Source organism: Ambystoma mexicanum, chromosome 7p (assembly GCF_040938575.1).
Source record: "Ambystoma mexicanum isolate Mex_15411 chromosome 7p, UKY_AmexF1_1, whole genome shotgun sequence".
NCBI classification, from domain to species: Eukaryota; Metazoa; Chordata; class Amphibia; order Caudata; family Ambystomatidae; genus Ambystoma; species Ambystoma mexicanum.
The window spans coordinates 895,863,223-897,016,655 of NC_090939.1; the positions used below are offsets into that span (position 1 = coordinate 895,863,223).

A 1,153,433-nucleotide genomic window follows, 5' to 3' on the forward strand; every position below is an offset into this window, starting at 1 on the left:
CAGTGCAGGGGCCCAACCCTTGGTACAGCAGCCCAGAGGGACGCTGAGTGGGGTCTTCCCGGGAGACAATTCGACTGATTTTCCAGGAGTGGGCTGGTGGCTCACCAGCGGTGCTTGGTTTTGTTTTGGGTCACTGGACGCGGTGTAGGGGGCTTACCGTCCACCTTCGTGTTCTTATGCCATGCCTCTTTTGTTAGTGGTCCACCTTGGAGTTATTGCCTTGTACTTAGTTCCATCATCGGTTGTCTTCCAGGGTCAGATGTCTCCAGTATGCTTCCAGGAATCTGGTGTCTGGGTGGGCAACACGGGTAGTGCGTGGTGTGGTGCGCGTAAATATAAGGGCCCACCTGTTGTTCTTGATTTCTTTAGGTCTGTGTGCACTTGGGAGGGGGGTCGCTGGGTGTCTTTGCCATTTGAAACTTCTCTGTCTGACTGCCGGGAGCCAGGAAGAAGGGTGGATGGTATTGTTCGCTGGTACAGAGGAGGGCACATGGCCTGGGGTGCAGGGGCCCAGCCCTCAGCCTCTTCGATTGGAGTAGTGTGTTCTAAGGATTCCCCACGCACCTTCTGGTCAGGATTGTCATGGATGCGTTATTCGCTCAGTCCAGGGGTTCAACTTGGCAGGAACTTGCTATCATGGGGATCAGGTCTCCGTTTTGGGGAGTGTCAGTTGGCCCGCGATGCCACCCTTCAGGGCCTTTATTTCAATCTCTGGCAAGGGGATTATGCTTGGTACCCGTTTTCCGTGACGGGGTGTCACCGGTGGTCGGAAGCGTCCAGATTGCTTCTGGGGTGGTGAGTCGGCTGCCCAAAGAATATTTGTTGTGGGCACCTATGTTGTAACAATTGTGCTTGTGTTGCCGTGTTTTGCCACCCGATATGATGTAGGATAAGGCTTTAGAGTCGGTATTAAATGCTTCAAAGTTATCTTCGCTCCCGGTCTGTAGGAGACCAGTGTCTCTCTGGAAGGAGGATAGATGTCCGGCTGCCTCCCTCTCCGCCACTGTGGGGGACAGCGTGTCTAGGCCAGCAGGGGGCTATTACTGCCCGGCAGGCCGCAGAGTGGAGGCCCGGAGCTCTGCGTGCAGGAAAGTCACTCTGTGCCAGTGGTCTGTGAGATTGAAGCGAGGGCCTCACAGGTACAACTTTACCGCCGTGGCTGGAGAGCTCTTCAGGGCTGTACGTGTTAGTTATCATGCTCGGCTTCAATCCCTGGCCTTTACAAGGGCGTGCTTGTGATATTCCTCAACGTGGACCGCCTCACGCTAGGTCATCGATCAATCAATCATTCACACAATGATTAGGCTGACACGGAGCTGGGGTGCAACACGTCTTTACTGCATCACAGTCAGACTCGAACTGCCCTGGAGGCGGTAACCCCGCCCCTTAACCCACGTGGGTCGCAGCCCACCAAAGAACAGAAATAGACAGAGGACTCAGCCTCTGATAGCAGGTAAGAGTGGCGACACCACACCCTCCCGTCACTAAACTTTATGTCCCGCCTTCAGTTCATTTCTTCAATGAGGCGATGGGGTTTCTTTCTCGTTCTGGTTAGTCGACACTCTGCTTGGACCTTCGGATCTGGCCAGGTCTCTGGTGCTATGTCGCCTTCAGAGTCTTCTCTTTCTCCTTCATAGGGAGCATCCCATGGCGTGAACTCGTCACTCTGGTTTTTGTCGCCCATGACTGAGACTAGCGGCATCCGTCTGAAGTGAGACGAGTTTCTCGTTATAGACCTGCGGTCTCCCTCCGCAGTGATGAGTGACCCCTTCCTTTTGACGATGATGAGTGGTTCCTCGCTGAACGGTGCTATGCTTTTCCGATGCTGAGGTTGGCGGACCACCACCAGGTCTCCTGGTGCTAAGTCGTTCACTTTGGCTCGTCGGGTGGCGTCCGCGTTCCGTTTCATGCTCTCTTTCATGTGCATGTCTTTCTTTCTCATTTCTGTGTCCTTGTCATATTTATCTTCTTCAACTGCCACATGTGGTAATCGTGTCCTGATCGTTCGCCCAAACATCACTTCCGATGGTGTCTTCCCAGTGGTGCTGTGTGGCGTGTTTCTGTAGTCCCGCATGAGTTGGTATAACAGTTCCTCAACTGGCTCACCAGTGATGCGTGCAATTTGTGTTGTGCGCTTAATGTTGCTCATAAATCTTTCTACTGTGCCATTTGCTTGGGGCCACAGGGGTGTCACTTTTCGGTGTCGAAAACCCATGTATTCTGCAAATCTTTGGAAGTCTTGCCCCGTGAATGGAGGTCCATTGTCTGACTTTACTACCTTGGGTACTCCGTAGGTAGCAAACATCCGATCTAGGGCGGGTATGGTCTGATGTGCTGATGTGGATGGGACTATCTGTAATCGGGGTATCTTGAATATTCGTCCACTACCACCAGAATGTACTCTCCCCCTTCCATGGGCCCAAAATGGTCGACAGCTATTTCCTCCCATGTTCCTTCAGGTCATGTTCAGGGGTTCAGGAGATGTGTGTGGCTTTACAAGCGCACAGGTGGGGCAGTCTTGCAGTAGTTCTTCCACGGAGGTGTCTAGTTGCGGAAACCATAATTTCTGCCTTAGCATTCTTTTGGTAGATACGATCCCTCGGTGTCCTTCATGGGCAAGTTCTAGTACCTTCTGCCGCAGGCTGCGTGGAATTACAAGTTTGGTGCCCTTTAGCAGCAGCCCTTCGTCTGATTTTGCGAGTTCCTCCTTCACGGCTAGAAGGCATGTGATGTCATGCTTCACGTCCTCATTCATGGTCTCTCGAATCTGTTTGGCATGTTTCCATCACCCTGTTTCTAGGCATCGTAGAATTACTTGTATCCCTTGGTCAGAGTTGGACTCACAAGTTATGTGATCCAGGTCAAGTCCTTGTGGCGTGTTGCTGTGGATGACATATCTTATGTACTGGTCGGCTATGGAGTGCTCTGGACCGCATGCGTCCTTTGGGTGTCTCGAGAGAAAATCTGCCGGGTTCTGCTCTTTCCCTGGCCTGTGTGTGATGGTAAATTGATAGTCTTGGAATCGAAGCGCCCATCGAGCTATCCTGGGAGGCATTTTTGCCTGAGGGTTGCCATATATGAAGATGAGGGCCTGGTGGTCCGTTACAACTACAAAAGGCTTACCATACAGGAACAAATGGAAATGTTCGCAGGCCCAGACCACAGCCAGACTTTCCTTTTCTGCCTGAGAGTAGGCTTGCTCAGTTCTGGAGAGGCTTCTACTGGCATAGGATATTATATGCTTTCCGCTTTCCTCTCTGTCGTCCAGTTGGGTTAGAATGGCGCATAGGCCAACCGGACTGGCGTCAACGATGAGTTCTGTGGTCTTCTTGGGCTCGAAGTATGCCATATTCCGGGCGTCGGAGATGCGGTCCTTGATGGTTTGAAACGCTTCTTGGCATTGAGGTGACCAGACAAATTCTGTGTTGAGCTTGGGGAGAGCTCGGAGAGGTTCGCTGATGGAGGCGAAATCTCTTATATATCTGGTGCAGTAACTTGCAAGTCCCAAGAAGGACCTGAGGTCTGAGGTGGTGGTGGGCGGGTTGGCTTCTCGGAGCGCACTAACTGTCTCTGGGTCTGGTGTCATGCCCTTCTCCGAAAATATGTGCCCAAAGAAACGGAGTGTTTTCTTGCGGAATTCACATTTCTCCTTGTTTAATGTGAGCCGTGCGTCTTCCAAAGCCATGCACACTCTCATTAGCGTGTCATTGTGTTGCTCCTGATTTTGGCCGAAGACTAAGATGTCGTCACTGTAGTTCAAACAGTTTGGCACGTGCTTGATGACATTGTGAATCTCTGCTTGAAAAATTTCGGCTGCGGACGACACTCCAAAGCTTAGTCGCTTGTAGCGGAAAAGTCCCAGGTGGGTAGCGAACGTTGTTATATAGCGAGACCTTTTGCAGAGCTCCAGCTGGTGATATCCTTTGTTTAGGTCCAGTTTTGAGAACACGGTCGCCCCATTCAAAAGTTGCACCATGTCTGTTATTCGAGGGGCTTGGTGGCGTTCTCTTAGAATGGCCTCATTCGGTCTCCTCATGTCCACGCATATTCTGATGTCTTGGGAGTCTCTCTTTGTTACAGGCACGATGGGAGAGACCCATGGAGTGAGGCCCTCCGCTGGCTCAATGATGTCTGCCTCCAGCAATTTGGTCAGTTCGTCTTCAACTTGTTTTTGAATGTTGATGGGGATTCCCCGGTAATGTTGGGCTACGGGTGGGACACTGGTGTCGATATGGAGCTCGATCTGTCTGTCCTTTAGTTTGCCAAGACCCTTAAATAGTGATGGAAAGACTTGGTCTATGTTTGCGGTGGGGTCTAGGTATTTGTGTACCATGAGGCGATATAATATGTGGATGAGTCCCATCTCTATGGCTGCTTGATAGCTTAATATGCATCCGCTCTCAGTAGTCGCTTCCAGGACGTGCATGGGGATGTCTTTCTTGTGCTCTTTATATCGACACGAAGCTATGAAGAATCCTTTGCATGCCAAGGGGGTCTTTGAGCCGTATGGATAAATAAGTGTTCGAGCTGGTTGCAGGCGAGGGGCGTTTGGTATGCTTTCATAGACTTTCTCACTGATTACATTCACGGTCGCCCCTGTGTCAATTAGAAATTCAGCCGCCGTCTGGTTCACCTGTATTCGGAGTATCGGGCTATGTTCTTTTGCCGTACTGTTTCCTAGTGCGTATAAATATCCCTTTTTCCGTGGCGTTTCAGGTTGTCTTTCGAGTCGATGGGCCCTCTCATCTGATGATGCGCTCGACACACTGTCAGATTGTGACTGCTCAATGAGGCACCGTACATATCTTCGGGGTTTTCTCCTGGTTTTTGATGGTAGGGCCTTGCTCTCCCTCCAGTCTCTTCTGTCTTGCCTTCTTTCTGGTTGTTCGTCATGGTGTTTGTTCATGTTCAGGGGTTCAGGGGATGTGTGTGGCTTTACAAGCGCACAGGTGGGGAAGTCTTGCAGTAGTTACGGAGGTGTCTAGTTGCGGAAACCATAATTTCTGCCTTAGCATTCTTTTGGTAGATACAATCCCTCGGTGTTATTCATGGGCAAGTTCTAGTACCTTCTGCCGCATGCTGCGTGGAATTACAAGTTTGGTGCCCTTTAGCAGCAGCCCTTCGTCTGATTTTGCGAGTTCCTCCTTCACGGCTAGAAGGCATGTGATGTCATGCTTCACGTCCTCATTCATGGTCTCTCGAATCAGTTTGGCATGTTTCCATCGCCCTGTTTCTAGGCATCGTAGAATTACTTGTATCCCTTGGTCAGAGTTGGACTCACGAGTTATGTGATCCAGGTCAAGTCCTTGTGGGGTGTTGCTGTGGATGACATATCTTATGTACTGGTCGGCTATGGAATGCTCTGGACCGCATGTGTCCTTTGGGTGTCTCGAGAGAAAATCTGCCGGGTTCTGCTCTTTCCCTGGCCTGTGTGTGATGGTAAATTGATAGTCTTGGAATCGAAGCGCCCATCGAGCTATCCTGGGAGGCATTTTTGCCTGAGGGTTGCCATATATGAAGATGAGGGCCTGGTGGTCCGTTACAACTACAAAAGGCTTACCATACAGGAACAAATGGAAATGTTCGCAGGCCCAGACCACAGCCAGACTTTCCTTTTCTGCCTGAGAGTAGGCTTGCTCAGTTCTGGAGAGGCTTCTACTGGCATAGGATATTATATGCTTTCCGCTTTCCTCTCTGTCGTCCAGTTGGGTTAGAATGGCGCCTAGGCCAACCGGACTGGCGTCAACGATGAGTTCTGTGGTCTTCTTGGGGTCGAAGTATGCCATATTCCGGGCGTCGGAGATGCGGTCCTTGATGGTTTGAAACGCTTCTTGGCATTGAGGTGACCAGACGAATTCTGTGTTGAGCTTGGTGAGAGCTCGGAGAGGTTCGCTGATGGAGGCGAAATCTCTTATATATCTGGTGCAGTAACTTGCAAGTCCCAAGAATGACCTGAGGTCTGAGGTGGTGGTGGGCGGGTTGGCTTCTCGGAGCGCACTAACTTTCTCTGGGGCTGGTGTCATGCCCTTCTCCGAAAATATGTGCCCAAAGAAACGGAGTGTTTTCTTGCGAAATTCACATTTCTCCTTGTTTAATGTGAGCCGTGCGTCTTCCAAAGCCATGCACACTCTCATTAGCGTATCATCGTGTTGCTCCTGATTTTGGCCGAAGACTAAGATGTCGTCACTGTAGTTCAAACAGTTTGGCACGTGCTTGATGACATTGTGAATCTCTGCTTGAAATATTTCGGCTGCAGAAGACACTCCAAAGCTTAGTCGCTTGTAGCGGAAAAGTCCCAGGTGGGTAGCGAACGTTGTTATATAGCGAGACCTTTTGCAGGGCTCCAGCTGGTGATATCCTTTGTTTAGGTCCAGTTTTGAGAACACGGTCGCCCCATTCAAAAGTTGCACCATGTCTGTTATTCGAGGGGCTTGGTGGCGTTCTCTTAGAATGGCCTCATTCGGTCTCCTCATGTCCACGCATATTCTGATGTCTTGGGAGTCTCTCTTTGTTACCGGCACGATGGGAGAGACCCATGGACCACCCTGACCCAACGATGACCACATTAATGCCGCCATTCGACCCATTCGCCACGGGAGCAGCCATCAGGTGGGAAATTTGGCTGCAGCAGTTTGAAATGCACCTTGAGGCCAGAGACATCACAATAGCAAAGAAAAAACGCACTTTTCTTCTACTCAACGTCGGAGCTGCTACCCTGCGCCTCTTCAACGCTGCACCAAACCGCGGAGACAACAACAACTACGACGCAGCCAAGACAGTACTCACAAACATGTTTAAACCTGACCTTAACCCAGACTACGAACGCTTCCATTTCTGCATGGCTAGGCAACGAGAGAAAGAGACTGTAGATAAATTTCATGCTCGCCTTTGCGAAATGGCAGTAGGCTGCGAGTACCCGGACGAAGAATTCGCAATCCGCCTCCAAATAATAAACGGCATATCCTCAGAAAAGCTGAGAAGAGCGATACCCTCAGAAAAGAACATACGCCTGTCCCGCATCCTAGAAATGGGCGCCTTTGAGAGCAGACGGAGGACCAGGTAGCGGTGATTGAAGCAGTGATCCAAAGACTCCCGCTAGACAACCCTAGGCCGACAGAAGATGTCGCGGCCATATCAAAGCACCAGAACACACGCATGAAATACGGCCAGAAAACACACGTGCAGCAAGAACGAAACAAAGCCTGCAAATGGTGTGGCGGCCCATGGCACAAGGGTGACTCCTGCCCCGCATGGGGATCCACGTGCAGGAAATGCAACCGCCTCAATCATTATGCGGCAATCTGCCTGAACCCACCAAACCGAAGTGACAGAGAAACAGCGTCAAGACCGACACCAGAACGCCGGAAAAAGTTTGCACAGAGAGAACCTCCGCACCAACGAGATCGGAGGGGAAAAGCCAGAGCCGTCGACGACTTCCAAAGATCCCCAGACACAAGCGACAGCAATGACAGTGTGTCTCCCGAGAGGAAAGAGAGACGGAAAAAAAGGGAGAAAACGGACACACCGAGTACACCTTATATCGGCCGTCGAACCACACAGATCACGACAAAGGAAGAGGCCATCGTGTACTGTCATCTCCAACGGAGAGCCACTGAAAGTAGTCATTGACACTGGCGCAACAGTGAACGTAATGCCTATGACCGCATTCAGCAAACTTCGCCCAAAACCTATGCTTCAAAAGAAGAAAGTCCGACTACACGCCTATGGGTCCAAGAAATCCCTACCTGTGCAAGGGTCATTCAAGTCAGACTTCACCCACAAGAACGCCAACTGCCGGGCACGCATCTACGTGGTAGATGCTGGCTGTGAAACCCTGCTCAGCTGCAGGACAGCAGAAAAACTAGAGCTGATCCACTTTGCATTCAACCTCCAACACAACGAACTCGACGAACTACTACTACAACACAGAAAACTGTTTGAGGGCATAGGGTGCCTAAAGGGCCGAACCATCAAACTCCACATAGACCCTTCCATAGAACCAAAAGCTGTACGACACCGACGGATACCCTTCCACCTGAGAGAAGCCGTGGAGAAAGAACTGACCAGGCTCGAGGAAGCAGGGATAATCGAAAAGACATCAGGACCAACCCCGTGGGTATCGCCGATGGTAGTAGCCCAGAAACCCAAACAGCCCAACGCGGTAAGAATCTGTATAGACATGAAGGCTTCCCAATGCAGCGATTGGTAGAGAACGCCACATAACTCCAACTATTGACGAGCTCATAGTAGACCTCACCGGAGCGACAGTCTTCAGCAAACTTGACCTAAGATCGGGCTACCACCAGCTCAGACTAGCTAGAAGCTCAAGATACATCACCACGTTCTCCTCCCACCTTGGGCTAATGAGATATAAACGACTCAACTTCGGAATATCATCAGCGGCTGAGGTGTTCCAACATGAAATCTGCAAAGTTATCACCGGCCTAGATGGTACTACGAACATCAGCGACGACATTCTTGTGTACGCAGCAAACGAGAGAGAGCACCACAAACGCCTGGCAGCAGTCCTGGCCAGACTGGAAGCAGCAGGCTTAACGCTGAATGCAGAGAAATGTGAGTTTGCAAAAGAAGAACTCTGTTTCTTCGGATATATATTCAGTGCCAAAGGCGTGTCCCCAGACCCTTCCAAAGTAAACGACATTAAGTGCACAAAAGCACCCCAATCCGCCACAGAGGGGAGAAGTTTCATGGGGATGGCGACATATTGTGCGCGGTTTATTCCCGACCTCGCCAACATCGCGAGCCCACTCCGAGAACTGACCAAGAAAGACCAAAAGTGGGAATGGACATCGACCCACCAACAAGCCTTCCAGCAGATTAAGGACACCCTGTCAACGTCTACAACCATGGCGTTTTTCAACGTAGAAAGGCACACAGAACTCCTAGTAGATGCCAGCCCAGTGGGGCTAGGAGCAGTACTAACCCAAACAGACAATGAAGGAAATGTGCTCCCCATTGCATTCGCCAGCCGGGCGCTCACCGAACCAGAACAAAACTATGCCCACATAGAAAAGGAAGCCCTCACCATTCTTTGGGGGTGCCGCCACTTCAAGGTATACCTGCTTGGCAAGAAAGCAAAGGTTTTGACAGATTACAAGCCATTGATCCCGATATTCAGAGGGTCTGCTCCCCATCCACCAGCACGCATAGAGAAATGGATGCTGCAGCTGCAGCCCTACAACATAGAGGTTGACTATTGTCCGGGAGCAGACAACCCGGCAGACTACTTGTCCCGTCACCCGAGACCTGCCTCCGTGGAAGAACAACATCATTCAAAAGAAACCGATGAACACGTGTGCCATGTGGTTGCCTGCGCCCGACCACAGGCTCTCACCATGCAAGAGATAGCCTGCGAAACAGAGACAGACACCATCCTGCAGCTCACCACTGCTGCCATCCAGTCAGGCAACTGGAAGTCCTACCTCACGTCCATTGCCCAACGCACCGCTGCGGCTCAAACCAAACTCCGAGCACTGTTTGGCATACGACACGAACTCTCCGTCGCCCCCAAAGGAGTACTCCTCAAAGGCCACCGCATAATATTACCCGAATCCTTGGAGAAGAGAGCCCTCCAGCTAGCACACAGCGGACACCAGGGCATCGTCAAGACCACGGCATACCTCAAATCCAGAATGTGGATGCCCAACATACAGCAAAGAGTAGTGCAGCTAGTGGAGTCCTGCGCTGCGTGCCAAGCCTCCAGGAGACCGGCGAACCCAGAGCCCATCAGTAGCGCTCTGAGAAGCAACACGCGATGGGATGCAGTTAGCATGGACCACTGCACAATTGCTGGTGAAGGATACCTCCTCGTAGTGATCGACGAATTTAGCAGATATCCGGAAGTAGAACACGTAACATCCACGAATGCAGAGACCACGATCCTCACGCTGGAAAAGATCTTCGCGACACACGGGATTCCGAGGAAAGTGAGGAGTGACAACGGTCCATCATTCACTAGCAAAGAACTGCGTGACTTCTTCAGAGACATAAACGTCAAACACCAGCGTATCACCCCCAGATGGCCCCAAGCCAATGGCGATGCTGAAAGATTCATGGGGTCGCTCAACAAAGTGCTTCGCATCGCCAAAGAAAAAGGACATCCCTGGCTGGCAGCCGTATATCGATTCCTAAGAACGCACAGGCAAACCCCGCACTCATCTACTGGCATCAGCCCTGCGGCCCTCATGCTCGGAGTACCCATTCAGGCAGAGCTCCCCATACACCCTCAGTGGGTTGCTCCCGAACCTGACATCCCAGCCATAGATGCTACGCGGTGGAGGCGGAACGAACAAGAAAGCATTGCCAGGTGAGCCTGCCACAGAGAGCTAACGCCAGGGGACACCGTGATCGTTAGAAACCGGGCAACGCCCAAGAAAATGTCCCTCAACTTTGAACTCCAACCGTGGACCGTCAGCGCGACAAACCACAGCATGGTCACCGCCACCAGAGGGAGCGAGACCGTGACAAGAAACGTGTCACACTTCAGGAGAGTACCAGCTGAACTATGGGAAGAGCAATCAGGGTCCCCAAGGAGCGAAGGGACAGCCACAAGCACACCTCAGGACCCGACGTCATCCAAAGCCCGAGCTACCACACCAACTGTCGACGCACCGCACCAGCAAGAAGACCCGACCACAGCCACAACACCAAGAACAGGAACATCCGAAAGGAGCAGCACCCGATACCTTTTGAGAGAGAGACCAAGACCGTCATCCCGTCTCCAGGGGTATGTGGTAGATGGAATATATCAGAAGAAATCCCACAAAGATAGACTCTGAGGCGTTTTGAATAAGTATCACTCAGTTAAGTTTGTTTGCGTTTAACAGTTATATAAACACCTCCAATTTGGGGAGGAATGTGGTGTCACGTGCCTGTTAGTTCCGGTTCACGTGACTCAGAAAGGAAATAAAGGAATCACCGGAACTGGCGTCAGTCAGCCAGTCCGGGTTTATGCAGTGAACGCAGTGGTCCTGGTTTTCTTTAGCTCGCGCGGCGCGCTAACCCTGGCTTGCCGAGGCCTACAGCTGGAGGTCGGAACAGCCTCCGCCTTGGCTCACAGGCATCACAATATGTATAGTCCCTTCCATCTCCTTATGTCCGCCTGTGTTTTCTGCTCTAGACCCTGCGGATCCTACTTTCAAGCCTCTTACCAGCGGATACCAAGAGTTTCTTCCCCCGAAACGTACAACCGCAGAATCACTCTCTCACAGCTGTTCAGAGTACGGGCCCCGCCTCCCTGCTTAGTAATTTCGGTAGGAGACTCTCCTTCAGCTATCACGTTCATTTTCCGTAGTTCTCTCTACTAACCCTCTCTTCCCTTGCCAGCTGACATCAGGGGCCACGTGTTCCTTCCCACGCCAGCCATAGAACGCTGTCCACAATGTTTCAGCAGGCCTTGCTTCTTCCCTGCTATGAAAGGTAATTTGCCTACCATACGTTAAGAACTGCTCTCCACTCCTTTTCCCGAATTAACCCGTTCCCTTTGTATTACATAGTAACATCACATCCACCCACGGCTACACATCAGGAAAGGGACCTCCCACACTGTCCTGCCAGCTGTTCCTGCTACCGGATCAGAGTTTTCTTCCCATAGAGGGTTTCCCTGGAAGCCCTGCTCTTCCTGACAGGTTTCACTGGGGAGGTGGAGGGTGACCAGGTGGATTCTCCCTTGAGCTGGACTGCTGTGCCTGCTCCAGATCGGTGTGTACATTTGTGCATGTTGGTATATTGTAGAATTGCAGCATTGACTTTTGACAGATGGCAACACCTGTCTACCAGCATGGAACAGGTGCAGCAGTTGGTAGCTGCGGTGCAGTCATTGAGTGCTGAAGTGCAGCATTTAAAACAGGGGAATGCTGCATTGCGGCAGCAAATGGTTCGTTCACTGTAGTGTTCGGAAATACCCCCGGGACCTTTACCAGGTGGCCTGTTTCATGGAAACCCCCACAAAATAAAGGAGTTATTGGAAGCCTGCACAGTGCAGTTTGCTTTCAAGGCTGTCTTCTTCCCCACGGAAAGAGACAAGGTGGGTCACTTAATCTCACACTTAACGAGATCAGCTCTGGCTTGGGATATACCCCATTGGTCACAACCAATAATCCCATACTGGACTCATATCCAGCCTTCTGTAACAGTCTTAGAAGTATGTTTAGTAGACAAGAAATTACTGTGTCCTCTCAGGAGCACCTCCTCGATTTCAGACAAGGCAGACAGGACCTACAGCAACCGGGAGGCGGGAGCCGGCCCATTGCATCAAAGGCCCGAAACGAGGTACCTCACCTTCATTCTTCCTTCTTCTGCTGCCCTGAGGATGAAGTGCTGCTACCTACGCTCCTACAGCCCTGATCTGGCCACCTAACATCTCTTGGAACCCACGTGGATGGGGTAAGCCCTATGACAAATTGCTGCTGAAATGCACGTGGTGAATTTCAAAAATGGGTTTTCATGTTTAAAGTGCACTGTATTTTCAGCATTGCTGAGATGATCCACACGGAACAGCATTCTGTTATTATGCACATCCTTTGTGCTGTGGGATTCCCCCTTTGCTCTGAATTTCTGCTTACTGCATATACTTTCTTGCCCTCCAAGATGGCGGCACCATGTTACTTCTAAGTGTGTCGGCCAGCTGCCTAGCTCATTACATCGAAGGCCCGAATCAAAGGCCCCTGTCTGCTTTAAGTACGCTTCTCACCCTCCCCCCCCCTTGGTCACCTGTGATGCTGTGTGTACCCCACCCCCCCTTGGTTGCCTGTGATGCTGTGTGTACCCCCACCCCCCTTGGTCACCTGTGATGCTGTGTGTACCCCCAGCCACCCCCCCCGATCGCCTGGGATGCTGTGTACCCCCCCCTTTTGGTTGCCTGTGATGCTGTGTGTACCCCCCCCTTTGCCCATGGTTTGACTTTCGCATCTGTGTGCAGTTGCCACCCTGCAACATGGGTTAGGCATCATGTATTTGCCCATTGATTGACTTTCGCATTGTGTGCCGCTGCCGCCGTGCAACATGGGGTAGGCACCATGTATTTGCCCATTGATTGACTTTCGCATCTGTGTGTCGCTGCCGCCCTGCAACATGGGGTAGGCACCATGTATTTGCCCATTGATTGACTTTTGCATTTGCATGCCACTGCCGCTCTGCAACATAGGGTAGGCACCATGTATTTGCCCATTGTTTTGACTTTGCTTCTGTCTGTTGTTACCGTCCTGCAACATAGGGTCAGGCCCAATGGATGTGATCGCCATGTACTTCTCTTTGGCACTTGACGCATGATGTATTAATTACCTCTTGCACGTTCCACGATGTAATTCACAACTCACGCTTCCTTTTCTGTAACCTGAAGCACTTACTGCAACCGTATTCTTAAGTTAAAAGTGCCTAGATATCTCTGAGTTTTGTGCACTATGTAAATGTCAAATAAAATAAAAATAAAAATACTAACATACATTACACGCTTCAAACAACTTGCAGCTGATACCCGCGTGGCATGATTATGCCCTCATCACGATATTCCGCAGAGGCCTATCAGAGTGTAACGCTCACCTGATTCTCGCAGAGGTGCCGGTCTTGACTGGGCGACTACCGTATCTTCAAAGGTGATGTGTAGCACCCGGTTGGCTCTTTGGGTTGGACCTCTGTGCACTGTATGCCTGACGTGTAGAGTAAGATGTCTGCAGATAGAAAATATGGGGTTAATGAACTGGGGTTATTGGGGTGTCCCTATCTCTTTCCTCTTCTCCTCTCCTGTAGACCCCCAAAGGTTAACGCTCTCACCTTAGGTAAGTGAATGCCGAGCTCTCCATCTGCCTCGGGGCAGGGTGCTGTAACCAGTTTCTTCACTGGATAGGTAGCGCAGGCCTCTTGACTTCAGAGGACTGCTGTCCGTCGTTTACTGCACGAACGGTAAGTTTCGAGTCATTCAAATGTCTTTAAAGTCTTTAGTAATGATGTCTCTTGTTTTGCAGGGTTCCGGCGATGGCGGATGACGGGCTGAAGTGAGTTAAAGATGGAGCCCGTGTGATGAATAGAAGCGCCTGGAAGCACGTAAGTAAGCGCTTGTTGCCTGCTTCACTATGCGCTCTAACTGTCTTTTTATTTTGCAGGTACGAGTTCGGAGCGGCTGGAGGGTGCCGGAATACCCACTGGATTTGATGTGGAAAGGAGTAATGGCACGTGAGTATTAAAGTTCCCCAATGTCTTTAAACGCACCTTGTTTTGTCTTTCAGATGCGGGATGCAGCGCCGAAGGCCTCCGGAGCGTGCGAAGAGTTGGTAAACTTTTGTCTTTCAGATGCCGGAATGCAGTGTGAAGACCTCCGGAGCGCACTAAGAGTAGGTAAGCCTTTGCCTTTCAGATGCCGGAATGCTAACCTGTTCTTTCTTGTCTTTATAGGTGTTGCTGAAGACTGGATTCAGGATGGTAAGCCTTTGCCTTTCAGATGCCGGAATGCTAACCTGTTCTTTCTTGTCTTTATAGGTGTTGCTGAAGACTGGATTCAGGATGGTAAGCCTTTTTCCTTAGGCCCAGGACCGGATGCAGAAGACACGATGAGCGTTCTGCTGCAGAGGTTGCAGAATAACGCAAAGCAAGATTCATCCACCGGGTGTGGTTTAAATAGCCTCCTGTAGTGCTTAGGTGTCTCCTTCCACAGCCACGCCTAAGTAAGAAAAGAGTTCCTGGTAAGAAAAGAGTTCCTGCCTTCCAGAAGAGTTCCAGTGTTCTGAATCTAGGGAGTGGCTCCAGCCCCACCCAACAGGAAAAGTAGTTCCAAACAGAAGAGGATCAGAGGCTCAACTGGCAGGCAAGTAAGCAGCATGGTCTGCTGAAGGTAAGTCCACCCAAGCATTATGAGCCCGGCGCTTCCAGCGCTGGGACTGGGCATATTTATGAGCCTGGTGCCACTGGCGCCAGGACTGGGTCCAAAAGGTCCCAATTGGGACTGGTTGGCACTCGGAACCTGGGTTATGGATCTGCTTCCAAGGGAGTTGGGAAAACCCTGACCTTTTGGAAGCAGAGATCATGACACAGAGGAGCTAAAGGATGAAGTCTCCCGTATCCCTAGACCCCCTATTCTGGCAGAGTTAATATCCATCACGATGCAGTTAGACTACTGCATACAGGAGAGACATAAGGAGAAGAGACGAGGTAGACCCCCCAGGAATCTCCCTGAGTTTGCATCTTCTTCAGGAAAGCCTCTCTCTCCTGAAGAACCGATGCAATTAGGAACAGCGCGGGGCCCCTTGACTGCTGAAGAAAGAAATAGGCACTTATCTATTGGCCTGTGCATGTACTCTGGGGATAATACTCACTTGGTTAGGGAATGTCCCGTGGCACCCCCAAGAAAACATGGAAACGCCAACGCCCGGCCGTAGGGGGAACCACGGTATGGGAAGGCTCCAAAGGTTCCCCAATGGTGTTTCATTCCTCCCAATGCGCGGGAGTCCCGGACTCTCACATGCTGGTATTGCTCATCACTCTCTCTTGGGGTTCTTTACAGACCAAACAAAAAGAACATCAGTATTCCCCGTTCAGTTAAGGCAATCTCCATTACAGTGGAGAGTGTGGACGGGAGTTCTCTGGTATCTGGTCCCATCCGAGAACAAACTAGCCCTCTCCAAATGGAAATCTCATCACACAAGGAAGAAATCGTCTTAGACATCCTAAAGGCTGCGCACTATCCAGTCATTCTCGGTCTACCATGGCTACGGGTTCATAACCCGTATGTGAACTGGTCTGCAGGCACTTTTTTTTCTGGGGTCTATTTGTGTCTACAACATTGTCTATCCCATGGTCTAGTGGGCATTCTTCCATCGGCCGATTCTTGTACAACCCCTCCTAGTGCTACCATGCTAAATCACGTGCAAGGTCTACCAGAACCCTACCAACCTTTTCATAAGGTTTTTTCCTCATCGGAATATGCAGAGCTACCACCTCATAGAAGGGACGACTGTGCTTTCGACCTAGGCCCTGACAGTCCCTTGCCGTTTGGAAGAATGTACATTCTATCAGCTCGAAAGAAAGAAGTGGGTCAAAGAATACCTCCAAGCCAATCTGAAGAACGGTCTCATTACAGAATCCTGCTCTCCAGCAGTTACCTCATTATTTTCCATTCCGGAGACGAATACCTCAGAACTTTGCCCCTGTATAGACTTCAGAGGGTTAAATAAAATAACAATCCCTGACTGATACCCCATGCTGCTTATCCCGGACATTCTGGAGTCAGTTAAAGGGGGGCTGTTTTGTATACCAAATTGGACCTGAGAGGAGCTTACCACTTGATTCGCATAAAGCATGGAGATGAATGGAAGACAGCCTTCTATACACCTTTCGGCACTTTCAATATCAAGTCATGCCATTTGGTATATCTAATGCCCTGGCCGTCTTCCAGCGCTTCATGGGTCATCTTTTTGCTGACATCCACCTGCGTTATGTCATAGTCTACCTAGATGACATACTTGTATTCTCATCTTCAGCTATGGATCATACATCACATGTCCAAGAGGTATTACAAAGGCTGCAACACAATCATCTCTTCTGCAAGCTAGAGAAATGTGAATTTAACAAGCACAAGGTCACTTACTTGGGTTATATCTTGTCAGCAGCCGGCATCGCCATGGACCCTGAGAAAGTGTCAGCCATGGGTGCATGGCCTTCCCCTTCAACAGTCAAAGACATACAGTGTTTTCATGGCTTTGTGAACATTTACAGAGACTTTATTCCAGGTTTTTCTAGCATAACTCATCCCATCACCAATCTTTTGAAAAAAGGGGTCCCTTTTCTCTGGTCAAATGAGGCTCAAAAGGCATTCGAAGGTCTTCAGGTTCTCTTTACCACTGCTCCCATTTTGATCACTCCTGATCAGAACAAGAAATTCATAGTCGAGTCAGATGCATCTTATCAAGCCTTGGGGGCAGTTTTGTTACAAGTCGACAACCAACAATGGGAACGGCCAGTGGCATATCTCTCCAAGACATTAACGCCAGTGCAGTTAAATTATTCAGTGTTAGAAAAAGAGCTCCTTGCCATCAAGCGTGCTTTCGAAGAATGGCGCCATCTCCTTCTTGGTGCTCGGTTCCCAGTGGAGGTTCGTACAGATCACCACAACCTACGAGCCCTCCAATACGCACAGACCCAAAACAGTCGCCAAGCTCGATGGGGACACTTCTTCTCTCCTTACCGTCTCGTATTCACGTTAATTTCTGGCAAAGTAAATCTCTGGGCCGATGCCCTTTCCAGGAAAGACCCAGTGCAAGTCCTGCCATTCCCTTCAGAGCCTATCTTCCCTTAAACCATTTTCATACGTATCGTTACAGACTTTGTTAACAAAATAAAGGAGCAATCCCGGAATCTAGAATTTGTGGACCCAGAGATAATTTAGAGATATGGGCTCACTAAGGAGAACGGGTGTTTCTTTCCCGACCAGGCAGTTTTCATTCCTACCTCGGCTCTCCAGGAGGAAGGTCTCTGTCTTTGCCATGACTCCCCCACAGCAGGACATTGGGGAGTTATCAACACCACTGATCTCATTCAGAGACATTTTTGGTGGCCTTCCCTACATAAAGATGTACATGATTATGTCGTGTCCTGTGTCATATGTCAGCAGACCAAGGTACCTCGTACCCCTCCTGTAGGAGAACTTGTGCGAATGTCCATCCCAGATAGACCCAGGCAGACTTTTTCCGCAGATTTTATTGTGGATTTACCCGCCTCACAGGGATGTATTGCGGTGATGGTAACTATAGATTTGTTTACCAAATTGGCTCACTTCATCCTTCTGTCTGGAATCCCATCAGCGGCTTTAATGGCCCGCATTTTCATCAAGCACATTTGTTTTTACTGGAAGCAAGTGTGTTCCATTCTAGGCATCAAAAGAGCTCTAAACTCCGGTTTTCACCCACAGACTAATGGGCAGACAGAACACCTAAACCAGACCCTAGAAGGCTATCTCGAATGTTACCACATTATGCAGACCGTCATAGGACCCCGGCTCCGAATATCAAGACTGGGGACAAGGTCTGGTTGGCATCTTGCTTTCTCCCTAGACATTTGATCACGTCCAAACAGTCACCTCAATACTTTGGTCCGTTTCCCATCCTTAGCCAGAGTGGTCCTGCAGCCTTCCGTTTGCAACTCCCTCCATCATGGGTCAGAATCCATCCGGTCTTTCATGTGTCACAACTCAAGCCAGTGTTACTCATCACCACACTCGCTGGGGCGTTGGGAGATGTACCTCAAGATGGCCGGAGGGAAGGACGAAGGGCATCAGTCGCTTGGGACTCTAACCGTGAGCCAGGGTTTTCCCAGAACCTGGGCCTCCTCAACTTGAGGGAACTCTTTTCTATGATACGCCCCTCTGCTGGATGGTATGGACGGACAGAGGAGTAAATCAAAGAGCAGGGAACACGCGCACCGCCAAACCAATGCTGTAAGGAAGAAACAAACAACAGGTTAATATTGGCGGACAATGAAAAGGTATCGTTAGTCTCTGGATCCTCCCTGGTAATACCCTGGTTATTGGTTGATAGAGCTTGGATAGAATATGGATCTAAGGAAAAAAATAGGAACCAGTATGACCCCCTTTATAATAGGAGAGCTGTAACAGGGTAAGGAGAGTAAGCAAGCTTACCACGGCAGGGATAGAGTTGGTTCTTGAACGACTAAGTAGTCCGGTAACACCGACAGGGAGAAAACAACAAACACTGCATCGGACAGAATAAATATGGCGTCTCCGGGTGTGCGTCCTTGTGTTGCGATTCCTTTAGTGGCCGCTTTTCGTAAGTACGCTACTCCTTAGATTCGAGCTCCCACTTTCAGAGTCTAATATCTAAGCCTTAGTTTTTCTCTCTTTCTCTCCACTCAGTTCCTGTTCATGTACTATGGCTTACTGTGACTTGCCCACTACATAGTTCGCTGTACGGCTTCCTGAGATACCTCCCGCCTTTTGGTATGGTTTCTCGTTTTGTGTTCCCTTTCATCATACGCTCTCCTATGGAAACACTCACCTGTCTTTTCTGCTCTAGACCCCGCAGATCCTACTTTCAAGCCTCTTACGAATGGACGCCAAGAGTTTCTTCCCTGAAACTTACAACCGCAAAATCACTCTCTTGCGACTGTTCAGAGTACGTGCCCCGCCTCCCTGCTTAGTAGTTTCAGTAGGAGACGCTCCTTCAGCTAGCACATTCATTTTCCGCAGTTCTCTCTACTAACCCTCTCTTTCCTTCGCCAGCTGACATCAGGAGCCACAAGTTCCTTCCCAAGCAGGCCATCGAAAGCCTTCCACAACGTTTACTTTACTTTACTTTAATTGATTTATATAGCGCAGCAATGGACCCAGAGGCATGAAGGTGCTAAACAAACATAAAGACAAACGGGCAGAGGCAATAGCCTTGAGGCTGGGGGGAGAGATCAGGGTGCCGAGATAAAGGTTATGCAAACAGCCAACGTTTCAGCAGTCCTTGCTTCTTCCCTGCTATGAAGGGTAATTTGCCTACTATAAGTTAAGAACGGCTCTCCACTCCTTTTCCCGAATTAACCCGTTCCCTTTGCATTACAGAGTAACATCACACCCACCCACAGCTACACATCAGGAAAGGGACCTCCCACGCTGTCCTCCTAGCTGTTCCTGCTACCGGATCAGGGTTTTCTTCACATAGATGGTTTCCATGGAAGCCCTGCTCTTCCTGACAGGTTTCACTGGGGAGGAGGAGGGTGACCAGGTGGATTCTGCCTTCGGCTGGACTGCTGTGCCTGCTCCAGGTTGGTGTTTACCTTTATGCATGTTGGTATATTGTAGTATTGCGGCCTTTTCTCACACTTGTTCCTGTAACATCCTGCCGCCTTCCGAACTGGTTATTCCCCCCCAACGTGTAACTATCCCTGGATCCGTTGTCCAGGTTCTTGACATGGCCTCCCTCCGTGAACCGTGGATAGAGTCGCCCCCCCCCCCACCCTCATGAATCCCCTCATCATATCCCAGTCAGGCTATTTTCTAGTCCTCATGTTCTTTGTAGTGAGCGTTTCCCTGCTTCAGTGCTCGCTTTCATGTCTTCTTGGATTTCTTCATGGTCCACCCTTGAGGCCTGGCTTGTGCCTCGACTGACTTCTCATCCAAATGACTGTTTGCACTGTCCCCTTTTGTCCCCCCCTGCACCATCCCTAGAACTCTCAGACCATCCTCCCCCTGGGATACCGATTTTTTCCTCGTCGTCCATGCAATATTGCAGCCTCGCCGGGTTGACCCACCGATATCTCATTTTCCACCTGTTCAGTTCCTCCGTGAGCTGTTTGAATGACCGCCTCCTTGCCAGTGTAGCTTGCGATAGGTCATCAAACAGCTGGACTTCACATCCCGCACAGAGACCTTCCCCTTCTTCCTGGCCACCCCCACTAGTTGCGCTTTGTCCTTGTAATTATGCCTTTTCACTAATATGTCCCAATGTCTCGCTCCGGGGTCCATCCAACTGCTTCCCACTCTGTGCACTGTTTCTATTCCTATGCATCGGGCCTGCTCACCCTCCACTAGATTTGCAAAGAGCTCTCGAATGCAGACTTACAAAGTCTGATCCCTCTATTCCTTCGCCCAGATCTTTCATTCAAACGTTGTCTCTCTGTGATCTGTTTTCTAAATCCTCACATTTATCATTGAGTGCCCTTATTCTCTCCTCCGTCTCTTGCGTCTGCTGTGACCATTCATGTCCCTTTGTGTCAATCTCCATCAAGCATTCCTCCATTTCCATCACCCGCTTGCCTAAGGAGTCAATGTCTTTCTGGTTGCTTGTGATGGCCTGCCACAGTTCTTCCCTAATGCTCGCTCCTTCTGCCTTGACCGTTTCGGTGAGCACGCCTTTGAATTGGGCCAGTGCTGCCAGAAGCTCCTCCTTGGTGAGTGCCATTCCCCCGTCACTATGGTTTGTCGTATTCCCAAAGGGGAGCTTAGTTTGGATATGCCCCTTGTGATGCCCTTCTCGCTCTCTTGTGTTAGTGTTCTTCTTCTTTGGTCCCATCGACATCCCTCTATTCCATTCCTGGAATCACCCCTCTCTGCTGATGCCCCGGTGCTTTGATCCTCTTATTTGCCCTTCTTCAGCTTGCTCGCCTTCCCTTTTCTGCTCCATCCTGCCCAGCCCTTTACGACTTCCCACTGTCCGTTCTCTTCCGCTGGGCCCCCTGTGTGCCTGCTCTGTGGTTGCACTCCTGGTGCTCGGGGCTCTCCTTTGTTCCACTGTTGTTAGCTCCAGTTGTTATAGTGGCCTGGGTCCTTTTGCTGCCCCTGCAACTCTTCACCAGGGTCTATGTGGGTCCTTCACCTCCTCTGCTCGTGATTTTGTTGCCCCCCAGGCAACTTTATTCCTCCTGGGTTCCCCTGGGCTGGGCCGGGTCGGTGGGCAGGCAGTGCTCACTTCTAGCCTCCCCTGGGCCGTCTGGGATGCACATTATTGCCGGTCTCAGGGGTGTGTTATGCTTCCTTTAAATGTCGAGTAGCTTTCTGGCTTGTCACTAGCTTCTATGGTTTCCAATGGTATATGTATGGAGGCACCTTCCCCCACTATGTAAGCTGTTTCCAAAATGTCCTCTTCTCTCTTCATGCACTCTATGTCGGTGGGCCCTTGCTCCCTCTTACAGTCTTTCACCCTTTCCGGCCCGGGCTCCTCCTCATCTGGTATTCCACTGCTCTTCCCGGGTATCTCCAGTCCTCCTCTCTCTCCAAGCAACCTCTGACCCGGTGCATCACGTCTCTCTGCACCACTCCTTGCCTCCTTGCTGTCTGGGTCATGGTGCCATAGGTGGCCGAGTCCTCCCCAGCCCGGGTTCCTTCTGCCTCACTTTGTCACGTCGTTCCTCCTTTGCCCGCAGCTCCCTGGGTTGTCTCCAGCTCCTCTGCGCTCCTCAGCTCCACCTCTCCCGGGTACCTCTCGCAAGGGTCCCGGCGAGCTTCTTCACAGCTCTGCCTCCTCTGTCCCTCGTTGGTCCGCTCCTCAATAGCTGCTAGCCTCTCCCAGTGCTGCAGTTCTCCTACCTCGCTCTGGTCACCGCGGGGCACCTCACCGCCCCTTGGTTCACGGCTTCACTGGGATCTCACGTGGATCGGCCTTGGAGATTCCAGTGGGATTGCTTCCTTTCCAGCTGGGATCCTTCAACGCTGGGTCCCTTCTTGCTTGGGTCACCTCACTCTCCGGACCTAGTGAGAGCCACCTGCCATTTTTGCCGCAGGTTCTCCCGCCTCTACACTTACTCGTCTGTCCCGCACTGCTATTTTCTCTTTCGGAGGTCGGGATGCTTCTTCTTCATTCTGTGCTGTCTCCTCTATATCTGCTCACACTTTTCTTTCGTTTACACGCGTGCCTGATGTCAGGATCTCCCTCGTTTCCTCGGGCTGGGACAGAGCTCTACTGTTCCACGTCCACTCAGCCCGCCATCTTGGCCACGCCCCTCACTCCCATACCTTTTGATTGTGGGGGGTGCAATATATCATGGCCTGAACGCACCTTTGGTAATTCGAATCCCCTGTCTTCCTGGGGTTCACTCACACTAACATAAGTGGTCATCCTGTTTTAGATTTACGCTGGCCCCAACCGATGTATGGGCACCATCTAGCCCCTCCCTGGACACCCCATACCTTTTGATTGTGAGGGTGCAAGATATCATGGCCTGGACACACCTACAGTAATTTGCATCCCCTGTTTCCCTGGGGTTAACTCACAATGACACATGTGGACATCCTGTTTTATGTTTAATCTGATCCCAACCAATGTAGAGGCACTACCTACCTCCTACAAGGACACGCCATACATTTTGATTGTGGAGTGTGCAAGATATCATGGCCTGATTGCACCTACGGTAATTTGGGTCCCCTATTTCTTTTGGGCTCATTCACACAAACACAAGTGGCCATCCTGTTTTATATTTACTCCAGTCCCAACCAATGTATCGTCACCATCTATCTCCTTCCTGGACACCCCTATACCTTTTCATTGTTGGGGGTGCAAAATATCATACCCTGAACGCACCTATGGTAATTTGCATCCCCTGCCTCCCTGGGGTTAATTCTTACTGAAACAAGTGGTCATCCTGTTTAATATTTACTCTGGTCCGGACAAATGTATATGCACCATCTAGCCCCTCCCCAAACATCCCTGTACCTTTTTAAAGCAGGCATGCAAGCTATCATGGCCTGAACACATCCATGACAATTTCAATCCCCAGTCTCCCTGGGTGTAATCCGCAGCAACAGAAATGGTCATACAGTTTTATGTTTACTCTGGTCCCAACCAATATAGAAGCACTATCTAGCCCCTCCCTGGACACCCCCATACCTTTTGATTGTGAGGGTGCAAGATATAATGGCCTGAATACACATATGGTAATTTGCATCCCTGTTTTTCTGAGGGTAATTCACACAAACACAAGTGGTCATCCTGTTTTAGATTTACTCTGGTTCCCCTTCAACAATGTATATGCATCCTCTAGCTCCTTCCTAGATGCCCCGAAACATTTTGATCAGTGAGGTGCACAGAAGGTGGAACCAAGTGCTGAATAATCTGTGGATGACTTGCATGCACTCTGTGTGGGAGTGGTAACCAGTGACTGCAGAGGGAGCTATGATTGTGAGTGTATGTGAGATGAGAGTGGCAGTTCTGTGGTGTGCAGGAGGTAGAAGAGGGTTAAAGTGGAAATGAGAGGTGAGTGGTAGAGAGAGGGAGTAGTGAGTGGTAGGGCAAAGGATAGGTAGGAGTCGTAGAGGGGCATATAAAGGGGTGGAGACTGTTATAGGTGAATGAGAGGAGTGTGAGAGATAAAAGCGAGGAGTGTGAGAAAATCGAAAGGAGAGAGGTGGAAGGAGATAGGGAAAAGGGAGAGAGGAGAAGAGAATGGAAATTGTGGTAGTAAAAGAAGGTGGGAGAGTAGAGGGGTAAGACTTGAGAGAGGTAGAAGACAAAAGTAGAGCGTAAGGAGGCATAAGATCATGGAACGGAGTGAAAGAGTGAGAGGGAGAGAGTACAGCTACCCAGTTATATTTCTATGCAAAATACATTTCAATGGATTGCTTTCTCCTGCCAATTCCTCATCAGATAGATATCCATTCCAGTGTCAGCTTCTTGCAAACCTTTCGACATGGGGCGTTTGTGCACCTCGACTGTGTCGTCGATCCCACTTGACTTTATGTAGCGGTCGTCGATTCCAGATGTGACGTTGGTCGCTCTACATATACAGTTGGGGTCCTTCCGAGTTGGGCGTTAAGGCGTTACTGGCACCGGTAAGGATGCCGGTAACCCCCTACCGCCCTATTCCGAGGTCCCTTAGCGGGTCCCACCAGGAACGGGAACGGCTGGTCTGACCAGCCGTTCTTAGCGGGACCCGCTAAGGGACCTTGGAGCTAATAACGAGCCTGCAATTTGCGGGCCCGTTATTAGCGCCTTCCCCATTCCCATTGAGCCCTATTGGGGCTCGAATGGGAATGGGGAATGGTATTTGGAATGGGGACTTACCGTCCGCATAGGTCGGAATGTCCCGGTAAGTCCCCATTCCGCCTACCCATACCCGGGTTTGGAGGCAGCCATGGTGCTAATAGCACCATGGCTGCCTCCAAACTCGGAATGACCCCCAGTGTCTTTATGCCCCTGTCCCGCAGTTCCTCTGTTTCTTTTTTCCACACGCTCAGCACGCTGCTCATCGGTACAACTCGCTTTCTATCAGAGAAATATTCTTTTCAACCTACGAATGTTCATCTTATTCAACCCGGTTTCAACATTATATCCGCTCCCAAGGTGTCAGGCTTCAAGCGGTGCAAGGACTGTAGTTCCGAGATGTCCATTCCTGAACCACACAGTGGCCCTCATTACGACCCTGGCGGAATTCGCAGTGCTAAATGCACCGCGGAGCACGGCGGAAAGCCGCCGATAGCGCCATGGGGGTTGGCGGATTTACCACCCCATGCCGACCTTGGCGGAGCGGTAAATCCCCAATCCCCATTTTGCCCTTCCCCATTCCCATTCTTGCCCCATAGGGTATAATGGGAGTGGGGAAGGCGTTAATTACGCCACCGTAAAGTACGGTGGCGTAATTAACAACGAGGTCCCTTAGCGCCATGGATTTCTCCGCCCGGTAAAACCAGGCGGAGAAAGGCTCCATGGCGCTACGGGAACTCGTAGTAGGGCGGACGGGTCCGCCGCGAATAACGCTGGCGGAAACCCACTCCGCCAGGGTCGTAATGAGGGCCAGTGTCTGCGTGTGGTGCCTCAGCATGGGTCATGTCAATGAGGACTGCGGTTCTTGCATGAAGATAAACCCGAAATCACTGTGGAAGAGGGCTGCGAAACGTGCGTTAGGTTGACCCCCGTCAAAATCTCTGGCCTGGTCGTCGGGACTCAAGACGGAGGGGCCCACTCTGCCAAAGGATGTTAGGCACCATAAAGAGACCAAAAAGCAATCACATTTGCGCAGCCATTCCTCATCCTCCTCTTCCCATAAAAAGAAATGGTGTCATCGACGAATGTACGATTCTGGTTCCTCTGACGTACGCGTTAAGTCGGCTTCAGGGCCTAAATCTAGGACCGAGTGGGAGGTTTTTAAAGAGCAAATGCTCAACATGTTTAATCCCTTAAGTGCCACCGACAAGCCGGCTCATCAGTGGAAACCGCTCCAGGTTGCCACTGACGAGCTGGCTCGTCGGTTTTGGCACGGTTTTGGGTAATAAATTCTGGGCCGATTTTCGCAAAACATACCTCTGCGGATTCCCACGGGTGTCCTCTTTTCGGAAATGCATGGGGTTCCCTGTTTTCCTTGGTGGCTTGGACACCCGAGGCCCATATCTGTGTGGTGTGCCGGTCGGCAGAGAGTCTGAAATTCCGGTGTGAAAACAGACTTGGGGTTACTTGTGTTTTAGGCTTTCCCCTTGGCACCCAGGTAGGTGCACCCACACATGTGAGGTTCCGTTTTCATCGGGACACCTGTGGGAACGCGTGACAGTAGGCCATGTGTTGTTGGGGGCGTGTTTCGATGGGTGAGCCGAGCAAAATGTGCGGATAATGCATTTTTTTCCCCACATTTCGGACTTTGCAGGGGTGTCTGGGTAATAAATTCTGGGGCGATTTGCGCAAATCATACCTCTGCGGATTCCCACGGGTGTCCTTTTTTCGTAAATGCATGGGGATCCCTGTTTTCCTTGGTGGCTTGGACACCCGAGGCCCATATCTGTATGGTGTGCCAGTCGGCAGAGAGTCTGAAATTCCGGTCTGAAAACAGACTTGGGGTTACTTGTGTTTTAGGCTTTCCCCTTGGCGCTCTGGTAGGTGCACCCACACATGTGAGGTACCGTTTTCATCGGGACACCTGTGGGAACGTGGGACGGTAGGCCATGTGTTGTTGGGGGCGTGGTTCGATGGGTGAGCCGAGCGAAATGTGCGGAAAATGCGTTTTCTTCCCCACATTTCGGACTTTGCAGGGGTGTCTGGGTAATACATTCTGGGGCGATTTGCGCAAATCATACCTCTGTGGATTCCCACGGGTGTCCTCTTTTCGGAAATGCATGGGGTTCCCTGTTTTCCTTGGTGGCTTGGACACCCGAGGCCCATATCTGTATGGTGTGCCGGTCGGCAGAGAGTCTGAAATTCCGGTCTGAAAACAGACTTGGGGTTACTTGTGTTTTAGGCTTTCCCCTTGGCGCTCTGGTAGGTGCACCCACACATGTGAGGTACCATTTTCATCGGAACACCTGTGGGAACGCGGGACAGTAGGCCATGTGTTGTTGGGGGCGTGGTTCGATGGGTGAGCCGAGCGAAATGTGCGGAAAATGCGTTTTCTTCCCCACATTTCGGACTTTGCGGGGGTGTCTGGGTAATACATTATTGGGGCGATTTGCGCAAATCATACCTCTGCGGATTCCCACAGATGTCCTCTTTTCAGAAAATGCATGGAGTTCCCTGTTTTCCTTGGTGGCTTGGAGACCCGAGGCCCATATCTGTATGGTGTGCCGGTCGGCAGAGAGTCTGAAATTCCGGTGTGAAAACAGACTTAGGGTTACTTGTGTTTTAGGATTTCCCCTTGGCGCCCAGGTAGGTGCACCCACACATGTGAGGTACCGTTTTCATTGGGACACATGTGGGAACGCATGACAGTAGGCCATGTGTTGTTGGGGGCGTGTTTCGATGGGTGAGCCGAGCAAAATGTGCGGATAATGCATTTTTTTCCCCACATTTTGGACTTTGCAGGGGTGTCTGGGTAATAAATTCTGGGGTGATTTGCGCAAATCATACCTCTGCGGATTCCCACGGGTGTCCTTTTTTCGTAAATGCATGGGGATCCCTGTTTTCCTTGGTGGCCTGGACACCCGAGGCCCATATCTGTATGGTGTGCCAGTCGGCAGAGGGTCTGAAATTCCGGTCTGAAAACTGACTTGGGGTTACTTGTGTTTTAGGCTTTCCCCTTGGCGCCCAGGTAGGTGCACCCACACATATAAGGTACCGTTTTAATCGGGACACCTGTGGGAACGCGGGACGGTAGGCCATGTGTTGTTGGGGGCATGTTTCGATGGGTGAGCCGAGCGAAATGTGCGGAAAATGCGTTTTTTTCCCCACATTTTGGACTTGGCGGGGGTGTCTGGGTAATACATTATTGGGGCGATTTGCGCAAATCATACCTTTGCGGATTCCCACAGGTGTCCTCTTTTCAGAAATGCATGGGGTTCCCTGTTTTCCTTGGTGGCTTGGACACCCGAGGCCCATATCTGTATGGTGTGCCGGTCGGCAGAGAGTCTGAAATCCCGGTCTGAAAACAGACTTGTGGTTACTTGTGTTTTAGGTTTTCCCTTTGGCGCCCAGGTAGGTGCACCCACACATGTGAGGTACCGTTTTCATCGGGACACCTGTGGGAACGCGGGACGGTAGGCCATGTGTTGTTGGGGGCGTGTTTCGAAGGGTGAGCCAAGCGAAATGTACGGAAAATGCGTTTTTTTTCCCCACATTTCGGACTTTGCAGGGGTGTCTGGATAATAAATTCTGGGGCAATTTGTGCAAATCATACCTCTGCGGATTCCCACAGGTGTCCTCTTTTCGGAAATGCATGGGGTTCCCTGTTTTCCTTGGTGGCTTGGACACCCGAGGCCCATATCTGTATGGTGGGGCGGTCGGCAGAGAGTCTGAAATTCCGGTCTGAAAACAGACTTGGGGTTACTTGTGTTTTAGGATTTCCCCTTGGCGCCCAGGTAGGTGCACCCACACATATAAGGTACCGTTTTAATCGGGACACCTGTGGGAACGCGGGACGGTAGGCCATGTGTTGTTGGGGGCATGTTTCGATGGGTGAGCCGAGCGAAATGTGCGGAAAATGCGTTTTTTTCCCCACATTTTGGACTTGGCGGGGGTGTCTGGGTAATACATTCTGGGGCGATTTGCGCAAATCATACCTCTGTGGATTCCCACGGGTGTCCTCTTTTCGGAAATGCATGGGGTTCCGTGTTTTCCTTGGTGGCTCGGACACCCGAGGCCCATATCTGTATGGTGTGCCAGTCGGCAGAGAGTCTGAAATTCCGGTCTGAAAACAGACTTGGGGTTACTTGCGTTTTAGGCTTTCCCCTTAGTGCCCAGGTAGGTGCACCCACACATGTGAAGTACTGTTTGTTTCGGGACACCTGTGGGAATGCGGGACGGTAGGCCATGTGTTGTTGGGGGCGTGTTTCGATGGGTGAGCTGAGCGAAATGTGCAGAAAATGCATTTTTTTCCCCATATTTCGGACTTTGCGGGGGTGTCTGGGTAATACATTCTGGGGCGATTTGCGCAAATTATACCTCTGCGGATTCTCACGGGTGTCCTCTTTTTGGAAATGCATGGGGTTCCCTGTTTTCCTTGGTGGCTCGGACACCCGAGGCCCATATCTGTATGGTGTGCCGGTCAGCAGAGAGTCTGAAATTCCGGTCTGAAAACAGACTTGGGGTTACTTGTGTTTTAGGCTTTCCCCTTAGTGCCCAGGTGGGTGCACCCACACATGTGAGGTACTGTTTGTTTCGGGACACCTGTGGGAATGCGGGACGGTAGGCCATGTGTTTGGGGGCGTGTTTCGATGGGTGAGCCGAGCGAAATGTGCAGAAAATGCATTTTTTTCCCCATATTTCGGACTTTACGGGGGTGTCTGGGTAATAAATTCTGGGGCGATTTGCACAAATCATACCTCTGCGGATTCCCACGGGGTGTTCTCTTTTCAGAAATGCATGGGGTTCCCTGTTTTCCTTGGTGGCTTGGACACCCGAGGCCCATATCTGTTTGGTATGCCGGTCGGCAGAGAGTCTGAAATTCCGGTCTGAAAACAGACTTGGGATTACTTGTGTTTTAGGCTTTCCCCTTTGCGCCCAGGTAGGTGCACCCACACATGTGAGGTACCGTTTACATCGGGACACCTGTGGGAACGCGGGAAGGTATAACATTTGTTGTGTTTCGTTTTCATAACGTTTTGACCCATTTGCTAGTGCCCTTTGTCACACAACCCTTTCATTTCCCAAATGTGACCTACATTTATTCGCTGCTTTAGCCACCATACACTTTTGTAACCTGCACAAATCACCTACCCTTGAAAAGGTCTGCCTGTGCTCTTTCAAAAAATGTATGCTTGCCATTCCTCACCACATTGGTTTTCCCGATTTACACATGCTAAGTGCGTCTGTTCAGGCCGTGAGCGTAAAACTCCTGTGTACCATGGCTCAATGTTTGGCTTGTGCTATTGCTTGTTTTGTAAAACACTACAAGAAATGTGTGCTCTCTTAACTGCAAGAGTCGGGGAAATGTAGCCGAGCATTGCTTTTCTCAAAATTCATAGAAGCCATTGCCGTACCAAGCCAACCATGTCCAACACATACCTTTTTTTTCAGTGATTTTCCCGCTTTTCCCCCAATCTATGGCAGTTTTGCCTGACCTATGCAAATCACCCCTTCCTAAACTTGGAATTTTGTCTACTTTTCAGAAATATATGCCTTTCTGTCCTCCAATTCGGCTTTTCTACCCTTTTCTTTCATTCCGTCCATGCATGTCCAATTGGCAAAAAAGGCCAAAATCGCCTACCTCTCACAAAACGGTTGATAACCACATCAAAATAATTTGTTTTCGTTTCCACTCAACCTGTTCTTGAAAGCCAGGAAATTGGGGAACTCAGCACAGCAAACCATTTGTTCCTAGCTCTTACAAGGAAAAAATCACAGGCTTCTTTGTACATCATTTTATTGGCATTTTTTGAAAAAATCCAAAATCTTTGCCCTTTTTGCTTATTTTCTCTCACCTCCCTACAGCAACCTAGGCTACATGTGGGGAAAGAAGGAGCCAAATTTGGCGGAGATATCTCATGTAACAAAAAAGTTACAAGCCACTGAATGGCCACATACCGAAATCACCATAAAAGGCCCTGGCACTGGGGAGAAATACCCATGGCACTTAAAGGGTTAAGAAAGCAGCTTCAGGTACGGATGACTCCTCGAAGGAGCATGCTCCATCGGCTCCAGTGGTGCCCGGCCCCAATGAAACTGTGTCGGCACCTGAGCCCTTAGCGCCGACTGCTGGAAAGGCGTTGACGCGCAGCTATCAGTCCCATCTGGTGCCATCGGGTGTGGATACGTCGGCGTCGATGTCCGACTGATCCAACATGCCTCAGTGCCAATCTGTTTTTTTTGGCACTATGGCTTCGATTTTCAGTGATGATGATGTCCACGAGCCGTTTGACGTTGATCTCGCATATTCAGGAAATGTAGATGCGGGAAGGCTTTTTGAGGATGGTGGACGATGTTCAAGAGGTTGCCGGCAGTTCTTGCTGACGGGCCTGGACGTTGCTTTGAGTTCTCTCCCCATGCTTCACTGGTTGGGGGACAGATAGGCAAGCATTGGCCCCAATGGTGGGAGATTACCTCTGATGCCTGGTTCCTTCAGTTCGTCCAATGGGGGTACTGTATGCTTTTTCTAAAAAGCGCTCCGGACAGACCACCTCCTCAGCAACCGAAAAGGTGCTCCAGGAAGAACTGCATACCCTGCTTTCAACCTCTTAACTGCCAAGGACGAGCTAGCTCGTCCTTGACATTACGTTTGCAGTGCCAAGGACGAGATAGATTGTCCTTTTTGGCACTCCGTTTTGTGCAAAGCAGGGATCGCACAAAACTGAAATCCAACCCTCCTCACGGTCCGGGGGTTGGATTTATGTCGGTTTCACGTCAGCACATGTAATGAATGCTGATGTGAAACTGAAAGTAATTTTCACTGCTGAAACCATTTCGGCTGCCGCAGTGAAAATAAAAGGTGAGTTTCCACCTTTCGCTCCCTCGATCTGCAGCACTATTGTGGCGTTCAGATTGAGGGAGGTGTTGTTGGAAAGGGGAGACTCTCCCCTTTCCAACGACACCTTTGTTTGAAGCATTGCTGGGCGCGGATCGGGTGCAGAGCGCTCGATCCGTGCCCAGCAATGCCACTAGACAACCAGAGATCTGTTTGTGACTTGGGGGGTGAGGGTGGGTGAGGGTGCTGCTTACTATGTAAGCGGCCTTCCCCCTCCCCCTCTCGGCCACCAAAGCATGGAGCTGCAGGTATGGGCCCCCATTGCGGCAGATGGGTGCCCCTAGGGAAGGGACCCAAACAAAACAAAAAATAATAAATAAATGTTTCATTTTGGGGGGGTATGGTGCCACCGGGAGTTTTTAGGTCATGAAAGGGGGGTGGCCCTCTCCACCCACCCCAAGTGGATGGGGGCACTCATGTGGCCCTCCCTGGGGATAGATTGCTGCCCCTAGGAAGGGCATCTGCCCCCAGGGAGGGCTACATGAGATAACCCCCCATCCATTTGGTGGGAGAGGGCAACCCGAATACTTGGGACAGGCCCCCTAAAGGTTTTTTTGTGTCATGAAAGGGGGGTGCCCCCCCACCCTAAGTGGATGGGTGCCCATCTGCCCATAGGGAAGGGGCCCAAAATAAAAAAGAACTAAAAAAAGTTTAGTTTTGGGGGTTGGGGGACCACTAGACCACCAGGATTTTTGCTACAATGAAAGGGGGGAGGCCCTCTCCCCCCACCCTAAGTGGATGGGGGGCACCTCATGTAGCCCTCCCTGGGGGCAGATTTCTGCCCCTATGTGCCCCTAAGGAGGACTACATGAGATGCCCTCCATCCATTTGGGGTGGGGGGAGAAGGTCACCAGAAATCTTGGTGCAGGCCCCCCCACCCATGGGGCCACATGTATTGGCCCCCCTGGTGGCAGATGGGTGCTCATCTGTCCCCAGGGAAGAGGACTAAACAAATAACAAAAATAAAAATAAAACAAAAGGAGATTTGTGTGGAGATGGGGGGCCAATACACAGCCAGAATTCTTGCTACAATGAAAGGGGAGTGCCCCCCCCCCCACTCCAAACGGATAGGGGGGCTCTCATGTTGCCCTCCCTGGGGACAGATTGCTACTGCAATCTTGCAATCTGCCCCTAGGAAGGATCAAATGTGTTTTTACTGGGGGGTGAGGGTCAGTAGACCACCAGGCACCAGGGATGGCTTGAAAGGGGGGCCCTGATCAGAGAGTAGCAGTTATGATTATTTTTGCTGAGGTGACCATAGGTAACCAATGTTTTTTGTTTCATTTACAGCTTTTTCTACGCGAGCAGCTGCAATGTTATGTGAGTACTGCTTGTTATTATTCCACGGTTAGGGCCCATTGTCAGTGGGGTGGGTGGGACTTGGGCTGGATTGTTGATGGTGTGGGCAGGAGTGGGCCATCTGGGGAGATGTTTTGGTGGGCTGGGACAGAACTGCAGGGCCAGACCTCAAATTGCCCCCACATGCCAGCATAACATTGGTGTTTCCCTGGGAGCGGCTGTCTCACATGTGGGTTGACCGTCTGCAAGCCCTTGCTGCACCTCTGGCTGTGCTGTGTTACAGATGTCACCTCCGGGGAGGAGTGGGGGTCCTGCCGGGGCTTCCCGGAACTGCCGCTGGACTTGGGGACAGTCTACCCACATGGGAGACAAGGCACTCAAGGCCGGAGGCATCACCTCCGACCATCCTGGAGTTCTGGCTGGCCTGCGTTACAGCTTTATCCTCTGAGAAAGGACAGGGACCTTTCCGGGGCTCCCTGGAACTGTTGTTGCACTTGGGGATGGTCAACCCACATGGGAGACAGCCGCCCAATTCCAGGGACATAACCCCCTGACTATCCTGGAGATCTGGCGGGCCTGCGGTATAGCTTCTCCCTCTGGGAAAAGATGGGGAATCTGCCGGGGCTCACTGGAACTACCGCTGTGATTGGAGATGGTAGACCCACATAGGAGACAGATGCCCCAAGGCTGGGGACATCACCTCCAACTGTCCTGGAGTTCTGGCTGGGCTGCGTTACAGCTTTTCCCTTCGGGGAGGTATTGGCCCACTGCCGGGACTCACTGGTGGGGAAAAGCTGTAAAACAGGCCAAAAAGAACTACAGGACAGTTGGAGGTGATGTCCCCGGCCGTGAGCATCCATTTCCCATGTGGTTGTACCGTCCCCAAAACACAGCGGCAGTGCCTGGGAGCACCTGCAGGTTCCACTTCCCTGCCCAGGGGGAAATTCTGTATTGCAGCACTCCAGGATGGGCAGGTGTGATGTCCCTGGCCTTGGTGGGCTGTCTCCCATATGGGGCGACCATCCCCAAGTGCAGCAGCTCTCCCAGGGAGCCGCGGCAGGGTCCACATCGCTTCCCCCAGGGTAATTCTGTAAGACAGTTGAGCAAGAGCTCCAGGATTTGTCTGGGTGATATCCCTGGCCTTATGTGGCTGTCTCCCATGTGGGTTGACCGTCCCCAAATCCAGTGGCAGTTCCGGCAGGGTCCCCATTCTTCCCCTGAGGGAAAGGCTGTAACGCAGCCCAGCCAGAGCTCCAGGCTGGGCTTGGGCATGGTCAACTCACATGGGTGACGGGTGCCCAAGGCCTGGGACATCACCCCGACCATCCTTGAGCTCTGGCTGGGTTGCGTTACATCTTCTTCCTCTGGGAGAGGACGGGTAGCCCGCCGAGGTGTCCTGAAACCGCAACTGGACTTGTGAACAGTCAACCTAAATGAGGGACAACCACCCAAGGTCAGGGACATCTCCCCCGCCCATCCTGGAGTTCTGGCTGGGCTGCGTTACAGCTTCTCCCTCCGGGAAAGAACAGGGAATGTCCCAAGCCTCCCGGGAACCAACGATGGGCTTGTGGACGTTCTGGGAGACTTTGTTTCCCTTAGTCCTTTTCTTGTGTTGCAACTTTTGTGCAACATGTAACAAGTGTGCAATGTATCTTACCATACAGCACACTTGGTTCTATAATAATTTCCAAAGGCCCTAGATACTCTCGCTGGACTTTTCATGAACTGTGCAGACATGTCATGGACAGGACTGGTGGCAGCTATTGTTTCGTATAATGTTTAACCCTTTCCTGCATGTTAACTGTGTTAACCGCGTTTGGCACAAATAGGTGGCATGGCTCCAAACTGGCCATGCCACAAGGTTCTTTGTCCTGTCCTTTGGTCATCTTGCCCCTTCACCTTCCCCAGGTCGAGTCGACCCGGGCCAGTCCTTATTTGGTCATGCACTTTCCCGTGAATCCCAATGCTTTCGCAGACTTTGCATGCCTTGTGGGTGTGTCTCCAGGTGTCATGACCTACAGTACGTGCCCCTTTTGGACTTCCTGGTCCTTGTCTCAACAGGGCTTACACTCCCTGGTACTCCCAACATGGCCATCCAGCCTGGAGCACCTTCCTCGCTCTACACGTTGGACGTAGCGTGTTCTACTAATAGACCACGCCCCCCGCGGCTCTGCGCGTCTCAATGCTATTGCGAAATAGCGACCAAACGTGTGCTCCGTAGCTCGCTGTATTGTTTCCCTAATTCTGTCCCTACTAACTCCATTCCTAGTCCCTCTCCCTTCTTTCTTACTTCCTTGACTCGTGTGCTGTGTAGTGCACTTTCTTAATTTCCCGGATTCCTGGATCATTGCATCCCGGAACTTTGATCGCACGCTGGAGTCGGAAGAGACTCGTGCAGCCTTATTCAAGACCCGATCCGTCCGCAAGAAGGCATCAACCAAGAAATCCAGCAAAGATCGGACTCAGGTGAGAAGAGGGGAACTCCTTGACAGTTTGAGACGACACGCGACCGAACTCGATATGGACATGGAAGCGGCCGTTCAGGACCTGATGCGTGGCATGCAAGAACTATCAACCGAGGTACAGAATCTCAAGGCGGAAAATGCCACTATCAAACAATTGGTTCTATCCCGTGATTCTGCCACAAAAGAAAGTGTGTTGCTGGGCGGCATAGTTGACAAATACGATGGGTCAGCAAAAACCCATCGTGGATTCCTGGATTCATGTTTGGTCCCCTTTACTTCTAAGCCCTACTACTTTTCGACTCCCAAGGCTAAAGTGGGTTTCATAATTTCTCACCTTTCAGGAAATGCATTAACCTGGGCTACGCCCCTAGTTAATTCCAGCGATGCTCTCCTAGATGACTATGATGGGTTCATACAGGCCCTTAAAACCATGTTTGATCGCCCAGAGCAGGTCTATAGTGCCCAGGAACGCCTGTTAGACTTTCAGCAGGGATCCCAGGATATGCTCAACTTTGTAACCCGATTCAAGCAATTAGCCAAGGAAGCTGATTGGTCCCCTGAGGCGAGTTTTACCCTTTTCAGGAGAGGTCTGAATGAGGAGATTAAGGATGAGTTGGCTAGAGTGGCTCACCCAAACTCATTCCAGGCACTAATGGACCTTGCCATGCAAATAGACTTTCGAATCCAGGAAAGGAAGGCAGAGAAGAAGAAATCCAGAGGAAATCCTCCGAAAGTGTCCTTTGAGAGTACCACCAAGACGGACACAAACCCAAGCTCAGTCACTGAACCAGAACCCATGCAGATAGAAGCCTTCCGTGGACCTATATCCCCGCAAGAAAGGATGAGAAGGATTCATACGGGGTTGTGCATGTATTGTGCCTCAGATAAACACTTGGTTACGGAGTGTCCTCTAGCCCCTCCTTGGTGTTCGGGAAACACCAGCTCCCGATCCTAGATGGAGCAGAGCTTCGGGAGAGAGATGTTTGCTCCACATCAATTCCATCCTTGAACTCTCCTGGACAAAACCATTTGGTGATACTGCAGGCCTTCCTATCGCCCTCCAAGAATAAGACCTATTCCATTTTGGCCTTGGTAGACTGCGCAGCTATGGGAATTTTCATTGATCAAGATTGGGTTGTTAGTCATCATATTACATACGAGACACGAAGTACCATGCAGCCGGTGGAAGCAATCGACGGAAGACCCCTCACTTCAGGGCCCATATGTTACACATCGCCGCAAGTGGTCTTTGTGGGCACGGACCCGCTTGTGCGGCACTCTACTTACGAACAGTTCCAAGATGGATGCCTGTGATTCTCCCCATTCTGCTTGTAGCGGTCCAGTTGTTACACGTTAATTTGACTTACGGCCAACTGCTCACGTGATCCTTTATCCAGAATCGAAGCGGACAGTGCTTCGCGTCGCTTCTGCCTTTGGCGCTCCGTGAGTTTGCTTCTGAGACCTCCTTCTAACTTCTGCTAGTTAATTCCTCTTGTGCTTACTGTTCCTTCTAACCCTGTTTTGCATTCCTATCCAGATTCACACTGCAGCATTCTCCCGCCTCTTTCTCAGTCTGCCATCGCTGGCAGACCTATTTGATTCCCGTTCCTGCCAGACTTCCATTAGAGTAAGTTCAGATCCGTGAGGGCTCCCCCTTCCTTTCGATTAGGATTCTTGCTTGCTGCTTTCCTTCCAGAGTCTCCCGAAGCTTCACTACTCCTCCGATCTCCAGCTCTGAACATTATTCCTCCAACTTCGTTCCTTCGTTGGTGAGAGGATTACTTTCTGTTTCCCATTCTCTTCTTTCCTCTTGATCTCTCCTCTAACCTTCTTCTATTTTCTTCCTCTCCCGTGTACCTAGAAGAAGTCTCCCGAGTGACATCCTGGTTCTGCCTTCAGAGACGCTTACTCTTCAAACTTCTTCCCGATCCGCACGAGTGGAACTCGTCCAGGGTTTTCTTCCCTTAGAGGGTTTCCCTGGGAGTCCTGTCCTCTCCCCTGGGTCATTTTACCATGGGTGGAGAGGCCAGGGCTCTCGCAGGGGAGCCTTCCCAGCTGTATTGGTCCTCCCATTTGGAGCCATCGATCTGTCAAGGTGAGCTGGTTGTAGACATTTGCTGTATAATCTGTGCTACAGCAGCTTTAATTATCTGTATGTTACAGAGGGGTAAGCGACGCCCAAGATATTGACAGCCGATGTCCCAAATGGAACAACAAATGCAGCAGCTAATGGCGGCTATACAGGCCATGTCCTTAGAGATGCAATCCCTAAAACAGGACAATGCGCAACTACGGCATCAAGTAGCTAGAGCCTTTTCTGACACTCCCCCGTCGTCGTTACATTCTGTTATGTACGATGGTGATCCATACAAATTAAAAGAATTTCTCGACAGCTGCACTATCCAATTCACTTTCAAACCTCGCTTTTTCCCTACCGATAAAGATAAGGTGGGCTATGTTATTTCACATCTTTCCGGGCCTGCTTTAACATGGGCTACCCCGTTAGTTACCTCCAACAACGTAATCCTTGACTCCTACTCCGCCTTCACCAACAGCCTCAAAACCATGTTCGGTAGGAAGGAAATTTCGGTTGCCACGCAAGAACGGCTCCTCGATCTAAAACAAGGAAGCAAAGAATTACTTTGGTACATTACTCAATTCAAACAACTATCCTCCGAACTGGGCTGGCCAGATGAAGGCCTTCTCACGCTTTTTCGGAGAGGCCTAACGGATGAACTCAAGGATGAGGTCTCTAAGGTCCCTCGCCCTGCTAATTTAGCAGATATGATCACTTTAACCATGCAAATTGATTACCGTATGCATGAACGGACATACGAGAGAAAAAAGAGCAAAGGAACACGACCTCAGTTAGAGTTTACCCCTACAACCCAAAAAAATCTGACTCAGACCGAAGAACCCATGCAAATCAGGACCGTTCGAGGAACGATTTCGGCTACTGAAAGGGAGAGGAGAAGGACTTTAAAGCTGTGCATGTACTGCGGATCATCCTCTCATGTTTTGAAAGATTGCCACTTGGTTCCTCCACGCCGCTCTCCGAACCCGAAGTCGGGAAACTTCAAAGCCTTACCGTTAGGGGAAGACCGGTAAGCGTACAGAAGTATTCTTCCCCATGACAGACAAGTATGTCTCTTGATAATTCTCCAACACACCAGTCCATGGTGGTAGTCTCTTAGTCTGTTATATTATCAGAAAACATCATACCAGGAATCCCTGCTTTGATTGACTGCGGAGCGGCTGGAAATTTTGTGGATGTGGAGTGGACAAAGAAACACAGAATCGCTCAGGTGCCAAAAACTATTGTCACTCCCATTCAGGGAGTGGATGGTAGTCCTCTAAGTTCTGGTCCCATTAAAGAACAGACCATTCCGCTCACTTGCATGCTGGCAAGTCATAAGGAAACCCTAGTCTTTGATGTCATCAGGACGGCCCATTACCCTATCATTCTAGGGCTCCCCTGGTTGAGACTCCACAACCCGTTCATAAATTGGTCAGCTGGAACCATTTTTCTAGGATCGGAGTATTGTGTCCATCATTGTCTTTCTCAAGAGTCAGTGGGGATCCGCATACCTTCCGAAGAGACACTCAAATCCGCTGTATCCTCCATAAGCCAACTCGAGATTCCTGACTGTCACATGCTATATCGATCAGTATTTAAAAAACCCTGAATTTCCTATTCTCCCTCCTCATAGAAGGGATGATTGTCACATTGATTTACTTCCTGATCAACCCATCCCTTTTGGTCGTATGTACGTTCTTTCTCAACGTGAAAAGTTAGTACTGAAAGAATATCTACAAACCCATTTACGGAATGGTCTAATTACTGAATCTGTGTCACCAGCGGGAGCATCGTTATTCTTTATTCCCAAGAAAGACTCGGATGAACTCCGTCCATGTATTGATTATAGAGGACTCAACAAAATAACCACAGCCGACGAGTATCCCATGCCACTCATTACGGACATCATGGAAGCAGTTCGAGGGGCTTCTTGGTATACAAAGTTGGATCTTCGTGGTGCGTACCATCTCATGCGTATCGCGCCCGGAGATGAATGGAAGACCGCCTTTCGTACTCCTTTTGGTCATTTTGAATACCATGTCATGCCATTTGGCTTGGTAAATGCTCCAGCTATCTTCCAGAGGTTCATGGACCATCTATTTGCTGAAATACTGTTCCGGTTTGTTATCATCTATCTTGATGATATCCTTGTTTATTCCAACAACCAGGAAGATCACATTCATAATGTGAATACTGTACTAGAACGCTTGAAATCAAACCGTCTTTACTGTAAAGCCTCCAAGTGTGAATTTCACCAGAAACAAGTAACCTATCTAGGGTTTGTGTTATCCTCCCAGGGAATTTCCATGGATCCAAAAAAGGTTTCAGCTGTAGTGGACTGGCCTGTACCTGTTGGGATAAAAGACATCCAGAGGTTTTTAGGATTCGCTAATTTCTATCGGAAATGTATTACTTGCTTCTCAGAAATCATACTTCCCTTGACTCGACTTCTCAAAAAAGGTGTCTCATTTTCCTGGAATGAATTGGCTCAGGAGGCATTTGACAGGTTGAAGAAAATGCTTACTTCCGAAACCGTTTTGATCAGCCCTGACCAATCCAAACAATTCATTGTGGAAACGGATGCCTCTCAGAATGCTTTGGGAGCCGTTCTATTACAGCTATCAGAACAGGGGGATGAAAGACCTGTAGCATACTTATCAAAGACTTTCAATTCTGCCGAGTTAAACTATTCTGTTCTCGAGAAGGAATTGATGGCTATCAAACGCGCCTTCAAGGAATGGAGACATTTAGTTTTGGGATCTCCTTTTCCAGTTAGGGTGCGCACGGATCACCAAAACCTCAAAGTCCTTCAGAACGCTTATACCACAAATAGTAGGCAGGCCCGTTGGGCTTATTTCTTTTTGCCCTTTCGGATTGAGTTTATTTACTGGCCTGGCAAACACAATTTGAGAGCGGATGCCTTATCCCGTAAGGATTCTCCAACTTCCTCTTTCTGCTCTGAAAAGATGTTCTCCAATTCTCAATTTGTTGCCGTTTTGACCGATTTCCTTCAAGAAGTACGGACGGCCACCAACCTTAACAGAGCGTTTTGTGAAGGACTTGCAACTACCCATCATTTAACCAAGGAAACCGAATATTATTTTCATGACACTCAAGTACTGATTCCCATCTCTTCCTTACAACTGGAGGTGTTAAAGATCTGCCATGACTCACAAGCTGCAGGACATCGGGGCATCCTCTCCACCTTAGAACTCATCCAACGACATTTCTGGTGGCCATCCATAAGATCTGACGTCCAGGACTAGGTTGCAGCCTGCAAAATATGTGCTCATGCCAAGATTCCTCGATCACCGCCGTTGGGATTATTAGCAAGAATGCCCATTCCAGACCGGCCTTGGCAAATCATTTGAACCAATTTTGTATCGGATCTACCACTATCTGAAAACAAGACTATGATCATGGTAACTATTGATTACTTCACCAAGTTGGCGTACTTTACTCCTTTACGAAAACTACTCAGTGCACCTTTCATGGCGAAAGTCTTCCTCTGTGACATCTTTTCTCGCCATGGTTTGCCAGATACCATAGTATCGGATAGAGGACCCCAGTACACCTCTCTCTTTTGGCAACATGTTTGTTGCATTCTGGGCATCAAACGTGCCCTCTCTTCCGGATACCATCCTCAAACTAACGGTCAAACCGAGCGGTTAAATCAAACCCTCGAAGGATACTTACGATGCTTTATTTCAGCAGCACAGGATAACTGGGTAGAACTGCTTCCGTTTGCAGAATTTGCATACAATAATGTCAAGCATTCGGCACTCCAGACCAGCACTTTTTTTTGTTTCTATGGATATCATCCATCCTTTGCTCCGAATGTGTCACCTTCTGATTCTGGCTGCCCGGGTGTTGATTCACTAATTGCTGACATCCACGAAGGACAGAAACTGGCTAAGCAGTCTTTACAGAAGGCTCAGGATCGAGCAAAAAGGAATGCTGATCTGCACCGTTGTGACATTATGGAACTTACCGTCGGTGATTCGGTTTGGTTGGCTTCCGAATTCCTTCCTCGTCATTTGGTTCCATCTAAACTGTCTCCCAGGTACTTTGGACCATTTCAAGTTCTATCAAAGATAGGTTCGGCTGCTGTCAGACTTTCCTTACCGGCTTCCTGGTCTCGGATCCACCCGGTTTTCCACCTGTCTCAGATCAAACCGGTGGTGCGGGATCGCTTTCACCGAAATGGGGGTTCTCTACCACCTCCGGTGCTCACGGACAGTGGTCCCGAGTTTGAAGTGGCGGCTATCTGTGACTCACGCTTCCGACGTGGTCGGTTGCAGTTTCTGATCGACTGGAAGGGTTTTTCGCCTGCGGAGAGAACTTGGGAGCCGGCTTCTGGGGTTCACGCACCTCGCCTGGTGCAGCGTTTCTTTTTGCTTCATCCGGGTAAACCCGGGGCGCCCTACCGGAGAAGGGGGCATACTGTTACACATCGCCGTGAGTGGTCTTTGTGGGCACGGACCCGCTTGTGCGGCACTCTACTTACGAACAGTTCCAAGATGGATGCCCGTGATTCTCCCTATTCTGCTTGTAGTGGTCCAGTTGTTACACGTTCATTTGACGTACGGCCAACTGCTCACGTGATCCTTGATCCAGAATCGAAGCGGACAGTGCTTCGCGTCGCTTCTGCCTTTGGCGCTCCGTGAGTTCGCTTCTGAGACCTCCTTCTCACTTCTGCTAGTTAATTCCTCTTGTGCTTACTGTTCCTTCTAACCCTGTTTTGCATCCCCTATCCAGATTCACACTTCAGCATTCTCCCGCCTCTTTCTCAGTCTGCCATCGCTGGCAGACCTATTTGATTCCCGTTCCTGCCAGACTTCCATTAGAGTAAGTTCAGATCCGTGAGGGCTCCCCCTTCCTTTCGATTAGGATTCTTACTTTGTTAAGTCAGGGTATATTCCTTGACAAAGTAACCAGAATCCTGACTTCAAGATGTTGAACTCGTCGTGTAGTGGACGAGTTCTTTTTGTCAATGTACCCAACAGAGAGGTAGAAAAAACTCTCTGAACGGTCAATTGACCTAAAGATGAGGGGAGGTCACAGGAACCGGTCAACCTGCAAAGGAACCGTACATTAGTGACAGAAGGCAACCTGAATAGCAATGAACAGATAACCCATTAGTACCTGAAAACTGACTGTAGTTGACTGAATGGCAATTCCAGAATAGTAAGATTGGCGTCAGAATTCTAAGAGAACGAAAATAACCAGTAATTCACCGGAACCAAAACAAGGACAAAAACTTGAATTAGAAATATAGGAACAGTCTTACCAGTTGAGAGTTTCCAAGGAAGTACAATATCCAGAAGATGAAATGAAGAGCAGGAGCGATCTGCAAAAGCAGGAGCGTTGATCCACCTACCGAGCGCCGGCACGAGGACGCCTAAACCAAGAATCCGGTAAGCAAACAATGTCCACCTGAAAACCGACGGCACGCGGATGCCTAGTACACTAGAGAGTCTCCAGTTCCAAAGGGACAATGAGGAAGTCTGTATCCACAGGTCTGTAGAAAGTTCCAGTAGCAGCAGAGTGGAGGACGTAAATAGCAGTGCAAGCCGAATGGGGAAGACAAGAGAAAATCCGTGAATAGTTCCAGGAATCGAAACCCAAGCGGGCAAAATCAAGCAGACATCCGTGATCCGTAACAATTCCAATGAGGGGTTCCGAAAGTCGAGGCAATCCAACAAGAGGCACAAAACGAGGGAAAACCAGCAGGAGTCCAGTAGACGATCCGGGTCAAACACTAATCCAACAGAAGCAAAGCAAGGTCCGTAGCGGCAAGAGAAATAACAATTTCAGAAGCAACGAGTAGCGGGGAGGCGGGGCATAAGAACGAAAACCAAAAAGTCACGTGAGTGTCTAACAACGTGCAAAGACACGTGACCTCAAGTACGCAGAGTGACTGCGTTTCCATGGTAAAGCCCAGCGCTGCTTAAATGACACAGAACGAACTGGCTGAGCAAACTTCCGTGTCCTGAACCAGCGTCTCCGTGACAAAAGCGGAGGAAAATCAGGCGAAGAAGGTAAGCGAGCAGGAAGGGAAAGACTGCCAGTATGCTTCCCTGAATTACGAATCCTGACAGCATCCTTCCCCAATGAAGCATTACCCCCACGAGAGGCCAAGAATCGTGACATGAGATCAGGTGCATGGATATTGGAAGCCGGTTCCCAGGTCCTGTCTTCCGGACCATAACCTTTCCAGTCCACTAGAAACAACTGCTTACCCCTGACCGTTTTAACATCCAGAATGGCCTGTACCTCATATTCTTCAGTACCCTGGACCATAACAGGTGGTGGACGAGGAGGGGAACCAATCGGTGAGAGGCAAGTTTTGAGTAATGAGACATGAAAAACGATGTATTTTCCAGGATGACGGGAGATCCAATTTCACTGCAACCGGATTAACCAGAGAAAGCACTGGAAAGGGACCCACAAAACGAGGCAAAAGACATCTGCGACCTGGTATACAGAGATTCTTGGTGGACAACCACACTTTGTTCCCTGGCGTGTACTGAGGGGCTGGTTCCCTATGACGGTCAGCATATTGTTTGGCATGATCCTTTGCTGATTTTAATTGGCGAAGTACAGCTTCATGAACGGCTGTAACATCTCGTAGACAACCCTGTACTGCCGGATTAGCAATGTCTATGGCCAAGTCCAGCGGAAGGTTTCGGGGGTGTTGGCCATACATAGCAAAAAATGGCGTGGTGCCGGTGGAAGTATGAATTGAGTTGTTATATGTGAACTCAGCATGGATCAGCACCGAAAACCATGATTCCTGGAACTGCAATGTCAGACAGCGCAAATATTGCTCGAGGGTGGCATTGAGTCTTTCGGTCTGACTGTCAGTTTGTGGGTGGTAAGCACTAGAAAAGCGGTCGTCGATGCCCAATGAACTAGTAAGATGCCTCCAGAACCTGGAGGTGAATTGAGACCCCATGTCGGATATAATAATATCCGGGAGACCAAAATCGCGAAAAACATGATGCAAAAATAGATCCGCAAGAACAGGAGCAGTAGGCAAACCTTGACAGGGACCAAAACGAGCAAGTTTGGTGAAATAGTCCACAATAACCCAAACCGTATCAAAACCTTGCACAGTTGGGAGCTCAACAATAAAATCCCTGGATATCATCGACCATGGACGGTCAGGGACGGGTAAGGGTTGCATAAATCCCATAGGTTTAGTGGTAGATCCCTTGCACTGGGCACAGACAGAACAAGAGGAGACATAAACAGAAACGTCTCGCTGTAAAGACGGCCACCAACACCAGCGACGTAACAATTCTTGTGTCTTGCGTCTCCCTGGATGGGCCGCCAGCAAGGAATCATGGCACCATTGCATTGCCGTTCGCCACGTAGCCAGATCAGGTAAATATAAACGACCTTGAACATATGGCAAAGAGTTGACGATGCCCATATTAAATTCTTTTAACTCACTTGGTTCTGAGACCACTCAGTCCCGGATGGACGAGACTAGGGAGGGTTGTAAGGTACAGGCGCAAACTACCTGGTGACCCTGAAGAATAGTACCCCCCCAAGAACGCGGTGCGTTTCCATGCAATCTTGACAAAGCATCAGCCTTGGAGTTCAAGGGTCCAGGACGATATGTGAGAGTAAAGTTATACATGGAGAAGAACTCATGCCACCTAGAATGACGGGCCGTAGTACATTGTAAGGATTGTAAGGCCAGAAGATTCCTGTGATCAGTGTACACTTGCACAGGCAAGACTGCCCCCAGTAAGTGATGTCTCCAAACAATGAAGGCATCCCTTACGGCCAAGAGCTCCAATTCCGAAACAGTATAGTTCTGTTCATAAGGGGTGAGCTTGCATGAATGATAAGCCACCGGGTGGAGCAAACCAGTGTCTTTACACATTTGTGACAAAACTGCGCTGACCGCGACTTCAGACGCGTCTGCTTCCACAAAAAATGGTTGGGTCGAATCCGGATGCTGAAGCGCCGGTGCAGTAGTAAAGGCTTGTTTCAAAGGGTCAAATGCTTGTTGTGCCTCAGTATTCCAAACAAACGGCCATTTACTACTGGTCAATGCTGTGAGTGGAGCTACTGTTTCAGAGAATGAACGAATGAAGCGGCGATAGAAATTAGCAAAGCCAAGGAAAGACTGTAATGCTTTGATAGTAGAAGGAGTCGCCCAGTCCAACACTGCTTGAACCTTGACATTGCTCATCTTTATGCCCGTGTTTTTTATATCATAACCAAGGAACTCTACCTCCGTAACATGAAACAAACACTTTTCCAATTTAGCATATAAGCGGTTTTCCCGAAGACGTTGCAAAACTGCAGATACGTGTTTTACATGTTCTTCATAGGACGAGGAGTATACCAATATGTCGTCAAGATAGACAACGACGTGACGGTCCAACATGTCACTGAACACATCATTGATAAACCTTTGGAAAGTTGCCGGAGCGTTGCAAAGACCAAAGGGCATAACCAAATATTTGAATAACCCATATTTGGTTTTGAACGCTGTCTTCCACTCATCTCCTTTCCTCATTCTGACCAAATTGTAGGCTCTGCGTAAATCAAGTTTAGTGAACAACTCTGAAGAACCCAACTGGTCTAAGAGAACAGAAATCAACGGAATGGGGTATTGGTTTCTGATGGTAACAGCATTCAATTTGCGATAGTCTATGCACGGTCTCAGATCTCCCTCTTTCTTCGGCACAAAAAAGAGAGGAGATGCGGCAGGGGAACGAGAAGGACGGATAAAACCATTGGCTAGGGCTTTATCCAAATACTCCTTCAAAACGACATTTTCCTTTTGAGAAAGGGAATATATGCGTCCTGAAGGTATTTTAGCGCCTTCCAGTAGGTCTATGGGGCAATCGTAAGGACGATGAGGCGGAAGGGTATCTGCCCCTATCTTATCGAAAACATCCTTGAACTCCTCATATACCTTTGGCAAGGCTGAAGAAACGCCACCAACCACAGCGGCCGTATCCAACAAGGAGATGCACGGGCCACAAGACTTCGTAGGTACCGACAGACAGTGTTTCTTACAATGGTCCGAAGAGAACGTAATACAACCAGACTGCCAATTGACCAACGGGTTGTGGCGCACTAACCATGGTAACCCCAAGATGACCTTATATTGAGGTGCGGAAATGACATCAAAACTTAGTGATTCCGTATGGCCAGATTCTAATGTCATAGTGAGCTCAATGGTACGCTCCGTGACTAGACCTGACAATAGGGAGGTGCCGTCAACAGCGTTGACCACCTCTGGAAATTCCTTTGGTTCAACAGGGATCTTCAATTCCTGTAAATACTGTCCGTCTATGTAATTTCCCGTAGCACCTGAATCCAAGACAGCATGGACAGTCCATGGATTAACAGATTGAAAGACTAAAGTAGCTGGAACAAAAAAAAGGACGGAGTGTCTGGAGTCCTGACCTAGTTTACTCGGCAATGGGGCTCCATATATTGCCGGGCCCTGGAGTTTCCCTGTTTCTTGGGTTTTTTAGGGCATTGTCTCAAAAAATGTTCGGCTGAACCGCAATAAAAGCACAAATTACTTTTCTTGCGATGTTCTCTCTCCTCCGTGGTTAAGGGACCCCGTACTGCTCCTATCTGCATAGGTTCCTGGCACAGGGGCATTTATGGAAGCGGGAGCAGGAACAGGGCCTCGCTTTTCACCCTTCCGTTCTGCCCGACGGGCATCTATCTGGAGGACTAGATCCAACAGTTCCGGAAATGTGGAGGGTACTACCGGGACTGTGGCCAATATATCTTTCAGGGATTCAGAGAGACCCTTGTAAGAAAGGGCTGCCTTTTTCTCATCAGGCCAACCGGCTTCTGCTACCAACTGGTTAAACCTAGCCAGATAATTCAATAACGTAGTGTCACCTTGTTGCAAAGAAAGAAGTTCCAGATCGGTGGCCTGGGTTTTATACCTGGTATCAAAAACCCGTGACAGGGCTTTAATTAATGCGTCACAATCATAGAGTAGATGACTACCCTGATCCAACAGGGGATTCACCCAAACTGCCGCTGTGCCACCTAGATAAGACAGTACGAACGCTGCCTTGGTAGTGGAATCAGGAAATGAAGTAGGGCGGCACAAAAATGCAACCGACACTGATTAATAAAGGTCCGAAATGTTTTTGGATCTCCATGTAACCGCTCCGGCGGAGCCAGAGGGAATTGCGCAGCAAGAACCACGGGAGCGCTCTCTGGTCTAATAGGAGCAGACCCCGAACTGGCACCAGAACCAGAGGAGAAACCAGACTTGCCAGCCCCAGCAGATTGAATACCTAGTCGCAATTCATGGATGTTGCGTTGCATGTCCTCATGGGCTGCTGTCATGTCAGCCCGTAAATCAGCCACTAGTTGTGCCAATGCGGTTAACGGGTCACCTGTGACGTCCATAATGCGGCTTCTGAATATGTTAAGTCAGGGTATATTCCTTGACAAAGTAACCAGAATCCTGACTTCAAGATTTTGAACTCGTCGTGTAGTGGACGAGTTCTTTTTGTCAATGTACCCAACAGAGAGGTAGAAAAAACTCTCTGAACGGTCAATTGACCTAAAGATGAGGGGACGTCACAGGAACCGGTCAACCTGCAAAGGAACCGTACATTAGTGACAGAAGACAACCTGAATAGCAATGAACAGATAACCCAAACCTGAAAACTGACTGTAGTTGACTGAATGGCAATTCCAGAATAGTAAGATTGGCGTCAGAATTCTAAGAGAACGAAAATAACCAGTAATTCACCGGAACCAAAACAAGGATAAAAACTTGAATTAGAAATATAGGAACAGTCTTACCAGTTGAGAGTTTCCAAGGAAGTACAATATCCAGAAGATGAAATGAAGAGCAGGAGCGATCCGCAAAAGCAGGAGCGTTGATCCACCTACCCACCGCCGGCACGAGGACGCCTAAACCAAGAATCCGGTAAGCAAACAATGTCCACCTGAAAACCGACGGCACGCGGACGCCTAGTACACTAGAGAGTCTCCAGTTCCAAAGGGACAATGAGGAAGTCTGTATCCACAGGTCTGTAGAAAGTTCCAGTAGCAGCAGAGTGGAGGACGTAAATAGCAGCGCAAGCCGAATGGGGAAGACAAGAGAAAATCTCTGAATAGTTCCAAGAATCGAAAACCAAGCGAGCAAAATCAAGCAGACATCCGTGATCCATAACAATTCCAATGAGGAGTTCCGAAAGTCGAGGCAATCCAACAAGAGGCACAAAATGAGGGAAAACCAGCAGGAGTCCAGTAGACAATCCGGGTCAAACACTAATCCAACAGAAGCAAAGCAAGGTCCGTAGCGGCAAGAGAAATAACAATTTCAGAAGCAGCGAGTAGCGGGGAGGCGGGGCATAAGAACAAAAACCAAAAAGTCTAACAACGTGCAAAGACACGTGACCTCAAGTACGCAGAGTGACTGCGTTTCCATGGTAAAGCCCAGCGCTGCTTAAATGACACAGAATGAACTGGCTGAGCAAACTTCCGTGTCCTGAACCAGCGTCTCTGTGACAAAAGCGGAGGAAAATCAGGCGAGGAAGGTAAGCGAGCAGGAAGGGAAAGACTGCCAGTATGCTTCCCTGAATTACGAATCCTAACAGCATCCTTCCCCAATGAAGCATTACCCCCACGAGAGGCCAAGAATCGTGACATGAGATCAGGTGCATGGATATTGGAAGCCGGTTCCCAGGTCCTGTCTTCCGGACCATAACCTTTCCAGTCCACTAGAAACAACTGCTTACCCCTGACCGTTTTAACATCCAGAATGGCCTGTACCTCATATTCTTCAGTACCCTGGACCATAACAGGTGGTGGACGAGGAGGGGAACCAATCGGTGAGAGGCAAGTTTTGAGTAATGAGACATGAAAAACTGGATGTATTTTCCAGGATGACGGGAGATCCAATTTCACCGCAACCGGATTAACCAGAGAAAGCACTGGAAAGGGACCCACAAAACGAGGCAAAAGACATCTGCGACCTGGTATACAGAGATTCTTGGTGGACAACCACACTTTGTTCCCTGGCGTGTACTGAGGGGCTGGTTCCCTATGACGGTCAGCATATTGTTTGGCATGATCCTTTGCTAATTTTAATTGGCGAAGTACAGCTTCATGAACGGCTGTAACATCTCGTAGACAACCCTGTACTGCCGGATTAGCAATGTCTATGGCCAAGTCCAGCGGAAGGTTTCGGGGGTGTTGGCCATACATAGCAAAAAATGGCGTGGTGCCGGTGGAAGTATGAATTGAGTTGTTATATGTGAACTCAGCATGGATCAGCACCGAAAACCATGATTCCTGGAACTGCAATGTCAGACAGCGCAAATATTGCTCGAGGGTGGCATTGAGTCTTTCGGTCTGACTGTCAGTTTGTGGGTGGTAAGCACTAGAAAAGCGGTCGTCGATGCCCAATGAACTAGTAAGATGCCTCCAGAACCTGGAGGTGAATTGAGACCCCATGTCGGATATAATAATATCCGGGAGACCAAAATCGCGAAAAACATGATGCAAAAATAGATCCGCAAGAACAGGAGCAGTAGGCAAACCTTGACAGGGACCAAAACGAGCAAGTTTGGTGAAATAGTCCACAATAACCCAAACCGTATCAAAACCTTGCACAGTTGGGAGCTCAACAATAAAATCCCTGGATATCATCGACCATGGACGGTCAGGGACGGGTAAGGGTTGCATAAATCCCATAGGTTTAGTGGTAGATCCCTTGCACTGGGCACAGACCGAACAAGAGGAGACATAAACAGAAACGTCTCGCTGTAAAGACAGCCACCAACACCAGCGACGTAACAATTCTTGTGTCTTGCGTCTCCCTGGATGGGCCGCCAGCAAGGAATCATGGCACCATTGCATTGCCGTTCGCCACGTAGCCAGATCAGGTAAATATAAACGACCTTTAACATATGGCAAAGAGTTGACGATGCCCATATTAAATTCTTTTAACTCACTTGGTTCTGAGACCACTCAGTCCCGGATGGACGAGACTAGGGAGGGTTGTAAGGTACAGGCGCAAACTACCTGGTGACCCTGAAGAATAGTACCCCCTAAGAACGCGGTGCGTTTCCATGCAATCTTGACAAAGCATCAGCCTTGGAGTTCAAGGGTCCAGGACGATATGTGAGAGTAAAGTTATACATGGAGAAGAACTCATGCCACCTAGAATGACGGGCCGTAGTACATTGTAAGGATTGTAAGGCCAGAAGATTCCTGTGATCAGTGTACACTTGCACAGGCAAGACTGCCCCCAGTAAGTGATGTCTCCAAACAATGAAGGCATCCCTTACGGCCAAGAGCTCCAATTCCGAAACAGTATAGTTCTGTTCATAAGGGGTGAGCTTGCATGAATGATAAGCCACCGGGTGGAGCAAACCAGTGTCTTTACACATTTGTGACAAAACTGCGCTGACCGCGACTTCAGACGCGTCTGCTTCCACAAAAAATGGTTGGGTCGAATCCGGATGCTGAAGCGCCGGTGCAGTAGTAAAGGCTTGTTTCAAAGGGTCAAATGCTTGTTGTGCCTCAGTATTCCAAACAAACGGCCGTTTACTACTGGTCAATGCTGTGAGTGGAGCTACTGTTTCAGAGAATGAACGAATGAAGCAGCGATAGAAATTAGCAAAGCCAAGGAAAGACTGTAATGCTTTGATAGTAGAAGGAGTCGCCCAGTCCAACACTGCTTGAACCTTGACATTGCTCATCTTTATGCCCGTGTTTGTTATATCATAACCAAGGAACTCTACCTCCGTAACATGAAACAAACACTTTTCCAATTTAGCATATAAGCGGTTTTCCCAAAGACGTTGCAAAACTGCAGATACGTGTTTTACATGTTCTTCATAGGACGAGGAGTATACCAATATGTCGTCAAGATAGACAACGACGTGACGGTCCAACATGTCACTGAACACATCATTGATAAACCTTTGGAAAGTTGCCGGAGCGTTGCAAAGACCAAAGGGCATAACCAAATATTTGAATAACCCATATTTGGTTTTGAACGCTGTCTTCCACTCATCTCCTTTCCTCATTCTGACCAAATTGTAGGCTCTGCGTAAATCAAGTTTAGTGAACAACTCTGAAGAACCCAACTGGTCTAAGAGAACAGAAATCAACGGAATGGGGTATTGGTTTCTGATGGTAACAGCATTCAATTTGCGATAGTCTATGCACGGTCTCAGATCTCCCTCTTTCTTCGGCACAAAAAAGAGAGGAGATGCGGCAGGGGAACGAGAAGGACGGATAAAACCATTGGCTAGGGCTTTATCCAAATACTCCTTCAAAACGACATTTTCCTTTTGAGAAAGGGAATATATGCGTCCTGAAGGTATTTTAGCGCCTTCCAGTAGGTCTATGGGGCAATCGTAAGGACGATGAGGCGGAAGGGTATCGGCCCCTATCTTATCGAAAACATCCTTGAACTCCTCATATACCTTTGGCAAGGCTGAAGAAACGCCACCAACCACAGCGGCCGTATCCAACAAGGAGATGCACGGGCCACAAGACTTCGTAGGTACCGACAGACAGTGTTTCTTACAATGGTCCGAAGAGAACGTAATACAACCAGACTGCCAATTGACCAACGGGTTGTGGCGCACTAACCATGGTAACCCCAAGATGACCTTATATTGAGGTGCGGAAATGACATCAAAACTTAGTGATTCCGTATGGCCAGATTCTAATGTCATAGTGAGCTCAATGGTACGCTCCGTGACTAGACCTGACAATAGGGAGGTGCCGTCAACAGCGTGGACCACCTCTGGAAATTCCTTTGGTTCAACAGGGATCTTCAATTCCTGTAAATACTGTCCGTCTATGTAATTTCCCGTAGCACCTGAATCCAAGACAGCATGGACAGTCCATGGATTAACAGATTGAAAGACTAAAGTAGCTGGAACAAAAAAAAGGACGGAGTGTCTGGAGTCCTGACCTAGTTTGCTCGGCAATGGGGCTCCATATATTGCCGGGCCCTGGAGTTTCCCTGTTTCTTGGGTTTTTTAGGGCATTGTCTCAAAAAATGTTCGGCTGAACCGCAATAAAAGCACAAATTACTTTTCTTGCGATGTTCTCTCTCCTCCGTGGTTAAGGGACCCCGTACTGCTCCTATCTGCATAGGTTCCTGGCACAGGGGCATTTATGGAAGCGGGAGCAGGAACAGGGCCTCGCTTTTCACCCTTCCGTTCTGCCCGACGGGCATCTATCTGGAGGACTAGATCCAACAGTTCCGGAAATGTGGAGGGTACTACCGGGACTGTGGCCAATATATCTTTCAGGGATTCAGAGAGACCCTTGTAAGAAAGGGCTGCCTTTTTCTCATCAGGCCAACCGGCTTCTGCTACCAACTGGTTAAACCTAGCCAGATAATTCAATAACGTAGTGTCACCTTGTTGCAAAGAAAGAAGTTCCAGATCGGTGGCCTGGGTTTTATACCTGGTATCAAAAACCCGTGACAGGGCTTTAATTAATGCGTCACAATCATAGAGTAGATGACTACCCTGATCCAACAGGGGATTCACCCAAACTGCTGCTGTGCCACCTAGATAAGACAGTACGAACGCTGCCTTGGTAGTGGAATCAGGAAATGAAGTAGGGCGGCACAAAAATGCAACCGACACTGATTAATAAAGGTCCGAAATGTTTTTGGATCTCCATGTAACCGCTCCGGCGGAGCCAGAGGGAATTGCGCAGCAAGAACCACGGGAGCGCTCTCTGGTCTAATAGGAGCAGACCCCGAACTGGCACCAGAACCAGAGGAGAAACCAGACTTGCCAGCCCCAGCAGATTGAATACCTAGTCGCAATTCATGGATGTTGCGTTGCATGTCCTCATGGGCTGCTGTCATGTCAGCCCGTAAATCAGCCACTAGTTGTGCCAATGCGGTTAACGGGTCACCTGTGACGTCCATAATGCGGCTTCTGAATATGTTAAGTCAGGGTATATTCCTTGACAAAGTAACCAGAATCCTGACTTCAAGATTTTGAACTCGTCGTGTAGTGGACGAGTTTCTTTTGTCAATGTACCCAACAGAGAGGTAGAAAAAACTCTCTGAACGGTCAATTGACCTAAAGATGAGGGGACGTCACAGGAACCGGTCAACCTGCAAAGGAACCGTACATTAGTGACAGAAGACAACCTGAATAGCAATGAACAGATAACCCAAACCTGAAAACTGACTGTAGTTGACTGAATGGCAATTCCAGAATAGTAAGATTGGCGTCAGAATTCTAAGAGAACGAAAATAACCAGTAATTCACCGGAACCAAAACAAGGATAAAAACTTGAATTAGAAATATAGGAACAGTCTTACCAGTTGAGAGTTTCCAAGGAAGTACAATATCCAGAAGATGAAATGAAGAGCAGGAGCGATCCGCAAAAGCAGGAGCGTTGATCCACCTACCCACCGCCGGCACGAGGACGCCTAAACCAAGAATCCGGTAAGCAAACAATGTCCACCTGAAAACCGACGGCACGCGGACGCCTAGTACACTAGAGAGTCTCCAGTTCCAAAGGGACAATGAGGAAGTCTGTATCCACAGGTCTGTAGAAAGTTCCAGTAGCAGCAGAGTGGAGGACGTAAATAGCAGCGCAAGCCGAATGGGGAAGACAAGAGAAAATCTCTGAATAGTTCCAAGAATCGAAAACCAAGCGAGCAAAATCAAGCAGACATCCGTGATCCATAACAATTCCAATGAGGGGTTCCGAATGTCGAGGCAATCCAACAAGAGGCACAAAATGAGGGAAAACCAGCAGGAGTCCAGTAGACAATCCGGGTCAAACACTAATCCAACAGAAGCAAAGCAAGGTCCGTAGCGGCAAGAGAAATAACAATTTCAGAAGCAGCGAGTAGCGGGGAGGCGGGGCATAAGAACAAAAACCAAAAAGTCTAACAACGTGCAAAGACACGTGACCTCAAGTACGCAGAGTGACTGCGTTTCCATGGTAAAGCCCAGCGCTGCTTAAATGACACAGAATGAACTGGCTGAGCAAACTTCTGTGTCCTGAACCAGCGTCTCCGTGACAAAAGCGGAGGAAAATCAGGCGAGGAAGGTAAGCGAGCAGGAAGGGAAAGACTGCCAGTATGCTTCCCTGAATTACGAATCCTGACATACTTGCTGCTTTCCTTCCAGAGTCTCCCGCAGCTTCACTACTCCTCCGATCTCCAGCACTGAACATTATTCCTCCAACTTCGTTCCTTCGTTGGTGAGAGGATTACTTTCTGTTTCCCATTCTCTTCTTTCCCCTTGATCTCTCCTCTAACCTTCTTCTATTTTCTTCCTCTCCCATGTACCTAGAAGAAGCCTCCCGAGTGACATCCTGGTTCTGCCTTCGGAGACGCTTACTCTTCAAACTTCTTCCCAATCCGCACGAGTGGAACTCGTCCAGGGTTTTCTTCCCTTAGAGGGTTTCCCTGGGAGTCCTGCCCTCTCCCCTGGGTCATTTTACCCTGGGTGGAGAAGCCAGGGCTCTCGCAGGTGAGCCTTCCCAGCTACATTGGTCCTCCCATTTGGAGCCATCGATCTGTCAAGGTGAGCTGGTTGTAGACATTTGCTGTATAATCTGTGCTACAGCAGCTTTAATTATCTGTATGCTACAGAGGGGTAATACCATAAGCCTGCAGACTAAAGAGATCCAGCTTTCAATAAACCATCACCAAGAGCGGATTAGATTCGACATCATTAAGTCAGCTCATTACCCCATGGTATTGGGTATGCCCTGGTTACAGAAGCACAATCCGTACATCAATTGGACAGCAGGTGTCATGCCACGGAGAAAGTGGCGTATTTGGGATCGATGGAAGAATGGTCGCCGCTAGTGGTTCCGACACGTTTATTCCTTCTACGTGCCTTAACGGTCTAGTTGTTGTTGCGCGTCTCCCCCCCGGAAGTATTTAGTCTTGTACTTCCGTCTTTCCGACGCGTTGCAACGTTAGGCTTTCTCTTGTTGTTGACGCTCCCTGTGTTTTTTCCCTTGCGGTTGTTACCGCCCTTCTTCCAGTGCCTTCTTGCTTCTCCCCTTCTCTGCCTCCTTGCCACTTCACTGGCGCTTCTCTCCTCTGCTTCGTTCCTGCCTTCTCTGGCTTCATATTGCCATCCTATTTGTTTCACTTTCATTCTACTCGCCCTTCTACTTACCGTGAACACTGTTTGCCCCCATTCTACTGCTGTTCGGACCACTTGCGGCTTATCTCCCTCGAACCATCTTTTCTTGTGTTGAAGTCTCGGACAACGTCTCGCAGTGGCACGATCTACAACAACTTCAGATCTGGTGCAGGGTTTTTTTTTATGCCTTAGGCTTTTTCCCCTAAACTGACGTGCACGGGGATCCGTCCACAGCCCACTATTTAGTGGCACTGTGGCGTCCTTCCGTGCCCATCCCTATCTACTAAAATAAAAGGAGAAGCCATCTTTAAGAAACAAGAAGAAGAGGGATTCCAAATCAAAGATTCAAGGTGAGGAGGAAGGGGAAGGAGGGGAGACTGAGCTTTCCTCCGAGGAAGAGGAAATTACTGAGCAAAGTGATAGTTTGCAACGCCAACAGACCATCATGGCCACGCCACAACAGCTCCAGGAACTGGTAGCAGCTGTCCAAAATTTGAACCTCGAGGTTCAAAACTTTAAAAGCGCCAATACAACATTACAACAGAAGATGACTGAGAGGGAACAAGCCTCTAATGATCTTTCTCCACTCCCATTGGTATCAGGAAAATTCGATGGAACACCCAAAAGGGTGAAAGAATTCCTAGATGCCTGCAATCTTCATTTCGCTTTTCGAACCCATACATTTTCCTCCGACCATGCTAAAATAGGGTTCATGATAACTCACATAACTGGAAATGCCCTGAGCTGGGCCACTCCATTAGTCAACCAAAGTGATCCGGTTTTGCAAGATTACAATGCCTTCAATGCACTTCTACAACAAACCTTTTTGAGAACCGAGACCACATACATAGCCTCCGAAGACCTCTTGGACATCAAACAAGGGAACTCAGATCTGTTGTCCTATATCACGTCCTTTAAGCAAGTAGCATCTGAGGCAGGGTGGCAAGAGCAGGCACAATACACCATATTTCTCAGAGGCTTAAAGGAGGAACTTAAGGATGAATTTGCTCGCATAGCCCAGCCCCCAACGTTTGCAGACCTACTTACTGCGGTACTACGAATTGATTTCCGACTGAATGAACGTCGCTCTGAAAGAAGAAAGAACAGAAACATCCCGTCTTTCCCTGAAGCACCTTCTTCCACCTCCTCCTCGACTTCACGACAAACAAGAGAGGAACCCATGCAAATTGGCACGACTCGGGCACCTCTTACACCAGAAGAAAGGAAGAGAAGAAGAGATGGCTCCTTGTGCATGTACTGTGGTACCTCTACGCATCTGCTCAGGGACTGCCCTGAGGTTCCCCCTAGACGATCGGGAAACGATCTCCCTCTTGGTAAGTGTAAGGACGAACTTCCGAGGGGCGCATTCTAGTCCTTACGCCACTCTTTCAGTGACGTCTATCCTCACTTCGGAAGACTCCCGCCTCATGGTTATCGACGTTTCTCTGAGAATTGGTGAATCCGACATCCAGACCCAAGCTTTATTGGATTGCAGGGCTGCTGGTAATTTCATGGACACACAGTGGGCTGAAAAGATTCGGCTACCTCGTGTAGCCAAGTCTGAAGATCAAAAGGTCGAAGGAGTTGATGGCGAACCTCTCAGTTCCGGATTAATCACTCATACCACTGAAGAACTCATCATGAAATTCCACCAACATTCTGAGAAGATTGTTTTCGACATCATCCGCGCAGCCCATTTTCCTTTAATTCTAGGCATTCTGTGGTTGCGTAGACACAATCCAACTATCAACTGGGCAAAAAACCTTCTAAGCTTTCAATCTCCATATTGCAAAGAGACTTGTCTTCCTGGCCCTAATTTTGAAATCATCAAGACAGTGGGCCTCATTACGAGGTATGCCGGTAAGGGAAAAATGATGCCGGTATGTAAATACCGGCATCATTTAACGTTCCGTAGCATTCTGACCCACAAACCCGGTATTAACGGCACCGTTATTTACTGTGCCGTAAATAGCGGCATAGGCGCGTACACGCGCCTCTTCGGGCAGGAAATACCGGCATGCCGGTAATAGGTGCCAATTACAACCCACGCAAACATGCAAATACCGGCATCGCGAACCCGGTAATAACGGGCTGCATGATGCCGGCAAAACAGGCATCGCGGACCACCCGCAAACAGCAACCAAGATACAAGGCAGCTGCCACAGGTGCACACAATCCCCACAGGTGGAGTCAAAGGAGGCTGTGCCAGTATGAACTGAGCACACCCACACACCACAACCCCCCCCACAGGTGTAGGCAATGTAGAGTGGCCCAGTACAAAAGGAGCACACCTACACACCACACCCCTTCCTACACCAAAATGCTACCACCAGCATTTGCAATCATGGCGCAGGAGGACATGCCTATACTGCTACAACTACAGCAACAACAGCAACAGCAACAACAACAACAACTACAGCAGCAAGAACAGGCAGCACAGAGGAGATGCAGGAGGAGAAGGAGGGTGAGACAGGGCCAGCAATTACCACCAGCGCAGCCACCAGCACCTCATAGGCAGCCACCAATCCCTCGCACCAGACCCAGCCCATTCAACCTAACCCCTGAGCACATCCACACCCTGTACCGGTTGGACCTTGACACCATCACCACCATAGTGGACATGATACAGAACGACATTGCCAGCCACATACAAATACGCACTGCCATCCCCCCACTACTAAAGGTGGTGTCTGTGCTACACTTCCTGGCCACAGGCACCTACCAACACACAGTGGGCCAGCTGCATGGCATTTCACAACCACTATTCTCACGCATGCTGAACCAAGTGCTGGATGCCCTCCTGAAGCACGCAAGCACCCACATATCCCTACCACGGACTGCCCAGGAGATAGCCGAAACCAAAGTAGGCTTCCATGCACTGGCAGGCATGCCCAATTGTGTTGGTGCCATCGACTGCACCCATGTGGAATTGGTAGTCCCCCATGCCATAGAGGCGGTGTACCGCAATCGCAAGCAATACCACTCCATCATTGTGCAAATGGTATGTGACTCCAGCAAGATCATCACCCATTGCTGCGCCCGATTTCCTGGATCCACACATGATGCCATGGTACTGCGCAACTCCACGCTACCCCGTCACATGAGCAACATGCCGGACCACGTGCCTGACTGCTCGGTGAGTTGCACAACAGGCCCATGGCCATGCTGTGGGGTACTCATGTGTGCGGATGCAGAAGGGGGGGCTACTGCACCCGGGTGGGAAAGGGGGGGGATACTTCACCAGGGTGGGAAAGGGGGGGTTAATAGTACACCTGGGTGGCAATAGCCAGTGAGTGGAGAATGAATGCAGAGCTAAACACTCCTCACCTGACCCAGCCAAACGGTACATGACACTTCACTGGGCCACATCTCACAAATAATGCATATCGATGAGAACAAGTAAGAGGCACAACCAGGCCACCCTGGTGATGGCAAGCAATGCATGAATGAACAGGATGGCAAGTGTGACAATGTGGGCAGTGTGACCATGCATAGTAAATAATGAACAGCATGAATTGGAGTCAAAACATTGTTGCACTACCACAGCATATCTGCCTCAGGATGCATGATTACACCCTGCATCATCTATTGAACGCCATCCAGACTACCACACCTCATGACAGTATAGATTGCACCTAGATAACATTTTTTCATGCTTACAGGGACATGTGCATGGCCACACCAAATAGCTGCCACCATGACTGTGCTCCCTGAATGTGGCAGTTCAGAGTGACACACACCTTTTTGAATCTGCTTGCAGGTGATGGAGGATATCCCTTGAGGCCGTGGCTACTCACCCCTGTGCGTAACCCGCAGAACATCCATGAGGAGGAGTACAATCGTGTGCACACCCGTACCCGTGTTGTGATTGAGCAGACCTTTGGCCTGTTGAAGGGGCGGTTCCGCTGCCTCAGCCGGTCTGGTGGGGCACTCCTATATAGGCCTGAGAAGGTGGCAAAGATCACCATGGCCTGTGTCATGCTGCACAACATGTGCGTCAGGAGAAATGTACCACTGCCACCTGACATTGACATGCATGGGCTGCCTGAGGAGGATGAGGATGGAGACGGAGGTGAAGTAGCCCCCCTGCCAGTACGTGATGCACGGGATGGCTATGCTGTACGCCAAGCACTAATTCACTAATACTTCTGAAATACAGGGAGTATGAAAGACTCGTGTCAGTCAGACACTGGGCCAATGTGGAAATGCACACAGGGAATGTTGGGAGTTGGTCACTGAACACCGTACCACATTAAATGGATGCACACAAAAATAACAATGTCCAGCCATGGATTTTTCTTATCACAACGTGTGTATTATTTACAACAGCAAAAATGTGCCCACTCCCCCCTCCCACACTCCCCCAACAAACTCCCAGTCCCCCAACAAACTCCCAGTCCCCCCCAACAAACTCCCTGACTCCCCCAACAAACACCAACACCCCCAATAGACTCCACAAGATGCACCCCTTCACCCCCAACCTTGTGTCCCACTGCCATTGTCCCCCCACACTACTTCCGGGACTTCTTCCTGTCTAGAGGCGGCATTTCAGTGTGCCTTGCACTCTTACGTGTGTGGCGCACTGGGCTGGTGGGGACAGATGAAGCTGGTGTGGAGGTAGTAGGTGATTCGCTGGCAGGTTCCACACCTCCTGCAAGCCGTGGCCGCTGCATATGAAGCAGCATTGAGGTCAGCACCTGTGTTACCGTCCCCAGGCAGTCCCTCATTAGCCGAGCCGATGCATTGACAGCGGCTGTGTTTGCTTCGATGGCCGCTGTGGTCCTTGCAATTGCTGTGGCAATACCCCGCCTGGTTTCCTCCCGATCTGCTATGTACTGGCGGAGTAGGTCTAACATGGCCTCCTGTTGGGCCTTCACCATCGACAATCGTGTCTCCAGGGTTCTGGAGGGGGCTGGAGTGGTGTGTTGTGCAGTCATGTGGATGACATTTTCGGGACTGGAGACCTCAGAGGTGGGTAGGTCACAGTCACGGAGGCAGGGATCAACTTCACTGCAGGTGGGTGACTGCAGGTGTTGGGGCAAAGGGGTGGGCACGGGGCGCGTGGTGGCCGGGCATGTCACCTCAGTGTCTCCCTCAGGCTCCACACTGGCATCAAGTTCTTCCCCAGTGGAGGCGGGTGCTTTCAGGGACTCCCCTTGGAGCGGTGTGGGTGTGGCCTGCTTGTCTTCAGCGGAGGTGGTGGTGGTGGTTGCCCTCTTCTTACGGTGTGAGGTGGATGCCCTCGCAGTTGTCTCCTGGGTTGCTTCTTCCTCATCAGTGCCTGGGGGGGTAGAAGAGATGCAGGGCATCAGTGATGGTGTGACATGGCAGTGGCGGTGCTGTTCATTATTCATTTGATCATGCTTTCATATCTTACAGGTGTGTCACGCAGGGTATTCAGAGGGGGCATGTAAGCATTCACTGCATGGCAGGTGGCATGCCATTGATTTTGGGTTTGTGTGAAGTATCACATGGGCAAGCTCCAGGTGTGTTGGCTGTGTGTTGGTTAAGGGATGCGCACTCAGCATGCATTTCAGCGTGGCAGCGTTTGGCCCACCATCTGTATTTGGCTATGGTCATGTGGGTGTTGGGAAATGCATTGCCTTGCCTAGACTCTCTACCACTTCACTTGTGCTACTTCATGGTCTCCCCTACAGGGATCTGCAGAGTCACTCACCTCCTTCCGCGGTTGATGCCGCACCCGTCTCCATCTCGCATAATCCCTCGATGGACTCAGGACTGATGAATCTGCTGGCCGTCTCCTCCCAGGGCATCAATTTGGCAGGGGGGTGGGCATCCCCGCCTGTGGCCATGGCCTCCCTCCGATTGGTGGCCATGATATTACGTACCCTCAACCGGAGGTCATCCCACCGCTTCCTGCAGTCCCTCACACTGCGCGGGGTGGGACCTACGGCTGATACCTTGCGGGCTACCTCCTGCCAGATTTGCCACTTTTGTTGCTGCACCTCCCGCTTCTTGTCGTGGGATTGTATTGTCTCTGCATGTGCAGCTAGAGTGTCCACTAATATGGTGAGCTCTGTGTCTGAGTAACGCTGTTTACGCAGCCGGGGGGTGGTCTTCCTGGTAGTCTTTGACATCCTCTATGGATTTCCACTGTGCTCTCCGAGTATCGGCTGGTGGTTATGGAGGATTGCAATGGATTGTGTTTTTAAAGATGGCCGCCAGCCCATTTCCCGTTCCTGCGCGATGACGTAATTTCCGGGTCAGTTTTTTGCGAACACGGTATTACCATGCCGGTATTACCATGCCGGTATTTAGGGGTTGGTATGAGGCGGTACCGCTATGGGCGGGTCCCGCGATGCCGGTATAGGGGAGTTGGAGGCCCTTTAGCGGCATGGCGGTATTGCCACTACCGGCATGGGGGGACGCGCATGCTCGCGCACTCGTGATCACCCGCTATTAGCGGGTTCATACCAGCACGGACCCGCTCATTCCGGCATGCCGGTAATGAACCCGGTTTTACCGGGCAACTCGTAATGAGGCCCAGTATGTAGTTCGGAGAATAGTGCCATACACTGCTTGCCCGCTTATCTTAAAGACTACTCGGAAGTAGTCACTGAAAGGATTCTGCTTGAAATACCTCCTCACTGCGCCGAAGATTGCTGCATTGAACTCATACCTGACGCATTATTCCCTTTTGGACGTATGTACCCTTTGTCTTTAGAGGAAAAGAGATTCCTAAGGGAGTACCTGGATAAGAATCTCGCCAATCATCTCATTCAACCATCTAAATCGCCAGCAGGTGCGTCCTTGTTCTTCATTCCTAAGAGGGGAACCCAAGAACTACGTCCCTGCATAGACTACAGGGGTCTGAACAAAGTCACGATTAAAGGGTATCAGGTAATATTATCCCCATATATATGGTCGCCGTAAATAATATCGCTGGGAAAAGGTTGCGGCGATATTATATGGGTGACCATATATATGGGGACAGGGGCAAAAAAAAAATTAAAAGGGTTGCAGGGCTGTCCCCCACATGTTCCATGCAATAACGTCGCCACAAAAAACGGCCATTTTTCGGCAATATTTTTGCATGGCGATATTTTTGTGGCGACATTATTACATGGAACCGATTAAAGACCGTTATCCTATGCCATAGATCTCAGATATCATCCAAGCTGTTCAGGGAGCCACAATCTTTACCAAGTTGGATTTAAGGAACGCATATCACTTACTCCGGATAGCTAAAGGAGATGAATGCAAGACGGCTTTTCGCACACCCCTTGGTCTATATGAGTATCAAGTGATGCCCTTCGGGTTAGTTAATGCTCCCTCAATTTTTCAAAGATTCATGGACCGTCTTTTTTCTGACCTTCTCTGTCAAACCACAATCATATACTTGGATGACATTTTGGTGTTCTCACAAAACCCCGAAGAACATGAGGAACATGTTAGAGAGGTGTTCCGCAGATTGCAAGCCAACCATCTTTCTGTGAAACTCAGCAAATGTGTGTTCTCTACTTCCTCTATCCCATACTTGGGTTTCATTCTGTCAGAAGTAGGCGTATCCATGGATCCTCAAAAGGTTTCCTCCATCCTGGAATGGCCATCACCCAAGAATGTCAAGGAGGTTCAGAAGTTTATCGGATTGGCCAATTTCTATAGGAAATTCATCCCCAACTTCTCCCAACAGGTTTTGCCCATCACCTCTCTCCTAAAGAAATCTTCATTACCCTTTAGATGGTCCAAGGATGTTGAAGATAGTTTTTGTAGACTGAAACAGTCCTTTTGTTCAGCCCCCATACTTCGTCAACCAGATCAGAGCCTCCCGTTCATCCTAGAGACTGACGCCTCCTCAGCAGCAGTAGGAGCAGTTTTACTGCAATGCTGTGGTGATAAGGAACATCCTGTTTCTTATTTTTCCAAGACACTCACTAGTAGCCAAAATAATTATTCTGTTATCGAGCGGGAACTCTTGGCCATGAAGCTAGCCTGCCTAGAGTGGCGCCATTTACTTCAAGCGGGTGTTCATCCGTTCACCATTCGCACAGATCACAAGAACCTTCAGGTTCTGAGACAGTTTGAATGTTACAACACTCGTCAGGCCAGGTGGGCTCATTATTTTGCATAGTTTGATTTTGATATCTCTTACATACCAGGCTCCCAGAATCTTTTGGCCGACGCCCTTTCCAGATGCAGCGATTATATGGCAGACATCTAATCCACCAAAGAGCTCATGTTTCCTCGAACCAAAAGAATCTGTATTCTCTCCACCTTTCTTCAACAAGTTAGAGATGCCTCAGGAGGAGCCTTCGAAATCGAAAGACATCCAAAAGACCTTAAGTACGATGTTAAGAGTGGTCTCTACACCGTCAATGGTAAACTGTATCTACCCACGCCATCTTTGAGGAAGGTGGCGTTCTTTTGGTGTCATGACACTAGGATCGCTGGACACAGGGGATTTAAGAGTACGTTGGATCTCCTCCAAAGACATTTCTATTGGCCAACCATATTAAAAGATACTGCTCAATACATTCAATCGTGTTCTATTTGCCTTCGTAGCAAGACTCCTACCCAAAGACCGTTGGGTCTTCTTGAGCCCAGTCCTGTACCCTCCGGTCCTTGGAGGACGTTGTCTACAGATTTCATAGTAGACTTGCCGAAGTCCCAAGGTTGTGCATGCATCATGGTGACTGTAGACTCCTTGACTAAACTGGCACACTTTTCTCCATTACCAGGAGTTCCTACTGCCACAGAGATGGCAGAGGTGTTTGTCAAAGATGTTTTCCGGCTCCATGGTATTCCCACTAAAATAGTATCTGACAGAGGCTCTCAGTATACTTCTCATTTCTGGAAAGCCTTCTGCGAGAAATTAGGAATAGAAAGAGCTCTGTCCTCCGGGTTTCACCCTCAATCTGATGGTCAAACCGAACGTTTAAACGGAACTCTGGAAAAGTACCTTCGCTGCTTCATCAACTCACAGCAAGATAACTTGGTGTCCCTTCTACCAACTGCTGAATATTACTACAATAATACCACTCATTCGGCTTTAGGCATGAGTCCTTTTTTTTGTACCTATGGATACCATCCCCACTCAGTTTTGCCAATTTCTGGATTGACATCCAGCATTCCTGCAGTAGAGTCTTCCCTGGCTCTTATTCATGAAGCTCACAATAAAGCCAAGTTAAGCCTGCAGGAGACGGCCCTTCGAAATAAGAATCAGGCTGACAAAAACCGAAGGCCGGTACCCAGTTGAGAAGTCGGTTCTAAGGTCATGCTCTCCACAAAATTCTTACCCAGATGGGTGAGACCCTCTAAACTATCTCCACGTTACCTTGGTCCTTACGAAATCTTACACAAGATCAATCCAGTGGCCTTTCACCTCAAACTCCCTGAGAGCTTACGACGGGTTCATCTGGTATTTCATTCCTCCCAACTGAAACCTTTCCAGGCCGATGAATGGGCTTGCATCCCTAAGAAGGTTTCTATACCCACTGGCTCCTCGGAGAATGAATATGAAGTCGCCCAAATCTGTGATTCAAGATACCATCGGGGCAGGCTGGAATACCTTGTTCACTGGAAGGGTTACCCTTGGTCTGAAAATTCCTGGGAGCCCAGATCTCACATCCACGCACCTTTGTTGGTCCATAACTTTCATCGGGCTCACCCTGGGAAACCTGGGGGGGTGCTGCTTCGGAGGGGGCATTCTGTCATGCCACGGAGCAAGTGGCGTATTTGGGATCGATGGAAGAATGGTCGCCGCTAGTGGTTCCGACACGTTTATTCGTTCTACGTGCCTTAACGGTCTAGTTGTTGTTGCGCGTCTCCCCCGGAAGTATTTAGCCTTGTACTTCTGTCTTTCCGACGCGTTGCAACGTTAGGCTTTCTCTTGTTGTTGACGCTCCCTGTGTTTTTTTCCCTTGCGGTTGTTACCGCCCTTCTTCCAGTGCCTTCTTGCTTCTCCACTTCTCTGTCTCCTTGCTGCTTCGCTGGCGCTTCTCTCCTCTGCTTCGCTCCTGCCTTCTCTGGCTTCATAATGCCATCCTATTTGTTTCACTTTCATTCTACTCGCCCTTCTACTTACCCTGAACACTGTTTGCCCCCATTCTACTGCTGTTCGGACCACTTCCGGCTTATCTCCCTCGAACCATCTTTTCTTGTGTTGAAGTCTCGGACAATGTCTCGCAGTGGCACGATCGACAACAACTTCAGATCTGGTGCAGGGTTTTTTTATGCCTCAGGATTTTTCCCCTAAACTGACGTGCACGGGGATCCGTCCACAGCCCACTATTTAGTGGCATTGTGGCGTCCTTCCGTGCCCGTCCCTATCTACTAAAAAAAAAGGAGAAGCCATCTTTAAGAAACAAGAAGAAGAGGGATTGCAAATCAAAGATTCAAGGTGAGGAGGAAGGGGAAGGAGGGGAGACGGAGCTTTCCTCCGAGGAAGAGGAAATTACTGAGCAAAGTGATAGCAGGATCACTATTCCTAAGCTCAGAGTTTTGTATGTCTCACTGTCTATTCCTGGATCCCTCCTTGACACCCCCTAAAGAACCACCAAGAGACCAGCAAACACCACTCATGGTTTCCAATATCATACCAGTCCCTGAGGCCTATCAGGGATATGCCGATGTATTTTCAACTGCCATAGTCCAGGCCTTACTCCCTCACAGACCTGAAGACTGCGCCATAGATATAGATCCCTCAGCAGTGATTCCCTTCAGCAAAATGTTCATCCTTTCCGTACCTGAGAAAAAGGCCCTCCGAGAATACCTGGATACCAACCTTGAAAATGGCACCATAAGACCTTCTAAATCTCCAGCGGGTGCTTCGTTGTTCTTTGTTCCCAAGAAGGACACCAAGGAACTCAGACCTTGCCTCAACTATCGTGGCTTAAATCAATGCACCCTCAAAGACCGGTACAAATTGCCCTTGATCTCGGATATCCTGGAAGCTGTGAGAGGCACCGTAATATTCACAAAGTTGGATCTCCGGGGTGCCTACCATTTGATCCGTGTCCGGGAAGGAGACGAATGGAAAACAGCCTTTAGAACACCCTTTGGTCACTATGACTATCTAGTCATGCCCTTTGGACTAGCTAATGCCCCCGCAGTTTTTCAACGTTTCATGGATAGGGTGTTCTCTGACATGTTATTCCTCTTCGTCATTGTCTATCTGGACGACATATTGATCTTTTCCAAGGACCTTCTAAAGCATGAAGAACATGTAAAGGCAATATTACAACGACTCAGTGAACACAAATTTTTAGCCAAACCCGAAAAATTCTTGTTTCACGTTACTTCTGTTCACTACCTAGGATTCATTCTTAGCCCAGAAGGAACTGGTATGGACCCTTCAAAGGTAAAGGCCATACTGGCATGGCCCGCTCCCACGTCCGTGAAACAAGTTCAATCCTTCCTGGGGCCAATTTCTACCGGAAGTTCATATCCACCTTTTCCGAGATCGTTCAGCCGATCGTTGCTCTCTTGAAGAAAGACACCCCCTTTATCTGGTCTACACCACAAGATAAGGCATTCCAACGTTTAAAGGCAGAGTTCACGCATGCCCCCATCTTAGCCCAACCCGACATAAATCGACAATTCCTAGTGGAAACGGATGCCTCTAACTATGCCATAGGAGCGGTGTAGAAGCAGGAACTTGAGGATAAACTGGAACACCCCATTGCTTACCTTTCACGAACCCTGACTCCCAGTGAGACACACTACTCCGCCCTGGAAAAGGAACTTTTAGCCATCCGCCAAGCCTTCACTGAATGGCGACATCTACTTCTGGGTGCTAGACATCCAGTTCAGGTCCGCACGGACCATCGGAATCTTCAAATTCTACAGTCATTGGAGTGTAGGAACAGTCGTCAGGCGCGTTGGGCATACTTCTTTGCCCAGTACCAGTTCCATATCACTCATGTTCCCGGATCACAAAACCTGAGTGCTGACGCCTTATCTCGACGTCATGACTATGTAACTACTGAAGATAGGGCCTACCCTAAGATGTTTCCCCACATGATCTTTGTAGCTCAAGCAGTCAATCTCCTGGAAGAAATTCGAGTGCAAACCCAATCCTCTGATCTGTGGAAGGATATTTCAAGGAAGAGTCAATGGAATCCAAGAGTCAAGGAAGGATATTTATTCAAGAACAATGCACTGGTCATTCCCACACAGAAATTACAACAAAGAATAATAAACCTCTGTCATGATACCCTTCACTCCGGTCATCGTGGTATAACCAACACCCTCCGCCTCATACAAAGACAGTTTTGGTGGCCTGGAATGAAGACGACGTACAGCAGTACATCCAAGCCTGTGCTATGTGTAGTCAAAATAAACATGATAACAAGAGACCGCGGGTCTTCTACTGCAACCTACACTGCCAACAAGGCCATGGGAATTCATTGCTACAGACTTCATTGTGGAATTACCACCTTCCCGAGGATACACGACCATCATGGTTACCCTTGACTTGTTCACTCATATGGCTCATTTTACACCCCTGTGTAAGCTACCATCCTCATCCGAACTTGCTGGAATCTTTCTGGAACACATATTCGGTCTACATGGACTTCCTTCCAAGATCATATCTGATCGAGGACCTCAATACGTCTCACAATTCTGGAAACATCTCTGTCGCGCCCTCTCATCAGGTTATCATCCCCAAACCAACGGAGCCACAGAACGTGCTAATCAGACCCTGGATTAGTATCTTCGATGTTTGGCCACCAAGGTTCAGGATGACTGGTCGCTCATGATACCCGTGGCTGAATTCGCCTATAACAATTCCGATCATTCAGCACTTAAGACCAGTCCCTTTTATTGTAGCCAAGGTTTCCAACCATCGATTCTACCCTCTGTTCTCCCTCATCCCACACCGGTACCTACTGTCGACTCCTGGATCGAAACCCTCATCAGTGTACACCAGGAGGCCAAAGAAAACTTAGAGAAGGCCAGAACACAGACTAAGAGGTATGCAGATTCCAAAAGAAGACCAGGGCCTTCTTATGCAATTGGTGATCAAGTCTGGTTGTCCTCGAAATGAATACCCCGACATCTACGGCCAAACAAATTGGCCCCTCGGTACTATGGTCCATTTCCCATCAAGGAAATTATAAATCCAGTCTCATACCGGATCAAACTACCAGACTCCTGGAAGAAAATTCACCCAGTTTTTCACACATCCTTATTAAAACCCTACATCCAATCCTCCCGGAAATCCTGTAGACCCCCTCCTCTGCTGGTCGACAACCAACTGGAATATGAAGTGCCCCGAATATGCGACTCCAGGTATAAACGGGGTATGCTTCAATACCTGGTTGAATGGAAGGGATATCCTCCTAGTGAAAGAACCTGGGAACCACTTTCTAATCTCAAGACCCCTCGACTGCTTAGAAAATTTCACCTCATACACCCGGGCAAACCTGGAGGAACGGGTCTTCGGAGGAGGCATGCTGTCATGACCTACAGAACGCACCCCTTTTGGACTTCCTGGTCCTTGTCTCAACAGGGCTTACACTCCATGGTACTCCCACCATGGCTGTCCAGCCTGAAGCACCTTCCTTGCCCTACACGTTGGACGTAGCGTGTTCTACTAATAGACCACGCCCCCCGCGGCTCCGCGCGTCTCAATGCTATTGCGAAATAGCGACCAGACGTGTGCTCCGTAGCTCGCGGTATTGTTTCCCTGATTCTGTCCCTACTAACTCCATTCCTAGTCCCTCTCCCTTCTTTCTTACTTCCTGGACTCGTGTGCTGTGTAGTGCACTTTCTTAATCATTGCATCCCGGAACTTTGACCGCACGCTGGAGTCGGAAGAGACTCGTGCAGCCTTATTCAAGACCCGATCCGTCCGCAAGAATGCATCGACAAAGAAATCCAGCAAAAACCGGACTCAGGTGAGAAGGGGGGAACTCCTTGACACCCGGATGTGGGCTGGGATGTCTGGTCCCAATACACATCCCGGGTGCCACAGAGTGTGGAGTGTCCTGAATGCCTGAGACCACCGTGGTCTGTGATTGGTCCACGTATGGAGTGTGTGTTTGTGAGCAGATCGCCCATTGGGTCCTCTCTGTTTTGGCGCGAAGGGAACTTTGGATGAGAGGAGGCTGGAAACACCACTACCAGATCAAGATCCTGAGTTCTCACTGAACAAAGGATAGGATCCAAGTATCCTGCAACTATGAAGCTGAGTCGAGGAACCACTGGTGACCCGCTGGAAGGTTTGGCAACCTGAGCCCGTTGTCATCCCGTGGGACATCTCTGCATCTGGTCGTCCTAGAAGGTCTGCGAAGACACTTTGACCCATTGGAATAGTGGGACCAACTATTCTCGGCCCCTTCACCAAAACCTGCAAGTAAGCTTTCTCTGAAGTGTCCCTGGGCCAACCAGTGGGCTGACCAGCTTATGCAGGACCTTTGCTCTGTCTCCGCCGTCGTTTTGAGGAGGCCCTCGAAACTTGGTATACTACTAGCTCTGTGTCCATTGCACCCTCACACCGAATTTCGTACACTTGGCATTCCCAGGTCTGAACTGAGATGAGTGCGCCCGGACCGGAGTAAACGCGGTTCCCGTGTTGCCCTGCTGCGGCAACGTCCTTTGCAAGTCCGCTGCATTTGTGACCCTCTTGCCCCTGAAGCCTGCTGCAGTGAAACTGGGGCGATTCATCCACCTGGAATGGAGAAATCGCCACTGTCCCGTTTGGGGATCATCACTGGATCCCAGGAACTAAAAGGTACAGAGACGTCCTTTTTTCCGCACTCGAACCTGCAAGCGAATTGGACTGACCTGCCGAAGTTTGGGTCTCCTTGCATCAGGTACCGGTGAGTAATCAAGACCCCAACCGGTGGCCCCTAGTGCAAGAGCCCATTTTTACGCACGAGTGGCCCCTGGGGGGACCTCTCCTGTCCACTGCTATTGTGAAATAGGAACTCCATCCCGAACTCTCGAACTGCCTCTGCCTTCAAGTGTAGGTCCTTCTTGAATAGTGGGAACTTATTCTTCATCTCCTTATCCACCTTCCCGAGCTGCCAGAGACTCCTGAAGAGACCCTGTTTTGCCCATTGGAACAACCGCTGCGTTTGCATTACAAGTACTATTGAGCACAAGGCTCCCCTCTTCTTAGGGATTGGACTGCCTCTTAGTTAGGTGAATAACCGATGTTGAACTGGGCCTAAAGATTAACTACACTGCCTGTTTCCTTCCCATCTAGGTTGTCCACATATTTCGTGCAGTCTCCCCTTTAGACCCCCCTGGTTTTGTATATATATTGTATTGAGTGTGATGTATTGATTTAATTAGTGTTACTATGTTTCTTTGCTATGGTCTATATTACAAAGGCCTTGTAATAAATGTGTCTATATTTTTTAATATAACACCTGTCTGGAGTAATTTGTAAGTGTCCTTGCTCTGTGTGCTAATTGAGGTCCTTCAGTCACCCTCACCCCTCTTGAGACTTAGACTTGACCGCCTGCCATAGCTACCCTGATTGGTCTGGCTTGTTCAGAGGTTACCCTGTTCCAAGAAACTAGGTTGGCCTTCTGAACCTCTGCCCCTCCTGGACAGAGTTCAGAAATCTGTAACGCTCACCTGGTATCCAAGGGGACGTCACTCAGCCTGTTCTGACCTCTTACGACCTCAAACCCTTCCCTGGAGGCTATTCGACTGGAGACTGGACCTTTTTTCTTGGATAGTGTGCTCTCCATCCTGCCTTCAGCACAGGGGCGCGTTGATTGATGCGGGCTCGTTGCTGCCTAGTTACTTCACTGGCAAGAGTCCGACAGGTAAGTGTAATGAGTCTTTTGAACAGTTCTCTAACTTCGTTCCTTTCCTTCCTTAGATGATGGCCGGCGTCCTGGGATGGCGGTGTGCTGCTGAGATGAGTAGCACTGAAGGTGAGTGAGAGTGCGATGCGTGATGCACCCCTTTCGTATTTGCATTGAAACAAGTTATTTTTCTGTGTCTTTTAGGTGCCGCAACGTTTTCAGTGTGGATGCCGGTTATGAAGAACAAATGCGGTGGGTAAGCGTGGTATGCAGCGCCTCTAGAGGTTTCCACGCTAACCTGGAGTGTCTTTTCCCTCTTGCAGATGGATGAGAAGTTCCGGAGACAGAGTTCCCCCAGAGCGGCTGGGATTCAGGTAAGCGTTTGAAGCTCGTACAGTATTTAAAAATAAGCGAAGATTTGCAAAATGCTTACTAATGCCTTTTTTCTATTCTTTTCCCTTTTCCTTAGGAAGCATCATGCTGGGATGGGAATGACACCGCCGAAGATGCCCGCAGAACAGAAGGAGTGATGACTGATGGGCAGAAGCGCCGCAAGGTAAGGCTGTTCCTAACTGTGTTCTTGTTCTTGCAGGAGCTGAGCGCAGAAGAAAGATGCAGGCCTACTGGAGATCGATCCGAACACGGTGAGTGTCACGCTGCAGGTGCAGAAAACGCAAAGCATGTTTCTCAGCCTGGGTGTGGCTTAAATAGTCTCTGGGTATCCCAGGTGCCTCTGGGCTGAACCACACCCAAAAGAATAGAACGCACATGCAGTTCTGGGATCCGAAATATGTGGGGGCATCCATATTGTCCCCATCAATGCACTACAAGTCCAATCCCCAATGTTATCCTATGGGAGTGAGTGAGTCTGGTGCCACAAGCGCCCAGTCTGACTCCAAGTGGGTCTTTGGAGGGATTGAGAGGCCCTTGAGGGCCATGTAGGTGATCGTGGCCTGGCTCCAGCCTGACATCTTGGAGGGTTGGGGACATGAGGGGCAGAAATCATGACGGCATCCTTCTTAAAAGTGCACCTGCACACGTGAGGTACCGTTTTCGTCGGGACACCTGTGGCAACGCGGGAATGTATGACATTTGTGTCATGAACCGTCGCCTATGTCTTTTCTGGACTTTGTGGTCCCTTACCCATAGGGGATTGAATGCAGTAATCCTTCCAACATGGCCGCTTGACACGAAACGCTGCTTGCCAGTCTTTGCGTTCAACGCACTCCGTTCTACTAAACAGACACGCCCCCACGGCTCTGCGCATCTCAATGCTACCGCTTGCTGTAGTTGGACGTGTGTTGCCGGAGTTCGCTCGGGGCTTTCTACTGAATCCTGTTTCCCGGTTCCTTGAATCCCCCTTCCTTCCTTCTTTTGCTCAAACTTACCTTATAACTCGCCCGGGTCACGGCGTTCCGTGTCTACGAGCTCGGACATTGTTCTTTCCTGGTCTCCGTCCTGGACATCTGAACGTATCCTGGAGTTGGATTGTTATCCTCACGCTGGAATCCGAAGACCAGCACACAGGTTTATACAAATCCCGGACCGTGCGAAAGAAGTCACCAAAGAAGGTCTCAAGCAAACAACAAAAACAGGTGAGAAGGGGAGAGACTTGTGACAGATTGAGACGCCAACAAAACGATACAGACACAGAGATTGAAGCCGCGGTTCAAGACCTCATGCGAGGCATGCAGGAACTGACCACAGAAGTCCAGAACCTTAAAGCTGAGAATGCTGCATTAAAGCAGTTAGTCTTGTCACGTGACTCCGCAACTAAGGAAAGCGAGTTATTGGGAGGAGTAGTGGACAAATTTGATGGTTCTTCAAAGACCCTCTGTGCCTTCCTTGATTCATGTTTGGTACACTTCACCTTCAAGCCCTACTACTTTTCCACTCCTAGAGCAAAGGTGGGGTTCATGATCTCACACCTCACTGGTAACGCCTTGACCTGGGCAACCCCCCTAGTCAATTTGGGAGACGCACTCCTGGATAATTATGATGGGTTCGTGGAAGCCCTAAAGGCCATGTTTGATCGCCCAGAGCAGGTTTACAGCGCTCAAGAACGTTTGCTTGAATTTCAACAAGGATCCCAGGATATGCTTACCTATGTGACCCGCTTTAAACAACTTGTGAAGGAAGCTGATTGGTCTCAAGAAGCCAGCTTCACCCTCTTCCGAAGAGGCCTGAATGAAGAAATAAAGGACGAGTTAGCCAGGGTAGCTCGCCCAAACTCCTTCCAGGCTCTCATGGACCTTTCCTTGCAAATAGACTTTCAAATCCAGGAAAGAAGGGCAGAGAAAAAGAAGTCTAAGTCAAACCTTCCAAAAGGCTGTCACAGACCACCCATCTAGACCAGAGCCCACAGCTTCTCCAACCTCGGATCCAGAACCCATGCAGCTGGGGGCCTTCCGTGGACCCATTACCCCGCAAGAAAGAATGCGCCGGATTCACACTGGTCTGTGCATGTATTGCGCCTCCGATAAACATCTTGTGAGAGAGAGCCCTATTGCTCCTAAGGTTGTTAGCAAACCAAAGTCTGGATGGTGGTTCAGAGACACCTACCACTCCAGCAACTGTAGATAACAGCAATGATATTGATATGAATGTTAGTATTGATAACTTTGAGTCAGAAGCAGAAGAGGAGGTGGAAGATGTTAGAGTTGTCGCCCCTGGGCCTCTACCTGCCCTGCCAGCTGTACCTACTGGACCTTTACCAGGTCCAACACTTAATCCTCAATATATGGAACTAGAAAAAATGAAGCTTGAATTAGAATTCAAAAGAATTAATGCTCAAACAGAACAACGGCACCAAGAACTAAGGCTCGGAGAAATGGAGTTTAACCATGAGCTAGAAATGAAAAAATTGTCTGTGGAAAGTGCTTCTCTCTCCGAATCCTCTAGGAGTTCCAGTCCCAAAAGACCCTGGATGCCTAAGGAGTTGGTGGGTATGTATGAGCCTAAGTTGGATGTGTTGGATTGGTTGAGTTTGTTTGAGTATAATCATGGGCTCCAGAACATTATAGGAAATGAGTTACTTTCCTGGTTGTTCTCTAGGCTCCCCCCTGTTGCAACTGATGTGGTAATGGAGTTGGGGGAGGAGGATAGGAAGGATTATGAAAGTGTGAAGCTAGCTCTAATAGCTAGATTTGGGAAGACCCCTTCCCAGTACCTTAAGAGTTTTAGGACCCTCAAAAAGAATGATGGTAACCCTTGGGCTACCTGGGTGAGTGAATGTTTGAAAAACTTAGAGGGATGGATTAAGGGTTACAAGGCGAACACTTATGAGGGAATGAGAAATCTTGTAATGTTGGAGTCAATTTATGATGCCTGCTCTCCTGAGCTCAGACAGCACTTGGCTGATTCAAAGGAATTATATCCTAGAAGACTAACTAAGCCTGCTGACTTGTGGGTTGCCAACAGGGCTACTCACAAGGATTCAGGGGTCACTCAGAAAAAGGATGATGGAAAGCAGCCACCAAAAGGGAACCAAGAGATTTCTAATACCTCCCAACCCAAAGAGGGCCCCAAACAACAAAATAACCAGGGTAAGTCCCAGGGTAAACCACAACAGGCTAGTGTACCTTCTGGTCACAAACCAGAAGGAGGTCAGACCAAGCCACCCTTTCAGAGAGCATTTGGAACATGCTATCTCTGTGGGGCAACTGACCACATCAAAGGAGATCCCAGATGTAAGGGTAAACCTGCAGGGATCAGCACAGTCTCCTTAGCCTTCACTCCTGAGGAGGAAGTCCAAATGGCTAGTGCTCACTTTGAAGTCTTTGCTGAAGAACCTTTAGGTCTTCAAGCAAGTGTAACAGTAGAGTCCGTGGGTCTGGTTAGTGATCAGAATAGGAGTGTGTACAACTCCATACCAGAAAACTCTAAAGTTTATTTTGTGGACAGTGTTCTTGTCAATGGCCAGGATACTCCTGCCAGGCGAGACTCTGTGGCCAGCAGAACAGTAGTGGATGAAAGCTTTATCAGGCCTGAGGATGTTGCTAAGGCACCCAAAGGTCCCACTAAGATGTCTGGAGGCCCTGGCCAAATGGTTCCAATTCTACCAGCCCTCATTCAGTGTAATGACATGACAGTGTTGATTCCTGTCAGTGTTCAGACTGAGGTGCCTGGGAGAGTCCTGTTGGGGAATGATCTAAGAACTTTAGGAGTAGTATCCAGTACCCCCAGGCCTCCCAGTATGGAGACCCAGAACCAAACCAAATTGGCTAGAGGGGCCACCTTAAGGAACCACTCTAATCCTGTGGGAACCTCTACTGAGAACCCCACTACAAGCCCTGGTGTTGGTAAGTTGACCTCTGACCCAGGCAAATTTCAGGCTAAAATGTTAGGGAAATGGGAGCCCCAACCAAGCTCCAACATTGTTCCCCCAGTTTTAGAGTCCGTGACTCCCCCTGCTTCTGAAGAAGAGGTGGATAGACCTACTGGAACCCTAACTAGGCCCAAGAGAACTGGTAATTCTCAGTGCTGGTGGAAAAACGAAAAGAAAAGTCTAAGGCCAAAAACCTTCAGACTGTTGGTCCTTCCACAGAAGACTCCAACCCAATTCCTAGTCTTAAGGGGGAAACTCCTAAAGTAGGTAAAGGTAGATCTAAGAGGAAGGAGAAGCATGTACCTTGCTTATCTCCGTCCCCTCCAACCAAGAGGCCTAAAACCCGACCTTCTCCCAACAGAGAGGTGGTGAGGGCCTCTGGAGGCCCCTCTAGATCTAAGGGAATCCCTTGTAAGGACCCCTTGAAAAAGCCTAACACAGGTTCAGAAGTTGTACCAACTTCTGAGGGACTGGTCAACCAGATCTCCTATAACTTTAAAAAGACTGATGTTCCTCAAAGGGTTTGTAGGTCATATAGCTTACAAAGGAAAACCTTTGACTCTACCACTGAACATAAGTTAGGGTGTCACCACCAAAATGCTGATGGTCTCTCTAGGATGTATGTCATCGACTAGAGGTATGAGATTCATCCAGGAGTGGATTAAATCCTCCTGTCCCTTAGTCTGGGGGGGGGGGGGGCACGAGTGTTAGGGAGAATTCTCTGTAAAGGCTAATTTCCCAAACATAGTGAGTCCCTGTCATGCCTGCGCCATGGGCGCACACATTGGCAACCATCATGGACTATTTGTTATTCATTTATCTTCAGAATACTCTTGGAACAAGCCCTATTCACACGTTGGTACCTAATTCCCATTTGCGTGACTTTGGTGCCTTCTTATATAACTCAACTAACTACATGTACCACAATGCACCTTGCTACAGCTATCAATTCCTGGCCATTCCCATTCGTCAGCATTGGAACCACAATCCCCAGAAGCCCTAGGGATCAGTGCTGCTTCCACCATCTCAGGACCAGAGAGGGAGGAGGCAGATTGTATTCAGGTGTGCTGCTCCAGGTGCTGCCAATTAGCCTGCCTCAGTACAGGGCAGGGCGGTATTTAAGCAGCTGCCTGCAGGAGCTCAGTCTTTTGCATCAAGAGTCCTCCCAGCCCCTTTTTGCCTTTTGACTCGAATTTGTATGCTGTTCCTGCTGCTGCTTTTTCCTGCTTTTGTTCCAGTGCTCTTTCTGGGCTCCCTGCCTTGCAACCTGCTACACCCTGCTGCATACAGCCCTAGCCTTTTGGGCTCCCTGCCTCACAGTCCTGCTCCTCTGGGCTTCCTGCCTTGCAGCCTGCTACACCCTGCTGCCTACAGCCCTAGCCTTTTGGGCTCCCTGCCTCACAGCCCTGCTCCTCTCGGCTTCCTGCCTTGCAGCCTGCTACACCCTGCTGCCTACAGCCCTAGCCTTTTGGGCTCTCTGCCCCACAGCCCTGCTCCTCTGGGCTTCCTGCCCTGCAGCCTGTTACACTCCGCTGCCTACAGCCATAGCCTTCCGTGCTCCCTGCCTCGCTGCTCTGCTCCTCTGAGCTCGCTCCTTGCTGCTCTGCTCCGCTTGGCTCCCTGCCTTGCAGCCTGCTACTCTCTTCTGCTTTCAGCCCTGACCCTCTGGTCTCTCTGCCTCTACGCCCTGTTCCTTTGGGTTCGCTCCCTGCTGCCCTACTCCTCTGGGCTCTCTGTCTGCAGCCTACTACAGATCTCAGTCCTGCTTCTCTGGACTCTCTGCCTAGCAGCCTACTACAGTCCTCTGCAATCCACTACAGTTTTTCTGTACCTTGTACCATTTGGTACTGCAGCCCTGCTTCCTTGTTTGCAGCCCCCCTCTTTCCTGGCTGCTGCTCCCTTGCTCTCTTCCTTGTTTGCAACCCCTTGTTCTTGATCCCTGTCCTTCTATTCCTTGACTCCTCTGTCCTCCCCTTTAGTTTACCCATTTCTATTGTACTGTTTATTCCTTCATTCCCTTCTGCTAGATTTCTCTTAGACTTCCTTATCCCTGGTTATTGATTTCTCTTAGACTTCCTTGGCCCTGGTTATTTCTGTTCATGTCTCTCTTGTGTCTTATGTTGATCCTTTGTACAGAGCTTGACTGTTGGTTTCCGGCAGGCAACCTCTGCCCCTTCCCTTGTAGTGTTTTCTGTTTCAGAGACACCCACAGCTGTTGTTCCCAGCCACGAGCAGACAGAGTGGGCCTCTGTAATAGTAATCCGTGCAGAAGGCTGGAGTTTCCAAAAGTCCGTGGAACACTCTTTTTCCATATCTGCATACACCCCAAGAGGGAATCCAGTTTGTTTGTATCTTTGTATTTCCTGCCCCTTTCTGTTCACAACTACAGTTGCCTACTTTTCTTTCTTGATGAGTTTCCTGCGGTGTGTGTACTTATCTGTCACCTTACATCAGCACAGCCACCCAAACCCTACCTGGGGGCCCTGTGCCACTCTTGACAGAGTGCCATCCTTGACAGTCCCCCAGCAGCTTTGCTGGATTTTTGGGGTTTATTTTTTTCTCCTGCTAAGAGTGAGACTCTTTTCCTCCCACTCTTAGACATGATTTGAGGTGTTACTTTGACTTTGTATGTGTTTTATGGGCTATGGGGTCCTTTACCCCATAGGGCTTCATGTGTTTTTGGTATATGGGTTACACAGCACTCTCCGTGCCGTAGCCCAGGGGTGTCGTAGCGACCCCCAAACATAGACTCCATACCCTGGGAATGACTACTGTCTCCCAGGGCATGTAAAGTCACCATTGGCTATACTAGTCTCAAAGTGTGAACAGAACCAGTACAAACCATCCTATTGTGGACGTACTGGTCGGGGCAATTCGATTGCCCCGGGGTCTGTTGTTCGAGGGGGCACTGTCCAGTCCCCCCCGACCGAGTTTTGGCTGGTGGCAGTGGATACTACTTTTTATATTCGACCGCAAATATATTCCTATGGGATTTTCCCATTGTTCGAGGCTACCACTTTTTAAAATAGCCTCGAACATACCGCCGGTTTATTAAATTAATATAAATTCACTGGTTGGTATTTTTTGCCGAAACTTGGTTCCAAAATGGCGTTTGTGTTCGCTTCTGTGACTCCAACCCAAGTCAAGCCCTTTGTTCCACTTTTTGGCGGGCTTCTCCACAGAAGCCTCCAAAAGTGGTGCCACTCTGTCTGGGTACCACAGGGGGTGTGGGAGGGGATTTAGGCACCCTGGACTGAGTTGCCTCGGCAACTCAAGTCACACTCTTGTGTGATTGGCCCAAGTGGTGAGCCGCCCGGCTCACCAGTTAGCATGTTTGAGTGACAGCTAGCCTGAATGAATGGGGGTTTTCTGCATACAAGCAGGGCTTTGGGGACTGGAACTTCAGAAGACGCCACAGGACCTAAAGAATCCGAGGAGGGAGAAGCCGAGCCGACCTGCAACAGCGACACCACCGGTGGAGCCCTGCTGAACCGTCTCACCACTTTTCCCGACGACAGAGGAGATCTCCAGTCCGGAGAGTCTTCTTCCTTTGACTGGTGGGGATAACCAGTTTGCCCGTCTTTTCGCCTTCCTGGACATCTCGTGGCCGCCTTGCCCGTGCTAAGCACCCGGCAACCGAAATACCACGGTTTACCACTACAGCGAAGAAAAGGGTGGTACCTTGTAACCGGGAAACTCCGCGGCTGGTTTCTTCCCTGGCAGTGCAACGACCTCCAGCTTTCCTCCACGTCGAGACCGCCTCTTCCTCTGGACGAAACACCGACTTGCACCCGCTGCCAGGAACAACTGCCCCCACTGGAGCGTTCTTCCCACTTTCAGGTTCTGTGTCCCGCCTGGCTTCGCTTGCGACAGATCGTTCGGGGTGACAGTAAATCCTCGACTTTCTAACCTGGGTTAGCCTGGGACCTGTTAACTAACTTTTCCTGACTTGATCTCAATCTTTTGTGAACTTTCTACAAAGACTCTTTGGGCATAACCCCACTGTGTGATCCTGGACACATTTTGCTTGCTCTCTCTAAGAGTGGGCCTGGCATTTGAACTTCCTTGCTCTCCAGTAGACTTTGCCTAACCTGCCTCACTGTGGTTCTTTGAAAAGTATTGAAATTTGTGTGCTTCATAACTCTGCCTTTTTCCCTCCCTTTTTAATAACTTATTAGAGTGCCATCTTATGCTAAGTGCTCACCTCTGTCTGAAAATAAGTGGTTTTCTCATTAAGACTTGTCTAATAAGTAATTAGGGTTGTATATATATATAATAGTGACTAAGTGTTGAATTTACTTACCTCTTTGTGCTAGTGTAATTTACAAGTGTGTCTTTAAATAAATAATTATATACTTTTACACCAAAGCTCTGGTCAGTGTTTGCTTGTGCTACTGTATCTCTGTACCTATTGTGTATACTCTATATACTGCCTAACTCTTCTTGAGAGAAGTCTGACTGCTCAGCCACAGCTACCAGGTAAATCTGGGTGGTACAGACTGCTACCAATTGGGTTTACTGCCAACCACCTGTAGTCCTAAATCTTTTGCAGTGGTCCCTAAGGGAACTGCACAGGTTTCTGCCTAACATACAGGCATTCCTATCGCCTTGCAAGAAAGAATCTTACCCCATCCTGGCGTTAGTGGATTGCGGAGCCATGGGCATATTCATAGATCATGATTGGGTCACTACTCACAACATTCCACATGAAATTTGAGAGACAATGCAACCTGTAGAAGCTATTGATGAGAGACCCCTGTCTTCGGGACCCATAACCCTTCAAACTAAACAGATCCTGCTTTCTATAAACCACCATCAAGAGAGGATTACATTTGACATTATAAGATCAGCCCACTATCCAATGGTTCTAGGCATGCCCTGGTTACAGAAGCATAACCCCTACATCAATCGGGCAGCAGGCTCCTTGTTCCTTGGTTCTGAACATTGTATGTCCCACTGTTTGTCCCTAGATACCTTACCAAGGTCCTCTGAAGACTCTCAAGAAACTCAGCAAATTCCAGTCACTGGGCCTCATTACGACCCAGGCGGTAATCTGCCGTCATTACCGCCATGGCGTAATGAGCGTTTACGCCGTGGGCCGATGGCGTAAAGAGCGCCACATTACGACCCATCGCGCATGAGCATTACGCCATGGCGGTAATGCAATTAACGCCATGGCGGAAAAGGCCCCTACCGGCATCGTAAGTCGAGCAAGGTGCACTTCCGCCACCGTAAGTAGCGGCCACCGTAATTAGCGGCCACCGTAATTAGCGGTGGCCGCAATTAGCGGTCACCGTAAAAAGCAGAACCGGAAATAGCGTCATCGCGGCGGAACGGGAAACAGCACGTCGGCCATCTTTAAAAACACAATCCATTGCCATCCTACCGAACAACACCAGATCCAACCCAGACACCTGTCCCAACCAATCACCCACCCATCCAACTACCCAAAAATGCCTAAAGTTGTTAAGAAGGCATGTGACCGCCTGCGCCAGGAAAGATTTAGCCGGGAGGAACTCTGCATGCTTGCGGAGACCCTGCAAGACAACGCAGCTGCCGTTTTCTCCCCGGAAATGACCAGGACAGCGATAGCGAAAAAGAAGGCCATCTGGGCCCTGGTGGCCGAGCGCGTCAGCGCGGTGGGGACCGTACCCCGCACCCCACAGCAGTGCAGGAAGCGCTGGGATGACCTTCGCATACGGGTCAGAGCCGTCATCTCTGCGAACCGCAACCTTGCCCTGGGTACCGGTGGAGGTTCGGAATCCCCACTAAAACTCCAACCGTGGGAGGAGATTTGTGCAACCACGATTGGCATGGAAGGCATTGAAGGCGTCGGAGGGATGGAAAGGGGAGCTCCGACATCAGGCGATGAAGGTAGGTGCCTCAAACAATACATGCCATAGTCACTGCAGTCCATTCATGTGTAGCACAAGGTTGCCCTAGAGTGTAAATGCAACACATTAGCTCCACACTGCCCATAGCCACATGCGAGCACCACCTTGTATACACTGCTGGCACCCACATACCTGCATCCACATTCCGCACAAAAAGGAGACAACCTGCATGGCCCTGCCTGAAATCTGCCTCATCTACTGACCAGAATCATGTCAATCATTGTCATTCCAAAGTCCACAGACCCATCAATAACGCCCTCCCCCCTTTGCTCCACCACAGGCACAGATTCACACCCCGAGGACCAGGACACCCCTGCGACGAAGAGAGCCAAGAAGGCCAATAATACCATCCCCGCACCCTCAACCTCAGCTGCAGTGAGGCAGACCCCACAACAAGCAGAATCCACTGCAAGCAAACCGGACGGCCCACCGGCAAGCACCCCTGTAGGCAGCAGGCCAGCAGCAGCAGCTCCACCTGTACCAACATTGCCTGCCACAGAAGGCACCGGGTCTGCGGCCAGCAGCAACATGGGTGAAACAGCTGCAATTGCTACATGTTCAGACTCTGACATTGAGGAGCACGAAGTCAGAAGCCCCACTGACCTACTACATTCCCCCTGTTTGTCAAACGCCAGCCCCCATGAGGATCACACACAGGGGCACACAGAGGTAGAGGAGTGGCCTTTTACCCCATGCCCAGTCCTCAGTCCACAGGAGGGGAGCAGCCCCTCCATCACACCACCAGCACTGGGCATGGCCCAGCAGGGGCAGCAGTCCCTCGAGGACATCATAGAACGGCAGCAACAACTGTCCACGATGCTGACTGAGCATGCCGCGGAATGTGTGGGGGCTAGGGCAACCATTGAACAGGCCACGGAGACCCTAAGGGCCGAAGTAGCGCAGAGCACTGCCACCCGGAGGGATGCCATGCAGGCCATGTCCAGGGACATCTGTGGTGAACTTGCCGGCTTGCGTCCTGCGCTCACTGAGCTCACCCACACCCTACAGGACGTGCATGCACGGTGGCAGGCAGAGACATCCTCCGCTGCCAGTTCTGCACAGAGCAGCTCCGTCCGACGTTCCGGACGTAACCTGCGCTCCACAGCCAGGGGTGCCCCGGGGGCCGGGAGAGGGGGCTTGTAACAGCCTGTGGCCACTGTCACAGGCATCTGTTGACACCTACAAGGGGTGTGTTGGGGTGTGCAGGGGGGAGGTGGGAGGGGGTGTGTTGGGGTGTGCAGGGGGGAGGTGGGAGGGGGTGTGTTGGGGTGTGCAGGGGGGAGGGGGGAGGGGGTGTGTTGGGGTGTGCAGGGGGGAGGGGGGAGGGGGGAGGGGGGAGTGGTTGTGTCACGACGTTTTATGATTGAAATACACTTTTTGCTTTCCCAAAATGAAATGTGTGGACATTTTCATTGCATATGTGTGCTTTATTGGTGTACAGTCCACAGTGTGCATGTCCCAGAGACACACAGTGCCACAAGTGCAGTCTCCATGTGATACACACCAGCCGTGTGTGCTAGAAGCAGTGGTCGATGATACTTTGGCGCATTGCACGCCCCTCCTGTGCATCGCCTCCTCCATGGGGTGCCGCCCCATCTGCACCCTCCTCATCCTCATCGTCAGGTGGTTGCAGTTCTGCGTCAGGGGGCAGGGGCACATTCCGTCTGACGCACATATTGTGTAGCATGACACATGCCATGACGATCTTTGCCACCTTCTCATGGCGGTACAGGAGTGCCCCACCAGACCTGCTGAGGCTTCGGAACCGTGCCTTCAATAGGCCGAATGTCTGCTCTATGACCACACGAGTACGTGTATGTGCACGGTTGAAGTCCTCCTCGTGCTGGTTCTGCGGGTTCCGGACTGGTGTAAGGAGCCACCTCTTCAGGGGATAGCCTGCATCACCTGTATGTAGGCGAGAATGTATGTGTCAGTCATGTCGTCTGATCAAGAACATGATGTGCCACCATGGCTTGCATCCAACTGTTACTTTGGCTCACTTCTACATGCACTAATTGATTCACGCAATGCAACCAGTATATGCTCATGGCTCCCATGGCCTGTTTTGCATGCCATCACCCAATGTATGCAGAGGGGTTTAGTGCATTGTAAGTGCCCATCCACTGTGTCCGTTCATGCCGTTTGGTTAGTTGGCCTGGCACATGTCCTGTGATGGCAATGCGCACATCATTGCAACATTGCTGTGGGCCTCATCATGACCCCAGTGAGCAATGCTGATGTAGACAGGGACATTGTGGGGGCCCTGCTGTCTGTGTAATGGTGTGTTGATGTTTCTGTCCGTCATGTGCCTCCTTCGTGGGCAGTTATGGGGGACAGGCCTATCGGTTGATGGTGTTTGGTGACGTGCATGTAGGTGCTTTTCATTGTTCACAATGTGGTCTGATTTGGTAGAATGCACTTGCAGATGGCTGTGTCATGGTTGGGACACAACCTCATTCACATGGTAGGGCTGCATGCATTGGCTATTGGCTTTACTGGTGTTGGGTGGAGTATGGGTTGCTTCAGGGTATCCTCTGTCTCCGTTCTCTCTGCTACTCACAGCCAGGTGGAGTATGCATCATTCCCCCCCCCCTTCAGCCAGGTGGAGTATGCATCATTCACCCCCCCTTTCAGCCAGGTGGAGTATGCATCATTCCCCCCCCCTTTCAGCCAGGTGGAGTATGCATCATTCCCCCCCTTTCAGCCAGGTGGAGTATGCATCATTCCCCCCCCCTTTCAGCCAGGTGGAGTATGCATCATTCCCCCCGCTCAGCCAGGTGGAGTATGCATCGGTACGTCATTCACCTGCCCACTTCCATGACATTGGACTCACCGAGTAGCCAGGATCTTGGGCCTGCATGTCGCTCCATGTAGCGTGGTATTGTGGAGTTCCTCAGGACCATAGAATCATGGGTTGATCCGGGGAATCGGGCACAACAATGTGTGATGATCTTGTTGGAGTCACAGACCATTTGCACGTTGATTGAGTGGAACTGTTTCCGGTTGCGGTACGGTACCTCCATGGCACGTGGAACCACCAATTCCACATTGGTGCAGTCGATGGCACCAATGCAACCGGGTATGCCGGCTAGTGCATGGAAACCCACTTTGGTGTTTGCAATCTCCTGGGCAGTCCGTGGTAATGAGATGTGGTCGTCTGTGTGCTTGAGGAGGGCATCGAGCACTTGGATGAGTGTTCGTGAGAATAATGGTTGTGAAATGCCATGCAAGTGCCCCACTGTGTGCTGGTAGGTGCCTGTGGCCAGGAAGTGTAGTACAGACACTACCTTCAGTAGGGGTGGGATGGCGGTTGGAGTTTCTATCATGCTGACGATGTCATTGTGTGTCATGTCTACGATGGCGGTGATGGTGTCCCGGTCCAAACGGTACAGGGTGTGGATCTGCTCAGCAGTGAGGTTGAATGGATTGGCTCTGATGCGTGGGATTGGGGGCTGCCTGCGTGGTGGCACTGGCTGTGCTGGTGGGGCTTGCTGGGCCTGCCTTGCCCTCCTTCTCCTCCTGCGTCTCCTCTGTGCTGCCTGTTGTTGTTGTTGCTGTTGTAGCACTTGCATTGCTATCAGGTCCTCCAGCCCCAACATTGCTAGTCGTATTGGTATCATTGTGGAGTGTGACTGGGTGTGGGAAGGGGTGGGGTGTGCTCTTTTTGTACTTCCTGAGTCTGTATTTCCTTCACCTGTGCTGTTTCTGTGCACCTGTGGCAGCTGCATTCACTTTACATGGCCCTTTACGGTTGGTTCGCGATGGCGTAATTAGCACCATGGCAGTAAGGCACTTAACGGGCTGGGTGATGGCGTTAGGTGCATGTCCGCTTGGGTCGGCATTCGCGTACCTTTCCGCCATGGCGCTAAGTACGGTGTGGGAGGTCGCGTGCGCGCGCCCTTGGCGCAGTTAGCGGCAGCGTTAACTACGATGCCGCTAATGGCATCGTAGTTAACGGTCACGGGTCATGATCGGACCTGGCGGAAAACGATGGCGGTAACCATTTACCGCCATCGTTTTTCACTTAGCGCCAGGGTCGTAATGAGGCCCTGTCTCTAACATCATCCGGATTCCCAGGGCCTATCAGGCTTACTCAGATGTGTTCTCAACAGCTATTGTTCAAGCTCTACAACCCCACAGACCTGAAGATTGTGCCATTGACACTGAGCCTTCAGCAGTGATTCCCTTCGGAAGAATGTTAACTCTATCCGAACCTGAAAAAAGGGCCCTCTGGGAATACCTGGACACCAACTTGGAAAATTGAACTATTCGACCTTCCAAGTCCCCAGCGGGACCTTCCCTCTTCTTCGTTCATAAGAAGGATTCCAAGGAGCTTAGGCCATGTTTGGATTACTGTGGCCTTAACCAGTGCACTCTCAAGGATCGTTATCCATTGCCTCTCATCTCAGACATACTGGAACCAGTCAGAGGTGCAGTCGTCTTCACAAAATTAGATCTCAGGGGTGCCTACCATCATATTTGTATAAAGGAAGGTGACAAATGGAAAACAGCCTTTAGAACACTCTTTGGCCACTTTGAATACTTGGTTATGCCCTTTGGACTTGCTAATGCCCCAGCAATCTTCCAACGTTTTATGGATCGAGTGTTTTCTGATATGCTATTCCTATTCGTCATTGTATATCTGGACGACATACTGATCTACTCCAAGGACCACCTGAAACATGAAGAGCACGTAAAGACAGCCTTACAACGTCTACGAGAACATAAGCTTCTGGCTAAACACGAGAAGTGTGTTTTCCATGTTTCAACTGTTCACTACCTCGGATACGTTCTTAGCCCAAAAGGAATTGGAATGGACTCCTCAAAGGTTGATTCCATTCTATCCTGGCCTGTTCCAACCACTGTAAAACAAATTCAATCCTTCCTAGGGCTTGCTAACTTCTACCTGAAATTTATACCAGCATTTTCTGAGATTGTGCACCCTATCATTACATTGTTAAAGAAGGATACCCCCTTTGGTGGACCTCAGCCCAAGATTCGGCGTTCCAGCGGTTGAAGTCGGAGTTCACATAAGCTCCCATCCTAGCTCATTGATCGACCTTTTCTTGTCGAGACTGTTGCCTCCAATTACGCCATTGGGGCAGTCCTGAAACAGGAACTTGGTGACAAGTTAGAACACCCATCGCCTATCTCTCTCGCACCTTGACTCCCAGTGAAACTCATTATTCCGTCCTGGTAAAGGAATTGCTAGCCATCCGTCAAGCCTTCACTGATTGGTGTCACCTTCTTTTTGGAGCCAAACACCCGGTACAAGTCTGCACAGACCTTCAGAATCTCCAAGTCCTGCAATCCCTAGAATGTAGAAACAGTCGTCAAGCCCGTTGGGCCTTCTCTTTTGCCCAATACCAATTTCAGATCCATCATGTACCTGGAACACATAACATTATAGCCGATGCCTTATCCAGACGTCCTGATTATGAATCCCTTGAAGATCGGACCTTTCCTAAAATGTTTCCCCACACAATATTTGTTGCTCAAGCAATTACCCTCCTGCAGGATATTCGAATTCAAACCCAGTCCTCTGAAACTTGGAAGGAGTTTAAGAGAAACAATCGATGGAATCTCAAAACAAAGGACGGATACCTGTTCAAGGACACTTGCTTGGTCATTCCCACTCCTGGACTGAGACAAAAAATCACAAGCCTATGTCATGATACTTTCCATTCAGGACACTGTGGCATCACCAACACACTCTATCTAATAAAAAAAACAGTTTTGGTGGCCAAAGATGAAGGATGATATTAAGATCCATATCCAGACATGTGCAGTCTGCAATCAGAACAAACATGATAACAAAAGACCAGCAGGTCTCCTGCTCCAACCAGCAATACCAACAAGACCCTGGGAAATCATTGCCACAGATTTTATCGTGGAACTACCTTCTTCCAGGGGCTACACAACTATAATGGTTACCATTGATTTGTTCACTCATATGGCTCATTTTACACCTTTATACAAACTGCCATCTTCATCTGAACTTGCTGGAATTTTCCTGGAACACATATTCCGGCTTCATGGGCTACCTTCCAAGATCATTTCTGACCGAGGACCCCAGTACATATCCCAGTTCTGGAAACAGTTATGTTGTATACTGAGAATCCAGCGTGCCTTGTCTTCGGGTTATCACCCACAGACCAATGGAGCCACTGAACGAGTAAACCAAACCCTAGAACAGTATCTTTGTCCAGGATGATTGGTCACTTTTAATACCTGTGGCCGAATTCGCTTACAACAATTCGGATCATTCAGCCATCAAAACCAGCCCTTTCTTCTGTAGTCAAGGATTTCATCCTTCAGTCCTACCGTCCATTCTTCCACACCCTACCCCAGTCCCTGCGGTTGATTCCTGGATTGAAACACTAATTAATGTGCACAAGGAAGCAAAGGAACACCTAGAAAAGGCCCGAAGAGACGTTAAACATTATGCTGACTCCAAGAGAAGACCTGGGCCTTCCTATGAAGTAGGCGATAAAGTTTGGTTATCCTCGAAACTCCTTCCCCGTCTTCTATGACCAAATAAATTGGCTCCCAGGTATTACGGGCCTTTTTCAATAAAAGAAATTGTCAATCCAGTGGCCTTTCGACTCCGGCTACCAGAATCATGGAAAAGGATCCATCCAGTCTTCCACACCTCTCTGTTAAAACCATATGTTCAGCGCTCTCGAACTGTTCCAAGATCTACCCCAGTGATTGTCAATGACCAACTCGAATATGAAGTCTCCAGAATCTGTGACTCTAGGTACCGACGTGATCAATTACAATATTTGGTTGAGTGGAAAGGCTATCCTCCCAGTGAGCGCACCTGGGAGCCCGTGTCAAACATGAATGCCCCCAGGCTGATTCGAAGATACCATTTTATCCATCCAGGCAAACCCAGAGGAGCTGGGCTTCAGAGGAGGCATACTGTCATGAACCGTTGCCTACGTCCTTTCTGGACTTCGTGGTCCCTGACCCATAGGGGATTGAATGCAGTAATCCTTCCAACATGGCCGCTTGACAAGGAATGCTGCTTGCCAGTCTTTGCGTTCTACGCACTCCGTTCTACTAAACAGACACGCCCCCGTGGCTCTGCGTGTCTCAACGCTACCGCTTGCTGTAGTTGGACGTGTGTTGCCGGAGTTCGCTCGGGGCTTTCTACTCAATCCTGTTTACCGGTTCCTTGAATCCCCCTTCCTTCCTTCTTTTCCTCAAACTTACCTTATAACTTCCTGGATTTTTGCCCGCGCTCGGGTCACGGTGTTCCGTGTGATCTCACCTCGGACATTGTTCCTTCCTGGTCTCCGTCCTGGACATCTGAACGTATCCTGGAGTTGGATTGTTATCCTCACGCTGGAATCCGAAGACTAGCACACAGGTTTATACAAATCCCGGACCGTGCGAAAGAAGTCACCAAAGAAGGTATCAAGAAAACAACAAAAACAGGTGAGAAGGGGAGAAACTTGTGACAATTTGTTGTGTTTGCATAGTTTTCATAACATTTCGACACATTTGCTGCTTCACTTTGTCACACAACCCTTTCATTTCCCAAATGTGACCTACATTTAGTCGCTGCTTTAGGCTCCATACACTTTTGTAACCTGCACAAGTCACCTACCTTTTGAAAGTTCTGCCTGTGCTCTTTCAAAAAATGTATGCTTGCCCTTCCTCACCACATTTGTTTTCCTTATTTACACATGACATGTGCATCTGTTTAGGCCGGAAGCATAAAAATCCTATGTGCCATGGCTTAGTTTTTGGCTTGTGGTATTGCTTGTTTTGTGAAATATTAAAAGAAATGTGTGATTTCCTAACTGGAAGAGTCGGGGGAATGTAGGAGAGCATTGCTTTTCTCAAAATTCACAGAAGCCATTGCCTTACCGGGCCAACCATGTCCACCACATACCCTGTTTTCTGTCAGTTTCCCAATTTTTCCCCAACCTATGTAATTTTTCCCTACATAGTTGTTGTCTGACCTGCGCAAATCACCCCTTCCTAAACTTGGAATTTTATCTACTTTTCAGAAATGTATGCCTTTCTGTCTTCCCATTCAGCCTTCCTACCCTTCTCTTCCATTCCGTCCACGCATATCCTATTGGACAAAAAAGACCAAAATCGCCTACCTATCACAAAACGGCTGGTTAGCATATCAAAATATGTTTTTTTGGTTTCCACTCAACCTGTTCTTGAAAGCCTGGAAAATGGAAAATTCAGCACAGCAAACCGTTTGTTCCTAGCTCTTACAAGGAAAAAATCACAGCCTTCTTTGTACATCATTTTATTGCCATTTTCTGAAAAAAACAAAATGTTCTCCCTTTTTGGTTATTTTCTCTCACCCCCCTACAGCAAACTAGGATTCCTTGGTGGCGTTACGACCGCCTACATGTGGGAAAAAAGGGTCCAAATTTGGCCGAGATATCTGATGTAACATAAAAGTTACAAGGGATTGAATGGCGACGACATACCGAAATCACCAAAAAAGGCCTTGGCACTGGGATGGGGGCCCATCGCAGTTAACAGGTTAAAAGGTGCCTTGGAAGAAGTACCTCCCGAGCAGAGAGGATTGGGCTGGTATTCCCGATATTTGCTGGTAACCAAGAAAGGCGGAGGACTTCATCCCATCTTGGACCTCACGGCTTTGAAAAAGTTCCTGAGGAACGACAACTTCATGGTGGTGACGTTGAGAGAAATTCTCCATTCTCTCAGATTTCAGGATTGGCTGGTGTTATTAGATCACCACGATGCATATTGCCACATGCCGATCCACCAAAAGCACAGGACATTCCTGAGATTCCTCATAAGGGACAAGCACTACAAGTTCAAGGTGCTCCCTTTTGGGTTGATCCGGCATTCATGTGTTCCAATACCTAGACGATAGGTTTATCCGAGGAAGATCGGCAGAGACGATTTTGTCCCATCTTGAGGGCACTTGCTCATGCACAAGCTTGCACAAGCTGGGTTTCTCCCTGAACTTACAGAAGTCCCACAAAAAATCTCTAGTTCATCGGAGCAGTCCTGGACACTGGGTTGGGAAGGGTTATTCCCCCGAGGAGAGGGTCACCAGTGTCAGACGGACGGGTCGACTGTTCCAGCGGTGAATAGAAGGAAAGGACCAACCAGGGGTTTATTTGAGGTCAAACATTTATTTGCACATATAAAAAAGAAAACAAATTCAATTTCATCAAATCAACAAGCTAATTTTTAAGCCATAAGCCGGACGCCTCTAATACATACAAAAGCTGTGCAAACTCACACAAACAACAGATGACCCATTCCATACATACCACATACTTCATTCAAACCAACCCAAACATTTATTTTTCAAACAAACCAAAGGAACAGAAAGATAATGCAGCAATAGATATTGTCTGAAACAAATTACAAAGGGAATAAGCAAAAAGGCACATAAATAAAGTGATTCAACAATATTGACGTGTTTAACAATACCTAAACAATTTTCACAGGTCCATAAGTCCACAAGGGTGCAATTTATAAAACATGATAGTATCTCATAGATTCATGGACCCGTTCCAGAGCCACACCAATTTGCCAGCGGTTTCCTTCCTCCGGCTCTTAGGCCTCCTGCATTTTTCTAGTGCCAGAGGCCAGACTGCCTATGCAGTCTCTGCAGTGGCTATTACAGGGACAATGGTCCCAGTACTTCAGCACCTTAAAGGACATTCTAAAGATGTCCAGGTCGGCGGCTAACCATCTCTCTTGGTAGTCCAGCAGCGAGAACATTTTAGTGGGGGAACTCTTCTGGCCTTAATAGCCCCAGACCAGGGTGGTCACAGATGCATCTCTGAATGGTTGGGGTGCTCACTGCGGGGAGTTGCAGGTGAGTGACCTTTGGTCCACAATGCAAGCCCACTGCCACATAAATAGGCACAAGCTGCAAGCAATCAGATTTGCCCTGAAAGCTTTCGCGCCTTCTCTCAAAGGGAAGCACGTCCTCATCATGATGGAAAATACAGTGGCCACTCATATAACGAGGACAAGCAGGGAGCTGTGCGCTGTGAGAAACGTGAAGGCACTCTCACAATTACTCCCTAGGGATCTTCTGTTCAGATGGCCAGGGAAGGGCCATCGCTTTTAGATCCCGAGCCTGGAGGTGGACGAGCGGGGGAGAATCACCTGAGCTGAGGATCTTTGGGGATTGGGGAGACAGTGCCAGAGGGCCGAGACATGGTATCCCCCCTTTCCTGACATTGACTTACCCTACCCTCCCTCAGCGTTTGTAGGATATTGCTGTCCATATCCGAATTGTCCCCTGTAATGACACAAAGTACTGAGAAGAAGGTGCCTCAGAGAGTAATACAAACTACCTATAGGAAATACCACTATAGTACTGGGACGAAGAAGAGGAATACTGATGACTACATGGCTTTTCAGGCATGTCCCAGTAATTGGTCTAGTTGGAATCAGGCAAACCAGGTAAGTGAATCAGACTTGAAACCCTTTAATGGGGCTCAGGAGTATAAAAGGTGGAGCACCAGACAACTTAGAGAGCAGCAGGAAGGCCAGTCCAACCCACAAGAAGCCAAAGGAGAACGGAACGCTGATACGCTGAAGGACTGCATGGCAAAAACAGAGTGGAAATGCATGGCGATGGAGCCATGTCTCCAAGGAGCTGGTGAAGGCGAGAAGGGAACCGTGAAGAGTGTCGGTCCTTTCGCTGTGGCCAAACAGTGCTTGTTCCCCTGAATGGAAGTACCAGTCCAGAGGTACCTGAGGGGCAGGGGGTTTGACCCTGACCTCAAATACATGAACTCATCTCAACGAGGAAGCAAAAGAAAAGAGCGCCGCAACCATTGAATTTCAGAGAATGCGAGAAACCCGGTGCATGTTTTAAAGTTCCTGAGTCACATTGTATTGGAGTGGTCGCATGTGACCGGCACTCTCTCGAATTCCTCTGATCAAAGCAGAAGAACGAACCGAAATAAAAGCAATGTTAGAAGTGGATTTTGCAGAAACAATGTATCGAAGCGGTCACGTCTGAAGGAACTATACATGTTCAAAAGTCTCTGATCAATCAAGGTTACTAACAAAGTAATATGAACTGTTAATGCTATGAAAACAAGAATGAAAGCTGTGAACGAACAAACGAGGGGAGCCAGTAATGTGAGAAAAAGGCTGAACGAGCAAAAGTAAGCTGAACAAGTGGAAGTGAAGGCTGCAAATGAAAGCCAATAAAGTGGAATTTGGAAAAGAAAGCCAAGGAAGTGCCAAGAAAGAGAAATCATTAATCTATGAACTTGTGAGCTTCTGAGTTGGTCGTGAACCGCCAAACAAATCTAAGCCAAGGTGACAGAAAGCTGGGGCAAGGGTAACTGGTTGCGTGACCTGTGATGGGTGGGCCGTGCGGCCTGTCAACTGCGCCTAGACCAGGAAGCCCCAACAAGTCCAGGTCAATTCTGAACATAACCCTGAAACAAGATAAAGCTGGACATTGTGGTTCCATGTCTTTACAACGGCACCCTAAATAACGACATATTTTAAAACGAGACCTGAATAATGAAAAAAGTTGAATTTTTTTATTTGGGGGGATCCCTCCCCAAGGCCACTGTTTCTACTGCCTTTTTACACTTCCTCAACTACCCCCATCACTTTTAATACCTTACCACACCCCATATATACATTTACTTTAAAATGTGACTTTTTTTTATTTATGTGTCGTTTAAAAAGTGTTTCTTTATTTTTATTCGTTATAAACACTGGATACTAACATTGTGAGGTTGTTTTGTGAACCAGTGCGTGAAGCTTGGGGAAGGGAACCCTGAGCTCCTTTGTAACATTGTTTTGTGAACCAACGCTTGATGCTTGGGGAAAGGAACCCTGAACTCCTTTGCAACATTGTTTTGTAAACCAGTACTATTGTCATGCCTGCCATGCCTCCCGGCCCCTCAGCCCCTCTCATACCCGGTCCATCAAACACATTGAGGCACCTGCGCCATTCAATGTCCTACAGATCAGCTGCTAGCCTTTTCTATGTGCGGTGGAGAGTGTTTGGAAAGTCGCTATGGCAACGCGGCTTGCTCACCAGATGCCGTTTGGCAACCCGGCGCTCCGGATCCATACATGGTCATGTGATGCAGAACGCGGCGTTGCCTGGTCAGCGCCGTCTCCCAAATTCCCATAAGGTACGGTGCTTCCTGCACCCGTGTGCTTCTAAGTAGGTGTTTTGAATTGAAGTTCCTTGTTTTTTGCCTTGTGTTCATCTGGCCTGAGATATTGGGCCTCATTACAACCCAGGCGTTAAGGGGTTAACGGAACCGTAAAAGGGGTCGGTGCCGTTAAACCCTTAACGCCTGATTACGAGGTCCCTTTGCGGGTTGCACTTTAACGCCTGCTTTTAGCAGGCGTTAAAAAAACCAACCCGCAAAGGGACCTAGGAGCTCATTACAGCACCGTAATTTACGGTGCCGTAATTAGCGCCTTCCCCATTCCCATTGAGCCCTATGGGCAAAAAATGGGAATGGGGAAGGGCCATGGCGGCATGGGGAATTACCGCCGCGCCAACCTCGGAATGGGGTGGTAATTCCCCATTCCGCCATGGCGGAGTCGGTAAGTTACCGGCATGGACCATGGTGCTATTAGCATGGTCCAACGCCTGGGTCGTAATGAGGCCCATTGACTGTTGCCGAACTTGCCTGTCCCTGGATATCCCGCTGTCTCGTCCACTGTTCTTGTTGTGATCGGACTCCTTACGATCACGGCCTGTTTCCGGATTCCTTTGCCTCCTGTTTTATCATTGTTCCTTAACCGCACAGATTTTGACCTCGGCCTCTTTGTGGACATTGCTTTGCATCATCCAGTGAGAATCAGAATACTCGCGTCTCCGCCTCAGCGGTAAGCCATCCTCATCTGTTCTACCGTTACTTACCTCCTCATGATCCTGGCTCATCTCTCCTTTGTTTTTGTCATGTGCACTTGACTTTTGGGGCACCTTGCTGCAACTTTAGTGTGCACCAACACAACACTAGTGCGGCCCTCGTGCCGATCGGGTTAGCTCCTTTACTAACCTTCCCTTCCTTGGTTCTCGCCTCCATTGTCTCCACTCCGGACTCTTCATTGGACTGCCAAACAGACCCTCTGTAAGGATACTTACACCTGTGTTGTCTGTAGCTTGGTGGGGAAGGAAGGAAGGGAGTGGGTGGGGAGCATGGGGGAGGTGGAAAGGAGATTTGACTCCTTCCTCTCTCTGTCTTGCCTTCTACGGGAGAGCAGAAGGAGGTCCTCAATACCATCCTAGCAAACCCTGAGACAACGGTACCCATGTTAGTGGAGGCTCTCTACGGGGGTCCATCTATCCTATCTTGTTTAGATACTGATACACACCTCTTTCCTTGCTTACAGCCTCCTGGTGTCTCCTGTGGTTTTCTAACTTCGCCCTTTCAAATGAATTGTTCCTTTGGCTTGTCATATTTGTAGCAGTCAGACGGGTATATCATTGGGAAGGTCTCCATTCGTCAGAGGAGATTGGGGCGTACTGAGTGTTAATTCTCAGACTGACTTCAAGAGCTCCCTAGAATTCTGGTAAGATCACTGCAGTGTTTAGCATGCAAATAACAGAAATGTGGAAGCAGCAATCTGGTCTTTCGGATACTGCTTGTAGAATGGAGTGATTCACCTAGCGTCTCCTCTCCGCGCTTGGAAAACAAGCACCGAGTGAAAATGCCAGGGAAACCCTCATGGGGGAGAAAACCCTTGGATGCTAGTGTGTGTAGAGGGTTCCGTCGAAACTGCCTCTGTAGCTAGAGAGCGTAGACTGGATACTGCAGGAAGTGATGTACTCTGCTCTGTTTGAGAGTCCTACACCATAGGAAGGCTGCAAGACAAAGTGACAATGTTAGCAAAGAGAGGTAGCACTGCCGTATGTATCTGCGGGAAGTGGCAGTATTACCTTAGCAAGGAGCCTTAGTGGATCGATTTTATGCGAAAGGAGGAGGGGTCTCGGGCGCCAAAAAGTGGAGCCAACCTTCAGGGAAACAGCAGAATGAATGAGAACAGAGAGAAGTGATAGTAGGGATGGAATCTGGGTTAGAGGAAACCACCTACCGGAGCCGGGAGCCAGCGAGGAAAGTTGAGAGGCAGAGGATGTTTCCGCACAGAAACCGCAGGGGAAGCTGGGCAGTGTGGTCCAAGGCTCTGAGACGCTTTACACTAACTATAAGGGAATACAGCAATGTTATGCAGAGAGAGAGAGAACCCAGGATGAAAAGGTTACGCCTATAAAAGTTACCCACGCAGTCGGACTGAGATCCGAGAGGAATCATGATTGAAAGGACTCCCGAAGAAATGACTGTGAGGTCTACGGGTGAGAGGAGGGTCCCTGAATGGGGAATGAGGAGACAAAGTGGGTTACAGAACACAGGGAAAGGATATAGTAAGATGCTAATAATTAAAGCAACGATAAACGAACTTACGAAATGCGGCCGCTGAAAACAGTAGCAATGCATTGTTGTGCTGGATCCAAGACCAGCAATACTGGATCCGGGTCAAGGGGAGGAGCCCCGCCTTCCACCCCTTCCGGATGCACTATACCGTCAACCTGCGGAACAGACACCATCTCGGGGGAAGATACCTGAATCCCTGAGTGGTGACTCCAACAGCGCCACAAAGACCAGCCCAAAGTCCTCTCATGACAATGAGCCCAGGTGACTTATACTACCAGAGCTATCGTGTACCACACACATCCTTGGTGAGTGCTTGTATTGATTTATTGTTCTGTATTCTGACACCGTATTACCGCACAGCATCCTTGGTGAGTGCTTATGTTGATTCAGTGCTCCTCATTGTGACAACTATAAGCTTAGGGAAGAGAACCCTGAGCTCCTTTTGAATTTTGTATACTGAAACCAAGTGTTCTTGAAACTTGGGTAAGAGAAACCTAAGTCCTGACAGAACATTTGAAACCAATAATTGTTGGAACTGTATCCTGAACTTGGGGAACACAGACCCGTAAAACACTTTTTTCGGGCATCCCGCTGATCACCTCTGCAATTCCACAGACCTGCCTTTCTGCAGTCTCGCAGAGCTCACATTCAGCTTTGTATGCTCACCGGCGGCCCTTTTCCTCGCAGGGTTCTCCTCCACTCTGCAAGCCGTGGCTGCTCGGGCTCCAGCCGGATGGGCCGCAGTGCAACAAAGATCACTTGCTTCCACTCTCATCATTGGGTGGCGAGAATAATGTCCTTCTTTGCAGTTTAGCTTAAGTAGTGGGGACAGCCCCAGCGTAACGTCGGTCCAAATGCAACTAATCTGCACCTCACTGAGGAGGCCCAACAAGGCCGAAACATGTCAGGGATTGTTTGTGTTTCTGTGCAGAGGGGACACCGCCTAGCAGTTCGGACTGGGTGGCTAGCATTGGTGGCAGTACCTGACTGATTTGCATATGGCTGGACCCCGTTTGCAATGGCGCAGATGGGCTAAAATACAGTGGTGTGGAAGGTTGCCCAGAGCAATACCAGTGGTGCAGATTCATTGAAAGCCTTCCACCCATCACTTTTTTGGTTACAAGAAGGAAGAGGGAAGAGTACCTGATCTTCCTTGTGCAAGTACTTGGGCAGACAACAAACCAAGTCAGCCCCTCAAAGCATGAGACTATAAAGAGAACTGGGAGAGCAATACCTATAAGCATAGTACTTGGCAGGCGAGTGAACACGTCTTTGTGTGGTGGCATATGGTAGTGGAGGAAACCAGATCTGCCAGCCAGGGTCGGGGACCCACAACAACCTGGAAGTGCATCCAGGCTGTTCTTCTTCGCTGTTCTGACTTGAGAGTCGTGTAGACCGAAGATACCTCCGTCCTCAAGTGACGCACAGGGAAACCAAAAGTACTCCCTGTGCTACCTTTGGGGCCGCAGGTGGGAGATGTCGCTGCCTGGATCCACGGAGCCTGGAGAACCACAAATCCGCTATAGGAAAAATGATATTAAGTACCAGGCAATAACAGTAATGCAATGCAGAGTGTAACAAGTTGAAAGGGTCTTACCTATCCAATGGGTCAGAAAGCGGTAAACCTAGTGGTGGTTCGAGACTCAAGTGCGAGGCAGCCCCAAGTCCTGCAGGGATCAGCGCTGCATGTGGTTGCAGGCTAACCCACCTGAGCGAAGGGTTTGGTTGCGTAGCGTAACTGCCAGAGAACAGGAACGTAGCCAAAGTATTTTCAAGTGTTCAAGGGAAATCCAAGTGCAGTGTGAAGGATGGTCCAAGAGTCGGCAACAAGGTAACAGTTCCAAGGTGACAAAGCAAAAGGGAAATCCAAAGAAGTCCAGGTGAGTAATCCGAGGTCGAGGTATTCCCAGGAAGCTAAACAAGACGTAACGCCAAACAGGGTCCAGAAGACAGCTGAGAAGCGAGGACTGTTTCAGGTATCAAGCGTTTTGTATTGGGCGCTTCCTGATCACGTGACGCGTACTGCTGTCACGTGACGGAAGCCGCGCACCACATGATCTGGTAGAATCAGCTGGGCGATGCGGAAGCGTTCTGCCGATCCTCCTAGCGTGCGATCTCCATGGCAACTGCCAGTGCAAAAAGGGATGTAGGCGGGCCTGCATATTGCACCTGGCACGTAGTAATCGGTCCTGCGGGGCAACCAAAGCACGTGAGTCTCGTACCCTGGAAATGTTGTGCGAGTGGGAGGAAGGTGTAGCGGAAATGCTAGCGGTGTTCTGGGGTGTGTGTGGATGAGTGACAGAGTGCCTAACATTCGCACAGTACCTGGTGGGATGAAACTAGGACTGCCAACCAGGGTCAGGGACCCACTGCAGCTTGGGAGTGTATCCAAGCTCCTCTTCTTTGTCACAGTTCCAGATGGAGGGAAACCTGAATTGTTGAATGGTTTAACTACAGCTACCACAATTCCTAGAGACTGCAACAGCAATTTTATTGGATTCACCTGAACAGAAAGGCAACTTAGACACTCCTCAGAGGAGTGCAAACCTAACATGGCGGACTAAGCAGTGTGATGTGTTGTGTTTTATGGAGCTTACACTGCGCTTGTGGGTTGCTATGGGTTGATGTGGGTTGCTGTAGACTTTCCTGAACGTTTGTTGAGGACTAAAAGGAAGATGGTGTATTAGAAATTCATGCAGACTTTTAGGTGCTAGCGCAAAAGATTCATATGCGAGGAAAGACAAGTGGGGGCATGTGTGCTGAAATAACACGTGTCTTGAGTTTAAAGCCAACTAGTGCTAAATTCAGTGCTGGTCTAAACTAATGTGTTTTCATTTCATTTGGGAAATTACCCATGTGTTTGTTCCATCCTGCTTAATGCCAAATGTACTTCATGTATTCTTGTTTACCTTGTGTATGTATTAAGTGGAGTTTGTGATTAGGTTCGAGTAAGAGACAGGTACCTCAGTGTATTGTTGTTTCATGTTAGTGTGTGCAGACACGTGTTCAGGCAGTGTAGGTCTTACCTGTGCTTCCCCATTCCTAACCAATCTAGGTGTTTTCTTACCTTTTTTCCAGTGTTCCTAATTTTCCCCTCCCTATCCATAATCTCTCCCTAATCCCTCTTCCCCCTCATTGGCTGCCAGATGGTGACCTGTGTTGTATAATCGGGTGCATGTGCCAACCACAGTGGGAGGGGTCGATTCATTCGGCTTCGGGGGAGAGTGTCGAACTCTCTTCCCTTACAAGTAGTGATTGTGACAAAATAAGCCGCCCCCATATTGGCATACTCCCAACCACCCAAGCCAAATGGAAGCTACTCCTCTGCCTTTAGCTGAGGTGCTAAAGGCTCTTCAGGATATTCAGGTGGAATTAGCACATGCCAGACAAGAATCCACCATGTTGAAGGCACAGGTGCATGGTCTAGTAGCTCAGGGTACACCCTTAGAAGGAGCAAGTGCCACTACGGCTATGGGAGCATCCACCAGCAGGAACCCCACAGTAATCATTCAACCTCCAAGTAGTGTACCTTTGGCTGCCCCCGAACGGTTTTCGGGGGATCACAGAAAGTATATGATGTTTATTACTCAATGTAGGTTATATTTTTTGTGTAAACCAACAGCGTTTGAGACTATTCAGGCAAGAACAGGCAAGAACAGCCTTTGTGATATCTTACCTGACGGGAGGCGCTGCGGCCTGGGCTATGCCACTGGTTCAAAAAGATGACCCATTGTTATATAACTGGCATGGTTTCCTTGCTGAATTTGGCAGATTGTTTTGACAGGCGGGAAGTGTCATTAGCACAAGATAAAAAGTTGTTGGGATTACGGCAGGGCTCACGCGATCTGGTGACATATGTGACACAGTTCAATTGGTTGGTGATTGAGACTGATTGGCCAGTGGCAAAGCAAACAGTGTTATTTTACCACGGGTTACGAGAAGAATTGAAGGATGCAATTGCACAGGTAGAGACCCAACCAGATAATTGTATTGCCATGATAGATCTAGCATTGTGGTTAGATCATCGCATGAATGAGAGGAAGGGAGATAAGAAAAGACCAGAAGCTGTACCTTTTGTGAGGTTAGATAGGAGTCGGAGTAGAAGAACTAGTGAGGTAGAACCATGCAGATTGGAAGTGTGAGAGTGCCATTGTCAGCTTCAGAAAAGGAACAACGTAAGGCTAACAACTTGTGTCTGTATTGCGGACAAGCAGGTCATTTTATCCGTACCTGCCCTAATACTCCTCAGAAGAGTGTTGGGGGAGAGCGAAGCAAGAAAGAAGCAGCAAAAGAGATGGGCCGGCCTTAGTGGGAACACAGGTGACAGGCCCGAAAGAATTAAGGTTCCCCAGGTGGGTGGCAAATACAATAGGAAGTAAAACTTCTCATTTGTATATTTTGGTGACTTTATTTTTTCCTATGACTAAGCAGGAGGTACTGGCTATGGTGGACTCGGGGGCCACGGGTAATTTTGTTGATATTACACTGGCAGAACAGTTGGGACTGCCCCTGCAGGATAAACAGCGGGTGGGAGGCGTGCAGTCAGTAGATGGGTCTCCGCTAGTGTCAGGTCCAATACGTAAACAGACTAAACCCTTGTACATGGTATGCGAATCAGGCCATAGGGAAGAGATTACTTTTGATTTGATAGCAAACACCCAGTTTGGTCTAATTTTAGGAATGCCCTGGTTGGTGCAACATAATCCCAGAATTGATTGGGAAAAACAGGCAGTATGTTTTGAGGAGCAGAGGTGCCAGTCACACATGATGCCGGAATTGGGGGCTGCGGCTTTTTTGGCAGACAAGGGGGAGGTAGCCCAGGTGGTGGGAGCAGTGGGATCAGGGATTCCCTCTCAGTACATGGATTTTGCTAAAGTATTTGATAAGGATGGGGCGGAAAGGTTACCTCCACACCGACCCTATGATTGTGTAATTGAATTGGAGGCTGGGGCTAAATTGCCCTGTAGTAGAATTTATGCGCTTACGGAAACTGAGAACCAATACTTGAGAGAATGGGCCTCATTACGACCCAGGCGGTAAGTATTGCACATTAACGGCATGGCGTAATGAACATTTACGCCGTGGTCCGATGGCGTAAAGAGCGGCACATTCCGACCCATCGCGCACGAGCATTACGCCATGCTGGTAATGTAAATTACGCCATGGTGTAAATGACCCTAAAATGGCCCCTACCGGCATAGTATGCCGCGCAAGGTGCACTACCGCCACCCATCATAGCGGCGACCATAGTGAGCGGTCACCGTAATTAGCAGTCACCGCAGTTAGCGGTGACCGTAAATAAGTGGAACCGGAAGTAGCGTCATCGCGGCGGAACGGGAAAGAGCATGGCGGCCATCTTTAAAAACACAATCCATTGCCATCCTCCCCAACCATTCCACTTCCGACCCTGTGACCTGTCAAAACCCATAACCCACCCAATTACCAATCTGAAAATGCCCAAAGTTGTTAAGAAAGCATGCGATCGGCAGCGCCAGGACCGCTTCTCCCGGGAGGAACTAACCATGCTTGCTGAGACCCTCCAGGACAATGATTTTAGAAGTGTTCCCAATTGCATTTGAAGTTGCACCCAATAGCCTCTCTGAGGAAAGTTGATTTTAGAAGTGTCCCAAACTGCACTTAGAAGTTGCGCCCAATAGCCTCTCTGAGGAAAGTTGATTTTAGAAGTGTTCCCAATTGCATTTGAAGTTGCACCCAATAGCCTCTCTGAGAAAGTTGATTTTAGAAGTGTTCCCAATTGCATTTGAAGTTGCGCCCAATAGCCTCCCTGAGAAAAGTTGATTTTAGAAGTGTCCCCAACTGCACTTAGAAGTTGCGCCCAATAGCCTCCCTGAGAAAAGTTGATTTTAGAAGTATTCCCAACTGAATTTGAAGTTGCACCCAATAGCCTCTCTGAGAAAGTTGATTTTAGAAGTGTCCCCAATTGCATTTGAAGTTGCACCCAATAGCCTCTCTGTGAAAGTTGATTTTAGAAGTGTTCCCAATTGCATTTGAAGTTACACCCAATAGCCTCTCTGAGAAAGTTGATTTTAGAAGTGTCCCCGATTGCATTTGAAGTTGCACCCAATAGCCTCTCTGAGGAAAGTTGATTTTAGAAGTGTTCCCAATTGCATTTGAAGTTGCACCCAATAGCCTCTCTGAGGAAAGTTGATTTTAGAAGTGTCCCCAACTGCACTTAGAAGTTGCGCCCAATAGCCTCTCTGAGGAAAGTTGATTTTAGAAGTGTTCCCAATTGCATTTGAAGTTGCACCCAATAGCCTCTCTGAGAAAGTGGATTTTAGAAGTGTCCCCAATTGCATTTGAAGTTGCACCCAATAGCCTCTCTGAGGAAAGTTGATTTTAGAAGTGTTCCCAATTGCATTTGAAGTTGCACCCAATAGCCTCTCTGAGGAAAGTTGATTTTAGAAGTATTCCCAACTGAATTTGAAGTTGCACCCAATAGCCTCTCTGAGAAAGTTGATTTTAGAAGTGTCCCCAATTGCATTTGAAGTTGCACCCAATAGCCTCTCTGAGAAAGTTGATTTTAGAAGTGTTCCCAATTGCATTTGAAGTTACACCCAATAGCCTCTCTGAGAAAGTTGATTTTAGAAGTGTCCCCAATTGCATTTGAAGTTGCACCCAATAGCCTCTCTGAGAAAGTTGATTTTAGAAGTGTCCCCAATTGCATTTGAAGTTGCACCCAATAGCCTCTCTGAGAAAGTTGATTTTAGAAGTGTTCCCAATTGCATTTGAAGTTACACCCAATAGCCTCTCTGAGAAAGTTGATTTTAGAAGTGTCCCCAATTGCATTTGAAGTTGCGCCCAATAGCCTCTCTGAGGAAAGTTGATTTTAGAAGTGTCCCAACTGCACTTAGAAGTTGCGCCCAATAGCCTCTGTGAGAAAAGTTGATTTTAGAAGTGTCCCCAACTGCACTTAGAAGTTGCGCCCAATAGCCTCCCTGAGAAAAGTTGATTTTAGAAGTATTCCCAACTGAATTTGAAGTTGCACCCAATAGCCTCTCTGAGAAAGTCGATTTTAGAAGTGTTCCCAATTGTATTTGAAGTTGCACCCAATAGCCTCTCTGAGGAAAGTCGATTTTAGAAGTGTTCCCAATTGCATTTGAAGTTGCACCCAATAGCCTCTCTGAGAAAGTTGATTTTAGAAGTGTCCCCAATTGCATTTGAAGTTGCACCCAATAGCCTCTCTGAGAAAGTTGATTTTAGAAGTGTTCCCAATTGCATTTGAAGTTGCACCCAATAGCCTCTCTGAGAAAGTTGATTTTAGAAGTGTCCCCAATTGCATTTGAAGTTGCGCCCAATAGCCTCTCTGAGAAAAGCTGTTTCTAGAAGTATTCCCAATTGCACCTAGAAGTGTTCCCAGCTACATTTAGAAGTTGCGCCCAATAGCCTCCCTGAGAAAAGTTGATTTTAGAAGTATTCCCAACTGAATTTGAAGTTGCACCCAATAGCCTCTCTGAGAAAGTCGATTTTAGAAGTGTTCCCAATTGCATTTGAAGTTGCACCCAATAGCCTCTCTGAGGAAAGTCGATTTTAGAAGTGTTCCCAATTGCATTTGAAGTTGCACCCAATAGCCTCTCTGAGAAAGTTGATTTTAGAAGTGTCCCCAATTGCATTTGAAGTTGCACCCAATAGCCTCTCTGAGAAAGTTGATTTTAGAAGTGTTCCCAATTGCATTTGAAGTTGCACCCAATAGCCTCTCTGAGAAAGTTGATTTTAGAAGTGTCCCCATTTGCATTCGAAGTTGCTCCCAATAGCCTCTCTGAGAAAGTTGATCTTAGAAGTGTTCCAAACTACATTTTGAAGTTGCGCCCAATAACATCTCTGAGAAAGTTGATTTTAGAAGTGTTCCCAATTGCATTTAGAAGTTGCGCCCAATAGCCTCTTTGAGGTAAGTTGATTTTAGAAGTGTCCCCAACCGCACTTAGAAGTTGCGCCCAATAGCCTCCCTGAGAAAAGCTGACTCTAGAAGTGTTCCCAACTGAATTTGAAGTTGCACCCAATAGCCTCTCTGAGAAAGTTGATTTTAGAAGTGTTCCCAATTGCATTTGAAGTTGCACCCAATAGCCTCTCTGAGGAAAGTTGATTTTAGATGTGTTCCCAATTGCTTTTGAAGTTGCACCCAATAGCCTCTCTGATGAAAGTTGATTTTAGAAGTGTCCCCAACTGCACTTAGAAGTTGCGCCCAACAGCCTCCCTGAGAAAAGTTGACTTTAGAAGTGTTCCAAATTGCATTTGAAGTTGCACCCAATAGCCTCTCTGAGGAAAGTTGATTTTAGAAGTGTCCCCAACTGCACTTAGAAGTTGCGCCAAATAGCCTCCCTGAGAAAGTTGATTTTCGAAGTATCCCCAACTGAATTTGAAGTTGCACCCAATAGCCTCCCTGAGAAAGTCGATTTTAGAAGTGTTCCCAATTGCATTTGAAGTTGCACCCAATAGCCTCTCTGAGTAAGTTGATTTTAGAAGTGTCCCCAATTGCATTTGAAGTTGCACCCAATAGCCTCTCTGAGAAAGTTGATTTTAGAAGTGTTCCCAATTGCATTTGAAGTTACACCCAATAGCCTCTCTGAGAAAAGTTGATTATAGAAGTGTCCCCAACTGGACTTAGAATTTTCGCCCAATAGCCTCTCTAGAAGTGTTCCCAATTGCAAGTCGACCAATTAAAATGCTACCAATAGCCTGTCTGGAAAGTTGAATTTAGTGACACGCCCAAATAACCCGTCCAAAGCTCCGCTAAAATGTCCCATATATCTCTCGGTGAACTTAGAAAGCGTTTCTAATAGCAGTGACAAATAATCTATCACCCCCTCCAAGTAAATTGAATCTAGTGACTGACCGAACACCTTCTCCTGTATACAGGAGAACTCAGAAACGTACCTAATAAACTAATAATCATCTGCCGACTATTATACCTAGAGAGCACCAAATAGTCTAATATCATCAAACCCAGAAGTGCGCCTAACGGCGTGACACCCCAGATCCTAGAACTACAATCAGAAACCCTCCTAAATCAACCGAACGCCAGCACCAATCATGAGCGCACCCACTCCACCTGAGCCTACCAGAAACGAACGCAGGGGACCACCCCCACTCTCCGATCTACCTTCCCCCCCGACCCCTCCCTCCCATATCACCCCACCCCCCTCCACACAAGCAGCCACTCCCCTCTCCAAACACCAAGCCAGAGGAGCACGATGGCGAAGCACTCACCCTAAAACCACTCATCCCCTGAACTCCACCCCCGACCCGCCAGCATTGCCCACACCCGCTCCCCTCTCCATCAGACCTAGCACACCCCACCCGGAAATCACCCACCCACCGCCCTGCCCTCATACCCCTGCCACCTTCCCCCCCCGACCGCACTCTTTCCCCTCCCTAAAAACTGCGCGCCGAGCCCTAGCATGAACCGAAGCTGCCTCCCTCTCCCACTCTGAACCCCCTACCCTCTCCCACACACCAGTCGCAGCAAAGAAACTAAAGAGGAAACGCGCCTGGTCCCCCTCAATCTCTCAGCACTCCTCCCCTCCCCTGTCCCGACCGACCCCCTCTCTCCCGCATTCTCCGCCTTCCCCCGTGGCCTCCCCCTTCCTGAAACCCCTCTCCCTCGACTTCTCATCAACTGCAACTGAAACTCCCCCCCGCCCACACCACTCCCTCAAATCACCCAACCCAAATCCAATCATCCTATCACACCAAGCCACCCAGCCCCGCCAGGAACCTGCCAAATTTTCAGCCCGCCCACTATTCCCTTCTAGCATCACCGACCTTAACCCCCCTCCTCAGCTCTCTCCGCCACCGCCACACCCCGGTCCAGCACCTACACCTAACTTTCCTGCCGATATGAACTGTATCCTATTTAACGCCCGTTCCGTAGCAAAAAACAGACATTGCATCTATGACCTCCTCACCTCTGTCAAACCAGACCTAGTTTTCATCACCGAAACCTGGTTCTCCAATGACTTCAACCCAATCGCTAGTGAAGCCTTTCCCCCTGACTACTCCCTCATCCCACTGAACCGTCCATCCAGAGGAAGTGGGGTAGCATTCGTCTTCAAATCTCTTTTCCACGCCTCGATCATCGACAACCAACCCTCCATCCCTTCCTGCGAATCTCTCCTCGTTAAACTTTCCCTCTCCCCATCGCTCTCTCACAGTTTCTTAATAATCTACAGGCCCCCTGGTTACGATAGACAATTCGCAAACAACCTTTGCGACTCAATCGCCACCATGCAACTAAACCATTCCAACCTCACCCTCCTTGGTGACTTCAACATATGGCTCGACATCCCCACCAACCCTATGACACACTCCCTGGTTAATGGTTTAGATGCAATTAATCTCCAACCCCACATAAACGGCCCGACTCATTACAAAGGACACACTCTCGATGCCATCTTTAGCTCCAACACCCTGATTCATTTAAAGCCCCCCACCCCAATCATCTGGTCAGATCACTTCATTCTCTCGTTCGCCATCCACTCACCTGACCCCCTTCCCGTACTTGCATCCGAACCTCCGATTTTACGCAAATGCTGGAAAAAATTAACGATCACCCCGGACCTAGCCGAGGCACTCCTCCAATCTCCACCACCCACCTGCCCTCCCGACAACAAATTAACCCCTGAGGCCTTTAACTCATGGCTCAACGCACCTCTTTTACGACTCACCCCCCCATGCAAACCATCAACCCGCTGCGCCCCTTTCCCCAGATGGTTCACTCCTGAGTTGAAGACCACTAAACGACTTTACAAATACCTAGAACGCAAATGGCAGAAAGAGAAAACCCACGAAAACAGGACCACCTTGGCCCGTCACCTCTATCAATATAAGTCCGAACTCCGGAAAGCAAAAAAAGCCCACTACAACACCCGAATCCTAAACTGCAAAAACCCAAGCAAAGAACTCCACAAAATCATCTCAGAATTCACCAATCCTGCTTGCAATACAACCAGCCCGACCGCCACACAATCACTGTGCGACTCACTCTCCCTGCACTTTCACAACACGGCTATCGAAAGAACAAAAACTCTAAACACTAAGATGGCTCAACTTCAGCCACCGAGCAATCCTCCGCCCATACCGCCCAGCCCTGCAACCGTAACCTCCACGCAACCAACGTTTGAATCCTTTAGTCCAATATTGCCAGAACAGTTTCTCAAACTGCTATCTGCCCGCAAACCTTCTGGTTCACCACTGGACCCCTGCCCAGCCACAACCCTTAAAGAAATTTTTGCCTCAACCTGCGCAGGAGAATACGCAAGATCTATCATAAATTCCTCCCTCTCCTCCGGTATCTTTCCCGACGCATTCAAAACGGTGCACGTCAAACCTCTAATTAAAAAACCATTGCTCGACCCACTCGAGCCCAAAAACTACCGCCCAATCTCAAACACTAGGTTCCTTGCCAAACTCATTGACCGAACCGCCTACTCCCAACTAAACTCCTTTGTCGAAACCAACAACCTCCTAGACCCAGCCCAATCAGGCTCCAGATCACGCCATGGGACTGAAACCACCCTAACCTCGATCTGGGATGACCTTAAAATGACAGCAGACTCAGCCGGATGCGCCGCACTAATCCTCCTTGACCTATCGGCCGCCTTTGACACGATCAATCACTCAATCCTCCTAGACCGACTCCACTCCATAGGAATCCGCGGAACCGCCCTTAAATGGATAGCTTCATTCCTCAAAGACCGGCACCAAATAACGACACTCTCCAGCTTTACCTCACAACCCCGACCTGTCCGCACGGGAGTCCCTCAGGGAGCATGTCTCCCCTGTTCAATCTTTACCTGATCACCCTCCCACCAATAATTCGTTCACAAAACATCCTGTGTTACAACTACGCCGACGACACTCAACTAATTCTAAAAATCCCGAACTCGAAACCCGAATCCCGACCCGACCTGGCATCCTGCCTCCTTAACATAGAACTCTGGATGACCCAAAGCCACCTCCTGTTAAACCCCTCCAAAACAGAAATCATGATTTGCGGCAAGCTCGATCTTCTTCCGCACCCACTACCCTGGCCACCCGCCATGGGCAACTCACCGACACCCTCCAACACAGTGAAAAATCTTGGATGCACCTTAGACTCCGACCTAACACTCTCGCGCCAAGTCAACAATGTCTCAAAATCCTGCCACTACCACCTCAAAAATCTTAGGCGCATCCTTCCATATCTCTCATTTCCCAACAGAGTCTCCGCGGTCCAATCAATTGTCATATCAAGACTGGACTACGGAAACTCCCTATACCTCGGAATTCATGCCTACCAACTAAACAAACTCCAAAGAGCACAAAACGCGGCAGCCAAAATGCTACTCACGCTCGGTCCAAGAGACCACGTATCCCCAGCCCTTAAGACACTGCACTGGCTTCCAGTAGCCCGTAGGGTAGCTTTCAAAACCTTATGCCTCTCCCATCGAGCACTACATAAAACCGGACCGCAATATCTTCAAGACAAGCTAATACCTTATCATCCCACTCGCACCCTAAGATCAAGCTCAGCCGGCCTCCTAGTAATCCCTAAGACAAACTCAACCAGGTTAGGCGGATCATCATTCTCAACGCTAGCCCCAACCCTATGGAACTCGCTCCCACCCCACATCCGCCTAACTGAAGACTTAACGGCCTTCCGCAAACTACTGAAAACCTGGCTCTTCCCCTAAAACTAACCAGCAATTTGACCGGAAGCAAGAAATGTACAACTAAAAAAAAAAAAAAAAAAAAAAAAAAATGAATAAATAAATAAATAAAATCGAATGTAAACCATAAAACAAACAATACCAAACGAATAATGTAGATCAAAACAGTGAAGTGGATAATATGAATAAATAATTAGAAAACTAGGAGATCTGGATGGACGCTTGACCAGACGAAAGTGTTAGAGTGAATGAGAATCTAGAAGTGACGAGCGAAGAGGGCGGATGAACGTCAAGAACGGACGAACATGGAGAACGGACGAGCGTGGAAATCGGATGAGTATGGAGAGCAGATGAGTGTGGAGCGTGGAGAGCGAATGAGCGTGGAAAGCTGATGAGTGTGGAGAGCGGATGAGTGTGGAGAGCGGATGAGTGTGGAGAGCGGATGAGTGTGGAGAACAAATGAGTGTGGAGAGCGGATGAATATTGAAGAGCGGAGGAGCATGAAGAGTGGAGGAGCGTGGAGAACGACTGAATGTCGAAAAGCACAGAGCGAATGTGGAAAACGACTGAGCGGAGAGCGCAGAAGCGTAAGATGCAGTTGAGCCGCGAGAGAGGATGAGTGTGAGAGCGAATGAGTATGAGAGCGGATGAGTGTAGAAAGCGGATGAGTGAGGAGAACGGATGAGTGTAGAATGCGGATGAGTGAGGAGAGCGGAAGAGTGTGGAGAGCGGATGAGTGTAAGGAGCGCAGTAGCGTGGAGAGCGACTGAATGTAGAAAGCACAGAGCGAGTGTGGAGAACGACTGAGTGAATGAGAGCAGAAGCGTAGGATGCAGTTGAGCCTGGAGAGCAGATGGCGGTGGAGAGCGGATGAGTGTGGGAGTGGATGAGTGTAGAGAGCAGATGAGTGTGGAGAGAGGATGAATATGGAAAGCACAGAGCGAGGGTGGAGAACGACTGAGTGAAGAGCGCAGAAGCGTAGGATGCAGTGAGCCTGGAGAGCAGACGACGGTGGAGAGCGGATGAGTGCGAGAGCGGATGAATGTAGAGAACGGATGAGTGTGGAGAGCGGATGAGTGTAGAGAGCGGATGAGTGTGGAGAGCGGATGAGTGTGGAGAGCGGATGAGTGTGGAAAGCGGATGAGTGCGGAGAGCGGATGAATGTTCCGAATCAAACGAATACGTGGAGCAGACGTACGAGCGGCGCAGATGAGCTGATAGAGCGGACGAATGTGCGAAAAGATGAATGTGTGATGTCGGGTGAGTGTGTGAAATGGATGTTGTGTGTGGAACGGATGAGCGTTTTGGTGCGGACGAATAGTGTGGAGCGGACGAGTGTGCTGAACGGACGAATGTGTGGAGTGGAAGAGTGTGTGGAGCGGACGATGGTGTGAAGTGGATAATTTATCAGGCCAACGAGTAGTATGTTTTGCCGATATGTGGGTGGTCCGGGTAATCGAGTATCAAGACTGTACGAGTGTCTAGACGGGACAAGTGATGTACACGGGATGACTGTGTAAACGGGAGGAATGTATAGACAGGACGAGTGTGTAGACGGGACGAATGTGCGGACCGGACGAATGTGCGGAGCGGACGACGTTTAACCAGACGAAAGTGTAAGAGTGAACGAGCATGTTGAAAAGACGAGCGAGGAGGGCGGATGAACGCCGAGAACGGATGAGCATGGAGAGTAGATGAGCGTGGAAATCGGATGAGTATGGAGAACGGATGGGTGGGAAACGTAGAAAGCAGATAAGCGTGGAGAGCGGATGAGTGTGGAGAGCGGATGAGTGTGGAGAGCGGATGAGTGTGGAGAGCGGATGAGGGTGGAGTGCGGATGAGGGTGGAGTGCGGATGAGTGTGGAGTGCGGATGAGTGTGGAGAGCGGAGGAGCATGGAGAACAGAGGAGCGTGGAGAGCGACTGAATGTGGAAAGCACAGAGCAAGTGTGGAGAGCGGATGAGTGTGGAGAGCGGATGAGTGTTGGGGAGCGGATGAGTGTTGGGGAGCGGATGAGTGTGGGGAGCGGATGAGTGCGGGAGCGGAGAAATGTGGAGGACCGATGAGTGCGGGGAGCAGATGAGTGTGGGGTGCGGATGAATGTAGAGGGCGGATGAGTGTATAGAAAGCGTTTGAGTATACAAAGCGGATGCGTGCGTAGGCAGACAGGAGTTCATGCGCTGGGTAAACTGGAATGCATGCACAAGAAAGACAGGAGTGCACACTTATGGAACACATGAGAGCATGCGTGAGGCACACTGGAGAAGAATAGGTCAAGCAAGCATGAATGTGTAGTACAATCCCGAACGCCTGAAATGAACAAAATGAATAGAACGGACCTGCCCGCTCGGAACTGCGTGACATACATAATATGTTTTGGAATGCAGTGAACATTTGAAAGAGTACTTATCATAACACACTTCACGCCTACTCTCTCCCTTACATCACCACTCAACTAGAACACAGAGATACTATGACACCATTCGGTATAACTGTTCTCATATCTACATCTCCCGCTCACTCCACAACACTCTAAGTAAACACTGCTAGTTTCACACCCCCCAGCCAGGCGTTCTCCTCAGGCCTAACGCAGCCACATTCGTCCTGGATAAAGCCAGCCAGAGCGAACACATACTCCTGATCTCTCAACCACCACACCTACCGCTATGAAGCAGCTACCACCTGAATTCCGCATCAGCTGCACACATACCTGGTGCACACACACACTTTTGACTCTCTCTTCTCTCTCTACTGACCCGAACTTTCGGTTCCCGAGGGCGTTCAACCTACCAGCGCCTTCAGACCATACCAATGGTATATAAGGCGCTATATAAATGCAAAATAACATAACATAACATAACAATGCTGCGGTGGTCTTCTCTACGCAAATGTCCAGGCCGGCAATAGCCAAAAAGAAGGCCATATGGTCCCTGGTGGCACAGCGTGTCAGTGCGGTGGGGAGCATACCCCGCAACGCACAGCAGTGCAGAAAGCGGTGGGACGACCTGAGGCTGCGCGTCAGGAGCATCCTCTCGGCGAATAGGAACCTGGGCACGGCAACCGGGGGTGGATGTGATTCCCCCATCAAATTGCAAGCATGGGAGGAAATATGTGCATCCACCATTGGAATGGAGAGCATACAAGGAGTCGGAGGGATGGAGAGAGGAGTCCCGACATCAGGAGATGCAGGTAGGTGGCTCCAATCAAGCCTTGCAAAAATCACCAAAGTCCAATCATGTGAAGTACTATGTTGCCCCATAGTGCAAATGCAACACATCAGCAGGAGACTGCCCACAGACACATCCGTAATCCACCCTGTACACCTGCAGCATGCACACCCTAACTGCCGGCCCCCACATACCACCATGCTACTTCCACACAAAAGGCAGACAACCTGTATGCCCCTGCCTCAAATGTGCTGCATGTACCTACTGATAAGATGTCATTCGTCACAATGTCCGCAGACCCATCAATAACACTCTCCCTCCTTTGCTCCACCACAGGCTCTGATTCAGACCTCCAGGATGAGGACACCACTGCCTCCACAGCCACCAGGAGGGCCAGGACAACTGTGCCTAGGCCGCAAGCCTCCACCTCTGCCGTCCCGAGGATAACACCCCAGCAGCCACAAACCCTGCCAGGGGAAGAGGACAGGGCACTGACAGCCACCACAACTGTCACCACAGAACCAGCAGCAGCAGCGCACATGACACACATCGTGCCCACCGAAGGGACAGGCTCTGCTGCAAGCAGCACCCTTGGTGAAATTGCTGCCATAGCAGCATCCACCAACAGTGAGGCACGGAGCATCGAGGAGATTGATGATGGAAGCCCCACTGCCCACCCACATTCCCCCTACACATCCCTAAGCCCCCTGCAGGCGGATGCCACACAGGGGCAGATGGAGGCCGAGGATTGGCCAGCCACCCCATCCCCGCTGCCGGAGGTGAGCAGCCCAATGGGCATGCCAATGCCATTGGCCATGAGCCAGAGGAACCAGCAGACCCTGGATGATATTGTCACCCGGCAGCAGCAGCTATCCACCCTCCTCAATGAACACGTTGCAGAGTGTGTGGGGGCAAGGGATGCCATGGAGAAATGCGCAGACAGAGTCACGGCTGCCATTGAGTCCTCCACGAAGGACATCTGCACAGAACTCGCCGCTGTGCGGCACGTCCTCTCAGAACTGGTGCAGACCATTCGGGACAGCCGTCAAATGTGCAGCCAGGACCCTCCTCGTCAACCAGCTCGGCACAGAGCAGCCCCATCCACAGATCAGGGAGGAACCTGCGCAGCACGGGCAGGGGTGCCCGGGGGCCAGGGGAGGGGACTGTCATTAGTGCCCGGACAGTGGAGAAGAACTACATCACACACTGCTGCACAGACTGAACCACACCTTCGTAGGGATTCCAGGGGGGAGGGGGGAGTGGGTGTGTTGGGGTGTTCAGGGGGGAGGGGGGAGGAGGGAGTGGGTGTGTTGGGGTGTTCAGGGGAGAGGGGGAGGGGGGAGTGGGTGTGTTGGGGTGTTCAGGGGGGAGGGGGGAGGGAGGAGTTGGTGTGTCATACCTTTTCACTATTATAATACACTTTATCGTTTAGCACAAATCCAATGTGTGGACATTGCTCATTGCGTATGTGTGCTTTATTGTTGTACAGTCCACAGTGTGCATGTCCCAGACACACACAGTGCCCCAAGTGCCGTCTCCATGTTACACACACCCGCCATGTGTGCTAGAAGCATTGGTCAATGAGATTCTGACGCATTTCACGCCCCTCCTGTGCATCGCTGCCTCCTTGAGGTGCTGCCACATCCCCACCCTCCTCATCCTCATCGTCAGGTGGTTGCAGTTCTGCGTCAGGGGGCAGGGGCACATTTCGTCTGACGCACATATTGTGTAGCATGACACATGCCATGACGATCTTCGCAATCTTCTCATGGCGGTACTGGAGTGCCCCGCCAGACCTGCTGATGCAGCGGAAACGTGCCTTTAGTAGGCCGAAAGCCTGCTCAATCACCACACGGGTACGTGCATGGGCACGGTTGAAGTCCTCCTCATGCTGGTTCTGTGGGTTCCAGACTGGTGTAAGAAGCCACCTCTTCAGGGGATAGCCTGCATCACCTGTATGTGGGCAACAATGTATGTGTCAGGGATGGAATTGATTTCTGAACATGACGTGACACCATGCCTTGCATTCAACTGTAACTTTGCACCACTTTTAGTTGCGCTAATGGATTCACACTATGCAACCGGTATATGTTCATGGCTCTCATGTACTGTTTTGCATGCCAAAACACAATGTATGCAGGGGGGGGCAAGTGCCTTGTGAGTGTCCATCCACTGTGTACGTTCAGGCCGTATCTTTAGGTGACCTGGCACGTGTCCTGTGAGGTTAACGCTCACATGATCGCAACATTGCTGTCTGCCTCATTATGACCCCAGTGAACAATACTGATGTCAATAGGGACAGTTTGTGGGCCTTGCTGTCTGTGTTGTGGTGCATTGATGTTCCAGTCCATCATGTGCATCCTTTGGGCACAGTTATGGGGGACAGGCCTTTCAGTAGATGGTGTTTGGTGACGTGCATGTAGGTGCATTTCGTTGGAGTCAATGTGGTCACATTTTGTACAATGCACTTGCAGATGGTTGTGTCATGGTTGGGACACACCTTCATTCACATATTAGGGCTGCTTAGGTCAGGCATCACGTATACAGGTGTCAGATGACGTAAGTGCTGCCTCAGGGTATGATCTGGCTACCGCTAGTCGCAGCCAGGTGAAGTATGCATCATTCCCCCCCCCCCTTTCTGCCAGGTGAAGTATGCATCATCCCCCCCCCCTTTCTGCCAGGTGAAGTATGCATCATTCCCCCCCCCCTTTCTGCCAGGTGAAGTATGCATCATCCCCCCCCCTTTCTGCCAGGTGAAGTATGCATCATTCCCCCCCACCCCTTTCTGTCAGGTGAAGTATGCATCATTCCCCCCCTTTCTGCCAGGTGAAGTATGCTTCGTTCCCTCCCCCCCCTTTTCTGCCAGGTGAAGTATGCATTGGTACTTCGATCACCTACCCACTTCACATTTCCATTCTCATGACATGAGACTCACCGAGTAGCCAGGATCTTGGCCCTGCATGTCGCTCCATGTAGCGTGGTATTGTGGAGTTACGCAGGACCATTGAATCATGGGTTGATCCGGGGAATCGGGCACAACAATGTGTGAAGATCCTGTTGGAGTCACAGACAATTTGCACGTTGATTGAGTGAAATAGTTTACGGTTGCGGTACGGTACCTCCATGGCATGTGGGACCGACAATTCCACATGGGTGCAGTCGATGGCACCAATGCAACCAGGTATGCCAGCTAGTGCATGGAAACCCACTTTGGTGTTAGCAATCTCCAGGGGGAAGACCGTGGCAATGAGATGTGGTCATCTGTGTGCTTGAGGAGGGCATCCAGCACTTGGATCAGTGTACGTGAGAATAATGGTTGGGATATGCCATGCAAGTGCCCCACTGTGTGCTGGTAGGTGCCTGTGGCCAGGAAGTGGAGCACTGACACTACCTTCAGTAGGGGGGGGATGGCGGTGGGTGTTTCAATCATGCTGACGATGTCGTTGTGTATCATGTCCACAATGGTGGTGATGGTGTCCCGGTCCAGTCGGTACAGGGTGTGGATCTGCTCAGCGGTGAGGGTGAATGGACTGGCTCTGATGCGTGGGATTAGGGGCTGCCTGCGTGGTGCCACTGGCTGTGCTGGTGGGGCTTGCTGGCCCTGCCTTGCCCTCCTTCTCCTCCTGCGTCTCCTCTGTGCAGCCTCTTGTTGTTGTTGTTGTTGTATTTGAAGTTGTAGCACTTGCATTGCTATCAGGTCCTCCAGCCCCAACATTGCTAGTCCTAGTGGTATCATTGTGGAGTGTGACTGGGTGTGGGAAGGGGTTGGGTGTGCCCTTGTTGTACTTCCTGAGTCTGTATTGCCTCCACCTGTGCTGATTCTGTGCACCTGTGGCAGCTGGATTTACTTTACATGGCCCTTTACGGTTGGTTCACGATGGCGTAATTAGCACCATGGCGGTAAGGTACTTACGGGCTGGGTGATGCCGTTAGGTGCATGTCCGCTTGGGTCGGCATTCGCATACCTTTGCGCCATGCCGGTAATTACGGTGTGGGATCTCGCGTGCGCGCGTCCTTGGTGCAGTTAGCGGCAGCGTTAACTACGATGCCGCTAATGGCATCGTAGTTAACGGTCACGGCTCATGATCGGACCTAGCGGAAAACGATGGCGGTAATCATTTACCGCCATCGTTTTTTCACTTAGCGCCTGGGTCATAATGAGGCTCATTATCTGGATGACATGTTGGAAAAAGGGTTCATTAGACATTCCACCACCCGTCTCCTCGCCATTATTTTTTGTTCCTAAAAAGGAGGGAACATTACAAACATGCATTGATTACCGCGCATTAAACAAGGTTACAGTAAAAAACAGATTTCCATTGCTCTTGATTTCAGTATTGTTAGATCAAGTAAGGTCAGCCAAGATTTATACAAAGTTGGACCTGAGAGGGGCATATCATCTAATAACAGTGAAAGAAGGGGATGAGTGGAAGACTGCATTCCGGACTAAGTTTGGTCTTTTTGAGTATCTTGTCATGCCTTCGGACTGTGTAATGCTCCAGTGGCATTCATGCAGGAGGTATTGAGGGAGTTCATTGATTTTTTTGTTATTGTCTATATAGACGACATTCTGATTTATTCTTCGTCTCAGGAACAACATGTGAAACACGTGAGGGCAGTGTGACAACGCTTGCAGGATTACCCGTTGCGTGTGAAGTTGGAGAAGTGTGCTTTTCATACGACTGAAGTTGAATTTCTAGGATTTATTTTAACACCAGCAGGGATTGTAATGGATCAAAAGAAGGTGCAGGCAGTGACTGAGTGGCCTTCCCTCAGTGCATAAAGGATATACAATCCTTTCTAGGATTTGCCAATTTCTATCTGCGGTTTATCAGCAATTTCTCTAAGATAGTGACTCTGATTACACAGTTACTTCAAAAAGCAGTTCGATGTACATGGAATCAGGAAGCAGAGAGAGCTTTTCAGGAGTTAAAGGTAGCATTTACAACGGCACCTGTGTTAAAGCATCCGGACATGGATAAAGCATTGCAGGTAGAAACTGACGTGAGTAATGTAGCCTTACGGGCCATATTGACGCAGAAAGATGAGGAAGGAATATGGCATCCGGTAGCTTTTTACTCGAGGAAGTTATCTAGCTGTAAGCAAAATTATTCTATCACTGATAAAGAGTTGTTGGCTATTCGATCTGCTTTTCTTGAGTGGAGACATTACTTATTGGGGGCAAGGCATAAGGTGGTGGTGGTAGCCGATCACAAAAATCTGCAATATTTGAAGACTGCACAAACCCTTAGTCGCAGACAACTCCGCTGGTCTCAGTACTTTAATGAATTTGACTTTGTCATAATCTTTAGGCCTGGGACTCAGAATGGGAAGGCAGATGCATTGACAAGACAACTGAACCTAGACAATGTAGTAGGCGAAGTAAAGGCAATCATTCCTCCCAAAAAGGTCATTGGTGCTATTACTAAAGATTTCGTAGACAAAGTGAAAAGGGGACTGAGACCACGGCAACTACAGAAATGGAGAAACAGTCATCCCGCAAGAACAGTGCGGGAAGGGTTGCCTTATCACAATGGACGATTATATTTGCCTACTATAGAGTTTACAAAATAAGGCTTTGTATTTGTGCCATAACTCTCCATTAGCGGGACATTCAGGTAAGAGAAAAACATAGGCAATGTTGGAGAAGTATTTTTGGTGGCCTGAGTTAAGAAAAGATGTAGTGGCATATTTGTCAAAATGTAAGAATTGTGTACGTAACAAGGCAGATCATGTTAAAAAGCAGGGTTTGTTGCAACCTTTACCTACTCCAGAGAAGTCCTGGACTCATATCTCCATGGACTTCATCACGGATCTTCCTCCTGTCAATCAGTATGATACCATTTGGGTGGTGGTGGATTATCTGTCTAAGCAAGCCCATTTCATTCCATGTATTGGAATACCAGGGGCCGGAAAGTTAGCAGAATTATTTCTACAACTTATTGTGAGATTGATTGGTCTCCCAAAGAGTATTGTATCGGATAGCGGACCGCAGTTTACTTCAAGATTTTGGTGTGCTTTCTGTCGGATGTTGGGAATCAACGGTGCCCTATCAACAAGCTATCACCCGCAAACAGATGGTCAAACTGAGAGAGTGAATTAAACACTTGAGCAATATTTGAGATGCTATTTGGGAGATGGGATGGAATCTTGGGTGCAGGCATTATAGGTAGCAGAATGTACATATGATAACACAGAACATGCCTCTTTGGGAATGCCACCCAATGAATGTTTATCTGGCCATGAGCAGAACATGATACCTGAGCATTTACCGGAGATGGAACAAATTCCGGTGTTGCAGGAGCGCAAACAGCTGCTTCTTGAGATCAGGCAGAGAGCACGAGCAAATCTGGAGCAAGCCAGGAGAGCATATAAGAAACAAACTGACAAGCAATGTCAGGAGATTCCCAAGTATAAAGTAGGAGAAAGGGTTTGGTTGTCGACAAAGAATTTAGCGTTGGTGGGTTCTCAGAAATTCATGCCTCGATTCATTGGGCCCTATGAAATAATCAAATGTGTGTCTCCTACGGCAATTAAATTATGTTTACCAAAGACATTACCAATACACCCGGTGTTCCATGTGTCTTTGCTTATGCCCGCAGCTCCAGGAATGACTACGCGATGACCTCCTGCTATTGTCAAAGAAGGTCAGGTGGAATATGAAGTAAGACGCATTATGGATGCCAAGAGTGTCATGAACTTCAGAACACGCCCCTTTTGGACCTCCTGGTCCTTGTCTCAACGGGGCTTGCATTCTCTAATACTCCCAACATGGTCGCCCAGCGCTAAGACCTTTTCTCGCTCCATGCGCTGGACGTAATGTACTCTATTTATAGACCACGCCTTCCACGGCTCCGCGCTTCTCAATGATATTGCAAGTAGCCATCAGACGTGTTATCCGTAGCTCGCGGTATTCTTTCTCTGTCCTTGTGCACCTACCCGCTCCTTGCCCCTTCCTTTCTTCCTGTTTCCTGGACTCGTGTGCTAGTTGCACTCATCCTAAATCTTTGGATTCCTGGATTCCGCGTTCCCGGAACTGAACGCGCCCTGCAGTCGGAAGAGACTCAAGCAGCCTTAGTTAAAACCAGGACTGTCTGTAAGAAGGCAGCGACCAAGGACTCCATCAAAGAACGGACCCAGGTGAGAAGGGGGGAACTCCTTGACAAAGAGAAGACATCAACGGTTATGGTATTTGATACAATGGGCGGGTTATGGTCCTGAGGATTGTTCATGGGAACCTGCAACCGCTTTGCATGCTCCCAGGTTGGTGAAACAGTTTCATTTGCAACACCTGGAGAATCCTGGTCCTGAGAAGGGCCCTGGGAGAGGAGGTTCTGTCAGGAATCAGGGCTGGGGCAGATGTGGAGTGCTTCAGTTTGCTCGGTAAAGTGAATGGCGAGCTACAAGTGTTGGAAACTACAATTCCCAGCAGCCTTGAGTAGAAATGTAGTTTTGGATTACACGTGCGTTGCCAGTTGACCGTGATTGGGGACAGCTTATCAGTCGGCAACGGCGCAGTGCAGGTGCGGCATATTGTGTGTGCCTAGGTGAAGTGGAGCGGGAAGACTATGGAGTTCTCTACACGCCGCTCGCAACAGTTTTCATGGCAGACTGCAAGAAGGAGAACCATGGTCTTGGGAGTGGCGATGGTTCCTGGGCATTCCTTCTGCATTGCCTTCTTCGTCCAGGTAGTCCTGTGGGTTTCCCAGACTTAAGATAAGTACAGGGGGGATTGCAAACCTAACATGGCGGACTAAGCAGTGTGATGTGTTGTGTTTTATGCAGGTTACACTGTGCTTGTGGGTTGCTATGGACTTCCCTGAACATTTCTTGATGACTAAAAGGGAGATGGTGTATTAGAAATTCATGCAAACTTTTAGGTGCTAGCGCAAAAGATTCATATGCGAGGAAAGACACGTATTCCTCGATCATGAGGCCATGTGCGCTGAAATAACACGTGTTTTGAGTTTAAAGCCAACCCGTGCTAAATTCAGTGCTGGTCTAAACTAATGTGTGTTTTCATATCTATTGCTTATGTCTGCCCAAGGGGCCATGCCTTTTTGTCATTTCATTTGGGAAATGACCCATGTGTTTGTTCCATCCTGCTTACTGCCAAATGTACTTCATGTATTCATGTTTACCTTGTGTATGTATTAAGTGGAGTTTGTGATTAGGTTCGAGTAGGAGACAGGTATCTCAGTGTATTGTTGTTTCTTGTTAGTGCGTGCAGACACGCTGGTATGGAGTTGTATGAGGTTGTATGAATATGTTCAGGCAGTGTAGGTCTTACCCTGTACTTCCCCATTCCTAACCAATCTAGGTGTTTCCTTACCCTTTTTCCGGTGTTCCTAATTTTCCCCACCCTATCCACAATTTCTCCTTAATCCCTGTTCCCCCCATTGGATGCCACGTGGTGACCTGTGTTGTATAATCAGGTGCCTGTGCCAACCACGGTGGGAGGGGTCAATTCGTTTGGCTTCTGTGGTTCGGGGGAGGGTGTCGAACTCTCTTCCCTTACAAGTAGTGATTGTTACATTGTCGGTACTACGCACAGATAACATCTGCAATTATACACAACTCAGCTGTACTTATCGACCAGTGCAGTTGAGTATAATTGCTGATGTTATCTATGCATGAGTTAACATACATGCCCATTAACAAATGTGACACCAGCCACACAGTACGTATTGCAGCTTGTTTGGCAAATTGCTTATGGAAGAAATGAGGCAAGTTTGTTCTGTTAATACTGTTCTAAAATAAACATTGTTTACAATGTGGGGAGATTTTTCCGACTACATCACACGTGCCCGACCCCTCCCAAGCACTGTGGGAGCAATGGTGAAGATTAGAAAGAAGGCATTCTGATGTTTCAAAGACTGGGATTTTTCAGCGGTAAAACTGAAATCGATGTATACCATTCAACTGGAATATAGCAGAACATCATGAGGTAAGTGGGAACCACCACCCAATCCTATCCTTCGAAAAACAGTTTCCAAATGGACAAATTTGCTTCCCTTGAACCATAAGCAGGCCTTTTAGCATTATATGTCTTGTGACTTTCCATTTTCACATGCCACCCTCTCAGCTAGCCATAGATACCATTCTGTAGTCTGTACTGTTCATCAGATTTTCCCCACCTCATTGATCCCCCACAAACATGGGCTTCTTTTCAAAAGTAATTTAAACAAGATAGCTGTGTGCCTTCTTTACTAAAGATGAACCCAGAGTTGGAGTGCCCTGAACACCCAACCCTACAAAAGACTCATGCTAACTCGCCTGCCTTGTCGTTCTGGAGAATGGTCACTGCAATGAACTCCTTCGCAGGCTATGGGAATACAAATCCCGGAAGGTGCACTGTGGAGGTTGAAGTCCGATGTTTTTAGTTTCACAATTACCCTGGACTGGTTGGCTTTGTTCATGTAAGGTGTTGTCGATGGTCTGTAAAGAGAAAGTGAGAGACTGATCGGAGAAAGGGCAACATAGGCTCAGAACAGTATTAAAATGGTTTTCAGACAAGAAGGAGAGAGTTAACTGCTTGTAACATTGAAGCTGCACCAGAATACTCATTACAATGTGTAAAAGTACCAGCAACTACCGCCATGTGCCAGTCATCAGTTGTATAACACTGCAATACATTAATTTCTATAATGTTTTTGTTCTGGGGCTTTAAATGTGCACTTTGCGTAGCTCACATTGCAAAATTAATTTGCTGCAGCCCTTCAGGCACCCGATTTATAAGCACTCTGCGTGTCCTTCGTTGAAGTCCTGTTAAAAACAGCATCGGCAATGGCAAAGCCACTGAGGTCCTGTTTAAACACAAACATTGACAAAGCCAACATTTTTGGCTTGTGCATACGTTTTAAGTTTTTGCCAGGCACTGCTATTAGATGCCCAGGTACTCGCACCATGTTTCTGCTTCTACCACAACAGGTAGTTAATTCTGCTACAGCCGTGCCTGGCAAGTGCCTTTCCCATGCTTGCACAAAAGTCCAAACTGTTGGCATTGCCATTGCTTGTTCCTCACAGCAGCGGGCGTGCACCAGTTTTGTATGCATGTGCATCACACACTGTAGTCAGGAATTCAGTGGTAATGCCTCTTTTTTCCTCGTGATGCATATACGTTTCTTGTATTTGCACATGTGTGTTGCTAGATCATGATGGGTTTCTTGGCACTATACCAAAATATCTCTAAACGTCAGAGAGGAACGTGTTGTCAGTATTTACACCTCTTTTTACAAGGGACTTTTCAATTAAGCAAAATGACTGTTAGCTGCATTATGCAGGAAGATGCAGAAGCGTCACGCTCATGCCCTCAACATTCTGGTGGAAGGATGCATTAAATGTACTTTGTCAGCAAGATGCATTGCACTCCTCCCTTGCAGACTAAGAACACCATTTTGTAAACTATGCTGGATAAAAAACACAGTATACCCACAGAGAGGCAGATCACTGAGGAAGTAAAAGAACAATAGTACAATGTACCGCTCAAAGTAAGTGCAAACTATGTGGAATTAAAAGAGCATTGCAAAAAGAAAGAAAACTGGAGGGTTCTCACCCTATGACCTGGAGTACAAGGGCATTGAGAGAAGGGGCCGAATATCATGCACCCTGAAAGATCCTTTACAACAGTTCAAGCGAACAGTGTCAAAATAAACTGCCTGTATAGATTCCCTGACCTGGATCTATTAAGCGTTGCACGCATGGGCCTTAAAACCCTCACTTGGCAGCAGCGCCTGCAGCCTGGCCTGGGCCTTTCTTTACCCACGGTCCGTGGCCCAAGGGACTTGGGCCACGGACCGTAAAGGAAGGCCCAGGCGTGCACAGTTTAGGAAGGTCGCAGGTCAGAAGACATCATTGTTGGCTTTGTCGTTGCTACACTATGCCGGTGTTGCATCCGCCCTGCGTCCCGCTACGCAGTGATGCAGGGCGCCCTAATAAAAGCCCCGCCCCCGAGCACGGGAGGCAGTTCCGGGCCAACCTACGCACTGTGTGCTGCGTGGTTTCTTCGCTCCTGCTGGAGCTGCGACATAGCGGCCACGCGGCCTACCATCCTCTCTGATCCAGTCTCCCCGCGCGCAGAGCCGCGGAGGCTGGATCTAACAATGGCGACGAGGTGATTTACTTGAGACACACGCGCTTGGCGCTCGACAGGCTCCGGATGGCTCACGGCTATTGTGAATCAATTTTTGGACACCCGGTGGGGGGGACATGCACGTGAACCCCCACCCACAAAAAAATATATATTTTTTTCCTCCTTCACCAGGGGAGAACATCCCCCACCTGCATCAACCTGACCCAACCTACAAGGGTGGCCTACCAAGACGTGGAGGCGCCAGGACTCTCCATCTGCCTCCCAGGAGTCAGAAGCTCCAGAAATTGTCGGAGGAGGCCCAAAGCTGATCCACATTGACTTGGTCAGTGCGAGTGCACGTGGTGAGTGCCGGATATCGCAACTGCTGCCCACTTGAACAATCGAAGGGATCGCCCAGGGACCTGCACCGAGGTGAGGCAAGCATACCACAGCATGGCGACCGGAACACCCACCCCCAGACCCGGCACACCGTCAAGATTGGCGGCAAACCTGTCGATGTCATCACCACAGGCTCGCCCGCAAGGGAGTTCCTCGGGATTGATTCAGCCTTTTGACCCCTTCACAGACCCGTCATCAGTTGGCCTCAGGTGGCAACTATGGATCCAGAAATTCGAAATGGCGATGGAATGCAAGGACATAACGACTGCCAGGAAGATGAGGTCGCACCTGCTGCTACACGTGGGGGATGAGGTACTACGCATATTTAACTCTCTAACCGTTGACGATGGCCTGGACGCATACCAAAGTGCAAAAGATGCCCTGACGGCGCACTTCCTCCCCCAATTAAACCCGGACTATGAGACCTTCATATTCTGCACCACCATTCAGGCAGAAGAAGAAACGCTGGACGCCTACCACACACGGCTGAGGAAGTTAGCCATGTCCTGTGAATTCACAAACGTCAAAAAGGAAATCCGGAGGCAACTCATCAATGGCATCCAATCAGAGAAACTGAGACGTATGGTACTTGGTGGGAGAGGTATCTCCCTCACACGGATTCTCGAATTGGGTCGACAAAGAGAACTGGCACATAGCAGGGCTGCCAACATGGGGGCAACGCTACAAAAACTGCAGCCCGCCCTCACCACAGCCATGGTGCCCCATGTCACCAACAGACAACTCACGAGGGACGAGGCTGGTGGCAGCTACGCTCAAAACAGGTGGTAACCACGTGTCCCGGGTCCCACAGAGTGTGGATGGTGTGGTGGACCGCGACATGGTCGGCGAAACTGCCCCGCGCAAGGAACAACATGCGGGGCATGTGGTAGGAAGGACCACTATGCGAAGGTATGCCGGTCAGTGGGCACCACGGCACAGCCCCCGCAGAACCCTCAAGAAAAGAGCAGGACCAAGAAGAAGAAGCAGGCCAGCGCTACTCGAGTCGAAACGGCCAACTCTTCGACCGAGGAAGAGGGGGATGATGTCTCAGGCACGCAACATGAAGCCAGTAAGGAACAATGGAGAAAAGGGAGGAAGGTCTACCTAGTGTCTGCGTTGGATCAGGGGCAGACAACACAGAGAAAGAACCTCCGAAGGCGAAAATGCTTGGTCACCATTCAAAATCAGCAAGTATGGATGACCATCGACACAGGATCCTCTGTTAACGTCATGCCCACAAGCATGTTCCAGACGTTACAACCACAACCGGATCTGAAGCATACAGACACACTGCTGTTTGCGTACGGCAGCAGGAAGCCTCTACCGGTCGTCGGCCGGTTCCGCACCTCTCTCGTCCACGGCGAAAACAGACTATGGTCGAGAATCTACGTCGTGAAGGCGGGGATCGAATGCCTTTTGAGTGGGGACGCGGCTGAAGATCTGGGGTTGGTCAAGTTCATCTGCCAAGTCGATGAAGTGCAAGAAGTCGAGAACATTTTGAAGCACTACCCCAAACTGCAAAAGGGGGTAGGGTGTCTGAAAGGGAAGACCATCAGACTCCACATTGATGAATCGGTACAGCCGTGGGCAGTGAGACACAGGAGGACACCGTTCCACATGCGAGAACAGGTGGAGAAAGAACTCAAAGCGCTGGAAGAAGCCGGAATAATAGAGGAGGTGACTGGGCCTACACCATGGGTCGCCCCAATGGTAGTAACAAGAAAGCCCAAACAGCCCGGCAAAGTCCGGATTTGCATAGACATGCGTCACCCGAACACAGCCATCAAGCGGGAGCGCCACATCACACCCACACTCGATGAAATCGAGGCCGACCTTACGGGGTCGCGAGTGTTCTCCACAGTTGATCTGAAGGCAGGATACCACCAGCTAAAGCTTCACAGAGACTCTCGCTACATTACCACATTCTCAACACATCTGGGGCTGCAGAGGTACAAACGCCTGAGTTTTGGGATATCTTCAGCGGCTGAAGTCTTCCAACAAACCATTCAAGAGGTCATCCGGGACATACCTGGTGTCCTCAATGTGAGCGACGACATCCTGATTCATGCACATGACAGGGAAGAACATCTCAAGAGGCTCCAAACGCTACTGGGCAGGCTAGAAGACGCTGGACTGACCATACATAAGGAAAAGTGCGAATTTCTCAAATCTGAAATCACATTTTTTGGGTACAAATTCAGCAGCACAGGCATTTCCCCCGACCCCCAGAAGGTTGCAGACATTCAAGCGGCAAGCCCGCCGATGACACCCACTGAAGTGCGCAGTTTCCTGGGCATGGCCACCTACTGCGGTAGGTTCATCCGAAATCTGGCCACTCTCTCGGAGCCCCTACGCGAACTGACCAAACTGAACACCAAATGGGAATGGGGGCAGGAGTGCCAGGAGGCTTTCGAAAACATTAAGGAGTCCCTATCCGCCAACACGAAAATGGCGTACTATGACACCGAGCTCCCGACGGAACTGTTCGTGGATGCGAGCCCCGTAGAGCTAGGGGCCATCCTCATGCAGGTCATCAAAGAGGGGGAGAAGAGGCTCATCGCATACGCATCAAGAGCTCTCACGATAACAGAACAGTGGTACTCTCATATCGAGAAGGAGGCCATTGCCGTGCTATGGGGGTGTCGTCCTTTTCACCTATACCTCTATGGACGGAGATTCACGGCGATCACAGATCACAAACCCCTAGTACCCATCTTCATGGGTACGTCGTCACACCCACCGGCAAGGATCACTAAATGGTTGCTGCACCTCCAGCAGTACAATTTTGGACTGGCCTACCAGCCGGGAAGTGGAAACCCGGCGGACTTCCTCTCAAGGCACCCTCGAGCGGCAACCTCACAAGAAGTCCAAGTGGCCGCAGAGACTGAGGAGCACATATGCCAGGTAGTGCGAGCCATGAGGCCAAAGGCTGTCAGCATCGAGGACATTGAGTCTGAGACCCACAAAGACCCATGCTGCGACCTAGTGAAGGACGCCATCATCTCAGGCGACTGGAAGACCTGCATGACAAACACCCACAACAGGACAGTGGAAGCGAAGGTTTTTTTCTCCGGGATGTTCACCGTAAGACAAGACCTGTCGATCACAGAGAGCGGACTGCTGCTCAGGGGAAATCGGATTGTCATCCCACCGAGCATACAAGATAGAATAGTGGCACTGGCCCACGAAGGACATCAAGGGATCGCAAGGACAAAAGCTCGGATCAGGCACCGGGTGTGGTTCCCACAGATTGACGAGAACATTGAAAATCTGATAAGTACATGCCTACCCTGCCAGATAACCGGGGCCCCGCCTGAACCCGAACCCATTCAGTCAGCGGAACGTGGTCGTGGCCGGTGGGATGCCATCAGCATCGACTTCTGCACACTACGGGAAGGCCGCCTCTACCTACTGGTGGCCATTGACGACCACTCCCGATATCCTGAGGTCGAAATAGTGGAATCCACAGCAGCGGAGGTGGTCATCCCTGCCATGGAGAAAATGTTTGCAACACATGGTTTGCCCACCATCATCAAGAGCGACAATGGTCCCCCTTTCACAGGGGAGGAATTCAAACAGTATTTGCACAAACTGAACATCAAGTACCATCACATTATGCTGAGGTGGCCCCAGGCGAACGGCGATGTAGAACGTTTCATGAGGACCCTGAACAAAGTACTAAGAGTGTCAAAGGCGAACGCCAGCCCGTGGAAGATTGACCTATACCGGTTTCTGTGGAACTACCGGGTCACCCCTCACAGCACGACGGGCGTCCCTCCAGCTGACCTCATGTTCGGCACAGTAAGAAAATCCTCGATTCCACATCACCCCAGCAGGACCCCGGATGAAGTCAATGAGGAGCGCACGGAGATAAGGAGAACGAGTGCCAACGCACACATGAGTGTCAAGTGGAGGGCGAGACCGTCCGACCACCAGGTGGGCGACCAAGTGGTCATGCTGCGAAATCCGACAAAGTCAAAACTGGACACCAGATACGACAAGCTCCCATGGACTGTCAGTGGCAGGCAAGGGACCATGGTGACGGTAACAAGAGGATGCCGCCGGGTGACAAGAAATGCGTCGTGGTTCAAGGCGGTGCCACGCAATCTGTGGACCGATGGAGAAGGCCACCAGGAAGATGAAGCATCTCAGTCCAACGAAGAAGATCCCGCGCCCCTCCAGGACGAGGCAGCAGCGGGTGACAGGACGTGGGAGCAGTGGAGCGAGCCGGACATGGGTGAGGCGGACAGAGAAGGTGAGCCACCCAATGTGACAGTGGGGATCAGCCCCAGAGGAGGGCGCTATAGTTTGAGAACTGCCACGAGACGGCCCGCCAGGCTCAAAGACTATGTATGGTAGTCGGCCCCCTGTGGACTGTGAGCAAAGAGGGTCCTTGTATATGAACAGTTTAAGATTGGTTTGATCTGAAGTCTATAGCATATTTGTTTTTAGCGTTAACCTTGTTTGAAATAAAGGAGGAATGTTGCATTCGCCCTGCGTCCTGCTACGCGGTGACGCAGGGCGCCCTAATAAAAGCCCCGTCCCCGAGCACGGGAGGCAGTTCCGGACCAACCTACGCACTGTGTGCTGCGTGGTTTCTTCGCTCCTGCTGGAGCTGCGACATAGCGGCCACGCGGCCTACCATCCTCACTGATCCAGTCTCCCCGCGTGCAGAGCCGCGGAGGCTGGATCTAACAGCTGGCTTTTTTGGAATAGTGTATGCACACTGCACACGCAATCTCGTTTTTAGACGCACACGTTTTTTTATCAGATTAAGCAGAGGGAGATAAGTGATCCGCGGCAAATCTTGTAATCTCAGATTACATGATTTGCCGATGATCACACCATGTCATTACGTGGTGGGGCTCGAATTTGAGCCCATTCCGCAATGTAAGCAGTACAAGGAAATGGAATCATGTTTTCTTGGCATGATTAAAACACACCTATTGCTAGAACAGAAAATAATTATATCAATCGTGTGCGTGTATATTGTTTATAAAAAGATGCATTTTGTCTAATTAATTGTATTTTCCCCACCCATAGTGTCTGCTCAGTTCCAGGCCCTCTCGATAGTTCATGGTCGGTCATTTTCTGTCTCGTGTTGCGGCACTTGTCCCTAGCCATTATGCCACTTGTTCATCCCTCTTCATCGTTCATTGTTGTAAGTTAATACCTCTTGCAGTTTATTACACTATACCAAACAGGACAAGAACAACATAACATTATAGGTTGTTTCTGCAAAGTGTTGGGGGCTGGCGAGCTTTGTATTTCCATGAATAAGTGAAAGGCTTACTTCAGGAGTGAACAGGGCACTTTTTTTCAGTCTCTGAAGAATACACAGATTGTGTGGCCATCACAAAACCAAGGAGGAGAGAGGTTACGTTCCGCTGCAGCTATCAACCTGTGCTTGCCAAAATGACCAAAGAGATTGCAGTGGGAAGCACACCACTGAGGGTTTGCACACCTTTAGGCGGCCTATCCACAGAACCACAGTGTTATGCCCCTTTAAGAGACTGCGTAAGCAGTCATCTGTGACGCCAATAAAGGCGGGTCCCCGGTGAGCATCAGACTGGTGTCCATGTCTCTAAGGCACCTGCGTGGGCCTGACCTGGACCAGGCCCCCACTACATAAAATTTTCGACGAGGGGGGAAACCTCCCCACCGTCTGCAGCACACATCAGCTGTTCCTGCCCGCGGCAGGATTTGTTTATGTTCAGTAAACCCGGCGAAGTTTTCATCTTCCCCCACGGGCCCCCTGTTTCTCCCTCAAGGCCGTAGCACGCGACATACATATCCATGCAGGGGGGGGGACGGCTCGCCCAAAAAAAAATATATGTATATTTTTTTTTCCTCTACTTTACTGAGAATATCCTCACATCAGTTCCTGGAAGGACCCCTTCCTCACCACTGGACACTGCGCACCGCCAGTATCAGTGAATGGGCAAGCCAGCCCCACAATTTTTTCAGCACCACGCGCTGCCACCAATACAGTACCACGCACTGACAACAACTTTGTGGGTTGTGCCTCCTCAGCGGAGTGCCTGTGCGCCCAGCCTCCACCCAGGTGGCCGATGGTTGGGTAGGGTTGCAGCTCAGGAGATGAGTGCTTGTGTGCCCTGACCCCACGGATACCATCGCCATCTGTGCCTATTCTCTACGTACAACCAACACAGCTCGTGGACATCGCAGGTGAAGGAGAAGAGCTGCACGCTGCCAGGCTGCCACGCGCATCGGCGCAACTTGCCCCATTGCAGGAGTTTGACATCTCGGGCACCATGTCTTTGTTGGGACCCCGATGGATTGCATGGGTGAAGAGGATGGATATCTTCTTCAAGGCCACCGGAGAGGATGACAACGAGACCATGACGGTCATCATGCTGTACTCAGCCGGTCCGGCGGTACACAGTGTTTTTGAGTCCCTGCAACCGGTGGACGACTTGTTTGCAGCGGCCAAAGCAGCCCTGCTGGAGTACTTTGCGCCCATGGCAGATGTGGACTACTAGAGGACCCTAATGAGGACTGCTGTGCAGAAAGAAGGTGAATCTCTTGACGCTTTTCACAGCAGGCTGCGTCGCATGTCATTGGCGTGTGCCTGGCTGGACGTGGAACACGAGATATGACAACAAGTCATACAGGGCTGTATCGAGTTCAATCTGTGATGCCAGATACTGCGTGAGCCTGGGCTCACCCTTGCGCGCATCCTGGAGCTTGGACGTTCCCATGAGCTTGCAGATGTCCGCATCAACAAGATGTGCTCAGCAAGGAAGGCGATCAAGCTGGAGGACGCGTGCGCAGTGGGACAAAGGCAGTTCCAAAAGAGAAACAGGCGCCAGCAGTGGAGCAGGAAAGAAGAAAAAGGGGGGTACAGTCCCCAATGCCTGAACTGCAGGTATGACCTGCCCCACCCCAAAGAATGTCCGGCAAAAGGACATGTGTACGGTCGCTGTGGCATAGCGAACCATTTTGCTCGTTTCTGCAGAGCACCGGCACCATCAACGCATTCGAGAGGCCCAGTATCCTCGAGACCGATGCCACTGAGGGCACAGCGCAAGGTTGCCCAGGTCGAACAGCTCACGGCGGAGGAGGACATACCTGAGGGGCCGGATGAAGACGAAGAGGATGTTTTCTTTATCTCGAGCATGTCAGTCCTACAAAGGTCCAAAAGGCGACAGCCAAGGAGTGTCATTTGCATCTGTGATTCCCCGATACCCGTGTTGATAGACACCGGCGCTTCGGTGAGCGTCATGGTGGAGGACCATTACCGGCAACCAGAGAGCACCACCCCTAAGAAAGACGATCGTCTGCATCTTTACCTTTGGCAGAAAGCAACTGCTACCTCTGGAGGGCGGGTCACTCATGAGGATACATCGATCAAGGTCCGCTTCTTTGTAACCAAAGTCAGCGAGGTGACTCTACTTGGGTGCGCCACCACCAAACTTTGCGTTTGGTGTACACCTGGAGGACGTTCAGACGCTGCTCACCAGATATGCAAAGGTGTTCTCCGGAATTGGGAAGCTCGTAGGAGATCCGGTGCGGCTGCACATTGACGACATGGTACAACCGGTCGCGTTGAAGCATCGCAGGGTGCCATTTCACCTGAGAGAACGCGTGGAACAAGAGCTTGACAACCTGATCCGACTAGACATCATAGAGAAGGTGGAAGGTCCGACTCTGTGGGTCTCTCCTATAGTAATCACAAGAAAACCCAAGCAGCCAGACACCATACGCATCCGTGTGGATATGCGCCTCCCGAACAGAGTAATCCGGTGGGAGCGACACATTACACCCACCCTGAATGACATCTTGGTGGATCTACAGGGTGCGCAGTTCTTTTCCAAGTTGGACCTCTGCGCTGGATACCACCAGCTTGAACTGGATCCAGAGTCGCGCTATATCATGACTTTCAGCACACACAAAGGTCTATACAGGTACAAACGCTTGATCTTCGGGGTCTCCTCGGGTGCAAAGGTTTTCCAAAATTCCATCAGAGGGGTGCTGGCGGGACTACAAGGAGCAATTAATATCAGCGACGACATCATGGTATACGCGAGGTCTGAGCAGGAGCATCTGGAGAGACTAGAAGGCATAATGCAGTGCATCCAACATCTTGGACTCGCGCTTCACAGAGACAAGTGTGCTCTGATGCAGAGAAAAATCGAGTTCTTTGGATTTGTGTTCCAAGAGGGTGGCATATCCTCTGACCCGGAAAAGGTGAGAGGCATCAAGGAAGCCAGTGCCCCGATAAATGTGTCGGAGGTGCGCAGCTTTCTGGGCATGGTAACGTATTGTGGCCGGTTTATACGAAACCTGGCAACCCTTGCCGAACCGCTCTGAAGAATAACGAAAAAGGAGTGCCCATGGAGAGGGACAGCGCTTGAACAGAGCGTGTTTGACGAGATCAAGGGGGCCCTGACAGCAGAAGACACAATGGCATTCTTCAATCTGGAAAAGGATTCAGAGATAATAGTCGACTCCAACCCGTTCGGGTTTGGGGGCCGTCCTTATGCAGCATTCTCAGATTGAACGGGAGGCCTTGGCGGTACTCTGGGGGTGCAGACATTACCATCTTTACATCTATGGCAAACCAGTGAAAGTCATCACGGACCACAAACCCCTGATCCCGATCATGACCGGATCCTCCGCCAAGCCGCCAGCGAGAATCGAGAAGTGGCTTCTTGCCCTCCAGGAATACGATGTGGAACTTGCATTCTGCCCCAGGGCCACCAATGCTGCAAACTATCTGTCACGCCACCCCAGCCCAAAGACAGATAGCACGGAAGAATACATAAACAACATTGCCGAGGCGATGGCCCCAACCCTCATGCTACTTGACGACATTCGAAGGGCATGAGCCGATGACGAGTGTTTCAGACATCTCCAGACAGCAGGAACGAGAGGGGAATTGCGAAAAGTCCTTGAGAAGTTTGAATCACGGACCGCAGAAGCGAGAACAATGCTTGAGCGGTTGTGGAGAGTGAGAGGGGAACTCACATTCATGGACGGTGGTTTGGTACTAAGAGGCACAAAACTGGTCGTCCCCGCCAGCCTGGTGGACAAGGCGTTAGAGCTGGTACACAGAGGTCACCAGGGTGTTGCCAAGACCAAGGCCTGGCTCCGCATGAAAGTGTGGTTCCCGGGGCTAGAAGAGCGGGTGGAGGAGTTTGTCCGCAACTGTGTGTGGTGTCAGGTATCGCTGCCACACAGACGAGAACCCCGGATTGAGTGCATCGACAGAAGCTCTGTACCATTGGGCACAGTACACATGGACTTCGGGTCGACCTGTCGAGACAGCCATTTTTTGGCTCTTGTTGATCAGTGGTCAAGGTACCAGGAGGTCGAGTTTGTGGACTCCACAGCTCTAGAAGACATAATCCCAGCACTGGAGAGGATCTTTGCCACGCATGGACTCCCAGTGGAAATATACTCCGACAACGGACCTCCCTTTCAGGGGAGACGGTTTGCAGAATACTTGGGCAACCACGGGATTGCTCACTGCAAAATCACGCCACTGTGGCCGAGAGCAAATGGGGACGTCGAAAAAGTCATGAGGACATTGAACAAAGCTTTCCGGATAGCCCATGGGCAGGGGGAGTGCGAGAAGCGTGCCCTATATAAGTTTGTGGTGGAATATCGTACAACTCCTCATTGCTCTACGGGGGTGGCCCCCGCTGAAGCATTATTAAAACGGTGCCCGCACAGTTTTCTCCGAGACCACCTAGCACGCTCACCAGGGGTCATTGATGATGATGCCGTAGTGGAAGGAAGGAGAAGGGCAAATGAAAGGGTGAACGACTGCAGGAATCTGCAAAGCGACAGTTTTGAGATAGGCGATTGGATGCTGGTGAGAACAAGAAATGCGCGGGGGAAACTGTCCCTGCCTCACGAGCCCACTCCCCTCAAGGTGGTGGACACTAATGGATCAATTATAACCGCGTTGGACGGAAATACGACAGTGACTAGGAACTCGTGTTTCTTCGGAAGCTGGGGCAGTCCTCAGAGTCAAGCCCCGAGCGAGGATGGGACACCGGCTCCACGCAGGGGTGGCGAAGTATGGATTGTGCAAGAGAAGAGTCGAGCCAGGAGGGCCAGACGTCTAGCGACGGGGGCGACAACCCTACTGACCAAGGAGGAGGTCTGACCTCGGCGGACGATGACCCAGGGGGTGAAAGGAGGTATCCTGCAAGAGAACGTCGCAGACGGCCTACCTATCTTCAGGACTTTAAAGTGGACTGTCCCTGAAGACAGGGGGCACCTGTTGGTGCAAGGCTTCAAGTGGTATCATTGAACCGTGATGGTTACGTTTTAAAGTTGATAGGTTCAATCTGATAAAGTAAAAGTGTCTATGTTCCGGGACATGTGACTATATTCTTTTTAAAAACATTTTTTACATTTTTTATTTTATAGTAACATTAGTTTAATACAAAAAAAGATAACTTTACGTTACAATCCACCAAATACTCCTCACACATCCCTGCAAATTCAGGGCTCTTGATTATCTAACATCAGGGCATCCATAAAGTTTATTATGGCACAAGTCAGGCGAGTGTTGATACCTGCAATCAAGTAGCTCCACCATGCTTCCATATGTGCAGACTGCGGTGCAAATTGCTTCAAATGTAATGAGCGCTCTGCAGAAAGCGTCTCGCACTCAATAATTAGATGTTTATCGGACTCGGAAGCTCGATTACAAAACCGACACTGCGAGTCATGAATGAGGGGATAATGCTTCAGCAGTTGTATCTCCTTCGTTTTATATAAATTCAGACGTAGTCGCAGGAACATGTTCCGGTGATAGCGTGATGGAAATTTTGCCAAATACTTTGGGATTTCATCGAGTTTATTCATGGCTGTGCCCAAGTCTAACGATGTTGCAAGCTTCTTTCGATTTTCATCGTTTATAATCCAGTTACGTAGGCACAGTTTTTTTTTGGCCTCTTGTGGTCTTGACAAGACTGCATCTAGGGAGACATCGGCATCGGCCATTATACTCAAAATGTTTGCACTCCACTCATTCAGTAGATCGGCCAAAGGATGGTTGTATTGAGTCGAGTTTTGCGATAAGCAGACATTGGGCCTCATTCCGAGTATGGCGGTAAGGGATACCGGTCACCGTTAACGAGACCGGTGCCGGTAATCCCTTACCGCCACATTCCGAGTTCCCTTTGCGCCCTCGTCCTTAACGCCTGCTTTTAGCAGGCGTTAAGGACGAGGGCGCAAAGGGGCTTTTTAGCCAATAACGGTGACCGTAAACTACGGTCGCCGTTATTTGCAATTTCCCCATTCCCATTGAGTCCTATAGGGGCTCATTTGGGAATGGGGAAGAGCCCTGGGGAATGGGAAATTACCGCCCTGGTCAACTCGAAATAGGGCAGTAATTTCCCATTCCACCAGGGCGGTGCCGGTACGGGTCCAGTGCCGACCAAGGCGCTACTACCGCCATTGGTTAGCGCCGGACTCGGAATGAGGCCCATTGATTTCCACTGGAGGGTACCATAAAGTGAATCATTACACAGATCATAACGTATTGCAGTGACTGAGGTGTTTTAAGGTAATCTTAAGACTTTACACCAGAATTTTCCATCTAGCTTGGCCTATAGCTCCTAGGGAATATACCAGCTTGTCTCGCTTCCAAATGTTATTGCAGGTACCACTTTTTGGAGATAAAAGGATCAAATTGGCTTTAAAGTAAATTTGCCATAAACTGCATGAAGTTTCACTCCCTGTGTGGCAAACATGTGCATCCGGACATCAGATCTTGCGTCCACTCCCACTCACGCATTGATGTGTTGAACAATACACCTAAGTACCGTATGCTTCTTGTCACTTCAAGGAGTTCGTTATTTATTTTCCATGCAAACTTATTGGTTCACCTGCTGCATGTTGGACCAACCACAATGATTTTAGACTTCTTGATGTTTATTTGCAGGTCGTTTTGCAAACAATATCCTTGAAGGGCGTTAAGCAGTCTCTGTAGCCCAATTGGAGTGATGTCTAAAAGCACTATGTCGTCTGCATAGATTGCCCATCTTATATGGTGTCCATTTACCGATGGAGGGAAGACCGTTTGCCCATTTAAAGTAATCGGCAAATCTGAAACGACTAGTTTAAATAATTAGGCAGCAAGAGGGCAGCCTTGCTTCACACCTCTATTCGTTTGGATTTCATCAGACAGATCGCCTTGCTCATTTAACCGCACACAAATCGACGTATTTGAGTGTAGTGCAATCAGTGGAGTCAGCAGCTCAACAGGACAGCCCCAAGCATTCAATTTTGCCCATAGTAGATTTCGATTTATGCTGTCAAACGCCTGACTCAAATCTATAAAGGCGATGAACAACTGTCCTTTCCGCTTTAATGCGTCTAACTTCATCATGTTCAGGAGGAGCAAGTTTAGCTCAACACCAACACCCTTCGTGAACGCTGTTTGACGTATGTCTACCGCTGTGACTTTTTCGGACCAAAGCGCCAGATGTCTCTGGAGAAAAGATGTGAAAACTTTACCAATTGTGTCAAGAAGGGCATTCGGGCGATAGTTGGCAGCATCATCCCGATTACCCTTCTTGAATATGGGCACCACAATCGCCTGCAGCCAAGAATCCTGGAGAACCCTTTCGGAAGCAATTCTTTCGAAAAGGGCACCCATAATGTTTGCCCATCTCACACTGTTAGCTTTTAGCATTACGTTTGAAATTCCATCCGAGCCCGCTGCCCTTGACGATTTTAGCTTAGTGATTGCCCATTCGATATCCTCTTCGGAATCAGCCACGTTCCACCTTACTGCTGTTGCAGGTAATTTTGGTAAATCCGTACAGCCTTGGTCATCAAATACTTTTGAAAAATGCTCGATCCGTTTTGCTCCATTCACTCCGTTCGACATTGAGTATGTGTGCTTCACGAAGCCAGTGTTTATGATCTCCCAGATATGTCTGCTGTCCTTTTGAATAATTAATTGCAGCATCTTTTCTGCTTGCTCTTGATCCCTAATTATATTAAAGGACTTTAGCCAATTCCGATATTTAACTTGCTGAATTTTCATCTGCGCAGGATAATCATCAAATTTGTTTTTTTCAGTGATCTTAAATCCTTCTGAAGGTCTTTCTTTGCTGCACTTATCACTGAACTAAAGGGATGTTTCAATGCAATAGTGTCACCATGGTGTTTTTTTTGCCCACTTTATATTGCTGCAACAACGAAGGATAATTTATTTTTTGCAGTTGCAGTATTGGCACTTTTAAAGCTCGCTGACATCTGAGTTAGCTGGAAAGTGCTTATACGTAACCGAGTCGTTTGTCGTGAGATTGACAATTTGACTGCTGTGTGGTGTGTTTGATGTATTCCACCAAGTCAGAGCCAGCGCATCATGATCACTCTTTTCAGTCTTTATGACAGCGAGGTGTATGATTTTATCTAGTAGGTTCCCTGAAACCCAGATGTAGCCGAGTGTCTTCTTGCTCTCACCTTGCTGCCATGTGTACCCCGGAGGTATATCTCCTCGTGTGCATCCTTTCAGTTGCAGTATTGGCACTTTTACTTTAGAACAATTTATTTGAGATATCTCGTTTATCCAACGATCTCCACGGTCTGTTGATTGTTCTCCTGGCTGTATGTCATTTGATTTATTGTGCATCCTTGGGTTGTTAAGCCATGCATAATTGAAATCTCCACATATTATAATTGTGGGGTCGATGAAAGACACCAAACAGTCATCAATTGCGGCCATTACAGCAGCAATAAAAGTGATTTCTGAGATCATTGCCGGGTTCCAATATAAATTGATCAAGGTTACTTGGTCTTGTGGACTTGTAGGATGACAACTTTGCAGCGTAGTCACTTGCACAAACATGTTAGGGTTTTTCGATGACAGTGGCCCTCATTCTGAGTTTGGAGGTAAGTACCGTCCCTTACCGGCATGGCGCAAATAGCGTGTCCGAGCTGGCAGTAGCCCGCTAAAAGCGCACTATTACGAGTTCACGGGCACAAGCTTTGCACCATGCCGGTAAGGGACCTAGCGCCATGCCGCAAAAGGGCCTGAAAAACCCCCTACCGGCACAAATCGCACCGTAGACAACACTACCGCCATAGACCAACGCGGCATTAGCGGTGACTGTAAATAGCGGTCACCGCTATTTACGGTCACCATTAAATTGCGGAACTGGAAATAGCGTCATCGCACAGGAACGGGAAGGAGCACGGTGGCCATGTTTAAAAACACAATCCATTTCCATCCTCACCACACAGGACCCCTGGCACACTGGTGACCGACCGGAAAGTACCTACAACCATCCAGGAATGCCCAAAGCACCAAAGAAGGGAGCTGCCCGCCTCCGAAAGGAGCGTTTCAGCCCAGATGAGCTGCAAATGCTTGTAGATACCCTACACGAGCATGCTGGGACTGTTTTTAGCAGCAACATGCAGAGGGAGGCGGTGCAGAAAAAAAAAGAAATCTGGGCACTAGTATGACAGAAGGTGAGCGCAGTGGGCAACACCCCCGCACCGTAAAGGATTGCCGCAAAAGGTGGAATGACCTTCGGCTGAGGGTGCGGAGCAGCCTATCTGCGAACTGAAACCAGGCCTTGGAGACTGGAGGAGGCCCAAGTTCGCCAATAAAACTCATGCCGTGGGAGGAGACATGTGAGGCCATGATAGGGGCCGAATCCATTGAAGGGGTCGGAGAAATGGAGTGTGGCGCGACGTCATCCGATGATGGAGGTGAGTGTCCAAAGTAAATACTGCTAAGGCAAATGTGATGAAAGTCACTGCTAACGTCTGGCCAAAGAGTCACGCCATGGTCGGCCACACCCCCCCCCCTGTAAATCATGCCGAAGCAGGTGAGACCCAAGCCAGTGCCAGTTGCAAGGCCGTAACGTACGTGACACATACCACACAAAGTTGCCAATTCCACGAGGCACACAGGGTAGTTGATGTAAACAGTGTGCATGTTAGACAGCACAGTACCTGGCCAACATGAGTGACACCGACATATGCATGCATTTACCACCCAAGTATGGAATGACGTGCCGTCCCTACACAAATGCCGATTACCCACAATTGTCTGAATGTGCTATCGTAGCCATGTATGAATGCTGGCAATCCATACATCACTCATGCCGTCCCTCTCTTCAACCCCCACAGGCAGTGAGCATGACAGTGAGGAGCAGGAGAGCAACAGTCCCAGCACATACAGGGGCCAAGGCAGCGGCCGCCATCTCCCAGCGACAAAGACAACACTGGGACATACACCAGCAGCACCAGCAAGGCCCGTGGAGGGTGCACCACCCCCACCCCTCCCTGCACTGCCTGCAGACACCTGCCCAACGCCACGGTCCGAGGAGTCCAGTGTGGCTGGGGAGGTGGCAGCCACGGCCCCCCTCGAAGTTGAGGAAAGCCCCAATGACATCTGGGGAACAACTGAGGACGACACTGTGGAAGTCGTGCACACCCCTGAAGATTACTCAAACCCCCAGGTATCCTTCAGTGACTCTGGTGAGAACGACACACTGGAGCAGTCTGGCCAAGGACAGACACAGGGACATGTCAGTCCTGTGTACAGTCCTGTTGAGGAAGCGCCGGCAGGACATGTCAGCCCGATCCCCAGCAGGGCCACTGCTTCATCCGCCGATGCACAGCGGGCTGACCAGCTCTCTGCCCTGATAACAGAATTCGTGCAGGACAATCGCCAGGCCAGGGAGGAGTGGCGTGCTGACTTGAGGGCACTGGGCCAGTCCATAACGGAAAACACTAACCGCCTCTGCGAGGTGCTCAGCCGCATAGCCGATGCTTTGGAGGCTGCTCTTCCTGGCCAACAGCCTCAGCATGAGGACACACCATCAACGAGCAACTCCACCCAGATCAGCCCGCTCCGTTGGTCGTTCCGTGCGCAGCGCAGATGGGACATGCCTCCCCCTGGCTCCGGGAGCGCAGAGTGATTATACTGGCAGCCACATGTGGGCTACGTGGACCCTATGGGACCAGTGTGGGGTTGTTGTGGGTTGAGGGGGTGAGGGTGTGTGGGGGAGTTGTGGGGGGAGCTGGAGAGGGGTGAGGGTGTGTGGGGGAGTTGTGGGGGGAGGAGGGGGAGGCTGTGTGGGGGAGTTGTGGGGCGAGGGGGGTGAGGGTGTTGGAGTGTTTGTTTTTCACATTGATATTTTCACTTTTAATACACCGGTTGTGTTACAAAAAAATAACCAGAGTGGACATTCATCATTGCGCATGTGTCCTTTAATCTTGCACAGTGCATAGTGTACATGTATCCCCACACCCAGCGCCCTACGTCCTAACATTATGTCACCCTCTGCTGACTTGTGTGTCAGAAATATTGTGCAATCAATGACTGCCGCATGGCATGTCCCTCCTGTGCATCGGCACCGTGATGATGTCCTGCCACATCTTCCTCCTCCCCTTCATCATCATCAGGTGGTAGCAGTTCCATGACAGGGGGCAGGGGCACGTTCCGACGGATGCGCATATTGTGCCACATGCCATGGTGATCTTGGCCACCTTCTCATGGGTGTAGAGGAGTGCCCCACCCGACCGGCTGAGGCAGGGAAATCATGCCTTCAACAGGCGAAAGGTCTGCTCTATCACCACACGTGTACGGGTATGGGAACGATTGTAGTCCTCCTTGTGCCTGTTCTGTGGGTTTCGGACAGGGGTAATGAGCCACGCTTCAAGGGATAGCCACCATCACCTGCATGAGAGTGGAATGAAGGTACATTTTTGCACATTCATGTAGGACAACTGTACTAGTCTCACATGGAAGCAGGTAATTCGTGCTCACACGCACATGTCCCTGGATGCATTGACCCCATTTCTAGCCCCGCTATGTGACCTGTGCAACGGACTAATGCTGTGGGTTGCATCTTCAAGATGGGTCATGGTGTGCACTGACATCTTGTTGCATGTGCATTGTATATGCATACAGCAGTGTTGGTGTGAAATCAGTGATGAGTGTTCTGTGGAATTTGGTAGTAGGGAGCGTTGGCTGTAGTCAGTTCTATATTGGGCATTCTGCACTAATCAATTCCATGGTGACATGCAGCACACCTATGGGTGTGCCGAACCAGTGACACACTGTAGTATCCCTGGTCGACTCAGTTCAATGCACAGCCAGTGATGACTGTCCTGTGTGGTGATATGCTGGAGACAGCAACATAGTGCATATGCAGTGCATAGTGCAGGATGTCCTTATGGTGTGTGAGGGCCGCTGATGAGTGGTGCATGTGTTGTGGGATGTGGGCTGGTTACCTGTTAGTCATGTAGTGATAGGTGTCGGCCTTACTTCATCACTATGGGATTTGGTTGTCATGTACCATTTCAGTTGCTTTGGGGCACAGTGTTCGGTGATGTGCACATCGTGCACTGACGTCAACATTCCCACCCAGGTGGAGTATGCACCCCCCCATTCCCACCCAGGTGGACTATGCATCCCCCCCATTCCCACACAGGTGGAGTATGCATCCCCCCCATTCCCACCAAGGTGGAGTATGCAGCCACCCCCCCCCCCCATTCCCTCTCAGGTGGATTATGCATCCCCCCCATTCCCAACCAGGTGGAGTATGCACCCCCCCATTCCCACCCAGGTGGAGTATGCAGCCACCCCCCCATTCCGACCCAGGTGGAGTATGCAGCCACCCACCTCACAACCCCGATGCACTGCCATGGCCCAGTCAGGCTGACCACTAAAGTGATGGGTGGAAGGTTTCGAAAAAGGGGACCAGGCATGTGCAAATCAGTCAGCAGCTGCCGCCACCGAAGGTAGCAGCCCAGCCCGAACTGCTAGGCCAGTTCACCTCACTGAGGAGGTCTAACAAGGCCGAAACATGTGTGGGGTTGCTTGGTTTTCTGTGCAGAGGGGACCTGGCCTAGCAAATTGGGCTGGGCTGCTACCTTCGGTGGCGGCAGCTGCTGACTGATTTGCACATGGCTGGTCCCCTTTTGCAATGCCGCAGACGGGCTAAAAAACGGTGGTGTGGAAGGTTGCCCAGAGCAATTGCCAGTGGTTTAGATTCATTCGAAACCTTCCACCCATCACTTTTGTGGTCATGGCCCAGTCAGGCAATTTGCCAAGCAGCCAGGCATGTCGTCCAGCATGTCGCTCCATGTAGCGTGGTAGTGTGGAGTTCCGCAGTACCAAATAGTCATGAGGTGATCCTGGATATCGGGCACAGCAATGTGTGATGATCTTGCTGGCATTGTATACCATCTGCACATTGATGGAGTGGTATTGCTTGCGGTTGCGATACACCACCTCCATGGCATGCGGGACCACCAACTCCACGTGGGTGCAGTCGAGGGCACCTACACAATTTGGCATGCCTGCCAGTGCGTGGAAGGCAACTTTTGTATCGAATATCTCCTGCGGAGTCCGTGGTAGGGATATGTAGTCCCTTGTGTGCTTGATGAGGGCATCCAGCACTTGGTTCAGTATCCGGGAAAATAAGGGTTGTGATATGCCGTGCATGTGCCCCACTGTGTGCTGGTAGGTGCCTGTGGCAAGGAAGTGGAGCACAGACACTACCTTCAGTAGAGGGGGGATGGCGGTGCATATTTCTATGAGGCTCACTATGTCGTTGTGTATCAGGTCCACTATGGTGGTGATGGTGTCACGGTCAAGCCGGTACAGGGTGTGGATCTGCTCAGGTGTTAGGTTGAAGGGGGTGGCTCTGATGCGAGGGATTGGGGGTTGCCGGCGTGGTAACGGTGGCTGCACTGGTGGGGCAAGCTGGGCCTGTCTCACCCTCCTTCTCCTCCTGCGTCTTCTCTGTTGTGGCGGCTGTTGTTGTTGTTGTTGAGGCATTGCAAGCAGGGCCTCCAGCTCCAGTAATGCTAATACTATTGGTATCATCTTGGTGTGGGAGGGGGTTTGGTGTGTGGGTATGCTCCTTTTGTACTGGCCCTGACTCCATTGCATCCAACTGTGCTGATTGTGTGCACCAGTGGCGCTTGGAAACACTGCTCAGGGTTCTTAATGCCTGGTCGGCGATGCCGGTATTAGCACCAATGCGGTAAGCAGTTTTTCTGCCTTCAGCAGGCCGTTATTTGCATGTCCGCATCACTTGTGATCGTATCCTGTTTACGGCATCCCACTAATGCTGGCATGGTGTGTCCCGTGCGCGCGCCCTGACCGCTATTTACGGCATCGTACTTTCGGTGCCGTAAATAGCGGTCTGTTTGGTCAGAATTGCCCATACCGGTAAGCGATGCCGGTAATCCTTTACCGGCATTGTTTTTCTCTTACCTCCAACCTCGGAATGAGGGCCAGTATCTTCCAGTCACAGCTGTTTTTGATCAAAGTGACTGACCCAGAAAACGGACGGCCAAACAGGTTCTTCCCTGCAGGATTCAGAAGAACCGTATAGCCATCACATACTGGTGGTTCACGGAGCCATGTTTCTTGCATGCGTAAAATTGAATTTTGATCTGAGAATTGCCATTGATCCTGAAAAAAATGGGCAAATCCCCTGGTGTTACATGACATTAGCTGGTGACGGAACATGTTGTCAGCTTCATTATGCTAGTGGGTATTCTGATTTCTGACTTTTGAGCCGGGCGAACGCTTACCATTCAAGTTAGCCCATAACTCTTCTTTGTTCATTGGATGTTAGATCCACTGTCACCATCGTACTGTTTTCTCGCTCTTTATCTTGATCCTCAGCCAAGAGCACCTCGAAGCCAAAAAACAACAGCTCCTCAGAAGCTTCTTTTAATGCCATCATTAACGACCAAGATTTGATGTGTAACCTTACCCAGTCCAAATGTGCTTCGGACATATATTCGACCACCGCTATGTCTTCTGATCTTATTGTTCGGAGCGTTGGAATACAAAGCAGTAGCTTTAATATATTCTGACGATTCAAGTTTACTTCTTTTTGTTCACTCAAGATATTTTTGATTTGTACCCTCCATGCTCCATTTTCTTTTCTTGAATTTGATTTTTTGCTCCAATCATTTATGCGTCTCTCGTATTTTTCTACTTGCGCTCTTGTTTGTTTCTGGTTTCATTTCTCACTCAGAACATTTGATTGAACAGGTAAATGCTGGGTCGGTGCTTTTGTTTTCGCTTCCACAAAGGGAATGGAGGAATTAGTCACTTTTTGCTTTTTTGCAGGAGCTCCGGTTTGCGGGACTGCTTCAATTTGTACGTTGGACTTTGGCAAGCGCACGGTGTCATTAGTTGGGACAGAGGAAGGAATTTCACCCACGGGGGCTGGGGAACTATCCACCTCGTCATCAATCGAATAAGTTGAAAATACACATAGCTCTATGGATGCCTCAGAGTTTAGCTCTTCTTCAGATTCAGAGACCTCTCTTGCTCTTTTAGTGCACTTTTGTGAGCTGTTTTGTCCTGATTCAGATGAATTTTTTTGTGTTTTCAAGGGAGCTTTCTCTGCACGTACAAATATAGTTGGTCGAGGAGGAGTTGTAAGATTTCTTATACATTTTTTGGCCTCGTTTGTGCAGGCTCTTTTCGCCGCCTGTCTTGGCTTTGTTCGATTTTGCTGAAGCTTTGAACCGCCATTTTTGAGATGAGGTGTCTGCTCTCTCACTAGAGTGGCATTGGAAGCTTTTTTAAAAAAAAATCCCAAAGGACAATTTCTTAGTGAGGGTTCCAGACTCAACATCGACGGAACTCAGAACCAAAGGCCTCGCTCCAAGTAGGCCAAGAGTTGGCTCTGTCGTGACTGGTAAAACGGTGCCATTACTTAGTGAGTCGTTCACTGGAGGTTGGGGCATAGTTCCTTTGGAGCAACCAGTTGGATCGGAATTGCCTGCTTTAATATTGATTGAACCTTTACTTGAGGATATTTCCTTTGGCTTTGGCAGCTTTGTCGATTGAATGTCGGGACATCTAGGCACCGCCTCACTTCCACTTTCACATCCGTTACTGACAGAATGGTAAGAGCCTCAGTAGACCCAGGAGTTTTATTTTGTGTTTTTGATCTTACAATATTTTTGGAGTTAGCGAGAACACCTGGCCCATCATCCCAGCCACGCGTTGTTGTCGGGATGTTATGACGCATCCATTTTGTGCATTCTATTACTGCATCAGACAAGGTGGCTTTGTCACCATTCATCAGTTGCACAAGATCGCTTAATTGACCTTGCCATTTGGAAGATGTTTCAGCTTCATAATCAAGTCTTTGAGCGACGGTTTGCGAAAAGGTTTCCAGGGACAAGATCTTGCTGTTGACATTTGCTAACAGGGACATTTGGTCACGGACAGCATCATTCAATGATTCGTAAAGTTTCATAAAGGGCAGAAGATCAATCGAAGTGGCGCCAAGGACGTTGTTATGAATTTGAATACCTGCCGCCGTTGACAATGAGCTTTTGGAAGAATTCTCATGTTCTACTCCTGCCGACGCCACCCTTCTCTGGAAACCAGTCAAGGTATTCTCATTTGAGAGCCTAGACGAGCATGAGTCGCCATTCAATGTTTTTTACGGGCTGGCCATGCCTCCAGTTGGTGTAGGAGACAATGAGATGTTGTTCTGAGGCCAGTTGTGCTTTACCGGTGCATTTACTTTAGGCCTCATCTTTTCGTAGGTCATGCATCCGGCTCCAATATGCTTGTTTTGGGTGAAACTATCATTTAGGTGTTCATACATTATTAAAAAAATTGGCTTTTAGCCTTTCTGTCAGCCATGCCTCCCGTGCTGAAATTCCTGTAGAAATTGCCTCAGAATTAGGAAGGCATCTTGGAATTTCAATCATTTTCCCCATCAAACTCAAAGGCTGTTTCCTGTTCCGGCTGGTTCCAGTTTCAGCCTCAACTCTGTCCTTGATAATGTTCGGTGTAGTGTACTGTACTGTGGCGCTTCCCTTTTTTCTTGGAGTTAAGTACTAGCTCTGGTGAAACCCCAAGAACACATGTCTTGGAGAGCGATGACGCGCCGCTTCCAACCTTCCTGCACACAGACGATGGTAGATGCACAACCACCGAATGGATCCCCACTGCTGGAGAGGCACTCAGCGCGCACGACTCACTCGAAACCTTTGCGGCCAATGGTGACTGGGCTGGCACATCGTTGTGTGTTGTAACGCTTGGTAAGTTAATTGCCATCAAATCGGAGTCAGTGATTTTGAAAGGAGATAGTTGCACGACATCACTTGCGTCAATGTACACTGACGGGGAAGGGAGTAGAGGGGCATCCGCCTCACTACGCTCAATGTGTTGGCAGTGGGGAAAATTAGAAACGGGAGTTTCGGTCTGTATTCCTGTGCCTTTGACAGCACTATGCGATACGACAAGTGAGACTTCCAATAGCCTTAATGTAAGGGCAACAAGAGAGGGCACTACACCTTTGTCAGTGCTCCTCTTCACATCCATAACCATGGTTCTTACACCTGTTTGGCTTACCTCCTCTGAGATTCCATGCGGCAGCTTTCGACGTGATAGCAGGGATTTGTGCCGAGTCTGTGGGCCCGCCAGCGCCGTGCTCACAGCCACCATTACACCAGACGAGTCAACAGCTCAACGACTCGACGACTTGGTGTAACTCGCGGCTTGCTACGGCTTAGAAGTTTTTCAGTGGCCCTGCTGGAGAAACTCAGCAGCAACGGCGTTCGGTGGACTGAGGTAGACTAAACTCGTTACCGAACTCTGCGCCGCGCTTCAACGCAGGTTTTATGGTCTGGGCCAAAATTAAAGGAACAGCAGTCTCAATTGAGTTCACAGTAGCAGTAGCAGCAGCTCCTCTGAGAGTGAAAGCGACCAGAGTTCTGAGGTAGACTGAACTCGTCACCGAACTCCGCCGTGACTTTATTCTGTTTATGGTTGGTTTGAAAAAAAATATGAAAAGGGAGGAGTGTTATGTCCCCTTTAAGAGACTGCAGAAGCAGTCATCTGTGACGCCAATAAAGGTGAGCATCAGACTGGTGTCCGTGTCTCTTTGGCAGCTCCGTGGGCCTGACCTGGACCAGGCCCCCCCTACATAACACACAGCAGTCTGTATAAAAAAAAGATGTGGTTCTGTGGAAAGTCCACATAAGGGTGTGCAGCCCCCCAGTGGGGTGATTCCCCATTGCAATCTCTTTTATAAATTCATACGCTCATTAAGCCACATGATTTGCGCAGATGGTTTTACACCCCCAAAATCCCTCTATTCCAATGTGATATCCAGCAGGACTTCAAAATGTGAAAAAACAAAAACACCACAGTTACCACTATTGGCAACAATGATAATGTTTGGTGGTCTTAGCCCTGTCAATATCGCCAAACTCGTAATGAAGCCCATAGTGTTCCAGAGTGTGTGGTAGATTGTGGCATGTCATCACAGAGAATCTACTAGAATGATGTGCTCCACGTGAGAGTGAAAAGGACCCGCAGAACCAGTTGTGTTTTCACAATACACTCATTTCAATGATGTGTAAATGTAGGATGCCCAGCACTCCCTCCCCACCACGGACAATGGCAGCTTACAAGTTGCTCCCTGATCCCCCCCAATTCCCTTTGCATCAATCAAGTGGACGTGTGCTCTGAAGCCTTGACAAGCGAGCTCGCTCGCTTCAAGAGTTTGCTCCGAGAGGTTAAAAGAGTATAGCAAAGCAAATTGAATTTCTTGTTCTTCGGAAGGGGGATTTTTCATTTTAAATGTGCCTCACTGTCACTGAGAGTCACAATAATATTAAGAACCCACGTTCATTTTAGCCACCTTCGCCAAGCTGAAAAATGGGTTGCAAAGTTTCATGGTCACCTCTTCAGGCAGGTCCGCTGCTGCCTATGAGGCTGTGCCAGTCCTGAAAGAAAGGGTGCCCTATTCCTTTGCATCAACCCGACCTCTGTGGCACAGCTCCTCATGACGACGCTGCCCTGGTATTCTGGGAGATGCAAACCGTCCTTGCGAATAGGCACAGCCCTTGGGCCACGTTCTCTACACTGCAGGTTGTTTTTGGTCACTTGCACTGGAAAGAACAGCTTAACAGCTCCCTTTTCAAGCAAACTGCTTGTCTTCCCCTTTCTTACTGTGACTGCCAAATTCCTCACACTGGCAGTGCCATATAAAAACTGCGAAAATTCTCACCATAAGAAAAAGCCTTCAAACTATCCACACAGACTCTTGCCAGGCAATCCATGATGTCCAGCTATAAATGCCATATCGTGTCCTGTGATGTCTTCCCAAAAATGCCCTCTCTTGTCCTTCTCTTACGTGGTACACTTACTCCAGCCACTGAACATTCGCTTAAGCAAAATGGAGTACAGCAGTTTCTTCCAGCTCACACCTTGGCAATAAACGAAATGGCGGCCACTCTGCGCGATCCATGATTTGCCTGTTCCCACTTCCCAGGCCCTCAAAACAAACAACTGTACTATTCCTTTTTTCTCATGTCAACGGATGGGACCCACCATTGAACGAGGCTGGTACCATTCATTGCCTATACTCATGAATGCAAGCTGCATGTTGTTAGTCTCCCTGCACATGGACACTGGCGTTACCAGCTCTTTCAGGCCTGAACACCAAGGTTCCAGACCTTATAGATGGCTGGCCATTGTTCCAATAACGATTCATATTTTGCCAGGTTGGTTTAACTTTGCACCTGTATACTTTTAAAGTCGACTTTAAAAGTATACAGGTGTAAAGTTAAACCAACCTGGCAAAATATGAATCGTTATTGGAATAATGACCAGCCTGTAGAGACACCCTCTACCTCGGACGCACATGGTCCAAGGACTCCTTGGCCCACGTGCGTCCCAGGTAGTGGGAGGGAGTGCAAGGACCAAGGTAGCGGGGGCCGTCTGGGCCTTTCTTTACCCACGGTCCGTGGCCCAAGGGCCTTGGCCACAGACCGTAAAGGAAGGCCCAGGCATGCACCGCTTATAGTACGTGGCATTTTTCTGAAGCCTGTTCACCAGAGCTGCGCCAGTATGTTGCTGACCAAAACATTTTATATTTCTTTAAGCTGGCCAGGCTGGCTGACAAGTGGGGCTCCCACCAGGTGTCCCCTAAGCACCACAGTGGGAAGGACAAGGACAAAGAAAAGGGGACCTCTCAGAAGGCTGAGGAGTCCCAGAAGCAATCACAGTCGAGTAAACCAAAGCCTTCTTCTCCTAAGACCCAAATATCTAGTGGGGATATGTCCTATGTGGGTGGGACTAAGAGTAGTGGTCCACCTGCTACAAAGCAGGCTCCCAATGGTTCCAGTACCGTACCCCGGTTTATAGTGACATTTTGGAACGTCATATTTTCGAAATGCCAATTTTTCGACACCAAAATGCCTAAAAAATAATTTGAATGCTTTTTTAAAATTTTATTTTTTAAATAGGGGGGTTCCCTCTGCAACCCACCGTAATTCTTTTTATAGACACTTTATTTTTTATTAATGAAACAAAAATTAAACATAAAATAAAAAAAATCGAAAAAAAAATGTTCAACATTTCTTTTCTGACAAAATGCCATTTCGAAAATATATTTTCGACAATTTAACTGGATACCCTGTACCCTGCATTCCTGGCACCTGTTGGGACTATGGGGCTCTGGACCACAAGAAGGGTGACCCTAAGTGTAAAGGTAAGGCACTTGGAGTCCAGGCTGCCAGCCTGATCTACCCTTACCCCATGCCTTTGGTGGAGGCCACTGTCCTCCCCTCCTCTACAGGGATCACATTCGGTGCTCCTGTAGAGATTTCCCTAGTGTCCCCTGGGGCCTGGGACCAGTACGCAGAAGTACTGGCGACAATCCCACAGAACACCCGTAGGTTTTTGGGAAGTGTCCTCTTGAATGGCCAGCCTTCTACTTGTTTGAGAGACACTGGGGCACGCATGGCAGTGGTGGACGGGACCCTGCTCATGCCAGAGGACTATGTAGGTGCTCCTCTGAGAACTACCAGGTTAGCTGGTGGGCCTCCCAAATTATCTCCTGTAGCCTTAGTCACACTCATGATTGGAGACAACACGGCAAAACTTACTGTCCTGGTTCAGGACAATGTACCTGATAACATTTTGTTAGGCAACGATCTAGTAGAGTTGGGGTGGATCTCTGATGGTCTCCCCATGACTGCTGCTGCAGTCACTAGGTCACAGGTGACACCGGGTCTGACTGAGAGTCAGGTACCCAAGCCAAAGGCGAGGCCTAAGGCAAGAAGGAGGAACAAGAACGCCACCTTTGTGAAGGGGGCTCCTTCTCCTCCTGCTGCTCCTGCAGCACCCATTGGGATTCATGCTCCGGACGGGCTGCATCCAGTGGTAAACCCAAACTCAACTCCTGAGGGAGAAGAGGCAGAAGACCCTCCTGTGGGAGAGCTGCTCAACCCGGAGGACCACCCCGAACTTCAATGCCTGTTGGCTGGAGGGGGACCCTCCCGGGCAGACTTCTGTAGGAAACAGAGAGAGTGCCACTCTCTTGAGGGTCTGAGGAAATGCACAGGGGGTAGTGCCTAGGACATTCTGGATATATTGGGAGGGTGAGCTCCGTGTTAGTGAGCCCACTATCTGTTGGTGGTACCCCAGGTTTACAGGCCCTTCCTACTGCAGTTGGCGCATGAGGTGCCCCTGGCTGATCATCTTGGGACCAAGAAGACAAAGCAAAGGCCCACTGCTCATTTCTACTGGCCCCGGATGGGAGTAGAAGTGGAGTCCCACTGCAGGACCTGCTGTTATCTGGTATAGGACAAAACTATATCACTAACCTGGGCAGACTGAGGTTCCCAATGAAGACAGCCAGCAAGAGCTTGGAAGATCTCCCGTGAGAATCCTGCCCCCCTCTCTCCCCGTGAGCGAACATCAGGGAGGAGGAGGGCACAACCCCCAGGGAAACCCTCCTGGGGAAAAAAACCCTGGGTAGCAGCGAAGCTTCGGACTGGTCGGTAGAATGTGGATGCAGTTCCTTAGAAGAGTTGGTATGCAAGGAGGAGAGTTGGTATGCAAGGAGGATGAGCGTTCTTTCTACGAAGGCGAGACAGAACAGGTAAGTGCAAGGAATAGAGGGTTTAAGAAGTACAGAGTAAGCAGACTATCGGGAGGGTAATTTACAATTATTCCTGAATGGAGTCCACTAGATTGCTTGGCTACTCTCTGAAACTCGAGGGAGACAGAGAAGAGTTTCCTGCACAGCTTGATCAGTAGTGGTGCTAAATATAAAAGAAAGAATATCCAAGAAATAACTGCTTGCTGGGAAAGCTAATGAATGGAGGATAGAGAGAGATAAAGGCAACACTCACTGTCGGGGACGGAACTTCTCTCATAGAAACAACTGAAGTAGCGGTAGTCTCAGAACCAAGATTTGGCCAAAGTGTAAGTCTGTGAAAGGAGTAATGAAATAGTAAAGGTAGTTAGAACAAAAAGGGAAATAGTAGTCCAAGAGTCTGAAAGGTTTACTTACCTAGGAGCGGACTTACGGAGCGCCAATAAAGGCAGTAGCAAGGCATTTGCTTGAAGCTCTTCCTTCCTTATCATGTATCACGTGAACTGTTGCGGACGTTGCAGGCGAACGTGAAACAAATAGACTGCTGCTTCTAGTAGGAAATGCCATAGCGTCTGTGGTCCTAACAGTAACGTTTCCCACCGTACTTCCTAATCTTTTCCTCTGCCACCATGACCAATGTTGGTACTGTGTAACACCTGCCCGACATGTCAGTTGACTGGCAAGACTGGAGGCAGTGTCATTGCTCCACTGCAGCCATTGCCATTCGTTGGCACACCATTTGAGAGGGTGGGATCAACATTGTCGGCCCCCTTGACCCTCCCACTTCAGGTGGACATCGGTTCATCCTGGTCTTGGTAGATCATGCCACCAGGTACCCTGAGGCTATACCCCTTCAGACTATTACCACCAAGGTGGTTCCCAGGGCTATCCTGGGAATTTTCACCCGTGTTGAATTCCCTAACACAGAGGATCCAACTTCATGTCGAGTTACATGAAAACCATGTGGAAAGAGTGTGGGGTAACCTACAAGTTCTCCACCTCTTACCATCCCCAGACCAATGGTCTGGTCGAGAGAGTTAATAAAACTCTCAAGGGCATGCTAGGTGCTTTGGAAGAGCCTCTAAGGAGGAAATACGATCTCCTGCTGCATGCCTGCTGTTCGCTTACAGAGAGGTACCTCAAGAGGGTGTTGGTTTCAGCCCCTTTGAGTTACTCTTTGGCCATCTAGTGAGGGGGCCCCTTGCCTTGATCAGAGAAGGTTTGGAAGCCACCCCTCCAGGTCCTGCCAAGCAAGTGGGGGACTATGTGTTAGGCTCAGGCGGAGGATGACACAGATGATGGGTCAGGTGACAGCAAATCTCAAGGCCAGCCAGGAATTGAACAAATACTGGCATGACCTTAAAGCCTTGCAAGTGGATTGGACTCAAGGACAGGAGAACCATGTAATGGAGCCTACCAAGCCTCGAGCTTTGGCAGATAAGTGGACTGGACCCTTCAGGATAATCTCCAAGATGGGCGAAGTCAATTATCTGGTTAACATGGGAGTCCCTGGGGTAGCCCCACGTCAAAAGGCTCAAGCCTTTCTGTAGGCGAGCATAAGTCTCATGCCTCTTGCTGGCTTCAGAGCAAGAAGAGGGTGAGAGTGAGCCCCTTCCTGATTTGCTGCATAGCACCCCTCAGGATGGCTCAGTGGAGGGAGTGCATCTCTCGCCAGATCTGACTCCAGAGCAGCAGAGGGCCTGCAGGGCTTTGCTCCAGTAGTATGTGCCTCTGTTCTGGCTGACACCAGGCCTCACCCCATGGTGCAGGCCTGAAATTGACACTGGTGACAGTGTACCTGTCAAAAGCAGATACTAGAGGATCTCAGATACGGTTAAGAACCACATCCAGGCTGAGGTCGCCAAGATGTTGGATCTGGCTGTTATTGAACCCTCAACCAGTCTCTGGTCCAGTCCAGTGGTCCTTGTCCCCAAGACAAGTTCCCAGGCCGGTACCAAGGATTGGAGGTTCTGTGTGGACTACAGAGGGGTCAATGCCATCACCAAAACTGACGCGCACCCATTGCCCAGGGCTGATGAGCTTGTGGACACCATAGGTGCTGCCAAATTTGTGAGCACCTTTTGACCTTAACTCAGGCTATTGGCAAATAGCTCTGATGGACCTTGCCAAGGACAAGACTGCATTCTCAACCCCTGAGGGGCTCTACCAGTTTAGAGGGTTCCATGTAATAATGTTGCCACAAAAATCTCACCATGCAAAAATATTGTTTTTTGTGGCGACATTTTTTAAAAAAAAAAATGTTTTGCCCCTGTCCCCATATATATGGTCACGCAAATAATTTCGCCACAACCTTTTCCCGGCGATATTATTTACGGCGAACATATATATGGGGATAATATTACCTGATACCGTTTAGAATCTTGCCTTTTGGCTTGAAAAATGCACCTGCCACTTTCCAACGTTTAGTCAATCATGTACTCAGTGGGCTGGAGGACATTGTGTGGCCTACTTAGACGACATCGCCGTCTACAGTTCCATTTGGGAGGAGCATTTGACTCACTTGGATAAAGTGTTGCAGACCTTGAAAAGGGCTAACCTCACTATCAAGGCCACCAAGTGCCAGATAGCTCAGGGGAAAGCCATGTATCTTGGTCATGAGGTAGGAGGGGGGCAAATCCAACCTCTCCCCAATAAAGTACAGGATGTACATGACTGGGAGATTCCCACTACTCAAACCCAGGTAAGAGCCTTTTTGGGCCTCCCTGGGTATTATCGCAACTTTATGGTGGACTATGGAATCATAGCTGCCCATCTGACAGCTCTGATTTCGCCTAACAACCAAGGGAGGTTAATTGGACAGAAGACTGTCGGAGGGCCTTTGTTGGCTTGAAGGAAAAGTCTGTGTAGGGCACCTGTGTTGTGTGCGCCAGATTACAACAAGCCCTTTATCGTCCAGACGGATGCCTGAGACACCGGAATTGGAGCTGTTTTGTCATAGTTAGATGACAAAGGGAGGGAACATCAGATCATATTCATTAGTAGACAACTCAAGGATAGAGAATTTAGGTGGGCTACTGTTGAAAAGGAATGTTTCAGTATAGTTTGGAGCTTTAGGCGTTTTAGGCCCTACCTTACAGGGTCTACCTTCAAGGTCCAAACAGACCATAAGCCCTTAAAGCGGCTTATGCAGATGAAGGGTGAAATCCCGAAACTGCTCAGGTGGTCAATTAGCCTGCAAGGGCTAGACTTCACCATAGAGAATAGACCAGGGAAGAGTCACAATGATGCAGATGACCTTTCCAGAAGGTATATTGACCCTCTGGATGAGAGCGTCAATCTCATGGGAGATTAGAGGCCCTAACCTCAGTCTGGGGGGGGGGGGGGGTGACTGTGATGCTGGAAATGCATTGGAGGAACAGGGCCTCCTTGTCCTTGTCCTGTAGTCCTTTTTCATATATGTTCTGTATTGTTTTCTGCCCAGAAGTCCATGTGGGACTCCTGGCAGTGCAGCTCTTCCTCTTTTTGGTTTGGTGTACAGACCCTTGGGATACCCTTATGGCACCCATGAGTGGGGGTACAACCCTGTGTCCCTAGTGTATGTTTTTGGGCACCTGTGTGTGGCTAACAGAGCAGGGTATGGGCTGCTGGAAGCTCCATGCTGAATTTGACAGGTGCTCTGAGTATACTCCATTTTGGGATACCCAGGCCCTGCCATTGGAATCAGTTGATTCCTGATAGGAGTCAAGATGGCCCCTGTGGCCTCTTGCTTTCTATTGCCCGTTACCTTGTTTTTCCCAAAGTCCTGGGAACCCTGACTCTGTTCCCTCCCCCGACTGGTTGTTGGGTGGAAGTTCCATATATGGTATTGTGGAGACGTTCAGGCCAGACTGGCTGGAGCCTTCCCAGTGACTGTATGTTGTGGGTACACCCTGTGGGGGGGACCTGGGTGAATGGAGTGGATGACTAATATGCACTTCTTGTTATGGGTGTCTAGTTTCTGGTATGTGACACAAAGACTGAGGCAGTCCTGCCCGAAACTGGTATGAATGCAGTGTGGAGTGCTGAATGGCTGGGTACTTGTCCCAATACACATTCCTTGTTGTGAGTGTCTGAGAGGGAGGGGAAAGGCCTGAATGCCCCGTTAGCCTGATTGGCTGCCTGCCTTCTGAATGCCCTTCTGAGTTATTGGTTGCCTGAGTGTGACCCAGCGGAATGAATGAGAGTCCAAACAGTATATCTGGGGGCCTCTCACTGCTAGAAATTGTTCAGAAGCTGAAGTCGAAACTGATGCTTAACCTTGTAGCCCACTGAAAGAAGAACTTCTGCTGCTGTCCTTCGCTAATCTGAAAGCTGTTGTGCCTTAAAGGAACTGATCCAAGAGAGGACCTGGCTAGGAGACCTCTTCCCGAGCTACGAAGGACCATCGTGCACCAGCTGATCTTTGCCAAAGCTCCGTGGACATCAGACCCTCGAAAGGCTCCCGACCGGAGACGGGGACCGCCGCGGAATCACAAAGTGAAGTGCCCGGACATTGAAGTCCATCACCATCGACGACGGCCGTCGCCGACCGGAGCCGCAGTGCTCCTTTGCCTGAGACATTTGATCCAACGACTTCCTTGCTCATCCTCGTCGACCGCTTTCATCCTGCCGGAGAAAGTCAAGGCCGCCGACGACCAAGGAGAATCCGCCGGGGGGTTTACTAACACCCGAAGACCGCAGAGATGCCGACGACTCAACGCCCTTGCTGTGCCAGAGTTCTTCATTGACTCCTTGTGGCAACAAACACTCGTCGTCGAGGTGCACCGCACGCCTCCGCTTGCAGGACGTTTTCCACCTATCATCAACGAGCACCACAAGAACCGAAGCTGTTGCTGCAATGACAGTGTTCACCCTTTTTCCTTGTGGGATCTCAATGATCCGTGGCTCCTGCCTTAAAGGGAGTCGCACAAGAGGGATCCGTCGACGACCCAATGTCGAACTGTGCTATTCCAGGTACATTGGGGGTGGTAGAACCTTTCTAGGTGGAATTAAGACTCCTATGAACAATATATGGACTGGGCTTGTATGATATCTTTATTTTCAGGTTGCCCAGTTGGGGGGATCCTCACACAGAACTGTCTCTATTGGTAGGGGCCAGTATTCTGCCTATTGGTTTAACCAATCTGCTTTCCTCTTATGTCTATTGTTAGTTCACATTATTAACTGATTTTTATGACATTTGAACTGAGTACAGTTAATGAATTTGAAAGGAATCCAATTATAATTGTCTGACTACTTAAATTGTATATATTTGCCATTTTAGATTAACCTGAGCACAAAGTGTGTTATTGTGATTGTGTATATAACCTTGAACCTTATTTATATAAAGACTGTGTTATCACTAACATAGTGTGTAGACATTCCTTTGTGGGTCCTTGGGGACTACACTGTACTTAAGAACCAGGCCGCATCATCTCCTGAAAGCTAGGCCTTGATTGCTCACCCACGTTTACCAAATGGAGAATCTTGGCTGGGGTCCTCTGTGCCTCTCCTCTGCCATATAGATTGCAGGAGTACAGGCACCCCCTCCAGTCTTTACAGAAACCTTCTGGTTTCTCACAGCTGCTTCCTGCACCATCAAGTGCTGAACCTGCAAGTAGCCTGTGGTGGGGAGACCAGGGCACAGATTTGGAGATTAGAGACTCAGGGCCTCATTACGACCCAGGCGTTAAGGGTTAACGCCGTCGTTAACCCTTAACGCCTGATTCCGATTTTAACGGCTGCTTTTAGCAGCCGTTAAAATCCATGGCGCTAACCCGCCATGATGCTAATTACGCCACCGTAATTTACGGTGGCGTAATTAGCGCCTTCCCCACTCCCATTATGCCCTATGGGGCAAAAATGGGAATGGGGAAGGGAAAATGGGAAATGGGGATTTACCGCCCCACTCACCTTGGAATGGGGCGGTAAATCCGCCATCCACCATGGTGGTAAAGTTGGCGTAATTACCGCCTGGGTCGTAATGACCCCCTCAGTGTTTTATTCCCTGAAGACTTCCCTGCAGGGTTCACTCGCTGGGTATTATAAAGCTTTTGGCGCAGATCAGTGAGTCCAGAGATAACGTTGGCCGCTGTGCAAGTGGAGCCTTGTCGTTGGTTCCGTGGAAAGAACAAGTCTGCAGACTACATGCAAAACACCATTCTAATCTGCCATGTTGCGAGCTTCCTGGGGATGGGCTTTATGCACACACCTCAGCAACCCCAAGAAAGGGCCCAGACCACCTCGAGAAAGTAATGTGCTCTTAACTGAACTGAAATAGGGAAGAGTTAGTCTGTAGTTGTCTATCACTCTATCCCCCTACCATCCATCCCACTGTTCCCCATTATTGTCCAACCTATCCTTTCCCACCCTCACTATTGTTCTCCTCTCCCAACCCAGGGTTTACCATAATTGTCCAGCTACTCCACTCCCATCCTGCTCCATGACTTCCTTACTACATTCTCACTACAAAATACTCCATATACACTAGTACATAAAACTACGGCTTCCTTTTTTCAGGACGACACATAATGTTCTGTAAACTTTTTCAAAGTGTATCGGACCCCAAATGTCCCAAGCAGCACCCCAACATGTTTTGTTCTCGCCGCAAATCACACATACACACAGCTGTGGTTAACTCCACAGTGAAAGAAGATAATCAGACAATTCCAGAGAGAGAGCTGTTGGAGGGCGGGTCTATCAGCGTGGCCACGCTCTATTTTCATGTGCATGCTGTATGTATGGCTCTAAGCATCTCTGGGTGGGCAGGGCTACTAACTGGGCATGGTCCCGAAGATTGCTGAATAATTTATTGGGGTATGGATGCTGAGGGACTTGGATCAAGCATTGGCAAATCCAACAGTTTTAGCTTTTGTGTTGGCATGGGCAAGGCACTGCCACAACCATACTAGTACTACCTAGCCATAAGATTGCAGCAGCTGGAAACTGGTGTGATTACCTGGTCATATGATCGTCAGCGAGCACCACAAGAACCGAAGCTGCTGCCGCAACAACAGTGTTCACCCTTTTTCCTCAGACAGTCGGGCTGGTGAGCGTGGGCCAAGAGCGGTCAGGAGCGTAACCACCTCTGCTTTTCCTACTTCTAGCTAACCATCCCTGAGTGTCTTCTGGGCCACTGGCAAGAGATGAGCGTGTGCCAGGCTATCCACTCTTCAGCCTGTTGCTGCACACCTGTTGGCGTCACCCATGCATTCAACAGCAACCATCACCTGTTCCTTTAGGACACTCCTGCTTGCAATCAGGGCAGGGCCCCGGTGCATAGGCTGCAATGGAGTCTGTGCCCAGCAGCCCCCCTACAAGATGCACGCCTGTCGCTACCGTACGTCTGAACTGGCGTGGGGCACCCAGAAAGCACTGATGTGTTGGGAAGGAAAGTGCCAGGTTCCTGCAGTCTTCACCGCAGCACCACTCACGCACTCCTATTGGAGCCGCTGCTCTCAAGACGCCGAGACGGCAAACCTGTCGGCGTTTCAGGACACCCACCAACTACAGCCAATGTTAACGATCAAAGGAAGTGGACCCCCTGTTTGGGTAGGAGACCATGTTGGTCTTCAACTTGGAGGTCTTGTCTATTTTCTCAACTGCGAATGTGGTTTTGTGGGGGGCTGAGCATAATGATGCAGTCACTCCATCCCAGTCATGTCAGAGATTTTTGACTATCGAAAGGCCCTTTGAAGAGAGACGCCTACATGTTCTACTGTCATGGCACTGGTATGGTGTCCTCCATCAAGGAGCCTTCCTGGCTTGTGCTGCTCGGCTGCCGTACCCCCCATGAATTGGCTAATGGTGAGTTCAGCAGGACCCCAGTAAGCCCTCAGCAAGAAGCCCTCCGCCCGCTCCAGAGACCCAAGAGCCTATCCGGCAAGTCACGCAGGACGCAGTCATTGCCATCAATGCAATACTGAAAGGTGTCACTCGTTACAGAGCTGATAAAAGTGCACCTCCTGGGAAAACTCCACCACTATGATAATAAAAGCTGTCTTTTACATAAGTACTGAAACTGGTGTGCATCACACAACACAGAGCACCATCGCTAATAATAAAAGTAGACTCCCTACAATACTGATGCAGGCATCCATCAACTTGGTCTGGACACTGCTACTGCAGTGCTGAGAGTCCGCCATTATTGCACGCCTGAAGCACTAGGAGGCAATTACTACCCTTCCTGTGAGAAGCAATTTACGCACGTTGCTTTTGCCCTAAAATCCTCTTCCCCCAGCAGCATATCACAGTCGTTCTAGAGTTTGTTTACAGGAAAAAGGCTTGCCACTTGTATGGTTGCTGTACCATTTTGCTTTTGCCCTCAGTGAATTTAATTTCCCTGTGGACTTTTCTTCTTGTCGCTGAGCCAGCTCCCGCTCACTTTTCTATCCTATATCCGCAAGCGTCACAGAATGGTCTCAAATGATTGTAGGACAAGAAGCATGTTTCAAACACCTTTATTTTTGTTATTTATTATTTATTTATTTATTGGCCCTCATTACGACCCTGGCGGAAAGTGACTGACCGGACCGCCACAGCGTAAATAGCGTTTCCGCCATTGCACGATGGAGCAAAGTGCGGCCCATTCCGACCCATCGGGCACGAGCTCCACGGCATGGCGGAAGTGCAAAGTCCGCGATGGCGGAAATGACCCCAAAACGGCCCACACCGCCGCCGTACGGCGCCCTAGGTGCAATACCGCCACCCATTTTAGCGGACACCGCAGTGAGCGCCAACCGGAAAGTACGGTGACCGGAAATATACGGAAACGGAAGTAAAAACATGGGCCCGGAACGGGAAACAACACGCCGTACACCTATAAAACCACAAAATCCACACAACCACTAAAAACACTACCCTGAGACACATCCCAACCCGTCATCCACCCTAGCGAAACCAAGAAAAATGGGAAAAGTAGCGAAGAAAGCGTGCGACCGCAAGCGGCAGGTCCACTTCTCCCGTGAGGAACTCACCGTGCTTACAGAGACCCTCCAGGAGAATGCCGCCGCCGTCTTCTCCACGCAAATGACCAGGACGGCACTTGCGAACAAGAAGGCCATATCGGCCCTGGTGGCACAGCGGGTAAGTGCGGTGGGGACCGCACCCCGCAACCCACAGCAATGCAGAAAGCGATGGGACGACCTGCAGATACGCGTCCGTAGCATACTTTCTGCCAACCGCAACATTGCCACAGCCACCGGGGGAGGATCGGAATCACCCATCAAGTTGACCCCCTGGGAAGAAATCTGTGCCTCCACCATTGGAATGGAGAGCATAGAGGGAGTCGGAGGGATGGAGAAAGGAGTGCAGACATCCGAAGAATCAGGTAGGTGTCCCAAATAAAACAATGCCAAAACCACAATGTCCAATCATGTGAAGTACCACGTGCCCACATAGTGCAACAGTAACACATGTCCAGGAGAACGTCCACACACATTGGCCTGATAGCGCACTTTAAAACTCACAATAAATACATAAATAATTAAAAAACCCAAAAACACCCACTACACGTGCAGCAGGCACACCCTAACTGCAGGCTGCCAAACAACTGCACCCTCACTCCACACACAAATGAAAGCACCTCCAAGGCCCCGACCCAAATCACCCTCAGGTACCACCCCAATGCATGTGATACATTGCCATTCCAATTCCCACAGACCCATTAATAACGCTCGCCCTCCTTTACTCCACCACAGGGTCCGATCCAAACGACGAGCTCCAGGACACCCCTACCAGCACACCTGCAAAGAGGGCCAAGACCAACGGCCAAAGACCCTCCACCTCAGCTGCACGCATCAAGACACGGCAGCAGCACAAATCAGGTGGCAGCACAGAGGAGGGAACATCAACAGGCACCCCAGCAGCCAGCATGCCCACAACAGCAGCACCACAGGTCCCCCCAATGGATGCCACAGAAGGCACTGCCTCTGGTGGCAGCAGCACCATAGGTGACACCCCATTAATGGCAGCATGCTCCGACACAGAAGACGGGGATGTCGAAGTCAGATCCATCCATGACCTGTCCCAATCCCCCTGTCTGTCCCATCCCGTACACCATGAGGATACCACGCAGGGGCACCCACAAGACGACGACTGGCCATCCCCCACAAGCCCTGTGGCAGGGCAACATGAGGCGAACAGCCACTCTGTGACACCACCGCAAATGGCCATGGCCCAGCAGAGGCAACAGTCCCTCGACCAGTTAATCGTGCAACAGCAGCAACTGGCCACGCTCCTCAAGGACCATGCCGATGAATGTGGGGGCACTAAGGCAGACATAGAAACATCAACTGAGACACTTAGGGCAGAAATGGAGAGACGTACAGAGACACTAAGGGCACAAATGGAGAGTAGCACCGAGTGCCTGAGAGTCCAAATGGAGAGTAGCACCGAGAGCCTGAGAGTCCAAATGGAGAGAAGCACCGAGAGCCTGAGGGGGGAACTGCATGCGACGTCCAAAGACGTATGTGCCGAACTTGCCGCAGTGCGCCGTGTGCTCACTGAGCTCTCACAAACCCTTAGGGACATGCATGGACGTGAGCAGGCAGAGACATCATCCGTTGCAAGTTCCGTCCAGGGCAGCCCCCAACGTAGATCTGGGAGGAACCTGCGCTCCACAGGCAGGGGTGCCCCTGATACCCGCAGAGAGGGCTTGCAATAGCGACTGCCCACTGACAATGAGCATCTTTGGACACTGGTGTTCGGGGGGGAGGTAGGAGGGTGGAGGGGGTGTGTTGGGCTCACTTGGGTGGCGGGTCGATAGGGTGTTCAACATGATATCACATATGCCATAAACAATGCACGATCAACCAATGAGATGTGTGGACAATGATCTTTGTGTACTAGGCCATCATAGGCGTACAGTCCATATTGTGCATGTACCAGACACACACAGTGCCACGAGTCCCGTGTCCATGTATCAGCCACCAGGCGTGAGTGCTAGAAGCATGCATCAATGAGATGCTGACGAATGTCACGGCCCTCCTGTGCCTCGCGGACTCCTTGAGGTGCTGCCACATCCCCACCCTCATCATGACCATCTTCAGGTGCTTGCAGTTCTGCGTCAGGGGGCATGGGCACATTTCTACGTACGCACATGTTGTGTAGCATTACACATGCCATCACCATCTTTGCAACCTTCTCATGGCGGTACAGGAGTGCCCCGCCAGACCTGCTGAGGCACCGGAAACGAGTCTTCAGTAGGCCGAATGCCTGTTCAATGACTACACGGGTACGTGAGTGGGCATGGTTGTAGTCCTCCTCATGCTGGTCCCGTGGGTTCTGGACTGGTGTGAGGAGCCATCTCTTCAGTGGATATCCAGCATCACCTGTATGTGGACGATAAACGAATTATGTGGAATGCCATTGCTACGTACGCACCCCCCCCCCTTCCTGCCAGGTCATTGCCGCATCACATACCCCACATCATCATGCATGAAATGAGACTCACCGAGTAGCCAGGATCTGTACCCTGCGTGTCGCTCCATGTAGCGTGGTATTGTTGAGTTCCTCAAGACCATAGAATCATGGGTTGATCCAGGGAATCGGGCACAACAATGTGTAATGATCCTGTTGGAGTCACACACCATTTGTACATTCAGAGAATGAAATTGTTTTCGGTTGCGGTACTGGGCCTCCATGGCATGTGGGACGACCAATTCCACATGGGTGCAGTCGATGGCACCAAGGCAACCCGGTATGCCGCCAAGTGCATGGAATCCCACTTTTGTGTTGGTAATTTCCTGCTCCGAGCGTGGTAGAGAGATGAAGTCGTCTGCGTGCTGCAGGAGGGCATCGAGCACTTGCAATAGTGTCCGTGAGAACAGTGGCTGAGAAATGCCATGCAACTGTCCGACTGTGTGCTGGTAGGTGCCTGTGGCCAGGAAGTGGAGTACAGACACTACCTTCAGTAGGGGTGGGATGGCGGTTGGGCTATCTATCATGCTGACAAGGTCAGCCTGTGTCATGTCCACAATGGCGGCTATGGTGTCCCGGTCCAAACGGTAGAGGGTGTGGATCTGCTCATCAGTGAGGTTGAACGGATGTGCTCGGAGGCGTGGGATTGCGGGCTGCCTGCGTGGTGGTAGTGGCTGTGCTGGCGGCCCTTGCTGGCCCTGCCTTGCCCTCCTCCTCCTCCTGCGTCTCCTCCGTGCGGCCGGTTGTAGTTGGTGTTCGTCTTCTTCTTGGAGTTGGAGTACTTGCAGTGCTATCAGGTCCCCCAGGGCCAACATCGCGAGTCCTGCCGGTAGCATTTCGGAGTGGGTGTGGTTGTGGGAGGAGACTGGGTGTGCAATTTATGTGTTTTCAGGCTGTATGGCCTCCACCTGTGGTGATTCATTCCACCTGTGCAAGCTGCTCTCCCCTTTGGCCGAGCACGTCCCGCACACAACGCTGCAATTCGAGGAATGGCATCTTGCTATTGCAATCATGTATTTGTACCCGATGGCCGTGTAACATTGGTTGATATGTTCATTCGGCTATGGTCCCATTGTTTCACATACAATCTTTGCAGTCGCGAACAGACTTGTGAAGGGTCAGTGGAACGTAGTACTCGAGTAACGGTGGACCCTCATGCATCACTGTACCGAGTTGCAACGACGGGCGGGGCGTCCCATTTGTGAGTGAAGGCAGTTGCCATTTTCACACACAGCCGCACTAGATGGTTTAATTTGTGATTTCAAGCGGCCACAGATGCCTTTTCGACGTGATGTTGCAAATGAGGAATTCGAAGGGCGGCGCTTTCGGTTATCAGCTAGCGGCGAGGAGATGCCCACAGGTCTGACTGCAAATATAACGTTCTATTGTTCAATGTCCTTGGGACAGGGGCCATGGCGAGGATGCATGATTGATTTGAATAGTTTGGGATGCGCAATAGCGAAGTGGACGATGAGGCCGGACGTTCCCAAATACATGTTACTTCACAACACTGGAATTACGGGCTGGGGCACAGTGGATTTTGCAGGCTGCATAACGCACAGACTCAATGGAATTCTCACATGTTATGTGAGTATGGAAACAGGCGTTTTCATTACGGGATGAGGGAATGATGAATGGATGCATGGGCAGATGATTTGATACAGTGTTTGCCATGTACAGGGCTTCTTGGAATCTGTCCGCCTCCCCTGCGCTATGTGATGCAGGGCTGCCATAGTGGGACCATCGTCTATCTGGCCTTGTTGAGCCCTCCCTGTCTCGACGCGCCCTCAGACACTTGTGTCCATGCACGTTACCAATCCCATCTGATGGATTCTGTTTTCACAGACGCATGCACAGGTACACTCGTTTGTGATGGTGTTTACACCTCGATATAGATAGTTATGAGTCGCAAGTGGTTTTGGGGTGGTGATGATCCTTTGGAGTGGGCTAGCATGCATATGGCTGTGGATTTAGTGTGATCATTGAAGTGAGTTGTTCGAATGTAGTTCTGATGGCCATTCTGTTCTTTTTCTTTTCTTTTGGTTGACAGGTATCTCCTCCCCTTTTGCCACTGCCATCTGTATGCCACTCCTGCAGATGGCTTTTACTCCCGACACCTGCTGCTTCGTGTTAATCAGTGGAGCAGCATTACGATCTTATGGGACGATCGCCAATGGGCCACATGCCCTTACGCAGTACTAGTGGCTCGGAGCAACATTTCGGCCTTTCAGCTGGACTAGTGCCTCCCCATTGGGACGGCCCTGCGGTTCTGTGCGCTTCCATGTGTCCTTTTCGTACGAGAATGTGGCTCTGTGTACCATGAAGGAACAGGGCGTCACACAAGAAGTAGCTGGTCATTTCTTGCGGATGCAGCCCACAATGGTGAAATGTGTTTTGGAGTTCATGGCCTAATGGCTGTATGGGCTTGGTGAATTTGTTGTGCATTAAATTTCTATTCTGATGTGGGCCGTGTAGCGTTCTTCTTTGCAAGTGATGTGGCATATTCCTATTTGGGGAGCGATGTATTGTGAGGAGATCTGCATTGGGTTCCAGCTTCGGAGTATAGTTGCGTGGTACTGTGCTGGGCGCGTTTGCCTACGAAGCCCAGTGAGGTCAGGGATGAGGGCTGCCAATATGACTGTTTGAATGATGTCATGCTCAGGGGCGGGGGATTAGGTTTTGTGTAACAGATGCCGGTCAGCCAGGTGGACTGGTGGAATGATGTGATTTTCGGAATATTGCTGGTCACAGGTGCCTGTGTTTGCGTGCGTTTCTTGGTGGGGGACTGTGGTCATGTCCATTGGAATGGCTTCTGTATTCGTGCCATCTGTGCCCTGCGGCTCCCATTGGCCCCTCTTGAGATTCTTTTGTTCGTTGGCATGCATGGGTGACTTGTACATTTCACTGGTTGCATTGTGACTTCATTGCACCTACGGGGAGTTGTACTATGTGGCCAGGGAGCGGTGTACAGGCACTCAGTGGGGCCGTTTACGGTTGATTCGCGATGCCGTACTTCTCACCATGGCGGAATGGTACTTTCCGCCGTGCTTGATGGCGTTAGGTACATGTCCGCTAGGGTCGGAATTCGCGTACCCTTGCGCCATGGTGGTATTTACGGTTTGGCATGGCGCGCGCGCGCGTACTTGGTGCAGTTAGCGTTGGCGTTCACTACGGTGTCGCTAATGGCATCGTACTTTGCGGTGACGGGTCATAGTCGCACCGAGCGCTATTCGATGGCGGTATTGCATTTTCGCCATCGTTTTCCGATTTCCGCCAGGGTCGTAATGAGGGCCATTGTGTGTTACAGTACAAATATGCACTTTTCACACAAACAAAATAAAAACAGTTTTTACAAAATTCCTTAAAAACGCAATTTAACAAATCCATGTCAATCCCTAAGATCCACATAATAAAAATCATCATCAAGCTATAAACTACAGTCCATATTACAACCCATAACATTATTAGAAAAACACATATACCATAGAAACATTAAAATTACACAAAGCATGCCTTCAAAAACTCTAAAAGCCTAATTGATAAGGAAATGTCATTTGTGTTTAAAATTCTAATCCACAGATCTTGTTTCGTTGATCTAAAATTCGTAGGTGTAATGTGGCCCCTCAACATACACAAAGTAGGACATTGTACACCTAGGTGTTTTAAGGTCTCTATCTCCTTATGGCAGTGCTGACAAAGTCTCTGATCCCTCTGCACCTTGGTGTGAGGAATCACCCACGTGGACCTGGTGGTGAGACCGGGATTCAGTTGAGCGCGTAGTGTAGCCGTAGAAATCTTCCTGACAATGCAACTCCCAATAGTACCAAATCACTGTTTTGGAAGGGGAATTGCCCGGAAGATTATGGTGAGTCGGAACACAGCTGTCTAGACAGAGAACACAGTGTCAGGAGTCTTGTTCACGACACAAACAAGAGAAAAACAATAATTGAGCAAACCAAAGTACTCACGTAAAGGGATACTTCTGGGGAATGATAGCAAGTCAAACTGAGGGCCAGAGATATCCAGGAAACCAGTCTTGGTGCTTGTCAGTGAAGTGTTCCAGCAGTGGAAGTGGAAAAACCAGAAGAGATAGGAAGTCCGTCCAAGGAGCGTGGTTCCAAAATAAGGACAATCCAACCTACACCTGTACCCGCCGGCACGCGGACACCTGTAGAGGAATGGAACTCTGTGATAAGGTTCCAAAGTAAATGTGTTCCTTGTGACAAGTTCCCAAAGTGAGTTTTCCGTGTAACAAGTTCTGTGAGGCGAGTTCCCAAAAGTGGAAAGAGTTCCTTAGTGGATGAAGAAGAGAGTTCGTGCTTGCAAAAGGACCGTGGACAAAACAGATGAATGGTCGAGTGTATCAGGACGTGCAAAAAGGGAGTTCTGAGGCGACAAGGCAAACTAGCGTAAAACAAGAGGAATGGTCGTTCGTTCCAAGGTCAAGGATAACCAGGCATCAAAGGACAAGGCCAAGGGTGTCCAATATCAATCCGTAAGACAAAACAAGGTCGTGGTTCAAGGCAAGAGGTAACAACAAGATGAGCTCCAAAAGACAAAATTCAGAAGCAGCGTTCTATGGTCAGGGCGGAGCTTTATAGAGTCACGTGACCATGAGGGGAACGTTGCACACGCCGTAGACGTGCACGTACGTGCTCAGGCGACCAGCGTTTCCAAGGCAACCCCCAGCATTGTCGAAGGGTTTGGAAACGTAATAAGAAACGCTTCGGCTCCAAAGATCTCAGGGATTCGGAACTTGCATGTTTAGTATAATCTTTGGCGGTACGGGGAGCTGGTTTCCTGACAGTATCCTCCCCCAAAGATGCACTCCCCCCCGAGAGGCCAGAAACCGAGCCAAAAGAACTGGAGCATGCAAATTAGATTCAGGTTCCCAGGTACGATCCTCGGGACCATAACCCTTCCAGTCAAAAAGGAAATACCGAACACCTCGGGAAATCTTGGAAGCAAGAATAGCCTTCACCTCATACTCTTCCTCACCTTGTACCCTGACCGGAGGTGGATGAACGGGGAGCCTAGTCCCCTCAGAACAGGGTTTCAAAAGAGACACATGAAAAACCGGATGGATTTTCCATTTGTCCGGTAGTTCCAGTCTAACTGCAGCCTGGTTGTTGACATCCTTGATCCGATAAGGACCTACGTATCTAGGTTTCAAACAACTTCTGATGGGAATACGGAGGTGCTTGGTGGAAAGCCAAACCAACATACCCGGATGATAATCGGGCGCGGAAGACCTATGTCGGTCGGCGTGGTCCTTAGAACGTTCTTGGGCTTCTTTCAGACGAGAATGTACCTGTTGATGCAGAATAGTAATGTCCCTGAGACTGTCCTGGACTGCGGGATTGGAGATAGGAAGTCCGTCCAAGGAGCGTGGTTCCAAAATAAGGACAATCCAACCTACACCTGTACCCGCCGGCACGCGGACGCCTGTAGAGGAATGGAAGTCGAGTAAATCACTGAAAACATCATTGATAAAATATTGAAACGTAGCTGGGGCATTACATAAGCCAAACGGCATAACCAAGTATTCATACAGGCCATACTTTGTTTTAAAAGCCGTCTTCCATTCGTCACCCTTCCGCATTCTGACCAGGTTGTAAGCGCCCCGTAAGTCCAACTTAGTGAAGATGGTAGAAGAGCCCAATTGGTCTAAAAGAACTGAGATAAGCTGAATTGGGTACTGGTTACAAACGGTGATAGCGTTCAATGCGCGGTAGTCGATGCAGGGGCGCAAATCGCCTTCTTTTTTCGGGACAAAGAAGAGAGGCGATGCAGCCGGAGAACGTGATGGTCTGATAAAGCCAGAAGCCAAGGATCTGTCCAGATACTCCTTCAGCACTGTGTCCTCCTTCTGGGTTAGGGAATAGACGCGACCAGAGGGTACCGTGGCATTAGGGACCAAATCAATGGGACAGTCATACTGTCGATGTGGTGGTAGGATCTCAGCGCCTTTCTTATCAAAGACGTCTTTGTAACCTCTGTACTCCCGAGGCAATACCGTAGTCATGACTGTTCCAATGACCAAAGCGGAATCCAATAGATGAGTACTGGGTCCCGAAGATGAGGATACTAATGTCCCACAAGATGTAGCACAGAATTCTGAATGAAAGGATACCGACCCTTTAACCCAATCCACTAACGGATTATGTTTCTTTAACCAAGGCAACCCAAGGATAAGTTTGAATTGGGGTGCTGTAATGACATCAAAGGCTATTGTTTCGGTATGACCAGAGGACGTAGTCATAAGGAGATCTACTGTTTGTTCGGTAACCAACCCTGATAACAGAGTCGTGCCGTCAACGGCGTTGACCAGTTCGGGGGAAGACTTGGAAATCAGAGGAATACCATAGTCCTGAACAAACTGACTATCAACATAATTCCCAGTAGCCCCTGAATCCAATACTGCATCAACAGAACAAGAAACCATTGAAGGAGCGAAAATGTCAACCGTAATGGGAAACAAAACCATGGTATGAGAGCCCGCAGTGGTGGGACTCGACAAAGGGGCTCTCTCTATGGCCGAGCTTTGGAGTTTCCCTGTTTTCGTGGTTTCTTGGGGCACTGTCTCAAGAAATGTTCCGAGGAACCACAGTAATAACATAAATTATTCTTCTTGCGGGTTTCTCTTTCCTCAGATGACAGAGGAGCCCTGAGGGTACCTATCTGCATAGGCTCAGGTGTAGCATGGCTTTGATCACTAGATACTTGTGTTGGATAGGGAACCAGACTATTTTCCCCTTTACGTTCTGCCCTTCGTGCATCGACTTGTAGAACCAGGTCCACCAACTCAGAAAAAGAGGCAGGAACCACGGGGACAGTGGACAGAACATCCTTGAGTGAGTCTGAAAGACCCTTATAAAACAGAGCCCCTTTCTTCGCCTCAGGCCAATCCGTCTCTGCTACCAGTTGGTTGAATTTCGCCAAGTAGGACAACAATGGCATATCCTTCTGTTGTAAGGAAAGTAGCTCCAGATCAGAGACTTGGGACTTGTACCGAGTATCAAAAACACGAGACATAGCAGAGATGAGGGCATCGCAATCGTACAAAAGATGGCTACCCTGTTCCAATAAAGGATTAGCCCAGACCGCTGCTGTTCCCCCAAGGTAGGATAACACAAAAGCCGCCTTGGTAGTGGCATCAGGGAAAGACGTAGGACGACATAAGAAATGTAGTCTACATTGGTTAATGAAAGTACGGAACGTCTTAGGATCCCCCATGAACCGTTCCGGAGGGGCCAAAGGAAACTGTGCCGTAATGTAAACGGGCGCGTTCTCTTGTTGAGGAGCCCCTGCCCCAAGGGCAGAACCAGAAGAAGGGGCACTTGCACCACCACCTGCCTGTAAATTAATTTGCAGGGCGTCGATCCGACGCTGGGTGGCATCATGAGCCGCAGTCATATCTGCACGTAAACCGGCGACCAACTGAACCAAAGCTGCCAACGGATCGTCGGCAGCTTCCATCATGGATAATTATACGGCTTCTGAATATGTGAGGAATCACCCACGTGGACCTGGTGGCGAGACCGGGATTCAGTTGAGCGCGTAGTGTAGCCGTAGAAATCTTCCTGACAATGCAACTCCCAATAGTACCAAAGAACTGTTTTGGAAGGGGAATTGCCCGGAAGATTATAGTGAGTCGGAACACAGCTGTCTAGACAGAGAACACAGTGTCAGGAGTCTTGTTCACGACACAAACAAGAGAAAAACAATAATTGAGCAAACCAAAGTACTCACGTAAAGGGATACTTCTGGGGAATGATAGCAAGTCAAACTGAGGGCCAGAGATATCCAGGAAACCAGTCTTGGTGCTTGTCCGTGAAGTGTTCCAGCAGTGGAAGTGGAAAAACCAGAAGAGATAGGAAGTCCGTTCAAGGAGCGTGGTTCCAAAATAAGGACAATCCAACCTACACCTGTACCCGCCGGCACGCGGACGCCTGTAGAGGAATGGAAGTCTGTGATAAGGTTCCAAAGTAAATGTGTTCCTTGTGACAAGTTCCCAAAGTGAGTTTTCCGTGTAACAAGTTCCGTGAGGCGAGTTCCCAAAAGTGGAAAGAGTTCCTTAGTGGATGAAGAAGAGAGTTCGTGCTTGCAAAAGGACCGTGGACAAAACAGATGAATGGTCGAGTGTATCAGGACGTGCAAAAAGGGAGTTCCGAGGCGACAAGGCAAACTAGCGTAAGACAAGAGGAATGGTCGTTCGTTCCAAGGTCAAGGATAACCAGGCATCAAAGGAAAAGGCCAAGGGTGTCCAATATCAATTTGTAAGACAAAACAAGGTCGTGGTTCAAGGCAAGAGGTAACAACAAGATGAGCTCCAAAAGTCAAAATTCAGAAGCAGCGTTCTATGGTCAGGGCGGAGCTTTATAGAGTCACGTGACCATGAGGGGAACGTTGCACACGCCGTAGACGTGCACGTACGTGCTCAGGCGACCAGCGTTTCCAAGGCAACCCCCAGCATTGTCGAAGGGTTTGGAAACGTAAGAAGAAACGCTTCGGCTCCAAAGATCTCGGGGATTCGGAACTTGCATGTTTAGTATAATCTTTGGCGGAACGGGGAGCTGGTTTCCTGACAGTATCCTCCCCCAAAGATGTACTCCCTCCCCGAGAGGCCAGAAACCGAGCCAAAAGAACTGGAGCATGCAAATTAGATTCAGGTTCCCAGGTACGATCCTCGGGACCATAACCCTTCCAGTCAATAAGGAAATACCGAACACCTCGGGAAATCTTGGAAACAAGAATAGCCTTCACCTCATACTCTTCCTCACCTTGTACCCTGACCGGAGGTGGATGAACGGGGAGCCTAGTCCCCTCAGAACAGGGTTTCAAAAGAGACACATGAAAAACCGGATGGATTTTCCATTTGTCCGGTAGTTCCAGTCTAACTGCAGCCTGGTTGAGGACATCCTTGATCCGATAAGGACCTACGTATCTAGGTTTCAAACAACTGCTGATGGGAATAAGGAGGTGCTTGGTGGAAAGCCAAACCAACATACCCGGATGATAATCGGGCGCGGAAGACCTATGTCGGTCGGCGTGGTCCTTAGAACGTTCTTGGGCTTCTTTCAGACGAGAATGTACCTGTTGATGCAGAATAGTAATGTCCCTGAGACTGTCCTGGACTGCGGGATTGGAGATAGGAAGTCCGTCCAAGGAGCGTGGTTCCAAAATAAGGACAATCCAACCTACACTTGTACCTGCCGGCACGCGGACGCCTGTAGAGGAATGGAAGTCGAGTAAATCACTGAAAACATCATTGATAAAATATTGAAACGTAGCTGGGGCATTACATAAGCCAAACGGCATAACCAAGTATTCATACAGGCCATACTTTGTTTTAAAAGCCGTCTTCCATTCGTCACCCTTCCGCATTTTGACCAGGTTGTAAGCGCCCCGTAAGTCCAACTTAGTGAAGATGGTAGAAGAGCCCAATTGGTCTAAAAGAACTGAGATAAGCTGAATTGGGTACTGGTTACGAACGGTGATAGCGTTCAATGCGCGGTAGTCGATGCAGGGGCGCAAATCGTCTTCTTTTTTCGGGACAAAGAAGAGAGGCGATGCAGCCGGAGAACGTGATGGTCTGATAAAGCCAGAAGCCAAGGATCTGTCCAGATACTCCTTCAGCACTGCGTCCTCCTTCTGGGTTAGGGAATAGACGCGACCAGAGGGTACCGTGGCATTAGGGACCAAATCAATTGGACAGTCATACTGTCGATGTGGTGGTAGGATCTCAGCGCCTTTCTTATCAAAGACGTCTTTGTAACCTCTGTACTCCCGAGGCAATACCGTAGTCATGACTGTTCCAATGACCAAAGCGGAATCCAATAGATGAGTACTGGGTCCCTAAGATGAGGATCCTAATGTCCCACAAGATGTAGCACAGAATTCTGAATGAAAGGATACCGACCCTTTAACCCAATCCACTAACGGATTATGTTTCTTTAACCAAGGCAACCGAAGGATAAGTTTGAATTGGGGTGCTGTAATGACATCAAAGACTATTGTTTCGGTATGACCAGAGGACGTAGTCATAAGGAGATCTACTGTTTGTTCGGTAACCCACCCTGATAACAGAGTCATGCCGTCAACGGCGTTGACCAGTTCGGGGGAGGACTTGGAAATCAGAGGAATACCATAGTCCTGAACAAACTATCAACATAATTCCCAGTAGCCCCTGAATCCAATACTGCATCAACAGAACAAGAAACCATTGAAAGAGCGAAAATGTCAACAGTAATGGGAAACAAAACCATGGTATGAGAGCCCGCAGTGGTGGGACTCGACAAAGGGGCTCTCTCTATTGCCGAGCTTTGGAGTTTCCCTGTTTTCGTGGTTTCTTGGGGCACTGTCTCAAGAAATGTTCTGAGGAACCACAGTAATAACATAAGTTATTCTTCCTGCGGGTTTCTCTTTCCTCAGATGACAGAGGAGCCCTGAGGGTACCTATCTGCATAGGCTCAGGTGTAGCATGGCTTTGATCACTAGATACTGGTGTTGGATAGGGAACCAGACTCTTTTCCCCTTTACGTTCTGCCCTTCGTGCATCGACTTGTAGAACCAGGTCCACCAACTCAGAAAAAGCGGCAGGAACCACGGGGACAGTGGACAGAACATCCTTGAGTGAGTCTGAAAGACCCTTATAAAACAGAGCCCCTTTCTTCGCCTCAGGCCAATCCGTCTCTGCTACCAGTTGGTTGAATTTCGCCAAGTAGGACAACAATGGCATATCCTTGTGTTGTAAGGAAAGTAGCTCCAGATCAGAGGCTTGGGACTTGTACCGAGTATCAAAAACACGAGACATAGCAGAGATGAGGGCATCGCAATCGTACAAAAGATGGCTACCCTGTTCTAATAAAGGATTAGCCCAGACCGCTGCTGTTCCCCCAAGGTAGGATAACACAAAAGCCGCCTTGGTAGTGGCATCAGGGAAAGACGTAGGACGACATAAGAAATGTAGACTACATTGATTAATGAAAGTACGGAACGTCTTAGGATCCCCCATGAACCGTTCCGGAGGGGCCAAAGGAAACTGTGCCGTAATGTAAACGGGCGCGTTCTCTTGTTGAGGAGCGCCTGCCCCAGGGGCAGAACCAGAAGAAGGGGCACTTGCACCACCACCTGCCTGTAAATTAATTTGCAGGGCGTCGATCCGACGCTGGGTCGCATCATGAGCCGCAGTCATCTGCACGTAAACCGGCGACCAACTGAACCAAAGCTGCCAACGGATCGTCGGCAGCTTCCATCATGGTTAATTATACGGCTTCTGAATATGTGAGGAATCACCCATGTGGACCTGGTGGCGAGACCGGGATTCAGTTGAGCGCGTAGTGTAGCCGTAGAAATCTTCCTGACAATGCAACTCCCAATAGTACCAAAGAACTGTTTTGGAAGGGGAATTGCCCGGAAGATTATGGTGAGTCGGAACACAGCTGTCTAGACAGAGAACACAGTGTCAGGAGTCTTGTTCACGACACAAACAAGAGAAAAACAATAATTGAGCAAACCAAAGTACTCACGTAAAGGGATACTTCTGGGGAATGATAGCAAGTCAAACTGAGGGCCAGAGATATCCAGGAAACCAGTCTTGGTGCTTGTCAGTGAAGTGTTCCAGCAGTGGAAGTGGAAAAACCAGAAGAGATAAGAAGTCCGTTCAAGGAGCGTGGTTCCAAAATAAGGACAATCCAACCTACACCTGTACCCGCCGGCACGCGGACGCCTGTAGAGGAATGGAAGTCTGTGATAAGGTTCCAAAGTAAATGTGTTCCTTGTGACAAGTTCCCAAAGTGAGTGTTCCGTGTACCAAGTTCCGTGAGGCGAGTTCCCAAAAGTGGAAAGAGTTCCTTAGTGGATGAAGAAGAGAGTTCGTGCTTGCAAAAGGACCGTGGACAAAACAGATGAATGGTCGAGTGTATCAGGACGTGCAAAAAGGGAGTTCCGAGGCGACAAGGCAAACTAGCGTAAGACAAGAGGAATGGTCGTTCGTTCCAAGGTCAAGGATAACCAGGCATCAAAGGAAAAGGCCAAGGGTGTCCAATATCAATTTGTAAGACAAAACAAGGTCGTGGTTCAAGGCAAGAGGTAACAACAAGATGAGCTCCAAAAGTCAAAATTCAGAAGCAGCGTTCTATGGTCAGGGCGGAGCTTTATAGAGTCACGTGACCATGAGGGGAACGTTGCACACGCCGTAGACGTGCACGTACGTGCTCAGGCGACCAGCATTTCCAAGGCAACCCCCAGCATTGTCGAAGGGTTTGGAAACGTAAGAAGAAACGCTTCGGCTCCAAAGATCTCGGGGATTCGGAACTTGCATGTTTAGTATAATCTTTGGCGGTACGGGGAGCTGGTTTCCTGACAGTATCCTCCCCCAAAGATGTACTCCCTCCCCGAGAGGCCAGAAACCGAGCCAAAAGAACTGGAGCATGCAAATTAGATTCAGGTTCCCAGGTACGATCCTCGGGACCATAACCCTTCCAGTCAATAAGGAAATACCGAACACCTCGGGAAATCTTGGAAACAAGAATAGCCTTCACCTCATACTCTTCCTTACCTTGTACCCTGACCGGAGGTGGATGAACGGGGAGCCTAGTCCCCTCAGAACAGGGTTTCAAAAGAGACACATGAAAAACCGGATGGATTTTCCATTTGTCCGGTAGTTCCAGTCTAACTGCAGCCTGGTTGAGGACATCCTTGATCCGATAAGGACCTACGTATCTAGGTTTCAAACAACTGCTGATGGGAATACGGAGGTGCTTGGTGGAAAGCCAAACCAACATACCCGGATGATAATCGGGCGCGGAAGACCTATGTCGGTCGGCGTGGTCCTTAGAACGTTCTTGGGCTTCTTTCAGACGAGAATGTACCTGTTGATGCAGAATAGTAATGTCCCTGAGACTGTCCTGGACTGCGGGATTGGAGATAGGAAGTCCGTCCAAGGAGCGTGGTTCCAAAATAAGGACAATCCAACCTACACCTGTACCTGCCGGCACGCGGACGCCTGTAGAGGAATGGAAGTCGAGTAAATCACTGAAAACATCATTGATAAAATATTGAAACGTAGCTGGGGCATTACATAAGCCAAACGGCATAACCAAGTATTCATACAGGCCATACTTTGTTTTAAAAGCCGTCTTCCATTCGTCACCCTTCCGCATTCTGACCAGGTTGTAAGCGCCCCGTAAGTCCAACTTAGTGAAGATGGTAGAAGAGCCCAATTGGTCTAAAAGAACTGAGATAAGCTGAATTGGGTACTGGTTACGAACGGTGATAGCGTTCAATGCGCGGTAGTCGATGCAGGGGCGCAAATCGTCTTCTTTTTTCGGGACAAAGAAGAGAGGCGATGCAGCCGGAGAACGTGATGGTCTGATAAAGCCAGAAGCCAAGGATCTGTCCAGATACTCCTTCAGCACTGCGTCCTCCTTCTGGGTTAGGGAATAGACGCGACCAGAGGGTACCGTGGCATTAGGGACCAAATCAATGGGACAGTCATACTGTCGATGTGGTGGTAGGATCTCAGCGCCTTTCTTATCAAAGACGTCTTTGTAACCTCTGTACTCCCGAGGCAATACCGTAGTCATGACTGTTCCAATGACCAAAGCGGAATCCAATAGATGAGTACTGGGTCCCGAAGATGAGGATCCTAATGTCCCACAAGATGTAGCACAGAATTCTGAATGAAAGGATACCGACCCTTTAACCCAATCCACTAACGGATTATGTTTCTTTAACCAAGGCAACCGAAGGATAAGTTTGAATTGGGGTGCTGTAATGACATCAAAGACTATTGTTTCGGTATGACCAGAGGACGTAGTCATAAGGAGATCTACTGTTTGTTCGGTAACCCACCCTGATAACAGAGTCATGCCGTCAACGGCGTTGACCAGTTCGGGGGAGGACTTGGAAATCAGAGGAATACCATAGTCCTGAACAAACTATCAACATAATTCCCAGTAGCCCCTGAATCCAATACTGCATCAACAGAACAAGAAACCATTGAAAGAGCGAAAATGTCAACAGTAATGGGAAACAAAACCATGGTATGAGAGCCCGCAGTGGTGGGACTCGACAAAGGGGCTCTCTCTATTGCCGAGCTTTGGAGTTTCCCTGTTTTCGTGGTTTCTTGGGGCACTGTCTCAAGAAATGTTCTGAGGAACCACAGTAATAACATAAGTTATTCTTCCTGCGGGTTTCTCTTTCCTCAGATGACAGAGGAGCCCTGAGGGTACCTATCTGCATAGGCTCAGGTGTAGCATGGCTTTGATCACTAGATACTGGTGTTGGATAGGGAACCAGACTCTTTTCCCCTTTACGTTCTGCCCTTCGTGCATCGACTTGTAGAACCAGGTCCACCAACTCAGAAAAAGCGGCAGGAACCACGGGGACAGTGGACAGAACATCCTTGAGTGAGTCTGAAAGACCCTTATAAAACAGAGCCCCTTTCTTCGCCTCAGGCCAATACGTCTCTGCTACCAGTTGGTTGAATTTCGCCAAGTAGGACAACAATGGCATATCCTTGTGTTGTAAGGAAAGTAGCTCCAGATCAGAGGCTTGGGACTTGTACCGAGTATCAAAAACACGAGACATAGCAGAGATGAGGGCATCGCAATCGTACAAAAGATGGCTACCCTGTTCCAATAAAGGATTAGCCCAGACCGCTGCTGTTCCCCCAAGGTAGGATAACACAAAAGCCGCCTTGGTAGTGGCATCAGGGAAAGACGTAGGACGACATAAGAAATGTAGTCTACATTGGTTAATGAAAGTACGGAACGTCTTAGGATCCCCCATGAACCGTTCCGGAGGGGCCAAAGGAAACTGTGCCGTAATGTAAACGGGCGCGTTCTCTTGTTGAGGAGCGCCTGCCCCAGGGGCAGAACCAGAAGAAGGGGCACTTGCACCACCACCTGCCTGTAAATTAATTTGCAGGGCGTCGATCCGACGCTGGGTCGCATCATGAGCCGCAGTCATCTGCACGTAAACCGGCGACCAACTGAACCAAAGCTGCCAACGGATCGTCGGCAGCTTCCATCATGGTTAATTATACGGCTTCTGAATATGTGAGGAATCACCCATGTGGACCTGGTGGCGAGACCGGGATTCAGTTGAGCGCATAGTGTAGCCGTAGAAATCTTCCTGACAATGCAACTCCCAATAGTACCAAAGAACTGTTTTGGAAGGGGAATTGCCCGGAAGATTATGGTGAGTCGGAACACAGCTGTCTAGACAGAGAACACAGTGTCAGGAGTCTTGTTCACGACACAAACAAGAGAAAAACAATAATTGAGCAATCCAAAGTACTCACGTAAAGGGATACTTCTGGGGAATGATAGCAAGTCAAACTGAGGGCCAGAGATATCCAGGAAACCAGTCTTGGTGCTTGTCAGTGAAGTGTTCCAGCAGTGGAAGTGGAAAAACCAGAAGAGATAAGAAGTCCGTTCAAGGAGCGTGGTTCCAAAATAAGGACAATCCAACCTACACCTGTACCCGCCGGCACGCGGACGCCTGTAGAGGAATGGAAGTCTGTGATAAGGTTCCAAAGTAAATGTGTTCCTTGTGACAAGTTCCCAAAGTGAGTGTTCCGTGTAACAAGTTCCGTGAGGCGAGTTCCCAAAAGTGGAAAGAGTTCCTTAGTGGATGAAGAAGAGAGTTCGTGCTTGCAAAAGGACCGTGGACAAAACAGATGAATGGTCGAGTGTATCAGGACGTGCAAAAAGGGAGTTCCGAGGCGACAAGGCAAACTAGCGTAAGACAAGAGGAATGGTCGTTCGTTCCAAGGTCAAGGATAACCAGGCATCAAAGGACAAGGCCAAGGGTGTCCAATATCAATCCGTAAGACAAAACAAGGTCGTGGTTCAAGGCAAGAGGTAACAACAAGATGAGCTCCAAAAGTCAAAATTCAGAAGCAGCGTTCAATGGTCAGGGCGGAGCTTTATAGAGTCACGTGACCATGAGGGGAACGTTGCACACGCCGTAGACGTGCACGTACGTGCTCAGGCGACCAGCGTTTCCAAGGCAACCCCCAGCATTGTCGAAGGGTTTGGAAACGTAAGAAGAAACGCTTCGGTTCCAAAGATCTCGGGGATTCGGAACTTGCATGTTTAGTATAATCTTTGGCGGTACGGGGAGCTGGTTTCCTGACAGTATCCTCCCCCAAAGATGTACTCCCTCCCCGAGAGGCCAGAAACCGAGCCAAAAGAACTGGAGCATGCAAATTAGATTCAGGTTCCCAGGTACGATCCTCGGGACCATAACCCTTCCAGTCAATAAGGAAATACCGAACACCTCGGGAAATCTTGGAAACAAGAATAGCCTTCACCTCATACTCTTCCTCACCTTGTACCCTGACCAGAGGTGGATGAATGGGGAGCCTAGTCCCCTCAGAACAGGGTTTCAAAAGAGACACATGAAAAACCGGATGGATTTTCCATTTGTCCGGTAGTTCCAGTCTAACTGCAGCCTGGTTGATGACATCCTTGATCCGATAAGGACCTACGTATCTAGGTTTCAAACAACTGCTGATGGGAATACGGAGGTGCTTTGTGGAAAGCCAAACCAACATACCCGGATGATAATCGGGCGCGGAAGACCTATGTCGGTCGGCGTGGTCCTTAGAACGTTCTTGGGCTTCTTTCAGACGAGAATGTACCTGTTGATGCAGAATAGTAATGTCCCTGAGACTGTCCTGGACTGCGGGATTGGAGATAGGAAGTCCGTCCAAGGAGCGTAGTTCCAAAATAAGGACAATCCAACCTACACCTGTACCTGCCGGCACGCGGACGCCTGTAGAGGAATTGAAGTCGAGTAAATCACTGAAAACATCATTGATAAAATATTGAAACGTAGCTGGGGCATTACATAAGCCAAACGGCATAACCAAGTATTCATACAGGCCATACTTTGTTTTAAAAGCCGTCTTCCATTCGTCACCCTTCCGCATTCTGACCAGGTTGTAAGCGCCCCGTAAGTCCAACTTAGTGAAGATGGTAGAAGAGCCCAATTGGTCTAAAAGAAGTGAGATAAGCTGAATTGGGTACTGGTTACGAACGGTGATAGCGTTCAATGCGCGGTAGTCGATGCAGGGGCGCAAATCGTCTTCTTTTTTCGGGACAAAGAAGAGAGGCGATGCAGCCGGAGAACGTGATGGTCTGATAAAGCCAGAAGCCAAGGATCTGTCCAGATACTCCTTCAGCACTGCGTCCTCCTTCTGGGTTAGGGAATAGACGCGACCAGAGGGTACCGTGGCATTAGGGACCAAATCAATGGGACAGTCATACTGTCGATGTGGTGGTAGGATCTCAGCGCCTTTCTTATCAAAGACGTCTTTGTAACCTCTGTACTCCCGAGGCAATACCGTAGTCATGACTGTTCCAATGACCAAAGCGGGATCCAATAGATGAGTACTGGGTCCCGAAGATGAGGATCCTAATGTCCCACAAGATGTAGCACAGAATTCTGAATGAAAGGATACCGACCCTTTAACCCAATCCACTAACGGATTATGTTTCTTTAACCAAGGCAACCCAAGGATAAGTTTGAATTGGGGTGCTGTAATAACATCAAAGACTATTGTTTCGGTATGACCAGAGGACGTAGTCATAAGGAGATCTACTGTTTGTTCGGTAACCCACCCTGATAACAGAGTCATGCCGTCAACGGCGTTGACCAGTTCGGGGGAGGACTTGGAAATCAGAGGAATACCATAGTCCTGAACAAACTATCAACATAATTCCCAGTAGCCCCTGAATCCAATACTGCATCAACAGAACAAGAAACCATTGAAAGAGCGAAAATGTCAACAGTAATGGGAAACAAAACCATGGTATGAGAGCCCGCAGTGGTGGGACTCGACAAAGGGGCTCTCTCTATTGCCGAGCTTTGGAGTTTCCCTGTTTTCGTGGTTTCTTGGGGCACTGTCTCAAGAAATGTTCTGAGGAACCACAGTAATAACATAAGTTATTCTTCCTGCGGGTTTCTCTTTCCTCAGATGACAGAGGAGCCCTGAGGGTACCTATCTGCATAGGCTCAGGTGTAGCATGGCTTTGATCACTAGATACTGGTGTTGGATAGGGAACCAGACTCTTTTCCCCTTTACGTTCTGCCCTTCGTGCATCGACTTGTAGAACCAGGTCCACCAACTCAGAAAAAGCGGCAGGAACCACGGGGACAGTGGACAGAACATCCTTGAGTGAGTCTGAAAGACCCTTATAAAACAGAGCCCCTTTCTTCGCCTCAGGCCAATCCGTCTCTGCTACCAGTTGGTTGAATTTCGCCAAGTAGGACAACAATGGCATATCCTTGTGTTGTAAGGAAAGTAGCTCCAGAACAGAGGCTTGGGACTTGTACCGAGTATCAAAAACACGAGACATAGCAGAGATGAGGGCATCGCAATCGTACAAAAGATGGCTACCCTGTTCCAATAAAGGATTAGCCCAGACCGCTGCTGTTCCCCCAAGGTAGGATAACACAAAAGCCGCCTTGGTAGTGGCATCAGGGAAAGACGTAGGACGACATAAGAAATGTAGTCTACATTGGTTAATGAAAGTACGGAACGTCTTAGGATCCCCCATGAACCGTTCCGGAGGGGCCAAAGGAAACTGTGCCGTAATGTAAACGGGCGCGTTCTCTTGTTGAGGAGCGCCTGCCCCAGGGGCAGAACCAGAAGAAGGGGCACTTGCACCACCACCTGCCTGTAAATTAATTTGCAGGGCGTCGATCCGACGCTGGGTCGCATCATGAGCCGCAGTCATCTGCACGTAAACCGGCGACCAACTGAACCAAAGCTGCCAACGGATCGTCGGCAGCTTCCATCATGGTTAATTATACGGCTTCTGAATATGTGAGGAATCACCCATGTGGACCTGGTGGCGAGACCGGGATTCAGTTGAGCGCATAGTGTAGCCGTAGAAATCTTCCTGACAATGCAACTCCCAATAGTACCAAAGAACTGTTTTGGAAGGGGAATTGCCCGGAAGATTATGGTGAGTCGGAACACAGCTGTCTAGACAGAGAACACAGTGTCAGGAGTCTTGTTCACGACACAAACAAGAGAAAAACAATAATTGAGCAAACCAAAGTACTCACGTAAAGGGATACTTCTGGGGAATGATAGCAAGTCAAACTGAGGGCCAGAGATATCCAGGAAACCAGTCTTGGTGCTTGTCAGTGAAGTGTTCCAGCAGTGGAAGTGGAAAAACCAGAAGAGATAAGAAGTCCGTTCAAGGAGCGTGGTTCCAAAATAAGGACAATCCAACCTACACCTGTACCCGCCGGCACGCGGACGCCTGTAGAGGAATGGAAGTCTGTGATAAGGTTCCAAAGTAAATGTGTTCCTTGTGACAAGTTCCCAAAGTGAGTGTTCCGTGTAACAAGTTCCGTGAGGCGAGTTCCCAAAAGTGGAAAGAGTTCCTTAGTGGATGAAGAAGAGAGTTCGTGCTTGCAAAAGGACCGTGGACAAAACAGATGAATGGTCGAGTGTATCAGGACGTGCAAAAAGGGAGTTCCGAGGCGACAAGGCAAACTAGCGTAAGACAAGAGGAATGGTCGTTCGTTCCAAGGTCAAGGATAACCAGGCATCAAAGGACAAGGCCAAGGATGTCCAATATCAATCCGTAAGACAAAACAAGGTCGTGGTTCAAGGCAAGAGGTAACAACAAGATGAGCTCCAAAAGTCAAAATTCAGAAGCAGCGTTCAATGGTCAGGGCGGAGCTTTATAGAGTCACGTGACCATGAGGGGAACGTTGCACACGCCGTAGACGTGCACGTACGTGCTCAGGCGACCAGCGTTTCCAAGGCAACCCCCAGCATTGTCGAAGGGTTTGGAAACGTAAGAAGAAACGCTTCGGTTCCAAAGATCTCGGGGATTCGGAACTTGCATGTTTAGTATAATCTTTGGCGGTACGGGGAGCTGGTTTCCTGACAGTATCCTCCCCCAAAGATGTACTCCCTCCCCGAGAGGCCAGAAACCGAGCCAAAAGAACTGGAGCATGCAAATTAGATTCAGGTTCCCAGGTACGATCCTCGGGACCATAACCCTTCCAGTCAATAAGGAAATACCGAACACCTCGGGAAATCTTGGAAACAAGAATAGCCTTCACCTCATACTCTTCCTCACCTTGTACCCTGACCAGAGGTGGATGAATGGGGAGCCTAGTCCCCTCAGAACAGGGTTTCAAAAGAGACACATGAAAAACCGGATGGATTTTCCATTTGTCCGGTAGTTCCAGTCTAACTGCAGCCTGGTTGATGACATCCTTGATCCGATAAGGACCTACGTATCTAGGTTTCAAACAACTGCTGATGGGAATACGGAGGTGCTTTGTGGAAAGCCAAACCAACATACCCGGATGATAATCGGGCGCGGAAGACCTATGTCGGTCGGCGTGGTCCTTAGAACGTTCTTGGGCTTCTTTCAGACGAGAATGTACCTGTTGATGCAGAATAGTAATGTCCCTGAGACTGTCCTGGACTGCGGGATTGGAGATAGGAAGTCCGTCCAAGGAGCGTAGTTCCAAAATAAGGACAATCCAACCTACACCTGTACCTGCCGGCACGCGGACGCCTGTAGAGGAATTGAAGTCGAGTAAATCACTGAAAACATCATTGATAAAATATTGAAACGTAGCTGGGGCATTACATAAGCCAAACGGCATAACCAAGTATTCATACAGGCCATACTTTGTTTTAAAAGCCGTCTTCCATTCGTCACCCTTCCGCATTCTGACCAGGTTGTAAGCGCCCCGTAAGTCCAACTTAGTGAAGATGGTAGAAGAGCCCAATTGGTCTAAAAGAAGTGAGATAAGCTGAATTGGGTACTGGTTACGAACGGTGATAGCGTTCAATGCGCGGTAGTCGATGCAGGGGCGCAAATCGTCTTCTTTTTTCGGGACAAAGAAGAGAGGCGATGCAGCCGGAGAACGTGATGGTCTGATAAAGCCAGAAGCCAAGGATCTGTCCAGATACTCCTTCAGCACTGCGTCCTCCTTCTGGGTTAGGGAATAGAAGCGACCAGAGGGTACCGTGGCATTAGGGACCAAATCAATGGGACAGTCATACTGTCGATGTGGTGGTAGGATCTCAGCGCCTTTCTTATCAAAGACGTCTTTGTAACCTCTGTACTCCCGAGGCAATACCGTAGTCATGACTGTTCCAATGACCAAAGCGGGATCCAATAGATGAGTACTGGGTCCCGAAGATGAGGATCCTAATGTCCCACAAGATGTAGCACAGAATTCTGAATGAAAGGATACCGACCCTTTAACCCAATCCACTAACGGATTATGTTTCTTTAACCAAGGCAACCCAAGGATAAGTTTGAATTGGGGTGCTGTAATAACATCAAAGACTATTGTTTCGGTATGACCAGAGGACGTAGTCATAAGGAGATCTACTGTTTGTTCGGTAACCAACCCTGATAACAGAGTCGTGCCGTCAACGGCGTTGACCAGTTCGGGGGAAGACTTGGAAATCAGAGGAATACCATAGTCCTGAACAAACTATCAACATAATTCCCAGTAGCCCCTGAATCCAATACTGCATCAACAGAACAAGAAACCATTGAAGGAGCGAAAATGTCAACAGTAATGGGAAACAAAACCATGGTATGAGAGCCCGCAGTGGTGGGACTCGACAAAGGGGCTCTCTCTATTGCTGAGCTTTGGAGTTTCCCTGTTTTCGTGGTTTCTTGGGGCACTGTCTCAAGAAATGTTCTGAGGAACCACAGTAATAACATAAGTTATTCTTCCTGCGGGTTTCTCTTTCCTCAGATGACAGAGGAGCCCTGAGGGTACCTATCTGCATAGGCTCAGGTGTAGCATGGCTTTGATCACTAGATACTGGTGTTGGATAGGGAACCAGACTCTTTTCCCCTTTACGTTCTGCCCTTCGTGCATCGACTTGTAGAACTAGGTCCACCAATTCAGAAAAAGCGGCAGGAACCACGGGGACAGTAGACAGAACATTCTTGAGTGAGTCTGAAAGACCCTTATAAAACAGAGCCCCTTTCTTCGCCTCAGGCCAATCCGTCTCTGCTACCAGTTGGTTGAATTTCGCCAAGTAGGACAACAATGGTATATCCTTCTGTTGTAAGGAAAGTAGCTCCAGATCAGAGGCTTGGGACTTGTACCGAGTATCAAAAACACGAGACATAGCAGAGATGAGGGCATCGCAATCGTACAAAAGATGGCTACCCTGTTCCAATAAAGGATTAGCCCAGACCGCTGCTGTTCCCCCAAGGTAGGATAACACAAAAGCCGCCTTGGTAGTGGCATCAGGGAAAGACGTAGGACGACATAAGAAATGTAGTCTACATTGGTTAATGAAAGTACGGAACGTCTTAGCATCCCCCATGAACCGTTCCGGAGGGGCCAAAGGAAACTGTGCCGTCATGTAAACGGGCGCGTTCTCTTGTTGAGGAGCGCCTGCCCCAAGGGCAGAACCAGAAGAAGGGGCATTTGCACCACCACCTGCCTGTAGATTAACTTGCAGGGCGTCGATCCGACGCTGGGTGGCATCATGAGCCGCAGTCATATCTGCGCATAAACCGGCGACCAACTGAACCAAAGCTGCCAACGGATCGTCGGCAGCTTCCATCATGGATAATTATACGGCTTCTGAATATGTGAGGAATCACCCACGTGGACCTGGTGGCGAGACCGGGATTCAGTTGAGCGCGTAGTGTAGCCGTAGAAATCTTCCTGACAATGCAACTCCCAATAGTACCAAAGAACTGTTTTGGAAGGGGAATTGCCCGGAAGATTATGGTGAGTCGGAACACAGCTGCCTAGACAGAGAACACAGTGTCAGTAGTCTTGTTCACGACACAAACAAGAGAAAAACAATAATTGAGCAAACCAAATTACTCACGTAAAGGGATACTTCTGGGGAATGATAGCAAGTCAAACTGAGGGCCAGAGATATCCAGGAAACCAGTCTTGGTGCTTGTCCGTGAAGTGTTCCAGCAGTGGAAGTGGAAAAAGCAGAAGAGATAGGAAGTCCGTCTAAGGAGCGTGGTTCCAAAATAAGGACAATCCAACCTACACCTGTACCCGCCGGCACGCGGACGCCTGTAGAGGAATGGAAGTCTGTGATAAGGTTCCAAAGTAAATGTGTTCCTTGTGACAAGTTCCCAAAGTGAGCGTTCCGTGTAACAAGTTCCGTGAGGCGAGTTCCCAAAAGTGGAAAGAGTTCCTTAGTGGATGAAGAAGAGAGTTCGTGCTTGCAAAAGGACCGTGGACAAAACAGATGAATGGTCGAGTGTATCAGGACGTGCAAAAAGGGTGTTCCGAGGCGACAAGGCAAACTAGCGTAAAACAAGAGGAATGGTCGTTCGTTCCGAGGTCAAGGATAACCAGGCATCACAGGACAAGGCCAAGGGTGTCCAATATCAATCCGTAAGACAAAACAAGGTTGTGGTTCAAGGCAAGAGGTAAAAACAATATGAGCTCCAAAAGTCAAAATTCAGAAGCAGCGTTCTATGGTCAGGGCGGAGCTTTATAGAGTCACGTGACCATGAGGGGAACGTTGCACACGCCGTAGATGTGCACGTACGTGCTCAGGCGACCAGCGTTTCCAAGGCAACCCCCAGCGTTGTCCAAGGGTTTGGAAACGTAAGAAGAAACGCTTCGGCTCCAAAGATCTCGGGGATTCGGAACTTGCATGTTTAGTATAATCTTTGGCGGTACGTGGAGCTGGTTTCCTGACACTTGGATCGTCTGCTCAGGGCCTCTTGGGTTGGGAGTAAATTTAACTTGAGTCTCAAGATTTGGGACCTGAAAAACCTAGAAGGGTGCTTTTTCAAGTATGGAGCAACATTGTTATAGTTCTTATTTGTCCAGACAAAGTGGTCTCCAAAGCATTGGTATTGCATTAAGTTCTCTCTAAGAGAGATCCACACATGTCTGAAAAATGTTTGTTTTACCAAGTAAGACGTTGCTATAAGGTCTTCCATTGAGGCCCCTATGATTGACAATAATTTCAAACAATCCGCCCCCCAATCCATTAGGACCTTACATGAATCTTTCTGCCATAATACACTTAATCTCTCATATATTGAGGCAGCTGGGGGGGCAATATACTCAACAAAATTGCAACCTCCCGCAATAGATCATGGTCTGAATAGGAAACTGCCCCAATTCGTACAATATCCCCACCAAGGGTACTGATAACGGCAGACGTAGGACCCCTCTCCAGAGTATCGCCTCCAGTTTTGACCAATCTATTGGAACACCCCTGGTCTGTGCTCCAAAGATACATTTTGGTACAATTTGCTGTTTCAACAATTTTAGGGCTGGGAGGAATGAAGATCTACCAAATTTGAAATCAAATTGACAGAGCTGCGTTATTGCCCCCCTAAACTTGGCCTTGAGATTGTTCAGTAAGTCGGGCGGTCCCCCATTGTCATAATCAAGGGACCCTAAATATTTAACCTTTTTTACCACTTCAAGTCTGCAGCTCTTCAGTTTCCAAGAGAAAGATCTAACTTTTTTTACCTCTATTCAACACCAATATTTTAGATTTTACTGTATTTACAGACAAATCTATATTTCACAAGAAATCCTCCACAGCATGCAAGGTTCTATGCACACCAATCAGCGTCAAGTCGCAGATGACTATATCATCTGCATACATTAGATGCTGAATTTTAAACTCATCCAACCTATTTGTCCTTACACGACTCAAACTAGCTAATATTTCCTTGATATAGAAACAAAATAGGAAAGGGGCCAGGACACAACCTTGGTGTAGACCCCTATTTGTCTCTATTCAAGACATTTAGGATCCGTGGGCATCTAATCTCACTTTAATCCTCGTGCCCACGTGCAAAGCCTCCAAAATCCCTACCAAAGGAAGCGGACAGGCATTTTCATGTAAACTTTTCCATAGCAATGACCTGTTTAGATGATCAAAATCCTTGCTAAAGTCCAAGAACGCAAAAAATACAGGATTACCTTGCACCATGCCAGTCATGAAAGTAATTCCGGGACAAAACTGTTTAAGGGGGGGTTCCCATCCCCTGCCTGAACCCAGTCTGAAATGGGTCCAGGCAGTCAGAATCACGTGCCCAAATTTGGAGTTCTTCAGCATCATTTTGGCAAAACTTTTGTTTGAAACATTCAACAATGAAATGGGTCTATAAAAGGTGAGGATCTATTGCCGCCTTTAAAAATTAGGATTATTGTGGCCGCAGACCAAGTTTTGGGGAACTCCTTTTTAAACAAAATATTTGCAAACAATTCTAACAGTAATTTGGATCCAAACAATACATTTGATTCAAGGGTCACATTTGAAAGCCTTGTATTCTTGGTTACTGTTTTGTCTGATAGACTCTCTGATCTTCCCATTTCATGGCATAGCCCCTAAATTAGTTTTAAGGATTTGGAAAAGCATTTTATAGAACCGTCAAACTATTGTGTTACATCTCAAAACTCAAGAACAACAAAATAAAATGAATCACATTCCTAAATATCAACAAGTGTAACATGTCCATATCTAGAATGTGTGTATTACGCAAACACTTTCCTTGCCTCGCCCCTACCCCTGTGACCAATCCCCTTTTGATTTGAACTCTGTGTCACTGCTCTTTAATCTTACTGCGGATGATTCAGTGAGTGCACTGCCTATAGTCACGCGCATTTTAGATTGATCTTTAGGTTTGTGGACCCACCCTGAAGTACCATATACACGTGCCCGACTCTGATTGCAATGGCGGTTCCCTTGGTTATGCTCAGTGAACAGATTTTGGAAGGTACAGAGGTATTAACTTAGACTTGTAATCCACTCCTTCATTCTTTCTTTCAGAGTTTTGCTAGCTTCCAATAATACCCTATCAGCAATATTTTACTATTGTAAGAATTCCCTATATGGGTTTAAAATGCTCTGGGTAGCTTACTTCCGATGTTAGTGTGCAACATTTTTGCCGTGCTTTCAGTTCTCCTTTTTCAAATGTGAGACGCTTCGGAATTTTGTCCCTAAGTTTACAGAATGCAATGTTTTGCTCTTGTTTCACAATTTTCCTTGTGCGTGGTGTTTTGGGAATGTGTGTCTGAGTTCCTATAAATCAGCGGTTCACGTCATACTTTTTCAATTCTCTTTCTTCAAATGTGCAACACTTTAGAATTCTGTACCAGAGGTCCAGAATTCAACATTTCACACTTGCTTCTATTCTCTTTCTTTGAACGTGAGACTCTTTGGGATTTCCTACCACATTTCCCATTCCCTGAATGCAACATTTGTTTGTGGGTTATCCCCTGAACTCTCAGGGTTTTTGCTGTTTCTGTTTTTCCCCTTCAAGCTCTGGCAAAGGCTTTCCCGTCTGCTTATCCTCTGATTCCAAGGATCCACAGCAAGTTTTCATCAGATTCTTGGCCTTTGGGCGTCTCTCCTGAAGGCCTGGTAGGAGAGTTCTCGTATGCTTCTTTCAGCGTTTGGTTACGTAGCAGACTTCTTAGTTTACCTTTTGGACTTGTGTTGCATCTGTCCTTGCTCCCATTTCTCCAGCTTAATGGCAGGTCTGCAGAGTCTTGGTCTGCATGGCTTCCTCTGTGACCAGTCAACGCTGACGTCAAACCTCAAATTTGGCAGCATCTCCCAGGTTCCACTCCCGGATATTCTCTAGTATGGGTAGCCAACCACCTCCTCTCTGATCAATCTCATACCCAGTGTCGTGTGGGGGTCTGCAGCTTCCTCGCGTCCAGCCTCACATTGTTGATTGGCAGGCATTCTCCAACTACATGGTTTAAATGCACTAATTTGGGGGGGGGGCTGTTGCGCGGCTGTTCGAGATGGCCACCGCCTGAGATACTACGACGACGGCTCACTGATCCTCTCTAATATCCTGTTCCCAGCCGAATCGTTTGTTCCCGGGGAGCAGCTGAATATCCCTAGGAAGACCCTGAGCATAAAGTGGTGAGGTGGCGACTGTTAGGGTCTAAGGGCTAAATCCAGTAGTGGTGGCTTGACACGTCATGATGCAATTGAGTCTTTCTGACAATATACCCCTCGAAAGTACAAAAGGACAGATTGAGGTGAGTATTGCCTGAAAATATTTGTAGACCCTGGTACTCAGACAGCTGGCTGCAAGAAAAATTAACCAAGTATTAGCATTTGGCTTAAGGCACTGTAATCTCAAAACAAGGTGAAGGACCGATACTCACAAGCAAGAAAATCAGAATGGGACTGAATAGTTCCAAGCTAGATTGGTAAGTATCCTGAAACAAGAAAGGTAACTGTTACCAGGAGGACAGAAGAGTAAGAAAAAAGAAAGAACCAAACTGTATGTGCTTACCAATTGAGTGGTCTGGGTAGAAACAGCAGATGTAGTTTGGGGAATGAAGTGGTAGTCCTGGAAACACAATGTCCCGTTTCCTATTCCCACCGGCACGAGGACGCCTAAGGAGTCTTTTGATCCTTGCGCCGATGCGCGAAAGTTCTTTCTGTTCCTTAAAATCTTTGGGCGGTAAGAGAGTGAAGACGTAGCACTGATTGTAGATGGAACAATCCAAAAGACTTAGGTCTTGGCAAACAGGTAAGACGTGAGAAAGAAGACAAGGCAGTCCGTGAAAGTTCCGAAGTCTGCAATAATCGGGTAAGACGTGAGCAATGAGGCGAATGCAGTCCGTGGCCGTTCCGGGTCTAGCAATGAGCAGGTAAGACTTGTGGGATTAGGGAAATGCAGTCCGTGGCCATTCCGGGTCTAGCAATGAGCAGGTAAGACTTGTGGGATGAGGCGAATGCAGTCCGTGGCCGTTCCGGGTCTAGCAATGAGCAGGTAAGACTTGTGGGATGAGGCGAATGCAGTCCGTGGCCATTCCGGGTCTAGCAATGAGCAGGTAAGACTTGAGGGATGAGGCGAATGAGGTCCGTGGCCGTTCCGGGTCTGGCAATGAGCGGGTAAGACTTGAAGGATGAGGCAAAAGCAGTCCGTGGCCGTTCTGGGTCTGGCAATGAGCAGGTAAGATGAAGGCAATGACAAGAACAAGGCAGGAAAGTCACAAAGAAGACCAGGGATTCAAGGAGCCAGAAGACAAGGTATGCGTAGCTTAGGAAGTTTTACAAATTCAGACGCACCGCCGTGCGCGGGGGCGGGGCTTAAATATCGGTCAGCTGACCGCACACATAACGCAGCGTCATAGGCCTGAAAACCTATGTGAATGCAAGGGGTGCCAGCGTCTCCAAGGCAACCCATAGCGTTTCCTGAAAGGGAGCGGGTCAAAGACAAACCATGATTCTGAGGAGCTAAAGAGAGTCCCTGTTTGGAGTGAAAACTGTTCACTCTACTGTGTATTCTGGAATGTTTGTTCCTATGCGGGACCAATTTCTGATCAGACGAAGAGAAATCTAATGGAACCCTGACAGCGACCCATGAGGTTCTCCCGGTGAGGCGTCGCAAGGTGTGTGGCGTGGCATGGAGCTTCCTGTGAGAGGCTGCGTGTGTGGAGGAGGGGCCAACCACAATGTATGCGCCTGGAGCAACGAGAAGCCAGTTGAGGAATGTAGAAGTACCCCGCAGCCGGGGAAGACAATGAACGCCCCTGACACCGGTGTTTGAAAGCAGTGCGGAGACGAAGATTGTTGAGCATCGGAAGACTTGCGTACCGTATCTTGCGGAGGGGCGGAGTTACCAGCCCTGGAAAATCGCAGCTGAAGACCAGGAAGGGAAGCGGTGAAGGAAGCTGGCCCCAGACCAAAAACCGACTGGAGAGGTGAGCCCCCCAACCACCTCGCCGGTGGGTAAGGGAAGGGCACCTGCAACAAAGCGCCGGAGCGGCCCCATTGCTCTGCAATATATATTGAATACTTTGCACTGCAGCGGCGGTGGACAGCTGCCCTGCAAGGCTTGCCCAATCTAGGAGGGAGGAGGATCTCGTAGTTGCATTCATCAGACGCAAGCCCGGGAAACACGGTTTACAACCCGGCCGCCCCACATGATCCAGAGCCGATCTCACACCAGCACGAATTGTTCATACGAAACACACTGAGCAATAGGCCTGGGCCGGAAGACTCCTGCGGGTAAATGTGGCGGTGCCATAACTGGGAAAATGTCAGCAAACGGTTTGTAAAGCTCTCTAAGTTGTGGATAGAAACAGCCCGGTGCTGTGGGAAAAGACTGCTAGTGAATTGAGCAGAAAGGGGTGATACCACCAGCCCGTCCCCCGCAGGCTGGAAGAAGCAGTGCTCCACCACACGAGCAGCAACTACACGGTGGGTGAGGGTCCAGGAGGCCACCAGACAGAGTCAACCTCATATTCCCGGACTGCACCACCTCATCCTGGAGCGCCGGGCTGAAAAGGTGACACCCAACGGCATAAAGTGGGACCAGGGCAGCTTTGGTCACTGAGCCTTGGTGCGCGGGGGAATGGACAGACCTCCCTCTGGCGAAACGCTCAGCCCACAGTAAATATAAGGCCTGGAAACATAGAAGAGCGGGACTATTCAGGCAGAGACCCGCAGCCCTTAATGCGTTCAGAGATCTCCTCCACGCCATCGCATTACCAGCGGAGTGCCAAATGATGGCTCCAACTACACACTGATCACGTTGGAAAGAGCTGATTAGCCCACCTGGACTGCCGAAATCCTGCAGTCAGCAACCACAGAGACTCGGCACAACCTCAGACATGCCGCAACACAAGTAGCACCCATTGGAACATCAACAGAGGCGGCGGGGCACCCATAGCACGACCGCACGCCAAGAAGAATAAGAGGGAGTGGCTGCGGGCCGCACAAACCAAATAGTCTCAGAGCTGGAAAGAGATCACGAAAGTGACCACATGTAGGGGTTGGATTACAAGACCCAAAAACTGACCGGCAAATCAAAACCATCGCTGGAAGCGCCTGATTCCGTCGCTGTAGTCCGTAGGGGTAAACCCGGACAACTCAAGCACCTTGTTTTCAATTACCTGGATGGTATATGTCCCTTTCACCTGCAGGGGCAGCCAGGATATTAGGGTCACACCCTCACCCAGAAGCAGCAGGAGCAAACGAAAGGAGCCCAGGTACATATGATTGTCCCAGAGGGAATCTCGACCCGTAAGAGCCAGGTGAAGGCATAGAGGCTTGGAGAGGAGAATATCCCTTGTCGATTCCCAGACACAGACAAGTGCAGAGATATCCCTGATAAAATGCACCATCTTGAATCAGGATTGGGCATCATCTGCCGCAAGGTCTCAGACAAAATTCTAGAATGGTAAACCCTAAAAAACAAGCGAAAACTGAACAATTTGCCCGTGCCAACCAGGCGCAGCTGGCCGACTCTTCTCAACAAAACCAAGCAGCACCACAGGTGGATGTAGCGGCCTTGAACCAAACTCTGCTGGCGCTGAAAGGTAGCACTGACAATCTGGGGGCACAAAATCAACGCCCTGCCATGTAAGGTAGACATCTCCGTAATACAGATTGACAAACTTTGCGGGCGAATGTCCGAAGCTGAACAGAGAATTGGGAGGGAGAAGATAAAGTAGCCACTTTGCAACGTGAGGTGGCTGACCTGCAACAAGTGGTCAATAATGTCATAGCCAAGAACGAAGACCTCGAGGGACGCTGCAGACCAAACAACATCCGAATCCTGGGGATTTCAGAAACGACGAGGATAGCAAATATGGAAAAATGTGTAGAACAGCTACTAGTTGACGTCCTGGAAACCCCCCGAACCTCCCTTATCCAGTATGTACATGGTAGAAAGCGCACACAGATCCTTGGCGGCGAGACCCTCCGCCCCCAGGAGCCCTCGAGCGCCCCATTATAGCCAGAATCTTCTGCTACAGAGATAGAGACACCATAATACAAGTCGCGAGGGAAAAGAAACAATTGAAATGGGGGCTAATCACAATCAGGCTTTTCCCAGACTTTAGCCCCATGGAACAAGAACAACGTAACTAGACCACCCAACCCTTTTTATGCACTTGGGATTAACAAGTTTCCCTGGTCAACTAAATGATCAGACCCCTTCATTGTTTCCAAACTTTTTCATTGTACTTCTGAAAACAATTGTATAGGCATGTCTACTGAGAGACACCACACAGAACAACAACGGTATATTTTGATAATGTAGAATAAATGACAACAATTATATCTCCAAGATACATGACTTAGAGTTAAATGCACAAAATCTACATGTACATCCTACTGTCAAGGTTCATCAAGAGAGGGGTCATAACGAGTGAACAAGTGTGAACAAACAAATACCATAAGTACAGTTGACATAAAAGAAAAATAGTGAGTGTTTTTCACTATGACTCAGCGAGTCGAGGTCTACACCACAGTGTTTCAGCCCTTCAGGGGTTTGAATATTAGCCTTTCTTAGGGGGGCTTCGTCAGGACGGGTAGACTGTGACGTCTGGGTGTTCTGGGTGTGCGTGTCTGCTCAGAGCTGGAGCTCGGGAGGCTGTATATGCTGACAACTTGATTCAATCTGATGTTGTTGCTTCACTAGCTGGACACAGTGGCTCCCTGGGGTACTGGTGAAGGGCAGGGACCACCAAACAATGGCCGTCGCCACATGGAGTGTACAGGCCACCCTCAGTGCCCCATTTCCCGCTCATACAGCGGAACTGGTGAATTATGTTATCGTTGGGGTGTTATGGGGGAGGGGAGGGTTGGGAGCCGGTCGTTTGTTGTTTCTGGCGTGGGTGGAGAGGGGCGGGATGGGGCTCTGGAGTATCAGGGTAGTTTACAAGGGCCAGATGAAAAGGGCCCTAAAAGGTTTCACACATTGATACAGACACATAAGATTCAATATAAGGCCGCTCAGGTGGACGGCAGTGTAAAGCTGAAAATAACCCAATATAAATTCAGAAGCCACCCCACCTTAGGTGGGCGAAAGGATAAACTGTTATCAATAATGTCCTGCAATGTAAGAGGTCTCACCAACCAGAAAAAGATCTGACTAATCACAAACTATAACAAAAACCACAATATCAATATCCTATGCATACAAGAGACGCACCTGGCTTATGGGGCACCCATCCCCCATCTGCCGGGGTGGGGCATACATAGATATGGTTCCTCATATACTACACACTTGAGAGGGGTCGCAATTTACATAAACAACTCCCTGGAGTTCAGACTGCATGAGCAGATATGTGACGAGAAAGGGAGATGCATAATTCTAGCCAGAGAAACTCGGGGGCTGAAGCTGCTGCTCATTCTTTCTTTATCAAGCATTTGGTTTCAAATTTGAACCTTTTAGCTTTTTACAAACAATTATCGTGGTCCTCACAACAATAGTCAACCTACAAGGTTTTTACACATTTAACATGAAATCAGCATCCTGAAGGAAGGGAGGAAAAATAATAAAAGAAAGAAAGGAAAAGCAGATGGTCAGGTCCTCCTAACTGGGCCACGTGTAGGAGCTAAACAACTCTACCCAGTTAGGGCCTTTTGGATGTTACAAATCAACTTATAGTTCCACCCAAATAATAAGCGTTTAAACTATTTTACATGTTCAACATATAATCAGTTTTCCTAAAAGACAAGCTAAGCAACACATCCAGATTCAAGCAAATGTAAAATTGATGTGACAAGTTCCAGCAAAGCAAATGTCATGGATAGACGTGTCCCTTACATAAGAAGAAGCCAAATGTGACCTTTGGTTAAAGTTCGATTATCAACAAAGAATTTGCCCAACTGATTGGATCCACTATGAGAAACAGCCAAGCAGGACATAACAAGATGGAACATTGACTCTTTTTTGTAGTTACACAGTCTACAGTGATCATCTCTAACTTCCTTGGTTTTCCTTACTTCAAGCACCTCCTGGGTTGGCAGTAAGTTAAAGCGCAGTCTTAGCATCTAACTGCGCAGATAGTCTGAAGGGAATTTACTAGGTAAGACAAAGTAGATCCATGCCTACTCAACGCCATACAATGTTTACCATAAAGTTTGTAGCTGGAAATTGAATCTAGTGTCTCGATCCAGTCCTGATCGTAAATGATTTGTTTAGCAAGGTCAGGATTCTCGTCAAGAGTTTTTTCTGATACATTAATGGACTCCAGATATTCTTTATATTTGTCGCTCCATTCCACCAATATGCGATCGTTTCTAGTCTGGAGTGCTTGTTGCAACATTCAGAACCCTCCTATTGCTGGCGGCATTAGACATTTACGATAGAACGACAGAGTCTTCCAGACAGTTACTGCCAGGAAAGAGGTAAGGCCCAACTCCTTCTGAATAACCATCACTGGAGTACAGTTAGGAAGATCGAGGACATATCTCCAGAATTTTCCTTCCAGATACTGCCACACTTTCCAGCTCAAAGCTAATGATGCCTCTGCCCGTACTGTCAATGATGGCACTCTATTAAGAGTGGCACTGGACACCCAGGAAGGAATTGGGTGGTTATGCCGAAGTAAATTGGACAGAAAAGTTCACACACAGCTGAAAGAAAGGAGAGCGAAGAGTAGGCAAGTGTAATAAGGAAAAAGGTACAGGATATGTTCCCTCTAGGGGTGTACGCAGATATAGGAAAAGAGTATTCCACGAACCTTAGGAAAACTCTAACCTTCTGCACAGTTTGCTATAACAGAGGCCCACACTGTTTGCTCATGGCTTGGAACAACAGCTATGGGTATCTGTAACGTAGAAACTAGACAAGGGAAAGGGCAGAGGTTGCCTGGCGGAAACCAACAGACAAGCTCTGTACAAAGGGTTTACAAACAGTACAAGAGAAGACACTAACAGATAAATCCAGGGAAAAGGAAGTTGAATAGCAAACTAGCAGAAGGAAAATGAAGGGAAGCCGTATAGCAACATTGGATAGGAAGAAAGTACTGAGGGTTGAAAACAAGGAAGAAAGCAAGGGAGTAGCAGTCAGGAAACAGAGGAACTGTGATAACTGAGAGTAAATAATGAATGTAAACTGATGTGGATAGCAGGGAATGGTATGGTACAAGGTAGAAACTCATAAAAAAAGCGGGGAAAACAATGGGCAAGCCCAAAAGGAGCAGGGCTGTAAGGAAGAAAGCCCCAAAGGATAGGGTTTAGGGAAGCGGAGTGAAACAGACTGCACGGCAAAGAGCCCAGAAGGACCGCGCAACAAGGAGTGAGCCCAAATGGAGCAGGGCTGTAAGGAAGGAAGCCCAGAGGGAATGGCGGAAGGTAGCAGCGGAGCGTGATGGGCTGCTTGGCTGGAGCTTGGAAGGCAATGGCGGAAGGTAGCAGCGGAGCGTGATCGGATCGGCTGCTTGGCTGGAAGGCTGGAAGGCAAGGACGGAAGGTAGCAGCGGAGCGTGATCGGCTGCAATGCTGAATCCTGGAAGGCAATGGCGGAAGGTAGCAGCGGACCGTGATCGGCTGCAAGGCTGAATCCTGGGAGGCAATGGCGGAAGGTAGCAGCGGACCGTGATCAGCTGCAAGGCTGAATCCTGGAAGGCAATGGCGGAAGGTAGCAGCGGACCGTGATCGGCTGCTAGGCTGAATCCTGGAAGGCAATGGCGGAAGGTAGCAGCGGAGTGTGATCGGCTGCTATGCAGAGGAATCGCATACAAGGATACAAAGCTCGAAGCAAAAAGGAGCAGGAAGGACTCTCAATGCAAGAGACTGAGCCCCTGCAGGCAGCAGCTTTTATACTGCCCAGCCCAGCACAGAGGCAGGCTAATTGGTCGCACCTGGCTAAGCACACCTGCAGACAATCGGCCACCTCCCTCTCTGTTCCTGAGCTGGTGGAAGCAGAGCAAATCCCTAAGGCTTCTGGGGATTGTAGTTCCGAAGATGACAAATAGGAAGGGCCAGGAATAGATGGTTGTAGTCAAGTGCATTGTGGTAAGTGTAGTTTCGCAAATGGGAAATAAAGTCCAAGAAGTGAATATCAGTTTTCCACAGATAAATGAATACCAATTTGTCCATTTTGATCGCCAATGTAGGCGCCCATGGCGCAGGCATGACAGTATGCCCCCCTCCAGGCCCCTCTCCAGGCTCCCTGAAGACCGACCTACAAGAGGAATGTCCGTCATACCGTGAAAGAGTTTCATACCAAAAAGGCACATCATGAAGCACCAAAAACTGTTTAAGGCTGAAAGGTGAGAGTCTTGAAGGGAGGAGACATTACCAATGTTCTGAACCTTTGAGGTAGAATCCAGAAAAGATAAAGGGGGTCATTCCGAGCATGGAGGTAAGGTAAAAACCATGCCGGTAATGATTTACCGGCATGGTTTTCCACTCCATGCTTTTCTGACCCCTCAGACCGTTAATTACGGCACCGTAAACTACAATGCCTTAATTATCGGTCTTGGGTCGCGCGCGCGCCCCACCATGCCGAAATTAACGGCATGGCATAAACCAGAGCTGATCACAAGTAAGGTGCACACGTAAATTACGGCCTCCTCAAGGCCGTAAAGTACCTTACCGCCATGGAGTACATACAGGCATCTCAGAGAAGGAGTAAAGAACCCTGAGCAGTGGGTCCCAGAGCCACAGGTGCACACATGCAACACAGATGGAGGCCAGGAGTCTGCCACAGCAGAAAAGGAACACACCCACACACCACCCCCCTCCCACACCAAGATGACACCAATAGAACAAGCAAGGCCACAACCACACAAACCCCTGCAACAACACCACGCCCCCCCACTGAGGAGACACAGGGGTAGAAGGAGGGGGAGACAGGCCCTGCATGCAGCACCACTGCAGCCTCCGTTACCACCCCAGCAGCCCCCATGCACACGCAGCATGTCCGGCCACTCAAGGATAAGTCCTACCAGATAGACACCCCTGACCACCTAGACTGTGACACCGTCACCACCATATTGCGCCACAGACACAAGAAAAGCGAGCACAATACAAATGTACAGTGACAACCTGGCACAAGTGACGGTGTTGCCTGTGCCCCACACCCATGCCACAGGCACCTACCAGCACACAGTGGCATGTCACAACCGTACATTAGACGGCCACATATACAAGTGCTGTTACACCTCCCCAAGCACACAAGGGCCTACCAATCCCCAACATGGACCACCCATGAGATACACAACAGTAAAGCTGGACCTAATGCAAATGGAGGCATGCCAAATGACAATGGTGCCCCTGACAGCACCCACAGGTCGTATGTGGACCAGCATGGCATGCAGGTGGCGGACAGCAACTGCAAACAATGCCACTCCCCCTACGTGCAGATGGAATCCAACGCTACCAAGAACCGCACACATGGGTGGGCCCGACACCAAACAACTACACATGACTCAAAGGGCCAGCAGTTCACCGCGCTACCGCACCACATGGTCCAACATGCAGGATGACCTGCCTGGCTGGCGGTTGAGTCGTCTGACTGTGTCATGCAAGTGCACTGGTGCCATGGGGTGGGTGCCTGCAAGAACCAACTGGGTTGAAATGATGAAGCCACCGTACGGTGTTCACCCCGACAACAAACCTGCCACAGAACCAGTGCAACGGCACATACAAACAGATTCCCACTTTGCTAGAATAAGGCACTCACAACACACTACATCTCCACCAACTGACAAGGGCTAATCACACTACACCAGCACCACTCATTGGCGGACACCACAACCGTAAGCACATATTGGAAGACACACTGCACATGCACAATGTGGCATCCCCCAGCTTGGCACCACATTGGAGACCCATCCCTGGGAGTGGAATTAACGGAGGGCAGCAGGGGTACGACATCACGTCACCGGGATGGCACACCCATAGGAGTGTTGGGAATCACCATAGAATGGATCAGAGCAGGATGATGACCATGATCCACAGACTACAGCCATCACACCCAAATACGATTCTACACAGTACACAGCACCACATTGATCCGACATCCGGACAGCAGCATGCAACAAAGGAACATGTACCCCAAGATGTCCACACCATCGTTCACGGACCATCATGTAGACGCAACCCCCCACTGCATTCCATTGCATCAGACACATATTTGTGTCCATGAACGTGCGCAATACATCTATGGACATTTTCAGATGGCCATCATTGAAACCCTGCCATGACAGCCAAGTACTGTTCTCCACCATGACAGTCCACACACTCACCTCATTTGGCTACACATGCAGCTGTTGTTGGCTGTCCCTTGACAACAAGCCACATGACCCCTGTCATTAACCCCCTGAACAGGCCCATGGGGCAACCAGACAATGGCCATACCCGTGCATGTGTGTAGATGAAGCAGTCACCTGGCTTGCGTGAAGCACATATGTGCCGGCGAAGCAGGACTGGTGGTTGGCCCATCCACTGATATCTGGTGTCGAATGAGCCCATGTCATATGTGCAGATGGACCAAAAGTGCATCCCTACATGAGCGGCTATCACCCCTGACATGGTACTGCTACAACCACAGGACGATGCGGTGAAGGCGGAGGGTGAAGTGGCAGCAAAGGTTCATTGAGGCAGTGCACTTGAGGGACATGTAATGCTCTGTACTTACAGTGGACAAGATCTCCAGGACACAAGTCAGTAGAGGGTGTCATGACATAGGTACACAGGGCACTGGACTCGTGTATACTTGTACACCATGCATTGGCAGTAGTCAATGAACAAATGTGCAATGATGAATGTCCACAACGGTTGAAGTTTGTGACACCAATTGTGTATTGTGAGAAAAACAAAATAGTGCATACATCAGCAGCAGCCCCTCCCCCCTCCCCCCCAACTCCAGAACCAACCATCACCCCCCTCCCCCCTCCCCCCAACACCAGAACAAACCATCACCCCCCTCCCCCCTCCCCTCTCCCCCAACTCCAGAACAAACCATCACCCCCCTCCCCCCTCCCCCCAACTCCAGAGCAGTCGTCCCATGTAGGATGTGAAGCCCACATGTGGCAGGAATGTCTAATGTTTCTTGCTCCCCTTGTCTGGGGGAGGCATATCCCGCTGACGCATGGAACGCCGAGTGCGTCTCTCCGGGCTGCCTTGCGTGGCCTCACTGGTTGTGGCCATGTCCTCCTGCTGTGGCACGGAATTTGAATGGCCTGCCTCAAGGGCGTTCGCTATGCGGCCCAGGACATGACATAGCCGGGGCGTGCTGTCTGTCAAAGAGTCACTCAATTTGGTGGTGCAGTCGGTGAGGGACTGCCGCATTTGACTGAGTTCTTCATGCAATTCTGCCCTGGCCTGGCGGTTGTCCTCAATGTAGTTTTGTATGAGGTCCGTCAACTGATGCACTCGCTGCCCGCCAAAAGATGGGAAACCATCGGAAGATCCACTTGGTCCAGCATGCTCTGCAGGGGCGGTATGGGTGGACTGGGGAGATCGGCGTCATACCCCTGCGGGTCGAGTTCCGGACTGTGCACAGGTGAAGGGGCATCCCCAGAGTCACTGCATGAGGCCAGTGTTACGATGCATGGCTCCGGGCTGTGCACTGTGTCTTGGCCGTCCTCCAACAAGGCGCCCCAAATGGGTGACGGTCTGTGCTCACACTCATCAGGCGCGGTAGCAGCAGCCTCCCCTGAGACGCTCGACTGTGCCGAGCTAGGGGTTGGCATAGTTGCTGCCGCCGATGCTGTGTGAGATGGTGGCCCGGCAGCTTCCAGTGGCCTTTCTGTAGGCAGGGGGGTGGTTGTTTTTGGTGCTGGCTTTGGCCTGACCCTGCCACTACCCGTGGAGGTGCTTGGCCGGCTTGATTGGGGCTCTGTGCTGTCATGGTCAGTGCCTGTGGGGGTAGAAGAGAGGGACAACATTAGTGAATGTGCAATGTCCTATTTGCATACATGGCTGCATGGACATTTCGGTCATTTTAGGTTTGTTCTGTTTTGGGGGTAGCTATGGCAGTGATACATGTGCATGGTAATGACATATACGCATGTTTGGGAGTGACTCATTGTGCCCTGGTTATGTACATTTTGGCTAGTACAATGCCTAACACGCTGGACAGTGTGCATGATGGGCTGTGTAAGTCAATGCACTATGGTTGAGGTGCGTTATGTACTCGCACTTGGACCATCGTTAGGCGGCACTTGCCTCAGCATTTGTTGGATGGGGGGATGCGTTGGATGGGGGGAGGGCAACACGAGAGGGTGCCTTCGATGGCCCCTGGGTCAGTTTTCATCATGCAATGTACATTGCCAGTGTACACTGTGGACACTCACCTCCTTCTGCGGAAGTCGTTCCCCCGCACTCCATGGTCCCCACGCCCTCAATGGATTCAGTGCCAATGAGAGCCGCACAGGTCTCCTCCCACGGCTCAAGTTGGACTGCGGTACTTGGTCCACCTCCCGTCTGCAGGGCTTGGCTGCGGTTGCTGGAAAGGAGGCCCCGCACCGCACCCGCAGGTCATCCCACCGCTTGCGGCAGTCCCTGGGAGTGTGGGGGGTGTTGCCTACAGCGCTCACCCTCTGTGCAAGTTCCGCCCAGATGTTCTTCTTGCGGAGGGTGGACTGCCTCCGCATGTCGCTGCTGAAGACAACATCGGCATGCTCTGCCAGGAAGTCGACCATGGCCTGGAAATCCTCGGGGCAGAATCTCTGCTTGCGAATGCGATCCGCCGCCCTTTTGGGTGCTTTGGGCATGTTGTGAGGTGCCTGGTCCTGTTCCCGACTTTAGTTCCCTCACGAGGGTGCTCGCGGCTGAGGATGGCAATGGATTGTGTTTTTAAAGATGGCCGCCGCTCTCCTTCCCGTTCCTGTGCGATTGTCACGCCCCTACGTTCCATGAACACATCTCGCAATACAGCTCCCTCTATCTCCACCAAAATACATGCCAGGACACACTCTCCCCTGCAGGCCTGCCGGCAAGGAATGGGACAAGGTCAGCGACGCCGGTTCTTGCCATCTCAGCGTTGGTTTCCATTCCAGCGTTGGCAGTTGCCATGGAGACGCGCCACGGGCATTCTACAACGTCTCCGTTGCCGGCACCTGAGAGCTCCTCCTTCAGCACGTTCGATCACGTGACGGATGATGAGAGTCACGTGATTACTAGTCAGCGTTCAAAAGAGACGCGCTGACTGCCCTTCAGCGCTTCACAGCTGATCCTGTTGGGCGCATTACGGACTACGGATTCAGATTACTACCACGGACCTCGGATTGATCTTGGACTCTGATTTTGGCTTCTTCCTTCACGGTACCTTTGTTTGGAACTATTTTCTACTGGATTCAACCACATTTCCGTCCCTGGATTGCTATTTGGATTGCCCTTTTGTTATGAACTATGTTCCTGGATTACGCACTTTTCAACTGATTGACTTACGTTTTCTGGCTTCTACGTAAAGTGGTGATTTCATTCATACTAAGTGCCTTACCAACCTGTCATCTGGTCGTCACCCTTGCCGGCTGCCTCCAACAAACATCTTTACACCATTATTAAGTCCCGACCAACTCCTAAGGGTAAGCCCTATTCTAGACTTCTTACATATTCATATACAAGTCTGGGGTTCTGTGTTTATGACCTAACTTCGTGTTTGCCTTACAGTGGTCATAGGGGGCATCTTCCGGCATCTTCCGGCATTCCTGGTTGCGGTTGACGAAAATCACCACCTGTGGCCTCAAGGACCGCTCGGGCAGTAATCTCTTGTTTGCTCGAGTGGTACTTGGGGACGGAGGTTTCATCGGCTACACGACCATCAAGTCTTGACAGCGATGTCGTAATTTCCGGTTCCTTTTTTTTATTGCGGTGTTAGGCGATCCTCTGCACACCAGGCCACGACACGTCAGAACACTGCCCACATTCCCCCAACACCTCCTCCCAAGCTTCGAGGCTCAAGTGATTCGGTGAACCCACAGAACCGAAAACTCCGTACCAGTGTACGGGCTCGATTGCAACCTTTTCTGCATTGGCAACTGCCTTGGAGAACGTATAGCAGAAAGGGCGGCCTCACGTCCTCACGCCAGTCACGTGATACACTACGGCGTTCCCCATGTGATCTTGGTGGACGTCACATGATCCAGAGAAGTCACGTGACCCAGGGGCGATCAGTATAAAGTACTGAGAGACAGAACGCTCATTGCTTCTCAGCTGGCTTCGGACACTGTTTGGCGTTACAACTTGCTCCTTGTTTACCTTGACCACGGAAATCTATCACGGACTCCCTCGGACACCCCTTGGTACTTTTGCTTGGAACTCTTTACCTGTTGCCGGATATTTGGACTGCACCTCGACTTGTCTTTGGATCATCCCTTGGTACCTTGCTGATCTTCTACGCCTTTTCCCTACTGGGGATTCAAGTCCAGCCCTGACTCCCACAGGTGGCTACTCTTCATCCACGCTGAACCTGCGGTTCTACCATTCCAGGGACCGCCGCATCTAATGAGCCTCGAACCTCCCTACTAGGTCACCTGGGTCTCCATTACACCAGATAGGTAAGACACTTTAGTTACTTGTTTTCCTTATTGTATTGTGCTTGCCTGGTGCTTAACCTCATTCCCTCTTGACAGCAGCATCGGTGTTCCTAGAGGCTCCGTGGATCCGAGAAGACATCTCTCACCTGTGGCCTCAAAGGTCGTACAGCGGGTTTCTATTTAGTTCCCCTGTGCGTCACTTGGGGACGGAGGTCTCATCGGTCTACACGACACTCAAGTCAGAACAGACTGAGAAGCCGTATAGTCGTGTCAGACGATGCAGGGATCCACGGATGAACCCATAGCTGCTTTGGTTCAGGCAATTACAATATTAAGGGCAGATATGGCCGCCGCAAACGCTGTGATCCATCAAAGGTTAGATTCCATACAAAGTGTTCAACATTCCCTTCCTGCAGACCCTGAGTTTGGCGATGCCAGCTCCTCCACTACGCCCTCTCCCGTTATTGCTCCTGTAGTCCCAACTCCGATGATACTTCCAACCCCTTCCCCCCTGGCTGCTCCTGAACGCTATCAAGGGGATCCCAAGAAGTTCAGAACCTTTATTAATCAGTGCAAGTTACATTTCCTATGCAGACCTTTGGCTTTTTCCACCACCACTGCTAAAGCTGCCTTCGCCCTTTCCCATTTGGCCGGAACAGCAGCCGCTTGGGCTAATCCCCTGTTAGAGAACAACAGCCCAGTTCTCTACGACTTTGATTTGCTGGTCCTAGAAATGGCCCGAGTATTCGATACCCGACACAAAGTACAGTCTAGGGATTTGGAGTTGTTGGAATTGACTCAGGGTAAAAGGTCTCTGATAGATTACATCACCCGATTCAATCAGCTAGTTGCGGAAACATCATGGCCAGAAAACAAGAGGGCGGTGGTTTTCTATAGGGGGTTGAGTAACACCATGAAAGATGCACTAGCAGTGATCCCTTCTATGCCTACTCAGTACCAGGAATTGGTTGATCTGGTCTTGCAGGTAGATGCACGACGATCGGAGCGTAGAGCTGAATTGGGGGCCACTTCCTCTCCCACTCTTGTTGGCACTCCTGCTTCCAGTACCGAAGAACCTATGCAAGTGGGAGGGTTACGTAGTCCTATTACAACATCTGAGAGAGAACGTAGAAGGGTGGATAATGCATGCTTTTATTGTGGTACCACTGGACATTTCGTGAAAGAGTGTCCTCGACGGCCCAGGAAGAGTCAGGTTTTTCGGACGGCTCGACCTTAGAACCGGAGAACAGGTCGAGTGTTCCGTCATCTTCTCCGGGTACCTCCCTTGCCTTTACTCGTGTTCAACCCATTTCTGTAAAGGCTACCCTATGTCCCTCTACAGGCCTTCTTCATGCAGTCAATATCATTATTGATTCAGGTGCCACTGGTAATTACATAGATATTGATTTGGCCCATTCCCTCAACCTACCTTTAGTGGTGAAAACACGACCAGAACATGTCCAAGCCGTGGACGGCTCTGCACTGGTTTCTGGTCCTGTCAAACAGCAAACCGCACCCCTCTTGTTAACCATACAAGAAGTACACACCGAAACCCTGAGTTTTGATTTGATCACCACACCCCAATTCGGCATCATCCTAGGGATTCCATGGTTACATGAACATAATCCGTTGATCAATTGGCAGTCAGGTACTGTAGTCTTTGAGTCTGATATCTGTCAGAATTATTGTCTTCCGGTCCATCAAGCCCCTGACACACCTTCCCGGGCTTTGGGGGCCTTAGCCCAACTCGCACTGACTGTCGACGATCCGGAGCTTGTGCATACACATACTGTTGGGGGGTTGGTATCTGGGATTCCGCCAGAATACAGAGAATTCGAGTCAGTGTTCGACCGGGGCTCGTCTGAAGTACTCCCTCCACACAGACCATATGACTGCCCAATCGAACTGCTTCCCGATTCCAATATTCCTTCGGGCAGGATCTATTCTTTGTCCCCTTCGGAGGAACTGGCATTGAAAGACTATGTACAGAACGCCCTGCGACTAGGACACATCCGCCCCTCCACTTCACCCGCGGCAAGTCCTATCTTCTTTGTACCTAAGAAGGAGGGGGATTTACGCCCTTGTGTAGATTATCGGCGTCTTAACGCTATCACTAAAAAGGATAGGTATCCCATCCCGTTAATCACTCCACTTCTAGACCATTTAACACACGCTTCCGTTTTCACTAAGCTCGACCTACGCGGCGCATACAACTTAGTACGCGTCCGCGAGGGAGACGAGTGGAAGACCGCTTTCTGCACTCGGTATGGCTTGTACGAATATCTGGTCATGCCCTTTGGCCTATGTAACGCCCCGGCCACTTTCCAACGATTCATGAACGACATATTCAGGGATATATTGGATGTATATATGGTTGTGTACTTGGACGATATCCTAATCTTTTCTCGTGACCTTGATGAACACGTGATTCATGTCCGAGAAATATTGACCCGTTTGAGAGAACATTCCTTGTTTGCCAAACCTGAGAAATGTCAGTTCCATAAGACAACTGTCGAGTTTTTGGGTTTTCACATCACCCCTGGGGCGTTATCCATGAATGAATCTAAGGTCAAAGCAGTATTAGATTGGCCAGTACCTCGTACACTCAAATCCTTGCAGGCTTTTTTAGGGTTCGCCAACTTTTACAGACGTTTCATTTCTTCCTTTTCCACAATTGTAGCCCCGCTTACAGCCCTGACTAGTCCTCAGGTATCTTATCAATGGCAGAGAGAACAGCAGGAGGCTTTTGAGGCTTTGAAAACCGCCTTTACTACCGCACCGGTACTCCAACATCCTAATCCTGATCTTCCGTTCATAGTTGAGGCGGATGCCTCTTCCTTTGCCCTCGGTGCGGTATTATCACAAACATGTCCAAATACAGGCAAATTACATCCAGTTGCATATCATTCCCGTAAGTTTTCCAGTACTGAGTCTCATTATACCGTCACGGAGAAAGAACTCTTGGCTGTCATGGATGCTTTCCGTGTCTGGCGTCATCATCTTCTGGGGGCTAGACATCCCGTCACGGTATACTCCGATCATCGGAACCTACAGGATCTGGCTTCTTTGAAATGCATCAATAGCAGACAGGTCCGATGGCATCTTTTCTTTTCCGCCTTTGATTTCCATATCATGCACCGTCCTGGCACTTCACATGGGAAGGCGGATGCCTTGTCACGTTCTCCGGGTGGGGTCCAGTTGCCTACATTCCCCGACACTGTTCTCGGTAAAAGCCATGTGATTTGTCTCTGTACACCCTCATTGTCACTATTAGATTCGGTCCGGTCCTGGACTAGCAATCATTCTGACCAGTTGCGAGAATGGGATCCTGTATATTCTGATGGTCTACCTTTCGTACATGAACGCCTGTTTCTTCCTACACCTGATACACGTAACCTAGCCCTTGAGTGGTCTCATGACGCTCCCTTTAATGCCCATCCCGGACAAGAGCGCACTTTAGATCTTCTCAAGCGTTGGTGTTGGTGGCCTTCTATGAAGCGCGATGTAGAGTGTTATGTCAGATCTTGTGCGGTATGTGCTCAGGCTAAACATCAAAGGGGTCGACCGGTTGGATTGTTGCTTCCACTCCCGGTACCTCCCAGGCCCTGGCATACGTTAACAATGGATTTCGTTACCGATCTCCCCAAGTCCAAAGGCTTTGACACCGTCTGGGTAGTGGTGGACACGTTCACTAAAATGGCCCGTTTTGTTCCTTGTAGGGGTATCCCTTCGGCCCCTGTCTTGGCGGACTTGTTTTTTGAACATGTGTTTATGTTATTCGGCCTCCCTTCGGTCATTGTTTCCGATCGAGGTTCACAGTTCACCTCTCGGTTTTGGAGGTCCTTGACGAAACTGTTGGGCATCGATACGAGGTATTCTTCGGCCTATCATCCGGAGACCGATGGCCAGACCGAAAGGACGAATCAATCGATGGAACAATACCTTCGTTGCCTCATATTGCAACATCAGTCCTCTTGGTTGGCCGTTTTGCGGCTTGCGGAGTTCGCGTATAACAACGCGGCTCATTCAGCTACTGGTTATTCTCCTTTTTACGCCCTCTATGGTCAACATCCCAAGGTTTTGCCGGTCCCTGATGCCTCTGGTTCTTTGAATCCTGCGGCCACGACATGTCTTAGGGATCTTTCGGCTATTCATGCAAGTACAGTGGTTCATCTCACTGAAGCAAAGGCCTCCATGAAGGCCCGTGCGGATGGCAAGCGTCGTGCTGCTCCCCCTCTGGTGGTGGGTTCTAGGGTCTGGTTATCTTCCCGGCATCTTCGACTGGTGGGTTGCCGGAAGTTGCTGCCTCGCTTTGTCGGTCCGTATGTGATCTCACAGGTTGTTAATCCGGTGGCTTTCCGTTTAGTACTCCCCAGCTCTTGGCGTATCCATCCTGTGTTTCATGTCTCCCTCCTCAAACCCTGTCCCGACTCAGTCCGTCTTCGTACCCCTGTTGCTCCGGTGTCCTTGACCTCTCCTGATGTTTTTGAGGTGTCGGCCATTTTGGGTTCTAGGTGGTTTAGGGGTAGACTCCAGTATCTGGTGGATTGGATGGGTTACGGCCCGGAGGAGCGTTCGTGGGTTTCCGCGTCTGATTTGAACGCCCCGCGGTTGGTTGCCCGCTTCCATAGGGATCATCCGTCCTGCCCACGGGGTCGTGGGCCGTTGGGGGGGGGCTATGTTAGGCGATCCTCTGCACACCAGGCCACGACACGTCAGAACACTGCCCACATTCCCCCAACACCTCCTCCCAAGCTTCGAGGCTCAAGTGATTCGGTGAACCCACAGAACCGAAAACTCCGTACCAGTGTACGGGCTCGATTGCAACCTTTTCTGCATTGGCAACTGCCTTGGAGAACGTATAGCAGAAAGGGCGGCCTCACGTCCTCACGCCAGTCACGTGATACACTACGGCGTTCCCCATGTGATCTTGGTGGACGTCACATGATCCAGAGAAGTCACGTGACCCAGGGGCGATCAGTATAAAGTACTGAGAGACAGAACGCTCATTGCTTCTCAGCTGGCTTCGGACACTGTTTGGCGTTACAACTTGCTCCTTGTTTACCTTGACCACGGAAATCTATCACGGACTCCCTCGGACACCCCTTGGTACTTTTGCTTGGAACTCTTTACCTGTTGCCGGATATTTGGACTGCACCTCGACTTGTCTTTGGATCATCCCTTGGTACCTTGCTGATCTTCTACGCCTTTTCCCTACTGGGGATTCAAGTCCAGCCCTGACTCCCACAGGTGGCTACTCTTCATCCACGCTGAACCTGCGGTTCTACCATTCCAGGGACCGCCGCATCTAATGAGCCTCGAACCTCCCTACTAGGTCACCTGGGTCTCCATTACACCAGATAGGTAAGACACTTTAGTTACTTGTTTTCCTTATTGTATTGTGCTTGCCTGGTGCTTAACCTCATTCCCTCTTGACAGCAGCATCGGTGTTCCTAGAGGCTCCGTGGATCCGAGAAGACATCTCTCACCTGTGGCCTCAAAGGTCGTACAGCGGGTTTCTATTTAGTTCCCCTGTGCGTCACTTGGGGACGGAGGTCTCATCGGTCTACACGACACTCAAGTCAGAACATGCGGGGACCGTAATTTACGGTCTCCGTAAATTACGTTCACCGTTATGCACTGACGCTACAGCTTACAGGGCGGTGTTGTTGTTTACGTGTTGCAGCATGCCGGTAGGGGATTTTCGGGGCGTTTTGCGGCAGGCCGCTTGGTACTTTTCCGGCATGGCGCAAAGCACGTGTCCGCAAGCTCGGAATGGGCCAAAATTTGCGGTCTTGCACCAGCCCGGTGTCGTACTTTACGCCATGCCGGAAAGTACCGATACTTACCAGCATGGCTCGGAATGAGGCCCAAAGTCTTTGGAGCACAAAACCCAACAGTGCGTTCAAGAACAGAGGAACTGTGAAGATCTACTACAGGCTCCATGGCAAATATTGCTTTGAAAGTAGTGGTCTTCCTTAGGGCTGGCAGCGGTACAGTACTGAGAGGTGGAACCAGAGATGCAGCTGAATTGGTTGCTCTAGGAAGGTTTTCCAAGGCGTCAAAAGCCGCAATGGCAAAGTCAAGATTTGCTGCAGAGGACTTTAGGGGGCGCTGTTGAGCAGCCAACAAAATGGCTGCTTAGCTTGGAAGCTCCGTGCCTGGCCGCTGATTATCCGACTACATCGGCGGTTCCTTTCAGAATCCGGCATCTTCGTCTGGCCCCCTGTGCTGCTGACTGCCTGGGCTACCTGCACGTCTGATCCTGTAGCGAATCGGACCTCCCAAGACCCCAATCCGACCACTACGCTGTGGCTCCCTGGGGGCCGACTCCGAGCCCGCGCGGCGCCGCGGTGACCGCTGGGTGCCGCCCTCTGGAGCTTCCGCCTACTGCCTCGGAGTGGACGCCTTCGGTCTCGGCGCCTGCCCCGGGGGCTGGTCCGCTCCGCGCTCGCGATCTCCCCGGCGGGGCCCGGGCTGCCGAGGTCCCCCGCCCCCCGTGTGAGGCGTGCTCCGGCCCTACGCCGATTTGTGGGGACGAGCCGGTCCGCCGCGGTGACCCGCACTTCCTCCCGTGCTCTCTGGAACTGATCCCGCTCCTACTGCTCTTGCCGCCTGCAGAGGCCCGCGCTCCGGCCCCGCCGAGCCGCGTGGGTGCGCGGCGGCGCCCCCGACCTGGATCCTCTGTCCACCGCTGGAACTCTGGGGCTCCCTGTTGACTCTCACCGCCCCGAACTAGCGGCCTACAGGTGAGGAGCTCTGTGCCTTCCCCCCCTCCTCCCGGACTGCCTATTAACAACCCCGGTGCTCTATTGGGGCTGATCACGTCGTAGTGGGCCCCCTGCCCCCCTGGGGTTTGCGCTACTGGGCCTCCGTGATTGGGACTCCCCTATACCTCGACCAACTGGATGGTTTAACTACATACTCACAGTGACTCACACCTGCTGCAGGCCCTCCACTCCACAGTGCCCGCTTACTACCCGCCACCATCTCCCCTCACGGTGCGATCACACCGCACCCAGACTCTTGCAATGTCGAGCCGCTCCAAGGGAACCGCCAAAGGGGGTGCCATGGATAGGTTCGCTAAGGCGATCCCTCGAACTGAAGCGGCCCACATGTCGCCCCCAAATGAGGAACTTGAAAATGAAACCGTTCCCGGGGCTGCGGCGCCAGATCTCACTACACTAATGGAATCCATGGCAAAAAACTTCGCTTCATTCCACGAAAAGCTTGATGACATTAATGCAAACGTTGCATCACTTAAAACTCGGGTGGATCAGGCGGGATCCAGAATCACGGAGGCCGAGAATAGAATCTCCACTAATGAAGATGCTATACACACGCTCCAAGACACCGTGGCCTCCTTGTCGCGGGACATGAAGAGTGTTAGGGAGAAATGTGACGACTTGGAATCCCGATCCCGCAGAAACAACCTGCGCATCGTCGGGGTTCCCGAGAACGCACTCAAGGGCCGGATGGAGGACGCTGTGGAGAAACTGCTTAAAGACCTGCTTGATAATCCGGCCCTCTCACCATACTTCACGGTGGAGCGCGCCCATCGGGCCCTATCACCACGACCTAAACCGGGCGACAGCCCTAGGCCTGTAATCGCTAAAATACTTAACTACCGCGACAGAGACCTCATCCTCCGCCTGTCACGGGAGAAGGGTGACCTACGTCTAGAGGCCCACACCATTAGAATCTTCCCGGACTTCTCGGTGGCGGTGCAACGGGAGAGACGTCAATTTCTCGGCGTTAAGAAACTGCTCAGGGAGCGCAACGTCCCATATGCCATCCTGTTCCCCGCACGGCTCAAGATCACCCATAATGGTAAATTGTACTTCTTCACCGTCCCAGATGAGGCGGTGAAATTCATCGAGATGCAAATACCGCTCCACAACCCGATAGACGACCACGCTGGCGGCATTTGAACATTTGGCCCAACGGAACTTATTGGATCTACTGATTCCTGATTTGTGATATGATATTGGTAACTTGGTTCTGCTTACTATGATGTTGGGGCTTACCGCTGCATGCACCTGTGTCGTGATCTGGCTCATGAAGGGTAGGTGCCTATAATCCACCTGTTGCAGTAACATGCCCCGATCTATACATGCTGGCCCTAGTACGCTTCAATTCACGGCTGCGGAGTGTCACCTCATCCCACTGGTGCTAACCCATGGCTCGTGCCCTTTAGGGGCTTTGCTTACATGAGACCCAGCAGTATTACCGGGCAATGCTGACACCCCCTCTTAGCCTCACCTCTGCACTCACCAGGATACATAGCTCTAATATGCACACTTCATTTGTCATGTCGGAGATACACTACATGGGACCAATGCATTATTAATCCGGCCTGCCCCTTGGTAACTACTGTCACGTGTTGCCTTAATCGCATTTGCTCCGATCCCTCTGCAGCAGCCCTTATTCCCCACCTGAGATGATGGGACATCCGCCAAGTGACTGTTGTATAAGTCTGTACTGCAACCGTTTTGCCACGACACATATGCTGGTCCCTGTTTCCCATTTAGACAGGCAAGGCCATGCATACACTGAGTGACCGCCAATACTGCTCGTTTTGTAACGGAACCCCCTGGTTCCAAGCGCGCTAATGCACGGCAACGGCGCACCCCACTGCGATTGCACTGTTTTTGGATACACCTTTGTTGTGGGTTAGCCCCTGTTGGGCTTTTGGACAGTCTGAGCCAAGTTGGGGACGGCTCAGCTGTGCACAGTTCGGGGAGGGGAATGTTCACACTACTAATCTTGGGTTAGTGGTGAGGGTGGCGGGCGGGAAGGGGGTATTATTCCAAAATGGCACACGAGGTTCTGCGGCGCGCACACTGAAGGGCAGCGAGCGCACTCTCAGCCCTGACTTCTTGGGCGCACACCATCACTGGACATGGGATGTTCATTGAGTTATGCATTGTGCGATTGAATATTCACCAGTGAAATGCCTGCGGTTATGATGTCCTGGAACATCCGGGGTTTAAGCAACCACACCAAGGCCCGTAAAATCCTGGCCTATGCTAATAGGCACAACTGTAGGGTACTATTCCTACAGGAGACACATTCCAAGGGCCACATCCCAAGGACCATAGCCCCATCATGGGGCCCCGCCAGATTCTTCACCTCGTATTCCTCCCAATCTAGGGGCGTACTCACTATGATCCATAAATCCATCAAATTCATATTGCATAAAAGCTACATAGATCCGGAGGGACGTTATGTTATATTGCATTGCACTCTGATAAATAAGGAATATCTCCTGGTCAACACATACTGCCCCAACATAGACTCTCCCAAATTCTTTGACGCTGTAGCCTCCATTCTGCTGGGCTTTGTGGGTGTACCAATCATATGGGGAGGTGATCTGAACCTTATCCTGGACACTGTCTTGGACAGGACGGGAACTGCTACCAGAGCTTTGTCCAGTGCCGCGCGGCAGCTGCGTAGCCATATGCAGACACTGTACATCTGCGACGTCTGGAGGACAATGCACCCCCAGCGACGGGAGTACACTTATTACTTGTCCGTACATGACAGCTCCTCCAGGATAGACCTGTTCCTAGTGTCAAGGGAAGTTATGGGCACAGTGGAGGGCTCCTGGATCCTACCCCGCACACTATCAGACCATGCCCCAATTACAATCTCGGTGGAACTGGGGATGCCCATCCCGACGTTCAGCACCTGGCGCTTTAAATCCGAAGCCCTCAGAGATATCGTCTTCAAGGCTGAAATATTGACGGACATCGAATCCTTCTTTGAGTGCAACTCTCTCCAAGATACATCGGCAGCGGTGAGGTGGGATGCCTTCAAGGTGTATATTAGGGGAATGTCTATCTCTAGGGAGGCTGGAGTACTGAAAGCGATAAGAGCTGCCCTCGGGCGCTCTGAAGCCAAATTGAAACAACTAGAGCTCCGATGCCCCACGGCCGCTGACCCCGGTACACTCGCCCAAATTAGCGATGAGCTTCAGATATATAACACACTTGCTACCAACGAAACTCATTACTTCAGCCGCCCACAGGCCGCCAGGAGGTACGGGGAGGGGGACAGACCCGGGAGGACACTAGCAACACTGGTTAGAAGGGAATCTGGTCGTACACAGATTACCTCCATCAAAGATCAACATGGCAACCCACAATGGGCGGACCAACGTATCTTAGACATATTTACCGAATTCTACAGATCCCTCTACTCCCAACCTGCCGAACATACCGAACAACACATGCGCGAGCTCCTTGACCAGATCCCCACCACTGAGATATCCCCTCACACCCGGGACCAACTGGACTCTCCGATTACACTGGACGAGATAGTGACGGCCATCTCAAATCTACCCAAAGGAAAAGCACCGGGCCCCGACGGGCTTACCACTGAATTTTTCCAGGAGCACGTCGCTATCTTGGCCCCTAGGCTGCTCGAGGTCTGGGACGAGGCATTGCGGGTCTCCATCCTTCCCCCTTCCATGCGCGAAGCTGTCATCACGGTGCTGCTCAAACCTGGCAAACCGGACGACGAATGTGGATCTTACAGACCTCTTTCCCTTATGAACCTAGACACAAAGATCTTTGCTAAGATCATAGCAAACCGCTTTCTACCCATTATGACCGACTTGGTTCATGAGGACCAGGCAGGCTTCGTCCCCGGTAGATCCACTTCACACAATATCAGAAGGTTGTTCAACGTCATGTCTCTTATGGACCAGGACGTCCAGGCTGTAGCTGTTACTCTGGACGCACAAAAGGCCTTTGATATGGTCTCCTGGAACTATATGTGGCTGGTGCTTGAAACGATGGGCGTTGGCCCGAACATGATTGGGTTTATCAAACTACTATACACTTCCCCTGTTGCAAGAGTAAGAGCTAACTCACTGACATCTGACCTTTTCACATTATTCAGGGGTACCAGACAGGGTTGTCCCTTCTCCCCGATTCTTTTTGCACTGGCGATAGAGCCAATGGCGGACTATGTCCGCTCACACCATGCCCGCAAAGGGATACGACTGGTTGGCGACCCCGAAATCATTTCCCTATACGCCGATGATGTCCTACTGTACATCAGGGAACCCACGGCCCACCTTGACCCTATACTAAGGGATATCACGCGCATCGGCACCCACTCCGGGTTCACAATTAACTACTCGAAGTCTGAAATCTTCCCTCTTACCAAATCGACCACACAACCCACCACCGAATATCCCCTTCGTTGGTCCCCGGATGGTGTCAGATATCTGGGTGTGCAAATATCCCTAACCAGACCCACTTTGCTCGCCGATAATTACTCAGCTGTGGCACAGTTAGCTGAAACCAAACTTTCACTGTGGCGTGCCCTCCCATTGTCCATGACAGGCCGTCTCTCCCTTATTAAAATGATCCTGCTGCCTAAACTCCTCTATACCTTTAACAACATACCCGTATGGCCCGGGGTTGAATACTTCTCCAAACTACACGCATTATGTGCACAGTTCCTGTGGCACTCCGGTGCTGTACGCAAGAAGTGGACTGACATGGTGCTTCCATACAAACAAGGGGGAATCTCTGCCCCGGACCTGATGCTGTACTGGACTGCGGCCCAGGCCCAACACGCCACTCATTGGTACCCCGGTTCTCCTGCTCGCCCACATGTTAAGCTGGAGCGATTGGCGGCTGCCGGCACTAACATAATGTCTCTCATACTGCATCAGCATTATGTATCTGACTCCCCTATCGACCCGGTCGGTGCGACCCTGCGTGCCTGGGCACGTCTGTTGTGTCTGTCACCCGACTCCTTTCCTTACTACAAATGACTCCCGGTGTGGGCGTTCCCGGGCCTAGAGCCTACGCATGACACGGCTCTTGCCCGTCACTGGGGCGCACTGGGATACCAGGCATTATCGGACTTCTATCCGGAGGGCCGGTTCATTAGTCCCCACACATGGAAACCGGGGCACACCAGATCTGCCCTGGAGACCCTCCAATACTACAGGCTCCGAGCAGCGTTTCGCACTAAATGGCCCTCATTTCCAGATGAACCCCCTGATAACCCGGCGATCGCATATATTACCAACTCGGGCGGCGCCCGCGGAGTCGTCTCCTCATTATACAAGATCCTGCAGGACACTGCCCCGCTCCCATCGCTCAGGGCACGCGACGATTGGGCAGCTGATTTGGGCCTAGAAATATCGGACAGAGTCTGGGAGAAAATGTGCCTACACACCCAAAGGGTCTCTCTCAACTTCCGCCACAGGGCCATGCAATACAAACTCCTGAATAGGCTTTACTACACCCCGCACAAAACCTCAAAGTTCACCCACACCACTATGCACCCCTGCCCTCGCTGTGGAGCAGAGGGCGCTGACCATCTACATATGTTTTGGTCCTGTAATAAACTGTCTGAATTTTGGGAGGGCATTCTGAACACACTCACCGAGATCATCGAAACTGAGGTCGAACCTGATCCCTTAGCAGTCCTTTTCGGGGCCTGGAAAACGGAGGGCACTAGACGTCTGGCTAAATTTTTAAACATAAGCTGTATGATAGCCAAGAAATGCATACTCCAGAGCTGGAAAAGTTCTTCCCCTCCGGCCTTTAAGAAATGGCTGAATTTGCTCACCTGGTCGCGAAACTGTGAGGAGGAATACCTGGCCATGCTACCCGTCCACTCCCGCCCCAAGAATACCTGGGTTGAATTTAACACCTATCTTAATAACCAAAGTGAAAGTACACCCACGACTGACTCGCCCCCAGCCCCATAAGGGACATACCCCGCTCTATGAGGCCTTATATCCTTTCCTCGGGTCCCACCCTGATGCTATTACTATGACTGTTGTACTGTGATTTGTGCGTTGCTCAAGTATAATATGTTTTACACATGTATTGCCTTAATGTGTGTGCCTTGTGAACCTCTGCCTGCAAAAAGAAAAAGTTTAAAAAAAAAAAGATTTGCTGCAGAGACTTCAGGAGTCACAGCGGCGGGTTCTCTATGAGTTGCAGGAAGTTCAGAAGCCACAGCAGCAGGGAGATCATGAATGGCAGTAGGTAGCTCTGGTGCTGTAGCAACTGGGAGAGTAGGTGCCATAGGAGAACCAGCGGGCAGGGACGCACCTGAGACTGATAGAATAGAGTCTGCTAGTTTAAGTGCTGTAGAGGCACCAGCAGGAACAACCAGAGCTGTAGTCTTAAAAGAAAAGTTGTTATCTGACTTAGTAACCGGTTCTGTCCTTGCAAGCAGAAAGGAAGGGGGTGCTTCTACTGCAGAAAGAGTGATGTGAGATGCTGCAACAGTAGCAGATTTAGAAGGAGGAGCATCAGAGATTGGGTTAGCAGATACAGTAACAGGCAGTATGATAGATGTGGGGTCAGGATAGAATAGGTGTTCTGAAGGCTGATCTTCAAAGTCTGGTGTGCTCAGATTTCTAAGGGGCTCTGGGGTTTTGACTGATGGAAAAGATGTATTCCGGACAGGTTCTGGGTATTGTTCAGAATTAGAATCGTGGTCTGTGTACAACAACCTGAGTTACTGTGGCTGGAAGGTGAAAGAGCTGTGTCAGACTTTAGAAGGGATGCATATGCTAAATTTAGGTCTTCCATCTGCTTGGTATAAGTCTGTATCATTTTCTGCGTGGCAATTTCAGGCCTTATCATATCAATCTCTAGAGACAGAATATCGGGTGTAGGACATAGTGTCAGAAGGTCTGGAATATTGTGTCCCTTCATTAAATTTTTACTATGTAAATAACAAAATTCATCATAGAGATCTTCGGTCTGTCTTCTAAGGCGTAGGAGTTGTTCTTGAAGCAGGTATTTTCCATTAGCCTGATCTAAAGCTTCAGAATCTGATGTAGCAGAAAATTCGGTTGTAGCAATAGGAAGACTGACCTTATGGTTATTATGGTTAGTAGATACTGGGGAAGTATTAAGACAACCGATGGTCAGTATTGGTCTTGTGTACCCAGAACCAGGTGGACTAACCTCAGTATACTTAATGCTGTGTCCTGTCAAATGAACATATCACTCTAGCAACAGCGTACTCTGGTTTAGAGTCTCTCACAATGAGTGCTATATCCCTGGCTGAAGCAGAGTTAGAAGAAATGTCAGAAGACGCAGGAGTGTCTTTCACTGTTTGGGCTAACAAGATCTGTAAGAATTCATTATCTTCTTGTAGCTCTTCAACAGATAAGGACTGCGTATCATAGTTGCCAATGTCATAATAATTATACATAGAAGAAGGGTCAGCTAGCCAGTGAGTGTAGTACCGTGCTTGTAAATCTTTGTTAACTAAGACGAGACTGTCTTTTAGACTAATATTCTTGTTTGCTGACCTTAGGGAACCTATAGATTTTTGTAAGGGTTTCTTAACCCTAAAAGAAAGCATCTTTGGTTTGTGTGTGCCTTTTCTGCCAATGGAACAAGACATTTTTTGCTCTTGCATTCTGTCAATGATGGGACTCTAGTAAGAGTGGCACTGGACACCCAGGAAGGAATTGGGTGGTTATGCCAAAGTAAAGTGGACAGAAAGTTCACCCACAGCTGAAAGAAAGGAGAGCGAAGAGTAGGCAAGTGTAATAAGGAAAAAGGTACAGGATATATTCCCTCTAGGGGTGTACGCAGATATAGGAAAAGAGTATTCCACGAACCTTAGGAAAACTCTAACCTTCTGCACAGTTTGCTATAACAGAGGCCCACACTGTTTGCTCATGGCTTGGAACAACAGCTATGGGTATCTGTAACGTAGAAACTAGACAAGGGAAAGGGCAGAGGTTACCTGACGGAAACCAACAGACAAGCTCTGTACAAAGGGTTTACAAACAGTACAAGAGAAGACACTAACAGATAAATCCAGGGAAAAGGAAGTTGAATAGCAAACTAGCAGAAGGAAGAAAGTACTGAGGGTTGAAAACAAGGAGGAAAGCAAGGGAGAAGCAGTCAGGAAACAGAGGAACTGTGATAACTGAGAGTAAATAATGAATGTAAACTGATGTGGATAGCAGGGAATGGTAGGGTACAAGGTAGAAACTCAGAAAAGCAGGGAAAACAATGGGCAAGCCCAAAAGGAGCAGGGCTGTAAGGAAGGAAGCCCCAAAGGATAGGGCTTAGGGCAGCGGAGTGAAACAGACTGCACGGCAAAGAGCCCAGAAGGACCGCGCAACAAGGAGTGAGCCCAAATGGGGCAGGGCTGTAAGGAAGGAAGCCCAGAGGGAATGGCGGAAGGTAGCAGCGGAGCGTGATCGGCTGCTTGGCTGGAGCTTGGAAGGCAATGGCGGAAGGTAGCAGCGGAGCGTGATCGGATCGGCTGCTTGGCTGGAAGGCAAGGACGGAAGACAGCAGCGGAGCGTGATCGGCATGGCGGAAGGTAGCAGCGGACCGTGATCGGCTGCAAGGCTGAATCCTGGAAGGTAATGGCGGAAGGTAGCAGTGGACCGTGATCGGCTCAAAGGCTGAATCCTGGAAGGCAATGGCGGAAGGTAGCAGCGGACCGTGATCAGCTGCAAGGCTGAATCCTGGAAGGCAATGGCGGAAGGTAGCAGCGGACCGTGATTGGCTGCAAGGCTGAATCCTGGAAGGCAATGGCAGAAGGTAGCAGCGGACCGTGATCGGCTGCTAGGCTGAATCCTGGAAGGCAATGGCGGAAGGTAGCAGCGGAGTGTGATCAGCTGCTATGCAGAGGAATCGCATACAAGGATACGAAGCTCGAAGCAAAAAGGAGCAGGAAGGACTCTCAGTGCAAGAGACTGAGCCCCTGCAGGCAGCAGCTTTTATACTGCCCAGCCCAGCACAGAGGCAGGCTAATTGGTCGCACCTGGCTAAGCACACCTGCAGACAATCAGCCACCTCCCTCTCTGTTCCTGAGCTGGTGGAAGCAGAGCAAATCCCTAAGGCTTCTGGGGATTGTAGTTCTGAAGATGACGAATAGGAAGGGCCAGGAATAGATGGTTGTAGTCAAGTGCATTGTGGTAAGTGTAGTTTCGCAAATGGGAAATAAAGTCCAAGAAGTGAATATCAGTTTTCCACAGATAAATGAATACCAATTTGTCCATTTTGATAGCCAATGTAGGCGCCCATGGCGCAGGCATGACACGTACGTTAAGATTGGAATAACCGGGGAGGCCACCAGGGGGCGCACAGGCAATGGCTGCCTGAGTGCGTAGCTCCCGCCGTGACCGGGCTTCTGTAAGGGATTGAGCCCCCCCCAAGCTCTCCCGGCGGGCCCACCCCAACGATTTCGCCGGGCGCCCCCCCCTGGGCACCCCCCGGGCGAAAGAGCGGCATCCGAGGTCCCCGGGAATCGGAAGATCGGGACCCGGGATTCCCCGCACTGGGAGAAGAGCGCGGCCCGGAAGGCCACGGAGCCGGAGGAGAGGCGGGCCCCTCCCGCATCCTGGCGGGCCCATAGCCCGGCCCGCCCCCCTCCCCTCGACTAGCTTTTTTCCCCGACCTGGTACGGGGACCGGGTCTGAGGCGGCCCAAAGACATCACCATGGTCCGGGAGACGCGCTCCCTCCTCACCACGCGCTTCACCCCGGCCTGGCGGAATACGCCCAGGGATTTCCCCCGAACAGAGGGCGCGGGACCCGCCCGGAGTCCGGAGGCCCGAGGCGGGCTCTGGGGACCTGTGCCTCCCCCCAGGCCCATGAGGACTGAGCGAGGCTGATGGAGCGAGTCGGGGTGTGAGGCCACCCCTCCCCCCCTGGATCTTCAAACGTGGGCTGCCACAGCCTAACGAAAGGCGAAGACAGCAGAACCAGAGGAGGTCCAGGGACCGCTCCCCGCGGGCGTGCGGGCCGAGGTGAGAGGCCCTCCCCTCGCCTGTAGCCGGCGGGTGCAGACCCCTGGAACACACCGGAGGTACGAGCCGCCCCCCCCACCCCCACAACACATTAGCACCACCAGACAGGGGGGTTACCTGGGTGTGAGGCCCCCGCCTGTCAAAGGTGGGGCGTGTGCCCGCCCGGGGGTGGCTCCCCCCCCCCCTAGGAGGGGGGAAGAAAAAAAAAAAAGGAAAAAAAAGCTACAGACAAACGGCTAGGCCACCACTGGTCGGGCGCTGGATCTAGATCCCCCCCTCTGCAGACTCAAAGAAGCCCACGAAACTAGCCCTACAGGCTTCCGGGTTCTCGGCGTCCCTCCAAGGGGTACCCAGTAAAGGCCCCGATCCCCCACGGGGAGTTCAGACGGGGTGTGAGGCCCCCGCCAGGTGACGGTGGGGCGTGTGCCTGCCCCCCCGCAACATTCTACAGCTCCGGCTGGAGCCGGCCCGGGACGGGTCTGCCCCGGTGGACGGTCCCTTGGTCTCGGGGGCCCCCCCGCTGGCGTCCCCAGGAGAACGGTCTCACCCCCCGCCAGGGACATTGAGGCCCAGACAGTGGACCAAGGGAAGGCACCTGATGAGCTGGCGGGAGTCCCTGCAGGAATATCGCTTCCAGGAGGGCAAAAAAGGCGACAAAGGTACAAGTCTGAAAAGAACCATGGCCCAGTTGGAAGACGCAGCCCCATCCTCCTCAGCCATGGAAAGGGGCTTCGCCTCAATTTTACAAGAAATCAGGGACATGCGTTCTGATATTGCACAGAAGTTTGAAAAAATGGACCAAAGGGTGGATAATATTGAAGACAGATTGCTTCAGGTCGAGATCCAGCAAACAACCTCGGCACCCCAAGAGATTCAACTTAACATGAGGCTAGAAGCCCTGGAAAAGAGGGACGAGGAGAGAGCCCGCCAGATGGACGATTTCGAAAATAGGGAGAGGAGGAACAACCTCAGGATTTTCGGGGTGCCCGAAATGGAGGGGGAAACGGAGAGGGACGTCACCAGAACGGTGCCGGACATCATTACTCTCCTGTTTGCGGAGGAGATGACTACAGAGCCTATATTCGACAGAGTGCACAGGGCGGGGGGCAGAGCGGGGGGCCCCCGTTCGATCCTGGCCCGGTTCCACTACTACTCGGAAAAGACTAAAGTGCTGGAGGAGGCCAGGAAGGCCCGAGAAATCACCTATAATAATGCCCAGGTCTCCATATACCAGGACCTCTCCGCATACACGTTGGCTAAGCGGAGAATGTGCCGCCCCCTCACGCAGCTGCTAAAGGAAAAAGGGATACGCTATAGATGGGGCTATCCCTTCTCCCTGACATTCGAATACATGGGCCAAAGATCGACCCTGATCACAGAAGAAGACATCCGCGGTGCGATCCAGGAATACGTGGTGGACACGAACCCCCAGAGGGGCCCTTCGGGCCCAGCGGAGGACAGACCCGGTGACCCCGGCCCGTCGAGGGACAGGAGAAAGAGAACCGCGACGCGGAAATTTAGGAAAATGAACACCCCGTCTCCAGCAAAGGAAGGCGGTCGGAACGATTCCGAGGACTGAGAACGGACTCGAACCGGTATGATCTAAAAGGCATTTGGAGGAGTCGGAGGTTTAATCTTTAACTGCATCCCCACGAACAGCAAGTAAATGGGTCTCACAAAAGGAATGCAGCCGTGGGAGGGTTTGGGGGGCTCAAGAGGATCAGCTTCAAGGGCGATTAGCCTGGCCACAGGGGGCAGGCTGGTGGTTCGGCCAAAAGCCAGTGTTGGCGGGACTATTTGGCTGGACGCCGGGGAGGGGGGAGGGGGGGTACACGAAAGTTGAGGGGGTTCAGTTTGGATTTGGGGTAGGGGGGCAGTTGGGGTTTTGTTACATGCCCGCCCGGGGGGGAAGGGTGGGGGGAAGAGGGGAGTTCAAAGCACAATTCAAGGAGCAACCGGGAATGAGCATTACAAAGTCGTTGACCGTGAGGGAAGATTACTTAGATCATGGCTGAGAGTCTGCCTGCCCTGGGTGTGGGTTCCCTCAATGTTCGGGGCTTAAATTCCCCCACGAAAAGATCCCTTGTTAGTAGGGAGTTCCGAAGAGCCAAGCTCGACATCCTCTTCTTGCAAGAGACCCACTGGCCTCTGGGGAAGGAACCCAAATTGCGGGGTGGTGGGATTGGGGAGGTCTTCAGCGCTTCCCACAAGGGAAAGAAACGAGGGGTGGCTATACTATTAGCCAGAGGCGTCAACTTCGAAAAAGAAACCATACTGAAAGACCGCTATCTGCTAGTCCGGGGAGCCCTGCAGGGGGCCCCACTCACCCTGGCGGCCATTTACGGTCCAAACGAAGGCCAAGCACAGTTCTGGGAGGAGATGAGGGATAAATTAAAACTTTTTGTTCACGGTACGGTGGTGGTGGGTGGGGATTATAATATGGTCCTGGACCCAATCCGGGACAGGAAACGAACAGGCCCCCAGATCCCCAGGGCAGCGGATGAAATCATGGCCCGAACCTTCCAGAGGGTTAATTCAGAACTAGGCCTGGTGGATACGGTCCCAACCCCTAGATCCGAGACCCCCTCCTTTACGTACTACTCAGCAATCCACACATCGTTTTCCAGAATAGACTACATCTTGGTGGACGAGTCCTTGTTCCCATTTATATCTGGCTACAGGGTTGAGCCGGTCCCCTGGTCTGACCACGACCTAGTCAGAGTTACTATAGCGAGGGAAGGGCTGAGTGACCGCGGGGGGAGATGGAAGTGTAATGACTTTCTACTAAAAGATGAGGTACTAGCGCAGGAGGTACTTGAGGCCATCACTGAATTTTTTGAGTTTAATGACAATGGGGAGGTAGGTCTACACACCCTTTGGGATGCCTTCAAGGCCACCTTGCATGGAGTCCTGATCAAAATAGGGGCCCGGGAAAAAAGGGTAAGGGCCGTCCAGGAAAGGTCTCTGAGGGAGAAAATTGCCCAATTCCAACCAGGGGGTTCCCCTGCGGAGCCCTTAGACCGTGACAGGATAGCCGCCATGGATGATTACAGGCTCCAGTTAAAGGAACTCCTCCTCCAAAAAACCGAGAGAAGTCTCCAGCTGGTCAGACAGAGGTACTATGAGAAGGGGGACAGGGCGGACAGGATCCTAGCCTGGAAGCTGCGAGAGGTCCAGAGAAGCAAAATGGTGAGAGCAGTTAAAAATGAGGAGGGGAAATTAGGTCACGATGCATCCCACATAGGAGAGGCATTCCGCAGATATTACGAAAAACTATACTCGTCTGAATAGAACGGGGATGAGGAGGAAATCGAGGGGTTTCTGGATTCTATACAGATTCCAGCCCTTTCCAGGGAGATGGCGGAGGGGTTGGAGGGTCCGGTGACCGAGGATGAGGTGGAGCGAGTGATTAGCGGCATGAAGGGGGGTACCTCCTCGGGTGAGGATGGCTACTCAGTCTTCTTCTATAAAAGGTTCCATTCTACCCTGACTCCGTACCTGGTAAAGGTGTTCAACGCAGTGTTGGAGGGGGGGTCTCTCCCGGACTCCATGATGGAGGCGATCATAGTGGTGCTCCCCAAGGATGGTAGTGACCCCTCGGAGTGTGCCTCCTACCGCCCAATATCTTTGTTGAATACTGACGTGAAGATCCTGGCTAAGGTGATTGGGAGGCGGATAGAGGGGGTCCTGCCGAAACTAGTCCACGGAGACCAAGTGGGTTTCATAGGAGGTCGTCAGGGCTCAGACAACATCCGAAAAACTATAGATTTGTTCCACCATGCCCAGAGGTCTGATCTTGACGCGAGCGTCCTATCCTTGGACTCGGAAAAGGCGTTCGACAGGGTCGAATGGAGATTCATGGCACTCACCCTCCAGAGAATGGGCTTTGGGCCACAGATCCGGGACTGGGTGGCTGCACTATACAGGGCCCCGAAGGCTAGGGTTCAGGTGAACGGCAGGCTATCGGACCCGTTCTCCCTCACGCGGGGAACCAGGCAGGGATGTCCGCTTTCCCCCCTAATCTACGTTCTTGCAATGGAACCCCTGGCCATCGCAGTCAGAGCTCATAGAGATATCAAGGGGATTAAGAGAGGTGAGGTGGAATTTAAGTTATCCTTGTTTGCGGATGATATCCTGGCTTACCTGGTGGAACCGCGGCTCTCGCTTCCCCCCCTCTTGTCTCTGATGGCCACATTTGGGCGCTTCTCAGGGCTCAAAATTAACGCATCCAAATCGGTCCTACTCCCCATGAGAACACTAGACCCGGGCTTAGACTCCCTGGACAGGTTGGAGGGGATAACAGTGGGGAAAATCTCTATCCGATACCTAGGTGTCCTCCTCCCCAGGGACCTCTCCAACCTTGCCCCTATGAATTACGACCCTGTGATGGTGGGGATTACGGCGGACCTGAGGAGATGGGGCTCCATGATTCTGTCCTGGTATGGCCCCGACCAAACCTTCAGGGTCCTCCAAAACGCGGTCCGTGAGTTTATATGGCAGGGTAGGACACCTAGAACCGCAAAAACTGTCCTGACTTTACCTAGGGAGGAGGGAGGGTTTGGGCTGCCAGATTTCCAGCTTTACTATCGTGCCGCCCAGTTGCGTGTCCTCCTGGAGCATATGAAAGAGGGGCTGGGCACATACTGGTCCTATCTGGAGGACATGGATACCCATCCACTAAAGGTTCGGGACCTTCTATGGGCCCCACGAAAGTTTATTCCGAATAGATTAAAGTCCCACCCAACATTGGGCGTTCTCTGGGCGATCTGGCGGGAGGGCCCCCAGACAGCACACTTAACGTCATGGCCGTCCCCGATGTCCTCTCTATGGGGCCAACCCCTCAAGCTGGGCAGTAGGGGGTTCCGCTGTGCACAGTCCTGGTCCGACTCGGGGATGGAATGGGCAGGGCAGATGTTTAGGGAAGGAGAATTCCTACCATACGAGGAATTGAGGGATGCTCTTGGTCAGGGATCACTATCCATTTTTGAATATCTCCGCTTGAAGGGCATCCTATGTGACCAGGCCTGGGGCCATGATTTGAAGAGACAACTGACCCCCTTTGAAAAGTTTCTTGATACAGGGTCCTCCAGGAAGGGGGCGGTTTCAGGGATGTATAAAATTTTGAACACTGTTAATCTGGGGGAGAGGAGGCGGTTCCGCTCTTTTTGGAACGAGTTGGCAGGGGAAGAGATCTCGGAGGACGCCTGGTCCAGGATATTTAAAATAGCCTTCCACGGGAACTTATTTACCGCGGATATGGAACACAACTTTAAAATCCTCCAGGGATGGCACAGAGACCCTGCAAAGTTGTCAAAAATGTTCCCATGTGTACCCCCAGCATGCCCAAGGGGTTGCGACCAGGTTGGTTCGAGGGCACACATGTGGTGGCACTGCCCGAAGGTACAGGCATATTGGGAGGAGGTAAGGGGCTGGATTGCTGAAATCTCTGAGGAATTGCTCCCCCAGAACCCTCTGACTATGCTGCTGGGCCTCCCCCCAGAGGACACGGACACATTGAGGTACCCTAGAATGTGGGAAACAATGCTACGAGCGGGAAGGGTTGCCCTCGCCCAAAAGTGGAAGAGCCCAGAAACTCCCTCCAAGGTGGAATGGTTACAGAAGGTTAAAAATATGTTCTTGATGGACAAACTGACGGCAATGGTAAACAATGTCTCGGCCTCCTTCCAAGCGAACTGGTACAGGGTGCAACAGACCTGGGGATGGGATGTCCACTGATCCGTAGCGTGGAATTGGGAATGGGTTGGGCGCCCATGGCCCGGGAATCGGCAGACGGAGTACAGCCATACTAGAAGTCAATGCTCATGCTCGCTCCCAAGCTCCAGACTAATAGATCTTGCATCACAAAGCCCCGAGAAGGGGGATTTTTTGTTGGGGGGGGATTGTATTGGGGTGGTGGGGGGGGGGCGGAGGCCTCTGGGCCTGTCACTTGATTTCATGTGAATATGCTTGGTGCCCTAAAGTTTGTTTAAGAAAATGTCAATAAAACCAAAGTTTAAAAAAAAAAAAAAGATTGGAATAACCTTCATACGGTAAAACGTAATCACCGGGATCAATGAGAATTTGCAGTGCCGTAATCTTATAAATTTAACCTGTGCTGAAAGGATCTTTGTTTTTCTTTTTAGGTCAGCTTCCCAGGGGGCGTCATTTGAGCTATTATTTATGGATATGACCAAGTAGGTAATTTGTGTTGTCTGCAGTATTTTGTCGCCATTTATGTACCAGCCGTATGTTTTTGTACCTTTCCCTCGAGTTTTGCCAAAAATTAAGATTGCTGATTTTGAGGTGTTAATTTGGAGGTCGTTGGCCAGCAGAAAAGAGGCCATTGTCTCTAGCTGACGCTGGAGACCTATTGGTGTCTCATCCATGATTATCACGTCGTCAGCATATAAGAGTCTGTTAACCGGGATTCCAGATATGGATGGTGGAAAGCATCTGATCCCATTAAAGGCGTCTCCCATGTCTGATGTGTACAAATTAAAAATTGCCGGTGCAAGGCGGCAGCCTTGTTTGAGACCTACTGAAGTCTTAATCGGGGTTGTCATATCACCCTGTTTGTTGAGTTTTATTTGAATTGTTGTTTCCGAGTGAAGCGCCTCAATAGCTTCTTGCAGGTCAGTGGGGCAGCCCCAAGCTCTGAGCTTTGACCATAAGGTCTTCTGATTCACCTTATCAAAGGTCATAGAGAGGTAAACTGAGGCCAAGTAAAGCCTCTTACAGTTCTTTACTGTCGTTCTCATCTTCAGAAAGTTAATCAAGAACAGATTTAGTGCAGTCCCCGTGCCCTTCTCAAAATCCACCTGCAAGTAGTCACAGTGGTTTGTCACCCTTCTCCAAACGGTTAGATGTCTCAATATCAGGGCTGCAAATATTTTGCTGATAACATTGAGAAGGGCGATGGGCCTGTAGTTAGATGGAGTTGCCCTATCACCCTTCTTGAAGATCGGAACCACGATTCAGGTTATCCAAGATGCAGGAATTTTTCTCTTAGTTTTCACTGTAGTCAGCAGGCTGTTGATGAAATTGGCCCATTTTTCAGGATGTCTCTTGAGAATTATATTGGTCAGGCCATCGGGGCCGGCCGCTCTCGAGTTGCTCGACTTTTTAATTAAGTCCAGTATATCCTCTCTGCTGGTTTCGAATGACCATTTCTGTAAATTCAAATCTCCACCATATACTAGGTCAGCCGCACTAGTTGAAAAAAGAGCTGTGAAATGTGTCACCCAGTCTCCCACCGGAATTGAATTGGATAATAGACTGTTGAGGGGGGTCCATGTTGTTAAAGAGTTGCCATATTTCCCTGAAATGTTTTGTGGCTCTGCATCCTGTTGATATAATAAGTACTTGTGTTGTTTCAGCCAATTTGTGTAATTTAATGATTTTTGTAATTTAACGTGACTTTCTTGACAGCATCCAGAGTTTGAGGAGAGGGATGTTTTCGATGAGCACTCTTGAGACGATTCAAGGCTTTCTTTCTCACAAATAGAGCCATGTCAAACTTGTGTTTATTTATGAAAGTTTTTTTTACCGCCAGTCGCTCTTCCTTCTTCGTAGATGGACAGGTGTTTTGGGTAATCTATATCCACATGTTCACCTTGTTCACCTATAGCAACTATTAAGGCTGAAACATTTGTGCTGGTTATTCTAAGTCTGTGTCACGCTGCGGCTGTGGAAGATGTGGCAAAGATGGAAGCTCCACTGAGGCTGCCTCAAGACACTAGCATAACCTTCTGGTCTTCACTCGGGCAGACTGTTTATAGCATGGCCACGCCCCTTGCTGGTTGCGTTGCAGCTCGCTTCAGTCAGTCCTCCGTTGACTTTCTACGTTGTCGCAGTGCTTTTCCGTTCTATACTTCCTCCTTGGGCAGGTTCCTCTGTACGCTGCCCCATCGCCTTGCCTTTCTCTGGGTTTCCCCAGTTGTTTTCTCCCTTGCCTTGCTAATTTCTCCTTTCTATTTTTTTTTCTTTGTGTTCGTTACGCCCACTGCAGCTCCTATCTTCCGTTCGTACTCGAGCTGGCACGTTCTTACCGAGACTCCCCCTTTCTGTTATTCCCTACCCTTTCTCGCTGCGTTCCGTATCCCTCTCACCAGCTGTGTGGAACCAGCGCTTTCTGCCTTCCTTCTGTGGGTTATGTTGTGGGCGAGCCCGTGCCTCGGGCCGCCCCGTGCAAGCACACACGCACTTGTGCAAGAAGACACAGGACACGCGTGTGTGTCGTCCGGAGTCCCGGCGGCAACTGCCGCACGGATGTTCTTTATTATGAACGTGCATGCGCGACCCAGAGCGAGGCTCGCGCATGCGTCGTTCGTGGTTGCGACGTCACATCCCTTTTTTTCTTTAATCAAAACAACATAAACATTGCCAATGCAAAACAGTGCAAACTGTGAATACAGAACATTTGACCCAATGTGGGTTGCAGAACGGCTGTAACCTCCGCTCAGTCTCCAGAGTCCGGTACATAGTCCTTGAGGCGAGCCGGCAGTCTGCGGTATCGTCGCGCGGGATACTGCGAGGTACTAGATGGAACTACGCTGGGATCCTCTGCTAGCGGAACGGTGTCCCTCACTGCGTCCTCCACTGGATTCTCTTGGACGGTTTCGGAGGAGGTGCCTTCGCCGGGATCACTCGCGTCAGTTGAAGTGTCCACCTTCTTAAAGAAGGACCTATTGCGAGTGACAGTCCCTCGTGCACATGCCGCAGTGACCATTGTTCCATTCACGTGCGTGACTGTCCACAGGTGAGGTTCATAGGGAAGGGACAGTTTGCCTTCTGGCCGGCGGTTCCGTACTAGCACGGAATCGCCTACGGCCAATTCCTTGTCTTCTAGGCCCCTTCGTTCACTCTCCCTCTGGTTGCGTGCTGCTCGCTCTTCCCTCACTTTTTCATTGTCAATGACCCCCGGCCTTCTATTTCAGGTATCATTCCTCGGGGGCAGCGCCCGAAGAGCGCTTCCGCGGGGGCGACGCCAGTTGACTGATGAGCCGTGGTCCTATACTCTCTCAGGAACTCCACCAGCTTCTTCTGTAGGTCCTCCCCTCCACTTTCAGATATCCTCAGCACCTTGTTCGAAGTGCGCATGAGCCTCTCGGCTTCCCCATTTGCACGAGGCCACAGAGGCGACACCCTCCTGTGCTGGATGCCCCTCTCTGTTAGGTACTGAGCGAATTGGCTACCCGACACAGTAGCTGTGCCTTCCACTACCTCCACCTCAGGATATCTTGACCATTGGTCTACCACCGCCAAAAAATACATGCCTCGCCCCGTCGACCCAAAATCCACATGGACCGTTCCCCAGGACTTTTCGCTCTGTTCCATCGAGCTAATAGGCGGGGCTCTCTCCCCCGGACTAGCTGCTTGGCATGGTAGACACCTTCTCACAAAGAGTTCAACCATTCCCTCTAGGCTGGGGAACCAGACTTTGGGTCGGAGTCTCGCCTTGGTCTTGGCGACCCCTTGATGCCCTATGTGGGCTAGTTTCATTACACGAGTTCTCAGTACTTGTGGGATCACAATTTGCCTCCCTCTCAGCAGTAGTCCGTCGTCTGAAATGGACAGTTCGTCCCTCACCCTCCAAAGTGCCTGAAGATCTCTTTGGGCATCTGCCTGCCGCCTAGAGTTGTTCTGCAGCACCTCTCTCCAATCACCGCTTCTCACCGCCATTCTGATGATGTGAAACACCTCATCCTTGGATGATTCTGTCGCTATGGTGAGCCTGGACAGTGCCACCGGCAACGCACCCTCCACCACGTGACACAGCAGCCCTTGACAGTCAGATGCCTCCTTGGTCTGTTCTGTCTTCTCATGGTTTGGGTGGCGAGACAGATAGTCTGTCGGATTATTGGTCCCCGGTCTGTACACGAGCTTGACCCCATATTCCATGAGAGCCAACATCCATCGTTCTATTCTGGGCGGTGGCTTTGATGACACTCCCGCCAGGATGGGCAGCAGGGGCTTGTGATCAGTCACGACCACAACAGGCTTGCCCAAGATGTATAGATGAAAATGACGACAGCCCCAAAGAATCGCCAAGGCCTCTCTTTCTATTTGCGAATATCGCCTTTCCGTGTCCGTGAGCGCTTTGCTCACGTAAGCGATGGGTCGCATATCCCCTCTGTTGTCCGCTTGCATCAGGACCGCCCCTACCCCCACCGGGCTGGCGTCAACAACAATCTCGGACTCTGCGGTGGGATCAAAGTACGCCATGGTATCCCCATCTGACAGGGCATTTTTGATGACCTGAAAGGCCTCCTGCTCCTTCCTGTCCCACACCCACACGGTGTCATTCTTGGTTAGCGCCCTGAGGGGTTCCGACAAGGAAGCCAGGCCCCTAATAAAACGCCCACAGTAGTTGACCATCCCCAAGAAGCTCCTTACCTCCGTGGGGGAGTGGGGTGCTGCGGCCTCACGAATGTCCTTGACCTTTGCAGGATCGGGCGACACACCGCTGGCATGAAAGATGAAACCGAAGAAGCAAATCTTGTCCTTGAAAAACTCACACTTTTCACGGTGCAGGGTAAGACCCAACTCCTCCAGTCTCTTCAGGGTGAGTTCCAATCTTCTCATGTGTTCTGCTTCAGATTCGGCAAAGACCAAGATGTCGTCGCTCATATTTAATACACCTTTGAGTCCCGCTAGCGCCCCCCTGATTGTGTTTTGGAAAACTTCTGCAGCAGATGAAATGCCGAAGCTCAGGTGCTTAAACTGATAGAGGCCATCATGCGTCGTAAATGTTGTGATATAACGTGAATCTGGGTGGAGCTCAAGCTGGTGATAGCCCGACCTCAGATCCAACTTCGAGAGCACTCTCGCCCCTTGCAGCTCTCCTATAATGTCATCAAGAGTGGGTGTTATATGTCTCTCCCTTTTGATAGCCGCATTCGGGAGGCGCATATCGACACAAATGCGCACCGCTCCCAGCTGTTTTGGTTTGGGAGCTACCACTATGGGTGAGACCCAGGGCGTCGGACCTTAAACCCTTTCAATGATGTCCATTTGGATCAGTGAACGGAGTTCTTCCTCTACCTGATCCCGGAGATGAAACAGGATCCGTCGATGTTTGAGAGCTGTAGGCCTGATGGTACCGTCAATGTGCAGACGTACAGGAGGAGCTTTCAACTTTCCCACTCCTTTAAAAATGCCAGAGAATCTGGCCAACAACTGTTCGATATCAACTTGATAAACTTCAAATGCAAAATGTACAAGGTCCAATGCCTCTGACGCCGCACAACTGAGCAGAGAGTGGGGGCTAACGTCAGTGACGAAAAAGCGGGCTTTTATGGTCCTGTTGCCCTTTGACACAGGCTCCACGAACACGCCCTGAATGGGGAGTGGTGTATCACCGCCAAAAGTGAAAATCTTCACCCTAGAAGTGTCCAACGGAGGTGGCCCCGGGATTGACTGATAGTGATCGGAGGCAAGCACGTACACCGATGCTCCCGTGTCAATCAGCACTTGTGTCAGCACCCTTTGAATGTCCACGACACACTTGGGCTACCTCTTTTTCTTTGTCCCTGTCGCGATCTTGGAACTAAAGAACACCTCATCCTCCTCCTCTTCTTTTTCAGCGATGTTTAGGTCTTGCACATCCTGTTCCAATGTCGCAATGCTCATTTGCCTCCTTGAACCGGCGCCCATCAACCTGGCCGGTCCCCTTTGTATAGCTATTGGTGCGGGAGCGCGACACATTCGGGCATAGTGTTCTGGACCGTTGCATCTGCCACAGGATCTCGATTTGGCGGGACAGTCCTCAGAGTGCGGTAAATCATACCCGCAGTATTGACATATGGATGCGGCCCCTTGCGTTGGACCCATCTCCTGGCATTTTTGGCTCCACCTCGCCTTTGACGACGACTGCTTCCCAATTGCAAATGCCTCTTCTGACCTGCCGGGACGCACCGCTGCGTCCATTTTGACACCCCTTGATTCAGCCAGTTCATATGTTCTCCCACTGCCCAGGATCTGTACAAGATTCCAGCCCGGCTCCCTCAACACCTGTCTGCGAAGCTTGCCTGAGCTGCAACCCTGGATCACTTGATTTCTGATCATGGCCTCATCGTTGTCCCATCTACAGGTCGTGGCCATTTGTCGCAGGCGCGCGCAGAATTGATCAAGTGACTCCTCTTCCCGCTGTTTTTCACCACAGAAAAGGAACCTCTCATAGTCTACATTGGACAATGGAATGAAATGATTCTTTAAGGCAGTTTTGACTGCGTCATAGGTTGTCACTTGCAGGTTGAGAGATTCATAAATGCGCAGGACGTCCATACCAGCAGAGTATAGCAGTCGCCTTTTTTGCGTCGTCGTCGGTTTCTCCTGTCGCAGTAAAGTACATGTCCAATTTTTTTATCCACAACAACCATTTTGGGCCCAACTTTGAGGGGGGGCCCGATATGTCAAATTCTTGCATGGGTAACAAAGACTCCTGTTGTCTCTGCACCACCACCTGCGCTGCCTCTGCTTCTCCTTCACTTCCCGCCATATTCGCAGGTCGCACAGGCACCTCCTACCGGGGTCAGAGGCCACAAACCTGACTTGGACAGACAAATAGACGTACCTCGACCCACTGCGCCGTGAGGAGTAACGTAGCCGTAGGACCTTCCGGTTGTTTGGTGTTCCTCTATGCTTCTGTGTCTATCTTGTCACCAGTCATGCCGTGGTCACTGATTAAAGTGCAGTCTTCTTGCTGAAGACTGCCAGGGTTCCAAAAATTTGTGTGGCGGTGTTTCTTTAAAATGTGGGCAGCGCACGAGCACCTTTCCAGGCCGCTACTGCCACACACTTTTCCTGGAAACACATCAGTTTTGCTCGTGTTGGATTCCGGGAACGCAACGGTATAACGTTGCAACGGTTGACACATAGCGCTGTGTCAACCAAACGCTCCGTTCGCGTCCCGCCTCGTCGCCAGATGTTGTGGGCGAGCCCGTGCCTCGGGCCGCCCCGTGCAAGCACACACGCACACGCACTCATGCAAGAAGACACAGGACACGCGTGTGTGTCGTCCGGAATCCCGGCGGCAACTGTCGCACGGATGTTCTTTATTATGAACGCGCATGCGGGACCCAGAGCGAGGCTCGCGCATGCGTCGTTCGTGGTTGCGACGTCACAGGTTACATTCCCCACTGACACCGGCTTCTGCAGTTTTCTCCTTTCATCTTGCAGAGCTCGTTCTCTCTCTCTCTCGCTCTCTCTCGCTCTCTTTCTCTCTTTCTCTCTCTCTCTCCCTCTCTCTCACTATCTCTCGCACTACCTTTCTTACCTTCCTCTTACCTTTTCCAGCTGCCATCCGAGCCAGTGCACTCAAGCTCCCTTGCCCCTCTCTACGAAGCTGGAACTGTCATCCATTCCCATCTGGCTTATTCAGCTTTCCGTGTCTCTGTTAAAAGGACAGCCTGCTCTGTTAACACAGCCTGCCTTGGACTTTGGATTCAAACTCATCTGCAAGGACTTCTTCAGTCTTAAGGATCACAGTGGTCCCTACCTTTGTCATCGCAGTCAAATCCAGCCTTACCAGCCTCCTCTCCAGGTCATCAAGCTCACCTTCCAGCAACACAGGGTTTTTTCTGCTTAATAGGCTTTTTCCCTGTTTTAGGGTGCAGGCTCCTCTGGGTTCATCTGACCGCTGTCTCTACCGTGGTCAAGGTGGCCTTTTGGAGCTCGCCCCTACCTCCACGAGCGGAAGAAAGTAAAGAAGGCCAAGAAGAAAGAAGAAAACGAGGAAACTACTAAGAAAGACAGAAGAAGAAGGCAGAAGGCATCAATACAGGACAGCTCTACAGAAGAACCAGGTGAGGAGAGTCAAGGGGAGGGACCCACAGAATCTGACAGTCTGTTTCTCCCAGGCTGGATTTTCATTGCGTCTGTCTCGGTTGAAGTGACTTTATTGCCTTCGTGTGAGATCTGCATCTTCAAGAAGTTGTGATCACTCACGGTGGTATGAATTACCACCATCTCCTTTAGCCGATTGTACACATTTTCCGAGGTGAAAATATAATCCAATATCTGAGTGTCCTCACCCCGCTTCCAGGTTGCAGTAGCAGGTGTATCGCCCTTAACTCTTCCATTGGTTATCAAGATGTTTCTTGAGGAGAGTTATTTTCTCCAACTCAACCCTCAGAGTTCAGGTTCCTGCGCATTTGGATCCGGGCTCTGTATAAGATTCATTGAGCTGTTGAAAGAGTGGATATTTAAGTTGCCGCACAAGATAATATACAAATCCGGTTTAGTATCCCTTGCATTATCCACTTCATCCATGACCTGCTGTACAAAGTCAGTGGAATACGCTGCCTTGGGGTTCTAGTATAGGTTACAGATCAACAACTCGCCTGTAGAATTGCTTTTGGAGGCCTTTCGTCCAAGAAGTGTGATTTGGATGAGGGGCAAGATATTGCATGTCCATATGGCTTTCAGACTGCTCAGATTATTTACTAATATGAGCAGTCCAGCTATTGGTCTTCCAGTAAGCCCTTTTTTTGCGGGGTTTAAGAATGTAGCGTAACCCTCTAAAAGAGGTGTGTCTCTTAGCCAGGACTCTTGGAGACACACCACATCGAAATCTTCAACATCGAAATCTTCAAATTTCACGGAGCCTACACCTAATAGGTGCTTATAGCCACTCGTGTTCCAACAACCTAGGGAGAAATCTCGATGTGTCAATTTTGTCCCAGACTTTAGGCATTATGATTAAGGTGCCCAGACCCCCGCCAACCAGTGCCAATCTTCAACATGTGAACTACGTCGGGGCTTGCTCTTATTTGGAGTTCCGTTGAAGTTGTCCACGACTATTTTGATCTTCTCTGCTTGTGTCCATCTTTTGTCAGAATGTCGGAACTTGGGGGCGGTGTTCAACAAGATGGTCTAGAGCCACACTAGTTGGTCTGGAGGTAGAGACGTTACTGCCTTTCGTAGATCTTCTGTTCAAGCCTATAGACTCGCTTACTTCCTTCGGCTCTGAGTGTTTGACCTCTCTCAGTGTGAATCCCCTGGTGTTAAATAAAGGAACTTCCTTTTCGAGAAAATGCTTAATTCCGGCCGAGGAGAAGTACATGACCACTTTATCTTTTCTGGACTCCTCAGGAAAGTCAATCAGATAAAGATCCCCAGACTGGGTGTTTGCGAGTGATCTAATGCTATGAGAGAGTCTCAGAACTTTCTCTCTGTTAAGGCTCAAGGCGTCCTTTTATGTGTAGTGTTCTTTCTAGTGACATGCGTATCTATCGTATCATCTCCTCTATTTTCCTATGCTCTTTGTGTAGTGGAGGGTTTGTTCCAATTGTTGGAGCTCGAGACCCTGGCTTTATCTCTTCATCACACCAAGTTCCTGGCCCACCAAAGTGCCTGCTTCTTTGTTCCAGTGTTCTATAATGGTCTCTTGGGGGCTGAGGAGGCTGGGGTGAAGTACGTCGCCTTTCCAACTGAAAGTGCTGACCCAAGGGCACCCTATAGGGCCGAATGGGAATGGGGAGTGTTAGGACAGTTTTTCTGAAGTCCAACTAAGGGCTTAGTAAAACCATTCAACTGAGGCAGTACAAGTCCCCACTCTTAGTATAAGGCTGTACCACCTGAGTATAGGGTAGAGTAGTCAGAGCAGCTAGGCTTATTTTAGGAGGGAGAGAGGGCAGTAGACAAAGTACAAGTGAAATTGTAATACAAATGATCCAAAGAAACACTGAAACACTATGTATTGTAAAAATAAAGGATTTATTTAAATACAGGTAGGCCCAGATAAATCTAGGGGTTAAGTAAGTAATAACACATTATATGAAATTACAATATAAAACACAACACTATACTTGAAATCACGCAGACCCAAGTATAAACCTTATTTGGAACACCTAACAGTAGTTCTAGGGAAGTCAAAACCTTGTTATACACATTTAGTATAGGTCAAGCCTATTCTTCGGGAGTAAAAGACCAATGGTTACTTTTAGATTACATTCAGTAATACAAGGGCAGTAGGCCCTTCCAGTTGTACAGTGACTCTTGGAACTAATTACATAAACAGTCAACTGGACAATATACTTTTGGTGAATAGTGAAACACTTATCCTACATGCAGTAAAAACCTATAACTACTTTTGTCATAACACACAGTTATACCAGGTGAGTAAAACCTAAGGAGGTAATATACCATTACAGATGCTTTTGAAATCAGGGAACCCCAGGTTGAGTTAAGCAATAACTCTGGTAACTTATTTTGGATGGCACACAGCTAACACAAGGTAAGTAAAACCCACATACTTTAACTTCACAATGAAGGGGAAAGTAAAACCCAATGTAACACTTTACTGAATAGTTATTCTAGATAGGCAACAACCTAATGTAGACTTATTAAGGACAGGCTAGCAGCAAGTCAGGGGAAGCAAGACCCAGTTGAAGGACACTCATACAATTACCCGACAGGAATAATCTGGTGAAACCAACACACTACTTTTGTAAAGAGGCACAACATAATCACAGGAGAGTAAAATACATTTACATCTACTTTCTATTAGACTGGCAAAACAGTGGATAAGGAAGAAAAGATGTTAAACATACATTTAAGATTAGTGCATCACACATTCAAGATCAGTAAGAACTTTTGTAACTGTTCACTCTTAGAATTACAGTTACCAACCAACTCTTTACAAGTAAAACACTTGATTTCTTTTCTAGGCAGAAGTCCCACTCCCTTCAAAGTCTTTCCCTTATTCTTGGTGCATGAGTGTTCTCAGTGGCAGAAGGGGGGGGGGGTCACTAGGACTAGTGACCAACAGGCAGTGTTAGAATACATTCTTTAGTAGCAAAAGTCAGAGTTCCTTAGGAAAACTGGGCAAACAGGTGAGTACTTTACTTCTAGAGCTAGAAGAGGGCCCAGGGGATTCACAGAAGACACCCTAACTGGATGAGGGACCTCCCAATCGCAGAAAACACCCCAGGACTACACAGAAATCCCAAAAGGCTTAACGTTAGTATTTACCCAAGCCAACACAGTACCTCAGTAATAAAGAAGAGATTGCAGCAGGAGAACTTCAGGGTCTGCAGCCAAATACCCAGTCAGTGGATTCCTTCTGCTGGAGACTGAACACAAGACCTCAGAAGGGACTTTGCAGCAGGGATCGATGAAGAAGGCTGTAGGCAAGATTTCCCTCACGGCTGAATGCGTTTCTGCGGATTTGGCGCCTTTTCAAGGAGCACAGAAGAAGACAGAAAATCGTGGTTGAATTCTCATTGTTTTAAAGGTCCAGCACTCTTGGGAGGGGACTAAAGGTCCAGCACTCTTGGGAGGGGACTTTTTGGACTTGATTCGTGTCTCTGGAGATACACCAAGATGCCCACGAAGTTTCAGGGAGATTCAGAATTTGGAAGACCGTGCACCGCACAGTGGCTGGAGGTCCCAGGGTATTGGGGTATTGCAAGAACGCAAGGTCGCAGTAACCCGTGCGATGGTTCAAAATGCAGCCCTTCTTGAGTCTAGTGGGTCTCACCAGGCTCTGGCTTCGGGTCCTCGTTTTCGGAGTCCCTAGGGTAATTGGAAGGAAGGGCTGCAGCAGGCTCGGGTTACACAGCAGGCTCTCCGGTTGCTGGAAATTGTCTGTGCCGCTTTTCCTTCGTCATCCTCTTCGGTTTTCTGTTCCAGTGGTCGACATGACTTCAGCTTCCAGGTTTCCAGTATTTATCAGGAACTACAGCACAACATCTGCATTCTCTCCCCGCATTTTACAAGAAAGGGGCATCTGGTTGTGCAATCAGGACAGCCAGCCCCCCACTGGGATTTGTCCCAGTTTAAGCAAGGTGTAAGACAAAGGAGGGGGAAGTTTTGGACTCCTCCCCCATTTCCTGTGCTTACGGACTGACTGGAGCCTGGGCGGGGTGTCCAGGGGACTCACACCGAAGACAAAACTCACACAAAGGAATTTCCCACCCTGGATGTCAGGGGAAGGAACAAGAAATGACAAGAAACACTAAATTGGTAGAAAAAGAAAACAGGGGCCATATTGGTAAAATGAGCACCCTTAGGTGCCTTTACTGCAGCTGTGATCACAGCCCGCAGTAAAGGTGCACCAAACTAGTAAAATGTATCACTGCCACCATTAAAGGTAAGCTTGTCACTGTAACAGAATTGTTACAGTTGTGAAAGGGGATACATTGTATCTCCCCAGCACTCCACATAAGGTGGGGTGTGTTGGTTTCACAGAATAAAATGTAAAAGGGATCCAAAGATCCTTTCTACCCTTGGGAACTGTAGTTCACTCAAGGTTAGCACAAGAAAGTTAAATGGCGAGCCCCTAGGGCAACCCAGCAACAACAGGCACTTATTGCCAATAAGTTGTTAAAACATGATAACTTTAATAAGACACTATGGAGAGTCTTAAAAATGACACCCATAAAAAGAGTTAAAGTTTAGATGAGTGTGGAAAAAGGTTCCCGCTCACTGAGGTATTAATGAAAAATATCCCACTAGAAAAGCAAAAAGGCCCAGTTGCGGGGGCATTGACGGACTGGAGGAGACATTTCCCCACTCCCCCACCCAGTCTGGGTCATGCCATAGATCCTGGGGGGCCCAGCCACATCGGAGGTAGAGACAGTTGAATAGGAGTGTACAACAGTGCAGTGCTACCCTGTGAAGGTGCTGCTGAGGGACGTTAGTCACCACACCCTCCAACATACTCTCATCCAGGCTAAGGAACGGATTGCGCTAATCCCCTGCTTGGAGGAGCAGCTTATCTCCCCTGAGTTACCTGCGGGGTCTGGAGGGAGAGCAAGAGGCAGGCCCCTGTTTTTTGGCAACACTCTGGACTTACAACTCTGTCGCGAGCGGCCCCAATGACTGTAAAGAGGAGGGGGGGGGGGGTAAAAGTCATGTCTTCAAGACCCAAGGGAAAAGGGGGAAAAGTGGTGCAAGTTTCGGAGGACAACCAGGGCACCCTACACGCTATGTGGCAGACGCAAAATCTAAAATATGCCCCAGGGACCTCTGGGGGAAAGGCAGGAGAGGACAGCGCCCAAGGGGCAGCAGAGAACTTGGCGATAATGCCCAGACAGGAATTCCTGGGTGAATTGCATGCCTTACAAGCTAACCTGGCGTAGACTTTCCGGGAGCAGTTCCAGCTGATGCGCACAGATCTAAATGAAGCTATAGGGGAGATTAAACAAGAAATGCGGCAATTAGGGGAAAGAACGGATACCATGGAGAGGGGCCTCCAAGAAATAGAGAAGGATGCCTCGGCGAACAGCAAAGCAATAGAGAGTTGGATACAGCTACCAGGAATCTTGAAATCCAGGTGGAAGACTTGGAAAATAGATCCCGCAGGCTCAATACTAGGGTGAAAATGCTGCTGGAATTGGTGCTTGATAGAGACTTGAAAGCGGCACTGCAAGACATCTTCGCTAATATTCTGGAAGAGAGTAACCCCGACGCGATAGAGCTCGATCGAGTTCACAGGACTGGGTGATTGGCCAAAGGCCAGACAGCAAGGCCTAGAGATGTGTTGGCAGCATTCGCTAGATACGCCCAGAAAGAAGCGATCCTCAAAGCAGCGTGGAAAAGTGAGCCCATTATGTATCAGGGACAACAGATTGAGCTATTTCAAGATCTGGCGAGCAGTACACTCCTGAAGAGGAGACAAATGGGCCCGCTGCTGAAGGTCCTGAATGAGAAAGCTATACGATACAGGTGGACCTTCCCATTTGGCCTACTCTTTGAGTGGAAGGGTGAACAGAGGCGTATCACAGCACTCCAGGAAGGAGCTGATTTGCTCCACAAAGATTTGGAGGATGACCCAGCAAGCTCAAGGCCAAGAAGCACGGGCGGCCGCCCCAGATCGAGGCCTTGGGAGTGGACGACAGTAGGAGATAAAAGGTGGAAAGGACTGAAAGGCAGCAACCCACAGGGAGCAGGAAAACGCGGCGAAGAGAGGGAGCAACCTTAAGCGGAGCCCTATGCAGCACGGACAGATCTAGGGGTGGTGGGCCTCTAAAAGGAGGATGAAAGCGATGGGCTCACAGGTGGAGCAGCCATCTTGGGAACTGAAAGGGCGTTATGCCTGAGTTCAGAGTGAAGAGAGTGCGGGAAGGCGTAGTCCTTCAGGGAGGGGAATGGTAGGGTGGTGGGAAAAGGGGGAGTTGGTGGGAGGTGGCAACAAGCACCAACTGGAGGGACGGGCAAAAGGACGTTACCATGTAGCGGCGACCATATGCGGAGAGGGGTCCACTCAAGTGGCTAATTCATAACGTAAGGGGGCTCAACACCCCTCTCAAAAGGAAGAAGTTGGACCATTTTACGCAGAAGGAGGGTCCGGACATGATGGGGCTTCAGGAAACTCACTTGGAATCCAGGGACCAGGGCAGATTAAAACTGCGTGGCTTTGACCAGATTCTCCATGCCTCAGGTCCTTGTAAAGCAAGGGGAGTACCCCTGGCCATTCGAAATACTGTGGATTTCATGATCGGTGATGTGATTAGGGATAAAGAAGGGAGGTATATAGTGGTAAGGGGGAAGTACCAAGAGGCCCTGTATACAGTTGCAGTTGTGTACGCCCCTAACACGGGTCAGGAGCAATTCTTATACCGGGTCCTGAAGCTGCTAGAAGACCAAGCATAGGGGCAGATCGTCCTTATGGGCGACCTCAATATAGCCTGGGACAGGGAAAGGGACAGGGATGGTAAGCGGGCGTGCAGGGGGGCGGTAATGTCTGCTGAGTTGAAGGATAAGATTGGTAGGATGGGGCTGTGCGATGTTTGGAGGGAATTCAAGGGAGATGAGGAAGGCCACACTTTTATATCATGGGTCCACGGTTCGCAGTCCAGAATTGATTATATATGGGTCTTGGCAGGTTTAGTGGGCGGTATCCGGGAGGTGCATACTGGGCCGATAGGAATAGCGGACCACAAAACGGTTTCCATGGTGCTACCCCTCGGCCGGAGGGGGAAGGGAGTTTGGGGTTGGAAATTCTCAGAGACCATTCTGAGGGACCCAGAGGTACGGGGGGGGCATTGAGGAGAAAATCAGGCTCTTTTTCGTTACTAATAAGAAGGAGGACACGGGAGAGGGTATAAGGTGGGATGCTTTCAAGGCCACTCTTAGGGGGGAATTGATTGCAGCGGCTGCACACCGAGTGAAACAATTGAAAATATTGGAATCCCACTTAGAAACCGAAGTCGAAGCAGCAAGACAGGTGGTGGGTGGTACCCCCTCCCGGGCAGCAATGCGGGAATATAGGAAGGCACACTAAAAAGGCAGAAGGAGCGTTCCTGGCGGTGAGACAAAAATACTATATGAATACTATATGAAGGCCAACAAACCTGACGCTCTCTTGGCACGCCTATTAAGGGGTAAAAGGGCGAGAAATGCAATCACGCCGCTGAAAGTAGAATCAGGCACTCGGGTCACAAGGCAAGAAGAGCTGCAGGAGGCGTTCGCAGAGTATTATGACTCCCTTTACGCCACTCAGCACCCCCAGAGCGCAATGCAGGAGAAATTCCTTCAAAAGGTGCACCTGGGGGAAATTAGTAGAGACACGAGGGAAGTCCTCAACCAAGAAATATCAGAGGAGGAGGTGCGAGGGGTGATTAGGGCCCTCCCGGATCACAAAGCTCCAGGCCCAGACGGTTACACAGCGGCATTCTATAAATTGTTTATCATGCAGCTGGCCCCGCAAATTACATCACTATTTAACTCAATCAGGCAAACAGGCAGAGTTCCCCCATCCATGGCGGAGGCTAAGGTCACCCTTATACTCAAACCCAATAAAAATCCAGAGGAAAGATCTTCTTATCGCCCTATAGCCTTGATGAATATCGACGCGAAGATATTCACAAAAACTTTGGCGAACAGACTCGAGTCCATCATTCCGGGACTGATCCACCCCGACCAGGCCATTAGAGGTAGGCAAACGGCAGACAATATCAGACGAGTGGCCCACGTAGTCGGAAAAGTACAGAAAGCGAACACTCCCGCGGACTTGGTGGCGCTGGACGCGGAAAAGGCTTTTGACCGCATGGAGTGGTCCTTCTTGTTTAGAGTAATGTTAAAAATGGGCTTTGGGGTGTCTTCATGAGGATGGTTCGAGCTAATTACCAGGACCCCACCATCAGAATAATGGTTAATGGAAGGGCCTCGAGGCGAGTAAGTCTGCGGAGAGGAACTAAGCAAGGCTGCCCATTCTCCCCGATACTCTACGCGCTTTATCTAGAACCGCTGCTCCAAGCAATAAGAGAGGCGGGGGAGATACAGTGCATCCCCTTTGGAGGGGAGCAGCAGAAGGTCGCTGCTTTCGCAGACGACATGCTGCTGATGTTGACCGCAACAAGGGAGTCAATGCAAGCAAGTGTGACTCTGTTGGAGGCGTTTGGGGAAGTATCGGGCCTGAAGATTAATACTAATAAGTCGGAAGTGCTGAATTTAACGTTGAGGGTGGAGGAACGGGACAGGCTGCAAGAGGGCACTCGTTTCTTGTGGAGTCCGGGAGGGATAAGATACTTGGGGGTGAGAATTACGGCAACATTGACAGGGTGGTACGCGGCCAACTTCCCCCCACTTCTCAAGGTGATTAAACAGGACTTCCAAAGGTGGATAGGGCTCAGGGTGTCGTGGGTCGGGTGGATAGCCGCGGGTAAGATGGTCATATTACCACGGCTGCTTTACCTATTCCAGGCGATCCCGCAGCCGATCCCGTCAAGCTTCTTTAATGAGTTGGCAACATTGACCAAGGGGTTCACCTGTGAAGGGAAAAGGGCTAGGGTCGGTGGGAGGCTTCTGATGGCCACTAAGGGAGAGTGAGGGCAGGCACTGCCGAACCTTTGGCGATACTATGAGGCTGCACAGCTTTGAATCATCAGGGAATGGCTGAAGGGCAAGGAGATCATGCAAGATACATTGTGGGTGAGGATGGATAGGGCGGTGGCACACCGCAACCTGGCGGAAATATTATGGCTGCCCAAGTCGAGTAGGTGTCATGACCCACAGAACACGCCCCTTTTGGACCTCATGGTCCTTGTCACAACGGGGCTTGTACTCCTTGATACTTCCAACATGGCCGTCTAACGTGCAACATCTTCCTTGTCCTTACGTCAGATGCAGCGTGTTTACAAATATGCCGCGCCCCTGCGGGCCCGCGCGTCTCAATGCTACTGCAAGCAGCGACTAGATGTGTGCTCTGTAGTTCGCTACCCTGTTGTCCTTGTTCCTATTCCATTCCCATTACCCTCTTCCTTCCTCCTTGTTTCCCGGACTCGTTTGCTTGTGCTTACCTTCTTCGTTCCTGGATCCCGGAGTGTCTGATTCCTGGAGCTTTGAACGCACGCTGGAGCCAGAAGAGGCTCGCGCGGGCTTATACAAGACCAGGTCCGTGCGTAAGAAGACACCGCCCAAGAAATCCTGCAAGGATCACTCCCAGGTGAGAAAGGGGGAATTCTGTGACAGTTTGAGACGACAAACGACCGAAGCCGACATGGAAGCGGCAGTTCAGGATCTCATGCGTGGCCTGCAAGAACTATCGCCGAGGTACAAAATTTAAAGGCGGAAAACGCCGCTCTCAAACAATTAGTTCTATCCCGTGATTCTGCCACAAAGGAAAGCGTATTGCTGGGCGGCATTATTGACAAATACGATGGGTCGGCAAAAACCCTTTGTGGATTCCTTGATTCTTGTTTGGTTCACTTTACTTTTAAGCCCTACTACTTTTCAACCCCTAGGGCTAAGGTTGGCTTCATAATTTCACACCCTTCCGGAAATGCTCTAACCTGGGCTACGCCCTTAGTCAATTCCGGTGATGCCCTCCTGGATGACTATGATGGTTTCATACAAGCCCTTAAAAACATGTTTGACCGCCCTGAGCAGGTCTATATTGCCCAGGAGCGCCTGCTAGACTTTCAACAAGGATCCCAGGATATGCTTACTTATGTAACCCGATTCAAGCAATTAACCAAGGAAGCTGACTGGTCTCCTAAAGCAAGTTTTACACTTTTCAGAAGGGGACTGAATGAGGAAATCAAAGATGTGTTGGCCAGAGTGGCTCGCCCAAGCTCGTTCCAGGCTCTTTTGGACCTTGCCATGCAAATAGATTTTCATATCCAGGAAAGAAAGGCAGAAAAAAGGAAATCCAAAGTAATCCCCCAGAAGGCATCCTTCGAGACCACCTCCAAGACTGACACAAATCCAGGGTCAACTGCTGAACCAGAACCTATGCAGATAGGAGCCTTCCGTGGACCCATATCCCCAAAAGAAAGGATGAGAAGGATTCATACGGGGTTATGCATGTACTGTGCCTCGGATAAACACCTGGTTAGAGAATGCCCTCTAGCCCCTCCTCAGCGTTCGGGAAACGCCAGCTCCCGATCCTAGATGGAGCAAGGCTTCGGGAGAGAGATATTTGCTCCACGTCTATTCCATCCTTGAACTCTCCTGGACAAAACAGCCTAGTGATTGTACAGGCCCTTCTATCGCCATCCAAGAATAACGTACTCCATTTTGGCCTTGGTTGACTGCGGAGCTATGGGAGTATTCATTGATCAAGATTGGGTTACGTGTCACCACATTCCATACGAGACACGAAGTACCATGCAACCAGTGGAAGCGGTCGATGGAAGACCCCTCACTTCAGGGCTTATAAGCCTGCAGACTAAAGAGATCCAACTTTCAATAAACCATCACCAAGAGCTGATCAGGTTTGACATCATTAAGTCTGCTCATTATCCCATGGTCCTGGGTATGCCCTGGTTACAGAAGCATAATCCTTATATCAACTGGCCAGCAGGATCCTTATTTCTTGGATCTGAGTTTTGTATGTCTCACTGTCTATTCCTGGAATCATCCGTGACACCTTCCAAAGAACCATCAATAGATCAGCAAGTTCCACTCATGGTTTCCAATATCGTATCGGTTCCAAAGGCCTATCAGAATTATGCTGATGTGTTCTCAACTGCCATAGTCCAGGCTCTACCCCCTCACAGACCTGAAGACTGCACTATAGACACAGAACCTTAAGCAGTGATTCCCTTTGGGAGGATGTTCATCCTATCCGAACCTGAAAAGAGAGCCCTTCGAGAATACTTGGATACCAATCTTGAAAATGGCACCATAAAACCATCGAAATCCCCAGCTGGAGCCTCACTGTTTTTTGTTCCCAAGAAGGACACCAAGGAACTTAGACCTTGCCTCGATTATCGTGGATTAAATCAATGCACCCTCAAGGACCGCTACCCTTTACCCTTGATCTTGGATATCCTGGAAGCGGTGAGAGGAGCTGTAATCTTCACGAAATTGGATCTCAGGGGTGCCTATCATCTGATCCGTATCAGGGAAGGAGACAAATGGAAAACAGCCTTTCGAACACCCTTTGGACACTTCGAATAACTGGTAATGCCCTTTGGACTTGCTAATGCCCCTGCCGTCTTTCAACGTTTCATGGATAGGGTGTTCTCCGATATGCTGTTCATCTTTGTCATCGTCTACCTAGACGATATCCTGATCTATTCCAAGGACCTTCTAAGGCATGAAGAACATGTTAAGGCTGTTTTACAACGACTACGTGAACATAGACTTTTAGCCAATCCCGAGAAATGCCTGTTTAATGTGACCTCAGTTCATTACCTAGGATTTGTCCTTAGTCCAGAAGGAATTGGTATGGATCAGTCAAAGGTAAAAGCCATATTATCCTGGCCGGCTCCCACTTCTGTGAAACAAGTTCAATCCTTCCTGGGGCTAGCCAATTTCTACCGGAAGTTCATACCCACCTTTTCAGAGATTGTTCAGCCGATCATTGCACTCTTGAAGAAAGACACTCCCTTTCTCTGGTCTACACCTCAAGACAAGGCATTCCAACGTTTAAAGACAGAGCTTACTCAAGCCCACATACTAGCCCAACCCGACATAAATCGACCGTTCATAGTGGAGACGATGCCTCTAACTACGCCATAGGAGCAGTGCTGAAGCAAAAGTTCGAGGACAAGATGGAACACCCCATTGCTTATCTTTCAAGAACTCTGACTCCCAGTGAGACACATTACTCTGTCCTGGAAAAATAACTGTTAGCCATCCGTCAAGCCTTCACCGAATGGCGACACCTACTCCTGGGAGCGAGACATCCAGTCCAGGTCCGTACGGACCATCGGAATCTTCAAGTTCTACAATCCTTGGAGTGTAGGAACAGTCGTCAGGCTCGTTGGGCCTTCTTCTTTGCCCAGTACCAGTTCCACATCCATCATGTCCCCGGATCACAGAACATAATTGCTAATGCCTTATCCCGACGTCCTGACTACGAAACAATTGAAGACCGGACATATCCCAAGATGTTTCCCCACACGATTTTTGTAGCTCAAGCAGTCAGTCTCCTCAAAGAAATTCGGATACAAACCCAATGATCTGAGCTCTGGAAGGATGTTTCAAGGAAGAATCAATGGAATCTAAGAATCAAGGATGGATACTTGTTCAAGGATAAAGCTCTAGTCATCCCCACACAGAAATTACAACAAAGGATAATCAAACTCTGCCACGATACCCTTCATTCTGGACATCGTGGCATCAACAACACCCTTCGTCTTATACAAAGACAATTTTGGTGGCCTAGAATGAAGACAGACGTACAACTGTACATCCAAGCCTGTTCTATTTGTAGTCAGAACAAACCCAATAACAAGAGACCAGCAGGTCTCCTACTACAACCTACTCTACCAACAAGACCATGGGAATTCATCGCTACAGACTTCATTGTGGAATTGCCGCCTTCCAGGGGATACACGTCTATCATGTTTACCATTGACTTGTTCACTCACATGGCTCACTTTACGCCCCTGCATAAACTACCGTCCTCATCAGAGCTAGCTGGAATCTTCCTGGAACACATTTCCGGCCTACATGGACTTCCTTCCAAGATCATATCAGACCGAGGACCTCAAAACGTCTCACAATTCTGGAAACTTCTCTGTCGCATTCTGGGAATCCAACGCGCTCTCTCATCAGTTTATCATCCACAAACCAATGGAGCTACGGAACGTGTAAACCAGACCCTGGAACAATACCTTCGCTGTTTCACCACTAAGGCTCAGGACGACTGGTCACTCCTAATACCCGTGGCTGAGTTCGCGTACAACATTTCCGATCATTCGGCAATCAACACCAGCCCCTTTTATTGCAGTCAAGGATTCCATCCATCAGTGTTAGTCTCTGTTCTTCCACATCCCACACCTGTTCCTACCATTGACTCCTGGATGGAAACACTCATCAATGTACACAAGGAAGCCAAGGAACACTTATAGAAGGCCAGAATACGAACTAAACAAAATGCTGATTCTAAAAGAAGACCAGGGCCTTCATATGCAGTTGGTGATCAAGTCTGGTTGTCCTCGAAGCTACTACCCCAACACTTATGGCCAAACAAACTGGGCCCCCGGTACTATGGTCCATTTCCCATCAAGGAAATCATAAATCCTGTCTCATACCGACTCAAGTTACCCGACTCCTGGAAGAAGATTCACCCAGTTTTTATTAAAACCCTACATCCGATCTTCCCGGAAATCTTGCAGCCCCCCTCCGGTGGTGGTGAACGACCAAGTGGAATATAAAGTGTCCCGAATATGCGATTCCAGCTATAAACGGGGTCAGCTTCAATACCTGGTTGAATGGAAAAGATATCCTCCAAGTGAAAGAACCTGAGCACCAGCTTCTAACCTGAATACCCCTCGATTGCTCAGAAGATATCTCATACCCCCGGCCAAACCCGGTGGAACGAGTCTTCGGAGGGGGCATGCTGTCATGACCCACAGAACACACCCCTTTTGGACCTCATGGTCCTTGTCACAACGGGGCTTGTACTCCTTGATACTTCCAACATGGTCGTCTAACGTGCAACATCTTCCTTGTCCTTATGTCAGACACAGCGTGTTTACAAATAGGCAGCGCCCGCGCGGGCCCGCGCGTCTCAATGCTACTGCAAGCAGCGACTAGACGTGTGCTCCATAGTTCGCTACCCTCTTGACCTTGTTCCTGGACCTCCTAATTCCATTCCCATTACCCTCTTCCTTCCTCCTTGTTTCCCGGACTCGTTTGCTTGTGCTAACCTTCTTTGTTCCTGGATCCCGGAGTGTCTGATTCCTGGAGCTTTGAATGCACGCTGGAGCCAGAAGAGGCTCGCGCGGGCTTATACAAGACCAGGTCTGTGCGTAAGAAGACACCGCCCAAGAAATCCTGCAAGGATCGCTCCCAGGTGAGAAAGGGGGAATTCCGTGACAGTAGGCCCCGGCATCTTTATGAGAGCGCTATTACTAAATTCATGGCTAACACCTGGGATAGGCTGGCGGGCCCGGGGGGAATAACCACATTTCCGTCCCCCTTCACTCCCATTTTTGGTAATGGGGATTTTACTCCGGGTTTGGAGAAAGGGGCTTTTGCGGAATGGCAGGAGGGGGGCTGCAGGAAACTGGCGGATATGTTCCGGGGAGGGGAAGTGTTGTCGTTTCAAGACTGCAAGAGGGAATTCGCAATTCACGAGGGAGAGAGACTGCGGTATGCGCAGATACGTCATTGGGTGCTGCAGCCAGGGGTTAAAAAGGCGGCCACCCAAGACCCAATGCAATTTGAGAGATTCCTCCTCACCAATGACGGGTCGAAGGGCCTAATCTCCAATATATATAAGATTCTGAATAGTGCTAACGCTGACATCCAATGAGCTTATATGCGGGAATGGCAACAGGTAATGGGACGGGAGATTGATAGAGCGGATTGGGAGAGGCTATGGAGGAGAATACCAAAATTGGCCAAGGCATCCCAGCTGCAACAAACCTGGTATAAGATATTGTATGGGTGGCACTATACCCCTGCCTGGCTCCATAGGATGTACCCAGCAACTGCGGGGAAGTGTTGGAGGGGCTGTGGCCTAGTTGGTACAGCGGATCATATATGGTAGACATGCCCAAAGATTAAACCTTTTTGGAGGGAGATACAGATAGCACAGGATCAGGGCTTTGGTCCGGGAGATGAAAGAACGTCAGCGCAAATCCTCTTGGGCATTCGGAACACGGATGGGGAGGGTGACCCCAGAGGGAGGGAGAAAGCAAAAGCGATACTGACGTTGGCAGCTATGATGGTAATAGCACAGAGATGGAAACGCACTGAGGTCCTTATGTGTTAGGACTGGCTCCGGGAAATGTGGGAAATAGTAGCTCTGGAGTGGGCGATTTATGCCATGAACAACAAAGTGCAGAGCTTTGCCGCGGACTGGGGTGAAATGTTGGAGTTTCTTAAAGATGACTTTAGGGTGATGTGGTGCCCGCAGCGCCTTAGACTGTTGGACCTACATTGAATATGGAGTGTCTACTTAGCAGGTTGGCGATTTGGGAGAGGGAGGCTTGTTGTCTGTGGAGGGAGGGGGGTTGGCGAGGGGGTGAAGGGAGAGGGAATGGTTCTTGTTTTTTCTGTTTAGCATGTTGCAAAACTCAATAAATAAAGTAAAAAAAAAAAAGAAAAGCAAAAAAGTTCTGGGGGTTGAACCAGGAAAGGAAGATTTACCAGTTCTGTGGAAATCTTACCTAACAGGGAGGTCGGATGCACCGGCACCGTTTAAAACGGTGCCGGTGCATCCGACATGCTGTGCTCGTGGGTGCCTTTCTGCAGCCAGGACATTCAGACGTATTTCACTGCAAACGTAGAGTCCGGTCCTGACCCAGGTGTCATCTGGGAGGCCTTTAAAGTGTACGTGAGAGGCTGTTGCATGTCCAAAGAGGGAGGGGTACTGAAAGCTCTAAGTCTAAGGGGATTAATGCACAAATTGAAGGGATCTATTAAGAGCCTGGAGAACCAACAAGGCACCCAGGATAGGTTCAAAGGGGACCCGATAGCAGCCGTAAAATACGGAGAGGGTGACCGGTCAAGTAGGACACTTGCATGGGCCATTAAACAAGAAAGACAATTAATTCCCATTATAGCAGTAGAAGGCCCCACAGGGCAACTCGTCAGGGACCTGGCGGGGATCAAAGTGGTGTTTCGAAGTTACTATGGCCAACAGTACTCTTCCCACACTACAGCCGGGCATGATACGGTAATGGAATACCTAGATGAAGTAGAGCTAGGGTGGTTGGACCCAGAGCTAGGGGGGGGAACTAAATAGACCAATAACGGAAGACGAGGTCCGTAAGGTGATCCTGTCCCTTCCAAATGGCAAAGCACCGGGAAATGATGGCATAACTGCCAAATTCTACAAGGCATACGTTGATATCCTACTCCCTTGCCTAAGGGACATGTATGAAAATGCACTTGCGAACGGATATCTCCCAGAATCCATGAGAACAGCACTAATCACTGTATTACTTAAGCCTGAGAAAGACTCCCAGAAATGTACATCATATCGGCCGCTATCATTGATCAATATTGATAACAAAATCCTTGCGAAAATATTGGCAGAGAGATTACTCCCACATATGGCGGCACTGGTCCCTCCTGACCAGGCCGGCTTCATCCCTGGCTGATACACACAACATAACCTGCGGAGAGTGTTCAAACATATGCACAACGTAGATCTGGAGATCCCCATAGCGATAGCGAGATTAGACGCCGAAAAGGCCTTTGACTCTGTTGAGTGGCCTTTCCTCTTCAAAGTGTTGCAGCGCTCTGGCCTGGGTTTGAAATTCATACAGTGGATCAGACTGGTGTACACAGCTCCGAGAGCAGCGGTATACACAAATGGGATAGCATGGGAATACATCCACCCGTCGAGGGGAACACGGCAGGGCTGCTCATTCTCACCGATATTGTTTGTATTGGTGATGGAACCACTTGCTTGCCACATCAGGGAACTGCACGCACACTGTGGAGTGCGTTTACAGAAACACCTAACATCATATCGCTATATGCGGACAATGTCCTGTTGTATGTGAAGCACCCAAGACTGAACCTCCCACAATTAATCCTGGAAATTAGTATGATTAGGGAAGTCTCAGGGCTCAGAATCAATTGGAGTAAATCTGAAATACTACCATTAACCCCAACCGTGACCCAGGCAGATGTCAGACGGGAATTCTAATGGTGCCCCCTGGGAAGGCAGTATTTGGGAGTGATGGTGGCTACGGATGTGGGGAGTCTCTTTACCAGCAACTACACAAAGACATTAGATATGCTAGAACATAAAGTAGAATCATGGATACACCTCCCTATGTCCCAGGCAGCACGCATCTCACTTGCCAAAATGGTCATACTTCCCAAATTCCTCTATATCTTTAATAATGTGCCCATCTGGCCTCCCCAAAATTTCTGGACTCAAACAAAAAGCCTAATGATAAGGTTAGCATGGGCGGGTAAACACGCAAGGATATCCTATAATACTCTCACAATGCCATATGAACAGGGCGGCTTGGAATATCCAGATATACACTTATACTTCCTAACAGCTCAGTTGCAATATGAATCAGGATGGGACCCCTACACTCCGGACCACCTGCACTCCACCCTAGCCAGGGAGACAATGTCCCCGGATGACATTGTGGTGATGCTGTGGGGTACACAGTTGCAGGCACCATGGAAGGAGGTCCAGCCTACAATCGTGTCATGCAGAGCCTGGGAACGTATAGCACAACTGACTGGTGCAGTGGCAACCTACTCCCCAGGCCTCCCACTGTACAATATACACAGAAAACCACTCACACACGAGAGAGCTTTTCAGGTCCACTTCCAAAGATTGGGGAAACGGACACTTGGGGATCTGGTACAAGACGGGAACTTTATACCCTGGGAAACACTACGAACAAGAGGAGAATGTACAGCAGTGACACTGTTCATGTACTACAGGATTAGGCAAACACTCTGAACTAAGTGGCCCGAATTTCCCTGTGCGCCAGACATCCACCCTGTTCTGCAGTATGCGATTAAACCATTGTCATCCCAGAAACTGGTGTCCTCCATATACAAGCTGGCTGGGATTAAGAGGATAACCCTAGAACAGAGGTACAGGGCCATTTGGGAGGGCATTGGTAACGTATATGCATGGAAACACGCAACCTGTCCGGTTAACACACTATACATTTCTTCATAAACTACATAGAATATATCCTGATAGATCTTCCTCATGTAAGAGATGCAAAGCAGAAACTGCTGAATTTTACCATGTAGCCTGAACTTGCACACGAATACGACTGTTCTGGGGGACAGTTGAGGAAGCTATGTTAGAGATGCTAGTAACTAAATGGGAATATACACCTGCACTATGGCTCCTAGTGTGGATTCACTCCGACACCAGTCCTTCGTGTTCCGGCTTCCCGGTCGCTCTGATGCGGCCGGGAACGCCCCCTTTATTTATACCCAGCGCGGCGGCGTGACACGTCACGCCGCCGCGTAAGCCCGTCATCGGGCAGCGCCACACTCCTCCTTTTCCGGGAGGAACAACAAAACAGATTAACAGTAACTTTATTAACCAGAAAACCACACATCTATCATAAACACTACTGCACACCCAAAAACCCCTTTAATGTCATCCACCCAGATCTTCTCACCCCAGTTCACTAACCAAGCGTCCCACAACATATTCGGTGAGGTAGGCAGGTTTCCCTCGCCCAGCCCTCTGGGGGTACCTCCGGCCTACCTCCGGCACGTGACGTCCTTCCGCCGCGTCTCCCCGGACTGGGGATTCGGGTCCTTCGCCCCAGAGACCTCCGTCAGCAGGCATGTCTGGTGGATCAGGTTCGGGTGGGGTTTCAGTTCTTGGATCACCCAGCTTCTTAAAGAAACTCACATTTCGGGTGACAGCAGATCGTCCATCCGAGGCCGTCACCATGGATCCTTTCACTGCCACCACATCCAATGGCTCCGGTTCATAGGGGAGCGAGAGCTTCCCGTTGGGGTGTCGGTTGCGGATAAGGACCTCATCTCCCGGTTCAAGTCTTTGAGGTCGGAGACCCCTGCGCAGGTTTTCTTGTTCCGTTCGGACTCGCCTTTCAGCCTCCACCCGCTGACTATCGATGACCCCTGGTTCTTTCTCCCCAACTTCCGGCAGCAGTCCCCTGGGGCACCTCTTGAATAACACTTCTGCCGGCGCCACTCCCGTGGCGGCATGTGGGGTGGTGCGGTACACCCGCAGAAACTGATAGAGGGCGCGTTGTAAGGATTGCCCCTGCCCCTGAGCAATTCAGAAGGTTTTGTTCAGAGTCCGCATCAGTCTCTCAGCGTCCCCGTTTGCTCGGGGCCACAGTGGGGAGATCTTCCTGTGCTGTATTCCGCAGCTCTCCATCAACTCGGAGAACCGCTCACTTTGGAAGGGCGATCCGTTGTCAGAGCATAGAGTGTGGGGGAAGCCATGGGCCGCATATATTTTCTCCATCGCCACCACCACATGCTCAAAGGCCACAGATTCGATGAACTCAACCTCCGGGTATCTCGAGTGTTCATCGACTATTACCAGGACGTGAGTGCCCACTGATGTTGAGCCAAAGTCGGCGTGGACGATCTCCCAGGGCCTCGTGCCTCGGGGCATTGCCTCAATTGCAGGTTCTCGTTGCAGAGGAGAGGCCGCCTGACACCATACGCATGCCGCCACGAAGTCGTCCACCCTTTTCTCCAACTCCGGAAACCAGACTTTCGAGCGGAGCCGCGCCTTGGTCTTGGCGGCGCCCTGATGTCCATGGTGGGCGAGACTGATCACATCGCTCACCTTTGACCGTGGAATAACGATCCGGTCACCCCGGAGTAGCAGCCCTGAGTCGGAGAACGACAACTCCTCCTTCACCTTCCACAACTGCTCCAGAGCTGTTTTGGCTTCCGGCGTGCGCCCGGACACAGCTCCGAGGATGGACTTCCAAGACCCATTATGCATTGTGTCCTTCAAGATTCGAAAACACTCGTCCTCAGCCGCAGCAGCCTCCAACTCCTCTAGGGACATCGCATTTGGCGTTGCCGCCTCCACTACCATTCGTACATAACTGTCCGCTTCTTCTCCGCAGGTGTCATGTCCATCTCCCCCACCTACTCCCGGATGACGAGACAGGTAGTCTGCGGCATTGTTGGCCCCTGGCCTATACACCAGGGTGACGGAATACTCGAGGAGGGCGAGCATCCACCTCTCAATTCTGGCCGGTGGTTTTGACGAGGAGCCCACCAGAATCGGAAGCAGTGGTTTGTGGTCAGTTACCACCGTCACTGGACGTCCCAAGACATAGAGCCGGAAATGTTTGCAGCCCCACAGCACTGCCAAGGCCTCCCGCTCGATCTGGGAGTACCTCGGTTCCGTTTCGGTGAGCGCTTTGCTCGCATATGCCACAGGTCGAACAGTCCCGTTGTGATCTACTTGAGTCAGCACTGCTCCCAACCCGAAAGGACTTGCATCGACCACAATCTCCGATTCCAAGGCGGGGTCGAAAAACGCCATGGTGTCCCCCGTTGTGAGGGCACCCTTAATGTCCTCAAAGGCGGCCTGTTCGAGAGGGCCCCAGTGCCAAGGTGACTCCTTCTTGGTCAGCGCCCGGAGTGGTTCAGATCTCGAGGCTAAGTTCGGGATGAACCGCCCACAATAAGTTACCATCCCCAGGAAGCTCCTCACGTCCGTCACAGACTCGGGGGCTTTCGCCGCTTTGATGTCCTGAACCTTTTTCGGGTCTGGCGACACCCCCCCTTCCTTGAATATGAAGCCAAAGAATTCAATAGAGGGGCGCATGAACTCACACTTCTCCCTGTGAAGGGTGAGGCCCAACGATTGCAGTCGTTTCAGAGTATTATCGAGCCTCTTCATGTGATCCACTTCGGTTTTGGCAAACACCAGAATATCATCGCTGATATTAAGGACGCCCTCCAGATCTGCTAGGGCGCCCCTGATGATGTTTTGGAACACTTCAGCGGCAGACGATACTCCAAAGCTCAACCGCTTGTATCGATATAGTCCCCGATGGGTGGTAAACGTTGTTATGTACCGGGATGAAGGACGACCTGCTGATACCCGGTTCGGAGGTCCAGTTTCGAGAACACTCGAGCCCCCTGAACATCAGCAATGATATCATCCATCGTTGGTGTAAGATGGCGCTCCCTTTTGATCGCCTTGTTGGGGAGCCTCATGTGCACGCAAATGCGTACCGAGTCGGGTTGCTTGGGCTTTCTGGCCACCACGATCGGAGACACCCAGGGGGTTGGGCCCTCAACCTTTTCGATGATATCCAGGCTCACCAAGTTGTCCAGCTCCTTATCGACCTGCTCCCTTAAATGGAATGGTACTCGGCGGTGTTTCAATGCGATGGGCTGCACTGACTCATCGATGTGTAATCGAACTGGTTCCCCAGTCATCTTTCCGATCCCACTGAAGAGTGCAGCATATTTGTCGAGGAGATCATTAATGTCCTCCAGGTGGACGGAGTATGCAAAGGTGACGATACCTAAGGCCTCCGCAGCTGTGCAACTGAGCAGGGTATTGCTGCTCACCGGGGTCACATAGAATCGAGCCTTGATTTGTGAGCCATCATGCTCCACATCTGCCACGGAGGCACCGTCTAGCGGTAGCGGTTCCTGACCCCCAAAAGCAAATATGTGGGCCTTCGGTGCGACCAGACCTGGGAGGGGTTTGAGAGAGTCATAATGCCCTCTGGCCATCACATTGACAGAGGCGCCTGTGTCAACGAGCACTGGGACTGGGGAGTGGTTGATCTCGACCACACATCTCGGCTGTCTCCTGCTTTTTCCTTTGAGTATTCCCACGCTTGAGACGAAAAAAATGTTCTCCTCGGCCACGCGGTCCCGTAAGCCCCCACCACATGAAGGATTCACTCCGATACCAGTCCTTCGTGTTCGGGCTTCCCGGTCGCTCTGATGCGGCTGGGAACGCCCCCTTTATTTATACCCAGCGCGGCGGCGTGACACGTCACGCCGCCGCGTAAGCCCGTCATCGGGCAGCGCCACACTTAGCACTGGTTGAGGGGGACTCCCGAGGGGAGAGGAAACTGCTAGGAAGGGCCTTCGTAACGGCAAGACGCCTTGTAGCTACCACTTGCGGGAAACACACAGCACCAGTGTTTGCTAGGTGGGCAGAACACATGCACACATGTGAACAGAAGGAAACCTGCTAGGCACAAACATTACCAGGTAGCAGTGAACCAATTGATTACTGGCCACCTTTCTGATGGTTCTACTTAGATCGGGAGCATAACACATTGTTTGGGGAGGAGGGCCCACCATAAATAAGACCTGGAATGAATAGAAGAGGAACTCTCACGAAAATAGAGATGGACGGGGTTGCATGATATAAGCTGGCCAGAAATGAGCACCCACCGGAGTCATGAATTTACCGGCACCCGGCAATGGGGATCTACTGGGGCATTCCAGCCCTGGCTGACCCGGTAATTCCCCTTTGCTGGGTGCCAATAATAATTACTCCTCATTCCCATTTGAGTCCCATTAGACTCAATGGGAATGGGGAGGTCGGATGCACCGGCACCATTCATGAATGGTGCCGGTGCATTCGTTGAGGTCTGCGAGTGGGTGCCGTTCCGCCCGCCAGGTCAGACCTGTTGGGCAGAAAGGCTACCATTCGCAGAACTCATAGTTTGCCGGACCGGTAACAATGGCAAGCTTACCAGTACCGTTGTTACCGGACCGACAAACTAGTTGATGTCAATGTATGCATCTGTTATGAAAAGGAAAATGACAATTACATTTTTTTTTAAATGCACTAATTTGGACTAATTTCGTTCAAGATCTTCTTGGGGGATACTCGCAATCCCTTCATAGAAGGGTTGGGGTCACGCGCTGTACTCGCTCCTTCGGCGAAATATGGGGCCACTTTGAAAATAATTTCCAGGCCCACTTTTGGTTCCCAGTCCAGCACTCTGTGAAACGTCTATTTGAACTTATGTGAAAGAGGCAAACAAAGGCAAGAAAGTAACCGCGATTGAGAAAGAAAAAGAGTTTAATGATAAGTGAAAAGCTTATGAACTGTTGAATCTGACAAGAAAGGAAAGGGGAAAGAAAACTACCAGGACCTAGAGGAAATTGTTACTAAATAGAGAAGTCGAAGTGGTCACGCAGAGGGCATTTTAAAACCTGTGCAATTTCTAAAGTCTTTGAAAGTTGAAAGTAAAGGAGGGGTCCGAGCCCGACAGAGGGAGACCCGTGAAAGAAGTAAAGGAAGGGTCGGAGCCTGACTGAGGGAGACCTGTGTGTGTTGAAAATAAAGGAAGGGTCCGAGCCCGACCGAGGGAGACCTGTGTGTGGAAGCAAAGGAGAATAAAGGAGAGTTTTCCAAGCACGACCAAAAGAGACCCATGAGAGGTTAAGTGAATGAACTGTGATGTTAAAAAAAAGGAGGGGTCTGAGCCCGACCGAGGGAGACCGATGTGTGAGAAGTAAAAGTTAAGTGAACGAACTGTGATCTTAAAGTAGGAAGTTGAACTGTGAGAAAAGCAAAGCCCAATTGAACTTTGTTGAACTGTACCAAGCCAGACTGCATCGCCGTGTGAAACTGTGCAAACCACATATCCACTTTTTGAGAGACTCACGAGACCCTGTGCTTTCAAATGTGGGGAAGGGAGTTGCCACACCAGCTATTCTGACATTTATTTTGAGACACTGATTTTGGTTAATACTTTCCCATTACGCATTTGTATTCTAAGAAGGAGGGCAAAGTTAGGTTTCTTTAGTATAGGCCACTTTATTTTGACTAAGACTGACTAGGACTGATTTATCTTTTGTTTAATGGTCGAGACTACTCCCATTCTAGAGATAGGGCAAGATAGTCAGTTTCCAAACCCCTTTGTGTCAGTGTCTGCTTTTGATACTATGGGCCTCATTACACGGTAGGCGGTGAGCCATGGCGCTATTAGCGCCATGGCTCATGCCGGTAAAATACCGGCACCGCCTTGGTGGAAAGGGGATTTACCGCCCCATTCCAAGGTTGATGGGGCGGTAAATCCCCCTTCCACCATTGCCCTTCCCCATTCCCATTTTTTGCCCCATAGAGCTCTATGGGAATGGGGAAGGCGCTAATTACGGCACCGCAATTTTGCGGTGCCGTAATTAGCTCCGAGGTCCCTTTGTGGGTTGGATTTTAACGCCTGCAAAAAGCAGGCGTTAAATCCCCCAACCCGCAAAGGGACCTCGTAGTAAGGTGGTAAGGATTTACCGGTACCGGTATTTTACCGGTACCGGTAAATCCTTACCGCCATCCGTGTAATGAGGCCCTATCCCTTCCTTACAGTGGGAATGGTCCCAGAGATTAGCATGGCCATGGGTAGTCAATGGTTGGGAGATAACCATACAACACCCACAAGCTGTGTGCCCTTCCTCTCATGTCATCTTCATCCCAGCTATACCCAAATGCAATAGTTCTGACTTTAAAAAAAGAAAGGTATTAAGACACATACTTTATTACAAACCTTTGTCTTTACATCATGATCGAAACCCTAACAGTCCATCAATCTGTATGTGCATTTCCAACAAGTACAAAAGGTTCAAATAGTAAAAACAGAGGGAAGAGCATGTTTATGATCCCAAATGTTTTTTTAAATCCATCCTTCACGCTTGAGAATTAAATACTTCACCTAAAAACTTTGTCAAAGCAATTGTCATAGATAAGTTCCCATCTGCTAAAAATAGTGTCCACCACTCCTCGGCTGTAAGAGTCTGCCTAGCTTCAATGAACCTTCCAATAGGTCTAGTTCTTAGCGATGTGAGGCCAGGAGAAAACATTGTCACGTGCTTCAAAGTTTCTAATTCCTCTTCCTTAGAGCAAAATGTACAACCTGGCTCTATGCCTATCAATTTGTATACCATTAAAATGTTCTTTATAGGATAGGCATTCATTCGAAACCTCATGAATCTATCTACCACTAGCGAACATGGGGACCTGATTAAATAGTTTAGCAAGGAATTGTATGATTTCAATTCCATTCCTAGATTGGCATACAGACGATATTTGTTTTTAGTTTCGATCATCTGGATCCAATCCTGCTGCCATAACGTCTTCTTTACATAGCATGGATTCACCATGAGCGCCTCCTGGTTAGTGCCTAGTTGCTCTAGGACAGTTAAACATTGTGAATTCCAAATGTCAATTAAATTGGATTTCCCTTGCATCATTTCTAAAAATACAATTTAATAACGAAGGGCAGAGGTAGACATGGTGCACTTCTGAAACAGATCAAGGGATTCCCATATAGTTCTTGCATTCTATGATGTTAGACCTAATTTACATTGTATTGTAGACATTGGAACACGTCTAGATAATCTCAAAATTCTTCTCCAGAAGGTGCCCTGCAATAATGCCCATATTTTACACAGAGTAAACAAGAACGCCTCTGCACCATATGTCAATGATGAAATGACTTTCATTTTGTAAAAAGACAACACGGCAGAATTGAAAATGTCCTGTATTTCATGTGAATTAAGCAGGCTTGAGCTGTCAAATTCTTATTTGTTTATGCTAGAACTCACACATGAGCCTAGATAGGATATAGGGTTAACCTCAGTGAGCTTGTGTTTCCCCAAGTGCCATGTTTTTGTCTACCCCCATTTTTGGTCATTTATTCTTGCAAGCCAGACAGCCTACGTTGGAGCCCTATAGAGGTCTGCCGGACGTTCCCAGGCCACTAATTTAGACCAAAGGAGTTCTCGATCAATGCTATCAAAAATGCCATTTTCCGGACAACAAAGGCCAGATATATTTTTGGACCGTTTTTCAAAGCTTTCCATTTTAAGATATTCAAAAGGAACAAATTCAAGTCAGTCCCAACGCCCCTCGTAAATCCTGTTTGCCTCGGGTCACATCTTTTTGTACCTTTAACCCATTTCTGCAGGAAGGATAGAACTAGTGCCGCAAACAATTTACCCAAAACACCCAGAAGGGCAATAGAGCGATAGTTGGCAGGATCAGCCCTATTGCCCCTCTTAAATATCAGCACTATTATCGCTAGTCTCCAGGATTCCAGTATGGCTCCTAGTTGTACTATCTGGTCAAAAGGTTTACCAGTAAAAGGGATCCAGGCTTCCGGGGCCTTCTTGATCATGTCATTAGTAAGACCGTCTGGGACCGGGGCCCCGCCGGATTAGCTTTCTTGATCAGAGATTCTAAATCAGAAGAATCAAATTGAAAGGTCCATGGAGTCTGTGTCAGAAGTCTAGGCGGAGAGTACAGGGCAGAGGCTATCTCTCACTGTATGCAAGTAGATTTAGGGAGATTCCGGAGACAATGCTATAATATAACAGATTAAAGGTACATACCAAGCTGTTAGTTGAAACAGGTATTCACAGGAATTGCAGGAGCAGGCTGTAAACAAAGAGACAGAGAAAAGGCAAAGACAAGCAAGTACACTGGGCAACTTGGATTGATCAGAAATAAGGGTGTACTGGAATATGATAAGGGGTCTCCAGGGATTAAGGAAAGCCCTTGGGATAGGTACCAGCAGATTACTCTTAACAGCAGTTATACAGCAACATCATGACTTAGGCGTGCCGAGGAAACAGTTGTACTCAGTGCAAGGGTAAAATGAAAGACCATATACTGAGGCAGGTACGACTTCCACGGACTAGGTGAAGGCAACAGAAGTCTTCCCTTATCTGATCTGAAGAGAGACCAACCCAGGGTCACACTGTAAAACGTATTCAAGTGGAGACACCACAGTGGACCAAGATGTATATAAGTAGAAAGCAGCGTTGAAAGAAATAACCAGGTACAGGACAGGATATCAGAAGCTAGAACAGGCAGGTTGCAAGGCAAGGAGCCCAGAGGAACAGGGCAGAAGGCAGAGGAGTGTGGCAAGGCTGCCAGGCAGGAAAGCCCAGAGGAGAAGGGCAGAAGGCAGCAGAGCCCAGAGGAGCAGGGCAGAAGGCAGCGGAGTGCGACAGAACCGTCAGGCTGGAGCCCAGAGGAGCAGGGCGGAAGGCAGCGTAATGTGCGGCAGAGGCACCAGGTGGGAGCCCAGAGGAGCAGGGCGGAAGGCAGCGGAGTGTGGCAGAGCTGTCAGGTGGGAGCCCAGAGGAGCAGGGCGGAAGGCAGCGGAGTGCGGCAGAGCCGTCAGGTGGGAGCCCAGAGGAGCAGGGCGGAAGGCAGCAGAGTGTGGCAGAGCCGCCAGGTGGGAGCCCAGAGGAGCAGGGTAGAAGGCAGCGGAGTGCGGCAGAGCCGTCAGGTGGTAGCCCAGAGGAGCAGGGCAGAAGGCAGCGGAGTGTGGCAGAGCCGTCAGGTGGGAGTCCAGAGGAGCAGGGCAGAAGGCAGCGGAGTGCGGCAGAGTCACCAGGTGGGAGCCAAGAGGAGCAGGGCAGAAGGCTGCAGCAGACTGGAGAGGGAGCTGCAAGCATCAACAGCAACAGGAATCAAAAAGCCAAAAGAGGATTTCCAAAAAGGTCAAAAACTGGTAGCAGGAGCACCAGCACGAACTCCCAGTGGAAGCAGTTGACTGACCACTGCTTCTGTTCAAAGTGAGCTTATAAAGGCACTACCAGCCAGCAGGCCAGCAGGGTGGAGCTGACTGCAGACTCTGGCAGCTGTGTTCAATTAAGCCCAGCCCTGGCTTCAGTAGCCTGCAGCAGTAGCAGCAGTGGTTTCTAATCAAGTGCTCTCCAGCTCTCTGCAGCCTAGCCGGCAGTAGCTTGGAACAGGTGAATGCAATCAGGCCCTCTGCAAATCTTAGTAGCTTGCTGCAAACAAATGTATTTAGTATGCCTCCTCCAGCCCTCTGCCTTTTGGACAGCATACATGTCCCAGAATGCATCTGCCGGTTTAATCCAAAAGCCGGAATGGAACATTCAATTAGATTAGTCCAAAACTGCAGCAGTAAAACAAGGAAATAAAGGAAGAGACGCATGTAACAGTGCTGGGTGGCAGGCGAGCAGGATCGTGACAGTCTGCATCCCACCCTGGATGTCGGAGGGGGTTCAAAGGGAGTACCTGGTGAGGCCCGGTGGGGGCCCGGCAGCGGTGGGCGGTGTGTGCTGGGCGTTGTCAGGGAGGATGGAATTGGGGGTACTGTGGAGAGTCTTCAAGGTGGTGCCCATGGGGGTAGTGGAGGGATCTGTGGTTGTGAAGCGGGGTTCCCACTCGCTGAGATTGTGTCGACGCAGGTCGGGGGGATTTGTTGTTGCTGTGAGGGTCTTACCAAACATACTTGGATGTTGGTTTACTATGTGATTTATTTGTTGAGCGTCACTGCATAACTGACAGGGTCTACTATCCTTGTATTAATGAGGGTGGTCGGAGGGTGACATGTAGTTTTGCTCCCCATGGGTGGGTACTGTACGATACTGGATATATTTGGTGGGGTCTGACTTGCCTGGAAGCACTGTTGGGTTTCTGGACAGGGTCTGTGTGCTTTGTGGCATGGTGTTGTGTTTTTGTAGTGGGTTTCTCTGTGATAGTACATATTTGCCCGGGATTTACATTGGTCTACTTGTGTTTAAATGGACCCTTTATTTTTCTACAATACATAGTGTATCAGTGTTTCTTTGGACCATATGTGTAATACAATTTCTTTGTGCTGGTGCTGTGGCCCTCTCTCCCTCTTGGGATGGACCTGGCTGCTCTGTCTGCGCTGCCATGAACTCGGGTGGTGCAGCCTTGTACAGGGGGTGGAGTTTTGTGCTCTCTCGGTTGAATGTTTTAGCTGGGTCCTTGGTTGGACTTAGGAAAAACTGTCCTAACATAGAACCTGTCTGTCATGCATTGACACTCAGTTAAGGAATCACTTAGTAAACTAACCCTGTTATCAGGATACCTTTCTGAATAGTGGAACACAGATTCAAGTAACAGTATGAACCTATAACTACATTTAGGATAACACTCAGTTATAACAGGTGAGTAAGGCCGGCTGGTGTAATATACAATTACAGTTGCTTTTCAGATCAGTGGAACACAGACTAAGGTAAGCAATAACTTTCTACACTAATTTAGGATTACACCAGGTGGACCAAGGTCAGCTACACCTACAGCACACTTTTTAAGAATGGCACACAACTATTCAAGGTAAAAAGAAACCTAAGGCAGACTTATTCTAAACAGATTATACAGCAGGTTAGGGGAAGCAAGACCCAGTTGGTAAACCTATGCATTTATGTCCTAAAAGAAATAGTAAAGTGAAGCCAACAGCATTACTTTTGGAAAGAGGTACAATCAATTCACAGGTGAGTAAAATAACCTTATACCTTTCAGACTGGCAAACATATTCAAGGTAAGTAAGAACTATTGTAACTGCTCACTCTCAGAGTGACAGTTACCAAACAACTCTTTAACAGGTAAGCACACCTTTAAACATTTGTTATCTTTTCTATGCAACAGGCCCAAACGTTAGAAGTCTTTCCCTATTCTTGGAGCATGAGTGTTCTCAGTGGCAGAAAGGGGGTCATTAGGGCTCTAGTGTCCAGCAGGCAAGTAGGATAGGCATAGAACTAGCAGAAGTCGGAGTAGCTCAAGAAGACTGTTCAAACAAGTAAGTATTTCACTTCAGAGTAGTTAAAGGGTCCTGGGAAATCTGAGAAGACACCCTAGGAGGATTCCAGCAGTGGGCTTGGGTGAACTGGATGAGAGGCCTCCCAATCACAAGAAACACCCCAAAGCTATACAGGAATCACAAAAGCGTAAGGTAAGTAAATATCCCAGCAAACACAGTACCTCAGCACAGAAGAAGAGTTTGCAGCGTGGGACACTTCAGATAGTGGCCTTTTTCCCACTAGCCGGGAAACTCGAATCTAGGTGTATTTGCACTGACTGCTGTACTGTGAAGTGTAGGCCCTTTTCCCCACTATCCAGGTAGCTCGAATCTAGGTGTCTAGGTAACTCGAATCTAGGTGTATTTGCGCTGACTGCTGTACTGTGAAGTGTAGGCCTTTTTCCCGCTGTACAGGAAACTCAAATCTGGGTGTGTTCCACTGAGTGCTGTACTGTGAAGTGTAGGCCATTTTCCCACTATCCAGGAAACTCGAATGTAGGTGTATTTGCACTGACTGCTGTACTGTGAAGTGTATGCCTTTTTCCCCAATATCCAGGAAAATCGAATCTGGGTGTGTTCCACTGCTGTACTGTGAAGAGTAGGCCTTTTTTCCACTATCCAGGGATCTCAACTCTGGGTGTGTTCCACTGACTGCTGAACTGTGAATTGTAGGTTTTTTCCTCCACTATTCAAGGAGCTCAAATCTGGGTGTGTTTGCACCGACTGCTGTACTGTGAAGGGTAGGCCTTTTTCCCACTATCCAGGAAACTTGAATCTAGGTCTATTTACAGTGACTATCACATCTCAATACATAGGCCCTTTCCCATTATCCAATATACCATGTGGATAGATCCCCAAAGCCCCCCAGCAAACTATCCACACTCCTATAATCTTATCAAGCTTGGGACCCCTACTACCACCCAAGTCAATTCTACTGCAGAACACCCCTGTCAATCCCCCACCAGCAGCATCCTGCCGCCAATATGACCATCTGTGGATTAACACCCGCTTATCAAGTCACAAGACCACCAAGATTACACCGTTATACCTATAATCACAATGCACAAAGTCAAGAACCACCACAATCCAAACCCTGCAAGGTCCTACAGGCAGATTACTGCCCCTGTGACCCACACTCAAACCGTCAAACTAACCTACTACTTAGGACCACAACATGCCACGCCACAGAACTGGTCGTCACCAAAGAAAAATGGAACAAGGAACAAACCAAATGGGACCACACCATCTTCCAGGAGACACTGCCACAAACTCAGAACACACCCCAGCAAACACTGTGGGCAACAGAACGGACATCATGAGAAGAGAAAAGTCTCTACATCTAGCACCTCACCTCGCAACTAACCAGGCACCAGAACATCCCAACACCAGCGACCTGGCTAGGCATGCTGAAAATACACAGGAGCCATGCAGAAAAAGAAGAGACACACCAAGAAGAGAAATGAACAAAACTCTGACACCCTCACCCCACATATCACAAAAACACGAGGACACCTCCACCAACCACAACAAAATATAGAAATGGAAGCAGAAGAAATCAGCAACCCAATAATTAATCTAACAGACCAATTCAACAAAGAAACAGTTCACACTGAACACCCACCACATCCGGAGAGCAACATGGAAGCATACTGACATAGCAACCACAACACAAAGCCAATATCAAAAACTAAAATAAACTGCAATGATCCACTGTAACCTAATCAACGCAAAATCGATGTCCAAACACACCACAGAGATATACAACCTTCTGTGCGACGGAGGTATCAACATCCTATTCATCACAGAAAAATCACACTACACAGCTGCCTCCCCAACATTGTCAAGTGCTCACAGATAAACAGGAAAGACAAAAGAGGTGGAGAACTTGCAATAGGATTCAGAGAGCATCTGAAAATAAAAACAGACAAACCACTAAACATCGTAAACTGTGAATCCCTAATCCCTCTCCTTGGCTTCTTGTTTTCACATCCGTGATCTCTTGAGCTATAGCACACAAAGAATAAAATGTCTTATGAAGATATAGAACATATTACAGAAAATAGAGCAACAACTCTAGGCTTTTCAGCCGAAGAGGCAGATCCTAGTCTCGGTCTAATTAAAGATACAACGCGCACTATAACCATCAACGACCCACAGAGCAAAATAAAACCACTGTAATACGCCATACGTAAAATAATCAACCGAAAACTGCATGTGGTAACACTCAGCAGGTATTATAAGGCACAGAGGATACCCAGAGGATTAAGGATACCCGTTTGCCCTACGCTTTGTAAAGAGAGTAATGACTTTGTAGATAAATGGGAGCAAATATTGAACAAATGCTTGTTAGACTTGATACTACTGACCATTGAAGATCTCTCAGGGAACATAGAGCAATTAGAAAAGGAGATAGAAACCTTGTCCAAAGACATTAAAGATATTACTAACGCAGAATCGTTTGCAGAGATACTTACAGATATTAATACTAAACTAGAAAGCTACCAACAGGACTTGGAAGCCCGCAAGGTAAGAAAATTCAGGCGCGATACGTACGATTATCTTAATAACGAAGTGGATAGTTGGGCGGATAAATATCAACACCAGGGCCCACAGCCAAACAAAACAGCCACTGACAATAGCAATTCAGAATCAGATACCACCGAATAAGGAGCCAACCAAAGAGTGGAAAGCAAGACAGCCAGTACATCGGGAACTAACACTAGACCATCCAACCTCCTAACACTCCAGCAACAGGTTTTTTAGAGCAAAAGAGGAAGAGGACAAGGAGAGGGAAAAAGAAAAAATCAAGGGATGCTGACCAGACTACAGATGAATCGGAAATAGTAGTAAATCTCTCAAAAAGAGTGCTGTCTAAGCATGAAATCAAAACAATGGAGAAAGGTCTAAAATGTGTACCAACTTACAGTACCAATAAGTTCAACACTCAGGTAGAACTGAACAAGCTTGTACGCAAACAGAAATAGATTTTTTTTTCGCCAAACTACCACCAGCTACAGGAAATACAGAAGAATCCACGGAATATGTAAAATTTAAACCGAAAAGCACATTTTGTGCACCAATCAACATATCATCTATTGATATATTTCAAAAAATTGTTTTGAGTAATCTGAAGAAAATACAATTCCATCCACCAAAGAGACATAACCTCAGAAGAGAACTTTCACAGATTAAAAACTTATTTTCAGATGACACTATCACAATTCGACCAGCGGATAAAGGTGGAGCTATAGTGATTCAAGACACTGAACAGTATCACCAAGAATGCCTACGTCAACTTTCTGATCACACCACATATGCTCAACTAACACAAGATCCAACCATCGAAATAATGAAAGAGTTAGAAACAATTTTGGATATGGCTCTAGATGGAGAATGGATTACCTCTAAAACCAAATCCTATCTACTCACATCGCACCCTAAGATGCCTCATCTATACACATTACCCAAGATACATAAAAGATTAAAAACCAAGGGGGGTCTGGGAATCTCTCTACCAGCACGAACACAGCCCAATGACCTGTTCTTGGGTGAATAACCCCTGGGAGAGACTCGACCAAATCTTTAGCTCACTGTCCCTTTCACAGAGAAGAAATTCCCCTGCATATCAGCCTTTGTCCTGCCCAGGGGCAGTCCAGCGCCGAAATGCTAGGCAATTCTCCTCTGAACAAGAGTACCATCAGTAACCCCATACACGTGTTTCAGCCTTGTTGGGCATCATCAGTGAGGTGAAACTGGTGCCTCTCTAAGAACAGTGAGCAAGGGGTCCACGTCTGGATCGCCCTGTTAACTTAGGGTGAAACCCAAAGTTCATTTATGCAAACAAAGGGGGGTCTGGGAATCTCTCTACCAGCACGAACACAGCCCAATGACCTGTTCTTGGGTGAATAACCCCTGGGAGAGACTCGACCAAGTCTTTAGCTCACTGTCCCTTTCACAGAGAAGAAATTTCCCTGCATATCAGCCTTTGTCCTGCCCAGGGGCAGTCCAGCGCCGAAATGCTAGGCAATTCTCCTCTGAACAAGAGTACCATCAGTAACCCCATACACGTGTTTCAGCCTTGTTGGGCATCATCAGTGAGGTGAAACTGGTGCCTCTCTAAGAACAGTGAGCAAGGGGTCCACGTCTGGATCGCCCTGTTAACTTAGGGTGAAACCCAAAGTTAATTAATGCAAAACAAAGGGGGGTCTGGGAATCTCTCTACGAGCACGAACACAGCCCAATGACCTGTTCTTGGGTGAATAACCCTTGGGAGAGACTCGACCAAGTCTTTAGCTCACTGTCCCTTGTACAGAGAAGACATTTCCCTGCATATCAGCCTTTGTCCTGCCCAGGGACAGTCCAGCCCCGAAATGCTAGGCAATTCTCCTCTGAACAAGAGTACCATCAGTAACCCCATACACGTGTTTCATCCTTGTTGGGCATCATCAGTGAGGTGAAACTGGTGCCTCTCTAAGAACAGTGAGCAAGGGGTCCACGTCTGTATCGCCCTGTTAACTTAGGGTGAAACCCAAAGTTAATTAATTCAAAACAAAGGGGGGTCTGGGAATCTCTCTACCAGCACAAACACAGCCCAATGACCTGTTCTTGGGTGAATAACCCCTGGGAGAGACTCGACCAAATCTTTAGCTCACTGTCCCTTTCACAGAGAAGAAATTTTCCTGCATATCAGCCTTTGTCCTGCCCAGGGGCAGTCCAGCGCCGAAATGCTAGGCAATTCTCCTCTGAACAAGAGTACCATCAGTAACCCCATACACGTGTTTCAGCCTTGTTGGGCATCATCAGTGAGGTGAAACTGGTGCCTCTCTAAGAACAGTGAGCAAGGGGTCCACGTCTGGATCGCCCTGTTAACTTAGGGTGAAACCCAAAGTTAATTAATGCAAAACAAAGGGGGGTCTGGGAATCTCTCTACCAGCACAAACACAGCCCAATGACCTGTTCTTGGGTGAATAACCCCTGGGAGAGACTCGACCAAGTCTTTAGCTCACTGTCCCTTTCACAGAGAAGAAATTTCCCTGCATATCAGCCTTTGTCCTGCCCAGGGGCAGTCCAGCGCCGAAATGCTAGGCAATTCTCCTCTGAACAAGAGTACCATCAGTAACCCCATACACGTGTTTCAGCCTTGTTGGGCATCATCAGTGAGGTGAAACTGGTGCCTCTCTAAGAACAGTGAGCAAGGGGTCCACGTCTGGATCGCCCTGTTAACTTAGGGTGAAACCCAAAGTTAATTAATGCAAAACAAAGGGGGGTCTGGGAATCTCTCTACCAGCACGAACACAGCCCAATGACCTGTTCTTGGGTGAATAACCCTTGGGAGAGACTCGACCAAGTCTTTAGCTCACTGTCCCTTTCACAGAGAAGAAATTTCCCTGCATATCAGCCTTTGTCCTGCCCAGGGGCAGTCCAGCGCCGAAATGCTAGGCAATTCTCTTCTGAACAAGAGTACCATCAGTAACCCCATACACGTGTTTCAGCCTTGTTGGGCATCATCAGTGAGGTGAAACTGGTGCCTCTCTAAGAACAGTGAGCAAGAGGTCCACGTCTGGATCGCCCTGTTAACTTAGGGTGAAACCCAAAGTTAATTAATGCAAAACAAAGGGGGGTCTGGGAATCTCTCTACCCGCACGAACACAGCCCAATGACCTGTTCTTGGGTGAATAACCCTTGGGAGAGACTCGACCAAGTCTTTAGCTCACTGTCCCTTTCACAGAGAAGACATTTCCCTGCATATCAGCCTTTGTCCTGCCCACGGGCAGTCCAGCGCCGAAATGCTAGGCAATTCTCCTCTGAACAAGAGTACCATCAGTAACCCCATACACGTGTTTCAGCCTTGTTGGGCATCATCAGTGAGGTGAAACTGGTGCCTCTCTAAGAACAGTGAGCAAGGGGTCCACGTCTAGATCGCCCTGTTAACTTAGGGTGAAACCCAAAGTTAATTTATGCAAACAAAGGGGGGTCTGGGAAACTCTCTACCAGCACGAACACAGCCCAATGACTTGTTCTTGGGTGAATAACCCCTGGGAGAGACTCTACCAAGTCTTTAGCTCACTGTCCCTTTCACAGAGAAGACATTTCCCCACATATCAGCCTTTGTCCTGCCCAGGGGCAGTCCAGCGCCGAAATGCTAGGCAATTCTCCTCTGAACAAGAGTACCATCAGTAACCCCATACACGTGTTTCAGCCTTGTTGGGCATCATCAGTGAGGTGAAACTGGTGCCTCTCTAAGAACAGTGAGCAAGGGGTCCACGTCTGGATCGCCCTGTTAACTTAGGGTGAAACCCAAAGTTAATTAATGCAAAACAAAGGGGGGTCTGGGAATCTCTCTACCAGCACGAACACAGCCCAATGACCTGTTCTTGGGTGAATAACCCTTGGGAGAGACTCGACCAAGTCTTTAGCTCACTGTCCCTTTCACAGAGAAGAAATTTCCCTGCATATCAGCCTTTGTCCTGCCCAGGGGCAGTCCAGCGCCGAAATGCTAGGCAATTCTCTTCTGAACAAGAGTACCATCAGTAACCCCATACACGTGTTTCAGCCTTGTTGGGCATCATCAGTGAGGTGAAACTGGTGCCTCTCTAAGAACAGTGAGCAAGAGGTCCACGTCTGGATCGCCCTGTTAACTTAGGGTGAAACCCAAAGTTAATTAATGCAAAACAAAGGGGGGTCTGGGAATCTCTCTACCCGCACGAACACAGCCCAATGACCTGTTCTTGGGTGAATAACCCTTGGGAGAGACTCGACCAAGTCTTTAGCTCACTGTCCCTTTCACAGAGAAGACATTTCCCTGCATATCAGCCTTTGTCCTGCCCACGAGCAGTCCAGCGCCGAAATGCTAGGCAATTCTCCTCTGAACAAGAGTACCATCAGTAACCCCATACACGTGTTTCAGCCTTGTTGGGCATCATCAGTGAGGTGAAACTGGTGCCTCTCTAAGAACAGTGAGCAAGGGGTCCACGTCTGGATCGCCCTGTTAACTTAGGGTGAAACCCAAAGTTAATTTATGCAAACAAAGGGGGGTCTGGGAAACTCTCTACCAGCACGAACACAGCCCAATGACCTGTTCTTGGGTGAATAACCCCTGGGAGAGACTCTACCAAGTCTTTAGCTCACTGTCCCTTTCACAGAGAAGACATTTCCCCACATATCAGCCTTTGTCCTGCCCAGGGGCAGTCCAGCGCCGAAATGCTAGGCAATTCTCCTCTGAACAAGAGTACCATCAGTAACCCCATACACGTGTTTCAGCCTTGTTGGGCATCATCAGTGAGGTGAAACTGGTGCCTCTCTAAGAACAGTGAGCAAGGGGTCCACGTCTGGATCGCCCTGTTGACTTAGGGTGAAACCCAAAGTTAATTAATGCAAAACAAAGGGGGGTCTGGGAATCTCTCTACCAGCACGAACACAGCCCAATGACCTGTTCTTGGGTGAATAACCCCTGGGAGAGACTCGACCAAGTCTTTAGCTCACTGTCCCTTTCACAGAGAAGAAATTTCCCTGCATATCAGCCTTTGTCCTGCCCAGGGGCAGTCCAGCGCCGAAATGCTAGGCAATTCTCCTCTGAACAAGAGTACCATCAGTAACCCCATACACGTGTTTCAGCCTTGTTGGCATCATCAGTGAGGTGAAACTGGTGCCTCTCTAAGAACAGTGAGCAAGGGGTCCACGTCTGGATCGCCCTGTTAACTTAGGGTGAAACCCAAAGTTAATTAATGCAAAACAAAGGGGGGTCTGGGAATCTCTCTACCAGCACGAACACAGCCCAATGACCTGTTCTTGGGTGAATAACCCCTGGGAGAGACTCGACCAAGTCTTTAGCTCACTGTCCTTTTCACCCTAAGTTAACAGGGCAATCCAGACGTGGACCCCTTGCTCACTGTTGAACAAGAGTACCATCAGTAACCCCATACACGTGTTTCAGCCTTGTTGGGCATCATCAGTGAGGTGAAACTGTTGCCTCTCTAAGAACAGTGAGCAAGGGGTCCACGTCTGGATTGCCCTGTTAACTTAGGGTGAAAAGGACAGTGAGCTAAAGACTTGGTAGAGTCTCTCCCAGGGGTTATTCACCCAAGAACAGGTCATTGGGCTGTGTTCGTGCTGGTAGAGAGATTCCCAGACCCCCCTTTGTTTGCATAAATTAACTTTGGGTTTCACCCTAAGTTAACAGGGCGATCCAGACGTGGACCCCTTGCTCACTGTTCTTAGAGAGGCACCAGTTTCACCTCACTGATGATGCCCAACAAGGCTGAAACACGTGTATGGGGTTACTGATGGTACTCTTGTTCAGAGGAGAATTGCCTAGCATTTCGGCGCTGGACTGCTCCTGGGCAGGACAAAGGCTGATATGTGGGGAAATGTCTTCTCTGTGAAAGGGACAGTGAGCTAAAGACTTGGTAGAGTCTCTCCCAGGGGTTATTCACCCAAGAACAGGTCATTGGGCTGTGTTCGTGCTGGTAGAGAGATTCCCAGACCCCCCTTTGTTTGCATAAATTAACTTTGGGTTTCACCCTAAGTTAACAGGGCGATCCAGACGTGGACCCCTTGCTCACTGTTCTTAGAGAGGCACCAGTTTCACCTCACTGATGATGCCCAACAAGGCTGAAACACGTGTATGGGGTTACTGATGGTACTCTTGTTCAGAGGAGAATTGCCTAGCATTTCGGCGCTGGACTGCTCCTGGGCAGGACAAAGGCTGATATGTGGGGAAATTTCTTCTCTGTGAAAGGGACAGTGAGCTAAAGACTTGGTAGAGTCTCTCCCAGGGGTTATTCACCCAAGAACAGGTCATTGGGCTGTGTTCGTGCTGGTAGAGAGATTCCCAGACCCCCCTTTGTTTGCATAAATGAACTTTGGGTTTCACCCTAAGTTAACAGGGCGATCCAGACGTGGACCCCTTGCTCACTGTTCTTAGAGAGGCACCAGTTTCACCTCACTGATGATGCCCAACAAGGCTGAAACACGTGTATGGGGTTACTGATGGTACTCTTGTTCAGAGGAAAATTGCCTAGCATTTCGGCGCTGGACTGCTCCTGGGCAGGACAAAGGCTGATATGTGGGGAAATTTCTTCTCTGTGAAAGGGACAGTGAGCTAAAGACTTGGTAGAGTCTCTCCCAGGGGTTATTCACCCAAGAACAGGTCATTGGGCTGTGTTCGTGCTGGTAGAGAGATTCCCAGACCCCCCTTTGTTTGCATAAATTAACTTTGGGTTTCACCCTAAATTAACAGGGCGATCCAGACGTGGACCCCTTGCTCACTGTTCTTAGAGAGGCACCAGTTTCACCTCACTGATGATGCCCAACAAGGCTGAAACACGTGTATGGGGTTACTGATGATACTCTTGTTCAGAGGAGAATTGCCTAGCATTTCGGCGCTGGACTGCTCCTGGGCAGGACAAAGGCTGATATGCGGGGAAATTTCTTCTCTGTGAAGGGGACAGTGAGCTAAAGACTTGGTAGAGTCTCTCCCAGGGGTTATTCACCCAAGAACAGGTCATTGGGCTGTGTTTGTGCTGGTAGAGAGATTCCCAGACCCCCCTTTGTTTGCATAAATTAACTTTGGGTTTCACCCTAAGTTAACAGGGCGATCCAGACGTGGACCCCTTGCTCACTGTTCTTAGAGAGGCACCAGTTTCACCTCACTGATGATGCCCAACAAGGCTGAAACACGTGTATGGGGTTACTGATGGTACTCTTGTTCAGAGGAGAATTGCCTAGCATTTCGGCGCTGGACTGCTCCTGGGCAGGACAAAGGCTGATATGTGGGGAAATTTCTTCTCTGTGAAAGGGACAGTGAGCTAAAGACTTGGTAGAGTCTCTCCCAGGGGTTATTCACCCAAGAACAGGTCATTGGGCTGTGTTTGTGCTGGTAGAGAGATTCCCAGACCCCCCTTTGTTTGCATAAATTAACTTTGGGTTTCACCCTAAGTTAACAGGGCGATCCAGACCTGGTCCCCTTGCTCACTGTTCTTAGAGAGGCACCAGTTTCACCTCACTGATGATGCCCAACAAGGCTGAAACACGTGTATGGGGTTACTGATGGTACTCTTGTTCAGAGGAGAATTGCCTAGCATTTCGGCGCTGGACTGCTCCTGGGCAGGACAAAGGCTGATATGTGGGGAAATGTCTTCTCTGTGAAAGGGACAGTGAGCTAAAGACTTGGTAGAGTCTCTCCCAGGGGTTATTCACCCAAGAACAGGTCATTGGGCTGTGTTCGTGCTGGTAGAGAGATTCCCAGACCCCCTTTTGTTTGCATAAATTAACTTTGGGTTTCACCCTAAGTTAACAGGGCGATCCAGACGTGGACCCCTTGCTCACTGTTCTTAGAGAGGCACCAGTTTCACCTCACTGATGATGCCCAACAAGGCTGAAACACGTGTATGGGGTTACTGATGGTACTCTTGTTCAGAAGAGAATTGCCTAGCATTTCGGCGCTGGACTGCTCCTGGGCAGGACAAAGGCTGATATGTGGGGAAATTTCTTCTCTGTGAAAGGGACAGTGAGCTAAAGACTTGGTAGAGTCTCTCCCAGGGGTTATTCACCCAAGAACAGGTCATTGGGCTGTGTTCGTGCTGGTAGAGAGATTCCCAGACCCCCCTTTGTTTGCATAAATGAACTTTGGGTTTCACCCTAAGTTAACAGGGCGATCCAGACGTGGACCCCTTGCTCACTGTTCTCAGAGAGGCACCAGTTTCACCTCACTGATGATGCCCAACAAGGCTGAAACACGTGTATGGGGTTACTGATGGTACTCTTGTTCAGAGGAGAATTGCCTAGCATTTCGGTGCTGAACTGCCCCTGGGCAGGACAAAGGCTGATATGTGGGGAAATTTCTTCTCTGTGAAAGGGACAGTGAGCTAAAGACTTGGTAGAGTCTCTCCCAGGGGTTATTCACCCAAGAACAGGTCATTGGGCTGTGTTCGTGGTGGTAGAGAGATTCCCAGACCCCCCTTTGTTTGCATAAATTAACTTTGGGTTTCACCCTAAGTTAACAGGGCGATCCAGACGTGGACCCCTTGCTCACTGTTCTTAGAGAGGCACCAGTTTCACCTCACTGATGATGCCCAACAAGGCTGAAACACGTGTATGGGGTTACTGATGGTACTCTTGTTCAGAGGAGAATTGCCTAGCATTTCGGTGCTGGACTGTCCCTGGGCTGGACAAAGGGTGATATGTGGGGAAATTTCTTCTCTGTGAAAAGGACAGTGAGCTAAAGACTTGGTAGAGTCTCTCCCAGGGGTTATTCACCCAAGAACAGGTCATTGGGCTGTGTTCGTGCTGGTAGAGAGATTCCCAGACCCCCCTTTGTTTGCATAAATGAACTTTGGGTTTCACCCTAAGTTAACAGGGCGATCCAGACGTGGACCCCTTGCTCACTGTTCTTAGAGAGGCACCAGTTTCACCTCACTGATGATGCCCAACATGGCTGAAACACGTGTATGGGGTTACTGATGGTACTCTTGTTCAGAGGAGAATTGCCTAGCATTTCGGCGCTGGACTGCTCCTGGGCAGGACAAAGGCTGATATGTGGGGAAATTTCTTCTCTGTGAAAGGGACAGTGAGCTAAAGACTTGGTAGAGTCTCTCCCAGGGGTTATTCACCCAAGAACAGGTCATTGGGCTGTGTTCGTGCTGGTAGAGAGATTCCCAGACCCCCCTTTGTTTGCATAAATTAACTTTGGGTTTCACCCTAAGTTAACAGGGCGATCCAGACGTGGACCCCTTGCTCACTGTTCTTAGAGAGGCACCAGTTTCACCTCACTGATGATGCCCAACAAGGCTGAAACACGTGTATGGGGTTACTGATGGTACTCTTGTTCAGAGGAGAATTGCCTAGCATTTCGGCGCTGGACTGCTCCTGGGCAGGACAAAGGCTGATATGCGGGGAAATTTCTTCTCTGTGAAAGGGACAGTGAGCTAAAGACTTGGTAGAGTCTCTCCCAGGGGTTATTCACCCAAGAACAGGTCATTGGGCTGTGTTCGTGCTGGTAGAGAGATTCCCAGACCCCCCTTTGTTTGCATAAATGAACTTTGGGTTTCACCCTAAGTTAACAGGGCAATCCAGACGTGGACCCCTTGCTCACTGTTCTTAGAGAGGCACCAGTTTCACCTCACTGATGATGCCCAACAAGGCTGAAACACGTGTATGGGGTTACTGATGATACTCTTGTTCAGAGGAGAATTGCCTAGCATTTCGGCGCTGGACTGCTCCTGGGCAGGACAAAGGCTGATATGTGGAGAAATTTCTTCTCTGTGAAAGGGACAGTGAGCTAAAGACTTGGTAGAGTCTCTCCCAGGGGTTATTCACCCAAGAACAGGTCATTGGGCTGTGTTCGTGCTGGTAGAGAGTTTCCCAGACCCCCCTTTGTTTGCATAAATTAACTTTGGGTTTCACCCTAAGTTAACAGGGCGATCCAGACGTGGACCCCTTGCTCACTGTTCTTAGAGAGGCACCAGTTTCACCTCACTGATGATGCCCAACAAGGCTGAAACACGTGTATGGGATAACTGATGGTACTCTTGTTCAGAGGAGAATTGCCTAGCATTTCGGCGCTGGACTGCTCCTGGGCAGGACAAAGGCTGATATGTGGGGAAATTTCTTCTCTGTGAAAGGGACAGTGAGCTAAAGACTTGGTAGAGTCTCTCCCAGGGGTTATTCACCCAAGAACAGGTCATTGGGCTGTGTTCGTGCTGGTAGAGAGATTCCCAGACCCCCCTTTGTTTGCATAAATTAACTTTGGGTTTCACCCTAGGTTAACAGGGCGATCCAGAAGTGGACCCCTTGCTCACTGTTCTTAGAGAGGCACCAGTTTCACCTCACTGATGATGCCCAACAAGGCTGAAACATGTGTATGGGGTTACTGATGGTACTCTTGTTCAGAGGAGAATTGCCTAGCATTTCGGCGCTGGACTGCTCCTGGGCAGGACAAAGGCTGATATGTGGGGAAATTTCTTCTCTGTGAAAGGGACAGTGAGCTAAAGACTTGGTAGAGTCTCTCCCAGGGGTTATTCACCCAAGAACAGATCATTGGGCTGTGTTCGTGCTGGTAGAGAGATTCCCAGACCCCCCTTTGTTTGCATAAATGAACTTTGGGTTTCACCCTAAGTTAACAGGGCGATCCAGACGTGGACCCCTTGCTCACTGTTCTTATAGAGGCACCAGTTTCACCTCACTGATGATGCCCAACAAGGCTGAAACACGTGTATGGGGTTACTGATGGTACTCTTGTTCAGAGGAGAATTGCCTAGCATTTCGGCGCTGGACTGCTCCTGGGCAGGACAAAGGCTGATATGTGGGGAAATTTCTTCTCTGTGAAAGGGACAGTGAGCTAAAGACTTGGTAGAGTCTCTCCCAGGGGTTATTCACCCAAGAACAGGTCATTGGGCTGTGTTCGTACTGGTAGAGAAATTCCCAGACCCCCCTTTGTTTGCATAAATGAACTTTGGGTTTCACCCTAAGTTAACAGGGCGATCCAGACGTGGACCCCTTGCTCACTGTTCTTAGAGAGGCACCAGTTTCACCTCACTGATGATGCCCAACAAGGCTGAAACACGTGTATGGGGTTACTGATGGTACTCTTGTTCAGAGGAAAATTGCCTAGCATTTCGGCGCTGGACTGCTCCTGGGCAGGACAAATGCTGATATGTGGGGAAATTTCTTCTCTGTGAAAGGGACAGTGAGCTAAAGACTTGGTAGAGTCTCTCCCAGGGGTTATTCACCCAAGAACAGGTCATTGGGCTGTGTTCGTGCTGGTAGAGAGATTCCCAGACCCCCCTTTGTTTGCATAAATTAACTTTGGGTTTCACCCTAAATTAACAGGGCGATCCAGACGTGGACCCCTTGCTCACTGTTCTTAGAGAGGCACCAGTTTCACCTCACTGATGATGCCCAACAAGGCTGAAACACGTGTATGGGGTTACTGATGATACTCTTGTTCAGAGGAGAATTGCCTAGCATTTTGGCGCTGGACTGCTCCTGGGCAGGACAAAGGCTGATATGCGGGGAAATTTCTTCTCTGTGAAAGGGACAGTGAGCTAAAGACTTGGTAGAGTCTCTCCCAGGGGTTATTCACCCAAGAACAGGTCATTGGGCTGTGTTTGTGCTGGTAGAGAGATTCCCAGACCCCCCTTTGTTTGCATAAATTAACTTTGGGTTTCACCCTAAGTTAACAGGGCGATCCAGACGTGGACCCCTTGCTCACTGTTCTTAGAGAGGCACCAGTTTCACCTCACTGATGATGCCCACCAAGGCTGAAACACGTGTATGGGGTTACTGATGGTACTTTTGTTCAGAGGAGAATTGCCTAGCATTTCGGCGCTGGACTTCTCCTGGGCAGGACAAAGGCTGATATGTGGGGAAATTTCTTCTCTGTGAAAGGGACAGTGAGCTAAAGATTTGGTAGAGTCTCTCCCAGGGGTTATTCACCCAAGAACAGGTCATTGGGCTGTGTTTGTGCTGGTAGAGAGATTCCCAGACCCCCCTTTGTTTGCATAAATTAACTTTGGGTTTCACCCTAAGTTAACAGGGCGATCCAGACCTGGACCCCTTGCTCACTGTTCTTAGAGAGGCACCAGTTTCACCTCACTGATGATGCCCAACAAGGCTGAAACACGTGTATGGGGTTACTGATGGTACTCTTGTTCAGAGGAGAATTGCCTAGCATTTCGGCGCTGGACTGCTCCTGGGCAGGACAAAGGCTGATATGTGGGGAAATGTCTTCTCTGTGAAAGGGACAGTGAGCTAAAGACTTGGTAGAGTCTCTCCCAGGGGTTATTCACCCAAGAACAGGTCATTGGGCTGTGTTCGTGCTGGTAGAGAGATTCCCAGACCCCCTTTTGTTTGCATAAATTAACTTTGGGTTTCACCCTAAGTTAACAGGGCGATCCAGACGTGGACCCCTTGCTCACTGTTCTTAGAGAGGCACCAGTTTCACCTCACTGATGATGCCCAACAAGGCTGAAACACGTGTATGGGGTTACTGATGGTACTCTTGTTCAGAAGAGAATTGCCTAGCATTTCGGCGCTGGACTGCTCCTGGGCAGGACAAAGGCTGATATGTGGGGAAATTTCTTCTCTGTGAAAGGGACAGTGAGCTAAAGACTTGGTAGAGTCTCTCCCAGGGGTTATTCACCCAAGAACAGGTCATTGGGCTGTGTTCGTGCTGGTAGAGAGATTCCCAGACCCCCCTTTGTTTGCATAAATGAACTTTGGGTTTCACCCTAAGTTAACAGGGCGATCCAGACGTGGACCCCTTGCTCACTGTTCTCAGAGAGGCACCAGTTTCACCTCACTGATGATGCCCAACAAGGCTGAAACACGTGTATGGGGTTACTGATGGTACTCTTGTTCAGAGGAGAATTGCCTAGCATTTCGGTGCTGAACTGCCCCTGGGCAGGACAAAGGCTGATATGTGGGGAAATTTCTTCTCTGTGAAAGGGACAGTGAGCTAAAGACTTGGTAGAGTCTCTCCCAGGGGTTATTCACCCAAGAACAGGTCATTGGGCTGTGTTCGTGCTGGTAGAGAGATTCCCAGACCCCCCTTTGTTTGCATAAATGAACTTTGGGTTTCACCCTAAGTTAACAGGGCGATCCAGACGTGGACCCCTTGCTCACTGTTCTTAGAGAGGCACCAGTTTCACCTCACTGATGATGCCCAACAAGGCTGAAACACGTGTATGGGGTTATTGATGGTACTCTTGTTCAGAGGAGAATTGCCTAGCATTTCGGCGCTGGACTGCTCCTGGGCAGGACAAAGGCTGATATGTGGGGACATTTCTTCTCTGTGAAAGGGACAGTGAGCTAAAGACTTGGTAGAGTCTCTCCCAGGGGTTATTCACCCAAGAACAGGTCATTGGGCTGTGTTCGTGCTGGTAGAGAGATTCCCAGACCCCCCTTTGTTTGCATAAATTAACTTTGGGTTTCACCCTAAGTTAACAGGGCGATCCAGACGTGGACCCCTTGCTCACTGTTCTTAGAGAGGCACCAGTTTCACCTCACTGATGATGCCCAACAAGGCTGAAACACGTGTATGGGGTTACTGATGGTACTCTTGTTCAGAGGAGAATTGCCTAGCATTTCGGCGCTGGACTGCTCCTGGGCAGGACAAAGGCTGATATGTGGGGAAATTTCTTCTCTGTGAAAGGGACAGTGAGCTAAAGACTTGGTAGAGTCTCTCCCAGGGGTTATTCACCCAAGAACAGGTCATTGGGCTGTGTTCGTGCTGGTAGAGAGATTCCCAGACCCCCCTTTGTTTGCATAAATGAACTTTGGGTTTCACCCTAAGTTAACAGGGCAATCCAGACGTGGACCCCTTGCTCACTGTTCTTAGAGAGGCACCAGTTTCACCTCACTGATGATGCCCAACAAGGCTGAAACACGTGTATGGGGTTACTGATGATACTCTTGTTCAGAGGAGAATTGCCTAGCATTTCGGCGCTGGACTGCTCCTGGGCAGGACAAAGGCTGATATGTGGAGAAATTTCTTCTCTGTGAAAGGGACAGTGAGCTAAAGACTTGGTAGAGTCTCTCCCAGGGGTTATTCACCCAAGAACAGGTCATTGGGCTGTGTTCGTGCTGGTAGAGAGTTTCCCAGACCCCCCTTTGTTTGCATAAATTAACTTTGGGTTTCACCCTAAGTTAACAGGGCGATCCAGACGTGGACCCCTTGCTCACTGTTCTTAGAGAGGCACCAGTTTCACCTCACTGATGATGCCCAACAAGGCTGAAACACGTGTATGGGATAACTGATGGTACTCTTGTTCAGAGGAGAATTGCCTAGCATTTCGGCGCTGGACTGCTCCTGGGCAGGACAAAGGCTGATATGTGGGGAAATTTCTTCTCTGTGAAAGGGACAGTGAGCTAAAGACTTGGTAGAGTCTCTCCCAGGGGTTATTCACCCAAGAACAGGTCATTGGGCTGTGTTCGTGCTGGTAGAGAGATTCCCAGACCCCCCTTTGTTTGCATAAATTAACTTTGGGTTTCACCCTAGGTTAACAGGGCGATCCAGAAGTGGACCCCTTGCTCACTGTTCTTAGAGAGGCACCAGTTTCACCTCACTGATGATGCCCAACAAGGCTGAAACACGTGTATGGGGTTACTGATGGTACTCTTGTTCAGAGGAGAATTGCCTAGCATTTCGGCGCTGGACTGCTCCTGGGCAGGACAAAGGCTGATATGTGGGGAAATTTCTTGTCTGTGAAAGGGACAGTGAGCTAAAGACTTGGTAGAGTCTCTCCCAGGGGTTATTCACCCAAGAACAGATCATTGGGCTGTGTTCGTGCTGGTAGAGAGATTCCCAGACCCCCCTTTGTTTGCATAAATGAACTTTGGGTTTCACCCTAAGTTAACAGGGCGATCCAGACGTGGACCCCTTGCTCACTGTTCTTATAGAGGCACCAGTTTCACCTCACTGATGATGCCCAACAAGGCTGAAACACGTGTATGGGGTTACTGATGGTACTCTTGTTCAGAGGAGAATTGCCTAGCATTTTGGCGCTGGACTGCTCCTGGGCAGGACAAAGGCTGATATGTGGGGAAATTTCTTCTCCATGAAAGGGACAGTGAGCTAAAGACTTGGTAGAGTCTCTCCCAGGGGTTATTCACCCAAGAACAGGTCATTAGGCTGTGTTCGTGCTGGTAGAGAGATTTCCAGACCCCCCCTTTGTTTGCATACATAAAAGATTAGACAACCCTCCTAGCAGACCAATCGTAGCCGCAACTGAAAGTATTACACAGCCTCTGGGCACCTATATAGACTACTTCCTCCTGCCCATAATCCAAAAGACCACTACATATTTCAAAGATACTACACACTTTCTCCAAATTTTAGATCAAATTGTACTATCAGAGAGCGACATTCTATTCACCATCGATGTTATCAGTCTATACACCAGTATCCCTCACAATCTGGGACAGGAAGCAGTTGAAAAATTATTGCTACAAGCAGGACCGAAAGGAGAAAGCAAAGAATTCCTAATGATATTACTAAGCTTTATCTCAATGCATTCATGCTTCTAGTACAATCAGAAGTACTATCTGCAAATATCTCGAAAGGCCATGGGTGCCACTATGGCGCCTGCATATGCAAATAGTTTCATGTACTGTTTTGAGACTACACACATTATGGAAAATCAGCGATGGAATCAACATTTGAAAAAATGGGTGCGTTATATAGACAACATTTTTGGCATATGGACAGGAACTAAAAATGAGCTAGAAGAGTTCTTGGACTATCTTAACAATATAGATGCACGGATACAATTCACAATGGAAATTGGAAATCCGAATATTCATTATCTAGATGTACAGACGGTTATCAAGGGATCAAAAATAACTACAACCTTATGCACCAAACAAACTGACCGGAACAATATTCTCCACCGGATGAGTTTTCACCCTCCCAACATCTTACAAAATCTGCCCTATGGGGAAATGTTAAGGATCAAGTGGATCATTAGCAACCCTGAACATTGTGAAGCGCTGTCAGGAAGGTCCGTAATCTCCTCTTCCTCCTGAGATGCCCCTGACTCCCTTTCCTCCCCTTCCTCCTCACCTCGAAGTCTCTGGCGTTGAGTCAGCTTCGGGTTGTCCTTTGTTCGAGTCTTCACCCCTTTTTTTTTAAGATAGGGACGACCGAGGTAGGACGCCACAGTGACACCCTTTGGGTGATCTGTGGCAACCCTCCTCTGTCGCTGGTCAATGGGGAAAAAGCCAGTGGCACAAAAAACCCCGGAAGAGTTGAATCTTCAAGCGCAGTGAGGTAGCTATCAACACACTTCGGAGGCAGCAGCAGAGGGAGACGAACTGGTTGACACAGTATGGAAATTAGAACAAGCTCCAACGAGATTCGGGTATGAGATCAGGTAAGTAGAATATAGTTCCAGTACAGATAGTCAGAAGAGGGCTAGGCAAGGCAATCCACAAGACAGGCAGTGGTCGGTACACAGGGATTTCAAACAGGATGCAGTTCCGATACAGGATAAACAGATGAGGGCTAGGCGAGGCAATCCACAAGGCAGGCAGCGGTCAGTACACAGAGATATCATGCAGGATAGGAACAGATGAGGGCTATCAGAAGAGGACAAAGCGAGGCAAGCACAAGACTGGAAGGAAGGAAGACGGAAAGATCAACAGAGTAAGTAGAGAGAAATACACAAGACGGGAGGGAGGAAGGATGAGAGACGGGAACGGAACAGGCAAGGGAGGAGGAGAAAAGATTGCGGGGGAACCCCGACTAAAGGTACGGAGACAAGGGAAGAAAAAGGGGCGAAAAAAGAATAGAAGGGCAACGGGCGGAAAAAAGGAAAAACTACACGAAAAACAGCAGCGCCAGCAAACAGGACGAAACACTGTATGTTGCAACGCACCCGACCCCGGAAGTGAAAGGAATAAATCTCGGTGTCGGGAACGTCGCAAAGACAGCTAGACCTACACAGCGCGTTTCCCAAAACGTGATGGAACCAGCAATGGCGGACGCAGCCTCCACTTCTTCCAAAGCTGCCAGGTTCCCTGAGGCGTGACAAGCGCAATTGCAGAAACTACAGGAGAAATTATAATTAAGAGGTTATCTAGAGACAGATTTATCACCAGCTCGAACCAAAACCAGCTCACAAGAGCGTAACCAACTTTTGCTGAAAAGACCAGAACATAAGAGTCCGGATTTAGTTTTTGTGACTAAATATTCGATTCAGAGCAGACAGATCAAAGAAATTATTCTCAATCGATGGAACATTCTTACCAGTGATAACAGAATTAAAAATTTGTTTCCAAATCCACTGATTTTTGCGTATCAGAAGAGTAGTAATCTCCGCAATATGTTGGTAAACACACGGGATAAAATGATATGCAAAACACCCGATAAACATCCGGGAACCTATCCATGTATGAGTTGCGGTAACTGCAATAATGTCATGAAAGGCAATACGGTATCACATCCTAGAACTGGAGAGAAAATAAAACTCAAGTACCATGCAACATGTCTATCCAAAAACGTGATATATGCAAATAAGTGCCCATGTGGGAAATACTATGTAGGCGAAACGTCACGAAAAGTACGTGTACGCATTAATGAACATAAATCATGTATCAGAAATAATAATCAGACATCAGCTGTGGCAAGACATTTTAAAGATAACGGACATTCAATTACACAGCTATGATTTTTGGTACTAGGAGTGGTACGGACCAAAGGCTACAACAGAGACATCAAGAAATTGAGGGCACAACAAGAAGCCTTCTGGATAGAGAGATTGGACTCTCTGATACCAGGTGGAATCAATGAAGAGTTCGACTTGAGTTGTTTTTTATAGAACTGAAAGAATAAGTGATCGATACGTTTGATTATGATGCTTGATAAGTGATTCAAATGCTCGTTTATGATCTCTGCCTTGAGCATTTTCCTGTTATTTTCTTTCATTGTGAGTTTGTGTACATTTTAGGATACATTTCTACCAATTACCACATGAGTAATAATTAAGAGTTTCAACTTTCTCTTTTTATAAGTCTGTCTACAATTTGTTTTTGAAGCTTTAACATCTGATTGAGCCCTGTAAGATGTCTGATAGGTTAGAGTATTTTTCACTCACCATATCCTTTTACAGAATATCCCACGAGTCATTACTGGATTGAAATTCAGAACCATCTAAGACAATATCAACTTTACGTTTTCACAAGCAGCTGAGTAGGTCCTGTGTAAACTCACCATTAATGCATAATTAACAGCAGAGTCACAACACGGCGCTGAGATAGAAGACAATTAACAACACGTCACCAACGTGGATATAGCATCACCCTTTTTTGTTCCATTAACCCCACGTCCTTATTGTAGAAATACATGGTAATCTCGAACGGTATTATTGATCCGTAAAATGCAATAGCAGAACAGTATTGTAGGAACACAGACCATCTCTAAACCACATCAACATTGGTTCCTATGGCAACCAGCCAAACATTATGAACACTGCGTTCGTACGTGCGCTCACGTGGCGTTCGTTTCTGCAGTTTCACCATTCGAGAGAGGTAAGCCCCCGCACGATAGTTTTACAGTCCTTTGGCTTTCATGATTAAGGAATCTAATGTAGACTTACATATTCTTCCAGCATATCGATTGTGCTGTTACACATAGAAATGACGATTTTTCACACGCGAGATCCAAGACCGCGTATTTACTGGTAAGAAGCACTATACATGCTTATTTTGCTGTTACTCTAACAAGTGAACATCTTTAGATCTGACTTTAATTTTGACACTATATTCGCCGTTTTTTTCAGAAATTTCCTTGACACAATTAATAGCAGGTTAGTGACAGCAGCATTGCGAGAGTGATACATGGTTTTTATAAAATCTGACTAATGTGCTAATGGATCTTTTCCTGTTCTCTGTTTCCCATTTACTTTTTATATCGCGAATTAATTTCATCATGATAACACGTATGTATAAATGGCACAATCTTCGAATTGTTAAATATTTTCGGTTTGCTTAAAGTCGGAACATCAACGTAAAATGAAATAATGGAGATGTTGCAATTGCTTGATTTGACTCAATGGGCCTCATTACGACCCTGGCGGAAATCGAAAAACGATGGCGGAAATGCAATACCGCCATCGAATAGCGCTCGGTGCGACTATGACCCGTCACCGCAAAGTACGAAGCCATTAGCGACACCGTAGTGAACGCCAACGCTAACTGCACCAAGTACGCGCGCGCGCGCCATGCCAAACCGTAAATACCACCATGGCGCAAGGGTACGCGAATTCCGACCCTAGCGGACATGTACCTAACGCCATCAAGCACGGCGGAAAGTACCATTCCGCCATGGTGAGAAGTACGGCATCGCGAATCAACCGTAAACGGCCCCACTGAGTGCCTGTACACCGCTCCCTGCCCACAAAGTAAAACTCCCCGTAGGTGCAATGAAGTCACAATGCAACCAGTGAAATGTACAAGTCACCCATGCATGCCAACGAACAAAAGAATCACAAGAGGGGCCAATGGGAGCTGCAGGGCACAGATGGCACGAATACAGAAGCCATTCCAATGGACATGACCACAGTCCCCCCCCAAGAAACGCACGCAAACACAGGCACCTGTGACCAGCAATATTCCGAAAATCACATCATTCCACCAGTCCACCTGGCTGACCGGCATCTGTTACACAAAACCCAATCCCCCGCCCCTGAGCATGACAACATTCAAACAGTCATATTGGCAGCCCCCATCCCTGACCTCACTGGGCTTCGTAGGCAAACGCGCCCAGCACAGTACCACGCAACTAAACTCCGAAGCTGGAACCCAATGCAGATCTCCTCACAATACATCGCTCCCCAAATAGGAATATGCCACATCACTCGCAAAGAAGAACGCTACACGGCCCATATCAGAATAGAAATTTAATGCACAACAAAATCACCAAGCCCATACAGCCATTAGGCCATGAACTCCAAAACACATTTCACCATTGTGGGCTGCATCCGCAAGAAATGACCAGCTACTACTTGTGTGACGCCCTGTTCCATCATGGTACACAGAGCCACATTCACGTACGAAAAGGCAACATGGAAGCGCACAGAACCGCAGGGCCGTCCCAATGGGGAGGCACTAGTCCAGCTGAAAGGCCGAAATGTTGCTCCAAGCCACTAGTACTGCGCAAGGGCATGTGGCCCATTGGCGATCGTCCCATAAGATCGTAATGCTGCTCCACTGATTAACACGAAGCAGCAGGTGTCGGGAGTAAAAGCCATCTGCAGGAGTGGCATACAGATGGCAGTGGCAAAAGGGGAGGAGATACCTGTCAACCAAAAGAAAAGAAAAATAACAGAATGGCCATCAGAACTACATTCGAACAACTCACTTCAATGATCACACTAAATCCACAGCCATATGCATGCTAGCCCACTCCAAAGGATCATCACCACCCCAAAACCACTTGCGACTCATAACCATCTATATCGAGGTGTAAACACCATCACAAACGAGTGTACCTGTGCATGCGTCTGTGAAAACAGAATCCATCAGATGGGAATGTTAACGTGCATGGACACAAGTGTCTGAAGGCGCGTCGAGACAGGGAGGGCTCAACAAGGCCAGATAGACGATGGTCCCACTATGGCAGCCCTGCATCACATAGCGCAGGGGAGGCGGACAGATTCCAAGAAGCCCTGTACATGGCAAACTCTGTATCAAATCATCTGCCCATGCATCCATTCATCATTCCCTCATCCCGGTATAAAAACGCCTGAATATTTACTCACAAAACATTAGAAATATCCATTGAGTCTGTGCGTTATGCAGCCTGCAAAATCCACAGTGCCCCAGCCCGTAATTCCAGTGTTGTGAAGTAACATGTATTTGGGAACGTCCGGCCTCATCGCCCACGTCGCTATTGCGCATCCCAAACTATTCATATCAATCATTGCATCCTCGCCATGGCCCCTGTCTCAAGGACATTGAACAATAGAACGTTATATTTGCAGTCAGACCTGTGGGCATTTCCTCGCCGCTAGCTGAAAACCGAAAGCGCCACCCTTCGAATTCCTCATTTGCAACATCACGTCAAAAAGGCATCTGTGGCCGTTTGAAATCACAAATTAATCCATCTAGTGCGGCTGTGTGTGAAAATGGCAACTGCCTTCACCCACAAATGGGACGCCCCGCCCGTCGGTGCAACTCGGTACAGTGATGCATGAGGGCCCACCGTTACTCGAGTACTACGTTCCACTGACCCTTCACAAGTCTGTTCGCGACTGCAAAGATTGTATGTGAAACAATGGGACCATAGCCGAATGTACATATCAACAAATGTTACACGGCCATCGGGTACAAATACATGATTGCAATAGCAAGATGCCATTACTCGAATTGCAGCGTTGTGTGCGGGACGTGCTCGGCCAAAGGGGAGAGCAGCTTGCACAGGTGGAATGAATCACCACAGGTGGAGGCCATACAGCCTGAAAACACATAAATTGCACACCCAGTCTCCTCCCACAACCACACCCACTCCGAAATGCTACCGGCAGGACTCGCGATGTTGGCCCTGGGGGACCTGATAGCACTGCAAGTACTCCAACTCCAAGAAGAAGACGAACACCAACTACAACCGGCCGCACGGAGGGGACGCAGGAGGAGGAGGAGGCCAAGGCAGGGCCAGCAAGGGCCGCCAGCACAGCCACTACCACCACGCAGGCAGCCCGCAATCCCACGCCTCCGAGCACATCCGTTCAACCTCACTGATGAGCAGATCCACACCCTCTACCGTTTGGACCGGGACACCATAGCCGCCATTGTGGACATGACACAGGCTGACCTTGTCAGCATGATAGATAGCCCAACCGCCATCCCACCCCTACTGAAGGTGGTGTCTGTACTCCACTTCCTGGCCACAGGCACCTACCAGCACACAGTCGGACAGTTGCATGGCATTTCTCAGCCACTGTTCTCACGGACACTATTGCAAGTGCTCGATGCCCTCCTGCAGCACGCAGACGACTACATCTCTCTACCACGCTCGGAGCAGGAAATTACCAACACAAAAGTGGGATTCCATGCACTTGCCGGCATACCGGGTTGCATTGGTGCCATCGACTGCACCCATGTGGAATTGGTCGTCCCACATGCCATGGAGGCCCAGTACCGCAACCGAAAACAATTTCATTCCCTGAATGTACAAATGGTGTGTGACTCCAACAGGATCATTACACATTGTTGTGCCCGATTCCCTGGATCAACCCATGATTCTATGGTCTTGAGGAACTCTACAATACCACGCTACATGGAGCGACACGCAGGGAACAGATCCTGGCTACTCGGTGAGTCTCATTTCATGCATGATAATGTGGGGTATGTGATTCGGCAATGACCTGGCAGGAAGGGGGGGGGTGTGCGTACGTAGCAATGGCATTCCACATCATACGTTTATCGTCCACATACAGGTGATGCTGGATATCCACTGAAGAGATGGCTCCTCACACCAGTCCGGAACCCACGGGACCAGCATGAGGAGGACTACAACCATGCCCACTCACGTACCCGTGTAGTCATTGAACAGGCATTCGGCCTACTGAAGACTCGTTTCCGCTGCCTCAGCAGGTCTGGCGGGGCACTCCTGTACCGCCATGAGAAGGTTGCAAAGATGGTCATGGCATGTGTCATGCTCCACAACATGTGCGTACGTAGAAATGTGCCCATGCCCCCTGACGCAGAACTGCAAGCACCTGAAGATGGTCATGATGAGGGTGGGGATGTGGAAGCACCTCAAGGAGTCTGCGAGGCACCGGAGGGCCGTGACATTCGTCAGCATCTCATTGATGCATGCTTCTAGCACTCACGCCTGGTGGCTGATACATGGACACGGTACTCGTGGCACTGTGTGTGTCTGGTACATGCACAATATGGACTGTACGCCTATGATGGCCTAGTACACAAAGATCATTGTCCACACATCTCATTGGTTGATCGTGCACTGTTTATGGCATATGTGATATCATGTTGAACACCCTATCGACCCGCCACCCAAGTGAGCCCAAAACACCCCCTCCACCCTCCTACCTCCCCCCCGAACACCAGTGTCCAAAGATGCTCATTGTCAGTGGGCAGTCGCTATTGCAAGCCCCCTCTGCGGGTATCAGGGGCACCCCTGCCTGTGGAGCGCAGGTTCCTCCCAGATCTACGTTGGGGGCTGCCCTGGACGGAACTTGCAACGGATGATGTCTCTGCCTGCTCACGTCCATGCATGTCCCTAAGGGTTTGTGAGAGCTCAGTGAGCACACGGCGCACTGCGGCAAGTTCGGCACATACGTCTTTGGACGTCGCATGCAGTTCCCCCCTCAGGCTCTCGGTGCTTCTCTCCATTTGGACTCTCAGGCTCTCGGTGCTACTCTCCATTTGGACTCTCAGGCTCTCGGTGCTACTCTCCATTTGGACTCTCAGGCTCTCGGTGCTACTCTCCATTTGTGCCCTTAGTGTCTCTGTACTTCTCTCCATTTCTGCCCTAAGTGTCTCAGTTGATGTTTCTATGTCTGCCTTAGTGCCCCCACATTCATCGGCATGGTCCTTGAGGAGCGTGGCCAGTTGCTGCTGTTGCACGATTAACTGGTCGAGGGACTGTTGCCTCTGCTGGGCCATGGCCATTTGCGGTGGTGTCACAGAGGGGCTGGTGACCTCATGTTGCCTTGCCACAGGGCTTGTGGGGGATGGCCAGTCGTCGTCTTGTGGGTGCCCCTGCGTGGTATCCTCATGTTGTACGGGATGGGACAGACAGGGGGATTGGGACAGGTCATGGATGGGTCTGACTTCGACATCCCCGTCTTCTGTGTCGGAGCATGCTGCCATCAATGGGGTGTCACCTATGGTGCTGCTGCCACCAGAGGCAGTGCCTTCTGTGGCATCCGTTGGGGGGACCTGTGGTGGTGGTGTTGTGGGCATGCTGGCTGCTGGGGTGCCTGTTGATGTTCCCTCCTCTGTGCTGCCACCTGATTTGTGCTGCTGCCGTGTCTTGATGCGTGCAGCTGAGGTGGAGGGTCTTTGGCCGTTGGTCTTGGCCCTCTTTGCAGGTGTGCTGGTAGGGGTGTCCTGATGCTCGTCGTTTGGATCGGACCCTGTGGTGGAGTAAAGGAGGGCGAGGGTTATTAATGGGTCTGTGGGAATTGGAATGGCATTGTATCACATGCATTGGGGTGGTACCTGAGGGTGATTTGGGTCGGGGCCTTGGAGGTGCTTTCATTTGTGTGTGGAGTGAGGGTGCAGTTGTTTGGCAGCCTGCAGTTAGGGTGTGCCTGCTGCACGTGTAGTGGGTGTTTTAGGGTTTTTTAATTATTTATGTATTTATTGTGAGTTTTAAAGTGCGCTATCAGGCCAATGTGTGTGGACGTTCTCCTGGACATGTGTTTCTGTTGCACTATGTGGACACATGGTACTTCACATGATTGGACATTGTGGATTTAGCATTGTTTTATTTGGCCCACCTACCAGATTCTTCGGATGTCTGCACTCCTTTCTCCATCCCTCCGACTCCCTCTATGCTCTCCATTCCAATGGTGGAGGCACAGATTTCTTCCCAGGGGGTCAACTTGATGGGTGATTCCGATCCTCCCCCGGTGGCTGTGGCAATGTTGCGGTTGGCAGAAAGTATGCTACGGACGCGTATCCGCAGGTCGTCCCATCGCTTTCTGCATTGCTGTGGGTTGCGGGGTGCGGTCCCCACCGCACTTACCCGCTGTGCCACCAGAGCCCATATGGCCTTCTTGTTCGCAAGTGCCGTCCTGGTCATTTGCGTGGAGAAGACGACGGCAGCATTCTCCTGGAGGGTCTCTGTTAGCACGGTGAGTTCCTCACGGGAGAAGTGGACCTGCCGCTTGCGGTCGCACGCTTTCTTCGCTACTTTTCCCATTTTTCTTGGTTTCGCTAGGGTGGATGACGGGTTGGGGTGTGTTTCAGGGTAGTGTTTTTAGTGGTTGTGTGGATTTTGTGGTTTTATAGGTGTACGGCGGGATGTTTCCCGTTCCGGGCCCATGTTTTTACTTCCGTTTCCGTATATTTACGGTCACCGTACTTTCCGGTTGGCGCTCACTGCGGTGTCCGCTGTGATGGGTGGCGGTATTGCACCTAGGGCGCCGTACGGCGGCGGTGTGGGCCGTTTTGGGGTCATTTCCGCCATCGCGGACTTTGCACTTCCGCCATGCCGTGGTGCTCGTGCCCGATGGGTCGGAATGGGCCGCACTTTGCTCCATCGTGCAATGGCGGAAACCCTATTTACGCTGTGGCGGTCCGGTCAGTCACTTTCCGCCAGGGTCGTAATGAGGGCCAATGTATAATATGGTTGATAATGTGAATGCTCAATACTTGGCACATATGACTGAATCTGACACTTGCAATGTGGTGGACACTCTGATATCTCCTGGGTATATTGAAAAACTTTTGTGTTTTGACATAGTCCACATAATTGAAATGGAAATGCTTTCAATTATTGGGTTATCCAACTATTCTTTAAGGCGACCAAAATTAAGTTGATATATGAGTATAATATTAGCTTCTGGCCCCGACGAAGGATGTGAGAATCTGAAATACATAGGCCATCATTTTGATGCATCTGCAGTTAGTGAACCTTAACTATAAAATACCAGTGTAAAGAATAAATACTTCTTTTTGAACCCGACTACTGGCATTACATTGTACTTTAATATAACAAAGAGAATAACACCACATAGAAGTGGTATCTGGGAGTGCAGCCCACACCGCTTGCTTCATGGCCCAGGTCTCGTTTTTGTTGTAATTAGTACTGCTATTTCACGGAGGCACCTTACCAGTGGGTTTGCACCCCACGCAGAATCATTAAGAAATTATTCAAGTCAACCAAAGATTGAAAATTAGGTTGTGCGCGCTCACGTCTCCTTGCCAATCCCTAATCCTTCACCTGACAATGGACCCCAAGACAAATCTCAAATTTGTTCTGGTTTACAGACCACCAACATACGACACAGCATTCTTGGACAGCTTCAAGAAGCCAGCATCAACCGGGCAATCAAACATGAACACCTGATAATCCTCTGGGATTAACATCTGGATTTAAGAAGAAAATGCAAACTCGCAAAATTCGCTAGTCAAGCAACTCAAGACAATGAGATTACATCAACTGGTTAAAGGAGCAACACACGCAACGGGACACACACTCGACACAATCTTCTCTAACAGAAACCACGGCAACCGCCAATACAGATACTTTGGAGCGACCAACTCATCATTCCATTTGTGATCATGCTACCTACCAAAGCAGCCAAACAACCCAATAAGCTTCCGACTGTCATTAAAAGAAACCATAAAAGATACTAACTTAGTAGAACAACTTGAACTCACAAAACCATCAACCACAAACCTGGACTAAATCGACCTCGATAGACAAACAGAAAAACTTCATAAATGGATCATCGAAAAAAGACAATGGGCCTCATTATGAGTCTGGCGGTAACCGAGGCAGTAAAACCACCTGGTTACTGCCGGACTCGTATTACCATTCCGCCTCCGTGATTCCTGGGGCATTACAACCCCGGTGTCCCGGGAATTCCGGAGGCGAAATGGTGTGAATCCCTATTCCCATTGAGTCCTATGGGACTCAATGGGAATGGGGATCATGGAAACACCACACCATCTTGTGATGATGCCGGTGTTTCCTCGTCTGCCTGCAGGCGGGCGGTGGTAAACCCGCCAGGTCAGACCTGGCGGGAACGCCACCTCCCGCCTGCAGGACTCGGGATCGGGCGGTCCGGAATTAACAGTGGCGGCGGGTTTACCGCCACTGTTATTTCTGGACCGCCCGACCTGTAATGAGGCCCAATATCTCCAAGGAAACACCCTTCACCCCATCACATAGGAGAACAATGGCAAAATGGTTTACTCCCTTCCTCGTTGCCATGAAAAGAAAAAATAAGAAGCTAGAACTAGAATGTAGGAAAAAATATGACTGGGCAGAAAAATCACAATTTCAACAACAAATCCGCTCATACAAAAAGGAAATTCAAAAGGCCAAAAAGAAATACTACGACAACCGAATCACCAAAGCCACAAACACCCAAAAAGAACTGTTCAACATCATAAACAAAATGAGGAACCCAATTGGATGCAACAACACCCCAGTACCGTCAGTGAACCTATGCAAACTATGCAACGACCACGCAGACCACTTCAAAAACTATCAGTCTCTTGGTTGTAATGAGAAGGTACTCACAATGGTCTTCTTCAATTCTTGTTGAAGTAATACCTCGGTTGATGATGGTATTTGAATGCTTCCCACAAAGTATCCAGAGGCCAGTAACTGGGCTCTGTGCACCCCGGGGACAGCACCCTCAGGAAGCCCTTGTGGGGCAGAAAACCCAGCAGGCAACGGAGTGGCTGAGTTGCAAGCAGCTGCAAAGACGAATGTAAGGAAGACTGTCTGTGGCAGCTTCTGGTAGTGCAGAGTACTGTGATGCTGATTGTTCTGTGAAGTGTCACGGAAAGCTGCCTGGATGAGAATTGACAGCTGCAGCTGGAGTCGAGAGAGGAGCTGCTGATGCAATGAGTGGCCAATGAAGGCTGAGTAGTCTTGAACAGAATGCTGTGGCTGGAACGGAAAGGAGCTGCAGATGCAGCTAGTGTTCACAGAAGGCAGCTGCGGAGTAAGTTGCGAAGGGCTGTGGAAGCAACAAGCAGAAGCCCGCATAAACGAAGGTAAAGGAACGGAATAGGGTCCAAGAGGAGAGAAAGTACAAATCGAAAGGAAAAATCTTAATAACCAAATAATTAGAAAAGCAAGAAGGGGAAAATTAGAGCCAAAGGTTGGAAAGGAGAGATAGACAGAGTGGAGCAAGAAGGAGATAAGGGCCGCTAAGGAAGTAGCAGGAAAAGTTCACAAGGCCGAGGCAAAAGCTTAGGCAGTGAAAGCACAACCCACCCCCACCAAACGAGGATCCCCAGAACAAACTACAAAGCCAAAATATCAGTACTTCCGTCAAGCTGGTAAAAAATAGCAAAACAGTAGGCTCCCCCATTGTACTCCTGGCCTACAGACATATACAAATCAATCCTCACACAGGGTACACCCTTGGAATGTTACAGAAACCTCTTCAACCAATCACCCACAGCAGGGAAAGTGCTGTGATCTTTCAAATCAGTGTACATCAAACCCCTGCTCAAGAACACGGCAGGCAATGTGGAAGACCTCTCCAACTACAGACTTATCTCAAACATCCCGTACCTAGCAAAACTACTTGAAACCTATGTCTATGGACTAACACAGGAACATATAGAAAAACACAACTGCTGAACCAGGCACAAGTCGGGTTTAGACCTAAGAGAGGAACTGAGACGGCACTCCTCTCAATCTGGCATGATCTAAAGACAAATACAGACTCTGACACAAGTTCAGCTCTGATACTTCTGGACTTCTCTGCAGCGTTCGACACAGTCAGCCATGGCATCCTCATCAAGAGACTAGAAGAAAAAGGAATCCCCAACCTGGCCCTACTGTGGATTAAATCATTCCTAACAGACAGAATGGAAACTGTTTGGATCAAACCTTTCAAATCTTCTCCAAGAAACACCAACTGTGGAGTACCACAAGGATCATCCCTATCCCCACGGCTCTTCAATATCTACCTGACTCCACTAATCAAGCTCATTAAAAAACACAGATTTACATGCTACAACTATGAAGACGACACACAAATCATCTACAAACTAGAAGACACACAAGAATAAAACACAACAATGGAAGGCTGTCTACAAGAACTCTATGAATGGATGAACACAAACAGCCTAAAACTCAACCCAGGTAAAACAGAAATAATGGTTGTACCCAAAAACCTAGAAAGCAACCACTACATCCCATGGTCCACAGAACTAGGAACTGTACTGATGCCGTCAACAACAGTAAAAAATCTTGTAGTCCTAATGGGCAACGAATTAACACTAGAAACACAAGTAAACGCAATAATCAAGAAATGTTTCTTCCGCCTGCACACAGTAAATAGGATCTTACCTTTCCTCTCATTTACCCATAGAACACGTTCCATCATCTCCCTCATCATATCCAGAATAGACTATGCCAACAGCCTATACCTAGAAATGCCGGGACACCTACTAAAAAAACTGCAACGCATCCAAAATGCAGCGCCCAGACTCCTGCTCAAACTACCATGAAGGGAACACATCACCCCAGCGCTAAAAATACTACACTGGCTACCCATCAAACAACGTATAAAGTTTAAAACAATGTGCATAACGCACAGAGCTATCCACGGGCAAGGAACAGAATTCCTATAAAAGAAAATAACCATCTACCGACCAGCAAGTCCACTCAGATCAAGCAACAACATTTGCCTAGAACCGAAGCCATACAAAAAAAGAGAACTTGGGGGGTCGTCTTTCACCCACCCTGCAGAAAAAACTTGGAACTGCCTCCAAAAGACATACGCAATACAAAGGATTGCCTAGGATTCAGAAAACTACTTAAAACTTGGCTCTTCACCTCAGAATCAGAAGGGAATGACTAGGAAAAACAAAGACTCCACTGGAAACGGAGCACAACCTAAATAGCATACATAGAAGTAATAAGCCAGGGAGAGAGCCCAAAAAGAACCACTCCCTCAATATCCCATTCTAGTCACTTCCCCATAATTGAAACCCCAGCTGCAGGGGGGGAGCATTAACCAATAACAGGTACTCCCTAGGAGGCCTAGTGCATTTAGTCCTCAGAAGGTGGAGATCACGCACAAGAAACCCAGGGATACAACCAAACCCCCAATCCCTTAGCCATCTCCAACCCGGTGGCGGGGGAGGCCTGCACAACCTCATGCCCACAAACCACTAGACAATTACAGAGGAAAGCCACCACCATGCGCAATACATGGCGAACAAACCCCTGCAAATCACCCAACACACAGCACGGACAGAGACGATGAGCACAGAAGTCCAAAGCAACAAGGTAAGAATAACCCTGACTAATCCAACCCTAAAAACCTCAAGCTCTGCATAAACTTTTGAAACGCAAAACAAACACAACCACCTCTCTGCATAGCAATCCGCATGCACTTCACCACACTGCAATGACAAAAAAACCTCACATAGCCCTGCACCACAGCACACAGCAATCTACTGCGCCGTTAATTGCACCCAAGCTCAGCGAACGATGCAAACCAAACTGAAGCTGTCAACAGGACATCACAACCCTCGCCCCACTTTTTCCAGATATACCCTACTAATCCATCCCCCCCACTCTTACCTTTCTGATCGTCCACACCGCGCCAGGGTACCAACTTCGGTGGTGATAATGCACGGTACAAATGATCTTTAATGTTAACATTAACATAAAATGAAACCCAATCTTCCTCCGTCTACCTGAGTAGAGATCTGGTTATTAATCAGCTGCCACGTTTGTCGCCAGTATTTGTCCCTGATGGCCTTTAACATCGTCTCGGAGCCAGACTGTAACATTTGAGCCTTGTCAAGTGACAGCCAGTTCTTATACTTTTGCTTCCTCTTTCTAAGCCGTTCAGTTCTTTCATTACTCTTGGAAAGTTTGATTATCCGAAGGTCCTTCCGTAACTGCTTTTTTTCTAGGACTATCAGCTTGTCATAACAGTGTTTGGGCAAAAAATACAATCTAGTTCCTCTCTTGTCACTTATCCAAAAAGCCCGGGGGAGTGGAATATAATTTATCTCCCTTGGGCTACTTTGTAATTGCCTAGTTCATTTTGTCAGGAGTTCATCGACCTCTGCAATTTCATAGAGAGATGTCCATATTTGGCCACCAGGTTATATTTTTTTGTTTAAAACCCATAGCCCAGGTCATTTGCAGTAACACATGATCACTTTGGCCCCTGGATGGCACCTCAAAGGTTTTTACGGTATTTACCACATTCCTTGAAACAAAGAAACAATCCAAAACTCTTGAGTGATTCCCATTGGACCAAGTGGGTTTACTTGGAATGTAACCAGCCGTTTGGCCATTAGGCATGTAAAAATCCCTAGTGTTCATTGCATTCCACCATGTTTCCAATATCTCGTGTTCAAGTTCAAGTCCCCACAGATAATCATGAATAAGTTATTAAATCTGATAGTAAAAATAGTATCAATAATGTCTGTCAAAGAGTCCACCAATACATCTGAAGCAACGGCCTTAGGGTTCCAGTACACATTGAAAATCAGGTACCAGCTTTTCCTTTTCGAAGACTCATGGATGATTTTACAAAGCTTAAGCGCAACCTAATAACTAAAAGGATAGGAAGGGAATGGGGAAGGTGGTCAAATATTGAATGGACACAAATGGAGAGGAGAATGGTAACTCGACTCTCCTTCTGGACATGCTCCTCTGAGTACCTGTGCATTCTGACTAAGTACAAACAGCTCCTGTGGCTCAAGTCTTTCTCCAACAAGTACACAGTCCCCCACCACTACAGCAGCTGGTCCACTCCAGCAGTCGTTGGTAAAAGTGAATTGTCTTTGTTTAATGTCCTCAATCTTTGACCTCAGCAATTTCATTCCTCAGCATACCCTTGCTTTAATTTCCCTGTAGGATCCCATGGGTCCAGGCTTTGGCATTTCATTGTCCTGTAGATGGTAGTGTGTGTCTATGGGGAGGCATAACTAAACAGAACCCAAAGGCATACAAAGCAATGCCAAGACTGGCGTTCTTAAACCCTTGATGGGAGTACATACCTTACTTAGGGGCAGTTCACCTTATTGACACCATAAATAGTCTGTCGTTAGCACAGCAGCGTTTGGTTAAACTATCCGAAGGGCAGTTCAAGAGACCAATTTGTTTCTACACCAACCCCTCAGTGGTAATTTCTGTTGTTATATTAAGTCTGTCCACTCACTGACCATTTGTGTCTAAAGCTCACAAGGGGCTATGCTAACCCTGATGCAGAAACACTCCACCTCTTCAAGGACTTTGCTCATGAATCAATGGGCCATACAAATGTTGCATTATGGGCACCAACAGTTGTATAAAAGTGACTTCCCTCTACCAAACCTAAATGAGGTGCCTCCCCTGAAATTTAGAAATAAAACAATGCCTTGTGCAAGAATATAGGTATGGGACCTCTCTCCAGAACAACTTCTACCTGAGCCTTCTACTCACTTTTGCACTGAAACAAGCCCTGCCAGAACAAACCTGCAAAATAATGTACTCTGATATGTCACTGCAGCTGTCAGTCAGCCTCCCAGGGTATGTGATGACAGCAGGTAAAGCTCTGCAATCACAGTTGACCTAAGTATTCCCTGAAAAATCCACCCACCCCACTGGGCTTCATGTGTTCTACCTACCGGGTTCCAAAATCCAAACCCTAACCACATTTTCTAGGACTGGAGTTGAAATAGTACATGATATCCTTCTAGAATATTCAAGGGGAAAAGGACACACATATCTATCTATCTATCTATCTATCTATCTATCTATCTATCTATCTATCTATCTATCTATCTATCTATCTAGCTATGGATATTTTGTAAAGCGCTGCTCGCCCAAAGGGCTCTCCAGAGGTTCTAATTTAGTGTTCTTACTTCATGTTAAAGCCATTTTAAAATGTGGCTGCAATATGCCCCCAGGGTGCCAAGTCCCCCAGGGGCACTAGTGAGAGAAAACTTGGTACTGTGCCTCTGCCATCTGCAGGGATGAATGCTGTATCACCTGTTTCTCAGCTGACCAAAGAGACTGAGCACTGCTTACCACTAAGAAGCCCCAAAATATACAGATAACCACAAAAATTACTTTTTATTTTCCTTTAATCCCTGATTCAAATTTACGCCCCTGCCTCTCTTGCCTCTACTTGGGTTTTCTGCCTCAGAGATAGCTATGAATATCTGGGGTCAGACCGTCATCCAGCTTTGAAAATGTAAGTATAATTGCTGGAGTGCTGTGCTGTTAGGTACGTTCCTAGCTCATCACGCACCCCACACATTGGGCCATACTCTTGTGGACCCCTTGAGGGTTTGAAAGTCGGGATAGGAAAGAAGAAACACCATACCTGGTACAAGCCCCACTGTTGTGGAAGGTCCAGAGATGCATGTGATAATCATGTCCCTGCAGCTTTTTTCCTGCAGAGCAGTATGCAGGGGTTGACAGGCTGCTCTCATCCGAGGTAGTCGCGGTAACACTGCACACTGCTTGACGATCAGCCAGCTTCCTTTTTTCAGGAAGACACATCATTTTGTTTAAACTTTTTCAAAGTGATATCGAACCCCAAATGTCCCCATATGTCCCAAGCAGCACCCCAACATGTATTTTCCTCGCCCTAATTTCCTTTGAAATGCTAGGACTGGTATTGTTCTTTCCATTATAAGTATGGGCCTACAAGCACCAGCCATGCAAAGTGAAAATCCAGGACTGGCTCATGGCATCAGGCATGACATGGGCCCCCCACTTGGCATCAATGCCTTTGTGAGTTGCTCCTCTTTTCTGTCGCCCCTCTGGTCCTTGACTCCCTTGTGACTCACTCTCCTCTGGTCAGTCACCTTCTGATCTTGGGCACTCTGGTTGATCGCTCTCCTCTGGTCCTTGGTTCATATGGTCCATCACCCCTCTGGTCAATGGCTCCCTAATGAGTTGATCCGCTAGTCCATCACTCCTTACATTTTGATGTAATCATAAAATACCTGGATGGTTAACAAGGATAATTTTTGGCGAAATAGAAAAAGAATAGCCATGCAGAATGTTTACAAAGCGTCCACTTGTACTCCCCAAGTGAACTAGCAAGGTGCTATAGCAGTACTGGCGAAAGGACTCAGTCATCTGGTTCACCCTAGAGTTGGTCTGTCAATGTACTGGGAAAGAAGGAAAATTAAAACTACAAGCAAAATAACAACAAATGAACAAAAGAACACACAAGAAGACAGAATCATACCCAACCAGTAGAATAAGAATTGTCAAATGCAATAGTCCTGTTTTTATAATACGCTGTATGTACACTTGTATGCATGCACAACCTAGTATGACATATATTGTTTTTTTGTACCATGTACTGTCATCTTACACCGGCACACTGTCAAATATCCAGCCATAACCATTACACAAAGAGGTACAGCTATTATATGGCTCTTGTATGGTTAGATGTTTCCATCAAATGTCTGAGTGCAGCCCATGGTTACATAAGTAAGCACAGGTTCTACTGCCATATGCCCTGTTACAGCGTCACAATCTCAGGCTTTGCCATCATGTGTCTGGTACTGGTTCACATGCTAATGAAAACTTTATATCCCTAGGTGCTGTTATAATGTAGCTACATCCTGTGTATGTAAAGCTGTGCCCCCCTGTCCCCTCAGCCTAAAAGGGAACTGTCTTAGTTCAGGTTATTATAAGCCAAAACTATTGCATTAAGGTACAGATAGGAAGAAATGGCATATGATGGACACACAGTTTGTAGGTGTTGTTTGGTTAATAGCCCACCCATTGACCGCCCATTGCCATGCTAATCCCTATGGCCATTCCCAGCCAGTTCCTGCCCAAACCCCCTTTTCATGGGAGCTCTTTGAGCTCTATTTAATCAAGCCGTAATATCAAACATTGCACTCAAAGTGCGTGCCAATGTTTTTTTCAAAGCATTCTTCTGAGAGTTAAGAACTTAATTTGAGCTGTAAACGCTACTGGTGTAGTACAAATGTCTTAACCAGGTGTGCCTTCAGCCAATCGTTATATATAAGCACTGTGCATGTCCTTCAGTGAAGTTCTGTTTAAAAAAAAGCATTGGCAAAGCCAGCAGTTTTTGGCTTGTGTATATGTATTTAAGCATTTTCCAGGCTAATAGATGCCCAGAATGAGAAAAGTATAACCGTGTCTAGTAGTACATTTTTTGCAATTTCCTCAGTTCCCTTTTCTTTTCTTCCTTTAAAGCAAAATAGTCCCACCTGGTGATTTGGAGCCTGGCATTGTCAAGACATGATGAAGTAAAAACTGTATACATCACTTTCAAAACAATCACGCACAAGGTGTTGTTGCATCTAAAAAAAAAACTCCACTGGGTCCAGAAAATGCTGCAGTTGACCCAGTGTGCAGTGTGCAATAGAATATGCGTGCAATATTTTTTTTAATTCATATTCTATTTATGTAGCACTTATCTAGCACTTACTATATATTTAGCAGCAGGGGTCGGCGCTGCAGTGGTGAAGTGAAGAAGCACAACAGTAACCCACGGGGATGTTAACTCCTAGAACAGGATTGAAATAGGAGTTAACTTCCCTGTGGCTGAATTGTTGTGCTTCTTCACTTCACCTTTTGTGCTGATCCTGCTGCTAAGTTTAATTAGAAATTATATACTTAGCAGCATGGGCCAGCTCTGCAGCAGTGAGATAACTTCCCTGTGGCTTATTGTTGGCTTCTTTACTTGACATCACCGGCACTGCGGCGCCGACCCCTGCAGCTAAGTTAGTTAACTCCTATTTCAATAATGTTCTAAATTAGAATGTGATTGCAATAGGAGTTAAGTTCCCTGTGGCTTGTTGTTTCTTCGCTTCACTGCTGCAGCGCCGTCAGTGACACCTGCTGCTAATGAAACTTAGCAGCAGTGGTTGTGGCGCCGCCCAAGAGGGGAAAATGAATAAAAGAGGTGATTTAACATTGGAAAAGGGAATGGTAAAGTATGGTGCAAGGAAGGCATGGTATCGAACAGTAAGACAGACACACGTGATCACAGTTCAAGGGTGTTTATTGAACTTCAATTGGGTTTGCAAATCACCTATCTAACCCTAAATCTAAAGATGGGAGGAAGCTACCACCGTCAAATAATAATGACGCAGTCCAAGTGGTGTCTTGACAAAATAAAAGGGCCTATACTAATACACCTATTGTCAATCCTTATTTCTAAATACAAATAGTGTGGGAAACAATGTTATGCAAAAGAAAAGTGTTCAAGAAATTATATGTCAGGATACTGAAACCATTGGATTCCCTTCCCCACGTTTTCAGCATGGGACAAGGCGACACTCTCGAGCTTAGAACAGTCTCTGGCTACTCTGGCATGAGGGTGCAGTTCAAAACTTCAAAATCTTGGCCTTCGGTGCTGTTAGGCAGAATCACATGCAGTACCCTTGGGGGAACACTACGTGCAATTAATACTACAAGTGTCAGTACAATTTCACCTTTGGTACAAGCCTGTACTACACAGTTATGTGGTAGCAGTGGCTGAGCAGCCAGACTTATCTCAAGAGTTGAGTGAGCAGTAGAACAAGTTATACAAAGGCCAACCAATACAGTGATTCAAATACACACATATTCAAGGTTTCTTAGTAAAAGAATATACATTTATTTACTCTGTGAGTTAGAAAACAGTACACTAGCACAAGCAGCTCAATATCACACTCTAATACACCACAAAAATCCAACCGGTAAGTAAATGAACAAGTTTATCTCCAAAATGAAGTGGGAGCAAAATGGCACTTCAGATACTTAATAAAGGGGGAAAATGACAAGGTTATAACAATAGACAGCCCAAATACATTCATAGGCAGGGCAAAGGGTTTCAGTTAAATACAACCAGCAATTATTCTCAATAGGCCTGGGCCAAAGTCAATGGTTCCCAGTCCTTTATATAGGATAGCACAGTTCTGGTAAGTAATGGTTAAGTCTTTGCCACAGATTTTTAAAGGATTTGGCTAGCCGAAAAGCTTGACGAATGTTTAGGGAAGGACAAGCCTTCATAGTTGAGGAAAGTTTCACGCACTTTCTCGATGGCCGAAAATATTTCCGTACCGCGTTTGCACAGTACCTTGTCAATGAAGAAAGCTGTAGCTGAGGCAGTTGTTCCTGGCAGTTCCTGCAGATCTCACTGTTCCTGTGCTTGAGTCGTGGGGACAAGAAGGAGGACATCGGGAGGTTCCTGCACTACCCAGGGAAGAGGCCAAAAGCTGTAGCAAGACGTCGGTTTATGGTGTGAGTGCCTTAAAGTCCCCCTGGTTTCCTTCCCTCTGGCTATCCAGTTTTCAACAGCACTCTGATGAAAATTCGACCAGAATAGGATGGTGTCCAGGTGGCTTGAGAGTTGGTTGGTCCCACCAAACTCAAGGGAAGAAGTTAACCTTAAAGGGCTTCTCTGTCGTCAGAGTTTCAGGCAATTCGGACCTGCAGCAGAGCTTCACTGGTCGTCCAGGAGTTGCAGCACTCCTCTTCCTTCCTCTCCTCTTCGGTTCTTTCGTTCCAGTGGTCGACTCTGCTTTCCAAGTCCCAGAGACCTGCTTTTAAACAGTTTTCCCCCATTCCTTCCAGCCTGGCTGTCACTCTACAGCAGGGTGGCTGTCCTTGCCGGACGGCCAGCTGGCCAATCACGTCAGAGTGCATTCAGGTCTCCTAGGAGACTAAGCACAGGGAGTTTCGGGCACCTCCCTCACAACATGTGCACCCCAGACACTCTGGCACCAGAGGAGGGCATCAGTTCATAAACCCACCAAAGGGCACGAACAAAGGGACCAAACCTGGTTTGGCACGCAGAAACAAACATAAGAAGGACTTTTCCTAAAAGAAATGGCAAAAAAAGTTGACCGGAGTCTGTTTTTACAGATAAGTCTTGGGCGCCATATTGGAAAACATGGCTACCCTTAATTTTGAGCTACTGTTGTTAGCGGTCGCGAAAAATCACGGTAGTTGATCTAAACCACTATCACCAGCCATTTAAAATAGGAAAAGGTAACATTTTACTGTTACATGAGTGTTTTGACTCAGGGGAAGCTAGGCAACCCCTCCAGCACTCTATAGGAAGATAGTGTGTGCTGGGTCAGTACATTTAAAGTGACTAATAAAGTCAATTTAACTTTACATGCCCTGTGAGACAGTAGTCAGTCCCAGCGAAGGTCTTTTAAACCTTATGGAGTCTGAAAGACACCCCTGTGCCACTGCACTGAAGGTGCTGTGTGACACACAGAAAAAGATGATGCCATGGAGTTTGTTTAAAACACTATAACCAAAGAACACAAAAGTAAAATACATCTCAAAATACATGGAAGAGTGGGAAAAAAGGCTCACACTCTTCCCAGGTAGAAAAAATCAAATCCTAGAAATCCAGCAAAGTTGCTGGGGGTCTCAAAAGGTAAGGGAAATAAGCACATTTTGAGAATCTTCCCTAACAGTTGCCAAAGTCTCTTTGCCATTCAAAGTCTCTTTTCCAGGGGGCCTGTTGCAATACGACAAACAACAAAGTTCCTTCCTCCTTAGGGTTTCACACGTACACATTCTAGGGTGATTTTCTGTTCATCCCAGATCCCCCTGCTGGGCTCAGACCCACTTCAACACAAAACCTTCTCGAGTGATTTTCGTTTCACCCCAGATCCCACTTCGTCGGGCTATGACCCACTTCAACACAAAACCTTCTCGGGTGATTTTCGCTTCACCCCGGATATCCCTCCGTCAGGCTCAGACCCACTTCAACAGAAAGCTTTCAATTGATCTCCCTCTGCCGGGCTCGGACCAACTTTATCAACTTTGCCACAAATGTTCTTAACTGTATCAACATCGAAGACCCGTTGCCTGACCATTTCGATTCACAATTCTCTACAACTCTTTCACTTTTCATTTGGATACCTTACAGAGACCTTCGATTGAGCACCCACGTGGTGCCAGACCACTCTGTCAAAGGTATCGTATCTTCATTTCAAAGTTCAATCACTCATCAGCAGTTCAACTTTACTTGCGTATTTTATCACACATATTTCAAACAATATTCATTCCAGTGCTTGCCATCCAATGTTGCCGTTTGCAACCTTGGCTTCAACACAGACCGGTCTTGTATCTGTCTCCCCAACACACCGGCTGTGTTGACTTCACTGATGCTGCTTTGTTCTTGGAGTAAAGAACAGTACCACAGCGGGTAATTCTCCACGCTTTGATTCTTGACACGGGAGGGCCACGGGTACCTCCGGCACACAATGCAGGATTCTTCGGCCTGTTTTCCTGGTCTTACGCTTTCCAATCTCGAGGGCTCATGAAAGCAATGGTTCCTTGTTGAAAAAAGGTCAAAGGAACTTCCCTTCTTGCAGTACCCTTCTGTTTCGCCGTCTTTCTCCTCCTAAACTGCCATCTTGGAACTGCTGTTTCCTTGTGTGCTTTTCCTGGAAATGGACCAAAATGTCACCCTCAGAATTGCGACGGCCGAAATGCCTGACTTTTTTTTTTAAACACCCCCTTTACACCACATATATATGTGGGGGGTATGGGATATTATAGTAATATGGGGGGTCGGCGGGGGGTCTCCCCCCGCATATCTATGTGGTGTAAAGGGGGTTTAATAAAAAAATCTGCATTTTCGGCCGTCGCAATTATGTGTGGTCGCAATGATCACATAGATCCCTTTGCCTCGCTCAGAGTGTGCTCTCGTGCTCTACCTTTTGTCCGTGTGAGGAAGCTTAATGGAAGTCAGGTGTATGTGATGGTCAGTAATGGCCTGACCTTGCCTGACCATCGTATTGGGACACGTCAGGTATTCGGATTGGGTATTAGTCCGTTTTCTCTCATAGCGGACTGTCCGTGAGAATGTGTTTGTGTTGTAAAGGGGGAGGGGGTGTGGTTGGACTTCCTAAATATCTAACTTGGTAGGATGGGGTAAAGGTGTTATAAAGAGGGGTATACCAAGTCTCACCATCCAGTGTCCCAATCCCACGTCCCAAATAGCCCTCACCCAGATGACCCTTCTGCACTGGTCCATCCCCAGGAACTGGATCCAAAAGTGATGGCCTTGTCCTGGCCACCTGGATGACAGATTTCCGGGGACTAGTGGGTGAGACACCTTCTGGCCTCTCACAATGGGGAGTCGATAAGGGGAGTGGAACCCCACATTTACATATAAAATGGTCAGCAAATGGGCTAATTTTCTCATTTTAGGGCATTTGTGAAGACCTCAAAATCACGAAAGTCTCAAGCAATGCTGTGGACAGTCATCATCTCTGGGTGATGTCACAAGAGCCATTTGAATTAGACGATTGTAGTTTAGACTTTAGCATAGGAACATTTTAGAATAAACATCAGCATTAGCTATTTGCCAGTGACGACACCAATGCCTCGGGAGGATAGCTCAGGGGCAACACGCTCGCCTTGGAAGCAAGACGATGCGGAGCAACACAGGTTCTATCCACGGGTCCGCGCTTAGAAACCTCTGGGTATTAAGCACATTATAAATAACCTATTAAAATAAACTAAAAAAATAAAAACATTTAGCACGTTTGTACACCTGAACTTCGGTGACATACTGTGGTGGACTGTAAAGGACTACAGAAGTTGGTAAAACTAGAGGACTGTCTCCGAGGTTGGGTCTGAGACCCCAAATCAGCCCAGCCCACTGCCATGCATTTGAGTGCTTTTGGCCTTGGGCAGGAAGTGATGGGATGTATGTAGTCTCCAAGAGTATTCCAAGGGGTTCTATGTTATTTTGTCGCTGGACTTTTCATCGCCGTTTTTTTATCGAAAAAAAACTCATCGTTTTTTTTTTGTTTTTATTTGGGGGAGTTACCCACACAGACCCCCCTTTTTTTATTATTCCCTTTCACCCACAAATATTTATTTAATTTTTAAACCCCCCCCAAAAAAAAAACATGATTTTTTTTTCGATAAAAAAACGGCGATGAAAAGTCCCGCGACGAAAAATTCTGCGGCAAAAGAACGGTATACCATTCCAAGGCTAAGCAGGGTCCTGTCCGTGGAATGGGGAAAGGTGCAAAATGCTAAGTCGTGCTCCTGTAGAATCTGATTGTTGCGGTTTTTGTCCGCTTGAACCGAACAAGCACAAAAATATGCGCTTAATATGGGTAATAAGCGGGAAAAAGCTGCAACAAGCAACCTGCAAACATTCTAAGTGACTTTGGCCAAAAAGAAGCACAAAGTTACTTATAATAAGCAGACCTGTAGTGAAAGAAGATAATCAGCCAATCCCAGTGACAGAGCTGTTGGAGGTCGGGGTCTATCTGCCTGGCCACGCTGTACTTTCATTTTCATGCTGTATTTATGGCTCTAAGCATCTGTGGTTTGGCGGGGCTAGCCTGTTGCCCTATAGGCCAGTCCGAGCCTGGTCCCTGCCTGCAGCAGAAAGTGGTTTACCATTTAACATTGTCCGAAAGGTGAATTGTAGAACCGCTAGATTCTAGTCATGGTGCAATGTGCTCCTCGGCCAGCTGTATGTAGTTTGGGAGGCAAGGTGGGGTAGAGCAGGCGAGCCCAGGGCTTTCGATGCCATGCGTTGCAAGGCACACTTGTTCGCACAGCACGATTTCTTTTTCCCATATGAACTTCCGTCTGGCTGCTTGCAAGCTACTATCATTTTCACACTATCATCTAGGACTGCGCATAAAAGGGAGTTTTCTTTGGATCCCAAACACTTTTTGGGAAAGAAGTTCGCCGAGGGCAAAGTTTAACCCTTAGGCGAGACGCCTGTAAATGAAATCCTGTTAAAAAGGCACACAGGACTGAAATGATATAATATATGTAGCACTGTGCTTAAACTTGCTGCACGTGGCTAGTAAAGAGCACAGGATATGTGTGTGCTCTGTTACACGCGTAGAATGCATTTTAAAATGATGGAAACCCGATTCCCATGGGGGTAAGGACCACAATAAGCTATGCAGTCCCCATATTTAAGGCCTTCGAAATGGCGGGGTTGTACAGGGGCGCACCCCCATGAAACCTACATTTCGGGGGGCTAAGTTGTGAGTGGAGGGGCCACTTCAGAAAATAGGCGAGGCAAGCTTGGAGGCTCTGCCCCCACTGATCTACCCCCTCACTCAACTCCATGGTCTGGTGTGGGGACCAACTATCAAATAGTATATTTTAAAGCGCAATATGCAGAGAGGCGATGGAAGTCTTTCTTGAAAGTATCAGCTTTAAAGTTTTACTGCGTTTGTTCAAGTACATTTTTCTGAACAAACACAGTAAAACTTTAACATCGGCAGTTTCGGGGAAAGGCTTCCCTCACCTCTCTGCCTAATACAATGCATGTGCTCACATCCAGGGGTGCGCCTACGCTAACATTTAGGTGGGGGCTAACCCTTCAAATGTTGGGAGCGGCGCTAACTTCAGAGACGGTGGAGGAGTGACAAACATACTTGTGTGGGGGCATCTAACTTCATTTCTCATTGTAATGAGACTATTCTAGTGCCGCTTCAATGTTACAATCAGTTAACTCCCTCCTTTAAGTTGGAAAAAACTCACTTCTTGCAGATCCTGAAGGTCCTAGAAAGTGTGAAAATGGCAGATGGTGTGCAATGAAAGACTCAATATCATAGCATAACAGGACATAGCAGATTGTGGGGCAGTGCTCTGGACAGCACTATCAACTTCAGTGGCTGGGAGCAACAGGGTGAAAATATAATGTTGGTTCTACCACAGTTAATCCGCTGTACTAGAATCTTGGATGCACTGACTGGATGGTGAGACTATGGGCCTCATTACGAGATGGCCGGAATGGGATTAACGGCGCCGGTAATGGTGTTGGCGCCGTTAATCCCATTCCGCCCTATTACGAGGTTCCCTCGCGGGACCCGCTCTGGACGTCTGGTTTTACCAGTGAAAACCACAATAGCCAGGAACAGCAAAAAGGATATAGTATAACAAGTCAAATTCAACACAAGACTACATTCTAATCTTCAAAACAAATTATAGTAAAACCGGGGCTAATCCAGCAAAGCCCGCACCCCATGGCAATCCATATCTGATATTGCACCCAAATCCACTTGCTCCCCTTGGTTTTGCCAGACGTCCATAGCGGGTCCCGCGAAGGGACCAGAGAGTTAACAACGGCCCGTTATTAACGGGCCCGTTGTTAGCCTCCCTCCCCATTCCCATTGAGCCCTATGGGGGCTCGCATGGGAATAGGGAAGGACCGGGTCCGGGTTCCCTGAAGGAGGAAATACCGGGCCCTCTAAAGTCAGAATTGCCCGGCATTTCCCCATTCAGGGAACCCGGACCCGGACACGAATTTGGAGGCAGCCATGCCCTTATTAGGGGCATGGCTACCTCCAAAGTCGTAATGAGGCCCTATGTCTGCCTGTCAAATCAAGTTATACGAGACTGGCGGAGAGCCAGTGCAGCAATAATGCAATTCTATGTGAGAGTATTGGAGCCACTAGCAGAGGTGCACCAGGGTATACCAATTGGTCTCTACACTTGTTAAAACTGTCCTATTGTAAGGGTGTAAACGTAATCACTTATAAGCACTCCAATTTTTGCAGTTGAAGTCAGCGTGAAATTACATTATTTGCCCGGGTTCACACACTTACGCTAAACAGCGAAGCAGGGATTTTAACCCACTCTGCAATTTGGGCCCAGCCACCTTCTTCCACGCTTTACGTGGAACAAATATGTACGTTTTGGGTGTCAAGACCTACAATAATGCTGTCCTATAGCGTTTACTTGCAAAATCCACAAATTGCATAGGAAAGCATCATGACAACATGTAAATCTTTATAAAAGCATGCTGGGCCAAAATAATACCTTTATTTTGCACATCCTGAATGGAAAGCTATAAGAAGCAACTGGCAAGATATCTATTTACCCACTTTATTTTCTGCGCTTTAAGGCACAATAAAATAAGTTGTGTCATAAACTCACTTAGGTTTGGAGATTCGGTACAAACCTACAGCGAGTTGTTATGTATGGTTTTAAGAACATTAAACTAAGGACATCAAAGCAAACTTTACTTTTTAGCATATCAAGCTATTAGACGTTATGGGTATGAACACATTTTCAAAGGGTGCTTTATTGTGTTGATTGCTTTAACTATGTTAACTTGCTTTAACTATCACAGATTAATAAGGTGACTGGTGGTCTTTCAGTTGGAAATTCGCCATCATGACAAAAGAAACGCAGCCTGTGTGTCTGGGGGCGGCTGATGACTCAGGGAAACAGGCAGTGCTTGATGAGCCGACCAGATAGATTTACCTCGGAAGAAACCTAATACCGCAGACCCATGTTCCTGACCCTTTGAACTGTTTGGGAGGTGGGGGGGAGGGTTAGTGCGGTCAGCTCAGTGATTGAACGCTCCTGGTGTTGTATAATTCTGCATCACACACAGAAGAGAAGAATAGACAGGGGCGGAGCTACAAAGTTCATCACTGGCCAATCCCAGGAATAGAGCTCTTGGAGGGGGGGCTATGCCGCTGTATTTTCATATGTACGCTCTTTCTATTGCTGTAGCCATCTGTGGGAGGGCGGGGTATCCAAGAGGGTGTGTTTCCGAATATTTGGTTAAACTATCCGAAGGGCAGTTCAAGAGACCAATTTGTTTCTACACCAACCCCTCAGTGGTAATTTCTGTTGTTATATTAAGTCTGTCCACTCACTGACCATTTGTGTCTAAAGCTCACAAGGGGCTATGCTAACCCTGATGCAGAAACACTCCACCTCTTCAAGGACTTTGCTCATGAATCAATGGGCCATACAAATGTTGCATTATGGGCACAACAGTTGTATAAAAGGGACTTCCCTCTACCAAACCTAAATGAGGTGCCTCCCCTGAAATTTAGAAATAAAACAATGCCTTGTGCAAGAATATAGTTATGGGACCTCTCTCCAGAACAACTTCTACCTGAGCCTTCTACTCACTTTTGCACTGAAACAAGCCCTGCCAGAACAAACCTGCAAAATAATGTACTCTGATATGTCACTGCAGCTGTCAGTCAGCCTCCCAGAGTATGTGATGACAGCAGGTAAAGCTCTGCAATCACAGTTGACCTAAGTATTCCCTGAAAAATCCCCCCACCCCACTAGGCTTCATGTGTTCTACCTACAGGGTTCCAAAATCCAAACGCTAACCACATTTTCTAGAACTGGAGTTGAAATAGTACATGATATCCTTCTAGAATATTCAAGGGGAAAGGACACACATATCTATCTATCTATCTATCTATCTATCTATCTATCTATCTATCTATCTATCTATCTATCTATCTATCTATCTATCTATCTATCTAGCTATGGATATTTTGTATAGCGCTGCTCGCCCAAAGGGCTCTCCAGAGGTTCTAATTTAGTGTTCTTACTTCATGTTAAAGACATTTTAAAATGTGGCTGCAATATGCCCCCAGGGTGCCAAGTCCCCCAGGGGCACTAGTGAGAGAACACTTGGTACTGTGCCTCTGCCATCTGCAGGGATGAATGTTGTATCACCTGTTTCTCAGCTGACCAAAGAGACTGAGCACTGCTTACCACTAAGAAGCCCCAAGAGGAAACACTTGAAAGAAAAACATATATTGGTATGTCCTAACCTCCTGACTCATCAGATTAAATAATGAAGGTATTCCTAGACAGATAACCACAAAATTGTTTATTTTCCTTTAATCCCTGATTCAAATTTACGCCCCTGCCTCTCTTGCCTCTACTTGGGTTTTCTACCTCAGAGATAGCTATGAATATCTGGGGTCAGACCGTCATCCAGCTTTGAAAATGTAAGTATAAGAGCTGGAGTGCTGTGCTGTTAGGGACGTTCCTAGCTCATCACGCACCCCACACGTTGAGCCATGCTCTTGTGGACCCCTTGAGGGTTTGAAAGTCGGGATAGGAGAAAAGAAACACCATACCTGGTACAAGCCCCACTGTTGTGGAAGGTCCAGAGATGCACTTGATAATCATGTCCCTGCAGCTTTTTTCCTGCAGAGCAGTATGCAGGGGTTGACAGGCTGCTCTCATCTGAGGTAGTCGCGGTAACACTGCACACTGCTTGACGATCAGCCAGCTTCCTTTTTTCAGGAAGACACATCATTTTGTTTATTTTGTTTAAACTTTTTCAAAGTGATATCGAACCCCAAATGTCCCCATATGTCCCAAGCAGCACCCCAACATGTATTTTCCTCGCCCTAATTTCCTTTGAAATGCTAGGACTGGTATTGTTCTTTCCATTATAAGTATGGGCCTACAAGCACCAGCCATGCAAAGTGAAAATCCAGGACTGGCTCATGGCATCAGGCATGACATGGGCCCCCCCACTTGGCATCAATGCCTTTGTGAGTTGCTCCTCTTTTCTGTCGCTCCTCTGGTCCTTGACTCCCTTGTGAGTCACTCTCCTCTGGTCAGTCACCTTCTGGTCTTGGGCACCCTGGTTGATCGCTCTCCTCTGGTCCTTGGTTCATATGGTGCATCACATCACCCCTCTGGTCAATGGCTCCCTAATGAGTTGATCCGTTAGTCCATCACTCCTTACATTTTGATGTAATCATAAAATACCTGGATGGTTAACAAGGATAATTTTTGGCGAAATAGAGAAAGAATAGCCATGCAGAATGTTTACAAAGCGTCCACTTGTACTCCCCAAGTGAACTAGTCTGTCAATGTACTGGGAAAGAAGGAAAATTAAAACTACAAGCAAAATAACAACAAATGAACAAAAGCACACACAAGAAGACAGAATCATACCCAACCAGTAGAATAAGAATTGTCAAATGCAATAGTCCTGTTTTTATAATACACTGTATGTACACTTGTATGCATGCACAACCTAGTATGACATATATTGTTTTTTGTACAATGTACTGGCATCTTACACCAGCACACTGTCAAATATCCAGCCATAACCATTACACAAAGTGGTACAGCTATTATATGGCTCTTGTATGGTCTGATGTTTCCATCAAATGTCTGAGTGCAGCCCATGGTTACATAAGTAAGCACAGGTTCTACTGCCATAGGCCCTATTACAGTTCACAAGCTCAGGCTTTGCCATCATGTGTCTGGTACTGGTTCACATGCTAATGAAAACTTTATATCCCTAGATGCTGTTATAATGTAGCTACATCCAATGTATGCCTATGTAAAGCTGTGCCCCCCTGTCCCCTCAGCCTAAAAGGGAACTGTCTTAGTTCAGGTTATTATAAACCAAAACTATTGCATTAAAGTACAGATAGGAAGAAATGGCATATGATGGACACACAGTTTGTAGGTGTTGTTTGGTTAATAGCCCACCCATTGACCGCCCATTGCCATGCTAATCCCTATGGCCATTCTCAGCCAGTTCCTGCCAAAACCCCCTTTTCGTGGGAGCTCTTTGAGCTCTATTTAATCAAGCCGTAATATCAAACATTGCACTCAAAGTGCGTGCCAATGTTTTTTTCAAAGCATTCTTCTGAGAGTTAAGAACTTAATTTGAGCTGTAAACGCTACTGGTGTAGTACAAATGTCTTAACCAGGTCTGCCTTAAGCCAATCGATATATATAAGCACTGTGCATGTCCTTCAGTGAAGTTCTGTTTTTAAAAAAGCATTGGTAAAACCAGCAGTTTTTGGCTTGTGTATATGTATTTAAGCATTTTCCAGGCTAATAGATGTCCAGAATCAGAAAAGTCTAACCGTGTCCAGTAGTACATTTTCTGCAATTTCCTCAGTTCCCTTTTCTTTTCTTCCTTTATAAAGCAAAATAGTCCCACCTGGTGATTTGGAGCCTGGCATTGTCAAGACATGATGAAATAGAAACTGTATACATTATTTTCAAAACAATCACGCACAAGGTGTTGTTGCATCTAAAAAAAAACTCCACTGGGTCCAGAAAATGCAGCAGTTGACCCAGTGTGCAGTGTGCAATAGAATATGCGTGCAATATTTTTTTTAATTCATATTCTATTCATGTAGCACTTATCTAGCACTTTAATATATATTTAGCAGCATGGGTAGGCGCTGCAGTGGTGAAGTGAAGAAGCACAACAGTAACCCACGGGGATGTTAACTCCTAGAACAGGATTGAAATAGGAGTTAACTTCCCTGTGGCTGAATTGTTGTGCTTCACTTCACCTTTGGTGCTGATCCTGCTGCTCAGTTTAATTAGAAATTATATACTTAGCAGCATGGGCCAGCGCTGCAGCAGCGAGATAACTTCCCTGTGGCTTATTGTTGGCTTCTTTACTTGACTTCACCGGCACTACGGCGCCGACCCCTGCAGCTAAGTTAGTTAACTCCTATTTCAATCATGTTCTAAACTAGAACATGATTGAAATAGGAGTTAACTTCCCTGTGGCTTGTTGTTGTTTCTTCGCTTCACTGCTGCAGCGCCGTCAGTGACACCTGCTGCTAATGAAACTAAGCAGCAGTGGTTGTGGCGCCGCCCAAGAGGGGAAAATGAATAAAAGAGGTGATTTAACATTGGAAAAGGGAATGGTAAAGTATGGTGCAAGGAAGGCATGGTATCGAACAGTAAGACAGACACAAGTGATCACAGTTCAAGGGTGTTTATTGAACTTCAATTGGGTTTGAAAACCACCTATCTAACCCTAAATCTAAAGATGGGAGGAAGCTACCACCGTCAAATAATAATGACGCAGTCCAAGTGGTGTCTTGACAAAATAAAAGGGCCTATACTAATACACCTATTGTCAATCCTTATTTCTAAATACAAATAGTGTGGGAAACAATGTTATGCAAAAGAAAAGTGTTCAAGAAATTATATGTCAGGATACTGAAACAATTGGATTCCCTTCCCCACATTTTCAGCATGGGACAAGGCGACACTCTCGAGCTTAGAACAGTCTCTGGCTACTCTGGCACGAGGGTGCAGTTCAGAACTTCAAAATCTTGGCATTCAGTGCTGTTAGGCAGAATCACATGCAGTACCCTTGGGGGAACACTACATGCAATTAAGACTACAAGTGTCAGTACAATTTCACCTTTGGTACAAGCCTGTACTACACAGTTATGTGGTAGCAGTGGCTGAGCAGCCAGACTTATCTCAAGAGTTGAGTGAGCAGTAGAACAAGTTACACAAAGGCCAACCAATACAGTGATTCAAATACACACAGATTCAAGGTTTCTTAGTAAAAGAATATACATTTATTTACTCTGTGAGTTAGAAAACAGTACACTAGCACAAGCAGCTCAATATCACACACTAATACACCACAAAAATCCAACCGGTAAGTAAATGAACAAGTTTAGCTCCAAAATGAAGTGGGAGCAAAATGGCACTTCAGATACTTAATAAAGGGGGAAAAAGACAAGGTTATAACAATAGACAGCCCAAATACATTCATAGGCAGGGCAAAGGGTTTCAGTTAAATACAACCAGCAATTATTCTCAATAGGCCTGGGCCAAAGTCAATGGTTTGCAGTCCTTTCTATAGGATAGCACAGTTCTGGTAAGTAACGGTTAAGTCTTTGCCACAGATTTTTAAAGGATTTGGCTAGCCGAAAACTTTGACAAATGTTTAGGGAAGGACAAGCCTTCGTAGTTGAGGAAAGTTTCACGCACTTTCTCGATGGCCGAAAATATTTCCGTACCGCGTTTGCACAGTACCTTGTCAATGAAGAAAGCTGTAGCTGAGGCAGTTGATCCTGGCAGTTCCTGCAGATCTCACTGTTCCTGCGCTTGAGTCATGGGGACAAGAAGGAGGACATCGGGAGGTTCCTGCACTGCCCAGGGAAGAGGCCAAAAGCTGTAGCAAGATGTCAGTTTATGGTGTGAGTGCCTTAAAGTCCCACTGGTTTCCTTCCCTCTGGCTATCCAGTTTTCAACAGCACTCTGATGAAAATTCGACCAGAATAGGACGGTGTCCAGGTGGCTTGTGAGTTGGTTGGTCCCACCAAACTCAAGGGAAGAAGTTAACCTTAAAGGGCTTCTCTGTCGTTGGAGTTTCAGGCAATTCGGACCTGCAGCAGAGCTTCACTGGTCGTCCAGGAGTTGCAGCAGTCCTCTTCCTTCCTCTCCTCTTCGGTTCTTTCGTTACAGTGGTCGACTCTGCTTTCCAAGTCCCAGAGACCTGCTTTTAAACAGTTTTCCCCCATTCATTCCAGCCTGGCTGTCACTCCACAGCAGGGTGGCTGTCCTTGCCGGACGGCCAGCTGGCCAATCATGTCAGAGTGCATTCAGGTCTCCTAGGAGACTAAGCACAGGGAGTTTCGGGCACCTCCCTCACAACATGTTCACCCCAGACACTCTGGCACCAGAGGAGTTCATAAACCCACCAAAGGGCACGAACAAAGGGACCAAACCTGGTTTGGCACGCAGAAACAAACATAAGAAGGACTTTTCCTAAAAGAAATGGCAAAAAAAGTTGACCGGAGTCTGTTTTTACAGATAAGTCTTGGGCGCCATATTGGAAAAAATGGCTACCCTTCATTTTGAGCTACTGTTGTTAGCGGTCGCGAAAAATCATGGTAGTTGATCTAAACCACTATCACCAGCCATTTAAAATAGGAAAAGGTAGCATTTTACTGTTACGTGAGTGTTTTGACTCAGGGGAAGCTAGGCAACCCCTCCATCACTCTATAGGAAGATAGTGTGTGCTGGGTCAGTACATTTAAAGTGACTAGTAAAGTCAATTTAACTTTACATGCCCTGTGAGACAGTAGTCAGTCCCAGCGAAGGTCTTTTAAACCTTATAGAGTCTGAAAGACACCCCTGTGCCACTGCACTGAAGGTGCTGTGTGACACACAGAAAAAGATGATGCCATGGAGCTTGTTTAAAACACTATAACCAAAGAACACAAAAGTAAAATACATCTCAAAGTACATGGAAGAGTGGGAAGAAAGGCTCACACTCTTCCCAGGTAGAAAAAATCAAATCCTAGAAATGCAGTAAAGTTGCTGGGGGTCTCAAAAGGTAAGTGAAATAAGCACATTTTGAGAATCTTCCCTAACAGTTGCCAAAGTCTCTTTGCCATTCAAAGTCTCTTTTCCAGAGGGCCTGATGCAATACGACAAACAACAAAGTTCCTTCCTCCTTAGGGTTTCACACGTACACATTCTAGGGTGATTTTCTGTTCACCCCAGATCCCCCTGCTGGGCTCAGACCCACTTCAACACAAAACCTTCTCGAGTGATTTTCGTTTCACCCTGGATCCCACTCCGTCGAGCTATGACCCACTTCAACACAAAACCTTCTCAGGTGATTTTCGCTTCACCCGGATATCCCTCCGTCAGGCTCAGACCCACTTCAACAGAAAGCTTTCAATTGATCTCCCTCTGCTGGGCTCGGACCAACTTTATCAACTTTGCCACAAATGTTCTTAACTGGATCAACATCGAAGACCCATTGCCTGACCATTTCGATTCACAATTCTCTACAACTCTTTCACTTTTCAGTTGGATACCTTGCAGAGACCTTCGATTGAGCACCCATGTGGTGCCAGACCACTCTGTCAAAGGTATTGTATCTTCATTTCAAAGTTCAATCACTCATTAACAGTTCAACTTTACTTGCGTCTTTTATCACACATATTTCAAACAATATTCGTTCCAGTGCTTGCCATCCAATGTTGCCGTTTGAAACCTTGGCTTCAACACAGACCGGTCTTGTATCGGTCTCCCCAACACACCGCCTGTGTTAACTTCAATGATGCTGCTTTGTTCTTGGAGTAAAGAACAGTACCACAGCGGGTAATTCTCCACGCTTTGATTCTTGACACGGGAGGGCCACGGGTACTTCCGGCACACAATGCAGGATTCTTCGGCCTGTTTTCCTGGTCTTACGCTTCCCAATCTCGAGGGCTCATGAAAGCAATGGTTCCTTGTTGAAAAAAGGTCAAAGGAACTTCCCTTCTTGCAGTACCCTTCTGTTTCACCGTCTTTCTCCTCCTAAACTGCCATCTTGGAACTGCTGTTTCCTTGTGTGCTTTTCCTGGAAATGGACCAAAATGTCACCCTCAGAATTGCAACGGCCGAAATGGCTGACTTTTTTTTGTAAACACCCCCTTTACACCACATATATATGTGGGGGGTATGGGATATTATGGTAATATGGGGGGTCGGGGGGTCTGCGGGGGGTCTCCCCCCCAAATATCTATGTGGTGTAAAGGGGGTTTAATTAAAAAATCTGCATTTTCGGCCGTCGCAATTATGTGTGGTCGCAATGATCACATAGATCCCTTTGCCTCGCTCAGAGTGTGCTCTCGTGCTCCACCTTTTGTCCGTGTGAGGAAGCTTAATGGAAGTCAGGTGTATGTGATGGTCAGTAATGGCCTGACCTTGCCTGACCATCGTATTGGGACACGTCAGGTATTCGGATCGGGTGTTAGTCCGTTTTTTCTCATAGCAGGCTGTCCGTGAGAATGTGTTTGTGTTGTAAAGGGGGAGGGGGTGTGGTTGGACTTCCTAAATATCTAACTTGATAGGATGGGGTAAAGGTGTTATAAAGAAGGGTATACCAAGTCTCACCATCCAGTGTCCCGATCCCACTCTCCAAAAGAGCCCTCACCCAGATGATCCTCCTGCACTGGTCCATCCCCAGGAACTGGATCCAAAAGTGATGGCCTTGTCCTGGCCACCTGGATGACAGATTTCCGGGGACTAGTGGGTGAAACACCTTCTGGCCTCTCACAATGGGGAGTCGATAAGGGGAGTGGAACCCCACATTTACATATAAAATGGTCAGCAAATGGGCTAATTTTCTCATTTTAGGGCATTTGTGAAGACCTCAAAATCACGAATGTCTCAAGCAATGCTGTGGACAGTCATCATCTCTGGGTGATGTCACAAGAGCCATTTGAATTAGACGATTGTAGTTTAGACTTTAGCATAGGAACATTTTAGAATAAACATCAGCATTAGCTATTTGCCAGTGACGACACCAATGCCTCGGGAGGATAGCTCAGGGGCAACGCGCTCGCCTTGGAAGCGAGACGATGCGGAGCTACACAGGTTCGATCCACGGGTCCGCGCTTAGAAACCTCTGGGTATTAAGCACATTATAAATAACCTATTAAAATAAACTAAAAAAATAAAAACATTTAGCACGTTTGTACACCTGAACTTCGGTGACATACTGTGGTGGACTGTAAAGGACTACAGAAGTTGGTAAAACTAGAGGACTGTCTCCGAGGTGGGGTCTGAGAGCCCTAATGCAGCCCAGCCCTCTGCCATGCATTTGAGTGCTTTTGGCCTTGGGCAGGAAGTGATGGGATGCATGTAGTCTCCAAGGGTATTCCAAGGGGTTCTACGTTATTTTGCCGCGGGATTTTTCGTCGCGGGACTTTTCATCGCCGTTTTTTATCGAAAAAACTCATCATCATTTTTTTTGGTTTTTGGGGGGGGGTTACCCACACAAACCCCCCCTTTTTTGTTTTAATTATTCCCTTTCACCCACAAATATTTATTTAATTTTTAACCCCCCCCCAAAAAAAAAACATGATTTTTTTTCGATAAAAAAACGGCGATGAAAAGTCCCGCAACGAAAAATCCTGCGGCAAAAGAACGGTATACCATTCCAAGGCTAAGTAGCGTCCTGTCCGTGGAATGGGGAAAGGTGCAAAATGCTAAGTCGGGCTCCTGTAGAATCTGATTGTTGTGGTTTTTGTCCGCTTGAACTGAACAAGCACAAAAATATGCGCTTAATATGGGTAATAAGCGGGAAAAAGCTGCAACAAGCAACCTGCAAAAATTCTAAGTGACTTTTGCCAAAAAGAAGCCCAAAGTTACTTATAATAAGCAGACCTGTAGTGAAAGAAGATAATCAGCCAATCCCAGTGACAGAGCTGTTGGAGGTCGGGGTCTATCTGCCTAGCCACGCTGTATTTTCATTTTCATGCTGTATTTATGGCTCTAAGCATCTGTGGGTTGGCGGGGCTAGCCTGTTGCCCTATAGGCCAGTCCGAGCCTGGTCCCTGCCTGCAGCAGAAAGTGGTTTACCATTTAACATTGTCCGAAAGGTGAATTGTAGAACCGCTGGATTCTAGTCATGGTGGAATGTGCTCCTCGGCCAGCTGTAGTTTGGGAGGCAAAGTGGGGTAGGGCAGGCGAGCCCAGGGCTTTGGATGCCATGTGTTGCAAGGCACACTTGTTCGCACAGCACGATTTCTTTTTCCCATATGAACTTCTGTCTGGTTGCTTGCAAGCTACTATCATTTTCACACTATCATCTAGGGCTGCGCATAAAAGGGAGTTTTCTTTGGATCCCAAACACTTTTTGGGAAAGAAGTTCGCCGAGGGCAAAGTTTAACCCTTAGGCGAGACGCCTGTAAATGAAATCCTGTTAAAAAGGCACACAGGACTGTAATTATATAATATATGTAGCACTGTGCTTAAACTTGCTGCACGTGGCTAGTAAAGAGCACAGGATATGCGTGTGCTCTGTTACACGCGTAGAATGCATTTTAAAATGATGGAAACCCGATTCCCATGGGGGTAAGGACCACAATAAGCTATGCAGTCCCCATATTTAAGGCTTTCGAAATGGCGGGGTTGTACAGGGGCGCACCCCCATGAAACCTACATTTCGGGGGACTAAGTGGTGAGGGGAGGGGCCACTTCAGAAAATAGGCAAGGCAAGCTTGGAGGCTCCGCCCCCACTGATCTACCCCCTCACTCAACCCCATGGTCTGGTGTGGGGACCAACTATCAAATAGTATATTTTAAAGCACAATATGCAGAGAGGCGATGGAAGTCTTTCTTGAAAGTATCAGTTTTAAAGTTTTACTGCGTTTGTTCAAGTACATTTTTCTGAACAAACACAGTAAAACTTTGACATCGGAGGTTTCGGGGAAAGGCTTCCCTCACCTCTCTGCCTTACAAAATGCAAGTGCTCACATCCAGGGGTGCACCTAGGCTAACATTTAGGTGGGGGCTAACCCTTCAAATGTTGGGAGCGGCTCTAACTTCAGAGACGGTGGAGGAGTGACAAACATACTTGTGTGGGGGCATCTAACTTCATTTCTCATTGTAATGAGACTATTCTAGTGCCGCTTCAATGTTACAATCAGTTAACTCTCTCCTTTAAGATGCAAAACACCCACTTCTTGCAGATCCTGAAGGTCCTAGAAAGTGTGAAAATGGCAGATGGTGTGCAATGAAAGACTCAATATCATAGCATAACAGGACATAGCAGATTGTGGGGCAGTGCTCTGGACAGCCCAAGCAACTTCAGTGGCTGGGAGCAACAGGGTGAAAATATAATGTTGGTTCTACCACAGTTAATCCGCTGTACTAGAATCTTGGATGCACTGACTGGATGGTGAGACTATGGGCCTCATTACGAGATGGCCGGAATGAGATTAACGGTGCCGGTAATGTTGTTGGCGCCGTTAATCCCATTCTGCCCTATTACGAGGTTCCCTCGCGGGACCCGCTCTGGACGTCTGGTTTTACCAGTGAAAACCACAATAGCTAGGAACAGCAAAAAGGATATAGTATAACAAGTAAAATTCAACACAGGACTACATTCTAATCTCCAAAACAAATTATAGTAAAACCGGGGGCTAATCCAGCAAAGCCCGCACCCCCATGGCAATTCATATTTTATATTGCACCCAAATCCACTTGCTCCCTCTGGTTTGGCCAGACGTCCATAGCGGGTCACGCGAGGGGACCAGGGAGCTAACAATGGGCCCGTTATAAACGGGCCTGTTGTTAGCTCCCTCCCCATTCCCATTGAGCCCTATGGGGGCTCGCATGGGAATAGGGAAGGACCGGGTCCGGGTTCCCTGAAGGAGGAAATACCGGGCCCTCTAAAGTCAGAATTGCCCGGTATTTCCCCATTCAGGGAACCCGGACCCAGACACGATTTTGGAGGCAGCCATGCCCTTTGGCTACCTCCAAAGTCGTAATGAGGCCCTATGTCTGCCTGTCAAATCAAGTTATACGAGACTGGCGGAGAGCCAGTGCAGCAATAATGCAATTCTATGTGAGAGTATTGGAGCCACTAGCAGAGGAGCACCAGGGTATACCAATTGGTCTCTACACTTGTTAAAACTATCCTATTGTAAGGGTGTAAACGTAATCACTTATAAGCACTCCAATTTTTGCAGTTGAAGTCAGCGTGAGATTACATTATTTGCCCGGGTTCACACACTTACGCTAAACAGCGAAGCAGGGATTTTAACCCACTCTGCAATTTGGGCCCAGCCACCTTCTTCCTCGCTTTACGTGGAACAAATATGTACGTTTTGGGTGTCAAGACCTACAATAATGCTGTCCTATAGCGTTTACTTGCAAAATCCACAAATTGCATAGGAAAGCATCATGACAACATGTAAATCTTTATAAAAGCATGCTGGGCCAAAATAATACCTTTATTTTGCACATCCTGAATGGAAAGCTATAAGAAGCAACTGGCAAGATATCTATTTACCCACTTTATTTTCTGCGCTTTAAGGCACAATAAAATAAGTTGTGTCATTAACTCACTTAGGTTTGGAGATTTGGTACAAACCTACAGCGAGTTGTTATGTATGGTTTTAAGAACATTAAACTAAGGACATCAAAGCAAACGTTACTTTTTAGCATATCAAGCTATTAGACGTTATGGGTATGAACACATTTTCAAAGGGTGCTTTATTGTGTTGCTTGCTTTAACTATGTTAACTTGTTTTAACTATCACAAATTAATAAGGTGAATGGTGGTCTTTCAGTTGGAAATTCACCATCATGACAAAAGAAACACAGCCTGTGTGTGGGGGGGGGGGGGGCGGGGGCTGATGTGACTCTGGGAAACAGGTAGTGCTTGATGAGCCTACCAGATAGATTTACCTCAGAAGAAACCTAATACCCCGACCCATGTTCCTGACCCTTTGAACTGTTTGGGGGTGGGGGGGGGGGTTAGTGCGGTCAGCTCAGTGATTTAACACTCCTGGTGTATAATTCTGCATCACACACAGAAGAGAAGAATAGACAGGGGCGGAGCTACAAAGTTCATCACTGGCCAATCCCAGGAATAGAGCTATTGGAGGGGGGGCTATGCCGCTGTATTTTCGTATGTACGCTCTTTGTATTGCTGTAGCCATCTGTGGGAGGGCGGGGTATCCAAGTGGGAGTGGTCCCGAATATTGCCTAACACTGCTTCTCTCATGCTGCTATACTATGGGGATGCAGCATATCTTACAACACCGGCAGTACGCTCGGGCTCACGATAAGTGACAAGATGACGTTGGACACTTAGTGCATAGTAAGTAGCACAACTTGCCCAAAGTCACGTTAAGATAAGTAGGCGGGGCGTTGCTACGGCCCGTTTCTCGGATGAGAACTAGACACTACCGGAGGTTGGGAACTATTTGTCTTTAACGTTACGCGTAATCACGTGATGAGAATACAGAGGGCACGTTTTTAGGTCCTTTTCTCAGATTGGGAACCAGACAGACTCCACTGTTCCGGCAAGGGGTAGCGGTGGAACTTCACAAGGGCTGTCTGTCACCTGTTGGCACGTGGACGTATTGTGGGGGTAATGCAACTTTGTTGAATGCTGCAGAACCGTCATGTGCCTAAAGGAGGGAGCAAGTGGATTTGGGTGCGATATCAGATATGAATTGCCTTAGGGGTGCGGGCTTTGCTGGATTAGCCCCGGTTTTTACTATAGTTTGTTTTGGAGATTAGAATGTAGTCTTTTGTTGAATGTTACTTGTTATACTATATCCTTTTTGCTGATCCTAGCTATTGTGGTTTTCACTCATTAGTTCTGGCTAGTAGTGCTACTGTTTGGCTTCTTTCTGTTCGCTGAAAGGATTGCATTTGAGTACAGGGAGAAGGGACATGCGATGTGAGGTGGGATATCGTATTTTTTTCTCGTCCATGACGCACAGTAACGCCAAATGTTGTGCTTTCGTTTTATTCTATGCTATGTTATCCTATCCTCTATTCTACGCATGTAAAATATTTGCCATCTGGCACGGGCATAGTAGCCCTAACTTATATATTTTAATGAATATTAAAGCAGTGTAAGAAGCAGTTCTGCATGGTCACTCAACTTTGGAGCCTGTTGCCTTTTTCTCTGGCTGCTGTTGCTCTGAACTATTGAAAAACCCCCGTGTTGCGCACAGGGAGCAGTGTGTGAAGCAGTACTCTGGGAGCCTCGTAGGAGTCTGTTGCCTGTTTATACTGCTGCTGCTACTCTGAACTATTGAAAAACCAATGTGCTGCGTGCAGTGAGAAGCAGTTCAGCGGGTCACAGGCCAAGGTTGGCGAACCATTTTGGAAGGTGCGGCTGAAGCTGCAGTTGTGTGGCCTGTAATTCAGATTTTCCATCAGGGCTTTCAGTGGGCCCACTGATCTGCCCTGGAATGCCCGGCCACTACACGAAAAGGCTTTTTTTCTAAATCCCGAATCTCTCGCTCGTGTGCGAAAGCTTCAGAAAATGTCATAATGGTGGCACCGCGCCTGTGAGGCATCCCTTCAAGCAAGAGATGCTCGTGGTCGGCGCCACCATTATGGAGAAAACGTGAGGCCGCTGGAAGCAGAGGCCTTGTTTTCTAAATCCTGAAGCTCCTGCGCATTCGCGGGAGTTTGTCTTCAGGAAATGCCCTCAGCTTCCAGCCGCCTCGCCCTTTCAGCCTTAATGGTGACGCTGCCCCTCCCCAGCTGGCGAGGGCCAGCGCCACCATTAAGGCTGAATAGGCGAAGCGTCGTACACTGCCAGGTAAGCCTTTAGAAAATGAAGGTAGAGATCAGCACCCTTTCCCCGAGGGAGAGAGGGTGCTGATCTCTACAAAAGGCTGCCTGGCAGGGGTGCCAGTAGCCCATTGAGCCAGGGCTCATCGAGGGGGCTTGGCATAACAGGTTAGCAGGCAACCCCCACCGTTAGGCCACGGCCCTTTGATGAGCCCTGGCTCATTTTGTAGTGCCACTTAAGGCACTGTTTTCCATACATACGTTACAGAAAGTCATAATTCTATTAAAGACAAGGGGGCGAAGGATTATGCGTTCTCACAACTTTACTGTTCGAGCAGCATCGTTAAAACACATTAACCATAACTCATAAAGCGAAAAACTATCAGTCCCGCCAGTTTAGTCTTTTTGTAGTTCTGTTATTGTGACACTAATGACCAATCGCCATATTCTATAGTCCATCCCTATAAATCCAGTACACCATGTTGTTTCCTCCTCTTTCTTTGTCTGATCTCTTGTAAACTGTAGCATCCCAACTGGTTGACGCTGTAAACTGGTCCCTTACTATGACCTCATGATCCTGTTGATTTATTATCTGCTATAGAACCTCAAACACAAACTGTATTTCAGACTACTGTCCCAAGGGTGGGTAATCGACATGAGTATAAAAACCATTCCATATTCATTTTTGACAACATAACAATTTTTATATTGTCATCACCGAAGACATCACATTAACATCTATGACATCGATTCTGGGTGTGATAATCCTTCCCTTCTGTGTCTTTAATAGAATTATGACTTTCTGTAACGTATGTATGGAAAATCTGAATTCTATGTCAAGACACAGAGGCTCGTATTATGCTTGTTCAAAGCTTACTTGCCTCCAACGTTGCCACTTTTTCCACTGGCTTAAAATAAAATGTTTTAAACGTTGATTCTTTTGACCAGTCTGCTGCCTTCATGATGTCTTCTAGTCTGGCCCCTGCCGGAAAAGCCTTAGATGCCATTGCTCCTTTCACTGAGTGAGCCTCATAGGAATCTGTATCTACTCTCGCTTGTGCCATAACCCATCTAATCCATCTAGCTAGCCTGGCTGACTCTACTGCCCCAAAAGGTTTCCTTATGCAATGCATCTAACTGGACATAATTTGGGTTGATCTGGGGATGCTTGATTAAAATATTGATCCCAACCAAGTTTTGGTCCTTTTCACGATATCGAATGCTATTCCCTGAGGGGTTAGTGTCTTCCTATTGATCTCTAATGCTCTGACGTCTGATATCCTTTTACACGACAACATAAGAGCATAGCTAACTTGGCTTCCTTGTTAGTTCGTCATTGTCTGGCCATGATATAAACATTCTCAGGACTTACGTACCATACCTGATCATATTTATGACTTGGTGGTTTAATTATTCTAACTCCTTTCAAAAGTTTGCAAATTGTAGGGTGTTCTTCCACTGTTATCCCTTCTATTCTCGGGTGTCCCACAGAGATAGCTGAGCGGGCTGTGTTGATCGACCTATATGCTTTGCCCTGGGCTGCTAGCTGTGCCAGATAATTAGCTACCTGAAGTGAACTACATCTGTTCTAGTGGGATGTACATCCCTTTCCACACACCAATTATGCAAGCCTGACCAGGCTGTTCTGTATGCCTTCTTGGTCCCAGGTGCCCAGGATTCATCAATAATATGTTCAGCCTCTCCTGTTAATCCTGGCCCAGCCCAGGAGACCCTGAAATTGCCCACGCGATGTAATTGAGGCTGCCTGTCCTCACCACAGGGTGACTCCTTCCACCCCCCTGTGGGGGACCTCACTATGAAGTTTGACCTCGGTATTGCTATTGGATTGTCACAAGTCATCTCTTGAAGATCCAGGAACCATGCTTGACCTCTCCAATCTGGTGTAATTGGTACCATGGATACTTGCTGTCTCTTCACCTGCGCTAGAGTCCTCCCGATCATCGCAAAAGGAGGAAAAGCATATTCTTTGCACAGACCCCACTGTTGCAGGAATGAATCTATCGCTTCCGCCTCCGGGTCTGGTCTCCATTGAAAAAACAAGCATTTTGCCTGTTCAACCTCGATGCAAAGAGGTTTGTCCTGCATGGACCCCATCTCCCAATCAGTTTCTGTAATACTCTCTCGTCTAGCTTCCAATTGCTGGAGTCTCTGGAGTTCCAGTCTATCATCTCGTTCTGCCGGCCTGGTAAATATTCTTCCGTCACTGATATCCCTCTCTGCAGGCAAAGGTGCCAAAATTCTTTCACTAGCACTGCTAACCTTCTTTACTTCGTGCCTCCTAGTCACAGACTGCCAACACATTGTCCATCTTGAGGAGCACACCGCATCGTGCTCTCTCTTGTGTCCAATATTTCACTGCAAAGAATCCTGCCAGAAGCTCTAGGCAACTTATGTGAAGATTTAATTCTTCTTCTGACCATCTGCCCCCTGTCGACAGATTGACACATCTGGCTCCCCATCCCCACCTGCTGGCATCGGATTCTATCACTAGGTCCGGGGATGAACCAAATATTGCCCTTCCATCTCAGGCATCCATGTGTTGTAACCACCATTCCATTTCCTCCTTCGCTTCTATAGAAAGGGGTGTCCTTTGTTCGTAGGATGCGCCCCTCCTGAGGTGTTGGATTCTTAGTCTCTGAAGGGCCCTGTAATGAAGAGGGCCCGGGAATATCACCTGAACTGACAAAGCCAGGCATCCCACTAGTCTTGCTAGTTCTCTAAGAGATATCGTCTCTGCTGTTAATCTGGTCCTTATCTCTTTCTTGATATCGTTCACTTTTGTTCAGAGGGAGATTTAACGTTCCCTGCACAGTATCTAATATGAAGCCCAGAAACTCCATGGTCTGATCTGCCTGTTGGCTCGATTTCTCCCAGTTTATTAAAAAGCCTAGTTGTTGCAGCAGGTCTAGAGTAACTTTTAATTTTGTTTTTTTATTATTGTGATATTAGTCAACATTTTAACTTGTTACACAAAGTTCAATTTACACAAAGTTCAATTTTCAGAATAAAACAATCAGTTAAACTATAAAATCAAAACAGAACAGAGGAGGGAAAAGAACACCACATGAAATATTAACCAAATATCAAACAAAATACAACAGTCCTTTCTTTGACCAAACTAAACGTTTTCTTATCAGGCTAACAATTCAAATCTATTTAGTATATAAACAGTATAAATGCAAACCAATTTAATATCAGAAAAACATTCATCTAATTAACCATACCAATTAATTCCAATTCTTTTAAAACAAACATCACTTCTGAAGTAAGAAAAGATTCATGTCCCAGTGTCAATCTTTGCCAAAACATTTTCGTATTAAGCATTCTAGAGTCATGGACAAATCTTCAAAATCTTTTCAGTCTAAGATTCCAAGTCCCTGGACACTCTGATAGCAGATGGACGACTGTTTGCTTCACTCCATCTGCACATCTATCACATAGATCTGAAGGGCAAGACACAGGGTCCCTAATATGCTGGATTTCCAAAGAGAGTGCCAAGTTCAGTCTGAATCTTAAGAAATCCATTCTAGTGACTGGACTTGCTGTCATGGATTTATCTGTTTGAGTCCATGAGGCAGATATTTTAGCAGCTCTCATCTTTTCTGTAGTTCTAATCCAGTCCATTCGTTAAACCAAATATTTGACCTTCAGAGAATTTTGGATTAGGATCTCAGCTGATGTATCAGCAACCTCTAAAATGTCATTACATTTTAGTCTCAAAGAGGTCAAGAAGAGATTATTCAGTTTCATTTGTTGTCCAATTTACTCAAATAAAGTTGCTTTCGGAGGTAACAGGACTAGCCTGTACAAACTGAGCCATTTCCATTCCATAACTGAAAGCAAAGGAACCAGACCCAATTTGTACCGAACACATGAGATTGGAACAAAATCTGGCAGAACTAATATCTTTCCAAATGTTACTTTCCAGCTTTTCCCAGCTAACACTGAAAGCCTGTAAATTACATTCCAATCCATATGTAATAGATGGGACCACCTTTCCCAGATGGTTGTAATGAGAATCTACAATATTAAGTAAATTCTCTTCATTTGAAGTAACAACTTTCTCAGCTTAGTCTCAATGATTTGAAAGGAGATGGGACATAGTGGGATAGGCCGAGATCTCAGAACCTAAGTCACTTCTTTGTCTATTGGGATTGTCAAATTATTTAAATGCCATTCGTATGATTTGGTGATTCAATTTTCTACTTATTAGGGTTAATTATCAGATCATTCAGCAAGGCATAGTCAGCTAAAGTAGTTAATAATTTGCTGGACACCAACTTATGGTTTACAACCACAATATTGTTGGCATATGCCAGGCAGTTTATTTTATTTCCAATTTTTGGTGCCACTTTTGGAGTAACTTCTATTTGTTCCTTGATCAGCGTTTTGTCCTGGCACATTATGCAAATGTCATCCAGGTAAATGATCAATCTAACCCCTCTTTGTCTGAGTAAAGTCACCACCGGTTTCATCACCTTCATGAAACGCCACGGGGCAGATGCTAGCCCAAAGGGTAAGCAAGTGAACTCCCAAATTTGTCCCTCCCATCGAAACCTCTGAAAACTTTGTTCTGCTGCCACAGGTATGGTCAGGTAAGCATCTTGGAGATCTATCCTTGCTAACCAATCCCCTTATTGTACTATGTCTCTTAGGAGGTGTATACACTCCATCTTGAAATGTCTGTATACTATGAATGTGTTTAGTTCTCTTAGATTTATTATCGGTCTTGTCTTGTGCCAACCTCTCACTATAAACATGTTGCTTATAATGCTGTCTCTCATATGTTACCTGTCTTCTAGCATCTTTCTGTGCTAGTTCTCCTATTTCTGTGTTCAGTAACTCTTTGCTGTGCTGAGCACTAGAGTCTTTGGTCATTTATCTTGCTGCTTAGCCAATCTATGTGAAAACCCTGTATGGTGTCTAAGCATCTGTAGAAATCAATCTCCATTTCTCTACACACTTTGCTACTCCCCCCAACCCCCTACTGTGGGAGTTTGCGTTTGAGTTCTCTGTGCTTGCGCATTCGTTCTCACCTCCGTTTGGCTGATGCTGGTTATCAGTGTGTCTCCACCCTCGCACTCTTCCTCTCGAAAGGAAGAACGGGTTTGGCTCCTTTCGTCTTGCTTCCAGTGGTATCTGTCAGCTTGGAACCTGTTGTTCGCGAGGCGGCTGGCAGAGCGGCCCCTGCCTCTTCCAGCCCTGCCAAAAACATGTCTGCCAAATACTCCATAATTTTTGTAAGGGGTTCAATTACATCTAACATTTTATCTTGGCATGAGCACCAGGATCTGTCCAGTCCTTTTTTTAAATATCCTTTACATACCTCCCGATGAATGTGACCATGTGGTCATCAATATCTGGGGTCTCCGCAATGCCTTCCGGCAGGTGTGGCCTTGGGCACTCTGCCCTAAATTTATTTCTGGCTTGTTTTGCCAGCGGTGTTCCCAGTCTTTTCTTTTTATATGCTGCTATTTTGCTCTGCGGTTCCCATTCTGAGGAATGGGAGTGTATCAGGGCGTCTGGGTCAAATTCATCCGCCGCCCTCCTCCTTGTTCTCTGTTTTTTCTTTTTCTTGGAACTTTTTATTTTCCTCCCCTTCTGAGGATATGATTTCGACTTCCTCTTTTGATGGTTGGCTCCCCCAATAATCCTTGTCATACCCCTCTGAACTACCAGAGGTGTCATCTCGCCATTTGCGCTCTTTATCTTTTCGGCATACCGCCTTTTCTCTTGCCCCTTCCTTTCAGTGGCAAGCCTGGGGAGGTTTTGGCCTTTTTGGCATTGCAGGCTTTCTTTCTTCCCCATTCCTAGACCACCTGTCCCTCTCATCTCTTACATTCCTTTGGAGAATGTTATCCAGTCCTCCATGATTGCCAGCTGTTGAGAGCTGTGCCCCATACTGTGACCCAGGGTCTGGTGTAATATTTCTCCCATGCCGGGTTGTAATCTTTTCTGGCTCACTTGACCTCTAACCTCTTCACAGGAGCTGGATATGTTGTGCTTGTTTGGGGACAGCAATGCCACTGTAAAATAATAATCATAGTTATCTATATATTTTTTAGGGCAGTGTCTGTTTTATTTGGCAGTCTGGAGGCTCTGAACACCTTTAAAAGCTTGACTTTGGCTGATATGCTTAATTTGGCCACTAGGTGGCGTTGTCCCATCAATCTGCATTGCTCACGGCTTCATGCAGTGTTATGGAAACCTCTCACGCGTCGTGTTCCCTGGAGCTGATTAGCTGATCTCCTTCACACTATCGATCATTGTGAAATTGTCAGATTTATCCTTATAACGTTAACCCAATCTGTGCTACGCTCTCCGACTCTCTTTGGGCTTTTTGATGTCACTGAAGTGTAGACGAGGGGCACCAGAACTTCATAAAGTCACCCTTGTGCACCTTGCACTTCCGTGACTGCAGTGCTCCCTTTGACAATGAGCCTTGTGGTCGCCAGAACTCTGTCCCGTTGCGAACCTCCGAAATCACTTGTTTCTGTTTTTGAACTCAGCAGATATGTTCTGCCATAACCTATCTACGCTGCGCGCTGTTCACCTAACACTCAGTAACGCTGTCTTTACAATAATCACAATATCACATATCAAAGATAAGTGTACTTAACTGGCTGCCCGAGCAGCATAGAAAGAGGAGGAAAAAAGATGGTGGACTGGATTTATAGGGATGGGCTATAGAATATGGTGAAATGTCACATGCCTTTAAAGAGACAAGGAAACACAATAGACTGACTACCCCTCTCTCTAAGGTCTTTCGACAACACAGATGCAGGTGCTAAAGTACTGTTGCGTAAATCTACAGTAGGTACTTTTTGAGAGAGAAATTTATTTAACACAGACCGTTAAATTATGAAGATATAAATCATTTTAGTAATTGGTTAAAAACCACATTTTTTAAAAAAATTGTACATTTGTAGGCTTTTCATGCATCACTCATACCTTTCGTAACTATTCATTCGTACTGTGACATCAGGGTTTGACAATTTAAATTTTCTTTTGGCATATTAGTTGTTGATAATATACATGACATCAGAAAAAACAATTTGTTTTTCTATAGGTCGACATATGTTTCGGCCCCTTATTCTAGTACCACCGTTGTCTACGGTAGTCTTAGAAATCATTAATGGGCCATCTTCAGGACAATGATGATTTTTTTGAAGCTTCAAGTCTTCACCCCTTTTTTTTCATACGAAAAGCCAAATCTGTGGTCGAAATATATTATTCTGGACCACGGAGCTAGAGTTTTAGGGTATCTTCTATTTTACCCCTTGTCAGGAGCCACTAAGCTTCTTGATATAGATGAACCTTCAGTATTCTCTGCTTCTGTACCGCTTGGTAGGCTGTAAACGCGTAAGAACTGTTTACATGGGCAGCATCATGCCTGGACTTATGTGTTAGTTTCTCCTACGGAGCTGTAAAAAACATGCCTTTAAAGTCCAATAACAGAAGAACTACAAAAAAACTGTAAACTGATGGGACTGATCGTTTTTCGTTACGAGTCCGGCGGCAAGCAGCCGGTTTTTCCGGCTCGGTTACCGCCGGATTCGTATTACCATTCCGCCTCTGTGACTCCCGGAATTACCAGGGCATTACGACCCTGGTGTCCCAGGAATTCCGGAGGCGGAATTCGGTAAATCTCCATTCCCATCGAGTCCCATAGGACTCAATGGGAAAGTGGAAACACCAGCACCATCTTATGATGGTGCTGGTGTTTCCACGTCCGCCTGCAGGCGGGCGGTGTTAAACCCGCCAGGTCAGACCTGGCGGGAACGCCACCTCCCGCCTGCAGGACTTGGGATCGGGCGGTCTGGAATTAACAGTGGCGGCAGGTTTCCCGCCACTGTTATTTTCCGGACCACCCGACCTGTAATGAGGCCCATAGTGTGTTAATGATGCTGCTCGATCAGTAAATTTGGGAGTAAGCCTAATACGAGCCTCCGTGTCTTGACATGGCATTGAAGTGAATTGAGGGAGGACTCCACCGCTGCTTCCAACACAGTTGGTGACATTGGTAGTTGGAGTCAAAGCAGCAGCAGCAGCGAGCAAGCACGATAAATGTTGACTTTATAGATAACTATTTGTGGTTGATTGCATAGCGTGTACGCTAAAACGGAGGTGGACTTCAGTTTATGTACAATTGAGAAGGGGCAAAAGTGGTATGGATGTCGCTTCTGCCCCGGTCCGGAATTACGCTTATTTAACAGATCAAGAATTTCTATTGGCACTCAGTTTACGGCTTGCCCTCTCACCAGGGGAAGGTAGGGTGGAGCCTAATGGGAGCCAGTGTGTGGTCGCTCTTCCCCTTGGGGGCCTTGTGGAGGCAAGTACTTTTTTGAAGCAGAAGCAGTTGAAAGCCACTCAGCTGGGAAAAATAACTGCTTTCTTACCTGCTGTAAGCCCACCTTTGCGGAATGAATTGGTTACCAATAAAGACCCAGTAGGGTCATCAGGCGGACGCTATCAGAGCCCTGTGCTTTCAGAGGGACTCCCTCCAACAGTCGTGGTGGAGGCGCAGTCCATTTGCCCGGAAACATATTTATCTTCATCCATGACCAATCAAAGTATTGTCTCCAGCCTGTTAGACACGCCGCTCGATCTATCTACGATGGTATTGAAGGATTCAGATTCTTCTGTTACATCATATACCTCAATGCCGGCCCAGGTCCCTCCAAGGAGACTTTCGGCTGTGTTAAGACACATAAACCATAGATTGGGGGCTGGCCAGGATGACATTCTAACAGAAATTAATCAAATACTCAGTATCTTGGTCTCCTTGTATGAAGGAATTAAGGCAGAGACAAAAACCCACTCTGTATGGCTGGTATCCCTTCTATTCAAATTGGAGAATATTAAGTATACAGTATTGTGAAGGAATTCTTGTTTGATCAGCGGCAGTGCACAGCAAAGTCAACGGAATCGGTTTCTACCGCTGCAGAGGACAGCTCATGTTTTCCCTCGCATGTTGTTAACAGTAATAGTAGTCGAAGTACCCAAGTACTTTCTCCCGCTGTTATGACTTCGGCAGTGTGCACTGTCACAACAATGTTCGATGGTAGTCACAATGAACCTGAGATTTAGCATAGTTATGGAGTGATGGGAGTCACCCCGAAATTACCTAGTTTGGTTGGGGGCGAGGGGGGCCATCCATGTGAACACTTCAGATTGTGTGTCAATCTTAGACAATTCTATTTACTCTGACAGTTTGGTGGGGGTAGATGTACTACCAGTTGTCAGCTCCAATGGGTACTCTAAGACAATAGTGAATACTTTCAAGAAAAAAACATGGCAAACCGGTCAAACAATCTAAAAATAAACCGTTGCTAAACTTCAATAAGCAAGCCTCCAGGAAGTTTATTAGTTCATTATTCAAGCAACCCTGTGTGAAAGCTTCCTGGAGAAAGTAGCGGTTAGGGCGCCAACTGTGGTAGATGATATTAGAAAGGTTGAGTCCAATGATGGGAGGTGGGAGGGTGCGGGGGGAGCGAATGGGCTGGAGTAAGTGCAACCTCCTTGCCTGTATTAGATAATGGCTGTGTGTCTCAGGTTGTCCAGCCTGAGGCCTTGGTCTGTGGTGGGAGTTGATATCACTATGCTGCACAATCGAATCAGAAATCGGTAGAAGTGAAGGGATGCATTGATACAGAGCATAGGACCGTGAGCAGTAATTTTCAACTAGGTCCCTGTTTGGTTAATGAAGGTGCCATACATCCCCTGATAGCAGGTACAAGCAAAGGTAAATGGATAAATGGTCTTCCTAATAATCCCAGCCCTCCTTTAATAATACTTGGTGTATGGGAGAGGGTGGTCTCCCGAAGTCAAAACATCAGGTTATGGTGTCTTAAAAGGGTCAAAAGGCATGGATTTGCATAATGGTTCCAGGGATAGTAGACGCTCGTGTGGTCCTGATGTGGATTGGAACTTGGGTAAAATGAGTGAGGTCCCGCCTTTTAAAGAACACAAAGGTGACCAAGTGTATACACTTTTATTAGAGTGTGGTGCCAAAAAACATATTGTCCTAAATCGTTCGAATATCTTGCTGCTCTGGGGTGAAATTCCTAATTTTTAGGCAATTGCTTTGTGAGATCTGAGTTTATAGACTTATACAGAACCAATCGAGTTATAATCCATATCAAATCGAAAATTATCCTGGACTCTATTATGAAAGAACTTCAGTCAGTAATAACATTTGGCTTCGGCGTAAGTGCTTCTGCTGAGAGGGACCCAAATGTAATACTAATGAATACTGGAAATTCGCATTTCCATTGCCTAACAAGATTGTGGTTTATGTGGAGCCAGGGAGAATTCCTGCCCGGGATTTCCAAGTATTAAAGAGTGGGTTGAATCCCATGGGACAATTAAAAGATTGCCCATGGATGACAGGAGCATTGTGTGAAGCTAAGCATTGATTGGCTAGTCCAAATCCCCCCCCCCCTCCACCCTCAGAGAATTCTGAACGGTCCCCAACACTACGCTCATGGAATCCTCATGGCCATAAACCCCTAACTCATCTTAAAGTGGGCACGATAATAAAAGCTTGGGTGATCAGGGTCGCCCATTTGATGGTCTTTTAACTTTGGTAAATTCATTCAAGTAAATGTCAGTAATTAAATGTATAAAATGCATGCTGGGGCGTATTGGTAACCCATGTCAGGTTGGTAGTTGAGTACGTCCGGTAGTTGAGTACGTCCTGGACTTCCTGACTTTCAGTGTATATAGGCAGCCCGGCAGTGATAATTTGGAATCTTTTGTAGAGCAAATCCTGCCTTGTGAAAATGAGTGGAACGAGACATTTTTGGGAGCCCAAATCATCCTCTCGGGTGATCTTAATGCTACCTGTATATTGCTGGACTGTGTTCCTGTACGGATAATGGATGTCCTTAGGATGCCGGGAAAGCAATATCGTGGCTATATTTGGTGGTTTAGGACTTTCCATATTGAATGGTTCCCTTTAAAGGAGACATTCCGATTAATTATACTTGGTCTAATGTTCCTCCTTTAACACAATAGATTACATTTACGTGGTTAAAAGCCTCTTTGACAAATGTAAATCGCTTGGGTCAATCAAACAGAATTTAGTTATCATTGTATCATGTCAGCAAAAGGGGATGGGGGTGCCCCATATTATTTATGGGTGAATGTGGCAGGGAATAGTGTATCCTGAAATCCTAGCATGGTTTACTGAGTAAATGAAATCCTTTCCACTTACCTAACCTTAACTTCCCATGATTGGCAAGATATATAACACCTTATCTATGGAGAGCTATGATTGCTTCATTGAAGATTCCAGTTCAGTAATTGTTAAGGCACAAGCTGGCAATTTGGTAAATACGCATTTATATGTCTTGGATGCTGAAGCGGCCCTGAAGGAAAAAGCTGGAGAGTACAGATTAAATTGTTAACTCTTGGTGGGCCTTTTTTCCCAGGAACTGCGCTTAAAAGTGAAGCGTGGTTATAAAAATTGGTTACAGGGTAATCTGACGCATCAAACACAACGTGATGCAGGATGCATTTTAGTTTTGCGAAATAAAAACTTGCATGCATTCTGGAGATTGATGAATGACATGGAGAGTCTGCAGATGAATCCTGTAGCTGGGGAAGATTGGGTGTCACATTTTAGAGTTGTGTTTGTAACTCCAGAATTATTGGGAGGGACCCTCTGAGGGTGTGTGCCCACAGGAGAATGGTTGGAAATTGTTAGTTGATAACAAACGTGGAAGAAATTATCAAGAAGATCAGTGCTTCTCGTGCAGCAGGATCAAATAAACAACCTCATTTTCTGTTTTGACTTGATTGCCTACGAGGTAGGCGTGATCATGAGCCTCTTATCTCCGCCTTGTTTGAGGCTGTGAAAATAGACCCTTGATCATCAGTCATTTCATGTCTACATTCACCCTAGGCTGTGTCTCAGCCCTAAAAGCCAGGCCTGCCTAAGTTTGTGTGCTTACCAACATTAAACACATACAGCCAGGAATTGTAAAGTTCGTGGACTTCAAGAGATACCACTCTGACGTATTATACACTTGACACAGGAGTTATCATGTTAATGCATTTACTATGAACCCCCCCATCTCTTGAGTGTTCTTATGTTCATTAAACAAGCAGAAGCAAATATAATACAATATCACACCTATGAACAAGATTGCCATGTGGGCAAAGCGCATGTTTGAATAGATGAATAATAGAACACAAGTGATGGGTTTAGTTTAGCAGCAAGTGTAACCTTTGTCTCATGAAGCTATGCTACACTATACTACACGCCATCAGTCTAAATGCACTCAGCAAGCCCCCACCCTTCACTCACGTTTAGAGCAGAATGTGCTTTAAATGAAACAGTGCCTTCTGGGGTTTACGAGTTCTGCTTAGCTGGGCCCGGCTGTCTCTTTGCTGCTGCTGCTGCTGCTCTGCTAGGGACTCCTCTGCTCTGCATTCCTTTCCAGCCCCTCAGGCCTCGATGCACATGCAAGTCTGCTGCTGTTGGTGACCTTCCCCTTTTGCTTGGGCTTTATATGTAGGAAGGAACATGATTTCCCTGCCCGTCTGTGTGAGTCATATCCGCTATCTGGAAGAGTAAAGCCTAGAGCTGAGCATGTTACTGTGTTCGCTGAGTAGGTCTCCTATGTACAACTCCCATTAGGTGGGTTTTCGCACCTCTGTGAGAGCTTTGTACCCGTTCAAGTGAATGCCTCCACTGTACCCTATGGCCCATGGCTATCTGTTGTGAAGAGACATTTCTCTCACTTGTTACTTAACCTTGCGGACATGCACGATGCTTCTGTTTGTGTCTGCCAATTTCTTGTTCTTGAATCCTTATCAGATATAACACTTAATGGTGTGAAGTCAATGCTTGCACCTACTGGTGTGCAGTTAAAATAGGCAGCTATCTGTCGTTTGTGGTTTGCTCATCTGCCAGAACAGGAAAGCACCACTTTCTGGATCTTGGTGAGACCAAGAAATATGTATCCAGCAAGTGTGCACACTAGCCTTCTGTGTATACGTGTGCTGTATGTTTGACAACCATTGTCCGGCTCACTGGCTACAGCCGCATGAGATATGAAAAGCTGTATTAAATTAGCTTGTGTTCATGTCAGGATAAAGGGAACCTGCAGCTTGGGCAGTGGTACTGTCGCCCATATTTGAACATGTGGCAGACTCCATCAGTTACCTAAGTCCTGCACAACAGCAATTTACAGAAGAGGTCCCCGGCCGGAGCCTAAAATATATCGACCCATTGCCATACTTGATGCCGAAAGCAAGGTCTTTGCCGTCTGTCTGTGGGAGCATCTGGAAGTTTGGCAGCCGGATTCGCGTAGCATCAAGACGTGGCAGACAGGTTCCGTAAGGCCTTGGATTCATTCTAAAATGTGTATTAAGTCTGGCTTGGTACAAACACTGATTCCATTTTCTCGGCCGCATTTGATGGGATCAATTGCAGTCTATTGTGGAAGAAGCTGAAAACATTAGGTATTCCACAGGGGCTCCTTCGCTTAATAATTATGCTGCATGTAGAGCCCAATGTCCAGGTGAGGTTGAATCAGAACAGGGCCTTGTCTCGCAAAATCCCTAAATTTAGAGGGTCGGGCAGGGTTACATTCTTGCACCCTGCCCCTTTAATCTCTGTTAGATATTGAGGACGTTTTGGAACCAGTGGCATTTTGCCACCCCTAAAATACATAATTGACGCCACTATGGATGGCATACACAAACGATTTTCTTAATTTTCGACTGTACCCAGATTAGTTTGCAGCATCTACCAAATACCTTTACGCAAAATACTCCCTTATGGTAAATTCTTCTAAGACCAAAGTAATGCACTGCCCAAAGAAGGGGAAAAGGAAAGTTCCAATGGCCCATCCGCCATGATTGATTTTAAAGAGGCTGTATAGCTTTGTCTATCTCGGGTTTCCCATAACTGCTAAACCCCTGAAATTAAAGGGGAAGTGCGCTCAAAAATCTTATTGATTGTTCGGGTATGTGTTTTCAAGCATAGTGTGATTGGTCGTGAACAAAAAAAATGTCCTATGCTTCTTACTTACCTTAGTGTTCCCTCACTTTTACACATGCAAAGACAACAGGTCGGGCGTGGCCATGTTGTGCTAATTTTATCCGTTGATCCTTCGCCCTAAGTTCTGGTGCCCTCGCAACACAAAATCAGATCACCCGCCCCTGAAGCCGACATCACTATTACAAATGATATGCGCCACCTATTTTCATGACGTTAGTGGGCAGTGTAGCCAAACGCGCCCAGTCATCACCCACGCCGTAACGTCAGTTAATGCAGATCCTCTCACAGCACGTCCCAAATCGGATTTTCCAACAAACTTTTAAAGAAAACATAATCCGCAATTTAGCATTTATTTTTATTTAACAAAGAACGCTCCAAAAACCACATTATCAAGATCCGCTGATTGCGATCAACGACCAATTTTCGTGTGTCCTTTGGTTGGATAAGCAAAACTTTATAAAGACGCACATGGTGTTCCGTTTGGGCGAAGATGCGGATTCCACGCACCTTCGATCGCAAGTCTTTTGCATCTGCTTCTTGCTACACCGTAAACGATGAAAGGTTGCTCCTTGTCGCTGGTACCGCCTAAGGGCATATCTATCATCCCACAAGACGGTGATCAAAATATATCCGTTAAGGCGTATCTGCCATTGTTGGCTAAAGAAGCCATCTCTCGGTAGCTGAAAGCTGTGGCATTCGCAGAACGGTAGAATATATTTTAGTAGCCCTTCTTTATTCAAATGTATTCATTATCCTGTAATTCTTCTGTGGATGAACCCTAATAACGAACTCAAACCACACATAATGAACACCCACATACAAATATGGGAGACTAGTTGAGACTGATGAGCATGAAAGGATAGTGCTGTGAAGTAGGTATAGCTCCCAATGGGAAGGAGAAACTGACAGAGAAATGGAACAACAGACAGATGGCATTTTAACGGAACTGGGAATATTATCTATAGAAAAGTGAACCAAGTTCACTGGGAAAATGTTCTGCTCCCTTAACATCCAATAATGCAACGTTGATAGCACACCCTGATATTCCATGGGATGAAGTGGCTTAGATATCGCTAGCCTGCATACTGGTTGTGGTTGCGTGTCGTTGATGAATAATCGTCACAATATGCACCAACTAACAACCCATAGAAATGTCAGTAAGCAATACCGTCCAAACAATCGAACCTTTACTCGCTCCTCGTTAAACTATACACCAATAACCATTATTAGTAGACTTATAACCAAAACGCGAGTTACGCACTTGGTTTTTTAAATATGGCGTGGTTGAATTTAATCAACGGAACAGAATTTAATCAACGGAACAACATATTGGGTCCCCTATTTTTGTCAAATGGCATATTCAAACGTTGCTGAATAGTTACACATGCATCCAGCACAAATGCCGTTTTTAATTGCAAAAAAATATTATGGAGAGTTGAACTTACATCATATTTGGTAGTTCCATTCTTTTGGCGTAAGGCAGAGCGTCCGCTCAGAACTACTATTTGCATACATTGAAACTAAATGTTCCAATGTACACTTTCTAAGTAATGTTATTAATTTTGCGGATATTCAATGCCTTCTGTCCTTCTAGCCTAGCGATTTGTTCCCTTTTGTTCAAGGTCACATAACAATTGAACCTTCTTTCACAAAAACGAAACCCACCACGCATAGAAGCTTTTATGCGTGGTGGGTTTCGTTTTTGTGAAAGAATGCCACAATAAAAATACATACCTTCTTCTATTCCCAGAAGCATCATCCCACTAAGTGACCTTCACTCCATGGAGCGATGAGCTGAGCTGACCCACATGGTATTTGAAAATACGCCTGGAAAAACAAACAACTTGTTGACTGACATCCACCAATGCTGCGCGATCATGAATACTGTCTTACCCATCACTTGTGCAGCTAATGTACCTATATGTGATGTCATTCATGATGCTGCAACCTTTCGATGGGCAAATTAATTCATTCAGGAGTCTCAACATTCTCGAAGACCAGAAACCTCAGATTCATTATTTTTAATTACCGAAAAAGTTAACCTATTGAAATCCTGCAAGCTATCTCTTGGCTTCTTTCCCTAGAGGCTTGTATTCATTATGTTGTGAGCTTAACAGGGGGCATACTTCAATTGCACGCCGTCTTCTATAATTTATGCATGTCTGTCCGTTCAGACTATCTATCCCACCTGAGGCAGCCCTGTCTACGTTCAAGCGAGACAGGTTACATTGCTTGCCCATACCAAGTTTGCTTTCATTCATGATCCGACTAGGCCTTGTGTTGATCGGTCGTGCGAGTGCATAGGGTAAGTGAGGATGAGCGTTAGACATTTTTTCTCATCGTTACATAACTATGGAATGTGGACCTGAGAGGTCTGTAGCCTTCGGCTCAATGTTTCAGTTGTGTGCGAAACCGCACCATCTTGACGGTCAAGCTAAAAGCGTTTCTTCCTGGGAAGGCCCTAGCAAGTCAGGAAGGGGCCTGAAGCAATGAAGAATTGGTTACCACTATTCGAGTAGGATGTGCCAGAGTATGGGAAACAATGTCTTCAACCTAATTAGCCTCACAGGTGGGAGCAGGAAGAGAGCCCAGCCAGAGAGTGACAGAAAAGGAGCGAGCAGGTGTGGCGATGAGTAGTATATCGTTCTTACTGGCATTAAGGCAGAGATCATTGTCTGCACACCACTCCTGGATAGCAGACAGTGATGAGAGATGAGAGAAGGAGAAGAGGTGGCGGAAGAAAGCCTGGAAATGATTTGAGTGTCATCTGCATGGCACTGAAAGTTGGATCAGAAAACGGCAATGCGGTGGACAAGAAGTGCCAGATATTGGTTGAACAGCCAGGGAAAGATGTTAGACCCCTGTGGAACACCACAGGTAGAGATATAGATGGAGGAGAGGAAGGACCCAAGTTGGACATGGGAGGTTCGGTCAGAGAGGAAAGAGGTCAGCCAAGCCAGGGCCCGAACTGTGACACCCAGGTTATCACAGAGATGGTTGAGCAGGATGGCATGGCTGACTGTGTCAAAATCAGAATAGAGATCAAGTAAGATAGCCAAGGAGGATACACCAGGGGGTGACGAGGAAGCCGTGGAGGGGAGAGAGGGGACATCAAGAGAAGAAAGGAAATTGATGAGGCACGGGAAGCGTCTGTCAAAGAGGAGAAGGTTGGCTTGAGTGCCTTGCACCAAGACGGTACCATTCAAGTAGACATTAATGATGACCTCCGAGTAGTGGAAGGAGGCCAAGAGGGCCTCCCACCGGGTGCTCATGCAAAACAAAACCCACAGTTAAACTGTACGATTGGTACGAAATTATGTCTGCAAAACCTAGGGCTGGCTTGATCTGCACAGGCTAACAGCTTGTCAGGGGAAGCAAAACCCAGTTACACAATCATTCCTACTGTAATAATAAAATCAAAACAACAACATTACTTTTGTGGGGGAGGCACGACCAATTCTTAGGCGAGCAAAATAACCTTTTATATATACTTTTGAGATTAGCATAACATTTCAAAGGTAACTAAAATGTCACCAAATGAGATCACAGGAAACCTTCTACCCTTCACAAACTGTAGTTCTGTCAAGGTTAGCCATGGAACATCAAAAGTTGTGCACCTACGGCAACCTAGGAACAACTGGCACTTACTACCCAAAAGTTTTGAAAAGACAATTTGAAAGCTATTTTGAGGTATGTAGAGCTATGGAGAACCCAAAAAATCACACACCTCAAAAGAGTAAAGTACTCTGTGAGTGTGTAAAAAAGGTGCCCACTCAATGAGGTGTTTCAAAAAATAATACGCCGCCAAAGCAAAATGTTCTGGAACTTATGGGGTTGACACAGGTCAGGCGATTGATCATTGCTATGAAAATCTTACCCACCCTAGGCCATCAAAGCCAGTGCCATACACGTCATGTGAAAGCGTTGTTTGAGTCTAGCGGAGGGTATGACCGACTCGAAGCCTCAGTGTACCTTGCACTGATGGCAAATATCCATTTGCCTATCGGTACTTCAGCAACCCAAATGGGTAGTTCAGCAATGATGTGCTAGGGCAATTCTATTCTGAAATAAACCACCAGTAGCAACCACAGACATGTGCCTTATCGATCGATGACCAGTATTATAAATGAAGGGAAGGTAAAACCTATACATTAATGATTCATACACACGCTTAAATCTGCATAATGAAAAACTTTGTATTACTTTTTATAGCATTGAAATTGAGTGTAATAGCATTCGATTGTTGACGTACATTGGTGAACATATCAAACATTTTATTGTGAGCAGATTATGAAGACAGCTGCAAATCATTTAAATTGTGAAGTCAACTTTTCAACAAGTTCCTCTTTTGGTCGACGGGGCTCGTTTCCAATGTTTTGAGACATTGTATGTGTCCTAGGAGCAAAATCAGGATCGATTCTATGAGTATGTGTGGCCAACACATTCAATGTCAAATCTTTCACAAATTCGAATTCCATTTCATCGTATATTTGCTTGGACATCCATTGTTTGCTTCGTTTCGTAAAGGCCATTAGGTAACAAAGCATCCCGAAGGTTCCTGCAGTTTTCACTTGTTACCAACATTCTCGTTGTGCGCCAGTACAGCTAGTCTTGTTTGGACCTTCGTACCATCTAGCCGAAATGCAAGCTTTTGGGCCTGTACTTTAGACACATTAAGGAACATCTCCAAATCACCGGCATGACAGAATTCTGTGAGTCCCTTCAGGTCTCTTGAAAGCATTGTATCGTACACGATCTTCTCAAGAGCTTTGTGTGGAGGTGAACATGGCACCAACCGCTTCTTCTTGCGTCCCTGCTCGTTAGATAAAGGTCCATGTCTACATTCGTGAAAATGTTGGTTTTCTGTCCAAGAGTGTATGTTGGAACAATGGTGCATCAATGAAAGCCATTTTTGAAATAGCTTTCTACAGACCGATCCCAAGTTTTTGAGCTCCACCAAAGATGGCTGCTGATAGACTGACACTACTTTTTTACCATTTCATTACGAGCAGCTATAACATTTTTTTATTGACTGATTTGGCAACGTGCCACACATCAAATTGATGACGAATGTGTGGAAACTGTTCTTGCATGGTCTTGGCTATTGAAACATGCCTGTCAGTGGCTACCGGGTCTATTTGCATTCCTCTCGATTGAAGGTGTTCGACTGATTTGATGAAGCCATGTTTCTCCATGGCCACAGAGGATGTACATTGCACAGGTGTCCCAATTTCCAAACTCACAATTTATTTACTTTCCATGTCTTGAAAGTGGGATGTGCAGTACTTTCCTGAAAATCCTGAGCTGTCACACTGTCCATTGCCAACTAGCCAGAAACATTTGCCAGAAAATGTGCTTTCGATTGACATCTGTTCAGTTTTTCAGGCTTGACGAATAGCAGGGAATAAGAATTCCCTTTTGATATTTGTAGTACTGGGTTTTAGCAAGAATTCCCAATTCTGTACATTTACAGAAACTGAAAATCTTACTGTAAATTGACCTGCTGAAAAGTAAAGCTGCTGCACATAGATTTCCAGATGCCACTTTGCCCAGCTTCGGTTGAGCGGACTATGAAAACGTATTATGGAGGTGGACACAGCTGGTTTTTATTTTCAGGTTAGTGCCTTTGTAATCCACAAGCCACAATTACCATTGGTTCCCTGCATATGTTCCCCCTCTATGTATGGACACATTTCAGCATCTGTACAATCTCTAGCAGGCAGCTGTCGAATACAATGTATTTTTGCTCCTTTATTAGTCAATTGTCCGCCATGAATGTGGTGGTGGACAAATCGCCCAAACTAGGCAAACTGAAGTCGAGATCTTTGGCAAGTTCCTCGGTCAATTGTGTTGAGGCTTCAGTTTCTGTTAGTTCAGGTTGTGATATTTGCACACGAATTGGAGACGCATGGAACATTGAATGTTTCTTGGGTGGAACATTTTTAGTGGGTGTAGATTGTGTCAAGGGTTCTATGAGGAATTGCAATGCATCTTCGTTGTTTTCAGTTTCATTTTATCGAACATGGTAGCAATGGTCCATGGACACTTTGCACGGATCGCTGGTCACATTCCATTAATTTTCCATCCATTGGGCATAAGCATCACAAGTCTGCTTATTGACTGGACCATGCTGCGCCCCAAATAGTAGTTGCTCCATTGTGAAATCTGTTTGGCAAGCAACATCTTTGGTTTCATTTGTTGTTTGTGTTTTTATACTTCTCTTCCTTCTGGGCCTCTAAGAGATGTGTTGAAAAACATGCTCAGTGTATAGCACACGTCCAGCAGATACCACTTTAAAACCAAAAACATTATATGAATAAAACACCAGTCTAAAAACTTCTACAAAACAAACTTGTTTGTTTGTTACCCTTGATTATTTTAATGTTTTAAATCGAGCGCATTTCATTTCCAAGCAAACAAACAGAACAAACTTGATTGAATAGAAAATCTTATAACATACAAATGTGGTGTATTATTTGTATTCAATATTAGGTTATGTTCACCTCTGCTCCATGTGCCTCCTTCTAATTCCACACCTTGTGTACATTCCTTGAATATAATATTCATGATAAATAAAAGGTCCATCATACTGAAAATTAAATGCCATTGCACAGAGCTCTTACACAGATAACCTCGTAAATAGTGTATGTTATTTTGTCATAATATACATTTCAGGTTTCACCTGATAACCTTCCGAGAAGACACACACCATCTTCAATCATGAAGAAATATTGTAATGTTGCCCTAAAACTATTTTTATAATGTATTCTGCATTCGGGAGGAAGTGTAACGTTAGATCCGATATCAGAAAAGTTTGAAACAGTGCATGGCTACATGCATTTCCTTACAGTTACTTTGGCATACCTCAAACTCTGGACCTGTTGCAAAGGAGGAAGAGATTGTATTTGAAGTTCCAGCATCCCCCTGTAACACAGGTTTTAGTACGGGCAATGAGATGTAGACAACGGTACATATAGAGAGACACCCATACATGCCATATGGTGTAAATAACCGATAGCAAACATAAACCTATTTAATTTCATTTCAAATTACAAGCATAACACATTCTGGTAAGGGACACGTACAATAAAATTACTTGATGGGCGAGTTAACTTGATGTTGAAATTGATGCTGAATCTTGCTCCTTGATTTTCATTGCATTGTCAAAAAGGTGTACAAGGGGAAAATTAAAGTTGTATTAGATATGTGGGCAGATCCAACGCTCGAGAATATCACTTTTTGCATGTCGGTAGGGCTCACCATTGGGATACTGGACATGTCTGTGGTTTCTTCACTTGTGCGGGTCTGTGCTTCCATAGGTGTCAAGCAACCGATTCAAGAAAACATTATGTGACTTTTAAACAGGACCTATGGCATTGTTTCTGAATGCTCAAAATTCAGCTGATTTATTAGAGGCTACAGAAAGCAGGGACAGACGAAGTATAGTGACATGTTGTATAGTAATACAATCTGGTAATTAGGCAAGTTTAGTAAATGTACATCGAAAGATCTTAGCCTTTTGTGAGGTTACCTTTTCAATACCCTACCATAAATAGATTGAGAGATCATTGAAAATACTTATTTTTGCAGACCATCGTGCGACATAACAACAAACACAGCTAATTCATCATCCATGACTCGCCTGGGGCAGCATGTGTATACATTTAGTAGGTATTGCACCTGGAAGCAATTTACGAAGAATTCTGGGTGACCTTTTTTGTGTACTTCAATTGTTCATGCATATCATCGGTAAAGTGCAGGCTGCAGAGGTAGAATCGATTGGCCCTCACGTCCTTGAAGACATTTTGTGCTCCACTTTCAGTCTCGTCCCCCGCAAAACCACAACATTTAACCCACAACATTTAACCCATCTCCTTACCAAATCGATATCCTTCGGGAATGTATGCAGGACTATGCCAGGACTTTTGGCATGGCCCTTGGAAGGGCAAACAAAAACTATACAAGCAGGCATTCTTGAAAAGTCTGAAAGATCTGTATAAAAACAAAACATAATAAAAACACTGTTTGCATTTGATTGATGGAATTACATCAGAGCTTTCAAGAAAATATTTGTTTTAGTCAAAGGAAAACAAGTGTAACCTAGTCAAATGAACACAGTGATAACTTTCTTGCAGAATTGATTTGTGTTCCCCAAATCGTAACGTTTGACTCGTCCGTTGAATGAAAAGGAAACCTGCTTACAAACATGGACCACGAAAGATTTGGTTCCATTACAAAGGACATTGATGCAATGTACTATTTATCGAGATAAACATACTTGAAACATTAGACAATGGTGAAGTCATTGAGATCAATGAAAACTAAAATACTGGGAAGATTAGGTGTAAGTAGATATAAAATTTGAGATCATCAATCCATGAATATAGAGAAGTAAATGGGTGACCTACCCTTACCTGGACTAACAAACAAGCCGATTCAGCAAGCGGGTGAGCAAGTAGCTGGGGAACAGGTAGCACACTAAAGCAATACCTTGCAGAGCTCCGAGATGTTCTCCTGTAAAATGTCAAGGTGTCTATAAAGGATTAGACAAGTGGGTGTGTATGAGAATGTGTGACACGTTTGTTGCGTGGTCTTGAAGAGGGGAGCCTGGTGACACTGGGTCTGGGGAGGCCATGAGAACAATGGTGACCATGCAGAAGAACCCTTTTGAAGTGTACATGCTGACCCTCCAGCGCCCCGATCACTCCAGGACCCCCACAACAGCCCTAATCCAGTGTGGCAATATATTTTCTGAAAAAAACAAACATTTACCTATCTTATGAAGACCCAAGCAGGCCAGATGGCAGATCAAACCTTTGGGGTGGGTGCCTGGGTGCAGAGTTTGCGGTATAAATGAAAACAAAGGGGAAAAGGTTACAATGCCAATATATTAGCTCATGCGACCTGATTACCCATATTCATGCAAGATTTTATGTGTGCCATTATTTCTGCATTATCAGATCCTGTTGTTTAGTTAGAAAGATGTGTGCTCCCTTGCCCTGACCTTCACACCGCAGAGATGAGCCCAGCTGACCCACGTGTGGCAAGAGCAACGGAGAGACGGCGGCCAATTATCTTGTTTCCCTAATAGTATCAACTGTTCTGTAGGCCCCTCAACAATCCAATGCTAGAATGTGCACCCTAGTCATGATGTCATCAGTGATGCCGTTACATCGATACTGGAGGGGGGATGGATGGGTTTGAGATGAGCGCAAAAGGCCCGAGAGACACACTTATGTGGATTCCAGGGGTGGGGTATTGAAGAGGGGAGCTTGGAAACACCGAGTCTGGGGAGGCCATGAGCACAATGGTGACCGTGCAGAAGAACCCTTTTTAAGTATACATTGTGTTTGGCACCTTGGCCGTTCCCATCCTCCCAGTACCAGAGCAGGGTATAATGGAGTGGGAATGGATTTATGCGGACGAGGTGACCGTGAAAGGGCACCAACCATTCTTTTATGTCCCTCATAAACGAGTGAGCATGTCCTTGATGCACTGAAAAAATGAAACCACTATTTGTATATGATCATTTGGATTTAATTTAGTTTGGTGATGTTGATGTCTCAACAACAAAAAAAACGACAAATTGTATACTTGAGGTTGCAGCACAGTGTGTGAAAATCCCCTGTCCGCAGTCATTCAGGAATTTTGGAGCAGAGGGCTCCAACGACACAGGCGGGTATCACTCGGCGAACGCGGAATCCAAGCCTCCCGTAAAGCCACCATGTAAATGAACAGTAGGCCACCAGCCTGTACCACCTGTGGAAGAGAAACCTACATACTTTAATTAAATGAACTTGATAAGTGTACAACCCTTACTTGAAAATGCACCATGTATTCTATGGCATAGTTGCTCGTACAAAAATTACTTGATGAATAAATGGCATTTATTTGTCAGTGATCAATCAATGTAGGAGAAAAACATTCAATGTTAGTCGTCTCAGTGGTCAAAATGACATCACATGTAGTGTACACTTACTCGTTACTTGGATTGAGAGGGCGAACTGTTGCGCGAAGTTCATGCATAAGCACCATCGTAATCCTCAACACAGAACTTGTGAGGCAGGCTGCCTTGAAGTCGTGCAGCTTGGTAACGCATACGGTGGTGGTGTTCTTCTGATATGTAGGTCGAGCATCCAGAGTTCTCTTTGCAGCAGCAGTTCTCCACCTTGGTTGCCGTTACCTTGCAGCGTTTGCAGGTACACCATTTGGAAACGTCTTCCATGCAACTAGGCTCAGGCTCATGCTCCGGTGATTCATCTTCCCAACTATCGTTCGATTACCCATCGTTTCCGCATCTTTCTCTTTCAGTTACTTCCTCCTCGGAATACTCAGGCTTGTACTGGTAGGGCTGTATTGTTGCCATTATACCACACATTTTTAAATAAAACAGAAGTAACGATTGAAGTCAATAGTAATGCTAGTGTGTATTTGTTCGCAGGGGCCTCGTGCAACGAAGATAGCTGAACAGAGCACAAACTAGTCACAGGCGAGCCAAAAAAAACTATTGAAAGAGCAACTCTGTTGTCTGATGAGAAGGGGTCTGTTTATACTTATTGAGGAAAGAGGTGTCCGGCCATTGCCATGGAGACGCATCAATAGCTTGCGCGCAGAGAACCTTGACACGAGACATGCATTGGCGTTGTGGAAAGGGCCGAGGGTGTCTAGTGATGTCAGCTTCAGGGGAGGGTGATCTAGTGCCGCGAGGGCACTTGAACTTAGGGCGATTGATCACCTGGTAAGATTAGAACAAGAGGACTGCACCTGACCCGTTGTTTTCGTATGTGTAAAAGTGTGGAAAACTAAGGTAATATGCATAGGATTTTTCTTTTTTTTAATGATCGATCACACTATGCTTGAAAACACATGCTCGATCAATCGAGACGATGACATTTTTGAGCGCACTTTCCCTTTAAGGACTAGCTGATAACATGTGTAATCACCCTCTCGAATCAGTTGAGTACGGCTCGATGCAAGGTACAGTAATTTCTCAATTGTTCCCATCCTGAGGTTTTATGAGGGGAAAATAGTCTCAAGAAATCTTACACAGCATTGAGGTGTTGGCATTTGGGATTGTGGAATTTTCACCCTATTTAGAAGGATTGATTTGGAGAAGAGCCCTCAGTGCGCCGAGCTCTATACCACTGCAACCTATTTGATATGAGCTTCCTATTTATTCTTTAACCTCCAGGGCTCACAGGACATATTTATCTTTGTATTCTATTTTAAAACCAAAGAAGGAATCCTTGTTTTACGAATTTAAACCTTATTTAGATGGGAATGGCGATAGATTTGTATTTGACTTTTCCGTGTTTTGTTGCAACTTTTTCCAAAAATGTGGTTTGTCTGAGACTGATCTGATGGTAAATCTGGAGAAAGTTAACCGTTATATAAATTGGACTGACTGGATTGCCTCTCTGGAAGATATGTACAGGTATGAGTCTCTGAAACATTTAAGTCTGGAGCATAAGCGAGTGAGCGATTTAGCACCATATCTTGCTATATATCCAGACTGGAAGATCAGATGTTCCTTCCTAAAATTCTGATGGAACTTGGTTCTGACTACGAAGTACTGGACGGGTATGGTTTCAGCCTGAGCATATCAATTGCAGGGGTTGTAAGAGCAATTGCGTAATACTTTAACTCGTCTAATAACATCATGTAGAGCAGTGCAAGGGAAACGTACAATATACTTCAAAAAGCTTGACAATCTGTAAGTATTGGGGAGCGGGTGTCAGGAATCAGGGGTGGAAGTTATGGAACCGCTGGCGGCACTAGCTAGCGGTTACCTCGCTCTAGTCCTCATCCAATATGGCGGAGGACTCTATGTACTGACTCCGCCTCCCTGTGCGGTGCGTTGTATCTGTGTTTGCTTCTCGCACTCTAACGCTCCGTTGCTCTCTAGTATTTTCCCTTCCATTGGGCTTCCTTAGCCGCCTTAGTTTTCCAACTATATCCAAATCTTGTACAACCTTAGTTTCTCGCTGCATTTCCTTCTTTCGTATTCTTAGGGGGCGTGTACTCCGCTGTTTCACCGCTTCGGTGACTTGCTGTCTTGCTTACCTGGATACTGGGCTCCTCCTACTTCTCTGCTCGACTTCTCACCGTTCCTTCCTTGCTGCCTGCAGCTTTCTCTGTGCGCGGCACTCTTTGCACTGTTTACTACTTACATTTGCCGTCCGGTACTCAAACTTTGCGGCACTCCCTTTCTGTATCTGGTTTATTTATTACTCGGCGGTATCTGCCATCTATTCCTTCCACTGGGTATTGCATTTCGGGTTTCCTTCTTAGGCCTTTTGTTCTCCTTTCCTTTCCTCTTTTTCGTCTATTATCCTGCTATTTACTTACGATTTCCTTGGTGCTATCGAAGGATTCTACCTGCAAGTCTTATTCCGAGCTCTGTCTGGGAAGCTGGTCGCGGACATCTGGTTACTTCCAGTCAGCCTTCGCTATCCACCTTTCTTCCAACGGCCTGGGTTATCAAGGACTACCTCACCTCCTACCATCAAGACCTACAGGGTTTTTTCTGCTTTGGCTTTTTCCCTGAAAGTGAGGCTGGCCCCACTGGAGGCACCCAAGACAGGTTCCCACTACGGTCACGGTGGCCTCTGGAGGGGATAGACCTTATCTCCGCGAAAAGAAGGTCCGGATTTATAAGGACGAGTCATCTAGCAACAAGAAGAAGAAGCTTCCAAAGAAGAAGAATCCTCTCAAGGATCTATCCTCTGAAGAATCCGGTGAGGAGATAGGGGAGGTGGGACCGACGTATGACAGCGGGAAGCTACCTGGGATTGCTGCTTGGCTGGGTGCACGACTTCAACTCTTTTGGCTGTTACGGAATACTTGAACTTGCTGCATTTGGAGTTACCTGATATTGGAATGGTGACCTAGGGAATGCTCCTTACACATGTACTATGCCCCTTTTAAACACTTTGTAGCGATGTACTTGAAATTGGATTAACCTTTGATCTTTTTAAACATTTTTTATTAATTGTTTTTACTGAGCAAAGGTCTTATGAAATATGAATACCTTTTTCTCTTTGCTTTTGTTTTTAATATAAGGTTTGGTATTATATTAAATGTTGAATTGTATGCAATGTGTCTTGTTGTGCTGTATTTTCTACTTTGTTTTTTTATTTATTTATCATGTATGCAATTGTGAAATATGTTAAAGGTTACTCTATAGCCGTATAACAAATCATTTTTTTTTAAAATTAATAATTATCTCAAAAATGGTGGAATTATAAACGGGTCCCCTTTCAACAAACTCCATGCCAAAAGCATAGTGTAAACCTGTGCCCTGCTGCATCAGTATCCGTTCTGCATGCCTGCTCTCCATTGGCACAGAGCAGATTCAGAGGTCATAAGCGCCCTTGTGACAGCAAAGTCACTTAATGATAGGGGCTGCATTTGAAATATGCACCCCGCTTCTCTAAAACCTAATTATAAACAATCGGTGTGGGTATGGTGGATATTAGTTCCCTAAATAATAAAAAAAAACATCAAATGGCTATCATACTTATGTCAGCCCAGTCATGAACAGACTATGGGTATTCTCGCCATACTTGCTGGCTTGCTACACGCGGCAGGGCAGAAGCCTGTGGGAGTGTTCTCTCTTTTCATCCTTTATGTGGTCCGGTAACGTTTCTCTCCAGCAAGACAGCCCCTTTACAGAAGCTGTCCTGGGAAACCGAAATCAAAGTTCTCACCCTACGCAAAAGGACTAGCTTAACACCCAAGGTGCTGCATACCAAAGGACCTTTGATGTTGAGGGTCTGAGAAAGGGATGGGGGGGGTTTAGTGTAGACAGGAAATTTTACAAAGCTCGGCCCTTATTACACCATCTTGTTTCTCTCTCTAACATTACCAGCACTTTGGGTATGATGCAAGCAAGCAAATCCCACTTGTCAAAAGAACAGGAATTGGACCCCTTTTAAAGCAGGCTTGCTTTTGTCCAATCGTCTACAGACTATTGCCTATAAATAAGGGGATCTCCCACTCTTCCTTTGATTCACCTTTGGACCATACATGATATAAGGATTAATTCAGGTGGACCTCGTTTATGAGAGTTCAACCTTTCTAAAGCTTCAGCCATTGAGGTGAAGGAATGCTCCAAGGAGGTGATTGTGCTCCCTATCTTGTCCTAGAGCACATTGGGGATGACTCTTACTGAGGACCAAGACCTTCCCCTCTTCTGCAAATGTCCCTAGGCAGGAAGAAAAGAGACTGAAGGGACTCATTGAAAGATCTACGGACACAGTGTGTGTGTGTAATATATATATGTATATATCATATTTTTCTTGTACACCTTCTTCTTCTTAATTATCGGAAGCGTGGGCGGACCCACGCAGGTGCTTCCCCATCCTATATGATGTGCACTTGTACACATTCTAATACTGCATCTTTCCACTGATGTTCTGTGTTCTACATTTCATGCCCTATGTTCCACACACTCCCACAGAGGTAGAGATATGTGGAACATAATGTATATATGGAACAATGTAATCCAAGATACTACACACCTCCCTTCTTTAAACAAACAATATTTAACTATGTTGAACACACTTATTTGTTGTACACATGACAAGAAATACAATGTGATGAAACATTACTAAAATTAAAATAAGAATTGGTCTTAACCACACTTTGCTGAACTTCCTATATAAACTCAGTTAACGTAATCCTTCAAATATGAGGGCCTCTTACAAACACGTTTGGTGCATATACTTTGTTCATTGCAATTATCTGCTTTGCCTCTCCCTCTCCGACATGACACGCTCTTTTTGCTCTCTTGCAACCTTCTTATTGCCTTTATCCACATTGGCAGTTCTGAAATTGTCCTTTGGACATCTACACACTCTATTCACATTGCACACTCTTCCATTGGACACTTTTACAGTCCCATGAAACCTCTCTACAACCTGTGTGGCAGCTGACCATCTTGAATAATCACTCGTAGCAGTTAGAGGGAGCTTTATCCTTACCCAATCACCTACTTTTACATCACATTCTTTAACCGCCTTTCTTATGTCAATACATTTTTGTTGGTTAGCTGTCTATGCATAATCCTCTTCTCAATCTCCTTAAAATCAATCTCTTTTCTGCACGCTCTACCCAACCACGACGAACACACTTTCGTGTTGTGTTTTCTGCCTCTAAGCATCTCAAAAGTAGAAATGCCAGTAGTGGCATGTGGGGTGAATCTGTGTGCTACAATAGTATCTTCGACAGTTTTTTTTCCAGTCACCTTTACTCTCCATAGCACCCCTAATACTGTTCTTAATCACTTTATTGAATCTTTCAGCAATTCCATTAGTTTGGGGATGATAAATGGAACTGGATTTGTGTTCCACTCCATTGTCATTCAGAAAATTCCTCATTTCCTGTGATACAAGTTGTACACCATCATCAGTGATGATAGTGGTGGGATAACCTTCCAGAGATAACTTTGGAACAAATGTTCTGTACCCATTTGACTGCCACAATTTGTGGGATATATTTACTCAATCAGCAGTACTCCCTCCACCCTCCCCACATTACCAAGCTGCACTTCAGCAGAACCAGCAAAATGGCTCTGCTGGCTCCTGTGAGCACCACTGCCTCACACCAAAACTGCATTTTGCAGCGACAAAAGGACGTATGTACTGTTTTGCCAAGCGCCATGGGGCAAGATGGAACAGGTAGCACCCTGTGAAAGGCTACTAGGGTGTGTTCTTGTTTGTCTTAAAGGAATGGAGTGAAAAAGCAGCGCTGTTTTGCTGCAAGCCAAATTCCCATTGAAAAAGGGAATACTTCACCTTTAAAATGATGCTGCTCTGATGCTATTTTTCCCCTGTTCTTCATCACACTACCTTTATCAAAAAGACCCTGTCATGCCCAGCCATATTCACACTGTGCTCCTTCAGAAAAGAGCCTTATTCCTGAATGGCAAAATGGGCTTTTACAAACCGGAGAAAAAATAATGCCTGCTTTAAAGTACAATGTTGAATGAAAGCTTGTATGTGCCTATTAATGTAAAGGAGTTTGTTGCTGGGGAAACCTATGGGCTGTTTTATTGATTCAGGACAAAATAAAACTGTTAAACTGCATTGGCTGGATTTTGCAAGCTCCCAAAACAGGTTATTCCGGGTGGTCAGAGCTAAAGCTCACCCCCCCCCCTCCAAAAGGGAGGAACCACCATAAAGTTCCAGGACACCTGGTTGATAATTACTAGGTTGGAAAACTTTGACTGACCAAGACAAATAAACTTCAAATACTCATCAGACTTTGGTCTGGGCTGAACCATTTTACAATGGAACTTCTAGGACACGGATGTGCGAAGTGAAAAATCACACCTACTTGTGACTTCGGCAGGAAGTTTAAAAGGAAATCTCTGTGACAACTCTGGTTTGAGGGGGTAGCCTTGCCCATATATGGGGAACAATACTGACATTTGCCTCCAAGGATTATTTATTAATAAACATGTTAGACTTTTATCTCTGCAGCAGGACTTTGCAAAAATGTGAAAAGTTAACCATTTAAATGTGATTTTATAGGCTTTAATTTAAGATGTCATTGACTTCACTGACACATGGGGAATAGAAATGGCAGAGAATTGGGTATTCCACGGAAAGTGTATAGGATGCCACTGTCAAATTTAACACTGATAAGCCTAATAATATATACACGTGTAAAGTTAGATCATTTTAAGTAATATAATTCTCACTGAAAAGCGCAAAAAACTGGTAGAAGGGCGAAACAAGGTCCCACAACCGTGAGGATTGGACTGCTATGCTCTACATACAATATGTAATCTGCCCATGTGATTTGTTAGTGCCACAAATGTAGGAATGTGTAAATTAGATTATGACTGATTTTTGGCAAACGGGACTGTGGGATGGCTTTTTACCTCATAAAATGCAACCTCATAAACCGGGACTCCTCCCCGAGGAGGCAACAAACATTGATTGTCCTATCCGCTTCTTGGAGGTAGGCCTAGCTCAGTTATGCCCATCAAGAATTCTGTGATGTCACCATGCTCTATAAATAAGAGTGGTTGACAGAGCTCCAGACACACAGACTCCTGAATTTCCTGCACCAGAGTTCCTGATCTGCTCCATTCATCTTGCTGATTCCAGATTTCACTATAAGACCAAAGCATTGCTGACCCTTCTCCAGCAAGGCCAAAGCATTATTGTGTGTGCACCCTGTCCTTTCTAAGTGCTAGCACCATCTCTCTTTTCATTTCTGTTGGGTGTAAATCCTAAGACCTTAGTTATATTTTGATTAATGAAACTAATTTCCAGTTAAGGTTGAGCACTGGGGTGATAAGGTTGACCTCGCGAATCAACCTCGGAGCTTACTGTGTTCCTCTTTAACAATAGAGTCTAGATAATTTAGTTTAAGTAACACTTGCCTTTCTTTCAAAACTGAAGTTTTCATTTCAACTGTTCTATTTTTCCTAAAACTGAATCTCATCCAAATATTCAGCTACCACCATTCTTTCACTTTGATATTGTCCCTGTGATATGCATCTGTCCCCCAGACCAAACTGCGATTTTCAGTATTTCACCTGTTTTTATAAAAAAATGGTTGGGTTATTTTAAACGGGAATTGAGAAAATTGCAACTTTCCAAAGTGTCATTCGGCTGCAGCATGTTCTACCTTACCACTCATTTTCGAATTGTAGGCTTCTTGTTGATCTATTGCATTGTGATTGCTAGTGTTTCTGCATTCCTGTTGTAGGGAGAAATCATATTTGCCTCACACATTTAACCGCACATTCATTTTTTTATTTGTCCATTTCCGAGTATCATTTCATGCCTTTGCAAAGTGTTTAAAATCTGTTTTTGCCTCTCATTCTGTGAGGGAAGGATTTTGATTCTGTTTTCTGTCCCTTATTCCTGACTACCTGCTGCTTCTTTCTATCCACTCAGAATCTGATTAATTGGGGGTTGAGGGAACGTTGCAGGGTGACACCTTACCTTGGGTGCTATTTATCCTAATTCAAAAAGTGCTCCTATTCACTTATGCTTTGTATATGTTCTAGGAGAAGGTTAACCAAGTACATTGCTTCCATTTTCATTGTAATTCTCACCCCATTGGTGATTGCTGCCCCATATTAAAATTGTATGATTTCCTTTGAATTTTAAAAATAAATAAAATGTTGCATTTTCACCAACCGGCCTGGTTCATGGTCCATTGTGACCCCGGTATTTGAAAAAGGGGGTGTGAGACGAGTTGTTTACCATCTCAAATTGAAACTGCATAAAATAAAAAAGGCATCTCAATTGAGCGCTACATACTAGGCTTGAGACCAAGGTGTGTGTCGCCTGATTGAAATACTTAACTCCATCTAGACAATGAATACCATACAATACCTTAACATGCGATTACTTCTTACTGGTCCCACAATGTCTAAACCTACTCTTTCCCACGGTATGGCCGGTATAGACCTAACTGATAGGTTCCTGTCTTGCAATGTACGTTTTGGCAGAATCATCACAGCTACAACATTCTCTAATTAATCTTTCTATTTCCAAGTGCATGCCAGGCCACCAATGATCCTGCCTGACAAGTTGTTTAGTTTTTGTCATTTCCTGATGTCCCTCATGTGCTATTTCCAATATTTTGCACCTTACTCCGGTAGGTGGATACAATTTGTCACCTCTCAAAACCAGATGGTTATTCAAATACAGTTCATCATACACATGTCTGACAGCCTCAGGTAAGTCACCTTTCCTGATTTCATTACTTTTCAACCCAACTTCAGTACACTTCCTTATTTTACTGAGTCCTTCCTCAACACCATGGCCTTTGCCCACTCGTCCTCTCAACTTCCTGATTTATATTCAATATTTCCTCATCACTGTTATCATCTTCATCATTATCTACAAAGTTTGTCAATCTCGATAGTCAGCACATTTATTCTTGACACCAGGAACAAACTCTATATCCCAATTATATTCTTGCAAATTTGACACCCATTTTCGGATTCTTGTCGATGCCTTATCCAAACTTTTCGTAGTCAAAATTTCTCTGAGAGGCTTGTGAACCGATCTCACAACAAACTTCGTTCCCCAAAGAAATGGACAACCTTTTTCAACAGACCATTTCACTGTTAATAACTCTCAATGGTTGAATAGTTGCACTCTGCTGCCTTTAAAACTCTCGAAGCAAATACAATTGGGTATTCAATTCCACCTTCCATTTGAGAGAATACAGCACCCAAACCATGATTACTTGCATCAGTGGTGAGACTGCTCTTCTTATTGAAATTAAAAGACTTCAAAGTTGGTGCACAGTTGAGATCTTTCTTTATCATTAAATGTCACATTCTTCTTTGCAAACTTCCTTATATGAAAACTTTTACTTGCCAGATCCGGAATAAACTTTGCATAATATTCTGCCAGACCCACAAATGAGAATCCTATCTTTAGTATCTGGACTGGAAAAATGTAGAATGGGGTTTACCAATTCTTCCTTGGGTTTTATGCCTTTGTCAGAAATGGAATGTTCTAAATATTGTATAATATTGATATTTTATTTCTATCGTCCTCGTACACAAGTGTTTCATAGCGCGACAAGGCACGGGAGGGGAACAGGGGAGAAAATAACGACGATCTTACTAGGCCCAGTGACATTGAGAATGCGCAAGTGCATGGGAGAGGGAAAGAGGAAAAGTGCATGGAAGGGGGGAGAAGTGGAGAGTGTGGAGCAAAGGAGAAACGGATACATAGTAATACATAAATAATAAAGGCAACAAACAGTGGTAGTACAGCCAGCAATTGGCAAGTGCTGGGTTTCAGACAGCAGACAGGGTAGGTCTGATAAGTGCAGGAAGAAAAAAAAGAGTGGGGACTGGATGGGTACAGATGCAGACCCAAGTGCAAGGCGTGGCCCGGAGGCAGTGCGGGAGGGTGGCTGGGTGAACAGGTACCTGGGCCCAGAGAACAGAGGGCGGCCAGGTGCACGGTGTCCAGAGAGAACAGATCAGCGGGGGAGAGAAGGCGGAAGCAAAGAGGAAGGTCTTGAGGTGCTTCCGAAACCGAAGATGATTCTCCTCATGTTTTAGAGTGACAGGGAGGCTTTTCCAGAGGGAGGCCCCAGCCGAAGACAGAGATCTACCCCCAGCTTGTTTCTTTGAAAAACGACTGACCCTGAGGGAGTTGGAGGAGCGAAGAGCTTGAGAGGGGAGGTATTTGTGCAGGGATAGCTGAAGGTATTTTGGACCTAGGCCCCAGAAAGCCTTGTGGCAATGCAGATGGTTTTGAATTTAATTCTTGCATCCACTGGGAGCCAATGGAGGGATTTCAGAGCTGTAGATACGATCCCAGGGCTTGAAGCCAAGGACAAGTCTTGTAGTCCTGTTCTGGATTAGTTGTAAAGGGCAAAGAGTAGAGGCAGGTAGATTTAGAAAGAGGCTGTTAAAATAGTCCAGCCTAGAGAGAACCAGAGCTTGGAAGACCATGAGTTTCTGGGGGAAGGAGAGGAAAGGCAGAGTACCTCCCTGTGGAGCTGCAGTAGGAAGTTTGACTTTTTAGAGACATCAGAGATGTGGGCGGAGAAGGAAAGTGTGGAGTCAAAGAATACCCCGAGGTTCTTAGCCTCGCAGGTGGGGGTAGGAGGACGGCAAAGGGAGGCTGGCCAGAGAGTGAGGGGAAAGGATGGTGAAGGTGTGCCAATGAGGAGGATCGCTGTCTTGCTGGCAATCGGACAAAGATCATTGGCAGCACACCAATCTTGAATGGCAGTTAGGCAATCAGAGATGAGCGAGGGAGAGCAGAGGTGGCTGAGGGCAGCCTGAAAATGAGTTGTCATCAGCGTAGCACTGGTTATTTGAGCAGAAAATGGCAATGCAGTGGGCGAGAGTTGCCAGGTATTGGTTGAAAAGCCAGGGCAAGAGGTTAGACCCCTGGGGAACACCACAGGTAGAGAGGAAGATAGATGATAGGAAGTACCCAAGTTGGACCTGAGAGAGTTGATCAGAGAGGAAAGAGGTCAGCCAGGCCAGAGCCTGATCAGTGATACCCAGGTTATCACGGAGACAGTTGAGCAGGATGGTATGGTTGACCGTGTCGAATGCAGCAGAGAGATCGAGGAGGATGAGGCCAGAGGGAATGTTGGGAGAGCAGATGTTCAGGAGATCAGTTTCCGTGCTTCTGGCAGCTCTAAAGCCAGACTGGTGGTCATGGAGACAGCCAACAGAATTGGAATGAAGGTTAAGCTGAGAGATGGTCAACTTTTCCAGGAGTTTGCCTAGAAAGGGATTCATGGAAATTGGGCGATCGTTAGCTGGACAAGAAGGATCAGCTGTGGGTTTCTCGAGAAGAGGATCCATACGGGAGTGCTTCAGAGGGGAGGAGAAGGATCCTGAGGCAAAGGTCAATGTGGTCCTTGATGGTTTTAAAGGAACAAGGATGACCCTGTGTTGACGCGGCTTTCATAGATCGGACTTGTCTAGCGACCTCATCAGGGGAGAAAAGGGGAAAGGACGAGAAGGAGGGTGGGGGGGTGGCTGAAGGAGAGTCAGCAAGCCCAGACGGAGAGGGGAGAGGAATTTACATTTCTCCTTACTAAGGGTGAGACCAGCTTCTGGAAAAACATCTAAGACTTTCCATATTCTACTATCATGTTCCTTTTGTTCTTTCCCATAAACTAGAACATCATCTTGAAAGCAAAGTGCACCTTGCATATGATGGAATAGATGATACTCACACGCTGAAATACAGATGCTGCAGATATTAAACCAAAAGGCATCCTTCTACATTTGAATAAACCCTCAGTAGTAATAAAGGCTGTAACATTCTTGGATCTGGGATGTAACATAATCTGATGATATGCTGATGAGATATAAAGTACTCATTATTTTGGCATCTCTTACAGTTCCTAGCATTTGCGTTATATTGGGCAGGGGAAGTCTGCCCAGAATTACACACTTGTTAACTGACCTACGGTCATACATACACAACTTAAGTTTTCCATTTGATTTGTGTACTATAACCAATAGTGACGCCCATTCAGCTGATTCTACCCTTTCAATTACTCCTTGTGCTTCCATTTTTTCATGTTCTTCTTTCACAGCACTCTTGATTGCTAAAGGAACTGGCCTGAGCTTTTGTACTACAGGAACTGCATCACTTTTCATACGAAGTTCATGCCTAAAATTCTTTAAACATCCCAGTTCATTGCAAAATACTGGGTGATGTTCAAAATGTTCAGATTGCCTTTCCTGATCCACTGCATATGCCATCTCTTCGGCACTGGGATCCAGTTTTATCTTTAATCTCATTTGATGAGACCAGCTTAATAACGAATGCATTCCTTTCTTGGATACATATACTTTCCCTTTTGCTGTTCTGTCTTTGAACTTCATAGTTGACCCAAACCACCCTTCTAACTCAATACATTTACCACCATAAGCAACAGGTCTCACATCAATCTCCTTCAAAGCAGTACACAATTTAAAGTGTTTTTCGAACATTACTTTGGGCAATAGTGTGTACTTGGCACCAGAGTCAATGGCCATTTTAAGTGTTAAACCACCAATCTGTATGTTTGCCATAGGTTTTTCACGATCAGCATCTTGATCTTCCACTAGCTTGACTTCTGAGTCCTCAATCAAAAAGGTGCATTCCGCAACTTCCTCACATAGTTCCTTGATGCAGTCTCTATTTTCAATGTTTGTTTACAACAATTTGGCAAATTGCCTTTTCTATTACATCTACTGGAAATTACTTTCATAACAGGACACTTTACACTGCCGGCCAGATGATGCATGCTGTAACATCTTCTGTTGTCATTGGTATCTCTTCTCTCCATGAACTTGGCACCCATTTAAAAAAAAAAATAATTAAAAAAAAAAAGAAATTCAATACAGAATCTTATTTCATAAATTGTCTCCTTTTTGTTATGTTCTTTTGCTGTATTGCTAAAACCTCTGGCAATTTTGATAGATCTGACTTATTTTCTGTTTCTGCTCTTTTCTCAAGTTCTTTCACACATTTATAGGTATGTTCTACATCTTTAGCAACTCTAAGAACTTCTTCCAGATATGGATTTCCTTTGGACCATAACGCCTCTCTAACTTTGCTATCATTGCAACATAGATTGAACACGCAAGCGTTCATCATAATTGTTACCAAACTCACATTATGTTGCTAATCCACGCAAGGCTGTTCTAAATTGTTCAACTGTCTCCCCAACTTCTTGTTTGCATTTACCAAAATGGTATTTTTCCAGGACAATACTTAGGATGTTAGATCTACATTATGAAAAATCTAACACATTTCTCATATTCTGTAAGTCCTGATGCCTCTTGATCAGATAGGGGTGGAAGACTCTCAAATTGTTCTTGCCCATAGTTTCCCAAACTGTGTATGTGTATGAGTAAACGCTTTCCTTTCATTTGAGAAATGTATACCCTGGGCTGCAAGAACATAATGATCAAAAAAATGTTTCCATCTCTTCCATGGCAACCTCGGCTCTCCATTTGTATCCAAAAAATTATCTGGTGGTGGTATGCTCTGCATTCCTGATGGTTGAATTGTATTTTGTATTGGATAAATGGAGTGTTTGTTCCACTTGTTCAGAAATGCTGGAAGTTTGCAATCTTGAACTGTAGGGTTTGCTGTGGTATACACTGGTGAGGGTAAAAAATGGTAATATGATCAGGTAGGTTGTATTTTCAGGTACTTGTGCCTGAAGGAGCCAGCCAATAAAGACCCCCAGATCACAGGATGTATTTACCAGTGTATGCTGAATTAGCTCACTCCTCTGTGCATCTCCCTATTTCTGCTTTTCTCTGAACTCCTGGTGACTGTCCCTCGCATTCTTCCAAGCCAGACAAATGCCTCTTCCCACTATCCACACTGCTTTCTTCATTACACTGTCCTATCTGATCATTTCCCCACATGCCATAGAAATGGAAGAGCGATTCCACATAGAACCACTGCTTTCATTTCTATCTGCAGTCTGTTAATAAAGGAAAAACCGACTAGCACCCTGAACGTGTGCCTTGTGGTAATGACAATAAGCACCATATTCGGTGGAAGCCTGCACCCTCATCGAGGTCATAGCGTCACTCTGGGTTGGTGGGACATTATTTCTTGACTAAAAAAGTGAATAGCTGATTTGTTTCACGTGTGTGTGGCAAAAATCAAATTGGCACTATGGAGATATGGGGACTCATAAGCCTGATTGTTTTTTTTTTTCTTTCGCTCTTATCACAATACAAACAACGTGTGTGTTTTCAGCAATGATTTTGGCATGAAATTGCTGATTAACCATGGCCAAATCGTTCAGGGTTGTTCAGTTCTAGCTGGATCAGGTGAACTTTCATGGACAAGATGGAGGAAAGCCTTTTTGCTTTTTCCAATGTAAAGTGTCTTGTAACTTTAAACTGTACCGTGTGTGTAGTGAGAAAACCTATTTGAAGGAACACAAACACATTTTTATTCAGTGACACTGCATTGTTACAGGGTAATTATGGTTTCTCAACATAAAACAAGAAAATGCCACACATTCACTACATATTCCAAAGCAACTATGACCCAGCACCCCCATTGTAAAAACAACTGTAACTCCGACACTGCACTCACTCCCCATGAAGTCCACCATTGTGCCGAATGCCTGGGAAATTGGATTTTCAATTGCGTTTTTGCTTTGCGTTTCCGCCCCCTATCGAATCCAATTTCAAGGGATCCTAGCTCATTTTGGGTACGCCTATTTCCCTTTTGTTTTTTAGGCACCAGTGTTTGTATCCGTTATCATCCTCATTTGCAACCTAGGCATTTGGAAAACCTCTTCCCGTAAAATTTGAGGGTAAAATCGCACCTACCATTGAATCCTTCAGTTGTAGGAATTCGTGCTCTTGCTGGAGGTGGGACTCTGGGAAAGAAGTGTCCATCTACTTCCCTCCCAACGTCCCTCCTTGTTTCCTGCTGCTACTTGGGTCAAGAAGCAGAGAGGTGAGTTTAATAGTGTGTTGAGTGAATGTGTATGTTTGAACGTGGTGTGCGCAAAGGGGATGGCGGGGTGAAGCGTCTGGCAGGTGTGCAGGGTTGCCAGATTGTTCTCTTTCTTGCTTAGTGGGCTTTCCAAAATCCTGTTTAGGGGTGGGGGAAATAAGCGTGTGCGAGGTGCTCAACTTTGGGCCACATTTGGATATTTTTTCTTCACAACACCACATTTTCTGTACAAACACAAAACCTGGGATGTGGGAAATGCTTACTTTCAGGTGAGTCGAGTACATAGACTGCAGACGAGGTTGGAGGATTGAGAAATGTGGGGGATTGGCAGGTTGTTCAATGATCACGGGCCCGCTGTCACAGATGGCCTCAAGAAAAACAACTCCCAGATATAGATCATTGTTTAAAATAAATTAAAAATAATGTAAATCGGTAAAGTTACTAATGACCATCTCTCTAACCTAGGGATGGCAGTCCTATGCTAACCCAGGCGTCCCTCGACCTTGGGCTGCGCCTAGTGACTGGTATTCCCTCATCTAAAGGCTATCTGTCTTTTCATGATGGCCTAAAGCAAACGCCTTTGGGATCAAACTAGGTGACAATTAGTCTGTGTTTGTGTCGCTCTCTCTCTCCTGCTGCTTGATTTCTCTCTCTCCTGCTGCTTTCTCTCTCTCCTGCTGCTTTCTTTCTCTCTCCTGCTGCTTTTTCTCTCTCCTCCTGCTGCTTTTTCTCTCTCCTCCTCCTGCTTTTTCTCTCCTCCTCCTGCTTTTCCTCTCTCCTCCTCCTGCTTTTTCTCTCCTCCTCCTGCTTTTCCTCTCTCCTCCTCCTGCTTTTTCTCTCCGATATCTCCCAGTCCCTCCTGACTACTACTCTTCCTTCTCCAGACCACTGCTACTGACCCTTCTCCACACCATTGCTACACTTCCTCACACCACCACTACTACTGCTAGTCTTTTCCTCAGTCAACCCCCTTTCACTCACTCACACATTAGACACACACACCATAGTGTCGTATACTTCCACCACCCCCCAATACTTCACCTTTTCTTTAAAGCACTGTCCTTCTGATCCTTTGGTCCACTTCCACCTCTCTGACTCCACCCAAACAACCAACACTTTCCTGTGCTGTCTTTTTATCTTCTGTATCCTGCCCGTTTGGTTCGACCCTTCTGGCACCCTGTGTGAGGCTTCAGCAATGCGAGGCGGACAACTTTTGGATGATTGTTCAAGATATGGCATTTTATTAAATTTGAAAAGTTATCAAATTCCTCACTATCTGTACTCTGACGAGGATTTCCCTGCCTAACAACACTAAGGAAAAATAATATAACACAGGATGTTTGGCCCTCGCACTTAAATATCAAATACCAAATACACAAAGAAAATATATGGTAATTCAAATAACATCAACAATGATATTCACAGTCTCCTTTGATAACCTCTTAGTAACTTGGGTGAATGCCTTTCCCAAGAATTCAAGGTAAATTCAGCTTCAATGTTCAAGAAAAAGAAACTCTGAAATGCATGTCTCAATTCTGCTATTGATGTTTCAATGTCAATGTAAAGTTTTGTTAACCAAAGTTCCAACAACAAAGCTTTTCTTCTTGGTGAAATAAGGACTTTCCACTTCGTCACAATAGCATCAATGTTTTGCCACCACTTCCAGTTCTCCAAGAAGACTTGCCACAGTTCAAAAGAAATACAACTTCTGTAGATGTTAGCGAAACACAGGTTTTGGTTAACGGTTGATATGGTTCTCTTTATAAGATTGTGAGTCACAGTAGGTATCTTTGTCAGGATGACTTCACAGCACTTCTACTTCCACTACTACAACTTCAGCTTCTACAAATGTTTACCATGAGGGCATACTCCATGGCCTCAAAATAGTCCACCTTCATTTGTGCTACTGAAGTCCTGCATCTACTGACAACCAAATACACCACCACATTTTTAGTACTTTGTGACACAGCTACAGCTTCAATACTTTGTAACTTGAAACAGTTTGACAAGATTCACTTTCATATACTTTAACCTCTTCAAATAGGCAAGGCACTCTTCCTTTAAACAGAGGGGCAGCCTCTTTGTCTTTCTTGTCTGTCTGGAACAACGCACCACTACAACTTCAGTGTATTGTACGTTTAAACAGTTTTCAAGTAGAACAAGATTCACATTTGTGCACTTCAACGTCTTCAAGTAGACCAGGCACTCTTCCTCTGAACCTTCCTTCTCAGATGGGCAGCTTCTTTGTCTTTCTTGTCTATTTTCAACCAACAAAGTTTCCTTTGGAACTCTCTTCTCTCTTCGTCTACAGTCTTTGGCAATATAGGTTGTATCCACTTCAAAGAATATTTATAATGAGATAGTTTCACTTCACCAACCTTGCCTTTATCCCGTTGCCTACTGTTAGCCATAATAATTACCCAGAAGCCTTGTTGCCACTCTATTGGCTTCAGGTAATGCGTGCACACTGGTATCTTAGGCAGTGCTGAAGTTCTGTTTGGCTCACCGTTCTGTTCAAACTGTTCTCGGGTTTTGGGAAAGGCTAGTCTCAGTTTCAATTGGGGAATACCTGATTCACTCTTGGCTTGGGCACTGCTTGCTCTCTTCAAATAACAAAAATTTAATACGACTTATTTTTGTAAGCAATTGTCTGCATAATGATTCAGAGGTCGTAATTCGGCACACGCGACCACTTCTTCAGGGATTTTACTAGTTTAAAGTTTAACAATTGTTTTTCGTACCGTTTGCTCTTCACGCGAGTGAAAGAGAAATTACCTGATCACACACGAGTGCTCCATATAAAGTGTCCCATTGTTAAGACTAACAACTTTGCCTCACTTCTATTTTTACGCAAGTGATTATTAAGCTGGATACTTTTGTCAGCAGTGCTTGCGCAAGGATCGGAACACCAGGTTTAACTCACCGGATTCAATAAGTCCTTTCTCCACGTGTTGCACAACTTCTACGACTTCTGGCTTCCCTTGGGGCCCAAACCCTTCCTCGCTGAAGGTGTCTCCAGTGCGGCCATTGAGTTAAGGAGCCCTTCTCGTTTGTGAGATCCACGGCTTCACGATAGCTGCTCACCACGGTCTCCGACATGCTTCTTGCTGTGCACTCTCTGTAATTGGGCTTTAATGTAAGCTATATATTCGCATCCTCCTTCTTGCCAGATCTTAAAGGTGTTGATCCGGTATGCTGGTGAGAAGTCGCTGTTGTGGTGAATTGGCGTGGTGGGGCCTGGAAATGAAGTTAACTCTAACCTTTGCACAATTGTATCCCACACTTTAAAAACGGTGGTTCTAGATGGCAATTAGTGTAGGCCTAGGGGGCAATCTCGACGTGTCACTCGCAGCATACATCGCAGAGGCCGCCCTGCAACCCACTCCTGTACATGCTTCTACTGCTTAGTGGACTGCTGATCCGCCCAGTCATGGAGAACTCTTAGCTGAGTTGCTTGAATGTATTTGCAGAGGTTGGAGAGTGCCAGCCCGCCCTCTTGTCTTGGGCTGTACAGCGTAGCAACCGCTATCCTTGCGGTTGGGGTTCTTTCAAACAAATGTGCTAATGTTCTTTTGGAGGCCTTCTACCACCCTTCTTGGGGATATATCATATTTTATTTGTATCGCTCTCATACACATGTGTTTCAGAGCACAAAATCGGGATCCCTATTAGTAATGTCTGAAATGGGTATAGGAGTTTTGGCAGGACCATCATCTTGATGATGCTACTCTGCCCATCGAGAGCTCCTGCACACTCAATTTGTAAAGGTTCTTTCTAATCTCTGTTAGAGTGCGTGGGTAGTTTGCTTCATATAAACCACTTGCTCCTGCCGTAAGATTTATCCCCAGATACCGAATGACTTGCACTTAAACGGGGATATCTTGGTTATACCATGTAGCTCTGCATCGACTAGGGAGATGTTCAGCGCTTTACATTGGTCTATAATTACCTTGAAACCTGATACGGCCCTGTACCTATTCAGGAGCTTGAGTATCTGCGAGAGAGAGTCTTTTGGTTTCGACAACGTTTAAGAGTATTACATCTGCATATAATACTATTTTGTGCCCTGCCCCGCCGTACCTGATCCCATGGATACCCTCGTCCCTCCTGATCAATTCTGCTAATGGCTCCACCGACGGGGCGAAGAGTAGTGAGGACAGCGGGCATATTTGCCGCATTCCTCTGCATACTTGGGAGAGGGGTCTGTTGACCGAGACCATACCCACTGCAGACTTAAATAGGGTTAATATTCCCTTTATGAATTGGTCACCCAGCCTGAATTTGCATAGCACCTCATGGAGATAACCCCACTCCATCCAACCATGCCCTCCCTCTGTATCATATTAAACGGCACATGAAGTGGACCCAGCAGTTCCCTAGCGTTGGCTTTATAGAAATCTGGTGCCAACTCATCGAGCCCCAGGGCCTTTTGCGTTTTGAAGGAGTTGATGGCCTTGAGGATCCCATTTAACCCTTTTCTCTCTCTTCGCTGCTGTCTGTTTCGGCAGCTTGCAGTTATTCAAGAACAAGTGATATTATGATAATCCGGAGACTCGGATGGATATATGTTTTATAAAAGTCATTGTATATTTTCTGCTTCTCTTGCTCCATGTCATCTAACCTACCCTACTTCGAGAGCAGCTGCCCAGCCTTGCCTTAACAAAGCGCACTTTAAGCTTCGAGGCTAACAGTTTGCTCACCTTGTTTCCGTGCTCATAATAAAGCTGCTTTATCTTTAGGAGAGTGAATTCTGCTTGATTTCCCTCGATCGGATTGATCCGTCTTCTGAGTGTCTGCAAATCTGTATAGACCTTTTCGGGAGCCTGTTTCCCTGTGCTTCCCTTTTGCTTCCCTTTTGCTTCCTTCAGTTGTGCCAATTTGGATTGTAGTTCTAATGCCCGTGCCTTCCGGAGGCCCCCCCCTTTTGCGATCATCACACCCCCAGTGTACGACTTGCAGGCCTCCCAGCGCAGTCTCCCGAAAAAAGTGCCAGATCTCCTCTCAAATCTCTTGCTTGCATACTGGGTCCTTGAGAATGGAAGTGTTAAGCATTCAATAGGTGGTCTTAAATTCTTTTGGCAGCGGCTCCCAGTCTTTCACATCCGGTGCATGGTCTGAGTAAGTAAACACACCAATCTCTGACCTCACCCCTATAGTGCTATGTTGTCCGATCATGATGTAGTCTAAACTGGAATAAACCTTTTGCACATGCGACTAGAATGTAAAGTCGCGTCCTGTGGGATTCCACTGTCGCCAGCCGTGAACTAGCCCCGCCTCTTCCAGTCCTTCAGAAGTGCTTTAGATGGTTGTGCTGTACCCATGTAAGTGCCTCCTGAAATATCCAAATTGGGTCAAAGGTCAGATTTAGCAAAACATGCCAGTTCCTTTAGTACCGCACCACACAATTCATTTTGGTTGAGGCAATGGTGAGGAGGGCTCCTTCAATCCACCCTCTTATAAAGAGGCACCTTCCCTGTTTGTCCGTTTTTGATTTTTTCTAACTGAAATTGGACTGTTCTTTGCACTAGTATACAAGCCCCTTTTGGTTTTTTTTTTCTTGGCACAAGTGAAAAATTGGTGCAGGAATTCTTTTGCGTGAAGTCTACCCGTATCTTTGCGGATTAGATATGTTTCTTGCACGCATGTTACGTCTATTTTTAGACTAATAACCTCCCCGAGTAATCTGCATCTTTTATGAGGGGTATTCGGGCTCCTCACATTATGTCAAGAGTTTGAATACCAATGCCATATTTTTGGCATCGCTGGGCACTGCTGTGAACCAACCTCCCCCCGTTTAGCCTCATCCCACCCAACGACACAAGCCGTGGCTATGGACCGCCGCCCACACCCTTGCTCTCCCCATCCCCGTCCCGCACACCCAGAACCCAACAGGGGCAAATTCTTGAGGTGATCCGCTCTTTGCCCTCCTCCGGACTCTCTGGTAGTGAATGGAACAAGCACCCCAGATCAACACCATCCAGGGAATAACTGCATTAATTGATACCGACCACCTCTTGCCTGGTTCTTAGCTAATTTCCGACAATTGTAAGCGCCCATCTCCAATGTTAAGCGGTCTGCAAGGGAGTCTGTGTTAGGAAAGATTTCATAATTGTAGGGAATTTTCCTTCCATGTGGCAACCCCTAAACTTTTTGCTATTGTTTTTAACCTTGTTCTTGACTTTGCCAGAGAAGTACAGCCTTCTGCCGCACTTCTCTGGGCTTTCGCTCCTTTCTTACGGGGAAACTGACATGCCCTTAAGACAGTCAGTACCGGGGAACGTGGTTTCCCGTAGTTTCTTTTATCGTGTCGCAGCTTTAGTGCAACACGACACAAGAGGGCACTGTAAGCTAAGTTACAGCTCTCTTGGGTCTCTAGCCTTCTACAGGCCCTAGATACTCTTTTAGGATGGTATTTGATCGGTGCAAGTCATTCAGGGACTGGAATGGTGGCAGCGATCGTTTTGTTTATTTTGAGCTCCTTTTGGCGTTCTGAGCACGTTTTTGCACTGAACCCAAAATGGTGGCCTGGCTCCCAAAAAGGCCAGGCCGCGAGGCTCCTTTGTCCGTCTTGCTCCCGTCACCTTCCCCAGGTCCGGCGACCCAGGGCCTTCCTTATTTGGGCATGTACTTTCCCGCGAAACGTGGTTGCTTTCGCGGGCTTCTACATGTCGTTTGTGTGCCTCCAGGGTGTGGGCTGGGATGTCTGGTCCCAATACACATCCTGGGTGCCAGAGAGTCTAGGGTGGTGTGAATGCCTGGGACCACCGTGGTCCGTGATTGGTCCACGTATGGTATGTGTTTTGATGAGCAGATCTCCCATTGGCTCCCCTCCGTTTTGGCGCGAAGGGAACCGTGGATAAGAGGGGGCTGGAAACACCACTACCATGTCGATCTCCTGAGTTCTCACGAACGAAGGAATATAGGAGCCAAGTATCCTGCAACTACGAGGCTGGACCGAGGAATCGCTGGTGACCCGCTGAAGGAATCCTCCTTTGCACTGCTGTCGTCCTGTGAAACCCTTTCCTCCTTGGATCGAACCAGAAGGCCTGTACTGGTGCTTCGACCTTTGGAATAGCAGGAACAGCTATTCCCGGCATCTTCAACCATCTCCTGCCAAGTAAGCCTTCGGAAGCGTCCCTGGGCCATCCAGTTGACTGACCAGCTTACAAAGGAGTTTGGCTCTGCAACCGCCGCCAGGTTGTGTTGTATTGCGAGTCCTTGTCCCTCTCCCACGCTTCGTACGCTTGGCGTTCCCAGGTCTGAAGGGAGGAGGGTTCATTTGGCTCGAATACACACGGCCGCTCCGTTGTCCTGTGCGGCAACAAAACTGTGCCGGTTTCGTCGATTGGGACGTCTTTTTGCTCTACACGACTACAAAGCGTTCCCTGCTCTTCTGAACCTGCCAGCTGCTGAAACTATCGTGGAGGAGCCTGGGTCTGCTTGCTTCGGGGACCGGTGAGTAGTATATCTAGGATCTGGTCGCCCTCCTGCAGTATCCCATTGCTTTTCCCTGCTGTGTAAAAACAGCACCCTTTTGCCGCGCTCGCGCTCTGCTTCTGCCCGCTGTGGAGGCTGCGCTTGAGTTGCGGAACCTGTTCTTCTTCTGCTGGGCACTAACGTGAACCGCCTGACTTCCTCCGAAGAGCTTCCCCTTGTGCCCGTCGGCACCGGCGTGGCAGGTACTTTGAGCACAAGGCTCCACTCTTCGCAGGGCTCGGACTTCCATCTAGTTAGGTGCCTATGAAGGCGAACTGAGTCGAAAGCATTATCGCACTGCCTGTTTTCCTTTCCTTTCAGGTGGACTACATATTTCGTGCTTTAAACGCTTGCGACTGTGTATTTGTATATATATTGTGTTGATATGGTATGTGTTGGTTTAATATTGTGATATTGTGATTTTCTCGCTACGGTCATTATTTTAAAGGCCTTAAAATAAATGTGTATCTATTTTTGATATAACAACTGTTTGGAGTAGTTTGTTAGCGCTCTTGCTTTGTGTGCTCATTGCGGGCTTCAGTCACCCTCACCCCTCTTGAGACCTAGTCTTGACCGCCGCGATCGCTACCTTGATTGGTCTGGCTTGTCCAGAGGTTACCCTGTTCCAAGTAATTAGGTTGGCCTTCTGAACTTCTGCGCCACCAGGACAGAGTTCAGAAATCCGTCTTAACAGTCTGCGCCGCAGACCAGTAGACCAATGAATGTTACTTATGCTGTTGCGTCCGCTCTCCAACTGCAGCCCCAGGACCTGGGCTGCCTCTTCGGGTGTCGTGCATCTTGTTTCCCGAGAGTTCCATGTGAAAACAAACTCAAAGGCGAAGGTCCATCTATAGCGGACCATATCCTTCTGCAGTTTTAAAATAAGGGCTGCTATGTTCTGAAATAAAATGCAGGCGTGCCTTGGAAATTCAAGGTTCCTATCTTCCTCGTGGCGTGGAAGATCTCCTCTTTCATGGTGTATGAATGAAATTTCATGATTACCTCGGCTGGGCTCTGTGGTTTCCTCTTTTTGGGCTCACCTGATGGATGCGATCTAGGGTTATTCCTTCAGCTGCCACCTCAGGAACCACCGCCCTGAACACCTGCTGTACCCACTCACGAAGGTCCGCCCCTTCCACTCCTTCTGGGGCACATTGTATACGCAGGTTATCCCTCAGGTGTCTATTCTCCAGGTCCTCTATAGTAGTCACTACAAGAGCCATGTCTTTTTTGGTGCTAGCTAACTTCTCTTATAGATGCAGTACATCCTGCAGGGACTGCAGCAAAGTGTCAGTGTCACCTACTCTGGCGTTGATTTGTTTCGTATCGGCTATTTATTTTTGGTGTTTGATCTCTTATCAGCTTTCTGTATTGCGCAAGTTCTTCTTTGAGCTCTGTTTCAGACTTTGCAGACAGTCAATGAGATCCTCTCTAGAGAGCCCCATTGGGGATGATTGTGCTCCCTTCTCCATTGCTTGCCGTGGTCTCTGTCTCTAACCCCAATTTCCTTGCTTGCTTTTCTCCTGAGGGTTTCTCCGGTGCCAACCACAGCTTGCTCAAGGTTAGGTTCTGCATGCCCCTGCGCATCGCCCTGCGTTGTGGCATCAGCTGCTTCCATGCTGCCTTTGGGGACACCCCTATGATGCCCCTGTCATGGGTGTGCCCTGGTCCCATCCCCCACTCCTCCTTTTTGGTTGTGTTGTGTTTGCCTCTTGCCTCTCACAGCAGCAGTTTTTCCTCTGGCCCTGCACTTGGGCCGCTCTGTTCTGCGCCGAGGCTGCGTACCTCACCTTTGCATATTATCTTCAGGCGCCGCCTCTAGGGATTCTACGTGTCCGCCAAGTCATCTGTAACTGCTCCAGCACACCTGCCACCCCTTTGCTGTATGTGGCACTTGTGCACCCCTCTTTCCGCTTTGGTTTACACTCAACCCTTATCCTAGCTTGTTTTGTTCCTCTCTGTCCAGAGGTCCCTTTCTAGATGAATTGAGGGACTGGGGATGTGCAGGGCTGTGAATTCTAGCAGGGCACTCCGCTTCTTCTGCTCACCGTATGTGTATGTGGATCTCTCATCTCTCCAGCAGTGCCCTTTGTAGTATCTTCTTGGCAGGCCCCTCCACTGCCCCTTCTGCTTCTCTCTTACCCGCAGGCGTGCGCCCTCAGAGTGTCTATTTCTGCGTCTTCACAGCCTGCTGATCCATGTTCACCCACTTCCAGTGGGCACTTGCACTCTAGACCTGCATTCTCCTCCGTGGCTCCCAGCGCCTGCTGTTCTGGGCTCAGGTACTCTTCTCACCTTCCGGGCCTGTCTTCCGGTTGGTGCTACCGCTTCTCCTCTTGCACTGTTTCCAGTGCTGGCATTATGAGCCTCTGTGCTTGCGAACAGAGCCTTGCACTTTCCTGGCTTCACTCACCGGGACATCCAGCAAAGCCCTGACATCTGCGGTGAAGGTCTCCCTTGCAGTAATTCTCCCACTCCAGCAACTCAACGCCGGTATCGGCATACGTGACTGTGCTACTGTGCCCATCAGTCTGGAGTGTATCTCTCGGCACCGGCAGCTATGCTGCACCAAACGGCCACTTTTTTTCACTGCGGTGCTGGAGCCCTCAGGCTTCTTCTTGACCTTACACTGCCCGCTCCTTCAGGACTTGGGTTTCTGTATTCCCCACGCTACAGATCGCCAGACTTGCCCCACTGGTGCTCGGGAGCATACTGCGCCCAATCCTCACTTTGCGTTGGGTTTTGTGGCTGTGATCTGCACCATGGTGGCTGCCGTTCCCCGCTAATGTCGGACCGGCTTATTTAGGCAGCCATTTTCGGTCACCACTAGCCACGCCCGCATAATGCCATTTTTAACCAAACATCATGTCACTTCTACGCATATTTAAGAATGTATACAATCAAGCCACAAGTGTCCACTGTAGATGGCCTGTAGCCATTCCCTGTTGGCACTTTGTCTGGGTTTCCCAAATGTCACCAATATGGACCACTGGCCATACTTCATGCCTATGGCGAGCAGTCTCCTGGTCTGGGGCCCACAAAACCACCCATAGTTGGCACTGGACATGGCCTGCTTCCATGACCTGTTGTCACTTTGCCCACGGCAACAACTTTTATTGGGCAATGGGTATAACCTTTGGCCTGTCATAGGCACTCCAAAATCACCTGCTCTGGGTCTTTTCCAATCTCTGCCCACATGGTAATTTTCCACTTGGCCCTGGAGTTTGTCATTTGGCCTTGCCCCTATGCTGCCTGCTGTGGGAACTGGCATGTGCCTGCTGTGAAACCATCCAGAGTGGCCTGTCAGGAAATGGGGAGTGGGCATACAACATTGGGAGTTTTGTGGCAGGAGTCATGACCCACGGGCTAATAAGCCTTGACGGTAAGCCAGGAGCAAGAGCAGACAGCGTGAGGTCACGGAGCGTGGTGGGAAGCAAGGATCCTCTTTCTCTCGCCAGCGGTTTCCCTTCGGCAGGGAGCCTGCTCTCAAACGGCGTAGCCATACAACGTGAGCTAAAATGCCTGGGAGGTTGCCGATCTACCCCCCCAGGCCACAGATAAGTGCACTAATGGGAAGGGGTTGGAACGTTGAATATCGGAAATACCCAAGAGGGTCTTCCCGTTGTAAGGAACTCATGGTGGCAACAGTAAAGACAGACACAAGTTATGTTAATTGAACTTTTAAAGCGCGTGGTCACCGAAGGTATCTTGGCGCTGAGGAGGTGAGGCGAATAACAGATTAGAAAACCACATAAAATTAAAATAGCAGGGTCTTCAGAGATTTTCTAAAGGCTAGATGGTTGGATATAGCCTTGATCGTAGGAGGAAGATTGTTCCACATTTGGTCCGCCGCAACCGAAAAGGCGCGGCCTCCAATGCGTATGCAGTGGTATGAAGAGACTACCAGCAGTTCCGCTGAGGAGGAGCGCAGCGTGTGAGCTGGGTGATGGCGAGCAAACTTAGACTGAAGATTTTCTGCTCCCAGTCCGTGGATGCTCTATGAACAATGCACAATGACTTGACCTCAATTCTACGACTGACCGGGAGCCAGTGCAAAGCACGAAGCACCGGGGAAATATGAGCTCCATAAGGAGATCCTGTGGCTCACGAGCAGCCAGATTTTGAAGTTGCTGCAGCCGCTGGATTAGGCCCTTAGTTTGAGCGAGATACAGTGAGTTGCAGTAATCCAAACGGCTAAGCACCATGGCTGCAACAACTGGAGGATGAAGAGTGGCAGGAAGAACCGGTGCAACCTTTTTCAGCATCTTAAGATGGAAGTGGCCTGTCTTGCACACAGCAGAGATCTGGTCGTTCATTGAAAGGGAGGCATAGAGAATAACACCAAAATTCCTAACCTTTGTTACCGGGACCGGTAGAGAGCCCAGAGAAGAGGGCAGAAAGAAGACGCCCAAAGTGAAGGATCAGGGGGGCACCAACACCTCTGTCTTGTCACCACAATTTCAGCCAGTTCCGGCTCATCCACTCGCCTACAGCAGCCAGGCACTGGTGGAAGCATGACGACACCTCAGTAGGAGCTAAATCCAAACGAATTAGGAACTGGGTGTTGTCAGCATAAGAATAGCATCTGACGCTGAGGGAGCGGGCGAGACAGATAAGAGGCCAGATGTATATATTGGAAAGAATGGGTGACAAGGCAGAACCTTGTGGCACACCACAAGTGAGGTTAAAAGAGCGAGACAAAAAGGGAGGAAGAGCGAGCACCTGAGTGTGATCAGACAGGAAAGAAGAGAACCACTAGAGGACCTGGCCTGTAATCCCAAACTGGGAAAGGCTGGTATGCAGGATGGGATGATCGACCGTATCAAATGCTGTTGAAAGGTCCAACAAAATCAGAGCCCCAACCCCACCAGCATCCACCACAAGTGATCACAGTTCAAGGATGTTTATTAAACTGTATAAATGGGTGAGAAAAACACCTAATCTAAACCTAAATCTAAGATGGGAGCAAACATCGACCAACAAATAATAATACGGCAGTCCTAATGGCGTCTTGTCAAATAAAAAGGGCCTATACTAACTATTGCCAAACCTTACTTCTAAGTTACAAAACCGTGTGGGACCATGTTCACAAGAAAAGAAAGTGTTCACAAAATAATAAGTCTGGATAATATGGCCGTGGTCTCCCTTCCCCACCTTTTCTTACATGTTACAAACGGCAGGACTCTCAAGCACAGCACACTCCTGGGCATCTCCAGTACGTGGTTACAGTTCCTTTCCACAATATCGGGACCTTCTGGACTAAAGTCTCTTTGATGCAAAGTCTCTTGCTTCAGAGGGCCTGCTATGTTAAACGCAAAACAAAAGTTACTTTTCTTCCTCTATACGTCGGGTGATTACTCTTCACCCGTGGATCTCCCTTAGCTGGGCTCCGATCAGTTTGTCAACGTTAGTCCGCCTCAGCCGGGCTCAGACCAACCAATAACACTTGTCTGTTTTAATCACAGCGACTTCCGAAGGGTAATCATGTCTCGCTGGGTCACGGTTTTCCCAAAATCACACGTTCGTACGACATTCCCCTCCGCTCGCTTTCAAACGCCTATATCACAACTCTTAAAACGTTAACTTCAAGGAATTTGGTTGCACCCTTGTATGACCACCTTGACACATTTCTTCGGCCTTCTGGTATTTGCAGTTTGTATCTTCAAGGTTTTACCGTTGCCCCTGCAACCTTGATCTTAACACAGTCCAGCTCTTATCAGGTTCTTCCGACTCACCGGCTGTGCTGAACTCACTGGCGTTATTTCTGCCGCTGGAGTCAAGGACAGTACCGTGATGGGAACCTCGTCTCCCCGCCCTGGCTATCAGTGTGGGGGGGGCGTTCCATGTACCGCTGACATCTGTTAAACCATCCGCCAGCTGCGATTCCCGGTCTTACGTTTCTTTGTTTGGAGGCTTTGCGAGTCTGAGTTGAAAAGGGCAAGGACAATTCACTCCTTGATGTCCTTTTAGGTCGTGCCGTCTGTCTCCTCCGTTTGAACTGCCGTCCTGGATTCACTGCTTCCTCGTACATTCCGCCTTGCTCAGAGTGTGCTCTTGTGCTCCGCCTTTTATCCCTATGGGGAAGGGAAAAGGTCGTTGGGTGTGTGAATTTAGTGGCAATTGCCTGACCCTTGAGTTGGGACATTCAGGTATATGGCTCTGGTGTTAGTCCGTTGTCTTTCAGAGTAATCGGTCTGTAAGAAAGTGTCTGTGTTAAGAAGGTTGGGTGGGATGGTTTGAGTCTTCAAATATCCTACGGACTAGGATGGGGAAAAGGTGTAAAGAAGGGGATATCGTGTCTCGCTCGTCGGTGTTCCACTTCCACTCCCCGAGGAACCGCATCCAGGTGATCCTCCTGCACTGGTCCACTCCCAGGAAGTGGATCCAGTAGCGATGGCCGTGTCCTGGCCACCTGGATGACAGATCCCTCGGGGACTAGTCAGGGAGACGCCTTCAGATTTATCACACCGCTTATGGAGCATGATAGCGGAGAAGGAACAGTTCTCTTGTTCTACGCTACGTTTTGGTTGCGTACTGTTTGTGAACACTGGCTGGGTTTATATGTTTTCTATGTTGACTCCAGTGACGGGAGGAAACTGAATTCCTGGAATCCCCCAGGGGTCATACAAGCTAAGGAAGTCTTTGCATTAACGAGAGACGCTACGAGTCCATAAGCCATAAGCGTTTGTTGGGTATTGCATTTTACGCTGCAAACTTCATGTTACACGTTACCAGCCTGTCAGTATCGACATGTTTAGTTTGTGCATGCCATGTTTGTTGCTTGCATTGCATAAAGGTGTCATGATTTAGGCAGTCTACTAGGAGAAGGGGCACATTGCAAACTAAGGAGGAGTGTGTCCTGCAGGTTTATGTGACTGGGTATGCATGCTTAAGTTAGAAGGGTCTACAGAGAGGAGGTTTGAGAGTCCATTGCCAGTTGCGAGGTACTGCAAGGGTGTGACCTGGCCAATGTATGTAGTCACTTTGCTCAGTTCAGCCTTGCTTAAACCCACGGACTGTGGTCACTTTTCCTGGGCTATGACAAAGTGATTCTCTCTCTCTCTCTCTCTCTCTCTCTCTCTCTCTCTCTCTCTCTCTCTCTCTCTCTCTCTCTCTCTCTCTCTCTCTCTCCCCTCCTCTCCCACCCTCCTTCCTCTCGTTGAACCCTCCTCTCTGTACCTCTTTTTCTCTCTGGGGCCCCCCTCTTTTTCTCTCTGGGACCCCCCTCTTTTTCTCTCTGGGACCCCCCTCTTTTTCTCTCTGGGACCCCCCTCTTTTTCTCTCGGGGCCCCCCCTCTTTCTCTGGCCCTCTCCCCTGTTCTCTCGTCCCTCTCTCTTTGTGTACAAGAGCACTTTTTGACAAGCTTATAATTGGCTAAACTGCACAAAATCAAGTCCCACATATATGCCTTTGAACTGGTGTTAAGGAACGTTCTCTGTGCAGTTTCATTTGCATAGTTCTAGGAGGGGGTCCCAAAACGTGTAGCCGTTGTAAATTCATTGAAGCAAAACCTTGCTTTGACATCTCAAACACCAAGAGTTGTGTGCATCAAACCTGCTATTAAATCTCTCATTGGTTTGACTCTCCCATCTTTCTATTGGTCTGGTAAAAATCTATCCAGTCGTGGCTATACTTATTTATTTTTAATTCACTGTTAAGTGGGCAAAATACTTTTCAGGGCGCTCTCAGCTCATGGATACACTTGGCCCTTAAATGCTCTCTGGGCCAGGGGCTGCTTGGCCCATTTTATTAGGGGGCTACCAGATTGGCTAGTCCTCTAAACACAACCCTTCTGATTAGTGTGGGACCTGGGAAACTGTTCAAATAGCCACTGCTACTGTTTGTGCATTTTTGTTTTTTTTTTCATGGTCTTGCATGCAAAATGTGTTAAAAGGGGTTTTTTGCAGCTCACAGAACTATCCTGACTGTAGGAAAGATCGAGTAGCTGGGGTCGCAAAGAGGTTCAGTCTGCTGACAAAAAAAGGCATTTGTGACTGGTACTGGACCACAGGCTTGCAAAAGCACAGCTATTCTTCTGAAATTTAACTTTATTCGATTTTTGGTAAGGCATTACAAACTCACAAACTATCACCAATAGCCAACATGGCACAGTACCCCCCCTTATCCCCATGAAGCAAACTCGGAACACCCCCACTAGATTCATACCATGCGCACCCACCTCCTCTGGGTGGCCCGGACTTCTGGCTCCTGAACTGGTTTTGCGTTTATTTTACTGTGAGGCCCGGCTACCGGGTAATGTCTGAAACTGTGGTCAGAGACCGTAACATTCAGGGAAAACGTAAGGCCCCATAGAAAGCTAAATCACGATCCCCAGCACTGTTCACTGCCCGTATTTCTCAAAAAAGGGCAGCCACAACCCCTCAATATTGGATCTTGACTCATCTAGGAGGTGGGAAAGGAACTGTGTTGTAGATGGCTTGAACCTTTGTCACCTAATCCTTTTTCATGGGCTAGCGCAAGCTTTTCCACAACTGGGCCAAGCAGCATCTGACGGCCACCAGCAAGACCCGCACCATGTGTCCTTCCCCTGCATCTTCCTCTTCTAACCAGACCCCAAAGAGGGGCACCCACGGAGAGAGCTCCCTGTGGATACCACCCACACCCTTAATCTAGGACAGATCTTCCCTCCAATAAACTTGTACATTAGGGAATCGCTACCCCATATGACTATTGTCACCTCTCTCACGTTGTTGGAAGTGTCACCGTAAGTCATACCCCTTGTACATCTTGGCCACAACGGCCTGCGGGCAGTGCCACCTGTGAAGCAATTTTAGGGCCTTGTGCCTGTACTGTATAGATGCTGTCGAGCACCTGGCTTTCCTACACATCTGTGCCCATAAGGTGTCATCAATGTCTGTCACCCCCCTCCGAACCCCCAGATCTTGTCCCGAGCTGATATCCTGGCAGTAAATGGGTCCCTGGGCTCTGCCAACAGTATTGCCCTATATATCAGTGCAATAAGTCCCAGAGAACCTGCCATCGCAATCAAGAGCTGCTCAAAGTCTGTCAGACCCTTCTATAAGTTAACGCCCCATTGACTGTCCGTCAGAACCCCTTTCAACTGAAGATGGGGAAATGCAGGCAGCTTTCCAAAACCCAGACTTTCTTCCAGCTACAAAGGCCCTGTTCTGCCACATTTCACAGCAATTTTTCTAATTATTTTGGGGCCCTATTGTCTCCCTCTTTGACCACCCTGCACTGCAACCCACCTAAACCTGCTTGGGGGCTGGAAAGAACTGCAGAGGGCTGTACTGAGCTCCCTTTCAAAGATTCTGCAGTGTGGGGTTCAGCCGTGGCCCTAGCAGAGTTGCCACTGGACAAATACTTAAGTCATACTCACTGTGAACAGTGGTGATCTTGGGAGTGAGTGTGGCCTCGGGTGCCTGGGCATGGCCTTTGTCAAGCTGGTCTCTGGGCAGGATCTTGGGACATGCCCAGTGTGAAGGTCAGGAGGATTGGTAATGCCTTGGCTCGGCCGATTGCCATGCTTCAACAATGTGGCAACTGGACTTTGAGAACATTGGGTGTCTAGGAAGTGCTGGCTTTCTAGGAGGAGTCCTGGTTATCACCAAAGGGCTTCCAGCAGGCAACCTGTACCTTGTGCATGGTTTTGGGGCATACACTGTGTGGCTGCTGTGCTGAAGTGCCCTACCTGGCTATTGGGGATAAGTGATGAGAATATAGAGGCCTGATGAGGGAGAAAGAGAAGGAAAACGGAGACCAAAGAAGGATGAGCCCTTCAGGAGAGGTGGTGATTCAGGAGGAGTGGTAGGTGAGGTGCCCAAAGGTGGTGGTAAAACATGAGGGGTAAAGGACAACCAGAGTTTTGCGGAGCTGTGCGTAGAGTAGTCAGAAGTGGTAGTTGGGAACCAGCAAGAGAGCTCCTCCTTTAAGCTAGCAGAATCTTCCTCCAACCTAAAAATGCAAACCGAGCCTGACAAACCTTATGGTTTAGGCTTGTTGACAACTTCTACGCCCCATCCCGTGGACCCCCCCTGCCTCTTCTCGGGCGTCGCCCTCAGATTGGACAACAACATTGTGCGACACCTGGATCCTACAGTGAAGGTAGCAGGAGCCAACAGCAAATGGACAAGAAGTGCAGGGAGCACTGACCCCTCCCCCCTGCCCCCCACCCCTCACCCCTCACCGCTCCCCTTGGAATGTGAACAACTGACTCCCCTCTGCAAGACTTCACGGCAGCGGAGCCTGAACTTTTGAGAAACTAGATTGAATAACGAATGTATCATTTGTTTTTTGTGTAAATTAAAGTGAAGACTTTGCTTTGCCTTATTTTTGTTGTACTTCACTGAGTTGTTACCTTTTTTTGGTTCCATTACTGCCACGAGAAATAAGGAAAAGCTCGCCAAACTGTTTTATTCCCAACTGTCATCTGTAACCCACCCAGTGACCGTCCAGGTGTGTCTCAGCAGGAAAAGTAAGAACGGCAGAGGGAATACAACAGAAAGATTAATTTCATTTCTGGTTTAATGTATACAGTGAACTGGGCATTCTTATTTAAAGACCAGTTAACAACCTATCCTGCCAACTTTGTAGTGAGCCTGCTCTGCTTCATGATGCTGCATTTGGGTTCTGGGAGGGCTTGTAGCATGGCCAACATTTTAATTTGCAAGCTGTCAGTAGGGCATACAAATACACTTACCACTTAAGTTTTCCACATGTTTAACAGACACAATTGCTTATTCACTTTGTAAATTCTCACTTGCCGATGTGTACTGGCAAGTGCACATTTTGAGACCTGACTCCAAGTTTTGGCCTCTTCCATGAACCTTAGCCATATTTAGCAAGCAAATGATCTGTCTACACCCATTACACACGCCAAATCTGGTGACGCCCAATGAACAGTTTCATGTTGAAGAATAACATTGAAACGTGTTGTGTGCTAGTTTTCATACACAAACAAAAAACATGCTTTTATAGATGCCTATCTCAAAATTGACTTCTTAATTTTCCGAGATTTTTCGCACACACCAATCCCTTAACTTGATTTAGTGCATGCCACAAATATTTAGAAAAATGATCTGCTAAACGAGAAGCAAGAGATTCACATTTAACAAAAAAAGTTTGGTCAGCCAGTCGATATGCATCAATGGAACAAAACGCCAATGTGCAAATTCAACCGATGAAAACGCAACACACAAAGAAGCATGAGGTACCCATGCCTAATAGTGATTTGTGTGTATTCCGTATATTTGTGGAAGCACAAAAAGCAGTCTTCAATGGAAAAACAAGAGATTGGCCAGAGAAACCAGGTGAACCCAGACACCTGTGGGTGGGGGTGGAAGTGACAGAACAGGACAAGATGCCCTATAAAAAGAACTGACCTTCAGAGGGGAGTGTGGGTTGTCTAGTGAGGTCAAGAAGTTAGGAGGCAGGCCAAGAGACGAGGTAGTGGAAGGACGATGGAGCAGAGCGTGGAGGACACTAAGAGCATGTTAAACATGCGGTATTGGTTGGTGAGAGAAAGTTACTTGGGTGTGCATGTATGGTGAGTGACTTGGGATATGTGGTAGAGTAGGTATTTAATTGAGCGTGAGTGAGATGAGTTTCTGGGAGAGTGAAAGGAGGGTTAATGGCAGAAGGAGATGAGTGGGGAGTGAAAGGTGGTGGGGATTGTAGTAGATGGGGAATGGAATGTGGAGTGGAGGCGTAACGGGCACAGAGGGGTGAGTAGTAAGATATCATCAGAGAAAGAGTGGGAAAGGAGGATCTAGGAGGAGAGTAGGCAGATGTGTGAACATCGGAGGGACAGAAGAGGAAAGTAAAGTGGGAGGAAGAGTGCAAGAGTAGGTGGAAGAGAGTTGAAGAAAAGATCATCAGGGACAGGAATACGAGAGCATGTAAAAGGTAACGCAAGTGAGAACTGCGCAGCTGCGGGCCATCAGTTCCAATTGTAAATCCAGACTTTAGTGCGAGATCAGGAAAGGCTTTACCTAGAAGAATCTGAGGGCATTAGAGAGATTAGTCTACAGCCTTAAGATCCTCACGGTAGCCAGCATCCTAGACAGAAGGAAGGGTTCACCAGTCTCTAGTTACCAACATCAAAGATGGGGAAACCTGGGCTAAGGAGGTGGGAAGCCCAGGGGAGACCAGAAAGCGACATCCGTTTGTTGCCTGCTATTCCCACACTCCAAGACGCCTCAGCTGAATACTGTGTATAGAAAACCTTGAACCATCTTTTGTATCATTGGTGTTCTTAAGACCATCTGTGTTGCTACCAAGATGGCAAATGACTTATCGCCCTCAAACCCCAACTCAGTCCAAGGTGTGCTTAGGATCAAGAACTGATCCCTTCCCCAACCACTTACAAGCCAGAGGTTAAACCCTCCCTGAAAGATTTTCTCGGTGTGTGGGAGGGAGTACCCCCAGCCTGACTGGCTCGTGTTTGGAGAAGGTGGAACGGGTTGGAAAGGAGGGAGAAGAAACCGAGACAGGTAGAGGTAGAGAGAAATGAACTGACCACAGAGGAGGAGGAGGAGGAAGAGGAGGAGGAGGAGGAGGAGGAGGAGGTAGTGGTTACAGCTGAGGTGTAGAATGAGTTGTACATGGTGACGGTTAGCTAACCAGGTGGTAAGGAGGTCATTACAGCAGGAGGTGGTATTAATGATCAGGCGGAGGTGCTTACAGTAGGAGGTGGTGGTGTTGGAAATAAGGTAGATGTTGTTTACATCAAGAGTGGTTGTGACCGTGACTAAGGGGGTGTCACCTTGAAAGATTCTGTGGACAGTGACAAAGGAGCAGTGGTTCCATGAAGAAGTGGTGATGAAAATGCTGAGGAAGAGTGCTTCCAGTGCCGCCATAAAAGTTGAACGAAGGTGATGGAAGGTGAAGGAGATTGAGCTAAAGGACAGAGTTTGAGAAGTTGTGGAGAGAGGCAGGGGATTGGGATGCCAAATGGGAGGACAAGATAGGAGGAGGCTGGCGGTCCCCCCACTAGAGTAGAGAGGCAGGGACTGCTCGGAACAAGGTGTAAGACTAAGCACCAGGGAAGAACCAGAGGTGACAGAGGATGAGCCCCATGGGCTAGTGACCAGCTACACCTCAAGTGTGCAAGGTTTGTCGAAGGCGGGACCGGACCGTGGTTGAAGAATGCTTGGGGCTCAGGTAGAACAGGATCAGACATAGAAGCAGGGAAGAAACAAAACTGTCCTGAAGGGATGCCTCTTCAAATCTGTCTAGACGTCTCTGCAGAGCGTCCACTTGTTGATGCAGCGCTATGAAGATTTCATGATAGATTTCATCTTGGGGTCTGGCTCCCAGGAGATCCTGCATCTAGCAATTCCCTGGACAGGTACAGAAATTCTAAAGCCTGATCACAAACTGACTTGCCAACAAGTGTGGAGGGAACCCACTGTGATATAAAGGACTTGGCTTGGCAAGGACGTTGGACTTGGACCGAAGGTTGGGAAGGCTTTAGAACCCTTTAGGATATTGTGGGACCTCCAAGGACAGGAGAGAGCTTCACTGAGGGTAGTGGAGACACACTTACTTTGACTCCGAGGTCTTTTTTTAGTTTCATTCTGCTCACTTTGGTAGTGAAACTAAAAGTAAATCCAAGGTCTTGGCATGTTTCATGGTCCCAGGCCTGCTACGTGACACAGAGCACAAGTTAACGTAGAGACCAAGTAAGCTCTGTCGGGTTACAGTAGAGAAAGGGATGATCTGTAAATGTGAAGTTTGCATGAATTCCATGCATCCGTTCTTTTTTTTTTTTACCTAATGTTGACCAGATTCCTACCCATGTGATCTTATTTTCAGAGACTTCTTGAATCAAATCCGTAACTATGTTCAGCGTGAGCATGTAATCATTGCTGGTCGTACCATTAATATTAACGGAATACTTGTTTTCTTATCTTTGCAGTATGAAATACAGTCCCCATCGTGAATCCGAGTTAACTTCATCATGGCACATATCACCATAAATCAATATTTGCAACAGGTATTTTTTATATACTGCCAAGTGTTTTCTGGCCATGCTTTTGTTACCCCATTATGCATTTCTGCACATAAACATTTATAGGCTAACTGAACAAGAACCTTTTTTGTCAACATTGACTTTTTCAAAAATGTTTTTCTTGTAATTGATAACTCTGAATCTGTTAGTTCGTGTCAGATCAATCCCAACAATATAACACATGTTTTTAACTGTATATACAACAAAATAATTTTTCTACTTCTATCCCATTTGTGGAGTATTTTTAAGGTTTCACCTCCCTCGACACTACCTTTCGTGATACTGTCTTGCTTCATGTAACAGATGGTTGACATTTTTCTCCAACTGCATTCAATGTTTTTATTGTTTTCTATGTTTCTTTTGAGTCAGAAGAATCTTTTTTGAAAATGCATCCCTTAAGTTTAAATCACATACTTTCTTGAAATCCAGATTTAATTCAAAACGTATTATTTTTTGTAAAACTTTTTATTCACTTTTTAAAAAAAACTCTTTATTGGCATTTGTAACAGCAAACCAAACAAAAAACAATCCCACCATTCCCTACCACCCTCTTCCCCACCGAACACCCATTACCCTCAATTTCTTTGACCAATTCCCCTACAACCTTTGTAGCACCTCTTCCCTTTCGCCAACCTCTCCCCATTTCCCTGTAATAGAAGACCCTGCTCTCGGCTAACTTCCATTGAGGTTTACTCCAAGACCCCTCCCTGCCACCTCTCCTGCTGTCCCACCTCCTCCCCCTCCCATGGTGGTTTCAGGTCTTTAGATATAGATAAGTCATTCAGCAGCTGACCCCAGTCCGCGGTTATCCCTTCTTCCTCTGTGTGAATTCTGTTAGCCTGTAATATCTCCAGTTCGGCTATCCCCCATCTGCGGGCGTCCCCCTGCCATAGCGTTATTGACGGCCCTTGTGGATGTTTACAAGCAATCGCCACCCGGCGTTTAACTAAGATCAATTGGAATCTCGCCATTTTGTTCCGTGACTTGTATCTTTTCCCCTCCGGGAAGATTCCCCATAGACATACTCTTGGGTTACATTCCAAACTTGTCCTTAACAAATCATTCACTGACCACCCTATTCTAGTAACTTGCTATGATCCCACATTCCTAGACCATGTGCCACTAGCCCGTTGGGCTCCTCCCGCACCTTGGACACTCATTGCTCAAGGTCTCCTTCACGTGTTATGAGTGCGATACAAATGAAATATCAATATCATCCGTAACCTAGTTGGGGGTCTTATATACCCTATGCAGAAGGTTAAACTGGACCAGTTGGAATCTAGCATTCCTTCTCAGATATCTGCATTCCAACATCTGCCTCCCATTTTCGCTTCACCTTCAATTCCCCCCCGGGGTTCCACCTCCTGTAGATCCTTGTGAATACGCGAAATCCTCACCCGCCCTTCCCCCCGCTTGTTCCAGTAGTACCTGCAGTAGCAGGGTTCCCTCCCATAACTCTGCTAACCTCCTAACTACTGTCCCTTATGTCAAGAACAATCCCTACGGGAGCTCATACTTCGCACACCATTCTGAAAATGTCAGAGTCCCTCCTTCAAACAGGTCCCCCACCACACAGAAACCCTTCACTCTGAGTCTCTGTACCCCCACCCTTCCAATGGCCTTCCTTAACTTCAAGTCCGCACTCCAGGGTAGACTGCCACCGTATAGCCCCACAGGCCTCTTTTTTTTTTTTAGCATACTTTCTCCATACGTCTCTAACTGCCTCAAATACAATTTTCGTCCCCTTGTTGCCCACTGGATTCCATAATAGTTCTACCCCTTGTTGGTGAGATGGTAAACTTCCCACCAGCCCTTTCAGGACTTCCCCATTTGCCTGCCCCCATTCAAGTACCATTGGGCCACTATGAAATGCCTCTCCTAGTCCGGCAAGCCCAGCCCGACTTCTGATCTCGGCCTCTGTAGCGTCGCTAGTGACCACCTACTCCTTCGTGTTTTCCACAGTAACTCCCCAATTTTACCATCAAGCATTTAAAAAAAAAAAGCATAATAATCTTTTTGGCCACACATGGTATATTAGTAAAAAAAATTAGAGCAATCTCTGGAGTATCACCATTTTATATATTGCCTCCTTTGCCGAACTGTACAGAATCTCCTATTTTGGATAGTGCCCTCCCGGTATTATGTACAAAGGTTTCTTCAATGCCGTGAAATATGCGTATTCCCAAATACTTAAAGGACAGTCTCCCATTGTATCCCCCAGTCCGTTAGGTCCTCCCTCTTACTACCACGCAACCCTCACAGAGGAAACGGTAGGGTCCTTTCCTTGTTTATTGGGAAACCCGATAGATGCCGGAAATTCCTCAACACCTCCAGCAGCATTGAGAGATTATCCTGGGGATTATTCACATACAATAATAGTCAGCATACAGTGACACTGCATGTCTCATCCCTCCCACTAAAATCCCTGCTTCCCCATCTCTTGTCTCAAGAACCCTGCTAGCGGCTACAGGGCTAGTGCAAATGGGATTGGGGAGACCGCACATCCCTGCCTTGTCCCTATGCCCAATTCCCCCCCCCTCTCGACACCCAGTTGTTCATTCTCACCACCGCTGCTGGCCTATTATAAATTAGACCCAACCACTTACAAATGTTCTTGCCGAACCCAAACCTCTCCAATTCCCAGAATCTGCCCTTCGATATTCAACAGAGAGATGGTGCAATACGACATACAATCATCCAGGGGATCCTTCCCTTCCTTCAGTAGGACCGTTATGATGGCCTCCCTAATTGAGTCAGGGAGGCTACCACATTGAAAAAAGCTTCATCATACACCTTCTTGGGCCATGGGGGTAGGAGGTCTATGCATTCAGAGTAAAATTCTATGGGGACCCTATTGCTATTGGGTGCCGTAACCTTCTTCATTGAACACACTGCCCATCGGATATCTCACCTCTCTATTGGGCCCTCCAATTCTTCCCTCCGATCCACCCCTAACCTTGGTAATTGAACCGTGCAGAGCAAATCATCCGCGCCTTCCTCCATATATGCCCCTTCACCTGTGTACAACTCCCTGTAAAATTCCAGGAACGTCTTATTGATCTGGTCTTGGTACCTACTGTTTCCCCTATTCTAGTCTCAATTTGGGTTATAATACGACGTGGGCGCTCCCTGTCGATTAACCAGACCAATAGTTTTGCTGCCTTAACTCCTTCCCCATGCAATGTTGCATCTCGCTTGCTACTGTCAAAGTTGGCAAGGTCCGCCAGGGTCTTATTATATGACGACAGGGCCTGGACCAGTCTGTCCCGCACCTGCCCTCCCCTTGCTGCTTACCTGTCCAATTCCACTACCTGTTCTTTTGCCTTCTGCAGCCCTACCTGCAACCTCTTCCTCATCTCTACTGTCGTAGAGATGCAGACCCCTCTTATAATTGCCTCAAAGGCCTCCCAGACTACCCCCACTGTTGTCACTGATCTTGCGTTTAGCTTAAAATATCTTTCAATCCCACCTCGGAGCTCGTTCTTGAAAGCTACATCCTTCAGTGCTGTCCTCTGCATATGCCACAACCGTCGTGGGGGGGGGTCCCCTACCTCTCATCAGCTTCGCCACTAGGGGGGAATGGTCCGAGAGAGGGCGTCCTAAATATACCAACCCTTCAAATAGGTGACAACTTTCTCTCCCCGTCAAATAATCTAATCGCATGTGCCCCTGAGTAGTACAAGAACCCCACGTTCCCCATGCATCTCTCTCCACAGCTCCAATAGATCCAACTCCTCTGTTACCTTTTGAAGTGCCGCCGCCATGTGTTTATTTTTTGTATTTTTTTTTTTACAGGTTTCTGCCCCACCCGTCCCATCCAGATGCGCATCAAGTTGACAATTGAAATATCCTCCCCATACTATTAAGCCGTCCCTCTGTGCTCCTATCATTTGTAGCACTGAAGGGAAATATTCCTTGTATCAATATTCGGTGCGTACGAGTTTGCTACACACATTGTTTGTTCCTCCCATTTCCCCAAGAGCGCTACCGTCCTTCCCACCTCGTCCATCAATAGCATTTCCACCTGTATCGATACCCCTGCCGTCACCCAGATCAGCACTCCCCTTGCCTGTGTTGAGAAAGACGTGCCAATCACTTGCCTTCCCCATCTTTTCCTAGTGCCGCCAGGTCAGTTCTGGTCAAGTGCGTCTCTTGTTTCAGGGCTACCTGTATTCCCTGTCTTTTCAGAACCCCCCCACTCTTTGTTTTTATTCTGTTCGTACCCAGCCCCCAGACATTCCAAACTTCAAACCTCTCAGCCCCATTGTAGGTGCTGGTTATAATTTATGACCCATTCCCTTTCTACCAGGTCCCCCTTCCCTTCCCGTTACTTCCTTCTTCTGATATTCCCCCCTACCTCTGAGGCTGCCGATCCCCTCTCCAGGTCTTCCTCTCGGTCCTATTTTCGTCTTGACCCATTTCTCTCCCTTATTCCCTACCCTCTCTCCTTGTTTTGAGCTGTACCCAACTCTACCACACTGCCCAACTTGACCGTGTACCCAACTCCGCTCCTCCCAATCTCCACCTGTTACCCCCCCCACAACCCCCTTCCTTTTCCCGAATTCCACTTCCTCACCCCCCCTCCCACCAACTCCATATCCCCACACCAAACTTCCCATCCCTCCAGGGTCCTGTCCCCCCATTTCCAAAACGTTTGACCCCTTGGCCGGTTTACCCCACCTCTCCCTCTCTTCTCGTGGGATAGCAGCCAGTAGTGCCAACCGGGGACTCTTCACCCCACCCCTCTGACCTGTCAACTCTGTATTTACCACTCCCATTTCCCCGGTGCTACTGCTGCACTCTCCTCCAGGACTTATATCACCAAATATGTGGCCTGAAACACCTCTCGGTCCTTCTTCAATCTCCTGCTTGTGACTGTGTCATCCCGCCCCTTTTCCATTCTGTAATCCCCCCCCCCCCTATGCGATGTAGTGTCTTAGCCAGGCCCACACCTCCCGCTGGGAAGTGAAAAACCCAAAAAAATGATTCCCCCCCCACCCTCCCTCCACCGCTATGACCTTCAATTTGGCTGGGAAGAACAATATATATTACATATTTAATTCTCTAGTCGTCGCCTTATTGCATCATATGTTCTCCTTTGGAGCTACACCTCCAGCGTGAAGTCCGGGAATATGCGTAGTTTCATGTTACCCACTTAGTAAAACCCCACCTTGTGGGCTTCCTGCAGTATGGCATCCCTGTCTCTGAAGTTCATAACCTTCGCTACTATTACTCTGTGCGGACATCTCGGTGGAGGGGCTCTACCAGGCACCCTATGGGCTCTCTCGACTGTGAAAAATGTGGTCAATCCGTTTATCCCCAGTACCTTCAGGATGATATTTTCCACCAAAAGTTCCACACTTGGTCCTTCTTCTCTTTCTGGTATCCAGACCAATCGAATATTGCAGCGTCTGGATCGCCCCTCTTCATCCTCCGCTCTAGTTTCCAGGGTCCTGGTCGCACTCACCAGACCCGCCAGTTGGTTTTTGATGTGCTGGAGGTCCTCTTCCATGGAGCTTACTCTCTGCTGTACTTCTGTGACCCGTTCACATACCTTGTGGAGGTCTGCACGTGCCAATTACACATCCACACTCCTCTCCTTGGTGCTCCCTTACAGGGAGGATCTTGTGGCCTGGATTGCTTCCACCAGTGCGTCCAGGCTCACCCACCTGCACCTCCCACAGCCGCTTCATCCGTTCCTCGGTCCAGTCACTCCTGTTTCTGTACCTTGCTCCTTGCGTCCGTGCACTTCTCAATTTATTTGCTGTCCTTTCACCATTCTGGCTTTTTTTTAAGCGGGCCTTCTTTGACTTTGTGTTATTGCCCCCCTCCGTTTCGCCTCTAGAGTGCACGGCCAGCACTCAGTGGAGCGTAGTCCTATTTCTTTAGCCTATAGTCTTATCGATCTGTATTGCTGTTGGCCTCACCCCCACTGACCATATATAACTTAAGTGGCCCTCCGGTCTGATGCCGCCACCACCGTAGCCTCTATTGCCAGAAAGTAATGTGCATTCACTGTCCTTCCATTACTGCCTTGCCCCCAGTCTCTGGCACTGCCCCATTTGTAGTGCCCCTGCCCCCCGCTCAGTCAGGCACCGGGGGTTGTTGGTGAGCCAGCGTCTGTCCCAGGGCCTTCCAGGTTTTTGCCAGCTCCCCCAACGCTCATCTCTTAACTTTGGGACTACCTGCACGAATGTCCTTCGTGCCGTCAGTCCTTTATGTCTGGTCCTCGTCCCGGACCAAAGAGTTCACTGTCCGTTCCTTGTCCCAGCCCTATCTCTTTGTGATTACCAATTCAGGCACTTGTCTTCCGGATCGACGTTTGCACTATGCTCCCTTTTGGGCTAATTGGCCTGTTGCAGAGGCCCGGCCTGCGTCCCCACTGCCGAGTTTGAGCCCGTTCCTCCTTGCTTCTTCTGCCCCTCCGGGTCTCCTTTCCCTCGAGGGTTTTAGGTTTCCCCTCCACTTGCCTCTGCGTCTCTTTGTGCCGTTCCTCCCCATGGAGTCCGGGATGCCTGCCTCGCAGCCTCTTTCCCAATGTGCGCCGCCTCGATCATTATGATTACCGGGTTCCTGCCTGTCCGGAAGCCACCGCTTCCACCGGCCCAGAGCGCTGACCGCTCCACCGGATCAATGCTCCCTTCGGGCCGACTGCCCTGCGCTCCCCCAGGCGTCCACCGGTCCGGATGCATCGACCCCCCCCCCCTCTGCCGGCACTGGTCACTGACAGCTCTAGCGGACCAGCGTTCACTCTGGGCTGACTGCCCTATGTTACTCCGCCCGTATTACTCCAATAGATGGCTCTGATGGTGGCGATCTTGGATTGTTGGCATTCTTCGCTGCTGTCGAGCGTTCGTCCGATCCCTCCTGTAATCAGGGCTGTGTCTCCTCCCTCCTATTGCTGCTGGCAGTGCTAGCTACTCCGCTGTGATTTCAACCTTTCAGGGTTATATTTTTTTAATTCTGGAGTCAGATTTCACCAGGATTTCAACAGGTGGCTGGAGAATAGTACATCTGATGTATGAATCACAGACGATTGTTCATGGATATTTTGCGTGCCGATCTTCCTCCATTGTTCTTCTGAGAGTTCACTCCCCAGTGCCATTTCCCATTTAACCTTGTTATTATAAATGTGGGTTACTTTTTGTGATCTGATAAGTTTATATATGGATGACACCAACTTCTTGGTGGTTGGAGGAGTTATGACATATTGGATTATTAATGAGCATGAAGGTGCGTGCAGAAAGTTTGGCCATTTGGTCTTAAGTACCTTGTTCAGTCAAATAGTAACTGCTGTTCATTCCCCTCTATCCTTCAGGTCTTCCCATGTGATAAAGCTCCCATCCCGAAGATCGCCCAGTGTGTGGATCCCCCCCAATCTCTCAAAATGTTGCCGAGATTTTCTCGTGGTTAAGAGGTATGCTGCTGGCCTGGTATAGAGCAAGCTTTGGGGAGAACCAGCCCTCTTGTCCCGTTACACGCCACAGTTAACAAAATTCATACAGCCAATGGGAGAGTCAGTCCCATTAAAAACCATCAGGCAAACAACGTGGACTCATTAATCTTTACCCTACCGGTAACTCCCAGTGGGGTGGATAGGTCCGCCAAGGTTACCCAGGCGTCCCCCCTAGCCTCTGAAAATAATGAGGAATGGTTAATCTCCACCATTTTGGCACCCTCTCCTCGGGTGGAGAGGGTTGCTACATCCATCCTCGTTTCTGCCCCCCTCTGCCTCTTTGGAGGACCCTGAGCTAAACCCCACTCCCGAGCCCTGGGGTCTTTGGAAAGATACCCTTATAAAGGAACTGAATAGCTGTGATATTTCTGAGTATTTCGATGCATGGTTAGTGTCTAGACATTTTTGCAGAGAAATATCACGCTTTCTTCTTTGATAAAAGTGTGCAAGCAGCCAATGTTCTACCAGTGAGTCTGCTGCCCATTAGCAAATAGAACCGTTCCTCACAGACAGATTTGCCTTTAAAGGAAGCTGAAAATCATGGATATTCAATTGGGGCCCTGCGCGTTGGCACTAGTCCCGAGCCGCGGTTTCTTTGGAAAGTGTACCACTATCTTCCCCCTCTTCAGCTAATAAGTTAATACTGAATCACAGCGTTGCTCCGCCGGAGCCCGGTACTGCTCCTGTGAAAGGACGTTTGGCTGGTTGGCATGAGCCTATGAATCCTAGAATGGCAGACTTAAGGTCTGTGCGCCTAAGAAAATCCAACATGTCAACACCTGAGGATAAAGCCATCAAAGCCCTGGTCATGGATAAACAAAACCTTATCATTACTAATGTTTCAAAACACTCTAAAAGTGAACCCAGAAACGCACTTTGAAACAAAGTACTTGCCTGGCTTCGTGCAAGAACGGAGCCCGGGGTAGTGCGTTCCTCCTATATGAAATTCCTGCGTAGGATAGAACTGGTCAATTGGTGTGCCGAAGGGAACAGAGACTGTATTTTGGTCAGGTGTGTTGCCTGCACCCTGCCTATGTACCCGAGACAGTAAATATCTGCCCATGGGCTCCACAAACCTTGTTCTGATAGTTTGATAGTAGCAATCTGACGAGTTTATATCATGAATTCTCTTTGTATGCCCACTTAAATGGTCTGTTTTGTTGTTTTCCATTTTTCGCATTGTTTGTATGTTTTGTTTTTTGTAGCGCTTTGAGGCCTGTGGAAATAAGGCGCTCTATAACAATTCTTAATAAATAAATACATACTAAATAAACTGGTCCCAGGCTCTGCAGGTGATCGTCACAGGTTGTATTTTGGTTTTTTCCTCCCTAACCATGGAGCCCCAGAGCAGGCCTTTCACATTATTTGGGTGTGAAGTTGCCTTTTCAAGCAGGATATGTGGGAGTTCGGCCGTAGGGAACCACCACCAGTCTGAGTAGTGAATCTGTGCGCTAAGAAATAAGCTTACATATCTGGGATTTCTAGGGCCCCCTCTTCATATGGTAGGGTCAGTGTATCGTAGCAAACCCTGGCTTGCCCTCCTGCCCAAACCTGCTGCCCGTACAACATGTTCTCAGGACAAGGGGGGGGGGGGACCCTACACCCATGCCCATTAACTCTGAATTTAGCAGCTTGGCTCCTGAGGTCATAGAGTTTGTACACCTACAGCTCCCTCAGAGGTGCATGGACATACTGAGGGAAGCTAGAAAACCTAACACCCGTTATTGCTATGCCAGCAAATGGAAATGTTTTATTATCTGGTGTAATACCAAGGGCGTCAATCCCATCGATTGCTCACCCACACATATTGTGCTGTACCTAACCCATTTGTTGGACACAGGGTTGGTCTTTAATTCCCTGAAGGTTCATCTGGCTGCTCTTTCAGCCTACACCACATCACAACAAAAGGTGTCGTGGTGGAAGATACCGGTGATTAAGGCCTTCATGGAAGGGGTTAAGAGGATTCATCCTCCCATTTCTCACCCAGCTCCTCGATGGGATCTAAATGTGGTTTTAACCAGGCTCATGGGATCTCCCTTTGAGCCAATGCATAAAGCAAGTCTAAAAGACCTGACTTATAAGATGGCCTTCCTAGTGGCTATCGCTCCTATCAGAAGTGTTAGCGAACAGAAGGGGTAGCGAACTACAGTCCCTTTCTGTGCTAGACCCCTTTGTTACAGTCCACAGGGATAAGGTAGATTTGCGCCTAAATTTATCTCGAAGTTCCATGTGAACCAATCAATTGAACTACCTACCTTTTTCCAGAACCCCACTAGTATGGCCGAAAGAAGCCTACACACACTAGATATGTGCAGGGCAGTCATGTTCTACCTGGAAAGAACGAAACCACTGAGGAAAACAAACCAGTTTTTCGTGTCAGTGGCAGCTGGTAGAGAGGGAGATCCTGTCTCTAAATCAGCTAGCTCAAGGTGGATTGTCAAATGCATCACACTATGTTACACTCTTGCTAAGAGAGAACTGCCCTTCAAGCCTAGAGCACATTCTTCTCGGGGCACTGGGGCATCCATAGCATTCATTGCAAATGTTCCCCTAGAGAAGTCCTTTTGAAAAGCGGAAACCTGCAATTCTGAACACACCTTTACAAAACATTATTGCCTAGACACTCATTCAAGGTCTGATTCTCAGGTGGGACAAGCAGAACTAAGACATCTTTTCTCTACTGTTCCTTCTCACAACCCACCTCCAACTCCGGGTACTGCTCGCTAGTCTATGCACAGCATGGGATTCTAAGCAGATTAACAAATTACATTACATTTCATTTGTTATGCGCGCTATTGACCCTTAGGCATAAAGGCGCAGACAACAGAGAAGACATACAGCACAGATGAGGACAGGCTTCGAGATGGAAGATCATCAGACTCCTCGACAAAATTGTTCCACTAACCCCTGACGTATGAGGCCTCACCAATGGAGGCATCCTTATATTCAGTAGGTCAGACGAATAGGAAAGTCTTCAATTCCTTTTTGAAAGATACGAGAGAGGAGTGACTACTGAAGCGTAAAGGAAGATTGTTCCACAGCGAGGGGGCCTTCACCTTTTCCGCCTTCGTAGTTTTACATCTTGGCTGTATGATTTGATTAGAGAGATCAGATCTAAGAGATATAACATTACTCTTTGAGATTATGTATTGTTGTAGATACTCCGGCATTACTTGAGACTGGCATTTGAAGACTAACCAAGACTCTAAAATTAATCCTGGCTTCAATCGGTAGCCAGTGAAATGAGCGTCTGGCCCCAGTTACATGACTATGCTTTGGAAGTCTAAGAACAACTCTGACCGCCCAATTCTGGGCTACCTGCAATCTGTGCAGCTCTCTTTTGTTGCAGCCTCCTGCTGGGCATTAACCATAGTCCAATTTTGCTCCTATAATTGCCCTGGCTATGGTCTCAGCGCTTTCCTGCGAAATCATGGGCGTCGGATGAGCCAAAAGTCTGATATAATAGACTATCCCTGCTACCACTGATGAGACATGAGCTTTCATGCTTAATGTCGAGTCCAGAATTACACCCAAAATGTTTGTTTTAGATAAGGGAGTAATAATGTCCTCCCCCAATTTGAAGGTGCTACAGTCTTGACTTAGCTTGTTGATCGCCTTAGGACTGCCGACTATCATCAGCTCAGTCTTACTGCGATTGAGAGCCAAGAAGTTATTCAACATCCATTTTTCAATGAGGGCAAAAACTCTGTTCACCTCCGCCTCATCCTTTTTGTGATGTCCCGATAACTTAATAACACATTGGGTCTCGTCTGCATAATTAGAGAACACGACCCCCTCCTCCTGTAAAATAAAGAAGAAAGGGGCCATGAACAGATTGTACAGACACGGGGACAAGCTTGCCCCTTGTGGAACCCCATAGAGAACCGAAAGTGGGCTAGCTTCAGCGGTGGCCGAGCAGACTCTGCTTGTTCTGTTCTCCAAAAAAGAGGCGATCCACAAGGCTGCTGATTCTGAGAGATTAGCCACCTCCTGTAGCCTTGGAATTAAGATAGAGTGCTCGACTAAATCAAAAGCCGCTGATTGATCTAATGAGATTATCAGTGATAGTCCACTTCTATCCATTTCCCCCATTAGTTTAGTTTTCAGTTCCAAGAGAGAAGTTTCCGTCCCATATTTCTTCCTAAAACCTGACTGATTAGGATGGAGGATATGATGCAGGTCTAAATGCTCTGCAAGTTGACTATAGGCAATTCTATCCAGAATCTTAAGTAAGAAGTATCAGAAGACATGCATTACTTACCTTAATAGGATTTCTGATGATTGTATCTGCTTAGATTCACATGCGCCCTCCCTACCTCCCCGCTCCGGGTGGAAAGAACATAGACGTCTTACTACTTTCTCTCTTTATGTACTCCCTCACTATTGCCTTGGGATCCCTCATGGCAGAAAAAATACAATCAGAGGGACCTCGGTGCGTGAGGGATTTTGGGCACACTACACGTCACAATGTGGATAGTGTTACAGACACGCCTATGCCGACGTCCCCTTTTGGTCCCCTTTTGGTCCCTGAAGGACAAGATGCAATACTCCGCGGTTACCACTGGATGTCGGACCATATGCACAGCAGGTGAATCTAAGCAGATACAATCATCAGAATTGCTATTACGGTAAGTAATGCATGGCATAATCCTAAAGGGGGATTGTGGAGAGATGGGAATGAATTTGACTCCTCTGTGAGCATGATCTACCCGCAGAGCGCAGGCCAAGGGTTCAGTCGCCAATGCAAAAAGAATGTGGGACAAAGGGCAACCTTGGCGGGTACCCCGGGGTCGGTAGAATATAATCGCATAGCATACGGTTGATATATATCTTTTCCCTAGGTGCCATGTACAGCAGCTGTACCCATTGGAGGAAAGAGACTCCAATACCCAATCGTCGCAGAACCTCAGGCAAGAATGGCCATTCCACCAAGTCGCAGGCCTTCAGGGCATCCAGGGCAGCCACAGCAGTTGGGATCTCCGGGTTCACATTATGCCTAAGTTTGAATAAGCGACGCAGGTTATTCTGGGTGGAGTGACCAAGGATGAAACTGGCCTGGTCAGGGAGCCTGTCAGCCAATATCTTTGCCAGGATCTTATTGCCTGTATTGACTAGATATAGTGGTCTATATGAGGAACATTTGCAAGGGTCTTTGGAGGGTTTTAACAATACGGTTACAAGGGCAGTCCTTGTGGATTAGGGAAGCACACCCGACGATCTAGCCGCCTCATACATATCACGTAGATAAGGAATCAAGAGATCGGCGTATGCTTTATACAGTTCTGCTGTGATCCCATCTAAACCTGGTGCCTTTCGATTAGAGGGAGAGAGGATCCCTCTGTGAATTTAATTGATATTTTATTTCTATCGCGCTCATACACAAGTGTTTCAGAGCACGACAAGGCAAGGGAGGGGAACAAGGGAGAACGAAACAACAATCTTACTAGGCCCAGTGACATTGAGAACGCGGGAGAGTCGGGAGGGGAAAAAGTGCAAGGAAGGGGGGAGAAGTGGAAAGTGCGGAGCAAAAGGAGAACAAAATAAATAATAATTAATAAATAATAAAAGCAACAAAAGTGGTAGTGCAGCCAGCAAGTGGCAAGTGCTGAGTTTAAGGCAGCAGACAGGGTAAGTAAGATAAGTGCAGGAAGGAAACTCCTTGTCAGAGGGGTGTCATTTAAGGCCATCCCTAAAGCTGGGTCCAACCAACCAAGAGCTATTCTATCGAGATATTGCCCTATGTTGTCGTGTCCAGTCGATGTCTGTGTCTGAGAGGTACATAATCTCTTAGTAGTCGCGGAACACAGTATTGATTCTTACACAATCTTTAGTAGGGGTCCCCTCCTTGTCTTCAATTTAGTGTCCAGCTGGCGTTCATGTTTAATCGCCCAGGCCAGTGTCTGACTCCGGCGGTTTCCCCCTCCGCGTATGAGGCAGCTGCGATGGGGTCCCCCATATACCGTTCTTCTCTGGTGGTCAGGAGAGCCATTTCCTTCCGGGAAAGCCCGTACCTTCCAGGAATCCAGGAGGCCCTGTTGCAACTCTAGGTTTTTAATCTCCTGCTCAAGGATAAACATGGGTCTGCATATGGATTTCAAGACACCACCTTCCTTTACCATGCAGGATCCCCTAATATACACCTTGAAGGTTTCTCATACAACCCTGGAGTCCGGTACTGAACCCACGTCCACTTCGAAAAAAACATTGAATGGCCTACCCTATTTCTTCGTGGGAAACTGCATCTTCTAGAGTGCGATCCTTGAAGCGCCAGAGCAGGTGCCTAGAGGGTGGATCGTGCCTAAGAACCTGACTAATACTGGTGAGTGATTGGATAGAGTTTGGGGGCGTATCTGAGCGTTTGTGATATCTCAAGCTAAATCAGATGACACCTTGACATCATATATCCTCGTGATATTCAGCTATGGCAGTCCATTTCTGGGCTGTTCTCGGAAGGGAGAGTAGGGTTGTAGAGGCTCTGTCCAAATCTAGGGAAATGGCAACATTAAAGTCTCCTGCCCACATAATAATTTAGCATTTATATAGCGCTACAAACCCTCAGGTATCTGAGCGCGGCTTATTGCCCACAGTGTGTGGTGCTCATTTATCGACCTCGGAAGGATGAAAGGCTGAGGTTGGCCCTGCCGGGATTCGAACCTGCATCAGCAGGCTCTGCACATATGTCAAAGCGAGCGCTCTACTCGCTGTGCTATCGGACGGCTTGACCTCGTAGTCTGGGAATGTACGCAAATGGGCGGCGCAGCGCTGAAAAAAGTCTAGATTGTCATTATTTGGAGCATATATATTCAGAAGAACCCGCTATCCTGCAATCTCCCCTGCAAGCAGTAGGCAACGTCCCTCCTCGTCCCCAATTTGGCTGTGGAGCTTAAATTCTAGCGAATGATGGATGTAAGTAGCTACTCCCCGGGAATGTGTCGAGAAGGAGGAGTAATATCTGTGGACCTCCCACCCTGCCAAGTTGGGGAGCCTACTGTCCGTGCTAGGTGTGTTTCTTGTAGGCATAACATATTTACCCAGTGAATTTTAGCATAGTTCATGATCAAACACACTTTCTTGCAGTTAGTGAAACCTTGTATGTTCCAGGTTGACAATGTCATGTACATGTTGGACCCTTGTGCATTGTCAGGGGTGCCCATGCTGCAGATTGTCATGGGCTTCCAGCTGGTGTTTGTACAATACCCATGGACCTCGTTGGGTATTGTTAAAAGGGACATGTACCTTTGTCTAATATGGGAGCTCAAAGTGTTGTATGTACTGCCAGTCAACACATCGCATCCCCCTTAACCTGAAAAAAAAAGAAATTCAACTTGCAAACATAAACCCCATTCAAAGCCACCCTCCTCCCACGCCAGAAACAGACTTACTGGCTCCTTGATCCCCACCCTGCTCATCCCCCAAAAGTAACCCAAAACAATGAGTTCTATGCCTCCGGGCACAGGGACCTAGCGGCGGCTGGAATGGCTCCATGTGACAGAAGACCTGTTAATGTATCTGTTGCTTTATTACCGCTTGTTGGCAGGTTTCGTGTAACATAGTTCTGTTGCTTAAGAACCTATTTACACCAATAGAGTGCCCTAGTGAGAAGGGCATTTCAGGATATTCCCAGCGGGAGAAGACTCTAAGGTGACCTTCGGGGTGAGCCCCTCTGGTCTGGAATGTCCTTTACAAAGCGTTCTGCGCCCTCTGGGGATGTAAAAAAGGTTACTGGGAGGCCACCAGGGGGCGCATAGGTGATGGCAGCCTAGGTGCCGAGCTCCCGCCGAGTCTGGGCCTTTCTCCAGCATGGGGTCTGGCATGGATTCACATGCTCATGAATATTCCCCGTCGTCAGGCTGGGAATCCTCGGTAAAGAAAAAACCAGTATCAGTTTCGTTTCTGATCTGTCTTTCGTAGTAGTAACCAATCACTGGTCTCTGCGTCATACTGACCACAGCCAATGACTGCCCTCTACCTAAGCCCCGCCTCTGGCAGCCATCTTCAGATTTTTACCGCACGTTCATGTGTTGGGATCCTCGTGCTATTGCTCTCGAGCGTTAGTGCTATTTTTTTCACGTTTTTTCTCAAAAACTTCGTTTTTTCGGTCAAAAGAGCCTCAAGCTCCACCGACTCTCCATCCGATCAACGGGGACCCGTGTCGGATTGTTCTACGCCCCTCAAGGGTGAAGATTCGTCGAGCTACGCTTTTGGAGGACTCCAGAAGTTTCTCAGGCCCATCTCGGTCATGGCCCAGGAGAAGGGAAGCTCGACGCCCGGAAAGCTGTTCATGGTCTGCCCTGGATGCCAGCTGCAGAATGTCTTTAAGGAAGACGAACACTCCTTTTGTCTTTACTGCCTACATGAAGACAAGACGCACGTGGAGAAGGACTGTGCGTTTTGCGGCAACATGTCGGAGCGGACCATGAAGGACCGCCATCAACGTCTCGCCAACTGGCTGGAAGGGAAGAGCCCGTCCGGCGAGAAGAAGAAATCCGAGCGGTCTTCTAAGACCTTTGAGGACGCCCCGGCGACGGGGGTCCAACATAAGGCCAAGCACCGCGAGTCCGCTGGCACCGGGAGCGCCGAACGGTCGGGCTCTACGGGCACCAGGCAGGGCGCACCCTCCCCGGCACCATCAACCACGAGCCAACGCTCTGGGTCGGGTAAGAGGAAGGCCGAGCACCCGGTGAAGCTCCTGGAGAGACCCCGGTCAAGCTCGAAGGCGGAGGGGGAGCGAGGCAGTGTCCCCCCTTCAAGGAGAAGGCGGTGAGCGCACCAAGGGTGGTGAAAGCCTTAATCCATCCGGCCAAGGCCTCTATCGAGACAGTCGCGGCGGCCCTGGCTCAGCCTGTGGAGGGACCTCGGGGCTCAGTCTCCCTGCCACCGCGGAGGGAGTCCTCTTTTATGCCCATCGACAGGACCCCCGTGAAACCTCCGACGGAGAAGAAAAAGGGGGGGCAGGAGGTCGCCGTGGATTCGGCCTCAACCTCTGAGGAAGAACTGATCGAGGTCTTAAGCCACGGCGTTGGCGTGGAAGAAGACCAGCCCGTCGGGAGGGATCCCGACACAGGAGACGACGACATCGTCGAGGGTACCGACGGGGCCCCTGACCGCCCGTCGGATTCCCCTCTGCCAGTGCCGCAAGACAACTCGGCGGCCATTTTGTTGGCTATACAGTCCTTATGCTCAGAGATAAGGACGAGACTGCCGTTACCAGTGGAGGAACCACTCCCGTCGGGGGACCCGGAAACAGGCCCTTCGGGCAGCCCCCCTCCTAAGAAAAGAAGGATTCACCCTCCACCTCCTTTTCAGCCGTCGCGCCCCGTTCAGCCCTCCTCCCCGTCCACGACTCGAGGGGATGATACGGGGACTGACACGGCCGCAAAGGGTACGGACGATGAGGTGTACGACGAGGACCTGCCGTCGTCTCCTCTCACCCGGGCTTCCCCGCCCGACGAGATTAGATCTTTTCACTCCATGATCGCCAGGGCATCCGAGCTCTTCCAGCTCTGCCCGGAGGAGAAAAAGGAAGGTTTCCTTTATCAGCGGCGCGAGGCCAAGAGGAAGACGGTCCTCGCGGTACCTCTACTGGACGATATTTGGGATGAGGGCCTCGTCCTCCTCAAGAACCCATCCACGACGCCGGCTAGAAGAGACCGGTACGAGAAGAAGTACCGGGTCCCGGACGCGGCCCCCTTGTGCCTCCGGGCACAGCCTACCCCGGACTCCGTCGTCTCCGCGGCGGCCAGGAAGAAAGCGGGGGGGGGAGTCGCGGCCTCCACGTCGACTTCCCCGCCGGACGGCGAGGGAAAGAAATTGGACACGATGGGGCGCAGGGTCATCTCGTCTGCAGCGACGACGATTAAGGCGGCTAACGCCTTGGCTATCGTAGCCCGGTACGACGGGGAGCTGTGGTACAAGCTGGCTCCCCTGCTGGACTTCCTACCGGACGACAAGAGGGCGGATGCCCTGGAGATCTTGCAGGAAGGTGAGGTGGCGTCGGACCACGCCATCACTATTGCGACGGACATCGCCGACACTGGATTTCGCCAGTTGGGCAACGGCGTGTGCCTTAGGTGGCGTGGATGGCTCAAGGCTACTGACTTCCGTCAAGACGTACAGACCAGAGTCCTGGACATGCCGTTCGATGGGAACAACCTGTTTGGGAAAACAGTGGACGATTCCCTTCAAGCCATTAAAGCGGACACGGAGACAGCCCGGGCTCTCGGGGTTCTCCAGCAACGGCGGCCGCCCTTTCGGAGCGGCGGAGGCAAGGGCGCCTCCAAAGGTTCCGGCGGCGGATTTTCCACCTACCGTCAAGCGGCCCGTTCGTCGTCTCAAGAAGCTTACAGGGGATGAGGCAAGTCAGGCGGACCCCGCCGTCGTCGCCAAGGAGGTCAAGGCGGCAAAGCCTCGTCTAAGCAGGATTGAACCGGCCGTGGGGTCAGGCCCCCACCGAAGCACCCCGGTGGGAGGCCGGCTGGCGAGCTTCGTCAGCGTGTGGGAGTCCATCTCCGCCAACCGTTGGGTGCTGGACGCCCTAGCCCAGGGCCACGCGCTCGAGTTTCAAAGAAGGTGCCCGCGCGTCCCCCCTGTGGCCAGGAAAGAGCTTCACGTCCCTCAGCTTCTCCGGGAGGTAAGGGCGATGCTAAGGAAGGGCGCCATCGAACTCGTCCCAAGGAGGCTTCGGGGCTCCGGAGTTTACTCAAGATACTTCCTCGTGAAGAAGAAGACGGGAGGATGGCGCCCCATCCTAGACCTACGACGGCTGAACAAGTTCATCAAGGCTCAGAGGTTCCGGATGGTCACCCTCCAGCACGTCCTGGGTCAGCTGGAGGAGGGCGACTTCCTGTCGTCGTTGGATTTGGAGGATGCCTACTTCCATATTCCCATCCTAAAGGGGCACCGAAAATTCCTCAGGTTCGTGGTCCAAGGGCGTCACTACCAGTTCAGAGCCCTTCCCTTCGGTCTACGGTCGGCACCCAGGGTATTCACCAAGTGCCTTGCACCAGTGGCGGCGCAGCTGCGCCGAGAGGGGATCCACGTCTACCCCTACCTGGACGACTGGCTCATCCGAGCCAAGACGAGGGAGCTCGCCGTGGAGCACACGGCAAGGACCGTCCAACTTCTCACGGACCTGGGATTCTCCGTGAACTACGCCAAGTCCCACCTGGTACCCGCGCAAAACGCACTGTTTCTGGGAGCAGAGCTCGACACAGTGTCCCTTCTGGCCTCCCCGTCGGAGGAAAGGACCAGGTCCATCCTGGGCAAGGTACAGCGGATGTTGGTTTCCGACGCGGCCAAGGTGAGGTCCATCAAGTCCCTCCTCGGAATGATGTCTTCTTGCATCTACCTCATTCCCATGTGCAGGCTCCGGATGCGCACGTTGCAGGAGTTCCTGGACGCGCGCTGGATCCAAACGACAGGCGGCTTCGAGGAGAGGATCACACTCGACGAGAGTTTCCGCCGAGCGATCCGGTGGTGGGGCACCCGTGCGCATCTGACGGCGGGCATGGACTTCCAGACCCCAGACCACCAGGAGACAGTGACCACGGATGCCTCCCTGGAAGGGTGGGGAGCGCACACCGAAAATCTGCACGCGAGAGGCCTTTGGCTCCCGACGGAGAAGTCCCTCCATATCAACGTCCTGGAGCTCCGTGCAGTGTTCTGGGCCCTCAGGTCCTTCCTTCCGTCCCTCAAGGGCAAGGTGGTGAGGATCTTCACCGACAACACCACCACCATGTTTTACATCAGGAAACAGGGCGGAACCAGGTCCCCAGCACTGTCCAAGGAGGCGCAGGACCTGTGGCATTGGGCCGTCGCCCAAAGGATGTTTCTGGTGCCGTTTCATCTGGCAGGGATAAAAAACACCATCGCCGACTCACTCAGCAGGGAGCGCGCTCGTGCCACGAGTGGGAACTACGGCAGGATCTAGTGGATCGCCTCTTCCCACGGTGGGGCACACCCCAGATCGACCTGTTCGCGACGGCGACGAACTCCAAGTGCCGGAGGTTCGCCAGCAGGTTTCCCCAGCCGAGGAGCATGGGCGATGCTTTCTCGTTCCCCTGGGCGGGCCTGTTCCTATACGCGTTCCCTCCACTGCCACTACTGATCCGGCTCATCAACCAGCTCAAGAGGTCACGGTGCAGGATGATCCTCGTCGCACCTGCGTGGCCGAGGCAGATATGGTTCCCGGACCTTCTGGACTTGTCAGCGTCCCCGTCAATCAAGCTGCCAGTGGACGCGGATCTGCTCTCCAGGGAAGGAGGCGCCATCCTCCACCACGACCCGAAGTCGCTGAACTTGCAGGCCTGGCTCCTGCAGCGCTAGAGTTTGGAGGATACGACATACCGGCCGACTGCAGAGAGGTTCTTGCAAAGGCCAGGGCGTCCTCGACTCTTAAATGCTACGGACACAAATGGAAGAGGTTCTCTGTCTGGTGCCACGCACAGAAGATTAACCCTCTAAGGATTACGGCTCCCCAAGTACTGCCGTACCTGTTGACGCTGGCCAAAGCTGGACTGGCACACGCGTCCATCAAGATTCATCTTGCTGCGATCTCCCGATACACTAGAACCACGGGGCGGACGTCCTTGTGGTCTCATCGTCTGGTGAAAGAGTTCATGAAGGGACTGTTCAGATCGTTCCCGCCGGTGAAGGCTCCGGCCCCGGCGTGGGAGCTCAACGTGGTGCTGACCAAGCTCATGGGACCTCCGTTCGAGCCTCTGCACTCGACCCCGTTGAAGTTCCTGTCGTGGAAAACAGCGTTTCTTGTGGCCATCACCTCCGCACGACGGGTGGGAGAGATCCAGGCCCTTTCCTGCAAGGCCCCGTACTTGACTTTTCACGACACGAGGGTGGTGCTCAGGACGCACCCCTCCTTCATGCCCAAGGTGCCGTCGGACTTCCATCTCAACGGACCCTTGGTGTTGCCTGTGTTTTTCCCGTCGCCTTCGTCGCCGGCTGAGAGGACTTTGCACTCGCTGGATGTGGCTAGAGCGCTGAAGTTCTACGTGGATCGCACAAAGTGTTTTCGGAAGACGTCACAACTCTTTGTGAACTTTGGACCTGTCAATCAGGGGAAGGCTCTCTCGAAGGCTTCCATTTCCAGATGGCTCTCCGGCTGTATCATGTACTGTCACCGGTTGGCAAACCGACCGCTGCCTGGCCGTCCGAGAGCACATTCCACCAGAGCGATCGCAGCTACCACGGCGTTCCTATCTGGTGTGCCCCTGCTGGACATTTGCAGGGCTGCTACGTGGAGGTCGACGCACACCTTCACGAAATTCTACTGCGTCGATCGGGATTCCAGGGAGGAGTCCAGGGTCGGCCAAGCAGTGCTGCGCAACCTGTTCGCCTGAGGTGAGCCTGGTGAGGAGGTAAGATTGCTTAATGTTGAGTTTGATGTGATGCTTAATGTTGAGCCTTTGCCACCTCCCGTGGTTGTGCATGTGGGTACTGCTATGTATTCTTTATTCATGAGCATGTGAATCCATGCCAGACCCCATGCTGGAGAAGGAACAAGTTACTTACCTGTAACTGTTGTTCTCCAGCATGGGTCTGGCATGGATTCACATGCGAACCCTCCCGCCTACCCCTCTGCGGCTCTTCACTTGGTCATACTGCCACTTCACGTGCTTCCAAATCTGAAGATGGCTGCCAGAGGCGGGCTTATGTAGAGGGCAGTCATTGGCTGTGGTCAGTATGACGCAGAGACCAGTGATTGGTTACTAATACGAAAGACAGATCAGAAACGAAACTGATACTGGTTTTTTCTTTACCGAGGATTCCCAGCCTGATGACGGGGAATATTCATGAGCATGTGAATCCTTGCCAGACCCATGCTGGAGAACAACAGTTACAGGTAAGTAACTTGTTCCTTCAAGGGGATTGAGCTCCCCCAGACCCCCAGGCGGACCCGCAGGGCAGCCTTACAGCGGTGACCCCCCCGAGACACCCCTGCTCGAAAGAGCGAAGCTCGAGGCCCCTGGGAGACAGGAGAACGGGCCACGACAGGGCAGTGACCGAGAGGGAGAGCCCAAGGAACAGGAACGGCCTGCCGGAGAACCTGCCCTCGCATCGGGCCGCGGAGCCCCTGGAAAAGGAGAGGCGCACCGAGGCAGGAGGACCAGCGGGTGGATACAGCTCGCAGCAGCCCACAGGAGGTGGACGGGGCCGCAACGAGAGGGAGGCCCACCGGCCGGGCCCACCCCCAACAGATTCCGGTGGAAAGCAAGTGGAAGCGGCCCGCCGAGGTGAGGCACTCTTCCGCCGGTATCTGTCCTCCCCGGCAGTCACCCACCGGATTGGGGCCCCCGAACGAGGATCTGGGCCCGCGTCACTCCCTCCTTGCCCACGGGGACGGAACACTCTCCTAGCGGGAGGCGTGGGCGGGCAGCCCCCAAATCCGGCATCCGGGTCCTGGGAAACCCCGCTGGAGAACCTGTCCTCTCGTCGAGCTGCGGAGCCCGGGAAAAGGAGTAGCCCGCAGCAGGCCACAGGAGGCAGTCGCAGCCGCAGTGAGAAGGAGGCACACCCCCAACGGACTTCGGCGGATGGCGAGTGGAAGCGGCCCGCAGAGGTGAGGCACTCTGGACCCGCGCCACCTCCCCCTCGCCTCTGGGGTCGGAGCACCCTCCCCTGGTGGGAGGCACGGGCAGGCAGCCCCCAGATCCGGTATCCGGGGCCTGGGGACGGTGGCATCGGGACCTGACAGCCCCCGGGGCCACACACAGGAAATACTTTGGGGACACGTCCCCCGCGGTGGAACACGCAGCACCCGCGACCACTACTATACGGAGAAGACCAAGGTCTTGGATGAAGCGGGGGTAATAACTTACAACAATGCTCGGGTCTCCATTTTCCAGGACTTCTCCGCCTACACGCTGGGAAAGCACAGAATGTGCCGCCCCTTAACGCAGCTACTCAAAGAGAAGGGGGTGCGCTACAGGTGGGGGTATCCTTTCTCCCTGTCTTTCGAATATATGGGCCAACGGACAATGCTGACTACTGAGGAGGATATAAGAGGGGCCATACAGGATTACGCGGCGGACTCCAACCCCCGAAGAGCCCCAATCGGCCCAGAAGCAATAGACCGGTGCGGCCCAGACCAGTCGGGCGCCAGGAGACGGAGAACCGCTTTGCGGAAATACAAAAAACGGAATACTCCACCGCCCGCACAGGAAAGAAACCATAGGGACTCGGAGGGCTGACGGCGTGGGAATCCCGATTAGCTGCGGTGCAAGATTGGAAGTTTGTGATATCTCAGCAAAAACAGTCCCACTCTGAACAGCAAGTATAGTGTGAGCAACTGACGGGACAAAGCCTGGTGGGGAAAGGGGGGGCTCAAGGAGACGAGCATTCAACCGCATGCCTGGCCAAGGGGGACAGGCTGGTGGTCCGGCCAAAAGCCAGCAATGGCGGAACTAACTGGCTGGACGCCGGGTAGTGGGGAGGGGGGGTATTCTCAAGTTGGCAGGGGTTGTTTTTTCAGGTTACGGGGTGGGGGGGAAGTTGGGGGTCAGTTTTAGGGCCCTTTTGGAGGGCGGGAGGGGATTTCCAATTCATCAAGATGCGAGACTAAAGGAGCAAGACAGGGGATTTGATAGGATGTGGGTGACCGGACGGGAGAGTTGCACAGACCATGGCTGAGGGTTTGCCGGCCCTAGGGGTGGGTACCTTGAATGTGCGAGATCTGAACACCCCCACAAAAAGATCTCTAGTTTGTAGAGAGTTCCGAAGGGCTAAACTAGACCTGCTCTTCCTACAGGAGACACACTGGGCTCGAGGGAAGGAACCCAAGATGAGGGGAGGAGGAATAGGCGAGATGCTCTGTGCATCGCACAGATCTAAGAAGAGGGGAGTGGCCATCTTGTTAGCGAGGGGCGTAGGCTTTGAACAGGAGGCATCTCTGAGGGACCCCGAGGGTCGCTATCTACTGGTAAGAGGTTCACTACAAGGCGCCCCCTTAACTCTGGCAGTCGTATATGGCCCAAATGAGGGCCAGGCCCAGTTCTGGGAGGAAGTAAGAGACCGGCTTAAACTCTTTGTGCGCGGCAAGGTAGTGGTGGCGGGAGACTTTAACATGGTCCTAGACCCGTCCTCAGATAGAAAGCGCATGGGTCCTCCAACCATTAGGCCTGCGGATGAGGCAATGGCGTGCAACTTCCAGAGTGTTAACGCAGAGCTGGGTCTGGTGGACACTATCCCGTCCCCTAGGTCTGACGTCCCCTCATACACGTATTACTCGGCCATACACACCTCATTCTCCAGAATTGATTATATCCTGGTGGACGAGACTCTTCGCCCATACATCTTGGGCTATAGAGTTGACACGATCCCATGGACGGACCATGATATGGCCCGGATCACTATTGCAGAGTGTTGGCACACCGAGCGCAGAGGACGCTGGAAATGTAATGACGCCCTACTGAAAGACGAGGTCCTCGCACAGGAAGTGCTAGACGCCATAACGCAGTTCTTTGAGCTGAACGATAATGGGGAGGTTAGCATACTTGCATTGTGGGACGCCTTCAAGGCGACTCTACGAGGAGTTCTTATCAAAATGGGATCCCAGAAGAAAAGGGAAAGGGAGGCTCGGGAAAAGATTCTACGGGACAAGATAGCCCAACTCCAGTCATGTAGCTCCCCGGAAAGGCCCCTTGAGCGTGACCAGGTCACCGCCCTGGAGGACTACAGACTCCAACTGAAGGACCTCCTCCTGCACAAAACGGAGAGGAGCCTCCAGATGGTGAAACAAAAATACTACGATAAGGGGGATAAGGCAGACCGCATTCTAGCCTGGAAGCTGAGGGAGGTCCAACGTAACAGAATGGTGAAGGCGGTGAAAGACGTCCAGGGGACATTAGGGTATGACTCTCCCCACATAGGGGAGGCCTTCCGTCACTACTATGAAAATCTGTACACTTCAGAATATGATGGAGACTCTCCAATAGAAGACTTCCTGGTGTCCATTCAAGTCCCTGCCTTAACGAGAGAGATGTCTGAGGGGTTGGAGGGTCCGGTTAACGAGGAGGAGATAGACAAGGTAATCAGCGGGATGAAAGTGGGAACCTCCCCGGGGGAAGATGGTTTCACGGTGTACTTTTACAAGAGGTTCCGCTCCGCCCTGGCTCCACACCTGGCGAGGGTTTTCAATTCTGTGCTAGAGGGGGGCATTCTTCCCGACTCCATGATGCGGGCCATCATAGCAGTACTGCCCAAGGAAGGAAAGGACCCTGAGGTGTGCTCCTCGTACCGGCCGATTTCGTTACTTATCACGGACGTGAAGATCTTGGCTAAAGTGGTGGGAAAGCGGATGGAGGGGATAATGCCGAGGCTGGTCCACGGGGATCAGGTAGGCTTTATAAGGGGGAGGCAGGGGTCGACAATATCCGCAAAACGATAGACCTTTTCCACTATGCACAGGAATCAGAGTTGGACGCATGTGTCCTCTCCCTAGATTCCGAAAAAGTATTTGATAGGGTGGAGTGGAGATACATGGAACTCCTCCTCCGAAAAATGGGTTTCGGGCCTCACATTAGGAGCTGGGTATCTGCACTCTACAGAGCCCCCACGGCAAGGGTTCAAGTGAACGGGACGTTGTCCGGGTCCTTCCCTCTCTCGCGGGGAACCAGGCAGGGTTGCCCCCTCTCCCCTTTGATATACGTTCTCACGATGGAACCATTGGCCATAGCGATCAGAGCACATCCAGGCATCAGGGGAATTAGAGGTGAAATGGAATTCAAATTATCCCTATTTGCAGATGACATTCTGGCCTATATGGTGAGTCCCGCCTCCTCGCCCCCCCCCCCCCCCCCTCTTGTCCCTGATGGCCACCTTCGGCCGCTTCTCTGGGCTAAAAATCAACGCTACGAAATCAGTCCTGCTCCCAATGAAAGAACGAGACCCTGAGTTAGACCAGCTGGATAGGCTGAAGGGGTTGCAGTGGGTAAGGCTTCCATACGATACCTGGGCGTCCTTCTTACCAGGGACCTGTCTAAACTAGCCCCCACCAACTATGACCCCATAATGGCAGGGATCACATTGGACCTGCGGAGATGGGGCAAGATGATCCTATCATGGTATGGCCGGATGACAGCGGTCAAGATGAATGTCTTACCAAGGCTTCTATACCTGTTGACAGCACTCCCCACCATCGTCCCAGAGCAGACCTTTAGGGATGTACAGAACGCAGTCCGAGAATTTATTTGGCAGGGGAAAATACCGAGGACGGGGAGGTCAACTCTGACACTGCCGAGGGAGGAGGGGGGGTTCGGGCTTCCTGACTTCCGCCTTTACTTCCGAGCAGCCCAGTTGAGGGTCCTCTTAGAACATATGAAAGAAGGGATGAGGACGTACTGGTCATACCTAGAGGACATGGACACCCACCCCTTGAAGGTTAGGGATCTCCTATGGGCCCCGCGCAAAACTATCCCGAGAAAGTTAAGAGCCCATCCGTCCCTGGGAGTCCTCTGGGAAATTTGGAAGGAGGGCCCACAGACAGTCCATCTCACTTCATGGCCTTCCCCGATGTCCTCCCTTTGGAGTCTCCCCCTCAACCTGGGCAATAGAGGGTTCCGGAACTCACACACCTGGTCAGATCTGGGGATGGAATTGGCAGGGCAGATGTTCAGGGAGGGAGAATTCCTAGCTTACGATGACCTGAGAGATGCACTTGGTCATGGGTCCCTTTCCATCTTTGAGTACCTTCGTCTCAAGGGCATACTGTGTGACCAAGCGTGGGGCCAGAATTTTAGGAGGGAGTTGACCCCCTTTGAAAGGTTCCTGGACACGGCGACCTCGAGAAAGGGCGCGGTGTCAAGCATGTGCAAAATTTTGAACACCATCAACCTCCCCGGGAGACGAAGTTTCCACTTATACTGGGAGGAATTGGCCGGGAGAGTCCTTTCGGAGGACGCCTAGTCCAGGATTTTTAAGATCGCCTTCCACGGAAATGTATTCACTGCAGACATGGAGCATCATTTCAAGATACTGCAGGGGTGGCATAGGTACCCAGTGAAACTATCTTAAATGTTCTCGGGCGTATCACCAATGTGCCCTAGGGGATGTGGCCAGAGGGGATCCAGGAAACATATGTGGTGGCTCTGTCCAAAGGTTCAGGACGTTTGGGGAAGGGTTCGAGCTTGGATTGCAGAGGTTTCAGACGAGCCTCTCCCCAAGGACCCGTTGTCGATGCTGTTGGGTCTCCCCCCGGAGGACTTGGAAATACATAGATATTCAAGGATGACGGAAACAATGTTGAGGGCGGGGAGGGTGGCCCTGGCACAGAGGTGGAAGGCCCCGGAAACCCCCTCCAAGGAGGAATGGCAGCAGAAGGTAAAGAACATGTTCTTGATGGACAAACTCACAGCAATGGTGAAGAACGATTCGGGCACATTCCTGGCCAACTGGTACGGAGTACAACAGTCCTGGGGATGGGACGTCTACTGACACAAAACACCCCCCCATGCCCGGGGAAGGGGGTTAGGAGCCAAGTGGGGTCTGGACTGAGTACCCACGATCCGGGGAACGGCAACTATAACTTAGCCTGTAAAATATTGGTCACTCATCACATCTTCTCCTAAGCACAAGATAGGAAAAGAGCACTAACTGTCTCGCAAGACTGAAGTTCTAGTAAAATAGTGGGGGGGGGCAGTGTTGGGGAGGGGGGGTAGAGGGAGGGGGTGGGACTAAGGGTTGAACGGGCCAGTCAAATGCATTATATGTACCACTGTGTTTGCCCAGTTTGTTATAATAAGAAAATTCTAATAAAACCAAAGTTTTAAAAAAAAAAAGGTTACTGCCGTCATGCACTACCCTGAACTTGGCTGAGAATAGCATGGAGTAGTGAACTTCCTTTCTTCCCCAGATATTTTTCACTGCTTGAAATGTTTTTCTTTGGTCTTGTACTTGCAGGCTAAAATCAGGAAAAAGGCGTGGTCCCCGATCCCCATCGCAGCTCTTTCTTTTTCCCTGCTGGTGCGGAGTAGGATATCTTTGTCTGAGTGACTAAAAATTCTACCAATAATAGCTCTCTCCCGTGCCCCGCAGGGGATGTCTAGATGCTAGGGACCTGTGTGCTCGCTCTACCATAAACATGCTTGTGACTGGCGGATTTTCAAGGACCTCCATGAGTAGTTTTTCAACAAATGCCTCCATATCGTCTACGGGGGTGGACTCCAACACCAGTAATGCGTATATTGTTCCTCCTGGATCTTCCCTCGAGGTCGTCGCTCTTGGCCACCACTTTCTTGATGGTCTGAATAATCTCCACTTTATCCTCCCCATCGCCAATCCTCTGCTCTGCTTCAGTCATCCGGCTACAGAGTTTATCGATCTGGACTGCGGAGAGATCTACTTTGCAGGTCAGAGCATCAATTTTAGCCCCAAGATTATCAACACACATGATTTTTGAGCGGTGAGGGGCAGGGGGCAGGATGTGGACACGTGTTGCTTCTAGGAGGAGTCTGGTGTGGCGAGTGTACGCACTTTCCCCTGCACACTCACTGGTATTCCTGGTGGATCTTCCCGCTCAAACCAACAAAATATGTCCCCACAGGTTATAAACTGGTGATATGGTATATGTATTACCTATACCCACCTCTTTCTCTCTGACCAAACAAAAAATTGGAGTTTTTGCACAAAAATCTGTCACAAAAGGATCACTGCTGACTGAGTATGCTATTCCTTAATTTCAGGTGGTGTCCTAATATTCTCTATTTGTACACACTGCCATCATACATATGTGTAATAGTGCAACTGATGTTGTCAACAATCATTTACTTTGATTTTGTCACTTAACTAGATATGAAATCTCACCATACACATCAAGGATGTTTTTCATTATTTAATAAAGAACATAAGACAATCTTTTACACATGAGCCTCTGTGTCATTTCGCAAACTATTAGACACTTTTTTTTTCTTCTTTTTTTGTATCAGGCTCGAAACATATGACAGTCAGATCAACGATATCTCAATAAATCATACACCATACAAAACGATAATAATCAAAAGAACATGCATCAATAGCAAAAAAAGCTATACATTTTGAAAAAACAAACAAGAAAAAATTAAACATAAAAAAGAAGAAACTTTCCTTTCAGTAAAGACACTGAGTGTCACAAAAAATACATTCTTCTTCTGTGTAAAAGAAGTATTCTAAGGTTACTTAGTTTCCATCCTATTTCAATTGTGGAAATCCTCAACTCTATATGTCAAGAGTGCCAAGGAGGGAAAAATGTCCAATTATTGTTCCTTGTAGGGTTTGAGAACAAGTGACTGGTGTCAATTTCTTTAATGTATTTACACTTGCCAATCACTTCTTACAATACTGCTCGGGTCTCACTTCTTACAATACTGCTCGGGTCTACGTATAAGGTCTGGCCTAGCAGATGCAGTCACAGATGCCACCTCTGGGGGCCGAAAAAGGTCAACCAGGTGTGGTCAAATACGTTTCGGCGTGAAGACTTTGACAGAAAACGCCTTCCTCAGGACCAAAGGTCAGATGTGTAAGACATTAACCCCTAGGAAAAGAGACACAAATAATAAAGGGGGATATTAAAGTTAAAAGAGCCACGTAGCGATGGCTGAACAATGTCTAAAAACATTCCAATTCCTAACCCAGGGTTGTAGCAAATAAATAATTCAAGAGTGACCTATTCTAAGCAGATACTCAATACAGCCCCTGGAACAGAAAGGGAGAGCAAGAGTACACACCCGATCTCAGTGTAAAGTGATTCAGCATGCACTGAAGGATCGTGCTCCGAAAGAATAAAAAGATATGTCACTCCTAACCAAAAATAAAGAAATTGAAGTAAATGAAAGAGTGAATGATTTAATAGGAAAGCCACATTATGGTTTCAGTAGGAGGGAAGAAAAAACTGACCCATGTGCACACTAATTCGCCTTGATGGAATGGGGCATTAAAAGCAAGGGGCCCTCAATGATGCAAGAAAAGCAGGTCTCAAAAAAGTGTGCCCAAAAACTAAGAACAAAACTTTACCTCAAATAGTGTTTTAGGTAAGTCGCTGAAACACAAGTCCAGCAAGCCCGGATATAAATGCAAAAATATCGACTCACTGAAAGGCACCAAGGTGCACTTCATCAGATGTAGTCTGTATCTGTTCCAACGTGCCTGAGGAAAGACAAGAAACCAAGCCACAATATGTATATTTATTATCCTCTAGTCTCAAAGAGGATATAACATGTTAGTATCAAAAGGTAAAGCATATGAATAAAAGCAATACCTTGCTGTAATGGCCATAAGGGGCCCTGTGTTTTCATGTTAACTCTAGTCTCTGTGGCTGCTGGCTGTTCGCTATTTGTGAATCCGTCTAGGAACGAAGGAGAAGAAAAAACGAGTGGCATGTCAAAAGTGCACTATTATTGTGTGCTGGCCGCAGTTGTGAAAAAAAGGATTTAAATTGTTAAGGGGCAGCAGACATAAACTCACCAGCTAGTTGCAATACGGCAGAGTTGCTTCCTCCACTGTAATTAGGCACACGAGTCTTCAAGTAATAGAGCACATGTCATCGCTCTGGAAATCCAAATAAAACAGCCCGTTTGATAACGTGCTGCACAGAGGTCACCCCGTTACCGTGGTACAGAGTAAACAGGGCAGCCTGTGTGTGCTCCAAGATATTGGAAATGGTTTGTGTTGGAGCATCGAGTTGCGTGACGTACAGCAGGCAGTCCACGCTTCCATAGTGTTTAAAAACTGAAACAACAGTCCATGTAGGGGAAGTGCGCCATTATTTTGGTAGCGGCCAAGTTGGACAGTGTATCCTGCCCAAGAGGGTTTCTCTGTATTGAAAAGGGCCAATATTCCAAATAACGGATGTAATCAGAGTCTAAGACTTAATGGCAATAAGTTCTTGGTAGTGTGTGCCATGATGTTTGGCAAACTAATAACCCTCAAATAGCTGCAGGCTGTTCAGAAATAGCCATATGTCCCATAAGGTTAACTATACCTCATGTGTGTCAGCTATGGGGAAGTAAGTGAAGTACAAAGGATGACTGATGTGTCAGCCAGCTAGGGAGGAAAAATGGCTGCCGGGATCTGCAAAAAGGGCACTAGACCAGGTGGTGGATAAGGTGAAGATGACTGATAGCCTCTAATGGTCAGAGTGTAATAGGTGCCATGTGAGCAAATATAGATCTAAAAAGTCTAGTGTGCTTCAACAGTACGGCTAAATCGGCTGTCTAATCAATGAAGGTGGGAAGGCGCTGTATTGCCCCCGTTAAAAAGAGTTAGATTTTAAAGCCCTATTTAAGAAACAAAAAATATTGTAGGGATTTTTTGCAGAGCCCTATGTAAGTATGTTAAAATGACATTGTTTTCAAGGATCACTGACAGCATAACACAAGGCTAGATTAAAGCGTGCCCGAAATCATTGTGGGAATTCATAGGAGGGAGATTCTTCATTGAGTCCTCTCGATTTATCAAGGGTTTGCAGACGATGGATCCATCTGGATTCTTTGTTATTCAAAGCTCTCTTCGGGTTGGAGCTGTTTTTCACAACATCTAGCACCCACCATTGAATGTCATCAGGAGTATGTGCAAAAGCAACAAAATGAGACACCATTGGTGCTTGGTGGTTCTTGCACCTAATCCTGGATCGATGTTCATTGATCCTTATGTGCACTGATCTTGTCGTTTGGCCCACATACCTCAGTCCACATGGACATTGGATGCAGTATATTACATTCGATGTTTTGCAATTGGATAAGAAACTTATGTCCCATGTTCTCTCCTGAATTTTAAAATTGGACATTTTCCTTGTGAATTTACAGGCCCGACAATTTCCACAAGGGTAGTGTCCCAACAATGGTCTGAGAGTTCTAAGGCTTGTGTTAGGCTTGCCGTGGCTCGTTGAATGCACCAGTTTGTCTCTCAGATTTCTCGATCTTTTGAAGGCAAACAACGGTTTGCCTTTATCTTGTAAGCAGTTATTCACCATTGGCCAATACTTCAAAAGTGTCTTCTTGATCGCAAAAGATTGTGTGCTGTAAGTTGTGACACATGTTATGCGGTTCTGGTTTTGTTCCCTCAGGCTGGGCTCTAGCAAATTTTCCCGGGGGGTAAATCTCGCTCTTTTGAGGGAGTGAGACACCAATTTCTTCGGGTAGCCTCGTTCTTTGAGGTCACTGGCAAGTTTGTTGGCATGTGTGTAATAATCAGCAGTCTCTGTGCAGTTTCTGCGAAGTCTGAGAAATTGACTAAACGGCAAATTCTCTTTAAGAGATCTTGGATGAAAGCTCTTAAAGTGTAAAAAGGTGTTTCTATCGGTAGTTTTTTTGTGCAGGGAGCAAGTCAGATGTCCTACTTTTACATTAGTGCATAAATCCAGGAAATTGATTGTCGATTTAGAATGCAACATCGTAAATTTGATGGTATTATGCTGGCAATTCAAATAGGCAAAAAATTCCTGTAGGGATTCAATGTTGCCCCTCCATAGGAAAATCACATCATCAATATACCTATACCATTTTCTAATATAAGGTCTATAGATGTTGTTTTCTGAGAGGACATATCTCATCTCAAAAGCAGCCATGAACAAAATCGCAAGGCTGGGAGCAAATGCTGCTCCCATTGCCGTGCCTCTTGTTTGTAGGAAGAACTGACCTGAGTAAATAAAGAAATTTATTTGTAGAGCAATAGTCATCAATTCGACTATAAAAGCCGCTGGGACCCTATGTTGGGTCGCCTGATGGGTGAGGAAAAGATGGACTATCTCTATTGCCTCCTCTTGAGGGATGTTAGTATAGAGCGATGTAATATCCATCGTGACTAGAAAATCCTGATCTTCATCAAATGGTTCTCCCTCAAAGATTTTTATGGTTGCTGTGGTGTCTTTCAGATATGTGTCTGTTTGTTGGCTGATCGGTTGCAAAAATAGATCTATAAACTTGCACAGAGGTTCCAAGATTGAACCACAGCCCGACACAATCGGTCTACCCGGAGGATGTATTTGGTCCTTATGGATCTTAGGAAGGCTATAAAAAGGAGTCCTTTTTTCCGAGTAATTTAGATATTCAAATTCTTCCTTTGTTATCCATGATCGATCTGCTGCATATTGTGTGACATCCCTGATCTCTTTTTCTATGTCTGATGAAGGATCCTTCCTCAGGTGGCAATAGCTTTGTGTCTTCTAGCAAGTCTAAGGCCATACGATTGTATCGTGCCCAAGAGAAGAGGACAATACCTCCCCCCTTATCAGCGGGTTTAATGATCAGGTTGGGGTTTGATGTTAATTCTTCCAGTGCTTTCTTCTCTTTATTTGAGAGATTATTTCTAACCTGATGGTTTATATTCTGGAGTCTTCTCAGATCATTCAAAACACATTTTTCAAATAAGACAATTTCATCCGCCACCTGGTTATCTGATGGAGTAAAGACCGAGGGAACCCTTAGTCCAGTGTCTGTCGCAATCTCATGGTCCCCGTGTTCACAAAAAAAGTTACTAAGTCTAACTTTTCTGAAAAATTGTTTCATCTCAATTTCCGTAGAATACCAATCCGTCCTATTAGTAGGGACGAACGAAAGCCCTTTGTGAGGAGCTGAATTTGCTGGTCAGACAATGCTATATCTGATAGATTGAAAACTGGAATGGTTTGAACTTCCCTATTTCTTGCCTGGGGAATAATGGGGGATTCTATTGGTTGTAGCCTCTCCTGCGTGGTCGTTGCCACCTTCTTCCTCCCCACGTGTCCCATGGCTGGCTGTAGAAATCCCCTTGATAGCCTCGAAACTGGCCTCTCCCTAAAAAAGGTCTTTGTCCCCTGGATCTAAAGGTTTGTTGGGGTCCCAGTTGGTGTTGGTCATCCCCTGCAGAGTCACTGCTAGTGTCCGAGAATGTCACCCACCTTCTAGGTCCCCTCCTGTTTCGTCCGGTCTGTTGGGATCTTTCTTGGTTTTTTGTTGCAAATATTCTGCACTCAGGTATGGGTATATTCTCTCTAATCTAAACTCTTGGATATCTTTATTGAGTTTTTTGGTTTTTTTTGATAATGTAGATGTTTTAAATTCTTCAAAAAGTTTTTCAATTTCTCTTAATTTCTTCTCCGCATTGACAATTAGAGGATTAGATTTGAATTTAAGTTCATCCGTCTCAATTTCCTTTTGTACTGTTATTGCTAGTCTCTGTGCTGTTGAGATCGTCAGGGCCATCAGATCTCTGCTGCATTTAGTGGCAATTTTGCTAAAGCCCGTTTTGTATTCCTCGTCTTCCAGGAATAAACCTGGCTCATTGTGTATAACCAGACCAGCTGGTATGATGCTTGCTCTTAAATACTCCCTCAGAAAGTGGCCATGCAATTCTGTTCTAAATCCCTTCTTCTTTAATTTTAACAATTCTTCAGTATTACTTTGTGTTAATATGGGGGCTGTGTTTTCCCCTTGGTCAAAGAATGAAGGGCGTCCAATTATATTCAATATTTGTTCCTCGCTGAAACTCAATGTGGCATTCTCTGCCATATCCTAACCAAAGGATATTGCAGCAGAAAAACAAAGTGAAGAGCAAAAAAAGCTGTAGATTTAGAAGATAGTACAGAGAAAAAAACAATAAGAATGTGAAAAATAAAAAGTATGAGAAAAGAATAAATAGTAAGAACCGTCTACTAAAAGTCTAATAGAAAGGTAGACTGTTTCTAAGGAACACTACACGTTGTAGGGCTAGGGAACCCTGAATGTGATTCGGTACCCTAGTCCTATTTACGACCCTAAAGTCAGCCTGGGCTGACAAAAAGTATATATACTGAAGGGTAAATCCCCTACTCTGTGGGGGACTGGGGAAAACTTCCCGCTCAACCAGGCTTCCCAGCTGGAGGGCCTCTCCCGCCCGGCGAGCGGGCCACAGGATTGGAGAGTGAGATGCGTCGGGTGCGGAGAGGCCGGGAACCCTCGTATGAGGCAGAGGGTGAGGATGCAGGCTGTTCGAGCCGTCAGGACGCCGGAGCCAGCCGGTTCACAGAGAGTCTCAGTGCGGCAAGGCGTAGCAGGCTCCTCCTCCCTCCAGAGCTGTCGGGTGGCGGGGACGTCTGGGATGCTCTAGAGTGGAATATGGCCCACTTACTGACCCTCTGACCTCTTCTGGAAGTAAGTGCTTGATGCAGCTTCGGACCCTCTCGATGCAAGGTTGAATGATGTCTTGGATTGGGGCTGGCCCTTCCTCCCCTCCCCCGCTGGTCCTGTCTTGTAGGTGGGAGCCTGCCATGTCCAACTAAACTGGACTGGGATCTCCGCTCTTGCTCTGTAGCGAGAGCCTTTACCTTCGTAGTCGGACCCGGTTGGATAAGGTGGCCCTCCCGGTCTTGTAGGCTCTTGAGGGCTGCAGCGTCGAAGCGGTCATTCGTGCTGAGTGAAACTGGTATGCTGGTGAGCATTGTGGAGATTTTAATTCTGTTCATGGAGCTGTTGGACTTTGGCCAGCAGGATTTGGCGTTCTGTTCTCAGTCCCAGTTCCATGCCCATGAATAAGTAGAGATGATGGTTTTTGAGTGACTTTCATACAAAGCAGCAACAATGAAATGGTTGTGAGGGTGGCCATACTTAAGAAGGGCAAACTGCGTCTAACCAAACTCAACCCCTGATCAATCTACTTTTTTCCTGCTAAGGATAGTAGCCAGTAACAAAACAATATTTGGTATACTACCTACAGACCCGGTGCTTGTGCAGTGAGGTGGATCAAAACTAAATCTGAGGATTGCTGAGACATAGATCGTATTGCCTCCTTTAAAGTTGGGCATTTCACCTCTTGTATTACCAATCCACAAATGAAAGCTTGATCTGGAAACCAGCGTTGGTTGCCAGTCTATACATGAAATACGCTACGGTTGATATTTTGGGCAAAAATAGGCCAATTAGAACTACTCCAATGCCAGCAACAGTCAAATCTTCCTTGGGTGCTTTGAATGGACAAATCTCAAATATCAAGACAACGTGGAACCTGGCATACTTTTGATTTCAGCATTTCACAACAACCACTTCCTTCATCTCTGCCTGTACAACAGGAATATGCTCCTGCTACAAAGTCTGATTTACAATCATTGTTTTTGGACATTAAATAAGAGTTTTCATCCGTCTGAGAGATATCGGAGAAAGTACAATCCTTGGAGCATTGGCTGGAAGAGGTTCTACTGGACAAACAAGTAATTGATTTGACAAGCAGGCTCATGTTCCCTGAATGTAAAGATGAAGCTGAAAATAGATCGAGATGAAAATAAATGTACGAATTGGTGGATTTCCCCTAGCAGTGACCTGTAAACATCTCCAGTTCTATGTTGGTATCCTTGTTGCAAGAATTATTCAGGAGCCTGGCCATACAACAAGTCATTTGGAAAGAACACATTCATTCTTTTCGGCATTACAACGGAGGAAAAGCCTTACTCCTGAAATGTTAACTCTTAGTGCATTTCTTCAAGATGCAAGTGTGTACATTGACGGTTGTGGACTGCCATTTCCTGAGACCAGCAGTCCGCATATGTGAACTTGTGGGGCTTACCAGCCCTTTTGAATGTTTCTGCAATGTATAACCCTCCCTTGGGGAAAGTAAAGGCAGTGGGTGGCCCGTTGTTCCAGTTGAGGCATGGGGCCAATGGTAGGGACGATAAAAGGGAGAACCGGATGCAGGGAAGTGTGTTTGTTTTTCCGGTGACATCAAATGAGGAGCAGGAGGTCATGAGACGAGATGGAGGAAGGACTGGGTGAAGGCACGGGGGAAGGGGAATTATTAAGAGGGTGCAAGTTGAGGTATTGGTTGGTGGAAGAGATTGGTACTTGGGTTTTAGTGAAGAGTGGTGACACTGGGATAAGGTCGTGGTAGAGTTTAGAAAGGGGAGCAGTAGTAGTGGGGGAGTAGCAGCGGTATGGACGAGACAGAGTACCTGGGAGTAAGATCGGAGGATGGAGGTAGACCGAGAGAGTAACAGAGGAGAGACTTTTGGGAGCGGACGGAGAAACCGGCGGAGTAGAAGGGAGAAGAGTAGGAGGCAAGAGAAAGTGAGACTTCTCGGGACAGGAACAGAAGGGCGTTAATGGTTTAAATGGAGCAGGATCCGAGTGTCTGAAAGGCACAAACCCCATAATTTGCATCACATTGGGAATATCGACCAGGGACCACTAGTTTGTTCTCGGGGGGGGGGAGCGAGAAAGGTTGGGGGCAGGAGGACCAAGACAGATGAGGTGTTTGTCTTTAGACCATCACACTTAGCCAGACAGCTTGGTAGATAGTAGGGTGCCAAGTGCTTAAAACTAAAGAGTAATACTGTATAAATATACAAATGTACATTATTAGGCGTCACTGGAGTTAGTGGTGTGGTCAGGTAGGGAGGATGGGAGAGAGGGAAGGGTAAGCACCCACTTATGCAAGTAGGTGCATTTTAATCCAAGCGTTGAAGACATCCATTGTGGGGCTGCCTTTGATTGTGATGAACATTGGATTCCAAGGGAGCAGGGTGAGTAGAGAGTAAGAGTGGAAGTGAGAGGAAGCACTGGGGCGGCATGGGACAGTGAGGTTGAGTACAGACATGGAGCAGAGGGAGCAAGAAAGATTAAATCGGACTGGTCCTGAGGGGCCCGTTGATTGATATCTTGTAGACTAAGGGAAGGAACTTGAAAAGGGGGTGGTTATGCTTGGAGAAGGTATAAGTGGGGTAGGATCTGGGTAGGTTGTAAAGAGTGCTGATAGCAAAGTTGAGCACCTTTTCTAGAGGGAAGAGGGAGTACAGCAGTAGGCCAAGGAGTAGACTCAACCAATAGTCCAGTTTGCTGAGCACGTGAGTGAAGATTAGTTTTTGTAGGGGTTATTAAACAATTGACTTTCCCAATGGTGATAAAGTTAATTAGAGCAGCAGAGGCAGTGTAAAGAGCAGAGGTCCAATGACTGATCCATGTGTAATGGCAGCAAGGCTAGGGGTAGGTTCACAAATATGCAAGGTTCCAGGAGATTTTAAAGGAAAGTCGGAGGCCATCCAGGTGAGAGCAGATTTATGAAATCCAAAGTCCAGGAGAGCGGGGAGGAGAAGAGTGGTTGACAGCCTTGAAAGCAGCAGAGAGGTCCAAAAGGATGAGTAATGGAGAGTGTGGAGTGGTAAATAAGAAAGTTGGAGACTTGCATGGGTGCCATCTCAGTGGAGTGCTCACTACAAAAGTAAGATTGAAGTTGATCGCCAAAGCCATTATCCTCCAGAAACTTGATAATCCAGTTAAAGACCAATCTCTCAATGAACTTTGAATAATGGGGAAGGAGGAAAACTGGTCAGTCGTTTGCTTTGACATTTGTGTCAGCAGATGTTACTTCAATAGGGGTAGGCCAGAGGCAGACCTGAAGGAGAAGGAGGCACAGAAGAGTCCAGCGGGGAGCGAGAGAGAGGTTGAAGCATTGGAGAGATAAGGACAAAGTATTTGAGTAAGGTGAAAACCAATCATTAGGAGCGTAAAATAGGTTGGTGATGAGTGTCCCGAACTTTAGAGGAAAACCTTGTGAGCAGTCTTTAGGAAAAAGGGAGGGAGCAATAGATATTTGCTTGGGAGGAGTGAACAAAGCTTGGAGGGTAGTTTCAAGTTTGCATAGGTGATTGGGCACAGGAAATTATGTTTGTTTAGTAGGAGGATTTAGCAGTCCAGTGCACAGGTGAGGGGAGGAAGGGATTTGTTTGTAGCCTAGGAGTAAGGTGGTTGTCTGTGATTTGCGCCAGTGTCGTAGGTCACAGTGCATATTGTAGGGTCTGAATATCCAAGCCAATCCGGGGCTGAGGACTGGGACTGGAAGGGGTATGTGTACAAGCAGGATAGTGTTTGGCAAAAGGGGGAGGGGGGTTCATAACTTGATACGGTAAGTCAGAAAAAGCACAGTTCACTGGAAGAGGCATGAATAGGGAAGGGAGACCAGAGGGAGGTAATTGCCTCACCAAGGTATGGGCAAGAGTCCTAACTACATTTTCTTTTAGTCATTGAAGAACCGAGCAGAGGAGTTGAGGGTGGAGGAACCAAGATGTTAAAGTGAATAATGGATTGATCTTGTGGGAGAGGGGGTCAATAGGTCATTGGAGAAGAGTGAGGTCAGTGGACAAGAGAGAAAGACAGTTTAGAGTCCCACCTGAGAAGGTAGGCTGGTTGTAGAGGAAGTGGTCAGATATGAGGGAGGTACGTTCCATGTGGGTGTCTGCGGAAGGAGTTGAGGACCAGTGGGTTGTCGATGGAGAGCCAGAACAGTGAAGAGTGGGAGGAAGTAGTTGAATAGTGGCATATTTGAAAGGGGTGATGTCAAAGGTGGGGCAGAGGAGCAGTGATGAGGCCTTCTTGATAAGGAGCTGCCACCTTTCCGAACAGTTGTGGGAGACGGGAGTAGGTAGTGAAAGGTGCAGAAGTAAGACTTTGACACAGAAGGATCATAGTGTTTGCTATAAACTTATATTCAAAGATGAAAAAGAAAACCCTATCTTGCTGTAACTCTGAGGGGTTTCCCTTCCTAGACTGAAATAACTAGTGTCAGAATGTCCTTTTACACAGGGGTTTTAGCCACTCCTTAACTGTTGGGAGGGCGCTGGGGAAGAATGCCTCCCTTCCTCTAGCCTTCTTCAGGTTTACAATGCAGTTGCTTGGGTCCCAGAGCCTGGTGGCCAGCTTTGGCTTCCTCTCGCTGTATACTGCAGTGTCAAAGAACTGCCTGGGTTCTCTCCACAAGCTGTAGTGGGTCCTTGACCCTGGTGAGCAGACCTGGTTCCTTCTCACCAAGTACTGCAACGAAGAAGAGTAGCCTGGATGCTTCCCAGGCTGCAGTTGGACATTCAGGCTTAGTACATTAACCTGCCAAGCACTATATGAACTGTCCATCAAGTTCCAGGTCTCTTTAATTGGGTGCGAGTCCCAAACTCGCAATTCTGATCCTAGTTTTCCTTTTCGTGGGCTTGATTCACTCTCCTGCCAAGCCTTCGTACCATTCCATGTACCATTCCATGTACTACTTCGCTTTTCTCTCAGTAGATTAGGGTCCCATACCCTTCTTTCACAGCTTCTAACTCATGCCACCACCTCCTTGAGCTTTCAACGCCTTCCCTGTTACCTGCTTACCTTATGGTTTGGTTTGCACGGTTGTCACTCCCTTGAGGCAGCTAGCTTGCTCGCGGGGCTCCTGCACCTTCCTGGACCTTCCCCCTGCTCTGCGGTCCACTTTCCTTCCGGGAAAGCACGCTCTCACACTCTTGCGCTTACCGGGTCTCTGGGATTGTGGGGGTGGGGCAGAGTCTTACTTTGCCTGTGGGCCTTGCGGTGCTCACATCCTGGACCGGCCTCAGACTCTCTCTCCCTGTTCTGGCATCCCGGTCAGGCCTGCACATTGAGTTCTTCCTGACCACAGTTCCTCCATGAAGGGCTTGACAACATGTCAAGTCCCTCTTCCGTTTGTATCTGGTTTCTTCCGATCAAATGTCAATCACTAGACTGGTAAAAGGGGTTCCAATGGTTATTCGGTATTGCTCTGCACCTTTGCCGCGTCTCAGTAGTGCTGGTGTGGTAACTCACTAGGAATCTTCCTCGTCTCAGTACTATCTGCTTGGACTGCCTCACAAAAGTACATGGGGAGGGAGGGGATATGAGGGTAGGACTGAAGAGGATTGGGGTGGAGGAAAAGTGAGGTAACTGCAGGAAGGGGTTCTAGGGTCATGTGTATGTTGGGAATATTGCGTTCTCCATATGTGATAGTCACTGGTCCCAAAGGGGGTTTTCCCCTTCCACGAGATCCACCCACTAAGTACCACCACCAGGTTGACTATCGGGTAGCAGCCTCACCACCTTTGCCTCATGGGAAAAGGCTCCCCCTACGGAAGCAGTGACGACATCTTGGGATACATCACAGTATCAATTATCTTTATGGAGAGCTGCTTGGTGAGTTTTGAGGGCAGTTCCCAGGTTTCTCTGGTAGCAAGAAGTGAAAGTTGAGGGTGATGAGTTGATTTGGCGATTGGTGTAGGAATACTTGGGGCAGAGGGATTGTTCATTCCAGGGACCAAGTGAATGAATGAACAGGTGGTGGAGAGGAGCAGGTGTTGTGCATTAGGTGAGGAGGATAGAGGAGGTTGGCGTTCTTGGGATAACGGCACTGTTGTGTAAGACCAGGTGCGGGATGATGTGGGGGAGTGAGGCCGAAGTTGGACTGAGTTGTGGTGGAAGGGTATGAGAGAAGGTAAGAAGAACAGGGTACAAGGAGCAGTGAAGTGAAGGTGAATGATAAAGGGTAGAAGACCAAGTCTAGAGAAGGAAGTGTGCATCCCAAGAGGGAGGATAGGTGTATGAGTGGTAAGGGAAGTCGGAAAGATTGGTTGAGAAGAAACCAATGTAAAATGAGTTTGGCTACAATAGGGCTATAGGTAACGAAAAGTTAACCGGCCCAAAAAAGTATGGTTCATTGGTTTGTTGAGGAAACACCAGCTCCGCTGTGAATGGATAGATAATGGGTGGAAGGATCCCAATGTGTGGAAGCAGGAATTTGGCAAAGGGAAAGCACATCAAAATCCTGGCTTAACCAGGTCTCTGGCCTGATGCATTTTTAGCCCTTACAGGCACGAAGAAGGAGTTGCCCATTGCTGCTTTTGGCCCTTAGCTACAGACGACCGATATGGATGTCTGGGGGAGACCCAGTGAAAATGGAGACTGTGTACCATATGACCCTCCAGGAGCCAATTGCAGTGATACCTATGGCGTCCAGACTTTCAGCCAGGATACAGGCATGGTCCTGGTAGTTGTAGGCAAAGGGAGTTTCATTTTGCAGACAGGACTTCAGATGGTTTAAAGGGATCCCCTGGGAAATAATGATGTTGCAAAAATAGAAATAAAAATGACTTTGAATTGACCAACCAGTAATGTAACCTACTGGGAGCCAATGTGTTCCAGATGGCTTCTAGACTTCATCCAAGGTCCTGCCTGTTGCAGGAAAATGCAGCTTTGTTTTGCATCAATGAGTGAGGATACCTCTACAGAGGAGTTGGACAGGAATGTCCTTTATACCCACTCGTTTTTGTGTGCACTGACTATTTCATCCTTTGCCCAGAAAATTCAGATGAATAAAGCCATATTGGGTTATCGGACCCCAATTTTAGACAACATATGTTCTTTTGGTGAAGAGCTACGTTTATTGGTAAGTGATTTGTGAAAAAACTGTTTGTGAATTACAGTCCTTCCAATCCGTTTCTTTGTATACAATTAACCATCATGAATCTAAAGCTCTGAATGTGATGTAATATGGTCAACGTATTAAGAAAACATTCCATTGTCGCGGGAGGAGAAATATATTGGCTACTGAGGAGTCCATATTATTCCAACAATTAACAACTTTACCAGCACAACATACCCCCTTTATTGTCGGCCTTGAAGAAATGGGTTCAACTTGAAATATGTTTTATGGGCAGGATAACTAGCCTAAAAATGTACTTCATGCCTTGTCTGCTATACCCATTTCAGGCACTCCCAATAAAACGCCCTGATTTAATTCTATGTCGTGTTCCAAAGAAAACTGTTAGTTTCATATGGAAGGGTAAGCCCATGTGACTGTCAAAGAGCTTGCAGTGCCCAAAAAATGTGAGTGGACCTTTCTGCCGCTGATGGACATCTTTATACCTTTTTTGTCTCCGTTTTGATCTGTTCTTAAATGGCATACTACATTGCCTGAAAAAGTTATGGTGGCACTCGAATGGCACTCGAATGTGAAGTCTGCTGCAACATCACTTGTGACCTGTTGACCTTTTGACCTGTTGTCTTTTGTAAAGAATCATAGGGACAATATTTCCAATGTCCCCCTCCATCCCCCACTGCTGCTACGCTTTACTACTGCCAAAAATGCAATGTTTTATCGCAACTTGAATCTCACCTCTGATACCAGCCAGGGGTAATGCCCTTTTGTCACTGGGGCTCCCTGAGCATTCAATTAAAGAACTGGCAACTGGGAAGATTGCACATATTCAGATAGCTATTCCAAGAGGGTTAGATTTTATGGCTTTCCAAAAGTCCTTTGGACTAAGAGAACCTATCTCACTCGAAACTGCGACATTGGATAACACACAGAGAGATTTAGATGTGGGTGTTTTCAGCAACTCGCTCCATTCGGAAAAACGTTATCAAGAGAAAGTGGTAGAGAGGGCAACAGTATTTTTGAAATGGTAATTGACACGCTCAGATATACATAAAATTAACCTGACAAAATCTCAGAATTGTTGTCATTACTGTGGGCAAGTTGGATCAATGCTAAATATTTGGTGGTCTTGCCCATTCATATGTCCTTTTTGAAAAGGGATATTGATATGGTTACTTAAAGTCAGACATGCACAGCTACCTTGCAGTCCAGTGATTATACTTTTAGTAGCACTAGATTGCGACAATATCTTTCATTTGGTATCTCCTAAATGCAAGTTAATGAACAAGATCTTATTGCATCCAGTATAATGTTGGCCCAATGGTGGATGAGGCCTGATGAAGCCTGATACCTCGTTCAATGACAATTGTATGGCGAAAATTGTGGATGCCAACTGGGTATGGATACATGATCTGTGGCGTCAAGAATCAAATTGATAAGTATGCTGATATTTGGTCTCCTCTGATTTTTATTCTTGCAAATAATGACCACGTCCACATACCCTATACTCTTCCAATTTCTCTTTACACCAGCAAGGATGATAAATGACCCTACAAGATTATTTTCCATTTGGCCTATCTTTTCTTTGTATTGAGACAAACCCATTGCTATGCGAAGAGGTTCGGTATAAATTAAGTACCTTGTAGTCGTGCATACTGTGGTTTAACCAGGTGATGGAAAATGTTTTAGCTTTTGTTTATTATTTTATTATAGTTGTTTAGTTGCTTTTTGTTTCCTTAAGATCATTGAGCTTTCATTAAAGAATTAATAAATTCACTTAGTCACTTAGTTTAGCATGCATATCTATGTTTAGCATGCTTATCTAGGTTTATGGAACACTCTCAGAACATTTTAATCTGAGTTTAGTACTATGTAATGTTAGTTGCATAAGGAGTGCTGACAGAGCTTTATGTATTTTTATCTACTTCAATAAAAATATATCGAAGAAAATGTAAACAAAAAGATTGTAAGTAAATAAATGTTCCAGAAGCTGCACTGCTTCGATTGCCATTCTCTCCTATGCTTTCCTCATTTAAACTTCTTCTGAACCCTCCCAGTCGAAATAATGGAGTCCTTTGTTTTTCACCCCGCCAATTTTTCTCTTTTGTTAGAATTTAGGGGAACTAGTAAATAATGTGTTTTTTGTATATAAAATATTTTTTTAATGTAATTCTTTTTATTTTTGGGTGTTATAGTAAAACGAAAAACCTTTCACAAATTTCATTCATCACATTATTACAGCAATGATGAAAAAAATAAGACTATAAACATACAAAGATAGAATATAAAAACCTCCTCTTGCACATATACAAAAACCATCAAAAGATAATTGTCATCGAAATTCCCCTGTATTGATTGATATCTAAAATACTCAGATTTTTAGTTCACAGGACTATAAAAAACATTCGCACCCAGCACGCGCGGCGCAACGGGAATACTGCGTGGTCATTTGCGAGCCATACCACACGGTATTCCCTTTTACGCCGTCCGTGCCGGCTACTCTGTTACCGGCGAGGGGCGTGGCAGCCCCTCAGCCAATGAGGAGGCTCAAAACTGGGCAATCCTGGCTCCGAGCCTCCCCATGGCTGGAGGCTTCCTTCGTCCCCCGCCGGGGACTCGGGTAAGAATTCTTTTTTTTTTCCTCCCACCCCACCGGACTTACCTTCTATCCTGCGGTCTCCGGCGGGGGATGATGGAAACCTCCAGCCGTGTGGAGACTCGGAGCAGGGCCATCCCCGCTCCAAGCCTCCACACGGCTGGAGGCTTCCATCGTCCCCCGCCGGAGACTGCAGTACTTTTATTTATTTTTCCCATCCCCTCCCTTCCGCCCTCCCAAACCCACTTACCTTCTTTTGTCTTCTGGTCTTGGGAGCGAACGCGCTGGGAACACTTGTGTTCCCAGCGCGTCCTCTCCCGATGGCCGCCATGGAAAGGGAAAACGGACTACGTTTTCCCTTTCCTGGCGGCCATTTTTTTCCCATTTTTTTGTTTGTTTTTTTTCTGTTTTGAAACAAGCGAAACAGATAAAAAAATGCCATTAGCACCCCAGTCTAACGGGCCGGGGTGCTAATGGCAATAAGCCCCTCGGCGGCGGGCCAATACCGCCCACGGTAATGCCCCCGGGGCTTTGTTAAGGCTCTCGCTACGCTCAGGCCTGTAACTACGGCCCCGGGGGCATTACCTGGGGCGGTATTGGCCCGCCGCCTCGGGTCTTATTGCCACAGTAAGTAACAATCCTCATTGAAAAGTAGATTTAAAAACTTCAATTGCTAGAGCCGCCGATGGCTCGCACAGTAAACGGTGTCAGACTTTCCCAAGCAGCTTCCCCTGGCAGTGCCAAGAATTTCCCCATCAACTCGCAGCAAACTACAGAGAGATGCATGCATTCATCAAAAAAGTGATAGAGATTCAAATCCCGTGTTATAAAATCGGCATAGTCTTTCCCACCTCAACTTGCTTTCTAGCTTCTAATGCATCTTTTTTTTCCCTCCAAAATTGAACTTTATTGGCATTTCAAATTGTAGATTGCTAAAAGTACGAAGCCCCTCCTTGGAACCCACCCCAACCCCACCACCCCCCATGAAGTAGTTCCTACTCTACTCCAGTAGGTTCACACCGGGGGCTGTATCCGGACAGGACCGTTTCAAGACCCTAGGGCTGGCTTTGACGACCTCCTTGTGAGTCGCCTTTTCTGAGTGGCGTTCATGCCATAATCAGCAGCCTTTGAACTCTCCCATGACCAGTCCATATTACCCACCCCCCGATTGTGCTCCCCTCCCCCCATTGTCACAGGCCATACATCTCAAAAAAGGGTACCCATTGTCCTTCAATATTAGCCCGGGACTCGTCCAAAAGATGTGTGAGGAATTCCATATCATAAATGGCACACAAACCTTTGTCCCCCATTCCTTTTCAACAGGTACACGCGGACTCTTCCACAACTGTGCTAGGCAACACCTAACTGCCACCAACATAACCCGCAGCATCTGCCCACTCTTCACCTCATCCTCTATCCAAACCCCAAAAAGTAGGAACCATGGTGAGAGCTCCCTGTGAATCCCATCAAGACCCTTAATCCTTGATAAAACTTCTCTCTAATAGGCTTGTATTTTGTGGCACCCCGCCATGTGACTGTAGTCCCCCCTTCGCCCAATTACATTTCCTACAATGCCGGTCACATCCCTTATACATTTAAGCTATCACTGCTGGCAGGTAGTGCCACATATGTAACAGTTTCAGGGCCTGGCGGTGTCTATATTGTAAATAAATGGTCGAACAAGAGACTCTCCTACACATTAGTGCCCATAATGTGTCATCGATATCCTTCCCCAGGTCTTATCCCCATTTAATTCTGGCTTGGCGTGGGTCCGTGGGCTCCGCTAACAGTATTTCCCTATACAGCCGAGCAATTGGTCCCCTCGGGCCTTATCCCCTTGTAAGCAATAACTGCTCAAAATCCTCATACCACAGCTGGAATGCCAGCGGTTCCTCCACACCATCCCGCAGCGGGGGGGCCCAGATGCAACTCAAGGATGACAGCCATGTAGACAGCCACCTGTCCCCACCCCCTTCCTTCCAGAGGGACCACAGGATCTCTAGAACAGGTTGATACAGCACTTTTGGCGGAATGTGGGATCTTGGCACCCATAACCATTCCCCAAGAGAGATAGGAGTCAAGTTTGCGTTATCAATCGGCACCCACTGTTTGTCAGAGAGCGGGTCTAGATGATCCACCAACACACGTAGCTGGGACACCCTGGAGTAGGTGGAGAGGTCTGGAAAAACCTACTCCCCCATCTCATTCAGGAGGATCAGTGTCCTTTAGGCGATCCTATGCTTTGCCCCCTGCCCAAAGGAATTTTAGCAGTGCCGTCTTAACTTCATCAAAAAGGACCTTCCAATCGTCACTAAAAGCATCTGGAGTAAGAATAGGAATTTGGGCAACACCACCATTTTGATACAGTTTAGGCGCTTCATACATGTTAGCTTCAACCTCGCCCACCTCTCTGTATCCTTCTGCACTGCCAACTACAACACGACGTAGTTCTTGGGGAAAGAGATCTCCGTAATGGTGCGACACCTGTAGCCCCCGGTATAAAGAGACGCAACATACCTGGGGAGTCTGTCGCGAACGCCCCCCCACCCGTCTTGTTCCTCAACATAAACTCAGAACTCCCAGGTGCACCATCAGTATTCAGTGACATGTATGTGCAATCTGTGATGAGGCCTATTGCAATCGAGACACTGGTTTTCAGGACACTGCTCACTGGAGATGACCGAACCTAGCAAGTGCTCTCTTATTCCCTCCTGGTTGGGAATGGCAGAAGGAAGGAACGACTTCCTTTGCCCCTGAGACCCTGGATTAGGCCTCCCAGCAACCACCAAATCAAGGAGGCAATCCATGGCTCTCTGCATCTTACGAACCGCCTCAGTGCCAGCTTGGGCACCTTCAATGCTATCCAAGGTGCTCCAAAGGAACTTCCGGCGGCCTCTTTGCCCCCCTCTGCATCTAAGAGTTTCACTCCATGCTGAAGCTTCGCCGTCCCAACATTTGAGATCTGCTGAGTCTTCTAGCATTCCCAACTCACCACCACCTGCCAGGTTACCAGCTTCAGCTTCTTTGAGCTCCAAGCCATTGTTGCTGAAGTACACTGACAGTGTATAGCCAGCTGAGCCTGCTCACCGCCGAAGGCCAGTCTCTGCTCATCCGCGCCAGGGATTGCAGAGTCTTTTCAGAGCCCCTGACATCTCCTGCTGTTCTCAGCATCTTCGACCTGCAAGATGTTGCCGTACAAGCACTGCATCATTGGATGCTGTCACTGCTGCTCCCTGACCTGTCCCTGACTCTGCTCTGAAAGCACCCAGGCATCTGGTTCAATGCCGAAACACAAAGACAGGAACATAAGTAATTTGAGGCACTATCCCTACAGTGACTCTCGTCCCTCGTGACTTAAGTCCCCTTTCTCTACCTTTTGTGAGACATATTCATAAACTAATATTTTGCAGCTGACAATTTTGCTTGCATTCCACGGTCTACAAACCAAGAGTGCCCCTTGTCCGATTCCTCTGTGTGTTTTCCCTTATAGGGGTTGGCCAGTAGTGGTTTGTATTAGTTGTGCACATTGTTGTTGGCTTAAATAAAGATTCTATATAAACGTGGTTGGACATTTTTATTTTGGTAACACTGTAATGTAGTTTGGATTGCTTCTGTACCAGTTCACATCCCTCCTGAAGAGTGTAGCCAGCTCTTGGCCAACTTTACCACAAGCAACAAAGAAGCTCTACCTGTCTGGCTGTGCCAGTTTATCCTTTATTATTGGGATCACTGATCTTTTAGTGGTAGTGTAGGGCTCAGTATGCACTAAAGTCATTAGCCTTTCCTGTACTACTGCAGAGCAATGGCCCTTTCATCACAATATTAAAATAAATTAACTCCTCCACTGATTTACTATTTTAGCAGGTGGACAACTAGTCAAGCAGAACAGACCATACATCTCCACACATAAATAGGAGAGGGCAATTGATAAACAAGAAAAGTAAATGAGACCTCATCTCAACGGTGCCTGCTATTTGGCACCTTGTTAAACAGCTGCAAAGTTCATCCTTGCTTAGTTATTAGTATTTATAGCATCATACCTTTTTGATGATGAGGAGCACAGTGGGGCCCAGAGTCGGTGACCCCTTTCTTTTTTGCAGACTTCACCATCCCTTAAGTATGCCTCTGCATATAGTACTATAGGCATTGTTCTAAAACTATAATTTATAAATAAATCTCATACCTTATCCCAATCACAAGTGGACCCGTTCTATAGGTAAACATTTCAGAGATGTGTCATTTATATTTATTGAAAGCACTGAATGTTGAAAAAAAACTAGAATGTAATGTGTTGAATCGAGGGATTCAGCCGCTTTCCCAAAGGAGGGAGCCCCTTCCTATGAGGCTGAGGTGGGGATCCCACTATGCAACATTCCCCCTTACGGGTGCCAGTAAGCTGGACCTCACAGGAGAGACTACCCTCTTGAGAATGGGGACTCCCTTAGAGCTGAGGAACAAGGGCAGCGGGGGACACCTCCTTAAACCCCTGCTCCCTTTTTTTCAGTATAATGGGATTCAGTATTATGGTTGCAGCCGAATGCGTAGGGAATGCACATTTAGCATTTTTTTGGGTATTTTCGTCCGATACCCTTGAGAAGCTGGGGAAGCCGCTAAATACGGTGTCATAAAAAGAGGAGGGACAGGAGAACAAGGAAGTGAGACCCAGGAGATTCAAACTGGCTGGATCGAGGAAGCTGGAAACCTGGGAGGACAGGGTTTCACACGTCGAGGAAAATCTGCCGAGAGGTTCCTGCGGTGCATGGCACACCAGACAGGAGGAAGCCCGTCGGGTGGCATGGAAGGGAAACTGGTGAATAATCCCTCCATCACTGATAACATCATCAGACACAGAAGTGTGTAGGAAGAAAGCTGGAGAGCGACTTTGACAGAACAGAAAGAGGAAAACAAGAACGCTGACCTGTTACACAGCAGGTAACTGGGACAACGAGAGGACTGGGGAAGAGGGCATATATACAAAAGGGGATGGAGATTTCACAAGCCATAAGCGAACCAAATATAACGATTGGGGTTGGCCCCCTTGTCCTAGTGAGATGGACAAAAACTAAAAGGGAGAGAATTACTGAAGGGTTAATCATACCCATCCCATTGAGGGCTACGAACATATAATGAATGAGATGTATGCAAGTACTCATCATATTTGTCACAGTGAATGGTGAAACAATCAGAGTTGGGTATTCTTGGGGACATCAAAGTGAATGGGAAAATCGCAAGAGAAACAAGAGTCAAATGGAGACTTTACCTGTATATTCCAGCGGGGAGAAAATCAAACACAGGAAGGAGGGTTGGTGGAACAATCTGTGTGTGAATAATCAAGGAAATAGGACTGTGAATTGGAACAGATACTCAGTTTCAGGACATTACAAGAGAAAGCAAAGAAAGGAGTTTGAAGAATCTAAAGAGAGAGGACACAAGGGTCTCGACAAAGCACTTGAAAGAACTTTGAAGTTTGTTGCGAGAAATAGCAAAAGACTTTTTGGGAATCTGCTATTAAGGAGAACCTTCCTGAGGAGCAATCCAGGAGAAGGGAGTGCTTCTCAGGGCACTTCTGTTTGTCTGAATCTAGGCTAACTCACCCTACCACTAATACCACAGAGGACAGACTTCATTTGGACTTTCATCCTAACGACGAGCACCCTAGTTTAGTTGTTGGGTAGAGAAACCATCAGGATGGGTAAAGTTATGCATTTTCTCTATTTTGAAATAGAAGCTTTGAAAATGGCACTTATTGGTCTTTCTTCTCCTGACCTACCACAGTAGACATTTAAATAATGTGCTGCTTTGTCAGTACAAATATGCTGTATAAAAAAAAAAAAACTACTTTTTTTGCTCATTTTGCCACCTCTGTAGCTTGATTAGGAAAAAGGTTTCTTTTACTGTTTTTCTTACGAGGCCGGTGGACAAGGCTGAATCCGTTAATAAAGAAATGCATGCATCCTCTTATTTTTATTTTTTTTTCCTCCAGGTCCTTGAAGCAATTGAAAGCAAAGATGGATTATTTTGTGCAGAATTGGTCTCCTTTAAGCATCCACATGTCGCCAATCCCAGACTACAGGTGAAACTTTCTCTTTTGTCAATCCCTAAGAATCGATACTTTTCAAGCGAGAACTGTGTTTTTTGCATTTGAAATGCATATGGGTTTCATAAAATAGTTTATGGTCTGTTGTAATATACGTCGTCATGAGTGCATTATTCTTATACTATTGAAAATGGTTTGAAGCAATTTTTTGAATGTTAAGGATATCCGATTTATATAGTTTTAACTGTTAATTAAAATGTGCATGTAAAATCCAGTTCTATTGTTGATTTTACCGCAACTAAATGCTGATCCCCTTTTATTTGCTACATTTAATTAAGAAAGTCTCAAAGTTTCCAGACTAAAATTAAAGAAAGCAATGCTATTAGATCAGGGTTTCAATTTAATTCATTTTCCATGAACTGCCACTTAGCTTCTGTGCTGGCTTATTCTCATCATTGGATTGTCCCAATGTCCTAGCGAAACAGAAAACGTCCTAGAACCTGCAGATGTAGAGTGCCATTTCTAATGAGGGTTAAGCATTGAAGCCACAATGCTCTTATCGTCGCTTTTTGCATGTAATTCCAATTTACAAAATTGTGTCACCATTACTACAATGAGGAAGCCGAGCTAGCTGGCCGTAACGGCTGCATGCTTTTGCTTTGGTGTATGAGTGTTTTGTCTTTTTTTTTTTTTTTTCACTAATTATTTTCTGTAGTCCATTTTGGTCCTTTTGGCACTTACCCTTTGCAGTGTTTTGTGTTTTATTAATCTACGGTCACCGGCATGTGATTTATACTCCGGAGAGGTAGTCTTCAATTTCCTTGCTCTGAGGCACTTTTCAATGGGAAAAAGAGTTTGTCACATCATCGAAGCGCCAAATCCATATGCTTGGGATACAAGGGAATACATAGCACTGCACGCTCCATCTGAGATAGTCCTATGGGAAAATGAAATCCAAAACGTCATTGGGTCCTAAAATAGTTAAGAGCCAGTCTACGTTAAACAATAAGGGTTAGCCCAGCCAAGGCTCACAACGGTGTTGACCCTCACAGAGCGTTGCACCCAGGAAGGAGAGGAGTGTATAAACAAAGCACCTCAGTCTGTCAGTGTGTGTTTTTGTGAAAAAGCTGGAGTGTGGACTATGGTGGTGTGGTGAGTGGAGAGAAGGTGGAAAGGAGATTTCAGAGGAGTGTTAACAGGGAACGGAGAAGAGACCGTGTGAGATTGGAGGCTAGAGGGTGAACATCAAGACAGAAAGAAGGAAGTGGAGAACGATTGGAGGCCTGAGGGTGAAGGATTGCATATTGGACGTGCGATAAATAGGGGGAAAAGAGACTTGGTAGAGGGTGAGGGAACAAGACCAGCTAGTCCACATGGGAATGTCATGGCAGCCCAGCTGTTTCCTAGGCAGGACATAGAAGCAGGAGAAGGTGCACATCTGTGATGTATCAACGGGAGTAAGGGAGCTTCTTCGCACTTCAGGGAGGTTGAGTGGCACAAGGTTAAGGACCCTAGCAGTGGGGTCCAGTCCAGAACCTCTGAGAAGAACCCAAAGACTGGTAGAGAATTTGAGAACTTGGATGTCTCTTCTGTGCACTGTTATGAGCGATCCTGTCTCATGGTAGTGGGCGACTCTGGTCAGGTTGCCTAGCCATGGACGTTTGTGGTATTGCAGAGGGCCACCAGAAAGCCTGCAGACTAATGGGGTTCACCCCCCAGAGGGAAGAAGAAAAGGCCACGTTTGTTTTTGTAGTTCCTGTTCACACTTTTGTTGAAGAGTATGATCCATTTGGTGACTATAAATCAACCTTGAGTACTGATGGTACGGCCTCCCCTGGGCCTATTTCTAAAGGTTATAGTACCTTTTTTGCCTCCTTTTTAGGAACCATATAGCCCTAGTACTCCCCTCTTAAGGTAGCCCTCTACATTTTGTTTTATTAACCCATTACTGTTTTGTTCCCATTTATTTGCTGTGTGTTTGATTCAGAATGTATTTGACTGTTTCTAACCTCTGTGCAATATTAATTAACTTGTACATAATTTTACATCATATTGGGCCTCATTACAAGCATGGCGGTCTGGGAACTACGGTACCGGTAAGCATGCCGGTACTGTAGTTCCCGGACCGCCATACTAGGAGCTCTGCTCGAGGGTGCTGTCTCACCCGCCAGGTTTTTCCTGGCGTGGGTAATGGCACCCGCGATTTGAGCACATCGGATGCACCGGCACAACTCTGAATGTGCCGGTGCATCCGACGTCCCCATCCCCATTCAGCCCGATGCGGCAAAATGGGGATCGGGAGGCCCTTGAATCCTGCACCCGCGAACGGGCAATTACCGAGTCCGCCGATCTCTGCATGACCCAGTTCTTGTCCATTCGCGGGTGCCGGGAAAAATGCAACTCCGGCGGCAGCCGTGCCGTTTTTAACGGCAGAGCTACCGCCAGCGTTGTAATGAGGCCCATTGTGTGGTACTTTTTATAGTGCATGTGCCTGGGCCGAATTGTGCACTTTCCTAAGAGGAAAGCCTGATGGTGCAGCTACTTTCAATTGTGGGAGATGGTAATAACTTGATGGAAGACCGGCTATTTCACTAATGAGTCTTCCTGCTCTCCTCACCAGGGCAATGTGCAACAACTAACTTTACACATTCTAAAAAAGGTAGCAGGCTCTCCTCTCCAGAAAGAACATAGCATGATAACCTGTTCTGAGATGATTTTGCAACACACGCTTTTTCTTACCTTTTTTTAAAAATACTTTACACATTCATTAAGCATATAAGAATAGTAGTGCAGCGGAACCAAGTTCCCCATTTTCTTTTTTTCGAAGTGGACATTCTGTCAATTTTGCAATATTGAACAGTAGTATAATAGCCTTTCAGTAACCTGAAAAATGGTGCTCTTGCAATCTAAGGCTAGTAAGGACTCCCCTGAGGACTCTGCCACTCCTTGAACAAAGAATGTACAGAGCCCCAAGGGAAACACTCTTTTTGGGAAACCCCTGTTTTTCGGTCTCGTGGATTAGGTGTCGTAGTTAGCCGCAGGGTCAGCTGGATGACTCCTCGTCCGGCTCAATGTGAAACGGAGGAGATCGAGAGCGACAAGTCTCCACTATCAGTGGAAGGAAAACCACTTGTCCCTCCGGGCGGACGCGTACCTGCGTGTCAGGATCTAGGACTTCAGCTCAGAGGGAGAAGGCATTCCGGTGACTTGAAAGGGAGTGTCTGGGTTCTACCACAAGAGCGGAAGGAAACGAGAAGGAGTTAGGGTTGGAACAGGTAAGTGGAAACATAGGGACAGACAAAAAGAAGGCAAACTTACGAGCGTTAACTCTGCAGTAGCAACGTGCCATCTCCCCGGTCTTCCTTTCATATAAATGCTGCAGTTCCGTAGCGCTGATGCTGGCGCGATCACGTGACTTGACTTCCCTGAAGCAGGAACTAGAACAGCAGTTGGCGGAAGCTATGTTGGAGGGACCAGAAACGCGAGAACAATACCGTCTCCAATGGTTCAGGAAAGTGGGATGCCTGAACCGAGACATGACCCATTCCACGTATACAGTTTGCTCAAGACAGACTGAATTTGTAACTTGATTTTTGTATTTTTCATGTGCACAACTGTGCACTCTTGTTTTTATAGCGTGGTAGCGTTTGGCCATTACCATCCTGGCATCTCCTTTGTTTAAGCCCTGTCTCTGCAAGCCACTGCCTCTCCATTTTCCCCCTAGTTCTGCCTCCCCCCCCCCCCCCAGTGAGGCCGAAACATGTCTGGCGATGCTTGTGGACTCGTGCAGAAGGGATGTTACCTAGCAGTTCGGTCTGGACTCCTCCTTTGGCGGTGCGACTAAGCCTGATTTGAATATGCTCTTTCCCCTTTCTGTAATGGCTTGGCAGGTGAAGAACGATCGTCTGGACGGTTACCCAGATCAATTGCCAGAGGTTTTCTAAACCTTCCAGCCATCACCTCCTTGTTTTTGCTAGGTAAAAAGTGGCCATATGTGGTCTTGCCTCTTCGTGGCTCTGTTCAGTTCTTGGGAAAGGCATTGTCACGGCCACTGGGCAAGGACCACTAGTTCAATCATCTAAAGGGTCCAGGCGGACCCAGTGCTGGCGCCTTTGGCGCCAGGCTCATGAGAAAGTGTGCTCTGCACACTTTATTTCTGGTGCACGTGTTATTTCCTCCCCTGCAGGTTCCCCACGTGCATCCAGGTTGGGCGTGGCCTAGGGAAACATTGGGCTGCACGTGCAGCATACTCTGGGAGTGACATGGTGGGGCTACAAGGCGGAGCCAAGGGGGCGTGGCTGGGACCAGGCTATTTAAGCATGCCCCGCCCGCATGCAAGCGCTTCGCGTTAGTCTGCTTAGAGCTGCGTAACGCTCACCGCCGCCTGAAGCGTTCTTACCCAATTCCAGCAATACGATCGCTTGAAGCAGAGCTTACCTGACTCCAGCAACATCATCTCCAGCGCGCATATTACCTGATTCCAGCAATACCATCGCTTGAAGCGCAGCTTGCCTGACTCCAGCAACATCATCTCCAGCGCGCATCTTATCTGATTCCAGCAGTCATCGCAGTCGAGACGCATCCTCACCTGTTCCAGGCGTCTGCGCTATGCGGGAGCTCCTCTCGCCCAGCAGCCTTGCGGATCCATCCATCCATCCAGTAACCGCTGGCAGGTCTTCTGATAGCTGCCTCTCGTCAGACATCACCAGGCCATCCCTGCAGGAGAAATCAACAAACAAGGTTAGAAACAACATAAAGACTTTACGCTAAGGTCGCGCGCAACTTATCCCTCGCGCTTGACCTTAGAACCCAATTTACCTTCTACTGGGGACCTCGTAAACTCCTTTGGACTTGCTCCCGACACCGCGACTCCGCTGGGCCCTACATTTCCTACTGGGGAGAAGGAAAGACATTACAAGGGTTACGGACAATAATCACGGGAAAAAAGACCAAAGACATTGCAAAAGGATACAGACGATAATCATTGTTAAGAAACACTTACCTTTGAAGTGGATCAGCCACAGCCGGTCTGGGCTGCCACACACACATGGACCAGTGAAGAAAACTAGGCGCCCCTGCAGTTTAGAAGCAGGACGGAGAGCTCATCCTCATAAATAAGCAGGTGAGACTATGTGGGTAGATGCATGCTCCCCTCATTCTGGGAAGAAGGGTTCGAGGGAAATCACAGTCCAACCACTGCATTCTCACTGCCTCTCGTATTCTCTCAGGGGCGGTGTCAGTAACCAGCGCAGTCCACACTACAGGACCTGGGGAAGAAGCCTGATCCAGGGGAGGCAAATCCAGGGAGGGCTGCAACCGTGCCCCAACACCCCCACAGAGACCAGGTGAGCATAACCGGCATCTGTGAAGACTGGTGGTACAGACCTAGTAACAGTTGTGGTGCACCTGATGATGGACCTTCCTTCCGATGGCACCACACTTGTGGGAAAGCAAACACAAAATGCAGGGGGACTCAAGTGAAAGGTCTGGAGGAATGCCACTGGCTCTCTCCCCAGTTGCAAGAGATGGAACACGAGGTGAGTACAAGTCCCACCCATGTAGCTGATCAATAAATATTGAGGCAAAACAAAGCATACTTGGCTTGAATCCAAAGGATACCCAAGAGGGAGGCTGGGCAGAGAGGACGACAAAAAGGAAGTACGACAGGGATAGGGTTTCAGGAGATACTTCACAAGGGAGTTCCAATGGAGAAAGTCACTAAATGTTCCAGTTCCGAAGTCCAGAGTCTGTTATTAATCCAGACAAACGGCATCAGGCAAGTTCAAAAGCAAATCCAGGAGGAGAAACCGATTTAATAGTCAAATTCACAGTACTAAAAAGGGTCCTTGTTCCAAAAGGCAACCAAATCCGAAAAGGGTTGAAGCGAAGACCAACTGAAAAATGAGGTAGGCCTGTCATTAGCAGGACAAAAACAGAATCCAGGGAAATGTTTCTCACTAGGACGCTCCGATTCTTGCTGGCCGCCTAAATAGGAAAGAGCGTGGGCCGCATCCGGCAACCTTCATGACTTCGTGTTAAGAAAGGAAGAAGGCATTGACTATGGCAAGGGGAAAAGTGCACAGAATTGCACAGTGAACAAGTTTGGATCTAACAACGTGCATATAATACCCAAGACTTGTGTATATATAAAACCCAGGAGTGCAAATAAAGTAATTACCAATATATGAAAAGGGATGTGGGGTAAACACTTAGGACCTCCTTATGACTGAAAGGAAAGTCAGCAAACTCTTTACCCACTATGCTCTTACAGATACTGACAGCGCTAAACCCACGTAGCGGGCAAGCAAGGACAGATTCTGTGAACTGACACTCTGTAAAATACTGAATAAGGAACTTTCAAACAGTACTCACGAGGACCGGAAAGACCACTTGAATGTCAGTAATTTCACGAACCCTGTAGATCAAACAGGGACCCAGAAGGCTGTAAAAGCAAAGGGTTAAAGATAACAAAATACATAAAACCCTAGTCAAGGGCAAGTATGAATTGTGATAATAAATTGTGAGGAAAACAAAAAGGGGATACACACTGGAACTAGATACAACAACACCCACATCTAATAATCAATGGAAAATAAATGCAGAAGTGCAATGGAAAACATGGAATGGAATCTCAAAGTAGGATCAGGAGCAGGGAAAATGATATCACAAAAGGAAACCTTTCCCACCCATCCAAGGAGAAAAGGCAGTAACTAATACTACAAAAGTAAGGTTAATGCATCAAGCTTTTCAGTAACCAGGACAGCATAAAGAGACAGAACGCACCGGCAAACTGGGCTGCATCAAAGAGTAAAGCACAGAGAAAGGCTGTCTGCAGACAGAGGAAGATAGAAAGGGAAATTCAGAAAGCATAAATCAATTAAGCACATTAATCCGAAATCCAGGACAGAGGAACAAGATACAGGAACTAAGAACTGGGCACAAAAGCTAGGAACTGGAACTAGGTACTTGGCACAGAAACTAGGAACAAGGAACAGAGACTAGTCACAACAGGAACACTGCTACAATGACCAGCGCCGGACTGAAGCAAACTAAGGCTTTTAAAGCTGCTTAACGAGCACACCCCTCAGGCGTGCCGCCTGCTGCACCTGCAGCCACAGGTGTTGCCTATCCTCCACCCAGCCTTGTCCAGCAAGAGAGGAGATGAAGCAGTGAGCCAGGCATTCTGGGAAGCAGGAGGTGAAGCAGTGAGCCAAGGCATTCTGGGAAGCATAGTCATTTGATTTAAGTAGCATGCTGGCTGCCAAAAACCTGGAATGGATCCGGAAGGAAAGAAACTTGGAAAATAAGGTTTTAACGCTCCCAATTCATCAGAACACTGTAGCATAAGGTTCGAAGGAAATGTCCAGTAGGGAATAAACCCCAAAACATGCCCCCAAGTGGCAGGGACGGGAACGAAGGGAGCGAGAACGGGAGCGAAGGGAGCGAGCCGTGACACTTCGCCATCGACTATGTAGTATGTACCATCGCCGTGCTCGGTAGGGGCCGCCGAGAAACAGAGTCCCCGTCGGCATCTGGCAGAGTCCCTCAACCACTGTGGCAACTGCCAGCAGGAGAAATGGTGTGGCCAACTGAGCCGCGGTGAAAGCCTGACCGCATCAGAGTTCCTGGAACTGTTGGGGGACTGGTTTATGCCATAGTTATTGAAAAGACTTACTGAGTTTATCTCTGAAGTCGTTTTTCAGTCAGCTGTGTTCATTCGTAGCCGCAAGATCTTCTGTCAGTTCTTTCACAGCCGCAGCATCTTCAAGCAGCATTCATCGTTCGCAGTCGTAGTACCTTCATTCAGAAGTTTCCTCCGCAGCCACTGCATCTTCCGAAGTTATTTTTTCCTCCGCTTTCCGAAAACCTGCAGAAAAAGAAGATATTTAATTAACGAACAAACAAATAGAAAATAAGAAAGAAGTTTAAATAAGTTTACGTACCTGAAGTTTCTTCAAGTTTTCACTGCTCAGTTATTGCTGCGCTCTTCCACAAAAGGCTGCAGTTACTCCGCATAGACGAGCTTATGCTAGTTGAACGTTTCTCCAACTCAAGTAACGTTACAGTCATCCTGCAGCCATTAGACTCTCCGAATTCTGAGAACCTGCAAGAAAAAGGGAAAATATTAGAAAGAGTATTTTCTCCAACATAGGGACTATTTCAAATCTAAAACACTATAGTATTTTCTCCAGATAATTAACCAAGACAAATTCTGGAAAAGCAAAGACATTATAAAGGAAAGTCTCCATTGAACACCTCAGCCTTCCAAGTTAAAGTTTCTTCATTCCAATGCGCCCCCGTAGAATAACAGGATGGAGAGCTCCACAAAACATAAACACAGGTGAGAAGGGAGGGATTACCAAAAGCACACAGTTATACAGTACCTTCTCAGAAATCGGGTATTATAGCCGTTCTATTGTATTTGTTGTTTATACAGAAAAGGAATCCTAAAATTTCCCAAGTAACAGGTCTACAGGCTGAGACTGCATTACGCTCCCGAGGAGTCCAGGTACGCATTACAGGAAGCCTGAAGTCCAACTACTGTTATCCATAACCATGAGATTGCAAGCTGACTGAGACATGCTTAGCCCGACCCAATTCTGACACCACTAATCTACCTTTACGCCCATGACCCCTGAACATGCATCACAGCAACTCATGGTGAGAGCAGTTGTCAAGTCCTTATTCACACCTGGAGTTTGTTTTCCCACATTTCAGGAGTTCAAGGGGCTTGGTTGTATACCTCTTTTGTTCAGCCCCCCACTTCCAGATTGTTGTGATGCTCATGAGCCAAAACAACATGGTGTCGGTTCGCGACCATTTTGGACACTCACTTTTAATCTGACTAATAATGCATAGGCCTTTTGGCAGGCTTTGCAAGCTCAGCAGAAGACGCAGACAACTTGGTAGCGAAGACAGAGCAAGGTCACACAAATATTATCGAAGGATTTCACTGCAGGGAATAGTTATGGAATTGTCCACTGAGGGATGAACTGGGAGAGAGTCGGAGCGCATTAAAGGTGCAGTGATGAGGAGCCCTGGGAATGAATGCGAGGAGAAAAGAGCTGGGATGTTCCACTTCTGACTGGCCTTTTCCACTCTTTGCATCTTTCACTTATGATCTGCTCTTCGGCTGAGGGCAGCCATAACAGAGGGAGGCGGGGGAAAAGACCCCATAAGAATAAAGAGGCTGGTAACCAGGAGAGCAGTGTCATGATGCCTACCCCCGGGCATCAGGACCAAGGCCCTCAGCTCCGGGAGCAGGCATCCAGACATTTGTTTAAACCTCAGCAGCCCCGGCTAGGGGCTGTCTGGGTTCAGTCCTGGCGCCACAGGCGCCAGGCTCATAGACTTTACTTACCTGATGCAGACCATGCTGCAAAAGAGTCCAAGCCTACATGAGGCCTGGATGGGACTATTTTGTTACAGGGACTATTTTTTACTCTGGCGTGGCTCTAGGGAACTTCTTACCTGGAACTACTTTGGAGGCTATTTAAACCACACCCGAACAGCAGCACATGCTTCGCGTTATTCTGCATCCAGCAGCGTGACGCTCACCGTGCCTGCAGCCAGCATCCAGTCTTCTGCCACACCCGCCCCAAATCCGGAGCTCCTAGAATAAAGAAGAAGAAAAGGACAAGGTTAGAAAACGAACTTATTTCAAATTCCTCACCTAATTCCGGAACCATTTCATCTCCGGACCTGGATAGTACATCAGTCCTGCACGCGTCGCTTCGCCAGCTCCAGCACGGCGCCATACTCACCAGTTCTCGCAGCATCTTTCGATCCGGCACTGTCTCCATCATTTCTTCGCCGTAATCCGGCACCTAGGGGACACAAGAAAAAACAAGCTGAGCCAAGGGAATCAACAAATACAACCTCTTACCACCATAGACTTACCACCGGCGGTATTATTCCACAACTCTCCACATTTTCATATGCCGCATCTGTAAAGAGGGAGAAAAACAACACGTTAACGCATGCAATAGTTACTGGACAGCGTTGGGTAACACAGACTCTTACCTGAACGCCAGCAGCAGCTACAAGACCTTCTCATGAACTCAGTTGCAACTTAAAGAAGGAAGGGGACAAGAGTGAACATCGGGCACATTGAACTCTTGAACTTGATACTTACCAATCCCGCCAGGGACTTCAGAGTCAATACTTACCAGAACTCTCCCAACGCCTTCAAACCAGTGAAGTAACTGGTATCTACGCGCCCCTGCAAGACCCGCAGAATGGAGAGCTCATCTTTTACGAACATAAGATGAGGTTACTAAGGGGACATCGGAGGTTATTAGTGGGGGAGAGCGAGAACAGTTGGGAGGACATCACTAAAACCCACAGGTGGTTAATCCCTGTCTCCACTTGCAGGAAAATACTTATTCGGGTCCAGCAGACAAGACTAGGCGTGCCAGTCCAGACAATCATCTCTGCACTACGCATCACGTTTTGGAGACCGCAGCTGTCCGGGTCCGATCGACACCCCTGTGGGGTCCAGGTGAGCGTAACTAGCAGCCAGAACTTGGATCCCTGGGTGAACTAGTCTCGCTGGAAGGGAGGGCGCTCCACTCCAGACCCCGTTATTCCGCGTGATCTCTTGGCCTACCTGCTGTGGTACTAAGCAGTGTTTTGGCCAAGGTGAAGTTGTCTTCAGTGACGTACATTCCTATCTATATACCAATATAATGAACAATATGTTGACTTGTTTATATTCTTATTCATGAGTATCTAAGCATACAGAAGTATAGAGATATCTAAACTTGTGTCTGGTATAATAAACAGCCCATAACCAGCCTTTTTATAATTATCTTCATTGGTTGTTATGAGTCTTATTTTTTGCCTATCTGAGTCCAACTGTTTTCTGTGCTGTAATGGCCGGGAAGTGGTAAGTCTGAGGTGTTCCCCCAACAAGGGCCAGGTAAGAGCACAACAATCGTATACACTCCAATACCTTGTAAAGTCCTCCTCAGGGTACAGAAATCTCATATGGGACCTGTGATGAATCTAGCGAAAACATCACTAAAACACTGTTATGGGCCTCCTGTCAGGTGGCCAGGGGAAGGCGGCTACTACCTGATACTGACGCTGGGGACGGTATTATGAGGGAGGATGACCTTGGAGGGGACTCATATTAGGAAGTGGTACCCCCTTCAACTCATGATTCCTCTATTCTTCCTGAAACATTGATGTTGTATTTTAAAGTAGAGCCAAACAATGTAACTGCTATCCGCATGCAATCTCCAAGTTCTGATTATATTTATCTCACAAAGCAATCAAACCTAAATGAATGTAAAATAACCAAAACCAAACTTCTAGATCCATAATGCCTGTGGTACTGGGACGAGGAAGAGGGACCAAGAGTTAGTGAAGATCAAAGGTGCTATTGAAACCAATGTGCGGTCTAATTGTTGTAAAGCAAGTCCCCTGCATGCCACCATTCATCAGTTTATACAGTTTGTCTACTGGACACTCCTAGCTCTCAATATGGTTCTCTAATTGGTTTCTCTTCTTTCTCTCTTGCTCTTCTGGTTCAATTATCATTTTCATCTCATAGGATCTTTCAGCACCTTTCACTCACTCTCACAACAGTCTTTCCTTTCTTGTATTTTAGGGTTCCTCTTGTTGAATACAACACTCTTTCTCGCGTCCTTTTATTACTTATAAACTGGGACGAGTAGGAAAGTTCCAGTAATGTTTATCACTTTCTCAATAGTTTCCCCATTTCCTCTTGACTGAGACGAGTAGGAAGGTTGCAAACTCATTGTTGGTATTTTGATAACTTGTTCTTGACTCTTCCTGAGGACTGACGCGAGTATGCATGTCCCTATTCTCACTTGGTAAATGTACATCTTCCTTTGGACTGAGATGAGTATGCGTGTCCCAGTAATGAGTATTACTCGATCGTTCCCCTCACGGGTCTCCCGTTCCCCCCCCCCCCCTCACCTGTGGCTTGCAGGGGTAATGTCACCGGGGTGCTGTGAGTAATGGGGATTCTTTCTCTTCGTGTCTGGATGGCTTCTCTCGCTGGCAGCAGACCAGCTTATTGCTCGGCTGCACTTTCCTTTGCTTCATTCTTCGTTGTCTTTGCTTCTGTGTTCTCAGCGCTGTTTATGGACCAAGTGTCTACCGCATCTCTGCTGCGATCACGCCACCAACCTCTTCATGATCAGGATGTCTCGGGGGACGCCCTCCTTTAGCGTTCCTGTTCTCTCCCCTTTCCCAATGCAGTGCCTTGGTAATTTGCTTCGGTTCTCTGTGTTCCTGCCCACTCTGCCTCCACTTCGGTTTATGGTGTAATTTCCCCTTTCCAAAGCATCGCTTTGGTTTTCTCTCCTGGTTCTCTTCATCAGCTAGGTAGCACCAGTTGGTTTGAACTTTGCGTTCCATTTCTCTCGCTGTCGGGGCTCTGCCTTCCAGTTTTATGACTTGCTCCAGGGGTTTCCCTAAGCATTTGCACAAGTCCTTCTTCTTTTTCAATTCATTTGTTATTGCTCGAATTATCTTTTTTGTCCCAGTTTCTCTTATAGATCTTAAAGGTATACTTAGTTGACAATAACAAACTTAGGATTGGTCTTCATGTCTTACTTCACAAGATCTTGTAAATGAGGTTATGATGATCTTACGTTTAGGGTGTTACTCACTGGAACGGTTGTCCCTGTCCCCAAAGGGGGAAGTCTCTCTCCCAGTGAGGTCCCGCTTGCCTCTACCCCTAGGCAGGGTGTTCCATAGCGGGCTCACCTCCCTAGCTTCACAAGGAAAGGCTCCCCCTTGGGGAGAAGTGACAGAATTCCATGATTCGTCACACTTTGTTACTTACCCGTGACTTGATTGAACTCTTGCTCAGGGGCTATGGATGGACTTTTAAAGTCACATAAGGACATCTAAGGCCTGTGTTCTCGTTAATACCTACATTTCTTTCCCCCGTTTTACAATTGCAACAGTATGTGTAATCATCATACATCTTGCAACTATCTCAGCCCCACTTAATTCTGGTAAAAGTTCTCACTGTTGAGGCCATACTAATGGGATAAAGGCGCTATATAAATTACTACTACCGAACGGCTTTGCTAGGGAACCCCTTCTTGTAATTCAAGTGGTAAATCTGGCAACTTTGGAACCTGCAATCGCATGTCGTCAAAGAACTAAAAGGCTCCCTCCACTCATTCATAAAATGGCATTGGCTAGTGAGGGGTGCTAGTGGGGAAGCAACTTTGGAGAAATCATACAGGATCACAGTTGGGAATCCCCACAACCCCTTTCTGGCTTCCCCCTAGACGCCTTTGAGGCTAGGCGTGCCTACTCCCTGTCCTAGGGACTGACAAGATGTGCCCAGTTACCACATGCCTAATCTGTACAGTGACTAATAGCACCAATCACTTGTGCAACCAGACACACTGTCGTGCAGTAACAAAGCAGTGCAATCCTATTGCAAGCCGAAACTAACCCCTAGGGAACGATGAGCTTGCGAGAAGACCCTGCTGAGTGCTAACGTGACTTGAATTATTTGCAGAGGTGGCTCGCTTGTTAACAGCAGTGCTGAAGGTAAGGTCCGACCTGGACTGTTTGGCAAAAGGGAGTTCTCCAGAGAGGTGTTTGGAGAAGTGGGGGAGGGGTTCCTTGAGGGCCTACTGTCAAACTAAAGTTCTGAAACAGAGATGGTGCAGACACCCCTCTGAAACTTTACACATGATGCGCTCAAGCCGAGAGGAAGCCAACTGAAGGGGGCAGTCCTGAATGCCTGAAACCCTATGAAACATCCAGACATGATGTGATGAAGTGAGGGAGGGAGTGAAAGTGCCAACTGAGGCCTTTTGGGCAGGCTTTGGGTAGGAATTACCCTCTCTCCTCCCTCACCCCTAAAGCAAAAGGAAAATGTAAACCCGAAAGCGCAATTTCAAGCTAACGTTTTAGGCAAAGATACATTGGGAACAAAATGCATACATCCTAACGTAACCAACTTGCTCAGCACATCTCATAAGTTTAAATATGGCATATGTGGTAAGTCGGAATCGGGAGACTGACAACTCCTTGTGCTTTTCAAGGTAACGGTTTCATTTTGTGTCAAAAAACGTATACTCTCCCTATGCTTTGGGTCCCTATGCTAAGAGTGCACACCAGGATGTTGTACAACATAGTCTGCCTGAAGTCTAGAAACCAAAGCAAACTTGATCCCTACAACTAAAAAAAAGACAACATCTAACATGTTCACAAAAGCTATCTAAAGCCCCTTCTGCCCAATTGACAAGCTCTTGGCTTGTTTCTGACCCCCACTGCACTCTGGATTAGACAGGATGGTTCGTCCTCAGCAAAGTTCCCCTTATCACCTGTGAATATTTCTTCGGTTTTGCAGATCAGTAAGAAAGTGTAGGGTTTCCCACCCAATTTACAAAAGAATAGGGAATGTCTTTAGGCCTCCTGAATCTCTACATAGTTTCTGTCAATGTCTATTCTGGCTCAGTTTGGAACCCTTTTGGTTCTGACCACTCCATGGGGTCTCGGAATTCACATCCCCCTTCTGGGGTTGATTGGATGGTGGCCCACTAGGAGTCTGACGGATTCTCACTGCATCTCTGGTTTCACATAGTCTCTTGCAGTATTTGCTTTCACCGCTCTCTGGCTCTTCTGTTTCTCTGTCCCTGTCAGGCTATTTGGTTTCTCAGCCTCACTTGGGCTCTTTAGTCTTAGTCCCTCGTGAGATTCCAGCCCCTCTTGGGCTATTCAGATTTTTTGCTCCAGCTGGACTTTTCTTGCATTATATCGGGGCCTGTCCGCCCACTGCCCGGGATGTACCATTTACCTGGTTTGCTGCAGCAGCGTCCTGTGGGGATAGTAGTCTCTTCTGCGTAGGTGGCAGCGCGGTTCTTGCTTCTCCTCTGTCTTTCGCAGCGCTGTGTGGGCATTTGTGTTCTCTACCGGTTCAGCCAGGGACTTTGGCTTCAGTTCCAGAAGGTGCTGGTGGACCACCTTCTGTGTGGCCACAGTTCTTTTCTTGGCAGCGGGCCAGAGCTTTTCCAGCCCGGTCTTTTTCCAGGCAGCAGCACTCCATGGATCTCGACCATCTGAGTACCACGCTGTCTGTGTGGGACTCCTTCCTGGCCCGCCTCGAAAGAGGATGGTCCCTTCTTTACATGGTTTTCTGCTCCGTGTTATATTTACAGGCTTTTTTGATTCTCCTTGTTAGGAGGGGAAACTCCTCATTGCTGTGCAGCTTCATGCAGAATTGGAGCTAGTATGGGTCAACCACACCAGCTACTTCAGTAGGGATATTCACAGTTGTATTGAGCAATCTCCACACAACACATAAAGCAGTATCTGCCTTGAATAAGGGAGGATAACCAATTTCCCGCTTAAGGTGTGGTAGGGGGAAGGATCACGCCCATTGGGATCCTGCTTGCCCTGTCCCCTAGAGGGTGTTGGACTTGGCAGGCTCACCTCCGTTGTCCCAAAGGGGATGGCTCCCTCTTGGGAAGAGGGGATGAATTCTAAGGATACCATGCCAAATCAAAGAAAGCATAGCATTTTCTTCTTTTTTAAAAAAAAAAAAAACAGTTAATTCAACAATAACGAACAAAGGGAATGAGCACATATATCAATTCATCAAGAGAAATTCAATCCAATTCCCTTCTCTTAACTCCCTTCCCTCTCAACAACACACAACACAGTATCAATTCATCAATTCAATTTCAGCTAGAACACGAATAAAATTAATTTATCAACAATTCATTGGGGAGCAATGCAAGTGTAAACATGAAGTAAGGGAGAGGAAAAACAGGAAAAGTATAAAATAAAATAAATAAATTAAAAAAGGTTAAAATTGGAGCCTGTGCAAACCTTAGCAATGTGCAATGTCCTTCTGTGCAAAATAAGCAATTTCAAGCCTGTCAGGAGTTCATAAAATGTCTCAGCAAGTTTGGTCGAAAAAACATCTGCTCTCTATCCGACACATAGTCCAGGAAAGGGTTCCAGATCCGCCTGAACTTCAAGAGCTTCCCTTCTAGCATGGCAGTGAGCTTTTCGAGACCCATCAATTCCCACACCTTCACCCACCAGTACGCCACATGTGGCCCTTCCACCGATTTCCAAAATCGAGCTCTTGTGATTCGCGCAGCCATGAGTAGTTGAGCAGTTAGAGCTGCTCTAGAACCCGTAATCGGGAAAGACCCATCTTCAGGCACATCACCTGAGATTAGTATACGCGGGTCCATAGGGAGAAGCGTGCCAGTAACATCCCTGATCTTGGAACGGATCTCCAACCAATAGGCCTGGATAACCAAGCAATGCCACCACATGTGCCCCAGATCACCCTTTTTTCCACACCCATGCCAGCACGTATCCAGATAATCTAAATTCATTGCATGCAACCTAGTCGAGGGGGGTGGGGGGAGGTGAGGGAGGGGGGGGGAGTACCAGCGAAAGCAAATCTTAACCGCGTTCTCTTTTACCAGTGTACACCTAGAGGTCTTGTGGGCTCTGAGCCATATTCGCTGCCAAGATTCCTCTGGGATTTCAACTCCGAGCTCCTTTTCCCACGCCATCATATAGGGGAGCTTCTCGCCCTCTGAGGCATTTTCCAAAAGGTTATAACAGGCTGTCAACCTATGAGAGCTCTGTCCCTCAAGAATTCTAAGTTCTATACCAAAAGGCACCCTATTGGCCGCTTGGCGTGTTTCCCCGTTAGTCAACAAGTGTCGTAGCTGTATATATCTAAACCGTTCTGCCTCTGACAGCCCAAACTTCTCCTTACATTCTTGAAATGTCAGGGGTTCCTGATCCACATATAAATCTCTAAGCCTTACCGGTCCATTCGATTCCCATCCTTGGAATGAGCTAGGGTTTAGTCCTGGCGTAAACGCCGGGTTTTGAGCCACCGGAGACAGCGGACCCAGCCCCAGCGAGATCCCTCTTTGCGCCCTTGCCTTGTCCCAACTTTGCAACGTAGCCAATGTCGTGGGCAACAGTCCCCCTGATAGCTTTGCGCCTCTTTGGGCAGGAAAGGGAGGTACTCCAACGGGATGGGAGAAGCTTCCTGCTCTATTTCTTGCCATCTAGGAGTTTCGGTAGGGCTTCCCCAGGCTAACATAGGAGCCACCTGGGACGCTCTATAGTATCGCTGAACTGAAGGCAAACCTATACCTCCTTGTACCGCCTTTCTCATCAAGAGTTTGTAAGGGATCCTAGGCTTCTTATTTCCCCACACAAAGCATCCTATCTCCTTCTGCATTCCGATAAGATCCCTCTCGGGAATCTTTATTGGCAAGGAATAGAAGGCATACAGCAACTTCGGAACAAGAGACATCTTCACCGCGCTCACCCTGCCCAGCCAGGATATTTCCTGTGAATCCCAACGACGAAGCCACTCTTTGGCTTCTCTCAATAAAGTTGGTATGTTTGCTTTAAATAGGCCTGCATAGGTCGGGGTCAGTTTAATCCCCAAATAGTGTATGTTCGTGGAGGACCAGGGAATGGGGAAGGGCGCCTGTATCTCTGCCTGGCCCTCTGGGCACTCAGTTAACGCCATACCCACCGATTTATTCGCATTCACCCCAAAGCCAGAAATCTTTTCAAAGCGGGACAATAAGTTAATCAAAGGCGGGATGGACTTAGGCGCTTCCCGTTGGAAGCACAGCAAGTTATCCGCATATAACGTTATCTTATGGCATTGCCCTGCAAACTCAAAGCCCATAATATCTCTACTTAATCTGACCTGCTGTGCCAAGGGTTCTAGTGCTAATGCAAAGACCAAAGAGGCGAGGGGGCAACCCTGCCTAGTGCGCGTTCACTTTAACTTTAGTAGAGGGGAACTGGTAATTTGAGAGAACCAACCTCATAAATCTGGGGCCGAACCCAAACCTGTCCAGCACCAGCTGTAAGTAACTCCATGACATACTATCAAAAGCTCAATGAGCATCTAATGACAACAGGGACAGTTTACCCGGCAGTCTAGGGGCCAAAGCTATTAGATCTATCGTCCGCCGTATATTATCATGTGTCGAACGGTTACGGATAAACCCTCCACTAACTTCGGAAGGACCTCCCCCAGGTGACCCGCTATCGCCCTACTTAAAATTTTCGCGTCTGTGTTTAGCAAAGTAATCGGTCGATAGGATGCACATTCCAGTGGAGTCCTTCCAGGTTTCAAAACCAGCGTTGTAATAGACTCCGCCATAGTCGCCGAGACCGACCCCGTTTCCCAGATGTCATTAAAGAGTTTTTCTAAATAGGGGGAGAGCTCAGCCCTGAAGGCCTTATAGAATTTATTGGTGAACCCGTCAGGCCCTGGGGCCTTACCCAAAGGAAGGGATCGTATCACCATTTCTATCTCCTCCCTCGTAATTGGCCCCTCTAGGAGTTCACGAGTTCCCTGAGACAGCTGTGACAAGCGCGCATCTCTTATAAACCCATCTGCCATGTCCCTGTCCGTTGGATATGGGGCGGAGTGAGCCCTAAAATACTCTTCCACTACCCGAAGCTTATCTCTCTCTGAGGTGATCCTCCTCCCTTCCCCATCCACCAAAGCCTCAATCCTATTGCGCTTCGCCCGCATTTTCAGCTTTGCTGCCAATAGCCGATTGGCTTTGTTAACTTTAGAATAATAATATTGTTTGGCTCTCATCATGCTATACACTGCACGACTCATATGATGGGCTTCGAGGGCCCTCTGGGCTATCCTAACCTCGCGCTTCAGTCTCTGAGTGGGCCTACATCGATGCGCCTCCTCCCTCTTCCGGAGCTCCATCTCCAACTGGGACTGTTTTTGTTTCCTTGCCCTCCTATTTTCTGCCGAGTAAGCAATTATCTGACCCCCGAAGCACAGCTTTCGCTGCATCCCATACCTTAGTATATGGCAATTCCTCTGTCTCATTCTCATTAAAATAATGATTAATAGCCTCAGAGATACATGAGCAGAACTGGGGATCCTCCAGGAGGAATTCATTCAGCTTCCAGGTTCTTGTTGGGTTTGGAGAGTCCCTAAAGGGAGACAACATGAGTAGTACCGGGGCATGATCCGATAAGGCTTTGGGCAATATATCTACATCAATTGTTTGTGCTATAAGCTTGTCAGATACTAAGAACATATCCAACCTGGAGAATCCCCTGTGCACCGTGGAATAAAATGTATATTCTCGCTCTTCTGGATGGCAAAATCTTCATACCTCTATCAGGGAGTGCTCTCGCAGGAGCGTAGTCCACGCCAAGTAATTCTTTTTATCTGCACTCGTTGGAGGGAGAGACTTGTCCATCAGAGGGTTAACTACGGTATTAAAATCGCCGCCGATTATTATTTCACCTTCCTCATGTTCGAACTGGAGTTTGGAGACAGACTCGAAAAATATGTCCTGCTGTGTATTAGGTGCATATAAAGAGACCAGTGTCCCCATCCTCCCCTGTAGTCTAGCTACAACCAAGACATATCTGCCCCCCATGTCCTTCAACACCTTGCGACCCACAAACGATATTCCTCTGCGTACCAGAATGGCCACCCCACCTCTCTTACTCCCTGAAGAAGCGCAGAATTTCGTGGGATATAATTTATTTTCTGATGTTTGTTAATCTGCTTAGAATCACATGCTGTGCATAGGTCCGACATCCAGTGGTCACTGCGGAGTATTGCATTTTGTTTTTCGTAGTCGAAAAGGGGACGTCGACAAGGCGTGTCTGTAACACTATCCCTATAGTGACGTGCGTTGTACCCACAATCCCTCACGCGTCGAGGTCCCTCAGATTGTTTTATTCAGCCTGAATTCATCAGCCGGGAGCAAGTGAGTCTCCTGAAGAAAACAGGATCGAAGAGTCTAAGGTGGCCATGCGGTGCATCAATGCCCTTCGTTTAATCAGAGAGTTCAACCCCTGCACATTCAGGGAGAGGCAACAACAATTCGGGTTAGTCATAGTTTTCTCATTGTCTCCTCCAAGCCAACGCCCCTCCTCATCACCCATTCAAAAAAGCTAGAAGTAGGTGCCTCTTCGCCATCCCCCTCCCCAGTCTCGACTCTCCCGTGGGCCCAGGTGAATTAAACATATACTGAAGCTGGTTCCTCCCGATCACCATCCCCAACATTTGTATTTCATCATAGTATTTTTCAAACATACTTCAGAGGTCACAGGACGCCTCCAACCCAACAGGCCAGTTCGGACCTAGCAACCACCCTTAAAGACCAGGCTCCTTAAAGGACATAATGCAGTAAAAGAAGGAAAACCGAAAAAGAAAAAAATAACAGGAGTGAATAAAGTACATATCACAAAGTGCTTGCCAAACTCATAATGCAACTAATTTGAACAGTAACCCTTCCAGGGCAACAATAGTGGGCGTAATCCGTGTGACGGGCACCCAACTTCGGTTTTCTCGAATTCATCCCCCAGTACCCCCCCTTATGGTAATCCCACGTCTAATAACCATATAGAAAAGTCTCGCCAGGCCTTATTGCCCCTCTACATGCTCTGCTGCCCCGGCGCAGGATCCCAGCCAAACCGCCCTCCAATCCGTTTACGTGTGCGACTATTCCAATTAATCAGTTCATGAGCAACTCATAGCTACATTTCATCAGCTGAGCAATAACCAGAACAGGGCGCATGTAAATCAGGTTTATCTCAGTTCATCATAATGATTGCCCCACAGGAGACGCCCAACGTCTGCCTCCATTCGCTTCTCATCAGTCACCTTGCTGACATCTGTCGCATATTCAGGCAAATACTTACCGCTGAGAAGAGGACCGGTCTGTCAACCTCCGGCCACCTATACTGCTATAGTCCTGCCAAGCTTTGTGCTTAGGCATGTTGGTTCATCATATTAACTTTCGTCACCCACTCCAGGGGGGGTGGTGCACCTCTGTACCGCATCCTCTGGGCCCTTAGGTGTTCTGGCTAAAGCCTAACCTGTGGGCCTTTGCCCCTTGTCCTTCGGCGTGGAGCTAACATCCGACTCACTCTCCACTCCAACACTTGCGCCGCTTGACTCCCCCACAACGCCTCGCAGCCACTTCTCTGCTTCTCCCTCGGAGCCGATGATGCAGCAGCGGTTCTGATATTCAAACAGTAGTCTGCACAAGTATCCCCATCTGTAGCAGATCTTTTTCGCTTGCAGCCAGGAGGTGACTTTCTGGAGGCGCCTGCGATTTGCCAAGGTATATGGTGAAAGGTCCTGGAACAAAGATATGGCAGATCTGAAAAATTCCACCTTTTCTACTCTTCTAGCTGCCGCCATGATTTCCTCTCTCTGCTGGAAAAAATGGACCCTAGTCAGGACATCCGGGAGAAGATTGCGCTTTTGCTGAATGGAGGAATACACCCGATGAGTCCTGTCCAGGATCAGCTCGTCTGAGTCCCCCATTTTCAATAAGGTTTTGAACAGGTCACACACATATTCGGCAAGATCCTGGTCCTGAAGCTGTCTTGGCACTCCCCGAATCCTAATATTATTTCTCCTTGAGCGGTTTTCCAAGTCCACCTGTTTTGCCGCCATCTCCGCCAGTCTATCTTCCACATTCTGCATTCTCTGGGCGAGGTCCTCGTTCTCACGCTCACATGCCATGTTCTCCAGTTCATCAACCCTGGTCTCAAGGCCAGTCCAGTTGGAGCTTATGTCCGCGATAGACCGTGCCAATGAGGCTTTTGGAGACTGGATCTCTGTTATTGCAGCAGTGATGTCCTGCTTAAGAGTCTTCAGCATTCCCTCCAGTTCGTGCCTGAATATGGCCAGATCAAGATTCAGGTCAGACCCCTGTGAGGCATGGATCTCCGCCACAACCGCCTCCATCTTCTGCGGGGTCGGTGCCGATGTCGTCAGGAAAGTTGTGATTTTGCTCCCTTTGTTCTTATTCCCGATTTTGGGCATCGCCGGGGGGAGGCTGCGCAACTCCGTAGCGTGCCCTCAGGAGTACACCCAAGAGCTATATCTGCAGGCCACAGTACGCGGGAGACCGGTGCCCCTATAATACAGCATTCAGGAGTATTAGAGACTCATCCTTAGCCTCTATTTATACCGGAGTCCTCTGCTTCTCTTCAGCTAGCTTGACATTGTTGCTCCGTCAATTGCCAGCTCCCAGACTAGGTGTAGGCGTACCACTCCACATCCGCTGTGCTGTCACTTCACCGCGCTGCCCCTCAGTATCATAGATGCTCCACAGCTCCGTGAAGTCCGCCCCGAGCCACACGGGACCCTTCCCCGAGCTTTTCCCCCAAGCTAGTAGATCGCAGATGGCGGGGGGTGGGGCACGCTCCAAATCCGCAGCGCTTCACCTACTCACCAGGCTTCCTCGGGCAGCCCGTCCCAGCGTCCCTCCACTTGCCCACGGTCAATGCACCAGCCTTCCTCGGGCTCGCCGTCTCAATCTTCGTTCCTCCTCTCGCGGCTCCTTCGTATCTCCTCTCCGCCACCTAGGAGTCCTGTCCGCTCCAGCGCCACATGTCCCAAGCCCGCGGACCGCTAAAGAAGCTCAGTGCCTCGGTCTCCGCCTCTCCCTCGACGCGCCGGGCAGCTCGCCTCCACTCCCCGCGGCACTCTTCGCTCCTCTGCCACCGCCTCAAAAAGCGTTGCCGGACCGCATGGCACAGCTCCGCAACTGGCACCTCCCGGCGTCTGCACACCACGACCCGCAGCTGCGCTCCTCTTCCGCAGTCCTGTCACAACTTCCAGCCACTGGCGCTCACTCTGACCGCGCAGCCGGGTCCATGTCCAGCAGCTCCCGCGCGTCCGCCATCTTGCGGGCCTTCAGCTTTGCTTCTCGTAGCTCAAAGCTTCATGAAAACAGCTTGCAGGTAATTACCAGCGCCACGTTTGCTCTCGGCCGCACTCCCAAACACACTCGCGGCTTCCATAAAGCAGATAAGTGGGATTAAGAACATCTAGCAGCCTTTAAGTTAGGGCCCGTAGCATTTTCAAAGCAACGTTGGGTATAGGGTATCGTAAAACAGCCACATAACCAGAACCTGGAATAGCAGACAAAAAAATAATGCAACACAACCTAACGGCACTGAAAATGTAGTATGTCCCAAATAAGACTACAGTGCATGGTATACACATGCACACAGGAGGATTGCATGTCCTTTGCCCTTCCCTCTTCTCTCTCCTCTTTCTTACCCAGCCTCAATTTTGTTCACAAGCCTGATATTGATGATTGTGCTACCACTGATCTTGTAAAGGGACGTTCCTGACATACTAAACTGCACTGCACATACAATGATTAACATCTAACAACCCCTCCTGCCTTCCTGAGAACACACGAATAGGGTGTTATTTTTTGTTTCTTTTCCCTGCGCTCTGGTTTCACTGCCCCCTGCCCCACTTAACACAGTGTACTATTTAGACCTTGAAGGTTGCAGTGTGTTGGGGAGTTTAACATCCAGTACATGCCTTTCTGAGCAAAACTGAAAATCGGGTACAGACAGACACAGGTAACTGGGTATCTGCAGGAGGGGCTATGTAGGTTGTGATGTTTTTCAAATGTCTAATTTCAGATCTGCCTGAGGAAGTGGAGACTTTCCATGAAAGCTCACAAATAAGCAAAATAAATGACTGTTAGCTTAATTAAGGTATCAACTCGTTTTCTTCTGGATCGACTTTCTATTCAACTCTTGGCCAACACGGTACAAGCAAACTGAACTATATGCATATAAAATGCAATTCTTTGATATGGACATTCTTCAAAATTGGGTCAACAAAGGAGAGCTTCTTAAGTTTGACTCTAAGCCAGCAGGATTGCAAGAAAACCTTTAAAAACACAGATGGATTTGCCCAAAGCTGACTCCCACACATAGGCACAAACCCAGACAGGAATATATGAAAACTTGTTAAAACACACCTAATTTGCACCATCGCTTAGCCATCGGACTAGGTAGGTTTCCAGCAGCAAGGAGAAATGCACTTTAGTTATTTCACATTATTTATAAATAGCTTTATACTTTAATGGGTTTTCAGCGAGTTAGGGCAGCACACGTTTTACTGTGTGTTTGAAGAATTATCTCGGAAAAGGCATGAATTCTTATCCCTCAAAGGTCAAAAGTTAAATGTTTAATTCTAAAGAAAATATATCCTAGTCTAGCGAGTATGATAACGTTCAGACCAAATCTGGAAGATATTTATTTTAAAGGTCATGAGGAAGGCTCGCTGATGTATATGATGTGAAACTATTCTGATATTTTGGGTGAAAATATTTAAATAAGCAATAAGCCCCGAGCTGGGGGGCATTATAATAATAATAAAAATAATTTTGTTTTTGGTTAAGCGCAGTAATTTAAAGCGCTTTACATAGGACATATTTGCATACATTACTATTATTACCCAATCGAAATTGGTACTCATTCATCGACCTCGGAAGGATGAAAGGCTGAGTTGGCATTGCCGGGATTCGGACCTGCAGATCACAGCAACATGTGTTTAACCCACTGAGCCATCTTATCGGTTTACCGCTTCAGGTAATGTCCCTGGGCCCATAGTTACAGGCCCAAGTGAGGGCCTTAACGCAGGCTACGGGGCATAACATGAAGCTGTAATGCCCCACCCAGCGAGGGGCTTATTGCTATTAGTACTCTGGCTCGTTGGACCAGGGTACTAAACGGTTTTAATTTTTTTAAGATGCGCAACTTAAACACATGGCCACAATGGATAGGGTGAGAAGGGACTAAGTAGTCCCTTCTCACTGTCCATGGCGTCGAGTCGTGCAGCGGGACGCGCCAGAAACACTAGTGTTCCTGGCACAGGAGAATGAAAAAGGTTAGTGGGATGGAGTGGGAGGGAGTGCAAGCTTTGGAAAAGGGGGAGAGGAGCGATGGTGCAAGGGGGAGCACTTACCTGGTAACTCGGCAAGGAAGATGGCAGGCTTCCGCACTGAGGAGGCTCGGAGCGTCGGGATTACCGTATGGTAATGCTCCTGCTCCGAGCCTCCTGTTTGGCTGGGAGGTCTAAGAAACTCCTCCGCTGGGTACTAATATATAATAGGGACCTTGGTCTATGGTAAATTGTCAACAAAACCTATTTTGTATGATTGTGTTTTTAAAGAATGCATATACAGTAACTCAGTTAAAATGTTTTATCATGCAGCTTTCTAATCCAGAGCACAAATGTCAGCAACTTCTAGAAGTTCCTTATGATGAAATATTTGCTGCACATTTAAGGTAAGGATTCAGATGCTGATTGTGTTTAGAACACTTGTGATTTTCTTGAACTATAGCTCTTTTTGACATATAAATGTTATTTTATATAGACCTTCTTTTGATATTAAAGATGACATTCATTTATACTGCCATAAAATATTCACTGTATATACATTTCTATAATTCTAATTTTAAATTGCTCTAATCTCCTCCTTGATCACAGTGCCACTTTTAGGAATTTTGAGGTTGAACTTACAACCAAAACTGATTGTACATGTAGTGGGGGGGGGGGGGCGGGGGGGGATTGCTCATGTACAGCTCCCTTCACCATTACTGTATATTTCCTGTGCACCTTACACACGCACAAACATCTTACTGCTGCCTTGTATTTTGATCTTGTTCTGCATAAATAATGTCTTCATTTGAAAATGTTGCTCCTGATCCAGACTTGGAAATTTGCTTGATGCAGGTGACCATGATAACTGTGTGGGGGGCGGGGGTAGGGGGCAATCGGATGGTTTAACCTCCCCACTGTGAAATGGCTACTCGGAGAAGACCCTAGATCCTCTTGGTATCAAACGAAGGTGAAGAAGCAAACATGGTACCCAAAGATGCTGAAATAAGACCTCCAAGAGGATGGGTGGCTGGCGGTTTCTGATTGTGTTGAGTGTCGGTTGAGAAGCAACACAGATACTCTCAGTAGGTCTAGTTAAGCCGTTTGGTTCGGCTGTTAGATGGTAGGCAGATAGCGAGGCTCTGTCAACTCCCAGGGTCCCACATGGCTCATTCTAGCCCGTAGAGTTCTATTGGGACCCCCATCTGTGATTATTTTCAATAGGGAGTCCCTGAAGTTTTATTATTTTCTGTAAGAACCCCAAAGCCACATTAGGAGTTGAAGGATCTGAGGGAAATTGTATGAAGTGAGCGAATTTTGTGAAGTTTACAGTTACCATTATTACAGTGAAACTGTCTAGAGGGGGGAAGTCCACAAACAAGTCAGGAGAAATTAAGTCAAGATCTGATTGGCAACCCTGGTTGCTCTAGTTTACCCCGGGTTTACTGATAAGGCACCTTTGCTTGGGCACATGCAGCACAGGAAGTGACATTAACCTCTGTGGCGATCCCCTAGATGGCGTCACTTCTCCCCACAAGGGAGCTCCTTTCCATGAGGTTAGGGAGGTGAGGCTGCTAACCGATAGTCCCCCTAGGGGGGGTAACATGTGCAAGGATCCTGGAGAGGAACCCCTCTCCTGGGGACAAGGACAGGAATCTGAGACATTGCCACTTTAAGCCAGAGTGTAAACACCCAAGACTTCCTTACCGATGATAGTTTGAGACTGTTACCGTAGTATGTCACATAGTCTCTCTTTAACAAGTACTGGGACAAAGAAGAATCCAAGAATTCTACGGTCAAGGATGAGGAATATCCGACAAGCTGTGGTCAATCGAGTTGACCTTACGCTGGGGCAGGCCCAGCTATTTAAACAAAACAGCAAGGAAGGACAGAGAAGCGAGAAAGATCTCGATCTCCGAAGATGGAGGAAGGCATGGCGGAGACGATTGTAGTAGAAAGTCTTATCGGCCAATAGGGTGTCTGCTCTGAGAGTTGAAGTAGCAGAGAGAAAACGGGAGTAGAGAACCAAACTAATCGCAGAAGACAAAACTGTAAAACAGAGGTCTGTGGACCAATTGAGAGAAGGGTCAATCGGTCAAATGCCAAACCAGTCTGGGAAACTGAAATCGGACAGTGCGAGGCTGCAAAGAGGCAGTTTGAGAGAAGGAGAAGGAGAAAGAGAAACTGAGAGGCGTGAGGAAAGCGCATCTCATACCGGCCGGGGGCCAATGCAGAGAAAGTGTGGAACTTGTGAGGTGGGTGCGTGACCTTTTAATGGGTGGACCGTGCGGTCTCGCAACTATGCAGTGACTGCCAAGCAGACCATGCCGTGAAGCAGCGTAGGCAAACGAGCAGAAGGTGAATCAAACCGTGTTGGTGGCGCGACCTATGACTGGTGGAACGTGTGGTCCGAAACTTGCGCCCAGTCCTCCAGTAACAAGTGTCCATGAGAGCAAGCAGGCCCAACTCAAGAGCAAGGAGAATTCTTTCTAACCAAAATAGGGGAATTTTTTGCATACGGAAACCTTAAATGTATATCCAGGAGTAGCTTTGATTAGTAGAAGAGGCATTCTCCTCCTAGTCCAGAGAAATTCTTTGTGTTTTGTTTAAGGAAAAATTCAGGGTATAATGCAAACTGTGCTTCAACTAGAAGGGAGGCACTTGCCTAGTCTATTGGTGTGGATCGAACTGTGCTTTGACTAGGAAAAGGGAGGCATTATCCTAATCTAGAGACACTTTGAATACCTGAAATATACCCCCCCCAATCCCTCCCCAAAGTAGACACCCGGCAATGTAAGGACTCCTACTCGAGAAGGAAGTCATTTTTCTGGTGCACGAGAAGAGCCTCTTTGTTTTCTTTTAGTTTATGTTCTAGTGGTAGGGGAAGAAAAGTAGTCGACCAGGACACAGTATTCTTAGTTTCTACTGACTGATTCCTGACAGACCCAGGTTATTTTTTGTAGAGGTAGGGAAACCGCATCTAGGAGTAGGGAAAGATGAGATGTTGACACGACTAATATATATATATATATATATATATATATATATATATATATATATATATATATATATATATATATATATATATATATATATATATATATATATATATATATATATATATATATATATATATATATATATTATAGTCAAAAATGTAATCCACCCAGTCAGACTCCTCATTCTTTTTTTTAATTTTATTTTTAATTTCTTTTTTTTTTACACCACATTTCTATGACCTTAGATGTCTAGGACCAACAAAAATTATGTCTGATCACATGCACACCCTTGTGTCCAGCCATTAAGCTATTGTTGCAGAACTGCAGACCTCTTGTTATGGGAATACACCATTTGCCATGACAGAAAAGGAGAGTTTAATTTGGTTGTGCTATTGGGAGTTTTGGTAGGCTGTAGTGGGACTTTGTTACACTTGTTCAAGGAAGCAGGACACATCACCCACAAACTGACATCTGGATAATAGTCTCTTTTTTTTTTTGTTTGTATAAAGTATATCTGTATGCTTCCTCAAGAGGGCCAGTAATATACGTCTTTTTGAAGATTGTATTCTTGAGAAAAGGTATGGCCAAACGGCATGTGGACTGCTATTACTATTGGTATTCTTGTAAAGCGCATTATGCACAAAGACCTCCGTGCGCGCAATGAACAAGGACAGGTGGAAACTAACATAAGCAGGGATAAGCCAGGAGTTGGGGAAGCAGAGGGAAAAGAAAGCATTTAGTCCCTTGAATTAAAAAGATGTGTTTTTATTGCCTTTTTGAAATTGGCAAGGTATGGTTTGTTACTTAGGCTAGTTATGTATTTTGTTCCTCGATTCCATCTGCCAGAGGAACAGTTCCTTTGGTCAGTCCTCATCTCTTGTAGAAAATGGGATCTGCGTAGGTAATGTCTTTAGTCCGTGCAGGCCTGCTTTGTGGTAAGGCGCTTCTTTTCAGAACTGAGTAGTTGGCCTCGCTCCTGGTCATTTTTCAGGCCATAAAGGCAATTGGATGATGATCTGTCAGCAGCTGTTACGAGGTTGTACTGATAGTTCGATCCAAGGCATTGGTTTTGCCACAGAGTTTATGCCGCTGTAAAATAGGAGCTTACATTTTTTATATATATTTGTACTATGCAACCAATGGCCATGAGCCATATGGGCGCTATAAGATGTTAAAGGAGCAGACTAACCGATAACTTCGACATACGTATAACGGAGGCCACCATAAGCCAACCTTTCCAGAGACTGGTAGTTATCTAAACAAAAATGTCTTCAGTTTCTTAACACATTCAGTGATTTAGTTTCTCTAGTCAGGGAGGGTGGAATTTCACGCTCTTGGTGCTGCTGCAAAGAAGATACTTCGCTGACTGGAGTCAGCTTGGATCTGGGTACCACCAACAGGTTGGTATTGTTTGATCTGAGAGTTTTCAGCAGAGGTTTCCGTCATATGGTTTCAGCAAGGTAATCTGGGCTTGATCCAGCAAGACATTTAAAGGTTTTTTTTTTTTTTTCCAACAATTTTATTAATTTCAAACAAACAATACAAACCAAAAAGGCAGTGCATATATCAACAGTTCCATTGTACATTGCTTACTTCTAAACACTGCTTCCCTTATCCCACCCCCGTTCCAAGCCTATTACTTTTCACCTTCCGTTCTTGCATCTTGTGGTAGGGTCTCCCCTTCCATGGGTTCTGCCGGGTCTCGTATTGACCCAAACAACTCTATCAATAATTTCCAGGCCATCAGGGTCTCTGTCTCCTCCTCCCCCCCTGCGCTATTCGCCTCTTGCCATACCGTGGTTTTTGCATCCGCCCATTTCTGCAAGTCTTCCCACCACACCTCCACTCGTGGTCTGTGGCATGTCTTCCACCCCATAGCAATTCTCCTCTCTGCAAGCACATATGCCAGATCCCTCAGTTTACTCACATGCTTGAGTTTCTGCGATCTCGGGAACCCCCCCAACAAACAGGCCCACACTGTAGCCACTACAATCTTGACCCCCTTTTCCGCTAGTTTTTGCGCTACTTCGCTCCAGAAGCGTTCAATCCCTAAGTCTCACCCTAAGTTACTAGGGGAATCCAGACGTGGACCCCTTGCTCACTATTCTTAGAGAGGCACAGCTCCTCCCTACTGATGAGGTCCAACCAGACCGAAACACGTGTCTGGGGATGCTGTTGGTACTCTTGTTCAGAGGAGAATTGCCTAGCATTTCGGTGCTGGACTGCCCATGGCAGGACAAAGACTGATCTGTTTGGGATATTTCTTCTCTGTGAAAGATAGTGAGCTAAAGACTCTGGGTAAGTCCCTCGTAACCAGGACTAATGTCTGGCAGAGGGACTCCCAGGACCCCCCTTGTCAATTTACAACCCATAGCCTCCACGGCCGCCAGCAGCCATGGCCACTTGACCGAGTCGAAGGCCTTTATTGCCATTTCACCTTCGTTTTCGCTCCCAAACTCAATAACTTGCTGGAGTCGTCTATGATTATTGGATATATTCCTATTTGGGGCACGACCCGTCTGATCGGGGTGTATTAGTTTACCCATAACCCTCTTCAGTCTATTTGCCAAAACCGCCGTCAATATCTTGCTGTCCTGATTAAACATCGACAAGGGTCTATAGGACCCGCAGCTATGCCCAGGCTTGTTAGGTTTGGGAAGCGGTATTATAATCGCTTCTCTGAGTGACTCTGGCAATCTTCCCAACTCAAACGCTTCATTTAGCATTTCTAACAGTGGGGGGAAGCACCTCTTCTTTATATACTTTATAAAATTCACTTGGGAGTGCATCCGCCCCAGGGGTCTTACTAGTGGGCAACTGTCTCACCACCTCCCCTAGCTCCTCCAAGGTAATCGGTGCGTCTAGCTCCTCTCTCTCCTCCGCACTTATCTGTGGCAGTCCTATATCCTCCAATGTTTCCATTATCGTTGCGTGGCTACACTTACCATCGTTGCCATATAATAGCCTATAAAAGTCTGCGAACTCCTCGTTGACTCCCTCTTGAGGGTCCGCTACACTGCCGTTATCCCTCGTTATTGTTCTAATCATAGATCTGGGGGTTTCGCTCTTATATAACCACGCCAAGAGCCTTCTTGGTTTATCCCCTCTCGCATGCTGACTCTCTACATATTTTTTATAGTTGAGGTTACACAATCTATCCCATCTATCAATTGGTTTGTCTTTAAACGTACCCATGGCCATAGTTACCCCACCCTGCATGAATCTCACGGTTTGTTTGTTAACATGAGTGTCGGAACTAAAGATGGAAGTAAATCTAACCCCCAGATATAAACTGAAGAGCAGGGGGGCCAGGACATTGCCTTGGCGCAACCCAGGCTCCACTGGAAAAGAGGCCGTGCATCTCCCATTGGCGTCACTCATCACACGGGCCTGGGTTGCACAGTGCAGTCTAACCAGAAGGTTGACCAGAGCCTGTGGGCAGTTCATGGATCTGAGCACGTGCCAAAGCTTGGCACGATTAACCTTGTCAAACGCCTGCTCAGATCCATGAAGGCTAGATAGATCGGCTCTTCCTGGACATACACAGTGGCCACCACCAAATGGAGATTATGGGACTGCTCGGAAGGACCTAGACCTGGTCTGAACCCAAGTGTATCAGTGAGAGGATGTTATAGGAATTAAGTTCTATCGCAAAGGGACCCACAAACCGGCCAGCTACACCCAGTAGCCTTCTGGTCGCACAAGGTTTCACCACCAGAACTCAATTATGCCATCACGGACAAAGAACTCCTGGCCATGTTCCAGAACTGAACCATGCGGTCTATCATTTAGGGTGTGGTCTGGCCTGAAGGCAACTGGGATACCTGCAGGCTATTTAAGCCGCGCCCAAGCTGGAGAAACCGCTTCGCGTTGCTCTGCTCTCGCAGCGTGATGTTCATCACGACCTGTCGGATCTTCTTCAGCATTCCGGGCTGACACCTGCAACAAAAAGAAGAAGAAAATCATTAATACTCTTACCTGTTAGCGCGCCAGCTCCTGTCATCCGCTCCAGTGTCAAGAACATCCAGCTTCTCGGCAAACGCTCGCTCTCTTCCTTGGAAGCCGCAAACTCGGGGGAAAAATAGAAAAGCAGCATTAGTAAGTGTTTATTCTTCACATTTAAACAACCATCGGCAGTCTTGCGCTTACCTGAGTTGAACTTGCTTCTGGTTCCAGGCCATTTCGGTCTTCCGTCTCCCTCCAAGAGAAAAGGGCAAGACTGGTTAACACGCATAATTACTCGGAGGCAATTCGAACAACATCTACTCACTGCTACGCATCCTCTCAGCAGCTATCATCCGGAATATCACGGCGGCCTGCAAGAGAGGGACAACACAGGTCAGCACACGGCAAGAAAAGTACATAGCGCTGCACTCCGCACTTTCACTTACCAGAACAGCCCCAGCCAGTACAGCATCTTCAGAACTCCTTCTGCACCTAAAGAGAAGGAAAGACATTAACAGGGGCAATTGCAATTAAGGACAAGCTGTCAAAACAGCAGACTTACCTGAGAAACTGAGTCGCAGCAGGACTGGACTCACAGGGCCCGCACCAGTGAAGCAACTCGATTACGGCTCGCCTATTCACAACGCACCTCTGCGCAGGACGGAGAGTGCACCATATCGAAAACCAAGGTGAGGAAAACACTAAGGGGGTCGTGGGTCCACAAGAGAGGTGGCCTCAAGGGAAAAGAGACTATAAGCTAAAATCAGTACTCCTGTATTCCAGACTAGGTCCTTGGCAGAACAAGAACCTGAGGGAGTGGGTCCAGGTCGGAAGCAGTCCAGCCAGATTGGGTGGCGTCCCTGTGGATACCAGGTGAGCGTTACAGGTGCCTACAAGTAGGATTCAGAAAGAAAAAGGTCAGCCAAGACATTATCTGGGCCTAGTGCCCTATCAAGAAGCTGGTATTTGATGGCTATTAGGATTTCACCCACAGTGAACACAATCTTATCTTCATTTGCAACCCCCACATACTCTGAGTTAGCCTCTGTGTGGTGATACCCAGACATTTCTCCACCTGTGCCTGCACTATACAATGATGAGAACGGGGCCCGCCACGCCTGATCAGAGACCGAAACATCCAGGGCTATGGGCTTGTATTTATAAAACGGCCCATTGTTCACAATTTCCGCAAACGTTTAGGGTCGTTAATAGACACTCCAACCCAGGCGTTCCATGCATCTACTTCGATTTCCCTTTTTCTTTTGGCAATTGCCTTCTTATACAGTAACCTAGCACCAATAATTACCCTTTTAGAGGATGTGGGATTTGTTAGTACAGCAAGTAACCTGGACTTTGCTTTCGTGCTTTCCAAATCAAACTGACCCGGCCTGGCTGGCCCCTTCCCTCTGCCCGCCACAATGGAGAAAATGTCAGTTAAATTGGACATTAGGGACATTAATATTCAAAATAATGCTATGGTCGCCCATCCCCGCAAACGGAGTACCTAGTTCACAATGATTGCCTTGGACTGCTTTCCTCAACATGGCCTGCTTCTCACTGTGCTGCCATATAAGCCTCTGCCCTGGAGGCATCCAAGGGCACCTCAGGAAGGTATGGCTGCAGAGACCGAACACACCTCATCAAGATTTTGAGTTCAAGCCTGATTTCGGATATTTTCCTTACAACAAGCACCCACGACTTCGAATCCCACAAATGCGCCGCAGAATTTAGCCGGGACACAAAAGTAATCAATTGTGGACCGGCGCAGTACCAAAGAAAAGGTGGGCTTACCAGGGATTTTGTCAGAAAGCGAGCATTGAACAGTCCACAACCATGAATCAAAAAGATTGTGCCATAACCTGTGCCATAACCTGAGCCCTTCCGCGCACGTTCTTGCATCCATCATGACAGGTGAGTGTAGGATGTTTCTGAGGATGCTTTAACAGGGATCCAAAGTACTGTGAGGGGTCAGAAATAAGAGGCGGACACAAAGTTATGTTTTCAACATTAGAAATGTTATTAAAGTAAAACGGTTTGGATAAAGGCCTCTCTGTCCCTATCCTAAAGAGTTTCCCTACCTATGAAACCAACTAAAGATCAGTCTGTTGTATCGTCAAAAGTAGCAAAACTGTCCTTGTGTCCAGAACATATCTGACCCTCACACTAAAAATGAACAACAAAATGTGCAAAGTAAATGTCTGTTATAAATTCAGGAAAAATTTTCCAAAAACCAAACGGTGTAAATTCAACAAAAACAATCCTTGTATCCAGGAGATGGTTCCCTTCCCCTAAAATATAGAAAGTGTTCAGTTCAGACAGTAGTTTTCTGATACTTTCAAGTAGAGGAAGAGTGACTTAGCAGATGTTGAAAAAGCAGATAATTACTCCGCCATATAGGATATTTTCAATGATTTGTACATTTGAAGTCCCCAACTCCCTGACCCCCCCTTTTTTTTAATCTTTTCCTCTTTCCTTCTCTTGCCTGCAAGTCCAATATCTAGCAGCATCCTAAACATCTCTGTGGTTAAAATCACGTCATTACCTGGATTTATTCTTTCCCACATGTGTCCATAAATACACACTTCATAAATAAGCGACTCAAATATATAGTTCTGATTTCTGTCAATCCTATACACGGTACCATGATGTGCTGCAACATCTGTGCACCTACTACTTGACAAAATCTGCATTTCTCCTCAGTTAAAACAGTGTTAGTTGATCTAGCTGATAAAACTTATCCAGTCAGCAGAAGACGAAATATTCAAAATTGTTCACGATAAAAAAGATGGATATTGCTCAAAGTACTTTGCCACCATTCCTAATGGTTTGTCTACCCGAGAAAAGGTAGATAATTCCTAATCATATCAACAGTATCTATTCAATCCTTTGCAATTACTGCACATTTTCAGTAGTACCCCTTGTGAAGTTCTACGTGGGTAAGGTAATTCCATCCCTGTTATATGATCTGGATATCAATCCCCTATTGGGTTCAATAGATTGGGTGGAGTTGGAGGGCAACATTTTGAAAAAGGCACTAAATCTTCCCAAAAGTCTTCCTATTGCATGCTTAAGTTACCAGTTGGGCTTGCAAGCTCACTTGGACTGGAGGATAATTTCTTCGTATAGGCAGATCTTGCTCCTGCAGAAGAACTTGTATGAAGATATAGAACTATTGAATGGGTTTTTCGTGAATTTACAGAATTAAGCTTCGAGTATCGTGCATCAGTGTCATCTAATCAAAATTGACCTGATTGAAAAACCTATGAGCGTCAAAGAATCCTTGTAAAGACAAGATTGGATTCCAATGGTCTGTGTAATGCGTAGGTCTAAATTGGCAGCATCACTTTCACTCTTCGATAAAGCGAGGGGTTATTTATCAACTTATTTCCATATGCTTGGTGGCGTTCTGAATTTTTAAGAATCCGTCTGAATTTGCTGCACACTAGAGAGATCCAGTCTATTCAGCTAAAGCAGTCCTGTGAGGATGATTTATGCCCCTTATGTATGGAATCTGAGCCACATACCCTTAAACATCTCATGATTGTTTGCACTGTTACTTAGGAACTGAGAGTTAAGTCGTTGTCTTGTTATCTGGAAAATGCAAGGTGGTTAACTTCTGATTCATTTGGGGGAAAGAATGGTATCCGGCTATGAAGTTCGCGTAGCAATAAATGTTTTAAACATGTTGAAAGCGTTGGCTTTAGCGCTTTGTAATGTATAATTGGTGTTTTCTTCTGTTTTTAATGTTTAGATATTTATTGGATGTTAATTTTGTTTCTCTTCATATTAATTTTATTTGTATGTGAAAAGTCTGTCTAACTGTAACTCAATAATAATTTGAAAAAAAGTATCCATGCAATCTTTTTCTTGAAGACTACATTTTACTTTTAAAGGATTTACCTTTTAAATCAAGTGATTTCCCACATTCAAAGGGAATCGACTTAACAAGTTGTTCCATCTTTAACATAAATTTGCTGCTCTTCATGCCCAATACAATATGCAGTCTTCATACAGTGATATATGATATGATAGGTTATTTATAACGCACTTAATACCCAGAGGTTTCTAAGCGCAGACCCGGGGATTGAACCTGTTGTGCTCCGTGTCGTCTAGTTTCCAAGGTGATCACGTTACCCCAGGGTAGCTTTGGTTGGGAAAATGATTTTTCTATATTCTGAAGTGACACGCCAGTTAACCCAAGAGCGCATGGAGTGTAGACCAACTTCAAAGCACAATGATGCTATAGGGACTGAAGTTGACATATTGAATATCTTTCTTGAAATTCTGCCTTCAATCCTGTCCCATGGCATCTCCTAATAGGCAGTTTTTACTTCTGACCCATATAGTAATTTTGTAATTACTTTCCCCAATGTAAAATCGTATTAATGGTTTTATGCTAAACCTAGAATAGATCTTCATTTGATATGCTAACTGATGCGCTCTATTTTCTTTAATCTTAGTCAGATAGCACATATTAGGCTGCGCCGTTAAGCTGAAACCTAAATGGTTAAGTTTTTATTGATTCAATTGTAACAATTGTCTATTTTCCATTTCTATTTCTCGATTTTCTTTGGAGACCTTACAAAGTGGATAACACTTCAGTTGGTTAATTATCAATTCATTACATTGTGCATATGCAGCCAAAACAGTTAATAGCCTCTAGAGGCTAATGTGGGTACACTCTAACAGCACAATATCATCTGCTTATTCCATCCAGCTGATATGCCCTCCGCCCAATTTAGGGCTCTCGAATGATGCTTCATCTAATGTCTTGTGCAGATCAGCTAAATAAAAATGAAGAAGGCATGGCACCAATATACATTCTTGTCAGAGAGGACCTTCAGCGTCCAATATGATTTTAGTTTGATTATCTCAATGTATATATTCTAAAATGGCCAACAAGGAAGGGGGAATTTCCCATTGCCTTCATTATTGCTACAAGATCTGCCGGTTAATAGCATCGAAAGCCCTGGAGAAGTTAATCAATACTGCATACAAAGACGCCTCTCCTTTGGACCAGACACTGTCTCTCAATGTAGTCATCACTAGATCACCTAGTGTCGTCGCCATTTTTTTACGAAATCATATCTGGTTTTTAGAGAGGATCTTCTTGTCGGTAATCCATCCTCCAACTTTTCCAAGACCAAAGCAGCGAATATCTTACTATCTGCATCTAGAAGGGCGATCAGCCGGTAATTCATAGGATCCATCCGATCACCCTTTTTGAATATGGGAACAACAGAGAATTTCCATGTCTCAGGCAGTTTTTCGACTTGTCATATCATCTTCAAATAACGTAAACGGCAGTTCTGCCCACACATCTGCATTCATTTTTAGAATATCATTAGTGAACACATTTGGTCCTCAAGCTCTAGAGCTAGAAGCAAAAGCTATCATGCATGCAACATCGGCCATTTGGAAAGTCATATTCCATGATTTTCCCTCACATGTACCCACCCTTTTTATATATGAGCTGTTCATACTATTCCAATGTGTGTGCCAACTACTTTAACTTACTACACAACTTTGTAGCTCCTTTTGTGCATTAGTTAATTCCCCAATTAAACTCCAAAAGCTGTGTATCCCCTTCAAAGTGCTTAACATTTTTTATCCATCTTTTTTAAATGAGTGGGTTTGAGGCCAGTTTGTGTACTTTCTTTCGACTGCTTTTTTACTCCGTTTAGGAATCAATATCTGACATAATCTTAACTGCCTTAGCTGCTGCCTGTACAATTTATATTTTTCAACCTGACTGCTTTGTCGAACCTATGTTCATGTGTCCGTATTAGAGTTCTACGGCATACTGGTTTCTCTGTGTCCATAAAAACGATGAACACCTAACAAGTGTATCCTTCATGCAGTACTTCCTTTACATTAGTAGAAACGTAGTTTTGTAACTTTCTCATCAGTGACGCGCCCTTTCCGAAAACACATATGTTTTTATCCAAGGTTAATGATCAGGTTACTGCCATAATGTCCCAACTTTGTTGTGATTTCAATGGGCAACGTTTCTATCACCATATTATGATTACGTAGTGCAGTTTTCTTCACCCCTAAGTTGGTTCATATTTCGAATAAAGGTCTAGACATGATCATATAATTGATAACAGAAGATCTGGAGCCACTTTTTCTTGTGACATGAGATTCCAAATCACCACCATGTTTCCGTAAGTGACCAGCAGATCCCATACAAGAAACGGGACATTCCATTTGTCCTTATTTAAGGAAAAGAAATGTTGAACCAATTGTGTGTTAATGTCTCCAGCCAAGATGTTTGCATTGTTACCTATGATGGCTGGGATTTTCTCCAGAAGAATATCTAAGACGATAAACGCTGGGTTCCAATATAAATTAATGATAAGCACACTGGTACTAATCCCCTGGAGGATAATAACCATTTGTACCGCCAGTATGCCTGGAACATTATTACAAATTACGATTATGTTGCTAATTTGGGAAATTCTTGTTGCAATTCAGTGGCCACTAGCCTGAGATTTAGTGGCCACTTTCTGCACAGTGGTGAAACCATCAATACTATTTTTTTTTCCCCAGAGCCAGGTTTCCTGAAATAGGATCACATCATTTGTTTCAAAATTCGATTTTCCTGCTCATGACACAAACTATTGTAACCTCTAGAGTTCTAAATTATTATTTTAAGTTCCCTTTTTGGTAGAGGACTTTTGCTGGAACGCTTTTCTTAGCTGTTTCTCGTTATAAAATACCAAGCAGCCAAGCCCATCCTTACTGTTCTTCAGAATCCTTCATTGGCTATTGAACTAATTTGTGGAAGTTTCAGTCTCTGCATACCTGTATCAGGTTTCTGCCTATTGCTCAATCCCTTTGATGATACAATATTTACAGGTTTTCGGAAAGGAGCATTGCTAAGGATATCAGTTTTAACATTTAATTCTCCAATGATTAGTGTATGAGCCCTTACCTCATCACAAATATTTTTAGAACATTGAACTGAGGCACCTAAAATAAAATTTAGTGCAGAGACGGTTTGAGAGGATAATTTGTTTTGGTTGTCAGCTTCTTTTAGTGTGTGATGCATGACGTTGCTCTCAGTTCCCTCAGGTCCCTTCCATCAATTGAGATGGCGTATATGGCGCGCCTTTGAAATTGATAATGACTCGCACAGATCCAGCAAATTTGCCTCATCTGATCTGGTAATTAACAAATGGAGACCAGTGGAGGCCTCGACTATTGCCTCCCCACATACGTGATTTTTAAACAGCCTACATTTCCCACACAGGCAATGGTCTGTTAAATTGTCTACTCCCTCTTGAAGTTTTACTTTTGTGGGGGCAGGACACCTAACCTCCGTACTTCACCCTGCACACGGAAAAATCTATTATTTTCTGTGCCATAATAGGGTTTTATGCAGATATTAGTAAGTTTTCCTATCTTCAGTTTAGCAGCCACATTGTTTCCTGCGACTACTTCATCAATCAAGCCCTTCTCAAGCATACGTTTCAGTGCCATATTTAAGTCGGCACAAATAATTTGTACCAGCTCCTTCTGTTTGAAATTCAGTAGGTTTAGGAAGAGCGTGTTTTAGATTGTTTGGGAACTTTATTACCAACTTGTGTGACACAATTTTCTCCCATAGCTCTTGTCCACCCCGACCAGTTTGCTCATTGACTAATCCGATATAAAAGCCACCCGTAGACTCCTGTCGGGTTGGATTGTAACTATATTCTAGATGCATAGCTCTTGACATGTGAATTGCAACCAACAAAATAGACTGGTTTTAAAAGTACACAGGAATTGCTAATCGGCTCACAGCCATCTGTAGTTGACACCTGTTTTAGCAGTAAAATCAATTTGGAAATTAGCATTTAGCTATTGCTCAAGTCCACAAAAATACCCACTTCTAAAGGTCCATACAGTACAGGTCACTTGGTAAGCAGTTCTGGCAGTCGGCTCGTAGGCTCTTAGCCCTGCAATTGCCAAGCGTCCAATGACCTGTGCTAATTTATAGCTTTATTAATTATTTTCACTTGTCAATGTTTTATTAACAAAAAACTGCGAAGGGGGTGTTGCTAGCCAGCGTGCGATGTGCATGTAGTGCGGAGCTCCTGCTCCACCAGCCCAAATCCTGTCAAAATCTTGCATTATAACCCCACGAAGTAAGTCCAAATCAATGTGACTGCAGTGGAAGATTCAGGAGCCGCGATCAGCGCTCCAGAGGGAACGATACGAGGTGTGCAAGCCCTAAGAATCTGTGGCGAAGTGGAGACCGGGCGTGACTCGGATGCACTCCCAAGATGGCAGCCGGAACAGGACACGGAGAGGGCCAGCGGCCGCCTGGTCAGAGAGACCGAGCGTCCACACCCAGGTGCCTGGAGTGTGTCATTGTCGCCCCCTGATGAGGACAGAGAAGGTAGCAAAAGATTTGTGGGACTGCAGGAGGGCCGCGTGAGTAAAGTGATCTTTCTCGCGGGCGGTGCAAAGGGGCAGACGCCGTCTCCCAGCCAAGGATGACTAAACAGTAGACCGGGAAGGGGCTGCGGAATCATCTTGCTGCACTACACAGCGAGGAAAGGGAGAACAGGAGGCAGGGTCCAACCACCCAATAAACTGACCCAACAAAACGTTGTTCTGGGCACAAGTGACGTGAGGATTCCAGGGGCAGGCACACCTTGTGCGGGGGACTCTGAGATGGCTACGTATGGCCGGGGAGCCTGAGAAGCCACCCACAACAACACAGCTCTCGTGATACAAGGCGACGTAGCTGAATAGCTGAGCAGATGAGAGGCGCAACGCAGAGATGTAATTTGGACCTTGACACCCCCCTCCCTGCTGAATAGATTGTCACCAGCGGGTCTGAAGCAAGAATGTGGATCGCTAGGAATAAGACACTGACCTAACCACCTAGGGGGGGTGTGCCCGGGAACGATTAGGAGAAACACTACCCTGCAGGTTGACCTGAGAGCCCACGTTGAACAGTTCCACAGCACAAGAGATGCCCTTAAGGTGCAACAAGACACGCCAGGCGCCGATGAACAGGGCCGCGGATGGGGCAACAAGTTGACTCGCAGTTAAAGTAGGGGAAGGAAAGGAGGGACCGAAGTGAGTCTGGAGTGCGCCCCTGGAATCCTGCCCCGGATTACTGCAACTGGCTCCCCCATCAGACTTTGATTTGAGCGTGGTGATATGGTGGAAAATAAGGCGCAGAAAGCGGCCGAGATGGCGAAACCCACACAGGAGGGACACCAAGGACCACTGACCCGTGGCAGAGTCGCAAGGGGCCAACGCTGACGTTATTGGGAAGGCGGACTGCAATCATTACAAGCCAGAAAGAAGGGTCTCCACATTGCCATGCGCACCAAACACCACACGGAAGTGCTTGGAGCCATGTCAGAGGGGAGCCACCAAACTGAAACTGGAGAAACGTGGCGGGAGAACCACTACTGTGCACGCGAGGATCTGGGTGCCACAACTGTTAAGTGCAGCCCTGACCAGATCCATGGTCACCAAGGTTAAGGGACATCAACGGATGGAGAAGTACACACAAGTGAAGGATCAATTGCAAAAACAGGAGGGGCCGGACCGAACCACAGAGGACAATGCAACAGGAGGGGGGTGGCAGAGTGACCCTGGACATGTTAATGGAGGCGATTCCAGCTACCAGAGAATCCCTGGAGGTAGGCATTATGGAAGTGTGGGTAGACGTCTCCCTAGTGAGAGCTGAACTCCGTAATGTGTGCAGGAGGGTCCCAAAAGTGGAACAAAGGGTCAGTGCAGTGGAAGATGGCGTCCAACACCTTAAAAACCGGGGGCGACTAGAACCCTGGTCCAAGAGCGGAGGACGCAGAGGGTCGCTCTAGACGCTGCGACATCCGCCTGATCGGAGCACCAGAAAGAGAAGACCCCAGCGCAGAGCTATTCATAGAAAACCTGATCCTGAAAGTGCTGGGGATCAAAGGACTGTCTAAATTCTTCACAGTGCAGAGGGCACACAGGGTGCCGAGTAGATTCCCACCACCAGGCGCCCCACCGAGAGTAATGGTGGCCAAGATTATGAACTTCCAGGATCGGGACGCCATACTACAAGAAGCCCGCAAGATAGGACTCTACGAAATTGGGAATACAAAACTTCGCGTCTTTCCGGCTTTATGTTGGAAGAACAATGACAGAGGAGAATATACAACGCAGTGAGGCACCAACTCCGAGAACTCAACATGAAATACATGATGTTTTTCCCGGCTAAGTTGAAAGTGCTATCGGGGGGAAAAGCCATGGTTCTTTACGTCCCCAAAAGAAGTGTGGGATTGGCTAGACATTTTGCCACAGAGCTGGGATTTCCAAAATAGAGGGGGGTCGGGGGGGAACACAATCCGGCGCTGGGGATTGAGCAAGGCGAGGGATGTGGTATTGTGTGAGGTGAGTCACTGGGGAATAGTCACCTGGGAATAAATTGGAGGAATGGAGGCAACGTGTAACTCCCCCCGCTTAGACGGCGCCATTGGCTACTGCCCACGAGGTGCGGGGAAAAGGTGGGACATGTTCGTCAAGGGGTCTGCATGTTGGGAGTGGTGGGTTGGAACCCGAAGGGGAGACACCCAAGAAACACATTTGGGGAGTTTGAGGGAGGGGTGAGGGGGGCAGTGGTGTGGGGGAGGCAGTTGGGGGTTGATGATACAGAGTTGGGGATGGGTATTATCTGGAGCATTATTGAGGGACAGGGCAGAAGCAAAAGTCCTGGGGAAAGATCAGACACTGGAAGGCACAATACTGAAAATGGGATTATGAGAGGAGAAAGATATCACAACGTAAAGCTGGAGCGAAGGAGAAAGGGTCTTAGGGGCTAAGTGGAGAATTGAAGGGAAAACGCTGCGGGGAAGGGGGATGGGATACAATTCCTGGTTGCTAAAATGGGAGAGTTGGGAGGTTTGAAAATCGATTAATGGAATGTTTGAGGGCTAGGATCAGGACAAATGAAACGGAGGGTTTGGGAATTTCTGAAACAGCATGGAATACAAGTGGCCCTTATACAGGAGACACACATGGGTAAGGGGGACCTGGTGAACTTGGGGAAATTGTGGGGGGAGAGGTGTTCGGTACATCCTATTCGACCCAAGCCAGGGGAGTATTGATCTGGGTGGCAAGAGGGGTGCCACTACGGGTGGAAAAGGTAATGAGGGATGAGGACGGTGATGGTGGTGGAAATATGGGAAGGATGTTCAACGTGTCTGGTAAACTCATATGCACCGAATGTTGACGATAAGGAATACTTCCCATCGGTCCTACACATGGTTTGGGTGCACAGAGGGGAAATGATCTTATGGGTGGGCTTTAACTGTCACCTAGATGCGCACCTGGATGGGCCTAGCAGAAAACATATGACGGCATTTCTCCACAAGGTGGTAGAGCACCTCCATTTGGTTGAAATATGGAGGGAGAAACATGGTGAAGAGAAAGGGTTTTCATATTATTCAGGAGTTCATGGATCGTATTCGCGCATAGACAATCTCCTGACGGGGAGGGAATACCATCAGCAATTTGAGGGGCCAGAATATTTAGGACGTGCCCTGTCTGATCATTCACCCCTGGTGGTCATGTTGTTGGGGAGAGGTACGAGGCCCCTGCATCGGTTGTGGCGTATGCAGAGACAGACGCCTTAGAACATGGGGCGTTGAGATAAGCGAGGGGATTGAAACTTATTTTGAGTTGAATGAGGGGTCGGTGACATCAATGGAGGTGCTCTGAGAGGCCTTCAAGGTAAACCTAAGGGGGGTGTGCCTCTCCACAACGGTGGGGGATCAGAAAAAGACTGCAGGAAACATTACGTCGGGTGGAGGGGCAGGTGGCGGAATTGAACAGGGAGACGGAGGGGTATCCAGGTAGGGGTCAGATGGGCACTGAACCTTGAGCTTTGCCACAAGACCCTGGCAGACCTGGCATACTTGGATAATGGTAAATGGGATGTTCGACTACACTGGGAGGGAGACCAAGCAGGGAAGGTACTGGCTTGGTTGATAAGCAGGGAAAGCCCAAAACAGGGGATAACCAAGATCAGAACTAAATAGAGTGAGACAGTGTGCACCCAGGAACAGATTAATGGAGTCTTTGCGGAATTCTATGCGTGGTTATATACAAGTGAAAAGGGGTATGTGGATATAGATGTGGAAGATCTGATGGACATGATCCGGCTACCAAAGCTAGGGGGGGGATATGAAGGAAGAACTGGAGGCCCTGATAGAGGAGGGAGACATCAGATGGGCAGTGCGCACCATGAGGAAGGGCACGCCCCCCTGGTAGTGATGGATTCCCCATAGAATTGTACTCGTTTATAGACCTCTTAGGCCCAAAACTCAAAAAGGTATACAATGAGGCATTCGAGAAAGGGAGCCTCCCGCAATCCATGAGGGAAGCTATAATAACCGTGATCTTGAAGGAGGGGAGGGGGAGGACCCACTGGACTGTATGTCATACCGACCCATATCCTTATTGAATGTTGATGGGGAAAATCTTGGGGATAATTTTGCCAGCCAGGATGGCGAAAGTGGCTCCAAGATTGGTCCACTCAGATCAATGTGGGTTTATCGGGGGCATAAACGCAACCAGTAATATTGCTCGCCTCACCATGTCATGGACCACGTAAAATCCCAGAAACCGGTCATGGCGGTTGCCTACTTTGACGCCATGAAAGCGTTTGATTCGCCGGAGTGGAAATGGCTATTCTGAGTGTTGAAAGAATTTGGGTTTGGGGAACATATCTGTAAGTGGCTGGGCCTGCTATACAACAAACTGATGGCGATGGTAAGGACTAATGACTGGGTATCTGGGAAATGGGAACTAAGCAGGGGTACGTGACAGGGGTGTGCAGCGTCTCTAATACTATTTGCCCTTGCCCTGGAGCCCCTAGCAGAGTTTCTACAGCAAGAAATGGTGTAGATGGGGGATAGAAGCCTGGGAGTGTGAAGCATATATTGTCAATATATGCGGATGATCTGCTTTTATATGTAACCAGTCCACTGGAGAATTTACCAACGCTACTATAAGTATTAAAGAATTTTCTACGCATGTCCGGTTTTCGCATCAACAAGGAAAAATCTGTGTTATTCCCTTTTGGGAGGGCTATGGGAATGTCACATACAAGACCTGCCGGAGGTGGGGATAAAATGGGGGATGGAGTTGTTTAAATATCTGGGTATACAGATATTTCACGAGATGGATGAAACCTTTGTACACAACACAAAGAGGGCATTAATGGAGTATAGGGGGACTCAGTACAATTTTGGAAGGACCTACCACTTTCCCTGATGGGTAGTGTGGTGCTATGCAAAATTGTGATCCTACCGAACTTACTCCATTTCTTCACCAAGATACCATATGTGGCGAAAAAGATCTTTAAAATGCTGGACAGTAAAGTGGGGGAACTATTATGGAATATGGGGAGGAGGAGGGTGCCCTTGACAATGCTACGTAGATCTAGAACAGAAGGTGTGTTAGACCTACTTGACTATGAGAAATACTTGATGATAGCGCAGCTACAGTCTGTGCTGGTATGGGGACAACCAGGGTGGGGAGCCTGCCACCGATTCCAAAGGGGGTTGAATTGTTGTGCAACCCAATGGGGACTAAGAGGACTTCAATCGTTTTTGAGGCAGTTAGGGAAACATGGAAGAAGTATATTCGGCAGAAAGGGCATGGAGGGCTTTATGCTGGGTATTTGCCCTGGGAGGTGGACCGGAAATTGCGACAAGCAATGTATGATATGGCATTTATAACGCGCATATACACAAATGTTTCAAGGCGTGACACGGCAAGGGAGGGGGAACAAGGGAAGACAGAGACAGCGATCCTCCCAGGCCAGGTGACATTCAGATTGCGCAAGTGCACCGGATGGGCGAGGGGAAAATGCAGTACATGGGGGTGGGTGGGGAGGATAAATAAAACAATAAGAGTAGTACGCCAGTTGGTTGCAAGGGTAAGTGCAGGCATCAAGTGTCAAGTGCTAGTGGGGGACTGTAGGGATACAGAAAACAGTCCCCAAGTGCATGGGTTGCCAAGGAGGCAGTGCAGGTGTGCAACTGGCGAGGGAGGGGACCTGGGCCTGAGGTTCGAGGGTGGACAGGTAATCAGTGCAGTTTCAGCTAGGAGGTCAGCAGGGGAGACGAGGAGAGAAAGCAGAAGCAATGAGGAAGGTTTTGAGGCGCTTCCGGAGATGGTTAGCCTCAAGTTTTAGAGAGGCTGTTCCAAAGGGAGGCCTCAGCCGAAGAAAGAGATCTACCACCAACTTGTTGCTTGGAGAAGCAACTGACCCTGAGGGAGTTGGAATCGTATGAGCGAAGAGCTCGAAAAGAAAGATATTTAGGAAGATAGAGTTGAAGGTATTGAGGCCCCAGGCCCCAGAAGGCCTTGTGGACAATGCAGATGGTTATCTTCGCAGCCACTGAGAGCCAGTGCAGAGATTTCAGTCCTGGAGAGATACAATCCTTAGGCTTGAGGCCAAGGACAAGTCTTGCATGTTTCAAGGAGAGAAAATACCTTCTTTTGCAGAATGGTGCACAAAATGTGACATTTCAAGGGGCTTGTTTTTGGCATACGTAGCAGTAGTCCGTAGATTGGCGAAATGGGACGAAATTCCTGAGGAACCGGAAACTAGTCCATTGTTGCGGGTACTATTGGAACAAGCGGGAGGCACAGCGAGGATCTCGCACATATATAAAGCCCTACAGGAAGAGAAACCCAAGGGGGTATTAAAGGTGAAGGAGAAATGGGAGGTGGATATGGGGTACCAGATACCGGAAAATAAGTGGGAAGGAATATGGGAACTAGTTCGAACGGTATCGCAAAATGCCCGATTTCAGATGGTCCAGTTTAATATTATGCACAGAACATATGTGACCCTTACCAGATTACGGGCGATGAATGACAGGCTGCCAGATGAATGCCCTAGATGTGGTAGGGGCCCAGTGGGATTTTGGTACATGATATGGGACTGTGGGGTATTAGCAATATATTGGAACAAGGTGATTGAAGAGGTGAACGTGTTGTTGGGGACAAAATTGGAGTGCAACACGAAAATATGCATTTGGGCGACCCTCCCGGGGTGGGGGAAGAGACACAAAATACAGAACAAGAGGATACGGTTCCTATTATACGCAGAGTTGCTATTGCGTAGAAACGCCCACAGGGACCAGCACTAACAATGTGGCAGGCAGATGCCCGCAGATGGGGGTGGGGAGCTTGCCGAACTTACAGGGAATAGCAGCGTATGTAGAGGGGAAGTAAGAAGTATACTGGGGTCAATTGCTGAATGATCTATCAAAATCTAATGATCTGAAACCGCCATGACACATCCGCTTAGGGAAGAGTGTGGAACGGAGGGCAGGGGAGGGGTAGGGGTGGGTGTGACAATGCTGAAATTGTTCCCCGAGGGGTAAGAGGACAAGAAGTGCTGATCATTGTAAGATAGCGGTGAGGTGGGAGGAGGCCTTGTTGGATTAAACTAAGAACACGAACAAGGGGGGAGGGAAATGTTGAACTCATTTATTTTTTCAGTTATGAAAAATGCAAATAAAAAGTGTTTAAAAGAAACAAACTGCAAGCTGTCACAAGTGAATCACGCTATTTGTTTTGGCTCTACGCTCACTTAACACTCGCCATTTATACTTTCCAATATGGTCCGGATTTATGAAGACCCCAATCAGCTAGCAGCCAGATGGAAAATTAATACATAAACCGTTCCTTTGAGAAACCGACAGTTGGCTCAAAGGCCTTTGCCCAAAGTCACAGACAGTCTAATTACAGAGCAGTTCCATGGACTATAAAGAAAGCTGAATCAAAGTCAAAAGTCAAATCATCAGCTCACCTTTTTCACACAAGGTCTGTAGATAAGGATATGAGGTAGCACACTGGTCGCTTCACATGCTTGCCGTCTGCAATGTTCAGTAATCTAGCCTCTGCACACAGTAGACCTCCTACCGAACGTCAAACACTTAAGTTCGACACTTCGGTCCGTGGTTATGTAGGAAAGCCCTTCTCCTTAAAGGGCCAGCAGCCATGATCTTTTCACAGCAGTAGAAATCAAAAGACTGAATTCTCATCGAAGTCTTGTATCCACCTACAGGAATCCAAACGCCGGTTTCACTTTCACCTAACACTAAGCTTCGACATTAGGTTTTGTTATGAATATTATGTTATTTATTTCTTCAGATTTATATGGTCGATTGCTTCACACTGAAAACATAATAAAGAAATTTGCACAAGAAAAATAAATGCCTTTCATATAACACTTCCTTAAGATGATGACAAACTTCTTTTCCAAACAATGTTGATTTTCCAAAGGGTGGAAAACGTATTTCTTGGCAATTTAAGAAAAGATGCTTTAACGCTTTCTTAGGGATGATGAAATCGTCATTTCCAAACAATTACTCCCCAAGAACAGTAGAGATGTCTCTTCTACACAACACCTTCCCAAGAATGACAAAAAGTATCTTTTCAAAACAGTGGTGGTTTTTACAAGAATGGAGTAAAATGTCTCTTCAATTCAATGTTTTATTTAAAGAAGGTCTCGTGGTATACTCTCCTGCCAGGAATCCTTGTTCTGTTTAACAACTCTGTATGGATTAGCTGGTAAATTCCTCTGCCAGGAACCACTATCCCCCCCCCCCTCCTCCCACCCCCTCTGCCACCCTTCTGGGATTTGGAGATCCCATGCTATACTGTCCTGCCAGGTATCTCCCCAAACAAGGCCCTCTGGGTTCTGAGGATGCCCCGGTGTACCCTCTTGCCAGGTAGCTCCCCTTCCCCAAAGGCTTAAGTGGTCTTCCTTCTACGGCTATACTGTATTGGCTCCAGGCTTCACTTGTTCCAACTTCCCCCATATTGGCATCCTGTCATGATCCATGCCTCTGACCCCCTCAGGTATAACAGCCCCCTGGCAGCAGTGGGGCTAAAGCCCTTCACACTGGCCCCAAGGGCCTTAAAACTCCATCAGAAACGTACATTGAGTCAGTCATGGCGCCTTTGGCGCCAGGCTCATTATCAGGAATAAGGCAATACCAGTTTTGGACCTTAATCCAACATGGAGGCCTATTACACAGCTCAGTTCTTTAGACCAAGCCATGCTGTCTAGTGTTTTGGTTGTGGCTGGGCCTGGAACTACTTGGCCTGGAACTACTTTACCTGGGCTATTTAAACCACACCCAAACAGCAGAACACGCTTCGCGTTATTCTGCACTCCTGCAGCGTAACGCTCATCGTGTTTAGCTCCTGCTCATCTGCTTCTCCGGCAGCCTGATCCTGAAGCCCCCAAGATCTGGATTCTATTAAGAATAAAGACAACATTAGCGAGCAAGAACACTTACCTGTGAAGTAACCAGTCTTGAATACATCCTGCGCTTCGCTTACCTCGCCCATCTCCGGAGTTTGCCGCAACCTGCTAAGGTAAAGAAACAAGGACAGCATTAATAACAATTCTTACCTGGGCATGCAGCGAGTCCTGGCAGCACCCTGCGCTTCTCTTACCTTGCCCATCTTCGGGTTTCACCGCAACCTACAAGGGAGAAGGAATAAGGTCAGCATTAACAAAGCACTTACCTAGTCAAGCAGCGCTTCGATTGCTTATCACTCCGGAACATCACCGCAACCTGTACAAAAAAGGGAAGAGAACACAAGTTAGCAATTAACACCAATAAACAGCGCATGCTCCGCGCATCAATAACTCGCTGTGGTCTTCGCCACCGGCGCGGCAACTCCGAGATTGCAACTATCGCTGTGAAAACAAAAAGAGACATTGTTAGGGAACAGGGTAGTGGAGCAAGACGCCGAGAAGACAGAGAAAACAGAGGGAAAGAAAGAGACAGAATAGACATAACTCACCTGGAAGACAGCAAGAAGAGTCAGAGTCACAGCCGGTCTGGACCCGACATAAAGGCACACGGACCAGTGAAGCAACTAGGTCCACGGAACACCCGCACCAACCACGTGCCCCTGCACAGAGACGCAGGACGGCGAGTTCAACGCACAAAAACCTAAAGTGAGCAATAACCCCAAGGGAGGGGTTTGGACCAGAAGGAGGTGGGAGTCCACCCATCACAGTACCAGTATCTTAACCCTCCATTCTCCCGTTATAGGCGCTGCCCCACGTCTGGCACATAACCAAGCAGAGAGGGGTCCGGGATATCGCTTGGACCTCCATCCAGTATCGTGTGGCGCCCCTGTGGTTACCAGGTGAGCATAACACATCCCTTATATGGAGACTTGTTAAAGTGTTGATTTCTATCTTCAATGTTAGCCTTCATTGGCTTGGGCAATACTTGTTTCAGTCTCCCTTATATTGACTTATCATATGTGAAGATGTGTACCGTTCTTGCCTTTCAATTACTTTGTAACAGTTCATGTGCTCATGATGGCATTTACTCCAGCTATCCCTATATTGAAGTCTCGGATATGGAGACTCGTAAATTCAATCTTTGAATATCACTCGTTTGATGTTTAAAGTGATTTCCCCATTGTTCATTTGTCGGTCGGCACGCCCCTCGGATCCCAAAACTCTTGGGCGGACCCACTGGTATTCTCTTGCGTGTCCGACCCGTGGTGTATGTTAAGATGGATTTCTGAACTCTGACCTGGTGGGCAGAGGTTCAGAAGGCCAACCTAGTTTCTTGGAGCAGGTGAACCTTCTGGACAAGTCGGACCAATCGAGGTAGGATTGGCAGCGGTCAAGACTAGGTCTCAGGACCGGTGAGGGTGAACGAAAGCCCACAGTGAGCAAACGCAGTAAACTACACCACAAATTACTCTGTCATGTGTATATATTAAAAATACATACACATGTATCAACCCCTTAACTGTCAAGGCCCACCCCCCACCCCCCAAATACTCCCCCTGCCCCCAGTGCCAAGGCCTTTTTTGGTGATTTCGGTATGTCGCCATTCAATCCCTTGTAACTTTTTTATTACATGAGATATCTTGGATACATTTGACACCTTTTCTTCCCACATATCGGCGGTCATAACGACACCAAGGGATCCTAGTTTGCTGTATGGGGGTGAGAGAAAGTAACCAAAAAGGGAGAACATTTTGGGTTTATTCAGAAAATGCCAATAAAATGATGTACAAAGAAGCCTGTGGTTTTTTGCTTGTAAGAGCTAGGGACAAATGGTTTGCTGTGCTGAATTTCGCCATTTTACAGGCTTTCAAGAACAGGTTGAGTGGAAACCAATAAAATATATTTTTATGATTACCATTCGTTTTGTGAGAAATAGGCGATTTTGCCCTTTTTTTCCAGTAGAACATGCGTGGACGTAATGGAAGAGTAGGGTAGGAAAGCTGAATGGGAAGATAGAAAGGCATACATTTCTGAAAAGTAGACAAAATTCCAGGTTTAGGAAGGGGTGATTTGCACAGGTCAGGCAACAACTATATGGGGAAAATGTCTATAATTTGGGAAAAACTGGACAAAATTAGAGGGAAAAAAGGTATGTGGTGGACATGGTTGGCCGGGTAAGGCAATGGCTTCTGTGAATTTTGAGAAAAGCATTCCCCCCCCCCCGACTCTTCCAGTTAGGAAATCACACATTTTTCCTAATGTTTCACAAAACAAGCAATTCCCCATGCGAAAAACTGAGCCATGGTACACAGGTTTTTTATGCTTACAGCCTAAACAGACGTACTTAGCATGTGTAAGTAAGGAAAACAAATGTGGTGAAGAATGGCACGCATATGTTTTTTTGAAGGAGCACAGGCAGACCTTTTGAAGGGTAGGTGACTTGTGCAGGTTACAGAAGTGTATAGTGCCTAAAGCAGCAACTAAATGTAGGTCACATTTGGAAAATGAAAGGGTTGTGTGACAAAGTGCAGCAGCAAATGTATGAAAATTTTATGAAAACCAAGCGAACACAACAAATGTCCTACCTTTCCGCATTCCCACAGGTGTCCCAACAAAAACACTACCTCACATGTGTGCGTGCATCTACCTGGGCACAAAGGGGAAAGGCGAAACCACTGGTAACCCCAAGTGTTTCGGCAGAGCAGATTTTGTGGTTATTTGCTCTTTTGGACAACCTACACATTTGGGCCTGAGGTGTTGCATCCACTAAGGAAAACAGGAACCCCATGCATTTCCAAAAAGAAGACACCCATGGGAATCCAGAGGTCTTACTTGGCGAATCGCCCCAGAATTTATTATCCACAAAGCCTCGGCAAAGTCCTAAATTTAGGACGAAAAAAACTCAATTTTCAGATATTTCCCACCTGGAAACTACCAAAACACGCTGGCAACAACACATGTCGTACCTTCCCACATTTCCACAAGTGTTCGGATGAAAACAGTACCTCGTGTGGGTGTACCTACCTGGGCGGAAAAGAAAGTGTTGACCGTTCACAAGTCCAACAACAGTCCCAGGGAGCCCCGGGAGGGTCCCCGTCCTTTCCCCGATGGAAATTCTGTAATGCTGCCTAGCCAGAGCACCAGGATTGTCGGGGGTGATTTCTCAGGCCTTGGGTGGTTGTCCCTTATGTGGGTTGACCGTCCACAAGTCCAGCTGCGGTTTCAGGGAGCCTCGGCGGGCTCCCGTCCTTTTCCCCGAGGGAGAAGGTGTAACACAACCAGCCAAGGATGGTCTGAACGGCTCCATATTGCCGCAGATCGAGGGAGAGAAAGGTGGACACCTTCTCATTTCACCCCGGCAGCCGAAAATGGCTGCCGCTGTGAAATTTACTTTGTTTCATCACAGCACACATTACACGTGCTGACGTGAAACTGAAGGAAATGTAACCACCGGGCCGTGTGGAGGAACCTCCTCCTCACATAGCACGGGGGATCGCACAAAATGAAGTGCAAAAAAGGGTGAACTATCTCATCCTTGGCACTGCAATGGTAATGCTAAGGACGAGATAGCTTGTCTTTGGGACTTAATAGGTTACAGGCCTTTTAAATCAAACGCAAAGTAAATCTTCAGCAGTATTAACAAAACCAGCACAACACTATGAAACATATATACAGTAACCAGTGTCCTAAAGGGATATTACACAGTAGAGATCCACAACCTGCAAAGAAAGGGGTCACACAGTGCGAATATCTTTTAGGTAGTCCTTCACAATTCAAACCCTAACTAAATCGATAGTCCAGTCCCTAAAATGAGTGGAGCCTTAAACTCAAAAGTACATTCAGTGCTGGTGCATTCGGTTGTGCGGTTAAGTTCAAAACTGTGTCTCTTCAAGGGGCTGTAGTGACTCAGAAAGGTGGGTGAGGTAGTGAGGAATTAGTTCCCACTATTCAAGGAAGTTCTCCCTAAGGGGGCAGAGCAGGTTTCAAGAATTGGGAATATGTCGGTAGCACAGGTCACCTCCATAAAGAAGTGGCCCTCAGGGGACATTTGTGCGTAAAAGTCTATGGATGCGCCAGGGGTCACCGGTAAGGGATGCAAGTACTTACCGATCCTCGGCGTACTCTGGACCAAACTGCGCCATTCCAGTCCATATTGTTCTTGGGTTCGAATCATGCAGTTGCGAAGCTCTGCGGGATTCATGGGCTGCGTTCCGGAATTGATTCTGTGGTGGGACAGGGGCGATTTCTCTGCTCCTGGTGAAGGGATCAGGCCAGTTCCAATGCAGCAAGTCTGAGGGCACAGGGGGCTCAATAGCAGGGCACTCACGAAGATGTCGCCACAGCTGGGTGTCACGGTGAGTGCTTATGCTCGGGTTCAGGTGTACTCTCCCAATTCCAGACCTAGGAATGCTAGATGTACGAAACTCAGTGGGAGAGTGCCTTATACCCAGAGCTTACAGTCTCAAATTCTCAAGTTGAAACTCGAGACGGCGGCAGTTCCAGGGCAAAGGACCCGTACGAGCTGGTCAGTTCACTCGGCGGTGCAGGAAGACTTCTGAAAAGGCTCACTTACAGGTCAAGCAGGATGTTGCGAGAAGCGTTGGTCCCACTATTCCAATGGGTCGAAGCACCCTTGCAGGCTTTCTAGTTTCAATCAGAAACAGGGGGTCCGATGACACAACAGTGGGGTCAGGGTGGCAAAACTTCCAGCGGGTCACCAGCAGTTCCATGGATCTGCTTCTTCGTTTCAGGATACTTGGCTCCTTTACTAAGTTCGATGTGTACTCAGAAGATTGACTTGGAATAGGTGTAAGGTGCCCTGTTTTATCCAAAATCGAAACCAATAGGAGATCTGCTCACATTCAGCTATACCAGACGTGGACCAATCGCAGAGCACGGTGGTCCCAGTCATCCCAGCACACCAGACATCCTGGCACCCAGCATGTGTATTGGAACTAGACCACTCCAGCCCACATCCTGGAGGCACACACACAAGGCATGCAGAAGCCCGCAAAAGCTTCGGTTTGCTCGTGGGTCTGCATGACCAAATAAGGATGTTTGCGGGTCGGCTCGACCTGGGGAAGGCAAAGGGACAAGATGGCCAAAGGACAGAACCAAGGATCTCGTGGCATGTCCATTTTAGGCACTGGCCACTATCCTGGGCCAAACGCGGTTTGGACCATAGAAAAGAGTCATAAATACGTAAAAAGTAACAGCTGCCTCCAGCTCTGTCCAGGGCACACTTGTACCTCCACCAAAAATCATTTGAGGGTGTCTAGGGCTTTAAAATGAAATTGGGACCACAGTGCACTGTATTGTAAGGTACTGTGTACAATGATAACATGTTACTAAAAATAGCAACAAAGTGAAAGACTAAGGGAAACAAATTCACCTAGGGCATGTCAGTTGTCCCATAACAAAATGAGCAAATGCACAGCGGAGTATGGCAGAAGGCTGGGCTCCACTGGTAAATCAGGCTAGGATGGTCAGACGACAGCAGAAAGTTGGGGGGTGGAGGGAGGGTTCTCAACTGGAGGGAAAATTACTCCTAAATGGAAATCTTTCCTAACCGTGTAGAGCTGCAGCGATGTCTGTACCTCAGGGGAGCTCTACCCGCTTAGCAGACCTTATGGTGCTCCTGTCAGCTTCTCCATCATGTTCAAGAAGAAAACGGGTACATAGGTTTAGCAGAAGGTGTTGGAAGTCCGGGGAAGCTTGAAAGGGAATCTAAGAAGAGGGTCTGGGACACAGTTACTCACTTGGCAGGAGAGTAAACCAAGGGGGAGCAACGCTGCTGTGCAAGTCTGGGTCCCGCACCCAAGAGAGGGTCTGGAATGTGAAATGTAATCAAAGAAAGTTATCCTCTTGACAGGAGATTGAACCAAGGGGCAGTAATGCCACTGTGCGAGTCTGGTACCCGCACCCATATCAGAAACCAAGGTTTAAAGACCAGAGGGTCTGGGACCCTGTGAAAGAATTGTTTTGAGGATCATCTGGTTTGGCAAGAGAAGACTCCAAACCACCTTTTTGAGTCTGGGACTGGCACCCTCATAGAAGAATAAGTCTAAGGGAGAGGAGTACCACCCCAGTCTTGGAACGTTGTGGTTTTTAATATTTCTTTTCAACGCTTTACTTCCAGTGAATCTGGTAACTTTTATGTTCATTAAGAACACCAAGAATACTGTTTCCTTTAGTAAAGAATATCCTTGCACAGTTATCTTAGATTGCGAGTGTTGGGGACAGAAGTAGGTTTTTGACACGATAGTGACTGACTTCTTACTTTCGGACTTCATTATATTTTCTTTAGTTTACTTTGAGGCAGGGAAATCCCTCATAGCATTTAGGGATAGAGAGGCTTTTTTCCAACTTTTTTTTGTTAATTAAAGTCTTTGCCCAAAAATATGCCACCACTGTGTCCGACTCGTACTTCTGCACCCTTAGTGTATATGCTGTTCTGCATTGGCAGAGAAAACTTATCCAGAGCAGACATGACTGAATGAGTGGTTCAGCAGTTACTACAAAAAGCGGTGTGCAAACTGCTGAAAAATGGCTGTGCCATTAGTGAGGCTGAAAGGCATCATTTGATACTTGTAATGGCTGAATTGCCATCTTCCATTCATCCATCCCGAGTCTTAACAAGAATCAAGTGTTATCTCTTTTGTAAGTTCAGTTTAGTAAATACTGTAGCATTATGAGCGGCCTCCAAGATGCAAGAGACAAGGGGGTTGTGACTGGATTTAGGCACAGGTAGTCAAAGAAGGGTTTTAGTTCGGTGTGTCCCTCTTTTGGGCACAAAAAAACAATGAAGCGCCGAAAGGGGATCTGGACTCAGTGATTTGCCTGTTCTTAAGTGGTCTTGGTCTTGGTCTATGCTTGTTTTCTGGTTCTGAAAGAATCTACGTGCGGCCGAACGGAACAAACGCGTTTAAGACCAGATCTACGGAGCAGTCAGAACTGTGTTGTTGGGGTAACATTGTCGATGGCATCCATGTCAGAATATTCTGAATATTTCTCAGGAATAGTGAAATCCACTGATGCATAGGGGCTGTTGGCTTGTTGCATATGCTGGGAATGAAGAAGAACCCACAAAATCAACCAGCGGGCAATGTTGAACATGTTCTCTGATCCCAGAAACAATGTACAATCTGCCCAATATGTGTATGGGTTATGTCTATGCAGCCAGGGGGATGTCCAGGGATCACAGGGAAATGGGCTGATTTGATTGAGTCAAAAGAAATTGACTTGACTTGTTTGGTTGCTCTTAGTGATATGGACGCACTGTGCTGAGTAGTGATCTCAGGGACTAGAGGCTGTTAGTATACACCTTCCATTGGCTGGTCCATCGTTTTTCCTTGTTTGGGTAGATCATGTTTGTGATGTTGGTTGTCTCTGAATATTCCAGTAGTGCTGGAATACACTAGGGCATTGTGGAAATTAAATGAATTTCCTGCTATGTCGGATATATTTTGATCACTGAGACGGTTTCCCAGGGAACTTGCTGTCCTTCAACTCAGTCTTAACAGAACCCCTGGGACTGTCTACTTCTCTCATTCTTTTGTCCCTTATGTGGGTGGAAGCAGTTAAAGCCCAACTTCCGTTCAGCATCAGCCAGACATTCCCTTACCAGATGTCTCCTTAAAGACGCATTCTTAGTTGTTAGTTCCTTTCTTAAGGCAGAGGGGGGCCAGACCCATTTACCTGTCATCTTGGAATGGACCGATCTTTTGTTTTTTCATGGTGCCTCTCTTGTAGCCTGAAGTACACCTGCAGAGCCATAATGATAGGTCTGAGAAGGATGCTGTTGTCAGGAAACCGTTGTCATGTCTGTGTAGAGAGCCTGTACAGACTCACCCATCCGCCACCCAAGCCAGTTTAGAGGAGTGATTAGTAGTGGGGTTCTGCCTAGAAAAGTATGTGGGGAATTAACTGCCAGTTGAATTCCCACCAAGAAGCTTGAAAGAAAGGAACACAAAATTAATCACTGCATGAAGACCACACTACTACTGTCTTTGTAGTTCCAGAATCGTTCCTGTGATGTAAAGTGCTCCCGTACAATCGAAAGGAAAAGAAAACATAATACGGGGAATGGAGAAGGAAGAACTGTAGTACTTGGGTCCAGTGTTCCCTCTAATTATTTTTCCCTAAGTGCGGAAAAGATTAGCCTTCGTGCGCACATTATTTTCCATGTGCGCAACTGAATATCGATGTAGACCACTTTGTGAGAATGCATAGTTGTGAGATACCATCTCCGAAGGGTTTGGAAGGAAATGTCCCCTTCCCAACTACCGCAATTCTTTACAAATCAGTGTAAAAGAAGCATCTTGCAACTCTTTTTCCAGACATATAGGTTAAAACATACCAAATGTACTCCTGTGCCTAGAGAAAAACGTGTATGCACAAAAAGGTTTTGCATGGTCCGGATAAACAATAGGTTTAGTTGTGGCTATTCATTTGTCAACACTGCTCAGAGACAATTCAGAAAGTGTTTAAAGCCATTGGGAAAAAACTTTATTACAAAAAACAAGTATCGCTAATCACTGATGTGGTTGTCAAAAAAATCAGACATTATGACATTTTTGCAAAAATAATAATTGCAACTGGAAGAAATGCGTCAGAAAACATGCCAATAGGAGTTCATGTGACCCTTTAATGGCGTAATTCAAGGGCCAGGAGAAAATGCCTCTCATAATTTATGTAAGGATGATAATTGCATCAGAATAACTGCCCCACAGAATATGATGATCAGAATTCATGGGCCTCTGCTTACTATCCACACGTGTTGTTCTGTGAGTTGTAACAACATATACTCAAAACCAGTCTTATAGCTAGGAGGCATATACTATTTTACTCCCTAAAAACAGGGCTATGTGCTCAAAAAAACGGGAAACCACAAACATATAGGAATCTACCCCCTGCTTCTAACCACAAAGTTCCCCTGATCTCTTTTCGAATCAGTGACTAGCAGAGCAGTGTCGTTGGTAGAAACTCTAATATCACTGCCCGATCTCAAGAGGAATTTCAGGGGGAAATGACATTTGAATAAGCATGAAATATCCCTCCTGGCAAAGCCAATTACTTTCTTACTCCATGAAAAATCTTTTGATTTCAAGTATGGAGTAAAATCGTATCAGAGCCCTGATTGTAACACTGACATCGAAAGTGCAATTACAGGGCACATAATACAGCCTATAGTTTTGCACACCTTTGATCACCACAGCCTAGACAAAAAATAAACAAGAGCGTTACTGAGGTTTCTTCTGGCACCCTGTTGTAGAAAATCACGTATATGTGCCCTTTAAGTCAATAGCAGCAATGCTCACAGTTACAACATATAGAGCACCTTCTTGTTTAACTACGCACCCCGCTTTTGAAATTCACTTATCGGTTGAACAAGATGCACGGGGATGCTAGGAGCAATAAATGCAAACCCATTAATATATTGAAAAGTCGTCAGCAGCTGAGCATTGAAAGAAATAGAAGGTGCAGTTTCCTAGGCTATTACTATTGTTTCCTATACTTTAGCAAACACAAATTTCCTTCACTGTACTGCCAAAACTTCTGATTTGTTGTTTGAAAGTTTCCAATTAGTTGTTCACCCCAAATGGGTATTCTCCTGTTCTCTTCCACCCGTTCCCCTCCCGGGCTTCTGTGCTAGTCTCCAATATTAGTTGACAGGGTTCTGTAAAAAGTGAGGGATTGTAGAAGTAAAACTCTAACTCAGATATTTGCATACCCACAATACTTTGCAAACAAATCCAATTTAAAGCCTCATGATGATGATATGTGCAGTTTAGGAAAATGTCATAAATCTGCACGTGCACAATTACTATGAAGTGCATAAAAGATTGTTTGCAACATACCTCACCTTTCAATTGTTGAGTAGGTTTCGACAAGTGCTCAGTGAAACCATTTTTGTATATCAGCGAGTTAACATAACTTGTTAAGGTCTATCCCCCATGGAACTCTGAACATTTTGAAAGGTTGAAGATTGTGTGAAAAGCATTCTTGTTAACTGAATATTGTTTCCCTAATTTTATATATGATTAAGGCCAGGCAGAGTCCATACCAATTATCCCTTTCAGGCCAAGTAAATGATGTTTCAATGTTGCTCTCCACTCATATAGTAATGTTAGCAATGCTAAACTAGGAGACGCTGGGCATGACATTTGCCTACTCAAAATACTTAGAGGGCAAATTAATATTTGAGTTTTATAATGTGCCCACATGCAATGGGGCACTTCAACGTGCTTGTGTGACATATGTACAAAGAATAGGAAGCATGGGATGAGGTTAAATATCCTAGTAGCCTGCTTACTTACAACCAGTACTAGATATTTGAGCTGATACTCGGGTTATATAATGTGGGTAATGCTTTTGCTAAGTCACAATGAGTAACAGAAATGCTTGTGCTTGAACGTCATTCATATTATAACATAAACCAGCACTTGTATCTAAGTCTGGTAACCTTTTACTGAGCTATGGTAGGCAGAGTCATGGTTGTCTGGTAATATCTGCATGCGGAATGGGGCGGAGTCCAAGTCACACGGTATAAGTGTGGCAGAGTCAAGAATAGGATCCTTGTTGGGGAGGAATGATAATTTAGTTAATGTGTGCAGGCATATCTAAGTTATATCTTCTGTTCATGGAGCCACTTTTTCATATTCAGTTTTAACCTTGTGCGGGTGTATTCTATTTTTAGAGATTTTAGGTTTTTAAGGTCAAGCTTGCATAATAGGGCTATGTAAATCAGTTAGGCCAGAATATCAAGAATAGTTAGTATAATTTAGCTTCATTTTGAGAGAAAGCAAATATTAGGTACCTGCTGTGGCTTGTGCATTATTAAATAATAATAAAAATTTGGCATTAATATAGCGCTACGAACCCTCAGGTATCTGAGCGCTGCTTATTATTACCCACGGTGTGTGGTGCTCATTTATCGACCTCGGAAGGATGAAAGGCTGAGTTTGACCCCGCCGGGATTCGAACCTGTGTTAGCAGACTCTGCACGATGTCAAAGCGAGTGCTCTACTCGCTGTGCCACTCTTATTTGATTATTTGAATAGGTGGGAATTGTCTGTGTGCGCTGCTAAAATTCTTCTGAGCGGCACCCAAAAGGAAGCTGGGCAAGCGCACATGCGCACAGCTTAGAGGGAACATTGCTTGGGTCCATGGGCCAGAACACTGCCCCAAACGGCTTCCAGGATGCAATCTTCTGGAAATATTCCCTGAAATAGACCAGTCGCTACAGGAAAGTCAGAGTTTGGTGTGTCCGTAGAATCTAGGTACACTTAATGTGGACTGTAAGGCCGGAGGAAAGGATCTATCTCACAGCAGAGTCAAAATAAGTCTGATTCACCAAATCCAATAAGGCAGCCAAGTAGCAATCCTAGCGACATACAATGGGTCAGGCAGGGTTCCATTCAGAACAGTTATCGGGGCTGAGGCAACTTACTCCAACGGACAGTTTGGGTACACAACGGGAAATTGAGTGGGTAGTCCGAATACATGCATGGTGCAGACCAAGGCTATGGCCAAGTAGCAAAACAAGGGGCCATTACATATAAAATCCACTAAGAACAGATAATTGCATGAATACATAGTATCCTGGGCATGGGGATTTCTCCAGTGTTGCACAATCTCATGCAGATTTCTGGTGTCTTTTTTGTTGTTCGCCTGATGCTTGCTGCGTGCAAAAGTGTTTGTCAAACGTGCAGCAAAGCAGTGTATATATCTGTTTTGACGGGGCGAGCCCTACAGATAAGGGGTGTATCAGCCATTTTTACTCCCTAGAAATAGGCAAATACTGCCCACAAAAAAAGATGCGGAGTAAAAATATTACCAACAAAAATTGGAAATGGACACATATGTGCTTGTTCCCCCGCTTTCACCCAAAACAGCTACATGGAAAGGTGTGGACCAGTAGTGCACTTGGAGCCACGGGAAGAAACTACTATAATTACAGAAGAGGAAAATGTATCTCTTAATGTTCATGAATAAGTTGGTGCAAAGATGCATTTCTCCCACAAAACATTTAACGGGTAAAAATATTTTTACTTGCTTATCAAATATTTCCATTGCGAACAAGACTTAGGGCCTCATTACACGGACAGCGGTGGACCAAGGTACTATTAGCACCTTGGTCCATGCCGGTAAAATACCGGCACCGCCTTGGTGGAAAGGGGAATTACCGCCCTATTCCAAGGTTGGTGGGGCGGTAATTCCCCCTTTCCCCCATTGCCCTTCCCCATTCCCATTTTTGCCCCATAGGGCATAATGGGAATGGGGAAGGTGCTAATTACGGCACCGCAAATTGCGGTACCGTAATTAGCTCCCTGGTCCCTTTGCGGGTTGGTTTTTAACACCTGCAAAAAGCAGGCGTTCAATTCTCCAACCCGCAAAGGGACCTCGTAGTAAGGTGGTAAGGTTTTACCGGTAAAATACCAGTACCGGTAAACCCTTACCGCCGTCCGTGTAATGAGGCCCTTAGATTTTTACTCCCTAAAAAATAATTTTACGTCGAACTTTATAAAATAGGGAGTAAAATGCATGCACAATCTTATCTGGAGCACTGGTCAGGCCCCCTTGGGCCTATATTCCAGCCCTGAATCCGCTAGGGAAGCTGTCTCCTGCACTGTGTGTGCACTGCTCCTCAGGACCGCCGGGCGCTGTTGGACTGTACTATAACAGCTGGTCTGAGTACCATTTAAACAGACAATCCCCTATGTAAAAGTGAACTCTGTTGGTCTTCCGTCAGCTGGTTTAATTTGGTTCCGGTAATTTGGAACATCTGGGTGATGGAGTTCAAGGAGGGATTCCTGGACAGTATACATGAAATCTGGGTAATTGAACATACCCTTGACAAGGTTTGCATAGTTGTCAAAGGGGAACTGTGGCAGTCGCCAAGAGTGGCCTAATCTAGCTCGTTTATATTCCCTGATCATGAAATGGATTCTGATGCCAACTTGTACCTTGTTTGTGACAAATTGATGCGACTTAAACATAAACTGAATGGTACATACGTTCAGAGATTGACACCAGCCTCCAGTTTCTGTTGAATTTGCCAGAAATCAGGCCTAGCGATCCTCTGTCACAGGGGTGAGTTCTCCTGTTGTAAAATATGCACGTCTCTAGTTTGTGTTTGCATGGCTTCAAGTAGTACCTTGATCAGCACCATCAATTGTTCGTGAGTATTAAACATTGGGGTTGTGACCTGTCAAGTGCAGCTCTTTCTGTTGAGAACAACCAAGAACTCCTCCCCCCCCCTCCCCATTTATAAGCCATTGTGGCTCCCCTTTGGGGAGAGGGGCCTAATTCCCTGGATTGGTCACAGTATGCATGATGAGACTTCTGACTGGCATTGGGTTCCCTACATTCCTGTGCAAACAGCTTGTCGGTCATTTTCAGTCTAAAATATCGTCTTTTGCAAACCTCATTCTACTCTTTAATGCCTTTCTGGAATTTTGGGGATAATGTAGTACTGCCAGTATGGTTGACCACAATCATGGGACACACCTCTCTCCTAGAAGCCAGCAACAAAGGAAGGGCATGTATTTTGAAGGAGGGCCAAGACATGACCACAAGGTTCCACCTTTGGAAGCATTTCTCTGCACCAAATCACCAATTGTATGTAATTCCGTGTGTGGGTTACTTTCTGATGCCTGTTTACTGTCTTGGAGTTTGTAAATGTCCCAATGAGCTCTGTGATTCACAAATCATTGTCCTATCACTGGGCTGTGACATTTGCTAGTTCTCCCTTGTTCCTCCGTCTACCTGTCTTGCTTAACCTATTTTTCTTATAAAACAGTGTGGTGCATCTCTGTCTAGTGTAACCACTTCATTATTTAGCTTTCCATGCATTGAGGGTTTAGGAAATCCGGCCACCATGTTGGAATCAAGCAAATCTATCATCGATACTGGGCTGCTCTGCAGGGTGGATTCCCATGTTAAAAACGCAAGAAAAAATTGCCCTATATAACTGTGATTCCCATGTTGACGGTGAATGTTGTCCCCTGTCGGTGCTGAACGTGCAGTGATTAAATAGCTTGCTTACTGAATCCTGCTCACGAGCTAGCTCTTGCTTTTGTCTCCTCTTCCATGATGTCTTCCAGACTTGATGTCCTTTGAGCCTCCAACATGGGGCACCCTACATGTTCCGAACTGAATGAACCCCTAGTTGCCAAATGGGCAGTTGCTTCCCTGAATGTGTGGTTTTGGAGCCATCTCCCGGTGGGGCTTGGGAAGACTGGATGGTTTCTCTGGGATACTCCTGATGTCCCTCTCCATGGGTTGAATCATGTAGCTTGTTTCCCCTGGCTTGTGTGTCCCAGTTCTTCTCCATTACCTCCTGGAAGTGACTGTGCCATACAATGCAACATGCAACACTTATGGCATGCAATGATCGAAGTACAAATTAGTATTTTGTGTGTTCTCTTCCATATCAACCAAAAAGTTTTTTAAAAAAAATATTAAGTAACTGTCAGTGCAGATTTAGGATGTAGGGAGCTGTGTGCTCCCCTATAGATTCCAGCATACACACCACTCTTGCTCCTTTGAACTGCACCTGGAATCTGCATTGCAATTGAGTATTTGTAAGGGTTTCTGCAACTACCCAAGAAGACTGTCCAGAACTGCGGTATTGAACCACTACAGGCAAAGCTCCTTGATTGGAAACCGGGCATATACATGCTACACCAGGGACGTGAATTTCATGTTTTATACTGACCATCCTCCAGTAGGAACTTGCTTCCGTGAAAGATGATGCTCAGCATTTGTGCCCTGTGTCTTAACCAGCGATGTATCTGAGGTAAGCAGGAAGGTCCCCGGTAACCCTCTGCTCTCCTCCCAATGCAAAAACATTTAAAATCTGTTGTTATGCTTAATCGGTTGTTTGGTTTCAGCCCACCCACCCAACTCAAAAAGAAATACTTGATCTTCAGAAGTTCCAGGAAGATCTAACTACCTGGCTCTGTCTCTAGTCACCCATCTCCTAAACCACTGAGCCAGAGATGTTTTCTGGCACAGGGCCTTCAGTCATAGGGTAAAAAGGGCTGGTTTTCCTGGGCCAATCAACTTCGGCTACAACAAGCAAAAGGTTATCGATGAATATGTGGTGTAAAATGCTCCTGTGTGTTGTGGATGAACAACTAGTATCCATAGTTACCTTGCACCATCACTTACACTCAACCTTTCTCTCTTCCTTCGTGTCCTTGCTATCTTCCTTCATCCTACTCTCTCCCGTGACCCCCACACCTTTGAGCTCTCGCTGTGCCCCTGCACCTTTGAGCTCTCGCTCTGCCCCCTGCACCTTTGAGCTCTCGCTCTGCCCCCCGCACCTCTGAGCTCTCGCTCTGCCCCTGCACCTTTGAGCACTCTTCCTGTTCCCTACTACTGAGCTCTTGCACTGTGCCCCCACCAAACTATCTCCCCACATGCACTGTTGCATGCATCCTTTCTTGCAACCCTAATCACATTCCACATTCACCTTCATACCCCGCCTTGCTCGCATATCCTCCAGCTCACCCTCGCTGCCACCTTTTCGCTAGCATCCTCCTACGCTCACACTGTCATACGCGGCTCTCATCTTCTCGCTCACCTGCATCCTGCCTCACACCTTTGTGCCTTCTCCTACTACATGTCTATGAATGTAAACCGCAATGAACAAGGACCAAACTGATTGGCTTTGCCGAAGCAGGTTTCCTCTTCAGAAGTCTTTTAACTTCCTTTTGGACACTCACATTGGAGTGCTTTTGTCTATTCTGTTTTTCAATTGGATATTTTAGAACAATTTTCATTGTCCACCACTCCTTTCACCCGCTGCTAATACGCCAGCCTTCAAAGGATGCGTTGGTTGTGGCAGACATGCACCTTGCTTTTTGTTCTTATCACAAACTTTAATCCAATGAATACCTTCATCTGCTGTTGTGGGTTGTCGCTGACGTTAATGGAGTCAGTCAGCTGCTTTTGGGAAACACATGCTCAGAAGATGTGCGTCCTCCCCAGCAGGATTGACCACCTCCTAACCAAAGATGACATGCTCCTAGAGTCCGAGAGACCATGCATCCAACATTCAGCACAAGTGGTGCCTAAGGTTTCCAGAGACGTTACAATTTGTGAATCTTTTACAATAGCTTAAGCTTGCTCACAGAACTTAAGCACCACATGTTCTCACTGTGGTTGCAAAGCTCACTCTATTTCAGAAGCCTCTTTCGTGCCATTTTAAAAGGCACCACGAAGGATCGAAAAATGCGAGAAGCTTAAATGCTTTTTCTGAGCAATGTCCGAAAAAAAAATTCTCATCCAGTACCAAGTATTGCCCTCATGCCGTCTGGCTCTACTGATTTGGTTGCCTCTCCTTCTGTACTCAGAGTTGAAATAACCCTCTTGTCTGACACACAGGAGATGGAGTTTGATGCCTCACTGTACTTTGATGTGTGAACTGCAGTTTTTTTGTATGTCTGAGGGATGCTGCCACATCACCTCTGCATGCTTTCAATCTGATTTGAGATGTCCATTTCTGTAGGATAGGGTGTTCTTTGGCCAAAATCTTTCTGCCCCATTGCGTCAGTGACGCTCATTTTAGATCGAATTTTGGGTTCCGAGGCCAGTTCAGGTGATGGTGCACAATGCCACAATTGCAAAATGTCAGTCCTTCATTACATGTATCGGAGCTCCTGCATCGCCTCCTGTACGAGCTACAGACCAACTCAGATTTCCATAGCTTCATTCAATCCAGGAACATGGGGAGAGGTTGCCTACTACTTTATTTCAAGACCTGCTTTCAGATGAATTTCTGGTTGCTTGTGGCCCAGAGGTAATGGCAGTTTAAATCAATTCATTACTAAGGTTCTGGAACCAGTGCCATCCCCAATTAACCTGCTATTGGAATCCATTGCAGTTGTCAACCAACACAATTAAGCAATCAAGATGTTCCTGTTACAAAATAAAATTTTCAATCCTGGACACAGCAATGTATCCTGGTCAAGGTGAGGCAAATTTGCTACTTTCCACCAGGCTCTAAGCATAGTCCTAAGGAAAGCGTGCCTGACCCTCACACTAAAAATTAACAATCAAAGGTTTAAGGCAAGTGTTTCTGTATTTGATTTAGCAAAATGTGTATAAAAATGTAATATGAAAAACAATGCTTAGTATAGCAAAAGTGTCTTTTCCAAATAATAATTCAAGTGTAGCAGAAATTGCTTTTTCACATAACACTTTAACATAACACTTTCTTAAGGATGGGGAAAAAAACAGACTTTTTGAAGAATAACAAAAGTGCCTCTTTTACACAACAACCTTTTAAGCATGGCAAAAGTCTCTTTTCAATTCATGATTCCTCAAGAGTAGTAGAAATGTCTTTCACACAACACTTTCTTGAGGACGGTCTCCTGGTATACTCTTCTGCCTGGGATCCTTCTGGGCTTTGCAGAACCCCTGGTATGCTCTTGTCAGGTATCTTTTCTCCCAAACGTTCACTGCCTGATGTGCTTCTTTCACCAGGACTTCTTACAATGTTCTTTTTAAATGGGTCACCTGGTATACTCCTCTGCTCTGCCAGGAAGCCCCTTCTGGGTTCTGGGTTTTGTAGATCAAAAAATAGTTCATAGGCCCCCCTCTGCAATAACGAACACGGCCCATTGACTTGTTCTTTGGGAAGATACCCACTCAAGAGTCCGCAGCCACGCTTTAGCTCACCGTACCTTTCACACATGTGAAATAACCATTTGCATATCAGTCTTTGTCCCGCCCATATGGACAGTCCAGCACTGAAATGCTATGGCACTTCCCTTCTGAACAAGAGTACCAACAACAACCCCATACACGTGTTTCAGCCTTGTTGGGCCTCATCAGTGAGGTGGAGCTGTGTCTCCCTGAGCACAGTGAGCAAGGGGTCCACGTCTGGATGACCCTAGTATACTTCACTGCCAGGTGTCCCTCCCAAAAGGATCACTGCAACATGTGCCTCTTTCACCAGGACTCCCTACAATGTTCTCTTTCAGTATAACACAGTTGTACTCTTTCACTGTTTTTACTTCATGGACTTTAGATACTACTTAACTCAACTTCCCCCATATTGACATCTCGTATATCGAGACTTGTTAAAGTTCTATAAACTTTTTAGCTGGTATTCATTTGCTTATGGCAATGCTTGTTCCAATTTCCCCCAAATTGACATCTCTTATATGTAGACTTGTACCAAGTTTGCCTTTCAACTTCTTCTTTAATGTTCATCTGCTGGTGATAATATTTACTCCAAATTTCCCCATTTTGACTTCTATTGTATGATGATTTGTGTAAATTCAGTTTTTCTGATTTACTTGGTCGGTTTTTGTTACACCCCCGGGTCCCCAACACCTATGGGCAGACTCACTGGTGTGTCATGGCGTTTCTGAATCGTGGCACGTTGCTGCATCAAAGTTGTAACTCTGGGAAGGCTTCCCCTGCTTTGCAGACACTCATTTGTTTTCCCTACCGGCTCCGTATTAATCTGCCGGTTTAACTGTGGCTGCTTAACAAGACCGCCTCCCCAGCTGCCTCGCTGCTGCTCTCTCAGCTGTCCTTCCAGGGCACCCCCTGCGCTTCTCCCTTTCTCAAGCCTCTTTGGCAAAGTATGCTCACAAGCGGTTGCATGCAAGCGTCTCTCTCATAGCACAGTTAGTCTGTGCTTCTGCCTTCAGTTCTGCTTCCCGCTTTGCCTACTCTGCATCTCTCTTCTTCTTTGCTCCATTGAAGGTGTTAACCAGATTTAAATGTCCCGCTCAGCACATTTCTATTGTGGCAACCAGTGTGCACATTTAGGTTGGTGTTTCCTTCAATCCACATGAACTCCTTTTTCCTCTTTCTCGTCTTAATATTTGAGGCTTTATGGGAGAAGGAGTCCATAGAAATTTTAGATCTGTTAATGTTATATTTTTTTAAATCAAAGATATCAAAGAAAAGAGATGTTAAGTGAGTATTATGTGTACATAAGGTATGAATACTATTCTGCTGGGGTTGTTTTCCAGGAAGGGTTTTTTGTATCTTACAATAAGAGTGATTAGTAAAATGACAACAAGCCATCATGAATTTAGGAATTATAGGGTCTTCTTTATTTGGAAGGGAAGAATAGTGTCGCTCCTACCACATCTCCCCAACAGCCATCTCCTCCCATGTGATCCTCCCTTGAAATACCATCCCCAGGATCAGGTATCAGCTGCTGTCCTCTGGCCACATGGGAGGACATCAGTGATGACTCCACAGGATTCATGACATAACCCTCACACTTATAACAAAACTAAAAAGGATTTGTCTCTTCAGGATCCAGAAGAATGACTCCCATCTTCTGGACGGCATGGTTTGCAAAGTAGGGGGATTCTATCCCTTCTCCAAGCCTTTCTCAGACTTGGAGGGGGCGGGGGAGGGAATGGCTCCGTTCCCTGGGCCTTTCTCAGGCTTCCCTTGATAGTTCACTGTGTTTGGGGGAATGTCTCCCTTCCCCACGTCTTCCTTAGGCTTCTCATGGCAGTTGACTGGACAGCTCTGGTATACTCTCCTGCCGGGGACTGTCTTTCACATGTGTGGTTCCCAGACCCCTTCTTGTGCGTCCTCTTGATTGTTCACTAGGCAGCCCTACCTTCCATATTCAGCCTATCTCAAATGTGGGTCGCAGACCCCTTCCGCTTTGCATATGCAGGTCGCAGACCCCCCCTGAATTGACTTATCTGTGGGTTATAGACCCCTTTATTCAGGCTTCTTAAATATGGGTCCCAAACCCCTTCCTATTGTCTTCTCAAATGCGGGTCACAGCCCCCTTTGCAATAGTTTCTCAAGTGTCCCAGAGGTCCCCGGGCAGCCCTTGTACCTTCTCTCGGGGCTCCCTGTCCTTCAACTACTTCTCGGGTCTCTGCTAGTCTTCCTGCAGCTCTTTTCAGCTGCTTTCTGTTCTGGCTCTTCACTCTCTGGTGGAGCCACGCAGTGCATACCTGCTCGCTGGCATCATACAGTGCTCGTCTGTACCCGGGCCTTCTGTCTTGTTCGTTTTTGGGATGTCGCACTTCGGCAAAGTAGGTAGGCACTCCAGAACTCTCCCCATTTCGTCCTTGTAGTCCAGCTTGACTCTCGGCTCTTCCTGGTGCGGGCAAGGACCTCCGCTTGTGGTGCCTCAGGGGAGAGACTGACCACAACATTGGTGCCTCTTCCCTCTTTAAGCTACTTGAGACTGACTTGACTACTAGACTGTTCCCTCTGGTTTTCTGAGAGATTGGTTAGGACTCTGTATCTTCTTCGTCACAGTACTTTGAGGGGATGACTCAGTGGAGTTAGTCCTGATCTTCCTCGTCACAGTACTAATGCCACAGCTATGACAGAGATACAAAGTGGAACCTATAGGATCAGGGGAAGGCAAAGAAGAGGAGCAAAGAAAGGTGGGTGAATGTGTGGTGTACCGCGTTGGCTCCAGATGTCCTTCCTGTTTCCCAGTGGTGGAATCCCTCCACACAAGATCCACCTGCTAAGTACCACCCCCAGGGGGGACTATTGGGTAGCGGCTTCACCTCCCTGACCCCATGGAAATGGTCTCCCTTACCCTCTCGGAGCAGGGATGACATCATGAGATTCATCACAATATGTTGCTGCTTTTGTTGTAGAAAATGAAGTGTTTCTTATGCTTTTTATCATTTTTATGTTTCATCCCCTCTCCTAATGGGACCCCCAGAAATTTTTCCTGGACTTCTGGACCTTCTTCCTTCAGTCCTGAATGAGCAGAGCCTTTTTCCACTCATTCATTCTTGTAGGCTCTGTCTTTTGGAACTCTGTTCTTTGTATTCTACCTGAACTATGGAGTTGTGTCTGCCCCAAAGCTCTTAAAGGCATCTGTGTTTTTACTACAGCAGCACACAACTCCTTATGGGCAGTGTTGCTAGGCCACTTGGGGTCCTCCTTTAAGATTCTTTTTCTATATGCTTGAGTAACTACAGTTCGAATGGATTGTGTCCTCCCACGTATTCCTTATCTTTGATAAATCCACTTCCAGCTTGCTGGCCTCGGAAACAAATTTCACAGTGGAGGGCGCTGCGCATCGACGTCCCTCGAGTCGGTGTCCCTCGAAGGCCTCCTTATCGGCGCTGACGTCACTGTAGGTATAAATAGTCTTGCGCAGCATCCGTTGTTCCGTTTAGTTTTTCCGTGCTTCGTGAGCCTCGGAGACACAAAGCTCGGTTCTACGCTGTTCTTTGAAAAATCTTCGAAATTACTCAAATCTAAAATATCTACGATGGCATCTTCATCCGAACGATCGACGCCACTATCTGGCTTCAAAAAATGTTGAGATTGTGGAAAGATGTCACGAACGGATCCTCACAGGATCTGTTTGTGGTGCCTGGGATCAGAGCACCAATGTTCGGAGTGTCAGAACTGCATGTTTGACTGCAAAAGCCTTGAAGGAGCGTAAGGGGAAGTTAGAAAGAGATAAGGCTGCTAAATCTTCTACATTGTCCTCGGCTGAGTCGAGACATTCGTCTCCTCGCGGTCAAAAGAAACCTTCCCGATCGAGATCTCGAAGCAGTTCCCATCACTCTTTGAGATCGAGATACTCTAAGAAGAGGCGTCATAGACCTCCCTCTTCATCTTCCTCAAATTCCCTGGAAAGGGTCACCCCCCCCCCCCACTAAACACAGCTCTCCAACTAAGTGGGAAGAATTTCATAAAAAGATGCTTAGGGTCTTCGAGAAAGCGGCCTTGACCCCCTCGGAGATGCCTAGAGGTGATACCCTGGGTGAAAGACCTGAAAAACAAAAACGTTGCGAGTCGTTCAACCCGGCAACCAAAAATCCTCGAGAGCTTCATGAACCCTCGAGTAAAGGTAAAACATCATCGGGTAAGGCTGCATCATCGATGACATCGTCGAAGGGAACTTTGACGCAGAAATCTGCGTCATCGACGCCATCGTCGACCCCGATGAAGGATACATCCTCGAGGCCTCAAACCTCAACTACGCCACGGACACCAGAAGTGTCGAAGGTTCCGACCAAGGCATTGAGTGGTGTCGACAACTTTGACAACAGTGAGCAGGATTCCGGTCCTCTCGAGTACATTGAGTCCCTTTTCAACGCCTTTTACAGGTTTGTCAAGACCTACAACATCTACGTCGACAACCACAACGTTTTCACAAGCAGTAACCACCAATTTGGCTCCTTCTCTGGAAATGGGTTTTACACCTTATCCAAGATCTGATTATTTCAGAGCTTTATCCTCTATATATGAGGAAGGGGAGGACTCTGACAATGAGACCTTTTTGGGTTACAACGAACAACAGTACCCATTCCATACAAACTAATTTCATAAGAAAATAGATTGAAAGATCTACAGGAGTCTTTACAAGATGCCAGTCGCATAGATACCTCTCCAGAGGCAAAATTTGCTAGACCGGAACCTGGAGAACATGCAGAAATACCTTATAGAGCCCTTATGGCTAGAATTATGCAATTTATGGGGTGGACTACACCTGCACCCTCTTTCCAGCAAGATGATCTTACTGATATCTTGGATAAAGGGTCCCAAGAGGACCCTATCGTCCCTTTCCTTGCTGCATTGCAGAGGAAAATATCTGCAAATTGGGAGACACCTGCAGTTATCCCTGCAGTAAATAAAAAACTCTCTGCTAAATACAGAGTGTCCGCTTCAGACTCGGAATATCTAAGCTAGCACCCAACTCCAGAGAGTTTAGTATTGCAGGCAGCAACGTCGTCAAGTAGTAAGTCGGCATACCCCACTATACCACAAGACAGAGATGACAAAAGATTTGATGCCATGTGAAAAAGTCTTTTCAGCATGCAGTGTGGCGCGTAAGTCTATCAAGGCCACTTGCACGCTAGCGAGATTCAGCCACACCCTTTTGGAGTGTGCTTCTTCAGCGGCTGACTGTCTCCCGGAAGGGGAGGAACGAGAAGCATTCTTGAACATCATCAAGGATGGGAAGGATGTGATGTGAGTCCCTCCAAACAGGCATCGACTCTGCTAACAGCATCAGCAGAGCCATGGCGGCGAGTACCACAATCCGCAGATTTGCGTGGTTGCGGAAGTCTGGTTTCGAGGGGATTGGGTCCTCTGACGTATCCCATATCTGACAGTAATCACCACAGCTGTGCTGCTTTGGAAAATTTTTGCCGTCTGTGTCCTGCATCGATAACGTCGATGCGCCATCCTCGAGGACCTCCTCCAACGGCCGACGTCACCCGATGTGATAAGTAGGACGCACGACGCCCATAGCCTCAGTTCCGTTTTTTCCGCGAACGTGTTCGCTTCGTGAATCTCGGTACGCCTCGACTCTTTGGAGTTTCTGTTGTTCATCTTGGTTCTTCGAACCCGTTTGTGTATGATTTAATCGTGAAGATGTCTACCTCGTCTTCCACACCACATCCGGGCTTTAAGAAGTGCAGGGACTGTAGGTCCAAGATGTCGCTCACAGACTCGCACAATGCCTGCCTCTGGTGCCTCGGGGAGGCCCATGACACGGATGACTGTGTCGACTGCCAGTCGCTCACGTCGAAAGCCTTGCAGGAGCGCAAGAAGTTATCGGTAGGTAAGGTGTCCAAGCCCCGGAAGTCGAGGTCTGCAGGGTTTTCGAGGGGCGACTCTCTGCGTTGTCGTCGGAAGTCCAGTGGGTCTCGGTCCCGGAGTCAGTCTTGCCACTCTTCTGCCTCTTATAGGCACTCCCGGAAGTGCCGTCATTGGTTGCCTTCCCCGTCCTCATCCGAGGACTCCGCCCGTTGGCGGGTCGCTTACCCCACCAAACATGCGACACCAGAGGAAATGGGCTTCCTTCGGGAAGAAAATGTTGGCGATTCTCGAATCGCAGGGCACTGGTCCGTCCGCGCCTCCAAGTGGGGTCGGTCGTGATCGGCCGAGAGACGCCGCTCGCACGCTTTCGGGCTCGTGTGGTCGTCGCGATTCGCGGAAAGGTCCCGCTCGGACAAGGGGAATCATTCTCGGCATGCCCGGTCCAGCTCCCGGTCCTCGACGCGCTCGAGACTGCGTGAACCTGTGAACTCTTCGAGGAAGACGTAGACGCCTGTGGCGCCGAGGTCGTCGACGGACTCTCTCGAGGCTCCGCCTCCGAGGAAGTAGTCGACGCCGTCGGCACCCAGGATGTCGGGGGACATGCTCGGGGCTCCGCCTTCGAGGCCTGTGTCGATGCCGTTGATGCTGTCGACGCTGCGTTTGTCGTCAACGCTGATTCACCCGACGCCCTCAACGCCTTTCGGGGCTGTGTCGACGGGGGTACCCCATTGCTCGGGGGAACCACTTAGGAAGGCTCTGGCCAAGGTCAAGCATGGCTTTGGTTCCAGTTCTGTGCCTTCTTACCGCCATCTGGAATTCATTTCAGAGGTGGATGAGGGCTCTGATGATGGCATGGTGCCTGACACAGTGCCTGACGAGATTCTCTCTGGCCATAGCCAGTTTGAGGACTTGAGGCAGTCCCTACATGATGCTAGTGGGCTGGACACCTCTCCGGAGGTGGAGTTTTGTAGGCCTGAGCCTGGCACTCATGCCGATTCTTCGTACCTGCGACTTATGTCACGGGTCACCGAGTACTTAGGTTGGTCTGCTCCCCCAGGGGAGTTTGTTCAGGATGACCTTATGAATATCCTCGACATTGGTCCACCAAACTGACCCGGTACTGCCATTCCATATGGCTCTGCAAAGAAGGGTGGCAGCGGCTTGGACTGCTCCGGAGAGTCTCCCGGCAGTGAGCAAGTCTTTGCCGTGAAAATACCGCCCAGCCAGTAGTGACCCCTGCTACTTGTCCAAGCACCCTCCTCCGGAGAGTTTGGTGGTGCAGGCGACTACGGCCCCGGCAAAGCAGGCGTCGTACCCTACCATCCCTCCTGATGGGGATGACAAGCGTTTTGACGGCTGGGCGAAGAAAGTGTTTTCTGCAGGGGGTATGGCGCTTCAGGCGTCCAACTCCATTTGTGCCTTGTCTCGTTTCACGCACACTCTTTGGAACTGTGTTTCCTTGGCGGCTGAACATCATCCCGAAGGGGATGAACGGGATGGTTTCCTTGCCATGGTTCAGGATGGCAAGGATGCCATGTGTGAGGCCGTTCAGTCGGGTTTGGACATGGCAGATTGCGTCAGCCGGTCCATGGCGGCGAGCACCGTGATACGCAGGTTTGCGTGGTTGCGGAAGTCAGGGTTTACTCCTGATGTGCAGGCCCGGTTCCTCAACATGCCCTTTGATGGGGAACATCTTTTTGTCAGCAAGGCTGACGAGAGCCTTGAGAGGTTGCAGACCTCCAAAGCTGCAGCAAAGTCGTTGGGCGCTGCAGTTCGACAACCTCCGCCTTTTCGTCCCAGGGGACAGCAATGAAGGGGAGATTCCTTTCGTTATTACTCATCCTTTGCTAAAGCGAGAGGAGCTGCCAGTCAAAGGAGCCACTGTAGGAGTGCCAGAGGTGGAAAACAAGGTACTCGAGGTGCCAAGGCTGCTCGGGCTGTTGCCTCTTTGCCCTCAGGCAACGCTGCAGCCGCTTTAGCTCAGTCATGAGGCCATGTGCCATGGTCCGCCGGTTGGGGGAAGGCTGGCGCAGCATCTTGCAGAGTGGTGCGCCATTACTTCAGATGTGTGGGTTCTGGAGATCATAACCCACGGCTACTGTCTTCCTTTACGTCAGAGGCCTCAAGATAATCCACCGGGGAATCTCTCTTTGAAGAGTCTGGATCCGCTCCTTGTGCAGGAAATTCAATCCCTGCTGGAGAAAGGCACCATAGAACTGGTGCCTGTAGCGGAGAGGAACAAGGGATGGTATTCCCCTTATTTTTTGATTTCCAAGAAAGACTGGGGATTGAGACCCATCATGGACGTGTGCGGTTTGAACAAACTCCTCAGGAAGGACAAGTTCAAGATGGTTACTCTCTCTCAAGTCCTCCAGGCCCTTCAACTTCAGGACTGGTTGGTGTCTCTCGACCTCAAGGACGCTTATTTTCATGTGCCGATCCATCCGAAGCACAAGAAGTACCTGAGGTTTGCGGTTGGCGACTCGCACTTTCAGTTTCGGGTCCTGCCGTTCGGATTGACCTCCGCCCCGAGGGTCTTCACCAAGCTCATGGTAGTGGTGGCGGCGCACCTCAGGAAAGGGGGGATTCACGTCTACCCCTACCTGGACGATTGGTTGATCAGGGCGTGCTTTCCCGAGCAAGTCTTGGATCATCGTTCAGTCACCTGCCACTCCCTCCACAAGCTGGGCTTCTCCCTCAACTTAAAGAAGTCCCATTTGACACCAACTTAGAGGCTCTAGTACATCGGACCAGTGCTCGACACGTCCCTGAGGCAGTGTTTTTCTCCCCAGGTGAGGGCTCATCACATTCAGCAGATGGTGCACAAGCTTCAACTTTCCCAGACTCTCCCAGCGTTAGAAATCTTGAGACTGCTCGGCCTCATGGCATCCTGCATTCTTCTGGTGCCAGAGGCCAGGTTGCGGATGAGATCTTTGCAATGGGCACTCAAGCTCCAGTGGTCTCAGTCCTCTGGCAGGATGTTGGACCCGGTTCAGGTGCCGTCTTCGGTCGCCCAGGACCTTCTGTGGGGGGCCGACGTAGGCAATCTGATGAGGGGGGCTCCATTTTGGCTGCCCTGGCCGGAGGTGATGATCGTGACGGACGAATCCCTCACGGCATGGGGAGCTCATGCCAACGAGTTGACAGTCCGCGGTCGTTGGGCTCTGTCTGAGTCCAGACTCCATATCAATCTGTTGGAGCTGAGAGCCGTCAGGCTAGCCCTGAAGGCTTTTCTGCCGACTGTGCGAGGAAAGAATGTCCTGATCCTGACGGACAACACGGTGGCCATGCACTACCTCAACAAAAAGGGGGGGGGGCAGGGCACTTCCTCTGTGCAGGGAGGCGATGCAGCTCTGGTTCTGGGCAATCCAGCAGGAAGTTTCGATCGCAGCAGTTCATCTGGCAGGAGACGAAAACGAGACGGCGGATGCTCTGAGCAGGCAGAGCGCGATCTCTCACAAGTGGGAGTTGGCTCAGGAGATTCTCCTGGAGATCTTCGCCCTTTGGAGGACCCCTCAAGTGGATCTCTTCACCTCCAGTGTCAACCGGAAGTGCGAGAGGTTCTGCTCGCGGGAATTACCTCCAAACGGAGCCTAAAGGAGACGCGTTCGTGGTGGAGTGGTCATTCCCACTGCTGTACGCGTTTCCTCCAGTCCCCGTCATCCCGCAAGTACTGCGGAGGTTATGGAGCTTCGGTTCCCGGATGATCCTCATTGCTCTGGTGTGGGCCCGGAGAACGTGGTACCCGGACCTTCTCGACTTGTCCATCTGTCCTCCACGCCGTCTTCCCTACCGAGACGATCTGCTCTCACGGGAGGGTGGGGGGTCAGGTTCTCCATCCAGAGGTCGGGTCCCTCAGCCTTCATGCTTGGTTTCTGAAAGGTTGAGGTATAAGGATTGGTACCTCCCTGAAGACGTGATGGAGGTGTTGCTTTCGGCCAGAAGGCCCGCAACAAAGTCCCTGTACCGTTGCCGTTGGAGTAAGTTCTGCGACTGGTGCAGGGTTAAGAATGTGGATCCTTTTGCATGTGAAATTTCCATGATTCTGTCTTTTTTGCTTTCTTTGGCCCACAGGGGTACCATTAAAGGTTACCTGGCGGCGCTGTCTATATTTAAGCGCTCGTCTGAAGCGCTTAAATATATTTACACACTGAAGAGTGTTCCTATTTTAAAATTCCTTTTAATTTCTCAGTTTCTAAAAGGGCTCACTAATGTGTTCCCTCCGTCACCTTTCCAGGTGCCCGGTTGGGATTTGAACCTTGTTCTCAAGTTTCTGATGGGTGCTCTGTTTTTGCCTTTGCATTCATGCCCTTTGAGACTGTTAACTCTGAAAACTGTATTTTTGTTTGCGGTCACTTCCGCTCGCAGAGTGAGTGAGTTACAGGCACTTTCAGTTAAACCACCCTTCTCTGTGTTTCATAAGGACAGGGTTGTCCTTGGAGTTCGTCCTTCTTTTCTTCCGAAGGTGGTGTCGGAATTTCATTTAGGCCAGAAGGGTTATTCTTCCGGAATTTTATCCTCCTCCACAGCCTGGTAAGGAAGAGGAGAGGCTCCATAGGCTTGATCCTAGGAGAGCGTTAAGCTTTTATATTTCACGCATGTCCCGGGTCAGAGTGGACGATCAGCTCTTTATTGGTTACGCTGGAAAGCTTTTGGGACAGGCTGTGACGAAACGGACTTTATCTCGCTGGATTATTTTGACTATCTGAGTGTTACCGCTTGGTGGGTAAGGACTCCCCGGTCGGCTTACGGGCCCATTCTACCAGGGGGTATGGCTGCAGCTACTGCCCTGCAGAGGTGTGTTCCTATTCGCAACATCTGTGATGCAGCCCTCTGGGCTTCGGTACATACTTTTGTACATCACTATTCCCTCGATTCCATTCGGGGGCAGGATCTGGTCTTTGGCAAGGCGGTCCTTTACTCCGCAATTTGATTGGGCATGCTAAATTTCTGTTTTCTAAATTCTTTTCCCACCTCCTTGCTTTGGGAGTCTGTCATAGATATGGAATACGTCGGAGAACCCTATCCCCTCGAAGAACAAGTTACTCTCTTACCTGGTAACGTTCTTTCGATGGGATGGTCCGACGACTTATTCCATATCGCTCCCTCCCTACCTTCCCCGCTACAGAATTTCTTATGTGATTGCAGCTTACGTTTCCGCAAGGCTTTGTGTGTCAGACTGGCAGAAGACTGGTGGCACACGTTCTGGCAAAAAACTACAACTGAGGCTACGGGCGTCGTGCGTCCTACTTATCACATCGGGTGACGTCGGCCGTCAGAGGAGGTCCTCGAGGACGGCGCATCGACGCAGACGCTGAAAATTTTCCGAAGCAGCACAGCTGTGGTGATTACTGTCATAGATATGGAATACGTCGCCGGACCATCCCATCGAAAGAACGTTACCAGGTAAGAGAGTAACTTGTTCTTTGCTCCTGATGTGCAAGCCAGACTTCTGAATATGCCCTTTGACGGCACTTCTCTATTTGGCAAAAAGGCTGATGAGAGCCTGGAGAAATTACAGACATCTAAAGCAGCAACGAAATCACTTTGGGCTGCGATCCGGCAAACTCCAAATCGTCCCACAGGTACATCCTGGAGGGGTAAGTCCTTTCGTTTTTACTCTGCATTCGGAAAAGGCAGAGGACAGCCAGCTCAAAGGGGCCAGAGACGATTCACCCGTGGTGGACGGGTCAAAGGTACCAAACCTGCATCAGCAGGTGCTACTTTACCCTCCGCATCTGCGTCAGCCGCTTCTAAACCCCTCTGAGGTGTCCCCTCACAAGACACTAGTAGGAGGCAGGTTAACTGAACATCTGACAGAATGGCAGGCTATTACGTCAGATGCTTGGGCATTGGAGACAGTTGCTCAAGGTTACTGCCTGCCTTTCCTACAAACTCTTCAGAGCCATCCACCAGGGAACAACTCTTTGAAGTTTCCAGACCCGCTCCTTATGCAGGAGATTTCAGACCTGCTAGAGAAAGGTGCCATAGAACCGGTATCTGTAGCGGAGAGGAACAAGGGTTGGTATTCCCCCTATTTCTTTATTTTTTTTTATTTTTTCTTTATTGGTTTTACAAAAACAAGAGAGAGGCAAACAGTATTCAAAGGAAATTATACATCTTCCCGAGGTACATGTCAAATAATCAAAGCAAAGTATAAGAAGCTATTGGAATCACTCAGTTTCGTGGCAGTTCAGTTTGCCTGGGTAACTCTCTTACACTGTTCGCCTCAACCCCCTCCCCCACTTGGAGTAGTGTACATCATTGGTATAATCTTTTAACATAAGCACTGGGAGCGCATAATTGTCACATTGGAACGTCTGCAGGTACTCTGTCGACTGAGAGTGGGTCTCTGACCCCTTGTAGTGTTCTTTTGAGGTTGGCGTCACTGGGTCAACCTTCTGAGGGTTCCCCCAACTGGGAGTCCGTAATAGGTGTGATATATTTATTTTTAAAGTCCATCCACAGGGTTTTACATTTTGCTGATTTATTGTGTAGGGAGGCCGTGATCGTTTCCATCACATAAATGTTCGTGGCCAATTTAATCTATTTGTTCTTTCCTGGGGCTAGAGGAGATTTCCATTTGATCGCTATCAGGGCTCTCGCCGCTAGCAATAGCTGGGGGACCAGACCTGTCATCCGGATCCAATCCTCTTCGTCCCTTTCGAGGCCAAACAGTATAAGGCATGGGTCGAGCTCCCTTTGGATTCCATTTACCTCCTTAATCCATCCCAGGACCTCGGTCCAAAACACTTTGATCTGTGGGCAGCTCCACCACATGTGCCAGTAGTCGGCAGTTTCTCCACAATGTCTCCAGCACCTCGGGCTCATTGACTGGGACATTTTAGAGAGTTTGAGTGGATCATAGTGCCACCTATGTAGAAGCTTTATAGCATGAAGCTTATATTGGTTGGAAATGGAGGATTTGGGTGCAGCTCTACACATTAGGTCCCATTGGTCGGGGAGTATCTCTTTGCCAAGGTCTTTTTCCCATCTGGCTCTAAGGGAGTCTGTGGATCCGCCTCCCGCAGCTATGAGCGTCTGATACATTACGGAAATAAGACCTTTCATTTCCGTTCTGGAGTCTAGTAGTTTCTCAAAGGCGGTAAGGTCCCTTTTCAATTTTTTTCTCCACTCAGGTTTCGTTAACACCCCTTTCAATTGGATAAAGTGGAATGTTGATAAGTTGCCTATCCCTAGTGCTGTGGTCCGATCCGGTAACGTGATGAACGGGTCTTTTCTTTGGAGTTGCCCCACCCTCTCCAGGCCCGCCTCATACCATGACTGGAACCGTTCTAGATTCGGGACGTGGTAGTTTATGCCAGGAGACCACAAGTGACTGAGCGGGGATGGCCAGGTTGTGACTTCACGCATCTCTTTCCCAGTGCGCCATATGTTCCATATGGTAGTGAGTATAGGATGGTGTTTAATTTTCCTTTGGACCCATTGGTATGGCGACCATAGCCATTCTGCTACTGTGGCGGGGGACATGTAATGATTGTCCATCTGTATCCATTGTAGGTGTTTGTGGTCTCTAAGGTGTGGGATTAAGACGCGCAACTGGGCGGCTTTATAATAAGTCCATAGATCGGGAAGGCCTACTCCACCCTTATCTTTAGGGAGTATGAGTGTGTCGTATGCGATCCTCTGTCTCTTTCCCTGCCAAATGAATCGCATCATGATCTTACGGGCATCTATGAAGAATTTTCTGGGCATCACAATTGGTAGCATCTGGAAAGTATAGAGGAAGCGGGGGAGGCACACCATTTTAACAGCACTGATACGCCCCAGCCAGGAAATCGTCAATCTGCTCCACTTCTCGAGATCTGTCTCAAATCGTCGGAGAAGAAGGGGGAAGTTAGCCTCATAAAGGTCACTTAGGGTTCTGGTGATCAGAATTCCCAGGTATTGCTATTTCGTATGCTCCACATTGAGCCCAAGTGTGAGATACTTGGCATCATTCTCGTCGGCGGTACCTTGGAGGGGGAAGAGTATGGACTTTGATTTGTTTACTTTAAAGCCGGAGTATTGGCCGTATTCTTATATTAGGATTAGGGCATGATGGATAGAGGTAGTAGGTTTAGTTACGTGTAGAAGGATATCATCTGCATACAATGCTGCCTTATATTCTGTCACTCCCAACCGTATACCTTCTATTTGGGGGTCTTCTCTAATTTTTTGGGCCAAAGGTTCGAGGGAGAGTGCAAACAGGATCGCGGAGAGGGGGCATCCCTGTCTAGTCCCTCGCTGTAGTGCAAACCACCTGGAATACTCCCCATTCATAAATATCGACGCTTTGGGGGAGGTGTATATTGCACGTATCCCATCGCGGAATTTGGGGCCTATCCCTACTTTCTGGAGGACTGCTCCCAGGAAATCCCACTCCACCCTATCAAAGGCTTTTCCTGCGTCTATGGATAGGAGAACCGGGTCGTCTGGTAAACTGTGTGCTGCGTGGATGAGGTGTAAGGTTTTACGCATGGTGTCGGCACCTTGCCTTCTAAGAATAAACCCAACCTGGTCGGAGTGTATCAGTTTAGGCATTAAAGTCTCCAGTCTCGTGCCCAATACTCGAGCATAGATCTTGGCGTCGAGATTGAGGAGGGAGATGGGGCGGTATGACCCACATAACTTGGGGTCTCTGCCCTCCTTAGGAATAACTATTATAAGGGCTTTCCTGAAAGAGTCCGGAGCAACTCCAGAATCAACTATCTCATTAAAGAGTTCCGTGAGGAAGGGTGACAGTTGGTCGCTAAAGGTCTTGTAGAAGACGGCCGTGAAACCGTCTTCACCCGGGGATTTCCCTAGTTTCAGCCGCTTGATTGCATCACGTGTCTCATGTTCGGTTATTGGAGTATCCAGGAGCTCGGCCTCTACGTGTGTTACTGTAGGCATGGTGATCGAGGACAGATAGGAAGATATGTCAGATTGGGCAGAGATCAGATCAGAGGTATATAGATTTTCGCAAAAGCTGGCAAAGCACTCGGGTATTGAGCAGAGGGGGTGCACCGTGGGATTAGTGGTCTCCGTTATCTCTCACCTTGCGTTCCTCCCTCCGTTCCTGTAGCCTGGCAGCTAATGGTGCGTCAGCCTTGTCCCCCTTCTCGTAGTATGTCTGCCTAAGGAATTGCAGTTTTCTCACCACCTGGCCATGTTCCAATAGTCGCAATTCTTCTCTTTTACGGTGAGCTATATCTAATGTGGTGGGGTCCCCCTCTGCGTTGTCTCTTACTTCCGCCTCCAATTGGTGTATTTCATTACGCAGTTTGTTTTCTACGATCTTACGTTCCCTTTTTTTAGAGGAGCCCTCACGTATCAATATCCCTCTTCAAGTGGCCTTCCCAGCTTCCCAAATCACTTGCTTGGAGACCTTTGCATTATTGTTCACCTTGAAATATTCTTCGATCTCAGTCTCCATTTCGTTTTTAAACACCACATCAGTCCAGAGGGACTCGTTGCAGCGCCAGGATCCCCCAGCGACAGGTAGGTTAGCCCTGTTGACATCCGCCAGGACCATGTCATGATCTGACCATGTTATCGGAACAATTCCGGAGTGGTTTGTGGACTCTGTGCGGTCAGGAGAAAGGAATATATAATCTATACGTGTGAATGTGCCATGGGGGTTCGAATAATAGGTGAAGCCACTTTCGTCAGGATGCAGAGTCCTCCACACGTCTCGTAGATCATATAGTTCCATCATGACGGCGAATTCAGTGCGATCCCCTCTATGCTGGGTCCTCGTGTCCGGTTTACCTGGTCTCCAGTCTACAGAGGGGTCTACCCACTGGTTAAAGTCGCCTCCTAGGATGAGGTGGCCTGCGGTTTCTAGTACTATTTTGGGGATCGTTTTCCTAAGGAATGCGGCCTGTCTACTGTTGGGTGAGTATATTGTAGCAATCGTGACTTGAACTCTTGCAATTTTCCCCACTATTAGAAGGGCTCGACCACTCGCGTCCGACCAAGTCTTTTCCAACTCAAACCCAATTCCCTTCTTGATGAGGATTCTGACCCCTGCCTTCCTGAGCGGGCCAGAGCCCCAGAATTCCATGCCTCCCCGCCTCCCCAGAACTCTCCCTTCCTACCCCCTTGCAAATTTCGTCTCCTGGATGAGGAGAATGTCTACATCAGATCTGCGGAATTCTCTGTGCACCAATGACCTCTTAGTAGGCGAGTTCAGTCCTTTCACATTGATTCTCCCAATTCTGAGGGGACCCTTGCCCTTAGGCTTCTCAAGTGACGCCATCAGTGATCTGTATTCGACTATCGATCATCTATTGCGGCCAGAGATACATGCAAGTTCCCGACTATCGATCATCTCTTGCGGCCAGAGATACATGCAAGTTCCCAGTGCCATCTTGACCGTGATGCTTTGAAATGAGCCCAGTGATGTGTGTACACTTTCCAAGTGAGTATTACCTCTGCCCCCTTTCCTCCTGTTCCGCCATAGCTGGTAGCGCTCGTGTGAGCTCGGGAATTGGAGGTGCTGCATGGGTAGCTGTTGACGGCGTCTGGAACGGACTGGATGACATTGTACAGTCCGTCGGCAGACCATCAGTGGGGACCGTTGCCTCACGGTCCCGATCAGATATACCATCACAACTTAAGGGTGAGCCCCCATCTCGATCTCCCCCCCTCCCCCCTAAACATTATACAATTTCAACAATAATAATAACAGACATGTGAAAGTTTAACGTTACCTGTGTTCCCCGGGTCCTCTCGCAAGAGTTTACATCGCCTCACAATCCAAAGGGGTGTCCGGCCAGCGGTGGCACCCACACGACGGATCTTGCCAGTTCGCAACCTCTGCGGAGGCTGGTGTCTCATGTTTCAGCCGTGGATGCATTCAGGCCGGGTCGTACACACTTCTTCTTACTTATTCATTGTCAGGCATATTGTTGGGTCGTCTGTATTTCCTCGATCCCTTTACTCTTTTGCGCCTAGGGCCCTGGAGCTCCCACTGTGACCCTGGCTGCTCATTGTCGCCTCCGTCGTTGCCCTTCGGGCCCGCGCCAAGGAAATCAGCAATGCAGTCTTTGATTTCATCTTCAGAGCGTAGGACTATTTTCCTGCTCCCATGCTCAAAGGTGAGTGAGAAGGGATAACCCCATCTGTACCTTGTGCCCCGGTCCTTGAGCCATTTCATCAGGGGGCTGCAGAGGCGTCTGAGTGCCAACGTTAGCGAAGACAGGTCCAGAAAGATCGTGATTTGGGCGCCCCCCATTGTGAGTGGGCCTCCAGACCTGACCTTCTCAAGAATCCTGGTTTTATCTTGGTATCACTGAAATTTGGCCAGGACGGAACGCGGGCCACCAGGCGGTCCGCCAGCTCTGTGTATACATTCGGTCTCAGGCTCATCAATTTCTTCATCAGCGGTGAGTATTTTAATGATGTCGTGGATGGTGTCTTTGAGGTCCTTTTCCGTTTCACCTTCGCGCTCTGGAATACCAAAAAAGCAGATATTGTTCCTCCTCTCCCTGTTTTCTAAATCGTCCATCTTGAGCCGCGTCTCAACCTCTCTTTTTTCAATGTTACGAATCCGTATATCCATCTGAGTTTCAAGGGTGTCAATCGAAGCCTGATTGTTCTCCACACATTTCAGTCGTTCTTCAAATTTGTCCAAATTTGTCCAATCTCTGAGTAATTTTATCGATTTTACCGCCTAGATTGGCCCCCATGTTTTTTATCTCATTTAATAGAGTGGTAATATCGCCTTTTAGTGGCGGCGGCACTCGCCTCCGATGTGTCCATGGACATAGTCGCTGTAGGTCTGCTGAGCGAGGGGGACGGGTCGTAGGCAAATCTGGCCAGTTTGTGGAGGGGGTCCATACAGTGCAACCCGGATCAGAGGAGGCACACGCCCCTAAGTAGGGGGCCCTACCCTCTTTGAGGACGTGCAGGACTGTAGGATCAAGGCTGTCACCTAACTTTGGTATCTCGTGTAACTCGACGTACAGCCATCAGGATTTGCGGTGCGCATTCCGTGGGGACGTGCAGGGAGTTCTTCAGATAGTACTGTCAGAGTTGAGCTCTGTGTGAGGGAGGGTCGACTGTGGTAGGGTCTAGAACCTTGTTGCCAGAGGTATCGCCGTCCGTCAAGTGCACCAGGAGCCTCAAAGCGCAGCCCACAAGGACCGAGCACGTGTCGCCATCATAACATTAAGGGGTGTGTAGTGGGCGTTGGTGTGAAACTTCCTTGAGTTCCCCGATGAGTAGAGATTGATTTGTGTGCAGGGTTGAGGGGGCAGGGCTCCAGCAACCTATGCTTATAATGCAACGTCACTGCACCTTCCGGTCACATTGGTATCGTCAAGGGATCTCCTGTTGCCCCTGCACTGTAGCTGCCCATGGCAGAGTACGTAATGTAGTGCTGGGATCGACTGGGCCACAGGACCCCGTTTGTCCACGTGAACGGAATGGAATATGTCCAACAGGTTGTTTGTATAATGTTGCTCCTATGAGGGGGTGTTGATTTCCAGGTCTTCAATCACACGTTTCAATACACCCCCCCAGCGTTGTGTTCTCTGGTTCCTTGCGTGCAGGTAACATTACCTCTCACAGGGCGTTATTTCAGTGCAGTTGCAGCATGCCTGATTGTGTAGGGCTTCAAAGTGATTCCAGAGTCACGGTGTGTGCCGTGTCTTTGATTCAAGAGTCTCAACATCAAAGTTTTCCCTTGCAGGTCACGTCCCCACTTCTTCGTACTGGCCAGACTATGGAGCGTTTGGTGATGGATGTTGTAATCTTCCTGAGGGGGTCGGGTGCTTCGCTGTGGAACCCACACCACCTTTGCCGGAATCGGGGCGTGTGAACTTTTGTAGGGACCGTCTGGGCTGAAGCCACGTAGTGCGGAGCACGGCCGTGTCTGACACTCGCAGGTGGGAGGGCCCGGGTCAGTTCAGTGGGCGCCGGGGCTCTAGTTGCGAGCAACGGCGCTCCGGGGCACCGCGTTCTCAGCAGACTGTGCTGGCTACGCCTGGCCCGAAACTCAGCTTACCTCTCTGGGGAAGCCCTTCGTTCTGGTCTGGTGTTCTGCAGGTTGGGGATGGGGGTCCGTGCCGGGGAGTCAGCAGGGGCTCTTCAGTACAACGGGTTGCGGGGCGGGAAGGATGCACCAGCGGGTACGACGAGAGTCGAGCGTTCTACTCCATGCTGGCCCGCCTTCCGGCGCGGCCGCGTCGGATCGTTTTACTTTCGTTTTCAGGCCTCGGACGAGGCAAAACTTCTAATGGAGCTTTCTTGGGCTTCCCAGCCCCGATTTCGTTTGGGTTTTCTCCAGTGTCGTGGGGGAGTGTTCCGACGTACAATCCACGGGTCTGTCTCCGTGGGGGGGGTCGCAACTTGGGGGCTCAAGTCACTTCGCGGACCATTGGAGACGGAGCTCACACGGGATAGGCAGTCATCCGTGCGCTCCCTGGTGGCCTTCCCCCTATTTCTAATACCGAAGAAGGAGGGAGGATTGAGACCCATGTTGGACTTGCGAGAATTGAACAAATTCTTCAGGAAGGACAAGTTCAAGATGGTAACCCTTTCTCAGATCCTTCAGGCCCTCCGGCTTCAGGGCTGGTTGGTATCTCTAGACCTTCAGGATGCTTACTTCAGTGTGCCAATCCATCTCAAGCACAGGAAGTACCTGAGGTTTGTATTTGGCAACTCTCATTATCAATTTCGAGTTCTGCCATTTGGGCTAATCTCCGCCCCGAGGGTCTTTACCAAGCTAATGGCGGTTGTGGCTGCAAGTTTAAGGAGGGAAGGGATTTGCGTCTACCCCTACCTAGACGACTGGTTGATCAAAGCAGTGTCTCCGGAACAAGTTCAGATTCATCTAGATTATGTTTACCATTTCCTCCACAAGCTGGGCTTCGCCCTCAACTTAAAGAAGTCACTGATTATACCATCACAAAGACTCCAGCTCATTGGAGCAGTCCTGGACACATCCCTGGGAAAAGCCTCGCCACCAGAGGTGAGGGCTCAACATATTCTACAGATGGTCACCCGGTTTCAAAATGCCCAACGTCTACCAGCCTTCGACTTTGCTCGGTCTCATGGCATCCTGCATTTTCCTAGTACCAGAGGCCCGCCTGAGGATGAGATCTCTCCAGTGGGCGTTAAGGACCCAGTGGTCACAATTCTCAGGAAAGATGTCAGATCTCCTACTAATCCCAGACAGAGTAGATCAAGACCTTCAGTGGTGGGCCTGTCGGGAGAACATCTTGAAAGGAGAACAGTTTTGCAACCACGGCCGGAGATAACAGTAGTCACGGATGCATCACTCACGTTTTCGGGAGCCCATACCAATGACTTGACCATAAGCGGTCGTTGGTATCCATCGGAGTCCAGACTACCCATCAACCTGTTAGAGCTGAGAGTGATTAGACTAGCGCTGAAGGCTTTCCTGCCATCAGTACAGGGAAAGAATGTCCTGATAATGACGGACAACACAGTGGCCTTGCACTACCTCAACAAAAGCGGGGGCGTAGGGTCACTGCCACTGTGCAGAGAGGCAATGCAGCTCTGGTTTTGGGCAATTCAAGAAGGAATCTCTCTATTGGCAGTTCACCTAGCCGGAGAGAAGAATTTAATGGCGGACGCTCTGAGCAGGCAGAACCCAGTCTTCCACGAGTGGGAACTAGCTCAGGAAGTCCTTCACGAGATCTTCGCCCCTTTGGGGAACCCCTCAAGTGGATCTGTTCGCCACCAGTATCAACCGGAAGTGCGATCAGTATTGCTCAAGGGAATTTCCCCCGAGAGGAGCTCTAGGGTTCGCGTTTGTAGTGGATTGGGAGTTTCCACTTCTGTACACATTTCCTCCAGTCACCGTCATTCCTCAAATGATCAGGAGGTTGAGAAGATTCCTGAAACCCATGATCCTAATTGCCCCGGATTGGGCCAGGAGAAGGTGGTACCTGGATCTTCTAGACATGTCCATCTGTCCTCCGATTCATCTTCCGCAAAGAGAGGATCTTCTCTCGCAGAAGGGAGGTCGGGGTCTCCATCTGGATACCAGGACCCTCAACCGTTACACCTGGTTTCTGAAAGGGTGAGATACAAGGATTGGGATCTCCCGGATGACTAATGGAGGTGTTGCTTTCAGCCAGAAGGCCAGCAACAAAATCTTTATACCGCTGCCTTTGGAACAAATTTTGCAGCTGGTGTAGAAAAAATAATATTGAACCCTTTTCATGTAGTACACCTATGGTGTTATCTTTTTTTGCTATATTTGGCAAATTCAGGTCTTCAAGTTGGCACAATCAAGGGCTACCTCGCTGCGCTGTCAAACTTCAAGTGCACTGTGGAGGAGCCTTCATACTTCAAATTGCTCATAGTGATTCAATTTCTGAAAGGGTTAACTAATGTTTTCCCCCCAACTCCTTTTCAAGTTCCAATGTGGGACCTAAACCTAGTCTTGAAATTTCTAATGGGTTCTCTATTCGAACCCCTTCATTCCTGTTCATTATAGTTTCTTACTCTTAAAACAGTCTTTCTGGTGGCTTTAACTTCGGCCAGAAGAGTGAGCGAATTATAAGCTTTATCTTGCAAACCTTCACATACAATCTTTCATAAAGATAAGGTTGTGCTCCAAGTGAAGCCGAATTTTCTCCCAAAGGTGGTCTCAGAATTCACATCACACAAAATATAACCTTACCCTAGTTTTATCCTCCTCCCCATCCAGGGAAAGAAGAAGAAAGATTGCACAGGCCGGATCCAATGCGTGCCTTGAGTTTTTACATTAGCAGACTTGCGAGGATTAGGCAAGCAGACCAATTGTTTGTGGGGTATGCAGGGCACAAATTAGGTTTACCTATTACAAAATAAACCATCTCAAGATGGATTATATTAATCCTTATAGGGTGCTATAAATTGGCAGGAAAAGAGCCCCCTCAACATCTCAGGGCTCATTCAACAAGGGGTATCGCAGCCTCTTCAGCTCTCCAAAGAGGAGTTCCAATTAAGGACTTATGTGCGGCTGCCACATGGTTGTCTGCTCACACTTTCACTAAATTCTAGTCTTGATTCCTCCTCTAGCCAGGAGATGTAATTTGGAAAGGCTGTGTTGCACTCTGCATCTTTAAAGGGAAACATTTCACTTTACTCCTGCCTCCTCTATATACTATTGCTATGGGTGTCTATCAATGATAAGGAATACGTGGGTGGACGCAATCCATTCGAAGAACAAGTTACTTACCAACTGTAACGTTCTTTCGACTGGATGTTCCTCCCATGTATTCCTTATCGCCCCTCCCATCCTTCCCTGCAGTAAAACGTCCTTGTAGTTGCAGCCTACGCTCCTTCAAGGTTATTAACCATTTCAAAGCAAAACAGCACCTCAAAACGGAACTGAGCAACAGATGCTGCGCAAGACTATTTATACCTACGGTGATGTTGGCGCTGATACGGAGGCCTACGAGGGACACCGACTCGAGGGACGTCGACGCGCAGCGCCCTCTACTGTGAAAATTTAATCCGAGGCCAGCAAGCTCCCAAAACTCAAGTCATAGAGATTGGCACACACTGCCTTCAGTGGAGTGCCAAAGGGATACCTAGTATCCCCCCTTCTCTCTACTTGTGACTTTTTAGTCACGTAGACAATCACCTAGTTAGGTGGCAGTGGATGTGTTCTACCAAATATTGTGTACATTTGATACTGCATAGCCAGGGTAGTACTCAATGGGCATCCAAGTACAAACAAAAACATCAAAGGCACACACCACCCACCTCTTAAATGTGCACTACTGAACGTATGCTCCCTACCTGCACATGCCCATGAGATAAATGATCTACTATCCACACTTAATCTGGACTTACTTTGCATCACCGAATCCTGGCTCAATGATGCCTCCTGCCCAGCCATCGCACTAGCCCTACCCACAGGCTACACCATCCTTAGGCAAGATAGATGTGATAAGATTGGAGGGGGAGTCGCCCTTATCCACAAAGACTCACTATCCATCAGATTAGCAGACCATAGTACATGGGGTGGTAATGCTGATATCCTATCAGCCAAGCTTACGCTCTCCCCCAATAATCTAATCAACATCCACATCCTATACTGGCCTCTCGGACTCCCAGCTGACTTCCAAGAGCACCTCTCCCATCGACTCAGCAACAACATTAAAAAGTCCACCAAAATCCTTCTATTAGGAGACTTAAATTTAGGATACAATGATCGTAAGGAGAAATCCGCCGCAACTCTTGCTAAAGAACTCGCAGACTTAGGTTTCTCCCAAAGAGTCCTCACCCCTACTCACTCCAAAGGCCTCACCCTTGACTGGGTCATGGATCACAACTGTGCATCCAACATTACCTCAAACACCGTCCTTCCTTGGACGGACCACACATGCATCGAATTCCTCATCCCCCACCAACCCTAAACCTAAGACTCTCACCCACGCACCACCTGCCACAATAAGAAGTTCTAAAAAACTCAACGCAGACAACTTGCGTCCCCACCTTTAAAAGCCCCTGCCTAGCACCACCTTTCTCTCAGGACCCAAATATACTATCGGCTATCTTCAATGATACTCTCACCAATGCCATAAACTCTATAGCCCCACTTGAAAGCAAGAAGGAAAAAAATAATTTCATTGCAACTCTTGGTTCTCGGAAGAACTCCAAACCCTACGAGCTCAAAAGCGCCAGTCGCTTAAAAACTGGCAAACGGATCTGAGTCCTCTAAATAAGAGCCTCTTCAAACAAATAGCCCTCCAATGTAAAAAAGCCATTTTAGCAGCAAATTCCAACTCCTTCAATAATAGGATCTCAAAGGCCAACTCCCAAGCTAAAGAACTATTCGCAATCTTTAATGAATTAGTCACTCCTGCGGCTACCGCTGACGAGATAACTAAAGACAAAGCTTGGTGTGCCAGCATTCAGTCCGCCATGCTCAACAAAATAAAACTCCTCCAGAACAAAATCCAAAACCACTGCAAAGCCCTCCCAAGCCAAAAAACCAACAGCCCTACACAAGACAAGTGTAGTAATCTCAATCACGCTCAGTTCTCCTTCAGAAACGTCACTGAACCTGAGGTCCTTAATCCCATCAAAAACCTCAAACCATCCCTCTGCAAAGCAGACATTTGCCCTCCCAAAATCATCAAGGAATGCGCCAATGACCTAGCACCCCTGATTACTGCCTTCATTAACGCATCTTTCCAAACAGGAACTGTCCCAAACAATCTCAAGGAAGCCTGGGTGCGGCCACTTCTTAAAAAAAAAAAAAAAAAAAAAAAAAAAAAGCCACACTTGACCCAGCGCAACCCAACAACTACAGACCGATAACGACCGTCCAGTTGCTCCTAAAAATCCTGGACAAAGCAACTCGCATCCAGATCCAATCATACATAGAAGATAACTCCATACTAGGCAAAAGACAATCTGGCTTCCGTGTCGGGCATGGAACAGAATCCGCCTTATTAGACCTAAAAAATCAAATCTCACAGATCATGGACAAAGGCAAACCTGCCTTACTCCTCCTCCTCGATCTATCAGCTGCTTTTGACCTGGTAGATCACCAAACACTCACCACCCACCTCACCCATGCAGCCCATTTCTCTAATCAAGCAGCATCCTGGATCACTTCCTTCCTTGAAGGAAGAGCCATGAAGGTCTAATCCGACACAGTTAACGGAGATCCTATCACTATAAACTGCGGTGTCCCCCAAGGATCTTGTACAGCCCCCACCCTCTATAACCTCTTCACAAAACCCCTCTTCGACCTACTTGACTCCATGGGTGTTGCATATACAAACTATGCAGACGACACTCAAGTACTTTTACCCCTATCTGGAGTCTATCGCCAAGACGCCACGGCCCTTCACAACATCTATGCCACTATCCAAGCTTGGATGGCAATCAATGGCCTCTGTCTTAAGGGGGAGAAGACTGAAATTCTCATTCTGGGCCAGACAAACACATTATCGAAACTAAGCCCCCAATACAACAACTTCAACATGGACAACTCAACCACCCCCATATTATCCTCTGTCAAGACTCTAGGTGTTCACATTGATGCAAATCTATCGATGAACAAACAAGTCAGCGCCATAGCCTCTGCATCAGCGTTCAGCACCAAACTCATCAATGCCATTAAACCCTACTTATTCACCCCCAACCGCTTGGCCATAGCTAGAGCAACTATAGGAGCCAAACTCGATTATTGCAACGCCCTTCTAGCTGGCACCTCCCCAAAAACATTCACAGACTGCAAACCACACAAAACCATGCCCTCAGAGCCGCCATGAGCATCCCTAGAAGAGACCATATATCCCACGCCAGACGTGAAGCATGGTGGCTCCAGGACAAAGACCATATTACTCTGAAAATCCTCACCATCACTCACAGATGCATCAACAAAACCGTTCCAGCATACCTATCTGAAGCAATATCAAGGACCACTTCCACTCGCCCTTCCAGACCTCAGTACACCAACCAGCTACACATACCACGCATAAAGAGAGCCACAGCGGGAGGTCTAGGCTTCTCCTATATTGCACCGAAACTCTGGAACTCACTCCCTGCCACCCTTGGAGCTGAAACTTCCATCTCTGTCTTCCGCAACAACCTCAAGGCCACTCTCCTCAACTAGCAAGTGGAGGACTGCCTCCTCCACTTCTGCCATGTATATTGTGATATAACACAAATGTAATATAACTATATTGTAACCTGTATTTCTGAGGCTTGTGGAATCTGCTTAGATCACATGCTGTGCATAGGCCGACATCTAGTGGAAGCTGCGGAGTATTACAGTTTGTTTTTCGAAACTCGAAAATGGGTGTCGACACAGGGCGTGCCAGTAATACTATCCCTAGTGTACCGTCCACTGTACCCATGATCCCTCACGCGTCTAGGTCCCTCAGATTGTTTTTTTCCGCCATACTGGTCGGAAGCATTTCGCGGAGTTCCCTGGCCTTAGCCATACTTTTGCTAAATATTGTTATTTACCCATTTCTCCACCCCAACGTCGAGTCACCGAACTACCACACTCGACGCCGGCCCAGAGAAGAATTCGACCGTCGACAGCTGCACGACGGATTTGGGCCTCGGAAGGCCTCTGGCCTCGGCCTGGACCTTGGAAGGCCTCTGGCCTCAGCCCTGCAAGTAGGGAGAGTGGGGGGTGGACATACTCTACACCCTTTTGGAATATAGGTACATTCTTATATATTCCTACACTTTCCAGTCAGCTGCCACAAGGTGCCTATGGAGGGTACCCCTGTCCAATTCTGCCCCAAGTGCAACCGCAAGAACCCTTGGGTTTACAGACACGCCACGTGCAATCTCTGCTTGCCGAGAGACCACCCTGAGGCGAACTGCAGAGCGTATAGTAGGTTTAAACCACAAACACTTAAGGACCGTTAGATCAAGCGTTGGGCCCACCACGCCAGGCGTGGGCAATATGGCGTCGAAACACAGCCGAGCGCAAGTCCCCGACCTCGGAAGGTCGTCCGGCAGGGCGGCTATGGGGAAGACCCCCGGCGACATAAACACTTCCCACAGCACTTCCACAAAACACATGAAGTCCAACCGGGACTCGACACGCACGTCGAGTTCTCGGAAAGAGGCACATAGAGAATGGTCCGAATCGGCGTCCTCTGGGCGTTCTAGATCGCCGCATGACTCCAGGCAATCATCCACTGTTGCCAAGAGTGCCTCGCTCCCCAAGGTAACGGAGGTTCGATCGTCGGAGGACGAAGCCGACTTCCATCCCCAGACCGCACTCCAGGAGTCGGCGCCCGCAGACCGCGTTACGGCGGCTCCCGAGCCCCTACCTCCACATTCTAAGGATAGGGACAGTACCCCCGAACCTCGACGCCAGGCTTCGAAAGGCTCCGGAGGGGCGAAAAAGCAGGGAAAACACTCTTCCACTCACGGGGAGGGGGAAAAACAACAAAGGAAGCAGCCTCAGCCTCCTTCCACTCCTCATAAACAGACAGGTCCAAGTCTTCTGCTATCACAAAGACCCCTGCTCAGACCAGCAAGTCTAGTCGGGATAAGTCAGAGAAACTTCCAGAAAGAGTCATTCCCAGTTCTAGAGAATGGTCTAGTGATGACATAGACAGTCATGTCAAGGATGTCATCATTGGCACTTTTTTTACGCAAAAAACCCTGAACACTTTCTCCCTTATACTCCCGACGGGTCAGCACCCTCAGGCTCTAAGGATCCAATACCTCCAAGTAAAAAGTCCCGGTTTGAAACACCAACACGGTCTTTGGACCCCTTCTATGTACAGCCCTACTCTCAGTATCAAGGAGAGACATCCTTTTGTGAGGATCCAGATTTGGGCATGTTGGAAGAGCAAAATGGTACGGGCTACTATGGGGATGATGAGGACCAAGAAGAGGAAGACCCTGAAACCTACAGAGTAGATTCCCCGGTAGAGAAGGAACCCCCGGTTACCGACTCCCCTGTCGTCAACCAACCCCTCCTGAATTAAGTTCTGTCTCGAGCAGCAGAACATTTCCACATTGACACCGAGGGTGCTCAAGAGGAGAGGGACTTCGCCGAGGAGTTAGTGGGAGAAAGGAGGCATGTTGCTCAGGCCATCCCTATCCTTAAGTCTATTTAGAGAAGAATAAACCCTTCACTTGTAAATCCTAACCTCACCAGGGCAGTGAACCCCAGGATTGAGAAACTTTTCAGGGCAGCCCGATCAGACCCACTGTATATAAGGGGACATCTGAAGCCGGACTCCGTGGTTGTTACACCCGTAAGAGGGCTGGAACACCCTTGTCATCGTCCGAAGCTCCTCCCGACGAGGAGAGCAAGAAACTATGGTTTGGGCTGGAAAGTAGCCTCCACTTCCGCCTTCCAGGCAAGGATTGCCAACTCCACCACCCTGTTGGCCACCTACAACTGCCATCAGTGGGTAGAAGTCGCGGCACTCAGACTCCGCCCCAGAACCCTTAAAGAGCCAGTTGGCACGAGTTTCGGCAGAGGGAAGAGCCGTGTCCAATTGAATTTTAAAAGCAACCTTTGATGCCGCGGATAACGCCGGCAGATTGATAGCAGAAGGTTATCAAGAGACACGCTTGGTTACGGCAGTCTGGATTCAAAGCTGAAACCCAAGCATCATTGTTAGATAAACCGGTAGAGCCGGATCTGTTGTTTGGTAAGGCGGTCGAGGACGCACTGAAAAATGCCAAGGACGAGTATGAGACACTCAAATCCCTAGGCCAACTAACCAATAAACCCCCTAATCAGAGAGGGAATGGCAATTTTTGTCGCCCACGTGGCCAAAATTCCCAGAGAGGATCTAACTATTCCCAGGTGCAGGATACACCGTGGAACAGTAATAACCAACAGTCTACCCAGGGTTACGGCAGGGGTAATAAAAGAGGATGTGGTAAAGGTAGAGGCAGCCCCAGTAGAGGAGGCGGCACGCCTCCACCAAAACAGTGATGCTCCGTTCAGGGTCCCTTCTCACGCAACCCCAGTAGGGGGACGCATTTCCAACTTCACCCAAGCTTGGGAAGGGATCACATCAGACAGATGGGTGCTGTCCACAGTATCCGCTGGGTACTGCATAGAACTGTTAGTGTCCCCGGAACCATCCTCCACGACAAAAAATACATTCTTTGGACCACCAGAAGATCCTCCTCGAGGAGATCGTCAATCTGCTAGCAAAGGACGCGATAGAACTCGTACCGGGACACCAGGTAAACAACGGTATTTATTCAACTTACTTCCTTGTGTCAAAAAAAGATTTAACAATGTGCCCAGTATTGGACTTGCGTCCTGCTAACAAGTATGTCAAGCCCCAAAAGTTTCGCATGACAACTCTCCAGGAGGTATTCCCCCTCCTAAAAAAGGGGGATTACATGGCAACATTGGACATGAACGATGCCTATTTTCATATTTCCATGTTCCCAGCGCACAGAAAGGTACTGCCCTTCGGGATAGCTTCGGCTCCAAAGGACAACCGACCTCCTCTTCGAATTGGGCTTCTCAATAAACGAGAAAGTCAAGTCTGGTGCCAAGCACCTCCAAACAGTTCCTAAGAGCTATCCTAGACACTCAAGAGGGGTTGACCTTTCCTTCCCGAGGAAAGAATTTGGAATATACTGCTGCAAATTCCGCAATATCAGTCCGGTCGCCAGATAACGGTACGCAAAGCAATGTGTTTGCTAGGCATGATGACATTGTGCATTTACCTGCTTCCCCATGCGCGCCTTTGCATGCGTCCCATGCAGGAATGGTTGGCGAAACAGTGGTCCCAGGCAAGTGGTCAGTGGGACGATCTAGTGGTCATTTCGCCAACACTTGTACAAAGCCTTCTCTGGTGGACAAGAGAAAATCTGTCCAAGGGGAAACCCTTTTACGATCCCGAGATACAGGCGGTAGTCACAACCGATGCATGCCTGACAGGGTGGGGAGCTCACCATCTCCACCACACAGCTCAGGGTCTCTGGTCTCACTCAGTGGCCAATAATCACATCAACCTGCTAGTGCTTCTGGCAGTATTCAGAGTGCTTCAAGCGTTCAAGCCCTACCTGCTAAATCTGTCAGTGCAAATCCGGACGGACAGCACTACAGCCATGTTTTACCTGAACAAGCAAAGAGGGACTCGTTCGCCAAATCTGTCCAAGCTTGCCCAGAAAATTTGGATATGGGCACTCAGACGGAACATCTTCCTGTCATCGCAACATGTTCCAGGGGATCTCAATTCTCTAGTGGATGCCCTGAGCAGAGACCCCCCTCCCAGAGGAACACGAATGGTGTCTACACAGAGAAGTCGTAGAAGATCTTCTCTCAGTGGGGTTTCCCCACTATAGACCTATTCGCCACAAGCGAAAACAGACAATACCCAGGATTTGCATCCAGGTTCCCCCAACCAGACTCCCAGGGGAACGCCCTGTGGATGAACTGGTCAGGAATGTTTGCGTACATTTTTCCACCACCTCCTCTCGTCAGGAAGGTGGTCAACAAGATGAACAGAGAATCGATGACGCTCGTCCTGGTTGCTCCAATGTGGGCGAGACAAACGTGGTTCCCACACTTACGCACATTAGCTGTGTGTGAACCCATCAAACTTCCGGGCTGGTACAACCTACTGTCCTAGCACCAAGGTCAAACAGTGCATCCTCAACCCAACTCAATGAACCTGGCAGCATGGCTCCTGAGGTCATAGAGTTCGGACATCTCAATTTACCACAGAGGTGTATGGACATCCTAAAAGAATCTAGGAAGCCAAACACGAGGCACTGCTACTTTTACAAATGGAAGAGATTCGTTATTTGGTGCCAGAATAAACAAATCAACCCAGTTGATTGCCCTCCTTCCGCTATTGTTACATACATGCTCCACCTGCTGGATGCAGGACTTTTTTTAACTCACTGAAGGTACGCCTGGCAGCTCTGTCGGCATACACCACTTCCCATAACAAGGTGTTGTGGTGGAAAGTACCAGTAGTTAAAGCCTTCATGGAAGGAGTAAAGAGACTTCACCCTCCTATTTCAAACCCACCACCAGGATGGGACCTTACCGTGGTGCTATCTAAACTCATGGGCCCCCCTTTCGAGCCCATGCATAAAAGCAGTCTCAAACACCTGACTTATAAAACAGCCTTCTTAGTAGCAATTACATCTATAAGAAGGGTCAGTGAAATTCAGGCTCTGTCAGTGCAGGATCCTTTCTTTATTGTTCATAAGGATAAACTGGTTTTACGCACACACCCTAGGTTCTCACCTAAGTTTATTTCCAAATTCCACGTGAACCAGTCCATCGAGCTTCTGGCTTTCTTCCAAGATCCACAAAGCTCGGCTGAGATGAAACTACACACCCTAGATGTGCGTAGGGCGGTCCTCTACTATGTAAACAAGACCAGACCGCTAAGGAAAACAGACCAGCTGTTTGTCTCCGTAGCTACAGGCAGAGAGGGGGATCGCGTCTCTAAGGGTGCCATCTCTAAGTGGATTATTAACTGTATCCAGCTGTGTTACTCCCTTTCTGAAAAAACTCTGCCTTTCACGCCGAGAGCCCACTCTACAAGAGGCATTGGCGCCACTCTGGCTTTCATTGCAAATGTACCCCTTGACACCATTTGCAAAGCAGCTACTTGGAGCTCTATTCACACTTTTACTCAGCACTACTGCATTGACACCCATTCCAAGACAGATACACAAGTGGGACAAGCGGTTCTAAGACATTTATTTGCTCATGACCCTGCTCACATCCCACCTCCTTCAGGTACTGCTCGCTAATCTATGCACAGCATGTGATCTGAGCAGATTCCACACGCCTCAGAAGGGATACATTACTCACCGTAATCGTATTTCTGATGCTTGTATCTGCTTAGATTCACATGCGACCCACCCTTCCTCTCCTCTGAGAGAAGGCACATGTATGCTTGTAGTCTTATCTTTCTATCCATCTGCTTGGATAATCTGTACTCACGCTACTCCTCATGCTACCTCATGTCAGAAAAAATACAATCTGAGGGTCTGTAACGCTCACCTGATTCTCGCAGAGGCGCCGGTCTTGACTGGGCGACTACCGTATCTTCAAAGGTGATGTGTAGCACCCGGTTGGCTCTTTGGGCTGGACCTCTGTGCACTGTATGCCTGACGTGTAGAGTAAGATGTCTGCAGATAGAAAATATGGGGTTAATGAACTGGGGTTATTGGGGTGTCCCTATCTCTTTCCTCTTCTCCTCTCCTGTAGACCCCCAAAGGTTAACGCTCTCACCTTAGGTAAGTGAATGCCGAGCTCTCCATCTGCCTCGGGGCAGGGTGCTGTAACCAGTTTCTTCACTGGATAGGTAGCGCAGGCCTCTTGACTTCAGAGGACTGCTGTCCGTCGTTTACTGCACGAACGGTAAGTTTCGAGTCATTCAAATGTCTTTACAGTCTTTAGTAATGATGTCTCTTGTTTTGCAGGGTTCCGGCGATGGCGGATGACGGGCTGAAGTGAGTTGAAGATGGAGCCCGTGTGATGAATAGAAGCGCCTGGAAGCATGTAAGTAAGCGCTTGTTGCCTGCTTCACTATGCGCTCTAACTGTCTTTTTATTTTGCAGGTACGAGTTCGGAGCGGCTGCAGGGTGCCGGAATACCCACTGGATTAGATGTGGAAAGGAGTAATGGCACGTGAGTATTAAAGTTCCCCAATGTCTTTAAACGCACCTTGTTTTGTCTTTCAGATGCGGGATGCAGCGCCGAAGGCCTACGGAGCGTACGAAGAGTTGGTAAGCCTTTGCCTTTCAGATGCCGGAATGCTAACCTGTTCTTTCTTGTCTTTATAGGTGTTGCTGAAGACTGGATTCAGAATGGTAAGCCTTTGCCTTTCAGTTGCCGGAATGCTAACCTGTTCTTTCTTGTCTTTATAGGTGTTGCTGAAGACTGGATTCAGGATGGTAAGCCTTTTTCCTTAGGCCCAGGACCGGATGCAGAAGACACGATGAGCGTTCTGCTGCAGAGGTTGCAGAATAACGCAAAGCAAGATTCATCCACCGGGTGTGGTTTAAATAGCCTCCTGTAGTGCTTAGGTGTCTCCTTCCACAGCCACGCCTAAGTAAGAAAAGAGTTCCTGGTAAGAAAAGAGTTCCTGCCTTCCAGAAGAGTTCCAGTGTTCTGAATCTAGGGAGTGGCTCCAGCCCCACCCAACAGGAAAAGTAGTTCCAAACAGAAGAGGATCAGAGGCTCAACTGGCAGGCAAGTAAGCAGCATGGTCTGCTGAAGGTAAGTCCACCCAAGCATTATGAGCCCGGCGCTTCCAGCGCTGGGACTGGGCATATTTATGAGCCTGGTGCCACTGGCGCCAGGACTGGGTCCAAAAGGTCCCAATTGGGACTGGTTGGCACTCGGAACCTGGGTTATGGATCTGCTTCCAAGGGAGTTGGGAAAACCCTGACCTTTTGGAAGCAGAGATCATGACAGGGTCCTAGACGTGTGAGGGATCATGGGTACAGTGGACGTCACACTAGGGATAGTATTACTGGCACGCCCTGTGTGGACGCCCATTTTCGAGTTTCGAAAAACAAACTGTAATACTCTGCAGCTTCCACTAGATGTCAGCCTATGCGCAGCATGTGAATCTAAGCAGATACAAGCATCAGAAATACGATTACGGTGAGTAATGTATCCCATATACTGCTAATGACTATCTAACTATATTGCAACCTGTATATATATTGCTAATGACCATGTAACTAAGATTTGTACTGTAACAAGTACCACAATGTCCTTGGGCTGTTGTGCGATATATATATACGAATAAAACAAACAAAACAAGTACCAACTTGTGGCCTCCCCAATCTTTTTTTGCCATTACTAGCGTGGTTGTCCTTTGTTAGCCCTTCTACCATTGTGTGTGTGTGTGTGTGTGTGTGTGTGTGTGTTTTTCAGTTGTGATTTTTTTCCGACCACAATTAGAGTGGTAAATACCCCCAAATCCCCCTGTTTTTTTACCCTTATAACGCCACCCCACCAGACACTTTTAACCACTTTACCCAACAGCGTTTATTCATTTAATGTTTACAGTGTTTTTCGGTATTGTGGTCCACTCTGAAATTTACCACTCTGTAATGTTTTAGATATATTGACTAGATACCGTTTTGCCTTTGGTGGGAACCCTTGGGTATCCCAGCCTAGGCTCCAGAGTGTCCTGGCAGGCAGGAAGTGGGGAGGAGTCTTCCATCCCCCTGTCCTTTGTAGAACCAGCTGCCACATGGGGTTGGGCTGTCCTGATTGGACAGCGGAAAGCCCCTTTCTGTAAAATGCTGAGAGAGATTGCAGAGGACTGTGAGCTGGAACTGTATAAAAGGTTAGGCTTCTGGAGTGAAAAGCAAGTCGAGCACTGGAAGCTGAAGTAACCGAAGAAGATGACCAGCGACGCCTGCAGACCCTTTGCAACACCATGAAGCGATCATTGCTGTCCTGACCGTGTTTTCTATGTGCAGTGGAGCTCTGAAGAGGACGACTCCTTCCCTTTGGCTGGTGGGAACAACCAGTCCCAAGACTAACTTTGAATTGAGCCATGTCCCGAGGTCCTAGGAGTTTACAGAGCTGCGCACCCCCAATACCAAGAGACCAGCTGTCCATTTTGAGTGCATCGTTGTGGGAAGGCAGATTCCATCCAAATTTTTGCTGAACCTGTAAGGACATTCCAGAGGTCCGATCCAACTCACCCATACCCCTTCACTAGAGTGTGGGACTGCAGGAAGCGAAGAAGATTGACCGGGCAATCCGTGTCCTTTGCTGGTGCTGTAGAAAAGGCATGAAAACTGCAGAGTGAACCAAGAAGTTGCTCCCTCGAGATTGCTGCGGAGAGATCCAGTCCTTGTCCTGCCTTCAGTCATCAGACTAAGGAATCCAGAGAAGCCTCCAGCACAAACATTTTCTTCTTACATAAGGTACTGTGTGGAAAACTGTATTGCTTACCTGATTCCAAGAAGTCACTCTGAGCTTTGGAATGCACCTCTAGAACCTTGAACCAAGCTAATGTCACACTATTTTCCTCCCTAAAAGTGACTTTACTATGCATTTGCAGAGTAAATGTATCACCATATGAGCTGTTAGAAACCGCAGGTGAGAGTGTTAACCGATAATACGATAATTGTCTTTTCCCTTTGTAATGTTGCTACAAATGTAACCGCGAACAAACACAAAAGTGAAGTGTCCTTTGAAGTGTATTCTGAAGTATTCAGAAGTGTTCTAGTGTAAACGTCTAAAGTATTTGAAGTGATTCTGGTGTGTGTATATAATAAATATATAATTTTATATAAAATGTTAAGTGTTTCTTTCGTGTGCATAACTAACTAAAGTTCAGTGTACTTACCTACAGCTCACATCTTCCTCTTAAGATAAGCCTGACTGCTCCGGCACTCTACCATGGTCCTGAGTTAGCTCAGACTGATACTAAGAGTTGGAGATCTACAAACCACTGGGATAGCTTACTAAAGTCTTACTACCAGTAGGACTTGAAGAAAACTCCCCTAACAACAGTTTTCAAATGTTATTGGGCGAAAGGGTGGCTTTGCTTGAGGAGTATTCAAAAGGGAATTCCTTCAAATGGACATGTGGCTCTGTACTATTCGCAAACAATGTTGTGGAGGGATTAGCATGAAATATTTCTGAATGTCATTAAAATGTAAAATGGCAATATAGTTGATAATTTGATGATCGAGTATTTTAGTTCCTTCATTCCCATTCAATTGTAATGTTTTTGATTGAGTCTGAAGCTCTCTTGATAGCAGCATGCCACTGATACGGTTTGTTTAGATTCAGGCAACTTAAGTTACAACCTATTTTAGACATGCTGTTTTAATATTGATATTTCTATTTCACAGGTGTACCTTTGCCGTTGCAAACCATGATTTTATTGACGCGTACAAATTCCAGACAGTTGTAGTTCAATATCCTTTTCTTTGGTGTTTCATTTGGTATCCGTATTATACTGTCTTTTATGCAATGTTTGGTGCTGAGTATCCAATGTTTGTGTATGAATGTGCTTAGATATGTGCTTTTCTGGAGTCGATATGCAAACACCAGACTGCGGACAACACTGTTTTGAAAAAGAGGTGCACCATATCGTAATTTGTTTCACATCAACATCATACATTTAGACATTTCAATCAAGTTTCTATTTGGTAATTATAAAATGTTTTTATTCATCAAGAGCAGCCATTTCTCTTAAATCTGGCTTCCAAACATCCATGGGGTCAAATCCTTGTGTGTAGGTACACAGGAGGTTGTAATGGGGTATTTTGTGAGATCTGGTCAATAAATTGCTGGCTATTAGCAGTTCACTTGTGTAGAAAATGGAGTTAGTGGGTAACACCCACCAACTTCCATTAATTGTCATGTCCATTAAAGGTTTGGCAAGCCATCGCTTATTGAGTTTTTACTTTTTTACTATACACTTGCATTAAATGCGCATTATGAACAATGGGAGTGGGGAGACTGAGGAGGGAGATTAGTTTACGATCTAAGCTTAACCCAAAGGCCCTTTATGGATCTTGAATAAAGGGAGGTGGTTAGAAGAAAGGACTAGTAGGTAGATGGGTGGATTGTATGCCTAATACAATGGTACAGCCAGAGATTTCCATTGTATACACTGTGACAGTCCTCTGCCTGACCCTTGATGTTGATGGTGGGGTAGCCAAAGGGACTGGTTGTTGCCGCCTACTACGTGAAGTTGGACCCGGGGATCATTTCTGCATTAGATGACTTGGACAATGATTGTTTCAACAGCAGTCTTCTAGCGCTCTTCTGCAGCCTCTCATCCTTCAGTTCCTTTGCTCCAGTGCTCAACTAAGAATGTGCTATGTTTTTTCCACAAACATCTTGTGATGAGTGTGACGAGAGCTATCATGAGTTGGCTATCGGGGTCTACATCAAGTTAGACTTAAACTCTGTCATTGGATTAGTGTAGCAGAGCATTCAGGTTTCACACTTAAGATGGGCAGGTACCAAAATATCATTAGGCCCTTACACAATAAAATAAATTACGCAAAATATACTGTTAAAGTATGTATACCTTCATTTAGTACTACATTAAGGTAAAAAACGCTGTTCCATAAATACTTTATTATAATACAACAAAGGAAGCACAGAAGAAAAATACAGTAAAGCTAAACGGCATTGATTCGACTTGTCTGCAGGAAACACAACATAGGAATGTATGTATGTTTATATATGTATATGCATATATATCTATGGCTTGTGGATCTGCTTAGATCACATGCTCTGCATAGTCCGATATCTAGTGGTAATCTCAAAGTATTGCAAGATTTGTTTTCGAAAGTCAAACGGACGTCGACAGGGCGTGTTAGCAATACTATCCCCTAGTGTGATGTGTACTGTACCCATCGTCCTTCACGCGTAAAGGTCCCTCAGATTGTTTCTTTCCGCCATTGTGGTCGGTCTCAAGTTGCGGGGTTCCTTCCAGGCTGATGCCTTTTGATTAAACGTTTAGTCATAGAAGTCTCTTTATTGTCTGCTTTTGTCGCAGCGTTACCCAACTGTTCAATGGCCTTCGACGGACAACTGCTTCGACTTGACTGAATTGACAACCAGACGCTGCCTTCACGAACTTCTTCGGGCTTCTGCCCTTAAAGTAGGGAGAGATGGTGACTTCTTTTAGAAAATGCATATTCTGCCACCCCTTTTCCCTTTTCCTCATCTATCTGCCCTTTCCATTTATAATGGACAAAACACCTTTTAAATTTTGTCCCAACTGCATAGAAAATTCCTGTGGATAGACACGCACTGAGTGTGCAATTACTGTCTCTCTATGGAATCGTCCTGAAAAGCTTTGCAAGTCCTGCAATCTTTTCCACGCGAAAACTCCCAAAGATCATTGCACCAAGCGCTAGGCCGTCGACGCAATGCGGCCCAAAGCCTCCATCGACGTGATCGAGGGAAGTATCAATGTCCTTAGTGACTGACCCCTCACTCCAATAAGCCGGCTGGCGGCTCTGTGACGGAGACGACACCCAGCGGCCATATCGCACAAACGATCAACAACGTTAAGCACATAGCCCATGGCCGACATTCGATGAAATCCTCGAGCGTAGGCCCAAGCGGTGTCTGTGAAAAAAGCCTCTAGATCTTCCCTATCCTCTGGGCCATCGCTTATTCTTTTGCCTCACGACGGGCCCCTAAAACTGGTACCAAAGGTCGGTTCGGAAACCGCACACAAAAAGGTCCTTTTCATGTGCCAAAAAACAGGCGGTGAAAGGCGCATCAGCATCCCCTAAACATAGCTGCAAGAACTAATTAAAAAGCACGTCCCTGCTACCCTTTTATTAAAATAATACATTTTTAAAAAAGTCACTGAAAGTCAAAATCCTTGACTCCTTTGTCCTCCAAAAGCATACAGGTTATGGATTCTTCCTCCCATGTAGGCAAACTCTCAGGGGCTATGCAACAGGACCAGACACACTTTCAAGCCACCCCTACCATGTCGGTCTTCCCACCTTCATGTGACTATACCCCCGAACAATTGAACAGAATTTTAAAAAGGATGTCCTGCTTTTTTGACTTAATAGACCAGCATCCAGAAGAACTAACCTCCCTTAGGGATGCCTCTCTGCCAGGGGCTTCAAGACATAAACCCCCTGCCAACAAAGCTCGTCTTGAGCCACAGCCTAGGACTTCTGCCCTAGGTCCCCCGGCCTCCACCTACCAAGACCCCTTAAAGGACATGTATGATGTGGATCTCTCAGGGTCACAAGACCCAGGCTGTCAAGGGGACCTATACAGTCAGGACCAATACTACGACAACGATGATGACCTCTACATCATCCAGTTGCCCATCAACGCCAGCTAGTAGCAGATTCTCCTGTAGACTATCAACTACAATACAATGAACTGCTGCTGAAGGCTGTCCAACACTTGGGTATTGACTCCCAAGAGGCACAAGTAGACAAGGACTTTGTGGAGGACATCCTTGGCGACTGGAAGTCTGCCACTCAGTTTATCCTACTGTTACAGTCTATACAAAGACTTATACAGCCCTCCCTACTTGCGCCTAACCTCACAAGGGTGGTTAACCCAAGAATCGAGAAATTATTCAGGCCAGCTCTGACAGACCCTCTGTATATTAGGGGTCAGCTAAACCCTGACTCACTGGTCGTCCCCATTACCAGTAAGAGGGCTGGCACTCCTCTGGCGTTGGCTGAAGCCCTGCCAGACAAAGAAAGCAAGAAAATCTACACTTTCGGAAGGAAAGTTGCCTCTCAGCGGCATATCAAGCTAGAATCACAAACACTACACTCGTGGCTAGTTATGGCTGCCACAAGTAGGATGTCTTGGAACACCAGGTTGAAGCATTTCCAGAACCCCTAAAATTTCAAGTGTTAAGCCCTATCTCCGAGGGCATGCAGGTATCAAACTGCAGCCTCAAGAGTAATCTCGATGCAGCAGACCATGCAGGCCACATTATCTCAGAAGGCACGCTCATCAAGCGCCACGCCTGGCTCAGACAGTCTGGTTTTAAGCTAAACACTCAGGCCACCCTCCTTAACATGCTGATTGAGCCTAATGTAGTTTTCTGTAAGGCTGTCGAAGACTCCCTCAAGAACGCAAACGAGGAATACGACACTTAAAAAAACAAACTTTAAAATCCCTTGGCCAGTTAAGAAACAAGTCCTACATACAGCAGAACTCAAGAAGGTTTCTGGGTCAGGGTAACACTCAGAAGCGGACAGTCTTCATCACAAGCACAATCTTCCTCTTCTAGCTTTCAAAGAGGAAATAAAAGATCTAGAGGAAGAGGCAGAACTGCACCTGAGAGAGACTCCACTCCTCCCAAATGACGCACCACTGCAGGTCCCCTCCCATGCCACTCCAGTTGAAGGTCGAATTTCACACTTTACCCATGCATGGGAGGGTAGAACGTCAGACAAGTGGGTGTTGTCCACCGTGGCAGGTGGCTATTGCATCAAACTGTTACAAAAGCCACACAAACGCTTGCCAAGATGCAGAAAGAGGACACCAGAAGAGCGACGCATACTTTTAGAAGTAGTAAAGACACTGCTGAAAAAGGACGCCATAGTGATAGTCCCAGCAAATCAGGTAAACAAGGGTATTTATTCAACGTACTTTCTTGTGCCAAAGAAAGACCTCTCCATGCGCCCAGTACTAGATCTGCGCCCTGCGAACATGTCAAACCCCAAAAGTTTCGCATGACCACAATTCAAGAGGTAATCCCCCCCCCCCCCTCTCTGAAAATGGGGGGGGGGAGTACATGGCAACATTGGATATGAAAGAGGCATATTTTCATATTTCAATGCTCCCTGCACACAGGAAATATCTGCAGTTCATGATAGCGGGAGTTCGCTACTAGTTCAAGGTACTCCCCTTCGGCATCGCCAAGAGTATTCACAAAGGTGCTTGCAATAGTAGCAGAACACCTGTTCAGAGAGTCAATCCCTGTACACCCTTATCTGGACGACTGGCTAATAATCGCCTCAAATTTGCAAACAAAATACACAAAAGACAATAGACCTTCTTTTAAATATGGGATTCCATCAACGAAAAGAAATCAACTTTAGTCCCCAGCCAAATAAAACTATTTCTGGGAGCAATTCTAAAAACAAAAGTGGAGCTGGCTTTCCCGTCATACGAGAGAGTACAAAACATGCTGTTGCAAGTACCTCACTACAAGGCCGGTCGCCAGATAACTGTTTGCAAAGGAATGCGCTTGCTTGGGATGATTGCCTCAAGCAGTCACTTGGTTCCACACACGCGCCTGCGCCCAATGCAGGAATAGTTAGCAAAACAGTGGTCTCAGGCAATCGGTCAGTGGGACAATCTAGTGTTTTTTTTCGCTAACCCTGGCACAGGCTCTTCGCTGATGGTCCAGGGACAACCTGCTAAAAGGAGAAAACCCTTCCGCGTTCCACCAGCACAAGCGATTCTAACTAAAGATGCCTCACTCGCTGGATGGGGGGAGGGGAGGCTCACTGCCATCATTTCACAGCCCACAGCAAGTGGACACGTGCAACAGCCCAAAGACATATCAACTTCCTGGAACTTCTGGCAGTCCACAAGGCGCTTCAAGCTTTTCAGCAACATCTTACAGGTCAAACAGTGCAAGTCCTTACAAAAAATATGGAAGTGGGAACTTGAGCGGAACATGTTCCTAACCTCTCAACGTGTTCCAGGGGAACTCAATTCTCTGGCAGACACTCTAAAGAGATACCCTCTACCAGAAGAACACAATTGGAAACTCGACAAGGACATCCTAGACAGATTATTTTCACAATTGGGCCATCCCCCATTAGACTTGTTCACCACAAGCCTAAACGAGCAAAGCCCATACTTCGCATCCAAGTTTCCTCAACTAGGGTGCAAGGGGGGGAACGCCCTGTGAATGAACTTGTCAGGGAAAGTCGCTTAAACTTTTCCACCCGACACCACTCCTGAACAAAATAGTGCACAAGATGCATCAGGAACAAGTGACTCTAAACCTGGTTGCTCCTGTGTAGGCTCAAACTGGCGACCCAATCAAGCTCCCATGCCCACACAACATGCTAACACAACACAAGGGAGCACAAGGGACCACCCTCTCCCTCAATCTATGAACGTGGCAGCTTGGCTCCTGAAGTCATAGAATTTGCCCACTTAAATCTTCCAGAAAGGTGTATGGATATTCTAAAGGAGGCACGGAAACCCAACACCAGACACTGCTGTTTCAATAAGTGGAAGATATTTGTAATATGGTGCAGGTCACAAACCCTAAACCCAACAGGGTGTTCCCCAGCCAACATTCTACATTAAATGCTTTACCTACTAGACTCTAGCCTAGTATTTGACTCCATCAAAGTACACCTGGTGGCCCGATCAGCTTACACCACTTCACAAAAAAAAGGTGTTGGGGTGGAAAGTTCCTGTCGTTAAAGGATTCATGGAAGGGGTAAAGAGGCTATACCCTCCCATCCTAACCCTCCACCGGATTGGGATCTCAATGTCGTTCTCTCCAAGCTCATGGGTCCACTGTTTGAGACTATGCACAAGGGTAGCCTAAAAAATCTGACTTACAAAACTGCAGTCCTAGTAGCCATCACCTCTATAAGATGAGACAGTGAGCTACATCCTTTGTCCGTACAAGACCCTTTCTTCATAATGCACAAAGACAAAGTTGTCCTCAGAACACATCCTAGGTTTTCACCGAAGTTAATTTCAAAGTTCCATGTTAATCAATACATAGAACTTCCTGCCTTCTTTCAAAATCCATCAAACTCAGCTGAAAGAAGCCTCCATACACTTGATGTACGGTGTGCGGTCTTGTACTATGTCAACAAAACTAAACACATGAGGAAAACAGACCAGCTTGTTTCCATAGCACCTGGGAGAGACGGCGATCACATATCAAAAAAAGGCCATCTCCAAATGGATAGTCAAGTGCATACAGCTCTGCTATTCCCTATCCAAAAGAATTTTGCCTTTCACTCCCAGGGCTCACTCTACCAGAGGCACCAGAGCTACCTTAGCCTTCATTGCAAACGTCCCTCTGAATGCCATTTGCAAAGCTGCTACATAGAGTTCCATTCATACTTTTAGACAGCATTATTGCATTGATATCCACTCTAAAGCAGATTCACAGGTGCGGAAAGCGTTTCTAAAACATCTATTTGCTGCGGTACCCTCTCGCATCCACCTCCTTCTCCAGATACTGCTTGCTAATCTATGCAGAGCATGTGATCTTAGCAGATTCACCAGCCTCAGAAGGGATACATTACTCGCCATATTTCTGATGCTTGGAGTCGAAGGCGCAGAGATGTTTTCTGGTTTATCACTGTTTCTGATTTATGACATCTGTACTTGCCCTACACTTTGTACAACCTCATGTTAGAAACAATCTGAGGGACCTCGATGTGTGAACGACCATGTGTACAGTTCACGTCACACTAGGGATAGTATTACTAACACACCCCCCCTGTCAATTTCCATTTTCAACTTTCGAAAACAAATCTTGTAATACTCTGCGACTACTACTAGATGTCGGAAAATGCATAGCATGTGAATCTAAGCAGATACAAGTATCAGAAATACGATTACGGTAAGTAATGTATCCTACATAATTCTGAGGCTTGTGGATCTGCTTAAAATCGCATGCTTTGAATAGGCTGCCATTTAGTGGCACGTGCAGAATATTGCATGACTTGTTTTCAAAATTCGAAAAGGTATGTCGACTGGTGTGTTTGTAATACTATCCCTTTTGTGACATCTGTTGTACCCATGGTCCTTCACGCGTTGATGGCCCTTAGATACATTTTTTCTAACATAGTGGTCGGTCGCATGTTGCGGAGTTCATGGCTCTTATTGTTGAAATGAATGTAACTTCTCATCAACATCTGTAAGGGGCACCTGGCTATTCCCTGATCTCTCCAGGTGGAAACGTACATGTATAAATAATAAAACTGATCAGGGCTGTCCGGATATACAGTGACCCAATATTTTATTTTAGTTATTTCTTTTGAATGCTGAATCAATCAGTTTAATCAACAGTGTTGTATGGGGAGCACTGGTGATCGAATTGTTGACAGGTCTGTGTTTCGGCCTTGTACCAAGAGTGAGATGTAATTTTATCGGCCTTCATCAGGAATGGGAATTGTGAGACCTACTGAAACATGAGGTTTCCTGTGATCATGCGGGCAGAAATCAAGCACGTATGGTGCAGATTTGCAGTTCTGTTTTGAAATAATCTTGGTGTGAGGACCCAATGTTGTCAGTGGTTGTGGAGTTCACTGTAGTTGGCCTCAGTTCTATAGGTGCCAGCTTTGCACGCTGGGGCATGAGTGGTTATCCCTCTGTGTGTGACCCTCTGCACTACTGACAAGGGTTGCATACCGAGAGATAGCCACTCACTCCGGAAGGCAGGCGGCGGCACTGCTATGGAGACTACCCCAGATGACAGTGGCACACACAATCGTACACAACATGGGGATACTCGCTCACGTGACAAATACACAACCCCCATCCTCTCAACAACGAAGTCCTCAATCAGGCCACGTGGTACATAAACGCACCACCAGTATATCTACCTCAACAGAGTCCTCTGTGCCCACCCCCGTGTGTGATGCGACAGTCCTCCAAGACAAGCGTAGAGCGAGAGGGCTACCATGCATGAAAAGCCCTTCGGCCATGTTTAGAAATCGCACACGGTTGAATTTACGTCGAAATGAACGTCTGTGTCCTCCAATGTTCACGCTCCTGAATATACTCTGAAACCTCCTACACAAAAGACGGGTTTAAACCCCCTGTCAACACGCCCTCACGTACATACAAAAACATTGGCGCAAGTGCATACATTGTTGAAACACAATCTCTACACTGATGCCTTAGTTCCTTTGTCACAAGCTTTGCTTTCTGTACCAACACATAATTCTAAAGCTGTTACATTTCCTCCTAAAGATAGACCTTGAACAGGCTCTTGGACAAAAGAGAGATTGAGCAAACTATGGAAAAAGTCTCTTCTTTTGTGTCATTTATGGAAATATTTCCAGTGGGACATTTCCACTGCGTCAACTTCATAATAACTCTGTTGACGCTATCAAAGGCATGAGCCAAATCTACAAAGGCAAGGTACATCTTCATTTTCTTTTTGATGGCCTCCATTTTGAGCAGATTAAGCAGGAAGAGGTTTAGCCCACATCTGACACACCTTACCCCGTTTGACGGGCGTCTGCAGCTTGTTTGTTTTACCCACTTTGTTAAATGGTTTAACAGTTGGGTGGCGAATATCTTCCCTACCACATCCAGGAGTGCTATTCCCCTATAATTTTTTATGTCTGCTCTTGTCCCCTTATTAAATATTTCATAATTCGGGATCCTACGCTCTTTAAGAATGCTCTAGAACAGGCCATCACAAAAATCTGCCCACTCTTCAGGGTTTTGCTTGAGTGTTTGGTTTGTTAAACCGTCTGGGCCCGGGGCCCGAGACGCACTACTTTGCTTGATGTTTTCTAATATTTCATCTCAAGTGATATTGGTATCTCAGGCCTGTTGGTGGTCAGAATGGTGGTTATCTTGCCCTTGTTGGTTAAACAACGATGTATAATCGTCAATCCATTGCTCTTCAGTGACATTGTTACATTAGCTCAATTGTTGTGGCGCCTCCATGTTGTTAATTATAGTCCAGAACTCTCTTGAGGTTGTTCTGTGCCATAATTCTCAGCATTCTTTCCGCGTCTCGCTGTTCCATGATGATTTTATGTAAGTTTAACCAGTTCTTCGCTTTTATTCTCGCTTTATATCTTTACTACGATCTATTTCTGTGCTTTGCATGATGGCTCTAATGTTTTTATTAGCTCTCGCTTTTTGATGACTATGTCCCGATCATAAGCATGTTGCCTTTTGAAGGTCGGCTTTTTTCCCTCCATTGCTTCTTTCTCTCTATAGTTGTAGCAGAGGATAGTATTGCATGTTGTCCTCTCCTTCAGTGTTTTCTTTATCCTTTGGAAATTTTATCATGTTTGCAACTTTATTTCTATCAAGTCTCAATCTGTTTCTTTCCGGTTTTATTTTCACAGTGTGTTTCCATGTGGTGGTGGTGTCCTTTTTTTCTCCTATCCACCTGTTGGTTACTTTAAGGTTGAACATTTTTTCTGGCAGTTTTTCTGATGCATAGAAATTGTCCAACACTGATTTTTTTTTTAGGACCTATTTTCCATGTTGCTTGGGGTGGCATGTCGCGTCTGATGTTTCCGTTTAGTAATGACATCGCTGGGGGGGGCCTCCATCTCCTCTGTCCAAACCATTTCTTACAGCGTTCAAATGCTTCCATTTTAGATCGTTCCTCTGTTTATCTGGATTGGATGTGGCACATTCCATATTTAAGTCTCCGCATAATATAATATTATGATTAGACTTGTTAGTCATGATAGTGTCAATCAGATCACAGATCTTATCAAGGAATACCCACTTGTCTGTCGCTTTGTGTTGCCAGTATACGTTGATGATATACATTTCTGTTTCCTTTCGGCTATTTGATGTTGAGATTAAATGATAGTCAATTGTATATACGGCGAGGGATTGAAACAGTTCAGTATTCTGAAGCCACTATTTGTGCTGACTAAAGCTATTAGACCGAACATCGGTCACTCCTTTCGTTGTTTGATACCTGGGTTCAAAAGAGATTCGAAACCTTCTACACATGGCAGTATTTGGAGACAGATTTCCTGCAAGCATATGATGTCCAATGCCTTTAAGTGCGGTGTGATGTTACGAAGCAGATAGTCATAACCACGTGTGTTCCACAAGCCCATCTGTATTATAATTTCATCTTTGTTAGCTGGGCATTAGCTATCCCACTTTGTATTTAGGGCTCCAGCAAACCAGCTCCACGTGTCACTCTCACTTGAGGTGTCTGCGCTAACCACAACATTTCTTGTTTCTGATTGAGTTATGTTATCGCAAGCAAATGTGATTTCTATTTGTTTTTTAGGCTCTTTCTTCTTCGCCGGGTCTTTGGTTTTCCAGCTCCTCTGCATCTTCCCTGGCGTTTTTTTTAAAAAAAATTTTTGGGGCCGTTTTTGCTTGTTATAAAATAAATACACGTTCAAAGAGCTTTCATCCAAGTGTTTGGGCTGTGAGGTGGTTTTCATTATCTGGTTCTCATGACTAATTTCTTTTATGTCGAATACTAAGGAGTTGAAGTCGGACATGCGGGCTAGAATAATTTCCCAGATTGTTTTGGAATAAATGTGCAATAATACTCGGTCCAACGTATTCCTTAACACATTCGACTGTTTTGATATTGTTAGATGATATCAATCTTAGTTGGGGAATATGGTGAATTAACTCCAGAACATTGTATCTGTTTAAAATTAGCCAATCCGTAGAAGGAAACATTCTTTCAAGCAGCAGGCAGTAATTGAAGTCCGTCTTTTGACTTTTGTTGGCATTCTTCTAGGAGACTTTTGAGTTTGTTTGCCTATCCACCCACCATCTTCTTCGGAATCCATCTTTGGGGGCCCCTTTTCTCTTATCTCTCTGTGGGGAGTTATTACGAGAGGCCTCCAGAACATTTGTGGTAGCAACTCTCTAGTGAAAGCATTTAGTCTCTTGTCTGAGTCATTCGTGGTTGGGGTCTCCTTACTATTTTTGGTCCGGGTGATAAGTATTGTACATGTTCTTCTTGCACTTTTGGCGGGTCTCTCAATGCGTTCCGCAATTAGTGCGGTCACCTGTTCTTCATCGGACTCAGATCCTAAGATTATGCACTATCCGGTTCTTTGCCCTCCTCATCTGTCTATCTCATATATAGATAGGATTGCCAGTTCTTCCATTTTCTCTTCTTTGATGTATACCTGTGACACTGTTTTCTGTTCTTTCGTTTGCCTCATTGAAGAGTAATTTACCATCTTCCTGAGGCAACTTTTTTGGTCTTTGCAGTTTGAATTGTGACATGACATTTAAGGACTTAATATTCCTTAAAAATGTACAGGAATTTTATCAAATCTTTGCCTCTGGGCATATTTTTTGTTTTCCTTTTCTATTTTGCCGGTGTGCAATTGTGACACTTAGATTTTTCGTATGGTATTCTTTTTGTTTTATCAAAGATGGAATAACTCTCCTTGTCCTGCATGGAATTTTGCCTCTCGACTTTGTTCAGCATTTGTGGATCTTTTCTAAGACCTTCCGCATTTGCTGCAGTAGATGGAATGGCTATCAATGTAGTTTAGCCAGACTCTGTATCCTCGGGCGTTGTACTAGAGCCTTCAACTATATCTGCTGTGTGCAGACTGGCTGTTGTTGAGTCAGCATTTCATTCAGTCCTTATTTTCTTTGGGTCTAAGTTTGCAATAGTTTCTCTTGTATCAACCTGTGCTTTCAGGACCACACGCAAAGTGGAGTCTTCACTGCTCTGAGTTACGAATTCACTTGCCCACTTTTGCCTCCTATGTCTTTGAGAGCCGTGGCAGCAATCCTGTTGTTCACTATGGTGGTTAATATTTTAGCTTCATCTCTGGTGCTGGCATCCTTTTCCTCTCTTCTTTCACCTCTCTTCTCTAAGCACCTGGCATCCTGACCTTCTTGGATAAGGTGTTGCCTCTTTAGAATCGTTAATGCTTCCCTTGCTACTTCTGTGAGGAGTCTTTTATCGCCTGCATGATTTTTTAGTTGTTCCTTGAGCAGATTATTTAACTTTGATTTTTTTTATCATAAGCCGATTGCAATTTCATCTCATGCAGCTCTATTTCCAGATTGATCATCTTCGAGTTCATAAGCGCCTTTAAAGTATTTTGATCTTTGTACTTGTCATTAAGCTGTTCGAACAATTTTGTAAAGGGGGCCACTGCGTTGGTCATTGCTTTGTGCATTTATATAGCGCTACGAACCCTCCGGTATCTGAGCGCTGCTTATTTCCCACGATTTGTGGTGCTCATTTATCGACCTCGGAAGGATGAAAGGCTGAGTTTGGCCCTGAAGGGATTCGAACCTGCGTCAGCAGGCTCTGCACAGATGTCAAAGCGAGCGCTCTACTCGCTGTGCTATCGGACCGGCTGATGCAATGTTCGGCCTCAGCTCATTTATCACCTGCTCCACCATCACAAATGTGTCCTGTGAATTCCTGGTAGGCGCCATTGTATTTTGTCTTGTTGGAGGTATAATTCTTCTAACTTTTGGAAATTGTCTTTCAGCAAATGCGGAATCTGAAGATGACTCCTCTGATGTGGAGGTACCCTTATTTACTTGTATTTGTGTCCGAATTTTACTTTGTTGTATATTGGGCTGGCTCTTGACTCTGTCTTGCCATGTCTGGAGTATTTTTTTTTTTTTTTTGCGAACAGTGTACTAGCCCTATAGGACTTGAGTCCATTCATCTACATTTATGGGGAAGCCGCTGGTCATTTTGCTCAAATATACGTGTTGGCTAACAGTGCCGCGTGTACAGCAATCAAGGTTATCTTGTAGAGCATTGTCATTGCGTGGCAGCATTTCTGATTTTCTTAGCCTTTCTGTGGTTGTGTAATTCAGAGCAAAGCTTAGCTTGCATTTATTGCAGTAAGGTCTTTAATTAGCTGCTCAGCAACTGCTATTGAGTTGCGTCTATCTCGGGTGGTCTCTGCATCACATTCCTTGATCTCTGCTCCTTGCTCACTGTCAAACGCCAACTTGGGCGCTTTTATCGGGTGAAAGACGTCATCATGAGTTACGTCCAGCGGGTCCTGCCGGCCCCTTTGGATCTTTATCAAGACTGTTAATTCCAGCTTCCTTTCCACTCAATGGATGACATTGTACGCTAAAGACCGGAGTGTCTTTAGCGATCCTATCCATATTTTTTGCCACCAGTTTCTCCAATTCGAGATTGTGCTCAAGGCAGGGACCTTATTCTGTGGCTCTCCCTCTTTCTGAGCTTTTTCGGACTGGAGCTGTGCTATCCGCAGTTTGACACTCTTTATTGCCAGAAAGATGTTCGTCTTCTGTCTCCTTGTTTGGCACTAAGTTCTTCATTAGTTCCATTATGCGCCATGTAATGACGGAACTCTGCCCTTTCGATTGACAAGGTTGGGGCATCTATTATGGAGGAGTTCGGCCATTTGCGGTCGCGAGCCCCGGTCTGTTCCCCTCCGAGGGGCACTAGAGGTAGTCCAATCGGGATCCAAGGTAGTTGTTTCGTGAAGGATCATCTTTGTTTTATTGACGTCATTCAATCCTCCCACACACATTTTCATTCTGTGAAGTTTTTTAACTTTCGCTTCCTTTCGATGATTTTATCAGTGATGTTGGGCGCGGGGTTGAGCTCTAGGGGCGGGCAACTCAGATTGTGCTATCATTTGCGATATGTCATATTTTTTACAGCATTTCTCACTCATTCCCCCCCGTTTATACATGCTGTTTTAGCACTTACTTGTTGGTAAACCGGATTTCCTTCTTCAGCCGCTGATGCAGAATAGCAGCGGCATAGTTGAGCCCTTGTTTGGGGAGGCATTAAATTGTACTTCACCAGCCGGTTTGAAGTCTGTGTCTGTGGCTGTGACTGGGGAAAAGCATCCATCGCTGTTTTTATGGAAAATGTTCCTCCTTCGTGCACCAAACCCACCACGCACACCTGGAACACTCGTACACACTCATTTTACTTTCCCTGGGCTTACCGGTTGCCTTTGCTTTGCCTTTGATTCGCCTTCGTCTGCTTTGCTGTATTGGCTTGGTGTGCGCAGCCTTGCTGCTATTCCTGTTTCCTCAGTGCGTGCTTCCTGCAGCGTTTCCCTTCCTCGCAGTGAACTGTTGGCACTGCCTTCTTTTCTCTCTGAAGTTGGGTCAGTCTTTCTGCTGTCTGCGGCAACGTGTCTTCCTTCCACTTGGATTCTAGTTGGGTTCCAGACCGGCAAGTAGACCCGCATCTGCAGCCTTCTCCGTTTCTTAGCAAGACTGTGTTCAGTTAGTATTTAAACTTCCCAGCTCGGCTATTTCTCCTCTAACAACTAGACCGTTGCATATGATACTATGTGCCAGTAATCATCCATACTCTGCTGTTCTTCCTCGTGTCAGTGTCCAAGGTCCCACCTTTTTAATGACATTGAGGAGTAACTGTTTGTCATGATCTCTGCTTCCAAAAGGTCAGGGTTTTCCCAACTCCCTTGGAAGCAGATCCATAACCCAGGTTCCGAGTGCCAACCAGTCCCAATTGGGACCTTTTGGACCCAGTCCTGGCGCCAGTGGCACCAGGCTCATAAATATGCCCAGTCCCAGCGCTGGAAGCGCCGGGCTCATAATGCTTGGGTGGACTTACCTGCAGCAGACCATGCTGCTTACTTGCCTGCCAGTTGAGCCTCTGATCCTCTTCTGTTTGGAACTACTTTTCCTGTTGGGTGGGGCAGGAGCCACTCCCTAGATTCAGAACATGGAACTCTTCTGGAAAGCAGGAACTCTTTTCTTACCTAGGCGTGGCTGTGGAAGGAGAAACCTAAGCACTACAGGAGGCTATTTAAACCACACCCGATGGATGAATCTTGCTTTGCGTTATTCTGCATCCTCTGCAGCAGAACGCTCATCGTGTCTTCTGCATCTGATCCTGGGCCTAAGGAAAAAGGCTTACCATCCTGAATCCAGTCTTCAGCAACACCTATAAAGACAAGAAAGAACAGGTTAGCATTACGGTCTTCAGTGACAGCTCTTCACTTACCTGGTCCATCGGCTGTCACCAACGCCTCGCGCTGCATTCCGGCATCTGAAAGACAAAGGCTTACCTACTCTTCGTGCGCTCCGGAGGTCTTCACACTGCATTCCGGCATCTGAAAGACAAAAGCTTACCAACACTTCGCACGCTCCGGAGGCCTTCGGCGCTGCATCCCGCATCTGAAAGACAAAACAAGGTGCGTTTAAAGACATTGGGGAACTTTAATACTCACGTGCCATTACTCCTTTCCACATCTAACCCAGTGGGTATTCCGGCACCCTGCAGCCGCTCCGAACTTGTACCTGCAAAATAAAAAGACAGTTAGAGCGCATCGTGAAGCAGGCAACAAGTGCTTACTTACGTGCTTCCAGGCGCTTCTATTCATCACACGGGCTCCATCTTCAACTCACTTCAGCCCGTCATCCGCCATCGCCGGAACCCTGCAAAACATGAGACATCATTACTAAAGACTTTAAAGACATTAGAATTATTCGAAACTTACCGTTCGTGCAGTAAACGACGGACAGCAGTCCTCTGAAGTCAAGAGGCCTGCTCCCCTTATCCAGTGAAGAAACTGGTTACAGCACCCTGCCCCGAGGCAGATGGAGAGCACAGCGTTCACTTACCTAAGGTGAGAGCGTTAACCTTTGGGGTTCTACAGGAGAAGAGAAAGGGAAGAAGAGAGAGACATTCAATAACCCAGTTCCTTAATCCCATATTTTCTATCTGCAGACATCTTACCCTTCGAGTCAGACATACAGTGCACAGAGGTCCAGCCCAAAGAGCCAGTCGTGTGTTACACATCACCTTTGAAGATACGGTATACGCCCAGTCAAGACCGGCGCCTCTACGGGAATCAGGTGAGCGTTACACTGTTGAACATGATTAGTCATTTTTATTACTCCTGATCTCTTCCTCGTGTCAGTTGCTCATATGTGGTCCCTATTAGGATCTTGGGGAAAAAAGTGGATCTACTAAAATATTGTGGATGGATATGACAATATGGCATTAAAGTCTGGGGAATCGAGGGGACATCCCTGAAAGGATACGGGGTGGGGTATGTGGTTTCCTCCAACTATGTCCCATCATTTCACTGAGGTGTACTTCCTCCCAAGTGGCTCTCCCTCATATATAACTGCCCCCCAGAGTCAGGATCAGGTAGTCTCTGCTGTCCCCTGGCCACATAGGCGGAAGCAACCTCAGGGAAAGTAGTGAGAACATCACTAGATTCTTTATTGTGTGTGTGTGTGTGTATATATATATATATATTTCTGAGGCTTGTGGAATCTGCTTAGATCACATGCTGTGCATAGGCCGACATCTAGTGGAAGCTGCGGAGTATTAGTTTGTTTTTCGAAACTCGAAAATGGGCGTCGACACAGGCGTGCCAGTAATACTATCCCTAGTGTGACGTCCACTGTACCCAAGATCCCTCACGCGTCTGGGATCCTCAGATTGTTTTTTTCCGCCATACTGGTCGGAAGCATCTTGCGGAGTCCCCTGGCCTTAGCCATACTTTTGCTAATTATAGAAGTTTAAAATTATTTATTGACATCCTTCCCCACCCCAACGTCGACCCTCGACGACGGCTGGAGAAGACATCGACCGTCGGCTGCTGCACGACGGATCTGGGCCTCGGAAGGCCGCTGGCCTCGGCCCGGGCCTAGTAGGCCGCTGGCCTCGGCCCTGCAAGTAGGGAGAGTGGGGGGTGGTACATAGTCTTCACTCTTGGTATATAGGTACACCTTATATATTTCCTACACTTACCAGCCCGCTGCCTCAAGGTGCGTATGGAGGGTACCCCTTTCCAATTCTGCCCCAAGTGCAACCGCAAATACCCTTGGGTCGACAGGCACGCCACGTGCAATCTCTGCTTGCCGAGGGACCACCCCGAAGCGTACTGCAGAGCGTGTAGTAGGTTTAAGCCTAAGACACTTAAGGACCGTTCGACAAAGCGTTGGGCCCACCACGCCAGGCAGGCGGCCATGGCAGCGGAGGGCGCCTTCAGCGATGGCAGCGACGCCGTACTTTCGGACGGCGAGGGCATTACGGCGTCGAAAGACTGCCGAGCGCAGGTCCCCGACCTCGGAAGGTTGTCCGGCAGGGCGGCTATGGGGAAGACCCCCGGCGACGCAAGCGCTACACACCCTACACACACTAAGCACACTAAGTCCAACCGAACCTCGACAACGTCGACTTCTCGGAAAGAGGCACAGATAGAACGGTCCGACTCGGTGTCCTCTGGGCGCTCTCGATCGAGATCGCCTCATGACGCAAGGCAATCATCCACTCTTGCCAAGAGTGCCTCGCTCCCTAGATTAACGGAAGTTCGATCGTCGGAAGACGAAGACGACTTCCACCCCCAGGCCGCGCTCCAGGAGACCGGGGCCGCAGTTAACACCAGCGAGGCCCCACGCTCGAAACAAGATACCTCTCCAGACCCTCGACGCCAGGCATCGAAAGTCTCTGGGGCCTCCAAGGGGCAGGGAAAACATTTTTCCACGCACGGGGAGGGGGGGAAACAGCGGAAAGCACAGCCTTCCACTCCTGTAAGACCATCCTTCCACCCTAAGCAGACAGACAAACTTAAATCTACTGGGACATCAACATCCAGCAAGGGTACCCTTGATAAGTCCTCTAAGTTGCCTACTAAAGTCATACCCTGTTCCAAAGAATGGTCCAGTGAAGACATAGACAGGGTCATGTCAAGGATGTCTTCCTTAGCTGATTTTTATGACAAAAACCCAGAACATTTCCTTTCGTATGACCCTCAAGGGGCCACACCCTCAGGCTCCTCTGATCCTATCCCCCTAAGTAAAAAGGCCCGGTTCGAAAGACCTGAACCCTTCGAGGTGCAGCCTTACTCTACTCCATACTCTACTCCACACCCCAGATACCAAGGACAGCCTTTCCCTGAAGGGGACCAGGAGTTTACAATTATGGAGGAACAAACCGGGACTGAATACTATGCGGATGATGAGGACCTGGAGGAGGTAGAAGATGAACAGGAAATTTACAGAGTAGATTCCCCGGTAGAGAGCAAAGCCCCAGTTACCGACTCGCCAGTTGATAACCAGCCCCTCCTTAATGAAGTTCTCGCTCGCGCAGCAGAACATTTTCACATCGACACCCACGGTGTACAGGAGGAAAGGGACTTCGCAGAAGAGTTGGTGGGAGAGAGGAGGCCGGTCGCTCAGACCATCCCTATCCTTAAATCCATCCAACGTAGAATAGATCCATCCCTGGTGAATCCTAACCTCACCAGAGCCGTCAACCCCAGAGTCGAAAAACTTTTTCGGGCAGCCCAGTCTGACCCTCTTTATATAAGAGGACATCTTAAACTAGACTCCCTAGTGGTTACCAACACTCGGAAGAGGGCTGGGACACCCTTATCGTCGTCAGAAGCTCCTCCCGACAAGGAGAGCAAAAGACTGTACGGGTTTGGCAGGAAGGTAGCCTCAACGTCCGCCTACCAAGCAAGGATTGCAAACTCCACCACCCTGTTGGCAAGTTACAACTGCCCTCAATGGGACGAGGTCGCGGCGCTCATAGCCTCTGCTCCTGAACCATTAAAGGGCCAGTTGGCTCGGATCTCGGCAGAAGGGAGAGCCGTGTCTGGTTGCATATTAAAAGCAACTTTCGACGCCGCGGACAACGCAGGAAGATTGATAGCAGAAGGTACTGTTATCAAAAGACATGCGTGGTTACGGCAGTCGGGGTTCAAAACAGAAACCCAGGCTTCATTAATAGACAAGCCAGTGGAACCCGATCTATTGTTTGGGAAAGCGGTCGAAGACGCACTTAAAAATGCCAAGGACGAGTACGAGACTCTCAAATCCCTTGGCCAGCTTACCAACAAACCCCCTAACCAGAGGGGGAACAGTAATTTTCGTCGCCCACGCGGCCAAAATTCACAAAGAGGCAACTATGCCCAAGGACAGGGTACACAATGGAACAACAACCAGCAGTCTACCCAAAGTTACGGCAGGGGTAACAAGAGAGGTCGTGGAAGAGGCAGAGGCAGCCCCAACAAGGGAGGTGGCACGCCTCCACCAAAGCAGTGACGCTCAGTTCAGGGTCCCTTCTCACGCAACCCCAGTAGGGGGACGCATTTCCAACTTCACCCAGGCTTGGGAAGGGATCACCTCAGACAGATGGGTGCTGTCAACAGTGTCCACAGGATATTGTATAGAATTACTGCAGCGTCCCCGGAACCACCCTCCACGACAAAGAATACACTCCTTAGAACATCAGAAGATCCTTCTCGAGGAGATCGCCATTCTGCTAGAAAAGGACGCGATAGAACTCGTCCCAGGACACCAGGTAAACAAGGGTGTCTATTCAACTTACTTCCTTGTGCCAAAGAAAGATTTGACAAAGCGCCCAGTATTGGACTTACGGCCTGCCAACAAGTATGTCAAGCCCCAAAAATTCCGTATGACCACGCTACAAGAGGTAATCCCCCTCCTAAAAAAGGGGGATTACATGGCAACCTTGGATATGAAAGATGCTTATTTTCATATTTCCATGCTCCCAGCGCACAGAAAATACTTGCGCTTCAAAGTGGACAGTCGCCACTACCAATTCAAGGTACTGCCCTTCGGGATAGCTTCAGCACCAAGGGTATTCACCAAGGTACTGGCGGTGGCAGCTGCACACCTACGCAGGGAGGCAATCCCAGTGTACCCTTATCTGGACGACTGGCTCATAACGGGGGAAACCCCAGGAATTTGCAGGTCAAACATTCAGAGGACTATCGACCTCCTCCACGAATTAGGCTTCTCTATCAACGAGAAGAAGTCAAGTCTGGTGCCAAGCACCTCAAAACAGTTCCTAGGAGCAATCCTAGATACTCAAAAAGGGTTGACCTTCCCTTCGGAAGAGAGAATTCGGAATATACTACTGCAAATTCCACATTATCAGTCAGGTAAACAAATAACGGTACGCAAAGCAATGCGGTTACTGGGCATGATGGCGTCATGCATTTACCTGGTCCCCCACGCGCGTCTGCGCATGCGTCCCATGCAGGAATGGTTGGCGAAACAGTGGTCTCAGGCAAGTGGTCAGTGGGACGATCTAGTGGTCGTTTCGCCAACACTCGTACAGAGCTTACACTGGTGGACAAGAGAGAATCTCGCAAGGGGAAAACCCTTTTACGATCCCGAAGTACAGGCAGTGGTGACTACAGATGCATGCCTGACTGGGTGGGGAGCTCACCATCTCCACCACACAGCTCAGGGTCTCTGGTCTCACTCAGTAGCCAAGAACCACATCAACCTGCTAGAGCTTCTGGCAGTATTCCGAGCGCTTCGGGCGTTCGAGCCCCATCTGCTAAACTTGTCGGTGCAGATCCGGACGGACAGCACGACAGCCATGTTCTATCTGAACAAACAAGGAGGGACTCGTTCGCCAAATCTGTCCAAGCTTGCCCAGAAAATCTGGATATGGGCACTCAGACGGAACATCTTCCTGTCATCACAACATGTTCCAGGGGAGCTCAATTCCCTAGCGGATGCCCTAAGCAGAGACTCCCTCCCAGAAGAACACGAATGGGTCCTTCACAGAGATATCGTAGAAGATCTCTTCTCTCAGTGGGGTTTCCCCACTATAGACCTATTCGCCACAAGCGAAAACAAACAATGCCCAGGATTTGCATCCAGGTTCCCCCAGCCAGACTCCCAAGGGAACGCCCTGTGGATGAACTGGTCAGGGATGTTTGCGTACGCTTTTCCACCAACTCCTCTCATCATGAAGGTGGTGTACAAGATGAACAAGGAATCGATGACGCTCATCCTAGTTGCTCCCATGTGGGCGAGACAACCATGGTTTCCACACCTACGCAGGATGGCGGTGTGCGAGCCCATCAAACTCCCAGCCTGGTACAACCTACTGTCCCAGCAACAAGGTCAAACAGTGCACCAGGAACCCAACTCAATGAACCTGGCAGCATGGCTCCTGAGGTCATAGAGTTTGGCCATCTCAATTTACCACAGAGGTGTATGGACATCCTAAAAGAATCCAGGAAACCAAACACAAGGCACTGTTACTTTGACAAGTGGAAGAGATTCGTTATTTGGTGCCAGAATAAACAAATCAACCCAGTTGATTGCACTCCTTCCAACGTTGTAACATACATGCTCCACCTGCTGGACGCAGGTTTGGTTTTTAACTCTCTGAAAGTACACCTGGCAGCCCTCTCGGCTTACACCACATCCCATAACAAAGTATCGTGGTGGAAAGTACCAGTAGTTAAAGCCTTCATGGAAGGAGTAAAGAGACTTCACCCTCCTATTTCGAACCCACCGCCAGGCTGGGACCTCAATGTGGTGCTAGCTAAGCTCATGGGGCCCCCCTTTCGAACCCATGCATAAAAGTAGTCTCAAACACCTGACTTATAAAACGGCCTTCTTAGTAGCCATTACCTCTATAAGAAGGGTCAGTGAAATTCAGGCTCTGTCAGTGCAGGATCCTTTCTTTACTATCCACAAAGACAAACTGGTTTTACGCACACACCCTAGGTTCTCACCTAAATTTATATCTAAATTCCATGTAAACCAGTCCATCGAGCTTCCGGCTTTCTTCCAGAACCCGCAAAGCTCAGCTGAGGTGAAACTACACACCCTTGATGTGCGTAGGGCGGTCCTCTACTATGTAAATAAAACCAGACCGCTAAGGAAAACAGATCAACTGTTTGTCTCCGTAGCTACAGGCAGAGAGGGGGATCGCGTCTCTAAAGGCGCGATCTAGAAGTGGATTATCAACTGTATACAGCTGTGTTACTGTCTTTCTGAAAAAACTCTGCCTTTTACGCCAAGGGCCCATTCTACTAGAGGCATTGGGGCCACTCTGGCTTTCATTGCAAATGTTCCCCTCGACACCATTTGCAAAGCAGCTACTTGGAGCTCTATTCACACTTTTACTCAGCATTACTGCATTGACACTCATTCCAAGACAGATACACAAGTGGGACAAGCGGTTCTAAGACACCTGTTTGCTCATGACCCTTCTCACATCCCACCTCCTTCTTCGGGTACTGCTCCCTAATCTATGCACAGCATGTGATCTAAGCAGATTCCACAAGCCTCAGAAGGGATACATTACTCACCGTAATCGTATTTCTAATGCTTGTATCTGCTTAGATTTACATGCGACCCACCCTTCCTCCCCTCCGAGAGAAGGTGCATGATTGCTTGTAGTCTTACCTTTCTGTCTATCTGCTTGGATTATCTGTACTCACGCTACTCCTCATGCTTCCTCATGCCAGAAAAAATACAATCTGAGGATCCCAGACGCGTGAGGGATCTTGGGTACAGTGGACGTCACACTAGGGATAGTATTACTGGCACGCCTGTGTCGACGCCCATTTTCGAGTTTCGAAAAACAAACTGTAATACTCCGCAGCTTCCACTAGATGTCGGCCTATGCACAGCATGTGAATTTAAGCAGATACAAGCATCAGAAATACGATTACGGTGAGTAATGTATCCTATATATATATATATATATATATATATATATCTGAGGCTTGTGGAATCTGCTTAGATCACATGCTGTGCATGGGCCGACATCTAGTGGAAGCTGCGGAGTATTAGTTTGTTTTTCGAAACTCAAAAATGGGCGTCGACACAGGGCGTGCCAGTAATACTATCCCTAGTGTGACGTCCACTGTACCCAAGATCCCTCGCGCGTCTAGGATCCTCAGATTGTTTTTTTCCGCCATACTGGTCGGAAGCATTTTGCGGAGTCCCCTGGCCTTAGCCATACTTTTTGCTAAAATATTAAATTATTTACATCCTTCCCCGTCCCAACGTCGAACTTCAACACTCGACGCCGGCTGGAGATGAAATCGACCGTCTGCTGCTGCACGACGGATTTGGGCCTCGGAAGGCCTCTGGCCTCGGCCCGGGCCTTGGAAGGCCTCTGGCCTCGGCCCTGCAAGTAGGGAGAGTGGGGGGTTGGACATACTCTACACTCTTGGTATATAGGTACACCTTATACATTTCCTACACTTAACAGCCCGCTGCCTCAAGGTGCGTATGGAGGGTACCCCTTTTCAATTCTGCCCCAAGTGCAATCGCAAATACCCTTGGGTCGACAGGCACGCCACGTGCAATCTCTGCTTGCCGAGGGACCACCCCGAAGCGAACTGCAGAGCGTGTAGTAGGTTTAAACCTAAGACACTTAAGGACCGTTCGACGAAGCGTTGGGCCCACCACGCCAGGCAGGCGGCCATGGCAGCGGAGGGCGCCTTCAGCGATGGCAGCAACGCCGTACTTTTGGACGGCGAGGGCATTACGGCGTCGAAAGACAGCTGAGCGCAGGTCCCCGACCTCGGAAGGTCGTCCGGCAGGGCGGCTATGGGGGAAGACCCCCGGCGACACAAGCGCTTCACACACTAAACACACGAAGTCCAACCAAGACTCGACGACGTCGAGTTCTTTGAAAGAGGCACAAACACAATGGTCCGATTCGGTGTCCTCTGGGCGTTCTCGATCGAGATCGCCGCATGACTCCAGGCAATCATCCACTGTTGCCAAGAGTGCCTCGCTCCCTAGGCTAACAGAAGTTCGATCATCGGAGGACGAAGACGACTTCCACCCACAGGCCGCGCTCCAGGAGTCGGAGCCCGCAGACAAGATCAGCGCGGCCCCACGCTCGAAGGACAGGGACTCTACCCCCGATCCTCGACGCCAGGCGTCGAAAACCTCCGGAGCCACAAAAGGACAGGGAAAACACTTTTCCACTCATGGGGAGGGGGTAAAACACGCCATTCCCCCTAAACAGACAGACAAGACCAGCTCTGCTGATGTGTCTAAAACCAGCAAATCTACTCAAGATAAATCTCCGAGACTTGCTGAGAGAGTCATTCCCAGTTCCAAAAAGTGGTTGAGTGAAGACATAGATAGGGTCATGTCTTCTTTGGCTAACTTTTACAATAAAAATCCAGACCATTTCCTTTCGTATGATCCACAAGGGGCGACGCCCTCAGGCTCTAACGATCCTATCCCCCCCGAGTAAGAAGCCCCGGTTTGAGACACCGATGAGGTCTACAGACCCCTTCGAGGTACTACCATACTCAAGACCATACTCACTGTATCAAGGAGAGGCTTCCTTTGGTGAGGACCAAGAATTTGGCATGGTAGAAGAGCAAACCGGGACGGGCTACTATGGGGATGATGAGGATCAAGAAGAGGAAGAGGAAGACCCTGAAACCTACAGAGTAGATTCCCCGGTAGAAAACGAAGCCCCGGTTACCGACTCCCCTGTCGATAACCAACCCCTCCTAAACGAGGTTCTCGCACGTGCAGCAGAACATTTACATATTGACACCCACGGTGTCCAGGAGGAGAGGGACTTCGCCGAGGAGTTAGTGGGAGAAAGGAGGCCTGTTGCCCAGACCATCCCTATCCTTAAGTCCATTCAGCGAAGAATAGACCCGTCCCTGGTGAACCCGAACCTCACCAGAGCAGTCAATCCCAGGGTTGAAAAACCTTTCAGGGCAGCCCAGTCTGACCCTCTCTATATAAGAGGACATCTGAAGCCAGACTCCCTAGTTGTCACTAACACTCGTAAGAGGGCTGGAACACCCTTGTCATCGTCTGAAGCTCCTCCAGACAAGGAGAGCAAAAAACTATATGGTTTTGGCAGGAAAGTAGCCTCAACGTCCGCCTATCGGGCAAGGATGCAAACTCCACCACCCTGTTGGCCAGCTACAACTGCCATCAGTGGGAAAAAGTCGCGGCACTCATAGCCTCTGCTCCTGAACCATTAAAGGGCCAGTTGGCTCGGATCTCGGCAGAAGGGAGAGCCGTGTCTGGTTGCATATTAAAAGCAACTTTCGACGCCGCGGACAACGCAGGCAGATTGATAGCAGAAGGCACTGTTATCAAGAGACATGCGTGGTTACGGCAGTCTGGTTTTAAGGCAGAAACCCAGGCATCATTGTTGGACAAACCGGTGGAAGCCGATCTGTTGTTTGGTAAGGCGGTCGAGGACGCACTGAAGAATTCCAAGGACGAATACGAGACACTCAATTCCCTTGGCCAGTTAACCAATAAACCCCCTAACCAGAGAGGGAATAGTAATTTTCGTCGCCCACGTGGCCAAAATTCCCAGAGAGGATCTAACTATTCCCAGGGGCAGGGTACACAGTGGAACAACAGCCAACAGTCTACCCAGGGTTACGGCAGGGGTAATAGGAGAGGTCGTGGTAAAGGCAGAGGCAGCCCCAGCAAAGGAGGCGGCACGCCTCCACCAAAGCAGTGACGCTCAGTTCAGGGTCCCTTCTCACGCAACCCCAGTAGGGGGAAGCATTTCCAACTTCACCCAGGCTTGGGAAGGGATCACATCAGACAGATGGGTGCTGTCAACAGTATCCACAGGGTACTGTATAGAACTATTGCAGCGTCCCCGGAACCATCCTCCACGACAGAGAGTACACTCTTTAGAACATCAGAAGTTTCTCCTCGAGGAGATGGCCATTCTGCTAGAAAAGGACATGATAGAACTCGTCCCGGGACACCAGGTAAACAAGGGTATTTATTCAACTTACTTCCTTGTGCCTAAGAAAGATTTGTCAATGCGCCTAGTATTGGACTTACGGCCTGCCAACAAGTATGTCAAGCCCCAAAAGTTTCGTATGACTACGCTACAAGAGGTAATCCCCCCTCCTAAAAAAGGGGGATTACATGGCAACCTTGGATATGAAAGATGCCTATTTTCATATTTCCATGTTCCCAGCGCACAGAAGGTACTTGCGCTTCAAGGTGGACAGTCGGCACTACCAATTCAAGGTACTGCCCTTCGGGATAGCTTTGGCACCAAGGGTATTCACCAAGGTGCTGGCGGTGGCGGCTGCACACCTACGCAGGGAGGCAATCTCGGTGTACCCTTATCTGGACGACTGGCTCATAATGGGGGAAACGCCAGTAATTTGCAGGACAAACATTCAAAGGACTATCAACCTCCTCCACAAATTAGGCTTCTCAATCAATGAGAAAAAGTCAAGCCTGACCTCCAAACAGTTTCTAGGAGCAATCCTAGATACTCAAGAGGGGTTGACATTTCCTTCAGAGGAAAAGAATTCGGAATATACTACTGCAAATTCCGCAATATCAGTCCGGTCACCAAATAACGGTACGCAAAGCAATGCGTTTACTGGGCATGATGGCGTCATGTATTTACCTGGTCCCCCACGTGCGCCTGCGCATGCGTCCCATGCAGGAATGGTTGGCGAAACAGTGGTCTCAGGCAAGTGGTCAGTGGGACGATCTATTGGTCGTTTCGCCAACACAAGTACAAAGCCTTCACTGGTGGACAAGAGAGAATCTTGCACAGGGAAAACCCTTTTACGATCCCAAAGTACAGGCAGTAGTCACTGCCGATGCATGTCTGACGGGGTGGGGAGCTCACCATCTCCACCACACAGCTCAGGGTCTCTGGTCTCCCTCAGTGGCCAAGAACCACATCAACCTGCTAGAGCTTCTGGCAGTATTCAGAGCGCTTCAAGCATTCGAGCCCCACCTACTAAACCTGTCAGTGCAGATCTGGATGGACAGCACAACAGCCATGTTCTACCTGAACAAGCAAGGAGGGACTCGTTCGCCAAATCTGTCCAAGCTTGCCCAGAAAATCTGAATATGGGCACTCAGACGGAACATCTTCCTGTCATCACAACATGTTCCAGGGGAGCTCAATTCCCTAGCGGATGCTCTGAGCAGAGACTCCCTCCCAGAGGAACACGAATGGGTTCTACACAGAGAGGTCGTAGAAAATATCTTCTCTCAGTGGGGTTCCCCCACTATAGACCTATTCGCCACAAGCGAAAACAAACAATGCCCAGGATTTGCATCCAGGTTCCCCCAACCAGACTCCCAAGGGAACGCCCTGTGGATGAACTGGTCAGGGATGTTTGCGTACGCTTTTCCACCAACTCCTCATCAGGAAGGTGGTGAACAAGATGAACAGAGGGTCAATGACGCTCGTCCTAGTTGCTCCCATGTGGGCAAGACAACCGTGGTTCCCACACCTACGCAGGATGGCGGTATGCGAGCCCATCAAACTTCCAGCCTGGTACAACCTACTGTCCCAGCACCAAGGCCAAACAGTGCATCAGCAACCCAACTCAATGAACCTGGCAGCATGGCTCCTGAGGTCATAGAGTTTGGACATCTCAATTTACCACAGAGGTGTATGGACATCCTAAAGGAATCTAGGAAACCAAACACAAGGCACTGTTACTTTGACAAGTGGAAGAGATTCGTTATCTGGTGCCAGAGTAGACAAATCAACCCAGTTGATTGCACTCCTTCCACTATTGTTACATACATGCTCCACCTGCTAGACGCAGGATTGGTTTTTAACTCAATGAAAGTACACCTGGCAGCCCTGTCAGCATACACCACTTCCCATAACAAGGTCTTGTGGTGGAAAGTACCAGTAGTTAAAGCCTTCATGGAAGGAGTAAAGAGACTTCACCCTCCTATTTCAAACCCACCACCCATGGGAGGGGTCCCATGCATAAAAGCAGTCTCAAACACCTGATTTATAAAACGGCCTTCTTAGTAGCTATTACTTCTATAAGAAGGGTCAGTGAAATTCAGGCTCCGTCAGTGCAGGATCCCTTCTTTACTGTCCATAAAGACAAACTGGTTTTACGCACACACCCTAGGTTCTCACCTAAGTTTATATCTAAATTCCATGTAAACCAGTCCATCGAGCTTCCGGCTTTCTTCCAGAACCCGCAAAGCTCAGCAGAGGTGAAACTACACACCCTAGATGTGCGTAGGGCGGTCCTCTACTATGTAAATAAGACCAGACCGCTAAGAAAAACAGATCAACTGTTTGTCTCCGTAGCTACAGGCAGAGAGGGGGATCGCGTCTCTAAAGGTGCCATCTCGAAGTGGATTATTAACTGTACATAGGACGACATCTAGTGGAAGCTGCAGAGTATTACAGTTGTTGTTTTCAAAACTCGAAAAGGGACGTTGAATAGGGCGTGCCAGTAATACTATCCCTATCCCTAGTGTGATGTCCCCTGTACCCATGATCCCTCACGCGTGTAGGTCGCTCAGATTGTTTTTTTCCGCCATACTAGTCGGACGCATGTGTGCGGAGTTCCTTTCGGCGTACAGTCTTATCTATATTTCATTTACTGTTAGATCTCTTCCTATCCTTTATTCACTGAACGTCGAAAAACAACGCCAGTGATGATCGAAGAGACTTCCGTTGAAGACTGCTGCTACAGACCCCAGGCCTTGGAAGGCCACCTCTGCCCAGTCAGTAGCCCCGCTGCCATACCTTGACCTTATGGAGAGTACTCTGTTTAAATTCTGCCCCAAATGTAACAAGAAGTTTCCCTGGGTAGATAAACATACTGTTTGTAATTTGTGTCTCCCTCGGGACCACTTTGAGGCATCTTGTCGGGCCTGCTGACTATTTAAGCCTAAAACCCTAAAGGACCGCTCCACTAAGCGCTGGGCCCACTACGCCAGGCAAATCGAGGCCATGGCGGTAGAGGGAACATTCAGCGATGGCAGCAACGCCGCCTAATCGGACGGCGAGGGCAACAGGGCAGCTTCAGCTACCCAGGCGCAGACCCCCGACCCCATAGGACTGGCTGGCGGCCACGTTGTGGGGACCACATCCGACGGCAAAAGCGCAACACGTACATCCACCACCAAGCACATTAGCCCCAGCCGAGACTCGACACGCATGTCGAGCGATCAGCAACGGTCGGCACCTAGAGAGCGGTCCACCGAATCCTTGTCCTCTGGGCATTCTCGATCGCAGTCGCCTCATGACCAGGCCCACCTCTCCGAGGACGGAAAAGGTGTCGTCCCTCAAACCACCACTGAGACCTGGTCATCTGACGACGATACCATGTCTCGACCCACTACCGAAACTAGACGCTGCGCGTCTAACCCTACACCCGAAAACTGACGCTCCTTGTCAGATCACGCCTCTGAAAGTCGACGTGATGCGTCAGACCAAGCGGAAGGCCCCAAGAAGTCTAGTAAGACCACCTCTAACCATGGGGGAGGGGGTAAACACCTGAAAAAGTCATCCAAAGATACCCACACTTCTAAAGAGAAGCAAAGGGAGGACAAGGCTGCTAAGAAACCAAAAGAACCTCAGTCAGCCCCCAAGACCAAGGTTATACCTCCCACAGATGAGGACATGGCCCTTAACTCTGTCTGTGACTGTACCAAGCTCCAAGGACTGGAGCTCTAAGGACATAGACAGACAGAATAATGAAGAGGATGACATTTTTGGCAGATTTTTATGAAAAGGATCCAAACTAGTTTCCGAGTTATAAAACCACCCCTCCCACCTTGGCTCCTTCTGGTTCTAGGGCCACTCCTTTGTCTTCTCACCCCCCCTCCGAAGAGGGCACGCCCTGATGCTCCCTTTCAGGTCTTAATAATAGACTCCTTTGTAGTAGAGCCTTATGACCCAAGTTCTTAGCATGAAGAACCTGACCCTCAATTCGAGGAGGTACAGGCTGCAGACCCTGATTAGGACGGGGATGATGAGGACCAGGAAGCTGAAGATGAGGCAGAAGCTTACACTTAAGATTCCCCAATTCCTAAAGACCCTCCTGTTAATAATTCTCCAGTCGATAACCAACCTCTCCTTAATGAGGTGTTGGCTAAGGCTGCTGAGCACTTCCAGATAGATGCACAGGAAGTGCAACAGGACAGTTATTTCGCAGAGCAGATCCTGGGAGACCAAAGGGCAGTGACTCAATCCACTCCTTTACTAAAATCAGTCCAGCGCAGAATTCTGCCTTCCTTGCAGACCGTGAACCTCACACGTGCAGTAAATCCATTTGTTGAAAAATTATTTTGCGCTGCTCCCTCTGACCCTTTATATATCAAGGGCCAACTAAAGCCAGATTCCCTGGTTGTTACCACCACTAGAAAGAGAGCGGGAACCCCACTTGCTTCCTCAGAGGCTCCTCCAGATAAGGAAAGCAAAAGAATCTATGGTCTAGGGAGGAAAGGCGCTTCATCTGTGGCTTATCAGGCTAGGATAGCCAATAGTGCCACCCTCTTAGCAAGTTATAATTGCCATAAGTGGGAGGAAGTATCTTTATTGCTTTCCTCCGCACCTGAGCCTTTAACGTCCCAATTAGCGCAAGTAGCAGCTGAGGGGAGGACAGTGTCGGACTGTCTCCTGAAGACCAACTTCGACGCGGCTGATAATGCTGGTAGAATAATCGCTGAAGTTACGATCATTAAGAGGCATGCATTGTTAAGACAGTCAGGATTCAAGCCAGAAACTCAGGCTACCCTGATAGACATGCCGGTCGAAAGTATTGTTCGGCAAAGCTGTCGAAGATGCACTAAAAATGGCGAAGGATGAGTACGACACCTTTAAAATCCCTTGGTCAACTCACTAACAAACCCTTGGGACAGAGGGGAAACAGTAATTGTCACCACTTTCGGGGCCAAAACCAGGGCTCATCGTGGGGAAATTACCAGTCACAATCTTCCCAGGGCAACCCAAGAGGGCAGCGCAGGGGACGTAGGCGGGGAAGAGGCTGTCCCGCTAGAGGTGGTACACCACCTACCAAACAGTGAATTTCCGGTTCAGGTCTCCTCCCATGCTTCCCCAGTAGGGCGGCGCATTACTAACTTCTCCCACGCATGGGAGGGGATCACCTCGGACAGATGGTTGCTGTCCGGAGGCTACTGCATAGAGTTACTACAGCGCCCCCATGACCATCCTCCAGGACAGAGTACACTCGCAGCAACATCAGTAACTCCTCCTCGAGGAGATCGCAACTCTGCTAGCAAAGGATGCCATAGAGGTCATCCCGGCAAATCGGGTAAACAAGGGTATCTATTCAACCTACTTCCTTGTGCCAAAGAAAGATCTCACAGTACGCCCAGTATTAGATTTGCGCCCTGCAAACAAGTATGTCAAGCCATAAAGGTTCTGCATGACTACGCTACAAGAAGTAATCCCCTACTAAAAAAGGGGGATTACATGGCAACACTGGATATGAAAGATTGCTATTTTCATATTTCAAAGTTCCCAGCGCACAGAAGATTATTGCGTTTGAAGATAATGAACCAGCACTACCAATTCAGGGTGCTGCCCTTCGGAATAGCCTCCGCTCTAAGGGTATTCACCAAGGTACTGGCGGTGGTTGCAGCGCACCTGCGCAGGGAGGCAATCCCAGTGTACCCTTACCTGAATGACTGGCTCATTACAGGGGAGTCCCCCCTAATTTGCAGACAAAACATCCAAAGAACCATCATCCTCCTCTTTCAATTGGGCGTCTCCATCAACGAGAAAGTCAAGCATCGTGCCAAGCACCTCCAACCACTTCCTCAGAGCTGTCCTAAATACTCAAGAGGGGTTGGCCTTTCCGTCAGAGGAAAGAATTAGAAATTTGTTGCTGCAAATTCGTCAATATCAAGCCGGTCGCCTAATAAGGGTGCACAAAGCAGTGTGCTTGCTAGGCATGATGGCGACTTACATTTACCTGGTTCCCCACGCGCGCCTGCGCATGCGACCCATGCAGGAGTGGTTGGCGAAATAGTGGCCTCAGGCAAGTGGTCAGTGGGATGATCTGGTGGTCGTTTTGCCAACACTAGTACAGAATCTTCGCTGGTTGACGAGAGAGAATCTAACGAAAGGAAAACCCTTCTACGACCCAGAGGGTTCAGGCTGTCGTCACAACCGATGCCTCCTTAACAGGGTGTGGAGCTCACTACCTTCACCACACAGCTCAGGGTCTCTGATCTCGCAAGGTTGCTCAGAACCACATCAATCTGCTGGAACTTCTAGCAGTATTCAAACACCTCCTATCAAACCAGTCAGTGCAGGTCCTTACAGACAGCACAACTGCAATGTTTTACATAAACAAACAGGGGAGCACTTGTTCACAAAATCTGTCCAGGCTTGCCCAACAAATTTGGAAATGGCCACTCAAACAGAAGATGTACCTATCAGCCCAACATGTTCCAGGGGAACTCAACTCTCTAGCAAACTCTCTGAGCAGAGATCCCCTTCCAGAGGAACACGAACGGAGACTACACGAAGGCGTTGTCGAACACCTCTTCTCTCGGTGGGGTTTCCCCACAATAGACCTATTCGCCACAAGCAAAAACAGTCAATGCACAGAATTTGCATCCAGGTTCCCCCAGCCAGGCTCCAAGGGGAATGCCCTATGGATGAACTGGTCAGGGAAATTTGCTTACCCCCCCCCCAGACTCCTCTCTTGAACAAGGTGGTCAACAAGATCCACAAGGAACAAGTGACGCTCCTCCTAGTTGCTCCTATGTGGGCAAGACAACCTTGGTATCCATGCGCAAACTGGCGATATGCGATCCCATCAAGCTCTCGTGCCTGACCAATCTACTCACTCAGCACGGGGGGATTAACAGTGAACCCTCAACCTCACTCAATGAACTTGGCAGCATGGCTCCTGAAGTCCTAGAGTTCGGACATCTTAACCTACCACAGACGTGTATGGATATCCTAAAGGAAGCATGAAACCCTAATACTAGACCCTGTTATTTTGACAAGTGGAGGTGATTTGTAATTTGGTGCTAGTCCAAACAAATTAACCCCATATAATGTACCTCATCCCACATTCTAAATGATATGCTCCACTTGCTAGACTCAGGGTTAGCATTCAACTCTTTTAAGATCGACCTGGCGGCCTTGTCGGCCTACACCACCTCCCAAAATAAAGTATCATGGTGGAAGGTGCTGGTCATCAAGGCATTCATGGAGGGGGTAAAGAGACTTCACCCTCCGTTTTCAAACCCGCTGCCAGGATGGGATATCCATGTAGTACCCGCAAAGCTCATGGGGGGCCCCCGTTCAAGCCTATGAATAAGTCAAGTCTTAAACACCTGACTTACAAGACTGCCTTCTTTGTGGCTATTACTTCCATAAGAACGGTTGGTGAATTGCGAGCATTGTCCGTGCAGGACCCTTTCTTTGTCATACACAAAGACAAACTGGTTTTACGTACACATCCTAGGTTCTCTCCCAAGTTAATTTCCAAATTCCAAGTGGACCTATCCATTGAGCTACTGGCTTTCTTCCAGAACCAAACTAGCTCAGCGGAGGTAAAACTCCACACACTAGATGTAAGGAAGGCGTTCCTTTACTACGTAAACAAGACCAGGCCGCTTAGGAAAACAGACCAACTGTTTGTCTCCATAGCACCAGGCAGAGAAGGAGACTGCATTTCCAAAAATGCCATTTCCAGATGGATAGTCAGATGCATACAACTGTGCTATTCATTATCAAAAAAGACACTGCCTTTCACGCCAAGAGCTCACTCCACAAGGAGCACAGGAGCTACTCTGGCTTTTATCGAAAATGTCCCCTTAGACAGCATTTGCAAAGCAGCTACTTGGAGCGCAGTACACACTTTCACTCAGCACTACTGCATTGACACTCATTCCAAAGCAGATACACAGGTGGGACAAGTAGTTTTAAACCATCTATTTGCCGCTGAACCTTCTTGCGACCCACCACCTTCTCCATACGCTGCTCGCTAATCTATGCATAGCATATGATCTAAGCAGATTCCACAAGCCTCAGAACGGATACATTACTCACTGTAATCGTATTTCTAATGCTTGTATCTGCTTAGATTCACATGCGCCCACCCTTCCTCCCCTAAGAGAAGGTGAATAGATGTTATGAGCTTCTCTGATATTTATCTGCTTGGATACACCTGTATTCAAGCTACACTTCATGCACCTCATGCCAGAAACAAAACAATCTGAGGGACCTCGATGCGTGGACCATGGGTACAGTGGACGTCACACTAGGGATAGCATTACTGGCACGCCCGGTCGACATCACTTTTCGAGTTTCAAAAACAACCACTGTAATACTCTGCAGCTTGTACTAGATGTCCGCCTATGCATAGCATGTGAATCTAATCAGATACAAGCATCAGAAATACGATTACGGTGAGTAATGTATCATCTATATTTTACCAGTACTTGTTTACTGTTACATAGTCTTTTGTAGCAAAAAAGATGGTCCAGCAATGATTTACTGAGCACAAAAATGTATTGCAGCGCAGTGCGTGTTCCTGTCAAAGAATTCTCATTCTCATTGTCAACATCAAACTTTACCTAGTCAAATTAGACATTACCCCTTTTAGTGCTAATGGCATTACCATCCAAGTCCTTAGCATTTCTGAATGAAATGCTTATATTATAACGTTTTAAGTCCTTCCCACATTCATTAATGATCTCGTCCAGCATTTCTAAGGGACTTCGTTGTTTTTAATCCCTCTATCTTTGCTCGTCAGCACCTGTCGTTTTACTTTGTTGATACAATGCCTGACTTATTGAGCTTTTGTGTATTATTGTGATCTTTTGAAAATGGAGTCGCAAAGATGGCGAAGTCTACGCTTACTTGATATTTCTCTTGACAACTCACATCTTTTCTGAGAGCATTTCAAGCACACAAAGAAGAAAATTGGTATGGAATATTTTTTATATTTGTAAATGCAATGTATTTCATTCGATATTTGTACCAATTTATTTAACAATATTGTAATTTGTGTATAACCTATTGTATAAAACTTTTTGAATTCTTCTTTCACCTTGGCCTGTGTTTTAGTGAGAGCTTGCAAGTCTGCCATTTTTCATGAAATATTTAAAATATTACAATTCAAAGCCACATAAAAGGAAAGCATGGAGCTTGAAGAAAGGGTGCCAACAAGGTAACAAGTTTGAAACTCTTATCGAACCCTGTTAAGATGAATTTTCAGAACTTTCCCCCTGGGCAGGTTCTGTCAGGCCAACCTGCTCTATGACCACGGTTATTGACACTTAGTCTATCCAAAATCAATTTTAGTGATATTACCTGAGCAGTTAGGCAGACTTCGGGAGCTATGGGGCTGGTGTTAAAGTACAAATAACCAGATATAGAAATAGTCAATAATTGCGAGTCCAAACAGAAGTATGAAAATATATTAATTTGTTAGGCCAAAAAACATTAAGCAGGTAAAACTCAAGGAAAGCATATATATCACACAACAATTATGTTCACAGTTGGTTAGCCCAAGGTGATATTTCGTACACTTGACATTAACACATTAAAAGTAGTTCACTTAAGTTAACCAATGAAACAGTAGCAAGTAAAGTGAAAAAGACAACGCATTAAAACATAAACCATACGTCCATGCTCAGAAGTGTAAGGCAGGCACCTAATTTCAGCAGTACTTCTCTATCAAGTAAGTAGGCCCAGTGCCTTAACATAGTCAAATTGACACGTTTGCTAGGAAGTCTCAAAAGTTTGGTAAAGCCAGCACGTTGGTAAAATAATGTATTTTTAAAGCACTTCTGGATTTAGAAGGTAAGTAAACATCACACCACAGAAGGGGAAACTATGGGGGGGAAGCATCCTTGGCTGGACCTCCACTGATCACAGGCAGGCAAGCGTTTTAGGGATTGTGTTTTGCACCCATACAATACCTATGGCAGAAAGTGGGCACAGAAATAGGTAAGTACACTTGCACATCTTACTCTGATTTTCTGATGTGCTACCGTTGTGGTACTCGGTCACTGAGAGCATTTACTTCTGCCATGGTCCTGTCACTGGAGGATAGGGGTCGGAGGGGGGGGGTCGCGGGTGCAGTGTCTGATGATGGTGTCAGGATTAGTTTCCGGCTGTGCAGCTGCTTCGATCTCCGGTTATGGGACAGGTCTGACAGACTCACAGCTGGACTGGCCAGACCACTCGGGACACCAGCCACATTAGGTCCCATGATGCAAAGAGACCTCCAGAACACAACAGAAGCAGGTCCACCAGTGAAAAAACTCCAGTTGGGAGTCAGCAGGTGGGAATAATGGCAGCAGTTAAGATTTGACTCCAGGAGAGACGCCACAAGTCGGCAACCAGCAGAGTGCCTAGCTTCAGCTTGGGAAGGCGACTAGTGCAGTAGAGGCATTGGCAGAAGAAGGGCAGCTCACAAGCTGGATTTGGGACACTTCACACATCATTTGATGGCAGACCTCTTGTACAGGCGTTGGGACAAGTTGGTTCCACTGTCTGAGGGCCAAAGCACCAACAAGGGGGCTTCTGTGATCACAGCAGGGATTCACCGGGATATGGCCGTGACAATGCTGATTGTCCTTAGCAAAAGTCTCTCGGTTTTCAGCGTGGCCTCTTCTTCTTCGGGTCTTGGTTCCAGTGTACAATCTTGAGGATCAGCTGCATGGTGCCCCTCTTCAAGTCTAGCTGGACGTTTCCCCACATACCAATGATAGGAACCTGCACTGTTTGACGACCGACTAGAACCCCACGTCTGCCCAACAACAGACATGCTCTGCCATTGATGTTGATTGGGACAAGACGATTCCAACCCATCATTACTGCCATATCAGATACATAAATCTCTGTGTCTGATAATCCAAGCTGGATCACACAAGTGTATACCTTTTTATATGGCTTTTCTGGACCTGCAAGTGCAGAAATAAGGTCAAAAAACAAGATGGCTTAAGCACTGGGCATATCCTGTATGGCATGGCCATTTTGAATATATGGTACTCGAAATGGCATTATGCTATAAAAAATAAAGGTGCCTGGGAGTGCACTGAGAAAATAAGTAAAATGTGAATCACTGCCTCCAGCCTTCCCTAGGCACACCCGAAAGGCCAAAAAGATGTTACAGGAATCAAAGCAAAAAGGGGTACCCCTGCAGCACTTTGTGTGCTACATTAAAAACACAGAAATCACGAAATAGGACGCAGTTACCTTACATTGGTAATCTTAGGGGCTTGTATCCTCAAATTAAATGAATTGGGCAAGGTATGTCATGCAAACAGGTTTTACTTGCCTCCAAAGTCGGACTGCAGCTCAAGACTTGACGAAAGAGCTTAGGGTTCCATTGATGTTAATGGAGGGAAAGTTGCTAAAGGGTAAATCTTTAACACCACTGATTTATATGCGAATTTGAGCTCTCCACTGGGATCTACGTGATTATTTCGTAGCCAAAAATGTTGAATGCTAAAATTACGAATTTGAAAATGTACGGCACAGAATAATAACGTACATCACTGCCACCCTATATCCCCCCACTCTTCACTCCCCCTACCCCTTAATCTTACCTGCGGCTGCACACTTACCTGCTGTCCCTCTCTGCGGTGCTTTCCCTGCGACGTGAGTACTTCCCCTTTGAGGGGCGGAACTTCCGCCGCAGAGTGCATTTTCCTCTTGTTTTTAAACTTTATTTGTTGCCTGCTTTCCTTTTTATGGAAGTGGGGGACAACCCCACACCCTCCAAATTCCATTAATGTCAAACAAGGGGAGTAGGGGGACACCCCTGCAACACCTGTTCCCCTTATTCGACATTTTCGGAAAGCCGTATTTTTTTTCAATGCCCGTATTCGCCCTTTTTGTGCATTCAGGTTTTTTTTCTCTGTATTTTGGGGGTAATACCCTCCACTGTCTCATGCTTCAGGTTTGTTGGGACTTTCTAGATCCTCATGTAAAAAAGGCTATGCCCAAGGTAAACAATATTCTAGCTCCTTTAATGCTATAGTTAATATATTATAGATCCTTCATTCCATTACTGGAAGTATGCCCCTGCTGGGGAAATGTATAATATTCATGTTAGAGGTGCAAATTTGGGATCTGGGAGTAGAGCAAGCTTTTTGAGAGTGAAGCGAGTTCCAAAATGACGACAGGCAGAATTCCCACAGACAATAAGAAATTTAAATGATCCCCATATTTATAGTTGACTAAAAAGTTACACATTTGATTTCTTTCTGATTAGGTTGAGTTTAACTTTAAACTGGTAGTCAGATTAGGAAAGCTAGTTTCCCAGTCAAGCAGCAGTTTAGCTTGCTTGTGATGGTTCCCACAGGTGTCGCAGATAGCCTTAGTAACTCGGAAACCAGGAAAATTCAAGTGTTTTCTTTTTTAATGTTTGATTTTTTTTAAAAATCCTCTTAAGGTGATCATGTGGAGATGATAATGTGGAGATTGAACAATCAGCTGATCATTATGTTGTACAATTTAGTAATAGGCCGATTTTGCAACGTGACGCACCAGCCTGGTTAAAGGAGCTAGAGGGTCTCGCTAAGGGCCGTTCCTCTCTGTTCTTACATATATACTGATTATTTCTCCCTAGTGTCTAAGGTCTTAATTCTATGAGGGCGAGGGTCGAAAGGCAAACGCCTTATTGATGGAAGTTCCCTCAGGGACTTCCTAGACTGGCCGAACACTATCAATAATGCTAGTTCTAAAGGAATAATGGTTTGTGCCTTTCAGACACTGCCCGATTCGGTCTTCTTGCTTTCACGCCCACGCACTCTTCCTTTTTACTCTCTTTCTCCCACTACTATTCTTCTTCCAACTCCACTCACCACCCTCTTTCTATGACCTACATCTTTCTTCTCTGCCCCTCCGATGTCTCCCATTCCTTCAAAGCCTTGCCCTCACTTTTTGATGTTACACTACTCTACCCCCTGGCCCCACTGCTACTCCCACCTCCATACTACTACTCGTCCCAATACTACTACTGTCCACCTCTACATACTACTAATTTCTCTTCACCTCTCCCTACCCCCCGCTTCACACCTTGCTCTACAAACCCTTTCTCACCGCCTACTCATGAATATGGTACAAAATAAAGGTCTTGGAGCCGGTCTACCAAGAAGAAACACTGACAAATAACCTGTTTTTTGGGAAGGTACCCACTTGGGAAGGTCTACAACCATGTTTTGGCTCACTGTACCTTTCATAGAGGAGAAATATCCATTTACATATCAGTCTGGTCCCACCCACTTGGACAGTCCAGTGCCAGAGAGCAAGGGGGGGTCCACGTTTGGATTACCCTGGGTAACTGAAGGTGAAGTTTCAAGTTCCTAAAAACTAGACCTTCATGAGTGGAAGAAATTACATAGAGCAGGGTCTTTGACCCATGTTCGTTCTCAGTACAGGTGCTCCCACAGTCTTGTTTAACAGGAATATGGTGCTCTGCTCGCCATTTAAGAGATATAGTGCCCATGTCACATTCCTGCTGCACTCGCGTAACAATTCTTGCCCCCTCACTTCTCTCATACACCCTTTTCTACTATGCTTACCCTCTCCAAATGCACACTTCCTCTCACCCCATGTACTATCCTTACTACCCTACTCCTATCTCCCACTCTCGAATATGCTCCCCTTCACAAACACTTTCTTTCACTGCTTCACTCTCACATACTGGTACCACTTTCCCTCACAAATACCTTAGCTTGCATGTTGACTGAGTGATCTGCCTCAACACCCCACTACACCGTTCTTCCTCTGCCTGGTCTGCCTTGTGTGCTCTCATCTGAAGAACCCACTCTGCCTTTCCTTCTGTCACCTGTTTATACTGCGGTCTTGCTGGTTCTGTCTCCCTCTTCCGTTGGCTGCAGTGCTCACCGGACTCTGTAAACAAATCTGTGCCTGTCTTTTTACCAGGTGCTGGATTACACAGGTGAGAGGCTTTAAAAAGCACCTCTAAATCCACCCCCGTGCCCCACCTCTCCTGCTTTCCAGCATGGATTTGGTAACCATATCTAATGTTTGAACGTTTATTTTTCTGCTGCCACTGTGAGTTATTTGCTTTTCTGAAGAGCTAGATGATGTCTGGTTGGAGTGTCTATTCACAGTCCATATTAATTTGTGTTTCAAAGGGATTGGTTCCTCCGACGTATTCCACATCTATAACGGGTAATCACCACAGCTGTGCTGCTTCTGAACATTTTTGGCGTCTGCGTCCTGTGGCGATGACGTCGATACGGTGCCCTCGAGCCGATGTCACCGGATGTTAGAAGTAGGACGCACGACGCCCGTAGCCTCAGTTCCGTTTTTTCCGTGAACGTGTTCGCTTCGGAGATCTCGGGTGCCTCGGTTCTTCTGAGTATTTCTATCGGTTCTTTGAACCCGTTTGTTTGTTTGTGAAGATTTCCTGATGTCTTCGTCTTCTACTCTGTGGCCGGGTTTCAAGAAGTGTCAGGACTGCGGTTCCAAGATGTTACTGACGGACCCGCGTTACGCCTGCCTCTGGTGCCTCGGTGAGGACCACGCCACGGATGATTGTGACGAGTGCCAGTCGTTAACATCGAAGGCCTTGAGGGAGCGGAAGAAGCTTTCTGTTGGTAGGGTGTCCAAGCCCCGAAAGTCGAAATCCATTGGGCTTTCGACCGACGATTCGAGGGGCGACTCTCCGCATCGTTGGTGTAAGTCCAGGGGGGGAGGTCTCGGTCCCGGAGTGGGTCCCGCCATCCCCCTGCCTCTTCGAGGCACTCGCGGAAGCGCCATCACCGGTCGCCTTTCCCCATCCATCTCCGAGGACTCCGCCCATTGGCGGGTTGCTTGTCCCAACAAGCATTCCTCTCCTGCGGAATGGGATTTATTTCGTAAGGAGATGATGGTGATTTTTCAGTCGCAGGGCTCCGTTCCGTCCGCGCCGCCGAAAGACGCCGACAGGGAACTGTTAGAGCCACCATTCGCACGCCTTCAGCCTCGAGCAGTCGGCACGATCACCGGGAACCTTGGAGGTCCTGGTCGGACAAGGTGGATAGCTCTAGCCATGCCCGCTCCAGGTCCCAGTCCTCAATGCCATCGAGACCGTCAGAGCCTGTGAGGTCTTCGAAGAAGACGTCAACGACTTCGGCGCCGAGACCGTCGAAGGACTCTCTCAAGGCTCTGCCTCCGAGGAAGCCATTGGCACCGAGGCTGTAGAAGGACACTCTCGAGGCCTGTGTCGAAGCCAACCGCGCCACGCTCGACACTGATTCCGTCAACGCCTTTCGGGGAGGCTTTATCGGAGGTTCCCCCGGAGACCGGTGGAAACCCTGAGGAAGGCTCTGGCCAAGTCAAAAAATGTGGTTGTGCCCTCATCCAGGGATTTGTTCCAGCCTCTTGATTATATTTCTGAGGTGGATGAAGGGTGTGAGGAAGGTTTGGTTCCTGATGAGGTTCCTGACGACCTCTTATCTGCTCATAGCCAGTTGGAAGACCTGTGTCAGGTGGTCTGGACACCTACGGAGTTTGAGTTCGGTAGGCCTGAGCCTGGCACGCACACTGAGTCTTCTTACCGGCGGCTCATGTCGAGGGTGATGGAGTACTTGGGGTGGTCTGCGCCACCAGTGGATTTTCTGCAGGATGACCTGACGGATATCTTGGACCAAGGTCCACCAACTGACCCGGTTCTGCCATTCCATATGGCCTTGCAAAGAAGGGTGGCAGCGGCTTGGACTGCTCCGGAGAGTCTCCCGGCAGTGAGCAAGTCTTTGCCAAAGAAATAACATCCAACCGGTAGCGACCTGCTACTTAACCACGCACCCCACTCCAGAGAGTTTGGTGATGCATGCGGCTGCGGCCCCAGCAAAGCAGGCGTCGTACCCTACCATCCATCCTGATAGGGACGACAAGCGTTTTGATGGCTGGGCGAAGAAAGTGTTTTCTTCAGGGGATATGGCTTTACAGGCAGCCAACTCCATGTGTGCTTTAGCACGTTTCACTCGCACTCTGTGGAATTGTCTCTTTGATGACTGAACATATTCCTGAATGGGAGGTACGGGATGGCTTTCTTGCTCTTGTTCAGGATGGCAAGGATGCCATGTGTGAATCCATTCAGTTGGACATGGCAGATTGTGTCAGCCGGTCCATGGCGGCGAGCACCGTAATGCGCAGATTTGCGTGGTTGCCTAAGTCGGGGTTTGCTCCTGATGTGCAAGCCCGGCTTCTCAACATGCCCTTTGATGGCGAACATATTTTTGGCAGCAAGGCTGACGAGAGCCTTGAGAGGTTGCAGACCTCCAAAGCTGCAGCAAAGTCGTTGAGCCCTGCAGTTCGCCAACCTCCGCCTTTTCGTCCTAGGGGACAGCAATGGAGGGGAGGTTCCTTTCGATACTACTCTTCCTTCGGTAGATCGAGAGGAGCTGCAAGTCAAAGGGGCCACCATAGGAGTGCCAGAGGTGGAAAACAAGGTACTCGAGCTGCCAAGGCTGCCTGGGCAGTTGCCTCTTTACCCTCAGGCAATGCCGCAACCGCTTCAGCTCAGTCATGAAGCCATGTCCCATGGTTCGCCTGTTGGGGGAAGGCTGGCGCAGCATCTTGCCATTACTTCAGATGTGTGGGTTCTGGAGATCATAGCCCACGGCTAGTGTCTTCCTTTCCGGCAGAGGCCTCACAAAAATCCACCAGGAAATCTCTCTTTGAAGAGTCCGGATCCGCTCCTTGCGCAGGAAATCAAATCCCTGCTGGAGAAAGGCGCCATTGAACTAGTGCCTGTAGCAGAGATGAACAAGGGATGTATTCCCCTTATTTTTTGATCCCGAAGAAAGACTGGTGGGGATTGAGACCCATCATGGACTTGCGCGGTTTGAACAAGCTCCTCCGGAAGGACAAGTTCAAGATGGTTACTCTCTCTCAAGTCCTCCAGGCCCTTCAACTTCAGGACTGGTTGGTGTGTTGGTGTCTCTCGACCTCAAAGACGCTTATTTTCATGTGCCGATTCATCCAAGCACAAGAAGTATCTGAGGTTCGCGGTTGGCGACTTGCATTTTCAGTTTCGGGTCCTGACGTTCGGATTGACCTCGGCCCGAGGGTCTTCACCAAGCTCATGGTGGTGCTGGCAGCATATCTCAGGAAAGGGGGGATTCACGTCTACCCCTACCTGGACAATTGGTTGATCAGGGCACGCTCTCCCGAGCAAGTCCTGGATCATCTGTCAGTCACCTGCCACTCCCTTCACAAGCTGGGCTTCTCCCTCAACTTCAAGAAGTCCCACTTGACACCTACCCAGCGGCTTCAGTACATCGGAGCAGTGCTCTACACATCTCTGGGGCAGTGTTCACCTTCCCAGGTGAGGGCTCATCACATTCTGCAGATGGTGTGCACATTTCAACATGCCCAGAATGACACTGGCATTCGAGTTCTTGAGGTTGCTCGGCCTCATGGCATCCTGCATTCTTCAGGTGCCAGAGGCCAGGTTGCGGATGAGATCTCTGCAATGGGCTCTCAAGATCCAGTGGTCACAGTCCTCCGGCAGGATGTCGGACCCTGTTCAGGTGCTGCCCTTGGTCGCCCAGGATCTTCTGTGGTGGGCCGTCGAAGGCAATCTCTTTAAAGGGGCTCCATTTTGGCTACGCTGGCCGGAGCTGACGATTGTGTCGGGCGCGTCCCTCACGGGATGGGGAGCTCATGCCAACGAGTTGAGTCAGCGGTCGTTGGTCTCAGTCGGTGTCCAGACTCCATATCAATCTGTTGGAGCTGAGGGTCATCGGGCTAGCCGTGAAGGCTTTTCTGCCTTCTTTGCGAGGGAAGAATGTCCTGAATCCTGACGGACAACACAGTGGCCATGCACTACCTCAACAAAAGTGGGGGGCAGGGTCTCTCCCTTTGTGCAGAGAGGCGATGCAGCTCTGGTTTTGGGCCATCCAGCAGGAAATTTCGATCTCAGCCGTTCATCTGGCCGGAGACGAAAACGAGGCGGCGGACGCTCTGAGCAGGCAGAGTATGGTCTCTCACGAGTGGGAGCTGGCTCAGGAGATTCTGGTGCAGGGTTAAGAATGTGGATCCTTTTTTCATGTGCCATTCCTGTGGTTCTGTCTTTTCTCCAGCATGGGGTCTGGCATGGATTCACATGCTCATGGATATTCCCCGTCGTCAGGCCGGGAATCCTCGGTATAGAAAAAATCAGTATCAGTTTTGTTTCTGATCTGTCTTTCTTAGTAGTAACCAATCACTGGTCTCTCAGTCATACTGCCCCCAGCCAATGACTGCCCTCTCCCTAAGCCCCGCCTCTGGCAGCCCTCCTCAGATTTTTACCGCACGTTCAAGTGTTGGGAGTCCTCGTGCTGTAGCTCTCGAGCTTTTGCTGCATTTTCGCGCTTTTTTCAGGAGATTTTTCTCATTTTTCGGTTAAATAGAGCCTCAAGCTCCACCGTTTCTACGTCCGATCAACAGGGATCCGTTTCGGAGTTTTCTACGCCCCTCAAGGGTGAAGATTTCGTCGAGTTACGCTTTTGGAGGATTCCAGAAGTTCCGAGGCCTACCCCGGACATGGCCCACGAGAAAGGAAGCTCGACGCCCGGGAAGCTGTTCAGGACCTGCCCTGGATGCCAGCTTCAGAATGTTTTCAAGGAGGACGAGCATTCGTTATGCCTCTGTCTCCATGAGGACAAGACGCACACGGAGAAGGACTGTGCGTTTTGTGGGAACATGTCGGAGCGGACCATGAAGGATCGCCACCTCCGTCTCGCCAACTGGCTGGAAGGGTAGAGCCTGTTGGGCGAGAAGAAGAAAAAGAAGTCAGAGCGGTCTTCTAAGTCCTGTGAGGGTGCCCTGGCGACAGGGGCCCAACAAAAGGCTAAGCACCGCGAGTCCGGGAGCACCGAACGTTCGGGCTCCTTGGCTGCCAGGCAGGGCGCATCCTCCCCGGCGCCATCAACCGCGAGCCAATGCTCTGGCTCGGGTAAGAGGAAGTCCGAGAACCCGGCGAAGCTTCTGGAGAGGCCCTGGTCGATCTCCAAGATTCTGGCAGAGGGGGAGCGAGGCTCAGACCCCCCCCCCCAAGGTGAAGGCCCCAGACATACAGAAGGTGACAATGGTCTTAATTCACCCTGCTAAGACCTCGATTGAGGATGTCGCCGCGGCCCTGGCTCAGCCTGTGGAGGCTACATCTGTGGAGGCGACCTCAGGACCCAGCGTCTCCCTGCCACCGCGGAGGGAGTCGTCTTTCAGGCCCATTGAGAAGTCCCCCACGAAGTCCTTGTTGGAAAAGGTGGGGGAGGGGCTGGTGGCCATCGTGGATACGGACACGACCTCTGAAGAAGAGCTCATCGAAGTCGTGGAAGACGCCCAGCCCATCGGGAGGGATCCCGACGAGGGCGACGACGAGAGCGACGGTGTCGCCGACGAGACTCCTCAAGAGCCCTCGCGCCCGTCGTTTCCGGCACCGCAGGACACTTCGGTGGCCATTTTGTCAGCGATTCAGTCCTTATGCTCGGAGATGAGGACAAGGTTGCCCCTCCCCCCGACGGAGGTACCTGAGCCAGACCCGACGAGGGAACCGGAGCCAGGACCTTCGGAAAGTCCACCGCATAAGAGGAGGAGGACGCATCCTACGCCACCTCTCCCACCTCTGCGGCCTGCTCTGCCTTCCCCCCGGTCTACTACCCACGGAGATAATACAGGCACGGACACGGATATGACAGTTACAGATGACGACAGAGGCGACGACGGGACGTGTCCCCCGTCGCCCCCTGCTCGGGTGTCCCCGCCCGACGAGATTGGATCCTTTCATGCGATGATTTCCAGGGCATCCGAGCTCTTCCAGCTCTGCCCAGAAGAGAAGAAGGAAGGGTTCCTTTAGCAATGGCGTGAGGCTAAAAGGAAGACGGTCCTCGCCGTACCGCTTCTTGATGACATCTGGGATGAGGGGCTCGCCCTCCTGAAGAACCCTGCCACGGCGCCGGCAAAGAGGGACCGGTACGAGAAGTAGTACCGGGTCCCCCACGCTGCCCCCTTGTGCCTTTGGGTGCAACCTACCCCGGATTTGGTCGTCTCGGCGGCGGCAAAAAAGAAATCTGGGGGGGGCATCGGCCTTGACATCAACTTCCCTGCCGGACGGCGAGGGCAGGAAGCTGGACACGATGGGACGATGGATCATCTCATCCGCAGCGACGACTATCAAGGCGGCCAACGCCTTGGCTATCGTAGCCTGCTATGACAGGGAGTTGTGGTTCAAAATCGCCCCTCTGTTGGACTTCCTTCCGGACGCCAAAAGGGCTGAGGCCCTTGAAATCCTACAGGAGGGTGAGGTTGCTTCGGACCACGCCATCACGGTGGCAACGGACATCGCCAACACCGGTTTCCGTCAGTTGGGCAACAGTATTTGCTTGAGACGACGAGGATGGCTCAAGGCCACGGATTTCCGCCAGGACGTACAAACCAAGGTTTTAGACATGCCCTTCGACGGGAACAACCTGTTTGGGAAGGAGGTTGATGAGTCCCTTCAGGCCATCAAGACAGACACAGAGACTGCCCGGGCACTGGGAGTGCTCCAGCAACAACGGCCGTCCTTTCGGAGCTCCGGAGGCAGACAAGGTGCCTCCAAGGGATCCGGCAGTGCTCCTCCACGTACCGCCAAGCGGAAAGATCTTCGTCCCAGGAAGCCTACAGGGGACGCGGCAAGTCGTCGTCGACAGGGAGGTCAAGGAGGCAAGGCGGCCTCCAAACAAGATTGAACCGACTGTGGGGTCGGGCCCCCGCCGAAGCACCCCAGTGGGAGGCTGGCTGGCGAGGTTCATCAGCGTGTGGGAGTCCATCTCCACCGACCGTTGGGTGCTGGACGCCCTGGCCCAGGGGCACGCCCTCGAGTTTCAGAAGAAGTGCCCTCGCGTTCCACCCGTGGCCAGGATGGAAAATCTCGTCCCTCAACTACTGTTGGAAGTAAGGGCGATGCTCAAGAAGGGTGCCATCAAGCTCGTCCCAAAGAGGCTTCGGGGCTCCGTAGTTTGCTCAAGGTACTTCCTCGTAAAAAAGAAGACAGGAGGATGGCGCCCCATCCTGGACCTGCGACGACTGAACAAGTACATCAAGGCACGGAAGTTCCGTATGGTCACCCTCCAGCACGTGCTGGGACAGCTGGAGGAGGGCGATTTCCTGTCGTCGTTGGACTTGGAGGATGCGTACTTCCACATCCCCATTCTAAAAAGACACCGAAAGTTCCTCAGGTTCGTGGTCCAAGGGCGGCACTACCAGTTCAAGGCCCTCCCGTTCGGATTGAAGTCGGCACCCAGGGTGTTCACCAAGTGCCTCGTACCGGTGGTGGCGCGGCTGCGCCTACAGGGGATCCACGTCTACCCCTACCTGGACGACTGGCTCATCCGGGCAAGGACAAGGGAGCTAGCCGTGGAGCACACTGCGAAGACCGTCCAGCTGCTCACGGACCTGGGATTCTCCATCAACTTTCCAAAATCCCACCTCGTTCCGTCGCAAGTCGCCCTGTTTCTGGGAGCCAAGCTCGACACAGTGGCGCGGCTGGCCTCGCCTTCGAAGGAAAGGACCAGGACCATTCTGGGCAAGGTGCAGCGTCTGCTGGCCACGGACATGGCCAGGGTAAGATCTATCAAATCCCTCCTCGGGATGATGTCCTCCTGCATTTATCTGGTGCGCCTTTGCAGACTTCGGATGCGCCCTTACAAGAGTTCCTCGATGCCCGCTGGGTCCAGTCGACGGGCAGCTTCGAGGACAGGATCCCTCTCAACGAGACGTTCCGTCAGGCGATCCGGTGGTGGGATACCTGCTCCCATCTGTCGGCGGGCACGGACTTTCAGACCCCAGCTCACCACGTGACGGTGACGACGGACGCCTCCCTGGAAGGTTTGGGAGCGCACTCCGGAGATCTTCACGCGAGAGGCCTTTGGCTCCCGGAGGAGAAGTCACTCCATATCAACATCTTGGAGCTCTGCGCAGTGTTCTGGGCCCTCAGGTTCTTTCTTCCGTCCCTCAAGGGCAAGGTGGTGAGGATCTTCACTGACAACACCACCACGATATTCTACATCCGGAAGCAGGGCGGATCCAGGTCCCCGGCCCTATCCAAGGAAGCCCAAGATCTGTGGCATTGGGCCGTCGCCCAAGGGATGTTTCTGGTGCCTCTTCATCTGGCAGGAATAAAAAACACGATCGCCGACTCACTCAGCAGGGAGCTGCGCTCGTGCCACAAGTGGGAACTATGCCAGGATCAAGTGGATCGACTCTTCGACGATGGGGCGAACCCCAAATCGATCTCTTCGCGACGGCGACTAATTCCAAGTGCTGGAGGTTCGCCAGCAGGTTCCCCCAGCTGAGGAGCATGGGCGATGCTTTCTCGCTCCCCTGGGACGGCCTATTTCTATATGCGTTCCCTCCGCTGCCGTTGCTGCTCCGGCTAATCAACCAGCTCAAGAGGTCCCGGTGCAGGATGATCCTCATCGCACTGGCGTGGCCGAGACAGATCTGGTTCCCGGACCTTCTGGACTTGTCAACGGCCATACCAGTGAAGCTGCCGACCGACGCAGACCTTCTCTCCAGAGAAGGAGGCGCCATTCTTCACCACAACCAGGAGTCGCTGAACTTGCAGGCCTGGCTCCTGCAGCACTTGAGTTTGGAGGGTACGACATCCCAGCCGACTGCAGAGAGGTTCTTGCAAAGGCCAGGGCGTCCTCAACTCTCAAGTGCTACGGACATGAATGGAAGAGGTTCTCTGTCTGGTGCCGTGCACAGAAGATTAACCCTCTGCGGATTACGGCCCCTCAAGTACTGCCGTACCTACTGTCGCTGGCCAAAGCTGGACTGGCTCACGCCTCCATCAAAATACATCTGGCTGCAATCTCCCGATATACCAGGACTACGGGACGGGCGTCCTTGTGGTCTCATCGCCTGGTGAAAGAATTCATGAAGGGACCATTCCGATCATTCCCGCCGGTGAAGGCTCCTGCCCCGGCGTGGGAGCTTAATGTGGTGTTGACCAGGCTCATGGGGGGCCCCATTCGAGCCTATGCATTCGGCACCTTTGAAGTTCCTGTCATGGAAGACAGCTTTCCTTGTGGCCATCACCTCCGCACGACGAGTGGGAGAGATCCAGGCCCTATCTTGCAAGCCTCCATACTTGACTTTTCATGACACGAGGATGGTGCTGAGGACACACCCCTCCTTTTATGCCCAAGGTGCCGTCGGACTTCCACCTCAACGAGCCCTTGGTGTTGCCAGTTTTCTTCCCGTCACCGGCCGAGAGGACCTTGCACTCGCTGGATGTAGCTAGAGCGCTGAAGTTCTACGTGGACCGCACAAAAAGTTTTCGGAAGACGTCGCAGCTGTTTGTGAACTTTGGGACTGTGTATCAAGGGAAGGCTCTCTCGAAGGCTTCCGTTTCCAGATGGCTCTCCGGCTGCATAATGCACTGTCACCGGTTGGCAAACCGACCGCTGCCCGGCCGTCCGAGAGCCCATTCGACCAGAGCGATTGCTGCTACCACGGCGTTCCTGTCTGGGGTGCCCCTGCTGGACATCTGCAGGGTTGCAACGTGGAGGTCGACCACACCTTTACAAGATATTCTACTGCATCGATCGGGACTCCAGGGAGGAGTCCAGGGTCGGCCAAGCAGTGCTGCGCAACCTGTCCGCCTGAGGTGAGCCTGGTGAGGAGGTAAGATGCTTAATGTTGAGTTGATGTGATGCTTAATGTTGAGCCTTTGCCACCTCCCGTGGTTGTGCATGTGTGTACTGCTATGTATTCTTTATTCATGAGCATGTGAATCCATGCCAGACCCCATGCTGGAGAAGGAACAAGTTACTTACCTGTAACTGTTGTTCTCCAGCATGGGTCTGGCATGGATTCACATGCGAACCCTCCCGCCTACCCCTCTGCGGCTCTTCACTTGGTCATACTGCCACTTCACGTGCTTCCAAATCTGAAGATGGCTGCCAGAGGCGGTGCTTAGGTAGAGGGCAGTCATTGGCTGTGGTCAGTATGACGCAGAGACCAGTGATTGGTTATTACTACGAAAGACAGATCAGAAACGAAACTGATACTGGTTTTTTCTTTACCGAGGATTCCCAGCCTGACGACGGGGAATATTCATGAGCATGTGAATCCATGCCAGACCCATGCTGGAGAACAACAGTTACAGGTAAGTAACTTGTTCCTTCCATAAACAAACGTTATTTGCTTCAGAGCCAATTTCAGCCCCTTTTTTCCCCAATGCTTTTTTATAGTTCCTTCTTATACTTCAATAAGTGTCTTATTTGCCTATGTTTGGTGCTTTCTTTGTTCTGATCTTTCCCCCGTTGGGGTTGGCTTGGTTTACTCGCCTGCCAAGCACTACCCATTTACTCCCTCTGAATGAACAAGTAGGAGGATGAGGCAGTTTGGAAAACCCCTCTCTTTTAATTCCCCCTTCCTCGAATGTCCATGACATCCGCTAAATATGTGTGTAGCCCCAGCCACTCGGTTTGCCAAAAATCCCCTTTGCTCCCATAACCAATGTCTCCCGATAAATACCTTTCACAGGGTTTTCTTAGATGCTGTGTGCTGTACTCTATTTTGGGAGCTGTAATGTAGGGCGGCACTTTCCAGCTTCAGTAACGCGATCTGTCAGTCCTGCTTGATGCACGTTTTCTGTGTATTTCCACCAACGTTCTGCCCTGCAGTTACATTGTTTGCGCTTCCTTGCTCTGGCTTGACTTGGCCTGATTCGGCTAGTCGCCTGTTGCACCGCTGGGCGACAGCCTTTTCACCTCGACATCTCTGTTCCCCACTTTCCTTCTCTGTTGATCTTGAGCACTTTAGCTCAGCACAGGATTTCTCACTACGTTCGCCTTGCTCAATGATTTTTCCCTTTTCCACAACTGCTTCTGCTCTCTCTTTTCAGTCACTGCCATTCTCTGCATACCTCTCAACTCATACGCTTTTGGCAGCTGTCACCCGCCTATAAAGCATCTCTCTCATCTGCCAAGCTCTCTACCCTTCCATGTATATGAATGGTCTTTCACCCGCCAAAGGCAAAATTGGGTGTTTTCACCCACCGTGGGGTACAAAACGTTGAGGGCTATGTCTGTCGGCTTTCAACAAAGCTTTTAGTCCATTATTTCTTTTTATGGGATATTGGTTCCTGACCATTATGTTTTGGCTAGATCGTTCTTTGTGGCTCTTTGTACTCATTCTATACTCTGTCTCTGGCCTCCTGTTCTCAGTATCATGTTCAAAAGAAACTATTTTCGTTTCACAGAGATATATGAAATTGTGAGATTGTTGGGCCATGGGGTTAGTGAAGGTTATGGATTCTTCTTGGTAGTTTGCCACCTTAGATCTTTGTGAAGTATTTGTCAGTCGGAAAGGGGACGATATCTACGGACTCGTCACATACACACACACACTGTCCCATTATCCTCCACCATGTATATGCTCTTTTGCTAGAGATGTTCAGCTATAGATAGTACTTTGTTTCAATTCCTTGTCCTAGAAATGTTATCGCCCATCTACTGGAGAGAAAAGTATTTGGGTTGGGGGGTGCCCTTCTCCCACAACCACCAACAGTCTAATAGATTGGGAACTCTGTGACAAAATTACTACTGCTCTGCATGAGTACACGGTTGAGTAGTAGCTAAACCACACACTCGGCCACTAGTACTAAAGCAGCAGTGGTCCCAATCGTAAAGGTGCAGAAGGCATAGCTAAAATGGTATACCTCCTTCACCTCTTTTGGTAGTGCTGCCAGAGGGCAGGGTATATCTTCATGATGGGTGTGAGCTGATAACAGTAGCTATCAAATCAACGCAAGTGAAATTTTTGGAAAATAAAAGAATTCCCAATCAAGTATCTAACCGAGTATAGAGTTTTAATCAAACAATAACATGCTATCATCTAACTAAAAAAATACTAGCCGAAAAGCTGAACATTCATACTGTTGTAAAATGTCACTGGGAGATGAGCAGGGGTGCTCAGGCACTTGTTTGACGCAGAAACAATATTCAAGAATATCTGTGAAGACAAATGTATTCAAAGGGGGTTTAGTCACTACGGTACTAAAAGTGCACCGGGGAAGGGATGATTGATCGCAAGTAGGCCTGCTGTAAGGGATTCAATCTAGGTGGTTGTAACAAGTGCCGTTGGTCTTATGACATCACACCCAGAGAACATGGCCCACTGGAAATTGAGGGGATAGGAAAAGGAAGAGAGCCCTAACGGAAACCAAAATAGTAGGACCATTCTCTCAAACCATACCTGCTACCTGGTTTCTCTAGCTGCACCCCTGTCCCATGCCTGCTAATTTCAAAGGGACTCCACTGGTCAGTACCATGGTGTGAGGGATGCTTTGTCAGTACCCACCTTTGAAGCACAGTACCCAAGAGACCTCCTGGGGAAGTCTCTGTGCACCGGGGGAAGGTGTTACCCTTTGTGACACATAATCAAAGTGCCAGCATTCTGGCTATTGTTCCACATAGCTGTAGTGGAGACAGTCAGACCAGATACTATTTCTCATCATTCTTGGCATAACTCACCTTGCTTGCAGAGTGGACACTGTTCAATATTATATTGCTGTGGCTTTATAATTGTGTTATTATAGCAGTCACAGTGATACAGCCACCAGACTGTCTAGATTACGCTATTATTTGAATTGAGCTCCGAGGTGCAGACTGGTAAAATGCTGCCTCTACTTGCAGGAACCTGGTGGCCCAGCAGCTGTCAGAGATTTACAAGTGACCTTTGAGCCTGTTCTGTGCCACTGCAGAGCTGTTGATGTAGAGGTCAGGAGAGACTGAGTGCAGCAAGCCACATTTGCTCTCTATAATTTTGGCATGGAGCATGGACACAATCACCCACATCATTTCAACATTAAAAATAAAAAAAACAAAGGATTTCACACCCTGGCAGATGGCATAGTGTCGTACAGATGCACCGATCATAGGACATCTCTGCAGTCATTTGATAAACACAGTACATGCTCCTATTTTGAGCAGAATGCAGTGGTAGCTTAATTAATGTATGAAATGATATTGCATTTATAACGCGCCTGTACACAAGTGTTTCTAGTGCCATTAGTTTCTCTGTTGCTAGAAGCTGCCATGCATTCTGCCACCATATGTGAATATGTGTGGATCACTCTTCTGCCACTGAGCCCTTATCAGAAGTTTGCCTGCCATTGACTAAGTAGAGACAATCTTCCCAGTGGGTGAATGTAATGAAGGGGGCAAAAATGTATATTGCTTGTTGCTAGCTGCAGGTGCACTATTATTAACATTGAGATCATTCGACAGACCCACTCGTAAAAGGTTTCAGTTTTGGACATTCCCACTATACATGCAGGAGAGTAATGGTGCCCCTATGTTCTTTACAACATATTCCCGATGCCTGAGGTTTTGTGTACCATCTATGTAATGACTCCTTCAATTGGTCACAGGTCTAGGAGTTTTTGAACAGGACAATTTGCAATCACACAACTGGTTACGAAGGACTTTGCCAACATCAGCATGCAATTTGTCCATATAGCCCCACAAGGATCGCTCCAAGGAGGACCAGATAATCTTATCACTGTTAAAGATTAGATACTTAGGAGAGATGTTGGTGGCCATCAGCTTTTCAAAAGGTAGAAGTTTCCTGGTTTGGACACTGTCTTATTGGGGGCATGTAGGACCTGATGGCGGAGCAGGTGATAAGTCTGTCATGCTCCCAGAACTTGGTTATCTTTGCAATCTCCAAAAACTTTACTAGTCCCTCCTACTACCCCCAAACATGAGATACACCACCCCCTGTGTTCTCTCCAACATGGAAAGTAATTTTTAGAAACAGACTGAGAGTAGTCAGAGTTTCCGTGTATGGGGGTGAAGGAGGAGTTAAAGGAGGATAACCCCAGGAGAAGCAGTAGATTGTACAAACCTCAAGCACACGCCAAGTCTCAGGGTGGAGCCACAGGGAGGGTGGACACAATATCTTGGGAAGTGTGACAAATCTAGCGAGCTCCTCGCTACTTTCTCAGGGGAAACTCCCCTCATGTGTGCCAGGAAAGGCAGAAGCTACCTGACTCTAACCCTGGGGGTGGCTATCTGTGGGAGGACCACATGGGGGGAGGACCTCCCTCTGGGAGGGGGAAGTGAGTATGCTGGGTCAGAACAGGTCTTTATCTGCACTCCTTGGAAATACCCATTTCATTCCCCACCCCTCATTCTTGTGTGGGATATTGTGGTGTGGATAAAGAATATCCACTATTTAATGACCGCTGACCATATATACATCCTCCCCCTTAATAACACTGAGACAAGGAAGAGGGATTGAGTGATGAAATCATTATGAGCGGCAAGCCAACGCCGCATTCTAGTCATTGGAAGATGTTAACAGGTGCTGCGACATTCAAATATGGATCACCTGAACAAGATGAGCGAATCTGCCCCCCCCCGAAGCTGGTTGGGACATGTGAGCAAAGCGAGCTGCAGACCGGAGCAAAGAAGCTGGCCAGGATGATGTCCAAGTATGTTAGACAGAGGACTGTTTGCACGCTGCCATCCTGTGCAGCAGGAGCTGCTGAGCGAAGGAGAAGGCCAGACAGGAACCGAGAAGCTGACGAGACTTGCTTCCATGCAGCAGACAGACAGTGGAGGAAACAGTGAGACGCGAGGGACGCCGAAACTACCAAAGAAGACGGTTAAGCCTATTGAAGGAGATTGGGATACCGGGGCACTCCAGGGCAGATGATGCACGCCGTTAGTAAAGAGCAAAAATCCACACAATGGAGGTGGCACATTTAACACAGTTGGAAAAGGGTCGGTGGCCCGACATATGAAAGATATAATTACCTGGATACTGAAGGAAATGCTAAGGAAGTTTGTGAACCTTGGATTTGCACTTCAATATTGAGAGGGCTCAAAAAGCCCTGGCAGGTGAGTAAACCAGGCACTCAGCGAATCTGGGACTCGCATGCAAGTGACAAGACAAAAAGCCCTGGTGGGAGGGTAAACGGGCATACAGCAAGTCTGGCGCCCACACCCAAATAACGAATTAAAACCCTAGCAGGAGAGTAAACCATGGATAGGAGAAACGGTGCAGAGACCCCAGGAAGTGCTGAGAAAGCGGAGGAAGAAACCCCCTCTTTTTGAATTGTGGACCAAAAGGGAAGAACCATAACCCTTTCTGAAAATGGCATCAGGGGTCCAGAGAAAGAACTGTAAAGTGTTGTGTGAACGGAAAAAACTCAAGGGTAGAGCCATCCCCTTTGGGATTGTGGAATATATGAGAAGTGACACTTTGAATAACCAGAAAGACTCAATGGGAATGGAATGCCCTTCTCTACTGAAACTGTATTCATTTTTCTTTTTTGCACCCTAGAGACTTTATATTTGGAACTTTGGAAGGAATCTGCAGGTGTTCAGCCAATAGACATTCCCCATTTCACGTTATATTGAGTTTAGTGTGTGATGGTCATCTTAGGATTTTGGGCACAGGACCGATAACTCTTTTTGCTTTAGACATCCTTACACAGACGTTTCTTGGTTGTGTTCAGGCAGGGAATCCCCTCTTGGAGTAGGGGATAGGTAGGATTTCCCCAACCCTCCTTTTTCTTTTGATAATAAGTGTTTGATAAACACAGAAAATGCTGCTGTGTCTGAATCGTACCCTTGATCCCTCGCAGACCCTTCAACAAACCAATAACCCATTGTATCTTTGGCAGGCGAGTGAACCAAATCAATACAATGCAACTGTGCGAGTCTGGAACCCGCACCACAAACCGCGAGTGTCTGGGGACTCTAATAATTGATGATTGTCTGAGTCCCAGAAATAAATAAGCGGCAATTACATATTTGAAGCAATGGTCAAGACCCCTAAGACTGAAGACCGAGGAATCCTATGCTGGTAGTCTAGCTCGCCGCTCCGGTGGAAGAACAATTCCTCTTAAGTCATTCATAGACTAAAAAGAAGCTAGGCGAAAGGAGTACATCCACAAGTTTGGAACTTTACCTTTTTGAATATTATTTGTGTAACACTTTTTACGGCCAGCAAGACTGGAAACTTTTCTGTTTGAAAACAAAGAACACATTTTCCTTTGAGAGGAGACCAACCCTGTGCACTTGAATTAGTTTGTCGTGATTTTGGGACACGACTGTGACAGACTTTTATAGTTTCCGACAACCTGAGCATATCATTTGTTTCCTTTGAGGTATGGCAATCCCTCTTAGCCTTAAGGATTTAGAGGCATTTTCCAACCCACTTATTAATAAAAATCTATAACTAAGATCATGCCACCATTGGGCCCAAGTCTTACTTTTCCAACCTTGCAGTTCTCATTGATTATTCCAGCAGACGCACAGATTTTACTTCTGCCGTTTTTATCATTATAAGGCCACACATTAGACTCTCCAATGTACTCTACTACTTCAACGCCTTGTATTCAGGAGCCAACAAGGCGATCACTGACAAACTCCAAAGACTGAAAAATAATGCCTTAAGAGCAGCATTGAAGAGCCCACCTAGAGAGCACATATCTAAATACCGGACAGAGACCCATTGGCTAAAAATAAAGGATAGAATTTTCCTTAAAACTATCTTTCACGTCCAAATGCCTAAACAATCTAGCACCTCCTTATCTCGCGGAAAAAATTACTAGAAGATCTACAACCCGACCAACGAGATCCACTAACACATTTATGCCAGAAATCCTAAGATTTAAACTGACCACGGCTGGTGGAAACAGCTTCCCTGTCAAAGCTGTGCAATCATGGAACACTCTCCCAATTGACCTCAGACGCCCACTACCGTATGGTAGGTTCAGGAGTAACACTCTCAAATGGCTTTGCACTAACAACCAGTAGCAACCGTCATCCCACCCTACGTCCACCCTATCCTCCTGACACGACCCTGACTTCCACTGCACTTAACATTGCCACAGTAACCTACATACTGAACCTCTTATCCATAGCTGTGGGCACCCTCCTAACACAAGCAATGTTAAGCCTGATCCACACTATGCCTATGTTCAGATATTCTAACTAACTATGTTCTTTTCTCCCATTGGCAATTGTTGTACTGTACTTGGTCAGTATTCTACTCTGTACCAACTTGCACTGTAACTAAGTTTCGAGACTTCTTGTACTGCTGCGCCCAGCTGCCCAAGGGCTTGGTGCTCATTATCAAATAAATAAACTCTGTGATGAATCCGATGGTGTCATCACTTATTTCCCGGCGACGACCTCTCACCATGTGGCCAGGGGATGGCAGTCGCTACCTGATCCTGACCCTGGGGGTGGCTATTTGAGGGAGGATCAGATGAGGAGGGAGACCATCTCTGGGAGAGTATCATGGTTCCATCGGGTGAGACATGGCATCCCCATTTTTTCTCTTGAAAATAACCCTCCCATATCTAATACTCTCATGGCCTATTGTTATATGCCCACTCCTTCTCCCATGAAGAATAGGGAAATCACTCTCTCCAGTTCCACCTACCATTCATGCAAGAATCATTCACCATTCAAGACCACCGAAAATGTCTAAGTCTTCCGAACCAAATCCAAAACCTGGACTTCATGTACCAGAATGACCAAAGTACTGGGATGATGATGATGATGATTACAAAGAGGAATAATCGAGCAATGCAGAATAAGGAAAGCCCCAAGCACATGATCATTCTAGTGTTAAATCAAACACACCTGTGCCCAGGAAGTTTAAAAGGCAAGTGAAGCAGAACATCAATGGCTGCTGCTTGCGGGATAGAAAAGCGTCTCTCTGTGAGGGTGAGGAATACCGAAAGGCGAGTACTGATGGAGGGGAGCCAGGCGGCTCACCAGCTAAAAAGGCTGCAGAGTGAGCAACACACGCTGCAGGAACGCCAGGAGCCGGTGAGGGCTCTTCAGCGTTCACAGGTGATCAAGAGCAGTGCTTTCCATACTGGTGCCCGTAGCAAAGCAGACACTGAAAGTGGAAGCCGCCAGACCAGAAGAAACCAGGCTGAGCTGGTCACAAGAGAGAAGCAGATGAAAGCGCTATTCCGGTTGACCGCGGGAGCATACAGCAATGCCAACAAATGCCAGTGAGTCTTCCCAGAGGCCATTGAGACCACGTGGCACGTCGGCGGGTATGCTGGATGAGAGAGAGAGAGAACACGAGAGAGAGAGAACACGAGAGAGAGAACACGAGAGAGAGAGAGAGAGAGCGAGAGAGAGAACACGAGAGAGATGGAGAGAGAGAGAGAGAGAGAGAGAGAGAGAGAGAGAGAGAACACAAGAGGGAGAGAACACGAGAGGGAGAGAGAGAGAACACGAGAGAGAGAGAACACGAGAGAGAGAGAACACGAGAGAGAGAGAGAACACGAGAGAGAGAGAGAACACGAGAGAGAGAGAGAACACGAGAGAGAGAGAGAGAGAGAACACGAGAGAGAGAGAGAGAGAGAGCGAGAGAACAGAAGAGAGAGAGAGAGAGAGAGAGAACACGAGAGAGAGAGAGAGAACACGAGAGATAGAGAGAGAACACGAGAGATAGAGAGAGAACACAGAGAGAGAACACGAGAGAGAGAGAGAGAACACGAGAGAGAGAGAGAGAACACGAGAGAGAGAGAGAGCGAGAGAACAGAAGAGAGAGAGAGAGAGAGAGAGAACACGAGAGAGAGAGAGAGAACACGAGAGATAGAGAGAGAACACAGAGAGAGAACACAAGAGAGAGAACACAAGGGAGAGGGAGAGAGAACACGAGAGGGAGAGAGAACACGAGAGAAAGAGAACACGAGAGCGAGCGAGAGAGTGAGAGAGAACACGAGAACACGAGAGAGAGAACACGAGAGAGATAGAGAGAGAGAACACGAGAGAGAGAGAGAATACGAGAGGGAGAGAGAGAGAAAACAGGAGAGGGAGAGAGAGAACACGAGAGAGAACACAAGAGCGAGCGAGAGAGAGCGAACACGAGAGAGAGAACACGGGAGAGATAGAGAGAGAGAGAGAGAGGGAACACAAGAGAGAGAGAGAAGACCAGAGAGCGAGAACACAGAGAGAGAGAGAGAACACAGAGAGAGAGAATACGAGAGAGAACACGAGAGAGAGAGAGAATACGAGAGAGAGAGAGAATACGAGAGAGAGAACACGAGAGAGAGAGAGAGAACACGAGAGAGAGAGAACACGAGAGAGAGAGAGAACACGAAAGAGAGAGAACACAAGAGAGAACACAAGAGACAGAACACAAGAGAGAGAAAGAGAGAGAGAACACGAGAGCGAGAGAGAACACGAGAGAGAGAGAACACAAGAGAGAACACGAGAGAGAGAGAACACAAGAGAGAACACGAGAGAGAGAACACAAGAGAGAACACGAGAGAGAGAGAGAACACGAGAGAGAGAGAACGAGAGAGAGAGAGAGAGAACACGAGAGAGAGAGAGAGAGAACACGAGAGAGAACACGAGAGAGAACACGAGAGAGAACACGAGAGAGAGAGAGAGAGAGAACGAACGAGAGAGAGAACACGAGAGAGAACACGAGAGAGAGAGAGAGAGGGAGAGAGAACACGAGAGGGAGAGAGAACACGAGAGGGAGAGAGAACACGAGAGGGAGAGAGAACACAAGAGGGAGAGAGAGAGAACGCAAGAGGGAGAGAGAGAGAGAACACGAGACGGAGAGAGAGAGAGAACACGAGAGGGAGAGAGAGAGAACACGAGAGGGAGAGAGAGAGAACACGAGAGGGAGAGAGAGAGAACACGAGAGGGAGAGAGAGAGAACACGAAAGGGAGAGAGAACACGAGAGAGAGAACACGAGAGAGAGAGAGAGAGAGAACACGAGAACACGAGAGAGAGCGAGAGAACACGAGAGAGAGCGAGAACACGAGAGAGAGCGAGAGAACACGAGAGAGAGCGAGAGAACACGAGAGAGAGAGCGAGAGAACACGAGAGAGAGAGCGAGAGAACACGAGAGAGAGAGCGAGAGAGAGAGCGAGAGAACACGAGAGAGAGAGCGAGAGAACACGAGAGAGAGAGAGAGAGAGAACACGAAAGAGGGAGAGAGAGTGAACACGAGAGGGAGAGAGAACACGAGAGGGAGAGAGAACACGAGAGGGAGAGTACACGAGAGGGAGAGTACACGAGAGGGAGAGTACACGAGAGGGAGAGAGAGAGAGAGAACACGAGAGGGAGAGAGAGAGAACACGAGAGGGAGAGAGAACACGAGAGAGAGAGAACACAAGAGCGAGAGAGAGAGAATACGAGAACACAAGAGAGAGAACACGAGAGGGAGAGAGAGAACACACGAGAGGGGGAGAGAGAGAGAGAACACGAGAGAGATAGAGAGAGAGAACACGAGAGGGAGAGAGAACACGAGAGGGAGGGAGAGAGAGAGAGAACATGAGAGGGAGAGAGAGAGAGAACACGAGAGGGAGAGAGAGAGAACACAAGAGCGAGAGAGAGAGAGAACACGAGAGGGAGAGAGAGAGAACACGAGAGGGAGAGAGAGAACACGAGAGAGAGAACACGAGAGGGGGAGAGAGAGAGAGAGAGAGAACACGAGAGAGATGGAGAGAGAGAACACGAGAGAGAGAGAGAGAACACGAGAGAGAGAGAGAGAGAGAGAGAGAGAGAACATGAGAGGGAGAGAGAGAACACGAGAGGGAGAGAGGGAACACGAGAGGGAGAGAGAGAGAACACGAGAGAGAGAACATGAGGGAGAACACAGAGAGAGACAGAGAACACGAGAGAGAACACACGAGAGGGAGAACACAGAGAGAGAGAGAGAACACGAGAGAGAGAGAACACGAGAGAGAACACGAGAGAGAACACGAGAGAGAGAGAGAGAGAACGAACATGAGAGAAAGAGAACACGAGAGAGAGAGAACACGAGAGGGAGAGGGAGAACACGAGAGAGAGAACACGAGAGGGAGGGAGAGAGAGAGAACACAAGAACACGAGAGGGAGAGGGAGAGAGAACACGAGAGAGAGAGAACACGAGAGAGAGAGAACACGAGAGAGAGAACACAAGAGAGAGAACACAAGAGAGAGAGAGAGAACACGAGAGAGAGAGCGAGAACACGAGAGCGAGAACACAAAGAGAGAGAGAGAACACGAGAGAGAACAGGAGAGAGAGAAAGAGAGAGAACACACGAGAGAGAAAGAGAGAACGCAAGAGAGAACACGAGAGGGAGAGAGAGAGAGAACACGAGAGAGAGAGAGAGAACACGAGAGAGAGAGAGAGAACACGAGAGAGAGAGAGAGAGAGAGAGAGAACACAAGAGGGTGAGAGAGAGAACATGAGAGGGGGTGAGAGGGAACACGAGAGAGAGAACACGAGAGAGAGAGAGAACACGAGGGGGTGAGAGAGAGAGAGAGAGAGAGAGAACACGAGAGGGGGAGAGAGAGAGAGAGAGAGAGAGAGAGAGAGAGAGAGAACACGAGAGGGGGAGAGAGAGAGAGAGAACACGAGAGCGGGAGAGAGGGAACACGAGAGAGAGAGAGAGAACACGAGAGATAGAGAACACGAGAGGGTGAGAGAGAGAACACGAGAGGGTGAGAGAGAGAACACGAGAGGGTGAGAGAGAGAACACGAGAGAGCGAGAGAGAACATGAGATAGAACACGAGAGAGAGAACACGGGAGAGAGAGAGAGAACACGAGAGGGGGTGAGAGGGAACACGAGAGAGAGAACACGAGATAGAGAACACGAGAGAGAGAGAACACGAGAGGGTGAGAGAGAGAGAGAGAGAACACGAGAGGGGGAGAGAGAGAGAGAACACGAGAGCGGGAGAGAGAACACGAGAGAGAGGGAACACGAGAGAGAGAGAGAACACGAGAGAGAACACGAGAGTGTGAGAGATAGAGAACACGAGAGAGAGAGAGAGAACACGAGAGGGTGAGAGAGAGAGAGAACACGAGAGGGTGAGAGAGAGAACACGAGAGGGAGAGGGAGAGAGAGAACACGAGAGGGAGAGGTAGAGAGGGAGGGAGAGAGAGAACATGAGAGGGAGAGAGAGAGAAAACACGAGAGAGGGAACACGAGAGAGAGAGAGAGAGAGAGAGAGAGAGAGAGAGGGAACACGAGAGAGAGAACACGAGAGAGAGAGAGAGAGAGAACACGAGAGAACACTGAAAATAAACCCCTCACAAGCAGATAGATGCAAATTGTGTGAAGGAAGGAAAACCCAGGACCGGATTATATATCGGGAAGACATAGTTACAAAAATAGTGTATGTGCAACTATGTAAAAGGGCAGGAAGCCCATGTGAATAGAGGAAGCCCTGGCAGGAGAGAGTATACCAGGCAACCAGAACTGTGTTTACAGTAAAGAACTGTGTTTGACAAAAGTCCTGTGAAGGAACATCAGGACTAGGAAAGGATTGTATGAAACAGATGTTCAATATAGCTACAATTGCAAAGCCAATACAGTTTTTACGTCAACATTGTTGTGGGCCAAGAAAAGCACAAAGAACTGTTGAGCATGAATCTTCGGAGAGCCAAGAGGAATCCAGGGGAAGGCAACCATCCTCTGGACCAAGGACCTATATTCTTGCAGAACCTTTATGTAGAATGCATGTTATTCTTTTTGGGAAAACTTTCCCAAGTCTTCCAAGGTTAAAGACATTTGCTGTTTCACCTTAGAGTTTAGTTTTAGTGTGAGGGTTAGAATAGAACTTTGGACGCGGGACAGTTTATTTATTTATTTATTATTTTTTACATTCTGACGCAGACAAATCCTTAGTTTAGGTTCAGGTCGGGAAATTCCTCTTAGAGCAGGGCCAGAGCGGCATTTTCCCAACACCTTTATTTTCAATAAAAGTCTTTAACCAAAAACATGGTTAACTTGTGTCAGAATTGTATTCCTGACTCCTCCCAACTTTCTGTTCCAGAAACAGAATATATGGAACAATGCAAACAGTTTGACTCCTCTAGCAGCCATACTTCTTGAATCAACCCAATATCTGCTTGTCTAAAGTGGTGATTTTTATCCAACCAAAGCAAATTTCTTGCTAATTCTGCAAGATGCCATCAGGAGAGGCACAATTGCGTATTGGGAATACAGAGATGATGCTCTTGGATCCTGCAATCCTCATTGTAAAGTGTTAACCAACCATGATTAGTCGACTTCTGTCAGGATCATTTTCTGTATCATCTGAAGATGTGTTCCTAAGCAGTGTTCAAGTTCCTTGCTTAGCTGTTGCTAGTATAGTACTGGCGTCCATGTGTTTTGTTGGTAGTGTGAGTGATGTAGGTGTTTGGGCCAGAGCAATACGCACTACTATGTCAGGCGAGTGTACAGCTGGTGATATCCCCATCATAACATCTGCTCTATTTTGGCTATATCAAAACTCGGTTCTGTCAAATCAGATTTGTATGATGGCAAAATCTTTATAAAGGGTGGGAGTTAGAAATGTTGCAGTCATAGCAGCGTTTACAATTTTTCTTGGTATCTACTCCATAAACAATATATAATCAATGTCCTTGAATATGATCACTTAATGGTGTAATGAAATGGGTGTCATGGACTTCTTGCAGATGCATAGGTTGCATTACTGACACTTAGTTGCACAAAGGCAGAAATAGTAATGATCTGGGATCAAACTTGGCTTAAAGGCTCTTTCCATGGAAGAATCTGGCTCGGCTGAAACCAAGTTGGCATTGAAGTTGCTGTCAATGATTATCTTTAAAAATCAGAACTGGAAGTGACTCCGAAGGGATGCTTAGTGGAGCATTTTTCGAACAAATGAACGTCTTTTCTTGAGGAAAACTGTATTCTTTCCTTACATTTAATTACTCCGGTTATAAATGACCCGGCTTCCACTCTTTCACTAGTTATGATTTAGTTTGAATAACACCTGCACTGCTGATAGTGATGAAGCATATATATCCCTATTTTGATGAGGTTTTTCTCAAGTGTTGAATCTAAGTTTTCTCGCACCAGACTTCAACTTCGGTCTTCATTGTCTGTGGGTCCTTGATTGGATTTTATTTTGAAATCTAAGATGAACCCGAGCAAAGCAAGATTTACAAAATTTCTTTTGAGATTTGTTTTCTGTGTTAGTAATTGTGCCGATGTCTCCTGTACACCTCATTGGAGAACAAGAAAGGGATGGATGCACGGTCTCGAAGTACTATAGTCATTATCACAATCACTGACAGTTACAGTGATGTTAGATTCATAGTTTAATCTTGTTTTTCTAACTCCTGTTCATTCCATACCTGTTATACATTGTCTCGATGGAGTGATTTAGCATCTAGTTTGCTAAAATGCAAGTGATTTTGAACAGTATGGGTGTATGTTTTCCCCAAATACTATTTAGTTCAGTTTGTAGGACAAATGTGTCCCTAATAAGAGCTTGCTCTCGGTAGCAGAATATTAACTTTTTTCTGAAACCAATTTTTGAGCAGGCCCAGGTTTCTTTTCCCTCAGTTTTATTTTCATAAATTAATTTTTGATTGTCATTTCAACTCGACATAAAAAACATCACTAATGCACTTCTCCATAAACCTGTTTGCTCGAAAGGCCACCCCCACCCTAACCCTTGCATCAATACTGAATGATCAAACCCCAAACCAAAAACTTCACACTGTACTCCTTACAATCTATACATTTTACTACAATATAGAGATCAATGTAGTTTTCAGGACCTTTGACTTGGCAACAGCAATCCCTCTGCGGAGGGGGGTCAGAGTCACCTCCTGCAAACGACCAATCCCCTATTCTGTCTGGGGGCCATTACATTCCCCACACCATATTTTGCTTGTGAAGGGAGACAACTTAGTCTCCCTGGACTGTCTCACATCCTGCAACACTCCGGTCATATTTTCTAATTCAAATATCTGCCATGCCTTATTAACCCACTCTACCTCTGTGGGCAACATGCTCCTTTTCAGTGGCTCGTCAGACAGGCTCTGGCAGCCACAAGTAAAAAGTGGGGCATGTGCGGCAAACTTCAAACTCCCCTCTTCCTTATTTAGGGCAAATAAAATCAATAACGGATCCAATTCCCTCTGTATTTACCAACCCATCCCAACACCTCTTTCCAATACTGTTTCACATTCACACACGACCGCCACATATGTCCATAATTAACCCTTTCCCCACAATCTCTCTAGCACAGGGGGCTTGTTCCGGGGAACATCTTAGAAAGCGGAAGCGGGTCATACTGCCACCAATAACTTTGATGCCATGACATTTATATTTGCAAGCAATAGACCTCTGATGTTGCCTTACAAAGAGCCACTTCCAGTCTCCATGCTTCAAAGGTTGAAGGGGAAAGTCTGTGAGCTTATATTTTGTTCTAGGTTGTGTATATTCCTTTGTAGTTTCTGTCAATGTTTCCAGGATAAGCGAGGGTTTTCAATCAAAAGATGTGATCTCTTCTATTGCTGTGGTTCTAACTTTAACTTTTTCTTCAGGCGAATCCAAAATTGTGTTTTCAATTGTATTGAATCCTTACTTTATCGTCCCCTTTTTATTGGCCATTTTTTCTGCCAATGTAATGTTGCTTTGCATGCCTGGGAAGTCTGGACAGTGCAGAAGCTTAATATCTTGCATTTCGTCAGCACAAAACTCTCCAGTCCCTCGTTTCTGGGAGAATATTATTATTTAAGCTAACTGCGAAAATGGAGACTAACTGCACCATTCGGGGGAACACCCAAGAAAAGAAATAAATGCAATGGTCCAAGTCTCGGAGCTTCCACTCAAGTAATCCTGTTCTACTTCCCAACGCTAGTAGTATTGATGCACTAACATGCTGATGTGCTTGAAATGTTACTGGCTACTTCTGCAACACCACAACAAGGCTTGGCTCCATCTTTGCAGTCCTTCTTCCAAGAGGCTTTTTGGGGCAGAATTTGATCTATGGCTCCCCTAAACTTTTTTCTGTCTTCAATGCTTTTTCAGTTTCCTTTTTGGGACTATTGAGATTTTTCCATAAGTCTCCCTGTTGCTGTAGCCTTTTTTCTGATGTGGTGCCCTTAGTAACCCATATGACACAGTTCCAGCCTATTTTTGACCCACAGTAAATTGCTTGCGTTAAAGTGTGTTGTGGAGTAGGCTGATTGCATCATAATTTAGTTTTGGCAAACCAGGGGTCTAGCCACTTTTACCTCATTAGTAGACCAATGCAGCTATATTGTAGGCATTGGTGTACTGATATATTTTATATCTGATATGTTCGGGAAAAAAAAGAATTGTGAAATGACCTAATTGTTTTGACGGAAAAAACGAAAATTACTTTTCACTTTTTTTCACTTTTTTTATTTTTATAATGTGGAGGGAGTCCCACCCTCGCCCCCTTCCTACCCTAACTTATACCCTTACCTCACCCCCACATATTATTTACCATACATATATAAAAATACCTACTATTTTCAGTCAAATATATTGGGTCATTTCTCATTCTTTTTTTGTATTGGGTTATTTGTATGTGTTCAATATTTTAAGCACTGCTCTCGGCCATTTTGTTTTGTGGCTTTTCTTTGTATGTTTGGCCCACCAGACACCGCCATTCTGGGAGTGGTTCATGGTTATTTGTGCAGTGTTGCGGTGAACAGGCAGTTGAAAGAAAATTGATAGGCTTGTTACGCAACCTGTTGATTTTTTTTTTAAAACTCTTTTATTGAATTTCACAAGATAACAAGCAAACACTCCCTCCCCCCCTCTCCCACCCTCGCACCTCCCCATCGGCAATGAGCTTAACCCCTTCTACCATCGTCCACACGGGCTAAAATTCTACAGTCACTGCAAGTTCATCAGTCTCAATCGCTGTGGGCACCACATCGCCTTAAAATCATTTTTAAGAACGTTCAATAATTCCCCCCAATCTGCCGCGAAGCGCTGTATCTTATTGTCCATGGCGTAAGTCACCCATTCCAAGGCCACAATCTCCCACATCTTTCGGAGCCAGTCTTGAATCATAGGGACCTCTGGGCCCTTCCATCTCCGGGCTATTAACAGCATAGCGGCTAGAGTCATTATAACTTTAGCTTTTTTCCTTCCTCTAGGTTCACCTGCCCCCGGATCATCCCGGACGCCCAAGAGGATTTGCGCTGGGGTTCTCTCGTCTCCCAGCCCGAAGGCCAGCTCCTGTGCCTCCTTTACTTCCCCCCAAAACAGTTCAATTTTTGGGAATTTCCACCAGATGTGCTCTGCGGAGCCCGCCATCTCACAGCCCCTCCAGCATTTCCCCGACACAGTTGGGTAAATCCTATGAAGCCGGGCAGGGGTATAATGCCACCCGAACATAATCTTATACCATGCCTCTTGTAGGTGGGGTGCCTTGACCAGTTTAGGAATTCTCCTCCACAACCTTTCCCAGTCTGTCCTACTGACCTCACATCCCAGGACCCGCTCCCAATCCCGCATGTAGGCCCATTGGACCCCCGCCTTAGAGCCATCCAGAGTCTTATAGATGTTGGAGATGAGGCCCTTCGCTCCTTCATTAGTGAGCAGAAATTTTTCGAAGGGCGTTGGGTCCCTTGTGGCTGCCGTCTTGACCCCTGGATGTAGTACCCAATGGCTTATCTGGGCATACCTCAGCCTCTCCCCTTCTTGTACTGCGAAATAGGCAACCTGTTGATTTTAATTGTCTTAGGATGGCAGACGAGTCAATACAACAAGGTTGTGGTGTATTCTCCAGGCCCCAGGAATCCTCCAATAAAAAGATCAGGATTATAAAGATCTGAGTGACTCTTTGGGTAAGTAAGACTGACAAAGGGAAAATTACCTTGTTGCCCTACATCAGTACTCTGCAGAATGAGCTTAAGGATGTATTGGGAAACGGCCTTCTGGCAAGATATAGGCTAAGCTGGAGATACTATCTGGAAGGTTGTTGTATGTGGAGCAGTAGATGGGGAAAAGTGGCTAGTGACTCTGGAGCAAAAGCGACATTGCACTTACAACTCGGCATACGTGCCATTCAAAGCATAACATGTTAGCATGCCAAAATATCGATTTTTACAAAACATGAGTAGATGGGCTCCCTTGGAATACTGGGGAGGATCCTGGAAGAGAATCTTTACTGTGACAAATTCACATATGAGGGCCGGAGGGAGGGGGCATGAGAACCTCTGGAGCTTTGGATCGCCACCCACTCCATGAAGCGCTTTGAAGCACTTCACTTGTGTAAGCGCTCTATAATTGAACAATAAATAAATAATTAACTAAATGATGTCAACACAGGCGGTTGATTGTGGTTCATCCAAAGCCTCCCAGCATAGAGCATAATGGCTGGGAAGGTGTGATGTTTAGTTGGCAAAGGAGAAACCAGGGAAACCTAGGGTCCCCTGCTATTGAGCCCTTTTCAGAGGCTCTGCAAGCTACATGACCGTGTTCATGGAAGTAGGGGAGCAGAGTTCGACAAGACCCCCAAGCCTGTTACGCAGAAGGCTCTGCAAGTCAGACCCTCATGGAGAGGAGGGGTGGGGGGGTTTGAGGACCAATAAGCCAGTAGACTATACTAAGAGAAACGTTGAACAGCTACATACCTGTGTCGCACCATCTGGGAATTAGCTGGCCACAGGAAGGATGCCGCCCGACTCAAAGATTGCAGATTTGCCTTTGGTGCACTTAGTTGTGGGGCTGCTTGCAGCACAAGTAGAATCACCTGTGGACATTTATAGACTGTGCCAGTCCTGGTGAATCCAAAAGCCATTCTTACTACAGCTGTTGTGTGTCTCCTGCCCACAAGCCCATTTATACAAATGCCTAGAGAGAAGTTATAAGATGGTTTGAGAACATAGTATGAGGCAGGTGGAGGAAGCGATGATGGAGAGGAGAGGTCAGATCGGGCAAGGCACAGAGAGCAGAGGTTGATGAGAGGTAGGAGATGAGAAACATTGAAATGAATGGAGGAGGAGGTAAATATCTAAGGAGGGATGAAGAGGAAGAGGGAGTGAATGACCTAAAAAGGGGAGGAGATTAAAAATACAAGATGGGACCAGGAGGGAGAATCGGGCTGTGGAGCACATAAGGTGTAAGGTAAAGATATTTCTGATGTTTGTTAATCTGCTTAGAATCACATGCTGTGCATAGGTCCGACATCCAGTGGTCACTGCGGAGTATTGCATTTTGTTTTTCGTAGTCGAAAAGGGGACGTCGACAAGGCGTGTCTGTAACACTATCCCTATAGTGACGTGCGTTGTACCCACAATCCCTCACGCGTCGAGGTCCCTCAGATTGTTTTTTTCCGCCCAGTTTCTGGTCGCCTTTCGCGGAGCTCCTAGAGAGACATTGCTATACTTACCACGGACCTCGGTCCTTTTGTCATAACTTAATATACTGGTAACGATCCCTCCCCCTCGACGTTAGCTGTGAAGCTGTTTCTCCGCCGAACTATTTTCGACGGAGAGGAAGAGCGGAGGAGATCCTTCGGCGCTGCCGAACACGTGGCCTGGCCTCGACGGCCAACTTACAGTAGGGAGAGTGGGGGTTAGAACTTTGTCTCTTCTCTTTGAGAATGTCTTTCTTTCTCCCTTTTCTTTCCCTTGGGGTTGTTATCGCCAGCTATTATTGCCTCAGCTATGGAGAGGACACCATTTAAGTTTTGCCCACGCTGCAGGGGCAAATATACTTGGAAAGATAAGCACAAGCTCTGTAATCGTTGCTTACCCCTCGATCACATAGAGAACAGCTGCGCAGCCTGCAAGCTCTTAAAACCCAGGACTCTTAAAGAACGTAGGGTTAAGAGGTGGGCGGACTACGCGATGTCGAAGTCAGTTTCCTCACCCGCTGCCGCTGTTACTGAAAGTGACGAGGAGTGCGATAACTCGACGTCCGTTACGGAAGTCATGAACCCCCAGAAGGAGCGCTCCCGCTCCTCGTCGTCCGTCCCCGGCCCCGACGGGCTCGGCTCACGCCCTGCTTATGGGGATGAACACCCCGGCGACAAGGACGCACACAAACCCCATAAGGCTAAACACATTACCCACGGCTCTTCTTCGTCGAGAACGAAGGATCCATCAGCGCCGAAGGGGACGCAGGGCACTCCGGCGTCTACCGCAGACCGTAAAGGTCACAAGCCCCACCCGCAAACGCAGCCGCGACCAGCGATTGGGCTTCCATCTAACACGGGCGCTACCCCAAAAACATCCGACGCAACGCTCCATAGAGCGACCGTCGAGGTACAACGCGCAACGCACACAACGTCGACACCAAAGCCCTCGACGGACAAAATCGTGGCCGAGAGCCTAGCGAGAATTGTCGCCGAAGACGAACGTACGCGGACGACGAAACAAACGTCGAATACCGCGTCGAAAAAACACAAAAGTAGCCAGGAACTGCCCCTTTCTCCAAAGGACGCTTCCGAACTACCTGAAGGCTTTTCAGAAGGAGACGGGAACCTCTCGTCGACGTTGTGGGAGCGTTCGAAACGATTCGAAGGCGAAAACACTAATTTCCCCCCTCTAGACTATTCAGGGGTACCCCATGAGACCCTTGAAAGACTCCATTCTTGCATGGAGAAAATGGAAAGGTTTCTAGGAAAGCAAGACCCACCCACTCACAAAAGACAAAGCGAATGGCCACAGAATGACCCTAGAGTCAAGATTCCTAGGCTGGTTAACCTCACTGAGGAGGAGCAATACCTCCAAGAAGATGAGGAGTGTTTGGGTGGAGAAGAAGAGGTAGAACTTGAGGAAGAGGGGTTCGAAGAAGATCCTTACACCACTCCTACAGGGTTTGAAGAGGATACAGCTACCTCGCAGCCCTGGCATTCACCGTCAGTGCAGCCTTGGCAATCCCCATCAGTACATTCAGACCCTGATGCCTTTCTCCCTTCTCCTCTCAAGGATTCACATGGGAACTCCTCTCCCATAGATGACCAACCTTCCCTCAATGCACTATTGCGCAAGGCAGCAGCGCATTTTGAGATTGATACAGGGGAAACTCTTCCAGACATTGACTTTGTAGAAAAAGTCATCAAAGAAAAAGCCCCTGTTAGCCAATCTATTCCACTCCTGGCTTCTATTAAAAGAAGAATTTCTCCTTCCCCTTACTAACCCAGCTTTAGTAAGAGGGGTCAACCCTAGAATAGAAAAGCTCTTCAGCCCTTCATCCTCTGACCCTTTATACATCAGAGGACACTCTATTCCGGACTCCCTTGTGGTTACCAACACAAGAAAAAGAGCAGGGGTGCCACTATCCACTAGTGAAGCACCTCCAGACAAAGAAGGAAAAAAAAACTCTACGCACTGGGGAAGAGAATCACGACCTCCGCCGCCTTCTCTACTAGAATTGCTAATAACAACTCACTTTTAGCTAGCTATGCAGATGCACAGTGGAACAAGCTGCGCAGCGAAGCAGAGGAAGCACCTGAACCTCTGCGTTCTCGCCTGCTAGCTATAATATCAGAGGGCACACTGGTAAACCAGGGCATCGTTAAGAACTCCCTAGATGCCGCTGAGACGGCTGGCCGCTCCCTAGTGCAGGGAATACTTCTCAAGCGCCACGTTTGGCTACGCAATTCAGGTTTTAAGCCCGAAACCCAAGCCTCCCTCATAAATAAACCCATTGAACAGACGCATCTGTTTGGGAAAGCAGTAGATGAGGCCCTAGAACATGCTAAAAAAGAGTTTGATACCATCAAGACTCTTGATCAAATTTCTAGGCCCCCTAACAGGCGAGGCTATGGTAATAAACGCTCCTTTCGTGGCCAAAGACAGCAGCAGAACCAACAACAACAATATTACTCTGGCTCCAACTGGCCCACCAACCAGGGTAACACCCAGTTCAGTCAAAGAGGCCAACGCCGTGGCAAAGGAAGAGGTCGTGGCTCCAGCCCCAGAGGTTCCACGCCCAATACCAGCAAATGACCCGAAAATTCGGGTCCCCTCCCATGCATCATCGGTCGGGGGCCGGCTAACATCGTTCCTTTCAGTATGGGAGGGAATCACGTCAGACCGTTGGGTATTATCCACCATAGCCCACGGATACTGCATCGAGTTCAACGGTTCCCCGAAGTACAAACCCCCACGGAACCGGCGCATGACACCGCAACACCTCTCCATTCTTCTTCAAGAGGTGGAAGAACTACTGAAGAAAGAAGCTATAGAGCCCGTCCCCCTATCACAGGTAACAGAAGGTATTTATTCAGTGTACTTCCTTGTACCCAAAAAGGACTTAACCATGCGCCCTGTATTAGATCTGCGCCCAGCGAACATATTTGTCAAACCCCAAAAGTTTCGTATGGTGACCTTACAGGAGGTAATCCCACTGTTATCACAAGGGGATTACATGACAACACTGGACATGAAAGATGCATACTTTCATATTTTAATGTTGACATCGCACAGAAAATACCTCAGGTTCAAAATAGAGGACAAACACTACCAGTTCAGAGTACTACCCTTCGGGATAGCATCTGCACCAAGGGTATTCACGAAAGTACTGGCAGTGGCAGCGGCCCACCTGCGCAGATTATCCATCCCGGTATACCCTTACCTCGACGACTGGCTCATAACAGGGGATTCTTACGAAACATGCTTCTCCAATACCCAAAAGACCGTAGACCTTTTGTCCCGACTGGGCTTCTCCATCAACGAAAAGAAGTCCAGCTTAGACCCCAGCCAAACCAAACAATTCCTAGGGGCTCTAATTCGAACAAGGGACGGCCTCGTATTCCCCTCCAACGAGAGGGTCCAAAACATGCTGTTTCAAATTCCCCATTATGTAGCAGGCCAAGAGGTAACGGTACGCAAAGCAATGCGCTTGCTAGGGATGATGGCGTCATGTATTTATTTGGTACCTCACGCGCGCCTGCGCATGCGCCCAATGCAAGAGTGGCTCTACAGCCAGTGGTGTCAGCCAGTGGGACGATCTAGTGGTGGTCTCGCAGGCCTTGGTTCTCTCGCTACGGTGGTGGACAAAAGAAAACCTGTTATTAGGGAAAACTTTTGCCACACCCGCAGTGGAAGCCACTCTAACCACAGACGCATCCCTTACAGGATGGGGGGCTCACCTATCCCATCAGACGGCACACGGAGTGTGGACTCCGAGTTTAGCATCCAAGCATATAAACCTGCTGGAACTACTAGCGGTGTTCAAAGCACTGAAAGCCTTTCAGGAACACTTACAAGGAAAGACAGTGATGGTCCTCACAGACAGCACCACAGCCATGAACTACCTCAACAAGCAAGGGGGCACTCACTCTCCAGGACTGTCCAAGCTGTCCCAGAATATATGGAAGTGGGCTCTCAAACACAACATGTTCCTACTAGCACAACATGTACCAGGGGAACTCAATCTGCTAGCAGACAAACTCAGCAGAGACTTCCCCCTGCCCGAAGAGTACGAATGGCAATTGCACGAAGACATCGTCTTAGACATCTTCACGCAATGGGGATTCCCGGAAATAGACCTGTTCGCAACCCTGGAGAACTCACAATGCCAAAGTTACGCCTCCAGGTACCCCCAGAACCAGTCCAAGGGGAACGGTCTGTCGATTCAATGGTCAGGGAAATTTGTTTACGCCTTTCCCCCGACTCCCCTTCTCAACAAAGTGGTGCACAAGATGCACCAGGAGCAGGTTACCATGATACTAGTGGCCCCAATGTGGGCACGGCAACCTTGGTTCGCTCACTTGATGGAGATGTCCCTATCTCCCCCAGTGAAACTTCCCTGCCCGTACAACATGCTGTCACAAGACAAGGGCAGGACACTGCATCCATGCCCTCAGACCATGAACTTAGCAGCCTGGCTCCTGAGATCATAGAATTTGGACATTTACAACTCCCACAGAGATGTATGGACATCCTCAGGGAAGCCAGAAAACCTAATACTCGACACTGCTATTCTAGCAAATGGAAAAGATTCGTTATCTGGTGTAGAGGTACTAGCATCAACCCAGTTGACTGCTCTCCTACTGACATTATTCTATACTTGACCCATTTACTGGATTCAGGTTTAGCGTTCAATTCCATTAAAGTCCACCTAGCGGCACTTTCTCCATACACCACTTCCCAACTTAAAGTGTCGTGGTGGAAGATACCAGTTATCAAAGCCTTCATGGAGGGGGTAAAGAGGATACACCCTCCGATAGCTAACCCAGCTCCCGGATGGGACTTAAATGTGGTACTTTCCAGACTCATGGGCCCTCCCTTCGAACCCATGCACAAGGCAACTCTTAAAGATATCACCCTTAAGACTGCTTTCCTAATAGCTATCACCTCCATTAGGAGAGTAAGTGAACTACAGGCTCTTTCTGTACTAGACCCCTTCGTAACAGTTCACAAAAATAAAGTGGTTCTACGCACACACCCAAGGTTTGCACCTAAATTCATCTCGAAATTTCATGTAAACCAAACTATAGAACTACCAACGTTCTTTCAAAACCCTTCCAGCTCGGGAGAAAAAAGTCTGCATACACTAGATGTACGCAGAGCTGTCATGTTCTACATGGAAAGAACCAGACCACTGAGAAAGACTAATCAGTTCTTTATCTCGGTGGCAGCAGGAAGAGAAGGAGATGCGGTCTCAAAATCCACTATATCTAGATGGATTGTTCAATGCATCACTCTCTGTTACACTCTTGCTAAGAGAGAACTACCCTTCAAGCCAAGAGCACATTCCACTCGAGGCACTGGGGCTTCCATAGCATTCATTGCAAATGTTCCCCTTGAGTCCATCTGCAAAGCGGCTACCTGGAGTTCTGTGCACACCTTTACAAAACACTACTGTCTAGATGCACACTCTAGATCTGACTCCCAGGTGGGACAGGCAGTATTAAGACATCTTTTCTCTACTGTTCCTTCTCATAACCCACCGCCAACTCCGGGTACTGCTCGCTAGTCTATGCACAGCATGTGATTCTAAGCAGATTAACAAACATCAGAAGACAATGCATTACTTACCGTAAAAGCATTTCTGATGGTTGTATCTGCTTAGATTCACATGCGCCCACCCTTCCTCCCCGCTCGGATGGAAGGAACATAGACTTCCTTTATATCTCTCTTTTCTGTACTCACTCACGTCTATAAGGCTCCCTCAGGGCAGAAAAATACAAACAGAGGGACCTCGACGCGTGAGGGATTGTGGGTACAACGCACGTCACTATCGGGATAGTGTTACAGACACGCCTTGTCGACGTCCCCTTTTCGACTACGAAAAACAAAATGCAATACTCCGCAGTGACCACTGGATGTCGGACCTATGCACAGCATGTGAATCTAAGCAGATACAACCATCAGAAATGCTTTTACGGTAAGTAATGCATTGTCATGCCGAGGGGAAGGCAGAGGTGTAAAAGAAAAGTATAGCGGAAGTAAGAGGTAAACACCGAGGGGATGGGGGTGGAAGAGGAACAGCCATACAGAAAGCAGAAAGAGAATCAAGGTCGGGAGAGAAGACAGAAAAAGGAACATGTGGTTATGAGACGGTCAAGAAGAGGTCAAGAGACAACTGCTGGAGGGAGATTAAAGGTCAGCAATAAGAAGGAAGCAGAGTAAACACTAGATGGAAGGGACACCACTTGATCCTCTAAGACGTGGTGCAGGGAGGCGATACTAAGTTTGTAGAGTGGCCAGATCGAGCCTCACGCCAAACCTGAGAGACCGAACTAGGGGAGGAGACGACTCCTGTGACTCTAAGTTGAAAGTGTATTTTTCCAAGACGCAAGAGGAGGCGAAAGGCAAATATACTCTAGGTTTCAAAAATTGTTGTGGCGTGTGTCCCTCTTACCACAAGGAGTAAGAGCGCCTATCAAATGAAAGGGGGGAGCAAAAAGTCCCCATAAAATGAGACAACAGACCCCACAAAAATGTAATTCCGCCCCACTGGCGACGAATGTCCAGCAAAGAGGGCACACATAGACGACTCACCAGCAAGAAATGTCAGTCACAATAAAAACAGGAGTTCTGCAGAAACCTGCAAGTGTCACCGTTCAGCCCTGGGGAGCAGGATGGTACAGCGAGACAGAAATTAAACTGTGCCACGATGGGGGTGACCCAAAATGTCCCACAATGGACCTGAGACAGAGCAGCAGCAAGCCATATGGATTTCCAAGCTACGAATGCCAGAAGGGATCTCCAAGCCTACACACTTGGGGCGGAAGGATGTTCTTGGGGTCCAGTAACTGCAGGCGAGTAATAGTCCAGCCAGCTAGGAGGATGGCAAGAAGCAAAGGAAGCACCCTGTATGGGATTCCACCAGCAAGTAGCAGCAGGATTCATTGCACAAAGGCAGCAACAATGTGAAACCAGGATCTTCAGCAGCAGACCATTTTCCAGCAGTCTTTAGGTAAGAATCTAGAACAGATATGACAGTTACTCAGAGGTTTGATTGATAGTTTATTTGTATAAGGCCCATATACAATGTGTTTCAAAGCGCTTCAAGGCAAGGGAGGGAGCAAGGGAAAAATACAATGACATTCTTACAAGGCGTTGAGACATAGGAATGTGAAATTAACTATCATACTAGGCCTGGCGACATTTCAGATAATGCAAGAGCTATGACAAAGATAAGGAGGGGAGTAGGAGATGAGACCAGACAAGCGACTATCGTACTAGGCCTGATGACATTTCAGGTAGTGCATTAGGGGGAGGAAGAAACAAAGAGGGAGGGGGAGGAAAAAAAAAAGCCACTATTGTACTAGATCAGATGACACTTCGGATAGAGTAAGTACAAAGAATATAGTAGGGGAGGGGAGGTGGAGGGGGTGAGAGAGAAAAATTAGGGCGAGGGAGAGAAAACTGAGAAGTGGTGGGTGTGGTGAAAGAGGAGAAGAGGCAAGCAGGGGTTTTGGGGGAGCAAGGTACAACAGGCAGGCAAATAGACAGGCAAACCGACATCACAAGCATACAGGGGGAAGGGGGAGGGGAGCCTGTGCAAATGGCACAGCAAGTTTGCATAACACAGCCAGATTAGAAACTAAGCTAAATGTATAAACACAGCTAGATTTGAACCGAGCTGAATGCATAAAACACGGCCAGATTTGAAATAGCGACCCGAATCAGATGCTAGCAGTGGGTGCAAAAACGCAGTGCAATCAGGAATGCAAACATGGGAGACAAGCAGAGAAGGAAACTGAATGTGAAAAGAGGTTAGAAGTGTGTCCAGAAGGAGGGAGCTATCCCATAGTTATGGAGGTTTGAATGTTATGGAAGCCCAGGTTGCTTAGAAAAGTGAGATAACAGCATTGTAGCAACATTGTGGAAGTTCAATGCATGGGTGACAAGAAAATACATTAAGCAGCGTCCCGGTAGCAGACAGGGGCCTTCGTTGTGGGCCTTAGGTGAGGGGGCTGGATATAGCCTGCTGGTCCCCCAGAGGCCAGATTGTTCAGTAGCCAGGCCAATCCAGTGCAGGCAAGGGTAGAGGAGAGCTCCAGGAGCAAGACACATTCACACAGCAAAAAAGGCGGCCATCTTGTAAATCTGCAACCATCATCAGGCTGGGCCAAAGTGCACAGCCTAACTGATTGCCTAGGTACAGGCCGCCCCAGGTGTATGAAGGGCAACAGTGAGGCTTGCAGAGAGGAAGCACGGATTCTCACAAGCGCGGATGGAGAAATAAACGCTTTTTTTTTCTTTTTTTTAAATCGTATCGATTTCATTGTGTAAATTGACCACCTCGCTTGGCAATTCTAAGGTGAAAATGGGGAAAGCCTCCGGCATCCAGGGAAGGGGAGCAGGGAGTCACGTCCTCGTGGCTCCAGGAAGGAAGAGAAAGAAGAGCCAGAAAGCCTAAGCCAGCCCACCAGTAACACTCCAGGGAGGTACACACAGGTTATGGTGGGCAGACAGTCGGGCTGGCCCTAGAAACATAATACAGGAACCCCCACATTGGATGCATATTGAGAAGTCTTGAGGTCTTTAATGCAGTCTATTTACACCAGTTTAAGCCACAACCAAGTGTTCCTCTGGATGAGCCTACGTCTACAAAAATGGCAATTTTGGCTTGCTTTGTGGTACATACATAGGGATGACCAAAAAAAAATGGCCGGGAGGAGGGCATAATAAAATGTATTACTACCCCAAAGACTGTCCTATGGGTGCATTGAGTGATTCATGCCATAAAAAAAAGACTACAACCCTGGTGTAGGCAAAACTAAATCAAAGCTGCTGCCAGCCTTCTCCACAACACACTTTCTGGGTGATAGAAACACCCTGGGACAATAATTGGGTGCTTTAGTACCCCTGCCCTAGTAGCCACATGGACAGCAAAGCAGAAAAGGGTTGCAGCAACATTAGGACTTCAGTAGAAGTCACTACACTCACAAAAAATTCAAAAATAATGTAAGCCAACAAAATGTTTAGGAAAGTATTAACCCCAAAGTGAATTTCTGAATGCATACATTGAGTGAAAATAACATTACATGTAAACACCTTCTTGCATAGTAACAATAGATACATTGTGTCAATTCCTTCAGACCATTCCCTCAAGCTAAAGAGTTATGCATGAAAAATAATGATGACCCCAAATCCTATGCCATTCAAATAGAAGAAAATAATAGCAGACAGTGATTCCTAGTTCCCTATATGGCCGATGCTAGTCATACAAATGAAATTAACGTAGTAAACCCCCCCCTAATCCTCTCGCCCCCCCAACCCGCCACACACCGAGTAGGTGTTCAGGAAGTGCCCTTATTACAGACTTAATAACATGCTTCCATGGGTTATTCAACTGAGGAAATTTAAATATTTGTATTTTTGAATCCACAGGGCTTTGCCAATTCTGTATGCTGTCACGCTGGACCTTCGAATATTTGCAAATAGCGTAAGTAAATGAGCAAATGTTATATTATGAAAACAAATCAGTAACTGGATATAGTTCAGATTATAGCATGCCAAATCTTTCCATCTAAATTGCAGTTCTCTACTAAACTTTTGAAAAATGTTTTGGCGTTTAATCAGTGTGATTGTACATAGAATCAAATATATCTATTCTCCAGCATGGGGTCTGGCATGGATTCACATGCTCATGAATATTCCCCGTCGTCAGGCTGGGAATCCTCGGTAAAGAAAAAACCAGTATCAGTTTCGTTTCTGATCTGTCTTTCGTAGTAACAACCAATCACTGGTCTCTGCGTCATACTGACCACAGCCAATGACTGCCCTCTACCTAAGCACCGCCTCTGGCAGCCATCTTCAGATTTGTACCGCACGTTCATGTGTTGGGATCCTTGTGCTATTGCTCTCGAGCGTTAGTGCTATTTTTTCACGTTTTTTCTCAAAAACTTCGTTTTTTCGGTCAGAAGAGCCTCAAGCTCCACCGATTCTCCATCCGATCAACGGGGACCCGTGTCGGATTCGCCTGCGCCCCTCAAGGGTGAAGATTTCGTCGAGCTACGCTTTTGGAGGACTCCAGAAGTTTCTCAGGCCCGGTCATGGCCCAGGAGAAGGGGAGCTCGACGCCCGGAAAGCTGTTCAGGGTCTGCCCTGGATGTCAGCTGCAGAACGTCTTCAAGGAGGACGAACACTCTTTTTGTCTTTACTGCCTACATGAGGACAAGACGCACGTGGAGAAGGACTGTGCGTGTTGCGGCAACATGTCGGAGCGGACCATGAAGGACCGCCATCAACGTCTCGCCAACTGGCTGGAAGGGAAGAGCCCGTCCGGCGAGAAGAAGAGGAAGAAAGCCGAGCGGTCTTCTAAGACCTTTGAGGACGCCCCGGCGACGGGGGTCCAACATAAGGCCAAGCACCGCGAGTCCGCTGGCACCGGGAGCGCTGAACGGTCGGGCTCTACGGGCGCCAGGCAGGGCGCACCCTCCCCGGCACCATCAACCACGAGCCAACGCTCTGGGTCGGGTAAGAGGAAGGCTGAGCACCCGGCGAAGCTCCTGGAGAGGCCCCGGTCGAGCTCGAAGGCGGAGGGGGATCGAGGCAGTGTCCCCCCCCCCCTCAAGGATAAGGCGGTGAGCGCACCTAGGGTGGTGAAGGCCTTAATCCATCCGGCCAAGCCCTCTATCGAAACTGTCGCGGCGGCCCTGGCTCAGCCTGTGGAGGCTACACCAGTGGTGGCGACCTCGGGGCTCAGAGTCTCCCTGCCACCTCGGAGGGAGTCCTCTTTTGTGCCCATCGATAGGACCCCCGTGAAATCCCCCGTGGGGAAGAAAAAGGGGGGGCAGGGCGTCGTCGTAGATTCGGCCTCAACCTCGGAGGAGGAGCTGGTCGAAGTCTTAAACCACGGCCTCGGCGTGGAAGAAGACCGGCCCGTCGGGATGGATCCTGACGCAGGTGACGACGACATCGTCGAGGGTACCGACGGGGCCCCTGATCGCCCGTCGGATTCCCCTCTGCCAGCGCCGCGAGACAACTTGGCGGCCATTTTGTTGGCTATACAGTCCTTATGCTCAGAGATAAGGACGAGACTACCGTTGCCGACGGAACCTCTCCCGTCGGGGGACCCAGAACCGGGACCTTCTGGTGTTCCCCCTACCAAGAAAAGAAGGATCCACCCTCCGCCTCCTTTTCAGCCGTCGCGCCCCTTCCAGCCCTCCTCCCCGTCCACCCGAGGGGATGATACGGGGACTGACACGGCAGCGACGGGTACGGACGACGAGGTATACGACGAGGATGTACCGTCGTCGCCTCCCACCAGGGCTTCTCCGCCCGACGAGATTGGATCGTTCCACTCCATGATCACCAGGGCATCCGAGCTTTTCCAACTCTGCCCTGAGGAGAAGAAGGAAGGTTTCCTTTATCAGCGGCGCGAGGCCAAGAGGAAGACGGTCCTCTCAGTGCCTCTATTGGACGACATTTGGGATGAGGGCCTCACCCTCCTCAAGAACCCTTCCACGACGCCAGCTAGAAGAGACCGGTACGAGAAGAAGTACCGGGTCCCGGACACGGCCCCCCTGTGCCTCCGGGCGCAGCCTACCCCGGATTCCGTCGTCTCCGCGGCGGCCAGAAAAAAAGCGGGGGGGGGGGTGCGGCCTCCACATCGACTTCCCCACCGGACGGCGAGGGAAAGAAATTGGACGCTATGGGACGCAGAGTCATCTCGTCTGCGGCGACGACGATTAAAGCGGCCAACGCCTTGGCTATCGTGGCCCGCTACGACAGGGAGCTCTGGTACAAACTGGCTCCCCTACTGGACTTCTTGCCGGACGACAAGAGGGCAGAGGCCCTGGAGATCCTGCAGGAAGGTGAGGTGGCTTCGGACCACGCCATTACCGTTGCGACGGACATCGCCGACACTGGGTTCCGCCAGTTGGGCAACGGCGTTTGCCTTAGGCGGCGTGGATGGCTCAAGGCTACGGACTTCCGTCAAGACGTTCAGACCAGAGTCCTGGACATGCCCTTCGATGGGAACAACCTGTTTGGGAAAACAGTGGACGATTCCCTTCAGGCCATTAAAGCGGACACCGAGACGGCCCGGGCCCTTGGAGTTCTGCAACAACGACGGACGCCCTTTCGGAGCAGCGGAGGCAAGGGCGCCTCCAAAAGTTCCGGCGGCGGTTTCTCCACCTACTGTCAAGCGGCCCGCTCGTCGGCTCAGGAGGCCTACAGAGGACGAGGCAAGTCTGGCGGACCCCGCCGTCGTCGCCAAGGAGGTCAAGGTGGCAAAGCCTCGTCGAAGCAGGATTGAACCGACCGTGGGGTCGGGCCCCCACCGAAGCACCCCGGTGGGAGGCCGGCTGGCGAGCTTCGTCAGCGTGTGGGAGTCCATCTCCACCGACCGTTGGGTGCTGGACGCCTTGGCCCGGGGCCACGCGCTCGAGTTTCAAAGAAGGTGTCCGCGCGTCCCCCCCGTGGCCAGGAAAGAACTTCACGTCCCTCAACTTCTCCTGGAGGTAAAGGCGATGCTCAGGAAGGGCGCCATCGAACTCGTCCCAAAGAGGCTTCGGGGCTCCGGAGTTTACTCGAGATACTTCCTCGTGAAGAAGAAGACGGGGGGATGGCGCCCCATCCTGGACCTGCGACGTCTGAACAAGTTCATCAAGGCGCAAAAGTTCCGGATGGTCACCCTCCAGCACGTCCTGGGTCAGCTGGAGGAAGGAGACTTCCTGTCGTCGTTGGATTTGGAGGATGCCTACTTCCATATTCCCATCCTAAAGGGGCACCGAAAATTCCTCAGGTTTGTGGTCTAAGGGCGTCACTACCAGTTCAAAGCCCTCCCCTTCGGACTACGGTCGGCACCCAGGGTATTCACCAAGTGCCTTGCACCGGTGGCGGCGCAGCTGCGCCGCGAGGGGATCCATGTCTACCCCTACCTGGACGACTGGCTCATCCGAGCCAAGACGAGGGAGCTCGCCGTGGAGCACACGGCAAGGACCGTCCAACTTCTCACGGACCTGGGATTCTCCGTGAACTACGCCAAGTCCCACCTGGTACCCGCGCAAAACGCACTGTTTCTGGGAGCAAAGCTCGACACAGTGTCCCTTCTGGCCTCCCCGTCGGAGGAAAGGACCAGGTCCATCCTGGGCAAGGTACAGCGGATGTTGGTTTCCGACGCGGCCAAGGTGAGGTCCATCAAGTCCCTCCTCGGAATGATGTCGTCTTGCATCTACCTCATTCCCATGTGCAGGCTCCGGATGCGCCCGTTGCAGGAGTTCCTGGACGCGTGCTGGATCCAAACGACGGGCGGCTTCGAGGAGAGGATCACACTCGACGAGAGTTTCCGCCGAGCGGTCCGGTGGTGGGGCACCCGTGCGCATCTGACGGCGGGCATGGACTTCCAGACCCCAGACCACCAGGAGACAGTGACCACGGATGCCTCCCTGGAAGGGTGGGGAGCGCACACCGAAAATCTGCACGCGAGAGGCCTTTGGCTCCCGACGGAGAAGTCCCTCCATATCAACGTCCTGGAGCTCCGTGCAGTGTTCTGGGCCCTCAGGTCCTTCCTTCCGTCCCTCAAGGGCAAGGTTGTGAGGATCTTCACCGACAACACCACCACCACCATGTTTTACATCAGGAAACAGGGCGGAACCAGGTCCCCAGCACTGTCCTAGGAGGCGCAGGACCTGTGGCATTGGGCCGTCGCCCAAAGGATGTTTCTGGTGCCGTTTCATCTGGCAGGGATAAAAAACACCATCGCCGACTCACTCAGCAGGGAGCTGCGCTCGTGCCACGAGTGGGAACTACGGCAGGATCTAGTGGATCGCCTCTTCCGACGGTGGGGCACACCCCAGATCGACCTGTTCGCGACGGCGACGAACTCCAAGTGCTGGAGGTTCGCCAGCAGGTTTCCCCAGGCGAGGAGCATGGGCGATGCTTTCTCGTTCCCCTGGGAGGGCCTGTTCCTCTACGCGTTCCCTCCTTTGCCACTGCTAATCCGGCTCGTCAACCAGCTCAAGAGGTCACGGTGCAGGATGATCCTCGTCGCACCTACGTGGCCGAGGCAGATATGGTTCCCGGACCTTCTGGACTTGTCAGTGTCCCCGCCAATCAAGCTGCCGGTGGACGCGTATCTACTCTCCAGGGAAGGAGGCGCCATCCTCCACCACGACCCGAAATCGCTGAACTTGCAGGCCTGGCTCCTGCAGCGCTAGAGTTTGGAGGATACGACATACCGGCCGACTGCAGAGAGGTTCTTGCAAAGGCCAGGGCGTCCTCGACTCTTAAATGCTACGGACACAAATGGAAGAGGTTTTCTGTCTGGTGCCACGCACAGAAGATTAACCCTCTACGGATTACGGCTCCCCAGGTACTGCCGTACCTGCTGACGCTGGCCAAAGCTGGACTGGCACACGCGTCCATCAAGATTCATCTTGCTGCGATCTCCCGATACACCAGAACCACGGGCCGGACGTCCTTGTGGTCTCATCGTCTGGTGAAAGAGTTCATGAAGGGACTGTTCAGATCGTTCCCGCCGGTGAAGGCTCCGGCCCCGGCGTGGGAGCTCAACGTGGTGCTGACCAAGCTCATGGGACCTCCGTTCGAGCCTCTGCACTCGGCCCCGTTGAAGTTTCTGTCGTGGAAAACAGCGTTTCTTGTGGCCATCACCTCCGCACGACGGGTGGGAGAGATCCAGGCCCTTTCCTGCAAGGCCCCGTACTTGACTTTTCACGACACGAGGGTAGTGCTCAGGACGCACCCCTCCTTCATGCCCAAGGTACCGTCGGACTTCCATCTCAACGAACCCTTGGTGTTGCCTGTGTTCTTCCCGTCGCCTTCATCGCCGGCTGAGAGGACTTTGCACTCGCTGGATGTGGCTAGAGCGCTGAAGTTCTACGTGGACCGCACAGTGTTTTCGGAAGACGTCACAACTCTTTGTGAACTTTGGACCTGTCAATCAGGGGAAGGCTCTCTCGAAGGCTTCCATTTCCAGATGGCTCTCCGGCTGTATCATGTACTGTCATCGGTTGGCAAACCGACCGCTGCCTGGCCGTCCGAGAGCCCATTCCACCAGAGCGATCGCAGCTACCACGGCGTTGCTTTCTGGTGTGCCCCTGCTGGACATATGCAGGGCTGCTACGTGGAGGTCGACGCACACCTTCACGAAATTCTACTGCGTCGATCGGGATTCCAGGGAGGAGTCCAGGGTCGGCCAAGCAGTGCTGCGCAACCTGTTCGCCTGAGGTGAGCCTGGTGAGGAGGTAAGATGCTTAATGTTGAGTTTGCTGTACTGCTTAATGTTGAGCCTTTGCCACCTCCCGTGGTTGTGCATGTGTGTACTGCTATGTATTCTTTATTCATGAGCATGTGAATCCATGCCAGACCCCATGCTGGAGAAGGAACAAGTTACTTACCTGTAACTGTTGTTCTCTAGCATGGGTCTGGCATGGATTCACATGCGAACCCTCCCGCCTACCCCTCTGCGGCTCTTCACTTGGTCATACTGCCACTTCACGTGCTTCCAAATCTGAAGATGGCTGCCAGAGGCGGTGCTTAGGTAGAGGGCAGTCATTGGCTGTGGTCAGTATGACGCAGAGACCAGTGATTGGTTGTTACTACGAAAGACAGATCAGAAACGAAACTGATACTGGTTTTTTCTTTACCGAGGATTCCCAGCCTGACGACGGGGAATATTCATGAGCATGTGAATCCATGCCAGACCCATGCTGGAGAACAACAGTTACAGGTAAGTAACTTGTTCCATCTCCAGCATTGGATCTTTCATAGATTCACATGCTGTGAATTTTAGCCGCCAGGTTGGGAATCCCTGTTACTTTTTGATTCACCTTGCCCTCGACAAGAACCTACATTTAAAAAAAAATGTTATAACGTGTTTGAAACGGTAGCACAGAGGAAACAGTTAAGAAAGCAGAACATGCATCATCATTTGACATGGCTTATTCTAACAACTGACAGGCTTATATAACAAACTCCCAGCGCCCCCAAGAGTTCTTCCACCCCTCCCGCTTTGCCAGTTAGATGTCCCCTTGGCAGTTCTGAGTGGGGTCCTGAGGTATCCGCTCCATGGCCTTGTGTAGGGCCAGGCGGGCTCCCCGGGGCATGTAAGTTTGAGCTGGGAACTTTTGGTCATACTCCATAAGGGGGGGTCCAAATGTCAGTGAACCCGATGTAGGAGGCCTGCCTTGGTTGCACCTTTTCCGCCACCAGATTGTCCCAAAGCTTGATCCACCACAGGATCGAGGAGGGGCCTTCAGCGGACTTCCAAGTCTGAGCTGTAGTAATTCTCGCAGCTAGTAGCTTTTGTGTGAGAAGTTTGGCAGTTTTCCCAGATCTGGGCTAGGACCCTGGCGCTGGTGCACCCAGTAAAATAACTTTGGGGTCATTGGGAACTGTCACTCGGGTAATTTTCTTTATGGTGGCGATACATTGGTTCCAAAAAGTTAGCATTATGGGGCAGGTCCACCTAATGTGGAAGTATGATCCAGGCTGTCCACATTTACGCCAACATAGGGGGCTGAGGCCTCGGTTGAACTGCTGCATGCGTGTTGGACAGTAATACCAATGTAGGAGCAGTTTGTAGGCGCATTCAGGGTTGGTTATGTAAAAGGAAGATAATTGGGCTCTGGTCCATAGGTCTATCCAGATCTGGTCGTCTAATGGGTGACCAAGGTCAGACTCTCATTGTAACATATATGGGGGTCTGGAAGAGAGGAGCTCATCATACAAGAGTTTGTAGAGCTTGGAGATCCTGCCTTCCATCGGTAGCTCCTGTAGGATAAGTTCAAGAGGGGTGGGGTTTCATGTGGCTTCTTGACGGACCGAGGGGTGAGAGCACCAATGTCTGAGCTGTGTGCATATGTGAACCTGTCAGTTTCAGCTAGTTGGAAGGACAATTTGCATTCCTGAAAGGTGACTGGTTGGCCGTTTTCAAAAAGCTGCCCCAAGGACTCCAGCCCTCCAGCCACCCAGTTCTTGAAGTTTGATGGGGAAAGCCCCGGGGAAAAGGCTGGGTTATAAAAACACTGTGAGTGTGGGCCTAATCCCTGTGGAATCTCCTTGGACCTTAATGCCCCGTCCCAAATACTCAAGGTGGCTTTGGCGGAGGCAAGGATCTTCGTCCATAACCTTCGAGATGGAGGCGGGACATGTGGGAGAAAGCGAAGAGGGAGTGGGAGTCGCTACTGTTCTAGATCGACCTATGTTGGGGGGGGTTACCTGGTAAGCACCACACTTTTAAGTGCGCCAGTTGGGATGCCATATGGTATTTTCGAAGGTTAGGGGCCCCTAGACCACCTAAGTGAGAGTTGCCCATCATGACTCTTTGGGATATCCTTGACTTCTTACCCCTCCATAAAAATCTAAGCATTTTCCTCTGTATTCGCAGGAGGGGAGGCACAGGGACTATAGTGGGAATGGAGGCACAGGCGTATAAGAACTGTGGAAGGAGGTTCATTTTACAGGCTGTAATCCGCCCAGTAAGAGATTTGTTGTGAGGACCATCGCTCAAGGTCTTGCTCTAGCTCTTTAAAGAGAGGAGGAAAGTTCAGTAGGAAAACATCTTTTGGACGGGCCGGGAGTTGGACCCCGAGGTAAAGTATTGATTCAAGGTTCCATTAAATCGGGCATAGGGGTCGGAGGCTCTCTAAGTCGCCAGAGTTCAGTCCTATCCCCAGCGCCGCTGATTTCCCAAAGTTGATGGCAAACCCTACAGCTTCCCCAAACCTGTGGAGTTCCTTAAGGGAAGATATCAGAGAGGGGCAGATTTCCGTTATGGACAGTAGAACATCGTTCGCATAGAGCAAGACATTATGTTGCAAGGCGCCTATCGGGAGCCTCTTGATATCCGAGTCCCGTCTAATTTGTTGGGCTAATGGCGCCATTACCAAAGCAAATAGAAGCGGCCACAGGGGGCAGCCTTGTCTGGTGCCACAGGACAAAGGAATGGGGTCCGACAGATGATGATTAACCCAGAGCAAGGTTTTGGGGGATCGATAGTTGGCTAGGATCATGTTGCGGAAACTAGGAGCAAAGTGCAAGGCTTCTAATGTGAGTTGTAGGAAAGACCAGTCCACTTTATCAAAGGCCTTGGAAGCATCCAGGGCCATCAGGGCTAGTTTAGGGGCGTCTTGGGTCGCTATGTCTACCAAATCGAGGGCTTTTCGGATATTGTCCCTAGTGGATCTATTTCGTATAAATCCGTCTGATCTGTATTGATTAATTCAGGGAGGATCCTGGCCAGACGGTTAGCAAGTATTTTTGAGTTAATGTTAGTGTCAATGTTCAGCAAAGAGATGGGTCTGTATGAACAGTTATCCCTCAGATCTTTACCAGGCTTAATCAGCAAAACAGTTATTGATTCTTGCATGGAGGGGGTAACGGAACCTGAGGTACCAAAGGAATTAAAGAGCGTTGTCAGCGGGGCAGTCGGTTATGGGCGGAACAGTTTATAAAACTGTGTTGTAAAGCCATACAGACCTGGGGCCCTAGATTTTAAGTATTTGATGGCTTCTTCCACTTCCTCACCTGTGATGGGAGCGTCCAGCTCTTCCCTATCCGCCTCCACGAGCCGAGGAAAAGCGGCGTCTCGAACGTAGTCTACTTGCGCCCTTTGGTCGTGAGGTAGTGCTATTATGGTCTCGGAGTGGTGGGCAGCAGCCAGCTGTAGTTTCATGTGTTCTTCGTAGTGGATGTGGCCTTGCGGATCCCACAGGCCTATGATGGTTTTCCTTCTCCTTGTCTTAGCTAGCTTGTTCACTAAAAGTGTATTTGCCCTGGTTTTTTTTTGCGTAATAACTTTGGTTTTGGCCAGCGTATGTGCCGTCTCGTCTGCATAGTGGGCCTCTGGTCTTTTCCGAGCTATCTGCAGTGCTCAGTAGGTTTTAGGCATCCAGCCTTTGTTTGTTGCAAGCTTTGGCATTTCGAATCTCCTCTTCCAATTTTACCCAGACCTGCTGTCTCTGTTTATGGTACGTCGCTCTGTGGGCAATTAGTTCTTCCATAACCGCGGCCTTCATAGCGTCCCAGGTAGTGGCCGGGAAGGTATTTTCGGTCGGGTTCTCCTGAAAATAGTTCCGGATTACTCTGGCTATGGATTCCCTCAGAGGCATGTCATTAAGGAGTGGGTCTTATAGGTTTCAGCGGCGTCGGGGGAGTGGATCTGGTTTATGTGCCTGCAAGGTTAATTTGACCGGGGCGTGGTCTGAGAGTACCGTTGTCTATCGTTACCTCGTCCACAAAGGTGAGAGTCTGTGTGGAGGTCAGCAAAAGGTCTATCCATGGGGATGTCCGGTGCACGTGTGAGAAGAAGTTGTCCTTTATGCCTTGGTGTAGGATGCTCCAGACGTCCACTATCCCCAGAGTGCGAAAGAAGTGTAGGAGACCAGTGGCAATTTTAAAGTCTCTTGGGGATGGTGGATGTGATTTGTCCCCTAGAGGTTCTGGAACCCCATTGAAGCCACCCCCGATGAATATTTGACCTTCAACGAACAGGAGCAATTTATCACCTAGCGTAGCGTAGAACGATTCTTGTCGGTCATTAGGGGCATAGACCGAGACAAGTGAGTAGAGTTGTCCATATATGAAACCTTTGACAGCCGAGTATCATCCCTCAGGGCAGCATAGTGTTTCAAGAGCTCTGAAATGGGTCCCTTTGGCCAAAAGAACCGCTGCCACGCCCCCTTTTTAGCCCCGCTGGAAGCCATATATTGATTTGGGAATTGCATGTGGCGGAAACGCACAAAATCAATTGGGAGCAAGTGCGTCTCTTGCAGACCCTCCAGGTCCAGAAGGTGCTGCAGGATCGATTTCCATTTGGAGGGAGAGTTTAATCCTTCTGTGGTCAACGAAATAGTTACATTTTTGGTGTGGCAGAGGTTCCTTTGATGTGCTCTTGTCTTGTGGGCAGGATTGGGGGCGGGGGGGGGGGGGAGAGTCAGGTGTGGATCAGTCGCCATCCATGTCCTCCATCGTCTTGGTTCCGTGGTGCAACCGAAATGTTAACTTAGGCTTCTAACAGGAAGCTACAACAATAAACTTAGAGGGCACCAAGCAGTTTTTGTCATCAGTGCCTCCAACAAACTGTAATAAAGTTACCAACTTATCGCTCAAGGGGTTACAGGTGTCATTCACCTTGGAGTCAGGCATTGGCTGTGTGAAGCCCGCTCCGAAAGCCACGCCATTGTGTCTTCCATTTTGTCGCAAAGTGTGTAAGCCCATCCTTCGGGACCACCAGTTGGGCTTGACGTCAGGGGTTGCTTACTTTTTCGCCCCCTGCCTCTGGATCGCTAGGCCCTGCCAATGTCTCATTTGAGTCTTCGGTTCTTCTGGACCTTCGTCCAGGCTGCCCTTTTCGGCTTCGGGGCGAAATCGTTTGTGGCACTGCTGGGGGATCTGCGGGAGGGACCCTCTCCATATTCGGGTAAGGTGGGATGCAGGATAATTTGGGCATACTCCAAGTGTCCAATCGTTCAGGGGACCCCTTTGTAGGTGAACTGAAGTGCGGTTGGGAATAGCCACCGATACTTGACTTGTTGAACACGAAGGAACAGCATCAACGGCCTCGGGGCTCTCTGTTTCTGTATCGTGACGAGGGCTAGGTCTTGAAAGATCTGCAAGGGGACCCTGAAATGAAGGCTCGTCTCATGTGCGGTTTGCCGCCATGATTGCTTCTTTGGTTGTGAAAAAGTGAACCCGAGTAATGACATCTGGGGTGGGGGGAGGCCGTGCCCACTCCTCAGTGGGTGCGGTCCAACGCGAGTTGGGATTTTTCAAAATGTGTAAGAAGAGATTGGAATAGGTCCCCCACGTATTCCGCTAGGCTTCGGTCTGGGACTGAGGTCACCCCCCCATATAGATAGGTTTTTCCGACGGCCCTATTTTCTAGGTCCTCCTGTTTATGTTCCAGAAGTTCATTTTTATTTGTTAGGTCTTGGATTTTATGTTGAATTTCCACAAGCAGTGTTGCATGTTCCTGGGTTAGGTCCTCCACTTCCCCCACTCTCTGCTCAACCTCCAGGACCCTTTGGTCGGTTTGTTCCAGTTTGTTTGTAAGTTCTGACATGCAGGATCGAAATTCTGACTTGATGTCTGACATGAAGGCCTGGATGACGTTTTTGGTGGCCAGCTGGTTAGTGGTTTTCGGGGGTGTTTGTTGGCGGGACAGGTCTGGAGGTTTCAGTTTTCCTTCCTTTGTCTGGTGGAAGCAGCATCGTGGAGATATCTGCGTTTTGGGGGGTTTGATATGTTTCAACATCTTTGGGGGATTTCAGCAGCGCCTAGACGGTCTCTTCCCAAGGTGTGAGGCATGAAGGGTGTGGGGAACCACCCTAGTTTGGGGGGGTGAGTCAGTAGTACAATGCTCCAGTAGCCAGGGACCTGAAAAATGCTTCCTTGATGGTGTCACAGGCCCCTGCCTCGGAGTATTCGTAGGTAGTATGTATATTTGATTTGCTAGATAAAGACCGGTCTATGTCTGTGGATCAGTGCCCCATCAAGAGTCCAAGAGCGTTGAGGGTTGCTTCTGTGATGTTTGTAAGTTCCCTCCACAAAATGATAGCTGAAAGAGGGGGAGGGGAAGATAGTTAGGCTTGATTTTCTGCTTCCTCAAGTCAGATTGTGCTGGGGAGGCCGCATTAAACGGCTCCCACCATGTGTGTGGCATCAGGGAGTATCTGTGAGTGTTGTGGGGCCACTATGGCTGCTTCGCAGCTTCTGCAGCTTTCCGACGTCCGGAGATGAGGATGAAGTTCCCTGGAGGGAGACGGGCCTAATCCCCCAATCTTTTCATGCTAGGTTGCAGAATTTAGTCGCATGTTCATGTGCGCGGCGTAGGTCCGAGTCCGTGGGCACCTATGGGACCAACCTGAATGTTTCGAAGGGATTGTGTCTTCCAACGTATTCCTTATCTTGATAGATCATCTCCAGCTTGCTGGCCTCGGAATTTTTTTTTCAGTAGAGGGCGCTGCGCGTCGATGTCCCTCGAGCCGATGTCCCTCGACAGCCTCCGTATCGGCGCCAATGTCATCATGCGTATAAATAGACTTGTGCAGCGTCCATTGCTCAGTTCCGTTTTTCTGCGCTTCGTGGGCCTCGGAATCACGTTGCTCAGTTCATTAGTCAGAAAATATATTCTTCATTATTCCTCGAGAATACCAACTCTTACTCGATGGCTTCCTCATCCGAACCGACGACTCTAAGGTCCGGCTTCAAAAAATGTCGAGACTGTGGAAAGAAAATGTGGTTGACAGATCCTCACAGGATCTGTTTTTGGTGCCTGGGATCGGAGCACCAATGTTCGGAATGCGAGGACAGCATGTCCATGACGGTGAAAGCCTTGAAGGAGCGTAAGGGGAAGCTTGAGAGAGGTAAGACAGTTAAAACTCCTTCGAAAGTTTCCTCGGCAGAGTCGAGACATTCGTCTCCTCGCTGACACAGGAAACATTCTCGGTCTAGGTCTCGAAGCAGTTCCCACCACTCTTCGAGATCCAAGCATTCAAGTAAGAGACGTTGAAGATCCCCTTCCTCGTCTTCTTTTGTTTCTCCGGAAACAGTCACCTGCCCTACAAAACATAGCTCTCAGGCTGAGTAGGAGGAATTCCGTAAAAGGATGCTTAGCGTCTTCGAGAAAGCGGCCTCGACCCCCTCGAAGACTGCTGAGGGTGATACCCTGGGTAAAAGACTTGAAAAATCTAAACGCTGCGAGTCGTTGCACCCGGCGAAAGAAACTACTCGAGAGCATCATGAACCCTTGAGCAAAGGCACTGTGCCATCGACGCCATCGTCGAAGGTCCCTTTGACGCATAAATCTGCGTCATCAATGCCATTATCGAAGGGCTCATCGACGCATAGGTCGATCGAATTGACGCCGTCTTCGACGTCAACGCCGAAAAAGAGCACACCCACGCCCATCACTACCTCACAGCCAGTGGTCATACCTAGAGCCTCTAACATGACTTTGAGGTCATCGACAACCTCGAGTAGGATCCCGATCCTTGTGTTCTTCGAGGCCACTTCCAATCTTCTCAACGCCTTTTTTCGGTGTTTTCGAAGCCTTTAACGTCCGCGTCGTCGACGTTTTCCCAACCAATTATGACTAATTTAACCCCTTCTGCTCTGGAAATGGGATTTAAGCCATTTCCAAGGTCTGATCATTTCAGACCTTTGTCTTCAATTTATGAGGAAGGGGAGGATTCGGATCAAGAAAGACCCTTTGGGTTGCAGAGATCTGCAACACCAGAACCAGAGGAATTTACCTCTGAGGAAAATAGGTTGCAGGACCTTCGAGAATCCTTACATGAGGCAAGTGGGTTAGATACTTCCCCAGAAATAGAATTTGCCAAACCAGACCAAGGGGAACATGCTGAGACCCCTTACAGAATTTTAATGGCAAGAATTATAGAATTCATGGGTTGGTCTACACCTTCACCTGCATTCCAACAGGATGACCTTAAAGACATTTTAGTTAAAGGCCCACAGGAGGATCCTGTGGTTACATTTCATGCTGCATTACAAAGAAAAATATTGGCTAAATGGGAAACTCCTGAGGTTATCCCGGCAGTTATCAAAAAGTTATCAGCCAAATATAAGGTATCTACTACTGACCCTGAATTCTTGTCTAAACGTCCAACTCCAGAGAGTCTGGTTGTCTAAGCAGCAACTGCATCAAGGCAGTAGATCAGCATACCCTACTGTTCCACAGGACAGGGATGACAAAAGATATGACTCTATGGCTAAGAAAGTTTTTTCTGCATATAGCATGGCGTTGAAATCTATTAACGCTACTTGTACGCTCGCAAGGTTCAGCCATACACTTTGGGAGTGTGCTTCATCAGCGGCTGACTGCCTCCCAGAGGGAGAAGAAAGGGAAGCGTTTCTAAACATCACTAAGGATGGTAAAGACGCAATGTGCGAATCCCTTCAAACAGGCATTGATTCTGCTGACAGCATCAGTAGGGCCATGGCGGCAAGTACTACAACCCGCAGATTTGCGTGGTTGCGAAAGTCTGGGTTTGCTCCAGATGTACAAGCCAGACTTTTAAATATGCCCTTTGATGGCTCTTCTTTGTTTGGTAAGAAGGCGGATGCCAGCCTAGTGGGGAGAATTCTCTCTTTAGGCTGAATTTACTAACCTAGTGAGTCCCCCAGCAGCTTTGCTGGATTTCTGGAGTTTGTTTTTTTCTCCTGCCAAGAGTGAGACTCTTTCTCCCACTCTTGGACATGATTTATGGTGTTCCTTTGACTGTGAATGTGTTTTATGGGCTATGGGGTCCTTTACTCCATAGGGTCTCATGTGTGTTTACTATGTGTGTTACACAGCACCCTCCGTGCAGTAACACAGGGGTGTCATAGTGACACCCCACCATAGACTCCATACCCTGGGACTGACTACTGTCTCCCAGGGCATGTAAAGTCACTATTGGCTTTACTAGTCCCAAATTATTAACAGAAACCAGTACAAACCATCATATTGTGGACGTACTGGTCGGGGCAATTCGATTGCCCCGGGGTCTGTTAGTCGAGGGGGCACGTCTCCGTCCCCCCTGATCGAGTTTTGGCTGGTGGCAGTGGATACTACTTTTTATATTCGACCGCGAATATATCTCTATGGGATTTTCCCATTGTTCGAGGCTACCAACTTTAATTATTTAATTCTCATAGCCTCGAACATACCGCCGGTTATTTATTTAATATTAATTCGCCGGTTGGTATTTATTGTCAGGACTCGATTCTAAAATGGCGTTTGTGTTCTCTTCTGTGACTCCAACCCAAGTCGAGCCCTTTGTTCCACCTTTTGGCGGGCTTTTCCACAGAAGCCTCCAAAAGTGGTGCCACTCTGTCTGGGTATCACAGGGGGTGTGGGAGGGGGTTTAGGCCCCCTGGACTGAGTTACCTTGGTAACTCAAGTCGCACTCTTGTGTGATTGGCCCAAGTGGTGAGCCGGCCGGCTCACCACTTAGCATGTTTGATTGACAGCTAGGCTGAGTGAATAGGGGTATGCTGCATAAAAGCAGGGCTTTGGGGACTGGAACTTCAGAAGTCGCCACAGGACCTGAGAATCCAACGAGGGAGAAGCTGAGCTGACCTACCACGACGACACCACCGGTGGAGCCCTGCGGAACCGACTCACCACTTCCCGACGACAGAAGATCTCCCGGCTGGAGAGGCTTCTTCCCCTGACTGGTGGGCACAACCAGTTTACCTTCTTTTCTTCGCACCCCAGACCGGTTTGTGGTCGAATTGCCCGTGCCAAGCACCCCGGCGGCCGGATAGCCACTCACCACTGAACCGCAAATCAACGGACTGCTCCTTGTACCTGAGAAACTCCGCGACTGGTTTCTTCCCTGGCAATGCAACAGACTCCTGTCTTCCACCACGACGAGATCCTCTCTTCCCCCGGACGAAGCACCGACTTGCATCCGCTGCCAGGAACAACTGCCCCCGCTGGAGTGTTCTCACCACTTTAAGGTACCATGTCCGAAAGGCCTCCCTTTCTAAAGATTGCTACAAGGTAATTGTCATGATCTCTGCTTCCAAAAGGTCAGGGTTTTCCCAACTCCCTTGGAAGCAGATCCATAACCCAGGTTCCGAGTGCCAACCAGTCCCAATTGGGACCTTTTGGACCCAGTCCTGGCGCCAGTGGCACCAGGCTCATAAATATGCCCAGTCCCAGCGCTGGAAGCGCCGGGCTGATAATGCTTGGGTGGACTTACCTTCAGCAGACCATGCTGCTTACTTGCCTGCCAGTTGAGCCTCTGATCCTCTTCTGTTTGGAACTACTTTTCCTGTTGGGTGGGGCTGGAGCCACTCCCTAGATTCAGAACACTGGAACTCTTCTGGAAGGCAGGAACTCTTTTCTTACCAGGAACTCTTTTCTTACTTAGGCGTGGCTGTGGAAGGAGACACCTAAGCACTACAGGAGGCTATTTAAACCACACCCGGTGGATGAATCTTGCTTTGCGTTATTCTGCAACCTCTGCAGCAGAACGCTCATCGTGTCTTCTGCATCCGGTCCTGGGCCTAAGGAAAAAGGCTTACCATCCTGAATCCAGTCTTCAGCAACACCTATAAAGACAAGAAAGAACAGGTTAGCATTCCGGCATCTGAAAGGCAAAGGCTTACCTACTCTTCGTGCGCTCCGGAGGTCTTCACACAAAGTTTACCAACTCTTCGCATGCTCCGGAGGCCTTCGGCGCTGCATCCCGCATCTGAAAGACAAAACAAGGTGCGTTTAAAGACATTGGGGAACTTTAATACTCACGTGCCATTACTCCTTTCCACATCTAATCCAGTGGGTATTCCGGCACCCTGCAGCCGCTCCGAACTCGTACCTGCAAAATAAAAAGACAGTTAGAGCGCATAGTGAAGCAGGCAACAAGCGCTTACTTACGTGCTTCCAGGCGCTTCTATTCATCACACGGGCTCCATCTTCAACTCACTTCAGCCCATCATCCGCCATCGCCGGAACCCTGCAAAATAAGAGACATCATTACTAAAGACTTTAAAGACATTTGAATGACTCGAAACTTACCGTTCGTGCAGTAAACGACGGACAGCAGTCCTCTGAAGTCAAGAGGCCTGCGCTACCTATCCAGTGAAGAAACTGGTTACAGCACCCTGCCCCGAGGCAGATGGAGAGCTCGGCATTCACTTACCTAAGGTGAGAGCGTTAACCTTTGGGGGTCTACAGGAGAGGAGAAGAGGAAAGAGATAGGGACACCCCAATAACCCCAGTTCATTAACCCCATATTTTCTATCTGCAGACATCTTACTCTACACGTCAGGCATACAGTGCACAGAGGTCCAGCCCAAAGAGCCAACCGGGTGCTACACATCACCTTTGAAGATACGGTAGTCGCCCAGTCAAGACCGGCGCCTCTGCGAGAATCAGGTGAGCGTTACAGTAATAACCCCTTAACCTTCTGGACTGGGCTGGCCGCCTTGACCCTCTTACTGGTCCCTTTCTTTGGTCCAACTCCTTTTTGAACCGTTACAAGACTTTTGTGCACTGCAATCGTGTGACCTTGGACACATTTCGTTTGATCCTCTTAAAGTGGATCCGGCCTATTGAACTCTAACTTCACGGTTTTACTTTGCCTTCCTCTCTTGTTATGTTCTTGTAAAAGTGTTGGGATCTGTTGCAATTTATTCCCTGCCTTTCTCTCCCTTTTAAAAACGAACTATTAGAGTGCCATCTACGTTAAGCGCTCACCGCTGTCTGAAAATAAGTGGGGCTTTACTTAAGACTTGTCTAATATTCTTTTAAGGGAGTGTATATCTTTTAGTGACCGTGTTTCTGAATTGCTTACTCTTAGTGCCTGTGTGTTTTTCTAGATGGGGTTTTAAATAAATAATTATATCTCTTTTACACCAAGCCCTGGTCAGTGATTACTTGTTCTACTGTGCTCTCTTGACCTATTGTGAATACTCTGTATACTGTCTAACTCTTCTTGAGGGAAGTCTGACTGCTCAGCCACAGCTATCAAGTGAATCTGTGTGGTACAGACTGCTACCAAGTGGGTTTACTGCCAAACACCTGTAGTCCTAAATCTTTTGCAGTGGTCCCAGAGGGAACTGCACAGGTTTCTGCCTAACACCTAGAACAGTTACAGACATCCAAAGCAGCAGCAAAATCCCTGGGTGCTGAAATCCGTCAAACGCCATATCGCCCCTCAGGAACCTCTTGGAGAGGTAAGTCATTTCGCTTCTATTCTGCATTCGGAAAAGGCAGCGGACAGTCGGTTCAAAGAGGTCAAAAAAGATTCACCCGAGTTGGACGGGGTAAAAATACAAAAGCCGCAGCAGCAGGTACCTCTTTACCCTCGGCACCTGCATCAGCCGCCTCTAAATCACTCTGAGGACTCTCCTCACAAGACACCAGTAGGGGGCAGGCTAACTCAACATCTGACGGAATGGCAGGCTATTACGTCAGATGCTTGGGCATTGGAGACAGTTGCCCAAGGTTACTGCCTGCCTTTTCTACGCATTCCTCAGAGTCATCCACCGGGGATTAGCTCTCGGAAAGTTCCAGATCCGCTCCTCTTGCAGGAAATTGTAGACCTGCTGGAGAAAGGTGCCTTAGAACCGGTACCTGTAGCGGAGAGGAACTATAGTTGGTACTCCCCCCTACTTCCTAATACCGTAGAAGGACGGAGGACTGAGACCTATCTTGGACTTAAGAGAATTGAACAAGTTCCTCAGGAAGGACAAGTTCAAGATGGTAACTCTTTCTCAGATCCTTCAGGCCCTCCAGCTCCAGGACTGGCTGGTATCTCTGGACCTTCAGGATGCTTATTTCCATGTGCCAATCCATCTCAAACACAGGAAATACCTGAGGTTCGCAATTGGCGGCTCTCATTATCAATTTAGAGTTCTGCCATTTGGGCTGACCTCCGCTCGAGGGTCTTCACCAAGCTAATGTCGGTAGTGGCTGCAAGTCTAAGGAGGGAAGGGGTTCACGTCTACCCCTACCTGGACAATTGGCTGATCAGAGCGATATCTCCGGAACAAGCTCAGATCCAGCTAGATTATGTCTGCCACTTCCTTCACAAACTGGGCTTTTCCCTCAATTTAAAGAAGTCACAGATGATACCATCACAGAGACTCCAGTTCATTGGAGCGGTCCTGGACACTTTCCTGGGAAAAGCCTCGCCACCAGAGGTGAGGGTTCAAGATATTCTGCAGATGGTCACCAAGTTTCAAAATGCCCAACGTCTCCCAGCCTTCGACTTTTTGAGGTTGCTAGGCCTTATGGAATCCTGCATCTTCCTTGTGCCAGAGGCTCGTCTGAGAATGATATCTCTTCAATGGGCACTGAGAACTCAGTGGTCGCAATTCTCAGGGAGAATGACATACCTCATTCAGGTTCCGGACAAGGTGGCTCGAGACCTTCAGTGGTGGGCCTGCCAGGAGAACATCTTGAAAGGAGAACTGTTTTGGCAACCATGGCCGGAGATAACAGTAGTCACAGATGCCTCACTCACGGGGTGGGGAGCCCATGCCAACGACTTGACCATCAGCGGTCGTTGGTCTCCATCGGAGTCCAGGCTACATATCAACCTGTTAGAGCTGAGAGCAATCAGACTAGCGCTGAAGGCTTTTCTGCCATCTGTACAGGAGAAAAATGTCCTGATAATGACGGACAACACAGTGGCCATGCACTACCTCAACAAAGGGGAGGTGTAGGATCACTGCCTCTGTGCAGAGAGGCGATGCAGCTCTGGTTTTGGGCAATCCAAGAAGGAATCTCTCTATCGGCAGGTCACTTAGCCGGAGAGAAAAACTTGACGGCGGACGCTCTGAGCAGGCAGAGTACAGTCTCCCACGAGTGGGAACTAGCTCAGGAAGTCCTTCAACAGATCTTCACCCTTTGGGGAGCCCCTCAAGTGGATCTGTTTGCCACCAGCATCTACAGGAAGTGCGATCAGTTTTGTTCAAGGGAATTTCCCCCGAGAGGAGCTCTCGGGGACGCGTTCGTAGTGGACTGGGAGTTTCCACTTCTGTACGCGTTTCTTCCAGTCCCTGTCATTCCTCAAATGATCAGGAGGTTGAGAAGGTTCCGGAAAGCCATGATCCTAATTGCCCCGGACTGGGCCAGAAGAACGTGGTACCCGGACCTTCTGGACATGTCCATCTGCCCTCCAATTCGTCTTCCACTCAAGGAGAATCTTCTCTCGCAGAAGGGAGGTCAGGTTCTCCATCCAGACATCAGAACCCTCAACCTTCACGTTTGGTATCTGAAAGGTTGAGATACAAGGATTGGGACCTCCAAGATGACGTCATGGAGGTGTTGCTTTCGGCAAGAAGGCCAGCAACAAAGACTTTATACTGCTGCCGTTGGAACACATTTTGAAGCTGGTGTAGAGAAAAGAATATTGACCCCTTTTCATGTGGTACACCAACGGTGTTATCTTTTCTACTCTATTTTGCAAATTCGGGCCTTCAGGTTGGCACTATCAAGGGCTATCTCGCAGCGCTATCGATCTTCAAGCGCACTGCAGATGAACCATCGTATTTCAAGTTACCCTTAGTAATACAATTTCTGAAGGGATTAACCAATGTCTATCCTCCAAGACCATTCCAAGTTCCCTTATGGGACTTAAATTTAGTCTTAAATTTCCTGATGGGTACTCCGTTTGAACCACTCCACTCTTGTTCCCTAAGGTTTCTTACCCTTAAGCCTGTCTTATTAGTGGCATTGGCATCTGCTAGGAGGGTGAGCGAATTACAGGCTCTATCTTGTAAACCCACTCATACAGTTTTTCATAAAGATAAAGTTGTCCTACAAGTGAAGCCTAATTTTCTCCCAAAGGTGGTTTCTGAATTGTACATCACTCAGAAGATTACCTTGCCTTCATTTTATCCCCCTCCCCATCCAGGGAAAGAGGAAGAAAGGCTGCATAGGCTAGACCCAAGGCGGGCTTTGAGCTTTTACATCAGCAGACTTGCTAGGATTAGGCAAGCAGACCAACTGTTCCTAGGTTACTCGGGGCACAAATTGGGATTACCGATAAAAACAGACCATTTCCAGATGGATTATTTTAGCCATTCTGGAATGTTACAAACTGGCAGGGAAAGAGCCTCCTCAAACTCTTAGGGCTCATTCAACCAGGGGTATCGCAGCCTCTTCGGCCCTCCAAAGAGGGGTACCGATTCGAGACATATGTGCGGCTGCCACATGGTCGGCTGCACATACCTTCACAAGATTTTACAACCTCGATTCCTCCTCTAGCCAAGAGACTAGATTTGGCAAAGCTGTGTCCTCTTGAAGGGAAACATGGCAATTTTATTCCCACCTCCAGTTACACACCACTGCTATGGGAGTCTATCAAGATAAGGAATACGTCGGAGGACACAATCCCTTCGAAGAACAAGTTACTTCTTACCTGGTAACGTTCTTTCGATGGGATGTTCCTCCGACGTATTCCTTATCGCCCCTCTCATCCATCCCCCCCAGTAAAACTTCCCTTGTGGTTACAGCTTACGCTCCTTCTGGGTCACTAACCAATTCATGTAAAACAACTGTTAACATCAAAACGAAACTGAGCAACGGACGCTTTGCGAGTCTATTTATACGCATGATGACGTCGGCGCCGATACGGAGGCTGTCGAGGGACATCGGCTCGAGGGGCATCGACGCGCAGCGCCCTCTATTGAAAAGAAATTTCCGAGAGCAGCAAGCTGGAGATGATCTATCAAGATAAGGAATACGTCGGAGGAACATCCCATCGAAAGAACGTTACCAGGTAAGAAGTAACTTGTTCTTCTGCGCCTTCCCAGCGTATGGAGATGAGGGTTCATGTGTGGGGGCCTTACCTCCTCTTCCAGAGGGGCAGATCCTCCGTAGGTTCCTTGACACCGTGGGTTGGAAAGGGCCGACCGCCCCTGCCGCTCACGTAGCTGGTAGAGAGAGGATGGATGCCTGCGGAGGGAGGAGGAGCATCTCCCGAGTCCGGGTTCTGCATTTCTGTTGCTGCAGACAGGTTGCTTGCTGGCAGTCAGGTCCTCCCCACACTCCCACTAAGCTGGAGGTCCTCTTGGCCCGAGGGACGTGAAGGCAAGAGGAGGAGGTGGGGGCTGGGGGGCAAGTCGTAGCTGGGTTAACGCTGCCGGCAGGGTCCCGGTGGCGTCAGTCACCTGGGGTCAGCCTCATGAGGGCCCCCGACGGGCATCCGAGGCTAGAGATATTAGCACCAAATTGTTAGTCGGTCTGTGGTGATGAGATTCAGGGGATCTTAGTTCTGCTTTTGGAGCGCTTCAGCTCTCGTCTCCCAGAGGTCCGCTCATCATCTTGGAACTTGGCCAAGAGCGGGTGCGGCTTCAGCGTTTGTGGTCAGGGTGAAGGAGACTGCGGTGAAACCTCAGATTTTCCCAGCGAGTGGTCCAAACTTTTCGATCTATGTAGGTGTAACTTGCGTAGTCCACGAATCCACGCTTAGCCAAGTCTAAGTGCGGGCTTCACACAGAGTCTACTACAGAGACAACCTCATCGGTGGCCACGCCCAAGAACCTACATTTTGTAGCTCAACACCCTTGTTATGGGCATTTTTGGTCCCTACCAATGGGACCTCAAGTAGCTCTAGACTCGACCCTTCTATTCCTCTTCCCCCTCAGATTTTAACCGCATGTTCAGCTGAGGAGGTCCTCTGGTTTTTCCACAGTTAGAATTCTAGGTTGAAACTCTTCAAATACGTTTTCAAGGAAAAGAACATTTTCTCCACAATCAAGTACATTCTTCGAGGTGAGGAAGTTTCTTCTAGGGATGGAGGGAAAAGGAAACCCCTTTTTAAGCTCTGTGCCACTTGTGGCCTCAATGTGTATGAAGGAGAGGAGTACTCCGAATGCATATACTGCCTCTACCCCCACCACTCAGTTGAGAGCTGCACTATCTGTCGAGGTCTTAGCTCCAAGACTAGATATAACCAGAAGGCTCATCTGCTGGCTCAACCAGGGAAACTATCCCGAAAACCCCTCTGCTGTCGAGTCGACCAAGAGCATGGCTGCTCCCCCAGAGAAACGACAGCAGTTGAGGGAAAGGACCAGGTCGGAAGAACGGCCAGTGAAAAAGGCAAAACACAGGATGGCCCATGGCTACGAGCCATCGTCTGCATCTGGAAAACCGGAGGGGCCAGGCGGGCCAACGTTGCCCGTAGAAGGCCAGTCCTCACCGGGCAGGAAGTCGGCAGCAGAATGTGGCAAAACAGCGGAAGGACGCAAGAATAAATCAATGTCCATGAGAGGGAGAGACCCCGTCCATGGAGCGGGCGCAAATATCTCCCAGGACACGGGTGAAGGCACGTGCAACCCATTGTTGGCCAATCTGAAACCGCATAAGCATGGCTCAACTGATGCCGTTGAGTCACGGAAAAGGGCACAAGCACGCCCCGATCACGGCTTTGAAAAAGGAGCGGGAAAAGTCACGTATAGCCAACACATCAATGTTGCCAAAGCATCGAGATCCTGACCCTTCCACAACTATACATAAAGCGGCCTCATCGACGGCATCTCACAAATCCAGCTCGTCCACGACTACATCTCACAAGTCCAGCTCACTCAAAACAAGCTTGTCGATGACAACACATAAATCAGACTCGTCGACGAAGAAAGCCATGAACAAGGACCGCACAAATATGGTCCCGTCGTCCAACTCAGCAGCCGGCGAAAGACACACCCCCGTACCTCAAAAAACCACGGAAGGAGGTCCTGCCGGCGACAGACGATGGCAGCCCTGTCAGCGTAAGTACAAGAACTCCCTGGGGGCGCGCAGCCTACACAATCCGAGGAAACCTCCCAACCACACATCAGTCAGGTTTCTCCCATCCAGTACTCCGATATAATGCCAGAGGAGATACTGCAGCACAAGGTAGATACTGACTTCAAAACACAGCATCAGCAGTCAGACTCCAAGCAGTTGGTAATATGGCAGGAGGGTGCTCCGGCTAGATCATCTACACTAGGGAGGCATATTCAGTAAGGAGACCTCCATAAAATGGCCAGTCGCACACAGCGACAACCACAGGAGGAGGCGGGCCCGGCTCTGCCTGGGGGACACTCCGACCAACAAAGGGAAGTAAGAGCACTATTAACCAACCCATAGGCCCTACTGTCCATACAAGTGCTTTCATCCCAGTAGAGTGTCATTACCCAGCGTGATGTAAGTTAATGAGACCAGGAGCGCTGGCCCTACTACCGCCTCAACCAGTGGTCCCATGGGTACCACAGTACACCCCAATCAGGCCCAGGTCCACATTGCAGGCGAGGTCAGCAAGATCCGCCAGAAGACGCTCGCAACCCAGGTCAACTTCTCCATCCCCACCAGCATCTTCCGCTCTCAACCAATATGCAGGGGCAGGAGTGGTTCTCTGCCACTACCCTCTGCGTCACGCAAAAGGAGCCGTACAGCAACTCAATCGGTACCGGAAGATGGGGAACTAACATACGGATGCAGACCAGCCCCATGACACCACGTCATCGTCAACCACTCCAAGAAGGGACGACGATTGGGACACTGATTCCCCAGGGACGAGGAATCAGCAAAGCCACTCCCCACATACGACCCTCCCTCTACAGTCATGAAAGCATGCAAGGAGTTTGGGCTACTCGCTTTGGAGGACGACAAGGAATGTTTCTTATTTGACCATATGGGTAAAAGGAGGAAGACTGGTCTCAATGCCCATCCTCGACCATGTCTGGCAAGAGGGGCTAAAAACAATGAAATGCCCTTTCGCAGTGGCAGCGGTGACATGCTGCCCAGACAAAAAGTACAACCCACCAGAAAATGCTCCCAACCATCTCTCGAGTCGGCTACTGCTAGCCGGAAAGCTAATTCCGAAAAACAAAAATACACGGAACCACTGGACAATGAAGTGCGAAAACATGATGCTTTTGGTGAAATAAAGTCTTAGCAATTGAAGCTACAACAGTCAAAGTAGCCAATTCCCTAGCCATCATAGATGGGTATGATAAACAAATGTGGCATAAGCTCGCACCAATCCTTGAACATCTCTCAGAGGAGAAGCGCAAGGAGACCAAGGCAATCCTAAAGGAAGCAGAAGAGTCCTCTAACCTAGGTATCAACATGACAGTGGACCTGGCAGAGACAAGTTTTAAGCAAGTGGCCAACGGAGTAGTCCTAAGAAGGCAGGCCTGACTCCGAGCTCTTTGGCTCCAAGATCGACAAAGTGTTAAAAACAATTAAACCGGACACTGACAGTCAGGTCGCTAACATCCCTACAAAACGGTCAACCTTTTCGTCAGTTCAGGGGAGCAGCCGGCCGAACATCCACGTCCTCGTCCAACAAAGGATGTCGGTACTCAAGAGGCTCAACATACTACTCTCAGGGATACAAGGGGGCTTACCAGGGGTATCACAAATGAAAGTATTTGTCCAAATCAGCGCTTCAAGCAGCCCTGTGGATCCCAGAAGGAACGACAGGGTAAGAACTAACAATGACAACCCAACCCTCTGCGCCCTGGGAAGGCAGACCTCCACGTTCGGCCGGAACTGGAGAAAGATAGCAAAAGACAAATGGGTGCTGGATATAGTCTTGTACAGGCACCTGCTAGAGTATAAGCAAACGCCCCCTCCCATACCTCTAAACCACCAACCACACAAGACCGTGCTCCTTCAAGAGGTGCACCACATGTTGCAAAAAAAAGCCATCTAAAAAGTCCCCAAAAAACCAAAGTGGAAAAGGGAGTTTCCGCAAACCGGATCGAAAATGGAGGCCCATTCTAGACCTTGGAAGGTTAAACAAGTTTATAAAGTCCCAGATGTTCACTATGATCACTTTATAACACTTCATAGAGACAATGCAGCACCACGACTACCTTGCGTTCCTGAATCACCAGGACATGTATTTTCATGTACCCATCCATCCACAGCACTGGAAATACCTCTCATTCCCGGTCGGAAAATCATACTACCAGTTCAGGGTCCTACCATTCGACCTGAAATAGGCTCTGCGCACCTTCACAAAAAACGCCTTGAGCCAGTGGCGGCCAGCCTGCGCAGACAGGGATACCACATCTACCCTTATTTAAATGACTGGATTGGGCTTTGCCATCAACTACAAGAAATCCTTCTTGCGTCCGTCCAGGACACACCTATTCTTGGGAGCGGAATTTTCCACCCAAGAGCCACGCGTGCCTCCCTCTAGTGACAGAGTAAACACCCTTACGGCCCTGCTAAAAACATTCACGCTGAGCAAGGTAAAAATGGTGCAGCAGTGCATGCAACTACTCGGGGGGGGGGGGGGGGATGGGGGGATGGGGGGGGGTAATGTTGAATGTTGTTAGGCATACCACTGGTTCCCGACTGCAGGCTTCATATGAGACTGCTACAAGAGTTCCTGGAAGCAAACTGGTCACAAACCATCGGATCATGGGGTATCAAGGCTCGATTCCCTCTCAAACTACACTTACAGCTTCATTGGTGGGCAGCCAATGTCTGCAAGGGGAAAGCGTTTCAGGAACCAGCACCCAACAAAACGCTATTTACAGATGCCTCCCTCCAGGGGTGGGGCGCTCATGTGAACGAACTGCACGTCAAAGGGCTATGGACACCCCAGGAGACCTCTCTACATACATAAACATACTCTAACTCGGAGTGGTTTGATGGGGACTCATGTCTTTCCTCCCAATATTACGAAACCACAAACGGTCAAAGTCCTCACGGACAACACCGCCACAATGTATTAAATGCAGAAGCAGGGAGGGACAAGATACAAAACATTCTCCAGGGAATCTCAACTAACATGGCACTGGGCATTCAAGCATTCCACCTACCGGGAATCCACAATTGGATGGCGGACAGCCTCAGCAGGCAACTGTCTCAAAACCACAAGTGGGAACTCAACTAGTGACACTCCAATCACTGTTCCAACGGTGGGGTCGGCCGACAGTAGACCTATTCGCCACCATCCACAACAAGAAGTGTGCCAGATACGCCTAGGGACAAGTCACTGCGCTCTCCAGAGCCTGCCACACACCAGCAGCAGCCTCGGTCCCGCATGGTATCTGCAAGGATCAGAATCTCTGTAATGTGGGAGGCAAGTGTTTCTGGGCTTTTGGTTTCCTTCCTGGTAGCTCCGGTCCCTGTCCCCAAGGGCGGGCAACCACTTTTTGTGTATGTCCCTCCTAGTTCGCCCTCACTGCCCAGTTATTTTCAAGGCATGGGCTCCCGATCTAAGATCCACAGCCCCTGCCCATCGAATCTCCACACTGTGAGTGGGCTAAAGTGCCCTGATTGTCGCACTAATTGCCTGTGGGCAACGAACAGGGATGGCATGGTGCGACACATACCTTTTGTGCTCTGAGTTTCGAGCGCAGCTCTGCCTGCCGCCTGTCTCCTCGTATCTCTGCCTGCAGACGTTTGTTTCCTGGGGTAAAGGTGTGCGTTGATTTGGTCCGCTGTTTCTCCTTGCCTGGGACGTGCCCACTGTGCACCTTGTACCTCACTGCCAGTCACCTTCATTTGTGTGGGGATCAACGGTTTTGGGGCTCAGTATGCGCAACACTCCCAGGACCGTTCCAACCGACCAGCCATCTTTTAAGGTGACATACTTCGTGGTTTTGCACCAACTCTCCCCTGCTGACGCTGCTCTTTATTCGTGATCCATTCTTCTAATCTACAGACGCTCAGTCATTCCGCAGGATATTGCAAGAAGGATTTGTTCTGTGTGGAGCTCCGCACTTAAGCGGCCATCTTTGTCAGCGCACCACACCACAGCGCCCCTCCCCCCCCTTCCCGGAATAACTGGCCTGGCTGCAGTTGTGAAGAAGGAAGAGTGTTTTTTATATTTAGTTAGTGACACATGGAGCTTTGCACCATCCTTTATTTACAGATGCCATTAGCAATTGTACCCATTAAAGTTTGATTGCTGTTTCAAAGCTATTTTTATAGCCTTCTAAATGGAAAAGGGTACATTACCCTAAATGGTTGTGCAATAATTTTGATTTTTTTTTAATTTTAATGCACTTCTTTGGCCATTAGTTTCTAGGAGCTCATTTCAAAACGGATGCTAAAGTTGGCCAGGCTGTCATTCCCAGCTTGTTCACTTGATGGCATGCTTCAGTTTGTGGTCCACAATCCTAAAGTCTTTCCTCCTTAGAGGTCTGTTACCAACAATGAGGAATGTGGAGGAGGGTGTGCAAATGCTACATGTGAGGCCACACAAATATGTTTCAAGTTGTTTTATTTTCTTAATCAGGATGTTTGAAGAGGTTTTGAGTGATCAACCCAACTCTGTATTGAATAATTTCTCCGTTTAATCAATAGTAAAGTCTATGGGGCTCAAACATATTTCTGGGGTTTATATTCAAAAGTTCAGGGATCCCAACCAAGGACATGTTCGCCCTTTTCCGCAATTCACTATACATTTTTGGCTCCTTTGTCTGAACATTCATTCAACTCCTCTGCTTCACATCCCTGTTTCTTGGAAAACCCTCTTGCCAGGGTGTCAGACCTTGTGTGTGTTTGCACATTACGTTTATGCAGTGACAGGGAGTTGATGGTGTAACAGTCACCCACCAGAAGGCTGGCCACTTATCCTCTACAGGCTGGGCCAGCTATCTCTGGCCACTTCCTTGTCATAGGGTCTTGGTTTTAGTCCCCAACACCCGTCCTTTTTAACCTCCTAAAGAAGTTGCAGCGGTCCTGTGCCTACAGTTGCCTCTTCTACAACTTCCTGACTTTTCTCTCCTGCTCCCTCCCCCTCTCCCCCTCTCCCTTTATCCCCCCTCTTATGCTCTTACTTCCAGCTTCCTCCATTGCCCCTGCTCACTCTCCAAACTCGGACTCTACAGCTTCAAAACTCCCTCTCACTGCTTTGCTATGACCTGGCACTTACATAGGGATAGGGATGGGGGATGTAAAACCCTTTCTGATTAGCCAGAGGGTGTCTTGCTCAGTGGCAGGGGGACTGTATAGTTCTGCACCAATGGAGCATGTCTTTAATAGGCCACAGCCATCTTGTAGCATATCCTAGAAGGTACTCATTACTCGATAGGTTGCAGCTGCAGCTCTCTTCCGATCTGTTGCTGTAGAAGCCCCAACTCTGGAGTTTGTTGTTTCGCTGTCCCGTGTCCAACAATCCATCTGGGTCTTATAACCTCTTCCTAGAGTGTCCAATGTCTAGCATATCGGACCCTTGAGATGTGATGTTGCTTAGTGTTTTCTCATTTGTTTTCGATGGGGGCGGGGCTGCACATTCTTCTGCTATGAAGTTGTAAAATGGGCCACAGGATGAGCAAGTCAAGGCTGTCTACGTGGGGAGGAGAGCTGAAAAGCACTTCTACTGAATATGTTAGCTATCCACATAATTTTCCTGACTCCAAATCAGAAAATGTTATCGTTGTCTGGTCCATGTTTTCCTTCAGGAGAAGAGTGGTTATGGGAAATAGTCCTGCCCTTCCAGACCTGTTGGCAGAGTCTGGGTAGCAAGGGTCAGGGATATTTTCTCTGGTAGTTGTCTGAACATCCAGGACCTGGTTATAGGACTCTGCACTCCTTAATCCATATTTGAGACTCCCAGATCCAGTCTAGGTTTTCTCTCTGACCTAATGGGGCATTCTGGGAGTTGTATTGCTGAACTGTTGGTCTCTCCACAATGTCTAGGTAGCTTGGCCTGGGAATGCACCTGCTTTTGACTTCCTGGGGATGTCCTCTAGAGACCCATTTGGCAGTGACTATGATGTCAAATAGCCACAAGCTATTATTTACAACAGTCCAGCATGCAACGTACGTCTTGCTTTTGAACTTTTTGAAAAGTCATAATTCTATTCAGTCTATTGTCTCAAGAAAATTCTGCCTTCCTCATGGAACCATGTTATGTTTTTCTTGTGCTCATATATAAATTAGACTGGAAGGAAAAGCTCCGCTGTATGGAAATGTTTCTGCAGCATTCATTTGGCATGTCTTTGCATTGGTACATGTTTTTCCACTGAACTTTTTTTTACTACCTGAAGTAGGATATGTGTGCCAGCACAAGATAAGAATTGAAATTAAAAATGGCTTTAGCACTGAATGCATCGCCCATCTTTATCAACAGTTCCCCAAATTCTATTTCCTCCCATCATCCCAAAGTTGCACCCCTTAATGTTATGAATGGTAGAATCCAGATGACTAGATCAGATCGGAAAATTGGTCTCGTGCCATAAAAGGAACACACACAGTAAATCGGATACAAAGAATACTTTTGCATTAAAAAGAATAATTAGAAATCAATACTGATAAAATGGTTTAAAATGACCTGCTCAAGAAAATCATGGGTTTTCGTAACATCTCAAAAAATAGAGTACATTTGTCATGCTTGGTTAAAAATTCCAATTTAGAATCCTAACTACTAGCACAAATATAATGCATCCAGGTTTTGCACCTACCTGTTTGTAAAACATCCCAGTGACTAAAATTAAAATGTTCTTCTTCGTCATGCCTATATTGATGTAACCAGTATACCCCGGTCTTTGCTGCATTTCCAAAGAGGTACAACTATCTCCGGGCAAATTATTGCAGTAGGGGTACTCTTGGGAATCCTTTTTTTTGTAAGAGGTCCATTTGAATTGATTGTCTACTAGGTGCTTGCCGGAATCGCCACAGTTCGCTCCCAAATAATTCAGCTGGTGATGCCTGAGCTTTAAAAAAGTCAATCATAATAAGTTGGGTGCCATTGCCTAGACTGCTCTATAGCAAAGCGCCACCTCACCTCTTCAGAACCACTTCACTTTTATAGATCTGAGGAGCCCATAATAAATTACTTGAAAGTCTGATGCCTCAATAGTCTAAACAATGTACTTGTTCCAGGTGCGTGCCATGCCATGACAACTGTTTTAGCAACATTAACTCCAATTTTTCTCTCGGTACAAAGCTTGGAGAGTATCTGAATTTGTCTGAGACCAATGGGTGTTTTAGAAATTATTCTAGCTTTGCCAGTATTTAGAATACCCATCTTCCTTTTACTGGTTATTGTAGCATCAGCATCGGAATGTAAGTTCCTACTTGCCAAATCTTATATATATAAGCGAAACAGAAGACGCTCCAAAACGCAGCCATGTCAATGACTTGTAGATTGCCATGCAGACCCAGAATACAGAAGCATGTGAAATAACAATTGTACGTTCCCACAACCTGCATATTTAGTGTGAGACATGCAAAGCAACAAGAAACTGATACGAAAAGAGAAGTAGTAATTGGTATGGAGTGTGACCTCTTGTGTCCTCATTTCCATCCAAAAATGGAAACATTTCAGACATGCACAGAACAAATATTCTACCAGAAAAGAGATCTGTTGAAAAGCCATGGATCCATTGTTGGTTATCCACGCAGATGTTAAAATCTCCCCTAGGCAGAACTATGCTGTGGAATGCAATCAGGTGGTGTGTGACTGCACCTATCATCTTAGACAGTCAATAACCATCCACTTTATCATGCAGCAAATAAAGTACTCAATTTTCTAAAATGACTCATAAAGGCATACTCCAAGAATGCAATCTTATGCCAAATGTCACGGATACAGATAACTATTCCTTTTCATAGAGGGACCATTCATAGCTTGGCAGAGATACTGTACTAGAATCTGCATAACGTGTTCATGAGGGGTGTACTGTAGCAGTTCTTTCAGTCCCAAAAATGAATTTTATCAGCTGGTTGTGGCATTAATGATGTAGGGTTGATGGGGAAACCGTGGACTCGGTGGTCAAAGCAGAGCAGTACAAGCAGATTTAGGAGTCTGGTCAGGCCAAGACAACACAAAGTATGGATTTCCTGGATGCTTTGAGTCTCCATTGGAGACCCAAAGGAGAAATGGGTTGTTGATTGGCAACCAAGGAAGCAATTCCAAAGCTCATGTACCTGCCATGTAGGTGCATGCACTGTACCTCTAAACTGGCTGTGCCCTTGAACTTACCCCAACTTAAGTTTTTACACACAAAATATATAGCAAGTACCACCAATAGCAGTATTCAAATGAGTGGCCTAGTGTGATGAAGTTAAAGTACTGGAAATAGCAGAGCTACCTTTTTTCTGTTTCTTTGTAATCCTATTCAATATGATATGCCGAAAATAAAGTTAAATGCATTCTGTTTTAATCGCCTGTGAAGAGCATCATGCCAATTGTTTGAGGATTAGGACTTTACTTATTGTTGTGTTTTAGAAATACAAAGTGGGGATTATATAGCATACCTTGTGTAAACAGTCTGTTTGTGTCTTGCTAGGCTGATATACAACTGGTAAAGAAAGGCAAAGGCAAACTCGGGGATACGTTAGAAAAGGCTGCAGAGGTCCTGATGAGCTGTTTTCGAGTCTGCGCCAGTGACACGTGAGTGAAGGCCTTTCCTTTGTAGATCCTGTTTAGTGTTTTAAAAAAACACATGCATTTCATTATCGGACATTAACATGCCCTGTGCCACAAAACCCATCTGCTGTATGATGAGCGTTATGAATCTTACACAGTCTGATACTGCACCTCAAAAAGGGCCCATATCAAATTATTAAATTGCTATCTGTGTAATATAAAGATCTTGAAATAAATGTTTGTTTATTTATAGCGCGTGCCAGACCCGAAGGTATCTGGGCGCGAGAACAAGAATACTTTAGACTTACAGGTTACAAAGTTACATGGTTACATAGATACAGGTCAGTACAAATACAGCATGTAGTACATATGCATTTACAGGTATGGGTGCACAATAGTAAGGCTGGGTCCAGTTAGGTTACTGAGTAGATTAGCCGGTAATGCTAGGATTACTGATCGTTACCTTTTAAACCAGTTGATGATATTTGATCTAAAGTGCGAGTAAAATTGGTCAGTCCATAGGGTCGGTGGAAGAGAATTCCACAGTTGGGCCTCTTTGACGGGGAAGCTATTACCTCCGGTTGTGGACATTTTGAAGGGGGCAACTGAGAGGCAATTTGTATAGGCTGCTCTAGAAGGTCTAGATGTGACTCTTGTTTTGAACCTCTCTGTCGGGTATCTCGGTGCTAGGTTATTGAGGCATTTAAATGTTAGAGATGCAGTTTTAAGTTTCATTTTGTCTAGAGTGGAGAGCCAGTTGGATTGTCTTCTAATCGTTGATATATGATCTCTTTTCGAGATTCCTAATGCTGCTCTAAGGGCATTATTTTGCAGTATTTGAATTTTCAGAGTAATGTATTTGTTAGATCCCAAATATAGAGCGTTGCAGTAATCCAGTTTGGACAGCACACGTGCTCTTGCCAAGGTGGTGCAACTGGTTGTGGAGAGGTATGGTTTTGCTGATCTTATCAGCTTACACGTATAGGCTGTGGATGATGCCATAGCATTCACCTGTTTGGCCAAGGTGATGCTGGAGTCGAAGTAAAAACCTAATGTTTTTACCTCCTCGGTGACTTTGATTGAGTGGCCGTCTGACAAAGGCTGTGTAGTCTTGGCCGAGTTTCTTGATGTTCGGGGTAGTCCCCAGTATGATGAGTTCTGTTTTGTCATCATTCAGGCATAGACCGTGAAGTGCCATCCATGCCTGGATGATGAGGTATATCTTATTCACTAAGGCCAAATCCTGTTTGTAATCCTCGGAAAGATCATCAAACAGGGGCTTGGTAAAGATATTATCCATGGTCGGGTGAATGCATGAACCCTGGGGTACACCGCACGTAATGGGAGCAGGGTCTGCAGCTGCTGAGGTAGAGAAGACCCTCACAGTTCTTTCACTTAAAAATTATTTGATCCATGCTATAGCTTGGTACGAGAAGTGTGCTGCAGATTCTAAGTGGTTGCAGAGCACTTTGTGGTCCACCAGGTCAAACACTGCTGAAAGATCCAGGAGGGGAAGCAGGGCAGTCTTCCCTTGGTCTCGAAGCTCGTCGACCTGGGCCTTAAGATCAATAAGTGCGGTTTCAGTGTCGTGCTGCGGTCTGAAACCTGATTGCCGGGTGCCTAGGAGTTGGTGCAACTCCCAAAAAAATTGAATCTGTATATAGGCCACTCTATCTAAAATCTTTAGTAGAAATAGCACTGTGGTGATGGCCCTGTAATTTGTAGGTATAGCTGGGTCCAGTGATGGATTCTTAAGGAGGGGGAGTGTTAAGCAGAAACCTGTGCAGTTCCCTCTGGGACCACTGCAAAAGATTTAAGATTACAGGTGTTGGCAGTAAACCCACTTGGTAGCAGTCTGCACCACACAGATTCACTGTGGTAGCTGTGGCTGAGCAGTCAGACTTCCCTCAAGAAGAGTTAGGCAGTATATAGAGGATACAGGATAGGTACAGAGTCACAGTAGTACAAACAAACACTGACCAGAGCTAGGTGTAAAAGTATATACTTATTTATTTTAAAGGCACACTCAGAAAATTACACTAGCACAGAAAAAGGTAAGTAAGTCAAAACACAGTCACTATTACTTATATGTACATCCCTAGTCATTTGTTGGACAAGTCTAAGTTAACACCACTTATTTCCAAACAGAGGTGAGCGCTTAACGTCAGATGGCACTCCGGGAGGGAAAAGCAGAAATGATGAGAGCAGTAAGTTAAAACACTTTTCACAGAAGGTTAGCAAAGACAGTCAACGGTGGAACAAGGAGAATTCGTTCGGGGCCCGCTTCAGAGAGAGCCAGGTAAAAATATGCCCAAGATCACACAATGTCGCAAGTCTTTGCAGGTAAGTAGAAAAGGTTTTACTACGGTTCTGAAAAGTTTAGTTGGGGTGTCCCCGACCTACCCAGGTTCGAGAGCCGAGGGCTAAATCTACCCCGTACAATCGGTGGCAAGGGAGGCCGGGCGGAACACAGTACCTTTAAAAGTGGAAAGGATCCTCCAGCGGTGGTAGTCGTTCCTGGTAGTGGGTGCAAGTTGCGGCATCGTCCAGGGGAAGAGGTGAGCTTGACGTGGAGGAAAGCTGCAGGTCGTTGCACTACCAGGTATGAGGCCAGCCGTGGAGTTTTCCGGTCACAAAGGAGTTTACCCCTCTTTCGCGGTTGAGGTAAAAAGTGGTATCCCGGTTGCCGGGGTGCTTGGCACAGGCAAGGCGGCCACGAGATGCTTCGGGACGGCGAAAAGAGGGCAGCAACTGGTTGTCCCCACCAGTTAAGGGAAGGAGACTCTCTGGAGGGAGATCTCCTCTGTCGTCGGAAAAAGTGGTGAGACGGTTCCGCAGGGCTTCACCGGTGGTGTCATCTTGGCAGGTCGTCTCGGCTTCTCCCTCTTCGGCTTCTTAGGTCCTGTGGCGACTTCTGAAGAACCAGTCCCAAAACCCCTGCTTTTATGCAGCAAACCCCCATTCATACAGCCTAGCTGTCACTCAGACATGCTAAGTGGTGAGCGGGGTGGCTCACCACTTGGGCCAATCACACTAGAGTGCGACATGAGTTGGCAAGGCAACTCAGTCCAGGGTGCCTAAACCCCCTCCCACACCTCCTGTGGTACCCAGACAGAATGGCACCACTTTGGAGGGCTTCTGTGCAGAAGCCCGCCAAAAGTGGAACAAAGGCTCGACTCGGGTTCAGGGTTACTGAAGTGAACCTAGACGCCATTTTGGCGGCGAGTTCTGGCAAAAAATCCCAACCGGTGAATTTATATTAAATAAATAAACCGGCGGTATCTTTAACATTGCACCAAAAAGTGGTGCATTAAAATCAATGGGAAATCCCATTGGGAAATATTCCGGTGGAATATTTCTGTGGTATCCACTGCCACCAGCCAGAAACTCGGCGAGGGGGGACGGGACAGTACCCCCTCGACAACAGACCCAGGGGCAATCTAATTGCCCCTACCAGTACTTCCACAGTAAGATGGTTTGTACTGGTTAAGTTCCTAAGTTAAGACTAGTAAAGTCAATAGCAACTTTACAGACCCAGGGAGACAGTAGTCCGTCCCAGGGTGTGGAGTCTATGTTTGGGGGTCTCTAGGACACCCCTGTGTTACTGCACTGAGGGTGCTGTGTAACACACATTCAAAAACCAATGATAGCCTATGGGGAAAAAATACCCCCTAGCCCATAAGCACATAGCAAGTCACAGTAACACCCTCAAATCATGTCCAAGAGTGAGGGTAAAAGAGTCTCACTCTTGGCAGGAGAAAAAAATAAACCTCAAAAATCCAGCAAAGCTGCTGGGGGACTCACTAGGTTAGGAAATTCAGCCTAAACAGAGAATTCTCCCTAACGGGGAGGACCAGATTCCTTGAGATTGCTCGTATCGTGCCTGAGGAGAATGAAGCATTGATGAGTTTAGAGATAAATGGAGATAAATCTTTGGCAGCATCTTTTATTATTTGTGCAGGACAGTTATCTCCTCAACAGTTTGAAGGTTTGAGCGATATTATTTTTTCAACCTCCAGTATGGAGACTTTAGTAAAGTTAAATCATTGTTCTGGTTTGGCAGTAGAGTGTGATTTGTGAGGGTGGGTAGTTGTGGGAGGTATGTTTTTAGTTTTTTCTTAAAGATTTTGACTTGGAGTGTGGCAATTTTTTTCACAAAGGGCCTTCTGAATGTTAGAGCACCATGTTTTATTTTTGACACAATTGTCAGGTACCGGGATGGGGTTCTCCAATTCCTTTAGTATTGTAAAGAGCTCCCTGGTACCGGATTTGGCTTGCTGCTTCTGTTGTGAAAGCTTTCTTTTTTTGCTCGCCGAATTTCATTTTTGTATTTTGTGGAGGTATTGATTAGGGTGCCTTTATTCGTCTCAGATGATACTAGTCTCCAAGAAGATTCACACTTACATTTTTCTTTCCTTAGTGATTTCAAGTATGGGGTAAAGAAGGCATTTAGGTGTGCTCTAGGTTTACTGTTTCGCATTTTTAATGGGGCAATAGTATCCAGGGCGTTGGTCATAACTGTGTTAAATTCGTTAACTAAGGTGGATGAATCTAGGGTGTCGGGCAGCGATTTGAAGGTGGGGTGAATTAATGGTAGTACCCTATCTGTAGTTATGTTTTTTTTATTCCTTGTCAACATAGGGGGTTCTGCTAGAGTATTATTTTGGGGTAGGAAGATTTTAGAATCTATAGAGAAGGCTATAAGAGCATGGTCTGTCCATGTTTTTGGGCTAATGGCAGTGATGGTTGTGTTGCAATTATGGTCTGCCACCCAATCAAGTGTTCGGCCTTTATCGTGGGTGGGCTGTGTCACTTTTTGGGTGAAACCGAGCTCTGAGAGGACATTAGCTATGTTAGTAGCTTGTGCATCTTTGTGATCATTGAATCCCAGGTTCCAGTCTCCTAGTAGAAGGGCTTGTGATGAGTTTTTAGGTTATCTGAAAGGATAGTAGAGATGTCCTCTTCGAAGGAGCCAATGGGGCCTGGTGCCCTGTAGATAAGGTGTATAGTAATAGTTTGTGAGTTGGATGTTGGTAGCTTGAGAGTTAAGGACTTGCAAGATTTGGTATAAAAGGGTGTTTCTGTTCTTATTGACAGATTAGTTTTGCCTATGAACGCTATGCCTCCTCGGCAGGAGTGAGTTCCGTCTTCTCTAAAGATGGTGTAGTTGGTAGGCACAGCAAGCATCAGGGCAGGGCCAGCCGCTTGGTGCAGCCAAGTTTCCCTGATGGCTAAGAAGTCGTAGTTACCTATATGTAGAATGTCAGCAATTTCTGTGGCATGGGCGATTAATGACCTGGCATTAATAAGTGCTCCTTTCAGGATGGGGCTTGATATAGGTAGAGTAGGTAGAGCAGGGCTAGTGTATTTGGCTTGACTAGTTCGAAGTTTGTGAAGTTTGTCTGTTTTGTGGTTGTATTTAGTGGCGGTACTTGGTGGAGGATTGTTTTGTTTGGTAGAGTTCTCACGATAAATACTACGACGGACACTTGCAATGTTGTACCTAGCAGGCAAATCGTATATTTTTGGCAATCTCGAGCGTAAGTTAGAGTTCCTACATATAAGGTCACATGGTACAAGGGAGATAATGGAATTAGGACTGGGTACCTTTACTGGGGGCTGTTCAATCTAGGGTGGTCGTAGACCGTTTGGTTTTACAGTTCAGCATTTTTGTCGACATGTTTTGTAGATGCGCGCTCGTTTGAGACATTATTGACCAGAGAGCAGTTAGGTAGAGGAAGATAATAAACATTATGAAGCAAGGCCGTGTGGATATCTCTGGAAGTAGGCTAAATCACTAGGCAGATCTAACTAAACAGTACATTAGACATTGCGTTTGATGGGCAGTGCCATAAGGGCAATTACAGATCAGTTAGGGAGTCTCTGGATTAGCAGGGTATGGTTAACTTTAAGTTTTGTTGATAAACATGCTAATACAGTGTAAAGAGTTCAATATACTGGTCCCGTTAGGGACTTACATGCATTTGCAGGCACTATTGCCAGTAATCGGCACTAGGATTTATGCGTGAAATACGTGTTGGCAGACATTCATGATACAGTCTACGCATTATAGATTGTAGCTGTTAGGCATGGGCTAACAGTGTTTGACATTGTGGGGAAAAAAGTGCTCTCCTGTTTCATATGCTCACACAAAGTGTGTACTAATTAGGACGTTAACAAGCAGTTATTACATGTGGGTGATAACTAGATCGGGAAAGTGTAGCTACATACAAAGTACTATGCGTAGTTGCAGCAGTCTGTAGCAGACTTGCGTAATAGTCATCATTATAGTCTGAGTCGCAGGTAGAGTCAACAGGCGCGAAGTTCATATGGGCAGTATGCCGGCACCTAGCGCCTGTGGCGCTCTGTCAGCTCGGTCAATATGAGGCCTTCTTTCCTAGGCCGACTGATAGCCTGCCGGCTTTTGGAGAATAGCTGAAAACATGTGTGGCAGCCAATCCGGAAGAAGTTAGGCCAGGCACACGGTGGGACAAGGAAAAGGCAAAGGGAGAGTTTGGGGCGGAGGCCATCTTTGATGCAGTTTCCTCGTGTAGTTTCAAGTGGAAAGTGGGCAGAGGAATCGCAGTATGCACACAATCTAGTGCATGTAATAATAATCAGGCATCAGAATTGCAGTAGATGCTAGCTCGGATCGGGCAGGAAATAAAGGTGCTCTGAGGGGCTTCAAGGCAAAAAAGGGTCAAAGTGCCTGGAGCTTACCTCCTATGCCCTGCACTTCTAGGATCAGGTGTGCTGCTCCTGCAGCACATCGGAGATGCTTGGGAGCTCCTGCTCCGGCGTAGGAAGGGATGGGAATGGTGTTGGAGAAATTATTCAATGAGGTTATACAGTAAAAGCAATTGCAAACAGTTACTTACAGGAGTGCTATCATGAAATGCAGTTGCACCAAAAATGTTTAGTATAAGAAAAAACAAAATATCTATTAAAATACAAGTTAACCATCATATGCCCAGCTGCTCAAACTATGCCATATTCTGCCAGACCAATGCCATATTCCAGGTTTGTTGTCCTTGTCCCAAATACTGGCTCCATTTGCCTGTTAGAGAAACCAAAAAAGGCATGCTTTGGTGATCGTAAACAAATTATTAGTAACCTATGGCACTATTTCAAAGCACTATAATAAGATTATTTATGATGTTTGTTAATCTGCTTAGAATCACATGCTGTGCATAGGTCCGACATCCAGTGGTCACTGCGGAGTATTGCATTTTGTTTTTCGTAGTCGAAAAAGGGGACGTCGACAAGGCGTGTCTGTAAGACTATCCCTATAGTGACGTGCGTTGTACCCACAATCCCTCACGCGTCGAGGTCCCTCAGATTGTTTTTTTCCGCCCAGCTTCTGGTCGCCTTACGCGGAGCTCCTAGAGAGACATTGCAAATACTTACTACGGACCTCGGTCCTTAATTATACTTATTATATTGTTAAAGATCCCTCCCCTCGACGTTAGCTGTGAAGCTGTTTCTCCGCCGAGCAAGTTTTCGACGGAGGGGAAGAGACGGAGGAGATCCTTCGGCGCTGCCGAACACGTGGCCTGGCCTCGCCGGCCAACATACAGTAGGGAGAGTGGGGGTTCGAACTTTTATCTTCTCTTTGAGAATGTCTTTCTTTCTCCCCTATCTTTCCCTTGGGGTTGTTATCACCAGTTATTATTGCCTCAGCTATGGAGAGGACACCTTTTAAGTTTTGCCCACGCTGTAGGGGCAAATACACTTGGAAGGACAAACACAAGCTCTGTAATCGTTGCTTGCCCCTCGATCATAAGGAGGACAGCTGCGCGGCCTGTAAGCTCTTGAAACCAAGAACTCTTAAAGAACGAAAAGTTAAGAGGTGGGCGGACTACGCTATGTCGAAGTCAGTTTCCTCACCCGCCGCCGCTGTTACAGAAAGTGACGAGGAGGGTGATAACTCGACGTCCGTTACGGAAGTCATTAACCCCCAGAAGGAGCGCTCGTGCTCCTCGACGTCCGTCCCCGGCCCCGACGGGCTCGGCTCACGTCCTGCTTATGGGGATGAACACCCCGGCGACAAGGACGCACATAGACCCCATAGGCCTAAGCACACAACCCACGGCTCTTCTTCGTCGAAGACGAAGGATCCATCAGCGCCGAAGGGGACGCAGGGCACTCCGGCGTCTACCTCAGACCGTAAGGGTCTCAAGCCCCACCCGCAAACGCAGCTGCGACCAGCGATTGGGCTTTCATCAAACACGGGCGCTACCTCAAAACCATCCGACGTAACGCTCCATAGAGCGGCCGTCGAGGAACAACGCGTAACGCAGGCAACGTCGACACCAGAGCCCTCTACTGACAAACTTTGTCGAGAGCCTGGCGAGAATTGTTTCCGAAGACAAACATAAGCGGACGACGAAACAAACGTCGAATACCGCACAAAAAGCTATGGAAACGCCAAAAAAGCGCAAGAGTAGCCAGGAACTGCCCCCTTCATCTAAGGGCACTTCTGAACTACCGGAGGGCTTTTCAGAGGGCGACGGAAACCTTTCTTCGACGTTGTGGGAGCGTTCTAAGCGTTTTGAAGGTGAAGACACCGATTTCCCCCCTCTAGACTATTCAGGGGTCCCCCATGAGACCCTTGAAAGACTCCATTCTTGTATGGAGAAAATGGAAAGGTTTTTGGGAAGCCAAAACCCACCCACACCCAAAAGACCAAGAGAATGGCCCCAGGATGACCCTAGGGTCAAGATTCCTAGGCTGTTTCCCCCTTCTACAGACGCATATGACCTCACTGAAGAGGAGCAATACCTCCAGGAAGATGAGGAGTGTTTGGGTGGAGAGGAAGAACATGAGGAAGAGGGGTTTGAAGAAGATCCTTACACTAGTGCAGGAGCTTTTGAAGAAGATACAGCTACCTCGCAGCCCTGGCAATCCCCATCAGTGCAGCCTTGGCAATCCCCATCAGTGCACTCAGACCCTGATGTCTTTCACCCTTCTCCTCCCAAGGATTCACCTATTGGAAACACCTCTCCCATAGATGACCAACCTTCACTTAATGCACTATTGCGCAAGGCAGCAGCGCATTTTGAAATAGACACAGGGGAGACTCTTCCTGACATAGACTTTGTAGAGAAAGTTATTAAAGAAAAAGCCCCTGTTAGTCAGTCTATTCCGCTCCTGGCTTCTATAAAGAGAAGAATAACTCCCTTTCCAATCCGGCCTTAGTTAGAGGGGTCAACCCTCGGATAGAAAAGCTCTTCAGCCCTTCGTCCTCTGACCCTTTGTACATCAGAGGACATTCTATTCCGGACTCCCTCGTAGTTACTAATACAAGAAAAAGAGCGTGTGTACCACTATCCACTAGTGAGGCACCACCTGACAAAGAGGGCAAGAAGCTCTATGCACTTGGGAAGAGAATCACGACCTCCGCCGCCTTCTCAACTAGGATTGCAAATAACAATTCCCTACTAGCTAGCTATGCAGATGCACAGTGGAGCAAGCTGCGGAGCGAAGTAGAGGACGCACCAGAACCCCTGCGTTCACGCCTGTTAGCTATAATCTCAGAGGGAACTCTTGTAAACCAGGGCATCGTAAAGAACTCGTTAGATGCCGCAGAGACGGCTGGCCGTTCCCTGGTTCAGGGAATACTTCTCAAACGCCATGTCTGGCTGCGCAATTCAGGATTTAAGCCGGAAACCCAGGCTTCCCTGATAAATAAGCCCATAGAACAAACACATCTGTTTGGGAAAGCAGTTGATGAGGCCCTAGAACATGCGAAGAGAGTTTGATACCATCAAGACTCTTGACCAAATTTCTAGGCCCCCTAACAGACGCAGCTATGGCAATAGACGCTCCTTTCGTGGCCAACGCCAGCAGCAAAACCAACAGCAATTTTACTCTGCTACCAACTGGCCCTCTAACAAGGGTAACAACACCCAGTTCAGTCAAAGAGGCCAACGCCGTGGCAAAGGAAGAGGTTGCGGCTCCAGCCCCAAAGGTTCCACGCCCAATACCAACAAATGACCCGAAGATTCGGGTCCCCTCCCATGCATCACCGGTCGGGGGCCGGCTAACATCGTTCCTTTCAGCATGGGAGGGAATATCGTCAGACCGCTGGGTATTATCCACCATAGCCCACGGATACTTTATCGAATTCAACGGTTCCCCGAAGTACAGACCCCCACGGAACAGACGCATGACACCGGAACACCTCACTATTCTTCTTCAAGAAGTAGAAGAGCTACTGAAAAAAGAAGCTATAGAGGCTGTCCCCCTATCTCAGGTAACAGAAGGTATTTATTCAGTGTACTTCCTTGTACCCAAAAAGGACTTAACCATGCGCCCTGTATTAGATCTGCGCCCAGCGAACAAGTTTGTCAAACCCCAAAAGTTTCGTATGGTGACCTTGCAGGAAGTAATCCCACTGTTATCACAGGGGGATTACATGACAACACTAGACATGAAAGATGCATACTTTCATATTTTAATGTTGCCAGCGCACAGAAAATATCTCAGGTTCAAGATAGAGAACAAACACTACCAGTTCAGAGTACTACCCTTCGGGATAGCATCTGCACCAAGGGTATTCACGAAAGTACTGGCAGTGGCAGCGGCCCACCTGCGCAGGTTATCCATCCCGACTGGCTCATAACAGGGGATTCTTACGAAACATGCTTCTCCAATACCCAAAAGACCGTAGACCTTTTGTCCCAACTGGGCTTCTCCATCAACGAAAAGAAGTCCAGCTTAGACTCCAGCCAAATCAAACAATTCCTAGGGGCTCTAATTCGAACAAAGGACGGCCTCGTCTTCCCCTCCAACGAGAGGGTCCAAAACATGCTGTTTCAGATCCGCCATTATGTGGCAGGTCGAGAGGTGACGGTACGCAAAGCAATGCGCTTGCTAGGGATGATGGCGTCATGTATTTATTTGGTACCTCATGCGCGCCTGCGCATGCGCCCAATGCAAGAGTGCCTCTACAGCCAGTGGTGTCAGGGCAGCGGACAATGGGACGATCTAGTGGGGGTCTCGCAGGCCTTGGTTCTCTCGCTACGGTGGTGGACAAAAGAAAACCTGTTATTAGGGAAAACGTTTGCCACACCCGCAGTGGAAGCCACTCTAACCACAGACGCATCCCTTACAGGATGGGGGGCTCACCTATCCCATCAGACTGCTCACGGAGTGTGGACTCCGAGTTTAGCATCCAAGCATATAAACCTGCTGGAACTACTAGCGGTGTTCAAAGCACTGAAAGCCTTTCAGGAACACTTACATGGAAAGACAGTGATGGTCCTCACAGACAGCACCACAGCCATGTACTACCTCAACAAGCAAGGGGGCACTCACTCTCCAGGACTGTCCAAGCTGTCCCAGAATATATGGAAGTGGGCTCTCAAACACAACATGTTCCTACTATCACAACATGTACCAGGGGAACTCAATCTGCTAGCAGACAAACTCAGCAGAGACTTCCCCCTGCCCGAGGAGTACGAATGGCAATTGCACGAAGACATCGTCTTAGACGTCTTCACGCAATGGGAATTCCCGGAAATAGACCTGTTCGCAACTCTGGAGAACTCACAATGCCAAAGTTACGCCTCCAGGTACCCCCAGAACCAGTCCAAGGGGAACGGTCTGTCGATTCAATGGTCGGGGAAATTTGTTTACGCCTTTCCCCCCGACTCCCCTTCTCAACAAAGTGATGCACAAGATGCACCAGGAGCAGGTTACCATGATACTAGTGGCCCCAATGTGGGCCCGGCAGCCATGGTTCGCTCACTTGATGGAGATGTCCCTATCTCCCCCAGTGAAACTTCCCTGCCCGTACAACATGCTGTCACAGGACAAGGGCAGGACACTGCATCCATGCCCTCAGGCCATGAACTTAGCAGCCTGGCTCCTGAGATCATAGAATTTGGACATTTACAACTCCCGCAGAGATGTATGGACATCCTCAGGGAAGCCAGAAAACCTAATACTCGCCACTGCTATTCTAGCAAGTGGAAAAGATTTGTCATCTGGTGTAGAGGTAAGAGCATCAACCCGGTTGACTGCTCTCCCACTAACATTGTTCTGTACTTGACCCTTTTACTGGATTCAGGTCTAGTGTTCAATTCCATTAAAGTCCACCTAGCGGCACTTTCTGCATACACCACTTCCCAACTTAAAGTGTCGTGGTGGAAGATACCAGTTATCAAGGCCTTCATGGAGGGGGTAAAGAGAATACACCCTCCGATAGCTAACCCAGCTCCCGGATGGGACTTAAATGTGGTACTTTCTAGACTCATGGGCCCTCCTTTCGAGCCCATGCACAAGGCAACTCATAAAGACCTCACTCTTAAGACTGCTTTCCTAATAGCTATCCCCTCCATTAGGAGAGTAAGTGAACTACAGGCTATTTCTGTACTAGACCCCTTCGTAACAGTTCACAAGGATAAGGTGGTTCTACGCACACACCCAAGGTTTGCACCAAAATTCATCTCGAAATTTCATGTAAACCAGTCAATAGAACTACCAACTTTCTTTCAAAACCCTTCCAGCTTGGGAGAAAAAAGTCTGCATACACTAGATGTACGCAGAGCTGTCATGTTCTACATGGAAAGAACCAGACCACTGAGAAAGACTAATCAGTTCTTTGTCTCTGTGGCAGCAGGAAGGGAAGGAGATGCAGTTTCAAAGTCCACTATATCTAGATGGATTGTTCAATGCATCACTCTCTGTTACACTCTTGCTAAGAGAGAACTACCCTTCAAGCCAAGAGCACATTCCACTCGAGGCACTGGGGCTTCCATAGCGTTCATTGCAAATGTTCCCCTTGAGTCCATCTGCAAAGCGGCTACCTGGAGTTCTGTGCACACCTTTACAAAACACTACTGTCTAGATGCACACTCTAGATCTGACTCCCAGGTGGGACAGGCAGTATTAAGACATCTTTTCTCTACTGTTCCTTCTCATAACCCACCGCCAACTCCGGGTACTGCTCGCTAGTCTATGCACAGCATGTGATTCTAAGCAGATTAACAAACATCAGAAGACAATGCATTACTTACCGTAAAAGCATTTCTGATGGTTGTATCTGCTTAGATTCACATGCGCCCACCCTTCCTCCCCGCTCGGATGGAAGGAACATAGACATCCTTTTCTATATTTCCCTCTTTTCTGTACTCCCTCACGTCTAGAAGGCTCCCTCAGGGCAGAAAAATACAAACAGAGGGACCTCGACGCGTGAGGGATTGTGGGTACAACGCACGTCACTATAGGGATAGTGTTACAGACACGCCTTGTCGACGTCCCCTTTTTCGACTACGACAAACAAAATGCAATACTCCGCAGTGACCACTGGATGTCGGACCAATGCACAGCATGTGAATCTAAGCAGATACAACCATCAGAAATGCTTTTACGGTAAGTAATGCATTGTCATATCTCTTTTTACACCAAGCTCTGGTCCGTGTTTGCTTGTTCAACTGTGTTCCTTTGACCTATTGTGAATACTCTGTATACTGCCTAACTCGTCTTGAGAGAAGTCTGACAGCTCAGCTACAGCTACCAGGTAAATCTGGGTGGTACAGACTGCTACCAATTGGGTTTACGGCTAACTCCTGTAGACTTAAACTTTGTGCAGTGGTCCCAGAGGGAACTGCACAGGTTTCTGCCTAACAGGTAGCGTGTAGATTTTGGGTATCAATGGTTTCAAAACCAAAAGATACTCGTTTTCCTGTTTACAAATCCACACTCTCTCTCAAGAGCTTTGTCTAGTTTGTCTCGAATCATGACAGAAAGTCTTGTAGTGGGATCGTCTCTAATACGTGAATAAAATGAGTGATCATCTAGCTGTCTGTTGCATTCAGTGATGTATGCTAGCCTGTTCTGTATTACCACAGTGCCAACTTTGTCCACCTTACGTATCACTATCTCCCTATTCAAGGCGAGACTTTTGACCGCATTTCTTTCCACGTTACTAAAATTGTGGAAGGCCTCTGGTGTTTTTTTGTTCAAACTGGAGTTTGTCACGCCAATCTCTTTTGGCAAAAACCACCACCTCAAGAGTGTTACCCGAAGTTGGGGGGTTCAAACTGAGAACGATTGCTTAACCCGCTTTAATTTGTCTGTGTGTCGTACGACTTATCGTGAAAGTATTGCTGTATATGTATCTTGCGTAGTAACTGCTCAATTTCTACTCAGGTCTGAAACTTAACATAACGGGCTTTGAGTACGAAACCGAGGCCTTTGTTGAGTACAGTTTCTTCTACTATGTTGGCAACATAAGTAGAACGATTAACTAATAAGAGTGGTTGCTGCGTGTCCTCCTTTCTTCCTGCTCCCAATTGTTGGTTGTTGGTCTAAACAAGAGACTGAAGTGGAAGCTTGTTGCTGTTGTTGTAGTGGAGGTTGGCCTGAATAGAATTGGTTATTTGTGGCCCCACCTCGCTGAAACAATCTGTTCCGGTTACCACCCCGCTGTTGTCTACCTCGATTCCTATAGGGTCTTTGGCCCCTATAGTTGTGATTACTGCCGTTGCTAGAACTCCCATAACTATAGGATGTATTTCCAAATCTCACCTGCCTTTGTTGGTTCTGACCTCCTTTCTGGAAATTCAAAGGAACATAGCCATCCTTTGTGTATCGAAAAGCATTCTCATGTGAAAATTGGATGAGATCCTTTTTTCCATTCTGGCTATGCAATCCTTAGTGCAGACCACTTTGAATTCGATGATTTCCTTAGTAATTTCGTTCAACCGTTTTTTAAGTGTCCAACTGAACTAATTTCTTAATTGCTTCAATTTTTTCTAGATCGCCCGTAATTTTAACAGTCATGTCGCATGCAGTATCTATAATTAGGATAACACCATCGCGCCCGCATTTGTTACCGATGTAACTCCATTGCATTGCAAATTGTTTATCGTCCAAAAACAAACGTGGTTCATTGTGTGCGATTAGACCTTGTGGCAAGGTTCCCGATCGAAAGCATTCTATCGTGATGAAACCATGGAGTTCGGTTAAATTATAGTAGCTTGTTCCAATTACTTAATTTAGTGGCTAGCGAACTCTCTCCTTCTTCCAAAAAGTAGGCTCGAGCTAGCAATTCTTCTGCATATTTGTCGTCATTACTTTTAGTCCTTTCAGCCGCCATTGTCAGGGCCAAAAAAAATAAATGTGCTCTAGTTATGAAGATGTCTCTAATCCGCAACTAACTTAGAGACAGTTTAATGCCATGGGCACACTGTAAATCAACCATACTCATATACTACACATTGAAGCCTCAGAATGACTCAAACCACAGAAAATAAGTCTCATGGGACAAACCCGCGCGAGAACAAACGAATACAAAGAGAGACCAGGGGAGAAATTCAAAGACGCACAGATTCGGCCCCACAACAAGCGAAGGACAATCTACGACTAAAGAATCAAAGTGTCTTTCAAGACTCCCTTCCTGCGTTTGGACTGCTCAGTCCATGTACCAAATAGGTGCTGAGTAAAAGTTCTTTGCAATTAATATATAAACATATAATTTTATTGAATAAACAGGTATAAAACCACATCAGCCCTAGTGCAAAAATTACAATACTAAAAAAAAAATACCCCTGCTATACAAAATTAGCTAAAAAGTGCAATATACAAAATTCAAAACAGCAAACAAGTGCAAACAAATCATTGGTTTAGCAGGATAGGAGGCTCCTCCTAATGTGGGTTGCCTCTCAAGGCTTAAACAACTGGTCCTATGAATACATATCCCTTCTCTGCTGAAAGGGACCAGGTACAACTCAATATGTTATGAACACTGCTTTGTGTGGTGGGGGTGGGTGTCCCATGTGGTGAGGGATGCCTGTGGGGTGGTGTCAAGGGTGATGGGGGGGTGTCCCTTGTGGTGTGGTCTGCCTGCGGGGTGTGGTCATTGGTGATCCCTTGTGGTGTGGGCTTGCCCCTTCAGGAGGGGTCAGCTTCCAGTTGATTTGTGTGTGTATCACAGGGTACGTGCGGGAGCTTCAATGCGATTTGGCTCTAGACGCACCCCAGCCAAATCACGTGGAAACTCCTTAGCGTGCCCACCCGCACCCCAGCCAAATCGCATGGAAACTCAGCATGTACCCCGTCCGCACCCCAGGCAAATCACGTGGATACACTGCGCGTACCCGTTCCGCATCGAGTTTTCACGTGATTTGGCTGGGGGGGGTGTCTGTAAGTTGGTCCAGGGATGGCATGTGGAATTGCGCTGTGTTTGGTATTTTACTTGTTACTGCGTGTGGGGGCGTGATTGGGCGTTAGTAGTGCTGCTTGATGTTCCTTGTGCCACGGCTAGTGATGCCTCAGGAAATCCATGAATACGCGTGCAGCGCAATTGTTTCTTTGTGCCACAGCTGGCGCAGGCGTGGCACACGCTCCTTCTCGGCGTGCGGCGCTTGTGCCTTTTCTATGCTGGATTCTATGAATCGGGCCCTTAATATGTACTGGCCTTTGCCAAAAAAAAATACTTGGCTTAATAAAAGTAGCATCCTGATATACTTCTGGTCTGCAACTATTTCACTCCCACACAGGCCGTTGGCTCTTTTAAGAGTGGAGTAGATGATTACTGCTGCACTCTCTCTTCTTGAGCCCCTTTGAACGTGCAGTGAACAGAGACAAGAGAGTAGTGACAGCTCTAAGGGCAAGTGATGAAGGTGAGCTGCCTTTTCATTGAACAGGGTCATTTAAATATCCAGTTGTGCTACATACGTGTCAATTTGATTAGCAAACTTGCAGAATTACATACCAGATTGATATGCAAAGCTGCTATTCATTACATACCTTGCTGTCTGACCATGCTTGTCCGCAACTCAAACCAAGGGCAGTCACTGGAAAGTGTTAATTCTGCTGCTGTGGTAACTGCCAAGATGCAGAAGAATTCAGTGAGAAATGTCTTGTGCTGTGTTAGGAGTGTAAACTTGTTCTAATTAGAGGACGGCAATACATTGTGCCCTGAAGCATGGCAAACCTACCCTGTGTTCAGCATGTACCTAGCAACTGTGAAGAGAAAATGCTTGTCGAGAAGGGTAGCTATCACAGCTGGTGTGGTCTGGGCGTTGACCATGTGGCATTGTGGGAATTATTTGTTTAAAATGGAACTGATCACTTTTTAACAAATGCGTCTCTAAGAGACAGTTACAATATCTGACCGTCCTTCATTCTGTAAGTCCCATAGGCTGTGACAGATTCTAATCATTGGTAAAACAGCAGAGAACTCGCACAATCACAAAATTTGGCAAGAATGGTTAGGTACAATAGATAAAGAAAAGGTGGCATGTTCATAACCAAGCAGAACACAGGTCTATCAAACATTCTATATTCATCAAAGACCTTATATGCTTGAGGGAACTGCTGTGCTGTCATTCTTTCTCCGCCAAAGCCTCAGTTGCTCTTCCTTAAGCAGCCAATTTGGAAATAAGCTATGTGCTTTAATGTGAGGTTGGATTAATTATGCAAACCTAGTATGGGCTGCGTGAGCACAAAAATGTAAAACCTGAGAAGACAATCCATCACTAGAAAAAGTAATGCCTGGCTTTTCTCAGCAATGTGTGTTTTGAAGGACCGATTAGTCATTGGTAAAGCAAAGAGTTCACACTCGGTGAGGAAGGTTGCGAAATACGGGCTTGCAGGATGAGGGTGGGTTATGCAGGTTTTCAGAAAATGATTCTTACTGTTAATCCTGCACATGTGCCTTAGCTATTTGTCAAGCGTCCCTTTGGGTTGTTAACAGAAAAAAAAGGATGAAGCCATGACTTGAGTGCTATGAATGTTCCCGGAATTGGCTGCTCCATTGGCGACCATTCACAGTACTATTATTGTTTGCATGAAGGATCTTGGAGGGAAGCAGCCACTTCCCCAACATATGGGTTCTGATGCAAATCAGTCTGGACTCACCACCTGACTCCGAGCAGGAGTGCCCATTCACCCACACACAGGAATCCACATTGGTAAGAAAAGCCAGGAGAACTGAATAGAAAGAGATTTTATTAAGAGCAATTTACTCTAAATTGCTGGTTTCTTGCAGCAAGCTCTGGTATGCTTCATCAAAAAGATCTGATAAGAGGCACACTTCCTAAACATCTATTTATCTGAACACTTTAGAGCTGAAATTTGCAAAGTCTTTTAACCACCTTAAATTAAATTTGTCTCTACGTGGATGATGCATGGATGTGTCATTGATTATTGCAAACCGATTTTCCAGTTTCACACCTGGTTGGTAACCAATATATAATATAATTTTTAAAGTCAATGGATGAGTATCATTTATTCCTTCACCAATCATGGCAGTGATTCGTCCTTTCTTGTTTTTGGGGAATGTGTGCAGTGTGGGTGAGTCAACTGGCTCCATGGGACAGTAGGCAATGTGGTTTGAGCATTCCCTACTTTGGTCCCATCTGTTCATTTTAAGTGAGCCAAAATCAAAAGTCTCTGCTTCAGGTTGTTCATTGATTTAGCAGACCTGCAAACCTCATATTAGAAGTTACTTGGTGTCACCTGTTGATTCTAATTCAGAGGCGTAATCTCCCCCAAGTATTCAAGCGGTACACAAGTGAATTCAGGATCTTTGACAGATGCATGGGAAAATCTGTGGTGCATTGGTTCCAGCTTAGCCGGCACCAAATGAATGATTGCATGCACCATTGACCTGCTTGCAAGAAGCCGACCATTTCGTTAATCACAAACCACCATAAACTTGAAGACCAAAAATGATTTCTCATTTGCTGCACAAGAGTGTATCCAGTTGTCTGGCATCCAAAAGGCAACATTTACTTTTATAGTTTGGAGAAAAGCACAAAATCGGTTTATTCAAATACTTCTAACGTCTAATAATTTGGAAGAGAAGTGTGGTCTAAAGTGTGGGGTGGAGCTGGGAAGAACCTCATCACCAACCATTTCTCCTTATATTTCAAACCAATTCATCTCTCAAGTACTATTTTTTTTGCATTTTACTGGACTTTGCTAAATGAGATGTATTATGCAGTACACAGTTCTGGTTTTGCCGCTTGGTATCTTAAAATGACCTATTCTACAAAACAATTAATAAATGAGTTGCCGTCTTTGACTGTATTGAGAATGACATACAAAAAAAAGTATTTCAGCAGGTTTCCTATTCTGATTGTGTTTAATTTGTACGATCAGTCTTTGCTTCCACACACATTGGAATCCAAGTGTAATATTTTTGTTGTATGTATTTATGCAGCCGAGCTGGCATTGATGATTCCAAAAAGTGGGGGATGCTGTTCCTGGTGAATCAGCTGTTCAAGATTTACTTTAAGGTATAAATGGCTTCAATATACTTTTTTTCACATTGTGGGTTATTTGTTTCTTAAAGCGATGTATTCAAACAAACTTTTTTGTGTGTAATTTGTAGATCAACAAGCTTCACTTGTGTAAGCCACTAATCAGAGCAATTGATAGCTCAAATTTGAAGGATGAGTACACTATGGCACAACGATTGACTTTCAAGTACTATGTTGGACGCAAAGCGATGTTTGACAGTGATTTCAAACAAGGTATGCAAGATGGACTCAACAAAGGCATTTGGTGAAATAATGTAATGGTGTATGTATGTGTAAGGGATTAATAAAGCGCAAACCTAGCTGGGAAGTAAATAAGCGCTGTACTAAGGGGACGCACCCATAGATTATGATAGGTTTCAGGAGTAGCTGGGAAGCTGGAATGGGCAGGGGTACTCCAGAGGGGGAGAAAGGGTTGAGTGAGAAGTAATCGGCGATTGGCGAGATATCTTTTGAGGAGTAGGGTCTTTAGGCTGCTCCTGTAGTGTAGAGTAGAGGGGGCAGTCTTATCTATGTTGGAATCGTGTTGCAGAGAAATTTTCGATAGCAGCAAAAGGTCTGTTTCCTGTTTTTTCCGCTTGCAGGTCTTTGTTTGCAGACAGGTGATGTGTGGCTTCTGATGGTGCACTGGCCTCCAGAGATGGAACGTTTCTGGGCCTAGTAGAGCAGTGTTTTGATTGTGACTGCATTTGGAGGTGATGCAGCCAGTTTGAACATATGTGCTTGAAGGGGTGTCCAGTGCAGCTCCTTGAGATTAGGGACAAAAACCTTAAATTCTCAGTTCTTTGAGACCTGCTGCACATATTGGACATCTTTCAGCGGGGCTAATGTGGATTCTGGGACTCCTTGCGAGTAGGGCTTTGCCATCGTCAAGATAGGAGATAACCGGGGGTTTAATCGGCTGTTCTGAAACTCGGAACAATCATTAAAGATTTGTATTGCTGCTCCAAGAGCGGCAACTACTGGACTGGTGCATGCCCCAGTGAGTATGCTAAAGCCTTTAGCAGTGAATTGCACAATGGGTCACCCCTGTAGTGTTTTTCTTTCAAAGAACGGATACCTTCTCAGGACCAGGGATAAACCCAAACAATCTGAGGAGGAGGAGTAGGTCACCAAGCCCCCCACATGTGTTCTAGGTCATATAATCACTTTATACTTGGATGAATCGGGACCAGCACTCAAACAATATGGCTCATTATAAAAATATATAATCCATTTATTCTTCTATATACATCTCGGACATCAATGTAAACAATTTCATGAAATCTTTCACAACAGAAAAATGGAGATCAATTATAAGGCGTAGGAAAACAAAGTGTATTGAAAAAATGAAGATTTACTTTTATGTGCATCAAGATTAGTTCCCAAAAGTGCAAATGCATACGGGCGCATACATATTTGATTGTACATGCATTATCAAAGAAACCATAATCATTAGCCACTACACTATTATTCCATTAACACTTTTCTTGGCCAGCCAGGCTGGTAATGCACATGTCCAATGTTGCCTGTGTGGCTTTTTCTACCCATTAGACCGTCTTCAAGGTATGGTTTTTGCTCTAGGGCTTTTAAATGTCCAATAAGAATGAATGAAAATATATGTGGAAACTGTTTTGGCCGGTTTTCAGGGCACTCTCATCCCTAGTGTCCCCAGAGAATATTTACAACATCCTTCATCATACGGGACAATTTCTTCAATGTGATGATGAATTCATGGCACCGTTGTGCATGTGATCTCACCCATATTTAAAATATACAAGCCAAACACATGGAATTGCACATAAGAGATTACTCTATGCATAATGGTGTTAACCTGAAGACCTATTGTTTGAAAATGATCCCCAAACAGAACTGACCATCATGTGTAGAGGGCGGTTTCTAAACCAGCTCCAACAGGTGAGTACTGCGGCATGCATCAATCTACAAGTGAAGTTATCATGAGTGACATGGACTTGTATTGAATACAGTATTACTAATTATTTATTTTCCAAGCTAACAGCATTTTTACATTTGTCAAAAATATGTCCATCTGAGTCCAGTGCATCCTACATACAAAGGATAGACACTAAAAACTTGTGCCTGTTACTAAATACAGACGCGCACGGATGATAACAGCAAGGATACTGTATCCCTGTGTGCTTTGGAACACCGGTACGGGCAATTTCATACCTAGTTAATCTGTCAACAATCCACCCATTGCAGAGTCGAGCACTGCTTGCATGCCCGGTCACAGCGTGCCTAGCGAACGCTGGAGGCAGTGCCATTAAATCGGCTTTGCTTTTCCAATGCTATTGTAGAACGGCAAGCTGTCACATGAAGCTGACGCCAGAACGGCTAACTTATCAAACGTTAAGTACACAACGAGTTGTGAATGCGTACATGGACGCCATGTTGAAATGGTCTCCCTAACCCGTGGGAACTAATGTCATTGTTACGCTCACCTGGTCTCTGCGGAGGCGTTGGGGCATGGTTGCAGCCCTCCCTGCACTTGAATCACCCCCTTCAGGCCTCTCCCTCAGTAGAAAAGCTGTGAGCGGTGGTACGTGGTGATACTACTCCTGCGTGGAGATAAGAGTGTGCGAGTGCGCCAATCTGTGATTGTTGTACCTCTCGAACCCTTCACCCCAAAGTACGGTTTCTGTGAGCATACGCCAGCCCATAAAGCTCACCTGTGAATTATGGAAGATAATCTCTCTGTCCTGCTACTTCTGGCAGGGACGCGTTGAATGGGATCTAGTTCCTTCACTGATCCTTGGTAAGGATTAGTCCAGTCCAGCTGTGACTATGCTTCTCCTTATGATTGGTAAGTCTTTCTTGAGCTCTTGTAATGCTGTTCGTTCTGTTTAATGTCTTTATATGTTGCGCCTATTTATGCCCGCAATACTGTCTCTCTTCTGTTTTCTTCCCTTAGATGGAAATGCAGCCTCAATGGAGCTGTGAGACACGAGACGCGGCCGGATGGAAGGTGGATGCTACTGGAATGTTAGACAGCAGATAAGTGATGTTTTAAGGAAAGTGTGAAGTATGGCGAAGCGCAACCTTAAACTGACTGTTTTTTCGATGTCTAACCTTGTCTTCTGTTTTTCCTTGCAGGCGCGCTGCTGTTGACGATGGAGCGTGTCGTGCTGCAGTGCCAAGATGAAGATTTCGGCGTTCCGGAAATTGTAAAGATGAATACTTGGTTTGCTGAAGAGATGTACAGGTAAGAACAGCTTTCCCCAGTTGGTAAGTATGCTGGCAGGAAGCAGGATATCCAGGAAGCAGGATCTTCAAAGGTAAGTCTGACCTCAGGCGACGGTGAGCGTTACGCTGCTTGCAAGTGCAGAATAACGCGAAGTGTCTGCCTTTAGGATCGGGGCAGCTTATATAGCTGAGATCGTGGGCACGCCCATTAGGGCCAGCTTACCAGCCACACCCTGCCAATCCTAGAGAGTGAGCACGTGCAAAGGCACTCCATTAGCAGCCACACCCAAGAATACACTTGGGGCTGCTTAATGGATGGAATGTTCAAGGTTAATGCATCCTGCTTAATGGATGGAATGATCAAGGTTAATGCATCTGAAGTGCTATGTCCCTAATAAAAGCTTTTTGGTGTTAAATGGATGTTCTTGTTTACTTTTGTTCATGAGCCTGGTGCCAAAGGCACCAGGACGGGGTCCACCCAGGTATCCTGTGCATGCAACCCCTGCATGCCTGTGCCCCTGACTTCATGACAGCTGGTGGCGAGTTATGCTGACGCTCCGTGGAACCTAGTACAGGAACGTCTCCAGGAGGTCCCAGAACCCATCAGGTCTAAGCTTGTTACCATTGTGGCCGAAGGCAGGCAAGTAAACCAGAATGTAATAAAAACACTCTGGACAAGGCTGAAACAGCAGGCAGGTCTCTGGCCCAGGGCACTTTACTTAAGCGGCACGCTTGGCTTCGTAACTCGGGTTTTAAGCCTGAGACACAGGCTGCTCTCATCAACAAACCCATTGAAGAAACTAACCTCTTCGGGAAGGCGGTCGATGAGGCCCTAGAAACAGCCAAAAAAGAGCATGAGACTCTTAAGTCTCTGCAACAAATTACTCAAAAACCTTCCCTCCAAGGGGGCGGTAATTCCCGTCGGTCCTTTTGAGGGCGGTCCCATGCAAGTCAGAACTATGGCACGGGCAACTTTAATGCTGGACAAACGTCAGGAAGCCCTGCATACTACCCACCAAGGGGTCAGCGACGCGGCAAAGCCAGAGGTAGAGGCCTCAACCCTATAGGAGCCGCAGCCATTGGTCAGAAATGACCATCAGAACCAGGTCCCCTCCCATGTCACCCCGGTCGGGGGGTGCTTAACATCTTTCTTCACGGTATGGAAGGGGATAACTTCAGACCAGTGGGTCATAAAGACAGTCGCCCATGGGTACTGCGTGGAATTCGCCCGACCTCCACAATTCAGACCACCGCGCTCAGGCGCCTCTCACCGAACCATCTGGAGATCCTGAATCAAGAGGTGGAAGCGCTGCTGGGTAAGGACGCCATAGAAGCCGTCCCTATTCTTCAGGTAAACAAGGGTATTTATTCAATGTACTTCTTTGTACCCAAAAAGGACCTCACCATGTGCCCTGTTCTAGATTTGCGCCCAGCAAACAAGTTCATAAAACCTCAAAGGTTTTTCATGGTAACGCTACAGGAGGTGATCCCACTGTTGAAACAGGGGGACTACATGGCAACATTGGACTTGAAAGATGCATACTTTCATATTTCAATGTTGCCAGCGCGCAGGAAATATCTAAGGTTCATGATAGAGGACAGGCATTACCAATTCAAAGTGCTCCCCTTCAGCATCGCCTCAGCGCCAAGGATGTTTACCAAAGTCCTGGCAGTAGCAACAGCACACCTGCGCAGACTATCCGTCCCGGGTTACCCTTACCTCGACAACTGGCTCATAACAGGGGACTCGTACGACACATGTTTTTTGAACACCCAAAAGACAGTAGGACTTCTGTTCAGTCTGGGTTTCTCTATCAACGAGAAAAAAATCCAGTTTGGTCCCCAGTCAAATAAAACAATTTCTGCGAGCTCTAATCCGGACGAAAGATGGACTTGTCTTCCCCTCCAACGAGAGGGTTCAGAACATGCTTTTTCAGATCCCTCAATATGTAGCCAGTCAGGAGGTGACAGTGCGCAAAGCCATGCATTTGCTAGGAATGATGGCATCATGCATATACTTGGTTCCCCACGCACGGCTGTGCATGCGTCCCATGCAAGAGTGGCTCAACAATCAGTCCTCGTTCTCTCTCTGCAGTGGTGGTCAAGGGAAAACCTTCTGAAGGGGAAAACCTTCACCACCCCTGCAGTGGAAGCCACTCTCACGACAGACTCATCTCTCACTGGGTGGAGGGCTCACCTGCTTCAGCAGACCACGCATGAAGAGTGGCCCCCACAAGTAGCGTCCAACTATATAAATTTACTGGAGCGATTGGCAGTGTTCAAGGCATTCAAGGCCTTTCAGATTTAGCTACAAGAGAAGACAGTGCTGATTCTAACAGACAGCACTACAGCCATGTATTACCTGAACAAACAGGGGGGCACTCACTCTCCAGGGCTATCCAAGCTGTCCCAAAACATTTGGATGTGGGCTCTCAGACACAAAATGTTTGTTATCCAAACATGTTCCAGGCAGACCTGCTCAGCAGAGATTTCCCTCTGCCCATAGAATAGGAATGGCGTCTGCACGAAGACATCGTGTCCAACGTCTTCGCAGAATGGGGCTTTCCAGAGATCGACCTGTTCGCAACTCAGGAGAACGCCCAATGCCAAGACTACGCCTCCAGGTAGCCCCAGAACTGCTCCAAGGGGGAACGGTCTCTGGATAACATGGTCAGGGAAATGTGTCTATGCTTTTCCCCCCTGACTCCGCTTCTCAACAAGATAGTGCACAAGATGCACCAGGAACCAGTTACCATGATACTGGTGGCCCCAAAGTGGGCCCGCCAACACTGGTTCGCTCATCTAATGGAAATGTCCCTCTCCCCACCAGTAAAACTACCCTGCCCATACAACATGTTGTCTCGGGACAGGGGGGAGACCCTACACCCATGCCCACAAACTCTGAACTTAGCAGCTTGGCTCCTGAGGTAATACAGTTTGTACACCTACAGCTCCCTCAGACGTGCATGGACATACTCAGGTAAGCTAGAAAACCTAACACGTTACTTCTACACAAGCAAATGGAAAAGTTTTGTCATCTGGTGAAATTCCAAGGGTGTCAATCCCATTGATTGCTCCCCCACACACATTGTGCTGTACCTAACCCATCTGTTGGACACTGGGTTAGTCTTCAATTCCCGAAAGGTTCATCTGGCTGCTCTTTCAGCCTACACCACATCACAACAAAAGGTGTTGTGGTGGAAGATAGCGGTGATTAAGGCCTTTATGGAAGCGGTTAAGAGGATGTATCCTCCCATTTCTCACCCAGCTCCTGGATGGGGATCTAAATGTGGTTTTTACCATGCTCATGGGATCTCCCTTTGAGCCAATGCATAAAGCAAGTCTCAAAGACCTGACTTATAAAACGGTCTTCCTAGTGGCTATCACTTCTATTAGAATGGTTAGCGAACTACAGGCACTTTCTGTTCTAGACCCCTTTGTTACAGTCCACAGGGATAAGGTAGTTCTGCGCACTCACCCCAGATTTGCGCTAAAATTCATCTCGAAGTTCCATGTGAACCAATCGATTGAACTACCTACCTTTTTACAGAATCCCACTAGCATGGCCGAAAGAAGCCTACACACCTAGATGTGTGCAGGGCAGTCATGTTCTACCTGAAAAGAACGAAACAAGTGAGAAAAACCCGGTTTATTGTCAGTGGCAGCTGGTAGAGAAGGGGATCCTGTCTCTAAATCAGCTATCTCAAGGTGGATTGTTAAATGCATCACACTATGTTACACTCTTGCTAAGAGAGAACTGCCCTTCAAGCCTAGAGCACATTCTACTCTGGGCACTGGGGCATCCATAGCATTCATTAAATGTTCCCCTAGAGTCCATTTGCAAAGCGGCAACCTGGAGTCTGGCAAGCAGTACGAAGACATCTTTTCTCTACTGTTCCTTCTCACAACCCACCTCCAACTCCGGGTACTGCTTGCTAGTCTATGCACAGCATGTGATTCTAAGCAGATTAACATGCATCAGAAGACCTGCAATAGTAATACCGTAATAGCATTTCTGATGATTGTATCTGCTTAGATTCACATGCACCCTCCCCACCTCCCCGCTCGGGGTGGAAGTAACATACATGTCTTACTACTTTCTCTCTTTATGTACTCACTCACCATAGCGTTGGGCTCCCTCATGGCAGAAAAAATAAAATCGGAGGGACCTCGGCGCGTGAGGGATTTTGGGTACACTACACATCACAATAGGGATAGTGTTACAGACACGCCTATGCCGGCGTCCCCTTTCGGTCCCCGAAAGATGAGCTGCAATACTCTGCGGTTACTACTGGCAATCGGACCATATGCACAGCATGTGAATCTAAGCAGATACAATCATCAGAAATGCTATTCCGCTAAGTAATGCATGTCATCTCTATCTGCACCATCAAAGGCAGCGAAGAGGTTGATTGTTGCTATATAAATGCAGTCATGTTTCCTAAACTCTGCCAGACTCATAATACATTTTAAACTGAAACCATTTAAGGACGTGCTGTTACGCTCACCTGGCTCCCACAGAGGCGTTGATCTGAACTGGACTGCTGCGGCCTCCACCAATGTGATGCTTAGTGCTGAGATGACGGACTGGACTGGCCCACTTAGCTTCGTCTACTTGGCCCGTAGGAATATTCTTCTGCAAATGGAGAAAGGGAATTAACCACCCATGGAGTTGAGCGTAAATCCCCCCACTCCCGCTGTTCTTCCCTCTGGTCACCTTTGGTGGCCCTTCTTATAATCTCACCTGATGGTTTGGAAAGATGAGCTCTCCATCCTGCATTGAGCGCAGGGGCGCGTAGATAACCAGTTGCTTCACTGGCTCGAAGGAATTGGTGAGTTCCAGAACAATTGTGACTGTGCCGGCAAGACGCCGTAAGTATGTAGTTCGTAAGTCTTCAAACATGTGACTTGCACTCTTGTCCGATTCCTTGCAAATTGCAGCTTGATCCTAGCGATGAGTTCCTCGTGGCAACCGGTAATATTCAGGTAAGGATTTGTATCATCCAACTCAGTTCAATAAAATAAAGTCAGTATCTAACCTGTTGCTTTCTCCCTTATTCAGGCGCTGAGAGAAAGTATGAAGTCTCGGGGAATAATGCCTCTGGCGGTAAAATCAGGTAAGTCTATTGCGGAGAGGAGGTTTCCCCTTGTTTGTCCCATTGTTTCACCTTGCTGTCTTTTTGTTTCCCCTTAGGGGCCGGGGTTCGACAACAACGCTGTGGAAGCTGCGTCGTCCCGTGATGAGGTATAGTACCCCCGGTGGTAAAATCAGGTAAGTCTATGGGGGAAAGTAATATTGCCTCTGTTTATTCCCTTGGCTCACCTTGCAGTTCTTGTGTTCCCCTTAGGTGCCGGAGTGCAGCGGCAACATGCAGAAGGATGCGGTGGAATGCGAAGATGCTACGAAGGCCGGTGAGTTCAGCGCGGCGCTGCAGCAGGCGAGGCGACGTGCATAAAATAACTTCTCTCTTCCAGCTCGAAGGCACGGTGGATCGGGAATTCAGGTAAGGATCAAAGGTATTGCTCCTGTCCTAACCTTTTCTCCTTCTTTCTCCCTCTTTCTAGGAGCTCCAGACTCGAGGCGGGCGTGGCAGAAGACTGGATGCAGACTCGCAGGCACGGTGAGCGTTACACTGCTGGATGCAGAATAACGCGAAGCGTGTGCTGCTCTTCGGGCATGGTTTAAATAGCCTCCAAAGTAGTCCCAGGTAAGTATTCCCCCCCAGCCCCACCCGAGTAAAAAAAATAGTCCCTAGGTAAAGTAGTCCCTTCCAAGCCTCTTTAGGCTTGGAGCTCTTGCAGCATGGTCTGCATCAGGTAGGTTTGCAGCATGGTCTGCATCAGGTAAGTTTCAATCTGAGACTGACTCTCCATATGAGCCTGGCGCCATAGACGCCAGGACTGCACCCAAATAGCCCCTAGCAGGGCTTGTTGGGCTTGCTTGGGTAACTTGATGCCTGCTTCCGGGGTTGCTGGACTGGGTCTGGATCCCCGGGGGTAGGCATCATGACACATGCCTAGATCTTTTTGAATTTGAAAGTCTGTGTAAGGAAGGCATGGTATCAAGAATACACAGACACAAGTGATCACAGTTCAAGGGTGTTTATTAAACTGTATAGGTAGGTTGAAAAAAAAAAAACTAATCTAAACCGAAATCTAAGATGCGAGCAAGCTATGACCATCAAATAATAATAAGGCAGTCCTAGTGGCGTTGTCAAATAAAATGGCCTTATACTAAGAAAAACCTATTGCCAATCCCTAGGGTAAATACCAAAAGAGTGTGGGACAGTGTTCACAAGAAAGAAAAGTGTTCATAAATAAAGTCAGGATGTGGTAGCCAGGGGTCTCCGTTCCCCACCTTTTTGAGCACGGGAAAAGGTGGGACTCCTGAGCACAGCACACTCTCGAGCTTTCCCAGCATGAGACGACCGTTCTGCTTCACATATCGGACCTTCGGTAGTTAAGTCTCTTTTCTACAAAAAAGTCTCTTGCCTCCAAGGACCTGATGGGTTCCAAAAATAACCAACAAAAAACTTCTGTTACAAATGTACGTTGGGTGATGAGTTCATCCCTGGGTCCCCCTCTTCCCGGTGCAAGACCCCTCACGAATCGCAGCCTCCCTTGGTCGAGTTTACTATGGCTTTTCAGAACAATCTTCACTGTAACATTCACAAGTCTTAATGTCTTTTTAAACAGTTCACTGCTGACACCCCTCTGCCGGGTTCACTTTCGTCAACACACTGTTCTTTGGGACTTTAGACTTTGCCTCTCTTTCTTGGCATCCCGTCCATCAGGTTCACTCTTGCCATTTCACAATTCCTTTTACTTTCTTCTGAGGCGTGATTCACTTCCCTTTCGTTTCTCACTGGTTTTCTGGTCAAAGACCTTTGATTGTAAGAGGATCTGTATGACCACTTTGACCTTTCTTGGCGACTCTCCTATGGCCTTCGGGTATCGGTAGTTTCCTTCAAACACAGGATTAACCAGAGTCTCTAGAGTGAGCACCCTTGTGGTGCCGGACTCCTTGCAGCTTGTCTTCCCTAAACAATGTATAGTTCTTTGAACTTTCCTCAATGTGCCACTATGCGACTTTCATTCAACACAGTTCGGTTTCTTGATCGGTCCTCCCCCCGACTCACCGGCTGTGATGAACTGCTTGGCTTTCTTCATATCTGGAGTCGAGGCCGGTACGAAGGTAGCAGGCGTCTCTCTCTGTCCTGATTATCAGCGTAGGCATGCTCCATGTACCTTTGACATCTGCTGCAACACACTTGGGCTATTGTTTGCGGTCTTATGATTCCTTCGGGGGAGGTCTCGCGGGTCTGATTCGGAAAGGGAAAGGTCTCTCCTCTCCTTGTCAGTCTTTCGGTTTTTGCTGCCTTTCTCTTCCTCTTGAACTGCTGGGTTTGGCTAGCTCTCTCATTGTGTGGTCTTCCTTGCTCATATTGTTCTCTTGTGCTTCACCTTTTATCCCTGTGGGGAAGGGAAAGGGCCGTCGTGTGTGTCAATTGCCTGACTTTGCCTGACCCTTGTATTGGTACATGTATGGTAAACGGCTTTGGTGTTAGTCCGTTGTCTTTCATGGTGTGCGAAAGTGATTGTGTGGAAGGGGGGGGGCATTGTTTCTGAATGTCCTATGTGGTAGGATGGGGAAAAGGTGTTGGAATAAGGGGGATACCGTGTCTCACCTGTCTGTATCCCACTTCACTCCCCGAGGCCCTCTCACCCCCCCAGGTGATCCTCCCTCACTGGTCCACCCCCAGGAACTGGATCCAGTAGCGATGGCCGTGCCCTGGCTACCTGGATGACCGATCCCCAGGGACTAGCTAGAGAGACACCTTTAGGTTTTGCACACCTGTTAGGCATTTTTTAATCTTACCCACTCCAGTTTGCCGAGTGGTCAAAATCGATGCCCGTACCTCAGGGTTACCTTTAAGTAATATATTGGATAGGCTGTTGGGGCTGGGGGCCCTAGAGGTGCTAATTAGAGTAATATTTGTTATGGATTCTGTGTCCACTTTAAGATGCCAATCCAAGACCATTGACATACTAGCAGAGGATCGCCCAATAACCGCGTTTGATGGAGTGGCAAATAAATTGGAGTAGTGCATCACCCAGGTTAGTTCTGGGATGGGATTTAGTAAGCTTTCTATTTGAGGCTTAACAGAGTTGATAAGTTTCCAGAGCTCTTGGGTATTGCGTTTATTTGAAGTAGTCAAACTACATTCAGCATCTTTCTGAGAGCAAGATTCCCCCAAGTCAATTCCGGTAGCACTGTTTAATCTTCCTAATACTCGCATCCCTCTCTACGAGGGATACGGTATAAGACTTGTTAAGCGACCTAAGTGGTGACCTCATCTCCTTTTTCCTTTCAGCTACCTCCAGATCAAAGCTATGATCGTTTCTTGTAGGCAATCCTCAAGTGATTATCTCTGGGCTTAAATGTGTGACTAATCTGATCAGAGATAGTCACCGATGTTATCCACTGAAACTACGTTACATTGACAAGGGAGTGGCATCTCCATTAAAGATAAAGCAACAGAATCATTAACACGCTGGATTGTTACAGGATTCCAATTAATTCTGTTACCAGCAATGTTAATGTTTATGTGGAAATTGCCACTAGCTTGTGCCGTGGTGTCTAGTTTAGCCTTTCCCAAGTCAAGTACTTCCCGCAATGTACTATGATCAGTATATTCAGTGCTAGTAATATTAGAGTTAAACATTTCCCAAATAAACCATTACTCGCGAAAATGTAATCAATCATCAAACTTAAAGAGGTAGTTTGGTTAGAAATGTTATTGGCCTAATGGATCAGGCATGTATTTCATAGCATACATCGATCGTTGTTAAATAAATTTCCAATGCAATTTACCAGAGGTTTTTTTCTCATTTGAACACATGCGAAAACAACGGCTCGGGTATCTCCATCTTGTGCTATTCTTATCCGTTGATCTGTTGCCCTAAGTTCAAGTGCGCTCGCAGCACTGGTTCAGATCGCCCGCCCCTAAGGTTGACATCACTAGGTGCTCTGGATGAGCTCTACCTATTCCAATGATGTTAGTGGGCAGCGTAGCCAAATGTACCCTGTCAATCACCAACGTCCTAACGTTATCTAACGCAGAACCAGGAACATAAACACACAAACATCCACAAAAAACACAAAACTTTTGTTTCCCTTTTCAAAACTGATAGAAGCATTTTATTTTGAAGAATAACGCACTAGTCAGGAATGTAACGAACACAACAATGAAAATAGTAAAGTCCACAAAAACTTTGTTAAATATTTCAAGCACAGTTCATCATAACTAGCTAATTTCACATTGTTCTAATTTTTGATGTAATCGTGAATGCTGATGATCTACTGCTGAATCTGATCATCGATCGATTAATCAAAGTCTTTCCGTTCCTCAAAGAAAGCTATGTTCCATGACCGACCAGTAATCTACGCACATTGCCCTCCATTGCCGAGCAGAAATTAGTGCTTCAAAATTGAAGGAAATTCAACACTTTTTCATCTGCATGTTTCTAGAACCTGTAGGCTGACGTGTTGCTCCTTGTTACTGCAACCACGAAAGGACAGATTGTTGACTGGCGATCGTTCCAGTTGATGGTTATAATATATTCGTACTTCATTATTGTCCAAATATTGTTGAAGAAGCCATCAGCCGGAAGGCTGTACCCATGGCAGGCACACATCGGGATCAGCTAACGATGTAAAATCGAGAATACAAAAACATATTTTAGTACCCACTTTATAATTGAATATACATAGTACATTCTTATGTTGGCTATAAATGTAAGTTACAATTATCACGCACAATGTCTATTCTTTGCATCAAATTGAACATTCATCCGTCACGTTCATCATGTAGCACACAGCACACTTTCCATGCACGCTTGGATAAATATTGTTTACAATGTTGCTTACATTGTGTTTTGAGATTCATTCATCCGATGTGATGGAGGACCAACTGCTTCGAAAGACTGTTTTCTGAAATCTAAGCTTTAATTTCCGGCATTGGCTTCAATATATTGAATAGTATCATTTCTTTGTGAATTTTCGACACATTTGGTCCTTCAAATTGTTAGTGCAGTGGATTCAAGACACATAACAATGGGACTTTATCTAGCGTTCACAGCGTGTCCGAGTAAGTTTTGTTTCGGTAACACATGCCACAAAATGAACAATATTAGTGCCAATCAGTGTGCTGAATAACAACTAAATATTTCAAGTAAACCGCATATGATATTTACTTCAATGTTGACGGTAATCAAGGTGCCTGTTCCCACTACATAGTTTGTCCTGAAGAATGGCTGGCGCCTGGAGGGATAATAGTGAGGGATACAGAGGCACAGGGATCCTGGAAGAGTGTAAGAACATTGCATTCCAGGCGTATGTTGAAGTCAACCAGGAGTAGTTTGGATGCAGAAGTCACAGGAGAGGGTGTGAAGTCATCCCATTCAGAAAGGAAGATGGACACAGGGCCAGGGGTATGCACATAGTGGCAAGGTTGAGTCGGAGAGATACCCATCTTGCAGACAAGACTTTGAAAGGAGGAATAGTGCTGGGTGGGTATGAGAGGGATGGATCAACTCTGGGGAGATCAGGGCTACTCCAGATCGGTTGGTCTGAGGCTTGGAGAGGATCTTGTAGACATCATTGAGGAGGGAGTTAAAAGCCGTGACAAAGCTGGCATTGAACCACGTCTCATTAAGAGCGAGGACGTAGAGATCAAAGTTTTCAGGAAGGTAGCAGATGTCAGTAGAGGCTTACTAGCTTCTGTGTAGATAAATTCCCGCAATAATATTGATTTCTGCATTGATGCAGGCGCGTCTGGTTGTCATCCACATATGGGCCTCCAGAGTAAGATTTATCCAGTGTAAGATGTAAATGTGCAAAGGCCATAGGCGCAGGTTCATAATGCACATCGGCAATACACATTCCTTCCACTTTTATTTAAATGCTATATACAGGTGCGACTGTACTAGAAAGGGGAAGACCAAGGAGAGCGGACCAAACAATCGTACTAGGCCTTGTGTTATTCAGATCGTGCAAGGGGGATGGAGAGAAGCACCAGAGGGAGGGTAGTGGAGAGTGCAAAATGCTAGCTGGAGTAAGTGCCGCCAGGGTTGCCGGCTTGAAGTGCAAGTGGGCTTGGGACTTCAAGAATTGCAGATACAGTCCATAGTGTGCCCTTGGGTCTGAGGCAGTGCATAGGGCTACTGGTCATGAGGGAGCCTGGTCCCCATAAGCTGTGGAACCGCTAGCCCTATTGGGCATGCATTCTACATAGTAAATACATAACACAATACACAGAAACTTGTTTTGTGTTGGCAATAAAAAGGCTGTGGCTTTTTATTCAACATAATACTACTAAAACATAACTTAGTATAATATGTGTATTCTTCAACAACAGGTGTACAGTGTTTTCTTAGTTCTGTACATTTGGGCACTTGTGCCAGGAAATGGAAGTTGCCCTTCTTTGCTCACAGGGTGTTGCCAGCATGAGCTCACAGGTCCATGTGTTTGGGACCTGTAAATGAGCCGGTGAACACTCCTGTGTCTGAAGGCAGTTTCCTTCCGGGCACATGCTGCCTTTAATGCCTGTCTTTTCCGTGACTTTCATTTTCATACAACAACCATTGCCCAAATGTACCTTTTTACAGGGGTGGGTGGTATCCGTGCAAATGAGAGGCTGGGTCTGCAAACGCAGAGTCAGGATACACTTAGGTCTGAGTGTTTTCTGCAAATCTGCCCCTGCAGCTCTTCCTTTATAGGGCAAATATGCCCTGGGCCCATGCCAGCATATTGTTACTGTACCCCCGAAAATGTATGCCTGTGCCAACAGCCACTTTGCACCTATGTGCCTGGCTTCCTGCTTTTGCCCTCTCATACTCTTTTGTCCCGTCCCATTTCCTCCATACTGTATGGGTGTCCCTCGCTAGGGACGGGAGACAGAACCTTTTTCACCAGAAAAAACCTTCTTTCCCTTTAAATCTAGAGGTCGCGCAGGGGTGCGGCCTTGGGAGAATGGGCTCCCCTGACTCCGCCCATGGGGGCCACTCCCCAGTCTTCTTTTCTGCGTCGAAAGGATCAAACTGCTTTCACCAGCGCTCCGGGGTCAGGCCTCAGGCCTTGTAATTCCACACGCTCAACCTGACTGATGGCACCTTTTGTTGTGTCCCGAGTCCCCTCCCTGTCGGACTCTTCCAGTGAGTCCTGCTTCATGAGAGAACAGGTGGGGTCCCGGGGAAGTGTTTTGCCTTATGGTCGCCTTTCTTCCACCCCCTTCCACCTTGGTACCCCATGGGCTGCTCCGAAGCTTAAGGGCCTGTGCCCTTGAGCTCCATGGGGGGGTGTCCCCTGATTCCGCGGCACTGGTCATAAGGTTCAGAGGGGGGCAAGGTAACCAGTTAGCACAGCAGAACGAGAACATCAGCAGGGGAGAGAAAAAAAGCAGAAGCGTAAAGGAAGGTCTTCAGTTGCTTCCAAAACCTGAGGTGGTCCTGCTCAAGTTTGAGAGGCAGGGTGACTGTTCCAGAGGGCGGCACCAGCTGAGGAGAGAGATCTCCCCCCGCCCCCACTCCAAGTCTGGAGAAGCGTCTGACCCTCATAGTTAGAGGTGGATGAGTGGCGGGCTCGAGAAAGAAAGTGCTTGGTAAAAGAGACCTTGTTGTAGTGTTGTCACCGGCACCAGACTGTTGAAATATTCCAGCCTACTGAGAACTAGGGCTCTGGAGACAGTGATCTTCTAGGGGAAAGTGAGAAAAGGAAGAATACCTATGCCAAGGTACAGCTGTTAGTTGGATTTCTTGGAGACGTCTGTGATGTCGGGAGAGAAGAAGTTGGAGTCGAACATGACTCCAAGGTTTCTGGGTTGAGTGGAAGGGTAGGGAGGAGAGCGCAGGCATGGGGGCCATAGTTAATTGAGGAAAGATTGAACAGCTGTCCTAATTTAAAGGATCTGAATCTTGCTGGTATTGAGGCAAAGCACATTCAATTGAAACACTTGAAATAATCATACCAGCATTTATTGAAACATTCATCATTTACTTCACAAACATGAATTCATTAAAAAGCCAATTTTTTGTCAATTACACCAAGTCACATATTTCATTTTTTGTACAATGAAAACTGCTTGCAGGCACTGTGTGGAAACTTGAAACTGCCTTTGTTAAACATTGCAAAGAGAGGCACACATTTAAATCTTGATGTCAACCTTTCCACAAGTTCAGGTTTTGAAGGGAAAACCTCTTTTGCAATCTTTAGCGGCACAGCATGGGCCCAAGTAATGCAATCTGGTTCAATTCCATACGTTTGTTTGGCCAGCACATTCAGTGTCGGATCTTTTAAGAATTCAAAATCCATCTGCTGGTAGATTGTCTTTGCCACCTACTGTTTTCTTCTTTTGGTATATTCTGTGTTGTAACAAGGCATACCAAACAGTCCTGCAGTTTTTGCTTGTTCCCTTCCAATGTCCTCGTTGTGTGCAAGTACAGCCACTCTTGTTCTGACCTCCATGCCGTCCATGCTGGAATGCAACCGTTTAGGCCTGTACTTTACGCACATCTTGTGGAACACCTCTAAATCTCCAGTGTGGCAGAATTGGGTGAGTCCCCTCATGTCTTTTGAAAGCATTTTGTCACAAACAATCTTCTGAAGTGCTGCGTGAGGCAGGGAGCGTTGAACGAACAGTCTTATGCTTCTCCTACTTGCTCAATGGTCCATGTGCATATTCATGAACATTTTCATTTTCTTGCCAAGACTGTACGTTAGGACAATGTTGCATCACTGAAAGCCATTTTTCCAGTAGAATATCGATAGATCCTTGACAAGTTGTTGAGCTCCACCAGAAATGGTTGCTTACAGACTGTGACCAATTTAAAATGTTTTCTGTGGCCTTTTTTTTTTTAAAGTGGCTGTAATTTTTCGAAATGGATTTTGCTCCGTTCCCTACATAGTATTGATGCTTCATGTTGGGGAACTGCTCTTGCATGGCCTTGGCAATTGAAACGTGCCTGTCAGTAGCTATCAGGTCTATGTGCAGTCATCTCGATTCCAGAAGTTGAATGATTTTGATGAAACCATATTTTTCCATGGCAACAGAAGATGTACATTGTTACTTGCACTGGAGACAGCTGCACTTCGCGGCTTCATGGAGTTGGGAGTGGGGCTCTCAATCCGAAATGATTAACATTCTGCCATCTCTCCACCTGGACCTAACTTGGTGGTCCAGGGACTGCAACCTACGGATGGGCAAGCCCTTCCGGCCGCCTTCTCCGTAGGCCACCATTACCACAGACTCCTCGTTCAAGAGCTTGGGAGCCACCCTGGACGATCTCTCGGTCCATGGCACCTGGACTTGACAGGAGCAGGAATACTACATCAATTGGTTGGAGCTGAACGCCATCTAGCTAGCGCTCAGAGCATTCCTACCACTTCTCAAGGACAAGGTTGGCCTCATCCAGACAGACAACTCGACCAGCATGTATTACGTCAACAAGCAGAGAGGCACCAGATCCCCTCCTCTGTACAGACTGGCAATCAGCATGTGGGATTGGGCCTTGGAAAACGAAATTTACCTCTCGGCAGTCCACCTCCTGGGGGAATCCAACTTGGAGCCGGACAGGCTCAGCAGGCTGGGAGCGGACAATTACGAGTGGCAGCTTAAACAACCTCGTTATTCAGGAGCTCTTCAACAGGTGGGGTCTAGGGAAACTAGCCCTCACAGCGTGGTACCTGTGCAGGTAACGCTTCGGCACGTTAGCCTCTCAAAGGCCAATCTGGAGATCATACAGGGCGCCAAGAGCAAAGACACCAGGTCCCAGTACAACAAGAGCAAATGGACCAGGTTCTGCCTCAGGGCAGACTCCAAGGGAATTGACCCCTCTGGCCTGCACTCTGGACGATGAGCTTTCCTTTTCGGCGCACCTAGCTCATTCGGGCCGACAGGTCGACACCTGCCGTACATACCTTGCAGCCATTGGGGCTTACAGGAACTCGAAGGAAGGCATTTTTTCCTCCTCCAACCCTATTGTCAAACACTGGACCGGTCTTGCGAGGCTCTACCCACCCGTCAAGAGAACGCACCCAGTGTGGGACCTGACTAAAGTCTTGTGCGCCCTGGCTCACAAACCATTCAAACCAATGGTGTCCGTGGACATTAGGCTGGTCACCATCAAGACGGCATTACTAGTTGGCCTTACCTCGTCTCGCAGAGTCAGCGAGAGTCAGGCACTGGTTGCCTCAGAACCATATACCACCTTTCACAGGGACAGGGTAGTCATGCGGACGCACCCGGCATTTCTGCCCAACGTTCCATCTGCATTTCACTTGAATGAGGAAATAATCCTGACGTTTTACCTAGGACGAAGCACTGAATGCTGCACTACCTGGATGTCAGGCGTGCCCTGAAATTCTACTTGGACAGGACCAAGGGCTTCCACAAGTCAGACGCCCTGTTCGTCACTTTTGGCGGCTCCAGACCAGGCTATCGGGCCTCGAAGGCTTCCATATCCCGCTGGATGGTCTCTGCCATCAAAGAAACGTACGATGGCCAGCACAAGCTGCTCCCGGCCAACATGCATGCCCATACAGTATGGAGGAAGGGGGACGGGGCGTAAGAGTAATTATAAGTTACTCACCGTAGTGACTAACAAACTCTTAGTCCATAGTCCCCTTTTCTCCATACGTTCCACCAACCTCCCCTCTAATAATACTGGTGTCATTGGGCAATGTTAAATCTTTTGTTGACGCATCAATGAGGACTGAGTGTCATGATTCCTGCCCCTCATGTCCCCAGCCCTCCAAGATGTCAGGCTGGAGCCAGGCCACGATCACCTACATGCCCCTCAAGGGCCTCTCCATCCCTCCAAAGACCCACTTGGAGTCAGACTTGGCGCGTGTGGCACCATACTCACTCACTCCCATAGGATAACATTGGGGATTGGACTTGTAGTGCATTGATGGGGACAAGATGGATGCCCCCACATATTTCGGTTCCCAGAACTGCATGTGCAGTCTAGTCTTTTGGGTGTGGTTCAGCCCAGAGACACCTGGGATACCCAGAGACAATTTAAGCCACGCCCAGGCTGAGAAACATGCTTTGTGTTTTCTGCACCTGCAGCGTGACACTCACCGTGTTCGGATCGGTCTCCAGTAGGCCTGCATCTTTCTTCTGCGCTCAGCTCCTGCAAGAAGAACAACACCGTTAGGAACAACCTTATCTTGCGGCGCTTCTGCCCATCATTCATCGCTTCTTCTGTTCTGCGGGCATCTTCGGCGGTGTCATTCCCATCCCGGCACGCCGCTTCCTAAGGAACAGGGAAAAGAACAGAAAAAGGGCATTAGTAAGCATTCAGCAAATCTTCGCTTATTTTTAAAGACTGTTCGAGCTTCAAACGCTTACCTGAATCCCAGCTGCTCTGGGGGAACTCTATCTCTGGAACTTCTCATCCATCTGCAAGAGGAAAAAGACACTCCAGCTTAGCGTGGAAACATCTAGAGGCGCCGCATACCGCGCTTACTCACCTCATTTCTTCTTCATAACCGGCATCCACGCTGAAAACGTTGTGGCACCTAAAAGACACAGAAAAAGAACTTGGTTCAATACAAATACGAAAGGGTCGCATTCCCATCGCGCTCTCACTCACTTTCAGCGCTACTCATCTCAGCAGCACGTCGCCATCCCCGGACGCCGGCCATCATCTAAGAAAGGAAAGGTACGTGCCAGTGAAGTAATTAGGCAGCAACGAGCCCGCATCAATCAACGCGCCCCTGCGCCGAAAGCAGGACGGAGAGCACACTTTCCAAGAAAACAAGGTGACCTGTGGATCAAAGGGAAGGGTTGCACCCTGGGGAAGAAGGGGTTCAAGCACACAGAGACAATAGGGAGTTAAACTCTACCAATCCTGTGTTTCAGGCCCAGTCTCCACTTGAGTAGACTCCAGGGAAGGGTTTGAGGTCGTAAGAGGTCAGAACAGGCTGAGTGACGTTCCCGTGGATACCAGGTGAGCGTTACACTGAGGTGTGGCGCCGGAGGACGGAGTCAGGGCAGCCCATGCTCCCTGGGCCGCACCCTGGTGCGCCTCTAAATTTAAAGGGGAAGAAGATTTTTTCTGTGGAAAAAGTTTGTCTCCCAAGGGACGGGACGCCCATACAGTATGGAGGAAAGGGGACTATGGATTAAGAGTATGTTAGTCACTACGGTGAGTAACTTATAATTTCCCTTCCGACTCTGTAGGATGCTGACACACAAACCTTCCCCTTTTCTGACACAAACACCTTCACACCACACAATAGACAACAGTCTAATGTTAAACCTGTGTACCTGACATGTCTCAAATCAAGGGTCGGGCAAAGTCAGGCATTTGACTCAAATAACACACACCTGACGGCCCTTAATTTCCCCACATGGATAAAAGGTAGAGCAAGAGAGCGTAGTACGAGCAAGGCGAGTACAGCAGACCGCACGACGAGCCGGCTACCATGCGGCCGTTCAAAAGGAGGAGAAAAGCAGCGGGAAACGAGAGGATGATGAAGAGAGAAGTGACCTTTCCCTTTTTGTCCCAGGCCTGGAGAACCTTTGTGAAAGAAAGCCTAAGACCGCGAACAATAGCACAAGTGTCATGCAGCAGATGTCAGCGGTACACGGGGCAAGCTTATTGCGATGAGCATGGGTGAGGTAAGCTCCTGCACCCGTGGTACCGGCCTTGACTCCGGGAAAGCCAAAAGCAAGCGGTTCATCACCACCAGTGAGTCGAGGGGAGAGCCGATAAGAACTGGGCTGTGTTGAGGGAGAAATCGCAAAGTGGCAAGTTTTGAGCCAAAGCTGATGAACATTTGAATGAACTGTTAAAAGTGTGAAGGGGAGACCAGCTACGGAGGGAAACCGGCAAAACCTGGGTGCTAAAGCCTCTGGTTGAGCCTCATATGAGCAAAAATACAACTCCTAGAAGGCCGTAGGAGGGCCAGCAAAATAGGTCAAAGTGGTCATACATAGGGTGGAGCAAAATCCTTGTACAACCGAAAGACTTTGATCTACAAGCAGTGTAAGAGAAAGGGAAGTTAATTCCACAGTGAAAGTGAACATTCAGAAACCAAGGGAATTGAATCCCGTTAAAGTCAAGAGGGGTCCGAGCCCGACCGAGTGAGATCCAGGGGTGACGCTATCACCCAAAATTGATTGATAAAGGAACTGTGATTTATTTTGAAATGGGATAAGTGAAGAGTCAGCGCCCAGAAGAGGCAGAACCAGGGAAGAAGCCATCCCCCTACGTGAAACTGTGATGAACAATTGAGAAGGGTCAGTGCCCACAAGAGGGGGACTCAGGGGTGGACCCATCACCCAGTGAACCTTGGGAACAAACCTTTAATTTGATAAAGGAAGTTTTGTTTCTGTTATTTGAACACCACAGGCCCGAAGGCAAGAGACTTTCTTTTTTTTTTCTTTATACTTTATTTAGTACAGTGACAGACATGTAACCACGAAGTACAGCTTTAAGCGAGAGAACTACAGCATTGTGTTGTATCAGCAGGAATTGTTATCACAGTTTTTGGGGAGGCAGTTTCATAGCATGGTTTTTACATGTCACAACAAGTCACGTTGTTCAGCATTCGTTCTCTGTAGGAAATCCCGAAATGGGCCCCATATGTCCTTTGATCTACAGGCAGCCATTGTTAATGAAAGGCATCTGCATTCTAAATTATTGAAGTGATCTAATGGGGTTATTTCTTAGTTTGGCCTTAAAATCTTCAAATGTGACAAAGGTACCGCCGGGAAAGAGGTCATGGAGTGACCGCTCCTCTCCAGTATCCCACATACTCTGGATATCTTTATCGTAAGTCGTGGGAATACCCGGGCATCTCCACAGAGGAACCGATTCACAGTACGGATGCGCCACCCCATGTCTCTTAAAAAGCCTCGACCAGGCGTTCACAGTTGTACAGACCGGATCAAATGGGCATGAGTTGAGGTGTTTAACAGCGAAGATTATTGATTTTAGGTTCGAGGGTAGAGTACTATATACCTCAAGGTCTAAATGTAGTGGGGTGTTATGGGAGGAGTAGCAGTATCCTCCATATTGCGCCTGTGATACAACATAGTAGAGCTCAAAGTCCGGTTCCATCAGGCCACCCCATTAAAATGGCTCAGTCTGTCCCTCCCATTTAGTTCGCGAGGGAGCGCAGTTTGTCAAAGAAAGCGCATCCCGGCCATACCGGCCATACTGGTATGTTACAAAAGTAATTTATCAATTTGGGAACTACAATCATTTTGAGTGTTGAAAGTCTGCTGTTTATTGATATAGGGAATCTACCCCAAAGTTGCAGCTTGACGGCCAGGGAGTCTAAATAGGACTCGTGGTTATGCGCTAGTAAAGAATGTTGTGAACGAGAAACCAGTACGCCTAATTACTTAGATTTATGGGGGACCCATCTAAATCCCATTAGATCTGAGGGGATAGGAGTGTCATCCGTCAATGGGAACAACTCTGATTTAGCCACGTTTATTAAATATCCAGAGTATGTTGTGAATTTTAAGATCTCCTCTAGTTACGGAGCCATGTTCATTTCCGGGTTGCGGATATATAACACTGCGTCAACGGCATAAAGGGATATGACTTGTAGTGGGCCTGCAATATGGAGACCCCTGTTACTGTCTATATTATACCGGCCAGGGTTCAATCGTCGTAGCAAAGAGAAGAGGAGAAAAGGGGCAACCCTGCCTCGTGCCGTGACCCAATTGAAAGGAGGGTGAAAGTGTGCTGTCAGTGCACACTCTGGCCGTAGGGATGGCATAGAGCAGGCTTAATCCTCCAGTTGCATCCGTCAGAGCACCGTGAAGAGGAACCTCCAAGAGACTGAGTCGAAGGCCTTCTCCACGTCAGGTGAGGCGGCCACCGCTTTGGCACTTGGATCTATTTGGGCTATGATACAGAAGAGTCTGCACAGATTAAACTCAGTCGAGCGTCCGGGGATGAATCTGGATTGGTCTGGGTGAACCAATATTGACATAAAGGGAAGTAGGCGGGCAGACAGGATTTTGGCAAATATTTTGGTATCTGTGTTAATTAAAGATAATGGTCTATATGAGGCCATTTCCGGAGCTGGCCTGTTTGGTTTCAACAGCAGTAATGACCGCTTCGGAAACTGTAGGTGACTGGAGTGTAGAGACTCTTCCCAGACCATCAGTAGTTTGGGTGCCAGAATCTGTCGAAGTTCTTTGTATAGTTCAGTTCTTATCCCATATGGGCCGGGGTCCTTACCGGACAGGAGAGCAATTATAGCTTCGATCACCTTCCACAGCGACTGGGTGATTTAGTATTAGCTGTGTTTCATATGATACAGATGGGATAGGAATGTTGCTTAGGTAACTAGCCAAATCGCCGTCCGTGCACGCATCGCAATTGGTATATAGTGTTTTATAGTATTGGTAAAACTCGTTATTGACTTCATCATGTGTGAATAGTATATTACCAGACTGGGACAAGATCCCTGTGATGTGTTGAGCCCCTTTCTCTGATCGGATGGCGTTCGAGAGGAAGCAGCCCAGCCTATCTGCTTCCCCGTACCGCCTTGTCTGTAGGGGCCGATACATCAGTTTGACTTCTCTGTCCGCTAGGTCTGAAACCTTGTGCAGGTTAATAAGTCCCAGTAGCGCCCTGTTATGTGAAGTACCATATTCATTTTTGAGCTTCCTCAGGTATGTCTCAACCCTGGCCAAGTCCCTTCTTGTCTCCCTTAGACCCCCGGCAGAGATTGAGATCACTTTGCACCGCAACCATACCTTGAACACTTCCCAAACAGTCGAGTAGTGGGAATCTGACTTCTCATTTGTTTGGAAGAAGTCAATGACCCCCTCCCTCAATGACGTAAGAAACAATGACTCCAGCAGGCATGAAGTAGGCCTTCTCCAAAGGGGGTTTTAGGGGTAGCAGGGCGGCCGCAGTCTATTGCCAGGGTGACAGGTGCGTGGTCAGAAATAGTTCTAGGATATATCTTGCAATCTTGAACCCGTGCCATCAGTGTCGCTGGGATCAACCAATAATCATTTCTGGACTGTGCATCGTGCACCGATGAATAACAGGTATATTCCTGTGAGTTAGGATTGTGAACCCTCCATGCATCAACCAATTCTTTTTGTAGCATAATTTGCATTATCATGCAGCCTGCGTTTGTCAAATCCTGTTTGGTATCTCTTGAGCAGTCCAATGCACAGTCCAGGATTGTGTTGAAGTCGCCTCCCCAAGGTAGTCAGGAAGAGGGGACCTCCGGCTAGGTTTTCCACTAAATGCCCATAGACTTCGGGGTCATCTAAGTTGGGACCGTATGCATTGACTAGTGTTATATCTGTAACAGCTAGCTTACCCCATATACTCACATAGCTTCCCGGGGTGTCAATGCAGCGCTTGGTCTCCTAGAAGGGAAGTGAATGGTGTATCAGTCATCACCCCCTGGCCTGCGATAAGTAGTCTGTGTAGTCATGCTGGTTCCCCAGTTGGGTGCAAATCTTTCATTTGCTGATCCCTGGGCGTGGTTTTCCTTCACCATTACAATCTTTGGACCATGGCGATTAATGTATGATAGAATATTCTTTGCTTTAATAGGGTTGTTTAGGGCCCGAACATTCCATGTGAGGAAGGAGATTTTATCAACCATGGTGACCTGTCTGCTGTATTAAATGTATATGCCTTGCACACATGGATAATAATGATTCTATATATTGTGTACTAAGGAAACAGTCTGCATTTTTTTATATGAGCATGTAAATACAACAAAAAAAATTAAGAACTCCAGTAACCTTGGGTGTAAATGTATGTTATTGACCCCAACTTGACGGACATCCACCCAGCCACCCTCATCATCACCCCCAACTTGACGATGTATCCCAAAATAAACTGTGGGAATTTCAAGGGATGCGCTGTGAACAGAGACTGCTATCCTGCAGCTGTTTGCAGATACTACAGTCGGTCCCGAAGATGACAATATTAAATATATGCGCTTTCTTGAATCACAAGGACATTGGTAGATTACAGCATCAGTGAGTAATTCTCCATGTTATCCAATCCATTGTTGCGTGGTTGCAGGCTGCGGTCACGATTGCGGTCTCGCTGCGGAAGGGGAAGGGCGATCGATGCCTCTATGTATGCCCTTGCCCCAGCTGGATTCTCGCAAAAATTGCACAACCCCCTTGTTGGAAGTGTAGCTTGACGGGAAACATTATTGCATACGGAACCTGTCTGATTCCTAGTAGTTTCTTCACAGGGTCGTAAGATTTGCAGAGAGCTTGTACTTATTATTATTAGCAGAAACGTCAAGGTAAATATAGATTTCCAATGCCTCATGACAAAGTGTGCCTTTCTCACATGCCATGCACAGTATTAAATCCCTGTCGCAGTAGTTGAGCAATCCTGCTAGAGTGGAGCGTGGGTGTGCACCAGGTTTAGGTACAGGAGCAAGAAGGCAGTGCGCACGCTTGACTAAGAATTGCGGGAAGATCTTTGATAAAATTAGACACTTTAGTAGACCTTCAACGAATATTTCCATGGGTCCCTTGCAGGCTGGTACAGGAATCCCAACTATGCGACTATTGATGCGCCGCAAGCGTGACTCGAAGTCCTCGCTCTTGTTGCAGATATCACTGATGACCTGTTTCAGTTCCAAAATATCGCGGTCGTGCCTGTCGACCCCGTCTTAAGTGTCGCCAATCATAGTTTCTGCCTCATTGATGCGGGTGCTTTCTTTTTCCAACTTAGTTAATGGAGCCAATTATGGATACAATATCGTCCAGCTTCATGTTCACAGCTATGAAGCCGCTTTGCATGGCCGTCAATAAATGGTATTCTCGGCTGTCCCCAGAAGTTGAAGCAGGATCGCTGTTAGTCGTCGGTTGTGGTGTCCCCATGATCTTGGCAGGGGTATTGGTGAATGAGTCCATTGGCCTTTTTTCTTCCCACCAGCTCCTTTCGTCATGTTTTCTTCAGGTGACGCTGGTTTTCGTGGTGGTAATTGACCAGCAGGATCAATGGGTGACTGGGGACAGGGGGTGGGGGGGGGGGTCAGGAAAGTAAGAGTGGTGCTACAGAGTGACTGCACTGACCGCCAAGAGGCCTGGCTTCCAGGGCACTCGCGAATAACGAGACGAGTGTGACCACATTTCTTTTATTCCATATCAAGTAGATAGTTGCAGAAACTGGTGAGAAGAAGGATGTTGACTGGAACCAAATTAAAGTGGGGGATATGTGCAAGCGGCAATCTGAGATCAGTGGGTCACTGAAAGGACAACACAAGTGCTGGCGCCAGAAAATGGTGCACAATGGTAGTAGTTTTACAAGGATTGTCTAGACAGGTGCCTCGAGGCAGGAGCGAGACTCAGAACCATGGAGACTCTGGAAAGGCCTAGTCAGTTCTCAATGTGGGGCTCGACACACACAGGGGTCGTCGAAGCCCAACTCACGGGAAGATTATCCAATGCTAAGGGCTCCTATCCACATTGATTGCCCAGCGTCTGTGCCGGTGTAGTAGCAGGTATCCCCACTCGACTGGTCATAGCGGAGCCACAAGCCGGATCCATATGAGGGAATCGGCGCATATGGATGTGCACACAAGGCTGCGCGGACCGCAAGGCAGAGCCCGAGCAGTGCTACAACAGGCAGCAGCCAGTGTGGTGGCCCGTGTGGGACCGCAGTAGGGATTCCAGAAAACAAGGAAGGCTCCAGAGGGGGTCACAATGTGCCGCGAGCGATGGCCTGCGACCATTGAAGGGTATTCAGAGGTCTGCGCTGCACAACGGGGTCTCCTGGGCACCTAGTTGTAGCGAGATGTCTGCCTACACACAAACGATGGATCCAGGTGCGCAGGGCACTCACCGGGCTAAGATGCTGAGAACCAGTGGGAGGAGACTTAGTCACGCACTCGGTATGGCTCTGGCCACACACCCAGCTCGCCAAACCGCCACCACTTTGAATGTTCCGGTGGGTGCATGCCTCCAATCTGCGAACCCTGAGCCACCGGCTCGACGGATATGCTGGCAGGTCTCAGCTCGAATAGTTACTGGGCTGCTGCCTTCTCTCCAGTGAGCGGTTCTGGGCAATTATGGAGCCACAGGATCACAGGATGTTCTGCAATGCACAAACCACCATTAGATGCCGAATCCGTAACAGTTACAAGGTTTAATTAGCCAGAAGGATTTCTACGGGGCCAGAGCTCCCAGCTCAAGCAGCCATCTTGCTGGCTGCTCAACAACACCCTCCTACCCCCCCAAGGCAAGGGACTTTCTAAGGAAACGAGACTTGGCCATCGATCCTGAGAGCTGCCATTGGAACTGTTGCCTCATGCTGGAGAAGCCAGAGACTGTAGTGTACTGTGCTCCGAGCTCCCATTTTACCCTGTCTCCAAAGCGTGGAGAAGGGAGACCCGAGCTATCGCATCCTGACCTATTATTTGAGAACCCTTCTTTCTTTGCTTGAGAACTATCCAACACTTGCTCCCATCTTAGATTTAGGTTTATATTAGGCGTTTTTCCAACCTATACACAGCATTCATTGTTCAATAAACAACCTTGAACTGAGATCACTTGTCTGTCTTAATTGTTGTCACCATGCGTTCCTCACAAGTAGCACAGTCCTTGTACATAATACATTCAAATAAAATGTAATAAATTTTCAAATAATGTAATGTTAAAAGCTTTCGGGATCTCAAACTACATCTTGAGAAAGTGGTTTTAATGATTGGTGACCTTGCAATAAGTGTTAAACTCTCTACAAAATTAAGTTTCATCCTCCAATTAACATTTTTAAATTAATAATAACATGGAGTCGAACAATCTGTATGTGAGACATTTTTAAAATACATATATGAAAACTATACCTGATCACCTTCAGACATGTTGCAGGGAGATGTTTCGAGTTCAACCTTGAAAACATGTTGATTAATCTGTGTCCCCTTTAATGCCTTGTAATGTTATTTTGTTTCACCCTTTCATCCATTCAATTTTTCACTAAGCAGCAACTAAAAGAAACACAATTAATATGGTGAAAGGGTCTGTTATTCAGTGACAAAGTACATTTTTCTGAAGGTTTACTTTCATAGTTGCATGTGTTTCTGAGATAAATACAGCAAGGTTGGTGATGTAATGCTTTGCAATTTGCTGACCGTATTGCACATCGGCACAAAAAATGGCAACTGAAAGGAAAAAAGTTAGCCTCTCACCATTAGTATAAATTAATACATTTTCACTTCTATTACCTCATCCTCCGGACTAGTTGCAGTAGAAAAATTGTATGTTGTCGAAGTTCAAGACTCCGCCTATGTAATGATAATTGAAATAAGAAAGATGTAAAAGCAAAATTTAAAAAAAACTACATTGAAACGGTCTTTATTGACAAAGAAGTTTAAAAGTTAACACTATACATAGAAATAATCAATACGTTTTTGGTTGGAACTTGAACAAATACATATTTTGTGTAGTCGCATGTGAAGGATTATTCTAAAAAAAGGTACTTGAAAGTTGAGTGAGGTCGCTGTGGATGTAGCATCCTGGTCCTTTAATCGATGCAAATAGTCAGAACATTGTTTGTGAAATGTACTTTGGTATTGTAACTTATACCACATCAAAAAACAGAAGTTTGTGTGCAGGTCTCACCATTAGGATGTTGGACGTGTCTGTGGTTTCCTCCATGCTAACGGTCTGTACTTCCATCTGTGCAGTCTACGTAAAACCCGACATGGTAATTTACCAAAAAAGGTGACATTTTAAAAAGACGTCAGGAGAGTGTGTGTGTTTGGTAAGGCTCCCATCGCTTAGAGCTATTTGAGTATCTCACAAAATAATCTAAAGTTACAAATGTATAAACCAAAGAAGATTGTGTCAAGAAGGAAAGACTTGTAGTAAAATATCAATGGAATTATTCCCCAAAAAATGATTGTTATGTATGATACCTGCCCACTGACTATTTCCTTGATTGTTCAGATCAAAGACGTTTTATACATGCAAACCTAGAAAATGGTAAAATACATTTAGAAATGTAGCATCCACTAATCACCTGGGTCAGCGTGCGCTGAAACTGAGTTGGAACTGCATTGGGCAGTCGTTTTCGAAGTAGTCTAGGGCAACGCTTTTTGGTGTACTGTGTTGGCTTGTACACATCTCTGGACAAGTGCATACTGCAGACTCAGAATCGATTGCCCCTCACGTCATCCAAGACATTCTTGGCTCTGCTTTCAATTTCGGACACTGGAACTCCGCAGTTGGAGTGCCGTGTTCTTATTAAATTTAAATCCTTCGGAAAAACCTGAAGGACTGTACTGTTACTTTTAGAATGGCTAGTATTAATGCACCGAAAACGATACAATAAGACATTGTTCGATTGCCCTTATGATCTGTTAAAGAAATATAAAAATTATTAGCATTAAAAAACTATCAGTGGGTAAACCAAACATCTCATCCCTCTGGTAACAGTACATTGACTTTATTGATAATGGTGTGCACTTTTAAATAAAATAAAGTGAGAATAGGGAATACATTGCAGTATAGAGCAAGGTAGTTCACAATACAGAAAACTACTCTAATAGATGACTGTTACTTGGAACAGATGAGCTGATTCAGCAAGCAAGGTAAGAAGTGGAGAGATGCTGATATCCGTTGTGGATTTCACAGATGTTCTCTTGGTAAATTATAAAGTGTTTATAAAGGCTTACAGAAGAGGGTGTGTATGTGAACGTCTGACGTGTTTGTTCGCACCCATCGGACCTCTTTGACAATATTTGACCTCCTGAATCCTGCCACTGCAGCCCCCTTGCGAGCGCACACCCACAGTTGCGAACTGCCATTGATGCTGGAGAGAGGGGGAGAGTGAATGAGGATGAGGCAGGTGCGATAGGCCAATACACGTGTTACTGCACACCAATATCTTATACTCTTAAATATTTGGATGTGTAGTGGACTTAAAACATTTCTCACAACTGTTCTGCTTGAATTTTTTATTTTTTTATTTAGTATGGTAAAGTGGATGTCCATGCCATTACAAATTATACTACTGTGGTCGAGGTTCTAGCTGCATAAATTTACAGTATTGTCCGCTGTCACTGGGGAATTCGTTACTAATGGCTCGAACCACAAAGGCAGATATTACTCTTCTGATGCGAAATCCCAGTCTTCCATGAAGCCGCCATGTAAACGCACGATATGCCACAAGCATGTACCACCTGTGTAAGAGATACAGACCTAGTTTACTGGAATTAAGCCAATAATTGAATTTTCTTTTTATTTGCACTTCCTTGTAAAATCTACAGCATTGTTTGGATTTAAAACCTTTTCATACAACTTATTGACAGTACTTGTGATTTACAGTACGGATCAGTTCCAAATGTGAACGCACATTAAAGAAAGAACATTATTGGAAATATTTCAAACAAAAAAAGAAACGTCATTGTTCGGACGATAAATCTACAGTGGAACACTTTGGCTTAATTACACAATGAGTAAGTTATTCAATTTACAGAAATATTCTTGCGTCAGTGATCCGTCGAACTTGTATTTATCTAGGGGAACAACATATTATGTCACCTGTGTCTATTTTCAAACAAATAAGATATATAGAGTGAACCTACTATTACTTGGAATACAAGGGCAAACTGTAGCTCATGCATAAAGACCATCATTCGGAGCATGGATCTTCTAAGGCAGGCTCCCCTGAAGTCATGCAGCTCAGTAAGGCATAGTGGTGGTGTCTCTTCTTTGGTAATGTAGACCAAGCAGCCAGAGTTTTCTCTGCAGCAGCAGTTCTCCACCAGAGTAGGCAAAAGCTTACAATGAGAGCATGTACACCAGGTGGAAACGTCTTCCATGCGAATGGGTTCAGTCTCAGGCTCTAGCGATCTGCATGAATTTGATCCGATTCCACATTGTATCCACTTTTTTTTCTTTCAAGGATCTCCTCTTCTGAGTATTCAGTCTCGTACATGTAAGGCTGAATTGTTGCCATAGCACCTGAATAGTGAAGAACAACAGAATCGATAGAGAGGCAAATTAACACCTTTTTGTTTGTGTAAAGCAATGAAAAAGGATTCCCATTAACATTGAATGTTAAAAAAGACAAGCAAAGAAACAACCCATGTAACAAAAGCACATCGTAAAAAGGCAAGATCATACTGTAAACATTGCCATGGGCACTTTTTAAAAATGTTTTGAAAAAGATCTCTGTACAGAATATAAGAAATGGATAGCTACTACTTGGTTAATTTATTTTAGGCCGTCTAAGTACCTGTTCTCAGTGTGTCGTCCTTGGCAGAGAGCTGAACAGATCAGAAACAAGTCAGGGAGGCTCGAAATGAAATGCACGTACACGAAGGAAAAAAACTCCCAGCAATGTGTGATTAGAGAGGGGTCTGTTTATACTTATCGAAGAAAGAGGCGTCTTGCCATTTCCATGGAAACACATCAATAGATTGTGCACAGAGGACGTTGACATGAGCTGTGCATTGGCTTGTTGCGAAATGGGGCGGCATCGTCTAGTGATGGCAGTGTTTGGGGCAGTCGATCCGACTAGGTGCTGCTAGGGCACTTGAACTTTTGGCGACAGATCAACGAATAAGAACCGCACAAGATGGCGGTACCCGAGCTGTCGTTTTTGCATGTGTTAAGTGAGAAAAACTCAGATAAATTGCATTGGAAATTTATTTAAGAACGATCGCAGTATGCTATGAAATACATGCCCGATCCATTAGGCCAGTAACACTTCTGACCAAATTACCTGTTTAAAGGTCCGGTTTAAAGGTCTGTTGGACCTAGTGTGTTTGCTCAGGATGTCCCCCTTAACAGCTCTGTTCTACAAATTAAGACCTAACCCACTCATGGTTTCCAACCACATGTAGCCACAATATTCTTTCCCTATCAATTTGGAGTAGATTCTTCGCTCTAGATCCAAATTAATACATGATGCATTAAGTCTCCACCAAAAAAATATGACTATTTGTCCAGATATCCACTCATGTATTAATAGAATTTGTTATATTGCTTGTGACAGTGTTGGTTTTCCCTATCCCTAGGCGTCAATAAACATTAGTTAGACTCAAAATGGATTCCCAATACGATATTCTAACATGTGTGGCCAGAATACCGAACATAGGCTGGAAACTTGCCAGAGTTGATAAAGCACTACAAGATTGAACTAAGGTCACCAGGCCACCCGAAGGGCGACCACGAGTGCTCCTTTTTGATGATTGGAAATTGGTTGCATAGCCATCAAAAATTGATGAGTGAGCCAGGTCTCTTGGAGAAATATCATAGAATGTCCCTGACTATTCCGTGAGAGGACCATAAAGAAAAATGATTCTACATCACGTAGGCAACTGGGGCTAGGTATCCTTATTCCCTCTCAGGGCTCGCGATAGCCAAAACCAGTCTTTTGGTTGGCTAGAACTACTCGGATTGTTCAGAGAATTGCATCACCCTCGAACTTTGATTCTGGTTCACTGGTATCAGTATTTCTTTGAGGTGGGGTAAATTGTCCACTTCATGCCCTGCTTCAGATTGAACCCTATCCATATAGGGTGTCCGGTCGAAGCCATAGGCAAGTATAGTGGAGAGTTCACCCATTATCACGTCAAATGTAATTTTTGAGTGAAAATATATGTCCACTTGATCGGTCCTGTAACGATCACCAAACATGATCCGATCCAGATCATTTACGGTAATGTCCTTGAGTTTAAGAGTGATGTTCAAAAATCGTTGTATATTGGTTTGATTTAAAATTGTGTTTTTGGGGGGGGGGGTAAAATACTTTCAAAGAGTACTCTGTGAGAAGTGCCCCAAGGTATAGCCTTATCCTGCGTAGTAGCTGAGGGAGGTTTATTATCCCTAAAGTATGCAGAACCCTTCAGCGGTTGAGACGGCTGAATGTTATTAGAGCAATTGCCACCCTTCAAACCTTTCAGAAGGCTATAAATGCCACTCTGGGGTCCAAGAGGTACATTCTCTCTCACTGCCTTAAGTCATCATTGGTGTATTGCAAAGTACCCTGAGTGTTGTGTAAGTCTGAAAGAGGAAACGATGTAGCAAGATTTTTAAGCACTGTTGTTCCTGGATACATGAGAGGCTCTGTTGCAGAGTTGGTGAGATTATTACTTGAGGGAATGCTCCGGGTACGAGATGGTAACAAATTTGGTGCCATAGCATTCAATGGCTTGTTAGATACATTAAAGGATTGACATGACAGAGGCATTGTGCAGGTATTTCATTGAGAGGATGTTAACTTTTACCGATGCATTGCAATCTCTCTCAATAGGCGTAAAAAGTTCACATTAGGGATAGATTGCCCAATGGGGCATAAGGTGTCATAATGGACCTCCACAATGGGCTTGATGCGTACAATGGCACAATCGGGCTCACCAATGTTTCTGTTTCTCACGCTATCAATACAACTTGATTATTATGTTTATTGGAACATACTACGTCCCTAGTCAAGGTTGCTTTAATTAAGGGCTTGTTTAACAGGAAGTTAACACATTTCCTCATAGCTTTCTTTTGCTGATGTGGATGTGTAATATTTTTAGTTTTCTTTACTAGTTTACTTCTCATATGTTTGGGACGTGCAGTGGACAGACATGCAACAATGGTTTCTGCTAGGCAATTGTCAGTGGCCCCATCCACACAACCACCATCTCGATGATCCATGGATGGCCTAGGACAAAAAAGATGGATCTGGACGTTGGAGAAGTAACACCATTCAATCAACTTGGACCTCCGAAACATTTATCAATACTGCCGTATCGTCATTTACTACAGTCCCAAAATGATTAGACGATCTTGGGCAGGTTGTGGCTGCTCCCTGATTGCATATAACTTTCACAGTAGTGTTGTCAATTAAAATTGAGCTGTTGAGGGCAAGAATGGTGTCATTCATTTGTGCACCACCCTCGTTCCTCAGCGGTTAGCTGTGTACCAAAAAACAGCATTGCAGTTCCTGTCAACAATAACATCCGACAATGATTGAACGACAGGAGCACGGCTTCCCTCACTAGAAGGAGTAACTGTTACTTTAGCGGAGTGCTGTTGCTGCTGATCAGTCAAAGTATTTCAAATTACTATGGCTCTTTGAGTTATCCAGTTTAAAAGCAATGATTCCAACATAACCGAAACACACAACACTTGGTTATTTTCTGTCAGAATATCCATTTCTCCCGCTTCCAGTACATTGCTGCTTTGCTGAAAACAAAGTGGAAAGCTGTTGAGGTGGAAGCTGAGCCGGGATAGATGAAAATGAGACAATTATAGAAGTGTTATTAAAAGGTAAAAGAGTACAAAGGTCCAGCAGAGTATCCATCATCGTTGATGTAGTAAACTGGGATGCTACGTAGTTCTGTGATATATTGAAGTCCTTATCCTTCAAAGGTACCTCTTGGGCATAAGGGCAGGGAGTTTCCGAAATGAGTGGTAAAGGGAGTGTCCTATATGATTGAGGAAGGTGTAAACGAACACGTCGGTGCCAGTCGAGTAATTTAGTAGAAAATGGTCAGTAATTTTGCCTTGAGTGAAGGGGGTGTGTAGTTTCTCCAGTCTCTTCCCTTGGTTGGTAGACCCATGCCCGTTTAGCACAGCAGACACAATAGGGAAGTGGTTAGAAGACCCTTCACACAGATAAGGTGGAAATGGTAAATTAACGGCCAAGAGGATCTCTTGATCTGACAGCAGGGCGAAGTTCAAGGACTTGATCGTAGACATACATTTACCACTGCGCAGGTCATACATTGGGGGCCAGGTGCCCAGCTGCGGAACTGCCAAACTGTGATCATACTTAGTCCACACTCCCGTTCACTCAAAGAATTATATGCAGAAGCCCAGGCTAAACGAAGACTGTGTTGCCCGTACTGTTCTTAAACATCAATAAAAATCGATAAAAGTCTGATCACAATTTTTTCCAAACAGGAGAAAATGTATATTAAAAGTATGAGTTTAAGATGGGATGAGAAACTTAATTTTCTTTTTTTAAAGAAAAGAAATAATACATGTATGCCTGTTTCACAATTAATTTGAATGTTCTTTCGAACCGGGGATAGACTCTGATTATATGGAGAGGGTTTTATCGACTTACTGCACATCTGAAGAGGAAGAAAGGGAAAAGGGCAGGCCATTTTACATCTTGAAAACTGTGTTATTATATAGGGGAGAAGTTAGACTTGATGGTATCCCAAGGTGACAAATAGTGGTACCTAAGAGTCATAAAACAATTTAGAAATTGCTCATTTTCATCTGATAGGTGGACATCTGGGAACCGCTAAAACCCAAGCCCAGATTGTGAATCTATTTTATTGGCCCGGGATATATGCTGATATTAAGAATGTTGTCAGTACTTGTGTCCTTTGTCAGAAAACAAGTACCCAGGTACCTCTCCCAGGTCCCTTACAGCCCTTACCTAGTATAGACCTACCTTTTACACATATATGTATGGATATGGTTGGACCCCTAGTACCATCAAAGTTAGGAAACAGATCCATATTGGTCATATTGGACTACACAACTCGTTATCCTGAAGCTTTTCCTTTGTGGAATAATGCCTCACAACAGATTCTAAAACGTTTAATTCTCTTTTTCTCAAGAGTTGGATTCCCGAAGGAGACCCTGACTGATCAAATGCTTACCTTTGAGTAAATTCATGTCTAAGGTTAAGGAGATTCCTCAGATAAAAACTTTACGTACCTCTATCACCCCCAAACTGATAGTTTGATTGAAAGATTCAATAAGACCGTAAAACACATTTTTAAGAAACTAGTGGAAGTGAATGGAAAGAATTGGGATGTTATGACACCATGGTCCCTTTTTGCTATTGGAAAAGCACCACAATCTTCCACAGGATTCTCCCCATTCGAATTATTATATGAGAGAGAACCACAAGATGTTTTAGATATGTTATGTGAAATCTGGGAAAAAGGAGAGAAAGCCTCTCTACCATTATCTCAAATTGCCCAGGGGTGAAAGAACATATGGCAGCGGTCGGGTCTATAGTACAGATTAATGACTAGAATCCAGGAACAACAGAAAGAGTACCATGATAAGAAAGTGATGTTAAGATCTTTTTCTGTTGGTCAGAAGGTCTTGGTCCTCCTTATAGCCTCAGAAAATAAAATGCTTTCTAGATGGCATAGTCCCCATCAGGTTATATTACAGACAGGACCATCTAACGCGAGTTTCACAACCAGACAGAAAAATTAATAAGAACTTCTGTCACGTGAATCTTCTCAAGGAATGGAAAGAGAATCCTGTCGGGGACACTTCCGTGATGTTAACTAGTCTGCTATCGCATGAAAATGACACCAATACTGTAATCCCTCCAGATTTGGCACAAATCGAAAAAAGGATTAATGGATCTCTTAGAACAGTTCCCTGATGTTCACAGAGCAAAATCAAGAAGAGTAAATGGGGTATATCAATATATCCGTTCCCCTCTAGGAAAGGTTATTCATTTTAAACTGTATCGAATACCTTAGAGTAGAAAGAATATAATTTAAGAAGGGTTGGAAACTGTCAAAGGCTGATTTCATAGAACCTTCTCAAAGCCCATGGTTTTCTTCTATTGTGTTGGTCGCTAAACGAGATCAATCATGGAGATTTTACATTGATTTTAGAAAAGGTTGGGAAATGCAGTCTTGCTCTCCACGATTGATCTAAGGGATACTGGCAAGTTCCAGTCAATCCCGCAGATATACCAAAAACAGCTTTTTCCGCTCCCCTAGGTCTTTTTCAATTAAAGTCCTACCTTTGGTTTACACTGAGCACCAGCCACCTTTCGAAGGCCAATGGGTTAAATTCTTCGACCCTATGCTTCCTTTTGCAGAGCATATAGTGATATTATCGTCCATAGCAAATCTTGGAGCCAACATATATACTTAACTAAAGCTCTGAGAAAAGCAGGATTTACTGCAAACCCAAAGAAATGTCATCTTGCTAGATCTGCAGTAAAATATCTTAGTTTATTTGTAGGGAATGGACTAGTTCAGCCTCAAACTGAAAAATTCAATGCACTAAAAGAACCCCATTCTCCAAGACATGAAAGAGTTGAGAGCCTTTTTGGGGTTGGTTGGATATTATAGACGGTTTACTCCTAATTTCTCGTCTACAACTTCTTCTGTCACGGATAAGCTCAGAAATGCAGAACTTCAGAAAATCAAATGGCATCCTGAACATCAATTATGTTTTGACAAACTGAAACCTATCTTGTACAGTGAACCTGTATTGAAGGTGGCAGACTTCAATTGCGAATTCATCCTGCAAACTGATTCCTCACATACTAGTTTAGGCTCAGTTCTTTCGCAGAGTTATGATGGTATAGAACATCCAATCCTCTATAGCAGGAAGTCCTTCCCCAGCGAGAGGAAATAAGCGACTCTTGAACTTGAAGCAATAGCCATTAAGTGGGCCATGACCTACCTCAAATATTATTTGATTAGTAGAATGTTCCGACTTGTCACAGACCGTGCCCCGTTAACATGGTTGAGCCTTCACAAGGACATTAATGCAAGGGTCATGCGCTGGTTTCTTGATTTACACCCCTATTTTTTCTCAATCAAACATCAGAAGGGAAAAGAGCAGGGTAATGTGGATTTCTTTTCCAGTTTCCCAATAAAGAAAACCAGCAATATTAGGGGAAGGGTATGTGATAAATCCTGCAGAGTCAAGTTATCGCTGATTCCACTGTGATGACCTCCTCTCACATGGCACAGGGACGGCAGCCGCTACCTGATCCTGGCCCTGTGGGGCCGGGGGTGGTGTGAGAGAGGATCATGTGGGAGAGGACTACCAGGAAGAGGTGATTTACTCCCTTAATAGACGCAGTTTTCTTCCCCTCCTTTTGAAGAAAATCCTATAACGCCTAAACTGCTGATGGCATACTCCCATTTTGAGTAGAATACCATTCATACCTCATATACACATAAAACACACTTAACATCTCCGGTTTTTGTTTTAAATAAAAATTCTAAACAAAAGCACTTTTCGAAGTCCCATAAATCCTATGGACTCTAACTCACATAAAGCCTCAAATACTGAGACGAGGAAGATGGAGGAGTTAATGTGGATTGAAAGATACACTGAGCTGAACATGCAGACTAGTTGTTGCAATCCAGCCCGGGTATGCAGGACATTTAAAAATGGCATACTCTGAGTCGGAGAAGAGCAAAGCAGAATGGGAGAAGCTGGAAGCAGATCAGAGGGAGAAGGCAACAGCACAGGAAAGGACTGTGCTGGAGAAGGCAGGCGCTTCCCAGCTACCGCTAGTAAGCATTATGTCCGACCCTGGCATGAGGCCACAGGAGTCACAGCAGGCACTGTGGGAGAGCCGCTGAGAAGCCGGCAACAGCAGCAAAGCTACCAGAGACGCTGTTGCGAAAAGCCGCACCAGTCTTACCGTCGGGTGAATGCTGAGCTGGCAGGGGAGCTGAGAGGTCTGCAAAACGGGAAAAGCCACCTCCGAGTGAAAGCTTCACTGCAGCAACATGCAAAAGGTCGGGAACGCTAACGGATACCGGTAAGTCTGCCCAGGGCTACAGCATTTGCATAAATCAACATGTATGATATGTCAATATGGGGAAAATTAGAGCAAGTGTTCTCACAAGCAGATGAATGTTGATGAAGCTAAGACAAAACTTGAAGTCTTGATATATGACGTATCAATATGGGGAAAGTTGGAACAAGTAGTTCCTTAAGCCAATGAAGTATTAACAGTGAAGGAAGACAACTGTGTTATACTGAAATATATTCAGAACATGAAAGAAGTCCTGGTGAAAGAAGCACACCAGGCAGGGAACCTTTTGAGGGGTTGTGGTGGGGGATACCTGGCAGAGAAGCATACCCAGGGGATTCTTGGCAGGAGATTACACCAGGCAATACATTTAAAATAATCAGAAGAAAAAGACATTGTGAAAAGATACCTGACCAGAAAGTATACCTGGGGATCTGAAGAACCTACTGAAAGATTCCTGGCAGGAGAGTGTACTAGGTCCTCCTTGAGAAGTTGTGTGAAAAAGACACTTTTGGTAGTTGTTTTTTAAATGAAAAATGCACTCTTGCTATCCTTAAGGAATTATTATTTGAAAAAGACACTTTTGGCCATCTCACCTGAAATATCCAGGGGAAGGGAAATTGCCCTTTGGATCCAAGGATTATTTGGTTGGGTTTATCTACTTGCTTTAATTATGACCACTTTTTTTAATCAATCTTAAATTGGAGCCATTTCCTTACACCCTTAGTTCATTTCTAGTGTGAGGGTCAGATTAGAATGTTTTGGACACAAGAACAGTGAGACACACTGATCTTTAGTTGTAGTTTCCTAGGCAGGGTAACTCTTTAGGATAGGGAACGAGAGGCCTTTATCCTACCCTTTTATTTTGATAAAGATGTCTAATGTTGAAAACACTACCACTTTGTGTCCACTTCTCATTTCTGGCCCTTCACAGCATACAACCAAGCGTGTGGAAAGCAGGTTACAGGGATGGCCACCGTAGCACAGCGACACCAGGCGTATGGTCGCAGTCGAAGAAAGCATCCTATCTCTGGTCCTGACAATGGCAGGGAGCTGTAACTTCACAGGAGGACCACTTGTCTCTCAAGCCGAAGACCCCTGGAGTTCCGGGCCAAAACTTGGAATGACAGTGCTCCCATTGCGTTAGCCCAATCTGGAGCTGGTCAGTCCAATGGGTGGGCCAGGGACACTTCAGAGGGCTCCAACTTGCTTGGGTACCAGAAGACGCCGGGGCTAATTCTTCCTACCGGTCCAAAAGGTTGAAGTACTGACTAGGGCCTTCAGAGATCAGTAGCCAGACAGGGCTCCACCAGGACTCAAAACAGGTTTGGTTGCCAGGCCTCTTTAGGGAATCTTCCACAGACTTCCCAGCTACCGACCGGATACTTGGCTCCTCTTCAAATCTGCTGGAATGACTGCAGGACACCACCTTATCCAAAAGTCAGAAAGTAAGCCTTTACCTGGCAAGTGCATTACCATAAAAGGACATTCCTGACCTGGCAGGGCAAGAGGAAGGCCAAGGGACAAGATGGCCAAGGAACAAAACAAAAAAAACCTGTGGCATGGCCATGTTGGGAAACTAGCCACTTTTAGTAGCCAAACGCGGTAATGCTAACAAAGTACAGTAAAAAGTAACTGCTGCCACGATTTTGTCCTTAGGCACTCCTTAGGTAACCCAATTGCACTGCATTGAAAGATGCATTGTGCAATGATAAAAAGTTACCAGAAAAGTAACAAAAGTCAAAAGACTAAGGGAAAACGTAGTTTCTCAGCACTGACCGCCTGAAGGACTAGCATGTGAGCAAAAGGCCAGTGGAGTGAAGACGAAGGCTTAACTTCAGTGTAAAAAGTCAGGTCAGTTTGAAAAATAAAAGCAACAAGTTTGAGGGTCCATAGAAAATGGGGGGAAAGTTCCTCAAAAGGGAACCTTCTTAGCAAACCCTAACAAAATAAATAAAAAATAAAATGGGCGCCAACCAAGGAAACCGCAGTGTCCCTCTTTAGTCTTAGCTTTTTATATATTTGTTCTCAGAGAAGGCATGCCTTTTGACATTTACTTTGGCTCCACGTGTTCACCTGACTACTATAAATACAAGTTTGGATTATTTGCCAAGTTATTTGATTTAAACCTCAATCGAGAAGGAATATTTCCTCTCTGCATAATGTAAAGCCAGGGCAGGTCAATTAAGGGTTTCCTCTCTCCAAGATTTCCTGTTTCTGCATTCTAAAAAGTGGCACCTGTTATGATATATTTTATTTATATTGCGCTCGTTCACAGGTGTTTCAGAGCGCGACCAGGCAAAGGGAGGGGAACAGGGGAGAAAACAAAAACAACGATCTTACTGGGCCCAGCGACATTGAGAATGCGCAAGTGAATGGGGAAGGGAAAAGGGGGAAAGTGCATGGGCATAAGCGAGGTCAAGGTAAATAATAAGTAAATAAATAAATAAGGTGATCCAAAACAGAGGTAGTGCAGCCAGTGAGTGGCCAAGTGCAAGGTTAGTCAGATAGGGAGTATCTGATAAGTGCAGAAAAAGAGTGGGGGGGCCTGTATGGGTACAGATACAGGCCCCAGTGCAAGGGGTGGCCAGGAGGCAGTGCAGGAGGGGGGCAGCGTGAGCAGGTACTCTGACTTCTAAGATGAAAGACACAGATACTCTGCAGCTCACTGTTGGTTAATAAATAGGGTTGATACTTCTGGTTGTTCTGTCAGGAGAACATTTGGCTGTACTACAATGTAGGCTAACTTTCTCCCTGTGTCGTTCACAGCCACCTGTATGGGACTCCTTAGTATTCCTTTGTTCAAGACCAGCTGCTCTCCATGCCAGACTGTTCTTGATAATGCCCACCTGGTAGTAGCACTTTACCACCAGTATTTTTTCCAGGTCATTGTGATGACTTTCAGAGCTGCAAAAGTGTGATTACTTTTGTTCTGACCCAGTCAGTGTTTTGACTGACTGTAAGAGTTCTTCCCTTATGAGGTTGTCATTAAAAGGTGTACCTTGAAGTAACTTCCTATGATCACTTAATAAAGACTAGCCACTATTAGGGCAGGATTCCATTTTATTTTTTTGAAAATCAATTTTTATTAAGTTTTATCCATGTAGTACGACAGTACATAGCATGTGTAAGCATGAGGTAACAAAAAAAACAATCGTAACACCCCATCCCCCTTGCCCCCCACCCCTCTACAGTTCAAGATCTCATTAGTTGCTTGTTTGACAGACTTTCCTGAGACAGATGTATTGTTCCACAATGCACTTGGCGCGCCGAAGTCCTGGGTCCGACTGGGAGAAGTTCACGATCAGGTCAGTGTACAATGGTCCAGTGCCCCTGGGGGAAGACCCCCGGCTCAGGCGCGGAGCGTTAAATTGATCGGCCATATTTGTCAAAAAAGGGGAGCCAGATTTCCTTGATGTTGGACTTGGACTCATTGAGTAAGTGTGTGAGAAACTCCATGTCATATATGGCCCGCACCTTGGTCACCCACGTTTTTTCCCCCGGCATTTCCGGGCGTTTCCATTTTTGTGCGAGGCAGCATCTGGCCGCCACCAACATGATTTGGAGCATATGGTCCTGAGTGCCCTCCTGACCTTCCCCAATGTCGATTCCAAACAGGAGGAGCCAAGGGCAGGAAGACCGCTCAACCCCGTCCACCCCTTTGATCCAGGCAAGTACCTTTTACCAATAGTTTTGGACCACTGGGCATCCCCACCACTTGTGGATGTAGTCCCCCCCTCTCGGTCTTACATTTCCAGCAGTGTGGGTCGTACCCTGGTTTTATCCTGGCAATCCTCTGCGGGGGGTAATGCCATCGGTGTAGTGTTTTGAGGGCTTGATGGCGATACTGGAGGGAGGCCGTGGATCGGTTGGCCCGCCTGTACATCTCCGCCCACCTCTCGTCATCAATCTCCTCTCCTAGGTCCCTACCCCATCGTGTACGCGCCGGTGGAGGATCTCTGGGGACAGAGAACAGGAAGAGTTTGTAAAGGCGAGATATTATCCCCTTAGAGCCCCTCGCAGATAGAAGCTTTTCGAACTCCGTGAGATCCCTCCTGAGGGTGTCGCCCCAGGATGGCTCGGTGAGGACACCTTTGAGCTGGAGGTAGCGAAAGGGGGACAGGGTACCAATTCCCAGGGCCTCCTCGAGGTCACTTAAGGGCAGAAAAGAACCCTTCACCCAAAGATGGCCGGTCCTGCTAAGGCCTGCCTCGAACCACGACTGATACGCCGCTGGTTCTGCTATTTTGGCCAGTAAGGGAGGGGCCCAAATGCAGCTCAACGGGGATGGCCACGTCGTGAGCCACCGATAGTAACCTCCCTCTCGCCACAGGGACCACAGCACCTTCAAGATTGAATGATTCAGGACACTTCTGGGGATATTCTTCCTCGGGACCCAAAGCCATTCCTCTATTGTGACAGGGGCAAGGGGCCTGTTATCCATGGCAACCCATTGTTTTTTCGTATCTGGGGAGAAGTGATCAACCAAAACCCTCAGCTGAGAAGCTCTCTGGTACGCTTCCAGGTCAGGATAACCCACTCCCCCATCTTCCTTAGCCCTAGTCAACACTTTGTAGGAGATCCTATGCTTTTTGCCCGACCAGAGGAAGTTGAGCAGGACTCGCTTTGTTTCTATAAAGAAGGTCTTGGGGATTATCACCGGGAGCATTTGGAAGAGAAATAAAAAGTTTGGGAGGAGAACCATTTTTATGAGGTTAAGGCGCGCCATCCAGGAGAGCCCCGATCCCGCCCACCTCTCTACATCTCTTCTGATTGCGGACCAGAGGGGGGGGGGGGGGAGTTGGCTGTGTACAGTTCCTCAAGGTCACGCGTAATCTGTACTCCCAAATACCGGAATCCCTCTTCAGTCCGTCTAAAGGGGAGCCCTTTCACAAAGGCCATCACCGGATCTGACAGGTTCCTACCCATAAACGCCACTGATTTATCCAGATTGACTTTATAACCCGATAACTCTCCATAGCGCGTGAGACCCTGTAATAACCGGGGGACTGTTTGGGATGGTCTGGTGACGTAGAGTAGAGCGTCGTCCGCGAAGAGGCAGATTTTGCATTGCATGTCTCCTATCTGTACTCCTCTAATAGCCTCGTCATGGTTCCATTACTAGTGCGTAAATTAGCGGGGACAGGGGACATCCCTGCCTTGTACCACGTTGGAGGGGGAACTCTCTCGATTCTGTCCCGTTTGCCACCACTCTAGCCGAGGGGGAGGAGTAAAGCACGGCCATCCACCCCAGCCACCTAGGACCCATCCCCAGAGATGCAAAAACCTCCCCCATGAAAGCCCAGCTAACCCTGTCGAAGGCTTTCTCCGCATCGAGAGCCAGTAGGAGAGCCCCCTCATCCCGGACCCCCACTGTGGCAAGTATATGGAGTGTCTTCCGTACGTTTTCAGAGCCCTGCCTGTTGAGGACGAATCCCGCTTGGTCAGGGTGTATCAGGCGTGGAAGGCAGATCTCAAGTCTGGAGGCCAAGATTCTGGTAAAAATCTTGGCATCTAGGTTAAGGAGTGAGATGGGTCTATAGGACCGGACTTGGGTATGACGGTGATGAGGGCTTGCAGAAACGTCGGTGGAATTGAGTCTCGGCTCCTAATCTGATTGAACAGTTTGGCTAAGGGCTTCACCAAGATCGATTGGGTCTATTTATAGAAATCAGCCGTGTAGCCGTCCCCACCCGGTGCCTTTCCTGCCTTCAGTCTCTTAATGGCGCTCTCCACCTCTTCCTCTGAAATCTCCCCCTCAAGGGCCCCCATGTCTTCGTCGGATAGCTTGGGGAGGGGGTGCTCCGCCAAGTAGCCTGAGATATCTTCCAGTGATTCGCCTGCTTGCCTGGAATAAAGTTTGCTGTAATAGTCGGCAAAGCAGTCCGCTATTTCCTCCCAGCCCCTGTGAATCCTGCCTTCCCCATCGCTAAGCTGGGCAACCCCCCTTTCCACCCTGCAGCCCCGGGATCTTTGTGCCAAAAGAGTCCCCATCCTGTCTCCCCGTTCATAGTATCTTTGCTTGGTGTACCGCATTTTCTTAATAACCTCCCCTATAAGAACCGTGTGTAGCTCTTGTCTTTTGCCCTGCATTTCCTCTAGGAGTGCCTCTGTCTATTCCGGGAACGCCCAGTCTAGCCCGCAAGACCCCCAACTCTGTACGGAGTTTGCCCTCAATCAGGCCCCTCTCCCGTTTAGGCCTCGAGCCCTCTGCTATGAGGAGACCCCTAAAAGTGGCTTTTCCGGCTTCCCATACTGTGGACATGTCGGTCTCGCCATTATCATTCGTCTCAAAGTAGGCCGACATTTCTTGTTTCATAAAATCCCGGAATACGGGGTCCCTAAGAAGCATGTCGTTGCACCTCCAACGGGAGGATCTTGGGGCGACAGGCAGTGACCAGTCAGCCACAAGCAATTCATGGTCCGACAACGTTATGGCCTTCACCCTTTGCTTTTGAACCACCCCATTCCCCTCATCTGAGATAAGCATAAGCATGAGTTCAATTCCAGTGTAGTTACAGTGTGGGGGAAAGAAAAAGGTGTAACCTCCCTGACCCGGATATGCCCTGCGCCAGACGTCCACCCAATAATGGTCTCTCAAGAGGGCCTGCAGGGCCAGGTTATCCTTGGAAATCCCCTTGGGCCCCCCTCCCTTGGCAGACCACCAGTCCAGACGGGGGTCAGCTACCAGGTTAAAATCCCCACCCAGTATCATGGCCCCTTCTGCTCATTCATCCATGACATTAAAGACCCGAGTGAGGAACTGCACTTGCCCTGAATTGGGCGCGTATAAGGTGGCCAGGGTGATGCGTTGTCCCTCGCAGAACCCCTTGACGCCTAAGAATCGGCCCCCAAAACCTCTCTTAGTTTCTACCCCCGTGAGATGGAACGCCCTCCCCAGGAGAATACCTACCCCCTCATACCTACCCCCTCCTTCTTGGAGTTCGCATGTGAGGCCCAGTAATTGGAACCAATGTCCTTCCCCTTAATTCTGGATTCCCTTCCCCGTTTGTAGTGTGTTTCTTGTAGAAAGAGGACTGTTAGATGTTGTTGGCAGAACATGTTGCTCGTGAGGGACCTCTTGTTTTGGGAGTTAAGACCCTTGACGTTCAGCGTGCCTATCCTTCCTTCAATCATTATCGTCTTTTGGGTTGTGCACCTTGAACCCCTTGTAACATCTGCGTTTCAGAGCCCGCAGCCAAGCAAGTATGTGATTTGAACTGGCCCCCCCCCCTTCATCCCCATCTCTTTCACTAATCATTCCACCCCCGCCCCCCCAAGCCCAAGCCTCCCCTTCTGTCCCCTCCCCCCACCCCCCTTTCCCTTGTAATGTAGGGCGTTCGTCCACATCCCCCAACAAGTGTCGGGGTTGGTCAACGAACCACCAAGGACTCTAACCCCAGCCACGGGATTTTTTGTATTAGGAAATCTCAAGTCTTGGAATCAATATAGGTCTACCCACCAAATCCTCGGTGCAAATGACCGAGGTGGAATTCTGGAACCGTGAACCCCCGCTTCAGCCTGTAAACTCCAAACTCAGACTTTCTACGTGGGTCACCACAACAAAACAGCTAACATTTAATAAAGTTCTGCCCGCCCTCCAAACCAGCGGGCCGCATGTCACGCCAACGCGGCGCCCAGGCGTGGCCCCCCCCCGGTCCCCAGGACCCCTTACTGCCAGATCCTGGGACCGATGCTCATCATAGGATTTCCTCGACCTCCGGAAGGGCGGTGCTGTTATGGCTTCGGGTGATCCTCGGAGGTCGTTGACGGGTGCCTGGTTTTCCGAAATGTCCAGGCCCCCTTGACTTTAGATTTGCCACTAAGCTGTCCCAGTCTGTCTGGGCCCCTCGGGGGGTCCCGGGCTCTTCCATCTGGGCCGCTTGAGTGGCCTGCCTGGTCGCTGACCAGGTCGTCCGTGGCTCTTTGAATGTCTTCCTCAGATACCAGGCGATGTTTCTCCCCCAGCCATTCAAATTCCAAACAGAAGGGGTGTCCCCAGCGGTATCGGACCCCCTTTCCCTGAAGCCATCTTGTGAGGTTTCCGCATTTCCTTCTCATTGACAGGGTGAGAGCCGACAGGTCCTGAAAGATGGACACCCTGGAGTCACCGTATTGAATATTGCCAAGGTTCCTCGCTTTCTCCAGAATTTTAGCTTTGTCCTTGTAATAGTGTAGCCGGGCCAGGACCGAACGCGGGCCTCTGCCCCCTCCTCCTGCCCGATGGACCCTGTCAAACTGAATCGCACCTTCAGCGTCCGCCCCCAAGACAATCCTTACGATGTCATGTACTTTGCCCTCAAGGACTAGTATGGTTTCTCCCTCAGCCTCCACTAAACCAAAAATACGCAGGTTATTCCTTCTCTCCCCGTTCTCCATTTTGTCCACCTTGAGCCGGAGTTCCTCTTCGCGTCTTTCCATGTCCCGGAATCTGATTTCCATTTGGGTCTCAAGGAGAGTAGTGGAGAGCTGATTGTTTTCGACTCCCTCCATTCGATCTTCCAAGGTGGTGACTTTAGTCGTGAGGTCCGCCAATTTGGCTCACATGTCCGTCCTTATCCCGCGGATCTCCTCCAGAATCGTCTGAATATTATTCTGGATAGCACCCAGGTCTGGGGGTGGGGTGGAGGGGCCCCCCGGTCGCCATGACGTTCTTGCTGGCCACAAATTGGTATTTCGACAGGTTTTCTTTCCAACTCATGAGAGGCTTATTTTGGCCACCTGCTATTGCCGAGGCGGGGGGGGGGGGGGGGGCAGCGTGTTTTCCGTGGTCGTCCCAGTGCGTGTCTGGCCTGTCCGGACCTGTCAGTTCCCCCTGTGGTGGTGGTGGTGGTTTTGCGGCTAGGGGGCTCTGGATCACAAGTGCCCCTGGATGCCCCCCTCTAGTGACCGTGGGGGAGGGGTGCGTATGGGGGGGGGGGGGCGCGCTCCCGCGTCGGCCCCCAGGTTCTCGGACCCGACGGTGGCCTCCTGGTGGCCTGTAGGTCCGCTAAATGTGGAGAGGGGGCGGGCATCCAATTTCCAGGACCCCGACACTGCTCTTTTTTACTTGGCTCCGGGGTCCCGGGATCACCCTCGGTTGCCGCCCGGTGGGATCGGAAGAGGGGAGGTAGGGGGGGTAGGGGGGGCGCGCTCCCGCGTCGGCCCCCTGGCGATGTTGCTGCCCTGTGGGCCAGTGGCCCTCTCTTTTCACTTGGCTCCGGGGTCCTGGGATCACTCTGGGACACGGCCCGCGTCGGCCCCACGGCGGCGTTGCCGTTCCGTGGGCCGTAGGCCGTTGGCCCTCTCTGCTTCAGGCGTCTCCTGCGTTGGGCCGCGTCAGTCGCGCTCTGCCAGAACCGTGCCCAGTATCTAGGGCCGGGGCGGGAAGCCCCGATGCGCTGCGGGTGTACGGCCTCGGGTTCTTCCTCTGTGCGGCACCGCCTCCTCCTCGCCCGTGGCTTCCCCACTCCAACCGAGGCCACGTATGCGCGGCAGCTGCGGCCTCCTCTAGTGCGCCGAGCCGCGGGGGAGGAGCCGCGCGAACTTTCAGGCCCGTAGAACTCGGCTCTGGGGTGTCGGATTGGCACCGGAGTTGGGTGTAGCGGGGGGGGCCACAGGCTCCCACAGGGTATGTTGGGCGTCTTGCAGGTCATGGGACCCTCGTTCCGTGCTAGCACCGTCGTTCTCCCGGGGCTGGGTACGGAGCTCCAAGCTCAGGCGACCATCCTGCCTGCGCCCCCTGGTGGCCTCCCCAGAATTCAATTTTTTGCAGTTTATTGTCTAACTTTGTGGGTTTCCCAAACATTTTGCTGGCATGCTTTTTTCCCCAACTTTTTTCTTGTGACTAGTGTGACCTTTACTGAAGTACCTTTATCACTGCATCCAATTTGCCTGTATGGCTTTCAGGGCAGAAGTGATTCGTGTTGGTCCCAGAGAATTCTTTTACCCTGAAAGCATGCTGGGCAGTGGGCTGGTGGCAACTGTAACATAGTTTCGGCTACAACAGGGCTGTAGAAATGGTAACTGCATTAATAGTCCAATGCACATATATAGGAACTATTGCATTTTTACAAGTTCTGTTCCTGACTATTTTGTTTTGTGGCCTTTCATCGTCTACAAGGCACAACCATAATGGCTAGTTGCTCGAATAGGCGCATCATCATCCCACCAAGGCAACCTTGTTTTATATTTAGACCAAAGGAAATGGTTTAAAGTCCCCTAGGTATTGGAATGTTCATCCTGTGTGGGAGTGCCTGGTGTTTTTCTGCCCAGTGTGGCATGCCAGGAGGAGGTGGACCACCAGAGGACATGTTGTATGTAGTTTTTATTTAAATAAAAAGAAAACACCTCCCTGACCTACTACTAAAATCCTAACAAAACTATACTAAGGTGCTTGTCTACAGTCAAAATCAAAAGATGTCCTCGGTCCAAACCTATCCACTAAACCTGCCCAACCACTTAGCAAAACGTAAAAGAAAATAGGTGGAGTACCCTGCCCTCTTTGTTCTCCCAAACGGTCTCTCTGGTTGTCCTAGGAATCCCGCTGAAGTCTGGGTCCAATGGTTAGAAATAAGTAACAGCATCACACACATCAGAAGTGCAACGCTGGTGAAAACGAACGCTTTTTACATTGTTTATACGTGACCAGGCACTGCGAGCATAGCGTTGCTCTTGCCATTGAAATTTGCTTCCTGGAGGAGGCAGAGCCAGAGGGACACACGTGCAAGATCACGTGACTTGCAGGGGCCTGAAAGGAGAGCGCGACCCGCCCGAGCGGCGTTAAGCCCTTTGCAGACAAGCCTGCTGGCTGTTGTGCGGCTGTTAGGCGCTGGTGGTGCTTAGCCTGGTAGGAGACTGTGGAGGTATTTCCTCTTTGATCCTATCCAGGTGTCTCTGACTAGTGGTGTTCCACCCCATACCATGTCACTTATTCTTTTATATCTATCTAGTTTAATGCATTCGTGCCCAGCATTTGTGAGATATTTTACTGCAGGCTGATAGCTGTTTGTTCGTTTTCCTGGTTAATCCTGGGATACTTGGATGCTTTATGCATAAATCTAGTTGCAATTTTATCTGAATAGCTTTGCATTTCGACCCTATTGATACCTGCGCTAGGTGGAGGAGTTCTTAGTGCAGTTGTTTTAGTTTCAAAATCCAACTTTTAATAATTGTACTTTGTTGATCTTATCCCTACCTCACGTTAATTAATTGATAATGGCACATGGCTTACGAAGTGGTCGTTGTATGGAGGCCACAACTAAAGCTCTTACATCATCTAGCATTGATTCTATGGTATGTAAAGAATATATATCATACCAGGAATCATTATCACTGGATGCCTTGGCTGGGAGCATTCCTGTTGCTCATCCAATTTGTACAGATCATGCCAATCAAGCTATCCACCTAGCTCAAGTTCATGCTGCATCAACTGCATGTACGGATAGCTTTACACAGGAGGTAGTAAGTGACCTTGTACATGTGAATATAAGTGATTGTGCGACCACAATAGCCCCTTGTACTCCTAGTAAAGAGCAATTTAACATTCCAAAACATAGGATGGCCGCATTAGACGCACAAATTAATCAATCTATCGGTATGATGACTCCATTAGTATACAGCACAACACAGGCGAGTAATTTTTGTAAATCTAAGGGTAGTCAATTCATCAAGAGCAACAATCATGTTTTGGAAGAGATACATTTGGGAACAATATCGCAGACACTTATTCCCCAGAGGAGATCAAATCACAAAACAAATATCCACAGATTGAATCTGTGGTAGGTACTAATGACGCGGACGGAAGTGTACATTCCCCAGCTTCCCTCCCCGTGATTACTAAAATCTTTGATCTCCTTGACAAGGGTCATGAAGTCACACACCTAGAACTTAGAGAGACTAAGGCTATTTTATACCATCTATGTTCTAAAATTGATAGAATTGAGGGATTCATAACCTCTATCGATACCCTCAGATTCCTTAAGTCCGAATCAGGCGAGAAAGGAACCAGTGAGGCATGTACTGAGAGTGGTGGTAAATGTATGAATGGTCCACAACAGACTAATCATGATATCATTCTTGAACCTGTAAAGTGCAAATGTGAACATGATTGGAAAGAGATCAAGGCATCGGTTAATGCATTGAGCACTACCTTTAAGACTTACCTACCAATTAGGGAACCATCTTCATCAGTACTTTTATCAATACCTGATAGCCCATCTGCACTAGTAAAAAGGAGGAGCTTGAAAACGATGCATCCAGTGAGACACTGACTTTCATGTCCCGTTGAGCAAAAAGAATGCATATGCGAGCTGTTAAGAGGTCCGCCAAGCAGAAGAAGGAAGTAAAGACTCACACGAGCAATGAACCTAGAAAGGACAAAAGAGTCAATTCCACATTAGAATGAACTGATGATGAACACATCGATGTAGGACAATTGTCAAAAGAAAGCCAAGATGCTCTGAACCCAAATGTTATCTTGGCAGATGAAGATAATCCTAATGGCAATATTATGAATCGAGTAACAGGGGCAGTAGCTCCTCCAAACACTTTAAATCTTAAATCTGGAAGTATAAAATCTAGGAATGATTCTCTCGAGGTCTTATCCATTTCTAAATCCTCAATTGAAGCCAAAACACGTAAGATGTCCTTGAAAGCGATGGAAAATAACAATAAAGAAGATATAGGGTCAGCAATTGTACCGATGATATGTACGGAAGTTAAAACTAATCTAAACAACTATTTCCCTATAATAGGGAGAACCCGCACAACTAGAACTACCAATAAACAACATGGTGCTCCTAGTGGTGTAGACTCTCAGTCATTGTTAAGAAAATCTTATAGTGAAGTATGCTCACATGCGGTGCGCAGATCACCCACTGCGAACATCTTAGATGAGCAAAGAAGAAATGGTAGGGGTAAAACCACAAAAGTAGAGGTTGGCGAATCATCCAGTAAAACAGTAGCTGAGGTGAATACCATCAAGTCGATTATGTCAGTAAATGGTATGGGCAAAAAAATAAAAATGGCATTACCCGAACCAATGAAGATGCCTTGCATTGAGAATTATACATTTAGCTGTCCTCCCCAAAGTGAATCTAATGGTACTGTTCAAACACAAAACGGTATATTTATTCATGGCCCTTCACAAAATAGATGACTATCACAAAGTTTCAATAATAATGGAACTCTCCCGAACTTTCATGAAAGACATACAGTACAGCATAAAATGCTAAATTCAGAGTATCAGAATCCAACTACTAATACGGCAGTTCTACAAAATCAATCTCTGAAGCGAGGAATGGAGGACATTCCAACCCCAAATCTAATTTCAACAAGAGCCCCATAGTCATATGTTCCAAGGCAGTATATAATTGGGTTTGAGGGGAATGTTGTAGATTTGAAGGACAGACGTATCGATCGATCATTTTTATTTTCTTTATTTTCTAAAATTCCCCAACTGAGAATGGTGCAGTCGGATGATATTTCCAGGGTATCTATGGCTAGATCAAATAATTACAAAGCTGTATGTTATCTCACTTCTGAGGCAATAATGAAAGTTATTTGGTTCTGCCGGGAGGATATATATAAAAAGGGAAGGCTTGGTATTTATCACTTTTGCAACTGAGGAGGATGCGGCTGCCTTTTTAGAACCACCAGATCTTTCTGATGAAAATTGCTGTGATCTGAAAGGACCGACCATGAAATTAAAGGAAGGTTTGGATGCCAACTTGGTTGAACTCCTTAAAGTTGTTGCCAACTCAAAGGGTTTACCCTGGTTGGAGCCGATGGTTTCAGCAATTTTGAGCTCCAACTCTTCATCTACAATTAAATTACCCTCAGTATAGCCACTCAATGATTTAATATTTAAAATCATGTCTTGGAACTCTTGTGGATTCAGGAATTTAATGAACTGGTATCTTAATTTATGTAGTGATGCATTACCTACGATAATTATTATACAGGAAACGATGAAAACTGAACCCCTAGTAATGAGGGGATACTCTACCTTTAGTTCGCTAGCTAAGAGACATCTAAAGGGTCGTCCATTTGGGGGGTTAGCAATTGCAATTAACACTTCACTCTCATCGCAATCTACATTCGTTTGGGACTCTGGAAGTCTATTAGGCATTCACCTTGAGATACCCTCTATTAGATACCCGTCATTAATTGTAATCTCCTTATATTGGAATCCTGTGAATGTAACAATAGATGAAATGCTTGATGATTTGGACGCATGTCTAAAATTAATTGCTGGAAAGTACCAGTCCTGTGATATTATAGTAGGGGGGATTTTAACTATGACTGTAGAAATTCAAATGAAATAGGCATTGCTAACTCATTCACTTTATCATTTAGGAGAGGAGCCAAGTTCCGGGAATTTTTAACTAATTGGGACTTTGATCTACTAACGATTAATGAATTGAAAGCTAGTGCAACATGGGAAAGAGGAGGGAAGAAATCAACAATCGACTTTATTTACGTCACTCGCAATCTCATTACTTTCATGGCACCTTTAGAAATAAATCAGATACTTATCAGTGATCCTGCACAATTAACAACATCTTTGAAACTGAACTATCACCAGATTAGAGCAAATAGTACATTAGCAGTATTTGAAATTGATCGTCCACAACATTTTATCAGGTGGAACAATGGGATATGTAATCAAATTGTTAAACAGGTCTCGCTCGAATTAGAAAGGAAAGATTGTGCTAATTTTCGAAGACTTTCCACCATTGAATACTCTGAAACAGTTAGAACAGTACTAGGTAGATTACAAAGAACTCAAAGTACGGGGCATCATATTCATTCTTACGACCAAAAATGTAAATTGCTAAAAAGGGAAAAAAACAAATCTTTAAGAAAACTGAAACAGAGTAAACTAACTAATAAGGAAATTATGGAAAGGAAGTCTCAAATTATATTTTTTTATAAACATAATCTAAAATTTGCACGTATACTAAGACACAATGAGGAGAATTGCGCTTTAATACGAGCCATTGTCACATGACACTCATGTTATTTGGCGCACTTTAAAAGCCGATTCTAAAAATGTCGTATTATCTATGCCTAACTGTATTTCTGAATCGACGTGGGTAAATTATATAACTGCTAAATACCAATTACCCAACAAATTTCGGTCTGGCACAAGCATTCTAGCAGATCTTAATAACATACCACGGCCTAAGTGGAATCTTAGTGACATCGTCTGGGCAATCTCACGGCTATCCCACTCCAAGGCCGCGGGCCCTGATGGACTCCCTCCCTGCCTTCATAAGGCGCACCCTCTTATGTGGGCAGAAATTACCAATACGAAATTTGAAACCATCTTCGAATCTGGGGAAATTCTACCATCATGGCTATCGGCAAATATAGTTCCTATATTTAAAAGAGGCGATCCTTCACTTCCTGAAAACTATCGCCCGATTTCTCTAATTGATACTGAAGCAAAACATTTTGCGATCTTACTCTTACAGGATCTAGAGAAATGTATTGAAACAAAGGGCTTATATTCTAAATATCAATCTGGTTTCAGGAAGTGTATGAGCACAACTTTAAACGGAGTCACTCTCTCGCCCATGCTATAGCAGGAGCAAAGCACAAGAATTCGAACCCAGTGTACATTGCAATGATAGATATGAGTGCAGCATTTGATAATGTAGTTCGTAACTTGTAATGGCGGCAAATGTTGGGGTTGGGTATTCCGAGTGATCTGATGTATTGGATTATGAAACTATACACAAAAACATTGTATAGAGTAAAAGTTTCAATGGATGGAGGTACCACAGCACCAATAGGCACAGCATTGGGACTAAAACAGGGTTGCAATCTAGCAGCAACCCTATTTAATCGTTATATGTCGGATTTGGATAAAGTTTGGGATAATAAGAACTTATTCTCTGTCAAGGTTGGGAGTATCTCCCTGAAATGGATGGCATTCGCAGATGACATTATCTTGTTCGACCCAACTCCGGCGGGGCTACAAACCAAAATATCACTTTTTGTGGAATTTGCTCATGCACATAACTTGACTCCAAATCCGGCAAAAACTGCCATTATGCAATTTGGATTAAAACAGAAAAAAGGCAATTTTAGATGGCACATAAAGACACACAGTTAACATCCATCGATACCACAATTTATTTGGGGTATCATCTCTCAGCTCAGAGCTCAATGAATTTGTGGACGGATATCATTAGGTCTAAGACTAGGCCGCTTTTGTTACAGATGAAAAAGATTTTTTCACGGCTGTGTAAATTCTCACTAACACCATTAATCGAATTTATGGCACTGAGGACTGAGCGTGTTATCCTCCATGCGTAGGACATTTGTCTGTGTGACATGTCTGCTAGTCTGGATTGCCTACAAGGATCACTTTTGAAAGCCGCGATGTTCCTTCCAATGTCAATGCCTAATGCTCTTATTCGACATGAATTGGGGTTGGTTTCATTATCGACCCGATGGAAGTGGAGACAGCTTTCTAATTATGCGAAAATTCATTACCCACCTACTAATTTGTTGTATGTGGATATGAATAAGATGTTAGGTTCACACACTCCAGCCTTGTTCTATAAATATCATATGAACATGCAACAATTTCTGTGCGAAGCAAATATTACAGTGCATGATGTATACCAGCGTCCCTCATTTGCAAAAAAAAAAAACTTTTCGATTCAGACTGGTGTTTAACTACTGATCGGATTAAGACTTATAAATTATATCAGGAATGTGGAGCTTTTCTTAAGCAGCGTATTGCGCGATATAATCATATTATACTATTTCCTTGCGAAATCACTAGGAAAGCATTTATTCGATTTAGATTTAACCTTTATTATACCAGACAAAGGATTAAGAATTGGAAAGTAAATAATCCAAAAGATTTAGTCGGATGTCGCTTTGATGGTTGTAATGAACCGCTTGAAACATTGAAGCACTTGATTCTTTATTGTCCTCATTTCAAAAGAATCCGAACTGATAGATTGATGAAATTTGTTCATATTGATTTTGAAGACTGTTTGGAGTCCTTATGGTCTCGAATTATGCAAGGAGCACATTACCCCTTAATATTTGAAGTGTTAAGCTTTTGTAAGTATATTGAAAAAGAACTTGCATTGCTTGAAATAGGGAATAACAATAATATGGTAAATCGTTTATTCATCAAGTGGTAAAGAGTTTTAAAACTTTAAATATGGAAATACAACAAAAGTGGTGCACTCATGAAATATGTTAATGATGTTGATCTGAGTATTTTACATAATCTGAATACGCATTGTTTTAAAATGTTTAATTCTAATCTGAGGTAATGAAATATTTTGTATTCTAATTGTCTATCTTTGCAAAGGTTCTTTTATTTGTAATTGAACTAAAAGCAAATAAAAAAATAAATAAAAAAAATAACAGTGCTTCTCAAAGAAAACAATTCTTGTCTATCCAAATTTTCCCAAAGTTCAAACAAAGTGTCTCAAGTTCCTGGAAAAATAAAATGTCCAAAGTTCTTTAGGTGGAGGGATATTTCCCTGGTCCCTTTCCAACAACTTGGTTGTTCAACCAACTTTCGAATACCTCCATGCTCCTGTGCTATATGCTTTTCGCTCTGTCTGTTGTGCCTCTGTGGCTGCTTTGAGTTCCCTTCACCCAATGTCTTAGGTGGTTCTTTAGAGTACCTATGACCCTTTTCTCCTTCTGGCTCCCTTAGTTTTCTCTGGTCCCTGTGACCCTCCTCAATGCTTGTGCTGCTGGGGTTTCTTGGGCTCCCATAACCCTTCTCCTTGTCTCGTCTTCTCTCTTTTCTCGGTTCCCTGTGACCCTCGGATGGGGCTAGGGCAGTGCTTACCTCTTCACTGCCCCTTCTCTCTTCCCTTCTCCTACCTCTGGCCTGGGAAACCCATGTACCTGGTGTGTTGTGGTGCTTGCTCCAATGAGGGTCCGTCTCATCAGAGACTGCAGCGTTCTACGTGGTTTACCAGTTTTCTGCCCTGGATGCTAGCAGTCTTTGTTTTGGCTCATCTCGGCGCTCTGTCTTGTTGACTCTAAATCGGAGAGCGGAGGACCCAGTCCTCCTTTCGTCCCTGGATTCGGCGGCGGTTTGTGGGCTCTGGGCCTATCACATACTGTACATGGTGACGCTTCCAGGTCTGGTTCACTTCACGTGCCCTCTGCCACTTAAGCCCGCCCTCATCAGGCAGCTGGCCTGTCCTTCGCACGTTCGCGTCCTTCTGCGCTGCAGCTGGCTCTGCTTTTCTGCATGGCTCCGCCCCTTGTCGATGTTCTCTGAGTCTCGACTCAGTATTGGGTTTCTCTTCTTCCATTGAAGGGTAGTTGGCCCTTTATTCTCGTTCCTGTAATGGGAAGGGGGGCATATTGCTCATAACAAGTTGTCAAGCAGGAGGAAAGTTCTCCATTATCTATAGTGAAACACATAGATGTTGTGCCCTCGTTTCTTAGTCCCAAATCAGCAGAGAGTACATTGGGTATAGGGAGTTCCCTATGGGAATGGGAGTCCTTGTTCCCTAAAGGTGAGTAATTCCCATTGAGGTCCTGCTTCACCCAAACCCCTAGGGAGGACTTTGCAGCGCGAGCTCACCACCCTAGCCTCAAAGCTGGTGATTCCCCCTAGGAAAGAAGGGACGAATTCTCCAGATTGTTCACACCAGCCAAACCTGCTGCCTGGACATTGATTGGTGGACTGGCATATGCCAGCCCCTTTGGGAATTTGCATATCATTGAGACCCTATGTGTTCCTTAGATCTCTTCCTGAACTTACCTAAAGACTGCTGCTCAGTGCTGAGGTTTCTGGTGTGGCCAGACTGTCATAGGGTTGTATGGGCGTTAAGTCAAAAACCTATCTATCCCTTGCCCGGCTGAGATCAGTGGTTGTCTGGTCAAGGATCCCCTCTGGGCTTTTTTTCTTGGGACATTTTGCAAGAACTTTACTTGCCTTTTAATTCATTTTCTGGAACATTTACTAACATTTTCTGGAACATTTACTCAACCATTTACTTTGGCAAATCAAATGGTAAACGCTCCTGCAAATCAAATATAGTGCAACTTGTGACTTTTTGGGCAGTATGCCCTAATTCAAAACCGTGTTGGATTTACTAAGCACTAGGGACCCGAGCCTGAATTTGTAATTTGGGGATTCTAGGGCCACTTTATTTGGCCCCTCAACTTTTTGCTCATCCCCCTGTCGTTTTTGGTTCTTTAATCTCTTTTTGGTGGCTAAAGGGACTTCTCCGTGCCATCATGTCCCTTCAGGCCTAGGGCACCATTTCTGCCCTATTGCGATAGTTTCTCAGTAAGTTGGTTTTAGGGAATAGGTTGGTGGTAGTTGTGCTTTATTTTTGGCATTTCCAAGGGTGCAAGCAATTTTACCGCATTGGTAGCCCAATGTTCCTTTTTGGGGTACCAATGTTTTTTTTAAATTCCTGCTCCCAGCCAATTTGTTTTCTAGGGCTCCACTTGTCTAGGTAACCACAAGGTAGGCTCAAAATGGCCATACTAACCATGTGGGTAGCCTCTGTATTGATTGTAACTGGTTTAGGCCTGTTTTGGATCCTGAACAAACCCTCAAACTTCCTGGGCAGGTGGATTTGGCTAGTATGGTTGGCATCTTATCGTCTGCCCCCAGCCCCTTTTTTTTTATTTTGTATTTTTCACAGCGGTTTTTAGGTTCTAACCTGCATTGAACGCTCTTTCTTGCCGGTTCCTGTAACTTGGGGGAACCAAGTTAACTTGCCAACCAGCTTAAGGAGATTTGTGCCACAATTCCCACTATTTTGGCAATTTTAACTCTATACTGACCAGGTACAGTAGTTTTGGCATATCCTGGTTTGTGTTTTTCCTGCTAAATGTAGAGTCCAGATTTCTTGAACACTCTTGGTGACTCACTACATCTGCTAGGGTGAGCCCTCTACTTTGGGACCATTTCCAGACTGTTGTTTACTGCTACATCCTGCAGTTTTCTGCCAGGATCTCTTCCACCTGGCTGCGGGCTGCTGGAGGAGTCCAGGAAGGTGCTAAGAGTTCTTCACTGTCCCAGATGTAATCGGCCTCCAGAGTCAGTTGACAGGATTGGAAGAGTACGGCATGGAAAATGACCTGAAAATCAGCACGGGAATCTTGATCCGGGAAAAAGGACGTTGTAGGAAAAAACCTTCAGCTAAATGGTGCCTGGGAACATCAAATGTAGAGCAGGTAGCCTTCTTTAGGTACCTGTGGGGTCTGTATTGGCAGGAGCAAGGTAGAAGCTACTAACATGACCGCTCTGAAGGGAAAAGCAGAAATGCTTGCGTATCAATTGTTAATTCTGAAAAAGAAATTCTGTAGATTCTCAATGCTGCCTACACCTAAGTTCTACAGATTGTAATTGGTTATTTATAACACGCAGAGGTTTCTAAGCGTGGACCCGGGGATCAAACCTGTGTTGCTCCGGGTCGTCTTGCTTCCAAGGCGAGTGCGTTGCCCCTGAGCTATCCTTCCGAGACTATATTGAAGGTGGTGGCCACGCTGACGTACTGAGAAGCTGCTTTATTTTTCCCTACAAAACACTGGGTAGCCCGAGAAGGCACTTTATTGAAAGGTTTTGTGTCTTCCAAAATCCACTCCCATTCAGGTCATCAGAAGGGAGCTAGGGATAACTTCATTGAAAGCAATGGCTGATTGGACGTCTCTGGCTTTTTGTTTTTGGAAAATGCACTCAAGAATCACAGGTGCCAATCTTAGCCACAATAAAAAAGAGCTTTTAACTCGGTGGCAGACGACTTGTACAGAGCTACTAGACCATCTTAACGTCTCAGTGGCGAATCTGCTAAGTAACCCAAATAAAGTCAAGCGGAAACTGTGGGAGACTGACTGGATTTTTACGCATGATGAGGCAAACAAATACAAACTGTTCTGCAACTTATCTAATGAAACACGAGCGCTGGGGGAATACTTTGAAATACTTGGACATTTCCAAACCCTAATTACAGATCGCAGTTCATGAGGATTAGACTTAATTTATGCGAAACCAAAGAAGTGCTATCAAGAACGTCCAACTACCCCAAGGACATAACATGCAGGTTTTGCAATGAAAAGGGGCTAATGGAAAATCTACAACATATCTTTTTGTGTGGAACAACCTGATCACTGCTTAGGACAAATAGTTTAAAACGTGTTCTAGAGAACATACCGACTCTATCAGCGGAAGAATGGTGGACAGAACTGACCAAGTTTAAGAAAGCTGCAGATAATCTTAATGTTTGTTTTTCATCCCTTTGGGGATATTTGGGTTGTTAGACTCTGCCAGATCTTTAAATTGGGATGTTCGAAGATATCACCAGAAGTTGTTTTCATCCTCGGACCATTTGCTGCCATAGTGCTACCTTATTTTGTTCGCCCTGGTGCAGTTTGTGCAGGTACCCTAATTTTCGTCAAGCCTCCTCTGCTGGATTTTTCACTCATGCCTCGATGGTAGATGGCCAAAGAAGAGCCTTTATTATTCCTCTGGGATTGTTGTTGGATAAGGGTGCATGATCCTGAGTACTGCATCCTGAGTACTGCACCTGTGGGAAGAACTGTCTACTTACCAAGTTGTTTTGGGTCTCCCAAGCCTTTTCCAACAGAGCCGCCTAAATGAGACCTAACTTGGGACGCAAGGAAGGGTATTTATTCATGATATTTCCCCCTGGATGTCTCCCGAGTCAGTGGTAGTGATTGCTGAGAGGCGTTCTCCTCAGGCCTAACGCAGCCAGAACCGATCTGGATAAAACCTGCCGAACGAACACATACCATTGATCTCTCAACCACCACTCCTACCGCTATGAAGCAGCTATTACACGAATGCCACACCAGCTGCACACAGATCCGGTGCTCACACGCACCTTTGACTCTCTCTACTGACTTGAACTTCGGTTCCTGAGGGCGTTCAACCTACCAGCGCCTTGAGACCATACTAATGGTACATACGCCACTATATAAATGCAAAATAACATAACATAACATAACCTAACATAACACTAACATGCTATTTTACCACTTAAATACTGAGATGAGGAGGCGGCTTGAGGACTCTTGGAAGGGTGAGGCATGTCAAAATAACTATGGTCAGGCAATGAGAATTAAAAGTTGCAGGTGTATAAAAGAGGAAGCAAGCTGGGCAGGAGAGCGCAGCATTCGGAGTTGGAGCAGGCAGATTATGGGCCGGTGAAAAGGACGCTGACTGCAGAGGAGCCATAAAGATGCAGAAGCTGGAGCGGGCCCTGAGAGGGTCTGGAGCTGAGCAGAGCCCATTTCCCTGTGTTCTCCGAAGGGAGTGGGCGAACACAGAGAAACCGCCTAACACTGCTGGAAGTTCTGGGCGAAGCAATCGCTGCTCGCCAGAGCTCTGCGGTAGAGCGAGCACAGACAGCGAGAACCCAAGAGCGAAACTATAGCACCCGGAGGAGCGGCCACACACACACCAGTGAGTTGACAGGGAAGCATCACTCAGGCCGGGCGCTCCAGGGGCCTGGTGTGTGTAATGGCAGATGCCGGTCAAGCGAACGTCTATGGAAAAGGGGTCTGGAGACCGAATATGAAATATTAAATACCAAACTAGTCAAGAAGGTAATGAGATTTGAATGCTGAACAAAGGAAAAGATATGAGAATATCAATCAAATGAAACCAAAAGTTAATGGGCAATGAAATGTATTTAAAGAAACAGCATTTGCTAACAATGTGAAACGAATAAAAAGCAAAACACTATTGGATAGTGTGGAAGAAAGGTCATTACCAGGAGAAATACCACAAAGGAAGGTGTGAGAGTCAGATGTTGGAAAAGGCAAGAAGCCACTAAAGTGAACCAGAAGTATATTTGGACTTGTGACCTAGATGCAGAAAGAAGACCTGTGTTGTCAAAGAACTCCTATGAGAAAGAATGAACTGTTGTAAAGTGCCAAGGGTTATCGGTTGCGCTACCTGTGATGGGTGGACCTTTGGTCCGACAACTGCACCTAGACAGAGGAGCCCTTACTTGGAGTAAACCAAAAGAAATCTTGAGGCTGTGGCCGGTCGGCCTAAGCTTGTTCAAGTAACAGAATGAGAAGGCAAACTAAACAAGTGAATGTGACTGCGAATTTGAAACCTGCGGAATTGTGTTGAACTTGGGGAAGGGAACCCTGAGACCATTTTGTGGAACTGTGTTGAACTTGGAGCTAAGAGCAAACCAGGAGCTGGAGCATGTTCAGAACTTTAGTTTGAACACCGTTTCTTTGGTTACTGACATCCCTACACATTGTTTTGCTTTGCTGTGAGGTCAAGTATAGGTTTTGGACATACAGACTTTTAAGTTGACCTTACGAACTCAGACTATCCGTAGTTTATTTAGGTAGGGAAATCCCACCTTCGTATAGGGCAAGTTGGGCCTTACACCATCCTGACATTTGAATTAATAAAGCTCTTTTGTTTGAACTTTGAATCTGTTGACTGTGTTTTGCTTCATGATGCCTTCACAGCCTTTAGCATTTGCCATTACATCCTACGGAACATTGAACTGGCAGTGGAACTCTCCCTAAAGTGACTCTGTGGTAGTTACCTGCCCCTGGACATTGTTACTGGATCCCCTAGGCGTTCAGTAATTTCTAGACCATTTCGGTACTTACCTAACATGTTCTGTCCATTTTTAAAGTCATCCCTTTAATTTCTGCTATTGTAAATGTATTTGAAATACTGTTGCTTCAACTGGTAGCAATGTGTATATTTTTCTGTGAAATGTATCAGGAAGCAAGGTAACTGTTACTGAAATGTTCATTGAGTATTAAAACCTTTTGCTAAAGTGTATTGTGGTTCCATCCTGTCTGTGGCATTGGTGTGTCCTAGGTGACTGGGCATACCGTTTTAAGTCCCTATAGAGAGGTCTTCAACCTTTTGCTCTCCAGATGTTTTGAACTACAGCTCCCATGAGCCCTAGCCAGTGTAGTCGATTGGTGAGGCATCATGAGCGTTCTAGACCAAAATATATTGCATACCCTCTGCCCTAGGAGGTATACATTAGTGTTAAGAGCATTTTAGGCCCAAGTATTGTCGATCCATTTTCCCCCCAGGGAAACATTGTGTTTCCCCTTCTTTTAATCACATTCCTTGCCGTATGTGCTAGGCCCTAACCACCAGGGCCCGAGTCTGCACATTACCTGGCTTCTGGTCGCCTGTAGGCCTCTGGAGATTTTTATTTTTTTATTTTATTTGCATTTGTTAAGCGCGCAGCAGCCCGGAGGCATTGTGGCGCTGGTTACAGACAGTTTACTTAGTTACAGATGTGATGAACAATTGCAATCATAAATACAGGCATGAAGATATAGCAGAACATACAGAGGGTCAGATGAAGAGGAAAGGTTTGAGTTTTTTGCGCAAGGTGAGGAGAGAGTTTTCAGTTCTGATGTCTGTGGGTAGGACGTTACATAGCTTGGCGGCCATATAGTGGAAACCTAATCCGCCCACTATCTACCTGTTGATGTGGGAGTGTCTAATAGGTTAGTGTAGTGCATCCTGATGGGTCTAGAGTGAACCGGTTTGCTGAGATGCAGAGCTTCTCAGTGAGGTAGCTTGGTGACTTTGCAGGCGGGGGTGAAATTGTGGATAATACAGCAGGATTTGAAGGTAATACGTACCTTCAGTGGTAGTTGAATTTGCTGAGTCGCTGGAGTTGTGCTGTAGTGTGTAGGACACCTTTCAGCGGTGCCATGGTGGTCACCAGAAGGCCTTCAAAGAGGTCATAGCCACCATCTAGGTGGGAAAGGACCAAGGCTTGGACAGCAGATATAAAGCTGTTTGCTAGGATGAAGGGTTTCCTTATCGGCAGGAGGGAAAGATGGTATCAAGCAGTTTGTGTTTTCATTGCTTCTTGAAAGAGAGGTGTATCTCGATGTAGAACCCATGGGACTTGGTGCATGTGGTTAGCTGGGTTGTGAAGCCCTCAATGTACATAGCAGAGAGCCATGTCTAGTTGTTACAGTGGATTCCAAGGATTTCAATCTTGGAGTGGCTTGGCTTCAGGTAAACACCGGACATGTAGGACTGGATCAATGTGAGGCCGTGCTTATCCCTGTGGATGTCTTCAGTGTAGGGGATCTTGAGGTAGAGCTGGGTGTTATCTGTGTATTGGTGGATGTGGATTTTGTGTGGAGCTTTGAGGGTTTAATGTGGTTCCATGTCCAGGTTGAAGATCAAGGGGAAGGTGATGGATCCTTGTGGGACTCGGTAATGGGTACAGTTGATCTGGAGGAATCCATTTTGACAAATGGGTGGCTTTTAGTGAGGGAGGGGTTAAACCAGCTGAGGACAGTTTCCTTGATCCCCATGCAGCAATGTAGAATGTCAGTGTTTCTGGTGGTCTACAGTGTCCATGCATTTGAGATACCCAGGAAAACCAGGAGGCAATTATGGCCATCATTGATCATCTTGATGGTAGTCATTTTCTTGCTGCCTCTGGATCTGAAGACCGATTGGTAGGAACACTTCAACGCCATACAGTGTCTTCTCTTCAAGCAAATGCTGGTCAATGGGTACAGTGGGCAGGGTGGTGTAGGCCAAATATTCATCACAGACCATGCAAATGCCTTTGGTGCCCCAAACGCACCTACACTCACAGGCTTTCTCGGTTCCACTTTGACACATAGAGAACAATCAAATTCTGCAGCGTGCGAAACACAAAGGGCTCTTGGAAGTGCTTTCACATATGGCCTCACGAACACACCAACTCTCGAAGATGGTTCCACGGTTTTTATTTGAATTTTTGAATCTGGTGTCTTAAGTACTGTCCCGCTCTCTCTTCTCCGGTGGGCTTTTCCCTACCAGTCCTAAATCCCAAGGTAGACACTAGAGATTTGTAATCCCTCCTGTCTATTACCTGGCTGGCTACTCGTGAGGGTCTAATGGCAATCCACTTCTAAGTGTGGGTTCCTCTGGGAAATTCTAGGTGGACCCTACCAGGGTCTCACAAAGGCTACAAGATCTTAAAAAGCTGTGCCTTTTAATAGCCCCGTCTCACTTAAAGGGATACTCTAGTAAAAAATTTTATTTCAAAAATAGATAGGCCACATTAAAAAAAAAATACTAGCATCCTCCGTTTTAAAACTTCCTATGTAAAATTTTGAGATATTTAAGCTCAAAAGCAAGCACAAGGGCGCCGCCATTTTGTGAAATGGAGGCCCTCCTGTGCTGGCTTTTGCGGCACTAATGAAGGAAAAGCCAGCCAGCTGTAGTAAACAAAGTCTACCGCTGGGTGGCTTTCCCTTCATTAGTGCCGGGACTCGGAGGACGCGGACCGGAGACCAGAGCAGGAAAGCTGCAGCTGAATCTCGGTAAGTGCGATTTATTTTTTTTACAAAAAATAAGCACTAGCTGGAGGAGCCCGGAAAACTTAGAAATAAAACTGCAGCTTTAAAAACGTTGTATTTATGTTTGCGGTCGCTTTTGAAGCGATCGCAAACATAAATACAACGTTGTGTTGGAAAACGCTGCGGTTTTAAAACCGCAGCGTTTTCCAACACAACCGTGTTGTGTCTGCCTGAATCTGCTTTTCCATTTGGGGCTCTCCGGCTCCCCCGAGAGCCCCAAATGGAAAAGCAGATTCAGGCAGACACAACGCGGCATTGCAGAAAACAACCGCGTTGTGTCTGCCTGAATCTGCTTTTCCATTTGGGGCTCTCGGGCTCCCCACGGGGAGCCCGAGAGCCCCAAATGGAAAAGCAGATCCAGGCAGACACAATGCGGCATTGCAGAAAACAACCGCGTTGTGTCTGCCTGAATCTGCTTTTCCATTTGGGGCTCTCGGGCTCCCCACGGGGAGCCCGAGAGCCCCAAATGGAAAAGAAGATTCAGGCAGACAACGCAGCATTTCCCATTTGGGGCTCTCGGGCTCCCCACGGGGAGCCCGAGAGCCCCAAATGGAAAAGAAGATTCAGGCAGACAACGCAGCATTTCCCATTTGGGGCTCTCGGGCTCCCCACGGGGAGTCCGAGAGCCCCAAATGGAAAAGCAGATCCAGGCAGACACAACGCGGCATTGCAGAAAACAACCGCGTTGTCTGCCTGAATCTGCTTTTCCATTTGGGGCTCTCGGGCTCCCCACGGGGAGCTGCAGGTAGAAACACTACGCGGCATGTAAACATAACCGCGTGTGTTTCTGCCTGCTGTGGCTTTCACTTTGGGTCTCCGGTGCTCCTAGGAGCACCGGAGACCCAAAGCGATAGCCACAGCAGGCAGAAACACACGCGGTTGTGTTGGAAAACGCTGCGGTTTTTCGTTCCAAGTTTCTCAGGCTCCTCCGAGCCGGAGGAGCCTGAGAAACTTGGAACGAAAAACCGCAGCGTTTTCCAACACAACGTTGTATTTATGTTTGCGGTCGCTTCAAAAGCGACCGCAAACATAAATACAACGTTTTTAAAGTTGCGGTTTTATTTCTATGTTTTCCGGGCTCCTCCAGCCCGGAAAACTTAGAAAAAAAAACGCAGCTAGTGCTTATTTTTTGTAAAAAAAATAAATAGCACTTACTGAGATTCAGCTGCAGCTTTCCTGCTCTGGTCTCCGGTCCGCGTCCTCCGAGTCCCGGCACTAATGAAGGGAAAGCCACCCAGCGGTAGACTTTGTTTACTACAGCTGGCTGGCTTTTCCTTCATTAGTGCCGCAAAAGCAAAAGCCAGCACAGGAGGGCCTCCATTTCACAAAATGGCGGCCCCCCTGTGCTTGCTTTTTCGAATTTTGAGCTTGAATAGCTCAAAATTTTACATAGGTAGTTTTAAAACGGAGGATGCTAGTATTTTTTTTTAATGTGGCCTATCTATTTTTGAAATAAATTTTTTTACTAGAGTATCCCTTTAACCTTTCCCTTTTGCTCCCTTGTACTCCCTGGCCTGATGTTCTCGCCTTTCTCTCCATTACTTCTAATCTCCTCCCTCCTCCTCCTTCCTTTCTCCTCTTTCCCGCCTGCTACTTACCTATTTCTGTCCATCCAATGTTCTCCTGGCTCCTCTGGCTCTACTATTCTCATCTCTACTACTCTCACCTCTACTACTCTGCCTCTGCACAGTCAGCCTCCTTTCACTCTCCCAGTCACCTGATACGCTCACTCTCACATAAGCCACTCTCCATATGTGCACTCCCAGACCCTAGTACCACTTTCACATCAACTAGTACCTCTTTTTGCACACGCTCTTTACAATCCTCCTCCATGCTCTGCTGCCCAATCCTCCCTCCTCTTGGTCTCAGTCTACATCCTCCTCCTTTGACTCAACCAAATGACTCTCACTGCCTGGTTTCCTCTGTTCCTCTTTATACTCTGTTTTATACTCCTCCTCCTTCCCCTTCCATTGGTCCTGGAGCCCATCTGGTTGCCCAGGCCAATCGCTATTCTGTGATTCCTCCGAGGGTCGTGGCATAGACCAGTCCACTTCTCCAATGAGGGCTCGTCTGAGTTGTGTATTGGTGGCCCGCGAGGAACACAGTTCTGCTGCAAGTTCTTTAATGTGTGGTTTGGAGCCCCCGAATTGCTGGTTCGCAACATGGACCACTCAACTGCCTTGTTGCTCTCTCACTGGTGGATTGTCACTACCTCCACCACAAGGAATTGTGGATTTAGCAGTCCTAGAAGAGTGTCACGCCCCCGTTAGTTGCCCCGTTAGCAAAACACACACTTCAGGTTCCAAAACAGACTAGGTTCCACTTACCTATGCAGGTCTGCCGACGGCAGGTGGGCGACGGCACTTAGCACTCTCAGAAGGACATGCGTCAAGTGCGCCCGGTGCGGTCCCCTTTTCTACATTGGCGACTGCCGTGGCGGCTTGTCACCGGGCGCCCGAGGCACCGGCACCACTGGGCTCGTCACGCGATTCGCCACATGACCAGGAAGGGACCTGGTCGGAGCAGTGAGACGCGGAGCACGCATCATGTGTCAAGGAGCTGCACGTAAAGAAACAATCCACGGTGCACGGATCATGATCACGTGACTGAATCATGTGATCACCTTTGTATTCAAAAGGAACGTACTGACTCGCATTCAGCGCTTCATAGCTGACTTCGTTAGTACTGTTTGGCGTTCTCACGGATTTTGTTGCTCTTGATTATCTTGACCACGGATTGCTTCCTGGATTCCTCTTCGACTTCCTTTGGTACTTCGGCATTTGTTCTGGCGACTTACTCAGATTTTTGACCTCGCCCTTCCATTGGAATTGTTAATGGATTTTCCTCTGCATTTGACATTATCTCTTGGTGCTTTGACCTCGGATTGTTTACCAGACTGATTTTTGACTCTCCTGGTTCCGCCTTTGGCTCATGTTTTTTCTCCTGCATCAGGTGTTACCACCCAACTAGAGTGCCATCCTGTGTAACAACTGTCGCCTACCACCGTCGACTACTGCAGACCCCTGTCCATTCACCTTATCCTGGGTACCCTGTCACCTGCATTGGGTAAGCCTTCTGTAGTGATATTGTATTGCTCTGATTGGGATTGCTTCCATTGTCTAACCTGGTTGCTTGCCTTACAGTGGCCAGGGGGGTCCTTCCGGCGTTCCTGGTTCAAGGCTGACGATGCTCTACACCTGTGGCCTCAAAGATTGCACGAGCAGTAATATTACTATTTTGCTCATGTGGTACTTGGGGACAGAGGTTTCATCATCTACACGACCATCAAGTCCTAACAAAGAGTAGGGAAAAGACACTCGTGAGCATTAACTACGGTGAGTAGGGGTTGATAACAAGTGGCACTTGACATTTGTAGCCATGCTGAAGCAGAAGGGACAGAGCTTGTGGCCTTCCTGACTCCCATACCCCACCTCTGGGAGAGGCCTGCCTTTGGCAGTTTCTCCTACTCCATGTTGAAAGGGGTACACATCTCTTCTCGAAAGGGTCAGGTCCCTAGCCCTTTCAGACACATCCATCCTTTCTCCCAAGACCTCTTCCCTGAAGCATCTGGCCACCTCTGGGTACCGGTGAAGGAAATAAACATTAGATTGTTTTGTACCGGGCCGTTGTTCTATGGAAAATGTGTACGGCTGGAGCGCCAAGAACTAGCTTAGCATGCTAGTGTTGGTGTCCTTGTTCTGGGCCATCCACACCAAAGGAGCATGGTTGGTATTAACTAAAACTGGTGACATGTTTGGTGTTGGTGTAGGCTGTGTATGGCCCACTTTACTCCCAGACACCAGTGTCTTTTTCCTGAGGAAGAGGAACAATCGTGGATTTCTCTTTTTTCCGTTCTCATCCTGAACTTGAGATAAGATGGCCCCCAGTCCCACTGAGGAGGCGTCAGTCTGGAGCATTAATTCCCATGAGAAGTCGGGCATGCCCGACACGGTATCTTAAAAAGTTGGGCCTTTTCATTTTTCAAAAGCCATTTGGGCCTCTTGGTCTCATTGTGCCGGTTTGGGATTGGTCTTAGTAAGTTTGTCCGCCAGGGATGCTGCATGTTCTGAAGTTAGGGATGACTGTCAGTAGTATTCTACCAGCTTTAGAAAAGCTTGGATGCCCTTTTTGGTTTTAGCTCGGGGAGAATTCCGGCTGGCTTCCACCTTACTGTTATGTGGCAGCACCAACCCATTCCTAACATGGAATCCAAGATATTTTCCGGGGGACATGGGACAAGTGACACTTCGCCGGGTTGGCCGTATGGTAGGCTCTTTTCAATTGGTCACAGACCGCTGCTAGTTGTCTAAGGTTATCCTCCCAGGTCTTACTATACACCAGGATGTCATGTAGATACTCCCCTCCCCACCGCTCTCCATCCCCAGCGAAGAATTGACACGGTGCCAGGATGAGGTCCCTAAGACGCTGAAACATTACGGGAACCCTGTGGGACGCCAAATGGCAGGACCGCAAATCGGAAAGAGTCCTTCAGGTCTTGAGATGGCAGTCTTTTTCTTTTTATCTTAGTCAAGGAACACCTGCCAATAGAATTTTGTGAGGCGCTGTGTTGAAATGTACCAGGCATCTCCCAGATTTCCACCACTTCATCTATCCGGGGCATAGGGTAGGCATCAGATTCTGATATTTCATTAAGCCTTCGACAGTCGATTCGAAATGTGTAGTTATTGTCTGGTTTTGGCATCACTGCAATTGGAGAGGACAACTTGCTGTATTTTCTTTAGATTACTCCAAGGTCCTATATTTGTTTGTGCTCTTCTCTGACAATTTTCTTTTTTGTCTCAGATAGATGGCACAGTTTGTCTGATCACTCTCCGAGGTGGTGTTTGGATCTTGTGGACAACCCTTCTTACCTGCCTGGGTTAGGAGAGAAGACATCCGTATACTTCTCCGTAAATTTCCCCAGTTCTTTGCTGATGGATGTAGAAAAACCTAGAGGAATTTTGCCTCCATAGATTTGGGTTGGCCAGGGAGTCTCTCTTGTATTGTTCCCATAGAGACCAAGATGGCTGGGTATTAAGTTTCTCTTGTTGTTCAGTCAGCTTATTGATGTGGTATTGCTGGGATGGTTTTTACTCTATCACCCTTTTTTACATTATACGTGAAGGTAGACATGACCTCCGTATTGACACATGGTCCATTCTGGGGAGCAGTGATTTTGCACAGCCATAGTTATGCTTGTGGTTCCTTGTGATGCTGGAAATGCATTGGAGGGACAGGGCCTCCATGTCCTTGTCCTGTCGTCCTTTTTCATTTGTGTTCTGTATTGTTTTCTGCCCAGGAGTCCATGTGGGACTCCTGGCAGTGCAGCTCTTCCTGTTTTTGGTTTGGTGTACAGACCCATGGAATACCCTTATGGCACCCATGGATGGGGGTGCAACCCTGTGCCACTAGTATGTTTTTGGGCACCTGTGTGTGGCCCACTCTCAGAATATGCTTGAATTTCTCCAGCATGGGGTCTGGCATGGATTCACATGCTCATGAATATTCCCCGTCGTCAGGCTGGGAATCCTCGGTAAAGAAAAAACCAGTATCAGTTTCGTTTCTGATCTGTCTTTCGTAGTAATAACCAATCACTGGTCTCTGCGTCATACTGACCACAGCCAATGACTGCCCTCTACCTAAGCACCGCCTCTGGCAGCCATCTTCAGATTTTTACCGCACGTTCATGTGTTGGGATCCTCGTGCTATTGCTCTCGAGCGTTAGTGCTATTTTTTCGCGTTTTTTCACAAAAACTCGATTTCTTTCGGTCAAAAGAGCCTCAAGCTCCACCGATTCTACATCCGATCAACGGGGACCCGTGTCGGATTCGTCTGCGCCCCTCAAGGGTGAAGATTTCGTCGAGCTACACTCCGGAGGACTCCAGAAGCTTCTCAGGCCCGGTCTCGGAGATGGCCCAAGAGAAGGGAAGCTCGACGCCCGGAAAGCTGTTCAGGGTCTGCCCTGGATGCCAGCTGCAGAACGTCTTTAAGGAGGACGAACACTCTTTCTGCCTTTACTGCCTTCATGAGGACAAGACGCACGTGGAAAAGGACTGTGCGTTTTGCGGCAACATGTCGGAACGGACCATGAAGGACCGCCATCAACGTCTCGCCAACTGGCTGGAGGGTAAGAGCCCGTCTGGCGAGAAGAAGAAGAAACCCGAGCGGTCTTCTAAGACCTTTGAGGGCGCCCCGGCGACGGGGGCCCAACATAAGGCTAAGCACCGCGAGTCCGCTGGCACCGGGAGCGCCGAACGGTCGGGCTCTACGGGCGCCAGGCAGGGCGCACCCTCCCCGGCACCATCAACCACGAGCCAACGCTCTGGGTCGGGTAAGAGGAAGGCCGAGCACCCGGCGAAACTCCTGGAGAGGCCCCGGTCGAGCTCTAAGGCAGAGGAGGAGCGTGGCAGTGCCCCCTCCCTCAAGGATAAGGCGGTGAGCGCACCTAAGGTGGTGAAGGCCTTGATCCATTCGACCAAGCCCTCTATCGAAACGGTCGCGGCGGCCCTGGCTCAGCCTGTGGAGGCTGCGCCAGTGGTGGCGACCTCGGGGCCCAGAATCTCCCTGCCTCCTCGGAGGGAGTCTTCTTTTGTGCCCATCGATAGGACCCCCGTGAAACCCCCCGTGGGGAAGAAGAAGGGGGGGCAGAGCGTCGTCGTAGATTCGGCCTCAACCTCAGAAGAGGAGCTGATCGAGGTCTTAAGCCGCGGCCTAGGCGTGGAAGAAGGCCAGCCCGTCGGAATGGACCCCGACGCAGGTGACGACGACGACGACATCGTCGAGGATACCGACGGGGCCCCTGCTCGCCCGTCGGATTCCCCTCTGCCAGCGCCGCACGACAACTCGGCGGCCATTTTGTTGGCCATACAGTCCTTATGCTCCGAGATAAGGACGAGACTACCGTTACCGACGGAAGAACCTTTCCCGTCGGGGGACCCAGAACCGGGACCTTCTGGTGTTCCCCCTACCAAGAAAAGAAGGATCCATCCACCACCTCCTTTTCAACCGTCGCGCCCCGTCCAGCCCTCTCCCCCGTCCACCCGAGGGGATGATACGGGGACTGACTCGGCAGCGACGGGTACGGACGACGAGGCGTACGACGAGGATATTCCGTCGTCGCCTCCCGCCAGGGCTTCTCCGCCCGACGAGATCGGATCTTTCCACTCCATGATCTCCAGGGCTTCCGAGCTTTTCCAACTCTGCCCTGAGGAGAAGAAAAAGGAAGGCTTCCTTTATCAGCGGCGCGAGGCCAAGAGGAAGACGGTCCTCGCAGTGCCTCTGTTGGACGACATTTGGGATGAGGGCCTTTCCCTCCTCAAGAACCCTTCCACGACGCCAGCCAGAAGAGACCGGTACGAGAAGAAGTACCGGGTCCCGGACACGGCCCCCCTGTGCCTCCGGGCACAGCCTACCCCGGATTCCGTCGTCTCCGCGGCAGCCAGGAAGAAAGCGGGGGGGGGGTGCGGCCTCCACATCGACTTCCCCGCCGGACGGCGAGGGAAAGAAATTGGATGCTATGGGACGTAGAGTCATCTCGTCGGCAGCGACGACGATTAAAGCGGCCAACGCCTTGGCTATCGTGGCTCGCTACGACAGGGAGCTCTGGTACAAGATAGCTCCCCTGCTGGATTTTCTGCCGGACGACAAGAGGGCGGAGGCCCTGGAGATCCTGCAGGAAGGTGAGGTGGCCTCTGACCACGCCATCACCGTGGCGACAGACATCGCCGACACTGGGTTCCGCCAGCTGGGCAACGGCGTTTGCCTTCGACGTCGTGGATGGCTCAAAGCTACGGATTTCCGGCAGGACGTCCAGACCAGAGTCCTGGACATGCCCTTCGACGGGAACAACCTGTTTGGGAAGACAGTGGACGATTCCCTTCAGGCCATCAAGGCGGATACTGAGACGGCCCGGGCCCTCGGAGTTCTGCAGCAACGTCGGACGCCCTTTCGGAGCAGCGGAGGCAAGGGCGCCTCCAGAGGTTCCGGCGGCGGTTTCGCTTCCTACCGTCAAGCGGCCCGCTCGTCGTCGCAAGAGGCCTACAGAGGACGAGGCAAGTCTAGCGGACCCCGCCGTCGTCGCCCAGGAGGTCAAGGCGGCAAGGCCGCGTCCAAGCAGGATTGAACCGGCTGTGGAGTCGGGCCCCCACCGGAGCACCCCGGTGGGAGGCCGGCTGGCGGGCTTCGTCAGCGTGTGGGAGTCCATCTCCACCGACCGTTGGGTTCTGGACGCCCTGGCCCGGGGCCACGCGCTCGAGTTTCAAAGAAGGTGCCCGCGTGTCCCCCCCGTGGCCAGGAAAGAACTTCACGTCCCTCAACTTCTCCTGGAGGTAAAGGCGATGCTCAGAAAGGGCGCCATCAAAATCGTCCCAAAGAGGCTTCGAGGCTCCGGAGTTTACTCGAGATACTTCCTCGTGAAGAAGAAGACGGGAGGATGGCGCCCCATCCTAGACCTCCGACGTCTGAACAAGTTCATCAAGGCGCAGAAGTTCCGGATGGTCACCCTCCAGCACGTCCTGGGCCAGCTGGAGGAAGGGGATTTCCTATCGTCGTTGGATTTGGAGGATGCCTACTTCCACATTCCCATCCTAAAGGGGCACCGAAAATTCCTCAGGTTTGTGGTCCAAGGGCGTCATTACCAGTTCAGAGCCCTCCCCTTCGGACTACGGTCGGCACCCAGGGTATTCACCAAGTGCCTCGCACCGGTGGCGGCGCAGCTGCGCCGCGAGGGGATCCACGTCTACCCCTACCTGGACGACTGGCTCATCCGCGCCAAGACGAGGGAACTCGCCGTGGTTCACACGGCAAGGACCGTCCAACTCCTCACGGACCTGGGATTCTTCGTGAACTACGCCAAATCCCACCTGGTGCCCGCGCAAGTCGCACTGTTTCTCGGAGCGAGGCTCGACACAGTGTCCCTTCTGGCCTCCCCGTCGGAGGAGAGGACCAGGACCATCTTGGGCAAGGTGCAACGGATGTTGGTGGCCGACGCGGCCAAAGTGAGGTCCATCAAGTCCCTCCTCGGGATGATGTCTTCCTGCATTTACCTCATTCCCATGTGCAGGCTCCGGATGCGCCCGTTGCAAGAATTCCTGGATGCACGCTGGATCCAGACGACGGGCAGCTTCGAGGAAAGGATCAAGCTCGACGAGAACTTCCGACGAGCGATACGGTGGTGGGGCACCCGCGCGCATCTGACGGCGGGCATGGACTTCCAGACCCCAGCCCACCAGGAGACGGTGACTACGGATGCCTCCCTGGAAGGGTGGGGAGCGCACACCGAAAATCTGCACGCAAAGGGACTCTGGCTCCCGACGGAGAAGTCCCTGCATATCAACGTCCTGGAGCTCCGTGCAGTGTTTTGGGCTCTCAGGTCTTTCCTTCCGTCCCTCAAGGGCAAGGTGGTGAGGATCTTCACCGACAACACCACCACCATGTTTTACATCAGGAAACAGGGCGGAACCAGGTCCCCAGCGCTGTCCAAGGAGGCGCAGGACCTGTGGCATTGGGCCGTCGCCCAAAGGATTTTTCTGGTGCCGTTTCATCTGGCAGGGATAAAAAACACCATCGCCGACTCACTCAGCAGGGAGCTGCGCTCGTGCCACGAGTGGGATCTACGGCAGGATCTGGTGGATCGTCTCTTCCGACGGTGGGGCACACCCCAGATCGACTTGTTCGCGACGGCGACGAACACCAAGTGCCGGAGGTTCGCCAGCAGGTTTCCCCAGACGAGGAGCATGGGCGATGCTTTCTCGTTCCCCTGGGAGGGCCTGTTCCTCTACGCGTTCCCTCCCTTGCCTCTACTAATCCGGCTAGTCAACCTGCTCAAGAGGTCACGGTGCAGGATGATCCTCGTCGCACCCTCGTGGCCGAGGCAGATATGGTTCCCGGACCTTCTGGACTTGTCAGCGTCCCCGCCGATCAAACTGCCGGCGGACGCGGATCTACTCTCCAGGGAAGGAGGCGCCATCCTCCACCACGACCCGAAGTCGCTGAACTTGCAGGCCTGGCTCCTGCAGCGCTAGAGTTTGGAGGATACGACATACCGGCCGACTGCAGAGAGATTCTTGCAAAGGCCAGGGCGTCCTCGACTCTTAAATGCTACGGACACAAATGGAAGAGGTTCTCTGTCTGGTGCCACGCACAGAAGATTAACCCTCTACGGATTACGGCTCCCCAAGTACTGCCGTACCTGCTGACGCTGGCCAAAGCTGGCCTGGCACACGCGTCCATCAAGATTCATCTTGCTGCGATCTCCCGATACACCAGAACCACGGGACGGACGTCCTTGTGGTCTCATCGCCTGGTGAAAGAGTTCATGAAGGGACTGTTCAGATCGTTCCCGCCGGTGAAGGCTCCGGCCCCGGCGTGGGAGCTCAACGTAGTGCTGACCAAGCTCATGGGACCTCCGTTCGAGCCTCTGCACTCGGCTCCGTTGAAGTTTCTATCGTGGAAAACTGCTTTTCTTGTGGCCATCACCTCCGCACGACGAGTGGGAGAGATCCAGGCCCTTTCCTGCAAGGCCCCGTACTTGACTTTCCACGACACGAGGGTAGTGCTCAGGACGCACCCCTCCTTCATGCCCAAGGTACCGTCGGACTTCCATCTCAACGAACCCTTGGTGTTGCCTGTATTCTTTCCGTCGCCTTCGTCGCCGGCTGAGAGGACTTTGCACTCGCTGGATGTAGCTAGAGCGCTGAAGTTCTACGTGGACCGCACGAAGGGTTTTCGGAAGACGTCACAACTCTTTGTGAACTTTGGACCTGTCAATCAGGGGAAGGCTCTCTCGAAGGCTTCCATTTCCAGATGGCTCTCCGGCTGTATCATGTACTGTCATCGGTTGGCAAACCGACCGCTGCCTGGCCGTCCGAGAGCCCATTCCACCAGAGCGATCGCAGCTACCACAGCGTTCCTTTCTGGTGTGCCCCTGCTGGACATATGCAGGGCTGCTACGTGGAGGTCGACGCACACCTTCACAAAGTTCTACTGCGTCGATCGGGATTCCAGGGAGGAGTCCAGGGTCGGCCAAGCAGTGCTGCGCAACCTGTTCGCCTGAGGTGAGCCTGGTGAGGAGGTAAGATGCTTAATGTTGAGTTTGATGTAATGCTTAATGTTGAGCCTTTGCCACCTCCCGTGGTTGTGCATGTGTGTACTGCTATGTATTCTTTATTCATGAGCATGTGAATCCATGCCAGACCCCATGCTGGAGAAGGAACAAGTTACTTGCCTGTAACTGTTGTTCTCCAGCATGGGTCTGGCATGGATTCACATGCGAACCCTCCCGCCTACCCCTCTGCGGCTCTTCACTTGGTCATACTGCCACTACTCGTGCTTCCAAATCTGAAGATGGCTGCCAGAGGCGGTGCTTAGGTAGAGGGCAGTCATTGGCTGTGGTCAGTATGACGCAAAGACCAGTGATTGGTTATTACTACGAAAGACAGATCAGAAACGAAACTGATACTGGTTTTTTCTTTACCGAGGATTCCCAGCCTGACGACGGGGAATATTCATGAGCATGTGAATCCATGCCAGACCCATGCTGGAGAACAACAGTTACAGGTAAGTAACTTGTTCCTTCCCTTTCACCCACCTCCTCCTCACCTGAATGTTCGTTTTCGGATGATTCGTCAGAAGGAATGTCTCTTCTCTCTCTCCAAGCTGCAGCAGGCTTTTTATTGGAGAATTTAGGATGGGCTCTTCCGGAGGCCACCCTGCCTGATGCAATTGCTCGGCAGTGGGGACCTCCAGGGAGACCACCCCACAGGCAGGGAAAAGCTTTGCTGAAAAAACCCTGTTGATGTAGAACGATGTTGGCAGAATCCAGAGGTTTTAACTGGATTCGGTGACGTAGAAAAGTGGTGGTCTTCTTTGTGGAGGACTGCAAGGACCAGCATGCACCGGTGAGATCTTTATCCCGGTAAGGTGTAGAAGAGTAAGGTGATCCAACATAGAGTAGGGAGCTCCGACAGAAAGATGGAGCGAGGAAGGTTCCAGGCACGTCTGAGGGTCCGGAGCGGAACTGCCTTTGCTGCAAGGAATGACCGTGGGAAGCGCGGTAAGTGGATCGGAAACCTGAGAGGTAAAGTGAAACCAAACGGGAAAGGATACGTTCCGAGGAGCAGAACGTAGGGGAGGAAGGGAAACGGAGAAAGACAGGAGAGGAGGGCAAGGAAGGAAAAGAGCACAAGAGTATGCAGAGTAGAACTTGACAGCGTGTAAACCCGAAAGCAATGAGGGTTGCAACGCGCTGTCGAAAGCTGCCGACGCGCATAAATACACGTCACTAACAGGAAGTGGAAACACTAGAATGCTGCATTCACTTCTGCCATGAGACGATACGGCTCAACCCATCCTCCATTGATTCCACAACTTCCATGGTCGGCGGATCATGACACCCACAGAGCAGAGCAGGGTATGGGCTGGTGGCAGCTCCATGCTGAATTTGAAAGGTGCTCTGAGCATCCTCCATTTTGGGATACCCAGGCCCTGCCATTGGAATCAGTCGATTCCTGATAGTAAACAAGATGGCCCATGTGGCCTCTTGCTTTCTATTGCCTGTTACTTTGTTTTCCCAAAGTCCTGAGAAACCCTCACTTTGTCCCTTCCCCCTGACTGGCTGTTGGGTGGAAGTTCCATATATGGTGTTGTTGTGAAGTCCAGGCCAGACTGGCTGGAGCCTTCCCAGTGACTGTATGTTGTGGGTACACCCTGTGGGTGGGACCTGGGTGAATGGAGCGTGTGACCAATATGCACTTCTTGATGTGGATGTCGGGTTTCTGGTGTTTGACATAATGACTGAGACAACCCTGCCCGAAACTGGTATGAATGCAGTGTGTAGTGTTGAATGGCTGGGTACTTGTCCCAATACACATTCCTTGTTGTGAGTGTCAGAGGGAGGCGAATGGCCTGAATGCACTGTATGCCTAATTGGCTGATTGACTGCATGAATGCCCTTCTGGATGATTGGCTGCTGACTGTGACTCCAGCAGTGTGGATGAGAGGCAGAATAGTATATCTGGGGACCTCTTGCCTCTGGAAATTGCTAAGAAGCTGAAGTTGAAACTGATGCTTAATCTCGAAGCCGAGCCTGAAGAAGAATTTTGACTGCTGTCTCCCTTCGCCGAAAGCCGTCGAGACTGATCAAAGAGAGGGCCTGGTTAGGGGCCCTCTTCCCGTGCTCCGAGGGACCATCGAGCACCGCTAACCTTCGCTGAAGCGCCCTTGAATTCAGACCCTCGAAAGGCTGCCGATCGGAGACTGGGATCGCCGAGGAGAACGAAGATCAGCATCGGACATTCCGTCCACCGTCGCCGACCAGGGTTCGCAAGTTTGCTGTAACCGCTGGAGGTCCGACGAAGCTGTGTTGTCCAGAAGAGGGGACTGCTTGACGCCGAGCCACCAATGACCGGAGGCGCACGCTCCTTTGCCTAAGACTTTTGATTCACGGACGCGCTCGTCTGCACCGCCGCCCACACTATCCCGCCAGAGAAGGCCATGCCGTTGATGTGCCGAGGAGCATCCACCGATGGGTTTCCCGACACCCAACTACTGTAGAGACGCCGGACGACTCGGCACCCTTGCCTGGGCCACAGTCCTTCATAATCTGTTTGCGGTCCTGAACTGTCGTCATTGAGGTGCCCCGCATGCCTCTTCCTCGCAGGATGTCTTCGAATCATTGTCGACTAGCACCGCTGGGACCGAAGCTGCCGCCTCGACGCCGAGTTCACTCTCTTCATGGGATCTCGATGATCCGTGGCTCCTGCATTAAAAGGGAGCCGCTCAAGAAGGATCCCTTGACGACCCGACGTCGAACTCTGCTATTCCAGGTACATTGGGGTGGTAGAAACATTGTAGAAGAAAATAAGACTTATAGAACAATATATGGACTGCGCTTGTGATATATCTTTATTTTACAGTTTGCCCAGGTGGGGGGCTCTCCACACAGAACTGTCTAGTTGGTAGGGGCGAGTATTCTGCCAATTGTTCTAACCAACTGCTTTCTTCCTATGTCTATTGTTGGTTTCCTTTATTAAGTGATTTGTGTGACATTTAACCAGAGTACAGTTGATGCACTTTAATGAAATATAATAATAATTGTGGTACCACTTAGAACTGTATATATTTGCCATTGTAGATTTGCTGAGCACAAAGTGAGTTATTGGGATTGTGTACATAACCTTGAACTTAATTATATAAAGTCTGTGTTTTAACAAATACAGTGTGTGGACATTCCTTTTGTGGGGGCTTGGGGACTACACTGTACTTAAGAACCAGCCTGCTTCACCTCCTGAGAAGCTAGGCCTTGATTGCTCGTCCATTGCTAGCGTAATAGAGAATCTTGGCTCGGGTCCTCTGTGCCTCTGCTCTACCAATAGAGAGCGGAAGTACAGACTCCTTCCCCCTCCAGTCTTTACATTCCTTCAATGAGGTTAGCAAAAGTTTATGTCTCTGCGTGGGGTGCAAACTCAGTGAAAAGGTGCCTCAGTGAAAAGCACTTGAGAAAATGCAAAAAAGGACCTTGGCTAAGAAGCTAGCAGTGTGGGCTGCACTCAAAATTACATCTGGTGGCGCTGCTAAATGCTTAAGTGCATCAGTGTTGTGAACTGTATTCTCACAATGAGATTCATAGCAGGGTAACATTGTTACTTGTGAACGACATGCAGTTCCTCTGCAGCAGTAATGCAAACTGGATTCTTGCTATGACATTAACTGTAGATGGTTCGGCTTTTCGCACATGAGAGATTGCTGTTTCACAGCGGCTATAGTCTGTGACAGAGCTTCTGTAAGTGCGTCCAACGGAACCGCAGATGTAATTGTGACTCTGTGTTTGGAAAATTAATTGTAATTGTCAGACCTAATTAGAGGATTTAACAGGCCCTGATGAAGGACACTTGTGTCTGAAATGCATTGGCCCTATAACACATCTGCTCATAAAAATATGAAATAATTGATCACAACTACAACCAGTGAATACATGGTTATAAGACTTGATTTATTAATTGAGCATTTCGAAGATTCAAAAACCACATATGTGGATATTAGGAGTGCAGCCCACACTGCTGGCTTCATAGCCACAGTCCTTTTTTACATGGTCCGTTATGGCTCAACAGTAATTTCTTCTGTGTGGTGGTGAGTAGCACCATGACTGTCTCCTACTTAAATGCATAGCTTTTTGATTGTAGCCTTTCTGTTGATGGGACTGTACTGATTTAACTTGTGCTTTTATTAGACTTTGTATCTTCATGTATTCCTGGGCATTTTGTACTATGGTGGCGTTTGGTGGTGTGCTGACTCTCAGGCCCTTCCCACTCTTTCCTCGTGATGTCAAGGACATTCCCTGGGTCTGGCCATAGACCCGCTTAAACAAAGAACCTCCAGGATGATTGGGGTGTCTTTCTCACAGCAAACGGGGCACATGTAAATTGTCCTAGTTCTTTGTCCTTTGTGAACATTCTCAGGATGTGCTTCATGGTTTGGTTAAACCTCTCTGCAAAGTCATCGGTTTGAGGATGATACAACATGTTCTATGGGTCTTTATCTTCATATGGTCCTTCATTTCACCGATCAGCTTGGACAATAAACTGCTGCCCTGATCAATGAGGATTTCTGTCAGTAACCGTACTTGGGTGAGGAAGGGAATGGGCACCATGTGTATAGCTTTGGTATGTTGCTTATCGTGTGAAAAGCCTGGAAACCTGGTGGCGTATTAGAGGTTTACAAGGATGGGCTTATTTCCTGCCCTGGAGGCTTCGAAGAGCCCCACGATATCCATAGCAATTCGAAAGAAAGAAATCTCTGATAGGTAATGTTTGGATGGGGGCTCTGGACACATCAACCATCAGTCTTCTGACAGATAGGGCAGTCTAATGAATCTGATGGTGTCATTACTCCTTTCTTGGCGGTGACTTCTCCCCATGTGGCCAGGTGACAGCAGCCGCTACCTGATCCTGGGGGTGGCTATATGAGGGAGGATCACGTGAGGGTGTGGGGGGGGAGACAGCCTCCACCAGAGTATCATTGCCTCATCGGATGACACATAGTATCCCCATTTTTCTTTTAAGGATATGCCATCCATTCCCAATGACTTAATGTCATATTGTCATAACCTCGCCTCATCCCCCTAGGAAGAGTATTTATGGACTTCAATTCCCATAAATACGAGAATACTGTGACAAGGAGGATGGGGCGAGTAATATATAAGGGAGACCAAGAGCACAAACTGCGCTCTAGTTGTTGCAGGCGCATACTGCGGCAGGGAAATAGAGACAAGCAAAGCAGCTGACTGAGACGCGCTGCTGGTGGGAGAACGCTGCTCTTCTTGGTATTGACCGAGAGACCATGGGGCTGGCGAGGGTTCTCTGGAGCCAACCGGCTCATCGACGAGGAGAAGGGAAGCTGTCTGCGGTCAAGAACACGCTCCAGGAATGCTAGAAGCAGACTGAAAGCTTCTGGGCATTTGCAGGTGTTGGAAGGCAGCCTCCACCGTCCCGAAGTCCGAAACAACACAGAAGAGCCAGCAGGAACTGCAAGATGCCAAGAAGCAGAGGTGGCGAGAAGGAAGGAAATGCACAACAACCCTCGGCTTGCTGCAGGAAAAACAGAGTATGCCAACAAGAGCCAGTGAGTCCATCCGGGGGAAGCGGGGACACTGCGGCGTATTGGCAGACATGCAAAACCCCAATAACTGTTAATGAACCGCAAGAAAGAGAACAAACAAGTGAGCATTGTCTAAAAAGGGAGAACAGAACCAGTATAAGAAACTTTGAAATGTGTGAGTGTATGCAATTTACATATAAGAGAAGTCCTTGTAGGATAGTATACCTATACAATACAAGATAAATCAAATATACGAGACTATCAAGTTTGGAAGTATGAGAAAAGCCCTGGCAAGAGTGTGCGAGGCAGATAAAGGTTGCAAGTGTTCTCATATATGAAAAGCCCTGGCAGGCGAGTATACCAGGAACATGCAAGTTATGAACATGTTCATATGAAAAAGTCCTGGCCAGTAAGGATACCAGGCATGGCCAAGCTGGACCGTGTGTAAAAATGTTGTGCCAAGAAGTCCTAAGGAGAGCACATCAGGACTAAGAAAAGACTGTAGAAGCATATTAAAGAAGAGAGACAACCTGGCAGGAAGAGTACACAAGGTTTCCTGGCAAGGTAAAGACAAAGAGCCAAGTTTTTTGTGCACCTAGTTACGTTGTCGATCAGGAGAAACTCAAGGAATTGATATTCTTGAATTTAAAACGGAGTGAAGAGAAATCCATGGGAAGGAAACCATCCTCTGGAACAAGGAACTCTATCCCTCTGGAACTTTTGTTTGGGAGTTATGCATTTTTCTTTTTTTAACATTTATTCACTACAAAAGGGCAAATACATTTTCTGTTTTCACCTTTTGAGTTGATTTTTGAAATGTGAGGGCCAAAATAGTTAGTACTTTGGTCACAAAACGTTTTGCTTTGGACATTCTGACTATGGTCAGACCCTTGGTTCTGGTTTTAGGTCTGGAAATACCTCTTAGAGCAGGGACAGAGGCATATCCCAACCCCCTTTTATTTTAATAAGTCTTTGACCAAAGCCATGACTCTCCTGTGTCTGCGTCTCATTCCTGGCTCGTCACATATGGTGTCAGGTGGGATCATGCTCAGTTGACACAAACTGGGGGATCCTCAGGTTTGATAAACATAGCAACAGAGCTTCCAATCCATCAGTAGCTACAGGACCTTCCATTAGATTTGATTTATGTAGTAGCAGGGGGGAGTTGATAGAACCTGGAGACTGAGTATTGATATCAACTGATCTTGTCTTGATACCCCTGTCAGGCAATTATATGAGACATGCCTCGAAGTCGGGCCTGGCATGACGATAGGGCCTAGATGTCTTAGAAAGCGCCACAGACCCCGACTGTAGAAGTCACATAAAAATCTTGATTCAGAACAGCGGGAAGGAAGCATATCAAGTTAAAGGCAGGAGAGAAAATAGCCTGGGGGTCCCAGAGAGGGCTTAGTTTCCCAAAGCAGAGGAAGTTAAGGTCATTTTTAAAACTGAATGGGGGGGGGAGCGAAGGCTTTGGAGAGGCATATGCAGATTCCTCCTCAACCACATCCAAAGCAGTACCACCTAAAGCCCTTGGGGAGGAAGCCGAGAATATTCCTGACTTGGAGTTCACCCAAATGAATGATCCCTTGCTTGCTGAAGCTTTCCATCATATGTTACCAGAAGAGGAGGACGGGGGGGGGGGGTGGAGGGGGCATTTTTTTTCTAAAAACTGGAGTACTCTATAGAGGTGATCTTAGTCTCGATGGTACTCCCGGAGCTCAAATATTGGTACCCAAAAGCCACTAATTAATGGTATTAGAAATTGCTCACTTCCATTTAACAGATGGCCACTTAAGAACAGCCAAGACATAGGCATATATATTCAGCTGTTTCTATTGGCCAGGAATATATGCAGATATGAACAACTTTGTGCTTACTTGTGCCCTATTCCAAAAGACCAGTTTTCAGTCCCCTCCCCCCAACCCCTACCTCCATTACAACCTTTACCAATCATTGATGTTCCCACGGACGCTTATAGCGGAGTTCCTATTTCGGCTTATAGCCATTTACTATTTTTCAATTACCAATAGTTTATTCTTACTATCCTTTATATCACTGACTATCGAAACATCAGACACCGATGAAAACAAGAAAAACGACCGTCGGAAGCATCACACGACTGTTCCGCTTCCGCCTTGGAAGGCCACTTCGGGCTTTGGCCCACACAGTAGGTAGAGAGGGGGAGAGGTCCTTTTCGAATGTATATGCCCCTTTTATTACACTACATTCGCTGAGCTGCCGTATCATTCGGTTATGGACAAGACCCCCTTTAAATTTTGCCCCAAGTGCTATAGAACATTTCCGTGGGTCGATAAACACCTAGCCTGTAACATGTGTCTCCCGAGAGACCATGTAGAAGGTTCTTGTCGAGCGTGTAGGCTCTTCAATCCCAAGTCTTTGAAGGACCGATCTACCAAACGCTGGGCCCACTACGCCAGGTAGCTCAAGGCCATGGAGGTAGAAGGTGCTTTCAGCGACGGCAGCAACGCAGTAGTTTCTGATGGCGAAGGCAACGGGGTAGCTTTGGTTACCCAAGCACAGGCCCCCGACCACGGAAGACAGGCTAGCAGCCCTGTTATGGGGACAACACCCGGCGGCGGAAGCGCTCTAACTTCATCCACCACTAAGCACACAACCCAAGGCCAAGACTCAACACACGTGTCGAAAGGACGGCAACGCACGACGTCCAGGGAAGGTCAGTGGAATCTCTGTCCTCTGGGCACTCTCGTTCGAGATCGCTGCATGACAGGTCCTGGCAGTCGAAGGACGGTACGGACGTTGCACGAATAACTCCCATCGAGGGCCGAGGGTCTGCGGATGATGCTCCGGTTCAGCCTGCACCCGAAATTTGACATTCTGCAACAAGTCAGGTACTAGGCCCCAAATAGTCTGGGAAACACGCTTGAGGGGGCCAGGGTAGGGAGAAAGAGTCCAAGAAAGTCCTCTAAGACCCCTCATAGGGAGAAGACCCCTCATAGGGAGAATTCTCAGGAGGCTAAGCCCACCCCTCATAAGGAAAAATATCAAGAGGCTAGGCCCAAAGAACCTGTATTACTTCCTCCAACAGATGAAGATTTAGGGCTCCCTTCCCAACCATTGGTCATCCCTAGTTCTGCATAATGGTCGGCTGAGGATATAGACAGGGTCATGAGGAGGATGTCCTTCATGACAATTTCTATGAAAGAAACCCTGCCTATTTAAAAAGTTTCCACTCCCGCCCCCCCACCCCCCACTACAGCACCCTCTGGGTCGCAGATCCCTGCTCAACCCCTTGCTAAGAGGTCTCGCCCCGAGAATCCAGTGCAAGGCACAGTCATTGATCTCTTTGACCCGGACTCCGACCATGAAGACCTCCCTATTCAAGAGGCAGCAGACCCTTATTACGGGGATGATGAAGACCCTGAGGTTGACCCCGAGGCAGATATGTATCTCATGGACTCACCTGTTGATCAGGATCCCCCGGTCATGGACTCACCCATTGACAACCAACCCCTACTAAATGAAGTGCTTGTCAAGTCAGCAGAGCATTTTCAGACAGAAACTCAGTAAGTACAGCAAGATAAGGATTTTGTAGCAAAAAATCCTAGGAGATAAGAAGACTGTTACGCGGTTTATCCCTCTCCTCAAGTCCATTCAGCAAAAAATACAGCCATCGCTGGAGACCCCTTATCTTACGCGGGAAGTGAGCCCCTGCATAGAGGAACTGTTTAGACCTGCCCCTTATGACCCGCTGTATATCAGAGGGCAACTGAAGCCCAATTCATTTGTTGTCACTACCACAAGGAAAAGGGCTGTTACTCCCCTAGCTTCCTCTGAGGCCCCGCCTGACAAGGAAAGCAAGAGACTTTACACGATGTGCAGAAAGGTGGCCTCCTCCACGGCTTTCCAGACTAGGATTGCTAACAATTCTACCCTGTTGGCCAATTACAACTGCCACAAATGGCACCGGAACCATCTTCGGCACCGGAACCATCTTCGGCACTGGAACCACACAAGTGTCAGCTTGCCCAGGTGGCCGCAAAAGGCAGAGCAGTGTCAAGCTGCTTGAAAACCAATCTTGTGGCCGTGGACAACGAATGCAGGATAATAGCAGAATGGACTATTATCAAACGCCACGCTTGGTTGCGCCAATTAGGGTTTAAACCAGAGACGCAAGCTACCCTCATCAAAATACCCGTTGAGCCCAATGTACCCTTTGGGAAGGCTGTCAAGAACTCCTTAAAGATGGCCAAAGAAGAATATGATACTCTCAAGTCATTGGGCTAACTGACTAATAAACTTACCTGCCAGAGGGGAAAAAGGAATTTTCGTCGCTCACACGGCCAAAATTCACAGAGGGGTTCCACTTGTACCCAAAGCCAAGGTACTACCTGGGGAAACAATCCGGGTCAGTCCACCCAGAATTACCCAAGAGGAGCGCGCAGATCCTGTGGACGCGTCAGAGGCAACTCTTCCTGAGGTAGCACTCCACCTCAAAAAGCAGTGACTATGCACTCCAGGGGCCCTCCCATGCCTCTCCAGTAGGGCGCATATCCACCTTCACCCACGCATGGGGAGGCAATCACCACAGACAGATAGGTGCTGTCCACTGTAACAGGCAGATATTGTATAGAGCTTCTCGAGCAACCCTGGAACCACCCCCACGACAAAAGACCCATTCCAAGGAACACCAGCGTATCCTCCTCGAGGAAGTCGCCACGCTTCTACTACAGGACGCCATCAAAGTCGTCCCGGCCAACCAGGTAAACAAGGGTATTTATTCAACTTACTTCGTTGTGCCAAAGAAAGATCTAACAATGCGCCCAGTATTAGATTTGCGCCCTGCAAACAAATATGTCGAGTCACAAAAGTTCTGCATGACTACGCTACAAGGGGTAATCCCTCTACTTAAAAGGGGGTATTACATGGCAACACTGGATATGAAAGATGCCTATTTTCATATTTCAATGTTCGCAGCGCACAGAGGATTCTTGCGTTTCAAGATGGCGAACCAGCACTACCAATTCAGAGTACTACCCTTCGGAATAGCATCTGCTCCAAGGGTATTCACGGCAGTACTGACGGTGGTGGCAGCACACCTGCGCAGGGAGACAATCCCAGTGTACCCTTACCTGGACGACTGGCTGATTACAGAGGAGTCCCCCCTAATTTGCATGCAAAACATTCAGAGAACTGGTAACCTACTCTTCCAATTGGGCTTTTCCATCAATGAGAAAAAAAATCAAGCCTAGTGCCAAGCACAACCAAACGGTTCCTAGGAGCTGTCTTAGACACACGAGGGGTTGGTCTTTCCATCAGAGGAAAGAGTCCAAAATATGTTACTGCAAATACCACATTATCGGGCCGGCCGCCAGATAAGGGTGCACAAAGCGATGCGTTTGCTAAGCATGATGGCATCTTGCATTTACCTGGTTACTCACGCGCCACTGCGCATGCGACCCATGCAGGAGTGGTTTGCATAACAGTGGTCTCAGGCGAGTAGTCAATGGGACGAGCTAGTGGTCGTTTTGCCAACACTAGTACAAAATCCTTGCTGGTGGACAAGAGAAAATCTGCTGAACGGGACACCCTTCTACGATCCGGAAGTACACGGGATTTATCACGACGGACGCCTCGCTTGCTGGGTGAGGGGCTCACTATCTTCACCACACAGCTCAGTGTCTGTGGTCTCACGCGGCAGCACAGAACAACATCAGTCTGCTAGAACTACTGGCAGTGTTCAAAGCCCTTCAGGCGTTCGAATCTCACCTAGCCAACCAATCTGTGCAAATCCTGACAGACGGCACTACTGCGATGTTTTACATCAACAAACAGGGGGACACATATTTTCCAAATCTGTCCAGGCTTGCGCAACAAATTTAGGAATGGGCACTCAAATGGAAAATATTCCTATCGTCACAGCACGTTCCAGGGGAACTCTACTCTCTCGTAGACTCATTAAGCAGAGATCCCCTATAAGAAGAACACGAGTGGCAACTACACGCAGGGGTAGTAGAACACCTCTTCTCTCAATGGGGTTTCCCCACAAAAGACTTGTTCGCTACAAGCGAAAACAGACAATGCCCAGACTTTGCATCCAGGTTCCCGCAGCCAGGCTCCAAGGGGGAACGCCCTATGGATGAACTGTTCAGGGAAATTTGTTTATGCTTCCTCCCCCCCAACCTCTCTAATGAGGAAGACGGTGAACAAGATTCTCAATGAACAGGTGATGCTCATCCTAGTTGCTCCTATGTGGGCAAGACAACCCTGGTATCCACATCTGCGCAAATTGGCGATGTGCGATCCCATCAAACTCCCATGCCCATACAGTCTGCTCACTCAGCACAGGGGACTAATAGTGCACCCTCAACCTCACTCAATGAACTTGGCAGCATGGCTCCTGAGGTCATAGAGTTTGGACATCTTAATCTGCCACAAAGATGTATGGATATCTTAAGAGAATCAAGAAAGCCTAACACTAGGCACTGTTACTTTTTTGACATTTGGAGGATATTTGCAATTTGGTGCCAGTCTAAACAAATTAACCCCATAGAATGCACTCCTTCCCACATTCTAATTTATATGCTCCACTTGCTAGCTGCAGCGTTAGTATTCAACTCCTTAAAGGTCCACCTGGCGGCGTTGTCAGCCTATACCACTTCCCACAATTAGGTCTCGTGGTGGAAGGTACCTGTCATCAAAGCATTCATGGAGGGAGTAAAGAGACTCCACCCTCCAATTTCGAACCCGTCGCCAGGATGGGATCTCAATGTTGTGCTCGCTAAGCTCATGGGACCCCTTTTCGAGCCGATGCATAAGTCTAGTCTCAAACACATGACTTATAAAACTGCCTTCTTAGTGGCCATCACTTCCATAAGAAGAGTTGGTGAAATACAAGCATTGTCAGTGCAGGATCCTTTCTTTGTTGTACACAAAGACAAGCTGGTTTTACATACTCACTCTAGGTTCTCCTTTACGTTCATCTCTAAATTTCACGTAAACTAGTCTATTGAGCTACCGGCTTTCTTCCAGGAACCCACCAGCTCAGCTCAGTAAAGTAAAACTCAGGTAAAACTCCACACACTAGATGTGAGGAGAGTGGTCATCTGCTATGTAGACAAAACCAGACTGCTAAGGAAAACAGATCAACTGTTTGTCTCCATACATCCTGGCAGAGTAAACGATACCCAAGTGCTCCTTCCCCTAACAGGCTCATATCACAGACGCCCTAGCTCTAAAACAAATATACACCACAATTCAAACGTAGATGGCCACTAATGGCCTCTGCCTTACCGGGGATAAGACGGAGATCCTTATTCTTGGCCAAAAATCCACTCTTGCTAAGTTAGACAGCCTCTACGTCAACTTCAACATTGACAACTGCTCCATCCCAGTCTTATCTGTCAAAACTCTAGGTGTCCACATTGATGCGACCCAGTCCATGAATAAGCAGGTCAGCGCCATTGTCTCTGCCTCTGCCTTAAGCACCAAATTCATTAATAGCATCAAACCATTCTTAACCAAGGAAAACTGCCTGTCAATAGCTAGAGCTACCATAGGTTCTAAGCTCAATTATTGCAACGCTCTCTCCTAGCCGGCACCTCTGTAAAACACATTAACAGACTTCAAATCACCCAAATTAACTCCCTAAAAGCATCCTTGAGCATCTAAAAAAGAGACCACATTTCACAAGTAAGACAGTCTGTTCACTGGCTCCCTGTCAAAGAACGTATCACATTCAACATTCTTACTACAACACACAAATGTATCCACCGCACAGCACCACCTATCTCTGACACACTTCTCAGACCACTCGCCACCAGACCCACAAGACTATGCTACACTAACCTACTCATTGTACTGCGTATTAATAAGGCTAAAGCAGGAGGCATAGGTTTCCCATACCTAGCCTCAAAACTATGGAACGAGCTTCCCACTGCCCTAACAGCATAAAGTTCTCTCTCTGCCTTTAGAAAAAAACCTCAAAACTACCACTACTATCTGTATGACAAACTGTCCATTGCAATTGTACATTAATCATGTTGTATGTGTTTTTATGTGTAACTAAGTTCCTGTTTCTCTTGCTGTAACTAACGCCACGATGCCCTCGGGCTGCTGCGCGCTTAACAAATATGAATAAATAAATAAATAAGGTGACAGCATTTCAAAGAATGCCATCTCTAGGTGGATAGTCAGATGTATATAATTGTGCTTTTCCCTATCAGACAAGACACTGCCTTTTACGCCCAGAGCTCACTCCACAAGGAGCACAGTAACCACTCTGGCTTTCATTGCAAATGTCCCTCTAAACAGCATTTGCAAAGCAGCTACGTGGAGTTCAATACACACTTTCACTCAGCACTACTGCATTGACAATCATTTCAAGACAGATACACAAGTGGGACAAGCATTTCTAAGACATCTGTTTGCCCATGAACCTTCTCACATCCCAGCACCTTCTTCTAACACTGCTCCCTACTCCATGCACAGCATGTGATCTAAGCAGATTCCACAAGCCTCAGAAGGGATGCATTACTCACCGTAATGTAATCGTATTTCTGATGCTTGTATCTGCTTAGATTCACATGCACCCACCCTTCCTCTCCTCTGACAGAGAAGGCGCATGGATGCTTATGAGCATGTCTGATAGTATCTGCTTGGATACAACTGCACTCCCGCTACACCTCATGCTACCTCATGTCAGAAAAATAACAATCTGAGGGACAGTGGGCATCACACTAGGGATAGTATTAATGGCACGCCCTGCCAACGTCCCTTTTCGAGTTTCGAAAACAACTGTAATACTCTGCAGCTTCCACTAGATGTCGGCCTATGCACAGCATATGAATCTAAGCAGATACAAGCATCAGAAATACGATTACAGTGAGTAATGTATCGCATATATTACTAATTGTGGATCATGCAACTCACTATCCTGAAGCATTCCCATTATGCAATAATGCAACCCAAAACATTCTCAAACACTGAACCCATTTTTCTCGTGAGTTGGGGTCCCGAAGGAAATCCTGATGGACCAGGGGACTACCTTCAGGAGTCTGCTAATGGCAGTGGTGAAGGGAATCCTACACATTAAAACTCTTGGGACTTCCATTTATCACCGCAAACTGGCAGCTTAGTGGAACGATTCAATAAAACCCTGAAGCATGTTCTAAAGAAGTTAGTTGAGGTAGATGGCAAAAACTGGGATATCATGACACCATGGGCCCTTTTTGCCGTCCGAAAAACACCACAATCCTCAACAGGATTTTCTCCATTTGTACTATTATATGGCAGAGAGCCACAGGATGTCCTTGACCTGTTACAGTAAATTTGGGAAGAACCGGAGAAAGCCATCTTGCCCCTTTCCCAAACAGCCCAACGGTTAAAAGAACATAGAGCTACTGTCAGAACAATTAGTCAAGCTCATATGGTCAAAGCCCAAGAAAATCAAGACCTACCGTGATAATAAATCTTTGCTTGGGACATTTTCCATTGGACAATAGGTTCTCGTTCTCCTTTCATCATCAGAGAATAAGATGTCCAAATAGCATGGTCCTTTGTGGGGTGATTGAGCAAACAGGGCCATATGATATTGAGTCTCCCAACCCGATATAAGAATTAAGATCCATAATTTATCACAACAATCTCACGGAGTGGAGAGAGGATCCTGAGAACACTACAGTAGTATTGACTAGTTTATTAACTAAAGAATCAGATAAAAACACCCTGATTTCTTCCCACCTATCTCCAAATCGATGAAGAGGACCTGTTGGAATTGTAGAACAATTTCCTGATGTCTTTTAGCTCTGAGCCAGGAAGACTAAAAGGGGTTTTTCACTTCATCTGTATACTCCCAGGGAAAGTGATCCATTTAAATCCCTACCGAATCCCAGGAGCCAGAAAAGGAATAATCGGAGGATGTGGAGAATATGCTAAGATCTGACATCATTGAACCATCTCAAAGTCCTCTCCGATAATATTGGTTGCTAAGGCAGATCAATCATGGAGGTTCTGCATTGACTTCAGACGGGTGAACTCAGTTTCCCAATTCGACAGTTACCCTATGCCAAGGATAGACGATCTGATTGGTCGATTGGGAATAGGTGGTTTCTCCTCCACGATTGATCTGACGAAGGGAGACTATGGCTTTCTTCGCCCCCATTGGACTATTGCAGTTCAGAATATTACCTTTTAGATTACACGAGGCTCTGGATACTTTTAAAAGGTTAATGGACCAAGTCCTCCAGCCTTACTGCTCGTTCTGCAGTGCTTATATCGATGATATAATAATGTATGATACGACATGGGAAGAACACCTACACCACCTGTACCTAGTTACCCGATCCTTGAGGATAGCTGGGATCACAGCAAACCCCAAAAAAAAGTCACTTGGCACAATCAGCAATCAAGTATCTTCAGATTTTTTTGTTGGTAATGGGCTGGTTCAATGCCCAAAGAGAGGAGGTGAGCGCTGTTGAGGAAACTCCAGTACCAAGAAAGAATTAACAGCCTTTTTGGGTTTAGTAGGGTATTAGTTATAATTTCATCATGTCTTGCCTCACTGATAAATTTAAGAATGTAGACCCCCAAAAGACAAAGTGGAGAGATGAAGTCCAACTGTGTTTTTATAAACTCGAGAATATTCTGTGAACCCTTGTTAAAGGTGGCAGATTTTAACAAAGAGTTCCTTTTAAAGACGGACGTTTCACTTTTTGGATTGAGGACTGTCCTTTTACAAGATCACAATGGCATTATTCTCCAGCCTGGGGTCTGGCATGGATTCACATGCTCATGAATATTCCCCGTCGTCAGGCTGGGAATCCTCGGTAAAGAAAAAAATCAGTTTCAGTTTCGTTTCTGAACTGTCTTTCTACTAGTAACCAATCACTGGTCTCTGGGTCATACTGCCCCCAGCCAATGACTGCCCTCTACCTAAGCCCCTCCTCTGGCAGCCATCTTCAGATTTTTACTGCACGTTCAAGTGTTGGGAGTCCTCGTGCTGTAGCTCTCGAGCTTTTACTGCGTTTTGCGAATTTTCAAAGATTTCATCTACTTTTTCGGTCTATCGAGCCTCAAGATCCACCGTTCTACTTCCGATCAACGGGGACCCGTTTCGGATTTTTTTCTACGCCTCTCAAGGGCATCTTTTCGTCGAGTTTCACTTCTTGGAGGCTTCCGGAAGTTCTTTGAGGACTCCCCCGTGTGGACATGGCCCAGGAAAAAGGAAACACGACGCCCGGATCCAAGCTCTTCAGGAGCTGCCCTGGATGTGCACTGCTGAATGTTTTCAAGGAGGATGAACATTCTCGATGTCTCTACTGCCTTCATGAAGACAAAACGTATGTGGAGGAGGCCTGTGCGTTTTGCAAGAATATGTCAGAGTGGACGATGAGGGATCATCGTACCCGCCTCACCAACTGGCTAGAGGGGAGGAGCCCAGCAGCGGGTGAGAAAAAGTAGTCCGAGCGGTCTTCTAAGTCCTTTGAGGGCGCTCCGGCGACGGGGGCCCAACAAAAGGCTATACACCGCGAGTCCGCGGGCACTGGGAGCGCCGAACGGTCGGGCTCCTCGGCTGCCAGACAGGGCGCAATTTCACTGACGCCATCAACCACGAGCCAATGCTCTGGCTCCGGGAAGAGGAAAGCGGAGAACCCGGGTAAGCTTCGGGAGTAGTCCCGGTCGATTCCGACTGCAGCCGAGGGGGAGCGAGGCGGTGATCCTCCCCCCAAGGTGAAGGCCTCAAGTGCATCCAAGGTCGTGAAGGCCTTGATTCACCCGGCTAAGGCCTCTATCGAGGGAGTAGTGGCGGCCCTGGCGAAGCCTGTGGAGGCTACCCCAGTGGAGGCGAAATCAGGGGCCTAGAGTTTCCCTGCCACCGTGGAGGGAATCCTCTTTTCAGCCCATCGATAAGACCCCTGTGAGAACCCCGGTGGCAAAAGAGGGGGGGCACGGTGGCCATCACGGACACGGATACAGCCTCTGAGGAGGAACTGGCTGGAGTCGTGAAAACCCGACCAAGAAGTTCGAGGAGGTCCGGTCCCACGGGAAGGATCCCGAAGAGGCGGACAAGGAAATCGACAGCGGTGGTGACGAGGAACACGTGGAGGCAGAGGATTCAACTCCCCAACCGCTGCGCCCGTTGCAGCCGGTCTCGGGGCCACAAGACAACTCAGGGGCGATCTTGATGGCGATCCAGGCCTTGTGTAGGGAGATGAGGACAAGGTTGCCCTTACCACCAACGGACGACCCTGCGGAGCCTGGACCGTCAGAAAGCCCTCCAAACAAGCGGAGGAGAATTCATCCACCTCCTCCTTTCCAGCCTTCTCGGCCTGCACAGCCTTCTTCCCCGTCTCCTGAGCCGAGGGATGATACGGGAACAGAGACAGCCACGACGGGGACGGATGACGACGGTGGTTACGACGGGATGGACCTTCCATCACCACCTGCTCGGGCCTCCCCACCCAGCTCTGCCCCGTGGAAGAGAAGAAGGAAGGTTTCCTCTCAACAACGGGAGGCCAAAAGGAAGATGGTCCTCTCGGTCCTGTTACTCGACGACATCAGGAGCAACAGCCCCTCATCCCAGAAGAACCCATCCACGGCCCCTGCCAAGAGAGACCGGTACGAGAAGTAGTACTGGCTTCCGCCCCCATGTGCCTTAGGGTGCAGCCTACACCGGACTCGGTTGTCTCCTCGGCAGCCAAGAAGAAAGCGGCGGGGCGACGGCGTCAACTTCGACATCTCTGGCGGACGGCGAAGGGAAGAAGCTGGATGCCATGTGACGATGGGTCATCTCGTCGGCGATGACTACCATTAAAGCAGCCAACGCCCTTGCGATTGTGGCCCGCTACGACAGGGAGCTGTGGTTTAAGATCGCTCCCCTACTGGACTTCCTCCTGGACGACAAGAGGGCGGAGGCCCCAGAGATCCTACAGGAGGGAGAGGTGGCGTCGGACCACGCCATAACGGCGGCCACGGACATTGCCGACACCGGCTTCTGCCAGATGGGCAACAGCGTTTGCCTTCGCCGGCACGGTTGGCTCAGGGCAACCGATTTCCATCAAGACGTGCAGACCAGGGTCCTGGATATGCCCTTCGACGGGAACAACCTGTTCGGCAAGGCATGGACGAGTTGCTGCAGGCCATCAAGGCCGACACAGAGACGGCTCGTGCCTTAGGTGTTCTTCAGCAACGACGGCCGCCCTTTCGGGGCTCCGGAGGCAAGCAAGGTGCCTCCAAGGGATTCGGCGGCAGCTCCTCGACGTACCGCCAAGCGGCCAGTTCCTCATCGCAGGAGGCCTACAGGGGACGCGGCAAGTAAGGAGCATCTCGTCGTTACCAAGGAGGCCACACGCAGGCACACACTGGAATTTCTAAGGAAGTGTCCCTGTATTCCACCTGTAGCCAGAAAAGAAAACCACGTCCCGCAACTACTCGTGGAGGTACGAGCGATGTTAAAGAAGGGGGCCATCGAGCTCGTCCCAAAGAGGCTCCGGGGCTCCGGAGTATACTTGAGGTACTTCCTCGTAAGAAAAAAGACCGGCGGTTGGTGACCCATCCTGGACCTTTGTCGTCTAAACAAGTACATCAGGTCCCAGAAGTTCCCGATGGTCGCACTCCAGCACGTGCTGGGACAACTGGAGGAAGGTGACTTCCTATCGTCGCTGGACTTGGAGGACGCTTACTTTCACCTCCCCATCTTGAAAAAACATCGAAGGTTTCTGCGATTCGTAGTCCAAGGACGGCACTACCAGTTCAAGGCCCTTCCCTTCAGACTGAAGTCGGCACCCAGGGTGTTCACCAAGTGCCTAGCACCGGTGGTGGCGCGGCTGCGCCTACAGGGGATCCACGTCTACCCTTACCTGGACGACTGGCTCATCCGGGCAGAGTCAAGGGAACTCGCCATCGAACACACAAGGAAGACCGTCCAACTGCTCACGGATCTGGGATTTTCGATCAACTTCACAAAATCCCACCTGGTACCGTTGCAAGTCACCCTGTTCCTGGGAGCCTAGCTCGACACAGTGGCGTGACTAGGATCTCAGTCGGAGGAAAGGACGAAGGCCATCCTAGGCAAGGTGTAACGGCTGTCGACCATGGACGTGGCCAAGGTGAGGTCTGTCAAGTCCCTGCTCGGCACAATGTCCTCCTGCATTTACCTTGTGCGCCTTTGCAGACTACGGATGCAACCACTGCAGGAGTTCCTCGACGCCCATTGGATGCAAGCGACGGGCAACTTCGAAGACAGGATCCCACTCAACGAGACCTTTCGACAAGCGATCCAGTGGTGGGGCACCCGCGCGCATCTGACGGCGGGTATGGACTTCCAGACCCCGGCCCATCAGGAGACGGTGACGACGACGCCTCCCTGGAGGGATGGGAGCTCACTCCGGAGATCTCCACACAAGAGGCCTTTGGCTACCGGAGGAAAGATCACTACACATCAACGTCCTGGAGCTCCGAGCCATGTTCTGGGCCCTCAGGTCGTTCCTTCCATCCCTCAAGGGCAAGGTGGTGAGGATATTCACCGACATCACCACGACATTGTTTTACATCCGGAAGCAGGGAGGCACCAGATCCCCAGCCCTCTCCAAGGAGGCCCAGGATTTGTGGCATTGGGCCGTCGCCCAAGGGATATTTCTGGTACCCTTCCACCTGGCAGGAATAAAAAAACACCATTGCCGATGCACTCCGCAGGGAGCTGCGCTCGTGCCACGAGTGGGAGCTGCGGCAGGATCAAGTGGACCTCCTCTTCCGACGATGGGGCAATCCCCAGATCGACCTGTTTGCGACGGCGGCGAACACCAAGTGCCAAAAGTTCCCCAGCAGGTTTCCCCAGCCGGGGAGCATGGGCGATGCCTTCTCGTTCCCCTGGGACGGCCTGTTCCTGTATGCATTCCCTCCGTTGCTGTTGCTGCTGCGACTCATCAACTCAAACGGTCACGGTACAGGATGATCCTCGTTGCACCAGTGTGGCCGAGGCAGATCTGGTTCCCTGACCTTCTGGACATGTCAGCGTCCCCCCGAGTCAAACTGCCGACGGACGCAGATCCCCTCATCAGGGAAGGAGGCGCCACCCTCCACCACGATCCGGCATCGCTCAACTTGCAGGCCTGGCTCCTGCAGCGCTAGAGTTTGGAGGGTACGATATCCCGGCGGACTGCAAGGAGGTGCTTACAAAGGCCAGGGCGCCCTCGACTCTCGAGTGTTATGGACACAAACGGAAGAGGTACTCTGTCTGGTGCCGTGCACAGAAGATTAACCCTCTTCAGATTACGGCACCTCAGGTGCTACCGTACCTACTGTCGCTGGCCAAGGCTGGGCTGGCGCACGCCTCCATCAAGATCCATCTAGCGGCGATCTCCCGCTACTCTAGGACCGCGGGGCGATCATCTCTCTGGTCCCATCGCCTGGTGAAGGAACTGTTCTGGTCATTCCCGCCGGTGAAGGCTCCGGCCCCGGCGTGGGAGCTCAACGTGGTGCTGTCCAGGCTCATGGGGCCGCCATTCGAGCCTCTGCATTCGGTACCATTGAAATTCTTGTCGTGGAAGACAGCGTTTCTTGTGGCCATCACCTCCGCACGACGAGTGGGAGAGATCCAGGCCCTCTCCTGTAAACCTCCATACTTGACTTTTCACAATACGAGGGTGGTGCTGAGGACGCACCCCTCCTTCATGCCCAAGGTGCCGTCGGACTTCCATCTCAACAAGCCCTTGGTGTTACCTGTTTTCTTCCTGTCACCTTCGTCGCCGGCTGAGAGGACTTTGCACTCGCTGGATGTGGCTGAAGTTCTACGTGGACCGCACAAAGAGTTTTCGGATGACATCACAGCTGTTTGTGAACTTTGGACCTGTGAACCAAAGGAAGGCCCTCTCGAAGGCTTCCCTTTCCAGATGGCTCTCCGGCTGCATCATGCACTGTCACCGGTTGGCAAACCGACCGTTGCCCGGCCTTCTGAGAGCCCATTCAACCAGAGCGATCGCTGCTACCATAGCGTTCCTGTCTGGTGTGCCCCTGCTCGACATCTGCAGGGCTGCTACGTGGAGGTCGACGCACACCTTCACGAGATTATACTGCGTCGACCGGGATTCCAGGGAGGAGTCCAGAGTCGGCCAGGCAGTGCTGCACAACCTGTTCGCTTAAGGTGAGCCTGGTTAGGAGGTAAGAGATGCTTAATGTTGAGTTTATGTATTGCTTAATGTTGAGCCTTGCCACCTCCCGTGGCTGTGCATGTGTGTACTGCTATGTATTTTTATTTTTTTTTATTTTTTTTTTTTAAATGTATTTTATTAGTTTCATTACAAACAATAACAAAGAGTAAAACAGGTATCAGTTACTGCTATGTATTCTTATATTCATGAGCATGTGAATCCATGCCAGACCCCATGCTGGAGAAGGAACAAGTTACTTACATGTAACTGTTGTTCTCCAGCATGGGTCTGGCATAGATTCACATCCGAACCCTCCCTCCTACCCCTCTGCGGCTCTTCACTTGGTCCTACTGGCACTTTACGTGCTACCAAATCTGAAGATGGCTGCCAGAGGGAGGGGCTTGGGTAGAGGGCAGTCATTGGCTGGGGGCAGTGTGACCCAGAGACCAGTGATTGGTTACTAGTAGAAAGACACTTCAGAAACAAAACTGAAACTGATTTTTCTTTACTGAAGATTCCCAGCCTGACGGGGAATATTCATGAGCATGTGAATCCATGCCAGACCCATGCTGGAGAACAACAGTTACAGGTAAGTAACTTGTTCCAACTCCCTATTCTTTATATCATTAGGAAACTGTCCCCGAGAAAAGAGATATGCAACTATTGAGTTGGAAGAAGCCTAGCTATGAAGTGGGCAGTGTCATACCTTAGATACTACCTCGCCGGCAGGACTTTCAGATTGGTCACAGATCACTTTCCATTAACATGGATGAGCCCCCACAAGGACACCAATGCACGGATCATGCGCTGGTTCTTAGACATGCAGCCCTATTGTTTCACAGTAGAACTCTGAAATGGAAGAGAACAGGGACATGTAGACTTCCTTTCCGGTTTCCCAATAGTTACTGAGAGAACCCGCAGCATTAGGGGACGGAAATGTGATGGTTCTGATGGTGTCATCCCTCCATTTCTGGTGGTGACCTCTCCCCATGTGACCAGGGGATGGCAGCCGCTACCTGATCCTGACCATGCGGGCGGCTTTATGAGGGAGGATCACATGGGGGGGGAGATAGCCTGCGGGAGAGTATCATGGCATCATCGGACAAGACATGGTAGCCCCCTTTTTCTTTTGAGGATACCCCCATCCATCTCCAATGCCTTAGTGGCATATTTTCATACCGCACCGCATCCTCCTAGGAAGAGGACTGAAAACCTTTTACAAGATCTGTATGCAAGCTGTCAGAATATGACTTGCCTTTTAAAACTCATGAAAACGCCATCTCAGACTCTGCCTAAAAGTCATCCAGTACTTACTTGCCCTTAAAGATCACTGAGAACACTTAACCAGACTTTACATGAAAATCGTCAAGAATGGGCTTCCATTCCCATAAATATGAGACTGCTGTGACAAGGAAGATGGGCCGAGTAATACAGATCAACAGAGGCCAAGAGCACAAGCTGCCTCCTAGTTGTTGCGAGCGCATACTGCGGCAGGGACATTTACACAAGCAAAGCAGCTGACTGAGGCACGCTGCTGGCAGGACAACGCTGCTCCTCTTGGTATTGACACAGAGACAGTGGTGCTGGAGTGTTCCCTGGAGCCAACCGGTTTATCGATAAGGAGAAGGGAAGCTGACTGTGAGCGAGAACACGCTGCCGGAACGCCAGCAGCAGACGGAAGGCTTCTGGGTATTTGCAGGTGTTGGAAGGGAGCCTCCACCGTACCAAAGCACGACACGATGCAGAAGAGACCAGCAGCAGCCTCGAGAGGCTGGAGAAGGAAGGAAACGCCCAACTATCGCCACCAGCTTTCAGCAGCAAAAACATGCCAGCAATATCTGGTGAGTCACCCGGGGGGAGGCAGGGAAACCGGGGTGTTTTGGCAGCCATGCCAAACCTGAATAATTTTTAATGACACACTAGAAAAAGAGCGAACAAGTGAGCATTGTTTGAAAATGACAAACAGAACCAGTATAAGAGACTCAAGTTTGTGAGTGTATGTAATACACAGAGAAGAGAAGCCGTGGCAGGATAGTATCCCAGGCAGATTAAAGGTGCAAAGAAAATACATAAATATGAAAAGCCGTGGCAGGAGAGGGTGCCATGCATGGTCAAGCTGAACAGTGTGTACAAAATATATTGCGCCAAGATGTCCTGAAAAGAGCACATCAGGACTAGGAAAAGGCTGTGGAAGCATATTAAAGAAGAGCAAAAACCTGACTGCGGAGTACACCAGGTACCCGAGCAAGATAATGACACAGATGCAAGTTGTTTTGTGTGCCAGGTGTGTTGTTGGTCAAGAGAAACTCAAGGAACTGATATTCTTGAATGTAAAACAGAGTGAAAAGAAATTGAGGGGAAGGGAAACCACCCTTTGGAAGAAGGACCTCTATCCTTCAGGAACTCATGCTTTGGAGTTGCGCATTTTTCCTTTTTGAACATTTATTCACTACAAAAGGCCAAAGACACGTTCCCTTTTCACCTTAGAGTTGATTTTTAAAATCTGAGGGCCAGAACAGTACTTTGGGCACAAGACCTTTTGCTCTGGACATTGACTGTGGACAGACCCTCTGTTTTGGTAGGGAAATACCTCTTAGAACAGGGACAAAGAAGCACTGCCCAACCCCCTTTTATAAGTCGTTGAACAAAACCTTGAATGCTCTGAATCCACTTCTCATTCCTGGCACCTCACTGCAGACAGTGCAGAACTGTTTAATCTGAGCATACACTGCAGGCTAGTAGAATCAGCTCGGTATGTTCTTTTGCATCTTCTCTAGGCCCAGGTGTCTAACTGTTAGATTTGAATGCACTAATTTAATCACTTCCATCCGGGAATTGCTTCAGTACCAGCAGCTGGTCATATTTAGTGCCTTTCCACCTTGATCAGGTTTTTACTGGTTTGCTACAGAAGAGAATACATTCTCTGGAATTCTGCAAACTCCACAAATGCAGGACCTGGCTCTCATTTTGCCAAACACAGCTTCAGCCCCTTTGGCATTCCTCCAGATCTTCTACTTTTTCAATCTCTGGAACCTGCATCCTTTACCAACCGGTTGGCCTGGCTTTGAGGACATATGTAAGAATTCCCAGCTGAAAGAGGTATACCATGACTACGTATCTGTAGTCTTATCAATGACTCAAATTCCCACATCAAGGGAACGTTTATAGGCCAACCCCGATTTGGGCAATCTAGCCATATATCTTTTCTGGTACTTTCACCCACTGCCCGGTATTGACTAGGTCCCCATACCCTCTTGACAGGGTCAGATACTGGATGCTGTCACTGTACACACTGTAACAATTGCCTTTCCATATACCTGTGACGAATGACCCAAAACCACAGGGTGCTAGGGATGTGTTTAATATCAATACAATGTAGGTATAGAGATGTGTCAAGCCGTGTCCAAACAGATCCAAGGAATGGACTGGAAACCCACCCATATGGACGAAAAAAGAAGGAAAACATCCAAAACAGAAAACAAACTTAGGGGCTACCCAATGGCACATAGACGGGTCTAGGGATAACCCCAGTTCCAAGGTTCCAGGGAAGGATAAGGCAAGAAGCAACAGAATACAGGGACAAGGACAGAACCCTACACAGGGTCAGAAGAGGTCAGTCCAGAACTAGTCCAACAGCAAAACCAGGAAATATCCAATAGCAAGAAGGGGAAAAAAAGCCAGTGATCTGTCTGAGTCAGCAAACAAAATAAGCAGGGAAATCCAGAGACGGGTTAGAAGGCAGGCAGGGGTTAATAACCGGAAGCAAGAACCATACTGAAGAACATGCACACAATGGTACTCTGGGTTGTTGAGCACCACACCCGGGTCTGCAGTGGTTTTAAAGCTTCCACGTGGCTCTGTTGATTTTGCTGAAAAATATGGGGCGTGAGGGTAGGGGCATATAAGGGGTAAGGTGGTGTAGGGGATATAGGGAGTAAATAATAGGTATGGGGATGTTTGTGGGGGCAGCAATAAATATCAGCAAATGAAGCTGCTAAAATAAACTGGGGCTGAATGAACATAGAACCCAAGTAAGAGCGTGGCACTCTGCAGGTTGACTTATGGCTGAAGGCCATCTCTCCTGCTGCTACTGCTCTCTAAAATGTAGAAGGGACAATGGCAGTTGTAAGTGGGCCCCAGAGATTGAGTAACCTAGGAGTGGTCACATAGAAAATTGCAGTACAGTGTGCAAACCTGCATACCTGTTTTTGCATCACCCTTCTGCCATAGTGATTGTATGGATGCAAACGCCACACTTTGGAGGTCATTACGACCCAGGCGGTAAGTACACCAACTTTACCACCATGGTGTAAACTATGTTTACACCATGGTGGATGGCGGATTTACCGCCCCATTCCAAGGTGAGTGGGGCGGTAAATCACCATTTCCCATTTACCCTTCCCCATTCCCATTTTTGCCCCATAGGGCATAATGGGAGTGGGGAAGGTGCTAATTACGGCACCGTAAATTACGATGCCGTAATTAGCACCAAGGCGGTTTATCGCCATGGATTTTAACGCCTGCTAAAAGCAGCCGTTAAAATTGGAATCAGGCGTTAAGGGTTAACGACGGCGTTAACCCTTAACGCCTGGGTCGTAATGACCTCCTTTAACTCTTCTTTCCTGATTGTGATCAGTATGGTTCAGACCAAAGACCGTCCCCAGGGTACCCTATGGTGTGGTGGGATTGGGAAAGTATGCTTAAACTTGTACTTCCCTTCTGAACTCCAAAGGTGCTTTATTCTGCAATTGTATCCAACCTTTTGGCTTTGACAACGCTTGCTCTAGGAGGACTTCAGAGATTTCCTGCTTCCTACTCAGGTCCTTACCTGAAACTTTGACTCTGTTGAGGTTCTTGACCTACTTATCTGGCTGGGAGGGGCTGCTGAAGCTATCGGGTTCTCATACTTATGAGGCACGGTATATAGTTATTGATTTAAATGCATAGTTTCTCACGTAACTACTTAGTTTTCCTTGTTTCATTAACTTCACATACTTCTGACTGCTTTTAATTGTAAAGTCACTCTGAGATCACAAGTGTGTACATATAAATGTGTTTTAGTGATCACTGCTTGGGGCTAATAAATTAGTTTATTTTGTACTCCTGTGCTGCCCATTTTATTTGAGTGCTTTGTGTGTGGTTAACTGTACTACTTCACAACCCCAATGTCAACAGAGCTCTGCCTTGCTGATCAGTCTACGCTACCTTGATAGTTTGCCTTGACCCAAGTGTCAAATGCACTGCTCACTAATTAGGGTAAACCCTCCCATAGGGCTGGTTCTAAAAATCCATCTAAATCGCAATTGAAGGTGCTTAACATAGTTTGCAAACTCTGCTCCACTGCAAAAGCATCGTAATCACAGACAATACAACCACCATGTTTTCCATAAACATGACCGCAGGCACTCTCCAGCACTGTCACACCAAATGACATTGGTGGATACAAAAGCAAGTGTTAATCCAATCCCGTGAGTGGACAATTGTCTTACAGATAGGTTAAGCAGGCTGCTGGTTCCGGAGCACAAGTGCAAACTCGCTGCAAAAAAGTCAAACAACATGGGGGTCATCCAGTCACGCCCAACTACCCACACCCAGGGTCGGGTCCCTTGACTATGCATTCTGAATGGAACAGGTCTGGCATATTTTCTTATGCTTTACTCCCATTTCTCCTCCTACGCAAAGTAATTCACAAATTGGTCCAGTAATCTGTACACAAGTATGGTATTCTCACTTCACTCATATGTCACCCCGAACACCATTCAAAATGCATCCAGTACACAATCTGTTAACTCATCAAAATCAACAGGTAACACACCCCAATCCACAGACTTGACAGCCTGGTTCTTGATGTCCTAAAGTTCGGTTGCTTCCTGAGATGCATATATCTCCATGTACGTGAAGCAAGAAAACTAAACACAAGGCATTGCTATTGCAAAAAATGGAGGAAGTTTGTTAATTTGTGCAAAAATGAACCTATAAATCCAGTTGATTAACCAGAAAATATTGTTGCCTTACTCCTGCTCCTTTCAGACTCTGGGTTAGTATACAATTCACTGAAGGTATATTTAGCAGCCATGGCATCACACACCATCTGGCAACAGAAGATTTCGCAGTGGGAGGTACCAGTAGTCCACGCTTTCATGGAAGGGGTGGCACATCCGCCAACAGGCTGGATCTAAATACAGTCCTACATAGCCATCTGGGTATCCTTTTTGAGCATTTGCACAGCGCTTCTCTAAAGGCCTTCACTTACAAAGTGGCTTTTCGCATTGCTAGAAGTGAACTTAAAGCACTCTCTGTAGGGTAACCGTTTGTCAAAATTCACAAAGTTAAGTTTGTATTTGGAATTCACCCCCCTACTTTTCACCAAAATGTATTTTGAAATTTCATGTGAATCACTCTATAGAATTACCAGTTTTCTTTCAAAACGTAAAGCACCCGGCATGGCTAACTGCTGGTCGTTGTGCCCTCTGCAAGAAGTGTGTAAATGATTTCAATCGGGCGACACACACCTTGGTCTCAGCCTAGTATGTATCGCACAACTGAGATGCCTTTTTCTTGATTTTATGCGAATTCAATTTGAGAGGGTACACAACTTGTATCACACCCCCTTTTTCACATACCCCGGGTCATAATGGACCATGAACCGGGCCGATTGGTGAAAATACAATATTTACTTATTTTAAAAATTCAAAGGAAATCATACCTTTTTTTAATATGGGGCAGCAATCACAAATGGGGTGATAATAACAATGAAAATGGAAGCAATACACTTGATTAACCTTCTAGTAAAACATATACAAAGTAAATATGAATAGGAGCACTTTTTGAATTAGGATAGGTAGCCCCCAAGTTAAGGTTTCCCCCTGCAATGTTGCCTCAACCCACAATTAATCAAATTCTGAGTGGATAGAAAGACACAGCAGGTAGTCAGGAATAAGGGGGAGAACACAGAATCCAAATCCTTCCCTCACAAAATGAGGCGAAACCCTTTGCAATAGCATGAAATGACGCTCGGAAATTGCAAATAATTAATATGCGGTTAAAACTTTGAAGTAAATACGATTTCTCACTAAGGCAACAATGCGCAAACCCTAGCAATCACAAGGCAATGGATCCCCAAGAAGCATACAATTCGAAAATGAGTGGAAAGTTAAAACATGCGGCAGCCAAATGACAAGTTGCAAAGTTGCAATTTTCTCAATTCCCGCTTTAAATTACCCAAACGGTTTTTAATAAAAACGGGTGAAATACTCTGATCTGGAGGTATATCACAGGGACACTATAGAGTTGAAAATAGGTCTCTAGTGGTGAATTGAGAGAGATTTGGAAGGTAGAATGAGGTTTGTTTTTAGGAAAATGGAGCAGTTAAAATACATTTCGGTTTTAAAAGAAAGGCAAAGGTTACTTAAAACAAAATTATCTAGACTATATAGTTAAAGAGGAACACAGTAAGCTCCAAGGTTGATTCACGAGGGTAACCTTGTCACCCCAGTGCTCAACCCCAACAATAAAATATATGGAAATTTGTTTGATTACTCCAAATATGAATAAGGGCTTATAATTTACACCAGACAAAATTGAAAAGAGATGGTGCTAGCACTTAAACATTAAGGACAGGATACAAGGATAATTCTAACAATTTCAACAATTTACCAGGGTATAAATATGACTACTTAGAGAGTGCGATAAGAACAAAGGCTAGACAAGATAGTCTATGTGTTTCTATGGGGTGGGGATTATACTCGCAGTCCACTTTTTGGTTTTGGGATTTTTGGACAGTCAACAGGGTCTGGTCACCACATGGCAGCGCGCCTGGCAAAAGTCAGCCGGGGGAAGGTCTGGTCACCGGGTATCTAACACCTTGGCAATTCTGGTCACTGGATGGCACAGGTACCTTTTGGATGCAGTTAGTGGGCAGCTGTCATGACCCTTGCCCCTGGCCCTCACTGGCAAGTCAGCCTTCCAGTTAGGGCCAGGTCAAAGGCCTTAAAACCTCATCCAAGACTCTCTTGGAGTCAGTCCTGGCGTCTTTGGCGCCAGGCTCATAGCCATCATGAAGACCAACATTAGAATGGGACTATTTACTTGGGACTGTTTAACTTGGGGGGGTTCAGCCAACATGGAGGCACACACATAGCTCAGTTACAAGGAACTGAGCTATGCGGTCTAGACTTTTGGGTGCGTCAGGCCTGGGACTACTTTACCTAGACTACTTTACCTGAGACTATTTAAACTGCACCCAAACAGCAGAACATGCTTTGTGTTATTTTGCTGTGGGCAGCGTAACGCTCATCGTGTCCAGTTCTTTGATGCCAGCTTAACTGAAACCAAGGACCTGCAGAGAGAGAAAGAATACTACGAAACTTACCTGGAACAGTATCCTGTCTTCAATCCATCGCTGACTTCAGTTCCACTCACCTGAAGGTACGAACTCCATCATCCGGCACCGCATGCATCCTGGAATACCATAACCTGGAAAGAGGAGAAAGAAAGACAGCATTAGTAAGCGTTTACTCACATTTCCCCCCGAATGAAGAAAGCCACACAATTCTTACCTGGGTAGTCATCTCCTGGTTAGTATCATTGCTGGAACATTACGGCGCTCGGTGAGGAACATCGCAACCTGCAAGGAGAGAAAAGACACAGGTTAGCAATATAAAAGGCGAAACAGTGTAGCGCATCGCGCATTACTCATCGGACAGCATCGCGCACACCGCGCTTTCGCCTACCGGCCCATGCTCATCTTCAAACTGCATGACAACGCCAAATTACCTTTCCATACCTAAAAGGAAAGAAGCAAGACATTATTATTCGAACTAAGAGGAACATAAGAACTGCATATAAAGACTGTAAAGCAGCAAACCTACGGAGTCGCATCAGGCCTGGATTCCCACAGGGGGACTTGCACCAGTGAAGTAACTTGGTCGCTGCTTGCCCCCCACATCTACGCGCCCCTGCCACGAGGAGCAGGACGGATAATCTACCTTTTACAATATTAAGGTGAGGAGAAGGCCCAAGGGGGAGGAAGGAGTTGAGGCCAAGGGAGGTGGGAAAACATAAAGGCAATCTGGTATTGAATCCAGCTCTCCTATATTGTAGACCCATCTCTAACCAGAGGCCTTACCCAGGGACCGGGAGAGGGTTTGAGAGTGCAAATCATCCAACCAGGGCTGGGTTGGGTCCCCGTGGATACCAGGTGAGCGTAAAAGCAGCAAACCGGCTGGTTTCAGCATGCTTCCCATTGGTTATTTGGGATTTTAGTGGGATTTCAGAATTGAGGCCTTGCTGGGATAGGATCAGCAATGCTTAGGCCTTGTAGTTGGAATCAGCAAGATAAATGGAGCAGATCTGGAACGCGGGTGCAAGAACTTCAGGAAGAGTATCTGTCTAGAGCTCTGTCATGGACTCTTATTTATAATGCATAGTGATATCCTAGAAGTACATGGCTGGGCAGGCTTAGCTAAACAGGTCTCTAAACCACTGGAATGGTCAGGGGTGCTAGTCGCCGCCTCGCTCTCAGCTGGTTGGATTTCAAGGGCAGGATGCCAGATTTATGATGTGAGTTTTACAATGTTCAAAACCTCCCAAAGTTACTTTAGCTAAAATGCAATTTTGCCACAAATGGTACGTTTATACAGTTAAAGTCACCATTCCAGTCCAATCCTCCAGTTTGAGAGACATTGTTTCGCCCTTCTACCAGTTTTTTGCGCTTTTTAGGGAGAATTATATTACTTAAAATTCCATAACTTTATCCATGGGTGTGGATTATCATTAGGCATGCAAGTATTAAAATTTGCAGTTATATCATGGATACTTTCCTTATAATACCCAATTCTCAGCCATTTCTGTTCCCAAGGGGTCAGTGAATGCTACAATGTCTTACATTATAACCACAAAATCACATTTAAGCGATGACATTTTCACATTTTTGCAAAGTCCTGCTGCAGAGATAAGTCTTTAACATTTTTATTAATAAATAGTCTTTGGAAACAAATGTCAGTATTGTTCTTCATGCATGGGCATGCCTTTCCAAGGCTACCCCCTCACCCCAAGGTTGTCACAGAGATTGCCATTGAAGCTTCTGGTGGAAGTCACAAATAGGTGTGCTATTTCACTTCTCACTTTGGTGTCCTAGAATTCTATTGTACAAGGCTGGAGCACAGACCACAGTCTGTCCAACCTAACAATTATCACTTGTGTGTTCAGAGTTTACTGTGGGGGTCCTTATGTTGCTAGCATCCTCCCAGCAGACCTGTTTGTCTGGTTCTCCCCTCATGTGGCCACTGCAGAAACCTATTTTTGGGCTGACTTCCCCCCAGGCAGCCATTGTAGTTTGATACAATTGTATTTATTTTTGCTCCGAATTGGAAGAAAACCTGCTGAATGGAACCATCTCATACATGTATAAGGCTCTTTTCTGATGAAGCACAATGTGAATATGGCTGGGCATGACATTTTTTTTGTTTGTTGGATAAAAGCAGTTTGGTGAAAACAGGGAAAAATAGCATCAGTGCGGCATCATTTTAGAGGTGACATATTCCCTTTTTCAATGCGAATTTTGGGCTTGCAGCCAAGCAGCGCTGCTTTTTCACTCCATTTCTTTTGTATATGTAAGAACACACTGGCAATCTTCCTCAGCGTGCCCCCTTGTTCCTTCCTGCCCAATATGTGCGTGGCTAATGGTGCAGCCATCTTTTTGTCACTGCAAAACGCAGTTTTGCGACCATGGTGCTCACTGGAACCAGCGCAACCATTTTGCTATTTCTGCTGAAGCGCAGCTTGGTTTTGGAGAAATTCTGTTCAGTGGGTCAATGTAGCCCACAAGTGAAAACACTTTACTAGTCTAATTGGTAGTTGTGACAGAGGGTCATTGTTATTAGATTTACTTTCTTTTCATTTTCCTGAAAAGAAAAGAAAACTATCCATGGGACCCATGATGTTAGCGGTTCTATGAGCGTTCAAATAACATTTTCTTGTTGGATAACGAACTTCACAAAAAACTCAAACTTTGTTGACAAATGTCCTGGTTTGCATGAGAGTGTTTATTTGTACACATTTTTTTGAGAGCTTGTGGAGTTTTTATTCAAATTGTCGAACTGTCTTCTTTTGTGGTCGTCTCAGCTTGTCAAATATCCTTTTCAATTTTAAATGTGTTGATTTTATTTTAAGTTTCTTTTCCACTCCATGTCCCTTACTCCCCAAAGTGGCCGAAGCCCCCCCCCCCCCGAACCCTCCCTGAGTCTCTTTTTTTATTTGACTTAGGAATAGTATGAAACCATTTTTTTCTGACCCTTTTTTCAGTAACTGTCACTTTACTTTTTTGTACAAAAATATTTTAAGCAATTTTTATTCTTTTCACTGTTTACTTGGTTGGCCTTTTTCTAACATGTCCCAAATTTTATAATATTCTTAATTTCAATGTCCTTAATATTTTTTTTAACTGTTTGCTTGTTCTCTGTGTAATTTCACTCACCTTTGCCAATATATAGTGCCTTATCCTAAACTCCCTCTGGGTTACAAAACCTTCTTGACTGTTTAGAATCTTATCTATTGACTAACAACCTGATAATCAATACACAAAAAACCCAAACCATGGTATGTAAACCTCATGCCAAATTGAAAGTCAAGTCTCACTGTTGGTTCTTACAAAATGTCAATTTATCTCAAGTTAACCATTACAAGTATCTTGGCGTCACCATCCAGGCCTCTACCTCCTCTCATGAGAGGGAAGATGAAATTCAACTTAAGCTTTGCATGCTAATCACCCAGGATAAAATTCTTAAGAAGAAGTATGGAAAATTCACGCTAAAACATATACTTCTATTTTATCAAATAAAAGTGATACCCACCTTATGTTATGGCTCTGAAACTTTAATATCTACGAAACATAACTGGTGGTCAATCCTAGAGGCTCGTTTTTGGAAACGACTCTTACAATTGCCTCAGAGCACGCCCCTGCCACTAATTCGGCATGAGTTGGGAATCCCATCCTTAGAGTCTTACAACAAATGGAGGATGTGTGCTCTATTCAGAAAAGTCTTACTGGGAATGACCTCTAGTGGTTTGTTGGGCATTTTAGCCCAACATACTAGCACAAGATCATGCATTCACCAAGAACTGGTGTAACATCGTCCTTAACATCTTGGCTGATGCATCTATTACGTTAGACTTAATTATCTCAAATCCGGATCGTGCAAAAAAAAGTTCTTTCTTCATGACTGGATACGTAATCGTACTCTGTCTAAAATATAAGGACTTTGATTCCAGAGTTTTTGATACCAAAGCTCTATACTCTATGGCGCCTTATTTGTTGAAATGCCCAAGCCCATATCTCAGACAACAATTTCTTAGGTTTCGCCGGAATCTTTGGCCAACTACCGAGGTACTTACGAGACGAAACCAATTCCAGCAAGATCGGAATTTTTGTCGTTTCTGCCTTGAGAAAACTCAAAAAGAAACTTTGGAACACTGTATCCTATATTGTCCAATGCTTGTTAATCAAAGGTTGTTGCACTTTGAAAAATGCAGTCTGACCAAATATCATCTAATGTCGATGGACAATGTATGGTCCTACATTGCCAACAATCTGGACTTGGGTATGAAGGTGGCTATAGTTCACTATTTAGATGCCATCTTTCTGAATGTTATTTTGAAGAAGCTGACATTAAATCCCGGGTTGCTGTTGTGTGTTTCTTTTTCTTCATAGGCCTCTGCTGCATCAAACAAACCTTATTGACTAGTTTTGTGCAGATTCTAATTAGCTGCTTTAGCAAAGTGCAAACTACTTATCAAACACATTCAATGAACTATAAATAGAGGGAAAGGTACACTTATGTGACCAATTTGTACTTATCGTGTTTAATTAATTCACTTTTAGATTTTTTCCTTATGTTTACAGGTGACAAATGTTCCTTCTATTTACCTTTTTTCTTTTTCTTTTATTATTTTCTGTTCAAAGCCTGTTTCAAAATGTTAATTAAGATGCAAAAATTGTATGATTTTTAAAATGTAATCAATTCTGTGCTGTTTTATTTTTATACATATTTGAAAGGATGATTGTATTATCCATATCAAATAAAAAAATTAAAAAATAGTGCCTTATCCTAAATTATTTGTACTTTAATGTAACCACATTCATTGTTTACATCTCTTTTGCCAGTCTTCAAATTTAGTTTAATCAATTTGTTCTCCATTTTTTTCTTTCCCTCATTTGTTTCATTTGATACACATCTCATTTAAGCTTATGCCAACTCTGTTTCTGTACCACTTAAACTTGTATGTTTTAATGTAATTGGGCAACCATTGTCAGTGCATGCTGACTGGATATGTTAAATCGGCATTGCAGTAAAAAACACAGCAGAGAATACTATTTTGTTTAAATATGTCTTTGTTCCCATACAGCTGAAGAATATTTGACGTTTGCCTTTGAGCACTGCCACCGCTCAAGTCAAAAGAATAAAAGGATGATTCTCATTTACCTACTTCCTGTGAAAATGTTGTTGGTGAGTAAAATATGATACAAAGAACCCTCCTTCTGAAAATCTGGAGTCCTCTACATGTATATTGAGAGATTAGAGGTATCGCACACACATTTCCTAGTGTCTGTGTATTTGCAGTGGGCTTATCCGTGCATGATTTTGACAAAAAGTGCTCAAAATATTATTTAGAAATGTCTTTGGTCATTTTGACTTTAAACAGATATAAGCCTATTGCCAATTCAGGTGCCTACTTTTCACACTGAATGCTTCTGCAAGAGTCTTCACAAATGTACTTTTCAATGGTAGTGGCACTTAAATGCAAGTAGGGTAATCATCTTTACCTTAACTTTGATGACTAGAAAATGTGGACCTTTTCTTCCATTCAGGACCAAGCGTGTCATTGGAAGACACCCTACTGGATATTCGATATCATATGAGCATCCCAAAGTAATTTCTGCTCCTTAAGCAGAAGATTCACTTAATCAGAGAAGTGCTTATTCGGCGCATCCCTCAACTGTATTAAAGTGAAAACATGCCCACCCCCATTCAGTCCTCTAGGAGAGGCTTTCATCATCCAGATGAGGCTCTCCATTTTTTAACCCCTTTCATACCACTAGTTGGTGGTTACAGATACTTCTGGGCCGCATAGCTTCTTGTACTCCTATCCTTCCTCTGTCTAGGGTGATGGTGGGTATTGTCAATCAGTGGACGCCCAGATTTGGAAAATCCAAATAGTTTTCCTACACCCCCTTGTTGTCCAGTCCCTCCAGTGATGGACTCAAGAGCAAAACCATCTGATAAAAGCACCTTTGAGCACATCATGCTCCAAGATATATGCTGGTAACCCTCCATTGCACTTATAACTGCTTAGGTTAGCCATTGTAATGCACAGTGGTAACATGCAGGTATCCTTGATATTGCGCATATTAGACTGCTTTGGTTAGCATTTGTAGAATTTGGAAGATGGGTAGTAAGACTATAAAGGTATTCTGTCTATTGCGCCCAGAGAATCCCATTAACCTAGTTTCCATGGTAGCATGTCTGTTTCACCTAGAAGAGGCACTAGGATAACCGGTCTATTGCACTTGGTAGACTTGAGGGCAGCCGGTCCACGGTGCCTAGAAAAGTCCACGAAGTTAGCTAACATTTTCTTCCCCACGGAAGATCGGATGACACAGCGACATCAAAGATGAGCTCTATCTGAGCTTAAGGTATGTTTAAACGCACCACTTCGGTGGACATCTGCCGCAGGCACGACTATCCATTCACACACTTTAGAATGCAGCTACGACTATGACAAATTCGGTCTAGCTGGTCACATAACCACTTCGCACTGAAACACCAAACTTGCCTCAACACCTCTGCCATTAGAATACAGCAACAACCTATGACAATTTTGATCTAGTTGGGTAAATATCTAGTCTCCTGCACTAGTGCTCTGTCATGATCTCCCTCGGCACCCACCCTCATGCCTGATGTCTTGGGTTGCTTACTGGAGTCTAGCCATCCGTCCGAATTCCTAATCTTGTCCAAATGCACACACGCATCTTAAGCCTCCTCTTAAAACTTTCCCTGTACTTCGGTCTCCGAGGTCGTTCGTACCACAAAGCGCTTTGAGGCCATACAAATTCAGAAAAGGTGCTATATATATATATATATATATATATATATATATATATATATATATATATATATATATATATATATATATATATATATATATATATATATATATATATATATATATATATATATATATATTACTGCTACAATACAATCTATATCCCCATCATAAAAGATTTCTTGAAATTTAGATGTAATGGCAGACGCATGGCCTTTGAGAGCCCCAGAAAATACACGATCGTAACTTCTTTCTGAAGTAGAAAGAAGTCTTAGTGGTGCTTGAATCGCTTCAAGGACAACACAACTTCTATGTTCTGTTTAAAAAAAAAAAAGCAAGGAGGTATTCTGTGCCTTCCTCTCTGCAACGTAGACAGAGGGTTGGGATTCAGCTTGTCTGCAACAACAGCTGCATCTGACAACACACATCTAGACAAAGAGCAATGTCACTGTGGATGCTCTGACCAGATGCAGAATGACAACTTGCTCTTTGGTAGTTCTTAACTTGCCTCATTTATTTCCCTTTGCTCTTTCTCCTCAGCTATGTACCCTCGACCTTTTTCTCACTCTTATGAGTTTGTCCTGCATAGTTCCCTGTTCTTGCATGTCCCTCCCCTAATCCCCTTTCTGCTTTTCTTGCATTCCTTGTTTTGTTGTTCTTGCCTTCATTTTCTAGTTTGTCTGCTGCTGACCCCAAATATGTACAACTTTTAAGTGTTTATAAATCGGGAAGGGAGTGATAATTTACAATCAAGTGAGCACTAAGTAAAGATGACTGTTTGGCGATGAACGCTGTTTTTGTTAATCCGTGTGGATTACCTGTTGCAGATAGCTTGACACGCCATCCTGCTAGGACTTTTATTTAACTTGCCTCCTTGCTCTCACGCGAGCGCGTGTACACAAACAAGTGAGCAGTAGGTGAAGGTGACGGTTTGGCGGTGCCGATGAGAGACACTTCTGCTGCATCAATATTTATACTGGTATATTTTTTGTTTATGCTTGGAGCTACTTTACACCTCTTTGACGACTACTAGGTAGGAGCGGAAGTTAGTGTTTTGATGTGTGTTGTCAGCCTCTGTCACACATGCACTTAAATACGAGTGAGCGCTGAATGGGGAAACACTGAAAACAGTGCTTTCCGAGATATTGGAACACAGAACTTTCTATCGTTGTAAATTGCAAGTTGAGATTGACATTTGACAATCCTCCTGGCACCCTCGGGTAGTTCAGGTAGTGTTTCTACCACTGCTCAAGTCCTAATTTAAAACTTAATATACATAAGAGCCTGTTACGGTTACCACTTTACTTATCGGCAGTGCAGTGGTTTGGAGTTGTATTTGTTTTGTGCCCACCACAATCATGCAAAAATGACGAGGACCTGCAGCAACGTGCGTGCTAAACGGATTGCTGTTGTGGAAAAAAAAAAGGTATTATGGAGCCTTTGCAGAGTTATATAATGGAGGAAGTCGAGGATCTTGCAGCGCTAGTTACTAGTGCCATTCAAATCTCTCTTCCTTAACCACATTACAGCCTGTGCGAAGATCCTTGAGGACTTGTCCCCAACAAACCTTAAAATTGTATTACCCCATTAGGGGGTAACAAGTCTGTCAAGTCTGATAAGACTGACCAGAAAATGACAGACTTTTTTTCAAACCAATGCCACTCGATCTAGTGAAAAGGACTGTGTTAACGATCTTTGTTCAGACTTAGAAGAGGAGTTTACTATTTTCCTCTCTTGTTTTGGATCAGAAACGATTGAAACAGTGGTAAATGCTTTAATCTCAACTAACTTGCAACAGTGCTTGGAACCCGATGTTGCTAATGCATATTCTCCTGGGTTGGTTTTGCATTTACCTAGCCCCTGTCTTAGCCCTGTGGCCTCTGAACTAAGTGAAGGCGCTGATTCTATTTTAGAGGCCATTGCTGCTTTTTCCGTGTTCACATTCATCCAATGTTATAACTGACATGGAACTAGCTAATAAAGCAGAGTGTGCAATTGTGGCTAGAGTGGAAGTTCACACAGCAGGATTGACTACTCCCTGTGAGATCATAGCCAATCATAGTAAATGACTCTGTGATGTCTGATCTGGAGCCTTTGGAACAATCAAATGATGAGCCCCATGTGGCTAAGGAAAGCGATGCCTCTGCTGCTATGTTAAACATACTTGAGTGATCCATCCACCCCCTCCCTGGCATCCTTCACCTCCTCTGAGCAACGAGACTGGGACGGACGACGACGGTACAGATCTCCCATTGCCCCCACCCCGGTCTTCTCCGCATGACAAAATTGGCTCGTTCCACGCCATGATCGCTAGGGCTTCGGAGCTTTTTCAGCTGCGCCCCGAAGAGCAGAAGGAGGAGGGATTCCTTTTATCAGTGATGAAAGGCCAAGCGGAAGACAGTTCTCTCGGTCCCGCTGTTGGACGACATCTGGGGCGAGGGGCTGGCCCTCCTGAAGAACTCATCCTCGGGCTCCGGCGAAGAGAGACCGGTAGGAGAAGAAATACCAGGCTCCAGACTCTGCACCGTTGTGCCTCAGAGCACAGCCATCCCCGGACTCGGTGGTCTCCGCGGCAGCCAGGAAGAAATCGGCTGGGTCGACGACTTCTACTTCCCCACCGGACAGAGGGGGGAAGAAGCTGGACACCATGGGATGTCGGGTCATCTCATCGGCGGCGACGACCATTAAGGCGGTCAACGCTCTCGCTATCGTGGCCCGCTGTGATAGGGAGCAGTGGTTTAAAAATGCCCCCCTCCTGGACTTCCTCCCAGACAAGAAGGCAGAGGCCCTTGAAATCTTACAAGAAGGCGAGGTGGCTTCTGACCATGCCATCACGGTGGCCATGGACATCGCTGACACTGGCTTCTGCCAGATGGTCAACAGCTTTTTCCTTCGCTGGCGTGGTTGGCTCAGGGCCACCGACCTCTGTCAGAATGTACAGACGAGGATACTGGACATGTCCTTCGACGGGGACAACTTGTTCGGCAAGACAGTGGACGAGTCACTGCAGGCCATTAAGGTAGACACAGAGACGGCCCGTGCCTTAGGCACACTCCAACAACGACGGCCGCCCTTTCGGTCCTCCGGAGGCAAGTTTCGGGATGCCTCAAAGGATTCAATGGCAGCTCTTCTTCATACAGTCAGGTGGCCCGTTCTTCATCCCAGGAAGCCTACAGAGGCCGAAGCAAGTCTGGAGGACTTTGTCGTCGTCACCAAGGGGCCCAAGGTGGTAAGGCCTCAGCGAAGCAGAACTGAACTGGTCGTGACGTTGGGCCCCTACCTGAGCACCTCGGCGTGTGGAAGTCCATCTCCACCGACCGTTGGGTGCTGGATGCGCTGGCGTTCCAGACGAATGTCCCCGTTTTCCACCTGTGGCCAGGAAAGAAAATCACATTCCACAACTACTTCTGGAGGTACGAGCAATGCTGAGAAAGGGTGCGATAGAGCTTGTCCCCAAGAGGCTCTGAGTATACTTGCGGTACTTCCTCGACCGAAGGAAGACCAGCGGTTGGTGGCCCCTTTTAGATCTCAGCCACCTCAGCAAGTACATAAAATCCCAGAAGTTCCGGATGGTCACCCTTCAGCACGTACTGGGGCAGCTGGAGGAGGGAGACTTCCTGTCGTCGTTGGACTTGGAGAACGCCTACTTCCACATCCCCATACACAAGGGGCATCAGAGGTTTCTGCGCTTTGTGGTCCAGGGGCGGCACTACCAATTCAAGGCCCTCCCCTCGGTCTGAAGTCTGCCCCAAGGGTTTTCAAGGGCTTGGTACCGGTGGCGGCGCGGCTACGCCTGCAGGGGATCCACGTCTACCCCTATCTGGATGATTGGCTCATCCGATCCAAGTCAAGGGAACTCGCCGTCGAGCACACAGCAAGGACCGTCCGCCTGCTCACGGAACTTGGGTTCTCGATAAACTATGTGAAGTCCTGCTTGGAGCCATCGCAGGACGCTCAGTTCCTGGGAGCCAGACTCAACACTGTGGCGTGCCTAGCCTCCTCGTTGGAGGAAAGGATAAAAGCTAGCCTGGGCAAGGTACAACAGCTGTTGACCATGGAAGTTGCAAGGGTGAGGTCCATCAAGTCCCTACTCAGCATGATGTCATCATGCATCTACCTCGTTCGGCTGTGCAGGCTGCGGATGTGGCTGCTGCAGAAGTTCCTCGACACTCGTTGGATGCAAGTGGCGGGAAGCTTCGAGGACAAGATCGCCCTCAATGAGACATTCCGTTGAGCGATTCGGTGGTGGGGTGTCCGCGCGCATCTGGCAGCAGGCACGGACTTCCAAACCCCAACGCATCTGTGACGACGGACGCCTCCCTGGAGGGATGGGGCGCACATACAGGAAATCTCCACGCAAGAGGCCTGTGGCTCCCAGAGGAGAGGTCGTTGCACATCAAGGTCCTGGAGCTCAGAACTGTGTTTTGGGCCCTCAAGTCATTCCTTCCGTCCCTCAAGAGAAAGGTGATGCGGGTCTTGACTGACAACATCACCACGTTGTTCTACATTCGGAAGCAGGGGTGCACCAGATCCCCAGCTTTCTCCAAGGAAGTGCAGGACCTTTGGCACTGGGCCGTCGCCCAGAGGATGTTCCTAGTACCCTTTCATCTGGCAGAGTGAAGAACACTGTCACCGACTCACTCAGCGGGGAGCTGCGCTCTTGCCACGAGTGGGAACTTCGGTGGGGTCAGGTGGACCTACTGTTTCGATGATGGGGCAATCCCCAGATCGATCTGTTTGTGACGGTGATGAACACCAAGTGCCGGAGGTTCGCCAGCAGGTTTCCCCAGCCGGGGAGCATGGGAGATGTGTTCTCATTCCCCTGGGATGGCCTATTTCTTTATGCATTCCCACCGTTGACGTTGCTCTGGCGACTCATCAGTCAACTCAGATGGTCCGTGTGCAGGATGATCCTCATTGTACCGGTGAGACCGAGGCAGATATGGTTCCCGGACCTTCTGGACATTTCAGCGTCCCCTCCAGTCAAGCTTCCGGCGGACACAGACCACCTCGCCAGAGAAGGAGGCGCGATACTGCACCACGAACCGAGGCCGCTGAACCTGCAGGCCTGGGTCCTGCAGAGCTAGAGTTTGGAGGATACGAGATCCCGGCGGACTGCAAGGAGGTACTTGCCAAGGCTGGGGCTTCATCGACGCTTAAGTGCTACAGACATAAATGGAAGAGGTTCACCGTCTGGTGCCGTGCACAGAAGATAAACCCTCTACGGATTATGACCCCTCAGGTGCTGCTGTACTTGCTGTCGCTGGTCAAGGCGGGGCTGGCGCACGACTCTATCAAGATCCATCTGGCGGCTATCTCTCGCTACACCAGAACTCCAGGGCGATCTGTGCTGTGGTCGCATCGCCTGGTGGCCATCACCTCCGCACGACGAGTGGGAGAGCTCCAGGCCCTCTCCGTATTTGACATTCCACTGTTCCTCTAGCATGGGTCTGGCATGGATTCACTTGTGAAACCTCCCGCCTACCCCTCTGCGGCTCTTCTCTTGGTCCTACTGCCACTTTACGTGCTACCAAATCTGAAGATGGCTGCTTGAGGAGGGGCTTAAGTAGAGGGCAGTCATTGGCTGGGGGCAGTATGACCCATAGACCAGTGATTGGTTACTAGGAGAAAGACAGTTCAGAAACGAAACTGAAACAGCCTGATGACGGGGAATATTCATGAGCATGTGAATCCATGTCAGACCCATGCTGGAGAACAGTTGCAGGTAAGTAACTTGTTCCGTGTCCTTACTGTGTGTGCACATTGAGGTCCTTCAGTCACCCTCACCCCTCCTGAGATCTAGTCTTGACTGCCTGCCATAGCTACCTTGATTGGTCTGGCTTGTCCAGAGGTTACCCTGTTCCAAGAAACGAGGCTGGTCTTCTGAACCTCTGCCCACCAGGTCAGAGTTATGAAATCCATCTTAACACTTGGGTACTGTATATTACACACTGTTCAACTTGACGATGTCTGTTGTACTTTCCTGCCAGGGCTTTCTCACATGAACACACTTACAACTTGCATCTGCCTGGTATACTCTCTTGCCAGGGCTTTTCGCATATGTATATTCTTTTACCTTTGATCTGCCTGGTATACTCTCCTGCCAGGACCTCTTAGGTGTACTGCATACACTCACAAACTTGAGTCTTTTATACTTCTTCTGTTCTGCTTCTTTGTGAAACTTTCACTTGTTTGTTCTCTCTTATATACTTCAGTCTCCAGCATGGGATCTTTCATGGATTTACATGCTGTGAATATTTCCCGTCATCAGGCTGGCAAACCTCAGTAACTTTAACATAGCGTTTTCCTATGGAAAACTTCGACACTTGGTGTCCTCTCGACGTCTTTTTGGGTGCTTTTGGCTAAACCAATAGGACGTCTGGTATAAAGAGCTCCGCCCCGCGGCTTCCCTTCAGATTTCAACCGTCTCCAAACTGTTGGGATCACCTCATGTTTGCTCTCGAGTGCATTACTCTTTGTGTTCTAAACGTGCTTTCGATTCTGAGCCGTCATGTGCTCTGTGGGCCAGAACAAATCATTGTTTAGGCCTTGTGAGACCTGCTGCCTGAAGAACGTCTACGAAGGGGATGGGGATGCGGATTGTCTGTATTGCCTGTATCACAATTATTCCATGGACAACTGTTCATCTGTCAAGGCTTTTCGCAGAAAACGCTGAAAGACCATAACCGCCGGTTGATCTTTTGGCTCAATGAATGTAATTACCCGGGTTCAGAGGTGGGTTCGACCCATTGGAGCAAGTCCTCTGCTACAGCGGTGAAGATGTCACCTTTGCACCCCAGTTCCCAGTTGGCAAAACCTCCCTCCAAGAAGCAACGCATTGGGGGTGCCTGCGTCAGAGGTGAGAGGAGGCAGTGGGGCCTCTGGATCCAGGTTGCATCCATCTAAAGGGGTGGGTGGCTCCTGTCTGGACAAGCCAACATGACCGGACAAGTCAGAGGAAGCGAGTGCTAGGCCCGAGAAGTCGGCAGCGCTGCCGTAGAAGTCCTCGCCGGCAGAGAAGTTGAAGTCCCGCGAGTCATCTAAGCACTCGTCGGCGACGGACTGCCATGGGTCATCCTCAGGCAGTGAGCCTTCTAAACATCATTCCGGCACTTCGTCCAAGCGGTCTGCTTCGCAGGGGGAGGCCCGACCAATGACCGCTTTGGTCCCGTCGACGAAAGGTTCGTTGACGGAAGTGCCTCGTCGACGGTGCTGCTGCCTTCTGTTCCTTCATCAGCTGTGAAGTCAGCTCCTTTGACGACCGAGCTGGATGTCTCATCGACGGCCGTGGCCGGTGATGATCTGTTGCCTACGGAGGTGCCGTGGCAGTCGGGGGCGGACTTTGGGCCTTTGCTTCCATTGGACATTCTTCAGCAGGACCAGACACCATATCCAATAGACTCCAGTCCGGAAGATGATTAACATGTGCCGGTGTTCAATCCGTCTGTGTTGGAACTGCAGCCAGCACGTCTGTCTATGTCAGAGGGGGTTGGGGCTGGCCCGCCTCAGTTTACATTGGTGACTCTGCACTCTTTGCTGTCCATGCAGGTGCTCAGCATGCTAGAGTCGATGTTGGGGCAGTTCGATGCAAAGTTTCCTGTGGCTCTGGGCGTGGTGCCCCGACCCAAGGAAAGGGTGGATGCCCCTTAGCCTAGTCTCCCGAGGAGTTCGCTTCCATTTTGGCCGCCGTTGCTGTCACTGGTTGGTCTCGGTCCTCCCAGCGGCCATCCGGAGGAAGGGGAACTGGTAGATTTGGATCCTGATAGTGTTCCCCGGGACACGCTGTCGACGGTGTCCTCGTCGCCCAGGAGGGCTGATAGGTGGGATACGGACCCTGAAATGGATCCTCCTAGTAGCCCGGCTCAGCCGTCTCTGCCGGATGATGTCGGTGCCTTTCACGCAATGATGGCTAAGGCTTGTCAAGAATTTAACCTTACCCCTGAAGAAGAGAGAATGGACTTTTTTCTCTTTGATCACATGGAGAAGCTATGGAAGGCGGTCTTCTCCGTCCCCATATTGGACCACGTGTGGCAGGAGGGTTTGTGCTCGATGCGCCATCCTTTCTCGGAACTGGCGGAGAAGTAGTTTAAAGATCCGGAATCTTACCCCAAATGCCTCACGTTGCAACCCACACCGGAGTCAGTGGTGTCGGCGGCGACTAGTCGTAAGGCAAGAAGTCCGCACAAGTGTGCTACGCCCCCAGACAGTGAAGGCCGGAATCAGGATGCGTTGGGCAAGAAGGTGCTTGCGGTCTCGCGACGACAGTCAAGGCCGCTAACTCCTTGGCCATTATGGCCTGCTATGACAGGGAGATGTGGCACCGGTTGGCTCCGCTCTTGGATCATCTCCCTGAGCAACAACTCAAGGACGCTATGCTGCTGGTTCGGGAGGGGGAGGAAGCCTCCAATCACAGCATTAACACTGCTGTGGACCTGGCGGAGTCCGGATTCAAACAAATCAACAATGGAGTGGTGCCCCAGAGGCAGGCATTGCTGCGATATAGTGCACTGACTTTCAACCGGAGGTCCAACATAAAGTGGTCGAAGTGCCATGTGAAGGTGAGCAGCCGTTTGGTGAAAAAATTGACGAGGCCTTGAAGGCGATGAAGGAGGACTCTGATACAGCAAGGTCCTTGGGTACGCTGCAGAGTGGCTGTTCTTTTTGCCCCTTTTGGCCATTTCGAGGGGCCTCTGGAAATGCCAGGTTTGCTGCTTCCCGCTACAAGGCTTACGGTCGCCCTAGTTATTCGTCCCAAGGATTCCGGCGTTCGTTCCAGTACACTCAGAAGAACAGGGACTATCGGGCACAGCGGAAGAGGCCGGCAGTCCAAGCCGCAGCAATGACTGCCATACGGGCACTCAGCTAGGGGGCAGAGTGGCGCTACACGTCGAGTGGCGTTTAATTACAACGGACCCTTGGGTGCTGGATGCAGTGCAACATGGCCACTTGGAGTTTCGGCCTCTTCAACTCCCTATTCCTCCTGTGAAGGTGGCGCAGCTGCATCTCCAAGTCTAGTGGCAAGAGGTGCATCTAATATTGGAGAAAGGGGCGATAAACGCAGTCCTGGTATCGGAACGAGGCCAGGGGGTGTACTCCTGGTATTTTGTAATCAAAAAGCCAAATGGAAAGTGGCACCCTATTCTTGACCTTCAGCCGTTGAACAAGAATCTGCAACACTTGAAGTTCAAGATGCTCACGTTACAGACGTCATTCGCTCAGTTCAACTGGGGGAGTTCTTGGCATCGTTGGATCTCAAGGACGTTTACTTCCACATCCCGATGCTGCAAAAACATTGCAAGTTCCTTGCGCTCCGTGGTCGGCGACGAACATTTCCAGTTTTGCGTGCTCCCTTTTGGGCTCAAGTCGACTCTAAGGACGTTAACCAAGTGCCTGGCTCCGGTGGCTGCTTTCCTCCGCAGGGAGGGGCATCATATGTATCCGTACCTGGACGACTGGTTGGTCAGGGGAACGTCTCCACAAAGGACATCGGAATCTCTCCAGGTGTCAATGCTCCTGTTACAGCGGCTGGGCTTTGCCTTCAACTTCGCAAAATCCTGTCTGACTCCATCCAGGGTTTTGGTTTTTCTCTGCGCTCAGTTTCTTATGCAGAAAAATCTGGTGCAGCCGTCCGTCGAGAGAGTGGGGAAGCTGCTCTCCAAGGAGGGCGAGTGGGGCCCGGGAACTACGGTCTCGGTCCGGAGTTACATGTCTCTTCTCGGATCCATAGCATCCTGCATTATGCTCATTCCCAATTGTTGACTGTTCATGAGGCCCTTGCAGGAGTTTCTGGCATCCAGGGGGTCGTGGAGTCTGGGTCGATAGTTGAACAAGGTTGTCATCTCCTGGGTTCTAGTGGAGGCCCTGAGGTGGTGGAAGTGCTCAGAGAACCTCGTGCAGGGCATGCCCCTGGTGGAGCCAGACTTTCAGTTCACAATAATGACGGATGCTTCCAAGGTGGGTTGGGGGGCGCACCTCGAACAGTTTCAGGTTCAGGGCCTATAGTCCCTAGAAGAAGCATTGTTGCACATCAACATGTTGGAGTCGAGGGTGGTGCATTGGGCTCTGAAGTCCATTCTACCTCTCATTCAGGGTGCAGTGTTCGTAATTTGACAGACAACACCACCTCAATGTTTTATCTGCGCAAGCAAGGGGGCACACACTCATGGCCTCTGTCTCGAGATGCCCAGGCGGTCTGGCATTGGGCCATTGCTTACAGGATTTAGATCACCGTATTCCATTTACAAGGTGTTCAGAATGTGCAGGTGGATGCTCTCAGCAGAGACGCAGGGCAGTTGCACGAATGGAAGCTGAAGGGGCGCAGGTGGCGAGGATCTTCAAGAAATGGGGCTCTCCCCCGCTGAAGTTGTTCGCCATGCCAGACAACAAGGTGTGCCCTCTTTGCCAGCAGGATGGCTCATCCGGAATCAAAGGGGGATGCCTTCTCGATCCCACCCACGGACGGGCCTGTTCGCGTACACATTTCCTCCCTTTCTTCTGATTCGGAGAACGATCCAGTTGGTGGGCAAGTACCAGTGCAGAGTGATCTTGGTGGCCCCTGTCTGGCCCAGGCAGACGAGGTTCTCGGATCTCCTTCACCTCGCAGTGGACGAGCCGCTTCGTATGGGGTTGGAGCTGGATCTGCTATCCCAGGATGACGGAAAGCTGTGGCATCACGACCCAGAGTCACTCAGCCTGGCAGCATGGCTCCTGACCACTCTGAGTTTAAACATCTAGGAATCCCACAGGATTGTCGTTGGATCCTGGCGGCAGCAAGTGCGCCATCTACCAATGTCTCTTACAGTAGGAAATGGTCCAGGTTCTGTGTCTGGTGCAAGAGCAGCCGGACGTATAGCCTTTGGAGGTGTCTCCAGCCCAGATTCTCCCATATCTTCTACTGCTGAAGGGGGAGTACCTGGCGTTGTCGTTGATCAAGGTGCATTTGGCTGCCATCTCCAGGTTCACGAGATGGCGCAACTCTACTCCTCTGTTCAGTGACCGGTTGGTCCAGCATTTCCTCAAAGGACTTTTTAGGACTTGCTCCGGCATGGAGTCTCAATGTGGTACTCTCCGCTCTCATGAAGCCGCCGTTTGAACCCATGTCAACGGCGTTGTTGAAGTTCCTCTCGTGGAAAGTTGCTTTTCTGGCGGCTATTACTCCTGCCAGGAGGATGTCGGAACTTCAGGCTCTGGTCATTGACCCGCCGTATCTGCAATTAATGAGGGACAAAGTTCTCTTGTCTACTAATCCTCACTTTATCCCTAAAGTGCTGTTGGAGTTTCACAAAAACTCTACTACTGCCTTGTCCACTTTCTTCGCTAAGGCTACCACTCTGGCGGAAAGAGCGCTACATTCCCTGGACGTCAAGAGGGCGTTTAAGTTTTATCTTGACTGTACTCAAGTCTTCAGGAAGACGAGACAGCTGTTTGTGGCTTTCGGCACCTCCAACAAGGGGCAGTCAATTTCCAAGCAAGGACTTTCCCGTTGGATCGCCTCTACAATTTCCTTTTGCCACGGGAAGGCTGGCAAGCCTTTGAGGGGCACTCCTAGGGCCCACTCTACAAGATCTACGGCGCTGTGGGCAGGTATACCGCTCATTGAAATTTGCCAAGCTGCATCTTGGGCAGTGCTGCATACCTTCACTAGACAGTCTGGGACAGCAACATTTGGAAGATGTGCAGGTGTGACGGGCGGTCCTCCAACGCCTGTTTCAATAAGGTAGGCCCCGCAGCTTCCAGGTTTTTTTGGCTTCGTCTCTTTCTGGTTTTGTTATCATGCATGTTGTTGGTTGATGATCATTGTGTTAAGGACTGTGGCCTGGGGCATGGGGTTGGTTTGCCTGTCATGCACCTCCAGGTTGTCATACTGCTATGAAATCTATTCACAGCATGCAAATCCATGAAATATCCAATGCTGGAGAAGGGGGTAGTTGCTTACCTGTAACTCCATTTCTCCAGCATTGTTATCTTTCATGGATTCACATGCGCCCGCTGGCCTCCCCCGGAAGGCAAACCTTGGTTCGGTTTCCTATACCTTAAAGGTGAAAATCTGAAGGTAAGCTGCGGGGGTGGGGCTATTTATAGCAGACGTCCTATTAGTGTAGCAAAAAGCACATAAAAAGACATTGATAGGACAAGAAGTGTCGATGTTTTCCATAGGAAAACGCTGTCAGTTACCGAGGTTTCCCATCTTGACGATGGGAAATATTCACAGCATGTGAATCCATGAAAGATACCAACGCTGGAGAAATGGAATTACAGGTAAGCAACTACTCCCTTTTTCGTGTATTCAGTTTTGGCAGGGTTGCCAATACACCCCGGTGTCCCCTCTTCCCTTTGGTGGATGCACTGCCTTTTGTTGGAGTATGTTGGTCTCCCACGGCAATCCTGTGGCAGTCTTTTGGCGTTTCGCTCCCTCTCGCCACCTCTGATTCTCTGCCTCATGTGGCTCTCGTTCATCTGTTCCGGATATTTCGAGGCTTTGGTGGTGTGGGGTCTGCCTTCCAGTACATGCAAATGCCCAGAAGCATTGTGCTTGCTTCTGTTTTTCTTGCAGCGTACTACCGCTTACAGTTCGCTCTCCACTTCCTTCCCAGTGAGCTGGTTGGCTCCACGAACACCACACCAGCCCCAAAGTCTCGCAGTCAGTACTGTTCTCCAGCCAGTGTATGCCTGTCTGCCGGTTTAAATCTCACAGCATCAGACTTCTTCCTGCAACAACTAGAGCGCTGCTTGTGCTCCTGACTTCCAGTGATCTTCATTACTCAGCTCATCTTCTTAGTCCCAGCACTTTCGTTTTTAGGGCAGTGGTAATCTTTCTGATAAATTGTATGCACATTCTGAAAAGGGGTTCTCATTGATCTTAAAAGTCAGTTCTTGAGGACTTGTATGCAGAGTTTGAAAAAGTGTTTTCAGGAGTCTTGAAAGGCAAGTTAGGTTTTAAAGACTTGTATACTGTACCCGTGAAAGTGTTTGCAGTACCTTTCCTAGGTGGGTTAGGGGCAGTATGACCATTAAGGCATGGAGAATGATGGGGTCATCCTCAAAAGAAAAAGGGCGATACGCATGGATTTGCATGCTGTGAATAGATTACATAGCAGTATGACAACCTGGAGGTGCATGTCTCGTCCGATGATGTCATGATGCTCTCCTGAGGGCTGCCGCCCCCCATCTGATCCGCAATTATACAGCGGCCCCCAGGGTCAGAATCGGGTAGTGGCTGCTATCCCCTAGCCACATGGGGAGAGGTCACCGCTGAGAAAGGAGAGATGACTCCATCAGATTCATCACATTATGCTATCATAGGCATCTCCCGCCAGAAAGGCTCCATAAAATGATTTAGGGATACCCTAAATTATGCTGGAGAGGTTGTGGTGAGGTTGGGATGTGCCTGCATATGTGGTGGCCATGTCCTAGGGCAACACATTTTTGAAAGGACTATTTTTCTCATATCAAAGCGATCACCAATATTAGTTTGCCACTAGATGAGCTCACTATACACTTAGGAGACACAGGGGATGGAAACTACCCATGGGGCATGGGGGGGAGGTGTATGTGCTTCGCAGCTCACCCATCTCTTGCTCGCAGCAAAAATCCCAATAGCACGCAACTGGAAAACCACTGAGGGGCTAATCTTTCAAATGTGGGGCGCTAAAATTTGGGAGATCTTGGCTGCAGAAGAAATTACGGCCCTGTTGGTGGACATTCATGATAATTTTGTGGGACTTGACTCCCATTTATTACGTATGTTAATAATGCATCCTTTTTTTGTGTACAAGCCCCACTATGTATAATCATGTGGCTCTGTTGTAAATGGCAGGATTCTGAGGCTATGTTTGAGTTCGGAGGGTGGATATGGGTGGAGGCCAGGGGAGCCTAGCGGGTTAGGGGATGGTAGTCTGATGTTGGGTTGTCAGTATGTGGGTTCCGATTAGCGAAATTAACAATCACTTAGCCAGAACATGTATAGCGTTGGATTAGTGGATGACTGTTGCCTGTCTGCCTTGTTGTAATAAAGTGGTTTTAAAAAAAAAAGAATTTGAAAGCATTTTTTTCGAATAGCGGAAAGAAGATGCTCCTCCTGGATTTTAATTATCCACTAACATACCAACACAATCCTGACCTTGGTAGTTGCTAGATACCTTAATGTAGACTCCCTCTTAGTTACAAAAGGATTTACAAGAAGTAAATGGACTGGACAACCTGCCATATTTATAGCTAGGAATAGATCCCATCTCTGAACTGGGGCACAAGGTTCTCTTTCATAGCAGTTCTTGCAAGAGCCATTAAAACCTTTAACCTAATCTCTGCTTCTGAAGAGGTAGTCTCCCATCGGATAATGGCCATTTTATAACTAAAGCAAAAAAAGGTGGCAGTTTTACCTTTTAGTGGTGTTCTTATGGAAGTGATTAAGCCAGTCTGAGTAAAACCAGCCTCAGCTTCCATTGGAGACAAAGATAACTTTAAAAAACATAGGGCAGGCCCAAATCACACGCGATACATAACTGTCCATCCCTCTGCAGATAACTTTGTGATCGATGCTGCGACAGCAGTCCATGTGAGTGCTAGAGTTTGAGTTTTGACACAACGGTGGACTTCTTTTTATTTTGACATCCTGACGGACCCATTTCAGATGTGTTGAGACAGGGAAACACCTCTTAGCGCTGGAGCTAGTGAGGTCTTTCCCCAACCCTTCTTTCATTTGAATAAGTCTGTAGCAACAACAATGCCACCTGTGTCGATCTATCACTACTGCACCCTCACACCGTTCACTGAAAGATCCTGTAGATGAGCTGCCCATCCCTACAACGATGCATCTGTGACTATGGAGAAATTGGGCCACATTTGTTGGAATGGGGCTTACCGAAGGTTAGTTTTGGATGAACACCAAAGTAGGTCTTGCAAGACATGTAGGGGGACCTGGAGTACGTACGTCCCTTCAGTAACCACTGAATTGGGAACAATGGGCCTCATTACGAGTTTGGCGGTGGCCGTACTGGTAATGCCAGCACGGCTGCCGCCAAACTCGTGAAATTACCGGCACCCGGCAGTGGGGACGTACGGGGGCATTCCGACCCCAGCTGACCCGGTCCGTCCCTATTGCCGAGGGCCGGTATTCATCACTCCCCATTCCCATTGAGCACCATAGGGCTCAATGGGAATGGGGAGGACAGATGAACTGGCACCATTCATGAATGGTGCTCGTGCATCCGACAAGTTGTGCTCGCCGGTGCCGCTCTGCCTGCCAGGTCAGACCTGGTGGGCGGAAAGGCACCCACGAGCAGAACTCATAGTTTGCCGAACCGGCAAACTTATAATGAGGCCCAATGGCTTTTCAGAAACCACTGTAGAGACCTCATCCGCATTCTATTTTCTGGGACTATGAAGATTCAGGATGCCACAAGTCCCAGCATCTTCAACAACAACAAAAACTTGCTGGGAGTACGTCAGTTAGTACCGACTGAGGATGAGAGGAGCCAAGGGAGAACTTAAAGCAGTCTTAAGAGACCTGGTTATGGACAATGGGGCCAAGCAATCTTGCCAAGATTATGGTAGCCATTCAATAAGGCTGACTCTAAACACTGCCAAACATCTGGTCTGCCCACACAGTATGCATTCGTCTTGTCTGGGGCAGAACACATGCTCAGCTAGTTTAAATGTCTCTACGCAGTGGGGGACTAGACTTAGAGTGAGCCGCTGTCACCACAACAACCACTTTAGAGATGCATCACGGTCCACACAGACACAGGAATGGGCCAAAATAAAATGGCCGGAGGATAGACTTAATATACTTAAGTACCCCAACGGCATCAAGACTGGTACATTGGGCTGCTAATAAAGTACAAATAAATGTACAGCTGCCACTGGGCTCGTCCACAACACAATTGTAGGGCGATGAAATCCCTGTGACAAAAATGTGGTGCTTCAAAAGCTTTCCTTTCCTATGAGCCATATGGGTTACCACAGAGCTGCACATGAAAAGGGGTTCTTCAATAGTTATGCCTCGGACCACAAAAATAAAGTCAAAAGTTCCAGAAAAACCAGCACAGAAAAAAAGTGTAGTGGTCCCATACTGTAGGAGCAGCGATCTCCAAAAATGGAATTCTGTCGTGTGTACATAATTTCGATATGTCCAGTGATTTGGTCATACCATAGAGAAGGATTTCAGACTTTGCGGTCTCTCCAACTCGTATGGCTCGTATGTGCAGCTTGACCTCTGAAATAGAGCACCACCACATCCTTCTTGTTTTCCACTGTGGCTGTTACCTTTGTTGGAAACAGTGCGTAGTAGGACCCTTGCACTATTCTTCTGGCATGGAGACAACCAGTTGCATGTCTTGCTGCCCTTAAATGCAACACAAACGGCGACCCCTTGATAAGTGTCACTATTGCTCCATTTTCGCTCTGTCCTAAATCTGCAGTTTCTTCAGGGGGTCTCGTGGACATCAGCTGGCCAGTTTCTCGTGGCCTGGCTCAGGGTCTTTTTGTAGTACTTGCTCATCACTGCTGCTTCTCTTAGGACTGCACTCTGCAGACTACTCGGTAGTGTAGTTCCAATTTCTTTTTCACTGGTTTCTGCTGTTTGGGTGGCCCCTTTACATCTGGGCTGTGGGTCCAATGTTCAGTGGTGCAGAGCTTCCGTACTGAGCTATCCCATCCGGAACCAAACCGCTCACCACTTCTGCAGTCTCAATACTGGAGAGTGACGAGGAGAGTGAAACTCTGTGACTAAATGTTATTCTCTTATGTCCTATCACTCTCCTAGTGATCTTTTCTGGGGCCTACGTGCTTGTGCATCCCTGTGTGCAGACCTTTCAGTTGTTGACATTGACCTACTGATTGCTGTGGGCTCATAGACTCGTATTTGGTCTCCGGGGTATTTGTTTCAGGAGGCCCGGGGCCTGGCTAAAAGTCCAGTTGGACTTTGCAGACTTGTGTGTACATTTCATAATCCTGTAAAAATGATATTCTGGATTGTACCATATTTTGAAATGTTAATGATTTACTTTCCTTGCCTTATCTATGTGCGTAAGTCTCTAGTGAAAGTGAATGCAGAGCATCTGTTTAGAAACCCAGGTGCTATTACCAAAAGAAGATGGCGGGTTCATTAGTGGGAAATAAAAAACTATATGGTAAGTAGAGAGGCGCGAAAGGGAACTACTGCCAGTGTGAATCATGCTAGCATTTCCATCCCAGGTAAAAGGATGGGTTATCTGGGCTGGGTCACATCACACACAGTGATGGGTCTCTTGGAGCGTGCTTCCGGTTTGGCTTTCTGCTGTTTGGCCGAGTATATACCTGGAGATTTCATCTTCCCCACCCAAAGGTTTACTTTTCCATACTACCGCCACATTGAGGAGGACATTACACATTTGATATTGTTATTTAACGAGTATATGTGAAGATTAGGTCGAAGACTGTCTTCCCTCCATTCAGGTGTGCAGGTATTAGAACAACGAAGTCTGCTTTGCATTATGTATTATTAGTGCCAGACATGTCTGTTTCATCATAATACAAATGTATATTTGTATTGCTCTGAGGTTGAGAAATCGTTATAGGCTAGGACATCTAATTAGTAACGATTATTTTAAAAATATCCTTTTTAATTACCATGTGGTGGTGTGTATCTGTGTTCATTTTATTTCATTGTATCTTCTTTGCATGTGCGTGTCTTTTTTTTTTACGTACTTTTAAGGCTTGTGCCGAATAAAGTTTTGATGATGAACTTAAATATTTCTTTATTTCCTATGCACAACTTTTACAAATAATATATTTTTGAAGATGTTATGTGGACTTTTCCCCATTCATGTCAAAATTATGCATTCCATCAGCGAGACACTAGTTCAATCTGGTTTTTAACTTTGCATTATGGGACTTCTAGCTCTGGATGTCCCCATTATAAACTCTGGACTACAAGCCCCAGAATATAAAGTTAAACTGAGGTCAAGACTCGAATCTCCAGAATTGAATGGATAATGTTGGCACGTATATTCCCTTTTTTACCCAAATTGTTTGCTGCACCTTTAAACTACCTCACATCTTTTGGTGAACTGCATTGACTGCTCAGCCACTCCATTACTTGGAGAGTCTGGAACATAAAGAAAACACTCTGGAAATCATCCAGGTTGAGATATCTGGGCCATAGAAATGAAGTTTAAGAATATTCTAACACTGAGCAAGATAATCTCTCTTCAGGCATCCACATGTTGGCCATTTTCTGCATGACTAGCGGTGTTAGTATCCCTAATGTAATATGCTGGTTCGGACGTGTTTTTATTCTAACTCAGTAAAACGATATCTATTACAGGAAACATGAAAATGTATTTTTTTTGTTCAAATTACAGATTTAGCAGGATTGAAAACCAACTCAGTTTGAGTGTGATTTGTTTTTGTAAAACTTATAATTTGGAGTTGCACAAAGTTTTTTAAATGTCTAAGAATTCATGTTTGAGGTATCGAAGGCTTGAGCTCTATGGTCTGTGACAATTTGTGTTGGCATAGCAATGGCAATGCCCCCAAGGCTTTTCCTTGTTCCCTCACAATTGCAGCATGCTTTAACCCCTTATCTATGTGGTAGAAAATGTAACAGGTTAATATTTTTACTTTTCAGGGTCACATGCCAAAAATCCAGCTCTTGAAAAAATATGACCTGATGCAGTTTTCTGAAGTAACCAAAGCCGTGAGGTACAGTGAATGTTGGTTTTGCTTGTTTTTCCGGGTTTTAAAATTCCATGGTTAAGGGGCATCATTGGAATTCACAGACGGCTGTTATGTGATCAGATCCAACTAATATATCATGAATTTAGCACTGTTGTAAATTGAGCTGCTCTGGTCACCACAATGTTAAGGTTTTCTAAGGGGACATGCATTTTTGCCGATTTGATGATCATGGATCTGGCCTTTTAATGTTTATCTGAAATGAACATGTACATAACCCATTTTGTTTGCTGGAGATCCCATGACTTTTTTTTTGTTTTCATCCATCTAGCGAGGGGAACCTGTTGTTACTAACTGATGCTCTAACAAAACATGAGATCTTTTTTATTCGTTGTGGTATCTTCCTCATCTTGGAGAAGCTGAAAATCATAACTTACAGAAACCTTTTCAAGAAAGTGTAAGTTCTATGGTTGTATGTCATTTTAAGTTTGTCTGAAGCAGTAATTGTTGTGAAACAAATCGATCATTAACTATTGTATTTTATTTACACAACATGTATAACTTACATAACCATTCCAACTAGCTAAGGGCATGCTTGACCGAGGGTGTTAACATGAAGCAAAACTCGTACAATAAAGGTCAAGCACTCTCACCTTGCATACTTGTTCCTCTAAGGGTTAGGTTACAAAAAGGTGGACTTTGTTATAACTTGCAAATAAGTCAGTTGTCTTGGGCCACCTTGAAACCTCGATCTCTCCTACCCAGCATTAGGGCATTTGAGTATGATGCATATCAAAATGATACATTTCTATAAAAAAGCAGTTAAAAATTAAAAAATCAGTGAAAAGATCCCAATAGGGATTGGAGAAATAAAAAAGATGGTGCAGTTCGTTATCCAATGCAGTGAAGCCACAATACAGAGTTATTGGTAGCATAGCAGGGTAAGAGAAAGCAATGGTCATAACGTCATTGTTCGAACAAAGATCAGAAATGGAGGAAAGTCCAGTCTGGAGTGTGTCAGCCCTTTCCATGCACACCCATCACTAGCGCCAGCAGTAAATCCTCACCACCTCCTTAAATCGTAAACCCGTTTGTATGTGTGGTCAAGTACCAACAGTTTTATGAAGTGCTCATACAGGTCCTGTTATGTATTTGCTGTATCCAGTTGGCATCCGTTTCAGTCACGCGCCTGTTGCAAAATGCATAGCTCGCATAGCAATATTTGCCAGCAGTCCATGTCCGCCTGACTAAATGTATTCGATGTTCTGCTATATCCCCATAACTGGCAGGGAGCTCCCTTTTCAGTACAGTGGTGGGGGGGGGGAGAAGTCAATATGGCAACCCGCTACCAGATCCATTTCTTTGAAGACATGTCTCCAGAATATTGTTCTTACTCTTACGTCCCGTCCCCTTTCCTCCATACTGCACGGATGTCCCTCGCTTGGGACGAGAGACAGAACCTTTTTCACCAGAAAAAAACACCTTCCCCTTTAAATGTAGATGCGCGCTGGGGTGAGGCCCTGGGAGCATGCGCTCCCCTGACTCCGCCCACCGGTGCCACTCCCCAGGCCCCTTTTCTGCGTCGACGGGAACGGGCCGAATTCACCAGCGCTCCTGGGTTTGGCTTCGGCCATGTAATACCACACACATCCCCCAGATACTTTCTTCTGTCTTTTTGTCTTCTTTTATCAATCATGTACTAAGTCCTCTGGCGTCACGCTTCACCCCGGCGCATGCTGACTTCAGCGGGCTTCAGCAGGAGTCCAGCCTGCGAGGGGCTCTTCCCTACATCCGATCCCCACGCTCTTTGCCTACGCTGCCTTGGCCCCGACCACGGCTGGGAGGGTTTTACCGCGTGCAACGCACTTTCATCGATTGCTTTGAAGAACAGGTTAGCTAGGTGGAGGGAGCTTTTCCAGAAGTTGCCACCAGAGGACTTGAAGGACTTCGTCAGACATAAGTACAGGCCCAAGGGAGGGCCGCTCTTTTCCAGCGCACACCGCAAGGGCGACTCCTTCCCAAGGAAATGCCCGGACGGGAAGAACCTCTCAGGTTCTCGCACGAGTACCAAGGCTAATTCAGCTACCAGCGGCCAGCCCAAAGGATCTGTAGATCCTTCTGGAGACAGTGCTGAGGGACCACAACGTTCTTTCTTTTACCGGGTGTACACCCGAGGGGCTACGACCTTGTACCAGCAATATGCCCGAGGGGGCACTTGCACGCACGCTGCACTGCCAGCGATACTGCCGAGGGCGACACGCCTACGAGGCCTCAGCCTGAGGTGCAGGGTAGGTCTCGTGCTCCATCGCCAAGAGTCCTGGAGGAGCCTGGGCCCAGCGAGCCAAGCACCACGACTTCGGCATGTGGCATGCAGCTCAACAAGATGGCCACCTCGCCAGACAAGATGGCCACTCGTCCTATACCGCCCCAAAGAATGGAGCAGGTGGGAGAAAGAGTTGCAAGGTGGGACTGGTGTAAACCAGGTATGTGGCCTACAGCTTCTGCATTAGCGCAGGGCAGGTTTACCCCGCAAACAGCCAGACAGAGTATGCAGCGGCTCCAGCAGCCGCCCGCTACCTCATCAATATCACCTGCCACCCCACTGGCCTGCGAGGACAGGTTCTTTGAAAAGTTCCTCATGCTCATGAAATTTCCTCAGATTTTGGCCATCCTTAGGGATGTGATCGGGGACACGCTCCGTACGGCCCCTCCACCTGCGCCTATAGTCATTCCTCCTATGGCTGCGCCGCAGGCCCCGGTGCAGCCCCTGCTGCCCACGGCAGCTCCTTTGAGTCCGACCCCTCTGCATACCACAGTTCAGGTGGTTCCGTACTAGCCTCTGGCTCCGGTCTCCACACCTCCGCCCTCGTCGCCCAGCACTTCTCCACCCGTTCCAGACCAGTCGGACGCCCTTGTGGACACAGACGAGGAAGAAGACCCCGACACACCAATCGTCAGCCAAGGCCTTCCACAAACGACTTGCAGGCCTGGCAGAGTACTTGGGCCTTCCTCAACCCAAAGTTGAACAACCAGAGGTAGGGGTACTTGCCAAGGTCCTCACTCTATGCCCTGCGGCTAGAACAGGGATCCCGATGCAGAAGGACGTTGTTGCCTTGGCCAAGAAGGGGTGGCTCAAACACCACTCGGCCCAGCCTGTCAATCGGCGCAGAGATGCCAAATATAGGCAAATGGAGGGAAATAGCCAACTTCCTTCCAGATCTTCCGGTGCAGAGCCAGTCATGTTTCAAGGCAGGACTGGCAGAGGCTAAAATGGTGGCGCAAGACATCATGGATTTCAGCATGGCCCACATCTACACCTCTGGCCTGGCCATATGCATCGCCACGGGCATGAGAAGGACTGCTTGGTTTCGGGCTACTAAATTTTACCCAGACGTTCAAGAATGCATATTGGACCTTCCATTCGAGGGTAGTGACCTCTTTAAACTCCACTACCGATGAGGAGCTACACCAAAAGAAAAACAGCTTGCAAACTGTGAAGACTTTATCCTTACGAAGGCCACGCCCAAGGTGTACACCCAGTCACATCAACGCTCCGACAAGGGGCGGGCGTTCGTGGGATTCCACGACTTCCAAGAACGCAGGTCCAGGCTGTCGGACCGTTCTCGGAGTCATCACCGGCACAAGCAACAAAAGGGGGAGGGGGGTGCAAGTGCTTTTTTCAATCCCCCTCCTCTGCAACAGCCTCAGAGGGAAGAAGGCATGATGTGCTCCTTCGGGTCTGCGTGTCTCCAGTGGGGGGCACGCTTCCCCTTCACGCACAGTTTTGGCGCCAGAGGTTCCCGGACCCCTGGATCCTCTCGGTAGTTTCCACAGGGTGCCATTTACCGAACCCTTCTGCTCCTCCCTCCTCCCCTCCACTCCCACAGATAGGAACAGCAACTCTGTTGGCAGAAATTCAGTTGCTCGCCGAGAGCTAGGCAATGGAAGAAGTCACAGCCTCTCAGCGAGGATTGGGCTTCTACTCCAGGATTTTCGCCATACAAAAGAACCACCAGGCTGGCCTGAGAGTTGTGTTGGACCACTCCACCCTCAAACTCTCCCTCCCTCTTCAAAAATTCAAGATGGTTACGCCAGCACTTATTGCAGAGACATTGTGCAGTGGAGACTGGATGTGCTCCCTGGATCTGAAGGATGCTTATCTACACGTCCCGATTTGGCAGCCACATCGTGCCTCGATTCAGGATCATAGACTGCTATTTCCAATACAAGTGTTACCTTCTGCCTCAGTTCAGCCCCCAGGGTATTTACCAGGCTCATGAATGCAGTGGCAGCCCTCCTCGGGGCCCAGGGCTACCATGTCTACCCGTACCTGGACGACTGGCTCATCGGGGCGATATCCCTGGAGGCTGTTCACCACACTTCCTCTGCCCTTATGGCTACACTCCACAAGCTGGGGTTTTCGATCAACAGGAAGTCTCCGCTGCAACCTACGCAGAGACTGACCTTTCTGAGCCTCATATGGTACACAAGCTCCGAGAGTTTTCCCCTCGGGAGGGCATGGTCACAGCCATCAAGAAGGCCACTACTCACTTCCTCACCCGAGAAGTAACCTCGGCCTGGTGGTACCCGCATCTATTAGGTATCATGGCAGCGGTCCTACTGGCCGTACCCCATACAAAACTCAAGATGAGAAGATTACAGCTGCACTTCGCAGCCTCATGGAATCAGGAGCGAGGCTCCCAAGCGGAGCTGGTCAGCATTCCTCCTACTTTCCATCCAGAGCTCACTTGGTGGTCCAGGGACTGCAACCTGCGTGTGGGCAAGCCCTTCCGGCAGCCGGCCCTGCAGGTCACCATCGCCACAGATTCCTCCCTGGAAGGCTGGGGGTGCCACTCTGGACAACCACAGTGTCCATGGAGTCTGGTCCCTGCAGGAGCAGGTGTCTCACATCAACTGACCTGAGCTGAAACCCATCTCGCCCTGCGTTACTACCTAAAGTAGTCTCCCCTTTCCATCTAAACGAGGAGATAGTCTTACCTACGTTTTTGCTGACCCTAAAGACGATGCTCAGAGGGTATTGTACTGTCTGGATGGCAGGCACGCGCTGAAATTCCATCTGGTATAGGACCAAGGGCTTCCACAAGTCGGATGCTCTTTTGTCACCTTCGGGGAATGGGGGGAGGGGGGTGCTCGTGGCCCGGTTATCATGCATCCAAGGCTTCTATAGCAAGGTGCATGGTTTTGGCCATCAAAGAGGCCTAGGAGGGGCAGCACAAACCGCTTCCAGCTAACGTGCATGGCCACGCTGTCAGAGCCAAGACCACGGCCATCACATTCCAGCGGCAGGTGCCGTGGCAGGTCTTCAGCAGGGCAGCCACCTGGGCCACCCCCTTCAGCTTTCCGCCGTAAACACTACTGTTTGGACGCCGGCTCTAAGTCAGACGTGGCTTTCGGACAGGCGGTTCTAAGGAACCTGTTTTCTTAAGGAGGCTCTCCTCTCCACCCTGGGGCTACATTCAATTGTAATCGCCCATGCAGTATGGAGGAAAGGGGACGGGACGTAAGAGTAATTAATAGTTACTCACCGTAGTGACTAACGTTAGTCCCCTTTCCTCCATACGACCCACCTCCCCAACCCCCCAATTCTGGTGTCATTAGTCAATGTTAAATATTGTCAACGCATCAATGGGGACTGAGGAGAACACATTTTCCCAGGGCCTCGCCCCGGCGTGCCTCTAAATTTAATGGGGAAGAAGGTTTTTTCTGGTGAAAAAGGGTCTGTCTCCCGTCCATAGTGAAGGACGCTCATATAATATCGAGGAAAGGGGACTACGACTAAGAGTACGGTAGTCACTTTGGTGAGTAACTAACTATTAATTTTTAGCATGACCAAAAATAGATGGCACAAAATGCTTAATCGGTTGCACTCCTTCCAAAAATATAGCAGTAGCTGTTAGTACATTTAAAAAAGAAAATGTGATGGGGAGGGTGGGCGAAGGTTCAGGTGTTGCATCATTTTATGTTGCATCTACCTATTTCTCAATCGGAAGGACATGCAACTCATTGAGTTCCAATGTGCTAAGATTGGGACTGGATTGCTACGATGGATAGGCCTAGTGCTCTCCCGTCTATATCTGTGGGTAAGGAGGAACATTATAGTCGAGGTACAGTGCTTCCATATTTAGATAAATTCCCCTCCTACATGGAAAGAGAGTTTTTTCTGAGATTCCGCCTATACCTCCTCCCCACGAGGGAGGTATTGGGAAGAAGGATCAAAAAGAGAGAAGATCGGATTGTCGTGTGTCGCTGCTGTGGCCAGGAGGTAGAGACTCTCCAGCATTTGGTAATGAGTTGTGCAGTTCTTTCACTCTACAGAGAAAAATGGCTGGGGAAGCACTTTGAGAATCTTGACCTTCAACCTCCTCAGGAGAGGTGGTCCATTTTAAGATGGGGAGGAAATGTATCTTTAACCTTGGCCTTACTGAACTTTGTCAGAGATTTTTTTTCGATGTTGGACATGTAGAATTCTCTGATCTTCCTTTCCTCCCTATATAGTTGTTGCATTTTACATTTACTCTTTTCTAGTGTTTGAGTTTGTATTTGCATTTAAAGTTTTTCTGGAAACTGATTGATGCAATAAAAATAAAAAATATGCCATAATGTCTGTGAATTTTGACGGTACCTAGTTCTCCGACCATTGGTCTGCCAGCGCCATGTTTCTGGATCCTTTGAGTATTAGGGGTTTACAGAGTGGCATTATTTTTTTAATGCCTCCATTGTCTATGGTCCGTGCCCAGCTACTTAGTTCTCTGTTAACAGACCCTTATTTGTCTGGCTTTCTTCATCTCCAATTACAATCATATGGAACAGTCGGACTTCAGAAGTGTATCACGTATGCAGGTATATGGGATGGGCTTAAAAAAGTTAAAACATTTCCTTTGCACCTTTCTGGGGACAGCATCAGTAGAGCATTTCAGTGACAATGCTGAGGATGGGATAAGGAATAGTCTTAAAGTTGATCTACATGGTGTCTCTGGATATTATGAGCCAGCCTTGAGTACCAAAACCAACTAGTTTATGTTGGCGAGCATAGCGCGTGGGTGAGGGGTACTTTTGCCAGCAGGCACAGCAATTGTCTTTCGGGGAATAGAGTGCCATTACCCAAAGGTTATTTGTTTCCCAGCCTGGAGGGTACTGATTGGTCAATGATCACCTATGAAAGCACTTTTTGTTGCTGCCAGGCGTTAACTCTCCGGCGTGGCTAAAGCCCCTTCCGGTCTCGTAGCCTTCAAAATGGATGATTTAACCCTTGCGAGACACATTTAGTAAATAATGAACTATGTTCTCTGACCATCGGGGTGGGGTGCAGGGGGGATATGTGTCATAGCAACATTTGATCCAGATAGTTGTTTGGGCCTTGAGTTCATTAATAGGCTAATTCTGCCAGTTAGCAATAAGGCCCAAACCTTCTAGCTTTTAAGATTCCCTCTTAGCGCATTTTATATTTTAAGCATCTTTTTATTGAGTTAGTAAATTAAACGTACGCGCAGTAAACTCCCTGTGCACCCCCCTCCCCCCCGCAAACTCCCCAACAACCCCTCCCCAAGAACTGTGGCGGTAGAGTGCTTCATAAAAGCATAAAGGAAATTGTACATTAGGGATTTTCACATTGGTACATGAACAGAACAAGTTCAAAAACATAGTCACCATGTTCCAGTTTCCTCTAGTCTTCAGGGCCTCCAAGGAAACCAAGCAGCCATCGACCACGAGGCCTCCCAGAGACTGGGTCCCCAGGGCCTCGAAATGTGTAAAAAATATCTTTTCGAGCATCAGCGGTATTCCCCGGACCCTGTATAGGGCGAACTACAGGAAGTACAGACTATTGTTGCCAAAAATGGCAGCCAGTTTTTGCCAAGCCATGCAAGTTACCTCTATGGGCTGTATCTCACGCCGATCGCCAGCAATTGGGCCTTGCCACAGCAGACCCCTCAGGTCCTCCGGGAACATAATCTCATTTTTCAGGGAGACCTAAGGGAGGTCAGCAAAGGGGGACCACCACCAGTATGAATACTGAAGTTGTGAAGCCAGAAAATACAAGTACAGATCTGGGTATTCCAGCTCCCCCCCCAACTCATACGGTGCTGTCAACACGTCTTAAGATATTCTTGACATTTCCCCGCCCATATCAGACTCGTCATCCATGTACGCACCCTGGTCCAGAATTTGGATGATGGCCACAGTGGAGCATTATTAAAAATATAGAGTAACTTCGGGGGATTACCATTTTAGCCAGGGACATCCGGGCGGCTTGTGTCATGGAGAGGAAGGATCCATGATTCCATTCTGTTCAAGCTTTATAGTTCTCCTCGAACAGATCTAGTGGGAATGTTGAAACGTGTATATCCAAATATCGACATATACTACACACAAATACTACACTGTAGGCACCATCTAAAATGTATTCCTACACCGTTTTGGCAAACCACAGGGTTCCGGGGCAACACCTCCGACTTGGACCAGTTTATCTTCAGACTGTAGACATTCCCGACTTGTTGGATGGCACAAACGACTGGAGCAAGGTTTTCCCTAGGATGTTCTATGTACAACAACATATCATCCGCGTACAGCGATATGATGGAGACATAAGTGAATCCTGATGTTAAGCAGAAACCTGTGCAGTTCCCTCTGGGACCACTGCAAAAGATTTAAGATTACAGGTGTTGGCAGTAAACCCACTTGGTAGCAGTCTGCACCACACAGATTCACTGTGGTAGCTGTGGCTGAGCAGTCAGACTTCCCTCAAGAAGAGTTAGGCAGTATATAGAGGATACAGGATAGGTACAGAGTCACAGTAGTACAAACAAACACTGACCAGAGCTAGGTGTAAAAGTATATACTTATTTATTTTAAAGGCACACTCAGAAAATTACACTAGCACAGAAAAAGGTAAGTAAGTCAAAACACAGTCACTATTACTTATATGTACATCCCTAGTCATTTGTTGGACAAGTCTAAGTTAACACCACTTATTTCCAAACAGAGGTGAGCGCTTAACGTCAGATGGCACTCCAACAAGTTATTAGAAAAGGGAGGGAAAAGCAGAAATGATGAGAGCAGTAAGGTAAAACACTTTTCACAGAAGGTTAGCAAAGACAGTCAACGGTGGAACAAGGAGAATTCGTTCGGGGCCCGCTTCAGAGAGAGCCAGGTAAAAATATGCCCAAGATCACACAATGTCGCAAGTCTTTGCAGGTAAGTAGAAAAGTTTTTACTACGGTTCTGAAAAGTTTAGTTAGGGTGTCCCCGACCTACCCAGGTTCGAGAGCCGAGGGCTAAATCTACCCCGTACAATCGGTGGCAAGGGAGGCCGGGCGGAACACAGTACCTTTAAAAGTGGAAAGGATCCTCCAGCGGTGGTAGTCGTTCCTGGTAGTGGGTGCAAGTTGCGGCGTCGTCCAGGGGAAGAGGTGAGCTCGACGTGGAGGAAAGCTGCAGGTCGTTGCACTACCAGGGATGAGGCCAGCCGTGGAGTTTTCCGGTCACAAAGGAGTTTACCCCTCTTTCGCGGTTGAGGTAAAAAGTGGTATCCCGGTTGCCGGGGTGCTTGGCACAGGCAAGGCGGCCACGAGATGCTTCGGGACGGCGAAAAGAGGGCAGCAACTGGTTGTCCCCACCAGTTAAGGGAAGGAGACTCTCTGGAGGGAGATCTCCTCTGTCGTCGGAAAAAGTGGTGAGACGGTTCCGCAGGGCTTCACCGGTGGTGTCGTCTTGGCAGGTCGTCTCGGCTTCTCCCTCTTCGGCTTCTTAGGTCCTGTGGCGACTTCTGAAGAACCAGTCCCAAAACCCCTGCTTTTATGCAGCAAACCCCCATTCATACAGCCTAGCTGTCACTCAGACATGCTAAGTGGTGAGCGGGGTGGCTCACCACTTGGGCCAATCACACTAGAGTGCGACATGAGTTGGCAAGGCAACTCAGTCCAGGGTGCCTAAACCCCCTCCCACACCCCCTGTGGTACCCAGACAGAATGGCACCACTTTGGAGGGCTTCTGTGCAGAAGCCCGCCAAAAGTGGAACAAAGGCTCGACTCGGGTTCAGGGTTACTGAAGTGAACCTAGACGCCATTTTGGTGGCGAGTTCTGGCAAAAAATCCCAACCAGTGAATTTATATTAAATAAATAAACCGGCGGTATCTTTAACATTGCACCAAAAAGTGGTGCATTAAAATCAATGGGAAATCCCATTGGGAAATATTCCGGTGGAATATTTCTGTGGTATCCACTGCCACCAGCCAGAAACTCGGCGAGGGGGGACGGGACAGTACCCCCTCGACAACAGACCCAGGGGCAATCTAATTGCCCCTACCAGTACTTCCACAGTAAGATGGTTTGTACTGGTTAAGTTCCTAAGTTAAGACTAGTAAAGTCAATGGCAACTTTACAGACCCAGGGAGACAGTAGTCAGTCCCAGGGTGTGGAGTCTATGTTTGGGGGTCTCTATGACACCCCTGTGTTAATGCACTGAGGGTGCTGTGTAACACACATTCAAAAACCAATGATAGCCTATGGGGAAAAAATACCCCCTAGCCCATAAGCACATAGCAAGTCACAGTAACACTCTCAAATCATGTCCAAGAGTGAGGGTAAAAGAGTCTCACTCTTGGCAGGAGAAAAAAATAAACCTCAAAAATCCAGCAAAGCTGCTGGGGGACTCACTAGGTTAGGAAATTCAGCCTAAACAGAGAATTCTCCCTAACACCTGACCCTGCAGTGGATATGGTATTCCCTAAGAAAACCTACAAGAGGTTCAATGGCAAGGGCGAAAAAGATAGGTGACCGGGGGCAGCCCTGTCTCGTGCCCCGGGAGGGGTTAATATAGTATGAAAGAATTTTGTTTGTATATATCGCTGCTTGGGGCGCCTCATGTAGTAGACGCACCCAACGGAGATAGCGCAGGCCCAAGCAGGAACGTCTGAGGATTTCAAATAGGAGGGGCCACTCCACTGTGTCAAAAGCCTTTTCGGCATCCAGGGCGGCCACCACTATAGGAATTTCCGGGTTCAAGGTATAAGCACGAATAGCCACCTCAGGTTATTTTGTGTGTTCCTGCCTGGGATGAAGCCCGTCTGATCAGGGAGTACCAGTTCAGGCATGTATGGGAGGAGCCGGTCAGCTAGAATTTTGGCTAAAATGTTATTATCCGTATTGACTAAGGATAAGGGTCTATATTTTTTTTTTTAAACTTTATTTTTGAAATTTCAAAAATCAAATTATAACATACATGGAAATACTTGTGCTTCTCGTGCCCTCCCCCCCTCCATTGTCCTCCACCCCTCTTCGCCTTATAACCAAGCCTGGGTCTGTAGTGGTTCGTGGTTAGTTGTATTGTTCACGGTGGGACTTGCGTTCGTGGGATTCCAATGAGGTTCAGGTGATCCATCTCAGGAAGCCTCGCTATCTCCGTTTGACATTAGATAAGCTATATTGGGGCCCCAGATGTCAGGTGGCCGGGCGTGTAAGGGTAACAGTTTGAAGTTTGTTTCCGTGTCTTGGCAGTGTGATATATCGTTTAGCCATTGCTGTGTGGTCGGCGCGGGACCCTTCCCCCAGGACATCGCAATTCTTCTGCGCGCCAACAGTAACAGCAGCCCTCCAAGTTTGCGTGTTGTGGGGGTAAAGTGTTTGGTGAGTCCCAAAAGAGTGATTTTGGGGTTGGGTTCTATGGGTACGTCCACTATTGCAGCTTTCTTTTCCAGAACCGATTACCAGAAGTGTTGTAACCTCGGGCAGGCCCAAGCTAGGTGGAGGAAGTCTGCCGTTGGGGCGCTACATCGGCCGCACTGTGGGGGGGTTGAGGGATGGTAGCGGTGAATTCTGGCTGGGGTGAGGTATGCTTGATGTATATATTTTAGGTGGATCAGTTTGTGCCTGGTGTTTAGGGATATCTTCTGGGTTTGCGCCAGAATGTATTCCCAATCTTCCTCCTGGAATGTGGTCTGCAGGGTTTTTTCCCACCTCACTTTAGGTGTTACTGGGCTTCGAGCTGTGTCTGCCAGTAAGGATCTGTAAAGCATCGAGACTAGCTTGTCCTCACCCTGCGACTGGATAACCCTGTGGACCAATTGCCATGTCTCGGGCTGTCGTGGGAACGAGGGTAGAATAGTATGTAGGGCGCCTCTGAGGCGGAAATAGATAAACAAGTCTAGGGCAGTAGAGGCTCCGCGGGATCTGGCCTGTTCGGATGTGAGGAAGTGTCCATCGACAAAGAGGTCACCTATGGTTTTAAGTTTTAGCTTGACAACCCAGTTTAGGAAGACTTTTTCTGTGGTTAATAGGACTGCGGGAATCAATTTTACCGGGAGTAAAGGGGAAAATCTGGTCTGGATCCCACACTTCAACGCTATTTTCTTCCATATTGCTATGGTAGAAAGGACCGTATTTAGGGTTTTATGTGGGGTGTGGGTCAGGCCGAGGATGGTTGCTATGAGCAGGTTGGGGGAAGCCAAGTCGCGTTCTAGTTAGACATGAGGGCGAATGAATTGCGTAGCGTACCAGTGCCCGAGGAATTGGGCTTGTGATGCCCAATAGTAGCGTTCTAAATCGGGGAGAGCCATTCCACCGTTTTTAACAGGCTGTATTAGTGATTGGTAAGCTATTCTGGCTGGCTTGCCCGCCCAAAGAAGTTCCAGAATTATGCTTTTTAAATGGTGGAGCTGTTTTTGGGGCACTAGCAGGGGGAGATTTCTGAACAGGTAGAGGAGTTTGGGGAGTATCACCATTTTTACTAATGACACATGGCCCCATAGGGTGAGCGGAAGTGATTTCCATCTGTCGACTTTCCCTTGTAATGCTTGGATTACCTTACCGTAGTTGTCTTGGAACATTGTTTGGTGGTCTCTGGCCAATTGAATGCCTAGGTAGCGTACATTTGTGTGTTCCCATTTAAAACCATAATCGTCTTGGAAGCTATGGGTCTCGGGAGTGATTGGGAATATGACTGACTTACTATGGTTAATTTTTAAGCCAGAGAAGTTGCTGAATCTTATTATGTCATGGATGACTGGGTTTAGGTTCGTTATGGGGTCGCATATGTACAGGGCAATATCATCCGAGTATAGGGAGATTATTAATTTATGGGGACCGAAGGATAGGCCTCTTTGTATGTGTTTAGCTCGAAGGTCTGAGGCGAGGGGCTCCATCACCAATGCAAAGAGCAGGGCGGACAACGGGCATCCCTGCCTTGTTCCTCTTTGAAGGTTGATCGCCGTTGATCTGGTTTTCCCTAGAATGATGTGGGATCGGGGCTGGTTATATAGTAGGGCTGTCAGTTGGAGGAATCTCTTACCTAGGCCCATTCTCTGAAGGATTTCAAAAAGAAAAGGCCACTCGATAGAATCAAAGGCCTTTTCAGCATCGAGGAGGACTGCCACTGCCTGGTGTGCAGGGTCTGTCGCCTCTAAAATTCCGAACATGCGTCTAATGCCGAACGTGGTATTGCGGCCTGGTATAAATACGGCCTGGTCCGCCAGAACCATCGCGGGCATCAGAGGAATGAGTCTGGAGTCTAGAATCTTGGCCAGTATCTTGTTATCTAAATTGATCAGTGATATTGGCCTGTATGATCCACATTCCTCTGGGGGTTTGTCAGTTTTGTGGAGTAGTATCATGTTCGCCTCACGGAGGGTCGGGGGGAGCGATCCGGTTTCTAGTGCCTCCTCATAGACTTGTAATAATAATGGGGCAAGGATGGGCGCAAATGTTTTATAGAACTCAACAATCAGCCCGTCCGGGCCTGGGGCTTTGATGCCTGGTAGGTCTTTGATGGCCTGGAGGATTTCTTCAATAGTGATAGGTGCGTTTAGGGGTTCCCTTAACATGGTGTCTACCCAGTATAATTATATGTCTGCTAGATATTGGGACAGTTCCCTTTGGATGGCGTGAAAGTTAGTTGTGTATAGGGTTTGATAAAATATGCGAAAAGTTTCTGCTATTTCCTTGTCGTTGTACACCAGGGTTCCTTGTAGGTTTCGGATTTGCTCAATTTGTGTGGGTTTTCGGTCTGCTGCTATCAGTCTCGCAAGAAGGGTGCCTGGTTTCTGCCCCTCTCCATACTGGCGGACACGGTGGCCGTGGGATAGGAATTTCAGTTCTCGATCCGTGGCTGCTCTGAACTTATCAAGCTCTACCTTCAGTGACGCCAGCACCTGAGGGTCATGTTTGGTCGATTGTAGTTGTTCAAGCTCTTTCAGGCGAGTCTCGCTCTGTGACAGTTCTCGTCTAATGAGTTTCAGAATTCCTTGCTCTTTGGATAAACAGACTCCTCTCATGTAGCATTTTAAGGACTCCCACAGGGTCCCAGCGGACGCCACCGATCCTTGATTGATTTCGAGGAATGTTGTGATTTCTGTGCGGAGTTCGGCGGCGAACACCTGATCCTGCAGTGACCCAGGTTTGAGTCTCCAGTGTCTCCTTCCCTCCGATGGGTCTGGCGGGGCGTATTCCACTGTTACTGCCGAGTGATCAGACATGGTTCTGGGCAGTATTTGGCTATTCGACCATTGAGTTTGGCTGTGTGCGGATAAAAGGATGTAATCCAGACGGGAGCTGGTAGGGTGGACCCAGGAGTGGGACGAGTACTCCCGGGACTGGCCGTGTTGGCGTCTCCAGATGTCCACTAGGTCGTATGCTCTACAGATCTCCAGAACCTGGCGCGCAGCTTTGGGAGTAGTTGTGGAGGTCGGGTGGGATTTATCCTTCTGTGGGTCTAGAGTGGTGTTCAAGTCACCTGCCCATATGAAAGTTGCTGATCTTGTTTCTCCCAGGTGCGTCATGACCCAATCAAAGTTGTTGCAACCGTCTGTGTTCGGACCGTAGGAATTTATTATTATGAGTTCAGAGTTTTCGAGAATTCCGTGTAGTAGAAGTGACCTTCCGTCCTCATCACTTTTGGTTGCAAGTAATTTGAATTTCAGAGTTCTATTTATTAGGATTGCCACTCCTCTGGCGTATGTGGAAAAAGACACGAAGTATCTGTGGCACCCCCAATCTCGGGCCCACCGGTTCTCCGTTCCCGGGAGGAGGTGGGTTTCCTGGACCAAGGCGATGTCTACCTTGTGTCTTCGGAGGTATTGTGTCATTCTCCTGGTTTTGATCGGGTTATTGCCACCTTTGATGTTCCACGTAGCTAGCTTGAAAGTAATTGAATTTTGAGGTAAGTTTTGGCCAGGGTGGGGCACCACCTTGTCGTAGGGTGTTCCACATGTGTTGATTCTGAGTTTCCGCATCTTTAGATGTCAGCGGACTATGGTACAGCTGTTGGGCGTTTCCGGGTGGCGGCAGGGGGAGCACGGGCCCCTGACAATCACAATTCCATAATAACAAACCATTTCCCTCCCAATCATGGGCAACCCCCAACTTGCCCATCAGTTTTCCCCTCCCAAGGTCCTGCAACATAACTAAGCTGCGCTTGGGGCGCTAGGGTGCTTCCAAGGGCCAGCGCACCTTAAAGTTTAACATGGAAGTCTAGATCCGGGGGATCGTTCTTGTGTCTCAGGGCAGCCTATTGATGGATGCAGATAAATCTCGGGGTGGGTCCCCATTGGCTCGTTCTCTTCTTTGGAGTCTAGCGTTGTCTGTTTTGTCGGCACCCCAGCTTATCGAGAAACGAATTCGCCTCCTCGGGCGTATTGAAAAATTGTGACTTGCCGTCGTGTTGGTTACGTAGCTTGGCTGGGTAGAGCATGGAATACATCAACTTGTTGTCTTGCAGTCGATGTTTCATGCCAGTGAATATTCTGCGCAAGGCCTGGACCGAAGAGGAGAAGTCGGGAAAAAATTGGATGTTATCTCCATCGTATTGCAGGTGCCCTTTCCCTCTTGCAAGCCGGAGGATTGCATCTCGGTCTCTGAAGTTAAGCAACTTTGCGATTATTGGGCTGGGGGCTGCTCCAGGAATTGGGCGGGTAGTTGGGACCCTGTGAGCCCGCTCCACCACGAACATGTCGGACAATGCAGGGTTTCCAAATATCTCCTTGCATAGTTTTTCGATGAAGTCCTCCATTTTACCTGTGGTTTGTCATTCCCTTACCCCGAGGATCCTGATGTTGTTCTGGCGTGAACGCCCCTCTAGGTCCTCGTTCTTGGCCATAACCTCTTTCATTTGTGTTTCTAGCGTTGTCACTCTGGCGGTCATAGAGGTCACGTTATCCTCCACGTCAGAAATTTGTTGTTCGGCTGTGTCCAGCCTGTCCCCGTGTTTGTCTAAACGGTGTTGAAGTTGGTCAACTTTGGTGGACAGGGAGTCTAGCTTGCTATCTATGTTGCCAATTCCTGCTTTTAAATCGAGGAGGATTTCTCTGATGTCTGTATCTGGAATGGGCTTGACTTCTCGGGGTGTGTCCCCTTCCAAGTTTTCTTGTCCCGCATTTGTTTTGGGGGTTTTCACTATGGCTCCAGCTGTCAGGATTGGCACTCTATTAAGAGTGGCACAGGACACCCAGAATGGGTTTGGGTGGTTGTGCCAAATAAAGTGGACAGATAAGAACACACACAGCGGAAAGGAAAGAGAACGAAGAGTAAGCAAGAGTAGCAAGGGTAAAGATACAGAATGAATACCCTCTTGGGGTGTATGCAGATATAGGAAAAGAGTATTCCATGAACCTTGGAAATACTCTAGCCTTCTGCACAGTTTGCTATAACAGAGGCCCACGCTGTTTGTTCATGACTTGGAACAGCAGCTCTGGGTGTCTGTAATGTAGAAACATGACAAGGGAAGGGGCAGAGGTTGACTGATGGGAACCAACAGACAAGCTCTGTACAAAAGGGTCTACAAACAGTACAAGAGAAGATACTACAGACAATTCCAGTAAAGGAGGTGATAGCAAACTAGCAGAAGGAAATGAAAGGAAAGTCGTGTAACAGGATAGGATAGCAGAGGACAGTAAGGAACAAGGTTGAGCGCTCAGAGGAGCAGGAAAGCAATGAGTAAGCCCACAGGAGTAGGACTGTAAGGTAGAACGCCCAGAGGAAAAAGGGCTTAGGGCAGCAGATTAAAGCAGACTGCACGGCAAGGATCCCGTAAGGGCCGGGCAGTAAGGAGTGAACCCTGAGGGACAGGGCCGCTGAACGTAGAAGGTAGCAGAGGACTGTAGAGGGCTGCTAGGCCGAGAACCCAGCGGAAAAGGTAGGTAGTAGGCATCGGAGCGTGATAAGCTGCAAAGTAGGAAGGCCCAGAGGACAAGGGCTAAGGCAGCCAGAGAGAGGTAGGCTGCAGAGCAGGGAGCCCCAGAGGACAAGGGCTGAAGGCAGCCGGAGTGAGGCAAGCTGCAGGGCAGGGAGCCCAGAGGACAAGGGCTGAGGCAGGAAAGCAGCAGAGCGTGATCAGCTGCAATGTGGAGAGCCCGGCAGGGCAAGGGCGGAGGCTGGAAGGCAGCAGAGCGTGATCGGCTGCAATGTGGAGAGCCCGGCAGGGCAAGGGCGGATGCTGGAAGGCAGCAGAGCGTGATCGGCTGCAATGTGGAGAGCCCGGCAGGGCAAGGGCGGAGACTGGAAGGCAGCAGAGCGTGATCGGCTGCAATGTGGAGAGCCCGGCAGGGCAAGGGCGAAGGCTGGAAGGCAGCAGAGCGTGATCCGCTGCAATGTGGAGAGCCCGGCAGGGCAAGGGCGAAGGCTGGAAGGCAGCAGAGCGTGATCCGCTGCAATGTGGAGAGCCCGGCAGGGCAAGGGCGAAGGCTGGAAGGCAGCAGAGCGTGATCCGCTGCAATGTGGAGAGCCCGGCAGGGCAAGGGCGAAGGCTGGAAGGCAGCAGAGCGTGATCCGCTGCAATGTGGAGAGCCCGGCAGGGCAAGGGCGGAGACTGGAAGGCAGCAGAGCGTGATCAGCTGCAGTGTGGAGAGCCCAGAGGAGCAGGGCTGTGAGGCAGGGAGCCTGGCAGGCTCTGGCTGGAGGCAGCAGGGTGGAGCAAGCAACAAGGCAGGGTCCAAGCAGGAGTGAAGGTAAGCAGCAAACAAGATCCGTAGGAAGAAGCAAAAGGTGGAGGAAGGACTCTCAGATGCAAGAGGCTGAGCCACTGCAGGCAGCAGCCTTTATACTGCCTAGCCCAGCACAGGGGCAGGCTAATTGGTTGCACCTGGCGAAGCACACCTGCAGGCAATCGGCCACCTCCCTTTCTGTTCCTGGGCTGGTGGAAGCAGGGCAAGTCCCTCGGGCTTCTGGGGGGTGTAGTTCCTTTGATAACCAATAGGAACAGCCAGGAATCGATGCTTGTAGCCAGGTGCATTATGGTATGCGTAGTTTGTTGGAAATAATAATAAAACACCAAAGTCTCGCAAATGGGAAATAAAGTTCCCAAAGTAAATATAGATGGATCCAAGAGTCTGTTGTAAATAAATGATAAACAGATAGTCCAAATTGAGCGTAAATGGATGCGCCCATGGCACAGGCATGACAGTATGCCCCTCTCCAGGCCCCTCTCCAGGCTCCCTGAAGACCGACCTACAGGAAGAATGTCTGTCACACCGTACAAGAGTCTTAATCCAAAAAGGCACATCATGAAGCACCAGAAACGGGTTGCAAGGTGAGAGTCATGAATGACAGAGATAGTATCAAAGTTCTGAACTTTTGATGTAGAAATCAGAATAGACGAAGTCTTTGGAACACAGACCCCAACTGTGTGTGCATGAAGAGAGGAACTGCGAAAAACTGCTGCAGGCTCCATGATAGATTTTGCTTTGACGGGCAACAATATGGTGCTGGAAAGTGGAGCCATAGGTACAGCAGAGTTGGTAGCTTTAGGAAGGCTTTCCAAGACATCCGGAGCAGCAATGACAACGTTAGGGTTAGCCGCAGAGAGTTCAGGAGTCACAGCGGCGGTTTTCCCATGATTAGTAGACAGTTCAGAGGTAACAGCAGCAGTGAGATCTTGAATGGCTGTAGAGAGTATCAAGGCTGTAGCAACTGGGTGTGTGGGTGTCATGAGAGAGCCAGCGGGCTCGAACGCACCTGAGACTGGTAGAGTAGAGTCTGGCAGTCTTAGTGCTATAGATACACCAGCAGGAACAACTGGAGCAGTAGTCTTAACAGAAAAACCCTTCGCTGACTTTGCAACAGTTAGCATAGCGGATGTAGGATCAGGAAGTGAAGGTGCTGAGGGATCAGGTTGGGTAGCAGAGGATTCTGCTGCAGCGAGCACAGCTGCGAAGGAAGTAGAACTCTGGGCATCGGGAGCATCAGAATTAGCAGTAGCTTCAGGAATCACATTAGCTATAGCAACCTCAAGATTTGCAGCAGAGACTTGAGGAGTCTCAAATGTGGCAGGGAGTTTAGGAACCACAGCAGCAGGAAGATCATGAATTGCAGTTGGAAGTTCGGGTGCTGTAGCAGCTACAGACAGTTCAGGTGTTGCAACTACTGGTAGATCGGGTACCACAACCACTGGCGATTCAGGGGGTATCGAAGAAACTGAAGATGTTGATTGCTCAAGAGTGTTGTCTGATAGCACAGCCACACTTTGGCAAGCCCCGCTTGCCACTTCTGCATGCTCGGTGTGAACTGCGCCAGTCTCTTCAGCTGCCATTGTCATTTCAGAAGAGGTTGTAAGTGTGAGTACTGGACAATAGGCAAGGGTGAGGGCGGAACCATCCTTTGACTCAGAGGGATTTCCAATCAGAAGACCACCCTTGTTTTGTGGTGTAATGGCTGTGTGCGTGATTTGACCCACCGGAGGAGTTAATTCTTTTCTGGCCGTACAACAACCTGAGTTTCTGTGGCTGGAAGGTGAAAGAGCTGTGTCAGTCTTTAGAAGGGATACATATGCTATATTTAGGTCTTCCATCTGCTTGGTATAAGTCTGCATACCTTTCTGTATGGCAATTCCAGGCCTTATCATGTCGATCTCTAAAGATAAGATGTCAGGTGTTGGACATAGTGTCAGATGGTCTGGTGACTTGTGTCCCTTCATAAGATTCTTATAATACAAATAAACAGTCATCATAGAGGTCTTCGGTCTTTCTTTTAAGGCGTAGGAGTTGTTCGTGTAGCAGGTAAGTATCATTAGTTTGATCTAAAGCTTCAGAAGCTGGTGTGGCAGAGAATTCGGTTGTAGCAATGGGAAGACTGACCTTAGGGTTATTGTGGTTAGTAGATACAGTGGAAGCATTAAGACAACCGATGGTTAGTATAGGTCTTTTGTACCCAGGACCAGATGCACAAACCTCAGGATAATGACTGCCTTGTCTTGTCAAATAAGGGTTTCCAGCATTCTAGGGAGCTTGCCAAGCTGATCTTGCGCATATCACTCTGGCAACAGCGTATTCTGGTTTAGAGTCTCCCACAATGAGTGCTATATCCTTGGCTGTTGCGGTGTTAGAAGGCTTGTCAGAAGACGCAGGAGTGTTTTTCACTGTTTGGTTTAACAAGATCTGTAAGAATTCATTATCTTGCTGTAGCTCTGCAACAGATAAGGACTGCGGGTCATAGTCGCAAATGTCATAATAATTGTACATGGAAGAAGGGTCAGCTAGCCAGTGAGTATAGTACCGTGCTTGTAAATCTTTTTTTACTGAGGCGAGACTGTCCTTTAGACTAAGGTTCTTGTTTGCTGTCTTTAGGGAAACCATAGGTTTATGCAAAGGTTTCTTTACCCGAAAGGAAAGCATCTTTGTTCTGTGTGTGCCTTTCCGGCCTATGGAACAAGACATTTTTTGCTCTTGCATTCTGTCAGGATTGGCACTCTATTAAGAGTGGCACAGGACACCCAGAATGGGTTTGGGTGGTTGTGCCAAATAAAGTGGACAGATAAGAACACACACAGCGGAAAGGAAAGAGAACGAAGAGTAAGCAAGAGTAGCAAGGGAAAAGATACAGAATGAATACCCTCTTGGGGTGTATGCAGATATAGGAAAAGAGTATTCCACTAACCTTGGAAATACTCTAGCCTTCTGCACAGTTTGCTATAACAGAGGCCCACGCTGTTTGTTCATGACTTGGAACAGCAGCTCTGGGTGTCTGTAATGTAGAAACAGGACAAGGGAAGGGGCAGAGGTTGACTGATGGGAACCAACAGACAAGCTCTGTACAAAAGGGTCTACAAACAGTACAAGAGAAGATACTACAGACAATTCCAGTAAAGGAGGTGATGGCAAACTAGCAGAAGGAAATGAAAGGAAAGTCGTGTAACAGGATAGGATAGCAGAGGACAGTAAGGAACAAGGTTGAGAGCTCAGAGGAGCAGGAAAGCAATGAGTAAGCCCACAGGAGTAGGACTGTAAGGTAGGAACGCCCAGAAGAAAAAGGGCTTAGGGCAGCAGAGTAAAGCAGACTGCACGGCAAGGATCCCGTAAGGGCCGGGCAGTAAGGAGTGAACCCTGAGGGACAGGGCCGCTGAACGTAGAAGGTAGCAGAGGACTGTAGAGGGCTGCTAGGCCGAGAACCCAGCGGAAAAGGTAGGTAGTAGGCATCGGAGCGTGATAAGCTGCAAAGTAGGAAGGGCCCAGAGGACAAGGGCTAAGGCAGCCAGAGAGAGGTAGGCTGCAGAGCAGGGGAGCCCAGAAGACAAGGGCTGAAGGCAGCCGGAGTGAGGCAGGCTGCAGGGCAGGGAGCCCAGAGGACAAGGGCTGAGGCAGGAAAGCAGCAGAGCATGATCAGCTGCAATGTAGAGGGTCCGCAGGGCAAGGGCGGAGGCTGGAAGGCAGCAGAGCGTGATCGGCTGCAATGTGGAGAGCCCGGCAGGGCAAGGGCGGAGGCTGGAAGGCAGCAGAGCGTGATCCGCTGCAATGTGGAGAGCCCGGCAGGGCAAGGGCGGAGACTGGAAGGCAGCAGAGCGTGATCAGCTGCAGTGTGGAGAGCCCAGAGGAGCAGGGCTGTGAGGCAGGGAGCCTGGCAGGCTCTGGCTGGAGGCAGCAGGGTGGAGCAAGCAACAAGGCAGGGTCCAAGCAGGAGTGAAGGTAAGCAGCAAACAAGATCCGTAGGAAGAAGCAAAAGGTGGAGGAAGGACTCTCAGATGCAAGAGGCTGAGCCACTGCAGGCAGCAGCCTTTATACTGCCTAGCCCAGCACAGGGGCAGGCTAATAGGTTGCACCTGGCGAAGCACACCTGCAGGCAATCGGCCACCTCCCTTTCTGTTCCTGGGCTGGTGGAAGCAGGGCAAGTCCCTCGGGCTTCTGGGGGGTGTAGTTCCTTTGATAACCAATAGGAACAGCCAGGAATCGATGCTTGTAGCCAGGTGCATTATGGTATGCGTAGTTTGTTGGAAATAATAATAAAACACCAAAGTCTCGCAAATGGGAAATAAAGTTCCCAAAGTAAATATAGATGGATCCAAGAGTCTGTTGTAAATAAATGATAAACATATAGTCCAAATTGAGCGTAAATGGATGCGCCCATGGCGCAGGCATGACACCAGCCTCGAATGTCCGCTTCCGCTGAGATTTGTCTGCTTTCCCCATCGTGATGGTTTACTGTGTTTGCGTTACTAGATTGGGGGCCTTCGCCCGTGGTCTCAAAGGTTGTCTCGTGTGGCTGTATTTCAGATGTTTCTTGAGCTGCAGTTAGCCGGCCTTTCCTGTCCTGCCTTTGTCCGTGTTATTGGGTACCCCGGGAGGGGTTTCCTCTCGCCCTGGAGGGTTGGCTTAGGTGCCCAGCTCCGGCCCTGATGTGAGCGTGTAGGATTGCCTGCCGCTTGAACCGTTGGGGCGTGGGAGAGGCGGGGGCCGCCGAGGCGCCGGACGGTTCGTGCCCCTCCCGGTGTCGTGGGGGTCCTTTTGAGCCCTGTGTGATCGCCGGGGGCGGGCCCGCAGTCTGGCCGGCCTCGGGCCTGCTGTTGTGCCGAGGTGTCTACACAGATCTCAATTCCCGACGCTTGGTGGCGGCTACCAGGCCCACGCGGCTTCGTGCTGGATGGCCGCCGAGGAGGTGGCGGAGGGAGGCAGGGTGGGCCCGCCACTTGGTTTGGGGAGTTGTCTCTTTCCCCGCTCCCCCAACCCGCCAGTCCCCAGCCAGCGCCTCCGGCACCGCCCGCCTCCGTGCACGGCATCGAATCCGCCGCACCTTCGGGGGGTTGGATGGCCCCTGGCCCAAATGTGGCGGGAGGGCTGGTGCTCCTCCTCCTTGTCTCGTTGCCTGTCGCCAGCGGTGCCGCTCGGATGGAACACTCCCGCCAGACACCGCGCCTTTCGGGGGCCGCTGGATCTGCTCACCCAATGTGGTATGCCCAGGCAGCCTCTTGTTGACTTATCTTCTTGCCGGGAAGGTTGTTGATCCCCCGCCACTCTCTCGTGTGTGTCTGCCCAGGTCGCACGTAGTGACGGATCACTCTCCCGCAGCGCCTCGGTCAGATGTCGCCACGGGCCGCAGCCGATCAGGGCCTCCTCGTACCACGCCTCGGGTTGGATAGGAGGCCGCAGTCGTTCTCCACGTCTTCCGAGGGGGCTGAAGGGGTGGCGGTCGGTGCGCTATACTTTGAGGCAGCTGCCCGTCCACTGAGGGGGTCGGATGGCCCCCAGATCCGCGTTATTGGGAAGGATTAGGTGCCCTGACGGTGCTCACACCAGTGCGGCCATCTTGGTCACGCTCTAGCGCCCTCTATAAGGATAGGGGTCTGTATGAGGAGGGCTTTATTGGGTCATTGCCCTGACCACCACAGAGAAAGGATAGTTTTGCACATTTCCATTTCTGAAGGAGGCGTGTTGAGCTTTTCCCCCTGTGCAGGGTCTATCCACCACAGGGCAACCTGGTCCAAATAACAAGTTAGTCATGTCCTACTTGTAGTTGTGAGAGTGTAGTCGTTTGTAATAGCTAGTGAATATCTCATTAATTTGCAAGGGGTCCCTACTTGAGGACCCATCAGAACATTCTATCTCTCCAATATCCTTTGAATGGCGTTCCCGTTTAATCGTGCCCATGCTAAAGTGCGGCTGGGACGGTCACCCTCTCCGTAAGAGTTTGCCCGAATAGGGTCCCCCAGTTATCTCTCCTCCCGGTCCACATGGAGATGCAATTCTTCCTGTTTGTTCCTAGTAGTCTCCTGAGTCAATTGGAAATCCCCCCTTGTAATTCCAGGGCTTTTAGTTCCCGCTCTTTGCTGGAGATGGATCTGCAGATAGATTTCAGCACCCCACCTTCTCTAGCCATGCTGCAGCTCCTAATAAACAGCTTAAAGGCCTCCCACACTATCCTGGCATCAGGGACAGACCCCACATTGGTCTCAAAATAGGTGTGAATGTCCTGCCTGATTTTTTTCCTGGAAAAGAGCATCAAGAGCCTGGGCCCTGAAGCGCCAGCGCATGAACTTCTGGGGCTGTGGAGGACAAGTGACTAGGACCTTCACTGGGGAGTGGTCTGACAGGGAGCGGGCAGTATTTGGGCCTCAGTGGCAGCCCCTAGCAAGTTTAATGTGACCATTACATTGTCAATACTTGATGAGCTGCCATGAAACCCGGAAAAAAAGTATATTCCCTGGCCGTGGGTTGGAGCACCCTCCAGATGTCATACTGCCTGTGGGATTTGGCAATGTTGAGCCATGTAGTCGCTGCTTTGGGTAGTATATTCTGCTGTTGTATGTATCTATCCAGGTGTAGTGTACATTAAGTTAAAGTCGCCTGCCCAAATGATGCCGTAGTCTGGAAATCTATGTAGGTGGTTAGCACAACTTTGAAAAAAACCTGGAGAGTCCATGTTCGGGGCATATATATTTGTTATAAGGACTCTGACACTCCGGACCTCCCCGCAAGTAGCAGAAATCGAACCGCGGGGGTCCCTGATCTTTTCATGAAGTTTAAAGGCCAGCGTACTATGTATGTATTTAGCAGCACCCTGAGAGTGTTTGGACAAGGAGGAACCATATCCATGGACCCCTCCACCCTGGCATAGTAGGAGGCTTGGCATTTGGGGCTAGATGTGTCTCTTGCAAACACATCATGTGTATGCAGCAATTCCTAGCATACCTAGCTATGAGCCGGGACATCTTGTGGTTTGTGAAACCCTGAATAATCCAGGATAACAGCAATATACTGTCCCCTACTTTTGCACTACAAGAAGACATTGATAACCTTCAATTATACAGCAGGACCGATCCATTCAATCCCTTGATAACGCCTCGCCCCACCGAGGTCTAATCATTAAGTACTTATGGAAGACATATGAACAATGAATTAATGCACTCACAATGCCACCTTCCCCCTTTCAAATCTCACTAACTGCCTAAACCAAACCCCCATCAACAAAAACCCAACACCACCCCCACCCATGCCAGAAACCAAAAAATACCAGCTTAGATCCTTTCCTCCCTACCCCCCCAGTTAACCAACAGAATCTGAGACCTATAGAACCTTCAGTTGCTGTGGAAGCAGGGTGCCGTTGGCAGCCGAGCGGCTCCTGGCAGCTTGGGCTCCAACCGAGCAATATGATACCTTCCTGGAATGATCGGGTTCTAGTATCGGAGCTTGATCACTCTTAGCAAGTCTGACCATGGGTCTAAGCAGGTCCAGGAGAGTGGGGTGGTGAGCCAATTTGATCCGGCAGTTCCATAGCGAACCGTTCAGCCACCTCTGATGTCGTGAAGATCGTGGGTTTGCCCATGTGGAGAACACAGTGCTTGGATAGGAATATCATCGCATAACGAACTTTCTTCTGCCTTAAGATATTGTTTACTGTCTGGCAGGTCCCCCGCTGCTCCTGTACCTGAGGATTGAAATCCGGGAATAATTGGATCATGGCAGACGCCCAGTGGAGTTCGCCTTTTTCCCTGGCCGATAGTTGAAAATGCGCACAATTATGGGGCACTCAGGGGTTCCGGGTGGTGGTCTATATGCCAGGCAGCAGTGTGCCCTTTCCACAAGGAACATTTTGGACACCGGGTATCGGCCAGCACTTTCATGAGGGTTTTTTCAACAAGTTGTTCCATGTTTATAATTGGGGTGGACTCCGGGATACCAAGGATACGAACGTTGTTGCGCCGCAACCTCCCCTCTAAGTCGTCATTTTTTGTGGTGATTTTCTTGAAAGTTTGTTGTAGGAGGGAGACCTCTCTCTGTAAGCCTGCAACCTTGTCCTCCCCGTTACTGATTCTGGTCTCTGCCTCTGTCATGCGCCCGCATAATTTGTCAATTTGCACCGCAGATATCTCCACCTTGGAGGTCAAGTCATCTATTTTGGTGCCGAGGGAGTCTGTGCTATTTTTAAGAGCCAATAGGGTGTGGTTAAGGGCCGCAACATCCAGCTGAGAGGGGCCTGGGGCTGGCCGTTGAGGAGGTGCTTGCACGTCCATTTTGGCAAACTGATCCAGTTTGGATGTTTGCTTGGGGTTCACCATCGTGCCCCACATCCCAAAGTGTTGATATTCAGGAGTGCAGCAAAAGTACCTTGTGTTGGCATCGAGCTAAGTAGAATGCTTTTCGCATCAAGATGAGGTAGCCCCACGTGTTCTCAGAGCATTCCCCGTTCTGCACCGCGTATTAATTATGTCTCCAAACAATCTGCCTGGGGTCACAGCAACAGAGCAGCGAGTTAAGGAGCCTGGTCGGCCATGCTGCCAAGTCGGGGGATGACGGAGCATTAAGCAGGCGAGCCACTGGGAGACCCCGCAGGCATGGGCAGGCGATGTTCAAGTGCCCGGCAGCATGTAGGGCCCTGCAGGATATGTAGCAGGCAGAAGCGGCAGAAATGCCCTCAATGCAGCCCAGAAGTCAGCAGGGCCCACAGCAGGGATGGAGAGCTCAGCGGAACCACTGCGGGGAACGGGAGGAGCGTCCAACAGATCAGGCGAGCACAGCACAGTGGCCTCTGGGGCAGGGACACCCGCCTCGCCGCAGCACGGGGGTTGAGGGCCCGAGCGGGGCCCAGTGCCATTGGGACCGAATAGTGCCGGGGCCGGATGGGAGGACGAATCCTCTTCAAGCAGGGTGTGTGATGGCACTGAGAGCCGGCGACCAGGAGCAGAGGGAATGCGATGTGCGCTTTCCCAAAGGGCGCAGGCCAGGCCAACGACCCAACCGGCCCCCGTTTATCCAAATTTAATGAGCGATTCACTGCGCCAGTATCAGCGACGCCAACTTGAGACCCCTATGGGTAAATAATGTGCAGCAAGGCAAGGATATTTGATGGATAGTGGTGCTCTTTCAGACAGCAGCCATCTTTGGCATCGCGCAACTGCGCCCCTCTAATCATTTTTGATAGGTTGATGGAAGTAGTTCCGAGAATATGGTCTATGAAAGGCATTTGGGAGATCTATAGCGGATGTTTAAGGGATGCTGGTTTTATGCTGAATAGGATAGCCCCACTATGGTCTTGTTCTAACCGGCGTCACTTCTGATTTTTCACATTTCACTTTACATTCCACAATAAGTCTGAATTAATAGAGTAGCTGTAATATCACTGGTATGGATGTCTTGGGGTTAGCAATGATTAACACTTAACTCTGTTTGCTACGGGTGAGATGACCAGTTGTGTATATAAGAGTGATTATAGTGGACATCCCTGTCTCATACAGAGTGGAGGGAGTACAGATTGGAGAGAGGTACCCTTCGGTAAGCATCAAAGCTTCTGGACAAGCATATAACTGATGAATCATGTTTATGATGTTTTCTATTCCAGAGAACTTTGATACCAGAGAAAACACATGTAGAGCAACTTGATGTGATTGAAAGCCGCCTTGACATTGAGGGGCAGTATTATATAGCCCTCCCTATGGGCAGGCTTTGATCTTAAGGTTGGTCCTGCACCACTCTGTTCTATAATAACTCATAAATCAGATTGAATTCATAACAAAAAAGTACTTGATTTGTTCAAATCAACGCATAATAGTGTGTCTATTGAAAGTTCAAGCGAATACAAAATCGTGAGCAAATCATTCCAGGATTAACATGGTTATGACCAATTGCAAAAAAGAACAATGTTACCCTTACGTCCCGTCCCCTTTCCTCCATACTGCATGGGCGTCCCTTCCAAGGGACGGGAGACTCAACCTTTTTCATCAGAAAAAACCTTCTTCCCCTTTAAATTTAGAGGCGCGTGGGGGTGCGGCCCTGGGAGCATGCGCTGCCCTGACTCAGACACTCCGGCTGCAAAACTCAGTCCCCTTTTCCGTGTCGACGGGAACGGGCCGAATTCACCAGCGCTCCTGGGTTTGGCTTCGGCCCAGTAATTCCACGTGTGCATACTTCTTCCCTTCTGCCTTTTTTGTCTTTTTATCATTCAGGTACTCGGCCCTCAGGCGTCACGCTCCACCCCTGCGCATGTCAACTTTTACAGGGTTCAGCATGTGTCCATCCTGCGACGGGCTCTTTTAGACTAAAGACCCCCACGCCCTCTGCCTACGGTGCCTTGACCCAGACCACGGCTGGCAAGCTTGTACCGCATGCAACGAGCTCTCCTCGAGGTGTCTGAAGAACAGACTAGCCAGGTGGAGGGATCTCTTCCAGAAATCGCCTCCAAAGGACCTAAAGGACTTTGTCTATCATCGATCCAGGCCCATGGTAGGGCTGCTTTTTTCCAGCACACCCGGAAAGGGGGACTGGATCCGAAGGACTCGCCTGCATGGGAGGGACCGCCCAGAACCTGGTAGCAGCACAAGTACCGAGGCTGAATCAGCTACCAGCTGGCAGGCCGAGGGGTCAGTGGATCCTCCCGATGACAGTGCTGAGGTACCGGAAGGTTCTTTTACCGGGTCTTCACCCGAGGGCCTATGCCCTTGTACCGGCAACATGTCCGAGGGGGAGCATATACGCAGTTCTACCGGCGAATACGCCAAGGGCGATACACCTACTGGGCCTCGGCCTGAGGAACAGGGTAGGCCCCATGATCCACACTCAAGAGTCCTGGACGAGGCTGGGCCTAGTGAGCCGAGCAGCACGACGCAGGCATGTGGAAAGCAGCTTGACAAAATGGCCTCCGTGCCGGACATTCCAGACTTCCGGCCAATGCCGCTCCAAGGCATGCAGCAGGCGGAGGAACGCGTGTCAAGGTGGGACTGGTGTCAACCAGGTATGTGGCTTACAGCTTACCATTCCTTCCCGCGAGGCAGGTTTCACTCTGTCCGTACGGGCAGGGCACACAACGGCTCTGCTTGCTACCCCGTCAATGTCACCTACCACCACTCCCGCCTGTGAGGACAGGTTCTTTGAAAGGTTCCTTGGGCTCATGAAATCTCCTCGGATGGGGGGGTAATCATCAGGGACGCCATCGGGGACGTTCTGGCATTGGCTCTGGCACGGCAGGCCCTAGTACAGGTGCCCCTGGCCCCTGTTCAGTCTCAGCGGCCTGCCCCGACCCCCCAACTGATGGTGCAGGCGGTTCCGCTCCAGCCTCCGCTACAGCCTCTGACTGTTTTCCACACCTCAGCCCTCAGCTCCCAACACCCCTCCTCCGGTGCCTGACCAACCAGACCCTCGGGCGGACACAGATGAGGAGGAGGACTCCGACACAACATCTTCAGCCAAGACCTTCCACGAACGTCTTGCAGGGCTGGCAGAGTACTTGGGTCTTCTTCAACCCGAGGTCGAGCAACCAGCAGAGTGGGTCCTCGCCGAAGTCCTCACGCTACGTCCCGTGGCCAGAACGGGGATCCCGATGCAGAAGGACGTAGTTGCCTTGGACAAGAAGGGTTGGCTCAAGCCTCAGTCGGTCCAACCGGTGAATAAATGCCTGGACGCCAAGTACAGGCAGATGGAGGGGGATACACTCTTGCTATCGGCCCACCCTCGGCCACACTCCTCGGTGATCGCTGCGGCATCACTATACTCCAAGCCTCAGTCGTCCTCAGCCGCCTCCTCTGCGGCGCTGCTAGGCAGGAGGAGAAGATCTTGGAGGCGTAAGGGAAGAAGCTGTATTCCTACGCATCCTTGCACCTTCGTCAAGCCAATGCAGATGCCATACTGGCAGCCGTTAACCAGAGGCTCTGGTGGGAAATTGCGGATTTCTTGCCAGAGCTTCCAGCACAGAGCCAATCATGATTCAAGGCGGGATTGGCAGAGGCCAAGATGGTGGCGCAGGACATCATGGAGTCCAGCGTGGCCCACATGGACCCCTCTGGCTGTGCCATCTGCATTGCCATGGACATGAGAAGAACGGCCTGGCTCAGTGCTACGAAATTCAACCCGGATTTCCAGGAACGCATCTTAGATCTTCTGTTCGAAGGGGGTGACCTCTTCCACTCCACAACGGACGAGGAGCTGGACAAAAAGAAAAACAGCTCACAAACGGCCAAGTCTTTATCCATCCTTACAAAGACCACGCCCAAAACATATACCCAGCCACAGCAGCGCTCTGACAAGGGGCGTACGTACAGAGAGTTCTGCGGCTTTCAAGAGCAGAGGTCCAGGCAGCCTGACCGTTAGCCGACCCAGTATCAGCGCAAACCACAAAAGGTGGTTGGGGGGTTGGGAGGTTAGGACTTTTTCCAGTCCCCCTCCTCTGCAACAGCCTCAGACGGAAAGAAGGCATGACACGCCCCTCCAGGTCCACGTGTCTCCAGTTGGGGGCAGGCTTGCTCTCCATGCACATTTCTGGTGCCAGAATTCTGCGGACCACTGGATCCTCAGTAGTATCCACGGGGTACCGCCTCCCTATCGCTCGTCGAGAGCCAGGCAGTGGAGGAAGTCCCAGCCACCCAGCGAGGCTTTGGCTTCTACTCCAGGATTTTCACCATTCAGAAAAAGAACCAGGCGGGCCTGAGAGTTGTGTTGGACCTTTCCACCCTCAACCTCTCCCTACCTCTACAAAAATTCAAGATGGTTACGCCAGCTTTGATAGCGGAGACATTGTGATGGGGAGACTGGATGTGCTCCCTGGACCTGAAGGACGCACACCTACACATCCTGATATGGCAGCCTCATCGTTCTTTTCTACGATTCAGGATCATGAGCTACCATTTCCAATACAAGGTGCTTCCTTTCGGCCTCAACTCGGCCCCCAGAGTCTTTACCAGTCTGATGAATACAGCGGCGGCCCTCCTCAGGTCTCAGGGCCACCACATCTACCCATACCTTAACGACTGGCTCGTCAGGGCGGCATCTCCGGAAGCAGTGCAACACACTTCCCATGCTCTTATGAACACACTGCACGAGATGGGTTTTTCACTCAACCTCAAGAAGTCGCAGCTGCAGCCTACTCAGAACCTGGCCTTCTTGGGTCTCATTTGGGACACATGCCTGAGAAGGTTTTTCCCTCGGAGGACAAGAGCACGGCTATCAAGGGGGCCACAGCACACTTCCTCAGCCGAGAAGTGACCTCGGCCTGTTGGTACCAACACCTAATGGGTCTCATGACAGCAGTCCTATTGGCCGTCCCCCACAGGAGACTCGGGATCAGGAGGATACAGCTGCACCTTGCAGCATCTTGGAATCAGGAATGGAGCTCTCAGGTCGGAGATGATCAACGTTCCTCCGTCGCTTCACCCAGACCTCACCTGGTTATCCAGGGACTGAAACCTGAGGTCGGGCAAGCCTTTCCGGCAACCTACCCCACAAGTCACCATCACCACTCTGGACAACCACTCCGTCCATGGCACCTGGATCCATCAGGAGCACCACATCAATTGGCTGGAACTGAGGGCCATCTGGCTGGCGCTCAGAGCCTTCCTTCCGGTTATCAAGGGCAATGTTATTCTCATTCAGACGGACAACTCGACCAGCATTTTCTATGTCAACAAGCAGGGAGGTACCAGATTCCAACCCCCTCGCCCCCCACACTGTGCAGGCTGTCTGTCAGCATGTGGGAGTGGGCCCTAGAGAAAATTTACCTCATGGCCGTCCACCTGCTGGGGGAATCCAACCTGAGGCAGACAGGCTCAGCAGACTCGGAGCGGACAACTACGAGTGGCAGTTGAACGACCTAGTGCTGCAGGAGATCTTCTACAAATGGGGACACTCTCAGGTGGACCTCTGTGCCTCCTGGGGCAACAGGAAGTGCCAACTGTTCACCTCCTGGCAGGGTGAGGGCCCAGGCTTCCTGGGCGATGCGTTCCAGATCCAGTGGGACGGAATGACTGCATATGCCTTTCCACCCACACCGCTGATTCACAGGGTGATATGCAAGATCAAGGAGTCTCGCCACCTCAACATCATTCTAATAGCTCCATGGTGGCCAGCCAGGCCATGGTTCTCGGAGTTGCTCAGCCTCTCAGAGAGGCCTCCCATTCGACTTCCGACAGGCCCAGCACATCTTCTGGCGCAGTAGGGGGGCATGATCATCCACCCCGCACCAGGGAAACTAGCCCTCACAGCGTGGTTCCTTAACAGGTTGCGCTAGGTCACCCCAGCCTTTCCCAGGCTAATCTAGAGATCATACAGGGCGCCAGGTGCAGGTCTACCAGGGCCCAGTATAAGAGCAAGTGGACCAGGTTCTGTCACTGGGCAGACTCAAAGGGTATCGACCCCCTGGCATGTACCCTGGACGATGTGCTCTTTCTCTGCACACCTCGCCCATTCTGGCGTGCAGGTAGACACTACGTTTCACAGGGACAAGGTAGTCCTCCGGATGCACACAGAATTCCTACCTAAGGTGCCTTCCGCATTTCATCTGAATGAGGAAATACTGCTGCCTATGTTTTTTGCTGAGTCCAAAGATGAGGCACAGAGAGTTGTGCACTGCCTTGAGGTCATGTGTGCCCTGAAATTCTACTTAGACAGGACCAAGGGCTTCCGCAAGTCGGATGCTCTTTTTGTCACCTTCGGCTGATCAAGAATGGGGTGTCAGGCCTCCATAGCCCATTGGATGGTCTCGACCATCAAAGAAGCTTACGAGGGACAGCATAAGCCACTGCCGGCCAACATGCACGCCCACACGGTCAGAGCCAAGGCAACAGCCGTCGCTTTCCAGCGGCATGTCCCCTGGCAAGTCCTAAGCAGGGCGGCCACGTGGGCAACCCCTTCAGCTTTCTGCAAGCACTACTGTTTGGATGCCGGCTCTAGATAAGATGCGGCCTTCGTACAGGCGGTTCTTAGGAACCTGTTTGCTTAAGGAGGGTCTCCTCTCCACCCTGGGGCTACACTCAGTTGTAATTGCCCATGCAGTATGGAGGAAAGGGGACGGGACGTAAGAGTAATTATAAGTTACTCGTTGTAGTGACTAACGTACTCGTAGTCCTAAGGCCCCTTCCTCCATACGTCCCACCATACTCCTCCTCCCCTCCCCCCAATAAAACTGGTGTCCTTAGGAAATGTTAATCTATTGTCGACGCGTCTATGGGGACTGAGGTGTGGCGCCGGAGGGCGGAGTCAGGGCAGCGCATGCTCCCAGGGTCGCACCCCCGCACGCCTCTAAATCTAAAGGGGAAAAAGGGTTTTTTCTGGTGAAAAAGTTTCCGTCTCCCGTCCCTTGGAAGGAATGCCCATGCAGTATGGAGGAAAGGGGACTAGTCACCACGGTGAGTAATTTGTAGTTATCCGAATATGTGAATAAGCCTTGCGTCTATAAACCTTGATTATCTACCTCAGCTGTGGCATTTACTGTAAGGTGATTTGTGCATCTTAAAAATAACAAGCAATCTGACTGAGAGACAAGGGCCCACTGCACTGATGGCTGTAGGGACTGACCAGTGCCCCCAAAACAGATGAGCCAAATAAGGTATGTAAAGCAAAATGTCTTTACTTACTTTCCAAAAATCAGATTGAATCTTTCCCAACTCTGATGAATGGAAAGGGGGGAGGGGTTAAAAAGACCTAGCCAGGTAAATACATCGCGCCATATGGAACTACTTTTACACAAGTAAAAAAAACACCACTAGCTTACCCAAATTACTAACATCGAGAGGGTACTGTCTCTGGGAGACTAAGGGGTATCATTGGGGTACCCCTGCCTTGCGACTCATACATACTCTTAAGGCAGAGCACAAAAACAAAGGGCCACGCTCTTTCGGGCATTGGTTTAAGCCTGGCTTGGAGAAAAACAAGTCACAAATTCACAAAAGCCAGCAAGAAGTATGGGGGTTGCAACATGAGGTACAAAGTGGACTTAATGCCTAACAGAACCTACTTCTGGAAAGTGATTTAAAAGGCCAGTCCAATGAGTAACTACACTTTGCGGGCATGATTTTATAAACGAACCCCACAAAGCCATAATTGGCCCTTCAGGTTCCTCTTTGAGTGGATGAAAAGGTAGAGAGCAACACATCTCTCAGGTATTTGGGCTTGCAAGTAAGTTGCAATTCACAGCTCAGTATAGCTTTTTCAAAAAGGACTGAAATTCAGCCTGTGTATCTTCCTCCCATGGAATGCAAGCCTTTTCTTTGCTCTGATCTTGTGCACATGTGCTCTATTAATTTGGTTTCAAATTAGTTTAGCTAAAATAGTTCCTGCTTCCTACCCAAATTGAATGAATCCCTGCTTCACTTTAAATAGGGATGCTTCTGCCTTAGCATGTTCAATCAACCTATTTGTTTGTCATTTTCTACAGTGTTGCATTAGTAGAATTAGCCTTATGCTAGTCAGTCAAGCAAAGTTGTCCCTCTAGATCAACCACTGTCATGTGCCTCAACTGTATATTCTTCACTGGAAATGGCAATGATCCTACCCCTCATGACAGTTTTGATTTAAGGGTGCACTAAAATTTGACTTGGAGTAATTATAAAGCTGAGTTCCGGCTGAAGAAATGCTGTTTGGCTCCGGTTGAACAACTTCTTGCTATTCGGTTTCTGCCAAATACTTTGGCAATGGAATGAGGTGCAAATATGGTGTGCAGATTGCACAGGAGAATGGAATTAAACATTGACAGCATTCCTGATTAAATATCAGAAAAAGGTACATAGGATTGTAAACTGGAGACGAGTGATGATTAGTGAGGTGAGCATGGTTTGTTCACAACAGCGAATGGAGAACAGCAGGGCTGAAGTAATGTATTTGACAGGCAGAGTAACTTGTCCCCACCTAAGAGGCCTCTAAGAGGGACTGCATGTTCAGAAGTCTCTCCAGTTTCCCTGTGAGCCAGTCTGCCAGAGGGAGTTTATAGAGAACTAATATGAAAGCCTCTGTACATGGCCCAAAGTGAGTGAGGAGAGACATTTACAGAGTATTCATATTACATCTGGCCATATATATTTCGAGGGGATTGGGTCCTCCGACATATTCCATATCTATGACATGTAATCACCGCAGCTGTGCTGCGGTGATTACATGTCATAGATATGGAATACGTCGTCGGACCATCCCATCGAAAGAACATTACCAGGTAAGAAAGTAACTTGTTCTTCTAAGGCAACAGCTCCCTCTAGCGGTGACAACAGACGGAGCTGGCAGTCTCTGCTGCGCATGACTGCATCGGACATACATCCCGACGTTTATTATATTGTATGATGATGTGTGGACACTGACTTGGTTTTTATGAGACCTAATCGGAGAGCTATGCTCTGCTGTTGAAATTGGTAGGAAGGGGAGATGTCTGAAAATTGTAACACTTTGCAATAGCCAGGAGGCCTCTTCTAGGTCATTCGGGCAAGGGACAAGTAAGTTACATGCCAGGCAGTGCAAATTGTGGCAGGGTTTTGTAAACACAGTTGCCTCTTTGGAGACTTTGCTTACTTGGAAATGTCTCAAATAACATTCCAGGACAGTCTGCCCCAACAGGAAAGTGTGAGCGATGAGAGGACTTGTGTGGAGTGGGGGAGAGAGAGAACACTATCTTCAGCAGTAGTGGGTGAAAGGTTGAGTAGTGAGGGACATACAAATTCCCTGGAGCCTTGCATCCTCTAGTGAGGTGGAAAGGAGGTTGAGTAAGTGGACGTGGATTGAGATTTGATGGAAGTGCCGCCTTAGAGCTTCTAGGGTTTGGGCAGATTCAGCTACATTTAATCCTTTTCTTTGTTTAAGTCTGCTCCTATGAGTGGAGGCATAAAATACAGTTGAGAGATGGAGTCAACTCACCTTATATGCAACGCCGACTTGTGTCTTGCAAGAGTGGAAAGAAACCATTTATACCTTTCTGAGTGAGCTGCAGGTAATGTTTGAAACTCCACTTTTCACCTACGCTACCTTGCAGCTCGCAAGGAATTGAAATGTGTGAGTCACAATGCCAATTACAATATCAATTTATAGCCAGCATTCAGCCCTCGCCAAACAGTGAGTTTCAAACATTTTGATGTAGACTGCAGAAAAGGACCCCCGATGTATGATGCCCTGATGCACTTCAGTGTCTCTTCAAGTAATTAAATCATACTCTACTTCATGGAACATATGTTGGACAATGATAAAACGAATATCTTCGGTGATCAACATTTCCATAGACCAACATCTGATACGGCAGTGCAGCCTTAAGATCCCCATAGCAATTTTGAATGGTTAGTCATGGCAGCAATGGAGCAGTTCTAACAGGCCAGCATTCATACAACTGAATAACAGTAACTCTTCCATCGCAGTGTTTCACTGGCAGCAGGCACCCCTTGTTCATGGTGGTGCAGACGAGGAGGCAAGGCCTACGGCCAATCCTTCTCTTCTATGCCTTTTGGGACTAATACTTCTCATGCTTCAGTATTTGACCTACAGGTGTTTTCGCTACTTTTACCAATTAGATACAAATCTTGATGCACAATTCACATGCCCTCCTCTTTTGATGAAATCAAGGTTTCAGTGGATTGCCTTTCTCCCGCAGATTCCTCATCTGCTAGATATTCCATCCAGCTCTGCTGCTTTGGAAAGTTTTCGACAGGGGGCGTAGTCGACCTCAACTCGGCCGTCAATCGTCGATCTGTCTTGCTCGTCATCCGATAGTCTGCTCCGGACGTGACATCAGGCGTTGTGTATATATACTTTGTCACTATGCACCACACGTCAGTTCCTTTTTTCTGTGCGCTAACACACTGCTTGGGGAACACAGGTTGAGTCTTCGACTCATTCGAATAGTTTTTGTCAGAAAATTAAAAAAATCTAATTCCTTGACGCGATATATCGGTCGCTCAGGTTTCAGGCTTCAGACAGTGTACTAACTGTGGCACCAAGATGTCCATCACTGACCCACACGAGTTGTCTCTGGTGCCTAGGCACAAGATGGAAGGGTGTCTGTCGTGTGCCAAAATGAAGCCGAAATCCCTTCACGATCGGGCAGCTAAACTCGCTCTTGGTCGGTAGCCCTCTAAATCTCTGGCGCTGTCGATGGTTCGGTCCTCAGAAGCTGAAACCGAGGGTCACACCCCTGACAAAGAACATCGCTGGAAGAAAAAAAAGTCCCACTCGAGGAGCCATTCTTCCTCGTCCCGAAAGAAGAAGAGCCATCACTGCCATAGTCGAGACTGATTCACCGACGAAAAATAGTCAGCGCGGCCTACTACCCGCCAAGCGCGGGAGGAGTTAAAGACCTCTAAGTACGATATGTTCAAGCAACATGCTGCAGGCGGTGCGGTTAGCCCCCACACAGCAAGCCTTGGAGCCAAGTCCAGCACTCAGCATTTCCGACCCCTCTTGCGTTCCCGTGCTGATGCCATCGGTGTCCGTAAACACTTCGCCACTGAAGGAGTTTCAATGGCACTCCACGCTGGATCAACCCCATGCATCCATGGGTATCGACGCTACAGCGTCTCAACACCGATCGGCGCCGAAAGACAAACCATCCAAATTGACGGTTGTCGAAAAGCCTTTTGCCCCGTATTCCAGGTCTGAATTTTTTGACACCATGTCCGTTATATCATTGCTGATGACACGGAGGACCAAGGGGGAGTCAATCCCATTTACATAGGCACGGGGGGGTGTCGATAATTTTGAGGACCACAATCAGATGTTACAGCTTACTCAAGGCCTCCATGAAGCCAGTGGTCCAGATACCTCTCCAGACCTAGCCCTATACTCATAATTTATCGAAGTTCAGGACCTTGGTCATTGGGATGAATATAGGCCTTATCACGAGTTGGGTGGTTGCTGTTAAATGTGACAGTAATGGTATTACCACTGCATTTAAGGTCTAGCCCTATCACGAGTCTGGCAGCATTACCCCCAGCAATGAGCTAGGGGTAACTACTCTGGAAAAATTCACATTTTCGGCACAGTTACTGCTGGTGGTATTAGTGCTGCAGTAATTGTGCCAAAAATGCCCCATTGGGGTCCAACTGACCCAATGGGTAATGGGGAGTCACTGCTACGCCAAACCTGTGATCCGGTGGTATTACAGCCGGACCGGTTGGCAGTGGTGCTATTTGCCCCAGCGGTATCCCAGCAGTAATACTGCCGGGATACCACCCAACTCGTGATGAGGTCCAATGTGTACGAAAAGGGGGGGGGGGAGTTATGGGCGAAAGATTATAATCTGAAATAATCACTGTATGCTTCCATTATGACTAATGATGTTCGCACTGCTGTTAAATAAAGTTTATTTAAAAAAGAAAGGGTCATTGACACCTTGGGCTTGCAGTCCTCAGCAGCACCAGTACAGGGCTGCGATCTCACCGATATATTGGAGGAAGGTCTGGCAACAGAGGGCAATATGCCTCTAAATCCTACCATTGCTGACCCTCTAACCGCTCTGTGGCAGCATCCGTGTTGTATTCCCTGGTAGGCTGACTGTTGGGGTGTGTTCCCTAATAACTGTGATAGAAACTTAAGTGAACTTTATGAATGGAAAAAGTGTGGCAAGGCCAAAGACTGGCATAAGACGTGTGACACCTGATGGCACAGCCCAGAGGCTAACCAGTAGAAGCCAGGAGAGTGTGAAACTGTATATAAAGCCAGGAGGCTGACAAAGAGAAGCAATGTGAATCTGTACACAGGGACACATATTGAAGAACCTGGGTGGGTTGAAAAGCCTATTTTTTCTAAATGAGGGCTAAATTGGGTATCGCTATTGCCTTTGCTCGTCACCACCACAGAGCCTGTTTCCATAAACTCTTCAGGGGTCCTTGAAACAGGACGGCTCAATCCAACATTCAGTGGTCGGCAAGACTCGATTTTATTATATTGAAGGCTTGGAATGGACCAAACGTCTGGGGCAAAGTGACTATATCAGACAGTGAGACCTCCCCTTTTCCCTGCCCCTCCTTATTTGGATTTTTGTGTTCCCTTTGGGAAGTCATCATCTTTCATCATCTGAAGTCATTTTTTGAACTTTGCTGGAACAATTTGAAGAGGATTTAACTGGTACTTCGTTGGAGTAAAGGTTACCCACATTTCCCATTGATTGGGTGAAAACAAGGACCTCATTGAGGGTGCAGACCCTCTAACTTACTGCTAAGAAGGATTTCTAGAATCTGGCCTGGTGAACAGAATGTAGGCGGTTCCCCTCGTTATAGTGAACAGGAACTCTGTGAGGTGAGCCAAAACTCAATCAAGGTAAATGTGAAGGGCAGTTAAGGCTATTCTCCGGACAGCGTGAGTGGGGTTTGGGGTCCTCTGTCATAGCAAGCAGATAGGAGAGAATCGGTGACAGTCGGTCATCTCTGCTTATCCTTCTAGACTAGTCTGCCGCTTTTGACATGGTGGATCATGCTGTTCTTTCCTCTCGGCTTTCCTCTTTAGGTCTTACTGGCTCTTTTCCCAATGGGTTTCTGTGCTATTTCGCTAATCGTTTCTATTCTGTTTTCTGGGATGACAACCCCTCTCCTCCCCACCCACTTATGGTGTCTCTCAGGGCTCTGTTCAAGGGCCTCTTCTCTTCACACTATACACTAGTCCATTGTCGGCTAGCATCTCTTCATTTCATGCAGATGATTCTCGAACCTTTCTTTCATTTTCTTTTTTTTCAGAATCGCTGCATTTAAATCGTTCTGCTGGTCTATCTGCCATCGAATCCTGGACGACAGCCAACTTCTTACATTTAAATACATCAAAACCCGATTTTATTTTTCCCCTCTTTGTATTCCACTGCCTATTCCTCCATCTATTTTCTTTCTTCCATCCCATCTCCCTCTTTCTACCACTGTCCATAACCTTGATGTCCTCTTCGTTCCTACTCTTTCATTCTCTTTTCATATTAAGAATGCTAGATCTTTTCTTACTTTTAATGCGACTAAAATGCTCATTTCTGTTTATTCTTTCGCGCCAGGATAACTATTCCTCCATTTTACTCGGATTACCTGCTTCTCATCTTGCCCCTCTACAATCAACCTTTAATTGGTCTAGTTGTCTTCTCTCCCCTCGTAAATCCATCAGTGCTGCCCTTCATGCTTTACACTGGCTTTCCTTTGACTCCCTTCTTAAATTCCAATTTTTATGTCTCGTTTTTTAATCTCTTTCTGCTATGACGCTCTACTATTTATCATCGTTAATCTCCTGATACCACCCTACCAGATCTTTGCAATCTGAATCTCAATTCTTGCTGTCTTGCAAAAATAAAAATAAAACACACAATGAATGCACACAGTGAAGCATGCAATAATTCAATTCAGACAAGAATGTATAAAAATACAATATTTATTCTAGGCCTTAAATACACACTATAAAATGAAATTAGCAGGTGATATTATTGCACAATATTCAATAATAAACATATATACATTCGCCATAAGTTCTTAAAATGCATTAAAATTACTTAACCACTACAAGAGGTAGATAAATGAATGGACTAAAGATGGAACCAAGTCACAAGTGATTTTCCCTAAATACCACAGTCCAATCCTTAAGAAGATTGGGACCTTGTGCCCAAAAGTCACAAGAGCCACAGTGCTTCTGCCCAGTATGTATCTGTAGCAGGTAAGTTACTTGTGTTGGTGATTGTTCAAAAGAAGAGATGCAACAACGTTACTAGGGTAAGTGTTAGGAAAAGCTTCCCGTTTAGGCAACTTTACCTCCATCTTCTATGGTGCACCAAACTTTCTGCTTTTGTTTTACACCCGTCCGGAATTTTCTAAAGGTAAGTGAACCCTTCACCTTCACTCCCCTGGTCTTTTGCTCATTTGTCATGGGGAAAATGATCAGTCCTCAGTAATGGGAAACTTTGTTTCCTTTTTGTCTTTAATTTTTACCTGTTTGAGCAACTTTTTAACAGTGCACACAGAATCTTACAATGCAGTGCAGTGGGGATACTTTTGTATCGCCCTTGTCTTACACACTGGGGACAAGCTGGTGGCAGCAGATACAGTTTTATCATTTTTGCAGTATTGTTAGTGTGCACAATCGCATTTAACGTGCCTGGCTACTAAATGTGGCTAATGCCCTAAAATGACCATGCCACAAGATTTTTCACTTGTTCTTTGGCCATATTTATTCTTGACCTTCTTCCTGCTTTCGCAGGTAGGAAATCCCTTGTATGGCCATGCATTCACCCAGGAAAGCTGCTGTCTGGTCCCACATCTGTGGTGCCAGAGAGTCTTGGGTTGTCCATGAGTCAACCAGACCGTGGTCCCTAATTGGACCAATGCTGGCAGTTTGAATGGAGCAGGTCCTTGCCATTGGTGGGCTTCGACTTGCTTCCAGGCAGGATTTAGGATAAGAAGAGGACTCATGCAGCTATTTCTTCAGATCAGCGTTGGAGCCAAGTATCCTGTGTACAAGAGCAGTCAACTGAAGATCCTTGGACTCCCCCCGAAGAAGGCCCAGCATTTCATTCCTGCGTTTGGCCCAGTGAAGCCCTGCCGGACTACCTGATCTGTGAAGGCCCTATGCAGTGCTTCAACCCTTGTACTGGTGGGACCAACCAGTCCCGACGCCTTCTTAAGATCCAGCTGTCCTGAGCCCTCGGAATTGTCCATAGAACACCCGGTGGACCGACCTGCTCTCTAGTGCGCTACCTCCACAAAAGCTTTGCCGTTCTGTGTTTTTATGCAGAAACTTCAGTGGTCGTGTGCTCGTGCCACAAGTTGCCTTCCTGACAGGTTTCAGCTTTCCAGCATGAAAGGATCCAATCCTGGAAGGTCTGCTTCAACCGCGACTGGAGAGACGCCTGCTGTCGCCTGTGTGCGGTGATTGTCGCTGGAACCAGCCTATCCCCGTCTGTTAGTGTCCTGAAGAGGCTGGCATCTGTGCCTGCTGCATTTCGTCATTGCAAAGGGCTGCACTCAGCTCCTAGACCCGATCAGAAGACTTGTTGCACCCGCAACTCCTGGGCATCTTTTACTGGTTGCAACAACGGGAAAAGCTACCACCAGTGTCTCCCAGTCAACCTGCCTAGTCACTTGGGAAAATCTGAGTCAGGGGGCGAGTACTCGCAAAGCATTCAGCTGCCGCTGTCTCCCCTAAAATAAACCTTAGAATAAACTTTGGTTTATTTCATTCCATCGCTTTTTGATTGTTTGATCCAAAAGCTGTTCTGAAGGATAGGAAAATAAACATACTTACCCGTAATATTGTTGACCAGTCTTCCAAAACATTTTTCACCACCTCAAGAACTCTTCCTACATGTGCCCCTCTTCTTAGAAGAAGCTTTGTGACTCTTGGGCACAGGGCCCCATTCAACATAGGGATTGGATTTATAAAGTTGGGGTACAATTCTTGTGAACTGGTTTTACTTACTGCATCACTACTTAAGATATGTGCATTCCTACAAACGGGTGACTGTATATATTTGATAAGTGAGTGTTGAGTGGGAATATTACTTGTTTGTTTCATTTTTGTACTGTTTCTGGGCATATAGTTAGAGTAGGTTTGTACTTACCTGTATAAAGTACATTGTGTGCTTCACTTTATGGCCCCCTGATCCCACTCACTTTCTCCTGACACTAAGCCTTGACCACTCTCCACGCTTACCTTGATTGGGTTTGGCTAACCTCTCCGCAGCTAGGGTGGCCTGCTATAATCTGTCCACCAAGACAGATTATAGAAATCCATTTGAACAAATTGGTGTTAGAGCAGTGTGGATAAGGTCTTGGGAACACCAGTGTTTTCCACTGGTGTAGTATCATAATTCTCTTTACAAAGAACACTGTGATTTGGACACCATAGTATAACAGTATCTACTCATTATTTGTTTAAATATGGAAACATTCACTACCTCTACTCTTGCTGCACTTAAAGTAGGTGACTTAAAAAAATGTGTGTAGACGGAGGATTGCCATCCTCTGCAAACAGAGTTGATTTAGTACAGAGATTGTTTGATCACCAAGAGTCTCGGATTGTTATTTTGCCTAGTAATAGTTATGCAGTAGGTGCTGGGGCAGACCCTAGCAGTAGCAATGGACTTACGGTAACTGCCACTGTTGAAAGGGCACAGGAAGACTAGTCTTCCAATGCTTCCCTGACAACTTCGGAAGCTGAGATCATGTGGGAGCTTGAGGGCGAGAAGCAGGCTCTCTTCTTAAAGTTTTGGAAAACTGCCAAATACTTGAAGAGGTTCAGAGAATTCAAGAAAAGAATAATATGTGGGAGGCCTTTTGTTACGGATTCCTTGAAAAATCTGAGTGGCTGGGTAGAAGTCCATAAAGTAACCACTTTTGAAAACATGATCAACCTTGTAATGCCAGAACATATGTTTGCCTCTTGTTCCACTAAGCTGAAGCAGCATCTGGCTGATTCTAATGAGTTGGATCACAAACGCTGACCATTGCTGCAGATCTTTGGGTTTCCCATGAAGTATTTTGTAATTTGATAAGGGGAATAAGTTGGATGATCATGGAAAGGGCAATGGGGCTAACTATCCCGCGCACGCAAGTGGAGACTCCAAGCCTACCTACAGTCACAGATCCAGTGGATCTTGTGTAACCTGTGGAGCAAGTAACAACATGAAGGGGGACATCAAATGTAAGGGTAAGAACTTGTGGGTCCACTATGTGAATCTGGCTATTTCCATGAAGATGAGATAATCACCAGGGTAGCCTTCTCTTTAGGTACTGTGAGGGGTCAGAAATGAAAGCCAGATACAAAGCTAAAGACTTTTATTTAACTTAATTAAGTTGGGCAAAATGTCCTTCTGACCTTAAGAGGAGTTTCCCTACCTAAGAACCAAAAACTAAGGATCTGTCTTTGTCAGAATATCATAAATCGAAAGCCATCCTTGTGTCCAAACATTCTATCCTGAGCCTCACACTAAAACAAAATAATAAAGTGACAAGGGAAATATCTTTAACCTGGTATTTGCAAAAAGTGGTCTTAAATAAAAATAGAATAGCGCCAACGTACATGTTCTCCACAATGGAAAATACCTTAGTTCCAGAGCGTGATTCCATTCCCATGGATTCTTCATTGGTATAACAAATGTCTCTGGGACAAATAGTTATTTGTGTCTTTCTTGGCTTACAACAAAGATGTTAGATAATAACTGTTCAGTCTTGTAAGTTCTTCTTTAACAAAAGTTCCTTCTTAAAGCACAGGTTCCCGCTTTGTTTAACACACACTGTTTCTGCTTGACACTCTTTGTAGGTTTGCAATTAGCCAGGCATACTCCTCTGCCAGGGCTCTGTGTGCACTTCCAAATGCCTGGTGTTCTCTCCTGCCAGGACTTCTTTTGCACTCACAACTGCCTGATGTACTCCCCTGACGGAACTTCTTTTCTTGTGCTTTCAACTGCCTGGTGTATGCTTGCCAGGAATTATTATATATTATAGTTCCTCTTTACAAAAAGCAGCACATACCTTCCTTAGTTTGGTATATCTACTTGTTTCACAGTTCTTTTTAAGCCTTCCCCACTTTTGCATTCTCTTCTTATTGGGGTTAGGGTTGGCACTCTGCATTTTCAATTCTACATGAAGGAAGGAAAATTAGAACTGACAAGGGTTTTCTTGGAGCTTGTTCTCTTCAAGTTACAGATGGGAGGATGGCCTAAATGGTGTTGGTTAAAGGATTCCTTATTTTCCCCATGGAAGGAGGGGGGGGCAGATGCATGGCAATAGGCCATTTGGGTGTTTGGTAACAGGGAGTCTTTCTCGTGGAAAAATGGGGGATTCCGTGCCTCTTCTAATGAAGACATAAAATCTCTCCGGTGACTGTCTCCTCCCATGCAATCCTCCCATTAGATTCATCACTGTACCTTGCCCAATGGTGAAGTAGTTGGTTTCCTTGGAACCTAGCATTGCTGGATCTTCTGCTCCCATAACTATTTATTAACAAAATAATTTTTCAGAGGATAGTGTACTGGCAGAAGTTGCAAGTGCCTTTACTATTAGGAACACTGAGCCCAGTACAACTGTGGTAGATTCACATTGTAAACCCTGAGGCTCTTGCCAGAGCTCTTCTGGAGACTATGCAGCTGACTGTAGGGCCCTCTCTCAGCTTCCCCGTTAACGCTTGTCATTGTAGCTGTGAATAGTGAAGTGGATAGAGCATCTGTCAGTGTGAGGAGAAGAGTTCCTAGAAGAATTCTGTCAGAGATCAGACGTAGGTCCTCAGATACTCTGCAGACCCTTCAAGCACAAAGTCTCAAAATCAGGCTGCTTTAGCCGAGTCTAAGGGAAAGCCTAAGACCAAGGGAAAAGGAAGTGATTAGTAAGGGCCAACAGAAAAGACCATCCCTTAAAGGCCTATGTTGACAGGCCTGCTTCCAATTGAAGGATGAGCCTCCTGTGAAGCAAAGAATCCAACTGGAAGGTGGGTTACTAGTGTGTAAGCCCACAGAGCCCACTAGGGGAGACCATGAGAGGTGGGTGGTTTCTCAGGATGTGTGGTTTGTCCTCCTGCAGTTGGTGCATGAAGTGCCCCTTGCAGTGTATCTTGATATCAAGATAACTCTATAGTGCTCACCCATGCAATCCTGCTAGCCTATGATGGGGGTCCTAGTGGAAAACCACCCATGCAATCCTGCTGGCCCATGATGGGGGGGGTCCCACTGGAAAACCACTGGAGGGGTTACACTTCTTGTCAGCAATATGCCAAAGTGGAACAGGGATTCAAAATCCACAGGCGGCACTACAAGTAGGGGGTGCATCCTTTGAAGAGACCGGGGCTAACTTTGTTAGACCTCTGAATCTTTGTAAATCCTCTGGCGATAGGATTATCTCTGTGGTTGCTGTCCAGACCCCCAGGTATCCTGATGCCAACCCACCTCAAATGACAACTGCCAACTCAGTCATTTTAGCTTTGCTGAACACTTTTACCAGGGGTACCTTCCCTGAAGAAGTTGTGTCTGCCTCGGGCAACAGCTTCACATCCAGGTATAGCCAAGCCCTGTGGAAGGAAGATGAGGAGACTTGTTATTTGTCATCCATCTCTCCCTCACAATCGTATGCTCTGAGAGAGATTCTTTTGAACTCTCCGAAGTATGATTGGAGCCCTTAGGGAGCCCCAAAGAAGGCAGTGCAACCATTTTCAATCATACTTGTTTTTAAAATCCCTCATCACAAGTTCATGGTCTGGGCCTTACAAAGTTGCAAGGCTCAGTAAGGTGAACTATTCAATGGACCTTGGAAGACCTAGCCAGTCCCCCAGGGTCCTATGGATAGGTTGAAGGATTTTATCATTAGAGATGAAATTGGAGCCCTGCTCCTGGTTTCAGAAAGAGAGACCGATAAATCTGAGTCTCTCTCTGATCTCTTCCAAGACAGTCCTCCTTATAGCTTCATTGAGGTAGCCCTATTGTCCCCTCAACTGACTCTACGACAACATTGTGCGGTGAAAACTTTGCTGAGGCAATTTACCCCTTGTTTTCCCTAATTCCAGACTTCACACTTTGGTATGAGCAGGACTTTGTCACTGGGGTTAGTGGACCAACCAGGTTTATGGGTTTTAGTTGTTCAGATCAAGTTGGATCTTACATTGTGATTGAGGTCAACAACATGTTGAATCTAGCGGTGATAGAGCCTCTATTAGTCCTTTGTCCAGTCATGCGGTTCTGGTACCAACAGCAGGTACATCCGATTTGAGATTCTGTGTGGACTGCAGAGCTCTTAATGCTGTCACCAAGACAAATGCTCATTCACTTCCAAAAACAGAGGTGCTGCCAAGTACCTTAGCACCTTTGATCTCACTGCAGGGTATTGGCAAATATGCCTGGCAGAAAATGCCAAGGAGAAGACTGCATTTTCAACACCCGAGGGACTTTACCAGTTCAGTGTAATGCCCGGTGTGTTAAAGAATGCACCTGCCACTTTGCACAGGCTGGTCAATCATGCTCTGAATGGGTTGGACGAATTCTGCATCGCATATCTGGATGAAATGGCAGTCTTCAGCCCACTTGGGAGGAACATGTAAGACACCTGGAAATGGTTGTACAGGCTCTTCAGCAGGCCCACCTGCCCATAGAGGATAAGTATCAAGCTGGTCAAGTGGCACAGCGAGTAGAGCGCTCGCTTTGACACCCGTGCAGAGCCTGCTAACGCAGGTTCGAATCCCGGCAGGGCCAAACTCAGCCTTTCATCCTTCCGAGGTCGATAAATGAGCACCACACACCGTGGGCAATAATAAGCAGCGCTCAGATACCTGAGGGTTTGTAGCGCTATATAAATGCTAAATTATTATTATTATCAGATTGGTCAGGGTTCAGTGACCTTTCTTCGTCATGAGGTTGATGGAGGCAAGATTCGCAAAGTACAGGCTATTCAAGACTGGGCAACCCACACAACCCAAACCCAGATAAGAGCTTCTCTAGTACTCGCTGGTAATACAGAAACATTGACGGACTATGGTGCCATAGCTGCCTCTAAGACTGCCCTCACTGCTCCAAAGAAACCTAAGAACGTTTCTTGGTCTGAGAAGTATGAGAAGGCCTTCCAAGGCCTGAAAGATTTCCGTTTGTCAGGCCCCTGTTCTGTGGACACCTGATTACCAGATAACTTTTATTGTGTAGACAGATGCCTCTCACACTGGGATAGGTGCTGTCATTTCACAGTTAGATGACAAAGGCAGGGAACATTCAATATGTTTTATTAGCCGCCAGCTTAAGGACAGAGTGCTGAGGTGGGCGACTGTAGAAAAGGAATGTTTTTCCATCGAGTGGAGCTTTCGGAAGCTGAGTTCCTACCTCTGTGGGACTCGCTTCACTGTGAAAACGGACCATAGGCCCTTAAAGTGGCTAATGAGCATGAAGGGAGGGAATCCCAATTTGCTCAAGTGTTCCATAAGCGTTCAAGGCTTTGAATTCACTAATGAGCATAGGCCAGGTACATAACAAAGCATTGTTGATAGCCTGTCCAGAATGTATAACCGGCTGGAACAGGAAACTCATCCAAGGGTGGATTAGATCCCCCTGTCCCTAGTCTGGAGGGGTGTGGGGTGAGTGTTGGGAAGGATTTATTTTTACCCCCACACCTTTCTTTTATTTTTCTTGAACCTGTCCTGACCTTTTTTTTTTAAAGCCTTCAGCTTCACTCCTCTGGCCCATTTGTCATTTTTCATGTGGAAACTCATCAGTTCTTCATACTATCAGTACTGGGAAACTGTTTCACACTTTTTAACAGTTCACCCAGCATCTTACAATGCAGTGCAGTGGGGATCACCCTAGATGTTTACACTGGGAATTTTGGGTTACTTTTATATGTGCCTAAAGACTAGCGGGTGGCAGCAGATAAATTTTAACATTTTTTGCAGTATTTTTAGTGTGCACAGCTGCGTTTTAAACCACACTACTTTGTAGGATCCAGTCGAGACAGCTTGTTGCTGAAGCCAAATCTCCACTTTCCTCACATAGAGACCCCATTGGTCCTTCAAGGCACAACAACTCTACATCTCCTGTCTGTCCCAAGCAGCTTCGAGCCTGAAACTATTGTTGCTTGCAGAACCTCACTGCTTTGTTCAATTCCATCGAGACGGCTTGCCAACTCTAACCCGACTCAACATATCTGAAAGGGCCTAGAAACTCGGTTTGATCTGTTAAGGTCCTGAAAGAAGATAACATGGTTATCAATCAGTGGTTCTGCCCCCTGACCTGGTTCTCTAGGTCCTGGTGTCATTTAAGAACACATATTATTGAACTTGTTCGATTTTTCAACAAAGGTATCTAACTGCAGACCCTTGTTGTTCAGTAACCAGAGTGTCATTTTCTCCTAAAGTCTGCATTCTCTGTGCATATCATTACAGGAATGGATTGTTGTTGTATTTGATACTTTTTTTGCCCTTTTATATTAATGAGTCTTCCTTTTATAGAACCTTTATTGGATGTTTCTTTTATGTTGTTACTTACTGTACTATTGTTGGTTTGGATGCTTCTGTGCTGGCTCACACCCCCCTGATAAGTTTAGCCTGCCCTCTGCCGCCTTAAAGAGGTGAAGCAGATATACCATTCATGCTGTGCCTGTTTCACATTTAAGGGTTGATTGCGATTGCTGCTCTTCTAGTAGTAGTGTGGGGCTGAGTAAGAGCTTAGAAGCCCTGCTCATCGATTAGCTCATGTGTGGCAGTAGACTTTGTTATAGTAAACTCTCATAAATGACCCTTTGCTAATTACTTTTATCTCCTCTCCATATTTGTCTTCTGCCTCTTGATCTGAGGTGTTGTGTGCGATTTAGTGAGCAATATTGACTCTTACCCTGTGTCCCTGCAGTTCTAGGCAATAAAAACCTTTATCAGCCATTTTTGGCTCACGCAGGAGTTTCATGGCGGTCTTTGGAGTCTGTGTTCCAAGTCCGACATTTGTGGGTAATTGAAATGTGTCTGTCAGTGATGACTGCCAATCGCTACTGTCCTCTTAATGCAAGTTCCTTATTTGTTAAAGAATTAGCTTTTGGCCCTGGTTTATAATCCATGATTGGTCTTGGGCACCTGATGTGCACTTTTCTCTGGGCCCTATTCCATGCATGCATTTGTGAACCAGGTCTGAATCATTCAGCAAATGGTTCATCTGTCTGGTACACCTTTATATTCTCTCACAGACTGATTTTCTTGGAATTTCTTTTAGTTGGCAGAAGTGCAGACTCTGGTATAGGACTCTAGAACCTCTTCCCGGGACTTGAGGGGCACACTTTGCTTTGGGAAATATGAAGGTGCTTCTCTGGGCTTAACCCATGTTGCTCTTTTAAATTTCCCAAGGGAGGACTATGGGAGCTCTGAAGGATCCTCATTGTACCACCTCCAGGGGGCTCATCACGGGTTGGATGGCTACCATAGGCCGTGAGGTCTCCAGTATCCGTGTTAGACACTGCACAAGTGACCTTGTCACAAGATTTATATAAACCTATTAACACTGTACAGTGTGACACCAAGAACATGACCATGTTTAAAAATATTTCACACTAAAACCAAAACGGTATTCTAAAAAATGAAAATCAAGTAAATTAGCAGAGAAAACATGAAATCGCTTTAGGAAGGCAGACTTTATTCTCTTAGGGTATTGATTGGAGACCATTTTAGACCCCCCCTCCACTATAATTGCACTCCTGCATTGCCACCTTTCATTCCAAAGCAATTACAATTCTCAGATGGGGTGGCAGTCCTTTGGTGCCAAGTCAACCAGATAGCTGTCTTTCTTTATTCTGCAGAAAGTCGTAATCTGGCTAAGAGGCGGACAGTTACCTCATAAGAGGTGGCAGGAAACCTGATTTTGGCACTGCGAAACTTCAGAAGCCATACCCTGAAATGACTGACCAACCACGTAGGTAAATCTAGTGGGTCACAGTAGTCATTCTAGTAAAAAAACTGAGATTCTCTCAGTTAAAGCTGTGTGTTGGTGAGGTTTCTGTTGTGCATTGGATTAACCAGGAGAAACAAAACTGAAAAGGCTAGAGGTAATGAAATAAAATAATTCTCTTTTTGCTTCCATCCTCATCCAATATTTGCAAAGGTTTGCACTCATGGAACCAGCTTACAAAATTGTAATGCATTTGCACTTTTAAACTGTTATAATCTGCAATTGTAATGTATTTGTTTATATATTGTATATTCTTGCTGCTTTCAGGGTGTAAATCCGAAATAAAGCATTGAAGTTCAGTGAATAATCGTAAGCTTAACTAAACCCTTATTAATTTAATGGGCGCAAATGGGGTATCCCAAAAGCGGGTTTCCAAAAGCACCCCTCCAAAACCTTTAACCATGGTAGAGGAGTATCTAAAATGACCCCAAGCCCATACAAAATGGTAGGAAGTATTTTCTGTTATGTCTTAATTGTAGGCATTGGGGAAGAAATAAACCCTCTGAGTGAGGCCATGATGGGGAGCAACATTTTTTGCTTGTCATTTATTCTAACAGAGATTTTATACAAAGCAAGCCATAATCTGAAGTATACAAGTTCCTTAAGTTACTGCACAAATACCTGGCATATTTCTTGGTTTTTAAATTATTTCGAAAGATCATGTTTTTCTTTTTGCCCAAATTAACTCCCAGACTCTTGGTTATAGTGTAATGTCAGTTGGCAACCATGCTGCGCTGTATTCCAATCTGACTCATCAAGCAAGATAATATGATTGGTATATGCTAGCCATATTCTATTTCTAGAGCCTAGGAAGAGCCTGTGTCGCAGCTACTTCTAATACTAAATTAGCAATGTCTAAATTAAAAGAGCAGGGCATCTGTATGCAGCCTTCTTTCAGGCCCTGATTTGCCTGAATTTATTTGGGAAGCAGACTTGCACTATCTGTGTGAAATAACATAATTAATTTAAGTAGATCTCCTTCCAGCTCCATGCGTGACACTTTGCCCATAGTTTCCCGCTATCTACCCTTTCAAACACAGCGGCTGGTTCCAAAATTGCTGCGTACAAAGGTGGTCTTCGTTTTTGTTTTGAGGGCTGTTAGGGAGAATTCTCAGAAATGTGCTAATTCCCTTCTACCTTGGAGACCCCCAGCTCTAGAGTGAGACCTTTTCCCACTCTCATGTATTTTTCTGTGATTTGACTCTGTTTCTTTTTGACTTTGGAGTCTGACGAACTCCATAGGCACCTTTACATTGTGTCACACAGCACCTTCAGTGCAGCGACACAGGGAAGTCTTCCAGATTTCCCAAAGGTTTAAATACCTTCTCTTGGTGAAACTACTGTTTCCAAGAGCAGTAAAGTGAAATTGACTTTACTTACATTTTGTAACTTTCTAGACCCAGCACACCCTATCTTACAATAGAGTGTTGGAGGGGTTACTTATTATCCTCTTTGTCTAATTTCTCATTTAACATATTTGTTACCCCTTCTACAATTAATGGCTGGTGGTAGTGGTTTACTTTTTCCTATCATTGTGTGTTTCTACCGCGGGCTGCGATTGCAGCTTAGTAAAGCACCCACGGGTGCCATTTAGTTAAAATGGCCCCGGTCTTCTTTTTTAGCCATTTCTTGTTGGAAAGGTCCTTCTTGAGATTTACTGTGCGTGCCAAACCAGGTTTGATACCTTTGTTCGCTTTGTCTTTGGCGGGATTCACTGGTGAAGCCCGCCTCTGGCTCCAGTGTGTCGGGCAGGAAGTGAGGGAGGTGTCCGAATCTCCATGTGCTTAATCCCCTTGGTTACAGGAATGCACCCAAAGGTGATTGGCAGGCTGGCTGTCCTTGAAGGACAGCCACCCTGCTGTGTGAGTGACAGCTAGGCTGCGTATGAATGGGAGAAACCTGCATAAAAGGCAAGGCTTTTTGCTTGGAAGGCAGTCGACCACTAGTTTTCCGAAGATGAACTTGGAAGAGACACTTGCTGCAACTCCTGGACCTTTTGTTTGCCCGGTGAAGCCCTGCTGCATTGCTGAAGCTCCGAATTTGCCTCGACTAGAGAAGCCATGCAACGGACGACTTCTCCCCTTGGGTTGGTGGGACCAATCAACCCCAAAGCGAACTCGCTGGAAATCCATTCGGAGCTGGCTGTAATTCCATTGCTGCTGCAGGAACCAATTGCCAGGGAGAGGAACACCAGATCGAGTGCATTGTTTTTAAGTCTGACCTGAGCTACAGGAAAATCCTCCGGACTCCCATGAAGCAGGACTGACCAAGCCTGAGCCAACCTAACAGTGCTGGACCCCAGATGCGAGGAAAGCCCATAAAGGTATCTGATAACCGCGGTGGTGCTGTTTGCGAGCGCCGCGAGAAGCTGAAACCGTGAAGTGATGCTGATCTGAAGTTTGCCCAATGCTGCCGCCGAAGTTGCCTTTCGTAGTGCAGGAGTCCCCAGACGTCCTCCCTCTTGTCCCCACGACTGAGGCTCAGGAACAACAGGATCTGCAGACCTACACAGGAACAGAAGCCAGCTGGAATCAGTTCTCTTCAAACCAAAGGTACTGTAAAACTAAGGGGTTGCTTACCTCTTGTTGTGTAGCCTTGCTAGCTCTCAGTTGAGACATGTCTTGGTTGCTTTGCAGAGTTGCTTGCAGCTTTGCCCCTCACAAGCCTCCCAGCTTGTGGCCCTACAGTGATTTCATTTTCTTCAAAAACTTCTAAAACTTTGTGCAAGACTTTTCCTTAAAGGCATACTCTAGTAAAAAATGTTATTGTCCCTATGGGTCGGCCATGTTTTTTTAAGGCTAAGTGGCTCGATTTTAGAAAACTTTCCTATGGACCTTACCCGAGTTTTCGTCCATTAAACGCACGCGAAAACAAGCACCTGGGAGCCGCCATTTTCTGAAAATCCTATCTTTTCCCCGATCGCCCTGGCTCACCTGCTTTTGCGGCACTAAATCAATTCCCCCGCCCCTGAGCCTGACATTATCAAAACATTCATTTCTGATGTTTGTTAATCTGCTTAGAATCACATGCTGTGCATAGGTCCGACATCCAGTGGTCACTGCGGAGTATTGCATTTTGTTTTTCGTAGTCGAAAAGGGGACGTCGACAAGGCGTGTCTGTAACACTATCCCTATAGTGACGTGCGTTGTACCCACAATCCCTCACACGTCGAGGTCCCTCAGATTGTTTTTTTCCGCCCAGTTTCTGGTCGCCTTTCGCGGAGCTCCTAGAGAGACATTGCTATACTTGCCACGGACCTCGGTCCTTTTGTCATAACTTAATATACTGATAACGATCCCTCCCCCTCGACGTTAGCTGTGAAGCTGTTTCTCCGCCGAACTGATTTTCGACGGAGAGGAAGAGCGGAGGAGATCCTTCGGCGCTGCCGAACACGTGGCCTGGCCTCGACGGCCAACTTACAGTAGGGAGAGTGGGGGTTAGAACTTTGTCTCTTCTCTTTGAGAATGTCTTTCTTTCTCCCCTTTCTTTCCCTTGGGGTTGTTATCGCCAGCTATTATTGCCTCAGCTATGGAGAGGACACCATTTAAGTTTTGCCCACGCTGCAGGGGCAAATATACTTGGAAAGATAAGCACAAGCTCTGTAATCGTTGCTTACCCCTCGATCACATGGAGAACAGCTGCGCAGCCTGCAAGCTCTTAAAACCCAGGACTCTTAAAGAACGTAGGGTTAAGAGGTGGGCGGACTACGCGATGTCGAAGTCAGTTTCCTCACCCGCTGCCGCTGTTACTGAAAGTGACGAGGAGTGCGATAACTCGACGTCCGTTACGGAAGTCATGAACCCCCAGAAGGAGCGCTCCCGCTCCTCGTCGTCCGTCCCCAGCCCGACGGGCTCGGCTCACGCCCTGCTTATGGGGATGAACACCCCGGCGACAAGGACGCACACAAACCCCATAAGGCTAAACACACTACCCACGGCTCTTCTTCGTCGAGAACGAAGGATCCATCAGCGCCGAAGGGGACGCAGGGCACTCCGGCGTCTACCGCAGACCGTAAAGGTCACAAGCCCGACCCGCAAACGCAGCCGCGACCAGCGATTGGGCTTCCATCTAACACGGGCGCTGGTACAACGCGCAACGCACACAACGTCGACACCAGAGCCCTCGACGGACAAAATCGTGGTCGAGAGCCTAGCGAGAATTGTCGCCGAAGACAAACGTACGCGGACGACGAAACAAACGTCGAATACCGCGTCGAAAAAACATAAAAGTAGCCAGGAACTCCCCCTTTCTCCAAAGGACGCTTCCGAACTACCTGAAGGCTTTTCAGAAGGAGACGGGAACCTCTCGTCGACGTTGTGGGAGCGTTCGAAACGATTCGAAGGCGAAAACACTAATTTCCCCCCTCTAGACTATTCAGGGGTACCCCATGAGACCCTTGAAAGACTCCATTCTTGCATGGAGAAAATGGAAAGGTTTCTAGGAAACCAAGACCCACCCACTCACAAAAGACAAAGAGAATGGCCACAGGATGACCCTAGAGTCAAGATTCCTAGGCTGGTTGACCTCACTGAGGAGGAGGGGTTCGAAGAAGATCCTTACACCACTGCTACAGGGTTTGAAGAGGATACAGCTACCTCGCAGCCCTGGCATTCACCGTCAGTGCAGCCTTGGCAATCCCCATCAGTACATTCAGACCCTGATGCCTTTCTCCCTTCTCCTCTCAAGGATTCACATGGGAACTCCTCTCCCATAGATGACCAACCTTCCCTCAATGCACTATTGCGCAAGGCGGCAGCGCATTTTGAGATTGATACAGGGGAAACTCTTCCAGACATTGACTTTGTAGAAAAAGTCATCAAAGAAAAAGCCCCTGTTAGCCAATCTATTCCACTTCTGGCTTCTATTAAAAGAAGAATTTCTCCTTCCCTTACTAACCCAGCTTTAGTAAGAGGGGTCAACCCTAGAATAGAAAAGCTCTTCAGCCCTTCATCCTCTGACCCTTTATACATCAGAGGAAACTCTATTCCGGACTCCCTTGTGGTTACCAACACAAGAAAAAGAGCAGGGGTGCCACTATCCACTAGTGAAGCACCTCCAGACAAAGAAGGCAAAAAACTCTACGCACTGGGGAAGAGAATCACGACCTCCGCCGCCTTCTCTACTAGAATTGCTAATAACAACTCACTTTTAGCTAGCTACGCAGATGCACAGTGGAACAAGCTGCGCAGCGAAGCAGAGGAAGCACCTGAACCTCTGCGTTCTCGCCTGCTAGCTATAATATCAGAGGGCACACTGGTAAACCAGGGCATCGTTAAAAACTCCCTAGATGCCGCTGAGACGGCTGGCCGCTCCCTAGTACAGGGAATACTTCTCAAGCGCCACGTTTGGCTACGCAATTCAGGTTTTAAGCCCGAAACCCAAGCCTCCCTCATAAATAAACCCATTGAACAGACGCATCTGTTTGGGAAAGCAGTAGATGAGGCCCTAGAACATGCTAAAAAAGAGTTTGATACCATCAAGACTCTTGATCAAATTTCTAGGCCCCCTAACAGGCGAGGCTATGGTAATAAACGCTCCTTTCGTGGCCAAAGACAGCAGCAGAACCAACAACAACAATATTACTCTGGCTCCAACTGGCCCACTAACCAGGGTAACACCCAGTTCAGTCAAAGAGGCCAACGCCGTGGCAAAGGAAGAGGTTGTGGCTCCAGCCCCAGAGGTTCCACGCCCAATACCAGCAAATGACCCGAAAATTCGGGTCCCCTCCCATGCATCACCGGTCGGGGGCCGGCTAACATCGTTCCTTTCAGCATGGGAGGGAATCACGTCAGACCGTTGGGTATTATCCACCATAGCCCACGGATACTGCATCGAGTTCAACGGTTCCCCGAAGTACAAACCCCCACGGAACCGACGCATGACACCGCAACACCTCTCCATTCTTCTTCAAGAGGTGGAAGAACTACTGAAGAAAGAAGCTATAGAGCCCGTCCCCCTATCACAGGTAACAGAAGGTATTTATTCAGTGTACTTCCTTGTACCCAAAAAGGACTTAACCATGCGCCCTGTATTAGATCTGCGCCCAGCGAATATATTTGTCAAACCCCAAAAGTTTCGTATGGTGACCTTACAGGAGGTAATCCCACTGTTATTACAAGGGGATTACATGACAACACTGGACATGAAAGATGCATACTTTCATATTTTAATGTTGACATCGCACAGAAAATACCTCGGGTTCAAAATAGAGGACAAACACTACCAGTTCAGAGTACTACCCTTCGGGATAGCATCTGCACCAAGGGTATTCACGAAAGTACTGGCAGTGGCAGCGGCCCACCTGCGCAGATTATCCATCCCGGTATACCCTTACCTCGACGACTGGCTCATAACAGGGGATTCTTACGAAACATGCTTCTACAATACCCAAAAGACCGTAGACCTTTTGTCCCAACTGGGCTTCTCCATCAACGAAAAGAAGTCCAGCTTAGACCCCAGCCAAACCAAACAATTCCTAGGGGCTCTAATTCGAACAAAGGACGGCCTCGTATTCCCCTCCAACGAGAGGGTCCAAAACATGCTGTTTCAAATTCCCCATTATGTAGCAGGCCGAGAGGTGACGGTACGCAAAGCAATGCGCTTGCTAGGGATGATGGCGTCATGTATTTATTTGGTACCTCACGCGCGCCTGCGCATGCGCCCAATGCAAGAGTGGCTCTACAGCCAGTGGTGTCAGGCCAGCGGACAATGGGACGATCTAGTGGTGGTCTCGCAGGCCTTGGTTCTCTCGCTACGGTGGTGGACAAAAGAAAACCTGTTATTAGGGAAAACTTTTGCCACACCCGCAGTGGAAGCCACTCTAACCACAGACGCATCCCTTACAGGATGGGGGGCTCACCTATCCCATCAGACGGCCCACGGAGTTTGGACTCCGAGCTTAGCATCCAAGCATATAAACCTGCTGGAACTACTAGCGGTGTTCAAAGCACTGAAAGCCTTTCAGAAACAGCTACAAGAAAAGACAGTGATGGTCCTCACAGACAGCACCACAGCCATGTACTACCTCAACAAGCAAGGAGGCACTCACTCTCCAGGACTGTCCAAACTGTCCCAGAATATATGGAAGTGGGCTCTCAGACACAACATGTTCCTACTGTCACAACATGTACCAGGGGAACTCAATCTTCTAGCAGACAAACTCAGCAGAGACTTCCCCCTGCCCGGAGAGTACGAATGGCAATTACACAAAGACATCGTCTTAGACGTCTTCACTCAATGGGGTTTCCCGGAAATAGACCTGTTCGCAACTCTGGAAAACTCACAATGCCAAAGTTACGCCTCCAGGTACCCCCAGAACCAGTCCAAGGGGAACGGTCTGTCGATTCTATGGTCAGGGAAATTTGTTTACGCCTTTCCCCCGACTCCCCTTCTCAACAAAGTGGTGCACAAGATGCATCAGGAGCAGGTTACAATGATACTAGTGGCCCCAATGTGGGCCCGGCAGCCATGGTTCGCTCACTTGATGGAGATGTCCCTATCTCCCCCAGTGAAACTTCCCTGCCCGTACAACATGCTGTCACAAGACAAGGGCAGAACACTGCATCCATGCCCTCAGACCATGAATTTAGCAGCCTGGCTCCTGAGATCATAGAATTTGGACATTTACAACTCCCACAGAGATGTATGGACATCCTCAGGGAAGCCAGAAAACCTAATACTCGACACTGCTATTCTAGCAAATGGAAAAGATTCGTTATCTGGTGTAGAGGTACTAGCATCAACCCAGTTGACTGCTCTCCTACTGACATTATTCTATACTTGACCCATTTACTGGATTCAGGTTTAGTGTTCAATTCCATTAAAGTCCACCTAGCGGCACTTTCTGCATACACCACTTCCCAACTTAAAGTGTCGTGGTGAGCTCCCGGATGGGACTTAAATGTGGTACTTTCCAGACTCATGGGCCCTCCCTTCGAACCCATGCACAAGGCAACTCTTAAAGATATCACCCTTAAGACTGCTTTCCTAATAGCTATCACCTCCATTAGGAGAGTAAGTGAACTACAGGCTCTTTCTGTACTAGACCCCTTCGTAACAGTTCACAAAGATAAGGTGGTTCTACGCACACACCCAAGGTTTGCACCTAAATTCATCTCGAAATTTCATGTAAACCAAACTATAGAACTACCAACGTTCTTTCAAAACCCTTCCAGCTCGGGAGAAAAAAGTCTGCATACACTAGATGTACGCAGAGCTGTCATGTTCTACATGGAAAGAACCAGACCACTGAGAAAGACTAATCAGTTCTTTGTCTCGGTGGCAGCAGGAAGAGAAGGAGATGCGGTCTCAAAATCCACTATATCTAGATGGATTGTTCAATGCATCACTCTCTGTTACACTCTTGCTAAGAGAGAACTACCCTTCAAGCCAAGAGCACATTCCACTCGAGGCACGGGGGCTTCCATAGCATTCATTGCAAATGTTCCCCTTGAGTCCATCTGCAAAGCGGCAACCTGGAGTTCTGTGCACACATTTACAAAACACTACTGTCTAGATGCACACTCTAGATCTGATTCCCAGGTTGGGCAGGCAGTATTAAGACATCTTTTCTCTACTGTTCCTTCTCATAACCCACCGCCAACTCCGGGTACTGCTCGCTAGTCTATGCACAGCATGTGATTCTAAGCAGATTAACAAACATCAGAAGACAATGCATTACTTACCGTAAAAGCATTTCTGATGGTTGTATCTGCTTAGATTCACATGCGCCCACCCTTCCTCCCCGCTCGGATGGAAGGAACATAGACATCCTTTTATATATATTTCTCTCTTTTCTGTACTCACTCACGGCTAAAAGGCTCCCTCAGGGCAGAAAAATACAAACAGAGGGACCTCGACGCGTGAGGGATTGTGGGTACAACGCACGTCACTATAGGGATAGTGTTACAGACACGCCTTGTCGACGTCCCCTTTTCGACTACGAAAAACAAAATGCAATACTCCGCAGTGACCACTGGATGTCGGACCTATGCACAGCATGTGAATCTAAGCAGATACAACCATCAGAAATGCTTTTACGGTAAGTAATGCATTGTCATTCCCCGCCTCTCCCCGTGACGTTACTGTGCTGCGTAGGCAAACGCGCCCAGTCGTCTTCTGCGCGACTCCACACAGAACCCGGAAATCAATACAGATCAACTCACAACAAGCGCGCCACAATTCGGAATATGAAACTGTACTTTACAATGAAACAGCAACACGGTACATTTGGTAAAGTACATTTATTTGGCATCAAATGTTTAGAGAATATTCATATGAACTCCGGAAGACATTTATTTTCTTTTATCTGTATCCGCAATAACTGTTCCGTTTCATCTTGGGTCACGCGCTGTTCCATTATGGCACACAGGGTGTTCATTTTCGTAAAAAGAATCACTTTGGAAGCACGGTGAACCGCAAGGCTGTTACATCAACTAGGCACTAGTCCAGCTCAAGTTTGTTATGTTACTTCTAGCCACTAGTACAGCGTAAGGGCATGTGGGCCCTTGGCGATCGTCCCATAATATGGTGATCGTGCTCCAGTTGTTGACACGAAGCTGCAGGTGTCTGCTGAAGAATCCGTCCGCCGGTGTCTCAAACAGGTGGCAGTTGCAGAACGGGATCAAATACCTGTTAAGAAAACAAATAAATGATAATTAGTCTCACTAGCCGAACTTCATTAATATTACTCATTTCATTCATTACGGCCGATCAGAAACTATTTGCTTGCAAGGGTAGTTCAATGGAGTATGTTCTTCTCTAACATAAATGCGAAAAGTAACGAGATAAATCTAGGGCAACACACAATGATAAACGACAATCTACATGCATGAGGAATGATATGATATATGATATGGCATTTGTAACGCGCGTATACTCAAGTGTTTCTAGGCGTGACGAGGCAGGTGGGGAACAAGGGCAGACAGACAACGATCCTACTAGGCCAGGTGTTTTTTTCTGATCGCGCATGGGGATGGGCTGTACAAGGATAGTTGAATACAAATTAAATAATAGGGCCAGCTGGTGGCAAGTGCAAGGTAAATGCCGGGACAAGGGGCTGAAGGATACAGAGACAGTCCCGTAGTGCAGGGAAAAGTGGCTGGGCCAAGGAGCCAGATCGGTGACACCAGTGAACCTGCATGCCCATGTGCCCACTACGAACAGTTTTAACATCTTTTACAGTCATCATTCATTCATTTATTCATGCATCCATTCACTAAATCTTCATTCCGGTATAAAAGCGTGTAAAGATTTACTTACATTATATTTGAAATTTCCATTGTGGTCTCTTCGTAATGCAGTCTGTAAAACGGACCATGCTCTTGACAATGATTTTTCGTATACTGACCTAAAACTGAAACTCGGTCTAGTTTCTGAATTTTCTGCCTTATCGTCTCTTACGTTATTGCACACTCCCTTCAAATGTAGTTCTTTCTGCATGGTCCCTGTCTCAAGGTCAAAAAACAATAGACCCTTATACTTCCAGTGCGACTTGTGGGCCTCATCTGTGCACTGTCCTTCGCATTCTTTATTTGCAACATCACGTAGTAGAGGCATCTGTGAGAACTTGAAGTTTAGAATCCGTCTATGTAGCGTGCCTCAATGTGCAAATGCGAACTGGCTTCTCTCCCAAATGCCACGGCCTGCTTGGCTGGCGCGTTCTAAGTGCCCCAATTTTGTCCCCGTTGTCTGCGAGCTTTGCAGCCTAAATTGAAACATTTAATTTTTTGTGGAAGGTCAGGGAAAGTATAAAGTACCACAGGAGTTGAGTTAAAAGTGAGATTTATTGTTTGTTTGTTTGTTTTATTTTTTGCAATACGCAAGCCTCCCCTCCGTTAACAGTGCGCAGCATTTACATTTACATGAGATGAGACATGAGAAAAATATATACATACACGTATGTGAGGTGAATAGAGAGAATTCAAAGATGACACCCAGCTTCTTCGCCACCCATGATGGTGAAGTTGGGGGTTAGGTTTACTGGTACACTGTACAATAACATTTATTTACAAAAATACAATCCTATTGCAATTATTTAAACCGCAATTTGTACTTTACAATCAGCTGTGCATCGGGTGGGCATGGCACAGTCGCAATGTTTGGTGGCAATGGATCACTGCTCTGTACAGAAACGTCCAAAATTCCATATCTGTGCTTCTCTAACACAGCAACAATAAGGCCTTTCACAAAGTCGAACTGTATTTCATCATAGACTGGTTTGATCACCCATTGCTTACTTCGTTTTGAAAACACCTTGGTGTAGCGAGGCATCCTTACTTTGCCCCTAGTCCTAGATTGTTCACGTCCGACATTGCTGTTATGGGCCAAGACGGCTAGTAGAGTGCGATGTTTCATGCCCCGAAAGCTAAAATGCAAGCGTTTTGGCCTGTACTTTAGGCACATATTGTGGAACACCTCCAAATCTCCTGTGTGACAGAATTCTGTCAGTCCTCTCAAATCTCTTGATAGAGTTTTGTCGAAAACAATCTTCTCAATGGCTTTGTGTGTCGGTGATGATGGAATCAACCACTTCTTCTTCCGTGCCTCCTCTGGGGACAAAGGGCCATGTTCACATTGGTGGAAATGTTCATTTGCTGTCCAGCGGTGAACGTTGGTACAGTGGTGCATCAGTGACCGCCATTTTTCAAGTAGTATTTCCACTGACCCCTCGCAAGTTTTTGAGCTCCACCAAAGATGGTTGGTGATAGAATGTGACCACTGCAAAATACTTTCAAAACCTTTTTTTTTCCTGCAGCCGAGATTTTCTTATTGATTGATTTAGCAAGATGCCATACGTCAAATTGATGTTTAATATGTGGGAACTGCTCTCTCATTGTCTTGGCAATTGAAACGTGTCTATCCGTGGCTATGAGCTCGATGTCCATCCCCCTCGATTGTAGATGTTCCACTGATTTTATAAATCCTAGTTTCTCCATGGCCACTGAGGATGTACATTGTGTTACCTGCACGACCTCCGAACTCACAATTTTCTTACTATCCATGTCCTGAAAGTGGTAGGTGCAGTACTTGGCAGAAAACCCAGGGCTATCGCACTGTCCATCGCTGGCTAGCCTGAATCGTTTGCCTTCGAATGTACTTGCTAGAGTCAATTGTTCAATTCTCCAAGCATCACTAATGGCCGGAAACAGATAATCACGTTGGTATGTGTAGTACAGCGCACTAGAAATGAAATGGAGTCCCACAAACTGAAAAAAAGCCTCTAACTTTCTAAAACTGGAGCCACTAAAAAGTGATGCAGCTGCACACAGTAGATTGCCTGCTGGCAGTTTCCCCAGCATCGGTTGTGCAGACCATGAGAACCTATGATTTAATCTACAGGCGGCTTTTATTTTGACGTTAGTGCCTTTCATTTTACGAGTCACATTAATCAATGGCTTCCCACATACTTTCCCTCTAACGGAATGCACACATTTCAGCATATTTATAATTTCCATCAAGCAACTGTCGAATACAATGTATTTGCTCTCTTTCATTAGACTGTCGTCCTGCGTCAACGTTGTTTCAGCTTTTGACGCTGTGGAGATGTCAACACATTGGAAAGTAATATCGCTGCTATCAAGTATTGTTGCGTCTATGGATGCTGCGGCTGGTTCATTCTCTCTCATTTCAACATCTGCTAATTCAACATTGATGGGAGAACACAACAATGTCGACATATTTTTTGGTGGCAATTTTTTGGCTGGTGTAGATTGTGTAAATTGATCTGCAACTACTTCAGAGCTATCTCCAATACATTCAATAACATCTTCTTGTAGTGGTCCGGTCGCACAGTAGCTATGGTCCAATGCAACTTTGCTGTAGTCTCCAAACAGAGCTAATTCATGTTCTGGCCATTGGACATGAGCATCTCGAGCCTGAACACGCCTCGCCTCAATTAATAGTTCCTCCATAGTGTACATGGTCTGGCAAGCCACATCTCTCATTCGCTTCAATGTCTGTGTGTGTATAGTTCTGATGCCCACGGGTAACTGGAGGAGAGATTGGAAAAGGGATGTTCAGTTTAAACACAAGATGGAGTGTAGTAGAATTGACTAGAAAAAAACATAAAATAGTCCCCACCACAAAAAATTTTTAAAGTTATTAACTGTTTGTAACTAACCTTTTTGTTTTTTTTTCTTTGCAACTTTTTTGACTCGACCTTCAACATCTGCACGCTGTAGCTCCGATTCGTTTCCGCATGTCCTCCCTTCCTCTTGCGCTGCAACGGGTATATTTTCTGTATCCGCATAGACAGCAAGGAATGAGGCTCCATCGTCTCCCTGAAACATAGTACTTTCATTACTATGTATCAAAATATTGTTAGCATAAAACACGTGAGGACGAACACACAGGTACATCTCAATAGCCAAATACGATTTAAACATTGTGTGCAACAATCAAACGACAAGTATTCGACCGGTGATGATCTATTTTGATGGAACTGTCAGTATCCATACCTCCGGCTCTGCATGGACAGCCATGAATGGTTGTATTGGAGAGGAGGCATCCGCATCTCTCTGAAACACAATACTTGCATTAGTATGCTTGTCAATATTGGAAACATAACACACACTTGGGGTCGAACGCACAGGTACATATAAAGAGATAACCGCGAAAGATGCATTGTCCAAAAGAATCAAGGAAAATCCAAATATGATCACATTTCATCGACTTATTTCAACGATTCCTTTACATCTGCATCATCTCAATGAGATGTTGTGATTGAGGTGGAAGCTCCGTCGTCTCCCTGAAACACAGTACTTGGATTAGTATGGTTTTCAATATTGGAAACATAACACACACTTGGGGTCGAATGCACAGGTACATATAAAGAGATAACCGCGAAAGATGCATTGTCCAAAAGAATCAAGGAAAATCCAAATATGATCACATTTCATCGACTTATTTCAACGATCCTTTACATCTGCATCATCTCAATGAGATGTTGTGATTGAGGTGGAAGCTCCGTCGTCTCCCTGAAACACAGCACTTGCGTTTATAGGGAAGAAAGTATAGCAAATGGAATCACGTTATATGATCACGCATGATGGAGCTGTCAGTATCCATACCTCGTGCTGCTGAAGAATATCTATGGATGTTGCAAATGTAGTGCGCACTTCCGAAAGCTGTTGCGCCGATTCGTATACTTGAATGTCAGGCTCTGCATCAAGTGTAGGGGTTGACGCTCCATCGACTGCCTGAAACATAGTACTTGCATTAGTGAGGATTACAATTGTGAAAACATAACATACACCTGGGGTCGATAGCACAGGTACATATCAACGGCTAACCACGAATGAAACATTGTGTAGAACAATCAAACGACAAGAATTCCAGCTCTGATGATGATGCTTGATGGAGCTGTCAGTATCCATACCTCCTGATGTTGAAAAACATCTAGAAATGTTGTAGATGTGGCGGACGCTTCAGCATCTCCCTGAAAGACAGTACTTGCATTAGTATGGTTAACACTAATTATAACTGAAAACAAACACCAGTGGACGATAACTAAGGTGTATCTCAATTGGAAAGCACTAACCAAACATTCAGTAAAATAATTACACGATAGAATAAAACTATTACTTGACATGCATAAAACAAGTATGTAGCGGATTAGCCTAATAAGATTACCTGATACGCGCTAGAAGTGGTTGATAACTGCGACCACGTCAAGGATGTAGAATGTTCTTGCTTCAGATTCAAGGGATAGTCAAGAAGTTGTAAAGGTCAATTAATGATTGATAATGAAATGCCAATATTGAAAATAGCCATGTAAGTCGACAGAATACTTGAAAAATGCTCAATACAGCACAGTTCCCTGTCCCCATATATATATACATTGCGTTTGTGGGTTATGAAATCGAAAAAGAATATATTGATAAATGTCATTATTCAAAAAACTATACACTCATATCAATATCGAAATTATTACAAGGGATAGAACACTTACAATATCAATTAATCCATTCGGCTACACACTACCGCAAGGCCGAAAGCTAAATCCGGACACTTGACTCACCGGTGGCGGAATGTGGATGAATAGAGTGGGAATAGCGTTTTCGAGCAATTTCCGTGTAGTTCGCCGTTTATTCTTCTTTGTTACCCAAGAGGTTGTGTACATGTCCAAGGAAAAGTGCCGGCTGCAGATGCGGTATCGATCACCCCTCTTGTCCTCTAAGACTTGTTGGACTCTACTTTCCAGCTCATCCACTGGATATCCGCAATGTCTGACCCCTTCTCTTATTCGATCGACAGTTTTCGGGAATACATGCATTGTAGTTCCTTCAGATTTCGTATGGGTCTTCGAAGGGCAACCGCTAATCGAACAGGCAGGCATTGTTGATAAATCTGAAAAGTAAATATCGACATTATTATACAATCTTCAAGAATAAAGATTTGATACAAAAGTAAATGAATCATACAATGATCAATGCAAGGTTTGTTTTGGTCGCAGGAACTGTACCAGTTCATTATGTGCAGCTTAGTATTTGCATAAATTGCAGAAATGTATAAATGATGTGACTAAAATCTGAACATGTGACTCATCCCTTGGATGTTCTGTATTGCACGAGAAGGAAACATGCTTACATCATAGACTGGATCCCCGAAGGATGCAATTCGATGACAATAGACACAGATGAAAATAAATAGATCTATTGATAGCATAGCAATGGAAACTCTATTCAATAGCAATGAGACCAATGAACACAGCACTATTGTGTACTCTACTCGCAAATAGATAGAAATTTAAAAATCTGCAAAATATGACTAGGATACATGGCCTTACCTTGACCAACAAACAGTCGGATTCAGCAAGCAGAGCAGTATGTTGCAGGAGAATAGGTGGGTGGCCACAGGTAGCACACTGATGGGTTTGCTCTAAGCGGTCACAGAAGTTCACGGATAGCACGACGACGACCAGATTAGCGTAGATCTCGGTGGTTGCCAGGTAACACGTTCAGGAGTTGACTTGCAAAGCACAAAGATGTTCTCATGAGACATATCAAGTGGTTTATAAAGTATTTGGAACAGGGGTGTGTTTGTGAATGAATGACGTATGTATGTCGTGGTCTTAGGGGGGCGGCCTGCTTCAAGGGGAGGCCTGGCTGGAGACACGGGGTCTGGGGAGGCCATGTGACCGATGGCCCCTTGGCGTGGGACACCTTTTGAAGTGTACATGTTGTTTGGCACCTTGGCCTTTCGCGCCCCGGACAGCCCCCCCCATGCCAGCGAGCATCCACCAGCGCGAACCGCCTTTGATACAGGGGGGTGGGATGGATGGGCCTGGGGCGTGCAGATAAGGCACAGGAAGACTGCTGAATGGAGACACACTTATGTGGATTGCAGGGGGGCGGCCTGCTTCAAGGGGAGGCCTGGCTGGAGACACGGGGTCTGGGGAGGCCATGTGACCGATGGCCCCTTGGCGTGGGACACCTTTTGAAGTGTACATGTTGTTTGGCACCTTGGCCTTTCGCGCCCCGGACAGCCCCGCCCCCCATGCCAGCGAGCATCCACCGGCGCGAACCGCCTTTATATCAATATACAGTATATCGCCTTTATATGAATGATAGTATATCGTTGCTTATCAATAACAAATGCCACATACCGCAGATTCTTGTGAGCACAGACCCACACTTCAACCAGTGTATTATAGTGGCCCAAGACCCGAAGGTCTGTATAATCCAATGGTAATTGATAGTATAGATATATGTGATTCATTTAAAAAATCGAGACAAATGTTGTTAAAATAAATGTGGTGTTTTATTTTGTATCTTATTTTCATGACACAAAAATACAAGACTTTAAAGATTATACAGGTCAGGTTGCAGCACAGCGAGAGAAAATCCCCTGTACTGACCGCTGTCACTCGGGAACGTTTCTCTAATGGCACGAACGGCACAGGCAGGTATCACTCTAAGAACGCGGTGTCCAAGTCTCCCGTGAAGCCACCATGTATAGGAACGATAGGCCACCAGCCTGTACCACCTGTGAAAAGGAATGAAACAAACTGTTTTTAAATGACCCAGATAAGTTTAATAAACGTTTGTTGTCAATGACAATTCTTGTAACTAATGGCATTTTACACGGACAAATGCTATCTAGACAATGCACACTATTTAAAGCCTTACATGCGTTACAATGATATGTAGATGTAATTTTGGATATAGTAGAAGAACATGAAATAGGAGTGGCATGACGAGCAGAGTATACTTACTCGTTACTCAGATTACGAGGACGAACAGTTGCTCGAAGTTCGTGCATAAGCACCATCAAGATTCTCAACACGGCCCGTGTGAGGCAGGCTGCCCTGAAGTCTGGCAGCTCGGTGATGCATTGCGGTCGTGGCTCGCCTTCCGAAATGTAGGCCAGGCATCCCGAGTTTTCTCGGCAGCAGCAGTTCTCGTCCTCGGTTGGCATTAGCTCGCACCGATTGCATGTGCACCAGGTGGAGACGCCGTCCATGCGACTAGGCCCAGGCTCTTCATCTGTTGAATCGTCCTCCCAACTGCCGTCCGAATCCCCATCGTTTTCACGTGCTTCCCTTTCCAGTAGTTCCTCCTCGGTATACTCAGGCTCGTACATGTAGGGCATTATTGTAGCCATTGTGTGGTAAACAGAGTAAAATAATTTACCGAGATGGTACAGGTGTTCACACGGGCTACAAGCGGCGAAGGTAGCTGACCAGAGCACTGAACCGAGTCACGGAATACTCAAAGTAACACAGAGAGAGGAATGGAATCGAAAACCTGCTGCTGTGTGTTGTGAAACGGTCTGTTTATACTTATTGAGGAAAGAGGCGTCCTGCCATTTCCATGGCGACACGTCATTAGCTGAAGCGAAGCGAATGTTGACATGAGACGTGCTTTGGCGTTGGGAAATGGGCGGTACGAGTCTGCTGATGACAGGCTCAGGGGCGGGGGAATTGATTTAGTGCCGCAAAAGCAGGTGAGCCAGGGCGATCGGGGAAAAGATAGGATTTTCAGAAAATGGCGGCTCCCATGTGCTTGTTTTCGCGTGCGTTTAATGGACGAAAACTCGGGTAAGGTCCATAGGAAAGTTTTCTAAAATCGAGCCACTTAGCCTTAAAAAAACATGGCCGACCCATAGGGACAATAACATTTTTTACTAGAGTATGCCTTTAACTACCAGAAGTGCTTCAGAACACCTAGACGTTTTCTCAATTAACATTGGCTGTCCTGGCTCTCTGAAAGACTCTTCTCGCCTCTGACTTTGTGCTTTAACTATTCCCTAGGAAAGGGTTAACTTACTTTGCATTGGAGGGTTCAACAAAGTACTTACCTGTTTAAGAATATTTGTTAACGTTTGTTTTATTCCCCTCTTCTTTTCCTTTTGACACTAATCTCAGTATTGCTATAAATGTGCCAGTGATATATCAATGTCCACAGTGTCTTAGTTATTTAAGTAACCTCAGGGTGTATGAAGTGTCTGTGTTCCATCCCCAATTGGTATCTATTGATTAATTGAAACGGAGTGGGTCATTTTGAAGTATATTTTGTGTTGCATATATTTGCTCCCTTTTAAAGAAGGCTTATTCAACTGACTGTTAAATTAATAGATAATTGTTTAATCAAGAAACCTCGAGTGTAAGTGTTTATTTGGATACTTGTCACTGGGAATCTCTGTGTAATAACCCTACAGCTCACATTGACCCCTCTTAAAATAAGCCTGGCTGCTCAGTCACTCTACCAATGTTTGTAGTACATGCTTATACCAAAGGTTAGGTTAACTATTGCCAAGAGGACAAGGCTGGCGCAGTCTCACAGGGTACTGCATACAATCTTGCCTAACAAAGGCTTTTGCATTCAGGATTTTTTAAATAAATATGCTGCTCGAAATGCCCAGGCCTTGCCTCAATCCAGTTTGAAAGGGGCCAAAATGGTGGTCGTCTTAATCCATCACTCTAAATCAGTTAAAAGGTAAGGATGTAAAGATCTTACTGGAAACCACCAATAAAGCAATCGGATAGCATTTTGGATCTTTGTGTTGCCTTTTCTTAAATATGGGTAATACAGAATCTTCGATGATGTTAATACAATAAACTTCAGCCCATGTATTTGGCTGTTACTTAATTGCCATATATGAAAGGCCATCACGGGTAGGAACGTTCAATACTTGAAGCCTTGCAAGAACAGCCCTTATGTCTGTCCTTCCAAAGAATGCAGTGCATTTAGAGTAAAGATTACATTTTACTTTGTGGGTGTGTGGTAATTTCTACAAACCTACTTTTCCATTTTCCATTCATATTCTGATATGTGATTTAATCGACCACTATTTTGCAAATTGTGATAATTTCTTCCAAGATTCCTGAATCTTTTCAGATCCTTTAATTGTATTATTTTCACTAGATCTGTCCATATATGATGAGTTCCACATGTTTTGTGAGCCTTCAATCATTTTCTATGATGTTGTTCATATCGCAAATCTTTTTCATCTGCTGACTTGCCAAAGTCGGCTTTTAAATCTATGGATATATAGCAACACCCTTTTTTTCATGCATATTTCATAATCCTATAGTTCCACAGCTTTACCCTTAAGCAGGTACATGCATTTAGTTCACCGAATGGCCATCTTTCGGGTCAATGTTCTTAACGTGTCTTAAAAATGTCTAGGACCTACAGCAAGAATTCCCTACCAATGGACAAGACAACGGATCACATTAATTGGTAATAATATCCATTATTCTGAAATTCCTTGCTGACTAAGCCACACACTTTTACTGTTAGGCTGGATTTCTCTAATAGATTGTAACTTATCATTAACTTTGTCATCTATCACTAAGGATAAAATGTTGCGATCACTTTCGCCGCTCTTTCTTTGTATCTAAATGCCTACTCTGGTACAAACAAAGTGACACAAAACTAATCTGTAATGGATTTAGAATGGCACTAAAATTATTTGTAGCCCAGAAATGTCTCCTGCTGTATGCCCATTTGCCATAAGAAGGACCCAATCGCATAGAAATTCTTCAAAGCCATACAACTACGGCACTTCTATGTTGGGAAAGAATGGCTTTCAGGATTTCATTCAATAGCCATACTCTAGAATTCTTTCCTGTGGCACACATCGGTACATTTTGATTTCAAGTCACTAGCATCTATTCTAGCATCTATTCTTTTGTCTGCGTAGGTAGCTCTACAAACGGTGAGAAATGTTGTTTACCACTTTGAGATAGTTGTTAATTCTGGGCTTATAAGTGGAATAGAGAGAGAAGAGCATGGTTGCTTTGGTTCATTAGTGAAATTCCCTGTTCGCTCGGTCTAATGTTTTTCTTGTTCCTTTTCAGGTATCTGATACTGAAAACACACCAGTTATCTCTCGATGCTTTCCTGATTGCCCTAAAATTCATGCAGGTGGATGATGTCGATATCGATGAGGTCCAGTGCATCATAGCTAACCTCATTTACATGGTAATTGTATATGTGTTTACTTCATTTAGTACTTGGAATATTTAATAATTTGGCTGAAATTTAAATTATCGGTATGTGGTTCCCCATAGCGGCAAAGACAACCTGTACCGTAACCTAATAAGGAAACATACCCCGACACATGTTTAAAAATATGAATTGGAACTACTTGCTCCCTACTGGCTATTTCTGCAAAAGTAATAGTTGGCGAGTAAGGTAACATAATTGCCTGGTTCTTCCTTGAATATTTGAGGCAGGCATGGAACCTAAGAAAATGTGTTGTAAAAAATGGACTTGATGTATAAGAGGCCTTCAGTTTTAAGTTGTTTGGGAAGATTTTACCTGACAATGTTATTATGTGTATGTGATATGTTCCGTAATGATTGTATTAATTGTGTTTTATTGATGTTGATTGAATATTGTGGAAAATTTACTTGTATCCAATGTGTGTTGTGTATTGGTTTACGGATTGTATCCAAATAAACTATGAGATGATAATTAAGTAAGGTAACTAACATATGTGGAAAATCGGGTAAAACAAGAAAATATCTGGGGTGGAAAACACTTCCTAGAGAGGGGAAGCGGCACAACACTGATTATTCCAATCACCGGACTTGGTGCACTTTTATCTCTGCATCGGTCAGGAGAGTGATATGTTGGGCACTGTACTTCAAAACAACTCCTCTGAGGTTGCTGTGTGTCAAACATAATTGTCTAAAGTGGGGCTTCTCGTTACATGGCCCATGGGTCATTTGCAGTCCTTCCGACCATTTTCTTTGCCCCTCTTTCACTTAATCTCCTCTTTGACAACACCAGGCACATTAGCGATGGAGCTGATAAGGCAACTACAGTGAGAATTTAGCACTTGCTTAACTTCAGAATGTATTTCACCATCAACTTCAGAATGCAGGCACAATAACCGCACGGTCCAGGGTTGGCTAGTGGGAATAGTTGACAGGATTAAAAAAGAGCCACTGAGCAAGGAAGATAAATATTGAAAAGAAGCATTGCTAAATCCACATTATTTGGATTTTGATTTCAAATGTTGAAATCAACATTTAAGTCTTAATAGTGCAGCCCTTCATGTGCAGTGCTACAATCATAACCAAGCCCAGCCTTACAATCACCAGTAATGCCAGCTGATGTCCTCGATGCATGGTATAGTAATCAAATGAAATGTTCAGCTACACAACTCCACTTATTGACATCATATGCCAAGTCCAGCCTTAAATGGCCAGTTAAGGCAAGTTATTGCCTTATTCAAGGGATAGTGGCCATAAAAGGTTCTGCTATCAAAACTGAACATAGGCTCAAATGTTATGTTATGTGATGAGTTTTGGAGAGCGCTCTATCGCCACCAGTGGCATCTTGAAGCTATTGCTGGTTACACCCATGGGTTCAGTGAGTGAGAGGAAAAGGGTCTACGCATTGTAATAAGATGCAAAGAAGATGCCTTCTGCTTCATTTTAAAGATTAGAAACCATTATGTTTTGCTCAAATACCTTAGAAGTGCCCCTGTATTGCATTGTATCCATTTCCCAATAGACATTAAAATGCAATATATTAAGATTATTTAATAAAAATGTATAAGTTCTCAAACGCCTGTGTTTTGATTTATTAAAAACCTTATTCTGTTTTTCGTCAGAGTTACAGGCGAATGGTGCTTTCAAATGCATTAATTGGCACGGTTTGTTTTTCACAATTTCTTTTAAAATGCACCATTTTGCTCTAGTTGCTAAGTTTCAACCAACATTTCTTACGGAGAACTGCCAAAAACATCCTATAAGGGGTTTCATTAGAGGTGTGGTAACTCACATTGCCCGTTTTACTGCCTATGCTATTACAAAGCTGGCATTATTACCTTGGAATATCACCAATATTTCCCTCCACTCAAAAGGTGTAGGCAAAACTTTTAAAATATCCCCGGATTCATTTAAAACGTGTTTGCCTATACAGAAGGGAAATGCTTCTCTGCACTTTGCCTATCAATACATTGTAAAGGCAATAGTAATTATGGATCTCTGGTCACATGTGACCCTTTTGTGCATACAAAATAATGGACAGTAGTGGTTTGATCTGCTACTATACAAAACACCCAAGTTTCTTGGATGATGCATCAGTGGCGTAAAACCACTACAGTGGTCAATGCGCAGTATAAAAGCTTTATTACATAAACCCTTTTCATCCTCAGTCCAGTGATGGAAATAGTTAAATACTTTGAACAAGATGGAGGTAGAATTACTAAAATGCCACTGGCTGTCTTTCAGTAAATCCCCTGCCATTACCACCATGACAACTTTAATCCCGAAATGAGGGGATGAGGGGCCCATAATGCAAATGTTAATCTTCAAGAAAACATCTAAAGACTTGGTAGAGTCTCTCCCAAGGGTTATTCACCCAAGAACAGGTCATTGGGCTGTGTTCGTGCTGGTAGAGAGATTCCCAGACCCCCCTTTGTTTGCATACATTAACTTTGGGTTTCACCCTAAGTTAACAGGGCAATCCAGACGTGGACCCCTTGCTCACTGTTCTTAGAGAGGCAACAGTTTCACCTCACTGATGATGCCCAACAAGGCTGAAACACGTGTATGGGGTTACTGATGGTACTCTTGTTCAGAGGAGAATTGCCTAGCATTTCGGCGCTGGACTGCCCCTGGGCAGGACAAAGGCTGATATGCGGGGACATTTCTTCTCTGTGAAAAGGACAGTGAGCTAAAGACTTGGTAGAGTCTCTCCCAGGGGTTATTCACCCAAGAACAGGTCATTGGGCTGTGTTCGTGCTGGTAGAGAGATTCCCAGACCCCCCTTTGTTTGCATTCAAGAAAACATCATCTGTGCCTGTTATAAGGGACATGAAGTGAAGTGGTATTTACATGCTTTCTTGTGTTATGAATATTACTGTCTAAATGTGCTTCTTAGAAGATCAAAATATTTTTGGGTGACTTGGAAAGGCTTCTGTCATTAAAACTGAAGTGTTCATTTTTCTTTTTTTGTTGGGCGGAGAAGGGGACATTTGTGCCAGACAGTGGCCAGTCATCAATGCTGCCCCTGTCAAAGACCAAACCTTTTGGCCCCCTAGAAAATATGAGTAACCCTGGCCTGAAGGGTTTAATAGGTTTAATAATAGCTACCCATCTGCAAGACACCAGCTAGATGCCTTGATCCATATCTAGCCCCCATGTACATTGTACATCTGCTTCTCACACCTACGTTACTTGCCTTTTGCACATCTATTTTCCCACAGTCCACTTCGATCCAGGATGACCTTATCTTATAATGTGAGATGCCACACTAATAATTTTAAGAGGTAGGCGCCCCTACATAATCAATGTGCAGCACCTGAATGACTGATATTTGTGTAATGCCGATTTGCAACCTGAATTGCCCAAGGTGCTTACTGGTTGGAGTAGGGGGTGCATGTAAAAGCAACTTTGTGAGTTCTCGCTCTATAATTTTGTGGGTCCCCTTAAAATAATGTCTGGATTCAGTGAATTTTCAATTTTTGTCTTGTAACCTGAGGACTGCTTCTAAGTCTCCCTGTCACTATTATGCTGCCTTTGTTTTGCTACCAAGGCAATGGTGTTTTTTAAGCCACCATGTTGGTCCCAGGGTGATTTTAACACTCTGTTGTGGAGAAAGCTTTTGAAAGCTATGATTTACTTGTGGCGACTCCAGGTTTGCAGCCTCTTGTACCACATTTGTATCCCACTGCACCTATAGGGTAGTCATCTGAACACTACTGTGTTTTCTAAGCCTGTTCCTGCCCATTTAGTTTTTAGTCTTGCTTTGTGTGGAGCATGACGCACTGTCAAAATGGCCATTTTGGTTTTGTTGGCTTACCCAGAGTCCACAAAATCACCCTCACTTGTAGTTAAGCCGGTGTAGATTGGTTTAAAGTCATCCAGACTTACCAATCTACATTAATTGTGGGCGTGCCTATTTGTTTTGTCGTGTTAGGGCCATCCTGATTTGCCAGCCACCACAAATGTGTACTTCTTGGATTGTGATTGGTGGGCTGGCTTAGGCTAGCCCCTGAGCAAATGTGTTATTGGTGACAGCCCCGGTGCATTCACCAGACCCATTATGTATCCTTACCTGGAGATTGGTTGAAGATGGGTTTCTGCTGTTGAAGACCCTTGTTCGGACATTGTGGTTTGACTCATTCACAGATCTTAGCTTGCTTATTGACATCTTCCTAACCCCTCTTTCCTCTAGTAACCTCTTTCTAGACAGTAGACCTATGTTCTGTTATAAGGCAGAATACCTTAAGGTTCTGGAAAGTACTGAGATGTAGAAGAATATGAAGAACCTAGGTTGTCCAAGTACTGGGACAAGTTGGCCCTGTGGAGTGATAAAGATGAAACCAGTGAACGAGAAGGACTTATACAATGGGCCCAGACACTACTGGCAACATTGTATAACATTGTATAAAAATTCGCAATGGACTAAACGCCTTGTTTCAGGCAGCCGTGGAGGACAGCAAGTGTGCTGCGCACCAAACGCTGGCGATATGAACCTGCGTCCCTGATCCCTAGGGAGAGAACTCCAAGGATGCTGGCAGTCTGCCACGTCTGATGATCCGGAGGTCTGTGGGAGCAGACCGGTGCCCAGCAGCGTATGAGGAAAGCAAGCAGAAGGGAGCCGGGAACATTGTCGAATGGCCAGAGGGAAAGCAAGATGCCGGAGAAGCTGAATGGAGCGCCCACCAACCCAGGAAGTCCTGGCAAAGTGTCGAAGCCCTTATCAAGGTAAAGTGTGGAACGGGAAACCTGGAGGGGATGCAGGGCAGCTTTCCAAGAGGGCACATGAAGTTGTCCCTAGGCCCCTTTGCAAACATAACGCGTCGGTGGAACGGCAGGGACAGAAAGCCTACAAACCTTCTCCTCCTTATTTCAGTGGTGAAACAGAGCCTTTTGATCACCAGGGAAGGGTCGAGAACACCAAGTACTATAAAGAGAACTTGAAACGAGAGTCCCTCACAACCACTGGGAGAGAAACCAGGGTCTGAGTGCCAAACCCAAGAGAGTGATACAAGTCTTCTTCCTTGTGGCAGTACGTGGCGGGGAAGTGAACCAAGTGAGCCAAACCAAAGAAAAGCCAGGGTTTGTGGACCCTCCTAACACTCGGAATTGGGTGTTGTAGGTGTGAAACCTAATGAAGAGAAGACCAGGGAAAGGGAGTCATGCCCCATGGTTGTAAGAGTCTGTTCTGAAATTACCAGGAAAAGGGGGTCATTCTCCTGGTAACTAGGATTGGGAGTAAGGTCCAACAGGCCTGGCAAAGGAAGTCATTCCCGGGGCTATCTGAGACGGAGACCGAGCACCAGGAGACAGGAAGCATTCTACTAGCCTATCGAGAAAGTATTTGGAACTTTGTGGCCTGCCTGAGGGAGTCATTCCCCAAGCTATCTGAGACTGGACATCGGGAGAAGGGAGGCATTCTCCTGGCCCACAAGGAAACATTGTGAGGAACTTTAATCATACCCCAGGAGAAGGGAGACTTTCTCCTGGGACCAGAACAGTACTGCCTTATTCTTTAGTTTCTAGTGTAAGGGACAGAAGTAAGGTTTTCTTGACACAGGAGGGTGGACACTTTTGCTTTGACAGACATCCTGACAATCACCTTAGTTCTTTAGTTGAGGCAGTGATATGCATCTTAGAAATAGGGACATATAGGTTTTCTCTTGCTTTCTGATTTAAAAGTATTTAGCCCCAAACATGCCCCCTTTGTGTCAGTCTCCTTCTTCTGCACCTTTACTTAGAGCTAAAGAAAAAGAAAACAGCGGACCATAATACATCATTCAATCTCTGTTTAAAATGGCATTAACAACATCTAATAAGTTATCAGCATACTTTAAAATTGAAACAAAAGAAAGGCCAAGAATAAATAAGGTCCAAAAATCACAATGCTGCAGTGCCGCATCTAATGTTCTGGGATCTCTTGGCTCATGCTTTTTAAAAACAATATGGCCACTGCACAGGTGCCATGCTCCTATTTTGTAGAGTTACAGTAGAACAAAGAATTAGCTGTAGTTTGTATGCCACCAGACTGTAACAAATGTTTTATCCAGTGGTGCCTAATGTATAACCAGGAGAAAGGAATAATGCACTTCTTCTTCCACCATGTTTGGGTAATATGCGCTTTTGTTTGATGCGCCATTATGCTGCTTTGAAGTAGAACTGGCTAAGACTAGAAAACCTACACAAACTTTATGTAAACATGATTTTAAGTAAAACGGCTTGATTAAATCCAAATAGGATTCCTGGTCCAGTTTTTTCAACGGGTAATCCTCACTCACAGGACACCCGCAATATGATGCCTTAACACCCACAGTGGATTGCTGATTGATACTAGATGGGGTCTCCACCACATGCCCCAGTTGCAGGTTAGCCAAAATGGCTTTAATATCCTTAGGCCAAGTCCCACTTGGAACCCCTACCACCTGTAGCGCAGTCAACAATTAATTTTTATAGGCAGCTAAAGACTCATTACAACAATCTCAGTACAGATGTCAAACAAGCATCATAATCAACTCCTAAATAAACCAGTTCCAATCATAGGGTCCCATTAGTTGACTTACTATGTTAATGAAGTGGTAGCCTTAATGCTCAGCCTCACTACCAAGTGAGAGTATAAGACTTTTCTGGTCAACCTTTGCAGGTCAACTAAGCTTGGCCTATCAGACTTGTGCCCCGGTTGTTTTTTCTACAAATCCTCCTAAGAATAAAAATCCACCTTACTCTTTTCTGGTTGTAGGAAACATTAAGAGACAAAGATGTAACACACAGTCTGGGCTACAGGAGCAAACTACCACACTAAACCTCTTCCTACCAACCCTACTATTGTGTAGTCTATGTGGCTATATCGTCACCAGAACCCTATATGTTTTGCGTGGAGGATCCGTTGCCTATGAATCCTGCCTTTACAGGCGATCAGCCCTTTATTGATAAAGAGGTGGGCTAAAGGGGCAGCATTAGAGTGGGTGAATGCCATGTCCAAGCTGCAACTCTGGGATGCCCCTGGATTCACCCTCATTATCAACTCCCAGTGTGGAACATAACTACTCAAATTTGAAATTCAACTCGCCCATATCGAATTTAAAAGTTGTGCCTTTCCAATTACAATGACCATCAACAAATGTCTTGTGGAATGGTAGTAAGTCCAACTCAAGATTTGCACTATGTGGCTATAGTCTGACATAAATCCCAGACACACTGGATCGGGAGGGTGATGTGACTTTTTCCTGCACCCATGTCAAGGATGAGAGGGGCGCAAAACATCCATCTACTGCAGTTGTCGGTGTCCATTGTTCTAATGGTTAACAGTCTGCTGGCGTTACAAACTACAAGGCGAAGGCTGTAATGTTGGGGGAAGGTCATAAAGTGAATGTTACTGCAGGAATGACAAATGAGTTGTAGCTTTGATCCTCTCTGTTGCAAAGATTGATATTTGGCCGTTGGCAAACTTTCTATCAGTGCTTCTTTGACCATCACCATTCAAATCTAATCAACTAAACTATAATCAGGATCAGGGATTCTTGCTATATTGATAATATCACAAACTATAGAAAGTCATACTTTAATATGTCTAAGCAGGTTTGAACGCAATTCAATGCATCCATGTGTTTAACCAACCCCCTTACTACTTTAGGGAACCCTGTCATAAATGAAATATTCCATGATTTAGGGGCTCTCGCAAATGCCTAGAAAGGGACAGTGAATGGTTCGGTCAACATTTTTTATTGCCCCTACGGGTCGGCCATGTGTTTTTAAGCCTAAGTCGCTCGATTTTAGAAGCATTTCCTATGGACCTTACCAGTGTTTTCGTCCATTAAACGCACGCGAAAACAGGCATCAGGGAGCTGCCATTTTGTGATAATCCTATCATTTCCCCTATCGCCCTGGCTGACCTGCTTTTGCGGCACTAAATCGTATCCCCCGCCCCTGAGCCTGTCATCAGCAGACGCGTACCGCCCATTTCACAACGCCAAAGCACGTCTCATGTCAACATTCGCTGCGCTTCAGCTAATGACATGTCGCCATGAAAATGGCAGGACGCCTCTTTCCTCAATAAGTATAAACAGACCGTTTCACAACACACAGCAGCAGATTTTCGATTCCATTCCCCTCTCTGTGTTACTTTGAGTATTCTGTGACTCGTTTCGGTGTTCTGGTCAGCTACCTTCGTTGCTTGTAGCCCGTGTGAACAGATACCAGTACCACCGCTATAAATTATTTGTTTGTTTAACACACAATGGCTACAATAATGCCCTACATGTACGAGCACGAGTATACCGAGGAGGAACTACTGGAAAGGGAAACACGCGAAAACGATGGGTCTTCGGACGGCAGTTGGGAGGACGATTCAACAGCTGAAGAGCCTGGACCTAGTCGCGTGGATGGTGTTTCCACCTGGTGGACATGCAATCGGTGCGAGCTAATGCCAACCGAGGACGAGAACTGCTGCTGCTTTGAAAACTCGGGATGCGTGGCCTACATTTCGGAAGGCGAGCCACGACTGCAATGCATCACCGAGCTGCCAGACTTCAGGGCAGCCTGCCTCACACGGTCCGTGTTGAGGATAATGATGGTGCTTATGCACGAACTTCGCGCAACTGTTCGTCCTCGTAATCCGAGTAACGAGTAAGTATACTCTGCTTGTCATGCCACTCCTATTTCATGGTCTTCTACTATATCCAAAATTACATATACATATCATTGTAACGCATCAAAGTCGTTCAATGGTGTGCAGTGTCTAGATAGCATTTGTCCGAGCAGAATGCCATTAGTTACAAGAATTGTCATTGACAACAAACGTTTATTAAACTTATGTTGGGCATTTAAAAACAGTTTGTTTCATTCCTTTTCACAGGTGGTAGAGGCTGGTGGCCTATCGTTCCTTTATGTGGTGGCTTCACGGGAGGCTTGGACACCGCGTTCGAAGAGTAATACCCACCTGTGCCGTTCATGCCATGAGAGAAACGTTCCCGAGTGACAGCGGTCAGTACAGGGGATTTTCTCTCGCTGTGCTGCAACCTGACCTGTACAATGTTTAAAGTACACTGTTTGAAGTGTGGGTCTGTGCTCAAAAGAATCTCCGGTATGTGGCATTTGTTATTGATAGGCAACGATATACTGCAGTAGGGGTCTAATGTTAGTTAGGGATCTGCTAGGTGGGCATCATGGCGTGATCAGTGGTCTGGCACATGAAGAGAATACCTTGCAGGGACACAGGGTCAGAATGGCAGTAAGTTACCACTGGCGAGGATGCGTGGGCAAGGACACGTTTGTGGAGATGAACGAGCTATGTGCTTAGTTCAGGCTGGTTCACATGCAGGACAGTGATCTCAGAGGAAGAGTGATGTTACATTTATTAGCTGTTGCAAATACCTCTGGAGTTTTCCAGTCAGAGTGGGAACGAGGGTGGGGGCCATGTGCTCTGCGCAGTGAGGCCTGGTCACCAAGATGGAGAGGAAAGGGGGTACAAAAATGGATGCCCCATGTCCTGCTCAGTGGTCCCATCTACGCGAATGTCAACCAAAGTTAACATCACATAAGGGCAGGGGGCGAACCCACTACTGGAGGAACTTGGTCCGAGTTTCTACTGAGAAGTAAAGGATGAGAGGGGCCTGATGGCCCCTCGCTCCCACACACTTGCCTGCATGCCCACCGGCCCATCCATCCCACCCCCTCTATCAAAGGCGGTTCGCACCCGGGGGTGAGCGCTGGCATGGGTGGCTGTCACGGGCACAAACGGCCAAGGTGCCAAACAGCATGTACACTTCAAAAGGTATCCCACGCCCAGGGGCCATCGCTCACATGGCCTCCTCAGACCCCGTGTCTCCAGGCAGGCCTCCCCTGAGGCAGGCCGCCCCCCTGCAATCCACATAATTGTGTCTCCATTCAGCAGTCTTCCTGTGCCTTATCTGCATGCCCCAGGCCCATCCATCCCACCCCCTCTATCAAAGGCGGTCGGTTCGCACCCGGGGATGAGCGCTGGCATGGGGGGCTGTCACGGGCACAAACGGCCAAGGTGCCAAACAGCACGTACACTTCAAAAGGTATCCCACGCCCAGGGGCCATCGCTCACATAGCCTCCTCAGACCCCGTGTCTCCAGGCAGGCCTCCCCTGAGGCAGGCCGCCCCCCCCCCTGCAAACCACATAATACCACGAGATACACACATCATTCATTCACAAACACACCCCTGTTTCTAATACTTTATAAACCACTTGATATGTCTCATGAGAACATCTTTGTGCTTTGCAAGTCAACTCCTGAACCTTCTACCTAAGAAGCATGAGATCTATGCTAATCTGCTCATCGTCGTTCAGAGTTTAGTCACATAATGTAAAAAATGTCTGTAATTTATGCAAATACGAAGCCGCACATGATGAACTGGTATAGTTCCGGCGACCAAAACAAACCTTGCATTGAGCATGGTATGGTTCATTCACTTTTTTGACATTTTTATTCATCAAGGTTTTATAATAATCTTGATATTTACTTTTCAGAATTTTCAACAATGCCTGCCTGTTCGATTAGCGGTTGCCCTTCGAAAACCCATGCTAAATCTGAAGGCACTACAATGGATGTATTTCCGAAAACTGTTGATCGAATAAGAGAATGAGTCAGACATTGCAGATATCCACTGGATGAGCTGGAAAGTAGAGTCCAACAAGTCTTAGAGGACAAGAGGGGTGATCGATACCGCATCTGCAGCCGGCACTTTCCCTCGAACATGTACGCCACATCTTGGGTAACAAAGAAGAATAAACGGCGAACGACACGAAAATTGCTTGCAAACGCTATTCCAACTCTATTCGTCCACATTCCGCCACTGGTGAGTCAAGTGTCCGGATTTAGCTTTAGGCCTTGCGGTAGTGTGTAGGTAGCCGAATTGATTAATTAATATTTTAGGTGTTGTGTCCCTTGTAATACTCCTTTGTAATACCTTCGATATTGATGAGTGTATAGCTATTTGAATAATGACATTTATCAATAAATTATTTTTCGATTTTATAACCCCCAAAGGAAATCTATTTATGGGCACAGGGAACTGTACTATATTGCGCATTTTCAATAGCATTATTCTCAAGTATTCTGTCGGTTTACATGGCTATTTTTTAATATTTGCATTTCATCAAACAATAATTTACCTTTACAACTGCTTGACTATCCACTGAATCTGAAGCAAGAACATTCTACATCCGTGACGTGCCCGCAGTTATCAACCACTTCTAGCGCGTATCAGGTAATCATACTTGGCTATTCCGCTACAGACTTATTTTATGCATGTCAAGTAATAGTTTTTATGTATCGTGTCATTATTTTACAAATTTTTTGGTTAGTGCTTTCCAATTGATATACACCTTAGTTGTCGTCCCCTGGTGTTTGTTTTCAGTTATAATTAGTGTTATCCATACTAATGCAAGTACTGTCTTTCAGGGAGATGCTGAAGCGTCCACCACATTGACAACAGCCCTAGATGTTCTTCAGCAGCACAAGGAATGGATACTGACAGCTCCATCGACCGTGATCATCAGGACTGGGAACACTTGTCGTTTGATTGTTCTACAACATGTTTCATTCGTGGTTAGCCATTGATATGTACCTGTGCGGTCGACCCCAAGTGTGTGTTGTGTTTTCAATATTGTAATCCTTACTAATGCAAATACTATGTTTCAGGCAGTTGTTGAAGCGTCAACCCACGCACTTGATGCGGAGCCTGACATTCAAGTAATTCCAGGGGAAGCGGGACCATGCGGATACGAATCGGCGCAACAGCTTTCGGAAGTGCGCACCACATTTACAACATCCATAGAAATTCTTCAGCAGCACGAGGTATGGATACTGACAGCTCCACCGAGTGTGATCATATAAAGTGATTCCATTTGCTATACTTTCTTCCCTATAAACGCAAGTACTGTGTTTCAGGGAGACGATGGAGCTTCCACTACAATCACAAGATCCCATTTAGATGATGCAGATGTAAAGAAATCGGAGAAATAAGTCGATTAAATTTGATCATATTTAAATATTCCTTGATTCTTTTAGACAATGCAACATTTGTGGTTATCTCTTTATATGTACCTGTGCCGTCGACCCCAAGTGTGTTATGTTTACAATATTGAAAACCATACTAACGCAAGTACTGTGTTTCAGGGAGTTGCTGATGCCTCCTCTTCAATACAATCAATCGTGGCAGTCCATGCGGAGCCAGAGGTATGGATACTGACAGCTCCATCGAACTAGGTCGTCAGAGCTCGAATACTTGTCGTTTGATTGTTCCACACAATGTTTAAATCGTGTTTGGCTATTGAGATGTACCTGTGTGTTCGTCCTTACGTGTGTTTTATGCTAACAATATTTTGATACACAGTAATGAAAATACTATGTTTCAGGGAGTCGATGGAGCCTCATTCCGTGCTGTCTATGCGGATACAGTAAATATAGTTGTTGCAGCGCAAGAGGAAGGGGAGACATGCGGATACGAATCGGAGCAACAGCGTGCAGATGTTGAAGGTCGAGTCAAAAAAGTTGCAAAGAAAAGAAACAAAAATAAGGTTAGTTACAAACAGTTCATAACTTTAGCATTTATTTTGTGCTGGGGACTATTTTATGTTTTTTTCCAGTCAATTGTACTATACTTTATCTTGTGTTTAAACTGAACATCCCTTTTCCAATCTGTCCTCTAGTTACCTGTGGGTGTCCGAACTATACATAAACAGACAGTGAAGCGAATGAGAGATGTTGCTTGCCAGACCATTTACACTATGGAGGAACTGTTAATTCAGACGCCAAGTGTTGAGACTAGAGATGCTCATGTCCAATGGCCAGAACATGAAATGAATGTGTCCGGAGAATCCAGTAAAGTTGTAAAGGACCATTGCTACATTGCGACCGCACCACCACCACCACAATAACATGATACTGGATGCATTGAAGATAGCTCTGAAGTAGTCGCAGATCAATTCACACAATCTACACCTGCCAAAAAATTGCCACCAAAAAAGCTGTCGACATTGTTGTATTCTCCCATCAATGTTGAACTAGCAGATGTTGAAATGACAGAGAATGAACCAGCATCAGCATTCACCGACGCATCAGAACTTGATAGCAGCAATATTTCTTTCAAATGTGGTGATATGTCCTCAACGTCACAGGCCGAAACAACTTTGACGTAGGATGACAGTCTAATGAAAGAGGGCAAATACATAGTATTCGACAGTTGTTTGATGGATATTATGAGTATGCTGAAATGTGGGCATTCCGTCAGAGGGAAAGTATGAGGGAAGCCATTGATTCATGTGACTCATCAAAAACAAGGCAGTAACGTCACAGTACATGCCGCCTGTAGATTAAATCATACGTTCTCATGGTCTGCACAACCAATGCTGGGGAAACTGCCAGCAGGCAATCTACTCTGTGCAGCTGCATCACTTTTTAGTGGCTCCAGTTTTAGAAAGTTAGAGTCTTTCTTTCAGTTTGTGGGACTCCATTTCATTTCAAAAACGCAGTATTACAAATACCAACATGATTATCTGTTTCCGGCCTTTAGTGATGCTTGGAAAATTGAACAATTGTCTCTAGCAAGTACATTCGAAGGCAAACGATTCAGGCTAGCCGGCGATGGACAGTGCGACAGCCCTGGATTTTCTGCCAAGTAACGCACCTACCACTTTCAGGACATGGATAGTAAGAAAATTGTGAGTTTGGTGGTCGTGCAGGTAACACAATGTACATCCTCAGTGGCCATGGAGAAACTAGGATTTATAAAATCAGTGGAATATCTACAATCGAGGGGAATGCACATCGACCTCATAGCCACGGACAGACAGGTTTCAATTGCCAAGACAATGAGAGAGCAGTTCCCACATATTAAACATCTATTTGACGTATGGCGTTATGGCATCTTGCTAAATCAATCAATAAGAAAATCTCGGCTGCAGGGAAAAAAAAGGTTTGGAAAGTATTTCAGAGTGGTCCCATCTTTGGTGGAGCTCCAAAACGTGTGAAGGGTCAGTGGAAATACTACTTGAAAAATGGCGGTCACTGATGCACCACTGTACCAATGTGCACCGCTGGTCAGAAAACCTACATTTCCACCAATGTGAACATGGCCCTTTGTCCCCAGTGGAGGCACGGAAGAAGTGGTTGAATCCATCTTCACCGACACACACAGCCATTGAGAAGATTGTTTTCGATAAAACTCTATCAAGAGATTTGAGGGGACTGACAGAATTCTGTCACACAGGAGGTTTGGACGTGTTCCACAATATGTGCCTAAAGTACAGGCCAAAGCGCTTGCATTTCAGCATACATGGCATGAGACATAGGACTCTACTTGCCGTCTTGGCCCATAACGAGAATCTCAGCCGTGAACAATCTAGGACTACGGGTAATGTAAGGATGCCTCGCTACACTAAGGCCTTTTCAAAAAGAAGTAAGCAATGGGTGATCAAACCAGTCTATGAGGAAATGGAGTTCGACTTTGTCAAAAGCCTTATTGTTGCTGTATTAGAGAAGCACAGATATGGAATTTTGAACGTTTCTGTGCAGAGCACTGATCCATTGCCACCTAACATTGCCACTGTGCCATGTCCACCCAAAGGAGAGCTGGTTGTGAAGTACAAATCCCGGTTTAAATAATTGTAATACGATTGTCTTTTTGTAAATAAATGTTATTGTACAGTGTACATACAAAGTACGCTAACCCTAACCCCTACCTTCACCATCCTGGGTGGCGAACAACCTGGGTGTCATCTTTGAATTCTCTCTCTATTCACCTCATATTGCTGACCTTGTCTATATGTGTATGTATATATTTTTGTTGATGTAACTAATTTTCGCAATCTCATGTAAATGCGCGCACTGTTAACCGAGGGGAGGCTTGCGTATTGCAAATAATAATAATTAAAAAAAAATCTCAACTCAACTTCTCGGGTACTTTATACTTTCCCTGACCTTCCCCAAAAAATTAAGTCTCAATAGTTATGGTTCTTTGGGGCTTCAAAGCTCGCAGACAACGAGGACAACATTTGGGGCCTTAGAACGCGCTAAGCGAGCCGTTGCAGATGGGAGAGAAGCCAGTTCGCATTTGCACATTGAGGCGCAGTACATAGATGGATTCGAACCTTCAAGTTCTCACAGATGGCTTTACTACGGGATATTGCAAAGAAAGAATGTATGCTCATTTCTAGTGAAGGTCAGCGGCTTTGATTTTCAGCTCGCGCCCTGAAGAGGCCCACAACTCACACTTGCAGTATAAGGTTCTATTGTTTTTTTACCTTGAGAGACAGGGACCATGCCGAAAGAACTTCATTTGAAGGGTGGGGGGGCGGGTGCAATAACGTAAGAGACGATAAGGCAGAACATTCTGAAACTAGACAGAGTTTCATGTTAGTTCAGTATACGAAAAATCGTTGTCAAGTGCACTGTGGGATTTACGGACTGCATTACGCAGAGACACAATGGAAATTGCAAATATAATGTAAGTAACTCTTTAGACGCTTTTATACCGGAATGAAGAATTAATGAATGGATGCATGAATAAATGAATGAATGAAGAGCTAGGAAAACGTTTGTGGGATCGTCCTTGTAGCGGGCACATGGGCATGCAGGTCCACATTCCACATGCATGTAGACAAACAGTAGTTTCTCATTGTGTGCTAACCTCGATTTTATTTAGTTACTTTTCGCATTGATTTTAGAGCCGAACATACTCCATTGCACTATCCTTAAAAGCAAATAGTTTCAGCTCGGCCGTATAAATAAAATGCATAATATTAATAAAGATCGGCTGGCGAGACTAATTATAAATTTTATGTTTTCAAAACAGGTATATCCTTCCCTACTGCTACTGCCACCAGTTTCAGACCCCGGCAGATGGTTTTTTCAACCGCCAGCTGCAGCTTCTTGTAAACAACTGCACCACTTTGATGATTTTATGGGACGATCGCCAAGGGCCCATATGCCCTTATGCGGTACTAGCGGCTAGAAGCAACATATCAACCTTTACGCTTGCCTAGTGCCTGCTTGATGGAACAGCCTTGCGGTTCAACGTGCGACCAAAGTGCTTCTTTTAACAAAAAGCAACACCCTGTGTACCATAAAGGAACAGCGCGTGACTCACGATAAACTTTTACGGATTTGCGGATAGAGATAAAAGAAAATAAATAGCATTCCAAGTTCAAATGGCAATTGCTGAATATTCTATAAACATTTAATGTCAAATAAATGTTCTTTACCAAATGTACCGTGTTGCTGTTTGATTTTAAAGTACAGTTTCATATTCCGAATTGTGGCGCACTGTGTTGTGAGTTGATCTGTGTTGGTTTCCGGGTTCTGTGTGAAGTCGCGTAGAAGACGACTGGGCGCGTTTGCCTACGCAGCACAGAAACGTCACAGAGAGAGGCGGGGAATATGAATGTTTTGATAATGTCTGGCTCAGGGGCGGGGGATATGATTTATTGCCGCAAAATCAGGTCAGCCAGGGCGATGGGGGAAATGATAGGATTATCACAAAAAGGCAGCTCCCTGATGCCTGTTTTCGCGTGCGTTTAATGGACGAAAATTCGGGTAAGGTCCATAGGAAATTTTTCTAAAATTGAGCGACTTAGGCTTAAAAACACATGGCCGACCCGTAGGGGCAATAAAAAATGTTGACCGAACCATTCCTTTAAAACAAAAATGATCTCTGTGAGTTATGTTAACTAACACTTGATTCATTGAAATCTCTTGTATGATGTTAGGGAGCATATATAGTCCACAGCAGTGGAAGGTAACCTAAAGTAGACCCCAAATTCATGCTTGGCTAGTTTGCTAAATACTGCCTAGTGGAAGGTATAGCTGGTCTGTTTGGCGTCCATCTTCATTCGTGACAGGATAAGCTTGATCGTGACCCTGTGAATTTCTGTGTATCCTCCTTATTTCCACAGCATGAAAAAGTCCTTGTTAAATATGTTCACCTCTCTTGAATAGCCTGATCGTATGATGTTCTATGTTAACGGAGTGAAGATTCCTTGGTCAAAACTTTGCAAATATTACCACACATTACTATGGGAATGTCATCAACTCATCCTTTCTCTGTCCCAAAATGATGTAATTGGACAAGGTCCCTCCCGAGGCCATGCCCAAACCCCCCCCCCCCCTCTGCCCCCCTCCTGTGAATAGTGCATTCACAGGGGAGAATGTTTTTTTGTAAAAGAAGCTAAAGTGGCAGAGAAGGTAATGTCTGCTGCGATAACCGGTTGTGGGTGTAGATCTGTCTCTAATCTGTCCTCGCCATCTTGGACTAATGCAATGTCTGGGAGATCAGCCCGACAGCGATAGACCTGTGCATTAGTTGCAGGAGTGGATGATAAAGCAGCGTTTAACTTAGGAGGTTTATAAACTGCTACAGATTTAATGTTGGTAGCCTTAAAGTGCCGCTTAGATTGCGACCGTCCACTTTTAATCAGTTCACGTGGTTTCAAATGATTGTTTGTCTAGGCCAACACACACACCAGCAATCACAGTATCTGCGTCTCTTGGTTACAAAATACTCCGTAGAGCAGGATTATCCTACACCTAGGTTTCTGTAATGATATCTGTGCATTAGTGATTCAGCATGTGCACAGAAAGCCATCCTTACCCTGTGACCCACTTTCCCCCTATAAGGAAATTCGTATTTGGAGAGTTTGCAGTACCTGCAGAAAGGAGAAGCAGGCTGGCTCTTAGACTCTAATGTAGTACTAGATGTTGCAACCATTTTGTTTTCATATCCGAATCTTGAGCCTGTCCGAAACAGTATCTATGGCTTGTGGTTGCAGACATATGGCTTATGTGAGAAACCTAAGGGTAATCTCACTTCCACCCCTTTGGGATCTTTCCGGCAGGTGGCCAGGGGAAAGGCCATCGCTCTTGGATCCTGACCCTGGGGGTGGACTAGTGGGAGAGGATCACCTGGGTAGAGGATCCTTAGGAATTGGGAGTGGGGTGTCTTCAGGTGAGACGCGGTATTCCCCACTTCCCTTCCAAGGAGAAAGATTTATTCCAGGGGCAGTTATGGGATGTGGTCCATGTCCCATTGACCGAGAAAAACGGTAGGAAATACCAGGACGTGCCAGGAAGAAAGCAAAAAGGGTAAAATCTGATCTGGTTGGGAGGGTACTTGTGGACTGGGAGTGGGATGCCCATGGGAGAGGCATGGTATCCCCCTTTTCCTGCTAACGACCAACCCACCCCTTCCCCTGCCTTCATGGGTTATTGTGAGTCAACTCCCCTGACTTCCTCATATAGAACTACTGATAGTACTGGGACGAAGAAGAGGCAACCGGGAGTAATGAAGACTAGGTGCTTCTACCACTCTGGTACTGGGACGAGGAAGAGGCCTGCTAAGAGTTGTAGAAGTCAGGCATGCCTCCTTAATGTGGGTCAGGCAGGGCCAATTGCGCATTTACACCTGCAGCCTCTGAAAGGGCTGCAGGTGTATAACAGGAATCCCAATAAAGAGGTAAAGAGAGTTGGTAGCAGTGGTGCCGGAGCAACAGCAGAGAGTCCAAGAGAAGCAGCAGGGAGCTGTTTGTATAGCACGCCAATGGCTCATGGAAGTGCAGTTCGGGATCTGGGGGTCCGTTTAACCGATGGAACGCTGGAAAGGGAGCCGTGCAGGGAGGCTGTCTCTTTTTGTTGGTTTGTTCACAGTGCTCGTTCTCCTAGGCACAGAAGCCGACCCACGAATCCCTGAGGGGGGTAGAAGGTGGAGTCCGAAGGCTGAGTGATCTGCGCTGCTGAAAACCCAGCAGACGCAACTGGTGAGTTTCTATGAAAGAGGAAACCCGTTATGCAAGTGTTTGAACTTACGCAGAGGATTACTTTTTATCGGAGTGTTCACGTGCAAAAGAAAGCATGTTTTTGAAAGTCTGAGTGATGGGCACGTCATAAAAAGCAATTAACAAAGATATAAAACAACTAAACGAACTGAATGAAAACATAAAAAATGAACACAATTTTTACCAATAAAGATTAAAAGTGAATGGAACTTTAAAATTCAAATAAAACCACCATGTGCCAAATTCAGAATTTAATGAAACTTTAATTCAAGTAAAATCCATATGTGCTTAACTTTCAAGTAAACCGAACTTTGAATTGAAGTGAAACTAATACATGTTGAATTCCAAATTGAGCAGAACTTTAACCAAGCAAGTGAACCCTCTATATGTTGACCTTCAGAATGAATGAATCTTTGTAGGTGAACTTTAACAGTGAACCAAAGAGAGGCACATAAACCACAATGTGGGAGAAATTGAAAATAATACAAGATACTTTGAAAGCTGAATGAACAGCAACTATTAGTCAAGACATTTGTGCTAAAACCAAACCTATAAAGAGGGTGCAAGTTAGGCGCCAAGCTTTTAAAAGGCTGCAAATACTACTGTGACATTGAAAGTGAGTATAGGGGATCTTTGGTGTTTGTCACTGTTATTTGGAGTTCTGGGAAAGGAACCCTGAGTATTAGTTAAGGCTATATCATCCTGAACTTAAGGCAATCCTGAGACCTTTGTTGGAACTGTTTTATACTTGGGGAAGGGAGCTGAAAGGAAGCTGGATGGAGCATCGAACTTTGTATTGAACACTGTTTTGTTGGTTGCTAACATCCCTGTACATTGTATAGATTAGTTGTGAAGGCAGGTATAGATTTTGCACACAGATTCCTCAGTTGAACTCTTTGACTCTGAATTTCCTTTGTTTTATTTCGGTATGGAAACCCCACCATAGTATAGGGCAAGATGTGCCTTTTTACATCCTGATTTTTAAGTTACTTAAGTTTTATTTTGAATTCAGAATCTCTTGTCTGGGTCTTACTCCGAGATTCCTTCACACTCATAGTTGCAGATATTTTATTGTTAGGCTGAGTGTTGAGTAAAATTAAAGAAACTCCAAAGCCCCGTATGAGTTCTACTTGTCCCCTTCCACTTTATCATAGGAGTATTTCAAGAGTATAATATGAGTGTATCAGGCTGGCCATCTTAGAATGCTAATCTTCTAGCAGAAACTATTTCTATGGTTATTCTAGGTTTTGATGATGTGCTTTGCTCAGTAGGAGAAGTGTTACAATCCCTATCTCGACTAAAATCTATACTGGAATATTAAAAATGAACATTGTAATGTTTTTAAAAGATCCAGTTTGCAATTGTCCAAATAATTCCTTTTTTGAGATTTGTTTGTCATGTTCCAGTCTAGGTGGTGGTGATTGCTGCGGATACAGCTAAGCCGCCATTGACGTGTTCCATCACGTTTTTTCTGCTAATTGTTGCAGCGGTCTAGTCTTTGCCCACAGCGACCGCCCAGCGACCGCCGCTGGGAGTACTTCCTTTCAGGATTCCCAGCGGTCCGCGCATTGCAACCGTCCTGCCAGCCGTTCGCGCTTTGCGGTCAGACGCTAGTTTTCTTGTTTGTTTTCCGCTTCGCACCGAAGCACCTCTTTCCCCTCTTTCTTGCTCCTTTGTTCTCCTCTCTCTCTCATCTTCCTTCCCCAGTTTCTGTCCGTGCCTCGCCCCTTCCAAGTTCCATCTTGGGAACTTATTCCTGCTTCCTCTCCCTCTCTTCCTCTTTGTATTTTGGCGGCTTCTCTGGAGTCTCATCTGTCTTCTTGTGTACCTACCTTCATTCGTAGCCTCTGTCTTGCTACTTGGGCTACTTTTTCCCCCTGCATTGCCTGTTCCCTGGGCTGCGGCTGTGGTGTGGTCCATAATAAGGTACATCACAGCTTCTACCCGTGTCAGGTTGTTTGCTTCAAAAAAGGAGGAGGACTATCTGGCCCACCGGGAAGGCATTGAAGAAACTGACTCCGATTCCCCAGGTGTGGAGAGTGGTGCTTTGAGTGGGGAGGTTGGATCCCTGGACCAGGGTCTGCAAGAGCCGGTCAGAGGGGAGTTGGGACAGATTGCAACGCCAAAGGTCAGCATGGCCACGCCTGAGCAAGTTCAGGAGCTTTTGAAGGCTGTTCAATGTCTTTCCCAAGAGTTGCAGACAGTAAAGGCTGAAAATGTAATTCTTAAACAACTGGTCGCAAACTGAGAACAACCAACTCCCGAACTGCAACCAATGGGTTTGTCTTCAGGTAAATTTGATGGTTCACCAAAGAAGGTGAAGGAATTCTTAGAAGCTGCGACAGTGTATTTTACTTTTCGACCTCGGATGTTTTCTACAGACCAGTCCAAAGTCGGTTTTCTGATCTCGAACATGACGGGAAATGCACTGGCCTGGGCGACTCCTCCAGTCACGGGTGAAAATCCCATCTTGCAAGATTATGGGGGCTTTCAGGCTCTCCTTAAACAGACATTTGAGAGACCTGAACTGACCTACACAACTTGGGAAGATCTCTTAGACGTTCATCAAGGGTCCTCAGATGTTCTTTCCTATATCACTACGTTCAAGACCTTGGCTGCTGGAGCAGGTTGGCCTGAGCAGGCTCAGTATGCCATATTCCGAAGGGGACTCAAGGAGGACATAAAAGATGAATTGGCCCGATCTCCACGACCTACATCATTTACCAACATTTTGTCAGCAGTGTTACAGATTGAGTACCGTCTTCAAGAAAGACTCAATGAAAGGAGACGCTACAGAGGCAGCCTCTCCAGTAGTGAACCACCTCCTGCCTTAACTACTCTACCGCCTCCTTCCAGAGAGGAACCCATGCAGATCGGAACCACTCGTGCACCACTCTCCGCAGAAGAAAGAAGACGCTGAAGAGAGAGGGGTCTGTGTGCCTACTGTGGCTCTGATAAGCACCTTCTCAAAGATTGCTCAGAATTGCCCCAACGCCGTTCGGGAAACGAACATCCCCGGGCTTAAAGGGGACAAGAGTCCAGGGGTTGTCCGATCCTTCCAGTCCCTATGTTTCCTTATCAGTATCAACCAGCGTGATCCAAGAAGATTCCAGGCTTATGGTTATTAACATCAGTATGGACATCAACCATCAACAGGTTAAGACCTTAGCCCTTCTCGACTGCGGTGCCGCAGGTAATTTCATAGACACTTTGTGGGGTGAAAAGGTTGGCTTAAAGGGATTGGCACGCAAGGAAGGTCAGCCAGTTGAAGGTGTTGATGGAACCCGACTCTCGTCAGGACCGATCACGCAGACCACAGAGGACCTCAAAGTCTAGATCTTTCAACACGTCGAAACCCTACAATTCGACATTATAAGGGCGGCTCATTTCCCGGTTATACTGGGGATTACCTGGCTCAGAAGACATAATCCCCATATTGATTGGGCCACAAGTTAACTGAGTTTCGAGTCAAGCTATTGTAAACAGCAATGACTTCCACAACTGTCTTACACAAGAGTTGTGCCTACTTCTTCTTGTAGCCAAGACTCCATGAGTGTTCATGCCTTAGCACCCTTTTGTGCCCAATTCCAAGGTGTCTTCACGGAAATTAAGCCCGCGGCCTAACCGCCTCATCGGCCAGAGGACTGTTCAATTGACCTGGTACCAAATGCTTTGGTTCCGTTTGGTCGCATTCCCATTATCTCAAACCGAGAAGAGCGCCTTACGCACCTATCTTGACACCAATCTGCATAATGGTCTTATACAGCCATCTAAATCCCCCGCAGGAGCCCCTGCGGGAGATTTATTTTTTATATCAAAGGGATTCCAAAGACCTGAGGCCTTGTATCGATTACAGGGGTCTTGACAAGGTCACCATTAGAGATCGGTACCCCATGCCTCTTATCACAAACATCATAGAGGCCGTGCAGGGGGCAAAGGTATTTACCAAGTTGGATCTTCGTAATGCCTATCATTTGCTGCGAATTGCCAAGGGAGATGAGTGGAAGACCGCCTTTCGTACACCTTTTGGATTGTATGAATATAGGGTGATGCCCTTCGGTCTGGTCAACGCCCCGGCAGTCTTTCAACGCTTTATGGACCGCATGTTCGCCGATCTTTTATTTTTGTCAGTCATCATTTATCTGGATGATATTCTAGTGTTTTCGGTCAACCTGGAGGAACATGAACATCATGTTCTTACGGTATTAGACCGCCTAAAGAAGAACAGTCCGTTAGCCAAACCGAGAAATGCCAATTTGGAGTATCATCTAAACCCTATTTGGGGTTTATTCTTTCCGAAAACGGCATTCCATGGAACCACGTAAGGTTTCCGCGATTCTGGATTCGCCCACTCCCTCTTCCATCAAGGAGGTTCAACGGTTCCGGGGGTTGGCTAATTTCTAAAGAAGATTCATCCCAAGGTTCTCCGAGACTGTTCTACCCATCACATCTCTACTGAAAAGAAGTTCTGGTCCCTTTACATGGTCTGTTGCTGCTGAAAAAAGCATTAAACTGCTCAAATCCCTTTTTTGCTCCGCTCCTATTTTACAACAACCAGACCAGTCTAAACAGTTAATCGTTGAGACAGATGATTCATCGGCAGCCATTGGAGCTGCTCTCCTCCAAGTCAAGGAGGGAGTGGAACAACCTGTGGCGTATCTTTCTCTGACCCTCACAGCCAGTCAAATGAACTATTCGGTTCTCGAAAAAGAGTTGTTGGCTTTGAAGCAGGCGTGTGAAGAATGGCGTCGCCTCCTTCTAGGCGCCATCCAACCATTCTTGATCGCACGGATTACAAAATTCTCAAGGTCCTTCAATCAATGGAATGTTCCAACTCCCGTCCGGCTCGGTGGGCTTATTTTTTTGCCCAATACAATTTTTTGATTACATATCTCCCGGGTTCTCTGAACATTTTAGCAGATGCTCTCTCTCGTAAGGAAGCAGATACTACAAAAATCAACCACCCAGAACTGATGTTCCCTCGGAATCGAATCGTGGCCCAGATCAATACTTTCTTTCAAGAAGTCAAGGAAGCCATGGACTCCGAAACCTTAGCTACAGTCCCTGCTCAGTCTCCCGCCTATCAAGAAAGAGTGGGCCTTTGGTTCTACCAGAATAAATTGTATATACCTCCTGGTTACCTACGCAAGAAGATAATAGGCTGGTGTCACGATCACAAGTCGGCAGGCCATAGAGGGCAATCAAATACTACAGAGCTCATAGAAATAACTTTTTTTATGCCAATTTTGAAGAAGGAAATCCAAGTATATGTCTTGTCCTGCCCTGTTTGTGCCAGGTCCAAGAATCCTACAGGCAGACCAGCTGGTCTTCTCACACAGTAGGAAATCCCTTCACGTCCTTGGGGCCACATATCCACCGATTTCATTGTTGAACTTCCTATGTCTGATTCGTGCACTTGTATAATGGTGACTGTCGATTCTCGCTCTAAGATGGCTCATTTTTCCCCTCTCCCAGGCTTACCCTCTGCCGCCAAGATGGCTGAAGTTTTCGACAGAGACATCTTTCGCTTGCATGGTCTTCCTGATAAAATCACTTCTGACATAGGCAGTCAATATAGCTCAAAGTTTTGGAAAGCGCTCTGTAGTCGTCTGAGCATTGAACGGGCCTTATCCTCTGGTTACCATCCCCAAACTAATGGCCAGACAGAGACTCAATGCCACACTTGAGCAGTAACTTAGATGTTATAGCAACCAATTACAAGACAACTGGGTTCAGCTTCTCCCTACTGCTGAGTTTGCTTATAACAACTCCAGACACTCTGCTACAGGTCTTACACCTTTCTATTGCACTTATGGGGTCCATCCCAGGTCTATACTACCAGTATGCACTAATCCCAGTAATTCTCCCACTGTAGAATCCACCTTGGCTGAGATCACTGAGGCACACAAAACAGCTAAGCTCAGTCTAGAGAGGAGTCTCAACACATACAAACAGGCAGACCGTCACCAGCGTAAGGCCCCAGAATAGGAAAACGGAACGACGGAATGGCTCTTCACCAAATTTCTACCAAGATGGATTCGCCCTTCTAAATTGTCCCCTCGATTTGTGGGTCCGTTCCCTATTCTAGAAAGAGTTAACCCTGTAGTATACAAAATCAAGCTGCCTCCAGTTCTCAGTCGCATTCATCCAGTTTTTCACTCCTCCCTACTCAAAGAATACCAACCGGATGCTGATCGCAAACCAGTTTCTAGCCAGGGTATGCTGCAGGACCCTTCCCAAGACGAATACAAGGTTTCTAAGATCCGGGACTCTAGATATTACATAGGTCGTCTCCAATACCTAATTTCTTGGAAGGGGTATCCAAGGTCTGAGGATTCCTGGGAACCCGCACATCACGTGAAGGCCCCTAGGCTCTTGGCCCGTTTCCACTGGACCCATCCGGGGAAACCCGGTGGGGTAGGTACTAAGGCGGGGCATGCTGGGGGGGTGGGAGGGGGCATGTTGTCATGTTCCAGTCTAGGTGGCAGTGGTTGCCGAGGATACGGCTAGGCAGCCATTGACATGTTCCATCACGTTTTTTCTGCTAACTGTTGCAGCGGTCTAGTCTTTGCCGACAGTGACCGCCCAGCGACCGCTGCTGGGCGTACTTCCTTTCAGGATTCCCAGCGGTCGGCGCGTTGCAACCGTCCTGCCAGCCGTTCGCGCTTTGCGGTCAGACGCTAGTTTTCTTGTTTGTTTTCTGCTTCGCACCGAAGCACCTCTCCCCTCTTTCTTGCTCCTTTGTCCTCCTCTCTCTCTCTCTCTCTCGTCTTCCTTCCCCAGTTTCTGTCCGTGCCTCGCCCCTTCCGAGTTCCATCTTGGGAACTTATTCCTGCTTCCTCTTCCTCTCCCTCTCCCTCTCTTCCTCTTTGTATTTTGGCAGCTTCTCTGGAGTCTCATCTGTCTTCTCGTGTACCTACCTCCATTCGTAGCCTCTGTCTTGCTACTTGGGCTGTTGCTACCATTGAAGACTATTCTTCGGCACACAGGAACTACTCTGCTTCCACTCTACTGCCAGCAACGCTCGAAACACCCAGGGTTTTTTTTCTGCCCAAGGGCTTTTTCCCCCTGCATTGCTTGTTCCCGGGGCTGTGGCCGTGTTGTGGTCCATAATAAGGTACATCACGGCTTCTACCCGTGTCAGGTCGTTTGCTTCAAAAAAGGATGACGACTATCTGGCCCACCGGCAAGGCATTGAAGAAACAGACTCCGATTCCCCAGGTGAGGAGAGTGGTGCTTTGAGTGAGGAGGTTGGATCACTGTACCAGGGTCTGCAAGAGCCAGTCAGAGGGGATTTGGGACAGTTTGTCTCTGGGTGACCTGCTGTCTGCAATGGCTGAGGTGGCATTCTTACACCCGACAACGTGACCCTCACCCGCATAGAAAGTGGCACACACTAAATGAGACGGAATTACCCAATTTGTTCGTTCACTTTTGTTCGTTGGGTCTTTTTGACCTAATTGTAGGTGTACCTTTTAACCTTATTCCCTTTTGACCTACTTACCTGAACATGAGGAGCAGCGGTTGCGGGGGTGTCCCAATTTTGTGCAATTTTGTCTTCAAAGTCAGCACATACAATTACAGAGAATGTCTTAACCCAATGACACTTTAGGCAGTAGAGTAAGAAGCCATCAAAAGCCCTTCATTATCCCACTCCGGTCAGGCTGCCAAAATCTGCACTTAGCAGCTCTCCCAGCCTATTCGCTACTACTGAAGACATTTAGCGTCTGCCGGGCCAGCGAACTGGCTTACGGAAAGAGACTTTGCAGCTGCTTTGCTCCCATTGAAGGCGTTGAGCTTTTAGCATGGTGGGCAGGCTGACTGGCCTGCAGAAAGAGTCGCAGAGCCACCAGCTCTGATCAGCTCACAGAGGTTTCCTCTTTAAGCTACACCAAGGTAAGTGCTGCAGACAACGCCAACTCAAGGTAGAGGCAACCCTTGTCTCAGAATCCAGTCCCCTTGGCGCCACATGTTGCTCATCTTCCTCCCCCCCTCATGTTCTCCTCCAGAGGTGTTTGGCAACCTTCCCCCCCACACCCCCAGTTTTCGGTTGGCATCTACTTTCTCCTTCAAGAGCAGCGGTTGCGGGGGTGTCCCCTGCACCTCATGTTCTGGTAAGTAGGTCAATTGGAAGTTGTGGGGGTGTCCCTGCAACCTTAACATTGGAGGCGGGGGACAATAATTGCTTGGGCTCCCGTTTTCGATGAATGGTCGAAACGGGGGACCAAGTTGTTTTAACGCAGGCTGTCTGCCCGCAAACAAAACATTTGCTGGCAGATCGTATACATCCAGTGAGACAGTTAAGTGCTAAATCGACACATTATAGCTGGTCAATTTTAGAAATTCCAGTCAAATTCTCTTGGGGGCAAAGCCAACTGAGGTCTCTGTAAAATCTGACAACAAATTCTCAATTCCATTTATTGATTTGCATAAAGAATAAGATCCATATCCATCACACAGGAAGCGTTCTTAGATCTTTGCGGTAGTGAACGCAAGGCATGACGTGCACAATGATGGATCAGCTAATTCACCCAATTTTGTCTTCAAAGTCAGCACATACAATTACAGAGAATGTCTTAACCCAATGACACTTTAGGCAGTAGAGTAAGAAGCCATCAAAAGCCCTTCATTATCCCACTCCGGTCAAGCTGCCAAAATCTGCACTTAGCAGCTCTCCCAGCCTATTCGCTACTACTGAAGACTTTTAGCGTCTGCCGGGCCAGCGAACTGGCTTACGGAAAGAGGCTCCCTGGGTCCTAGAGCCAGCAGTTGTGATCTGCCCACACAAGTACCGCTGCCAAGATTCTATTTTGCTGGACTTTGCAGCTGCTTTGCTCCCATTGAAGGCGTTGAGCTTTTAGCATGGTGGGCAGGCTGACTGGCCTGCAGAAAGAGTCGCAGAGCCACCAGCTCTGATCAGCTCACAGAGGTTTCCTCTTTAAGCTACACCAAGGTAAGTGCTGCAGACAACGCCAACTCAAGGTAGAGGCAACCCTTGTCTCAGAATCCAGTCCCCTTGGTGCCACATGTTGCTCATCTTCCTCCCCCCCTCATGTTCTCCTCCAGAGGTGTTTGGCAACCTTCCCCCCCACACCCCCAGTTTTCGGTTGGCATCTACTTTCTCCTTCAAGAGCAGTCTCGATTTCTTTGCCTCTCCCTGCCAATGTGGACTGCTGTCTCCAGGTGTGCGTGGTGATCTGTGTCTGCTGGTACAGCAGAGTGGTGGGTCCTCTGAACTGGCTGCGCTCTTCCTGATCTTGCATGGCTGTGGGCACTGCAGAACATTTCTGTTTCTTTTCTGCCATGTGCATGGTGGGTACAGCTGCAGATGTTGGGTTTCTTCTGCAGTTTCAGACTGACCCATGGACCTCCAGAAACATCTTCGTCTTCATTTCAGTGCACAGTCTACTCTTGCAGACAGTCTTCAGCTGTCTCTAAAGGCATCTCCTATGCCTTCATCTTCAAGGCCATAGCACTCCCCAAAAGACTTTTCTGCTCAGCGGCAAAAAGGGTATGGCCATATTTCCAGTCCCTCATTTCACTAACTTCAATTTTCCAGAGACCCAAATATCATATTGGGTTTCTGTGAGATGTGGGCAGAATGACAGGAGCCACCTTTTAGGATTACTATGTTTATTCACAGAATATCAAGCACAGGGGTTTATCTCTCTTTCCGGCTTGTAAAGACACAGTTCTGTTTCCTTGGTTCGGATCCACTTCCTTCAGCTTTTCCCCATGCATCTACCTCTGGGTTCCATAGGAGTCCCTCCTGACTCAGCTTGTTGGGGTGAAAAATAAGGGTTCTGGTTCTGGGCTTCAGTTCAACCTTCAATAGGTCCAGGTACATCCCTCTGGTTCCTCCTTGGGTACGTCTCTCCTGTAGGTAGGAGGGAAGAACCATCAAACGCATTGTGATCCTTACAGCCTTTTAAATAGCTTTCCCCCTCTCTCTGATTGGACCCTGTCTAACCATACCATCCATTTCCACACCCCTCCTTCGTTGTCCTCCAATCACATTTCATCCTGGGTGGAAAGCTCTGGGAAGGTTGGCCATGGCTTGCGGCCTTGCAACTGGGACCGGGATGTTCCTACAGCTGTTATGACCATCAACAGTGCCCACAGCTGCCGGCCACACCTGCACAGCATATCCTGACTGGTGCTCACCAGCGTGCACCAGGACCGCCTTATTGCCCTCTTTGCTCTGTAGACTGTGTGCCAGCATCTCGTCAGCGTGGCGTCTCTGCCTCACTGGTAAGCCTGGCGCTGCTACCAAGTTACGCATAACCACAGTCTTCTAAAAGCAGGATCATCTTTGGTAGCTTGACGATATCCCAGTAAAGCATGCAAATGGGACTTTGGTAGGGCTACATGTGACTCTGATAGCTCACGTCCACTCTATGCAGTAAGTGGCCAAGCCTATACGATTCATCTTGCATTACAGAAACGTGGCTGGTGGAATCCTTCGGCCTCACTCTTGTTCAACTGTTGCCACCAAATTATAAAATTCTGCACTGCAATCATCCCCCACTAAGGATTGGGGACAGAACTGCTGTCATTTTCAGATCCACCTTCACTGGTTCCCTTCTTACCACCAGCCACCAGATCAAAATGGAGGTTATGTTGGTGCTTCTTTCCCGCTCTTCGAATGTTTGCCTTCACCTGCTAACTGTTTACCAGCCTCCTGGTAATGATCCCCTTGTTGCCGCTGCTTTTTTGGACTTTGATGCCGATATTCAGCTTAGGCATGCCCATCTTCTCATTTTAGGTGCTTTTAACTTCAGGGCTTATGATGACTGTGATCTTAAAGTTCAAAACGTCCTTTCTTCCATGAAGGAAGTTGTATTCATCCAAAATGTTTCTGGCCCTAAGCATAGGCTAGGGAATACTCTCGACCTCCTCTTTGCACCTAATGCTGAGACCACAGTGTTCCATGCGTTTCAAGTGGCATGCACTGATCACCTTATCATCCCATTTATGTGGGACATTAGGGCCCCTAAACTGGCCCATCGTCCTTCTGTGGCAGGGCTGACGCTATGTGCATCCTGATGACATTGCTGCACATATTTGCACCCGCCATTCTGAAATCTCCCATGTGGATCTTGATTTACTTTCAAACACCTTTATAGCAGTAGCTGATCAGCTTGCTCCCCTTAAGAGGTGGAGGCTGCCAGCACGGCCCTCGCAAATGTGGCTCACTGAGGATCTGTGTGTTATGCACCTGCAGTGCAGTCAGCTTGCGCGCAGATGGAGACTTTACTATACTCCCATGGTTAAACATGCGCTGTCCCAGGCCAAGGTGCAGTATCACTTCGCTATTATCAACGGTAAACAATCTCACTATATTTCACTGATTGAGACTTCCCTTAACCATTCCAAAGAATTATTTAAGATTGTCTGCAATCTCTCCTCATCAGCCCCAGTCTCACTTCTTTCCTCGCAGGATCTCTGTGACTTATCCTTTTTCTTTGTGAATAAAATCAACACTATTTGGGCTGACATTAGCTCCAGGCTCCCGTGGGGGTCTGCCCACTGATAACCCCATACGGCACCTTCCACTGTGGCCCCCTGGTCTGTCTTCCCCGCCTATCCACCTGTTGATGTTGCAGCTACGATTTACAAATAAGTCCTCCTCCCCCAGGGACCTGATCCCACTTGGCATCATCAAAACGATTGCACCTCGCCTTATCCACCTTCTGACAAAAGCGTTCAACACATACTTCTGCACTGGGGTTTTCTCGTTTTCTCTTAAACATGCCACGGTTATCCCGCTATTGAAAAAACCCTTGCTGGACCCTTTGACCCCAGCTAACTACCGGCCTATGTCTCTTCTTCCTTTTGCTATGAAGTTTTTGGAATCTCTTGTCAGTCCTCTGCTCACCACCTTTCTTGAAGAATCTTCCTTTTTCCACTTCTCCGTCTGGTTTCCATCTGGGGCATGGCACCAAGAGTGTCCTAGTCTTCATCGTGAATGATCAAGTACGGGCCCTAAGGACGGCATCGGCGCGTTACTGCTGCTTGATCTTTCTGTCGCCTTTGACACCATCGACCATGGGGTTCTGCTGGAGAGTCTTGCAAGGGCCGGTTTCACGGGCACTGTCTTAGCCTGGTTCACTTCCTTTCTCTCAAGGACTGCTGCCGAACTCTCTTCCTCCTTTCCTCGCTCAGGCAGTGGACCTCACTTGTGGTGTTCCTCAAGGGTCTGCTGTCTCCCTGGTCTTATTTAATGTCTACGTTCAACCGCTGACCAAATTGATCTTCTCCCACAGCTTCCTCTGCTATTCTTATGCACATGACTCGCATATCCTGGTCCATCTTGACCTGTCTATAGCCGAGTCAGTAGTCGGGTTCCGTGCGTGCCTTGAAGCCATGGGGGAATTGATGCAGAATAACTGGCTCTAGTTGAACGGGGAAAAGACCTAGGTGTTGGTGGTAGGCCCTCCCATGGCTTCCCCTTTCTGGACCACTGATTTCTGGCCTTCCTCTCTTGGCCCTTTTCCGATACCTGTTCCCGTTGTTGAAGACCTTTGGGTAAAGCTCTCTGCCTCTGTATCAATGGAACCCAAGGTCAGTGCTATTTGGCAGTGGGGCACTTTTCAGCTCAATCTCCTTCGCCAGGTTCTTCCTTTCATTCCAGTTCACCTTCACGCCCGAGTGCTCTCTTTACTCGTTTCTGCTTTTATTGATTATTGCAACTCCCTCTTCCTCGCCCAACCTGCCTGTGTGTTACAGCGTCTTCAGAACTGAATGCACGGTTGGCCACCTCCACCCCGCGCCTCTACCCCCGCTGCTCCCATATCTCTCCTATTCTGCTGAAACTACATTGGCGCGCATTTACTTCAAATCTCTGTGCCTGGTTCTGTGTGCCTTTCATGGACTAGGTGCAGCGTACCTTCAGGCGAAATTTAGGCCTTCTATCCCGGGTCGAGCACTGCGTTCTACCGACGCCTGCCTGCTGTGTATCCCCGTGGTGAAACATAGCTGCATGGGGTTAGCTCTTTCTCTTTGTAATGCCCTACCACACTTTCTCAGGTCTGCAGTCCACCATCTTGCCTTTCGTAAGGCTTTGAAGACCTTTCTTTTTCCTCCCAGTGATCTGCAAGTGAACAAGACCAAGATGCTGAGGAACAATGCCTTTCATCAGTGGGGGGTGTGGGACCCACCCCCCTTGGTCACCGTCCATTGCCCTTTTAGCCTTTTCCAGGACAAGATACCAGTTATTCAGCTGGCCAGGAAGAGATCCACTTGCGATGAATACTGGAGCAAGTGGACCCACTTCTTATACTGGCCTGTAGCAAATGAGGCTACTCCCCGAAACTGCAGACTAGATGATGTGCTCTTAACAGCCCATTTGGCAAGCATTTGTGTGGGGTTTTTGGTGGCTGTTGGTGCATATAGGAATTCAAACAAGTTTGCTTTACTTGCAGCTAGCTCTGTTGTAAAGAGGAACCTGGAGGGGCTGGGTGAATGTTTTCTTCCAGTAAACTAACTGTATCGGATCAGGCGTCTGACCATGGTTTTGGTCACCTTGGCCAACAGGCCCTGCAAACCTGTGGCTACTGCTGTCATTAAACTGCTCACCTGGAAACGTTTCTGTTAATCACATTCACAACCACTAGTAATTTTCACAAAATGCACAAGTTTTCTATTTCTGACCCTTACATCACTTTTGATAAGGACACAGTGCACCTTCATACACTCACAGCCTCCTTACCCCGGACAGTATTGCCATTTTATATCAACCAAAAAATGTTTTTTCTGACCTTTTTCTGTCTCCCCAGTCAGAGGCAGATGAAATCCTACATTGTCCTAGTGTGAAGTGGGCCTTCAAATTGAATCCATCCCCACTAAGGAATTCAAAAAGTATAACACACTTGTGACTTTTGGTGATCTTTTCCTGGACGTTGAGCTTCAAAGGTTTGTGGCTGGGTGGATGATCGCCTGCATTCTTGAGTGTTCGAATTCTCAGAAGTGGGCTCTACCAAAAGGGTTACCGGGTCATGCTATCAGGGGAAAAAGCCATAGCTGTAACCTTTCAGAGATATGTGACATGACCACTATTTGTAAGTTGACAACTTGGGCTACTTCTTCCTTGTTCAAGCACTATTGTTTGGGTGGATGCTTCCTTTGGACAGGCCATCTTGAGACATCTGTTTGCTTAAGATAGTTTTGATGCCCTCCTCCATGAATTGTTTTCCTGCTTTGCTATCTCCCACTATGGAGGAAAGGGGTCAGGACATAGTAGCAAGCTACTCACCTAGTGAATACTGTACTCCTAGTCTATAGTCTCCTTTCCTCCAAACGACCCTCCCTCCAGTCCCATAAAATATAGCTATTAAGGAGACTTGTGAAACGGAGAACTGATGGGCAGTGATGGGAGGTAGAATCAGCAGGGCATAGAACTTTCCAGCAAATGAGTCCAAGCTTCCTTGTGGTGCAAGACTTGCTTATTACACTCATATAGAATAGTATTCAGAAGGGACTTAAATGGATTGCTTTTCTCCCGCAGATTACTCATCTGATAGATATCCTCATCCAGCTCTGCTGCTAGGAAATATTTTGACAGTGGATAGTGGACCTCGACTAGGTCATTGATCCGCCTTCCTCGGTGCTCAATCATCTGCTCCGGACGTGACATCAGGCGGTGTGTGTGTATATATATTTCTGAGGCTTGTGGAATCTGATTAGATCACATGCTGTGCATAGGCCGAAATCTAGTGGAAGCTGCAGAGTATTTGTTTTTTTCGAAACTCGAAAAGGGGCATCGAACTAGGGCGTGCCAGTAATACTATCCCTAGTGTGACGTCCACTGTACCCATGATCCCTCACGCGTGTAGGACCCTCAGATTGTTTTTGTCCGCCATACTTGTCGGAAGCATATCGCGGAGTTCCCTTGGCTTTAGCCATTTATCTTATAATTACAAAAATTCCCCGTTCTCCAACCCTACGTCGAAGATCGACGTCGGTACTCGAGACAGAGGAAGAATAGCCATCGAGACTACACGACGGACTTTGGGCCTCGGTCCTGTGCAAGTAGGGAGAGTGGGACACACAGACACACACAGACACACACAGACACACACAGACACACACAGACACACACAGACACACACAGACACACACAGACACACACAGACACACACAGACACACACAGACACACACACAGAGACACACACACAGAGACACACACACAGAGACACACACACAGAGACACACACACAGAGACACACACACAGAGACACACACACAGAGACACACACACAGAGACACACACACAGAGACACACACACACAGACACACACACACACACACAGACACACACACACAGACACACACACACAGACACACAGACACACAGACACACAGACACAGACATACACAGACACACACACAGAGACATACACACACACAGACACACACACAGAGACACACACCACCCCCTTTAAATTCTGTCCAAAGTGTAACCGTAAGTTTCCCTGGGTAGAGAAACACAATACGTGTCACTTGTGTTTCCCATGGGACCATCCTGAGGCTAATTGTAGAGCTTGTAAGAGATTCAAGGACCGCTCGACGAAGCACTGGGCCCACTACGCCAGGCAGCTAGAAGCCGTGGACGCTGTGGGTTCCTTCAGCGATGGCAGCGACGCTGCCTTATCGGACGGTGAGGGCACTGGGGTGTCGTTGGGCACCCATGCGCAAGCCCCTGACCTCGGAGGACCGACCGGTGGTTCAGTTATGGGGACAACACCCGGCGGCAAGAGCGCAACACACACCTCTTCCACCAAGCACACTAACCCCACCTGAGATTAGACACGTATGTAGATCGATCGGCAAAAGAAGGCATCAAGAGAGCGGTCCGCCAATTCTGTGTCCTCTGGGCGTTCCAGAGGTCGCCTCACGACACACAGCAACCGTCCACGGTTGCTAAGGGTTCCACATTACCAAAAGTCATTGAGGCACGGTTGTCGGAAGACGAATCCGACCTCTTCCCCCAAGTAGCACGTTCGACGTCTACTTCTGTAGCATGTTCGACGTCTGCTTCCGAGATTTGAACGCCCCTCTTCCAAGACTCCCGAATCTCGTGACACCACCTCTGAATCTCGACCGCAAGCGTCGAAACATTCAGAGAACCCTATAGGTTCAGGAAAGCATTCCTCCAGTTATGGGAAAGGAGAAAAACAACATAAGAAAGCCTCAGAACATCAGGTTCAGAAGGAAAAACACAAAGAAAAGTCCAAGGTCCCTGACCCTGTCACCAAGGAAAAGTCTGTTCCTCCCACTACTCAGGATATAGACATAAGTGAAGAACCACAGCAGGAGAGGGTTATCCCCAGTTCCAAGCAATGGAACTCAGAGGACAATGGGGATGATGAGGACGAGGAAGAGGAAGACAAGGCAGAGACCTATAGTCTTGACTCCCCTATTCCCAAAGATCCCCCAGTGAATGACTCACCGGTTGATAATCAACCTTTACTTAATGAGGTATTAGCTAACGCTGCAGCTCATTTTCAAATTGACACACAGGGTGTCCAAGAAGAGAGAGATTTTGCAGAAGAAATTCTAGGGGACAGGAAATCCATTGCCCAAACTATCCCCATTTTAAAATCGATCCAGCGCAGAATCGATCCTTCTCTGGTAACTCCTAATCTTACTCGGGCGGTTAATCCACGAGTAGAAAATTTATTTAGGGCTGCACCCTCCGATCCATTATACATAAGGGGTCAGTTAAAACCTGACTCATTGGTGAAACTCACCAGAAAAAGGTGGGGGAACACCACTAGCTTCTTCTGAAGCACCGCCGGACAAAGGGAGCAAAAGAATATATGCTCTGGGGAGGAAGGTTGCATCCACGTCAGCATACCAAGCACGCATTGCCAACACCACCACTCTGTTAGCAAGCTACAACTGCCACCAATGGGAACAGGTAGCTGCCCTCATTGCCTCTGCACCCGAACCTCTAAAGAGCCAGTTGGCCCAAATTGCATCAGACGGAAGATCAGTGCCTGGATGCATTCTAAAAGCAAACTTCGATGCAGCAGATCATGCAGGGAGACTAATAGCAGAAGGCACAGTTATTAAACACCATGCTTGGCTACGACAATCAAAGTTTAAGCCCGAGACCCAAGCCACTCTCATAGACAAGCCTGTAGAACAGAACGTCCTATTTGGGAAAGCAGTGGAGGAAGCACTGAAGACGGCTAAGGACGAATACGAAACCTTAATGTCCCTCGGCCAACTGACTAATAAGCCCCCAGGACAAAGGAGAAATAACAATAATTTTCGTCGCTTTTGCAGCCAAAACTCCCAAAGAGGGTCCAATTACTATCAGGGTCAAGGATTCTCATGGGGCAGCAATCAGCAGACTACCCAAGGTTTCACTAGAGGTCAATGCAGGGGCTGCGGTAGGGGGACAGGCAGCCCATGTAGAGGTGCTACACCTCCCAATCATCAGCAGGGACGTTCCACTCCGGGTCCCTGCCCATGCATCCCCAGTAGGGGGGCGCATTTCTGTCTTCACCCACTCATGGGAAGGGATCACTTCGGACAGATGGATGCTGTCCACAGTGTCCGCGGGATACTCTATAGAACTACTAGAACGCCCCCGCAACCATCCTCCAAGACAGAAGATACACTCCGTGGAGCACCAAAGAATCCTCCTCGAGGAGATCATCGTTCTTCTTGCAAAGGACGCAATAGAACTCGTCCCGGGCAACCAGGTAAACAAGGGTATTTATTCAGCCTACTTCCTTGTGCCAAAAAAAGATCTAACAATGCGCCCAGTATTAGACTTGCGCCCTGCAAACAAGTATGTCAAGCCACAAAAATTCCGCATGACTACACTCCAAGAAGTAATCCCCCTACTAAAAAGAGGAGATTACATGGCACCATTGGATATGAAAGATGCCTATTTTCATATTTCCATGTTCCCAGCGCACAGAAGATTCTTGCGTTTCAAGGTAGACATCCAGCACTACCAGTTCAAGGTGCTGCCCTTCGGAATAACCTCGGCTCCAAGGTACTGGCGGTGGTTGCGGCGCACCTACGCAGGGAGGCAATCCCGGTGTACCCTTACCTGGACGACTAGCTCATCACAGGGGAAACGACCGTAATTTGCAGATCCAACATTCAAAGAACCATCAACCTCCTCTTCCAATTGGGCTTCTCAATCGGCGAGAAAAAATCAAGCCTGGTGCCAAGCACCTCAAAACAGTTCCTATGAGCTGTCCTAAACACCCAAGAGGGGTTGGCCTTTCCGTCAGAGGAAAGAATTCTGAATCTGTTGCTGCAAATTCTTCAATATCAGTCCGGTCGCCAGATAAGGGTGCGCAAAGCGATGTGTTTGATAGGCATGATGACATTGTGCATTTACCTGCTTCTTCACGTGCGCCTGTGCATGCGACACATGCAGGAATGGTTGGCGAAACAGTGGTCTCAGGCAAGTGGTCAGTGGGATGATCTAGTGATCGTTTTGCCAACACTTGTACAGAGTCTTCGCTGGTGGACCAGAGAGAATCTTACAAAGGGGAAACCCTTTTACGATCCAGAAATACAAGCTGTTGTCACTACAGACGCATCCCTGCCAGGGTGGGGAGCTCACCACCTTCACCACACAGCTCAGGGTCTCTGGTCTCACACAGTGGCTCAGAATCTCATCAATCTGCTAGAACTTCTGGCAGTCTTCAGAGCGCTTCGAGCATTCAGTACAGATCCTAGCAGACAGCACTACAGCGATGTTTTACTTAAACAAACAAGGGGGCACTCGTTTGCCAAATCTGTCCAAGCTTGCCCAGAAAATTTGGAAATGGGCACTCAGACGTAACATTTACCTGTCATCCCAACATGTTCCAGGGGATCTCAGTTCACTAGCGGACGCTTTGAGCAGAGATCCCCTCCCAGAGGAACACAAATGGTGACTACACGAAGAAGTCGTAGAAGATCTCTTCTCTCAGTGGGGTTTCCCCATTATAGACCTGTTCGCCACAAGCGAAAACAGACAATGCCCAGACTTCGCATCCAGGTTCCCCTGCCAGGGTCCAAGGGGAACGCTCTATGGATGAATTGGTCAGGGATGGTTGCCTACGCTTTTCCACCAACCCCTCTGATGAGGAAGAAGGTCAACAAGATACACAGGGAATCGATGACGCTCATCCTTGTTGCTCCTATGTGGGCGAGACAACCATGGTTTCCACACTTATGCAAACTGACGGTGTTCGACCCCCATCAAACTCCTGTGCTGGTACAATCTACTCTCACAGCACAAAGGACACAGTGCATCCTCAACCCAACTCGATGAATTTAGCAGCATGGCTCCTGAAGTCATTGAGTTCGGCCATCTCAATTTACCCCAGAGATGCATGGACATCTTGAAAGAGTCTAGAAAACCTAACACAAGGCACTGTTACTTTGATAAGTGAAAAAGATTTGTTATTTGGTGCCAGAATAAACAAATCACCCCAACTGATTGTTCTCCTTCCAATATTGTCACCTATATGCTCCACCTACTGGAGGCAAGGTTAGTATTAAATTCACTCAAGATACACCTGGCGGTGCTGTCAGCTTACACCACCTCCCATAACAAGATGTCATGGTGGAAAGTACCAGTGGTCAAGGCGTTTATGGAAGGGGTAAAGAGACCCCACCCTCTAATTCCTAACCCACCACCAGGTTGGGACCTTAATGTGGTGCTTGCTAAACTAATGGGACCTCCATTCGAACTTGTGCATAAAGCTAGTCTCAAACACCTGACTTATAAAACAGCCTTCTTAATAGCCATTACATCCATAAGAAGGGTCAGTGAAATTCAGGCTCTGTCAGTGTTGGATCCTTTCTTTACTGTTCATAATGATAAACTGGTTTTATGCACTCACCCTAGGTTTTCACCTAAGTTCATTTCTAAATTCCATGTTAACCAGTCTATTTAGCTACCGGCCTTCTTCCAAGAACCCAAAAGCTCTGCTGAGGTGAAACTCCACACACTAGATTTGAGGAGAGCGGTCCTCTATTACGTGGACAAGACCAGACCGCTAAGAAAGACAGATCAACTGTTTGTCTCCGTAGCTCTAGGCAGAGAAGGAGATCGCGTCTCTAAAGGTGCCATCTCTAAATGGATAGTCAGATGTATCCAATTGTGCTACTCCCTTTCGGATAAAACACTGCCTTTTACGCCAAGGGCCCACTCAAAGAGGTACTGGGGCCACTCTGGCTTTCATTGCAAATGTACCCCTTGCCACCCTTTGCAAAGCAGCTACCTGGAGCTCTATTCACACCTTTACTCAGCACTACTGCATTGACACTCATTCCAAGACAGATACTCAAGTGGGACAAGCGGTTCTAAGACATTTGTTCACTCATGTCCCTTCTCACATCCCACCTCCTTCTTCTGGTACTGCTCGCTAATCTATGCACAGCATGTGTTCTAAGCAGATTCCACAAGCCTCGGAAGGGATACATTACTCACCGTAATCGCATTTCTGATGCTTGTATCTGCTTAGATTCACATGCGCCGGCCCTTCTTCCCCTCTGAGAGAAGGCACATGGATGCTTGTAGTCTTATCTATCTTATCTGCTTGGATACTCTATACTCACGCTACTCATCATGCTACCTCATGTCAGAAAAATACAATCTGAGTGTCCTGCACACGTGAGGGGATCATGGGTACAGTGGACGTCACACTAGGGATAGTATTACTGGCACACCCTAGTTCAACGTTTGTCTATGGTATCTCGGGAAGACTCACGACACGGAGGGATGTGTGTCGTGCTCCAAAATGCACTCAAAGTCCTTATGTGAGCAGGCTGCCAAACTAACTTTGGGCCGACCGTCTCCGAAATCCCTGGTGCAGCGGTTAGTCTGGTCTTCTGGGGACGAGACTGAAGAAAGAAAGAAATGGCTGGAAAGGCCAAAGAGCCACCCTTCCTCGCCTTTTTTTGCATAAGAAAAAGACGCCACCATCGTCAACATGAGTCCAGTTCGTCAGAAAAAGTTAAGCCCTTTGCTGGGCCGAGCACACGAGAGGAGTGGGAAGATTTCAAGAGCCAGTTGTTGGCTATGTTTAAGACGCCGGCTGCTGCAGGTGCAGGTGCGTCACCGAATACGAAGCCTCAGCGACTGAAGCTGCGCTCAGTACTCCTGACCTCTGATGCGCCAAACCATCGACTGCGTCGGAGTAGCCTTCGGCCTTAACTGCAAAAAAGGTGCAAAAGCCTTCGACGCTGGTCCATCCTGATGCCAATCGAGAGGCTGACGTTCCTGACATCACGGTGGTAGCAAGGCCCCGATCGACGCTGATGGTTATTCTGTCGAAGTCGCAAGATAGACCTTCGGAGCCGATTATCGCCGACCAATTCTTTGTCCCCCTCTTCAGGTCAGGATTTTTCAAGTCCATGACATCGATTTTCACCGCAGACCAGGGCGATGATCAAGGGGACACCAAGCCTATATATACTGGGGTAGGAGGAGGCGATTTCTTTTGACGAATAGGCAGACCTCTTGGCACTGGCCCAAGGGCTGCTTGAGACCAGCGGCCTGGACACGTCTCCAGATCTAGAGCTCCAGCAAGGTCACAGACAGACAGACAGACACAGACACACCTCACTCACTCACTCACTCACTCACTCACTCACTCACTCTCTCTCACTCTCTCTCACTCTCCCCCAGGACCTTACTGAAAAGGGTGGTAGACACCCTAGGTCTAAAGTCTACATCAGTGCCCACCTGGGCTGTGAGCTGACGGACATATTGGACAAGAGCCCTGTGACAGAGCATAAGATGCCACTCAATCCGGCAATTGCTGATCCCCTAGCCTCCTTGTGACAGCATCCCTGTTTTATTCCTCCGGTCAATTCTACGTTTACCGGGGAAGTGTAGGCCAGCGAGAGAAGACCCATCATTTCTGTCTTCTCAACCTTCTCTGGAAGGGCTGGTGGCGCAGGCTGCCACAATTTCCACCAGACCTGCAGCCTCCACTTCAAATCTGCCCCCAGATACAGAAGGTAAAAGGTTAGACGCAATGGCCAAGAAGGTCTTTACTTCTGGCAGCATGACGTTGAAAGCCACCACTGTGGTTCGCCAAATACTCATTTGGCTTATGGAAAGCTATTGAGCACACGTCTCAATATGTTCTCGAAGGTGAAATGTGGGATTGATTTACACAGCTGATGGAAGATGGGAAGGAGATGGCCAGGCAGTTGCTGCAAACGGGCCTGGACGTGGCCGACTGCGTGGGCCGTTTGATTGCATCAGCAGTAGTCTTGAGCAGATGAGCAAAATATCTGGCTTCTCTCCGAATGTCCAAAATAGGCTACTGGACATGCCTTCCTAAGGAGAATTCCTTTTTGGCAAGAAGGCTGACGACTCTTTGGGAAAGTGAGTCATAATTAGACACAAAATTGCTGGGCCTAGCTGCGCAGCCGGCCAAACCTTTAATCGTCTTTACCTCTAGAGGCAGCGGCTCCAGGCGCTATGTGACTTAGGGCAGGAAGGCACAACTCCCGCAGGCCAGGCAGGGGCAGAGGGGTTTCTCGTGCTCCGGAAAGGGGAGAGGGGCTTCTAGAGGCCAGCAAGCAGCAACAGCTGCTTTGATTTCCCTCCCACGACTTGCTGATTGGTGGACGGTTGACAGGGCATTGGCCCCAGTAGCAGGAGATTACCTCTGATGCATGGGCTCTACAGCTCGTTTGGTGGGATTACTCGCTTCCCTTTTTAAGAAAACCTCATGGGTAACCAGCAATATCAGTTCAAAGTGCTTCCCTTTGGGTTGACCTCCGCGCCAATGGTCTTCACCAAATTCATGGCGGTAGTCACAGCTCACATTAGGAGATCCGGGGTCCATGTATTTCCTCACCTGGACGTCTCGCTGATCCGAGGGAAGTCAGCGGGACAGGTCTCTTCTCATCTTGAGGGCACCTGTCTGCTACTACAGAAGCTGGGCTTCTGCCTGAACTTGAAGTCACAGGTTACACCATCCAGATGCTCCAGTTCATCAGATCAGTCCTAGACACTTGGGTAGGGAAGGCTTTCCCTCCCAAAGAGAGAGCCAACAGCATAGCACAGATGGTGGAATTGTTTCTGAACCACACCACCTTACCAGCGGCTTCCTTCCTCCGCCTCTTAGGTCTCACGGCCTCCTGTATTTTTCTAATGCCAAAAAGCCGGGCTGCGCATGAGATCCCTTCAGTGGCTCCTAAGAAGTCAGTGGTCGCAGTACCTCAGAGCCTTCATCGGTTCTATCAGGGTGACCCTTCTGGCCTCCATTGTCTCAGGCCCAAGTGGTCACTGATGCGTCTCTGAAGGGTTGGAGCACTCTCTGCGACGACTTACAGGTGAGTGGCCTTTGGTCAGTGATGGAAGCCAGGTGGCACATCAACAGGCTGGAGTCGCAAGCCATCAGGTTAGCCCCGAGGGCTTATGCCCCCATTTCCCAAGGGGAAGCGTGCCCTGATTCTGACGGACAACACAGTGGCCATGCCCTACCTGAACAAGCAGGGTGGCGTGCACTCTCGCCCACTCTGCAGAGAGGCGATGCAGCTGTAGTTCTCGTTTCTGGAGAACCAAATCTCTGCCTCAGCAGTTCATCTGGTGGGGACAGAGAACGGCTTGGCGGATGCTGTGAGCAGGCAGAGCATGGTCTCACACGATTGGAAAGTGTGCCAGGAAGTTGTAGAGGAGGTCTTCGTTCGCTGGAGTACCCATCAGTGGATCTTTTTGCCATGGAATGAAACTGGAAGTGCAGACCGTTTTGCTCAAGAGAATTCCCAATGAAGGACGGACTGGGGGATGCGTTTCTGGTGGATTGGAACTTCCCTCTAAACTACGCCTTCTCGCTGGTTCCCATCATCCCATGAGTTTTCAGGAGGTTGAAGAGGTTTTGTACAACCATGATCTTGATCGGCCCAGACTGGGCAAGGAGAACTTGGTACTCTCACCTCTTTCATCTAGCCATCTGTCCACCTCACCAGTTGCCTCGGCGCTGGATACTTGACCCAGTCGGAAGGGCGGGTGCTTCACCCAAACCCAGAGTTCCTCAACCTGCATGTATGTCTCTTGAGAGGATGAGGTATGGTGACTGGGACCTCTCTGAGGAAGTACTTGAGGGGTTGCTTGCTGCACGCAGACTGTCTACCAGGTCCTTGTATGCGTGTAGGTGGAGAAGATTTGAGGCGTGGAGCAGGGAGCGCGAGGTTGACCCCATCTCTTGCCCCACCACTGCAGTGATGGAGTTCCTTCTGTCCCTGGCCTCAGCAGGCCTTCAGGTCACCAGAGTCAAAGGATATTTGGCGCCTTGGTCTGTGTTTTAAAAGGTCCCTGGATCAAGGTTCCGTTAATACGTTTCCGCCAACTCCCTTTGTTGTCCCAGAGAGGTATTTGTCTAGTTCTAACATTTTTGATGGCGGCTCCCTTTGAGCCCATGCATTCCTGTTCATTACGGCTGCTATCATTGAAGACAACCTTTTTGGTTGCGATTATATCAGCCAGGAAAGTTAGCGAGTTTCAGGCCTTGTGTTGCAAGCCCCCATTCCTACAATTCTTTTTGAAAAAGGTTTCCCTTAAAGTAAGACCTGGCTTTCTTCCTAAGGGGTATCTGAACTCCACCTTACTCAGTCCATAGACCTACTGGTTTTCTACCCTCCACCACATCCCTCTGAGGAGGAGTGGTTTCATCACTTACAACCCAAAATAGCTTTGAGCTTTTATGTCTCTAGGGCGTCTGAGTTCCGAAAATCTGAATAGCTGTTTGTGGCCCATTCTTTGTCTCGCAAAGGTCTGCTCATAACAAAGCAGACTCTATCACAATGGATTAATCTTTGCATCGCGGAGTGCTACTGATTTGCAGGCAAAGAGCTTCCTTCCGGCGTCAGGGAACTCTCGATAAGAGGATTCTCTGCTTCTACAGCCTTACAGAGGGGAGTTCCCATGAGGGACATTTGTCCTGCAGCCACATGGTCATCCTTGCACACATTTGCCAGGCGCTATTGTCTGGATGTTGACCGCTGGGCTGATGCACATTTTGGTAGGGCAGTGCTGCAAAATCTGCTACTGTAACACTTTCGGCCCACCTCTATGATCCGAACTGCTTGGGGAGGCTATCAGATGAGGAATCTGCAGGAGAAAAGCAATCCATTGAAAGAGAAATTACTCACCGTATGGATTCTTCTCATGCAGATTCCTCATCGCCCCTCCCTTCCATTCCCACTTAAAAGGTTCTTTTGGACTGGCACACCTATCTAAGCGAAGAGACGCTTGGTAATGGCTCTGAGGTGACCGCTCCGATCTGGCTATTAGTTTGCTTTAAAAAATATATATTTAAAAAAAAAAAAAAAATGTTTTCATTAGTTTTAGTAAGCTTTATCCCAAGCTGTTTTCCCCTCTTGGGATGTTTCCCGTTGTCAGTTTTTTCCAGGCTGGCTAGCCTTGTCTCTGATCATTTTGCTCTGCAGCATTCAAACACAGGGGGAAAAGGGGCGACTGAAATATGGGGCGTAGTGACGCGGTATATATTTGACACCTGACGTCCTGTCCGGAGCCGACGATCAAGCACCGAGCAAAACGGATCGACGGCTGATTCGAGATCGACTACGCCCCCTGTCGAAAAGTTTGAGCAGCAGAGCTGGATGAGGATATCTATTGGATGAGGTATCTGCGGGTGAAGAATCCATAGAAATATCCTTACGGTTAGTAATTTCTCTTTGTTTACAACACTAGTGTTTCTTTTTTAAGAATAAAGCATTTTTCAAATGTTTGCCTCTCCCTCCAACTTCAACCCCTTTCTATCTACTCTGAGGTCCTGCACACCCACTCATTGTCATTGCATGCTCATTTGCTTCCCCTACCCAGTCGGCAACTCATGTTTAAAGAATCAATATAGATGGATGGTTATAGGTGAAAGGATTGAATCAAAAGGATTGCAATAGTTGGGAGTCAAAAGGGCTGGGAAAAAAAGTCACATTTTTTTTTCTTTTCTTTTTTGGGGTTTTTGGTATAAAAAACTTTTTTTTTCCTAAACGGAAATCCCAAAAAAATATACATTTTAAAAAAGGTATTCGACCTTTTTTTTCCGTCCTTTTGACTCTCAACTATTGTATTAGGTCCTTTTGTTTTCGATCCTTTGACCGGACACCTAGATTGGATAGATCAAAAAAGAGGCAAGAGTAGTAAAATGGAGGAAAAAGGGCTACAGAATGTAAACTTGGTTTTTGTTCATTCTTTAAGCATTTGCCCTATGTGGAAAAACTCATTTCTGATGCTTGTTAATCTGCTTAGAATCACATGCTGTGCATATGGTCCGACATCCAGTGGTAACCGCAGAGTATTGCATCTTGTCTTTCGGGGGACCGAAAGGGGACGTCGGCATAGGCGTGTCTGAAACATTATCCCTATCTTGACGTGTGTAGTACCCAAAATCCCTCGCGCGCCAAGGTCCCTCAGATTGTTTTTTTCCGCCCAGATAACTGGTCGCCCTATAGCGGAGCTCTTCATGAGACATTGTTTATCTTACCGAATTGTCGGTTTAATCCCCGTTAAGTCACTTCGTCTATCAAGAACTTCTTCGACGAAGACTACGGGGGAACCGCCTACGGCTGTGGATTCCGGCACCTAAGATCCGGTGTTCGGACCTCCACGTGGTCGGGCCTTCTGTCGGCCTACACAGTAGGGAGAGTGGGCTCGGGGTTTGCCATACTGCTATAAGATGTCTTTCCTCTTTTCCACTTCTTTCCTTTTTGGTCTGGTCACCCTTCCCTTCTGCTATGGAAAGGACTCCATTTAGATTCTGCCCTCTGTGAAGGGTCAGATATCCGTGGAAAGACGAGCACACTTCGTGTACGCTTGTCTCCCCCTACAGCACTAAAGCATAAACTCCTAAACCTAATCCCTTAAGGAGCGCCGGTTGAAGCGGTGGGCCACAGACGGTATGTCACGCGTGGAGCCTCCCTCCCCTGCCGCAACACCAGCCGAGAGTGACGGGGGTACATCGGATGACCAAACGTCCAACGCGGACGTTGTAGACCTTGAGGCGGACAATTCTAGAGCTGCCACGCCTCTCCCCGACCCTTCTAGGCACGACTCCGGTCTTGCTACAGGGACCACACCCGGTGACAGGGGCGTACAATCGCACCACACAAAACACACAACCAAGCGCCCTCCTCGACGACGTCGAAGAAGGCTCAAGCGCCATCGGATCGATCTGATCCGAAGCCTTCCCCGCATCCGCAGCAGCGCATGACGACTGGGCTTAATAAACTTAAGAAAGGCGCTACTCCCCAAACTACACACGCCAAGGTTTCTGAACAAGAAACTTCGACGACTTTCAAGGTTTCCAAGTCTCGTGCAGGCCCGAAAACTACGAGTAGGCCTCTAACTAGGCCTCTACCCGGGAAGCCATCATCGGAGGCTTTGTCCCCCGAAGATTCGGTAACTATCAGTAAGAGCATCAACAGGATTGCTACGGCGGTGGGCCTTGTACCGGTTTCGTCCACAGTTATGGGCCAATCCGCCGAAAGGTTTTCCACGGTTTTGGAAGGCGATCCTTAGGACTCTTACGAAGAGAGCCAGGTACCCCTCTCAAGCACCCTGAGGAGATCCTCTGAACGCCTTAGGGCGGAGGACCCGGTTCCTGCTCAGCTGGGTCCATTTGGGTCATCCAAGTGGACCACGGAGCAATTTGAGGGGTATATGGATCGGCTGCAGCAGGTTTTCGGTGTTTCTGATCAACCTCCGCCAAAAAAAGCTCGGGTAGACCCTAACCCTTATACACAAGTTGCCCAACACCTAGATGTTCTACACTATGTTGATTATCAAGAAGATGTCCAGAAGGACACGTATAGAGACATCTATACAGAAGAAGAGGAGGCTTCTTTTCTGGACAATTATGGGGAAGATCAAGGCGCAACGGACAACTGGGAGGACACCCAGCAGGACTATCACAATTCTGATATCGTTTGCCTCGACTCTCCCCCATCCACACTGGTTAGGCAGGCTCCCCCGGTGGATGATCAAATGGCTTTCAACAACACGTTGAAAAAAGCAGCGGAATTCTTTAAAATTGCCACGCTTGAGGCATTGCCTGAACAGGATTTCGCGGAAAACATTATTAATGACAAGCCTCCGACTAGCCAGTCTATCCCCCTCTTGAGCTCTGTAAAGAGACGGCTGGCCCCTTCTTTACTCACACCCTCTCAGACGAGGGCTATGAACCCAAGGGTCGAAAAACTCTTCCGGCCCTCCCCCACCGATCCCCTTTACATCAAAGGGCACGCAATCCCAGACTGGCTGGTGGTGACCAACACTCGCAAGAGAGTAGGGGTTCCCCTTGCCACGGGAGAGTCATCCCCGGACAAGGAGTCCAAAAGGTTATATGCCTTAAGCAAATGAGTCACGTCGGCGGCTGCTTATACCGTCCGGATTGCCAACAACACTACGTTACTGGCAAGCTACGTCGACGCCCAATTGAACCTACTTCAGGAAGGCCTCCAGGAGATTCCGGAACCAACCACAGCCAAGCTTCTCACCATTGTCTCGGAGGGTAAACCTGCCAATCAAAATGTTGTAAAGAATACCCTGGACTCCGCAGAGACAGCAGACAGGTCTCTCGCACAGGGTACTCTCCTAAAGAGACACGCGTGGCTGCGCATGTCGGGTTTCAGGCCTGAGATCCAGGCATCCATCATCAATAAACCCATAGAAGAGGCCAACCTCTTCGGGAAGTGGGTAGACGATGCGTTGGAGACAGCCAAGAAGGAGCATGAGACTATTAAGTCGCTGCACCAAATTTCCCAAAAACCCTCTTCACAGAGGTGCAGCAATTCTCGGCGGTCCTTTCGAGGACAAGCCCGCGCCGCTCAAAATAATTTCGGCACGGGCAACTTCAACGCAAGTCAACCAGCTGCAAGCCCCACTTACTACCCCCAGAGGGGTCAAAAGTGCGGAAAGAATAGAGGCAGAGGCTCCAATTCCAGAGGTGCGTCAACCTCGGGTCAGAAATGACCACCAAGTTCAGGTCCCCTCCCATGTCTCCCCGGTCGGGGGGCGATTAACATCTTTTCTCAAGGCATGGGAGGGGGGATAACTTCAGACCAGTGGGTATTAAAGACGGACGCCCACGGTTATTGCGTGGAATTCGCCCGACCACCACAGTTCAGACCGCCGAAACATCGATGCCTTTCACCGGAACATCTGCAGATCCTGGTCCAAGAGGTGGAGACGCTGCTGGGAAAGGACGCCATAGAAGCCGTCCCGATTCTTCAGGTAAACAAGGGTATTTATTCGATATATACTTCCTTGTACCCAAAAAGGATCTCACCATGCGTCCTGTTCTAGACCTGCGCCCAGCGAACAAGTTCATAAAGCCCCAGAAGTTTTGCATGGTAACACTTCGAGGTGATCCCATTGCTGAAACAAGGGGACTTCATGACAACATTGGATATGAAAGATGCATACTTTCATATTTCAATGCTGCCAGCGCACAGAAAATTCCTAAGGTTCGTGATTCAGGACAAACACTACCAGTTCAAGGTACTCCCCTTCGGCATAGCCTCGGCGCCACGGGTGTTTACCAAGGTCCTGGCAGTGGCGGCAGCACACCTGCACAGACTTTCAGTTCCAGTTTACCCTTACCTCGACAATTGGCTCATCACGGGGGACTCGTTCGACGTTTGTTTTTCGAACACCCAAAAGACAGTAGACCTACTGTTCAGCCTAGGATTTTCTATCAACGAAAAGAAATCCAGCTTAGTCCCCAGCCAAGTAAAACAGTTCCTGGGGGCTCTAATTCACACGGAAGACGGTCTAGTCTTCCCTTCCAGCGAGAGGGTTCAGAACATGCTCTCTCAAGTTCCTCAGTATGTAGCCAGTCGGAAGGTGATGGTACGCAAAGCTATGCGTTTGCTAGGGATGATGGCGTCATGCATATACCTGGTCCCCCATGCGCAGCTGCGCATGCGTCCCATGCAGGAGTGGCTCAACAGCCAGTGGTGTCAGGCCAGTGGACAATGGGAAGATCTGTTAGTTGTCTCGCCAGCCCTCGTTCTCTCTCTGCAGTGGTGGTCGAGGGAGAACCTCTTGAAGGGGAAAACCTTCACCACCCCTGCAGTGGAAGCCACTCTCACGACAGACGCATCTCTCACAGGGTGGGGGGCTCACCTGCTTCAACAAACAGCGCACAGAGTGTGTTCCCCTCAGGTAGCGTCCAACCATATAAACCTACTGGAGCTACTGGCAGTGTTCAAAGCATTGAAGGCCTTTCAGGAGCAACTGCACGGGAAGAAAGTGCTGGTCCTAACCGACAGCACAACAGCAATGTATTATCTGAACAAGCAGGGGGGCACTCACTCTCCAGGGCTATCCAAGCTGTCCCAAAACATCTGGATATGGGCTCTCAAACACAAGATGTTCCTGTTATCCCAACATGTTCCAGGGGAACTCAATCTTGAGGCAGACGTACTCAGCAGAGATTTTCCTCTGCCAGAAGAATACGAATGGCGTCTACACAAAGACATTGTATCCAACGTCTTTGCAGAATGGGGGTTTCCAGAGATCGACTTGTTCGCTACTCAGGAGAACGCCCAATGCCCAGATTACGCCTCCAGGTACCCCCAGAACCGATCCAAGGGGAACGGTCTCTGGATAACTTGGTCGGGGAAATTTGTTTACGCTTTTCCCCCCCGACTCCCCTTCTGAACAAGATAGTGCACAAGATGCACCAGGAACCAGTTACCATGATTCTGGTGGCTCCTATGTGGGCCTGCCAACCCTGGTTCGCACACCTGATGGAAATGTCCCTCTCCCCACCAGTCAAGCTGCCCTGGCCGTACAACATGTTGTCTCAGGACAGGGGGGAGACTCTGCACCCATGCTCACAAACTCTGAACTTAGCAGCCTGGCTCCAGTTTGGACATCTGCAACTCCCTCAAAGATGCATGGACATACTGAGGGAGGCAAGAAAGCCTAACACACGTTATTGCTATGCCAGCAAATGGAAACGTTTTGTCATTTGGTGCAGTTCCAAAGGCGTCAATCCCGATTGTTCGCCTTCACACATTGTGTTATATCTAACCCATCTGTTGGACACTGGGTTAGTCTTCAATTCCTTAAAGGTTCACCTAGCGGCGTTGTCCGCCTACACCACGTCACAGCAGAAGGTGTCGCAGTGGAAAATACCTGTGATTAAAGCCTTTATCGAAGGGGTTAAAAGAATTTATCCCCCATCACTCACCCAGCCCCTGGGTGGGATCTAAATGTGGTCTTAACTAGGCTCATGGGACACCCCTTTGAGCCTATGCATAAAGCTAGTCTGAAAGACCTGACTTACAAGACAGCCTTTCTAGTAGCTATCACTTCTATCAGAAGAGTTAGCGAACTACAGGCACTCTCGGTCTTGGACCCCTTTGTTACAGTCCACAAAGATAAAGTAGTTCTACGCATTCATCCCAGATTTGCGCGGAAATTTATTTCGAAGTTCCATGTGAACCAGTCAATCGAACTACCCACGTTCTTCCAGAGACCTACTAACATGGCCGAAAGAAGCCTGCACACACTGGATGTGCGCAGGGCAGTCATGTTCTACATGGATGGAACTGAACCACTGAGGAAAACTAAACAATTCTTTGTTTCAGTGGCAGCTGGTAGAGAAGGGGACCCTGTCTCTAAATCAGCAATATCAAGGTGGATTGTCAAATGCATCACACTATGTTACACTCTGGCAAAGAGAGAACTGCCCTTCAAGCCTAGAGCACATTCTACTCGAGGCACTGGGGCATCCATAGCATTCATTGCAAATGTTCCCCTAGAGTCCATTTGCAAAGCGGCAACCTCGAGTTCTGTACACACCTTTACAAAACACTATTGCCTAGACACTCATTCTAGGTCTGATTCTCAGGTGGGACAAGCAGTACTAAGACATCTTTTTTTCTACTGTTCCTTCTCACAACCCACCTCCAACTCCAGGTACTGCTCGCTAGTCTATGCACAGCATGTGATTCTAAGCAGATTAACAAGCATCAGAAGACATGCATTACTTAACGTAAAAGCATTTCTGATGATTGTATCTGCTTAGATTCACATGCGCCCTCCCTGCCTCCCCGCTCGGGGTGGAAGGAACATAGACTTCTGCTACTTTCTCTCTTGTTGTACTCACTCACTATAGACTTGGGCTCCCTCATGGCAGAAAAAATACAATCCGAGGGACCTCGGCGCGTGAGGGATTTTGGGTACTACACACGTCACAATAGGGATAGCGTTTCAGACACGCCTATGCCGACGTCCCCTTTCGGTCCCCCGAAAGACAAGATGCAATACTCCGCGGTTACCACTGGATGTCGGACCATATGCACAGCATGTGAATCTAAGCAGATACAATCATCAGAAATGCTTTTACGGTAAGTAATGCATGTCTTTCATAGTTGAAATGTCTCGACTAGCTTTTTGGCTTCGATTACATTGCAGCTATATGTTTTGTCTTCATGCAGTAATTCTGGGTCTTGAATGGAAACTTTGGTTCCTAGTTGAGAACATTTGTCATGGTATTTCTTTAGCTACTATCAGAGCTTGTGTTTCTTTGCTTAAATCTGCCTGTGAGCAAAAGTGAATTCCCTCAAAGGACACTGGTTTACTTTGTTGAGTAGCCTGCATCACGACCTTCGCAGAAAAGATGAAGTCTTGATTGTATTATTTCATTGAGCTGCCATATAGCTTGAAGTTATCCCATCATGATTGCATTTATAAATCCTGAAGCTTGGCCTTTTGAGCTTGATTTGTTGCCATTAATTGATGTGGAAATACTGTCTTGGCTACATCAGAGTCTAACTATGGAACTCATTGTTGTAGATTATCCAAACATTGGATAGTAGTTGTGAATTGCAGGCTAGTATTCTGCAGCAATGCTTTAATATTGGTAACTTCAGTTTTGTTATTTCCTGCATCCCTAACACTTGTGTAATTTCTTTACAAATTCTGCAGACATGTGCTGGCCATTGAAAGTTCATCCTCTATAGTCTGGGATCTCATCAGTATTATATTTAGGAGAAGATTCTGTCATAAAACCACATCCGACTAGCTCTTGGAGAGACCGAAGCAATGGTTTTAGGTCATTTTTAAGTGTGGTCTTGGTCACACACTTGGGGTTGGACCACTTGCATTTTTTGAGCTCCCTTCTCACACTTGCATGTCTGGATTTGATTAATATTGATCCTCTTCTGAAGTGTTATCTCCAGATGATTCTGCCCAATAGACTTAGTATTGGCGTTAAGTTTGACTGCAGTCTATTTCAGCTTGTTTTAGCAACAGCCCTATGTGACAGGCCCTGTGAAACGGGGGCTAGAGGGTAAGGAGCCCACCCCACCCCAACAACCAGAGCAGTGCTGGAGTGTAGGCAGACCCTCTCCCACCCATCCTTACCTGAAGGGTGGTGGGGCGAGGGAGTATCCTGCCACAGACACAACATCAACATCGCTGGGGAAGACGACGGCAGGAGTAGCGCTGGACGTGACCGTGCAGCACGATGTAGTGGATGCTGCAACACTGGCCATGTAACGGCAAGCACTAGAATGCCATAAGGTGCGGGATTCAGTCTAACGTAAGGAAAAAGTATGCTGCAGAGACGCACCCTGTGCAGCGTCCTGGGGTAAATCCAGTCCCCTGCTGAGTGCTTTTGTTTGCTTTCAAGACCTTACCCCAGAACATCCCATGTCACACCCCCTCAGACAGGTAGGTGATTGCATAAGGTAAGTCGTCAATCGTGGGATGGGTAGTAGTAGCAGACCGAGCCAGGTGGTATCAGGAGGGTGATAGTTGAAGATCAGACTGACAGTAAAAGCAAGAGTAGCAAGAGATTTAAGATCGAAGGATGTAGGTGGAAAGGCAGAGTGAGGGATCAGATGGACAGTGGTATGGCAGGAGGGGATTTCTAAATGCCAGTGTTGTGAAGGGTGGAGTAAGATTGTATGTTCAGTAAAACAGGTGGCACTCTGTGGAAGAAGGCACCATTCCTAACTCCCGAGAATACTAAGCTGGCTAGTTCCGGGAAAGTGAGAAGGTCTGAGCTTGGGGCCCTTTAGGTACGTGTATATGTAATGGATGGGAACACTACTGTTGCCTCAGAAACCACTGAGGTGAAATCCTGGTCACTCTAAACGAGAACAAGTTCTCTTCATACACACTTCTAGTTAAATCACTAACATTTGCAAGGTCTATTATTTATTAAGGTCAAATACAAGATATTTTCACTGTGAATAGACTATATTTAATAGTCAATTTAATATATTTCAACAACAAGAAAAAACAGTGACTTTCATCATTCACTGATTGTTAGTTTCCCTTTCTCAATAGGTGTATACAAAGAAAGTAAATTCAAAAAAGTAATAATTTCAGAAGCAAACTGACAACCGAAGATCCAAATGTTAAATAAAGCAGAGTACATCTCTGTATCTTTCAACTACATTGTATTGCATTACAATCTGTTAATACAATCAGAACATAACACTAGGCGTTTCGGGGTTCCCTGACCCCTTCTTCAGGTGTAGATATTGATTGTATTTCTTTACTGTCAAAACATTTAAAAAGACAGTCACTACAGTATACACTTATCCAAGTAAACACCTATGCACTTATCATGGCAACAGTTTTATTTGACTAACCTTTATGGACAAAGGTGAGTCTTCTACTTTCAAGCTCAAGTAAAGAGGGTGTTTTACAAGGATAACTTCTTCCTGTATTGCCACCAGTAACTTGTCCGTTTAATGGCATCTGCGAAATTTGATCCCAAAGGGCTGTTTGAGTTATGTGCCCGATCTAAAAAAGCGTAAGCAAACGCTTACTTTAATCAGGTGTTTCGGCGAATGTGAATGTACAGCTCAAAAAGTGCAGTCCAGCATTTCCCCAGCAAAGATGTAATGGATAGGATCACACAGGATAACTCTAAATCCAAATAACTGAACCAACTCAGGAAGATGGCAAAGTACTGTTTTATTAACCATTATCTAAAACAGGGAGTTTACAATGAACCTCAACGGACGTACATTCCGGTTTTATCAGCGATCTTCACACAAAACATAATTTATACATCGGTGGTGACGTCCTACTCCGTGGCAATAACGAAAAACCTACTAAGGGTCGGGATTGGCTTAAGGGGAACATCCAAGTATATCTTCTATAGGAACTAGGATTGTGATTGGCTGCTACTGACAGGTGGACAACAAATGCCTACCTCTAAAACATGTAATCTTCAAAAACATTAGATACAGTTTCTCATTGGTTTTCAAACTATAAGGTCCTTCGTCATATGGACCACTACAATTGCCACGTTTGTGTCAGGTCTGGAATATTCGGTTCACTTAGCAGCACGTATGCCAAGACCCAGGTGCAAGGAGATTGGGCATGACACTACCTCCGCACCCAATTAGCCCAGCATCTCTCATCACCCCTGCCTTCTGCCATGAAGATTGTCTTTTAACTTGGCCTTGCAAAAGTATCCTTGCCTGTAGAATACATGGGAGTGAGAGCTCTCATTATCGTGTTCTGGGGACTCAAGTCCGAACTCTATATCCTTGGCTCATGCAACAGTAGAGCACGATTTGGTCCATTTTGCAGGTTTTAAATGCTCTAAATGAATTAAACTTGGCACTCTTGATTATCTTTCTTTGTACCTTAACAAGGGATGATTCATTCTTTGCACGTTCACTCTTTTCCAGAATAGATAGTGGACCTTGGCTGCTTCAGTCTTGACTCCAGGCCAGACAGCCTTGTCTTGCAGCTCCACTTTTCTGCTTATTCTTGCTGCAACAGTTTTCCCTTCCCTCTTTATTGGTCCTGGCTTACTAAATTCATGATACCGATGTCCAGCTTCTATGCAATGGCAGCTTTGCCTTCATTCTGTTCACTACGTATAGGCAGCCTTTTCTGATGACTTGGTCTACTTGAGTTTCAGCATCTGTACAATTATTGAACGGTTGATTTTCTGCAGCACTTTATGCATGTGTAATCTCCTTTTTCGCATTTAAAAGCTCACTTGATTCTTTACTTCATCACTAGTCTCTTCAGGATCTATACATCTTCAGCCAGTATCTTGGGAATTTTGTGACGTCAATGGCTTCTTTATTCTGCTCCTTCTCATACTCCTTCAGGGAGTTCCTCCCTCAAGTTGTCATCTCTTTGGGGATGCATTCGGTAGGGTTGTCTCAATGCGTATCTTCTCTCAAACACACGCTGCGGTATTGGCACAACTGCTGGTGTCAAACGCGGCACAATCTCAGGTCTCCAACATATGGGAGGTAGGGGGGCACTGTTTCCTGCAGAGGCATGCAGCTGCTCCTCTACATTCCCCCATCTGGTCGACTCCTCTACCACCTCCTCAATCCTTTCCACAGCCTGGTATTTTCTCTTGAAAAAGTGTTTTTTTATGGTATCCATATCTTCATCACCCCCATCAGGGAGCCTGCTGATTTGACATGTTCATCTACACTCCAGGTCATATAGTTAAATTGTCCCTTCGGGGTACAATAGACCCATCGTCCCACGTACTTCTTATTATTCTTTGGGTACAGAAACTTGGTTCCTTCAGATGCTACGATGCTAGCCTCTATGTATTTTCTAACGGCGTGATCAGTCAACTCCCTGGTATTCGGTTCAGATTTGACATTGATCATGATTTTCATCACTACCAACTTCTTTGCCGTTTTCTTGCATTGGGCAATCATCATCCTGACCATAAAGAATCCAAACATTACTAGAAGCAGTATTACTCCGAGAACCTTGAATATATTCGCCAACCACTATGGAATCCATGAAAACAAAGAGGCAAACCAGCTGTCATATTCAATGTTATCTGTCTCATCTTCCATCTTTGCATGCAGGTCTGTCAACAACTTTATGGCCTCTGTAAGGTTCCATTCTGGTAATCGTAAGAAGGTATAAATGTGCAACATGATAGCCGATTTTGGCACAAATTCCTCCGTCCATTGCTGTGATCATATCAAGGACATGTCTATTCTGGAGGATCATTAGTTGTATGGCCCTCAGCTCTTCTTTAATGGCGTTGAATCCCTTTGGTAGCATTGATTGTCTGCAAAAGCTCCCATGTGGTAATTTGCAACCATTTGGCATTCGCCACTGTTTGTATCCCAGGCATGAATATAACTGTCATTATCATAGCAGTCTTGCTGAACAACCTGTGCTCCTCTGGAATGGTATAGACTTGGCTGAGAAATAATTTTCTCTTTTTGTCCGTTAGAGAAGTTCAAGCAATCTTATTTTTCTCAAATGGTCATCCACTTTTGGAAATACACCAATGTTTAGATTGCTCTGAGGAATCACTAATGCTGGAATATGAATCAGCACCATGGAACACACTCCGGCCTAATATCAATGCATAAGGATGGCTGTTCCTCCTGTCATCCCAGGAACATCAATTGTGGCTTTGCATTCTTTGTAATATCCCACATGGTGCTTCCCATGATTTCGGAAACAGTGTTGCATTAACCAATGGGACTACAACTACTGGACCTGATTCGTCTTCTACCCATGTCAACAATTTAGAGTGCTTGGCCAATGACTTTAAGCATCCATCATTCACTTTCTGCACTTATTGTACATAGTTAGTCTTCAGCAAATGAGCTGCACAGGACACCATTACTTCTTCCCATTCTTTCTTGGTATGCACTCGTCCATAGATCAACATTTGAGTTTGTACCCAACATCCAGGTGATCCTGTCACATCAGGACTATTCATTGTCTTCAATGATCACCTCATCCTGTCCTGCCGCAGGATATACAAGCATTTTGCTTTTCCATCCTTCTCAATTTGTGTGGTTTTGATATAAGTCATCCTGGTATGGAAACAACCATTTTGATCTCCATCCCAAGGTCGCCCAACTTCCTTGAAACCGTCCTCGAGTAGTACATGCTGCAAGATGGCTGCGGCGTTTGGCATTGTGTGCTGAAACCTCCTTTCAAATGAGTCCTTACTGTATTCATGGCATAGGGGATGAGAGAGCAGACATAGCAACTCTCATCAGATGCTCTTTCCCCCACCTTTTTCGTGTGTTGATACCACATTTTATTCCCCAGGTGAGCTATATTATCTAGATATGTATTTATCCCTTCATTATCTTCCATGTCTCCCAATATGCTTATAGAGATCAAGGAACTTGTCATTATTCATTTTCATAGTTGGGAGAATCATAGGAGCTATTTCTTCAGTAGAAACATTAAGATGATAGAGACTGTGAAATATAAGGAACAAAAAGACAACAAGGAAAATCATGCAAACATAAATTATTCTTAGAAATCTGGGCAGCCATTTTTTTGCGCCATCCTACTGCTTGCTGAACTCTGATCATGCCATCTTCTTCATTAATCATTTTTAATACAATCATCAAGTTTCTTTTATGTCTGCAACTGTTCAATTTGTTCAATTATAGCAATACGGAGTCTTCTTATCACTGTACCGTTTTTAGGATCCTGTAAGAAGGTGTGAATATTAATGTCTCTTCTAACAAGAGCAGGGTAATATTGAAGTATGAACACAAAGACCGCAACCACAAGCCAATGAACATCACTGTCGGCAGGTAACATGTGTTTTTATCACTTAAAACTAATATTCTCCACTAAATGAATCTGGATATTGATCTCTTATCCCATTTCTGATCAAGAACTGACGTTTAGGCATAACTCTGGTGCATTATTTAGTGTTTTAATATTTTTCTAAAAGTTAATTTCAAATTTCTGAAGTTCTCTGCAAGTCCTTGCACACTCTGCTAGAATATATATTAGGAGTGTCTATTGAATTCCTTTCCAAATAAAGTACGCGTTAATCACTCGTGGTTTTATCGTCCTTCTTACTCATTGATCGGTCTGCACATGCGGAAGTTCTTCTTGTCTTGCTTCTGAATTGTGGGAGTGAGGGTCTTGCCTTTATAAAACTTCACGTCGTTGAAATGCAACCAAGCTCTTCTTCTCTGAACCTTTACTGCTGAAGGGGACACTTCTTCAACACAGAATGGGCCATTAAAGTGAGGCTCATGCAATTTACTGGTGAAATATTTTTATTAGCACTAGGTCCCCAACATATAACTTAGGTGGTGGTAATAGTTCTCTTGGATTGGTTACAGAATTATCTTCTTCCGCTGTGTTCCTAGACCATCCCCCCTGACGCTTGACTTTGTCTGAAATGAAAGAAATACTGGTTGTCATACATGTCAAATAATCATGCATTTCAACACGTAAAGTTTTTGCTACACTCTGGACATCACTCTTAATCGTAGGCGGAGGTATAATGGGCTTTCTCATTCAACGCCCTGTAACTAGCTCATGCGGGGGAGGTGGTTGTCTGACCCCAGCTGATTCTGAAGGGCATATAAGGCCAGGTGTAACGTCAATTTAATCTTGGCAATCCTCTCTTTGAGGAGGCCGTTGAGTCTCTCACATAACACATTCGCTTGCGGGTGATACACAGAAGAAAAAGTATGCTTTATATTTAATAAAAGCCCTATTTGTTTGAATAGCTAATTGACAAAATGTGGCTCAATTTTGGATCTTAGTACCTCGCACACACCCCACCTTGGAAATACTTCACGCACTAAAATCATTGCTGCGCAAGTGGCATTAGGGTGTGTACACGGACCTGCCTCAATCCACCTAGAAAAGGGACACACCACCACTAATAGATACCTATATCCATTACATGTCTGCAGCATATTGACATAGTCGATATGTAAATGCTGAAACAGACCATTCAGTCAAGGTATTATTCCAGTAATCGTTCTCCATGTATGTCGAGCAGTAAACTTTTGACACTCTATGCAATTCACCATAAACAATGCAACGTGTTCCTACAGATTAGGAATAAATCAGTCTTCTGCAATACTGGCAGCAAGTCTTTCTCTATTTACATGCGCTGGGTAATCTAGCTGTTCAAGCGTGCATTTCAATAAAGTTACTGGCATCACTGGCTTTCCAGTGCTGTCCTGTCACCATAAAGCTTCCGTGGGGGATAAAGAACATCCCCTTCGTTTCCACAGTTCTTGCTCTTCTTGTGGTGCACTTCCCTGAATCTCTATTAATTGAGTTACCAACAGCATATTAAACCTTTCCTTTAACAAGATGGTTGTAGCTGAACTTTCTTTAATATCTTCAGTATCCGAACTAGACATTGTCTGGAGAATATTCTGTTTTAGTATGCACTGCGCATTTTACTATGGCTACTGGGAGTTGTAGTGCCTTAATGACTCTCTCTAATAAGGACGCATGCTGCACTGAAGAGCCGGCTGCGAGGAGGTAGCCCCTCCTCTACCAACGTGCCAACCCTGCGTGTACGGTTGACAAGTAGGCAGGGTCACTGTACACCGTCACTTCCTGTCCTTCATGTTTTTAAAGTGCGACAATAAGCGCTACTATTTTTGCTGCTTGCTCTGAAAAATTAGATGGTAGGCTTGCACTTACTACCACCTCGAATTCCCCATTTACCACTGCGGTGCCTGAATGCCTTTCTCCACTAGTCTGATCAATTTTCGAAGAACCATCATCCAAAAGAATCTCCCCTCCTGCTAAAGCATTCTCCTTCACACGGGGTATATCATAAAATTCAACATAATTAGCACAGTCATGCACATGATCACCTTCTACAGGTTCAACTATAAATGTGATGGGTTCACTATTTTACATCTTAAGATTTGAATTGCTGGGTCAGAAATCATTACCTCATTAGCTGAAGCTCTTTGGGATGTCAATGTGCGCTTGGGTTTCTCTAGAATGGCAAATGGAGCATGCTCTGTGTAAAGGGTCATAGAGCAGCCCATGACAATACTTGTGGACTTCTCAATTGCAAACACGGCAGCTGCCAAAGATTATTTGCAAGGTAAGTGTCCTCTCATAACTGGGTCTAAAATCCCACTGAAATATGCCAAAGATATGTACCCTAATGTGGTTCTTCGTGTAAGCACTGCTGTCACTACTGACCCATTTCCATCTGAAAACAAATAAAAATCCTCGCAATAATTGGGAATGCGTAAAACTGGGGCTGTACAAATAGTTTTTTTTCAATTCCTCAAATCCTTCCTCCATTTCTTTGGTCCATTCTAGTTTTGTTTTACTAACTTGTGCTTTCATTAATGCTTTCAGAAGTGGCCTTGTGTACTTCCTTTAATGAAACACCCAGGCTCTAACGTAATAGCACAAACCCAGAAACTGTTGCATCTGTCTCACTGTATTCGGTTTTGATGTTTTCATGATCTCCTCCGCTTTCTCAGGTGTCACTTTCTTTCCTTCATACGAAATCAACTGACTTGTATAAAACACCTCTTCTTGGCAGTACTTTAACTTCTTCTTGTTCACCTTATATCCTTTACCTGCTTCCTTAATCGGATAGTCCTGTCTTCACTCATACTCTGTTTTACAGCAAATCAATAGGTCATCTACGTACTGTATCACCGCACTTTCGAGATAGATATTGCCCAGATCCATCTGTAGGACTCTGTTCAAGATCGATGGGGACTCACAGTACCTTTGAGGAAAACAGGTATGTTTTTAGTTTCTTTTGGCAAAACGTAATGAATTCAAGTCTTGGGAGTCCTTATGCAACGGGATCGAGAAAAACATATTTTTCAAATTGATCACCGTGAAGTATCAAGCTTCTACTGGAATACTTGATAATATTGTCACTGGATTAAGAACTAAAGGAAATTCAGCATCTACAATATGGTTAATAGGTCTCAAATCCTGGATAAATCTCCAAAACCATCCTTTAGATTTTTTAATCGGCCACACCGCGGTATTACACAATGACTCTGACACCAGAATACCCTGATTCATCAGTGCTGAAATAGTCTGAAATATAACTTCATCAGCTTCTTGAGACATGGGGTACTGTTTTGCTCAGGGTAAAATAGCTCCTAGCTTAAGCTTTATTTTAACCTCTGCTACCCCCTTCAATAAACCTACGTCATAAAGGCCCGTGGTCCATAGGGCACTCAGCACTTTTTCAAGATCCTCCTGAAAAAATGCTGGTCGCTGCTGCATTATCGCCAATCTTTGTGGGACTTCCCTTTTCTCTATCCTTATCCAGTATGTAATGGTCGTGAAGAACATTACTTCATCATTGCTTTGGTCTTCCCTGAACATATCGCCATGGGTTATGTCAGTCAGTCTGTACCACTCCTCAAGAGATATCACTGTTCTCCACGGTCTACCCTCATCGTCTAGCCCTTCGCGCATTGCTATTTATTTTCGTACTATAGCTGCTTCCAACTCTGTAGGAATAGTCTGTCCACCCTCCTCATCCATAGATATTTGTGGTGTAAATAAAAACACATCAGGTCTCCTCACAATCCTTCCTACCACGCCAGGTAGCATGTCGGTAAAATGCTTACCCCATATAGAAAAATCTCTGGATCTACTGGAACGCCTTGCAGAGCCACCTGCCCAGTGCACACCAGTATGAACTCTCACACGTTTAGATAGTGTATTCCTGGAGTGGCGCACACTATTCCTTGATCAGTAAATGAAATAGTCCTGTTAAGTTTCAGCATTAAATCTCTTCCTAAAATGTTAACCGGTGTCTGTCGTGAATATAACAGAGGAACTGACATGTTAAGTTCTCCTATGAAGACTGGTAATTTCTCAGTAAAAGGAACTTGACTCGTAGCTCCAGAGAACCCTTGAACATTAATGGCAATACCTTCACATTGGATATTTTCCCTCTCGTATAAACGAACGAGTTGCTCCAGTGTCTACAAGAAAAGAGAAGGATTTGCTTCCTTTCGTCCCATCGACCCTTGCTTCCTCTTGGGGGTCTGGTGTCACAGATAGTACTGAATACATCACGTCACCCTGTGAGCTGTCCTATTGTGGATACAAGCTTATCCATGTCCCTGTGAAAGGATTTCCTCCTACCACAGTGACCCCTCCTTTTCTAGGTGTCAATAATTATCCTGTATTCGCATACTGCTGTGTCTGCATAGGGGCTTGTTGGGACTGCCCTTGTGGTGGATTCATTTGTGCTTGTCCCTCCTGTACTTGCGGTGCTTGTGCCTGATGAGATGTGCATCTTGGCCAAAGCCCTCTCTGTTCTGTGTGCTATATGGTGGAGGATAAACTGTCCTCCGTCTGGAAAATGTGCCACTTTGTACATTCCCTTGGCTCCCACAAATGTGCGTAATGCGTCCTGTCATTCCACAATTCCAACATACTGGGGGAACCCTTCTGTTAATCTCTTTTTGGTTATATCCTCCCTGAGGACTCTGGTTCTCATTCAGTGTATTTTGAAACCCACCTTGGTTCTTCTGAAATCCGCCTCCTCGTGGCGTAAACCCATACCCACCTTAGTCCATTGGGCACATATTATTTACCTGTGATGTACCCATTGTTTCCTGCACGCCCATTCCTTCTCCGCTTGTCAATACCACCCCTTCTATGGCAAATTCAGGCAACTTTTTCTGAACTAACTTGGCTTCCTCAATCTTTCTATTCTCATCTTTCTTCTTGTTCTTTTCTTGCAATAACCGGCAATGATGTACTATTGTTAACTGTATCTCAGCCCATGGTTTAGCTTCCACCCCAGCTTGTTTTTTCATCTGCCTCTGTCCTGGCTCAGGTAACCCCTGACATTAAATGTGGTAAAATAATGCCACTGTCTTGTTCCATGGCTCGCAAGTTTCAAGCTTCCATTTCTCCTGAATATCTTGAATATAAGCAATAGGGTCTTCATCTTTCATTTTGTGTGTCATAATTGCACCCATATCCAATGTGTCAGGATATTCGCAACATTCTTGCCCCAGTCATGAGGATTTTCCTAAAACAGGCCACCAAGCGTAAGACTTGGTGCGACTCCAATCTAGCAGACTTGAAGCGCAAATGCAGAGCTGCAGAATGGAAGTGGCAGACAACAGGCGCAACCTCTGGCAAACTTGGGAGGATAGCTCAAGGGCAAAGGGGCTCGCCTTAGAAGCAAGACCACGCAGAGCACCACAGGGTCGATCCCCAGGTCCGCGCTTAGAAACCTCTGGGTATTAAACACGTTATAAATAACCAATTACAAATTACATTTACAACTGGCCTGTCGCATTCTCCAAATGCAATATCGTCTCACCATTCGCTCTAAGGAGAGGGCCCAAATCCAGGCCCACGTCTCTGGAGCATCCAGCAACACGGCTGAACTCCAACATCTGCAAGGAACTAGCCAATTCTTCTGCAGTCTCTACCTTGCCTCTTCCCTCTCAGGCCCTCTGAGCTGCACTGGCCACCCACTTCACTGCTAAATCTCAGGACATCCTGAGCACCTTTTCTTGCTCCTCTCCCCGCCCCCCTCCTCCCATCCTCTGGGCCACCCAACCTCCCTCAGCCTTTCTCCCCTCCATCTTTCCTATCACTTCGGACAAGGTCACTAAGGTTGTCCGCTCTATGAAGGTCTCCTCCAAGCAGGCCCCCCCTGTTCTTCCAGAACTATTAAGGACAACATTGGCTCCCTTGCCTCTGCACGTGCTGATTTTTGCAAACACTCTCTTGCTACTGGGCATTTCCCCGGTTCTATGTCATTTCATCGCTGGTCATTTTTGCGACTGGTGTTTTTCCGAATACATTTTTCTGAAAAAAGTCATCAATGTTTTTTTGGGGGGGGTTTCCCCTCCCCTCCTCCACCTATTTTTGACTATTCCCGAAACTCCCAACCCCTTATCTGCCCTAACTCTCCCGCTGTCCTCATTTTACTTGATCTTTCCTCTGCATTTGTATCTCAAAACGGCACTGGACTGGCTGACCTCCTTCCTCACTGAGCGTCCCTCCCAGGTCATCCTGGGCTCTTTCTCCTCTCCTCTCTCCAGCTCCACCTGAGACGTTCCTCAGGGCTTTAACCTCTCACCCTGGCTCTTTAACATCTATCTCGCTCCGCTTGCTCACCTTATCTCCACTTTCTCCCCTCACTTCCAGTGTTATGCAGATGGCACACAACTCTTCTTCAAACTTCCCTCTGATGCTCTTCCCGCTTCCTCTACTATTCCCGACTGTCTAGCTGCTATTCAGTCCTGGTATGTCTCAAATGATCTCTGCCTCAATGCCAGCAAGACTGAGATCCTTCCTATTGGGTTCCCCACTCTCCTCACTGTGTCCATCCTCTATGGGCTCTGTCCCTTCTCCTGCATCTGAAGCCAGTAGCCTTGGAGTCATGTTTGATTCCTCTCTTTCGCCCCTCACATCTTGGACCTTGCCAAGAAGCCTCATTTTCAACTCCCATCTCCTCAGAGGTAGCCTTCCTTACTTTCTTTTTTTTAAAATAATTATTCTGTTATAATTTCCTCACTTTTCCCCAGAAGCTCAATGTCTCTAGAACTCTGGTACTCTAGGCTGGACTAATGCAACAGCCTCTTCCTTAATCTACCCTGCTCTTCTCTCCGCCCTGTCCAGCGTGTCCAGAATAGGGCTGCAAGATGTACCCTTGGCCTCAAACCAAGCAGCGTATCTCTCAAGCCCTAAAATCCCTCCACTGGCTCTCGGTTGCTGCAAAGTTCAAATTCAAATCCCTCTGCATCATCCAGGAGGCTGTCTGCGGCTGAGGAACAATCTATCTACAATTTGCTCTCACTAAATACTTTCCCTCCAGATCTTTACGCTCCTCCGGCTGCAACAGTGTGTCGGGCACATTACTAAGCAGCAAGCTGGTGGCAGATTGCTCTCCTCGACTAGCTCCCTCCTCTGGAACAGCCTCTCCCTTCCTCTTCGTCTTGAGCCGCATCTCCTCAAATTCTGGAAGCTCCTCAAGACTTTCCTCTTTACCTCCTCCTTCTCCCTCTCACTCCTGTGCTAATACCCCACAGTCACGAAGATTGGTGACCTGGGACCTTGTGTCCTTACAGGACCCGGCCTTCCTCCCAATCACCCTCAGCCTGCCGCCCCATCCCAGCACTTATCTTCGGGCACCCACTGGCATGTGTTCTCACAGGCTTGCGCTTATTGGCAGGTGATCACTCTGTACCAAGCGGTCTCTCCCAGGCACTTAATGTTGGACACAACTGACTCCTTGGCACTTCCCTCTGGGGAACTCCCAGCACTTGCCCCCTTCCCTGTCTCTTCTCTCTCCCTGCAATTGCACATTCTGAATCCTCACAAGGCCTAGTAAAACCACCTCTTTCCTATTTATCACTTTTTGTTGTTGTATAAGTGCCTTACAAATGCACAATAAATTAATTCTTGTTTAAGATTACTCACCCTTAAGGAGATTTTCCTGGTCGCCATCACTTCCACTGGACAGGTGGGTGAGCTCCAGGCTTTGTCAGCTAAACCTCCCTCCTTGGTTTTCTCCAAAGAGAAGCTGACCTTGAGAGTTCGGTCACCCTTCCTCCTAAAAGTGGTCTCGGAATTCCATCTCTCTCAAAAGACTCATCTTCATGTCTTTTTTCGTCCACCTCACCCTTCCCAAGCAGAGGAGCAGTTCCAGCGGCTGGACCCGGTGCAGGCCCTCAGCCACTACGTCTCCCAGACTAAAGAATCCAGGAAAATTACCAGCTTTTTGTTGGTTATGCTGGTGCTCGTGCTGACAGGGCTGTGACGGAACACTATTACAGGTGGGTAATCTTTGGTATCTCGGAATGCTATGATCTGTCTGGTCAGGATGTGCCTGAGGGTCTAAGGTCACATTCCACCAGAGGGTTGGCTGCTCTTTCAACTCTGCATCATGGAGTCCCTGGTCTGGACATTTCCAGACACACATTTGCTAAACACTACTGCTTGGATTCTGTCTGGTAAGGCGCTTGTTTTGGCTGGGCTGTCCTTCTATATTTTTTGGTTTAGGTGGTTTCCTTGCTATTCTCCTCATACTAGTGCATATACTACTTTGGGAGTCTATCAAAGATGAGGAAACCATGGGAGGATGGAATCCATTCTAAGAACAAATGACTTCCCTCTCGGTAATGTTCCTGCCATGGATTCCTCGTCGCACTTCCCAACTACCTACCCCTCTTAGCGGATTGCTAGTATAACTTTAATGCTGAGGGACTGCAGAACCGAGTGCTATTGAAAAAGGGAAGGGTGGAACTAATGAGACAGTGCCCCTATATAAAACCGACCCAATATAGTTTCCGGCACGTAGAGGCTTCGGACAGAGCCACGCTGCGCCAGCTGGCGGCAGAAATGTTTCCGATGAGCAGCTACACTGGTAGATAGATATCAAAGATGAGTCGTCTGTGGGAGAAAGCTTAATCAGCCAGAACATTACCAAAAGGTAAGTCATTTGTTTTTATCCGATCCAACTGCCCACTGAAGTTAGTTTTCTTTATCTTGGTGGAGATCTAGTCTTAGAAGGAAGTTGGATACGTCTATCTTTACCATCAATATCTCTGTTTCAGTCTGATTTTCTATTTCATGTAGCTTGTAGCTACATGAAATGCAATTAAAGTTAGAATTTGATATGGTGGCCACATTCATGTTTTGAGACTGAAGTGTAGCTAGATCTACTTCAGAGGGTGCTTGCTGTTGACGGAGGTGTCCTACTGAGTGAGTTAGGATTCCGTGTGCCATTCTTTTGTTGACAATTTGAATATTTTGTCAGAATGAGGATTCAAGCACTGTGCCTTGTTGAGATCTATACAGCTTCTACAAATCATCTTCTTTTAAATTTGTCTGCATATACTGCAATGATGTGTGGTTTTAAGGGTGAGACTACGCTGGTAATAATCAGATAACATATTTGTAGCAGCTATGTAATTGTCTAATGCCATCTGTAAGGGCTCCTCCGTCACAGTTGGTTTTAGGCAATTTTGATCAGGTGAACCTTTATATTTTATTTGGTTGGCGTCATTATTCAGTTTTGACCTTGTAGCCCATCTGTTCCATTTTGCTTTATAGGTGCAGCCAGTTACCTCATATTACTCGAGCATGTTCAGTTACCACGTAATTTGTTTGCTTGCGTCTCTAGGTTTGACTGACATGTCTGGAATTTCTGCTCGTTTCTCTTCTTTGATGACACTATACTATATTGCCTGCAGAATTTGGAATAAACCATCTGTTTACAGTAGTTGGGCTTGAGATGTACCTGCTGGCTGCGTTTTCCTTTGCAGCTGATGCTTCGCTTGTTCTGCGAGCCTCTGGGTAAGGCACCCACTTTGCTTGTAGAGCTTTCTCTGCCCATTTGTCTCATGTGGTGCCTCAGTTTGAAGCAGGGGTGAAGCACAGATCCGTGGCTGCTCTGTCCTTGTAGCTCCCAGCACATTTCGCCCCTGCTACAGCTTGTGGTCTTCCCGATGTGTCTAGTTCCAGTATGATTAGGGTAGCAAGTGTTAACCAGTGATCTTTTCAGTATTTTTTGGCTTTGCGTTTAGAAATCATTGTTTGCAGGATCGTCGGCGAACCACCAGGATCATCGCGAACATTAGCCAATCTTGAAATGAGACTCAGAGCTTTCTGTATTTTGTGCCTGGGTTGCCATTTCTCTTTTAGGAGGGAGACGCATAGGTTTTTTAGAAGTTGCTTCCTTTGTAATGATAGCAGGGTCAGTGGTACATGCAGAGACAGAGAAATACAGGGTTAATAGCAGTGCTTTGGGGTGCTGGTAGCAGTGCAGAGGTGGTGGTTGTGCCTTCCACATTTTTGCGTACTTCAAGGTCCGATTGAGTTGGGGTTAACGATCAAATACGAACAGTTTTAGTATTTCAAATGTCTGAAATATAGATTTCTTGATGTCTAATGTCTGATTTAATGTTTCTTCCTTTTGATCTTCTTACTGTCTTTGAGACAAAGGGCTGCTGCAGGGTTTTGGACTACGTTGTCTTTGTGGTGAGGGTAGGACTCCAATGACCTTTAACACCTCTACCCTTTATTGCCTTAGATCCCTGCAATGGATTTGATTTCAATCTTATGTTCTTGGCCAGTGGGGTGAATGGGCATAGTAGGGCGAGTTTCTTGGTAGAGAATAACATTTTTTCGGGAAGCCCAAGAGCCTTTCTACCATAGAGGCTAATGAGCATATCAGACATGTTAGATGGCAATTAGTATGACCTTGCCCTTGATTTTTCCTGCTGTCTGCCATTTTTGAGGAAGTCTGAGATGGAGGGTTCATTTATTTTCCAAAGTTTACCATGCTCTCATCTTATTGACTATTGTATGTGGCAATTGTTATTAGCTTTGCTTTCATTCACTGAAGTATAATGTCTGTCCTGAAGTCCAGTTTGTTCCTTCTACTACTTTACCTACACCCATACCCCCTTCTGCTATTTTCCTCCCGCTTAACTCCTTTTCTTCATCTGGCCGAAATGTTGTGTTACTTTCAACTCATCTACATCATTCTTCTCACACATTTCCAATGCTGCCCATAACTGTAGTTTTTACTCTTTAATATTTGGCATGCTTTTCCTTTTCTCTTTTTTTAGGTCACCAAAACTTCTTATAAGATCCCTCATTTTTGGTTTTCGTGCTTTGGTGGCATAAGCCATTCTAAAACATTGGTACTGTAAATGTGGAAAAAAAGAGGGGAGTTTGATAGCAGTGTATGGCATTGACATGGCAACTTGCAGTGTTTGGCTATGAAATGGTCGAAGCACCATTTGGGCCTTGACCTTCTCGCTCACGCCTGCCAGGCTGCTGCTGTGGCAAGGGAGCTGTGCATGCTCCGAAGTAGGGGCTCTATGAGTGCACTTAACAAATAAGTCTGTTATATTTTGATTGTGTGTACCAATGTTACGCTCACCTGGTCTCTGGAGGGAAGTTGGGGCACGGTTGGAGCCCTCCCAGGATCTGGCTCCCTCTGGTCGCTTCTCTCCCCCAACTTCTGTCTTGCCGGGGATCCTGAAGGCTGGACTTGTTCCTGTGATAAGGTGAGAAGGCAGTAAGGATAGCGTGGTGGAGTCGCAGTTCCCCTCTGCCCTTTCGTGCCAAAACGTAGTGCGTAGAAGTTTACCCATGCAGGCTCACCTGTTTGTATGTAAGGATGAGCTCTCCGTCCTGCTTTCTTCAGCAGGGGCGTTGCGGATGGACCTAGTTGCGTCACTGGTCCAAATTGTGGCGGTCCAGACCGCCTGTGACTATTCCGTCTTGGCGGTAAGTTTTTATAATGATGGTTGTCCGTATTCTTTTAACAATACTGTCTCAAGTTAAATTGTTCATAATGCTATATTGTTCTCTTTCCCCTGTAGATGACGAAGAAGACCCAGGAGCGCGTGATGGAGAGAAGAGTCTGCTCCGGATGATCCCACCACTGGTAAGTAGGTAGTTTTTAGGAACTGCAGCAAGTTCGTGAGTAGTTCTGCTTTAGCGAATTAAAGTCTGTGTGACCGCTCACCTTGTGTCTCTGATTCGCTTGCAGGCGTGGCATAGCGGCGATGGCTGGCGGGTGGTGTCCGACTCCTTTAGGTTGCCGGAGATGAAGGTCTGCGTGGAGGCTGTGCCCGATGCAGGCCCCGTGTTGGAGAAATTCGGAGCAGGTAAGGATGCTGGGCGATACCTGCAGAGGATTCCGGAAGGCAGGTAAGGTGAATGCGGCTGCGGCGAAGTCGTGAGCAGATGGCAGCGCTTCGAACGATGGTGTGTCCTCAGGTAAGGCGTGCGCAGCGACTGCGGGATGAGTAGCGGATGGTGATGCTTCTGGCGATGGTGCGACTTCAGGTAAGGCGTGCTCAGCGACTGAAGAGTGGGCGCTGATTGCAGTCTTTCCGGCGATGGTGTGGCAGTATTCAGGTAAGTTGGTCGAGGTATCCGGAGACTGGAGATGCACGTGTTGAACCAGGTAAGAGTCCTCTGAACGGCGGTAAGCATTAAGCTGCTCTCAGCAAACTAACGCAAAGCGCCAGTATGCGGGTGGGGCCGGCTTATATAGCCTGGCCCCAGCCATTTCCCTTAGGCCCCACCTAGCTCCTCCTTCTGTCTTCTGCACGTGACTTCCCTGTGATAACAGGGCCCCGCCCGGCCTTGCTGCACGTGCCTTTGGTGTTCTGTGTGCTATGCACACTTTGAAATGAGGTTGGAGCCATAGGCGCCAAGACCGGGTCCATTGGGACCCTGCATGAAGTGAATTACTGGGCTCTTGCCCAGTGGCCATGACAGCACTCCCCCTCAAGGCCCCTCTCACGGTGGGTCTTCTCTCCGGTCCTGTTTGGTGGGGTTGTTCCAGTGGAATTGTCTGAGTCGTGGGGCATGGACAAATTCAGCAGGTTCCCAAGGACGATCCTTAGGGCCGTAGCCCTCCCAATCAATGAGATAGTACAGTTTTGAACGTATTTTCTTGGAGTCCTGGATGTCCTTTACTTCATATTCAAGTTCACCAGCGATATAGGTTCCGGCGGCGTTTGAATTCAAGTGTCTTGTACCACTGGCTTTAGAAGGGAGACGTGAACTACTGGGTGGATTTGCATGTTGGGTGGTAAATCCAATTACATGGCTGCAGGGTTTATGACAGCCTTAATGGAATATGGTCCCAAATATCGTGGCCGAAAGACACAAGGTCCTTTTAAAGGAATGTTTTTGGACGCCAACCATACTTTATCCCCGACATGATAGTGCGGAGCCTCCCTCCTGTGCCGGTCTGCAAATTTATTTTGCTGCACCTTGGCTTACCTTAAGTTTTCAATGGCTTCTTTTAGAGATTGAGTAATTATTTTATGCAATGATGTAACCGCCGGCATTTCCATCTTGTCCAGAGGGTCAAAGGAAGATGTTCTTGGGTGCCGACCGTTCATTGTGTAAAACGGGGTCTGTCCAGTGCTGGTATGAATTGAGTTGCTGTAGGCGAACTCACTTAAGCAGAGAAGGTTTTTCCAGGAGTCCCCTGTTTGTTGTAACATGCATCTTAGATATTGTTTGAGCGTCTGATTCGTTCTCTCCGTTTGACCATCGGTTTGGGGATGGTGACTCGTAGAAAGCCGAAGGTCAATTTGAGCTAGTTTACAACACCTTCTCCAAAAGGCTGAAACGAACTGGGATCCCCTGTCAGAAACCAATACAGATGGGAAACCATGCAGTCGAACGATCTGTTCCAAAAATACTGTGGCCAAAGTAGCTGCGGTGGGAAGTCCCTTCAGTGGGATAAAGTGTGCCATCTTGGAGAACAGGTCTACCACGACTAGGCTTTTATTAAACCCTTTGCAGGGTGGCAGATCAGTGATGAAGTCCATGGATAATGTATGCCACAGTGTTGGTGGTACCGCCAGTGGTCTCAAAAGCCCTGCAGGGTTTTGCTTTTGGGATTTAATTTGTGCACAGACACTGCACGTGGTAACGAACTGCGCGACATCCTTCCTCCAAGAGGGCCACCAATAGTTCTTATGGATCTTGGCCCTGGTCTTGGCGATCCCTGGGTGTCCTTCTACCAACGACTCATGGTAATTCGCTATTATCTTGGTACGTAATTCTTTGTCCTGAATATATAATCTTTCCTGAAAGTACGGCAGATTATTTCTGCTGGAGTATTGTTCTCCCTTCCTTAACCACTCCTTTTGGGCGGTCGGGTCCATCTGAGCTTGGAGGTCAGTCTTTAGTTCTTCCCAGCAGGTAGTAACGGCTATCTGGTGTGGAATCCGCTCTTCGTGATTATGGCTATGGCGTCGGAGGGATTGAAGGCATCCTGGTCCTCTCCCATTCTTTTTTTTTTAAAAACACTTTTTATTTGCATTTTATAAACCACAACCAGAAACAATTGCAACACTTCCCTCCCCGCCCGCTCCCCTTCTGTTAGCGTCTTTTCATTGACAGTTCAACATAACCATTCCTCAACTATCCCCCCACCCTCTCCATCCACAAAACTCCACCCACTCCCAAAGTTGCCTAAACTTAACCAAAAGTATACCCCCCTTCCCCCTCCCCACCTCTCCTCCCTTCCCTCCCACCCCAAATCCCAAAACGATCTGTCTGCCAGTAGGCACAGCAGCCTAGCGTGAATATTCACAGTTCAGTTAGAACGGAGTCAATCCATCTACAATCTTCATCTCCGAGATACCCTCTCCCTCGTCACAATCCCCCCCCCAGATACGCCATGTCACGGAGGGGGCAGGTCATTATTCTTTGCCAGGTCATTCAACAGTTGGGACCAGTGGACTGCTACCTCCCCCGTGTCTTCCTCCACCTCCAAATTCTGCAAAACCGTTAACTCCGCCAAGCCCCATCTTCGTACATCCTTCCTCCATAGCTGGATTGTTGGACCCAGGCAAGATTTCCACGCAATCGCCATTCGGCGTTTTGCCAATATAAGTAAGAACCGACCCATCGTGTTCCGTACCTTATTACGTTTTCCCCCTGGTAAGTTCCCCCACAGACAAACCTCCAGACAACGCTCTAGGTTGGTTCCCAGAAGCTCATTTACTCCCCTGAGCACTTCATCCCAGTATTCTATAATTATCCCACACTCCCACACCATGTGCCAGAACCCCGCCTCCTCCGAGCCACATCTAGGGCAATCCCTCGGGTGTTCCCCGTTCATCGCCTCAAGCGCCAATGGGGTAATATATACCCTGTGCAAAATGTTAAATTGCACCAATTGGAAGCGGGCATTCCTCAAGGATTTCCGAACCAGGCCCCATACCCGCTCCCACTCCTCACTCGAGATCGAGCGTCCCATATCCGCTTCCCGACCTCTCCCATTCTTGATAGAGTGTCAGCTTTTCCGTTGCACACTCCAGTGTTAGGGAGAATTCTCTAATAAGGCTAATTTCCCAAACCTAGTGAGTCCCCCAGCAGCTTTGCTGGATTTTTGGGGTTTGTTTTTTTCTCCTGCTAAGAGTGAGACTCTCTTCCTCCCACTCTTAGGCATGATTTGAGGTATGTCTTTGACTCTTTGCGTGCTCATGGGCTATGGGGTCTTTTACTCCATAGGGTATCATCTGTTTTTGTATGTGTGTTACACAGCACCCTCAGTGCAGTAACACAGGGGTGTCATAGTGACCCCCAAACATAGACTCCATACCCTGTGACTGACTACTGTCTCCCAGGGCATGTAAAGTCACCATTGACTTTACTAGTCCTAAATTGTGAACAGAACCAGTACAAACCACCATATTGTGGAAGTACTGGAAGGGGTTAATTATATTGACCCTGGGTCTGTTTTCAAGGGGGCACTGTCCAGTCCCCCCTTGTCGAGTTTCTGGCTGGTGGCAGTGGTTACCACGCAAAATATTCCACCGTAATATTCTCTGTGGGATTTTCCCATTGATTTTAAACGCACCACTTTTTGGTGCAATGTTAGATACCGCTGGTTTATTTATTTAATATTAAATTAACAGTTGGGTCTTTTTGCCAGAACTCTCTTCTAAAATGGCGTTCGTGTCTGTCTCTGTAACTCTGACCAAGGTCGAGCCCTTTGTTCCACTTTTTGGCGGGCTTGGAAGCCCTCCAAATGGTGCCATTCTGTCTGGGTTCCACAGGATGGGTGGGGAGGGGAATTGGCACCCTGGACTGCGTTGCCTAAGCAACTCAAGTCGCACTCTGTTCTGATTGGGCCAGTGGTGAGCCGCCCGGCTCACTAATTAGCATGTTTGAGTGACAGCTAGGCTGTTGAATGGGGGTTTTTCTGCATAAAGCAGGGTCTTTGGGACTGGAACTTCAGAAGTCGCCACAGGACCTAAGAATCCGAAGAGGTAAGAAGCTGAGCCATCTGCAACGACACCACCGGTGGAGCCCTGCTGCAACGAACTCACCACTTTCCCAACGACAAGAGAAGATCTTCTGCTGGACGAGTCGTCTTCCTCTGAGCTGGTGGGACCAACCAGTTCGCCCCTTTCGCCTTCCAAAGACGTCTCTTGGTCGAATCGCCCGTGCCAAGCACCCTGGCGGCCGGATAGCCAAGCTTCACCACTTTGACCGCGAATAAAAGGAACACACCTTTTACCGACGAACTCCGCGGCTGGTTTCATCCATGTGCAGTGCAACAACTCCACGTTTCCTCCTCGACGAGATCCTCTCTTCCCCTGGTCGAAACAACGAACTGCAGCCACTGCCAGGAACAACTGCCACCGCTGGAGCTTCCTCTCTCTTTAAGGTACTGTGTCCTGCATGGCCTCCCTTTCTTCGGTTTGCCCAAGCTGACCCTTAAATCCTTGGCTTTCCAACTGGGTTGGCCCCAGACCTTCTAACTTTACCTTCTTGAATCACCCCAACCTCTTTTGAACATTCTGCAAAGACTTTTAGTGCATTTTAAACCGTGTGATCCTGGGCACATTTCCCTTTGCTCCATTTAAAGTGGGCCTGGCCTATGAACTTTGGCTCTACAGTATATACTGCCTTTATTCCCTTGTTGAGAACTCCTAAAAGTGTTGGGACCTGTTTTATTTCTATGCTCTGCCTTTTTCTCTCCCTTTAACTGAACTATTGGAGTGCCATCAGGTTACGCGCTCACATCTGTTTTAACAAATTGTGGTGTTTTAACTCTGACTTGTCTGCTAGTTATCAGGGGAGGTGTATACTTTACCGGACTACGTTTTAACTTGCTTTTGATTTAGCCTGCTAGTATATTGCCTAAAGTGTGTTTTAAATAATTGTATACTTTTTATACAAAGCTCTGGTCAGTGTTTGTTTGCTCTACTGTGTTATTTGGCCCTATTGTGTATACTCTATATACTGCCCTACTCTTCTTGAGAGAAGTCTGACTGCTCAGCCACAGCTACCAGGTAAATCTGGGAGGTACAGACTGCTACCAATTGGGTTTACTGCTTACTCCTGTAGTCTTAATCTTTTTGTAGTGGTCCCAAGGGAACTGCACAGTATTCTGCCTAACATCCAGGCCGGTAGGATATTATAAAATCGTACTCGGCAAAGAATAATGCCCAGCGGAGTTGGCGTGAGGATTGCGCCTTGGCAGTTTTCAAATATTGTAGATTACGGGGATTGGTGATAAGTGACCGTGTGTTTAGCTCCCAAAAGGTAATGTCTCCAAGTCTTGAAGGCTCCTTTGATTGCCAGGAGTTCTTTGTTATTCCGTAGTTTCGTTCAGGTGCAGAAAACTTGCGGGACCAGAATGCTATAGGATGAAGTTGCCCTGTCTCAGGATCTCTTTGTGATAACCCTGCCCCCATGGCAATACTGGAAGCGTCAGTTTCCACTAAATAAGGCAGGTCAGGCCAAGAGTGTCGCAGTATAGGCGCTGAGGTGAAGGCTTGTTTCAATTCCTGGAAGGCCCTTGCTCACCAAAAGAATTTCTTGTTATTTTTTAGACGAGATGTGTTTGGATGGACGATTTGCGAGAATTGTGGTATAAATCGTCTATAAAAATTGGCAAAGCCCAGTACACTTTGTACCCCTTTGGTATATGTTCGGGAAGGCCATCGAAGAATAGCTTCACCCTTGCGTGTGTCCATATGAACTCCTTGTGGAGTAAGCATGAAGCCCAAAAACTCGACCTCTGTGACGTGGAAGGAGCATTTTTCTAGTTTAGCAAACAATCAGTGCTGACGGAACTTTTCCAACACTGCTCTTACGTGGCCAATATGTTCTTCCTTGGACTGCGAATAGATTAAGATATCGTCTATGTAAACGAGAACACAGACGTCCAGTAGTTCATGGAGCACGTCGTTCATAATGAACTGGAATGCCGCTGGTGCATTGCACAGCCCAAAGGGCATTACCTGATACTCGAAGAGTCCGTATTTGGTCCGGAAAGCTGTTTTCCACTCGTCACCACTTTTAACTCGTACAAGGTGATAGGTGCCCCGCCCCGTAGGTCCAGTTTAGTGTAGATTTGAGCACTTTTTACCTGCTCTAGTAGTTCTGGGATGAGTGGCAGAGGGTATCTGTTCTTGACCGTTATTTGATTCAATGCCCTGTAGTAGATGCACGTTCTGAGGTCACCTTCCTTCTTGGGTGCGAAGAAGAGTGCTGAGGAAGCAGGGGTCTTAGATGGCCGATTAAACCCGTTAGCTAGCTACTGGTCTAGATAGGTTTGTAAGTGTTGATTTTCTTGTTCCGTCAAGGCATATATTCAGCTACACGGGATTTGAGCTCCGGGTAGCATATCGATCTGGCAGTCATAGGGCCTATGTGGAGCCAGGGTATTTTCCTGGTCTTTCTGAAATACATCTTGATAGTCCAAATATTCCGGGGGCAGAGCACCAGCAAGCGCATGAAGAGGTTTTGCTTTGCTTTTGGATTGTTGCAAATTACAGGTTTCAGCGCACTCTTGTGGCAAGGTCAGCACTCGCGTGTTCCAGTCCATTCTGGGGTTATGGGCCTCTAGCCACCGCATTCCTAAGATCATTTGGAACTGTGGTGCTCCGATAAGATCAAAAGAGATGTCTTCCCGATGACCATCCTGACATATCAGCGTAACCTTTTCGGTGTGATGCTTTACTGGTCCAAATGATAGTTGTGAGCCATCTACTAAAGTTACGTTCTCTGCCTGTGGTTTATGCCAAAGAGGGAGGCCAATTTGTGCGGCTAGGGCCTGATTAATATAGTTACCAACTGCTGTGTCTATATATGCCTCCAAGGCGAGTACTGGAATGACTAGATGCGAGGTCTGAACTACTTTTTGATTTTTGCTCGACAAGGGGACCCCTACCCTTGTCGGGCATCAGAGTTTTCCGGAGCCGAATCTTGTTCCTTCTCGGTATGGTCCGTTGCACCAACAGTTTTCTTGGGAGGTTTAGTGGGGCAATCTCAAAGAAAATGTCCTGCCTTGCCACAGTATAAGCATAGCTGTTCCTGCCTCTGTTTCTCTCTCTCCGCCTTAGATATAGGGGCCCGTAACTCCCCAATTTGCATAGGTTCAGTGGTTTCGTGAGTCTTGCCTGGATTGTCTCTGGATCTCATATAGACTGATCTCCCTTCTGCCCTGGTGCGATCCATCTTCCTATTTTGTAACCTGTGATCCAGTTGCAACGTTAGGTTGATGTATTCTGCACAGGCTTCAGGAGAGTTGACCACCTGGGCTAGCACATCCTTTAGTTCCCCACGTAATCCTCGATAAAATAATGTGGTCCTTTTTTCCTCAGGCCAGTTGGTTTGTGCAATCAGGCGATTGAAAGTGGCTATATATTTCAATAAATCCTGATTACCCTGTCTTAGGGACAACCATTCGTTATTCAGGGCCTGTCCTTGGGTGTGCCTTGCAAATAGCTTCTCCAATTGCCGTTGTAATTCCCCAAAATTATGCAGCACAGGGTCATCCTGGTTGACAAATGGTATTGACCAGTCCGCTGTACTCCCTCCTAGATATGAAAGTACAAAAGCCACCCTAGAGCTGTCGTTCAGGAATGCACCTAGGCGGCACAAAAAGTGCAGGTGACACTGATTCATGAATATGGCAAATTTGTTGGGGTCACCAGTAAACCGTTCTGGCGGAGCCAGCGGTACAGCCCCTGGAAGTACCACTTGAACTGGTGGTGAGGGTGGCACTGGGGTTGGCGCAATTCAAGGTAGCGGGACCTGTTCTGCGTGAGATTGAAGCACCTGCCTTGCCAACTCGTCGGTTCGTTCTCGAGCAATGATTAAGTCCCTTCTTAAAGAGTTTGTCTCTTGCCTGGAGGCATGCACTTCAGCCCATAAATCCCCCAGCAATTGGGCCAACTGGTTGGTCTCAGAAGTATTCATAACGCCCAGACAGAGATTCGGAGAGGCTTCGCGTTCTGTTACGCTCACCTGTTGGTCTCTGTGGGGAAGTTGGGGCACGGTTGGGGCGCTCTGAGGATCTGGCTCCCTCTGGTCGCTTCTCTCCCCCAACTGCTGTCTTGCTGGGGATCCTGAAGGCTGGTCTTGTTCCTGTGATAAAGTGAGAGGCAGTAAGGATAGCGTGGTGGAGTTTCAGTTCCCCTCTGCCCTTTCGTGCCAAAACGTAGTGCGTAGAAGTTTACCCATGCAGGCTCACCTGTTTGTATGTAAGGATGAGCTCTTCATCCTGCTTTCTTCGGCAGGGGCGCTGCGGATGGACCTAGTTGCGTCACTGGTCCAAATTGTGGAGGTGCGGACTGGCTGCGACCATTCCGTCTTGGCGGTACGTTTTTATAATAATGGTTGTTGTCTGTATTCTTGTAACAATACGGTCTCAAGTTAAATTGTTCATAATGGTATATTGTTCCCTCTCCCCTGTAGATGACAAAGATGACCCAGGAGCGTGTGATGGAGAGAAGAGTCTGCTCCGGATGATCCCACCACTGGTAAGTAGGTAGTTTTTAGGAACTGCAGCAAGTTCGTGAGTAGTTCTGCTTTAGCGAATTAAAGTCTGTTTGACCGCTCACCTTGTGTCTCTTATTCCCTTGCAGGCGCGGCAGAGTGGCAATGGCTGGCGGGCGGTGTCCGACTACTTCAGGTTGCCGGAGATGAAGATCCGCGTGGAGTCTGCGCCCGATTGAAGGCCGCGTTTTGGAGAAATTCGGAGCAGGTAAGGATGCTGGGCGGTACCTGCGGAGGATTCCGCAAGGCAGGTAAGGTGAATGCGGCTGCGGCGGAGTTGGGAGCAGTTGGCAGCGCTTCAAGCGATGGTGTGTCCTCAGGTAAGGCGTGCGCAGCGACTGCGCGATGAGAAGCGGATGGCGATGCTTCTGGCGATGGTGCGACTTCAGATAAGGCGTGCGCAGCGACTGCAGAGTGGGAGCTGATGGTAGTCTTTCCGGCGATGGTGTGGCAGAATTCAGGTAAAATGGTTGAGGTATCCGGAGACTGAAGATGCACGTGTTGAACCAGGTAGGTGCTGGAGGATTCCGGAGACTGAAGGCGCACGTGCTGAATCAGGTAAAGTCCTCTGAACGGCGGTAAGCATTACACTGCTCTCAGCAAACTAGCGTGAAGTGCCAGTATGCGAGTGGGGCCGGCTTATGTAGTCTGGCCCCAGCCACTCCCCTTAGGCCCTGCCTTGTGGCCCCACGTAGCTCCTCCTTCTGTCTTCTGCACGTGCCTTCCCTGTGATAACAGGGCACCACCCAGCCTTGCTTTGGTGTTCTGTGTGCCATTCACACTTTGAAATGTGCTTGGTGCCATAGGCGCCAAGACTGGGTCCATTGGGACCCTGCATGAAATGTAGTACTGGGTTCTTGCCCAGTGGCCATGACAACCAATTCTTTTTGGTCAGTTAGATTTCTGACAGACTATAGTCCGCCGCAGTGATCTGTAAACTCAGGACGAATAGAATCGGGAAGGAAACCTTCGGACAGGCTCCTCTGACTCGACTTTCTATGAGCATCCTTGCCCAGCAGTAAAACCGATGCTGGAGGACTGCTGCCCAGGGATAGCGCTGCACCTACACCCACAATCTGCTGCTGTTCTGGGAGCTTCTGGACACTGTTTTACAGTTTCAGGGTAGAAGCTGTCTACCTACCCAGCTGTGTGCAGCTTGTGCAGGGAAGCTGCTATGGACGTTGCCACCAGCAGCAGAGGGGAAACGAAACCGAAAGTTGTAGCCAAGAGTGGGAGGAGGAGACTGGGAGGGGCACTAGGCTTGGCTGTGGACTTTGCTGCCCACCGCCGCTCTCCTTCTCCCTGACCTGGCAACTCCTTCCCGGGCCTAGCGCCATCCATCCCAATAACCCCTATGGCCGGCAACATTGTGTCTCGCCAGAAGCAGGGGTCTGGTGGAGTAGCCCTCTGCCAACGCTCATCCGCTGTGGCAGACTATTCACTAACAAGGTATTTATGGCATTCTGTTTGGAGGTGTGAAATGCTGGGACGAGGTTTGTGGAGTGCAGGCAGAAGTCTGAGATGCCATAGTTAATTTCTGTTGGGGGCATAGTCTCAGGCGACCCGGATCAGCACTGCCAGTCCCCAGTACGGTACGCAGAAGGGGGCAATGCTGCTGTGGTTGACAGGAGTGAAGAGCCCTGGGTGTTCTCTGCTTTGTGCCTAAATGAGGTCCAGGTAATCAACATTGCGCTGTTCCCTGCCCTGTGACTCCTGCAGGGTATGAAGGAGGGTCACCCTTCACAGACAAGCAGGCCTGGAGGAGCCTTCAGTGAATCTTTAAAGACCTGGGGCTCTCAGTCTTCAGTCGGAGGTGCCTGGAGATCTCCTTGAGTCTGCACAAACACAGGAGCTCAGTTGGCAGAGGGGTTGCACGCAAGATTAACTCCCACGGATTAAGCCTCCCACACTCGTATACAACACCTGGCGCCATGTGCAAAGAAGGGCTGACTGCATTGCCCACAGTCTGCTTCGAGAGGTAAGGGCGACAGATGGGGCTTGAAAGCCAGGTTCACAACATTTTGGGTGGAGAGACTGTGTATATTGAACATAATGTGAAAACAGAAAAGGGGGCAGAGATGACAAGTGCTGGTCACTTACTGTATACAAATGATAATTAATGTGTGTTTATGTACTGAACAACAGAAAGCTGACAGCATAAAGTGGTTGCCCAAGATAACAGGGTAGAATTGCACAGTGATCCACCCGACGGCAGCAGTGTTTTTTTTGTTTTTTTTTAAATATACCCACGTCAGTGGAGTATGAGGCAGAATTGGATGCATTCTGGCCGGGCATTCTGTGTGGGGCTCAGCAAGAAATGTGGGGTGGCTGTAAGAGCGCTCAGTTTTTCTCAGCTCACTCCTTGCCTTGAACTGGTCCCTCCCAGGCTAGAAGGTATTTGTGTGGTGGTATGCCCAAGGTCCATATGAATGGGACTCCAGTGCTCCTAACCTTCCAACGAGGGTCCTCAGGCTCTGAACTTCTCTTGAAAGCAAATGAGCTGGAGGAAGCGGCGGGGAAACTAGCATATTTCAAATATAAGGCTGGTGGGATCCTGCAAATGACAGCCATGAATGAGCTGTGGGGATTGGGGGGTGGGAGGGCTGCAGCTCTGTCAAGAAACGGTTTTCAATGTCAAAGGGTCTTTGTAACAACAGAATCATGATCCCGGAATGGGGGAGAGGGTGTGGCGAGCTTACAAAGAATCTGGTGTTGATGGGGAAAATGGCAGAGCAGGGAGAGTAAGAGGCTCTATAATATCACAGACTCTGCACGTGAGAGGAAATTGTCTAATGCCTCCCCAGAGACAGCAGCAGGAGGGGCTGTCCCATCACAATGGAGACACAGCACCTTGCTAAAGGGGGGGGGCAGGACAAGGGGAGAGTGGGGGGATTGGGGGACGAGAGAGAGAGAGAGATACACACTACCTCATCCCAGGACCAGAGGTGGCTAATGTTAGGGAGATTTATCATTTGTATGCTAAATCCCCCTCCTAGCGAGACCTCCCGTACTTTTTGCTGGACTTCTGGACCTTTTTCTTTCTATCCTGAATGAGTGGAGCCTTTTTTCACTAATTCATTCTTGTGGACTCTTGTCTTTTGGAACTCTATTCTTTGTATTCTACCTGGACTATGAAGTCTGTCTGCTCCATAGCTCTTAAAGGCATCTGTGTTTTAATACTGCAGCACACAGCTCCTTATGGGTAATGTTAATGGGGACCCTTAGGGTCCTCCTTTAAGATTCTTTTTCTATATCCTCAAGGAACTACAGTTCTTAAGGATAGGGTTTCTCTCCCAAAACTTTAGACTGACATTGGCACACTCCACCTTCAGTAGCTGGTGGCAGTGGACGTGTTCTACCAACTATTGTGTATTTATTGGTACCACAGGCTATGTCCATAACCTCGGTAGTGCACAATAGGGATATCCAAGTACCAACTTGGGACCCTCCTTTTTTCGCCATTACTGGCGTGGTTGTTCTTTGTCAGCTATTTTTCTACCATTCTGGGAGGGGGAAGCCTGTGGGTGTTTTGCCTTTGGCGGGAACCCGATGGGTCTCCACACCTAGACTCCAGAGTGTCTGGGCAGGCAGGAAGTGGGGGAGGAGTTTTCTACCCCCCTATGCTTTGTCTGCCAGAGTGCCTGAATAGGTCCAGCTCCCACAGAGGGTCTGGCTGTCCCGATTGGACATAGCGAAGAAGATTGACCGGTCGATCCGTGTCCTTTATTGATGCTGCAGAAAAGGCGCCAAAACCGCAGAGTAAATCCAGAAGTTGCTGAAAGTCATGCCACAGGTCCTCCCTCAAGACTCCTGCGAAGAGATCCCAGCCATTGTCCTGCCTTCAGTCATCAGACCAAGGAATCCGGGGGTTGGGTCCAGAGGTGCAACATCGCGGAGCATCCAGCATAAACCTTTTATTTTAACCTAAGGTACCGTGGGGAAAAAGGTATTGCTTACCTGATTCCAAGAAGTCGTTGCAGAGCGTTGGAGTGCACGTAGAGGTGTCCAAGGCAACTGCCTCTTCTCCAGCATTGGATCTTTCATGGATTCACATGCTTAGAATATTCCCCATTGTCAAACTGGGACCTCTCGGTACACATATATAGCCTTTTCCTATAGGAAAACTTCTGACACTTTTGTGTCCTATCTATGTCCTTTTAGGACCCGCCTACGCATGCTCCGTAGGCCGTCCCAGTATAAGAGGCCCGCCCCCGCGGCTCCCCTTCAGATTTCAACCGTCTCCAAAGTAGTGGGATCTCCTCGCGTTGTCTTACTATTTTGTACAAGGTTGTATACCTGGAGTTGGAGTTAGAGAAAATGTCCTCCACGTCAGGAAAAGCGCTGTTCCGTCCATGCGCGACGTGCGGCTTGACGAGGGGGACGGACATATGGATTGTATATATTGCCTCCACCCTCATCATTCGGATGATGGAGCGGGGGCATACCCCCCCTTCGGAGGTAGGCTCCACACAATCGGCGAAAACATCACGCCGCGCTACCTCGTCGGAACCACCGGCGAAGAAATCTCGACCGACGTAAAAAGAGTCATCTGGGAGTCACTCAGTTAGAAACTCCACGTCAAAGAAATCATCTTCATCAAAAAAGCATGAAAAGGAAAGGAAATCCTCCTCGGGCGATCATCATAGATCGACCACGAGTCGAGAGTCGAGTAAAAGCAGGCCAAGTGTGGAAAAGGCGGGACCGCCTAAACCACCTGCTAAGTCACCGTCATCGACGGCAGTCCAGTCATCGGCCTCCACCCTGCCACTAACGCAGGTGGCATCCACCGTCCCACCGAAAACCGCGGCGACGATGGCCTCGTCGACGGGGGTTCTACAGGAGGCCTGGAGCCCTGAAGTTTTTGATCCGATCCCCCCGGATACTTTACTGCAAGAACAGGCTGTGTCGCTGTCCTCGGAAGACGAGAACGAGAGAATAGCTGGCCCAGCATACCTAGGGCTACAAGTGGCTGACAAGTCGTCGACGAGGGGATCCGGTATACCGGTATCTGCTCCTCTTCTCAATCCTCAATCTGTTTTGTCGTTGGAAATTCTGTCCACGCTTCAGTCCTTGCTACAGTCGTTGGACCAGAGACTACCTCAGGCAAACCTGCCACAGTCACCCGTCGACGAGCCGGGCCCGTCCCGTCCACCGACGCACCTACGCACGCCAATCTCAGCACTGGCACAAGAGGAAGGTGAGCGGCCAGATTCGGAGTCTGACAGGGGAGCCATGTCGGATATCTCATCATCCCCCTCCAGGGATCCAACCTGGGAGTCAGAGGTGGAGTTGGAAACCCCTAGAAGCCCAGCTCACCCGTCCCCTCCGGACGACATTGCATCATTCCATTCTATGATGGAGAAGGCGTGCAAAGAATTTGGTTTGTCCCAGGAAGAACAGAAAAAGGACTGTTTTTTGTTCGACCACATGGGTAAGAGAAGGAGGTCTGTGTTCTCAATACCAATACTAGACCACGTGTGGAAGGAGGGGTTGCAGACAATGCGTCACCCTTTTTCAGAGCCGGCAGTGAAAGGACACCTCGAGAAATAGTTTAAGGCTCCAGAGTCTACCCCCAAGTGTTTATCCTCCCAACCAACGCCAGACTCGGTGGTGTCGGCGGCAGCGGCGAGGAAGGCGAAGGCCCAGCACAAGTGCACGACTCCACCTGAAAACAAAGCGAGATGCCAGGATGCCTTTGGCAAAAAAGTGCTATCCGTGGGAGCAACCACAGTAAAGGCCGCAAACTCTCTGGCGATTGTAGCCAGATACGACAGGGAGATGTGGCACAGGCTAGCTCCGTTGCTTTATCATCTTCCGGAAGAGCATAGGAAAGCAGCGATGTTACTTGTCCGAGAGGGTGAGGAAGCCTCAAATCACGCAATAAACATCGCGGTGAACCTCGCTGAGTCAGGCTTCAAGCAAGTCAATAATGGGGTCGTATTACGACGACAGTCATGGCTTAAGTGTACCTACTTCAGACCAGAGGTACAATACAAAGTTTTAGATATGCCCTTTGAGGGAGACCTTCTTTTCGGTGAGAAGGTGGACAAAGCCCTAAAGGGAATGAAGGAGGACTCGGACACGGCACGTTCATTGGGTGCCCTCCAGAGTGGCCGAAGCTACAAGTCTTTTCATCCCTTTAGAGGAGCTTCAGGTAATTCCAGATTCTCTGAGTCTGGAGACAGATCCTTTGGCAGATCGGCTTACCCCTCCCAGGGATACAGACGTGCTTCCCAAACGGCAAACCGACCCCGTAACTTCCAGACATCCAGGAAAAGACCATCATATCCGTCGTCGTCGAGAGACAAGCAAAATAAAGATCAGCAGTGACATACAACGCACCGTTCTGGGGGGAAGAGTGTCAGAATATGTCGACGAATGGGAACGAATAACGACGGATCAATGGGTGCTGGACACTATCAGAAACGGACACTCTCTACAATTCAAACACAGCCCTCCGCACATTCCACCTGCGTTCACCGCTCATTCCCATCTCAAGATACTGCAACAAGAGGTAACACTCATGTTAGCAAAGGGCGTGATAGAATTAGTTCCAACATCACAGAGAGGTCAAGGAGTCTACTCAAGATATTTCATCGTAAAAAAGCCGAACGGCAAATGGCGTCCCATTTTAGACTTACGCGATCTCAACAAGTCTTTAAAGAGCCTAAAATTCAAGATGCTCACTCTGCAGGAAGTGATCCGCGCCGTTCAAGAGGGGGATTTTCTAGCATCCCTGGATTTACAGGACGCGTACTTCCATATTCCAATGTGTCGGAAACACAGGAAATTCCTGAGATTTGTAATAGGGCGGACTCACTACCATTCACGGTTCTTCCCTTTGGGCTCAAGACCTCCCCCAGAACGTTCACGAAATGCCTGGCTCCAGTGGCGGCCTGGCTAAGGAAGCAAGGCCACCATGTGTACCCATACCTCGACGACTGGCTGGTAAGGGGATCCTCCCCAGCGTCGACCAACACAAGTTTACAAGCCACCATGCAGCTTCTACAACAGCTGGGATTCGCCATAAACTTCGAAAAATCCTCTCTGCGGCCATCGAGAACACTGGTATTACTGGGGGCACAGTTCGAGACCCAGTTAGGGCTAGTGAAACCGTCTCTCGACAGAACCTCAAGACTCAATCAGCAAGCGAGCCGACTACGGCGAAACACCAGGCTCTCAGTGAGAAAATACGTTTCGGTCCTAGGGGCCATGGCATCCTGCATCCATCTGGTGGAAAACTGTCGCCTATTCATGAGGCCAGTCCAGGAATTCCTCGCGGACCGATGGACGCAGGCTCAAGGATCGTGGTCAGACAAGATAACCATCGACGACGACAAGCTGCTTCGGACCCTTCAGTGGTGGCAGAGTTTCCACAATCTGAACAACGGTGTACCCCTACAGGAACCGGAGTTTCAGCGAACCATAGTCACGGATGCGTCCCTAACCGGATGGGGAGCTCACATGGGTGCTCTCCAAACGCAAGGTCGCTGGTCTCCAACGGAGTCACTCCTACACATAAACGTGTTAGAGCTCAGAGCAGTACGATGGGCCGTGAAGGCATTCCTACCACACATCAAGGGTTCGCGAGTACGAGTACTGACCGACAATACAACGGCCATGTTTTATCTGAGGAAACAAGGAGGGACGCGATCAAGGACTCTTTCCATAGAAGCCCAGAAAACATGGCATTGGGCATTAAAGCACGACATTTCCATCGTGGCTCACCACCTCCCAGGAGTGAGGAACTCCCAAGCAGACTCCCTCAGCAGAGGCATGGCCCAGATACACGAGTGGCAAATGGACACAGTTCACTTGATGAAAGTGTTCGAGAAATGGGGTCACCCCCCTCTAGACACCTTTGCGACCAAAGACAACAAAAAATGCGAGCAATTCGCAAGCAGATGGCCTCAAGAGGGTTCCATGGGGGAGGCATTCTCCTTACGATGGACGGACATGTTCCTTTATGCTTTTCCCCCGTTCCCTCTCATACGGAGGACAATACAGTGGATACGCAGATACAATTGCCGGGTAATTCTAGTGGCACCATACTGGCCAAGGCAACCGTGGTTCTCCGACCTGCTTCACCTGTCGCTGGAACATCCCATAGCGTTTCCGAGAGTCCCGAACCTACTATCCCGGGACAAAGGCACGGTGTGGCATCACGACCCGGACAGTCTCAACCTTGCAGCCTGGCTCCTGACTTTTCGGAGTTCGGTGCTTTAGACATTTCGGAGGATTGTCAAAAAATTCTGCAGGCGGCTCGAGCCCCTTCTACAAACAAATCTTACTCCTATAAGTGGCGGAGGTTCTGTGAATGGTGTAGAGGACAACAAGGCCTACAACCGTTGTTGGTGACGCCGGAACAAGTTCTACCTTACCTGCTCCTCTTGGCGGAGAGGGGGTTATCCTTCACATCGATAAAGGTGCACCTGGCGACCATCTCAAGGTTCACGAGGAAGAGGCAGTCGTCTCCTCCATTTAGCGACAGACTTGTGAAACACTTCATGAGGGGTTTATTTCAAGTTTTTCCCCCGGTAAAACGTTTCCCCCCAACTTGGAGTCTCAACACAGTGTTGGCAGGCTTAATGAAACCGCCTTTTGAGCCTATGGCCACGTCCGACATAAAATTCATTTCGTGGAAGTTGGCATTCTTGATTGCTATCACATCAGCTAGGAGAATCTCGGAACTGCAAGCGCTGGTCGTAGACCCGCCATACCTAAGATTCTTTAAGGACAAAGTGGTCCTGGCAACTAATCCTACGTTCGTCCCAAAAGTTCCGACAGTGTATCACAAACACTCGTCCATTGTTCTCCCTACTTTTTTCGCCACACCATCATCGACAGCAGAAAAAGCTCTTCATACCCTGGACGTTAAGAGGGCTCTGAAATTTTACCTACATCGTACACAGGAACTCAGGTCTACTCGACAACTGTTCATCGCATATGGTCCGTCGACGAGAGGAAAAGCAATTTCTAAACAGGGATTGCGGCATGGTCAGTGCCCCACACATTTACCCGCCACTACTGCCTTGCCAGGCAGCATGCGGACGAGGTGCAGATGGGAAGAGCTGTCCTGCGCCATCTGTTTCAGTAAGGTAAGCTCCACGCTGTGGAGAATCTGTTTTCTACCTTTTTGATGACAGTATACTTTATGTGGGTAAGGTTATATGAGTTAACTTATTCCTAATGTACATATGCATTGTGTAGTATGGTGAGGGTATATTACATTACATTCTCACCGCCATCTCAAGTGTTACTGCTATACAATCTATTCTAAGCATGTGAATCCATGAAAGATCCAATGCTGGAGAAGGGAATAGTTTCTTACCTGCAACTCCATTTCTCCAGCATTGGTATCTTTCATGGATTCACATGCGCCCGCCAACCTCCCCGGAATGCAATGTATTTGATTGATAAGTTTAAGCCTTCCTACTTTGGAGGGGCCGAAATCTGAAGGGGAGCCGCGGGGGCGGGCCTCTTATACTGGGACGGCCTACGGAGCATGCGTAGGCGGGTCCTAAAAGGACGTAGATAGGACACAAAAGTGTCAGAAGTTTTCCTATAGGAAAATGCTATATATGTGTACCGAGGGGTCCCAGTCTGACGACGGGGAATATTCTAAGCATGTGAATCCATGAAAGATACCAATGCTGGAGAAATGGAGTTACAGGTAAGAAACTATTCCCTTACCTCAGACCCAGGCTGCTACTTGTATCCCCTTCTCGAGCCCGGTGTATGGTCTCCCTTGTTAGTTGTTAATTTGCTGCTTCAATAACACTAGAAACTGGAAGAAATCCACAGGAACTCGAGCCCTCTCCGAACTGCCTTTAGCTAGGATTGCGTTTTGGGACTTAAAGGACTTACTGGGCGAAGAAACCATCTCTAGAACCTTGAACTAAGTGCATGTTATACAAAGTAATCGTTTTCCTCCCTTTAAGTGACTTTACTATATGTGTTTGCAGAGTAAATAAATGACTGTATCAACCGTTGAAAACCGCAGGAGTGCGCGATAACATTGTCTTTTCCCTTTCTAATGTTGCTACAAATGTACAAACACAAAAGTGAAAGTGCCCTTTGAAGTGTATTATCAAGTATTCCTAAAGAGTTCTAGTATAAACGTCTGAAGTATTTAAAGTGATTCTGGTGTAAATATAATAGATATATACTTTGTACTTAACTTTTGGTGTGCCTGTCTAACTAGATTCAGTGTACTTTACAGCTCACATCTTCCACTTAAGATAAGCCTGACTGCTCTGCCACTCTACCAAGGTCCTGAGTTAGTACAGACTAATTCTAAGAGTTGGGGATCTACAAACCACTTGGATAGCTTACTAAAGTCTTACTACCAGTAGGACTTTAGGAAAACTCCCCTAACAACTAACACCATCACACAGAACCCGGGATAAAGGTAGGCTTTCCCATACTGCACAGAGAGCTGCTTCCCACCTTCGCAGGGACCCCTTTTTTGTAATCCTAGTCGGTGGGAGGAGACAGTTATTTTTTTTTTTTAATCCACTAGAGAATAAACAAGGGCAGTGTTGTGTAAGGTACACAGTTCTCTTACATGTAGACTGCCAGGAGGACATGCAAAGGTCACCAGTCACTGTACACAAGACCTAATAACATTTGACAATACTACATGCACTGTGCATGATTTGTGCAGGTTTACACATGTAATATATGCCGAAGGCATGAGGAAAAACGAAGTGAACCCAGAATCCCAAGGATTTGCGTCCAGTGCCTGACGCTGGGATTAGCTTCTAATGTCAGCAATGTTGCCTGTAGAAGGCATAGCGTGTCTCATTAAAAAACCCAGACCTGTTCTTAAATAGGTCAGCTGGGATAATGTCTATGCCTTCTGCCTTACCCCCTTTTTGGGTGGAGATTGCCAACACCACATCCTCTAGTAACACACTCCCCATGTCATCCCTCATAGTGACAGCCTCCTTTAGCAGTACCTCTGCAGGATCTGTCTGCACCTCACCACCATTTATAGTCTGAGTGAGATCGCTATTCCTCTGCGCCTATACCACAATGAAGTGTATGTTCACCTCCTAGGTTTTTATCTGTAACGAACTGCCAAAATAGCATTTTATTTTTGTCTTACGGTGCCTCGGACATCACCCTCCACTTTTCCTGTACATACTAATTCTTTTTGGTAGCAATCAGCTTTTCATACTCAGATCAAGCCTCTCGTAATATATTTTTATCTACTGCCCCCTTTATGTTGATGCGAAGCAGAATTATTATTTTTTTGCCAGCCTGCACTCCTAGTCATACCACTCATTCTTTTGCAGTGTTTTCTTCCTAACGGACCTCTTCTGCTCAGAGCTTTGGGGTAGAAGATCTTTTTTATATTAGCAAAGGCCTCAAATACCAAGTTATCATCTATTTCGGGGTTACATATGGATTCTATGTTAGTTATAATTGATTTATATAGATCTTGTTTCCCATTTTGTAATATTAGCTTTGGTCACTTAACTGATTTACGGCCGTGGCCTTCCACCTACAAGTGTGCATGTCTTGGTGCTTTGAGGTTTTCTAGCTTTTGTACGTAACTATCAAATTGAGCACACAGGGGAAGATTGTCGCTCTCTGGTCTATGGTAGACTTCAAATTCCGTGACCTTAGCCCAGACACACCCTGCTACTAAAAGGTAATCAATGAGCAATGAGCCGATGTGACACTTAGATGTTGATTTTGCTGGCTGATCTTTGGAAAAACGCCTGTTGTAGGCTCTCAAATTTAAACTATAAAAAAGGCAAGTTTACACAGCAACACAGTGTAGCCTTGCTGGCGCCTGAATTATTGCATAAGGGATGTCCCAGGCATGATCCTGGTCTTCCCATAGATTGCGCAGCAGCCCCACTGGTTCAATCTGGAGGTTGAAGTCTCCAGCTACTATAGTCATAACCCCCTATTGATCATCCGTGGGGTTGACTCAGAACACTTCCTTAGGTCATGCTGCTTTTTGGTTCCTCTGGCCACCAGGAAGACTTCCCTCCTCTTCCTGCTACAGTCCCAGCACGGTGAACCCACTCCAGCAATCCTCCTCCTGCCCTCTCCCCGAGCCTACAGGCAGGATCCACTGTCTTCTCTGCGACTCGGCAGTCCCTTACAGCACTGAGTGGACGGAACTTCTCCAGACAGCGTCTCCCTCCTTCCTTTTTAAAATGTCCCGCCACCTATCATACACTCGCAACCACTAGAGCACATCCTGGGCTTCTTGGCTTCACCGATCCTCATTGCTCCATTCAGCCTCCTCATCCCATTGCTTCTATATACATGGTAATGATACAGTCCTTGGCATTCTTTTCACAGAATATTGAAAGATATAAACAGCAGGTTTTATGGGTGACTGAAGGGGACTGTCAAAGTATGCCATAAAGGCATGCGAAATGGAGGGGATAGGGATATCCCCTTCATTTCCTATGCATTTATGGCATACTTTGACAGTCCAAGTACTGTCTATCATTCCGTTTGGGAAGGGTAATATGCGTTTGCATCTGGTGATGCCGGGTCATCCCCCTGAGGGTTGCTCCCCCCCCCCCCCCCCCCCCCAAGGGTCAGGATCAGGTAGCGGCTGCCGTCCACTGGCCTCATAAGGAGGGTCTACCTTTGGGAAGAGTGACATCATCATATTCATCACAAAGCCTTTTAAGCCGATGGCTTCCATGACTTTGAACCCCTTCATCTGGAAGAATGCTTTTTCCGCCTGCAGTCATACCTGCCAGAAGAGCAAACAAATTGCAGGCATATTGGATTGGGTGCTTTCACAGGCCCCCCCCCCCCACAGAATCAATTTGGAATTCACAGACATCAACTAACATCTTGTTTGTGTTTTTTCGAAATGCTGACATGCCATCACTTCCTCGTTTCTCTGTAGTCCTGCTCAGCACACTCTGAACCATGATATGTTGGGGGATCCGTAAGAGTAATGATATGGAGCGGCTATCTCGGTCACTGCTTGCCTCTGGCCCACATGGAATTATTTTACCTCCTAATCCACATAGATTTCCAGTCGCAGCAGCTCTGGATGACCTAGACATAGCTAAGGACGTTAACCCTTTGAGTGGTGACTTCCTGGAGTCAAGAATGCTGGGTCTAAAAATGTTTTGCCTGATAGGGTCCTTGCAACTTTGTGGTGAGCACAGAGCTTTCAGGGTGTATATAATAATATTTGCAACGGTCTAACCCTATTTTTGTTAGTGGTGTTTTAGATTGGCATAAGGCGACCAAGGCTTCTTTCGCCAAGTAAGCTGTGTCTTGGAGTTTTAAAGCCTGCATGTCCTGATTCCAAGAAACATTTCTCACCATATTCAAGCTAGCATTTTGTACCCATCGCGTAAATCTGCAGCAGCGTGGGCTATTCTGAGATTTGTAAGGATTACTTGTTGAATGTTTACTCCAGACGTGGTGCTTCTTTATACCAGGATTTTCTGCATAACCTGTCGGCTAAAAGCCTTTCAGCATATACGGTCATTTGTTTAATCGAGTTGGGAAGGAGGGAGAAAAGGGGTGTGGGTGTAGTGACGTATTACCTTTTGTAATTATTCAGTTAGTCTTAGTTCGCAGTTTACCTTTCTTAAGAATCCCCACTTTACCTTTTCTTCATCTATATGACGGTGGTACTATATCGCTGTTTGCCATCAAAACTTGAGAACTGGCATTTGGACTGTGGGTCCTATATGTATGCTATTGGGGGAGGAGTTGGTGGGGGGTGGAGGGGAGCAGTGGAAACGTGGATGTTCGATGATGAATACATGCTGCCTGGGAGGGCTACAATCTGTAGGTTTTTTTTTTTAATAGCAAAGCAGAGTTAGAAATAATTTATGAATCACCTTGAATGCCATATTTAATTACTTGAGCTATTCTCATCTTAGTTGTGGAATTCAATGCAAAACCAGAAGATATGCATGAAGCCCTGCATGCTTTTTGATGGGCTCACCTGCATCTGTCCGGCTGTGTTACAGGGGTTTCTTTAATAACCTGCAGAAAGGGTTGAGGGAAATGTTCCAGTGAATTCACATCCTGCTCTGATCATTTCTTGATTTATTTCAGATTAGTCACCATGTGCCTGTTGCTATTTTTATGCCATTTTCTTTTAGAATTCTGATAAGTGGTTTGATTATTCATTGGATATGTAGTCTTTTGAAGGAGAACAGTTGTCCGTGTGCTGTGTCTAGATGAAGGACAATTGTGTTGCAGTAATTCGAGACCTCGTTCAAGTGAACAGAAAGGTTGCTAAGGAATGAGAGCTTTTTATACAGTTTCTAGAGGATGCTCTCGCCTCTGAGGCACTTGGAGATGATGACCTAAGAGAAGTTGCATGATTTGGTAGACCAGGTGTGCACATGGAAAAGAAGTAGATTCTGTGATTGTGTGACTCCTTCTCATTTTCTATTTCTACTGCTGAGCATTTTTTAATCTAGAGATGTAAACCGAGATTTTGCTCTATGAAACTAGTTTCAATGGAGCCTTGAATATTTTGCATGTGATTCGTGTTCTTGGCTGCTGATTTTGCTTTGCGATGGCGATACTGGAACATCGATGATTAATGATAGGTGGAGGAGAGCAAATTATTGTTTTTGATGACATGTACTTTTTTGTTTGGCATATTGGTTTTGGAGCCCTGTAAAAATTGGAGTTTACCGTTTTTAGAGAGGAGATTCTCTGCTTCTAGTTTGAGAATGGCATACATGCAGATTGATGTAGGGCAGGAAGATCAGGCATATAGGCTTTGAATCATAATGGTGTGGAGGGGAAGTTGGAAGGCATGAGGATTGGAAGGGTTCCATGACCAATGAGGATTAGGCTATTTAAAATATATATCGTTAGATGGTCGATTGAGACGAGAAGGGCAAAGCTGTTGGAGGACCAGCTAGCTCCTTTGCACCAACGGGTTAACTGAACCAGTAAAGATGAGGCATATAGTCTTAATTGCAAAATAACATTCCTTGAATTGTTAAATTACAAACGCAGTATCCTCATATGTACATTGTTGTGGACTATGCAATCTGGCCTTATCCCCTCAAAGATGGCACTAGATACACAATCACAGAGGGCCAAGCAAGATTATTTCAAGACAGTTGCTGGAGCTTCACCCAAGTTATTAGCAAAAATACATTGGGACAATAAAAGACAACTCACCACCTGATGCAACCTGGAGCGAAGTGGGTGGCAGATTTTTACAGCCAGCATGCAGTCTTGCACAAGGCTCTGCCTCTTTTATACCTCCACACACAACAATGAAGCGGCAGCTGTGCAGTTCACAGCCGGTGGTTTTGAGAAACAAAATCAGATGCCTTGGTATAGTGTCAATCATTATTAAAGTGAAAATGTACAAGATGACTCCAAAATGTTGTTTACAAGGAATAACAGTTTCTGACGGGAGTAGAAAGCGATTTTATTTTTAGTTTTCAGTAAAGTTAACAATTACTCTTGATTCTGCAAGCTTTTATTGATCATCTTTTCTTTTCTTTGCAGGGACACATGAAAGGATACATATCTCATCAGCATCAAAAACTTGTTGTCAGCAAGCAAAATCCGTTTCCCCCACTATCTACTGTGTGCTGATTCCACTCTTGCAAAAGAAGCTGCCAAATGCTCAGGAGAAGATCTATTTAGTTGTGAAAAAGATCTCTTGCTCAAGAGTACAAAGCAGTGGCTCAGCGTTTCTTGGAAATTGATCCATTCCCCTATACTGATTTTCCACCAGACATTATTTGAATTTGAGAAATATCACAAAGAAACTACTCCTTCATTACAAGCGGAACTATTTTATCAATGACATTCAAGGATTTCTAGGAATACCTGCAGGCAAAACAATAAATTCCAGTTGCATTCAAAACGGACCAAAGTTTGAAGAGATGTGGATTTTATTTTTAATCCCACCACTCCGAGTGAATGTATTGTAGGGATTCGTTTTCCACTGATTCCCCCCTCGCCACCCTCCACGAGCAAGAAAGACTTGGGGTCATTGTACCACTGTTAGATATCTGTTTATTACATTTGTATTTGTGTTAAAATTGTTTCAAAAGTAAAACAAGATTGAGCCTTTTTTTTTAATTAACTGCCAGTGTATTACTTTGTTGATTTAACCAAATGGTTATTTTCCTCTAGTCCGATTTTTACCCTTTACTATCCCTGCCCCTTTCTATCCATTTGTATCACAGGTGTTGCTGAATCATTTATTGGTTCCTCCGCAAGATTCCACATTACATCCAAGCTAGATTACTGCAGTTAGTTGTTTGCTGGAAATGGCAAAAAGATTATACTATGAATACTGCTGGTGTAAGACTGCTTCAAACATTGCAGTGGAAGTTACATGAAATGCGCCGGTGCTGACCTCTCTACGGTAGCTTTTGCTTTCACAGGCATGCAAATTGAATTGCTATCGCTGACCTAGCCACCTAGGAACAAACACATTTCTGTATCCAGGGAAGATTTTAAACTTAAAATGTGACTCTGCTGCTGAATGTTCCATCTGAGCCCTCTGTAGAGAGACCACTGTGATTTATGTGTTCTCTCTACCTGGTTTGCGTACCCATTCCTTAATGGGTTCTTGTCGGAGACAGGAATGCCAGTTAGGGTACCATTCCCCAGTTTTGCCTCTGTGACCTTTGTCAAGACCGACTGTGTGGGCTTCAACAGTTGATGCCAGCCATTTTGTAATTCTAGTGACAATGAGACCCCTGTGTAAAGTTCAATAGTCGGCACAAAGACCAGGCGTTCAACCTACATGAGAGCAAATCAAATTCGAATGTGGCAGTATATGATCATGGCTACTGCCTGCCTCAAAGAACAAGGTGGCAGAGGCCAGAGCCACCTATGACATATATTCCCTCTAATTTTTTATGGCTGTGTGCAGGATTGGATTGTTCGTGATCGCGCCTTTCTTAGTTATGTGATTTAATGAGCTACTAAAATGCAATAAGATGGGCACCACTTATTAATAGTGATCCTGATACAAATTCAATATCTTTCTAGAAATTGAATAAGTTCAAAGGAGCGTCCCAGAGAAGAAAATCCTATGGCACATGGATAAATGCATACAATTAGAGACTGAGTGTTGTCGCTCAGTTAGCCGGATGCTCTCAATTTGCCCTTGAATCCAGTGGCAATTGTTCCTTTTTGATTTGATAATAGTGCAATATTATTTCATAAGTTCATGGTAGGTAATAAGAAGATTAAAGCATCCTATTCATAAAAATGCCCAAATGTCTATTTAATGCTGTTTTCTTGAGAGGCAGTAACAATCCAACAATATGTCCAAGGTGTGCCAATGCATTTTGGAATATTATTACATCATCAGAGCTGGACACACTGCCAAGTACTGCCTAATTATGCATCTGGGCCGCTCTTTCAGTAACTCACATGAGAGTTAATAAAGATAATGTCCCTCTTTGTCTATCAGGACTTTTCCTAAAGATGTGAGCAAGCGTAGCCAACAAGCAACCACTTCATTAGGGGTGTAGTTATCTCACCAAGATAGTCTTTAAAACTAGAGTCAATGTGTTTATATCTCAAAAATTGGGAAGATTATTTAGTTATATTTCTAGAGAAGCATACATTTTAGGGTGCTGTGGGTATTGCTTGCTCATCTCCTGAAATTTCAGTGAAGTATGAAGAAATGGGCTCAAGAGATGGGTTACACTGCCACAGATATCCTGGCCACAAACCTCTAGGCCTGATTCTTAAATTTAGGGAATGGAAAGGAAGGGTTTTGTTTTCCACTGGTGGAAGAATGCGTCATTGATTTTTTTATATATATAAGTAATTGCCAGTATGACTAAACAGTGAATTTGGTTCAAATGTACAAACTTTTTTTTATGCTGGGCTCTCCCATGAAGGCCAAACCAACAAGCCTTAGAAAATATTCTAGAAGAGTTTACTATGTGATGATTGCATCATAAATGTCGCACACATTTTAGCAAGCAATTAAGAGTTATATCAACAATGAAGGCTTAATTATATTTGTATTTGTATACATAGCAAACGCTATTAAAAAGGGGTTGGAGCATGTTGAAATTATGTGTCTCACCTACAGATAACCAGCCCTTTCTAAATCAGGCCTTGGCTAAAGCTGCAGAGCACTTCCACATAGATACGCAGGGGGCGCAGGAAGAGAGGGACTTTGCAGAGGAGCTAGTGGGGGACAAAAGGCCCATTGCTCAAGCCATTCCTATTCTCAAATCAATCCAACGTAGAATTGATCCTTCCCTTCTCAATCCTAATCTCACTAAGGCTGTGCACCCCATAATTGAGAAGATGTTCAGGGCTGCCCAGTCAGACCCTCTTTACATAAGGAGTCAACTCAAGCCCGACTCCTTGGTAATCACTAACACCAGAAAGAGAGCGGGGACACCTCTGTCATCATCGGGGGCTCCCCCAGAAAAGGAGAGCAAAAGAATCTACGGTTTAGGTAGAAAAGTAGCCTCCACTTCTGCTTACCAGGTAAGGATCGCCAACACCACCACTCTGCTGGCAAGCTATAATTGCCACCAGTGGGAGCAGGTAGCTGCTCTCATCGACTCCGCACCGGAACCACTAAGGGGTCAGTTGGCCCAAATCGTGACGGAGGGTAGAGCCGTGTCCGGTTGCATTCTGAAAACCTTTGACGCCGCAGATAATGCAGGCCGGCTCATAGCAGAGAGCACTGTCATTTAAAGGCACGCTTGGCTAAGACAGTCGGGTTTAAACCTGAGACCCAGGCAACCCTTATTGACATGCTGGTGGAACCGAATCTCTTGTTTGGCAAAGCGGTAGAGGACGCACTGAAAACTACCAAAGACGAGTATGATAGTCTAAAGTCCCTGGGACAGGTGACTAAAAGCCCACTAATCAAAGAGGGAATAGTAATTTTCGCTGCTCACGCGGACATAATTCCCATAGGGGCTCCAATTATTCACAGGGACAGGGTACATCATGGGGTGGCAACCAGCAGACTACCCAAAGTTATGGCAGAGGTAACAAGAGGGCCCGTGGTAGAGGTCGAGGCAACCCGACAGAGGCGGCGGTACGCCTCCTGCAAAGCAGTGATGTTCCGCTCAGGGTCCCTTCCCATGCATCCCCAGTAGGGGGGCGCATTTCCAACTTCACCCAAGCATGGGAAGGGATCACATCGGACAGATGGGTGCTGTCCACAGTGTCCGCAGGATACTGCATCAAACTGCTAGAGCGCCCCTGCAACCACCCTTCACGTCAAAAGATACATTCACTGGACCACCAGAAGATCCTCCTCGAGGAAATCGTCAATCTTCTCGCAAAGGGCACGATAGAACTCGTCCCGGGCAACCAGGTAAACAAGAGTATCTATTCAACCTACTTCCTTGTGCCAAAAAAAGATTTAACAATGCGCCCAGTATTAGGCTTACGCCCTGCAAACAACTATGTCAAGCCCCAAAAATTTCGCATGACTACTCTCCAAGAAGTAATCCCCCTCCTAAAAAGGGGGGATTGCATGGCAACATTGGACATGAAAGATGCCTATTTTCATATTTCCATGTTCCAAGCGCACAGAAGATTCTTGCGCTTCAAGGTGGACAGTCAGCACTACCAGTTCAAGGTGCTGCCCTTCGGTATAGCCTCGGCTCAAAGGGTATTCATCAGGGTACTGGCAGTGGCGGCGGCACACCTATGCAGGGAGGCAATCCCAGTGTACCCTTACCTGGACGACTGGCTCATCACGGGGGAGACCCCAGTAATTTGCAGATCAAACATCCAAAGAACGATCAACCTCCTTGGAATTGGGTTTCTCTATCAATGAGAAAAATCAAGCCTGGTGCGAAGCACCTCCAAGCAGTTCCTAGGAGCTGTACTAAACACTCAAGAGGGGTTGGCCTTTCCATCAGAGGAAAGAATTCAGAATCTACTACTGCAAATTCCTCTATATCAGCCCGGTCGCCAGATAAGGGTGCGCAAAGCGATGCGTTTGCTAGGCATGATGGGGTCATGTATTTACCGGGTCCCCCACATGCGCATGCGACCCATGCAAGAATGGTTGGCAAAAGAGTGGTCTCAGGCAAGTGGTCAGTGGGACGATCTAGTGGTTGTTTTGCCAACACTTGTACAAAGTCTTCACTGGTGGACAAGAGAGAACCTGTCAAAGGGAAACCCTTTTACGATCCGGAGGTACAAGCTGTAGTCACTACAGACGCGTCCCTGTTGGGGTGGGGAGCACACCTCCTCCACCACACAGCTCAGGGTCTCTGGTCTCACACAGTGGCCAAGAATCATATCAATCTGCTAGAACTCTTGGCAGTCTTCAGAGCGCTTCGAGCGTTCGAACCCCACCTGTTGAACCTGTCCGTACAGATCCTAACAGACAGTACGACAGCAATGTTTTACATAAACAAACAGGGAGGGACTCGTTTGCCAAATCTGTCCAGGCTTGCCCAGAAAATTTGGACATGGGCACTCAGATGGAACATTTACCTGTCATCTCAACATGTTCCAGGGGATTTCAATTCATAGCAGACGCTTTAAGCAGAGATCCCCCTCCCAGAAGAACACGAATGGTGTCTACACAGAGAAGTCGTAGAAGACATCTTCTCACAGTGGGGTTTCCCCACTATACACCTATTCGCCACAAGCGGAAACAGGCAATGCCCAGGATTCGCATCCAGGTTCCCTCAGCCAGACTCCAAGGGGAACGCCCTGTGGATGAATTGGTCAAGGATGTTTGCCTACGCTTTTCCACCAACCCCTCTCATGAGGAAGGCGGTCAACAAGATGCACAGGGAATCGATGACACTCATCCTATTTGCTCCCATGTGGGCGAGGCAACCGTGGTTCCTACGCAGACTAGCAGTGTGTGAACCCATCAGACTCCCGTGCTGGCACAACCTACTATCCGAGCACCAGGGTCAAACAGTGCATCCTCAACCCAGTTCAATGAACTTGGCAGCATGGTTCCTGAAGTCATAGAGTTTGGGCATCGCAACTTACCACAGAGGTGCATGGACATCCTAAAGGAATCTAGGAAACCAAACACGAGGCACTGCACTGTTATTTTGATAAATGGAAGAGATTCATTATCTGGTGCCAAAATAAGCAAATCAACCCGGTTGATTGCACTCCTTCTAACATTGTCACCTATATGCTCCACCTGCTGGATGCAGGGTTGGTATTTAACTCACTCAAGGTACACCTTGTGGCGCTGTCAGCCTACAACACCTCCCATAACAAGATTTTGTGGTGGAAAGTACCAGTGGTTAAATCCTTCATGGAAGAGGTAAAGAGACTCCACCCTCCAATTTCTAACCCATCACCAGGATGGGACCTTAATGTGGAGCTTGCTAAACTCATGGGCCCACCCTTTGAACCCATGCATAAAGCCAGTCACAAACACCTGACCTATAAAACTGCCTTCTTAGTAGCCATTACATCCATAAGAAGGGTCAGTGAAATTCAGGCTGTCAGTGCAGGATCCTTTCTTTACTGTTCATAAGGATAAACTGGTTCTACGAACACACCCTAGGTTCTCACCTAACTTAATTTCTAAATTCCACGTTAACCAGTCCATTGAGCTTCTGGACTTCTTCCAAGAACCCCAAAGCTCTGCTGAGGTGCAACTACACACTCTAGATGTGTGAAGAGCGGTCCTCTACTATGTAGACAAGACCAGGCCGCTAAGGAAAACAGACCCAACTGTTTGTCTCCGTAGCTACAGGCAGAGAGGGAGATCGCGTATCTAAAGGTGCCATCTCGAAGTGGATAGTCAATTGTATCCAGCTATGTTACTCCCTTTCTGAAAGAACTCTGCCTTTTACGCCAAGAGCCCACTCTACAAGAGGCACTGGGGCCACTCTGGCTTTCATTGCAAATGTACCCCTTGACACCATTTGCAAAGCAGCTACTTGGAGCTCTATTCACACTTTTACTCAGCACTACTACATTGACACTCATTCCAAGACAGATACTCAAGGGGGACAAGCGGTTCTAAGACACCTGTTTGCTCATGACCCTTCTCACATCCCACCTTCTTCTAACACTGCTCGCTAATCTATGCGCAGCATGTGATCTAAGCAGATTCCACAAGCCTCAGAAGGGATACATTACTCACCATAATCGTATTTCTAATGCTTGTATCTGCTTAGATTCACATGCACCCAGCCTTCCTCCCCTCTGAGAGAAGGCGCATGGATGCTTGTAGTCTTATCTATCCATCTGCTTGGATAATCTGCACTTGTGCGGCTCCTCATGCTACCTCATGTCAGACAAAATACAATCTGAGGGTCCTACACACGTGAGGGATCATGGGTACAGTGGACGTCACACTAGGGATAGTATTACTGGCACGCCCTGTGTCGACGCCCGTTTTTGAGTTTCGAAAAACAAACTTTAATACTCCGCAGCTTCCACTAGATGTCGGCCTACGCACAGCATGTGAATCTAAGCGGATACAAACATCAGAAATACTATTACGGTGAGTAATTTATCCCATATTACAGTAACAATGTTCATACATAGAAGCATCAATAAAACTGGTATAAACCGATAATCTAAAACAAAAGTTGCTAGGTGACAATAATGTGATGTGTCTTTATTTTCAGCAAAAAGGCCATGAAAGTTAATGGTCACTTTAGTAGGTAAAATGTTTTGTTAATTCATGTTTGGTCTTAAAATGATCTCACATAAGCAATCAATGTGTTCTGTAGGTGAAAGTATCACTTTTTGCGCCTCCACTCCCAGCTAAGTTGCTTATCAGTGAATGCACAAATATGAAAAACCTGGTGAAGTCCAAACTGCCACCAGCACTGGTCCTAAAAGGGATCCTAATGCATAAGCAGGCATTTAAATGGTGCAAAAAAGCATGTTTGTGTCTTCGCTGCCATCAGTGGTGACAGGAAAATAAATGGTCTAGTAAAGAAAAAAGTAAAAGTCCCTTTTCTGTTTTTATTCCCACCAAGAAGGCCTTAAAGGTGACAGTAAAGTAGACAAAACATGTTAACAAGTCAGAAGTAAACTGACTCGTGTTTGTTATCTCTGATGTATGGCTCAAGACTTATTGCAAGTCAAAATTGCATTTCATGCATCTTCATACTCTGCAGAGGGGTCCCTCAAAACATGTGTTCAAATGTGCAAGAAGTGTTAAAAATTAAATGTAACAACCACTGGTCTTCTAATGATCTCCGATATATACTGAAGATATGGTTAGGTGAAAATGCCATGTTTTCAGACATCACTTCCAGCAAAGAGGCAACAGTCAAAATTGCCCTAATGTGTTTAAACTTCAAAATGATGTCAAATATATAATCAAAAGGTTTTGAGGTGAAAATAGCTATGTTATTGTCCTGGTTCGGAACAAAGAGGCCATGGAAAGAAATGGTCAAATATACAAAGTGCCATATAGTCCAACGTTTACTAGGTGAGCCCAAAACCATAAGGTCATGGAAGAACACAAAGTGAAAAAATCATGTAAGGAGAGCACAAATGGAAACTGCAGCACTGCTGGAGTTAAGGAACTGGGCAAAAAGAAAGTTGACATGTGGAGAGGTTGGCACATGAGGTGGAGTGGTATTAGTGTGCAGGGTAAACCGAAGATGCTCTAGGACCTGGTCCTGCCTTATTCATTGGAAGAAAGGAAAGGGTGGATTAAATAGAACACTAAAACATGCAAAGACCCCAAGAACTCACAACTCTCCCAGTCGTATAGGCTTCCCCAACAACACCAAACGCACTTCAGCCTTCTACACAAGATAATGTCTGTTTTTGCATTGCACTTCATACTGCATTCCTTTCACTTTTAAGTGTTGTAAAATATAAAGACAACAGTCTACCCAGGTGTAAGGCAAGATTGTATGCAGTACCCTGTGGAAGACTGCACCAGCCTTGTCTTCTTAGCAATAGTTAACCCAATCTTTGGTATAAGCATGTAATACACAAGTTGGTAGAGTGACTAAGTAGCCAGGCTTATCTCAAGGGTCAATGTGAGCTGTAGGGTTATCACACAGACATTCACAATGACAAGTATCCAAATAAACACTTATTCCCAAGGTTTCTTGATTAAACAATGATTTATTAATTTAAATGCCCGTTGAATAAGCCTTCTTTAGAAGGGAGCAAAATATGTAACATAATAATATACTTCAAAATTACACACTCTCAGTTTCAATAAATCAGTAGATACCCATTTGGGATGACACAAACACTTCCTACACACTGAGGTGACTTAAATAACTTGGACACTGTGGGGGACTGGTTTTAGTGGCTCCCATATGACTGTCTGGAGCTAGAACAAGGGGCAAGTGCCCTGATGGTCCTCGCCATTCCATCCTGGTTTCATCAACTGGCTCGGGGGAAACACCTGACACCCCAAGGCCACACTCCTGCCTGTGTGTAGAGCCAGGCAGGGGTGTTTGCCACGTATCCTGCACTTTATTTTTGGACCCATGGACCTTCCTCAACTGGGTACCTAGTGAGGTAATCCACGTTGGCCTGCTGTTGAGCTTCTCTGTGGACCACAGTGAAACAGTAAGGCTACGACCCATTGCACGACTCACTTACTGGTGTCTTTGCCCTGGGCCTGCCAAGTCAACAAGGAGTCATCAGTGATGAGTGAACATTTGCTGAGTCGCTGTGTGTTTGAGAGCCTCTCTGGCCCATCGGATGCTGAGGCATTTCAGTACTACTGTGGCATATGCTGAGGCATTTCAGTTCTACTGTGGCATAATTCTTCTCCCAGGGTTGATGACTGAGGTAGGCTGCACATGCCTGTTCCTTATTTGGGATAACCTGGCACCTAGACCGACTAGTACTGCATTGATCTGTAAAACAAATGGGCTTGATAAATTGGGCCTGATAAATAAGAGTGGCATAGGGAATCCTTTATCTGACCAAAGACATTCCCGATTGCTTCATCTCACTGGATTGCGTTTCACTTTGAATGCTGCACTTGATCCGTTAGGGGCCTACCTATGGTTGAAAGTTTGGTATGAATCATCTTTAGTAGCTTACGAGGCAGAGTGTCTTGACTTAAAACGAATCGGATACTTTGCTAAATAAGTTTATTTGCATTTTTGCGCAATAAGAAACCATAACGGAAGTAAAAAGATGAGGTAATGTGATGATCCCCGCCATCTACCCCCAAACAAGGTTTCACTGAGAATAGCTCCCATTCAAAGGCAAGCTGCAATATATACATGCCTTATCTCATTTCTATCAAAAAGATTCCATCCATAGACATTTCTTGCATTTTTGTGGGCAACCCATGCTTTTATGGGCCAGTCTATCCTATTCCATTATCCTATCCCTACCCTGTTTCAATCTAGAGATGAACGTTCGGTCCGGTTTGATCCACTGTAGAGCAGTGTCCCTTTTAGCTAGAATAAAAGCGTTATTCAAAAATTGTTCCACGTATCTTGTCCATTCCCTGCCATCCCAAATGCTCAAGATCAACAATTTTGGGTTTGCTTCGAACTGCCGTCTTGAGACATCAGATCATTCCTTCATGATTAAGCTCCAAAACACCTGCAATTTTGCTATAGCTCCAAATCAGGTGGAAAAAGATGCCTTTGTCATGTTGCCTTTGGCAAGTCAGACTCCGGAGACAGACAAGAGGTCATCTTTGCAACAATGTTTTATTAACAGAAATCTGTAAGGTGTATCATGCCTATATTCAAGGAAGGGTTTCCCTGTTCTATAAAGAAAATAACCAATGGTGCTTGTCAGGAGTTCTCAAGACATAAATCTGTCCTCTGTCCAAACCTAAAATCTGTCCCTACCACTAACAAAAAGGATCTGGTAAGGGTTTTGTCTTTCCCCAAGACAATAGTGGCTGGTTTCTGACCCCCACCCTCTCCCCCTCACCCAAATGTCTTTCTGATTTCTTTCCAGCTACACAGTTCAGATTTCACAGTTTCAGTGTGTCTCTTTATCCTTCCTCTCTAATAGTCTCGCCCCCTGTGGGTCGGATAGCGGTCCGCCTTGCTTGGAGTACAGGCTCTCACCCCCGCTTGACGTACAACTTTTTTCTCTCTGCCTTGTGGCATTTAGATCCGCCCAGTATTCTGTTTCTTGCTCCTCTTTGGGCTCTATTGGGTTTCTTGGTTCTCCCCCTGGCTCGGGTTGCTGATTCTTTCTCGCCGGCTTGCAGTATCTTGGTTTTCAACCTGACTCAGGTATTTGTTTCCCTCAGCCCTGCTTGGGATATAGTCCTTTTCGCCTCGGCTTGGGGTCTGGCCTCTGGAACTACTGTGTTACTTGCTCCTCATTGTGGCATTCCTTGGGGGAGACAGTCCCTTCAATTGTGGTGGAACCGCATCTTGGGTTCCTTTTTGGGATTTGGCATCCCTTTGTCAGTTCTCCTTTGCTCGACCGGTCCTTAGCGTCATCCGCTTCTGGCGCTGGTCGACCACTTCTCTCTGACTCAGCACTGCGTAGGAGAGAGCAGTGTTCTGTGGGCTCCTGCACTTCTCTGCTCTACACTCTGGCTGCATATGGATGCTTCCTGCCTCCCTCTTCTGTGAGGGACTTGTAATGCGGATCGCTTTCCTGGATTTCCTTTTTAGCCTTGTGTGGGCTTTATTGGCGCTTTATATTTCAAGCTCTAACGAGATTGGGCAATTCCTTGTTTCTGTGATTCACGTAATTATGGTATCCATAAAGGGACAGAAACCCTACAAGCCATTTCAAAAGGCCATGCACACCATTATCCGTTGTAATACTCATATAGCCAACAAACAAGTGGGACTCTTCACATGTGGGAGGACAAATAAAATCCCTTTCTGGGGATTCCATGCTCACTAAGGGGGAGTCGCCCCACTGGGATTCCGCTTGCCCTGTCCACTAAGGGGTGTTAAGGGTCGTGTTTTCACCTCCCTAATCCCAAAGGGGGTGACTTCCCCCTTGGGGAGTAGGGACAAATTCACTGTATTTGTCACAGGCCCCACACATTTTGGTTCTTTTTTTCTTTTGAGAAATACACCCAGTGTAAGTACTTAAATTGGATCAGCTTAAAATGAGAACAAATGGACACTTACTTTGGATATTGTAATTCATCATCCATTCCTCATTGAATATGTTCCCGGTATCCATCAAAGATGGTATATTCAAACCTTATAACGGAGCAGCCATAAAGGACTTTATATTCTTACCATAAATGTTTATCTCCAGAATAGAGGTATCTGGAAGGGCCAAGTCATTACATAGATGGCAAAAAGCAGGGAACTTTTCCGTAATATCACTGTATGACCTCCGTGACCAGTATTTAAATTGCAATTCTAAAGATGTCGCATTGGTGTGTCAAAAGAACGGAGACAAAGAGTTCCCCTACTCCGTTTGTCTAAATGGAAAAAAGTGTGTTTTGCCCACACTTTATTACTGTGCCATAGTAATGGATAAGTTCCAGAATACTGATTCTTGTTGTGTTAATTTGTTTTATTGATGGCCCTTTCTGATAACACATTATAAATGCCTTTTTCAAATCAGGGCATATCTCTGTATCTGAAGTGATCAAATTAAGAACCAAACCATATGAAAATGGAAAATAAAAAATGCAAATGAAGTGACATGAAATAATTTTAAATAAAAGGAGACCGAGATTTAGGATGGGTAGTCAGGAGGGTGAGTTAGGTATTGAAAAAAGAAAAACATACATGAGATCGTTAGTTTGTTTGAATGCTAGTATATTTGTTAATGTATAGATTTCAAAGGACATGTCCTTACCCTTTGCCGTTTTACTTTATTTCATGTCACTTCATTTGCATTTTTTATTTTCCATTGGAAATGTTCATATTTGTCAATACTTTGCTACTTTTGTTTGACTATGGATCTCTGTTTATTTGTATGTGCAATTGGATACACACCATGTAGGACTTATCTGGTAACCACGGCTGTTACTTTCAATCCACCCCCTCACCAACCGACCACCCCCCCCACTAAATCCTCCTTTTTTGGACATTGATCATATGATGGTATTGGATTGTTACCCAATTGCTTGTATATATATGGTTTGGTTCTTAATTTGATCACTTCAGATACAAAGATATGCCCTGATATGAAAAAGGCATTTATAATGTGTTATCAGAAAGGGCCATCAATAAAACCAATTAGTACCCGGTGAGGGTGCAATCAGAAGGAAAGAGCCATTCTGATTGGCCCTCGCTGAGTCATTACCAGGCCGGGAATCCCTCTGTTGGGATTCCACAGCTTTTTTTCCCTCGCCTTTCCTCCCTCCTCCCTGCCCTGCCCTCCCCACTTACCTTCTATGCCTTCCCCGCTCCGAGCCTCCACACGGCTGGAGGCTTCCATCATCCCCGGCTGGGGACCCAGGTACGTTTTTCTTCTTTTTTTTTCCACTTCCCCTCCCTTCCGCCCTCCCAACCACACTTACCTTCTTTTTTTTTTGCAGGAGCGGACGTGCTGGATACGCTTCTGTTTCCAGCTCGTCCGCTCCCAATTGCCGCCATGGAAAGGGAAAACGGACTCCGTTTTCCGTTTCCCGGTGCCCATTTTCTTTGTCTTTCTTTTTTTTCCCCGAAATGCCACAGCGTTTCGAGACAAAAAAAAAAGCTTACAGTGCCCCGGCCACGCAGTTTTTGCGGGGCCAGGGTACTAATAGCTATATGCCCCTCACGGCGGGGGCATTACCGACTCTGGTAATGCCCTGGGGCCTTCGTTAAGGCCCTCGCTTTGCTCGGGCCTATAACTATGGGCCCTGGGGCATTACCTGAGTCTGTAATGCCCCCGCCGCTCAGGGCATATTGCTTTATTAACACAATCAGAATCAGTATTCTGGAACTTATCTATTACTATGTCGCAGTAATAAGGTTTGGGCAAAAACACACTTTTTTCATTACATAGATGCTTCACAATGGTGATTCTCTCCAAGTCTGTGAGGATCTGAGCTTCTACCTTAGGTGATTGATCTGATTCATAGGAATGTGCATTGTTTAAACCGTATCAGTTTTTACCTCTAATAAATACTTGTTACCCATATTTCTAGGATCAGCTTACCCCGTGCCAGCTCAACTTCATCCTGCTGCTTTTGTAACTTTCAGTGCATGACAATTCTTGTATCCTCCATACAGTGATTTTTTTCCCACTGCCGTCCACCCGACCCTACTGATTTAATGGCTACCAGACTGTTTATCCCACTGTGGTAGGTCAGAAAAAGGAGGCAGACCATTTTTTGTCATGATAAACAAGTAGTTTATTTAAATTATACGAAAAAGGCCTTTCTATCGCTATAATATGGGCTTCCCTCCCTAATCAAAAGAATTAGGGTGCTCGTTGTCAATAGTGATGTCAAAATGCAAACAGTCTGTCCTCTGTCTCAAAGCTTATCTATCCTGACCGTACTACTAAGAGAAAACAACAAAAATTCCAGGAGAATGACTCCCTTCTTCTGGATAGGGTTTCCACAGTCCTACTAGCTGATTCTTAAATAGTTCTTGGCTCTTTCTTTAATTAGTTTGTACAGTTCCTCTCGGGGACTTTGCCACCTTTCTGGTGTCCCTCTTCTCTTCTTCTTGAATTAGACTTTGTCTCTTTCCTGTGTTTAGGATGTTATCCCCTTGTACAATGCTTTCCTGATGTCTCTGTATTCTTCTTGTTCCTTACTTGTGCATAATCGATATGACTCCTATCACATTCATCTTGTTCTGACAAACTGTCCTTCTCCTTAGATTGAATACAGCAGTCCAAGCAACTATATTTGCTTGACTGTTCATTTCTTGTCCTGTTGTACTGAGTGAGACAGGTTCGACTGTGATTTTCTATCTTATGGGTATAAGAATCTTCACTGGGATGAGTAGGTTGATTATTGTAGTGGTTCTCTGTCTTATGATCACTTGTCCTTTCAGTAGTACAAGTAGACTGAATGCTGCAGTGGGTCTCACTCTTAACAACACTTTTCTTTTAACTGGGATGAGTAGGCTAGGTGTGTCCTTGACCCTTGTAGCGCCTCCTGGGTCTTCTGCCTCTCCCATTAACGTCTTGTTCACGGGCTAGCATCACTGGGTCTTTCTCCAGGATTAAGGTGACACTTGAGAGTCTGAACGATTCCTGCATTCACTCTGATGCTTCTTGGTGGCCTGGTGGGGCCAACGTAGAAATGGTCTCGCCATTCTTGGACTGAAAAGTCCACCTTCCAATGGCCACGTCACTGCTTTCCTGGTTCTCCTTCACTCTGGGACCTCTTCCCTGCACAGCTCAGCCCTCTCTCTGCCTCCTGCTTACACCCATGGGCCTTTTCCTCCTGACAGAGGATCGCCCTGTTCTCAGCAGCTTCCTCGTGTTAGCTGATTTGAACTTTCCGGGTTTCAAACCCTTTCCGTAGTCGTCCTTCCCTTTTTATGTTAACTTTCTGGGCCCTTTTCTCTTTCCACTGAGCATTCTCTCTTTTCTTTCGTTCTTCATCGTCCCAGTTTGAGTGATGGGCATTACTTGCTAACCTCTCTTCTTCTCTGTATTTTCATCAAATATTTCTTCAAGTTGAATATGTGGTGTAATGTTACAATAACAAACAGTGGCTTATACTAATGGATTTCTCTGAATCCTGGATGGTACTGATGTCCCACAAGGAAGGGTTTCAGGGAGTTCTTTGCGGGAACAGGAGCCATTGTCCCCCCCAAAACGGGAGGCTCTCCCTGTGAGGTCTGCATACCGCTGCTCCTAGGGGGAATGTTGAGTAGTGGGGCTCACCTCCCTAGCCTCACAATGAAAGGATTCCCTCTGGGGAGAAGTGACGAAACCCCACAATTTGTTACACCACATTGAACGCTCCAGCTGTTAATCACTGCTAGCTGAGATGCCCAGTGATGGACTTGCAGATTTGAGTCCTAAGCCAACCCCCGAAGGCAAATTATACAACATAGAGAGTGAAACGTGGGGGACCCTTCCCACCAGAGAAAGGAGTGAAGCACTTTCTCAATACAGAAGAAGTCCTCTTATCTCAGTATGACTGGCCCATATTGCACTAAATAACAAAGCCTGGGGAGTGTTACCATCTTGTATAGTACCACCCAACCCATCAATAATTATTGAAGGCTCTCCCAGTATGTTACATCTGACCCAAAATGCACAATGGCAAGACGTATATTGTTGTGAAATTCGTTTTATATGCATTCGGCTGTATTCGGAACCATAATTGGCTATCTTCAGTGGGGAGTGAACCTGCTTGCTCTTGCACGCCTCCCTGACAGGAAGTTTTATCCCAATTGATCTTAAGCCCTGAATGGCTCCCAAACTCCTTTAATATATCCATAGCTTGTGGCAAGGATATGGTGGGATTGTTTTGATCAGTGTAAGCGTCTAATGTAGGTGTAGCCCCTGGCCCAGACAGTGTGGCCTACACACTTGACCCATGAGGGAAATAAAAACAGACAAGGGTAGGGAATAATATTTTATGTAACGGATTTGTAGTATCTGTGGAGTATCTGTGTCTGGACTGTACCATCCAACCCACCATCGGACTGGATGAAATGAAGAAGAAAAAAAACCCACAAAGGACGGATCCCCGCAGCCCAGGATTCGGCAGTGCAGGGGAAGGTAAACCTTCTCACAAACGACCGTAAAGGAGACCTATGGGAGAAGGAATGAGGGGAAGGAGGCAGTGCAATCGACTCCCTGTGGGGCTCTGGCCTCAGGTGGCACACTGGTTCTATGATATTTTGTTTTTTTAAAGTTACGCTGTATATGGCAGGTGTGGCTTGACATATTCAGTGGACCCAGGGCTGTGTGTGTCCGGAGCAGCCCTGACACTCGCAGGGTTTTGGGGAGCTGACTACATGCCCGGGTCCAGATAGGGCAGGCCCAACAGTAAAGATCCCGGGCTGTGTGTGCAGAGGACTGCACAGAGAGATGAGCTGAGCAGCACGGACCAGGCATTGTGGCGGTACCCTTGATGACTTACCACAGGGCTAGGTGTGGGTCAGGGGGAGCATTAGATAAGTCCTGCATGCTAGGTGCAGCTGAGAGGTGAAGCGGTGCCAAGCCACTGAAATGCCAACCTGGGCAGTTCAGGTAAGCCCTAGGTCACCTCGTCCTTGCATCCCAGGTGAAGAACGGTGGAGCTTCGGAGTGTGTGGCCTGCCCCCGTACCGTGCCAATGTAGAGAAAACCGGGGCTGGGCTGTGGGTCAGTGAGCTCCGGAGAGCGATGGTGAGTGACAGCAGCATTTCCTTGGCAATGGAGATGCCACCACAAGGAACTACGTGCTGCAGTGAGTGCAGGCAGTCCACCTCCTCCCCGCATGGCTTCGGGGCTGCCAAAGAACCCCAAAGACGCTGTGGGTGATACAGTGAGTGCAGGCCACCAACAAAGCATGTCAAATGCGTCCCAGGCTCAGCGGTGAGTGCAGCTGTGCCCCAAGGCACGGGGCATCCGTAAGAAGATAGTGGATGCTGTGGAGCGTTGTGTGAGTCTTTTCACATGGTGGACGGAGCTGCTGATAGACATTAATTTGGGCGCGGGGTGAAGCAGTTCCCTCTGTGGTGGATGGGGCACCACTTGTTGTGGGGGCTGGCCATTGGCATCAAGCCAGCCCCCTGTGGGTGCTATAGGACACCAGCATCATGGAGGCCCAGTACCACAGGGGGTTGCCAGGGAACACCCGGTGTTAGATGGGGTCAGGGTGGGCCATGCCCAGCACATGTGTACTCTGGCCACCATGCTGGCAAGAGGGCCCCATGGCAACATGGCCTGCAGGCCCATGCTCACACGGTGTGGGCCTGTAGGCCTAAATGAGAGACAGACTCAGACATTCCTCTTTGGGAGTCTGCAGCCGTTTTGTTGCACGTTCCTGCAGGTGCTTCTTTTATTAGCTTGGGCCATGACGCAGTCATAGTCCATCTTAAAAGGGCAATACACATGGGAGGGCCACAACACTCCTTTTTCATAACCAACAAATGTTGCTGGACCATAAATGATCCCCCCGTTACAGTACGTGTACCACTTGGGAATTGAGGGGCAGACAACTAGTAGGATGTGCCACTGACTCCCGTTTCTCTTGGGGAATGGTTATGGGTGCCAAGATCCCACATTCCAGGGAAAGTGCTGTATCAACCTGTTCTAGAGATCCTGGGGTCCCTCTGGAAGGAAGGGGGGAGCGAGAGGAAACAGGTGGCTGTCTACAGGGCTGTCGTCCTTGAGTTGCATCTCCCCCACCCCCCCCCCACTCCCTTGCGGGATGGTGTGGAGGAACCGCTGGCGTTCCAGCTGTGGTATGAGGCAGGGCTGGTCAAATGTGGGAAGGGGGGCCTTCATCTCACGGGATAGGTTGGAGGAGTGCTTGGGTGTCAGAAAGCTGCGAGTATTCCGCCATATGCAGTTGACGGCCGGTAAATGGAGTTATAATCAAGGAGGGGATTGACGGATTTTGAGCAGTTATTGCTTACGAGGGGCTCTGGCTCGAGGGGACTAATTGCTTGACTGTATAGGGAAATACTGTTAGCGGAGCCCAGGGACCCACCCCCAAGCCAGAATGATGACAAGACCTGGGGAAGTATATCGATGACACATTAAGGGCACTAATCTGTAGGAGAGTCTCTTGTTCGACATAGGGACTCAACTAATTATACAACATATAACACATCAAACACTCTATGCCTATTCAGCAGGATACAGTTGGGGTTGGCAAACTTCTGGCGGTTTGGTGGCAGTCCTACTGCATTTCACAAAACCCTTTATTAACCTGGGGTGTGGAACTGCAACCACTGAATGACTAGTCCCTTGATGTTGGGGTAGGTAGCGAGAAACAGGTAGCAGGGCGCCCAGACTGCGCCACCTGATGTTAACAGGGCATGGGATGATAGGATGTTACTCACCCCCCTTTCTTGGCCACGCTCCCCCCGGCAAGAGCGTCTCTTTAATGCAGTGGCACAGGAGGGCCCACCATCACTCGTGCAGAGCTGCAACCCTTTTTGCTTGTTACACCTCTTTCTGGTGGCGGTTTCCTGGGCCGCAAGACGTTTGTAAGCTGGACAGAGGTGACAGGGTGTCTGGGCCACATCTTCTCCTCCCCCAGGCAGGAGTCCTTGCTGTTGATGGGGCAGTCGCTCTGGCCAGTCTCTCTTCCCTTCCTGCTGGCTGGATAGCTGGGTAGTTGGTGTTCTGGTTCAGGGCTAGCAGGAATCACCCCTGGGAAGACATCAGCCTGGGCCATTGATGGTGGGCCCTTTTGGGTGATGCTCGTTTTAGGGTGTCCGGGCTTTGCTACTTCCTTCGCTCCCCCAGGCAGGTTTTGTTAACAGGACGCTGCCAATAGTAGAGGGCGCCCAAGCACTCAACCTTGAGTTGCAACCCTCATCTCTGTCTGCCTTGGGCCGTTGCCAGCTCAGTTCCTCTTGGCATTCCTGTGCTAGTCACTGTTATGGGGGCCATGTAGTGCAGTATTACCACCTTCCTTTGGAGACCACATACCGCAGGGCTCCTCTATTTCAGCGCCACAGCTCTGTGTCATGGCATGGCATTTTGCCAAACCTTATACAATAGTTTTCGGTTTACAGCCAGGAGTTGCGGCTTGGTTTGCCGGGACTTAGTGATGTGCACAGTTGGGGAGGCAGGATGGCAGGAACAGCGTTACCCTGCCCTTGGACGTTGACAGAGCAATGTTCATACTTCCGGAACTAGGGTGGCAGGCAGCACTTTCCATCGATTGTGTATTTCTCCCACCCTTTGGCCACAGGGTGCAGTTCACAGCATTTACTGCACATAAAACCTGGGAGCACAGATAGCGTTTCTGTATTGGAACCCCAAAATGGAGCCTCTCCACTTTCATCATTATCTAAATTTATTCGGATTAAAAATCCATAAACCACAAATAAATAAAATGCATCAATACATCAGAAATAATCAACAAACCGTATAAAATCAAAATGTGTGCCAAATGTTTAAAACAGAAAAAAACATTCTGGATTAAAAAGCTGATTAAAATTTGCCCTCCAGCATTTATTTTCTTCGATGCCAAGATTTTCTCAAATTCCAAGCAACAACATGCAACTGGTATTGTTTCTGCACGCAGGAGATAAATCAATGCAGGAAGGGCTGGCATGAAATGTGTAGCTTTAAGCAGCCGGACAATAGTTTTATTTCTGACATCATGATAAAGAGGGCAAAATAAAACAAAGTGCAACAAATCTTCTTTAGCAGCACTGCACCCCGGGCAAACTGTGGACTGGTCATGCGGCGCCCAGTTCTTGGTGACTGCTCTAAGCCATAGAAGGTTAAATCGAGCCCTAGTCAGAGCCCAGCGGTCTGTTGCTTTGTTACTGTGCATGAGATATGATTGGACACAAGCTGGGTCTGAAATCAACAAATGTTTCCTATTGGATTTGATCCTGAGCCCAGATGTGTCCCTATTGGCTATAACTATTGAACCAAACATCTGCTTATATTTGTTAACTGCAACCAGTGTTAAGAGAGCAGAGGGACACTGCAGACTTAGAACATTCAATTGTGACAAACACTGAGAAATAAAGTGGAGCCAAGGAATTTTACGCCAGAATGAGCTCTGCATCAGAGCTTTAATAATCATGTGCGTCAATTTATCCCTTGGGTTAGACCAAAGTGCCAGCCAATGCAAAAGTGGAGCCATGTACATGTCATCACCTATATGCGGTGTACCTAGTTCAACATGTACAGCAATGTTCGGGGCTGAGCTAGGGAGACCCAAACGTTTAAAAAATAAATATTCTCTAATACTTCAATAGCAATCATTGTTTCATTGCCCCATAGGGCAGCACCATAATTCGTTCCTGCTTTGGTTTTTGCTCTATCTTTGCTCTGTACACTTCCAAAATAAGGTTCATCGGCTGACCCTGGCACATATTCATGAAGCAAGACAATCTTCCCCCCCAGGGGCTGTCTCCTTCTAAGACACTGTTTCTCTATGTGCGATGCCCCCTGTCAATTTTCGCTTAAAGTAATACCCAGATAATCACAATTTTCAACACGTGGGATGGCTTCACCATTGCTTAACATTCTTCTCATTTTTATCCTCCTTCCACTCCTTTTAGAACATACCATAACTGCTTAATTTTTTGTATTTACAGATAGTTTTAGGTCCGACATAAAGGCAGTGTAGGCGTCTATTAAAAGTTGCAAGGCAATTGGGGTCCGAGCAATAAGATCGTAGCATCTGAATAAGCCAGTACAGGGAGGGGCATCGCACCCAACTTAAGGGAATCTGCCATCGTCTTAACTAATGCCTTGTATAGGCCGTTAATATAAAGGGCAAATAGCACCAGGGCCACAACGTACCCTTGGCGTACTCCCGAGGCCATCTCAAAGAAACCTGTGTCATTGTCCCTGTTCCCCGAACCTCACGCATGCTCTAGTATCCTCATGGATGATCTGTAATACCTTTACCAGTTCAGCCGAACACCCCATGGATACGAGCACTTGCCATAATCTCACTCGATCAACTCTATCAAACGTTGTGCTCAGGTCCATGAATGCCAGATAGATTCACCCCTTACATAGAAGGAAGATGTCCCAACCAAGTACAGATTAAGAGCCTGATCTCACATCCCCAGGACTGGCCAGTACAGATTAAGAGCCTGATCTCACATCCCCAGGACTGGCCAGAAACCATATTGGATATCTGAAAGACTATCATTATCAGAGACCCATTGTTCCAGGTGCTGCAATACCGGCCACCCAAACATTTTAAAGGAGGTGTCCAATAATGAAATAGGCCTATATGAAAGTTGGCTTCCTGGATCTCCCTTTTAAAAAAAAAGGGGTAGATTATAGCATTTTTCCAGGACTGTGGGTATTCCCCCAATTCTAAGTAGGAATTAAAGCATCTAGTCAATAGCGGAGTCCACTGTTCTATTTCCCCCTTGAATAGGTCAGCGGGCATTGCATCTGGGCCAGGTGCCTGATTGTGCATTTGTCAACTAACTGCAATTTGAACCTCTTTCACAGTCAGGCGTAGTGTAGAGGACCTCTCTCTGTCCTCATATCTAGCTGCCTGACCTTTAAACAATTGCTTGAAATGATCTGACCAAGCCCTCACGCTCACATGGTTCCCTCTATGGGTCTTGCCCCCTCTTGAATGCTGGGCCACTTGCGACAAATTCCCAAAAGATTTTTGAATCCTTATTCGATACTGCCACAAGAAGTTCCCACAATAAATGTTCTAGGGACTCCAGAGCACTTTTATACTGAGCTCTTGCACCAATGACCTCTCCCCTAGTGCTAGCTTTATCCCTCAAGATTCCCTTCAAATTGTTCTGTGCTATCCTGCACGATTCATCGAACCAGCCGTGCCCACTACTTTTGAAATCCTGTTGGAATAAATCTCTTAGGGAATCCCATATTATTTGTGATTCGTCAATAACTTCCCCAGGTTGTGCATCATAAAACAAGTTATATGCAATGTGGTCCAAGTTTGGCTCGATCGTCTTATACTGCGTTGACACTGGATCACACCTAGCCCATTTTATCCTGCGTTTACAAAATGGGTTAATATCACAGAGATCCACATGCAGGTGCATAATTACAGGGGTACCAGGAGAGCACAAAGTCAAGACCAGCCTCAGGGGGAAGTGGGCACCATTGACCTCATCCATGAATGCGAAATTCCGCAATGAATGGCCAATGTTGAACGCAAACATAATTAATTATAGATTTACCCTGCGAGCCTGCAAATGTGATTTTATCCGGTACATCCGAGCATACATGTTCATTCAATGAGCCGTCTCCCCAGTCTAGCAACCATGAGTTCAACTGTAGGTGCATAAAACACATTCTGTCGTCAGACAGTTGAGGGCTAGGGATACTGTAAGCAAAATCTTCACCCGGTTCTGCCATATCAATTGGGATCCCCGTCCCTAACTTGATGTTAAAATACCCTCCCAGAACCACAATCGTTTGTTCACTCAGCATAGACAGATAATCTGACTCGAACAATTCCTTCAATGCCCCAAAACAATCCTTAACAGAAACATGTGGGATATTATAAAAATTAACCAAAAGCAAATGAGGCTACCACACATTTCAGGGTAGAGTTCTTCAACTCCCTCTCCACTATATGATAATTAAGGGTGGACTTAAGCAAAATTGCCACTCGCCCATGGCAGCAGCCTCATATCCCTTTCCTCGCAGGAGTGCACATTGAGAGATAACCATCCAAGCAAGCAGAAGTCATTACCCACGTTTCCTGCAAGAGGATGATATCACAGGACATCAAATAGGTCACCACTTCCTTCCTTAACAGCATTGAGACCGCACCAGCAATATTCCAAAAATGAAGTGTTGTGGTGGCCCTTACAGGGGCAACCATGAACTCCATAGTTGGACAGTTATCCCTTGATGCTTGCACAAGACCATCAGTCCCCGAGATCCCGTCCCCAATAGGAATCAGTCAATCCAGCTCCTCAATGCCAACTAGGGCATCAAAATTATTTGCAGTGACAATTGCCCTCTCCCTGTCCAGTCTCTCCCTGACCCCTCCCCCATGTACCATTCACCCCCCCCCTCTTATCTTTGGAGTCTCCCACTCCTGCTGCTGAGTTGACAAAGCAGAGTGGGATGGCTAGAAAGCAACCAGGGGGAGGAAGGAGCTTGTATCAGGGCTGGCCACTTCAGTCCGCCAAACTGGATTAAGTGCAGAAACTAGGAATACATTCGGGCACCTCCTGTACGATCAAGACAGTGAAAACGGGTCTTCAGGAGGCCAAAGGTGCGCTCTATACAGACAAAGGTCCTGCTGTGAGCGTGGTTGTAGGCAAACTCCTGTGGTGTCTGTGGTTCCCACAGATGTGTCATGGGCCAGGGCAACTGCAGGTACCTGGAATCGCCTGCATTGAGAGAGGCTGAGCCACGAGTCACAGTGTATTGTGTGGGGGTGGCCTTTCACAGCATCAGGGCAAAGGGCATCATGTGAATGCATATGGGGCTAAATTGTGTGGCATGCATCTTATTCTGTGCTTGTGCATGTTGTTTCACTCACCTCATGCATTGTATCTTCTAAACATGCATCCTGTTCCCTTGCAGCTGACGTATCATCATGTGACTGTTCTTGACATGTTAAGCTGACATGGTGGCTTTCTTGTGCCAGTGTATTGCTCTCGTGCATGTGGCCTGATGGATTTACTATCGGCCCTCCATAGGTATCTGGGGTAGCGGGTCTGCATTGAAGGTTGAATGTACATGGGTACTTGGCTGGGGTACTGACAGGGTTATTGTTGTGGGATGTGATGTGACACTGTGTGGAATTGATTATAGATCAAACTGGTTGCATTGTCGTACCTGTATTCATGTGTCTGTTCGTAGACACTAATGTTTGTGTGCATCAGCGTATCCATTCAGGTATGCCCGACATGTACATGTTCTGTGGGCTGTACTGTGACATTGCTGCTGGAGGTGAGCAGGTCAGACTTGTTCATTGACTTGTCATGGTATGCGATGTGCAGTTGTGCACATGCAACCCCCCCCGAATGTGGTCGGATGCATTGCAGCGCCTGTGTGCGGACACTTTTACTCAACCACTATCTACGTATGTTGTCCTCTGTGCCTCTCCATATATCCAGTCAGTGTACTGTTCCGTAGGGTCATGGCGTCGTTGGTGGAACAGGGTAGTGGGCACAACAGTGGGTGATGTACAGGTTGGGATCGCAGGTCACTTGCATGTTCAGAGAGTGGTAGTACTTCCTGTTGCGGTACACCGCTTCGTGGGCCTGGGGGGGGCATTTGTGCAACACCATAAACTGTGCATTCATGGAGTGCACCTGTGCTGGAGTGGTGGTTAGTGAGATGTAGCCCGAGACATGCCGCAGGAGGGCATCCAGCACCTGGACTAAAACTGCACACAATGTTGGCTGTCCCATGCCATGCAGCATGGCCATGGAGTGCTGGAAGGTGCCAGTTCCTAGGAATTGCAGGACAGACACTAACTTTAGCAGTGGGGGCACAGCTAACCTGATGTTGATCCTGCTCTCTACGTCACCATTGATTGTAGTGAGCAGCTCACTTATGGTCTACCTGTTCAGGCGGTACAGGGTGACAAACTGTCAGTGAGGGTCCAGGGTGAGGGCATGACCCTGGGTATTGGTGCATATTTTAAGTAACTTTGGGTCTCACCTTAAGTTACTAGGGGAATCCAGAAGTGGACCCCTTGCTCATTATTCTTAGAGAGGCACAGCTCCACCCTACTGATGAGGTCCAACCAGGCCGAAACACGTTTCTGGAGTTGCTGTTGGCACTCTTGTTCAGAGGAGAATTGCCTAGCATTTTGGTGCTGGACTGCCCCAGGGCAGGACAAAGACTGATATGTTTTGGATATTTCTCCTCTGTGAAAGATAGTGAGCTAAAGACTCTGGGTAAGGCTCTCGTAACCAGGACTAATGTCTAGCAGTGGGACTCCCAGGACCCCCCTTTGTTATCTGCGCACACCTTGCTTGCCTCCTCCTCCCAGGCGCAGCATGAGCAGCTGCATGTCCCATCTCGCAATGTGTACCAGCAGCATGTTGTTGGGAACTTTGTTTGGGGAAGGCGTGTGCCTTATGTAGCCCTCTGGAGTGGATTGGGGTAATCTGTGGCTTCATTTGTGCCACCTCTATGCATTTCCCTCCACCTGGAGGCTGAAGGTAATTGCACTGTATTTTGGCACTAATACCACTGTGTTAAGACTTCTGATGCGGCGGTCATTGCGCTTCTTTATATCGGCGCAGATTCCGCTGGGTGTATTAGCACCAGCTGTTGTACAGTCTGTGTTATTTGTGCCGGCTCATGATCTGGAAGAGCAGTATTTGTGTCGAGAATCCGTTAAAGCCACTTTTTAGGCTTACTGCTGGGGTCGTGATGAAGCCCAAGTTGCAGTGGCTGTGTAAGTCCCCATTTTTTTAGTACATAGGACTCAATGGGGCCCTTTTGGCGCAATTACTGCGACTGTAATTGCGCCACTGTAATTACACCAAAAATGGATGAAAGGTCAGCGCATTCACCTGCAGCTCTCAGCTGGAGGTGAATCCTCTGAGTTTCCCCCAAACTCAGGATTGGTCAGTGTGGTAATGCAGCGGTAATAGCGTTACAGCTGCATTTATACCGCACCGCCCAACCCCTGATGAGGCCCAAAGTCTGCTGTTGTATAGTTCAATTAGAACAGGAAACTAAAAGCTCCATGAATTACTGGATAGTAAAGTACTACAGCTCACAAAGCCCATGGCTGGAAGGAGGCACCATGTTAGGCATGGCAACTATCGTCAATCCAAGTTTGTAGTGCAAAAGTGTTGTTACATGCCTGCTAATTTATTAGCATACTGGGGAAAACGAAAACATGAGCCGCATAAATCAAAGTGCTGTTAGTTTAAAAGGCAAAACAGGCTCAAGGTTTTGTATAAATATGACTGTGACCATGTGACGGCTATGAAAGCCATCCAATAAATTGGAGTTCTTTTTTTCTTCCAATAAACTCCTGTTAAACATTGAAAAATTGACACATTTTTTAAATACATTGCTCCAAAATTGACATTTCAAGAAAAAAAGCTACAGTCGTGAATGTTTTGTATTTCTGAAGGATGTGATTTTGCTTGTTTTCATGGTGAGCTGACTGACATACAGATTCTCCTGTATAGCATCCACTTTCGGACATGCGCACTTCCTCTCGCTTGTGCTCGCTATTTGCCCATGCTTAATCCTCAGTCTTCATTATCGCTGATCAGTTTTCTCCCCTCCCTCCTCCTCGCATCTTATTTCTTCTCCCCAAACAGTCTCCTTGTAATGTAGTGAACCTTTTTTTTTTTTTTAAATAACACATTTTATTGATTTTCCTTTACAGAACAACACTTAATACATTCTAAACATACTTAGTGCACAGCTCATACATTTAAGCATTGTATGGGTACTTCTACATATTTCGGCCTGTGGCCTTGTGTTATACATACAGTTCAGGTTGGTCTCACATGTTTATCAAGCCTTGTGCACTACAGATTGGTGTCTCTAATTTTCCTCCCATCTTTGCCAAATCTTATGCGCATTTCTGGGGCAACTTCTGGTGGCGTATACACTGATCTCGGTTGCAATACACGCATCCACATCTGCCACCCATTTCTCGTATTGTGGAGCGGAATTTGAGCTCCACAGTTGTACCAAGTTCCTCTTTGCAAGTCCTGTGGTTGTTGAGAATAAATGTTTTTCAAAACGAGACATCTCCATGTCCACGTCCACCCCCAGTATCAACAATTTGGGGTCCATGAGTACTGCTTGGCCAATGACCGTTGAGAGTCTGTCGCAGCATTTCTGCCAAGAGAGTTGAATTTGTGGACATTCCCATAGGATGTGGAAGAAGATTCCCCTCTCTTGGCGGCATCTCAGACAGTTGGGATCTGTTACCTTCCCCCATTGATATAGCGCCTCTCTTGGGTAGTATATCCTGTGCAGTATTTTGAGTTGAATCAGTCGGATTCTAGCAGATATAGTGGTTTCTCTGGGGTACATTAGGGCTGTGGTCCAGTCCTCTGGTTGCAATGGACCCACATCTTTTTCCCCATTTGCTTTTTAGGCCGCAGAGCTCTGGTGTTGCAAATGAGGAGATTGTGTTGTACATTGTGGAAGTTATTTTGGTATCTATTCAGTCTAGGACAATATTTCTCTCAATTGGTGTGCATTCAGGCATAACAGATAGGTCTGTGCGTGTGTTGTAAGTGCATGCAACATTTGCCTATAGTGGAAGTGTTCTGTCATAGGTAGGCCAAATCTATTTCTTAGGGTCTCAAAGGACACTATTTTACCATCCTGTGTCACATCCCCGATCCTGGTTACCCCAGCTGCTTCCCAACTTGCCCACTTTGGAAGCTTGTTGAGCTCTGGTATTCCTCCACAGGGGCTGCGCCAGTGTAATCTTCCCCTCCAGGCCTAGGTATTTATGTGTGTCCCTCCATATCTGTGCTCTGTGAGCAGTTATTGTGTTAGGAGTTGGGTGTGCTATGATCTGATAGAGGCTCTCCAGTGGGGAGAACCCCTGTCCTACCTGTGTATCCGCACAGATGTGTGGGAGTTCGGGATTGTTATCTAAGATATTATTTACAACTGCCATCTGGGAGGCCTAGTAGTAGGTTTGCAGATGGGGAAGTACAATACTGCCTTCCCAGATGGAACGTTGCAAGGTGCTTAGGGCAATCCGCGGATGTCTGCCTCCCCATAACAATTTCCTGAGTATCTTGTCTATTTTGCGGAACTCTGATTTGAGTATGTGTAATGGTGCGTTCTGCAGAATGTATAGGGACCTCGGGAGGGCCAGCATCTTAAACAATGCCGCTCTCCACAGTAGAGTAAGTGGAAGAACCATCCAGTGTCTCAAATTATTCGCAAGTCTATCAATGATTGGGTATAGATTTTTGGGCACATATTCTGTAAGATCGGTCATGACCTGCATGCCGAGGTAGCGTAATTGTTCGGATTTTACTCGATACGAGAAGATATTTGGGGGCAAGTTATTTATCCCTTTAATCGGGAATAGTATTGATTTGTTCCAATTTACCCTCAACCCTCTAAATAACCCATACCGCTTCAATATTTGTGTGACAACAGGACAGGATTCCGATGGGTTACTTGGGTAAATCAGCAAATTATCGGCGTACAGGGAGAACTCTATCCTCCCAGTCATGAGCCCAGTGAAATCCCCTACACGATTGCGTGTCCCTCAGTATTACTGCGAGGGGTTCAATCATGAGTGCAAATAGCATTGCAGATAGGGGCATCCTTGTCTTGTTCACTTGACCGATCTAATGCTGCGTGAGGACCATTCATTTACTCTAACCTCGGCTGTCGGGTATTATATAGGAGCTTAACCCAGCTCATGAATTGGTTGCCAAATCCCATTCTACTCATTATCATCCACAGGGCCCCGCCAATAGACTGAGACAAATGCCTTCGCAAAATCGATTGTGAGGAGTGCAAGTGACTCCTGTAGTGCTGGTGCCTTCTCAATGGCGACGTGGAGCCTGTGGATGTTCATTTGTGAGGATCTTTGGGGCATAAAGCCACACTGATCTGGGTGAATGAGAGAAGTTATTACCTTTTGTAATCTATTAGCAAGGATCTTCGCTAGGACTTTGGCCTCTGTGTTAATTAGCGAGATCAGTCGGTAGGAGCTACATATGTCTGGTGGTTTGCCTTCCTTATGTATCACCACTATGCTGGCCTTCCTCCGGTCTGGGGGAAGAATTCCTTTTTCTTTGCAGTGCAGAAACATATTAAGCATGTGTGGTCCAATTCACTACTCCCTATCTTCTCCCAAATTTCCACTGGGAACCCAGGGTTTTCCTATTTTGGAGCTGGGATAGGGCTGTTATCAGCTCTTCTTCTGTGATCTCTCTTTCTAGGTTCATTCTTTGTGCCTCATCTAGGGACGGGAGGGTAACTTTGTCTAGTACGGTAGGATCTATCGGGCCTGTTGGGGCAGCGTACAATTCCTCATAATACGTTGCGAAGCACTCTGAAAATGTCTGGGACAGTTGAGGCTCACCCTGCATTTGCGATATTTATGTTTCTAACTTGGTGATTCCCTTCATCCTTCTTTTCCAACCATGCTAACATCTCACTGGCTTTATCCCCGGTCTCATATAGCCTAGCTCGCATTGTTCTGTGCGCTTGTTTTGCGCAATTTAGCGTTACATTTTGCAGTTTTTTTGCACTAGGATTAGGGCTCTATTATCCTCAGCTGCTCCTGTGTTTGTATAATGTGCCTCAGCTCTCTGCACCTCAGTTTCAGCATCCTCCACATCTTTCCTATGCGCTTTTTTGTGTGCTGCTGTCCAGCTCAGGATTTCACCCCTCAGAGTTGCCTTATGCCTCCCATAGTATCCCATTGTCATCTATCGAGCCCTGATTCAACTCGAAGTATGAGGATGTGGCCTTTTGTATTTTCTCCACTATGTCCAGGAAGCCCAGATAATAGCTGTTAGCCGACAGGTTGGTGGGGCTGGGGTTTTTCTCTTTCCAGTAGTATCATTAACAGAGAGTGGTCTGATATCCCTCAGGGAAGCAGAGTTGCCTCAGTAACCTTATGTACATTTTCAGCGGGGATAAAGAAATAGTCCAGCCTGGATAGTGATGCATGTGCACCGGAATGGAATGAGTATTGACGTTCTGTCGGGTGTAGATCTCACCACAGGTCTCTCAGTCCCAGTGCTGCTGCGAAGGTAGCTAGTTTGGTTGGTATTGCTGGGTTTCTTCCCCTTATATGTGTGTAGTCTTCCTTGACGTTCATCACTTCATTGAATCCTCCCCTATTATCAGGGTGTCTGCTACATTGTTGGCTATTATGGGTGTGATATCTTCCAATAAGGCGGTCATGAGCGCTGGGGGTGAGTAGACCGCTAGTATGGCAAAAGTCTGATTCCACAGTGTACCATGTATGAAAATGAACCTTCCCCCAGTGTCTTGGATTGTGTTGGAGATCTTTTTGGTGTTAGGCCCAGTTACAGTCATTGTGTGCTTTATGAACGTCTGCATTTAGGCTGCCACAGCCTTCGTAGGAGGTGTTCTTTTGGTCTGAGGTACCCCAATACATTTTGTGTTTGGTGTGAGCAGTCAAGCCATGCATGCTTTACTAAAAAAAGTCCCCAATTCCTCCCTCCCCATACTCCATCCCAAACTGAAGCATCTGTCGCCCTAACATATTAAACATAAATTAACCAATCAACTCCATACGGTCAACATCATTGATCCTGCAAAATCAGGTATACAACAGTAAGTTGAAAAACTTTACCTATCTCAGGCGCAAGGTATTTCTTAACGGGGGTTACTGCGGTCTGGGGCCACCAGCTGTTTAAAGGCAGGTGCAGTTCAAACCCTCCAATATTCAGATGTTATGAAGCAGTGATCCGTCCGCTTCAATGCTTACTTCTTCGCATAACATTAGCAGCTGGGGTCCTTGCGGTTTGAGCCACTGGCAGTTGGCGATAGGTTCTTCATCAGCGTTAACTAACTGGACGTTACGTGGCCGTGTCTCGATATCACTTCATATTGCTTTTCCTATTGCTGCCCCTGCATTGTGTTGGGTCAGTCATCATCTTCATTTGTGATTGGGTCTGGTTCTCGTTGTGGGTGCTCAGGGCATGCCCTTTTCCGGCCTTGGTCTGTTCCTGCCATTCTCTTGCCATCTGTTCGGCCTCCAGTTGCCCTCTAGATGATTCTCTGCCCGTTCCATCCTTCCCTGGGGTCAGTAAAGTGTACAGTTGTTCAATTGTGATAGATTTTCAAATGTGCTGGGAACAAGAGTCCGTATTTTACATTAAGGATCTGCAGCTTCCTCTTAAGCGGATCGAAGGATTGTCTCGCCTTCTGCACCTCCCTGGTAAAGTAAGGGAAGAAGGCAATTCTGGATCCATTGTATGTCACTGAGCCTTTGGTTCTGGCCATTTGGAGTATGGCATCTCGATCCCTGTAATTGAGAGGTTTTGCAATCACAGTGCGTGGGGGTGCTCCTTGGACTTGTCTTCCCGCTGGGATACGTGGGCACGTTCGATTGAGAAAAATGTTGATAGGGTCTTGGGAGCGAATGGGTCTGCGAGCCACTGATCAAGAAATAGCTCCATGCTTGGGCCCTCTGACTTTTCTGGCAGTCCAAGAATTTGGATGTTGTTTCGTCTTGCTCTTCCCTCTCCCTCTTCCACTCGTTCCTCCAATGTTTTGAGACACTCTAGTGCCCCAGTCATTTGCTGACTCTCAGTTCTCAGGCCGTCTTCTGTTTCAGATATGCGGCCCTCAGCTTCTACAGTGCGGGCTGTAAGCTTCTGGTAGTCATGGCGTAGAAGTGATACCTCCGTGCCAATGCCGTCCATCTTTTTTTCCATCGAGGTTCTTGAATTGGCTATGGCATTCATGACATCCTTTAGGGACAGTTGGTTTTCAGCATTTCCCATTGCCTCTCCAGGGTTGCTTTCAGGGACGTCATTTAGGGGTCGCCAGAGGTCGCAACTGCGACCTCTGAGGTCTCCCTTGCAACCTCTGAGGTCTCCCTTGCGACCTCTAGAAAAAAAAGAAAAAAAAACGTTTTTTTTTTTTAATGCAAGCTCATGGGCTGTGGCCAGCAACCTGTGGCTCTTTAGTTCTGGAGTGGCTGGCTTTCTTGTTAAAGACCCTTAGAAAAAGAAAAAGAAGAAAAGGAGTGACACAAGTCTAACACTTTCAGCACTGACCCTAAATAAGAAAGATTAGGAATACCAAATAATGTGTCTTTCTGGAATTCTATACAATAATTGCTGGAATCATTAAAGGTTTATTTCAGGCACACTTCAGGGGTTGAGTCACTGATTTAGTCTGTTCTTAAATGCCTCAACTCAGCCTTTCATCCTTCTGAGGACGTTAAATGAGTACCAACACAGGTTGGGTGATATTGGGTGTATATTTTTTCTATATAAAGCGCTTAAGCGTAAGTGCTATAAAATAACACATTATCATTTGGTCATGGACGTCTGCTTGCATTCGCATTTATTTGGTAAAATGGGCCTATACACACTGATCTTAACGATACATATGGCGATCCATCCTTGTTTGAAATGTACATCACATTATAGGGATATCGTAACCATATTTTTTGTAGTCTACAATGCTATGTGATAGCACTTCCTGTTTTGTCAACGGGTGAAAGGTCGCATTCCATCGCATCCCGCGATATCACTTTGGGGTGGGGTTAAATGACATCACTTCCTGTGATGTCACCAGGGGGTCAAGGGTTGTGTGATGTCACTTCCGCTACCCCTGGCACTTTGGTGAAATGACGTCCCTAGTTGCTTTGTTCCTGTGTGGAATTCAGGGCAGGGGTTGTGTACTGTTCCATTTTGCTCTGCGTGCTCGTAATCTTTGCCCTTTCTTTCCCCATGATGACGTGGCTGATATTGCCTCAGTTTAATGCTCTTAGCGTTGCGCAAGGCCTCTTTGGGGGTTCGGGGAGTTTCCTGCGAGTGGGCAACCTGGAGCGCCGTGTGTCGTCTCTCCTATAGTCATTTCGTACATTCTGTGGTTGGCGCTTCAGTTTGAATGCGACGGTGTATGTCCCACTCTCCGTTTTTGTTGTGATTGGTGCAATGCCGGCTTGTCTGGCTCACATAGTAGCCGTTCAGGTTGTTATGGAACCGTGTGTGTCTGGATTCAGTTGGGCGCCGTAGTAGTGCCAGTGCTTTGTATCCACCATGTGCCAGACCCAAGTGGAGGCCGGCTGTCGTAGTAATTGGGGTCAGCACTTCTCTCTCACACTTCAGCAAGGGTTTATGTTCGATGCTGTTGATGCCCAGAATATTATGTGGTTGTGTCTGTGCTCCCAGCACAGCAATGTCAGCGGTGTCACTTTGGCGAGTTGAATGTCGATCCAGCCAAATGCTCTGGTTCTGTAACTCTGTTCGGGTTTCTTTTGTCTACTTCTAGGCTGGTAGAACTTCGCGTGCCACTCAGTGTCCGCTTATTTCGTTAGCGCCTCTCTATTGGGAGCCCCTGTGTGTTGGTTCGTCGTGTGGTTGCCTGCTGGAAGATCTAGCATGCATTTGATTCACAAGTTCAGTGGTAGTTTAGTATTTTGCAGGGTCAAGACTTTGGCTACAATGCCCCGGCGTGCGAGAGCTGCTAGACTAGGGGCGCCATTATCAGCACCAGAGTCGGGTAAGTTGGTAATGCCTCTTATCGTGTGGGAGATGCTGTTTTATTTGCTCCGGTATAGGCCCGTGAGCACGGCCGGTGCTGTCGGAGGGGTAGCAAATGTTGTGCACCTTTTGTTGCTTAGGTGTGTGCATGGCCTTGTCTCCTCTGTGGAAACCTCTGTGTGTTTCTAGGTGGTATCACTGAAGCTGCTGCTAGTTCAGCAAGTGTTTACCTTATTTGCCAGCTGTGTTGTCGTCGGGTCTCGCCTCTGCCAAGCGAAGGTGTTGTTTGTGCCCCCTCCTCTCTCTCCTGAGGCACCTGGATGCTGTGGTTGCGGTCCATCTTTGCTCCAGCGTCCCCTTCTCCTTCACCGGGTGGCAGCGGGGGGAGCGTAGAAAGAGATCCGCCAGCTTCTCCAGTGAGTTTCTGCTGTGTGGCGCCCGCATGCGTTTGCTGGTCCACGCTGCGCTTCGGGCCGTATTGTTGGTGCGTTCCGGGGGGGCGATGATCTAGGGGGAGCAGGCTGCACGAGGCACCGGGGGTGTGCGTAGTATCCTTATTCCACTGGGTCCTTAGCTGCAGGCGTGCAGTATCTGTTGTTGCTGGCTCTGAACAACCATATTGACTTCGGCAGATTGCTTCACGGCTGCCCTTAGTCGGGTGTCCCCGCCAAGGTTCACCTCCGCTGGGGTCTGTCTCACCAGCTAGGTCACTGCGTATCAGCGCTCGGGGCGTATGGGTCCATTGGTGTTTGGAGGCTCACACTGTCCGCGGGTCGACCCCCCCCCCCCGCAGCACATCACAGCGCACTTCCACAGCAGCCCTGTCACGAGAAGAGAGGTCACTGGATAATTGCCTCAGCACGGTCTCTGACCTTGCATGCTGTTTCGAATCGCCTCGTGGTCGCGCCGGCCATCTTGGGCAGTTGAATTTTAGCTGTGTAGATCTCCGGATCTGGATACCGGTTCAGTTCCAAAATTCAGCGAACTGTTCCAGGGAGGTTCTGCTGCATATGTGTGCCAGTTTGGGCAAATTAGTAGTTCGATTTGCAGGATTTAAGCAGGATATTGCTCGTGGCCCCAAGAGCAGCGATAGCTCACGTCTGCATCGCATTGCTTATCGCATTCTTGCTAGTGCCCCTTTTAATGGGGGCATGGTGACGCCTGAAGAGACAAGGGTCATCACTGCATCACAAGTTAATAAAAGGGGCCACTGCAGACACGTGTGGCACTGCAGTGGAGACCCAGTCAGTGGCAACTTCTGTCTCCTGTCTTTATTGTCGAGCATATGTCTGCTGTGTGATCATGGCCCTGTACTTGTCCTGGGCCTGTGTGACCACAGAGCCTGGTCATTGTCTGCTGGGTGCCCCCAGTGTGCCATCCGCAGCGGGTGATCCCGCTGCCAGAGGGTGCTCCCCCTTGTGTGTTGTACTGCGTTTCTGCGGTACACCCATGTTATCCTGGGACTCTGTGACTGGATTGCGTGCCCTAGAGCACCCCACAACATTGGCGACGAGGGTGGAACCCAGCCTTGGGCCCCCTTGCTATTGTGGCATGGGCTGCCGAGGGGCTGTGGTGCCCTGCGTGGAGGAGGTGCGCCGGCGAGAGGCGCGTGGCCACGGGAATGCTGAGCCAGTGGCGAGCATGGCCAAGCCCCCGTGCCGTTGGTCGTGAGGCGAGGAGACCTGCGGGTGGAGTGTGCAGCATCCACTGCAGAAGGAGCACCACAGTGGCGTGGACTGTATAGTCAAGGGGTCCACAGGCTGTGTAAGCGGCACCCGCCACAGACGTAAAGGGGCGTGGCCGCAGATACAAAGAAGCCTGCTGCCGGCCTCGCTGTTGCTGCAGTGGCCCCCAGTAGGGGCGAGCCGAGGCATACAACTGAGTGGCACCGCAGCAAGAAGAAAAGGCGTAACTTGGACTTACCGGGCCAGAGGCAGTGAATCAGTGAGCTGGATCAGCTGCCAGCATCGAGGGCTGCCGGAGGGCTTCTCGAGGCCCAGGGCACGCGGCATCGGCCACGTGTAATAGTTAACAAAAAGGGGGCGTGGCCTCAACGTGCCAATCCTGCAGCGGGGAAACGAAAAGTTGGGCTCGCCCAGCTCAGCCAGCAACTTCCTGCGGTCACCAGAGGAAGAAGGTGCCCGAGGCAAGAGCAAGGGGCTGCCTAAGCCCACACGGCCCATCCAGGGGAGAAGAGAAAAAAATAGTAAATATGCACATATTACCAAAACATTGACAGAGGCAGGACACCCCCAGGAACACTTCCCCAGCCCACCAGAACGTGGGCAACTTGGTCCAGCCCACCAGAAACAGTTTTCCAGCCCACCAGAACATGGGCATCACCCTTCCAGCCCACCAAATCACTTCCCCACCAACAAGAACTGCAAAGGTGGTGACAGAGGCGTGCCCTGTCCTCAATCAAGCACAAGAACAGTAAAGAGGGGAACACACAGGCTGTTCAACAAGGACACCACAGGTGACATACCTATGCAAACCATAAGGGTAGCGGCTCCGCCCCGGAGTGCTTGTGTACCCTTGCGTCAACGTGGCGACCCACATCAGGACCCATCATGAGTACGGAGGATGATGACGCCCAGGGGTCATGCAGACAAAATGGACAGCTTGCCCCATTATGCATCTTTGACATGGTGGGAGCACCTGCCAGCTCGGGTCCTCGCTAGGTGGCGTGGGTCGAAAATCTGGAATTATATTTGGAAGCTATATTCGGCCGGCCCCGCAGTCCAAAGACTATTTAAAACATTGCGGCCCAGGGACCAATCATATACAGCAGCAATTGAAGCCCTGAATGCGTATTTCATGCCCATGGTAAACAGGGACTGTGAGAGGTTCAGAATGCGCAGCACAAGACAAGAAGAAGGGGAGAGCCTGGGCGCATTCCATGGGAGACTTCGGGGCATTGCGTTGTCGTGTGCCCTGGGCAATTTCGAGGAGGATGAGATTAAGCTTGAAGAGCCCTTACAGCGAGTGAAGCTGGAAGAGGCGTGAGCTGTAGGCAGATGGCAAGGCGGCAGAAGTGGGGAATGGCCGCAGAAGGAGGTGGGCAACATGTGTCCCCAGTGCGGTTGGGACCTGCCGCACGCCAATGAATGTCCTGCAAATGGGCACACATGTGGCAGGTGTGGAAAAGATGGACAATTCGCAAGGGTGTGCCTCGCACAAGCACCTGCCAGTGCAGGGAAGCCGGCACCCAAGGAGGAAGGAAAACTAGGACAAATGTCTGGGAGGAAGTCGCCTAAGGACGAAGTGTTCCCCGTAGCTGCAAACCAGGAGTATCAGTACATGCTCGAGGACGAAGGGATGTGTTCCTCCTATCGTGGGGCGGCACCTATGGCCAAGGACAGCCTCTGCCAGAAAAGGACCCGTCCCGCCGGGACAGTTTGACGGTGGGGTGCAATGAGCAGCTGCCAGGAAGGAGGCACCCGTGTGAGAGGTGCCAAAATGTTTATTATGAGTTACTGTTGGTTATAAATGGTGTGGACTGGAATACACCAAATATGTTGGCGGCTTGTAGGCCTATGTTAAAAGTTAGCTCTGTTTGGACCCAGTAGAGACCCAGTCAATGGCAACTCCTGTCTCCTGTCTTTATTGTCCTGAGCATCTGTCTGCCGTGTGATCACGGCCCTGTACTTGTCCTGGGCCTGTGTGACCACAGAGCCTGGTCATTGTGTGCTGGGTGCCCCCAGGGTGCCATCCGCACACGGGGTGATCCCGCTGTCAAAGGGTGCTCCCCCTTGTGTGTTGTACTGCGTGTCTGCGGTACACCCAGGTGATCCTGGGACTATGTAACTGGATTGGGTTCCCCGAGCACCCCAAAACACTCCTCTCTCATGACACACTGTCTGCCTTGTAGGACATTATCATTTGTCCTCCTCACATAACCTCTCAAGTTTCTCCTTCCTCCTCAGTTGTCCTCATACCTTCACGCGCCTCTTCACAACTCATGCATCATCACACGTTACACTTCCCTTCAAATGGCATTGTGCCTGCTCAGTCAGCATCCCCCTTGCTCCCTCATCATTCCTAGTCTTCAGTTGTCACCTTCATACCTCATGCTGGAAGGCAAGAAGCACCTTTTAATCGCTGAGGCGGGGAAATAACTCTTCTACTGGTTTGAAGCATTGGAATTAGCCTTCCAGTTCCAGCAGGCGGGAGAGGAATTCTGGGGTGCAGCCCTAATGGGCTGTTTACTGACAGCTGCAACTGATGTTCTTATTCCGTTTGCACCTGAATAAAGGCCCATATATGCAAAAATGAAAGCCGCCATTCTCAGCCAGTTCTGAAAAATACCAGGAACTTCAGAGAGCACACAAAAAGAGAGACTAAACTTATTTCCGCATTTACACATCAGTCCTTGCAGTATCTGAGTGAGTGGGTCACTGGTAACACGTTTTACACGTTTGAAGGGATGTACAATTTGATTCCATGAAAACATGTCCTTAAAAATTGTGAGGCAGAGTTACGCCAGCATATGAATAATATCAGACCCTATGTAGCTTGCAAAAGTTGCTGACAGGTATGCGACTACTCAAGTTCAAAGAAGGCTCAGGTGAACACATCCAAACCAGAGGAGAAGGCATCTGATGAAAATAGATGAAAGGAGGGTAAGGACAAGGGTTCTCACCCGAACCTCCAAGAAAGGCCCCTAACAGCACAATGGGAACTCACAGCCTTGTGCCTTGTCAGTTCCCACAGACATGATACATAAGAAGGGAGATAATGTGTTATTTATATAGTGCTTCTATCCAAAGTGCTTTACATAGAATTTATTTACATACATTATTACCCAATCGAAATAGGTACTCACTTTATCGACCTTGGAAGGATGAGTCGACCTTGCTGTAATTGGAACCTGTGACCTGCAAATCAAACACAGATCACAGCAATGACCGCTCAACCCGCTGAGCTACCTTACCGGCATATGCAGCCCGTATGCAGGCACATACTGGGAGAAGCAGCCTGTAAGGCTAAACCCAATCAGCTGGTCTTATCGAGGCGGGCATTGTCGATGTGGGCATCTTGGCAGATGAATCCCCCCCCTAGGCCAGGCAGTGGCTGAATGTTCCTTAATGGCTGAGTGGGAAAGGTATTATCGCCTCAAGCGACACCCCTATTCCGGTGAAATAATTTTGAAGCACAACTTCAATGATGGGAACACAACTCCCACATTGTATGACACAACTGCTACTGTCATTTGACTGTGGGTGCAAGCAGGACAGAGGATTTCAAGTCCAGACAGGTTAGTCCATGGGTTTGATGGCCTCAGCCGATGACCACTGGCAATCGTGGAATTTAGTTGAGGGAATACCTCCCAGCACTGTAAAAGACTTAATTTGAGTTGACTGTCTGTTAAGGAATTACCTTCCTGACCGAAAGATAATCAATGTGGGCCCTAGATCTAAGGCCAAAGAAGCAGCCAGGGAAGCAACCCTTACGACTGTGGGCTCTGCACTCGTCCTGCTGGTGTGAGAGAAGCCCGGAGATCCTGATAGCACCAAGACCAGATCCTAAATCCACAGGGGGGGGCTGCTCCTGCTAGAGAAAGCCTGGTGGCTACTGCAGTGCCTGTTGTTGTGGCACAGGATTCAGTGACCTTGTGGTTGCTTACTGGTGCAGAACCAGAACCTGGGATGGAAAACATATTCACTTCAGACCGTAGGGGCCTGCTAGAACTGAGTGAGGTGTCCTCAGCTGGTGGCCCGCCCATGTCAGGCTGACTTTTGCCAGGCACAGTGAGACTGCCCCACTTTAGCTGATCTGTGAGAGTAGGCAGAGACACAGGCTGAGTGTCAAGACTCTGATCTGTTCGGGTGTACTAGGAGAATGGTAGTCTGTACAGTAAGCCCAGAATTCTGAGTCTAGTCCAACCAGTGCTTGTTTGTTCCCCACTGCCACATTACTGGACTTGGCTCACAGCATTCCTTTCTCAGATCACTTAGTAGTGACCAAGATTCAGATGAGTGTAAAAATCAAGAGATTTTTCCTGTCCTGGCATATTTGACAAGCTTCTTGTAGGTGAGGAGGGACATGGGTTGGGTTGCCTTTCAAGAGGATTGGCATGGACATTTTGGGCCTTGTAGCCCCAAACCACCTCAGGGAATTGGCACATCTTGGTTATGGTAGACCACGCCACCCTGTACCCTAAAGCAGTGCCCTTGAGGAACATCAAAGCCCCTGTGGTGATGAAAAATGTGATAGGGATGTTCTCTTATGTGGGAGTCCCTAAATAGGTATCTTATGATGGGGTCTCTAACTTGATATTTGTTCATATAAAAGTGATGGATGAGTGTCGAGTTACTTTCTACAGCGTTCCATCCCCAAATTAATAGGCATGTTGATAGATTCAATAAAACCCTGAAAGGCACAATAGGTGGTTTGGAAGAGCGGGGATGTTTTGGTGTTGGTTGTATTGACTGATGGTGAGACTGAGGAGGGGCTGAGCCCCTCACATACTTTTTACACTCAGAGTCCACAGATGGGTCTCTGAAAGGAGTGCAGATCTCCCCACACCTGACAGAGCAGCAATACCATGACCGCCAGCAGCTGCTGTGTCAGTCTGCAAGTTTGTTCTTCCTAGCTCCAGGTTGAATAGATTGGTGCATACATGACAATGATACTGGGGACAGTAAGCCAGTAAAGAGTGGGATTCACAGGATGTTTGACAAGGTAAAGGACACCATCAAAGAGGAAGCGGAAGTTTTCAAGATGTTGGGCCTTATGACATTCGGATCATGCAAGTGCAGTAACAAAAAGTGTGGGGCAGGGGAAGGGGGGGAAGTGCTGGTCAGAGAGGAAGGCCCTGTGAGAAAGCGAGTGCCAGGGGAGGCCAGGTGGACAGAGCTAGGGGAATGCAGAGAGAGCAGGGGAAGGAGGGTTCAGGAGCTAAGTGCGCGGTAGGGGGCTGGAAGGGCTCAAGGGGTGCAGGTCCAGCCTTGGGGCTTATTGAGCCATCCCCTATCCCATGGCCTAGTCCTGTGGTGCTGGTTCCTAAAAGGTCCTGCAAATGGAAAACGTGTGGATACCTCTATGTAGGCCAAACATCGAGACCTGGGAAGGAACGTTGGACAGTGCACAATTTGAATGTAAGAGGTAACAACTCAAAATGCCCTGTGGCAAGACACTTTCAAGAGCACCAATACTCTGTTGCCCAAATGAAGTTCCTGATACTAGAGGTGGTCAAACGTCCAGGGGGAGGTGGGGGGTAATTACTACTCACTACTCCTCCAGAGAGAGATGTTCTGGATACATCTTTCCGATACTGTTCAACCGAGAGGGCTTAATGAAGATTTTTCTTTGAACTGTTTTGTGTAATTGTTTATGACAAAGCTGCTAAATATGCCTGTGTGTATATATACTAGCTAGCAATATACATTACTGTTTTGTGAATTTCACCTGTTGAATTGATATGTAATTAGTTATATGGCCATTTTTGGCCCATTATATACAACGTTAACTTGTTGTAAAACTTCACTATGTACTATTCCATTGTACATTTTTTTGTTATGTTAACTTTAACCATGTTCTCTCTGTCTCAGATTTAAAATGAGCTCATACATGTTTTCTCCATAGTTTGAAAGAAATTCATAAGAAGGCCAATCTGCATGATTTGACATCATACTTTACTGTGATATTTTATTAGTACACATTCAAGGATGTGAGTATAGGTATAGTTATCGCATTGAAATATATAGATAAACTGAAGAGCCAATTGGATATTGATCTTCTAATTATTGTCAGGAGGTTTTTATTTTATTTTATTTATCTTTTTTCCCTGGATTCTTTGAAGTTACTTCTGATTATATTTTGTTTATCGTGATTCTGACCAATTGTATTTTATTTGCGTTGGTATCCTTTGAGGCCATTCAGTTGGCTTAAGGCCTCTACTATGACTTACCCATAGATTAGTCCCTTTGTTATCTTTACTTCTATCCTTGAGGTATTCCCTCTCTAAGATTGCTGATCTTTTTTCTCAGCATGTGGTTAGTCCGCTTTCTATCTCTGTAACAGTTTGTGGTTTACCTCTGTTGGCAGCAATGCACTGCTGTTCTACTCGGGCTCTAGAGGAACTGTGTAGAGTGCATGCAGTTCTTTTTTGGTTCCATATGGGCTTTTACCCGCAGTGGATGTAATGTGAGTGTACTTTAAACTCATTTGAGCTACTACTTAGAGTTGAATGATATGATATGGCATTTATAACGCGCCTATACACAAGTGTTTCAAGGCGTGAAGAGGCAAGGGAGGGGAACAGAGGGAAGACAGAGACAACGATATTACTAGGCCGGGTGACATGGAGATCGCGCAAGTGCAAGGGGAGGGGGAAGAGGGAGTAGGGAGGGGGGAGCGGGGAGGGGGAAAGGGAAAAGTGTGAGGGGAAAGGGGGAGGGACGTGCAGTACATAGGATACACAGTAAATAAATAAAACAATGCATAAGAACAATAAATAAGAGGTGTGGCCAGCTGGTGGCAGGTGCAAGGGTAGTGTATACATCGAGTGTCAAGGGCTGGTATGGGGCTGTAGGCATACAGAACAGTCCCTGAGTGCAAGAGTTGCCAGGGGGCAGTGTAGGTGTGCAACTGGCAGAGAGGGGACCTGGGCCCTAGAATACAGGGTAGCCAGGTGACCAGTGCAGTTACAGTTTCAGCCAGGAGTTCAGCAGGTGCTTCCGGAACCGGAGACGGTTCTCCTCAATTTTCACAGAGGCAGGGAGGCTGTTCCAGAGGGAGGCCCCAGCCGAAGAAAGAGATCTACCACCAACTTGTTGCTTGGAGGAGAGACTGACCCTGAGAGAGTTGGAGGCAGATGAGTGAAGAGTTCAATAAGGAAGATATTTAGGAAGAGAGAGTTGCAGGTATTGTGGCCTCAGCCCCAGAAGGCCTTGTGGACAATGCAGAGGGGTTTGAACTTAATCCTTGCAGCCAATGGGAGCCAGTGCAGAGATTCCAGTCCTGGAGAGATACGATCACTGGGCTTGAGGCCAAGGACAAGTCTTGCAGTCATGTTTTGGATGAGTTGCAAAGGGCGGAGAGTAGAGGCAGGCAGATTTAGAAAGAGGCTGTTGCAGTAATCCAGCCTCGAGAGAACCAGAGCTCTGGAGACAGTGAGCTTCTGGGGAAAGGAGAGGAAATGAAGAATACCTCTGAGGAGGTGCAGCTGGTAGCGTGACTTGTTAGAGACGTCAGAGGTGTGAGGAGAGAAGGAGAGTGTGAAGTCAAAGATGACCCCAAGGTTTTTAGCCTCACAGGTGGGAGCAGGAAGAGGGCCAAGAGAGGCCAGCCAGAGAGTGACAGGAAAGGAGGGTGTGCCGATGTGGAGAATTTCAGTCTTACTGGCATTAAGGCAGAAATCATTGACGGCATGCCACTCCTGGATAGCAGACAGACAATCGAAGATGAGGGAAGGAGAAAAGGTGGCTGAGGGGAGCCTGAAAATGAGCCAAGTGTCATCCACATAGCACTGAAAGTTGGGGTAGAGAGCGGCAATGCGGTGGGCAAGAAGTGCCAAGTATTGGTTGAACAGCCAGGGAGAGAGGTTAGACCCCTGGGGAACACCACAGGTAGATATAGAGGAGAGGAAGGAACCAGGTTGGACCTAGGAGGGTCGATCGGAGAGGAAAGAAGTCAGCCAAGCCAGGGCCTGATCGGTGATACGCAGGTTATCACAGAGACGGTTGAGCAGGATGGCATGGTTGACCATGTCAAAGGCAGAATAGAGGTCAAGTAAGATGAGGACACACAGGGTTTTGTAATCAAGGTTAGAAAGCAAGTCTTCACGGATGTTCAGGAGAGCTGTTTCTGTGCTTCTGGCAGCTCTGAGCCAGACTGATGGTTATGGAGATAATCAACAGAGTCAGAGTGAAGATTAAGCTGGGAGATGGCCAGCTTTTCCAGGAGTTTGCCCAGGAAAGGAGTGATAGAGATTGGGCAATAGTTGGCCGGGCAGGAGAGGTCGGCTGTGGGTTTCCTGAGAAGAGGGTGCACAAGAGCATGCTTCAGAGGGGAGTGGAAGGCTCCAGAGGTGAAGGAGTGGTTGCAGAAGTCAGCCAGGGCAGGAGCATGGGTGTCAATATGGTCCTTGATGGTTTTGGACGAACAGGGAAGGACCTGTTTTGGCAAGACTTTCATAGATCAGACTTGTCTGGAAATCTCGTCGGGGGAGAACAGAGGAAAGGAAGAGAATGAGATGGTGGAGAGGCAGCTGCAGGGGGGCAGGAGGTAGCAGAGAGAGAAGAGGGAAGAGAAGGAGAGAACGAGAGGGTGAACAGGATGTCCTGAGTTTTAGAGATGAAATGAGAGGCCAGAGCCGTGCAGAGGGCCTGGGAGGGGACAGGAGAAGTAGAGACTGTAGCAGGATTGGCCAGCTACTTGCAGATTTTAAAGAGTTTGGGCGGGTTGTTAGATTCCGCAGAGACATGGGGGTGGATGTGGGCTCTCTTATTAGTGTGGACAGAGAGCCGGTATTGCCTTTGTAGTAGGCGGCAGGCCCGTTTGTCAGAGGATGCACAAGATGCCCACCATTGCCTCTCAGCTACCCTACACTTGCGTTTAAGGGTGACAAGGTCAGAATTGTACCAAGAGTTGGCTTTGGGCTTCAAGCGGATCCTCATAACAGGGGCTAGAACATCAAGGGTATCAGAGAAAGCAGGGTGGAGCTTGGCAAGGGGAGTGTCAGGATGAGAGTCAGCTAGAGGTGGCAAAGTGGGGGAGAAAGTGGCAGCGAAAGCCTCAATTCACACACGCTTCATGGGGCAGATGACCGAGAAGGTAGGTGGCAGTGTTGGAGCAGGGCTGGCCTGCGGGGTAGAGAGGGAGAGATGGGAGGAAAGGAGAAAGTGATCGGTCCAGGAGAGAGGAGTGGTGAGAGGGTTAGAGAGGGGAAAGTCTGAGGAGATGTGAACATCCAGAGTGTGCCCAGCAGAGTGATTGGGGCCAGAAGGAAGAATTGAAAGAGATAGAGGGTCATAGAGATAGCAAAAGAGTACAGAAGAGGGTCAGGAAGAATCCAGGTGGCTATTGAGGTCTCCAAGGAGGAGCAGTTGAGTGGTTGAGGCCAGGAGGGAGGAGGAGAGGACAGCCCACTCAGAGAGGAAAGAGGTAGTCTGACCAGGTGGCCGATAGATAGCAGCAATGGTGAGAGTGTGACCAGGAGAGAGAGAAAGCCTACTGACAAAGCATTCGAAGGAGGAGTAGGCCTGCGTAGGGATCACATAGGCATGAATCCATTCAGGGACAATGCAGGCTTCACCCCCTCTGGAACGGTTGGATCTGGGCGCAGAGAGGATTTTGTAGCTGTCAGGGAGGAGAGTGTCAAAGCCTGTGACACATCTGGCTGTGAACCATGTCTCGGTAAGACCGAGGACATCAAGGTCAAGTTCTTCCAGGAGACGGCAGATGTCAGAGGAGTGTTTGTGCAGACTTGAAATCCACTGCTGCAAACAGGAAAGGATCAGAAAACAAGCCTTCTCTGCCTATGTCCCAAGACTATGTAACCTCCTCCCTGTCAGCATCAGACTCGCCTCTACGCTCCTACTATTCGGAAAAGAACTCAAGACCCACCTCTTCAAGGAGTCTTTCCTCCTCAACACCTAGGCCATCACGTCGCCCCTGGGCCACCTGACTAGCTAGATGCCGTCCGTCCCTCTCCTCACCACCTTGTACAGCTGTACCCTTCTCTGCCCTTCTGTATACCTCACCCCACCGTATATCTGTTCTGTTGTTACCTCTGAAAAGCGTTCCGTTATGCATCTGTACTGTTGTATACTTCTGTAAAGTGCTCTGTTGCTTCGCAAAGCTAGGTCTGTGCTCAATAAATACCATAATAATAATAATAGTAATAATAATTAAAAAAGCAAGCATGCTAAATTTTGCATTCTTTAATATATTTCCTTTTATGAATCTGGTCCCTCCATTGTAATAGCATTGATTCCTTAGAGCTTCCCTCCCCCTTTGGGACAAGAATCACACAGGGTTACACAGAAGGTATATTTATTAACCAAATAGAAATAATGTAATCATTTTAAAGATAAACAAATCATACATCCATGGATGCTAATGTAAAGATGAAAAATAATCAACACACTAGTCACCTCAGTTTTCAATGCTACAGTTATAGAATTAGAGACTTTTGTAACACACATATCACCATATTTAATTCACCTGAGCGTGCATGCATCATGGATTGAATGAATGAAAGTCCTGGAAGAATCTTTCATTTGTGAAAAACAACAAATTAGTTTAAAGTATCCCTGCCTATCCCATTCTCTCTACTTCCCCTTTATTCAAGATACCACCCCCTTTCAAAATACATGTCAGAATTTCAACAGCATTTAAAAAACTCAATTGCAACAAACTACTGGAACTTCAGGTATGTAAGTGGCTTGTAGAATACTCCTGCTGCTACAACCTCTCACGTTGTACACACACTCAACCAACAACCCGTCCACCATGGGAGAACTATACAATCAAACGCTACAACTTTCCATAGACAAGGTAACACCTCTGGTCAAATGCAAAGCTAAACCAGCAGCTCACATAAACTCCTGGTACACCCCCAACCTCAAAGTGCTATGTTACACAAAGCAAGCAGTCAAGACAACTTGGAAAAATTCTCCTTCAGTCTCCAACAGAGAGATCTTCACTTCTGCATCCAAAACTTATAAACAAGCCATAATCCAAGGAAAAAGCCAAACGTACAACGAATGCATAGAAAACGCTAATTCATGTACGAGAGAGCTTTTCCCTTTCTTGCATGATTTGGAGTCACCAACTCCACCCTGAGTCCCCCACCCCCCGACAAGCAGCATTAAAGATATCACCTAGTGCTCAAATATTCAAAAGGTGCTTCTGGATAAAATCACCTCACTACAAACAAACATAGCACAAAATAAAAAAGAAAAACTACTATTCACCGAAACACCTGTCGTCTTGCCACCCTCAACGCCACAATCATCCCACATGTTCCGAGTTCACTGTGGTCTCTATCCCAGAAGTAACGCAAATCATCAAAGGTCTAAAACCATCTAGATGCCAAAGGGACATCGGCCCTGCCTCACAAGGCTTGCCAGAAGAGTTTGCCCCCTTTATCGCATCTCTTATCAATAACTCCTTTACCTCTGGTAATGTGCCTGCCAACCTTAAGACGCATGGGTCCTCCCTCTACTCAAGAAACCCACACCAGAACCCAAAATCCGAACCAACTACCAGCCCATCACAACAGTCCCTTTCCTACTAAAAACATTACACTGAGCATCATATCTGCAAATTCAAAAGTACCTTGAAGATAATAATCTTCTTGTTCTTCCCCAGTCTGGCTTCTGCCCCGGTCACAGTACAGAATCAGCACTCTTGCACCTAAAAATCCAAATGGACGAACTTAAGGACAAATGCTATTTGGCTCTCCTCCTCCTGCTAGACCTCTCGGCCGCATTTGATCTGGTGGAACACATAATCCTTTGCCAACACCTCTCCTCAGTGGCCTACTTCTCTACCAAAGCAATAGCATGGATTGAGTCCTTCCTATCTAACAGAACAATGAGGGTATTCGCCGCCATCTCCTGCGCCCCCCAGCATCTTTCTCCTGCGGGGTCCCGCAAGGATCTTGCGTCTCCCTGACCCTCTATAACATTTTCACGAAACCCCTCTTCAACGTCCTTGACACTATGGGTATCTCCTACACCAACTATGTAGATGACAACCTGATCCTCCTTCCTATTTCAGGTATTTATGAGACATACTATGAAGTTTTAAATAAAATATACCAAACCATCCAGGTCTGGATGGCTCGAACCTCCCTATGCTTAAATGATGAGAAAATAGAGCTTCTCCTTATTAGAGCGCAAGCACGTTTAAACAAACTTAGCGTTGCCTACAAATACTTCAACATTGATGGAAACAACATACTAGTCTCCAAATATGTAAAAATATTGGGAATCTACTTGGACGCCACGCTGACATTAACCTATCAGGTAAACGCTGTTGCCTCAGCTGCAGCTTACACTTTAAAACTGTCATTAGGAATATTGGAGTTAGAGTTTGAGAGGATACGGTTGTTCTGTGTAGAGAAGGAAGAACTTTTTACCTTAAGAACCGTCTATATATCTTCTCTCCACTAGTACTCCATTCCTTTTTTATTTCTTCTTTGTGACTTTACAACAAAGAAGAACCTATTTTAAAAAATATTTTTTTCTGTTTCTCATAAAAAGAATAATTGATTGTTTTCTGTTCTTTAAACAAAATTGTGAATTACAACTGTGTGTGTTTTAACAATTTCTGTTATACTTCTTTGTCATTACAACCTTTATGCTCATCAGGATTTTCTTTGTCTAAATAATAAATATTTCAAATAACTTTCTAGAAATTTGCCCTTTTTGTTTTCAGAGAATTTCATAAAAATGCATGATACCAGAGTTTGGTACTTTTTTGAACAATTTAATCATGTTGATTTTGATACATAGCAGTAAGGGATCTACGGTGTTATTTTGGTCTTTTGTCCCCTCCTTTTCTGCTCATGGGGCAAATCCCCCCCCTCTTTCTTTGTTTACACTTTAAAACTCATCAACGCATGCAGACCATTCTTGACTACCGACAACTGCATCACGATTGCCAGAGCCCTCATCCTCTTCAGTTTAGATTACTGTAATGCCCTCTTTGCAGGTGCCTCCAACAGTAACATCAATAAAGTGGGATTTTACAAAATAATGCACTATAAGGGCAGCTTTGAACATTCCTAAATATGACCACATCTCTGCTGCCAGACGTAACGTCCATTGATTCGTGAACGTATTATGTTGAAAACACTTTCTATTACACACAAATGTCTCAAACACTGCACCAAAATACATATCAAGAAAATTCTCCAAAGCACAGGCCAATAGACCCACCAGGACCGCCTTCTCTCATCTACGGACAGTTCCCAGATTCCCAGATTCAAATTTCAAAAAGCTTGCAATGGTAGCTTCCCTGTAGTGGCGGCAAAACACTGGAACGCATTACCACTATCTTTAAGATCAGAACCATCTTTCTGGGCCTTCCACAAATGTGTAAAAACGTGGCTCTTCACATAAGTCATCAATGCCAAATAACTACAAGCATTGAGTTGCAACCTACTATGCATGATCTCTTACCTACTATGAATGTAAATCCGCTGCCTACGTATTACTTATAACCTCTCTGTACTATTTATGCATGTTAATGCCTTTGTTTAAGTTAGTTACAACCTCTCTGTATCACTGTTTTTTAATGCATTTAAGCGCCCTGATGCCTTCGGGTTTGGTGCGCTCTACAAATGAATACATAAATAAATGTAGGCTGGTGTCCCTTCAGTGATGTTTCTTTTTCATTTCCATGCAAAAATGTACCTCTCTCTCTTTCAATGGACACCATAAACAGCGAAATTGGGTAGAGAGGAAACACCCTTTCCCTTTTATCTGGAACAACTTGATGGACTGCACAGGAATTACTCCAATAAAATTATTTTTCTAGGTACGCACACATTGAGATGTCCATTTAACTCCCTGATAATTCTTCCATGCTAGACGTCATTACACAGAGAAAGAGTGAGAGGATCTCACTGTAGACACACCATGGAACATAGTCTATAAAATATATATATTTTTACAGAAGCACATACACTTCTGAAATGGTCCCTAACTTCTCAAGATGCACAATCAATGTATATATTCCCACCCCTCAGTAATGATGCATCACAGGGCCATGATTGAATCTAATTCCATTTACAGTATCACTGCCCTCAGGAGTATTTCCCCTTTATATTATTCTTGCATATGCATTTCTTTTGGCTGTCTCTCAAACAGATGGGCACCCTCTTAAGGACTGGTTCAATTCTCCCCTTCTACGAACAGGTGGGCGTCAATCAGCAAGATGGGAACAGCTTTCCTCCACAGTCTGTCTGCTATTTCTGGTATCTCTACATATTATCCTCACCAAAAATATCACCATATATATTGTCGTCTGTAACACCATAGGCAATATTTTTTGGGGGGGATAATTTTGGGGAGCGGGGGTTGCGGGGGTGTCCCCCGCACATTTAAAAATAATGCAGGGGTTGCGGGGGTGTCCCCCGCAGGGTCCATGCCTCAATATCGCCATAAAAATATGGCAATATTTTTGTATCGCGATATTATTGCGGGGATATTAACACATGCAACCCTATTTCTTCCACTGAAGAAGGCCTGGGACTTTTAACTCCTACTAGGCCTCATTTTCAGGGCTCTTAATACATCAATGGGGCCAAACTATCCCTTCTCCTTTGTGTTATTGATCCTTCCGCTTCCCCGACAGTGAGTGAGCGACTGAGTCTGTCAGTGCCTCCTTTTGCCCGCCAGTGAGTGTGTGAGTGTGTGTTGGACCTTTTATAGAATAGTAATCCCACCCTTTTGAGGTGTGCATAATTTATCCTATCTAATTGGTCAATATAGGTGATTGGACAATGACCCAAAAGTGACATAACAGTAGACATACCCCTCTGTAGTTATTGGGTATATTAATGACTGAGACGGTTTGATGGCAGTAACATCTACACCCAGTTTCCCCCCCATACATGATTTCATCTCACGGATTTCTGAGCTGCAGTAGGCTTTGTTATGCTTTGTCTTTTGTCCTCCCCAAGATGGCCACCGGGGATTCCCCTTTGGTTAAAACCGAAATGTCAAGTCCTGTCAATTAAGTGTTTTCGCATTCAGGCGATTACGTTACAGCATATAGCCTTTGGGATCCTGCTTCTCCATGCGTCGCTACACTACAGCAAGACGCTCTGTAACTTTGTGTCCTAGGACTTCTGTTACTTTCTTTCCTTTTCCTTGTTTCTAAACACCTCTTTGTTCTACTAGGTACTATACACCTGAGGATTTACCCGCTCTGCGCATCGTAGCGCGAACCCGGTTCTTACCAGAGAGAACACCTTGTCCGCAAAAAGCGGAAGCAAAGATCCCTCTGTTCAGTAATATTGTCTTTCACAAACAAAAGGTAGGAAATCAGTCTCAATTCCTTTCCTCGTTGCTTCAGATACGCTAGACATTAATTCTCATTCTCTATCTTCAGACATCACGAATCCAGAGACCTAAATCTCCCGGATACGTCTGTATTACGGTCGCGTTACTCCGTGCACCGGACATTTTTTCATCAGCAGCTGTCTATTCTACACAGGTCCCAGGAACTCTTACCAGCTCTTATTTACACCTTACAGGGAATTCCCGATTTATAGCCTGTCTTACCTTTTCTTGTTTAGAAGGTGCCACGACATCCAACCCCCAGTTTATGGACATTGTATGCTCCCAGACAGGTGTGTGGGAATCTGTGCGTGTCTCGTCTTCTCTCTTTCTTAAATCTTCACTGTCTTACTTACCCATCTCTTTTTCCTATTTCAGAACAATCCTGAGGGAATCTTCAGTAAGCTGCCCGTCCAGTTACCCGGTCTTCGTTCCGAAGATTGATGAGTTGCAGTAAGCTACGCACACAATTCCAGTACAGGTTTTATTTACCCCAGAGGGTTATCCTGGGAGTGTTGCCCCTCTCCTTCCTGGTCACATCTAGACGGAGGGCGTTAAGGTTCTCAGGGGGATTTTTCACATCAACCAAGACACTGCCATCTGATCAGGTTAGGGGAATTCTGCTTTATGGTATCGGGGCATTACAAGATGGCATATGTAGGTAGTAGAAACACCTTTAGGAGGCTGGTGCTCATCCTTTTTGGCTGGGCTGCATGTGATAGATTATCATCTGGTGAAGGCAGGATAGCCATAGATTTTTATTTTTTATTAAGTAAAATGATGCAGGTAATTCTGTTTCTGAAAGGAAGGTCTGCTAATCAGACCCCCCTTTCTTAAATGCTCCATGGCAAAATGATAGTGCAAACATGTTTCTTTGATGAGAGAGTCTACTGACACCCTCAGCACCAGCTCTGAAGTAGCACTTGGCAGGTTCAAAGATTGCATATGCATTCCTGACAGCTGCTGGAACACAAAGCAACAGCAGGTAGAGGTGGCTTTTTAACTGGCTGCACCTCGGATACAATGATAATAATTTTGTAACCTAGTGACATGTGTGAGACAGGCATGGTCGTATCAAGAGAGAGACACAGACTGAAATATATCAGTTTCAAAACCTTTATTTAATAAGTTTCTGGGGTTGCCTAACTGACCCTAATACTGAAGCAATGGTTCCCTTAACTGATGTTTTTAAGGGCCGTCGAAGTCTGAAAGTCCAAAGTAAAAATCTGGCTGTGCCCAACACGATGCTTGCCCTCACTCTTTGACAAAAACGTGTTAGGAAGTCTCTTAAAAGAAAAATATACTGGTTCAACAGTAAATGGGAAACCAAGGTTGGTTTCAGGTGGTCTTCACACCAGGTGTAGGTTGGTCAGATTCACAAGAATTAGGTCAATGAAAACAAGGCTGTTATAAGACCTTGTTGACAGTTCTTACAGTAGTCTCAAACACTTTCAATGTCTTAAGTTCCTTGGGATTCCCTTCCCCAAGCTTTAACTATTTAAACCATAACAAAATAGATAACTACACAGTTCCTCTTCAAGATTCTTAGGGTTCCCTTCCCCAAGTTTTAACTCCTTCAGTATCAAAAACCAAAACATGTTCAACTTTCTCAGGCCTCTCAAGGTTCCCTTCCCCAAGCTTAGGCCCCTTTCTGTTCAAAACACCAATTCAATTTGTCAGGATGTACCTTTCCTGTTGTATACAGTTCTGTCACACATACTTCACTTGTGGGTATGTGAGAAACCTGAAGGTGTCTCACTGCTAGTCCCTGTGGATCTGTCATCCAGCTGGCCATGACTCGGCCATCGCTTTTGGATACAGTTCCTGGGGGTGGACCAGTGCAGGAGGATCACCTGGGTGAGGGGTCTTTGGGGAGTGGCAGTGGGACATCGGCTGGTGAGACGCGATATCCCCGTCTCTGTAACACCTTTACCCCATCCTACCAGGTAGGATACTTAGGAACTCACCCCCCCCCTTTTCCAACTTGAACACTTTCTCACGGACCGTTCACTGTGAGAGAAAACAGACTAACACCTGAGCTGTATACCTGACGTGTCCCGATACAATGGTCAGGCCGATACAATGGTCAGGCAGGGTCAGGCAATTACTGATCATTACACACACCTAACTTCCATCAGACTTCCCCACATAGATAAAAGGCAGAGCACGAAAGCACACTCTGAGCAAGGCAAAGCACACGAGGAAGCAGCAGTTCCAAGATGGCAGTTTAATACAAGGCGAAAGATGGCAAGACCAAAGAGGATTGCAAGGAGGGAAGTGCCCTTGACTTTTTCAATGAAAGACTGTTACTTTCATAAACCTTCGAGACTAGGAAACTTAAGACCAGGAATCAAGGCTGAAGAATCCTGCATTGTGTGTCAGAGGTACTGGGGCTCTCTCGCATTGATAGTCAAGGTGGGGAGCACTGTTTGCCGCCGTGGTACTGTCCTTGGCTCACACAACAAAGCAGCGCCAGTGAAGTCAGCACAGCTGGTGAGTTGGGGAGACTGATACCAGAGCGGTCGGCTTTGAGGCCAAAGTTACAAGCTGCAACATTGTATAGTGAAAACTGAAGAGAACAGTGTATGAAGCGTATGTGGCAAGTGGTTCAATGTTCTTTCATCGCCAGGCTTTATAATGTCTGCCTTTTAAACACAGAGAAAATTATGAAAATGTTAATTGAAATTAATTTTTTTATGGGGGGTTCCCCTCCCAAACCCCCCCTCCACCACATATTTTGAACTATTCCTGACCCCCAATCCCTTATCTGCCCTTTCCTACCCCCCAAAAAAATGCGATTAATTTTCTCCTTGTTTTAAAGGCACACGTTATAAAGCCTGGCGATGAAAGGACATTATACTGTGGCAAGCAACAAAAAACACAATTAAACATCAGATGAATGACTGAGCTTTGAAGCCAAGATATGATACCATAGACATAGTGGTCCGGTACCACGTGGGTGCTCCTTCGAAAGTCTTAGTTAACTCTCCACCTGAAAGGTGGCAAATGTGAAAAGTAATATTGTGAAATCGAAGTGGTCCTGCAACGGGTCAAGCAAAACCCTCTGCACATTTAAAAGTATTTGATAATTGATGACAAAGTATATGAAGTTGATCTGTGCCCGACTGAGGGGGGTCCTCGATGTGAGCCCGGCTGAGGGGGATTCGGGATCTGAGCTCGACAGAGGGGGGATCCCGGGTGAACAGAGACACCCAAGATTGAAAGCATTGTGATAAGAGAAGGAACTGAGCCCGGATGAGTGGGATCCAAGGTGAAGAACATTATGTTGAGAGGATCTGAGCCTGGCTGAGGGGATCCAACATGAATAGTGAATCGCCTATGAAATAGAGTACTTGTAAAAATCTGAAAAAGGAAAGAAAAGTATCATTTATTTTTCGTATCAGGCCCTCTGAATGAAGAGACTTTGAAAGACAAAGAGACTTGGGCACAGAAGGCCCTGTTGAAAATGATTGAACTGTATCCTCATGCTAGAGAAGCCAGAGACTGTGCTAAGCCCGAGTGTACCGGCTTATCCCGTGCTGAAAATGTAGGGAAGGGAGGCCAACGACCTGAACATCCTGACATATCATTTTGTGAACACTTCTTTCTTTTTCGTAACATTGTTTCCCACACTAATTGTACTTATAGGTAAGGATTAGCAAAAGGTTTATTAGTATAGGCCCTTTTATTTTGTCAAGACACCTCTAGGACTGCGTTATTATTGTTTGATGGTCGTAGCTTGCTCCCATCTGTAGATTCTGGATCAGATAGGCGTTTTTCAAACCCTTTTTAAGTTCAATAAACACCCTTGAACTGTGGTCACTTGTGTCTGTCTTACTATTGATACCACACCTTCCTTACAGGTACAATTACAGACTTTTGAAACCACCAGGTTCTTTGCTCTTCCTAGGCGTTATCACTCTGATCTGTAATCCCTCTCTTCATTTATTGCTCTTCGTTTTTAACCTTTCACCTTGAGGTGCCTCCTGCACCCCTTCTTGTTCTTTGCTTTGCTTCCTTCTCGTGCACACTTGCACCTTCCTTGCTTTCTCATGCACAGTTGCACCTTTCTTGCTTTCTTGTGTACACTTGCACTTTCCTTGTTTTCTTGTGCACACTTGCACCTTCTTTGCTTTCTTGTGCACACTTGCACCTTCTTTGCTTTACTCTACGTCTGTAGCGCTAGCGCCTTTTCCTTTGGTTGCTTTCCTTATGTATATCTTATGCTTTCTGCCTTTCTCATATTTCCTTTCACTTTTCCACTTCTTGCCACTCCACAAGCTTTCTCTCGCTTCTTTCACTTTTCCACTCCTTGCCGCTTTACAAGCTGTGCCTTTCTAGCACTCAGCTCCAGTCAATCGCACGCTCCCGAGTTTCTCTCTCACTGACATGAAACTCGGGGTTGAGATCAGGGTCTCACCACCTGCCCCTCAGACACCATTGTGACAAGCACAAGTCCAAAGGGAACAAGCACTTTTCTGACTGCCCAGAGGCATGGCTCCCTAGCCATGCTGCAGCCCCTTTCAAACACTGGGGCAGCGTCTCAGTACACCGTTCTCCTACAAACTTCAGGTCCTGCTGCTCTCTGCTCCTTGGCCTCTCTGGTCCAGACAACATCCCCAGCTTGCTCATTCTTTGGAAAGAGACCACACATTTTATAGTTGTGAAAATAATCAAGTGGAGTCAGGTGTGAGTGATAATTAGTAAATGCCTGACTATCAGCAGAACAGTTCAAGTTCTTTCTATAGCTGGTTTCCCTTACATTCCCCATGTTGTTCTTAAGGCAAATCTTCAGTACAGTTCCTCGTCCCAGTATTGGTTGTAAATGGGGGTTAGGGGGTGGAGATGTAATGGGTTTGGAAATACCCTATGAAGGTTAAGGTAGAAAGTATTGGGGTGTAACGGGATTGGAGATTAGATTGAGTTCCTGTTACTTTATTAGGGAGCCAATATTGATTGTATGAAAACCCCCTAATCTTGTCTTTACGTAAGAGGATGAATGTCCCCTTCCTTGTGTGTGCTGGTTGATTATACAAACAGGGGTCTGGATGGTATTCCCTGCGCTCTGGACAGGTAGAAAAGGCATGGATTTCAACCTTAGAACTCTGTCCTTGTTTTATTTGGGTCTTCTTTCTTCTCCCCTTGACTCCTTTCTTTTCCCCTCTTGGGCCATCAATGATAGAATTGGAATCAAAGGCCATGACACCTGGAGATGAGTCGCAGAAATCAACATATCCCATGAAGGCGTCCAGGACTTCCTCTTCGTCCTCTATGTGCTGTCAGAATATCACGTCTTGTCTGGGGTATTCCCACGAAGACAACCCTAGACTCCCCTACCTAGGTGATCCTCCCTTGCTCATCCACCCCCAGGGTTGGGAACCATGAGCGATGGCCCTCGCCTGGCCACCTGAATAGAGAATTCACATGGTCTAGATGGGAGAACACCCCTAGGTTTCTCACACATATTATACTTTAAATATAAGAAACACACAAATATGAGGTGGTCCCACACTCATAATTTTAAACTATGGGCTCAGTGGGAATTACATCTAGTAACAAGAAAGCAAGGACCCAAGAACATTTATATAGACTGCATACATTTTTTTGTGGTGGACCACTAATTCAATTAATTTGGTGTTCACATAGGTGAACTGGTTTTAAATGACTTTAGTTTATTTTCATTTTTGGAAATGTGCAATATATTTCAAAATGAGTACAACATTGAGATATAACCATATGTTTAAACATTGTGCAAAGAGCAAGTGCATCGCCCAATCTCCATCACTCCTTTTCTGGGCAAACTCCTGGAAAAGTTGGCCATCTCCCAGCTTAATCTTCACACTGAATCTGTTGGTTGTCTCCATGACCATCAGTCTGGCTTCAGAGCAGTCAGAAGCACGGAAACTGCTCTCCTGAACATCCGTGAAGACCTGCTCTCTAACCTTGATGCTAATCACCCCTCTTTCCTCATCTTCATGGATCTCTCTTTTGCCTTTGACATGGTCAACCATGCCATCCTGCTCAACCGGCTCTGTGATAACCTGGGTATCACTGACCAGCCTCTACCCTGGCTGACCTATTTCCTCCCTGACTGACCCTCTCAGGTCCAACTTGGGTGCTCCCTCTCCTCTATATCACTCTCTACCTGCGGTGTTCCCTAGAGGTCTAACCTTTCTCCCTGGCAGTTCAACCAATACCTGGTACCTCTTTCCCACCGCATTGCTGCTCTCTGCTCCAACTTTCAGTGCTATGCAGATGACACTCAGCTCGCTTTCAGGCTCCCGTCTGCCGCCTCTTCTCCCTCTCTCATCCCGGATTGTCTGTCTGCAATTCAGGAGTGGTGTGCTGCCATTGATCTCTGCCTTAATGCCAGTAAGACTGAGATCCTCCTCATCGGCACACCTGCACCTTCCTTTACTGTCACTCTCTGCCTGGCGTCCCCTGGCCCTGTTCCTGCTGCCACCTGTGAGGCTAAGAACCTCTGGGTCATCTTCGACTCCACACTCTCCTTCTCTCCTCACATGTCTGATGTCTCTTAGAAGTCAAATTACCAACTGAACCTCCTCAGAGGTATTCTTCCTTTCCTCACCCTCCCCCCAGAGGCTCAATGTCTCCAGAGCTCTGGTTCTCTCTGGGCTGGACTAGTGCAACAGCCTCTTTTTAAATGTACCTTACTCTATTCTCCGTCCTCTACAACTCACCCAGAACAGGACTGCAAGACTTGTCCTTGGCCTCAAGCCCAGGGATCGTATCTCTCCAGCCCTGAAATCTCTCCAGTGGCTGCAAGGATCAAGTTCAAAACCCTCTGCATTGTCCACAAGGCCTTGTGGGGCCTGTGACCGCAATACCTCCAACTCACACTCCGGAAATATCTTCCTACTCGAGCTCGTCGCTCCTCCACCTCCAACTCCTTGAGGGTCAGTCCCTTCTCCAAGCAACGAGTTGGGGGCAGATCTCTTTCTTTGGCTGGCGCCTCCCTCTGGAACAGCCTCCCTGCAACTCTGAAACTTGAGCAGTACATCTCCAGTTCTGGAAGCACATTGAGACCTTCCTCTTTGCTTCTGTCTTCTGTCTTCTCTCTTCCTCTCGCCTGCTGATCTCCAGTCTGCTACTGCACTGGTAACCTGGCTAGCATCTGAATTCGGGCCCAGGTCCCTGCCCGCCCAGGTGCACACCTGCTTTGCCTCCTGGCAGCCCCTGCACTTGGGTCTGTACCTGAAACCCTACAGTCCCCTTACCTGCACTTATCAGACACCTGCTGTCTGCACTTTTAACCCTTGCACTTGCCACCTGCTGACCGCACTACAAGTTGTTTTGTTCCTGTGTCTGCCACTTGCCCTTCCTCCCCTTCCCCTTTCACTTTTCCCTTCCCCTCTCCTATGCACTTGCATGATCTCAATGTCACTAGGGCTAGTAAGATTGTTGTCTTTGTTCTCCCTGTTTCCCCTCCCTTGCCTCGTCGCGCCTTGAAACACCTGTGTATAGGCGCATTATGAATGTCATATAGCATATCAAGTGCATAAAATGCAAAAAAACACTTAATTCATGAGAAATTTATACTGGGGATATTCATATAAAGATCAGAGGTATACCCGTTTCTACCTACCAAATCATCCACCAGACGTTCAAACCCAAACATTCTACCATACCTCAATCACATCACATCACAAACAATGTTCAAAGGAAAATGCATGTGCATTATAGGCTGTAAACATACAAAATGCCAGAGAGAATATCCGGCCGAGCCACCCTTTTATCCACTGTGCACCACTACTCTGTACCACGTGGCGTTACAATAAATTGACACCTACGTTCAACATTCAAACACACCGAATATTAATAAAAACTACAAACAAATAAGGCAATTTTTTAATTGCCAACTCGAGTTTCGGCCAACGGTGTGGGTAATTTTCTTTTAAACAGCCAGCCTTCTTCAGGGAAAGTAAAAACATATTGCTGATGGACGGTACACTAATATCACACAAATCAACCAATTTAGGTTCACAATACAAAAAGACAGACAAACACTCATTTAGATTTTTCAAAACTGAATACGAACTTGTATCACTCTCAAATGTGAAATGTCTTACTGGATTTTAACCTGTTCAAGTTCTTCTAAACATCTGACCAGAGCTCAAGCGTGACATACCCTCTTGCACTAAAACTTTAAATATAAGCCATGCCCAGTTGGGCCATGGTGGCTGCTGGTGTCACACAATTATACAACCACAACAATTTGATATCCTCCTAGTGTCAACTTTGTGGATAGGGCATACGTGTGAAAGGGCAATGTGTGTTAGATGTCTGGCCTGGATGTCTCCACAACTGCCATGTGGGACTATGGCCAGGAAGCTGCCTCTTTGATGCTCCTGCAGGAAGGATAACACCTTTATCCAAGGCACCGGAACCTTCCCTAGGACATTTCCTGGGAGTCAGTGCTTCAAATCCAGCACTGACCTAACAGAGCCACACTCACATCAGGGTGCTAGCCACTGTACTGCCTTTGAAGTCTGCAGATATGGGAAAGGGGCAGAGGAAGGCTTAGAGAGGGTTTCCACCCTAGATTTGGCCTCCAAGCAACCTAAAAGTAGCTTGGGTCCTGGTTCATCCACTCATGACATCTGTGAGCCAGCTTGACTCCCTTCGAGTCACCACAGGACCCACTGTGCTGCTTTTGGCATGCTACAAACTTTTAAACCACTTGCTAGACTTTGAGCCATTCAGACACCGGCTCAACTCACTGCTGCGAACCGCATCAATCAACCCAATCACTGGCTCGAATCCATGTAGGCAACTGACTCGGGCGCTGACTCCACCTGCTAGAAGCCATTGAACTTACCTGCCTCAAATGTTGAATCGACTGAGCAGAAGCATTGTTTTGCTGCTGACCGGACCGTCTTGAACGCTCACTTGACTCAACGGTAGCCCGCACCTTTGAACCGACTCATCGTTGACCTGCCAGTGGGACGATATTGACTCGAACGTCTCAACATTGGCTCAACCACAGCGGAAGCACCTAGAAGCCTGGCGCATTGCTGTTGAGCACCCAAAGCCAAGAAGTAATCTATTTTGAAGATCCCATGTCTCTGGTCCATTGTAAAGGACCATGGTGACTTTTAAGCCCTCTTCTACACCTTCCAAAGATATATCTTTGAACAACTGGCATTGCTGCAAAGTATCTTGCCTAAACACGCCTGCTTATCCACCCAGAGTGCCCTATGAAATGAGTTTGTTTGCATTTATTGTTTTATTAAAATCCGTGTTGTTATTGAACCTTTATTGGACATTCTTTTTTTTGTAATAATATTACTATTGCTGTTTCGGTTGCAACTGTTATCAAGTCATTCCCCTCCTGATATGCCATTTTCACCCTTATCATCTGGTTTACAGCTGGTTCAGTAGGAAGCAGGGTGAGGCAGTTTGCCCAGTACTCCAAATGACCCAACATTCATTCATGTTAGAATAACAGGCCGCATGATGATGCATCACACACTTTCACTGGGTTTTCACACAGCAACCCTATACTTCTGCAGTGCAGGAGTTGGTTCGTCACAGTGCCATTGTTCTAACTAGTCACAAAGGCGATAGTGTGGGTGCCTGTGATATGACATGACAAGGCGTTGACAGGTCAGCATTCCAAGGAAATACTTGGAACCTAATATTGCTATGTGTTGGGTGTCCCGTGGGGCCCCTCCAGCATTCAAACGTCCACAACCCTCAGCACACAATGAATACATCGTGACGCCCTTTTATTTGCCCAACGTAATGACGTGTGCGGGGCATGGTCTCTTAAAGGGACCACACAACACTCCTCATTTTTCATAATGTTAAATGAACACATAAATACGCTGTAAAACGTTAAATAACATGCATTGTATAAATTGTATGCAAATACTACAACATTCAAATATCCATCACATAATCCAGTAGATACGCCGAACGGCCTCTGGTTTCTCTAAGCGGGTATCTTCATGCTTTTGCCAGATCCTGACCATTTTCAGACAGACGCTCTTCCTCTCTCTGCCAGTCAGGATACCACGCTTCCTCAGCTAGTGGGGGCTTTTTATCTTCACCTTCATCATCAGCCCCACTCCAGAAGGGTCATCATATTCGCTCCATGTTGGCAGATCCGGTTCCTCAAACTTCTTAAAGAAACAGGAGGTTCTTGTGACAGTGTCATGTCCGTTGGATGCTGTGACCACCGTCCCCTTCACCACCACACTTCAAAAGGTACAGGTTCGTATGCCAAGGATAATTTACCAGTTGGATGCCAGGACCTCACCAGCACTGCATCCCGAAAACTACAGTATAGTTCCTTAGTCTTCTCCTTCCATTCTCATCTTCACTGGCTTTTTCCTCTCTTCCATTAACGTCTGATCGACACTCTCACCAGGTATTCGATGTTCTAAATCTGGATATTGGACCTCCGGGAACATCTATTAAACAGAGCTTCGGCAGGCACCCCTGTGGAGCAATGAGGTGGTGTGCTGTATTCTGTATTTGCTGTATTTGAGGCACGTCCCTTGGCCATGGACAATCCTAAAGCCCTTATTCAGCATCCTTATAAACCTTTCAGCCGCCTCGTTGGCATTTGGCCACACTGGGGAAATCTTACGGTGATGAATTCTGCACCCTTGCATGCATGCAGAAAATCCTTCGCATTGAGAGGGTGATCCACTATCTGAACATATCTCACCCTGCAGACCATGGGACGCGAATATCTTCTCCATCGCTGGTAGTACATCAGACAGGGCTGTGGAGGCGGTGAACTCCACATCGGGATACCTCGACCACTGATCGTTCATTACTAGAAAATGGTTGCCCCTGCTGGTAGATCCGAAGTCAATGTGTACTACCTCCAATGGCATGCAGCTTTATGGCATCGACTCGATGCATGGCTCCTTCAGTACCGGAGCCGCCGCCTGGAACTATACACTGGCCTTCAGAAAGTTATCCATACTTTCTTCCAATCCTGGAAACCACACCTCCATCCTCAGGCACAACTTAGTTTTGTCCGTCCTCTGCTGGCCATGGTGGGCTAGTTCGATCATTTTTGGGATGAGTTTAAACAGAGCCACTATCCTAGACTCCCTTAGTAACAGGCCATCTTCTGTGAACGATAGTTCGTTTTTGATGTGCCATCACTGTTCTAGTCTGACTTTGGCACTGTTAGTCCGCTTATCCAAACTCACTAGCACACATTTCCAATCACCACTCATGATGGCGGTATGCATTAACTGGAAACATTAATTGTTTTCTGATGCCACCCTGATCTCCTCTACCGAAATTGAATTTGTTGTGGCGTCCTCCGTAAAGAAGCGTACAAAATCTTAAGTTCCACATTCCTTCTGGATTCAGTCAGAGGTTCAAGATGCAGGGAGATTGGATAGATAATCCACTGCGTTGTCGCTTCCAGGTCGATATACCAAACAGACATGATATTCTAGGAGGGCCAACATCCACTTCTCTATTCTGGAGGGTGGCTTGGATGAGGACCCCGCCAGTATCAGAACGAGAGGCTTGGGATCAGTGATAACTGTGACTGGCTTTCCAAAGATATATATAAAAATGTCTATACCCCCACAATAGTGCCAGTGCCTCACGCTCAATTTGTGAATAGTGTTTCTCAGCTGCAGACAGGGCTCTACTCGCGTACGCAACAGATTTCACTTTTCCCCACTTCTTGGACTGTGTGAACACGGCTCCCAGTCCAAACAGGCTTGCATCCACAATCAATTCAGAGTCTTTGCCTTGATCAAAACATGCCATTGTGCTCTCAGTCATGAGTGCACACTTGATCTCATCAAATGCTGACTTCTCCAAGGGTGTCAATTGCCGAACACACTCCTTCGTTAGATTGCAGAGAGGCTCTGAGATTGTGGCAAGATCCTTAATGAACCTCCCACAGTAAGTTACGATGCCTGAGAAACTACGCACTTCAGACACATGTTGAGATGGTTTGTTGTTTTTAATGTCCTGTACTTTGGCTGGGTCAGCTGAGATGCCGCCCTCTTGGAAATCAAATCTGAAAAATTCAAGTCCCCGTTGCAAAAATTGACAATTTTAAAGTGTTAGTCCCAGAGATCGAACCCGCTCTAGTCAATGATGTAGCCAGGATTGTATAACAAGTGGGGCCTGAAGCTAATGCAGTTGGGCCCACCGCAGTGATTATCATCTGTAAATGCCCACACAGCGATGCTGAGTGGGCATTTTCAGATTGTGGGTGGGCCTCGCCCGCTCAGGCCCTACCCTGTCTACGCCTCTGGCTCTAGTACTTTCCCCAACCTTTCCAAATGTTCCACGTCAGAATGTGCGAACACCAAGATTTTGGGCCTCATTACAACTCTGGCAGTAGCCGTGCCAGTAAATCCGGCACGGCTGCTGCCGGAGTTGCATTTTTTCTGGCACCCACGAATGGGCAACAACCGGGTCCTTCCGAGTTCGGCAGACCCGGTAATTGCCCATTTGCAGGTGCCGGAAACAAGGGGCTCCCCATCCCCACAGGGCTGAATGGGACTGGGGATGGCGGATGCACCGGAGCATTCAGAGTGCTGCCGGTGCATCCGATGTGCTGTGCTTGCGGGTGCCGGTCTGCCCACCAGGAAAAACCTGGCGGGCTGACAGGCACCCGCGAGCACAGCTCCTAGTATGGCGGTCCGGGAACTATGGTACCTGCATGCTTACCGGTACTGCAGTTTCCGGACCACCATGCTTGTAATGAGGCCCATTGTCACTTATGTTAGGGGCACCGGGAATGCCAGCCAGTGCGCCCCTCAAAGAGTTTTGGAATACCTCAGCAGCCAAGGAGACCCCAAAATTCAACCCTTTATAACGGTAAAGGCCTTTATGTGTGGTGAAAGTCGTAATGTAGTGTAGTGGGATTCTGGGTGTAGGACCAGCTGATGGTATCCTGCTCTGAAATCAAGTTTCGAAAAGTACACTGCCCCCTGAAGATCAGCTACTATATCGTCAATGGTAGGTGTAATGTGTCTTCTTCTCTTAATTGCCTTGTTGGGGAGGTGCTTGTCTACACAGATTCTCACAAAATCAGGCTGTTTTGGTTTCCGAGCGACCACAATTGGTGAGACCTATGAGGTGGGACCCTTTACTGGTTCTATAGTATCCATTTGCACTAACTTTTCCAGTTCTTTCTCTACCTGGTCTCTCAGGTGAAAGGGGATACGCATATGTTTCAGGGCAACTGGCTGAACGGTCTCATCAAGATGCAAGCAGATAAGCTAACCTTTCATTCTTCCAGTGTCTGAGAAGACATCTGTGAACCTCTCAATCAGCGACTGTACATCTTGACGTATACTCTCAAGGCAAAATTATCAATTTTTAGTGCTTTGGCTGCAGCACAGCAAAGTAGGGTGTCCCTGCTTATTTTAGTTCCGAAAAACCTAGCTTTGATACTCTCTCTTTCGTGCCCTAGCTCAATGAGGCACTTGTCCTCCACCGACAAGGGAGATGTGCCCCCAAACGTGAAGATTCTGATATGGGTGCTGCTTCACAGCAGAGGTCCACTGAGCTTGAGGTAGTGAGAGTGGGCCATCACATTCACTGATGCCCCTGTATAGCTGAGTACAGGCATGGTGAACCCACTGACGTGCACTGCACATTTAGGTTGACACTTTCTTTTCTTGCAAAGCTCTAGTACACTGGAAATTAAAACATGTTTTCTTCGTCATCTTCTCTGACTGTCTGTACCTCCACTTCCTCAGCAGGTTCCACTTGTGCCACTTTCTGCGTCTGTCTTTGAAAGGCTTGCTTTGGTCTGGCTTGGCCTCTTGACAGTGTAAATGGTATTGGAGCATGGCATATTCTTGCAAAGTAGATCATTATTCCACACCTCCCAAAATTGTGACCCTTGACAGGACAGTCATCAGAGTGTTGTTGGTCATACCCCGACTGGATGATGGTGCTTCTGGTCTTTTATCCTTTCTAGGCCACAAGCCTCTCTTGGTAGACTTGGACATCTGTTGTCGACCCACTGCACATACTTCCTCCAACTTGATCATCTTCATTGCAGCGTCCATTTTTGATGCTCGAACATCAGCTAGCTCATATGACAGGACCAGCTCGAGTGTTCTGGCTAACGTGATTCCAGATTCCCTCAAAATCCGCCTTCTCATCTTCATAGAGGAACATCCTTCAATCAACTGTTGCCTGACTTTTTCCTCTTCGTTGGTCAGAGTACTTGAGAACGTCAATTGTCTGAGACTCCCATGAAATGCATCAAGTGTCTCTTCTTCTTTTTGCTTCACTGATCACATAACAAATCTCTCATAATCAATGTTTATTTATTTATTTCCATTTATAAAGCGTGCAACTGCCCTAGGGCATCGTGGCGCTGTTACAGCATATTCACTTAGGTGATGGCAAAATCAAGGGTACAGTTCTTAGGTACACGTTCAATACAGCTTAGACAGTATTCAAGTTCCTTGGTTACAGTGGAACAGCAGAGTGGATACAAACTATTTGAATAGTATGGTTTTCAGAGCCTTTCTGAAGGCTAAGAGGGATGTTTCTTTTCTGAGTTTGAGTGGTAGTGAGTTCCAGGATTTTGGTACTAGCACTTCAAAGCTGACCCCGTCGGCTTTGGCTCTGTTAAAGGCGGGTATAGTGAGTTGGTGAGCGTATAGGTCTCGCTTGGGCCTGAGTGAATGTATATAGTGTATTCGTTCAGCTAAGTAGGGGGGTGCAGTTTGGGATAGACATCTGTGTGTGATTGTGAGTGCCTTAAACAGTGTGCGTTCTTTGATAGGGCCAGTGGGCATTTTGTCTGGCCTGAGAGATATGCTCTCTCCTAGGGATACTGAAAGCAGCTCTGAGAGCATTATTTTGCGTGATTTGTAGCCTGTTCATGTTCTTCGCGGACGTCGCTAGCAGAAGGACATTGCAATAGTACAATTTTGCACCTATGGTAGCAATGTTGAGACAATTCTTGGCGGAAAGGTGGGGTTTTACAGCATTATTGATTGTTGTGGTGAGGGCTGCTGATGACGAAATATAATTAACTTGTCTGTTCACAGAGAGGGTGGAGTCCAGAAAAATTCAGAATTTTTACAGCAGCAGAGACTGTGATGACAGTGTCCTCGATGCTGAAGTTACTGTATTTGCTGTCTAGTTTTTTAGGTTCTCCTTGGGGCCTACAAGTAGGATTTCCGTTTTATCCCCATTGAGACAAAGGCATTGGCCGCCATCCACGCCTGGATGATTGCATAAGTCTGCTGTAAGGTTTTGAGGTCTTCCTCATAGTCACCAGATAGTGGGAGAAGAATTTGTGTGTCATCGGAATAATTGGTAACAGTTATGCCGAGACCTTCTAGGTCATTAAACAGTGGTAAGGTGAAGAGGTTATAGAGGGTAGGAGAGGTGCACGAACCTTGAGGCACCCCACAGCTGATGGGAGATGGAGCGGATGATGCCTGGTCTGAGAAGACCCTCATCGCTTGGCACTCCAGGAAGGAAGTTATCCAGGTGGTGGCTTCTTAGGAGAAGTGGGCAGAGTCTATATGATGTTTTCCTAGAATTTTGTGGTCGACCAAGTCGAATGCTGCTGACAGGTCGAGGAGCAAGAGCAGCGCAGACTTGCCCTTGTCCATGTTTTCTAGAAGCTGATTTTTTAAGTCTAGCCAGGCTGACTCTGTGCCGTGCCAGGGTCGAAAACCAGATTGCCTCTTGCCCAAGATGTTGTGCAATTCCAGTTAGGACTGTATCTGTAGGTAAGCAGCCTTATCAAGAATTTTCAGCAAGAATGGCACATTGGTGTAATTGTTCGGGGAGTCTGGGTCCAGTGTGGGCTTTTTTAACAGTGGCCGGACCCAAGCTTCCTTAAGGGAGGATGGTACTGTTGCAGAGGTGAATGAGGCATTAATAAAGGCTGTAATGAAGGGTGCTAATGCTTCACCACAGTCCTTAATTATGCTTGCAGGGCAAATATCGCCTTTACATAGCGATGGTTTTATGTGCTTCATGATTAGTAGGACCTCAGGAATGGTTACTTCCCTGAAGGCAAAGGGTGTCGGGGGTTTTGAGTCTGGAGAGGTAGATACTTCTGACTCAGCGCCAACATGTGTTGGGGCGCAGCATTGGGCAGACTGTTGAAGTTGGCTTTAATTTTCTCTTGGAGTAAGTTAATCTTGTCTAACATAGCGTGTTGGATGTTGTTACACCATTTTTCATCCTTTACGGTCTGATGTGTAGACGTGGGGGTATTTTGGACGGTATGAGGAAGTGCAGAAGATGGTGGTCAGTCCATGGGCAAGGGGTGTTGGAACTGATGTCAACTCCACAGTTCTGATCTGCTAGCCAATCCAGTATATGACCTTTGATGTGGTTTGGGCTGTCCACTTTTTGAATAAAGCCTAGGTCCAGGAGAGACTTAGCGAAGGCTTTGCCTTTTTTATCTTTTGCATCTTGGAAACCAAGATTGAAATCGCCTAGGAGAATGGCTCTGGTGCTGGTTTTGAGGTTACTCCCAATGAGGTGTAGGAGATTAGCTTGGAAGTCTAGCAGAGGGCCAGGAGGACGGTATACTAGGTGTAGTGACGTGGTGTCGTTAGGAGAGAAGGAGATTTTTACAGAGAGTGCGTCACAGTAGTCTGAGGTGGCGGACTTGATTTGTCTGGCTTTGAGTGATTCTTTGACAATAAGGGCAACCCCCCCACCTTTGTTGGTGGGTCTATCCTGGTGGAGGATGGTGTATCCTGTTGGTAGGGATTGGCAAATGGTAGGTCCGGAGGCTTCGTGTAGCCAGGTTTCTGTGATGGCTAGGGCGTCGAGCTCTAAATCAATGATGAGGTCATGGATTTCTGTAGCGTGGGCTTGCATAGACCTAGCATTGATGAGTGCAAATTGGGTTTGAGTGGTAGAGTTGTAACTAGATTTGGGTTTGGTTGTTCAATGGAAGGTATTATGGTTGGTTCAGGAGTTCTGGGCGTAGAGGTGGTTGTGTGAGCAAGCCCAAGAAGGGTTTTATCCAGGTACTTGTTCATTGTGGAGGATACAGCGGGGGACAGGATACAGCGGGGGAGCGGTATCCAAGTCTTTGGTTCCTTAAGTGTAAGGTAAGAGGGATCATGTGGGCCTGAGCTACAATGTTAACCATTAGAGTGCAGTATTCCCTCAATGGAGGCTTAGCTGTGATGTACGAGTTGTCCGCAGCCTGAAGCATTTTGAATATATATTTTTTTCAAATTCAGATTTTATTGAAGATTTAAACCACATACAGCAATTGTTTGTGGACGGGTTTCAACAGATAGTCCCCTGCGACCACCAGCAGAGTAAACGTCTTCTAGTAGTTGTTTCTCCTTTTTTTCTTTCCTCCTTCCCCTCCCCCACACCCCTCTTTGGTACAACATTTCCCCTTCCTGGCACACACCTTAAAACCTTCTGACAGTTGGACACATAAACAGGTAAGCATAGTGGCTGTTGGACCCCTCTATGGAGAGCTCACTTTCACAGCTAGTTGGCCTGAGTTCAACGTTCACTTGTTCCCTTATCTATCCAGGTCCATTGCTTCCAAATCCACCCTCCTTTTAACACCAGTTTTGGCCTATTCAATCTATGGGTCTTGGCCCATATACATTGCAATGAATTCACCCCATTCAGACGCCAGGTGTGATTCTTTCCATTGTAAATACATTTTTAGCAACATTGGTCCATTCCCTTTTGCTTGGTGGTTGTACACTTTTCCATTTAGTAGCTATATGCCCTTACGGCCAACAGTAGCACTGCAGCCATTTTTGGAAGTCTAGTGTAATCATCATCCACCTACTCCATACCAAACAAGACCTACATGGGCAATTTAATTCAGGCTATACCGTCTAAGTCTTTAATCCACCCCAGGACCTGGATCTATTGATTTTTAGTCCCACCAGAGAGCTGAATTGTTCAATCTGTTGGATCGCTGTAGGTATGGAGTTCAAAGGATCCCTTATATGTAGAAGCATGTCGTGCGCATATAATGCAACTTTGTAGTCCTTTCCCCCTACCGAGAGTCCCACCGCACCTGGGTCAGCTCTATCGAGAGTGCAAAGTGTCACGGAGAGGGGGCATCAGTGCCTAGTTCCCCTTCCCAGTCTAAATCATCATGAGTAGTCACCATTAACCATAACACACGCTGAAGAGGATGCCATTATCCCTCTGAAAGCCGTTCACCTATTGCAAACGTTACAATCACTGCCTTGAGAAATCCCCACTCCACCCTATCAAATGCCTTTTCAGCATCAACTGACAGGAGGGATGGGTCCCCGAGTGTCCCCTGGGCTTCTTTGATCAGATGTAAGGTTTTCCTCACTGTGTCCGCTCCCTGTCGACCCTTAATGAAGCCCACTTGGACAGGGTGGATCAACCCTGGCATGTACCATTCCAGTCTAGTCGCTAGGACCCGGGTGTATATTTATGCATTGATTTTAAGGAGGGAGATTGGGCGATAGGCAGCACACCCACGGGCATCCCTACCCTTCTTAATCTAGCTGCCAAGAGTGTGTCTGCTTTGTCTCCTGAAAGATTATTTTCCCCTCCTCCAAGAGGCACAGCTCCTCCCGATTTCCCCATTGCCTACAGTATATATTCCTCTCGCCTCCTTAATGGCTCGTGCGCCCTCCTGTCCAGTTGTTTTATATATTCCCTCAGCCTAATTTCAACTAGTGACTGTTCCCTCTTTTTCTTTGCCCCTTCCCTAATCAGAATTCCTCTCCAGGTAGCCTTCCCTGATTCCCACACAATTATTTTCTCTACCTCCCCTGTGTGATTTGTTTCAAACTATTTTTCAATTTCCTTGCCCATCTCTGAGAGGAATACCGGGTCCTTCCACAATGATTCGTTACACCTCCATTTCGCACCACTAGGAGTCAACCCCATCCAGTGTAGGTCCACCGTCACCATATCATGGTCAGACCAGGAAATGGGAATGATCGTTGAGCCCTGTGCTTAATCCCATAGATCAATAGAAATATAGATATAGTCTATTCTAGTGTATGTTCTCTGTGGGGGCGAGTAAAGGGTATAACCCTTGTTCCATGGGTGGAAGTGGTGCCATGTGTCTCTCAATCCATACTCCTGCAGTGATTCCTGGAATTCCTGGTAGCCTGGTCTTGGCAGGACCTGATACCCATCATGCCGCCCTTCTATCCAGCTCAATATCCGCCCATATGTTGAAGTCTCCTCCTGTAATAAAATGTCCCATGCTTTCTACCAATATTTTCACAAGTGTATCTTTTAAAAATCTTAACTGGCCCTGATTTCGGGCATAGACCATGGCCAGCATGAAACGCACCTTTCTGATGGTGCCGGATACTGACAGGGCCCTCCCTTCAACGTCAGACCAGACCTTAGTCAGTTTAATCTTGAGTGCCTTACTGATGGGAACACCCACCCCTGCTTTTCTTAGAGGATCAGAGCCCCAGTGTTCCCAGCCTATCAGTCCACATGGGAGACTTCTTTCTCCCCCTTAGTGAATATGGTCTCTTGTAGGAACATGATGTCTAGGTCCGACCTCCGGAATTCCCTCGCAACCAGTGATATTTTCATGGGAAAATTCAGATTTTTTACATTCAAAGTACCCAATCTCAAGAGGTCCCCACGTGATCCTCTTTTGAATGGATCTCAATTCTCGCCACCTATCGAACCTACTTGTACCATAGGGAGAACGTCTGTGGACAATAAGGAGAACGTCTGTACCAAAATCCCCGTCCCCTCCCCACACCCAACCACCTACTTCAGAGTCCCTCCCCCTTACCACAGGCATCTGGTCCTCCCCAGTTGGGATCACCAGGTTCAAACCGAACCACCTACAGCACCCGTTCAGTCGGATCCCTTTTCTATTAAACCACTTGTTGTAGAGCCCCTCCTTGCCTACCCCCAACAGTTCCACAGAAAACATCAAATACATTGCCCTGATTTTCTCATCCCCCTCAAGAACTCTGTTACCAGCATTATAAAGTAAATGGGTTTCAAACAAACCATAACTTAACCCGTAACTGAGACCCCCCAACATGAAAGTCTCTTAATTTTGCTCTCCCTACTTCAACTTTTAGCCATGGAGATGTGGTTCATGGTTAGGTCAGGTCCACCCTTCAGGGGGGGGTGTTCAGTTTCCTGAACTTGCAGGAGCCTGGAATGCTTCTCCTTCTCAGACCCTTAGTCTGCCAGTGTCCCTTGTCTGCTGCCTTTTCCTTTGAGGTATGTGGAGTCTCCTCATCTCCTGTGAGCTCCCGGGCGACCCTGTGAATAGGCTCCTCTGTGGCTAGCCTATATTTGTACTAAGTAAAAAGGTGGGCACTACAAAAATACTGTTAATTAAATATAATTCACGGTAGATTTTAATTAATAAACTTTAGCCTGGGGCATCCGGTTATAAAGAGGTCCTATGGCAAAGGGACCAAAAAATTACAAGCAAAAAGATAGAGTTGAACTGCTCTATCAGAAAACCGGTGCTCTCAGTTGGCCCTAAAATAGGGCTGCATATTAGATATGGACCAATTGCCAAAAAATAAATGAATTGTCAACATTTACTAAATGTATCAAAGAAATGTTTATTCACATCTCCTTTGGTAGTTCTTAGTTAGAAAGTCACTCAAATGAATATTCTGGTATCATATTCCATGAGGCTGTGCCAAAATAAGGCTAGGATTATATGTCATATACATATGCCAATGCATTTCGGTTGTAAAAAACCTTCATCAGGGCAGTACATTCAATCAATAATCTGTTCACATATATCAATAAATTAACAGTAATAGTGACGATTATCACAATAGCAATTCCAAACACATACCAGACCCAAGTGTTCCATAATGAGGATGATATGAAAAAAAGAGAGAAATTCTAAATCAATCACTAAGCATCAAAACGCGTTAGTTGCTATCACAGCGTAAGTCAGGCAGAACTGAATAAAAAAATGATGTTGTTCGTACCTATATATCCAAATGGTTCGTGTTCGTATTACCATCCAGTGGAAAAGACAACAACTTGAAGTTCAAGTTCCTGCAAAACCACAGGAGGGTTAATCAGTAACAAGTAGTTAACAATTAAGGCCATGTATACTGAGAAGGGAGTGAAGTAAAGTCAGCCTTACCGTGCAGCAACGCTGAGTCAGTATCAGCCGCATTCGCACAGGTACGCGCGCGAATGTCAGTCTGGGAATTTAAACGTTCCCATGGTGACCAAAACAGCGTCGTGTCAGAGCACGTATGCCTTGGGTCCCACCACCGTGGCGTCACGGGAGGCGGGACTCATCACCATGGAAACGTGATCCGTAGAACGGATGCTTACACATGCAGGTGTTTCAACCTTTGTAACTTAGGCACACAACATTCTCGTGTATCTGAGCGGTAAAGCGAACAACATTATCGTGTGTATTAGCAGCTGTCACATAGGTATGTAGCAATATATTATGAAAATACACAATAAACAAAGAAACAAATTAGCTCAATCAGTGCAGTTATATCGAAATCGTTCTCGTGCTGCATAAACTGGCGATGAATATCTTGGTCAAGTAGTGAAAAAGCATACAGTGGAACACTTGAAATGTGTAATCACATACATCATTCGAAGTTAGTGAACAGAAATAAAATGCAGTTCGTTGTTATGTAATCAAATGAAAACTGTCAGTAAATATCTTCGTAAAAACAGCCCACTGTATCATTGGAAATCCATCACGGCAAATTTCAAGGAAAAAATCTTAAAGGAAAAAAAGGAATTACAAATAACACATATAGTTTATTTCTTCGTTGATCCCCTTAGGTGCCAGGGTGCCCAACCGATCAATCCAGTAAGTTTCACGTTGATCAAGCTTCTTTTGCAAATTTTGATATTTGTTATACCTTTGTACCACTTCTAGGATAACAAATTTAATCTGTGCCAAACTGTGGCGTTTCTCACTAGAGTGTCTTGCTACCGCCGAGGTAACTGTTCGATTCCTAATGCAACATCTATGCTCATTCCAGCGTATCTTCGCTGTACGTTGTGTTTGTCCGATGTAAAAATGCCCACAGGAGCATTTGATACCATAGATGGTGTTTTGGGTGTCACACATCGCAAAATCTTTTAATTTGATTTTTTTCTCCAGAATGGGGATGGTTAATGGTTGGTCCTTTCATGATGTACTGACAATTATTGCAATTGAGGCACGGGAATGTGCCAATACGGTCTGTGAGTTTCTTCTTGCGTGGAGGTTTGGTATTCACCAACTTGTCTTTCAGATTCTGACTGCGTTGATATGCGAAAGTTGGGAATTCCCTGAACAGATGCTCTATTCTTTGATCACAAGTTATCGTGTTCCAGTTTTTCTTGATTATTTGTTTGATTCAATTGCTTTGTCTGGAAAATTTAGATACAAAGACTAGAGGGGGTGCTGATTTGTTTTTTGTTTGAGGTTTTAACAATTCCTTTCTGTCTTGTGCCGCTGTGTGGACTGTCGCCGCCTCTATTTCAACTTCAGAGTAGCCTCTCTCCAAAAACTTGTCTCCCATGTCTTTCACCGCTTTTTCATAATCAGTAGGGTCACTAACTATTCTTTTGACCCTCAGCATTTGGCTGTAGGGGAGATTTTTGATTAAGCTCGGTTGGTGAAAACTGAGTCTTTGTAAAAGGTTATTGCGATCAGTACTTTTTCTGAAAATGGTTGTTTGGTACCCATTGTAACGCTCACCTGATTCCCGTAGAGGCGCCGGTCTTGACTGGGCGTATACCGTATCTTCAAAGGTGATGTGTAACACACGGCTGGCTCTTTGGGCTGGACCTCTGTGCACTGTATGTTTGACTCGAAGGGTAAGATGTCTGCAGATAGAAAATATGGGATTAATGAACTGGGTTATTGAATGTCTCTCTCTTCTTCCCTTTCTCTTCTCCTGTAGAACCCCGAAGGTTAACGCTCTCACCTTAGGTAAGTGAACGCCGTGCTCTCCATCTGCCTCGGGGCAGGGTGCTGTAACCAGTTTCTTCACTGGATAAGGGGAGCAGGCCTCTTGACTTCAGAGGACTGCTGTCCGTCGTTTACTGCACGAACGGTAAGTTTCGAGTAATTCTAATGTCTTTAAAGTCTTTAGTAATGATGTCTCTTGTTTTGCAGGGTTCCGGCGATGGTGGATGACGGGCTGAAGTGAGTTCAAGATGGAGCCCGTGTGGTGAATAGAAGCGCCTGGAAGCACGTAAGTAAGCGCTTGTTGCCTGCTTCACGATGCGCTCTAACTGTCTTTTTATTTTGCAGGTACAAGTTCGGAGCGGCTGCAGGGTGCCGGAATACCCACTGGGTTAGATGTGGAAAGGAGTAATGGCACGTGAGTATTAAAGTTCCCCAATGTCTTTAAACGCACCTTGTTTTGTCTTTCAGATGCGGGATGCAGCGCCGAAGGCCTCCGGAGCGTGCGAAGAGTTGGTAAGCTTTTGTCTTTCAGATGCCGGAATGCAGTGTGAAGACCTCCGGAGCGCACGAAGAGTAGGTAAGCCTTTGTCTTTCAGAATGCAGCGCGAGGCGTTGGTGACAGCCGATGGCCCAGGTAAGTGAAGAGCTGTCACTGAAGACCGTAATGCTAACCTGTTCTTTCTTGTCTTTATAGGTGTTGCTGAAGACTGGATTCAGGATGGTAAGCCTTTTTCCTTAGGCCCAGGATCAGATGCAGAAGACACGATGAGCGTTCTGCTGCAGAGGATGCAGAATAACGCAAAGCAAGATTCATCCATCGGGTGTGGTTTAAATAGCCTCCTGTAGTGCTTAGGTGTCTCCTTCCACAGCCACGCCTAGGTAAGAAAAGAGTTCCTGCTTTCCAGAAGAGTTCCAGTGTTCTGAACCTAGGGAGTGGCTCCTGCCCCACCCAACAGGAAAAGTAGTTCCAAACAGAAGAGGATCAGAGGCTCAACTGGCAGGCAAGTAAGCAGCATGGTCTGCTGCAGGTAAGTCCACCCAAGCATTATGAGCCCGGCGTTTCCAGCGCTGGGACTGGGCATATTTATGAGCCTGGTGCCACTGGCGCCAGGACTGGGTCCAAAAGGTCCCAATTGGGACTGGTTGGCACTCGGAATCTGGGTTATGGATCTGCTTCCAAGGGAGTTGGGAAAACCCTGACCTTTTGGAAGCAGAGATCATGACACCCATGGTCTTTGATCTTTATTTCAACATCCAAAAAATGTATGATTTCTTTAGAATGTTCATGAGTAAATTGTATCCTGGGGTCAATGCTGTTTAGATAGTTGAAAAATTCTAGCAGTTCGGTTTCCGTACTTGTCCAGATACCAAAAATGTCATCTATATACCTGATCCACAATCCTATGTTGTTATTCCATTGGATTTTTTTCAGAACAAAGTCGGTTTCAAATTTATACATGAATGCGTTGGCATATGCAGGTGCCATTGTCGCCCCCATTGCAGTACCAGCTATTTGGAGAAAAAATGAGTTTTTGTATTGGAAATAGGAGTGTTTACCGATAAATTCTAGTAATGCCATTATAAACTCCTTCTGAGCTGGTAAGAAATAAAAAAGAACTTAGAAAGCCTACTTATTAAAGCAGAAGAATTGAGTTGGATTAATCATAATGCGAGAAAGTTCCTGACTAACTCCTATCCACGTATTCCACATTTTTATATTCTTCCCAAAGTTCATAAAGATCCTCTGAAACCACCAGGGAGACCCATAGTAGCTGGGATAGACAGTATCCTTGAACCAATGGGTAAATATATTGATTTCTTTTTACAACCCATCATTCAAAAGACTAATACCTACATCAAAGATTCTACACATTTTGTACAGCTACTTAAATCTATACCATTCAACTCCAATAACATTTGTTTCACCATAGACGTCAAGAGTCTCTACACATCTATTCCCCACGATCAGGGTCGAGAAGCGGTGGAATGGCTACTTTTGCAAGAAGAAGACATACCAGCTCAGAAGGAGTTTATAATGGCATTACTAGAATTTATCGGTAACAACTCCTATTTCCAATACAAAAACTCATTTTTTCTCCAAATAGCTGGTACTGCAATGGGGGCGACAATGGCACCTGCATATGCCAACGCATTCATGTATAAATTTGAAACCAACTTTGTTCTGAAAAAAATCCAATGGAATAACAACATAGGATTGTGGATCAGGTATATAGATGACATTTTTGGTATCTGGACAAGTACGGAAACCGAACTGCTAGAATTTTTCAACTATCTAAACAGCATTGACCCCAGGATACAATTTACTCATGAAAATTCTAAAGAAATCATACATTTTTTGGATGTTGAAATAAAGATCACAGACCATGGGTACCAAACAACCATTTTCAGAAAAAGTACTGATCGCAATAACCTTTTACAAAGACTCAGTTTTCACCAACCGAGCTTAATCAAAAATCTCCCCTACAGCCAAATGCTAAGGGTCAAAAGAATAGTTAGTGACCCTACTGATTATGAAAAAGCGGTGAAAGACATGGGAGACAAGTTTTTGGAGAGAGGCTACTCTGAAGTTGAAATAGAGGCGGCGACAGTCCGCACAGCGGCATAAGACAGAAAGGAATTGTTAAAACCTCAAACAAAAAACAAATCAGCACCCCCTCTAGTCTTTGTATCTAAATTTTCCAGACAAAGCAATCGAATCAAACAAATAATCAAGAAAAACTGGAACACGATAACTTGTGATCAAAGAATAGAGCATCTGTTCAGGGAATTCCCAACTTTCGCATATCAACGCAGTCAGAATCTGAAAGACAAGTTGGTGAATACCAAACCTCCACGCAAGAAGAAACTCACAGACCGTATTGGCACATTCCCGTGCCTCAATTGCAATAATTGTCATTACATCATGAAAGGACCAACCATTAACCATCCCCATTCTGGAGAAAAAATCAAATTAAAAGATTTTGCGACATGTGACACCCAAAATACCATCTATGGTATCAAATGCCCCTGTGGGCATTTTTACATCGGACAAACACAACGTACAGCGAAGATACGCTGGAATGAGCATAGATCTTGCATTAGGAATCGAACAGTTACCTCGGCGGTAGCAAGACACTGGTGTGAGAAACGCCACAGTTTGGCACAGATTAAATTTGTTATCCTAGAAGTGGTACAAAGGTATAACAAATATCAAAATTTGCAAAAGAAGCTTGATCAACGTAACACTTACTGGATTGATTGGTTGGGCACCCTGGCACCTAAGGGGATCAACGAAGAAATAAACTATATGTGTTATTTGTAATTCCTTTTTTTCCTTTAAGATTTTTTCCTTGAAATTTGCCGTGATGGATTTCCAATGATACAGTGGGCTGTTTTTACAAAGATATTTACTGACAGTTTTCATTTGATTACAGAACAATGAACTGCATTTTATTTCTGTTCACTAACTTCGAATGATGTATGTGATTACAAATTTCTAGTGTTCCACTGTATGCTTTTTCACTACTTGACCAAGATATTCATCGCCAGTTTATGCAGCACGAGAACGATTTCGATATAATTGCACTGATTGAGCTAATTTGTTTCTTTGTTTATTGTGTATTTTCATAATATATTGCTACATACCTATGTGACAGCTGCTAATACACACGATAATGTTGTTCGCTTTACCGCTCAGATACACGAGAATGTTGTGCGCCTAAGTTACAAAGGTTGAAATACCTGCATGAGTAAGCATCCGTTCTACGGATCACGTTTCCATGGTGATGAGTCCCGCCTCCCGTGACGCCACGGTGATGGGACCCAAGGCGTACGTGCTCTGACACGACGCCGTTTTGGTCACCATGGGAACGTTTAAATTCCCAGACTGACATTCGCGCGCGTACCTGTGCGAATGCGGCTGATACTGACTCAGCGTTGCTGCACGGTAAGGCTGACTTTACTTCACTCCCTTCTCAGTATACATGGCCTTAATTGTTAACTACTTGTTACTGATTAACCCTCCTGTGGTTTTGCAGGAACTTGAACTTCAAGTTGTTGTCTTTTCCACTGGATGGTAATACGAACACAAACCATTTGGATATATACGTACGAACAACATCATTTTTTTATTCAGTTCTGCCTGATTTACGCTGTGATAGCAACTAACGCGTTTTGATGCTTAGTGATTGACTTAGAATTTCTCTCTTTTTTTCATATCATCCTCATTATGGAACACTTGGATCTGGTATGTGTTTGGAATTGCTATTGTGATAATCGTCACTATTACTGTTAATTTATTGATATATGTGAACAGATTATTGATTGAATGTACTGCCCTGATGAAGGTTTTTTACAACCGAAATGCATTAGCATATGTACATATAATCCTAGCCTTATTTTGGTACAGCCTCATGGAATATGATACCAAAAAATTCATTTGAGTGACTTTCTAACTAAGAACTACCAAAGGAGATGTGAATAAACATTTCTTTGATACATTTAGTTAATGTTGACAATTCATTTATTTTTGGCAATTGGTCCATATCTAATGTGCAGCCCTATTTTAGGGCCAACTGAGAGCACCGGTTTTCTGATAGAGCAGTTCAACTCTATCTTTTTGCTTGTAGCCTATATTTGTACCCATCCATTTCAAAGGTGATGGAGAATGGGAACACCCACCTGTATCTGACCCCTTTCTCATTTAGCCACCTTGTGAGAGGTGAGCAGAGCCTTCTCTTGGTGAGGATCTGCGAGGACAGATCCTGAAATATCATAACCTTTGTTATCCCATACAGCACTGGGCCCTTTTTCCTTGCTCTTTCCAAGATCTTGAATTTGTTACCATCATTGTGGAAGCGGGTGAGGACAGACCTGGGCCCTCTGGCTGCTCCCTCGGTTCTATGGATCCTATCAACCTTTGCTTTGTCTATTGTGCCATTGTCAAGGATGAGTTTAGTGATTTCGTATAGGGTTCACTTCAGGTCCTTCTCAGTCTCTCCCTCTTTGTCTCGTGTCCCAAATATTCTGCGGTTGTTGCGCCTTTCACAGTTTTCGAGGTCATCCATTTTTAGCATAATCTCCTCCTCTCTCCTCTCCACCTCCAAAAAAGGGGCACGTCCATCTGAGTCTCTAAAGCATCCAGGGAGGACTGGTTATGCTCTACCTCTTCCGGAGGACTGGCTATGCTCTACCTCTTCCAGTTTTTCCTCCATCTTGTCAATCCTTTTGGTGATTTTGTTGACCCTACCCCCAATGTCCGCTCTCATGTTCCTGATCTCCTCCATAAGTGCGTGCTACTACGTCTTTTTTGGTTGCAACAGATTCCTCCTCCACCAACGACATGGCGCCCCATCTGAATACTCCTCCGTCGTTTGATCTTGGGGTATATTCGAAGTTGGCTAATTTCAGTCTTGCGTCCATGTGCCACATCTCGATGTCTTCAGTTTCTGGGTCCTTATCGTGGGACTTATCTCGGTCTCCTGTTTAACTTGCTGACCTGGGCAATCCCCAAAACACCACTTTTCATCGGGCAAGCTGTTACTTCAGTCTGTGGGCCTTGGCCCTCTTGCACATCCGGGCCACTACTATGCCTTCCGGGGAATGTGACTGAGTTCAGGCCGAGTCCGGTAGCCACTGACACTTGTCCGGGTGGGGAGGCGGACACACGCCCCTGATTATGGGGCCCACACCTTTCTGTTCCACTTGTATTCCACAAGCTTTTGGGTCTCCAGGTGCTACTGAGACTCTCCTGGGCATCCCCCCCTCCTCTACGTACTCGTCTGGCTGGTCAGGGAGTCCGGGGGCTATAGGGCCTGAGACCTTCACTGGGTCGCTATGCCAGGTGGGGTGGGCCGGGGTATACCACTGCCCCCTCAGTGTGTGCAAGAGCACTCTCCTCTTGTGGGGCCTCCTATTTCTGCAGGGGCCTACGGATCCTGTGTGTGTCCGGAGGTCACGTTCCCCCTAGATCATCTGCCACTGGGGCAGTTTGGGACACCAAGTAGTTACTTCTGAGGGGCCCCGGGGAATCCGGGGTCCCTGGTAGTTCACTGTGTTCTGGTGTGGGGCTTGGGTGGTGAGAGAGCCCTGTAATGGCGGAGGAGGAGTTCTTGCCCACCTCTGTGTGGCTTAGTTGCTCCTGGTGTGCCGCCAATGATCTCTGCCTTAATGCCAGTAAGACGGAGATCATCCTCAACCACACACCAGCACCTTCCTTTCCTGTCACTCTCTGGCTGCCACTCTGGGCCCTCTTTCTGCTCCCACCTGTGAGGCTAAGAACCTCTGGGTCATCTCCACACTCTCCTTCTCTCCTCACATCTCTGACGTCTCTAAGAAGTCAAACTACCAGCTGCACCTCTTCAGCGGTATTCTTCCTTTTCTCACCTTCCCCCAGAAGCTCACTGTCTCCAGAGTTCTGGTTCTCTCTTAGCTGGACTACTGCAACAACCTCTTTCTAAATATGCCTGCCTCTACTCTCTGTCCTCTACAATTCATCAGAACAGGACTGCAAGACTTGTCCTTGGCCTCAAGCCCAGGGATCGTATCTTTCAGCCCTGTAATCTCTCCATTGGCTCCCAGTGGCAGCAAGGATCAAGTTGAAGACCCTTTGCATTGTCCGCAAGGCCTTCTGGGGCATGGGACCACAATACCTCCAACTCTCTCTTCGGAAATATCTTCCTACTCAAGCTTTTCGCTCCTCCACCTCCAACTCCTTGAGGTTCAGTCGCTTCGCCAAGCAATTAGTTGGGGCCAGGTCTCCTCCTTCGACTGTTGCCTCCCTCTGGAACAGCCTCTCTGACTCTCTGAAACTTCACCAGAACCATCTCCGGTTACAGAAGCACCTCAAGACCTTTCTCTTTGCTTCTGCCTTCTCTCGTCCTCTCCCCTGCAGATCTCTTGTCTGATACTGCACTGGTCACCTCATCACCTCATCACCCTCTGAACTCAGGCCCAGGTTCCTGCCCGCCTATTTGCACATCCGCACTGCCTCCTGGCATCCCCTGCATTGTGGTCTGTATCTGCAACCCTACAGTCCCCTTACCTGCACTTATTAGACACATGTTGTCTGCACTTTAACACTTGCACTTGCCACCTCTTGGCTGCACTACTTGTTTTTGATCCCATGTCCGGCACTTGCCCATCCTCCCTCCCTCCCTCTCCCCCTGGCACTTGTCCCCCTCTCCTCCCTCCCCTGCACAAACTCAATTTCACTAGGCCTAGTAAGAATGTTGTTTTGTCCTGCTTCTGTTTCCCCTCCCTTGCCTCGTCGCACCTTGAAACACTTGTGTATAGGCGCGTTATAAATGCCATATCACATCATATCCTTTGGGGTCCCAAGGAATCCGGGGTCCAAGGTGTCCTACTGTGCCCATATGGGGTGGTGTGAGGGCCCGAGGCGGGCAGAGGGGGGCCTCTCCTGCCTCTCTGTGTTCAGGAAGCTCAGGCAGGCATTGCTATGAGGCCCCATTGGATCCGGGGGCATGGATGTGTCGATCGGCATCCAAATGCGGCCTCCCTGCAGTGTGGAGGGCCTGGATGGGCAGGGCAGGGGTTTCACCCACCTCTCTGTGGCTTTGTGGCTCGGTCCTCTGGGTTTGCAGGCCTGGGCGTCCTCTCTGCTTCACTCTGCTCCACGTCCTGGGCGGGATGGATCACTTTTGCTTTCTTCACTGGCTTTGCTACGGCTGTGCTCGACTGTCCCTGTGCGGATTTGCACCGTTGTATCTGCAGCCGGGTCGGGGGTCTTCAGATCTCCCTGGCACAGGGCTGATTCCCAGGGGTGGGGGGTGAAAAGTGGGGGCTCTCTTTACTTTTCGGGCCAATTACGTCAGAGCTGCACAATCGAGGACCGTCCATCAGCGTGCCCCTGGTGGCCTCTTGCATTTTGAATATTTTATGCATCACTGGACCAGCAGAGTACAACAGTGTGGATTTCATGGCATGGTCCTTCATTTCCCTTGTTGCGTCAAAATACATCTCCAGCCATTCAATCCACAAGTTCCAGCATGGACCTAAACTTGATGGGGACCTTGACACATCAAACTTGACCAAAGGGGCCAGTGACCCTTGTTGTCTGGGCAACCTGTCAGCAGCAAGAGCTTCATCTGTCATAGTATGACTTTGTATTCAAATGTTCTACGCCGCTCCCTTTAGCTCGTTCTTGGGAGGCAGGGATGTGCGCCGTCTCAAACAGCACTCCCAGCTCGCTGGCAGAGTAGCTCAGAGTGACAGAGGCAGTACGGGATATGTCTAGGATGTTTGCTGTTCACAGCCACTAGGAAGTGGCACTTGTGGGCAGACCCAGAGTGGAATGGGCCTGTGAGTCACATGAGCACTCCAGAGCAGAGCTGCGACCTTTCGAGCCACTCCAGGCATGGCTATGCCTACCAGTGTAGATAGGCCCCCTAAGGCGGACAAGCACTCCACAATGGAGCCGCAACCTCGGTAAACACTCTAGGTGTGTTTAAGCCTACTGAACGCCCTAATCGGGAAGTCCTCACGCTGACGAGACGTCTCCCGTACGGTGAGCATGAACGCTTATGATCTGCTGCGGGCAGCAGGCTGCAGTGTGCGGTCTGCATCGTGCGCACAGACGCATCGTGCGCACAGACGCACCGTGATTGGTAACGCACGTTCAGCAATGCTCTCATATGGAAGAAAGAGTCAAAATAATCTCACTATTGGAGGCCGAGCAGAAAGGGTATTCAGGCACCCAAAAAAGATAGACGAAAAGAACATAGCTAGGAAATCACAAGTGGTGCAGAGCTATGACAACTAATCAAAAGCTTTCAACATCATGGAAACGGTCATTTTGGAAAAATTCCCAAACGAGGGCAGAGTGCTGTTTGCATACCAGTATAAAATCCGGCAGCTAAGGGAAACATTCGAAGGAGATGCACGGCTCACTTATGATGATCAGTTCAGAAGGGCCATGGCAGCACCCCCAGGGATAGAATGGGATGAAGTACAGGCAAGCCTATACATACACGAAGTGTAAAAGCTAAATCACCATGCTGCACAGAGAAAAGCACAGCACAGGCAAAGAACCCACAGAACGACAGTGGGAAAAACACAGACCCAGAACAAAAGAATAAGGGAGAACAGCTCTTTCGTAAAAAACAGCCATGGGGGGCTAGGTCAAATACCCGCAGCCAGAACACAAATAAACCGTATAATACCACTAAAAGCAATGTTACATGTTGGAAGTTTCAGAAGTTTCAAAACTACTCATGGGGGAAGGACTGCATAAACATGCATGCACCAAATTCGGGGTTGAACATAGGAGCGGTGGTTAACTGTACTTTGCATCGAATACTTTTCCATCGAATTCTTTTGCACCAAGGTTATTGCACTGAAAAAACATGCATCGAATGCATGTTTTTCGGGGTAAAGAGTTAATTTTTGTTGTCGTGGGTTCTAAAAGATACAAAATGGGGAGGAGGGTGTGGGTGTAACCCCCCCAAAAAGGCATTCAATGCAAGTTTTTTCGTTGCAAAAAATTCGATGGAAATGTCCCTCGGTGCTAAAAATTCAATGTAAAGACTATAAACCGCAGCAGTGGGTGTACTGGACTACCCAAAAAGACCACAAAGAGGGAGGAACCATGAACGCTGCATGAGAACAAGGGGAATTGACAATAGACACTTAGAGTACCAAGGTAAAAGAAACAAGGTTACCATGGACACAGAAAATGTAACACCTGGTAAAACGCCCATTAAAATAAACAATTTTCAGAACCTATTAGAAAGCTAACCTGACAAAGAGATAAGCCAGGCAATAAAAGAAGGGTTTATCGAAGTATTTATTATCCACTTCAAAGGCCAAGGGCCTAAATTGATACTGGCAAGTCTAAAATCAGCAAGAGAGAACCCCTCACTAGTAAGAGAGAAAATACAGAAGGAATTGAAGCTAGGAAGAATTGGAGGACCATGGGTTAAAATGCCTTTTAGCAAGTACATATGCTCACCACTGGGGTTGGTACCCAAAGAAGAGCCAGGACATTATAGACTAATACACCACCTGTCATACCCAAGGGGCAAGACAGGAAACGATGGGATACCTCCCACAGAAACAGCGGTGTCATACACACACTTCCACGAGGTGCTTGGATGATAAAAAAAGTGTGGCAAATACGCACTAATGGCAAAGCCAGACATAGAATCTGCCTTTAGATTATTAGCAGTCCACCGCATGTCACAGGTTTGGTTGGGCTTCACATTTGACAATAGATTCTACACAAGATAAGTGCCTACCCATGGGGTGCGCCATATCATGCACATTCTTCGACCAATTTAGTACATTCTTTCAGTGGGCTTTTCTAAAAGGAAAACAAGGGGAACAGGTGGCTCGCTACCTAGACAATTTTCTGTTTAATAGGACAGCCAGGAACTACTGAATGCGAGCAATCACTAGGAGAAATGATAGCGATGACAGGGCACTGGGGAATCCCGCTAGCAAAAGAAAAAACATCCAACCCAGACACAAACATAATTTTTCTGGGGATTGAGATAGATACAGCCACAGGGGAATGCAGGATTGCAGCAAGTAAAAAGGATGAGTTGCTCAAAAATATCAGATCACTTAGGGGGAAAATGAAAGGGACAATTTAGGAAATACAATCATTAGCAGGAAGTCTACATTTTGCCGCCAGGGTAATCCCGCAGGGGAAGGTCTTTTCAAGAAGTTTGGAAAGGAAGACTAGAGGGATAAAAAAAAAAAAACACCTGCACATAAGGCTAGGGCAGGAGATAAGGAAGGATCTAGCAGTATGCGAAGATTTCCTGGCTGACTTCAATGGAAAAATATGATGCGCAAGCCATTGAAAACCAGCAGGAAAAGGGTACTTTTTACTGATGCGGCAGGAAGCAAGGGTTTCGGAGCAATACTGGAGAAGGCATGGGGTGCAGGAACATGGGCAGAAACATGGCACACACAAGAACTGACACAGAACATAACATTACTGGAAATCATACCAATATGGCTGGCGCAGCACGTGGAATAGGACGAAATGTCTGAGTTAAAATTACCAACCCCACCAAAAGACCTAAAACCCACACCACAAAAAGTTCTAACTACCAAAAGTTAAAACTTTTTGTGGTATGTGTTTAGGTGTTTCGGTGGGGTCGGTATGGGGCTGGGGGGTGTCCCCCGCAATACTCCGCTCACTACAGTGAGCGCAGGTTGCAGGGGACACCCCTAGCCCCCTGCCAGAACAAAACAAAAACAAAAAAAGGCGGGGGCTCACTATACTGTATGTGTTGCGGGGGGGGGACATCCACAGATCACCCTAGCTAAAAAAAAAAAAGCCAGGGGATATGGGGGTGTCCCTTGCAACACCCCGCTCACTATACTATGGGGCATTTAGAGTTAGCGGGCTTATCGCATCAAGCACTAAAGCTACAGATGGCTTAGGCATGCTGGAGGTCCAAGTAAAAGGAGATTATATGGTAATAGATGTGCAAATGTCCAAGACAGGAAGCAGAAGGACTATTACAATGTATTGCACTGATGACAAAACAAACTGCCCAGTGTGTATCACGAACCAGTACCTCAGATGCCGCCCAAGTATGGGAGGGCATGTCCTAATGCATAAGGATGGGAGGGCTCTCAGTCAGTTCCAATTCCAGGCAGTCCTCAAGGCAACCATTGAGAAAGCAGGTTGGGACAACAAGGAATATGGGGACACACTCTTTCATAATAGCAGCAGCCACGTCAGCGTGGCAAGCGGGCTTGGTGGCGGACAAAGTAAAACAAATAGGGGGTTGGAAGTCTGATTGTTATAAAAGATATGTTAGGGCAGAACTAATGTAATAATATTTTCCCTAAAGTACGAGATGCCCCCCTCAAATCGGCAAGGATCATAGGACACGGTTTCATTTTCAGGACAGGGAGATGGTCTGAGGAAACAAAAGAAAAACCGGCATCATGGTGGAGCTACAGGGGCATGAGATGGGCTGAGATACATGACAAGCTCGCTGACCTAGTAGCATTCAGGGGCCAACCTGAATTTTTAATTATACATCTAGGGGGCAATGACTTGGTAGAACAAGGCAGCAAATAATTGCTGTTGGATATGTGCGCATCCTTAGCAGGAATAGCGCACAATTGGAAGGAGAACGACATTTTCTATTCAGCCATGTTACCCAGAAAAACATGGCAGGGGGCCAACTCATACAAGGCAATTGACTTTGCAAGGAAAAAACTGAACAGGGGAATAGAAAAATTCTGCAGCAGCAGAGGAATTCACTTCATACGACACTCCACAATTTTGCTAGCAGACCCAGAGCTGTTCCACACAGACAGGGTCCATTTATCAGTCAAAGGCAATTTCATGACGAGGTGGTTGAGAATTTAGCTACACGAGGATGTAAGCAGTTCTGTAACTGTTGGGGGGGAACCTGGATGGCCGAGAAACCATCCAGGTGTGGCGGCATGGGCCAGGTAGATGCCACTGGCCCGGTTCCTAATAGATAACCGTTATTTATCAGTGTGTGTTTTTTGTATATATAAATTTACCAAAATGTGTTGTATGATTATACTATTGCAATAAAAAAAACCACAGCCTTTTTATTGCCAACCATAAAACAATGTCTCAGGTCATCATTGGACAACAACAAACAGGATAACAAGCCAGCTGGCTCTGGGCTCCACGGATTATGACCAGTGCCGCGTAATAGGGCACCAATTGAGCTTGCAGGAATGGGAGAATAATCCAGGGAGCCAGGGCAATGGAATGCACCCTGCAACCAAGGTTGCTTTGGGCAGCCCTCCTGAAATCAGGAAGGGAGCTTGGTGCCTTCTTCCCAGACACACCACACCTCTAAACACTTGCCACACAGTATAGCGCCAACAACAGTGGGGTGGATGTAGGGACAGCCGTAGGTCAGGAAGAGTAGGACAAAGGAGGCCACACCAAGGTGTGAATGGCCGTCGGCGCCAGCCGTCCAGAGGGACAGGAACCCCTGAAAAAAGACATGCCCTCGGGCATTGCAAGTAGAATAAAAAGAGGGAACTGCATGGAAAAAAATCAGGTCTCTTTGGTAACGGAGCATCAGCTGTCATCCTGCATATGCAGGAGACTTCTTTTCTTTCCCAATCCCACCTACCTGAAAGGAAAGGGGAAGAAAGGAATTACAGGGCAACCAACTGGGCCCACAAAGTCGTGGGAAATTGTTGGCGGCATGGGCCAGGTAGATGCAACTGGCCCGGTGATCAAAAGATAACAGTTGTTTATCATTGTGTGTTTTTTGGATAAATAAATTCACCAAAATGTGTTGTATGATTATACTTTTGCAATAGAAAACCACTGCCTTTTTATTGCCAACCATAAAATAATGTCTCAGGTCATCATTGGACAACAACAAACAGGGTAACAGGCCAGCTGGCTCTGGGCTCCACGGATTATGATGAATACCGGCTATGATCACCTAATCGCCATTGTTGGGTGTCCCGTGGGGGCCCTCCAGCATTCAGACGCCCACAGGCCTCAGGCACACAATGAATGCACAGAGACTGGTCTGATTCTCATGGGCTCCGCTAGTGCACGGCCCTGCGTGCCTTACATGATGCCCCTTTAATTGGCCAAGGTACTGATCAATTGTAGAGTAAAGGACATTCAGAAAGCTCCACTTGCAGTCTCGCGAGATAGCGGGACTTCCCACGAAGGGCATTCAGAGCACGGCGAGCCAAAGTGAGGACGGCAGCCCAGTGCTCCCCATTGCTGACTCTTTACCACAGAACTACCTTGTACCATGCCTACAGGTGAAGCCAGCAGTGACTCCACATGTAAACAATATACTTGCATGCTGAGATGTGTACCAAATAAAGTGAAACGATTGCTGTGTATGCAGAAGTCAGCATTATTACAACCTCCTGCCTGCGTGTAATCCTTAAACAGACCACAACATAATTGGTGACGAGGATCCAAAGGTGACCCGCGTACCCCACTATGCAAGGAGCAACACCACCGCCGCCGTTCCTGCAAGTCCCAGGAAAGCCAGACATTCCATGGCTGCAATGGGAGCCTTTGTTTCAAATCTACCTAGAAGCGATGGGGGGGAACAGGCTACCCAGCTGCATGTATGAAGGCCATGACGCTGAATGCGCTTGGCATGGAAGGACAGAGAATGTTTGCTGGCTTAAACCCGGAAGCCCCGACAGGAGAAGGCGATGATGCATATCAAGAAGCAAAGCAGAGAATAGCCAGGATGTTCTCATGTAAAGAAAACGTTGTACTACACAGAATCAGATTCTATGACAGGAAGCAAAAACATGCGGAACCTGGGGACGATTATGTGGTCAAGTTAAGGGAGTTGGGGGCATTGAGCGCTATTGGAGCTACGTCGGAAAAAAGAATCCGCAACATGCTTATTGTGCACACAAACAACAGAAAGGTACAAGATAAGCTATTCAAATTGCAAGGGCATTGCAAGAGGCGTCCTGCAGGCGCAAGGAGTGGGGAATCACCTTGCAAGCACCAGAAGTACAGTGGGTACAGTCCAGAGGCAGAAGAGATAAAGGGCAATGCGAGGCCAGAGATGACGCAGCAGGGAGACGTGAACTGTTGAAGTGCCACAGATGCGCCAGGACCAGCCATCTAGCCCAAAACAGGGAATGTCCAGCAAGAAATAAAGAATGTTCGAAATACAGAAGGTATGTACATTTCGCATCGGTGTGCACATGGAAAGGGAGAAAGACTATGACGGCAATCCAGAGTGAAGAGGGCAGAGATGAGGCCTACTTGGATGAAGAAGCATGCGCCACAGTTCTCATGGTAAAGAGCCTGACGATCCGGAGGGAAATGCCCCATTGTACCATTAAAGTCGATGGTCACAAAACAAGAGTAATGGAGGCTCGGGTTCAGACCTCACCATTCTACCATTGAACATGTACAAAAGCATGGTGGGGAAAGAAAGAGTTGAGGCTTACAATACAAACATTAGTCCCATGGCTTATGGAGGTGCCAGTGTGAATCTCCTAGGATACATCAGGGCGACAGTGGAGTTCAAGGAAGAGTCATCAAAACCAAAGTGTACTTAGCAGAAAACGGACCACCAGTATTAGGCTGGGATGACCAGGCCAAATTGCAAATTAGGCCCCACCCCAGCGTGGAGGGACAAGTGCTGTTGATAAACAAAAATGGGATGTCTGTCACCAAAGTCAAATTTTCGTAATTATTTTCAGACACACCTGGCCATATCAAGAACTATGTACACAAAATAAGGTTAAAACAAGGAGCAGTACCAGTCAAGCACAGGGTGAGACCGGTGCCAGCGACTGTGAGAGTTGCACTGCAAGAAAACTCAACAAGATGCTAAAAGAAGGAACCATAGAGACGGTGGAGTCATTAGAATGGCGCAGCCCTGTGGTACTCATAAAGAAACAGAACACTGGCGACTTACGCTTCTGCGTCGACTTATGCAGTTTAAACCTGGAAGTTGTGGTGGACAGTAACCCCTTACTGAGCATAAATGAACTGATTTTGCTGATGAAGGAGGCCAGGTTTTTTCAAAACTATATATGAGAGATGCCTACCACCAGATCAACTTGCATCAGGAGTCCAGACCCCTCACTGCCTTCATAACCCTTTTTGGAATGTACCAATTCGCCAGAATGCCTTTTGGTTTGCCTTCAGCAGCCTCTGCGTTCCAGCGCATAATGGACTCCCTGTTGAAAAACATTAGAAATGTCTCTTACTGCCAAGATGACACATTAATTTATGTGGAGGACAAGGAAACACATGATACAGTTCTCTGCAAAGTGTTGGCAAAATTGCAAGAAGCAGGAGTGCGGGTACGCTATAATAAGTGTGTAGTGCGGGCTGACGAAGTAGAGTATCTGGGATAAACCATATCCAAGGTAGGCATCGACCGCAAGAAGGACCTACTGCATCGTGAAGGTGCCCCCTCCAAACAGTAAAGAAGAGCTGAGGTAATTCTTGGGACTATACATCCGTCCAAAGCACTCTTGCAAGCAGAAAAAGATTACTCCACTATAGAAAAGGAGATGTTGGCATGTGCGTGGGCCATGGACTACTTTCACACATATGTCTGGGGAATGACATTTTTGCTGGTTACTGACCACAAACTCCTAGTGCACTTACTGAGCCCGGAAGGGACCCGAAAATTGAAACCCTGTTTTGCTCGCATTGCAGCAAAGCTGCAAGAATATACGTATGAAATACAGCACATTGCAGGGTGGAAAAATGCCCACGCAGATTGCACAACTGAAAATATGGTATGCTATAAACAGGCGGTTAAAGGCCACAAAGAAATCATTCGGAATGCCAAAGCTAATCATCGCAATGATAGAATCCATCATGCCAAATCTCATACTAAAGAAATCTTTTCCAACCTGCAAGAATTGAAGAACCCCCTGGTTATCACTCAGACACAAGAAAGCAATGCATGGTGCCAAGCCATTCATGACGGCTTTAACAGTAAAACTGAGAAACACCAACAGGCCATCAAAGAGCAATTGCATACCCTTCCTAATCACACCCTGATACCAGAGAGATCGGACCAAGGCGCCAAAGTCTCCCTGGAAGTCTTCTCCTTTGAAAGAGTATCAGTACAGGGGTTCTTGATATTCTTCATAAACTAAAGCCCTCCTCTTGTAAGGGGGATGCCTGTCCAGCAAAACTCTTTAAAGATGTTGCTGTTACCGTGGCCGCTTGGGTTAAACACTTTGTAAATCAATCCTTCGATGAATCTTATGTACCTAATAACATCAAAGAGGCTTGGATCACTCCTCTTTTAAAGAAAGATAATCTTGATCCCTCGATACCTGGTAACTTTAGACCCATTACCAACATACTGTTTCTATTAAAGATCATAGATAGGATTGCTTATATACAGTATCAAAAATGTGTTGAAAGTAATTACATTCTTGCAGAGGAACAATCTGGCTTTCGTGCCAATCATGGCACTGAGACAGCTCTTCTGGATTTCAAAAATAATATTGCGTCCATCATAGAAAATGGTAATCCTGCATTACTTCTTTTGTTAGATCTTTCCTCAGCATTTGATTTGATCAACCATGAACTTCTCGCCGAAAGATTATTACAGTTGGTAGATTCTCCCAGTCTGCTGCAGACTGGTTTAAATCCTTTTTAGGTCCCAGATCTGCAGCAGTCGTAAAGGGGAATTGCTCCTATTTAATAATTCCACTATTATGTGGAGTCCCACAGGGGTCATGCTTGTCGCCGCTTTTATTCAATATTTTCTCATAATTACTATGTCATATGCTACGAACCATGGGTGTCAGGTTTACAAACTACGCCGATGACACCCAGTTGGTATTTACTCTATCTGGAGACTACGAACAAGATGCACACAGAGTAAGAGAGGTTTTTTTCTCAGCTATACAAGTCTGGATGGCTTCAAATGTGTTCGCTTTTAATGAAGCCAAAACTGAGCTAATGATAATCGGTACTCCCCAGAGATTAAAATATCTTGAAGACAAATATTGAAGCTTTAAAATTAACAGCAGCAATATTATAGTCTCTGACCATGTAAAAACGCTAGACGTTTTTATGGATTCCCATCTCTCTTTCAAAAGGCACGCTTCCTATCTCAAATCTACCTGTGCCTTATTCTCTAACCTTCTCTGGCAAATTCGCCCTTATCTAACTAAGCCCAATTTAGCCATAATAGCTGGTGCGATTGTTAATTCTAAACTCGATTATTGTAGCAGTTTGCTGAGGGGCACCTCACAATCGAACATCTGAAAATTGCAAACCATCCAGAATGGAGCTGTTAGAGCAGTAAATGGCCTAAGTAAACATTCAAAGATATCGGTTGAGAGGAGGAATCTTCACAGGCTTCCAGCTGGTCGAAGAATGAAATTTAAAAGTGCCGTAATAGTTTTGAAATGCCTATCCGGTACTGCACCCAAATATCTTTCGGATAAAATACAGAAAGCACCTCTTAGGAGAAACCTGCGATCCAACAATAATCAGGATCTACTTCACCTCACCAACTCCTAAAAAGAGTTGGTAGTATCCATTTCAGCTTCTGGGCCCCCAAGATTTGGAATTCACTGCCTCTGTCTATAAAAAACTGGATCCATTAGCATTTTTAAAAAGCAGCTCAAGACGTGGTTGTTTGATGATGGCATTGGGTAATCTCTCTTTACCTAACCCTCTGGTTTCCTGATTTTCTGTCTGCTCTTTATTTTTATGTTTTTATGTTCTGTTCTTTCCTTGTGAGCGCTCTGAGGCCCTTAGGCGATTTAGCGCTATATAAAAAACAATATAGATAGATAGATAGATATTATGTCCAGACTGCCACTGGGCAAAGACACAGAGACCAGCCTTCTACGAGATGAATGTGTGGTCGCATCACTTACTGACTTGAGGAGTCGGGAATTCCTCGAAATGAGCGAACAGCACTGGAAAGAAGAAGCAGCCAAGTATGCCACCACAATAAAAATCACAGAATGGGTCAGGAAAGGGTGACCCGGCGAGAAGTCCATCCCGGAAGGTATGCGTCCCTACTGGAAAGGGGCAGATTAAATCTTCAAATGTGAGGGGATGCTCATGAGAGGTGACCACGTAATCCCACCCATAGCAAGGAGAAGAAGCATCATATGCAGGGCTCATGCTGGACATCTCGGAAACACCTTGACAAAAAGGAGAGTCAGGGAATCATATTGGTGGCCAAGAATGGACTTAGAAATACGGACAATGACAGAGAGGTGTCATGAATGCGTGACAAGTGACAAGCGACTCAAAGTAAAATAAGCGCCACTGCACCCCACAGAAGTGCCAGAAGGAGTGTGGCAAAAATTGGGCATGGATTTCATAGGCCCGCTAGAACTAATGGAACAGGAACGCAAGTATGGCATAGTGTTGGTGGACTACTTATCCAAATGGGTAGAAGTTGACTTTGTATCCAACATCACCACAACTATTGTCATTCAGTTCCTCAAGAATATTTTTCAAAGAGAGGGGCTGCCTAGGGAACTGGTCACCGACAACAGGGTTCAACTGGTATCTAGAGAAATGGAAAACGTTATCAAGGAGAACAATATCCAGCAAATCAAAGCTGCCTTATGTCACCCACAAGCTAATAGGTTGGTGCAATGCACCAACAGGTTCATTAAGGGAGCTTTGCAGTTAGCCACCACAGCGGGTCTCGATCCGCTCAGCACATTCAAGGAAGCAGTAGCGGCCCATTGCCTTAACCCCATATCGCTGTTCCTTCTTCTCAGAGGACGCAGGGCAGCGTCCATCCTGGTTCCGCCATGGCTGGCAAAAGTAAGGGAGGATGAAAAAGTGGACATGGAAGAATTGGTGTGGTGAATTAAGAAAAGCAAAGAAAACATGGAGAGATATAGTGATGAAAGAAGGAAGCCACAACAAAGCACAGTTCGAGAAGGGGATTTGATTAAGATTAAAATGTCACATAGAGATTCCGTGACTGGCTCCAAGTTCAGCAGACCATTGAGGGTAGTGCGGCAGGGGGGCAAACCATGTATGCACCCAAGACAGAAAGCGTGGGAACTTGGAGCAGGTGGCGCTATATCAAAGGAGTACGGGAGAAGCACCCAGCCCCGCAACACAAGAGCAGAGAAACTAAGAGGCGAAATCAGCGAAAGAGAAACCAACAACGAGAGAACAACCTGAACACGAGGATGAGTAGTTTGAAGGGACACCATCCCAAGAGGAAGACAGTCCCAAGAGGAGTGTGCTGAGACAAGAGAGACTCTGTGAAAAAGGTGCAACACTGCAAGAAGAGAATGCAGAGAACAGTCAACCACAGAGAGAAAGAAGAAGACCAGGAAGGTACCGCTACGTGATGGAGTAAGGCAAGTCTTCCAACAAAAGGAGGTATGTAGAGTAAAGGATGTTCAGATTGCTCTGCTTGAAGTCTCGCGAGATGGCGGGACGAGATTAGAAGCAGGGCTTCCCGCGAACGGCGTTAAGCGCGTGGCAAGCCAAAGTGAGGATGGCAGCCCAGTACTTCCCATTGCAGAGTCTTTACCGCAGACCTACCCTGTACTATGCCTGCAGGTGAAGATAGCAGTGACTCCAAGTGTAAATAATATACCTGTATAATGACATGTGTACCAAATAGAGTGAAGCCATTGTTGTGCGAGGGAGATTAAAGCAGCGTTATAACAACCTCCCGCCTGCGTGTCATCCTTAAACAGACAAGTTACAACACGTATGCATGATACGGTCACTTAAAGAGACCACACAACACTCTTCAAAGCAGAACATTTTGCTGAGCACGAGGTTGAGAGCAATATATTGTGTTACTTATCGCCCCCTTGATGAGCCGATATGATTTCACACCTCAATAACACCAATGAACCAAGCCCGCTCAAGGAGAGCGCAGCTAGCGCCATCTCGCCGATGCTTAAATAATACATGAAGAGCTTAGTGCGGGCGTGAAAACAGCATTATGGCAGGCCTTGCCTCCTGTTCGAGTTCAGTGGCGGCCTGAAACACTTTGCAGTGTGTTCTGCAAAAGCGCATTGGTTGCTGACGTTTCAAGTCTAACTCAGCCGGGTTCAGTCATACACTTTGGAAAGGTCGTCTCGCGCCTTTCCCGCCTCAAATGCCCCCTCATAGCCTATAACGCTGCCCGGCGCCCCGTTTGCTGTCTGTGAAAACCCACTGAAAATGCGCGTCACATCATCAAGCAGCAAGTTGTTTCAGCAGGATTGAATGTTGGGTCATTTTGAGTAGGTTCCAGCAGAGGGCCCCCGAGAGCCAGTTTGCGCACAGTGACAGCAACAGGTCCCCGGTGCCTTCCTTCCGCCCCGGGGGACAACCCTGTACTACAGCATAGTGTGGCAAAGCAGTGCTCACTTAGGCAGAGGCACAGACTGCAGGCAGCCGCAGCTCCTCGCCGCCAGCCTGGACCAAGCAACAGGAAGGCCTGGGCCACCTACATGATACCAGGTAAGATGTGCGCAGAACTACCCGGGCTCGAATTTGCCCAGGTTTGCTTGCCCTCCTAGCAGTCTCCTGAGGCCCAGTTCCATTTTGAAGTACTGAAGTGGCAAATATATATTTAAATCCTCTGTTGTGCGCATGAAGCTGGGGAGCGCCTGTGTTTTTGAACTAAAAAACTCAAAATGTATACATTTTTTAATGCTTGCGTGATGTATGCAACTCAACCGTTTTCTACTATCACCTGGCGAGGAGTTTAAGAATAAACGCAAGGGAAATAAATCAATTTTCAGTCGTGTGTGCCCTGCTACGGGGCCTATTGTGAATGTGCAATGCAATCAAAGAACTGAACCTAATAGTTCGGATGGAATTTTTGTGTCAAGTTTTCCAGCAAGTCCCAAAATAAATTGCATTTAGACAAGCTGTCGAGTTAGAAGTACAGCCCACTTTACCTTTGATGGTGAATGTAATAGGTCTGCGTTTTAAGGGTATTTTTGCTACAGCCTTGAAATAAATCGTTGCCAAGGAGTGGTGTACGCTTTTTCCCCATAGTGGATTCCACAAATCTGACCAAGCTTTTGGTTTGAGGCCATAATGTAGTCGTTCAAGGGCCTATTGTGAAAAGAGGGAAGCACAGCTTGAGGGTGTTTTGTTATTTACCATGCCCACTGACTGCCCATGGCCATGCTAATTCCTGTGGCCAATCCCATCCACTACCCGCCCGTCCCAAAACATATCCTCATTGGATCTCTTTGAGCCATCTTTATCAAGCATTAACATCAACCATTAGCCTCCCAAGGTTATTTCTAATCAGTCTTCTGAGAGTGACTGGCTTAATTACAGCTGCACATCATTTATAATTGGTTATTTATAATGCGCTTAATACCCAGAGGTTTCTAAGCGCAGACACAGGGATCGAACTTGTGTTATTCCGTGTCATCAAACTTCCAAGGTGAGTGCGTTGCCCCTGAGCTATCCTCCCGAGGATATGGTGGCTTTCTGTGTAATAAAAAAGCCTCAAACAAGTGTGCCTTCAGCCACTTGATTTAGATCTGTTGCATGCATGTACTGAACTCCTTTTAAAAACAAGCAAACACAAAGCCAACAGTTTTGGGCTGAGGTATTAGACAGGCACTTGCCAGTTAATGCCTTCATATGCCTAGGTAATTACTCCATTTTTCAGCCGTTGCCATTTTATCGCAGGATAATACCATTAGATCAGTGCCTATCCCATACTTGCACAAAAACCCAAACTGTCGGCTTTGCCAGTGCTTGTTTATTATTCCAGGCAATTTCTAGTCTAGCCACAAAGCAACAAGAGACATTGTAGATGGCAAACCAAAGGTCAAACCCCGTCTGCAACGGTCCTGCCCTCCCCCATTCCACTCCCTCCTTTTCGGATGGAGAGTACCACTAGTTCCTTTTTTCCACCTCCACCACTGTTCTGAATGCAGCACTTTTAAAACAAATGAACAACTTTCTTGGCACAGGATGCAGCGCCGACTTGTCTCCTCACTTGCAAAGTGTTTTTATTGGAAGAAGGTGTGGTTTTGCCATCTAATGTAAGCTTTGTGTGGAATGTAAAGGCATTGTGACGAGCATCAGCAGTGACGGTGCTGACGGGTGGGTGCAGGTCAGAAGCACCCACGTCTTGAATGATGATCTTCTTCAATGGGTTTGGGGATATGTGATGAAAGGCGGAGAACGCGGGGTCTGATCCCTTGAAGTGCTTTATGGAAACCTTGGTTATGTAAAGCATTTCATTGTTAGCACCTGCATTCATATGCATACATTTTTAGGCAATTGAAATCAAGATGTGGGGTTGGAACTTACATGCCAGGAGAGTGATTGGAAGGTTAGGGGGGACAGGAGACAGCTCACTCTCACAGCAGTCCTTAAGTGGGTGTTTTCAGACTTAAAGGAGAGAGTTAACTGCCTGTAACATTGAAGGTGCACTAGAATAGTCTCATTACAACTCGAAAAGAAGTTAGATGCCCCAACACAAGTAAGTTTGTCACCCCCCCACCGTCTCTGAAGTGAGCACCTCTCCCAACATTCGAAGGGTTAGCCCCACCTACATTTTAGCCTCGGTGCACCCCTGGACGTACACACTTGCATTTAGTTATGCAGAGAGGTGAGGGAAGCCTTTCCCGAAACTGGCAGTGTTAAAGTTTTACTGTGTTTGTGCAGAAAAATGTACTTGAACAAACGCAGTAAAACTTTAAAGCTGCTATTTTCTAGAAAGACTTCCATCGTCTCTCTGCATATTGCGCTTTAAAATGTACTATTTGATAGTTGGTCCCCACACCAGAACATGGGAGGGTGCGGGGGTAGAACAGTGGGGGTAAAGCCTCCAAGGCTGCCCTGCCTATTTTCTGAAGTGGCCCTTCCCCTCACCACTTAGCGCCCCAGCACCCCCCTCCCCTCCTCCACCCCCAAATGTAGGTTTCGTTGGGCCCCTGCTTCAAGTGAAGGTGTTTTTACAGGCATAGCTGACATGTGGCATTGTGTAAGCCTGTCCTTTCTTGAAACCTCACTTTGCATTCTGGGGCTTTGCATTATACGTGGCACACTACAAGTCCCAGATTGCAAAGCAGCGTTGGCTTAAAAGGCAGACACACAACATGGCGTCAAATGGATAGCTAAGTGGCTCTGAAAAATATTCACAATAACCCTTTAAGTGCCAAGGATGAGTATGCTCGCTCTTTTTTGCATAGACTTGCATAATAGCCTGGCACTTTAGGGTTTGCCGCTCGTGGGCCGAATTATTCCGGATCCTCGTTTCTAAATTCCTTACCAAGCCCAATGGGCAGGCACAGAAAATACTTCGAACTTCATACCCGCAATCATGCTGTTTTTCTACTCTTGTGTCGCATCATTGCCTTGCAATGTAGCGTTATCTGCACAGAGCCGATTTGTTTTCCTGTTTTCGCCTTTTTGCCGATTTCAGCACGCTGCCTTTTGACAATAACTAAGATCCGGAACCGGAAGGAGCAAGCACGTGTTCGTTGTGTTCCAAGATAGAAGGCCAGAGTGTGCAGGAGAACATATGAGAGAATCTGCATTTAAAAAACGGTTCTCTTTATGAATGGTTCTCGCTCATCAACATATAGACAGGAGATTGTAGGCCAAGAAAGGCTTTTCAAATTATCTGCTTACATTTTAATTGTACTGGCCGCTGGATGATAGCCGATTGTTGGTGAAGTCATCCACAGGTCGCAGGCGTCCTGATTGTGTTTAGATGTAGCTCGCGGGAACACTGACGCAGTATTCAGCTCTCTCTCTCTCTCTCTCCCTCTCCCTGTCCCTCCCTCTCTCTCTCCCTCTCTCTCTCTCTTTCTCTCTCGCTCTCTCTCTCCCTCTCTCTCTTCCCCCCCTCTCTCTCTCTCTCTCCTCCTCTCCCTCTTTCTCTCGCTCCCCCTCTCTCTCCTCTCTCTCTGTCTCTCTTGCTTGGAATGCTGGGATATGAAGTTTTCCTAAACTTCAGATGGGAAACAAACCACAAGTCCCAGAATCCAAAGGCGGTGCGGGGACACCTGGACTGGATGGTCTTCTCACGTATGGCTGCAGAAAACCTAAGAGCTCGGAATTACTCTTGCCAAGTCAACAAGTATAGAGGAATATGAAAAAAAGCACAGTGATTGCAAGTTGATATCAGCATCTCTCATTTATTTCCATCTGGGTAAACATAAACATTCACGTTTTGGTAGTTATTAAAACTTAAATGCCAGGAGAGTGATTGGAAGGTTAGGGGGGACAGGAGACAGCTCACCCTCACAGCAGTCCTTAAGTGGGTGTTTTCAGACTTAAAGGAGAGAGTTAACTGCCTGTAACATTGAAATTGCGCTAGAATAGTCTCATTACAACGCGAAAAGAAGTTAGATGCCCCAACACAAGTAAGCTTGTCACTCCCCCACCGTCTCTGAAGTGAGCACCTCTCCCAACATTCGAAGGGTTAGCCCCACCTACATTTTAGCCTTGGTGCACCCCTGGACGTACACACTTGCATTTAGTTATGCAGAGAGGTGAGGGAAGCCTTTCCCGAAACTGGCAGTGTTAAAGTTTTACTGTGTTTGTGCAGAAAAATGTACTTGAACAAACGCAGTAAAACTTTAAAGCTGCTATTTTCTAGAAAGACTTCCATCGTCTCTCTGCATATTGCGCTTTAAAATGTACTATTTGATAGTTGGTCCCCGCACCAGAACATGGGAGGGTGCGGAGGTAGAACAGTGGGGGTAAAGCCTCCAAGGCTGCCCTGCCTATTTTCTGAAGTGGCCCTTCCCCCTCACCACTTAGCGCCCCAGCACCCCCCTCCCCCCATCCACCCCCAAATGTAGGTTTCGTTGGGCCCCTGCTTCAAGTGAAGGTGTTTTTACAGGCATAGCTGACATGTGGCATTGTGTAAGCCTGTCCTTTCCTGAAACCTCACTTTGCATTCTGGGGCTTTGCATTATACGTGGCACACTACAAGTCGCAGATTGCAAAGCAGCGTTGGCTTAAAAGGCAGACACACAACATGGCGTCAAATGGATAGCTAAGTGGCTCTGAAAAATATTCACAATAACCCCTTAAGTGCCAAGGATGAGTATGTGTACATTTTCTCGAATGTTTCTATTTATGCCCATTTCTTTGCCCAATGTAGCCCCCCACACCATGAGGTAAGGCTTTACCGGTGTGTGCATTTTCCCAAATGTTTCTATTTTTGCCCATTTGTATGCCCAATGTAGCCCCCCGCACCATGAGTTGAGGCTTTACTGGTGTGTGCATGTTCTCAAATGTTTCTTTTTATGCCCCTCTGTATGCCTGATGAAGCCCCCTGCACCATGAGGTGAGGCTTTTCTGGTGTGTGCATTTTCTCAAATGTTTCTATTTTTGCCAGTTTGTATTCTTGATGTAGCCCCCCACACCATCAGGTGAGGCTTTACCGGTGTGTGCATTTACTCAAATGTTTCTATTATTGCCCATTTGTATGCCCGATGCAGCCCCCCACACCATCAGGTGAGACATTACCGGTGTGTGAATTTTCTCGAATGTTTCTATTTTTGCCCATTTGTATTCTCGATGTAGCCCCCCGCACCATCAGGTGAGGCATTACCGGTGTGTGCATTTTCTCAAATGTTTCTATTTTTGCCCATTTTTATGCCCGATGCAGCCCCCCATACCATGATGTGAGGCTTTTCTGGTGTGTGCATTTTCTCGAAAGTTTCTATTTTTGCCAGTTTGTATTCTCGATGTAGCCCCCCGCACCATCAGGTGAGGCTTTACCGGTGTGTGAATTTACTCAAATGTTTCAATTTTTGCCCATTTGTATGCCCGATGCAGCCCCCCACACCATCAGGTGAGGCATTACCGGTGTGTGCATTTTCTCAAATGTTTTATATTTTTGCCCATTTGTATGCTTGATGTAGCCCCCCGCACCATGAGGTGAGGCTTTCCTGGTGTGTGCATTTTCCCGAATGTTTCTATTTTTTCCCATTTGTATGCCCAATGTAGCCCCCCCGCACCATGAAGTGAGGCTTTACCAGTGTGTGAGTTTTCTCGAATGTTTCTATTTTTGCCCATTTGTATGCCTGATGTAGCCCCCCACACCATGAGGTGGGGCTTTACCAGTGAGTGCATTTTCTCGAATGTTTCCATTTATGCCCATTTCTTTGCCCGGTGTAGCCCCCCACACCATGAGGTGAGGCTTTACCGGTGTGTGCATGTTCTCGAATGTTTCTATTTATGCCCCTCTGTATGCCCTATGTAGCCCCCTGCACCATGATGTGAGGCTTTTCTGGTGTGTGCATTTTCTGTAATGTTTTTATTTTTACCCATTTGTATTCTCGATGTAGCCCCCCGCACCATCAGGTGAGACTAAACCGGTGTGTGCATTTACTCAAATGTTTCTATTTTTGCCCATTTGTATGCCCGATGTAGCCCCCCACACCATGAGGTGAGGCTTTACCGGTGTGTGCATTTTCTCGGATGTTTCTATTTTTGCCCATTTGTATGCCCGATTTAGCCCCCGCACCATGAGGTGAGGCATTACCGGTGTGTGCATTTTCTCAAATGTTTCTATTTTTGCCATGTATAAGCCTGAGGTAGCCCCCGCACCATGAGGTGAGGCTTTACCGGTGTGTGCATTTTCTCGAATGTTTTATATTTTTCCCATTTGTATGCTTGATGTAGCTCCCCGCACCATGAGGCTTTACCAGTGTGTGCATTTTCTCGAATGTTTCTATTTATGCCCATCTGTATGCCTGATGTAGCCCCCCCGCACCATGAAGTGAGGCTTTACAGGTGTGTGAGTTTTCTCGAATGTTTCTATTTTTGCCCATTTCTTTGCCCAATGTAGCACCCCGCACCATGAGGTTGGGCTTTACCGGTGAGTGCATTTTCTCAAATGTTTCTATTATTGCCCATTTGTATACTTGATATAGCCCCCCCGCATCATGAGGTGAGGCTTTCCTGGTGTGTGCATTTTCTTGAATGTTTCTATTTTTTCCCATTTGTATGCCCGATGTAGCCCCCCCGCACCATCAGGTGAGGCTTTACCGGTGTGTGCATTTACTCAAATGTTTCTATTTGTTGCCCATTTGTTTGCCCGATGTAGCCCCACGGACCATGAGGTGAGGCTTTACTGGTGCGTGCATTTTCTGAAATGTTTCTATTTATGCCCATTTGTATGCCCGATATAGCCCCCGTACCGTGAGGCTTTACCGGTGTGTGCATGTTCTTGAATGTTTATGCCCATCTGTATGCCCTATGTATCCCCCGGTACCCTGAGGTGAGGCTTTACTGGTGTGTGCATTTTCTCGGATGTTTCTATTTTTGCCCATTTGTATGCCTGATTTAGCCCCCGCACCATGAGGTGAGGCATTACCGGTGTGTGCATTTTCTCGAATGTTTCTATTTTTGCCCATGTGTAAGCCTGAGGTAGCCCCCGCACCATGAGGTGAGGCTTTACCGGTGTGTGCATTTTCTCGAATGTTTTATATTTTTTCCCATTTGTATGCTTGATGTAGCTCCCCGCACCATGAGGCTTTACCAGTGTGTGCATGTTCTCGAATGTTTCTATTTATGCCCATCCGTATGCCTGATGTAGCCCCCCCGCACCATGAAGTGAGGTTTTATAGGTGTGTGTTTTCTCGAATGTTTCTATTTTTGCCCATTTCTTTGCCCGATGTAGCCCCCCGCACCATGAGGTGGGGCTTTACCGGTGAGTGCATTTTCTCGAATGTTTCTATTTATGCCCATTTCTTTGCCCGATGTAGCCCCCCACACCATGAGGTGAGGCATTACCGGTGTGTGCATGTTCTTGAATGTTTCTATTTATGCCCCTCTGTATGTCCTATGCAGCCCCCTGCACCATGATGTGAGGCTTTTCTGGTGTGTGCATTTTCTCTAATGTTTTTATTTTTACCCATTTGTATTCTCGATGTAGCCCCCCGCACGATCAGGTGAGGCTAAACCGGTGTGTGCATTTACTCAAATGTTTCTATTTTTGCCCATTTGTATGCCCGATGCAGCCCCCCACACCATGAGGTGAGGCTTTCCCGGTGTGTGCATTTTCTCGAATGTTTCTATTTTTGCCCATTTGTATGCCTGATGTAGCCCCTGCATCATGAGGTGAGGCATTACCGGTGTGTGCATTTTCTCGAATGTTTCTATTTTTGCCCATGTGTACGCCTGATGTAGCCCCCGCACCATGAGGTGAGGCTTTACCGGTGTGTGCATTTTCTCGAATGTTTCTATTTTTGCCCATTTGTATGCTCGATGTAGCCCCCCGCACCATGAAGTGAGGCTTTACCAGTGTGTGAGTTTTCTTGAATGTTTCTATTTTTGCCCATTTGTATGCCTGATGTAGCCCCCCACACCATGAGGTGAGGCTTTACCGGTATGTGCATTTTCTCAAATGTTTCTATTTTTGCCCATTTGTATGCCCGATGTAGCCCCTGCATCATGAGGTGAGGCATTACCGGTGTGTGCATTTTCTCAAAAGTTTTATATTTTTGCCCATTTGTATACTTGATATAGCCCCCCGCATCATGAGGTGAGGCTTTCCTGGTGTGTGCATTTTCTTGAATGTTTCTATTTTTTCCCATTTGTATGCCCGATGTAGCCCCCCCGCACCATCAGGTGAGGCTTTACCGGTGTGTGCATTTACTCAAATGTTTCTATTTGTTGCCCATTTGTTTGCCCGATGTAGCCCCACGGACCATGAGGTGAGGCTTTACTGGTGCGTGCATTTTCTGAAATATTTCTATTTATGCCCATTTGTATGCCCGATATAGCCCCCGTACCGTGAGGCTTTACCGGTGTGTGCATGTTCTCGAATGTTTATGCCCATGTGTATGCCCTATGTAGTCCCCGGTACCCTGAGGTGAGGCTTTACTGGTGTGTGCATTTTCTTGAATGTTTCTATTTTTGCCCATTTGTATTCTCGATGTAGCCCCCCGCACCATCAGGTGAGGCTTTACTGGTGAGCGCATTTTCTCGAAAGTTTCTATTCATGCCCATTTGTATACTCGATGTAGACCCCCACACCACGAGGTGAGGCTTTACCGGTGTGTGTATTTTCTCGAATGTTTCTATTTTTGCCAATTTGTATGCCCTATGTAGCCCTCGCACCATGAGGTGAGGCTTTACCGGTGTGTGCATTTTCTGGAATGTTTTATATTTTTGCCCATTTGTATGCTTGATGTAGCCCCCCGCATCATGAGGTGAGGCTTTCCTGGTGTGTGCATTTTCTCGAATGTTTCTATTTTTTCCCATTTGTATGCCCGATGTAGCCCCCCCCCGCACCATCAGGTGAGGCTTTACCGGTGTGTGAATTTACTCAAATGTTTCAATTTTTGCCCATTTGTATGCCCGATGCAGCCCCCCACACCATCAGGTGAGGCATTACCAGTGTGTGCATTTTCTCAAATGTTTTATATTTTTGCCCATTTGTATGCTTGATGTAGCCCCCCGCACCATGAGGTGAGGCTTTCCTGGTGTGTGCATTTTCCCGAATGTTTCTATTTTTTCCCATTTGTATGCCCAATGTAGCCCCCCCGCACCATGAAGTGAGGCTTTACCAGTGTGTGAGTTTTCTCGAATGTTTCTATTTTTGCCCATTTGTATGCCTGATGTAGCCCCCCACACCATGAGGTGAGGCTTAACCGGTGTGTGCATTTTCTCAAATGTTTCTATTTTTGCCCATTTGTATGCCCGATGTACCCCCCTGCACCATGAGGCGAGGCTTTACCGGTATGTGCATTTTCTCGAATGTTTCTATTTTTGCCCATTTGAATGCTTGATGTAGCCCCCCGCACCAAGAGGTGAGGCTTTACTGGTGTGTGCATTTTCTCGAATGTTTCTATTTTTTTCCCATTTGTATGCCCGATGTAGCCCCCCCGCACCATCAGTTGAGGCTTTACCGGTGTGTGCATTTACTCAAATGTTTTTATTTTTGCCCATTTGTATGCCCGATGTAGCCCCCCACACTAAGAGGTGAGGCTTTACCGGTGTGTGTATTTTCTCAAATGTTTGTATTTTTGCCCATTTGTATGCCTGATGTAGCCCCCCGCACCATGAGGTGAGGCTTTACCGGTGTGTGCATGTTCTCGAATGTTTCTATTTATGCCCCTCTGTACGCCCTATGTAGCCCCCTGCACCATGACGTGAGGCTTTTCTGGCGTGCATTTTCTCGAATGTTTCTATTTTTGCCCATTTGTATTCTCGATGTAGCCCCCCCCCGCACCATCAGGTGAGGCTTTACCGGTGAGTGCATTTACTCAAATGTTTCTATTTTTGCGCATTTGTATGCCCGATGTAGCCCCCCACACCATGAGATGAGGCATTACCGGTGTGTGCATTTTCTCGAATGTTTTATATTTTTGCCCATTTGTATGCTTGATGTAGCCCCCCGCATCATGAGGTGAGCCTTTCCTGGTGTGTGCATTTTCTCGAATGTTTCTATTTTTTCCCATTTGTATGCCCGATGTAGCCCCCCCGCACCATGAAGTGAGGCTTTACCAGTGTGTGAGTTTTCTCGAATGTTTCTATTTTTGCCCATTTGTATGCCCGATGTAGCCCCCTACAGCATGAGGTGAGACTTTACCAGTGTGTGCATTTTCTCGAATGTTTCTATTTTTGCTCATTTGTATGCCCGATGTAGCCCCACCCGCACCATGAAGTGAGGCTTTACCAGTGTGTGAGTTTTCTCAAATGTTTCTATTTTTGCCCATTTGTATGCCCGATGTAGCCCCCGCACCATGAGGTGAGGCATTACCGGTGTGTGCATTTTCTCGAATGTTTCTATTTTTTCCCATGTGTAAGCCTGATGAAGCCCCCGCACCATGAGGTGAGGCTTTACCGGTGTGTGCATTTTCTCGAATGTTTTATATTTTTTCCCATTTGTATGCTTGATGTAGCTCCACGCACCATGAGGCTTTACTAGTGTGTGCATTTTCTCGAATGTTTCTATTTATGCCGATCTGTATGCCTGATGTAGCCCCCCTGCACCATGAAGTGAGGCTTTACAAGTGTGTGTTTTCTCGAATGTTTCTATTTTTGCCCATCTGTATGCCCAATGTAGCCCCCCGCACCATGAGGTGAGGCTTTACCGGTGTGCATTTTCTCGATTGTTTCTATTTATGCCCTTTTCTATGCCTGATGTAGCCCCCCGCACCATAAGGTGAGGCTTTCTGGACTATTGACTCATACATATTTCTCTATTATGCTTTCACTTTGTGTGGTATGCCGCCGTACTGTAATTGGCTTATTGGCTCACGTGGGCTATCGGATTACTAATATATAGTTTGAAGAAAATGTTAAATTCTGTATAAATGCAAACCCTTTTTTGTGTGTGTCAAGTAAGAGCACGTAATAAAGACAGGAGGGGTTTTTACTTGTTTTTGGCTTGAAATAAGGCACACAATTAGATATTTGCCTTCAGCTTTATTTGGTTTTCTAAAGCAAAACAGCACGTTTCCACCTCGCCTGTTCTCATCACCCACCTTGAACAAAGATGTGTTAATTATTTAAACACCACAGCGGGAGCCCTGTGTACATTGATGCCAGAGCTGCGTTGTTGTGTACCCTGTCTGTTGCAGGCATCCTCTGATCACTGCTGAGAAAAGGCAGCCACCCAGGGTATTGCAATGGGATAATTGCAGGCCCTGCCAACCCTGGAGGCTTCAGTCGCGTCACCGCTGACGCTGAAGAGCAGAGCACAAAGACACTGAAACCACGGGCCAATCCCGTAGGTTAGACAGGACTGAGTACCACGTATTTGAAGGGCGCAACCAAGACCTCCCAATCATTGTGACGCCGGTCAGGGAGCACAGCGAGTAGAGCGCTCGCTTTGACATGGAATCTGCAGACGCAGGTTCGAATCCCGGCAGGGCCGAACTCAGCCTTTTATCTTTCCGAGGTCAATGAGAACCACACACCGCAGCTCTCAGGTACCTGAGGGTACGCACCGCTATATAAATGCTAAATAATAATTATTATTATTATTACAAAATTGCTGCTGTGACTCTTCACATAATTCTTCTGGTCAATGCCTCTCAATGGGCAGCTCCAAACAGTCCAGCCTTTCAACACCAGAGAACCTTCATTGGGCCTCATTACGACCCTGGCGCTAAGTGAAAAACGATGGCGGTAAATGGTTACCGCCATCGTTTTCCGCTAGGTCCGATCATGACCCGTGACCGTCAACTACGATGCCTTTAGCGGCATCGTAGTTAACGCTGCCGCTAACTGCGCCAAGGGCGCGCGCACGCGACCTCCCACACCGTACTTAGCGCCATGGCGGAAAGGTACACAAATGCGGACATGCACCTAACGCCATCACCCAGCCCGTTAAGTACCTTACCGCCATGGTGCTAATTACGCCATCGCGAACCAACCGTAAATGGCCATGTAAAGTGAATGCAGCTGCCACAGGTGCACAGAAACAGCACAGGTGAAGGCAATACAGACTCGGGAAGTACAAAAAGAGCACACCCCACCCCTTCCCACACCCAGTCACACTCCACAATGATACCAATACGACTAGCAATGTTGGGGCTGGAGGACCTGATAGCAATGCAAGTGCTACAACAGCAACAACAACAACAGGCAGCACAGAGGAGACGCAGGAGGATAAGGAGGGCAAGGCAGGCCCAGCAAGCCCCACCAGCACAGCCAGTGCCACCACGCAGGCAGCCCCCAATCCCACGCATCAGAGCCAATCCATTCAACCTCACTGCTGAGCAGATCCACACCCTGTACCGTTTGGACCGGGACACCATCACCGCCATCGTAGACATGACACACAACGACATCGTCAGCATGATAGAAACTCCAACCGCCATCCCACCCCGACTGAAGGTAGTGTCTGTACTCCACTTCCTGGCCACAGGCACCTACCAGCACACAGTGGGGCACTTGCATGGCACCTCACAACCATTATTCTCACGAACACTCAGCCAAGTGCTCGATGCCCTCCTCAAGCACACAGACGATCACATCTCATTACCACGGACTGCCCAGGAGATTGCAAACACCAAAGTGGGTTTCCATGCACTAGCCGGCATACCTGGTTGCATTGGTGCCATCAAATGCACCCATGTGGAATTGGTGGTTCCACGTGCCATGGAGGTACCGTACCGGAAACAGTTCCACTCAATCAACGTGCAAATGGTCTGTGACTCCAACAAGATCATCACACATTGTTGTGCCCGATTCCCCGGATCAACCCATGATTCTATGGTCCTGAGGAACTCCACAATACCACGCTACATGGAGCGACATGCAGGCCCAAGATCCTGGCTAATCGGTGAGTCCAATGTCATGACCATGGAAATGTGAAGTGGGTAGGTGAATGACGTACCGATGCATACTCCACCTGGCTGAAGGGGGGCGGGGGGAATGATGCATACTCCACCTGGCTGAAGGGGGGGGAATGATGCATACTCCACCTGGCTGAAGGGGGGGGAATGATGCATACTCCACCTGGCTGAAGGGGGGGGGATGATGCATACTCCACCTGGCTGAAGGGGAGGGGGAATGATGCATACTCCACCTGGCTGAAGGGGGGGGAATGATGCATACTCCACCTGGCTGTGAGTAGCAGAGAGAACGGAGACAGATGATACCCTAAAGCAACCCAAACTCCACCCAACACCAGTAAAGCCAATACCCAATGTATGCAGCCCTACCATGTGAATGAGGTTGTGTCCCAACCATGACACAACCATCTGCAAGTGCATTCTACCAAATCAGACCACATTGTCAACAATGAAAAGCACCTACATGCACATCACCAAACATCATCAACCGATAGGCCTGTCCCCCATAACTGCCCACGAAGGAGGCACATGACGGACAGAAACATCAACACACCATTACACAGACAGCAGGGCCCCCAAAATGTCCCTGTCTACATCAGCATTGCTCACTGGGGCCATGATGAGGCCCACAGCAATGTTGCGATGATGTGCGCATTGCCATCACAGGACATGTGCCAGGCCAACTAACCAAACGGCATGAACGGACACAGTGGATGGGCACTCACAATGCACTCCACCCCTCTGCATACATTGGGCAATGGCATGCAAAACAGGCCATGGGAGTCATGAGCATTTACAGGTTGCATTGTGTGAATCAATTAGTGCATGTAGAAGTGAGCCAAAGTAACAGTTGGATGCAAGCCATGGTGGCACATCATGTTCTTGATCAGACGTCATGACTGACACATACATTCTCGCCTACATACAGGTGATGCAGGCTATCCCCTGAAGAGGTGGCTCCTTACACCAGTCCGGAACCCGCAGAACCAGCACGAGGAGGACTTCAACCGTGCACATACACGTACCCATGTGGTCATAGAGCAGACATTCGGCCTATTGAAGGCACGGTTCCGATGTCTCAGCAGGTCTGGTGGGGCACTCCTGTACCGCCATGAGAAGGTGGCAAAGATCGTCATGGCATGTGTCATGCTACACAATATGTGCGTCAGACGGAATGTGCCCCTGCCCCCTGACGCAGAACTGCAACCACCTGACGATGAGGATGAGGAGGGTGCAGATGGGGCGGCACCCCATGGAGGAGGCGATGCACAGGAGGGGCGTGCAATGCGCCAAAATATCATCGACCACTGCTTCTAGCACACACGGCTGTTGTGTATCACATGGAGACTGCACTTGGGGCACTGTGTGTCTCTGGGACATGCACACTGTGGACTGTACACCAATAAAACACACATATGCAATGAAAATGTCCACACATTTCATTTCGGAAAAGCAAAAAGTGTATTTCAATCATAAAACGTCGTGAAACACCCCCTCCCCCCTCCCCTCTCCCCCCTGCACACCCCAACACACCCCCTCCCACCTCCCCCCTCCCCCCTGCACACCCCAACACACCCCCTCCCCCCTGCACACCACAACACACCCCATGTAAGTGTCAACAGATGCCTGTGACAGTGGCCACAGGCTGTTACAAGCCCCCTCTCCCGGCCCCCGGGGCACCCCTGGCTGTGGAGCGCAGGTTCCGTCCGGAACGTCGGACGGGGCTGCTCTGTGCAGAACTGGCAGCGGAGGATGTCCCTGCCTGCCCCCGTGCATGCACGTCCTGTAGGGTGTGGGTGAGCTCAGTGAGCGCACGACGCAACCCGGCAAGTTCACCACAAATGTCCCTAGACATGGACTGCATAGCATCCCTCAGGGTGGCAGTGCTCTGCGCTATTTCGGCCCTTAGGGTCTCCGTGGCCTGTTCAATGGTTGCCCTAGCCCCCACACATTCCGCAGCATGCTCAGTCAGCATCATGGACAGTTGTTGCTGACGTTCTATGATGTCCTCGAGGGACTGCTGCCCCTGCTGGGCCATGCCCAGTGCTGGTGGTGTGATGGAGGGGCTGCTCCCCTCCTGTGGACTGAGGACTGGGCATGGGGTAGAAGGCCACTCCTCTTCCTCTGTGTGCCCCTGTGTGTGATCCTCATGGGGGCTGGCATTTGACAAAGAGGGGGAATGTAGAAGGTCAGTGGGGCTTCTGACTTCGTGCTCCTCAATGTCAGAGTCTGAACATGCAGCAACTGCAGCTGTTTCGCCCATGTTGCTGCTGGCCGCAGACCCGGTGCCTTCTGTGGCAGGCAATGTTGGTACAGGTGGAGCTGCTGCTGCTGGCCTGCTGCCTACTGTGGTGCTTGCCGGTGGGCCGTCCGGTTTGCTTGCAGTGGATTCTGCTTGTTGTGGGGTCTGCCTCACTGCAGCTGAGGTTGAGGGTGCAGGGATGGTATTATTGGCCTTCTTGGCTCTCTTCGTCGCAGGGGTGTCCTGGTCCTCGGGGTGTGAATCTGTGCCTGTGGTGGAGCAAAGGAGGGAGGGCGTTATTGATGGGTCTGCAGACTTTGGAATGACAATGATTGACATGATTCTGGTCAGTAGATGAGGCAGATTTCAGGCAGGGCCATGCAGGTTGTCTCCTTTTTGTGTGTTATGTGGATGCAGGTATGTGGGTGCCAGCAGTGTATACAGGGTGGAGCTCGCATGTGGCTATGGGCAGTGTCGAGCTAATGTGTTGCATTTACACTCTAGGGCAACATTGTGCTACACATGAATGGTCTGCAGTGACTATGGCATGTCTTGTTTGAGGCACCTACCTTCATCGCCTGATGTCGGAACTCCCCTTTCCATTCCTCCGACGCCTTCAATGCCTTCCATGCCAATCGTGGTTGCACAAATCTCCTCCCACGGTTGGAGTTTCAGTGGGGATTCCGATCCTCCACCAGTACCAGGGCAAGGTTGCAGTTCGCAGAGATGATGGCTCTGACCGGTATGCGAAGGTCATCCCAGCGCTTCCTGCACTGCTGTGGGGTGCGGGGTACGGTCCCCACCGCGCTGACGCGCTCGGCCACCAGGGCCCATATGGCCTTCTTTTTTGCTATCGCTGGCCTGGTCATTTCCGGCGAGAAAACGACAGCTGCATTGTCTTGCAGGGTCTCCGCAAGCATGCAGAGTTCCTCCCGGCTAAATCTTCCCTGGCGCTGGCGGTCACATGCCTTCTTAACAACTTTAGGCATTTTTGGGTGGTTGGATGGGTGGGTGATGGGTTGGGACAGGTGTCAGGGTTGGATCTGGTGTTGTTCGGAAGGATGGCAATGGATTGTGTTTTTGAAGATGGCCGACGTGCTGTTTCCCGTTCCGCCACGATGACGCTATTTCCGGTTCTGCTTTTTACGGTGACCGCTAATTGCGGCCAGCGCTAATTACGGTGGCCGCTAATTACGGTGGCCGCTGCTTACGGTGGCGGAAGTGCACCTTGCTCGCCCTACGATGCCGGTAGGGGCCTTTTCATCCATGGCGTTATTTACATTACCGCCATGGCGTAATGCTCATGCGCGATGGGTCGTAATGTGGCGCTCTTTACGCCATCGACCCACGGCGTAAACGCTCATTACGCCATGGCGGTAATGTCGGCAGATTACCGCCTGGGTCATAATGAGGCCCATTATGTTTCCATGTTATAATGTCCCCTGATAAAAGTCGCCAGGTAGGCGACTTTTTTCCCTGCATCCCTAAAAGCCTTCCCCTACATGTGACATATTCTAGGACGGGTAAAATGTTCTATTCTAACTGCAGTCTTAGAATATTTGGGGAAAGTGCTTGACTTTCTGGGGAGTGTACATTTAGGGGAAAGTCACCCCCCTAGCGTCATTATCACTGGACACCCTCATTACATCACGCCTGCTGTTTTGACTGGCGGCCGAAAGGGGTGGGGATGTGGTGGGTGGCGATTGTTGGTGAATTTTTAGAATCCAAACCCAACCCCTTCTGCCTGTGAGCACTAGGAAACGAGGCATGAGGCCCATCCCCCAGCTTGGTGCGCGAGCCACCCTTCTATTCACTACTGAAGATACAGCGTGTGGCGTCTGCTACGTTCAGTCATAATTCGGTTCCGCGCTGCTTGTTAACATAGATAGAAACGGGGACGACCAACCCTATTGCTTGCTAAAGTCGCGCTCAAGTTGCGATATACTGAGTTCACGTGTTTCAGCATTTATTTGTTTGCTGGTTCATAGCTTCTAAATTGTATATTTGTCGTTCTTAGACTGCAAAAGAGATATCATCATTGACTAGCGCTTCTGGAACACCAATGCCATTATCATAATACTGAGTATTTCTTTGCTGTCTGTGGTAGTCGGTGTTCAAAATGGACCTTCTGTGTGTGGAAGACTTTGTTTGGCAGCTATTGCTTACACATAACTATATTGTTAATACCAGTGCTGGTCATTGGGCTGGCTCTCGGCGAATCCGAGACCCGGCACCAGATATGGAGCCGGATCTCGGGATCCGGGCAGAGTCAGCCGCCCAAAACCATTAACCGCGTTAGAATAGTAAAAAAATAATAATAATGAAAAAAAAAACACGCAGCGGCATTTTACCGCCGGCTTTGACACTGTGGCACTGGTGAGTAATGCACAATGCTTGCTACATGTACAACCTATTGTACATGTTGCGAGCATTGTGCATTATACACCAGTGCCAAAAGCGAGCATTGTGCATTACACACCAGTGCCAAAAGCGAGCAATACTGCTGTTGCGGCGTCTTATTGTTTTTCATTTAAATTTTTTTAAATTTTTTTACGTATTCCAGACCACGCCCCCTCGGACACCGCCCCCCAACTCCTCCCCAAGCCCCGGCCCTTGTGTTGTGGGATCCCCAACCACATTTTTTCCATTTCCACCACTGGTTAATACATATTTCATTTTGTTCATAACAACCAGATTTTTTGTGATGAATCTAGTTTATGATTTCCACTTGGCTTATTACATTTTTATCACAATGTTCAATGTGCGTCGTGGATATTTCAGGGCATTTTCTAATTTAATTAATGGCCATAAAGATTTTGGAATGGTGGTATTTTAATCCCCATTTTTTAATGTCGGGAGTATAATGATCTCTCAGGGAATAAAAAGGGAATTACAATCAGGGATGTCATTTAGGGGTCGTCAGTAGGTCTCCCTTGCTTCCCCTGTGCTCTCCCTTGCAACCCCTAAAAAAAGATTTTTTTTAAAAAACCTTTTTTTAAAATTAAATTGAGACACCTGGGCTGTGGCACGCAGCATGTGGCTCTTTGTTTCTGAAGTGGCTGGTTTTCTGATAGCTATAGCTGGGGAGATAGCTCAGTGGGTTGAGTGCTCGCTGCTGCAATGTGTGTGTGTGATCTGCAGGTTTCAGGTCCGACTCCTGGCTTGGTCAACTCAGCCTTTCATCCTGCTGAGGTTGATAAATGAGTACCAACAAGGGTCGGGTAATATTGTATGTATATTTGTTATCGTTTGGCCTTGGACGTCTGCTTGCATTCACAGTAATTTGGTAATATGGGCCTATATGCACTGATATTAATGATACATGTGGTGATCCATTCTTGCATAAATGTATATCACTTTACAGTGATATCGTAACCATATTTGTCGTAGTGCACTTAGAAACAATGCTATGTGTTTCCACTTCCTGTTTTGTCAAGGGGTGAAAAGTCGTGTTCCATCGCTTCGTGTGATATCACTTTGGGGTCAAATTACATCACTTCCTGTGATGTCATTAGTGGTCAAGGGTTATGTGATGTAACTTCCGCTACCCCAGGCATTTTGGTGAAATGACGTCCCTGATTACAATGCCCAAGAGGAATATTTTTTAAGCGAGTAAACAAATGTTTTAACAGTAAAACAAATGTTTCTGTAATTAATATTTCTTTTCACCTGGTTATTCATGCACATTGAAAGACACATTTTCACCTCCTCAGATCAGGCAGTAATAATAGCAGAGTTTCTTCCTGTGGCTCTTTCCTGTTTTTTTTTGCTGGGAGTTTTTTTTCTCCCCATTTTCTTTTATGGAAATACTTTCCTATTTTTAGGGAGCAAAAGTGGATGACACACTCCTTATCTGTAGGGCTGGCTGCACATAATCGTATACTTTGATATCGATATTTCATCAGAATGTCTTGCAGCCCTAATATTGTTTGAGCTATTTGATATTGTGACGGTGAGGCAAATAAGTTCACAATTGTGGTATGTCCTAACTATGGTGTTTTTTTACATTTATAAAATGATTATTCGTCAGTTTCCTTTATATGTCAAAAACACATTGAGTTTATTGTCCACATTAACTACTTTCCTGTGGCTCGGAGAGCATACATCCAATTCATGTTTTAACAAATTGACTGACTGATCCGTTATATTATTTTGTCACCTACTTCTTATGGCTTTCATAAATAATATGGAATCACTGTTTGAATCCTGTACCCTAAGTATTCAAAACATGTGCCGGTTCCATTTCTGCCAAAGATAAACGTCTAAATACATTTTAGAGGACCCTGATATGCTTGTCTAATTTATAAACGACTTAAAAAATCAGCATGGCCCAAATTCATTTATGACCCAATTAAGAGGCCGATTCATGGAATTAATGTGCGCTGAAATTTTCAGCACAAGCGTGCAAAAGTGTGCGAATCGCAGTACAAGTGCGGAAAACGCAAAGAAAGCCATGCACAGTGATTCATGGAAGTCCGTGCGCGAGGAAATTCCAGGATGTGCGCCAAGATTCTGCGTGGCGCACGCTGGCGCACACGTCTCCAAACAGCGTGCGCTAAGCACACAGCGAAATCGCACATAGCGCGGCGCACACAACAAAAGTAGGAGGAACAGGGGGCATGACACACGGAATGGGGAGCAACTCGTGAAAATGTGGGCGTCACGGGGGAAGTACAGGAGGCAAGTGCGCGGAACACCCACACGCACGTTCAAAACACGTATTCATGGAATCGAACGGGGCTAACGTGTGCGCCAAAAAAGACACGCTAATCCGGAAATACGTACGCCAGCAGGAATCAGGCATACGTGGACCCGCGCAGCCTAAAAGTGCACGCAAACAACAAACAAGCACAGACACCAGGATGAATATACCATTCCTAGCAGCAGTGGTCGTGGGATACCGCAGGAGGAGGAGGAGGATAGTCGGGCCCAGAATTTTTACACCCAGAACCAGCCTTTTTGGGATGCCTGATGACCAGGTGTATGGGAGGTACAGGTTTCCACCTCACATAATACTCAACCTGGTCAGTGAGTGGGAGGATGATCTCACATCACCCACCCTGTGCTCCCAAGCACTCAGCCCCCTGCATAAGGTCCTCAATGTACTGCACTTCTTGGCCACTGGATCATTTCAACGGACAACTGCTATAATGGGGGGGGGAGTCACAGGCCACGCAGTCACGCTGCCTACACCAGGTCTTGGCCATCATGACTGCACGCCCATCAGTCCGCAGGCACATATACCTGCCCAGAACACCTGCAGAAAGGCAGGTTGTCGTCCAGGATTTTTACAGGGTGGCACACTTCCCCAAAGTGCTAGGTGGTGCCATTGACTGCACCCATGTGGCTCTACGTCCCCCCAGGGCATCGGGCACATCTACAGAAACCGCAAGCACTGGCATTCCATCAACGTCCAGGTAGTATGTGATGCCAAGGGAATCATCACCTCAGTATATGCCAACTATCCAGGGTCCACCCACGACAGTTTTATTTACAGAATGTCAACCCTAAACCAGGACCTAGAAGCTGGGCGGCATGGCTGCTCGGTGAGTATAAATGCCACAGCACATGCATGCATGCATGTCAGATACTGAGTAATGTCACAACCCCACTAATGATACCCATCACCACCTCCCCAGGGGACAGTGCCTACCCTCTGAGTACCCACATGATGACGCCAATTCGGAACCCCACCACGCCACCCGAGGTAAGATACAACACAGCCCACATTGCAACCCGGGGCATAGTGGAGCGCATATTCGGAGTGCTCAAGTCACGCTTTCACTCCCTTGACCGTTCTGGCAGGCAGCTGTTATACGCTCCCCCAGTAGTGTGCAGGATCATAGTGGCAGCATGTGACCTGCACAACGTTGCAACACGCCGGGGCCTGCCCGTGGACATGGTGGTGCCCCCACATCCCCAACCACATGCACGCCTGCTGCGCATGGGAGGGGAAAGGGCATGGGGTGAGGCAGCCCGTACGCAGCTGGTGGCTAATTACTTCACCTACAATCACACCCCTGTGGAGTGCACACAGCCCTGGCACATACCAGCCGACAATCAATGATGATGACATAAGGGACAGTCAACTGTCACAACCACACCAGCCTGAGATTGGTCACCTGGAAGTGTTACATTGTGTGCCCTACCTACGCAAACACCACCAATGCTGTGTCATCAAAAGACACACTTATATGCTGCAAAAATCATTACCCCCTTGCAAAATACAACATGACAACAGTGCCATGTCACCCAACCCCTCCCCAGCACCGCCACCCAACACACCATGGCATGTCATGCTATGTGAGAGCAAACAAAGCAATCCCCAAAACATCACACAAGTGTCAAAGTACAGTGTCCTCAATGGAAACTGCCCACACACAATATGCTCCCAGTAATGTAGAACTAACATCACACATGACCAAATACTTACCAACAATACAATGCAGCTACACAACCTCAAACATAGCATAAACATGACAGTACTAAGTTAAAGTAGTGGTAGTCTTACAACCTGATCATGCCAGCACATCGGCCACTTCCAACTGTACAGTGCTGCTGCCACGCAAATGTCCAAGTGCACTGCTTACAACATGAACTCCATCTCTAAAGTAGACGGCCATGTGAAGACATGAGGAATTAACCTGCAAATTAGGCGAAAGACATGGATGCACAAGCACATAGCAATACACCATGCAGTGTACAATTCAACAACAATATCCACTAGGTATGTATACACAGTATTGACTACAGACTGCCGACACAGCTCATGTGAGTCCCACGTCACTGTGTAAGTCAATGTCACTTGGGCACACCCTTTGCAAGCCCATGGAAACGGGAAGCAGGATGGGTGTGTGTCTCACGAACCCAAGCATCTAACCCAAACTCAGGACAAGCCTGCATGTGCCCAGCCGGAATACAGTGGATGCCCCAGGAGCCACACAAGGCAACACACTGCAAAAAAATAAATAAATAAAAAAAATAAATAAATGGCCATGTGGGTGCCTGGGGGGGGAGCCCACCCAGGAGGTCCGGGGGCAGGGTGCGCACCAACACCCACCTGTGTGGATGTTGGGAAAAAAAACACCTCCATGGGCTCATGGCCTGCACGGCTATGCCAATGTGAGAGAACTGCTGCTGTCACTATCATCACCCTCTGCTGCTGCCACAGGAGGCGGTGGTGCTATGGGAGGCAGCCCCCGCAAAGCCCTGGTATGGTCCTCCATGGCAGCAAGCATGCAGGTGTGGAAGGTCTCGTTTTGGAGGATTATAGTGCGGAGATCCCCATGCAGCACCTGACGTGATGCACGGATCTCCTCCCGAGTTGCCTGCATCTCAGCTGAGCCGAACGTGTGAGCCGCTCCAGCTGCTGTTCTGTCCTCAAGTTAGTGGAAGCCTCAAGGTCAACAAGAGTCTCCCTGAGGTGATGGAGTTCTACCCTCAGGGCTTCCATGTGGCCCTGGTACTCTATTGATATCGATTGGCGTAAAGTCTCCAGTGCCGCCCGTCTGTCCCTGTTGGACGCCAACATGTCCTCCCTGTGTGATTGGCAAATGGAGTCTGTTGCCTGATGTAGTAGCTTCATCTGCCTTTCAGGGGGGACAATGGAAGTGGCCACCCTCTCCATTGCTTGAGCCATCATCTCAACTGATGCTGCCTGTTGGGTTGCCATATCGTAAATGGATTGTTCCCATGAGGTATTGCCTGGTGGCTGACGGCCAACGCGACGGCGGGCACCACACCTGTTTGGGGCAAGGCGATCTGCGCCTTGCTGTGCCGGCACTGCCTGAGGCTGCAGGACTGCATTCCCCCTCTGATCTGCTGGCCTAGGAACAGGATCAGATGTTGTGGAGTGTGACCCTGCATCCGTAACCGCCAAAGGTGGACTTACCAAGACTGACATCCCCATAGAGGGTACTACCCCTGGTACAGGTGGGATGGACAGAACAGAATCCCTGCCAAAAACACTTACCTGCGACACCACATAGGTCTCATCATCCGAATCAGCACCTGAATAGAGGTCTGGGGATGTGCACCCAGAGGCACCCCTTGACAGAATGTTCTGCAGCAAGATTGGGTTCTCACCCACCACCACACCACGTCCCCCACTGGTGCTTGGTCGTGCCTGAGATTCCTCCTGGGTCTGCACCTTCTCCTCAACCTCAACAGCATCAAGTGCGTCATCCCCTGCAAAAACATGAAAGACAAAAAATGGAAACAGGCATTAGCACCACAGCACACAAATAGGCCTGACAAGCTACATAACCAGTACATGATTTACACATGTCCCACATGACTATAACCCTCCCATGCATGCACTGTCACTGAGTTTGAAGGGGACCCAAAAGGCAGACAGTGATGACACCTACATGGAAGAGCAACACATGTGCTGCATGCTGGGTAGCACTGCCATCACACATTGGGCTGTGAGTGGCATGTCCAATACACATACATGACACATGCCATCACACAGATGGCATGTACCATAGCCATGGTACATTCCACAAGTACATCCATATGTCAGTGAATGAATACTGTCAGCCATCCATGTGAGATGGACATGATGAGATGAAAAATGCTACATAGTGTGACAAAATAGGCATGTGCCACACACTGCAACACATCCAGTGTACAAAAATACAGTGATTGCAGGCCGATGTACACATCAATGGTTTGTCACTTCAACATGACAGGAAACAACTATCATGTTCCACATTCAAACAGGCCCCATAAATTCCTGTGATCAGGCCAATACTCAATTAGCCTGAATGGTCAAATCATTCATCTAACAAGGTAACACATGTGGTCCAATGTGGGGTTCATCAATGACAGAAGCATGTCACAAATGTGACAATAGGGCTGAGGAATGCGTAGCCAAAGTGGGAGAATTGAAACAATCAGCGTGAACGAACACTGAAAAATACAAACAATGTTGTTGCAAGATGCCACTTCAAGGGCAACTGCCGTAATGTTGAGCCAAATTACTAATGTGGGCAGAAGGGATACTGTCGCACCCAAATCCAAGGCCGCTGAATGTTTTGGATGAAGCACACGGGTGACCCATACCACTCAGGCACATACACCCTCACCTGGCACTCAATCAGAACCCGTCACCCAAACAACATACACATGCATTACACACACATGCATGGGCATTTACCGGACAATGCTTCATAATCAGGTAGTCCTCCCACACCTTGGATCTGTTCCTCTATGACAAAGGCCCCAGCAACAGACTCGTGTTCAGTGAGTGTGTTGTCCTCTTGTGGAGACCCACCGCCAGTCACCAGAGTAGCGGTATGATTTGAGGCCAGCTTGTTCTTTGCTCTGCGTTTCAGGTCATTCCACCGCTTGTAGCAATCATCAGCTGAGCGCCTCACAAATCCAAGGGCACTTATGCAGTTGGCGATGGTCTGCCAGTGTGCCTTACGTTGACCAGGTGTGGTCTTGCACCCTGCAGTCACCAGCATTTCATGGCTATGTGCCGACACATAGCCCACAAGTGCATCAAGTTCTGTATCATTGAAGCAAGGCTTCCTTGAGGTACCGGAGTGTGTAGCCGTGTCTGGGGTCTCAGCCTGTCGTGCCAGAGCACCCTTCTTCCTCTTCTTTAAAGGTGGAGCAGAGCCAGAGTGGCTTACGCCACTCTGGTCAGTAGGGGCAGAATCACCGGTGGACTGGGTAGTAGGAGTGTGGCAATGCATAATGACCATAGGTCTTGATGCAGGCATTGTTTGCAGGGTAATGTTGGCAGGGGGAACGTCAGTTTGATGGACTGGGACTGACACTGTCCTGGCTGGGAGAGTCAGAGCTGGGGCGGATGGAGCTGCAGCTGCCCCTGCAGCCTCCCCACCCTGCATACTTGGGGCATCAGATGACATAGCTGCCCCAGATCCACGTGGATTGGTGACAACAACTTGCACCGCCACACGTGGCCTAGACTTGCTGACCTGGAAGTCAGCCAGGGAGTCATCCTGTGCCAGGTCAGGTGCCACAATGGGCTGGCCCAACAGGGGCTGAGCTTGGATGGTGTCAGCCACGTTTCCCTCAACCATGGGGGGGGCATGGGTGTCCCTGATTGTTCCTCCACACATGGGGGCATAGGGGCACCCTGCAAATCCCGGCCACGTCCCCTACCGCGCCCACCACGCCCACCTTTTGAGGGTCGGTCACCTTTGCCTCCCTTACCGCTTGGTCGCCTCCCAGCCATGGCAGTGATGTTGTTGTGCGTATGGGAGTTGCAGTAAACTATTGTCCTGGGCAATTGGGGGTCAAAGGGGTAGGATACCAGATGGAATTCGTACCCTAGTGCTCTAACAAGGCTGTCTGTGACCCTTGGGGGAAGATGACGGGTCATGCAATGCACAGGCAGCCCAAAATCAAAAATAAACGTGCACGCAACCCCTCATAGACCACGTGCATGAAAAAATGAACCCGCACTACGCTGTGGCACCCAGAAACACAAAAATAAGCGTACACGTAATACACACAGCCTACAATGACCTCTGAAGGGGAACGCGACACACGGGGCAAGCACAGTTGCTAAGCACGTGCGGAACTCATCGTCTGCCTGGAAAAAGAACGTGAAAAATACGCGCGTGTGCGCGTTGGCAACACCCCAGCCAAAAGGAGAATTGTACACTGTCTGAGGAGACAGGACAAAAGGAGAAGTGAACTCTGTTTGAGGAAACGGGCCCAACAAAAAATCAGAAAAGAGCTGTCAGAGGTAACAGGGAGTACGAACTAGAAACGCTGTGAAGTAATTGCGTGTGAACCGACAAGAAGTACAGATTTCACCGACTCGCTCTCCACGAAAAGCACGTACAAGGAAATGGTGTCCTACACGCAGCTTTTAAACTGGCCCACACGTTCACATCAGAGGCGCGTGTACGCGGGCACTTTCATCCAATTACATGCGATGACACTCGGACGTGCAGTTTTTCCACGTGTGCTCTGTCATCACGTGCTATGAGGGAAACGCCCGTGCGCGTAATGTAACTTATGCGCCTACGCGCTAAGGGCCTTTGGTCCAATGGAATCGCGTGCGTGTGCTGACGCGCTTACGCGCTAAGGCCCTTTCCTCGAATTACACGCTGACGTGCAAGATTTTCACGTGCCAAATCACTCTGTATCAAGCTGGCCACGCGAAAACACACAGAAGACCACGCTCCTGCCCTGAAGGCCATTTTCCTGCCCCCCAGAGCCCCGAGCATGCTCCCACCTGCCATCTGCTGCTGCCTAACTGCCTGCTGCCCACGTACCCTGCTATTTGGTGCCTGCACATCAGCCATCTGCAGGGGTCCAGTTGCTGTGTCCACCCCTGCTGGAACAGAAGACTCCCGACTGGGATACCATCGCTCCACAGCCCAGCCCCAGGACCCATTTGCCCACCCATGCCTGCCTCGGGGGTCGCCATGTCGGGGCAAACACCATCTGAGACCACCAGCCAGAGGTGTAGAGGGCCACCAGCTTCAGTCAGAAGGAAGTTGGTGTCCTGGTGGAGCATGTCCTGGGGCATTATGATGCCCTCTTCGGAACATCAGGCGCCAACAAGGAAGGACGGGATAGGATCTGGGACGACTTTGTGGTTGCCATCCACGCGGAGGGGGTGGCAACCCGCAACATCAAGCAAGTCAAGAAGCGCTCGGAGGACTTGAGGTCCAGGACCCTCATAAAGGCCCGGCGCCTCATGGAGGGGGGCCGGGGCAGCATGAGTACCATCCAGATGAGGGTCCTGGAATGTGTAGGCCCAGCGCTCCACGCCCAGATCCTTCGGAGGCAGACCCTTCCGGAGTTGAGCGGTAAGTGGCCAAGCATTGCTGTGTGAGACAGGGCATGTTGCAGGGTGCTGGTTGTCTGATACTTGCCTGTATGTGTGACATAGGCCATGTACGTATGTGTGTGTGCAGGGACATCATGGTCATGCATGTGAGACCAGTAATGTGTGAACCACATGGTTTGTGCATGTGTTACAATGCAACATGCGTAGCAGCATGCGGAATGCACACATTAATGCATGCCTGTCTCTGTTATTGGACATGGATGGGGTGTGAGAGGTGGGTGCTGCTGTCATGGACATGTATGGTGTCCATGTCTGTGTGTCTGACTTGCGTGTCTGTGACTTGTAAATGCCATGGATGCATGACACATGTCTGAGACAATGTTCAGATTCACTGATGCAGCCTACTCATCCTTGTATCCACTGTGTCTGGGGTGTACGAGGACAGATGGATGAAACTACGGTGAAGTGTGTGCATGTGATAGGCATGACCCATGATGCGTGTGACTTTCAAACCAGCATTGTATGTTTCAAGAGTCCCTTGGACATGTATGCTAATGTTCATAGCATGCACCATGCCTGTTACGCATGTGTTTTGCCTGCACTGACCCATGTGTTGTGGAGGGACATGATGGAAGTGATGTTTGACAGTGCCACTCATCTGCTATTGCTTCCTGTCTAGGGGACCATTGTACAGTACCCTGATGCTTGTGTTCTATGTCTCCCTCTACACAGCGGCAAGTGATGAAGAGGGCGGAAACGGCGCTGTGGAGCAAAGCGGCGGGGATGCCCCCACCAGCCGGCGACGCAAGGCCCAGTCACCCTCCCAGAATTTACCATCCAGCGGGAGTGAGCGGACTGGTGCTGCGTCTGCCACTATTGCTGCAGCGGAAGGGGTGGGTGAGCCCCCACAGGGGCTTGCAACGGTGGAAGATGGTGTGGAGCCATCCAGGTTGGTGGTTTCCACAGAGGAGGAGGCCGCTACTGAGCCGCACATGGGGCCTGGTCGGGGTGGTACCACTGGCGCAAGTGGTGCAGTCCAGGGCCAGGAGGCAGCACAGGTCTCCGGGGAGGGGCCTGTGCATGTCGCATGCCGCTGTCCCTGACCCTGCGACTGCACCACCATGCACCAGCAGGGATGCCCCATCCCAGGCCGGTCCGCAGGTAGGGGGGATGTCCATGTCATCTGACACTCCTCTACCTGCGGACGAGGGGACCCCTGGCCGTATGGAGAAGGTCCTGATTGGTGTTGCGTTGCGCACACGTTACATTCGTGATGAAGTGCGTGCTTCCCGGGGGGAGCATGCACGTCATCACGAAGAGCAGTGTGTCAGTTGGGAGTGTCCATGATCGGGGGTTTTCTACATGTGTCGACCACTCTGGCGGCCCTCTCCTCCTCTGTGGAGACTATGCGCCAGTCGTTCTCCATGCCGTCTTCCGGCCCAGATGCCACCAGGGCCCCCTGTGGACCTGCCCTGACCAACGCAGCCAGCTCGGTGGGGATCCCATCCCTGCCACAGTCGGGAGTCGGAGGTCCAGCAGGGGTGGACACCACAGCAACTGGACCCAAGCAGATGGAGGATGTGCCGGCATCATCGAGCAGGGCACGTGCACGACGGCGTCGGTGGATTCCATCAGCCTGGATGCCGTCGTGCTGGCAGAGGCAGTTGCGTCAGAGGCAGTGGCAGGCTCAACATGGGAGGCATCATGGCTCGGGGCCATCTACATCAGAGGGGCAGGCATCGGCCGGAGGGCAGGAGGACCCTGGAATGGGAGTGTCTTCCGTGTGGCAGCGGTTGGGCCAGAAGATAGGTGCGGAGCAGCGGCAGGCGGAGGAGGCATGGCTCACAATGGTCAGGGCGGAGAACTCCATGCGTAGGGCGTTGAGGCGGGCTGAGTGCCTCGAGGGAATTCGCAGGGAGTTGGAGGTGGATATGGCGTTATCCCTGCGAGACCTCGGGGCCAGAGAACAGGCCCGCCTCCAAGACATTGAACTGGAGTTCGATGATGCCCTGGCCCATGACATCAACAAGTGAGCCGATGGACTTGCCCGCCGCCATTGTATATAGTTCATTAGTGTTAAGTTTCATTTCTTTTTTCTTTCATTTGGGGCGCATGGACTATGCCCCACATTTTTGTATATAGTTAGTAATTAGGTAGGTTTCATTGTAGGTTTCATTTATGTCGTTGGGCTCATGGACCCTGGGTTTGCTATTTGTACATAGTTTTACAGTGGATTTTTCTCCTTCATCTTTATTTTTCTTCACCATGGAGCAATGGATATTACGCTTTTCTTTCCCTTTGGATTTGCTTTGTTGGACGGTGACTTTGGACACATTTTCATTTGGATTAATTTGGATTCTCATTTCATTTATTTATTATTTTTTGGGACATGCTGCATTTTGATTATTATTGGCATTATTGTGTGTTTTTATTTCATTCCCTTCATTTTGACTTTAATACATTTTTGTTTCTTACTTCAATGTATGGTCTTCTCTCATTGGTTTCATGCATGTCACAATGTGGGTTTTCTCAGTCATGTGTTGCCATTGTGTGGGTCTGACAGACTTGTACCCATGCGCATACTGCTTATTTGTGATCTATCATGTAATGGGGATTTCAATTTGGAGTGGATGTAAAGCTTGGTTGGGTGTTTGGACTGGGGTGGCGTGGGGTGGGATTTGTGTGGCCATAAGAGCCAGGGATCTAGATTGTGATGACGTGTTGGCTGGGGGACATGTGTTGGGGCCTGCTGGCAGGTGCCTGTCAATGATGCTGGGGTGGGGGTGCTGGGGGACATGTGTCGGGGCCTGCTGGCAGGTGCGTGTCAATGATGCTGGGGTGGGGGTGCTGGGGGACATGTGTCGGGGCCTGCTGGCCGGTGCCTGTCAATGATGGGGGAGTGGGGGTGCTGGGGGACATGAGTGGGACATGAGTGGGGGCCTGCTGGCAGGTGCCGCTAACTGCTGGGGGGTGGGGGTGCAGGGGGTCATGCGTGGGACATGAGTGGGGGCCTGCTGGCAGGTGCCCTGCACTGCTGGGGGTGGGGGTGCAGGGGGTCATGAGTGGGGGCCTGCTGGCAGGTGCCCCTGACTGCTGCGGGGTGGGGGTGCAGGGGGTCATGAGTGGGATATGAGTGGGGGCCTGCTGGCAGGTGCCCTGCACTGCTGGAGGGTGAGGGTGCAGGGGGTCATGAGTGGGGCATGAGTGGGGGCCTGCTGGCAGGTGCCCTGCACTGCTGGGGGGTGGGGGTGCAGGGGGCCATGAGTGGGGGCCAGCTGGCAGGTGCCCTGCACTGCTGAGGGGTTGGGGTGCAGGGGGTCATGAGTGGGACATGAGTGGGGGCCTGCTGGCAGGTGCCCTGCACTGCTGGGGGGTGAGGTGCAGGGGGACATGTGTGGGGGCCTGCTGGCAGGTGCCCCTGACTGCTGGGGGTGCAGGGGGACATGTGTGGGAGCCTGCTGGCAGGTGCCCCTGACTGCTGGGGGTGCAAGCTGACATGTGGCTTGGCTGGGGGGCATGCCCATGGTGGATGGACTGCCTGCGGGACATGACCAGGGGTGGGGGGTAGTCCCCTGTGGTGTGGGCTGCCTGCAGGTGCCGTGGGGGGTGTAGAGGGAACACCTGGGAGGACCCACACTGCCAATTCACGTGTAGGACTCACCGCGCACCCCTGAAATTCACGTACCCAGCTCTGACAGCAAAATCGCGTGTGAATCTTCCCGCGAACCCCAGAAATACACGTACCCTGCTGAAATAGCGTGTGAAACTTCCCGCGAACCTCAGTTATACACGTACCCCACTCGCACAGGCCCTTTCGCGTGTGAAACTTCACGCGAACCCCCGTAATACACGTACCCTGCTTAAATCACGTGTGAAACTTCCCGCGAACCCCAGTTATACACGTACCCCACTCGCACAAGCCCTTTCGCGTGTGAAACTTCACGCGAACCCCCGTAATACACGTACCCTGCTGAAATCGTGTGTGAAACTTCCCGCAAACCCCAGTTATACACGTACCCCACTCGCACAGGCCCTTTCGCGTGTGAAACTTCCCGCGAACCTCAGTAATACACGTTCCCCGCTTGGCGTTTGCTGTTTGGCAGCCCTGTAAACTGGTCCAGGGTTAGCGCAGCCCTTTGCGCTGGATTGGGGATTTTGATGGCTTTTCCTTGCGCTAGGGGCATTCTTGGGAGCGTAACTGGCGCTGCTGCAGGGTCGCTGTGCCACTCTGCACCACGGGTGGTTTTGGAGGCGAAAATCCATGAATACGCTGTGCGCGGAAATCGATTTTAGCGCACGCGGCTGGCGCAGACATTTGCATGCGCACACTGTGCGCCAGCCGCGTGCGCTACTTTTGTGCGAAATTCTATGAATTACCCCGTAAACAAGTCATACCTCATTATTTTGTAAACACTTGAAAAACGGTCTCTTTGGGTGTGATAGCGACATATATAGAACTGTATTACGTTAAAAAAAACGGAAGCATGCGGACGTGACGTTTTATCACTTTTCTGCTTTTTTTTAATCGAATGGTCTTAACAGTTACCTTTCTTATGGTTGTATTCTTGTGCTCTGACGTCATGCCAGTGGGGGAAAAAAATCCTCTGGCGTGACCGGGATCAATTTCTCTACCCCTGGATTTGCCTAATTGTGCTGTCACCTTTTGCTGTTTCGCTCTTTGGCTAATTATTCTGCCACCGGTTGTATCCACGGACAGTTTTAGAATGGGCTATATTTGTTTTGGTTCTGATTTTGTAATTATCCAATTGTTACATTTTGTGTATGATTTTTATAAACTGTGCTTGGATTTTCTCTGGGATTATCGTATGATTTATACATCTTTAAAATCCATAATCAGACCAGAGTCAAAGGTTTGCTTGTGTTCATACCACGCAGGCACCATTATTATTAATATGTAATGTAATTGTAATTGGTTATTTATAACTCGCTTAATACCCAGCGGTTTCTAAGCGCGGACCTGGGATCAAACCTGTGTTGCACCGCGTCATCTTGCTTCCAAGGCGAGCGCGTTGCCCTTGAGTTATCCTCCCAGTTTGTTATCCCCCCCCACGAAAGCAGAACACAAGAACAATGCAGGTTGTACAACAATGCTCCCCACTCTTACTGGATAATCCACACTCACTCTTGATCAGGTGCCGGTAACGGTATTACCGTATTACCGTTTGCCGGTACCTGGCAGTATTACCACCAGAATACTGGCAAACCTTTAATGAGGGCCAATATGTGTCATTTGCTTTTTCGGCAGCAGAAGTTTTGTCCAAGAAGAGTGATGAAATCCACGGAGGGAGAGTTGAGAGCTTTGCTTATGAGGTAGGAGGGGTGGTCAGAGTCTTGCTCCTGCAACCTCATTCCCCAGGTTGTTTCATTACAGATGGGCTTGGTGTGGACATAGGTCCCAACCAGACTGTGTTACTAATGAAGGCGTTTACACAGTGTAGCACAGTGTGACAAGGCCTGCTTACATGGTCATGGAAGGGGGGTCCACCCCAAACATTCCCTGGTGCTCGCGCAAATGTGTACAGACCCCTCTCCACCTTACCGATGATGGTGAACGCTGATGGGGGAAAGCTGCAAGGGGAAGCAGTAGAGGGAAGCCAACATGCAGCAGCAATTCATACTTTGTCGCAGCTGTGTGAAGGCATCACAAAGTAGGACACAGACAACAGATTTAAATGTATACTCAACAGGGATTCTTTCACTTAAAAGTCAGGATGGATTAAGGCCTAACTTCCCCTATTCTAAGCTGGGATTTCCCTACCTAAAGAAAATTAAGGACAGTCTGTCAAAGGATGTCCAAATCAAATGTCTGTCTGTATCCAAAACCTTTACTTGCCCTCAATTCTAACTGTGTACAAAGTGTAGGGATGTCAGCAACACACATGAATAGTGGTCAAAATAAAGTTGCAAGCTTCCTCCAGCTCTTGGCTTAGGATCAACTTCCCCAGGTTCAGTGGAGTTCACAAAGTATTGGGGTTCCCTTCCCAGAGTTCAACACAGTTCACAACGTCTCAGGGATCCTTCCGCAAGAGTTCAACACAGTTCACAAAGGCTTGCTGTTCCCATCCCCAAGAGTTCAAAGCTTGCAGCTTTTAAAACCAATATCAGTTCAAATCTTCCAGCATTTCCAAAATAATACAGTTCTTTGAGACACGTCTCATATCCTTTGCCATCAATGCTTTTCATTGGTTCACACAGATTGTTCTATTTCTTCAGTTCAACATTACTCAAGCAACTGTTGCGAAACATACGCTTCTTTAGATTTACTTCCAGCTTTCAAAAGAATACAGTTCCTTTAAGATTAGTATCTTGTGCCAAGTTCACTTAGACAGTTTTGTTTCTTAACTTCAGTTTCTCTTTTCAGGCTATTTTCAAAACATACATTTCTTTAGACATACTTTCATTGGCTTCTTCCATGTAGGGCACTCAGTCTAGGCGCAGTTGTCGGACCACATGGTCCCATTACAGGTCACGCAACAGATACCCCTTCGTACTGTTTCCATCAACAATTATGCACTTTGTTATGCTTTTCTGCATTCCTCTGGCTCTTGCCAACCCAAGTTTACTATTAGCCTGCACTTCCTGGGCCCCCTCTGGGCTTTGGGCCAATACTGGAGTTCTTCTTTTTGTACCATTCTTGGTATTATCTTGACTTTGCCAATATTTATTTCATGGGCCCCTCTTAACTTTGGGCCAATACTTGGTTTCTCATTTTCATGCCCTTCTTGGTATTCTCTTAACTTTGTCAATACTTGTTTCATACAATGCGTTCCTGGATTTATGTCTCATATCAAACTTTTCTTTGACTCCACTTATAAGCATTCAATTTGCTTTGTACTCTAAGTGGCAAAAGTGCTTTCAATCAGCAATTAGTTCAGTTTACTTGCTATATTAAAAGTACTTGTTCCAGCATGCAAAAGTACGTTGAGTTACTTTCAGTTCACTCGATATTCACAAAGGACTTTGTTGCGCGGTACCCGAGTGCTCTGGTATGAGTGTGTAACTGCTTTACACTCACCTGTCGCACACAGCAGCGTCCTTCTCCTCTGCATCCTTTACAACAAGCTTCTCCAGCCTTCTTCGGCTTCCCAGCTTCCCCCAGACTCTGCCTCTCCTTGGCTGCCTCCGCAGAGGGCACCGCTCACTCTCCTGGCTTCCCGTGATGGCAGCTGGAGTCAATGGAAGTTCTACAGCTTCCATGAAGAAGACCTGCTCCATAGGCTAACAGTTCCTCTGGACCCTCACACAGCTGACCATGGCTTCGGCGTCTCCTTCTCCTGCATAACACCACTCCCGGCACCTGGGTTTCTAGCCCATTTCTCTTCTCCTAAAGCGGCAGGCATTTTGATATCCATCAGGTATGCTAATTGACCCCATTAGACGGACAGGCCTGTTGTTCCACTGGTATGCCTCCACAGCCCTCTTCTTTGTCTCAGTACCAGAGTGGAGTTTGGAACTCTATGATTTAATGAAAGGAGCATTTATAACTGTTTTGTCTCTGATCTGTCTGTGTATCAGTAAAATGAGGAGGTGTCCTCCTAGTTGGTCTCTTCCTTGTCCCAGTACTAAGGTGTTGTTTCTGGGGCATAGTTTGGAAGGAGGAAGAGGGAAAGGGTTTACAATACCCTACACAGGCTTAAGGATGGAGGGCTCATTGGGAAAAGGGAAAGTGGGATACCATATCTCATCTAAGGAAGTCCTCTCACCACTCCCAAAGTTCCTTCCACCCAGGTGATCCTCCTTTGCTTATCCACCCACAGGGTTGGGATCAAAAAAGTGATGGACTTTCCCTGGCCACCTGAGAGGAGGATCCTGGGGAAAAAGATGCAAGGACGCCCTCGGGTTCATCACACAGCCAGCCGCCTAACACCAGCCACGCGAGAGAGGGGTGCAGAAAAGTCTCCAGGGATCTACACAGCATTCACAAAAGTAGGCCTTATTAATGTGGCTCCCACCAGCTTACCAGACACATTAAGATTGAAAGACCCATCAGAAGGCCTTATAACACAGGGACTCCAGTTCCTCAGAAACCCTTTCTCTTTCCTTGCCAGAGATGCTTCCAGAAAAGGAGACAGGTCTTACAAGCCCTTTTTGACGCCTCCATAAGCATCACTCTGCCACCCCCCATTGAGCCAGGTAAGTGATTGGACAGGTTGAGTAGCCAATCCAGGGGGTATTTAATGAAGTGTGTGTAAGTGTGCAAGTTTCGGTTAGTTGTTTGAGGACAGGCGGTGGAGGCGGACATCCAAGAGACCAGAGGAGGTGAAAGGAGAAAGCAGTGCAGAAACTATTGATGAGAGGGGGTCTGTGTACTGCTTGTGTGAGAGAGAGAAGAGTGGGAGTAGGAGAGTAAGAGTAGTGGAGTGGAGCAGAGGTAGTGTCAGAATTGGTAGTAGTAGTTGGGAGAAAATATAGAAGGTTGCGGGAGTAGTAAGAGAAGGACAGAGCAGGTACAGTGGTAGTCGGTAATAGAGGGGTTAGCAGGGTACCATATCCCTTGAGGAAGACAGTAGTGGTAGAGAGGCGGAGAGGTTGAGTGGGACGGGAGGCACAACAGGAGGCAGTGGAGTAGAGTGAGAGGAAGGAGGGAGAAGCAGGGACGGAGGTATAGAACAGTCGCTGATACAATTGGTAATAGGAGTGAGAAAGGAAGTAAGATTGAAGGATGGAGGTAGGAAGGTGGAGTGATAGTTTGGAGGGACAGTGACGTGGTGGGAGGAGAACAGCGTAAATGACCAGTATAGCGAAGGGTCAGGAGCGAGAGGGTCTGAAAGACGTGAGAGTGACACTGGGCGAGAGAAGGCACCATTGCACATTTCCTGAGACTACTAAGCGGGGATAGGAGAGGGAAAGCTACGAGTTCCCTACGGAGTCAAATAGCGAACGTCTTAGGGTAAACACCTGAGGTATAGAGAAGTGAAAGACAGGTAGGGGTTACCGACTGTTCAGTTACTAACAACCCAATAGAGACATCTGGGGTTGGGAGGCAGGACCCAGGCCCAGGGAAGACGAGCGAGGAAAGAGCCAGCCCTAGTGACAACCACAAAGGACCCAGAAAGCCAATGAACTTGAGATCACCAGCCATTCTGACCATTTAATTTTGTAATAAACACCCTTGGACCTTTTCTTAAGACTCAGCGTGATTCTTTGGGATGGGAACCCCCTGTCACAACAGGAACAGGCTCCTTGAGTTCTATTCATACCTCTTGTTTAGAAATCATTGTCACTGGTTCCTTCTGTTTAGTTCTCCTACCTTACCCAGTCTATTTATCCTTGTATTTCATTTCCTTCATTTTCTTGCACCGGTTCTGTGTTCCTTCATCCTTACCTACCCTGACTCCCTCCTTCACTTTATTTCTGCTGCTCTTGCCCTTCGCTCTTTCTCTCTTTCCCATCTCATCTCCACATATTCAGTATTTTCTCTCTGCTTGCCACACCATTTTGTTCTGTGCCTCCTTTGTCCTCTCACTCATTCCTTTCCAGTTTTCTGGATCCCTCTTGCCTCTGCTAGTTAACCCTCACATTCAGCATCGCCTCTCCCTTCCGTTCTGTCCTTATTTCCCACGCCCCTCCCATTTTCTCTTAGCTCCCTAACTCGTGATCTTTCTCTTCTATTTATTTCCCCTCGGTTGTCACTGCTTTCCCCTTACTCTGCCTCACATTCACGTTTGTCCTTCCTTCCTGGTCTTATTTTCGTTTTTTCTCTTTCCCTATCCGTCTTACACTCTCCCGGGAGGATAGCTCAGCAGCAAGGTGTTTGCCATGAAAACAAGATGACACGAAGCAACACGGGTTCGATTCCCGGGTCTGCGCTTAGAAACCTCTGGGTATTTAAGCGTGTTATAAATACTCAACTAAGACCAAAAAAAAAACAATTACTCAACAAAAAAAAATACAAATTCCTGTAACAGTGCCTCAATGCCTGCGGGCTGTGTGAGCGCTTTAAAAATTCAAATAAATAAAAAATAAATAAATCTCTCTTTGCTCATTTTTCTCTCACCTTCTCATTCTGGAACCACCTGCTCTCCTGTTCAGGGTGTTGCTCCGCTCCTCCTCTCTCATTCTCTTCTTTCCTTCCTATTGGCTCTCTCCTGTTCTGCCTCTTTCCCCGTCTCTCACCTCCTTAACTCCTTCCATTCTCTCAAACCCTCCTTTTATTCCTCCTGTTCTCTTCTCCTCCCTTTCTGTCAATCCTGCCTGCCTATTCTCTTGCACCCCTTTTTACATGTTCTCTTTTCTCCTCTTTCCACAATCTGCCTATGTCTCTCACTCGTTGGCCTCCTCGTAGCCTCCTCTTGCCCTCCCGTCCTTGATTACTTCTTTTTACATTACCACATTTGGCGTATCTCTCACCCCCCCTCTCTTTTATGGCAACCTTATTTCTTCCTCATGTTCCCTCTATCACTTTTGCTCTTTGGACTGGTGGCAGCACAAATCCTTGGTTGGGGTAGGGGGAAAAGGTCACAGTACCTGGCTCCGTTGTAGCTCTTCTATGGCTTAGCGAGGAAGCGAAGCAACCGTGACCCATGTGGTCAGATGGAGATCCATTACAAATGAGCGTGTCCGTCTCCTGAAGATACAAAAGGCTGCAAACAGGAGGGGGGTTGGTTGAGCACTCGGAACATTAGGTTGCTGTGCCCTAGATCTCAGATCTCTGGTACACTAGCGGCTGGTGGTTAGAAGCTGGAAGGCCTGTGCTCGTGGTACCTGTTCTGTGTGTCCTGGTAGCTTGGTTTAGTTCCTACTCCAATGGCGCTTGTGCTGCAATTTAGTATGCAAGAAAGTTTCTTATTCCCACTCAGCTGAGTAGGTGGGTAGAGCACAAAATTAGTTGGTTTTTCATGGGTTTTTATTGTTTAGTTCAATCGGATTTCTGATGCGTTACATACATTAAACTCTTATGGTTTGAATTGCATTGTTAAGCATGTGATGCCCAATCAATTTACTGGTGAGTTTAATACAGTAAACTCTTGTGGTTTGGTTTGTATTGTTTAGCATGCGGTGCCGACACGTGTTTCGACCATACAGGTCTTTTATCAAGGCTGGTTGGTGTCTGTCCATGTTGGGCTTGTGGATTCCGGGGGGATTGGGTTGGGAGCTGAGGGTGTCCTCGGTTCGTTGAGTGGGTCCTGATCCACCCACGCTAAGGTAGGTTGTCCAGGTTGGTACCTATTAGGAGCTGCGTGTTTGCCCGTCTGCGTCGTTCGTCTGGATGCCGCCAGGAAAGATTCCAAGATGGTGACAATTTCCTGTACTGCGTATAAAGCCATGGAATTAACAGGTCAGAGAAACCAAATAACTGATGCATGAGGAGAGAATTGTTTAGACACATTCAAACCACTGTTATGACAAAACACTAGTGGTCCCAACCAATGATGAGTGTTGGCACAAAGAGGGGAAACCCATTAGAAACTAATAGTGGCTGGATGCGCTCAGTCAGGATGGTAGCCTAAGTAGAATATAGGAGGAAGAGTTCCTCGCCATTCCAGCAAGAGCAGGGAGATTGTCACTTTGTATAAGGAGGCACTGTTGCTCTAAGAACTGATTACCCAAACCCTAATCCAAGGGTGTGACTACTGCCAGAGATCTAGGAAGGCCCTAAGCATTGAATGCTGAGAAACCTGGACATGGTGAGACCTGCACCTATGAATGATGACAAGCAAGCCGTGGAGAGACCTGACGTACGTGGATTCTGAGAAATCAGATAGTGGTGAGACCTCCCAAGTGAATGTTGAGAACCAAGGTTGTGAAGAGACCCGAACCTGCGAATGCTGAAACCCTGAGGTTTGGGGAAGACCTATCTTGAACCCTAAGGTCTAAAAGAGACCTTGCTGCTCGAGTCAAGTACTGGATGCTAGAGATCAATCTCACAGTGCAGCGAGGAGCATTGACCAAACGTCTGGTTCAAGCTTGGAGTAAAGAGCCTAAGGGAAAGCCTGAAGAGATGTATTGCGATGCCAGAGACCTAAAGGGCTAAAAAGGGGGTTTGACAGCAGGAAGGCCTAGTGAGGGCTCCGACTGTGAGTAAACCCTTGAACAGTCTTCCCGCGAGAACGTTCTTTCCTTTGTGTTTTAGACTAGGGATGAACTGTAGACCAGGAAGAGTAAAATATTTTTGTTGGCCAAGAATTGGAACATGTGTGTTTTAGCCTCAGTCCAACCTGGAGTCTGAGGACTTGTGACATTTAGGTTTTGAACAATCTGTTGGCCACATTGTTGAACCTTGGTTGTAAAGTAGGGATCCCTGGTAGGATAAGGACTTGTAAGGCTAGGTTTGAACTTTACAATGTGGAACTACTCCGCTGGAGCTGTTGAACCTCTGAAAAAATACCCCACCTTCTTTTACTACACCCCTGATACAAGTCCTTTATCATGTGTAGAAATGTCCTTAAGCCGCATAGGTGCTTGCTACAACACCTTCTCTGAATCATCTACTAATAAAACCACTTATATAAATCACATTGACCTTGCATCATGTGCCATTGCTCAAACTCCTTCAAAAACATGCGACTGTAAATGACATGTTCATGCTCAGTTTCCCCCAGAGTCACTCTATGCTCTGGGAGACTTGTACACACTTGTTATTGTTTTACTCCTTTCCCCCTCACACACCAATACTCTTACCTGGATGCACCATCGGTCTCTTCATGTCATGGATCAAGGCATACGCAGCAAATCTGCCCTAGGACTCTTCCCCTCCACCCAATCAGGGCTAGGGAAACACTGGCTAAGAACTGAGTGGTCCAGCACAGGGTGACACCCTCCTCTTGAGTGAGAGAAAGGGTAGGGGAGGGCTCCGAATCTTGCTATGCCTTGGGAGCGCTTCGGTTTTGGCAGCACAAGGCTACCATTTGTCTCCGGAGCCAATATTCCGCAACCCAGGGACAAACCTGCACTGGGATTGACTAAGACAGCCATCTCAATTACGCATCAACAATATAGAGAGAGAACATTCATGAATGAGGAAGGCAATGCTAGTTGTGACAGGGTCGGTCAGGGTGAAGACCCTGTCATCAGGGGAAAAAGGACCCCTCCAAACCTGCGGTTGGGGATGTGCCAGGGGGTATACCTGCCCGCTCCTATCCCAGAGGCAGAGTGAGGATGTTGGAGGGGGCAGTTCTTGCTCCCCTGCAGTGTGCATTGTATGACTGCTGCTACCACTGTGTCTTCCACAATGCCGGTCAGCATCTCTTTTGGCCAGAGTTCTCTTTTGTCCTTTTCAGAATAGCATCTCCCAAAATGCACTTGGGCACAACCAATAACCGTCTGACTGAAACAAGGGAATAGAATAGGGATCAGGCATGGAATAGCTGGGATTATTCCTGCCAAACAGAGATTAGACACCCAAAACCGACCCTCAAACCCTAGGGCTGGGTTGGAGGGAACCCACGGAGGTCACAATAGAAAGGGGCGACCTTTAGTTTGGCCATTCCCTTGCAAGTGATAAAACCACATCATTTAACTGGAGCGATTAAAGATGCTGAACTATCCTTTTGAGTCTTGGGAAGACATCTGTGATATAGGCCTCCTGTCACTCATGGACATTGGGCCTCATTATCAGTTTGCCGGTCCGGTAACAACGGTACCAGTAAGCTTGTCGGTACCGCTCTTACCAGACCGGCAAACTACGAGTTCTGCTCGCGGGTGCTTTCCCGCCCGCCAGGACGTGCATACCGGCACAGGCGAGCAGAGCATGTCGACCTCCCTATTCCCAATGAGCTTTATTGGGCTCAATGGGAATAGAGAGAATTTCATTCTGGCGCCCGTGAATGGGCAATTACCGGGTCCAACAGGGCCGTAATGACCAGTCAATTGCCCATTCGCAGGCGCCAGAAAAATTCTAAAGTTTGGCGGCAGCCTGACGGTTTTACCAGCAAGGCTACCGCCAAACTTGTAATGAGGCCAACTGTCTCTCTTACAGTGGCGGGTGAAATAGGGTGGAGTGCAGGCCACCACGGATTATATTCCTGGATTGTACCCCTGTGCCACATTGTTTACGGTGGGCTCACGATATGCTGGCAGTATGACCAATGAGAGCGATAGGACTGTGGATCAATTGTCTAATTTCAACATTCATTCTTGAGCTTTGCTAGAAGGCAGGCCTCTAGGTGGCTGATTCTGACTGAAGGTCCATACATGAATGAATGCCTTCAAGGGTGTATGCTAATGGGGAAATGGGTATGGTAGTCTAGGATTCATTGGAAAGGGCAGGATGCTGAAGGAGGGAGACTCTTAGTAGAAGAGTGCCCCTCCTGCCTATGATCCCAAAGTCTTACACGACATCGACAGAGGTTAACAGTCTGTACCTACTCAACTCTTCGGGTCTAACTTTCACTGATGGGGAGCTTGAAGATGCAAGGGAGTTGGTTTATTTTCCCAGATAAAGGTCCTGTATCCCTCATTCCTCTCTCTGGGGGCACTGTTTACTGTCAATCATGCACTCTGTACCACTGTTCGGGCCCAGTTGTGAAATTGATCGACGTGTAATATGGGTTCTACGAATGTAGATCCAGTGGAAAGCGTGCATGCTAAAGAGTACAGTAGCTTGTGCATAGTTAAAGGGGTGTGGACATGTGGCTATGATGTTGATATCTTCAGTCTAGCCCGGCTCTTGTGGGACCGACTACAGTTATGAGTAGAGTCCCTGCGACTTGTCGTGAGTCCTCTTGAGAATGTCCCCGCGGCCTGCGTGGTGTCCTCAGAGGATCTGCACGTGATGTGGTTCTATTCTGCAGATTTCCTTCAGTGGTGAGATAAGATATTCGCAGATCAGGAGCACAGAGGCAAAGTGTCCCCTCAGGAATTGTGCACCATCTTGGCAGCTTTCCAGGGGAAATTCCTCATAGGATCGGTTGACCGCCTCCTAGATTATTTCTGGTGCGAGCTGTCCAAAATACCAATTATACGTAGAATTATTGATGAAGGATATTGCCTTACAGGGGTGGGGAGGACGCTCTTCCATGCCCCACTAACCTACTCTTTCCGGTAGAGTTTCGCCCCACACTTGCTTCTCGTACTTGAATGTTTTATTTTATTTTCTTTTTTTTGTATCCACCTCAGGAGTCGTGGGCAGGTTTCATGTCTGACTGTTGGAGGAGTCTCCTGTGCAGAGAGACCGGAAGCTGTGCCTGGTTCACTACACAAAGCAGAGCCTCTGACGATGCAGACACGGACCACCAGATTGTCGTGTCCGACATCCTTCAGCTGGTCGCAGACGAGGAGCTGGAAGCAGTCACAGAAGGTACAACCTTCAACTCTCTGGACTTCTGCAGGTCGCAGGCGACCTTCAACATACATAGTGCCAAATTATGAGTTTGGCAGTAAATCGTTGGTAAATCTGCTGATTTTACAAACAAAAATGTTTATTGTTACTGACACTTTGTCCCATGGATTTAGTACTGGATTACCAGTGGTGATAGGACGGTGTAAATCCCAATTTTTGGAGGCCATAGGACTACATGGGGATTTTCGTCTGATTTACTGCTGGTGGTAATTCTGTGTGGTAAATCTGCAGATTTTAATTTTTTGCCTTACATTGTAAGATTTACCTACAGCCTCATGCTGGAGGTAAATCCTCTATTTCGAGGTAAAAATCGGAATTCAGCGGTGTGATAAAAACAGCAGTAATTCTGCTACAGCAAAAAAAAGTGATGTGACGGAACTACCACCCCTTTCTTACCACACCCCTGAATTCGTAATGAGGCCCGTAGTGGAAAAAACATTCTGTAACGATTTGGACAGCAGTATTGGCAAGAAAATGTGGTGAATGCATTTTTAATTCAATGTTCAAAGTTGCACCCCTTTATAAATGATGTTACTTTTCCTTCTGGGAACCTTGGGAATTGGAGTTACTGGAATTGGAGCTTGCCACATTGACCAGGAACCACACAGAGGTACATTTTCTTCAGTTCTGCTGCTTCAGCTGTATAACTTTCGGTGCCCTGGGCACAAATGGACGTCAGATTTTGGCGTTTTGGCTCAGGGTCGTCACTTCAGCGATATTTAGGGGAGCAAAAATGGATGCTATTGAGTTGACAAGAGTAGTTGGCAAATGTGTATGATCGCAAACGCCCCATTGTAATGCCATTACTCCATCCTCACTTATGCCACTGGTATTGGGATTTGGATTGGCCGAAAGGAGAGCATTCTGTGTGAGGCCTCGTTGCAATGTCGGTTGCATATGATGTTCAGGTAATGGAGCTAGTCCCAGGTGTCCTGATTTGACAAAACAGTATTTGTTTATTTCTGGTTTTATTGCTTGTGCCCGTTTTATGCTGGGTTCTTTGATGATTGCCATTACTTGTACTGGTGTGCACTTTATTGATGGCCTTTAGTGATGGCGTGGTGTTTATTGGGGAACCAGTGTACAGGCCCATGCACACGGGCCAAAGTGCAGCTTTTCATTGATACACTAGGGCCACTATATATTTTAAGCCGCCTGCTCCCTCTAGGGCTAACAAGAGGCGAAGCTATGCAAATTGGCATTGCCTCTATATAACCTAGGGCAACAGCTCCCTCTAGCGGTGATAACAGGCGAAGCTACTGCATCGGACACACATACATCTGGCCTTTTATTTTATTGTTCGATTTGAAGCTGCACTTGAAATATTACAGCCAAAGCCTATTGGCATTGCCAGTGCTTTTTTTTTCTTGATCTCGAAATATTCATACATGTATGCCAATTCATTTTCAAGTTGATTTATCCATGTCATATATTGGTCCTTGAGGTTTGATGGCAATATCTTCTTCAAGGCTAGGTTGGCTGGTGCTACTATTGGGCTTTTCCACTTATGTTGGCGTTTCTATAGCACGTTCTCCTCTGCCCAAACAGAAAGCAGTAGACTAGTTAACGCACGCATGCAGGTCTGCACCCAAAGCTTGGCAACCAATTGCAAAGCATAAGGGGGTTCTTGCAGAGCTAGTCAGGCCTGTATAGGCCTGAGCCATGTATCTTACCTGTTCACTTGATGCATTTAGTGCCAGGCTATTATGCAAGTCTATGCAAAAAGGACGACAATGATGATGATGATGATGATAATAATAATAGCAATAATTTATATAGTGCTTCTTACTGAATTCCTCCAGTTTCTGCGCACCATTATTACCTACTTGTGGTACTCAATTTATGGACCCCCGGCAGCAGGGGTGGAACGGGAACCCAAAGAGGCCCTGGAAATCATTTTTAAAATGGCCCCATATTGCACATGTTCAGCAAGCCCAACCCTTTTCCTATGAGAACATTTGAAAACAACATAGGTTACCACACAAAAGAGGCCCAGGGTGCAGAGGCCTTACGGGAAATCACAGTGAGTTTTGCCCCCAGATGGCCCCACAATCATTTCAAACACTGTAAAAGTGTTTGAAAATCTCTTTTAGTGCGCTCAGCGCACCTGTCCCCTTCCTCCTTCCCACCCTCCTTCCCCAGCCCAATCCCACCAACCAAACCTCCCCCGGCCTCCTGATTGGTCTCTTGGCCACATATCATAAACCCTCCCAGGACAGCCCTCTGCCCGGCAGCCCCTGCGGCTAAGGACCCCAAGGCTAAGGGCGGCTCTTACATTGGCGGCTCCAAGATGTGTCTGCAGGTGTCCGCGGGGGAAGCCAGCAGGGCTTTAAGTGGGCCGGGGCCTGCCGGGGCTGGGCCCCGGCAGGCTCCAAAATTTCGTTTTGAGGCGGGGCCCTGCCGGGGCCCACTAATCTCTCCGGGGAGCCCCGGCCACTACACGAAAAGGCATTTTTTTCTACAGCCTGAAGCTCTCGCTCGTGTGCGAGAGCTTCAGGCTTCAGAAAAAAATGCCTTTCAGCTGTAATGGTGGCGCCGCACCTGCGAGGCATCCCTTTAATCAAGGGATGCACGTGGGCCAGTGCCACCATTATGGAGAAACGTGAGGCCGCTGGAAGCAGAGGCCGTGCTTTCTAAATACTGAAGCTCCCGCGGATTCGCGGGACTTTCAGTCTTTAGGAGAAAGGCCTCTGCTTCCAGTGGCCTCACCCTTTCAGCCTTAGTGGTGACGCTGCCCCTCCCCAGCTGGCGAGGGGCAGCAGCACCATTAAGGCTGAATAGGCGAGGCGCTGTCCCCTGCCAGGCAAGCCTATACAAAATAAATGCAGAGATCAGCACCCTCTCCCCAATAGGGGATAGGGTGCTAATCTCTACAAAAGGCTGCCTGGCAGGGGTGCCAGTAGCCCATTGAGCCGGGGCTCGTCAAGGGGGCGTGGCCTAACGGCCCATCAAGACCCTGTTGTTAGGCCACGCCCCCTCGATGGGCCCCGGCTCGATTTGTAGTGCCACTTAAGGAACTGGAAGCCAGTGAAGTCAGCAGTCAACAGACACCAACAGAAACTGTGAGTGTAGCATGGGTGGGGAGTGGAGCAATTACTCAACTCCAGAAAAACACTACCACTCTATCTTACCTCCCAATGACATAGAGTGCCATAATATTAGCATGTCCACACTTAGACAGATTGGTAAATATTAGCATGTCCACACTTAGATAGAATTATGAATATTAGCATGTCCACACTTAGATTGAATTGTGAACATTAGCCTGCGTCGCATCTAGATGGAACTGTGAATATTGGCATGTCCCCACTTGGAGAGAATTGTGAATATTAGCATGTCCACACTTAGATAGAATTGCGAATATTATCATGTCCACATTTAGATAGAATTGCGAATATTAGCATCCCCACACTTAGATAGAATTGCGAATATTAGAATGTTCTCACTTAGACAGATTGGTAAATATGAGCATGTCCACACTTAGATAGAATTGCGAATATTTAGCATGTTCACAATTAGATAGAATAGCGAATATTAGCATGTCCACACTTAGACAGATTGGTAAATATTAGCATGTCCACACTTAGATAGAATTGCGAATATATTTTAGCTTGTCCACACTTAGATAGAATTGCGAATATTAGCATGTCCACACTTAGACAGATTGGTAAATATTAGCATGTCCACACTTGAGGAGAATTGTGAATATTAGCATGTCCACACTTAGATAGAATTGTGAATATTAGCATGTTCACACTTAGCTAGAATTGTGAATAATAGCATGTCCACACTTAGATAGAATTGTGAACATTAGCCTGTGTTGCATCTAGATTGAACTGTGAATATTGGAATGTCCACACTTGGAGAGAATTGTGAATATTAGCATGTCCACACTTAGATAGAATTGCGAATATTATCATGTCCACATTTAGATAGAATTGCGAATATTAGCATCCCCACACTTAGATAGAATTGCGAATATTAGAATGTTCTCACTTAGACAGATTGGTAAATATTAGCATGTCCACACTTAGAATTGCGAATATATTTTAGCATGTCCACACCTAGATAGAATTGCGAATATTAGCATGTCCACACTTAGACAGATTGGTAAATATTAGCATGTCCACACTTAGATAGAATTGTGAACATTAGCCTGCGTCGCATCTAGATGGAACTGTGAATATTGGCATGTTCACACTTAGACAGATTGGTAAATATTAGCATGTCCACACTTGAGGAGAATTGTGAACATTAGCATGTCCCCACTTAGATAGAATTGTGAATATTAGCATGTTCACACTTAACTAGAATGGTGAATAATAGCATGTCCACACTTAGATAGAATTGTGAACATTAGCCTGCGTCGCATCTAGATGGAATTGTGAATATTGGCATGTCCACACTTAGATAGAATTGTGAATATTAGCATGTCCACACTTAGATAGAATTGTGAACATTAGCCTGTGTCACATCTAGATGGAATTGTGAATATTGGCATGTCCACACTTAGATAGAATTGTGAATATTAGCATGTCCATACTTAGATAGAATTGTGAACATTAGCCTGTGTCACATCTAGATGGAATTGTGTATATTGGCATGTCCACACTTAGATAGAATTGTGAATATTAGGATGTCCACACTTAGATAGAATTGTGAACATTAGCCTGCGTCACATCTAGATGGAATTGTGAATATTGGCATGTCCACACTTAGATAGAATTGTGAACATTAGCCTGCGTCACATCTAGATGGAACTGTGAATATTGGCATGTTCACACTTAGACAGATTGGTAAATATGAGCATGTCCACACTTGAGGAGAATTGTGAATATTAGCATGTCCACACTTAGATAGAATTGTGAATATTAGCATGTTCACACTTAGCTAGAATTGTGAATAATAGCATGTCCACACTTAGATAGAATTGTGAACATTAGCCTGTGTCGCATCTAGATAGAATTGTGAATATTGGCATGTCCACACTTAGATAGAATTGTGAATATTAGCATGTCCACACTTAGATAGAATTGTGAGCATTAGCCTGCGTAACATCTAGATAGGTTTTGATTGAAGGATAGCATGCTCGCGCCGAGATTGAAACTTGAAGGTTAGCATGTGCCACACTTAGAACTGTGAACACCAGCCTGTGCTGCTCCTAGATAAGATTGTGAAAGTTAGCATGCCCACACCTAGATAGAACTGTGAACACTGGCCTGCGCCGCTTCTAGATAGGACTGTGAAGGCCAACAAGTGCCACACTCAGAGAAAACTGTGAATGCTAGCATGCTAAAGGTCAGGTAACTCACTAACCAATATAACCTCAAACTCTGCATACTTATCTCACTCAAAAACTCACACAACCATCTCTCGCACCACAAGCCGCACACACTTCACAACACTTCAACAACACATAAGCCGGAGCAACAGCACACGCGGACTGACACCGATCCAATACCTGCACCAAAGCTCAGTATCTGGTGTATACCGAGCTGAAGCTGCCAACAGAACACCACTCCTCTCACTATCCTACTCCCTCTTCACCTTACTAACCCATCCCACCTTATCGTTTACAGATCCGCCAGAGCGCCTGGGGACCAATTCCATTGGTGACGGTGCGCGGTACAAATACCTTTAACATTTAACATAGACCAGTGCACCCCTGCCGGGGAGGATGAAGGGCGGAGTTAGCCTGATTAGGCCGGATATCAAACCCATGCTTCGCGGCATCGTCCTGTTAACAAGGCGAGCGCAGTGCACTTAAGCGCTCCATATGGTATTGACAAGAAATGTCCAGGTACTCATACTATGGCCAGGTCTCATTTTAATTAGTTCAATTACTTGTACCACAGCTAGATATTGCCATCAAAAGCCCGAGTACTCACTGCATCGCATGGACTGCCATCAAAAGGCTGGGTCAGCACACCTTTGCCACACTGCATGTACTCACATTGCATGTGTCCTACTTGCATTGTACACTCACTGCTCAAAACATATGCTAGATTGTGCCATGCAATGCACAGGCCATTGTCCAGGTGTACACGCTTCAGGTATTGAAATCAGTTGCCATGGTAGGCATCCCACTGACATTTATACCGCCAATATTTGGGCGCAAAAGGGGTACCACTGAAATGTTATGCCTTTCCCCTCAACCTCCATTGGTTTGAATAATTTGCTTTTTTCAGGAACTCTCTCATTCTCCTTCTATCCATCTGGGTGGGATCTTGCCCTTGCTGTGAGGTCGAAAAAAGGCAGAAATGTGTTTCTCACTGCGTGTTGCTGTGGTGTGAGGGGACGTTCTGTCTGTCCCATTCCTACCCATTCCCTGTGATGGAGGGTCTCCCTCCGGTGTTTTAGGCTTTCCCCATATCTTTTCCTTCCACGGGTCAGATTTGTGGAAATCTCAATTCTGCTTTGGGTTTTTGTTCTGTGGAAATTATGGGAGGAGTAGCCCGGACCTCTTTGGTTATTATCTGTAGGGTCTTTGGGGTCCCGGGAGCCTGTCCTTTGCACCCTGGCTTTGGAGCGAAGTTGTTAGTCTTCCACTAGGGATCCCTCCCTGTGCGGGTCCCTGTTGAAGAGAGAGACAGTTTGTTTCCCTCCTCAGTGATTTTTTTTTTTTTTGTTTGGCAATGATCCATGTTCCAGGTTTTGGTCAGTGCTACTGGTACTTTATGGGAAACTGAGTCCTGGTTACACCATTTCCTGAAAGTAGAAGAACATGGGGTAAATGGCGAAGGATAAGGAGGGGTGTTTTACGTCTGGGACGGTGACAATAAGCTGTCCAGGGAGCCCCACCTTCGGGCCTCCAACGGGGAATAGCAAGAGATCGAACTTGTGACTTTGTCCCAATAATTAAAGCAAGACTTTAAATGAAATTTGAAAGGGAGACATGATCATAAGCTAACGAAAATAAGTGAGAACGTGGGGAAATTAATTCGTTTTCAATGAATAATGAGTTTAATGCTTTCCTAGATTCCAACAAAGAGGGGGTGATGCCACTTGAAATAAGAAGAATTCCAAGCCTGCGGCTCTGGTACTGAAAACAAGCATTGCATAATGTGGTGATTTTTTAAACCAGTCGGTCAGCATTTCTGGTGTGCCATGTGCTGCCCGAAATCTGTCGATTGTGCTGCACATCTATCACTTCATGATCTCAATTCCTTATGCCCCGTTAGCACCGATACCGTAGAAGTGACCGAATCCAATGTTTTTGAGGAAGAAGTGACCAAATCATTTTTTGATTTTTTTACCGAAAAAAAACACTTTTTAAATAAAATATATGTGGGGGTGGGGTAAGGGATATCAATAAATGTAGGGGGAAGGAGGAGAGGCTGCAGGGGGGGTCTCCCCCACAGTAAACAACAAAAAGAACAATTGGGTTACTTCACTCTTTCAAAAACATGGATTCGGTTAAATCACTGACATCCAGTTAGCACATCATGGCCATATGATGGCCAATTTGCATCCTGCTTGGTCTGGCCGTATTCCTTTAGGTTCAGCTAGCCCAGCAATAACTGGTTCCAATAGGCCCATTTAGCACAATACGCCCTGATTCTATTGCGCACAGTCTGCTACAGTGAACAGCCCTGCTCTATACTTTCAGAGTCAGCCAAAAACCACAGTGACCAAGTATTTTTCCCATTGTGATCATCACATGACCATTCCCACAGGAGAAAGAACAAAAAGGACAGATCCAGAGAGAAAAGGCTTGTCAGCTGGAGAAGGGAGGGTCTGGAGGAAGCCCGTAGCCACTCTGCTCGATGAGGACTATAGGGAGACTGAAGTACTGTTCTCAGAGATTCCAACAGGGGATGCTAGATTCCTGGCCAAGCCCAGAGCTGTGAACAATAACAAGGAGACACTGAGACTACACCATTGCATAGACTATGGACATGTGGAGCCATCGGAAGCCGACCAGCAGAGAGACTGCAGCGTGCAGTGCCAAAATCTCACAACCGCTTAGCATTTTTGGTGATAGAAGCCGATACAGAGAAGTGGAGAGCAGGGCAGTGAGTAGAAGGGACCATGGCTGCAACAGACACACAGCCGTTCCTCTGGGAGAAGGCGGCCTCGGGTGAGCTGCTAAATTGAGGAGCCTGCATCTGTGTCCCAATGTTCCAGAGCCGGAGAATTGGTGGAAGAGCCTGACAGTGAAAGTATATGCATAGGCCCTGCGACCCTGAGGGACGAACCAAGCAGATGATCTGAAAAGCCAACCAGTCAAGTTTCAGGGCCCTACATTGTGGATATTTATGTAAGCATTACCACTACCTTTGTGCAAGAGATTGCCTAACTGTGATGACTTGCCATCTGGCTAGGGTGTGAAAGCCCTGGCCTTTTTTGATTTTTATTAAATCATAAAATGATGCGTGCAATTCCATCTCTTTTTTTTACATTTTTGTAAAAATTATTTTATCACCAAAACTCCAAATATTACAAACTATAAGGACATCCTCAGTTATGCTTCACATCATTATATTACAAATTAAACATTTCGGTCCTCCCCCCCCTCCCGTCCTCTTAACTCGAGCCCCTGTTTACCTGTCACTACCTACTTATTTCCAGGCGTGTCCACTTCGATTATCTCTTCCGTATGATCTTCACTATGGTCGGCCTGGGAGGGTCACATCATCAAGGCCACCAGTTGTCTCCATGCTATCAGGGGTCCCACCTCCCCCACCCCCGCCCCTGCTGACTGCTTCATACCAAGCAGCCGTTTCTGCCTCTGCCCATTTCATGCGGTCCGCCCACCACATCACACTTCTAGGCCGTTGAGCTGCCTTCCAGCCCCTAGCAATTCTCTGCTTGGCCAGCATGTAGGCCAGGTCTTTCATCTTACTGATGTGCTTCAAGTTACGTGGTCTAGTGAAACTCCCCAGCATGCATGCCCATGCTGACTCCTCCTCCAAAGTAATTCCTTTTTCCGCGAGGCATATCTTCAGCTCTTTCCAAAACCTCCCCACCTCCGGGCAGGCCCAAAACATATGTAGCATTCCTGCTTCCTCCTCCCCGCACCGTGGGCATTTCTGTGCTGTTGGGCCTCCAAACTTGGCTATTTTACTGGGGGTCATGTATGCCCTATGAGTGACATACAATTGAATCTGCTGAAGCCTCGCATTTCGGGACACAGTCTTATTATACCTTAGGGCTCTATCCCATTGCCCATCCAACATGGGTTCTCCCATTTCCTCCTCCCAGTCTCGCCTCAGTTGGAGTGCCTCATTTCCCACCCTGGTGCCCAGTAGCTTATATAGACGAGATATTTCATGCCCACCCTCCGAAATATCATACTACTGTCTCGATGGTTGCATCAGGCTGTTCCGTGAGCACTGCCTCAGGCCAACATTCTCACACCCGTTTAATAATTCTGGTGTAAGTAATCTGTTGCCCTTTATGCACCCCAGTGCCCTCTACTAGTTCCTGACAATCCAGTGCCACCCCCTCCTGCCATATATCCCCATGGGTCGCCAGGCCCACCGGTTCCCAATATCTGCGGATCCCTTTAATCATTTGGGGGTCCTCCCCGCATAGCGCCACTAACGGCACCTGCAGGGAGAATGAAGTTGAGTTTCCCACCATTTGCCATGCCCTGTGCCACATTTCCCAGCTTAGCACCAGCAGCCTCGCCATACCTAGCACCTTTCGTTTCAGCAGCCACACTGTCTCTCTCTAAGGAAAAAGGGGGCAGGGTCCTTATACAATAGCCTGGCTTCAGCCGTTTCTTCTTCAGACAGCCACCTGGCCACATATTGCAGCTCTCCCGCCAAGTAATATAACTCAAAGTTCGGCAGTTCGGGCTGGGCTGCTACCATTGATGGCGGCAGCTGACTGATTTGCACATGGCTGACCCCTTTTGCAATGGTGCAGACAGGCTAAAAAACGGTGGTGTGGATGGTTGCCCAGAGCAATTGCCAGTGGTTCAGATTCATTCGAATCCTTCCACCCATCACTTATGTGGTCACTGATTTTTAACCAGCGCTGGTCTCTTCTGTGATTGGAGATATGCTCCCTTCGTGGTATATTCAGAGCTGCTCTCAAAGCATTATTTTGTAATGTTTGAATTTTGTTGATGGTGCTTTTTTTAGCTCCGGCGTATAAGGCGTTACAGTAGTCTAGCTTGGACATTATTAATGCATTAGCGAGTGTAATGCAGCTAGTTTTAGATAAAAAGGGTCTGCAGGCCCTGATTAATTTACACGTATAGGCTGTGGAGGACATGGAGCTAACTTGTTTTTTTAGTGATACTGTGGAATCCAAGTAAAAGCCTAGTGTTTTTACCTGGTTAGCTACTTTGATTACGTTGCCGTCGATAGTAAATGCCACGTAGTTGGGGCTAAGTTTTTTAGGTTAGAGTCAGAACCCAGGATCAGAATCTCAGTTTTGTCGTTGTTCAGGCAGAGTCCATGTGAGGCCATCCATGCCTGAATGAGGAGGTATATTCTGTTCACCAGAGCTGTGTCTTCGACAAAATTGCCTGAGAGGGGAATGAGGATCTGAGTGTCGTCAGCATAATTAGTATATGTGATGCCCAGTTGGTCAAGTTTGGCGAACAGTGGCTTAGGGTCTTGGTGAAGATATTATACATTGTTGGTGAGATGCAAGAGCCTTGTGGGACACCGCAGGAGATTTGGATTGGGTGTGCAGAGGCTGATGGGGAGAACACTCTCATCGTACGGTTAGCTAGGAAGGATTGAACCCACGCTATGGCATCACTCGAGAAGTGAGCAGCTGATGCAAGATGGTCGCATAATACTGCATGATCCACCAAGTCAAAGGCTGCCAACAAGTCAAGGAGGAGTAGTATAGCTGTTTTACCTTTATCCTTCAACTCGTCGATTTGTGTCTTTAAGTCAATTAGCGCCGTTTCAGTGCCATGTTGTGGTCTGAATCCGGATTGGCGTGATCCTAAGAGGTGGTTGGCCTCCAAATAGGTTTGGGTTTGGAGGTAAGCTACTCTATCAATAATTTTGAGGAGGAAAGGAACTGTAGTGATGGGTCTATAGTTGGTGGGGGTGGAAGGGTCTAGTGTCTGTTTTTTAAGAAGTGGTAGAACCCAGTGGCGTAACACAAAATGTGGGGTCCCCCCTGCGAGCCATGCTGAGGGGGCCCCCCAACTCGGCAACAAATCACTGGTCGTGCCAAACTCTGGACTGGCATAGATTAGCAATCATGCTTGCGAAATACCCAGAAACGTGCTGCTGAAGGGATATGCCACACACTGCACTAGAAGAAAGATATAAATATGTGTTTTAATGCAATATACAGCACACTTTCTGAGAAAAATTGCCTAAAAAGCCAGAGTGTTTGCAATTGTTTTGTAGGGTAACACCAATCCAATAGATGCAAGTCACCAACAGTGCACAGGAACATTAATACTTTGCTATTAAAAATGCCATGCCACAATGAAAACATGTCCAACTGGCTACACAATGTTGACCTGTGTAGACAAGTAATATTGTTACAGTAAAGCATGCCAGGCCTCATTTAGACATACCTAGACTGGTTGCGCCAAAATGCCAGTCGAAGCATTAACACTCATCAAGAAGAGAACACACATTCAAGCCTATGGCCTCTAACAACACAGCCAAACTCTTTAAAATCTGCAAGGAACTAGTCAATCCTGTTGCGGTCTTTACCTCTCCTGTTCCCTCCCAGCCCTCTGTATGGCTCTGTCATCTCACTTCTCTGCTAAAACTCCTGTCCTTCATCTCCTCTTCCTCTCTCGCCCCCCCCCTTTGGTCATCTCTACCTCTCTTCCTGCTTTCTCCTCTTTCTATCTGACAACACCTGACAAGGTTTCTAGACAAGTCTGATCTATGAAAGTGTCATCCAAACTGGTGCTCCCATGCTCCTCCAATACCATCAAGGACCATATTGACACCCTCGCTCCAGCCTTGGCTGATTTCTGTAATCACTCTTTTGCCACGGGAACGTTCCCCTCTCCTCTTAACCACTCCCTTATGCACCTACTCCTCAAGAAGCCATCTGCCGATCCTGCAAGCCCGGCAAACTATCACCCAATCTCCATAACCCCTTTCCTGGGCAAACTGTTGGAAAAGCTGGCCATCTCCCAGCTTGCTCTCCACACAGAATCGGTTGGTTGTCTCCATGACCTTCAGTCTAGCTTCAGAGCTGCCAGAGGCACGGAAACTGTTCTCCTGAACACCTGTAAAGATCTGCTCTCTACCCTTGATTCCAGCATTCCTTTTGCCCTCATCCTCCTTGATCTTTACTCTGCTTTTGACACGGTCAACCACGCCATCCTGATCAATCCTGATCAATCGACTCCATGAGAACCTGGGCATCACGGATCAGGCCCTTTTGTGGCTGACCTCCTTCCTCTTGGACAGCCCCTCCCAGGACCAACTTGGTCCCTTTCTCTCCACTCCATCCTCTCACCATGGTTTTTCAACCTCTACTTGGCCCCTTTAGCCCACCTGAACTCTACCTTCTCCTCTAACTTTCAGTGTTATGCGGCTGACAATCCGCTTTCCTTCAGGCTCCCCTCAGAATCCTCTACTCTCTCGCTCATTCCTGACTATCTATCCGCGATTCAGGATTGGTGCCTCCAACGATCTCTGCCTTAATGTCAGTAAAATGGCGATCTTTCTCATTTGGACACCTGCCCATGCTTTCCCTCTCTCACTCTGGCTGGCCACCTTGGGCCCCTCCTGTGAGGAAAACAACTTTGGTGTCATCTTTGAATCCACTCTATCTTTCTCTTTCTCTCCTCACATCTCGGACGTCGCCAAGAAGTCACACTACCAGCTGCTCCGCCTCAAAGGAACTCTTCCCTTTCTCACTTTCCCCCAGAAGCTCAAGGTCTCCAGAGCCTTGGTTCTCTCTAGGCTGGACTACTGCAACAGCCTCTTTCTCAATCTACCTACCTCTACTCTCCACCCTCTGCAACTAATCCAGAACAGGACTGCAAGACTTATCCTTGGCCTCAAGCCCAGGGATCTTATCTCTCCAGCCCTGAAATCTCTCCACTGGCTCCCTTTGCATTTTCCACAAGGCTTTCTGGGCCTGGGGCACGCACTGCATCCAATGTTCTCTTCGAAAATATCTACCTTCTCAAGCCCTTCGCTCAAATATCTACAACTCTCTAAGGGTTAGACACTTCTCCAGGCAGAGAGTGGGGGTAGATCTCTCTCCTCTGGAGGTGCCTCCCTCTGGAATAGCTTCCCTGCCCCTCTCAAATTTGAGCTGGACCACCTGAAGTTCCGGAAGCAGCTCAAAACTTTCCTCTTCTCCTCTGCTTTCTCTCTCCCTCCCCTGCTGGCCTACCTGACCTACCTGTCCGCTGTACCGACAGGTTGCTTGGCCACCCTCAGAGTCTCACTGAGTCCAGACTCTTTCTTGATCAGTCACCCTTGCACTGCCTCTGGGCCTACCAAGCACTTAGGGGCTGTAACTGTAACCCTACAGTCTCTTGTTCGCCATACAATACCCAGAGCCACACTGCCCTGGCTGCATTTACTCCGAGCACTGCTGCCCTGTTTTTCCCTCCTCTCTCCCTTGCACTTCCCCCTCCCTTTCCCCTTGCACGTCTCATTCTCGCACATGCACGATCTGAATGACACAAGGCTTAGTAAGATTGTTTGTCTTGTCCTCCCTCTATCTTCCCTCCCTTTTCTTGTCGCGTCGAGAAACACTTGTGTACCGGCGTTATAAAAGACTTATATCATATCATTTGATCACAGATGCCCAGAAAAACATACAATGCCACAGTAAGAAACGGCTAGACTGGCAGCACCCAAATGGCAGTCTAGCCAGATAATTCACTTAGCAGGACTGCTTTATCAGAAATGCCCAGTAAAAAAAAAGTCATACCAAACTGAGGAATGACTAGACTGGCTGCACCAAAATGCCTCTCTAGCCACTAATAACACATATCATGCCTGCTTAACCTGGACATGGACAGCATTATGATGTGTTGCACAATCCTGCCCCCCCCACACCTCCGCTCTCCCTAGCACCCCTACTCCAACCTCCAAAATCAGCTCCTTGGCCCAGAATTACCTCCATGTCACTCTTCCTTGTCCCAGAACTTACGTATGAGGCTCTTTGACTCATAGGTAAGTACTGGGATGAGGAAGAGTGGGACTAGGAGTATGAAGAGTACAGGTAGCTAAGTCAGGCATTACCTCCATGTACCTCTACCTAATCCCAGTACTTGTGTATGAGGCAGAGTGCCTTATACACAAGTACTTTCTCATACACACTGGGACGAGGAAGAATAGGGCTACGAGTAATGAGTAATCAAGACATTGATCACAAGTATTGGTGCAACACCATTGAGTTGACTGGGATTCAGCACTCCCCCTGAAACTTTGGGTTATGTTTGTTTATTCGACCTGGCTGACCTTTAGAGCAGTTGCCAGACAGAACAGGGCACAGATGTTAAATGGCAGCTGGGTTTCGCTGTTAACAAGAGCCCAGCTAATACTAACAGAAAGCAATTCACTGTTAGTACCTGTTTTCAAATGCCAAATGTTTTATGCAATTGAAATTGTGATGTTGGTTTAATACTTGCATGCCAGGGGAGTGATTGGAAGGGTAGAGAGGAAACAAGAGACCACTCATTCTCACAGCAGTCCATAAGTGGGTTCTTTCAACCTTAAAGGAGAGAGTTAACTGCTTGTAAAATTGAAGCTGCACTAGAATAGTCTCATTAAAATGAGCAAAGAAATTAGATGCCCCCAAACAAATAAGTTTGCCCCTCCCCCACCACCCATGAAGTTAGCGCCTCTCCTAACATTTGAAGGGTTAGCCCCCGAAATGTAGGTTTTGTTGCACCCCTGAAAGCAAGCACACACACCAATCACCACATACACACACGCACACCCAGCCATCCATACATTTAAGTGTGCACCCTTTCACCATACATTCACACCCAGGCAGCCACCCATACATTTAAGTGTGCACCCTTTCCCCATACACTCAGGCAGTCACCTATACGTTTAAGTGTGCACCCGTTCACCATACACTCACACACGCACACATCATGGGGTTAAGGGGAGCCCTAATACTTCAAAATGAAATTGGGCCTCATTACAAATTACAAATATGCCTCAATAATAAGCTTACCGGCACTGTTGTTTCCGTTCTGGCATATTACAGCTCTGCGGGCAGAATGGCACCCACCCGCAGAGTTTTCATGGAAGCACCGGCACCGTAATTAACGGTGCCGGTGCTTCCTTGGCCCCCATTCCCATAGAGTACAATAAGACACTATGGAAATTGGGACTTACCACTTGCCGGCGCCTGACTTTGCGGACCGCCGGGTTTGTAATCCCCTGGTGTTACCTGGAAGTTGGGCACCAGTAAATCATTATGGGTCCGGCAGCAACCCGCCGGTAGCACCGGCACGGTTACTGCCAAACCCGTAATGAGGCCCTCGGACTTCATAAAGAAATTATTTCTGTTAAAGACCAAACTATAATGGAAATAATTTGTTTGTGAAGGCAGAGTGACTTCAAAAATAAACTATTTCTTTTTGAAGTCATAGAGCTCCCGCCGCCCCATGAAATGGAGGCCTCGCGTCTTCCATGCCATGGGGAGGGCGGAGCCCTCGGACTTCAAAAAGAAATAGGGCGGAGCCCTCTGACTTAAAAAAATAAATGTTCTTATTGTAGTCACTCTGCCTTCATAAAGAAATTATTTCTGTTCCAGAAATTATTTCTTCATTAATGAAGACTGAATTCCAAAAGAAAAAAAAAAAAAATTCTCCAGTGGGGCCCCCTCCTAGGACATGTGCTGGCGGGGTCCCCCGCACTGCAGGGGCTTTGGGGGCCACTGTTACGCCGGTAGTAGAACCCACGATTCTTTAAGATTGGTTGGGACAGTGTTAGAGTTGAAGGAGGTGTTGATGAGTTTGGAAATGAAAGGAGCTAGCTCTCTGACAGCATCCTTGATTACTTGCGCAGGGCAGCTGTCACCCTGGCAATTGGAAGGTTTCAATGAAAGTATAACCTTTTCAGTATACAGTATGTATATGTTGTTAAATTTAAAAAGGCATTTTCAAGCTGGCTGTGGAGTTGGGAGGATTGGTGTGAGTCTCAGTAGGGCACGGGGAGGCTTTTTTGGCAGCTATTTTGGTCTGCAGAGTGGCTATTTTATTGACTAAGGCATTTTGGATGCTGGTGCACCATTGTTTATTTTTCGGGACATTGTCTGTAGATGGTATAGGATTTTCAATTTTGCGAAGGATAGCGAAAAGCTCCTTAGTATTGGAGTTAGCTTTGGCAATTCTTTCATTAAAGGTATTTATTTAGTGCGGATTATTTCCTTTTTATACATATTGGCAAAGTTAGTTAGTGTAGTTTTATTCTCAATAGTGGGGGCATGTCGCCAGATGGCTTGAAGCTTCCTCTTTTGTAGCCTTAATTCTTTAAGTTGTGGTGTAAACCACGTATTGAGGTGAGCCTGTTGTTTACTTTTGCGAAGTGTAGTTGGCGCAATGGTATCAAGGTCTTTCATCATAGTATCATTAAAGGTGGTTACTAGTGTACTGTAGCTATTAGATAAAGTGGGTAGAAGGAATGCGAGTAGTTGTTCCGCTGTGATGTCTTTTTTGCTTCTAGTAGGGAGCGGGGGTGATAATTCAGTGTTTTTCTGTTTTAGTGACTCTATAGCAGGTGAGAAGTTGATTAGATAGTGCTCAGTCCAAGGTTGAGGGGTTATTTTGGTGATGGTGATGTCACAGTTTAGATTGGCTACCCAGTCTAATGTGCGCCCTTTTATGTGTGTCGGGGTGAGGACTTTTTAGGATAGGCCATGATCAGTCACAATAGTTTCAATAGATAAAGCATACTTGTCCTTAGGGTCGCTGAAACCCAAGTTGAAGTCACCTAATAGTAAAATCTGTGAGGTGTCTTTGATGTTATTAGTGAGGAAGCTGGAGAGGTCTTCTTCGAATGTGCCAATTGGACCAGGAGGTCTATATATTAGGAAAATGGTTAGAGTGCTATCGTCAGAGATGGGGAGTTTAGCAGAGAGTAGTTCACAAGATTTAAGTTTGGGGTGTGTGGAGAGCCTCAATGCTAGTTTAGTTTTAGCTGTGATGGCAAGGCCACCACCTCTGGCATTAGGTCTATCTACTCCAGGTATTGTTGTACCAGCGATTGTCCGAATGTGTTTCCACAAGTTGACCCCACTTAAATGCATTTCACCTTCAACCGTGACCCGCTGCGTGGATAGGTACCGGCAAGGCCAAAACAACGGTTTTGTATTTCATATTTTCACAGTTTATGGCTTTCAACATGACTAGACCTTTATTGCCTCTTGTTTTGTTACATTGCACTGGAGAATCTCGTAACTTGTGTATGGGCGCGATATGAATAAAATATCATATCATATCATAACTCAGCCTTCAATTGTCTGCAGCCTCTGGCCCCTCATCATCTGGCAGTACAATGGTAAAGCTCCTGGCATCAGCCACGTTTTCTCCTTAAAAACAGGCAGATACTCCCAACAAAAATCAGAAAAGAAAGGACACACAGGAGCCTGCCCCTGCATCCACCTGTGCTGCTCCACGGATATGTTATATTGGGGATACCAGCAGAGCAACGCAACAGGAAGGAGTTCTGATCATAATAGCAAAATACCAAATCTTCTTTGAATTTCCATGAATTACTAGGTGAAAAGAAGTGTGAAGTAGAAAAGGATACCAGTTTTAGAATTCAAGTATGTTTTTACTTGTCTAAATAATAAACTTGCTGGGAATAGAAATTACCATTTAACGCCCTAAAAAATCCATTTTATTCCCAAATTAAAATCATAAGGAATAAAATGATCCCTTTTTTAAAATCGCACCTGGAGCCCTGGCTGGCATATACACATACACACTTTAGAAAGCGTAACTAATCTTGCCCACCTGATCACAAGAAATGTGGGCTATGTGACCTGATGCCGTCAGAAATGGAGTGCAATTAAGGGTCGATGTGTGAACGCAGGGGAAGGCCCTGCAGGGGCAAGGTTATTTGGAGGATCCCCCCTTTATACTGTGCCAGATTACCACTGTTGTGGCTTGAGAAAGCATATGTTTGTCTGTGGAGTGGTGTACTGGGCCCCCTCAGACCTTCAGACCTTGGCATGCTGGTGGAGCGAAAATAATCCAGGGGAAGATAAGAGGATGGGAAATAGACAGGATGCGAGGGGGCGGGATGCAGCAGGGGAAGCATGTGTTGTGATGGCATGGGTGCGTGCCCATCCAGTGGACCATGGTTCTTCAAAAGAGTCCTAAAGTGTTGTGATAATCCCATGGTTTTTCCAAGGCGGAGATGGAGGATTGTAAGTTAGGACACAATGTTCTATTGGGTGCAGACCGGTCTACATTTGCAAAAGTAAAACTCAGAGGATGACGTCATTGAATGCCCCGCCCCGCTTTTCTCTGAGACTCTACCCACCAGTGCAGCACACATTTTTTTTTTTAAATCCCACGTCAAATAACGCCAATGTGAGTCAGATTTACACTCAATACTTTGGCCGTAATCACAAATTGGGTGGAGCAGTCAAAATGCAGTGGTAACACTATTACCGCTCCGCCCAATAAATCAGCCGACTTTCCACCCATTTTCAGTCCATTTAACGCAGTGGTATTAGCACTGCAGTAATTGCGCCAAAAATGCCCCATTGGGTCACCCGTATAATGGGGACTTGCTATAACACAGGACGGGATCCGGCGCTAATAGCGCCGGACAGAGTTGCAGTAACGCTATTTGGGTTGGGCGGTATCCCTGCAAATTTGCCGCCAAGGTACCACCAACTCGTGATGAGGCCCTTTGTCTCTGCCCACGCCTCGATCTGATTGGCCACTATCGGTCTGTTTGTAGCCAATAACAACAAGGTGTGGGCAGAGTTACTTAAAGTGTCAGAAATACCAGGCACCCGAAGAAAAGCGTAAAAACCCAGAGTCTCTGGGATAAAGCCGGAGACTAGGCAGGCCTGGGTTGGGTGCATGAGGGGTTCGAGTGTGTACTCTGCAGTCCTGGAAGTCTGGTGGCTTATTTGCCTGACAAAATATAATGGTGACAATTTTTTTTGGTAGCTACAATTCACTAAGGAGGTATTTTGTACTACTGGTGCTTCAGTAACAAAAACAGCAATCTCAGGTGCGGGGACAGATGGGATGGACCCATTCCACCAAGTTGCTGCTCACCGGCACAGGTCCAAGTCCGCCATGTTTTTTTTGCATGGTAAATAAACCTGCAATCCTTTGAAACGTTCCCCCGTGTGAAAGCTGCCTCTGGTTTCCTTTCCGAGCCAGGTCTGTTTCTTTTCTTGTGGTTATATCATGTGTAACCATATAGGGCTGTGACCCCCAGAAGGTGGATCATTAAGTTGTAGAGGCAGGGTTAGTTCGCGCGGCCCCCGAGTGGCGCTCATGTTGCCCTTGTGCTTTGATGTGTCGCGGTTCTGCTCGAGGGCGCTCAGACAGATACCCCGCTCTTCCGCCAGCCCGCCGCCCCCCCCCCTCCTCCGCCGCCGCCCAGGAGATTTACTGGCCCACTAGCCCATCCTATGGAAGCACCGCCTTAACGCACCTCATGTCGCCTGGAGCTGCTCCCTTTGTCGTCTTTGTATAAATGGATACCGCTTGCAGAAATGCTCCTATTTCATTCCGAGGCCAGCTTTAACATCTAGAAAAGGTGCACCTGTCAACGACAAAGGATTATTTTTAACGAAGTCGATTAAGTCCGCCCGCTTCTGAGCTTTCGGAAAGTTTATCCAGTTTTGAGGAAGAGTAACTTGCATATGTTTGCAAGAGTCTTTGTCCTGTATTGCCGGTGGTCGCTGTGCTGCTTATCGCAACAGCATGCTCACTGCTGTGAAACACGTTTCCAAAATGTTCCCCCTCACTTTTGTTTTGATGAAATAAATGATTTTGAGGCCCTTTTCGATCTTTATTTTTTTGGGGGTGTTTTTTTCTAAGCGCGGATCCTGGATTCGAACCTCTGTTGCTCTGCGTGGTTTTGTTTTGCGTATCGCGTATCCTTTCGTCAGTAGAAAGGATTTCTATAACCTATTGGCAGGTGAAGAGACCAGATACTGCACAGAAGATATGGCAGATCTGCCTGATGCTAGCAGTCTCTAACGCTGGAACTTTTTTTGCTGATGCTAATATGACGCCCTGCTTTATTGGTTAGGGCTCTAGCGCCACCTATAAGCCGAAACTATTCCATTGGAGTACAGGTGGGGAGAAATGGCATATGGGGCGGGACACACAGCTTGGGTTGTTTGGTTAGTTGCCCACCCATTGATTGCCCAGTGTCATGCTAATCCCTACTGTCATTCTTCCCAGCCAGTTCTAGCCCCTCCTCTCCCAAAAACACCTCCTCATGGGAACTCTTGCAGCTCGCTTTAATCAAACCTTAACATCAAACGTTGCTCTCGAAGTGCCTGCCGGGTTTTTTCAAAGCAGTCTTCTGAGAGCCAATGATGTAATTGGACCTGTAAACAAGCTACGGGTGTAAAAAAATGTCTTGACCAGGTCTGTTTTCATCCACTCGATTTACAAGCACTATGCGTGTCCTTAACTGAAGTCTGGTTACAAACAAGCCCTGGCAAAGCCAGCAGTTTTGACGGATGTATACGTTTTAGGCATTTGCCAGGTACTGCTATTAGATGCCCAGGTACTCACACCATTTTGCACCTGCTACAAACAATGGGCAGTTAATACCACTATGGCTGTGTCTGGCAAGTGCCTTTCCCATGCCTACACAAAGGGCCACATTGTTGGTCTTGCTCTTGCCAATGCTTGTTTACCTTGTTATGTGTAGCAAATCCACAGAGCAAATCAGTTGGGGCATTGTTGTACGCTGTCTCCCTATGACTGGCCTGTGTGCAAAGGTTTGTGTTTTTCAAACTTTGCGGACTGCCGCCCACCCCCCATCATCCCCCACCACTCCTGTCCTCCCAAACCTAGAACCACTGGCATGGCATGTCCGACCGGCCTCCCCCCCCTGCACCCTCATGCGGCCCCATGCCTGTATGGCCTTTTCTTTCTGCGCCATCAAACCCCCCAATCCCTTCCCCCCGCGTCCTGACTGTCATGGATGCCTTCCGCAGCAGTTCTGACTGCGTCTATGCCTCAAACTCTAGACCACTGCTGCACTTCCTTCTGGGTCGCTACCGCCATTTTCCTCCCCTGTGGACTTTCTTTCTGCCAATGGGAAAGGCTACCCACTTGGACTAGCCACGTTTTGTCCTGGCAGGAAGGGAAGTTGAGCTCTGTCATAGTTGGCCACCCCCTCTTCTTAAATCACCCACACACAAAACAGTCTTTAGTCAGAGAGGCCTTAGATTAGTCTCATGGAACACCAGAGGCCCAAGCTTTTTGAAGAAAAAGCAACTCAAAAACGACCTCTTAGAACGTAATGACATCTTATTATTTCAGGAAACATGGCTAGCTAATCCTATCGAGATAGAGGGCTTCACAGTGCAAAACCTCAGGGCCTCTCAAAAAGCCAAAGGTAGACCAGCAGGAGGAATGCTAATAGCAACTAAAAATTCCGCCATCAAAAACGTGGTCACGCTATGCAATAATCCAGTGGGCATTCAGGCCACTAAAGCAGAGATAAGACAGAATGACTGTCAGGCAAATCTCATTTTAGTAAATATCTACTGGAACCCAGCCATTTCCAAACTCCGAGACTTCATAGGAACTCTAAATGAACTCTTCTCTAGGGTTAAGATGATCCACAAAGGAGCACAGATCATCGTAGCAGGAGACCTAAACACAGATCTCATCAGTGTAGGGAACAGGAAAAACAGCTCACCTAAACACAGTACTACACAGAAAGGCAAACAATGGCGGGACTTCTTCCAATCATGGGATCTTGACATGCTATCTATAGACGACAGCAGTAAGGACAAAATCGGACCAACATGGCGGCAAGGAAGGTTGCAATCAACAATAGACTATATCTTCACCTCTTCATCACTTACCCTGCACCAACATCATCTCAACTTAGATTGGGAAGGGGGAAGTGACCATGCGAGGATGGAACTCTACTTTCCTGAATTTCAGAGTTCAGCAAACCCACGCATCAGACAGGAACTGGAGGGCTTTAAAGGGAAATTGAAAGCACTCAAGTACAAACATGGGGGGGTAAACTTGAATGATCAGCTAGCAACTATTCATCCCACAATAGTGGCCGAAAAGTGTCATCCAGAAAAATTCGGAAAATTCATATGGTCCACCTGCCGACCAAGCGAAGTACAAACAGTGGGGAAACAGACACATCTCCACCACTTCGACGAGGAAACCTTCAAAAGGAAAAGATGCCTGCGACAAACACTGCGAAGTATAAGACAGACCAGAGCAGAAGATCCCGTTGGCTGCATTCAAAAACTCAAAAAAACCAAACAAATCTATAGAAACTGGTCTAAGAATCACAAACACTTAAAAATACAAGAGGATGGGGAGAGAATGCTGTCGCTTCTTAGCACAAATAACTGCAGAAATTTTTGGGCAGTCCTAAATCAACTTGAAACTGGCCAAAACAGTGCTCTTTGCAACTTAGTGTCGGAATGCAAGTGGGTAGAACACCTGGCCAAGAACTTCGGAGCAACAGGCTCAAGAGACATACATATCAGCAACATCACCTGGTCTCTGGATTTTACCGTAGAAGACATTGAAGAATTAATTACATCATCCTCTACCTCGAAAGCCGCAGGGCCGAACGGCCTCACATACCAGGTGTTAAAAAATCAGCCAAAACTTTGGTCAAAACTGCTATACTATCTCTTTCAAGGAATAATGAGGGAAAAAACTTTTCCTCCATCGTGGAAGAATGCAGTGATGATCCCATTCTTCAAAGGGGGTGACAGGCTAAGTCCAAAATGCTATAGACCCATAGCTCTCTTGGATATAGACAGCAAAATATTCATGAGAATATTGACGAGGGAACTTTCCCTTTGGGTAGAATCAAACGAAATTCTCCCCCCGCACCAAACAGGTTTCAGGAAGGGTCTTTCTACCAGCCTTAATGGCCTTACACTGAACCTGCTGAGCGAAAGCTCGAATGAGAAAGAAGGCTCGCCGTTGTATGGGGCATGGGTAGATCTGTCCAGGGCATTTGACATGGTGGACAGATCACTCCTATGGCAGAAAATGAGCAAACGGGGAATTCCAGCCCCCCTGCTGGCTATGCTCGTCGAACTACATAAAAACACTACGATCAGAGTGAGGCTGGATGACGCCGGCAACCTCTCAGAAGCAATCCAGGTTCTAAAAGGGGTACGACAAGGTTGCTTGGGTGCACCTTTGCTTTTCAATCTTTTCCTCTCAGACATAGGAGACTTCTTGGCCTCGGCGTCGCTGATCTGTCCCAGGATCAACAGCAGAAGAATTCACTGGCTGGCCTATGCGGACGATCTCGTTCTCTTGGATGGATCAGCATTAGGACTGCAACATCTCTTATCTAAACTCAATGAATACGCCAAGTTAAATGGCCTTAAAATAAACCCACTAAAATCTAAGGTCCTGGTTTTCAAACACCCAAGAAAAAAGGTAACATCAAGGATCTGGGTTTTGGATAACGAGGAAATTCCCAGAGTAGATGAGCTAACATACCTGGGATACGAAGTCTTAGCCCATCCAACTGTAAACAAGGCGAATTCATCCATTCACAACAAGACCTCGAAAATCATTGCGCAAATGAAAAACCTAAATGGAAAATTTTGTAAATTTTCACTGTTACCACTCAAGAAATTCTATGTAGGCAAAGTAGTTCCTGTCCTCCTCTACGGATTGGAGGCAAAACCTCTGCTGTGGAACTATGATTGGTACAAAATCGAGGGCCTTATTTGGAAATCCTCCATCAGGCTTCCAATGTGTACATCGTCAGGTAGTCTGAGGTTCGAATTAGGCTTGACCTCACTGAGCTGCTACGCAGAATGGAAACTCCTCTCACTATACCGTAATATAATCACAGCCAGTGAGGCCACCCTCTTTTTCGACATAAATCAACATCTAAAAAAAGCAAAATCAAAACAGCTATCGAGCCTAGAAAAGAAGATCGGACAGATTCTGCATAAGCTTGATTTAACAACAGAAACCCTGCTACAAAACCCTTTGAAAGTAAAAAAAAACCTAAAAATGGCTGACTGGATCGACACAATCACAAGAGTCAGAAACTTAAAATCACTGAACCATTTCCTGATAGTAGACAGGAAACTGGGAACCATGCCACGCTATCTGGAAAAATTCCCAGATCGTGAAACAAGAAACAGTTTTCTCAGACTACGTCTGAATTTAGCCCACACAGGAGAAATACTGGCTGAAAGAAACCAGGGAGAGAAGGCGATAAAATTCTGTGAAATCTGCAAAACTCCGAACCTCCAAACCTTGAAACACTTGCTACTGGAATGCGAAGGCACATGGGCCATAAGAGTGTCTTTTCTGAGGAGATTCGTCAGCAGAGAAGAGAGCTTAATCCAAAATGCATTCTGGAACAGACTGATCTCCGGCCAGGAAATTATGCTCACTGCCGCGATAGTAAAAGTATCAGAGGAACTCACCATTTTAACAAAGCATCAAAAGATGACACAGTCTAATGAGCTTCCTGGTGGGCACTCATTGGCCTTTCAGGATTTTTAGCTACTCCCTGGCTTCCGAGAACCGTTAGTAATTTTATCTAAGGAAATGCACTATGCTTTTGTAAAGGTTTTCTTGTAAAACCAAAAACAAATAAATAAATAAAATAAATAAAAAACACGCAGGTGCCGACAGTGCACGGTATAAGAGAACCCATAACATAACATACAAAAACACAGCAAACGCACACTCAGAAACTGGGGACTTAGAATGAAGGACTCTGAGGCAACCAAGACACTGCATATACATTTCGGTAAATAAGGCTGCACGCTTATTTAATGGTGAGAAGGCTACTTGATCTGGGCAAATCCCTGTGGATGCTTTCCAGAGTGGGGAGCTGCCACACCCCATGCCCTGGCTGCCCCAGGAAATGTGAGCTGGCAAGAGCTACCTGTCTGCAACTGCGCGGCCCAACCCTTGCCAATGTGTCTAGTCTGACTCCATGCGCCAAGCAGACTCCACACACTGGGGCCAGAGTAATGGTTGTAACCAGGTCATCCATCTAGTACCGCCACAACAATGGTGTAGGCTGTTGCGCACCCCACCACCAACAACCCGGACCCACCTATCCTTGGAGAATGCCCTAGAACAGAATTCTACCCCACAACACTTCATTCTGCCCTAAAGGCCTGGTTTACTGGGAAGTCAGCCTGGTGCCATTGTCCCCTAGTCACAGGATTGGCGTCCTGCCTGTCACTTTCTTCTGCTCTTTTGCACAAAATATAACATGGTGGCAGGGGCGCCGACTGCGCGGGAGTTCCGGGGCCTGGTCACTCCGCAGAAAAAGTCATCTGCTCTAAAAGACTCTATACTCTCAATGGGACTTTCTATAAATCTGTCCACTGGCCCAACCCGGGAAAATCAAAAGTCAGCTCTCCTGCATGGTGGGAATATGAACTGGGACCTGCGGCCTATGTATGCGGCCTATGCATTCATTGCTACTGTTCACAATAGGGCACATGTTCTACTGCCTTGCCATGAGCTCAACGCTCCAATCACATCAAAGAACAAAAAACCTGCTTTTGGGTCAGGGGGAACCAAGTGGAGGGGAAATTCCCTTGGTGCCTTGTGGTGACCAGAAACCAAGACTGCTTTGTAAGATGGTGTCCATTGTTGTAGATCAGCATCAGGAGATGGACAAGGTGCCATTTTGGTTAAACAGGTCTTCATTAAAAACACATGGCCTAAGCTATCCCTAAGCTTGAGATTCATTCTCCTATGCTTTGAAGAAAAAACATATGAGGATTGTCCAGAATCCTATGCCAACCTGTGTTCTGTCGCTTCAATACAGAAGAAAGTTATAACTCAAAAAAGGTACATTTATTTCAGCCATGGCCCAAGCAAAAGAACGGTGGCCAGTATTACCCCCACCCTTGTGTGTGTCTTTATCAATTGTGGCTCCTCACACCGATATTCAGTAATTTTAACTAGACTGTGCGACTCTTCCCTTGTTCTCTACTCGACACAGTTCACTTAAGTGTTCTACATTTCTTTTGTCCTTTTTTCCACTTGGGGAACCCTGGTCCCTGTCACCACTCTGAATGTTCTCCTCTATTTTGCTACCAAGAAAACTCTGGGTATTCTCTCCATCTGGGCAGTTCCTAGTCATTGCCCAACCTTGGGGTCTTGTTCCTCTCACCCGACTTGCGGGTCTTGCTCCTTTCAGTCTTCCCTGGGGTCCTGTTTATCTCACCACACCTTGGGGTCTGATTTCTCTTGCCCTGCCTTGGAATCTCGCTTCTCTCGCCCCACTTTGGGGTCTAGCTTCTCTCGCCCCTCCTTGGGGTCTGGTTACTCTCGCCCCGCCTTGTGGTCTGGTTTCTCTCACCCCACCTCCGGGGCTTACTTCTCTCACCCCAGCTGTTCTGATGCTGCACCAATCCTAAAAAAGTGTGTGACCTATTCTTTGGCATTCAGACCTGCTTCCGTCAGACAGCTGTAGAAGATGCTGCAGAACTGATAGATCGCTAGTGGTAACCCGCCCCTGTGTCTCAGCAAACTCCCTTCTTGCCTTCATCAAGCCTGCATGCATTTCCTAGTGGCTCACACTGGGCAACAAAGCTTAACATGTGGTGTTTCCAGCACAACCCAGGCCTGTGCCAGGCTGGTGTTTGTTGGATCTTGGGATCCTCAAGCCCATTCTGTCACGCTCCACCAAACAATCCCTATGCTGCATCACCTTACCAGTCTCCCCTTTATTTCCCTTTACAGATAATTCACTCTCCACCACTTCTCCTCTCTCTCCCCCCACACCACTCTCAGGCCTGCCTTGACAGCCCCCCTCCTCTCTGTCTCTCCTCCTTTTCTCCTGTAAAACCTGAAGATGTTTCCAGACAGGTCAGGTCGATATGTCTTGTCTAAACAGGTGATCCCCTGCTCCTCAAAAACCATCAAGGACAACATTTGTTCTCTCGCTCCATCCTTGGCTAATTTGTGTATTTCCCCCTCTCTTCTCAAGCACTCCCTGGTGCACCTCCTACCAAAAAAGCCTTCTGCCGACCCCTCCATTCCTGGCAAACTATTGCCTGATTTCCGTCTCTCATTTCCTGGGCAAAGACCTGGAGACAGGCCTCCAGATAAGGTGCGTACTAGGTATTTTTACGCATGAAAATCTTGTAAATACAACAGCTTTATTATTTTTCTGTGTACATTTACACACAAGTTTAGAGCAGAGGGCAGTGCACAGGTCAGGTTACTTGACAGAAGGCTTCTTTTGATTTTTTATCCACATGCATGTAATTGCAAGCCATGGATAAAAGCCTGTGAAACAGAATGTATTTCTCTGAAGCCTTTCAAAAAAGGAAACTGAACCCAGTGATAAAAGGAATGGCTTATTTCTATTTGGCTTCTGCTGTGTTGCTGCTCATGGAGCAAACAGAAGCACTGTGCATATTTATTTACCTAGCATTTTAGGATTGTAAAATCAATAAGATGGAAAAATAAGTTGCAATTGAAAATTTATATTTTGTAACAAATTATGATTTTTTTCCCAGTGAAAACAAACCAGTATGCACAATTGTATTTTTCAGAGGTCCTGTGCTGTGTGCATAATCATGCGGAGGCAGATCATGTTTACATGTATAATTTAATGTACACTCTAATTATAAAAACAGTGTGTAAAATGATGAGTATGCACAGTCTAGTTTACATCCATTCAACCTTGCAGTCAATGGGGGTATATCACTATAACTGGTCAGTGGCAGCAGAGTCTTTGCTCACAGCTGTTCTAGCCTCTCAAATCTTCAAGGCTAATATTAAAACATCCAAAACCTGACTCTCCAGGAAGTGCAAGCGCTATTCAAAAACAAACAAATTCAAGTTGCATTTGTAATTGAAATAGAAACTCAGCAAAACCCATCCCTGTGATAATCCAGATAGGTATTTAACTTTATGTAGCACTTCATACATGGTTCGTCCAACATCTAGGCACTGTGATTAGTATACCTCAGTCGATACTCAGTTAACCAACCTCTGAAGGATGTTAGCCAATAAGATAGCTCAGCCGGTTGCGCACTTGTTGCTGTGATCTGTAGGTTGCAGGTTCAAATCCCGTCAAGGCCAACTCAGCCTTTCATCCTTTCAAGGTCGATAAAGGAGTAGCGACTTTGATTTGGTGATAATTGTGATAAATATGTTCCATCTACTGCGCTTTGCCAAAACTCTATATAAATAACCATTTGACCTTGAGATTAGATATAGAATTTAGCATGGAGTCCTTGCCTCTCTGCACTGTTGTATCATAACATTGGCACTCTATTATGTAGTAATTGCTCCAGGAAATGTGTACTTTCATTAAACATATAAAGACAATTCTGCTATCGAACTTCAAAATAGACAATACAATTCATGCTTGCTTTCTATATAATTGGATAGGTTTTTGTGTTTTCAACATTTAAATATATACAGGACAGATAGAATGGCCAGATCTTAGAGAAATAAAGAAATGTGTATTCTGTCACAATTCAGAAACCTGCCGCTAGGTAATGATTTCCATACAGTTTTTGCACACGTCGGCTGGATGTCATATACATTTTACTCTCTTGCAAAGGAGACAAGTATTTTTTACTCTCTTGAAAATCACATTTACTCTCAAACTTTAAAAATAGGGAGTAAAATACACCTCAAAATCTTATCTGGAGCACTGCATGGAGAAGTTGGCTATCTCCAAGCTAACCCGCCACACTGAATCTATTGGTTGTCTCCATGACCATCAGTCTGGCTTCAGAGCAGCCAAAGTCGTGGAAACTGCACTGCTGAGCACCCGTGAAGATCTGCTCTCTAGTCTCAGCTGTAGTTCTCCCTCTGTCCTCATTCTCCTCGACCTTTTATCTGCTTTTGACACAATTAACCACAACATCCTGATTACTCATTTCCGTGAGACCCTTGGCATCACGGATCAGGCTCTGGCTTGGCTGACCACCTTCCTCCTGGACCGACCCTCCGAGGTCCAGCTTGGTTCCTTACTCTGCACCACCTCTCTCTCTACATGTGGTGTTGCGAAGGGCTCTATCCTCTGTCCGTGGCTCTTCAACGTCTATCTGGCCCCTTTGGCCCTCCTCATATCTACCTTCACGTAGATGTCATCCATGTACTGCAACACAACACTTCCTAAATCAATATTGCTTAAATCCATCTGTAGGACTCTATTAAAAAATCGATGGGGACTCACAGTACACCTGGGGTAAACAAGTGCTTTTCAGACAAGTTTGTCTGAACGTAAATGACGTCAGATCTTGCGAGTCTTTATGCAATGGGATTGATAAAAATTCATTATTTTTCAAATCAATCACTGAAATATCGTGCCTTAACAGGTATATTACATAAGATTGTCGACGGGTTAGGAACTAGAGTGAACTCGTGTCTACAATCTGGTTAATCTGTCTCAAATCTTGAATTAGACACCCCCCTTTCCCTTTTTAATCGGATAAATTGCGGTATTACATGATGACTCTGACGTCACTAATGTGCCCTGTTCCATCATAGCAGATATTGTCTTAAAAATACCTTCACCTGCCTCTCGAGACATTGGATATTGTTGTGCTCAAGGTAAAATTGCTCCTGGTTTTAATGTAATCTTTACTTCCCCAGCCCCTTCAATAGACCTACGTCATAGGGGCCTTTTGTCCATAATGAGACTGGTACCTTTGCCATGTCTTCATCATAATACTTGGGCGTTTCTGAGCTAACATCATTTTCTGAGGATCCTCACGTTTAATTGCTCTCTTCCAATAAGTAATACTCATCTCGAATATCACTTCGTCATCTGAGGGATGATCTCTAAACAGATCTTCATCGGTGACGTCAGTCAATCTGTAATCTGTAGCAAATTCACTATTATTTTGGTCAAACTGCCTTTCGTTATTCACCTGCGGCATGTTCGCTGCTTGCTGTGAACCTGACCCGTCTCCATTAGTCAACATTGCCCCTTCGATGACATACTTGGATAGTTCTTTCTGCACTAACTTTGCCTCTTCACCTTTCCTAGCATCGTCCTTCTTTCGATTCTTCTCTTGCAAAAGTCTTCAATAATGCGCGATGGTCAGCTATTTCTGACCATGGCTTTGCTTCCATGCCCACCAATTTCTTGAGCTGCTTCTGTACTGCTTCTGGCAGCCCCTGGCATAATGTATAATAAAATACAGGTATAGATTTTCCCCAAGCCTCGTGTGTCTCCAAGGCCCACTGCTCTTGGACATTTTGAATGTAAACAAGCGGATCGTCTCCTTCCTTCATCTTTTTTGTCATTATAGCTCCCATATCTAACGTGTCCGGATACAGTACTCTAAGTGCATTCCAGATTGCCGCCCTACAGTTATTGAAGGGTGCTCCATCATGAGCAGTGTTCACTGTGGTGACACCAGAATACCCCACTCTTGACCAAACGTCATCAGCCCTCTCCCCAAGGATGGCAATCAGGAGACCTTTAATGTCCCCTATAGCTAATGTGTTTCCTTCTGTCATTTTCTCTAACTCATGTATCCTTTTCCCAGCACCAGAAGTTAAACTCAGGAGTTTGCACCTTAAATTGTCCTTATCCATCTTTGGCCAAGGTATATACTGTGGTCTAGCTCATCCATTCTCTAACAATGGGAACTGTGAAATTCCAAACTCGCATTAATCACCCATCGTCTGTTTGTCTATAGCAAGGACAATGGTTCTGCACCGTCTTCTACCTGGCAGTGACCTTAGCCTGCTTACATAAGGTGGCAAGTCCCCCCTCTGACCATGGGATCACCCTTTAGGTGGATCTAGCCGCGTCAATGACCCTGACACCCGAGATTTGGGTAGGTCTATATCCGACCACCTTACTTCCTTATCCATCAAAAAACACCCTTCAGGGCCACATGCGCCACCTTCCTCTTCCCCACAGAAGGTTGCTCTGTCTTCATCTGACATATCCTGTCCCCAACTCCTGTGACTTCTCTCCTGTTTGTCTCTGTTCAGAGTCACTCTGTTTAAAGACAGCTCCTTTGGCTCAAAACTACATGAGGCTCCATATTTATCGTACAGCTGCGTACTCTCGAGTCGATCATTTTTACCCTCCGCCTGCAACACTTTCTTAGTCCTCATGTCATGATAGACTTTATCAATAGCATCCCCAATGCTTCCTGAGTCAAACCCATCCTCTAGATTTGCTCTAGACAGACCTGTTATTGGCTCATGTGCTGGGAAGAACTCTTCTATGTCTTCCCATGACACTACTGGATTAGGATCCATTACTTCCTTTTCCATACGATCAATGTTGCATGCTCTCTGCCTTCTCTTCCGTTCTAACTCATCATCAAATTCTCTTCGCTTTCTGGCTTCCTCTTTTACCCTTTATTCCTCTTTTTTCTTCATGTCTCTTCTCTCATTTGTCCTTCATATCTTTTAATCTCTAAGTCTTTGCATTCTTTTATCCCTTAATTTCTGTTCCTCTTCCACCATTCTTTTCCTTTCTAGTCTTTCCTGCTCTTCGATTGCCCTCTGTCTGTTGTCATATTTTCTCTGCTCCTCTGCCCTTTCCTGTTTTCCAAATTGCTCCTCTTGATACAATTGTTCCCGGCTTTGTCTATCCTTTCTTTTCGTCCCATCTTCTTTCAATCTTTCCTCTCTTTCTTTATCCTTTTTGTCTTGCTCGTCTCGATCTTCCCTTTGCCTTACGTCCTCGATGCTCTTACAATCAAGTTTGAGCAAAATCTGATCACCCATCCATTCGTTCTGTATAAGCGCTAACTCATCAGTCTTATCTTTGTCTCCTTTCCATCGCTTTATTTCCCTTCCTATAACTAAGGATATACTTGGTCGCTCACTTTTCTCTTTATCGCGTCTTTCTTTGTCCCTCGGGACTTTAGAGATTACCTCTCTCTCAGTATTTTTCTATGCACCCTCGTTGCTGCTTTGCACAGGCGACTCATATGCCGGGTTGCTATACCCTGATGTTGCCTTAAATTCCCTTAGTGGGTATAACCCATCATCTTTCTTACTCTCGCCGTCTGCTTCTGGCGCGGTGGGTCAAGCGAAGGCTCCAGAGCTCTAAGTTAGCTAGTCGCTTTGCTAACTTTTTTCCTGTATATGCAGCATGCAAATATGTCATCATATGCTGCAAAACTGCCTTCAATAGTGATCCCCCTTGTGGCCATGGCATGAACATTTTGTCGGCTGTGCCCTTAACCCATTCTGCACTGTACTGTCTAAGCTTGGGTGTGTGATTGTGTAGCTGTTTGCAGAGGTGTATAAGCGGAGTAATATCCTCCATTTTGACACGTCACTCTTTCACTGTCAATACTCACCCTTACACTTTGCAGATTTTAAAAGTATGTTTCAGAAAAATAAAACAATATGAGTGTGTACCAATCGTCACAGGCTCCAAACCCTCTATATCACGTTTTCTACTTTAATCTAGGTTTTCACTAAACACAATCAGTTCAGTATTATCAAATAAATAATTAATTCACAATTCTTGTGTTTTCTTTTTCGCGCTTATCAATTCCTCTATTGTTTTGTCATCATATATAATCACATAAAACAAACAAACGGACATACTCGACCGGCCACATATATCTCAATCTTCTCTCGAAGACTGCCCTACCCCTAAAAATACCCCGATATGGGATGTATATCGACCTCTTCAAACTCGTCTTTAATTGAATTTGTCTCCTAATCACCCGTCTATAGGGCTCTAGGTTCGATTTCTTCTGTTCTGTTCTTTAAAACGCAGGTATCTTGGGCGTACTCTTTATCGTGGCCGCTCCTCCCGATACCTCTTAATTGCTTGGTGTCATGTCTCCCAACGTTCGTCATCATCACCCACCTGTCATTCACCACCATCGGCGCTCACGTGACTTTCGTGTCCCTGCACCCGAACGGCGGCGATATCCCGCCAAACAAAGGAGACCCGTTCATTACGGCCCGAGGGCTCTTCGCCCCTTTCTTCACTGGCACCGCCCATGGAGATTCTCGCACAACTGGCGTTGCCGCTTGGGCACACACAGGACCGCGCGTCACGTGACGAGGCATCCACAACAGCCTTCGTCATCATCACGGGTCATGTGACACGGACCCTCACGTCCCCCCCGTGATGTGAATCAGGTGACCCTCCACACAGTTAAAGGAAGCAGAGAAACACGGAAGCACCGCTTCACAGCTGCTTCCTTCACGGACTGCTTTGGCGTTTTGGATACTTTTGAATACTACGATTGCTCGACCACGGAACGTTACACGGATTGCCTCATCTCTGCCCCTGATATCACGTTGCTTTGTCTGCCTTGCTGGAAATCATCCCTGGATTGTCAACCTGCTGGTTTCCATTTCCTCCTACTGGTTTCTTGACCCGGATTTGTTCACTGGACTGCCCACGGATATCCTTTTGTACTGAATACTGAACTTTATGGTTACCTTTTTGGCCCTCGACCTCGGAACTGCTTTTCTGCACTGCTCACGGATTGCCCTACGTATTTGTCTCAGGTGTTTCCATCTTCTCGAGTACTGTCAGAGAAACAACCGACCAGTGTATGCTGTACCCCCACTACTCCTTCATATCTCACAGGCCGCCATCTCCCTCACTTTTGGGTAAGCCCCTTTCTGATCTTCTATCACATGATATTGTTGTTCATTCCCTGTTTTGATTAACCCTTCATTGCCTTACAGTGGTCAGGGGGTCCTTTGGCGTTTCTGGTTCCTGATCGATGGCATTCTTCACCTGTGACCTCAAGTGCCGCACGGGTAGTGTTTCTTTACTTCTGTCCGTTTGGTGCTTGGGGACGGAGGTAGTACTAATATGCACGACCATCAAGACCTGAACACTTGGCCTCTCCTCAAGTAAATTTTCCTCAATATTTAACACTCATTGTTTCTCAAGTAACTTTATCCCAGCCTCCCTCCGTTACTTGTTTTCCCCTTATCACTCTATTCACCCACTGCTGATTCACAGTTTTGCCATCTCATTCAGTTTTTACTCACCGTTTTGTTTTTCAACTTCCGACTCTCGGGATTGTACACTTCCTCAGTAGCCTCTTCAACTTTCCGTCCGTTCAGCTTCCTGTAGACGCCTGGAGGGGTTTCTGCCTGAAAACAAGAAACCGGTCTAACCTGACTTGCAAGACTTGCTTTAAACTAAACACCGCTATCTACAGGGAGCTTAATGTCCTTTCTCAATGGATATCTAACCATCCTATCTCTGCTACCACATGAACTGGAGACGTCCAGCCCTTTAAGATGAGGTAGCAATATCCTTGAGATGGATGGAGATGCAGAAATTATTCAAACACCAATATTAGAAACTACTCAGGTAGTTGGCAAAAGGATAACTGTTTTAATATCAATAATCTAAAACAGGGAGTACAACGCACATCAACGGATGTCTCAGCATAAGAACTCTCAATGCATTTAGAAAAAAAGCTTATTTTTATAACAAGAAATCATCATAGGTGACGTTAACCAACGCATTACTAACGTCATCCTACGTCGCAAACTACAAAAACCTAGTGGCAAGTGTGATAGGGTCTAAGGGAATATCTAAGTATACGATCTATACTCGTCTAAGACAGTGAAAGAAAGTGATTTGTTTCTTTACATCAGGTGGGGCAACTAAGCCCTCCCCATAAACAAGTCACTGAAAACGTCACTAAATACACGTCATATTGGCTACTCAAACTATAGGACCCTTAATCATATGGTCCCCTACCATTGGTTGGCATTCTAACCTCTGTCAGTACTTTTCCACCTATGTTAGCAGCATGCAGATTGGGCTTCCAGGTGCTGGTGTGCTAGTCTTTAACCATAGCTTCCCACCAATTAGCATAATCATCCATCATCATCCCAGTGGTCTGCTGTCAATTACGACTTAGAACTTGTTCTTGACAGTGTTCTTTGCTCTGGATAATTCAGGGAAGTGAAGGCACGCTCTGCCCTCATGCGTAGGTGTGGTCGTCGTGTTGGTCCAACTTCATCCCTCCACGTGACTAAAGACCACACAGATCGAGCCTCTTTTGTATTAAAAATACTATTTTCTAATAGACCTCTGACATCTTCCTTGTTTTTGTCCATGTCCTCTGAACAGGAGTTTCATTCTTTCACACGATTTCTATCCAATGTCTGCTCATCCCAGCCTGATAAGACCTTGGCTTCTTGGCTTTGCTTCATGGTTCATCCAGCCTCGCTTTTCTGAGATTCACTTTGTGATTTACTTCTTTTCTAACTGCGACACACTGGAAAAGAGTCCTTCCTTTTTTAGCCCAGCTCTGTGATAACACGTAGTGGAAAACATACATTTTTTACTGACTCCAATATATGTATATGTTGGCGCATGCCGCAATCTATTCACTATAAAGCTAGCCTCAAGAATACTTCGTCTGCTTGCGTTTCTTTGCATCTTTACATGTGTACACTGGCTTGAAATCTTCATCAGTTCCGTGGCATAAGCTTCTTTACCTTAGTCCCAAGATGTCACTTATCCCTGATACTTTCTTGATGCCTTACAAAATATCATCATTCTCTGGTCTCTGCATCCCTTCTATGCACGTTAGCTTGACTCTGCATGATGTCACCATTCGTCTTGGCCATTCATTTGCTCAGCTTCTTCCAGGATTTCATTCAAATGGCCATCATACTGTCTCGTGTGCAGGTATGGTTTTCACAGTGGGAACCTTGCTTCCAGGATTCTCCTTGGTATCAGTATTTTCAGGTGGTACCGCACGTCTCTCACACTCTGGTTCCCAACATATAGGCAAGTCGGGTGAGGTGATTGAGGTGGCGGTACTTAGCTCCTTCTCTACAACTCCAGACCATTTCAGTGGTTCCACTCGGCTCTTTTATACTATTACGCACAATGCACTGCATCAGACGGTTCTGAGCTCTCTGTCATAACAAGGGGACAAGACTCCATGCAAAGCATAGCTGCCATGTATGGCACCATGACCCAATGTATGCCTTTCGGTTTTTGCAATCTGGGACTTTTAGTTTTACTGTGCACATTTTAACTATGGGCCTACAAACCCCATCTTGCAAAGTACTCTGGCCTAAAAAGCCAGAACTGGCCGAGGTCTTGGGAGCAAGTCCTGGAGTGTGAAATAGGGTCCCCTTCCGGCGAGTAAACCCTGTTTCATGATAGCAGAGAGTTGTGGAGACATCCATGCGTTTTCCAGTCCAACACGTGCACTACTCACGACAAGACAGAGAGTCTGACACTTACATGTAGATCAAGGGCCTACAATGTTCTGGAGGTTGGCAGCCTGGGGCTGGGTTCTGTTACCCCCCACTCTCTGCACCTGTTACTTATGCCCCCCCTTTAACATTAAGTAAACACTTATTACTAGAATTAACCTGATTCGCAGAGAGGGTCCTTACATGAGGATGTGCTGTAATTCAGCTGTAAATAACAGGTGCTGTTATTACCCAATTCAATGGCGTGCATTGCCCCACACTCGTTATCAGCATTCAAACCTACTCGTGATGACCACCTCAAAGTTCTCAAGGGGGCCTATGTAATGTGTGAGTAACCTCTCCCACCCTGATTATCCTCTCTGCATTTTGGGAGGCAGCGTTTCGCTATTCAGAGTATAATTGCAGGACTACAAGACACAGAATGCAAAGAAAACAAGCACTGGCAATGTCAACAGTTTGGGCTTTTGTGTAGGCATGTGAAAGGCACTTGCCAGGCACTCCGGTAGTGTTACGAACTAGCCAGTGATGGTTGCAGCTGCAAATGGTGCAAGAACGTGAGCATATAAAAGTACTGCCTAGCAAATGCCTAATACCTGTACATAAGCCACAACTATTGGCTTTGCCAATGCTTGTTTTGTACTGTGATCAGGATGTCAGCAAAGGACGCTACCTTGAATGAGGTGGCAGTTTCAGTGCCATGCAAAGGAAGAGGAATGGATTTAGCATCACTGTTGATTCTTTGACAGTATCACTACAAGCTTATTCACGAAGAAGAACAAGTTGTCGATAAATGTCTTGGGCATTCATTTGTCTGTAGATCTTAAACACGTTTGCAAATGTGTTTGTTGCTTAGTCATTGATTTTATGCAGGCAGGCCATTTTCTTGTGCTTGATGGACATCTGGTAGCCTATCATCTGACGAAAGCATGCCTTGTTTTAAAATGAACACCTTTTTGTATGTAATCAGGAAAACATGTCAGCGAAGTATAACAATGGCAGTCTTATTGGAAAATTGTGACAATGTACTTTTATATTTTAATTTTGTTTAACCACTTGCTTGTCAAATATTAATACAGTGTTTTATGTTATGGGATAATGATACCGTATGTGGGGCATTCACAGTAGTTTTGGGGGTGACTCTGAAAATGAGGGTTAATGGGATTGATTATAAATCTCAAGTTTCAGCAGTCTTCACGTAGCAGCAAAGTGGAGGAGAGGGCGACGAGCCATGAACATTCCTTTATTTATCCCCCGTTATTTCTTTTTTTGGGGTAGAGTGCTGGGTTTTATTATAACAGTTGGTTATTGTGAGGAGCCAGGAATGAGAGGATTTGTGGCGTTTGCCATGCACTTTTATTAAATAATAAAGGGATTGTAAAATGCCCCATTGTCCCTAATCTCGGAGGTATTTCCATACCTCAACCAAAGAAACGAAGGGCCTTTCCCTGCGTCAAGATATCCAAAGCAAAAGTGTCCTGTGACCAAAATCCTATCCTAGCCCTCACACTCTAAAAGTGACTCTGTGGTGCTAAGGGTAATGTCTCTGGCTTGAAAAAGTGTGCCATTGTTCAAGTTCAACTTCGTCTCTCCCAAGGGAATCACCACTTCTCCCGGACAGCCATCCCCTCTTATGTCATCCTCCCGCATAATACCACCTCCACGGTCGGGATCCGGTAGCGGCTGCCTTGCCCTGGCCACATGGGAGTAGACTTTTGGCTGGGGATTAGTGATGACGCTTCAGGAATCATCACAGGAGTCAGGAATGAAACTTGGACACATATTAGATATGCTTTTGGCTGAAGACCTGTATTGATAAATAAAATGGTTTTTGAAAATGCTTTGCTGTCACTGCGCTAGAGGTGTTTCCCTACCTAAACTAAAGACTATGGATCTGTCAGCGTCAGAATGCCCAACACAAAACTGTCCTGTATCCAAAGTACTATTCTGACCCTCACCTTAAAGGAAATAAATCTTGAGGTGAAAAGGATAATGTCTTTGCCTTCAGTGTTTCAAAAAATTTTCAAATGGGAAAAGGAATACATAAATCCCAAAAAATGTATCTTCAAGTACATTGCTTCTTAATTCCGAGTGTGTCTCCCTTCTCCTAGATCCTTCTCCCTATTTTCCTACAAACAGCAATTCTTGTTTTTTCTCTGGATTAATTCCCAAATTATATTCAACTATCTTTGGCCTTTGTTTTGGCATTCGGTATATTAGAAATGTAAAAAAATGGGAAAGGCAATAAGTAACTTCAACAAAAAGTCTTTCAAGGATCATGCTCCATAATCCAGAGGGTGTTTCGCTTCCCCTGGATTCTTCTTTACATTTTCCTGAAAATAATTCTGATCTTTCGTTTTGATCAATACCAAAATTAGGCACAATTATCTTTAGCCTCTGGGTTGTCCGAATACCTTGTATACTCTCCTGCCAGGGTTTCTTTGTTCACCTAGTTTCACACACATTCCAGGGCTTCTTGTATTCACACATGTGTAATTGCCTGGTATACTCTCCTGCCAGGGCTTCTTGTAGTCACACTCTTGTAGTTGCTGTATACTGTCTTTTTGCCGGCGGTCATATTTTCGATGGATTTTTTGCTGAAAAAAATGCATCAAAAAAAAGAATTGAAATGAAATGTATATGGGGGTATACAATGGGGTGAGGAGGGAGTTGGGTTTGAGGTAACAACTTAAGGAAATGGGGGTTTTGGGAGTGGGACGCCCCAAATAAAAAATAATGTTGATTTGTTTTTTTTTTGATGGATTTTTGTCCGCAAAAAATCCATCAAAAAACAAACGTCAGTAAAATGACATAGGACCGCCTCTGCAACTTCACTTTTGATAATTCCCCACATTAGCTCTTTGAGCAAAATCTTTTTGTTCATAGTATGGTAATTCACCAGCTTAGCGCTATTGGCTAATTCACATTGTCCAGTAAATACTAATGTGCTACTGTTTCATATTCTCTTTACATTAGGTACAAACTTCAAAGATTCCCTTCTGTGGTAAATGTACCTCTACTTTCTTGCTTTCAGTGTTAATGAATGGCTTCCTTTCTTTGTCTATTTTGGGTTGTTCAACTTTAAACATGCATCGTGCTTGCCAATATGCCAATGTATTCCATTCATAACCAGCGTGGACTCACCGGCTCTTCGTGGCGTTTACCGGTCTGCTTGTAGCCTGCCGATGACAGCCGCCGGATGCTCTCTTCCTCGCGCTGCTCGGCTTTCAGCTTTCCTGTTTCCTGTGGTTCCGGTTGGGCTTCTGTTCTCCTCGCAGGTCTCCAGTAAGTGTCTTGCTGCGTCTTTCCACTGGCGAATGCCCAGGAGCTCGGCACTTGCTTCTGGCATTCCCGCATGCAATCTTCTTCGTGCAGTCTACCTCTGCTTAATATCTGAGACGGTTGGCTCCAACGTTCGACTGTCAGCTCCTCGGTAGCACGAAGAGTAGCAGCCCGTCCCCACCAGCACTCTGCCAATTCTTGTGGTAATCCTGTTTTAAACATCCTGGGCACAGTTGCACGCCCCCAACAACTAGAGTGTTGCCTATGCTTGGGGCTTCTTCTGCTCTGTATTCCCCCATTCCTCTTCCTCGTCGCGGTGTTAAGGAGTTTCTGGGAATCATAGTTGCTTTTAACTAACTTGCACGAAAACATTGGAGAAATTGTTTTTATCATGTTCTGAGGGCAAGCCAGTGTTTGAGAGAAATTCAGCACTTTCTTATGAGACAGCAGCGAAAGAATCACAATAGGACATTACAGTGTTTTGTATGGGAGATTCATCCTGCAAGGGAGAAGGGAGATACAATGTCTAATCTGTGGATACCACCACTCCCTCCCAGAGGTTTCCCATGTGATTCTCCCTCATATAGCCACCCCCAGGGTCAGGATCAGGTAGTGGCTGCTGTCCCCTGGCCACATGGCAGGAGGTGAACCCCGGGAAAACAGTGATGACTCTTTATCGGATTCATCACCCATGGCAGTTATCTCACAGTCTTTCAGGGAAAGGAAAGTGGCTAAGAAACCTCAAGAATCTTTGGACAAGTTCTTGACATGGTACAGTGAGAAACAGATAGCACTGAACACCAGCAAGACCACTGCTACACTGTTTTCCAGAAAGCACTTCAAGGAGCACCCGCATGTAGAGGAGTGGGTAGATACGTCATCCCTAGCTCCGCCCCCTCACCTCTGTCATATTGGAACAGCAGAAGAAGAGCCCTATGTCGGATACCAGGTATCATTCCAATACCACATCAAGTGTATGAGAGACAATATGCACTCAGACAACCATATCGACTATACCCTCATACTGATAGGGTGGAAGGATGTTGGCACACACGATTGGACATCATAGAGCTATAAGTGAAATTTGACTAGGACTGAGTGACTTCATGAAGGAAAGATACTGCAATGTACTACAACGATATGAAAATACTTAAGAATAAAGATGTAACTGAAATAACAAGAGAAACATTTCATCGAAGATGAAGAAATCAAACATACAAAGACGATAAAGTAACCTGCTGATTAATAAGTGCATATATGCAGAAACTCAAGGTAGACCAGACATATAGAGGCTTCCTGCAGAACAAAACATATTGTGGCCGGGGCAGCCATGATGGAAAGATGGACATGGGATTCATATTAAAACTAATGAAGCTACCTCAGAGACAGACCATGGCTGGAGAGTCAGAAGACCTGGAAAAACAGCTTTTTATAAGGAATAAAGAGGAGTCTGTTGGCCTGGGATCAAGGATGCTATTTCAAGGAATAATTACAAGGCACAGGTGGAGTCAAAAGGATAAACCATGTATGTAAGACATATTTCTCTTAGATTAGGTAAAGAGAAAAACATATGCAAGAGCCAAGTATTGGACAATTAAAGATGCAAAAAGCTTATGCAAGGTGGAGTGAGCAAGTCTCTAGAGGCCAAGAGGAGTAATAACACCCAGCACAATTGAATCAAATAGTAGTACACAAAAGGTCACAACTGACAAATTCGTGATCTCCTCACACGTGATTCCGAAGTCGAAAACAAGGGCTATTCATTAAGCTCTAGATGAAGATAATGGTGTACCTACACTCCCTTAAAAGTCCCAGAACAGAGAACAGGCTGCAAGATCAACTACAAATGAGAAACCTTGGCTTCTGGCCTTACCGATGAGAGATGATGGACTAATTGGGCGAGTGGGTAGTAGTCTGACGTTACTCTAGGCACCTCGGGTCCATTTTGCATACATGCTGCTAACGAGCTGAAGGTCAAAGGTTGGGAAAGCATGCTAACCAATCAGAGGGTTTATGTAGCAACATGCTATACAATGTTGCATAGGCCAGTCCGCTGCCATTAGTTTGCTATAATCTGTATTATACTGTGAGGGAGCGGAGGGGGGGGTCTGTACTTCCGCTCTCTATTTGCTAGACGAGAGGAACAGAGGACACCTGCCAAGATTCTCAATATTGGTACTTGGTCGAGCAATCAAGGCCTAGCTTCTCAGAAAGGTGACACGGGCTGGTTCTTAAGTACAGTGTAGTCCCCAAGCACCCACAAAGGAATGTCCGCACACTGTATCGGTTAAAACACAGTCTTTATATAATTAATATTCAAGGTTATATACAATATCACGATAACACACTTTGTGCTCGGTTATCTATAATGGCAAATATATACAATTCTATGTGGTACCACAATTGCTATTAGATCTCTTTAAAGTGCATCAACTGTATGGTTAAATGGCACACAAATCAAGTCGTAAAGGAAACCAACAGTAGAGAAAAGAGGAGAGCAGTTGATAAGAACAATTGGCAGAAATACTGGTCACTACCGTTAAACACAGCTCTGTGCGGAGATCCCCCACCTGGGCAACCTGTAGAGTAAAGATACAAGCCCAGTCCATGTATTGCTCACAAGAGACTTACCAATAGTTCTGCAACCCCAAATTACCTGGTGTTGTAGCGTTCCTCGTCGGGGAATCGACAGCCCTTCTTGAGTGCCCTCCCTTTAAGGCAGGAGTCACGGGTCGGCGAACGCCCGACGGAGAACAGGGTGAGCTACGACGGTGAAGTGGTGGCTTTGTTCCTAGTGGTGCTCGTTGACGGTGAAGCGTAAACGTCCTGCAAGGAAGAGGCGTGTGGGGCACCACGGTGTCAGTAGTTCTGGACCGCAAAGAGTTTGAAGATTTGTGGCCCAACAAGGGCGTCGAGTCGTCGGCGTCTCTGTGGTCTTTGGGTGGCGGGAAACCCACCGGCAGATGCTCCTCGGCGCGTGGACGGTCAGGCCTTGTCCAGCAGGATACAGCAGCGATGATGCGGATGAGAGCGTCCTTGGATTCGAAAGTTCTTAGGCAAATGGGAGCACGGCGGCTCCGGTTGGCGATGGCAGTCGTCGACAGGGGCGGACAACAGTCCAGGCACTTCTCCTTGGGATTCAGCGGCAGTCCCCGTCTCGGGTCGGCAGCCTGTCGAAGGTCTGTCTACCAGGGAGCTTTAGCAAAGATCAACTAGTGCACGATGGTCCCTCGTAGCTCGGGAAGAGGGCGCCTTACCAGGTGCTTTCTGGGTCAGTCCTTGGAGACACAGCAGCTTTCAGATTGTGAAGGAGAGCAACAGCAATTATTCTCATCCAGCAGGGCTTCAAGGTTAAGCTTCAGTTATTCCAGTTACTCGTCATAGTGGAATTCAGCTTCTGAACATGATTCATAGCAGTGAGAGGTCCCCAGATATACTGTTTATCTCCCATTCATTCTGCTGGGTCATACTAAAGCATCCAATCACAGCGAAGGGCATTCATGCAGGCAGGCAGGCAGCCAATCAGGCACACACTGCATTCAGGCCATTCACTTCTCTCCAGATACTCACAAGTTATGTGTATTGGGACAAGTACCCAGCCATTCAACACTCCACACTGCATTTATACCGGTTTCGGGCAGGGCTGTCTCAGTCACTGTGTCAAACATCAGATACTAGACACCCACAACACAGAATGCGTATTCGTCTCACACTCCATTCACCCAGGTCCCACCCACTGGTGTACCCACAACATACGGTCGTTGGGAAGGCTCCAGCTAGTCTGGTCAGCACTTCCCCCACACTACCATATATGGAACTTCCGCCCAACAGCCAGTCAGGGGGCAGGGACAGAGACAGGGCTTCCCGGGACTTCGGGAAGATTAAGGTAACAGGCGATGGAAGGCAAGAGGCCATGGGGGTCATCTTGTCTCCATCAGGAATCTACCGATTCCAATGACAGGTCCTGGGCATCCCAAAATGGAGGACGGTCAGGGCACCAGTCAATTCAGCATGGAGCTGCCACCAGCCCGTACCCTACTCTGTGGGCCACCCACAGGTGTCCAAAAACATACACTAGAGGCAAAGGGTTGCACCCCTACCCATGGGTGCCATAAGGGTATCCCATGGGTCTGTTCATCAAAACCAAAGGAGAGAGCTGCACCGCCAGGAGCCCCACATGAACTCCTGCGTGGAAAACACGACAGAACACATGATAAAGGGCAGTAAAAGACAAGGATACAGAGGCCCTGTCCCTCTGATGCATTTCCAGCGTCACAAATACGTATTCAGAGATGGTTCATGGCGTGCCCACCAGATAAGGGGCATCCAGTAATATTACTAATACTTGATATATAGGTACATATGTTCCCATAACCAATCCCGCCCTTCAATAGGTTTTACAGTTTGCTTCGTAACGTAGGATGACCTCATAAATGACACATATCGAGGTATAAAACCTTTGTATAATAAACTTTGTGAGTGTGTGGACTGCAGCTTGTTGTTCGCCACATTGCCCTACTTTATTTTATGCTGATTTTAAAGTAGCCTTTTGCCATATTCTTTGAGTCTGTTGGTTATTTGGGTCCGAGATTGTTACTGGTAATTCCATCTAGCACACGAGACGCTTCACGCACATCAGCCTCAATGGAGAGAATAGGCCAGCAGGTGACCAGCAGCTGCTACCTAGGCGTGATCCTGGACAGCAAGCTCAACTGAAGGAACCTTTGTGGGAGAAACCATTTGGTAAACTGGCAGCCATGTACCCACTCCTAAAGACAGCCCGTGCCTATCCAGAATAAAATCAGCATTTACAAGTCGATTACCAGATCCACCCTGACATATGCCTCCCTGGCCTGGAGCACCAGCATGGAATGGCACTGGATGACTCTTCAAAGAGTGGAAAACAAAGCTCTACGGATAGTGGCTGGAGCCCCACTCTTCACAAGAAAAAGGAACATCCACAGTAAGCTGGACATTGAGATGTTGGACGAATATCAAGTGAAGCTGAACAGGAAGGGGACTGGATCGGAACACAAATCCACTGACCAAAAAACTTGCCATGATTACTGCAAACCCGCAGCAGCACTACCCGCGGCCCATCACAGCACAAACCTAGTGAAACCAACTCTGTTGTGGCAAAATAACACAGATTAATAAGCAGACAAAACTGCAAATACATTTTCAACCAGAGAAACTGAAGTCATGAGGCTCATCTTCAGTATCCAAAAACACCACTGCCATATAGAAACCGTCAGCAAGAGAGAGAAAGCAGCGAACATGTGGTAGCTTGTTGCTGTTCAAGGCTTGGGGAAGTAAGGAGAAGGGCGTTGCTCTCCTTTTCCCTTGTGTATGGCTTTAACAGAGTAGAGTAAAGATACAAGCCCAGCCATGTATTGTTCACAAGAGACTTCCCAATAGTTCTGCAACCCCAAATTACCTGGCGTTGTAGCGTTCCTCGTCGGGGAATCGACAGCCCTTCTTGAGTGCCCTCCCTTTAAGGCAGGAGTCATGGGTCGTCGAACGTCCGACGGAGAACAGGGTGTGCTACGACGGTGAAGTGGCGGCTTTGTTGCTAGTGGTGCTTGTTGACGGGGAAGCGTAAATGTCCTGCAAGGAAGAGGCGTGTGGGGCACCTCAGTGTCAGTAGTTCTGGACCGCAAACAGTTTGAAGAACTGTGGCCCAGCAAGGGCGTCGAGTCTTCGGGGTCTCTGTGGTCTTTGGGTGGCGGGAAACCCACCGGCAGATGCTCCTCGGCGCGTGGGCGGTCAGGCTTTGTCCAGCAGGATACAGCAGCGACGATGTGGACGAGAGCGTCCTTGGATTCAAAAGTTCTTAGGCAAATGGGAGCACAGCGGCTCCGGTTGGCGATGGCAGTCGTCGACAGTGGCGGACAACAGTGCAGGCTCTTCTCCTTGGGATTCCGCGACCGTCCCCGTCTCGGGTCGGCAGCCTGTCGAAGGTCTGTCTACCAGGGAGCTTTGGCAAAGATCAGCTGGTGCACGGTGGTCCCTCGTAGCTCGGGAAGAGGGCGCCTTACCAGGTCCTCCCTGGGTCAGTCCTTGGAGACACAGCAGCTTTCAGATTGTGAAGGAGAGCAACAGCAATTCTTCTCGTCCAGCAGGGCTTCAAGGTTAAGCTTCATTTATTCCAGTTACTCGTCGTAGTGGACTTCAGCTTCTGAACACTATTCCTAGCAGTGAGAGGTCCCCAGATATACTGTCGATCTACCATTCATTCCGCTGGGTCATACTAAAGCCTCCAATCACGGCAAAGGGCATTCATGCAGGCAGGCAGCCAATCAGGCACACAGTGCATTCAGGCCATTCACTTCTCTCTAGATACTCAGAACAAGTTATGTGGATTGGGACAAGAACCGAGCCATTTAACACTCCACACTGCATTCATACCGGTTTCGAGCAGGGCTGTCTCAGTCACTGTGTCAAACACCAGATACTAGATTCCCACAACACAGAATGCGTATTCGTCACACACTCCATTCACCCAGGTCCCACCCACAGGCATACCCACAACATACGGTCGTTGGGAAGGCTCCAGCCAGTCTGGTCAGCACTTCCCACACTACCATATATGGAACTTCCACCCAACAGCCAGTCAGGGGGAAGGGACAGAGTCAGGGCTTCCCGGGACTTCGGGAAGATCAAGGTAACAGGCGATGGAAGGCAAGAGGCCATGGGGGTCATCTAGTCTCCATCAGGAATCTACCGATTCCAATGACAGGGCCTGGGCATCCCAAAATGGAGGACGCTCAGGGCACCAGTGAATTCAGCACGGAGCTGCCACCAGCCCGTACCCTGCTCTGTGGGCCACCCACAGGAGCCCAAAAACATACACTAGGGGCACAGGGTTGCACCCCTACCCATGGGTGCCATAAGGGTATCCCATGGGTCTGTTCACCAAAACCAAAGGAGAGAGCTGCACCGCCAGGAATCTCACATGAACTTCTGCGTGGAAAACACGACAGAACACACGATAAAAGGCAGTAAAAGACAAGGATACGGAGGCCCTGTCCCTCCGATGCATTTCCAGCATCACATATACGTATTCAGAGATGGTTCATGGCGTGCCCACCAGATAAGGGGCATCCAGTAATATTACTAATACTTACATGATATATAGGTATATATGTTCCCATAACCAATCCCGCCCTTCAATAGGTTGTACAGTTTGCTACGTAACGTAGGATGACATCATAAATGACACATATCGAGGCATAAAACCTTTGTATAATAACCTTTGTGAGTGTGTGGACTGCAGCTTGTTGTTCGCCAGATTGCCCTACTTTATTTTATGCTGATGATAAAGTAGCCTTTTGCCACATTCTTTGAGTCTGTTGGTTATTTGGGTCCGAGATCGTTACTGGTAATTCCATCTAGCACACGAGATGCTTCACGCACATCAGCCTCAATGGAGAGAATAGGCCAGCCAGGTGACCAGCAGCTGCTACCTAGGCGTGATCCTGGACAGCAAGCTCAACTGAAGGAACCTTTGTGGGAGAAAGCATTTGGTAAGCTGGCAGCCATGTACCCACTCCTAAATACAGCCCATGCCTATCCAGAATAAAATCAGCATTTACAAGTCGATTACCAGATCCACCCTGACATATGCCTCCCTGGCCTGGAGCACCAGCATGGAATGGCACTGGATGACTATTCAAAGAGTGGAAAACAAAGCTCTACGGATAGTGGCTGGAGCCGCACTCTTCACCAGAAAAATGAACATCCACAGTAAGCTGGGCATTGAGATGTTGGACGAATATCAAGTGAAGCTGAACAGGAAGGGGACTGGATCGGAACACAAATCCACTGACCAAAAAACTTGCCATGATTACTGCAAACCCGTAGCAGCACTACCCGCGGCCCATCACAGCACAAACCCAGTGAAACCAACTCTGTTGTGGCAAAATAACACAGATTAAGAAGCAGACAAAACTGAAAATACATTTTCAACCAGAGAAACTGGAGTCATGAGGCTCATCCCCAGTATCCAAAAACACCACTGCCATATAGAAACCGTCAGCAAGAGAGAGAAAGCAGCGAACATGTGGTAGCTTGTGGCTGTTCAAGGCTTGGGGAAGTAAGGAGAAGGGCGCTGCTCTCCTTTTCCCTTGTGTATGGCTTTAACATGTCCAGGGTCACAATGACACCCTGGCACTGGGGAAAACCTAAAAACCTGACAACTGCTCAGCCAAAGACGTTTTTTTTTTAGAACATTTCACACAAAAGGGTGCCAGACTGCCCCTGCATTACAGGACAGTCATATGGCTCATTTCTCCTTGCCAACCCTGTTTGTCACCATCCACATTTGCCTTTCACGCAGTCTATTCTTGGTTTGGCTACTTTTGAACAATAGGCTTGGCAGTCCCAGAATTACTATTCTGAAGTGTGTTTTGTGAGAGAAATTAAACATATTTCCAGGCAATGAAAGCCAACATGCTTCAAGGGGTCATTTGAGCACGTTGTGCAACCATACACTAATGATCTGTATTAAATCTGCATTCTAGTAAATTCTCCATGGGTTATAGGCAACTTGGAACGTACTCAAGTTTCAGCACCACTTTTTCAAGTTCCTGGCTTATTGCATCCAAACTTTAAAAGACTTTACTTTTCTTTCATTTACCGAATAGTTTGTGGCTTTCCCAGTTAATCTTTTGTTACCTCCTTTTCTACTCAAATACTCCCTCCCATTTTTCATTTTCTTGCAGACTATGGTCTGGATCCATCTGGTGATGGCACAATACACCACTCACTTTATGGACATATCTAGGTGCTCCTCTGAGGCAAATATGGTGGTGATTTGGTGCCGTATAAAAACTTCACAATATACCAAAGAAAAAAAGAACATTTGGCAAAACGAAAATTGAAAATGTTGCTCATTTTTCAAGGAATCGCGAGAATTAGCTTTTCATATTTCGTAACCAATCCCAATTGTTATTAAAATGGTTTCCATACATTTAAATACATATAAACTGCACAGATCACCATTTCGTATTTTTTGAACAAAATATTTTGTCTTTTAAGCCCATTTCTGCCATTTTGGGCATGAAGAGAGCTTGGGGACATTGGACCTGAAGACTGCTTAGTTCTGAACATAGAGAGCAGGTTGTCCAGTAAACTGGGCTGCTTGCTCAAAGGTATATGATTTCTCCCTACTGCAACCTGTTCATCTAACTAGTCAACTACTTGTCATGGATGTGGTTGAAAGGGGTGATTTATATGAGAGATCATTCACAAACGAGTCTAAAAACCACTGGACCAGAGGCCTATTCTCCACAGTGCCTCAGGTATCTTAAAAGGTTTTCTGGTAGGTCTCAATGGCCGCTCAGGCAGCAGCTTCAAGGCTGTATCCTCAGCAGGAAGCCTGATATTGAAAGCAGAGTCGCCCACTTATCCGGAATAGAGAACTGGCCATTCAGGGCTGAAAGGTTCTTGTGCTGATCTTAGGGCACACCTGTGCTTACGTTGTGGGTTTGCAGCCTGAAAGATTCCCTCCCTGCTCTTCAGCCCTGTGAGGTGGCATTATTGTGGCATAACGTGCTATACACGCAACAAGTCTGCCATAGCTTTATGGAAATAGTCAATGAGACACCCAGCCCACTGCACAAGAATTCTGACACGGCACCCTCAAACAATATATGTATCATTGGAACATCACACGATCACCCCTCGTTCTGGGTGCCAGGCTTGAAACATTTCATTGAATGTATCCACAGATGTATCGCAGCCCATCCTACCCGTTAGCTCCCCAACTACATTCACCTTTCACACCAGACCATGCCACATCTGGCTTCCCAGTATGGCAGTCTCAAATTACCTTTTGGGTGTTTGTCACATGCAATCGTTAAAAAGGTAATGCCAGGTCAAAAAAACACTATGAATTAACTTGCACCGAGTGCACATCTCTAACCCATCCCACAGCTAGACCCTATGGGCCTCATCACGGCTTGGGCTGTATCTCAGTTGTAATACCGCCCGACTGTATTAGCCTTAGACCCCACCGGTCCGGCGGTATTACCTCTGGATCACAGGTTGGGCGTTAACGGTAAATCCCCATTCTCCATTGGGTCCATTGGATCCAATGGGGCATTTGTGGCACTAATAATGCGGGCTAATACAGGCAGTGGTGATACTGCCGAAAACAGGGTGCTAAATATGATTTTTACCTCCAGAAAAAAAGCTGGAGGTAAAACAGCCCAGTTAGCACCCAACTCGTGATACAGCCAGCCCTTAAATGCGATGGTAATACCGTTACCACCACATTTAAGGGTTACAGCCCAACTCGTGATGAGACCCTATGTGTTAACTACCTATTCCTCCTCCAAACCACCTCACACGGGAATCCTTTTGATGCCAGACATGTTTAGGATATACCTTTGTTTCGGCATTACTGATCTGAGGCCCATTTTAATATAGCCACATGCACCCAAGTTATCGCAAAACATTGATTTCCCCCTTCAATCTCACACCATCCCTATGGCTGTGACATCTCACTAGCTTCACCCTCCTCCTTTTCCTTCGCAGACTCAGGCCTGCACTAGTTACATGACTACCCTCTGAACTACGGGCCCAGGTCCCTTCCCTGCCAGTTGCACACCTGCACTGCCTCCTGTCAACCCTGCAATTGGGGCTGGATCTGCAACGATGCATGCTGCCTACCTGCACTTATCTATCACCTTTCTTCTGCACTTAACCCTACACTGCCACCTGTTGGCCGCACTTCTGGTTTTCAATGTTTGATCCCATATCTTGCACTTGCTCCTCCTTCCCTTCCCCTGGCACTTCTCCCCTTCCCTCTCCCCATCACTTGCGCGTCCTCAATGTCACTGGGCCTAGTAAGATCATTCGTGTCCCTCCTGTTTCCCTCCCCTTCCTCATCGCGCCTTGAAACACTTGGGTATAGGCGCGCTATAAATAAAATATCATATATCATATCAAACCCAGGGCGAGGCACAAAACGAGCAACGCACTGTGAGACCATTATGATGGTGATTTGGTGCAGTATAAAAGCCTTGTAACATAACATACATTATGCCAGAGTGGCTTTGACTGTATGCTAACATTAATATCATAAGCCTAGGTACTCCTACCACATAGCAGGTGTTTCCATCTTATAAAGAGGCAGTGGAATGCTTTGGAAAAGTGGTACGCGAGACAAACCTGTTAGGCAAACCTCAGATGGGATTAAGAAGGGGTTCAGGTACGATGCGCTGTTTATGGTTAATGGACACCCTTATTAGTACAGCTAAGACTAAAGGTAACCCAGTGTTATATATGGCATGATAGATTTCAAGGCTGAATTTGACACTATTGATAGAAACTGTGGGCTTAGATGAAACGTTTTGGCTGCCCTAAAGACCTGTTAGCTGCTCTGCTGGGTTTGTATGAGAGAAATACCATCCAGGTCAGGACGGATCACCCGCCCAATTGAAACTTGGATGGTAGTGAAACAGGGCTGTGCACTAGCCCCCCTACTCTTCATTATTTATTTGACCAACCTATACAAATATCAGAGAAGTGCAAAATCCTGCTCCCCGAACATTGTTGGCGAAAAGGTTATCTGTCTGACTTGCGCAGACGATCTTGTCTTAAGCGACCACACCTTTTCAGGCCTAAAAAGATCATTGAATACATTGCAGAGTTACGCTGAGGAGCACGGGCTAAAAATAAATTACGATAAGACCAAATCAATGCACTTTGTTAATAATCCTACACCTAATCCTAGGATGGAGATGGCACGAAGATGTATTGAGTATTTTGACCATTTAAAATATTTGGGTTGTGAATTAACGACCAGAGGTGACTACTCGGCTGTAATCGTGGAGAAAAAGCGTTAAGCAATCACCTTGACCCATATGATATCCAAGTACATGAAAATAAATCTAAGGCTATAGTGTACACAGAATTCTAGCCCAAACAAAGCTTTTGTCCATCTATTTTGTATGGGCTGGACGCTTTGTGTTTAGCCGATCTAACCTGGATAAAAACTATTGAGGGGAAATCTGGAGGAGAATGCTGGAATTGGGTCTCACTGTTCCGATTGAAATTATTAGGCGAGAAATGGGTCTCACCTCACTAATTACTATGGTCTTGAAAAGGCGGTGTTTGTGGTACATTAAATCCAGAACTACCCCACTTTGTCCATTATTAAAATTGTTGGGGAAAGACTCTGGCACTAATATTGGCAGCAAATTCACTTATTTGGTGAACAAGACTTTCAAGCAAATAGATTGGGGGCCTGATTGGAACAAAAGATTATTTTACACTAAAAAAGAATTTTGTATTAAAACTGGAACGCTCGGATTGCATTGCAAACTATACTCACATGGCAACATTGGACAGTTATGGTTCCATCATGACTATAGTTCCATCCTGACGAATCTCGTACATAAATATAAATGCCCATAAAACTACCTGAGAATATGTCCATTGGCCACTATGCGTTGATTCATCTTTTTACTCAGGATTAATTAATTACCGGTCCTGGCGTCTATTGGCCCTGAACTGAAGATCTCTAAGGGAGATAGAATTTGTCGCCTATGTGGCATTGCTGGGAAAATTTAATCAGCTTGCCCTGTTCTTACCGAATGTTGCCAGCATGGTCCAATTTATCTGAGGTTCTTAGGTCCTTATGTAACAAACGTAGATAGCATAAAAAGTTACTCCCTTTGGTACTATTGCCTAAATACTGACAATAAAAACTGCACATTGCACTTTATAATGTTTGGACTGGTGTGAGGGCTACAGGAAAATTAGACAAATAAATAGCCTTATGAAATATTAGCATCTTTTACTAATCATTTTAGTACAATTTATTGTGCTTATTTAATGAACTTGACTGTAAGTAAAAAATGAATTGACGCTTTATTTGAATGCTTTTCTTCTGTTTCATTTATACGAAGTGTGAATCACGGTGTACCAAATTGTAAGATCATTTATTGTGTTATTTCTCATGATATTTATGGTATGTTAAAGTTTGTAAGAGCTTTATAATTAAATTATCATTTTTAAAAAAAATAGAGAGGCGGTCCCATCCCTTTCAAGATAGTTTAATCATATGCTTAAGTGTTGCCATCCTGTTCTTGTGATTTTCCTTTGTTGCTCGCCCTATGTCCCTCATTCACTCACCGAATGATGCTCTGTTCCTTTGGTCGGCCTCATGAGTGAACATTCCACATGCAAATGCCGGTTGACTTCATATTTGATTAACAGCTCTGTGCCATCCACCTACAGCGGGCCAACATATCTAGTCTCCCCATTCTAGGATTCAATGCTAGGGATAGGGTGGATTATGTTCTAATAGGTATGGCAGGGGCACTAGGGGCTGGCTAAAGTCAAAGTTATTACTGGGGTGGGTTAAGGTCAAGGTGGTGGCTGATAACACTGTTGACAGTTCAGAGGATCAGTAGTAAATGTGGATGGCTGATCTTAGCAAAAAGGCTATTGGGGGTACTGTAGGTACCAGCAAATAACTGGTGGGGAGAAGTCAACTGCATTTGCTTGCTCAGCTTCTCCATCGCCACCACCCGTTGTGGTGGAAGGAGACTGCTTCTCCACAGCATTCTCAGCTTTGCCCCCAAGTGCTCCCCCCCGACTCCTATTAGTGAGACCTGGGTGGTGGATCCCTCAATCCCATTTACCCCACCACATTCCCTCTTCATGGACCAAGATGTCCCGAACCCAGAATTGATTTGTGCAGTGGACTGAACCAATGAAGAAAATTCCTGCACTTGTCTGTGACATTACGGCACTGCTTTTTGGCACACAAGAGACTTTTCTGGTCAATTCAGAACCGTAAGTGGAGTTTCTACAGAAACCATGAAATTCATAATCAAGTCTTAAAGAGTCCTTGCCCCTCTACAGATACCCTACTTTACAGAGTAAGGTCCAAAGATGTGGCCAACATCAAGACCCAAAACCTAGTTATAGCAAGTCATTAGCCTCTTGGCTAACCCGAATCTAAAACATAAAATTGTCTAAGGCTTGCACTATATGCCAGCTAAAATAGCCAAATTTGCGCCAGATGACTCAGGCAACTGCCCCAAATGCGGTTCTCCGCAGGCGGGACCTTTTCAATGCCCTGTTTTGGTGCGGTTCTGGCGGAGGGTGGCTGAAATGCTTGCAGAAATTACACAAATAACCCCTCATTTGACTCCTCAAAAGTATCTTAGAGGATATTGGTAAATGTTCTGAAAAAACTAGAAGGCTATTCAATGTGTCATGTGCTGTTGCAAAGAGATGTATACTGCAGGCTTGGAAAAGCCCTGTGCCGCCAAACAATAACACTTTTTTGCGTGAATTGATGTATGTTAACGAATGCGAGGAGCAGTACGTGTTGACCCAGCCAGGCATGAGCCGACCAAAAGACATCTGGTGCCATTTCAGGGTATACTTATGTGAACTGTTGTTGGACAATGAAAGCTCCATGTAACTTGTATATCACCAAAGTGATTATAAGATGTGCCATTGTATGATATGTTGGAAGTGATGTTGAGTAAGTGCTACTGTATCTGTTGTGACCACTAATAAAAAAAGAAGTTTAAAAAAATCAATTGTCTAAGGCTTGGTAAATGAAAGAGGTCACAAATCGTGCTGTTACATTTCCAGCCTAAACACAACATAAAGAACAGTTATCCTCAGAAAGCTCTTCTGGGCATTAGTCAGTCTTGATCCTTCATCAGTTGTACTGCTGCCTATATACCTTTCCCAGAACTGTGGGTTCTCAGGCTTTGGTTTCTCCTCCTCCATCTTGTACTGAGTGTTCCCTCGGCATTTCTTGCTGCACAGTTGGGTCTCTCCCCAATGTTGCAATGCCACAATACCAGGAAGGCCTCTTCCAGATCTTGTGGTTCTTGACAGACAAGACCGGACTGCCATGGCCTCTCGGATTCAGCATTCAATGTATTTAGGTCACATCTAGACCTCTCTGGGTTTCTCAGCTTTGACTGTGTAGGTCTCTCATAGACCTCTGGTTTCTCAACATTCTGTATCATGTCTCTATTACACATCTAATTTCACGTACTCAGTTTCAGGTCTCTCTTAGAGCAGGGGCCACACCCTTGTATCAGGGTCAGAGTAGCAAGTAGGAACTCCAGCAAAGCACCAAGTGACGGTTTATCTGTGTTAGCAGGGAGCAGCAAGGGACACATCCTTCTCCTGGTGTGCTGCTGCCTCTGCTGGGCTCATCCATCCTCTCTTATAGTGCATTATTGGTGCGTTTATTTTTGCCACCCCTCTTGATTGGCTGGACCGTTGGGTGCCTTGCATTGTGATTGGGCTTTTAACTTGGTCCGCCTTAATTGCCCCTCAAACCTTGAATTAGCAACTTTTCTGCATAAATTGATGGCAGTATTAGCTCACCTGGCTGTCCTGTAGCTTTATAGAAGTTCTGAGCTGTCAGCATCATCTTGCATCTCTGCATGTCGTAGCTCTTTGTTTCATGGTGTCCCGCGTCTTCCCAAGCTAGAGCATCGAACTGTAGTAGCATCTCTGCCCGTGTGTGGTCTTCTTGCTTTCTGTCTCTCCTCTGCATGTTAGTTTGGGAAATGCTACCAGTATAGTTTGTGGACTACTCAGGTCCGCGAACAGATGCATAATAATGATCTAAGGGGGCATGGAAGTTGCATTCCCCATTCCTATTTGGGGTAAAGGATGTACCTTGTGGGGTAATACTGTGCCTTAGAGGGGGTGGTGAGCCTGCGGGATCCTGCTCCATCCACCCTCTCGGAAACACCTCTCAGAGACACCTCAGGTAGTGCTCGGACAAACCCAATCTTTTGCGGCTTTCGACTCACATTATCAGGATGGGGAGCTCTGCCAACTCACTATAACTGTAATTTTCTAAATGCTGCTGTTTTTGACGTTCTCTATGTTAACTGTATCTCAGAGCACTCTGCTCAGCTGAATTGACAGTATCGGGGTGCTATGCAAAATCTCTTAAATTAGCAAATTAAAAAATGTATCGCTGACAAGAGCGAGGAATACTTTAGTAGGTGATCCTAAAAACCTCCAGCCAATGCCTCAGTTATGTAAATAGTGTGTTCTTTGCTCAGCAAAACTCAATGAACTCCAGTACAATGACACCACACATGTCTAACCAGATCTGACAAATATTGGCACAGCGCAGAAGCCAGAGGCACCCTGCTCTGCGAGAGGATCTTTGCCTGTGTTTTGGCAGTAGATTGTATGAGCTCTTGAGAGAAATGTGTTTGTTCTAGGACTTGATGCGTAATATACCCTTCATGACACTGCACCTTCGGGCTCCGTTGCATGCATGTTGTTTTCATGCTTTTAGAAAACAACCATAGATCCATGAAAATCAGTGTGTTCGACGCAACTCCCCGGGACCAATTACTGCTCTCTGTATCCTGTTACTGTATTCCCTTGTTTTACAGACCTCTGCCGTTTCCCATGCAGGATCACAGTATATAAAACTCAATATACATACAAACATACACTACATACATAGGTTTAAGGGGTAAAGAATTCCTTTGGGACAGGCATACACTATTAATTGATACACATATCCTGCAAAAACCTGGAGATACCCTTGAGTCTACTACTCTCCTCCACTCTATGCCAACTGCACCCAAGCAGATGCTGGGGGCCCCTTCGGTGCCATC

The 1,153,433-nt window shown here is 47.7% G+C and overlaps 1 protein-coding gene across 3 annotated transcripts; it reads left to right on the forward strand.

Annotated features, from left to right (window-relative positions):
- The first annotated feature begins 321,740 nt into the window (after positions 1 to 321,740).
- Positions 321,741 to 961,881, forward strand: PCID2 (PCI domain containing 2). 3 transcript variants are annotated; one of them, XM_069637154.1, is made up of 15 exons: positions 321,741 to 321,872; positions 383,668 to 383,745; positions 433,915 to 434,004; positions 459,008 to 459,081; positions 535,718 to 535,783; positions 570,433 to 570,474; positions 614,088 to 614,142; positions 646,374 to 646,477; positions 665,631 to 665,706; positions 665,802 to 665,943; positions 776,889 to 776,989; positions 797,194 to 797,267; positions 797,572 to 797,697; positions 867,829 to 867,952; positions 961,300 to 961,881. In XM_069637154.1, the coding sequence occupies exons 2-15, from the start codon at positions 383,710 to 383,712 to the stop codon at positions 961,387 to 961,389; spliced, it is 1,200 nt and encodes a 399-aa protein (XP_069493255.1). In that variant the 5' UTR covers positions 321,741 to 321,872; positions 383,668 to 383,709; the 3' UTR covers positions 961,390 to 961,881. The 3 variants fall into 3 exon arrangements, with proteins under 3 accessions (XP_069493255.1, XP_069493253.1, XP_069493254.1); XM_069637152.1 differs by lacking the exon at positions 321,741 to 321,872 and adding an exon at positions 322,024 to 322,145; XM_069637153.1 differs by lacking the exon at positions 321,741 to 321,872 and adding an exon at positions 322,054 to 322,211.
- Positions 961,882 to 1,153,433: the final 191,552 nt, after the last annotated feature.

Bases quoted from the DNA above. Each gene is read 5' to 3' on its own strand.
- PCID2 (XM_069637154.1), top strand. From the start codon at position 383,710: ATGGCACATATCACCATAAATCAATATTTGCAACAG. The intron at 614,143-646,373 runs GTAAGTAAATGA...GTGTCTTGCTAG, and splicing joins TTCGAATATTTGCAAATAGC to GCTGATATACAACTGGTAAA. The intron at 797,698-867,828 runs GTAAGTTCTATG...GTTCCTTTTCAG, and splicing joins AGAAACCTTTTCAAGAAAGT to GTATCTGATACTGAAAACAC.